This window comes from Schistocerca gregaria, chromosome 1, assembly GCF_023897955.1.
Source record: "Schistocerca gregaria isolate iqSchGreg1 chromosome 1, iqSchGreg1.2, whole genome shotgun sequence".
NCBI classification, from domain to species: Eukaryota; Metazoa; Arthropoda; class Insecta; order Orthoptera; family Acrididae; genus Schistocerca; species Schistocerca gregaria.
The window spans coordinates 268125500-269278932 of NC_064920.1; the positions used below are offsets into that span (position 1 = coordinate 268125500).

The window sequence follows — 1153433 nt, forward strand, 5'->3', positions numbered from 1 at the left end:
GCTACCTGAACCCCTGTAAGTCCACCTCTGCCTTATTGCATCCTTCCTCTCAAATCGTTTATTTTTGTCACCATTAGCAGAGCCAACTCCCACATCTACCATCCTGCTGCAGGAATGTATCAATCTTATTTTCTCTTTCATTTTATTGACCTTCTCTAAACTGCTGATATGCTCAAACCACCTTCAACATTACACCTCATTCAGTATGCTGATGACACCACTTTCGTCATTATGTGTCCTACACTCCAGAAATATTAATGATCCCTGCAATTACCTCCTGGTGAAACCAGTGGATTCTCAAGATCAACTGTTCCACAACCCAGGCAATAATTACAAGAAGCACCATCCACACCTTGTGTCTCGATGACTTCTACTATACTATTTATGCCATTACTTCCCAGCTAACAAAATCAATAAAATATCTTGTACTAACCATAGACTGACAACTAACGAGGAGATATCACCCGATAATGTTCCAACAGAAAGCCCACGACAGACTAAAACTACCAACAGGCTGAACTTCATGATTGCACCCATCCACTGTACTGCACGTGTACAGAGCGTTGATTCCACCAATCATCTGCTGTGTGAATGCCAAATAGAACTTCATGCTATCTTAACTTCTGTGAGGCCCTTCAGATCCGGGAACACTGTGTGTTCTGCCACACTTTCCACATCCATTTATTTCTCCCTGCAAAGATCCTTTTTCAACTCAACAAATTTCTACCTCTCCTCAGTCACAAGTCTACCATCACATCCCACTGACACTTGTGCTGCACGCACTCCACATACTCTACCAAGGTAACTTCCACCATTTTGCATAATTTCCACCATTTTGCATTCCCAGATAATGAAATCTGTCTCAACATTTACCAGATCTATGACCATCCCACCCATTCCAGCTTATAAGGTCTTCCTCTCCCTCCCTTTCCAATTTATCCCGAACTATATTTCAACCCATTCACATAATTTCATTACCCAATTTCCCAACCACATTTCAACTCCACTCTTCTCTATCTAATCATCTATCGCAACTGTCAATTGTACCACATTGTTACTATGTACCAGTCCTCCAGCCTTATACTACCACGCCCCTACCCTCCTCACCACACAACCTTTTCCCTTTTAACAACAGGCTCCCTATCCCAGATGTCATGAAAGGCAGTGATTGCCATGTTGCCAGTAGAGAAGTCATTACAGCAAAATGGGTCTGCTGGGAGGGCACAGTGACTTCACGTTCAGATTGGATTAGTCATATGATGCCACCTGAGTAACACATTCGCCAAGGATATTTCAACCCTTCTAAAGTCGAGCAAGTCTATTGTTAGTGACAAGGTTATAATATGGAAATGTGAACGAACATCCACAGCAAAGGCAAGACCAGGCAGATCTCATATTCCATGGACAGGTACCATAGAGCTTTACCAAGAGTGGTGGTGAAAGGTAGAATGAAATCAGTTGAAAGACTGATTCAAAGTGATACCAGCTGTCCACACTGCACAATTACGGGGTGTAAAGAAGATAAAGGTTTGAGGTACAATGGTCGAGCTCCTCATAATCCACATATTTCAGTAGTGAATGCTAAATGACGCTTGAGGTAGGATGAAAAACAATACCACTGGGCACGTGATGACTGGGAATAGTGAGTAATCGATGAATCCGATGGAAAACCTTGGGTTTCGCTAATGGCTGGAGAACGTTATTTGGTATCATGTGTAGTGGTAACGATGGAGAACAAGGTAGGTAATGTTAAGGCATGGGGATCATTCTTGTGGTTAGGGTTTGGTCCATTACTGCTACTAAGAAAACACTAAATGCAGTATGATTTGAACACATTTTACAAGATGGTGTAGTGAGTATAGCAGAGGAACAGTTCGGAGACGAGGATTGTTCGCATCAGCATCACAATTCACCCTGTCATAAAGCCGCATCTGTCAGGAAAAGTTTGTGGGCAGAGATATTCCCGAGAAGTAGTGGCCTGCCCAGAGTCGTGAACTCAATGGTGCGCCTTTAGGATGAGTTAGAACGTCGACTTAACTCGAGACCCCAGTGTCCTCCGTCGCCACCATCTCTGGTTTCGGCACCTGAGGAGAATGGGCGTCTATTCCTCCATAGACATAGAGACATATCATAGGAAGTATTTCCAGCTACGTACAAGACGTCATGAAGACTGTGGCCATAGCCCGTATTAATGTCCACTATTATGTTTCCGGATACTTTTGACCAGGTAGTGTATTGTCGGAGTTTCATGTTCGAAGCCCCACAATAGACGCATAACAATGAAAAATACTGCAACGTAACAGGCTAGCATATACAGAGCACTAGTGGCAAAAACACCATGCTTTTATAGTTTCATACAGTTAATGATTTTGCCCAATTTGACAGAACATGACACTTATATTTATTCGGAAACAACTGATACTTATAACAAACCTGCTTTTGAGGTACCCAATTTTGATTTTAGGTTCATTGCAGAAGAACCTTTATTCACATAAAATGTGACTATGTATACATATACACTGAAGGCCCAATATACCTGCGTAATATCAAGTACCCCCTCCCCCCCCCCCTTTTCCCTTCCAGCATGCAGAACTGCCGCAAAACGTGGTGGCATGGACTCGACTGGAGTGAACTGACACCATGAATCCTGCAGGGCTGTCCATAAATCCGTAAGAGTACGGGGGTGGATACCACTTCTGGACAGCACGTCGCAAGCCATCCCAGATACACTCAATAATGTATACGTCTGGGCAGTGTGGTGGCCAGTGAAAGTGCTTAAACTCAGAAGAGTATTCCTGGAGCCTCTGTAGCAATTCTTGGCGTTTGGGGTGCTGCATTGTCCTACTTGAATTAGTCTGTCGAAATTCACAGGGGACATGAACGTATGCAGATGATCTGACAGGATACTCACGTACCTGTCAGCCGCCAGAATCGTATCTAGACGTATCAGGTGTTCCATATTACTCGAACTGTGAACATCACACATCATTACGGAGCCTCGACCATCTTGAAGAGTACCCTGCTGATAAGCAGGGTCCATGGATTCACGAGCTTGTCTCCATAGCCGTACACAGCCATCCGCTAGGAACAATTTTAAATGAAACTCATCTGACCAGGCAACATGTTTCCGGTCATCAACAGTCCAATGTCGGTGTTGACGGGCCCAGGAGAGGCTTTAACGCGTTGTGTAGTCATAAACGATACACGAGTCGGCTTTTGGCTCTGAAAGCCCATTTCGGTGATGTTTCCTTGAAGAGCTCGTACGCTGACACTTGCTGATGACCCAGCAATGAAGTCTGTAGCAGTCTGAGGGAGGGTTGCACTTTTGTCACGTTGAATGATTCTCTTCAGTAGTCATTGGTCCCGTTCTTGCAAGATCTTTTTCCGGCTGGAGCGATATCGGAAATGGCACATCCAAACACTTTAAGCAGAGCGAAGTGAAATTGTTTGTCAAGTAATCCGATAGGATACAATCACATGACATCACTGAGGGAATGTTAGAAATCACGTCATCGCTGCAAACAAACGCATAGAATATATAAAGGGTTGTGAAACCATATTTGGGAAGTACGGAGCAGCTAAATACTGAGGCACTCAGCGGCACTTCATCCCTCACGTACACTATGTTGGTATATTTTGTTGGTGATGTTCCCTTTGAACCAGCGGAAGACTCGTGATGCCACTGTATATACTGTTCCAAGGTTTTTCAAACATGCCTTTGGTTGTAATCAATGACTATGGTGGAATGCCGGCATTTCACAGTTCGTTATCAGTCACTTTTAGAACTATTACTGATACACATATTACTGGCCATCGTGATGAATGCGAGCTCCTAGTAAGTAGAAGATAAGCGCAAGACATCAGCGTTTGAGGTCCGAACTTTAAAGAACGCTACTGATACTGCACTAATGCCGCTAACACGAACAGATCATTAGCTTGCCATCTCACACAACAACTGTTAAGCAACTGCCTAGAAAAATAAGCACACAACACTCGACGAATCTCACAAGTTCCCGGTACCGACTGAAATCGCTACAGCTATGAATGTGAACGTCTCGATTTATATCTAGGATGCCAACAAGTACGTGTACAACGGACATCAGAGGTAAATGGTGTATGTTACGTCCTCCGTTTCCATTACCGCCTGGTGAACTCCGATGGCAAAAGATAAGGCTACTTCATATTTAAGTTTTGAATCGAAATCAATGAATTTTGCGTTGATATACATATTGCTGAGACTTGTATCTAACCTAAAGCAATCGCCGTCAACGTAATATCATTTCTATCAATGAATATTGCGTTGATATACATATTCCAGAGATTTGTATATAACCTAAAGCAATCGCCGTCAACGTAATTCGATTTCTAAGGGCACAGTTTGTATTGTAGCAAGGGTAACGTGAAACTAGCATGAACGTCTTGTACTTACCAGCGTTGCAAGAAGCAATAGGCGTGAGAGTGTAATTTTTCTGACTGGTGAAAGTATTGCATTGATGAATGTTAGAACAGTGACTGAGTCGTGGTGAAAATAACTGTTTTGAAGAGCGCGCCACAGCGCGTTGTGTGAAGCAGTCGCCCTCCGTTTCTGGCGGTGGCGCCACTGTGGCAATCGCACCTTTGGTGTCTCCCTCTGGTGGGAAAGGGGAATGGTTGCCTGTTCATGTGCATTTAAGGGGCGCCATAAGCTCGCCAGTGGCGGTTGGTCAGTCCGAGTGAGGCTGGGTCAGTCTGGAGTCACCAGTTGCTGGTCTGTCTCTCGTTCGCATCTGTGCGCCAGTTAGTGTCTGTCTATCGTCGGAGTGCTAGTATGTCTGTCGTCTGGATCAAACTTTAAAGCCAGAAAATTAAAGTCTTGCCACTCCGCCAGTAACAGAACTCAGCTAGTGGTCGCCCGGTCGGGGCTGAGTTCCTGCATCTGAGTCTGCGCGTTAGGCCGCCTTTCTGTTCGAGTTGCTCGGGCAGCGGTCATTGGTGGTTGGATCGATCGGTTGGTCGGTCGCGCATTGAGACACGACTTGTTCGCCTTGAGCGTCGGCTCGTGTGAGGTCGCTACGTGAGTCCAGTGGGCCGCGGCGTATAGAAAAGGCTAGTGACATCGTGGTCGACACGAGCGCAACAGGAATCAAACCACGACATCGGGGCGAGCTGCTACGCCGTGAGACGGGAGATCGGCGCGCCTTCCTGCGTCCGTTGAAGCGGCTGGCAGCGAACGGTTCGGAATAGCACGGGGGCGCTGCGCCAGGCTTCGCCAGAAGTCGCAGTTTATTAGAAGTTAAGTGAATGGAGATGCCGCTTTGTTGTGGGGTCGTCCCACCATTCTTCTCCGTTTGCCTATCCGCGGGAAGGTGGTTATTTATGAATTGGGTGGTCCGTTTTTCCCTTGTGGAGTAGGGGTGGGTTAAAGCAATCTGCGGTTCGGGTTGTTCAGTGATCCCCCTGTCAATCTGCCATACGTTAATAGCAGCCTCTGTCATGTTTGTCGGATTCAGTGTTAAAGAATTTATTGCTTAAGGTGTGAAGATCGAATTCCTGAAATATCTTTTTATCTTGCCTATCATATGGCGGTATATATGTAATGTAGAGCACGTTTGTAGATTTAATGTAAGACTGTATTTCATGGGTTTTTATTTAAATTGTCATTTTAGTATATAAAGTTGCCACCCGTCCCCCGTAACAGTTTTCTTTTATAACAAGTTGCTCTTTCGGTGGTAAGTAATTTTTTTAATGTGAATGTTTTGTACCATTTCCAACCCTCTACGGGGTGCATAGTTTATGTGTTTGTGTGAGTTGTTAAAATTTTTAGTTTGAAGTAATCTGGTGTTTTGCAGATTTGCACCAGCGTAGTCTATCAGAGGTTGTTGTGAGCGGTCGTGACTACGGCCGTGTTAAACGGGAGAGGCAAGGTTCTCACCCGAAAGCTCATACTGTAAAAAAAAAAAAAAAAAAAAAAAAATGTTATTTCTGTCTCTGAATAAATTGTAACTTGATATTTAGAGTGTGCTTTCTGATTATGATTTTTAAATCTGTTCCTTTTTTTTCAAAAAAAAAGAAAGGGTTTTTAGGAATAAAATTTCCGTTCGTTGAAATAGATTTGTTTTCATCAGTTACCCACTGGCAACTACTTCCACGCTCACATACTGTGATTAAATGTGTTAATGTTGTTGATGAGTCGCTAGTAAATAAAGTAAATTCCTTAGGAAAAGATTATGAAGATAATCAAAATATCCACGGGTGTACTGCCGGTCTATAGTGTCCAACGGGCACAATATTTCGGCGATCAAACATGTCGCCATCATCAGGTGAACTGATGGACTGAGCTCCTGTGAACGTGCCGGCACGGAGATCCGTACGCTATGGCTGCTCAGGGGGAACTGGGTTCGGTCGCGGTGGCGTCCGATTTAGATACCCTCAGCCCGCGGCGCGCTCCCTCCGCCGTCCGCGCCCCGCGCCACGGTAGCGCGGTGGAACAGATTGCGACGGCGTCTGAGATGACGTCGGTGTGATGGCTCTGTCCGCCGTGGTCGTCACAACTATGCGTTTGCTCGATTTACTCTTGATTAACCCAATCGCTGGTTCCCAAGCCTTGCTAAGATTATAATCACAGTCACGGTTTATGAGGTCGTCATTGGTGCGAATTTCGATGGCCTCTCTAACAACGCTGTCCCAGTATCTCGACGTCTGTATCAGAATCCTCGTGCGGTCATACTCCATAGCGTGATTTTCCGACAAACAATGTTCAGCGACCGCCGACTTGCTCGGATACACCAGTCGAGTGTGCCTCTGGTGTTCACGGCATCGATCCTCGACGGTACGCATCGTCTGACCAATATACGACTTGCCACATTGACACGGAATCTGGTATACGCCGGCCTTCCTCAAACCGAGGTCATCTTTGGCGCTCCCCACCAGTGCACGAGTTTTATTCGGAGGACAAAACACAGTTCCGACCCGGTGTTTCTTCAGAATACGGGCGATTTTCCCCGAGAGTGCGCCTGTGTATGGAATAAATGCAGTGCCTACCTCCTCCCTCGTGACTTCATCCATCTCAACAGGTTGTGCTGCAGTGGTTGGGCGGAGAGCACGTTGGATCTGCCACTCTGAGTACCCATTTTTTCGAACCACAGTTCTCAGATGTTCCAATTCCTGGGGTAGACTCTCTGTGTCAGAGATAGTGCGCGCCATATGTACTAGAGTTTTAAGTACCCCATTCCTCTGTCAAGGGTGGTGGCAGCTGTCTGCGTGCAAATACAGATCAGTGTGTGTTGTCTTTCGATACACCCCATGACCTAGGGTGCCGTCAGCCCTTCTCCTGACCAAGACGTCAAGGAAAGGTAATTTACCCTCCGTTTCAGTCTCCATAGTGAATTTGATGTTGGGGTGTATGGAGTTTAGATGTGTAAGGAAGTCAAGGAGTTTATCCATATCATGTGGCCAGATGACGAACGTGTCGTCCACGTAACGGAAAAAGCAAGTATGTTTCCATTCGAATGACGACAGGGCTTCCTCCTCGAAGTTCTCCATGTACAAATTCGCTACCACCGTTGAGAGTGGGCTACGCATGGCGACTCCCTCCGTTTGTTCGTAGTATTCTCCATTAAAAAGAAAATACGTGGAAGTCAAGACATGCCTAAAAAGTTCAGTGGTATTCTCGTCAAACCTCTGACCAATCAACTCTAGCGACTCTCGCAGGGGTACCCTCGTAAACAACGAAACGACGTCAAAACTTACCATGATATCTGACTCATCCAACCTGAAGCTATCAAGGCGTTTAACAAAATTCACGGAATTACGGATGTGATGAGGGCATTTACCCACATAAGGACTTAATATTTCCGTCAGGTATATGTAGGTGCCCTGATGTTGCTGACAATGGGGCGTAATGGTTCCCCCTCTTTGTGAACCTTAGGGAGTCTATATAGTCTAGGCGGTACCGGACCAAACAGCTTGCACCATTTCATATTGTCGAACGATTTTTCCAGGTTGACAAATCCTATGAACGTGTCTTGATTTTTCTTTATCCTTGCTTCCATTATTAGCAGTAACGGCCTCTCCCGTGCCTTTACTTTTCCTAAAGCCAAACTGATCGTCACCTAGCGCATTCTCAATTTTCTTTTCCATTCTTCTGTATATTATTCTTGTAAGCAGCTTCGATGCATGAGCTGTTAAGCTGATTGTGCGATAATTCTCGCACTTGTCAGCTCTTGCCGTCTTCGGAATTGTGTGGCTGATGCTTTTGCGAAAATCAGACGGTATGTCGCCAGACTCATATATTCTACACACCAACGTGAATAGTCGTTTTGTTGCCACATCCCCTAATGATTTTAGAAATTCTGATGGAATGTTATCTATCCCTTCTGCCTTATTTGACGGTAAGTCCTCCAAAGCTCTTTTAAATTACGATTCTAATACTGGATCCCCTATCTCTTCTAAATCAGCTCCTGTTTCTTCTTCTATCACATCAGACAAATCTTCACCCTCATAGAGGCTTTCAATGTATTCTTTCCACCTATCTGCTCTCTCCTCTGCATTTAACAGTGGAATTCCCGTTGCACTCTTAATGTTACCACCGTTGCTTTTAATGCCACCAAAGGTTGTTTTGACTTTCCTGTATGCTGAGTCTGTCCTTCCGACAATGATATCTTTTTCGATCTCTTCACATTTTTCCTGCAGCCATTTCGTCTTAGCTTTCCTGCACTTCCTATTTATTTCATTCCTCAGCGACTTGTATTTCTGTATTGCTGATTTTCCCGGAACATGTTTGTACTTCCTCCTTTCATCAATCAACTGAAGTATTTCTTCTGTTACCCATGGTTTCTTCGCAGCTACCTTCTTTGTACCTATGTTTTCCTTCCCAACTTCTGTGATGGCCCTTTTTAGACATGACCATTCCTCTTCAACTGTGCTGCCTACTGCGCTATTCCTTATTGCTGTATCTATAGCGTTAGAGAACTTCAAACGTATCTAGTTATTCCTTAGAACTTCCGTATCCCAATTCTTAGCGTATTGATTCTTCCTGACTAATATCTTGAACTTCAGCCTACTCTTCATCACTACTATATTGTGACCTGAGTCTATATCTGCTCCTGGGTACGCCTTACAATGCAGTATCTGATTTCGGAATCTCTGTCTGACCATGATGTAATCTAATTGAAATCTTCCCGTATCTCCCGGCCTTATCCAAGTATACCTCCTCCTCTTGTGATTCTTGCACAGGGTATTCGCTATTACTAGCTGGAACTAGTTACAGAATTCAATTAACCTTTCTCCTCTTTCATTGCTTGTCCCAAGCCCATATTCTCCTGTAATCTTTTCTTCTACTCCTTCCCCTACAACTGCATTCCAGTCGCCCGTGACTATTAGATTTTCGTCCCCCTTTACATACTGCATTACCCTTTCAATATCCGCATACACTTTCTCTATCTGTTCATCTTCAGGTGTAGTATTAACACTTAAATTGTATCAATTAGTACCCACCAATTGTTTAAGGTGGTGGGTTGTTGTGTATCATATATATTGAGGAATAAAGATTTAAAATAATGAAGTTGTAGGGGACTGATGACCTCAGAATTTAAGTCCCATAGTGCTCAGAGACATCTTCGTCATTTAGTGTATTGTGGCCAATGGTGATTACGCTGAAATCTACTAAATGTATTATTTTATCTTGGTTCTCAAACAATGTAATTTTAAAACACAGCGCGTATGTTTCTTTCAATAACGATAGCTTTTAAAATGAGTTGTCACGTTGTAATGGCACAGGGGATATTAATATAAAAAAATTGTTATATGGTATTTGTAAGACAGTTATTACTCACATATTTGGCCACAGTATGTGATGTGGGGACAAAAACAACATTGTACTGAAATTTCACTCACTTTACCCCGTGGGAATGACATCTTGACCTGTGCAAGGGCACTGAAAGGCTTTTGACAGGAAGTTATTGAGACACGAGATCAACCAGCTAAACATCGAAGAAAGCAAAGTATTACTATTTATTAGAAAGTCGTAATCGTCAGGGTGTCGGAATGATATCGCCGATAATTGTCACCTGCTAGTGAAAGATTAGATTTAGCTACCTGCTGAAATCGACCAGTAACAGCAAACAGAACTTTATTTACCTTGTATTTCATTTGTATTATTTTAGCTGTGTTTATGTAGGTGCATTTCATAACATATCTGAAGTGAACACACATTTCTATTGCAAGAGTGAGTGAATGAATTCCGCTTAGCTTTGAAAGATAACAGAAAAGCCACTCAAATTCAGAAGCCAGATGTAACAGGTGTGCCTTGGCATGATATGCCTCGTGTTGACACAGTAAAATGGTTTAACACGAAAACATTATATTGCCACAACATTAAAGAAAACCTTAACTTGCTGTCAGAGACAACAGGTAGGATACGAACAAATCTGCCGCAGCGGTCTCGATTCGTACGTGTCATTCCTCAAATACGCTGTTTTTTCTACTGAGTTTAGGAACGTGTCTAACTGCAAATGAGATGCTCGATTTTGAAGAAATCTGTCAGAACTCAGGAACAGAGGTCAATGAGTTCATAGCAATTTGGATATGCTTTTCTGCCCTTGACAACGTGTTACAATTTGGACTATTTCGCTTATGACTTCTTTCTGTTTATGTCCTTACATTTAATGTTGTATGCGATGTTTCGCTTTTTGTACCTTTTTTACATTTTGACTGTTTATAAAAACTGTATAAAGGGAGGGGGCGGTGTCTCTTGTCCCACCCGCAGCGATTTGCGTCTATTTACAATATTGCATTAAGCCTCACTTATTTTTATAAGGTCTTAACCTCCTTGGGTTAACAATTTTGACGACTGTGGGATAGGAGTAAAACATTTCGAAACATACTTAAGCTGTTATATGGGAATAAACATTCTACACATGTTTCCTACAGACTATTGGGACTGTTTGCATTTGATTTAATGTTTTTGGCCACCGGATGGGCTGACGACCGAACTTGGTGGTGCATTAACTGATCTTTGAGCAACCGACAGTACGTCGGGAGTATGTGATAAATACTTTCTTAGTGAAATCGTTTCTTTTGTGGTAGGCGATATTATGTCATTTCAAACAGATCAACGGTCAATTACTAGACGACTGTAACTGCCTTTGAGAATCAGTTTTCCAACTATTGCCACGAAGAAAATCGCGGTAATGTTTGGCGGCATATCGTTACTCTGTATAATGCAATACATTCGCCCTTCGTAGCAACTAGTACCCATCATGCATTTTTAAAGATTTCCGAATACCATTATTTGCAGCCTATACGAAGTGTAAGCGGAACAGGAAGTACACAAACGCTTGCGTTTACTCAGGCGAAACTGCCGCAAACGAACGAATAATTATATGCTAATATTGGCACTGTGCTATTCGATGTTTGCGCAGAAAAATTACTGAATGTTTCATCAAAACAAGCACATTTATTTTATAATAATCAAACCGTTAATTGGAACGTTGGAATCCAATCACACGTCTGAGTACATTTAACCACGTTATTGTTCAGCAAACAATTGCATGATTTAATAGGAAATTTGCCAGTTAGTGTCGGAATGAAATAAGCGTCACTGAAGCCGAGTGTGGGGGAACTGGTTCGAAGCTTTGTCCTCCCAAAGTAAACCGTCCATTTGAAAGCAATCCTACATCGTACGTGAAGAACAATAAATAGTGAAAATTCCTGACCGCACCACAATTCTGCAAAGTGTAGAATACATTCAAATGTAATTTTCTCATATGATGACATGGTTGGAGACCGTGGCTGTTATTTGAAAACAAATGTTGATTGTGTTGAGACAGCAAACAGCCACAAATTTATTTCAAGTTCCTTTATCCAAAAGGTATCATAACCGGTTTCGAATCATTATGATTCATCGTCAGACGGCTTCCATGCTTTCATTAGAACATGTGGTACATTTCTTATTGCTTGGATGTCCTAAAATATAAATAAAACATATGTATATGCACGCCACAGCAGCTGTAACGCAACCATCTGGAAGGTGTGCATATAATTATGTATTATTTATATTTTAGGACAACTAATCAATAAAAATCGAACCACATCTTCTAATGAAAGCATGAAAGCCGTCTGACGATGAATTATAATGATTCGAAGCAGGTAATGATACCTTTTGGATAAAGTAACTTAAAATAATTTTGTGGCTGGTTGCTGTCTCATCACCATCAACATTCAAAAATAATAGCGGAAATTAACAGCCTTGAATCGTGTTCGTGAATTTTGTATAAGACGCAGCCACGATGGACAGTATCGCAGAAAATTACTAGCCTAGGCCATTTTTATCGACAGTTACAAGCAATAATGACCACCCAGGAACAATTATTTCCAGTGAAGGACCAATGACTGCTTGCAGCTTCTATCAGTATTAACGTGACTGGGTATAAGTTATATTTCGCACAAAGTAAATACACACATCAAAAAAGTTTTCCATTCCGAAACCTGTACAGAAAATTAGTTCCGGAACCTTTACAGAAAATTGCAATATAGACCAACATAAACATCACTTCAGCCCTTTTTATTGTTCATGAAAACCAAACATTGCATGTTATACCACCATAAAGCGAGACCTTCAGAAGTGGTGGTCCAGATTATTGTGCCCCCCGGTACCTCTAACACCCAGCAGCACGTCATCTTCCAGTGATGCATGGCTCTATTCGTCGTGGAATACTATCCACCAGTTCATCAAGACACTGTTGGTCCAGATTGTCTCACTTCTCAACGGCGATTCGGCGCAGATCCCTCAGAGTAGCTGGTGGATCACGTCGTCCATAAACAGCCCTTTTAAAACCATCCCAAGTATTTTCGATAGGGTTCGTGTCTGGAGAACGTGCTGGCCACTCTAGTTGAACGATGTCGTTATCCTGAAGAAAGTCATTCACAAGATATGGGCGATGGTGGCGTGAATTGTTGTGGTGTCACCGCCAGACACCACACTTGCTAGGTGGTAGCCTTTAAGTCGGCCGCGGTCTGTTAGTATACGTCGGACCCGCGTGTCGCCACTATCAGTTATTGCAGACCGAGCGCCGCCATACGGCAGGTCTAGAGAGACTTCCTAGCACTCGCCCCAGTGGTACAGCCGACTTTGGTAGCGATGGTTCACTGACTTCTACGCTCTCATTTGGCGAGACGATAGTTAGCATAGCCTTCAGCTACGTTATTTGCTACGACCTAGCAAGGCGCCATTATCTGTTACTATTGATACTGTGAATCATGTAATGTCAAGAGCGACGTTCGTCATTAATGGATTAAAGTTGTGTATTCCACCAGCTATGTCCGTTTTTCTCAATTCTAATTCCCTTGCCATGTTCCAGACCTCACGCCAGCCTGCGTGAGCTAAAACGCGTGACTTTCGGCCTCCTTTAGTAAACCGGTTGGCTCTCCTGTCAACCACAACAATTGTCGTCCATGAAGACAAAAGCCTCGCCAATATGCTGCTGATATGGTTGCACTATCGGTCGGATAATGGCATTCACGTATCCTACAACCGTTAGGTGCCTTCCATGACCACCAGCGGCGTACGTCGACCCCACATAATGCCCCCCTCGCTGGACAGTGTGTCTAAGGCGTTAGGTCTGACCGGTTTGCCTCCAAACACGACTCCGACAATTGTCCGGTTGAAGGCATGTGCGACACTCATCGGTGAAGAGAAAGTGATGCCAATCCTGAGCGGTCCATTAGGCATGTTGTTGGGCCCATCTGCACCCCGCTGCATGGTATTGTGGTTGCAAAGGTGGACCTCGCCATGGACGTCGAGACAGAAGTTGCGCATCATGCAGCCTATTGCGCACAGTTTGAATCGTAACTCGAAGTCCTGTGGCTGCAAGAAAAGTATTATTTAACATGCTGGTGTTGCTGTCAGGTTTCCTCCGAGCCGTAACCTGTAGGTAGCGGTCATACACTGCTGAAGTAGCCCGTGGGTGGCCATAGCGAGGCATGTCATCGACAGCGCCTGTCTCTCTGTAAATCCTCCATGTCCGAAAAACATCCCTTTGGTTCACTCCGAGACGCCTGGTCACTTCCCTTACTGAGAGCCCTTCCTGGCACAAAGTAACAATGTGGACGTGATCAAACAGTGGCATTGACCGTCTAGAGATAGTTCAACTGCAGACAACAAGAGCCGTGTGCCTCCTTCCTGGTGGGGTGACTGGAACTGGTCGGCTGTCGGACCCTCTCCATCTAATAGGTGCTGCTCGTGCATGGTTGTTTACATTTTTGGTCAGGTTTAGTGACATATCTGAACAGTGAAACGGACTGTGTCTGTGATACAATATCCACGGTCAACGTCTATCTTCAGGAGTTCTGGGAACCAGGGTGATTCCAAACCCTTTTTGTTAATGTGTATATTACAGTTTTCTACTAGTTCTTTGGCATGAAGAAAACAGTTATTATTGAATGATGCGTGTATGGGTCCAGACACCTCCTTTCACCACGTGAGAGAAGAACTTACTTCAATAAATGTCAACACCTATGTTCAGAGCTGTATGTTCCTTTCCCACTTTTCAGTGTAAAGTCAGAAACCCTCGACTAGCCATCAATAAAACAAAAAAGGTGAGGGTTGTCGATGATCAGACGTCTGAATGTGATAAACGATCAAACTTATCTGAGAAATTCGCAACTTCCTTTCCACAGGTTTGCGAAACAAGCATGTCGAACTTGGCCTCACCTCTGAAGCAACTGTCAGACTGTGCCATTAGCGACGCCAATTATTGTGACATTAATTGGAATGGCTGCTGATGGAGACAAAACTTTTCTTTCTTTGAATGTAGAACTGTAAAGAACGAAAAGATAACAAGACATGCTGAAGGACGTATTTACGCTCAGAACTTACTGATTACAGCAGTTTTTCCCGAATGAACAACCAACTGTTGAATAATTTGTAGAGTTACTGCCCACTCACACTGAAAAAGAAGGCGCAGTTATGCGGAAAATTATTCCAGTCTCAAAGATTATCCATAACTTTCCGATCTCTGACAATTAAATTACGTGTATTATGCAAAGATAGGGATCAATACAAATAATAATCGAATGTCAATATTATCTTGTTGAGCTCCCGCTTATACGTCGTACATAGACTGTTTATTTTCTTGTGTACAATATCCTACGAAATATTTGGATGAGAATCTTTATCCTTTCAGTAATGTGAAACGTCCACTTAGAACAATTAGTGAGTTACTGTGCTGGTAAATCCCTTACGTTATTTGATTTTCAAACACCTGAGCAGAACTGAACGTACTCAGACATTTCGCTCTTTACCTATTCTGATCACCACTAAACTGACACACAATATTTTTAGCGCAACGCAATCTGACTTTCAAAAATCCCTACAAAAGAATGGCTCTGACTAAATTTAACCTATACCTTTCACAAATAACTTACTTCGCAAAAATCTTCGTTACTCTAACTACTGCAATACAGCGAGCGCCACTACTGCCAGCTAAATAAAAGATTCAAACTACTGGAGGCACTAACTACTGATAGGCTTAGTTAGCAAATGAAAGATTTTGACAGAGAACAAACAATGTATTTTCCTTAATAGAGTTCAAAAGTCATAATATATATAGCAGTTCATGACATCCACTCTTACAAATGTACTGTTTCTGATGGACACACGTCCAGATCATCCGCTCTCAAAATTCCACCATCTCTCTCCCTACATCCACCACTGCTGGCGGCTCACCTCCAACTGCGGAACGCTACTCGCTGTTAACAGCCAACTACCCAACACAACAATAGCCAACAACAATGTAAACCAGCCACAGGCTGTACACAGCACAGCCAGTGATTTTCATACAGAGCGCTACGTGGCGTTACCAATATAAAAACCTAGACAGCCTACTTACAAATGAGCTGTGATCTTTTGTATTTGTTCACATAATCCTTTGATTTCACATTACACAAATGTGGAACAACGGATACGTAAGTATAAATATTAGTGAAAAGTCTGTTTTATTCAAAACACATGGTGAAAGGTAAAATTGATATGGTATGCCATCGTTGAGACTGCGAAGTGTCTGATTTTTGTTTAATAGACAGACGTGCACACTGTCAAATTGTTTGTCAGATATCCGATCAAATTAAATTTCGCTGAAACTAGCGTTTTCTTCCAGTCCGATTTCTTATTTCTGAAGAACAATTTTAACTTCCAACGCACTGTTACCTGATTTCTGTGCGCTATATTGTAACAGAATGCGTTTCATATCCTGACAAGTGGGCAGAAACTGTTTTATCAACTGAGACGAATGTGTCAAGAGTGTATAAGATTTCATTTGACAAATGATGGAGTCGTTAGAGGAGTTTTGAAAGTTCAGGATGAGTAGTTCATCTTCGGGAAACTCTGGAAATTTGTGGTAAGCAATCTGAAGAGGTCATCGCTCCCTAAGCTTACACACTACGAAAGCTTAAGCTACTCTAACTTACGCTAAGGTCAAAACACACTCACAAGCCAGTCTTTAGGTACGCATCTTTCTATGAGCGAGCCGTCGTACGTAATATCTAAATATGGAGCTACTGAATCAGCGTACTCTGAAAGGAACCTGACTGGTGTACAACCTGCCTTTATTAAGTGATTTAAGCTGCTTTGCTACACCGAGGATATTTACTTCTACGTTTCTCATCTTGGCAGTTGTTCTTGATCGGAATTCCAGAATACTTACTTCGTCTGCTTTGGTGAAGGAGTTTCGGAAAAGCGTGTGTAATAACTCTGCTTTAGTGGCACCGTCATCAGTGACTTCACCGTTGTTACAGCGCAGTGAAGATATTGATTGCGTCTCGCCAGTGGTGTGCTTTATGTATGACCTAAATCTCTTCGTGTCTTGTTGCAGATTCCGAGATATAGTTTCGTTGTGAAAATTATTAAGAGCGTCTCTATATCTACATCTATATCTACATACATACACCACAATCCACCATACGATGCGTGGCGGAGGGTACCTCGTACCACAACTAGCATCTTCTCTCCCTGTTCCAACCCCAAACAGGAAGAGGGAAAGATGACTGCCTATATGCCTCTGTACAAGCGTTAATCTCTCTTATATTTGTGGCCTGTCCGCGATATATAGGATGGCTGCAGTAAAATTGTACAGAGGTCAGCCTCAAATGCTGGTTCTCTAAATTTCCTCAGTAGTGATTCACGAAAAGAACGCCTCCTTTCCTCCAGAGACTCCCAGACGAGTTCCTGAAGCATTTCCGTAACACTCTCGTGTTGATCTAACCTACCAGTAACAAATCTAGCAGCCTGCCTCTGAATTGCTTCTGTGCCCTCCCTCAATCCGACCTGATAGGGATGCAAAACGCTGGAGCAGTACTCAAGAATAGTTCGTATTAGTGTTTTATACGCGTTCTCCTTTACAGATGAACCACATGTTCGCAACATTCTACCAATGAAACGAAGATGACTATCCGCCTCCCCCACAACTGCCATTACATGCTTGTCCCACTTCATATCGCTCTGCAATGTTAATCCAAAATATTTAATCGACGTGACTGTGTCAAGCGCTACACTACTAATGGAGTATTCAAGCATTACGGGATTCTTTTTCCTATTCATCTTCATTAATTGACATTTATCTATATTTATAGTTAGCTGCTATTCTTTACACCAATCACAAATCCTGTCCAAGTCATCTTGTATCCTCCTACAGTCACTCAACGACGACGCCTTCTCGTACACCACAGCATCATCAGCAAACAGCCGCACATTGCTATCCACCCTATCCAAAAGATCACTTATGTAGATAGAACACAGCGGACCTACTACACTTCCCTTGGGCACTCCAGATGATACCCTCACCTCCGATGAGCACTCACCATCTCGCATTGAAGTACGCACTATATATCGAACTTCTGCAAAACTTTGCCAAATTTGAAGAATTTCCGTTCTTTTAAATCTACATGATTTTTTTTTCCTCCTGCAACGTGTCACAATCTCGTGAAGTATTTCCTGAGGACAGCCTCCTGTGGAACACAACGAACAGTAGGCATCTCATTCATCTCTGTTTCCAAGCTTGAATTTATCTTCGAGCGCTCTTCTGCCTCACAGGGCTGGAGTGCAGACGTGGTCCTTGCTGTCGAGCACGTTGACGGTTCCGATGCAGGCCGCGGCGTCGTGGGCGTGGAAACCGGGCCTGTGGGGTTGCTGTCACGTACGACGGTATATGTTTGCCCATTTCGATTAGTACCTCATTCATCTACTCGGATTATACCAGGATACGTCTGTAATATGTGCTGTTCTTCTTCCACGTGACTCAGTATTTTCCCGTAAGACTGCAGCGCGCCCACGAGAAGTGTGGCCGGAATTCCAAACCATAGCTCGAAGATTAGTATGTTCCGAACGCCGAAGCCTACATTGCCGTCCGAGTAGTGGAAACGATATACATCGGTTGAACGGCAAAAAAGGCGTTCGTTCGCTGCTTCACCGACAAATTTAAGGTAAACTATGTTGGAGACGATCTAAAGATTCGTGTGGATCGACGTGCTTTACTTCATGCAGTAATAGCTCTACTTCGTATGCCTTAGGTCCTGCATACTGGGCTTTGAACCTTAATTTTATCGTAGCCTTTCTTTACGAAAGTGACATCGTCGTTCGAGGTGACCTGTTGACAGTACAGTACCGATAAGTTAACAACAGTCCGTTCGCGGAGTGGTGCAATTGGCTCTCCCCCTCCCCCCTCCCCCATTCCCCCACCACAACCGGCTATAGAAGTTCACTTCGCAAGACGGCTGAGAGCGGGCTGACGCAGCTATACAGGCGACTGCGAACCATAATGGCAGTATGGAAGATATACGAGTACATATAGTACACCTCGCTATTCACACACATACAGTGATTCAAGTATTGAGACCATTATCGTTAGTAATTTTAATATACTCCATAATACTCACACTCACTGTATGTATAGAAAGCAGCTTCTTAATTGAACATAGTACCGTTTCTGCTGCATTGTCCCCGCCGAAACTGCAATCTGTCGTTCTAAGATGGTTGTGGTTGGCAGAAGAGCCAACACCGTATTAATAAAGGAGGCCTAAATGCACGCGTGTTAGCTCACGCAGGCTGGCGTGAGGTCTGGAACATGGCAAGGGAATTAGAATTGAGAAGACGGACGTAGCTGTTGGAATACTTAACTTTAATCCAAAATGATGCACGTCGCTCGTGACAGTACATGATTCACAATATCAATGGTAACTGAATATGGTGCCTTGCTAGGTCGTAGCAAATAACGCACCTGAAGGCTATGCTAACTATCGTCTTGCCAAATGAGAGCGTAGAAGTCAGTGGACCATCGCTAGCAAAGTCGGCTGTACAACTGGGGCGAGTGCTAGGACGTCTCTCTAGACCTGCCGTGTGGCGGCGCTGGGTCTGCAATCACTGATAGTGGCGACACGCGGTTCCGACGTATACTACCGGACCGCGGCCGATTTAAAGGCTACCATCTAGCAAGTGTGGTGCCTGGCGGTGACACCACATTTTTAGTTATCTGTGCTGCCTTTTTTACAGAACTTTGTTCACTTTTGCCACTTAGCTCAGTAGATTGAGACTTAAATGTCTTCAGAACATCGCATTCTGAGTAATAGATTTAGAAATGCACCTTGAACCAGAATTGCCTACGTATTACCCACACAGAATCATTTCGTGAGTACTGTAGCAGCTCAACCTATAAATGTTACACGTTCAGACGGTACAGACGTTTGGAGCGCCCAGTTTCAACCTAGTATGCATTTAGACACGTTTCTTCATTAATATATGCCGCCTTACACACACTCACACACACACACACACACACACACACACACACACACACACACGCACACGCACACGTACGCGTTTTCCATAGGTTTCGCTTACCTTACGTGTGACAGTTTACTTTGAGCGTTCTAATTTTAACATCTTCAAGATTAAGGATCCAAATGCAATCACCAACAACGGTTTTTTGTGAACACATGATTGCCAACGGATCGTTGTCTTGTTCTAGGACCTGTACTTCTGTATATGTGCAGTCGAGAACCAGCTGCCAATTTCAGCATAACATTCTAAGGGAATTGTTGGATGCGGTATATTTCACTATTCAGGCACGATACCATATCAGCCAGGATGTGGGGGTCATGTGTAGTTCTATACGGGCATGATTCAATGAAACTGCGTTCGTTTGAATTAGCTCTACTTGATAATTTTGCTGTAGGGTAGTCATAACTTTGATTTACATTTCTCAAACTTACGTCAGAGAAAAAAATTTCTTTTTATGACATGTGGCGTAGTACTGTCAGTATCGAAGGAGTTGAATGGTCATTGATGCGAAGGTAGAAAACATTTAACATGGCTGAAGGTTAACTGTTTCGTCATATACTGCGTGTTTCATAGTTTTAATGAAATGTACTTTGCACACAGTGTTGTCAGCTCTCAAAACTTCACGAGTGCTACACGTCCGTAGTTCATAAGTGAATCTTTAAAAACAATACATTTCTCACGAGAAACTGCATCCCATGATTACCCTAAAACTGTCAGCGTGTTCTTGAAGCCATCTGCAACCTCATGCACTGGGGAGGCATAGTTCTACCTGTCATGAAGAATTATAAAAGCGGAGTGGTGAGAACATTACCTTCTTGGAAACTATTTAACCAACTGGTCCAGCCTGTAGTAGCTGATAAAGGGCTCTTGCCGTAGTTACTTTTAAGACAAAAATGATGTATGAGATGGCAGGGTTGTTCAAGGACCTGTACGTCTGTACTTATGCTGTACTGGATCAGCTGACCACATCTACACATCTGTTGCGGGTGTGCACCGAGAAGCTTCCCCAGGGGGATGATAGTAGATCATCCAGAAGTCAGAGAGTCTCACGGCGGTGTCCAGAAGACTTCAATGGCTCCAGTACCGCGATACGGAAGTCATCTCATCTTTCGCAGTACATGCATTCTGTGTTATAAATGGTATGACGACTTCTTCCCCGGTAAAACAGATGATGCGCAAAATTACTTCCCTTTCTGATGCCGTTGTGGAGATAAATGTTTTATGGAAGCGAGTGTCTGCAGCTCGCGCAAAGTCCAGGAGCTCCTGTTGTCTGATATTTTTCAAATTTAATTTGCCGGGCCAGTGTAAACATCGTTATGTCACATGAACAATCTGTATTACCTACCGCACGAACTTCAACGTAACTGACTTAAGTATGTACTACAGTACATGTGGGAAGGGCATTCAATATGTGATGCGACACTTCTTTTTCTGAAAGCAGATTGGCCTCATTTTGAATTCCAAAGACAACATTATTCCTCATTCTTTTGGATACAAAACCCTATTTCTCAAAATAATCTCCGTTCAGCACGACGGCCTTACGCCACCTGATTTGAAGGGCCTGTATGCCCGCAATGTACTACTTTACTGGTCGACGTCGGAGTCAGCATGTTGCTCCACCTCCCCATCATCCACGCACTGCTTCCCGCGGAGTACATGTTCCATTGGGCCACAAAAATGGAAGTCGGAACGTGTAACATTCGGTCTGAAGGATGGATGAGGAAGAACCTCTCAGGTGCGCTGACTCGTGTGAGACCTGCCGTTTTGATGGAGAAGGAGAAGTTCGTTTACCTTTTTGTGGCAATGAACACGCTGAATTTCTGAGGGTGGAACAATACACTTTAAGATTGATCGTTGCAGCATGAGGGGGGATAAACAGAACAACCACTTCAGAGTCTCGGTAGACCATGGGCATGACGTTTCTCATTGAAGGCGTGGCTGTGCCATTTTTCTTCGGAGGAGAGGTGGTGTGGTGCCACTTCATGGATGGCGGTTTTGTTCCGATGTGAAGTGATAAATCCACGTTTCATCACCTGTGACAATGTTCCACAAAAGACTGTCACGATCAGCCTCACAACGGATGGTTTTTCGTTGTTTTCTATGGTCATCTGTTACGCAGATTGAAATCCAGCTGTCATACAACTTTGAGTTCATAAACAGGTGGACCAGTGTATCAGCACTACCAACAGAAACGTCCAGTTGTGTTTCATTGTGATCCGTCGATGAACTCGAACGAGAGTGTCTGCACGTTGAAAGGTGGCTACACTGAGTCACAGCGCCAGAGATTGCGCCAAAGAGTATTATTCAGCCGCCTCCACTGGCAGTTGCCACTGAGAAGTTTGTGAGCGTAGTGGTAGTTCTGAGGTAGGCGTGATCTGTGCTTGTTGAGACGTCGATAGAGTACTAGTTGTTCTTTTTGGGCAAGACACCATATGTTATTCGATTGGGGATGATTTAATGATCAGAATGTATTTTTTGTCAATATATATGAAGGTAAAGAAATTTTTTTATTTGAAATGTCTTATGCCTCTTGGTCACAGGTTCAGTCAACGAAGCATCTGGCTCGTGTTCTTGTGTTAGACTGTAATTCTGGTTTATATAGGCAATTATAGTATTTCTAGTTCTTTTTAATAACTTCAGTGTAAATGGTGTTCAAAATTTCTTGTCTTATCGTGGAAGAACCGTGCCAGACGTGTACGTTGAATCACACTTCCACACACAGAACAGTTACATTTGTGCTTTCTTGTTTCATAGGTTTTATAGTTGCTGGGAACTTAATTAATTAATTGTGTTAACGGAAATTTCCTTTCATTCTTTGTTGTTATTCTGTGCAGTCAGATTGCGTACTAATATTATTCAGGGCCAACCGGATACGAGACTGCGTAACCGGACAAACAGCGACTCACAAACTTAAAATTATTAGCATTCTATTTAATTTCGCCCCCCATGCAACGTTTCAACACTGCAGTCACAGATGTGTAAGGCCGACCGCACGCGGGCGATAGGACGGGTTTGTGCGACATCGTAGAGATGATGACAGACGGCTAGCCCAACGACTCACCGCTCTTTTATTCACTGCCAAGTCTCCGTTGACATTCTGTAAGTGCCTATGAACACTTTCGATGCTCTACTTTTCAATGAAAAAAAATTCTATCAAAAGTAGTCATGATTGTCTTATTTGGGAGTTGCGATACCGTTCATTAAATAAAATATGACGCTTCCGTATATAAGATTAAATGTGACAATTATATAGGACCAACAGGGCAGAATTATGAAATTCGATACAGGGAACATTGCAGTCATAGCAATCGAACAGCATTTGGAACACATGTAAAATAGAGTAGACATGAAGTGAGTAATATAAATGAACAAGTGGAGGTGCTACATAAAGCTCCAAAAAGTCTCTATCTCAACGTGCTCGAAGAGATTGAAATATACGCACATCAAAGAAAAACCCCAGGCCTACTACTTAACGAGCAAAGTGATTTTAAGCACAGGAATTATTATGAGGTTTTTAAAGACCTGTTTTAGGCTTACTCTTGTATGCAACAGCACGCCCCAGTAAGAAACAGCTGCAGCGGAACGGCCCTCAGCGCACTGGCGGCGACGTGAATTGGGCGCGGCGGAAGAGGGCTCGGCGTGGCGTTGTATACGTTCTGACGTAGGGAAATCCACTCCACCACCAATCAAAACAAAGAAGAGGAAACGGACGTTTTCGGAAGAATATTTACATTTTAATTATATTTTATGTTTCTTTATAAAGAAATTTTAAATTAATGTAAATTTTTCGTCTCATGGTCCACTCAAAAACATTATTCATATGTTATTACCTTAAAAATTGTTTTATTAAAAAGAATATTCGCCAGTAATATATACGATGAAATAATAACAGATGCACAATTCTTATAGGTAGAGGGCAATTTTACTGTTACCAATCAGGTTACTCTTAAAAACTGCGATATAATGTTTTAACAGACTGAAATTTACTTTACTTATGACAGTGAACCGTGTGTTCTGTACGGACAAGTTACTCTGTAACTGCAACGTATGGTACGTTGGCATTCAATACGTTCCAGAATTTCTTTTTGTAAACTAAGACATTTCCATCACTGACCTCATCTCTCTTATTAATTACATTTTTAACTTTGTCTAACCGATCTGAAGATGGGCAGCTAGCTCGAATCCGGTAATTGATTGAAAATAAAGAAGACTGAAACGCCATATTTTAAAAAAAATCTGTGACAGATCTCTGCTTGGAACGCTTCTGCGTTACAGACGCCGTTTTAAATGCTACGAATAGCGCCGCCATCTATCGGAACATCGCAAAACTATAAGGGCCGAAACGGGAATACCCATGACGTCCCACAACAAATTCCGGCTCTCACACATACAGTAATTGTGTGTATGGTGTGCTAACGAGATGGTCATCTTCGACGCGTATACGTTAAACTCTGGGCGAGAGACCCTTGAAAAGGAAGACGTCGTTTTCTATCTCCCAAGTGGGTTCAACAAAGAAAAATAATACAATAGCAAATAAGCAGCAGGGATTTTTCACGTGAAAAGTCTTTCTACATACAGGAATCGCCGGTAATTGCCCAAAAATTTAAAACTGACACCAGAAATGCAATGCTAGAAAATAACGTACAGAACGCAGCTTTATGTGGGAATAACACAGGGATACTGAAAGAGGTGTAAGCCTCGGTAATTTACGGTTAAAAGCGACTGCTGAAGACAACGTGTATTTAAAGAGTAGAGACTGATGGAGGACATTGTAAAATATCCCTAATGAAGAACTTAACAGATTAATCAGAACCGCTGGTAACACTTGTGTCTGGGTACGTATGACATATGATGTGAGACCTAGCAGCCACGTAGAAAGGAAGAAACATCTGAGACGTGACAGGAGAGAAGTTCTGCATCAGATCAACCACAGGATTGCTGACCGAGACAACATCATCCTACAAGCATCTGTATGCAGGAAGCTGGTCGCACTTTGCGGTGTAAGGCATCTACGGAGACAGTGCCCACTGAAAGGCAGATGCGGACCGGCAGCGGACGTCCGTGGGGTGGGTGGGTGTTAATTATACGCCACCTATTTATCCTAAGCAAACAGCAGCGCGCCGCCGCCACCAGGCGGTGCGCCGCAGGCCGTTTGTGGGCCGTCTGTAGCACTCCTCCCCCAATCCCTCCCTCCCTAACGCACTGCCTGCCACACAACAGCCCTGCGGCTGCCTCACTCGGCACCACAGCTGCAGCATTCACGCTCCCGAGGCCCTGTGCAGCACTAGGAACACAGCCGCTATGGTAATCTACATTTTTATGTTCCCTGTATTGTTCTTTTATGTGAGGAAACACATACTGTGTTCTTCAGTGGCGGTATTCCAGTATCAATTAACGAGAGCCAAAGGCTAAACGTTCAATGTAAAAAGCAGAAGATCAGTATAATTGAGGGGCCTATGACAAGAACCAAACAATAGCGATTTTTTTAGGAAAAAAATATAACAAACTTTCCACTGTATAAACTGAAACATCAAAATGGTTCAAACGATATTTATAGCATTGTTAAATAGCAAGACGTGTTTCACTAATGGTCTTTTGGAAGTGTACAGTGTGGATTGAAGAGTTCCTAGATAACAGAACACAGCATGTCATTCTCAATGGAGATAAGTCTTCTGAAGTAAGAGTGATTTCAGGTGTGCCGCAGGGGAGTGTCGTAGGACCGTTGCTATTCACAATATACATAAATGACCTTGTGGATAACATCGGAAGTTCACTGAGACTTTTTGCGGTTGATTCTGTGGTATATCGAGAGGTTGTAACAATGGAAAATTGTACTGAAATGCAAGAGAATCTGCAGCGAATTGGCGCATGCTGCAGGGAATGGCAACTGAATCTCAATGTAGACAAGTGTAATGTGCTGGGAATACATAGAATGAAACATCTCTTATCATTTAGCTACAATATAGCAAGTCAGCAACTGGAAGCAATTAATTCCATAAATTATCTAGGATTAGGCATTAGGGGTGATTTAAAATGGAATGATCACATAAAGTTGATTGACGGTAAAGCAGATGCCAGACCGAGATTCTCTGGAAGAATCCTAAGGAGATGCAATCCGAAAACAAGGGAAGTAGGTTACAGTACGCTTGTTCGCCCACTGCTTGAATACTGCTCAGCAGTGTGGGATCCGCACCAGATAGGGTTGATAGAAGAGATAGAGAAGATCCAACGGAGAGCAGCGCGCTTCGTTTCAGGATCATTTAGTAATCGCGAACGCGTTACGCAGATGATAGATAAACTCCAGTGGAAGACTCTGCAGGAGAGGCGCTCAGTAGCTCGGTACGGGCTTTTGCTGAAGTTTCGAGAACGTACCTTCACCGAGGAGTCAAGCAGTATATTGCTCCCTCCTACGTATATCTTGCGAAGAGACCATGAGGATAAAATCAGAGAGATTAGAGCCCACACAGAGGCATACCCACAATCTTTCTATCCATGAACAATACGAGACTGGAATAGAAGGGAGAATCGAGAAAGGTACTCAAGGTACCCTCCGCCACACACTGTCAGGTGGCTTGCGGAGTATGCATGTAGATGTAGATGTAGATAAAGTCTATAATTATTTTTCCCTGACTCTTAAAACAAAAATATGATCCTATTACAGACATTCAAGTGTACGTTTCACTGATCACCAACTGAACCACAAACTTATATTTGCCATAGCCAGGGCACCCATCAATGAGCAGAACAAGGTCTATTCTATAACGAAATGTTGTTTATGTAGTTCAAAATTTACCGATGTGACTATATTGGGACCTTCGCTTCCTTTGCGTTAAAAACATCTCTAAACTGAAGCTGAGTCATCTCCCTAACTGATCACTTTAGCACATTTACTTTACTTAGTAAATTGCAGTTGACTGCAAGTGTGGTGGGGGAAGGTTTGGCACTTCTGCTGTTTTCAACTGCAGTGTCATACACACTACTGACTGTTTCTTCTCAAAATGTGTCAGTATAACTACGTAATATGGTGTTCAAGAGAAAAGAAATATCTACATTATCTGTATAAAAGGAATTGGGTAATGCGTTTATACCCATTACAACTGACGTAATGATACTTTATTATTTCGAAAGTAATGCAATAACAGTTAATTCATTCATGCCGCTGTTAGACAAGACGGCCAATGCTTTCCTGGCTAGATGTTTTAGGTTTCCTAGGAAAAAATGACTGTACACATGCTTGTACCTCTTTATTCGAAGCAAATCAACAGACGCGGATATCTTTCTCCAGTGCTCCAAAAACATGGAAATCGTATGAGATGAGTTGGGACTGTATGGAGGGTGTGTAACGAAATACCCATAGGAACATGTCGACAGTCTGACATTTCGTCGCAATCTACAGTGGTAGCAGTAATTTCAAGACACTGGTTGTTTATGTGAGAGAAGAATACAACAGAGTTTCGCACGTACCTAAATTTGTGGCGTGTTTTGCGGCAACGTATGTATTTCAAACCATTAACTCCTTAAAACCAGTTCTTACATCAAGGTGGCCACACTTAACGTTCTTCACTAAAGTACACCTAACAGCGGGTGATTAGTAATTGCAGTCAATCTGTGCGAAGGCTCACTGCTGATTTTCTCCCCATTCGAAATCGCTATTCTTCTTCTGAAGATCATTGGGGGAGGGGGCGGGCTGCAAGATGGGCAAAAATGGCAATGAATTCAAAGAAGAAATTCGCCATGCCAATGGAGCGAGCGACATCTTTCTTATTTTGGGGAAGGGGAAAATACCGTAAGGCCTTAGTTCTATCTTGGTCGACGCTTACGGCTTTTGCAGATACCAAATGGCCTAAGAAAGAAATCCATTGCTTACACAAGGTGATCGTAGATAGTTTAACGGTGAGGCTAGCCGAACGTGACCTTAGGAACACCTGCTCCATGTGAACAAGATATTCCTCAAAGGTGTGATTGAAGGTAACTATGTCATCTAAAAATTTGTAGACATACACGAATTTCAAGGCCCCTGAGCCCACATCGAACAAACGGGACAATACACCCGCACCAGTGGCCAACCCAAAAGGGACCCGGGTGAACTCAAATTCCAATCTGTGCAAAACGCTGTCATAGGCTTGGATGACTCGGCAAGGGGAATCTGGTAATATGACTGATTGAAATCTCAGATGGTGAACACATTAGCACCCGGAAATCAGGTAAAGCAATTGTGGAAATCGGGCAAGCGAACTGACTCCAGCACCATGTTTTTGTTCAGCTTCCGGTAATCAACTACCATACGAAAATCGCTACCCTGGTCATTGGGCACTAGAAATGCACGCGAGGTATAGGGCGAAGTTTATGGTTTTGAAGCATCTTATCGAATTTGGCTCTCAAAATTTTCATGTTCGGTGGAGACAGCCTATAAAGGGCCTGAAGGACGGGTACATTATCAGTTAATTGGATGTCATACCTAAGAATTTCTCTCTCCCCCAACTTATCCGATAAGACCTCAGGATAGCACTCCAAGACCTGGTTGAGGGCCTGCACTTGAGGCGCCATAGGACAATCTGTATCAACCTGCACATTGCACACAAAACTCACATTCCCTGCACAAGACTGCTGGCATGAACACAAACTTAAAATAAAAGACACTCCTGGCATAATCGAATACCAAACCGGCTTACCGGATGATATCACACCCGAGCAACAAACGGACCCTCAATATCTTAGCTATGAAAATTCTATGAGGCCATGAGAATTTATCGACGTGTAACCACCCCCGCACCTCCACTACTAGAGGTAACTCTCAGCCAACGGAAACCCGACATCTCTGAACCGAAGACTGCGGAGACGAAAACCTGTACAAATGTCTGTATTCTTTGTACCAGTCATAATGGACTAAGGATACGTAAGTACCCGAATTCAGCAATGCACACACTGGTTCCTGTCCTACCCTAGCACAGACTAAAGGGAGCGCTGGAACATGCGTCACCTGAATGCCTTTACAATTCATTGGCCAGTTAGTAGACTCCACCTCTTTTTCCATCCTCTGGCGTCAGCTATTAGCACGAGGGCTCCTAGGTACCGGACAATCCCGTACTAAATGATCAACCGCATGGCAACGGTAACAACACCAAACCTCTGAATTATAACTGGTATTAATAGAGTTGCTAAACGTTGGTGCCTCATATAATTCTTTCTTGTGCGGCGGAAGGCTGTTCATCTTCCCAAGAAATAGCACGAATAGAATCAACCAAATGTTGAAACTGTTCCATAGAGCAAGGGCGCTCTACAAGGTTCAATCTGGCACGATGCTGTACCTGCATACCTTCCAACATATGTTCGATACAATCAAGGTCGGACACACGCATATCCAACGCCACTACGGCCATGGTAACCACCGCAAAATAATGCGCTACGGTTTCGTTACACGCTTGGATCTTTCAATAACATTCCCGCTCTAATTCGACGCACATGCCGCTGCGAGCCTTCTATTAATACACTAATGGCCTTTAATATTGCTACACCAAGATAAATGCAGATGATAAACGGGTATTCATTAGACAAATATATTATCCTACAAGTGATATGTGATTTATTTTCACGCAATTTGGGTGCATAGATCCTGAGGAATCAGTACCCAGAACAACCACCTCTGGCCGTCATAGCGGCCTTGATACGCATGGGCATTGAGTCAAACAGAGCTTGGATGGCGTGTTCACGTACAGCTCCCCATGCAGCTTCAACACGATACCACAGTTCATCAAGAGTACTGTCTGGCGTATTGTGACGAGCCAGTTGCTCGGCCACCATTGACCAGACGTTTTCAGTTGGTGGGAGATCTGGAGAATGTGCTGACCAGGGCAGCAGTCGAACATTTTCTGTATCCAGAAATGCCCGTGTAGGACCTGCAACATGCGGTCGTGCATTATCCTGCTGAAATGTAGAGTTTCGCAGGGATCGAATGCAGGGTAGAGCCACGGGTCGTAACACATTTGAAATGTAACGTCCACTGTTCAAAGTGTCGTCAATGCGAACAAGAGGTGACCGAGAAGTGTAATCAGTGGCACCCCATACCATCACGCTGGGTGATACGCCAGTATGACGATGACGAATACACGCTTTCAATGTGCGTTCACCGTGAAGTCGCCAAACACGGATGCGACCATCGTGATTCTGTAAACAGAACCTGGATTCATCCGAAAAAATTACGTTGTACTATTCGTGCACCCAGGTTCGTCATTGAGTACACCATCGCAGGCGCTGTCTGTGATGTAGCGTCAAGGGTAACCGCAGCCATGGTCTCCGAGCTGATAGTCCGTGCTGCTGCGAACGTCGTCGAACTGTTCGTGCATATGGTTGTCTTCTTGCAAACGTCCCCATCTGTTGACTCAGGGATCGAGACGTGGCAGCACGATCCGTTACCGCCATGTGGATAAGATGCCTGTCATCTCGACTGCTAGTTATACGAGGCCGTTTGGATCTATCACGTTGTTCCGTATTACTCTCCTAAACCCATCGATTCCATATTCTGCTAACAGTCATTAGATCTCGACCAATGCGAGCAGCAATGTCTCGATACGATAAAGCGCAATCGCGATAGGCTACAATCCGACCTTTATCAAAGTCGGAATGGTGATGGTACGCATTTCTCCTCCTTACACGAGGCATCACAACAAAGTTTCACCAGGCAACGCCGGTCAACTGCTGTTTGTGTATGAGTAATCGGTTGGGAACTTTCCTCATGACAGCACGTTGTAGGTGTCACCACCGGCGCCAACCTTTTGTGAATGCTCTGAATAGTATACCACAGCATCTTCTTCCTGTCGGTTAAATTTCGTGTCTGTAGCACATCATCTTCGTGGTGTGGCAATTTTTATGGCGAGTAGTGTAATACGCTGACGGAGCTGAACTAAGGTCCCAAGTTCCAATTCCTCGACTATCGTGCTACTAAGCACACCCTTAGCCATCGCATGTAATAATTCTAATACGACAGACTGTGGGACATGCAACGCATCTGCGTGAATCTGGAGACGGAGTAACAACCACATGAAGGAAGGCTCAAATTTTCGATATACAAGATAGATACATCTTTCAAAACATTCATAATTGGATAAGATAACTTGGGAAATAAACTCAAATATTCGCCCTTACGTGTGACCTCAGTCACTTTTTCAGGCTCAGAATTAGTACATAAACCTCCCCCGCTTAAAGCAAGCGCTGCGGTGCATAACTGCAAACCACCGGCAACACCAAGCAACTTATGAGGTAGAGCACCCATTGCATCATTGAGATCGATTGAAGCCATATCCCGCTGCAGTCCGGAACCGCGGGACTGCTACGGTCGCAGGTTCGAATCCTGCCTCGGGTATGGATGTGTGTGATGTCTTTATGTTAGTTAGGTTTAAGTAGTTCTAAGTTCTAGGGGACTGATGACCTAAGTTGTTAAGTCCCATAGCCTCTTTTTGAAGCCATATCCGATAAACATATACAGTAATGGGCTAAATGCGCCTGCACGCCTTCAATTTGTTTATGCGTCGGCTGAGTAGCGACCAGTAATTCAATTGTCCGACCTACATCACTTGAAGGTGTTTCGATATTCGACAAGAAGTCGCCTACCTCGCTATGGATGTCTGTCGGAAGGGCAATGGGAGTGTTGACGGCTGCACGAAGCCTGGCCACAAAATGAGGCACATTTCCGTCTACCGGCAGCCCGCGCACAAGGAGTTCATCCATCAACTGCTCTTTCCGTAAATAAGTTATGCCGGGGAAAACTCGGATACTTACGATATGTAACTTCATGAAACAGGCAGACAGGTTTCAAAAGAAAGTAATGACAATTTTACAACTTACCAAGGAAGCACTACCAGCCATAGGAGAGGATAGGAAGAGCAAATCCTCCTCCTCCCCCCCCCCCCCTCTCCTATCTCTGCTACCAAGTGGGACGTGGATCCTTTTTCGTGCCACGCTTGCCCACCATATCTTAGATACCACAAAACATGAAGCGGGATGGAATTATGGTTGGTAGTCACAATTTATGTTTAAGACGATTTATTGACATTACGCCTTTTAAGGAATTTGACAATTACAAAATAACACTGGCTCCAGATCGCCACGGCTCATTGAACTCGCATTCAGGAGGAAGGCTTTTAAAATCCAAGTACGGTGACATAGATTTAAGCTTTCCGTGATTTCGCTAAATCGTTTCCGGCAAATGCCTTGAGGGTTCCTCTGACAGGGTACTGCCGGTGTCTGTCCCCGTCATTAACAGAGTCCTAACCTTCGTTCTGTCACCTGCACCGCAAAAAGTGTAGCGTGGGGTCCGTACCTGATAGTTGAGAAACATTACGAAAGATAACAGGCTGCGCAATGAAAAGTTTAAAGGCGCCTTGCTTTCAAAACAAACCACAATGGAAAATGGGGCAAGATGCGATGAGGCCACCTATTATCAATATGAATGAATCTATCCACGTGGCAATAAGTATGCGTTTGAAAATGTGATAAATCAATGTTAAAGTGTTATAAATAATAGTGCATAAATGACGTCCACACAAGTGAAGCATAATTTTCTGAGCATGTATCAGTTGATGGAATTCATAACGAGAGCTACAAATTGCTTCTTGCATCTTTTTAGAAAGACTGAGACAGATCGAGAGAGAAAGAGATATTACAAGCAATTTATATTTTCGTTTCGGATGTGTTTACTTGAATTCAGATGGGTCACCCAGGAACAATGAAGTCCCATTGCAAATCAACATATACGTGGCATGTGTGTCTGAATTTCTATGGGAACAAACTACTGAGGTCATTGGTCCCTGAACTTACACACTAATTAGATTAGCTTAAAATAACTTATGCTAAGAACAACACACACATACCAGTACCCGAGGGAGGACTCGAACCTCCGGCGGGAGGGGATGCACAATCCGTGACATGGTGCCTGTAACCGCGCTGCCACTCAGCGCGGCACGTGGAACGAAACGTTACTCTTATTAAAAATAGTTTTGAAGTGTATCTGAAGCACAAGAACGTTAAACGAGACATAAACGAATCGCGCTGCTGTGGTCTACACACGCACAGCATTCTTACTGAGTTGTACCAGACATCTTGAAGAACCACCGAGGCACCATCATTTTTAGCCACAGCGTATAAACCGCGCCAAATCAGGATCAGAAGCAAATGTGTAACACTTACCCTTTCAGTTACAACTCCAGTTTGGAGGTCAGCCAGCTCAGCGCCTCACGCTGGACAAAGTTCCCCGCCTGACAGGGAGATAACATGCGACAGGATGCGCAAATATAGACTCCCTAGGCACACCGTACTTACACAGTTAATAAATCGTTACCGGCTACTATGCCGTGGTCGAATGGATTTCATATTACAACCCAACTTTCGTCCCCATCTGCGGATCAAATTTTTCGAGAAGGATCGTAGTTTCTTTGAATTCTTGTATTTCCATTAGACCACTGTACAATAGCCCGAAACAGTTAATTAACTGTGACTTTTCCACTTTTCCGACCCTGGAAGTTTATATTTTACTATCACACGTTACTTTGCAAACAAGCGACTCGCCTCGGCACGCTTGTGCAGAGTATTTAACTTTACGAAGCAGGTAGGAGCGCGCACCGTTGGCATGTTTTAAGCTTGCAGACTTGGACATCCTACTTTTTTATAATCACCAGGTCCTGTTCAAAATTTTAACATGGAGGAGCTATGTCTTAATGTATCTTCATTTAAGATTAATTAGCTTGCACAGTGGTGGATTGGACGTAAAGGGAATAGGGATGTTGCATAACACTAGTGGCCTCAAAGTTTGCCTGAACGGATGAAATATTGTTTAACGTAAGGTTTGTCTCCATACCCTAAACTGTGCCTAAATTGCAAACCCGTATAGGAATAACAATGACGGCAGTAATTGCTAATATGTTTGTAAAAGTATGCGACGAGTTTGACCATCGCAAGGTGTTTGCCTTGCGTCCGGTGGAGAGAATATTAAACAGTGGCGAAAGATAAATGCAAACTTACATCCTGAACATAAATATGTTAAATATCCCAATGTTATATGTGAATGCACGTAAAGTACAGGGTGCGTTCCGAAAGTAATGCAATTATTTTTTTAAAGTAATTTATTGAACAGATTTGCACAAACACTTAAAATTCTTCAAAGTACTGTCCTTGAGCCTCTACACATTTTTTCCAGCGACTCTGCCATGACCGGTACGCGCCCTGGAAGGCGTCTTCTGGGACCTCTCGCAAGGTCTTCGTCACGGCGGATTGGATCTCGTCTATGGACGAAAAACGGGTTCCTTTCAGGGCTGACTTAATCCTAGGAAACAAAAAGAAGTCAGCTGGGGCGAGGTCAGGACTATAGGGGGGGGGGGCAGCGTTGGCACCTGGTGTTTGGCCAGGAACTCGCGGACTCGTAGCGCGTTGTGGCAAGGCGCGTTGTCGTGATGGAGTTGCCAGGTAGCGGAGATGTCCTCTCTCGTCCTGACGACCCTTTTGCGGAGTCTTTCCAGCACATCCACGTAGTAGGCAGCGTTAACTGTCTGTCCTTGAGGAACAAACTCCTTATGGACCACTCCTTTGCTGTCGAAAAAGACAATGAGCATTGTTTTCACTTTTGATTTGCTCATTCTTGCCTTTTTGGGCTTGGGGGACTGATCAGTGTGCCACTCAGAGCTTTGGCGTTTTGTTTCTGGGTCGTATTCAAAAACCCAGGTTTCATCACCAGTGATGACGTTGTCCAAATAATCAGGTTCAATTTCAACACGTTGCAAAAGTTCACTTGAAATTTCCGCTCGGTTGGTTTCCGTGACACGGTCGGCGCGCAGAGGTTTACAATAACAGACGTCCTGCCGCTTCCACAGCTCGGAGAGCACTGAAACCGGTTTCGCGGCAAAGCTTAGCGTCCCCCCCACCTACTCCATGTGGCCCGCTCCCACTCCGACTACTAGGAGCGGCGCGGGAAATTCAATTGCATTACTTTCGGAACGTACCCTGTATATACTCTCATAAATTAAGGTAGTATGTAACGCTATCGACTATAACTAAATTAGCAGTACACTTTGTTGACAGAGATCGTCTTAATGGCTTAACACAAAGTTTACCGAACGCTAACTTATTATTGGAAAACAAAAGTGGTCCATGCAACAATACAGTAGTCAACTGATACTCAACTGATAGTTTGAGATAAAGGTTGCTGCAATGTATCGAAAGTGTTATCCAAAGAAAGGCGGAATAAGTATTCATGGCTCTTGTTGCTTAACGAGCTCTGAAAATTCTCTTCTTAGGGTCGGATTTTCATAGTATAGAGCTAATGAAAGTATGCCACGAATAATAAGCGAAATTACATCTCCATCCGAGGCTACGTAATATAATGTTGCAGTTCTTCTCACCTCCTTCAGTTTACAAGATGCGCTCACGTTGGCAGCTAGCAACCGACAGACTCATGCCATAAAGGAGGTTTGCAGTTCGACCGCCAGATCCACCTTTTCTGTTCCCACCAAGCCAGTCTCGTTGCACGGGGACTTAATACCACGTTTTAAATGATTAAAAATCTACAAACCCTATATATGAAACAGTATTAAAAGTAAAATTTTAACTTTTCTATTCCCTCACAGCACATTACTTTTGAGATTACATTCTTGGATTAATTATAATTACATAAATTACCACATGTAGTGAATAAAACAATTACGTGAATTTTACATCAAAGAGCATGGTTATACAGAAGTCACATTACGTAAAAGCAGACAAAGAAGGTAGATAAGACCGTCGTAGGTAATATGGAGCAATAGTGTTACAAGTACATTTGAAAACAAACAACGTGTGTAGTTCAATACGTATGTTAAAATTTATTACAAATTTCTGTCTCTAGTCAGGCAAAAGACATAATACTCTGAAATCGAAGTATTTCTTTGAAACACACCTTACATACAGTACGTGGTCCTCAGTGGCGAGTATTCATGAGACAACGGCATCGTTGGGATGCCTCAAAGAAGCATGACAGGGCTATTGTTACTGTCTCCACACACAATAGATCCGGCGAACAGTGTGAGCAGAAATCGGCGGCTGTTAACTGATGATGTGAGGTCGTCGTTAAGTAACTATAGGAAGATACACAGTGGCTTAGATAAAAATTTTAATTGGTGGAATGAATGGCAGGTGGATCTAAGTGTGGAAAAGCGTAAATTAACGAAGATGAGCAGGAAAAACATTCTCGTTATGTTGGAATAAAACATCAGTCGTGTGCTGCTCAGCCCAGTCACGTTTGTTGGTTATCTAGGTGCAAAGTTGCAAAGCGATATGAAATAGATCGAGCGTTTAAGACGGTAGTGGGGAAGGGGAATGGTCGATTTCGGTTTATTGGGACAGTTTTAGGGAAGTGTGGTTCATTCGTAAAAGGGAGGCGTATAGGACGCAAGTGCGAAAGCGAAGGAACTCTGCTAAGTTTGTCACCGGAAGGTTCCAACGACACTCAAGTGCTTTGGAGATGCTTCGGGGATTCCAAAGGAAATTCGTTAAGGGAGACGGACGTTATTTCGTAGACCACTATTGAGAAACTTTAGAGAACCGACATTTGAAGAAGACTGAAGAACAAGTGTACTGCCGTCAGAATACATTTCTCGTAAGGACCACGAAGATATAAGAAACTGTGGCTCGTACTGAGGCATATAGACAACAATTCTTCCCTCGCTCCATTTGCGGGTGGAACAGGAAAGGAAGTGACTAATAGTGCTACAAGGTACCCTCCGCCACACGTCTGGTACAAGGTATCCTCCATCACACGTCATAAGGTGCTTGTGGAGTATGTGTATAGATGTTGGTATAGATATTCATGCAGGGGAAACACGACCGACTCGTGTTTTCAGCTGTAGCGTGAATATTAACGACTTATATGCAGTTAACGGTTATAAAACTGCTGAATATGATTACCACCATGTACTTATCGCAGTAAGTTGTCCTCCACTTCTACTCGAATACTATGAAATTGAAATTTGTGCCAAACCAGGAATCGAACCCGAATCTCTGGCTTCATAGTTACATTTTCGTGAAACGATAGCGTACCAACGGAAAAAAAGTCCTTGATTTAACAATTTACACAATATAAATCATATCCGTAAAACTAACTACCCTTGCTCGTCACAATGCAAAAGTAATCACTCTTCTTTGCAACTACAATTTTGTAGTGGCCTCCGTCAATCCTATCTAGTAAGGATCCCATTCCGCAGAAGTCTCCAGTCCAATATTTTGTATGTGTGGAATTACGTTAGGCTCAGAGGCTAAGTTTGACAGTCTTGAACTGCATATTCACAGGTACGTGGTTAAAACTTCTGTCGGTTTTAAGAGAATTTTTTTACTTGCCGCTCCTCTTGAGTCACATCTGGAAGGAGATTTACACATAAAAAATGGAAAGCAGCAGCGTGGTTTGGAAACTACGCCAACCACTTCTAATAGGACCATACCTCGTAAGTAACTATAAATTCAAACCAACCTTCAGACTAAGTACTGGTTTGCTTGTGCTGAAACTTGTTACATTCGCAACTTGTGGAATCAGTTCTTCCTCCTACACCAAAGAGGTCGCGTAAACAAGATTCCCCATCACCCCTTCAAGAAAAAAAATCTTAATCACTCAACACTGGGGAAATTCTGGTGACACGATTTGCCAAGCGTGTTGTTCAGCTCAGTCCCTCCTGTGCTGTGTTGCGCAGGTCACACCTAGCGGAGGTTATCAGGATTTGTCGGGGGTCATAATCACGATATATCATCACATGAATTACGGGTAAATCTTTGCTTTATTGGATCATCGAATGTAAAGATACTCGCTGAAAGGTATGTCCACATCCGTTCCGACACATAATGTTACTCTGTAGGTAACTGAAGAACGTAGTCAGAAGATGTGGGTCCTTGAACTGACATGAGATGCAATTAATTCTTTCTGTGTTACATACGACCGTTTAATAACACAAAATTCATAGTGGACACATTCTACAATAAGGGAATATGGTATTTCATGAGAGCAAGAATTTTAATTTCGAATGTTATTGTACGACTAATAACAAAAGCAGAGACATTAGTGGCAGTGCAAGATAGTACTTAGTGTAGCACTATTGAAATTCCAAGCCTTTAACGTGAGCACATTCCTAATTATGTTGGTGCTAATAATTTCGAATACTCAAAACTCCCCGAATCGAGAAATTCTTATTACAATCAGTTGTTTCACTTTAACATCTTATGCTCTTCAATCATCTCAACAGATGTTGTTTCTTTTAAACCTGTCTTTGCGGATGGAACTCCTTTTAGGCACTGCTTTAACAATATTTGCATGGTATCCCCATTACTATTCTATTATTCACACTTCAATGGTTGCAGAGGATTCGGGTACGGTCAGAGTGAAATATACATGAATTTCTTTCAATTCACAGCGTAATTCCCAGTTGCAAGGTTTCATTAATTCGTATCCCAGAATATTAACATTAATGAAAATTTCCACTCGTTTCCCTTATCGGCATTCTGCCTATCCGCTCACGTTAATCCCTCCGCGCAATTGTAAACCAACATTCAATTAAACGTTTTAATTTACATTCATTGTCTGACATTTTCCACAGGGATATCTTCCTTTCATATCGCCGATCTTTCGAAGCGGAACGCACGGATCAAATGGAATTATTGTTCCTTTCCTCACTGGAGATTAAATTGTATTTGCTGGGTGTCAATATGGTGTCAACGGGTACAGTTCAGTATGTAACGAGGTTGTCCGGTCGGACATTTCTCTCGTGAAATTATATATCAGAAAATAATGATGATTTATTTTACCAGATTCCTTTAGTAAGTTAGTTGTTTGTAACAGGTTACTCAAGCTGTGTGTATGCATTAATACTAGTTCAATTTCGTCTGTGTCCTACGGCGAACTATATATTTATTAAAATTCGACATTTGGTTCCATGTGAATATTACTCTCAGTATAGTCAGAGCCACATGACGCAGTCATAAATTTTAATTTGCCATGTTACTAGAACTGAATTAATTTATTACGCTCGTCAGACTGAGTTCAAACATCAGAAAGCATTTCATTCCATTTTTAAAGAATATGGATAAAGTTGTATCATCATCAAAACAAAAATTTTTATTGATGTATTGCAAAAGTGCAACGTGCCGAAGATAGTAGTGAGACAGGCGACATTTTCGGTATTATAATTGAAATGGTCGAACACTTAAGTGTTTTGATATTTTTCGTTTACATCCATCGCTTAACCTTTTAACTTCGCACGTCCACTACGCTGAACATCCTTTATCGTCCTACCGTTTTTGTTTCCCTCCACTATTACACTTTTCTTTGAAAATATTTTCGTGTGAGGAAGTATTTCAAAGAGTTTAGTGTCACCTTTCTCTTGTAACAGCTCATAATTTTGTTCTCTTTACTATTAAGCAACAATACATTTCAAATTCATGCAGAGAATATTTGATTGGTTCTACTCTTACTCTTTCATTATTTAAAATTTTTCGGGGTTGATCGCTAGTTCTCCAGGATAATACTGGAACAGGATATGTGCACGAGATGCTTGTCAAAAGCAGTACTTACCCGCGAAAGGCAAAGGTCCCGAGTTCGAGTCTCGGTCCGGCACACAGTTTTAAGCTGCCATGTAGTTTCATATCAGCGCACACTCCGCTGCAGAGTGAAAATCTCATTCTCTAAATGCAGTCCTCGTTTGTTAACTGAACGTCATTATCGTGTAAGAAGTTCATATAATACGTGAAGTTTGTCATTCCTGCTGTATGACACAACTTAGTATATGCAGTCAGCCGCACAGTCTCAAGGCATTTTGATACGCTACTGATACGCTACAGGGCCTGTAGTTACTTGAGTGTGTACACCATTAGAATTAGTTAACGCCTGACACCTAATTGAGAATTAACCTGGTTTCTGTCCTGATACATGCCACGTAAGCTCAACACGACTCGCCATGCTGAAAGCTGTGTAAAAACGTTCACAGGTGCAGCGAAATGGGCGAGGACCGCTCGGAAGTAATACAAACGAGATCCGAGTTAGAACATTGAGTGAAAACACTGTAATATGCTGCTTCAAGAGTTCATAACAAATACGTTTGTCTTTTGTGACCAAAGTTGCTCAAGAGCCGGTGAATCTATGAGCTGGTGCGGTGGAAGAAGTAAGTATCGATGATGTCGTCTTTATCGCCGCGCGTCTTGAGGTACTGCATTACGTGGGCTCAGCTGTGGAGATGTCAAATTCTTACAGAACATAATTGCAAGCACTGCGTACATATGCTACATTACATTGGACTGAAAGTAAATTATGTGGACGGAGCCTGTTTCTATGAAACATATCCTAAGCATCGATATAAAGATATTTGGAACACGTGGTGAAAAAGCTAAACAGAAAAAAAGATGTCACATAATAAATTCATAACCATTAAACAAATGAAAATTTAATATAGTTCTTAAAAAAGACAACGTACGTAAGATTATTTGTTATTAGTAAATACTAATTGGATCATCGTACTGTTTAACATCCCTACCCGATATTGTAGCAGAAAGGAAATTAAAAATAATGTTATGAGCTTCTGACACGCGTTCTTGCGAGTGAGTGGATGACAGCGATCTTAGACTGTTTGCAGATGATGCTGTCATTTCCCATCTTTTAACGTAAACAGGTGATCTAAACCAATTGCAAACTGCAAAATAATTTCGCCTGGTGTGAAAAGTGACAATTGACTCTAAATAACGAAAAGTGTGAATTCATCCACATGAGTACCAAAAGGAATCGACTAAATTTCGATCAACAATCTAAAGCCTGTGAATTCAGCTAAGTGCTTTGGGATTACTATTACGAATAACTTAAATGGGAAAGATGACATGGACAACATTTTTGTGGGGAACGAATCAACAAAGTCTGCATTTTTTGGGCAGAAAAACTAGAATATGCAGTAGGTGTACCAAAGGGGCTGCCTACATTGCACTTACCCGTCATCTTACGGAGTACTGTTCCGAGGTATGGGATTCGCATCAGATACAATCGATGGAGGACATCGAAAAAGTTCAAAGAAAGGCAGCTCCTTACGTATTATTGCGAAATATGAGAGAGAGAGTGCAGTGGATATGATACGCGAAATGTGATGTCATTCATGAGAACAAAGGTGCTCTCCGTTGTGGTGGGATCTTCTCATGAAATTTCAGTCACCAACTTTCTTCTCCGAATGCGAAAATATTTTGTTCGTAGTCACCTACACAGGCAGAAATAGTCATCTTTATAAAATAAGTTCAAATGGCTTTGAGGACTATGGGGCTTAACATCTGAGGTCATCAGTCCCTTAGAACTGCTTAAACCTAACTAACCTAAGGACATCACACAAATCCATGCCCGAGGCAGGATTCGAGCCTGCAACCGTAGCAGCAGCTTGGTTCCGGACTGAAGCGCCTAGAACAGCTCGGCCACATATAAAATAAGTGAAATCAGAGCTCACACGGAAAGGTTATTGTTGGTTTTTGCTGAATGTTGTTCGAGTGCAGAAATGTAGAGAAACAGCTTGAAGGTGGTTCGATACAACCCTCTGTCAGGAAATTAATTGATAACTGCAGAGTCTTGACGTACAGGTAGATGCGTATGTAAGATGCAAGTCACTTGAATTTATGGATGGTTAAAGTAGAAGTAAACACCTAACATCATGTGTTCTGATGAGATCGAAAGAGAGAACAAAGGCAAATCTGTCCCACCAGCATGTCCTAATAGAAATGCAACGCGTAAAGGAGTACTACGCATTCTGCCTTTCCTAAAGCGCGCATAAGTTCTAACCTCATAAATGCAACCCGAATACATGTCATTTACTGCAATCTCACCGTATTGTGAATAGGTATTCGTTAAATACCCCTGTCTCGAAAGCACAAGTGTCTAAATTATGTTATCCAAAGTGTTGCCAGGAACAGCAATACTTTGTGCTACAAGAGGGTTCTACGCCGAACCATATGCGCCAAGCGCTATGATTGTTTGCCACCGGTCACATGCTCCTGGGAATACCTGCCGATTCCTTTTCAAATAACCTCTCTAGGTAGAGCGTCGATCTCCTTGCTATTGAGAAGTTATTTACACGTGATGAGCGGGAACATAATATAAAGACCACGCCGTAGCGGCTTCGTGTAGCGGGTTTCACACCTATGACAACCGCATTAAACAGTATCGGAATAAAATGCCACCACATCAACATATGTGCGAACATTCAATCACAGAATAAAGAATGCTACAACAATGATATTTGACACCTAAAGAGCAATCATTCTAATACTCTCTGTCTGGAGGCGACCATAAACTAAATAACGCTGTATCAATAGATATTCTCTCCGAGTTTTTTCACTTACAGGGGACATAATGAAAGGATATACAACATTCGCGGACGCTCGTGAGTCTCCTAACAATTTCACTGCAAACTTTGTGCTTTTAACGTACGTCTGTAACGTCATTTGTTAGACGAAGAGTGACAAAGGCAAACAGATGTTTAAACTTTCACTAATTGTAGAAATACAGCCACTAACTTGATTATTTAAATTTAAGATCTGATTGAGACAGATTCAGCAATATCTCTTTTGTATGTGTAACAAAAAAATACGGAGTAAAAGCCATGTAAACTGCTCTCCGCATAGATGCTTACGCCTTAGTCCATGGTAATTACCGGTATGGAGGTAACCATTTCATGATTGTGGAGAGTGGAATAAACTTCCGAATGGCGCACAAAACGGCCACAAGAAAAACAAAACAATCCTGAAATTTAATTTAGATTTAATTTGTTATGAGGTATGCTTTCGTGTTACAACAAAAATACCATTGTCTGATTAACAAAAAAAGCTAGTGGCTGCTTTACTTTCTAGAATATGACATTTGATGGTTCAAAACATCGTACACAATTGGAAGGTTATGTCCAAAACCCTCTTTTGTTTGTAAGTATGGTAGCATGGCAGCAAAATTCCTACTCCACAATTTTCTTTAGGTTCCTATATTACTTCCTTCAATTTGTGCGCAGTCTTTTCAACCACCCTCAGTCAATTCAACTATTTGAAAACGTGACCTTCTTTAGTCAGCGTACAACACAGGATTCCAGCATGTTCTTTCATTCCCAATTCTAAATGAATTCGCTGAGTGCTAACATCTTGGCATCAGCTGTGTTGGTATAGATTTGTTACCTATTAGCGTAGTATGAAAATTAGCGCCAGACCTCTGCTCGAAGCCAGATTTCCCGCATCTGTGCACACCTTCCGGCTGACCCGGCGTCTGTAAGTCACAATGTCTGCATTGCTGTACAATGTCTGATTGGGGTCTACACCAAACGGAGCTGATGCCAATCAATTGCTATTCAATGAATTTATTTCTAATTTTGGACGACTGTCAATCACTATTAAAGTCTGTTCATCAAGACATCCATTTCTGTCTACATTGAACTTCCCGTTGCCCACTGAATTCAGCCGCTTTTAGTGGGTCTCTGTCTCATCTCTGGCAGGCTTCCCCTAGATGTTTTTGGTTAATCTGACTCCAACATGGTATTTATTCTGACAGTGTGCCATCATTTCATCGAGCAGCAGAACCAGGTACTTAACATTTTCAATATGTCATTGACCTTTATTGTATGTCTGATACTTACTAATTTCTTCTGATCTTTGTTTATGTACACCACCGACTTATCCACTTCTCTTTGTATTACTATGAGTTTCCTGACAATGAACTCAATTAATGTTCGTGTCTCACTTCCGTAAGTTATTCCTGGAAGTATACACTGGTCAAGAAATTTTCTCTTCTGCGGATTCAAAATTTTAGATTTGAAAATTGATCTTTCGTAAGCTTGCCAGCCCAATGTAATATGTCCATGCAATATGGCTCACCATTTAGCCTCCCTTTCGCCTCAGTTTCAAATCATAACCGGGTTATCAGGCGCTATTATGGGACACGTTAATTTGGTAATTAATTGTGGTGCACTATTAGGTGGATATCTTAAATGTTGTTAACAATGATTGTTTTCTGAATTTGGTTTGGTGGATGAAAGGATTTTGCTGAGCATATATCGACAGTTGGGAATAGTCATGGGATGAATAGAGGGCTTTTACCTCACCAGGGAGAGAAAAGCGTTTGTGACACCTGGTGGGGGCGGCAGCGCACCTGCAGCCTCCGTGTGCCTTCTGTCGCACAGGGGCTCGCTGGACGCAGGGCTGCGAGCAGGCGCTGCGTCTGGCGCAGTACGAGGTCTGCATTAACATGGCGGGTTTCGTACGGCCGTACGACGCGAAGCTATTCTGTTATGATGGGAATATTTTGCCAAACGGAGCCAGGGACGTCGACACACACAGGGCGAAAACCCTGTCCTCTTAGCTGGGCGACTGTTCACGATTTCAGATGATAGAATGCGAGTGATTGGAGCAGAGACGCGGATCGTCGCTTGCATTGGTGTTCTGACATAATTTTCTGAGTGTTCCACGTGGAGAAGTATCGAAATTTAACGGATCGAACGTAAACACTTCGCCTGATGGCGGAGTCCAGTAAAGACAATAGGGCCCTGGAAGCCAGAAGGTAACCATATCCGCAGTAGGCGTCGTAGAAAAAGAAGACTTCCGGCAGCAGAGCCATCGAGTAAACAACCGGCTACGGGAGCCTGCTTGGATTGGTTCCCGAAGAGCCACCTGTCCATTCGAGATTGCGGGTCATATCAGCTATCTTGCAACTTGTGTTGCATGCAAGTTAGATCCTCGCACCCTACGCAGAATAATGTCACTCATCAGCTTGTTCACGGGTTAAGTTGACCCTTTTAGCAGCGAGACCCGTTGTACTTGCGATTTGAGCGGTCATCACTAGTTAGGCCCAACCATTTTCACTTTTGTATTAATTTGTTATATTTCGAAATCCGTTAATTTATTCAAGGGATAAGCTACGAAAATCATTCCTCCGGTTTGCCAACTCTAATTAATTTAACTTGATGTATCTTCGTTAAGTTTCTTAAGCGAATTATCCAAACTTGTCTTTGATTGGACACACTTTCGTTAACCTTAGTATCATCTATGATTGAAGTATATAGTATTTTGATGTCATTCATTTCGAAATGTCTTGTTATCGGGGGATATATTTTGATGAAATTAATAATTGGAGAGTGATCTGTGAAATACTGTAATCAGTGAGTCTGCCCATATTACGATTTGCGTTTAATTCCGTTGTGCACAGATTATAAGTCATTGTTTGGAGGGTATATTTCTCTGCAGGCGTAAATACTGAGATAGACATTTGCAGTTGGTATCCTCCATGTCCCATTTCAAACACCATACTTCCCATATATTGGCGACTCTTTGTTCGGACTTAGAGCGTTAGAACCTTTTGAGACGAGTTCTGAATTTATTTTTAGTGTTGGCGCATTCCTCAGAATGTGTAATTTTATTCTGCTTCAATTGTTTCGTCGTGTGATTGACGTGTTCACTTAGCTGCTGACAGCATTGGTCATTTTGGATGGGTTACTGATATTTTATGTTGTATTAGTGAAGTGTTAGGACAAGTGGATTGGCAAGTGATTACTGTACAGTTTTAGTTATTGCACTTATCCGAATAAAGGGTAACCAGAAGTCAGCCGCGTTTAAAGGTGAGTCGTTTGCGTAATGGATCAAGATTCAATTACGAAATTCAACATGACTGATGATAAAAATTAATTTCTGACCAGAAAGATCAAGCAGATACAGAGGGTGAGAAAGATGGATGTTGGTATCGATTATGTAACGGTAGGTTCTAGGCATGTAGATGCTGTAGTTCACATAAGCAATTTTTCATACGAAAACACTGACAGATCAGTTTCGCCACAGCAAAGACGCAGTGCGTGAAGCTCTCATGCTGGGACAACAGTTACAAATGAAGATAGTAACAAAGGTACAGAAACAGTTTTGCAATAGTCGTTGGCTGGGGAGAAAAGAGGAAGAAAGCAGAAGAAAGGGGAAAAAAGAAATGCTAAGCGTGAAAAAGTAAGGAAGAAAATGTTGCTAAGCGTGAAAGGGAAAGGAAGAAATTTGAAGATTCGATGACAGAATATATTAATAAGGTTACGGATGAGATCACCAAAACAAAGAGGATTTCATCCGATTCGAAAGAAAGAAACAAGATTAGCTAGAATGGAAGCGGTAATCGCAAGAAAGACAGGCTAAAATAGCCAGGTGTGCTGTGACAAAAACGAAAACGATTTTACCTACTCTCCATGAGCATGGAAATAAGATCGTACATGAAACAGAGAAAAAAATCCGCGGATCTGAAAAAGCATAGAGCTGTTCGAACAGGAATGGGAAAACCTGACAATTAGAGGGAGAGCAGTGCTCAGCACTTTAAGATTCTCAAAGGTACTACATCATAACAGGAACATCAACAAAGTTGAAATCCAATGTGGCAGATGACAACAGGCAGAGGAAGTACGGTCAGAACGTATGGACGACGAAGCACAAACGAGAGGTATATATTCGGACATGATGGAGCCCCTGAATATGGCAGACACACTGGTTTTTATATCAACAGGTGTGAGTTCTATACGGATCAAGGTGGCACCTGTAATCGCTAACAACACGGAAGTTGCGCCTGTGCATAGTTGCATCTCACTGAAGAGATGTAATTCTCTTATTGACGGAACGAATAGTGATAACTGTAGTGACCGAATGTCGCAAAATGTGGTGACTCATAGAGAAGAAATGCATTTGTCCAAATATCGAGAACGTATAAGTGTGAACCACACCTGGGTTTTGACCACAAACATTTATTGTGGGTTTAAAATTTCCAGACGTACCAAGACATGGGAAGCTCATTACATACCGAGCCTTGGATATCTCATTTCGACCGCTCTTAGTCACCCTCTTGGCCAGTAGATTACAAACTAGAATTTATTTGCGGGCACACAGGATGTTTGATCGCAGGGAAGACGTGGTCAATCAGAACAGATTTTATTACATACCAGGAATTTACAAACGCTTTCATCACTGAAACTTCCTGTCAGATTAAAACTGTGTGTCCGACCGAGACTCGAATTCGGGACCTTTGCTTTTCGCGGGCAAGTGTTCTACCAACTGAGCTACCGAAGCACGACTCTCGCCCGGTACTCACAGCTTTACTTCTGCCAGTATCCGTCTCCTACCTTCCAAACTTTACAGAAGCTCTTCTGCGAAACAAGCAGAACTAGCACTCCTGAAAGAAAGGATACTGTGGAGACATGGCTTAGAGCACTTGCCCGCGAAAAGCAAAGGTCCCGAGTTCGAGTCTCGGTCGGACACACAGTTTTAATCTGCCAGGAAGTTTCATATCAGCGCACACTCCTCTGCAGAGTGAAAATCTCATTCTTGCTTTCATCACTAATTATCGGTCTAAAGAGGCACAGGAAACGACAAAGTTCGAGATAACGTTTTGTAGTGTTGATAACAACTGGTAGGTTGCAAACGGTCCACCAGTTGCTAGGAGGCTGAACTGAAATCAATTTGGGGGAGAGCGAAATCGAAGACATTTCAAAAGAAACAGCCACAAACTGACGTGAACGGAAAGCTGTTCGAAATGATTGAAGTATAGCCATTAATGCAGATCTGGCTCATAATTCCTCTGCAGTGCCATCCGGAAGGAGCCAATTAATATGTTGAAGTACGAGGATCCAGGTCAGACGTTATTAGACGGAAAGGTCGTGACCACAAGCGAGGATCCGCAGCCGATCTGAAAAGTGACGTTTGGAGACGTTAAACTGTCAATTTGGATAGTGGTTGCCACATCACTGCGATTTCCGAAATAGCTCATAATAAATGCACAGAATATCAAAGTTGGTCGGTTCTATTAACGAATAAGACTCGTATCAAAGATGCACTTATTGGAAAACCAACGAAAATGTACCTACAGACACGTCTTCATTAAACATGCCAGGCACACGCTACAGAATCGAACTTCGTAATCGACCCGGAATTGGTGGATGGACCTAATTTTCGCTGTAGAGTTTTTAAACAAACAGCTAGATGTCTCAGACACTGTAAGAGGAATAATTACTGTACAAAAGGATGGAATAAAACACATAACTTGTGGCGTCGCAACTTGTGCGCGATCGCCCATTTGTCTATTAAAAGCTTTACTTCAGAATGTATGTGGGCTGCAATGTAAGCCGGTAGAGTATTATACGGTCAGTAACGGACGAGTTGTGTCCTCCAGACTGACGTCACGACCCTCTGTTGCAGCTGCGCGTGTGAAAGCAGTGGAGTAGCGCTGGCAGGCCACTTACATTACACGAAACTAAAAATATTAATAATTAATGAAGGAATAACCTGAGGAACGTCATATTTGATGTACATCCTTCTGTTGTGAAAACAAACAATATGTCAAAGTCTGAGATCAAAAATAGTTGCATTTTGGAAGTTAGTAAAATTCCATAAAAAACGTAATTTTCCAACAGTCAAGAATTTAAATAAATACAGTGATGTAATAGTTCACCTTCAGTGACTATGTTCGATGATCTGATAACACTTTCAGTGTTGATGTATAAATTTGGAAAGTTTTTAGTTTCAGAAAACCTCTGTGACTTTTCTATAATAATAATTTCAAGAATTCTTAGTAAATATGTGAATTGTGTGTTAGGGTGCGTGTGAATGAGAATGCGTGCGTGAGAGTATGTGGGACGTTGGGCATAATTAAAAAATCATTCATGTAATTCTCTACAGGAACTGGTAAGTGTTCCAACTCTATAAAGTGGGAATGAATCCACTAGTGGTTACCCTACTAGTGACTGTCTATGCTTATGTATAAGACATCCAGAACATTCGCGACTACATTACAAATTTCCAGATGTGGAGTAAAGCTTATAGTTCATTTTGTTATGTTTATTTAATTAGAGAGTTTTGTGTTACTTAATTTGATGACGTCAATGAGCCTTGAGAAGTGGTTGGTGCTTGCTAGATTTTGGCGCGAATCGCGCCCTAGAAGTGAGTTCTCATTCGTCATAAGTGCTGACAGCCAATGATGAGCGACACGGTTGGCCGCCTACCGAGGAGATAGAGTTTTGAGCAGTGGGAGAGTGAGAGGAGAGTCGCGAGCTAGCTTTGATTGGAGGCGGTTATGCTGGACGTGACTTTTCGCATTATGTGTAAGATGAAGTCTTGGGATAACTTCCGCGCTATGGTCCAGTGTTAATGGTATCTGGTAGTGACCAGAAACTGTTTATGAAAACTTTAGAGCCGGCCGGAGTGGCCGTGCGGTTCTAGGCGCTGCAGTCTGGATTCCAGCGACCGCTACGGTCGCAGTTTCGAATCCTGCCTCGGGCATGGATGTGTGTGATGTCCTTAGGTTAGTTAGGTTTAATTAGTTCTAAGTTCTAGGCGACTGATTACCTCAGAAGTTAAGTCGCATAGCGCTCAGAGCCATTTAGAAAATTTTAGAGTGTTGTGTTAATTCGTTCCGACGAAAATCGTGAATGAACTTTGAATTATAAAGCGCGGTGGTACTGAGTACATTCTGAGTATTTTATGGCGAGCATAAACTTTTACTAATGACAACCACTGAATATTGTGTGCAGAAGTAATTGGCCGATCATTGACTGTGTTACAAGTAATTGGTTTCGGAATTTGGGAAGGTAAAAGTTCTGGCTGTTTTAGGTATGATGATAACTGTGAGCAGAAACTTTAGTAATTTTCGTAAATGTGGGCTGATGATCTTGCTTAACGGCAATAAAGATCTGTTGAAGGTTTAACTTTTAACTTCATGTTTAAAGTACGAGGACATCCCCTTTCCGAATCATTTCTTTAAAGTACATCGAAAATTTTTAGCAAATTTTAGTTATAGCGGCCTCCGGCGTGTAGCTATGAGGTTACAGTTTCCTCAACACTGCTTTTCTGTGATCTCGCAAGTAGCTGCAGTCAGGGGTTTACGTCCGAAGATATACCGCTGTAAAGAGGTAGGTGAACAAAAATTATAAAAGAAATTGCATTGCAGCAGCAACGTATAATCCGTCGCAATTGGTGCACCGCACGCACCCGCGTAAAAAAATCCGTCGCAAACTCACGAAAGTCATGACATTCGCACACACTGAACGTCTAAGGCAAATTTTTGCGGACTGAAAAGATGAAGACATTATGTCACGACATTATAGACGGGAACTACGCGAACTGGAAAAGAAAAGCTGCAGGAGGACGTTTTGGGAGATATAGAAGAGAAAATGCAAGCTGTTAATTACATTCTGGACTAGCAACAATGAGACCTGTGGGACAAGCTAAGAGATAATGCAGAGGTGATCTCGCCAAACTTTGCCTATTCATTCAGAGTAAAACCACAGAAAAGATACTTCGAACATTAATATACGATACCACACCGGTATTGGCACGAAGTATCCCTGGAAATTCGAAGAACGTTGGATGACGGTATTACACAACCGGCAACATCAGCCTGTAAAAGCCCACTCCGTATGGTCTAAAGGCTGATAGCTCAATTTGTCTCAAATTGGATTCCTGTGAAATAAATACAATTATTGAGACAAAAATGGATAGACCAGAAAAACTGAACAAATTGGTACAGAATTCCTTTGTTTGTTATTGATAACTGGTTTGTTTCTGCCAAATCACTCTCCACCCAGATTGTCGACAATATACGGCCTTTCTGGCATTTTGAATATTCTAAGAGCATAGATTTCCAGCGTCTTCCATTTGGTTTGTAAGTTTCGCCAGCTGCATTTTTTAGGAGGCGGACGATATCCTATGTGACACAATCGAACGATACTTCACTATATACGGTGGAATCCTCATGGAATGATCAAAATAGAATTCTCAGTCAAGTTCCAGAAACTTAAGGAACAAGGTGTCACAATATCAGTAAATCGCGTTTTGGATGTATAACGCCTCTTCTTCTTGAAGATTTAGTTTGATTTGTACTTGGCCTCGGCTAAAACTCGGCGACAGTCGGTAGAGTGTTGAGATCGTTATCAAGCTACGAAGACGACGTTACTCAAAATAACAGTGCTGAGCCGAAATGTCGACATGCGTGAGATACACTCCTGGAAATGGAAAATAGAACACATTGACACCGGTGTGTCAGACCCACCATACTTGCTCCGGACACTGCGAGAGGGCTGTACAAGCAATGATCACACGCACGGCACAGCGGACACACCAGGAACCGCGGTGTTGGCCGTCGAATGGCGCTAGCTGCGCAGCATTTGTGCACCGCCGCCGTCAGTGTCAGCCAGTTTGCCGTGGCATACGGAGCTCCATCGCAGTCTTTAACACTGGTAGCATGCCGCGACAGCGTGGACGTGAACCGTATGTGCAGTTGACGGACTTTGAGCGAGGGCGTATAGTGGGCATGCGGGAGGCCGGGTGGACGTACCGCCGAATTGCTCTACACGTGGGGCGTGAGGTCTCCACAGTACATCGATGTTGTCGCCAGTGGTCGGCGGAAGGTGCACAAGCCCGTCGACCTGGGACCGGACCGCAGCGACGCACGGATGAACGCCAAGACGTAGGGTCCTACGCAGTGCCGTAGAGGACCGCACCGCCACTCCCCAGCAAATTAGGGACATTGTTGCTCCTGGGGTATCGGCGAGGACCATTCGCAACCGTCTCCTAGAAGCTGGGTTACGGTCCCGCACACCGTTAGGCCGTCTTCCGCTCACGCCCCAACATCCTGCAGCCCGCCTCCAGTGGTGTCGCGACAGGCGTGAATGGAGGGACGAATGGAGACGTGTCGTCTTCAGCGATGAGAGTCGCTTCTGCCTTGGTGCCAATGATGGTCGTATGCGTGTTTGGCGCCGTGCAGGTGAGCGCCACAATCAGGACTGCATACGACCGAGGCACACAGGGCCAACACCCGGCATCATGGTGTGGGGAGCGATCTCCTACACTGGCCGTACACCTCTGGTGATCGTCGAGGGGACACTGAATAGTGCACGGTAGATCCAAACCGTCATCGAACCCATCGTTCTACCATTCCTAGACCGGCAAGGGAACTTGCTGCTCCAACAGGACAATGCACGTCCGCATGTATCCCGTGCCACCCAACGTGCTCTAGAAGGTGTAAGTCAACTACCCTGGCCAGCAAGATCTCCGGATCTGTCCCCCATTGAGCATGTTTGGGATTGGATGAAGCGTCGTCTCACGCGGTCTGCACGTCCAGCACGAACGCTGGTCCAACTGAGGCGCCAGGTGGAAATGGCATGGCAAGCCGTTCCACAGGAGTACATCCAGAATCTCTACGATCGTCTCCATGGGAGAATAGCAGCCTGCATTGCTGCGAAAGGTGGATATACACTGTACTAGTGCCGACATTGTGCATGCTCTGTTGCCTGTGTCTATGTGCCTGTGGTTCTGTCAGTTTGATCATGTGATGTATCTGACCCCAGGAATGTGTCAATAAAGTTTCCGCTTCCTGGGACAATGAATTCACGGTGTTCTTATTTCAATTTCCAGGAGTGTATTTACTTCACCAAGAATCGTAATTAATCGTTCGTAATCGATGTTTAACTGATTAATGATGAAATATTGATGATAAAACCAATAGAGTCACATCCACAACAAATTCCCTACAAGATGGCCGTAATTTCAAGTATCTAAGAAATCGTAAAGTGGGCTTGTTCTTTGGTTGAAAAATGGTTTAAATTGCTCTGAGCACTAAGGGACTTAACATCTGTGGTCATCAGTCCCCTAGAACTTAGAACTACTTAAACCTAACTAACCTAAGGACATCACACACATCCATGCCCGAAGCAGGATTCGAACCTGCGACCCTAGCGGTCACGCAGTTCCAGACTGAAGCGCCTAGAACCGCGTGGCCACACCAGGCGGCACTTGTTATTTTAGTCAAAGATTCTACACAATCGTCGAGCGCTACAGTCAAGTATTATCGCAGCGCGTAATTAATACTCGGGAGTTTCATGTTAATAATTTGATAGAATGTTAAATCACAAATGCACGACTTGGCACGAGAGGGTGCTTTATTGCACAATATCAGTCACTTCCTAAACGAGCCTTGAGAAGAAAACTTTCCCAGGTGTTGGTGGGATTTAAATTATATGCTTCGGGCCTATCACTGAAGTTCCATAAACCACTGACTATTATGAATGAAAATTGTCTATCAGTGTTTGTTGCCTAAATCACTATCTAAGTAATGTTTAGTCCAATTATCTAGCTAAAAATTCACTTTATTCTAGTAGGTAAAAGTCCTCTGCTCGAATTCTAAAGCCATGATATTTAAAGTCAGAATATCGTATTACTGCGTCATAATAGATCGCAATTATTCAATCTCAAAAACAATCTAAGTGCGCCTACATGTACAAGCATTCAAATATAGGACCTGCTTCGGCTAACTCTCGTAACGTAGTGACAATGCATTGAATTATACTTAGTCGTTACTCAATATTCCCAAAAAGTACTCATACGGAGTATTCTTTGGGATCGTTGGTTCTACTTTGCGAATGTTTATTTGTGCTAATTTTGCGATTTATTATGATTTTGATTTTAATTTTACTGAAATTTAATCTTTCTTTCGTAGATTGATAAATTGTCAAGTTTTAGATTCTTGATCTAATTACTTGTTATTGTCCTAATAATAGAGATAAATGAAACTTCGTTCGCTTATTCACTTTTCTGAGAATTTGGGACTTGGGGGGCAAATATTTGCGGTATAGGAAGCTAATTTTTGATTTTTATTTCTCGTCCGAGGAAGTGGTATTACAGATGCTCTAGAGTAAAATTCCTTGCACACAACATTTTGGTACACACCCCAATCAAGTTAAACGCGAAGTTACTGATAATCCTGTAACTTAGAGGATTCCTTGGAATGATATCTATACATTGACATCACTACGACTGTGCCAGCTGACTGGGAAAACCATACCATGGTGTGAAAGTGTTGAAAAGAAATTCCAGTCGCTGAACTCCGCATAATCGGTGTCCCCAAACTCTCACACCGAAACCCGTATGGCGATGGACAGGGCCTAATCTTGGCTGGGGGTTATAAGCTTTCAACCATACGAAGAGGATGGAAACATGGCTTACAAGACAACTGGATTTGGTAGCTGAGTGTTATCGAATTGTGAAAATAATTACTCAGTCACAGAGCCCTGAGTCCGAAAAGTTCAATTTTTTTTCTGTTTGGGAGAAGAACACCTATCTTCACTCACCAACAAGTACTCGAGTTGCTTACCATGGCAACACTCAAAAGTAGTGGTGGACTAGATGGGCTCTCTGTCTCCAGGAGTACAATTTCACCATTTCATATCACCTGGAAAACAGAATGTAATAGAGGATGCTGTCTCCCAGTCACCCGTACGACTGGAGGAACAGGTGAGTGAAGAAACAGAACAAAACCACTCTACTTTGTTCTGTATGCGTAATGACGCATTTGAGAACTATAGCGCACTGACCATGAAAAATATTGCTGGAGAAGGGGTTCGTGTCCCCACCCTTCACGAGATCAAACGGGAATGGAGAGACTACACGCAAACTGCTGTTAGATAATCTGTGTGGTATTGACCACTCGTCGCTAACAGGGTGCCTACGCGATGTAGCTTTCTCCATATGCTATACAACAATTTCAAACAAACAACTTTAATAGTTTCATTTCCAGAAAGCAAACTGACAATTCTTAACTTTCTTTACAGCAAATGTCGCTAGCGGGAGGCGACATGAAAAAAGAACAGTTCTTCCTATACACTGAGTCCAAGGAACCACTCGATAAGGATTTGACAGCGTAGCGCTATCCACATTGCACACTCGGGCTGATCATGTGCGGCCGAGTCTGGCAGGAGCTGCGTTTGTATGCAGCTGCCGTAGGGGTGCCCCTGAAGCGGCGAGGTCCCATTCCGAGCACCATTGACCACCGATTCTTCTCTGTCTTCTTTGGTCTTTCGGTTCGCATCTTCGTTCCGGCGTTTGTGGTTACGCCAGAACGTAATCCTATCTCCTAAGAAACTGAATCCTTTTCCCGACGTAACACAGAAGATTTGCTATGGTAATAGTGTATCGCTGAGGAAAGTTATCAGGCACACACATTTCTCATACGAGCATTTTGGCGCTAGGAGTAGCTGTCACACCAGTTGGTGCTTGTCCACCATGCCCTTCACCTTACGTGCAAGACAACAACGTGTAGCAGAAAGCGAGTCCTCGGGGTGAAGCTCATGTTAACAGCACGAGCTGAAGGCGACGACTTTAGGGCTGGATGGCAGCTAACACAGTTATCATGAACAGAGACTTCATCGGGAGTCTGTAGTGCCACAACGCCTTGCCCTGATCAGTCCTTGGTTGATAGTTACATCTTTTTCTGTTAAATGATTTTCGACTGTGATTCTTACCTCAAGTCATAGGCAACTAGTTTTCAGAACGCGTTCACACAGGTACACTGTAGACAACCAATGCTGTGGTTGCCAGAATATTTGGGCCTCTATTTGCTCGTCATTAGAGCTGTCGCCTACTATCACGCACGCAAACAGGTTCGCTCGGCACGCCAATACACGTACATGGATCCAAGACAGCAACAAGTCGCCAGTTGCGCTACTCTATCAACCTGCTCCTGCGTTGCTCGACACCGAGCCACAGTAACTCGTACTTACCCCTTGTGAAGCCCTCGTACGGTGCTAATCAGTAGCTACAATTCCTGTTTCAAACTACTTGTCTTGTAGGCCACATAATGGAGCTGTAGCCCCATGTCGACACTATGAAGACCATCCTGACCAACCCCATAGCACCACGTCCTAAGTGGATATTAGCTGCACATTGCACACAACGTTCTCGCTGCCCAGAGGCACTTGTGACAGAAGATCCTCACCCCTGCTTCTAGGACGCCACAACTGCGCTGTACAGCACTTCAGACCCACCGAGCCAATCAAAATAGGTCCAGAAATGTTGCAAATGCAGAAAAATCATGTGAAGTTGTAAAGTCATTGTTTGTTAGGAAAGTGTTCTCACGAAAGTGATCTGATACTCATTCTCTAACCTTATTTCTCTTTCAGCAGGACTGTGAAGTTACCATTGAAATTGTTTTTTTTTTTAAATTTAGATAATACCTTTGTTGTAATAAATTTGTTACTTTTCCCTGTGTTCGGTAGTATTTCTGAAATCATGTCTCTGGTGGCAGACTGTGTTGCTCATCATACCTCTTTTGATAAATTAGTTAGTTTTAATAATCCTTCGCATGACACTACACACACACTGACTCAGTTAACGTAAGTTACATTGACATCTTTCTCGTGCTGATACGAATAGATGATTTATTTGAATATAATTCCTTCACACTTGTTTTCATTGCCACAGTGAAAGTGACCATATAAATATTTTGAAATACTGTATATAATATCATTCACCACAATATTTTTCATTAACAAATGTTCTTTAGTAGTATATGTTAATTTCATATCAAATTTACCAGTATACATGATTACATCACTTCAGTCAATAAGATTTACACATAGATCTACTTGGTTTAGGTTTTGTTGTGTATGAATGCTGGTAAATGCAGGCATTTTGAAATCATTGACACTTATAAAATTAGGGAATTTAATGCTTTACTTATTTGTTAATTTGTGCAAATGTGAGCTCAGGGAGACATAAATTTACTCAAATTTAGAAGTATATGTAATCTGTCCACATGAGTCGCGTGAATGTGAACATGAACTAGTTCCATTTAAGTCAGTACTTGCTTTATGATGGATCTGAACTGTTTGGAGACCGTGAGCTGCAATTGTTCTATGAACAGCACCCATCATAATTCTTTTTACACTCAAGAGCCAAAAATCTGGTACACCTACCTAATATCGCATAGAGCCCCCACGAGCACTCAGAAGTGCCGCAACACGACATGGCACGGATTCGACTCTCCTGAACAGCACGCTGCAAGGTATCCAAGATAGGCTCAATAATGTTCGTGCCTGAGGAGTTTGCTGGCCTGTAGAACTATGGGGTGTCGCTTTGTCCTTCTAGAATTTCCGTGGGAAAGCACAATGGACTCGATTGGATGCTGGTGGTGCTTACGTACGTGTCGCCTGACAGAGTCATATGTAGAAGTGTCAGGGGTCCCGTATCACTCCAACGGCACACTCCCCACTCCATTACAGAGTCTCCACCAGCTTGAACAGTCTCCTGATGACATGCAGCGTCCACGGCTTCATGAGGTTGTCTCCATACCGCTATACGGCCGTCAGCTCGAAACAATTTGAAAAAAGACCTGTACGACCGGGCAACATGTTACCAGTCATCAACAGTGCAATGTCTGACTTGACGAGTCCAGACGAGGCGTAGAGCTGTAAGTCGTGCAGTCATCAAAGGTACGTGAGTGGGCACTCAGCTCCGAAAGCCCACATCGATGTTGTTTCGTTGAATGGTTCGCACACTGACACTTTTTGATGGCCTAGCATTGAAATCTGCAGCAGTTTGAATAAGGGTTTCAGTTCTGTCACTCTACATCTACATCTACATCTACACTCTGAACGATTCTCTTCAGTCGTCGTTGGTCCCGTTCTTGTAGGATCTTATTCCGGCAGCAGCGACGTCGGATATTTGATATTTTACCGGATTCCTGATATTCACGGTATACTCGTGAATTGGTAGTAAGAGAAAATCCCCACTTCACTGCAACCTCGGAGATGCTGTGTCCCATCGCTCGTACGCCGACTACAACACGATGTTCAAATTAGGTTTCTTGATAACCTGCCATTGTAGCAGCAACTGCGCCAGACACTTACATAGGAGTTGCCGACTGCAGAGCCGTATTGTGCCTGTTTACATATCTCTGTACTTGAATACGCATACCTGTATCAGTTTCTTTGGAGCTTCAGTGTATTCCTGTATTCCTGTGAAGATGTGTGTGTGTCTGTGTGTGTGTGTGTGTGTGTGTGTGTGTGCGCGCGCGCCTGCGTTTCACTGCACTGCTCCCTGCATGAAAGGGGTTCAGTTACATCAAGTTTCCTTAATATTAGCAACGTCACCATTCCACTTGATTCAGATGTTCCGTGGTGGGACGAAGGACACACTGAAACTATTGCTTGTACATGCCACACTTCCTGAACTATTTGTGACATTCCCTGCATAATAATTTATCTCAAGTGGAGATTCTGAATGATAGTATGTTGTTTAGAGTTGTCTTCGTTTCACTTCAAGGTCATAATCGGTGTGTCACCATAAGTTAATTCGGTAATTAATTTTTCTGCAAGTTTTATTGCGTACCTCAGACGTTATTGAACAATGGTACTCGTATATTTCTAGATTTGGTTGATGTATGAAAGCATTTTGCCGTGCGTAATATATCCTTCTGGGAATAGCCGAGGAACGAACAGAATTACTTTGCCTTACCAGGGAGAAAACAGGATTTATGACCCCTAGTGGGGTCGGCGGCGCTCTTACAGCCAGCTACTAGAACGTCGTCAGTCGCACATTGTAAAAGCAACATCAATCTCGCTGGACGGAGGTGTGTGTGCAGGTGTTGCGTCTGGTACAGCAGAAGGTCTGAGTGACCATGGTGCCTCTGTGGCGGCCAGTACAGTGCCGAGCTATTCTGTTGTGATAGGCCGATTTTATCAAACAGACGTCGGCAGAGCGTCGTCAGCGAAATTTCATGGTCTGAGGACACGGCGAACAATCCTGAAGGGAAATGCCGACATGAAACCACACCCTGCTTAGTTAAATGAGCACAATGTTTAGTTCTTCCACCCGAAATCTCTTGGATCTGAGGGACGCAATTTGAATAAATTATTGTAGCCGGTTGGTTCAAATGGTTAAAATGGCTCTGAGCACTATGGGACTCAACTGCTGTGGTCATTAGTCCCCTAGAACTTAGAACTACTTAAACCTAACTAACCTAAGGACATCACACACATCCATGCCCGAGGCAGGATTCGAACCTGCGACCGTAGCAGTCGCACGGTTCCGGACTGCGCGCCTAGAACCGCGAGACCACCGCGGCCGGCAGTAGCCGGAAGTGTCTCAGTTTCTTAAAGAGGTAATGCTTTCTTCTGTATGCAACTTTGGTTTCTAATCTGAATTAGAAAACTGTGTCGTTTGCCTTTCTGTTAACTGCACTAATTTACGTATGTTAATAAAGTTGTATTGACAGAGCATGCGTTACCTCGTTAACTAGTTAGTTAAAGTCATAAATCTGCAGTAAATCGCTTTCTGTTTAAAATCTACTCTGGAAAAGTTCATTCATTTCACGCTGAATAGGCTGGAACGGCCTGTTTCGTAATTATTTATAAATGTTTATCTTAGCGATAAGAGATATCAATCCCTTGCAGTCGCTGCGGCTGAAATCGAGAATGCTTGTTCCGTCTCTGATTTTTCGTTGCGAAACATCATTCATAAGAAAGAAAATAACTTCAGGATTTAAAACTCTTTATGGTTCGGTGTAGTCCATTGAGCACTTGGTTGCGCAGAAACTTTTCTTCGAAGACTACATTTTCCTGTTACTCGGAACACGAAAACGCCATGAAATATCTTCTATAATATATTTTCACAAAGTTCACTTCACAATGTATACATGGCTCAGAGAATCACGTACATTTGGCAAGGAGCAGTACCAATGATCGTCGAAGCAGCAGGCGAAAAAATAAAGGTACTAACTTACTAATACACTAACATAGGATTACATTGAAGCACCAAAGAAACTGGAATGGGCATGCGTATTCAAATACAGAGAAATGTAAACAAGCAGAATACGGTGCTGCAGTCGGCAACGCCTGTAGAGGACAACAAGTGTCTGGCGCAGTTGTTAGATCGGTTAACTGTTGCTACAAAAGCAGGTTATCAAGATTAAAGCGAGTTGGAACGTCTTGTTAAGTCGGCACACGAGAGATAGGACACAGCATCTTCGAGGCAGCGATGAAGTGGGGATTTTCTCGTACGACCATTTCACAAGTGTACCACGAACATCAGCAATCCCGTAAAACATCAAATCTCAGATATCGCTGCGGCCGGAAAAAGATACTGCAAGAGCGGAACCAACGACGACTGAAGAGAATTGACAGAAGTGACACCCTTACGCAAATTGAGGCAGATTTCAGTGCTGGGCCATCAAAAAGTATCAGTGTGCGAACCACTAAACGAAGCATCATCAATATGGGCATTCGGAATCGAAGTCCCACTCGTGTATCCTTGATGACTGCACGACACTAAGCTTTATGCCTCGCCTGGGCCCGTCAGCACTGACATTGGACTGTTGATAATAACGTGTTGCCTGGTCATACGAGACTCGTTTCAAATTGTATCGATCGGATGGACGTGTACGGGTATGGGAACAAACCCATGGGCCCTGCATGTCGCCTGGGGCTGTACAAGCCAGTGGAGAATCTTTAATGGGGTGGGACAAGTGCATTTGGAGTGTTATGGGATCCCTAATTCCTCTACATACGTACGACTCTGACAGGTGACACGTATGTAAGCATCCTGTCTCATCACCTGCATCCATTCACCTGCATTGCGCATTCCCACGGACTTGGGCAATTCCAGGCAGGTGTACCAATTTGTTTGGCTCTTCAGTGTATATGTTCCTTGAAAGTGTTTTATATAAATATTCGGTTGATTTGAACTTTATCATTTCAGATAATTGCTCTGCTCTTATTACTAAAATTTAATAAAAGTTGTTCAAAAATAAAAAAAAATTCTGTATAAAACAAATGTCCGTAAAATCTGCACAGTAATCTCCGATCATAGAAAGTGTGGTCACAGACGCCACGTCCAATACTCTTAGCTGGCTGACAGCTCACAAGAAATGAAATCAGGGTAGAATGGTACGGGGTACTCGGTGCAGTCCGCTGTGGGAGCGGTCGCCTAGGAGAGTTTTTTAGGATAGCTTCGACTCTCGGCAGCGCCACATAGACGGGACGGCCTACGATTGGGTACGCGCTAAGTCATGTTTGAAGCGATGCTTCAAAATTGTGTAAAGAGGGATTGTAGAACGCGTGCCAATGGTGCAGAGATGCGCAGCAATTCTCGTATCCGTCTTCTAACACATTTTTCTGACTACTCCACATGGGTGAAATATCGAAATTTAACGGAGCGAACGTAGGGTACACACTTCACCTGTGAGCGGCGTGCGGCAAAGACGATATGGTCGTGGGAGCAGGAGAGTATCGACGTCCGCCGTGGGTGTCGTAGAAGAAAGAGACTTTGGCCAGCAGACGCCGGCTACGGGTGCTTACTTGGGAGGGTTCCAGAGCAGCCAGGGGGTCGTCCGATTGCTTTTGAGACAACGCACTGTGCACTGTATCAGCTGTACCGCAACTTGGGTTTGGTGTAGGTGAGGTCCTCGCAGTTAATGCAGAGTAATTTCACACAAAAGTTGGTTCATGTGTAAAATTGAGCCGTTTTAAGACCGAGAGCTGCTGTACTTGCAAGTGTGTTTGCCCCGTTTTCACTCTTGGAATAATTTGTCAGATTCCGTTATCCATTAATTTCATGAAGGGGAAGGCCACAGATATCATTCCTCCATTTCGCCAAGCCTACTTAATTTTACTCAGTGTAAGTTGCGTTTATCTTTCAATGTACTCGTTCGTAATTATTCAACTTGTCTTTGATCACAGTGCAAATTTTTACTACCTTGATATCATTTTTAATACATCATACTTAGGGGGAAATAATTTAATTTGTTTGTTAATTTTAGAGAGAGAGAGAGAGAGAGAGAGAGAGAGAGAGAGAGAGAGAGAGAGAGAGAGAGATGTGAAGTAATAAAGTCTGTGAGTCTGCCCACCATATGATTTGCATTTTATTCCCTTGTGCACAGATTAAAGGTCATTGTTTGGATGACGTGTTTCTGTACTAGCATCAATTCCGGCAGACGAATTCGTACTTGGTACCTCCCCCTCCCCATGTTCATTTATAACAACGCACTTTCCTTTCTCTCTCATTCACAAGTTGATCCAGTTTGATATTATCTGTTACCCTTGGCACTTGTGTACTTCCAGGAAATATATTTTTCTCCTATGTCCATTCATTCATCATGAACCTGGTTTTGTCATTTTTTGGACATCTTCAGAGCAGACCAATTGGGGTTCGCTTGCTAATATTTAGGTTCTGTGACATTTTCAAATAGAAGATCATCCTGGGATCCCGAAACAGTATATATTAAAATTACAAATAAAGTACATCTGGAAGACTACTGATCGCTTTCTTATACGTACATGTAGTTCGTAAGAAGTAAATGAGCATAGTAGCTTATCAACGCCACACTCATTCTTATGATGAATCATAGGTACATAACGAACGCTAATACAGAGCCAGGAAACGTATAGTAAGTTGCCTCGTAGTGTAGGGACATGAGCCGTCGGCACTTCGACACTGCAAACTGCCCTTCGCTAGCTCACTAGGCAGGCGTCAGGTCTCGTAGCGGAGACAACCGGGGATTACGCCGGCGGGCATTTCGTCTCGGCCCAGAAGTGGCTGTCGCTTCTTGTGCGGTGCCGTGCAAGAACTTCCCACATCACGCAAACTACCGCCTGGTGGCTACTAGCTCTATATCAAGGACAATACCAGAAACATTGTAACCTTAAAGAAGGCTCATACAGTCATCACGCTGGGTGGCCATGAGTCGGGGGTAGTCTGTGGATATGATGTCGGTAACGAGTCTCTCCACGAGTTCTCAAAACAGCAGTAATGTGTCGACACTTGAACTCTACATGACATTAGAATCGTTCTGGAAGGATAGTGGTCCATGCACTTGTAGTGGCACTAAAAACTATGTTTGTGAGGTTAGTGCTAGGTTCTTCGACTGTACATAGACAGCACCTGCAATGTGTAGGTGCACGTGTGGAATGTTCGTTTGATCTTGAGGACAACCAACGGCAGTGGATTCGCTGGAGGATTCATTAAGCCACCTGTGTGCCTAATCTTGTTGGCATCTCAAAATACTCAGTAGCCGGAAGAATGCAGGTCGTCAGCAACAATGTTCACATAAGGTGCAAGTGCCATTTGACACTGCAGCTGGACAATCAGACGTAAATATTACGCTGGAAACATAGCCAAGACCTCAACTACCGCACATAGTGCCGTGACACTGTCTTGTTGAGACGGAGGATCCATGGACTCATAGGGTGCCACGCTCACGCGATCATCGATCTATACAACTGAAACTAGGTTTCACCTGACATTGTTAGGTCCCACTATTGTCCTAGGGTCCAGTGGCGAGACTCCTAGAGAATACCAGCCGTTGAACTCTGTGTCGAGGTATCAGCATGGAGAGATGAGTCTCTCGTCGGCTATGGAAGTCTATAAAACATTGGGAGTAACTGGTTCCTGATGCCACACACAATCTTATGGTTCTATGGAGACAACGCGATGTCAATTCGTCAAAAAATTGTGGTCGTTCTGTACTACGGTTTACGTATTTGCAAACGCTGTGTACTGTGACGCACCTATCTAGATCCGATTATCATTTCGTCAAAATCGGTTAACGCGCAAAATTCTGCCGTGTTCACTACACGTCCGACCGTGGCGGACTCTTAGATATCACGCCATAACCCGCAGCGAGCCGCAACGTTCTGGCTTCGTACACAACATATCTTCAATCATTGCAACGCTTTCGTAACCCTTGGTCACTCAGTTGATTTGAGGTTGGTAAATGTCGTACCAAAATCTGCTGTTGTGGTCCACAGTTGTTTCTGTGGCTGTGTTGTCAGCGTTGTATTTCGTTTTCTGTCTGTCTTTATTAATGATCTTTCTCAGAGAAGCATGTTGCAATGGAAGTGGCGTATCTCTAGAAAGGTATCTGTTCTTAAATGAAGACATTTCCACTTTGCACTGACGACGATAGAATGGTACTAATTATATGAATTCAACAATATTCATTACTGAAGACGATGAATTTCGCTGAGAACCAGAATTGCCTAAATCACACTGTCTTTCATTTTAAGATTTTAGTATGTGTTGATGCTCCTGACACCTGTAGATCTTATGACGTGCCCAAAACACAAAGTGTCGTTTTGTTACTCTACAGTGCTCAATTATTATACAGAGACCACATTATACGTTAGTGTCTACACCAAGAACATACCAGTAATACTTCACTACCGGAACCCACAGTACGTGCTCAACGAAAATGACGATAACGAGTACCACGAAGTGTTGGAATAAGTCATTATTTTGTGTGTCCATGGGGGGGGGGGGGGGGGAGGGGAGGGGGATTGGGCTTTGAGGTGCATCATGGACGTTTTGTGAATTAACGTTTATATAAATATAATCTGGAGTATTAATTTACATTTCATAACTGAAAGTGGATAAATTATTTTTTATGGGAATAATTGGACGTTGAGTCCTGGTGAAAAAAATACACATGCTTGAGAGTAGCAGTCTGTCTATAAATCTGACTTTCACAAACATCTGTTTTTCTCATGGCTTCTATGCTTTGGATCCTTGCGGTTCTCATTGGCTCAGCTTTACCGTTCACACAGCGCAATTTTTACCACAAGGACACCCTTGAGAAATTTCAACGAACTAGAAACCGTGTTCTAGGATTAGCGTCTTTAATTCATAATCAAAAACGTCTTCGGTCCCGTGTTCGATCCCCGCCACTGCCTAATTTTTGAAAAATAATCAGCATTGGCGGCCGAAGACTTCCGGCATAAGAAGTCAGCCTCATTCTGCCAACGACCTTGTCAAAGAGGGCGGAGAAGCGGTTAGAGGTTCAGGGCACTCTCTTGTCCTAGGGGTGGGAAATTGCCCCTAAAAGCGGAAGAATCAGCAATGATCAACGACATGAGGATGCAGAAGACAACGGAAACCACTGCATTAAAGACACGTAACGTGTATCCACAGGACATGTGACCTGTAGTTGAAGAAGTGTCATGATGTTCTCTCCACTGGCAAAAGATTCCGGAATAGTCCCCCATTCGGATCTCCGGGAGGGGACTGCCAAGGGGGAGGTTACCATGAGAAAAATATTGAATAATCAACGAAAGGATAATGTTCTACGAGTCGGGGCGTGGAATGTAAGAGCTTGAACGTGGTAGGGAAAGTAGAAAATCTGAAAAGGGAAATGCAAAGGCTCACTCTAGATATAGTAGGGGTCAGTGAAGTGAAGTGGAAGCAAGACAAGGATTTCTGGTCAGATGAGTATCGGGTAATATCAACAGCATCAGGAAATGGTATAACAGGTGTAGGATTCGTTATAGATAGCAAGGTAGGGCAGAGGGTCTGTTACTGAGAACAGTTCAGTGACCGGGTTGTTCTAATCAGAATCGACAGCAGACCAACACCCACAACTATAGTTCAGGTATACATGCCGACGTCGCAAGCTGAAGATGAACAGATAGAGAAAGTGTATGAGGATATTCAAAGGGTAATGCGGTATGTAAAGGGGGACGAAAATCTAATAGTCATGTGCGACTGGAATGCAGTTGTAGGGGAAGGAGGAGAAGAAAAGGTTGCAGGAGAATATGGGCTTGGGACACGGAATGAAAGAGGAGAAAGAATAATTGAGTTCTGTAACAAGTTTCAGCTAGTAATAGCGAATACCCTGTTCAAGAATCACAAGAGGATGAGGTATACTTGGAAAAGGCCGGCAGATACGGAAAAATTTCAATTAGATTACATCATGGTCAGACAGAAATTCCGAAATCAGATACTGGTTTGTAAGGCGTACCCAGGAGCAGATATAGACTCAGATCACAATATAGTAGTGATGAAGAGTAGGATGAAGTTCAAGGCATTAGTCAGGAAGAATCAATACGCTAAGAAGTGGGATACGGAAGTACTAAGGAATGACGAGATACGTTTGAAGTTCTCTAACGCTATAGATACAGCAATAAGGAATAGCGCAGTAGGCAACACAGTTGAATAGGAATGGACGTCTCTAAAAACGGCCATCACAGAAGTTGGGAAGGAAAACATAGGTACAAAGAAGGTAGCTGCGAAGAAACCATGGGTAACAGAAGAAATACTTCAGTTGATTGATGAAAGGAGGAAGTACAAACATGTTCCGGGAAAATCAGGAGGAATGAAATAAATAGGAAGTGCAGGGAAGCTAAGACGAAAGGGCTGCAAGAAATATGTCAAGACATCGAAAAAGATATGATTGTCGGAAGGACAGACTCAGCATACAGGAAAGTCAAAAAACCTTTGGTGACATTAAAAGGAACGGTGGTAACATTAAGAGTGCAACGCGAATTCCACTGTTAAATGCAGAGGAGAGAGCAGATAGGTGGAAAGAATACATTGAAAGCCTCTATGAGGGTGAAGATTTGTCTGATGTGATAGAAGAAGAAACAGGAGTCGATTTAGAAGAGAGAGGGGATCCAGTATTGGAATCGGAATTTCAAAGAGCTTTGGAGGACTTACAGTCAAATAAGTCAGAAGGGATAGATAACATTCCATCAGAATTTATAAAATCATTAGGGGAAGTGGCAACAAAACGACTATTCACGTTGGTGTGTAGAACATATGAGTCTGGCGACATACCATCTGACTTTCGGAAAAGCATCATCCACACAATTCCGAAGACGGCAAGAGCTGACAAGTGCAAGAAATATCGCACAATCAGCTTAACAGCTAATGCATCGAAGCTGCTTACAAGAATAATATACAGAAGAATGGAAAAGAAAATTGAGAATGCGCTAGGTGACGATCAGTTTGGCTTTAGGAAAAGTAAAGGCACGAGAGAGCCAATTCTGACATTACGGCTAATAATGGAAGCAAGGCTAAAGAAAAATCAAGACACGTTCATAGGATCTGTCGACCTGGAAAAAGCGTTCGACAATATAAAATGGTGCAAGCTCTTCAAGATTCTGAAAAAAATAGGGGTAAGCTATAGGGAGAGACGAGTCATATACAATATGTAGAACAACCAAGAGGAAATAATAAGAGTGGACGATCAAGAACGAAGTGCTCGTATTAAGAAGGGAGTAAGACAAGGCTGTAACCTTTCGCCCCTACTCTTCAATCTGTTCATCGAGCAAGAAATGATGGCAATAAAAGAAAGATTCAAGAGTGGAATTAAAATACAAGATGAAAGGATATCAGTGATACGATCCGCTGATGACATTACTATCCTGAATGAAAGTGAAGAAGAATTAAATGATCTGCTGAACGGAATGAACAGTCTAATGAGTACACAGTATGGTTTGAGAGTAAATTGGAGAAACACGAAGGTAATGAGAAGTAGTAGAAATGAGAACAGCGAGAAACTTAACATTAGGATTGATGGTCACGAAGTCAATGAAGTTAAGGAATTCTGCTACCTAGGCAGTAAAATAATCAATGACGGACGGAGCAAGGACGACATCAAAAGCAGACTCGCTATGGGAAAAAATGCATTTCTGGCCAACAGGAGTCTATCAAATACCGGCCTTAATTTGAGGAAGAAATTTCTGAGGATGTACGTCTGGAGTACAGCATTGTATGGTTGCGAAACATGGACTGTGGGAAAACCGGAACAGAAGAGAATCGAAGCATTTGAGATGTGGTGCTATAGACGAATATTGAAAATTAGGTGGACTGATAAGGTAAGGAATGAGGAGGTTCTACGCAGAATCGGAGAGGAAAGGAATCTGTGGAATACACTGATAAGGAGAAGGGTCAGGATGATAGGACATCTGCTAAGACATGAGGGAATGACTTCCATGGTACTAGAGGGAGCTGTAGAGGGCAAAAACTGTAGAAGAAGACAGGGATCGGAATACATCGAGCAAATATTTAAGGGCGTAGGTTGCAAGTGATACTCTTACATGAGGAGGTTGGCACAGGAGAGGAATTCGTGGCAGAACCAGTCAGAAGAAAGAAAAAGAAATGCTATGTGGCTCAACATATCTAGTGTAACGGAGAGTCGGTGTTGGGAAGATGGCGAAACTTAGTCTGTGTTAACAAACTAGGCTTAAAACAGGAAGGTCTCGATTATTTCTACAAACTTTATGTACTTAACACATCGATCCCTACAAATAACATGAAACATCTATTATGACCGGATATAGCAAATTCGATGTACGGCTTTCGAGGGACAATGTGTCTAAGGCGTTCAGCGTGACCGGGTTGCCTCCAAACACGTCACCAACGATTGTCTGGTTGAAGGCATATGCGACACTCATCGGTGAAGAGACCGTGATTCCAGTCCCGAGTGGCCCATTCAGCCTGTTGTTGGGCACATCTGTACCCCGCTGCATGCTGCTGTGGTTGCAATGATGGACCTCGTTATGGACGTCGGGAGTGAAGTTGCGCATCGTACAGCGTATTTCTCACAGTTTGAGTCGTAACTTGACATCCCGTGGCTGCACGAAAAGCATTACGCGACATGGTGGCGTTGCTGTCAGGGTTCCTCCGAGCTATTATCCGTAGGTAGCGGTCATCCGTGTAGTAGTAGCCCTTGGGCGGCCTGAGCTAGCCACGTCATCGACAGTTCCTGTCTCTCTGTATCTCCTCCATTTCCTAACAACTTTGCTGTGGTTCACTCTGAGACGCTTGGACACTTCCCTTGTTGAGAGCCCTTCCTGGCACAAAGTAACAATGCGACAATGCGGACGCGATCGAACCGCGGTGTTGATCGTCTACGCATGGTTTAACTACAGACAACACAAGCCGTGTACCTCCTTCCTGGTGGAATGACATGTCTGAAGAGTCCGAGGGACTGTGTCAGTGATACAACATCCATAGTCAACGGCTATCTTCAGGAGTTCTGGTAAACGTTGTGATGCAAAATTTTTTTCATGTGTGTATTAACAGCCAACTGTCACCAGGCCTTTAGTCAAAATCAGATTGTAGAAAGGGACAGGTTGGGATCTAATCTCACCTTGGTTGCCGATTGAAATTAAGAGTTTGGTTGCCTTGAGATAAGCCTTATCATTCTCATATTGTATCCTCATCTGTTTAACCTCTATCACAGGCGCGCATGTTAATCCCGAATCTTTCGACATACAGCTTTCAAATTAAAAGTTCAGTTTTTAAGTGAATCGCTCTTTTCATCAATGGTGCTTATATAGTTTTCGTGTGTTGCAGAAGGACATTTAATAAGGCAGACTGCGTCCAGCGCGGTAGTAAACACCGCTGTTTCACCCGTAATAGACGGGCGACAGATCCGGACGTCTTGTAATGATTGTCACATTTTGCTGTTTTGCAATTCAGAACGTAAGATTTCTTTTGAAAAAGCTTATTCAAATTAAGCTTTAAGGTTAAAAGAATTTTGATAATTTGTTCACGTTGTTAATAAAACTTTTATGGTTATATAGTGTTAAATAAACGGGTTGTGCGAAAAGAAAGTTATATTGGTGGATCCTCCCTTCCATATTTGCCTTAGTTCCAGTAACTACCACGTATAAAATTATATAGCCAATTTTGTGTCTGAATATTTAAACCCCTGCGCAGAGTAAACAACGGAACTTCGACTGCTTACAAGCTGACGTCAGACACTTTAATTACATGATATCCAATTATTTGTATCATGTAGACAAGAAAAATACGTCTTCTGTCACTGAATGTTTGTTTTACAAACCGTGCTTCACCTATTGCAGCATTTTATAGTGCTATATCTGATACTCCAGCGGCAGCACGTAACACATGAGGCAGCACTTAACACAATTATTCAGTCTGTCAACCGACACAGCGTCTTGAACGTAGGATAATTTTAAAACAAAAAACTTTGCTTAAGTCAAATGGGAAATTGCTGATATACAATACAATGTTTCTTCCTGACTTAAACGTAACTGAAAGAACACTCTCCTAAAAGGTTGCTTGTAAATTTCGTTCCGCGAGTCAGCTGGATTAGCCCCTTGGGGAAGTAAAAATGAGTGTGAGGAAGCAGTGAAATAGTCCAAAGGCTAAGACAACGCTCACGTTTTAGTCAGTAAGTGAAAAAGTATTTCTAAATTCAAAATACAGTTTCTGCAGCCTGGACGAGGTACGGGACCGTCAGAAGTCACCACTCTTCAGAGAGCCGAACAGAGTGCTGTCGGGGCTGCTCGCGGTGAAGCGGTTACCGAAACTGCGAACTGCCGAGTTATGTCGCCGGTGATCCTCCGTCATAGCTTGCGATGGTTCTGCCACCGAGAGGCACTGCGCCTAGCTAAATAGGCCGCGGTGTAGAGATGAAAGTTTTCGGTTAGCTGACTTTGCACCTTCGACGGAAGAGAAGGTAGTTATTTGGGCATGCACCTGTGTTTCAGGACGCAGGCGCCGACGGATTTTCTGAACGGCACGGAGCTGCCGCTGGCACACCAGGCGTCGCCTGCGGGACTTAGCTGTCGCGTCGCGACGTAAATCAAGAAAATTATTTAAACATATATTTTTTCCTTCCGAGACCCGATAGCATTTCCTTATAGCACATTCAGTCTACATAGAACTACACTGTTTTGGAAAACTAAGTAGCAGTTCTTTCTACGTTGGATCCAAGTTTTATCGAGCTACTTTACTTGACAGTGACACATAATTCAAAAATTACTTTCGCCCTTAAGTTCAAATGGCTCTGAGAACTATGGGACTTAACATCTGAGGTCAACAGTCCCCTAAACCTAACTAACCTAAGGACATCACACACATCCCTGCACAAGGCAGGATTCGAACCTGCGACCGTTGCGGTCACGCTGTTCCAGACTGACGTGCCTAGAACCGTACGGCCGCACCGTCCGGCTAAAGATGGAATGTAGCAGTCTATCGTCAGAGCCTTTTAAAATGAGTGGGAATGACCGGAGAGAGGGTAGAGAACTCTCAAGTCGCATTTACAACTGCATAAGGTAAACAAAATGCATGAAACAATTTTGTGATTTAGAACAGGCTATTGTTGAATTTATGAAGGAAATTATTTGTTCACAAAAAGGAATCAACACACTTAAATAATTATTCACTGCGTCCATTTCACTTGGTAAGTAATTTAAGTGAACGCAGTGATTACCTATATCGGAAAGCGAAATGTTTACCAGATCTTGCCCAAAATAGAACCTCACGCTAAAATTATTCACAACGCCATTATCGGGAACCGTGTTTTCCAAAATCTTGCAGATTCCCTCGTTAGCCACCGCTGCCTGATGCATCTTTACACAGAGGGGTTGGTGGATCAGACACAAAAATGATAAGGAGGGGCTAAACGTTTGCGCAGTCTGTAGGATGCTAGAAAAGCGCAGGAGGTCGTTGGTGTCGGAAACCACATCAGTTTACTGGACAGAAGTTTGAAATGAGCTCGTTGGAAAATTTCTATGATTTCGCAAGTTTTCTTGCTTGAACAGTCTCAAACATCTAAAAGGAAAGGCGAGATGTCTGTTGTTCTAGGCCACATCAGGCCACGTGGCATATTTTAACAAGGTTCAACGAAAACTCCCAAAACTTCATGAACAGAAGTAAAAACCTGTCTTGATCATTACTAGTACATGTGAGCTTCTTAATTACCCGTGTATCCTGACACTGTGCAAATTATTAATGGTGGTTATTGTGGAAAAAGCGTGAAAAATATTGCTGGCGTGAAACTCAGAAATAATAATCAATGAAAATGTATCGATATGCAATATTTCTTGCAGTATACATATGTTATTGTTGTGGTCTTCAGTCCTGAGACTGGTTTGACTCAGCTCTCCATGCTACTCTATCCTGTGCAAGCTTCTTCATCTCCCAGTACCTACTGCATACTACATATATAGGGACAAAAAGTAGCAGAAGACTAGTCTGCCAGATTTATTCAGAATAAGCTACGTATTAGTAATGATTGTATGAAATGTGACCGAGGTAGGCCTCTTTCAACCATTAGGTAATTTAATTTTGCTGTTAGGAAACACTGCAGATCTTTTCAGAAAAGTATTTAGTTAAATAATTTAATTCGTATTATAGACCACTGATAACTAGGATGAATAAACCAAACGTCCTTTTTTTGACAACAAGTAAGTTTCCGACACTTTTGATGAGATTTTCAGTTTCATTTGAAGTCGGCTAGTTGCAGTAGGGCAACACAGTGTTTGTTTTGCTATTGTCTCTTACCTGTAATTATTTCCTCTTTTATTCTGTAAGTTTACTTGTTGGAAAAGACACAACTGTTCATATCTACATGATGAACATTGTTTAAGTAGCGACTGAGGAACAATGGCTGTCAGTATTATCAATATTACAATAAGGCATCAGTCCGAAAAAGTGGAGGAGATAAACGGTAGATCCAATAGTTCTGGTGATCGATACAATTGTTGCTTTTCAAACGAGAATCGTTTGTGTCTATGCATTAGATTCTAGCTTCTTTTGTCTGCTACCATCATAGCATTGACATTTACTAGACTTAAGAACAGTCGAAAATAACGAAAGCACGGCAGAGCTACTTAATGTAGCATTTATAAAAGCTCTAAGGATTTCGAAGACAGAATTATTTTGCTGTAGCATAGTCAATAGGAACGGTTATCCCGATAGAAACGTGTGGAATTGCAGTCATCTCAACAAATGAACTACTTCAATAAAGTATGTAATTACTATTTCGTATTTGACGGGCAGAAAAGGCGGAACAGTAACGATAGAATGGAAATCGAATTGCTCATTTTTATTTCCGTGATAAATTTCTGTTGTCTGTGTTATGCAAAGCACATCGGAATTACATTCACTGTAACTATCAATGGCCGATGAATCGTTTAATCTGTCGGATGAAGCCGTTTTTCAGCCAATATATGTCCGGGAATGATAAAAATATTACGATAAAATTTTATCATTCTTGTCCCCATAGTACAGAAGATGCTTACTGTGCACAACGCTAGTGGCTGCAGTCCACTCTCGCTTGAGCTACTTACATATTCCAAGATTAGGAGTCGCCGAACACGAGCGGGAGTAAACCCTCCAAAGAACACTACGGTGATAGTTGTCAGAACGATTTACAAACATTTCGTTTTTATTTCACGTAACAGGGAGTGAATTGTTGCTACAAAGCGTTGTAGTTTCAATTATTACCACGGATATTTAAGATGAAAGAAACTACGGTTTATTTTCGAGGGCGTTTGCAGAGTCACCTTTAATCAAGTAAAATTTTGCTAACGTGTTATTTTACATCTCATCTGACTGAGGTGCCAGATCATCTCTTTCAGATTTAAATTTCTAGTAGGAGTAACATTTTTTTGTTGCAGCATATTGAAATCCCAGTGGCGGCACAGAAATATTGACTTACGAATTTAGCTCTCTTGAGCGGAATGTGTTGCGGTTATACAAGATAACAATCTATTTGTCCGACTACGTTCTGGAAGCTGATTCGTGGAACGCTGGCCGGCACGCACTGTAAACTTGTCGATAGAATGTTCCACTTTGCTACTATTGTCATTTGGTAGAAGGTGACAAAGAAACCATAAGAAATGACATACTGGATGAAGAACTGTTACTTTATTGTCTGTTAATTCACTCATGTCGATTGCAATCAACGTGTTAATATGTACAGTAATCAAGTTTCATGTGTTACAAGAGAGTTTATTGTTTTTATTTAATAATTTGTAATGTTCTGCAACATCTAAACGGTTTAAACTCTTCATCAATGAAAACAGAAAATGTGTAGAAACTTTTTATTTCCATATTACCTTCCCCCACCCCCCATGAACCATAGACCTTGCCGTTGGTGGGGAGGCTTGCGTGCCTCAGCGATACAGCTAGCCGTACCGTAGGTACAACCACAACGGAGGGGTTTCTGTTGAAAGGCCAGCAAACGTGTGGTTCCTGAAGAGGGGCAGCAGCCTTTTCAGTAGTTGCAAGGGCAACAGTCTGGATTATTGACTGGTCTGGCCTTGTAACAATAACCAAAACGGCCTTGCTGTGCTGGTACTGCGAAAGGCTGAAGGCAAGGTGAAACTACAGCCGTAATGTTTCCCGAGGGCATGCAGCTTCACTGTATGATTAAATGATGATGGCGTCCTCTTGGGTAATATATTCCGGAGATAAAATAGTCCCCCATTCGTATCTCCGGGCGGGGACTACTCAGGAGGGTGTCGTTATCAGGAGAAAGAAAACTAGCGTTCTACGGATCGGAGCGTGGAATGTCAGATCCCTTAATCGGGCAGGTAGGTTAGAAAATTTAAAAAGGGAAATGGATAACTTAAATTTAGATATAGTGGGAATTAGTGAAGTTCGGCGGGAGGGGGAACAAGACATCTGGTCAGGTGACTACAGGGTTATAAACACCAAATCAAATAGGAGTAATGCAGGAATAGGTTTAATAATGAATAGGAAAATAGGAATGCGGGTAAGCTACTACAAACAGCATAGTGAACGCATTATTGTGGCCAAGATAGATACGAAGCACACACCTACTACAGTAGTACAAGTTTATATGCCAACTAGCACTGCAGATGACGAAGAAATTGAAGAAATGTATGATGAAATAAAAGAAATTATTCAGGTAGTGAAGGGAGATGAAAATTTAATAGTCATGGGTGAATGGAATTCAAGTGTAGGAAAAGGGAGAGAAGGAAACGTAGTAGGTGAATATGGTTAGGGGCTAAGAAATGAAAGAGGAAGCCTCCTGGTAGATTTTTGCACAGAGCACAACTTCATCATAGCTAACACTTCATTTAAGAATCGTGAAAGATGGTTGTATGCGTGGAATAACCCTGAAGATACTAAAAGGTATCAGATAGATTATATAATGGTAAGACAGAGATTTAGGAACCAGGTTTTTAAATTGTAAGGCATTTCCAGGGGCAGATGTGGACTCTGACCACAATCTATTGGTTATGACCTGTAGATTAAAACTGAATAAACTGCAAAAAAGATGGGAATTTAAGGAGAAGGGACCTGGATAAAGCTGAAAGAACCAGAGGATGTACAGAGTTTCAGGAAGAGCATAAGGGAACGACTGACAGGAATGGGGGAACGAAATACAGTAGAAGAAGAATGGGTAGCTTTGAGGGATGAAGTAGTGAAGGTAGCGGAGAATCAAGTAGGTAAAAAGACGAGGGCTAGTAGAAATCCTTCGGTAACAGAAGATATATTAAATTTAATTGATGAAAGGAGAAAATATAAAAATGCAGTAAATGAAGCAGGCAAAAAGGAATACAAACGTCTCAAAAATGAGATCGGCAGGAAGTGCAAAATGGCTAAGCAGGGATGGCTAGAGGACAAATGTAAGGATGTAGAGGCTTATCTCACTAGGGGTAAGATAGATACTGCCTACAGGAAAGTTAAAGAGACTTTTGGAGATAAGAGAACCACTTGTATGAACATCAGAAGCTCAGAAGGAAACCCAGTTCTAAGCAAAGAAGGGAAAGCAGAAAGGTGGAAGGAGAATATATGGAGGGTCTATACAAGGGCGATGTACTTGAGGACAATATTATGGAAATGGAAGAGGATGTAGGTGAAGATGAAGTGGGAGATACGATACTGCGTGAAGAGTTTGACAGAGCAGTGAAAGACCTGAGTCGAAACAAGGCCCCCGGAGTAGACAACATTCCGTTGAAACTACTGACGGCCTTGGGAGAGCCAGTCCTGACAAAACTCTACCATCTGGTGAGCAAGATGTATGAAACAGGCGAAATACCCTCAGACTTCAAGAAGAATATAATAATTCCAATCCCAAAGAAAGCAGGAGTTGACAGATGTGAAATTTACCGAACAATCAGTCTAATAAGCCACAGGTGCAAAATACTACACGAATTCTTTTCAGATGAATGGAAAAACTAGTAGGAGCCGACCTTGGAGAAGATCAGTTTGGATTCCGTAGAAATACTGGAACACGTGAGGCAATACTGATCTTACGACTTATCTTCGAAGAAAGATTAAGGAAAGGCAAACCTACGTTTCTAGCATTTGTAGACTTAAAGAAAGCTTTTGAAAATGTTGACTAGAATACTCTCTTTCAAATTCTAAAGGTGGCATGGGTAAAATACAGGGAGCGAAAAGCTATTTACAAATTGTACAGAAACAAGATGGCAGTTATAAGATTCGAGGGGCATGAAATGGAAGCAGTGGTTGGGAAGGAAGTGAGACAGGGTTGTAGCCTCTCCCCGATGTTATTCAATCTGTATATTGAGCAAGCAGTAAAGGAAACAAAAGAAGAATTCGGAGTAGGTATTAAAATCCATGGAGAATAAATAAAAACTTTGATGTTCGCCGATGACATTGTAATTCTGGCAGAAATAGCTAAGGACTTGGAAGAGCAGTTGAATGGAATGGACAGTGTCTTGAAAGGAGGATATAAGATGAACATCAACAAAAGCAAAACTAGGATAATGGAATGTAGTCGAATTAAGTCGGGTGATGCTGAGGTAATTAGATTAGGAAATGAGACACTTAAAGTAGTAAAGGTGTTTTGCTATTTGGGTAGCAAAATAACTGATGATGGTAGAAGTAGAGAGGATATAAAATGTACACTGGCAATGGGAAGGAAAGTGTTTCTGGAGAAGAGAAATTTGTTAACATCGAGTGTAGATTTAAGTGTCAGGAAGTCATTTCTGAAAGTATTTGTATGGAGTGTAGCCATGTATGGAAGTGAAAAACGGACGATAAATAGTTTGGACAAGAAGAGAATAGAAGCTTCCGAAATGTGGTGCTACAGAAGAATGCGGAAGACTAGATGGGTCGATCACATAACCAATGAGGAAGTATTGAATAGGATTGGGGAGAAAAGAAGTTTTTGGCACAACTTGACTGGTAGAAGGGATCGGTTGGTCGGACATGCTCTGAGGCATCAGGGGACCACCAATTTAGTTTTGGAGGGCAGCGTGGAGGGTAAAAATCGTAGAGGGAGACCAAGAGATGAATACACTAAGCAGATTCAGAAGGATGTAGGTTGCAGTAGGTACTGGGAGATGAAGAAGCTTGCACAGGATAGAGTAGCATGGAGAGCTGCATCAAACCAGTCTCAGGACTGAAGACCACAACAACAATATATTTCCTTTTGAAGTAGGAGTACCACAGAACCTCACTATTGGTACCTCGCCGTTTAGTCCGATCACCCCATTTCTGGCATTTGTTTATGTACTCGAGCGGTCGCTGCGGCCGGGTTTGGAGTTACAAGAGCTCATCGTCTGTAATAAGGATCAGTAGGCAACTGAACGCTGGTTGTTACGGTAGTTAGACCAGTTACAGTAACCAATATCTTGTTTCTGACCAGATCAGTAAGTGCCGTGACACACACGTGTTTTTCAGATTAGTGACAGTATTTTTCATACTTATTGAAGTATGTAAAAGAAAATTATAGCATTAGTTAAAAGCAAATGATGTCTTTAACGGAGAAACGGAAATCTCTGAGGGTTTAAAGGCGAGTACTTCAAAACATTGCAATGAGATAAGGGTTAGCATAACAATTGTTAAAGGACTGGAGCAAAATAAACAAACTCTTAAGTCATACTATGACGATTAAAGGTGACAAAGGATCGAACACACACAAAACATTGATGAAGCTTAAAATTAGCTTGAGTTCGAGAGAAACATAGTAGCTGTAACCATAAAAGAAAAAGTACTGATTATCGTTGAAAAATTAGACTAATACCATGAAACTGAAAGGCCTACAGCGACTGAAGGATGGCTATATAGGTGAAAAAAACGACATAGCATTCTCTGTATAATTACTTTGAAGCGAGAAGCTGTCAGGTGACGAAAAAGCTGCCAAAGAATTTGTTGCGAAATTTCGAACCTTAGTTAAATAGCTTAAGCTGAGCTCTTACCAACTGTGTAAAATAGATTAATCTCGCTTAAACTACAAAATGCTCCCAACAAGAACACCTGCTGTACTTAACCAATCTCAGACACAGAAATTGCCAAAGGTAGAATAACTATTCTTTTCTATAGTAACAGTAATGTCAGTCACAATACGGCATTGCTTGTGATTGAAAAAGCAAAAATAATTAAGGGCGTTAAAAACTATTAATATGACTCCATCACCTGCACAGTAATGTAACAGACGTCGACATGGATGGAATCCAACCTCTCAAGGAAATGGGTTCAGACCGGTTCGTCCCTGCCATTACAAAACACATACAAAAGGAGAAAGCTATTCCTAAAAGTGCTATATTGCTACTCGACAAATGTGTCGTACCATTCTTCTCAAAAAGGTGAAGTAAAGCTTCTCTCTCATCTTGCCAACTTTACAAGACTAATCCAAACCATGGATTAGGGGATCATCTGAGTGGCTTTATAGCTGATAGCGTTGAAATTACATTTGATCAATTTTAGAAAGAACACAACGGGTCAGCAGTTTTTTCACGCATTGTAATCAATAAATATAAAAAAATGTATGTTATACAAATGCCGAAGCTCAAGAAAAAATGCCAGGATCAAAATTTGATCAATCCCGGCGCAAAATGTCACCTAAAATAATGGTAAACGAGTGAAGGGAACCAAGATGTAAGTTGCCCGGGAGAAGTAATTAAAGCCAAGAAGTAGACACTTAAGCGATTTTGATGGCTATGTAAACATAACAGCCGGCTGCAGTGGTCTCGCGGTTCTAGGCGCTCAGTCCGGAACCGCGCGACTGCTACGGTCGCAGGTTCGAATCCTTCCTTCGGCATGGATGTGTGTGGTGTCCTTAGGTTAGTTAGGTTTAAGTAGTTCTACGTTCTAGGGGACTGATGACCAGAGATGTTAAGTCCAATAGTGCTCTTTTTTTTGTAAACAAAACACCCGTGGGTTAAGCCAAGTCATGTAAGTGAGTGGACCAGTACAGCTAAAGTCGACTGCACAACGGAACGGAACTGGCGGCTGAATCATTGCCTCTGTAGCTGAAACAACCAATGAGCACGAGAAAGATGACGAGGAGAACGAAGGCAATCAATTTACGTCTCGAGTATCCTACACATATAAATATGTTTTTTTATAGCTCTTCAGTACATCGAACAAAGCTTTGCGTCTACCCCAGTATGCATGCTGTGGGACAGTAGACGGCGGAACACTGCGGCTAAATCATCTGTTAAGCAAAACATTATTACAGAATTTTTTCGAACTTCTTAGCAACAGAAGATTTTGTTACTTAAGATTTCTCATGTTTCAACAGTTAAGTGCAAATCTGTTGTATGTTAATGCAGTACCATAATAAGGTAAGTACAGTATTTTGTCGTATACGCACTGCTGTACACTAAATTTTCCTGTAATATTTTGTAGTGTGTCGTCCTTTTCTTTTCGTTTTGTTTCTATATTAACACGGAACAATATTTCGGGAATGTGTTTCCAGTTCAAAACAGAATTTTCACTGTATTACATTGTCATGCCAAGGGAAAATAAAACTGTTCCTCTAATAATCTGAACTTTTCACGTTCAATCATTCTTCCGATCCCGTAGGCGACTGATTAACGAGGTTGTATCATAGCTTCTCGTATTAAATTACTCTATTAGGTCACCATTTAAGAAAAATGCCCCTTAAATTGTCTCTTTACTGAAATTTGTGGGCTTGTTTCACGTGAGAGCATTAAAAGTTGTAAACGCATATAGAATTGGATAAGAGCAGTAATTTGGTCCCTGCAGACTGAATTCCATGGGCGCCTGACTGTGGGAGAGCTCAGAGAAGAGCGAGGGGAGACAACCTGAGCGCACACTCGCAGGTCTTAGCGGTAGGCTGATTCCTTCTGTCACCATCTGCGTCTGTTTGATGTGGCTACGCGGTTCCGCACCTGACCACTTCAAAGTGAGGCCTCTATTTGCGGGAAGGTACTGCGTGTGATCCACTGAATTATCTCTGCCCTATTCTCCGGGCTAACCACTAACCCAACCATTTCAGCATCGTCCTACTCGGCTCTTTGAGGACAATTACGTTTCAGTGGAAACTAATTATCTGTGGAACGTATCAGTTCAAAGTACACGTCATAAAGGAGTTTCGAGTGAGAGGACGCACCTAAGGGAAACATGTGGAGATCTACTTGATGTTTTATTGTAATCTATCTATGTACAAATCTCTCATTCAGGCTCCTACATATTTAACTGAGTAACAATAAATGCACTTTTTTCCTGAAAACAGTCACAATAAGTGGGAAAATAGAAAAGCGTTATCTGCGCACTCACACCCATACAGATGGATACGGACGGCCATTCAGTGAGGTAAGAGTACAACCTCACATTCTTCTGAAATTATCACGTTCTTTGTAACCAGTGCAGTCGTCACTCCATGGTGTACAGTTATTACCTTGCATTCACTCATCATTAAAATCACACCAGAATCTTCATCAAAAGCATAATTTTTGGGAATCGATGATAAATTTCCTTTCTGGAGAACAACGACTTTTTCCTACTCTATATAATCTCGTTTCCTTTTCTCTCTCTTCCCTTCTGGTTCCTTACTCACCCTTGTGCTTCTGTTCGAAGCATTCTTCATCGATGATGAGACTATCCCCTCATTTTAGACACTCCAGTTACTTCAGGCAGCTAACGACATCTTTTTATGTAAGTAATAGGTTGTGCACTTACACGCCTGCAGTCCTGTGGTATTGCCTTCCAAAACTCCCGAGGAGGTTCCTACCAGTATTTCCTTCCCAGAATCATTAGTCGTATATTTATTCTGGAGGACATGATCTACAGTTTCGACTCTTGCCGTTACAAAAGGAACAGCAAAATGCTCCCCCGAATTACATTAGGGTTCTATGGAATATTCATACTTCAAATAATTTTCTTCTCTTCTCTGCTACTGTAGTCCAGCAGCAGCTTCTTCTGAATAAACGGCCACACTGGTGAGTATGGTAGGCTTGCCTTTAAGTTCAGTAGTTTACAAATGTACTGTTAGAGTTCATCACATGACAAGTAAATATCTGGTAGCTGGTGGTCAATGAAACTACTGCTAGTGATTCACCACGTAATGCAGAAATGAAGCTGCACCGACTGTTTCATTAAACCCTGTTACATTTCGAGGCAGTTACTTTATTTTCGATCCTAACAAAAACTATTTCCTAAATGAACGCCGACAAAGCAATCCTGCAGTGACACATATCAACACCCGGAATATTATTAATTAAATTTTCTTTCAAAATAGTGGAATCAAGTACAGTTTTTAGTGACCGGCTAAAATACAGGACCAGTTTGAGTCCCCAGATGTCTCAATTTCTTCCTTTCTAAGCTCGAAACATTTATACCTCCTGGCGGAGCACTAGGGCACGGCTGTAGGAAAATGATCGCTAGCTCCAGCTGAGGTGAAGAATTTGAAACACTTGAAACTGTCATGTAACTGATAATCGAGAAAATTTGCATACAATAAAGCAAAATTAATGAATTTGGTAAGAAGGCGTCAGTTTTGGTGCAGTCGCTCGCTCAACAGCATTGAATCTCTCACGTAGAAGATGCCCCATTCTAGGGGACACAGAAGACGTTCTCGTATGACCGTTTACGAGGCTATCGACGATTTGGAGATTACCACATCTAGTGGTATAAGTGTACAAGTTATACTGCAGGGCACCTCTGTATTTTGTGGATGTGTACTCAGTTTCATTTTTACTAAAGTTGATGGTGCCCAATGTGGTGATAATTGGCTAAGGGTTGCGTTATAATGGTAAAGAAGTTAAAACAGTTCCAGGGCTTGGCAATTTTAATAGTAGGGATGTCATTGCCTATAGTACCTTTCAGAGTGGAGAGGTATGTAACAGAGCTAGGGGGTAAATCTTACTTTACATCTACAACGCCATTGATATAAACGACCGCGAATCATCGCAACATTAATGACCAAGAAGGACCATGTATATGGATCAAAGGCGATCTTATATGTATAAATGTTAAACTTGTTGGTGAGGTACGATAAATTTCAAATGTCTAGCGACTAGTCAATACATGACCCGCTATGAAATATAGAGGTTGGACAAAAATAGTGGACAAAAATACACTCCTGGAAATGGAAAAAAGAACACATTGACACCGGTGTGTCAGATCCACCATACTTGCTCCGGACACTGCGAGAGGGCTGTACAAGCAATGATCACACGCACGGCACAGCGGACCCACCAGGAACCGCGGTGTTGGCTGTCGAATGGCGCTAGCTGCGCAGCATTTGTGCACCGCCGCCGTCAGTGTCAGCCAGTTTGCCGTGGCATACGGAGCTCCATCGCCGTCTTTAACATTGGTAGCATGCCGCGACAGCGTGGACGTGAACCGTATGTGCAGTTGACGGACTTTGAGCGAGGGCGTATAGTGGGCATGCGGGAGGCCGGGTGGACGTACCGCCGAATTGCTCAACACGTGGGGCGTGAGGTCTCCACAGTACATCGATGTTGTCGCCAGTGATCGGCGGAAGGTGCACGTGCCCGTCGACCTGGGACCGGACCGCAGCGACGCACGGATGCACGCCAAGACCGTAGGATCCTACGCAGTGCCGTAGGGGACCGCACCGCCACTTCCCAGCAAATTAGGGACACTGTTGCTCCTGGGGTATCGACGAGGTCCATTCGCAACCGTCTCCATGAAGCTGGGCTACGGTCCCGCACACCGTTAGGCCGTCTTCCGCTCACGCCCCAACATCGTGCAGCCCGCCTCCAGTGGTGTCGCGACAGGCGTGAATGGAGGGACGAATGGAGATGTGTCGTCTTCAGCGATGAGAGTCGCTTCTGCCTTGGTGCCAATGATGGTCGTATGCGTGTTTGGCGCCGTGCAGGTAAGCGCCACAATCAGGACTGCATACGACCGAGGCACACAGGGCCAACACCCGGCATCATGGTGTGGCAACGATCTCCTACACTGGCCGTACACCTCTGGTGATCGTCGAGGGGACACTGAATAGTGCACGGTACATCCAAACCGTCATCGAACCCATCGTTCTACCATTCCTAGACCGTCAAGGGAACTTGCTGTTCCAACAGGACAATGCACGTCCGCATGTATCCCGTGCCACCCAACGTGCTCTAGAAGGTGTAAGTCAACTACCCTGGCCAGCAAGATCTCCGGATCTGTCCCCCATTGAGCATGTTTGGGACTGGATGAAGCGTCGTCTCACGCGGTCTGCACGTCCAGCACGAACGCTGGTCCAACTGAGGCGCCAGGTGGAAATGGCAAGCCGTTCCACAGGACTACATCCAGCATCTCTACGATCGTCTCCATGGGAGAATAGCAGCCTGCATTGCTGCGAAAGGTGGATATACACTGTACTAGTGCCGACATTGTGCATGCTCTGTTGCCTGAGTCTATGTGCCTGTGGTTCTGTCAGTGTGATCATGTGATGTATCTGACTCCAGGAATGTGTCAATAAAGTTTCCCCTTCCTGGGACAATGAATTCACGTTGTTCTTATTTCAATTTCCAGGAGTGTATATACTGCGAGAAATGTATGCTTTAACGTTAGTGCAGATGCTGGCCAACCCTGCATGTTTGACCATGTACGGCACCTGTGCAATATGTTCAGTACGTTGCAAGTGGTAGTCGTGCACAGAACGGTGTTCTGTGTCGTTATGAATGTAGGGCGTCGGAGGTACGTCGATTCGAACGTCGGCATATTGTGTTGGTGCTCCTATGATAGGTGCTTCCGTAACCAACGTATTTGAAGTGTTTTGTTTCTCAAGAGGCACCTATTGAGGGTTTTTACCGGATACATGGAAAATTATCATCCATCAAGCCACATCATGGTGAGACAGAGACTCCGAAATCAGATACTGGATTGTAGGGCGTACCCAGGGGCAGATACAGACTCAGACAACAATATGTAGTAAGGCTATAGATACAGCAATAACAAATAGCTCAGTAGGCAGTACAGCTGAAGAGGAATGGACAGGTCTAAAAAGGACCGTCTGGGATGCTGGAAATTTAATATAGGTACAAAGAACGTAACTGCAAAGGAACTATGGGTAACAGAAGATATATTTCATTTGGTCGATGAAAGGAGGAAGTACAAAAATGTTGCGGGAGACTCAGCAGTCCAGAAATACAATTCGCTGGGGAATGACATAAATAGGAAGTGCAAGGAAGCTGAGACAAAATGGCTCCAGGAAAAATATGAAGGAATCAAAAAATAAATGATTGTCTGACGGACAGATTCAGCGTACTGGAAAATCAAAAAAAATTCCTATGACAGTTAAACGCAAGGGGGTAACATTAAGAGTGCAACGGCAAATCCACTGCTAAATTCACAGGAGAGAGCGGATAGGTGGAAAGAATACACTGAAAGCCTCTATGAGGGGGATGATATCGTGTTAGATGAGATAGCGGATCTGGTACTAGAATCGGAATTTAAAAGAGCTTTCGTGAACCTAAGATTAAATAAGGCAGAAGGAATGGACAAGATTCCATCAGAATTTCTAAAATCATTGGGGAAGTCGCAGGTTGGTGTGTAGAATGAATGATTCTGAATTTCGAGAAAATATCATCTACACAGTTCTGAAGACTGCAAGAGCTGACAAGCGAAAGAATTGTTGAACAACCAGCTTAACACCTCATGAATTCAAGTTGCTGAGCAGAATAATAAACAGAAAAATGGAGAACAAAATTATTAGCTGACGATCAATGAGGCTTTTGTAAAAGTAAAGGTACCATATGAACAACTCTGACGTTGCGGTTGATAATAGATCATATTTGCAGGGCAGGCGTAAACTCTGACCTAATTTGTTGGTTATAATTTGCATACAAAAGGAAAAAATGCAGAAACGGAGGGAATTTAGGAGACAGGACCAGGGTAAATTGAAAAAAAAAAAACAGACGTTGTTGAGAGTTTTGAGAGTTTCAGAGTGAGCAATAGGCCAGGGCTGCCTAAAACACGGGTAAGGAACACAATATAAGACGAATGGGTAGCGTTAAGAGATGAAGCAGTGAAGGCAACAAAGGATTAAACGGACAAACAAGACAAAGCTCAGTAGAATCCCTTGAACAACGGACGACGTACTGGATCTCACTGAAGAAAGGAGAATATCTGAAAATAGAGCAAATAAGGAAGGCAGAAGGGAATGCAGACATATGAAAAATGAGGCTGGTAGAAAGAGCTAATTGTGGCGAAGAGGGTATAGGATGAAATCGGACGTTGTTGCATTACGATCGGTTACGTCATACAGAAGGATCATGTCGGTGTATTCTGCAGAGGTGTGCTTAACCATGTTGCTCTAACATTCATAGACACGTGAATGAGGCTCGAACCAGTTCAGACAGGTATAATAGACGTCACATAACATCACCCGATCCGACGTGATCACATTCATAATGACTACACCGTTGAAAAGCTACCAAGCATACATGTTTCCAAATGGCTGTAGCATGGAACATGCCTTCGAATTCAAGATATTATGTACCCACCCCTCAGTACAAGTCCTAGAAGTTTTTAACGGGATATTCCGAACCCCTGACAAAGCAGTAAAAAAAAAAAATATTTGGTACAGTAGAAGTGATCTTAATTGAAGTTAGAGACGAATGTGATTAAAGCTGTTAGTGTACATAACAAAAAGCCAATTCCACAATACCTCATTCTATTCCTGCTTTATGTTACCGCACATCAAATGCAACAGTTCCAATTGCGATAGGAAATGTAGGATATGGAATAGGTCTACGTATATTCTGCTGTATCAAAGCATAACCCAGATTCTGTGGTGATTCGCCAAGCAGTTATCTCCTAAAGTTGTCTTGGTCCCAGCATAGATGTAGCACTCAGGTCACCAATCCGTTGTCCTTGAGATGATGATGTGAAAAGGTAGTGAGATGGCTAAGGGTAACAACGCTATAGAATGACACGCGAAATATCTAATCAGGATGCCCGATGCATTTTTGTTTATCACACGAATCACGTCTCAGACAAACCTTCAAACTGCTGAATATATACTTTACGAATTAATATCTACTAAGCAATATATATCAAAGTCTACGCTGGAAACACTAATTAGTTCTTGAATATAAAGTAAATTGGAAAATTGTTTTCACAAAGTTAATTGAACTTCTATTCTTCTCTGCCTAACACACAGAGCTACGAGTGTGTAAGTTCATTCTACACAGCGCGATATTCAGATCTTAACCGAGAGGTTCGTATTGCGAACTGTACTTTACGGTCCTTTCTAACAGACTGGACTGGTCAACACGAATCACTTTTCTCGTCCCGCACTTTTGGCCACAGCCGAAAATGCACGAAGTGTTTCGTCTAAATATACACTCCTGGAAATGGGAAAAAGAACACATTGACACCAGTGTGTCAGATCCACCATACATGCTCCGGACACTGCGATAGGGCTGTACAAGCAATGATCACACGCACGGCACAGCGGACACACCAGGAACCGCGGTGTTGGCCGTCGAATGGCGCTAGCCACGCAGCATTTGTGCACCACCGCCGTCAGTGTCAGCCAGTTTGCCGTGGCATACGGAGCACCATCGCAGTCTTTAACACTGGTAGCATGCCGCGACAGCGTGGACGTGAACCGTATGTGCAGTTGACGGACTTTGAGCGAGGGCGTATAGTGGGCATGCGGGACGCCGGGTGGACGTACCGCCGAATTGCTCAACACATGCGGCGTGAGGTCTCCACAGTGCATCGATGTTGTCGCCAGTGGTCGGCAGAAGGTGCACGTGCCCGTCGACCTGGGACCGGACCGCAGCGATGCACGGATGCACGCCAAGACCGTAGGATCCTACGCAGTGCCGTAGGGGACCGCACCGCCACTTCCCAGCAAATTAGGGACAATGTTGCTCCTGGGGTATCGGTGAGGACCATTCGCAACCGTCTCCATGAAGCTGGAGCTGGGCTACGGTCCCGCACACCGTTAGGCCGTCTTCCGCTCACGCCCCCAACATCGTGCAGCCCGCCTCCAGTGGTGTCGCGACAGGCGTGAATGGAGGGACGAATGGAGACGTGTCGTCTTCAGCGATGAGAGTCGCTTCTGCCTTGGTGCCAATGGTGGTCGTATGCGTGTTTGGCGCCGTGCAGGTGAGCGCCACAATCAGGACTGCATACGACAGAGGCACACAGTGCAAACACCCGGCATCATGGTGTGGGGAGCGATCTCCTACACTGGCTGTACACCTCTGGTGATCGTCGAGGGGACACTGAATAGCGCACGGTACATCCAAACCGTCATCACGGACTTCGAACATGGTCAGGTGTGTCTCTTGTGTCATACGTCTGTATGGTAGAATTTCACACTCCTAAACATCCCTTTTTCCACTGTTTCCTATGTGATAGTGAAGTGGTTACACGACAATAATACCCCTCTAATGGAATGGCCTGCACAGAGTCCTGACCCGAATCCTACAGAACACCTTTTGGATGTCATGGAACGCCGACTTCGTGCCAGACTCACCGACCGACATCGATACCTATCGATACCTCTCCTTAGTGCGGCACTCCGTGAAGAATGGGTTGCCATTCCGCAAGAAACCTTCCACCACCTCATTGAACGTATGCCTGTGAGAGTGGATGCTCTCATCAAGACTAAAGGTGGGCCAATACCTCACTGAATTCCAGTATTACCGATGGAGGGCGCCACGAACGTGTGAGTCATTTTCAAACAGGTGTCCGGATACTTTCTATCACATAGTGTAGGTGCTGATAAGCGTGCTTGTTGCAGAACTATCATGTAAATAAGCCATGCTGCAAAAATAGTGACAATTATTTACAGAATAATAGAAAAACTAGTGGGTGTTGGGCTCTGGGAATATCACTTTGGATTTCTCAAAAATGTTGGAAAATGTGAGGCAACTGTAGCCCTAAGATCTTTCCTGTACGATACGTTGAAGGAAGGTATACCTAAGTTTACAGCCATTGTATTTAAGGAAATCTTGAATGGAACACTCTCATTGAGATTTTGAAGCTAACAGGGAGCGAAATATTATTAATAGCTTGCACAGAAACCAGACTGCAGTTATGTGTCGAAGGACGTGAAAGGGAAGCAGTGGTTGAGGACCGTGTGAGACATAATGGTAACCTGTCCCCGATATTGTCCAAACTGTACATCGATCAAGGACTAGAGAACATAAAGCAGAAATTTGTAGAGGGAACTGAAGCTCAGGGAAAGGAATAAAAATTCTTGCGGTTTAAGGATGATACTGTAATTCTGTAAGATACCACAAAGGACTTGGACGAGTTCTGAGTGGAATGAATTTATGTTGAGGTTTTCATCTGAACGTCAATGTAAGTAAAACAAAAGTAATGAAATACATTTGAATTAAATCAGGAACTAGGTCAGGACGCTTTAAATTTGTAAATGAGTTTTGCAATTTGAGCAGCAAAATACCTGACGATAGCAGAAGAAGAGAGGGTACAAACCGTTGACTGCCAATAGCATGAAAAGCTTTCTTGAAAACCATACACTTGTCGAAATGTAATACAAACTGAAGTGCTAGGAAGCCTTTCCTGAAGTATTTCATTACAGTGTATCTGTAATGTATCAGCTACGAACGGAAAATGTTGACAATAAGCGATTCAGAAAGGAGGGAACTAGAAGCTTTTGGAATGTGGTGCTGTAGATGAGTGATCAAAATTCGATGGACAGACCGAATAAGCAGTTGCCAAGACTCTGGTGAAATATCCTTATAGCATAAGTAAAATAAGGGATCAGTTGATAAGACACATTGTGAGGCATGAAGGTGTCGTGATTTGGTACTTAAAAGGAATTTGTGTGTGTCTGTCGGGGTGGGGGGGGGGCAATTGTAGAGGAAGACCAAGGGAAGAATATTGTAAATATATTCCAATAAATGTAGGCAGAGGTGACAACGCAAGAATAAGTAGCATATAGACTGAACACCACACTAAAATTAATTAAAACTTACAACAAGGACTATGTTTCAGCATATCCAGAATTTATGCTGACAAGAGGATAGAACAGTTTTTACCAACTGATTGTGTGCTACATTTTAACTAGACTCTTACTTAATCCTAGGTCCACTTTCTTTCTTAGTAACACTCAGTATCTAACATTACAATAAAAACAGGAAATTGCTGCTTATTTTAGAGGGTCTGCGAACTGATTACTTCTCTACATACCCTCATAAAGTTATTCTTGTGTGTGTGTGTGTGTCTGTTTTACAATGAAGCCCTAGAATGACTGGAGAAGCTGCACCCAAACGTAGCACTTAAACACACACATCACTTAGATCCAGAACGTAACTACCATGTTAATGGACATCCTTATTCTTGGCGTGGCGGTGATTTAGTGTTGACTAATAAGCATAGGTATGGCAGTGGAGCTTAGTATATAAGCAAGGTAAGTGAGGTACACATTCTGTGCAGTGGGATAATCAGTATGTTTGAAAATTAACACATTTCATACGCCGTCAAAGCAGTGTATACACTTTTATTGCTCCAAGATGAGCGGTCTCGACATTCCTAAGCTGCCATCATCTTATCTACGCCGAAAACAGAGATAATAAGGCTGCGGCAGGAGTTAAAATTCGTATACAAATAGCCAGAATTTCACGTACCTTCTGAAACTTGGAGAGTGTCTTCACTGCATTGACTTCATGCAATGTAACATGGAAATTTTATAGCAAGCTGCAGGTGTGTGGAATATGGTATAGTTTTATATATCCATTGTATGAATTATAGTCTACCTCCATCTCCTTATTACCGTTGTTTTGTCCGTAGAGCAGACGATGGCAGCATTGTCGGAACTGATCATGTTGGAGCAATAAAAGCGTTTACACTGTAATCGCAGCATATGAAGTGAGTTCATTTTTGTATATAATTTACTACTATGGAAGAAATGCTGTTGGACTAGTACACCACTAGAAGTCTGGAAATATGACGCCATAGGTCATGGAAGGAGGTCATACGTAAGAATACCTTTGAAACAGATGAAGAAACTTCCACAATGCGTAGTTCACATATCGTTTATTCTCTAGGATGAATACAGTTAAGACCATTTGTAGCCCTCACTTAACGCACGTGAGGTTGGCTTGTTGCTCTGGTTTGGGTGTGTTTATCAAGACACACACTTCGCACTTGGGGCAATGTGTGGAGCCACAAGGACAGAGGCAGTTGCTCAGCGGCAGGTCCGTGATTTGACAGCAGGTTGATTCTGTGTCTGTGTTCCATGTATGCCAAACAGATTAAGTGTGCAGTACTGATTATTTGAAGCAACATTCCATTCTCACAGACACTTTAGTCCCCATTACCCAACACTACACTATAACCATCATTATCCAACATCAACCTATGTGCAGTGCATCGATAGACAGTATCAATTATTGACTGCACTGAACTGGCACCTCACAATGTTTAACATTTGCTATACGATTTTACAAACCTTAAACGAATGTCTGTTGGCAGGGGATACTTGGCTCACTACAGTGTAAAAGCTATGATTAACTATACCTTATACTGTTCAGATGCACCAGTAGTAGCTCCTCTCAATGTCAGTAGCTATGGTTGTTTTGTCTTTCTATCACTGAGCTATCTCAAGTTAGTTTCTAAGGTATTTCCCGTGCCTTGTAGGTATCATAGGACTGAGGTACAGCTACCAAAGTGCATGTAATGACAGAATTCAGATGGCAAAAAAGCAGTCTCCTGCAAAAAGGGAAGCTTCTCTTTTAATGCTTTTCTATTTATTTATCTTCCTACTAACCCTAATTGGTCTTAAATGAATATATAGTTAATTTTTGATTTACTTGCAGCCACTATACTTCTGAGCTGGCTTGTACTAGCTTGTTGTCCTGCGGTATATCATGATGCATATCGAGATAAATTAAAATAAATATTGCCTTATCATTCCTTTTTTATCACTTTTCAAGTAATGTTTACTTCATGAGGCATCTTATTTAAATAAATTTAATGGATGTACGTTATTGTTCAGAACAAATCAAATTTATGTTTGTATGAGACTTCTCTGCTTAAGGTTTTGAAACATATACTGTACGCACATCCCCCTCCCTCTCTTTTTATCCGTTTCCTTCAACCCTCTTTCTGACCATATCTTCCTTTCGTTCCATGTCTGCTATCCTTCTTCGTTTTCAATCTGCCCACTACCTCACTACACCTTGTGCCTGCCTCACGCACCCATCTCTTTCATTCTCTCTCTCTCACCATTTACTCCTCCCCATTGCTCTCTTCACCACCTTCTCTCTCCATCTCAGCTTCTCCCCATCCATGTTCATCAGCACATGTAGCCCCTGTACCAGAGTTTAGTAAAGCAGGCTATACTACTCCCATATCACCCCTGTTTTGCTGGGCAGGCTGCATACCAAGGGCTTGAAAATCATGTATTTGCCACTGAAATAGCCACCATGAATATTAGGTCAATACAATTGCAACACAATGTACCTGTTATTCAGTGTAGCCCACATGTTGGAGTGTAGAAAACTGTGTCTTCCCCTGAGATGTAGGCTGCCCTATCCAGCGGTTTAATTTTGCACGTCGATATGTCGGTATCGGTTTGAGGGAACATGTCTGTCATGCGAAGTAGCCTATATGCCAGATGCTTTTTTTTTTAAAAAAAAGAAGAGATTTACCCATACCTCCTATAGGAGACATTAAAAACCCACGGTGCTGATACTCATAAGGCCTGCAATTTCTGAGCCAAGTCTGGCTGTAATCGATCCACAGGTTAGGTCTCCACTGCCAGGTGAGGTCTCCAACCCAGGTTGGGGCCTACGTTTAATTTCTTGTAGGCCCTAATTCCCGTGGAATTGGAATCCCTATGACCAGAAGAGCATATGGAGTATTACAGTAGAGGGTAGGCTGATTCAGCAGGTAGTACAGTACTGTGTAGGGAAAGTACTTCCAGCTTGCCAGTGGCCGCCATTTTGGGCACACTGTGCCACTGGTGATGATGTATCACCACCGGTGCAATGGGCCATAAATGTCGTCTATTGGCAATTTCGCTGTACTTTCCCTATACAAAGTGTGAGCCCCTCCACGCTCGCACAAGCATGGTGACCAACTCAAAAGGTCCACTGTCGCATCTGCATTGTTAGTGTTTAGAATCGAGGAGATCGCTGGAGCGAGCAACTGCGATGTTATCCGTACGACTGGGTAGATTCAGCAGGCAGTTAAGTGCTCCGGTATCCTGGAGAAGAGGAGGGTCAGATATAGACGACAAGGAGCAAAAGTGAGCTGGCCTGTTGTGGCCAAGCCTCTACCATGGTCCGTTGGCAAGAGTAGTGCCTTTGCTCAATTCAGGTTTGGTGGGCCAAGTGTTGGTCACAGCCGTGAACATGGCTCATTAAAGGCTACTTCGGCAGGATGCAGAGTATTTGGCGTGTCCTCTGCTATTGAAGTTGAAAGCAGTTTGTGCCCTTTGTGGTGCCGCACTGGAGTTCAGTGTGACCTTTGCAAGTACTGGATGTGGTGTCGTCTACTGGATGATACCTGTGGCTTTCCGATTATCAGTAGTCTTCATTACATCTTTCTCTCAGCGCTGTATTAGTAGACGTTTATATATGGGTGCTGGATTTTACGAGGAATCACAGTGAGCATCCTATCTATGTTCATGTCACTTGATGCTGTGTGGTGGCCATTTTAACTCTGTATCCTGGTTGCTCGTGGTTGTGTATGCAAATGCGTTATTTGTGAAGGATTTGCCTAGTACTAACCAAGTCCAGTTCTATCAATGTGTGTGGGCTTGTAGTTGTCACTATTCCAAACTGACTTTTGGATCTAAGGGTATAGAATGCAGATGTAATTCTTCTGATTTACGAATTGTACTTTATAATCAGTTGAATCTAGCTACCTTATTTTTGAGCCATGTTGGCTAGGATGAAGTGCTCGAACTGTTTAGTAATATGTTTCCATGTATTAAAATACACTCCTGGAAATTGAAATAAGAACACCGTGAATTCATTGCCCCAGGAAGGGGAAACTTTATTGACACATTCCTGAGGTCAGATACATCACATGATCACACTGACAGAACCACAGGCACATAGACACAGGCAACAGAGCATGCACAATGTCGGCACTAGTACAGTGTATATCCACCTTTCGCAGCAATGCAGGCCGCTATTCTCCCATGGAGACGATCATAGAGATCCTGGATGTAGTCCTGTGGAACGGCTTGCCATGCCATTTCCACCTGGCGCCTCAGTTGGACTAGCGTTCGTGCTGGACGTGCAGACCGCGTGAGACGACGCTTCATCCAGTCCCAAACATGCTCAATGGGGGACAAATCCGCAGATCTTGCTGGCCAGGGTAGTTGACTTACACCTTCTAGAGCACGTTGGGTGGCACGGGATACATGCGGACGAGCATTGTCCTGTTGGAACAGCAAGTTCCCTTGCCGGTCTGAGAATGGTAGAACGATGGGTTCGATGACGGTTTGGATGTACCTTGCACTATTCAGTGTCCCCTCGACGATAACCAGGGGTGTATGGCCAGTGTAGGAGATCGCTCCCCACACCATGATGCCGGGTGTTGGCCCTGTGTGCCTCGGTCGTACGCAGTCCTGATTGTGTCGCTCACCTGCACGGCGCCAAACACGCATACGACCATCATTGGCACCAAGGCAGAAGCTACTCTCATCGCTGAAGACGACACGTCTGCATTCGTCCCTCCATTCACGCCTGTCGCGACACCACTGGAGGCGGGCTGCACGATGTTGGGGCGTGAGCGGAAGACGGCCTAACGGTGTGCGGGACCGTAGCCCAGCTTCATGGAGACGGTTGCGAATGGTCCTCGCCGATACCCCAGGAGCAACAGTGTCCCTAATTTGCTGGGAAGTGGCGGTGCGGTCCCCTACGACACTGCGTAGGATGCTGCGGTCTTGGCGTGCATCCGTGCGTCACTGCGGTCCGGTCCCAGGTCGACGGGCACGTGCACCTTCCGCTGACCACTGGCGGCAACATCCATGTACTGTGGAGACCTCACGCCTCACGTGTTGAGCAATTCGGCGGTACGTCCACCCGGCCTCCCGCATGCCCACTATACGCCCTCGCTCAAAGTCCGTCAACTGCACATACGGTTCACGTCCACGCTGTCGCGGCATGCTACCAGTGTTAAAGACTGCGATGGAGCTCCGTATGCCACGGCAAACTGGCTGACACTGACGGCAGCGGTGCACAAATGCTGCGCAGCTAGCGCCATTCGACGGCCAACACCGCGGTTCCTGGTGTGTCCGCTGTGCCGTGCGTGTGATCATTGCTTGTACAGCCCTCTCGCAGTGTCGTGAGCAAGTATGGTGGGTCTGACAAACCGGTGTCAATGTGTTATTTTTCCATTAATTAAAGAAGAATTTCTGCATTTGTAGTATGTCAATTTTTAGTAAATAATTAACGAGTTGCCTCTGTGTTACAGGAGTAGCAATTTATCTCTTGTTAACTGTGATCTTGTTAAAGATGCCTGAGTATCATAACTGTAGTTTTTAATGAAGGTTTCTAATACTGTGGTAGTGGCAACCGCCGTTCTATGTTAGTAGAGAAGGAAGAATTATTGCTACGGGTGTCGCCTCTATCTCTATCATCATAAATTTGAACCACCTTTGACAGTAATTTTGGCTACTTCATAGGAATGGGCGTTTTGATAATTACTGACAATAGTCGCTGGTTGATATTTGTTTAATAATCATTTAATCATTTGTTTTGCTGTTTGTAATGTAAAAGTATATTTTTTACTTTATTTAGTATTCTTAACATAATGGAAGTGATTTTATACCGTTGCCCTTTTGGGGTGATTACCATCAATTAGTTACTGAAATTTAGTCTTCTCAGTTGATGTTATTCTTGGCTGTTTGTCTTTAAAAATAAATCCATTAGTGTTTTTAGAAACGTTAATGAATTCATTATTACTCAGAACCTTTCCACTCAACACCAGCTCCCTACCGCATTTCAATGGTAGCGGAGAGTGGTTTACAAACGAGTGGCAGGGTTTTGATCCGTTAGCCCAAGGCAAAGTTAATAGAGTAATTGCTGACGCTATTGCAGGTTAGACGCCACTCACTGAGTTTAGGCAAAAGTTGTTAGAAAATGGTTTGTCTAGCAGGTTTCGTTTTGAACTCGATACATCATGTCCAGGGGCTTGAAGAGAGTCTGTCCCGGTTGTAATTATGTAATAGGCGTATTTAAACTGTTTTAGCATGTAATTATCTGAACTGTTTCTTATTTAAATTGTTTTGTTAATTAAATTGCATTGTGTATTATTGAGAAAGAGCGGGAAACAGCGCGCAGTAATACATCTGTAATGGTAGCAGGGATTGTCTGCACCAAAAACCATTGTTGGCGGCGAGACCGCACTTTCGTAGCATTAAGCGTTGGAAGCGAGCAGTTGCGAGTAAGATGTGAGACGAGGCAGTCGTAGCTAGCGAGACATGAGAGGAGTTCGCTGTAAGCGAGGTATGAATTAACACTTTGAAAGAAGCGGTGTGCTCGCCAGCCACTCGCTATATGTAGCGCAATGCTAGTTTTTAAGAATATTTGTAAAGAACTATGCTCCTTGTAATTGTTTGTCAAGATCGTTCTCAGAATATAGTTATGTAATTTTGATGGAAAATTAGGTATGTAGCGCAACGCTACTTTTTAAGAATTTTTGTAAAGAACTATACCCCTTGTAATTGTTTGTCAAGATCGTTCTCAGAATATAGTTAACTTCTACCAGATTAAATGCATTAAGAATTTTCTATCCCAAAATCATTCACGTAAATGCTTTACGGAATTTATTGTTATCTTAAAAGAAAATTCTAAACTGAGCTTCAGCTTTTATCAAATCTAAATTAACTTCAACTTAAAGAATTCCAGTCACAAAGTATTATGAAACTCCACCAGCAGCTTATAATTAGGTTAAAGAGAAGTAAGTATATTCATTCCACAGTTTGCTGTAGCAGTCAGATGGCGATCCAGTATAAATAATTAAAGGTAAGAATCAGTCTTAATAATTTCAGGTAACGACTGAGGGCCACGGCGACAACACATTTTATGTTTCGTCGTAATAATCAGCAGGTAGTCTTGACAGAGCAGCAGTTAAAAGATTTTAAGAGACGCAGCGTTCAGTCAGCAAGCAAACGTTCATCCAATATTAGACGGGAAGGTTTCACTTGGCGATATCCATTCAGTACGACATTTTAGTGAATCTACTGTGGATATGAATATACTGACTTTGATAATAGTGTGAATAAGTTACTGTTAAGTGGCGCAACGCATATACTAAAGTGTATAACTTTTATTCACAGGTCATCGGCAATTCTTTTTGCTTTATTGATTCGGCGTTGAAAAGTGTTTGTTCAGTGTTGAATCCGCTTTGAACAGTGATATATTTTGTTGCGTGTGATGATTATAGACAATGTCCCGCAGAATAATTACTCGTTCTCAAACTGATAAAACTTTTTGTTGCGTGTGATGATTATAGACAATGTCCCGCAGAATAATTACTCGTTCTCAAACTGATAAAACTGTACAAAATACTGACGAGAGATTCTTTTCTGGAATAGGCAGTAATAATACGTGTGAAAACCCTGATTCTGAAACGTTAGGTGAACAGACATTTAATAACTGTAACAATATGGAAGCGTTTAACGAACAAGTAACTTCAGAAATGCCCACAGACAATGAAACGGTAGTGCAAAATAATTTGGCATTAAATGCAACAGACGGTACACAGTCACAAATTCCGCATAGTAGACATAACAGTTTCAGTAACGAAACCACTACAATGCAGTCAGACAGAGAGACTCCATTAAGCACTGATTTAGATTCAAACGGTACACAGCTACACAACCTGCGTAGCAGATCCAACAGTTCTCATGACCAAAATTCCGAAATTACGGAAAACGTGACGCAGTCACAATCATCTGAGGATGTTCAAATGAACACAGATCTACAGCCTTTAACAACGAATACAAATACACACAGAAGTCAATCCGAAACGGATCCAATAATGGCATTTTTGCTACAAATGAGACAAGACATGAATCAAAACTTTAACAGAGGGTCACAAGAATTAGAAAAAAGGTCACAAGATCTAAAAAACGAAATTAAGGCAGAACACGCACACACAGATCAGAAATTAGACAACATGTACCAAAATCTAAAACACGAAATCAAAGTAGAAATTCAAACAGTCGCTGAAAAATGTTCACAATCAACACAAGAATTACGCGACAAATTTCAAGAAATATCCGATAACCAAGCAACATTTGCAGTTAGTATACGGGAAACAATGACAGAAAACTTTGCTAAACAAAACGCTCAGATTGATGAACGTTTTAACAATCACACAGAAAACTGTTTGATACGTCACCGTAAACTGGTGCGATCGCAGGATAAAGAACGAAAAGAATTACTACAAACAATCACTAAACAGCGTCAGGACGACAAAAAGAAAGTGTTTGCCCAGGGCAAAACATATGTAGACAATCACATACAGTCGATCTCGGAAGAAATCGAAACGGTCAAAGAAACAAATAATCAAATACAAGACAGGCTTACAGAAATCCAAACACAGACAATCGATGTGAAAACTTCTACAGACACTGAAATCCAGAATGTTAAAGATAAATTAACAGAGGACGTTCAGACACTAACTGACAAAATAGAACACATAGAAATTAACCATGACACAGAAAATTTAAAGGCAGATTTTAAGAAAGTCACCAAAAGCAACCGTAAATTACGAAACGAACTGACAGAAAAGATCAATGAACTCACTACAAGAATAGATCTTTTAGATACTAACAATGACGAGAGATCAGACGACACTGCACCAGTCCCAGTGCAACAGAACTCTAATAGTAATAACACGCCATTGACAAATATACAACAAACTATCACAGATCTAAAATCGCGTAATGATTCATTGCATCAGCAAATAAATTCTCTACAGCAAGAGATAGCGGACGCACAAGAAACCGCCGCACATAATCATTTTCAACAGAACACACACCGTTACGAAATGCCTCAGATCCATAATACATATAATGTTGGTAGACTTCAGAGAGTAAGAGATTTTACCCAGGAAGAAAGACACCCGAATCCATATTCAAGACAATACAACAACACTTACACACACAGACATGACAGTTTTGATCACAAACATTTTCTTTCAGTTAGAAAGTTTAAAACATTTAAAAACGACAGGGCGCAAATACATCCGTTGGATTTTATCCAACAGTTCAGGGGAGCACTTCCACCATCATGGCCAGTACAACATAAGTTAGAATTTATTGTCAGTTTTCTTGAAGGAGAACCAGCACGACGAATGCGACCAATTGCTAGACAATGTTTTTCCGTAGAAGCATTTGAGGAAGCATTTTTATCAGCATATTGGTCTGACACTACACAAAACAGCATCAAAGATCGGCTACTTAGTTTGCCAAACTTTGAAAATTCTACCTTTCCAACAATCACACAATTTTTCGAGTACATGGTGGAACAGAACCAGTACCTCAACGAGCCATACAGTCAATCGGCATTAATACAGCTTTGCATTTCAAAACTGCCCAGAGCTTTGAAAGTGTCATTACTGACAGGGCAACAAAAGGACAATGTATCCGCTTTTAGAGACATCTTACAACCATTAGAAGCACACCAGGCAGACTACGCATTTGTTAACAAAAATTTTTCACCACAGAACGGAAAACAAACAAACTCAGCTACTTCTGAACAAACACGATTTGGTAATAACAATCCGAGTAAACGCTTTCGCAGCGAAAATGACAACGAAAACAGGAGTAATGAAAAACATTATACTGACACGGTAAATTTATATTCAGGACAGCAACAGAATCCGAGACTTAACACGCAACCGAATAGGTCAAATTTCCATATGAATCATCGCTCAGATAATGCGACTGGGGAAGGCCATTACGCGGTCGACCGCAAAATGAACAAAAACAAACGTTTCTACGGGGTGCAGGTGGGCTGCCGTACAGTCACAGTTATAACGACAGGAGAAAAGAAAACGAACACAGACCGCCGAGGACGTTCCACAATGACAATTTTAACGGAAACTACAACAGGGCCCAACAGCTGCGTTACCGTATGAATGTACCAGACACCAGATTTCATCCACCAGACACTGCTAATAATCAAAACGGCAGAACTGTACAGTTGATAGAACACATACCAAACTCCCAAGCTGAAAATCACATATCGGAAGAATTATGACTAGAGAAAACCTGCAATGAATCTCTTAATGTCGATACTATGAAATCACACAGAGAAAACATAACGACCGAAAATGCCATTACATTTGACGACGTGAGAGACACATTGTTACAGGAAAAACCAATCCTACAGAAAACAATATATCACCCAATAATAGAGATAAATTTACAGTCGCACAATATTTTAGCGATAATTGATTCAGGTTCACCTATGTGCGTAATTAACGAAGACACATTTAACAGATGCAATAGCAATAATGATTACCCAGTATTTCCTTTAAACAGAACGAAGGTCAAGGGAGCTTTTGCAGGAAAAGGCATTGAAGTTAAAAGACAGACACAATTAACATTTGTTTTTGCAGGGGAAACGTTCCACAGTGATTGGTGGATAGTTCCGAATTTAACAACAGACATGATATTAGGAATAAATTTTCTTGTTCAGTACGATGCGAAGATTGACTTCAAATCGTCATACCTCACACTACAAAAGGAAAACAGGGAAGTGATCGTAAGATTTCAAAACACAGTATCCTCCGAAGAACAAAATATGCACAGGATCGAGATTATTACTGATTCTCAAGATAACGATTGTTATATCGCACTATACACGAACACACTTAATAATGACTTGGTAGAGGAACAGGAGTACAATATGTTCGAGACAATTACACGCAAGGTAGACAATAGTGTAGCAAAATGCGACGCAGAACGCACAGAACTTGAAAATATTCTGGTACAACACAAAGCAATTTTTGCCAATGTTCCAGGAACAATGACAATGTACGAATTTCAGGTGAAACCACACGAGACTTTCAAAGCAAAGCATTATCCAATCCCACACATACACACAGAAGCAGTTAAGAAAGAACTACGAGCAATGATCGATCAAGGAATAATAGAACCAGCAGCCAGCCAATATATAAATCCACTACACATTGTTGAAAAGAAGGATGGATCACTACGTTTAGTTTTAGATTCACGTCAAGTTAATAAAATAATCATTACAGAAACCGACCGACCACAGACGTTAGAAGAGTTACTGCAAAAATTTCATGGCACCTCCATTTATACTACACTCGACCTCAAATCAGGGTTTTGGCAAATCCAACTACACCCAAATTGCCGAAAATATACGGCATTCCTTTGCTTTGGGGAATGCTATCAATTTTGTAAACTTCCGTTTGGACTAACGATTTCGTCTGCCGCCTTTATACGAGGCATGAATACTATTCTACCACAAGATCTGAAAAACAAAATTACTACATATGTCGATGACATTTTAATTGCAGCAGAAAACTGGGAACAACACAATTATACTCTTCAACAATTACTGAATACATTCGAGCAGAATGGTATAACTATAAACTTGCGTAAATTTGAATTTGGTAAAGCGTCAATAAAATTTCTAGGGCACATTATCTCACAAACAGGTATCGCACCAGACCCTGACAAATTGCAAGCACTGAAAGACATCGACGTGCCAACAAACAAAAAGGAACTTCGGAGCTTTTTAGGTCTTATCAATTATTTTAGAAAATTTATCCACTACAAAGCATTAGACACGTCCTTGCTATACCAGCTTACAAGTAAAAACACACTTTGGTCATGGAATGAAGACGTTGAAGCTGAATTCGAGAACTTGAAAGAAGCATTATTAAAAGCACCTTTGTTATCACACCCTGACCCAACACAAAACTTTTCCGTTGCAACAGATAGTTCAACCACAGCACTAGGAGTACATATTTTCCAAGAAATAAAGGAAGAAGATAAGACAGTCGTGAAACACATTGCTTTTGCAAACAGGATACTTTCTCCAGCAGAGCGCAATTATTCTGTAACAGAATTAGAGACACTATGTGTAATTTACGCTTTTAAGCGATTCCGTCATTTTCTATATGGCCGACATACAACAATATATACCGATCACCGAGCAATCCAGTTTTTATTGTCAGCAAAACTTACGCACGATAGATTAAGCCGCTGGAAATTATACTTACAAGAGTTTGATTTTACTATTATACACATTCCAGGCACGCAGAATACTGTTGCCGACGCATTGTCGAGGTCCATTCACAATAAACGCATGGAGAAAGAAAATACCTTTTGCTACAACAACCATAGTATTATGTATATTAAACAAGTAGCTTTCGAAAACTTTATATCAGCAGCATTACAGGATATAGAGAGAGAACAGCAGAAAGATGAAACACTGAAAGAGATTGTAACGCTTTTGAAAGACAGAAGTAACGCTAAAGTCAGACTTCATTACACTGTACATCAAAATATACTCTTTATTCGATCATACCGAGACGGTAATAATTGGCTTTTATGCATTCCGGAAGGGATCGTAAATAAACTGATATGGTATACACATCTAAGTTATGGACACTACAGAGCGAGGAAATGCTTTCTGATTCTGCGACAAAATTGCCACTTTCATAACATGGAAAAACACATAAGAAAAGTAATAGCATCATGCAAGATATGTCAAAAAGCTAAATCATCAACAGTGTCACACATTCCACCATTGTATCCCATCATACCGGTTAAGTTAAGACACATGGCAGCAGTGGATCTTTTCGGTCCAATCCCCAGAACAAATAATGGTTATAGTTATATTTTTGTAGCTGTAGAACTAACATCCAAATTTGTAACATTTTCTCCACTAAGGAAAGCAACAGCAAGAACAGTATCAAGAGCGTTTGTAAGAGATTTTCTATCAGTAGTAGGACGTGTACAGAAGGTTATTTCGGATAACGGTCCGCAGTTTAGGTCAGACGTATGGAAGAAAATGTTAGAAAGTAAGAACATAACACCTATTTACATATCAAGATATCACAGTTCTTCCAACCCATCAGAAAGAATAATGAAAGAGATCGGGAAGTTATGCAGAATTTATTGTCATAAAAGACATACAACATGGGATAAATATATTTTACAGTTTCAAGAAGTGATAAATGCAATACCCAATGAATCTACGATGCTATCACCAACCGTAATACTGACAAATAAAGACCCACCGAACAAAATTACCGAACTAATTACTTTTCCTAAGACGCGTAGGCTTCGACATTGTGAAATAATAGACACAGCATTAGCAAACACTAAAAGAGCTGCAGATCGGCGGAAGAAACAACAGAAGCAGGTAAGTCGACTACAGAAGTACGAGATTGGCGACAAAGTACTGATTCGCACTCATTTTCTTTCCAACAAAGGTAAGCACAGATGCCGTAAATTCGAACTTCTGTATGCAGGCCCTTACAGAGTTCGTAATATTCCACACGCTAATGTAGTGCATGTGGAAACGCTACGTAAGAAGAAATCATTAGGGAATCATCATGTATCCAACGTGAAACATTTCTTGACTTAAATTTTTGCATTTCAGCTGGCGAAAGGACGGCGTGACACGTAAGTATGCAACAATGGTAGTTTCAGCGCGCTTCAGTAACAAACAAAGCCGCGACACGCAGCGGGCCGCTAATATTTCACCGTACCTTAAAGAACACAGCAGTACTTAATGATGCTACGCCAGCCAAGACAAATAAAAACACGAGAAACATTTCCTAACTTAAAGAGAACATGCAGACAACGACACGACGTATGAATTTGTGCACTGAGAGCTCATAAATGAAAGAAATTTTTTTTATAACGTGACATAATTACTTAAGAAAATGTCGATTTTTGCAATAGCTAAACTGATAATATAGATCGTTCATTAATCAATTATTTTAGTGGTAACATTAACATGTACTCTTTATTCCAGAATGCAGCATTGTTGTCACACGTCATCAAAATGAAACGTAGTTTTAGTTAGAATAAGGATGTGAATCTTTAGGTCACGCAGATAGCTGACGCTAATTGTCATTACAGAAATTTTATAGGTCATGCCGGGAGCTGACGTGATTTTGCAGCAGTTAATATTATGATAAAGTGTTTTATAGGTCATGCCAGGAGCGGACGAGAAGTACCAGAAGATGTTTATTGAAGTCATGCCGTGCACTGACGATAATTAATACTGAATGTTTTATAATAAGTCATGCCGTGTGCTGACGTTAATTAATGCTGAATGTTTATAACAGGTTATGCAGAGAGTTGACACAGATGCAGAAGAAGAATGTGTATGTTATGTTAGTATATAAGAAATGTTTAATGTTAAGAAATAATTTTGCTAGCATGTGACACATTGCAACACTATGGATGGGGACCACACATTACAATGTCTAACCAGAATAATGTTTACCTTAATTTTCAGCTGCAAAAGAATACTTTAAATAATTTTATGACAGTAATTTTATTGTATATTATGACCTGACATTTGACGACTCATAACTGACGACTACACCCCTGAATGGAAGATAAAATTTTAGGACAGTAAGTCAAGAAATGCATTGTCAACAAAATTTATAATTAATGATGTAAGAAACTAAGATATGTAAATACAGAATAAGTAATAATGTACTTGTCTATAACAAATCTGTATACTATCAAATACTGAATAAGTAGGAACTTTTATGTCTTTTATATATGGGAATAATTTTCTGGAAGAATTCTTAAATTAAAACTACATATTGTTACAAATTACGACACAACATATTTTGTCATAGGGAAAATTATTTGGTAGTCAAATTATGGTACCAACAATGTCCGTGAACCCATTGCCAAAACAATTTTACCCGTACCTTAATTCCTGTGCATCCCCATGGTTATTGAGCACAGAATCAGTGAATTGTGAAACACGTGACTTCAACCAATGATGTTCTCGACGAGGTGTTTGCATACCTAGATGCACACCACAGCCCGATGTATGTCAATTGGTGCCTGCATACCTAGATACACACCACAGTATGATGTACGACAATAGGTGTTTGCATACCAAGATGCACACCACCAACCTTAATGGACCATTGGAGATGGAACTTAATCCTGATGTGGCTGCGGCAACTCAGGCTATTCGACGACGTACTTAGTGTTTGTGTACACTAAAACTATGGAGCAAGGCGATGATGGAACCACATGGCGAAACCTGGTGCTGTGCTATGTGAGGGAAAGGAACAGACTTTTGAGTGCATTCACAGACAGTTGCCAGTGCTTTGACCATGCTATCCAATTCCTTTTGTACCTTCCTTAATTGTGGTACTAAGAGATGCCAATTTGAATTATATGTTTCATAATGTAAACTTTCAATTGCTTCATATGATCTGTATATTGATTTTCACATTTACTCTTATTCTTGTTGTTAAATTTAAGGGAACCAAATTTTACTTGATGTACAATTCCTACTAAAACCCTTTCTATTTACATATTCTCTTTATTAGAGATAGACAAATCATTTCGTATGACAGCATTTGTGTATACACTTTGTTCAAACTATTTTCTATAATCAAATTTTATACTTATGTTGAGACCATATGACTCAACAACGTAGTAAAATTTTAAGAAAGCCGAGTAGCGGCATATGTAATTATGTAATAGGCGTATTTAAACTGTTTTAGCATGTAATTATCTGAACTGTTTCTTATTTAAATTGTTTTGTTAATTAAATTGCATTGTGTATTATTGAGAAAGAGCGGGAAACAGCGCGCAGTAATACATCTGTAATGGTAGCAGGGATTGTCTGCACCAAAAACCATTGTTGGCGGCGAGACCGCACTTTCGTAGCATTAAGCGTTGGAAGCGAGCAGTTGCGAGTAAGATGTGAGACGAGGCAGTCGTAGCTAGCGAGACATGAGAGGAGGTCGCTGTAAGCGAGGTATGAATTAACACTTTGAAAGAAGCGGTGTGCTCGCCAGCCACTCGCTATATGTAGCGCAATGCTAGTTTTTAAGAATTTTTGTAAAGAACTATGCCCCTTGTAATTGTTTGTCAAGATCGTTCTCAGAATACAGTTATGTAATTTTGATGGAAAATTAGGTATGTAGCGCAACGCTACTTTTTAAGAATTTTTGTAAAGAACTATACCCCTTGTAATTGTTTGTCAAGATCGTTCTCAGAATATAGTTAACTTCTACCAGATTAAATGCATTAAGAATTTTCTATCCCAAAATCATTCACGTAAATGCTTTACGGAATTTATTGTTATCTTAAAAGAAAATTCTAAACTGAGCTTCAGCTTTTATCAAATCTAAATTAACTTCAACTTAAAGAATTCCAGTCACAAAGTATTATGAAACTCCACCAGCAGCTTATAATTAGGTTAAAGAGAAGTAAGTATATTCATTCCACAGTTTGCTGTAGCAGTCAGATGGCGATCCAGTATAAATAATTAAAGGTAAGAATCAGTCTTAATAATTTCAGGTAACGACTGAGGGCCACGGCGGCAACACATTTTATGTTTCGTCGTAATAATCAGCAGGTAGTCTTGACAGAGCAGCAGTTAAAAGATTTTAAGAGACGCAGCGTTCAGTCAGCAAGCAAACGTTCATCCAATATTAGACGGGAAGGTTTCACGGTATATTGAGGAACTTAGAAAAAAATGGTTCAAATGGCTCTGAGCACTATGGGACTCAACTGCTGTGGTCATTAGTCCCCTAGAACTTAGAACTACTTAAACCTAACTAACCTAAGGACATCACACACATCCATGCCCTAGGCAGGATTCGAACCTGCGACCGTAGCAGTCGCACGGTTCCGGACTGCGCGCCTAGAACCGCGTCACCACCGCGTCCGGCCGAGGAAATTAGAATGGAAGCTACAGCGTTATGTTGTAATGATCCCCAACTGGAAGTTGTGAACAATATTATCGAAGGTACGCGTCCTGCGGATCGATCGCAAGCGCCTTTTTTTTTTTTTTTTTTTTTTAGATTTTTAGATGCCGCAAAGTTTTTCAGACTTTGATGGATTTGGTAAAAATATTGAGAAATTTCGGTTTAGCGATGAGAGGCGGGGCGCTATTCCTAATGATTCTAGCTTCGTAGGTGAGAGATCTGTGAGTACAGAAAATTTGAGATAGCGTAGACTCATAAAGTTGGGTAGCCCTACTTGTTGTCGTTTTGATCACGCTGCACATTTTTTGCGTGAATGTTCGGCACACCGAAAGAAAGGGAAATAGAGCTGACGCCAGAGGGGTGCAGGTTTCTGCGGAAGCCTGCATAAATTAATTAACAGGACCCGTAAAGTCAGAGCGTCCGCTCCGGGGAAACTGTCTTTTGTGAGTGCCACTTTAGACACTGAGCTGGTTTGTGCGTTGTTAGATTCTGGCAGCAGCCTTTCGCTTCTTCGTGAATCATGGTATGGTAGGTTTTCTCGAATTGGTAAATTTCCTAAACTCCAAAAGTGCCAAGTTAGTCGGAGTGTTGTTAATGGCAGGATAATTTCAGTCGTAGAGAATGTGGTTTTTATGTCTTGAGATTGAACTGTGGTCGTAAACAATTGGGTTTACGATGGTGGAGGATTTGAGTAGCGATGTATTGTTGGGATGTGATTTGTTTGAAAGCACCAGTTGCAGTAGAATAACATTGATAGAGAGATTATGTTTACATTTTGTCCTGGTAGAAAGTACCAGATGTGTGCTCATAAGCTATGACGACGAATATGTGTCATGGCGGAAGATGGGTCTTCCTTTAAGCTTTCGCATTTGGAAGCTCAGTGGGTCAGTGCTTTATTATAGGTGTTAAATCAGTATCCAGAAGACTCACTTAGAGATTGGTGACCAGTAATAAGACTAAATACACAACTCGGCTAATGAGGTGCCGGTTCGGGAATGTTCAAAAATGTTGAAATGTGTGTGAAATCTTACGGGACTTAACTGCTAAGGTCGTCAGTCCCTAAGCTTACACACTACTTAACCTAAATTATCCTAAGGACAAACACACACACCCATGCCCGAGGGAGGTCTCGAACCTCCGCCGGGACCAGCCGCACAGACCATGACTGTAGCGCCTTAGACCGCTTGGGGTTCGGGAAACCCCTTACCGCTTATCACCCCATAAAATGAAAGAACTGCGCAAGAAAATCGATCAGTAATTGGTCAATGGGGTAATTCGTCAATCCACCTCTCCCTTTGCCTCTCCGGATTTTTTAGTGGCGGAGCCCGGAAGCGAACGGTTCTGGCCGGTGGTTCATTACCGAAAGTTGAACTAGAAGTTTATTTTAGAAACGGTCCCGCTTCCGAATCTATATGATTGTTTTGCCTGGTTTTCAGATTCCCAGTATTCTTCTGTCCTGGAACTCAACCAAGCGTATCATCAGATTCTGTTAGTGGAGGGCGGGCTGGTGTGGCCGTGCGGTTGGTTCTAGGCGCTTCAGTCTGGAACCACGTGACTGCTACGGTCGCAGGTTCGAATCCTGCCTCGGGCATGGGTGTGTTTGATGTCCTTAGGTTAGTTAGGTTTAAGTAGTTCTAAGTTCTAGGGGACCGATCACCACACATGGTTGGTTGGTTGTTTTGGGGAAGGAGACCAGACAGCGTGGTCTTCGGTCTCATCGGATTAGGGAAGGATGCGGAAGGAAGTCAGCCTTATCCATACAGAGGAACCATCCCAGCATTTGACCACAAATGTTAAGTCCCATAGTGATCAGAGCCATTTGAACCATTTGTTATCGGAGGATTCAGAACCCATGACTGCGTTTTGTAGTGGCTGGAATTTATTTGAATATAATCGTGTCCCTTTTTGTTTGTATATGGGAGTTGTTTTGTTGTCCTGACTTTTAGATTCTGTCTTGGGGGATTTAAAGTTTAAGTGCGTATATAATAATCTAGACGATATCGTGATTTATAGGGAGATATTTGAACAACACTTAAGTCATTTAGGTCAGTGTTTATGTTGCGGCATGTGGGGTGGACAGTTAAACTGTCAGAAGTTAGCCTGACGAGAAAGGAAATTTCCTTCTTGCGTCACATAGTTTTGGGGAATGGGGTAAGAATTGCTCAAGAACGTACTAAAGCCATCGATCAGTTCCCGGTGCCTCAGAGTAAGAAGGATATTGCTAGATTCGTCGGGGTGACAAATTTTTCTGGATATTTTTTTTTTGTCAAGTTTTGCAAAGTTGTCAGCCCCTCTTAATAAACTGAGGCGGTAGAGGGTGAAATGTGTTTGGGGCGAATCTCAGCAAGCATCCTTCGATGCTCTGCAAGCTGCTTCATCTAATGCGCCGGTTTTGACCATATCTAGTTTTAAGAAGGATTTTCTTCTTCAAACCCAAGCCTCTAATTCCGGATTGCTGCTGTCCTCTTGCAAGAAAACGAGGGCGAAAGACAGACAGTTGGATATGTTCGATACCTTTGCCCACCGTGGAAGAGAAATGTTTGGTGCATGGGTTAGAAGCATTGGTGGTGTTATTCAGCTTGGAGCAATTCAAGTTTTATCTTGAACATATATTTTTCCTGTTAGAAACCGACAACGTAGCATTGTCGTGGGTTTTGGCCCGGCCGCGGAAAATAGGACGCCTAGGCATGTGGGGTGGTGACCATTTCCGCATTCCGTTTTCAGGTGCGTTATATCATAGAATAATAAAGTGGCCGATGTTCTAAGAAGAATGTCTTCGGAAGACGATTGTGGCCATCCAGCGAGTGTGACCAGGAGTGTTATTGTGTTGGAGCAGTTTTAGCCAAGATTCCGGGCTTTTTTGGTGATCTGAGTTACCAGCAGGATGAGGATCCTCAATTAGCTCCCGTAGAGCACAAGGTGTCGGATGGAGTAGAGGTTCTGGGATATTCCATTAAAAGGGGAATTCTGTGTTTTAGGACGCATTATGATGCAGGCCATTTGGGTGTTTATAACACCATCGTGAAGGTAGAGCAACACCTTACCTGGCCCACCTTAAATGGGGACATTCGAAATTTAGTAGGCCGACGCCAAGAATTTTGTAAAGGGAAACATGCCCTAATATGAGTAAAGCGGAACTAAAGTCGACCATTGAGGAAAACCGCTTGGACAAAATATTTGTCGGTTACCTTGGATCCTTGCCACCAGTCAGGCATGGGAACAGGTGTTACTTCAGCATGGTTGACGCTTTCTCTAGATTTGTGTGGTTAATGCCGAGCAAGTCATGAACGTTGGAAACAACTACTGAACTTCTGGGTCGGGTGTTTGCGTTGTTTGGTCCTCCCAAAGTGTTAGTGCGCGATAACGTGCCAGAATTTGTCTCACAAGAATTTAAAAGTTTCTGTTTTGGTACTGGGATATCTCACATAACCACCATTCCTTATTACCCTCACCCATCATTCTCCGAGAGAGTGAACTGGGATCTGAAGTTGTCACGTACCATCTTTCACTCGCACTCGCAGACCAAGTGGGTTCAGTCTATTGGGTGGGTGAATTGTGCTTTGAATACTGCTGTGCATAAGACCCGTAAGATGACTTCTGCCAATTTGATGTTTTCTTATGCAGTCAATTCTCCACTTTCTAACTAATGGAGAAACAACGACTTGCTTCCACAGGATAAGGATCCTGAAACCATAAGGAAAAAAAGGGAGGCTGCTAACAAAAATCTTCAGCTGGCGCATAGATGGGAGGCTGTTCGCTACAATCATGGAAGTCTTCTGATCTCGTTACCGGTAGGTAGTACTGTATTTTTGAAGAGTTTCTGGGCACAAAGCAAAGGTGTTGAGAAAGTCACGGCTAAAATGCTTGCTAGGTTTGTTGGGCCTTAGTCATAGGAGCGATCTCCCCAGTCAATTTTCTGATACAGGATCCATCTTTCCCCAACATTATAAGAGCCCATATAAGCCAACTCAGGGTGACCAAAGGTAATGAGGATGCTGGGGCGGAATCAAATGGATCCTCCACCCACCCACCGACCAGTTCAAGCTTAAGAGCAGTAAGAATTGTGCCGTGCTCACACGTTTAATTTTGAGTAATTCCCTCGGAATTCCAATCCCTCGGGCCGCAAGGGAGCATGTACCGTTACTGTCGCCGGTAGAGGGCAAGTTGGTGGAGCAGGTAGTAAAATTCTGTATAGGGAAAGTACTTCCAAGTTGCCAGTGTGCGACATTTTGGGCCAATGGAGCTGCTGGTGATACATGTAGTAAAGGTCTCCGGCATCCTGGAGAAGAGTCTGACATGGACGACGAGGAGCGCAAGTGAGCTGGCATGTTGTGGTCAAGCCTCTACCATGGTCCGTAGGCTAAGAGAGGTGCCTTGGCTCACTGCGGGTTTGGCGAGCCGATTGTTGGTCACATATGCGAACATGGATCGTTAAAGGCTACTTCGGCAGGACACACAAAATTGGAAGTGACCTCTGCTATTGAAAATGCAAGCAGTTTCTGTCCATTGTGGTGACCGGTTGAAGTACGGTGTGACCCTTGCAAGTACTGAATGTGGTGTCGTTTGCTGGATGATACCCGTGGGTTTATGACTATTGGTAATCTTCATTACATCCTCCTCTCGGCACTCGATAAGAAAGCATTCATCAACGGGCGCTGGATTTCACGAGAAAAAACGGTGAGCACCTGATTTGTGTTCATATCACTTCCTGTCATGTGGTGGCTATTTTCACTCTGTATCTGCCCATTATCATGTATCTAAATGCGTTATTTATAAAGGATTTGCCTAGTAATACTTGAGTCCGGTTCTTTCAATTTGTGTGGACTTGTAGCTGTCACTATTCCAAAATGGGTTTAACATGTAAGGGTAGAGAATGTAATTCTTCTGATTTATGAATTGTACTTCACAATCAGTGAAAATTGTTGAATCTTGCTACGTAATTTCTGAACCATGTCTACAGTTACCTATTGACTATGATGACGAACTCGAGCTCTTTACTAAATTGTTTGCAGCTGCAAAAAAACTAAAGAATTATTTCTGCATTTGTAGTATGTTAATTTTTATAAATAATTAACGAGTTGTCTCTGTGTTAGAGAATAAGTGATTGTATCTCTTGTTAACTGTGATCTTGTTAAAGATGCCATAGTACCATGACTTAAGTTTTTAATGAAGGTTTCTAGTACTGTGGCAGCGGCAACAGCAGTGCTATGTTAGTAGAGAAGGGAAAATTATTGCTACAGGCGTCACCCCTGCCACCACCTCTATCATTATAAATTTGAGCCACCTTTGTCAGTCAATTTGCCTACTTCATAGGCAATGACATTTTTATATTTACTGGCAATAACCGATGCATGATATTTGTGATATAGTCATTTGATCATATGTTTTGCTGTTTGTAATGTAAATGTATTTTTTAGTTCATTTAATAATGTTTACAAAAAAAAGTGACTTTATACTGTTGCCCTCTTGAAGCGTTTGCCATCAGTTAGTTATTGAAATTTAGTCGATTAAGCTAATGTCACTCTTGAATGTTTGCTTTTAAAAATAAATTCATTATTGTTTTTAGAAACGTTAATAAATTCATTATGGCTCAGTACCTTTCTACTGAACACCAGCTACCTAATGCGTTTCACTTTTCGGGCGTTGCTGCAGTGTATATACTACGTAGCATGACTCAGCTGTTGCTATATAAGAACCGGTCATTGGCAAGAAGGACAAACACTGGTACACAGCCGTCAGAGAAGTAAGAGTGTGTATGAGGCAGCATGTCTCGCGAAAACCACTGTTGTGAAATTGTGCACCAAGTTCCGTGGTGTTAGCGATACAAGAGACGGCACCGGTAGGACTGTAAGGCCAGCCTCTTCGCCATCTTAAGTGGGAGGCACTCGATCACCCGCCCTATAGTCCTGCACTCTCCCTATGCAATCATTATATACCTTAAAAAGTCCCTCGAAGGACCAACGATTCCTGTCGTACAAAGGTGTGCAGTAGGCAATTATAGATTTCTTCACGAAGTAGGACTTGATTTTTGCCAAACGAGTATCTTTGACCTGTTGGGTCGGTGTGACGATGGCCTTAATGATAGCAGGGATGTTGCCTGATTGGCATACCGATTCTGGATTGTACGGGTTTCGAACGGAAACTTTTTAATCGGACCGTATGTGATTGTAAGACAGAGACTTTGATACCAGATTTTAAACTGCGAAACAATAAGGGGCATATGCGGTCTATGGCCATAGTTTATTGGTTACCAACTGCAGATTAAAGTAAAGAAATTAGAAAGAGGTAAGAAATTCAATAGATGAAAACTACGTAAACGGAAAGAATCAGATATTCTTGAAGGAATCAAATTGGATGTTAGGTAACTATTGGGTGAGAGGAGTACAATAGAGGACGGTAGCTTTGAGAGAGGAAATAGTGAAGGTAGGAGAGGCTCAAATAGGCAGAAAGGCTAGGCCCATTAGAAATACTTGGATAACAAACAAGACTCTTCATTTGTTTGACGAAAAGGGAAAACACAAAATACAGGAACTGAAGCAGGCCAAAGGGAATATCGATATCTGAAATATGATGTTGGCAGAACGTACGAAATTTCTAAGCAGGAATATCTATAAGAGATATACAAAACTGAAGAAAGACGCATAACTAGAGGGAGGATAGATATCACCTAAAGGAAGACGTTTGGGATGTTGTATGAATATAAAAGATCAGATGGCCGTCCTGCACTAAGCAATGAAGGCATAACTAAGAAGTGCTTGAATGTATTGATCAGCTATTTAAGATAAATGAACTTCAGGACTATACTAAATGAAACAAATAGCAAGAAAAGTATGTGAAGATGATATATAATACAGCGAAAAGAGTTTGACAAAGCAACGGAAGACCTATGTGGTACAAGACCTGTGAAGTAGACGACATTGTCAGAATTACTGAGACAATTGCGAGAGCGAGCCATACGTGTTCAGAGTCCTTGGGAATACATACAGACCAGATAGAGCCATCAGAATGACGACAATAGACTAACAGATCATTATCTATATCAGGTGACGGCTAGACAGTGGATAGTCAGGTTGATCTATGACTAATATTCTTACCGTGGTCTTGTGCGGATCAGATTTTTGTAAAGCTGACGTATTTCTACACAAATCAATGTAATATTGGTAATATTGTTACTCTGCATTAGGAGTATTCTCTAGCCGTTCATATTTTCAAGGTCAGTCTTACAATCATTCACATCTGGAAGGCGAGACTAAGCATCAGCAAAGATGTACCATTTCAAATCAGTAATGCTCCAGAGATGAAGCCCAGCGCGATAATCTAGGATGAACTAAGTTACATGTTAACAAAAATGTCAGAGCTTGGTGATCTGTATATATTATTGTGTGTTCACCTCGCAAATAATAGTTAAACTTTTGAAAGCCAAGACAGTAGAAAGAGTTTAAAGTTCAGTGGTTGAATAAGTATGTTCACATTCACTTAAACTATGGTTTTCAAATTCAGTTATTTTTACTCATTCTTCATCTCCATTCTTAACCACTTGAAGTAGGCAGCAATCCAATCCGTTGCATGATGCGTCACACGTCATACAAAAGTATAAGGTCTTTATGGTTTAAAATGTTTGGATTTATCTACGCGTGCTTAATGTTACCAAAATCTTGCTGGCACTGCTCAGACCAGATCCATACCTGATTCTTCATTTTTTTCCCTCTTCATCTCAGAGTAGCACTTTCAACCTACGTCCTCAATTATTTGCTTGACGTATTCCAATCTCTGTCTTCCTCTACAGTTTTTGCCCTCTACAGTTCCCTCTAGTACCATGGAAGTCACTCCCTCATGTCTTAGCAGATGTCCTGTCATCCTGTCCCTTCTCCTTATCAGTGTTTTCCACATATTCCTTTCCTCTCCGATTCTGCGTAGAACCTCCTCATTCCTTACCTTATCAGTGCACCTAATTTTCAACATTCGTCTATAGCACCACATCTCAAATGCTTCGATTCTTTTCTGTTCCGGTTTTCCCACAATCCATGTTTCACTACCATACAATGCTGTACTCCAGACGTACATCCTCAGAAATTTATTCCTCAATTTAAGGCCGGTATTTGATATTAGTAGACTTCTCATGGCCAGAAATGCCTTTTTTCCCATAGCGAGTCTGCTTTTGATGTCCTCCTTGCTCGGTCCGTCATTGGTTATTTTACTGCCTAGGTAGCAGAATTCTTTAACTTCATTGACTTCGTGACCATCAATCCTGTTGTTAAGTTTCTCGCTGTTTTCATTTCTACTACTTCTCATTACCTTCTTCTTTCTCAGATTTACTCTCAAACCATACTGTGTACTCATTAGACTGTTCATTCCGTTCAGTAGATCATTTAATTCTTCTTCACTTTCACTCAGGATAGCAATGTCATCAGCGAATCGTATCATTGATATCCTTTCACTTTGTATTTTAATTCCACTCCTGAACCTTTCTTTTATTTCCATCATTGCTTCCTCGATGTAAAGATTGAAGAGTAGGGGCGAAAGGCTACAGCCTTGACTTACTCCCTTCTTAATACGAGCACTTCGTTCTTGATCGTCCACTCTTATTATTCCCTCTTGGTTGTTGTACATATTGTATATGACCCGTCTCTCCCTATAGCTTACCCCTACGTTTTTCAGAATCTTGAACAGCTTGCACCATTTTATATTGTCGAACGCTTTTTCCAGGTAGACAAATCCTATGAACGTGTCTTGATTTTTCTTTAGCCTTGCTTCCATTATTAGCCGTAACGTCAGAATTGCCTCTCTCGTGCCTTTACTTTTCCTAAAGCCAAACTGGTCGTCACCTAGCGCATTCTCAATTTTCTTTTCCATTCTTCTGTAAATTATTCTTGTAAGCAGCTTCGATGCATGCCCTGTTAAGCTGATTGTGCGGTAATTCTCGCACTTGTCAGCTCTTGCCGTCTTCGGAATTCTGTGGATAATGCTTTTCCGAAAGTCAAATGGTATGTCTCCAGACTCATATATTCTACACACCAACGTGAATAGTCGTTTTGTTGCCACTTCCCCTAATGATTTTAGAAATTCTGATGGAATGTTATCTATCCCTTCTGCTTTATTGACCGTAAGTCCTCCAAAGCTCTTTTAAATTACGATTCTAATACTGGATCCCATATCTCTTCTAAATCGACTCCCGTTTCTTCTTCTATCACATCAGTCAAATCTTCACCTTCATAGATGCTTTCAATATATTCTTTCCAACTATTTGCTCTCTCCTCTGCATTTAACAGTGGAATTCCCGTTGCACTATTAATGTTACCACCGTTGCTTTTAATGTCACCGAAGGTTGTTTTGACTTTCCTGTATGCTGAGTCTGTCCTTCCGACAATCATATCTTTTTCGATGTCTTCCCATTTTTCCTGCAGCCATTTCGTCTTAGCTTCCCTGCACTTCCTATTTATTTCATTCCTCAGCGACTTGTATTTCTGTATTGCTGATTTTCCCAGAACATGTTTGTACTTCCTCCTTTCATCAATCAACTGAAGTATTTCTTCTGTTACCCATGGTTTCTTCGCAGCTACCTTCTTTGTACCTATGTTTTCCTTACCAACTTCTGTGATGGCCCTTTTTAGAGATGTCCATTCCTCTTCAACTGTGTTGCCTACTGCGATATTCCTTATTGTTGTATCTATTGCGCTAGAGAACTTCAAACTTATCTCGTCATTCCTTAGAACTCCCGTATCCCACTTCTTAGTGTATTGATTCTTCCTGACTAATGTCTTGAACTTCAGCCTACTCTTCATCACTACTATATTGTAATGTGAGTCTATATCTGCTCCTGGGTACGCTTTACAATCCAGTATCTGATTTTGGAATCTCTGTCTGACCATGATGTAATCTAATTGAAATATTCCCGTATCTCCCGGCCTTTTACAAGTATACCTCCTACTCTTGTGATTCTTGAACAGGGTACTCGCTATTACTAGCTGAAACTTGTTACAGAACTCAATTAGTCTTCCTCGTCTTTCATTCCTTGTCCCAAGCCCATATTCTCCTGTAACCTTTTCTTCTACTCCTGCCCCTACACCAGCATTCCAGTCGCCCATGACTATTAGATTTTCGTCACCCTTCACATACTGCATTACCCTTTCAATATCCTCATACACTTTCTCTATCTGTTCTTCTTCAGCTTGCGACGTCGGCATGTATACCTGAACTATCGTTGTCGGTGATGGTCTGCTGTCGATTCTGATTAGAACAACCCGGTCACTGAACTGTTCACAGTAACAGACCCTCTGCCCAACCTTCCTATTCATAACGAATCCTACACCTGTTATACCATTTTCTGCTGCAGTTGATATTACCCGATACTCATCTGCCTAGAAATCCTTGTCTTCCTTCCACTTTACTTCACTGCCCCCTACTACACTCCTGGAAATGGAAAAAAGAACACATTGACACCGGTGTGTTAGACCCACCATACTTGCTCCGGACACTGCGAGAGGGCTGTACAAGCAATGATCACACGCACGGCACAGCGGACACACCAGGAACCGCGGTGTTGGCCGTCGAATGGCGCTAGCTGCGCAGCATTTGTGCGCCGCCGCCGTCAGTGTCAGCCAGTTTGCCGTGGCATAAGGAGCTCCATCGCAGTCTTTAACACTGGCAGCATGCCGCGACAGCGTGGACGTGAACCATATGTGCAGTTGACCGACTTTAAGCGAGGGCGTATAGTGGGCATGCGGGAGGCCGGGTGGACGTACCGCCGAATTGCTCAACACGTGGGGCGTGAGGTCTCGACAGTACATCGATGTTGTCGCCAGTGGTCGGCGGAAGGTGCACGTGCCCGTCGACCTGGGACCGGACCGCAGTGACGCACGGATGCACGCCAAGACCGTAGGATCCTACGCAGTGCCGTAGGGGACCGCACCGCCACTTCCCAGCAAATTAGGGACACTGTTGCTCCTGGGGTATCGGTGAGGACCATTCGCAACCGTCTCCATGAAGCTGGGCTACGGTGTCGCACACCGTTAGGACGTCTTCCGCTCACGCCCCAACATCGTGCAGCCCGCCTCCAGTGGTGTCGCGACAGGCGTGAATGGAGGGACGAAGGGAGACGTGTCGTCTTCAGCGATGAGAGTCGCTTCTGCCTTGGTACCAATGATGGTCGTATGCTTGTTTGGCGCCGTGCAGGTGAGCGACACAATCAGGACTGCATACGACCGAGGCACACAGGGCCAACACCCGGCATCATGGTGTGGGGAGCGATCTCCTACACTGGCCGTACATCTCTGGTGATCGTCGAGGGGACACTGAATAGTGCACGGTACATCCAAACCGTCATCGAACCCATCGTTCTACCATTCCTAGACCGGCAAGGGAACTTGCTGTTCCAACAGGACAATGCACGTCCGCATGTATCCCGTGCCACCCAACGTGCTCTAGAAGGTGTAAGTCAACTACCCTGGCCAGCAAGATCTCCGGATCTGTCCCCCATTGAGCATGTTTGGGACTGGATGAAGCGTCGTCTCACGCGGTCTGCACGTCCAGCACGAACGCTGGTCCAACTGAGGCGCCAGGTGGAAATGGCATGGCAAGCCGTTCCACAGGACTACATCCAGAATCTCTACGATCGTCTCCATGGGAGAATAGCAGCCTGCATTGCCGCGAAAGGTGGATATACACTGTACTAGTGCCGACATTGTGCATGCTCTGTTGCCTGTGTCTATGTGCCTGTGGTTCTGTCAGTGTGATCATGTGATGTATCTGACCCCAGGAATGTGACAATAAAGTTTCCCCTTCCTGGGACAATGAATTCACGGTGTTCTTATTTCAATTTCCAGGAGTGTATATCTAGATTGAGCCTTTTAATTTCTCTTTTCAGATTTTCTAGTTTCCCTACCACGTTCAAGCTTCTGACATTCCACGACCCGACTCGTAGAACATTATTCTTTCGTTGATTATTCAATCTTTTTCTGATGGTAACGTCCCCCTTGGCAGTCGTCTCCCGGAGATCTGAATAGGGGACTATTCCGGAATCTTTTGCCAATGGAGAGAACATCATTACACTTCTTCAACTACAGGCCACATGTCCTGTGGATACACGTCACGTGTCTTTAATGCAGTGGTTTCCATTGCCTTCTGCATCCTCATGACCTCACCCCTAGGACAAGAGAGTGTCCTGAACCTCTATCATCTCCTCCGCCCTCTTTGACAAGGCCGTTGGCAGAATGAGGCTGACTTCTTATGCCGGAAGTCTTTGGCCGCCAATGCTGATTATTTAACAAAATCTAGGCAGTGGCGGGGATCGAACCCGGGACCGAAAACGTTTTGATTATGAATCGAAGACGCTACCCCTAGACCACGAGTACATCTAGGAGATGCATAATGTTCAATAGTCGTTTATGTCGAAAGAAAGAACAGAGTCCTATTAATGACTTCAGTTGTTTTTCAGTGCCATGAAAAGGAAAATTCCTAATAGCGTCCAACTTACCTGGATCAGGGCGTATACCGTAAGCATTAATTATGTGCCCAAGATAGCTACTCTCACTATGAGCTGATTTTTTCTTTACATTACCTGTTATACCAACTTAGGGTGTCCAGATGTTTATTCCAAGTCTTAGAGGCTATCAAAAGACCGTCGACATAAGGTTTAAGAGTCTCAACTAACTCGCCACCACACACAGTATCCAAAGCAGTAATAAATACACCCAAACTGACACTCAGTCCAAAAGGAAGGACACAGAATAGGTATATGTGTGTGTGTCCCCTCCCCCCCCCCTTCGGATATTAAAAAAACAGTATATTTTCTGGAATCAGGAGTGATTGCCACTTGAGAAAACGAATTTGTTAAATCGATCGTGGAAATGTACTTAGCGCCTGAACATTTCTGTAATTGTTCCTCTATATTCTATATTTTCTGGTTTAGTCCATACAGGTAGTATAATTTCCGCTAGGTTTCTTGACAGCAAGTAATGGACTACAGTAGGAAGGTATGGGAGGTTCGATGATCTTTCACTTTAATATCTCTTTCAATACTTGCCACAAAAGAGGTCGTTGAGATAGTGGTACATTACAGGTTTTGTGATAGAAAATTTAGTGAGGCCAGACTTCAGTTTTATAAACATTGTCTTAATGACACCTGGTCGTTTAGTAAAGACCTGTATATACTTGGGTAGTACTTGATAAAGCTCGTTGCGTCCATCACAATAACAGTGGTTTCACTTGAATTATGGCTAATCAACGTTTTCAAATCATCATACTCTGCATCAGTTGTGAGTGTCTGTGTGTTTATTTCGTCACTCTCTTGCCAAAATTTTATTTTGTACCCAGTACAATACTTGTCATGTTTGAGAATCCTGGTATCCCATTCAATCGTGATTTCACTGCCCTTATGTCTAAGGATACATTTACGTTTCGAGACGTCAATAATACTTTCCATCTCACACAGCATTCACTATAGGATATAAGGTGTCCGGACAACCCCAAAAACATACGTTTTTCGTGTTGGGTGCATTGTGCTGCCCCCTACTTCCAGGTACTCCATATCAGCGACCTCAATAGTCATTAGACGTCGTGAGAGAGCAGAATGGGGCAATCCACTGACCTCACGGGCTTCGAACGTGGTCAGGAGATTTGTTGTCATTTGTGTCATACGTCTGAATGCGAGATTTCCACACTCCTAAACATCCCTAAGTCCACTGTTTTCGATGTGATAGTGACGTGGAAACGTGAAGGAACACGTAGAGCCCAAATGCGTACAGGCCGACCTCGTCGATTGACTGACAGAGATCGCCGACAATTGAAGAGGGTCGTAATGTGCAATAGGCAGTCATCTATCCAGACCATCACACATTAATTCCAAACCGCATCAGGATCCTCTGCAAGTATATGTTGGGAAGGAGGGGAGAAAACTTGGATTTCATAGTCGAGCAGCTGCTCAAATGTCACACATCACGTCGGTAAATGCAAAACGACGCCTCGTTTGATATAAGGACCGTAAATATTGGACGATTAACAATGGAAGAACGGTGTGTGGATTGACGAATCACGGTGAACAATGTGGCTATCCTATGGCAGGGTGTGGGTATGGCGAATGCCTGGTGAACGACATCTGACAGCGTGTATAGTGAAAAAGTAAAATTCGGACGCGGTGGTGTTATGGTGTGGTCATGTTTTTCATGGAGGGGGCTTGCAACCCTTATTGTTTAGCTTGGCACTATTACAGCAGAGGCCTACATGAGGCTTTAAGCATCTCCCTGCTTCCCACTGCTGAAGAGCAATTCGGGGACGGCGATTGCATCTTTCAACACGATCGAGCACCCCTTCATAATGCACGGCCTGTGGCGGAGTGGTTACACGACAATAACATCCTTGTAATGGACTGGCCTGCACGGAGTCCTGACCTGAATCCTATAGAACACCTTTGGTATGATTTGGAACGCAGACTTCCTGCCAAATCTCACCGGCCGCATTGATATCTCGCCGCAGTGTAGCACTCCGTGAGGAATGGACTGCCATTCCCCAAGAAACCTTCAAGCACCTGACTGAACGTATGCCTCCAAGAGTGGAAGCTGTCATCAAGGATAAGGATGAGCCAACACCACACTGAATTTCAGCATTACCGATGGAGGGTGCCACAAACTTGTAAGTCATTTTCAGCCAGGTGTCCGGCCACTTTTGATCACGTAGTATATCTAAAGGTACAATACAATTAGTAAAGAAATTCTGGACCACGAGGAGTGGCCACTGTACTGTTCCTTTACCTACCTTAATGGTCACAAAAACCTGTTTCGTAACTCTTGTAGACGTATTACCTATGGCAGTTAAAATCTTACACTTTTGAACGTGATACTCTGGTACAGGTTCAAATTCAGTGATGTTCTTACAGAAACTAAAAGAAAAAACACGCACAGTGCCTCGTGTGTCCAAACAATACTGTTTGGAATACTTCCTACTGTACCAGTAATCGAAACTATTTCTTTACTAGGTGAACGACATTGTGGATTTTCCTGTAATAGTTCATCAGATAAGTTCTCATCACGATTGTAGCGTGTAAATGACGGTGGTTGCGGTTAAAACTATTTGCTACATAATCATTGTGTTGTAATTCAGTGGATTTATGAAACAAAAATTGAAGTCGCCCCCCAAACCTTCTTCGACAATGACCTGGGTCACAGTAGTGACTGTCATTAGTTTGACATCGTCGTAATTGGTGCAGGTGCTGATACAGTCAGAGGTAAAGTTTCACTTGACACTTCTATAGGGTATGGTGGTTTCCTTTCTCCGATGTATTGTGGCTTTCGTGCTTGAGCACCTTGGCTTAGCTGCTAATTGGCGGGTTAAGTCCAACTTTCATTCTGTACGGTCTGTGGCGTCATTTGCCACAGACCTGTGTTTATGTAATACTGAGGTGGTGGACCAGTATTTTGGTACGCACTACCGTATTTATTGTTCTTCCAGTTTCGCAGTTGATTTTGTACAGGCTGATATTTGTTTCTGTTTTTGTTTCAGTTTTTGTTGTTTCCGTTTCTTTTATTTCCATTACTATTGTTGCGGCACCTCTTGTGTGGTTTGTCACTCGTTGTGTATGATACGTTATGATTATTGTTCGTCACGGTGTGTGTGTGTGTGTGTGTGTGTGTATGTGCTGATGTTGGTACTTGTACTGGTTTGCGGAAGGGAGTTGATTCAGCTACGCTACGTAACCGACAGCGGCCGGCGAGCCAGAATTAAGTTGGCTAGCCTGCGCGTTTTGGATACCACTGACTGTGGCAGCTGTTTTGCCATGCGGAACGTTGATCCTCACATAACGCATCAGCAGAATTAAGCACAGACAGAAAATACTCTGCCTAATTGTCTGGAATACGCAATAACTTCTCTTTAATCTTAAAAGGCAATATGGCTTTCAGTGCGCGGAGTATATCGCACGTAACTACAGGTCCATAAAGAAAGTGTCCCCTACTCAAAAGTTTCTCAAAATATCGACGCAAATCGCCATGATTAGCACGGAAGGGCTCTGGTTCTACAATCTGTTTCCCAAGACGTTCTTGTACCGATTGCGACCAACGTTTGGCCAAGAAAGCTCTTTCAAATAGCTCATATGTCAGGCATCTGTCGGATATCCAGACAGCTCTCCATACTGTTGGGAAAGCATTATAAATGCTTTCAGAAAAAATACAGGATGTACAGTATGTTTCTGTGCGATGAAAGGTTGAAACTGACGAAGTCGGTGGCTTTCACTGTAATTATTATAGTGATCGGCTGGTGAATGGAAAGGAATGTAGTGCCCATAAATGTCACATTTGTAATTAGGTGACATGTGTACAGGGGCGTACTGTTGTTGTAAAGGGAGTTGTGCATGGAGGATTCGTGTCATACATATATGATAAAAATAATTTGAAATACGCAGTCTTACTCAGACATGAAAGCTACGGTCACAGAAAATTTTGACAAAGTTAGGAAGCAAGCTACTATAAAATTACTGAAAGCGCTTGGACTAGCGTGCTAATGTAAAAACGCGATGTCTTACCGTGGATCCAAGTATGCAGCGTAAATTCCAGGTTTCATCAACAGTTCCTATGGTTTATCTATTTTGTTTGGTCTTTACAAATATTCAGTGGCAATGGCTTGTCAGATATGATCCCATTACTTATGCAACAAAGAATCAAAATGTAGCAAATACAATAAAAGGTCCTGTCATAGTCACCAGTTCGATTTATGGGCTTTTTCGGACTAGTTTGAGAATATCAGACAACAGGCAAATAATAATACATAATGAAAATAGTATGTCATGAGAGTACAAATTTATAATGAAATTTAATAAGAACTTTGGGCCCCTGACAATGGCTTTTTGTATGTTTGACCATGAGAGACTCTTCTGAAAATATTTCTTTATTGTACCTCGTAGACTGAATAATTTCAAAGCATTGGCTCATGCTGGACCATGCATAAGTTTTGTAATACGGAATTTTTAGCCATGGCAAGATGCCGCTTAATTGGAACAATAGCTTGCAACATAAATGAAACACAAGACTGAATAATATCATTATGTCTACCAAATATTGCGCTAAATTAAATTACATAGACACTTACACTAATTCAGTTGCTGTGTGTAATTATAAGTACGCCCAGTGAGATTGCGTGTCAATAAAATAGTAATACTAAAAATGGCGGTGTGGCAAATAATTATCTGCACCGATGGCAGATATGTGTCCGATCTGGTCCGCTACAAGAACCATAAAGATGCCGCCTTCTCGGCAAGGCTACTGAAATGCGTAAATATCTAATGTTTCAGCAGTTTCACGCCACAATCGATACAACCACTTATACTGATTAAGATCTTAAGCAATTCTTTATTTATATTCTCATCTTTCATCTACGTTTTTTGGAAATTTAAACGTCCACTCTGCAAATGTGCCTTTAAAGATGTTACAGAAGGATGTTGAATTAGGTAGATCGATAATATAAGGAATGACGAGGTTCCCCACAGAATCAGCGAGGAAAGAGTATATGGAAAACACTGAAGCTGCCCAAGTCTCTGAGAAGTGGACTGAACTGTATGATCGCTTTGTTATATCTTTTTCATAACTTGTGGCAAAACCTGGTGAAATATGTTGGACACAGCTACAATTACGTTCGATGCATTACTGATATGCGTCATCATCGTCACTGAAAAATGATCCACCAGTTTTATCTAATGCACCCTTAGTTATATGCTTATGTCTGTAATCCCTCTTGCATTTTACTTTTCTGTGGAAGAGATCTGCTTATGACCTTTAGTAGTGTTGATAATTTTGAGTATCTTGTGCTGTCTATCACTCTTTTAGGAGATTATCCCCCTTTATCCTTCCTCATAACCATCCTTTCTTCTCTAGTAGCCTAGGAGGTGCCCTATACAACAATTTATTTTAATAATCGGTTGGAAAACTAGGTACGTGAAACATTAATAAAAACTCCGGACAAGATTCCTCTCAAGAAATTTTTTATGAATCTGAGCCAGGATATTAAGGAAAGTCTCAAGGTGCCTCACTTGAAACTCTTTTTTACAGCTGAACGTGATTGTTTGGTATAAGTATTTTTGTGACTAAGCCACCACTGGTTACATGGTAACACCTGTGAGGAAACTGTAGAGTAGATCAAATTTCCCGACGGCTGGTCCCGGCAGAGGTTCGAGTCCTCCCTCGGGCATGGGTGTGTGTAATTGTCCTTAGGATAATTTAGGTTAAGTAGTGTGTAAGCTTAGGGACTGATGACCTTAGCAGTTAAGTCACGTAAGATTTCACACACACACACAAATATGCCTATGCAGCCAGCAGATAGAAGATGAAGTGAAGTCACCAGTAACTAAAGGTCAGTATCGTTTCCAAGCTGTCAAAACATGGCAATCGTGTTATTCTTCCCAGAATAATGCTAGTCAGACATTCCAGGTATCTGTAATTCTCGTGTACGGTTGAATTTTTAGGTGAATAGCCCTAAATATATTTTCAGTATGTTTAGTTCACTGTAAACTGGGATTGTATTTCAATCTGACGGTAAGTTCTTACTTAAGCAGATATTTTCTGTTCCGAGTCCCACTAACTGTTTAACAGTTTCAAAGGTCTGAATATAGTCGTAGTGCTGACTTCTCATGATGATCACTTCTTTCAGTAAAACGAAAGAAGTGCTGCAGTGGAAAGAAATTGCACTCGTCTTAGGGAGGACAGCTGCTCAAATATCCGTCAGGACATTCAGCGGTGTCCCTATGTCTCTTAAGTGGGAAGCCGAGGTGTGAGGTGGGGTGCGATGGGTTTCCACCACAGTCTTCATCTATTCGAGGTTGTGCTTAGGCTCTAATGAGCTCGATACATAATATGGGACTTCACTTTACTTGTCGTTCCTTTTCTTTTAGTACGTTACGGGATACAGTATTCACTTGGGAATAGAATAATCTTCTCTACGAATTTCACATGTTGCATTATACACTATGAGGTAAAGTTGTCAAAAATGCAGGAGAACCATACGAGAACCACGCCGAGTTTATGGTACTCACACTGCCGGAGCAAAAGATTAGTATACCCGGAAAGACGACGTCGATTTTGATCCGTGATGGCATATACCACCTGGGGGATTGAAGTTGTAATTATAATGGTTTCTCCAACGGATAGCCTAGCCGTATAGCTAACAGCGCGCTATTGGTGTCTAGCCATAAACAGGGATTGCTCACAGCCAGACGGCTCAGTGTTGGCTAGAAATGTGAAGCAAGTACGCAACTGTGAAACCGAAAACCAATCGTACTTCCTGTAGCAAACTGAGAGAGTTAGAATGGGATCAAATTGTGGCCTTCCGAGTGGTGGGATGGCCCTTCCGCAGAATTGTCACACAAGTTGGACGTGCTGAGTCAGGCGTGCATCGACGCTACTATCGGTGATCACTCAAACGTTCTCACACCCACGTGCGAGGCTCGGACGTCTTCGCAGCGCAGACGCCAACCGACGTCATCGTAAAGGTAGCAGAAGCAATTCGTATAGGTACCACAGATAGGTACCACAGAGCAGGTAAGAGGGACTGGTTGTTAGCAATGGGACTACGGGTTTTCACACCTCTAGCCTGCCAGGAGGGATAGCTGAGCGGTGTGTGGCGCCTTGCCACAGTTCGCGTGGCTCCCTCCGTCGGAGGTTCGAGTACTCCCACGGACATGGGTGTGTGTGTTGTCTACATCTACATTTATACTCCGTAAGCCACCCAACGGTGTGTGGCGGAGGACACTTTACGTCCCACTGTCATTACCTCCCTTTCCTGTCACAGTCGCGTATGATTCGCGGAAAGAACGACTGTTTGAAAGCCTCCGTGCGCGTCTAATCTCTCTAATTTTACATTCTTGCTCTCCTCGGCAGGTATAACTAAGGGGAAGCAATATATTCGATACCTCATCCAGAAACGCACCCTCTCGAATCCTGGACAGCAAGCTACATCGCGATGCAGAGCGCCTCTCTTGCAGAGTCTGCCACTTGAGTTTGCTATACATCTCCGTAACGCTATCACACTTACCAAATAACCCTGCGACGAAACGCGCCGCTCTTATTTGGATCTTCTCTATCTCCTCCGTCAACCCGAACTGGTACGGATCCCGCACTGATGAGCAATACTCAAGTATCGGTCGAACTAGTGTTTTGTAGGTCACCTCCTTTGTTGATGGACTACATTTTCTAAGGACTCTCCCAATGAATCTCAACCTGGTACCCGCCTTACCAACAATTAATTTTATATGATCATTCCACTTCAAATCGTTCCGCACGCACACTCTCAGATATTTTACAGAAGTAACTGCTACCAGTGTTTCTTCCGCTATCATATAATCATACAATAAAGGATCCTTATTTCTATGTATTCGCAATACATTAAATTTGTCTATGTTAAGAGTCAGTTGCCTCTCCCTGCACCAAGTGTCTATTCGCTGCTGATCTTCCTGCATTTCGCTGCAATTTTCTAATGCTGCAACGTCTCTGTATACTACAGCATCATCCGCGAAAAGCCGCATGGAACTTCCGACACTATCTACTAAGTCATTTACATATATAGTGAAAAGCAATGGTCCCATAACACTCCCCTATGACACGCCAGAAGTTACTTTAACATCTGTAGACGTATATCCATTGAGAACAACATGCTGTGTTCTGTTTGCTAAGAACTCCTCAATCCAGCCACACAGCTGGTCTGATATTCCAAGGGCTCTTACTTTGTTTATCAGGCGACAGTGCGGAACTGTATTGAACGCCTTCCGGAAGCCAAGGAAAATGGCATGTACCTGGGAGCCTGTATCTAATATTTTATGGGTCTCATGAACAAATAAAGCTAGTTGTGTCTCATACGATAGCTGTTTCCGGAATCCGTGTTGATTCCTACAGAGTAGGTTCCGGGTTTCCAGAAACGACATGATACGCGAGCAAAAAACATGTTCTAAAAGATCGACGTCAGAGATATAGGTTTATAGTTTTGCGCATCTTCTCGACGACCCTTCTTGAAGAGTGTGACTACCTGTGCTCTTTTCCAATCATTTGGAACCTTCCGTTCCTCTAGCGACTCTCGGTACAGAGATGTTACAAGGGGGCAAGTTCATTCGCGTACTCTGTGTAGAGTCGAATTGGTATCCCGTCAGGTCCAGTGGACTTCCCTCTGTTGAGTGATTTCAGTTGCTTTTCTATTCCTCGGACAATTATTTCGATGTGAGACATTTTTTTTGTTTGTGTGAGGATTTAGAGAAGGAACTGCAGTGCGGTCGTCCTCTGAAAAACAGCTTTGGAAAAAGGTGTTTTGTATTTCAGCTTTACGCGTGTCATCCTCTGTTTCAATGCAATCACCATCCCGGAGTGTCTCGATATGCTGTTTCGAGCCACTTACTGATTTAACGTAAGACCAGAACTTCATTGAATTTTGTGTCAAGTCGGTATATAGAATTTTACTTTCGAATTCACTGAATGCTTCACGCATAGCCCTCTTTACGCTAACTTTGACACCGTTTAGCTTCTGTGTGTCTGAGAGGTTTGGCTGCGTTTTAACTAGCAGTGAAGTTCTCTTTGCTTTCGCAGTAGTTCTCTAACTTTTGTTGTTAAACCACGGTGGGTTTTTCCAGTCCCTCACAGATTTACTCGGCACGCAACTCTAAAAAGCATTTTACGATTGCCTTGAACTGGTTCCATAAACACTCAACATTGTCAGTGTCGAAACAGAAATGTTCGTTTTGACCTGTTAGGTAGTCTGAAATCGGCCTTCTATTACTCTTGCTAAAAAGATAAACCATTTTTCAAATGGTTCAAATGGCTCTGAGCACTATGGGACTTAACGTCTGAGGTCATCAGTCCCCTAGAACTTAGAACTACTTAAACCTAACTAACCTAAGGACATCACACACATCTATGCCCGAAGCAGGATTCGAACCTGTGTCCGTGGCCGTCGCGAAGGATAAACCTTCCTCCCTTTTATATATTCCTATTTACTTCCACATTCAGGGATGCTGCAACGGCCTTATGATCACTGATTCCCTGTTCTGTGCTTGCAGAGTCGAAATTCGTGTCTGTTTGTTATCAGTAGGTCCACGATGTTATCTCCACGCGTCGATTCTCTGTTTAATTGCTCGAGGTAATTTTCGGATAGTGCACTCAGTATAATGTCACTCAATGCTCTGTCCCTACCACCCGTCCTAAACATCTGAGTGGTCCAGTCTATATCTGGTAAATTGAAATCTTCACCTAAGACTATAACATGCTGAGGAAATTTATGTGAAATGTATTCCAGATTTTCTCTCGGTTGTTCTGCCACTAATGCTGCTGAGTCGGGAGATCGATAAAAGGAGCCAATTATTAACCTAGCTCTGTTGTTGAGTGTAACCTCTACCTATAATAATTGACAGGAACTATCCACTTCTACTTCACTACAGGATAAACTACTACTAACAGCGACAAACACACCACCTCCGGTTGCATCCAATCTATCCTTTCTAAATACCGTCTGTGCCTTTGTAAAAATTTCGGCAGAATTTATTTCTGGCTTCAGCCATCTTTCCGTACCTTTCACGACTTCAGCTTCGGTGCTTTCTATCAGTACTTGAAGTTCCGGTACTTTACCAATGCAGCTTGTACAGTTTACAATTACAATACTGATTGTTGCTTGGTCCACGCGTGTCCTGACTTTGCCCCGCACCCTTTGAGGCTGTTTCACATTCTGTACTTGCCCGAGCCCATCTAACCTAAAAAACCACCCAGTCCACGCCACACAACCCCAGCTACCCGTGTTGCTTCCTGCTGTGTGTAGTGGACTCCTGATCTATACAGCGGAACCCGAAACCTCATCACACTATGGCGCAAGTCGAGGAATCTGCAGCCCACACGGTTGCAGAACCGTCTGAGCCTCTGATTCTGACCCACCAATCGGCTCTGTAACAAAGGTCCGCAGTCAGTCCTGTCGACGATGCTGCAGATGGTGAGCTCTGCTTTCATCCCGCTAGCGAGACCGGTAGTCTTCGCCGGAAGCCAGAGAGGATTTCCTCCTATCCACAGCGACACACATCATTGGTGCCGACATGAGCGACCACCTTCAGATGGGTACCCCCTGTACCCTCTGTACCCTGTACATTTCCGCATCTGAAATGACTCCCCCGGTATGCACACTGAGTTCACATTGGTTTTCTTCCCCTCTCTTGCTGCCATATCCCTTAGGGGTCCCATTACGCGCCTGACGTTGTTAGTTTAAGTTAGATCAAGTAGTGTGTACGTCTTGGGAGCGATGACCTCAGCAGTTTGCTACTACAGGAACTTACCACAAATTTCCTAATTTTCCTCCAGCCTATCTTCCACTCACGCCTTGGCATCGAGGTGCACAGTTCGACTCTGGTGTTTCAGGACGGGATGCTATGCAGCGCCCGGTAAATTCAGAATTTTGCTAGCATCGTTCTTGCAACACGAAGGTGAGTTGTTGTTCCAACAAGTTAACGCTCACTGGCACACTGCCTGCTAAATCCAACATTCTATGCAATGTGTGAGAGTAGCTGCAGAAGTGGTGAGCTAAGTTCCAGATGACGAGGCGTCTCTGTTCTGCGCCGCTGACTCCCACGTTGGAAGTAATGGAGTGAGACGACGCTCCACCAGGGACGCGGGAGGGGGTTTCGGTGTAACACTGCGGAGGTGGAACGCGGGTGGAGTGGGAAGGGAGGGAGGAGTTGGTGCCTCGTGCTACCACCTGGGGCCTCGTCGGCGCAGGGGGAAAGTTAAATACAAATTCCGGGGACACTGCTTCCTCAGCGCCGTGAAATTAAGGCCCAACTTCCTTCAACTTCAGTCTCAAAATGTCTTCCACTTTGTACAAACCAATGGTGTTCACATGCCCAAGAACCTTTGTATTTAAATTTCTCTGAATTTTATTGAAAAAATAATTTGCTGTAACGCTACATCAGCATAAAAATGATGAAAAATGTGAACATAAATTTTGTTCTCGGCAGTGAAAAGCCAATTATCTTTTTTCGAGGAGAAAATTTCTAACACTAAGCAGTTTCACATCTGAAAGTGATATCACAAAGGCATCGGAAATGTCAATGGAATGCTGGTTTGCAGAATGCGCTGGCTGTGGAGTGGTAAACGGAGTGAATTCGCATTGACAACCGTTGATTCTTAGAACAGACATGCAGAGTGTGTGGTTTTCAGGCAGTGTTGCGGTATTTTCTAGGCGGACTCTTTGTGGGTTCACGACCTCAGCTTCATATTTTACGATACAGAAAGAGAAAGTAATGATCAAAGAATAATAAGCTGTTGGCAGACTTATGACCACTTGACTATGCTTTTTGAACTTAGCTGAGCTTGGCTAGGGGTTCTAAACACAAAATTGCTAAAGTGCTAATATGCGATAATCCATGCACAGTATTACTAAACAAACGCTTAAGACATGGGAGAGGATGTCATGTGAGAAATTCCTGTACTAAGATCAACCCCCTGCAAAAAACGTATCGGGGTGCACGCTGAGCACTCCATTTTTTTATGTCATGAAGACACCATAGCTTTCAAAACATTTTCACTGCGTTCCGGAGACGTTTTGGTTGACACGTTCTACATCTCGGGACTTCTTATAAGACATTATATAACCAAAGTCTCCTGTCGCATTGAATGAAGATAGTCATTGTGACTATCCGACCCGGCCTTTGTGTCCGAGCGGTTCTAGGCGCTTCAGTCCGGAACTGCGCTGCTACGGTCGCAGATTCGAATCCTGCCTCTGGCATAGATGTGTGTGATGTCCTTAGGGTAGTTAGGTTTAAGTAGGTCTAAGTCCAGGGGACTGATGACCTCTGATGTCAAGTCTCATAGTGCTCAGAGCCATTTGAACCATTTGACTATCGGATCTGCTCTGCACAATTAAAAATACTTTTCTCCGAAGAAAGGATTCTGGTTGTCAGTGACCAACACAAAACTATGAAGCATGGAGACTTCATTTCGCCTAATATTCAGAGCCTCTTACCGAAAATGTTCAGATCAAAGAGACCCTAATGTTACATTATCACTAGCCAGATTTGATCAGATTAGTGTGTGAGTTAGAGAATACGGTAAAAACCAATGCCTCTCCAGCAACAATAGCTATATACAACATCTGGTTTCTCTGGTGACCTATTTCCGCAACATTAATGCGTTTAGTTGAAACAAAACCGCATTGAACAGATTATTTACAACTGCAATAAGCACAAGTGAGGCCCAAGTGTGTGCTGCAATGATAAAATTACCGTCATGAAGGACTACTTGGAAAAAAACAGCCAGCTCATAATCATATTTCACACTATATGCATTCCAGCAACAAAAGATAACGACGAATGTTCTTCAGTTGGGTATGAAGTACATCTCTGTATAGTTCTGTAATAACCCACAGTTGGCAGTTCGTAGTTAAATGCCTACCACAGTAATAGACTATACCTAGGTTGTCTGATATTAGATGACATACAGGGTGTTACAAAAAGGTACGGCCAAACTTTCAGGAAACATTCCTCACACACAAATAAAGAAAAGATGTTATGTGGACATGTGTCCGGAAACGCTTACTTTCCATGTCAGAGCTCATTTTATTACTTCTCTTCAAATCGCAATAATCATGGAATGGAAACACACAGCAACAGAACGTACAAACGTTTAAACACAGAAGAGTGTTCCTGAAGTCAATCTATAGCAATTCTGGACGTGAAGGTTGCCGCATAGTCCTGCTGTAATTGCTACAGTTCATCCTAATGCACGATGGACATTGCTGGTATCTAGGCGTATCAGGGGTCCCTTATCTTTCCAACTAACACACGCCCCACACCATTAGAGCCTCCACCAGGTCCAACAGTCCCCTGCTAACATGCAGTATCCATGGATTCAGGAGGTAGTCTGCATGTCCGTACACGTCCATCCGCTCGACACTATTTGAAACGAGTCTCGGAAGACCAGCCAACATGTTTGCAGTCACAGTCCAATGTCGGTGTTCACATGCCCAGACGAGGCATAATGTATTCAGTCTTCGAAAGCCCACATCGATGTTTCGTTGAATGGTTCGTAAGCTGACACTTTTTGAAGGCCCAGCATTGAAGTCTCCAGCAATTTGCAGAAGGGTTGCACTTCTGTCACGTCAAATGATTTTCTTCAACAGTCCTTGGTCCCGTTCTTGCGGGATGTTCTTCCGGCCGCAACCGATGTTAGAGATTTAACGTTTTACCGGATTCCTGATATTCACGGTACAGTTGTGATATGGTCCTAAGGGAAAACCCCACTTCATCGCTGCCTAAGGATACTGTGCCCCATCGTTCGTGCGCCAACTACAACAGCACTTTCACACTTATTTAAATCTCGATAATCTGCCATTATAGCAGCAGTATCCGATCTAACAACATCGGCAGACCCTTGTTGTCTTATACAGGGTGTTGCAAAAAGGTAAGGCCAAACTTTTAGGAAACATTACTCACACACAAATAAAGAAAAAATGTTATTTGGACATGTGCCCGGAAACGCTTAATTTCCATGTTAGAGCTCATTTTAGTTTCGTCCACCTACGGTCAATGGAGCACCTTATCATGATTTCATACGGGATACTCTAACTGTGCTGCTAGAACATGTGCCTTTACCAGTACGACACAACTTGTGGTTCATGCGCAATGAAGCTCCTGCACATTTCAGTCGAAGTGTTCGTACGCTTCTCAACAACAGATTCGGTGATCGATGGATTGGTAGAGGCGGACCAATTCCATGGCCTCCACGCTCTCCTGACCTCAACTCTCTTGACTTTCATTTAAGGGGGCATTTGAAAGCTCTTGTCTACGCAACCACGGTACCAAATGTAGAGACTCTTCGTTCTCGTATTGTGGACGGCTGTGATACAATACGCCATTCTCCAGGGCTGCATCAGCGCATCAGGGATTCCATGCGACGGAGGGTGGATTCATGTATCCTCGCTAACGGAGGATATTTTGAACATTTCCTGTAACAAAGTGTTTGAAGTCACGCTGGTACGTTCTGTTGCTGTGTGTTTTTTGCATTAGATGATTAATGTGATTTGAAGAGAAGTAATAAAATGAGCTCTAACATGGAAAGTAAGCGTTTCGGGAGACATGTCAATATAACATATTTTGTTTCTTTGTGTGTCAGGAACGATTCCTGAAAGTCTGGCCGTACCTTTTTGTAATACCCTGTATATGCCACACGAGGGCAATTCAGTAAGTAATGCAACCATTTTTTCCTCTGCCAGTTTCGATTGAAAAAATGAGAACTTTATTGCGAGACCTCATGGAATATTCCCACTTCAGCCGCTATAGTTTCATTAAGTTCCAGTAGGAGTCCGTGCAATGGGTGGCTTTCAAAATGGTGTCTGTAACGAAGGTCTGTTCTAAGAAGAGAGCTCTCATTGAGTTCCTTTTGGCGATACACCAGGGCATCGGAGATATCCATAAGCACTTGCAGAATGTCTACGGAGACTTAGCAGTGAACAAAAGGATTGTGAGTTGTTGGCGAGGCGTCTGTCATCATCTGAACAAGGACGCGCTAGCCTAACGATGAAATGATCACCTCTGAAGTGTATCAGGAAACTCAGGAAACGACTTCATTGTGTTCGTCGCCACAAAAATGCAAACGAACTTTTCCTCCTCCATGACAATGCAAGGGCTCACTTAAGTCTGCGCACCTCAGAGGAGCTCGATAAACTTCACTGGACCGCTCTTCCTCCCCCTCCTCCCCCCCCCCCCCCTTCCATAAAGCCTGGATCTCGCACCTTCCGAATTCCATCTGTCTGGCCTAGTGATTGATGCACTGCGCGGGAAGCAGTACGTGGATGATGGGGAGGTTATTGACGCAGCAAGAAGTAGGCTACCACAGGGACCAGTAGAACAGTACCATGTGGCATACAGACCGTCTTAGTAAGTCCGTCGCGCTGAGCAGAGACAATGTTGAAAAATGAAGTTTAGTACACAAACCGGAATCGTATGGTTTATTAGTATTCTGAATAAAAGCAACCTGCTTGGAAAAAAATCGATTGTGGCATTACTTTTGAACGTTTCTCGATATTTCATTTCATAGTAAAGAGAAAGTGTTGGTTGTAATTTTTACAATAGTAAAGCCACTCTTCTTCGAGGCCACGATCAATGTTGTATCTCAGAAAACCCAAAGAAGACAGGAGCGTTCAAAACATGGTTCTCACATTATAGCAGGAAGAAAGCTTAAAATATCAGAGAGGATACTGACTCGATTCCAGTGGCGTATATGACAAACTGCAGCGACGTCTCTGTTACACGCTTTTTTCCGTCTTTCAGTGTGCTGATGAGCTGTTCGAGTATAAAATTGACGTCTTGGTGAGCTGTCAGGGAGAGGTCGTATAAAGCGTTGTATGAGCAGTACTGATAACCCAGGATTTATTTGCTGACGAAGATAGATCACGCCCATCAGTTTTTACACCTACATCAACCAACACGAAAGTGGCCATTGTATCGCACCTCGCATTTGGTTTAGTGTCAGCTGACAGGAATTCGCACTGGCTATGAAAGTACAGACAGGTGCCAATCTTTATTTCGATGATCCTGTGCCCACTGCTGTAGTAGTTGACAACATCTGTGGTTCAACATGCTAACACGTAGGGGTCGTCTACTGTGAAGCCCACTGTTAAACAACAAGCGGTGTGCGTTGCAATCCGAATCATGTAGCTGCATCAGCATTTTCTTATCGTGTCACACCCTCCACAGATCGACGCCTGCGCTGTTTTACAGAAAGGGCAAATCTCTAACCAGCATGTTCCGTAATGAGGCGCGGACTTCTAACATATTGTTGCCTGCTCCTGGTGTCTCCGTCCTTTACTGCCCATATATGCTACCGACACTATCATGAGAAAAGCGGAACAGCATTGCCGTTTTAGAGGTGCTCGTTCCCTGGAGCCGGACCACAATAACCTCTCCTTTACTGAAACCTTTTATATGGTGGTTTTCCCCATTTTCGTGCTGTATCGTTGGTAGAAATATCCACCATTCGTCTCTGCTCCAGTTACACACTTTACTTACCACGTCACGCTCCCACAACGCCACTAGACAGCATACAACCGCACGGGAGACCTTTTGGTGTGGATCATCAATATATGCCCTCACATGCTCTACCCTAAATTAATTATTAAGTATGATGTATTTGCACCTGCGCTGAACTCATCTGTTGAAAGCTCTTTGAACACTGTCTCATTCTTTTCTTTTCATACACTTTAATTATATTATCAGATTGACGTTCTAGAAGACTGACCCTCTCTGCAACGAACAGTATAATCGTTAAGACGCATTGATCTGCTGCACGTCTGATGTTGGATCAAGAATGATCATACAGCTGTACAGTAAGTACTTCTCCCGATCTGTAGCGAAAGATGTGTGCCTTTGAGCATTGTTGTGGTTAATTTCTGCCTCGTAAGGTTGTTGCTCTGGCCTCTTACGATTAACGTTAGCTTATAGATTCTAGAGCGCCACAGAACTTCGCTTACTGTTGACAGCTAGCCCCCGTTCCCGAAAATCAATGAAATGGTATTCGTACCGTCCCTCCTAAAACTTCCGTTTTGAATTCCTGTACACATTGCTGACTTACACTGATTATTAATCTACATCTACACGATTACTGTACAACGCACAATTAAGTGCATGGCAGAGACTTCATCGAACCACCTTCAAGCTATATCTCTACCTTTCCAGAAAGGCTGAAAAAACGAACACTTAATTTTCCGTGCGAGCTCTGATTTCTGTTGTTTCAGTATGATGATCATTTCTCCCTACGTAAGACACCACCGACAAAAGCTTATCGAATTCGCAGGGGAACGTAGTGATTTAAATTTCATGAAATGATCCTGCTGCTTAAATGTTTGTACCTCAATTTCGGTATCATATCTGTGGCATTCTCTCCCCTATTTCGCGATAACACAAAACGAGCTTTCCTGCTATGAACTTTTTCGACGTCCTCCTTCAATCCCTTCTCATATGGATCCCACGCCCCACAGCAATACTCCAGAAGAAGGCGGACACATTAAGTGAAGGCAGTTTCTGTAGTACGTTTTATACCCACTGATTAACACCCATTGCGAACAAATATTTTTATTATGTGGAGAAACGCCACCGCTTGGTTTTACAAATAGATAAACTTTCTTCGAAAATAAAAGGCTTCTTCTCCTACTAAAATTTTATAACAAGCCGAAGAATATCCCACCTTACTGAATTGAAATATTAGCAATTGAACTGAATTTACGTTCCTTTGTCTGGTTTTCTCTCGGCCCTTTCCGGCAAATGCCGAGGAAGTAAACGGGCGCAGAGTCCGGGGTCGATGGCCGGCGTAGCGAAGACGTGGCGGCACCTGGACGTTCCGGCTGCGTCGAAGTATCTTCCGAGCGGCAGCCCGCGGCGGGTCGAAAGACGCCTGCTTCCCTTTCTTGCGTCTCTTTAACACGGCGGCTCCGGTCTTCCTCCGCCGATTCCGGAGTGATGATTGGCGGCCATTGGCGATCCCTGGCTGGTGGATGGTGATATTATAGTGTGACCATTCGCGCCGAAAAAAGGCTCGTATGCGTGCGTAGTTCTCGGCTGATTGGATGTTTGGCGGGAACGCCTCTAGCGCTGGCTGGCGGAACGTGCCGGCACTAAATTGCACGCGCCGCGTAACTCTGTCACAGTAGCCAACCGTTGTGTTTGTGTGGCTGTGCGCGCCACGGCAGTAGGCATGTTGCTTCTTCTAAGTGTTTGCAAAATCGCAGTCTTTGTGTTGCTAACCCCACATAATTTTTTCTGTTATCTTTCAAGATAAGTTACTCGTTTTTCTTACTAAAGAGTTGTGACAACATATGACGGCCTGATTATAAATTATGGACAATTTTTCTTCATGTATCACTAGACCTGAAAAATTTTTTTCTGTGGCTTCAAGTGTTTTATTAAAATCAGAAAATACTTGGAGCCTTACAGCCCTGAATTCGTGTGTCGACTGTTTAGCTAAATTTGTTTGAAAGTGGTTAGCGACACTATGTTCCATGTGAAATTACGACCACACTTCTCCTCTGCAGAAATTGGGTTGTGACGCGCCTGTTCACAGGAATCAATTCGTTCGCTCGGTGACTAAGTGTTTCAATGGTCGCAGCTGTAAATCTGCCAGTGACCTGCTTCTGTTCAATGATTCTTTTCCCGTCTGATGCTTGTTCATCTACCTGTGCAACACCACTTTTCGATGGAGTTTATTTTTAGTTTCCGTGGTGTTGTACTGACGTATGACAGTTTATATCCTTCCGTTTTGCGGAGACCGCACTCAAAGCTTGTTACTATTGCTTAGAATTCATTTGAGACGCACAAATGCTTGCATGGTACTTCAGCAACTGTACGGGGCTACTGTAGCTGTAATTTCATTTCGGTCTGTTTGTAAAGAAGATATAATCATTCTCTCATTACTTGTGGTGGAGCCTTACTACAACACATAAGGAGTTTTAGGATTCGTGTGAGATATTAAGCAAAGAATTCGCGTATCACAAAGTACCCCGCAATCTAACAGCGTCGTACAGTGCTGTCATTGTATTTCATACGAGCACCGGTATTTTCAGGCAGACATAACAGTGTACTAAAGAGACAGCAGAGTACAGTGAACCTAAAGTTCCATCAGTGGCACCACGTAGCGAACAGCGCTTGTTCCACTCCTCTGTTTCATGCTCTGCATATGCGAGCTCTCTTTTGCGAGCCCTGAGAACTCGACCCTACCCGACAGTACCTCCTACTCTCTTTGAAGTCAACACCCTTCCAGTGTGACCACTGTCAGAATATCTGCGGCGTCTACCGCTGCTCGGTGGGTGAAACTCTCACGAAGCATATGCACAAGTTTCACCAAATGTGAAATACAGTAATGTTAATTCACAAATATTTGTTTATTTCACCTGGCAGGAACCACCACTGTGTCAAAATAAAAAGTCTATAATTCTGAAATTGGAAAGTTGTGGTAAGGTCTTATACGACCAAACTGCTGCTAATGTCATCGGTCCCTAAGCGTACACAGTACTTAATCTAACATAATCGAACTTACGCTAAAGACGAAACACACACCCATGTCCGAGGGAGGACTCGAACCTCCGACGAACCTCGGACTGAAACTTCACTTTCATGGTTCTGTCATACACTCAACTGATGCCCCTTCAACGGAGAGTGTTATGGTCAGAATAAGTTCTAAAACGAATTACAAATTCTTGTGTGATCATAATACCGAGCAAAACAGCGACTTTTCAACCTCATGAATCCATGGACCACGCATATCATCAGGGGACTGTTCAAGCTGGTGGATGCTCTGTGTGGTGTGGGACGTGTGCAGTTGCAGTGATATGGGACCCCTGATACGTCTAGATATTATTTTGACATCAGACACGTACCTAAGTATTCTGTCTGACCACCTGCATCCATTCATGCCCATTGTGCATTCCGAAGGACTTGGGCAATTCCAGCAGGATAATGTGGCACCCCAAACGTCCAGAATTGCTACAGAGTGGGTCCAGGCACACTCTTCTGAGTTTAAACACCTCCGATGGCCACCAAACTCCCCAGACTTGAACATTATTGAACATACCTGGGACGTCTTTAAACGTGCGGTTCAGAAGAGCTCTCCAAGCTCTAATACACTTACAGATTTATGGACGGCCATGCACGATCGACTGTGTCAGTTACCCTCAGCACTACTTCAAACATTTCGCGAGTCCATGCCACGTCTTGTTGCGACACTTCTGAGTGCTCTCCCGGGGGCACTGCACGATATTATGCAAGTGTACCTGTTTCTTTGGCTCTTTAGTATATGTGCCTTAAGTATAATGGGCATAAAACGATCTGTATCATCCACAAGTAAGCATCATACAATCATGACGAACGCAGAATATCCTTGCATGGTAGCTAATTGCCAGATCTGCTTTTCTTAAGTATAGTGCAGCGTACTCATGTACATATGACTGTAATTAGTTTCTAAAAGCTTGCCAAAATACAAAGCACACATTGTTTGATTCACATAATGTGCTTAGTGTCTGCAGCTAAAATAGCATAGTATAGCATAAAAAAGCTATAAAATATCGAGGATTAAGAAATACAGCCTGCGCTGTTTGTAATTCACTTGCATGTCTTCGCTTTTATCATCTTTCATTTTTTAGTTTGCTGTAATGGTCCACTAAAGCTAAGCAAATGAATGAGAAAAATATGCAGCAATCATCAAGTCTATTAACATTGACTAAGATTCGAACCGATAAACTAACAAAATGTTTTGGTTCAGTAATACATCGATTTTACTTGGGTCTTTCAACATTATACAGACAAACAAAAACCATCGATAAGTCAACAATTCAGTCGTTACCAAACATCATTAATCGCAGATTTTCGCAAGTTAAAATTCCGTAGTTCTTTCTTATGTGACGTCGAATCTCAAATCTTAATATGATTTAGTCACTGCATAAAAAGTCTTTAGTAATAGCGTCTTAATATCATTGTAGGATGTTTTGTAAACAAAGAGTGTAAATGATGATTTACGTCTGGGCTTTCACCTCCGAAAACCCAAATCGATGATGTTTCGTTCTATGGTTCACATGCTGCCAATTGTTGATGGCGCAGCACTGAAATCTGCAGCAATCTGCGAAAGGGTTGCACTTCTGTCATATTGAACGATTCTTTTCATTCGTCGTTGGTCCCGTCCCTGCAGGATCTTTTTCCAGCAGCAGCGATGTCGGAGATTTCATGTTTTACCAAACTTCTGATGTTCACAGTTCACTCGTGACCTGGTCGTACGGGAAAATCCCATCTTCATCGTTACCTCGGAGATGCTGTGCTCCATCGCTCGTTCGCCGACTATAACACCACGGCGAAACTCACTGAAATTCTGATAACCTGCCATTGTAACTGCGGTAACCGATCTAACAACTGCACCAATCACTTGTTGCGTTATGTTGGCCCTGCCGACCGTAGCGCCGTGTTCTGCCTGTGTACATATCTATGTATTTGAATACGCATGCCTATTACAGTTTGTTTGCCGCTTCAGCATATGTTTTTCTATCAGTACATTGCGTTAGTAAAAAGTACTGCAGATATAGTATATAATGTACAATTGTATGTGCTGGTAATACATAAACTCTTACGGAACACCTACAATAAGAAATTATGCACGAGGAAAGCTTTTAATCTTACCTTTGAAATAAATCCAGCTCCCTGAGGCACATGGGTTCTGTATGGGTAAATGATTCATTTTACCAACTTTCTTTTAATTTTTGTTAATGAGAACCGCTCTAAAATGCTGGTGTTCCCCCAGCAGACTGTTTGTTCCGCTGTCAAAACAATCTTATACGATCAAATACTTGCTACCCTATTCTGCTACTGTTAATGATGATTCGAAATCATATTTTAGCCACTTACATTGTGAAAATATTCCGGAGGTAAAATAGTCCCCCATTCGGATCTCCGGGACTACTCAAGAGAATGTCGTTATCAGGAGAAAGAAAACTGGCGTTCTACGGGTCGGAGCGTGGAATGTCAGATACCGTAATCGGGCAGGTAGGTTAGAAAATTTAAAAAGGAAAATAGGAATGCGGGTAAGCTACTACAAACAGCTTAGTGAACGAATTATTGTGGCCAAGATAGATACGAAGCCCACACCTACTACAGTAGTAAAAGTTTATATGCCAACTAGCTCTGCAGATGACGAAGAAATTGAAGAAATGTATGATCAAATAAAAGAAATTATTCAGATAGTGAAGGGTGACGAAAATTTAATAGTCATGGGTGACTGGAATTCGGTAGTAGGAAAAGGGAGAGAAGGAAACGTAGTAGGTGAATATGGACTGGGGCAAAGAAATGAAAAAGGAAGCTGCCTGGTAGAATTTTGCACAGAGCACAACTTAATCATAGGAAACACTTGGTTCAAGAATCATAAACGAAGGTTGTATACATGGAAGAAACCTGGAGATACTGACAGGTTTCAGATAGATTATATAATGGTACGACAGAGATTTAGGAACCAGGGGCAGATGTGGACTCTGACCACCATCTGTTGGTTATGACCTGTAGATTAAAACTGAAGAAACTGCAAAAAGGTGGGAATTTAAGGAGATGGGACCTAGATAAACTAAAAGAACCAGAGGTTGTAAGGAGTTTCAAGGAGAGCATAAGGGAGCAATTGACAGGAATGGGGGAAAGAAATGCAATAGAAGAAGAATGGGTAGCTTTGAGGGATGAAGTAGTGACGGCAGCAGAGGATCAAGTAGGTAAAAAGACGAGGGCTACTAGAAATCCTTGGGTAACAGAAGAAATATTGAATTTAGTTGATGAAAGGAGAAAATATAAAAATGCAATAAATGAAGCAGGCAAAAAGGAATACAAACGTCTCAAAAATTACATCGACAGGAAGTGCAAAATGGCTGAGCAGGGATGGCTAGAGGACAAATGTAAGGATGTAGAGGCTTATCTCACTAGGGGTAAGATAGATACTACCTACAGGAAAATTAAAGAGACCTTTGGAGAACAGAGGACCACTTGTATGAATATTAAGAGCTCAGATGGAAACCCAGTTCTAAGCAAAGAAGGAAAAGCAGAAAGGTGGAAGGAGTATATAGAGGGTCTATACAAGGGCGATGTACTTGAGGACAATATTATGGAAATGGAAGAGGATGTAGATGAAAATGAAATGGGAGATACGATACTGCGTGAAGAGTTTGACAGAGCACTGAAAGACCTGAGTCGAAACAAGGCCCCTGGAGTAGACAACATTCCATTGGAACTACTGACGGCCTTGGGGGAGCCAGTCTTGACAAAACTCTACCATCTGGTGAGCAAGATGTATGAGACAGGCTAAATACGCTCATACTTCAAGAAGAATATAATAATTCCAATTCCAAAGAAAGCAGGTGTTGACAGATGTGAAAATTACCGAACTATCAGTTTAATAAGTCACAGCTGCAAAATACTAACGCGAGTTCTTTACAGACGAATGGAAAAACTAGTAGAAGCCAACCTCGGGGAAGATGAGTTTGGACTCCGTAGAAATGTTGGAACACGTGAGGCAATACTGACCCTACGACCTATTTTAGAAGCTAGATTAAGGAAGGGCAAACCTACGTTTCTAGCATTTGTAGACTTAGAGAAGGCTTTTGACAATGTTGACTGGAATACTCTCTTTCAAATTCTGAAGGTGTCAGAGGTAAAATACAGGGAGCCAAAGGCTATTTACAATTTGTACAGAAACCAGATGGCAGTTATAATAGTCGAGGGACATAAAAGGGAAGCAGTGGTGGGGAAGGGAGTGAGACATGGCTGTAGTCTATCTACGATGTTATTCAATCTGTATATTGAGCAAGCAGTAAAGGAAACAAAAGAAAAATTCGGAGTAGGTATTAAAGTCCATGGAGAAGAAATTAAAACTTTGAGGTTCGCCGATGACATCGTAATTCTGTCAGAGGCAGCAAAGGACTAGGAAGAGCAGTTGAACGGAATGGATAGTGTCTTGAAATGAGGATATAAGATGACCATCAACAAAAGCAAAACGAGGATAATGGAATGTAGTCGAATTAAGTGGGGCGATGCTGAGGGAATTAGATTAGGAACTGAGACACTTAAAGTAGTAAAGGAGTTTTGATATTTGGGGAGCAAAATAACTGATGATGGTCGAAGTAGAGAGGACATAAAATGTAGACTGGCAATGGCAAGAAAAGCGTTTCTGAAGAAGAGCCATTTGTTAACATCGAGTATAGACTTAAGTGTCAGGAAGTCATTTCTTAAAGTATTTGTACGGAGTGTAGCCATGTATGGAAATGAATCATAGACGATAAATAGTTTGGACAAGAAGAGAATAGAAGCTTTCGAAATGTGGTGCTACAGAAGAATGCTGAAGATTAGATGGGTAGACCACATAACTAATGGGGAAGTATTGAATCGGATTGGGGAGAAGAGAAGTTTGTGGCACAACTTGACCAGAAGAAGGGATCGGTTGGTAGGACATGTTCTGAGGCAGCAAGGGATCACCAATTTAGTATTGGAGGGCAGCGTGGAGGGTAAAAATCGTAGAGGGAGACCAAGAGATGACTACACTAAGCAGATTCAGAAGGATGTAGGTTGAAGTGGGTACTGGGAGATGAAGAAGCTTGCACAGGACAGAGTGGCATGGAGAGCTGCATCAAACCAGTCCCAGGACTGAAGACCACAACAACAACAACATTGTGAAATGACTGACACATATTCTGTATCAGTATTTTAGTTTATGTAGACCTGACAGGTTCAAAGCGTTATCTGTAACCAACCTTCAAGACTTCCTTCCTACGGACCGTATGTAGCTTCACATCTGCATCTTATTATTTCGCTCAACGAGATGGTGGGAAATTGAAAACAGCAACATCCATCACGACAGATTGATGTCGGCTATCATAATTTACAGACGATGTGTGGGGAGGATTTTATGCTCGCGTGTAAACCCAAGCGCTCATGTCAAGAAAATTCATGCTCTGGAGTATAACGTACACATTGTGCAGGAAACGAGGTGCAAAAGATTTATCTAGTCCCCTCCCCCCCTCTCCCTTCCTGGTCCTCTTAAATTCTTATTCCATTAGTGAATGACGATTGTCCAACTCGCAAGCGTATATAGCATACAAAATAAACCTTAAGGCCATGTTTCCAAAACCTGACCTCTATTATACCGCTGTCGACTGTGACGAGCCGCCTCCCATCATAAACCTGACTCTGCCTCATGACCCACTTCACATTGTCCATAAGGAAACTGACTTCTCATGTGACAGGTGTTTCTAATAGACCCATCATCCAACCTTTTCTCAATCTTAGATACTCTTCGCTGCTACTCTTGGTCCGATTCTTTCCTCCTCCCGTTTATTTCTGTCTCCCATTCTTTAAAACTTTAAAACTCATCGATACAACTTGAGAAAGCCGTTTCAGCATTGTTCCTGAGGGCTAGGTACTTGTTCATTTGGAGACTCTGAAAGACTACAGGTAAACCGGATTGACGTGTGCGATTTTAAGTATTAGAAGAACTTCCTGAGAACAGTCCCACATCTAGCTCTGCTGAATGATTATGATGTCAGTCTCCCCATTGGAAATAATAAAATCTTGCTACAGTCACTAGTATGGTTGTTTTCGCCAAGGTTTCTCAATATATTAATATGTGCCTAACACAATTCAAGAAATGTAGGGGATCGCCTACTACAGTTTACGAACGCTGCTGAAATTTGTTTTATATTGCGTTGTCGGACATTTGCATTATATGAAGATACTTCGTTCATTTTATGGCTTGGCGTAAAAAAATATATTTTAAGCATGTCGTGACATAATCTTTGTTGTAATGAATTTTTGTCATTATAGTTCTCATCTCGTGATCTTGCGGTATCGTTCTCGCTTCCTGCGCACGGGGTCCCGGGTTCGATTCCCGGCGGGGAGAGGGATTTCCTCTACCTCGTGATGACTGGGTGTTGTGTATCGTTCATCATTGTTTCATCATCACTGACTCGCAAGTTGCTGAAGTGGCGTCAACTAAAAAGGACTTGAAATACAGCGGCCGAACTTCCCCGCATGGAGCCTTCCGGCCAACAATGCCATACGATCATTTTTTTTGTTATTATAGTCTGTTACAATTTTCGGCGAACAAAACACATGTATATGAAACGATAAACTAAAAAAACTAAGAAAAATATGAATTTGAAACGTAAAATAACAATTAAAACATAAAAAATAAGGGAAACAATTAGAGTAATAATTAAGGTTTAGGAAGTTAAATTAATTAAGTTGAAAATACTTCGACAGCACGTTGTGTACAGCTGATTTCCCATGAACGGTATTTCAGAAACCGGCTTCACTACACATGGATGGATATGGCGTGAAAGATTCTTTAATTTACCCTGTAAGAAGGTTTGCATTTTTCAGAATTAAGTATGACGGCTTATCTTTCAAAGTCCTACAAAAGCTGATCATACTATTAAACAACGTTGCTTACATTTAAACTTTTACAAAAACCGCGTTTTTTATCTAATATCTTTTGAAAGATATTCCCTCTAAACCTAGTGCCAAATAACATTTCGGGTTTTAGTTTATCCCTTAAAGGTAAAATTGGGGTAACGCGAAAAGAATACGTGTTGCCCTACTTTGACCCCTCTACATACCAACCAAATTTCGTCAAGCTTGTTTATTGACATCAGGAAACGCTCTTTTGTCGGTATGCCAACCGATGACAGCAACGGCCCTATGGCCCCGAAAGTCTGGAAAGTCGTTGCCAGACGGTGTGCTGACCACACGCGCACTCGCCCTCCCCACTCCCCAAAATTGGCGTGATGCCGCAAGGTAGGAGATGACACGGCGGCCGGCAGACATGCCTTGGACCTTCATGACCTAGACGAGGGGCCCGTTTTTATTCTCAACAATTGTAACTCTCCTTACTTGAGTAGCGAGTTCGTTAATCTATTTTAAAGTTCATCCCAATTGATGCAAATTGGCTTTTCTAGGTTTGTTCTTCTAAGTCCTCGCATTAGCACCAGTTTCCCCTTGTGCTTCACTGCAATTGTTTCTATACAAGTACTAATCATTCCTGTGTTCACTTAATTCAAATACTCGTGTTATTATCTTAATTTTTGAATGCCTGCTCTCTGCCCTTGCTTCACAGACGCCTGCCCTCTCCTCTTCTCTCAATTTATTCAAAATTACTAGTACCAACAGACCAGTATGAACCTGACTTTTTGAAGTGATCGGTCTGAACACATTTGGTGATAGGGGAATGTGATTTACGACTAGGCACTGTAGCTTTATTATTACTCGTATAAGAGGAATCATGAATTTAGAATCACATACATTCACACTAATACTGATGCAACTTGTCTCCTCAAGTGTAACATCATCACTGCTTACGTCTGATTAGTCATTTCTCTGACGGTAACATCAGACACAATGCCTTCACTGCCTTGATTTACCGACGAAAACCTATAGTATATATAATATAGTATATATCACTGTAGCACTGATCTAGATTCGCTGAGGCTTTTTTTTACCGAAGTTTCATTCTAGAATCAAATTTGTAACAGAGCCATCGTTGACACAACTGCAAAAAAATACAAATGGTTCAAATGGCTCTCAGCACTATGAACTTAACATCTGAAGTCATCAGTCCCCTAGAAATTAGAACTACTTAAACCTGAAGGGTCTAGAACCGCTCGGCCACCCGGGCAGGCGCAAAAAATTCTAATCACTTAAAATCTACGTTGACTCATACAGACTAGATAAGGAATACCAGCCTCTTTCTATAATGTTATTTCTTTATTTAAATGGCGCCATTGCATGTTTCGAACCGACAGCTTTCTCTTCAGACGGCTCGTTCACGTTGCGACACATTTTGCATTAGCTTTCACTTTTTGTTTTCCCAAATGATGAAATTTCCTGGGGGTGGTGGTGCCCTACAACCAAATCAACATGTGAGTCAATGTCTTTTTAACTTCAGTTGTGCCTGACATTAATTCTAAATGTTTTTCAACGTTTAAAATCGTTGTAATACACAATTAAAGTTAAAAAGACACTGTCTTACATCTTGGTTTGGTTGTAGGGCATTACCACCTCACGTAAATTTCATCATTGAAAACAAAAAGCGAAAGCTAAAGTAAAATGTATCTTAACGTGAACGAGCCGACTGAAGATAAAGCTGTCGGCTCAAAACCGGCAACAACACTATTTAAATAAGTCGTTGGTTGTCGTTTCCTTCTCTGTAACAGTTAACGTATATTTTGTACACAGCCATGGACTCAGAATGTTATCGATGAAATAGCATATAAAATCGTTTGACGATTAATGAATCAGTGATGGAAATTTTCATAGTAAAGCTATGGACGGTTAACGCTTGAACTATCAAAATCGAGTACTAAGCAACCCCCCGACTCACGCTGACGGATATAATCGAATTTGAACTTATGCAAAGTGATAGTCTGTCATATAAGCAAGAAACACAAAACGTCCTAGGGTGAATGCGACTGTGATCAACGCGTCCTAAGTTGAATTTCAAATTTAGTGCACTTTCAAGAACTGAAAGCATGTAAACTGTGTTTACTTCGTAGATTCTTACTTAAATTGCGTGTGAGTTTCGTATAGGAGCTGTAATTTCGAGTTTTACTTACTGTAATCGTAAATTCAGGCAGATTGTATCGCAGTCGTTAGGCATTTTTACAGGTTAGTTTATACATTCTTTCCGTGTTTCCCTTGCGTTATCTAGGCACGGACTCGTGTTTCAGTAACTGTTGTTCAATATGGATTAGAATGGACAGGGACTGTGATTGCTGTGTTCGGATGAGGGCTTAGTTGGCATCCCCTCACTCACAGCTGCAGGTAGCACTGACTTCGGTCGCGCAGCTTGAGGCTTTTGCCTATGGGCACCACTGTGGGGAGCCGGACTTGGGTATCACGGGGATGTCAACCTCGTCCCGTCTGTCCCCAGATCGGTATGCCGCTGTGGTTGCCCCAGTTTCTGCCCGCAGTGGGGCTGAGCCTTCGCCTGTTGTTGATTGGGAGGTCGTTCCAAGGATTGGCAGGCAGCAAAAGACGTCCCTGGAGGTTGATCAGAAAGCCTCCACGGTGCGTCTGACAAAAAGGCTTGGGTTCCGTCTCTGGCTGAGTCCGAGGCAGCTGCCTGCCCAGTTTCAGAGGATGATTCTCAGCCTTGAAGGTCTGGGCAATCGCATAGGGTGGGCTTATTGGTAGTTGAGAGCTCCAATATTAGGCGCGTAATGGGGCCCGTTAGGGGATATGGCGGCTAAGGAGGGGAAGAAATCCAGTGTGCACTCTATGTGCATTCCGGGTGGAGTAATTCTTGATGTGGAAAAGGTCCTTCCGGATGCCATGAAGAGCACAGCGTGCAGCCAGCTGCAGGTGGTGGCACATGTCTGCACTAATGACGTGTGTCGCTTTGGATCTGAGGAAATTCTCTCTGGATTCCAGCGGCTACCTGATTTGTTGAAGGCTGTCGGTCTTGCTTACGAGGTGAAGTCAGAGCTCACCATCTGTAGCATCGTTGACAGAACCGACTGCGGACCTTTGGTGCAGAGCCGGGTAGAGGGTCTGAATCAGAAGCTCAGACGGTTTTGCTACCGTATTGGCTGCAGATTCCTTGACTTGCGCCATAGGGTGGTGGTGTTTCGGGTTCCGCTGAATAGGTCAGGAGTTCACTACACTCAGCTGGCCGCTACACGGGTAGCGGAGGTTGTGTGGCGTGGGCTGGGCGGTTTTTTAGGTTAGAAGGCCTCGGGAAAGTACGGGGTGGGTTGCAATCTCAAAGGGTGCATGGCAAATACAGGACGTGCTTGGATCAAGGAACAGTCGGAATTATACTTGTTAATTGTTGTAGTTGTGCTGGGAAAGTCCCTGAGCTTCAAGCGCTAATAGAAAGCACAGAAGCTGAAATCGTTAGGTACAGAAAGCTGGCTAAAGCCTGAAATAAGTTCTGCAGAAATTTTTACGAAGGCTCAGACGGTGTTCAGTAAAGATTAGGCAGAATTGGTGGTGGAGTGTTTGTGTCTGTCAGTAGTGGTTTATCTTGTAGTGAAGTCGAAGTAGATACTCCGTGCGAATTGGTATAGGTTGGGGTTATACTTAACAGCCGAACTAAGTTAATAATTGGTTCCTTCTACCGACCCCCAGACTCCGATGATATTGTTGCTGAACAGTTCAGAGAAAATTTGAATCTCGTAGCAAATAAATACCCCACGCATTCGGTTATAGTTGGTAGGGACTTCAACCTCCCCTCGATATGTTGGCAAAAATTATTGTTCAAAACCGATGGTAGGGAGAATACATCTTCCGAGATTGTCCTAAACGCTTTCTCCGAAAATTATTTCTAGCAGTTAGTCCACGAACCCACACGAATTGTAAATGGTTGCGAAAACACACTTGATCTCTTAGCCACAAACAATCCAGAGCTGATAGAGAACATGATGACTGATACAGGGATTAGTGATCACAAGGTCGTTGTAGCTAGGCTCAATACCATTTCTTCCAAATCCATCAGAAACAAACGCAAAATAATTTTATTTAAAAAAGCGGATAAAGTGTCAGTAGAAGCCTTCCTAAAAGACAATTTCCATTCCTTCCGAACTGACTATGCAAATGTAGGCGAGATGTGGCTCAAATTCAGAGATATAGTAGCAACCGCAATTGAGAGATTCATACCTCATAAATTGGTAATAGATGGAACTGATCCCCCATGGTACACAAAACAGGTCCGAACGATGTTGCAGACGCAACGGAAAAAGCATGCGAAGTTTAGAAGAACGCGAAATCCCGAAGATTGGCTAAAATCTACAGACGAATGAAAATTTGGATCGGACTTCAATGCGAATTGCCTTTAATAGGTTCCACAACGAAACATTGTCTCGAAATCTGGTAGAAAATCCGAAGAAATTCTGGTCGTATGTAAAGTACACAAGCGGCAAGACGCAGTCAATACCTTCGCTGCGCAGTGCTTTATGTAGGTGGGTGGCTATTGCAGATGTGTAGTATTTTTATGTGTTTAAGAAGCGTAGTAGGAGTAATCCATCGAACTACAGACCTATATCATTGACGTCGGTTTGCGGTATCGTTTTGGAGCATATACTGTATTCAAACATTATGAATGACCTCGAAGGGGGCGATCTATTGATACGTAATCAGCATGGTTTCAGAAAACATCGTTCTTGTGCAACGGAGCTAGCTCTTTATTCGCACGAAGTAATGGCCGTTATTGACAAGGGATCTCAAGTTGATTCCGTGTTTATAGATTTCCGGAAAGCTTTTGACACCGTTCCTCACAAGCGACTTCTAATCAAGCTGGGGAGCTATGGGGTATCGTCTCAGTTGTGCGACTGGATTCGTGATTTCCTGTCAGGAAGGTCTCAGTTCGTAGTAATAGACGGCAAATCATCGAGTAAAACTGAAGTGATATCAGGTGTTCCCCAGGGAAGCGTCCTGGGACCCCTGCTGTTCCTGATCTATATAAATGACCTGGTTGACAATCTGAGCAGTTCTCTTAGATTGTTCGCAGATGATGCTGTAATTTACCGTCTAGTAAGGTTATCCGAAGACCAGTATCAGTTGCAAAGCGATTTAGAAAAGATTGCTGTATGGTGTGTCAGGTGGCAGTTGACGCTAAAGAACGAAAAGTGCGAGATGATCCACATGAGTTCCAAAAGAAATCCGTTGGAATTCGATTACTCGATAAATAGTACAATTCTCAAGGCTGTCAATTCAACTAAGTACCTGGGTGTTAAAATTACGAACAACTTCAGTTGGAAGGACCACATAGATAATATTGTCGGGAAGGCGAGCCAAAGGTTGCGTTTCATTGGCAGGACACTTAGAAGATGCAACAAGTCCACTAAAGAGACAGCTTACACTACACTCGTTCGTCCTCTGTTAGAATATTGCTGCGCAGTGTGTGATCCTTACTAGGTGGGATTGACGGAGGACATCGAAAGGGTGCAAAAAAGCGCAGCTCGTTTTTTATTATCACATAATAGGGAAGAGAGTGTGGCAGATATGATCCGCGAGTTGGGATGGAAGTCATTATAGCAAAGACTTTTTCGTCGCGGCGAGATCTATTTACGAAATTTCAGTCACTAAATTTCTCTTCCGAATGCGGAAATATTTTGTTGAGGCCAACCTACATAGGTAGGAATTATCATAAAAATAAAATAAGAGAAATCAGACCTCGAACATTACGGTTTAGGTACTCGTTTTCCCCGCGCGCTGTTCGGGAGTAGAATGGTAGAGACAGTATGATTGTGGTTCGATGAACCCCCTGCTTAAATGTGAATTGCAGAGTAATCATGTAGATGTAGATGCATATGGATGTGTTATTGACAGAAATCGTATCAATGAATTTGTGGCAGGATAATGTTTGGGCTATTAGGTGGCTGACGGTAGGAGAAAAGAAATCACAAGAGACAGCGGTTCTTTAGACAGAAATAGAAACTTCGACTGGGGCACCAACAACACCGTAACATCTGGCAGCTGGCAGTTCGTTTGACACAATGTAATATATTCTAAAGGTCGGACAACGAAGCTTAGTAACGAGAAACAAGTAGAACATGTGCTGACATATTCTAGCAGATAACTATTTGTAACACACACACACTCATCTGATAGTATCTCTCCGGTTGGCTCTAATAGTCATAGTAAATTACTTCTCGTTGAAAGATGTATGCATCCACTACTGCTGAGTTCTATTTTCCAACGAAAAATTTGTTTTATTGATAAATAATGCGAGCATATCATATTGAACCAAGTGAATAAAGTTATATTTTTTCTTTATGCACACACACAGTTCCGTGACATTACCATGCCAAAAGTACAATGTATAATAATTCAGTCATTCATTGAACTTGTGTGAACATCAACCTACCTTAAGTGTGACACCTGACTCAGTACAGGTTTTTTAATAAAGATATTTAAACTCCACAACGTACAAGATATTCAGGTTTTTGTAGACTTCATTTCCTAAGAACAATCACATCTTCTAAATCTGACTTATACACCTCTCTGCTCACACGCCTTCAGTCCCGATTTTAAAGTACGTTCTCTAGACAATTCGCGTGAAATCGAAATGCCAACACCACCCGTACAAAAAAAGTTATCATTGATTATGTGTGTTGTACTGGAAAGTGCAATGCGCACTTCAGTTCAGGTCTGTAATAAGACGCCGGCCGGTGTGATCGAGCGGTTCTAGTCGCTTCAGTCTGGAACCGCTCGACCGCTACGGTTGCAGGTTCGAATCCTGCCTCGGGCATGGATGTGTGTGATGTACTTAGGTTAGTTAGGTTTATGTAGTTCTAAGTTCTAGGGGACTGATGACCTCAGATGTTAAGTCCCATAGTGCTCAGAGCCATTTGAACCATTTATTGTAATAGTGCACGTATCAGGCACTGTTAAAACCAAGGCATAGAGCTGTTCAAAATGCTTCAAAATGTTCAATGATAACCTGTTTACAGTGCAGTATTTACATTTAATGTACCAGGCATCCACTCACAGTATTAAACGCCTTTAATTTACTAGCCAACACCTTAAATGAATTTATTATTACGGATTCAACGAAATACAAAAATGATGTGGTTGAAATGACAGACTCCTCTCAATGTCAGTTTAAGTAATACTTCTGCAGAAAGCTTCCGAGCCTTAAACTAAACACACACAAATGTCAGTGTCCATGCCTCATTCAAAAACTATTATTAGAGATCTGACTGTAGACTGTTAACAAGGATATGGCATGGGTGAAATTTTCTCAGTCGTAATAGCAATGAATATGTAGTGGAAGCTGTAAACTTCACAAACTCAAATGCCACTTACAGGCTCAACAACTATCACAGCTTTACAAACTATTACTATTGCCCAAAGTTTTCAACTGCAAACTTGTCATTGGAGTGATGTGTCGACATCGAACTTACTGCTGAAAATTACGTACAAAAACTTTTTGTAAGGGAACATTTGTGTCCCACGTGATCTTACGTAAAGTGGAGCGAGCATATTCAATAGATACGTAGTCCCATAGGGGGAAACTGTTGAAATTCCAACGTAGAACTGGAAAAAGGTCAAGAAAAGTAGAATGAGTGGACGAATGTGTGTAGTCAAGTTAAAGTGAATGCCCATATATTTGAAATATTGACAATTAGGGTCAAACTATTCACTTCATCATGAAGATTTCGTGACTGACACCCACATATGATGTGCACACATTTAGTACATGATAGCCTCCATTTTCTACATGAAGCCGCAACGTCGTCAGTGTTAAAAGAAACAACATGTTTACTGTTACCAGTCGGTTTATTTATCTCCACGACGCGTTTGAAGAGTAAACTGCTCTCATTAATAAACGGTCACAAAGCCCATATAGTACTAGGAACAGAAAGTTGACTGAAACCAGACGTAAACAGTAATGAAATCCTAAACTCTGATTGGAATGTATACCGCAGAGATAGGCTGGACAGTGAAGGGGGAGGCGTGTTTATAGCGATAAGAAGTGCAATAGTATCGAAGGAAATTGACGGAGATTGGAATTGTGAAATGATTTGGGTGAAGGTTACGGTTAAAGCAGGCTCACACATGGTAATTGGATGTCTCTATAGGCCCCCGGGCTCAGCAGCTGTTGTGGCTCAGCACCTGAAGAATAATTTGGAAAATATTTCGAGTAGATTTCCCCACCATGTTATAGTTCTGGGTGGAGATTTTAATTTGCCGGATATAGACTGGGAGACTCAAACGTTCATAACGGGTGGCAGGGACAAAGAATCTAGTGAAATATTTTAAAGTGCTTTATCTGAAAACTACCTTGAGCAGTTAAACAGAAAACCGACTCGTGGCGATAACATATTAGACCTTCTGGTGACAAACAGACCCGAACTATTTGAATCAGTTAATGCAGAACAGGGAATCAGCGATCATAAAGCGGTTACAGCATCGATGATTTCAGCCGTAAATAGAAATATTAAAAAAGGTAGGAAGATTTTTCTGTTTAGCAAAAGTGACAAAAAGCAGATTACAGAGTACCTGACGGCTCAACACAAAAGTTTTGTCTCAAGTGCAGATAGTGTTGAGGATCAGTGGACAAAGTTCAAAACCATGGTACAATATGCGTTAAATGAGTATGTGCCAAGCAAGATCGTAAGAGATGGGAAAGAGCCACCGTGGTACAACAACCGAGTTAGAAAACTGCTGCGGAAGCAAAGGGAACTTCACAGCAAACATAAACATAGCCAAAGCCTTGCAGACAAACAAAAATTACGCGAAGCGAAATGTAGTGTGAGGAGGGCTATGCAAGAGGCTTTCAATGAATTCGAAAGTAAAGTTCTATGTACTGACTTGGCAGAAAATCCTAAGAAATTTTGGTCCTATGTCAAAGCGGTAGGTGGATCAAAACAAAATGTCCAGACACTCTGTGACCAAAATGGTACTGAAACAGAGGATGACAGACTAAAGGCCGAAATACTAAATGTCTTCTTCCAAAGCTGTTTCACAGAGGAAGACTGCACTGTGCTTCCTTCTCTAGATTGTCGCACAGTTGACAAAATGGTAGATATCGAAGTAGACGACAGAGGGATAGAGAAACAATTAAAATCGCTCAAAAGAGTAAAGGCCGCTGGTCCTGATGGGATACCAGTTCGATTTTACACAGAGTACGCGAAGGAACTTGCCCCCCTTCTTGCAGCGGTGTACCGTAGGTCTCTAGAAGAGCGTAGCGTTCCAAAGGATTGGAAAAGGGCACAAGTCATCCCCGTTTTCAAGATGGGACGTCGAACAGATGTGCAGAACTATAGACCTATATCTCTAACGTCGATCAGTTGTAGAATTTTGGAACACGTATTATGTTCGAGTATAATGTCTTTTCTGGAGACTAGAAATCTACTCTGTAGGAATCAGCATGGGTTTCGAAAAAGACGGTCGTGTGAAACCCAGCTCGCGCTATTCGTCCACGAGACTCAGAGAGCCTTAGACACGGGTTCACAGGTAGATGCCGTGTTTCTTGACTTCCGCAAGGCGTTTGACACAGTTCCCCACAGTCGTTTAATGAACAAAGTAAGAGCATACGGACTATCAGATCAATTGTGTGATTGGATTCAGGAGTTCCTAGATAACAGAACGCAGCATGTCATTCTCAATGGAGAGAAGTCTTCCGAAGTAAGAGTGATTTCAGGTGCGCCGCAGGGGAGTGTCATAGGACCGTTGCACTTCACAATATACATGAATGACCTGGTGGATGACATCCTAAGTTCACTGAGGCTTTTTGCAGATGATGCTGTGGTGTATCGAGAGGTTGCAACAATGGAAAATTGTACTGAAATGCAGGAGGATCTGCAGCGAATTGACGCATGGTGCAGGGAATGGCAATTCAATCTCAATGTAGACAAGTGTAATGTGATGCGAATACACAGAAAGATAGGTCCCTTATCATTTAGCTATAAAATAGCAGGTCAGCAACTGGAAGCAGTTAATTCCATAAATTATCTGGCAGTACGCATTAGGAGTGATTTAAAATGGAATGATCATATAAAGTTGATCGTCGGTAAAGCAGATGCCAGACTGAGATTCATTGGAAGAATCCTAAGGAAATGCAATCCGACAACAAAGGAAGTAGGTTACAGTTCGCTTGTTCGCCCAATGCTTGAATACTGCTCAGCAGTGTGGGATCCGCACCAGGTAGGGTTGGTAGAAGAGATAGAGAAGATCCAACGGAGAGCAGCGCGCTTCGTTACAGGATCATTTAGTAATTGCGAAAGCGTTACGGAGATGATAGATAAACTCCAGTGGAAGACTCTGCAGGAGAGACGCTCAGTAGCTCGGTACGGGCTTTTGTTAAAGTTTCGAGAACATACCTTCACCGAAGAGTCAAGCAGTATATTGCTCCCTCCAACGTATATCTCGCGAAGAGACCATGAGGATAAAATCAGAGAGATTAGAGCCCACACAGAAGCATACCGACAATCCTTCTTTCCACGTACAATACGAGACTGGAATAGAAGGGAGAACCGATAGAGCTACTCAGGGTACCCTCCGCCACACATCGTCAGGTGGCTTGCGGAGTATGGATGTAGATGTAGATGTAGATGTAAATCAAGTTGATTTATATTTTGTGGTATGCCGTGTGTGTGTATGTGTGTGTGTGCTTGTGTGTGTATGTGCGTGTGTGTTGTGTTACAGATTTTTGGAGGTACTTGTGGCCTGTCTAGTGGAGAGACAAAACACAATTTCAGAATATGGTTTCGGGTTTCTTTTGACAAAAAACTAAAGTATATCTAACAGTAAAAATAAATAAAATAGAGTACCTCCTGTAGCCACAAGTTCCTTTCATTGTCGTAACACATCACATATACACTGCCATATTTTGTTAACAAATATGGCGTCTTAATACTGTTAGGTACAAGGATAAGATAGCATAAGAGAAACATTGTCACAAAGTACAAAGAATATACTTAATAACAACACTATTACAGAATGAATTTTCAAGTACTTTGGAGATCTTTAATTGTAGGTATTGAATAATGCATTGGAATAAATGTTTCAGGTGGTATACAAATCCGATTTGGTTAAGTTAAAACAGCTTAAACTTCACACTCGTTGATACAGTCAGTTGACATGTTACAAACTTTAAGTACAATAATTATGTTGAGTACAGTGGTAAACTTATATACAAATAACAATTTCGTTTGGGACTCACAGACAGATATGAAAGGCAGTAGGCAGAGGGAGAGGAAGAGAAAGAGAAAGTGAAGGGTGAGAGAGGGTGGAATGAGTGATAGGATGAGACCAAACATCCCAAAGCAGGGCGTTCTTAAGATTATATCTGTTACATAAAATAACAGTATAAAGGTTGGGATAACAAATTGGTTAATGCTTTATATACAGATTGATGTACAATTTGTGCCAGTATTTGATGTACATATAGTATCAAGCTGACAGGTGTTATTAGCTGTTGGTCTGGATGCTATATTTGTAAGTAAGGTCAATCCCTCGTACACTTAGAGGATTTCAAGGTGAGGTATTTCAATGTTGGGGATGTCAAGGTAACATAACTAAAGAATTATGGTAAATAGAACGGTGTGTGTGTGTGCATTGCAAATTTAATAACATAGGCGATTGCTGAAAACACGGATGATGCTATCATAATATATTTCTAATGATGATGATGGCTATTGTAAATATTTTCATTTTTATCATTTACGATGTATTTAGGTTCTTTTGTTTGCTGTTTGTATATTTGCAGGTTTTCAGTAATGTCTGGTACTTTATCTATCGGTAGTATGTGTAGGACGCTGATATCTGTGTTGTTAACGTGGTGTTTTGCTTCATGTAGGTGGGTGGCTGTTGCAGATGTGTAGTATTTTTATGTTTTTATTGCTGTCATGTGTTCTTTGAATCAAATATCAAATGATCTGACTGTCTGGCCTTATGATGATACGATGTATATTTTTTATAATTTTCCATAATGTTTTGCTTTCTGCTATGTGATCCTAGCATCTACTAGTTTCCACACCAAATAATTGTTTACAAAATATGACACTACACATGTGATGTGTCACGACAATGAAAGGAATATGTGATTACTGGAGGTACTCTATTTCACTTATTTTATTTTCACTGTTAGATATACGTTTAGTTTTTTGTCAAAAGAAACCCGAAACCATGTTCTGAAATAATGTTTTGTCTCTCCTCTAGACAGACCTTAGGTTACTCGAAAAATTGTAAAACACTCACACACATACACACACTCACACACATATCATACTAACAAAAGTAAATCCACCTGATGGTACCTTATTCTGCTTTATTGTACGTTCCTTAACCACTGAAAATATAGCTGTAACAATATTGAGAATGTGTGAGTCCAGTTCAATACAATCATAGTCTGAGCATTTTTCATTTGTTTCGTCCTCTGAGACCCGATTAACCGGTATATGGTTACGTTCGTAATTATATATCGCAATCAGCAATTCGGTCTCTGAAACTGCTTTCGCCTGTGGTCCCGGTAACGAAGATTCTGGAAGAATTGATATGTTTTTCGTCTCATTAACAGCGTTACGTTTTCTTCGCGTCTCTCTACAAATCCTTTCGCCATTCCCTCTCGATCCTCCTCCATTGAATATTTAATTTCATTCTTGAATTTCTCTTGTGGGTTTTTCTTAGTACTCCATAAACTCTATGGATTTCTTTCTAGATTATATTGTTTCTTATGTGGTTTTCACTTGACTTTTGCTTTTTGCATCGAGTAGTGCCGTTATTTCTTGCTAACTGATGCATTCAGGTGTCTGATCATCGGCTTTACTGCTAACTGAGGTAGACACTGCTTCATTCTGTTTTTGTATGTATCATGTCGAAATTTTACTCGCGCTTAGTTCTGCTGTTACTTCCATGTTTACAGATTCTCTGCTAGTCAAGACCCCAGAACCGAAGTTTTTAATTCTGAATTATTTTATTTCCCCTCCTTAGCGAGCTGAGCTTCCTCAACACTATCTGCTGCTTATTGTTCCTTCGCTGACAACATTTTAATGCGTGGTAGTGTAATATAGAAAAGGAAAGCACAACTTCCTCTTCAGAAAATACTTTGAAACGTCCCCTTGGAAAAATTATACAAGACTGTGCTTAAACTGACACACAATATTTTTTTAGCGCAACGCAATCTGACTTTCAGTAATCCCTACAAAAGAATGGCCCTGACTAACATTAACCTATACCTTTCACAAATCACTTACCTCACAAAAATCTTCGTTACTCGAACTACTGCAATACAGCGAGCGCCACTACTGCCAGCTAAATAAAAGATTCAAACTACTGAAGGCACTAACTACTGATAGGCATAGTTAGGAAATGAAAGACTTTGATACAGAACAAACAATGTATTTACCTTACTAGTGTTCAAAAGTCATAATGTATATAGCAGTTCATGACAGCCAGTATTGCAAATTTCAAAACTCCGACATCTCTCTCCCCACATCCACCACTGCTGGCGGCTCACCTCCAACTGCGCAGCGCTACGCACTGTTAACATACAGCTCCCCAAGTCTACAATGGCGAGTATTACACGAATGCCAACCAGCCACTGACTGCACACAGCACAGCCAGTGATTCTCATACAGAGCACTAGGTGGCGTTACCAATAAAAAAAACAAACACCTAAACAGCCTACTTACATAGCCCCCATGCTCCTCGCAAAAAATTTTACAAATTGTTTTGGGCACTGGCCAATACAGATTTGAAAATTTTTTTCATAATTATAATTACAATAACAAAGAAATCAAATGCACACACTTACTGATACAATGTTGGTCAGAAGCTAAAATTTTCTCACAGTCCATAAAGACAGTCCTGATCATTCATCACAGTAAAATTGCAGATTTATTTTCAAAGTCTAAGCAGTACAAGAAAATGCACAGGGAAGTAGTGGATTTACATGCTGTCTTGAACAAGTAGTGTTGTCCTTCCAAAGGACACACAGTGCGACACTTGACATGCAGACAGGTAATGGGCCACAACAGAGCAAACCCACAGCAGAGTCAGTGGAAGCTTTGAAGAATATTGGTATGTAGGTCATCACAGAACAGATCCATTGTAGTCCTGGTTGATATTACGGTATTGGTGAGCCATCAAAGATGCAGACCCACTGTAGTCCTTGTAGAAATAATGGTATAGGTATGTTATCAACGGTGTAGACCCACTGCAGTCCTTGTAGAGATGGCTAGCAGCCATCCGTTGCGACTGTGCAGGTGCACAATCACCATACAAGAGTGTTGTGGACAAAATAGCAAGTCCATGAACTATCACTTGTGCACTCACAATTTTTTTTATAAAATGACCTCAGAAACAGCAATGCTGTTAGCCAGTCCCTTGCTGAATTATTAACACACGTGCAATAACTAACAGTCCTCTTTTTTCACATATTGTGCACAAACTATGACCAACAGAAACGTGTGCAGTGAAATGTAACTTACAAGTTCCTTAATTTGATGAACTGGTGTCAATTACAATTTTGTAACATAAGAATACAATAACAAAGGTATAAAATACATCATTAAAACATAATAATACAGATAACATTTGTAGTTATTATGTACTGGATCTGTAGGCATAAAATATTTATTAGTACATCTATCTAATTTTTATTTTAACCAATGTTGCAGTGCGGCTAGAAATGAGATATTAAACAAAATGTGCAAATATATACAAAGCAATGTGTGAAACGTCATTCACTAGATGGCGTCTCCAAAGGCAGTAAAAAGTCTGTCAACTAGAAAGACAATAGATGTAAAAATTTTTCTCATCATTTCATTAGGCAATTTAGTAAATATCATAAATTAAGAGCTCCATGGTGTAATCATATGTTTTCAAGTTTGAGCGTGTCGTATTTGCGATGCTTTCTACAAAGGAATGTTAATAGCGAGGATAATGGCTTCTTTTTTTCTCCACCTGTGCCTCTGAAAGGCACACACTAATGGCTTGTTTCCAGGTGGCTGTCGCGCAGTTGGGTGCCCACTACGCATTACGTGCAGGTGGTCACTTAACTTTCATACCGAAATATTTACGACACCAGTTTCCACTTCAGTGGCAGTCTCATATAAAAAATTTCTCAGGTCAAGAATTTGTGTTACAAATCTGTAGAAACCAAATCCTATTGATATAACAGTGTGGAAAAAAGTTCCGCCGGCATTGTAATACATTCACGCATTTACATACATGTCATAACTCTTAAAGTACGACTCTTGGTTTTCAACAAACTTTTTCACAAACCAGAGTCCCTAACCACTATTCATTATTCCTTACCTTATTCGTCGACACTTCTCCAATATTTCATCATAACAGATATGTAGCATAATCAAATAACTCATATAGCATCAGCTTATTGATCATAAACAGACCGCAACAGCATAATTCATATAGTCATCGTAATAATAACATCATAACACCTCAGTCAACTCTCAAAATGGTCGCAGCTTCCTCCAATAATTTCAAAACCTCAGAAAAATTCATGTCAAAAGTGTCATCTGCCTCAAACGTACTTTAAAAATCATGATCCCATACCCAATACATCATTCAAAGCTCTCATAGTATCACAATGGTTCCAAAAAAATATGAACATTTCACAAAGTACAGACAAAATACAATTTCGTAAGTGTGTAGTTATCCAACCGTGTAATTACGTAAACATCTGTCACTGATGTAGTAAAATAAATATTTGTCTCTGTCAGTTAAATAATCAGATAGCTGTGTAATTTATGTGTTAGAGAAATATGGTACCTATGTGTAAAGTTGTATAAGCAAATACCATATTAGCTAGGGCTCCTTGTGCTTGCCATACACATGGTACACAAAGTAAGCGTGTACCCCCTGAGGATTAATGTAATTATATCCTGAGGTGTTACAGATTACAGCAATGGAATGAAATGTATCATGGAAAACTTTCTTTGTAATTCAAAAATCTTGAAAAATAAATGGCTTAAGTACAAAATTAATCATTCAAATACGTGTACTATAGCGCTAAACTGTGCGTCTTTTTGTAAGATAATCTCTATGGAAGTGTCGTAGTTATCGTCTTCCGAAAGCTAAGTTCTGCAGAAGTCAATCTATTTACCTCATGATAAACAAATGTGAAATGCTATGTGTATAGATATCGTAGTTATTATGTACCTTATCATGATCAAGAAAGTACTATAATGTAACGTATTGTTGTGCTATGGAAAAGGCTGTCTCGTTGTAGCTATACCATAAAAGTTACTACTTTTACTTTCCAGAATAATTCAGAAAAACTGTGCAGATATAATATAGATACATCGCAAAAGCAACATTGTAAATTGTCACTTATTAATAGCGTCGTGATATAATCGTGTAGCTGTCACATATACTAACCACTGTGTTATCTGGTATCTCACAGAAATTACTTTAAATCCACAATGTATTTTCAAGTAAACCAAAATGTTGCATTAAAATCTCATTAGCAGTACTGGTAAATGTTCTAAGTATGTGAGCCTTATGGTCGTTACGTAATCGTGCCACTAACAAGCAAGAATGTACACACACAATAACACTATGATGTCTGTTCACTATACCAATGCATTCGTAAATACTGTCTAAATATGTTCTGTAGGTTCTAGACTGGATAGTAAACTTCAAACATTGTTGCATGTTAACAGATTGTAAGTCTGACAAAGCATATTAGTATTGTAAAGTGAAAAGTTATATGGCAAATACAAAGTTAAAAAGCAGATTTTCTTTCAATAAACGGTTTTTCATGTGAAATAAGGTGCAATCTTTTACCCTTTCTAGTGTGCAGACTTTCAACTTCAAAGCAATTATCATGTGGCATACGTCGCTAAAGAATGCTAAAATTGGTCTCAAGGTTAGCGTCTATATAATTTTTCTCTGAGACAGCCGGAGCACGTGGCTGCCTGCAGTGCGAGTCATTGTCTGTTTATTTGTTGTCACACGTCGTTATTGGAATTAGGATACCTAACTTCTACAAATGCACCTTCTCGAGAGAGCCGAGCCCTATTTGAATCCCGCCAGTTCTGATACAATTCAGGTCTGTCTTTACGATTATATCGTCTGTCGTCATGTTGGTAATTTCTGTAATTAATTTCTTGTCGGTCATGTGGTGGAGAACTTATCCTTGAGTCGTAACAGCGCGGAGGGCCGTTGCGTCTGAAGTTATTCTGTCTCCCTTGATAATAATTATTTTGGTTTCCATATTGTCTGTTTCTCTGATTCTCTCTGTGATAGTCATTACTGTGGAGGGGGGAGCTTTCCCTGTAGTTATTACTACTCTGCCAACGGTTGTCATATGGGTGGTGTCTGTTTTGGTCACGATTTACGTTGTAAGAATATCCTTGTCGTGTATTATTTCTGTCATCGCGGAATTGTGACAGATGTGACTCGTAGTTGTTGTGCTCCTGTTTTCACGTTCCGCGATTGTCAGTGTCAATTTCCAGTTCTTGTAACAGTCGCTGAAAAGCTTCAATGTCATCTTTGCAGCGTCCTGCCAAAATAATATGTCGTAAATGTTCAGGTAATTTGATTAAGCAAATGCGGATGAGTTCTGAGGGGCTGTATGGGTTTGACAGGTACTGATTCTTGTGCAACATGTCTTCAAAATATTTCACAGGACGGGAAAACTCAGATTGTTCCAAATGTTTCATCATTATGATGCTATGTATTACTCGGTCTTGTGTAGCCTGAGACCAATACGCTGAGAGGAAGGCATGATAAAATTCTCGTTCACTGTGACAATCGTGAATGACTGATCGCATTCTTACAACTGGTTCATTGTCCAAGTAGCCACACATAAATTCTAACCTGTGCTCCAACGACCAGTTGGGAGGAAAACAATGAGAAAATTGATGAAGCCATGCTTATGGATGAATGTCGTTGTCAGAATTCTTAAATGTTTTGAATTTACATGCAGTAATGAACAGCTTATAGTCAAAATCATCATGTCGACGAGTCGCATGTCGGTCATTGTTACGTCGTGTCGGCGGTTCCATCTCAAAATTCGGTGCACCTTCCCAATTTCTTTCATGATTTCCGAAATGCCCTGTGTTATTATTTTGTGATTTTCCGTAATTCTAAGTTCGTCTTCCCGTGTTGGAGCGCGAGTGTCCTCTGAAATATGTAATTTTTGTATTACCTGCGTCAACTGATCTTGTACTTCCCGGATTTCTCTTTTGTACTGTGTATTAATTTCATTTTGATTTTGTTTGAATTTTCTAATTTGTTCATACTCTTCAGTGTCCGTGAAGGCTACAGGTCTTGTGTCATTCAGATCATCATCTACCTTTGTAGATAAGTTAGTGAACTGATCCGGAAGTTCGGCTACTTTCTCCGATAGTGAACACATTTCCTCAGTGTGTTTTTCTGAACCAAGTTTCAGAGTGTCCATTTGTGTTGAAATCGAATCTACTGTGTCCTTTAAGTTTTCCTGAGTTTTTGCAAGTTGCGTAACCGAATCGGGGGATACAACTGAGTCCATTTTAGCTTGCAAGGTGTCGTGATTTTCACGAACAATAGTTTGCAGTTCTTTTCTGGCTGCTTCGTGATTCTGTAATGCATTTTCATGCCGCAAAAAAATAGGTTGAAAATGCTCACAAATTTGTGTTTTTATCTCATTACAGATTTTTTGACTTTTCTATTCAATGTTATGTAACTCAGTAGTTAAATCTTCACGTGTTTGTTCAAGTGTGGTGTCTAACTTCCGAAGATTTTGTTCCATTATGTCTAACTTTTGAAGCTTTTGCTGTGTTTGTCTCTGATTTTGTTCCATTGTGTCTAACTTTTGAAGATTTTGTTCCACTGTGTCTAACTGTTGCTGTGTTTGTCTCTGATTTTGTTTCATTTGTTACATTAATTGCAATAATAATGTATTAGTGTCTGGAATCTGTTCGTCTATGCTTTTCGGCAGTGCATTTGCACCGGCAACATTCACATTTTGACAATCAGAAAATGTGTCTTGATTTATTTGAGAAAACGGTGAGGACGAAAATCTGAATCTACAGTATTTGCAAGATTGTGTCCTGTCATTTCGGAATCCTGAGGCCAGCTGTTGCCGACCGATCGATCGATAATACTTCCCTGTTCACTAATTGTTTCACTGCCTACGTCATTATTTGCAGCCCGCTCCATTTCCCTATGCACAATTACCAAATTACTACGTTGAACATTAGTTAATTCATGACATGGTGGCGCCAACACACTGCTTTCGTCTTCATTGTCATTTCTAAGTTTACTTTGGAACCTAGTTTTACGTTTTTCACACGCCATTATTGTCACAATATTTCACACGACAACACAGAAGAGCACAATTTGAAGAGCAAAATAAGAAAACACACTAACACAGCACTGAAAATAATATCTAGTTAATTGCAAGTGCACCTGTGAAATACTTGGTGCAAATCTACATGCATGCCACAACTGTTTTACTGTACAAAATCTTCGTTATTCGAACTACTGCAATACAGCGAGCGCCACTACTGCCAACTAAATAAAAGATTCAAACGACTGAAGGCACTAACTACCGATAGGCATAGTTAGCAAATGAAAGATTTTGATACAGAACAAACAATGTATTAACTCAATAGTGTTCGAAAGTCATAATGTATATAGCAGTTCATGACAGCCAGTCTTACAAATTTCAAAACTCCGCCATCTCTCTCCCCACATCCACCACTGCTGGCGGCTCACCTCCAACTGCGCAGCGCTACGCGCTGTTAACATCCAGCTGCACAACACTAGAATGGCGAGTAATACAACAATGCCAACCAGCCACTGACTGCACACAGCACAGCCAGTGTTTTTTATATAGAGCGCTATGTGGCGTTACCAATAAAAAACCTAAACAGCCTACTTACAACTTCATACGCCAAATGATTCAGAAGTTTCACCTAGAGCAGGAGATTCAAACTATGTTCAGTTAACTTTCTTGCAACACTTAACGTTTATTGCTGCGACTGATGATTGACGTGTCAAGGTGTGACGTTGTAAACTGCGACGCTCCATTATCTAGTTGCCATGCCTGTCTGGAACCACTTCCATCCAAGGTGCTTCTCGTCTCGAATCGGTACCGTCCAAGGTAATGCACATTGACGCTTCTCACACGATTCTGTTGGTGATGAAGCACTCCTTTAGTCTCTCCATATGTAGGCACATTACTCTAGTGTTCATAGCTATTTCTGACTATTGGTTATCGAGCCCCTAGTCATCACTTGAAAGTGTATTCCATGCACGGTGCACAAAATGTAAAGTGTTGGTTCCTGTTACGGTGTCAAATTTAGGGCTCTATTGTCGCTGTTTTAGTTATTTGTCGGCTATACATAATGAAAACGCTTCGTTACGAAATAATGTGACCAATACCATCACGTGTCTCGTAGAGTAGTTTTGCACTACACTGGCAGGTTCGTAAAAGGTGTCAGTACACGACTGTCAGAAGGTATATTTTATGAGACGTTTCACAGTTTCCCGGTGTCGATTAAACGGCACCAGGCACACCAATGCTGTACTGCTGCTGTTGGCTGTAGCTCCAACTGTCTCAGCCGGCAGCTGGTGACGGTAAAACTAGACGAACAATGCAGAGGCGGCTGTGTGGCATTGTTGGTGTTCACACCTGGTGGTATTTGATTTTGAGGTCTGCTGCTCTAGTCCTCACTGCTCATCTATTCTTTTGTGAGCCATGTTTGTTTTGACATATATCTATTTCATCATGGGCGAGTACATGTGGAAGCTACAGTTAAACACTAATTAAATCGAGAAAAGGAAAACAGACGTGTTTTTGTTTTTGTCGTCTTCAGTCCAGAGACTGCTTTGATGCAGCTCTCCTAGGCAAGCTTTTTCATCTCCAAGTACCTACGGCAACCTACATACTCCTGAATCGGCTTAATGTATTCATCTCTTGATTCCCTCTACGATTTTTACCCTCCACACTGCCCTCCAGTACTAAATCGGTGATCCTTTAATGCCTCAGAACGTGAGCTACCACCGGACCCCTTTTTCTAGTCAAGTTATGCCACAAATAACTCTTCTCCCCAATTCGATACAGTACCTCCTCATTAGTTATGTGATCTACCCATGTAGTCTTCAGGATTCTTCTGTAGCACAACATTTCGAAAGCTTCTGCTCTCTTCTTATCTAAACTATTTATCGTCCATGTTTTTCTTCCATACATAGCTACACTCCGTACAAATGCTCCAAAGAAGACTTCCTGACACTTAAATCCGTACTCATTGTTAAAAATTTCTCTTCTTCAGAATCGCTTTCCTTGCCATTGCTAGTCTACACTTTGTATCCTCTCTATTTCGACCATCATCAATTAATTTGCTCCCCAAATAGAAAAACTCATCTACTACTTTAAGTGTCTCAATTCCTAACCTAATTCCCTCAGCATCACCTAATTGAATTCGCCTATGTTCCATTATCCTCGTTTGTTGATGTTCATCTTATATCCTCCTTCGAAGACAATGTCCGTTCACTTCAACTTCTCTTCCAGGTCCTTTGCAGTCTCTGACAGAATGACGATGTCATCGCCAAACCTCCAACATTTTATTTCTTCTTCATGGATTTTTATTCCAACTCTAAATTTTTCGTTTCCTTTACGGCTTGCTAATATGTAGATTGAATAACATTGGAGATAACGCTACAACTCAGTCTCGCACCCTTCCTGACCATTGCTTCCATTTCTTACCCCACTACCTTTATGACTGCTATCTGGTTTCTGTAAAAATTTTAAGTAGCCTCTCACTTCCTGTAGTTGACCCCTGCCACCTTCAGAGTTTGAAAGAGAGTATTGCTGTCAACACTCTCAAAACCTTTCTCTAAGTCAACAAATGCTAGAAACGCAGGTTTGCCTTTCCTTAATCGTAGGGTCAGTATTGCCTCGCGTGTTCCAACATTTCTACAGAATCCAAACTGATCTTCCCCAATGTTGGCTTCTACCAGTTTTTCCATTCGTCTGTAAAAAATTTGTGTCAATATTTTGCAGCCGTGACTTATTAAACTGATAGTTCGGTCGTTTTCACACCTGGTTTCTTTGGGATTGGACTTATTATGCTCTTCTTGAAATCAAAAGGTATTTCGCCGGTCTCATAAGTTTTTTCAGCTCTGGCTCTCCCAAGGCTATCAGTAGTTCTAATGGAATGTTGTCTAATCCCTGGCCTTGTTTCGACTTAGGTCTTTCAGTGCTCTGTCAAAATCTTCACACAGTATTATATCCCACATTTCGTCTTCATCTACGTCCTCTTCCATTTCTATAAAATTGTCCTAAAGTACATCGGCCTTGAATAGACCCTCTATATTCTCCTTCCACCATTCTGGTTTCCCTTCTTGGCTTAGAACTGGTTTCTCTTTTGAGCCATTATTATTTATGCAAGCGGTTTTCTTTTGTCCAAAGGTCTCTTTAATATTCCTGCAGGCCGTATCTATCTAACCCGTGATGATATATGTATCTAGATAGTTATATTTGTCCTCTAGCCATCCCTGCTTAGCCATTTTGCAGTTTCTGTTCATCTCATTTTAGAGAAGTTTTTTATTGCTTTTTGCCTGTTCCATTTACTGCGTTTTTACATTTTCTCCTTTCGTCAATTATACCCAGTATCTTTCATGTTATCCAAGGAGTTCTACTAGCCCTGGAGTTTTTACTTACATGACCCTCTGATGCCTTCACTATTTCATTTCTCAAAGCTCCCCGTTCTTCTACCACTGTGTTTGTTTCACCTGTTCTTGTGAGTCGTTCCTTAATGCTATCTCTGAAACTCTGGTTCTTCCAGTTTATCCAGCTCCCATTTCCTTTAATTCCCGCCATTTTGCAATTTCTTCAGTTTTAATCCACAGTTCACAACCAATAGATTGTGATCACAGTCCACATATGTCCCTGGAAATGTCTTACAATTTAAAATCTGGTCATTAAATCTCTGCCCTACCATTATACAATCTACCTGAAACGTTCCAGTGTCTCCAGTCCTCTTCCACGTAAACAAACATTTTCACCATTCTTAAACCAAGTGTTAGCTAATGTTATGCTCTGTGCAAAATTCTACCAGGCGGCTTCCTCTTTCATTCCTTATCTCCATTCCATATTCACCTAATACTTTTCTTTCTCTTCTTTTCCCTAGTAGCGAATTCCAGTCCCTCATGAATATTAAATGTTCTTCTCCCTTCACTATCTGAATAATTTCTTTTATCTCATCTTACATTTCTTCAACCACTTCATCATCTGCGGAGCTAGTTGGCAAATAAAACTTGTCGTACTGCGGTAGTCGTGGGTTTCGGGTGTTGGTGTCTATTTTGGCCACAATAATAGGTTCACTACGCTGCTCGTATTAGCTTATCTGCGTCTTTGATACATTATTAAACCTACTCCTACATTACCCGTATTTGATTTAGCTTTTATAACCCTGCATTCATCTGATCAGAGGTCTTTATTTTCCTTCCATAATTCCCACTGTATCTAAATTTAACCTAAGCATTTCCCTTTTGAAGTTTTCCAATCTACCTGAACCATTAAGAGATCTAACATTCCAAGCTGCGATCCGCTGAACGCCAGTTTTGTTTCGCCTGATAACGACGCCCTCCTTAGTAGCACCCGCCCAGAGATTCGAATGGGGAACTATTTTACTTCTAGAATAGTTTACCCAAGAATAATCCATCATCATTTAACCATACAGTGAGGCTGAGTTTCCTCAGGAAAAATTACGGCTGTAGTTCCCTCTTGCTTTCAGCCGTTCGCAGTACCAGCACAAGCCGACCGTTTTTGTTAATATTAAAAGTGCAATTCAGTCAATCATCCAGAGTGTTGCCCCTGCAACTACTGAAAAGGCTGCTGCCCCTCTTCAGGAACCACACGTTTGTCTGGCCTCTCAACACATACCCCTCCGTTGTGGTTACATCCACGGTAGGGCTATCTGTATCACTGAGGCACGCAAGCCTCTTCGCCAGCGGGGAGGTCCAGCGTTGATTAGGGGGGAAGGGGATGAGGAGCCAGACCTAGCTGAACTAATTACCGCAATGACGCAAAATCGAGACCGACACAAGTCTTATTTAAATGAGATAACTCCGTCCTACTATGATGAGGTCATGAAATTCCAGTTTATAGTGTTAGAAATCGCTTCTGAAGAAAAACCAGCAGAAAAATAAAAGTATGACTGCTTATGCTAACACATCCAGTGGATACATTCTGTGCACGATAGCCTGCAGCAGCTGCTACAGACACGTTGCTAAGACTTCACAGAGAACCATTGCGAATTCTCGTAGTTGATTCATTCAACTTTAAATACTTACATTTTCCTCAAGGATGCAGTTTTGAATTTGAGGTTCTTTGGGCACCTTTAAATATTGAAATATTACCCTAGGATGTAGTTTTCAATTTGAGGTTCTTTGGTTCTTAACCCTCTTGATAATATATGATTTTACTGAACTCCTTTCAAACACGAAAAAAATTACAGAAACATTATGATGGTTTATTTTTTTCAGTGATTGTGACTGCCAACAATATATGGGCTGAATACATGCTCTGAAAGATGTCATGATGTTCGGAAGGACTCCTGTAACAACCGGTAAAATTGTTGATTGTTTAAACAAGCCGCCTCATTAGGTGCAAAATGGTTCAAATGGCTCTGAGCACTGTGGGGCTTAACTTCTGAGGTCATCAGTCCCTAAGTACTTAGAACTACCTAAACCTAACTAACCTAAGTGCAACACACACCTCCATGCCCGATGCAGGATTCGAACATGTGACCGTAGCGGTCGCGCGGTTCCAGACTGAGGCGCCTAGAACAGCTCGGCCACAACGGCTGGCCATTAGGTGCAAGCTACTTGTTAAAAAACCAATTGAAGTGTCACCACGTTTAGTGGATATTAAAATTATCAAAGGAGTTTCTGGAATACACCGGCAACGTTAAAAGATTATAGGCGCTCCCAGTCAAAACTTACTATTCAGTGAATATACTCAATATTATGACGAGTAAAAGTAACGAAGACGTGTTCCATATTTTATACATTCACAACATCTAAAAGGAAAATATTTCATAGTGAGTGGACGCTGAAAACTTTTAAAAAAGTGCTGGATTGGCGATAAAAAATATGTCACTGCAAACATGATTAGTCGCGGTACAATGCAAATTACTGTGTGGCAAGTGTGTAACCGGTGTGACTGCACGGCAACTTGATGCTGTGAAAAGAGAAAGCTCCGCACACTAATAGAGAGACACTAGCTGGCTGGTGGAGCGGAGGCTACCCATGTGGACAGTGTCACATCACATACTCATGGTGAGTAGCGTCGCTACCCTTACAAGCGAGAACAATACAGAATTATATTACGTACTAACATCTACGGGTGTAGACAATCAAAATTATCCAGAATACTGTGGTGCTTCAATTTCAGTTGGTTATTCAACCGTGAACATTTTTAAACATATATATAATACACTGTAATACTTCTAGTGTCAACAAAATAACCTTGGTTTCCAAGCTGCGTCAGTTCGAATAAAATTCTAGAGCTTTCGGTGGCTTTTATTCCAGCCCTCAAAAGCTTGAATATTTTACTTGTTTTGCAGATCAAACTCCCTTTTCCTGCTGCTAATTATTTTATTTAATCCATACGCATTTCGCCTTCTACTGTTTTAAGGCATCATGAGTGGAATCTATAATGATACATTTTTGTTAGTTATAGATTATCAAACAGTTCACTCCTCGATTTTTTGTAAAAATTTAATTACTCACGATTTTCTGATCTGCGTTCCCTCACATCTGGTCTGGAGGTCGCACTACCGCATTTATCACTGTTCTACATTCTCCTCTTCGGGTTTCCGCCCTCCACACACTGTACACCACGTTTTTCACTCTTTCTTGTGGTGGACTACTGTTCTTCTGTCACTCTACACAACTATTTCGTCGTACACTTCTTTTCACAGGGTAAATATTGCGACTCCATTACGTGTTTCATCGTCTTCGGTATGCTTACCTATGTGTCGCCAGCATAACGAAGTATATGTACGGTTCTAACTTGTGTTTATGCTCTCTATACCGTGTGTGCGCGTATGAGTGAGAGAGAGAGGGGGGGGGGGGGATACAGCCGTGTTTTTTTATGTGGCAAAGGGTGGCATTTCTTACATTTAACACTGTTTTACATTTATCCTTTTTGCGAACATTATTATATTATTTAATCTATTAGTGTAAATAATGAATTGCTTGGCATGCGTACTTGGTCATTCAACAGGATATTCCCCTCTGCTTTGGTTTCATGTATGTGGTGATTTTCTTGCATGGTCAGAAGGTACTTTTTATTGTTGATTCTAATTATTGTCATGTCATCTTCTCTAGTGGTTGGTATGTGGTCATTTTCTATAAGGTGTTCAGCAAATGTGGAGTGCCCTATTCCCTATGTATTGCCTTCACAAGTGTTATATCGTAACTGGTATATGCCTGCTTTCTGGTATATGTCTCTATTTTTGTCAGTTTTGGGGTGTATTTTTGTATAGAATTGTCTGTTGTGTGCGCTGTGCCTATTTCCTACCTTCGAAAATGTTGGCGATTTTATGGGTGAATTTGTGTTTCTATGTTATTGTGTACCATCTTGTGTTTTCTTTCATCTTTTTCTGATTATCCTGTGTATTTGTTATTGGACTGCGTGTTTGTGTTTGCTACTTTTGTGTTGTTATCTGTGGTTTGGAGCTTTCTGCTTTTATTTTACTTTTAATTTTGTTCTTTAGCTTTGTGACTGTTATAATTGTAACCATTAATTTGTGCTATCTGCATTATTATGTCCAGTTCTTTTTGGTAGCTTTCTTTGGTGAGTGGTACAGTGTCGAGACTATGGAGCATGTGTCGAAGTGCTGCTTGCTTTTGTGCGTGTGGGTGGTTCGAGGATTGGGGAATGATAATTGAGTATTTTACTTGAGTTGAGGCGCCCTGAAAACCAAGAATGTTTTTTTCCTGTAATACTATTTCTTGGTAGTGAATATAAGGCCTCCCTGCAGACGTGCCTCATAATTTTCCGTGTCGAAGTTCTGATTTTGCAGGAAAGGCGTTTGCAGTCAGGGTGTAGTTTGTCCGTTCTCGCCTCATGGCCTCCGACTCTCTCCGTCCCCTTAGAGACGGCGGCTGCTGGTTCACTCCGAGGGGCCATAGCAGCAGGTGCACGGCAGTGGGGTGGGGTGGGGTGGTGAGCCGTCCATCTGCAGCCGGCCCAACATAACACGATTAGCGCTCCTCAGCTCTGCTCTGGTCTGTAATGGCTGCGGGGTGAGGCGTCCGGATGCCTTCGCCTGCAGCACCAGACAGCTACGAAATTCTGTGGTCTCGCTTCCTGAGATGCCGGCTACTAGACGAAGGCCAACGCTAACTCAGTTGTGCGCCGGCCAGTGCCCTCGGAGTGACCTGCTAAGGGACGACTGAAACTGTGCAGAGTTTGCAGCATCCAGGGGTGAGCAGCGGTTCAGTGCGGGTATTAAACCGCCGTTAAGGCGTCTCACTGTCTGCTGCCAAGGAATGCCTCGGAGGTAACACAGGGAGTGTAGGTGGAACCTCCACAAGCTACAAAATACGGGAGGCAGTCATGCTGAAACAGCATATCCGCCACAATGTGACCATGGAATAGTTCCTTTCGAAAGAAACTACCACATGCATTTATATATTTTCCCACTGTGAGACGAGACGATAATTTCCTGTTTTGCACAACACGGTCGGCCGTTGATGGATCCATATCCGCAACCACTCTTGCACTTTCCCGCCCGACTGCAACTGACATACAAACGTCTTTCTTCATGTCGCCAAACATGAGAAAATGACACAATGAAACGTTCATTCTATACGGAGCATGTAGCATTTTTTACCAACCAAATCGCTGAAGCATAGCCTTCATCCTGTTGGCAGTGTGGGGGCGGGAGTTATCGTGCAACAGGATCACTTGCGCCATCGGGTGGTGGCTTTCCGGGTTCCGCTTAATAGGTTAGGAGTCCACTACACACGGGAAGCGGCTACACGGGTAGCGGGTGTTGTGTGAAAGGGGCTGGGCGGTATTTTAGGTTAGAGGGCCTCAGGGAAGCACACAAAGGGCGATCGTCAACAAGTGGGCAGGTAAAACACAGTAAGTTAGTCGTAGAAACGATCGATATTGTAGTTGTAAATTCTCATAGCTGTGATGGGAAAGAACCAGAGTTCCAAGCTAATAGAAAACACTGAAGATGAAATAGTTATAGGTACAGAAAGCTGGCTAAATCCGGATATAAGCTCAGCGGAAATTCTTTCTAACGATCTAACAGTGCTAAGAATGGATAAATTCAATTTGTGGTGGAGTATTTATTGCTGCCAGAAGTAGTTTGCCTTGTAGTGAAATTAAAGTATATACACTCCTGGAAATGGAAAAAAGAACACATTGACACCGGTGTGTCAGACCCACCATACTTGCTCCGGACACTGCGAGAGGGCTGCACAAGCAATGATCACACGCACGGCACAGCGGACACACCAGGAACCGCGGTGTTGGCCGTCGAATGGCGCTAGCTGCGCAGCATTTGTGCACCGCCGCCGTCAGTGTCAGCCAGTTTGCCGTGGCATACGGAGCTCCATCGCTGTCTTCAACACTGGTAGCATGCCGCGACAGCGTGGACGTGAACCGTATGTGCAGTTGACGGACTTTGAGCGAGGGCGTATAGTGGGCATGCGGGAGGCCAGGTGGACGTACCGCCGAATTGCTCAACACGTGGGGCGTGAGGTCTCCACAGTACATCGATGTTGTCGCCAGTGGTCGGCGGAAGGTGCACGTGCCCGTCGACCTGGGACCGGACCGCAGCAACGCACGGATGCACGCCAAGACCGTAGGATCCTACGCAGTGCCGTAGGGGACCGCACCGCCACTTCCCAGCAAATTAGGGACACTGTTGCTCCTGGGGTATCGGCGAGGACCATTCGCAACCGTCTCCATGAAACTGGGCTACCGTCCCGCACACCGTTAGGCCGTCTTCCGCTCACGCCCCAACGTCGTGCAGCCCGCCTCCAGTGGTGTCGCGACAGGCGTGAATTGAGGGACGAATGGAGACATGTTGTCTTCAGCGAAGAGAGTCGCTTCTGCCTTGGTGCCAATGATGGTCGTATGCGTGTTTGGCGCCGTGCAGGTGAGCGCCACAATCAGGACTGCATACGACCGAGGCACACAGTGCCAACACCCGGCATCATGGTGTGGGGAGCGATCTCCTACACTGGCCGTACACCTCTGGTGATCGTCGAGGGGACACTGAATAGTGCACGGTACATCCAAAACGTCATCGAACCCATCGTTCTACCATTCCTAGACCGGCAAGGGAACTTGCTGTTCCAACAGGACAATGCACGTCAGCATGTATCCCGTGCCACCCAACGTGCTCTAGAAGGTGTAAGTCAACTACCCTAGCAAGCATGATCTCCGGATCTGTCCCCCATTGAGTATGTTTGGGATTGGATGAAGTGTCGTCTCACGCGGTCTGCACGTCCAGCACGAACGCTGGTCCAACTGAGGCGCCAGGTGGAAATGGCATGGCAAGCCGTTCCACAGGACTACATCCAGCATCTGTACGATCGTCTCCATGGGAGAATAGCAGCCTGCATTGCTGCGAAAGGTGGATATACACTGTACTAGTGCCGACATTGTGCATGCTCTGTTGCCTGTGTCTATGTGCCTGTGGTTCTGTCAGTGTGATCATGTGATGTATCCGACCCCAGGAATGTGTCAATAAAGTTTCCCCTTCCTGGGACAATGAAATCACGGTGTTCTTATTTCAATTTCCAGGAGTGTAGTTCCTGCGAAATAGTATGGGTAGCGGTTACACTTGACAGTCGGACTACACAATTAATTGGGTCGTTTTACCGTTCCTCCGACTCAGCAGATATAGTTGCTGAACAGTTCAAAGAACTCTTGAGTCTCATTTCATATAGGTACCCCACTCATTCAATTGTAGTTGGTGGAGGCTTTACTCTACCTACGACATGCTGGAAAAATTATACAGGCAGGCATAAAACGTTATACGAAATTGTACTTAAAGCTTCCTCAGAAAATTATTTTGAACTATTAGGTCATGAGCCCACTCGAAGCTTAAATGGTTGCGAAAGCATACTTGACCTCTTAGCAACAAATAATACTGGACAAATAGAGAGTATCGTAACGAATATAGGGATTAGCGACTTCAAGACAAGCTGCTAGGCTGAATACCGTATCTTCTACTACCATAAAAAAACGCAATCTGTTTAAGAAAGGCGATAAAAATGATCTTAACTCCTTTTTATGAGACAGTCTGCACCCCTTCAGATCTGATCAAGTAAGCGGAGAGAAGTTGTGGAATGGTTTCAAAGAGATAGTACCGACAGCAGTTGAGAGATTTATACCACAAAACGGGTCAGATTGCTTTACAGAAGCAGCGAAGAAAGCATGCCAAATTTAAGAGAACGCAAAAGTCCCCAAGAGTGGCAAAGTTTTACAGAAGTTCTAAATATAGCACGTTTTTCAATGCGAGATGCTTTCAATAAATTCCACAATGAAACTCTGTCTCCAAATCTGGCAGAAAACCCAAAGCACACGAGTGGCAAGACGTAATCAATACATTCACTGTGCGATAACAACGGTGAAGTCACCGAGGGCAGTGCAACTAAAGAAGAGTTGTTAAACACGATTTCCCGAAAATCCTTCACTAAAGAAGACCTAGTAAATATTCATGAATTCCAATCAAGAACAACTGCCAAGATGAGAAACATAGAAACAGATATCCTCGATCTCACAAAGTAGCTTAAATCACTTAGTAAAAGCAAGACTTCCGGTTCGGATTCTGTACTAGTCAGATTCCTCTTAGAGTATGCTGATACAATAGCTCCATATTCTGCTGTTATATATAACCGATCGCTCACAGGAAGATCCGTACCTAAAGACTGGAAAATTGCTCGAGTCACACCAATAACAAAAAAGGGAAGTAGCAGTAACAGGCCTGTGTCACTAACGTCGATTTGTAGTAGATTTTAAGTACATTTTACTGTATTCGAACATTATGAAGTAACTCGAAGAAAACGATTTATTGATACATAGTCCGCAAGGTTTCAGAAAATATCGTTCTTGGGAAACACAACTAGTTCTCTGGACTCATGAAGTAATAAGTGCTATCGGCAGGAGATGTCAAATTGATTCCATACTTTTAGGTTTCCAGAAGACTTTCGACACCATTCCTGCCAAGCGTCTTCTAACCAGACTGTGTGCCTATGGAATATCGCTTCAGTTGTGCAGCTGGATTCGTGATTTCCTGTCAGAAAGGTCACAGTTCGTGGTAATGGATGGAAAGTCATAGAGTAAAACAGAAATAATATCCGGCATTCCTGAAGGGAGTGTTATAGGCCCCCTATTGTTCCTGATCTGTATTAACGACATATGAGACAATCTCAGTAGCCGTCTTAGATTGTTTGCAGATGATGCTGTCATTTACCGTCGTGTAAAGTAATCATACGACCAAAACGAATAGCAAAATGATTTAGATAAGATATCTGTATGGTGCGAAAAGTGGAAATTTACCTGAATAGAGAAAAGTGTGAAGCTATTACATGAGCACTGAAAAAAATCGGCTAAATTTCTATTACGCGAGAAACCACACAAATCTAAAGGCTGTAAATTCAACCAAATACTTAGGGATTACAAAAAGAAATACCCTAAATTGAAACGATCACATAGATAATGTTGTGGCTACAGCCAACCAAAGACTGCTATTCATTGGCAGAACTCTAAGAAGGTGCAACAGGTCTACTAAAGAGACTGCTTACACCACGCTTGTCCTGCCTGTTCTGGAGTATGACTGTGCGGTGTGGGATCCGCATCAGTTGCGACTGACGAATGACATCGAAAAAGTACAAAGAATGGCAGATCGTTTTGTACTATCGCTAAGTAGGTGAGATAGTGCAACAGACATGATACGTGAATTGGAGTGGCAATCATTAAAACAAAGGTGTTTTTCGTTGCGACGCGATCTTCTCCTAAAGTTCCTCCTCCGATTGCGAAAACATTCTGTTGGTTCCCACCTACAAAGGGAGAAATGATCATCACGATAAAATAAGAGAAATCAGAGGTCACACAGAAAATTTTAAGCGCTCGTTTTCCCGCGCGCCGTGCGTGAGTGGAATGGTAGAGAGGCAGCTTGAAGGTGGTTCATTGAACCCTCTGCCAGGCATTTTATTGTGAATAGCAGACCATTCTCACACTGTGGCGGTTGTTTGTTTTTCGTATGATTGCTCCTTATAGATTAGTGAGCCGTGTGTGGCTCGCGTTTTTTCCGTTGGTAGGTTGGCATCGTGTAATAGAGATAGTGGCAACTCGTTTTCTTCTTCTGTTCACTAGCGCCACTACATTTTCTAACATTGTCAGTCCACGAGTGGCAGCAGCAGCGTTTATCGATATCTAGTACTCGTACTATCTTCGGAAGGACGGAGCAGCAGAGACGTCCGGCAGTGTGACATGCTGGGACCACTGGCATCACACAGGCATTGTCGGATCGAGGGGCTCTAGTTGTGAGGGCCACAACATCGTTTCCCACTGGACCCAGGACGTTGAATTGAGTGATCATTAATCCAGTTATAGAACCTCCACTATTTTATGATCACGCCGTTTGTTCGTTGTACTGGTTGTCACACGTTAGGTGGATTTGGTAAGAGCATTGATTGGCGTTTTAACTGTCCCTAGTTAGAGTTGCCATCCTGTTAGGTGAGCATAGCTCTTGGCTGCCTGTCTCACCGCTTACTCAGCTGTAGAGACTTTTCTCGGGTCGATCTTTTGAGCACTGTCTTCGATCACTCCCTTCTGATTGCGTCAATCGTTTAAACATAATGTTTTGTCTAAATTATTCCTATTGCTTGTGGCCTACAGCTGAAAAATAATTTGAATTCTTCTTAATAAAGCCTTCAGTCTTCAGTGTGGCTTGTGTTACAGTCAAATTTTTAATGATTGTTTAAAAAATTATTGTGGTATTTTTAACGTGTAATCGTCTTCCTCACTTTATACTGAAGTATTGCTAGTGGCTTTCAGCCAACAAATCATTTTGAATTCTTTCTTAATAAGACCTTCAGCAATTAGTGTAGCTTGTGTTACAGTCCTTTTCTAAATAGATGTTTTAAAAAAATTAATTGCTTAAATAAAATGTATGTGTTTACTGTGTAACCAACGGTAACTGATTAGGCCCCGTTCACACCTTTTGCTGCTTTCCCTAAGCCCCACATCTCAATTAGGATTAGTTAAATAATGTAATGAACTGGAGACGGCCCATTCACTTTCCATTTCTTAATATTCTGTTGCTTAAAGAAACAGTACACGTCTCAGGTAAGTTTTCCCGACACATCAGTGTTAACTGCAATCAATATACAAGTTTGTGGAAATTAGCTTGCACATTGGCTAATGAGCAGCTTCCCTAGACAGCATGCCACTCAATGGCTGTAGACAGAAACTCGCCCTTCCATGGTGTGCTAATTTTCTATTGGATTGTAATCATACTGTGTCTAAAGTAGAATAAAAGCCATATTTATTCAAGTAGTAGCTTTTGATTAGTGATTAGCCAAATATTTTGTGTCTAGGGAAGACACTAATCACTCGTTAGGAATGGTACATGTGCATTTCTTTTCACGACAGAAGTAAGCACCAGATAACTAATATTCAGTTATTCAGTATATATATACTGAAGAGTCAAAGAAACGGGTAACCTGGGTAACATCGTGTAGGGCACCCGCGGTCATACAGAAGCGCCGTGGCATGGACTCAACTAATGTGTGAAGTAGTGTTGGAGAGAACTGATACCATGAATCATGCAGGGCTGTCCACAAATCCGAATGTGTGCCATAGGGTGGAGATCTCTTCATCTCTTCTGAACAGCACGTGCACGGCATCCCAGATATGTACAATAATGCTCATATCTGGGGAGTATGGTGGCCACTGAAAGTGTTTAAACTCATAACAATGTCCCTGGAGCGACTCTAGCAATTCTGGACATGTGTCTGTGTATGGGGGGGGGATCGCATTGTCCTGCTGCAATTACCCTATTCCGTCGGAATGTACAATCGATATGAACGGATGTAAGTGACCCGACAGGATGCTTACGTACGTGTCACAGGTCATAGTCGTATCTAGACGTATCAGAGGTACGACATCACTTCAAGTCCACACGTCCCACACCATTAGAAAGCCTCCACCAGCTTGAAGAGTCCAGAGTCCCCTGCTAACATGCAGAGTCCATGGGTTCATGAGGTTGTCTCCATACCCCTACACGTCCATCTACTCGATACAATTCGAAACGAGACTCGTCCAACCAGGCAACATGTTTCCAGTCATCAACAGTCCAGAGTCGGTGTTGTCGGGCCCAGATGAGGCATTAATCCTTGAGTCGAGTAGTCAACAAGGGCACACGAGTAGGCCTTCAATTCCGAAGCCCATATCGATGATGATTCGTTGAGGGGTTTGCATACTGACGCTTGTTGATGGCCCATCACTGAAATCTGCAGCGATTCGCAGAATGGTTGCTCTTCTGTCATGCTGCAGATTCACTTTCAATCGTTGTTGGTCGTACAGGAAAATCCTCACTTCAGCGATATCTCGGAGATGTGATGTCCCATTGCTTATGCGGCAACTACAACACCACGTTGTAACTCAGTTAAATCTTGGTAACTTTCCGTTGTAGCAGCTGTAACCGATCTAACACCTGCGTCAGAAACTTGCTGATTTATATAGCCGTAGCCGATCGCAGCGCCGTATTCCGCCTGTTTACATATCTCTGTATTTGAATATGAACGCCAATATCATTTCTTGGGGCCAATTGCTTTTCCGCAATGCTAACACCGGTTCCTGTCAGTTCACAGAAGTTAAGTGCTGTTGTGCTGCGCTAGTACTTGGATGATCTGCCAAGTGCTGTTGACAAGCGGGATGCATTCAGTCCTTGTGAGGTAATCTGACGAGCTACTTGATTGAGAAATAGCATCTACGGTATAGTAAACTGATAAAACAGGTAGGAGTGGGGTTGTGCTGACCACATGCCCTTCCGTATCCGCATACATTGATGCCTGTGGGCTCACAATGACACAGCGGCTGGTCGGTACTGTCGGTACCATCGGGCCTTCATGGCCTGTTGGGGGTAGTTTACATATTCCGCTGAGTCACCTTCACCCTTCAGCCAACCGAATTTGCTCGTGTCTCAGGAAAATACCCATATCCTATGTTTACCCACCAGCCTCCCTACATTTCCCGTCTAGTTGTCCTTTCCCTGCGTGTCATCTTCTGATAATGTCCCACACCACCATAAACTGTTTCTGAAATACAATTGATATACTACATTGTGTATTGGCACTTTGATTTGGAACACTCTGTTGCTGTTTGTAACTATTTAAGACGTTTCTGGAGTTGACAGTAGGCTCCTACTTTATATTAGGTTTTTTGCAGTTTTGACACTCAGTTTTACAAGTCTTCAATTCAACGTTGATCTTTGTTTGATTCACATTTGGCTGTAAATGATCCAGTTATTTAGGAGGAGATGTGGTACACATGAACAAATACACTTACGGGTACATTTGTACATGCTACAATAGTGTGAACTCTCCTCTGTTTGTGTCAGCTCTATTCCAAAGCTACCAGGAGAATAAAGATTCGGTCTGACCTCTTCACGTATATGTTACAGCGGCAGAAATGGCTTCATTATAGGTCAGGAGACTCCATCTGTAGTAGTTGTTCAGCAGCCTACTGGGAGTATTTTTATTTGAAACCACTTCGGGGACTTGTGTGTTGATGATGATGACGATAACACTGTAATCAGAAACCTAGCAGATAAAATCTCTGACCCAGTAAAGAATCGAATATATGCCCCCAGCATAGCAGTTAGCCCACTGACTGCACCTTTTCAGCGAAAAATTGGTACCACTAGTCGGTAATATCATGTCAATGTCAGAAGACAACTGTGTAAAAAGAATGAAAAAGTTCAGACTGTTCCTTGTAAGCAGACAAAAGATGGGAATAATGGGAGATGAGCCCATTTGGGGCGTTTCCTCGGGGCGGAAGGCAGAATCTGTAGTGGTTGACCACACAGGGCTGAGCCGTAGCGTCACCGGCACCATCAGCCAATCTGAAATCGACGAGAAAGGTCAGTCAAGGAAGGAGATCGTAAGCTGTAATTATGAAATTCCATCGCTTGGTAGGTAGGGGAGAGGGGAAACATAAAACAAAGACAGTGAATTAGCAGACTCTACCGGCACCTGGGTCTTAACATGAAGTGCACTTGACAGCACTCAAGCCAACTGCACCGGGCACATTCCAACTGAGCAGGAGGTTACTCAAAATCCTGTGGATGTAGCTCGCGAACAGGACTAGGAGTGTGGACATCGCTCAAATACTGCACATGCATCCTGTAGAAGGATCCAAAGTCTAAGCCACAGTTTGACCCCGTCTCCATAAAGGTAGGCGACCATCTATTCTTTGACCAAGAGTATTGCATGGGTCTTGGCTGTAGGGAAGCACACATCCGCCACATGAATGAACAAATATTGTGCTATCTTGGATGGAAGAACGTGGAGGTAACAGGTGACCAGTTGCCACCCTGCATCTAGAGTTCACGAATACTGCTGCAGGTCAAGCAATGTGGGTTGACACTCAGCGTGTGACAAATGGAACATAAAGGAGTATCCATCAAACCAATAGCATGTAAACGAGGGTTTGTTTCGAATTTTCCACAGGCGATGTGCACCATGTCACTTGGACAAATGTCATAAGGTTACACCATACCACAGTCCACACTGTTTATGGATACTTAAAAATTGGTTATTGCAATTCTACCCCCTTCCTGCTGCACTTTCCTTGAATAACGTAGCGAATAAAACTATTCATTTACGTAGCAGTGGCGTACTTTATTGAAACACTTAGATCCATTCCTAATTGCTGCAAACAGTAAAGATCTGTTCTGTTGAAAAATATTTCTAGTGGATACATACTAAAAATTTATTTGATATCGACGCGCAAGTCGCCGAAGTGGCGTCAAATCGAAAGACTTGCACCAGGCGAACGGTCTACCCGACGGGAGGCCCTAGTCACACGACATTTTTTTACTCCATACTAATTATGCAAACGAGCATTTAATTTTTTAATCCCATAACTATATTTTAGACAATTTATTTGATGTCACAATTCACAATGGTGGCTGGTATTAAGTCCTATACTTATTTTAATTATTGTGGAGCTTATTTTTTTTCCAAAGGGACAGATATTTATGTTTACGCATATTAATTTGATGAAGATTACATATATAAACCATTTTATTCCAGTAGTATTTTCTTATCTTGTCATTCCACCTTTTCTTTCTGTTATGTCTTGTCACTGATGTGCAAAAAATGAATTATTTGCAATCTGTCAATATCAGTCGGTCTTCAGTCGACTCATATTTCCTTGTTTTGCACGTATAAATTGTCCTACCTGGGGTAAATGTGGATCCCTAAACTGGTAAGTATAGAGCAGAATGCGGTTCTAGATGAATCCAGTCTATGTTTCACAGACTTGTTGTCGGGCTATAAAGATTCCCTTATACGGGGTGTTCAGTCTCTCCACAGTGCCTTATGATTGTTAGTCGTGCGTGCCGTATGCCGCAGTGAATATACCGAAATGAAACTCAGTGAAATACAAGTTATTAATTTATTAAATATTATTTTTTACTTACAAATTTTCACATTAAATGTTGAAACTGTCCTCCTTGTTGTTGAATATGCAATTCAATTCGGCTAATCATGTTTTCAAACACAATCTGTGATCTTTTTTCTGTAACAGAAGCAGTGAAAGTGGATATTGCAGTTTTCCATTCACCGATGGATTTTGGACGGTTTTTATAGACAGTTGCTTTCGTTGTACCCCAAAAGAGAAAGTCAGGTGGTAGGTCAGGCGATCGTGGAGGCCAAAGTCCATGTAGAGATATGCGATCACCGAAAACATCAGCAAGCAGGGAAATGGAAACGCGAGCTGTATGTGCGGTTGCACCTTCTTGTTGAAAATAACCGTTCAGTACTTCACATAACACAAGGTCTCCTGTGCATGGGTGCATCACTGCAGTATCGTTGTGCGTTTATTGTGTCGTTGAAAAACCCAGGCAGGCGAACAATCATACGGCACGCGCGACTTAACATCATCGACACCGCGGAGACACTTTGAACACCCCGTACTTGCCGGGATTATTAAATATAAGTGGCTTTTTACATGTCTGTTTTAGACAGAAATTAATAATATCTAACATACAAATTAACATTATGTAACGTACACGCACTCAAACGGACCGAAGTTTTTACCGTGAATTCCTAATATTTTTTTAAGGCCACTGTTACGATCCGAAGATTTGCAGCAATTCCTAGACTTGGTAATCTCATCTAGGACGGATAAGGGAGGGGAATATCTATTGTCGAGAGGACAGACATTATCCTAGGAGTTTCCTTTGATTGCACGGGCTTTACATCACATACAATGATATACAAGGAATGATACACTTGCTGATCAAAACCATCCGAACATCCCTATGTAGAGGCTGTAACACCGGAGCACATCAGACTGGAAAGCTCAGGGACTTCGAACGTGGACTAGTAGATGGTTATTACAAGTGTCATATCTTCTTCAGGGACAATTCAAGCTTTTTGGAGCTGCCGAAGTCGAATGTTGGTAATGTGTCTGGATTGTAATGTGGAAAAGTGAAGAAACGACCACTGCTAAAACCAAGTCTTGGCAGACCTTGTGTAACGATGAGTATGGGCCGTCGAGCATTGCGAAGAGTGTAAAAAAGTCACATGAAATCAGTAAGATGAATCATAGGACAGTTGAGAATTGCTAGCAATAGTCCAACTAGCACGATGACTGTGAGTAGTAAGTTAAAGAAATGGGGTGCGATGGCCGAAAAGCCCCTCGTCAGTCATGAATTTCTGTATTCAGTGCTAAGTGACGCTTGTAGGGTACCGGTAGTTAAGAACGACGACCCTGGACCATAGATGATTAGAAACGAGTGATTAGAGTGCCGACTCACACTGCACCCTGGGGAAAACCGAGGAAGGGTTTATGTTTTGCCAACTCTTGGAACGCATAAGCTGCCATAATGTGTGGTGCTAACGGTGACGTATGAAGGACATTATGTTACGATATATGGGTGTTTGTCATGGTTAAAGTGTGGCGCCTCTTTTGCGCTTAATAAAACGCTAAATGTGGAAAGATCTGAATACACTTTGAAGTACCATGTACTGCGTATTGTAGAGGAACAGATTGGATACGATGTCTGTATAGCACGACATTGCACCATTTCATTAAGAATTATTTATGAATCAATGATTGGTGGACAATATCAATTCAAAATAGACTGTTCTTCCCATGTTCCCGTCCTGAATACAGTGGAACACTTCCGGAATGCGTTAGAACGTCGACTTCACTCCAGACCCAGGCGTCTAACGTCAATACTTTCTACAGTTTCTTTTCCTGAGGAGGAATGATCTGCCTTTCCTCCACATATACACAGACTCCTCATTCAAAGTATCTCCTGCAGAGCCCAAGCCATTTCAAAGGTGAAGAGGGGAGACGCCTCATATTATTGTCCCCAAATATGTGGCCAGTTACTTTTGATCAGATAGTGCATTTGTAATCTGAAACAGTCATGAAAATATGGTACATGAAGTACTAGGTGACAGAAATGATGAAGGATGGTTACCCTATTTTACAAATGTAGCTGAAAACGAAAACGATATATTCTAGGAAAACCGTCACTTGAGGTAGTGTTGTTATATGATTAATTCCAAGACGTCGAGGGATTATTGACTGGACTATCAAGTGAACACTGAAGAGATGGACTGATAAATGTCAAATTTTGTATCCAAAATATCCCATCTACATCTACATGGATACTCCACAAATCATATTTAAGTGCCTGGCAGAGGGTTCATAGAACCACCTTCACAATCAATTATTATTCCAATCTCGTATAGTGCGCGGAAAGAACGAACAGCTATATCTATCCGTACGAGCTCTTATTTCTCTTATTTTATCGTGGTGATTGTTTCTCCCTTTGTAGATCGATGTCAACAAAATATTTTCGCATTCGGAGGAAAAAGTTGATGATTTGAATTTCTTTAAATGATATCCAGCTCAAATCCTGTATCATTTCACTAACACTCTCTCCCATATTTTACGATACTAAAAAACGTGCAGCCCTTCTTTGAACTTTTTCGATGTACTCCGTCAGTCCTATCTGGTAAGGATCCCACACCGCACAGCGTTACTCCAGAATATGGCGGAGAAGCATGGTGTAAGCAGTCTCTTTAGTAGACCTGTTGCACCTTCTAAGTGTTCTGGCAGTGAATCGCATTCTTTGGTTTGCTCTACTCACATTATCTATGTGATCGTTACAATTTAGGGTATTTGTAGTTGTAATCCCGAATTTATAGCCTTTAGATTTTTGTGATTTCTCGCGTAAATTTAGCGGATTTCCTTTAGTAATGTGAATACCATCACTTTTTTATGTATTCAGGGTCAATTGTCACTTTTCGCACCAAACAGATATCTTATCTAAATAATTTTGAAATTCGTTTTGGTCATCTGACTACTTTATCAGACGCTAAATGACAGTATCATCTGCAAACGATCTAAGACGGCTATTTAGATTGTCTCCTATGTCGTTAATATAGACCACGAACAAAAGACAGCCTATAACACTTCCTTGGGGGACGCCGGATATTATTTCTGTTTTACTCGATGACTTTCCGTCAGTTACTATGAACTGTGACCTCTCTGCCAGGAAATCACATATCCAGTCATATAACTGAGACGATATTCCATAAGCACGCAATTTCGCTACAAGCCGCTTGTGTGGTACAGTGTCAAAAGCCTTCCGGAAATCCAGGAATACGGAATCGATCTGGAATCCCTTGTCAATAGCACTCAGCACTTCATGCGAATAACGAGCTAGTTGAGTTACACAAGAACGATGTTTTCTAAACCCATGATGATTGTGTTCAATAGATCGTTTTCTTCAAGGTAATTCATAATGTTAGAACATAACATGTGTTCCAAAATCCTTCTGCACATCGACGTTATTGATATGGGCCTGTAACTACGTGGATTACTCCTACCTTTCTTGAATATTGGTGTGACCTGTGCAACTTTCCAGTCTTTCGGTACGGATATTCCGTCGAGCGAACGGCTATATGTGATTGTTAAATATGGTGCTAATGCATCAGCATACTCTGAAAGGATCCTAATTTTTATACAGTCTGGACCAGAAGACTTGCTTTTGTTAAGTGATTTAAGTTGCTTCACTACTCCGAGGATATTTACTTCTCCGTTACTTATGTTGGCAGCTGTTCTTTATTCGAATTCTGGAATATTTACTTCGTCTTCTTTTGTGAAGGCTTTTCGGAAGGCTGTGTTTAGTAACTCTGCTTTGGCAGCCCAATACTAACAATGTTGTGGATAAAGTACTCACAGAGCAAACAGAAGGGGACATCGTGTTTTCCCCAACTTTACGAAAATCAATTTCTCGACCTATTCCAAACACAGAAGTATTGAAAACGCTTGTGTCAGAGGCGATAACGATGATTAACAAGACGAAGCCTAACTCAGCAAGTTCTGTCTGATTCGCAATTCCGAATACATTTAATGTATTGCATAACGGATGTAGTCTCTGCATTGCCTGTTCCTCTGGAATGCATGCGTGCATGCATGTAAAAACGAACTTTGCACCGTAATCAGAATAATACAGTCGCTGCAATGTCATATGTAATTATATAACTAATGGTAAAAATATATACAACTTTACTCACCACAAAGTTCTGTAACTTAACAATGAGCAATGCCTTGCAAATATCTTTACTCTATTGTACAGTATATAAATGTTTGGATCTGAAAATATTTGCAAACGCTGCACAAAATACAACCTCATCCCTAACAACAAAAGGAGTAGGATATGACGTAAACTATCATTGCGATCTGTAAATCGCATTGCTTCTTGTGATTCTAAAATCAGTCGCCGGCGAGCAAATATCACGTGTTCCTAGGTCTAACTCTCTCTCCTGTGCGCAGGAGCGATGACTACCCAATCTGTCTATGAAAGTGAGGCATTTCAGCACTTCCTTTTAAGGACAGAATGCCTGAATACTTTTCTTTTGCGATAAATAATGTACATATGGTGATGAACCTATAAAAAGCTGAAGAAAAACTCTAGTAAGCAGATTCTTGCACAGGATAGAGTAGCATGGAGAGCTGCATCAAACCATTCTCAGGACTGAAGACAACAACAACAACAACAACAAGGGAGAATGTAGAACATTGTACTTCCCTGTAAGACGTGTGTTGGTACCACGAAGAAAAGCAGTATTTAAAATATAATTTCACAAAATAACAGTTTTAATAAACAGCTAATTAGTGCACTTAGTGAACAGTAGAATAGAGTGAAGATAAATTACAAGGATTATTAGTGCAGTTACTTCGCAATTATTGTGAAAAGTTGGTAAAATTGTGATAGAATTCAATTGCAGAGTAAGAAAATTGTAAGCAGACTGATGAGAAAAGCGAGACTAGTCCATTAACCTGTACCACCCTCTTTCACCGTGATGATGGTGGCCACATATCATGCTATAGGGAAATATCGGTGGGGCATGCCGATGAAGTAGATCCAATATTGTAAAGGATGGAGGTTTGTCTAACTACTGAATATCATTTGCACACAAAAATGAATCAGTTTTAATGATGACACTGAGCTACTTCTATCAGAAAACGGAGAGTTTCTGAATGTCCTATTAACAAATATTGAAGCAAACATTACAATTAGCATTGTGTACTTTAGCCATTATGGAAGCTGAACCATCCAATTAAAAACACGATAAGCAATCATTACCGAGCTGCATATTCAGACATAAAATCATGGCCGAGCTTGAACTGTGAGAATTTCGAAGAGTGAGTTAAGTTACATCATGTACGCAAATTTCTATTTGGAAAGCAAGGGTGCTCAACTGCGTGGCTGTCAGCTCCTGTACAAATTCCCTGTCTTTACTCAGTCCAGTCTCCCCACTTTCGTGAATGATGATAAAATCAGAGAGAGAACACTAACACTCAATCCCCGGCAGGAGAGAATCCCCAACCTGACAGGGAATCGAACCCGGAACCATGTTATACAGAGGCAGAAATTAAAGCAAGGTTTCTGTGGCTGCCACAGTGTAAGCCGTTAAACTCTCTTTGAAGTAAAGAAAAGGAAAATAACATTCGAAATACCAGTCTGGACATTCGATAATTTCCAGCAATGCTTTGTATTCCGCAACAAATACATTTTTTTTCACGAAGTATAAATGTAGCTTATCATGAGCATTTCCTTTCGAAATGAGTTCTTAAATTATAGTACTCTAAAAGTTAAATTGCGTGTTTCTGTTAACTGAGCGACTTCTGCTTATGTTTGCAGTACAGTGTATACTGATTTCTCAGTGGTAGCCTTCTGCTGAAGTTTGTTCCGTGTAATTAGTAGTAAGTTACTTATTTTCTATTTGTAAACTGCTTTCGTTTACAGAATCAAGCAGAAGGGCAGTAGCGGTATTTGTGTGTGTTCCTTTGGTTACTTGTCTCACAAGGAACCCCTTGGGTGTAAGGTCACAAAACGTGAATGATGTATGCGGCATTCGACGCCCCACATATTGTCTGCCATCGAACAACTACATTGACTGCTAGGGCAACAAGGGGACGACTGGAAGTTTCCAGTGGTGAGCACAGCACGAGGCTATGGAGTGGAGTCGAACTCCTTTGTCGAGGAGTAGCTCAAAACGGTGCTACAGTGCTAGCGGTGTTCGCACAAAGTAGAACGATGGCAACTATGAACTAAACAAACACAGTATTATATCTACAAAAATAGTAGCTGATGTTGGCATTTCGACAGACCTTGCAAGCGATAAATATTCTATAAGAGCACTCCGTCTTTAGGCCACGAGTGGCCTTCCGGGACCATACGACAGCCGTGTCATCCTCAGAGGAGAATGCGGATAGGAGGGGCGTGGGGTCAGCACACCGCTCTCCCGGTCGTTATGGTGGTATTCTCGACCGAAGCCGCGACTGTTCGGTCGAGTAGCTCCTCAACTGGCATAACGAGGCCGAGCGCACCCCGAAAAATGGCAACAGCGCATGGCGGCCTGGATGGCCACCCATCCAAGTGCCGACCACGCCTGGCAGCGCTTATCATCGGTGATCTCACGGGAACTGGTGTATCCACTGCGGCAAGGCCGGTGCCCGACAAATATTCCTTAAAAAAGCTAAATCTTTAGTTTGCTTTTTGTGAAAAGTAATGTTACTCAGTTTAGTTTGGCATCTTACAGTTGAGTTGTAGTTTCCACATCTCCAAAGATGTTTGACACGAAATTGTAGTTACTTGTTATCTTGAATGGAATATTTGATATCTGCATCTATATGTATACTGTGCACACCACTTTTAGGTCCAAAGCTGAGGATATGTCCCATTGAGCCCCTTATTAGAGATTTTTCCGTTCCACTCACGTTTGGATCGCGTGATGAATGACGATTTAAATTTTCCGGGAGGACGTGTTGCTATTAATCTAAGCTTGCTTTTATGATCCCTGCGAAGTAGTATCATATTACAAGAGTCCTCATTTAAAGCCGGTTCTTGAAACTCTGTCACGCTGGCTTTATTCGGGGAGTTTACGTTTATCTTCAAGTGTCCGCCAGTACAGTTTCTTCAGCACCTCTGTGACAGTCACCCACAGATAAATAAGTTCCACACATTTAGAACATATTCTAGACTGGGTCGCATGAGTTGATTTGTAAGCAATCCCCTTTATAGACAGTTTGGATTAGCCTAGACCGAAGTGAGCCACCTGTCTTACCTACGATGAGCCTGTGTGATAGTTCTGTTTCATATCGCTAGAAATCCTGAATCCAGTGTGAGTTGATAGATTAAAGTTGAAACTAATACATGTTAGTAGACACTGTTTTCTCATTTTTCCGAACATTTAAACCAAGTTTTCAATCCTTGCACCACTTTGACAAATTTTAAAGATCTGAATGGATACTTGTGCAGCTTCTTAGAGACACTACCTTATTACAGATAATTGCTAAATATGCGAAATATATGAAGTTACTGTTAACTGTTCACAAAGTCATTAATATACAAGATGAACAGTAAGGGTGCCTACACAGTTACCTGAGATGCAACCGAGGTTACTTCTACATCTGCCGATGACTCTCCTTTCAAGGTAACTTGCTGTGCGCCCCCTACAAAAACAGTTCCCACGGCAGTCATCAATTTCGCTTGATACGCCATATGATCAAAATTTTGACAATAATCGCTGTCATGGTGTTGAGTCAAAGACTTAACGGAAATTGAGGAGTGCTGTATCTTATTGACTGCATGATTTTGGGGATGTTACAGAAAATAGTGCGAGTTGGATTCCACATGGTCTATGTTTATGGATTCCATGCTGATTGCCATGGAGAAGATCATGCCTTTCACGATATCTCATTGTGTTTGAGCTCAAAATAGGCATATGTTCAAACATTCTACAGCCACTCGATGTTAAGGATTATTGACAGTACTTTTGCGGATAACTTCTTGTCTTGTATACGGCAGTGACCTATGCTTTCATCAAACGTCTGCGAACGGTATTTTGTCTGAAGGATCTGCTGTAGGTTACAGATAAAAGAGGTGCTAACTCAGCCGCAAATTCAGTATATAAAATGACGGGGATTCCACTGGTCCTGAAGATTAGTTCAGTTTTAACGACTTGAACGGTTTCTCAACGTCACTGTTTCATTCACTTTTACAATGGTATGACGATCAAACCATCGTCCTAAGGCTTCCTTTGTAAAGGAAGTTTCGAAAACTAAGTTAATAATTTCTGCTTTTGCTTTGTTACACCCAGTTTCAGTTCGCTTAGAATGGATTTTAACTTTGGAGGCGCTAACATCCTTCAACTAAGACCAGAATTTCTTTAGGTGTATTCTAATTACAGTTTCATTTATTAGCTAAGGGATTTGTTCTTATTTTGTATTTTTTTAAACAAATGTGTCGAATGCAACACCAGTGTGAATTTTGTCTGTAACATACACTGTGTCAATAAATCTTCCAACTAAATCGGTGATTATCTGGCGATAGCCGTTTTGTTGTTGCTGTTAGCTTCAGTACTTTGTACATTACCGTGTTGAATTAGAAAGCAAAATTTTAATCTGCAAATCACCGCCCCCCCCCCTCCCCCACTCCCAACGCAAAAAAGGTAGTCAATGATCACACCTGAATGCGTGTAGCCAAAAGACACGGTCAAAATGTGAGAACATGCGAAAATATGTTAGATATATTTGCGTTCTTAAACAGATTACATTTATGATGTAAATCATTTCTACTACTATTGTTAACGATTTAACAAGGAAAAATACAGGACAGAAAGTACCAACATACCATTTGTAAGTTTTTGTTTCATGAAATGTTCGATCAAAGATCTTTGTTACGTCTGGTTAAGTTGTAATTCCTACTTTTACCGTCCACAGCACTTCATGTATTTTACACTGCATTTGGGATTCAGTGTGACGCAGAGATGAAGCAAGCATCAGTGTTTACAGATAGCATTAATCAACACTTTATGTGGCATACTGGTCAAATTTTTATTCTTGCGAGATTAACGTGATTAATGTTCCGGGGAAAGTAGTAGAAAATGAGTACATGAAAAGAAGTAATTTATTTCAGGACTCATGTCCATTTAACACATTCACTTCTACACTGAAGAGCCAAAGAAACTGGTGCACCTGCTAAATACCGAGTAGGTCGCCGCGATCAGCACGACGTGGCATGGACTCGATTAATGTCTCGAGTAGTACTGGAGGGAACTGATACCATGAATCCCGCAGAGCTGTACATATATCCGTAAGAGTACGAAGGGATGGAGATCTCTTGTGAACAGCACATTGCAAGACATCCCACATATGATCAATAATGTTCATGTTTGGGGTGTTTGCTAGCTGGCGGAAATTTTTAAAACCAGAAGAGTGTTCCTTGAGCCACTCTGTAGTTATTCTGGTCGTGTTGATGTGTTGATGTGTCGCATTGTCCTGCTGGAGTTATCCAAGTCCGTCGGAATGCACAATGGACATGAATGGATGCAGGTGATCAGACAGGATTCTTACGTACGTGTTACCTCTCTGAGTTGTCTCCTGCCATCTCAGGGTTCTCATATCAATCCGCCTGCACACGCCCAACACTATTACAGAGCCTCCACCACCCTGAAGAGTCCCCTGCTGAGATGCAGACTTCATGGATTCATGAGGCTGTCTCCATACCAGTACACGTCCATCCACTCGATAGAATCTGAAACGAGACTCGTCCGACTGGGCAACATGTATCCAGTCGTCAACAGTCCTATGTCGGTGTTGACGTGCCCAGCCGAGGCGTAAAGCTTTGTGTAGTGCAGTCATCAAGGGTACACGAGTAGATATTCGGCTCCGATAGTCGTGTCGATGACGTTTCGTTGTATAGATCGCATGCTGACACTTGTTGATGGCCCAGCATTGAAATCTGCAGCAATTTGCTGAAGGCTTGTACTCCTGTCACGCTGAACGATTCTCTTCAGTCGTTGTTGGTCCCGTTCGTGCAGGATTTATTTCCGTCTACAGCGATGCCGAAGATTTGATGTTTCCTGATATTCATGGTACACTCGTGAAAATGTCGTACAGGAAAACCCCCACTTTGTTGTTACCTAGGAGGTGCTGTGTCCAATCGCTTGTGCGCCTACTGCAACAGCAAGTTCAAATTCACTTAAATCTTCATAAAATGCCATTGCAGCAGCAGTAACCGATCTAACAACTGTGCCAGGCGTTGCCGACCGCTGCACCATATTCTGTTTCATTAGATATCGCTGTATTTGAATACAGATGTCTATACCAGTTTCTTTGGCGCTGCAGTGTAGTATGTGTGAGGAGGGTGTGTTGAATATTTAGCCGTACCATTCAGTTTTACCGTGTATATTTCCTAATTTCTTAATAAAAGCAATTTGTCTGTGATCACTATGTGCTTTTGTGAGTTATTCCGTCTAGCTCAGTTAATGCTTTCATTTGTTTCGGCTTCTTCTGTCAACACATCCATAACAAAGAGCTCTCCGTCTCTCTAGTTTTTTTTTTTTTTTTTTTTTTTTTTTTTTTTTTTGCAACACAATAGTTGCTTGTCCAATTTTACCGTTGATGGAGAAAACACAGAATTATGGTTTTGCCAGCCGCGGTGGACACGCGGTTCTAGGCGCTTTAGTCCGTAACCGCGCGACTGCTAAGGTCACAGGTTCGAATCCTGCCTAGGGCATGGACATGTGTGATGTCCTTAGGTTAGTTAGTATTTGTAGTTCTACGTTCTAAGGGACTGATGACCTCAGGTGTTAAGTCCCATAGTGCTCAGAGCCATTTGAACCATTTTAACCAATCATGGTTGACGGGTTCATTTTATTTTTGCGAGATATTAGCAACGCCTCTTTCGAAATTGCATATTTTATAGAAACTTATCCACGCTTCAATATAACAGTTCTTGAGTGTTAGCTCTGTTGTTAAAACTATTTTTCTGCTTCAGATTGTGAGTTGTTCCTTTTCATTTGTTATGTCATCCTCCTAGCACAGCATGTGCGGAGAGTGGGGTATCAGCGGTACACCATTCCGCTCTTTAGTCAAAAGCTTTACAAGTAGAAGGACATCAAGAGAAAGATAAAAACAAAGATACATACATTTAAACAATAACAGAGAGGTTGTCCATTCTCTTTTTTAAAGAAAAAAAGGATCACTGGACTTCCAATAAAAATCTAAACGACCTACACTGAAACCTAAAATTAGGTAAGGAAAATAGCTTTCGTTGTGTTGATTGATGTAAGTATAAATATACGGATCAGCCCTGCGAAGGTGAATGTAAGTATTGGAAGGATAGTGGGAAGACAGAAAGTGTGATGAATCTCTTGTTTGGTCAGCGCCGTTGTATGAATCGGAGAAAGAAGAACAGGCATATACGAAGATGCAGCCCTGATATGAGGTGGGACGTGTGCGGAAGGGTTATAGTTAGTAGGGCCGATAAATACACTCCTGGAAATTGAAATAAGAACACCGTGAATTCATTGTCCCAGGAAGGGGAAACTTTATTGACACATTCCTGGGGTCAGATACATCACATGATCACACTGACAGAAACACAGGCACATAGACACAGGCAACAGAGCATGCACAATGTCGCCACTAGTACAGTGTATATCCACCTTTCGCAGCAATGCAGGCTGCTATTCTCCCATGGAGACGATCGTAGAGATGCTGGATGTAGTCCTGTGGAACGGCTTGCCATGCCGTTTCCACCTGGCGCCTCAGTTGGACCAGCGTTCGTGCTAGACGTGCAGACCGCGTGAGACGACACTTCATCCAATCCCAAACATGCTCAATGGGGGACAGATCCGGAGATCTTGCTGGCCAGGGTAGTTGACTTACACCTTATAGAGCACGTTGGGTGGCACGGGATACATTCGGACGTGCATTGTCCTGTTGGAACAGCAAGTTCCCTTGCCGGTCTAGGAATGGTAGAACGATGGGTTCGATGACGGTTTGGATGTACCGTGCACTATTCAGTGTCCCCTCGACGATCACCAGAGGTGTACGGCCAGTGTAGGAGATCGCTCCTCACACCATGATGCCGAGTGTTGGCCCTATGTGCCTCGGGTATGCAGTCCTGATTGTGGCGCTCACCTGCATGGCGCCAAACACGCATTCGGCCATCATTGGCACCAAGTCAGAAGCGACTCTCATCGCTGAAGACGACACGTCTCCATTCGTCCCTCCATTCACGCCTGTCGCGACACCACTGGAGGCGGGCTGCACGATGTCGGGGCGTGAGCGGAAGACGGCCTAACGGTGTTTGGGCCCGTAGCCCAGCTTCATGGAGACGGTTGCGAATGGTCCTCGCCGATACCCCAGGAGCAACAGTGTCCCTAATTTGCTGGGAAGTGGCGGTGCGGTCCCCTACGGCACTGCGTAGGATCCTACGGTCTTGGCGTGCATCCGTGCGTTGCTGCGGTCCGGTCCCAGGTCGACGGGCACGTGCACCTTCCGCCGACCACTGGCGACAACATCGATGTACTGTGGAGACCTCACGCCCCACGTGTTGAGCAATTCGGCGGTACGTCCACCTGGCCTCCCGCATGCCCACTATACGCCCTCGCTGAAAGTCCGTCAACTGCACATACGGTTCACGTCCACGCTGTCGCGGCATGCTACCAGTGTTAAAGACTGCGATGGAGCTCCGTATGCCTCGGCAAACTGGCTGACACTGACGGCGGCGGTGTACAAATGCTGCGCAGCTAGCGCCATTCGACGGCCAACACCGCGGTTCCTGGTGTGTCCGCTGTGCCGCGCGTGTGATCATTGCTTGTACAGCCCTTTCGCAGTGTCCGGAGCAAGTATGGTGGGTCTGACACACCGGTGTCAATGTGTTCTTTTTTCTATTTCCAGGAGTGTATTAGGGCAGCCACCATTGTTTAAGTGAGGGAGTGGAAGTTGCTTTGGGATAGGGTACGGAGTGAATGATTCGTTGTATTATTGTTCAATTAAAGTCCGCGTCATGTAGCAAGGCTGCCCAATTTCAGCCGTTCTGCGCATCCCCCTCCACTAGCTACTGGCAGCCAATAAGTATTCATTCTCCTTCTGAGCGGCTAGCAGCGAGTTCCGTACGGCCTGACTGCGACAATCTCCTTCCTACGTGCTACACTGTTGCCGTACTTCGCGACAACCAAATTATTCATTCAACTGTTATTATTTTCCTTTTTCTTGTGCCAGTATAGTTGTGGATGTGTATCTGTAAATGTTTACGTGTGAATAAATAGTCTGGTGACGGCAATAAGTGTAAAGTGCTTCTCAACCAGATGATGGGGATTATTAACCACGTTTATAACTTTTTCAAACTTGAATTTGATAGCAGGTCTCTTACTGTTGATATTTGAAGACACAAGAATGGACTCCATAACCATGTGGTGTCCGCAAGAGAACTATAAGGAGAATTGTAAACGAAAGTGTCAGAATAGTAGGAGCTGTAGAAAAAGTTCGTTGCATGTTGCCTGGAAAGCATTGAAATCGCAAGGTACTTGTAACACAAATGGGTTGTTTTAACAACGATGTTTTAAAGTGTTCCATGTGAAGGATGAACGCTTGACATTAACAAAAACGTGTTACAGTTACGCAGGAGAAAATTGGTTTCGAGGGGAAGCGCTTCGTCAATGTAAACAAAGAGACGTTCTTTCCAGATATGTTGAGAAGAGAGTTTTTAGTTCAAAGAAGTGACATAGGTGCAGCACGAACTATATCCCAAATAAAAGATTCACGAAAGAAGAGAAGGAGGTATTTCGACAGTGTATTACCTTAACGAAATATGAGTCAATTACAATCATTCCAGGGAGATATGCTGAAAAATGAGTGATGGTACTGGGGGTTTAGAGTTCTCTTAAGAATAGGTTCTCGGATAATTATTCTGTACGCTGGCTCTTCTTCTGGTGTTGTTCCTGAGAATAAACTCGTATTTACGTGTAAGAAAGCAGCAGGTACTATCGTTCGGAAGTGAATGCTGCAGTTTCGTTACATGATTCACAATTCTTGTCATCCCTTGCTTCGAAGTCGGTCTTTGTCAGTTATAATTCAACTGTTACAGAGAAAACACAAAATACAAAGACAAGAGAAGCGAATAATTTTTCATGGCTTAAAACTAAGAATATTAAGCACAGTATAAACCAGAATCGTGCCGATCTCCTGCAGTTCGCTAGTTTATACATGTCAAGTGACAATGTACAAACTTGACTTTCTTGCATGGGTCACACAGTTTTCCATTTACCCACATGTCACTGTCAGTGTAGCACCATGGAATTAATTTGGGCAAAGGTTAAGGCTATGTGGGAGACAAAAACAAAACGTACAAGATAACATACACTGAATCACTTGAGCATGCTCCAACAGACAAAATCTCACATAGCGCGTGGGTACAGTCTTTGCAGCTTGCTGATACGCTTCGGAAAGAGGAATTTGACAGGGAAGCGATTATGCATATAAGCGTTGAACCCATCATCGTATAATTATAGTCAGACTATTTGTAAACCGACTCAAATAGAAGTGACGATGGTACTACGATGCTGACTTTGGAACAAAATAATAATATTTCTTAGTTTTAAAGACTCATGGTTTAAAAATGTGTTTGTCAACATATCAGTTAGATACATAATAATGAGAACTTCTTAGCTAATTCTTTTTTATGTGCAGTGAGTACATTTAACTATAGTCAAATTGATCCACACAATCAGCTTCAACATATTTAAAAATTGTATTGAGTAGAAGCAGTTGTCCAAGCAAATATAATGATGTGATGTTTAAAGATTTCCCGGCGTACTGATTGTTCCATAGGGGAGAACTGCCGGATGTCTGTAATGTCCTGCCAGGATATTTCGGCGCACAGTCTTCTGGCCATCTTCAAGTGAGTACCACAGTAATTGATGGCCAGAAGACTGTGCGCCGAAATATCCTGGCAGGACATTACAGACATCCGGCAGTTTTCCCGTGTTTTTATGGAACAAATATAATGATTTCAGTTAGTGCTTGAAGTTACTTTTGTTGTATATTAAATTTTTACTTATAATACAGTTCAAATCACCATGAAGATAATTATTGCGAGCAGTTACACAATGCCATTTTGGTTCAAATTGCTCTGAGCACTATGGGACTTAACATCAATAGTCATCAGTCCCCTAGAACTGAGAACTACTTAAACCTAACTAACCTAAGGACGTCACACAACACCCAGTTATCACGAGGCAGAGAAAATCCCTGACCCCGCCGGGAATCGAAACCGGGAACCCGGGCGTGGGAAACGAGAACGCTACCGCACGACCACGAGCTGCAGACTGTCATTTTGGGAAAAATTGTGCTGCACGTCTTCACAAAGCTGTGCCAGCTGTTCTCGCCTCCCTACACCCAGAGTAAATCTGTGGAGCAGTGAATGCAACGTCGTCAAGACCTGAATTAATACTTCTCTCGTGACGCTTGATCGAAATTGGTTTTAATATGTACTATACCCCACACAGACTTGACTGTATTATACGATGTACCGTAGGCAAATGAGCCTGACTATCGCAGCAAATGCAGTTCGGCAACGCGCAATTCTTTTGCCCGCTGTCTGCTGCCGCGCATGTGCAGTTCCCTTCCCTCCACTCTTCCTTACAGCTCCGCCTTCACGCACGGAAGTTGCGTCATACGAGTCGCGGGCTTCAGTTACTTTTGTTTGTTATGAGTGCAGTGAGATTGTAGAAATGTTTTCAGAAACTATTTATTAAGAAACACTCTTACTTTCCAAAGAAAGTGCCGATTATTTTGTAAAAAAGGGTTGTCGCTGGCTTTTGTGCGTACCAAGTTTATACAGGCTTTTCTCATGAAATTTCTACGAGGAGGGACTCTGAATACTCAGCGACGGCGCTGCGTCCTGGCGACGGAACAGCTGCACCCAAGAGACCCTCGGAATCGGCTCATTCCCAGCTACCATCAAACATTCATTGTACTGCCACCGCAACGGCTTCATTCATATTTAAAGGCGGAATATTGGCTGTAGAAACAGCTATGAAAAGTTACACCACAGATACTTCGAATGAAGAAGATTCGTACTGCAGCGGTGTCATCTGGAGGAATTGCGGAATATTACTCGTGACTGTATTTTCCTCCGTCATGCATTATTGAGTGTGCTTTGACAGCCGCAGTAACTTCAACAATGCCCAAAGGCACGAAGTAGCAGAACCTCAGTTAAGGATTGCAGTATTGTTATTCAGATACTCTCTGTTGTCTCTGGCCATATGAATTTTAGGTTTCTTTTGAATACACAGTGGAATCTCGGATATATGACCTACGCCGTATAGCTAGCCATGTGCGACACTAGCACAACCTGCCGCAATGTGAAAGACTGGAAGACTCGCAGGGATTAAGTTGTCTTCTGAAATGATAATTCCTTCTTTATATGTGTCGTGGCTTGCATTCATCATGCATCATTCAGATTTCTCTCACACCACCGTCGCTACATGGAATATAGTTTCGCCCATGCTATTATCGTCGTGTTATTGACAGCACATAGCTATAACAACGGAATATAAATTAATTTTGGACTTTGAGTGGTTACGCTTTACTGCATCCTTATAAAAAGCTACGCTATAGTATTTTACACCAATTTTAACGCTACAAATGAAATGTTTTAAAAAAGAATTGCTACTCTGCTAACCTGAACAGCTTGTCTAAGGTATAAAGTAAATTAGATTTATATCTCTAAATATAACGGATTATTTTCCTGTCAGTCAAAACTGCCTCCATAAGATCACAGAAGTTGATGCAAGACTATCTTTTACTTTGTGTTCTTACGTTTTGGATAGTTTTTATGTACATATCCCATTGCAGTACTAGGGCATGCTGCAAGTAATGACTCCTGATTTTTCATTCTGTTCTCAGTGCCTGTTGAGGTATCAACGTGTAACCACGCTGTAACCACCCTGTTAAATTGTTGTAATCCTAGTCAGCCGGTGTCGTCATTTTGAAATGAGAGTTCGTATGAATGTCGCGTAATAAATATTTAGCGTGAACCGCTGTTGGGATACAGGCAAAGGCCAATTGTGGAAACTAAGCTATTGGATATTAAACGTAATGATATTAACGAATACACCCGACTGACTGCTCAAAATAAGAAGGCACATACATTCGCGAGTGAGTGGTTCAAAACAAGAATTAATACTGCGAATGCAATGGGACATTAGTTATACTGGTACACACTCAAATGTATGCGAACGTACGATGAGATCAACACATTCGCGTACCTGCGTTGTTGAGCAGCGCCGTCGTGAAGATCGTTGCCTCCATCTAATCTCTATATACAAAATTAAAATAATAATAATCTTCCACAGTTACAGGAGCTAGGATCCATGGTATCGTAAGTCAGAAAATCATACTCTATATAAACTGCTTTCATTGTATAGCACAATTTCACTTTAAAATTACACAGCACGTCTTATCACCAGGACACGACAACAACGAAAGGTAACTAATACTAAAACTAATAAACGAAGAGCGTAAATCGTTTTTCTTTTTTTTGTACATCAGTGTTAAATACTTTTCATATTAATCTTTGGTAAGAGAGTCGAATAATAATCTATACATTTATCAATAAGAAAAAAATATAATGTTCCTTTATAAATGTCATGCTTATTACTTGCCACACTTTTCCCTCTTCGCATGGCGCAAATTGCAACACTACCGTTAGAGGGCTCCAAATTGCAGCGTGCAACATGGCAGTGTGAAACGTAACGATGTCGGCATGTGAGGAACAGCGTGCTGTAGTGGAGTTTCTAACCGTAGGAAAATTGCCTACAATTGAAATCCATGCAATCGTGAAAATTCTGTACGATGATGATTGGTTCGACATCGTTAATGTGCGACATTGAGTTGTTCGTACATGTAATGAAGGAAACGGCGATGCTAACCTCTGAGTGTGTGACAGAGCTCAGAGAGGACGACTGCGGACGAAACAGACGAAACTCACAGGGACAGGGTTCACGAACTCAAGAGAACACTCGTCGAATAACACAGACACTTTTCTCAGGTAAGTGCGGCATGTCTCGGGAGTATGTACAGGCTATCATTGCAGAACTTAGATACAGAAACCTGTACACGGTGGGTACCTCGCATGCCCACTCCTGTCATGGAACAGAGGACACAAAACTTCTATAAATAACTCTTTTTGTGTTTGCAGGGTGAGGTTGATGTGTTCCTCAACAACATTGTGACACGTGATGAAAGCTGCGTTCACCGTTCTGTCCCTGAAACATGCCACCAGTTGTTTCCAATACCTAAATAACCCATTCTAGGATATCACTTTAAAAAGTGATTGTGCAGTGCAAGCAGACGTGAGGTCGGGGCTCCGATAACAAAGTCAAACTTTCTACAGTGACGGTATCAACAAACTGCTCCTTCGTTGAGAGAAATATGTTCGTCTCTAGGATAATTAGTACAAACAGAAACATTTATCTCAATACGTGTTATTTAAAAAGTTTCAACAGTTTTCGCACAAAAAATTCGGAAGCATTGCTTTCCAGTAACCCCTCGTGGTTTATACACTAGTCATACTTTTAGCAATCGCGAAAATAAGTGAAATGTGAAAGATAGGTGAGTTCTTAGCATCGGGAAGACCAAACCTGAAACGAAACCGATCTAACGTCAGAGAAGTTTTATTTTCTTCTATCATAATATGTACAATGTCACAATTAAAGGGGAAACATAAATTGTAAAGGATATTTGGAAACTCAAATATATTAAAATGAGCAATATATGGTTCCTTTTTGCCTGTAGCGTCTCTGTAGTTACTGAATTTATGTTACGGGCAGACTATAGACGGTTCGTGCGGTGGAATAAAATTTCATTCGTGTTCAGACTGGAATACAATTCGAACTTTCGAAGGTAAACACCACATTATCGGTCAGGAGATAACTCTCTGCCGGGATCAGATTCTGCCGCCTTTGTAGAGCCGTTCAAGCTTGCCGTTATTCGGGTGATGTCGCTTGGTATTCTAAATCTGTTGATGAAGTGACTTCACAAAAAGGGGAGAAAGACTGACCTAATATCACATTCTGCTTTACAGAGCAGGCAAGCATCCGAATTCCACGTTTTGAGATGCGGTGTGGACATCCAACTTTTTGTCGTGTACACGTACTTTCACCGTGTTTTAAACACTTTCCATACACGGTCACCGACTGTAGCACGCGATCAGGACAGTTCCAATTAGTGTTCATTTTGTGTGCGAACTCTAAAGTGGCAGGTAGGAAGTTATCCAATTTACAAACTTATTTTATTTTGTGTGCGAACTGTGAAGCGGAAGATTTGGACTTTTCCCATTTTCAAACTCATTTTCGATCGAAAAATTTCGTTAATGGACATATTTTTCTTATCACAACCTTTCCTACTACGCCCATTTACAAAATGCTTCAAATGGCTCTGAGCACTATGGAGGTCATCAGGCCCATACAACTTAGAACTACTTAAACCTAACTAACCTAAGGACATCACACACATCCATGCCAGAGGCAGGATTCGAACCTGCGACCATATCAGTAGCGCGGTTCTGGACGCCTAGAACCGCTTGGCCACCGCGGCCGGCGGCCTATTTACAAACCGTAGGAGTCTATTATAGGAACTGTAAAACGCTGCATAATTTCCTTGCCACATTATGTGCCCACAACGTCACCAGAAGGCAATGCAGACACACACACACACACACACACACACATATATATATATATATAGATATATATATATATATATATATATATATATATATATATATATATTCTAGGCTACGGCTTGATGTACTTCAATGAATGATCGCCTGGCAACAAGCAGATAGCGAAATCAGTCAGCGAGCAGAGAGAGGATAGTTCGAATATCAAAATTTTTTCAATAAATTGTCGAAATATTGATAAAAATGTTCAAGGATTCGCTGCCCTCCAGAAAATTTCTCCGTTCAAATTATTCTGAGGACCGAGAGCTGACTGAATCTCGAAGCAGAGAGTTCTGAGTTATTCAGGTTGTCAAAGAACGTATATAGGAAAGGAAGATTAGACGCCACAGGAGGGGACGTGTTATTTGCAGTCGACAGAAACATTGTCTCTATTGAGGACGAATTTAAGTGTGACAGTGAAGTTATATCGACATGTGTAACAGGTCTGAGTGTGAACGCGTTAATCCGATTTTAGAGTCATTCAAAGAAAGTCAATGGTCAACAGCGCGGAAATACGCAGATCATGTAATATTAGTTGGAGGCGACTTTAGCCTACCGAGTAAACACAGGGGCGCCTAAGGCTTCTTGCGAAGTACTTTTGAACATGTTTTCTGAAGACTGTCGTGAGCAGCTAGTTCCACAACCTACACGCAACGGAAATATGTCAGACATTGTAGCTACAAACAGTAGCGACCATACCGACGGTGTCAGTGCGCAGACAGGGATTAGTGATCATGATGTTATCAAGCGATTAGTGATAGTGATGTTATCATAGCCACTATGGTTACTTAACTTTATGAACCAAAAAGAAGGATATGGGAGCAAATTTCCTGGAAGGAGCAGATACGCATATTGTGGACAATAAACGGACATCATATACACTCCTGGAAATGGAAAAAAGAACACATTGACACCGGTGTGTCAGACCCACCATACTTGCTCCGGACACTGCGAGAGGCTGTACAAGCAAAGATCACACGCACGGCACAGCGGACACACCAGGAACCGCGGTGTTGGCCGTCGAATGGCGCTAGCTGCGCAGCATTTGTGCATCGCCGCCGTCAGTGTCAGCCAGTTTGCCGTGCCATACGGAGCTCCATCGCACTCTTTAACACTGGTAGCATGCCGCGACAGCGTGGACGTGAACCGTATGTGCAATTGACGGACTTTGAGCGAGGGCGTATAGTGGGCATGCGGGAGGCCGGGTGGACGTACCGCCGAATTGCTCAACACGTGGGGCGTGAGGTCTCCACAGTACATCGATGTTGTCGCCAGTGGTCGGCGGAAGACGCACGTGCCCGTCGACCTGGGACCGGACCGCAGCGACGCACGGATGCACGCCAAGACCGTAGGATCCTACGCAGTGCCGTAGGGGACCGCACCGCCACTTCCCAGCAAATTAGGGACACTGTTGCTCCTGGGGTATCGGCGATGACCATTCGCAACCGTCTCCATGAAGCTGGGCTACGGTCCCGCAAACCGTTAGGCCGTCTTCCGCTCACGCCCCAACATCGTGCAGCCCGCCTCCAGTGGTGTCGCGACAGGCGTGAATGGAGGGACGAATGGAGACGTGTCGTCTTCAGCGATAAGAGTCGTTTCTGCCTTGGTGCCAATGATGGTCGTATGCGTGTTTGGCGCCATGCAGGTGAGCACCACAATCAGGACTGCATACGACCGAGGCACACAGGGCCAACACCCGCCATCATGGTGTGGGGAGCGATCTCCTACACTGGCCGTACACCTCTGGTGATCGTCGAGGGAACACTGAATAGTGCACGGTACATCCAAAACGTCATCGAACCCATCGTTCTACCATTCCTAGACCGGCAAGGGAACTTGCTGTTCCAACAGGACAATGCATGTCCGCATATATCCCGTGCCACCCAACGTGCTCTAGAAGGTGTAAGTCAACTACTCTGGCCAGCAAGATCTCCGGATCTGCCCCCATTGAGCATGTTTGGGACTGGATGAAGCGTCGTCTCACGCGGTCTGCACGCCTAGCACGAACGCTGGTCCAACTGAGGCGCCAGGTGGAAATGGCATGGCAAGCCGTTCCACAGGACTACATCCAGCATCTCTACGATCGTCTCCATGGGAGAATAGCAGCCTGCATTGCTGCGAAAGGTGGATATACACTGTACTAGTGCCGACATTGTGCATGCTCCGTTGCCTGTGTCTATGTGCCTGTGGTTCTGTCAGTGTGATCATGTGATGTATCTGACCCCAGGAATGTGTCAATAAAGTTTCCCCTTCCTGGGACAATGAATTCACGGTGTTCTTATTTCAATTTCCAGGAGTGTAGTTCCATTATGATGGACGTAGAAAAAATTATGTTCAAAGGTTAAACGGACTGTAAATTGTGCACTGGAGGATAACAGTCGGGTAAACGGATTAAGGAACCAAAATGCCGACCTTGATTTAACAACCAAACTCCAAAACGGCCTAAGAAGCAAAGTCTGTTGCCCTCTCGGTTCAAAAGGGAACGTGCAAACGACGGCATGCAGAAGTCAGTAGAGATTCATACATCTGTAAAAAGATCGTTGCGCGAAGCATACAACAATGCGATCACTTGGCAAGGAACGTGCCGAGAACCTGAGAAAATTCTGGTCCTACATGAAACCATTAACATGCGGAAGTCCAGTAACTCGTTGACCTGTCTGGTGTGGCAGCAGAATACTGCAGATGGAAATTCGAAGTTTTAAATTTCCCACTCAAGACGTCGTTCAGACTGCAGAACTGTACAGTCACATTGTCGTTTGACCATCGCACAGTCTCCCTTATGGAGGACACAATTTGGATTCTACAGAGCTACGCTGGGGCATTCGAATATTACTTACCTTGCATTAATCACGAATCCCTCATACAGCGCAAAGTTCCAAGTGGTTGGGAAAATGGGCCTGTGACTCCTGAATTTAAGATTGGTAAAATAAAGGAACCAAAAAATTACAGAGAATTATTTTTAAAATCAATTTGTTGCAGAGTTCTTGAAACTATTCTCATTTGCTGGAGACGGAAAGGCTTCTGTCCACAAATCGGCACGGTCTTAGAAAGCATAGCTTTTCAGTAACTAAGCCTGCCCTTTCTCACTTGATATCTTGCCGACTGTGGATGAATGGCAAAAGTGGATTCCATATTCCTAATTACCTAATTTCGCATTGTGCCCTATTTCAGACTGTTAACGAAGGCACGAGCATGCAGCCTAGGTTCACGGGTATGGGCGTGGCTCGAAGACTACTTGAGTAATAGAACCCAGTACGCCGTCCTCGATGGTGGGTGTTCATCAGAAACAAGGGACATTTGATAGGACAATAATGACCTTTGTTATGCTTCGTGTAATGCGTGACGTGAAGGATAGGGAGAGCACCAATCAGCAACTGTTCGCTGATAGTGCTGTGGCATATGGGAGACTGTCGTCGTTGAGTGATACGAGGATACAAAATGACTTAGAAATAATTTATAGGTTGTGTAATGTATGACAGTTAGCTCTGGAGGTAGAAGAACATTTGTTAATATGGATGAGTATGAAGACCAAACCCGTAATGTTGCGATACAATATTATTAGTGTCCTGCTTGACAAAGTCATGTCGTTTAAATATCTGGGCGTAACGTTGTAAAGCGACATGAAGTGAAATGTGCATCTCAGGAATGTAGTAGGGGAGACTCATTGTCAACTTCGGTATTTGGGAGAATTTTAGGTAAGTGTGTTTCATCTGTAAAGGAGATCGCGCACAGAACAGTAACTCAACCCATTCTTGAGTACTGCTTAGGATCCACACGAGGTCGGGCTAAAAGAAGACATGATATTAGTTCAGAGGTGGGCTGCTAGATTTGTATACCTTTAAGTTCGAGGAACACGCAAGTATTACGGAGAAGCTTCGTGGCCTCAAATGACAGTCCCTGGAGGGAAGCCGATATTCGTTTCCAAGAACACTGCGCGAAAATTGAGAGAATCGGCATTTGAATCTGCGAAACGATTATGCTGCCGCCAACGTGCATGTCTCGGGAGGACCATTGAGATTAGATAAAAGAAATTAGGGTTCGTAGGGAGACATATGGGCAGCCCTTTCTGTTTTTCTGTATATCCATTGTCGATGACGAACTGCGACTGTGATTTAAATTGGTGTTTATTTGGTAATAAATATGGAACCAGACGCTTTTTTACGATTTATTCATCCATGTACATGTTTTCCAGCCGCTGCAAGCTCATCTTCAGATAAACATTATCTTGTGGAACAAGTGTAGCCAGATGCAGTGCTGGTGATTCTGTCGGAAATTATAGAAATTTAGTAATCGGTGACGAAACATTTACGAATCGCAAAGTTTTTTTATTTTGTAGGCAGTTACAGCGCACTGTCTTGTGGTATTCACATCAGATTTTAGCTTATAATGTGCATTATTACGCTATGTACACAAATAAACGAAGTATGTAGGTACACTTTGTTTTACACTGGCTCACAGGAGGTAAACATTCGATGGTTTTACAAAGAAAACTGATATGATAGATACTGCACTTTTGACACATAATAGTCTTCGACAAAAAGTGCTTTGGATTATGATACAAATATTAGTAGTACAGGTTTCACATTACAATAAATGTTGCTTGCTGCATATATAAGATAACCCACTATAGGCAAATATTTAATACATAATTAGTCATTACACATTAAGAACAGGATTAATGGAGTACGATAAATTATTGTCATTTCTGTTGTTTCTTTTGGTCCCAGGATATTCTGAAATCTAGAAGAAAAGGTTTTGCGTTGACTCAGTCTGGTCATTCAGGATTTTTTGTGGCGATTTTAGTTTGTCGATGAAAATTTCTAATTGTTCAAGGAGGTCCATCTGTAGTCCTTTATCAGCAACGTGTAGCACAGAAAGACTGTCATTGATATCATCAATAGAGTGTTCATGATTAGCAACATGTGATGCAAAACTGGACTTACCTAATTTTTGAGTCGATGGGCATCCATATATTCATTGTAGCGGGTTGCAAAATTTCTCCCTGTTTAGCATATGAAGAAGGAAGAACAGGAGCATGTGAGTTTATATATGCCAGAATTTTTATGCTTATCTCTAGTGGATTTATTATTGTGAACAATTTTATTTTGTAGTTTATTGTCAGTGTCGAAGGATATTTTCATGTTGTGTGGTCTGAAGAGATTTGCAAAGTTATATGACACTTTGCCAAGGAATGGAAGCGAGACAAATTTTGGGATTTCTTTCTTAGTTTGTAATAGTGATGGTGGTTGCTTGAGTTTACTTAGGATTTTTTCAAATAGTATGTTTATCAAAGAGGCATTATAACGATTATTTAGGGCTAAAAATTTATGTCTCTTCATTTCTTTACATCCATTTTCTTCATTGATAGGGGTGCAAAACATACAGTTTACAGATGACCTGATGAAAGTAGTTTTATGTTGGTTCAGGTGACATAAGGCATTGTTAATGGTAACATCACTGGTTTTCTGTATATTTGGAAGGTATGCTTGTTATTGTGAGTGGAGATAGTCATATCAAGGAAATTAGTTCCTTCAGTGGTCTGGTGTTCCACTGTCGAATTAATATTTGGGTGCATTTTATTAATTTCATCTGCTAGGATATTTAGTTATTCTTTTTGGCCATTATTGTGCTATCCAAATGGCTCTGAGCACTATGCGAATTAACTTCTGAGGTCATCAGTCGCCTAGAACTGAGAACTAATTAAACCTAACTAACCCAGGGACATCACACACATCCATGCCCAAGGCAGGATTCGAACCTGCGACCGTAGCGGTCGCTCGGCTCCAGACTGTAGCGCCTAGAACCGCACGGTCACTCTGGCCGGCTTGTTTCATCCACATATCAGTTATAATACAGAATTTTGTTATTAAATTGTGGGTGTGTTAAGAAGAAGTTTTGTTCCAGATTGTCTATAAATATGTCAGTAAGGAAGCCTGCAAGGCTGCTACCCATTGGCAGACCATTGTTTTGCATGTAAAATTTGCCATTGGTTGAAAAATAGTCATGTGAGAGGACTAATTCAAGCAACATCATGAGTTCATAAATTTCTGCATTGCTTAGCTTTTTGTATTTGATTCTTTTGTATTATTGTGAGAGTGTTTTTTCTGAGGATATTTGTGTAGAGGTTTACTATGTCAAAGGAGCCAAATGTTGCTGTGTCTGGCACTATTAGATCTTTGATGTAGTCAATTAACTCTAAACTGTTGATAATTGAAAAGCTGTTTTCAAAGGTGTAATTTTGTTTCATCGCGAAGTTTTCTGGTAATTTAGTATCCTCGGCTGTTTAATGCATTTACAGTTGGATGTGTGTGACGACCAGTTTTGTGAATCTTTGGCTGAGTCCTTAACCTAGGGACCTGTGTGTTCATTGTAAGTTAGTACTGAGTTTCACTATTGGTCAGTAGGAAATTACAGTTTTTATGTAGTCTTTTCAGCTTCTCTTGGTAATTTTGGGTGGAATCTCTTTCTAGTTCAGTGACATTATTAGATACAAAAAATCCAATGGTTTTCATATTTAGTCTCTTTGGCACATGATAACTTCTGTGTTCAAATGGTTCAAATAGCTCTGAGCACTATGGGACTTAACTGCTGCGGTCATCAGTCCAGTAGAACTTAGAACTACTTAAACCTATCTAACCTAAGGACATCACACACATCCACGCCCGAGGCAGGATTCGAACCTGCGACCGTAGCAGTCGCGCGGTTCCAGACTGCGCGCCTAGAACCACTAGACCACCACGGCCGACCGCTGTGTTGCTTTTATCTGCTTTTATTACTAGGGCTACATGTTTGCAAGTATTACCTGCTCACTATAGGCTAATTCAGAAATTTTATTTTCTGTATTTTTTTTTATTATTGGGTTTGCTTTATGTACTAAGGCGTTCCGTAGGTTGTGGTTTAGTTTGGCTGTGGCACAGGTTATTATAGTGCTAAGAATTAAATTTTTTATATTTTTATTATTTAGTTTTGCAGCTTTGCTGTGTTTGAGCTCTTTATTTAATAGGCTCAGCTCATTACTGTTGAAAGTTATATCAGTGTTATTCACAACTCTATGATAAAATTTATGTGGTGTACATGCAAGGTCTACAGCTTCGTCTTTTGGTTTCATTGTGATCAGATCAGAAACTTTTTCTTTTTCTTACATTTTATTTCTAATTGTATCTTATTAACCTGTGCATGAACATTGTCAAGAAATTGTGTAAGGCGACTTGGGTCTATGACATCACATAGTTCAAAGTGCACCTCATACAGCTTTTTAGTTAGCAGGTCTCTCTGTTTGTAGTGCTTTCTGATTTCCGAGTTTAGGCAGAAGATTTCGCAACTTCCTTTTTCCTTCTGTGGTGACTCGCTGTTGTTATTCATCTTTACATTAATATACCTTGGAATAACTTTTTCTGTGAGCCACTTCTTATTAAATTTGAAGGCTTCGATAGATTTCATCAGTTTAAACATTTTGTTCCTGTAGGTGTTCATTGTACGTTTTACCAGGTGAGGAAGTGGTAATTTCAGTAGATCCATTGTGGATGACGAACTGCGACTGTGATTTAAATTGGTACTTCTTTGCTAATAAATATGCAGCGAAACACTTTTTTACATTTTCTTCAAGCATGAACATGTTTTCGAGCCTCATTAGGCTTATCTTCACATGGAGGTGTTACAGAAACATTATCTTGTGGACCAAGTGTACACAAAGTTTCACTTGGTCCACAAGATAATGTTTCTGTAACGCCTCCATCTGAAGATGACACTGCAATGGCTCGAAATCGTGTTCATGGTTGAATAAATACTAAAAAAGGGACTGGTTGCATATTTATTACTAAATAAACGCCAGGAGTCTTATTTGTTTGCGAATCGATGAGGAAAGGAAATTACTAGTAGCTGTATGAGGCACTTCCACCGCGCAACATGCGGAGGCTTGTCGTATGTATGTACACATACCTAAAAAAGTTTCGCATCAGCCCGGTTCCCAGAACTCCTGAAGATAGATGTTGTCTGTGGATATTGCATCACAGACACAATCCCTGTTACTGTTCAGAGATGTCACTAAACCCGCCCAAAGATGTAAACAACCACGCATGAGCAGCGCATATTAGACGGAGAGGGTCCATCAGCCGATCACTTCCAGTTATTCCACCATGAAGGAGGTTCACGGCTCGTGTTGTCTGTAGTTCAACCATGCCTAGACGGTTAATATCGTGGTTTGATAGCGTCCGCATTGTTATTTTGTGCCAGGAAGGGCTCTCAGCAAGATTAGTGTCAAGGCGTCTCGGAGCGAACCAAAATGATGTTGTTCGGACAGGGAGGAGATACAGACAAACAGGAACTGCCGATGACAAACTACGCTCAGGCACCCCACGAGCCACTACTGCAGTAGATTGACCGCTACCTTCGAATTATGGCTCGGAGGAACCCTGAAAGCAACGGAACCATGTTGAATAATGCTTTTCGTCGAGCCACAGGATGTTGTGTTACGACTCAAACTGTGCTCAGTAGGCTGCATGATGCGCAACTTCACTCCCGATGTCCATGACGAGGTCCATTCAGCAGCGTAAAGATGGACCCATCAACATGCCGAATGGATCGCTCAGGATTGGCATCCCAGTGCTCCTTTTGCCACCGGGATTTCCTGTGTAAACCGTTTAACAGGCCGATCCTCCGACATTCGCTCTATATGGTCCAGCCATCTCCATCTGTTGCACTTAATTTCATTCACCAAGCGAGGATTTCTAAACGTTTCTTCCAATTCCTTGTATCTCCTTATCCTCCATTGCCTCGCCTCATACAAGGCACCAAAAATGTTTCTTCATATTTTCCTCTCCCATCTTCTCAAGAGCTCTTCTTCTGCTACAGTGATTCTCCATGTTTCAGAGCGATACAATATCACCGGTCTTATGACTGTTCGATAGACAGTCACCTTCGATTTTCTGCTCTGGCTGCGTGACTGAAGGATCTTGATCAGCGCCCAGCAAGCTATGTTTCCAGCAGCTATCCTAGATTCTATTTCATGACTTATTATGCTATCCTGCGTAACCAGCACTCCCAGGTATTGGAACATCTCGCATCTCTCATAATTACTTCTGTTTAATTTAATATATTTTTCTTTAACAACAGAATGTTTCCTGGAAACAAGGAGGTACAGTATTTTTGTGGTTTTTACTCTAAGTCCCAATTGTTCTGCCAGTTTTTCCAGCCTGCCAGATCCTTCTTCCATTTATTTCAAACTTCTAGACAGCATACACACATCATCGGCATACGTTTAAACAGAGTGCCACGTCGGTTAACAATCTCCACCCTTCGCATCTCTCTCTCCAACACTATGTTGTAAAGTAGCGTGGATTATACATCACCCTGTCTTAATCCTTGGTTGATTTCACATTCTTTACAAAGTTTTCCTTCTACTTTTACCTTGGATTTTATGCTGGTGAGGGTCATTTGTACAAATCTGATAAGTTTACTTGGGAATTCCATCTCCATTAAGGTGTCATAAAGCTGAGTAGGAAGTTAAATTGCGCTGCCACGTTATAGACACGTTTCAATAAGATAAAACCTGAAAACTGAAAGAAATAACTTTGGCTCTCCGTTCCTTTCACCGTGTACCCTTCTTCGACATCTGTAGACATATCTGAAACTTAACACAGAATTAAAACATCTTTTCTCCTTCGTAGTCGTTACGTACATCATGACAAATTTTCTTAACCTCTTCCACCAGTATGACTAACGAAAGAAAATGCGTATAACTACTCTTAGATATAGTTTAGATCCAGTTGCCTCATCGACTTTGGTGGGATGTCAAACAGTGTCGCAGCAGAGCTGGAACAAGACTACGTCGTCACCTTGTGGAAGTGCTGACAACGTTTCAAAATAGACAAACATGTATCATTCAGCTTGGACAAGACAATGACAAGTGTTGTCTAGAAATACAAGTTGAATAAACAGCCAATACAAGAACAACATTTTAAACGACACAACGGGGAACTATGTAGACGATTATGGCATGAAAGGTATGACGAACACCAAGTTGCAGTACTACTATGGTTGTTTCACAGCCACAGGTAAACGTTTAAATTGTCGACCTGTAAACGTCCTTTGTTCCTAAATAGCAAGACTATGTGACAATTTGTGGCCGATTCTCTTCTGCATTAATGATAGTGAATCCTTAATTTTAAATGATACCTGATTTACTACGTTAATTTTCGTTAAGTTAATGTGAAGGTATACTGATTTTTAGTTGATTGGTTTGTCGTGGAACTGGAAATATATTTCCAAACAAAACTCTCAGTTACTAATTTGTTCATGATTTTAATCATATTGTCTGTTTCGATTCAGCCACAAAACACAATCCTTAGTGCTAAACGTTGATACCAAGAGCATGAAAAATGTGTACGTTAGGACGATATGTGTCGTTATGAACTGTAGTAAAGAAATATACTCCAGCTGACAATGGGTTCATTACGTTTGTTCATGTTTTTCAATAAATAAGTCGTAACGGATTTTTTCTTGAGTATATGTATGGAAACCCAACGCCTGTTTAACATATTTCGCATTCTTATACGCAAATATTATCGTAAAAGGTACTAATGATCCGTCAGTGTGGAACAACAGATCAAACAATAATTTAAAAAAATACTGAAAAAAAAATCATCTCTGGCATTTATACAAGACCCATGAACACACATCGTCCAAAATTGGTGTTTGTGGAGGAACGTGGGATTACTTGCAATCTTTGGCGAATAATTAAATGTATAATGACTACATAAAGGACGAGATTTCGTTTAACTTGTATCTGTTTTCATCCACCACTATCTCTAGTACATTGGCGTCAATGGTTTATGCTCTTACATTACAAAAGTCAAAAGTCTCTTCAGTATATTCCTGAAGCAGCTCTCAGTTTAGTATCATTAATGCCAAACATCATCTACTAACTTCAGGGCTGGAGACATCTCTAGGCATTCTAACGCCCATGGTCCTGTGTTTCTGAACACTACTTTTAGCAAGTTTCATTATGATTAGGAAATGATATTCATTAAACATATACTGTCGACGTTTTTGTTGTTTTTATTGCAAAGAACCAAGGAAACATAAATGTTTGAATCAAAGGAATGTAGAACATTTGATACCATTTTATAAACTTTATAAACTTAGGTAAGTAAAATTAAAGCAATAACAGCCCTCGGCCGCAAACATTAAGTATTTTCACCTGGTTACTGTACTGGTGTGAGTGCCTTCATCAGAAGTAAAACATTCAAATTGGCCAATAACAGAAGTACAAACATTATGGCATTTTTTTACGTATGTGTAGGGACTGATTAACAGTACAAGAAATAAACAGTACTTACATGACACGTATAAAATAAATGTCAATCGATAAAACGTTAGTCGCAAAATTTTTGAAAAAGGATACATGGAAGGCAAGCTACTATGGGCTGCTCACACATTTGTGATGAAGCCATAGTCACAAAATTTTTGAGGAAGAACACGTGGAAAGCAAGCCACTATGGGCTACTCACACATGTGTGATAAAGCTTTAGTCACGATTAAAAAAAAAAAAGTATACGGGAAGACAAGCCACTATGGGCTGCTCACACAGGTGTGATAAATCTTTAGTCACAATTTTTTTTAAAGGAATATATGGAAGGCAAGCAACTATGGGATGCTGACACATGTGTGTGAGCAGCCCATAGTGGCTTGCCTTCCATGTATTCTTTTATAAAAATTTTGTGATTACAGCTTTATCGATTGATACTTATTTTATACGAAAAATGTAAGTACTGTTTCTTTCTTGTACTGTTAGCGAGCACCTACACTTATATAAAAAGAATTTCCCGTTATTTTTGTACTTCCATTATAGGCCAGTAAATGTCTTACATCCGATGAAGGAACCCATAAGAGAGCTTAACTAGGTCAAAATACTTAATTTTTGGGACCAAGAGAAATTATTGCTTTCATTTTACTTTGTAAACAGTCACTGACCATGCAGCCATGTTTAAAACTTTATAGCTAAGCCTTTTGAAATACAGTCCGCTTGCTAATGCGTGATATACGGGGATAGCATTTGTGATAGTCAAAGAGCTAGAGTCGTTGGCAGCTTCTGAGTCTGAGCTAGAGCCGATTTCACAGCAGTCGTAAACGTGAACGTGGAGCCGGAGCGTGACAAGTTTTGCAAAGCCATAATGTGGAATTTAACGTCGCAGAACAGTTTAGGGCGCGAAATAACGGAACCGACGACGCCGGCTTTTCGAAACTGCCTGTGAAACCTGAACCAATGCAACCCACAAGTCGTACATAGCACTCGCCACAGGAAAATAAACATTCCAGGAGTTAAAGTGCTGTAGTTGTTGGTTTTTGCTTTCGAAATAACGTGCTATAAAAAAAAAACTGTTTCAAGACAATAGCAAAATCACGGTCGTTGTGGTTACGACATTTTATAATGAAATACAGCGAGATGGCATATTGCTGATTTAAAGTGGTAATATGTCTCCTAAATCCAATAGTATATAGGAAATGTAAAACTGTTAAGGTTTTTATCTCAACAAATAATTTTGGGTGTCTCCAATGATACTGTAGAAGTGAAACTTTACTTTCATTTGAAATTGTAGAGTCTGGGAGGAAACTAATTAAATTTGAGGATCTATGTGTATTCAATTTTAATAGCATGAGTGGTATTTAGAGTACTATTTTCGAAGGGAGAAGATCTCGTTATTTATCTTTCCGATTTGCTATTCTTGTATTTGTTAGTGTTTGTCAGAACTTTGAAATACAGAAAGGTCTTGATCACACACTTTCGTGTTTGCTCTTAAAATTATTGAACACAGGTTCGGTATTTTGTGTAAAACTCTGTTTTTTCTTGTTACCAAAATGTTTTCCAGCACCTCTGTACCATTATTGGTGGGGTTTTGTTTATTGAGAAATTATAAAAAGTGGATATATTTTAGTTTGTAACTGATCTAACAAATTAAGGCCCTAGACAGTTTTTGATCGTTTTTGTTCTTACCTTCACTATACATTATATGGTTTTGCAAGACCATCCGTAGCGTGTCCTGCGCTGACAGCTTGTCATCTGCAAACCAAACGATGTAAATGTGAATTTCATCAGTGAGTTAATGCACCACTTCACTTTTAAAAATGTGATTTTGGCGTGGTAAAATGTTTTGTGTATATATATGTTTTACTCATATTTCAATGTAACTGGTCTTTCTTCTTTGAATTTCCGAGCGCACTGCACACACATATTACAGGTAATTTCTGTAAATTCGGTTTCACAAATGACTTTACTTCGTAAAACGTGGTGTGCATGAGGTTGTCCAGTGTCCTAATCCCATCGGCGTTCATTGGTCCCGGGTGAGTTACGCGCCGAATTTGAATTTTCTTTACTTTTATCTAAAACTTGTTTTCTTTCTGCTGTTGCCTTCCGTATGTGGGAGTTCTCTTCTATTGATAGTTTGTGGTATAGGCTGTAGCTGGATATCGATAGTTTTAAATCTGTTGGTTCTGTACTGGGGTGGTGGTCACAGGCAATTAGGTGGTCATCATATGTCCTATGGGTGCTGTAACCTTTTGGGGTTCTGAGGTGTTCTGGGTAATCGTTTTTAAAGTTCCTGCATGTTTTTTCTATGTATACTGACTGGTAAGTATTGCATGTGAGTTCACATGTTCTTGATCTATTCAATTTATATCGAGACGTCTCCCGTCTTCTGAGATTTTTCTGCGCTATGTTGTCTGTCCATACACTATTTGAAGCCCCTTTTTCTACTAAATGTGGCCTATCCTATGCACAGTTTTGTATAGGTTGGTGAGTATGTGCCATTTCTCTCTCTCTCTCTCTCTCTCTCTCTCTCTCTCTCTCTCTGTGTGTGTGTGTGTTGTTACACTGTTGTGTCTCGCAAGTGATCTTTGTGTGTTCTGGTGTTCTGTGTTGTGTAAGGTTTTGTGAGTGTGTTGTGCGCCTGTTCCTTTTCTGTTTATAAATTTGTTAATTTTTCAATCATATAGTGCTTGTAACCATTTTTCTCTGCTGTTCGTTTTATTTTGACTAGCTCCTGGGTACCATTCTATTTGCTTATGAGTGTTTTGCTCAATCTGTGGAGCATGAATGTGAAGCTTGCTTGCTTGTGTGACACCGGATGGTTCGACAGAATGTGAATGGCGATGTTCGTGTTGTCGGCTTCCTGAACACTGTCAAGCCTTGGCTGTTGTTTGACTTTCGTACAGTGAGATTCAGAAAATTGATTGTGTTCTATGTGTTTCTTTCTAGTATGAAGTGAATTGTTGGGTGTTAAGTTCTTTATTACATTGTGCTGGTGTTCGTGTTTGTGTGTGTGTGTGTGTGTGTGAGAGAGAGAGAGAGAGAGAGAGAGAGAGAGAGAGAGAGAGAGAGAGAGAGATAGAGAGAGAGAGAGTGTGTGTTTGGTTCATCTGTCAGGTATATTGTGTCATCGACATTCTGGTGTCAGTATATAACTCGTAGTTTTTGTATTATTATGTGTGTGAAGACCTCGTTCTCTTAGTTGTTCATTAATAGGTTGCCTAGGCGATCCCATTGGCAGCCCTTCGTGTTGGGTATAAAATTCTTTGATGAACGCAAAATAATTTTGTGCTGTTATGGTCTTGATGGGTGGTTGCTATTTCAATAATGTGTTAGTGTGATGTGCGTACTGTAAGACCTTCGGTACACACACCATCAGATTATTTGACTTGTCGCTCTAACGAAGTAGGCTAGTGTCAGCAATATGTCTCGTGGTCTTATCGTGGCGTGTTTATCTTCTGCCGTTAGGTCAAACGATAGAAATGCCACGTGCACGCTTAGAGTAGCGGATTGACGGTAACCAACTTTAAACACAACTTGATTAATTTTCACACACATTTATTAAAATAATAAAAAGCATAGACATTACGCAACTTGATTCTGGATGCTGTTTACAATTGAAAATCTGAAGTTCCATTGGTCTTATTCTCACATATCTCTGATACTTGACAATGTGTCTACTCATTTATCTTCATGGCTACGTACAGGAATATGGTAATCTTATTAGTAGCAGCCTGAAACTTGACTATGGACTGGTGCAGACTGGTACAGACTAATGCAGACTGACTAATCGCAGGTCTGTACACTCGTTATAATACCTCGAGCGTTCAGGTGTCACTACGCGAGTGTGATCCGCGAGGAGAAAAGGTTCTACGTTAGCAGCAATCTCATTGGCTGCGTTACATATTAATACGCGGATCGGCGGACAGCGCCATCTCGTTGTGCGGAGACGGACGAGCGCTGCGCCTGCGCTGTTGTGCTTAGCGGGGCGCGCTCTAGTGGGAAAGTTGTGTACGCGCTTACTACGCGGAACTACGTACACAAGTTAGTATGGTGTTTCATAGTCTCTGCATGTTGATGTGGATTGTTTCTTTTATTGGAATGCAATTATACATTGATGTCAAATGAAATGAGGCTTTCTGTGTCTGGTACGTCTGTGACCGTAGTTCTCTCTACTAGTTCCATTTAGTTTTCTAGGTTGATGTTGCTTTTAAACACGTATATTTTCTGTGCTAATGTGTGCGTGTGTTAGGCTAGGAAGTATGTTGGAGTTAGTGACCAGTGTTAATGAGATGTTTTACGTGCACGTTGAGTAGAGATTTTAGAGTGGGCGCCCGTTGATTTTTTGTGTAATTCTTGTTATCCGGACTTCTGAGAATGTATTTTTGATGTTTCCCAGTGTTTGTTGAATGTTTGTTCTGTATCTTGGTTTTGGGTCACTGGTCTCTTGGTGATGCTGTTGTCCTTCAGATATACTAATGTTTTATGTGTGTATTCCCTTTCATTCATAATCATAGTAAGGTGTCTTTTGTCCGCCCTTGTTTGTATAGCATTCAAATTTCTAGCCAAACTCTCTCGGGAACATGAGCACCGACGGGTTCGGATGCGCAACAACATCATGCACACAGAATTTTGAGAAATAAAGAGGCTTTTTTAGAATCGAAATTACACAAGGTCAGGGGATGTGTTAACTCGCTGATAAAACTCACATTTACATCGTTGGGTTTGCAGATTTTACAAATGTTAATTTATCAATTCAAGACGCCGTAAACATGGTTCTACAAAACCATATAATCTAAAAACAAGGTAAGAGCAAACACGAAAGAAATTGTCTTTAGGCCTCAATCTGTTATATCAGCTACCACCTAAGATGTGTTCATTTTTATAGTTCTTCAATAAATAAAACCCACTGATGACGGCATAGAGATGCCAAAACATGTTTGAGTTACAAGAAAAAACAGTGTTTTGCATACAAGGCGAAACCTATATCGAATAGAGGATCCGTGTTTAGTTCACAGCTGACTCCTCGCAAATTTTAGAAATTTAATTAACATGAGTAAATCTGTTATCGGTGAACAGACATTGAATCAGGAGCTACATTATCGTTAAAACTCTCTGTTAAACATGTGTCCCTTATGTCTCCGAAATGTCCTTCCACCTTTTTTTTTTTTTCCACAGAGGCGAAAACTCTGTTTTCGGAGCGTCATACTTAGGGCAGCTGCCACTAGAAAGCGCTGTAATTACTTATCACACTCCATGTTGTTCTGAGGTGCAACGTGGCTGTACACAGTATTTCACCGAGTTAAATCCGTCTGTTACTGTAATTTAACCTTTCCACTCTAACAGATATTTCATTTCACGGAAAATGTTCTATGATGTACTGAATATAAATACACGGTATTTAAATATGTCACTACCATATATTTTGAGTAACGACAGCTCACTGACAAAATATTATTTTCACCCTGACAGTTACAGGAATAAGTCAGTTTGCCACCGTTGCATGAGGTATCCGCCTGTTCCACAAGACGTGGTTCTACGGGCTAGAACAAGAGGCTGCTGTTCGAAGGAAGCTGTACAGTGTATACTATTACGTTAAGCGTTTTTTAGTATCTAACAGTATGCTCTTTCGTTTTAGCATAGTATTAAAAGTTAAAGTTCTGGAACGTAACAAAATTCTTATGTAGGTGAAATACAACTAGCATCCCTTGGGGTTTCGTATAGGTGTGAATTTCGCTGGTGTTAAAATATCTAGGACGTCACTAACACCTGTGAGCAGCAGAATCATTAATATTTTGGTAAAGAAACCACGGCACAAGCTCCAAACGAGTGGTCATATAGTCTGCACCTTCATAAGGTGGTCGAGGTGTACGTTGAACTCCTGGAATAGCCTCCAAGCTCTGTCGTCGTTTGTTATTCCACGTATCGTTTACCCAATGATATCTGACACGTCGCCTGAATCCAAACACATAAAAAATTACAAAGTTAATCAATTCAATCATCTGGGCTGTACGTACATAAACACTATGTGGTGAAAGGTATGCGGACACTTTGCTGAAATGACTATGTTCGTGGCGCCCTCCATCGGTAATGTGGGAATTCAATTACGTGTTGGTCCACCCTTATTCTTGATGACAGCTTTCACTTTCGCATATGTATGTTGAATCAGGTGGTGGAAGGTTTCTTAGGAAATGGCAGCCCATCCTTCACGGAGTGTTGCACTGAGGTATCGATGTCGGTCTAAGAGGCCTGGCATTAAGTCCGCGTTTCGAAACACTCTGCAGTTGTGATATGGGATTCAGGTAAGAATTATGTGCAGGTCAGTCCATTACAGGGACGTTATTGTTGTGTAACCACTCCGTCCCAAACCGTACATTATGAACAGGTGCTCGATCGTGTTGAAAGTTGCAGTCGCCATCCCCGAATTCCTCTTTAACAGTTGGAAGCAAAAAAAAAGGTGCTTAAAGCATCCATGTAAGCCTGTGCTGTAACATTGCCATGCAAAACAACAAGAGGTGCAAGCCCCCTCCATGAAAAACACCATACCATAATACCAAAGCCTCCAAATTTTACTGTTGGAACTACACATGACGTTCACCGGGCACTCGCCATGCCCACACCCTGCCATCGGGTCGCCACTTTGTGTATCGTGATTCGTCACTCCACTCAACGTTTTTCCACTGTTCAGTCGTTCATTGTTTACGCTCCTCGCACCAAGCGAGGTGTCGTTCGGTATTTACCGGCGTGATGTGTGGCTTGTGAGCAGCCACTCGACCATGAAATCCAAGTTTTCTTACCTCCAGCTTAGATATCATAATACACTCCTGGAAATTGAAATAAGAACACTGTGAATTCATTGTCCCAGGAAGTGGAAACTTTATTGACACATTCCTGGGGGAGGTACATCACATGATCACACTGACAGAAACACAGACACATAGACACAGGCTACAGAGCATGCACAATGTTGGCACTAGTACAGTGTATATCCACCTTTCGCAGCAATGCAGGCTGCTATTCTCCCATGGAGACGGTCGTAGAGATGCTGGATGTAGTCCTGTGGAACGGCTTGCCATGCCATTTCCACCTGGCGCCTCAGTTGGACCAGCGTTCGTGCTGGACATGCAGACCGCGTGAGACGACGCTTCATCCAGTCCCAAACATGCTCAATGGGGGACAGATCCGGAGATATTGCTGGCCAGGGTAGTTGACTTACACCTTCTAGAGCACGTTGGGTGGCACTGGATACATGCGGACGTGCATTGTCCTGTTGGAACAGCAAGTTCCCTTGCCTGTCTAGGAATGGTAGAACGATGGGTTTGATGACGGTTTGGATGTACCGTGCACTATTCAGTGTCCCCTCGACGATCACCAGAGGTGTACGGCCAGTGTAGGAGATCGCTCCCCACACCATGATGCCGGGTGTTGGCCCTGTGTGCCAGTCCTGATTGTGGCGCTCACCTGCACGGCGCCAAACACGCATACGACCATCATTGGCACCAAGGCAGAAGCGACTCTTATCGCTGAAGACGACACGTCTCCATTCGTCCCTCCATTCACGCCTTTCGCGATACCACTGGAGGCGGGCTGCACGATGTTGGGGCGTGAGCGGAAGACGGCCTAACGGTGTGCGGGACCGTAGCCCAGCTTCATGGAGACGGTTGCGAATGGTCCTCGCCGATACCCCAGGAGCAACAGTGTCCCTAATTTGCTGGGAAGTGGCGGTGCGGTCCCCTACGGCACTGCGTAGGATCCTACAGTCTTGGCGTGCATCCGTGCGTCGCTGCGGTCCGGTCCCAGGTCGACGGGCACGTGCACCTTCCGCCGACCACTGGTGACAACATCGATGTACTGTGGAGACCTCACGCCCCACGTGTTGAGCAATTCGGCGGTACGTCCACCCGGCCTCCCGCATGCCCACTATACGCCCTCGCTCAAAGTCCGTCAACTGCACATACGGTTCACGTCCACGCTGTCGCGGCATGCTACCAGTGTTGAAGACAGCGATGGAGCTCCGTATGCCACGGCAAACTGGCTGACACTGACGGCGGCGGTGCACAAGTGCTGCGCAGCTAGCGCCATTCGACGGCCAACACCGCGGTTCCTGGTGTGTCCGCTGTGCCGTGCGTGTGATCATTGCTTGTACAGCCCTCTCGCAGTGTCCGGAGCAAGTATGGTGGGTCTGACACACCGGTGTCAATGTGTTCTTTTTTCCATTTCCAGGAGTGTACTTGCAGTGGACCGTGGTGCGCATTGAAATTCCTGTGTGATTGTCTGGATAGATGTCTGCCTATTACACGTTACGAACCTCCTCAACTGTCAGGGGTCTCCGCCAGTCAACAGACGAGGTCGTCCCGTACGCTTTTGTGCTCTACGTGTCCTGTCACGTTTCCACTTCACTATCACATCAGAAACAGTGGACCTAGGAAGGTTTAGGAGTGTGGAAATCTCGCGTACAGACGTATGACACAAGTACACCTAATTACCTGACCACGTTCGGAGTCCAGCAGTTACGTGGTGCGCTCCATTCTGCTGTCTCACGATGTCTAATGACTACTGAAATAGCTAATATGGAGTATGTGGCGGTAGGTGGCAGCACAAAGCACCTGATATGAAAAACGTATTTTTGGGATTGTCCGGATACTTTTGATCACATAGTGTAGGTAACTAAGCATTTGTAAATTGTGTGCTATAAGATACTTCTTTACAGACTTACAAACAAGATAATGAATAACCCAAACAAATGCTGGAACACTACTTATTCATGTCGCTTCACTGGTCACTGCTACATTTCCTCCTTGAACACTGGGACCACGTACTATACATTACATGCATTGCAAATACTTTTTCGGTTGACGTCTCGTTCACAATGATAGTTCTGCGTTTTTATTATGCTCTTCCTGTTTATCCATCCCTCTTACAGGTTAAGATAGCATCTGTCAAAATGTGAAAGATGTGCTGAGCTCAAGGAAACGGAAAGGGGTAATTACATAATTATACTAGCGGAGTACCTAGCGTCGCCCAGGTATTATTTGTTATAGTCTTGTATTAGACTATCTCCTACTTCTTCCTCTCTCTTTCCACCGCTCCCATCCCCTCTCTTTGACCATCACTTCCACTCCCACATTGTGCCTCTGTCCTTCTGCTCCTTTCTGCTTATCTCCTCCTCACCCTTTGTCAGTCTGTCCCTCCTGTCCTCTCTGTGTATCTTCTACTTCCCCCTTTGTCCATCTCGTCCGAGTCCACTAATACCATCTCGTCCTCCTCCTCTTTGGCCCCATCTGCTCCTGCCTACTCCCTCCCTGTCTCTCTGTCCATTTCCTTGTCCCTCTATTTGTGCCCATCTCCTCCTCCGTCCTTCCTCTTCATGTTATTACACTCACCCAAATAACAGGCTGGTTGTACACATCCCCTCGCTCTACCCATCTCCTCCTCTTTCCTTCTCCCCCTACTGTGTCTCTTTTCGTCCCCTGTATCCCTATATCTTCTTCTCTTTCCTTTCTCTGTATATTACCTCTTCTTGCTCTCTCTGTCCATTTCACCTACCCCTCTATTACTTTCTGCCCCTATCTATCTCTTTCTGCTCCCTCCGCATTCCAGTCTGCAATCTTCTCCTCTTTCTTTCTCTCTTCACCTTATCACGGTCAACTCACGGGAGGCTGGTGTGTCTTACCCTCGGAGTATTTCTTTCCAGATTGTAATTAATATAACGACTTATCGAGTTTTCAAGGAGTGCTGTGATGAGTGTCTTCGACACGTGGCAAAACCAAGGTGAAACCTCCTCTAGACGTCCTGGTGTTGGGCGGCCGCCCCTCATTACAGATGTCGGACGTCATAGGCTGGGTAGACTGGGAAAAAAGTGTAACTAAATCAAACTTTAATGCAGGGCAGAGTACAAGTGTATCTGAATACAAAGCGCACCGAACACTCCTAACGCTAGCCTCCTGAGACGACAACCCATACATGTGCGTGTGTTAATATCACGAAATCGGCAACTATGACTGAAATACCACCGCTGCACTGGACGTTGGCGCCGTGACAGGGAGTTGCGCACTCTTATAAATCCCGATACCTTCTTCATCATGCCGATGGGAGGGCGTGAATCCGTTGTCTTCCAGGGGAACAGCTTCTTGACACCTGTACTGCGGCGTAGAGACAAGCTGGTGGCGGCTGTATTACGCTCTGGGGAACATTCACCTGGGCAGCCACGGATCCCGTGGAGCTCGTTCAAGGCATCACAGTGGCTAACGAGTGTCATACACTGGTAACAGGCCACGTTTACCCGTTCATGGCGATCATGTTTCCCAACGGCACTGGCATTTTTTAACAAGATAATACGCCATGTCATAAGGCCAAGAGCGTAATGGAGTCGTTCGAGGGACACAGCGGCGATTTAAGTTCTGACTGATGTGTTACTCCCCGCCTCCTCCCCGCCAGAAATGTCCAGCTCTATATAACGTGACATGAGGGCTCATCACCCGCTTCCCTGAAATTTACGGGAATTACGTGACTTGTATGTGCAGGTGTGGTGCCAACTCCCTTCAGTACCTTCCAGGGGCTCATTGCTTCCATGCTACGACGTGTCGCCGCTCTAAAGCTCTTATGTGTGCCAAAGGTAGACATACCAGCTATTAAAAGTTCTTCATAATTTTCTGGCTGATCAACGCACGTAACATATTTGACACGTCTTTGCTCATGCTTCATCTGTATCTCTAGCGAGTTTCATGCTGCAGTTTCATTCTACACAGCTTTATGTCGTACACTGATATATTAATGCAGGTACTTTCAGCGTTATATGTGGATACTGTCTGCGAAACGTGTTGGGAATAGAGTTGGTAATATAGAAGTACTAAATTAAAATGCTATACATAATGCCGCAGTTATTCTGGCATTTCTGTATTTGACGTCATGTCTCCTGAACCGTATATCCTACAATAATATTCATTGTTAGATACTTTCAGCGCCAGATGTGAATACTGTAGGCGGAAAGTGTTGCGATAAGAATTAATAGCAACTGAGTAAGAAATTTAAAAGTCTTGCATGACGCGAGACTTTTTCACATATCCCATTGTTAATGACGTCATATCTCTGAACTACGTGTCGTACAATGTTATAATTTTAGTGATATATTCTGTGACATGTGAATACTGTACGCGAAATATGTTGTGAAGACAGCTACTACTAAAAAAGTAAAAATCTGAAACGTCGTGATTCATGGGGCAATTTTACTGCATCTACATAAAAAACAGGTAAACTATTTTCCTTTCATCATTGTGTGGTGTTGTCAACGACAAAAAGGTTCGCACACGTTTGAAATTATGTCTAAAGTTGGTTTCTAGTCTGTTAAGTGCCCTCATTCTGAAATAGTGATTGACTACAGTATAAGTATTCGCGACTTGCGCGTTACACAACATTTTCACACCCGCTAACTTGGTTAGTTGGTAACGGCCTTGCCGCAGTGTTAACACCGGTTCCCGTCAGATCATCGAGGTTGAGCGTTGTCGGGCTTGTTTAGCACTTGGATGGCTGACCATCCGGTCTGCCGCGCGCTGTTGGCAAGCGGGGTGCACTCGGCCCTTGTGAGGCAAACTGAGGAGCTACTTGATTGAGAAGTAGTGGCTCTGGTCTCGTAAACTGACATACGGCCTGGAGAGCGGTGTGCTGAACACATGCCCCTCCATTTCCGCATCCAGTGACGATTGTGAGCTGTGTGTGCTGAGGATCACACGTGGCCGGTCGGTACCATTGTGACTTCCAAGGCGCGGTCAGACGGAGTTCAGGTTTTTGGGTTCACATGCCGTTGGCAGCAACGTCATTAGGGACGTCCTGTGTCAACGGCCTTGCCGCAGTGGTAACACCGGTTCCCTTTAGATCACCGACGTTAAGCGCTGTCGGGCTTGTTTAGCACTTGAATGGGTGACCATCCGGTTTGCCACGCGCTGTTGGCAAGCGGGGTGCACTCAGCCCTTGTGAGGCAAACTGAGGAGCTACTTGATTGAGAAGTAGTGGCTCTGGTCTCGTAAACTGACATACGGCCAGGAGAGTGGTGTGCTGACCACATGACCCTTCGTATCGGTATCCAGTGACGATTGTGTGCTGTGTGTGCTGAGGATGACACGCGGCCAGTTGGAACCATTGTGCCTTCCAAGGCCTGTTCGAATGGAGTTTGGGTTTTTGGGTTTACGTCCCGTTGGCAACAAAGTGATTAGAGCTGTGTCAACAGCCTTGCTGCAGTGGTAACACCAGTTCCTGTCAGATCATCGAAGTTAAGCGTTGTCGGGCTTGTTTAGCACTTGCATGGCTGACCATCCGGTCTGCCGCGCGCTGTTGCCAAGCGGGGTGCACTCAGCCCTTGTGAGGCAAACTGAGGATATACTTGATTGAGAAGTAGTGGCTCTGGTCTCGTAAACTGACATACGGCGAGGAGAGCGGTGTGCTGAACACATGCCCCTTCCATATCCGCATCCAGTGACGATTGTGAGCTGTGTGTGCTGAGGATCACACGTGGGCGGTCGTTACCATTGTGACTTCCAAGGCCTGGTCAGACGGAGTTCAGGTTTTTGGGTTCACATGCCGTTGGCAGCGACGTCATTAGGGACGTCCTGTGTCAACGGCCTTGCCGCAGTGGTAACACCAGTTCCCTTTAGATCACCGACGTTGAGCACTGTCGGGCTGGTTTAGCAGTAGGGTGGGTGACCATCTGGTCTGCCCAATGATGTTGGCAAGTGGGGTACACTTAGCCCTTGTGAGGCAAACTGAGGATATACTTGATTGAGAAGTAGTGGCTGTGGTCTCGTAAACTGACATACAGCCAGGAGAGTGATGTGCTGACCACATGACCCTCCATATCCGCATCCAGTGACGATTGTGGGCTGTGTGTGCTGAGGATGACACGCGGCCGGTTGGAACCATTGTGCCTTCCAAGGACTGTTCGAATGGAGTTTGGGTTTTTGGGTTTACGTCCCGTTGGCAACAAAGTCATTAGAGATGTCCTGTGTCAACGGGCTTGCCGCAGTTGTAACACCGGTTCCCGTCAGATCACCGACGTTAAACGCTGTTGGGGTGGTTTAGCACTAGGATGGGTGACCATCCGGTCTGCCACGCGCTGTTGGCAAGCGGTGTGCACTCAGCCCTTGTGAGGCAAACTGAGGAGCTATTTGATTGTAGCTCTGGTCTCGTAAACTGACATACAGCCTGGAGAGTGGTGTGCTGACCACATGACCCTCCATAGCTGCATCCAGTGACGATTGTGTGCTGTGTGTGCTGAGGATGACATGCGGCCAGTCGGTACCATGGTGACTTCCAAGGCCTGGTCCGACGGAGTTTAAATTTTTAATTTTACGTCCCGTTGGCAGAAAAGTCATCAGGGACGTCCTGTGTCAACGGTCTTGCCGCAGTGGTGACACTGGTTCCCTTTAGATCACCAACGTTAAGCGCTGTCGGACTGGTATAGCACTTGGATGGATGACCATTCGGTCTGCCGCTCGATTTTGGCAAGCGGGTACACTTAGCCCTTGTGAGGCAAACTGAGGTGCTTCGATTAGGAAAGATGTGGAGGGAAATCTGTCGTGCTCTTTCAGAGGAATCATACAGGCATTTGCCTGAAGCAGTTTAAGGAAATCACGGGGAACCTAAATCAAGTTGACCAGATGCGGGTTTGAACCGTCTTCCTCCCGACTGCGAGTTCAGTGTGCTAACTACTGCGCCACCATGCTTGGTGTTGATGGGTAGGTGGTTGCTACCCTCCTGGTGAATCTTTCGCTATAGTAAGCGATATGGGTACCATGTTTGATTGAAATAGGTCCAATTGTTTCGGAGGAGATGTCGAACATGCATACATACTTATATACATACATGTACATGCACATCCATTTTTATAATATGTGTGGATTACTCGTCCATGTTCTTGAGCATTCTACTAGTACAGTTAGAATTAAGTTTTTATCTTTCTCCCTTTTACCCCTTTTTTCCTTTTCCTAGAGCTTCATTACATTTCAGGTTTTTTAACCTTGTTTCTGTAGACGACACTTAGTTCCAATTTGTGAGATTCTTATTTTTCGTTAATGATGTGTGTTTGCACTTTCATTAGAATCTTATTTATACTATTTTTTAGGAATATGATGGTCTAAAATTAAGATTTTATATGAAACTGTAAAACATTGAACTTTTATAACGCTAAGTGATATGGGTTTTAGGAATATGTCGAGAGGTCGTTAGGTGAATTGCAAACAGAACAACACAGAAGTCTTTCGAGCAAGTAAAGAATAGGCGGTATTCTCATACGTGTGCGTGTGTGCTGTGTTGGTGGCCGTTGATATGGTTGGTTCAAATGGCTCTGAGCACTATGGGACTTAACATCTGTGGTCATCAGTCCCCTAGAACTTAGAACTAATTAAACCTAACTAACCTAAGGACACCACACACATCCATGCCCGAGGCAGGATTCGAACCTGCGACCGTAGCGGTCACGCGGTTCCAGACTGAAGCACCTAGAAACGCACGGCCACGTTGCTTCTCATCGTGGACTGGCGTTCCGGACATTAAACTTGAAAATATGGTATGTGGTTCGCCAAGTCCCATGACTGCTGTATGCGCCATATGCAATATAACTAGCACGAACTGTTTGGTGCGTACCGTGGACCGACAAATTATTAAAAAAATATGTTAATGTACTTCCGTATTGACGACTGTGACATCCTGAAGTGCAAGTAGTAGTTTGACGGGAATTATAAAATTCAAACAGCGAGTGATTAACAAACGCACTGACGTCGGAATAGAGACCGTGTAAATTAAATGAATCATGGTTGATCTACGTTGTCAGCTACAGATAAGTTAATCAAGAGGCATCTGTAGCCATCGCACGTTCCTGCTTGATGCACGAACGAGCGCTCATTATGAAGAGTATAAACGCAACAGCAATTATTACTTGGATTATATACTCACGATTATGGACTGGCCAAGCGGACGATGGCATGTCAACATCAGTTAAGTGATGACCGACTGTAAACATTAGGAAGCTCAGTTTCGCGTACAAATGTAGGAAAGAATTTTGTAATAAAATTATCAGTTGTACTGTTTCGTTTTTCATTACGACATTTTTGACGTAAATGAAATTTACAATATTTTTGAGTAACGCTTTCAGTAGTTTTAATTTAAAATTAATTTAGTTTCTTTAATAAGTTTCTACTACAGATATTACAATTTTTGCAAATATTCAATCATTCGATACTTTTCTCTTCCTGTCATATTCGCGAATATTATTATTGGAAGTGATACAAAATTTTTAGTTTTTATTTCTCTCTCGCTTTTACTGCGTTCATGTGTGTATTTTCAATGTTTGTGAGTGTTACACGGGTATTTGTATTTGGTGCGGCTTTTGTATTAAGTTCTGTTTCGTTTTTTGCCACGTGTTGGGGGAATACGCCCTGTCTGTACTATCTGTTACGGGCTGCAGACAGTCATAAAATTGACAGTGTACTCCCATTGGTGGAGTATTTAGACGACCAGAAAACTCTGATTTTGACAAATGTGCGTTGCATTCCAGTTAGAGAGGTGTCTGTGATCGACATGGTATGGTATTCTAATCGAGTTTGTACTTGCTTGCCTGTTTGGTAAGGATTAATAATAACTCAAACCTATGTGTGCATAGTTTTCCGTGAAATTCAAGGAACGTAAAACAGTCGTTGTCTAAGCTAGCTTCGCATTTATGTACATGAGATCTTGAGTACATTTCACATATTTCATGAGACACATGTCATGCTCTCTTCACCTTTATTAAATGGTCACTGTATTTTGTTATAGAAAATTCTGTATTGAAAGAGACTTTGTATCGTTAACTTTCACAGTCGTAGAATTGAACTAAGACGAAAAAGACCGCTTTATAATTTATATTTATTTACGAACCAACTAGTTTCGACACTTACAGGAAGCTCACCGGCAAATATTTGGTAATTCATAGTTCACCCAACCAATCTGGCAAGTAAAATGGCTTCATTTATTAGATAGAATGTACAACACGCCCATTTCGAAGGAAATTAACGATTCATTACACTACATTCGCTAACTGTTATGAAGCCAGGTTCATAAACAACGTCCATAATTGAATATTGAGAAAATTAAATAGACATAATCTACAACAGGAGACGAGCATGATCACTTTGGTTAACGTTGAATCTTGGATGCGAGAGAAGGCTCCTTAACACAATAAGATGGTGGAAAAGTTGAATCATAAGTATGACAAACCTATATTCAACCATCATTTTCTATACCATACAACACTGCGAAGAAATATAAGCAGAAAGAACACTCTACCGATAGGAAGTACAGTGCTGGCAGCCTACACTGATAAATGTGTGACAACTGTTCTATAAGATTCATTGACCAGTTAGGCAGAAGCTTCTGTACCAGATTTAAGGAACATCTTATTCTAACTCCAAGTCAGCATTAAGTAACGAACTGCATAAGGGGCAGATTTACACACCATTCTCATTGACACTAAGATAAGGAGATCCAAAAAGTGTCTCCCAGTGCCTGCCCTGAATAGCCAACTCGGGTCGTACCATCACTACACTGTAGCAAACTTCGACTGTTCAACCAAAACAACCGAGTCCACATTTTTCATTTATTATTTTTGATCCTATTTGCACGCTGATGGTTGACAATCTTCCCTGTACTAATCATTCTCTACTATGTCATTTCTAAGTTTGATATCTGATATTTTTGATGTTAATGAGGTCCATAAATCTGAAATTATCTAGTTTTCTTTTCTAGAGATGTCTTTTAATAAGTTTCTATATAATTCGTTAAGTATACAGTTTTCTTTAAGTCTGGTACAGTAGCTTCTGCCATTTCTGAAGTTGATGTCCTGTATTCTTGATTATTATGAGGTCCATAAATCAAAAGTTACGTACTTTCTTTTCCAAGAGAGATATTTTAACATATTTCCATATAATTCGTTTAAGTATACAGTTTGCTTCTATTAGGCACGGCCCCTCCCCCCCCCCCCCCCCCCCCGCCCCCTGGATTAGATAATAAAAGAACTTTATTAAGTTAGGTTCAGATGTCTTTCGTCGTTAAATTACTTGCTAAAATGCTATCCAACGTTCACTGCCACATTTTATGATCTTATTCCTATGTCGCTTCTCGTTGTATGGGTTCTTAAATGTGTGCTTTCATTTTCCTTGGCAGCACTATGTATCCTAGTTGTCACGACATTGTTATGCTTTTGGTATGTCCATATAATATTTTTAATCTTCCCTTACCCCCGTAATTCTTTAATCTGGATGATTATCTATTCAGTAAGCGTTTATCTATGTACAAGTATGCCGCCTCTGTTTTTGATGTACATTTTGTCAAGTTAACATAGATTCGCTCACCTACACATTCCTTTACCCTTTTCTAGTTTCTTTTAACCAAATTATTCATCCTACAATTTATTAATTGACTTCCTACCTCTTGACAGTTGAGCAATATTATTACAATTTGACAGCGAATGTTGGGTCTACTAGTTTTCACGTCAACTAATTATGAAATAAATATGAGTACATAATTTTCCTATATAGTTTTGAATGTAATTCAGCTAGATGTTAACTCAAACAGAACGTTACATGTTTTACTCTGTTTATATAATGAGATAACACTGAAGATGTTGCTGTAACAAAGTAAAATTAGTTGGCTCAAAAACTAATATTTATCACGCTACTGAAGCGACATTTTTAACAGTTTCACAGATCTAATGCTGTGGATGCTCACAATACAAAACTTTTTGCAGTTTATTGCCTTACATGGAAAAATGGGGGTATTTCAAATTTCTAAATTTTAGCAAGGCACTAACAACTGTTAGAGATTGTTGTGTACCATTTTGTACACAACGGTAAGGAGATCGTTCTACAGATTAGTGGAAAGTTGGACGGGAGCATAAATGATCAACGAAGATGCTAACACAGTAATCAGAAGATATACTTAACTTGTATTTCTCAAAGTATACAAAGACTCAATACAAATAAGCAGCAAGAAATAGAGTCGATTTGACGCAATTGTAACAAGACCGAGGCTTACACGACTTAGCACAAACGATTTAGTCATGGCGAAAAGTGCAAGAGGCCGCCGGCTGTCCTAAATTGCGGCAGAAGAGGGCGGTCCTAGTCCACAGCCGCTGTAGGCTTGGCTTAGTGGGAATGCTCCATTGTGTCCAGCAGATCCTGCAGAACTGCTATCTGAGTTGGACGAAAACTTCCAATTCCATTGCCAACTTCGTGATGCCCTTACGTTGGTATCTGTATGTGATACCACAGATCTAATACTCAGTAGAAAAACATTTGTTTGGATAAAAATACATTTCACAAACTAATAAGCATCTTTTCAATGCATGTTTGACTAGACATTATTAGCAGTAAGATTTATTTGCAAAATTCAGGAAAGTCAATGCGAAAGGAGAAATGTACATAGCACATTTATCCCTCACAAAAACTGTCAATATTGAACAGTTCGGTTGGGAATAAGAAAACATTTTTCACATCATGGCCGGTATAAAAGGTAACTACACAAACATACGTAATTACAAAGTCTATATCAATGTACAGCTGAGTACTTGAAAATAGGTAGAACTATGGGCCAGTCGAACAACGCAGATCGTTCTGACATCGACAATGGCAAGTCGAAAACTCAGATGTACTTCACTGCATGCTCGTTTCCTCTTACACTAAAGTGGGCAGTTTATTGTTCTCAATTATTTTCTGATTCAAGATGTAATGTATTCTCATAGCTAATCAATCGAGCAAACTAAGAGCGTTCAGTCAGCGATTAGAGGCAAAGCAGAGTTATGACAAAGAAGACCATTGTTTCTACATTACAAAGGAAACTATTTCCTTTGAGTATTCTTTGCTTTGGTCGCATCAGAGAAGTGGCTTGTATATCCATTTGGAAACTCCTATAAAGTTCCTGTGTCCCGTGCATCTTTTTTTTTTACACACAGTTCACTTACATTTTGTAGTAAATTTTTCCAGGCCCCATGTTGTCCACATGTGATAACGAATTCTTATCAGTGGAAGTTCCATTCCTCCACCAGGGCGGCGGACAACAGCGGTAGACGACCAGCGGCCCATCTGAATGTGCAGCAGTACGCCTCCCCATCCCATTCCCCAACGCATTCAACTTGTGCTCGATGGGTATTCCAGTAAAGGTAACTAGCAGGCCACTCCTCTCTCCCAGTACCCTCTCGTTCCAAATTCTCCTCCACTTTCCCTGTTTGACGCGATCGAGTGCTGCCATCCATAAACAGTTATTCAACCCGGAAAACGGGGACCTACAGTTTCACATGTAGTCTGAACAACGTGTCGTTTCATGCGACTCCTCACATCGTTGAGAAGTGAGGGCTAGGTCAGAACGAAGACTGAAAATTCCGGTGACCAACCGCAATTCTATCCCACGATCCCTCAGTTTTCAAGCACCCCGTTGACTACTAGACCAGCAGGTCCGACAAATGTGTGGATCGTTATTTCACAGGCTTTGATAACTGAGATTCCGAAGTAAGCGCCGAATGCACCCATAAAAAGACGCGTACACTGTCAGAATAAAGGTTGTATCGTGTACAAATATCTGGAGGTCAGTCCGTCCATCGAACATTGTGTATTCCCATGCTATTAAAATGTCAATCAAAGGAATCATTTCAAAGAATTTTGCAGTTTGGAACCTGACTGTTACTCAGTAACCCTATACTAGTTTCAGCATAGGATTAAACAGCCAACCGGTTGCACATAAGCGGTAGCTACATTGATCTAGCTTTCTACACGTACTAGGGGTATTGTTTAATGCTATAAAGTAATACATAGCAAATCAGGCACGACAAAAACACGAACCGCGCGACCGCTACGGTCGCAGGTTCAAATCCTTCCTCGGGCATGGATGTGTGTGATGTCCTTAGGTTAGTTATGTCTACTTAGTTCTAAGTTCAAGGGGACTGATGACCTCAGATGTTAAGTCCCATAGTGCTCAGCGTCATTTGAACCATTTGAACAAAAACCCGTTTACCAAGATGACAGTTTTCATGACGCACAAAGTTTACTTGCGTAAAGTGACATTGATAAAAAGGAATAGTCAGAATTTAGAGCAGCTACGCTCATGTCAAAAGTAAAATATTACGCTGTAGCATTTGGCAAGTGTGCCCAGCTGCGTACAATGTTATGTCATGAGCTCACTAAAATTTTTCTCTAATATATTAACTCTGAAACTGATGTATTTTGAGATATTAATGAAGATTTAGGAACTGGCTAATCTTAAGAGCTTTTTACCTGTAAGAAATTCTGTTGATACTAGTTTTCAAAAGTGTGAGCACGAATTTTTCAAGACAGTGCTGAATAAGACGGAAATGGATACTACAGCTGAAGAAACTGCGTTGTTGGAAAAAGAACTTAAATAGAATGTAATGCCTAACCTGCCGAATAACAATGATGTAGAAAATCTGGTTGAAGATCTTAAAATAGGCCTCGATAGCCTCAAAATAAATGCTTCTCGACAAACGAGAGTAGATCATGATATGTGTAGTATTTTTGAGGAACATGAAGTTGGAAACTCCTGTCAATATGATTGTGATAAGATATTGATTAAAAATCTTAATCTTAAGCTAAAAGACAACATTGTCCTTATAGCGAAGTCTGCCAAAGGCGATGTTGTAATCATTGCTACTTAGAACCACTATGCGTCTAAAACTTTACAATTTTTTGAAGAGAATAATGTTTCGGAGCTAGATGATGATCCGATCCTGGTGATACTAAAAGAATTAGGTTACCCGTTAACAGCGCTACGCATTTTCTCAAGCCATTTCATAAAAAACAGCTTATTAATACGAAACCATAGACCACAAAATTGTGTTGCCAGTTTAAAGTTCACAAAAGTCACCACCCGGTAATTCCGATTGTGAACATCTTGAACAGTTGAAAAATGGTTCAAATGGCTCTGAGCACTATCGGACTTAATATCTGTGGTCATCAGTCCCCTAGAACGTAGAACTACTTAAACCTAACTAACCTAAGGACATTACATACATCCATGCCCGAGGCAGGATTCGAACCTGCGACCGTAGCCGTCACGCAGTTCCCGACTGTAGCGCCTAGAACCGCAAGGCAACGACGGCCGGCTCTTGCGCAGTGCATATCATGACTTAGCAAGGTATCTTCACGAAAAAATAAAAAAATCCTTTGCTTTTCGAAATAATTATACTGTCGTCAACAGTCAAAATCTATTCAGGAAAACCAAAGACCTGCACTGCGACCAAGATACTAAATTGTTTTCATTAGACACTACGAACCTATACACTAATGCCCCTTTAAAAAAGATATTTCTGATGAACGAATCACTGACATAATTCATTAAGAAGAGTGGTAAAAAAACGACTATATCTTTCTCAATGTCAAATTACACCATCAGCCTGACGGCCTGGCAATGGGTAACCCAATGTCAGCCATCTTGGCAGTTATGATGTAGATGTAGATGAGAAATTGTTCAATAATTTTTCAGCTGCTGATCTTGGTATTTTGCCTCACACTCAGTAAGTAGATGATATTTTGATCATGTATAGTGCTTCTCGGGAAGGAATACATCATTTTTTTTGAAATTTTTGAAAAAATTAGCTTCAATTGTGAGCTAGAAAATAACGACCGTAATCTTAATTACTTTGACCTTAGTACTGTTATTAACAGCGACGGACTTTCTTTAAGTACTTTTCCAAAAGCCTCTAATACAGATTGTATTGTGCCCGGTACTTCAGTGAGTCCTCATTTCCATAAGAACGGATTTTTCCATTCAGCCATTCATCGTGCAGTCTCTGTGCCTTTGTCACCTGAGAAGCTTAATGAAGAGACGAAGGTAATAAAAACTATGCAGTTAAAAACGGTTTTGATCCCACGTTAGTTGACAAGATTTTCGAAGTTAAAACTGACGCTAAGATGACCACTGTAGGCAGCAGTGCTATTCCTCATAGTACCGAATATAAAAGTGTTTTCTCGATACCATTCTTAGCCTTGTTTCGTATAAAATTCGTCGTCTTCTGATCAAAAAATATAGATTCAAAGTTGCCTTTTCCACGAACAATAGCTTCCAAAAAGGTTTCATCCACAATCTTAAGTCCACAGCTGCTCCGATAGCCAACTCAAAAGTGTATAAAAACACCTGTGATACGTGTCCCGTTTATTACATATGACAAACTGGAATGCCTTATAGTGTCAGGTGCAAGAACATTATAGGTAAAAAGAGGCACTAATATATATAATTCCACTTATGCTGGTCATCTGCTAATTTCCGAACACAAAACGAAAAGCATTGAAGATATTTCGATTTTACATAGAGAAAAGAAAGGTCATGGGCTCGGTGTACTTGAAGAGCTTGTTATCGTCAAGCATATTTCTAAGAACGATTGTCTCATTCTCAATGAACAGTTACAATAACGTAACAAATTTTTTTTTTCACTGGCTTTAGTCCACTGCTCGTGGAATTTTGATTCCTTAGGTTTTTACAATATTTTATCTGCTTCTGGTTTCGAAACATTACATACTTCTAATCTAATAGATATGTGCAGCCGACGTCATTCCTCATGCAAAAAATTTCTAGCTTGTACAGCTGTTTGTATAATTATTTGTGTGTTATTCTGTCCTCTACATTTAAATAAATTCTGGAAAGCCTAACAGATGGCTCTGTTATACTTAATTTTCTTGACTATATTTTCAAAACGACATCAAGCCTTCTTTAACTTTTGTTTTTAAACTTAACTGTCTTTTTCCCAGTATTTTTGTTATGATGTCACTGGCCACGCCTGATAGGCGGCGCATCTCGAGTTTTTCGTGGTAGCAATGGAAGGCACTTGGACAGTCGGTCTTACGATGTTCCCAGCTGGGGATACGTCGTAAAGGCTAGAACGTTATATTGTACTTTCGATATGAGCGTAGTTGCTCCAAATTCTGACTATTTCCTTTTAGCAATGTAAGTTTACTTAAGTAACGTTTTGAAACGTCCCCTTAGAAAAACTATACATGACTGTGCTTCAAGTGACACACAATATTTTTTAGCGCAACGCAATCTGACTTTTAATAATCCCTACAAAAGAATGGCCCTGACTAACATTAACCTATACCTTTCACATGTCACTTACCTCACCAAAAATCTTCGTTACTCGAACTACTGCAATACAGCGAGCGCCACTACTGCCAGCTAAATAAAAGATTCATAGTACTGCAGGCACTAACTACTGATAGGCATAGTTAGCAAATGGAAGATTTTGATAGAGAACAAACAATGTATTTACCTCAATAGTGTTCAAAAGTTGTATTATATATATCAGTTCATGACATCCAGTCTTACAAAGTTACTGTCTCTGTCCAGATCATCCGCCCTCGCAACACCGCCATCTCTCTCCCCACATCCACCACTGCTGGCGGCTCACCTCCAACTGCGCAACGCGACGCACTGCTAACAGCCAACTGCCCAACACTACAATAGCCAACAACAATGCAAACCTGCCACAAGGTGTACACAGCACAGCCAGTGACTTTCATACAGAGCGCTACGTGGCGTTACCAATATAAAAACCTAAACAGCCTATTTACACTTCCTGTTTCATGAATATTGTCGTCTTGGTTAATGTGTTTTTTGTCAAATCTGATTTTCTATGTATTATTTTACTGGATTTGTCAACATTTCATTGTGACGAAGACACCCCTAGCAGGCGTCGAAATCTAGGTCAATGCTCATACCAGTTATGTGCAACCAGTTGGCTGCTTAATTTTACGTTGAAATTTTCGAGAATGTCATCGCATTTCTCGCTGTATGAGGGTACGACCATCATTGCCGAACAAGATCGTTTTTGTGGTCCAGATATTTGCGTGCATGGAGGCATAATGTTTATAAAGTTCTTATTTTTATTCTCTCTATTATTTTATGAGCGTGTTATTAATGTAATTGCGTACTATTATTAATTAAATTTTATTTCTGGTTTGGTTTATTGATTCCTTTTTACTGCTTGCTCTTTTTATTTAAGTTGAGTCTTTTTAATTATGTTTGCGGTGGTTATGAAGTCTATATTGCTTACTATTTCTCCGTAAGTTGAAGAATAAGGTAATACCATGTGCATTTCGCAGCAGCAGATCTCGTTGAGTCTCCGTGCTGGAACTTCTCCACCTGACATCGCTTAAAATATTTTATCGCTCTACTGAAATCAATCGGAACAGCCAAGTGCCATGCTGTGTCATGTGTATGGAATGTGGCGTCCAACTTTAGTTCGTGAAATTATTTAGGTCTTCGGAGAAATATTCTTGACGAATTGTAAAACCGCGTAAAACTACAGGATCACACCATACACTTTCAAATGGCTTGCTTCTTAATAATCACTGAATATTTCCTTTGGAATGATTAACGGTTATAAACTTTACACACCTGATACTTCTTTTGTGCTTTTATATGTATTTATTTTCTTCAATACCATAAAACATAGACTACTGCCTTAACGGCGGCTTCCAACAATCTCCTCTCAATCCGACATAGAACATGTCTCTTCCAAAGTCCAACGTCAAATAATTATCTTTTTGCCGAAGCTTGCCGGCCGTTGTGGCCGAGCGGTTCTAGGCGCTTCAGTCTGGAGCCGAGTGACCGCTACGGTCGCAAGTTCGAATCCTGCCTCGAGCATGGATATGTGTGATGTCCTTAGGTTAGTTAGGTTTAATTAGTTCTAAGTTCTAGGCGACTGATGACCTCAGAAGTTAAATCGCATAGTTCTCAGAACCGTAGGTTAATACAGTCTGTATATCTTTGTTTTCGAGTTCGCACGGAGATGCTTAAATTCCACAGAGTATTTGTCTCTCGCGCAGTTATTTTACATTCATCGACGTACTAATATGCCGTCGCATTTGATTTGTGGATGAGCTCAAGAACAGAAATAGCCAGACAAATCCCTTCTGAAATAATTAAAATGTGCCAACACAGCATAACATAAGATAACCTAAGGCACCAAAGAACACTAGGTTCTCCATGTGCCCGCCTTCTCCCGTCAGGTGAAGGAATGAAAGATGGAAAAAAAGAAAAAAGAAACTCAGAGGCTGTCCATGGGGCATATTTCAGAACACCCTATTAGTGTTCCGTCGCTTCTAAAGGCAAGAGTACCGTCATAGATCGTGATGTCTTCAGTGTAATATTGTATTTGAATGAAAGTGTTGATATTGAGTGACTAAGTGTTTTTCAGAATTACCTTCAGCACTATTCTGTAGCAGTCCTTCTATATGTGGTCCAAGTTTCAAAAAATGGCTCTGAGCATTATGAGACTTACCTTCTGAGGTCATCAGTCCCCTAGAACTTAGAACTACTTAAACCTAACTAACCTAAGGACATCACACACATCCATGCCCCAGGCAGGATTCGAACCTGCGACCGTAGCGATCGCCCGGTTCCAGACTGTAGCGCCTAGAACCACTCGTCCACTCTGACCGGCACTCCAAGTTTCATCGCGTTGAGTTGCTTAGCGCTGACAAATTGTGCGGAAGTTACTTCATCGTTAAGCTTTTCGTGTCTTTTTACATAGCATACTTGGAGTTTCGTGTTGGTATACCAGCCGTATTTATTCAGTCGTAAAGTTCACGACATCTTCCAGGAAATTTGCGTCGAAGCGTTAAGAAGCAACCTTACGCTCAAGCATCAGACTTTCTGAAGTAACATACATTTTTTGTAGTAAGGAGTTTTATATTGTTGGACGCCTTTCGCCAGATCTATAGCATGAAGAAATATCTGTTGTCTTGGAGCCGTGAACGGCTCGCGTTCAAATCATTTATTGTTGGACACCTTCTATTACGTTACTGCCCCCTCGTTTTCTTATTCCATTTACTGGCGTCACGAACTTCCTGCCTTACTTGTCCATGAGCGACAGCGGCAGCGCGTATCGATAAGTGCACTGTCGACCGATAGTATTTCCGGGTCGTCGTGTGTCTGGCACTGAGTTGGAGACGGACCAGCAGTGCAGTCGGGACGCAGCAGCAGTGAAGTCGGGGACGGAGCGCTGGTGACGCGCCGACAGCCAGTGCTCGCCGGCCGCTGGCGACACACATGAATTGTCCGACGGAGGGAGATTGGAGCGGGACGATCGTTGGTTTTCGGCCGTGTATTTTCCTCGTCGTGTTGTTGCTGTCCAGCGTGGCGTATAGTTCGACATCTGAGGTGCCGTTGGTCGTTGTGGATGCCAATATTCTGTGTCTCGTTGTATTGAATTATTGTGGTCGTTTTACTGGTTGTGTGGAGCGGAAATGATTTTGTTGATTGGTCGCTCAGCTGTCTGTCGGTTGGGTTACCTTCAGATTAAGAAGTAGTTGGACTGGGTGCATGTCCCACATAAACGGGCGAAGTGTTGTAGTCCCAGGCCGACCCTTGGAAACTTCTGAGCGCCGATCTGTGTGTGTTACATAGTAATTTCCTTGTCTAGGTTATAGTTATTTGGCTGATGTGTGGCCTTCAACCGAGTAACAATATCTCATAAATTTATGTTCTTGTTTTGCCCTTGAGGCATGAGATTGTTATTCTTTTATATGGGGCCTTCAGGCGAATTTTACATGAGATGTTTTAAGATAAGGCCTTCTGCCTTTTAAATTGAAACTCTTTTTCTAGGCCTTAAGCCGTTAAACATATTTTGTTGATGTGTGACCTTCAGCCGAGATTTAAAATCTCTCAAATTAATGTTCGTGTTTTGCCCTTAAGGCATGAGATTGTTATTCATTATAGGGGCCTTCGGCCGAATTTCATATGAAATGTTTTAACATGCGGCCTTCTGCCTTTTAAAATTGAAACTCTCCTTTCTAGGGCTTAAGCCATTAAATTAATTCCTGATGTGCGGCCTTCATCCGAGTTTTAATATATCTCTTAAATTAATGATCTTGTCTTGGCCTTAAGGTATAAGGTTGTTATGATTTAGCCTAATTTTGCATGAAATGTTATAAGATAAGGCCTCCTGCCTTTTGATTGACTTCATATTGCTTAATATGCCAAGTTCCATTAAAATTAAAATTGCTAAGGCCTTCAACCTGTTTAGATTGAAGACTTAGAAATTATTATGGATTGAAACCTCCAGAAGAACTTTGTATTTCATTTCCTTGGTTAGGCCTTCTGTCTCGGATTTTGAGTGCGGCCTACAGCCGATCTAAAATTAATCATAGGAGGTCGATTAGAGTTTTGGCTGTTTTGCATCCTTGTTGTAACATTCTGTCTCGATAAATAAAGTTTCTATGTTCAGTGCAACTGACAGAAATTTATTTTGGCCCCTTTCCACAACCTAATCAGCTCTGTCCTGCTAGCCCAGGCATTTCAATCTCGACGTTGCATATTTCCATCGAGAGTGACGTACTTATTAAGAATCGCTTCCAACTCAGGTTTTAGCTCCCGTGGAGTGTGCTCAGAGCCATTTGAACCATTATTTTGTAATCGTTGGATTGTCAAAAGTGGCACTGAGCAATATGGGACTTAACAGCTATGGTCATCAGTCCCCTAGCACTTAGAACTACTTAAACCTAACTAACCTAAGGACATCACACATATCCATGCCCGACGCAGGATTCGAACCTGCGACCGTAGCGGTCACGAGGTTCCAGAATGTAGCGCCTAGAACCGCGCGGCCACTCCGTGCGGCGTTGGATTTTCGTTCAGAAGTCCGTGATAATTATTCGTCTCGTGTGTTTGACGCTTTATCGTTTACTTTCAATTACAAGTAGACTTAATATTGAAAGGAATAACATGACTGAATGTGCAGAGAAAATCGGACACAAGTGTTAACTAACTTCCGTCTCGTCAAATAAATTCACCGTTAAAAATATTAGAGACCCACCTAATAAACCCAGTGGTCTGTATGGGGCCCAGTGGGATGTAGACTGCAGACGCTGTGGTGCTGGCATCAGGCGGCCATGTAACCCTCTTCCATCGACGTACACCGTAAGAGTATCGAGGTCAGCACCTGCAAGTCGGTGCAGTAAGACGCGCCGGAGACGTGGCAGAATACCAGAATAGAGATACAGTGTTTCGCTGCCATATGTGCCTGTTTGTTTATGCTTCAACATAGACTGTCAAATGTATGGAACAGGACGTAACAACAATATCCTTACCGATATTGACCGCAGAGGTGTGTCATGCCCCGTCGGTTTCAAACCTGTAAGGAATTGCTAACAATTCGAGGCGTGGAATGTCACAATGCTGAGTGATAGGGAAGCTAGAAAATCTGAAAAGGGAAAAGATAAGGCACAATGTAGGTATTGTAGAGGTCAGTGAAATAAAATGTAAAGAAGACAATGATCTCTGGTCAGACGAGTACAAGGTAATATCAACTGCAGCAGATAGTGAAATAACTGGAGTATGATTTGTTAAGAATAGGAAGGTAAGAGAGTGAATTACTGTGAACAGTTCAGTGACAGCGTTGATCTCATCAGAATCGACAGCAAACCGAAACTGACAACAATACTTCTCGTGTACATGCAGGCGTCGCAAGCAGTAAGATTAACAGATAGAGAAAGTATATGAGGATATTAAACTGGCAATTCAGTATGTAAAGGGGATATGAGAATCTAATATTGATGGGGGATTGGAATGCTGTTGTAGGGGAAGGAGTAGGAGAAATGGTTACGGAAGGATATGGTCTTGGTAGTAGGGATGACTGGGCAGAAAGACTAATTGAGTTCTGCAATAAATTTCACATAGTAATAGCGAATTCTCACAACAAGAGGAGGTATAATGTAAAAACCCGGGAGGTAGAGGAAGACTTCAGTTAGAGCACATCAGGGTCAGGCTGACACTCCGATATCAGGTATGGGAGTGTAAGGAGTACCCTACTGGCAAACACAGACTCAAATCACAGTCTTGTAATGACTAAGAGTCTTAAGTTTAAAAGAGTAGTCCGTAACAATTAATGTTAAAGAATTGGGAGAAGGAAGTACTAGAGAATGAAGACATAACCCTAAAGTTCTCTGACAAGGAGATAATGAATTGCTCAGGAGGCAGATCCGGTAAAGAGGAATGGACATCTCCTAAAACGGCAGTCATTGAAGTTGGAAAGGAAAACACATGTCCTATGAAGGAAACTGCCAGGAAACCATGGATAACACTTCAGATGATCGACGAAAGAAGAAAGTATAAGAACGTTTCCGTAAAATCAGGCCTGCAGAAGAACTAGTCACTTAGGAATGAAAGAAATAGGAAGTGAAGGGAAGCTAAGGAAAAATCGTTACACAAAAAATGTGAAGAAATAGAAAAATAAACGATTGTCGGAAGGGCTGTCTCAGCATATAGAAAGGTCAAAACAACTTTCAACGTAATTAAAAGCAAGAGTGGTAACATATAGAGCTGAATTGGAATTCCACTGTTAAAGGCGTGGAGGGAGCATACAGGCGTACGTTGTGTGCACATTCTGTGACGGGGAATACTTGTTCGATGACGTGAAGAAAAAACAAGGGTCGATATAGAAGAGATAGGGGATCCAACACCAGAATCAGAATTTAGGAGCGCTCTGGAAGGCTTAAGATCGAATAAGACAGTACCGATAGATAAAATTCCTCCAGAATTTTTAATCATAGGGGAAGTGGCAGTAGCTTTTCACGTTGGTGTGTAGAATATTTGATACTGCATCAGAGTTTCGGAGGAACATCATCCACATTATTCCAAAGAGTGCAAGAGCCAGCAAGTGTGAGAATCATCGCACGATCTGTTTAACAGTTACTATACCCAAGTTGATGACTAACATAACATGTAGAAGATTGAAAAAGAAAAAAATTGAAGGTGTGTTGGAAGACGATTAATTTGGCTTTAGGAAGGTTAACGACACCAGAGGGAATTCTGACGTTGCCGTTGGTACCGAAGGAAAGTAAAGACACGTTCGTAGGATTTGTTGACCCGTAAAAAGCGTTTGATAACACCAAATGCTCCAATATACTAGAAATCCGGTGAAAATTGGGGGTAATCTATAGTAAAAGACGAGTTTTATACAATATGTACAAGAATCAAGAAGGAATAATAAGAGTGCAAGACCAAGAATGAAGTGCATGAATTAAAAAGGATGTAGGTCGGGACTGTAGTCCTTAATCTCTACTGTTCAATATGTACATCGAAGAAGAAATGACGATAATAATAGAAAGGTTCAGGAGTGGAATGGTGAAGAAATATTACAGGAACTGTTGAATGAAATGAACCTTCTAATGAGTACAGAATATGGATTGAGCGTAAATCGAATAAAGAGATGGATGAAAAGCAGCAGAAATGAGAACAGTGAGAAACTTATCACAAAGCAGCAGAAATGAGAACAGTGAGAAACTTATCATTATTGGTGATCACGAAGTAAATCGAGTTAAGGAATTCTCCTACACAGGTGGCAAATAAACCAAGATGGACGGAGCAAGGAGAATATTAATAGCAGAGTAACACTGGCGAAAAGGGAATTCCCGGCCAAGAGAAGTCTACTAATATCGAACATAGCCTTTAATTTGAGAAAGACATTTCTGATAATGTACGTCTGTATGGTAGGGGAATATGGACTGTAGGAACCCCAGAAAAGAATGGAATCGAAGCATCTGAGATGTGATGCTACAGAAGAAGGTGGAAAATTAGCTGGACTGTTATGGTAATAAATTAGGCTATTCTCTACAGAATCGGCGAGCAGAGGAACATATGGAATACACTGCCAAGAGAAGGGACAAGATGATAGAGCATCTGATCCGACACCGGAGAATAACTTCCATGTTACGTGGTTGTGTGATGTTGTATCGTTGTTTTTCATATCATGACATAGGAAAGTTGATTATGTTTCAATAAGATCCGGAATATTTATTTAATAATCCTCGGTGTCCTAGTACTGCTGTTTCTTCTACGTTTCCATGGCGAGTATGCAGTCTGTGGTTCGATCCTCCGGTTATAACAACTGTATGCATAGCTCTATATTTTTTGACGAACTGTGTACTATGTTATTGCACCTCATTAGTCCGGTGAATGAACTGAACATATTTACAAACGTAGTATTGAACGGCCACCATATTTGGTAGATTTTCGGGAAGTAGTCAGCAATGGGTGGCCGGCCTGAATAAACTATCAGAATCTCTTCCTAGCTGTTTTGGAGCCAATACAGGGTGAAAAGTATTTAAACCGACAAACTCTGGGAGGTTGTAGGGGACATCAAAACAAATATTTTTCCCTAATGTCTTTTTTTCCAATGAGGATTATTTAAACCGGTGGAGGCCGTATTACGCTCTTCAGTTGTTAGAGGCCGTATTACGATCTTCTGTTGTTAGAGGGCGTATTTCGATCTTCAGTTGTAGGAAACTGCTGTCTACCAATGTAGTAGTGCATTGTCTCTGTTTACTAATGGAGCGATATACCTGGAGTGAGTACACTGATATGGTTGGTGCGTACTACGTAGCGCACCACAACAGACGACCTGCACAGCGGGTTTATCAATAACATTATCCTAATCGACGTATCACGAATCATACGACCTTTGCTGCTGTGTACCAACGTCTACGTGAGACCGGGTCATTAAGCAGATTACCTGGACAGGGGCGCCGTCGCACGGTAAGAACGCTCCAATTTGAGAAAGCTGTCTTGCAGCATGTGGAACGCGATCATTCAATCAGCACTGGTACAATTGCACGTAACATGGGGGCGAATCAGACGAATGTAAGAACTGTCCTTGGAGAGCAGTTGTTACGTCCATATCACTTACAGCGTGTCCACGAACTGGAACCAGTTGATTATCCACCCAGAGCACAGTTTTCGCAGTGGTAACTGGAAGAGTTTGAAATACATCCTACATTTCCCTCCTCTGGGTTGTTTACGGATGAAGCAACGTTCGGGCGTGATGGAGTCTTCAACATGCACAATTCGCTTGTTTGGAGTGAGGATAACCCACATGCCACAGTTACCAGCACTCATCAAGAGCGGTTCTTCGTTAATGTGTGGGTCGGTGTCGTTGGGGTCTGTTTAATGGGGCCGTGTCTGCCTCCTAGGCCATTAAATGGCAGGCACTATTACAATTTTCTCGCCAGAGCATTGCCAGAATTGCCGGAAGACGTCCTGCTCCCTACAAGACAACGCATTTGTTTCCAACATTACGGGGCGCCGGCACATTTCAGCCGTCGTGTGCGTCGATTCCTGGACCGACGGTACCCAGATACGTGAATTGGCAGAGGTGGTTCTGCTCGATCCCCAGATATATCCCCTCTGGACTTTTTTGTGCGGGGAGAGATGCGCAACCTTGTTTACGCAACTCCTGTTGCATCAGAAGAGGATCTGGTTGCCCGGACAGTAGCAGCAGCAGCAGGAACAATTCAAGATACTCCTGGGGTTTTTGCCCGTGTCAGACAGAACATCAGCAGACGGTGTAACCTTTGTTTACGTGTGAATGGAGGAGTTTTTGAGAATCTACTGTAATTGAAATTGGGTTGTGTTAATCTGTTGTTTCTTGGTCATAAAAAAATCGAAAAGTGTTTGTTGCCTTAATTAATTAGCCGACAGAGAAACCTTCCTCTACAGGTTTAAATGCTCCTCTTAGGAAAAAATGACATTAGGGGAAAATATTTGTTTTGATGTCCCCTACAACCTCCCAGAGTTTGTCGGTTTAAATACTTTTCACCCTGTATAAAGGATAGAGACGATGCTACATCGACGAGAAGTCTCCCGCGGGTGACTAATGTTCTGTCCGGTCTGCCTGTGTGTCATTTTTACTGAAACTCCATCCAGATAGTGAGGCGGCAGAGCCCCGGCAGTGTTGTGGAGTGTCGTGTACACGCACGGTTGCTGGCGTGCAGTGGGCAGGCGGCGTGATTGCCGTGCTGCTTGCACTGTGACAGGAGTGGCCGCCCGCTTCGCCTTTGCCAGCTACTGTTGGTTGCGTCTCTTCTGTGCCCACCCTTCTCGGCTCGCCTGGCCGGTGCATAACTTAATAAGCGGCGGTGATGTACGAGCCATGCGCGGGTTGGACCGCTAGAAAACTGCGTTACCTGCTTTGGACCGCCGCCGGCCCGGCAACAACCGTGTTACGATAACGTAGTTACCTTGTAGCTTCTGCCGCGGGCCTCGGCCACCTGCGTCCAACACCCCCCTCCCCACCCCCCCCCCCCACCCCCCCCCCGCCCCGACAGCTGCCCACCGACACCACCACCGCGACTCCGGACCGGCATCGACCAGAGAGCGCGGCAAGTAAATTGCGCAGTAACATCTTCTAGGCTCACCACAGCCCTTACTGCTAGCCATTAAGATGACTGCATCAGTAATTAAAGCAAATGATGGAGCTTTTACTTGTTGTGTGCTTATAGTACAGGAGAAGGAATGCATCACTGAACGTGATTTGGAGTTGTACAAGGTGTGAAAATTAATACAGAGCTGCTACCTCCTGCACAAACAGTGGCACTAAATCGATTGAGCATCGAGTCTAATGGAGCATGACAGGTGTGGGTATGTCTCTCCATTTTGTTTCAACTCTGTGAGTACATCAGTCATAATGGCTGGCTACTGGCGGCATGCCAGTATCTACACTCCTGGAAATTGAAATAAGAACACCTTGAATTCATTGTCCCAGGAAGGGGAAACTTTATTGACACATACCTGGGGTCAGATACATCACATGATCACACTGACAGAACCACAGGCACATAGACACAGGCAACAGAGTATGCACAATGTCGGCACTAGTACAGTGTATATCCACCTTTCGCAGAAATGCAGGGTGCTATTCTCCCATGGAGACGATCGTAGAGATGCTGGATGTAGTCCTGTGGAACGGCTTGCCATGCCATTTCCACCTGGCGCCTCAGTTGGACCAGCGTTCGTGCTGGACGTGCAGACCGCGTGAGACGACGCTTCATCCAGTCCCAAACATGCTCAATGGGGGACAGATCCGGAGATCTTGATGGCCAGGGTAGTTGACTTACACCTTCTAGAGCACGTTGGGTGGCACGGGATACATGCGGACGTGCATTGTCCTGTTGGAACAGCAAGTTCCCTTGCCGGTCTAGGAATGGTAGAACGATGGGTTCGATGACGGTTTGGATGTACCGTGCACTATTCAGTGTTCCCTCGACGATCACCAGAGGTGTACGGCCAGTGTAGGAGATCGCTACCCACACCATGATGCCGGGTGTTGGCCCTGTGTGCCTCGGTCGTATGCAGTCCTGATTGTGGTGCTCACCTGCACAGCGCCAAACACGCATACGACCATCATTGGCACCAAGGCAGAAGCGACTCTCATCGCTGAAGACGACACGTCTCCATTCGTCCCTCCATTCACGCCTGTCGCGCGACACCACTGGAGGCGGGCTGCACGATGTTGGGGCGTGAGCGGAAGACGGCCTAACTGTGTGCGGGACCGTAGCCCAGCTTCATGGAGACGGTTGCGGTGCGGTCCCCTACGGCACTGCGTAGGATCCTACGGTCTTGGCGTGCATCCGTGCGTCGCTGCGGTCCGGACCCAGGTCGACGGGCACGTGCACCTTCCGCCGACCACTGGCGACAACATCGATGTACTGTGGAGACCTCACGCCCCACGTGTTGAGCAATTCGGCGGTACGTCCACCCGGCCTCCCGCATGTCCACTATACGCCCTCGCTCAAAGTCCGTCAACTGCACATACGGTTCACGTCCACGCTGTCGCGGCATGCTACCAGTGTTAAAGACTGCGATGGAGCTCCGGATGCCACGGCAAACTGGCTGACACTGACGGCGGCGGTGCACAAATGCTGCGCAGCTAGCGCCATTCGACGGCCAACACCGCGGTTCCTGGTGTGTCCGCTGTGCCGTGCGTGTGATCATTGCTTGTACAGCCCTCTCGCAGTGTCCGGAGCAAGTATGGTGGGTCTGACACACCGGTGTCAATGTGTTCTGTTTTCCATTTCCAGGAGTGTAGATAGCTAATGACGAGATGGTTTCATTTAGTTAGAAACTTCAGAGCAGGCAAGTTTGTTACTTTATGAGAAGCAGCAGTTTTATGTGTGGTATCTACCACAGCAGACAGTTCTACTGAGTATATGTGTAAAGAAGACTATCTAGATTCCACAATTTGTAGTGTTCTCAAGAAGTCAGGCCGTGTGGACATGCGCTACCGTGGCGAGCGTGTGAGATCTGTTTAATTCCAGTTCTGTAGGGGTAAACTCGTTACTTCTTGCCTTGTCGTAATATACGCCAACAAACGGCTTAGTGGCATTGCAGTTGTCGACTGTATTTTTCGCGGACCCTCTGATTATAATTACGACTAACCAGTTGATTAAAGGTTGAGGAGACATTTATTTCTCATGTTCTCTTATCATGAATTGACTTCTTTGTTATGAGAGATAAAGATAAGTTGCGACTCTTTGGTGTATTCTTGTAAGGGCTTCATCTACAGTTGTTAAAGCGCTTCTTTGGCCCTCTTTTATTTACTGCCTTTTGTTAACAGCACTAACTTGTCTCATCTTTCGGCCGACTTCTCTATGCCTCACGGGCGCGGGGACCTGCCGATGTTACGGGCCGCTTTCTTGTTCGTTAACTTGTACTGTGGTGCGGAGGTTTGCCTTACGCACAGTAATTCAGGTCATCTGTTGAAACGAGCAACTTAAGCTCTTGTGTATTTTACGGCCTGTGTTCTTATTAAAAATTTTACCCTTTCCCATACAACACAGAGATCATTAGCGCTTAAGATTTAAGTAACTCTACTGTTGTAAGAAGGCTGTTTAAGTTTTCTCATTGGTAACGCCACATAGCGCTCTGTATGAAGATCACTGGCTGTGCTGTGATCAGTCTGTGGCTGGTTGGCATTGTTGTAATACTCGCCATTGTAGTGTTAGGGCAGCTGGATGTTAACAGCGCGTAGCGCTGCGCAGTTGGAGGTGAGCCGCCAGCAATGGTGGATGTGGGGAGAGAGATGGCGGAGTTTTGAAATTTGTAAGACGGAATGCCACGAACTGCTATATACATTATGACTTTTGAACACTATTGAGGTAAATACATAGTTTGTTCTCTATCAAAATCCTTCATTTGCTAACTATGCCTATCAGTAGTTAGTGCCTTCAGTAGTTCGAATCTTTTATTTAGCTGTATTGCAGTAGTTCGAGTAACGAAGATTTTTGCGAGGTAAGTGATTTCTGAAACGTATAGGTTAATGTTAGTCAGAGCCATTTTTTGTAGGGATTTTTTAAAGTCAGATTATGTTACGCTAAAAATATTGTGTGTCAGTTTAAGCATAGTCATGTATAATTGTTCTAAGGGGACGTTTCATATGTCGACCCTTTGCCGAGGATACCTCACTGGAATCTTCTGATTTTTTCTTGTAGTTTGTGTAATTAGTGTAGCTTTTGTTTATTGCTAACGCGTAATTATAGAGAGAATTACCTTTGTAGTTGTAGTTTTTGATTGTAGTACATTAAAACAATTGTGGCATGCATGTAGATTTGCAGCAAGTATTTCGCAGCTGTGCTTGCAATTAACGAGATACTATTCTCAATGCTATGTTAATGTGTTTTCTTATTTTGCTCTTCAAATTGTGCTTTTCTGTGTTGTCGTGTGAAATATTGTGACAATAATGGCCTGTGAAAAACGTAATACTAGGCTCCAAAGTAAACTGACAAATGACAGTGAAGACGAAAGCAGTGTGTTAGCGCCACCATGTAATGAATTAACTAATGTTCAAAGTAGTAATTTGGAAATTGTGCATAGGGAAATAGAGCGGGCTGCAAATAATGGTGTAGAGCAGTGAAACAATTAGTGAACAGGGAAACACTATCGATTGATCGGTCGGCAACAGCTCGCCTCAGGATTCCGAAATGACAGGACACAATCTTGCAAATACTGTAGATTCAGATTTTGCGCCCTCACCGTTTTCTCAAATAAATCAAGATACATTTTCTGCTTTTCAAAATGCGAATATTTCCGGTTCAAATGCATTGCTGAATAGCACTGAGAAACATGATTCAGACACGAGCGTACTGTTATTACAGTTAGAGCAACAAATTGGACAAAGGCTACAAAAGTTAGACACAACGCTTGAACAAAATCAGAAACAAATGGGACAAAATCTTCAAAATTTAGACACAGCGGAACAAAATCTTCAAAAGTTAGACACAGTGGAACAACACCAGAGACAAACACAGCAATAGTTAGACACAATGGAACAAAATCAGAGACAAACACAGCAAAAGCTTCAAAAGTTAGACACAACACTTGAACAAACACGTGAAGATTTAACTACTGAGTTACATAACATTGAATCGAAATGTCAGAAAGTCTGTAATGACGTAAAAACACAAATTTTTGAGCATTTCTAACCTATTTTGTCGTGTCATGAAAATGAATTACAGAATCACGAAGCAGCTAAAAAAGAACTGCAAACTATTGTTCATGTAAATCACGACACCTTGCAAGCTAAAACTGACTCAGTAGCATCTACCGATTCGGTTACGCAACTTGCAAAAACTCAGGAAAACTGAAAGGACACAGTAGATACGATTTCCACACAAATGGACACTATGAATCTTGGTTCAGAAAAACACACAGAGGAAATAATTTCACTATCGGATAAAGTAGCCGAACTTTCAGATCAGTTCACTAACTTATCTACAAAGGTAGATTATGATCTGAATGACACAAGACCTGTAGCCTTTACGGACACTGAAGAGTATGAACAAATTAGAAAATTCAAACAAAATCAAAATGAAATTGATACACAGTACAAAAGAGAAATCCGGGAAGTACAAGATCAGATGGCACAGGTAATACAAGAATTACATATTTCAGAGGACACTCGCGCTCCAGTACGGGAAGAGGGACATAGAAATACGGAACAACCACAAAATAATAACACAGGACACTTCGGAAATTATGAAAGAAATTGGCTAGGCGCATTGGGTTTTGAGATGGAACCGTCGAAACGAAGCAACAATGAGCGATGTGCGACTCACCGACACGATGATTTTGACTATAAGCTGTTCATTACTACACGTAAATTCAAAAGATTTAAGAATTCTGACAACGACATTCATCCACAAGCATGGCTTCATCAATTCTCTCACTGTTTTCCTCCCACCTTGTCATTGGAGCACAGGTTAGAATTTATGTGTGGCTACTTGGAGAATGAACCAGCTGTAAGAATGAGATCGGTTTTCCACGATTTTCACAGTGAAGGAGAATTTTATCATGCCTTCCTCTCCGCGTATTGGTCTCAAGCTACACAAGACCGAGTACAACATAGCATCATAATGATGAAGCGTTGCGAACAGTCTGAATTATCCAGTCTTATGAAATATTTTGAAGACGTGTTGCATAAGAAATCAGTATCTTTCAAACCCATACAGCCCCTCAGAACTCTTCCGCATTTGCTTAATCAAACTTCCTGACATTTACGACATATTATTTTAGCAGGACGTTGCAAAGACGACATTGAAGCTATTCAGGGACTGTTACAAGAACTGGAAATTGACACTGACAATCGCGGAACGCGAAAGCAGGAGCACAACAATTACAGGTCACATCTGTCACAATTCCGCGACGACAAGGCTATTCTCAAAACGTAAATCGTGACCAAAACAGACACCACCCGTAAGACAACCATTGGCAGAGTAGTAATAATTACAGGGAAAGATCACCTCTCCGCGGTTATGACTATCACAGAGACAATCAGAGAAACAGACAATATGGGAACCAAAATAATGCTTATCAAGGGAGACAGAATAACTTTAGATGCAACGGTCCAGCGCGCAGTAACGATTCAGGGAGAAATTCTCCACCACGTGAGCGACAAGAAAGAAACTATTGAATCTACCGTCATGACGACAGACGATATGGTCGTAACGTCTGAACTGAATTGCATCAGAACTGGCGGGATTCAAACAGAGCAGGGCCCTCTCGACAAGGTGAATTTGTAGAAGTTAGGTGTCCAAATCCCAATAACGACACGCGCCAACAAAGACGTAATAGGCAATGACTCATACCGCTGGCAGCCACAAAACGTACTTATGAAACTGACGACACAGCTGCCGTAGCTAGCAATTACGTAAAAACGGAAGACATTAGGGACATCTTACTCCTGGAACACGACGTAAAACATAACATCATTGTATATCCTGTGATTCACATTACAGTAAATGACGTAAAGTTTACGGCAGTACTTGACTCTTGCAGTCCCATTTCAGTAAACAGTGAAACAGCCTTTAGCAAATGCAACAAATCGAACTATTGCCCCACACTTCCGTTACGCAAGATTAAATTACAAGGTGCAATCGTTGGAAAAAGTGTGATGTTCGCCAACAAACCAACTTAGAATTCTTTTGTCAAAGCCACAGCTTCTCTATGAACTTCCTTATTGTTCCATTATTGTCGATGGAAATTATATTGGGAGTAGACTTTTTGAATGAGGTCAATAGCTTTGAAATTTGAAGATTGGCTCTTAAACCATGACGAAGAAATTAATCGGCTTTACCTCCTGTTAGACAACAGTTGGGAATTTTCGACGGAACTTGACACTAACAATCACTCTGCAAGTACTGACAGGGATGACATCGACGGCGCATTTGATGCTAATGAGTTAATTCAGAATAAAATTCCAACAATTGAGAATTGTAATGACACTGATAGGCAAGACCTTTTTGAGATTTTACAAGCACATTCCACAGTTTTTACTCCCAAAACAGGAACAATCAAGGCGTTTCAATACCAATTTCGTGTTCGTGAGCATACTAAATTTTATGTTAGACCATACGTAATTCCGGCGCACTATAGGGACCGTGTTAGAACAGAAATACAATCTATGCTTGACGACGGCATTATTGAGCCTGCAGTAAGCTCATACAACAATCCATTACATGTTGTTGAGAAGAAAAATGGATCGATCAGGCTTGTCTTAGATTCAAGACAAATCAATACTATCATTATTCCTGAAACAGACAGGCCGCAAACGTTGGAAGAACTTCTTCAAAATTTTAATGGTGTAAAAGTGTTGTCTTCTATTGATCTCAGATCCAGCTTTTATCAGATCGAACTACATCCAGAATGTAGAAAATACACTGCTTTCCTTTGTTTCGGCGTTTGTTATCAGTTTCGGAAACTTCCTTTTGGTTTAAACATTTCTTCGGCAGCATTCATTCGGGGCTAAATTCCGTATTACCTGAGTTCTTAAAACTTCACATCACCTTATATGTGGACAATATTCTAATAGCTGAAGCGTCATGGGAACAACATAATCGCATCCTCAGCAGTTTGTTACGTATTTTGGCAAAATCTGGAATTACAGTTAACTTGGAAAAGTCTGAATTCGGTAGGTCAAAGGTGAGGTTTTTCGGACATATTATTTCCTCGGAAAGCATTCAGCCGGATCCTGAAAAGTTAGAAGCAATCATAACCATTCCAGTTCCATCCACAAAAAAACAAGTCCGCAGTTTTCTAGGTCTCGTAAATTTTTACCGTCGTTTTCTGAATATGCAAATTCTTGTTTCATCAAAACTTTGTTCTCTCACTGGAAAAAATACTATTTGGAACTGGGACGAACAAGCACAGTTGGAATTCAATTCTCTGAAAGAATCGCTACTTATCGCTCCAATACTAGCTCAACCAGATCTGTCACAAGATTCCTGTCTTAGCACGGACCCTTCTAAAGTCAGCCTTGGTGCCCACTTATTTCAAGAAGCCATAGAAAATGACACTACCATTCAGAAAACCATTGGTTTTTCTAGCCGAGTGCCAACAAAATCTGAAAAAAATTATTCCGTTACTGAATTAGAAGCTTTAGCTATCGTTTGGGCATTTAACAAATTCCGTTTCTTACTTTCTGGTAAGCACGTAAAAGTATACAGTGAACATCGTGCATTACAATTTCTTATGTCTTCAAAATTAAATCATAACAGGTTAAAACGTTGGGCATTGTTTCTCCAAGAATTCCACTTCACAATAGTCCACATTCCCGGCAAGGAGAACTTTGTTGCGGACGCACTGTCACGCGCACCAGCTGGGCTTGAGAAAAGTAACACAGATTGCAACCTCGAGAAAAATTTCAGTATTCTTTACATTCAGAAAGTCGCCTTTGACTATTTCATCACCACATCTTTAAAGGACATTGCTCATCAACAAGATAAAGATCCAATTTGGAGAGACATCAAAAGTAAATGGTATCTGGTTAGAAACAACATACTGTTCAAATGGGTCTGAGCACTATGAGACTTAACATCTGAGGTCATCAGTCCCCTAGAACTTAGAACTACTTAAACCTAACTAACCTAACGACATCACACACATCCATGTCCGAGGCAGGTTTCGAACCTGCGACCGTAGCGGTCGCGGAATTCCAGACTGAAGCGTCTAGAACCGCTCGACCACGCCGGCCGGCAACATACTGTTCAAACGCTGCACTGTTGTTGACAAGTTATGGGTACTTTGCATTCCAGACGATTTAGTTAATAAACTCATTTGGTACATTCATTTCAGCTACGCACATTTTGGTCCACGAAAATGTTATCATATTCTTCGAACGACTTGTTATTTTAACAATATGGAAAAGAGAATTCAAAGAGTCTTGTCGATTTCAAAATTTTGTCAAAAGGCGAAACCATCTACTATCTCGCATCGTGCTCCGTTGTTTCCTATCATTTCTTCTAAATTAAAAGAATTTGCTGCTGTTGATCTCTTGGGACTGCTTGTCAGAACATCTAATGGATTTTCGTATGTTCTAGTCGCTGTTGAACTTACTTCAAAATTTGTTTCTTTCACACCGTTACGGAAAGCCACTGGTCGGTCTGTATCCAACACCTTAGTTAAAAATTTCTTACGTATAGTTGGACATGTTACTAAAGTCATTTCAGATAACGGACCGCAATTCAGATCTGCTGTTTGGTCACGCATGCTTCGGAATAATAAAATCAAACCTGTTTTTATTTCATTGTACTCACTACATTGTAACCCGCCTGAACGGATTATGAAAGAAATCAATAAGCTTTGTAGACTTTATTGTCACTGAAAGCATCAGCATTGGAACAGATATTTACACTTATTTCAAAACGTGCTGAATGAAATGCCTCATGATGGTTCAAATGGCTCTGAGCACTATGGGACTTAACTGCTGTGGTCATCAGTCCCCTAGAATTTAGAACTACTTAAACCTAACTAACCTAAGGACGTCACACACATCCATGCCTGAAGCAGGAGTCGAAACTGCGACCGTAGCGGTCGTGCGGTTCCAGACTGTAGCGCCGTTAACCGCGCGTCCACTCCGGCAATTGCCTCATGACTCCACTGCTTTACCACCTACTCTTGTACTGAGGAATGAAGAACCACCGAACAGAATCAGAGAGCTTGTACCTTTCCCGAATACACGTAAACTTCGACACAAAGAAATATAAAATCTACAGCAGACAAAAGGAGAAAACTACATGGTAAAGCAAATGCAAAGAAATTATATATTGGTCAGAAAGTTCTCATTAAAGCTCATTCATTGTCACATAAGAAGAAACACTTGAGTCACAAATTCTTTTTAGTTTACAATGTACCTTACAGAATCCGACTTATACCACATGATAATTGCGTTGAAGTTGAAACTCTGCGTACTAGGAAGAGTAAAGGTTTACAACACATTTCACGTGTAAAACCGTTTATTGAAAGATAATCTGCTTTGTAACTTTGTCTTTGCCATACAATTTTCTCTTCACGTTACTTCTACTCTTTGTCACACTTACAAACTGTTAACATGCAACAATGTTTTGAAGTTAACTATCCAGTGTGGAACCTAGGGATCATATTTAGACAGTATTTACGAGTGCATTGTTACAGTGAACAGACGACACAATGTTATTGTGTGTGTACATTCTTGCTTGTTAGTGGCACGATTACGTAACGACTATGAGGTTTACATATTTAGAACATATACAGGAACTGCTAATCAGATTTTAATGCAACATTTTGGTTTACTTGAAGATACATTCTTTATTTGAAGTACATTCGGTGAGATTAAAGATTACTTAGCATTTGGTTTCTTTGATAGCTACACGATTATATCACGACGCTACTAATATGTGACACGATTTACATTGTTGCTTTTGCGGTGTATCTGTTTTATATCTGCACAGTTTTTCTGTATTATTCTGGAAAGTAAAACGTGTTTTAGTAGTAACTTTTGTGGTATAGCTACAATGAGACACCCTTTTTCGTAGTACAACAATATGTTACATTATAGTACTTTCTTGGTCTCGGTAAGGTACGTGATAACGACGGTATCTATGCGCAAAGCATTTCACTTTCGTTTATGATGAGGTAAGTACATTGACTTCAGCAGAACTTTGCTTACAGAGGACGATAACTACGACAGTTTCACAGAGATATCTTATAGCAAGACGCACATTTAGCACTACAGGACACGCATTTGAATCATGTATTTGGTATGAGATCATGATTTTTAAAGTACGTTCGAGGTAGATGACACTTTTGACATGAGCAGAGATTTTTTTAGGTTTTGAAATTATTGGAGGAAGCTATGACGATTTTCAGATTTGGCTGACATTTTATGATGTTATGATGACGATGTGTCTTACGCTGTTGCAGTATGTTTATGATCAATAAGCTGATGCTATATGAGGAATTTGATTATGCTATGTATTTATTATGATGAAATATTGAAGAAGTGTCTATGAATATGTATATGTGTAATAAATCAAGGAATAATGAGTGGTGGTTAGGGCCTCTGGTTTGTGAAAACGGATGCTGGAAACCAAGAATCGTACTTTAAGAGTTATGAAATATGTGTATATGCGTGAATGTATCACAATGTTGGCGAAAATGTTTTGGACACTGTTATATTTACAGGATTTTGTTTCTACAGATTTGAAACGCAAATTCTCGACCTGTGAAATTTTCATATGAGACTGTCACTGTAGTGGAACCTGGTGTCGTAAATATTTCGGTAAGAAAGTTAAGTGAGCACCTGCACATAATGCGTCATGGGCATCATGGGCACCCAGCTGCGCGACAGTCGCCTGGAAAAAAGTCATTAGTGTGTGTCTTTCAGAGGCACAGGTGAAAAAGAAAAGGAGGCCATTATCCTCGCTATTGACATTCCTTTGTAGAAAGCATCGCAAATACGACTTGGCCAACCTTGAAAACATATGATTACACTGTGGAGCTCTTAATTTAAGACATTTACTGAAATGTCTAATGAAATGACGAGAAATATTTTATGTCTATACACCTGAATGTGACTACTGTCTTTCTAGTTGAGAGATTTTTTTGCCATTATTTAGACGCCATTTGCCTAGTGGATGAAGTTTCATATGTTGATTTATATATATATTTGCTTACTTCATTTAATATCTAGTTTCAAGCTGCACTGCAGCATTGGTTATTATAAAATTTAGTAGATGTAGTAATATCACTACTTTCTGTCTACAGACCCAGTAAAGAAAACGTTTATGATGTACTTTCTTAGAAAAGAGAGGACAAATAGACATTTCCCTTCACAGGAACTGTATAAAATTATTTTTAACGTTTTGGTAACTTGTCTGCTACAGTAACTTATCGTGATGCATCACTCTAGTGTTAAGATGTTACATAGGTATTAAACATGGCCATTTTTACTATAATATTTTTTCTGCATGAGCTTTGTCATGTTTAGATATAAGTTATTGCATTTGCTGCTGCTGTTTGCCAGGCATAGTGCTACTAAATTTCACTTTGTATTACTCTGTTAAGCTAGTTTTAGTACTGATTTATTTTTCTTGTTGCTGCACATTGGCTCATATTAGTTGTAATGTTGCGTTTCTTGGTAATTTAGATTTACTGTAGCTTGCTTTGCCAATTTCCATTTTTTTTGTCATTACTGTTTGTGTTAATTGTTTTGTGCTGCTGCTTGCCTCGTCCCTTAGTTTAGCATCTGAGTTCAGTAGATTTAAGTTAGTTTAAAAGGGGGTAGACTATATATGAGAACGAGTTGTGATGAATTGGATGAAATGCATTGAGAAGCTATAAGAATATGGTTTGCCAAAAATGGATTTTGCAAGATGATATGAAAAAAATTTGGGGTTTAGGACAACAGGTTTAGGTAGGATTTTCTTGGAAATAAATCATGAGGTAAGATAATGGAAAATAAATAATGAGGTAAGAAATATGTGAACATATAAATACAGAAAGCATGCTTGGATAGGTTTCTTTCGTGGGATAAATGTTGAAATAAGACGAAAAATCAATGGAATGAAGTTTTGGGTTGGACTCCAGTACCAAATGTTACACTGAAAACAAATCCTGTCCTGTATTTTTGTGTTATTACACTATGTGAATTTGTGTTTTTCCTGTCTGTATGTGTTTAGCTAATAAGATTTATGTTGTAGAATTCTCTGATAATATGTTATTTACCTTGTAAAGATGCTTAGACATTATTTATTCGGTTTTATTTTAATGTTCATGTGTGAAGTTGATGTTTCAAAAGTTATTCTGATCTTTTATGTATTTACTTATGTCATAATTCCTGTAACACTGATGCATATGTTAGTTCGAATCTTTTGTAAAGCCTACATTACTACAAATGTTATCTGTATTATTATGTTTTTAATGATGTATTTTGTACCTTTGAAACTTCCTGGCAGATTAAAACTGTGTGCCCGACCGAGACTCGAACTCGGGACCTTAGCCTTTCGCGGGCAAGTGCTCTACCAACTGAGCTACCGAAGCACGACTCACGCCCGGTACTCACAGCTTTACTTCTGCCAGTATCTCGTCTTCTACCTTCCAAACTTTACAGAAGCTCTTCCGCAAACCTTGCAGAACTAGCACTCCTGAAAGAAAGGACATAGCGGAGACATGGCTTAGCCACAGCCTGGGGAATGTTTCCAGAATGAGATTTTCACTCTGCAGCGGAGTGTGCGCTGATATGAAACTTCGTGGCAGATTAAAACTGTGTGCCCGACCGAGACTCGAACTCGGGACCTTTGCCTTTCGCGGGCAAGTGCTCTACCAACTGAGCTACCGAAGCACGACTGACGCCCGGTACTCACAGCTTTACTTCTGCCAGTATCTCATCTCCTACCTTCCAAACTTTACAGAAGCTCTTCTGCGAACCTTGCAGAACTAGCACTCCTGAAAGAAAGGGTATAGCGGAGACATGGCTTAGCCACAGCCTGGGGAATGTTTCCTGAATCTGCCAGGAAGTTTCATTTCAGCGCACACTCCGCTGCAGAGTAAAAATCTCATTCTGGAAACATTCCCCAGGCTGTGGCTAAGCCATGTCTCCGCTATATCCTTTCTTTCAGGAGTGTTAGTTCTGCAAGGTTCGCAGAAGAGCTTCTGTAAAGTTTGGAAGGTAGGAGACGAGATACTGGCAGAAGTAAAGCTGTGAGTACCGGGTGTGAGTCGTGCTTCGGTAGCTCAGTTGGTAGAGCACTTGCCCGCGAAAGGCAAAGGTCCAGAGTTCGAGTCTCGGTTGGGCACACAGTTTTAATCTGCCAGGAAGTTTCATATCAGCGCACACTCCGCTGCAGAGTGAAAATCTCATTCTATTCTGTACCTTTGTTATTGTATTCTTATGTTATAAAATTGTAATTGACACCAGTTCATCAAATTAAGTTACTTGTATGTTACATTTCACTGCACACGTTTCCGTTGGTCATAGTATATGGACAATACGTGAGAAGTAGGGACTGTTAGAGTTTGCACGTGTGTTAATAATTTAGCAAGTGACTGGATAACAGCATAGCTGGTTCTAAGGACAATTAAAAAAATGAAACTTTGTGAGAGCACAAGTGGTGGTTTATGGAATTGCTATATTGTCCGCAAGACTCTTTGATGATGATTGTGCACCTGCACAGTTGCAACAGATGGGTGCTGGCTGTCTCTACATGGACTACAGTGGGTCTGTATCTTTGATGATCCACCAATACCATTATTTCTACAAGGACTACAGTGGGTCTGCACCTCTGGTAGCCCACCAATACCATAATCTCTACCAGGACTACAGTGGGTCTGCTCTGTGATGACCTACCTACCAATACTCTTCAAAACTTCGACAGACTCTGCTGTGGGTTTGCTCTGTTGTGGACCAATACCTGTCTGCATGTCAAGAGTCAGCATTGTCTTTCCGTTGGAAGGAAAACACTACTTCAAGGCAGCATGGAAATCCACTACTTCCAAGTGCATTTTCTTTTACTACTCAGACTTTGAGAAAAACACTGCTATTTTACTGTGATGAATGATCAGGACAGTCTTTATGGACTGTGAGAAAATTTTAGCTTTTGACCAGCATTGTATCGATTAGTGTGTGCATTTAATTTCTAAGGTTATTGTAATTATGAAAAAAATTTCAAATCTGTATTGGCCACTGCCCAGAACAATTTTTAAAATTTTTTGTGGGGAGCATGGGGGCTATGTAAATCGGCTGTTTAGCTTTTCTTATTGGTCACCCCACATAGCGCTCTGTATGAAGGTCACTGGCTGTGTTGTGTGCAGTCTGTGGCTGGTTGGCATTGTTGTAATACTCGCCATTGTAGTGTTGAGCAGCTGGATGCTAACAGCGCATAGCGTTGCACAGTTGGTGTTGAGCCGCCAGCAGTGGTGGATGTGGGAGTGATATGGCGGAGTTTTGAAATTTGTAAGACGGGATGCCATGAACCGCTATATACATTATGACTTTTGAACACTATTGAGGTAAATACATTGTTTGTTCTCTATCAAAATCTTTCATTTGCTAACTATGCCTATCAGTAGTTAGTGCCTTCAGTAGTTCGAATCTTTTATTTAGCTGGCAGTAGTGGCGCTCGCTGTATTGCAGTAGTTCGAGTAACGCAGATTTTTGTGAGGTAAGTGATTTGTGAAACGTATAGGTTAATGTTAGTCAGGGCCATTTTTTGTAGGGATTTTTGAAAGTCAGATTGCGTTGCGCTAAAAATATTGTGTGTCAGTTTAAGCACAGCCATGTATAATTGTTGTAAGGGGACGTTTCACTGTACCAGCCTTCTCTCGACCATGAGTGATTCATAGTTTATTTGAAGCTGTTTATATTGACTGACTTCAGCCTGAACTTCCATTGTACTACTTTCGGTTTGGATCCTTGGAGGCATTTAATTGCTATTTACTGAAAAAAATTGAAAAAAAGAGGAGGAACATCCTACTTTAACAGTATATTCGCTTTGTGGCACAAGGAACTGTTAATACAACTGCAAAATAATTGGTTGGCTTTTATGAAATTACTGATTGTGCCATAATTTGCGATTAACAACATAGCTGGATCAAATGCTGACTAAATGTGAGAATTTTCCTCCGAGGGCTAATTTTTGCCGTTTCCTTAATGCGAAAAGCTGCTGTTCCTTATTGACTGAATATATATGTTACGCACTTCTGACGTATCTGCCCTTTGGTTGTTGTTTGTGAAGAGTGAGTCAGATCATTAGTGTGTTAAATAATATTTGTGTTTATTTCAATAAGTATAGCCGCGCGGAGTGGCCGCTCTGTTAGAAGGGCCATGTCACTGACTGCGCAGCCCCTCCCACCGGAGGTTCGAGTCCTCCCCCGAGAATGGGGGTGTGTATTGTCCTTCGCATAGGTTACTTTAAGTTAGTTTAAGTAGTCTGTAGGCCTAGGTACCGATGACTTCTGCAGTTTGGTCCCTTAAGAACTCACACACATTTGAACATTTTGAACAATAAATGCAACCAAATATCAAGTAAAATTACTACTCTGTGTTGCGCTCTCAACCTTACATATCTTTCCATACTGCGTAAAGGGCTTATCACGTAGATTGCTGGAGTATACAGTACATTACTTCCTACAGAGTGTAAATTGCGGGAAGACTACTAAGGGGAAATTCAAGAGATTCTAATTAATACGGAGTCTCGCCAGCTGCCGTTCCTCCATTCAGTGTTGCATTCGTGACTTGAACCTGAAGAGGAGCAAGTGGATCGTGTGAGGAGTGAGTGTGGTGCTTGAGGTAAACTCCTCCACACACAGCAAGGATGATTCCTGAGTATACATGTAAATGAAGATGTAGACGCTGATGTACTTCTTTACTTTGAGTGACAGCATATGGCTGCTGGCGGTGAGTACCTCGTGTAAGTCTGTTTGGTTCCTATCTCACGCGCTTGGTCCACGCCAATGGAACTACGGCTACCCCTCTGCTTGGCCACAGACATCTCTAACTATACCGTGGTAGTAACTAGGTGAGACATATGTTGCAGGAGGTAAAGCTTTTGTTGAATCATTTAGGAACGTGGGTTTCAGGAATTTGTTGAGTAAGTTTTTCCACGTTCTACATCGATTAACATGCAACTTTGGCGACTGCAATGCTTTCAGTATTTCGGTAAAACTTTTTATGCTAAAGAAAATAACCTGTGACGAATTGTGCCTTTCTTTCATGGACCTTTTTTTTCATTCAGTTCAACTTGGTAACGGATGCAAACGAACGAACGGTACTAAAGAACTCGTTGAACGAGGATCTCCTTATCGATTTGTGTCGTGTGTAAATTACACTTTCTTACGATTACCGTAAGAAATCGATGTCTAACACTTGCGTTGCACATGCCTAGAGCTATGATCTCTTTCCATCTTAAGATATTTCTTAAGTAAGCATTTGCAGCTTTTATACATTATATACCCGGTGTATGTTATCACCTTTTTAAAAACTTGTCTTAAGATATCTACCAATGCAAACTGACGTGGCTTTTATACATTAACTTTTCTCTCTGTATGATTAAATTGGGCAGTATACACAATATTAGCTGTGTGTATCCATCAGTCTTACCGATTATAAAGTTTCTATGTTTAAAGCACCTACATCTGTAATTACTTATCTGCAATCTTTACGAACACTACGTATCTGACCTATAACATGTTGCTTTATAGACTTTATACTTAATCTAAACATTTGGATCTCTAATGCAAAACACGCACATAACCAAATAGTCCTGATTACTAGGAGACTGCGACTTATTTCACGAACATGAAAAGATATCGCGTCTTTCCATCTATTTATGCTCATTGCATTTTGAGACGTGGTATTAGCTGGTATTAAGGAAAACCTGGAAGGGAGGACCCACCAATGTTCAAACAATTTGTGTGTGAAATCTTATGGGACTTAACTGCTAAGCTCATCAGTCCCTAAGCTTACACACTACTTAACCTAAATTATCCTAAGGACAAACACACACACCCATGCCCGAGGGAGGACTCGATCCTCCGCCAGGACCAGCCGCACACTCCAGGACTGCAGTGCCTTAGACCGCTCCGCTAATCTCGCACGGCCCCACCAATGTAACATTGCTTTCACACCACCTGTTTGTTTAACAATATATAATCATAAATTGGTTTTCTTCCCAAATTAACAAATTTGTGAAATGAAAAAGCCTTTATAATAGAAATGAAAACAAGAACCACATGACAATAATTACAAGCGCCCATACATGCAGCCCGCCCATTATCGGGTGAAACAGCAGTGTTTACTACCCGCTAGACACAGTCTCTCTCATTAAATGCCCTTCTGCAACACATGAAAACTTGTAAGTACTATTGACGACAAGAGTGTTCCAGTTGCTGAAACAAATGACGTAATTTTTTATTTGGAATCTGTATGTCGAGAGGTTGGGGGTTAAGATGCTCACTAATGCTTAAAGGTTAAACAAATTAGGAAACAATTATGACAATGGTAACGCTTGCTTCAATGTCAGCAACCCTTTCATCTCAACGTGAAACAGGTTGCGACTGTACCCCAGCACGTCCCTTTTGACAATCTTACTCTGACTAAAGCCCTGGTGACTGTTGGCTGTTAATATGTCCAACGTTAAATTGATTATCAGTTATGAAGGCCGCTCTGAAGGAACGGTTTGAAACATTACGTATGAGCACTTATTATAAGAGAACCCACTCGGCGGAACGAGTTAAAAATACACCGGTCTTTCAAAGACAGGAACGCACAGCATAGTACAATAGGTAGTTCAGATTAACTCAAATACAATTACAATCAAGGAATTGAAGCGGTTAACATCTATATCTAACAATAAGATCCCTCTTTGGTTAATGGCAACCTGTGTCTAGGTACAGTTGTTCCGATTGTATTTCTGAGTAGGAGCTGATTCATTAAAACATTAATGACCGGGTATGAACTAGAAAGGAAGGGAAATGTAATGTGAGAACAAATTTTCAAACGACCACTAGTGTCTAGTACAATACTACGGTCTATATTCACGACCAAGGAGCCGGCCAAGTTTAGCTCTGAGGGTCGGGTAGTACACGTAACGAGAAGATAATTAGGAGGTCGGGTAGAAATTGACACGAATCACCACGAGGATTATACAATATTACTCCCCTTTATCAGCAAGCAGCTCCATGGATCCAGGGTTCGTCGCGGCGGTTACTGAGTGGTGCCGATGACAGCCAGGTAGAAGGGGGCAGACAGGCCACGAGCGCCGTCCAACACAAATGTTGCCAACCAACCAACGGGATGTCGACCTATTGCTTGTAGTCGACGCTGACCTCGATGAAGTACTCCGGTGTCCTTCCTCTGCACAAGCCCTCCGTGCGTAGCTCCTGACCTCGGCTGCTCGAACCTCGTGTTCACCTCTTGTCGCAACGCTACCGCCAATCCTCAAACTTGGTGCCTATTTTCTAGACCCAACGAACCCGTATACATACCGGATGATCAAAAAGTCAGTATAAATTAGAAAACTGAATAAATCACGGAATAATGCTGATAGAGAGGTACATGCATGGAATGACATGGGGTTTTATTAGAACAAAAAAAAAATGCAAAAGTTAAAAAAATGACCGACAGATGGCGCTTCATCTGATCAGAATAGCAATACTTACCATAACAAAGTAAGACAAAGCAAACATGATGTTCTTTACAGGAAACGCTCAATATATCCACCATCATTCCTCAACGATAGCTGTAGTCGAGGAATAATGTTGTGAACACCACTGTAAAGCATGTCCGGAGGTATGGTGAGGCATTGGCGTCGGATGTTGTTTTTCAGCATCCCTAGAGACGTCGGTCGACCACGATACACTTGATACACTTGCGACTTCAGGTAACCCCAAAGCCGATAATTGCACGGACTGAGGTCTGGGGACCTGGGAGGCAAAGTATGGCGAAAGTGGAGGATCAGCACACGATCATCACCAAACGATGCGCGCAAGCGCAAGAGATCTTTCACGCCTCTATCAATACTTTTTTTGTTGTTCTAATAAAACCCCATGTCATTCCAAGCATATGTGTCAATTTTTACCTCTCTATCTACATTATTCCGTGGTTTATTAAGTTTTCAAATTTATACTGACCTTTTGATCACCCGGTATATCGGCAAGCAAAGAGCTTCTGAGGACAGAATCCACAGATACCAACTCTTCCTCATAGATATCGGTAGCGGGGCCGCAAGCGGGATAGTCAATATTAACCTTGAGCTAGTATTGCCAGACAAAACAGTCTACTGATTTAATGGCGCCACGGCTCGCATTTCATTTATTTCAGTTTAGGTTCGACTGTCAGAGTTTCCACCATCTTATGTTTCTCTGTTTTAGGTCTGCATTTCGCAATGAGTCTCTAAAGTCGCATCTCTCCTCTGAACACCACCGCGTCATCGGCGAACAGCACTCAAGCTACAGGAGCTACACGATTGGTAATATACACAATGATTCCGTGATGATGTAACAAACTATCAGGGACGTGAAAAGGGGTAAATGTGTGTCTACAACATGCAGTTGTAGAAGCCCTGCTTAATGGACGTTATAACTTTCGACCCGGTCGTTCTCGGAACATTGTTCATTATCTCACATTGATATATTTACCCTGCTCAGACATACCTGAAACTTTGTAAGATCATCATAGAATCACCCAGTATATGGGAAAAGAACAGGCGCTATCACACAACCTTGAGAAGATTGACCGCTTCGCACTCACAGCTGACACTATTTCAAAGGTGAACAACCATTTATGTAAGTCCTGTTGTACACTTGTTTGAATCGTCGCTACAAAATGAATGCCATGAAGTAACGTTCTCAAGTTAATGATCAGGTAATAGATGGAGATATGATCAAAACTACACGTTTATAAGCATTCTGATAGATCGTGTTGAACGACGATTTCTGTATCCCATATATCCCCTTGCAGTTACAGTACAGTCTTGAAGTTGTGCACAGAGGTGATTATGCTGGTGTCGCAAGCCAGTGTTACCACTAAATATGACCCGAACTAGAACTGCTGTCTTTGCGTTTAGATAAACTTAATGACATACAATGTGTGGCAAGTCTTTCGGTTTAAAAATTATATAGATGAAAGAGTATCCTAACCCGAGCATCATGAGAAGTGCAATGCAGTATATGAATGTAGAACAGGGAGGGGATAGTGGTAATGTAAAACATGCGTTTGCTTTCCGCAGTCCTGACGTACACTGAGTTGTCCTCCATTTATGAATGCGTTTAAGGAAGACATATTTGCAGTGTGTTACAGAACGGTACCGATAGACTTCGTTGGGGAGTTGAGGATATCTACAGGAACAAAATGAGTATAGAAAGTCGTGTCCGGAAACGTCATGGAACGACGCTACAGTGAGTCGAAGTTACACACTCAGACGCCGGCGCCTGCAGTTAGGCTACCCTTTTAGGGATAACAGAACTGTAGACGGAACGTCTCAGAGTGTTGTTTGTCATTCAGTGATCGCGAGTGCCTGTCGGAGAAGATGGAGCTAGCTTAGAGAGGCCTTGACTCGTATGAATGAAATGGTTTGTTGCCTCTGGCAATTCGGTTTCGTACACGGGTTACCATCTGCAGTTCATTTTTCTCTAGGAACCCTCTAAATTTTTCAACGATTTCGGTATACAAGAGAAAAACTGTAGTTGGAAATTAGTGTCCGGATACGTCATCTACCAAGGCACCAGAGCGCCGCATTGGTAATAGACAATGCCTCTTTACGAAGCTGCAGCTCTGTCTTCTAAATGGTTCAAATAGCTCTCAGCGCTGTGGGACTTAACATCTGAGTTCAGCAGACCCCTAGACGTAGAACTCCTTAAACCTAACTAACCTAAGGACATCACACACATCCATGCCCAAGGCAGGATATGATCTAGCGACCGTAGCAGCAGAGCGATTCCCGACTGAACCGCTTAGAACCGCTCGGCCACCACAGCCGACTGTATCTTCTCTACTGGGCGATAATCGCATTCAGTCGCTATCATTTAACAATAAGAAACATTGCGAAACGTTCCACCTACGGTGTATCAGTGGGCAAACTCACGTCTTCTGACGAAGGAGTCGCCTAGTGGCTGTCACCGTTGCCTACAGCATCGACGCTCCCTGTCGTCGTTAGAGGCCGTTTGCAGACATAGGTTCCTACACCCACTTTGTTGCTCAACGCACCCTTTACAGACCATAGATTTTTTTTGTATGGTTTTGCTACGTAGTATTAATTCATAGACTCATATTGCTACGTTCTTTTTAAATTTTACTCGATTTTGCTATCAGAGAAATAAGATTACATGTACGCTTAACGCGTGTGGCTACTTTTCGTTGATCCTTCCCTTTCTGTAAGCTTCACTTTTCTTGTCAGGCGGTGTATGAATATGAATATAACTGCAGAATTTTATGATCTCGTTGCCTGACTATCCTTTTCTGGCGACAGAACAAATAGTGCACGTAATAAACCACAAACCAATTGTCTGGAGAACCTTGCTGTGAGCACACCATACTGTAATAATAACATTGATAAAGTCTATTATACTTAACATGTTCTGATTATCAAGCAAGTGTTACTCGAAGATCAGAACAACTATACATAAACATCGTTATAACGGTCAAGGGAAGACCACAGATATTGCACAACAAATAGCAGAGGGGGCGATAACGGTGACACAGAGTGAGGAATGGGAACGAGGAACGGGCAGTGGTGACTGGGAGAGAGATAGGGGTTGTTTAAAGAATTTTAACGCAGCATATAGATAGAGGCGGAAGGTACAAACGATAAACGATCATAACGACGAAGGAGAAACGTAATGAGATAAGAACGGGAGATTTCTTCTGTTGTACGAAAAGAACGGAGAAAGTTATTGTTATGGCACCAAAAACAGTGTAAATATTTATGAAATATTACCGATCCCAACTAAACTCAAGTAGCTAGATAATGTAGAGTCTGCCTTGCTAAGGGCACCTGTCATGTTATCGACGACTTAACTTATAAGTCTTTGGATTTATCCCCCTCCTTCCCTCGGCAAAAGCCAATTTCCCTACTTATAAAAAGGCTTGAAATTACAAATTTTTGGGCAATTTCAAATTTTGGTGGGGTTTCCCCAACTCCTATGACCTCACTATTGATGTACGGTTGTTGTCTGATGTATAAATTAGCGGAAAATTCATAAATCCAAGATGGCGAATTGTTTTGCTGGTGTAAGCAGATTACTTGTCCGAAGTTTAGATTTCGAGATGGCTGACCTGCAATTCTAGCACTGGCTGTATAATGCCAGAATCCAAGACTCGCATTATTAGCACTATGTTGTCTGATTACTGTCCTAAGAAAGAGAAGGCTTCTTTACCCTGTAGGTCTGTTACATAAGCGATGCCAGTCTGCTGAATTATGTAACATATCTTGCCACCGAGAGGTGTATGCCAAGGTGACACACCTGGACTACTGACGTAGTTCTGTCACACGAACTGTCGGTTCAACTACCTAATGTAAAGTAGAGGATAGTAGCTCTGATGTCCACCAGTAGCATACTGATTACGAAAGCTCTACAACCATAGGACACATGACCCAAGTTGTATAACAGGATACATGAAAAATTAAAATGTGCACATTCGTCTTCGTTTCGTAAACACTTACGCTCTGGCTTTCATCAGAGATACAGAGAGAGAGAAAGAGAAAGAAAGGTGTTACATACTATTCTTGTAAAACACACCACCATAATTTATTTGTGGAATGGATGGTGGCTATCTGACTGGCAGGAACATGGCCAGCGACCACAGATCCACCAAACACATGAACATAAGTGAAGCAGGCATGTAGCAACAGCATCTGAGAAAGAAACACACTTATTTTCATGTGGGATAATAGCCATCAAAAACATCAACATACATATAATGAGATAGTATGATAATTTCTGTGAGAGTAGTGATCAACACCACATTTCATTATTAAACCATCAGAACCCATCGTCTGGACACAAGATATAGTTTAGAGCCCAGAGCACAAGCCATGTAACAGAGTCCTTTGCACTACCAGTAGTGGAGAAATTGGCATGGCCCGATACATGCACTGCAGTTATGTGGTTTATGCGAATGGTGTTGTTGCAGTGGTAACAGCGGCTCGTGTCAGATTACCGAGGTTAAGCACCGTTCGGTTTGACTAGCATTTGGATAGATCACCCTTCAGGTCTGCTGAGAGCTACAGGCAAGCGGGTTGCACACAACCCTTGTTGTGAACTAGCGCCACTGATCCTCACAATGGTCAGGAGAGTGGTGTGCTGCCACATACCCCTCTGCGTTCGCATCTGGTCACGCCTAAGGGCTGTGGATAACACGGCGGCCGGTCGGTACCGTTGGACCTTCAAGGCCTTTTCAGACAGTGTTTGTTTCTTAGTTATTTGATTCATGCAGCTTACTGTCACTGTGCAACCCGCTACCGACCGCTTGTACCTGCTGGCTACAACGAGTCAACAGTCCAGCTTCACAGCTGAAGCTGCCATGTGTGTAGTAGAGTGAGAAAGTTTTTTATGTATTTAAACAACCGTGCGGGTGTAGGACCACCATGATCGTGACAGAGATGACCTTTCCACTAGGACACGAGACACAGACATCACTGAGTGCATCGGATACATCTGCACAATCCAACGAAAGTGAAACACAAAGTATTCACATACATTTCCTGTTACTATCGTTCCGCGAAAGCTGTACAGCACTTAATTGTAATGATCCTAGCAGAGTGTCTCTGATTTCCTCTCATATCTTCTCTCATGCGCTAAAGGACTGATCGTATTATGGCCTACATTCGGTTTTTCCATTTACAATACATTATCCACCGAAGCGCCAAAGAAACTGGTATAGGCACGCGTATTCAATTACAGAGATGTGTAATCAGACAGAATACGACGCTGCGGTCAGCAACCCCTGTATAAGACTAAAAGTGAACCGCGCAATTGTAAGATCGTTTACTGCTTCTATAAAGGCAGGTTATGAAGATTTAAGTGAGTTTGAACTTGGTGTTATAGTCGGCGCGCGAGCGATGGGAAACAGCATTCCGAGGTAGCGATGAAGTGGGGATTTTCCGTACGACCATTTCACAAATGTACCGTGAATATCAGGAATCCGGTAAAAAATCAAATTTCTGGCATCGCTAGGGCCAAAAAAAGATCCTGCAAGAAAAGGACCAACGACGACTGAAGAGAATTGTACAACGTTGCAGAAGTGTAGCCCTTCCGCAAACTTCTGTAGATCTCAATGCTAGGCCACCAGCAAGAGTCAGTGTGCGAACCATTCAACGAAACAACATCGATATGGGCTTCCGGTGCCGAATGCCTACTCGTGGACGCTGAAGGACTGCACAACACAAAGTTTTACAGCTCACCTGGGCCCGTCAACACCGACATTGGACTGTTGACGACTGGAAACATATTTTCTGGTCAGACAAGCCTCGTTTCAAATTGCATCGATGGATCAACATTTACGGATATGAAGACAACCTCATGACTCCATTGACCCTACATGTCATCAGGGAACTGTTTAAGCTGATGGGGTGTGTGAAGTTGGTTGATAAGGGACCCCTGGTATGTCTAGATACGACTCTGTCACGTGACACGTACGTGAGCATAATGCCTGGTCACCTGCATCCATTCATGTCCATTGTGCATTTCGACGCACATGGGCAATTCCAACAGGACAACGCGACACCCCACACGTCCGAAATTGCTATAGACTGGGTCGAGGATCAATCTTCTGAGTTTAAACACCTACGTTGGCCACCAAACGCCCCAGGCATGAACATTATTGACCGTATCTGGGACGCCTTACCACGTGCTGTTCAGACGAAATCTCGAGCTCCTTGTACCCTTGCGGATTTATGGACAGTCCTGCAGGATTCATGGTGTCAGTTACCTCCAGCAGTACTTTAGCCATTACTCGAGTCCATGTCACGTCGTGTTGCGTTACTTCTCCGTGCTCGCGGGGACCCTACACAATATTAGGAAGGTGTACGAGGTTTTTTGTCTCTTCCGTGTATTTTTGAGAATCTTTCCAGCGAATTTAAGCTTCCAGCCTCCTCTCCTGTGCTTTACAAATTCAAAGAACGACATAAATTAGCTGTTGTGTACAAAACAAATGATAAAATCATTGTAATAAAAGTGCATTCCTTGACAGAAATATATGTTTTCACGACAGTGGCGATGTCCGAATTTAAATAGCACGCAGCACTAACATCGTGAACAAGAACAGAACAGAACACTAGATTACCACCATCTGTCCCTCTCCCCCAAACCTCCTCTCTCTCTCACACACTCACACACACACACACACACACACACACACACACACACACGCGCGCGCGCGCGCGCGCGCGCGCGCACGCAATAACCGTCAGGTACATTGCTAGAAATACGTATGTGTAGAACTGACTGAACTCCCTCAAAGCTATAGGGGTGTCAGTCTGCACACATGTCATCCAACACATCTAGGGGATTTGTCACGGTACTGTCTTCTGATAATGATGGTGATTTATCAGCGTCTATCTGTCCTTAGGTCCATATATTAAAATAAAATCAGTAGGTCTGTACTGAACTGGTTGCAGGACACACAGAACGTCAGGAGTAGGTATGCAGGAGTTTCGTAAAGTTCTTCATAGCGAGGAATTAAATTCACGGAACACAGCTCGTTATACACGACTGCAACTGTCACACTTATCAATATAAATAACCTTCCTGATATACTGTAACACTGCTTGCACAGAAAAATGCGCTTTAGGAGATCACATTGTCATGTGGATGTCTTCTTCACTTGGTAAAGTACTAGTGGCTGTTGTAATAGTAATATTAGTAGTTGTAGTGGATTCAAAAGATTCTAACAGTAGTGGGTCTCGTCACGAATTCAGATTGCAGTAAGTCTCCAACCAGCTGTGTTATTAGACTCATAACGAAGAAATCTCAGCCAGTTGTACTGCACCAACTAGTGAGTCTTTCGATTGGTGAAAGTATTATTTTTTTAACGAACACCGATTTTCTCTGAAGGTACACCTAGGAGTATTGGAAACTTGATACTGATATAGACGAAACTTTCAACTAGAAACAGAATGTAATCTAATGTAAGGGTGTAGCACTGCATTTCAAGTGATTCATCGCTTAAATTGTACGAGTGTACGTTGTACATAGGATATCCATCATTTCCATCAGATTTATAGCCACCACCTGTAGCGTCTAGGCTTACTAGCCGCCAAAATATATGTATTGGAGCAATATGCAACACTGCCTCCAGACAAGTTCCGTGGTACACGCAGTTCTTACCATACTTTGAGTTTTCACTGTCTCCAACGTCTACGCCAAAACAACTGTGTAACATATCAATGAGTTTCATGCTACTCTTCTACATTAAATGTGTTCCAGAATGAGATTTCCACTTTGCAGCGAAGTGTGCGCTGATATGAAACTTCCTGGCAAATTAAAACTTTGTGCCGGACCCAGACTCGACCTCGGGACCTTTTCCAAGGATCGCAGAAAAGTTTCTGTGAAGTTTGGTGGGTATGAGACGATGTACTGGCAGAATTGTAGCTGTGAGGACGGGGGATGAGTCGTGCTTGGGTAGCTTGCCCGCAAAATGCAAAGGTCTCGAGTTCGAGTCCCGGTCGGGCACTCAGTTTTAATCTGCCAGGAAGCTTCAAGTTTCATTGAATGTGTTATGAGATCGCCATCAGATCGAGAATTTAACGTGATTTGGGAAAATCCATGATTTACTGAGGTGCAAGTAGTGCTGTCAGATTATGAATGACATCAGTTATATCAGAAGTCTGCAGAAATAACTGCAATGTTCAACCCTCAAGCGCAATATATAAGACGGGGGTATGCAGAGAATAATTTTTTAATCGGTCACTACGTGAGAGTGGGATGTGAGGATAATATATCATACTGCCACGATGCACCCACCGCCATATGCTGTACAGTTACTTTCAGGGTATTTGTTTGGACGTAGGATGTGCTCAGATGATGAGGTTCTCTATAAAAAAGATAGTGAACTGGAGGGGGTCCTGGACATAGATAAATCTAACTAGTACACATAAAAAGGACTAGATATCCTACATATAATCATCAGAAACATTAACTACAGCAAACATACTTAGTAGTAAGCATGTGTAGGGTGCATACGTCAGGCCAAGATTTATTTGTGGGTATCTTAACGGAAGTAATAGGCAAGCTCTATTTTCACCACTTTGATATGCAACTGCCCCTGTGGACCTCATAGACAGCCAAGTAGCACTGTATAGTATGGAACGCTCGGATCATGGTGAGACTGGTGAGAGTGGTGGTGATGGTAAAGGTAGCCGTACATCGGGAAGCTTTTTATTAGAGGTGGGCGGTTTTTTGTTGGACAGTTTGGCTCACTCCCGCCGCTGTAACGTGTACGGGTTGAAGTATTGGGTCGTGGTTAGCTTCATGCTTCACATAAATTGGTCAGAATGAAAACTTCACCTGAAATCTTTCAAATTTATCAGCACACTTCAGAAGAAGTGTCTGCTATGAATGTGTGGTATGGAATTCAAATATGACATTCGAAAGAGTGAACCACTTAGCAGGGTAAATTCATAACATCACCACACAGGTGAATAGTTGAAAGTTTAGAGGCAAAGATAGCGATTCAGTACGGTGATCCATAACGTTATCTTTGTCATCAGAATCCAACTTGGTTGACATGTGGATATGGCCATAGTCCAAAATAGCTGTTCGAATTATTGTGACACTCCACCCCTCATCCACAGCGTCCAGGTTTACTTGACACGAAGTGGACCCAACATTTGTGCTCGGTAATCCACAGTGCAAGGTTCATCATCATCATCATCATGAAGCATCATCAGAGATCTAACATCATCAAGTACATAAAACTGACTAGCAATCTCCATTATCTCGATTTAATTATTAGTTTCCCTCAATGTTAATAGTTATTATTCTATGTGTACATGTGGATATTTGTGGGCTTTTAGTGTTTTTATTTTTTGTTCTCACTCACTTAAACAGCTCCTTGAGATATCTGAAGCAATGTGTGATACACATGAGCGCCAGAAAAGCTCCCTTATGCGTATCTCGTCATGATGGAAAGGAAATCATGTCAGTATGGAGAGCCGTTATTTGATTTCTAGTTTCCATTATACCCACCACCAACTACACTAAGTCAGTACGTGGCCAAGCTCCCTGGTCCACTGCTTGATATATCAGAGCAGGATATGGAATTGTTTCATAGTTTCATTTTCCTCCATATCTAATACTTCCTTATCTAAGTCGTCACAGAGTGCTGTTGTTCAATACTACTTATTAATTGACTGCCAATGGATCGAAGTGCGTTAACGTTCATTTAGAACTTGGCATGGACTTCGAAGGATGTCCAGTGGGATTCAAACGTGCAGTTCAGTGATATGGAGTGGCATCAACTTTCCAGCAAGCTGAAACACATTGATGACTGCATCACAACGAAGTACAATTCATTGTTTCGAGATATTAATATCTTCAGCAGCAACAACCCATCTATTGTCATTGTGTTTGAGGGAGGTGTGATGAAGTTAACAACTCAAGACACACACAGTGTAAAGTATCCAAATATTACGAACATGAATGGTCTATGTGGTGGAAAATAGGGGGTGTCTTAGAGAGACTCAGTCTATGGCACAGGTATGTTAACCCATTCTTCGATGATATTATCAAGTACCTATTGGAAAATGAAGGTCATGATGATAATGAAGAGTTGCATCTATAGCTGCGTGTATGGGTGCTATACGTAAGTCTCTTAGCATTATTCCTATGAACAGAAATTCCACACAAGTAGATTTTTTTGAAATACGTGCTAAATTTCAGGCATATAGAAACAGTTATTTCGATAGTATAGCAGAGTGATGAACAGGGTTAACATAGAAAAAAGAGAATGACAGTGATTTTTAACGATAGTGATTTATTTTCCATAGGTCAGAATGTGCAAGATCTATATATACGCTCGATTAAAGATGTATCAAAGTATTTAATAGTAATTTTTTTGCAAGTTGTAGTATGTTCTATTTTTTCATACACTTATATCACGAAAGATAAGATTTGGGAGACAATCGTTTGGAGTGTAAGGAGTGTCAGAGACTCTTGACATTTCAGTTGCTGCTATATCGAAGAGACTTAGCACATTTATGACCTTCAAACAATGTTCAAGTAACAATACAATTGATACTTTACGACTAATAACCATTACATATTCCTTAAGTTTAATATTAGCTGCATTTCGTTCTGTAATTGACAGATCTTTGTTCCGACATATAATATCTATAAAAAGTCTTTTTCTGGAAATTTACTGTATTTACGACATCTACGACAGTCGTCCAATACAGGTGAAGAAAAGTTTCAGAGATCTTTAATGCTTCTATGGAAGCGACTAAGATCATAGGCTGCATGTTCCCATGGATCAATACATGCAGCAACACGAGAGGCAAATGATAAGAATCACAAACATGTATAAATCGAGTTATGTTTATCGAACAGATCGGAATGAAGAAGTGTTTACGGCGCAGAGGGAGATTGCCCATCACGAGTGTCACGCTATCGCGGGCCGCATAATGCCGCATCCCGTTCATCTACAGCACTACGCTATACCGTCTCGTTATTTCCGTACTATCCCGTCCGAAACCACTTTCTGGTACCTCACTACACTGTATAACGCGGCTATTGCTCTGTTCCATGACATCCGAGTAATGCTGCACACTAAATGGTACGGATAATCCACTGCACTACCACGCCAGATATCTCATTCGAGTACGCCACCACACTATACTGTCCGGCTGTTGTGCTGTACCACCAATATGTAAGCGTAATGTTCGTGAGGAGCTGTCTCCTTCACTGCCACAAACACCTGTTCATACTTCACTATTCATACTTTATTCTGCTCTGTTCGATAAATAGAATTGCAGCATATCCTATATCAGGAGGTTTCAATAATACAAATGACGAATGTACCGTGCAGAAATGCACTTCATTCATATGCTCCCCCACCATACCAACATCTGGTCTACTGACGCAAAACGCAGCTTCAAACCGTAGGAAACAAAAGCCAATTCCACTAGTCGACAACGACAAGTTAGAAGAAGGCTTAAGACTAAGCAGCCTAGAAAACTGGCGATTTTCACACTGCTTCAGAAATGATCAACACATTCATTGTATAACAAAATCAGTTTTTTTTCAACTAAGTAAACATGTAATGTTATTACAGCCAGTAAACCTATCAACAGATGCTCGAGACGTACGTCACCTTACGAGAAAGGCATGTCGGCCTGTTCGCCTCGCTCTGAGGAACTAAATCTCAGCGAAATATACACTTCAAGAAAAAAAAAATACAAAACACTCAAGGACAGATCATTTTGCTGACAAGAAGGTTCGTAGGTTGTGTAGCAGTCCAAGGGAATAAATTCAGACTAAATGAAACACACATATCACAGTAAAGGCAGCCAAAGCAGTCGCACCAACATAGTGTGTCTCACTCTCTGACGGCAACGCATGCAAATTATCGTATAGGTTCCGAATTTCATCCTGAGTTTGTTTACCTCAGTCAGCTTGCGTCTTTTGTTCCAACTCAACAATGGTTCTTGCAGGCCGTGGAAAAAGAATAAATTTCTCCTTCATCATGTCCCATACGTGTTCATTTGGGGAGAGATTTGTTGATCTTGCTGGTCAGGCCAGTTCCTGTCCAAAACGAAGTGCATTATCGGTCAGGGAGCCATATGTGAACGTGCATTGTCCTGATGAAAAAGTGCTTCACCTTCTTATCAAACGAATGGCAAGAACACGAGGATACCAGCTTGTGCAGTAGTGGCTGATACACCAAACGTAGCCGCATGCTGTTACTGATGGCCCCATACTTGTGTGTCGTGGGCGAATGCACTCTGGAATAGGCAGCTCAGGTCTACGTCATACACTTGTGCGTCCGTCACTCGCACACAGAGAGACAACGGAGCACCGTTCCACTCTCCGGCCAATTTTGCACGATACCCGAGTAGACATGTTTGGTGGTGTGATGGTTACAGTGACAGCTTGGCCACAAGCCCGAGATTTTAATACAGCTGCAAGTAGGTGGTTCTCAGTTGTCCCTGACGATGCAGCAGGTGCAACATGTGACATAATTTCGTCCCTGTATGATATTTGATCAGACACTGCTACTCGCGCAATTAGACGACCTTAGCGTGCGTCTGCACTACTCGAATGTCCAGGACCATGTCTATGAGTACGAGAATATTCCCCAGACTACTGTTGAAAGGAGCGGCACACCACCGATACACTGTGTCCACCATGTGTAGTAATCTATCGATACGTGTATCGAGCGGGCAAGAGGAAGGCAATGCGACCCAGTTCAAAGGGCTGAAGCTATTCAACAGATACTTGTCTGTGAGCATGTATGATTTAAACTATGTTCACTTCTGTCACTGTCTGCATAGACGAAAACAGAGTGTGCACAGGCAGGTTGCATTATGGAAGAGCCATCTTCGACCTCACAAAGGGAACTCTGCAATACTGTGTCTTTACAAAATCGTCATGATGGAAGCAATGCACGTTATTGCCAGAATAAGTACGCTAGTAAGCGCGGAATTAACGCATGTTGAGGCGGAACTCCGTGTGTACTTAATTGCTCTCCAAGGACCGTACTCGTAACAGGGCCGTCTCTCATGTATTACTCCAGAAACAATAACAATTAGTGGTGACGAAATTCCAGTGGCTGCTGTAACCGTACTGAATAAAACCATTGTAATAAAGAAAGCACTTCAATACTGCCTAATGCACATAACAACAACACAACTCACATGGGGACGCACCACACAGTGTCATAGTCTCACTGTCTGTGCACAATACACCGACAACATAGAACTTGGTGTACATTGCGTTACGAATCCCTCACAATACGCAAGACATAAAACCCTTTTACCACGCGCAGATATTTACGAAAAATCGGTGTTATGCCACTCCAACGCAACTGAAAATAGACGAAAAGTAATGAACAATAGACTACATGAACAGAGTCTACTCGTTATTGACAGGAAATAACAGCCACTAAACTTTCTAGGAGGAACTGATTGGATAGGTGTAACGGATACCTGTGTCGTGAGTAATGATGCCTCATCACAAATAGACTAAACCGTTCACGAGGGTAGCACAATAAGTGCCAAAATATAATCACAGTTAAAACCAAAACTTGTACCATGGCAGATGATGTATCTAACAAGAGATTATTACATAAAGCAGACTGGGATACTCTACGAGAGATCATATCAGATCATTCTGTACAAAATTTAACAGGATGCTTGAACTACAAAATTCCTACGTTGACTGAACTGATACAAACAGCTCAGAAGAAATCAACGCCACATGCAAACAATAATCAAAACAACACAAAAGTTCTCGAGCCCAAATTCCGAAGAAAACAAACTAAACAAAGAGTAAAATACAACCAAGAAGCAAACAACACTGAAGAAAGACCAGCAATAGTGCAAATATAAGGAGAGATGAAAAACAGATACAGACAAGGAAGCGACACTGGGAAGACTTTCAGAACAAAAAACAGCTACGGGTGAATATAACGGGATTGCATCACAAAATTTTAACAGTAAAAGAAAATCAACTCTCAAGTAAGTGCGTCATTGCTGCATTAAGATGACAGCATGCGAACGTGCGGATGGCGACGCACTGCAGAATACTTCTACTTCATGGTGATCGAAACACAGATCTGCAGATGCTCACTAACCTACCAAAAGAGCGGCTATATTACGGAACATAAAGCGTCATTTGTCCTCGTACGCTAGTGGCGTCGCGCAGTCGATAATGAGGCAAAATAGGATCCCATGGCATCAGATGGAAGTCCTACACCATATCGCACCGCTCATTATCCCCCTTTCAACCGAGAACTTAAACGAGGCTCTACTGATCGGTATAATACCCACAGTGCGGAAAATAGCAAACATTCTGATCTTCAAGTAAACCGTGGCTACAGGTCTATTAGCTTACTGAAAACACTTCATTAGACACAGGAATATTTTCTGTGCGACACACAAAAAGCTAATGGAACTTATCCTGCCGCACTATGGATTTCGGAAAAAGCAAATTGACTCAGTGATAAATCAAGCTATCCGCATACAAGAACGCAGATCGGAAATATGTAACAACGATTGACGTCGCAGACGCATTCTATAACCTCCTGTGGCTTGCAATGTTTTCACGTCTTGGGGAGCTGCAGACACCGGCCTTGCGGTACCACCTATGGGATCACTCTAGGGGCAGGGTTGATGTGTAATGACCTGGGAACTTAAAACTGTTCAGAAGAGATACCAAGGGATGCTCATAAGGATCGGTCTGTTAGCAAATCTTCGGGGAGCAAGCAATACAGCTTATTACACCTCGTGGACAACCTTCATTGCGCCGACGGAACCGTCGCACATGCCTACGGCGTGCTGGTGGTTGAGTCAGAAAACTACCAAGCATAGCTCGAGGAGAAAGGCAGTCACATACCACTACATATGAACAAATGGTAAGCACAGAATAAGCTGACAGCACCTCCGAACAAAGTGCTTTACAAAATGGTTCAAATGGCTCTGAGCACTATGGGACTTAACTTCGGAGGTCATTAGTCCCCTAGAACTTAGAACTACTTACACCTAACTAAACTAAGGACATCACACACATCCATGCCGGAGGCAGGGTTCGAACATGTGACCGTAGCGGTCGCACGGTTCTAGACTGTAGCACCCAGAACCGCTGGGCTATACCTGCCATCAAAGTACTTTACATACTAGTCAAGAAATACTCGTTGGAAACCTATCGGTGAAATTTGGAAAAAAGAAATATTGAACTAAATGGAAGACAAGGTACTTGAGAGTTACAATATATGAAGGATTCGCCTTCAAGACCACATAGCAACTACAGTAAACAAGATAAAAAATGGTACATCACTAGTAAGAATGAACACTACACATTCCCGACTTTCACTTACACACATGAGAATTTAATACTGTGCAAATTTGAATTCATTATATGCTTGGAGCTAGACACATGGGTGAATTTCCTCCCCCTGGTGACAAACGTAACTTCAATGAGAGTTACGCTACAGTTATCACGTCCTTCTGGAACTATATCTCTGGAAACTCTATGTGTAATCTTCGGCGCCTTTCCAATCGATGTCATCATTAGACGAAGTACTGACGTTTGCTGGATGAAGATGACTCGAGAGACTAAATAAGAACAATCACAGAAAAGGACATCAGCGATAACCTCCATCTTAAAAAATGAAGTTTGAATATGTGTCAATGGGCGCACGGAAGACGCGAAAAGCACCGGAGAGTCTAGGAGTTTTCGCGAACATAAAGGGATTATTAGGTATAAGACAAGTTACCTCAAGCCGTGAAATGACAAATAATCTATTCGGACGTATGCCTCACAGTAAGGGAATTGGCTCAACGGCCTTCAGGTGGTAACTTGTTAAGTGCAAAACAATGTTGCCTTGAAAGATGTATTTAAGACATTGAAATAATATTGATTCGTAATCCATAATACTTAGTTTCATTAAGTTAAACCGGTAGAATCTGCTAAGATTTTATCCATAAATTTTGATAAATGATGTCAAAAAAATAAGAGGATAAAATAATTTGATGGTTCTGATAAAATCTCGAAAATTGCTGAGTTTCAAATTTAATTATGAAGTTCTCACATATTCGCTATCCCTTTTTGAGGAGGAAGAAGTCATACGGATATTTTCCTTCCACATCAAGTTCTAAGTTCTTGTAATTACGTGCGGTGAGTCAATTTTCGAACATCATAGTCATCACGATCAAAAATTAGAGATAGCCAGTTCGTTATTAGAGTACAAAATTCTACTTTTTACGGCGCAGTAATTAATAAACAAGGAGAATTTGTGGTTACTGTTAGTCACTTTAGTTTATTCACTCATCGAAGATTGTATAAGACCGATGTGATGCGAAATTTCTGGATGGAATCGAGCCTGAAACATTGGCTTGGGGTTTGCATTGCTAAATTTACCCTGTATTTCCTCGGGTGTTTCTGGCAAACGACGTCATGCAGACCATACTTTTATAATAATTTGTAGGTTCAAGTCTTGTCTAAATGTCCCCAAAATACGCTTTGACGAATGAGATTAGCTCTGACCTAGAAATTAGACGAAATATACACGTCCGTATTGATACAATGACCTGCAGTTAAAGCACGATAACCCGCTTGTAGCGTTTTTGTCCCACAATCATTAAAAATAGGTTTTCTCTTAAATTACGTCAGGTAGTATGAGAACAGCAAAGCAGACAAGAACAACTGCGATAAATTTACTAATTCCTAAAAACAGTAAAATAATGACATTAGAGACTAGCTCCTCGTTCATCTCTCTTCGTCCATCTCGTACTATCAGTTCTCTTTCCGTCTGTCTCATCCTCCACATTTCCCTGTCCACCCTCTTATCTCTTTCTCTCGCTGTCAGTCTCTTCCAGACCTCGTATATTTATTTATATACACATGAAATTCCATAGGACCAAAGTGAGGAGCAAATCTCCAAGGTCATGGAATGTGTCAGCACATGAAATTACAACAAAAAGTAATATCACATAAAATTAAATGTTTATGAAACTGAAAAAAGTGAGTCCATAAGTTTAAGTAACAGCAATCGGGAACACAACAAGAATCAGCTTAATCTATTAAGAAACTCCTCCACAGAATAGAAGGAGTGACTCATGAGGAAACTCTTCAGTTTCGATTTGAAAGCGCGTGGGCTACTTCACTGATTTTTGAATTCGTGTGGTAGCTTATTGAAACTGGATGCAGCAGTATACTGCAGCAGTATACTACCTTTCTAATCAAGACTTAAGGAAGTCCGATCCAAATGCAGGTTTGATTTCTGCCGAGTATTAACTGAGTGAAAATTGCATTTTCTTGGAAATGAGCTAATATTGTTGATAAGAAATGACAGTAAGGAATATATATACTGAGAGGCCAATGTGAAAATACCCAGACTCCTGGACAGGGGCCAACAAGAGGTTCGTGAACTTACGTAACTTTTTGCCGGAACCGACCGTTTCTGAGCCAAAAATATTATTTTATAACAGGAAGAATTACCCCAAAATATAATACCATATGACATAAGTGAATGAAAATACGCAAATTACACTAATTTTCAAGGCGAACGATCGTTCACTTCAGATACTGTTCGAATAGTGAGAATGGCAGCATTAGGTCTTTGAACAAGATCCTGAACGTGGGCTTTCCATGACAGCTTAATATCTACCTGAACATCTAGAAACTTTAACTGTTCAATTTCACTAATCATATGCCCATTCTGTGAAATTAAAACGTCAGGTCCTATTGAATTGTGTGTTAAAAACTGTAAAAACTGAGTCTTCCTGTTATTTAGCGTATTCAACAATCCATGAACCGAGCCAATGTTGAATACAGCATCCTTTACTACCAAGCTAGTTATAACTCTTCTTCTTCTTGATGATTTGGTTTGATTTGGACTTCGCCTCGGCTAAAACTCTGCGACAGTCGGTATTGTTGAGATCGATATCAAGTTACGAAGACGACGTTACACAAAATAACAGTGATGAACCGAAATTTCGACGTGCGTGAGATATTTACTTCACCAAGAATCGTAATTAATCGATCGTAATCAATGTTTAACTGATTAATGATGAAATATTAATGATAAAATCAATACAGTCACATACGCAACTAGTTCACTACAAGCTGGTCGTAATTTCAAGTATCTAAGAAACAGTAACAGTGCGCTTGTCATTTGAGTCAAAGATTCTACACAAGCGCCGAGCGCTACAGTCAAATATTATCGCTGCGCGTAATTATTACTCGGGAGTTTCATGTTAATAATTTGATAGAATTCTGAATCACAAATGCACGACTTGGCACGAGAGGGTGTTTTATTGCACAATATCATCCACTTCCTAAACGAGCCTTGAGAAGAAAACTTTTCCAGGTGTTGGGGGGATTTAAATTATATTATCACTGAAGCTGGCTATTATGAATGAAAATTGTCTATCAGTGTTCGTTGCCTAAATCACTGACTAAGTAATGTTTAGTTCGATTATCTAGTTAAAAGTTCACTTTGTCTAGTAAGGTAAAAGTCCTCCGTTCGAATTCTAATGCCGTGATAATTGAAGTCAGAAGATCGTATTACTGCGTCATAATGGATCGCAATTATTCAATCTCAAAAACAATCTAAGAGCGCCTACATGTACGAGCATTCTAATATACGACCTGCTTCAGGTAACTCTCGTAACGTAGTGATAATGCATTGAATTATACTTAGTCAATACTCATGATTCCCAAACAGTACTTACTTCTTTGCGATCGTTGGTTCTACTTTACGAATGTTAATTTATGCTAACTTTGCGATTTATTATGATTTTGATTTTAATATTACTGAAATTTAATCTTTCTTTCGTAGATTGCTAAATTGTCAAGTCTTAGATTCCGGATTTAATTACTTGTTATTGTTCTAAAAATAGTGATAAATGGAACTTCCTTCGCTTAATCACTGTTATGGAAATTTCGGACTTGGGGGAAAATCTTTGGGCTATTGTGAGCTAACTTTCTATTTTTATTTCTCGTCCAAGAAAGTGGCATTACATAGTGTCATCAGCAAACAGAAATATTTTAGAGTTACCAGTAATACTAGAGGACATATCATTTATATAAATAGAGAATAGGAGTGGCCCTAACACTGATCCCTGTGGCACCCCCCACTTTACTGTACCCCACATCACAGCCATTCTAGACATTGTGAATAATGATCTTTTTCTGTCTGTTGGTAAAATAAGAGGTGAACCAATTGTGAGCTGCTCCCCGTATTCTGTAATGGTCCAGCTCTAAGAGCAATATTTTGTGATAAACGCAATGCCTTAGTTAAATCAAAAAATATGCCTAGAGTTCGAAACCTTTTGTTTAACCCATACAGTACCTCACAGAGAAAGGAGAATATAGCCTTTTCAGTTGTTAAACGACTTCTAAGACTGAACTATACATTTGATAGCAAATCGTGTGATAGAAAATGATCTATTCTGTTTGGATACACAGCCTTTTCAATAACTTTAGCAAACACCAACAGCTTAGAAATAGGTCTAAAATTATCTACATTATCCGTTCTCCCTAGAGGCTTTACTACTGAGTACTTTAATCGTTCAGGAAACTGACCATTCCAAAATGAAAAAATTGCAAATATGGCTAAATACAGGGCTAACACGTGCAGCACAGTACTTTAATTTTCTACTGCCACTCCATCCTAACCATGAGAGTCCTTAGTCTTCAGTGGTTTACGTATTGTCTAAATCTCCATGTCTGTATCACAGAGGAAAATTTCAGACATCAATCTCGGAAAGACATTTGCCAAGAAAGTTACAGGATTCCCTGTTATTTAATTCGCCAGAAATGCTCAGGAAATGATTGTTAAAAACGTTTTAAGCACCTTACATTACTGCTTGTAATGGGCCACTGTAGCTTGATTATGTCTTCTTCTAACATTCTGAAATAATTCCCACTTTCCTCTACATGATGTCCTTATCCCACTAGTCGGCCACTTGGGCTGCCTATTACTGCTAGTATCCTGTTTAGAACGTTCTAATGGGAAGCAACTCTCTAAACGAGCATAAGAAATGAGTTAAGGAAAAAATTATATTTATCATCTTTGTATTTGTGACTATAAACATCCTACCTTGACAATGTTTAAAAAAATCTCTATTGATATTGGATTAGCTTTCCAACGTAGTTTGTAATTAATTGTGACATTTGTTTGAATACTAAAGCCTTTTTGTGTTAAAACTCGTGCATCATGGTCTGAAAGGCTGTTCGCTGTTTTACTAACAGAATGCGCATCTAATAATGAAGAATGAATAAAAATATTGTCTATGGCTGTGCTACTGTTCCCGTGCACTCTGGTTGGAAAAATACACTGTATGCAGCAGATCATATGAATTTAGGAGTTCTAAAAACAGCCTTTTTCTTGCACCATCATATATAAAATTTATATTGAAGTCACCACAAATAACTACTTTTGGGTACTTCCTACAAAGTGAATCAAGAACCCTCTCTAGTTTGAGCAGAAATGCTCTGATGACAGAGTTAGAGGACTTATAAACAACAACAATCAAAAGTTTAGTTTCACTAAATTCAACTGCTCCTGCACAACATTTAAATATCTGTTCAGTGCAGTGCCATGATATGTCTATGGAGTGTAATGGAATACTGTTTCTTACATACATAGCCACTGCCCCACCCCACATGGAACTCCTTGAAAAACAGCCCACTAATCTGTATCCTCGTAAAGGATCTATGTGTTCAGCACTATGGTACCCACAAAACCTTTTCACCCTTATCTCCATTCGTGCAGTCTTCACTCCCGGCTTGCTGGTAGATGCCAATAGCACCAAACAATGCTTTAGGAGAAAACGCTGGACATAAACAAACACACATAATCTTATTTATCCATGTTTAGAATAAAACATAACGCCTTGATCGACAGAATAATTATTTAAAAAGACATGTATATTAGTATATTCTGCAGATATGATTAGCATTTCAATCAGCTTACCATATGTCCTCAGGCCTATTATGCACTAGGTCCCCATGGGCTGTTATAACTTGATCCATGTGTGATGGGATTGATACATATAAGGTTTGAATGGCGTCGTGTGGTATACCCCTCGACACTGCATTCGCCTGGTTCACTTCATCTGTCGTGGGTAGCACTGGGTCACACCATTGGACCCATCATTTCATTACATCCCAAACATTTTAGTTTGGGCACAAGTCTGGTGCTCTGGCGGGTCAGGGAGAAGGCTGATATCCTACGACGCCAAGAAGGTACATGTTTGTGCAGCAGCATGTGGTCGCACACTGTCTTTCTAAAAAATGGCGTCTTGGGTGCCATGCAGACAGGGTATGGCTACAGGTCCCAGGATATCATTCATATATGTCACATTGGTCACAGTGCCCCGGACATGCACCGTCCATGATTTGTGTTTGTAACAAATAGCACCCCACTTCATAAGGCCTTGAGCTGGTGCCTTGTGTCTTGTGCAAATGCATCACTGTCTGTGACGAACCAAAATACTGCCACATACTCAAGCAAACAGAAGCTGGACACGTCTGTAAACATTATCTCATGCCATTACTATCCCCAGGGACGTCGTTCACAATATTTCCGTCTGGTATGTTTCTGGACATTCATCGAATGTAGGTGGAGTGGACGACACGCACATAATCCATTCTGTAATTAACGTCGACGGGCTGTTACCATTCTAGCGTACGATGTTTCACTGTTACCTCTGAGACGAGGAAGCCGCAGATATATCCTGCAACGCCATTCGGATGATGTGTCGATCTACTCAGGGGTTGGTATATATATATATATATATATATATATATATATATATATATATATATATAAACTGTGCAACAAATAAATGAAATTGTAAGAAAAACAAAGCATGCTGCAATTCTAAGTGCCACCAAAGTAAACCTTGCCAAAATAAGTAAATAAGCAAATAGCAAATAAAGTGATTTCTGTTGATGGATGTATGTAAGTTGTTCCAGTGACAAATGTGAAATTACTGATTAATTAATGAATTACATTAATGAATCATATTGAATATTTCATTTCTATTCCTTTATTCAGTTTACTTTGAAAAGCTTATTGAAGATACAAACTATGTGATATTCGATCAGACTAGGATGTACCAGTTTATCCTAAAGCACGTAAATTCTGCCTAGGGTCGAATCGGTTTACCCTAGGCAGAATTTACGTGCTTTAGGATAAACTAGTACGTCCTAGTCTGAACGAATATCACATAGTTTGTATCTTCAATAAGCTTTTCAAAGTAAACTGAATAAAGGAATAGAAATGAAATATTCAATATGATTCATTAATGTTATTTATTAATTAATCAGTAATTTCACATTTGTCACTGGAACAACTTACATACATCCATCAACAGAAATCACTTTATTTGCTATTTGCTTATTTACTTATTTTGGCAAGGTTTACTTTGGTGGCACTTAGAATTGCACCATACTTTGTTTTTCTTACAATTTCATTTATTTGTTGCACAGTTTTTCATGCAACTGCGTTTAACGAAGTCTTGTCCTGATACAACAGAATGTTTTATGGCTGCATTGCTTAAGATACTTCAATATCCCCGTTAATATCTCCCACATCTAAAAACTTTTGAATGCAGACATCGAAATCAGTTTTAAAAATATAAAATAAAGTTAAAAGGGATATTTTTTAATATTTTATTACAAAAAATTATGGAAAGTTTTAATAAAATTATACCTGCAGTAATGATTTTTAACTACATCATTTTTCTTGCCGTCTTTGTACATGCCCTCAACACTATTTTGAAATATTACTTCAGTTACGTTTCCAAGGGAATATCTGCCTGTATCTACCTCTGGAATAGGTAGGTTACGTTGTCCCCAATGTCAGCTGGTGGATGGGGCTTATCAGAGAAGCTTTCGTTCCTTTAGCTTGTTTTTTATCTGTCGCAATTTTTCTGGCATTTTGAACGTCGTATATGTCCGTTTTCATCATCACTGTCTTCATACCCTTTGGTATTGCTGTCATATTCGATTGCCTTCTTTAGGTCATCATCATCCTGAATATCGTTTATGATTTCTTGACGCAACGAGGAAGTGGAAAGTCCTACTCGATGTTCGATTCCGAACAATGCTTTGTAAGGTGACTGTTTTATGGCAGAGTGGTAAGCTCGATTTTTCATGAATTGGACATACCTTAATCCTTCCGACCACTTCGTCGAATTGCTGTCCCATAGAGCTTATTACATTTTCAATGTCATGGTTGGCACGTTCAACAGAACCCGACTTTGGCTGTGGCTTTGTTTTCCATGCACAATTATCAGTTCTTACTCAAGCTTTGCGAGTTCACTTATAACATTAATGACAAATTCTCTGCCATTATCAGATTTAAGAATGCGCGGTGCCCCTACAGTTAGGAATATGTCATTGAAATGATAACCCCCTTCTTCACCCCTCTTTGATGATAATGCACGAAGGAGAACAAATTTTTTGAGATGGTCTTGGTAAATTAGAATGAATTTTAAAATCGTATCTGGTTGTGTTTCGGAATCAATCAAATCGACTTGGCATCTGCTGTCCATTTCTGAATGGAGAATTGGCTTTGGAACTAGCCATCTTTTGGTTTTTGTCTTCTTTTGTTGACAAACACATCACATCGATAAGAAGAGGCATATCATTTCCTTTGTGATATTGGCATTTTTTTTTTTTTTTTTTTTGATGTCACGGCTAACATCCTATCGCGACCACCATGACCAACAGCTACATGAGCTGCGTCAATTACGACACAAAGTTCATCAGGTGGAAGAAAGTATTTTATAATCCCTTCACACCGTGCAATGAGTTTTTTCACATCACCAGTTTTCAAAACAGCAAATCGTTTCAGTTTTCTTTTTTGTAATGACGTTCTTTGTACCAATTTTTCCGCGTCTTCTACTTGTTTAACCAAATCCGCATATTTCTCTAGTGATAACACATTATAATGAGAAGACTTTTTGTTTTCACTGTGCAAAATTTCCTGCAGAAACTTTTCTCTCAACAGCTTTTGATTGGCTTGTCTACTACACGCAGACTCATCCATGATGAAACGCCTCACAATAATTATACTAAGATTATAATAAAATCTTTTAAACGCAACCAGTAACTTAATACGCGCACTAGTCGGTGAAAATACCGTTCAAAACGAAGAACAGTGCGAGCGACGAACGATTGAGAGGCGTGAGGGCGAGCCAGAGATGATTCGGGGATTCCCCGTTCGTACAGGCAGAGACATGCGTTCCGGCTAGGCAAAATTTGTTCAGGCTAGGGCGTACCAGCTTATCCTAAAGCACGTAAATTCTATCTAGGACAAACCGATTCGACCTAGGCTAAACTGTTTTATCCTATCGGTAATAGGGTGAACGAGTTTCACCTAGGTGAAACTAGTTCATCCTAAAATTGGGATGGGTCGGTAATATATTTATAATGTGTTTTGTTCATGTTTTTAGTACTGGTGTCAGCGGGTAAACTGAAGTAGGTATGTTTGTTAAAATGTAACCGAGTAAATTTTTATAACTGCATTCAGTAGCTTTTGAGAAGACAGTTACAGTGATATAGCGTTTGGTAATGTTGACGTTGAAACTTGCAGAAAAAAAAATCGAGTGCTGTCCTAGAATTTCATAGCACGGAAGACGGAATAGGCATTAGCGGGTCTAACACCACTAAGCAGAGCTCTCGTGCTACGCCGTGTCAGAATGCCAACACATTTGCCCGTTTACGTTTCTGTACCGCTGGCGGCTCATTTGTGCGTTAACATTCGTTACTTGCAGGCATGTACACTAATGAGAAGAAGTTGATTATACTACTCTTATATGGTGAATGTAAAAGAAATGGCGGGAAAACAGCACAGTGATTTAGGGTTATCTATGCAGATGGCCAATATCCGACGCATCAGGCAAATGCAAAAATTATTAAGACGCTTGTTTCGAAAAATGAACCACCTTTTGTCGCTGCAACATAACTTACTTTTTCCAGACGCGTTTCGCCTTTTTATTACTCTAAGGAATCTTCTTTGGGATCTAGAACGATACAGTTTTGTTATTTCTAAATTATCAAGCAATTCACGTCGTGTTTATTTACGTAAGTAAGTAGTTACCTACAGTTTGTTGAGATCTGCTTTGCAGCAGGAAAGGCGATTTTATTTATAAAACAAGCATTTCTCTGCGTGCTGCGGAGGATGGCCACGCAGACAAATTTTTTATTAAGACGCTACGGCGTGCAGGCTGCTTGAACGTCAAAAAGAGGAAAAGAAAGAAGACGGCAACTGACAGCAAACAGGAAGGAGCTGTTCTGGCTACGACGTGAATGAATCCCCACAGTGATACGAGATGATTTTCCAAGGAATGTGGAATCAGACAGACGAGTGTCATTCGCATCTTGCATCGGCAGAATTTCCATCCCTTTCATCTGTAACTACGTCCGGCACTCGACGATCGTGATATCGAACGTCGTACAGAATTTTGTCGGTTTGTTCTTCAGCAACTGAGAGACGACCGTAGGTTTTACCAACGGGTGCCCCTCCCCGATGAAGCAACGTTTACTAATGTAAATTATCGTAACATAATGTACTGGGCCGACGAAGAAACACACTGGATTTCTCAGGTGCAACACCAACCGCCTCGCAGCGTAAACGTATGTAGCAGCCTCATAGGAATTACACTGCGGCCCTTACTTCACTTCAGGGGTTTTAAATGGACATTCGTATACACATTTCCTCACGAACATTCTGCTTATTTTTCTAGAAGAAGTGTTACTGGATGTTTGACAGTGTATGTGGCTGCAACGCGATGGTTCTCCAGCTCACTGGTCCCCTGTCGCAAAGCAAATGCTGAATTAGAATTTTCATTGACACTGGATGGGATGAAATTCTGTTGTAAAATGGTCTTCGAGGTTCCCAGATTTGACTCTTCTCGATATTTTATTTTGGGGAGCAGTCAAAGATGCAGTCTATGACGAAGCCACAACTACGCCAAACGACATGTGTCGTCGAGGCGCTAGTGAGTGCTCCAGCACGTCATTCACTGTAATTACGCCTGTTCCTCGTTGTTTCGAATGCCTACTGCAAATATGCCCAAGATCAACAGTTTGAACGAATGCTTAAATTAAGTTTATTTGGAAGACAAAATTAATGTTATGTAATTTCGTTAGTTAGTATTTTTTTGTATTTCATTTACATATTTACGGAATTGCATTCCAATCTCAAATAAATCGATATCGTATAATGCACGTAGCTTGTAACACTGTTATTACGTGCTTATTTTTCGGTTTGAAAGGACTTTTAATCAACAAGAACATTTGTTTTGCGGAATACAGGTGATCACGAAAGTATTTTTAGTCAAATGTTTAGTTCAATATAGTGTACCCATGTCATATAATTTAGAGCGGTGTAGATGGAGACGGTTGGTCGCAAGCATTTATTTTACCTCCAAGAAGCCACAACCACGTACAGAATAAGAGAGGTCAAATCCATATTCTAACATGTAGATATTTAATACTGTAGTTGCTTTTTGCAGCGAATAAGACCTCCTTATTTTCGAAGAATGAACAGTTGATTTCTCTGTTTCAGTGAACGTAAATCTGCGAGGATGTACAAATGTGAAACGGCTTTCCTAAGCCCTTTGTCATTCGGTAGACTCTAGCCTATGTCATACTTTCATGTACAACATTCGTAGGTGAATCTGCATTCAGGTCATAAGTTGGCTCTACGGGAAATAAGGCCTTATTCTTGTAATACAGGCCTACCTTACGGTATACAACGACACAGCCCAGTCCGAGAAGATTGCTTGGCAATGTTTGTACCGGAAATGCCGTTTCCGCCCATCTTGTTCTCACGTTGTAGGACGTATCTCGATTTTTTATTTTTTTACGACAGCTTTCAAAGTACTAATTTCAGTATCTCAGAGTTTATACCAGCGCTGAAAACGTAAACCAAAATGTACGTGCATCTCGACTAACATTTACCGAAAACCCTGTTTCGATATATGTAAGCGATCATGAAATAAAGGAGTGTTACCTCTTATGTGCCTCACTCTGTATACACACGGGGTGAAGCGAAATTCCTGGACTCAGACTTTTGATTTATCGGTTTTTCCGGCCTGGTCTGACATTATCAGAGAACAGACAAATAATTATATGTAATGACAGTAGTATGCGTTCACAGAATAAGTTTTTAACTGTGCGTAATTGTTCCTCTAAATTTTCTGTTTATTGCGTACAGGCAGTATAATTTCGTTTATGGCACGAGCGTCCAACGCCACTCTAATATTTCCGTTAGGGATTTTGACAAGTAATGGACTACCTTAGGGAGATGTGGAAGGTCCGATTGTCTTCCACTGTAACATCTGTTTAAATACTTGCCACACCGCAGGACGTTGAGATAGTGTTACGTTGCAGGTTTGTGATAGAAAATTTGGTGATACTTGGCTTCAGTTTTATAAACATATTTCTTAATGACACCTGGTCGTTTAGTAAAGACCTGTATATACTTATATAGTACCTGATAAAACTCACTGTGTTCATCACCAATAATGGCCGTGGTTTCACTTAGCTTACGGCTCATCAGTGCTTTCAAATCATCATATTCTATATCAGATTCGAGTGTCTGTGTTTGTTTCGTCGCTCTCTTGCAAAAATTGAATTTTGTACCCAGCACAACACTTGTCGTGTTTGAGAGACCTTGTATCCAAGTCAATCATGATTTCACTGCCCTTGCATCTAAGGAAACATTTATTTTTCGAGAAGTCAGTAATATTGTCCTCCTCACATAACATATCTAAAGCTACAGTTAGTAACTAGATACTGGACCTAGAGTAATGGCCATTGATCTGTTCCATTACCTATATCCATGGTACCAGAAACCTGATTCGTGTCTCTACTACACTTATTACCGATGGTAGTTAAAATCTTACATTTTTGAACAGGAAACTCTGTTACAGGTCCAAATTCAGTCAAACTCTTATAGAAATTATACGGCAAAACACTCAAAGCCGCTCCTGTGTCCAAAACAATAGTGGTTGGAAGATCTCCTATTATACCAGTAGTTGTAGCTAGAACTATTTCATTGCTAGATGAACGACATTATGTATTGTAATAGTTCATCAGATAAGCTCTCATCGTGATTGTATCGTATAAATGACAGTGGTTGCTGCTTAAAACTGTTAGCTACACAGTCGCTGTGTTGTTCATCAGTGGGTGTTTCAAACAATGATATGACATTGAAGTTGCACGCAAACGTTTTCTATCATGCTTAAATTAGGGTATTGTGAATTCCACTCTCCAATCTGTTGTGGCTTTTGTGGTTGAGCACTTTCACTTACCTGCAGGTTAGTGAGTAAAGACCAATTTTGATTTCGTAGAAACTGTGGCGTCATTTGCCACGGACCTATATTGATGTAGTACTGAGGTGCTGGACCAGTAGTTTGGTACGCATTACCGTAGTTACTGTCAGTTTTGCTGTTGATTTGGTACAAGCTGATAGTTGATTCTGTTTTTGTTGTTCCCGTTTCTGTTATTTCCATTATTGTTATTGAGGCGCCTCTTGTGAGGGGTTACCACTTGCTGTGTATATGTTATGTTTATTGTTCATAATGGGGTGTGCCTGACAATTTTGGTACGAGTATTGGTTTGCGAAATAAAGCTGTTGATTCTGCTGCGGTACGTAAACGACAGCGGCCGGCCCGACAGCATTAAGTTAGCTAGTCTGCACGTTTTGCATGCCACTGACGTAAGCATTGTGGCAGCTGTTTTGCCGAGCGGAACACTCACATAACATACTGTATCAACAGAATCAAGAACAGTCGAAAAACATTCTGCATTATTGTCTGGAATGTGCGGTAACTTCTCTTTAATGTTAAAAGAGAGTCTGGCTTTCTGTGTGTGGAGTATATCGACGGTTAGATACAGGTTCATCAAGGAAGTGTCCCATATTCAATATTTTTCAAAATATCAGTCCAAACTGACATGTTTAGCACTGAAAGGCCCTGGTTCCCAAAGCTGTTTCTTATAACCTTCTTGTACCGACTGCGACCACAATTTGGCGAAGAAAGCTCTTTAAAATTGCTCATATGTCAAGCATCTGTCGCCTTCATTATATTCCCTGACTGCAGCGTCACCCTGCATGTAACCTACATCGTAAGAAATTCTCTTTCGGTCACTCCATTCTCTTGCGAACAAATTTCTAAACGCTTTCTCGGATGAAGGATTGAAATTGCCCATGTTTAATAAGACTTTCTTCTTTTATGTCACAGTAATGTCGATTGCTTTGTAAAGGAATAATTGTAGTGATCGGCTGGAGAATGAAAAGTAATGTACTGCCCATAATGTCACTATTGTATGTAGGTGTCATGTGTACGGGTGAGTACTGTTGTAGCTGTGAGGTATGTGTTGTTGTACAGAAGATACGTGTCATACGTGTATCTGTTTTCATTACCAAAGCGAGCATTTTGACTATTAGCATTACTACACGCCGGTCGTACGTCATCGTTTAGTTGTAACTGTTGCGTTGCGTTGGACTGAGCTGCCTCAGCTATGACATGTTTATTATTTTTGACAAATTCAGCTACGGTTTCGTGCACAACCATTGGTAATTTTTCCTCTATACGTTGCTCAAAATATTTATTTTTCTGATCAACCCTGTCATGAAATTCTGCATTTATGTTTGCGAAATGATAGTCTGTGTAACTGCAGTTTCTCCTTAAGTTGTTTATCCGTAGTGTTAACTTTGCTCTCTATTACAGTAATGCATGTTGTTATTCAGTCATGAACTGACGGTTGCGATATGACTTGATTTAGAACAACTTCGCACGCATCTTTTCAATGTTTGACTTTTGTTTGAATATCTTTTACGTCTTTTGTGGTTATTTCCCACTGTAAGTTCATTTCGGAAAATGTTGAGTCAACTTCGGACCCTTGTCCGCTCATTCTCGTATTAATCTCGTCTACTCTTTCACACAAAGTAGTATTACAAGCCTTCAGAGCTCTTATTTCAGCCTTAATTTCGTCATGTCGCGTTTTTAAAACTGTCATGTGTTCGTCAATGTCAATTTTGTTTTCAAAAATTTGCTTGATAACAGCGTCAAACACACTGGCAATAGTTATCACCTGAAACTGCTCTGCCCTCGCCACGTCGTTTGACGTGACGTCACGGACAAGAATGGGATCTGAACTGAATTTAGCTATTTGACTAGTGGTCCGCATATTTACGAAATTTCCATCACTAGGCTTGTTAACTGCTGATTGTTCGTTACTATTGGAGTGAAATATGAAGTCATTGTCACTTTTTTGTTTAATGTCCAAGTGGGATTCGGTTTGCATCTGTTGTCTGTCGTGGTCCATTTTTGCTAATTGTTTACGCGTTACCTCCATGCTATACTTAATGTATATTGTAAGAAATACCTTCTTTTCAGAATGAATTTATGAAATTAATTTAGTATGTCATCAATAGTGGCTTAATTGAGAAAGAATTGCAATTAATGGTGAAATAATTACCGTTAACGGCTGCTTCACATTTTGCGGTGCTCATGACACAATTCGGCCCTTTTGAGGAATGGTTTGACTGTATTGTTGTATTAAACTGTGTGACAAAAATAATTGGGAATACGCGATCTTGCGCAAAACTGACTGCTATCGTTACTGAAAATTTTGAAAAAGCTAGGAAGCAACCTATAGTTACTGAATCACAGAAAGCGCTTGGACTAGAGTTGTAACGTAAAAATGCGATGCTTTATCTTACCAAATACACTAAAATGTCCAGACGCGAAGTCACCAGTCCGATTTATTGGCTTTTCCGATCTAGTTTCAGAATATCAGAGAAGAGACAAATAATAACGAGTAATGATAGTAGCAGGTGGTCACTGTATAAATTTTTAACTGTGCGTAATAGCAACTTTGGGTGTTTGACAATGGCTTTTCGCGTAAGATCCGTTCATTGCCAGTTAGACCGTGAGTGACTCTTCTGAAAAAATTTCTTTATCGAACTTCATAGATTGAATAACTCCAAAGCTTTGGTAGGTGCTGGCTCATTTACAGACTTTGTAACACAAAATCCTTAGCCATGCGAAGACTCGGTTTAATTGGAACAATATCTTGGAAGATAAATGAATTACAAGATTAAATAATGTCACTGTTTTCTGGTAATATTATACTAAGCTAAGTTACATAGACACATTAATTCTTTTGCTGTGTGTATCTATGCCTAGCGAGATTGCATCTCAATAAAACAAAACAATCATGGTTTACCGTATAATTATCTGCAGCGGTGGCAGATATGCGTCCGATTCGGGCCGCTTGAAGAACAAAAATGCATACTTATTCTACTATTTCAGCGGCTGCACGCCACAATAAATACTAGCGCTTATATTAATTATTATTTTAAGTGATTGTTTATTTATATTCTGTATTTACATATTCGTTTTTGCAGTATGTATAAGCCCATCCTGCAAATGTGCCTTTAAAAATTTCGCAGCCTGACTAATCACATGCCATGTTAAAAGAAATGTCTGTTACAAAATTTCGAACGGCGAGTACATCCGGCAGAAAAAGTACGCTAAAAAGTGGCAGTCTGGCAACACTGTAACCACATGTACAGTAAGCATCGCCGACAACTATCATTCTTCGTCTTGTGTAGATGGTGCCGTGGACACAACTTCGAGTTAACATGCAGAAGGACGGAGATTCGATCCTGGATTAGGACGCAGTTTTTTTTTTTAAATTGCTAATCCATTCAGACATATCATATTATAATATACATCTGTTCTTAGGTCACATGTGTCCTATGTTTACAATATTTTATGACTCTGAACGTTACAAATAAGCTGTAATAGGACAGAATAACTACAAAAACAGTATCAAGTTTTGAGATGCTAAAGATGACAGCACAGTAAAATAACACAAAATACACTTGTCATCTATACTACATGTAATACGACCGCTCAGATGTAGCCCATTAGCAAACGAGTGATTAATGACCGCGGAACCTTCACAACAGAATACGTTGTCCTCAGAACAACACCTGCTCAAAACGACCTTTCTGCCCGTCCAGACATTGCGCAACTAGCCGGATCATACAGTTCTTGGCCCTTTACAGGAAAGCTGCGCCCACAGTAACGACAGCAGCATGAACACGCACTACCAATTCTTCCATATTGGTCGGCGGAGTAGAGTACACATGCTCCTTGAGGTGTTCCCACAGGAAGAAATCCTGGGAATTTAGGTCAGGTGAACGCGGTGGCCATTCAACTGGACCTCTGCGTCCGAGCTATTTCCCTGGAAACGTTCCTTCTTTAATTCCAGAGTGTGGAGGTGCACCATCATGTTGATACCATATCCTGTGCCGAAGAGGTAATGGAACATCTTCCATCGCATCAGGCATATAGTTTGAGAGGAATGAATGATACCTTTGTGCAGTCAACCGGTCAGGCGACATGTAGGAGCCAAACATCTGTCGCCCAATATTCCAGCCCAAACAGTTTTACCAAAGGGAACTTGATATCCACCGTTGCAGGTGACGTGCGGGTTAACCTCACAACAACGATGGACATTTTGCATATTGAAGACACCTCGCGAGTGAATGATGCTTCATGTGACCATAGCACACTGTTCACGAAGTCATCTTAGCTTCCTGCTGTTGTTGGAACCATTCACAGAATTACATGCGCTGATGGCGTTCTGCAGGATTGCAAGTGTTGCTTGAAAGTATAATGATAGGGGTGAAGCCCATGTTAGTGCACATGTTAATGACAGTGTGTAGCGAGACACGCAGCTGCCTTGCTACGCTATGTGCACTTCGCTGAGGTTCTTGGTGCATGACCTCCAGAATAGCTTTTCAGTAGCTGGAGTACGGCGAGTCCGTGGACATCAGTCACACGATGGTAGAAGGAGAGAACCTGAATCATGAAGGTACAGCTCCAGAGAAATAAACACATTTTTGTCTAGCTGTCTTCGACAAGGATGTCTAGCAGCATATTCAAGAGTGGCACAACCAGCCCAGTAATCAGATGCATCGGAGACCAGAGGAATATCCACATATTCATCGTTTGTTCATGCCATATCTCTGCCACACTGGTTTAGAGGTTTACAATGAGAAAATTCGATGCATGTACCCATGTACACTGGAGTCTGTCTTGGGAACATTACTCCACTCATAACTAATCCCTCTATGGTGGACAGCGCGTATAGTAAAAGCACACCGTCAAGCCCGCGCTGTTCCACGTAATGTGCATTACCTCTCTCATAGATATTGTTCTGTATGATTCATCGCAGCACCGCTAATCGTGAACTGTTCAGTTTCAAATTGTGCTGTTCCTCCTACGGTAATACACGTGATGTTTCCACAATCCCATCGATACAATAATAATAGTAACAATAATAATAATTATTATTATTTTTAGTGTGGTTAGTTGGTTCAGGACAGAACTAATGAAGCCTCGGACAAGCGCCGTCATGGTCAGGGACGACGCTTGAACCCTATGCCCGTCCACAATGGTAACGACACTGCTAGCCACACGGCAAATGATTTAAATCCAAATAGGGGTCTTTTGCAGGATACGCTTCCTGCAACCACTCTAGAAGGAAAACAAAGACACAGGATGAGATAGTCAGATAAAGTTAACCGACACCTCATGTTCTGTTATTACCAAGCAACAAACCTAGGAACCAACACAAATGGATACATATCACAAGTATACACAACATTTATTACCAGATACCCAGAATTGAAATTTTTACCAGAACAACGGCTAGCTGATCAGATCCGTGTAATAATCAAAAATAACAGGATACCCCAGTCAGAATTAGAAAACGTCAAACAACAAGTACAACAAATACTAGAACAAAATAATGTGCAATGAGAAGAAGAAGAAAATACAGTAATGGACTCAAACATCCCAGAGCAAACAAACAAAGAACAACACTCATCAATTAAACAATCAGAGGAAAACGAAATCTTAAGACAGCCACCAGAACAAGCACAAGTTGAACACGAAGTGACACACATGTTAGATATAGAAGAAAAATTTCAGCTGACATATATAGAATACAAAGACACAAATACAGACATTAGACCATTCTTGCATAGACCGCCAAATAACCCACAAGTCGAAACAACAATAAAAACTATCAACACAATCATACACAACAAAATAAATGAAAGCACAACTATGGAAGAGTTACAACTACTGGTTTATATAGGCGCACTCACTACACTAAATATACACACTAGGCAGAGATCAGAACCAACCCACACAGAGAAGAAACCCACAAAACCAGCATGGGAACACAGGCTACAGATCAGAATAGAAAAACTGAGAAAAGACATCGGACAGCTAACACAATTTATAAGAAATGAAATGTAAGAAGAAAAAACGAAAAAGGTTAGGTAAAAACTTACAACAAGAGGCGATAGAGCAATTAGATGAAAAGAAGCAGAAATGATGAACATTGGCCAAACGACTCAGAAGATACAAAAAAAGTGAAAATAGAAGGAAACAAAAGGAAACATTCAACTCAAACTAAAAGAAATTTTACCAGACAATACATAGCACACACATTAAAATAGGCAATCCACCAAACATAACAGACATGGAACACTTCTGGAGCAACATATGGTCAAACCCAGTACAACATAAGAGGTATGCACGGTGGATACAAGCAGAAACAGACACATACAAAATGATACCACAAATGCCTGAAGTAATAATTTTGCAACCTGAAGTCACCCAAGCAATTAATTCTACTCACAATAGGAAAGCCCCTGGAAAAGATAAAATTGCAAATTTCTGTCTAACGAAGTTCACCTCAATACATTCACGTCTAACTAAACTATTTAACAGATACATTGCAGACCCATTCACATTCCCTGATACACTTACACGTGGAATAACTTATCTGAAACCTAAATATCAAGCAGACACCGCAAACCCAGCTAATATCGCCCCATAACATGCCTACCAACAATATACAAAATATTAACTTCAGTCATTACACAGACATTAATGACACATACAACACAGAACAAAATTATAAATGAAGAGCAAAAAGTCTGTTGCAAAGGAGCACGAGGATGTAAAGAGCAACTGATAATAGATACAGAGGTGACATATCAAGCTAAAACTAAACAAAGGTCGCTACACTATGCATACATTGATTACCAAAAAGCTTTTGATAGTGTACCCCACTCAAGGTTACTACAAATATTGGAAATATACAAAGTAGATCCTAAATTGATACTGTTCCTAAACATAGTAAAGAAAAAATTGGGAAACCACACTTAGTACTAAAACAATTTCAAATAGTATCACATCACAGCCAATACATATTAAGCGTGGAATATACCAAGGAGACTCATTAAGGCCTTTCTGGTTCTGCCTTGCTCTGAACCCACTATCCAACATGCTAAATAATACAAATTATGGATACAATATTACTGGAACATACCAACACAAAATCACACATTTGCTATACATTGATGATCTAAAACAACTGGCAGCAACATATCAACAATTCAACCAATTACTAAAGATGACAGAAGTATTCAGCAATGATATAAATATGGCTTTTGGAGCAGACAAATGTAAGAAAAATAGCATAGTCAAGGGAAAACACACTAAACAAAAAGATTACATATTGGATAACCACAGCGACTGCATAGAAGCGATGAAAAAAACAGATGCCTATAAATATCTAGGATACAGACAGACAAATATTAAAGAAGAACTAAAAGAAAAATATAGACAAAGACTAACAAAAATACTGAACACAGAATTGAGAGCAAGAAACAAGACAAAAGCTATAAATACTTATGCTATACCAATATTGACCTACTCATTTGTAGAAATGGAGTAACACAGACCTAGAAGCACTCAATACACTTACACGAGCAAAATGCCACAAATATAGAACACGTCATATATATTCAGCAACAGAAAGATTCACATTAAGCAGAAAGGAAAGAGGAAGGGGACTTATCGACATAAAAAACCTACATTATGGACAGGTAGACAATTTAATAAAATTCTTTCTAGAACGAGCAGAAACTAGCAAAATACACAAAGCAATCACTGATATAAATTCATCGGCTACACCACTGTAATTTGATAATCACTTCTACAATCCTTTAGATCACATAACATCAACAGATACGAAGAAAGTAAATTGGAAAAAGAAAACACTACATGGCAAGCACCCACATCATCTAACACAGCCACACATCGATGAAGACGCATCCAACACATGGCTAACAAAAGGCAATATATACAGTGAGCTGGAAGGATTCATGATTGCAATTCAGAATCAAACAATAAACACCAGATATTACAGCAAGTATATTATTAAAGATCCCAATACCACAACAGATAAATGCAGACTTTGCAAACAACAAATTGAAACAGTAAATCACATCACAAGCGGATGTACAATACTATTAAATACAGAATACCGCATAAGACATGACAATGTAGCAAAAATAATACATTAACAGCTTACCTTACAACATAAACTTATAAAACAACACGTTCCCACATACAAGTATGCACCACAAAATGTTCTGAAGAATGATGAATATAAATTACATAGGAAAAGAACCATTATAACAGATAAAACAATGCCACATAACAAACCTGACACCATACTCACCAATAAAAAGAAGAAATTAACCCAACTAATCGAAATATCTATACCCAATACAACAAAAATACAAAAGAAAACAGGAGAAAAAATTGAAAAATACATCCAACTGGCTGGAGAAATCAAGGACATGTGGCATCAGGATAAAGTTAACATTATACCAATTATACTATCAACTACAGGAGTAATACCACACAATATCCACCAGTGCATCAACTCAATACAGCTACATCCAAACGTATATATACAACTGAAGAAATCTGTAATTATTGATACATGTTCAATTACCCAAAAGTTCATAAATGCAATGTAACATATACGGCACAGTTAAAAGGAAGTCACTCTTGATCAAGGTCCACGTCACTTTCCATTTTTAACCAGACCTAAGGTCTGAGAAAGGAAACAAGATAATAATAATAATAATAATAATGGAGTAGTGAAATGGAGTAACACACAACTAGAAGCACTCAATACACTTACACGATCACAATCTCACAAATATAGAATACATCACACACATTCAGCAACAGAAACATTCATATTAAGCAGAAAGGAAGGAGGAAGGGGATTTATCGACATAAAAAACCTACATTATGGACAGGTAGACAATTTAAGAACATTCTTTATAGAACGGGCACAAACTAGCAAAATGCACAAAGCAACCACTCATATAAGTACATCGGCTACACCATTGCCATTTCATAACCACTTCTACAACCATTTAGATCACATAACATCAACAGATACGAAGAAAGTAAATTGGAAAAAGAAATCACTACATGGCAGATACCCGTATCAGCTAACAGCCACACATCGATCAAGACGCATCCAACATCTGGCTAAGAAAAGGCAATATATACAGTAAGACGGAAGGATTCATGATTGCAATACAGCATTAAACAGTAAACACCAGATATTACAGCAAGCGTATTATTAAAGATCCCAATACCACAACAGAGACTTTGGAAACAACAAATAGAAACAGTAGATCACATCACAAGCGGATGTACAATACTAGAAAATACAGAATACACCAGAAGACGTGAAAATTTAGCAAAAATAATACATCAACAACTTGCCATATAACATAAACTAATAAAACAACAAGTTCCCACATACAAGTATGCACCACAAAATGTACTGGAGAATGATGAATACAAATTATACTGGAGCAGAACCATTATAACAGATAAAACAATACCGCAAACAGACCTGACATCATACTCACCAATAAAAAGAAGAAATTAACACAACTAATCGAAATATTCATACCCAATACAACAAATATACAGTAGAAACGAGGAGAAAAAATTGAAAAATAGGTCCAACTGGCTGAGGAAGTCAAGGATAAGTGGCATCAGAATAAAGTTGACATTATACGAATTATACTATCAACTACAGAAATCATACCACACAATATCCACCAGTACATCAACGCAATACAGCTACATCCAAACGTATATATACAGCTACAGAAATCTGTAATTATTGATACATGTTCATTTACCCGAAAGCTCCTAAGTGCAATGTAACATATACCGTAAAGTGAAAAGGAAGTTACGCTTGGTCAAGGTCAGCTTCACGTTCCATTTTTAACCAGACATAACGGCTGAGAAAGGAAAGAAATAATAATGATAATAGTAATGCACTGAGATACATACTAAATAGCATGCAGTTAACAGACTCAATGTTGAAAGGCACAAAAGTGGGACCATGGTAATAACACATGCAAATTGTAATAGAGTTTGGACGTTACTGTGTCCTACTGGTAACGTAAGGCCCTAACGAAATGTAATGGACCTGAACCAGGCAAGAATAACAGTTGGTACCCTTCTATTAGACCACTGGAGGACGCTACAAAGAAAACAGATTTCGCAGCTGGTAGATGAAGTGGTGCAACTAAATTCATGTACATAAATTCAAGGCTGACCAAACTTTCACTTCTACGATTGTACCATTCCGTAGAGGATCGCTGCAATCGCTGTTGACGATTAAGATGCTAGATACCGTACCACGTAGGCTACATGAACCAAATAAAAAATATATGCGTTAACCCAAGACCTAAACATCGACTCTATGCGTGCCCATCCACTGCACCAACTGGAGAGCGCGATTAATATGGGCTGAGAGAGATAGTTACCGTATATGTGGTTACAGTGTTGCCAGGTTGCCACTCTTTAACGTCCTTTTTCTGCCGGATGTACTCACCAGACGAAATTTTGTGGCAGACATTTTTTTATCGCTGGCAGGTGGGTAGTCGCGGTGGGAAGACCGAGTGCGCGCATTTCACTACTGGCCATTAAAATTGCTACACCACGAAAATGACTTGCTACAGACGCGAATTTTAACCGACAGGAAGAAGATGCAGTGATATGCAAATGATTAGCTTTTCACAGCATTTGCACAAGGTTGGCGCCGGTGGCTAAACCTAAGACGTGCTCAGGTGAGGAAAGTTTCCAACCAATTTCTCATCCACAAACAGCAGTTGACCGGCGTTGGCTGGTGAAATGTTGTTGAGATGTCTCGTGTAACGAGGAGAAATGCGTACCATCATGTTTCCGACTTTCATGAAGGTAGGATTGTAGCCTATCGCGATTGCGTTTTATCGTATCGCGACATTGCTGCTCGCGTTGGTCGAGATCCAATGACTGTTAGCAGAATGTGGAATCGGTGGATTCATGAGGGTAATACGGAACGCCGTGCTGGATCCCAACGGCCTCATATCACTAGCAATCGAGATGACAGGCATCTTATCTGCATGGCTGTAACGGATCGTGCAGCAACGTCTCGATCCCTGAGTCAACAGATGGGGGACCCTTGCTAGAAAGACCACATCCATCTGCACGATCAGTTCGACGACGGCTGCGCTTAATTACAGACAGGTGCGCCTGCGATGGTGTACTCAACGACGAACCTGGGTGCACGAATGGCAAAATACTATTTTTTCGGATGAATCCAGGTTCAGTTTAGAGCTTCATGATGGTCGCAACCGTGTATAGCGACATCGCGGTGAACACACATTAAAAGCGTGTATTCGTCATAGCCATACTGACGTATCAACCGGCGTGACGGTGGGGGGTGCTATTGGTTACACATCTCGGTCACCTCTTGTTCGTATTGACGGCACTTTGAACAGTGGACGCAACATTTCAAATGTGTTACGACCCGTGGCTCTACCCTTCGAAATGGTTCAAATATGTCTGAGCACTACGGGACTTAACATCTATGGCCATCAGTCCCCTAGAACTTAGAGCCACTTAAACCTAACTAACCTAAGGACATCACACAACACCCAGTCATCACAAGGCAAAGAAAATCCCTGAGCCCGCCGGGAATCGAACCCGGGAACCCGGGCGCGGGAAGCGAGAACGCTACCGCATGACTACGAGCTGCTGACGGCTCTACCCTTCGTTCGATCCCTGGGAAACCGTACATTGTAGCAGGAAAATGCAAGACCGCATGTTGCATGTTCTGTACGGGCCTTTCTGGATAAAGAAATTGTTCGACTGCTGCCCTGGCCAGCACAATCTGCAGATCTCTAACCAACTGAAAACACAATACGCCAGTCACTACTCTTTATGAACTTTGATATCATGTTGAAGCTGCATGGGCAGCTGTAGCTGTACACGCCATCTAAGCTCTATTTGACTGAATGCCCAGGCGTATCAAGGCCGTTATTATGGCTGGAGTTGGTTGTTCTGGGTACTGATTTCTCAGCATCTATGCACCCAAAATGCGTGAAAATGTAATCATATATCACTTCTAATATAATGTGTTTGTACAATGAATACCCGCGTATCATCTGCATTTCTTCTTGGTGTAGCAATTTTAATGGCCAGTAGTGCATATATACTTGGGTCAAAACTGTTAGGAAGATTACACACAAAAATATTTCGTCGCTGCAGCAGCATCGTTGAGTGTTTCCACTAATCTGTGGGAGCAACGAGTTTTATTGTTTACATGCAAGTCTGAACTTGTTCCAGCTAGGTACAATTTACAATCCGTAACATGATGGAGACTCCATATTTATTAAAACTGAGTGAGAATTAGTAGATTCTATGTGTTTCATATGATCTTTAGCCTCAGTAGCATTCCTTTGTTCAGCTATTCCTTCCAGAATTTATAGTCAGTACATAACTTGACACAGAAGTCGAAAGTTTAAATCAACAGATAGACGTGGTCTTCAGTTAGACTTTTGGAAGCACGTGATAGCGTCTTTTTACCATAGTTGACTAATATCCATTATTGGCAGTAAATATTTTTTTTTATACTAGCTGCTATCGGCGAAGGAAAACAGACGAGTTCAACGATGTAATGTGTTTCTCCCATTGTGTTAAATGGCAGTGAGGAAGTACGTCACTTGTACTTCGGCTGGGTCGTCTGAGGTTCCTAATGCGGCAACCTTCCGAATGCTGACCGCTACTGCTGGTAGCCCAGAAAATGGCAGTCTGTGGCCTTTGTTGCGATTCATGTCAATAGGCTGTTCCACAATCTCAGTACATTTCGTAAATTCTCTTATTCTCTACATGGTAGTTGATCGCCTAGCCAGATGCGAACTTCCCAGATGTATACAGTCTGGCCAAAATCTTTTTAAATTCCTCTATTGCTGACCTGCTGTGCTGGCCAACATGCAACGGTTTCGTGTTTCTTTATGGGAACTTTGTATACGTGCTACTATACTCTTGTGACTCACATCATAGACTTGAGGTGAGTGCAGCTTCTCGGTAGCTTCCTTCGTGGAGTCTAGAAAATCATGGAGACCTTTACCAAAACGTACATTTTTACATATAGCAGGACAGCGATTTGCTTCCGTTCGTCGCCTCCGGTTTTGGTTTGCTCATCATGGTTCGTGCAGCTCTTTTATTGGAATTGATTCTGATATTGGATCTCAGTTTCTGCGTTTTCACCTTGAAAACTCCAGTATCTCTGATGGGTTAGCTGTATTGGTTAATGTGTGAAGGGTTGAAGAGTGTGATGGTTGGAGATGACATGCAGGTAAATGTTGGTGCCGATACATTTCCCGCCAATATTGTGACCAAGTAAGTCACCAGGTTTTCTGAACAAAAAATGGCTCTGAGCAATATGGGACTGAACTTCTGAGGTCACCAGTCCCATAGAACTAGGAACTACTTAAACCTAACTAACCTAAGAACATCACACACACCCATGCCCGAGGCAGGAGTCGAACCTGCGACCGTAGCGGTCGCGCTGTTTCAGAGTGTAACGCCTAATACCGCTCGGCCACACTGGCCGGCTTTTCTGTACAGTCCTTAAGAATTGAGAGGCGTGTTACCATTTTTCATAGTGTGATAAAACTGAATAGTTTGACATTTTTTTTTACATTAATGCCACTACTGTAGTTGTGTATCACATTTTGAGGTAAGACTTTAAGGCAAGTCATAGTTTGTAAAATATGTATAATACATTACGTGATCGAAAGTATCAGGACACCTCCAAAAACATACGTTTTTCATAGTAGGTGCATTGTGCTGCCACATGCTGCCAGGTACTCAATGTCAGCGACCTCAGTAGTCAGACAGAGAAGAATGGGACGCTCCGCGGAACTCACAGACTTCGAACGTGGTCTGGTGATTGGGTGTCACTTGTGTCATACCTCTGTACGCGAGATTTCCACACCACCAAACATCCCTAGGTCCAATGTTTGCAATGTGATAGCGAAACGGAAACGCGAAGGGACGCGTACAACACAATAGCGGACAGGCTGACAGCGACTGTTGACTGACAGAGACTGCCGAGAGTTGAAGAGGATCGTAACGTGTAATAGGCAGGCATCTACCCAGACCGTCACACAGGAATTCCAGACTGCATAAGGATCCACAGCAAGTATTAAGACAGTTAGGCGGGAGGTGAGAAAACTTGGATTTCTTGGTCGAGCAGCTGCTCATAAGCCACACATAATGTTTTTAAATGCCAAACGATGCCTCGCTTGGTGTAATGAGCGTAAACATTGGACGATTGATGAGTAGAAAAACGTTGTGGGGAGTGACGAATCACGGTACACAGTGTGGCGATCCAATGGCAGGGTGTAGGTATGGCGAATGCCTGGTGAACGTCATCTGTCAGCGTTTGTAGTGCGAACAGTAAAAATCGAAGGCGGTGGTGATATGGCGTGGTCGTTTTTTTTCATGGAGAGGGCTATTTTAAGGACCTTCTTGCTTCTCACTGTCCTTGAGCAATTCGGGGATGGCCATTTCATTTATCGACACGATCGAGCACCTGTTCAAAGAGCCTTTGGCGGAGTGCTTACACGAGAATAACATCCCTGTAATGGACTGACCTGCATAGACTCCAGATCTGAATCCCATAGAACAGCTTTCGGGTGTTTCGCAACGCCGACTTCGAGCCAAGCCTCACTGCCCGACATCGATACCTCTTCCCAGTGCAGCGCCCCACAAATCAATCACCATCATCATCATCATCATCATCATCATCACTCCCCAAGAAACCTTCCAGCACCCGATAGAAGACATGCCTGGGTGAGTGGAAGCTGTAATCAAGGCTAAGAGTGGGCCAATACCATACTGAATTCCAGCGTTACCGATGGAGGGTGCCACGAACTTGTAATTCATTTTCAGCCAGGTATCCGGATATTTTTGATCACAAAATGTGCGAATTATTCATGACGTGAATTCTGCAATGCCCTGAAGAAGTCTTTCCTGAGACTAGGACATTATGACTTATGCTCTCAGTATATTTATACTTTCTAAAATTTTGTCATTGTATCAGCATGGGACGCTTTCTAACACCTGTGACTCGCTTTCGTTATCTAGCGTAAGAAGAGCATTAAGACATTTTTGTCCTCACTACGTTTTTTAGTTACTCTAACTAATTGCTGTAACAGGACTAATTGCTGTAACAGGCCTTGATTACCATTTGGTAGATATGTAAAGAATATCACATGTGGTGAGTTTAAATTAAAATTAGACTTGTTCAGATAATATTTGAACTAATAAGGCCAGTATAAACGATTACTTAGAGAAAGATTTTACGGGTTTGTCTACAATAACTTACGAATTGCTTATGTGTCTTTGTTGAATAGGTTTCTGGGGAATTATTAAAAGCAGAGATGTTCAACATTTGTCCTGTTCCAACTTGGTGACAATGGTATCTACGAAATGAACAATAAATCCAAGAATATGGACTTTTGTACAAATGGTGTTCTGTCTATTAAAGTTACATGTCACACTGCACATCACTAATTGTCTTCATAGGTCGATGGATCTGTTGTTGATATGATAATTACCAATAAGAATGTGAAAACCTCCACCTTACTCATTCTTATGTCTTTTCACAAACTCTTCAATAATGAACAAATATTCTCCCTCTGACTAGCGTCATATAGCTACTAATATTAATTTAGCCTCGACAGACAATAATTACCTTAATTTTTATATTAATAATTTCCTATCATCTTCACAAAAGCTCTTCCTGGAGGCTCAGAGGTTATCTATTTTGATACTTCACTGGAGCAGCTTTTTGTATATACTAATCTTATGACAGGCTGATAATTAAGCACAAATTGTGTGAATTAAGATCCGTTTAGCTGACAGTTTGTCGCACGATAGGCCCCAGAAATCCTCTCTGTAGCTAGTTGTCACCGTTTACTCTATGAATGCTGTTTGTGTGATGGCTGTTCCTGCGATGTCAAAGTTTTTTGACGGTAACGTAGTGAAACTCGAGGTCAACATAACATGACATGAAGACGGGCGGTTCTGTCGGTCACGCTAAGTTATCGGAGACGTCAATCGCATTAGATACTCCGTCACATCGCGTGACACTATCTCACTTAACATCACGTTCAGTAACGCTGCCACGTGGCATTTTGTGTAGCGTACGTGGCGATAAAAAGTTGTTTGCATGGAAGGGTGACTATGTTAAAGCACACAATGCTGCACATACTATCTTGAAATGCCATACCTTTAATAGTAAAAGTGGTTTTATGTCTCCTGTTTGTCATACTTTCGTTTATGCCATCGTAATTATTTCTCATTTCAACAAAGTATTGCGTTGGTTTTTTTAATATAATACGTATGTAGTGAACGTTATATACATACAAGTTGTTTAAATGAATGTGAACCCATATATTGTTGTGTAAAAACAAAATTAGCTTATATTACGTACACATTTTCTTCCATAGATGCATGTTGAGGATTTCCTCACAGATGCACGCCATGTCTTAAAACAGGAGGTACACAATACAATTTTACAAATATGCTGCTACACTTTGTACAGATCCTGATGATAAACCAAAAAATCTTAAAAACAGTTTCATTTAAGACGGAATAACCATTTCATTTTGTAACAAGAAACCTGTAAATTTACAATACACTCAGGTGCGTGTGGTGAGTCTTAGGCCATTGTAACTAAAAATCTCGTCAAGAGATAATTAGTTTAAAATACGTACGTTGATCTCGATAATGCACAGAGGTCAAGTTTCACCTAGCACTGAGGTTATTGACATTAGTAAAAACATATTAATGAATTACTTTTACAAAGAAAACGGTCAATCTGGCAGAAGGAACTGGTCACGTATATGTTTTTACGCTACTATTAGCAATTAAACATTTTAATGGTGTCTGACAAGTTCTGAAAACTACAATTCGTAAATTATCGACACTTTCTGGAGCTATGTAAGGAAAATTAAATGTTTATAAAAAGTATTCTATTTTCTAAAATTGAACGACCTTCGTTTCTGGATGGAAAATTAGAAAAAAACTAAAAGTGTCAGAAGGACACATAATTTAAGTTGTTTGATACATGAATGCGAATACGATTAAGAAACTCTTTTATTCTCGTTTACAGCTACGAAAGTCTGTGTGCAAATTTTCGTTATTTTATCGTAAGTGATTTCCATTTAATATGCAACTCATATGTTGAAAAAAGCTTCACGCTGAATAATAGAGTCTATATCATTATTATTTGTTTTGTACATAATTGCCGGGCATTTATTGCTACTGTATATTTTATACCTCCCACAGGGATCTCGGCTTTTATCTTAAGACATCTACAGTGGCACCTAGAATGGTACAGTTTTGCTTCGATATGTGATGTTTGTAGACCTTAAAGTGGTTCACGACCCATCTATTACGTAAATAGATACTTATTTCTAGTCCTTTGCGATTTTGGTTGACATCTGCGTTTTGTCTCGTCTGCTCACAGGCTGGAGATCGCACTATTACTTCACTTATGAAACATAAACCTGTGTTCATGCTCCGACTTTTTTTCGCGATTCTGATTTTGTTTGCCCTTATCGCTGTGGAGCACTACTAGTCATCAGTCAAAGTTGTAAATACCTAAACGAAAAATGTGATTTGAAGACGTAACTACAGAGATTTCTCTATACGTCTCACCCTGTTTTGTTTGTTTATGTACATGTTGCCAATGTAACGAAGTTTATGCTGGAAACTATCGTCTATTCCTGTGTGTGTGTGTGTGTGTGTGTGTGTGCGTGTGTGTGAGGGGGGCGGGGGAGGACGAGGGGTTGGTGGGAGGGTGGACGTGGGTGTGTCGGTGGCTATTCAGCTTGAGTTGCTGAATGTTTTGGTGCACAGCTGATTTGATTTGCCAATGTTATCTATAATCAGTCTCGACTCTCAGAAAATATTCTAGAGGAACCGATACCAGTCGTATGAATAAACATATTTTGCAATCAAGGCGGATTATAAATAACACTGGAAAAAGCTGTGATTGCGCTTATCCCATCAGACATTATGTCTGTTTTTGCAAAGATTTAATTTTGGTTTAAATGTTTCGTGGAGAGGTTCAAATAGTTCAAATGGCTCTGAGTACTATGGGACTTAACATCTGAGGTCATCAATACCCTAGAACTAACCCAAGGATATCACACACACCCATGCCCGAAGCAGGATTCGAACCTGCGTTCGTAGCGGTCGCGCGGTTCCAGACTGAAGCGCGTAGAACTGCTCGACCACCCCGGCCGCGGTGGAGAGGTTCGTAGAGAAGTGAGTGAAAAGTTGATGTTATTATTTAATTATTATTGTAATAAATGCCTTTAGAAGTGTCAGTCTATTATTTTACCTATTATTGTAAACAATTATTTGTTTGGCATGTGTACTTGATGGCACAATAGTGTTTTCTTTTCTGCTTTGTAATTATGTGTGTGGTTACTTTCTTGCAGTGGTGGGAGGCGTTTTTATTGTTGACTCTAATTACTACATGTATTCTTCTCTAGAGATTAGTTTCTGATTGTGTTTGATTAGGTGTTCTGCAATGTGGAGAGATTTGTCCCATACTTCCATTGTATCTCACATGATGTGCTCTGCCATTTTGTCCAACGGATCTGCACCAAAATGGTACACAGTAGCTGATATACCCTGCTTTGTGGTGTGCGCGTCTGTCTTATGTCAATTTTGGGCGGTATTTTTGGTTGAAATTTTCTTTTCGATCTATATTATGGTTATACTATGTCTTTTGAGAGTATTGGTGATTTTATGTGCGAATTTGTATTTTTATCTAAGTGTGGACCATCTTGTGTTTACTCTTAGAATTTTAGGATTAGGCTGTGTAATTGTTATAGCATCGAGAGTTTATGATTGATTGGTTCACTTGTGTTTTGCTTGTGGGACTGTGTCATCTGCTGTTATTTCAGTTTGATTTTGTTGTTTACCTTTGTGATTATGTTTTTTGTCTCTTTGCATTATTATGTCAATGTATTTTTGGTAGTTTTATAATTAGCACTGTCTTGAGTCTATGGGGCAAACTGCCGCTTGATTTTGTTAGTGTGCGTGGTTTGAGGACTGGAGAATAATAATTTCAACTGTTGTTGATTTATGGGAAATTAAAAACTTACGCTTATTGTTTTGATTTTTATTGTTATATTCAGAATGTTACGTTGATTATTCTGTGCTCTTCTGATTTAGAATTTTATATTTTTGTGTACATTGTTGAGTCAGTAAGTAATTTTTCAATTTTTGTTTATGAGATGTATTATATATTAAGCAAGGGATGTCATTCATGCGCCTGAACCTAAACAATATATTGTATTCTTTTGCTACTGTTTTTGCAGAAATAATCTGTTGAAGCTGGTGGATCAAAATGTTTGCTAAGGTGCATTCCATCTTCCTGTACTTAAAATTCTTTATTGAAATGGAAGTACTTTCACGCTGTTCTGACCTATATTAATATGCTTGTTTCATTAAGCTGTTCATCAAAGTGTTCACTAAGTGTTTACAGGTTTTGTCTACGATGCCCATTGTTTCCAGTATTGGTATCTTGGTTTGCATGTTCTGTATCAAGTGAGAGGAGTGATGTTGTCTCTAGGACTTTTTGTCTTCTGTTTGTTGTATTGTCTGAGTAATGTTTGTCTTTTTGCACTGTGAAATCTGTGGACAGCAATGTTAACATGTATCCTACGTGCTTATAAGTCGATTTTCTGAAAGCCAGTACTGGCCTAACATGACTATTCAGTGAGGATCTTTTGCTGGCTTTGGAGGACAGATATAGTGGGGTTAATCTGTGTCAGTTTTCTTTTATCTGTGTTATACAGCACTATCTTTATTTAGAGTGTTTTTTACTTTTGCACGTAATCTGTTTGTTGGGTCTGACTCTAATCCTGCAATGTTATTTTATAGGAGGGATAATTGTGCCTTTACATTGCGTTGATCTTTGTCTATATATACTAGTGTGTTCCCCTTGCCTGCTTTTAAAATAATAAATGATGCTGTTTTCATTCTGAAGTTTCGTTCTTAAGTTTTCTGAGTGTTACACATTCTGCGTTTGTGTTGTGTTATGTTGTTATCTTCTCTTGTTGTTTAGTGCATTATTGATTTCTTTTTTTTTTTACTAGTTCCTCGGTAATCCTGTGTTGACACTGCTTTTTCTGTCCTGTCTTACGCAGTGAATACACTTTCTCCGACATTTATATTTGTGTACTGTTTATTTTTGTGTCTTTAAGGTTCACTGATCTAGCGTTGAATTTGTGTCTGTGTGTAATCTGGTTAATTGTGTTTGGAGTTGTCGTCCTTTGATTGGAGGTTTTTGAACTGATTAATCTTTCTTCAATGAACCGTTTGCATTCCTTGTACAGGAGTTTTTCTGTGCGAATTTTGAATTTTTTGACCATATTGCACAAAAAAGTTATATTTTTAATAGAGTTTACAGGTTCAAAATGTTTCCAGACATATTATTACCGGTGTCTGAAAGTTGGCAAGGTGCCTTATGTACCACGCAATTTATCTTTTCGTTTGTGGAGTATAGGAATTAGATTTCGAATTTCGACCACGTTTTTAGGGGGAAATGCATTGCTTTTTGAGTGCTGGATGAAGTATTTTTAATCTTTATGGTGATATATTTTCTTACACGGTCGTTAGAAGTGCATGCTGTGTTGACTTTTAGGTGTTGTATGTTTTTATGAACATTTTTATGAACTGTTCTGAATTTCTAGTAGAGTGTACGTGGAAATACCTGGCATGGCGTGAACAACAACTTTGTTGGCGTGGCTATCATTCGCCGCAAGCACAGAAATATTTACTTTGCCAATAAAAACCATCCTTTCGTGCTGGCGTGTATTTTGTTTCTCACGAGGCGCATTTCGGCTTTTACCTTAAGGCATCGTGTGTGGGTTCTGGAATGACATTCCGTTCATATATGTGATACTTTTAGATTATAAAACTGTTCACGTTTCGTTTTTTACTTAAATAAATTATTACTTACAGTTCTTCACGTGTTTGGTTGGCATCTGCATTTCCTCTCATACGGTCGCATGCTGGGGTTTACACTATAACTTCACTTCATTTACATGTTACAATTACAGACATTAATTCCACTGCACCTCTTCTGTGAAGCCAATCAAAGGTCCGCCAACCAAATCTACTTGCGAGGCCAACTCTTGGTTTTAGAAAATCCTTCAATGATAGGCTTGCAGGTTATGTGTGAATATTACTATCTGCAAACGTTACGTTCTACTAGACAGAACCACTATACAGCTAATACAACAAATAAAAGAGATAAAAGTCCCTGATACGCCTACACTCCTCTCTTTTTATATATAAACTTGTATTACAACAAACTAGTACAAAAACAATAGACACCATCGATAAAAAGCTAAAAGAACTTAGTCACATCTCTGATGAACAGATTAATGTAACATTCACATTAAAAGCTTATAACATAACAAATGTACTTCAAATTTAATATTTGGTATTCCTTACAAGGATATGGATTACCAATGGTGTCCCCAGTATCAGGAGCCCAGGCAAATATTTTTATAGACCACATTGAATACTCCATTTTCAGGACTATTGTAGCAAAACAATACAACTTATTGTACTGCTTCCGGTATATGGCTGACATCCTCTGCTTGATATGCAAACCATAAACAAAACTTTAAAAATTACATACTATCTGAACAATGTACACAAAAACATAAAACTCACAGTTGAAAGGGAACAGAATAACCAAAGCACTTTCTGGATATAACAATCAAAAAACAAAGCAATAAGTATATTTTTGAACTTTATCGTAAACCCACAGCATCTACCATTATCATTCCCCAATCTATGAACCACCCACACTCGCAAAAGCAAGCAGCACTCTGACACATGCTCCATACACTCAACACAGCAAATATACTGTAGTCTACTGAGTGTTGCCGAAGCTCCGAACCGCTAACAGTACTATCTCTACAGATCGAACGGAAAAAAATCAACATCAAAACAAACAAACTAAGTTGTTTTCAGCTGAAGATCTCGGCCGTAGTTTTAAGTATCGCCCAAAACAGTAGTGTCATTTGGGATTACCTCTCTTCCGGATTGCACGTGCGCCTGGAGTACTGAGCCCGTATGTTTGTGCCAGGCTTGTATTCAGGTCGCTTCCCAGCAACTTAGCACCCATTTCACCCTCTGAGATTGCGTCAGCTGCATCTCGCAGCTCTTCAGACGGAGTTGACATAACTGAGCCAACGAGGAGTAACTAACAGCTGCATGAATGGAGATCAACTTTCCTTGACTTTATCGCTTCACTGGAGTTCATCTTCACCATCATACAGCACGGAAATTTACGTGACTCTATCTCCGATCAGTGCTACTTCTCTCTGGTGACCATAGCCCCAACAGACTTGATCTCTGTAAGAACATTAAACATCAGAGGCTGACTTTTACATTGCACTAAGCAGTTTGGGCTGACGTCCCAAGGGAACTATACTACTGTACTCTGTTGAGTAGACCTAATAGAAGCATTATTGTTCCTTGCTGCCTGCAAACATAACGTATTGTTCGCTTCAGTCACAAACACTACGTAAGTAAACGATTTACTAAAGGCAACTGAAATTATTAACCTGAGATGAGACGGCTAACGGCCAAAGTAGTGAAAGGTTAACCCACAAAAACCTCAACACCTGTAGTGACTAAGGTAAATCGCTTCTTCGTGATGATGTATTTTGGACAATTCAGCCATCTCGTGTGTTGATAAATCTTTGACCAACATTCAAGCAGGATACTCAAGATTAAAAAAAATTCTTACTGAAATGGAAATGTCTCTTTTTTCACGATGCAAAGTAGACGTGCAGCTTGTGATATAATGTGAAAAGAGATTCAAAAGTTAATACCATTCAAAAAAAACATATTTGATTGTCAGCGGTTATATCACTCTTCTACTGTAGGAACTTTTCAACGTTTATTCGACAGTTTAAACTATCCATTATAATATACAGGACAGCTATTAATTTTCATTCTGTAAACTTTAACATTCACGTATGAATAGTCATACACAAGGCAGACAAATAATTTTTTAAATTCTATTGCCTATGGTACTTTAAGCAGTTAACAACGAAAAAATATACTTTCATGCGACTGTTTCCCGTAGATCAAGATGCTTCCGAATGCCCTCTTTTAATCAGACAGAATCCAGTCACCAGGACCTATTAGTATTGATCATCTAGAAATTTTTGGGACACTGTAGGAATACAGAACTCATGAACTTTATGCAACTGAAGCATAGACATTTTCGCAATGGTAGATAATCGTCGACTAGCAGAGTGAATTTTGTGAACCGACCCTGCATCGGATTCTTATCTTTGCAGCCAATACCCCACCAGTGTGGGAGAGTGGTGGAGAAGGCCCCAAATGGGAATGTTTGGCAACGGGCTTGCAGTTGCTGCATCACAACCAAGTGTTACCTTGCAAAATCCCCAGTAGGAACGGGGGATAGGACCAGTTTAAATTTTTGTTGTCGGAGAATGTTACGAGTAGTCCTTGACAAAAATTAAAATATGATTTTTGTAAGAGCTCGTATGTACGACTGTTGCCCAGAAAGTAATACACCGCAATTTTTTCTTCAACAATTCTTTACTGAACATAATGAGAATTACACACACGAAAGAATGATGTCTTCTCTACACACCCTTTTTTTTCGACGTAAACTCCATCCAGTTCTACGGCCTTCCGCGAGCGCGAAACAAGGGCATGCATGCTGTGTCGGTGCTGGTCCTTGTCCTGCGGGCACAGCAGGTGATTCACTGTGTGAATCGCCTCCTCATCGTCCTCAAAATGTCTTCCACGAATGGAAGAGCTGCCGAGTCGTAACGTGTTTGACCTTGCGAATGACAAAATCAGCTCGCTACAACATGTCATGTGCGACAGCCACGGATTCTCTCCCCGTCCGCTGAAAATCGTGGAGCTCCACCGAAACGCCTTATGACGACGTCACCCTCTGTGCGCAGCGACCAACTGTGCTTCTCTCGAAGCAGATTCTCCATAGACTTTGCACCCGAGTTTGTGAATATTCCCCACAGTTTCTTTCTCTGCACTGAGAAATTCAATGACAGCTCATTGATTGTAACGTACATCACCTACGGCCCCCAATTTGAAACTGTCCTGCAACTTACACTCCCCGTCGGAAGTGACGGAAACTTCGCGCGCTCACACAGGAGACTTCAAATAATACATTCATAGTATGTAACGTTTCGCAGTAGTAGCAATGGTAATATGTAACGTTTCACAGTAGTAGCAATGTTTTCGGCTGAGAAATAAAATATGGTGCATTACTTTTTGCGCAACCCTCGTATGTGTGTATACTGTTTATGGATTATAACTCGTAATTCGAGTTACAGCTGCGAGAGCAGATAAGCAATCATTCCAATTTCGGCGATTACAATCCATCTTCAGCCACATGAGGAATGAAAGTTAATAAAATGGTCTCAATTATATGATTATATATTAGTATCTCATTTTAAAAGTGACCAGTGTGTTACGTATGAATAACGCTCTAGTGGGTAAAAATTATGGTTGTTCCAAATATGGAAATATTCATTCAGAAAGATGTGAAATCAAAATCATTAAAAATTTAAAACTAATTCCAGGAACTTTTGAAGTTAAACAAACTAGATGGTTAGGAAACCTATATATGTATAGACGGTGTATGAGGTATAAAAGCAAATTTTTTTATGGATGGTACCTAAATATGTAGACGTATCAGTGTGTTGGTTATTATTCTCTGTGTTGAACAATTTCTGACAAACGCGTCCCAAACCTTAATATCTGTTTTCTGCAGTGTCGTAACTACAGCACTAAGTGGATTACACCTTTTAGTATAGACTAACTGTGTAGCATTCATGCATCCACATTTCAACACCTGACCTGCTGATCGTGGGAAAACAACCATCATTGAGTTGTCTAGCCAAATGTACTTGCATGTACTAACCCAACAACGTACTACTGCTTATAGCTATAATTACTAGGCTCCAAAATAAGTAAATACTGATGTAGTGTTGTTCAGTACAACGGCTTCAATCACCAATAAAAATATTTGCATTTATAATAATTTCACTCCGCGTATAGAGCGTGAAGATAAAAATGCCGCAGTTGCAGGTCGTCATGCAGATTCAAGACAAAAGTTTATCTAGAAAATTCAGATACGATGTGTTTTGAAAACACATGTACGAAAACGAGGATGTGTTAACACTGTCACACTCAGCAGTACCGTGTCAGCCGTAGTTGATCACTGATTACACAGGATGGCCATCAATCCCATATGTACAATGAAGCTGCGAATAGGTCCCATTTTCCATTTCTTGTCGTTTGTAGGTAGGAAATCATTTTGTCACTTGACAATAGCCTATTGTATGACAGTGGGATCCATAAAATTGCATGAATGTGTCTACTAAGAGCACAGTGCACAACCATAACTACTCCTGTTCATGTAGGATGGCTTCCGATGGATCACACAAAAGATGAATCCGTTGATACGCTTTCGGTACTGGGCGCTTCCGATAACTAAGGTAATGCCGCTGCTGCTCGTCCATAGCCTGCGTGGTAGTCTCAAAGGCGCCGTCCAGATAAGAATGTTTTTCGTCGTCTGGAGCAACGCCTTTTGGAAACCTGTAATCTTCGTCCAAAGGTAATAAACAGAGGTCGCCCAGGGGCTAAAGGTACACCACAAACAGAGGACGCGATTCATGTAACCGTTCACCCATTACCTCAGCAAAGTACCCGTGATATTATAAGGCAGTTCCAGATGTCCCCAAGACTGGTTGTTGAAGTGCAGCATTACGTAAGCTGCATCCATATCGGTACACGTGAACACCAGAGGCCAGAAGACCACATTAGACGAGTACAGTTTTGTGAATGGCTTACGCACAAAGTGGAAGATAATTAAAATTTAGTAAACAATGTGATACAGACTGACGAAATGAACTACAGTCGTGAAGGTATTTTCAACCGGCACAACAGCCATTGCTGGTCGGAATTCAATGCACCCACGCAATTGGCTTTCACGTACGATGCTTTGGCCTAAACCTGTGCGCGGGAATCGTGGGAGGAGGGCATTTGGACCCTTATCTATTTCCAGAAATGTTAACTCCTCACCTGTATTGTGCGTTTCTTTGCAGTACTTTGTTTCCTGACGCATTTTAAAACGTTCCACTTGATGTTCGGCGACAGGTAGGGTTTCAGAATGGTGGTGAACGGGCACACTTTGGAATAAATGTGCGCAACTATTTAAATGATGAGTTTCCAGAGAAATGGATGGGTCGTGGAGGTCCAAAGTAATGGCCTCGACGTTCCCCGGATCGTCATCCGTAGATTTTTATTTGCGGAGACACTGAAAACTACAGATTTATAGTACTCTATTCACAGACGTAGATGACCTTATAGCTGGTATGCATGCTGTTTCGGAAATTGCGTATGCCGGTGTGTTGCGTAGTGTCCAGTAAAGTACGATCCAGCAGGTGGCGAAATGTTTGCAAATGCGAGGTGACCACTTTTAAATATATTCTCTCAAGTGAATATTGGTCGTACATGTACGTACCAACTCTGTGGAAACAAGTCTGAATTTAAGCGTACAGAATGAAATTATTGTGAATAGCCTAATGCGTAATCAAACGCAGCATACCTACCGTGTATTTAGTACCTCTTCGCATAAAGACGTCCAATTATTATTTCCTATTGTCTTTATTTGCGTCATAAGCGAAACAAAGTTGCCATTTAAGTCTGTAAGAAGTCCACGTTATGTCTTAATGTTTAAATAAAGAGCACGGTAACAGATAGAAATTCTCAAGATACCGCGTTATAGAGGTGTAAATTGGATACAGTTTGACGCTTTAACTGAAAGAAGTATAGGTTTGGCACGAACGAGACTCGAACATCTGCTAGTCTGCCTATCGGTCCCCACAGCATTATCTCGTCAAACCGCGCTAATGGGACAGCTCCGAAAAAGTACACAGTTTGTGCTGCCTGTTCTTGGCCCCGCTAAATGCAGTTAGACCATTGTCAGAGCCTCGTTTTACAATCACATTTATCTTTAACCTAGATTTTGCTACATACATTTTTGCCTTGAAGTGGGATGATAAATAGCATACTAACCGCCGAGTGCGTCATTCTTCCGTCACTCTGTATGTAATAAAAATGGATGTTTGTGCATGTGTATGCATGTATGTATGGTCCAACACTCGGCGTAAACCAGGGGATCAAGTTATCCAAACTATCCCTTAGTGTCAGGCAACATTCGCTGTGGGCATAAGAATCATTTACGTATCGTATTTCAAGAGGTATGACGTCATAAACACTGAGATGGTTTCAAAACTGCCACATTGTGTATTACGTTTAAATTTATTACTTGTTTGCTACTAATTACGTTCGCGAGATATTTCCCAAACAGTACTCATATACGCCGCTGAATGTACCTACACAAATGTTGTATGACACATTGTGCGAGATATATGCGGTCGTAAACAAAGAGATGCGTAAAACAATGCAAGTAGTTTTAATACATTTATTCTTTACTACTTAAGACACACCTACAGGCTAGTCAACTTAAGAAACTCCTTCACACCTAGCAGAGATTTGAGAGTTTTCAACTACGTAGCGTCATTGGCTGTGGGCGGAAACAATAGCGATCAATAGCGCTATGAAGAGTGGTAGCCATAGACACGGTTAGAAAATCATTTTGTAGACCCGCGAAGCAGCCGCCTCCATTACACAGGGACTCCCCGGGATACTGTACTTATACATTTGTATAAGTATTCATTGGCAGTGGTTGCAGTCGTTACGCTGACTTTCATCCTAGTTGTAGAGATAAATACACTTGCACCTGTTGTCACCATGCCTTTCCTGATTACGTATGCCTCTATTGATTATGCATACTTTGCATTGACACAGACGCATGATATTCACCAGAGACGTGAAGGCAGATTTAGAGCACAAGAATTTATTGCTGGTTCGTCTGATGGTGTAAGACATTATGGAGGTACTATAGAACGATCCGAAGATCAGTTTTACTTATTTGTACGACTGTTTCGTAATAACGAAAGCATTTTCGCGATAAAATGGAAATGCAATTTTTCGATGTTATACGTGAATGCAGTTCATCTTTTTTGTTTTCATTTCTAATAGAAAATTGCCGAAATGAATAGCCAGTAATTCCGGGTTTGTCAATTAGTAGTAGCTCGGCTGATCTATAGGTCTGTGCACACCAGTCACGAATGCGAGCCCCTGTCAAGAAACTAGCTGCGCCTTAGGGGCCGCTTCCCGCGGTACTCGGAGTGTCTGCCGCTGGTGAACGACGCGGTGACCAAGCGGCGGCGCTTAGGCGACAGCTCCGCGGCAGCAGAAGGTGGTGTCAGCGCACAGCCGCAGCCGGGTCTTCTCCATTAGGTTTCTTCACTATATTTAAGTAAGTTTCCGAAGCAATGGACAAGTCAAATCATTAATAATTAAAGAAACATGGATTAAAATACTGATAGCATCAGAGAGGAGTTTACACAACTATCCCTTTTTAAGAGAAATCTCTCATAATCAGCAAATTTTACAAAATTATAATAGATTCCTAAACCAATTCCTAATTACAGAGGTTTAGACTTGATATTGTTCTGAATGAACGTTTCTCAAGTTTGAACGTTGTATTTTCATCTAAAAATGTACTTCACCTTTAGCAGACATGCTACATGTGTATAGAACAACACTATATAACTTCCGGCTGGTTAAGAGAATGCAGGTGAACCCGCTGACGGAACAAAAAGCACACACGCCAAATCTGTCGGACGTGGATGCGTACCTGTTTGGCATGGTCACATATCTATGACGAGCATACCTGCCTTGGCACACACACTAAACTCTTTCCTTATATCGGTTCATGCTACAACACAACGACCTAAACTTGCAGATAAATATGCGACAAACTGACAAATGGCCAATGGTATAGTAAACAGTAACATATGCCTCTCAGCAACACGTACCTTTAATGAACTAGGCGTAACAGTTTATAAAACCAATCACCGACATACGTGAAACTAGTAGCAATGCTGAACAGGGAAAAGCTTGAAATGATTTTGAATTTAAAGCAGGGGGAATGTTAATGATCATAACCTAAAACTTCATTGCTTATTACAGGGTCTCTGTGCCTGTGCATTAACCAACTTTAACACAGTAAGTAGTTCTTTCTTAAACTCGGTTTGAAGCACCTAAACAGAATGCAAATATTACTTATTGGTTCTGAAGGAGCCTTTGCATTGCTTAATTAATTAGCCTAGTACACAGTGCTCATTAACAAAACTACACCTGTATATACGAGAAATGGTAAGTATTCTCATCATTAATTAGAAATTAAGTAAAGCACAACAAACTATAACTCTTTAAATAACAAATGTCTCTTCATAGGCAGTCCTTACACCTACTCAAAAATATAATAGGCTGTGCAAATGACAACATAACATGAAATTCAAATTCAACCACTTTCTTATAATAAATTACGAGACTTTGAATTAAATTCACTAGGATAGGATTCCTGTCCAGGTATGTAATTTTGGATAATAACGGGTGTAAGGTAGAGTTTAGAGCAACAGCACAATTATTATTATAAAATCAAACAAATTTCATAAATACCTGGTCCATATACAGAGTGCCAAATACAGACAATTTAGTGGAAGGCTGGTGGTAATGGTGGCGTAATTTGTAGTGGCTATTAACCTGACGACGATGCAATCATAACAATATTGTTGGCCTCGCCTTGTTACATATCTTCTTCGCAACGTAATTAAATTAATAGAGCTAAAAAAATTCAGCATTCGAGGTCCATAAATATTGCCCCTACGCTCTTCTGGCATAAAAACTCCAGGAATACCAGCCACAATGATCCGCTATTTCTAGCGAGGTGTTAACCAGAGCACTGCTCAGCCCAGATTCCTTACCCGTCACAAGAAACGAGTGGCCACCACACCTTGGTGCGCCAAGGACGAATAGTGACAAAGGAGTACTGTCAAGATGTTTTCAGGCGACCCCGTGAGGCAGTTCGGCGCAGAAGACCAGACAAGGCGCCGATGCAAGTCTCACGACTTGACGCCACTTCCGCGACGATGGGGACGAAATGATGATGATTAGGACAACACAACACCCAGTCCCTGAGCGGCGCAAATCTTCGACCTAATCGAGAATTGAACCCGGGCTCTTATGATTGACATTCTGTCGCTCTGACCACTCAGCTATACTAAAAACGAGAGAAAGGAGATTCACTACAGCAGGTGTCTATTTTGCTGGTGTTTGTGTAAGAAATTATTTTTTTCTCTTTTAAATCACTCTCCCACTGTATTGAAGTGATATATTCATTATACGGTAGATAACGTCAACGTATTATAACCAGCCGCTAGCGAAATTGAAGTTGCAAACGTAAATTTTGTTTACCTCTTTTCATTTCAAATCTATGAAACTGGCGCGCCAACCACACCTTTTTCACTACGCCAGGCTACTTCCGTCCCTAAATTCAACACGATGCTCCCTAACTATGGACCAAGTCATTTACAGCCATTATATAAGAATGATTTCAGTAGTTATTTAAATTCATAAGGATAATTTAAACAACATCTTTGAAGAGTTCACATAACTAATATGTACTCAAAGTATAAGAATTTTCATGACAGATACAACATTATATGTATGAAATACTACAAATTGATTTAGAAATACCGATACAGATACAGAATAGTTCAAAAGCAGATCTTAAAGTCGTACATAGCTACTTACAAAATCATTTCCAACTATCATCGAAAACCTTTCCTATTAACAATCAACTTAGTGTTAAAGAAAACTGTTAAGCGGCGACCACGCGTTGCCTAATGGGACAAGTGAGTGTAAAGTAAAATTTAGTAATGTAATCGTATATATGAAGAGCATACGAGGCCTGTCTAAGAAGTATCCGACCATCGACCAGAAAAAATATTTCGAATACGTGACGGAGTTGGGACATTAATCCCCTTCAACGTAGACCCCATGTGCTTGCACACACTTCTCCCATCGATCCTTCCACTGTTGGAAACACCTCTTTAAGTCTTCGTTTGGAATTGTGTTCAGCTCCGTTGTCGTGTTCCATACTATGTCTTCTCTGCTCTCAAAACGGGATCCTTTCAGTGGCGTCTTCAATTCTGGTAACAACCAGAAGTCTCAAGGAGCCGTGTCTGGATAGTAGGGAGGTTGCCGAACGGCTGTAGTTCCATGTTTGGCCAAGAAATTCTGGATCAAGTGGGATGAATGTGCGGGGACGTTGAAGTGATACAGTTGCCAGTTTTCCGGCGTCCAATTGTGAGGTCTTTTGCGCCGAACTGCGTCATGGAGTCGCCGGAGAACATCTTGATAGTACTCCTTTGTCACTGTTTGTCCTTGAGATAGTCCGTGAGAGAGTTATTTAAAAGGACAAATAAATATTTTCTTATACAAATGGTTCAAATGTCTCTGAGCACTATGGGACTTAACATCTGAGGTCATCAGTCCCCTAGAACATAGAACTACTTAAACCTATCTAACCTAAGGATATCACACACATCCATGCCCCAGGCAGGATTCCAACCTGCGACCGTAGCGGTCACGCGGTTCCAGACTGAAGCGCCTAGAACCGCATGGCCACACCGGCCGGCTTCTCTTATACAAACACCTGCAAAAAGTACACCTGTTGTAATGAGTCTTCTCTCTCTCCTTTTTAGTGTTTACTAGCACGTCCCCGGTAGCTGATTGGTTAGCGCGACAGAATGTCAATCCTAAGAGCCCGGGTTCGATTCCCGATTGGGTCTGAGATTTTCTCCGCTCAGGGACTGGGTGTTGTGTTGTCCTAATCATCATCATTTCGTCCTCATCGACGTGGAAGTCGCCGATGTGGCATCAGATCGTGAGACTTGCACCCGGGAGGCCCTAGTCACACGACATTTACATTTCAGTGTTTACATGGTCACCTATATTCATGATTGGTGATGTTCCTTTCACTTTCTGGCTGGTTAATCTTCCACTCATCACAGCTGTCACTTAACCTAACGCAGGGAATTCGTGCGCCATCTATGTATCTAAAATCTAAACTTTGTTCTAGTTGTTATCGTATTTGAGGTGTTCTTGTATCGTGTTTTCTAAGGCTCAGATTTGGAAGGAGCCCAGAATGACCTGAATGAGCGTGGAGAATGTCTGAAAACAGCTGTCAGGTTAGACGAAGTATCAGCCCAACGATCGTCGATAGGCCACTCACATTCGATCCCTCTCTGGCGCACAAGCACACTGTGTGTCACTATGCGAATAGTGACAACGGATTGAAAGAAGTTACTGGCTTTTATCCTTTACATGGCCAAAACAAGCAGTTTTGTAGTGCAACATAACGTAGTTTGTAAATATGATATAGGAAAACCTTTCTTTAGCGTCACTTGGGAGCTTGGAACGCAACAAGACAGTCAGTGTTTGAGTCCCTGTCTGGCACACAGCTTTAATGTGCCAGGAAGTTTCTTATAAGCTCACACACCATCACAAAGTGAAAATTACATTGCGATGTTTGTTCTCCGGTATCTTGTAAAAGGATGGAAAATATGATTAAACTACTTCATGATCAGGAGTAACACGCTGTAATGAAGAAAGTCATTACATCGATATTTCAAATACAGTTTTAGGAATTCGCATGAGACATTAACATCTCTGTGTTTCTTTGGGAATTATCTCCACTAGAAAATATAATTTTCAGTGGTGATACCTATACCGGTGTAAACTATCTATTTGTTACACACTAACAATTGTTATGGAGTTAAGGTATTCATTGATAATCTCGTACATGGTTCTGCTTTATTTCATCGTTGAGTTTAATATACGCTGTGTTCTTGTTGTTGAACTATTTGTAAGAAGAAAAATAAACAGTTGTATTTCGGAAAGATAATAAGTCACAAGAGAAGCTCTTCCCAACGTTTTCGAATGACGTTGAGGCATTAATACGTCTAGAATAAACAAACGCTTATTGAACCCCCCAGGTGTACGTTATGGTGCAACGTCGGAGAATATCGATGTTCCTTTATGACAATTTCCGCTCTAAATCCTTCTTTCAATTTGCTGTGTGCGTCATACATCGGGGGAGAGCTTATAGAGCGATGACGTCAATTGTATATCTGTTCACCAGATTTCTCCGAGCAGAATGCGAAGTGGCGACGGATGCAAAGTCAGATTTACGGCTTCCTGGTATTTACCACAGATTCAAAGGCTCTCAAGGTAACTGCTGGAAGATACGAAAAACATTTCGCGACAGCAGTTTCGTTGTGAAGTGTTCGGTCCAAGCTCACGTCAATGCAGTTTCTGTTAACAAGACTGCTAACGCTCCGGAAAAAAACAGCTGCAACTAGTTTGTTGTTACTCTTGGATACATTAGGACGTAAATGTCGATATTATTTGGATTATACAGACTGATTGTATACATATGTATGTCCGGGAACGTGTTAGAAAATCGCGATGAATAATGTAATAAAAGGAAAACAACATTGAAGACACAGATTTCTATTGCCGACAATACCCTTCTGTGAATTGCTGCCAAAGCTTGTTTTGAAACAAACAAAGGTGTGAATATCGTCTGGAGTCATTTACAGTTTGATTCAACACTTAATTGCCTGAGTACTAGAGACCAGATTGAATTAGTAGTTCCATATGCCAACCCAGTGGTTTTCAAATGCGATTGACATGGATAATACATGGTTCAAATGGCTCCGAGCACTATGTGACTTAACATCTACGGTCATCAGTCCCCTAGAGCTTAGAACTACTTAAACCTAACTAACCTAAGGACATCACACAACACCCAGCTATCACGAGGCAGAGAAAATCCCTGGCCCCGCCGGGAATGGAGCCCGGGAACCCGGCCGTGGGAAGCGAGAACGCTACCGCAGGACTACGAGATGCTGGCGATAATACATGTCAGTGAAACGTCACTACGGTTCAGCCTGTATTGTCTTCTGATTATCTGTCAATACATATTTCACCTTACTCCCATCATTATAAATACAGCATTAACACTCTTCTTGCTTTTTCTGAAATCGTTCGATATCAGTCTCAGAGACTGTCGTTTGCTAGTGCCTTAAATGCCTTTTCGAAGCCAGAAGCAAGTCAACGTGGCGCATTGGCAAAACACTCGTCCTGATTGAGGCCTCATGTGGGATGTCCAAATCCCTTGAGCTACATGATAGTAGGATCCTTATCAATTGTACACAACCAGTTTCCTCCTTCAGATTTCTCAAATAGCTACTTGAGTACCGTGACCAGTTACATCATCGTCAACAAGACGTTAAGCCTGTATCTTTCTTTTTGTTCTACGTTATCTGGCGAGGAGTTTGTTAATGGTCACCAGAACGTGATACATCGTCATATGCTTTCCATCTTAAACGCATTTCCGCGAGTCGTAACACACGAGGTTTTGCTCGTGCCTTCCTACCAGTGTCTGTTTATTGATAAAGTGTGGGTGAAGAGCTGGTAGATGAGGTGGGAGACAGGGGATGGCAAAAGCAGGTTATAACAGTAGACTGCTCTTTCTGACCCATCAAGTCATTCTCCCTCTGTCACCACAATCAACTTACAACTTCTCTTTCACCTTAATAGTGGCATTTTGGAACATATGCTATGTTCGAACATCATCAACTAACGGCATATTGGTACATAGCACGGATTCAGAGCATATCGGTCTTGAGAAAAATAACTAGTTCTTTATTCCCACGAAGGAATTAATGCTATCGACAGGGGATCTCAAATTGTTTCGGTATATCTCGATTCCTAGATGGCTTTTGAGACTGTTACTGGCAAGGAGCTTCTGATCAAATTCCATGCCTAGGAAGTATCGCTTCAGTTGTGCCACCGGATTCGTAATTTCCTGTCACAAGGGTCACGGTAAGTCATCGAGCAAAACAATATGCGGAAATTCTGGAGGACGCATCCAAAGCTAGGTCTAGAAACTTGCAAAGCCCTGACTATAGAAGTAGAGCAAGATATCTGCACAGCAGAAGCCCCAGATAAAGGAACAAGAGATTTCTTCAAGAGTAAGTGGCAGCGGCAAATTTCCTCAACTATCGGAATCCATAGGGATTACAGACATTCTTTTCTGACGGTTGGCTTGTACGGAAATCTGTATTTTGGTGTCCCAGGATATAGCACCGTTAAGAGACGCGAACGCAAGAATTACCTCTTAGCCCTCCCATTAAACTTAATTGCTTATAGAACTTAGAATGAATACCACAAATATCTGGCACGAGACATACCGCAGGGCAACGTGTTATGAAAGTGACACTATGATTGGCTCGGTTCATACTTGCCACTGTCCCATCATAAAGACAAGGGTAATCAAGAAATGATTCCGGGAATTTTAAAAAAGGCTGAAAAAAGATATTTAGATACTATAGTATTATACTTTTGATATTCTACGTAGTACACGCTACATCAGACTTACAGTCTTGTCAGCTTGTATTTTTCTTCAGTTTCGTGTATCCATGGGTGCATTAAATGGTAAGCCAAGGTTGTGAGACGTGCATGAGACTCAGTAACATGTTTAGACGCGGAAGAATTTATGTCGGGGGAAAGGTTCGTCTCATACCTACTTAGGCAGTCTGTGACTATCAGATTCATATCTGTGCCTTAAGCGATGTCAAAAAGGTTTGTGATTTATATTGCGACGTCAGGATCGACGACTCTGACTGTTAGCAAACTTATCCAGCACAGTGATCTACCAACATTAATTTGAAACGACGCTAGGACGAGCCGCTACTAATAACATACAGCCCGAAAATCACAGCTCCTTTTGTTATACACAGGTGTGTAAAATGTAAGGATGAAATTATCTTTGGTATGATATGACTCTGTCAAATAACATAGCACGATGACACTTGGACTATACACAGGAAGGACTGCTACACTATAGTGCTGTAGGTTTACGAAAGGATTCGCAATGAGACGAACATGCATGACACTTTTTCTGGAAGACAATAACTACACTGAGTTCACCGCGATTTATTATGGTCTCCTGTGTGAACTCCTCAGAGACCGAACTGCTGAGGTCATCGGTCGCTAGACTTGCCCACTGCTTAAAATAACTTAACTACCCTATGCTAAGAACAACAAACAAACCCATGCCCGAGGGAGGAGTGGAACCTACGGTGAGAAGCCCGAAAGGGACTCCCCGCTCCACCCCATTCGACTCATTTTTCTCTTTCATCTAGCTTTAATCTGCTGATCAGTAATATCTTATTCGTTTCTCGTTCGATGCGTATTCTTTCTCTCTTAAGGTGCACATGGGCGCAGCACTCTGTCGCTATGGTAGATAACAGCAAGCTCAGACCTCCATTACTCCGGAGTCGGACTTATAAAGGGCAGCCTTGCCACTAATTCCATCGCTTTGTGAAAATAAGGTATCGATGAACACTAGAATTTAGCCATGCACGTCTGCGGTCGATACTACGAGCAGTGCTGTGCTGCGTCGTATGTGTGTGTGTGTGTGTGTGTGTGTGTGTGTGTGTGTGTGTGTGTGTGTTTCGATATGCTAGTACCTGCTTCGGTCTATGTCACCCTTTAAACAAGTGTCTAGAGGTGTGATGGCTGATTAATAATTCGCATTCGCTCTTGTCTGGTTTTCATCCGAGTGCATTTTAAGTTCGACGTAATTTATTAGTATCACATAGAAGTGTAATATTAACTTGTTTGCCACCATTTTTTTGCTCTGTCTTAATATGCTGTTTCCATTAATACTTTTTTCAAATCATGTGTTATCCCTCGCCTAATCTTACTGTAAGGGGCTGTCAAAAAGTTTCCGTCAGAGAGCCATACTGTCCAGAATTTGTATGCCAGTGGGGCAAAAGCACCGTGAGCATTCATGAAATCATGCTACTGTCACACCAGGTTGAAGATAATCGTATGCTTTAACGCCGCGTCCTGCTGCGTAACGAAATCCGTACCTGTTTGCTGGCGTTGAGAAGTCCATAAATGTCGTCCGACAGGAATCGTCGACTCTTCAGCAAGTGTCTTCTACTTGAGCTGGTCCGTAATGGCCTGGCGTCTTGTGTCGAATCACAGCCAGCACGGAACCTGGCGCAGTATTCCAAAATTGGTGTCTTCGATTAAGCGACCTACCCCATTCACATTCTTCCGATGGACCTATTCCTGTGTTGGTGTTTCGGCATCCAAGAAAAGAGTAACATACACACAAACACACACACACACACACAGAGAGAGAGAGAGAGAGAGAGAGAGAAACCAAACGCCATACATGCGAAATACACTTCAAACTCGCGCGCCTCACCCATCCAAACGCGTTACGAAACAAATGAACACTATACAGCCACAACAACACATAATGGCGGCGCAAACTCTGCCTATGCTTTGAAAAATTGGAGAAAGTGCAGTGTCAAGCGACCATGGGTCACGAAATCCGCCTATTCACTTCACCAACATATAAGAAAGCACCACAATATCAAAACCGTAACTTACACAGGAAAAACGGCAGATATATTCATTTCCGTTTGTAAATTCACAGTAAACAGCAAAAAATTACGTTTTGCTTTTTTGCAGATGGGAAGTTGTAGATTGTGCAGCAGAATAGCTACCAAAATAAAGGCCCAGTAATATCATGTAAGCTATCTAAACTAATACATACATCCACTCCGTTTGTCAATTAGCTATAAACAAAACTTTGACTTAATGTTACATGCAACAAATAGTGTACCAGGTCGTTAATAAATATCTCAACTGTGAACTATGAACAAATGATGTATAATATCTCACAGCACATATTCATTCACAACTGTAAATATTATGTGCCAAACGTTTCACTAAATATTAATACGTAACAGCACCAATGTGTTGTTTCTCTAATTATCTTGTGGTGTTGCAATTCTTCTTGTTATGTGCGTGCTTGCCAAGAAATAGTAAGAGGAACAATTTTAAAGCTGGTAAATAAAAAAATAACCCACTCAAGATAGTACAAAATGTGCTGAAACATGTATTGGTGAAACAAAACGGAAAAACGTGTCTTGCATAAGGCAGAATTCCTCTTATTATTTCATGGCAAGCACGCACATAACAAGAAGAATTGCAACACCACAAGATGATTAGAGTAACAACACGTTGGTGCTGTTTGGACACATTTGCTAGTAATATCGCCACGTTTCACGTTTACCACACACACTTCGGGAAGACATGACCGCCATACTAACCCTTCTTTACATGTCAATGCTTCTACAGGATGTTACGAAAAGGTACGGCCAAACTTACAGGAAACATTCCTCACACACAAATAAAGAAAAGATGTTATGTGGACATGTGTCCGGACACGCTTAATTTCCATGTTAGAGCTCATTTTAGTTACGTCAGTATGTACTGTACTTCCTCGATTCACCACCAGTTGGCCCAATTGAAGGAAGGTAATGTTGACTTAGGTGCTTGTGTTGACATGTGACTCATTGCTCTACAGTACTAGCATCAAGCACATCAGTACGTAGCATCAACAGGTTATTGTTCATCACGAACGTGGTTTTGCAGTCAGTGCAGTGTTTACAAATGCGGAGTTGGCAGATGCCCATTTGACGTATGGATTAGCACGGGGCAGTAGCCGTGGCGCGGTACGTTTGTATCGACACAGATTTCCAGAACGAATGTGTCCCGACAGGAAGACGTTCGAAGCAATTGATCGGCGTTTTAGGGAGCACGACCATTCCAGCCCATGACTCCCGACTGGGGAAGATCTAGAACGACGAGGACACCTGCAATGGACGAGGCAATTCTTCGTGCAGTTGACGATAGCCCCAATGTCAGCGTCAGAGAAGTTGCTGCCGTACATGGTAACGTTGACCACGTCACTGTATGGAGAGTGCTACGGGAGAACCAGTTGCTTCCGTACGATGTACAGCGTGTGCAGACACTATCAGCAGCTGATTGGCCTCCACGGCTACACATCTGTGAATGGTTCATCCAACAATGTGTCAATCCTCATTTCACTGCAAATGTTCTGTTTACGGATGAGACTTCATTCCAACGTGATCAAATTATAAATTTTCACAATCAACATGTGTGGGCTGACGAGAATCCGCACCCAATTATGCAATCGCGGCATCAACACAGATTATCTGTGAACGTTTGGGCAGGCATTGTTGGTGATATCTTGATTGGTCCTCATGCTCTTCCACCTACGCTCAATGGAGCACGTTATAATGATTTCTTACTGGATACTCTACCTGTGCTGCTAGAACATGTGCCTTTACAAGTGCGACACAACATGTGGTTCATGCACGATGGAGCTCCTGCACATTTCGGTAGATGTTTACGTACGCTTCTCAACAACAGATTCGGAGACCGATGGATTGGTAGGGGCGGACCAATTCCATGGCCTCCACGCACTCCTGACCTCAACCCTCTTGACTTTCATTTATGGGGGCATTTGAAAGCTCTTGTCTACGCAACACCGGTACCAGATGTAGAGACTCTTCGGGTTCGTATCGTGGACGGCTGTGAGCCAATACGCCATTCTCCAGGGCTGCATCAGCGCATCAGGGATTCCATGCATGTATCCTCGCTAACGGAGGACATTTTGAACATTTCCTGTAAAAAAGTGTTTGAAGTCACGCTGGTACGTTCTGTCTCCGTGTGTTTCCATTCCATGATTAATGTGATTTGAAGAGAAGTAATAAAATGAGCTGTAACATGGAAAGTAAGCGTTTTCGGACACATGTCCACATAACATATTTTCTTCTTTGTGTGTGAGGAATGTTTCCTGGAAGTTTGGCCGTACCTTTTTGTAACACCCTGTATACCTGCATCGGACGTTGCATATACACTACAGTAACTTCTTGATAACCTCCTTATATTTACCCCGATAATCCGGTAAAGGGTAATAATAGCCCTCATAATGGCAAGGTTGCCAAAAAATTGAAAAATATATCTAAATTACACTAAAATTCCCGTGACATTATCTCGCCTTGTATGTATACAGCAGAAGCATTTGCAGGACTACACTCTCGTCTTGTCAAACCAGTTTCTCTGGAGATAAGTAACAGCTGAGAACGGAAGAAGCAATCATTAGGGAAAAACTTATCGCAAGAGTTATAATGTTAAATCTCATCTTTCTAAGTCGCCTCTCCAATATCGAGACATGTGTAATAGGAATAGTTAAACAACCCCTACTCTTCGAGCAGGTAGTATGTCTGCGCATAACATTCGAGCGCCAACGCTGCGAGGTGGCAGCGACGGCGGCGTCGCCGTGGTGACGCCACTGTTGTCGCTCCCAGCATGCCCCGCGCGCCACTATAAGCGCGCGGACGCTCCGTCGCGTCTCCAGTGCGCGTCTGCACGCCCAGCGCGATACAGCGGAGGACGGGCTGCTGTCACGTTGCGCACAGGTCTCGCATGGCGCTTCTGTCGAGTCGCGCGACAGCCACGGCGCGTCTCGCCTGAGTGTTCGTACGTCACTGGCTGGAATGTAGTGTAGCGTTCGCAGCCGGCTTCACACAGTCAACATGAAGTTCCCATTGTCGTCATTCGTTCTGCAACTAGCCGCTGTTTATCTCTCTTGCTTTGGTGAGTTCCTTTTACAGTTTCAACGAGGCGCTATGTTATGAGTTACTTCAATAATGCAATAAATGTGCGAACTTCAAAATTCATGCAAGCCAAGTGTGTAAAGCTTCAATGTGTCACGTCACTGACAATGTGATTACAGTCCCACTAAAAACGTTTTACAGCTTTTGTACACTGCTTTTCGTCCATTTTGAGAATAGTAGAGCATGGAAACAATGACTTCAATTCGCAAATTTAAAAAAAAATTGACGATCGCAAAAGTATTTTAAGACTATTCCTTTTTCTACTTCGGTATTGTTCTTAGAACGGATTCTGTTTTAACAAGCTAGGTAAAGCGTGTCTTTAATGGTTGGATTGTGGACCACAGTATTCTCAACAGTTTTACCGGTGTAGATAAACAGTAGTGAGCACTGCAAATGTGAGCAAAACTGTACCACACTGAAAACGATTGCTTCTTCCTGTTAACCTTCGTAACAGTAATTTTTCAGGTACGTGTTAACGACGATGAATGCGACTTTTATGTTATTTTGAAATCCCTCTCCCTTTTTCGTACTTATTTTCAAGTATCGTGTATATGCTAACAAGAATATTGTTTAAGTTCGTGCATTCTAATATGACTTAAGGTATTTAGCTCAGGAACACTATTGTACCGTAGCTCTAAATGCCCGTTTTCCTAATCCCTTTGATTGCCAAAACCTTTTGTTGAGGGACCTCATTAAAGCATTCACACAACTTCTTTCAAGTATAAAAATGAACGGAAGGGAGTATCATACCAACAAATATAGCCTTATCTTAGCGAACGATCTGTGCTACTACACCAGTGCTTCATTCGTATGTGTTTATTGACACACCTTATTCCTCTGTACTGCAAAATTTTACATAAGCAGTGTGAGTTCATTCATTTTATAGCATTACGTGAACATATAATCGGTTACTGTTATATCGAGTATAACAAGACTAAAGAACTATATACAAATTTTTGCATTCGATGCACTGATTCAAAGAGCGAGTGTTAAATTGATAGTGATAAGAATTTAGTAGTCAAAAACTAAATTCTCTACACTCATGAAGAAGTTTCGAAGAAATTGCAACCTTATAGCTGTGACTGTAAATTTAATTGCTGTAGGTATGACACGGAAGCTTTATCAGGTGTGAACGGTACATGTACACCTTTTGTCTCGCTTATACACAAATATTGCAAACTGGTACCTCATCTTTAACAGCAACTTGTGTCAGCGGAAAAGTGTAGGTAGCGAATACACTACACTAGACACTCTCGATTAATGCACTCTCTCTCTCTCTCTCTCTCTCTCTCTCTCTCTCTCTCACACACACGCACACACACACACACACACACACACAAACACACACACACACTAGCAAAATCAAATACTGGAACGCACTAGTAAGCAAGCACTTGTTCACAACATCACGCAAATTTTGCACTCGTTATTGATTAGCCAATAGAGCTTATGACAAAGGAACCTGCTGCAAACTAATTACGAACTACAAATTATTATTAAACGAAAATGTCTCTCTATGAATGACGCTACAGCGTGGTGCTATTCTACAATATTATAACATTTTACCAAGTGAGTTAAATATCAAAGTGAACCAGTGCTTACTCAGATACCCCACTATAATTATATAACTTTTAGAGCGATGTATGACTCAGAAGTTGTGGTTAGTACATCAGGACTCTTACTTCAAGTTCAAAATTGCATCAGTTTCTCTGGTACACATAAATCCTGACAGGACATTAATCAGGCTTTCAAGAACGACACAATTTTACTTTTAGCCTCTGACACTGTAAATCAAAAACGTGCTCATCGTTAACCGTACTTTACAGGAAAGATTTTTTTTATTTTCTTAGTTTCCTTTTTATTATAGTTTCAGTGTCATGATTACATATTATATTTCTCAGCGATTGAATTATAATTAATTTTACGCAGTAATGGCAATCCAAAATGCGTACCGGATATGTGGTCCTTTGTTTAATAGCTGATCTGCCCTGTTTATAGTTCTGTCTTGAAACATTCAGGGAACCGAGAAATGGTTCGTTCAGAACATGTTCAGTCATTTTCCGTTACACTTGCTGAAACTGAAAGGCTGCTGCCTGAAAAGATGTTTGTAGGGTCATGTGAATTTGTGTACTGCACCGTTTTTAAAATTTTAAAATCACTTCTCGTATAAGACGCAGTACCTCAGTTTTACCATTGAGCCCTCCTCTGGATCATTTCACAACGAACGCTGCCACTACTATGCGATTCATAGTTCCATGTCCATTTCATGTCAAATGACAGCACATGAGGCCTGGTAGATTAAAATCGGCAATCACAGAAGTTCCGCTTTCCTAAACAAAATCATTATACACTCATGAGCAGCTGTATGAATGGAAAAAAATCATATGTTGCGTACATGTAGCAAAATGAAATACAGTGAATGTTAATCTCTTGTGAAAACGTGAAAAAAGGCGGAGTTCAGTTGTGCAATTAAAGGGTCACTGATCTGTGTATCAGGAGCTGACCGGCTGCAAAGATAGTGTAATGCATCAATATTAGCGGAGCAGTAGTGTATAGACGTCATTCTGTTTGTAATTAGTTTTAAGGATCTATTTTGAGATAGTAACATTTTTTGGGGGTGCGGCATCCGTTGAATGCGCTTGACATTCTCTCGGACAAAATTTTCTTTTTCTGTCTTATAAATCGTACCGCACTCTTTCTCTCACTTCGTAGGTTTGATGTTTTTTCGGACTTGGGATGCTAGTGCGTTCAAATTTTCGCCGCGAAGACACTTTTCGTCTGTTTCTGAGCAGGAATTCTTGATACTACACTCGAGAAACAAATCTACTTTGAAGATAGTCATCCAAAATACAAGTCGTTTCTTATAATTTTTACTTCTGAAATCAAGATAAGTTATAAGACACTATGAAAGTAGAAGGGGTTCGTCATTACAGGGGCTAAATTTAGCAAGAAGAAATGAATCATGTAATAGCAAATCCAATACCTAAGGCGACATTACATCTATCCTCCGACGTTATTGAAGTAAAATCTTGACAGGACATACCTCTCATGTATTAATGTTGTGTGTGGAGACCGAAGTCGCAAGTTCTACTTTAAATTGGTCTTTAGTTTTCGCCACGAGACGTTTTGGGACCGGCGATTATCACCTCACAAAGAGATAAAAATCTTCGTTGTGACAACGGACGTACCTTGGTCCACTGTGTCGCCTGGGAGCGCTGTCTGGTGAGCATTGATTGTTATGAATGACGTGTGCCGTTAGCAGCACAAGACCTTGTATTACGCACATAACGTTTAACATACTGTGGCAGAATCTGAATAACGGTATACCCGTCTTAATTCACCTTTCCGTACTGTCACTGTATTACTTGATGTTGTCAGTACAGTCACTGTATTGCTTGATGTTGTCATAGAGTTACTGTACTCATTTTTCATAATAAAGAAATACCGATCCGATATTAACGTTACTAAATATATTAATTGTGCAACGCCTGTCAAATTATCATGTTTCTTGAAGAAGTCGGTACAATGTCTCCTTTATTTCCCAAAAATGTTCCATCTAATACATTTTTACCGTTACAAGCGGAGTTTCTCCGGAAATTTATTTGCGTAGCTCATCAGTGAGTGGAAATATATACATTAAACAAAGTTCGTTGTTTTGTACTCACCTGTAGATATTTCCGTGCATACTGTAAACACACTTCATTAAAGTCCTTCATCAAGCAATTCGAAGTTCGTTTTGCGGTTTCAAAATCCCCAAGAAACCTTAAGCTCTTTGTATTTTGTTGTTGAAATGGACTGCAGTTCAACGTTTAAGAGTTCATGAGTAGCACGTACCGATTTGTGTGTACTGCATCTTCTCATAACTTAATCTTCGTCCGTACGCCTTGAGCCAACTATGGAAGTTCGAAATATTTAAATAGCTTCACTACCTTTATACACGGTGAAACGCCCTGTTTATTATAGTTCTGCATTTTTTCCTTCCCTGTTGTACTGTTTTCAGAATCATATCACTTAGTATTCCATTGAGGGTGAGCGCCACTACTGTATGTCCCTATCACATTCTATATAAAAAAAAAGGTTCAAATGGCTCTAAGCACTATGGGACTTAACATCTGTGGTCATCAGTCCCCTAGAACTTAGAACTACTTAAACCTAACTAACCTAAGGACATCACACACATTCATGCCCGAGGCAGGATTCGAACCTGCGACCGTAGCAGCTGCGCGATTCCATACTGAAGCAACTAGAACCGCTCGGTCACAGCGGCCGGCTCACATTTTCTAACTTACTGATAATGTTTTGCGGAACTTTTTCAAATTCCCACTTCAGATCTAGCCGGACAACTTGTTGTTTAGTTTATAGCTGCAGGAAAAAGCACTTGGAATGGTCACAATTTACAGCCCTACACTAACGCCGCCCCCACAGCACTCTGTTTCTTCAGCCAAGGGCGGTTCTGCTCTGACTCGCCCGGGAGGGAGGACGAAATTTATGTTGGAGCGGCTGTTGCTTCTTGGTAAGCCGCAGGGTCTAAGACCTGTTGCTGGGAGACAGTACCGTACCACGGTGAACTGCTGTGAGAACTCATAATAATTCTTTTATTCTGTCCTCACTTGCCACAGCGCAACGGAGTCTCACGACATTAGGTATAAATATAAGCTTCTTACGTCCGGATACAAGTTCGCAGCGTTGTTAAACTGTTAGTCGTTAGCTAAATTTTCCATAGGTTCTTGTGATGCTTTGCTGGTATACGTTTCTTTACACTTTCTGCAAAGTAAGGATATTTCTGAACTATATGTATTATCTACGTGGACTTCACGACTTTTGTAGTTAACGTAAGCTTGAAGAGTAGCTTGGGTTACTCTCTTCCGTCACTTCTATATCACAACACATTTCATTGATTTATCTCAACTGTGTTACACGATTATTGATTCATTCACCTAAAGTTATCGAGGAAAGCAACAAACTTCTGTTTCTTCATTTCTGAAACTACGTGGTGACAGGTTTTTGTGGTTGGATCTGTCAGTATGTAGACATCAGTATTTGTGGCAGTTTATGTTCCTAACTGCAGAACAGTCGTATAGTTGAGATATCCATCTGATTATAATATTTTTTATTGTAAGTATTTCGGTTACTATTCTACAAAACTGGCATTGTGATTGATAGCTATTTGAGAGACATTATCATCATCATCATCATTATCGTTATTATCATCATCGCGTTCACCATCTTTGTTCAATGGTTAGGCTGGACACCCTGTATTTGTTCTTAATCGTTTCCTTGATCTTCCGAGCTCTTTTCTCCTAGTTCGTCAATATCACCGTGCTTTCGTAGGGAGCCGGCTTGACGTCATAGATACTAGGTGGTCGCTGCAGAATTCTCTGTAATCATTTGTTATACCCAGTACACTTTGTAATATTAATTCCTTGCGCATGTCACTGTGTCTTTTGAGTACTCTTTTACAGTTCGAAGGAACCACATATCAGTAGGTTGCACCACAGATGCATTTGCAAGTGTTAATGTTTCGTTTCCATGTAGCACTGTTTGAAACGCTCTAGATTTGCAAAATTTTTTCCTGGTTTCTTTCCTTGCCATATTCCTCGGTTATTTTTGCTTTCTACCATACATATCATTAAACGTAGTAGATTTTTACCATGTTATCAGTATCTCTACTAATAATTAACATATATCCTACGTTTCTAAAGTCCGCTGCTTGTTAGAGGATGTGAGCTTCAAGCAGTAGTTTCGATCAAACACGGTCTTCGTCTAGAAAGACTATGACTTTTACTATACTTTTAGGCAATGATAATCTAAACTCAGAAAAGAATAGTTGCAATATGTACAATCTCCTTTCAAAGTCAATTTCAGTTCCTTGCGATTGTGTAACTATTTAGATAGGACTCGGTAGTAACTTGATACTCCCAGTCCATCAGAATGTCATCTGTGTAAATATTAAAAACTGTGGAGGATTCACAGTAACTTTATTCCACTGATTTTTTTATTTACAATTACTTTTATTATATGGTCATTATAGTAACTGTGATACCGTAGCAGAGACTGTACCGTGCTACAACCACTGCCGTGGGATACGTCCTCTTTTGAATTACCACCCGTAGTTGTTGTAGAAAACTGGATGTACATATAATTTTCCCAAAATGTCACAAACAGATATCATCTGTTAAAACTTGACCATCCGTAGATTATATTAGACTATGTCAGCGTCGTGAGGGTCTTCATTGGCGTATAAGTGTGGCCAGGCGAGCTATTTTTACTGCGCGTGACGAAATGGAACACCGTTAGAACTGAATACAGGACGGTGATAACTTTTTTTTTAACAGCTAGCTCGTAGTATAGGACTTGGGTTTTTATTTCTTGGACGAAGCGGCGTCACACAGGACTGTTAACTGCTGTTTCATCTATGCGTTACCACAGGAAACATATGTCTCACTACTGCTCACGATTCTGGTCTATAGGCCTTATCATTCAACACCGACTTGAAACAGAAACCCCAGGAACGCAATTATCAGTTGATTTTTATGCTACCAGGAGTTCTTGAATCCATCGAACACTGAATCTAGCGGCAATCTCATTATTTTTTTAATAACGACCTTACTCGAAACACTCACAGAAAAGTGTTACTAGCTGTTTGACGGTTGGTGTTTCAAGGAACTCTAGTTTTCACGAAGATTTCTGTCATTTTCGTGTACTAAATGACTCTAGTTTGACAGCCACATCTGCCGTCATGGCCCCACTGGCAGGTAACATCTTCGTTCATGCCACTGGCTCGAATACAATATAAATTCCATAATGAGCCTCATAAGGTTTAAAATGAGCCTGTGTTGTCATATTTTAAGTTATATCGCTCATTGGAAAAGTTAGCGAGGGGTATTACGTGTTTTCCTCTATTTCAGTTACAATTTCTCTGACGTACTGTGAGATTAAGTAATTGATTATTGAGTTACTCTGTATATCTTGCTATATTATGGTGGGAATCCCTATTTGGATTTTCGATGTACATTGTTCATACTGAATTACACAGTAAGAGAACAGCTGCTGTTTTAGGGAATCGCCGAAACGTGTTTGTATGTACGCTACTGAGGCTAGATTATTGCACATCACCCACAACTTTACTAGACGCAGCTATCTGTACTGCACAATACATCGCGAGCAGATTTTCCGCTAACCTAAATCCTTGCGAGTTGTGCCTATATCGCAGAAGCAGTTTATGTTTGCGGAGGTGGATGTAATCCTCAGGTTTGAATTCGTGTTCCAGTTTAAATATCAACTCTACATGTAACCAACCAGAACATGAGATTTCGGGAAGCTTTGACATTTTCCTGACAGTCTACGAAGAGTAAATAACGTGTAGCATGAGGTTCATGACGGAACATTTGCTAAATAAGTACACCAGTCCCCTATTTATGAGACATCATGCAGATGTTCATTCTACAACGGGTACTAAGTAGTAAACTTTCATCACATTTCGATCTGATGTCCTTCATCAACATAAATATAAAGCATTACGTCCACGGGAACGTATACACCGTCTTATTTGTTGTGTCACGGAAGCAAGCAGGTACTGCATGTCATCTTGAGGATTGTCTAGAACACATAATATTTAAGTTCATGAAGATTGGTGCCTAGAGACGGGTATGAAATTATACGTCTTCCCATCGCATCCCAGACGAACTTTCTGGCCGTGCGACTGCTACGGTCGCAGGTTCGAATCCTGCCTCGGGCATGGATGTGTGTGATGTCCTTAGGTTAGTTAGGTTTAAGTATTTCTAAGTTCTAGGGGACTAATGACCACAGCAGTTGAGTCCCATAGTACTCAGAGCCATTTGAACCATTTTTTTTTGAACTTTCTGGATGATAAATCGAGAAACAGGCAATCCAGTCATGTATCCGTTATATCCCACAGCTCATTGGTAGTGTGAGCTGTAGATTGGGGTTTTGCTTTACCCTACTGAAGTATGCCAGTTCGTACCAAGGTCATGAGGAGCATGAATACAGAATGTACCATTCTTATCACAAATTGGCGAGTGTTCACGCTCCCTTGAACCTGTCATACCGCCCCACACCATGATTCCACGACCTTGACTATTATGGGTCTCGAGAATAACTGAATCCTGTGACCTATTATCAGGTCGCGTAAGGACACACTGGTGTCGATATGAACGCCACATAAAGAAGCCCGTCTTATCTCTGAACACCACAGAATGCCACTGAATGTCCCAGTTCACTATGATTCCACGTCATAAAAGCCTTTGTTATCTGTGGTGTGGCGTCAGCGGCAAGCGACGCATGGCGAATTGACCCCTGAACACAGCATCAAGTAACCTCTTCCAGACAGTTTGTAGTGACACTATTTGTGTGCACGTCACCAGTCGTCATCAAAAATCAAATGGTTCAAATGGCTCTGAGCACTATAGACTTAACATCTTAGGTCATCAGTCCCCTAGAACTGAGAACTACTTAAACCTAACTAACCTAAGGACATCACACAACACCCAGCCATCACGAGGCAGAGAAAATTCCTGACCCCGCCGGGAATCGAACCCGGGCGTGGGAAGCGAGAACGCTACCGCACGACCACGAGATGCGGGCACCAGTCGTCATCCGTCCATTCGTAAGAGCCATTGGAACAATACCGTCATCTTCTCATTATGTAGTCCACCTAGGAGGTCCAACAGCTGTTGTTCTTTCCAACACTGTCACCTCATTATTCTTACTGCATTGGTTACACAACAGCGACCAGTCTCTGAAGTAGGTAGCCACAGTGCTCCTATGCCCTTCAAGCCTCTTTTCCCAAATTCCGGAAGCGGCGATAAGACGAATGCATACATCCTTCGAGCATGCTATGTTGAGATCTTCAATCGAAAAGTTTTGAAGTTCCGCTAACTTTACACAGTTTCAGCAGTCATCATGAACTCATACGATTCGTAACGCGCAGGAATGGCTTTTTTCTACTAAATATACTGTAAATTACCTAACGTAAGGATGAAATTTTAATCAAGATAACCTAGAGGCATGTAAACAGTGGAATAGCTATTTGGTAGCTTTCCGTCAAGGTATTCAAGTTGTAACACTTTCCACTTTGTGAGTGTACGTGGTGTAACCTTAAGGTTTCATTATCAGGTTGAAAATATAAGGGTTTAGCAGTATAATAATGTTACATGTTCTTTACATATTGCTGCTTATTGCCAGACATCTTGATTGTCGAGCAGCCCCCAGAAGGTCCAACGGTACAGCCCACCCGCTGTGTCAATCCTGAGCCTATAGGTGTTGGATGCGGATGTGGAGGGCTGTGTGGGCAGCACACCATTCTGCCGGGCGTTATCAGTGTGCGTGGCCAGTGCCGCTATTTCTCAGTCAAGCAGCTCTTCAGTTGGCATCGCTAGGGATGAGTGCACTCTGCTTGCCACTAGCGTGATTCAGACGGTCACCCATCCAAGTGCTAGCCAATCCCGACAGCGTTTAACTTCGATGATTTCACGGGAACCGATGTTACTACTGTGGCGAAACAGTTGCCTTGACTGCATAAGTCTGCAGTTTTGCTGTTCTACTTACGTGCAATTTAGAAAATCACTTCGTTGATAATCTGGAAATACCAGATACGCGATGGTTTCTTCATCCTGGGAAAGAAGATGAAGCTACTGAGTGCTATGTCGGCAGAAGGTGCTATGTCGGCAGAAGACGGGGGTGGAGAAAAATTGGATTATCACAAGAAACAACCTGTGTAAAATGAACTGGAGCAATATCGTGAAGCAATAACAAATAGTGCACGCTGTCCCGCCATGGTTTCAGTAGCCCCCAGTTACAGCGTCAAGAGATTTCAGTACAATGCTCCTGTCATGTTTTCCCCGTTTCGAGCATTAGCAGCTCCCGCCATCCCACAGCAATCCTGAAAATCGCTCGGCATCACTTTGTCTTATTATGGTTGGGTATTCACATTTTTCTAGCGGTGGTGAATCCGTATCTTCAAAATGTCGTGCAGTTATTGAGAGGGGTCCATAACTGCTTTTTATTTCTCCCACTTTTTGTTTGATTGTGATATGGCAGACTTACAGCAACCAGCCCACCGCTTATCTTGCGATTCCAGGTTTTTCACAGAAATTTAATCACTTGTCACTTGTTCATTCAGACTTCTCTCTCCACTCTGTAAGCGTCTGCATCGACTAGGCACTGTCTCTTACGATGGGAAATGCTTTTCGTATACTTCCACCAATTCAGTACATATAGTTTCAGAGTCCTTCTCCTTGATTGACGGAAAACAGTTTAATACACGACAATCCACTTCAACGTTGGGTTGCACCTTATCGTTTTGGTTCCTCTAGTGGCGTCATAGAGTTCTGTGGCCCGGCGATTCTGATTGTACGAAGACTACAGACATTTTCCTGCAAATAGATGTAGAATTAATTGACTAAACTGATATTCCGGCATTATCCGCAATTGGGCACTGACATAAATTCAGTACTGACAAGTGGAAATTTGTGCCAGACCAGGACTCGAACCTCGATTTACTGCTTTACACGAGCGGTCGCCGTAACTACTTCGGCTTTCCCGGCATGCTTCACGTCCAACCCAGATTAGCAACTTATCGCGCACTACATAAGTAGCGTTTGTCGACCAGTGCCCTCAGAGATCGACATGACCGAAAGATCAAAAAATGGTTCAAATGGCTCTGAGCACTATGGGACTTAACATCTGTGGTCAACTGTCCCCTAGAACTTAGAACTACTAAAACCTAACTAACCTAAGGACATCACACACATCCATGCCCGAGGCAGGATTCGAACCTGCGACCGTAGCGGTCAGGCCGTTGTAGACTGAAGCGTCTAGAACCGCACGGCCACACCTGCCGGCAACGAAAGATCAGACACCACACACATATATAAGTCCAATCTAATGCTAATTAATGAACATTCAGTTCAGATGTCCTCTTCGCCCAACCTCTTGCGAGAATCATCATGGGGCTGCAAACAATGAGGGAAATTCCGGTTCGAGTCCCAGTCTGGCAGAAATTATCAACTGTCACCACTGAATTTATTTCATGGCTCAATTTACGGCTAATGTTCAAATATTAATTACGTGATGAAGCTTGGGGATCAGACATATATGGTGACACCTCTTTGAACGTGTCAGAAACAAGCGACACTACACATACAAAATCTTATTTTTAATGCAGGAAATTAAAACGTTATTGCTACCTGCTTTACATTCCCAACATGTTTAATGGGTAACGTGTCATACGAAACTGCAGATCGGGTGAAACAATGATAATTCTCATGGACGGGTAGCAAAGTCCTTTTACGAACAGGGCGCCGTTTTAACTGAATGACAAATTGACCCAAATTCATAGTTCTTCGATAATGCAAGTCTATTCAAAGCCTGGTGCTGTTCCATTACAAGTTCGAGAAGACATTGTCAATGGAACCATAGGTTATGCCAACGGTCACCCTGTGCTGGCCGGCAATGGTGGCCGAGAGGTTGTAGGTGCTACAGTCTGGAACCGCGCAACCGCTTCGGTCGCAGGTCCGAATCCTGCCTCGGGCATGGATGTGTGTGATGCCCTTAGGTTAGTTACGTTAAAGTAGTTCTAAGTTCTAGGGGACTGATTACCTTAGAAGTTAAGTCCCATAGAGCTCAGAGCCATTTGAACCATTTTGAACCCAGTGCTGTGGTACATTAATTGCATTAGATTTCAGATGTCATAGCTTATGACAATCCACTGTTTCTCAACTTTGGTCAGAAGGTCCCATTATGACAAACTCACTTCCTTGAGACAGTTCAGCGCATGAGTTGGTGCCATTTTATAAGAAACTAGAGCTCGATTTACTTTCACGATAGTTAATAACTACTTCCGGCGATCCAAATTTAGGTTTTCTGTGGTTATCATAAACTATATAAGGGTGAGGTAAGGCTTCGTTTAAAAAACACACAACCTATTTCCTTTTCCAGTCCGAGATTGTGATTCTTACCTAACTCGGGCATGGATGTGTGTGATGCCCTTAGGTTAGTCGGCGTAATCTTCCTCCGTTTTTTTCAGACACACCGAGATGTTGCTGCCTTGGACATCTACGACACACACTGAATCCCACTTTCACGCTCCGTCGTCGGCTTTTAAAGAACAAGAACTGCCGCAAGACTGAGCTTTGTGATCACACAGGACACAGGCACTAAAACATCTAGGCGTAGACCATTCCTCTGCTTTCTAATTTCTTTTTCTGGTGCGTTGTTTTACGCTTCCTCCAAGTAAGGGATAGTCAGCGCAATACTTTCTTGGACTGGCAGTTCACAAAGAATTCATTGTATTCCGAATTATGCGACTTTTTCTTTTAAAGAGTCCTGGTCTGATCCATTCATTTGGTATGGTGATGCTACATAGGCTACTACTTCCTGTTGCAAGTTGAAGAATAAAGTCTCTCTGTAAATTTTCTAACACAAAGCAAACTGTAAAATCAACATTTCGACGTTCTTTATAGTGTTCCTCTTCGTGACAGTGAAAGTGCTGTTTCTGATAATATCATGTAATATATCCATATCATTAACGTCGATCTACAGTAGGACTTTGGAACAAATACTGTGTTCGAACATTATGAATTATATCGAAGAAAGCGATTTACTGTCAGCAGCAAACACGAATTCAGAGAATATCATTTAGTCTCACTAAGTAATTACCTCTATCGACAAGACGCACCAACTTTACTTCATATACCTAGATTTCCAGAAGGCTTTTTGACACTGTTCCTCCCAAGTGACTTTTGATCATTTTGTGTGCCTACAGAGTATTTTCCTTGTTGTACAACAGGATTCGTCATTTCCTGACACAAAAGGCGATTTCTACATATACGTGGGTTCTCTGCAAATCACATTGAAGTGCCTCGCAGAGGGATCATCGAACCGCCTTCACATGTCTCTATATTGCAGTCTTGCATAGCGCGAATGAAACCAACACCTATATTTTTCCGTGCGAGCTCGTTACCATCAATGCGGACCATCTAACGTTTCTACAGTCATGTAACACTGTGAAGCGACAGCTGTCGTAAAAAGATTCAAACCGACAGGAAGCGGAGACTCTGAGAACAGGTCTAAAACCTGACAGAGAAACTACTGCTGGTCAGTACAAGTCCATCTCAACCAGTTTACGAGGGTACGTTGCTAAAGATACTGTGAACATCGTACACTTGGAGTCGAGTATTTTGCAAAAGACCATTGCTCACAGCAATACATAAATCTCCACACCTCCAGAGGAGCAAACTACACTGACACTGGGTGGTAGTTGCGTGAATGTGTGCAGTGAGGTCCGACAGTCACGATTTGGTCTGTTCTCAAATGATGCAAAGCGTCGAGTGCACCGACTGGCAATGAGGCGTTTTACTCTCAGTGGGAGGAGTGTAGGATATGGTTCTGTGATATTTTGAGAGCATCTGTCGTGCAGTGACTTAAGGCTACTCATTCAAGTTACCGTGCAAGTGTACCTAGATGTTTGTTTCCACATTCTCAGTGGCATATACATTTACATCTATACTTTGTTACCACTGTGAAATTTATGATAGACTGTACATACCACTGTAACAATTATTGGGTCTTCTTTTTCTCTTTTCTTTTTTTCTTTTCTTTTTGGGATCAAACTGCTGTTATCATCGGTCCCTAAGGCTAAATACTACTTACTCTAACTTAAACTGACTTACGCTATGGACAACACACAAACACCCCAACCCCAAGGGAGGACTCGAACCTCCGACGGGGGTTGCCGCACTGACCGTGTAAGGCGACTTAAACCACGCGGCCATTGGCTCTTTCTTCCGTTCTATTCACGTATGGAACGCGGAGACAATGGTTGTTGAAATGACTCTGTGTGTGTTGTAGTTACCGTAATCTCTTATTAACCATCATTTAGGAATACTGCTACAAGCGCCTACATATCGCTCCCAACTGTATGGTCAGAACAAGATTACATTAAACTATCATTTAAGGTCGTTTCTTGAAACAGTATTAGCAGGCTCTTTTGTAAACTGATTGCATTTCCTTGGTATTCTACAACCAAGAAAAATGTGCTACCTGTTTCACGTATGACTGAAACAATGTTAACATTCCATTTCATGTCCCTAGCAACTGTTAGATCAAGGTATTTGTATGAGTTTACAGATTCCAGCTGATAACCAGTGGTACTATATTTATAGGACACTTCGTGCCGTGAAGTGTACAGTTTTACATTACTGAACACTTAAGCAATTTGCCAAACGTTGAACCACATTGAAATGTTATCAGGGCCTGATAACATTCGTTTGGATTGTACTTCGTTTTATATATCTGCATCGGCTGCGAAAATTCTAAGGTTACTGTTACCATTGTGCCCAAGATCATTAATGTATTTCATGAACATCAATGCACCCAACGCGATTCCATGGAGTACTCCAAAGTTGCTTTCATATCTGTATATGATTCTCCATCCAATATAACATGTAGCTACCTTGTACCAAGAACTCTTCGATACAGTCACAGATTTCATATATTTTGTGTACCACAAAAGATCATATCTTTGTTAATACATGTAGGTGCGGTACTCAGTCGAAACAGAGAAGCAGGGCACCTACCTGAGTACCTTGACACATAACGTTCAGTGTTTCATGTGAGATCCGGAACCCCGCTGCTGCTGCGGTCGCAGGTTCGAATCCTGCCGGGTATGGATGTGTGTGATGTCCTTAGGTTAGTTAGGTTTAAGTATTCTAAGTCTAGGGGACTGATGACCTTAGATGTTAAGTCCGATAGTACTTGGAGCCATTTTTTTTTTTTTTTTTGGTCATGTGAGAGAAGTGTTATTTAGGTTTCACATCAACTTTGTTTTCGAAATACATTTAGGATGGCATGGACGAGGTGGTTCTGTTCGAGATACCTAGTTACATTCCAAGATTCTATAAAAAATGGATGTAGAACCCACAGGACGAAGCGTTTCCCTTTCTTTAGCATCTTAGAGAGTTTCCTTTGGCTACTCTCGTTTGCCAGGACGACAAAAGCCAAGTTTACAGAGATGCAGGCACACGTTCCAGGATCGACGAATACTAAAGCACTCTATCGTACCTTGAATGGCCCGCAAAACCACCCGATATTAATCCAACAGAAAATATCTATGACTGTTTCGAACACACTGCTGTATCGTATTTATCGGTCGACGATGTGCAAGCGAGTTTCAATGAAAATGGCTCCTCTGCACGGAAATATACATAACGGACGTACGACGCAGGTTGTAAACACATGGCTGACTGCGTATGTAAGTTTGGGTGTGGCCGTGAAGCGTGCTAGGATAGCCTATTGGTAAGGCTACCGCTTGCGATAAGCGGGAAATCCGTGTTCGAGCACCAGTACTGCACAAATTTTCATTGTCGTCATTCCATTACACAGCTGACGGTTGTGCATATTTCCAACTGTGAATACGTTTCAAGTTCTGAATAGCTTGCTAAATGTAGCAATCAACGTTGTCCCGCTTTGGGAGCCCTTATCTGCAACGAATACCTTTAGCTGGAGATACGTACCTGAAACGAAATGGTCGTACGGCATTGTTGACCGGGAGACCCCATGCGGGGTGTTCGGCCGCCGAAATTGCAAGTCCTTTTTAACTGACGCCACTTCGGCGACTTGCGAGTCAATGATGATGAAATGATAATGAAAAACACACAACACTCAGTCATCACGAGTCAAAGAAAATCCCTACCAACGCCGGGAATCGAACCCGGACTCCCATGCGCGGGAAGCGAGAACGCTACCGCAAGACCACGATCTGCGTACCTGAAGCGTGTTTAGGACTGCCTTGACTTCGGACTGAGGCCGCTATTAGAAATTGAAGGCGGTGTTGCACGGTACTACCCTCATAGCTGCTGAAGGGGAGGAGCGGGTGACTACTTTTTTGTCCGCTATGCTTCGTTGTTGTTACTGTAACAAATTTAGCCGGCTTAATACACGATAAAATTTACCCTAATTTTCACAATATCGTCACTGCACGACGGGGGCGGTTTCAATAAGCGCGACGGGCGTTAATAAGAGCGGCCGCGTGGTTGTGGGGGCTACGCCCCGTTGGATTAGCCGCGCCCCTGAGCTGCCGGCCCGCCGGCATGAAATATTCATGCGCGGGGTTAGGCCCGCTGTATCAGGGCCGCGCTCCATGCCGGCGCAAGTTTCCGGCTTCCCCGGTGCCCTTCCTTCCCCACGCGCGTCCTGATTCCGTCCCGCCTGCACCACCACCCGCCCCTCCTCACCCATTTCCCTCCCCCCCCCCCCCCCACCCACTGCTCTCACTCCTGTGGCCCTTCCGTCCGGGAACAGGTGCCAGGGTTGCGGTGAGCCACAAGCCACAAAAACTGCTGGCATTACACAAGTTCTCTCCCTTCTGCTTCGAAGCCCCCCCATTGTTTTTAATTCCGAGAACTTTCTTCACTGGCAAAGTACTTTGACTCTCACTCTGCGCTTTGTTGTTCTTGTGGTGGCACCTGAAGTTTCTTCTTACATATAGTATCTAACAGTTGTTCACAGAATGTCATTTCTTTTCAATGATTCCGTAATAAAATTACGATGAAACGAATATCCTTAGCTGCGCACATGCGTTCATGTTAAGTCAACGTTGACAGTTGGAAATGTGTGCCCCGACCGGGACTCGAACTCGGCATCTCCTGCGTATCTGGCAGACTATCTAATAATTTTTTTAAATCTCATTTTGTTCTATATTGTTCGTAAAATTAGTTCGGGGCGGACGTCCGATAAAAAACCCGTTTAGGTTCTTCGTTGATCCGTTCCCCCAGTCTTATTAAAGAGAGTAGCTAACCCTCTGACCGAACATGCTGAACTACCGTGCCGGCGATCCATCTGAGCCACCGAGGACACAGATATAGTGCGACTGCAGGGTCTTATCTCTGGCTCGCCTCCCGTGAGACCCACATTCGCAACTTATTGTCCCGCACTATATTCATAGTGACCCTGCCCATTATACTCTTTACTCGCGGCTTTACTGCCGATTCCCGTAACAGTTCGGGCAGTTTGTGCATCCGCACAGAAGCAGATGGTCAAATGGACGGTGAGCCTTAACTATACTCCTGGAAACTGAAATAAGAACACCGTGAATTCATTGTCCCAGGAAGGGGAAACTTTATTGACACATTCCTGGGGTCAGATACATCACATGATCACACTGACAGAACCACAGGCACATAGACACAGGCAACAGAGCATGCACCATGTCGGTACTAGTACAGTGTATATCCACCTTTCGCAGCAATACAGGCTGCTATTCTCCCATGGGGACGATCGTAGAGATGCTGGATGTAGTCCTGTGGAACAGCTTGCCATGCCATTTCCACCTGGCGCCTCAGTTGGACCAGCGTTCGTGCTGGACGTGCAGACCGCGTGAGACGACGCTTCATCCAGTCCCAAACATGCTCAATGGGGGACAGATCCGGAGATCTTGCTGGCCAGGGTAGTTGACTTACACCTTGTAGAGCACGTTGGGTGGCACGGGATGCATGCGGACGTGCATTGTCCTGTTGGAACAGCCAGTTCCCTTACCGGTCTAGGAATGGTAGAACGATGGGTTCGATGACGGTTTGGATGTACCGTGCACTATTCAGTGTCCCCTCGACGATCACCAGGGGTGTACGGCCAGTGTAGGAGATCACTCCCCACACCATGATGCCGGGTGTTGGCCATTGTGGACCTCGGTCGTATGCAGTCCTGATGGTGGCGCTCACCTGCACGGCGCCAAACACGCATACGACCATCATTGGCACCAAGGCAGAAGCGACTCTCATCGCTGAAGACGAAACGTCTCCATTCGTCCCTCCATTCACGCCTGTCGCGACACTACTGGAGGCGGGCTGCACGATGTTGGGGCGTGAGCGGAAGACGGCCTAATGTTGTGCGGGACCGTAGCCCAGCTTCATGGAGACGGTTGCGAATGGTCCTCGCCGATACCCCAGGAGCAACAGTGTCCCCAATTTGCTGGGAAGTGGCGGTGCGGTCCCCTATGGCACTGCGTAGGATCCTACGGTCTTGGTGTGCATCCGTGCGTCGCTGCGGTCTGGTCCCAGGTCGACGGGCACGTGCACCTTCCGTCGACCACTGGCGACAACATCGATGTACTGTGGAGTCCTCACGCCCCACGTGTTGAGCAATTCGGCGGTACGTCCACCTGGTCTCCCGCATGCCCACTATACGCCCTCGCTCAAAGTCCGTCAACTGCACATACGGTTCACGTCCACGCTGTCGCGGCATGCTACCAGTGTTAAAGACTGCGATGGGGCTCCGTATGCCACGGCAAATTGGCTGACACTGACGGCGGCGGTGCACAAATGTTGCGCAGCTAGCGCCATTCGACGGCCAACACCGCGGTTCGTGGTGTGTCCGCTGTGCCGTGCGTGTGATCATTGCTTGTACAGCCCTCTCGCAGTGTCCGGAGCAAGTTTGGTGGGTCTGACACACCGGTGTCAATGTGTTCTTTTTTCCATTTCCAGGAGTGTATATATGAAGATGGTAACTGTCGGACATGTCCGAATTACGCAATAGGCGTGCGGAGACGCCGAGTGGTTTCAGGCACCTTGTCACGGATTGTGTAGCCCCTCCCGCCGGAGATTCGAGTCCTCCCTCGGGCATTTGTGTGTGTGTGTGTGTGTGTGTGTGTGTGTTTGCGCGCGCGCGTGTGTGTGTGTTGTCTTTATCATAAGTTAGTTTTAGTAGTGTCAAGTGTAGGGACCGATAACCTCAGTACTTTGGACCCTTAGAAATTCACATACTTTTGAACCTTTTGATTACGTAATAGGTGAGCACACAATCCTTTGTCTCGGTTTGTACGTCCAAAAGTCAGATAACATTGTTTTTAGTTTTACGTAATGAATTACAGTGTGTGCGTTAATTGGTACTGAAAAACGAATGAATATGGTAGCAGAAGCTGTTTACATTGTTAAACATCAACTTTGTGCAACAGTATTGTACATTAAGTATAAACCGATTATGGTTCCTTGTGTTCGTGAGCACAGAGGCTCCAGTCTACATCCAGGCTTTTAATTATAGTTGCGCGCTACTAAAACTATGGATCCGTAGTTAGGTATAGTACATAAATGATGTAGAAAATAGTAGGATACTTTTTAGTATTAGTAGCATTGGTAGGGAAAGAAACATACAAGAAGAGAGAAATGGGGAGTAGACGATTTCTCTTTTGTTTATATAATTGTGGTTGATTGTTCCGCACATAATTAGAACTACATGTCATTCATTGTTACTAAAGTAGTAAAAATTAAATGAGCTCGTAACGTCTGCGCTTTTATGTAACCAAAGCAATTACCTTTCATGAAAGTACAGTTTACATTAGCAAACATACTTTTGCTAATTCCTACTCAATAGAATGTTCTTAATCATCATCAAAGGCAAGAGTTCCCTGGTATTACTGACGAATGCGAATGTTGTTTCTGTATATTAGAAATATGTTTTACGTAACTTCGACGATGTGTTAAAGCGATATATCTTCATTTTGTGTTTTTTCTATTCTACACTTTCTTTTGACGAAATGAAATTCCCAAGCACTCTATGATAAATCAGTATTGTTTTTGTCATTCTTATCACAACCTCCCTCGAATCCACTTTACAAATGAATATTTTTTAATAAAACATGAAATAAGTATTGAAAACTGCAATTTTACTATAAATACTGTTTATTCTCACGTAACAAACAGAAGGATACAGTGTTTCAGGGCATGCATGTTGTAAGAAACAGACTCGACAGTGACTTTAGCTGTTACCAAATACATGAAATGTATTCGAAGTTGCGAATACGGCAACCTTCAGATCAATAATGGAATAACGGCACTGAAAATTTGTGGCGTAAAAGTGCACGTTGCAGGTACGCAGACGGCGACATATGGAAGTTTCGCCCTGACGTCTTGGTTAGCCGAAGTGATGAAGGCGTTCGCTCGCAAGTGGCAAATTCGGTTTAAAGTCCCAGTCTGGCACTAATTTTGAATGTCGTTATTCCGTTATGGAGCTGAGGGTTGCCCATATTCGCAACAGCGAATTCCTTCCATTTAGACATGATAACTATGTAGAACTTAAATTTTCCGTAAGTTACTTGTTCTTTTATATATCTTCACTCTGTTTCTGAACGGCTCATCGCTTCTGGTTTATAGGGTAATCTAGTAAGATACTGATCTGATACCGATAAAAAACCATCGTTACGACGTAACTCCTAATAGATACGCAACACATCTAACATATTGGTAGCGTGGGTATTATCTTAGCTACTCAAAAGTACCAGGTATAGTACTGTAGTTTACGATTACTTGAGATAGTCAACGGTAGCCTGAAGTTGTTTTACAATTCTCCTTTTCTACTTTTCCTCAACATACTTCAGCCAAATTTCGGGGACCATTAAATGTCTATATAAACGAATTATCATTCGTTTTTAAATTGTAATTCCACAACATTTCCTCTCTCATTGGCGAAGTGATCCAAGTATGAAAAAATCTACAGCTGGTACTTCTTCAGGTAGCCCAAATTTTATGTTTTAGAATAAACGACACTTTGGATAATGATGTCACTATCAGCTAGGGAGCATGAAAATCCAAATTTGACGAAACTCCATCGTCGCCTTCGCCCAATGCCGTCGTATATTGTCTATGTGAAAAAGCGCATTAGCAGGCTTTTACAGTCGTTTTCACGCGATGCTGAAAGGGACTTGTTCTTCAAACCCCTCTGAAGGATATCCCTTGCACCTTAGTGCCCTGTGGAGTGCAATGACTAAGGGTTACATTATCGCTCTCCCAGAAAATTTCCCCCAATCATTTTTTACCACTGGCGCTTACGAGAACCTTTTTTCGTGATATGAGTGTGTGTGCTTCCGCTGAGCTCAATGGCGCTTCGTTTAAGCATTGAAACTAGACATCCGTGTCTCGTCCACTATCACAGTCGATGAAAATAAAGTCTCATTCATGCGAACATCAAGTGTCAATACTGTCTAGCAAATGCCACGTGCGCGACCTTGTGGTCGTCCGTCAGCATTTCTAAGACCCCCTGCAGAACGCTTTTCGTATTTTCAGATCTTCAGGCAGGACAATATACACAGATCCCACGGAAATGCCATCCTCCGATTCAATGACTACCACACTTATTCGGTGTTCCTCCAGAACAGTGTTGTCCACAATCTCCAGCACGTCGTCTGTCGGGCTGGTAGGAGGCCGAGATCGTTTTGGTTTCTTGACAGTTGACGGTCTGTTTTCTTTGAACAGTCGCACCCACGAACGCACGTTACACACAGCCATGACACCATCACCGCATGACTCACTCAACTGCCGATGAATTTCGGTCCGTGTCACACCAAGAAAATGGAGAAATCATATGATTACACTTGTAATCATGTAAGGAAAACATCGTCGTATTAAGTAACAAAAACAGTTCTCACTGTTAACGCTGCCTCTTCAATTCTGTGTGCCCTACAACGCTACCATCTCTGCCACGCATTCATTCATAAAACAAAGCGCATATATCTGTTTCCGGTTCCAAGAAATAATAATCGGAATTGTTACAAGACGAATGTATGTTGTACTACATTTATCGTCCTCCTCGCTCCGCATGGACGAGGAGTGCACTGTCATATATCTTCAGCCGTGTCAATTTTCGTTATTAATTATGTCACTATGTATGCATTCCTTAACATACATCAAGAGCTACACACTATAGAAGCCATATCAGCGACATGGTATGGTAATGCAACACTAGTTTCACTCTGCCGTACCCACATCGATCACCTATGCAGCTCCTATTTATTTATTGTATGGCGACAACAGCAAATATTCGGAAAGACATACAGTCTATAATTATACGTTGAAGAGGATAAGCACAGAGACAATATGATCAAATTCTTAAACTTGAGAATTGAATTATACTAAAAGGGGCCTTTTGTCCTCTATAATTAAGATTTTTAATAAAAAGATGTACGTTTAATCAGAGTTCAAAGTCAATTTTCTGAAGGCAACTGATAGCATAGGGAGCAGTATTAATAAAATCACTGAATGGTTGTGGGTGCTTTCTCAGAGGCCCCACAGTCACAGGCTGGAGAGTCTCTGAGTCTCCACTTCTGATTCGGAGCGTTGCTCCTGGCGTCACCGGTTGTTATCATGTTCAGTCGTGTCCACTCACTTCATATCAAATCCTGGTAGACTTGCATATGGATCTTCAACATCTTAATGTTTTATCGTTGCAGCATTCCATCTCCTGAACCACTTTCCTTTGAGGTAAAACTTCTTGTTGATTCTTCCACTACGCCACAGCAGACTGTGATATCAAGCGGTCTGGAAGGGGGTACCTTAAGACTATACGAATTGGAAGACCTTGGCAGTAATTGGGATGATGCAGGCTCCTGTTTTCTAGATTGGTCGTTTCTTGGCGTCGCAGTTCAGGTGGTGAAATGTTTCTGATGGTGTGCAGCAGAGAAATTGGTGCTGATTTTAGTGTACACTGAATAGTTCTCATTGATTCATTCACATGGATGTCTAGTTTTCTCTTACAAGCACTGTGTTGCCATACTGAGGCCCAGTATTCAGCTACTGACTATACTAGTGCCACAGCTGCAGGCCTTAGAGTGGAAGCTTCAGCACACCTGGTTCTGCCAGTAACTTTCTTTGTGATGTTATATTGAATCTTTACCGTTTGGCTAGTGTTTTCCAGGTGTCTTTTATATGTTAAAGACCGATCGAGTGTGACTTCAAGGTATTTAGGCTCGAAATTGTGTCTAATGCTCTGTTGACAGAGATTGACATTGAATTGTTAGTTTGGGATTCTGTTGTTTAAGTGGCATGCGCAGACTTCTTTCTTGGATGCATTTGGTTGGAGTCTACATTATTTCTAATATGTGTCCAGATTTTTGAAGTCTCCTTCCCCGAGTGTCCTGGTTTGTGTGACCATGGCAAGGCCATCGGCGCAGCGAAACTTTTACTTAAAAAGTTTGGCATGTCACTGGTATACAGGTTGAAGAGCAAGAGTGCAAGGACGGAACTTTGGGGCAGCCTATTTTTTATGGTAAATGACTTACTCTATTTTCGTCCGATTCTAATCTTTAATTAAGTTTTGTCAGTTTCTTATCTGGTACATGCTTTTTTAGCTTCAGCAGAAATCCATCTAACCGCACAGTATCCAATGTTGTTGACAGATCAACAAAAGCTACCGATGTCTTTAATTTCTTCTGGAATCCAGCCTTAATTAGCGATGTCAACGCTAGAACCTGTTCATAGCAGCTGCACTCGCTCCTGAAGCCAGCCTTATATGTTGGAGTTACATTATTTATTATTCCCTGAATTCTTTCAAGGATAAACCATTCCATAAGTTTGAAACACACGTTGAGCAGCGCAATATGCCGGAAACTTGAGAGATCATCAACTGGCTATCCGTACTTGAGGATTCCCAGTGTATATGTAATCCTGAAATGTTGTGGTTATTTTATAGTATCAGTATATCGTTTTAGAACCTCTTCGGCCAAGTGCTTCTCCTAAGTTATAAGCAAACAAGATTCCTAGAACTCCGTTGTCTGCCCTCTGATGACCTACGCGTGTATGCTGCCGTGACTTCACAAATGCATCCCATTGCCCCTACAACTCTATCGCACACACTCCATATTCTCTCCAAGAAAATTCAACCAACTCCCTCTCCCACACAGTGAAATCCGCCCTGATATAACCCTCCATCCGACTTTAACTCTTTCCACCATCCATATCAGGGCCCCTCTCTCCCTTTCCCTCTCTATCCACTCCCATCCCTTCGCTTTCGTTACCACCACCGAATCCACACACCAATCTCCTCCTCGCTCTATGTCTTTCTCACTTCTTTTCTTCCCACTACCCACCCAGCATGTCCTTTCATCTCTATAGTTTTCCTGCGTAACAAACCATGTATCTTTTCTACACACACCTCTCATGGAACATATTCTCTCCTCCAGAGATATTTCTCTCCCAGTGTGGGTCATTCAGTTTTCAGTGAAAGTGCAACACTTCAATGCTTTGTTTCTTTTCATCGAAGAATTACACCATTATTTGATGTATTTTTAACACACACACATGTATATATTCGTTTCGTAGCTGTCCAACTTTGATTTTCATCTGAAAAAAGAAGAACATTCGGATGTGTATTTTTTTCACTCTCATCTTTTTTACAGTTTTAAAAATGCTCTTGACTGAATAGATGCGAACTGTGCCGCTGACAACGCACACCCGCCATTGTGGAGTAAGAGGGATGAAATAACTATAAAGAAGAAAAGTAATGTTACTTTCGCATTTACGCAGCCTTAATTGTGACACGCGTCTCGGTTGTAAAACGGCGACCTCATTCGACAAAAATCTTTAGTGGGTCCGTAGCTACGGAGCATCTTTCCGTCGCCCTGTGGTGCCCTTCGGCCGGAGGTGAGTGTAATCTGGCAAGCTCTCTGCCGGATGAGGCGCAAAGCCGTGTGCCTGGAGACGGCTGCCCGACCCACGGCCATTACCGGGGATTTATGCCCCTGTCCGGGGAGGGTCCGCCCGCATAAGCAGATTGAAGTTCGGCTATGCGGTCCTCCAATATTAGTCATCCTGCCGGCGGCCGCGGAACCGAGGTAAGAAACGCACCCCTCCACCTCCGCAGCTGGTCTCAGCTACGCTGGGCGTACGGACTCATAAAGCCCCCCGTTAAAAAAAGACGGTTGATGGCTATTTCTTTCTTTGGCGTTAAATTTAGATAAAACGCAACCAAGTAGGGCGCTACGTACTGAGTTGTCCGTAAATTGATTTGCTGCTCGAGAGACTCTCCGGTTCCATAATCAATCCTTCACAACACCTATGTTGTACAGTCTCATTTTCCATTTTGGCCCTGTCCTCCTGCAAATCAAGTTTATTTGGTAACATTGCTGAAACGCATTGGCTCCATAAACTAGGCAAGATACACAGACCTACAAATAACTAAGGGAGGTGAAATACGTTAAGTAAAACCCGTCCTCTACAATAACAATTTAACATTCACATAACTGTCTAGGTTATTACCGTAGAACATCAGTGTGTTCAATCTAGATAATTTAATGTGCCGAAAGGCTTTTTAAAGTTCTTTAGCGTGTTACATATACCAGGGTTTTGTAGGAACTAGGAAGCATACCAAATGCAGTCTACACCACAGTGGCAGAAACGACATGTTTGCTTTAGTGAAACTGTGAGGCGGAGATACAGAGTAAATGGCAACTCAATTAGGAACTCCTATCTACCGAGTAACACCGCCTTTCACTCTGAAAACGGAGATAACACACATTGATGCCGTTTAAGCAATGTCTCGTAAGTGTGAGAAACTCATCTAGTTATTTCCTAAAATGATATTCTGCGAAATATAATTGAAAGGCAACATTCAAATTGTAAGTTCTAGATCTCCGAAAGGCATTGGACAAGGTGACCCACTGAAGGTGCGAGCATACAGAATAGGTTCTTAGACATGTGAGTGGTTCTAAGACTTCATAAGTTGTCCTCGACGGAGGGTGCTCATCAAAGACAAGGATATCGTCAGGAGCATACCAGGAAAGTGTGATAGGACTGCTGTTATTTTTTATGCAGCGTGGTTTATCTGCTCTTATCGATGTTGTTTTACGCAACTGCAATATTACGTCTGGCCTTCATAAACCACGCGCAAAATTTTCATATTCTCTCACTCGCTACGAGAAGACTATAACTCCTACAGGAAGGATGAACAGAACCTTTGTGTAGAAAATATAATTTGGTAAAATTTTGTACTGGGACTCGTTTTTTCTGCATGGAAAGATTTTCGAGTAATTTTAAAAAAGGTGCCAAAGTGACCTTCAAACTCACCTTTATCCTCACTAGTCAGGATTTCTAGTATGTAGTTCATGTCACTCTTTCTCACCACTGTACGAAAACTTCCCGCTACTCCAACTATTCGCAATATTCGACACTGTTCTGCCTGTGTTGATTGGAAGCATACCCGGCAGTTTCGTTAACATTTCAGGTTTAAACGTGCCAATAAGTGCAAAGAAAGAAAAAATGACTTTTGTGAACATTATGCTAAACCTAACGACGTTGACAGTTCGAACCAAAGGTAAATCTTACAAGCACAGTTATTCCATAATCAGAAGGCTAGACATGTACAACGATGTAATTATTTATTTTATGCTGATAAAATTTGCAAAAGTTTACACAAACGTCAATTTAACAATTTGTAAGTACGGGACTAAGTTGTTGGCGTAAAAAGGCCAGTCAATGGAGATCAAAAATGGTCGAACGCAGGAAATAATTCGTACGATAACAAATGATGTAAGCGGTAGGAATGAGTTGATGAACACCATACTAGAAATCACGACCGATGGGGGTTCAACGTAAGGGGAGGGAGGGGGGGGGGGAGGGCGTGGCGTTTGAAACTCACTGTCATACGTTTTTCTTCAGTCACTGAAATACTTCTGCCTGCTGCGAAAACGTATCCCAGCATAAAATTTAGCTGCATTAAATTTGCTACAAAAATGGTCCCATTCACGTTTTCTGTAGAACTGGTGGTTTGCACTTGTTTTGTTATTGTTGTTGTTGTAGTCTTCAGTCCTGAGACTGGTTTGATGCAGCTCTCCATACTAATCTATTCTGTGCAAGCTCCTTCATCTCCCAGTACTTACTGCAACCTACATCCTTCTGAATCTGCTTAGTGTATTTATCTCTTGGTCTCCATCTACGATTTTTACCCTCCACGCTGCCCTCCAATGCTAAATTTGTGATCCCTTGATGCCTCAGGACATGACGTACCAACCGATCCCTTCTTCTAGTCAACTTGTGCCACAAACTTCTCTTCTCCCCAATCCTATTCAATACCTCCTCATTATTTATGTGATCACCCCACCTAATCGTCAGCATTCTTCTGTAGCACCACACTTCGAAAGCTTCTATTCTCTTCTTGTCCATGTTTCACTTCCAAACATGGCTACACTCCATACAAATACTTTCAGAAACGACTTTCTGACACTTAAATCTATACTCGATGTTGACAAATTTCTCTTACTCAGAAACGCTTTCCTTGCCATTGCCAGTCTACATTTTATATCCTCTCCACTTCGACCATTATCAGATATTTTGGTCCCCAAATAGCAACACTCCTTTACTACTTTAAGTGTCTCATTTCCTAATCTAATTCCCTCAGCATCACCCGACTTAATTCGACTACATTCCATTATCCTTGTTTTGCTTTTGTTGATGTTCATCTTATATCCTCCGTTCAAGACACTGTCCATTCCATTCAACTGCTCTTCAAAGTCCTTTGCTGTCTCTGACAGAATTACAATGTCATCGGCGAACCTGAAAGTTTTTACTTCTTCTCCCTGGATTTTAATACCTACTCCGTATTTTTCTTTTGTTTCCTTTACTGCTTGCTCAATATATAGATTGAATAACATCGGGGAGAGGTTACAACCCTGTCTCACTCCCTTCCCAACCATTGCTTCCCTTTCATGCCCCTCGGCTCTTATAACTGCCATCTGCTTTCTCTACAAATTGTAAATAGCCTTTCGCTCCCTGTATTTTACCCCTGCCACATTTAGAATTTGAAAAAGAGTGTTCCAGTCAACATTATCAAAAGCATTCTCTAAGTCTACAATGCTAGAAACATAGGTTTGCCTTTCCTTAATCTTTGAACTTAGCAAGAAAGAAAATGAAAATGTTTCTAGTGGTTTGGAATGCCAGATATAATATTGCGGGGTGCATAAAACAATATCGGTAGGGGCAGCTGAATCGCCGAGTGTACATATATGAATTGGTGGACAGGATGAGCAGCTATCTGGAGCTGTTAGCTGTGGTGTACGTGAAGACGACTTCGTTTACTTTCCTCGTATTTGGGAGGACGACGGCTTAAACCCGCGTCTGGACATCGAGACTTAGATTATCCGTGATTTCCTTAAATTGCTTCAGACAAATGCAGGGATGATACCTTTGGAAGGGCACGGCCGATTTCTTTCTTCATCCTTTCGTAACTCGAGCTTCCGCTGCGTCTCTAATGATTTCGGTGTAGATCTACATCAACATATACAATTATACTCTGCAAGCCATCCAAAGGTGTGTGGCGGAGGGAACTTTACGTGCCACTGTCATTACCTCCCTTTTCTGTTCCAGTCACGTATGGTTCGCGGGAAGAACGACTGCCGGAAGGCCTCCGTGGCGCTCGAATCTCTCTAATTTTACGTTAGTGATCTCCTCGGGAGGTATAAGTAGGGGGAAGCAATATATTCGATACCTCATCCAGAAACGCACCCTCTCGAAACCTGGACAGTAAGCTACACCGCGATGCAGAGCACCTCTCTTGCAGAGTCTGCGACTTGAGTTTGCTAAACATCTCCGTAACGCTATCACGGTTACCAAATAACCCTGTGACGAAACGTGCAGCTCTTCTTTGGATCTTCTCTATTTCCTCCGTCAACCCGACCTGGTACGGATCCCACACTGATGAGCAATACTCAAGTATGGGTCGAACGAGTGTTTTGAAAGCCACCTCCTTTGTTGATGGACTACAGTTTCTAAGGACTCTCCCAAGGAATCTCAACCTGGTACCCGCCTTATCAACAATTAATTTTATATGCACATTCCACTTCAAATCGTTCCTCACGCATACTCCCAGATATTTTACAGAAGTAACTGCTATCAGTGTTTGTTCTGCTGTCATATAATCAAACAATAAAGAATCCTTCTTTCTATGTATTCGCAATACATTACATTTGTATACGTTAAGGGTCAGTTGCCACTCCCTGCACCAAGTGCCTATCCGCTGCAGATCTTCCTGCATTTCGGTACGATTTTCTAATGCTGCAACTTCTCTGTATACTACAGCCTCATCCGCGAAAAGCCGCATGGAACTTCCGACACTATCTACTAGGGCATTTTTATATATTGCGAAAAGCAATGGTCCCATAACACCCCCCTGCGGCACGCCAGACGTTACTTTAACGTCTGTAGACGTCTCTCCATTGATAACAACATGCTGTGTTCTGTTTGCTAAAAAAACTTCAATCCAGCTACACAGCTGGTCTGATATTCCGAAGGTTCTTTCTTTGTTTATCAGGCGACAGTGCGGAACTGTACCGAACGCCTTCCGGAAGTCAAGGAAAATAGCATCTACCTTGGAGCCTGTATCTAATATTTTCTGGGTCTCATGAACAAGTAAAGCGAGTTGGGTCTCACACGATCGCTGTTTCCGGAATCCATGTTGATTCCTACAGAGTAGATTCTGGGTTTCCAAAAACGACATGATACTCGAGCAAAAGACATGTTCTAAAATTCTACAACAGATCGACGTCAGAGATATAGGTCTATAGTTTCGCGCATCTGCTTGACGACCCTTCTTGAAACCTGGGACTACCTGTGCTCTTTTCCAATCATTTGGAACCTTCTGTTCCTCTAGTGACTTGCGGTACACGGCTGTTAGAAGAATAAGACATTCGGTACTGGTTCCTTTCTTCTCCTCTTCCTCCTCCGCGTGTGTGACTGAAGGGGGATAATAGATGACATAGACAAACTTTTTAATTGGTTCAATTGTATAACACCTAGCTCTGAATGTAGATCGGTAGGAGAAACACATCCTTGATGTTACAATACAGCATTAGCGGTGTACTACTCCCGACAGCGTACACCTCAAGTTTTTACGATCTGCCCGAGGTCAGATTAAAGGAAACCATCGAGGCAATTCAGAGTAGGGATCCAATATTTGTACCACTAGGTTTGAACAACACACAAGCAATGTGGAGATGCTCCAGGGACTCAAACAGGAATCCGTAGACGCAAGGCGACGTTCCTTTCGAGGAACACTATTGAGAAACTGCGGAGGAGTGGCATTTGAAGTTGTCTGCTAAAACGATTTTATTACCACGAAGATACATTTCGCATCAGGACCACGAAAATGCGATTCGAGGAATTGGACGTAGGCGTATGGACGGTAGTTTTTCCGTCGCTCTGTGTGCAAGTGGTACGATCAAGTAAGTGACTAGTGGTGATACGTGATTCCGTTTCCCATGCTTGGTACGGTAGATCTAGATGTAGACATTGGACCACTCTGACCCATGATCATCAAACGGCACCCAAATATCTTGAGAACTGATTGCATCTCGGTTCAAAGAGCGCAAATCCCCTTCGATATAATCTATTATGTGATAAATAGGACTGATGTATGTTCACCTCGGAGACAGACGTACAATATTGCCTACTGTCAGTGGAATGATTTTCAAATAATCGCCGGCCGGATTGGACGAGCGGTTCTAGGAGCTACTGTCTGGAACCGCGCGACCACTACGGTCGCAGGTTTGAGTCCTGCCTCGGGCGTGGATGTGTGTGATGTCCTTCGGTTAGTTAGGTTTAAGTAGTTCTAAGTTCTAGGCGACTGATGACCTCAGAAGTAAAGTCCCATAGCGCTCAGAGCCATTTGAATCATTCAAATAATTCGGAAAAAATCGGCCACCAATCGATTAGTGCATTGTCTTTCAGATACAACAGCAAATCTGTTGAACGAGTTGATGTATGCACATTATCGAACAGCAGGTACCTCTGTTGTATTTGGGTTACCCATTTCATCCCGTGTACGTGACATGGACGCACACACGAACCAACTGCTACATGCTTTTGCATGCAAGAAGAAGCGAAAATGTGGATGACTTTTCATTTCTCCATACAATGTGCGTAGATAGTCTGTAGATACCATAAAGTATTAGTATCGTAGTGTACAGCAATAAACAGACTGGACTAGGTAGCGCAGTGATCAGCACACTCGACTCGAATTCGGACGGATGACGGTTCAAATCTCAGTCCAGCTAATCACAAATAGATATCCCTCTGGTTTCTTCAGAATGTATGATCCAAATGCCAGGGTCGTTACTTTGAAAAGCTTAGCACCCATTTCCTTCCGTATCCTGCCTCAGTCATAACTTCTGCACCTTTTCTTATGACATCGTGATCAATGAGACATTAAATCCTAATCTCCCTTCAAGGTACGTTACTAACATAATCTCACCATTGTGCAGGCCTTTTGGCTGATGTTCACAACAAAATACTTTAAGCTGAAATTAATAACCAGACTTTTCTGTTCCTGTCAATAAAGTTCCTTTGAGCTGTTGGCCGAATTGTATATAACATTGTCCGACGTTTCGGCCAATATTGCATGTGTCCTACCTCAGGGATTTGTGCTGAACCCTGAGGAAGGCTTCCAGCAATAAAGGACGAAAAGCTGGACAGTTTTATATATTGACAATACGGTTTACAGCCCAGAAGAATGCAGACGGACATAATTTTATTGTCAGTTACAAAGGCCGCGGAAGCCTACGCTTACCCTAATATTATCTTGAATCAAGCTAATATTAGAAACAAATGGCCTCCATGATTTGCGTAAGGTACGAATGACCACTTTCTCAGTATTAATGTCACTGCAAGAACACCAGTGAATAATCATAGACATAACGATGCTGCACTTTGCAACAATGTATTAACAATCATGTTAAATATATTTTTACTTAACCATAACAAATTTATATGAAAAGATCATACACATTTTTTTCTGAAGAGTCAAGCTCCAAGTGAATTCAAATTAATAAGCGACTACGTCACTGAAATTTACCATGGGCGCGCATGCGGAGAAACTCTTGTTTATGCGGTTAGAACCATAAAGTAATTTACAATGTTTGAGACCGTCACAGTTTTAAGATACACTGAGGGCCAAAAGATATGGCATAGCGATATGCACGTTTACAGATGGCAGAAGATTCACATATACAAGAACAATGCATTGGCGAAGCTGTCATATGTATTCAGGTGATTCGTGGGAAAAGGTTTTCGATGTAACTGTGGCCGTACGACGAGAATTAACAGACTTTGAACACAGAATAGTACTTGGATTTAGACGCAAGGGACATTCCATTTCAGAAATCGTTAGGGGATACACTATTCCGAGATTCATAGTCTGAAGAGTGTACCGGCATTACCTCTCACCACGGACAATGCAGTGGTCGTCAGGCTTTAGTTAACGAGTGAGAGCAGCGGCTTTTGTCTAGACTTGTCAGTGCTAACAGACAAACAACACTGCGTGAAATAACCTCAGAAATCAATTTGGAACGTACAACGAACTCATCCGTTAAAACAGTGTGGTGAAATTTGGAGTTAATCGCCTATGGCAGCAGTGTCTTTCCTAACAACACAACATTTCCAGCAGCGTCTCTCCTGAGGTCATGACCATATCGATTGGACCGTAGATGACTGGAAAACCGTCGGTTGGTCGTATTAGTTGGTGGTGGTAAAGTTCAAGTGTGATGCAGACCCCATGAAACCGTAGATAAAAGCTGTCAGCCAAGGCACTGTGCAAGTTGGCTCCATAATGGTGTCGGCTGTGTTTACATTGTATCGACTGGGTCCTCCCAACCAACTGAACCGATCGTTGAGTGCCATTGGTTATGTTCGGCTATTCATGGACTTATGTTCCCAAACAACGATGGAATGTTTGTGGATGATGCGCCATGTATCCTGGCAGCAGTTGTTCGTAACTGGTTTGAAGAAAGTTCTGAACAATTCGAGCGAATGAGTTGGCCACTCATTCCTCTAAAATTTACGGGACGTAATTGAGAGGTCAGTTAGAGCACAGAATCATGCACTGGCAACACTTTACTAATGATGTGCCGCTACATAGACAGCATGCCTCCTTATTTCTGCAGGGGACTTCCAATACCTTGCTTAGTCCATTCCACGTCGAGTTGTCGCAATACGCTGACGAAGGAGGGTCCCACACGATATTAGGAGGGATCTCTTGAGTTATATCAGCTCAATGTATTATAATTTTGCTTGTGCACAGTACTATTCATTCAGATAATTAAGGCAACATTTAGTGCCTATCCTTGACAGAAGAGTCGTTCAAACAGTGAAATACCAGTGTCCCCAATAATGTCACTAGCGTTGATCGTTCCGCTAGTGATTTGATTTCACAAATATGAATAGTGTCTTTAGTATTGTAGCATCACATCATAATCTGAATTACCGCTTTCGCCTCCATCAGCGCAGCATTATAAATAACATCGTTGGCTTGTTAGCGTTCCGTGATTTTTAATGCACTTGTGTATTCCGTGACTTGAATAATGATATTTTGTGATAGTAGGCTTGAATACGGAAGGACGTATTTTCAAAGGAGGTTTATATCAATTGTTAAAAATGAAACGCCAGCCGCCATTGCTGCCAACGTAAGAAAATATTAATTCTTTTCAGTTTACGCTCTTGTCAGAAGCTGAACATACTTGAGCACTGAGAAGAAGGTTTTTTTTTAATGATAATTCTTATAAATAAAGGTAAGGTTTTTCTCATTTTTGAAGTAAATATTATGCTCATCTTTCCTCTCCTAGCAATTACGATACAAAGTGCAAGTGCCGCGGTCGGCCGATGTGGCAGAGCGGTTCTGTTCGCTACAGTCTGGAACCGCGCGACCGCTACGATCGCAGGTTCGAATCCTTAGGTTAGTTAGGTTTTTTTTAAAAAAAAACCTTTATTGTTAGGTTTAAGTAGCTCTAAGTTCTAGGGGACTGGTGACCTCAGATGTTAAGTCCCATAGTGCTCAGAGCCATTGGAACCATTTGAAAGTACCGCGGGGTCTTAGGCGCCTTGTTACTGTCCACGCACCGTCCTCCGCCAGAGGTTCGAGTCCTCCCTCGGGTATGGGTGTGTGTATGTTGTCCTTAGTGTGAGTTAGTTTAAGTTGGAGTAAATAGTGCGTAAGCAGGAGACACGATTTTGAATGTTAGATTGTTCTGTGCGATCCATGTTTAACATCACGGTTTTTTGGGATGAACATATTCGCTTTTGTGCAAAGCGAAAATTTGTGGAACATGCCCTACCGACACAGACTATTATAGTAGTACAGAATCTATCCGTCTGACTTGCTCTTCAATAAGAGCGTCAAAAATTTTTCAGAAATGCATTATGACGTAGAACTGGAAAATCTGTTTCTTACGCTGGCTGCTAAGAAGAACTTTAACTTTGTCTAAACATTCATGGTGGTGTCTGATTGTACTATATCGTGTCTCCCTACCACTTTCGCGCAACGACGCTCTGAGCGTGTTTTTTAGGGAATTAACTAGTTTGAACCTGGGACCTGTTGGTGGTAAGGAGACGTCAGACCACACATGACATGTAGAATTCAGAAGAGTTCAGTGAGACTAGCGATGATATAACCAAATACTAAATGATCTCGGCGTCAGCTCCACTGCACTCCCTGTAAAAGAATCTTAATACTAACTAAATATAGTGGAAAGGGTTCGAGGCTTTCCTATTTTTAGTTAGCTGGTAAAATAACGTCGAAAAAGCAGTTAAGTTTACCATTGGAAATTTTATTCTACTCACAAAACATCATTTATAAATTGCACTATTGATAAAAGGAAATGTTTTAATACAGTATGGTAAAAACCAACTGCGTTCAACAAAAATGTGAACGAATATTCCCTGAATGGGTTTCTAAGTTCTACAATCGATCGAAGGATGACCTATGCCATATCACATCTATAATCTGGGTCTAATTTAAGTTTCACAAAAGAGAAAACTATCAAAATGGTCTACAGTGACCCTCAGTTATCTTTAATTACTTATTTAACTTGTCGTAAATTACAGTGGCTGATGTGGCTTCTCAATAACTATATAAAATAGAAAAATTATCGCGTTTCAGATTTTCACTTCAAGTGGCAAATGTGAACACCATGAGTTTTAATTAACGATCGACACTAGTATTACGCAAAAAGGGGGTGTAACAGATGAGACTTCTGCAGTTCTGAGTGAAGCCTTATGCGCTCAAAAATACGGCATCGCGTGCGTTCATTACCTTGTCGGTGTTTAAGCAGCGTCAGGGCGGCAGCGGCCGGCAGCAGCAGCCATCCAGCCCGCCGTCTCGGAACCAACTCCCTCTTAATTTCTCCTTACTACAATTTACCGAAGTTAGTTTAAAAAAACTATCTGGCTATGCTTTCATCTGACCAATCAGGGTCTCAATGTTAACCTTAAGCTCCGCCTACAAAAATTCTGTCTATCCAATGAGAAACGTTATACTTTTCGTGGTGGGGCAATGTTTTTAAAGTTTGCAACGTAACAGAGACGCTAAAAAGTCTCACGCTAAAACCTGCAGCTAGTGTGGTCCTTTTAGCGTTATCGTAAGATATATACTGCTCTTCTGGAGGGCTCTATCTTTTAACATGGGCTGGGGAGTGATCCTAATGTAACAGACACGCGAAAAAGTCTCACGCTAAAACTTGCGGGTGGTAGTGGCCCTTTTTGTGTTATCGTAAGATCTATACTGCTTTTCTGGAGGGCTCTAGCTTTTAACATGGGCTGGGGGTGATCCTTGACGTACCTGAGACGCGAAAAAGCCTCACGCTAAAACGTGCGGGTTGTATAGTCGTACAGGTAGGCTCGCGGCGTGGGTGCCCAGCCCCTCCCTTATCTAGCTTAACACGCTTCTGCTCTCTGCTTCTGTCCTCGTTTCTCCCCTCGGAACTGCGTCTGCCTCACGGTGGGAAGATACGACATGCATTTAGGCATTCTTGTGTTAGTCTGTGGTATTCCATTTGCTCACTCGTTACTCGTATTACTTTGGTTAATTTAATGTCACGATTTATTCGGAGCTATGTGACATACAAGTAGATTTGCTTATCATGTCAGGGTTTTCATGTAAGGTGTTGGATTTGCCTGACACCTTACATTTGAGTGCGTTCGATTGCACTCCACAGACGCCATGCATTTCTAAAAAATTAATTATTTACTCTTTTTCAGCCAAGAAGACAGTAATCAAGATCCAGGGTACTAAATATTTTATTTTTGATGAAAACGTCAGTTTTCAAATTCAAAAGTAACACGAAAGGACAGATTTATTCGAATGATTTGATACTAGAAGGAAAAAGGGCTTGGTAAGAGTGCGGAACAGAAGTTACAATTGATTTTACAGTGAAAAGTTTCGAAGGTGACTGTTTGTTTGCTGTGTTTGCTCTTATCAGTAATACTTAATAATTTTTGTAGTGTCCAAGGGAGGGTCATTAGATCACACAGGAAGCTGATAACTACTCATTTTTATTATAAATTGAGTAGTTGAGACCAACAGCCCTGATATGAATTCAGCTATATGGACCAAGTATATGTTTACTTAGAATATTATTGAAGCCTGTTTATTATTGAACGTAGTTGTAGCCAGTTGCATACTGCGTGTAGTCTGTGTTGATCATAGCCTTAATGACTGTGTACTGTGCGTCATACGAGTAAGTTCCTTCAAGATTTTCCTACCACCTTCTTCAGAGGATTTTGCATTTACTGAATGCGCCACATGCCCCGTCGGTCCCCTGTAGGTTTAAGTGTGTGATTGTGCACGCGCGCACGTGTGTGTGTGTGTGTGTGTGTGTGTGTGTGTGTGTGTGTGTGTGTGTGTATGTGTCTGTGTCTGTGTGCGTGTATCTGAGCAGATCTCAAGGACTAGGTTATCAGCGCCTACTCAAAGTTAGTTGAAAAGAGGAATCTCCGTTTTATGGAGAGGTACAAGAGATAAAATTGCTATTACCTGTATCCACATGTGGCAGGAAGTCGGTAACGTGTGGTTCTATCGGCCAAGCAAGTCTGATCTGCCATAAGCAAGGGAAAGTCTGAATTTTAACTAATTACAGCATTCAACAAGTACTGTACTTTGTCGAACATGGTGCCGTAATAAATAATGTATCATTCACATTCAACCGCTTCATATGCAAAGGAAGCTGTTGTATAATTTTAAACTGATAATATATTAGAATGTCTGTTTTAATTATGATAACTAGTTCATTGCCCTCTCACATCCATAATGAGATACGGCTAGCGTCCGAACGTCATGTGTTGTTCAGTAGTATGCATTCATAATCACCAGCCGATACGTACCGATTTCGCGAAGTAATTCAGTTGCCAGCTGAATTTACGTTAATAATTCATGGGCAATGGGACGATTCAGTATGTCACGGACTCAAAACCCAGTGTCAGTAAACAAGCGATGTATTCACTGACAAAGCTGTCCTCGTCTTTGTAACTTAATTGTAAGCCAACAAAGAATTTCAGGTTCCTGTAGTGTCTGTATGTGTCCTCTTCATTCTTCAGTAAATATTTACTTATTCTGGCTTGCTTCCATTTGAGATCATGTGGCTTGTACTCGTTACACGCAAGCTAAGTAAACAAACATTACGTGAAACTTTCGTTTATTATGCGCAACATCAATCATTTTTACAGAGATAAAAAAGATACTTGGACCTGCAAGAGTGGACAACCACAAGATAAACTTATCCACAGTAGCAGTTGATTTGGAATTCTACATAATTAGTGGAGGCTCGTATTGATGAAATTTCAACCAGTATACGTAGATCTCAACGCTGCATAGCCACGTAGATATGAGGCTAAATGGCCGAAAAAGTATTTAGTCAAGGTAACTGATCGGAGGTATTTTGGAACTTTCGGCAAGACAAAGATCTTGTGCCTGTGAACTATTCCGTGGCCTGAAACCTCCTGGCACATTCAAACTGTCTGCCGGGACGACACTCGAACTCGGGACCGTTGCCTTTCGCGGACAAGTGCTCCTCCAACTGAGCGACCCAAGCACGACTCACGCCCGTCCTCACAGCTTTAATTCTGCTTGGTAGCTCAGTGGGTTAGCTGCCCTCTGTAATAAAAAAACTGTGTTAATCGATCAACAACGAACTGAAACGGATGTCTTACGACGTCCGCCCCGAGCAGATGCAACGAACGAAACCGAACAAAAGGAAAAAAAAAAGTTGGTAGAGCACTTGCTCGCGAAAGGCAACGGTCCCGAGTTCGAGTCTCGGTCCGGCAGACAGTTTTAATCTGCCAGGAAGTTTCATATCAGCGCACACTCCGCTGCAGAGTGAAAATCTCATTCTATTCCGTGACCTGTCTTACCCGTGCCGCCGGAGAATATCTTCCGGTGCAAAATCTTCACACATCCGGGAAATGACTAAGCTAGAGACCTCTTGGCTCTCGTCACATGACTATGGCTTGTGTTCAATGCGCATCAACACAGAGAAATTAGAAGGTCTTGGAAAAAATGTTAGTTTAAAGTGACTGTAGATCGACTCTTGAGCATTGAGAAAACTACTGTGATAAAGCACTCCACTACCCACTAAGAACTGATAGATGTGCCACAACACATGGCTGGAATGTCTTCTGACCGTCCATAGGCTCCACAGACGAGAATGAAATGTCGAAGCCTTTTACCACGGCCAACGCACCGAACTCTCAGTTCCAGAAATCGTACTGTCCGATTTTTCCAGCCTGTCATGTGAAAGGAGACTCGTGAGTGAACAACAGCCGCAATATTACACTCAAATGACATACACTCCTGGATATTGGAATAAGAACACCGTGAATTCATTGTCCCAGGAAGGGGAAACTTTATTGACACATTCCTGGGGTCCGATACATCACATGATCACACTGACAGAACCACAGGCACATAGACACAGGCAACAGAGCATGTACAGTGTATATCCACCTTTCGCAGCAATGCAGGCTATTATTCTCCCATGGAGACGATCGTAGAGTTGCTGGATGTAGTCCTGTGGAACGGCTTGCAATGCCATTTCCACCTGGCGCCTCAGTTGGACCAGCGTTCGTGCTGGACGTGCAGACCGCGTGAGACGACGCTTCATCCAGTCTCAAACATGCTCAATGGGGGGATAGATCCGGAGATCTTGCTGGCCAGGGTAGTTGACTTACACCTTGTAGAGCACGTTGGATGGCACGGGATACATGCGAACGTGCATTGTCCTGTTGGAACAGCAAGTTCCCTTGCCGGTCTAGGAATGGTAGAACGATGGGTTCGATGACGCTTTGAATGTACCGTGCACTATTCAGTGTTCCCTCGACGATCACCAGAGGTGTACGGCCAGTGTAGGTGATCGCTCCCCACACCATGATGCCGGGTGTTGGCCCTGTTGCCTCGGTCGTATGCAGTCCTGATTGTGGCGCTCACCTGCACGGCGCCAAACACGCATACGATCATCATTGGCTCCAAGGCAAAAGCGACTCTCATCGCTGAAGACGACACGTCTCCATTCGTCCCTCCATTCACGCCTGTCGCGACACCACTGGAGGCGGGCTGCACGATGTTGGGGCGTGAGCGGAAGACGGCCTAACGGTGTGCGGGACCGTAGCCCAGCTTCATGAAGACGGTTGCGAATGGTCCTCGCCGATACCCCAGGAGCAACAGTGTCCCTAATTTGCTGGGAAGTGGCGGTGCGGTCCCCTACGGCACTGCGTAGGATCCTACGGTCTTGGCGTGCATCCGTGCGTCGCTGCAGTCCGGTCCCAGGTCAACGTGCATGTGCACCTTCCGCCAACCACTGGCGACAACATCGATGTACTGTGGAGACCTCACGCCCCACGTGTTGAGCAATTCGGCGGTACGTCCACCCGGCCTCCCGCATGCCTACTATACGCCCTCGCTTGAAGTCCGCAACTGCACATACGGTTCACGTCCACGCTGTCGCGGCATGCTACCAGCGTTAAAGACTGCGATGGAGCTCCGTATGCCACGGCAAACTGGCTGACACTGACGCGGCCGTGCACAAATGCTGCGCAGCTAGCGTCGTTCGACGGCCAACACCGCGGTTCCTGGTGTGTCCGCTGTGCCATGCGTGTGATCATTGATTGTACAGCTCTCTCGCAGTGTCCGGAGCAAGTATGGTGGGTCTGACACACCGGTGTCATTGTGTCCTTTTTTCTATTTCCAGGAGTGTATTACGAAGTATCGATGACATTACTACATCTCGACTGTCGCTTCGGATAGATGGGCTACAGTGCCTTCACCTGCCCGCTGCATGGTAAGGTCTACCTCTACTTATCGTAAATCACAGACCGCACAGATAAAAATAAGCGAACCTTTACCGATATTGCACTGTGCCTCCCGCCTGAGAGTGGTGTTACAGGTTGAAACTCGGCGACATAATGGGTTAAGTACATTACTGGCCAATGACATTGCTACAAGAAGAAGGAATGCAGTTGGTAAACGGATATTCATTGGACTAATATACTGGAACTGACATGTGATTACATTTTCACGCAATTTGGGTGCATAGATCCTGAGAAATAAGTACCAAAAACGACCACCTCTGGCCGTAATAACGGCCTTGATACGCCTGGGCATTGAGGCAAACAGAGCGTGGATGGCGTGTACAGGTACAGCTCCGCATGCAGCTTCAACACGATACCACGATTTATCAAGATTAGTCACAGGTGTATTGTGACGAGCCAGTTGCTCGGTCACCATTGACCAGACGTTTTCAGTTGCTGAGTGATCTGGAGAATGTGCTGCCCAGGGCAGCAGTCGAACATTTTCTGTATCCAGAAAGGCCCGTACAGGACCTGCAACGTGCGGTCGTGCCTTATCCTGCTGAAATGTAGGGTTTCGCGGGGGTCGAGTCAAGGGTAGAGCCACGGGTCGTAACACATCTGAAATGTAACGTCAATGTTCAAAGCGCTGTCAATGCGAACAAGAGGTGACCGAGACGTGTAACCAATGGCACCCCATACCAACACGCCGGATGATACGCCAGTATGGCAATGACGAATACACGCTTCCAATGTACGTTAACCGCGATGTCGCCAAACACGGATGCGACCATCATGATGATGTAAACAGAACCTGGATTCATCCGAAAAAATGACGTTTTTCCATTCGTGCACCCAGGTTCGTCGTTGAGTACACCATGCAGGCGCTCCTGTCTGTGATTCAGCGTTAAGGGTTACCGCAGCCATGGTCTCCTAGCTGATAGTCCATGCTGCTGCAAACGTCGTCGTACTGTTAGTGCAGATGGTAGTTGTGTTGCAAACGTTACCATCTGTTCACTCAGGGATCGAGACATGGTTGCACGATCCATTGCAGCCATACGGATAAGATGCCTGTCATCTCGACTGCTAGTGATACGAGGCCGTTGGGATCCAGCACGGCGTCCCGTATTACCCTCCTGAACCCACCGATTCCATATTCTGTTAATAGTCATTGGATCCTGACCACCGTGAGCAGCAATGTCGCGATACGATAAACCGCAATCGCGATAGGCTACAATCCAACCTTCATCAAAGTCGGAAACGTGTAGGTACGCATTTCTCCTCTTTATACGAGGCATCACAACAACATTTCACCAGGCAATTTCGGTCAACAGCTGTTTGTGTATGAGAAATCGGTTGGAAACTTTCCTCATATCAGCACGTTGTAGGTGTCGCCACCGGCGCCAGCCTTGTGTGAATGCTCTGAAATTCTATTAATTTGCATATCACAGCATCTTCTTCCTGTCGGTTAAATTTCCCGTCTGTAGCACGTCATTTTCGTGGTGTACCAATTTTAGTTGCGAGAAGTGTACATTTAAAGCCACATCAGTCATTGCATCGCGGTTTTCAACTGGACTGATTGACACGGCTAATTTTTGGCTACAGTGTTACGGTAAAACCATCCTCTTGCTAATTAAACTACGGACTGGAGTTGAGACTTTTCACTGTCGTGGTGGTACATACCTTCGTGAGGAAAGGTGCATTCTTTTATTGATCCACTGTGCCTTCCAGAATGACGAGATCACCCAGGGAATGTCTTCAAGCCTTGACCCTTCCGACAGATTGTTTACTGCCAGACATTTCATGCGGTATAGGTGAACATTCATCTGTTAGAGAGAGCATAAAACGGTAATCATTTGAAATGGTCGTTTATCTCCACTCAATGAACGTCTAGTTGCGATATTGGCGTGTAAATTCCAGCCTTCGTCGTTCCAGCGTTCGTCGTCGGTGAACAGCATGTAAGAGATCCATGACTGAGGAATTTCTCGATAGCGCACTTGAGCAGATGTAATTTCGATGGATTGCTCACGCACTGCCTGTGATATGTAAGCTATTAGAAAATCTCAGACCAAAGAGCAGTGTTTAATGAAGTAGGAACTGTGTGTTAGTAGCAGTAAGAAGCAGCTTGCAGTCTGGTGTATCGTGTTGGATGGGCCGGTTGTGTGGAGCGATGGCGGAGCCTGAGTGTTGTAGTATAAGGTAAAAGCAGCCTCACGCATATGTAGTATTGTTATATCAAGTCCCATGTAAATGTTTTTTTTAATCTCTTAATAATAATATTTCTCATAAAAAGTAACTTTTGACAATCATTCATTTCAAAGTAAAGAATTTACTAATTTCTCCAATCCTTGGTCATCCCGGTTATTGAAAAGAAAAATCAGTTGTTTCTTTTTATAAATGACAAATCTATCGGCCAGCATTGCACTGAGCTGCGCCAGAAAAGTTTCTTATAGGAGCAGATATATACGCGTTATCCGGCGGCCTAATTGAGGTAAGATTTTTCAATTTATTCAGAATGAATTTTCAGGGCCATGACGCAGCACTGCTGACGTCCTAAATTTACCAGTTTAAATTCACAGTCATCATTGAAAGGTTATAAGTGAGCGACAATTTTATTGAGAAGTTAGTCACATTGTATTATTGGTACGTTACGAAATTTTACTATTGGGAGGTTTTGGAGTGTATCTGTTGGAAGGTTAAGCTCAATGTGCATTATATACTTATATATCTTTTACTGTTGAGAGGTTATTATATTCTTTTTACTGAGGGGAGGTTACAAGCAGTCAGCATGGGTGCATAAACCAGGCACCATCTGTGGAGGCCCGTATGCAGCGACATTTGCCGAAGGATTGTTAAGGAGACACTACTGGGAGCCTCTTGGTATGGCTGTGTGATCGGCTGCTCAACAGTCGTCTATTCGCCCCCACGCACTCCTTCACTCGTCGTTCACCCTTGTCACCTATCGCCCGTGGTGCACCAAAACTGCCCAAACGTGGATAACGCCACTTTGTCTTGCGCGATATACTTCAACGACGTGGCAAGCGATCACTTTACAAAGTTAGAGATTACGGAAATGCTTCCACCCATGGCTCAAAAGCCTAGGATCATGAGGTCACACCAATGTCTCCGCTTCCGCATTACGACAATGACTTCGCTGTTTGCCTCGTAGCTCCCCCCCTCCGCTCCCCCCCGCCTCCACACACACACACACACACACACACACACACACACACACTTTCTAAATCCTTCAATGCTAGTGCTCCCACTGCTGTCTGTGAAAGGTTGTTCCACGTTGATACCGAACATAAGCGGTGGTCACATTAATGTGGCAGGACAATGTAATTTCCATTTCAGCAAATCCGCGAAAGTAGGTACAAGTAACGCCATCTGCATTCTGTGTGTGTAAGGAAAGATTGAACAGTGGCTTTTTCATTCCCAAATCGATCTGCAATGTGATTAGTTTTGAGGAGATCGTGGTGTGCTGTGGACAAATGTCTATTAGCAAATACTGGATTTCGATAGTGGCGGGTCCGTCTCCGATGCAGACCGATCCATCGTTCCTCGGTATTGCTGTTCGCTTCGGTCGGGATCTCCCGAGTGTCATCCGGCTATGGTATCGCTGGGTACAGGAGGGCCGTGTTGTTCTCTTTATCGTCGATGTGCGCAAAGCTTCGTCAAGGACATTCAGCCACCAAATGCTGCTGCGTGCTGCAAAGCTAGTTTCCACATGGGCATTGCAGTGGCATTTTTATCAATACGAAATGTCAGCTCGGTGACTACGACTACATCTTCGCTTGACATGACAGCTGAGAAGAGCGCTTCGACAGTATTGTGCTCAACAACACAGAGGGCACCAGACTGGCACTATATTGTATTTTCAGACGAAACCCTGTTCTGCGTATAGCAACACGATACCAAAATAGGTTGCAGTGGCTCCGAGGCGAACGAACGTTGCCAGATTCGTCATCGACGAACAGATGTTCAAATGTGTATGAAATCTTATGGGACCTAGCTGCTAAGGTCATCAGTCCCTAAGCGTACACACTGCTTAACCAAAATTATCCTATAGACAAACACACACACTCATGCCCGAGGGAGGACTCGAACCTCCTCCGGGACCAGCCGCATAATCCATGAGTGCAGCGCCTTTAGACCGCTCGGCTAATCCCGCGCGGCTAACCTAAGGATATCACACACATCCATGTCAGAGGCAGGATTCGAACCTGCAACCCTAGCGGTCACACAGGCCTGGACTGTAGCGCCTAGAACCGCTCGGCCACTTCAGCCGCCGTCAAAGGTCAGTTGAACTAGATGCTCACATTTGATAGAGCCGTTATTGCTGCCGGAAGTGCTCTGTGCACCTATAAATTCGATCATGTTTTATTCCCTTTACTGCGTATACAAAATAAGTAATTTACGTGATATGTTATCTTTTCTGGTGTTGCACTTGTAAACACCAGCAATGTGTTTCCCATACCTCACCATGCACATAAACTGTAGATCCAGCAAAGCTTCGACACCCCATCGCCCACCATCTTTGTCGGGATGCTTTTGATGAACGCTTCACGGGAACGAGACTACTTGAGTCGCTCCCAGGGATATTGACCTCGTTCATAATGACGATATCTGAGAGGCTTTTGAAGGAGATTTGCGCGCATTTCAAACAACTTGAATCAATATCCGTGAAATTTGCACAGCTGTCGGATATTCATTAATCAAGCTGGGTCCCCATCGATGTCTACGTTTTATGCTGTTGGATCCACGTCGCGTCTTTGGCGTCCTCAGGCGAATGAGGGGACTAGCCGCTGTCAGAAAAATTGTTCTAATACCATTATTCATAAGTAAATTTGCAATGTTGTCTGATGCAGCGTCACTTCCTCCATGTTAGTTCGTCGTATAATATTTTGAAATAATATATATGTCATGATGGACGATACAAATACAACTACTTCAGAAAAATTTGAACCTTAATGCCAAACCAACCCTACCTAAACTTTATGATAGGGCACCAGTCCTTTCCCATCATATTATTAAAATTTGTGCTTCTTTCTTTATTCACTGCACAAACTCTGAAATTTGTTTCTACGCTGCCTTGTGTATACTGAGAAAGTAATCTCACCGACGTCGCATTCTTTTATTTATCTTAATTTCATCTCATTAAAGTGTTAAATTGTATCTTATAATTCTTTACAGTCAATCAAGTGTAATCCAGTAATGTAAATCTTGTTCCCTTACCTTCTTACGCCCAATCGATAATTTTTGGCATAAAAGAGTATAACTGCAGTTTTATTCACCTGGTTCACACGTGTAACCCGTTCGTTGGTCATAAATTTGCGTTGTTGGCAAAACCTAGAACTTCCCTTGCTTGTTGTATTTCTGAACCTAGCTGAGGACTGATAGTTTGTTTTACAATAAATGTATTTGATGTGATAAATATTCCTAACTTCTAATATTGTTAGAATCAAATTGTTACTAACGTGACAGACACCTTTGGACGCTATTCACTCACTGCAACGGCAAGTCAGCACAGTTTTCCAAGACGACATAACTCTGTTTCGAAACTCAGTAAAATGAAAACGCTGAACGTCTCGCAACGGCTATTGACAACTGTTTCGGAGATGGTTCTCGTCTTTCACCATGAAGATCTCTACGACGAGAAAATTTTCTCTTTGTGAAAAAAAAGTAAATACCTTAGTTAGCGAGACCCTTTATTTTCATAGTGCTAGATTGATAACTGTTACAGTCTTAGTAATGCAATTTCAAGTCTCCTGGTGATTGCTTATTGTGTCTAGTTCCAAATGCCTGCCGGATAGGGGAGCATCATTTAGATTCTTTGTTTGATGAAGGATGGAAACAGTCTCACTGATTGTGAATCACACTTCGTTATAAACGTTGATGCAACTTCAAACAGAGACGTTACAAAAATATTTGTAAAACAATTGCCTCCTACATTAAAGTAATGATTCATAAAATATGAGCACACATCTTAGCACAGGTATTTTGTTTATAATTGTATATTTTCTGTTATTGAAATAACGGTTGGTGGTTATTAAACTATCGGTAGATAGTACTTAACACCATTGCTGACTTCAAAATATGCATACGTTTTATAGATTATATCATACATCAATGTTAGCAATTTTCTAATTCCTAGCTGAAATACGGTACTAAATCGTTGGCTAGTGACTGAAACTCGTGGTCTTGCGGTAGCGTTCTCGCTTACCGCGCGGGTTCCCGGGTTCAATTCCCGGCGGGGTCAGGAGTTTTTCCTGCCTCGAGATGACTGGGTGTTTTTGTGTCTTCTTCATCATCATCCATACCCATTACGGTCGGAGAAAGGCAATGGCAAACCACCTCCACCGGGACCTCATCAACATCGTGGCTGAAATAAGTTTGATCCTTACCAGCACGAAACCTAATAACTGCGAACTCCTTTTAAGAGAGATCCGTAAAAGGTCTAAGCAAATGATTACGCTACCTCCGTAAGTTGACTGAAGCTGGTGGTAAGCTGTAAGAAGAGCTAGCGGTAATGAAGAAATTTTACGACACCCACAGAAGTTAATTAAGGGGACCTAGAAATTCATTTGGACGGTGTCTTTATAACTAAGCCTTGCGAAGTGTGTAAACCACGAAGGGAAGGGCAAGTAAAATAAAGGGAGTAATGAGATCCTCCGCAAACAGGGCACAAACAATATTTACTAAAGAAAGTTAGTAGTCTGAAACAGCTTTCGGCGCAAAACTGGCCCCAAGATTAGCAAGTTGGCTGCCGCTGGATTAGCATGCAAATTAGAAGGTGAGGCGCCAATAGTGGCTAGCGGCAGAACTGGAGTGGGAGGGAGGCTTCCAGACCGGCTGCAGACTGGGGTTCTCCGAGAAATTCCGGGCTGGAAAAGGTTGCAAGCGAACCACTTCATATAGCTGCTCACAGAACACCGGTGCACAAAGATCCCTCTCTTGCGAATTTTCCAAATAATTTTTGTATTCCATCAGAGACTTTACATTGGAAATTATTTGGCTTTTCGGATGTAAGTGTGGTAATAGGTTTTGAGCAATAACTTCCTTACCCATTACTTTTATACAGACGCTGCAATGCTGTTAGCACATGAAAACTGCATACTTGGCACGGCTATAAAATAATGAAACTGTAAGTATGCATGGGCCGAAGCTGAATGACCAATAGCTGAGAGGCGTAAAGACTATTTATCACGTACGCGAGTGTCTGAGTGGTACAAGCGTATCCAAAAGAGCTGAGAGGACTCTGAAGATGGCTCAGGTCCAGGACGCTCTTCAGTATGAAAAATTGACCGAAACATCCAAACGGCAGGTAATCTGATTCGGTACTACAATCGGTTGAGTATACGATTGATTGCTGAAACTGTAGGAAATGATAAAGGATTCATAAGGCAAATTTTACATAATAAGAAAAAAGTGCCGAAGATTCTGACGATCGAGCAAAAAGAAGCTCATGAATGTATTCTTACTGAGCGGTTGAATATCATTGAAAAGGATCCCAATTTATTCGAAAGAGTGATAACATGTGACGGAACTTGGTTTAAGCTAAGCGCCAATCCATGCATTGGAAGGGTCCAACTTCACCTAGAGTGATAAGAGCTCGAATGAGCAAATCAAGATTCAAACCACTAATGATTGTTTTTATCGAGATTCACGAGTTCGTGTATCTCCACTGAGTTCCTGGACGTAATACTGTTAACCAACATTACTACCTTGAATTACCTGCTCAGTTCTGTGAGGAAATAAGAAAAAACGACACTAACTGTCGAAGAAAAGGTCATCAGTTCAGCATCAAGACAACGCATCCACTCGACCACATTGTCCGTGAAGAGGTTTGAAGTGCAGCATTCCAGTTTTACTCAACCCACCTTATTCACCTGATCTGGTACCATGTGACTTTTGTCTGTTTTCCAAGATCAGATCTGTATTAAAAAGATCACGATTTCAGTCGACTGGACCAGTGAAATAACAGAACGACGTGCATCATCGAGGAGCTCACAGAAGGAGACTTGCAGCACTATTTCCATCAATGGAAAAATCGCATGGACCTTTTTGGGGATAGAGGGGATGAGTTTATTAAGGGTGACACTATCTAAATATGTTCGTTGTAGAAATAAAATGTTTTGCAGCAATAGCCCCGTTATTTCTTAGCCATACCTATTATAGGGGGGTAAGTGAATTACTATCAGCAAAGTGGTTACAAAAGTTTATTGTAATCATATAGGAAACTTACAAGAACATCATTTTTCGACATAGTCTCCTTGCGTTTCAACGCACTTGGTCCACAGTTGTACAAGCTTCCTGATGCTCTCATGAAAGAAGGTTCTCGGTTGAACTGCGAGCCAGGAATGCACAGGAAAATTAACGGCCCCTTAATGCCTGTCTGAGTGGACCAAACAAATGATAGAAGGGTCAAATTCGGCACCATTTGGAGGATAATCCAGTACTTAAAATTTGAGTTTCTGGAGCGTTTCAGCAGTGTGGGCAGCAGTATGCGGACGGGCATAGTCGTGCAACAACACAGCACTTTTCGGCAGCAATCCTCAACGTTTGCTTCACATTGCAGGCTTTAGCCTGGCAGCAAGCATCTCATTGTAACGTAAAATCTTTGTTGTTCTGCACCTTTCCCCATAATGTTCCAGCAGTGGACCGTGTGCGTCCCAAAAAACCGTAAGCATCCGTTTTCCTGTGGACGGTTTGGTCTTGAACTTTATCTTTCACGGTGAATTTGGATGTTTCCATACCACACTCTGCCGTTTACTCTCCGGCTCGTAATGATCGATCCACGCTTCGTCACCAGTAATGATCCTGTCTAAAAAGTTGTCCCCTTCGTTATCACAGCGATCCAAATATTTTTAGCAGGTGTCCAAGAGCGTTTGTTTGTTCATGCAAATTTGTGAGTTGTTTAGACCCATCAGGCACAAATTTTATGAAACCCAAGTCGGTTGTGGAATATTTCGTAGGCAGAACCATGACTAATTTGCAGACGATGTGCCATTTTGTCAATAGTTAATCATCTGTGTGAGAGATTCATTTCACGTGAACCCACAATGGTTTCTGTATTTGTGGCGGTAAACGGTCGTTCGGCTCCTTCATCGTGCGTAACACATGTGCGACCATTTCAGAATTTTTCAATCCATTCGTAGACACTCCGTTGTGGCAGAATACTATTCCCGTACTGTCCCGAAACTCTTCGATGAATTTCGGCCCCTGATATGCCTTCCGACCACCAATTAACAGGACGACAGCGATAACGAAAGTAACCAAGCAGCTTGAAAATTGCAAAGATATAACAACAAATAAACAACGCATGCATCATCAACGTAAAACGGCAGTACTACGAAAATAAACAAAAATATAACTAAATTGCGGATAACAATTGACTCACCATCGTATTTAGTTTTTCATTATAATATCAGCAATGTTATAAACATAATTTCATGTTGCACGTTAGAGCAGTAGTGTTCAATAATTTTAACGTCAAAAGAATAAAATTTCATCTAGAGGAGTCACAACAAAATGGCGTTGCCCATTGATAGGGAGAAATTACGTGCTGGTATTTGTTTTCTGAATTGGGGGGGAGGGGCACAATTTTCCAATGGGGGGGGGGGGGGGTGACAATGTTCCAACAACCCACGCCGAATGACTATCTGAGTGACTAGAAGAGAACGGTACCAGTGCACTAGCATATTGACTCGGTTGCTTCCAGTGTGACCGTACAAGGCTGAATGAATAGACACAAAATGCTAGACCATCTCACTGAAAAACAGTCAGGAATCGCAAGAGAAGGCACCAGTGGAGAAAGATATGACATTCTGAGCGTGACAATGGAAGCTGCCCTCTGGATTATGCAGTTGCTCACATTCTTTCAAAGTCATAATAGTAAAGTCATCCGGCGTAAAACAGTCCTGACGTCCACAATCCTGAAGAGTCGAAGATTCCAGCGGCAATTGTTGGCTGCCCATTGTGGCTATGGTGGTTTACGCCAGAGTTTGGTGCTGTAGATGGAAATGCGATCACCATGATTGTACAGCTACTTGATCCTTTTAGACCTGAATTTTTTTCTGGAGGAAGGAAAATTTTTCCTTACGTGGCAATGCTCATACGTGAATTTTTTATGATTCTACATCGAACATTTATACGATAATGTGGTCCAATTTTCAAAACATATTTTGCACACTTTGCTTCATTTCATGAATTAAAATAAGTAATTACGAAATATTCTCCATTGTAACAAGCAGTGAAATGATTGTTCAATATTCCCAGGCATCGTAACAATAAGAGTATTCAATTATACGGTGGAATACAGCGAACGACCATATCCGTGTGACCTGGTGGTTACGAGCTACGGCGCACCGGACGTTGAAGTGAGGATATTTTCATGGTGGTGCCCAACAGTGGGCGGCATTAGAGCATGATGAGAAGGTTGAACGCTCACCAATGTATACCTCACATTTCCGCTGGGATAAAATGCTTCTGTTGCAACTAAGAGACAGTAAAATTTAGTGTACGCAATTGTAGCCACAGGGTTTGTAAGCATTAAGTAGAGCTGAGGCAATTAACATTGCTCAGTCAACTGGTGGACATGTGACAGGTGGAAATAAATAATATCATGTCTGTAGTGGCGATACCAGCGGATATCATTTGCCCTTGCTGTCTGCTGGAGTTTTCTAAGGGAGGAAAAAACATGTTAATGTTTTGAGCTGCAATGTATACGTGCGATTTCCCAAGGTAGCTGCGCCGCTGAGTTGAAGCCGGTCTTACCTGTATGACTGATGAGCGGAATGCCCTGGTAGAGCAAAATGGTTAAAATGTCTCTGAGCACTGTGGGACTTAACTGCTGAGGTCATCAGTCCCCTAGAACTTAGAACTACTTAAACCTAAGTAACCTAAGGACATCATACACATCCATGTCCGAGGCAGGATTCGAACCTGCGACTGTAGTGCCTAGAACCGCTGGGCCACTACGGCCGGCCTTGGCACAGCGCACGTATGTCAGATGTATGCAGAATATTTCTCTAGTCAGCTTATTACAATGGATGACTGCTTTGTGTATCACTATAGCCCAGAGACAAAGGAACAAAGTAAGCAGTGATAAGATTCGTATTCACTACCAACGAAAACTTCAAAGTCCCATGTATCATCTGGCAAGGTGAGACTGAGTGATCGTTGTATTCAAATACTGTTCCAGCAGCATGCTACCGAAATCTCACGACGAGGTTATGGGTGGCTGTGACAGAGAGGTGTTGTAGGATGGCGTATGGGCCGATTTTGTTCACAACAGTGGCCCAGCTTATTCTGAGCAGAACCCTGTCACACAGGCTGCTTCTTTGGCCTTTCAAATGTAGCTTCTCGTTTTTATTCGCCACCTAGTCTTCCTGTGACATTTCCTTCTTTGCATAAGTAAAGGGCCATTGCATGTCACGCACTTCCAGAAAGAGGACGAGGTGATGTTCGAAACTGGTCATTTTCTGAATAGCCAAAAGTTACGTATACGCCAAGTCATGTATCACCGGGGAAAATGGGTCGCATTCAAGGGTGAAGGAGAAGGACTAATACCATCATCCAGTTTAACGATTGGCAGCTTGATTTTTTTCGTTGTGATCGTTAACACTTTGGGACTACCCTCGTATTTTATTTCTAACATGTCGCAGAATGTCTCGAACTTGAGTTAATGCTAAGGGATGAATAAACACCAAACTCTCATTTAATTTTATCCAAACGTTAATTACCAAAACCAATCATACATCATAATATTTTAAACACGGAAGCTGAGCTTATAAGTATAGGATAATTAGCCATACAGTAGTGTGTAAAAACAAAGTCGTCGTATCTGTCTCCAAGATCCGATACTTCTTTATGTGAGTGCTTTTTTTATATCTTCTATTTCTGTTTAAAACTTCGGATAATCTCTTTCTTCTATTGGGAAGTTTCGTCGGGCGTAGCACATCGAAATAATGAATTCTTAGAAGTAGAATAATTTAGTCATGCAATTTTACTTCAGTTACAACTCTCATCTGCCACAGTGGAAACTGAGAGGAAATTTCATGTTTTCATAATTTCGGAAATTTATTATACGAGGGCGTCCTGAAAAGTACTGCCTCCGAAATTTATTATGTGAAAACACTTATTTTTTTAAAATAAAACGAACGTTACACACACTCTAAATTTTTATTCTTCTTATTTACGTAATTGCAACAATCTGCCGTCTAGATGGCTCCAAATTGTAGCATGTAACAGGGCGGCGTACAGCGTAATTATGCCGTGTGGGAGGAGCAGCGTTGTGTAATCGTGTTTTGTACTCGGAGACTTCTTTCACACATACACGTCAATGCCAGACCGCACACGAGCAGTGAGGCATCTGCAGCAACCCGAAGCCTTCACTGTAATCGAAATTTCTCCATACAGTCCCGACTTCACCCCATTTCGATCTTTATCTATTTCCTGAACTTGATGATCACCTTCAAGGGCTTTACCTTGATATGGGTAAATCGATGCAAGCAGGGGTGGGATTATGGCTGTGTCATCAAAGTCAAACATTCTACAGCGATGGGATCAACAAACTGGTATCTCGTTGGAAGAAATCTATTCATCGCCAGCTTGAGTACTCTGAGAAGTGAATATATAGACATGAAGAATAAAGCTCTAGAATGTTAATAATGCGCTACGGTCGCAGACTCGAATTCTGCCTCGGGCATGGATGTTTGTGATGTCCTTAGGTTAGTTAGATTCAAGTTGTTCTAAGTTCTAGGGGACTAATGACCTCAGACGTTGAGTCCCATAGTGCTCAGAGCCAATTGAAAAAAAATTTTTTTGTTAATAATGTTTGTTTTGCTTAAATAATATAAGAGTTTTTACGTAAAAAATTCGACGACAAACTTTTCAGCACGCCTTCGTAGTAAAAGAATTACTGGAGACAGTGTTGATGGTACTGAGATCCACATCCATCAACCATTCTACATATGTGTTGGTACTATTGTGGCTGGTTCTGTAAATTACCAACATACTGTATCAAATAATTTGCCTGAAAAAAAGTGATGCAGCCAGGAGGGGAACAGGAAATGAAATGAAACTTCATGAGTTGAGAAGGCATGATATGATATTTCAGCGATTACAATACCAATACACTCGGGTGACCATTTTACCTGCCACATAGAAATACAGTTCTGCTCATTTACATACATGCCAATGGTGTGGCGGGCACAAAATTTCATTGACAGCCAACCATGATTGTGGCTGCTTTTCTTTTTTTTTGTTTTTGTTTTTGTCAAGCAGTGTAACAATCACGGTCCGCCAATATCGTCCTTATTAATAATTAATATAATGTATTTGCTGGATTATTGTCTTGAAAAAAGTATCGAAAAGTTCCGATATGACTACCTGGTATCACAATAATCGTCAACGGTATTTTATCCTTTAAAATAAAGAGAGAGATCAATAAATACAATGGCATTGTTACACAAACCAATAATACCTCTCTATATGAGTAAAGTTCGAATAAATATGTACAGATCATTCACTTGATTTATTGATACCCTGTAGGTATTTCCTGCTGTCAGAAATAACGTGGAAGTGCTTTCGGACTGGTTAATGCAACAATAATCCTTATGAAATTACTCATTATTACGGTATACTCGTACATTTAACAGAATCTCATTGCGGATGGTGTCACTTAGTTTGCTAATTTAACGTTTCTGAAATGAAAGCAGCGATACTTTTTTCGTGTACGACCGTAGGCAGAAGAAGGCAGGATTGGAGAATTTCGTTATTGGATTGATACTGTAGAATAATTTGTAGAAACATAGCACGATTTGATGGCACGGAAATTTAAGCAGATGTAGGTAGATAAACGAGTACAGCTATTAACTAATGTCCTTACTTCATGGTCAGAAATCATACTCAACATATCCTTTGAAACAGCTGTAAACAATATTTCAGGAGCGCACTCGAAGTGCAGATGGTTGCGGAAACATTCCTCACAGTTTATCAACAAATGTATCTGAGATAAAAGAAATACAAATGGCTCTAAGCATTATGGGGCTTAACATCTGAGGTCATCAGTCCCCTAGACTTAGTACTACTTAAACCTAAGAACATCACACACATGCATGCCCAAGGCAGGATTCGAACCTGCCACCGTAGCAGCTACGCAGTTCCAGACGAAGCTTCTAGAAACACTCGGCCACATCGGCCGTCTGAGATAAAAGAGAGGATCCTAACGGATATAGGATTTATTGGTCAAAGGACGTTACAGTGATAGTGAACACAGTAACATCCAAATGTATTAAATCGCATAAAGGTTAAATACTTCTGTTTAAAAAAGCAGACAAATTTCGTTTGGCAACTTCCTAAGAGACAGTCTCCACTCCTGCCCAAGTAAATGTGTGAGCGTACATAAGCTGCAGTTTTTGTTAAAAGAAATATTATCGACAGAAACTAAAAGTTCTATACCAAATAAATTAACAGAAGACACTAATGATCATCCGTGCTATACAAAATATAGTACAAAACTGTCACAAGTACTACGAAATACGAATTCCAATAATAAAATAACACAAATTCTCCAAGACTGACGATGTTTCACTGAAGGTGGAAATGTGGAGAGGGCTTCAAAGCGAGATGCTTTTAACAGTATTCACAACGAAATTTTGTCTGGGAATCGTGTTGAGATTCAAAGATATTGTGATCGTAAGATAAATACACCTGTCCTCACTGCAAGATAACAGTGGTCTTCTTACCGATGACAATTCCACTAAAACGAAGTTACAAAACCCGGTTTTCTGAAATCCCATCACCACAGAAAATGAAGTAAATATCAGAGTTCGAACCAAGGACAGCTACAAACATAAGAAGCTTAGAACTCGACGTTCTCGTTGTAGAGAAGCAATTTAAATCACTTAACAAAGACAAGCCTTCCGTTCCAGACGGTATAGCAATTAATTTCCTTTCACAGCATGCTTGAATAGTAGTAACATACCTTCATATATATATATATATATATATATATATATATATACGCTCTTTCGACAAAAGATCCATGCTGGGAAGTAACAACAGTCACACCAATTCTCATGTCACCGACTTCAATTTGTAGTAGGATCATACACTTTGTCCGAACATTGTAGTTACCTCTCTTGACATACAGGCAGCACGAATTCTCCAAAATCAAACCTGTGAAACATAACATGCAGTAACGAGCGCTACTGACAGGGGACCTCTAATAGATTCCATATTTATAGACTTCCACAAACGGTTTGACACCGTTCCTCACAAATGGCTTCTAATCAAACTGCGTTCTTGTGAGGGAGCATCGTTTCATTTGAGCCACTGGATTAGTGATTTCCTCACAGAAAATTCGCGGTTCGTTGTAACTGATGGAAAGTCGTTGAGTAAAACGGAAGTGATACCTGGTGTAAGTAGGCTGTTTAGGTTTTCTTCGCCACGTAGCGCTCTGTATGAAAATCACGGGCTGTGCTGTGTGCAGTCTGAGGCTAGTTTGCATTGTTGTCTGCCATTGCAGTGTTGGGCAGCGCGTAGCGTTGCGCAGTTGGAGGTGAGCCGCCAGCAGGTGGTGGATGTGGGGAGAGAAATAGCGGAGTTTTGAAATTTGTAAGACTGCATGTCATGAAATGCTATATATGACTTTTGATTACTATTAAGGTAAATACATTGTTTGTTCTGTATTAAAATCTTTCATTTCCTAATTATGCCTATCAGTAGTTAGTGCCTTCCGTAGATTGAATCTTTTATTTAGCTGTCAGTAGTGGCGCTCGCTGTATTGCAGTAGTTCGAGTAACCAAGATTTTTGTGACGTAAGTGATTTGTGAAACGTGTAGGTAAATGTCAGTCAGGGCCATTCTTTTGCAGGGATTTTTGAAAGTCAGATTGCGTTGCGCTAAAAATATTGTGTGTCAGTTGAAGCCCAGTCACGTATAATTTTTCTAAGGGACGTTTCACTGGGCGTTCTGCAAAGAAGTGTTACAGAACCGCTGTTATTCTTAATCCGTATAAGCAATCTATATAAATGATTTAAGAGTCAATCTGAGCAGCTCTCTGAGATTGTTTGCAGATGATGCTCTCGTTTATCGCCTTGTAAAGTCACCAGAAAATGAAAATCTACATAAAAATGATTTGAGACAAGATATCTGTATGTTGCAGAAAGTGGCAATTGATTATAAATAATGAAAAGTCATCCAAATGAGTAGTGAAAGGAATTCGTTAAATTTCAGTTCGTCTATAAACCACAGGTATCTAATGATTGTTAATTCAAATAAAAGTCTACGTATTACGGTTATGAACCAATTAAACTGGAACGGTTACACAGAAAATATTGTAGGGAAAGGCGAACCAAGGACTGCATTTTACTGGCTGGATGCAATTTGTCGGCTGAAGAGACCGCCTACACCACGCTTGTTCGTCTTGTGTTGGAATACTGCTGTGCAGTATCCGATCCTTACTAGATAGGACTGACGTAGGACTCGAAAAAATTCAGTAAAGCTCGTTTCATATTACCGCGAAGTAGGGGAGAGAGTCTCACGAATACTATACGCCAGTTGGTATGTAGTCATCAACATAAGAGCATTCAATCATCAACTGTATACTCCGTACACGAAAATATTTTGTTGAGTGTCAACTTCATTGGGAGAAATGGTGACAGCAATAAAATAACAGATACTGGAAAGGTTTAAGTATTTCTTCTTCCCGTGGGCTGTTTCGGAGTGGGATGGTAGGGAAGCAGACAGAAGGTGACTCCCTGAATCGACAGACAGTTAAGCATAAATTGCATAGTAGTCATGAGAGATGTAGATGTAGATGTACATGTACGTACAGATCCTGCTCTTTCTGTGTGTTGGATAGTAGCTGAGTAATAGGCGTTGCAAAACGTCTACTATTACTCCATCCTTTACTCCCTAACCATCTCCTCCTCCCTCTCTCAGTTCACCGCATCCTTCCTCCTTTCTCTCTCTGTCCATCTGCTCCTCCCAAGTCTCTCTATCTACTCCTCATCCCCTCTTCTCCCTTTCCCTGTCCATCTATTCATCTCCCCTTTCTGTGTCTATTCTTTCCTCTTCTTTCTCTGTCCATTTCCTCCTCCCGCTCTCTGTCCATGTGCTCCTACTGCCACTCTCTGACCATCTCTCCCTCCTCCATGTCTATGTCTGTCTCCTCCTGTTTCTTCCTCTGTCCATTTCTCCCCTCCCCTCACTCTGTATATCTTCTCTTCCCCACCCACCTCTAGCCAACTTCTTCAACCTCCCTTTCTGTCCACCTCCCTCTAGCCTTCTATCTACAAATTATCACCTCTTCTCCATTAGGAGATTGCTGGTTCTTACCCCACAGTATTACTTTTACGATAGTAAGCAGTCCGTGTACCAAGTTTGGTTGAAATCTATCCAGGGGTTTAGGAGGAGCCCTATACCCACGGCTTCGCTAGCGTACGCACAGATCACATATTCTTAACGTAGTACACATATTTGTCTGCATGGTTCACCGGTACCTCCAGCGACATTCACTCAGTTAGATTATCACGAAGTCAATGTTTATGACATCATATCTGCTGAACTGTGTGTCATAAAATTTGACGGTTCATTCAGTGGCATACTTGAAAACTGTCTGCATATTGCGTTGCGAATATAATCAGTGATAAAGAAATAATTAATTAAAACGTAATACATGATACAGTCTTTGTGTATGGACAGTGAAAATGAAGTAACTGAAAAACTTTGTCGTGCTGGAGGGCGCCACTGGTAGCGATGTGGGCTTCGTCGCCTTGCCTCGCCTCCCCTCACACCAGGTGTTTGCCTAGTTTGCAGTGCATTCGCACCATTCCTATCCCTGTCCCTGTCCCCGTCCCGACTTGTCCCGTTAGTTTTTCGTCATTTTGTGTGGGTTGTCAGCGAGAAAATGTTTCGTGAAGGTTTGGAATTACGAGGACCGGAACTTAAACAGTGGTAACTTTTTATTCATAACCGCGACAAAAGAGTTACATGTTTGCACCTGTTAAGCAGTCACCAGCGTTGTGTAGAGCCCGTTGCCAGCGATGTGGAAGGCGTAGCATACCGTGAGCAGAGCCCGTTCTATTAACGGTGCGAATGGAGCGGTCAACTCCCTGTCGAATCTCCGGAACAGTTCTGAAGCGAATGCCACGAAGTAGTATTACTGTTCATTTTTGGAGCATCACATGCGACGAGCTTTGCGAAAGGAGCAGCGACACTTTCTGCGCAACCCAGACATCATTTTCCACGACAAAGCGCGACCGCGTACAGCGCAAGCTCTGGCTGCTCTGTTCGGTCGATGGGATTGGGAAGTACTGTACTATCCACCATATTCCCAGGAATTAAGTCCTTATGACTTTCATTTGATTCCGAAGATAAAGGATCCACTTCGTGGCATTCGCTTCAGAACTGTCCCAGAGATTCCACAGGCAGTAAACCGCTCTATCCGCACCATCAACAGAACAGGCTCTGATAAGGGTATACCACGCCTTCTACATAGCTGGAAACGGATTCTACATGACGCTGGTGACTACTTTGAAGGACAGAAACAGCTGCAACATGTAAGCCTCTTGTGTCGGTTGTGAATAAATAGTTGCCATTATTTCAGTTACAACCCTCGTGTTTGTATATTCTGCTGCCAAATCACTATGTGCTCTCATTCTTATCTACTGGATAAATAAGCTCTGGTATTTGGGAGTCATGGGCTACACTGCTTCTTCGCCTGTATCTTTGAAAGATAGATGGTTGTTACCCCAACAGCTATTCTCACCTGACCGTAAGTGTTATGTGTACCAGGTTTGGTTGAAACCGGACCATTTGTTAGGAGGCGCTGCGTAAATACATACATACACGCACATCCATTTTTATGATATGTGTGTATTACATGGAAATAGATTCTTGAACAGAGAGAACGAAATACTACTTCTGCTTCAGGATTGTTTTAGAGTTAGGAACGAGTGTGCATGTTGCAGAGCTGCTCATCAGCGAGGAACAGATAGGAACTGGAAATGGTGGTGAAAGTGGCAGAAAAAGTTTGTCGGAATACTCATTTTGAAGCAGCGGGATAAAGTTTAGCAGGTTTTGCTGCCGCCGCCTAATGGTGTGCTGCTCGCTGTTTAAGCACAAGAGTGATACGGCGCGGTTTAACTCGTCCCATCAGAGCCGCCTTTTGTTGTGTCCCGACAACTTTTTAGGCGCCCCTCTCCCTCCTGTCTACCAGGCTACACGATGAACATCGTCAGGGGGGAGGGGGATTTTTTTCTCTTACGTGTCTGCAGCTGAACCATTAACTCCAGATGGCGTGTGGAGAGTTTTACTGGAGATCTATATTTCTACTTTATTAGCGCCAAAAAATTATTCCAATGACTCATACATACGTTTTCCTAATATAAGGAAAGGTAATTTGATTATATGTAAATTGAATATGAGAGAGAGGAGGAAGGGGGGGGGGGGGGGCGAAAGGAAAGGGATTAAAGATGACAGCTACACAAGGACATTACGCGGAATCAGCGGCGACGAATCAAATTGTGTACTGGACGGGAAGTCGAATCCGGATCTTCCGCTTACTAGATAGGTGCATTAACCAGTGCGCCATCCCGAACACAGAGTTAGTGCAACTGCTCGGACAATCTCGACACGCCTCATGGCCGACCCATACTCTTATCGAGCGCCACCTGTCCGCAGTCCCTATCCACATCCCCCATGTAGTTTGAGAACTACTTAAATATTGCATAATGTTTTTATGGATGGGTCTTCCTTCACTTAAGCAACACGTACCAAAAACTGTTATGAAAACAAGATGCCTCTCTATCACAAATTAAGTTATTTTATTACGTATTTGTAATTCCATTTGTGACAATAGATACCCATTTATAAATTACAAGAATTTGTTGGTCGAAAGACAGACTAAGAATTAAAATTCCCTACCAATGACAGAAAGTGTGTGAGGGGGGGGGGGGGGGGGGGGCGGCACACACATGCGTCCATTAGAGTCCACACACACAGAGAGTCAGAGAGAGGCTCACACCCACACACACACACACACACACACAGAGAGAGAGAGAGAGAGAGAGAGAGAGAGAGAGAGACAGAGACAGAGAGAGACAGAGACAGAGATACAGAGAGAGGGAAAGGAGCGGAGAGAGAGAGAGAGAGAGAGAGAGAGGTTGTAGAGGAGAAAGAGAGAGACGGATTTTACACATGGTTGCTGAAACCTCACTCGCAAAATAAGTGTAAATATTAGCGTAGGAATAATCTTCAAGGAATTAAGATTTAACTGATTCTTCAACATATTCTTTGTAACTGCAGTAAGGAAAATTTTCTAGTGTCGCTGCTTTTTATAGAAGGACCAAAGATGTAGGTTTCTGAAGCGATCGTCTGAGGCGATAACGAAGTACCTAGAAACGCACAGTAACTACACTACTGGCTATTAAAAATGCTACACCTCCAAGATGAGGTGCTACAGGAACGAAATTAAACCGACAGGATGAAGATGCTGCCATATGCAAATGATTAGCTTTTCAGAGCATTCAGACAAGGTTGACGCCGGTGGCGACACCTGCAACGTGCTGAGATGAGGAAAATTTCCAATCGATTTATCGTACACAAACAGCAGTTGACCGGCGTTGCCTGGTGAAACGTTGTTGTGATGCCTCGTGTAAGGAGGAGAAATGCGTATAATCACGTTTCCGACTTTCATAAAAGTCGGAATGTAGCCTATCGCGATTGCGGTTTATCGTATCGCGACATTGCTGCTCGCGTTGGTCTGTCCAATGACTGTTAGCAGAATATGGAATCGGTGGATTGAGGAGGGTAATACGGAACGCCGTGCTGGATCCCAACGGCCTCGTATCACTAGCAGTCGATATGACAGGCATCTTATCCGCATGGCTGTAACGGATAGTGCAGCCACGAGTCAACAGATGGGGACGTTTTCAAGACAACAACCATCTTAACGAAAAGTTCGACGACGTTTGCAGCAGCATGGACTACCAGCTCGGAGACCATGACTGCGGTTAGCCTTGAAGCAGCATCACAGGCAGGAGCGCCTGCAATGGTGTACTCAACGACGAACCTGGGTGCACGAATGGCAAAAAGTCATTTTTTCGGATGAATCCAGGTTATGTTTACAGCATCATGATGGTCGCATCCGTGTTTGGCGACATCGCGGTGAACGCACATTGGAAGTGTGTATTCGTCATCGCTATACTGGAGTATCACCCGGCGTATGGTATGGGAGGCCATTGCTTACACGTCTCGGTCACCTCTTGTTCGCATTGACGGCACTTTGAACAGTGGACGTTACATTTCAGATGTGTCACGACCAGTGGCTCTACCCTTCATTCGATCCCTGCGAAACCCTACATTTCAGCGGGATAAGGCACGACCGCATGTTGCAGGTCCTGTACGGGCCTTTCTAGATACAGAAAATGTTCGATAGCTGTCCTGGCCAGCACATTCTCCAGATCTCTCACCAACTGAAAATGTCTGGTCCCTGGTGGCCGAGCAACTGGCTCGTCACAATACACCAGTCACTACTCTTAATGAACTGTGGTATCGTGTTGAAGCTGCATGGGCAGCTATACCCGTACACGCCATCCAAGCTCTGTTTGACTCAATGCCCAGGCGTATCAAGGCCGTTATTATGACCAGAGGTTCTGGATACTGATTTCTCAGCATCTCTGCACCCGAATTGCGTGAAAATGTAATCACATGTCAGTTCTAGTATAATATAATTGTCGAATGAATACCCGATTATCACCTGCATTACTTCTTGTTGTAGAAATTTTAATGGCCAGTAATGTAGTAACTACGTACGTTTATAGTCGATTGAGCCCTAATAACAAACATGCAGTTTTTAACAGCAGCACATGCCGTAAATATAGAAGGTCTGAAATGTACTCTCTTATAGCGGAAGAATTTCGTAACTGGAAACTGATTTTATTACAACACATTTGCGTGGCATGTTTGAAAGCTTTGGATTAACGAAGATGCGTCAAGCCAGTATGTCACAGGCCAGAACTTGAAATTTCTTTATTTATTTCTGAAGCAGCTGAATGAACCTGAATCTTCTTAAACTGCTGGATAAAACTGAACCTACTGTCTCTTTACATATTTTTAATTACGCTTACCTACAGAATGTTCCCCAAAAAATTAAACTTAAATTAATCCTATTCATTAATACAAAAGAATGGCCCTGAATTACAAGAAATCCTAACAATAACACATACATTTCATAAGTCACTTCTCTCACACAAAATCTTCATTACACGAACGACAGCAATAACAGCTAGCAGCAACTACAGCCAGCTAAATAAAAAGATTGTAACTAATGTAGACTCTAAGTACTAAAACGCATGTGGTTAGCATAGGAAAGATTTTGTTGCAGAGCAAATAATGTATTTAGCAGATTTTACCTTAATCATGTGACATCCAGTTCTAGAAATTGTATAATTACCAATATCTCCATTATCCAAACATTATCAGTTACATCAGACATCATTTTACAATCCATTTCCAAACCAACCCTAAATCTCCATGACGGATACACGTCCAGGCCGTTAGCTCGCGCTAACACTTCCAACCACAGAGTACCTCCAACCACAGAGTCTCTTTTCGAGCGCTCTGAGCGCTGTCAGTGACATTAATGCAGTTTATAGCGCTGCCAACGTACAAACATATATAAACAGGCTACTTGCACACTGTGTAATTAAGACGGCAGGGAGAGACCATTGCATGCCAGTGGTGAAACGCGCTGCACATTCGCACTGGGTGGCTGTTGGTGGTGCGTTAGCTGTGGGTAAACTAGGAATAATCTCTGCAAAACACATTACATAACGGGCGTTTTGTAGACAGACAACGCGGAAAACCGCCGTCTCCCAATGATACCAGGCGGCTACGTGGCACTGCAATGATGTCTTTAACGCGTATATGGCCACTATCGAGTGCAGCAATTTATTTTTCCTATGCTCTTTTCGTGGTAAATTTCAAACAAAGTAAAAGTGCTTTTTCGTCATCAAATAAAGCTTGTTTGTCTACTCGTTTTATATATAATGCATACATACAATTAGGGAAAAATACCTTCGAATGAAGTACTAAGTGCAGAACGCATTCTCAGTCAGATACTTTCTACTATATATTAACATTACTCTCGACTATTTTTACATATCGTCTTTCCATACTAATGTTAATCCCAAGACGATTGTGTATAGGCTGTTTCTCTAGATAGCTTTGCATGCTTCATATTATTTTTGAAGATAGAGATAATATTGGTAATGGCAATGAATATCATGACCTATCGCCACCGTCCAACTAAATGCCACTTGTTGGCGAAAGAAAGTACACACTACCTGACAAGACATGAATCTGCTGGAAGACATGGTCGTTCGCCAGCCCATGTTCAGATGTCCAAGTGTGTGTGAGTTCCTAAGGGAAAAACTGCTGAGGTCATCGGTCTCTAGACGAGTTAAACTAACTTATGCTAAGAACAACACACACACACACACTCATGCCCGAGGGAGGAATCAAATCTCCGACGGGAGGGGCTGTGCAATCCGTGGCATGGCGCCTCTAACCGCGTGGCTCGTCAACATACCTTCGTAGGCGTATACACCATAGACTGGTATGTAAGTGATTAGAGTTGCAGTTCTCTTCTCTTCTAAGGGCTTACATAGGGCACCACTGTTGTTCATCCTTACTGTTGTTACCAGGCCTGGTAGGATAATAAGAAGTGTGAACAGTATCAGATGTTGACTGATCACTGCGAAGGCCACAGAGATGCCGACCTTTCGTGTGAGGCAGCGTTATCAGATCTTGACACAATTATAAGGTGCTTCATTCTGGGTCTCCATGGTTTTCTATTTGTCTCATTGGTTGAGTCGTATTGTGTCCAGATTTGCGCGGTATTCCACCTGGACATTGTCCCGATATTGTATTGCATCAGAAGGTGAGGGCAGGCATACTTGCCATCAAGGCTTCGGTCGACTGTGTCTGAACATAATAAGTGAGGATCGGCGTATTGTGCACCAGTCACATCGAGAGCACTTCACATCTGCGGATTCCCTGGAACATTCTGTGTTGGGGGCAAGCAGCAGCAAGACTAGGACATTACCTTCTCATTCTTGTGTTACCATTAACACCACAACACAAACGGCTGAGTTCGAAGTGGTATCGCTACCAGGATGTACGGGATGTTGATGTTACCTCTTCGTCATGGTGTGAGGATACTTCGGGTCACGGGTGGTGGTGACTGAAGAGATTCTGACTTCATAATGAAACGCCACGGGTATCCCGCCTCCGCATATATTACTTCTCAGGAGACAGTGTCCTAGTGCCATTTTTTACACACCACAATACTCGTCGATACATAGGACGTGTCTCTATGAACTGTCGGTATGATGTTGAGATATTCCCGTGGCCAGCACGAATTCTATATCTGCCCCCGATAGAAAATGTTTGGGACGAACTCCTGAGTCAATTCCATTTCAGTGCCAGTATTCAGGAAACCAACAAACTCTTGCAACACTTGAGTATCAGCTTCTTCCAAACGGCTTTGTTAAACCCTTCCCAAACGCCTCCATTGAAATAGAGAAGGTGAAATTTCATACTATCAAGATCTTTGCAGTTTTGACTCGATACTGTAATCACTGAAACAACGTTACATTAACTGCTAATCCTTGAAGTTACATTTCGTTTTTTTCTCCCTGTGAGGGCTTCTCTTTTTTGATCAGTCAAGTAAACACGGAACGGAGTTTAATGGGGAACCATTCTAGCGACGAAGTGAGCCGCACATGGAGATATCAACTGACTTAAGCGACGTCGACAAAGGGCAGACTGCACCTGGGGAAAGACGAATGTGTTCCGCCGTTCGTGGAATATCGTCGTGTACACCAATGGAAAACGACTGAGAAGCGGTAAAACGACGACTAGGTGCCAAGATGCTGGACATCCATGCCTCATCACAGACATGGAGTTCGCAACCTAGCGTTCCAAATGTAGGCCACGTTGATAAGCGATCTTCTCTATTCTTGTATGTATTTTATTTGTTCTCTTGATGCCTACGTGAGTTGCACAAAAGTAGCGAGAAGTACTCCTAATGTCTGATTCTTGTAGCGGCCCTCTCGACCTTTTTTTGGGAGCAATACGTCCCCTCTCTACCAAAACATTCCCAGTAACTTTCTTGAGCCTTTTTCTTACACTAATAGCCAGCCGTGGTAGCCGAGCGATTCTAGGCGCTTCAGTATGGAACCGCGTGACTGCTACGGTCGCAGGTTCGAATCGTGCCTCGGGCACGGTTGTGTGTGATATCCTTAGGTTAGTTAGGTTTTTAGTAATTCAAATTTCTAGGGGACTGATGACCTCAGATGTTAAGTCCCATAGTGCTCAGAGCCATTTGAACCATTTCGTTGGTGTACACTACTGGCTATCGAGCCTGTTATGTTGCTAGCAAAGTTTCGTTCGACGTCTAGTGTTATGCCCACTTCATGACGACTCCGGGTGCTAGAATCGTGAGAACCAAAGCCTGGTATTTAGTTTCTTTCACAGATGCTCTGCAGCATCCAAGAATTCTTCTGATGAATATAATTCTTCATTCCACCATCCTAATATTGACTTTAAATGATCGTCCCAACAGTTGTCTTCTTAGTATTGTTGATATACACTTTTTCATGAAAAGGTGGACACGATAAATTTACGACTAATATTGTGTAGTGTTATGTCTTTTATCTTCGTTAGCGCAACCTTCATAATTATACAGGTACGAAGAGAGTTGCCTTCTCTTACACCTAGTTGACGTTGTATTCAAGATTTTCTGTGTTTTCTTATGCTTGCCCAGGAATATAATAAATCGTTGTGTTTATTGTAATTACTAGAAGTCCAATTACAACACCCTTTTGCACATCCAATCCTTATTTGCGTCTAATCTCAACACTTAGGTCCCAGTGGACTTGTAACTTGTGTATGAGTAAAACTGAGAATTTCACACAGTTTGTTTTTCTCAAAACCAAGGGTTACTGTTATTTTTTAGAATCCCTTTTTTTTTATCAAAAAGAGGAGGTTATATGTTAGATAACACTTGTCTCATCAAAAGTATCAAAGTATATGTTGCGCAATAGATCACTAGGTCTCAAGAGAGGCGGTTCAAAATGGTTCAAATGGCTGTGAGCACTATGGGACTTAATATCTCAGGTCATCAGTCCCCTAGAACTTAGAACTTCTTAAACCTAACTAACCTAAGGACATCACGCACATCCATGCTCGAGGCAGGATTCGAACCTGCGACTGTAGCGGTCGCGCGGTTCGAGACTGAAGCACCCAGAACCGCTCGGCCACCAGCGGCCGGCACGAGAGGTGGACCCGACAGTACAAAACAAAGAATTTTGATGTAAATAGAGTCATTTTAACAGTAGAATTGGTCGGTCAGGAGTGCTCAATGACTTTTAACGTGGAACAGTAATTGGGTCTGAGTTACTTGAGTGAGATTCAGATGACAGTTACTTGAGTGAGATGCAGAGAAGTATGCTGAAGAGATGTCTGTTGTGACGAGATGGACTACTAACAGGCGTCTCAAGTTGAAAGCAGAATAATTTATAAGACGTAGTAATTTATAGTAATGTATGTTGGAAATTGAAAATTAGTGGTGTGACCTATGGGACCAAACTGCTAAGGTCATCGGTCCCTAAGCTTACACACTGCTTAGTCTAACTTAAACTAACTTATGTTAAGGATAACACACACACCCATACCCGAGAGACGATAATCAAAAATCGAATTCCTTATACAAAGGAAACGACTGTGAGAAGATAAATATGTCCTGTAGTGGTTGGTACACAGAATATTACTTAGCTGAGAGTGATAATTTCTGTTATGTTATAGAAGTAACGTTGAAAATAAATAAAAGGGAGTGAAAGTCACAACCCCACCCTTCCAAAATACGACTGCAGTGTTTCAACGATAGCATAACATACGTCTGAGGGTTACAAATTCTTTATCGGAGTCCTATTCTATTACTAGGCCTCAGTCATCGATCCAAATGTGTACTGCCCCTACCTGGCTGTCGGGTGAGTTGTACCACAGTTCTGTGACAGTATCGCAGCTCTGTCTCAGAAGGAATTTGCGTAATCCGCGGCAGTGGTAACCCCAAGAGAATTTAATTTGATGGAGAAATGGTGGCTGGACAGATTATTACGGTTGCCAGCGGCCCTTCCTTTCCGTTATCTTCCCTGTAGTTCATCAGACAGTGCAGTACAGCATTCCAGAGTGCTCTCTGGTGCCCCAGGAGACGGTGTCTGTCGGTCTGGCACTTTGTCGATTAGCATAAAGCAGCAGGGCCCGTCACCAGGGCTGGCGATACCGGATGATGCTAATGGGAAGAGGCCCCTCACCCTCCTACAACCCCTCCCTATCCGCTCTCCTACCCCCCCCCCCCCCCTACCCACGCCACTCAGGGTATCCTTGACTTCGTGGTTCTGAAATCAGAAGCGCACTCGGGCACGGGTCGATGTTCCTCGACATCGTATTGTGGTCTGCGATTACCTACACTGTAAACTAGTTGAGGTAAGCAGCAGCTGATGGAAACGTCTCACGTCTGACTCCTCACGTATTTCGCAAAGGAAAACCAGGCTAACGTCAGCATTACTAAGCGTTCTCCTTTCATAAATATTTGATGTAATTCTCCCTGACTAATACCATTGAAAGAGAGTTAAAACCTATTTTCTTGATGTGTAAATATCTCTTGTCTTCTGGACGAGTGCCCATTTTTGGATATCTCCATCACTGAGTTTCCCTTATGAGATTTTCTACGATGACTTAAGTTTACGGATTACTGTGTCTCAGTGTAGTGGGAATTTCCTGCTTCTGTCTTGTATTTTTCACGATGGTCGAATAAGTTGCTATATTACAACACACGACCGGTGCTCGATTGATACACTTCATTACACGTGGTGCAGATCAGTCATTTTGCATCTTCACACACATAAGCAAATACTCGCACATAAGATGTCATAAATGTTACCCAGCAAAAAATACAATGAGGTGACAAGAGTCATGATATAGAGGTATGCACTTATACATACAGATGGCGGTATTAGCGTTTAGACATGGTATAAAATGCCAGTCATTGGCGGAGCTGTCATTTCTACTCAGGTGATTCACGTGAAAAGGTTTCCGACGTGATTATGGCCACACGACGGATATTGATAGCCGGCCGCGGTGGTCTCGCGGTTCTAGGCGCTCAGTCCGGAGCCGCGTGACTGCTACGGTCGCAGGTTCGAATCCTGCCTCGGGCATGGCTGTGTGTGATGTCCTTAGGTTAGTTAGGTTTAAGGGGACTGATGACCACAGATGTTAAGTCCCATAGTGCTCAGAGCCATTTGAACCATTTGATATTGATAGAATTCAAACGCGGAACGGTACTTAAAGCTAGACCCATGAGAAATCCATTTAGAAAATAGTTTGGGAAATCAGTATTCTGCCATCCACAGTGTCAAGACTGTGCTGAGAATACCAAATTTCGCGCATTAACTCTCACCATGACCGATGCAGTGGCCTACGGCGTTGACATAACGACTGAGATCAGCGGTTGGGGACGTACGATGAACGCACCCTTTAGGACAATGCGGCGAAACTTGGTGTTAATTGCTATGGCAGCAAACGACCGACTTGATTGCCTTTGCTAAGAGCACGACATCGCCTGCAAGGATTGTTCTTTGCTCATTACCGTATCGCTTCGACCTTAAATGACTGGAAAACCGATTAGATGAGCCCAGATATCAGTTTCTAAGAGGTCAAGGCAAGTTTCGAGTGCGGCAGAGACCCGACGACGCCATGGACCCTGTGCGGCTGGTAACGGCGGATGTTCGTGTCCTTCCTTGGGCATTGTCCTTAGGATAATTTAGGTTAATTAGTGTGTAAGCTTAAGGACTGATGACCTTAGCAGTTAAGTCCCATAAGATTTCACACACATTTGAACATTTTTGAAGCCATGGACCCAGGTTGTCAACAAGGCACTGTGCAAGCTGGTGGTTGTTCGATAATGGTGTGACCTGTGTTTACATAGAATGGATTGGGTCCTCTGCTCCACTGAAATGATCGTTGACTTGAAATGGGTACGTTCGGCTACGGGGAGACCATCTGCAGCAATTCATGGACTTCATGTTCCCAAACAGGTATTTCATGTCACAAGTCCACAATTGTTCGCTATTGGTTAGAAGAACATTCTCGACATTTCGAGCGAATGATTTGGAACCCCGATCGGCCGACACGAATCGCATCGAACATTTATAGGTATTAACTGAGAGCAGGCCGGAGTGGCCGTGCGATTCTAGGCGCTACAGTCTGGAACCGAGCGACCGCTACGGTCACAGGTTCGAATCCTGCATGGATGTGTGTGAGATCCTTAGGTTAGTTAGGTTTAATTAGTTCTACGTTCTAGGCGACTGATGACCTCAGAAGTTAAGTCGCATACTGCTCAGAGCCATTTGAACCAGCCATATTACCTGAGAGATCGATTCATCCACAAAATCCTACATCGGCAACACAGTCTCAGGTACGGACGGCTACAGATGAACCATGGCTCAATGTTTCTGCACGGGACATCGAACGATTTGAGTCTATGTCAGGTCAAGTTGCTTCACTACGCCTGCCAAAAGGATATCCAACACGATATTGGGAAGAATCCCATGATTTTGGTCACCTCAGTGTATCAGCGGAAGCGACTGTAACATACCGAGTGTAGATTCGAATGTCTATGAAGTCACTGGAGATGATACGGATAGACAGTCTTGTGAAATACTTCTGAACACGTTTTTCAGAAACTTTCTTGAACAGTTAGTTCGAAATCCAAGAGAAATGGAAATGTTTGGTTCCTTTTACCCGGAAACCGACATGACCATATCGATGGTGTCAGTACAGAGAGAGGGATTAGTAACCGTGATGTTAGTGTAGCATTGACGGTTACTAAAATCCACCAAGAAGGCTAGGAGAGAATTTATGCTGGAAAGAGCAGACATGCAGTTGTTAGTATCCTATCCAGACAGTGAAATGACGCCATTTAGTTCACTATGGTGGACGTAGATGAATTATGGGCAAAGTTTGAACTGCATGCATATGGCGCGCAGGGAAAATTCGTGACGAGTAAGTGTATTAAAGACAAAAATGGCTCTAATCACTATGGGACTTAACAGCTGAGGTGATCAGTCCCCTAACTTAGAACTAATTAAACCTAACTAACCTGAGGGCATCACACACAGCCATGCCCGAGACAGGTTTCAAACCTGCGACCGTAGCAGCAATGCGGTTCCCAAGTGAAGCGCTTAGAACCGTTCTGCCACAGCGGACGGCTTGTATTAAAGACAGTAGACAACGAGGTTTAATAACAAAATATGTAAAATGATGATTAAACAGAGATTACTCCACTTCTGGGTCAAAAAAGAACATGGAAATGTTGACGGGTAAAAGTTAGAAGAAATTTCTGCACCTGTAAAAAGATTGATGCGCAAAGCATACAATTTCCACCTTCATACCTTAACGAATGATTTCGCCGATAATTCTGGTCCCACGTAAATTACTAAGCTGATCAAAGTTTTCCATGCAGTCATTTGTCGACCAGTCTGGTGCGGCAACCGAAGACAGAAAAAGGAAACGTGAAGTCTGAAATTTCACTTAGGATGGTCGTACAGACGTCATTTGACCATCGCATACACTTCCATATGGAGATAGTAGAAATAGGCATCCCTGGTGTTGTGAAACGACTGAAAAACTTGGAAAAGAAGTAAGTCTCCAGGCCCATACGGTAGTCCATTTCGAATTTACAGAAAGTATTCTACGGCATTGGAATCCTGTTCAGCTTTCATTTATAATAAACCTCTCGCTCACCGCAGTGTCCGAAGCGACTGGAAACAAACGCAGGTGATTGCTGTGAAAAAAAGCGTAAGAAAACCGACCTCCAAAATTGCAGACATATATACTTAACATCTGTGAGCTGCAGAATTCTTGAACATATTTCGAGTTTCGATATAGCTAAAAAGAAAACTGCTGTCCACAAATCAGCATGTATTTAGAAAGCATCACCCGGGCGAATCTCACCATGCCGTTTTCTCACATGACATCATGCGAATTATAAATTAAGGCCAATGGGCAGATTCCACATTCCTACATTCCCAGAGAGCATTTGACACGTTAGACTGTTAAAGAAAGTCCGAGCAAACGAAACTGGTTCCCAGACATTTGGGTGGCTTGAAGACTACTTCGGAAGTATAACCCAGTATGTTGGTGTAGACGGTGAGTGTTCTCAGAGACGACGGCATCGTCAGGACTGCCCCAGGGGGATGCGATAGGTCCAGTCTTGTTCTCTTTATAGACGAATGACGAGACGGATAGGATCTATTGGATAGGGACTATTTGTTGGCGACGCTATACTATGTGGGAAAGCTTCGTCGTTTAGTGAATGTGGAGGGATAGAAGACGACTTATCCAGAAATTCTGTTTGTTGTGGTAAATAGCAGATTCCTCTAAATGTAAAATAATAGAAGTTAATATTCAAATGCAGCATTAGCAGTGTACTGGTCGTCACCGTCACATATATTAAGTTCACGAAAGGATTGTAATAGGGAAGGCGAACTGTCGGCTACGGCTTATTGGTAGTGTTTTTTGAACGTTTAACTCATCTTCAAAGGAGACTGCATGTAGATCAGTAGTACAACGCTTTCTTGAGTACTGCTCGAGTATTTGGGATCCTCTTCAGATTGGATTAAAGGAAGACATCGAGGCAATTAACAAGCGTGCTTGTAGATTTGTTACCAGAAGTGTAGATCATCAAGCGCGTACACAGCATAGTCACATTGACGTCGCTCGGCCGTGATTCGGAGTACTGGAAGGTAGCCAGTTTTGTCCGTTAGCAGAGCTAATCCACCGCAGTGCAGCAAACAATTGTTGGCCCATTGTTACTCCGTGACCAGAGCCCATATCACGGCAACGTCGACGAAATGTTACGAAAAGTGAGGTAGACAGAGCATGGCGAGAATCAAATCCGTAGAGCTTGTCGCTGATTCCGACCCGAACTGTATACAGCCCAGGTCAGGAGAAAAAATTCCTGTCACTTGGTGCCGCTGCGGCGCGTTTGCCACATCGCCTTAAAATCGGGGGGCGCCGTCTCGGCTACGTTCCTATAGTGCGAGAATTAGCTGCAATTGGAGACGCCCCCATGTTTTTGTCCATAACTACAATAAGCAGTGCCTGGCTATACACCAGCGTTAGCGGTGCCTTTTCTGTTCTCTGTCTCCATATCAACACCTTCAGTTTCCTACTGGAGTGGAAAACCCCTCTCCTGGCACAGCCAAATTTTCTGGGATCTTGCTGAGAAATCTATGTGGGTACGAAATGAAAGGTGAATAAATTTGCCACCAAAAAGGGGACTATCACCATTTAGAAATCACAAAGGAATCACTCGTATAAGAGTGGCGCTGGTAGTGCCACTATGAGGATGCAAATCAAGCTTGCTTTAAATACACGCATGCTAGCGGTGACTGCTGGTCTGTAGCTGGCTAGGAGATAGCGATGCAAGTCTGCTGCCAGCTCCAGGTTTGAACACAAAGTCTTGACTGGCTGGAAGCATCAGCTCAGCCTGATGTTTCCAGGCAGGTACCAAGAAAGGCTGCAGCTGATCGGCTCTTCTTCTACACAATACCCTTGGTAGATGACGCTGGACTGGACTACAGGTGACAGGCCAGTTTTTTGTCTTGAGGTGTCATGTTCAAGTAAAATAATGAGCCATACACTTGTAAAAAAATATTGGATGATATATTTCCTGCATTTCTGTTGGCAAGGTTGGAACGTGAGACTCAAACGAAAGATATAAGTTTGTTTCAGTGCTCAATGCTGTTGCTGCGTGATTCCTCTATGTAGGGAGCATGGGTTTATAGCAGCGCTAGGACAGTCAGTCACCGTTCTAACTTTATTACCCATCCATAGGTCTTTCCCAGCAGTTGTTCACAAGTAGACTGGCACGAGGCTCCTCCCCTGCACTCCAGTAATACTGTGCTGTTCCATTACTGTGCTATTCCCACATACCCATACAGGGATATTGGCTAGACTGGCTCACTATGTACAGCAGTTAATAATGGGACTGACTAGAGCTACTTACTAGTGCTTGATAAATGGCAGCTAGCCCTGCACAGGTTCTATGCTTGTCAGCAAGTGGAAATTTTTGAATTTTCCCACTTATTTTTGAATTTCACACCAATAGGATAGAATTCTGCCGCGGCCACGTGCGACTGTGATGTCTAGACTGCACCAGTATTCCTAAAAAAAATTTTAGTATCCTGCCTACTTTTATATGAATGATATGGAAATGGATTTTTAACAACAAGCAATATTATTAATTACTATTAGTAGTATTACTGTTTTATTATGTGCTCTGCAGTGCAATGTAAATAGAGTTTTAATCTACCGCGAAAATATGAATTTACCAAAAAATTTAAATTTCGCACTAATTTTGAATTTCAGGACGATTTTTAATTTCCTACCATTTGTCTTGATGGGTGAGGAAAGGAGCAGCGAGTAGTTAATTGATAAATTTATTAATTATTCAATTAATGTGGTACAAAATTTGTATCAAAATTCGACCGGAATCTGCTTTGTCCAATTACTTAAGACTCCATTCAGGTGGCTGAATATGCCACTTCGACGTGGCGTGGTTTTACTCTAGAATGAATGCTGCAAGTGCTTTTCACCTCTAAACTCAGCATAGTTGCCGCGCGCAGAGTCAAAACAGACGGGAAACAGACAGCCCTCTAGAGCTCTGTCCTATCACCGACGACCGTGACAAATGAATCACTAACACTGCAACACCACAGTATGCGTATATGGTGCCAATGAACGCAGTCCATGAGGGTGTTGCATGTTTTCTGGCAGTCTGTTGATCGATCGATGCAAGAATTACTGGCTCTGTAGTGCCGTGTTGACAGCAATTTCCTTACCTATGGCATGACTACATTTTTATAAAAGGTAAAGTTTTTCAGTACTTTTCTCCCATACTAGTCTCAACCATTCTTTATGTCCGATATTAGAAACTGAACGTTCTACACGGAAGCTCATACACCTTCCATGTGGATCGCAATTTATTTGCCAAAAAGAGGAAAAGTTTTAACGAAAAACCTAGTATGAAAGGCTAATAACTATAACGTCTACTACGCTAGCACAGGTTTTCAATTCGACTGTACTAAACGCTACGACAGCCTCTAAATGTAAACTTCAGGATTGTTTCAAACAGCAATTAATAATTACTGGAGAACAAAAACTTTGGCTACACTACCCATAGAAATAAAACCCAAAATTCTATGTTATTATTGTTTGTTACGAGAGGAAAAATGCGTGAAAAATAGCATGGAGCTAGAGTAAACACTATTACTTCAGTGATACCTGTAACGAAAGCTATGAGGAGTAAATATCAAATTCAAGCAAGTAGAGTATAATAAATCGAAAAATTCCGCTATAATTAAGTAATGTTGCACGTGACGCCTAAGAAAAGAAAATAAGGAGCATTCTCTAGCTAACAATGAGTAAAATAAGTTTAGCAGCATTAACTATTGAACTAAAAGTAAGACAGAAATTTCTAACATAGAAAGTTAAATGAAAAAGCATGGTTCATTGTGAATACGACAAATGAGTTAAATAATTTGAAATTTGGTCTTGATGAACAGTTTATTGTTCGTATGCACGGACGAAACAACAGAGAACAACATAAAGTAATGAAATGAACGTCATAGTCAATAGAGATGAGTACTCATATGATTCGCTGCGTATGAGAGATAATTAGCATTTTACCAAACAGATTTCCTTCTGTCTTAACCACCTGGCTTATAGTTCTATTATCGTATTGTTTGATCCGTGAAATTTTTTAAGGAAATTATGCATAAATATACACACATTGCGTACTTGTAATTAGAAAATCTCTGATTATCAATGTATTACGGGTCAGTTGGCAAATTCTTGGTGGCTGAAATATGAACTACGGGTTACGTAGTAATTTCGGACAAAAACGCATGGACTCTGCTTCATCTCTGCAGATAAAGTAACAGCAATCTGACACTATCTTCGGTTAAAATTTACTGTGGAGTGAAGAAACTGTGTAAATTCTAAGAATAGTCACGAGTGACCAACAAAACAGTATTTTCCACTGATTTTGCGTTAATAACGGGGCTTCCTGATTTATTTGCCTCAAACAATGTACTATAGATTGTTTGCACTTTTATCTGCAAGTCATTATATCATCTGCTTAAACAAGATCCATTTAGTGGGACGAGTACACTATTCCTAAATATCTGAAACATGCTGCCGTCTCTCCCAGTTGTGAGCACACAGCAAGCAATACAATTAATTTGAGGCTGATGGAAGCAATAATGCTGAATTCAGCTTGTAATGCCTCAGACTCTTCTGAACTGTATCAATAACAATACCACATTTCGCAGCCTAGTACTACCATCCAGAGTTTTAGCCTCAGCAGAATGACAGAATCGGTTAATAGCGTGTAATTATCCGTCTGTAACTATTTATCACTGGTGCATAGCAACTAAACCAATTACCAAGTAGTCATTTACAACATTAAGTAACAGCAGAGTGTGTTACCGGTGAGACTTTGTGTCAAGTATGCCAAGAAAATTGATACAAAGTGGGTGGTGATATGTGACATAACAAGTGGCTTGGAAGGATTACTTTATATGATATCTTCGCGAGCTTAGAGAGCCGGCCGACTGCTACGTGTGGCTGTTACCAGGTGGCAAATGAGCACCTGCTGAACAGGCGCATGGTTTGTGCAGGTGCCCACTTGAAGTGGAAGCCATCATGGACAAACGAGTGAAGTATTAGGCTGGAAACACAATGTAATTAGATAAACTGGTCAAAATACTTTCAAGCGTGCTTCAGGGAACCCAAAGACGCTTTTGATTTAAACAAGGCTCCAGGCTCCAAAAGCGTTTTCGACAAAGTGGTCCGATTTGTGGTTCAGGAATTATTATTGTTGAAACATTTGTTACTCTTAACTATGTAACGGCTGTGTACAGACAAGTTAAAGACTCACATGGCACACCGATGAAAAGGTACTTACGTCATATACGCGGTAAGATAGTATGGAGATGCAAATAATGCACATATAAATTATTTAAAAAATTACTACTTATTGTTATTGAAACTTGTGTCGAAACAGAGCCCTCCACATTCACTCAAGTTATTAGCAGGAAATTTAATTTTCAATAAGTACCACGAAGTATTTATTAGTGCAGATACATGTCGTTTTAATCGTTAGCGTTAACAGAGTTTGGTTTGACCTGTATTGTGCTGCGACAGCACACGGAAGTGAGTCAAATATTTAACTTGAGCTCAGCCACCTACTAATTAAACCTCACAATTACTTCAATGACGAAAGTGACACACTTACATAAGAAACAGTAGCTTTGTTTATTACATGTATGCATTATAAAGAGCTATTAAAATACTGTGCATATTATGATTGCGTTTCATAGGGAAGCTTGCGTTTGCATACTTAAGTAGGTGACTTTAAGTACACAGACAGAGGTAGGCTCGGGACTTTCTGATTGCTGTCCTTTCATTGACGTGTTTCGTTCCTTGTTTGTGGAAATACTGGAGTGGTTTTTGCTCTCAATATTTCGCACGCCGCGTGTATTTGAGTTACCACCCTGAATTTTAAAGGCTCCAGAGTGAATGTTAGAACTTCAGTTACTGGCAAACTTTGATAAGGTATATTTCTGAGCGTGGATGGAACTTTTCATTCGTAGCTGACGGTTACTACAATGATGTATTTGTGGCATTAACGACAGCGATACATAACCCATCGCACAGACGATAGCCTACTGCTCTACTTGCTTATCACTGTTTTACTTATTTCTGCGTAGGGGATTTAGAACATCATGACAGTAATGGATTTTCTGGCCACAGGTCATACACGATTTCTTTCATTTTCTTTAATTGTAATGAATATTGCAAATAATATTTAATTCAGTGCATTTTCGTTTATCATTATTTTATTAATTCTTTGTCTGGTAAATGGTATAACCGCTTGCTCACCAACTTATGTACTTTGACAGACTATTCTGCATGCCATGCAAATTTTGTATTGTGTGGGCTAAAAGGCGACAATGTATAACCGAACGCTTACTGAGTAACGAGTCGGCTCATTACTTAGGCGGTTCGCGAGCCCAGTTGCAGGGTGACTATTCGGTTAGCGTTCACTAGTAACACACGTTATAAGATTATAGTCCCACACACAGACACTCCAGGTCCCGTCGTAATGTTTCGTATCATATAACCCTTTCACTACATTCCAGCAGTACACTGCTGTTGACTAGGAAGTCATCTGCCCTTCGCATGGTCCTACAGGAGTCCCTTCCTTCTTCTGGGCTCCTTGATACCGTAGTCAGAAGATTTTTTAGTTCGATCATTCGCTGACAATCCATCCGCATGCCTAAGTAGCCAAATAGTTCATTTCTCTAAATTATACCGTTGCTTACTTCACACCTGTTTTCAGAATTTTCCTACCAGCAAGGATCTTTCTTTTCGGAACTCCCGTCCATCAAAAGATTTCGCAATTTTCATTTTGGTTTTAGATGGGGCCATGTAATCTATAGCGAGTAACAGGAATCTAAAAGATTCCCATAACTGGTCGCATCGCTTCCTTAATAGCGGCCAAATAAAAAATAAATAAAAATAAAAACAATAAATAAATAAAAAATTGTTTTCGTTTCCCGTAGCATCATTCGACCATCACAAGGTTTCCCATGTTGGCAGAGTCCATGCTGCGTGTTTTGGTTTGTAGATATTTTAGGCCATCAAGTTAACCAAGCTGCGTTTTCCGTGTTCTCCAGATTCCTTCCCCATCTCGTACCCTCCACAACCCAGATATCTTCTTATCGGTGGCCATAAACCATGTTGTTTACATATAGTTTATTTCATTATGCATAAGACGACCAGGGCTTACTATACAGTTATAAAATTCGTTTCCAGAAAAGTCTTTACGTAGCTACATCAGGTTGGCTCCAATTACCTTCTGAAAGTGTCTTAAACTTCCTAGTGCGTGTATTTCAACATTGTAATATGGTATCTCATTACGTACTTCTACAGGGCTATTACATTTTCCATACCTAATGAACTTTGCGTTAGAAATCACTGCCACGCGTTTCTCTTTTTCAGTGCTGTCCCTATTAAGAGTCGTGATAGAAAGTTATTGCAAATAGCTCAGTTGTAGTACTAAATTTCTACAGTCTTGCCATTCTAACGCAGTTAAAACAGAAATAAACTTTAAAAATGAAGTCACATTCGAGAGGCTTGCACAGCCGAGTATTAACTTAGGACAACAGAAAATAAAAGGGGCCGTATAAAAGTTCTGCCATTGGTAATAACCTTCTTGATCACGCGTGTCGAAACATTCTCAAAATGTAACTACCAGATCTCGAACTAAATCTAATTTTCCTCTTGTCATGTACCGTCACTAAATTGTAATGAGATGTGGACCGTGCTGTGTCGTTTATTCAAAGTACCTCCAAGACAAAAAAAAATGGCTTGTTCACATGGAACATAATAGAAAAGTTAGATTTTTTTTGGCCACTTCTCGACAAGGTCCCCTACCACAAATGCCTTAGTGGTTTCATTGAAAAGACAATATTTGTTCCTCTAGGACCTGAGCTTGGCCGGCCGCTGTGTTCTCGCGGTTCTAGGCGCTCAATCCGGAACCGCGCGACTGCTACGTTCGCAGGTTCGAATCCTGCCTCGGGCATGGATGTGTGCGATGTCCTTAGGTTAGTTAGGTTTAAGTAGTTCAAAGTTCTAGGAGACTGATGACCACAGATGTTAAGTCCCATAGTGCTCAGAGCCATTTGAACCATTTGATCTGAGCTTGTGCTCCATTTCCAGTAACCTCATCATCAATAAGACGCTACTTCATCCTTCTTCTTCCTGATAACACATTATGTGCCATTCAAAATGAATTCAATGTTACAGACGTAGGGTACCACATGTTGCTTTATTTGCCATCGTCGTTGCCTTGCGGTAAACAGTGAACTAGAAAACACGATTAGAAGCCGGTCTACCGGCGATGAGAATTTCAACCGAAGCCATTCAGATTAAAAACTCAAGAAAAGACACCCAGATATACCAAAACGGATAGCAATGTCGATAATTTCCTGTGAGCAAGTCGCTAATATTTGATAGTCGCTAAAGAGAGGATTGTGGTGTTCTGTGTTAAGTAGTTATGAAACTTATCTGTAGCGTAAGGTAAGTGAATTATAAAAAGAGATGTAATTACGATGAGTCTGTATTCCAATTCCATATTTCAATCCCGCATATGATTCATTTAATCGTTTTTCATATTTAGGTGCAAATGCCACATTCAGCTCCATGTATGTAATTAAGCGTTAATTATTCAATTTATAATTTCTGTTTAATGCGTATCACAAAATTAGCAACTACATTATTGCCTTTTTAACATGAATGCAAATGTACAATATCCAGCTATACCTGTACACTAGTGATTTTGCGAAATTTGCCCGTATTGCTTGTGAGTAATAAAAGCCAATAGGAAAAACGAACCAATATATTCCTGGTCTAAATAAACATAGAAATGAGTATGTCTTTGTTCTCTTTACCTTTCTCTCCAGATCACCTGCAAAAATTATATTTAATCGAATGTAATACCTTTCACTATAGAACAAATCAGTCGAAGAAAAAATATAAATAATGATCCATGAACTTGAGGTCCTGGTGAGTATTTAATCAGTCTCTTTTCCTTTATGTCAAGGCGTCAACTGTTGCAGAACTAATTCATGGTACATGATACACGCAAATTAAAGTAATTTTCATTTTCATCTAATACTTAAAATGCATTTTCCGAAATAAAATGTTAGACTTTTAGTCTGATGACAGAAGCTGCTGGAAGAATTTTATGCATGTCAACATAAGCTATGTTACTGATTTCCGCAGCCACTTAAACTTGTCAGGGAACTGTTACCGTCAGACCGCAAGTCATACAGGAAAAGGTATATACCATGAAATTTCGCTCTGCAGTGGAGTGCGTGCTGATCTGAAGCTTCCTGCTAGATTAAAACTTTGTGGCGTCGAAGGCTCGCAACAGAGACCATTGGATATCTCAGACGATTCAGCAGTTGTCCGCGAGTGCAAAGCACGGTGCACAGCCTTGCGTTCAGAGCTTTATTTCCATCTCCTACCTGCCAAACTTCACAGACGTATCCCTGCATCCCTTGCTTCACTAACAACCCTGGATGAATGGATACTACAGACACCTGTGGAGCCTCTTGGAGAACCGTGCTTGTATATTTTAGTCGGTAGAGCACTTTCCCGCCGAAGACAAAGAGCTCACGTTCGAGTCCAAGACCAGCATACAGTTTTAATCCTAAGGAAGTTTCAATAATAACTTTATCTGCAGCTATATCACTGAACGACGAAAACTAAATTACAAGGTATATTCTACTATTCCACAAACCTATAACATATTAAAAAATGTGGGAAAACAGTGGCAAAAGCTTCTGAAAGTGGATGAGATCTGCAAAAGCTACTTTGAATAACGAAACAATATTTTGTATGTTGTACCAGCAAATATTATGCTGTCCCCGTCAGACAACAACCATTGAAGAGAAGAGAGAATGTGTGCAAAGACTGACGCAATTAAAGTTTAATGTTCAACATAGGCGTCCAAAGGGGAGGGATACAGTCTTTTCGTTCCTTACAGTATTTTCACACATTTCTCTCAATGAATGTCTGCGACTCTGCCAAACCGTAGAAAATTTTGTTAGCGTGTGGGAAAATTCTGAGGCCTTGGCACTCATTATATGATAAGGATCTCCTGGTCTGTCGAGGTGGACGCGAGGGATTGCGCCGCTTCCTTGTCGCAACGGGGTTTTGGGCGTTTTGTCTCGCTACCAAGGCATTTGAGAATTTTTCACAGCATAGGTGAAATTGTGGCTCTTATCAAGCTCTGTTACTTCTCCGTACAGCCTGCTTGAGCCTTATACTGGCGCACTCATCCATGATGAATTCGCAGGATATTCTTATAAACTTCTCTCTCCGCACAGCCCTGCTTGACCTCATATTGGCGCACACATCCATGATGAATTCGCAGGATACTTCTTATAAACCTCTCATCTTGAACAAAGTAGTAGATTATCTTTTCTCTACGCACAAATAAAACCTATTCTGGACTGGTGATAAGCATCTATTACAGGGTAGGGCGATTGTTGTAGACAATTTAGAATATCGTCATGAAATACTATAAATGTTGTCGAATGTTCTTCATTTGTGGATCCAAATACAGCTGCTGAAAAGAGAAAAATGTTTCCTGCAATAGAATAGGTAGGAGATAGTGTCAAATTTCAAGGTACACCTCTGAAGTTGGTATCTTCTCAAACTGTATTGTGTACGACGCAGCGAAACATGCAGTCATACAGTTGCGAATTCGTCAACCCATTTGAATGCCCGCTCAACATCGTGTGAAACTGCGAACACGAGGTCCGTCTTGGTTGAAAGCTAGACTGAATCACCTGTGGTTCTAATAGCTTTTTTTACGTACATCGAGTCGAAAGTTGGATCTGGGTTAAGCAGACAACCCAATAAGTAACTTTTACAAGACTTACTTTGCAATTTTTACTATGACGGTCAACATCGAAAAGTAGACGAGATGGAAGTAACAGGATAAATCTATCAACACGATCCGATGTAAGGTTTTGTAAGGAAAGCATATCAATTTGCATCAGTGTTGGATAGACGAATTTTAAAATTTAATTTCTTTTTATTCCAATTTGAAAAATGCTGTTCCTGGTAGTTATTTTTGTTACTAACCAGTAACAAGTCCTCCATCGTTCTGACTCATTTGTATTTCTAGTTCTAAATTTTTCAGTGATAGGTAAGAGGGCGCACTGAAAAGTAATTCCATCGAATATTATATGTAAAAACTCTTAATGATTTTTCAATAAACCAAACGTTATTGCCGCGCGGGGTGGCAGCTCGGCTTTAGGCGCCATGTCACTAATCGTGCGGCTTCTCCCGCCGGAGGTCCGAGTCCTCCCTCGGGCATGGGTGTGAGGGTTGTCCTTAGCGTTAAGTTAGTTTAAGTAGTGTGAGGTCTAGGGACCGATGAACTCACCAGTTTGGTCACTTAGGAATTCACTCACATTTGAACATTTCTTGAAACGTTATTAACATTCTACGTATTTTTTATTCAAGTCTACGTATTTAGTTTGCGACGTAGTCACCCAGGCGACGAACACATTTCTCCCAGCGAGATACCAGCTCGTCGAACCGTCGTAATAGACACTTTGACTTATTTCACGGGGCCGCAACCTCACCTCTGATTGCACCGCTTCGTCACTGTCAAAGTTAAATTCTCAAGCATGTTGTTTAAGGTTTGGAAACAGATAAAAATGGGATGGGGCTAAGTCGGTACTGTGTGGGGGATGTTAGTGAACCTAAAGTGTCGGATTTTTGTAGACTTCGCAGCCCTCGTATGTGTTCTGACATTGACATGCTGAAGGAGAGGATCCCCATATGTGGACGAACTGTTCGAATGCTAAACACAATTACAGCGCGCTATTTGTCACGCGCCGACATAATTACGTTACAAAATGGTTCACATGTTTCTAAGCTCTATGGGACTTAACACCCGAGGTCATCAGTCCCCTAGACTTAGAACTACTTAAACCTAACCAACCTAAGGACAGCACACACACCCATGCCCGAGGCAGGATTCGAACCTGCGACCGTAGCAGCAGCGCGGTTCCAGAGTGAAGCGCCTATAACCGCTCGGCCACTACGGCCGGCAATTACGCAACAAACCGCAATGTTACATGCTACAGTTCGGAGCCCTCTAGCGGCAGAAGCCTTTGAGACATGAATAATAAAGATTTATAATGTTAATAACGTTTACTTTATCTTATTGGCTTTAGCAGGTTTCACGTAGAAGACTGGAAGGCATTACTTTTATGCACGCCCTGATACATGAATAGAAACAAATAATATTTCTTAGATTTAGTTTCTTCCTCGTTGGATACTCGATTTATTCACATGAAATTAAGATTTAAGATCATTAACTGGCTCCATAATCACATGAGTTATATAAAAATATGTACACTGATTCTACTAGTGAGCTATTCTTACGTTTTACCTATGAAGGTAATTTTACTTCTAGATATATATATATATTACCGATAACCATCATTTATTTAACGTAGAATATGTTTAGGTTACTTCCAATAAAATGTCACTACTACGGCATAGTACATCTTCAATTCACTGCCGGTATGTAAAAAGTAACACTTTTTCAATCTGGTCCCATCTTGGATGAATTTATGTGGACGCACATGATGTTGAACTGAAAATTACGACGATACTAATCGTCATTTTCAAGCCATGAAGCGTGGGCAGTGGAATATGACTGATTAAACGGGACAGACGAAAGCACTACCGCGGAGCATAGTATCGGGTATTGCGCGTGTCATGCATCTGTCTGTTGGAGGGCGGGCGTTAACGGGGAAACTCCGCAATTGACATTGCTGCGAAGGCGGCTGGTATGCAAATACCTCTGAGCGGAACACAATGCGACGGTACAGATCAATGGCAGCGTGTCTGAATGCTGGAAAGGCCGGCAGCGGCCGGCTAGCCCTGCTGGCTGTGCAGTCTGTACTGTGACGGGCAGTCTCTGCCCGTTTGGCGCCGAGCCAGACACACACACAGTATTACAGTCTATCAGCCGGCACATGTGCTACATCCAAAAGAAACGTGCCCTCACTGCATTGCCACTGGCTCTGTCACAGTCCCACTGCACTGTTCGCCAGCTCGAAAAAGTCGTTTGCGTCTATGCGTTGTCGCGAAACCCTCGTCTGCCGCTAAATCTCCGGTGTCTTTTGTGCAAGGCGCCAGGATCGAAACGTGTATACGAATTTTAATCATCAATTCGGTTATTATACAGAGTGATCTAAGATCGTGACCGAGCCAAATATCTCACGAAATAATCGTCAAACGAAAAAACTACAAAGAACGAAACCTGTCTAGCTTATAGGGGCAAACAAGATGGCGCTATGGTTGGCCCGCTAGATGGCGCTGCTATAGGCCAAGCGCATATCAAGTGCATTTTTTAAAATAGGAACCCCCATTTTTATTACATATTCGTATTGTACGTAAAGAAATTAAAATGTTTTAGTTGGACCACTTTTTTCGCTTTGTGATACATGGCGCTGTAATAGTCACAAACGTATGGCTCACAATTTTGGACGAACAGTCCGTAACTGGTAGCTTTTTTAAATTACAATACAGAGAGTGGGTTCGTTTGAACATTTTATTTCGGTTCTTCCAATGTGATAAATGTACCTTTGTGAACTTATCATTTCTGAGAACGCGTGTTTTTTTGAACGTGGTTACCTGTAAATACCACATTAATGCAATAAATGCTCAAAATGATGTCCATCAACCTCAATGCATTTGGCAATGCGTGTAACGACATTTCTCTCAACAGCGAGTAGTTCACTTTCCGTAATGTTCACACATGCACTGACAATACGCTGACGCATGTTTTCAGGCGTTGTCGGTATATCACGATAGCAAATATCCTTAAACTTTCTCCACAGGAAGAAATCCGGGGACGTCAGATCCGATGAACGTGCGGGCCAATGGTATGGTGCATCGACGACCAATCCACTTGTCAGTAAATATGCTATTCAATGCTGCGTCAACCGTACGCGAGGTATGTGCCGGACATCCACCATGTTGGATGTACGTCGCTATTCTGTCATGCAGTGAAACATCTTGTAGTAACATCAGTAGAACATTACGTAGGAAATCAGCATACATTGCACCATTTAGATTGCCATCGATGAAATGGGGGCCAATTATCCTTCCTCCCATAATGCCGCAACATACATTAATCTGCCAAGGTCGCTGATGTTCCACTTGTCGCAGCCATCGTGGATTTTCCGTTGCCCATTAGTGCATATTATGCCGATTTACGTTACCGCTGTTGGTGAATGATGCTTTGTCGCTAAATGGAACGCGCGCAGGAAATCTGTCATCATGCCGTAATTTCTCCTGTGCCCAGTGGCAGAACTGTACACGACGTTCAAAGTCGTCGCCATGCAATTCCTGGTGCATAGAAATATGGTACGGGTGCAGTAGATGTTGATGTAGCATTCTCAACACCGATGTTTTTGAGATTCCCTACTCTCGCGCAATTTTTCTGCTACTGATGTGCGGATTAGCCGTGACAGCAGCTAAAACACTATTTGGGCATCATCATTTGTTGCAAGTCGTGGTTGACGTTTGAAATGTGGGTGAATACTTCCGGCGATCGGTCCGGACATTTGGATGATGTCGTCCAGGATACCGATCAGCATACATAGCACACGCCCGTTGGGCATTTTGATCGCAATAGTCATACCTCAACACGAAATCGACCTTTCCCACAATTGGTAAACGGTCGATTTTAACACGGGTGATGTATCACGAAGCAAATACCGTCTGCACTGGCGGAATGTTACGAGATAACATGTACTTATACGTTTGTGACTATTACAGCTCCATCTATCAAAAAGCGAAAAAAGTGGTCCAATTAAAACATTCATATTTCTTTACGTACTACACGAATATGTAATAAAAATTGGGGACTCCTATTTAAAAAAAAAAAAACGCAGTTGATATCCGTTTGACCTATGGCAGCGCCATGTAGCGGGCCAACCATAGCGCCATCTGATTTTCCCCTTCAGGCTAAGTGAGATTCGTTCATTGTAGTTTTTTCTTTTGGTGCTTATTTCGTGAGATATTTGGCCCGGTCACTATCAATGGACCACCCTGCAGTGTTAGTCTGTTTCCTCCTATTCATCCTTCAATACGAAACATAGTACTCAGCGATAGACAACTTGGTATAGACCTTGGATATAGACATGTGCAGTTTCACTAATCATGCAAACGTTCCAAATCTAACATCAACAGTCTCGAAATGCCTTCCACACCGTGTTTTCGTCATCCGAGGGTAGAAACATAAGTCAGGGGAATACAAACGTGACGCAAATGTGACAGCCTAAAGAAGCAGCATGTGTGACTGTGTCCTTTGCACTATGAGCTAGTGCGTTGCCTTGGAACAAAAGATCCTCATTTGGGCAGCATCCCACAACGCTTCGTCTTCACAACATCTTATAACCTCCTCTGGAGGTCTTGGTAGTGTGCACATACGAAGGTTTAGCTCTTATGAGTATAGTATTTTACTGCCACATCATGCCAGTCCAAAAAGTATTCAATATCACCTTAGAGGATGACGGTTGGATATTTAGCATTTCCGTTGGTAGGAAGTCAAAATCCTTTCACCACTACAAGGTCAGTTCAGCAAGCAACCTAACATGTTTTTTTTCTGAAATCAGGTTGGTTTAATACAGAATTTCAATACAGCACTTTATTACCACTCTTTTGACTACAAAACCCTATTATTCAACATAATCTCCGTCCAATACGACGTCTTTACGCCATCTTACTGTGAGGACCTTTATGTACGTGTGATACAATTCTATTAGTTGACGTCAGATCCTACGTCTTGCTTCCTCGGTAACCTCCCCCATCGTTCACGTACTGCTACCCATGGAGTGCGTCCTTCAGTGGGTCAAACAGATGGAAGTGACTGGTGCCACATAAAGGGTGTAGGGCGCATGAGGAAGAACAATACAGTGACGTTTTGTGACCTCCTGCTGTGACGCAGTCTTGTGTAAGGGCTTACATTATCATGGAGAAGAAGTCAGTTTGATTTCTTTTTCTGGCAATGAACACGATGAAGTCGCTTTTCCAATTTTCTGAGGTTAGCACTGTATACTTCAGAGTTAATCGTTGTGGCATGAGGGAGGACATCAAACACAATAACCCCTTCAGAGTCCAAAGAGATCGACGCCATGACTTCACCGGTTGAGGGTGCGGCTCTGAACTTTTTCTTTGGAGGACAGGAGGTGTGGCGCCACTCCACGGACTGCCGCTTTGTTTCCAGTATGAAGTCATATTTCATTGCCTGTGTCGGTGTTTGACAGAAAATTGTTACAGATAGTACCACGTTGCTCTTTTTGGTTTTCTGTTAGGAGCCGAGGCACCAGGCTGGCACAAACCTTCGAGTACGCCAACTGGTGGGCGAGTGTACCATCACTAGCAACCAGTTATGCTGCGAGGTGTTTGTGATCCGTCGACCAACTCGAATCAGAGCGTCTGCATTTTCCAGCATTGCTCGAGTTGAAACTTCTTGCGGCCAGATGGCACGTTGGAGATCGGACAGGTTTGGGCGACCTTGTTGCGATGCTGACAGACCCCTCGCCCGCTAATCACCGTGCTCTTGTTCACGGCTAAGTCTCCGTTTGTATTCTGCAAGCACGTATTAGTATCTAAGATGCTCTGGTGTTCGGCCAGCCGCACCCATTACAAACGTCTCTCTGGGAGCTGCGTATAGCGCGCCACCAATGGGAACTTCATGAATCTACAGAGTCTGAAGCGGGAATAATCCGCATTTTTTTGAACCGAAATCGGCCTAGAATAAATATGTATTGCAAGACTTATAGAACGCCCCTCGTACAACCCCACCGTATCACCCACACAGGGATTTTGAGGAGATGGTTAGATGAATTACATCACAGACTGATTCACATAAACAATAATTATTCTCGTGCTAGTTAGGTGAATGGAAAATGAAGAAATCGTAACAACTGGCATAATGGGATGTACCCACTGACATGCAGTTCACAGCGGTTTGAGCAGTATACATGTGGATGTAGATACTCAAATCTGTCAGTCGACTAAGATAGTTTAATTAGGCTCTTCTGCTGGGGCGTTTTAACACTGTGCCGCGGGGAGTTCAGTGTGTACCATAACCCCATGTACCGCGTGAACAAAAAGTCAGTATAAATTTGCAAACTTAATAAATCACGGAATAATGTAGATAGAGAGGTAAAAATTAACAGACATGCTTGAAGTGACTTGAGGTTTTATTAGAACAAATAAAAAATGTCCGACAGATGGCGCTGGACAGCAAAACGTCAGTGACTGCGCATGACAATCGTGTATAAGATGAGCTGTAATGAGAGACAGAATCAGATGTGCCAGCAGTCAGCATGTTGATGTTACCTAAAAAGGCGCTTTTAGTGAAGCTGTATTATCAGAATGGGGAATGTGCTAGTTCAGCGTTACGATCCTTTCGCCATAGGAAAGGGATTCGAACGGGTACAGGTCCGTTGACAAATGCAGCTGTTGCGAGAATGATTTCGAAGGTCGAAGCCACGGGTTGTTTAGACGGTAGACCCCGTAGTGGTTGAGTAACGTGTGGTGGACCGACGAAGCTCTTTTCACGCTCCGAGGGTCTGTCAACGCCCACAACTGTGAATTTGGGCTACCGAAAATCCTAGAACTGTCGTGGAAACTCCATTGCACGACGAGAAAATCACGGTATGGGTAGGATTTACCACATCTACCGCTATCGAGCCATTTTTCTTCGAGGAAATGCGTAATTCTGGTTTTGTAACTGCTGCTGTGACGGGTGAGAGGTACGCCGATATGTTACAGAATTGCATCATCCCCAGCCTGGCAGGTATGCACCTGCTGGAACGTACGATGTTTATGCCGGATGGCGCTCCACCCCATATTGCCAGACGCGTGAAAGATCTCTTGCGCGCGTCGTTTCGTGATGATCGTGTGCTCAGCCGCCGCTTTCGTCATGCTTGGCCTCCCAGGTCCCCAGACCTCAGTGCGTGCTATTATTGACTCTGGGGTTACCTGAAGTCGCAAGTGTATCGTGATCGACCAACATCTCTACGGATGCTGAAAGACAACATCCGAGGCCAATGCCATACCATAACTCTGGACATGCTTCACAGTGCTCTTCATAACAATATTCCTCGACTCCAGCTATTGTTGACGAATGATGGTGGACATATTGAGCAATTCCTGTACAGAACATCATCTTTGCTTTGTCTTACTATGCTAATTATTGCTATTATGATCAGATGAAGCGCCATCTGTCGGACATTTTGTGAACATTTTTTAAGCATGTGCATCAATTTGTACCTCTCTATCTACATTATTCCGTGATTTATTCAGTTTTCAAATTTATACTGAGTTTTTGATCACCCGGTATATACGTGCAGACTAAAAAACCGTTCATTTGGCAACCCTGTGTTTCTCAACGTGATAACTGTGACTTACTGATTAGCCTTCGTTCTTGACACGACTGCTTCCTGTCCTGGCCACTACCACTTTTAGGTGATAAGGCTTGAAGGCTACACGTCTGACATTATAAACCCTGCAGTAAAGATGATATGTCTTTTCGTGTCTTTAACTGTTGGCCCCGTGATAGCGACATTGAGCCGGGTCGCAACCTGTCATATCAAACAAACATATGTCGCAAAGGGAGCTGCGTATCCCGTCGACAAGTCATGCAGAAAGCGATGATAATATGCACGTTTATGAAGAAGAAACTCATGCGCCATTCTCACCGATGTGTAAGAAAAATTGTTTTAAATCTTCGGTATTCGAAATGATGAACATCTGATTGTGCACACTTCATTAGAAAGGTTAGACCAGATTACTAGTGTGGCTGTATTATGCCAATATTTACTCGTTCAGGGCATACCAATATAGCGTACGTTTAAACGAGCTCCCCTTTCGAGCTGTGGAAGTCCAAGGAATGTCTACCGGCCACCGTGTCACCATTTGCCTTACGGCGTCAGTTGTACGTGGTATGCTGCTCTCCTGGCTGTTTGCAGGCTTGCCAGACCATGGACCCTCTAATATTCAGGCAAGTAGCTCCTCTGCTGGTATCACGATGTTGAATGCACCCCTTATCAGCCCTACCACCAACCAAAAATCGTTGACAGTCATCTAAGCTGTCACTCAATGATGGAGGCGACCACAGTGTACATTTACTATTAAAGAAAAGTAAATGCAACCGTTTCTTATCAACGATAACAGTAATGTGCCCCATAACGAATTTATCACTCACAACTACGTACTACCTGCTTAAAATGGTTTAAGGTGGCTGTCATTCCCTTGTATTTGTCCAATAAAATGAAAATAGAATGATAATACTTTAGAGCAATTGAAGACAACGAATGATTAATTGCTGAATTGTTTCTCCACAACTGGTTATCTAAGGGATCAGGAAAGAGATAAACTTGGGTTATCATTAGTGCGGGAGGTGAATGTAGGATTTGGATTCGTGGCGAAGATTTTGAGAAAGTGTGATGCATCAGTAAAGAATCCTCTTCCAACACGCTACTTCGAAACTAAACTAGAACAGTCTCTCTGCCAGATAAGCATGACCGCGGATATCAAAGACATTCAAGAGACGTACTACTACGAACAGAAGAGGTCGCTATGGCTCGTAGGAACAGCAACGGACATACTAAGTAGCTTTACGATGGTAAACTTCTAGAGAAAGACGACGTTGTTCCCAGGAAATTAAATTCGGTAAATTTAGAGAATTCTTATCCGTGGAATCTCCATCAGTTCTGCTCTCTCGGTCGTTTTTCTTTTGTAGGACCCATGAGAATAATTAAGAGGCGTTATAGCCGTTACAGAAGCGTATAAGTCATATTTCCCTCGCTGCAAACTCGAGCAGAATAATGTAGGAAGTGGTTAGCACTGCAACGAAGTAACGAAGACACTGCTTCGTTGACTGTAAAGCACTTTGTAGCTTGCGTATTGCGGGTTCTGCAGCAGAGTATGAAGCGCGGTTTCTCTGCTGGATCTGTATTCATAGGACCATGAACGTGGGCTTCACATTGTGTCTGAAAACTGTGTTACGCGTGTTACGCAATAGGTTTCGTGTGTGTGTGTGTGTGTGTGTGTGTGTGTGTGTGTGTGTGTGTGTGTGTGTGTGGCGAGCGCGAATTCCTACCGACAGTTTTATGCTACGTTGAAGTTACATAAAAACAATATTTCTGTTACAAATGCAACGTAATTACTGTTACTATGTCTAACACCACCACCATCACCATCGATATCAGTACTATCGAATATGGTGTTTCTTTTTGACCACGATAAATAGTTATCTGGCATCATAAAATGTAATTTTCAAAATTTGTCCTCATATATTCTTTGTACCTTCAGCCTTAAACGCGTGAAGATTTCAGCACCAAGTCTTTATTGATTTGATACTTACAGAAGAAAGTACAGGTTGGTGCACATGTGACACTTGAGCATTTCACGCCCACTTCAGCCATTAGTCTCTAACTGTTAGTTTCCAGAATGTTAGTTTTATTTTGACATGCATTTCTCGTACTTCGTGTGGCATAACGGCATTGTAAACTTCTCTGACTTTTAGGTATGTTTCACTACAGCAATTGTACGCTTTAGAACTGTTTGTTGCTTGAGTTGTGCTACTGAGTGCGACCACTACTTTCTGTTGTCCTTTTAATGCGAGCTCTAAGGTGATGTTCTTTTTTTTTATTTCAAAAGAGAAATCTCTCAGCAACTTACAGAACATAGTATACTCACGCTCATAAATTAACGATAATTGCAAAATGTGGTGCCACACAACGTGGCACTACACAAAACTGGCGCTAGAGTAGCATATGCACATAAGGAACACACATGACACAGATCTGTAAGTCCACAGTATTGGTGAAAGCCGTCCCGAAACTCAATTGCTACAAACGCCACTGTTTCCTGCGCATATAGCCCGACATAAATATGGGATATGATTACCATGCACAGGTACACAGGCCGCAAAATGGGTTATCATACTCTGGATCAGGTGGTCGAGCAGCAGCTGGGGTATAGCCTCGCATTCTGGCGTTTGGAGACGTGCAGCGATATGTCGACCGAGAGCATCCCAGATGTGTGCGATGGGGTTCAGGTCTGGAAAACAGGCACGCCACTCCATGCGTCTGGCATCTTCCGTTTCATGGTACACCTCCACGATGGCTGCTCGGTGGGGCCGTGACTTATCATCCATCAGGAGGAAGGTGCGACCCACTGCACCCCTGAAAAGGCCGACATACTGGCGCAAAATGACGTCCCGATACACCTGACCTGTTACATTTCCCCTGTCAAAGACCTGCAGGGGTGTACGTGCACCAATCATAATCCCACCCCACACCATTAAACAACGACCTCCATACAGGCCTCTTTCAAGGACTTTCAGGGGTTGATATCTGGTTCCTGGTTCACGCCAGATGAAGTCGCACGAGAGTCACTGTTCAGACTATACCTGGACTCGTTCGTGAACATAACCTGGGACCACTGTTCCATTGACCATGTACTGTGTTCTTGACATCAGGTTTTACGGGCTCTCCTGTGACCAGGGATGAGTGGAATGCACCTTACATGTCTCTGGGCGAATAAAGCACGTCTGTTCAGTCGTCTGTAGACAGTGTGTCTGGAGACAACTGTTCCTGTCGGTTGCAATAAGGTCCCGAGCAAGGCTACCTGCAGTACTCTATGGCGGTTTCTTGTGGTGTTGTACCCTGTGGACGTCCGGTACTGTAACGACTGGACACGTTTCCGGACTGCTGTAATCGTTGCCATAATTTTGATATCACACTTTGCGGCACGCGGAGGGCCCGTGCTACGACCTGCTGTGTTTGACCAGCCTCCAGTTGACCTAATATTGTACCCCTCATAACGTCATCAATAGGTGTTTTTTGAGCTATTTTCAACACACAGTCAGCATTAGCACGTCTGAAAACGTCTGCACACTTACTCGCTGCACGGTACTCTGACATGCACGAAAATGCCTCTGCGTATATGCACTTTTGCCAGCGCCACCGTGCGACGACCGCAGTTCAAATGCACCGTATGGCCATATCCCGAAGTGATTGAAACCCCCAAACCACCCACCAGAGCGTAGTTTCACCATGTGTCAGCATTATCCTTAATTAATGAGCATGAGTGTATTTTCAAGGAATGTGGTGAATAATAGTAACCACGCATTAAGTTACACGAAAAAAGAGGAAACATGTTCCACTGTTACGGAATATACGGCAATCAGAGGAAATCTGATTTCAGATATAGATGATCGTTTTACGGAAATAAAAGGTGTGTGAGCGGATACAATCAAAATGCTTTTGAGTCATACCACTTCTTAACTGTAAGGATATGTCCAAGATTGGCTTTATGTGAGAAGAATATTGGCGATTGCGATGTGTGAGGGTTACATTACTTTTAATGAACGACTGGATGGCAGATTAAAAGTTGCTGAGAGGCTTAAAATATCTGTGAGCCAAAATATGATTTAATATTTGATAAATTAAGGTACATGGAGAATAAACTCTCAAAATAAAAAAAAATTAACGGCGGTATCAGCCACCAAGGGGGCAAGGAAAGCAGGAGAATAGCTAAAACTTTAAAATTAAGCGGGAAAGGAAGAACAACATGGAGTGTACTATTTCCCTTGGCAGTTTATGGAAATAGAATTCATCGGAAGATACAGTACAGCATTTTAAAACTTCGAAGCTGATTTTTCAGGTTGTGTATCTACAAAATGGTTTCCCTTTCCTTGCATAGGATACTCTACATGTGATGGTCTCCAACATACACTAGGCTTTCTGCTGATGACGTAAAGCTTTTTACGTTATGAATTTTTAATCGATGAATGCATGATACCAATCGTGTTTAGGTGCTGAATTTATGGCAATGGAATTTCCACAGGGAGTGACTTGATGATACTAGTGAATGTTTTACCTACGTATTGCAGCTATAATATCCAATAGTAATAAGAGAATAACGTTCATCACACACGAATTATCAAAGAAACCATGAATTTCAGTACCACTGCAAGATAAAAATCTAATTGCTAGCTAACGCTTTTGCTAACTATTTATATATCCCAAGATTTGCATATTTCATTGGCTCTGTGAATATTTCTTCTTACAGTAAGCTGTATGGAAATATCTTTTATATTAAAAATTACGATGTACTCTAACTTCACAGTGCGATAGCTTTATCTACCCCCTATTTCTCTTTAATGGGTCTCTTGACACATGGGTTCTTTCGGGGCTCCTTTAGTTACTTTCTTCTTGGCACGAATAGTGCACCTCTTGCTGAACTGCATTACCACCTCTTTCCAGATAGCTTCTATAGCTACACTTCGCAAACAGCATTACATCAGCGACATATTCCACCAGAGCTATGTTCTTGTAGTATTGATAGGAGTGGATCGAGTATCAAATCCTGGAACAATAAATGCACCCTTCAATGCTAGCCTGGGTTTGGCAGTCTTGCTTGTGCTTCATAAATATTTATGAAATAATCCTACAGTTACGACAGGTTGATTCATTACCTTGCTGAAGATAGGGAATGTATGAGAGGAGATTTAGGACGTGAAAATGATGCAAAGGATTGAACAACAGTTTGGTGATACTTTGCGAGTGAGAGATGGGCTCTAAGTTATCACTATTCCCAATTCATTACTCTTAAGTATAAAACAAAAGAGCATACTATCACCACATACCCAAGCGGCATCTTTTTGGAATTTGGCACTTCCTTGAATGCATTCAGCATCTATTTTTGGTGTTTCTGCCTTCAAGAGATTCTATGTGCTCCGAGAAGATCGGTGAATAGAGGAACAAAGGAACACAGGTGGAGCAGAGGCTTGTGTGCACTCAGTGAGTTGGTGGTTCTCGAGGAAATTGATTTCGCCACTTAATGCAGTCCGGTTTGGAGCTGAAGAGTGCTCTGCCTTAGGGGTGTCGTGTATTAAATATCTTTGATACATTTCATGGTATTGACACAGATTTGATAGTGTGGATGACAAAACTGTCCTTGGCCAACTAAACTGTTATTGCGGATGAGTATTTACTATCGTTACAGTATGCGTTGAGTCTGGTCAACAGACAGTGTTTCAGGTATGAGACTTATCTCAGCATGAGGGATCGTAGCACATGGGGTGCAACAAGGATCGTTACTGGAACAATTTTTGTTGTTAAACTACATACACGATTGTCCATACATTAATGCTGTAATATTTTATGTCAAGCAAGCGTATCAATCCAGCCCATACTCAGTCTTAGCGGACACAGATCAAAATGGTAGCGAAGTTTAAGCCTTCCTTTGACAAAGACACATATGAAGCACTTTCAGACAAGGAAGGATGACCTGTTAGCATTATAAATACCTTAATGCCGATACACTTATTTAATCAAGAATCTCATTCCGAGTGTTATGACCTTAGAAGTGTGTCTCATTATGTGGATCAGTCGCAGTTCGTGGTCTAGTGGCTTGCGTTGCTGCCTCTGGATTAGGGGTCTCGGGTTCGATTCCCTGCCGGGTGGGGTATTTCTCTGCCGGGGACTGGGTGTCTGTGTTGTCCTCATCATTTCATTACCATTATCATTCGTAACACTAAGTAGATTTGACTGTTCAAAAATTTTGACTGTGTAAAAGTTGGGACTTAGTACGGGCGTTGTTGACCGTGCAGTTGAGCAGCGCCCCACAAACACAACATCATCGTTATTATGTTGACCTAGAGAATACTGTAGGTTTATGTTGCACGTTTTCACATCCGTTTGTCTTACAGAAGGATATTCTGAGCCAGTTCAACTAAAGTACCAGGTGTAGAAGTATGAAACCGAAATTTGGTTGCAATAGTTACACGTCTGTTGTTTGAAACCTGTAAACAATATTTTATTAAAAATAATCTCCATTGCTATTTATACATTTCAGCCACCTCTCCGGCAGGCTATGAATGCCATGCCAAAAAAGCGGTTGTTCTGTTGAAGCGAACCCGTCAGCGAGCCATTTTCGTACATTTTATACGAAATGAAGCATTGTTCAGTGAGAGGGTGTCCCAGGTGATGCAAATAGCTGATAATCGGACGGAGCCAAGTCTAATGAACAGGCACGCCCTAGTATTTCCCACCAGAACTGATCGATCCCGCTGTCACCGTTTTTGCTGTGTGTGGTGGGGCATTACCATCGAGCAATATGACCTTGTTTTGCCTTTTCCATATTCCGATCGTCTTTCACGTCATGCTCGATTGAAATCGATCATTCTCTGTTGTTAGCGGTCAATGTTCAGGCTTTAGCAGCTCATAATAGATGACGCTCTTCTGATCCTACCAAATACAGAGCATTTTCTTCTTTCCAATGCGATTTGGTCTTGCAGTGGATGTCGATTGTTTCCCTGGATTCACCAATGATTTGCGACGCTCAGGAGTCTAAAAATTTATCCATTTTTCATCATCTGTTACTATTCGATAGAATAAAGACTTTTCTTTGTATCTGGTGAACAGCGTGGACAAGTGGTCTATAGATTTGCTTGCTGACTTTCATTCATTTCATGCAGAACCCTTTTTCCCTCTTTCTGCACCTTTCCCATATACCCGGTTCGGGTATGGAGACAACCTCATGAATCAATGGACCCTGCTTGTCAGCAGGGGACTGTTCAAGCTGATGTAAGTTATGTAATGGTGTGGGGTGTGTACTGTTGGAGTGATATGGACCCCTGATACGTCCAGAACTCGGTGCCAGGTGCCACGTACATAAGCATCCTGTTTGATCGCCTGCATCCATTTGTGTCCACTGCGCATTTCGATGGACTTGGGCAATTCCAGCAGGACGTTGTGACACCCCAATCGTCCAGAACTGCTACAGAGTGGCTTCAGGATCACTCTTCTGAGTTGAAGCACTTCCGCTGACCAAGAAACTCGCCAGGCATAAACATTATTGAGCATGTCTGCGATGCCTTGGAACGTGTTGTTCAGAAGACATCTCCATCCCCACGTACTCTAACGGATTTATGGACTGCCCTGCAGGATTCGGGGTGTCAACTCCCTCCTGCACTACTTCTGACATTAGTGGAGTCCGTTACTAGTCGTGTTGCGGCACTTCTGCTCGCAAGGGTCCTACACGATATTAGGCAGGCGTATCAGTTCCTTTATCTCTTCATTGTATAACCGAAAGAGAACTGGTTTCTGAAATTGCAACATACTATTTCATTTACTTAATTAAATATATTTGTCATAAAGATGGATATCGTTAAGCAGTTTATCGATAGTTTATTGTTAGTGCAGATGGTAAATTTCGATGTGTTCCTTTTCTTCTTCTTAGTGTGTGCCTTGCGTCTTTCCACATTTGCAGGTCCCTGAAGGCTCTCCATCTAGGGACGCGGAGGGGGGGGGGGGGGGGCGGGAGGAGGTTAGGCGCATCAACGGAAAGCCCAGAATGTATACATTAATTACTTTATTTATTAACACTGGAAGACTTGTGTGAAATGATAAAGGAATTTCACTTCAATGGGAGGAGGGATACACCGATGTGATGTGGATCTGGCCTTTCAAATTATGTGGTAACATTGCATCTCGGGCACATATAAGCTTAGAAAAAACATTGCTCAAACAGTGCCAGACTGTAGTTTGCAAGTACTACAATGTTAACATACGGAAGATATCAGTAAGCTAGTCAGCGCCAACTAGTGAGGACGCCAACGTTCTCCTTACGTCATCCAAGGTAACTGGTGAGTCGTTTTTAGTGTCCTTGATTCGAACCGATTGGGTATGAGGCAAATGTTTTTCAGTAAATTTGTTGAAAACCCCTGCCTATATGAAGGAAACAAGAATTACCAGCGGTTAAATGTGGTTGTCAAGAGCAATTCTATTACCGTATTTTCTAGTCATGATAATGGTCACATTCCGTTTGCGAAAGGAGCCTGAGATACCTCCAAGAACAGGATATCACGTAACGAAAAGACGCAGTACTTAGTCAACCACGCACCACAGAAAGTAGTAAAAATGAAATACATTACAGCTGTCTACCTTATTGTTTAAGGTGCTTATAAACACTGTTGAAAGCGAATCAAACTTTGAATTTACGACTGATGTTCTGGAAAAAGCCTCTTTGTACAGGCAAATACGTCCTTTCCCATTGAAGGCACAATGGCATGCCGAAATATGGAATACGAAAGGTTAATGGTATATGAGACGGTGTTCGACAATAGTTACCAGACTGATTCACTACAATGCTTGCTTCCTCAGCATGTCCGTAGACTTAATGTAACATTGATGGGTCAGACTGGTTGTGATGAAACTTAGCATGTGAACTAAATATGCCCTGGTTACTAGGGACACCGAAATCAATAACATTTGTTACATTGGGAGTTTGATCGACTGAGATAAGCAGTTCCCATTAATATTTTCACTCTTTCAGAAATGAAACAGTCTGATTTTATCAGTAACTCAACCAGAAACTTATTTTTCAGTTAACTCAATAAATATCTGTGTGTTGGGTATTGGCATATTTTGTTCGTTAATACGCTACTGAATGTATGGTGAAAGAAGGAATAACGTTAATGAAGTAAGAGATCCACCCACTTGACACCAAGTGAAAAGCTGCTCCTTATGCATCAGATCTAGACTGCAATAATAAAATGGAAATGAACTGTTAATTAGAACGCAGGGAGCATTTGAAATCTAATTGACACTCGATTTATTCGTCTTAAACATGACAAGGCAACAAATTTATTAAAGAATTAGAACTCAGGGAGCAGTTGTAGTCTAACTGACACTCGATTTATTCATCTTAAACATGACAAGACAACAAAGAACTAACGTGGGATCTGCTGGAGATCGACACACAACACTAACCAGAACACTAATCGCTCTATCTGACTTCATACTCGTGAATCCAGGTTATGGCACCAAACTACGTGACCTCGAAGCATCTAAATTCTACCATACAAAATAAGAAGAATATGGTACGAAGGAACAGGGTGCTAAGAAATAGATATTATAGCCCTCCGTCGCAGCAGCGAATACTTTACCCTCCTGCTGGTCAAGGCGGAGCACCACGATGCGTACGGCGGCTGAAGTCATGGATGGCCGCAATATGTTATTAAATGCGCGTTACCGAAAAATGCAAGTACACGGTCTCGCATTCGATTAATTCAGAACACAGGTACTTCCCTAAGAGCCTCTGAAAACCCGATGGATTACAGTGTGCAAGTGGACCCGTTTGCTGGTCTGCCAAACCAATGTGACTCCATGCCATGACTGTGCGTGTTGGAATATGTCAAATGTTTAGATGGCCGACTCAAGACTAATAAGTACACACTCCGGTCACTCGTTGTAACCGTGATTATATAAGCAGTACCTCTGATGGTTCAGAAGGTGACTGTCAAAGTCTCTAAGACGCACACTAGAAAAGGACACAAGTTGAAGCGGCACAGTAGTTTCCGCTCTATAAGCAGCAGGTTTCGCTGGTCGCTAGCACCGAGAAATAAAAACAAAGGCGGCTCTGCCGCCAATTTTCTAGCACGACGCCGCCGGCCGCGGGTGTAACAGTACCCATGTGTACGGGTGGAAAGAAATGTGTCAGGCTTCATAATACGTATTTATATGTGACGTGTATTACGCATTTCTTGTACGTGAATGTGAATCTGCACATGAACTTTCCTAATCCTCTTCACACCTTTCCGTAAAGCGGGACCAAATCTTAGTTGGGAAGTAGTTCTGTAGAATAGTAGTGCAAACCTCACTCCTGGGTAGGGGATCCGAGAGACATCACAGGCAGGTAAAAGTCAATGACGTTCCAGAGTCAGAAGATTTGGGGTGGAGAGGTTGGTCACGGCCAAGCGGTTCGACCATCCCCTCCACCAGGGTCCAGGAAGACCTCCGGGTGCCCGCCATATACGTGGAAGGTTACAGAAGACGAGTAAGTGAGCAGACGTGCCCTCAGTGCGTCTGTCTCAATGTCCACACCGAGTGAGGTGGCGCAGTGGTTAGCACGCTGGACTCGCATTCGGGAGGACGACGGTTCAATCCCGTCTCCAACCATCCTGATTTAGGTTTTCCGTGATTTCCCTAAATCGTTTCAGGCAAATGCCGGGATGGTTCCTTTGAAAGGGCACGGCCGATTTCCTTCCCAATCCTTCCCTAACCCGAGCTTGCGCTCCGTCTCTAATGACCTCGTTGTCGACGGGACGTTAAACACTAACAACCACCACCACCAATGTCCACGCATAGAATAGAGGTATTTGTACTAATTCTATTATTTCCAGCTTCAGATTGTGTAAGGAAATGAATGTTCTCGTTTAATTTCGGAAATTTGATCCCCTGTGTCCCCAGTTTGCCCGTTATCCTCCTCACATAGCGGATGTCCCATGAAAAATATTGGGAGACTTTGGTGGTATACATTTGACCAACACAATTCCGTCTTGCCCATAGAAATGTGCGTGAAGATTAGTATATATTATACCCAAGCTATAAGTTGTAAAATTGTAAGATCTGCAAACTGGAACAATTGCTGCAATCGCTGTAAGATCGAGCGATAACGTTTAAAATAAATAGGTAATCAGATGTCATAAATCACAAAGAAGTCAATGTATGAAGTCAAATCACAGTAAAGATCATATTCTCTATGAACACGAAGTGGCATAACACTGAATCGGAAGTGAGACTGCCCTGCAGTCTCTCAATGATATCTAAATACTCAGATGTAATGTGAATAAAAAATGTTTACTGTCTTCAATATAGAGACCATCAAGTACCTTCATACTGGCTCTGTTATTGCATGGTGCAATCAATAAAAATATACTTTTCAGTTACTATAGAGGCTATTTCAGATAATATATGATATATTTACTTTTGAAAATATCAACCATTATATGTCTTAGCACCTTTTAAATCTAACCTAAATCATTGCTTCTGGAGAACTCCTTTTACTACATGAACGAATTTCTATTTAAGAACTGGTAACTTGCAAAGCTCTTGTTTTTAAATGTAGTTAATGTAACATTACCACTAACTATATAGAAATATCTTGTACACTGATTTGTTCCGCATCTCTCCTCTAAAAGAATCGTCCATATTATCTACAGAACATGTAACTGAGTAACTAATCAACCAAACAAAGGAATGAGACGGCCAACAACCGAACCAGATCCAACTGTCAGATTCCAGATAATCAGAAATCCTTGGCATGACGTTGATATATTCATCTTCCAATTAAACCCTAATTTGTTGTTTTTATTTCAAATACAAATGTTCAAGAAAAGTATCCCCTCTCAGACAAACTGAATTTTCTTCTCTTTCAGTCACAAATGTTTCGCGAGTGGGTTCATATCAATTTCTGTCCAATGACAGATACAGATGTACATGATTAGACACAGAATTTCTGAATTTCATTCATTACAGTATATTCATCACATTTTAAGTAAATATACTCCCTAGTAGCAAAAGATGATGACAGTTTGGCCGTTAGTGGTCTTCAGTACAGCTTTCACCTGATATTTCGGTACAGATTGTCATCTGTAATTCATAAAGATTTCAGCATAGTAAATTAGTTATACTGAACGCAAATATTACGTCTAATAGCAGACTTTTGTGGGTGCACCTTTGTGTGTATGTGTATGTGTGTGTGGGTGGGGGGGGGGGGGGGGGGAGGAGGGCGCCCGCGCAAGAGAGAGAAACACCCTCAAAATCTACTGATTAAGCAAAATTATTTCCCGGAACACATTATCACTGTGGTGGCACAGCTGAATATTTCGTAAACGGTCCCACATGGAGTTCTAACGAATGCAATTATCATATCCATCCAACTTAAAAACCGCAAGAATTAAGTAAAAACATACTGCATACAGGCCCATGACCAATTTACAAACCACAATACAATCACAATGTCCTCACAAACAACAGACAGTAACATTTTCTAAAACAACTACATTGCGAACTTCTGGCATGCTTAAGTAATTGCAAGCAACAACTTGTGTTAACCAGTACAACGGAAAACTAGCCAAAGTCTCAAATATCACTTTCTCGAGAAGTAGTTCTGAGTCGGGAACCATTTTCAGTTCATCCGGATTGTCAAAATCCTACTTCCTAAAATATAAGAACCACGTCAAGATAAACATACGTGTATAACGAAGTGCAAATGAGCAATTACAGAACATAAGACGAACTTCATAGTAGCGTGTACAGTTAAAAAAGAATATAATTGTGATTTTTTTAAAGAAATACTCACGCCACCATTTTAAGTACAACAGAGAATAGCTGACATTTCATCCGCTGAGGTATGTAGTGAACGAAATGACTTTTACATCTACTTCTGTAAGTTTGTGACAAATCAAGAGAATCTGTAATTGTCACATGGCGCAAAGCTTAGATTAATTTCTTAGCTTATTGAGCAACGAAAATGACAGATTACGCACTTCTTTACTAGATACTACTGTTTTGCATAATTCGTTAGGTTTTCATTTAAACGAAATTTTCATGGCTTTGTGTATGATTTTAAAGAATGGAGCGAATGACATGTCCGAAAGAACAGATACAATCTTCATACAGATAAGGCTTACCGGAAAATGATTTCTTCAGTGTGGATGCACTCACATTGCCCGAACTTCTTGCTAGAAGTTACTGTTTTGCATAATTCGTTAGGTTTTCATTTAAACGAAATTTTCATGGCTTTGTGTATGATTTTAAAGAATGGAGCGAATGACATGTCCGAAAGAACACATACTATCTTCATACAGGTAAGGCTTACAGGATTCGAACCTGTGACCGTAGCGGTCGCGTGGTTCCAAACTGTAGCGCCTAGAACCGCACGGCCACTCTGTCCGGCTTTTCGAGTAAGATCGATGAATTTATTGATAATAAGTTAGACGAAAACCTTTGAATCAGTGATATAAATCCCAGTACGGTATGATCGACGTGTTGACTTTGCTGGTTACGTATTCCCCAAGACCATAAATTTCGTCTTGCAGCTACTACAAATATTTGGTTCTAATCTTGATGCGCCTTGGAAAACATCATACCTCAATGTATTTACACAGTATTTGTTACAACATTCATTTGGCACGAATGGTGAGTATGAAACAATCGCTCACTAATGAAAAGAAAACCATGTTTTATTATCGGAAAGGTACAGGAACACTACAGTATACGAGCATAAGTAACACATTGCAGAAGTGTAACCTGAACAGAAATATCTCTCGATGAACATCATACTCACAGAGGAATACAAACAGGGAAAATACAAACGCAGAGGTCAGTCAATGCACACTGCAGTTTTGCAGCTATTGCAAACTGATATTAGGCCGATCACTCTTACGTTTACCGGTGCCTCACCAGCGGCAAAATCTATTTTACTTCACTTTTTAAAGTAAGTACGCAACGGTGCGAACTTGATCCGCTCGGTTCAAAAAAAAAAAAAAAAAAAAAAAAAAACTTCCATGGGAAGCGCCGAAACACCGTTCCGGCGTGTTACGGCCCAAATAAACCCTGTACTCCACTACTTTATTCAATTTTTTACAAACCACCTCTGTTTTTAAGGAATCTCGCCCACGATGCTTCGAACTTTTCGTGCTGCTTTGAAACATCAGCTTATCTTTGCAGTGATCATATGTGTAGCGCTGCAGTATCGGTTACGGCGTGTATGTTTTATTGTTGTTATTATCGCTTTGTCGAGCTCTAACTTGAATCTCTAATATTACTAACTGGGTGTGGAAAGTTTTCCTGGCGTATAATCTAGTACTTCCTTGACGCCCCTAGCAACAGGATCGTATAAGTTTAATAAGTACCGTATGTTAAATGCTAGTGTTCCCTTGCTCATTAAATACCTGTATCACAACTTGCTTACTCTAATGTATTCTGTGATAGAAAAATGTACCACATTTGAATATCAATGACTTTGTAAAGAAAGTGCTTCCACGAAATATCACCAGCATTCGCCGAATCTCCACCATAGCTGCCGTGCGACACGACAGGGAAGTGATTTCTGTGTATTGCTTCCACAGAATAAGGTGGCGCATATTAGGCCTATTTATGTCTCAACTTCAACCGCACCGTTGTTCATCCGCGTTCTGCACCTTGCACAACTCTTCAGAACACCGTGGTTGCTGTCACAAGACGTCCAACTCTTTGTTTGTCACGCAAGTCAGATGTTCCCGCCTCAACAGCTTTAAACTTATTTGCGCCACGACGCACATTACTCACATCAGCACAATCACCATATACTGCTTTTATTCTCTGATGAATCTCCTTCGGGGTGACACCTTCTGCTGTCAAGAATTCAATGACTACACGTTGCTTAAATAGCATGACCTACCGTCTGCACAGGGTTCCATACTTTACACTGTAACAACGCAACTGTTTGATGCTCAGGCTTCCCTCCAACTAGAGCTGTAGAGAAGAGGCTACGGAACAAGCCAGTACCTGCCGCATACCAACGCTGCCAACTGTTGAAGAGTTATGAAAGTGGAGGTATTACTTTTCAGTCAACCCTCGTCTACTTTCGTCAGATAGAGGAAATTTTGGTGACAGCCTTAGTACATGCGAACGGAAAACTATTTTTAAATTGGGTCCGTTTAAACCGCAAGGACCGTTTCCATAGGATCCAGAAACAAATGAGGCCTGTCATTACTCATATTTCAATAAGGCTGGTATAAAAATTTCAAGGAAATGGCTATGTTATTCTACTATTTTGAACAACTTCTGTCAGCCGGCCCCTGTGACCGAACGATTCCAGGCGCATCAATCCGGAACCGTGCTGCTGCTACGGTCGAAGGTCCGAATCCCTCCTCGGGCATGGATGTGTGTAATGTCCTTAGGTTAGTTAGGTTTAAGTAGTTCTAACTTCTAGGGGACTGATGACCTCAGATGTTAAGTCCCATAGTGCTCAGAGCCACTTAGAGCCATTTGAACCAACTTTCGTCGGTTGTTTGCTGCTCATACTCCTCTGCATGGTTTGACGGTGTTTCAGTTCGAAAAAGTTTTACACAATGTGTATCTGACCATGAAAACACACATCAGCATACTAACGCGGCTCTATCTTTTAATAACTGGTTACAAGGTAATACTATCGCTATTTTCCTGCAAAGTGAAATCAGTAGTAAAATTACTTTCTGGCGAGATGTATTGCATTGTGTTATTAATGTCATAATTACTTTGGATTCATGAAATTTACCTTTCAGAGGCCATAATTCTGATTCTGGAAATTTCGTGTCAATTTTACGTTTACTATCGAATTATGACTCTACTTTAGAAGAACTTCCTTTAAAACCGAAAGGTAAAGTAGATTACGTAAGAATCACAACTAAAAACGAGATTGTTAATTTACTTGCTACATCAGTCACAGAGAATACTGTTTTAGACATTAAGAGAAAGCTCCATTTCTGGCCATTATTTTGGATGCAACTCAAGAGCTGTCGAAAACTGACCAACTTTCTGTAGTTTAGCAATACGTGTCGATAGCAGAAAATAATGATCGTGTACCTAAAGAAATAAAAATCTGCGAGTCCTTTTTGAGATTTATATCAATAGCTGGTTATGGTGCTCCCGACAAATGGAGCAAATGTTATGTCAGGTGTGTATGTAGAATAACAAGCCCTTATAAAATAAACTTCGCCAAATGCCGAATATATGCATTGTGCGGCACACGCATTAAACTTAATTTTAAATGATGCTGCGAAATGCTTTTTGAATACCTGTTTTGTCAATAGAAGAAAACGTAGGTCAATACTGAGAAATGATAAACATTTAAAATATAAAATTACTCTTAAGAATATATGCCCTACTAGATGGTCTTCAAGACACGACGCTTTATCGGCTATTAAGAAAATTTATTCATTAATAACAAAAACTTCGTAGCCGATAAATTTAATTTCCACTAAAAAAGACGAACGTGACGAATGTAAAAGTATAATTAATATTTTAGAGAACTACAATTTATAGTCCTTGCCGGCTATTTTAATTCATTATTTATCCAGTTTCTAAGGGTTTACAGCATGGAAATAATGACATACAAAAGTCTAGTATCCTAGTAAGTAATATTTTGAATAGACTAAGCGAAATTAGAGATTAAAATTCATTCCATGGTTTGCTAAACGAGTCCAGAGAAATAGAAAGGAGTATGGAGTGACAACTGTTTTTAAAAATAAGAGACGGAAGACGACGAAGCCTTATTTTGATGAGTAATCAGAAGATGAGAGAATTTCAGACCCGGAATCGTACTTCTCAGTCAGTGTGTACTATTCCTGTTTCAACATATTAATTTCTCAAACTGAACAAAGATTTCAGTGCCTCTGTGACCTTAGCAACACATTCGACGTGTTACAAACGGAGTAACCCTTACCATTTTCAAAAGAAATCATGGAAAAGGAAGCGGGAAAACTGACCGCAAAATAAAGACATAGCATTTGATCTGTAAGAACAGTCGATTTCTTTGAAAATGTGTTTAAAAACTACAATTCAGAAAATCCATTCCATTAAGGAACTCACGGAATTATTACTGATTAAATTCAATAGCCTTGCATCCTACTTTTCGGAAGTAATAACAGCATGTTTCCTGTTTTCACCCATCCTGTAACAACCACAATAGCTGAAAGAAGTCTTTCGAAATTGAAACTCTTTAAAACCTATCCTGTAACTCCTATGAGCAAAGAACGGCTTTAAGACTTGTCAGTGCTTTCTACAGAGGCAGAAATTCTCAAAAAACTAAAATAGTCTTCAGCCAGCTACGGTTTAATAAGTAAGTTTGCCAAATATAAGGTGAGAAATGTATATATTTGTATTGTTTAGGTAACTTGGGCCCTAGATGCTCTAGTTGTGAATAATTACTTACCTTTGTAGCCTAAACTTAATAAATGTTTATTTTTAAAAAAATTAGAGCTTTTGTTTCTATTTTGAAAAATATTTACCCTCTATTTGAGCATCGCAACAATCGGGCCAAACCGAACCGCGAGAAATGTAGATATGGGGACCGTCTAAGGCAATTCAAATGCACTTAAACAGTTCAGTTCATGTAAGTAAAATTAATATACACTATTTTTGATTAGTAGGCTTGTAAGTCCAAAGGCTATATGTGGGGGTGAAAAAGAAAATAAATGAGGAAGTTCAGTACGAAAGTGAGTGAAAAAATTTGGATTTGTAGGTATGATGTTCACAATGCTCTTTCTTTGTTTCCCGTGTTTGTTATTCACGAACAGTTATGCATCGGGTACAGGGGGAGTGAAAGATCCAGACTATATTAATGTATTAACGAAGAAACATAGTGGAAATCATATAACATTTAAACAACATATTTTATCTTAGTGCATTAGCTGATATTGCAAGAACTGTAAGTAGCACCTGTCATCATGACGCGGTGATGCCCAATTTCTTTATTTCTGTGGCATCGCAGCACAATTGTAAAATCGTGCACAAGCCAGTAAAGGTCACCAGAATGTCCCAATAGCATAGCTTCTTTCTGCTGTCCTGTCACGTCACGATGTCCAGCCAACATACTACACTGGCAATACTAAACTGACTGGAATATGCATACCATTTCTTTGCCATGACTCTGTGGAGTATCTTAATTCCAGCTGGAACCGACGCTACACCATTGACAGCCCTCGAAAGGGAAGAGTGTGCTCTTTTATAGGGGTGGCTAACACTTGGTCCAGTCAGCTTATTTGGTGCAGTGCTGTTTTTATATTACAGCCCAAATATGCCAACATGAGCCTCTCGAAACAGGGAATGTAGTAGTTCTACGCCGCCCTTTCCTTACGCTCTATTGCCACCGCTTGAGACGAACGAAAATAATCACGTCGCAAGCTGTAGCTTTGACGTCGCCACACTTTTTCCCCTGACATCTTCTTCGTACGTTTTTCCATCTGTAGAAGAGTGCATCTTCTGAAAGCAAACTTTTGAGCAGAGTAAACAGAAGACGTAATGAAGGGATGAGGTTGCTCACTTAAGCGGATGAGCAATCTACCTGCGGAGGGCCACGCTCACGGCAAAGGCAGAGAAGCACCTGGAAGGGCCCGTCATGGACGAGCTTCCTGAAAGAAACTTGTGTGCCTGGAGAGCTATTGCCTGGGCGCCCTCCCTAGGACGACGCCAGCGCGCACAGGACGCGCACCGCGGCCAATTAACGAACTTACTCTGCAACTAGGCGAACCGTCCACCGCCAGCGCAGAACTGGCGCGCCCGCTGCTGCTGCTGCGAGAGTCCCGACTGTTTCCATTTGGACAGCCGCTTCGACTCTGTCCGCCGGGATTTCCATTTATATGTTTTTGTACTTGCTCGTTCGTATTCCTAACGACAGTTCATCACACGCAGATACAGTCTGCTCTATTCAGTGAGAAGTTATTTGTTCACACTGTAAATTCCTAGCCGTTGTAGGTTACTTATTCTGTAAGGCTACAGCTGATTTGCGATTCTGACTCTTCACCACAAGGTATTTGCCTAATTAGGTGGGAACAATATATCATTAACAAAAGGAGAAAGATGTATCCAAACTGAATTTGTAAACATTTCAGCTAATTACGAGGGTTGTAACTTAAATAGTGGCAACTATTTATTTACAACCGACACAAAAGAGTTACATGTTTGCAACTCTTACTGTCCTTGAAAGTAGTCACCAGCGTTGTGTAGAACTCGTTGCCAGCAATATGGAAGGCGTAGTATACCGTTAGCAGAGACTTATCTGTTTATGGTGCCCGCATTTGGAACAAGAAGCAAAAAAATCAGTAGAGCACTTGCCTGTGGCAAGCAAAAGTACCAAGAAACAATCTTGGGTGGACACACAATTTCAGTTCGCCAGGAAGTTTCAGGACCGGTACATGGTTGGAAATGCGCTCACAATGTTGACGACTGCGATGATGAGACATATCTTGGGTCATTTTGCTACAAGATTGCTGACCATTTTTTTCACTGACCATCAGTCTCCATTGACCATCAGTCTCCATTGACCATCATTTTCCATTGACCATTTAACCATTAACTATTTACTATTTGGCATTTACCATCAAGCGCTGTGTGTATGTGTGAGTGTTATGCCATTTTCTGAAATACGAATTTTAATATTATGCTCATCAAATACAGAGGTAGGCAAATATCTTGAGCCTTCACAGAACTTCTGCAAGGATGCGCCTTATTTACATATCATTTTAATATAATGCAGACTACACAGAGTGGTACATATATATTTGTGACATACCAGTAAAGTAGTGCAAGGGGACATAATTTTTGTTGTTGTTGTGGTCTTCAGTCCTGTGACTGGTTTGATGCAGCTCTCCATGCTACTCTAAACTGTGCAAGCTTCTTCATCTCCCAGTACCTACTGCAACCTACATCCTTATGAATCTGCTAGGTGTATTTATCTCTTGGTCTCCCTCTACGATTTTTACCCTCCACGCTGCCCTCCAATACTAAATTGGTGATACCTTGATGCCTCAGAACATGTACTACCAACCGATCCCTTCTTCTGGTCAAGTTGTGCCACAAACTTCTCTTCTCGACATGTGTCACAAAGACCAGTCGTTCTAAGACCAATGCGGTGGAGGCCTCCGTTGGTCGGGATCAGATTGTGAATGACTGTATCACTATGAGGCGAGTTCCATTCGAAGGAAAGGGAGATTAACGTGAAACCACATTATTTTCCACGATACTAATGACGCACTATTTCCACTGGGCAGAGGGATGACTGTGCGTCTCATCGAGAAAGCAAGGATCTGCCGGTAAGATGTGCCATTGATAAAATGTCAGCTGCCAGAAAATTTGTTATAATCTAAAATTCATGTACGTGCTGCAATTTAGAGTTGATCCGGGCAACATCGGCAGGCGGAGTGAGGCTGGCCGGTCGAAGACACATAATAAGCGAGATGTAACAGAGTGAGTTTCTCGAGTACATGTTATAACGGTACAGCGCTTAAACAATATTGAATTCTTCACTTTGACTGATATTGGGAAATCCGAATCCTCCAAGGGGACGGGCCCTCTCAACCGCTTTATACAGAAGTCGGAAAATGTGACTTTTCCAAAGGAAGCTAACGAACATTTCAATCAATTTTCATGCCATCATCGCGGGGAGCGCGATATTTGTGCAACATTGTCTTCTTTCCTGAAAATGTAGAAATCTAAGATCCGAAGTTTTTAAAGAAGACTAAGGGAACGGTGATCGTATTCACGAATTGCCACTTGAATTCGATTCGTCACCTCTTGCCACTTCACTGCCGCCATTTTCATCGGATGCCGTTCCACGACAATTCACAACGATTTGTGGCGAACAACAACAGTTTCCCATGGAATGACAACGTGTAGAAAACCCTGCAGTGCTAACAGGGTACATGTCCATTAATGCGGGCCCCTGAGAGAGAACAAAAGGAATCCAATATGTCCCTGAGGAAAGATATATCATAGACATGACGTGGTAATACCTGACGCTCGTTACGCTGGTACCGAGATGTTTTCTCCTAATACCTTCCAGCCACTTAATTGATGAGCAATACGGTGAAGCACAAGCTCTAAGGAAAAAAAGGTACTCGAAAAGGGGGGTCCCCAGAGGTAAGCCCCGTACGATGGTGATCTGGGGAGTAGGTTGTCCGTTCACTATGACAGATGCGTGAATACCGCAGTATGACAGACTGATAGCCTTGAGCACCTTCATCAAGAAACTGTGACTGACCCGGTCAGATTGCTTAATGAAATCAATAAAAAGCAAGACTCCAGAGACAGAAATCGCAGCAGCTACCGGTATAACGTCGCGCCATTCGAATAAAATAGTCAGAACCGTGCTCCCAGGCACACAACTTTGGTGGACAGATTCGTGTGCTCAGGAACACAACTTGGTGGACAGCAAGAATTTTCTCTAGCAGTATAGACCAACGGCGATTTGTAAATACTGTGAATCAAGTTAACTTTTTATGCTTGACGGATCATTTCTTTATTTCTACGTACGTACTTTGTGTGTAAACTCCGTTAGAAAATCTGGAAGTCTTATCTTTGCCAGTTACAAATGTCATCCGGCAAGATTCTGGCCGGAGAGACCGAGGGATAGTGAAAGGCGTGTGTGTAAATTTTCGTACGAACTTTTCTTGTTTTGGATGTCTGGAATCGTGCTTCTAAGGTTTGAATTCCTTAGGCATATGCACGCAGCATCGACGAAGAAGCTGCGCTGCACAGATATGAGTTTGAGGTGATTTTTGATCTGCGAAGATGCTTCCGAGATTTATCTGTTGATCGCGAGGACAGGAGAGAGATAGTGAATCTTTGGGATTACATGTGAACAGTCGCGTTCTGTTTTAGTACCAGTAAGCAGCAAATAATGGAGATATTATTGGTTAACGGAAGATTTATTGTGGAAAGAAGAAGAAAACATTTTTACATTGGTACATTTACATTGTTTGTCAAGAATAATTTACAGGTAATGATTAAGTTTGTTACATTTGCAGCACCGGTTTGATAATGCAGCGTTTTTGGTTCGTCAGACATCCAGAGATGTAATCTTTCTGTTTCTGATTTTTTTCTTTTTTATTAAGGTTCATCGATCTTTGTGAGAAAACTGGATTTAAGAATTATATTTTGGAATTTTGTTGAAGGAAAGGTTATTCATGTGACGTTTGATTCTCGTAAATACTCGATTATAGTTATGTGATGTCAGGGAAAGCTTAACTATTATTCATTTTTCATTAAATGTTATTAACTCAAACTATACGAGATTGTTATTGAATTCGTCCAACCCAGAGTTACTGTCCACTTTCCAAGAGTCGATCAATTTTCAGTTTATTCAAAACCGTTATCAAAGTTATGAACCAAGAGTAGAAGGAATGCTTATAGAGAACGCACTGCACCTTTGCGTATCACAGTAATTAAATTTTGCAGCTGTGTTATTGAGACGCGCTGTAGCTACGAGAGTAGTTTGTGATGCGTTACCCACTGCGACTCAGGTAAACTAAACAGTTTAGAATACACTCTTTCTTTAATTAAATTTCGCAGGGACCAACTTTAATTTCAATCTAATTAGTTTTTCATTAAATTTCATAGTTAGATTTTGCAATAGTATAAAGTTCCAGACAAAGCACGATTTTCTTATCATTTTTGCAGTTACATTCTCTACGCATTCTCGCAATTGAATTTTGTCGCCAACTGGTGTTATGCAAGCTATCAGCTCAAAGGCACCATTCAAGTCAAGAAGTCCTGAGTTTAGCATCGCAGGCTCACGAAGCAGTAATAATCCTCTCTCATATAAATAGCACTCCTCTCCTCCCCCCTCCGTGGGCAGCGCGCAATCAGCCGCCGCCCCTCACCCGCCCCCCAGAACCCCCTCCACAAGCCCAACAACAATAGCTTATTAATCAAAAATTCAATTATGACATGGCCCTGGACTCAGCCAAGGCACGAAGTCTCCCTTCTAATGGCTGCTGGTAAACCTTACGGGATGCGTGGTCGTGATCCTAGAAACTATTCTGTTCCTGTCGCTTCGTCCAGGAATGCGCTGGACATCCCCAGAAGCGCTCCTCCCCTGAGTCTTGCCGACTCTTAGTTGAAAACTGTTGCAACTGACAGGGGAATAATTCTGTTACTTCAGAAATTTCACTGTTCGAACCACCAATTTATTCATGTGTTCCATGCTTGCAAACCTAGCACTAAGGGCTCCTTGACGTACAGAACAATTAATCCCACGTTTCGATAGTTGTATTTTAATAAATTGCTCTTTTATTGTTAACTGAATACTTAAATCATTGATGCAGGCTTTTGTCCGCTCAGGGACTGGATACTGTGTTGTACTAATCATCATCATCTCATCCCCATCGACGCGCAAGTCGCCGAGGTGGCGTCAGATCAAAAGACTTGCACCCGGCGAAAGGTTTACCCGACGGGAGGCCCCAGTCACACGACTTATATCAATATTTTGTATCATTTCCACAAAGTTTTAAAGGCTTGTGACGATAATTAGCTAAACTGTCTTTTTGTGCCAAAAGCCGCTGGATAGGTGAACATCCTACACACCACGAACGAATAGTGAAGGTAAATGTCGCCGATACCACGATTGTGCAGAAATGAAGAGAGCTGTTTCCACGGAAAAATGTCACCATCGCAATACGTAACGAAGTTTCGCGATGCAGCGGGTACTTCCAAGAAGGACAAAACAAAAGCCAACGCCGGGGTGAGCTTCGGCTGAACGCAGCCCACACATGTGGCTCGTGTATGCTTCGGCATAAACCGTGGGTGGCGCTGGCGTAAATTTTTTTACCGGAGGCAGCGTAATCTGTATGTCTGACGGTGCTCCGCCTTCTGAAAATCCCGAAGTACATGCAAAGCGAGATTGAGAGCTTGATTTTCCATCTAGAAGTGATCGATGTGTGTATCGGCCATGTTACCCCAGACATCTGTTCCGTCTGCCAAATCCAAGCTCCTGCGATACTCCTGACGTCGAGTATAGCAGCACGTTCAGCTAGCGTGCCGTGGCCTTCTCGTCGCTTTATCCCTCAGTTCCTCGAAGCATTGACGTCGCCTTAGCGCCTGTCGACAGTGATACACTGGTACTTAACCGAGCCTCCGCGTTCCGTCTCTCCACCCAAGATGTCTATTGCCCCATGTTTAGGGGGACAAGGCTCTATCTCGTGTTGCAACGTACGTCCGGCTCCACTGCACTGAAGGCTAATTTCCAATTCACCACCAGTGACACCGGGCCGACGTAGACGATTTGGAGTCTGTGTTGCGTACGCTTTACACTCGTGTTGCGTATACTGTCGCTTCTTCCGCTCCGTGTACATCTTTTACGCCCAGTGCTGGATCACACCATTGACCGACGCTTAGCCTTCGACGCCGACGTGTATCCGCAGATGTTCCGTTCCACACGGTCTCCTAGTCTGACAGCGGTCTGCACTCAAGTGCACTGACGTGCAGTAAGTGATAAATTATGTTGCAGATTTCCATGCATTAATGACGCTATAGCAACTCCCATCTCTACGAGATTCTGAAAAAGTAAATCCCTACCATTATCCTTGGCGTCACTGCAGAGAGTGTTAGGAACCGAGTGCGGCTGATTTATTTGGCTAAGGCAGCGTGGTGTCTTTCTCCAGTCTCTCTTGGAATGCTCGATGTATTTATTCCCACATTCACAAAGGCCGCAATATAATGCTGCTTGTAGGTCGTCATCGACTGTGACACGAAGCGTTTACATTCCAGCGTGAGGTGAAAGACACGTTTGATTTAATTTTCTTTTAAAATTTGGTCGACTTCTTGATGTATCTGACTGGCATAGGATATGAACGCCATGGCGTTTTAGTTTGTTCTGTGAGGACCGCAATGTTTTCGACCTCGGTCTGGGACGGATAGCACGTCTTTCTTTCTTCTCGAACACAGCGCACAGATGATTTAACAGGCGTGTGGGATTTTCTTGGTAGGAAATTGCGTTCACTCTAAGCGTGGCCGTGTTCGCCATAGTGTATCTCTGCACCCGCTGATGGCAGTTGCAGCCATGACGTGGACGTGTACTAGCGTTTTGGGTTTTTTAGGATCCACCACTCTCGTATTTCACCAGAACATCTAGAAATGCTAGTTGTCTGTTTCTACTCACCATGATGATCTTCATACTCCGATGTGTGGGCTTAAGGTAAATCAAAAAATAATTGTACTCCGATGTCCCTTGGTAGTACCCTACTACGGTTTTATTTCTATAGGCAAAGAAACAGTTCGGTTTCAATGTCGATGAGTTTAGAACAGTGTCCTCAAACTGCTACAGGAAGTGATTGAGTGACACAGGATTGTCAACACTGACCGCTTCAGTTCTTTCCAGTACTCAACACTGAGTAAAGATTAGTCGATGTAAGCTCATATTTGAAGAGGATTGTGCGCATTGACCCCATAAGTAATTTCCAGTACTTTGCACTGACTAAAGATTAGTATAAGCAAGCCCACATTTGAGGAGGGTTGACCGCACTGATCTCGTCAGTTCTTTCCAGTACTCTGCACTGAGTAAACATTATTAAAGTAAGTTCATATTTCAAGAGTTCTGTCGTAAGCCTATCAAACTTGTGAGCGATGACTTGAGTTGGGTATGCGGTGGAAAGTTCAGTGAAAAGTCGAAAAGTGAACACCGATTGTGATGTCCCTGTCGCGAAGTTGTAATTCTTGCAAAAGTAGTATGAAGTCAGTAGAGTTCCGAATATGATCTTAACATTTTCCTGGGGAGAATCTTAGAATAGTCGTATTCGACCACATATTGGTAGAAGACAGCACAATGCTGACTATGGGTCTCAACGGCATTCAGTGTAATCCTTGTGGTTCGCATCGTGAGACCACAATCTCATAATTACCTCCTCACTTAACATGCACTAGAAGACAACACAGTCCATCTTTAAAATCGTTATGTAGGAGCGGGATGAAATTTTCTGGTAAATTGTGTCATCTACTGGATCGCACATCTTCGGGATGTGTTTGGAATGCTACAGAACGACCATGGTGTTACCCTTGCCAGGTGTCGTTCGAAAGACACATGCGTGGTGCACTTTCTGAAGAAGGGGAAATCTATAACCAATATCTGTAATGAAGTACTGTCTGGAACAAGGTACTCGTACAAAAGGGCATAGGCTCTGCGTGCTGGTTCATATGGGCCATTCAGAACCCACCAACTCGTCTGCCAATGGTGTCATGAAGATACAGTATGAAGGGGTATGCTTTAGACATATCGCGCTCCCGACCATTGGCAGCTTTATTAACATTGGAGCCGCTATTTCTCATACACGTAGCTCCTCAATTGGCATCATGAGACTTGAGTGCACACCATTCCATTTCAGTCTTCCTGACAAGTAGAAAACCCTGGCCATATCGCGAACCGGACACGGCTCCTCCACTTAGGAGCCAGACAATATTATCATGGGCTATGGAGTCACACAGTCCAAATAAAACTGCGCAAATTAAAAAAAAATTGATAATACTCCAGTGCTGTGCAAAGATTTGCAACTTCAAATTGGCTCTGAGCACTATTGGACTTAACATCTATGGTCATCAGTCCCTTAGAACTTAGAACTGCTTAAACCTAACGAACCTAAGGACATCACACAACACCCAGTCAACACGAGGCAGTGAAAATCCCTGACCCCGCCGGGAATCGATCCCTGGAACCCAGGCGCGGGAAGCGAGTTTGCAACTTCCTTTAACTGCTCCAGTGTGTAAAATAGTGCACTTCACAAAATGAAAAAAAGTAGTATCCAATGACTACAAACTCAGTACGTCACAGCTGTAAATCGTCAAGTCGTCCAAATACTCTTTGTAGAAAAATACCGTTCGAAGAAATATGAAACGGATCGACCACAAAAGGTTAGGCGTAGGAAAATCAAATGGGAGACATTGATTCTTTGGTAAAACGGTAAGAAAAATGCAATCATTTAACAAAGGAGCTTGCTTACAAAACACTGATCTGACCTATCGTGGAATACTGGTCAAGTGTGTTGGTCCTGTGTCGTATAGAACTAACAGGGGATTTTGAGCGTATGCGAAAGGCAGCACAAATTATGACTAGTTTCTTTTTCCCATAATAGGGCTTCACGGAGATGTTGAAGAAAGTGAAGTGGCTAACGTATGAAGATTGATGCAAACCAACCCGTGAAAGCCAACATAATGTTTCAAGAAAATACTTGAATTTGCTAGTGTACTACAATTCACTATCTACCACTCCCTTCGTAAATTATAATAGGTGTTTAAGAAGTCATTCTTCCAGCGCTTTATATATGAAAGGAACGGACGTATGTCCTAATAACTGGTACAATGGGACACAACCTCTTCCAAACACTGGACACTTGTTTGCATGGTACGTTTGTATGGGTACGCACAGCGTGATCCAGCTGCCGTTTCGTGCAACCTCTATATGTCTGTTCCTGAAACAATATCGGTGTAATTGATGTAAGTTTCCTCTCAGAGCTTCAGGCATCTGATAGAAAACGGAATCATACTGAAAAAAAACACGTCAGGGTTAGCCGCGAATTAAATGGCATTTTTGGATAAAGGTGTGCCTTACCATCCTTATCTAAGTGTCTCCAGTCTTTCCTTGTGTAATTAGCGGTGTAGTCATACGATTTTGGATTTTTCTATAAGTTTATTCCACTTATAGTATTTAATATTTCATAAATTTTTTAGAGAAACTGCTTTATAAAGTGCGTCTTACGATAGGAAGCAATGAAATTTACAAAAGGTATCAAAATGGGAAGTGTGGAAGTAAGAACTTTCCCGTATAAAACCCAATGAAAAGATTACAAGTTGATTCGAGTGCCCCTAACGACGACGCTTTATGCAACCACACATGACAGAATAGAGGTTTTGCCCAGTTCACTCTGAAGATGAGATGCAAATTGTCAAAATATTCCAGTATAACTAGTAAAGGATACGAAGACATCTAAAACGTTTTGTTCAAAACTATTTTAGCACATTACGCAGCGAATCATATATTTATCACTCATTCGGTTAATTACCGGAAATTTGTTATTTCTATACTTCCCATTTTAATATCTCATGTTACTTTGGTTCTTTCTGACGATGAAATACGCTTTATAAAGCAACGTTTCTGAACCATTTACGAATGGGTAAGTGCTATAAACAGAATAAACTTATAGAGCCATCTAAAAGTTGTATCACTGCATCGATGACAACCGCATGGCCGAGCGGTTCTAGGCACTTCAGTCTGGAACCGCACAAATGTTACGGTCGCAGGTTCGAATCCTGCCTCAGGCATGGATGTGTGTGATATCCGTAGGTTCGTTAGGTTTAAGTAGTTCTAAGTTCTAGGGGACTGATGACCTCAGATGTTAAGTCCTAAAGCGCTCAGAGCCGTTTGACTGCATCGTTAGTTACAGAAATAAGGATCGGTGACACTTGAAGAAGTATGACGGAAGTAATACATATCTTGGTTAAAAAATCATGGCAAGTCTTTACTTGCATTTTTTTATAGAATGATTCTTTTTGCTGACAGTCGTCCAAACTTTTAACAAATGGTTGAAATGGTTCTAAGCACTATGGGACTTAACATCTGAGGTCATAAGTCCCCTAGACTTAGAACTACTTAACTCTAACTAACCTAAGGACATCACACAGATCCACGCCAGAGGCAGGATTCGAACCTGTGACCGTAGCAGCTAGCGCGGTTCCGGACTCAAGCGCCTAGAACCCATCGGCCACAGAGACCGGCGAACTTTTATCGACTAAGTGGCTGTCGCCTGACTGGATATCGTTCCTGCTAAAGACATAATGCGAGTTGCATAAAACGGATCAGTAGCGGCAGTTCCTCATGAACCATGGACCCTGCCGTTGGTAGGAAGGCTTGCGTGCCTCTCCGATACAGATAGCCGTACCGTAGGGACAACCACAACGGCGGGGTATCTGTTGAGAGGCCAGAAAAACGTGTGGTTCCTGCGGAGGGGCAGCAGCCTTTTCAGTAGTTGCAAGGGCAACAGTCTGGATGATTGACTGATCTGGCCTTGTAACAATAACCAAAACGGCCTTGCTGTGCTGGTGCTGCGAACTGCTGAAAACAGGGGGAAACTACAACCGTAATTTTTCCCGAAGGCATGCAGCTTTACTGTATGAATAAATGATGATGGCGTCCTCTTGGGTAAAATATTCCGTAGGTAAAATAGTTCCCCATTCGGATCTCCGGGCGGGGACTACTCAAGGGAATGTTGTCATCAGGAGAAAGAAAACTGGCGTTCTACGGATCGGAGTGCGGATTGTCAGATCGCTTAATCGGGCAGGTAGGTTAGAAAATTTAAAAATGGAAATGGATAGGTTAAAGTTAGATATAGTGGGAATTAGTGAAGTTCGGTGGCAGGAGGAACAAGACTTCTGGTCAGGTGACTACAGGGTTATAAACACAAAATAAAATAGGGGTAATGCAGGAGTAGGTTTAATAATGAATAGGAAAATAGGAATGCGGGTAAGCTATTACAGACAGCATAGTGAACGCATTATTGTGGCCAAGATAGATACGAAGCCCACACCTACTACAGTAGTACAAGTTTATATGCCAACTAGCTCTGCAGATGACGAAGAATGTGAAGAAATGTATGATGAAATAAAAGAAATTATTCAGATAGTGATGGGAGACGAAAATTTAATATTCATGGGTGACTGGAATTCGTCAGTAGGAAAACATAGTAGGTCAATATGGATTGGGGCTAAGAAATGAAAGAGAAAGCCGCCTGGTAGAATTTTGCCCAGAGCGTAACTTAATCGTAGCTAATACTTGGTTTAAGAAACATAAAAGAAGGTTGTATACATGGAAGAACCCTGGAGATAAATAAAAGGTATCAGGTAGATTACATAATGGTAAGACAGAGATTTAGGAACCAGGTTTTAAATTGTAAGATATTTCCTGGAGCAGATGTGGTCTCTGACCACAATCTATTGGTTATGACCTGTAGATTAAAACTGAAGAAACTGCAAAAAGGTGGGAATTTAAGTATATGGGACCTGGATAAACTGAAAGAACCAGAGGTTGTACAGAGTTTCAGGGAGAGCATAAGGGAACAATTGACAGGAATGGGGGAAAGAAATACAGTAGGAGATGAATGGATAGCTTTGAGAGATGGAGTAGTGAAGGCAGCAGAGGATCAAGTAGGTAAAAAGACGAGGGCTAGTAGAAATCGTTGGGTAACAGAAGATATATTGAATTTAATTGATGAAAGGAGAAAATATAAAAATGCAGTAAATGATGCAGGCAAAAAGGAATACAATCGTCTCAAAAATGATATCGACAGGAAGTGCAAAATGGCTAAGCAGGGATGGCTAGAGGACAAATGTAAGGATGTAGAGGCTTATCTCTCTAGGGGTAAGATAAATACTGCCTACAGGAACATTAAGGAGACCTTTGGAGATAAGAGAACCACTTGTATGAACATCAAGAGCTCAGATGGGAACCCAGTTCTAAGCAAAGAAGGGAAAGCAGAAAGGTGGAAGGAGTATATAGAGGGTCTATACAAGGGCGATGTACTTGAGGATAATATTATGGAAATGGAAGAGGATGTAGATGAAGATGAAATGGGAGATACGATACTGCGTGAAAAGTTTGACAGAGCACTGAAAGACCTGAGTCGAAACAAGGCCCCCGGAGTAGACAACATTCCATTGGAACTACTGACGGCCTTGGGAGAGCCAGTCCTGACAAAACTGTACCATCTGGTGAGCAAGATGTATGAAAAAGGCGAAATACCCTCAGACTTCAAGAAGAATATAATAATTCCAATTCCAAAGAAAGCAGGTGTTGACAGATGTGAAAATTACCGAACAATCAGTTTAATAAGCCACAGCCGCAAAATACTAACACGAATTCTTTACAGACGAATGGAAAAACTAGTAGAATCCGACCTCGGGGAAGATCAGTTTGGGTTCCGTAGAAATGATGGAACACGTGAGGCAATACTGACCTTACGAAATATCTTGGAAGAAAGATTAAGGAAAGGCAAGCCTACGATTCTAGCATTTGTAGACTTAGAGAAAGCTTTTGACAATGATGACTGGAATACTCTCTTTCAAATTCTAAAGGTGGCACGGTAAATTACAGGGAGCGAAAGGCTATTTACAATTTGTACAGAAACCAGATGGCAGTTATAAGAGTCGAGGGGCAAGAAAGTGAAGCAGTGGTTGGGAAGGGAGTAAGACAGGGTTGTAGCCTCTCCCCGATGTTATTCAATCTGTATATTGAGCTAGCAGTAAAGGGAACAAAAGAAAAATTCGGAATAGGTATTAAAATCCATGGAGAAGTAATAAAAACTTCGAGGTTCGCCGATGACATTGTAATTCTGTCAGAGACCGCAAAGGACTTGGAAGAGCAGTTGAATGGAATGGACAGTGTCTTGGAAGGAGGATATAAGATGAACATCAACAAAAGCAAAACGAGGATAATGGAATGTAGTCGAATTAAGTCGGATGATGCTGTGGGAATTAGATTAGGAAATGAGACAGTTGAAAAAGTAAAGGAGTTTTCCTATTTGGGGAGCAAAATAACTGATGATGATCGAAGTAGAGAAGATATAAAATGTATACTGCCAATGGCAAGGAAAGCGTTTCTGAAGAAGAGAAATTTGTTAACATCGAGTATAGATTTAAGTGTCAGGAAGATGTTTCTGAAAGTATTTGTGTGGAGTGTAGCCATGTATTGAAGTGAAACATGGACGATAAATAGTTTGGACAAGAAGAGAATAGTAGCTTTCGAAATGTGGTGCTACAGAAGAATGCTGAAGATTAGATGGGTAGATCTCATAACTAACGAGGAAGTATTGAATAAGATTGGGGAGAAGCGAAGTTTGTGGCACAACTTGACAAGAAGAAGGGATCGGTTGGTAGGACATGTTCTGAGGCATCAAGGGATCACCAATTTAGTATTGGAGGGCAGCGTGGAGGGTAAAAGTCGTAGAGGGAGACAAAGAGATGAATACACTAAGCAGATTCAGAAGGATGTAGGTTGCAGTAGGTACTGTGAGATGAAGAAGCTTACACAGGAAAGAGTAGCATGGAGAGCTGCATCAAACCAGTCTCAGGACTGAAGACCACAACAACAACAACAGGGGCAATTGAATCACCCGGTGGAGTTAATAAATTCTGAGCACGTCGTAAACAGTAATAGGGCTGAAGCGGTGAACGCCATAAGTAGAGCACACAATGCAGCTCGTTGGTGAGCTGATAAGCGAGCGAATGGGCATGCGATGTACAGGAAGATTTTGCTAGATAGAAAAATTCTTCAAGCTCTCCTCTTTAAGAGGATAAGAAGAAACATACTGATATGGGCGTAGTCGTATGCTATCCGATCAAAAATATCGGGACCTGTATTTGTTGACATTAATGTGGGTGTATCCACATTTTGCGTTTATCACTGCTTGAAGTCTGCAGGTGACACATTCAGTGAGATCTGTGGAGGAATGGCAGCCCATTCTTCGCCAGGAGCCACTGCCAGAGGAGGTAGTGGTGCTGGATGCTGAGGGATGGATTGAAGTCAAGATTATAACTCTCGCCAAAGGAGTTCAGACCAGTCCGTTTACAAAATGCTATTATCCACAGACGCTGCTCTGACAGGATTCGTTGTCATGCAGATACGAACAATCACCGTCTCCCAAGTGCTCCTCACCTGCGTACAGTGGACAATGCTGTAAAACGTGTTCATGTTGTTGCGCATATGGCGTTTTCTTAAGCGTAGTTTGAGTGGCACGCCCTAACTTTTTTATCCCGCCCGGAAGGCGGCGCTTGCGTCTGCTCCAGAAGACTGAAAGGTTGGCTTCAGAAGGGTTGAAATATCATTACACAGGTAACATCCAACGGTATACAACGCTTGAAGTAACCTGACCGAATGATTCTGTTGTTGCACATTAACATTGATGACATAACATTCCCTGTCCGCCTCCCATGGTATTTATCTGTCGACTTTGCATTACATACATCTTTCAGTATACTTTCGACCAGATAGAGTATTTGAATGCCATGGGAAAGAGCTATAGTAATTGGCACTTTGAGACGTAACCTCTTCCAAGCTCTTCACATTGATTTCCATGATATGGATGTATATGCAGATTATTATGATAATGCTGCAGGCAGACGTGAAGTGCACTGCTGTACAATAGACAGGTGGGAGCGGTGAATACCGTGAGCAGAGCGCTACGCATGTCGGGCTGACAAGCCGACAGGTTGGTGGGCTGGCCTGTTCTACAGCGGCGCACTAAAAGGCAATGCTTCCGGATGTTTTAAGAGAAATATCTTATACCTTTTGAAATAAAACAAACGTTATTAACATTCTACACCTTTATTCTTCAGGTCTACGTATTTGCAGCCCTCTGCTACTAGAGGACTCCAAACGTAACTACTGAACGTCGGTGCGTGAGAAACAGCGTGCTGTTTGTTTCGAATTCGAAGAGTTCTGCCACACATTGAGCACCCTCTTCTTGTGAGCGTACAAGCTGTTGAGGGAGTTTAGAGCGGCAGTTTCCCACCGCAGAGCACGTGGCTGGTGGTTGTTAGAGGGCCGCGGCGAGCGGCTAGCGTTTACGCTTGGCAGCGGTGCGTATGGCCGTGTTGCAGAAATTTGTATAACTGAACTGCGAGTGACACGGAGGTGCGAGATGGCACTCATGGACGGAAAAATATGTAAAACTAAATTATCTAGACGCGCCACAAAAATATATAGTAGTTGAAAAGTTACTGGCGTCTTAAACATTGAAAATTTATCAAACTTCAAACCAAAACTAACCGAAGGACATCACACACATTAATGCCCGAGGCAGGATTCGAACATGCGACCGCAGCAACAGCGCGCTTCCGGACTGAAGCGCCTAGAAGTGCTCGGCCGCAGCGGCCGGCACAGAAGCTAATATCTCGGCAGTGCTTTGGCCGATTAATATAAAGAAAGCGTCTACGGATCCTTTGCTGCATCGAGCAATCATAGCCAGTGTGGCAATTTTTAAGGAGAGGTCGGAAATGGGATTCGACTGAGAGAAACTGTGTTTTTGGTAATAAATAAATCTAAAGATACGAAACTAGCGGTAGCAATCTAAAGTTTTCAGACGTAGATGAGCAATTAAGTACTTATTTTTATTTGTGTTCTCATGTCTAGTATCAAAAACCTGGGAAAAGCAAAATCACACCCCAAGAATATTATCTGTGATAAACGATGGCAGATACACAAAGTTGAGTGTAAAAAAACTTTCGCTACCAGTCACAGTAAAAGGTCAGTTAATTGTCACACGACTGGTTTCGGGCTTTCGCCCATCTTCAGGTGTTTATACATTCATTTACATGTTTGTATGCTGGGGATCAATAAAGCTGAAGCATCGTTATTATAATTAAGCTGTGGTGATCGTTTTTCAACTTAGTTATACACTCATTATCATTTTCACGTCCTTATTTCAGTTTTATAAAGTTTAGCTGCTTCACTACCATGATGTGCACTCGTGAAATACACTGTGTTTACATACAAACATGTATGTAATCTTCAACTCCGAGTTCACCTTGAATCAACAGAACTCTACTAGTTGATGTATATCATCATCATGAAGAGCTTCTGGCAACTGGATCGTCTACGTTTCGAAACACAAACGTCGCGGGATAGACATATAGCGAAATACAAACTTTCGGCTGGCCCGGCGAGTAGACTACTTGTGGACCATGCGCAAAACTATGCCGAATACTGCTTGTAGTGGATTTACCAAGATAAAAGCCTTAAGCGAAAAATCTAAATCTGGATGCGTGGACGTGAAGTTGAACTGCTGTCCTCCCGAATGAGAATTCAGTGACGTAGCACTGCACCATCTCGCCCAGTGCCCAACTCGAGGGCCATTGTTTGTGGCTTCCGACTAGAGATAGCTAGTAAGATGAGTATCGACATGTTCTAGGGAAATGACCAATGAGAACTGAGTGCTCTTCCAGAACGCTATGAATAGTCTCGAGGTTTGATTCTCTTTTGTACTGCCAACTAAGATGAGCACACCTGAACACCCAGTGTGTTTACGTGAAAAGAAACAAGTTTGTGGTTTACCACGTCACGCATAAGCAGCGGAAGAGATCCACTACTGTTGGACTCCAACATTGGCCATAATTCATTGTATATACCTACAAGTAATAGTTCGCAGTGACTACACAAAACGGTTAACGAAATGTAATTTAGAAACGAAAGAAGTAGCTTGTAAAACATATTTTCGATGGATTTTCTGATAATTCTGTTCAGTTGGACTAATATGAGAGATAGAGAAAATCGAACGAAGAACAGCACGTTTTGTCACAGGCAGTTTTAGTCGGTGAGAGGCTTTTACGCAGATGCTCAAGGGTCTACAGTACCAAGCTGTAGGTGCTACAAGAGAGGGGCGTTTTGCGTCATGGAGATGTCCACTATTGAGATTCGGGTAGCGAACTTTCCAGAAAGTCGGGCAAAATACTATTGCATTCATACAGAGCTCTCGAGACTTGACTACGGTGCGAGAAAAGAGATCTTGATTCGCATTCGAAAGCTTACCGGTAATAAATCTTCCATACACACCACTAGGGAATAGAACTTCTGCATCCGTATTCGACGAGCCACCTCACTTAGTGTTGCGAAGTACACTTCGTGTACCACTGTCGCTTGACCATATTTCTGTTCCAGTCACAAGTAGTTCCCTTGAAGAACGATAGTTGGATAGCCTCCATGTGAACTCGAATGTCTCTAAGCTTGCTTTCATGGCCTATCCGCTAGATATACGAAGCAGGAAGCACTGTATTTTCTGCGTACAAATGCATCTTCGGCGAGAAGCTCATGGAACTTCCCATGTTACCCGCTAGGTCATTTATACGGGTACACTGGTGTGCAAAACTGAAGAACGAAAGTAACTTTCGTGATGTGTGAGATAACTCGATGAATCTTGGACCACACACAAAACTGCTACAATATAAAGGGGAATTGAAATAATGTACAGTGAGATGAAAGAAATAAGATTTATATAAAAAGACAATAACTGCAGTGAAGTCACGGCAATTTTTGATAATGCATTGGACCACGGCAATGCACGTTCAACAACGAGATACCACGCTGGCCACAGGGTTGGTAAGGATGTTTTATGGTAGAGTGTTCCATTTCCCACCAGCGCTGTTCACAACTTTTGGGTGGTTATTGGTCCATATGAACGTTCTGCAATATATTTCCCAACGCTAGCCATATGACTAGATGGCATTTAAGCCAGAGGAAGGCGTAGTCCACTTAATTCACACGTTATCCTCTCCTTCCAAGGTCATCTACACCCTTACGAAGTGGTCATTGTCATCCAGATAAATGAACTCAGGGCCGAATGCACGTAGGGACGGAGTATTGTATACCGAAAACGTTGACAGGCGAGTGTACTGTCTCCAGATATTAAGAGGTCACTACGCCCATACGACATTATGCCGCGCCACAACATAACACCTGCAACAAAAAAACAATAATATTTCACAATTGCTCCATGTCCTCTCCGTATCGCGAGAGAGGGGAAGATAAATCCATCTGGTCGAGATGTTATGGCGCTGGGAGGCTTAACCCTATTTGGTCGTATTGACTTCCTAAACTTTGAACAGGTTCCACTCATCGGCCAGCGCTATTGTCTCACTGTGTTCTTTTCCCATGTATGTCCTTAAAAGAATGCATTCGGCTCTGCCTTTTTTTTCGGATGACTGCGCAAATGGAGGAGTTCTTGGAACGTGAGGATTTTACGTGAATGGACTGGGCTGTCCTTTCCCCGATTTAAATGACATCGAGCGTGGGTTGGAGATGGTGGAAAGACGTATTTGTACGTGTGGTAACTTTTACATTTGAAGAGTCCTCTCCTTTGTGAATCATATGCTTCGGTCTGTCTACTTCAAACTGATACTGCATTTGTCCTCTATTTTGTTCATTAGGATGCAGTGTGAAACTGTATCGAACGTCTTCCAGAAGTTAAGGAACACGGTATCAGGCTGGCCGGTATTTACGGCATTGCGAATGTCATGGACAAAGAAAGTGAGCTGATTTTCACACGAACATTTTTATTACAGCCGATGATGCCTTCTACAGAGGAGGGTTTCGGTCTCCAGAAATGTAATAACATTATAGCCTGCTCCAAAATTCAAGTATAGACAGATGTCAGAGATATAGGCGTATAAATTCACTGTTCTGTTTCACGTACCTTCTTGAAAATAAAAAAATCCTGAGCTTTTTTTCAAACACTAACAGCGTTTCGCTCCTCCAGCCACCTATTGGAAAAGGAGAAGTTCTTTCAATAACTCTGTGTAGAATCGTATTGATGTCCTAACAGGTCAGATGGTCTTTCCACTGTTGAGCAATTATAGTTGCTTCTCTATCCCAAGGCTGGTTTAGGTTCGACCATTTAAAGCAGAAATAACAGCACGATATTATTCAGTTAGACAGTTTTGGAAAAACTAAGTTGAGATTCCGGCCTCCTCTCTGTCGACCTCTGTTTTGAAGGCTTTGCGGATTCAGATTTTCTGTGTATAGATGTTTCCGGTCTGTGAAATGGTACCGGAAGTACTCTCAGTCACACAACGTAAGGTGGCTTGCGGAGTAGCAGGTACGGGCGTAGATGCTTAGCTTAATTTCTAAACATCTCACGCACAAAAGAATTTCATCTTTAAATTTCTTTTACAGTTGTCCGACATGTTAGAGAAAACTAACGAGCGATGTGATGCTGAGGTGACAAAATATATTCTAAAGTCCTTCAGAGATAAATTTTTACAACGACGAAATTTCTGTCTCTTACTCGGGACAGAACACACATGAAAATACAGTTCTGAAAGATTAACTATAAAATACCGGTAAAATGTTATTCCCATGAAGTTCTTCTCCAAAGAGGTGTCACGTCGTATGTAACTGATCCTCTTTGGGTGTAGCGCTATACTTTGACAGCATCCCAGTCAACCGATACGCCAAACAGCAGAGCTCTCTCGAAACATCCGTTATCTATACTCCAGTTATTCACGTGTGAACATCGCCTCTTTGCAGCAAGCGCGCCAGTTGAGCGCAAAACAGATACCGGCTCTCTGTCAGGGTTTTCTGTGTACTTTTATTAGTTTGTCTTTTGGTAGACATTCTCTGCAAATGTTAGCAAAATACGAGAAAGGAGAAATTAAAGTACTTTAAAACTTGCGCAACAGTCAATCATCCAGTTATATTGTGTTCAGGAATGTTACTCTCAGGAAGACGACTGATTTCAGTCCTTCTTATCATTCACGGCATTGTTCTAGTGTAGCTTTATAAAGAGAGAAAGTTCAGCTTAGTATTTTTAAACTACTGAAGGTATGATACAAACTTCATTAAGAAGTCGTAAAATAACTCTACCAAATGACTGTATATTTATTATGTAAGTCTTCCTTGACAAAAGTTTACGAGAGGATTGCTTCTTAACATTCATGACGTCCGAAGAAGGTATACTTGGGTATGGTAAGTGGATCTCACGTTACTGTCTCATAACTCACATAATCATGATACTCGTTAAGGATTATCGCAAGAATTTGTCGTCTTACAAATGGCCACACGTACACAGATGCAGTAGTGTGAGCTGTTTACAGTATCCTCTTCGACTGAAGGCTCTGTAGTCGGCGGTAAAGGTAAAACGAGCTACACCCAGAAAAAAACCTGAAGCTTACCGATGTAATGGAATTATCATACATTGTTCACCACTGTTTGACGTTGTATTTCTTTTGTTAGACATCACCTATGGCGACGAACACTTCCGTACTTTTATAGTAACATTTCACAGGCAGCAGTATGCATCAGAAACAATTCACTTGGTAAACACGTTCCTCCACTGTCAACACGTCTTAATTTTCTAGTTTACTTTGTGAGGTGGTAGCCAATTGTAAATGGCACTTTAATATACTCCTTTTTACTGTAGTCAGTTTTCGCTACTCTATCAACACTTCTTTGTTACCCTTTTATCCAGCGACCTCTCGAAAAATTTCAAGAGTATTACATAAATTACAATATTTTAGGGCCTTAAGTGAAATTAAAATTTCCTACACAAAGAAATACTTCAAGCACACACACCAGAAAATAAAGAATGACAACTACGTAGGTGGCATTTATTATACAGAAAGAAACACGAAACCGGTACTACTGCAACTACTTTTTTGTGAAAATAGAAGAAAAAAGAAAGAAAATGAAATATATGAGACGGGACTGTAATAGTAGTATCTTCACAAGTTGCAGGAAACAATACTCACCCGCCGGCCGGAGTGGCCAAGCGGTTAAAGGCGCTTCAGCCTGGAACCGCGCGACCGCTACGGTCGCAGAATCGAATCCTGCCTCGGGCATCGATGTGTGTGATGTCCTTAGGTTATTTAGGTTTAATTAATTCTAAGTTATAGGGGACTGATGACCACAGCAGTTAAGTCCCATACTGCTCAGAGCCATTTGAACCAATACTCACCTGAATAATACTCAGATATACAATTTTTTGCAAATATATATTTCCTACATTTCAAAAAGTTGTTTGTCTCTCTATTAATACCAAAGACACGATTACACGAAATACCCTCTCATATACCTGATCCTCTACAGCCTTCAGTATTTCATCTTTCAAAGCTTTCCTTTCTTCTTCTACTGTATATCTTTCCCCTATATTTGTCAGTCGTTCCATATTGCTCTCTCTGAAACTGTCTACAACCCAGGTCCCATCTCCTTCAATTCCTAATTTTTCGTAGTTTCTTCAGCTTTAATCTACAGTTCATAACCAACAAATTATGATCAGAGGCCACATCTGCTTCTGGAAGTGTCTTACAGTTCAACTCAACATTCAGGAGTGAACTCAAAACTTGCATATTAGGGACGGTATATCCACCATTGTTGTGTCCCTCTCATCTCTTTCTTTCTCCTCTCCATAATAGCTCGAATTTTACCATTCTATTTCTCTTCCTCTAACCTAGCTACCTCTTCTATATCTCTTTCACCCCATTCTATCGTTTTATGTCTCTGCTCGATGAGAATAACTCACAAGCTGCAAGAGCACAACGTCAAAATTCGTAACTTGCAATAGGACTGACATTCATAAAAGAAAAATATGTTTACTTTCATATACATAGTCATTACTATTGTTATTATTATTCTTGATTGTTATAATTATTTTTTTGATTGTTATAATTATCATTGTACTACTGTTATAATCTTTTTTTTTCTTCTTTAACATTAATACTGTATAACACGTTATATGTCCTTAATGTTCGGTACAAATCGATATTCGTTCAATGTGATTATGCCTGGTTAGGTGAAAGAGAGGGCCTGAAGGCCCTAATCTTGCCAGATAAAATAAATCCATAAATAAATAAATAAAATTAAACCTTTACCATCGTGACAGATTAAAACTGTATGCCGGACCGATACTCGAACTCTGGACCCTTTGTCTTTCACGAGCAATCAACTGAGCTACCCAAGCACGACTCACGACCCGTCCTCACAGCTTCAATTCTGCCAGTACCTCGTCTCCTACCTTTAAAATCTCACAGTAGCTCTTCAGCGAACCTTGAGAACTAGCACTCCTGCAAGAGAGGATATTGCGGAGACATGGCTTATTCACAGCCTGGAGGATGTTTCCAGAATGAAATTTTCATTCTGCAGCGGAGTGTGGGCAGATATGAAATGTCGTGGTGGATTGAAACCGCATGCCAGACCGAGACGCGAATTCGAGTCCTTTGCGTTCCACGAGTAAGTGCTGTACCAGTTGGGCGACCCAAGCACGACTCACGATCCGTTGTCACATCTTTAAAACGTGGTTCCTAAATATCTGTCATACCATTATATAATCTATCTGAAATCTGCCAGTGTCTCCGGGCCTCTTCAAGTCAACAACCTCCTTATATGATTCTTAAACCAAGTTTTAGTTATGATTAAGCTATGGTAACAAGTGGTTTCCTCTTTTATTCCTTTTTCCCAGTTCATATTCATGTACTCCTTTTGCTTCTCTTCCCTTCCATATTATTGAATTCCAGCCTCCAATGATTATTAAATTATCGTCTCCCTTAACTAACTGAATAATTTCTTTTATTCCATCACACATTCCTTCAGTCTCTTCATCTTCTGTGAAGCTAGTTGGCATTTAAACTTGTACTTCTGTGGTAGGCGTGGTCATCATAACTATTTAGGCTACAGTAATGCGTTAACTATTTTGTATCTATCAGCCTGTATTCACCTGACCATAAGTCCTGTTGCTCCGGCCACCGAACTTCACTAATTCCCGCTGTATCCAACTTTAACATACCCATTTCCCTTTTTAAGTTTTCTAACCTTCTTCCCCGATTAAGACATCTGACATTCCACGCACAGATCCTTCGAGCTCCAGTTTCATTTCTCCTGATAACAACGTCCTCCTCAGTAGTCCCCACACGGTAGTCCGAATGGCTGACTATTTTACCTGCAGAATATTTTACCCAACAGGACGTCGTCATCATTTAGCCATCCAGTAAAGCTGCATGCCCTCGGGAGAAATTACGGTTGTAGTTTCCCGTTGCTTTCAGCCGTTTGCAGTACCAGCACAGCAAGGTCGTTTGTTTTAGTGTTACAAGGCAAGATCAGTCAATCATTCAGAGTGTTGCCCCTGCAACTACTGAAAAGTGTGCTGCCCCTCTTCAGGAACCACATGTTTGTCTGTCCTGTCAACAGATACTTCTCCGTAGTGGTAGCACCAAGGATATGGCTATCTGTACGACTGAGGTACGCAAGCCTACCCACCAATGGCAAGGTCAATGGTTCCATAAACAACTTTTTTATGTGGTGAACAACACTCTTAAATCGTTTCCTAAAGATACAGGTGTCTGTATTGGGTGCTGCTACATCTATATCTACATTCCGTCAGTTGCTGCGAACTGTGACTTTACTGACAGAAACTCACGAATCCAGTCGCCTAACTGAGGCTATGCTCATTAGCCTCGCAATTTGATTAGAAGTTGCATGTCCGCAACGGTGGCAAAAGCCTGCTAGAAATCTAAAAATATGGAAGAACGAAATTTTCTAAATCCGTGCTGGCAGTTTGTAAGTAAATCTTTCCTTCGGACTAATTCGTAATGTTCTCACACAGTAAAGGTTCCAAAATCCTAGTGCAAATCGACATAAGTGATGTCGATCAGTAATACAGTGGATTATTCCTACTTCCTCTCAAGGGTACTGGTGTGACTTGTGTAACTTTCCAATTTTTAGGTATCGATCTTTCAACGATGGAGCTGCTGTATATAATTGCCAACTACGGTGCTTTTGTTTCAGCATGCTCTGAAAGGAAGTTGATTGTTACACAACCTCGGCAAAAGTTCTTGTCTTTACTATGCGATTTATGCGGCTTCGATACAGTGCGGATATCTCGTTCTAAGTTACACATATCGGCAGTTGTTTTAGATTACAACTCTAAAATATTTACTTCGTTTTCTTTGGTGAAGGAGTTTTGGAAAACCATGTTTATAATTCTGGTTTAGTGGGACTGTATTCGGTATCGTGCAGTGAAGATATTGGTTGGTTGGTTGATTTTCACAGCACGTTTATCGGTCCCACTGGGTTAAGAAAGGATGAGGTAGGAAGTCGGCCGTGCTCTTTCAAGGGAATCATACCGCTATTAGCCTAAGCGGGTTAAGGAAATCATTGAAAACCTAAATGAGTTTGGAAGGACACGGGTTTGAACCGTCGTCCTCTTGAATGCGAGCGCAGTGTGGTAATCACTGCGACAGCTCTATCGGTCATTGAAGATACTGTTTGTATCCGGCCACTTGTGTACTTTATATATCAGCATAATCTCTTCGGTTTTTCTATCATTCGAGGCTGAGTTTCGTTGTGGAAGTGGTTAAAACCATCTCGCATTCGCGTTCGCGCCAAATTTCGTGACTTTGTAAAACTTAGGCACTCTTGGGGACTTCACGCTATTTTTACTGTTGGATGGCCTTGGTTGTAGGTTTCACATAGTTTACGTGTCGAAGCAAGCATTGAATGTGGATAAGTACTCTCAGCAAGCATTAGAAGATCCCTGAATTCCCTCACGAAGTTGTGGAAGTTATGATATAGTCCGAGTACCTAAGCATGATACTACGAAAAGATGTGAAACTAAACGTCCTTCAAATCAGTAGTAGATGCTCTTACCACAGATGATATAGACCGCACATGACGTCATTATGTTGAAATAACATCTCTGTCAGCTGAGTAGTGACACAGACAGTTGTAGAAAACTACAGTAATACTGAAGAACTTTTTTAGATTTTAGTATTTTCAGCAAATTTTGCTTTAATCAATATTTGAACGATGTGCAACTTTTGGTTGCACCGAAAGATATGTCAAAGTAAGTAATATACACTCCTGGAAATGGAAAAAAGAACAGACCCTCCGTACTTGCTCCGGACACTGCGAGAGGGCTGTATAAGCAATGATCACACGCACGGCACAGCGGACACACCAGGAACCGCGGTGTTGGCCGTCGAATGGCGCTAGCTGCGCAGCATTTGTGCACCGCCGCCGTCAGTGTCAGCCAGTTTGCCGTGGCATACGGAGCTCCATCGCAGTTTTTAACACTGGTAGCATGCCGCGACAGCATGGACGTGAACCGTATGTGCAGTTGACGGACTTTGAGCGAGGGCGTATAGTGGGCATGCGGGAGGCCGGGTGGACGTACCGTCGAATTGCTCAACACGTGGGGCGTGAGGTCTCCACAGTACATCGATGTTGTCGCCAGTGGTCGGCGGAAGGTGCACGTGCCCGTCGACCTGGGACCGGACCGCAGCGACGCACGGATGCACGCCAAGACCGTAGGATCCTACGCAGTGCCGTAGGGGACCGCACCGCCACTTCCCAGCAAATTAGGGACACTGTTCATCCTGGGGTATCGGCGAGGACCATTCGCAACCGTCTCCATGAAGCTGGGCTACGGTCCCTCACACCGTTAGGCCGTCTTCCGCTCACGCCCCAACATCGTGCAGCCCCCCTCCAGTGGTGTCGCGACAGGCGTGAATGGAGGGACGAATGGAGACGTGTCGTCTTCAGCGATGAGAGTCGCTTCTGCCTTGGTGCCAATGATGGTCGTATGCGTGTTTGGCGCCGTGTAGGTGAGCGCCACAATCAGGACTGCATACGACCGAGGCACACAGGGCCAACACCCGGCATCATGGTGTGGGGAGCGGTCTCCTACACTGGCCGTATACCTCTGGTGATCGTGGAGGGGACACTGATTAGTGCACGGTACATCCAAACCGTCATCGAACCCATCGTTCTACCATTCCTAGACCGGCAAGGGAACTTGCTGTTCCAACAGGACAATGCACGTCCGCATGTATCCCGTGCCACTCAGCGTGCTCTAGAAGGTGTAAGTCAACTACCCTGGCCAGCAAGATCTCCGGATCTGTCCCGCATTGAGCATGTTTGGGACTGGATGAAGCGTCGTCTCACGCGGTCTGCACGTCCAGCACGAGCGCTGGTCCAACTGAGACGCCAGGTGGAAATGGCATGGCAAGCCGTTCCACAGGACTACATCCAGCATCTGTACGATCGTCCCCATGGGAGAATAGCAGCCTGCATTGCTGCGAAAGGTGGATATACACTGTACTAGTGCCGACATTGTGCATGCTCTGTTGCCTGTGTCTATGTGCCTGTGGTTATGTCAGTGTGATCATGTGATGTATCTGACCCCAGGAATGTGTCAATAAAGTTTCCCCTTCCTGGGACAATGAATTCACGGTGTTCTTATTTCAATTTCCAGGAGTGTATCTGTCCGTAGGTAAAGTTGTTTTAAAAATACAGAGAAGTTAAGAATATTTTTCGAGAGTAACTCAGTGAATTTACAAGCTGAATCCAATGGCTGATGCCATTACCAAGCAGATACAAATAGTCCCCTATTTCGGAGAATTTATCTTTGTGTTAGTATTACGAATTGAATGATAAGGGTCTTCATGTATGTATCTGTGAAAATATTTTTGCTCTAAGATTTAAAACTCTATAAACGATGAAGATTTTGAGGCCACATGATGTAAATATGAGGCTCACTACAAGAGTTTTCTCTGTATCCAATATTTTCTGATTCATTATGCTTCTTATCTTGACATTGTTTCGATCTATGTAGCTGTTAACGTGAAGTTTTTAAAACATAGACTCTTATGTGGTTTGAAATAATCCTGTGGAATCAGCGAACTAAGTGACCTACAGTGTAACTCACACAAAAATTCGAGTAAGAACTGTTTTTCTGTCACTTGTAAACAGAAAGAGCTATCAATACGATGTTTATCAAAGTATTTCAAGGTGTTCACGTGACCAAACGTATAAACCATCGCATTAATATCAGAAATTTTGTACATCTTACGTTAACTGAACAATTACATGGATAATATGATTGCAGCAACTAGTCCCAATATTAAAAGCAGTTCTACATCTACATCAACGTGATTACTCTGCTATTCAAAATAAAGTGCCTGCCAGAGAATTCAATGAACCACCTTCAAGCTGTATGTCTACCGTTCCACTCCCGAACGGCACGTGGGAAAACAAGTACTTAAATTTTTTTGTGCGAGCCCTGATTTCCCTTATTTTATCGTGATGATCATTTCTCCCTATGTAGGTGGGTGCCAATAGAATGTTTCCGCAATCAGAGGAGAAAACTGGTGATTGAAATTTCATGAGTAGATCCCGTCGCAACGAAAATCGTCTTTGTTTTAATTATTGCCACGCCAATTCATGTATCATGTCTGTGACATTATCTCCCCTATTTCGCGATAATACAAAACGAGCTGCCCTTCTTTGTATTTTATCGATGACTTCCGTCAGTCCCACCTGATGCGGATCCCACACCGCACAGCAGTACTCCAGAATAGGGCGGAGAAGCGTGTTGTAAGTAGTCTCTTTAGCAGACCTGTTGCACCTTCTGCTAATGAAATGCAGTCTTCGGTTTGCTCTACCCAAAATGTTATCTACCAGATCCTTCCAATTGAGGTTCTTGATTTCATCTATAAATGAGAAAAACCGTAATAGTTGACTCCTCTTCTCATGATGCGTAACGACAGAAACTCTGCTATTTGTCCTCCGTCACGTATCTTACATGTTGGCTTCGAATCCTAACACTGTTTTGGGGGTCCTAAAGAACAAGAATGGTTAAGCACAATAGTATGTTGTTAATATTTGCAGACATTCTCACTCAGTTATCGCTTCAGTTACGTTTAGAATGTGCCTGGAATTAATGTAAGGCTCTTCGTTTCCTTTCTTCAAACTAAACTTGTTCGGATACATCTCTTACAATTTCCTTTGGGCTATACTAACTAGGTACTGCTCCGGAATCATTTTCCTATACTCCTTCGACGTGGTTCTACCATGCACTTAGGTTTCTGTAATCCACACGATAGTGAAACAGATATGGTGAGGTAAGTTACACTGAAAAAAAAAGAAAAAAACAGAGTTGTGCGTTAGTTACACCCTTATTTCATAAGCTAATTGTATGGGAAAAGAACGGCGTGTTATTGACACAAGGCGCCTCCTCGGATGCGTTGAACTGTAGTTTGATCAGTATGTGCGTGACCGCAGGTGGCGCTTTAGACGGTGCTTTCTGCATTGCTAAGCACAGTTCCTTACCTTACTTTAACTAACTTTCAGTGGTACCAAATCCGCCGCAGTGCTGTATGTCGGACAATACGACGCACAGTAGAGAAAAAATATATTGGAAACCACCCTTCCTCTCGTGACGCCATATTGCTCTCATTCGTCAGTCGCCCGCGTGTCCACTTCAGCGAACCTGAGAGAAGCAGCATATATCACGAGCGGGAGCTGCCGCGATCGCAATTCCCGCCCAGTGCCTGCTGAATTGCATTCCGTTGAATATTTCACGAGACAGTGTTACTGCTTCCACTTTTATCGAGAGGGAGTGCTGCAATATTCAGTGCAGACCTACATGCAAACAGATGGTTTCTATATCCCCTTAGATGATCAGATTTACAGATTTCTATTGCTGTCTTTTTGAAAGGGTTTCGTGCCTGGCATACTCCTATTATTCACAGTATTTCTGAATATCCTACATATCGTCCATATAGCATCTTAGTTGGGTCTAATTTCTTATGATGCCGTTTCAAATAAAGTTTTTCAGTGCTTCAGTTCTGCCTACGAAAGCTGGCTCACGCTTAAAAACTTAGCAAGCGTGTCATGCAAGGATGGGAAAATGTGATGTCAGAGAACTTGTTTACAAAGGTACCTGTAACACGCAGGCGTAGTATTTTGTTTTCAAATGACGCAATAAAGTCACCCGACATCATAGATCCGTTGTATGGATCTACCGCAATGCAGATCTCACCTGTTAAAAAACTGGATGTATGACAATCTTTACGAAAGTTCTACAGAGGACTTTGCACATTGGACACGAAAATGAAAAATAAATTAAACCTGTTCTTAGGCTGGAGAGGGTATTAAACTGTATAGTTACGTGTAATAATAAGGCGGAAGGCAGGAAATTAATTGCTGGCGTTAATCTGCACGAAGAGAACGTGGTGGCAACGATCACTGCTATTAGACCAGTATGAATAAACACTTACGTCAGAGCTCCTCTTGCCAATCTACCGAGTATTTAGTAGAACACTAACCCTGCAGCACCAGCTAATCGAAAAGTGTAATGTTGTCAACAAAAATTTTGCTGTCTGAATCTCAAACACCTCTCTTGTTAATATAATCGGTCTCATGTCACAGTAGCAGTGACTTCTTTATTAGACCGACAACATTACTTCTGAGTGATGTTATACGAAAAATATCTCTGGTATAAAAACGCTTCAAAAAGCAGGTTGCTTTTTAGTAACATGTAAAAGCCTGTAAAAGCATAACTTCGACAGCTGTGCCCTCATTATCTATTAGGAAATAATTGAAATGTCGCACTGAAACTGTATATTTTGTTGACCTCTCGTGTAGAATAATTTTAAGAGAAATATGAAAAAGCTTAAGTTCCAACATCGAACTGAAAAAGAATTATAGTTACACTACAATAATTTGAAGTCGGACGTCGATTACAAAACCGTAGTAATAAAAATGAAGTTACTGTCGTCATTTAAGTGTTTTTGTGTTTACAGCGAATGAAGGCAACGCTGAAGGAGTAAAATGAGCTGTTGTGTTTTGATAAATTTGCATTTCGCTGTATTCGACAAGAAAAGTTTAATGTTAACCGCGATTTCCAGTATAGCCTTAACACGACGAGGCATGAAACTTTGATTTGAAATGTACTGAGAAACTGTTGATTACTCAAGGAATAATGGATCCGATCATTTTGGGGTTACTGGGAAACAAAAGAAGAATGCAAATCACTGCGGATGAGATTTGCTGGTGGTCGCAGATGACTACAAAAGCAGAAATGAAGATGGATCGAGCAACAAGCAGGCTAGTCAGTGTCGTAGTGTTGCCAGTTACATTCTTTGCTGCATTCCAAGAGCTTACATAGTACTGAGACAGCAGACGCTGCTTAGACGGCGTTTGAAAACATGCAGTAGTGACGTAGATGAAAAGACGTAGGAAGTCCGTGAAGCCACGAAAGTCTGGCTGGGCGTTAGTAGTCTCGTCCGGAAGCTGTACTCAAAGACTCCTCACACCACATCTCTCGGAGAAATACCGATGAGCGTCCTTCGAACAAACGCGAAGGTGTCGTTTCATGTTACGCAACCACACTGACAAGCTTTCATCTCAAGTAGTGTAGAACTGGAAACGATGCAACTCCACACTTTAGCACGGATACGGCAATCTTGCGAAAGAAGTAAGCCTGTTTTGTTATGTTTATTGCAGCTTAAGTGTGAGGTGATGATTCTGTAATCCATCAGCTGCTAGTCTCAGCCCAATGGATCAGAATGACGCCGGGAATCATCTACTACTTGCGGTTGACAAGTGTGGACGTGGTGCGATTTACGATATGGTTGGTACAGAGAACGGCGGTAGTCTCGTGAACTGGACGACAAAAACATTGACACGAGATCTAGGTCGCTCACGTTCTTAGTAAATCGGGCTGCTCGTGTCACGATTTGACCAGCTACCCACATGTAGATCCAAAGAGAGCTCTGTTTCAAATTCTCCTGGAAATTTGTAACATTGCCTCACTCAGGAACACACCATTCGCTATGATCTTCCACAGTGCTGTCCATCACCGTGATTCTCTCCACATTCTGCTAATATCCAATAAGCGCTGATAGTGCTGTCACTTCGCGAAAACTCAACTTTAGTCTAGTGGCCGTAATATCCTGTACAACAAATGTCAACTACAATTATTTACATATTTGCCAATGGTATATAGGTTAACGGAGTGACATAGACGTCAGAACATTATTTCATGGAATTATGGAATTTAGCTTCTGTTCTCAGTCGCTGGTGTCTTTCGTTTTTTTTTTTTTTTTTTCATACAGCCACATCTTTTTAATCCAAATGGAGTGAGACACAGAGAGCGAGGCACTCGCATTGTATTTATTTAGCGTTAAGGAAACGACTATGCGATCAGTCATCATAAGTATTTTTGGACGCCGACCGGGGTGGCCGAGTGGTTCTAGGCGCTACAGTCTGGAACCGCTCGATTGCTGCGGTCGCAGGTTAGAATCCTGCCTCAGGCTTGGATGTGTGTGATGTCCTTAGGTTAGTTAGGTTTAAGTAGTTCTAAGATCTAGGGAATTGATGACCTTAGAAGTTAAGTCCCATAGTGCTCAGAGCCATTTAAACCATTTTTTTAAATTTCTGGTGTACCATTTTTTTTGGATAAATATTTTAAAACATGTTTGCTTATAGTGTTCGTGTATATATAGACACTAAATTTCAAGCTTCCTGCAGCCAAAAACAGCAAAGCTATTCCCAATTGCTTGTCTATCGTAACCGCCTACTTCATTGAAGTAATTTGTTTTTCTATCCTTCCTCGTATTAACATACATAAACTATTCTTGTCCGTTTTGGACATATTAGAATACTGTGGTTGTTGAAATGGAAGGTAATAGATAACGAATCAGCTCCAATCCGTTGCTTTTATAGGCGTTTGTTTGTTCACTCTGACTTCTAGGTGACTGGCATCCCACCTTCAGATGTATACACTTATTGAAGTGCCGTGAACATTGTTTCTTTACCAACGGTGTTGGAGAATTTTGCAACGGAGTTCTTAAGACACGTATTATAAAACTTCGTCAGTGAATAAACCCTGTTCACGACACGGAAATAAATTTAAACATCTTAAGATGGGGTGACATAAATTGAACGCATTCCCAGAATAGCGTATTTCGCGGCGTAATTTATTCACGTGACGTGTCGGGAAAGTGGTGCTTTCATATCAGTGCGTTACCCCATTAACATTAACGTCACGGACGCAACAGTTTTCATTTTATGCGCTAGGAGCACTGCTGTTTCGTTACGCTACAAAGCGGCAATCAACTGCATAGCCCATTCTCCTCAGTCAGCCCGTAAAAGCGATTTCTAAGATACATTGTGCAGTAACTAACGAAGCAGTCATCGTAAATATTTTTGTACATTACGTATTGGTTCTTCGACATCGTTTCTGATTTTGTGAAGAAATTCAATCATCATTAAGTCCCCAACCAAGGAGTTAAAATTTCTCTGCCAAAAAGAGGTATGTCCCTAAACGAAGTCCTGAATACTAGAAATTTTAATTTGAAATTAAAAAAAGACCATTTTCTTAATCTATAAGATATTTCACAGTGATTAGCTGCATGTTTTTTTATTCTACAAAATAATAAAATGATGGTCATTTGAAACTACCATGTAGTTCTGTTGTATGTTTTTGTTCACATTGTTTACAGTAACCAATGAATACATCAGAATTAAGAAAATCAGTCTATTACTGATTGTGGACATGCCCGAAGAGTAATTCATCCAAATCCAGAAAGATATCATTATTAGTATGCCCGCAACCTATGGCGTTAGCTTGGAAAACAAATAGACGGAATGGACTGCGGGTACACCAATAAAGATATCTTTCTGAAATCACTCTTTCTGAAATTACTCTTCCGGTATGTATGTAGGGAGTTAAAGGATCTTTTTTTATTATAAATAATTCGTTAGTTATTGCAAACAAAATGATCAATAGCGGACGATAGAACTACAGCTTTGTTAGAGACGTCCACCATTTTAGTATTCTGTCGATCTTTTTTTAATAGCTGTGCTGTTACTCCGTGCACAATATGCTATAGATGAAATAAATTGTCTGTTTTTTGCTTTCAAATTAGAGTTTGCACTCTGCGTAAATTTCCGTCGTGGACATATCTTATTTTGTACAGAGCAACTGTAATTCATCGGATGGAAGTCTTCATGATGACTGAATTTCGTAACAAAATCAGAAAACATTGTCCAAGAATCAATAAGTAATGTGCAAAAACATTTAAGATGACTACTTCATTAGGTTTACACAACAAATCGTAGAATTCGTTTATATGATAGGCTGATTGAGGACAATGCACCCTTAAAGAGGAATGTGGTACAGACCTGCCCGTCACCAAACGTAGCTCATCTCTGCTCCAATGTCATGAAATTAATAACATTGTTTATGAGTCTTCACACTCTGACGCACATAACTATTACATTTGTCGCAGTTATTTAATAACGCGTTTGCTTCTAACTAAAGTCTATTGTACGATTGACAATACTTATCGACGAACAGTTTAAAGAGCTGCCGGCCGCGGTGATCTCGCGGTTCTAGGCGCGCAGTCCGGAACCGTGCGACTGCTACGGTCGCTGGTTGGATTCCTGCCTCGCGCATGGATGTGTGTGATGTTAGTTAGGTTTAAGTAGTTCTAAGTTCTAGGGGACTAATGACCACAGCAGTTGAGTCCCATAGTGCTCAGAGCCATTTGAACCATTTTTAAAGAGCTACGTGAGACAAACAGTATGCATTCAGATGCAATGCAGAATTCACTATGTAATGTGTGTGAAATCTTATGGGACTTAACTGCTAACGTCATCAGTCCCTAAGCTTACACACTACTTAACCTAAATTATCCTAAGGACAAACACACACACCCATGCCCGAGGGAGGACTCGAAACTCCGCCGCACAGTCTATGACTGCAGCGCCTTAGATCGCTCCACTCAAGTCAGTATGGATTTTGTTTCTTATTTATCATACATTTTACAGTATTGTCTTACCTTGCTTTAATACATGAATTGTCATGATGTCACTTCTGAATAGTACTTCTCACTAAAACTTAATATGCAGAAGTGAATGATTCGAACTAAACTAAATAGATATGTTAAAGGCGATAACATTGTTTTAATTGGGGCGACAATGACAGCGTTGTTTCCCTTTACAGAGAAACTACAGAAGGTAATATTTGGGGTGATGACCACAATGATAGCATTGGTAGTGCGTGCAGCGTAGTGTGATTTTGTAGCCATATTAAAATTTTATGTTTGTAAACGCCGTCCCACAATCCATCGAGGACTTCAGGGGGCAATCACCCAGGAAGTGGCTGACATTCCGTTGGAAATTTGCACGAAGAACCATAGACAGTTTGACGGAAAGACTTTTTCAATGTATCAACGACGGAGGACTCGATTTCCGAGAAGTAATTTGTAAAATCAGTTAATGTAAAATGGCATACTTTTTTTGTTCACAAATGAAAACATTTTCTCTGTATGTTTTTTTGTTTGTAACTCCTTTTTGAAACACAGGTGGTGTATTATAAACAGAACCTTGAAAATTACATTATTAGTTCTTTCTTGAAAGTCGGTAGTTTTAAAATAATTTATGATGTCTTCCGAAGTCAAAATTACTTTTAATTCTAATCTAGTTGTAGACTGTCAATATGTGTCGCAGTTAATTCTAAAATAAAATCATTTACACCTATCCCAAAAGACCTCATTGCGTTTATACTAGAGATGTTGGTTATTCGAAAGGTAGGCAAAGAACAGGGAGGTGTGCAGCCGAGAGCAAACAGGAAAACATTGTGTATGCTGGTCACAGCATGAGGACTGCCGCCAGATGTCACGTGGTGGCCTTGCAGGTCTTTAATATCCCAGTAGCCAGTTCCGTTCCCTCACCGTGAACAACACTTAATATTTTTAAGCACGATTTTACAGCCGACCCATACAATCTACGTCCACAGTCAAACCGAGGTTACAGAAGGGCTCGGTACACCTGGAGCTGACATATTCTGTCTAATCCATAGCTTTCTGATTAACATATTTTACAATACTGAGTAATATGAGGCACCTTACGTTTCTGTCGTTAACGTGCTACAGTCAAGTACCTTTTTCGTCAAAACTGAGTCCAAGAAACCTCACCCATTCCTTACAGTTGAAATAGTTTATCCTCATCCTCAATTAAGTCAAATCAAGTATTTTGTGAACTGTTAGAAAGGATACACATTGATTTATTAGTCGAAAATCTATAACATATGTTACGTGTTCAGTCCCCCAGGATCCTAATTGGTAACTGTATGACTATCAGGAGATTTGTTATTGGCGTACATTCTCTTTCGTCATGTCCCATCGCACTTCCTTCTGTAACAAGACCATACCGTACTTACATTGTCATATATTTGATCTTCCTTATCTATTTCCCTTTTCTTCCTTTGTTCTCGTTTACTACGTCATCCTATCATTTCAAGCTATTTCACTCAAATTTTCTCTATTGATTCCTCGGCACTACTGCCAAGCATTTCTGTTAATATACGTTACTCCCATTTGAGAGTTATATCTTGAGAAAATTACTAAACAAAATGTTAATAACAGGGACGTTACTGTAAAATCCACGTTATAGATGATGGGTTTTGTCACATATAGCTAAAATACTGTAAGAAAAAGCTTCGGACTAAACGGCTAAACTTGAATCTTCATGAAAAAGAAATCATAGGCGGGTTATCAAGTTACAGAATGGAAACCACGCATATCATCAGCAAACAACAATGATACTCTTACGGTAAATGATAACAGCCAAACAGTTGCAGGATAAAGATTTATTAAAATTCTTTAATAAATCTTTATCCTGCAACTGTTTGGCTATTATCATTTACCATGAAGATTGTCAACAGTTGCTGTATCAGCCTTGTTTAAAATCTTGATGATACCTTTAGTGATGTCTATGGAGACTGGGCACCAACAGGCTTTCAGACAAGACTGTAAACTTAGTCTTATCGAAGAAGAAACACAACTGGCTAACGCAGTTGGCTTTCATGATGATACCGAACATAATTAGAACTTAATTCACAAAGAGAAATTTCCAGAGAAGCTCGTGCGACAAAATTCAGGATGGACAGAAGAACGTAAAAAGAAACACAGTGACCGAAAGGAGATATATTGAGAGGAAAGTGTATATAAAACCCAACGCGATCCTCATTTTGCCAAAAAGCACGAAAAACTGTAATGAAATTAATGATAAAAAAATAAAAATGATGGTTAACAATTAAGATTATCCACTTCTACAGCGGACTGTACATCATGGATATGCGGCTGTTTCCTTTGTGTAAGAAAAACTTTTTGATAGTGATATCTTACATCAATGTATAAAAAAAGCAATTCAGGTGAACACGTATATTAACAATTACATATTCTAAGGAGTTTTCAAACTAGCTGATTTACAACGTTGTATATAGCAGCAATAGGATCGTGCCTTCCTTAAGTCACAAAAATAAACAACAATGGCTTTGAGCACTAGGGGACTTAACATCGGAGGTCATCAGTCCCCTACAACTTAGAACTACTTAAATCTAACTAACCTGAGGACATCACACACATCCATGCCCGAGGGAGGATTCGAAACTGTGACCGTAGCACTCGCGCAGCTCCGGACTGAAGCGTCTAGAACCGCTCGGCCATGAGGCCGGCAATAAACAACAGCTTCATGAAATGTATTACGGACGTTTATTTCCGCTGCTCATGTTAATGTTTTGAATCATGTATAGCAAATTCTGAACATTATGTTACAGTAAAGTTGAAAATTACTTTTTTTCATTAATCCTTAGCTCTCGATCCATCGGTGTATATGTTTAAGGACGGTGCACATTCCACTGTTGCTCTTTGCAGTGTGTTCTTCTTAAATTAATGTTTCTGCCTATAGCTGATAGAGAGGTATCTTGGGTTATTTATTCACGCAGAAAGTCAGAAACTGCATACTAAGCTGAAAGCAAGCTTGCAAACTTTCCCATAGCGCAAAGCAGCTGCTAATACCTAGCGTAATCTACCGTGGCGGAAGTCGTGCCAAACCTTTTGAGCCGTCTTCTGAAACACCGCATGAAGTGAAAGGAAGACGTGTGAAGAGTCAGGCATGAATATTTAACGGAACGGAGCGGAGCAAAATGCTGACGATAATCTTAGTCAAAGGGACTATGGAAGTACTTCATGTCACATCACTAAGCCTGTGATCTTGGTGCTTGCAAGAGAGCATTAATGAACAAAGTGCGCTAAGTGCCTCCAACCAAGGGGCTCGGAAATCATACACAGGAACGAACTGCCAGTAACTGCGACCCTCAAAATAACTTATCCTGTCGACTAAGCTTCGTTGTGGTGTTTGTCCTCATTATATAATTAGGCAGATTTTCATCCCATTCGAACATCTGCACTTGCGTATTGTTGTCTTAATTTCTATATAAACTAATAACGGGACCTTTGAGAATCCAGAGGTGACAATGTCGTTTTCCTTTGTTGTTTCATTCCTTCCTTTTTTTTTTGGGTCATCAGTCTACTGACTGGTTTGATGCGGCCCGCCACAAATTCCTTTCCTGCGCTAACCTCTTCATCTCAGAGTAGCACTTGCAACCTACGTTCTCAATTATTAGCTTGACTTATTCCAATCTCTGTCTTCCTCTACAGTTTTTGCCCTCTACAGTTCCCTCTAGTACCATGGAAGTCATTCCCTCATGTCTTAGGAGATGTCCTATCATCCTGTCCCTTCTCCTTATCAGTGTTTTCCACATATTCCTTCTTTGTTAATTTTTAATCGGAGGGGCTTTATTTGTAATGAAAAGACATTACAACAACTTTCAGCTGCGTACAAACGATTTAGTATTCGACTGGTGTACATGTTTGAACCGTCATCTGGAATCCTACATAGGCATTACTCAAATCCAAGTTGAGATTTTGGAGGATCTTCGGTCGAATAAAAATATATCATTTGCACGCTGGTTAAAGCTGTTGTTTGAAAACCATGTTATTTCGTTGATCTTGAATCATGAAATTTGACAGGAAGCAAGGTTTTAATGTACAAATGAAAGAAAAATAAGAAAATTTGTTATTCTGAAGTCGCATCACACAAAAAACATTTTTCCTATTTGTTGCCCGCTGTCTGTCGGTTTGTCTGTGACCTCTTTTTCTCAGGAACAGACTGAGCTATCAGGTTGATGATATGTGAAACACGGTCTATGATCCACTGACTCTGTTAAAAATTTATTTTTCTAAAGTCATTACAATGAAAAGATGCAGCCCTCTATAGACACTGGTTTTTGGCAGGAATAGATAGAGGTGTCATGTAGAAATTTCTGTGAAATACTGTGATCTGTGGTCCGTTGGCAGTGTGAGTAATTTAAGCTTATAAATCAGTGCAGCAAATAGATACGGCCATATATATCACATACTTAAATAAGTACCTCAGTGTACTCAGCCGTGTCGAAAGCATACGAATTCTTTTGATTCCAGTCATATGTGTTTTTTCAACCACCGATTTTGCTAGAAAACGCCGATTATCTTATGTTAGTTTCCCTCACCGAATACAATATTTATGTCCGTAAATGCAGGAAATATAAATTTTTAATTACTTTTCAAATATAATAATTTACTTAATTAAGGAAAGGTAAATGAAACAGAAATATACCGATGATGACATAATATGGCGGCAGAATGATGGAAAGTAAAACAGGAGAAAGAAGAAGAAGGAAAAAAAGAATAACAAATACAAAACAACTGAAAAAGCGGTGAAACGCATGCATGGAAACGGAGTAATCGCGGGATCGTATTTCGGTCAGACCTCGGATTCTTCAATCTTCGTTTTAACCTAGCCCTCACCTCTCACCGACGTAAAGAGTCGCCGGAAACAACATGTGGCTCGCGGTTGGATATCAGTGGTAGGTTGGGGACACGCAAGTGGCAGAAGTGGGGAGCAATACGAAGACTTGCTCACGCCACTGAGCACACGAAATAATTATTATTATCACCTATATACATAATTAAGTTCGTATCGAAGCCTCAGTGCCTATGTCCTACTCGTACTTGAAGTTTTTTTATCTTCCACCACGTTCGCAGATTGTGCGAGTAGCGACCCACAGAAGAATCAGAGAGCTTTTGCAAGGAAAGCACCAGGCGCACGAGCAGAAGAGTTTCATTTGGGAAGATCTGGAAGGTGGTCTCTGGTTCCTGCATTTTCCTTGCAAGCAAGAGAATCTTCCAGAACCTCCAACAGAACTAGGGAATGGGAACTGCTATTAATTTAATGATAGGAGCTTATGTCCATGAAAAAAAAGAGCTAAGTGTATGTATTAATGTGTGAGGGGGAGTTTAAAGGAAACAAAAGAGATGAAAGTAAAGTAAAGTGCTCATAATTTCAAAAATGAACACCATAATTGTTACAACACCTTAAGACTAAAATGACGACGCAGCACGAAGGAATTATCAAATTTGAAAGAAATTGGTAGATGTGATGTACATGTACAGACAAACAAATGACAACATATTCAGCACAAAGAGCGGCACAAAATGAGCAAGTCAATGACGCAATGTTACGCACCTAGCAGTTATTCGACTTGGCATAGATTGATAGAGTTGTTGCATGTCCTCCTGAGGGATACCGTGCGAAATTCTGTCCAATTAGCGCTATAGATCGACAGATTCCCGGAATGGTTGGGGAGTCCTGCCTATATTGCTCCAAACGTTCTGACTTGTGAAAAAATCGGGCGATTTTTATGGACAAAATAGTCTTTGGAAAGCACGAAGAGAAGTAGTAGAATTTCTTGCCGTATGGGGGCGGGCGTTATCTTGCTGAAATGGACGCCGATGACGTCGGTCCGCGAAGGGCAACAAAATGGAGCGTAGAATATCGTCGACGTAATACTGTGCTGTAAATGTGCCGCGGATGAAAACCAAACGGGTTCTGCTATGAAAAGAAATGACAAGCCAGACCATCACTCCTGGTTTTAGGGCCGTATGGCGGGCGACAATCAGATTGGCTTCACACCGTTGTCTGCTGTGTCTCCAGACATCGCTTTTCTGGTCATCGGGTTCATTCGAAATGGGACTCATCACTGAAGACAGACCTACTCCAGTCAATGAGATTCCTGGCCGAAGACGTGTCTGAGACGCCCCATACAGCAGTGGGATAACAACCCGACTGTCGGCAACCTAACTATCGCTCACCATACGGTCCGACAATCAGGTGTGCACCTGTAATGGACTGAGATGGCATTTCTTTTGATAGCAAGATCCTTTTGGTTGTCATCGGTGGCACCCTTACAGCAGACCGATAAGTCGACGATATTTTATGCCCCGTTTTGTAGCTCTCCATGGCAACCCATCCTGGCGTACACTTCAGCAAGATAACGCCCGGCCACACGGCAAGAGATTTTGCTGCTTATCATCGCGCTTATCGAACTCTGCCTTCGAAATCAAGGTTACCAAATCTCGTCCCAACTAAGAATGTTTGAAGCATTATGGGCAGGGCCTTGCAACCGTCTCGGGATGCGCCAGTTGGATAGAACTCGGCACGATATCCCTCAGGAGGACATTCAACAACTCTGTCAATCAATGCTAAGCCGAATAGTAACCTGCTTATGGTCCAGAGGTGGACCAACGCGTTACTGAACTGCTGACATTGCGAAAGTTTCTTTCTTGAATAACACATCCATTATTTCTGAAATTATATTCATTTGTTTGTATATACATGTAAATTTCACCATTTACCTATTTTCTTACCATTCCGGTTACTCCTTCGTTGTGCGCCCCTTATTTTGTCTTATAGTGTACACTTATCTCACTGTGAGATAAAACGGTGAATACCTTCATGAAAATGTTTTCTGTTGCCTACGGAACCGTGTTTGTACTCAGACGTGCATCCCTCCATCCAAAGCAGAACGACGGCGACGAATGTCTTCCAACAGGGCTTCATAAATATGGATATCGCAGGGAGACTGATCGGGAGTGATTGGAGAATACGTACGGTCATCTCAGCGGAACTCCCTAGAGGCCACATGTTGCCAAGGTTGTTTGCAGTAAGCTGCAAAAGTTACTTTGGAAAAACCCATACGCATTATCCATGCGGCCCCAATCCATCCCAATGCGATTTTCACACTTTTGGATACCGGAACAAGAAGACATTCGTAGTCCTCGTTTTGCTTTTGACGAAGAGATGCACACCTGTGTACAAACACGGCTCTGTAGGCAACCTCAGATTGGGTTTAATGCCCTAACAGTTTTCGCAGTTACTTTGGGTTGGGTTGGTTTGGGGAGGGGACCAGACTGCGATGTCATCGGTCTCATCGGGTTAGGGAAGGGTGGGATGGAAGTCGGCCGTACCCTTTCAAAGAAACCATCCCAGCACTTGCCTGATGCGATTTAGGGAAATCACGCAGAACCTAAATCAGGATGGCCGAATAAGAGTCCAGTGTGCTAACCACTTCCCCACCTCGCTCGGTACACTTACTTTGGAAACCACAGGTGGCTACAGTGGTTTGAGGGGCATTATAATGAACTAGCAGTGATGTATTGGCCGGCAAATGTGCGTGACTGGCACCCACCAGAGCAGCTGCTTGCTCGTAAATCACCATCACGTAATTTGCGAAAATTGCTTCATCTGTGGGCGGATATCTGGTGTTTCATACTTCTGGAATCCAGTCAAGAATTAGTAGAATCAATGCCAAGCAGAATCTCTGTTGTACTGTATCCGAAAAATAGAACAACACTCTTTCAATCAGGTGGTCATTATGATTTTGCTCATCGATGTAGGTGTGCAGTCCTGCCTTTATGGAATACATTCAACGTCTTCTATCTTCAAATACCAACAACTTTTATTAAAATCTTTCCCTTTTGCGTTTTTGTTTAGTTTCTAAAAATTTCTCACAATTCATTTCTTCCGCAGCCTAATAGATAACACAACGATGATGATGAATTACAACCCTACCGAACCCCCTGGAAGCGATGCGTCTTTCTTGATAGTACACTTGCAGAGTCTGAATAATGGGGTATAACCTTCAACGATGATGATGAATTAAAACCCTACCGAACCCCCCTGGAAGCGATGCGTCTTTCTTGATAGTACACTTGCAGAGTCTGAATAATGGGGTATAACCTTCTTACCAGGAACTTGTCTTCCTTGATTTTCCTACACCAGAATCTTATTTCATACTAATATCTTGAAAGGCATTTCGTTCTTGTAAGCAAATAAATGAGGCTCGTTCTTTATCAGTCTGCCTTTAGTTTATGAAATTGTTGTGTTCATTTAGAGACAGAGTGCAGCTGCTGACTTTCTAAAAATTTAGAACTGTAGTCCGAGTGTTAAGGTACACTCAAAATTCAAATGATCAAGTTTGTCCTTGGTAACCACTTCTACAAGGGGCCTAATATAAAAATTCCCTGAAAAATGGAAGTTACCATCCACAGTACATCAACTGAGTCCCTAGAATTCACATCTCAGTACTTCCAATAGTTTCTACCATTCGGGGCGTCGACATCAAATAGCAAATCAATAATAAATAATTACCTCAGGATCACACAGCAGTTATAAAGACTAAACTATTTGAAAATTAATCCAAAAAACAAAGAATCTCACCTTCACATTAGTTCTTTTTGTAAAGAAAGCGACGAAGTACTCTATTACCAAAAATTATGTGCTCTAACAATAACGGTACATGCAATACGTAACGTAGTAGTAACTTGCTGACAGTCTTTAAAAACAAAGTAACATAGCTGTGGCGGAAGTGTTAATATTCACAGGTGCGCAAAAATCGAGGAAACTGGACGATACAGACAAATGACTGCTACCGTTTAGTACAGTAGGTAACCGTAAGAACTAGGCAGTGAGATGAACAGAAATGACACTTTTATTCAAAGAGAATAATTAGAATAGTTAAATCAGCCCAGTCGTGAGGTATGGGGTGTCTAGGAAATCTGCTTTCTCGGATCGCTAAACAACATTCAAAAAAATTCTATTATTGAGTTTTATTACAAAATGAAAAGATTAGAATACTTAACTTTGACTGTTACACACAAGTGTCGCGAGCAAAGGGCGAGATGCAAAATAAGCAATATCCTTCAGTGTAAATAGTCCTCAAGACCGCTTTACATAGATAGTACAAGCAAAGTAAATAATGACGATGCTGCTACAGAACTCGCTAATGCTGAAGCAACTGGGCGCGGCGCTTCCCATAGGGGCCGCTGCTGTCGCGTTGTCGTTCTGGAGAGGCGTCGATCAGCATGCGATTGGTTGAAGTCTTCTGCATCGTTCCCAACTGGCGTGCCGGCGCTTGACATTACACCCTAACAACAATGAAGTCGTCCCGATTCACCATGGCCCACTGGACATTACAAAAAGCGCGATATGATTCTTAATAGAGTGAGCGATTACCACGGATGGCAGTACATGCTCGGCAACATGTTCCCATGCCACCCATAAGATTGGTAAAGAGTTCTTGGGGTAGAGCTTCCAGTAAGCTTTTAAACTGCTGGATGGTCGTTGGTGCGAAGCATGTCTACCATAGCATGTCACACGTGTTCGATGGGTTTTAAGTCGGGACAACGAAGAGACCAGTCCATTCGCCGGATATCCTCTCATTCCAAGAGACCTTCTGCCTGTGCTGTTCCACGCGGTCTCGCATTGTCATCCATAAAAATGAAGGCAGGTCCGAATGAAGTCTGAGAAGAAGCTATTGGAGAAAGTGTACAGTGTCCCATTAGTGTACACTGTTGAATGTGGCTTGTTCAAAGCTTAGGACTCAGTACGCCCTTTCTGTATTATGCTTTACCACACCATAACATCTTGACTACCTCAACGAGTATGTCCGATAATGTGCATTACGTGCTCTCACCTCTCGCCATATGACGGTACTACATGCACTGTCTAAGGTGATGTTTGGGTGATCATGATGTTAATACCGATTTTCAGAACACCTACATAGATTTTTCTGCTGGTTCATATAACCTAATAATTACATGTCAGGATCAACTTTTCCTGAATGCACCAGACTGCAACTATCGAATTCGAGGAAAAGTATCTGAATTGGATTGTCGATGCATACTTTTCCGTTGTAATACTTCACTTTTAATTTCTGTGCGTTTCTGTGAATAGGTCATAAAAATCATTCTGAAAGGCTAAATGGGGCTACGAGACTCTCGAACTTTCTACCGAGGCAGCTCCTAAGTCGCCCACATCGTCTTTGATCCGCCACCTTTCACAGTCCGAGGAACTGACCACCGCTACTGCAGTGGTAGGAGCCTGCTTTGCGAGTGAAACGCTGGCTAGTGATAGTTATATGACCACACGTCAAAAGCCTGAATAATCACTTTCACACCGCGGATCGTACAAAGAGAGTTAGTGTGGTGCTGTAAGATATGGACAGTGATGTGGAGCCATTGCCGTGTTCAACTGCGCCAGGCTTCTCGGTTGAGAATCCAAGACGCTGACAGCCCGAATGCAGTGGTTCCGCAGAATATCAGCTGTGTGTAAATCTGGGAAGTTTATTGACGGGAGAGTACGAAAATGTCATCGCAGTGGCCTTGGAACCATGCTTGTTCACTTAGAGCTATGTGAGACGTTGTATTCCCTGCTGGCAGATACCATCGTGATGAGGAAAAACCAACTCCGTTTGGTGACAGATATGGATGCATGCACTTATCATTCAATTGTGCCTTCTGGAATGACGAGACCACCCACGGAATCCAACAAAAACATTCCCGAAATCATAATGCATCCTTCTCCGGCCTAGGCCCACTGATTTAGGTTTTGTTGTGTACATAGTTCCGCGTAGTCAGCGCGTACACAACTTTCCCACTAGAGCGCGCCCCGCTAAGCACAACAGCGCAGGCGCGGCGCTTCTCCGTCTTCGCACTACGAGATGGCTCTGTCTTAGAGACAGACGAAATTCTGCTTCCACCGATCCGCGTATTAATATGTAATGCAGCCAATGAGATTGCTGCTAACGTAGAACCTTTTCTCCTCACTGATCACACTCACGCAGTGATACCTGAACGCTCAAGATATTATAACGAGTGTACAGACCTCCGATGAGTCAGTCTGTATTTGTCTGCGTTAGTCTGCACCAGTCTACAGTCAAGCTTCAGTCTGCGCCTAATAAGATTATCATATTCCTGTACATAAACATGAAGAGAAATGTATAGACACTTTGTCAAGTATCAGAGATATGTACCAAGACCAAAGGAACTTCAGATTGTTAATTGTAAACAGCATCCAGAATCAAGTTACGTAATGTCTATCTTTTTTATTATTTTAATAAATGTGTGTGAAAATTAATCAAGTTCTGTTTAAAGTTGGCCACCGTCAATCTGCTACTCTAAGCGTGCCAGTGGCATTTGTATCGTCTGACCTAACGGCAGAAGATAAACACGCCACGATAAGACCACGAGATATATTGCTGACACTCGCCTATTTCGTTAGCACGACAAGTCAGATAATATGATGGTGTGTGTACCTAAGGTCTTACAGTACGCACACCACAGGTGTTTTACGCCGTGCACGCCAATGGCCTTCTCTCTGTTGGAGTATTAAACGTGATTCACCTGAAAAGGTCGCTTGTCGCTACTCAGTGGGCGTCTACTTGCCGTACTGACGAGCCAATCCCAGTATTCGACGCCGATGAACGGCAGTAAGCTAGGGTGCACGAACGAGACACCTGCTGTTCGGACCCATTGGCAACGACATTTCCTGAGTGGTTATTGAGGAGACACTGTCGTTAGCCCCCTGGATCACCTATGTGGTCAGTTGCTCAACGGTTGCACGTCTGTTCTCTTCTACACATGTCCGCAGCCTTGGTTTATTCCCGTAGTGTATGGCATGTGGTGCACGCACCGTTGTCTCAGCGACGGTTTAGGATAGTGCCATTTTGTCGTGCACCGTATTGTAGCCATGTCGGCTAGCGAAAGGTGTGCAGAGCATAGCATTTTCGAGAATTCTTCCAACCTCGGCCCGAAAGACAATGAACATGCCCTTTTTGACGTCAAATAAATCGAGCCTCATGCGCATTGTGAAACGAAAGCATTGTTTTCCGTTCGCCAAGAAACTTTTTATTTACTCTTCACTGCATGTGCTGCCACCTGCCGTGGCAGTCGCAAGTTGACATCGAACATAAGCGTTGGTCAAATTAATATGAGTGGACGTATACACTACTGGCCATTAAAATTGCTACACCGAGAACATGACGTCCTACAGGCGCGAACTTTAACCGAAAGGGAGAAGATGCTGTGATATGCAAATGATAAGCTTTTCAGAGCATTCACACAAGGTTGGAGCCGGTGACGACACTTACAACGTGCTGACATGAGGAAAGTTTCCATCCGATTTCTCATATACAAACAGCAGTTGACCGGCGTTGTCTGGTGAAACGTTGTTGTGATGCCTCGTGTAAGGAGGAGAAATGCGTACCACCACGTTTCCGACTTTGATAAAGGTCGGATTTTAGCCTATCGTGATTTTATATCGTATATTGCTGCTCGCGTTGATCGAGATCCAATGGCTTTTAGCAGAATATGTAATCGGTGGGTTCAGGAGGGTACCAGAAACGCCATGTTAGATCCCAACGGCCTCGTATCACGAGCAGTCGGATTGACAGGCATCTTGTCCTCGTGGCTGTAACGGATCGTGCAGCCCCGTCTCGATCCCTGACTCAACAGACGGGGATGTTTTCAAGACAACAAACATCTGCACGAACAGTTCGACGACGTTTGCAACAGCATGGACTATCACCTCGGAGACCATGGCTGCAGTTACCGTTGAGGCTGCATCAGACAGGAGCGCCTGCAATGGTGTACTCAACGACCAACTTGGATGCACGAATGGCAAAACGTCATTTTTTCGGATGAATCCAGGTTCTGTTTACAGCATCATGATGGTCGCATCCCTGTTTGGCGACATCGCTGTGGACGCACACTGGAAGCGAGATACTGGCGTATCACCCGGCTTGATGGTATGGGGTGCCATTGATTACACGTCTCCGTCACCTCTTGTACGCATTGACGGCACTTTGAACAGTGGACGTTAGATTTCAGATGTGTTACGACCAGTGGCTCTACCCTTCATTCGATCCTTGCAAAACCCTACATTTCAGCAGTATAATGTACGACCGCATGTTGCAGGTACAGTACGGGCCTTTCTGGGTACAGAAAAAGTTCGAATGCTGCCCTGGCCAGCACATTCTCCAGATCTCCCATCAATTAAAATCGTCTGGTCAATGGTGGCCGAGTAACTGGTTCGTCACAATACGCCACTCACTACTCTTAATGAACTGTGGTATCGTGCCTAAGCTACATGGGCAGCTTTACCTGTACACGTCTTCCCAGCTCTGTTTGACTCAATACCCAGTCGAATGTACTGATTTCTCAGGACCTATGTACCCACATTGTGTGAAAATATAATCACGTCAGTTCTAGTATAATATATTTGTCCAATGAATACCCGTTTATTATCTGCATTTGTTCTTGGCGTAGCAGTTTTAATGGCCAGTAATGTAATTCTCGTGTGACATGGGACACAGCACTCTTGTCGAATATGAACTTAGTTTTTTGTTTTTTTGTTTTCGCTTTGGTCTGTTGATTATACACCTGTATGTGACCTCCAGGTCGGTTTACTGGAGCAACGGTACTGGGTGTGAGGCCATAGCGTCGGATCCCGTCCACCGTGTGCTGGTGTCGGTGGCAGCAGCTGTGAGGCTGTAGTTAATGAAGTGCTCCGCCGTGATACCCTGGAGGGCATTCTACGTGTTAATCGCGCTACCAAATCTGATTACACGTCGCCATTACAGCCAGACGCCCAGAGCACTCTAGTCTCGGCAGTACACCAGACAGACAAACGATATGCAGTACATGTGCTCAAGTACAGCCTGCCCTTATGCTGGAATTAACTTTGCATTGAACATCACGCAGGCCGTCATGATTTTAGACTGAAATTTCAGAGTCACTGGAATGCGAAATTGTTATGGCGATCGACGTCGGTATGTTTACATCTACCAGGTGATTTCTGCCTCGCGGCTAATCTCAGTAACTACTAGCATTCATTTTTGATATGCCTGACACAAAAGATTTCTACATTATATTTAACTAGCAACACAAGGCCCATAGACGTATTGCCTCTGATAAATGGCTGTTATAATAAATATAAGAAACAGATAACTGCGGTTTTTCCTGAGGACTGTTCAGGATTCATCACACAGTAGTCGAACGAGGCGATGAACTGCAACGTTTGGTGCTGCTAACTGAGAATGAAAATAAATGTCTTTTGTGATCTTTCTCAGCATAACTGGGTAACTCGAAGTCCGTCATTATAATAGTCAGAGCCAGTAGGCTATAGTATCGAATGATTGTTTGCGCGTTTAATAACTAACAAAATTAAAAATGCACTTAAATGTACTGGAAATTTTATTAGTTTCAATTCTTTGACGTGCTATGGAAACAACGCGGCTACGCTGCGAAAGCTGCCTTCAGGGTGCCATAGGACCACGCCAACTTTCTGACCAGTTTCTGCTCGCAGCCACACTACCACACTATTAAGCTAGGCATGCTATGGTCTCAGACAGTGTACTACGTCTGTCTGCTACTAGGAGCAACCAGCGATACTATTTACGACTTCCACCACTTGTTGATCACAAGGATCAAAGTTGAAACTAATGAGCAAAGGAAGGCCTCCTTCAATTAAAGCGCTGTCAGTGATTTCTCCACACTGACAATTACTGCGGCAAGCCTGCCAGATGTGTCAGGCGTGGTGGAAAGCACCAATTACAGATTTTCCAAAATCGATGAACTCAGAAAACGAAATACACTAGTAGCGACGGTGAACATCTGATCACTTGAAGAACAAGTGTTTACGTTGCAGCAGGCCCTTCGCACATATGGTGCGTAGGGACAGGCAGTGAAGATACTGGGACAACAAACGACAGCAACTGCAGAATCACCGAAAGAATCACCTACCATCACCCACGTCATCAGGCAAGCCTAAACACTCGTAAAAATGAAAACAGTCAACCAACAATCCACTAACATGATCAGTTCCGTTTGGTTACACCGACCTTATTGGAATGTTCATCACCATCAGGGATTTCATAGCCACGTGGTAGCAATGAAACATCTTCACCATCCAAAAATTCAAGGAAACACCTAAAACGTAATGAAATTAATAGACCTCTTCGAGAGCGCCGGTCAATCTTTGCTCTACCATGGCCCGTAGACTCATAAGGACCAAAGACTTCTCACTGCGCACAGCTGACCCCAGTGGGGTACCCATCACAAAAATCGAAATGGAATCAATCGTCACATGGCACCAGATAGGCATTCTTATGGTCACGGAAACGCATCTGAGTCCTACCGACACCTCAAAACCGAAGAACATATACGACGGACGCTGTAGATGGACGTGTGGGAGGTACAGCGATCTTCGTGGCAACTCGGGAAGCCATAGCTACCACAAGCTCGACTTCTTAAAGCATCATCACCATAATAGCAGCTTATCCCACCACGCAACGACCTTTGGGGAAAGACGATTTCCGAATTCTCTTTGACCAATACCCGAAGCTGCGGAAGTGTTGTTAAGTAGGGACTGAGACACCAAACACCGCGCCCAGAATTCACTGACAACCAAACCTCGAGGTATTCAACTTAAGAACCTGGAAGGAAAACTATGAGCCTAAGCCCGTGCTCACGCCTAAATAGAGCCACAATTAAATCATAGACTTCCCTCACCCCAAAAGTCGTATGTGTGTGTGTGTGTGTGTGTGTGTGTGTGTGTGTGTGTGGTGGACCACAGACAGACACACACACACATATATATATGATGCCCTATATGTATGTTTTTCCAGATACAAATTACAAAATGTTTCAAGCAAATGTTCTTTAGCCGTCAGGGGAACATGTCAGCATGATAGCCTTCGTTGTATCTTTGATTTTAACAAAGATATGAACAGTGGTATGACTTTTGTATTTTTTATTCGGTAATTCATTTCCTCTCCTAAAGACCTATTAGAAAACGTATCACAGTGTATGATTCACTGAAACACAACGTTATTCATTCCAAAACACAAAATTGACGCTGACGCTCCCAGCGCTTAGTGCAGGTACTCGGGGTAATGGAACCCATCCACCTGCTGACGTTGACACAGCACCAATGTAAATATAAGTAGAATGCACACCCGTCGTTTCGTCCACTATCGTCAGTCGAAGAGCTGTGTGTGTAGAATGTACACCAAACGTAGAAATGCTACTCATCTATGGGGAATGCAAGTTATCAGAACAGTAATTGCAATACTGTTTTCTTATGTACAGGTATATTTAGCACAGTAGTGCAGTCCTTTGAAATACTGTTGTGTAGAATAGGCATACAGTAAAGTCTGTCCTTCCTACAAACTGCATCGACATAACGTTTCTTTTATTGTTGTTGTTGAAGGTAGGCGAAATGCTACACATGCAGCGGAACTGTACCTTTTGGATATATGATGACGCTCTCGAACTGTCACTTTACCTTCCTTATGCTTCCCAAGAAAGCTTTTTCTAATGAAGAATTGTTCACCCCTCTCGAATCCGTCCTCCACCAGTTCGAAGAGACATGCACATTGCTTTCGAAATACTATTTGTGGTGATTCCATGTAGTATCTCCTCAAGACTCGAATTTTACCAGTATCACAAGCAATCTTATTAGTTTTATCCGTCCTGGGTTGTGGATTTATGTGGATTGAGTCACCAATGCTGATATAACTTGTGCAAAAAAGCAAGAAAACACTCTAATATTAACTCCTTATGAAGTAAGTGGCTCCCGATCCGAAAGTAGACATGGCAGCCCTTGAAAACTCTTCCTTTGATGATTTTTTTGAAAATCGCGCTGTATTTCGAAGTCGTGCAGGCCACAAATAAGCGCCTCTTGGCTGTACAACGGTGGGAGCTGCCTATATACCACTTCGCGCTGTGACGGGATGGAATACTTATAAACCACTTCGCAGACGAGGGTGGCTTGATTTATTTATTTATGATCTGTCGATGACCTATGAAAGGCCAATTACTACTATTTCACAGAGCACATACATATGATCTGCCTAGACTGCTGGTTGCACTGCATCCGTTGTGGCAAAGACGGGCATCTCGATACTGCCTGCTTTAAACCGTCAGGACATTCAGACCCATACATCAAGAAACGGTGAATGATGTCCAGGAATTGTTCCCAAGGGAGATCTTTTAGCTACTAAGTTGTCTTCCAAACTCACAGTGGCGAACCATCATGTCTATTTCGGAGTGGACACTTCCAAACCTCTTGATGGCACGTCACAGCTCGGCCAATGACAAACAGTGCAGGTCCCAGTTAACTGTGGAGCCAGGTTCCAGTGGTCTCCTTATTCACATCACTCACTGCCGTCGATGGTCTGGCGCATCGTGGATTGTCCAGTAGAGAGAAATCACCTTCATTAAACCTCTGCAACCGCAGCTGTATACTGCAGCTAACCACTGTGTCCTCCCCATAGATAGGGAGCAACTTCCTGTGAACCGATGTGGCAGAGTTACCGCCGGTTTCGAAGAGGAACTCCACCACCAACTGTTGTATCAACCTGACATCCTCTTCATGGTCCATTATAGCTGACCTGTAAATAAAAGAAAATACATTCATACACTAACTTACAGCTAAATCTTGCAAGTATGTTGATAAAAAATAATTATTCCCCTCCTGCCAAAAAAAATAGAGACGACTGTGCAAAACTTTTTGAACGCCCTTGCACAAATATGATCACCCGCCTTTTGTGATCTCTTACCCTTTGGCAGTCTTCCAGAGATACCGAGAACAGTTAACCATGTCCATGCCTGCTTGCACTAATTATTTCAATAACTTAATTGTCACAGGCACTAAAAGTCAGGAGTAACTGCGCAAAATTGACACTCTTTCTACAGCATTGGTCGACGCAAGACTCAAATGCTGCTTGCACAAATCACAATATTTGAAGAGTTAAGTTCATTATTTTGGACACTTACCCCACAAAGGAGGGATCCAGCCCACTGATGAGAACATGACAGAACTGACTGCTGAACCCAACCCCAAAACTAACAAGAGCCGTTCAAAAAATGGTTCAAATGGTTCTGAGCACTATGGGACTTAACATCTCAGGTCATCAGTCAGTCGCCAAGAACTTAGAACCACCTAAACCTAACTATCCTAAGGACATCACACACATCCATGCCCGAGGTAGGGTTCGAACCTGCGACCGTAACGGACGCGCGGTTCCAGACTGAAGCGCCTAAAACCGCTCGGCCACCAGCGGTCGGCAAGAGCGGTTAGTTCCACAGGTAGCCCATATCATACGTCTACTAAACTTGTTGCAGAAGACAGGTACTCAGTACAAGTAGACGGCTATCTGTTCCCATGATGTCAAGCAGTGCAATTTCGGCGGAAAGGGTCGTTTTCTTTGCCGTTACAAACATAATGATTTTTAATTCTGAATCTTCCGTGACTAGTCGACAGAGCAGTCTCAAATTATTCTAATGTTATATTCGTTTAATCGATATGTCTTAAAAGAGACAATAAACCACGAAGCGTAAACAGCACGCCAGCTGTGACAGCACCGCCCTGTCCCATGGTGACAGCTACCGCCATGCAGTGGCGCAGATAGGTCGCTGCCAGAAAACTAGGTTATTCATTGCTGTTTACTGTACATGTTAATACCTACTGATGAAAATAATATTGCATTAGACTACTTTGAGACCGTTTTGTCGTACATGCACGTGAAATTCCGATTTAAAAATCATTCTGTTTGTACAGGAAAAGAAATCTACGCTTTCCGTGGAAACTAGACGTCACGTGACAGAAGTAATGAGCAGTGTTTGTTTGGGCTAACTCCATCTACACTTCGTAAAAGCAAAACCTCAAATATCACCTGTAACACCAGAGAAAATGCACCGGGCGACCCATATATAGGCAACTAAATCAACGTTCTAGCAAAGGAGCTAATCTTGGCAGCCTCATTCACCGTGACGAAACGTCATGCTTTACAGATAAACAATCCTCTGGTATATTTAAGATGTTCGTACGAAGGGTCTTTGCATTTGAGGCAAGAGTTTAAAGACTGAATCCGTGAGAGTATCACTCTTGTACTGCAGTGATCTTTTAACTTCTTGTAGAATATGTACATTTTCTCTTCCTCAGAAGGGAAGAAAATTGCTTCTATAAAATCGTGAACCAAACCTGGGGCCTCCAAGAATTTTGTTTCTTGCATAAGTACCAGAGGCGCAGGATCAGAAAAGGAATAACATTACTGATGCACTATATATGTAGCGTCGACTCAGAATACCTACCTTAGCCAATGAACCTACAATTTTACACTCCTAGTGATTCGTCTACTTGGAAACGAACGGAACGACCATTACTATCAGCATCCCAGGAGAATGGACATGAAATGAGCGTATAGCATTGTTGGCCGTGGAAGTTCGGCCGCAAGTGCAAGCCTTATTTCAGTCGACGCCACACTGGGCGACTTGAGTGCCGTTGATGAGGAAGAAATGATGATGAGAACAACACAACGCCCAGTCCACGAGCGGGGAAAATCTCCAACCCGGCCGGGAGTCGAACCCAGGCCCGCTTTCACTGGAGGCAAGGACGTTATCACCCAGATAAGCAGGAGGACATCACAGAAGAAATTCGTATAGACTGAGTAATAGTTACTACATTATCCTGTAGGTTAAATTACGGCAGTCTTCCTTGGATCCCATATTTTAACAAAAACTAAAGTACTGATATGTGTAATTTACTGCTTTATCCATATGAACTAAATAAACACAACGAATTTTCAGTTCTTAAATTTTTTACAAATAATTTCTGCTGCAGTAATGTTAATATGAGATCATTACGTTGTAGAACTTGTAAAGAGTTCACAACAAGTCAAAGCATAACGTTAGGTAAATACAAATCCTGTATAACTTCAACGCTTAACATATACTTGTGCTCTCCCCTCAAAACATGAATGAAAACAAAATGGGAACCTTCGTGTATTTTCCTGTTTAAAACCATTAAAAGAAATCATGATTACCACTGGGCCATCCGTATTGTCTGAAATATGTTTCAAGGGACAAATCCACAAATGATAAAGGTGCAATATTCACGTTTAACAAGTGCTGCTGACATTAAGTACTCTAAAATTTACTCAGGATCATACACCCGGGATTTACAACAAGTAAATACAAGTTCATTTTGATCCTATGAGTTTCTGAACCCACAGTAATGTTACACAGTGCTGTCACGTATCATCAAAGCAAAGAGTGATACTCCATGAAGAAACCTCTGCTACTCAGTAAGAGTTCTGTAACACATCGCTCTGTTTCGTTCATCATTCGCCGTTCGTTTCACTATGAAAACTATTCTCCTCCACTCTCCACTCGCAAGTTAGCATATTACCGTTTCTACCGTTTGTTTTGTTAGGCTGACAACCGAAATCTCCGATTACTTACAGATCATCCACATGACAAAGTCCCACGTTATATAAATGCTGTAGTTTTATGTTTTATGCGCACCAGAGTTATTTTATTTGTGATCCTCATTCCTTTTCCTTTCCAACACGTTAAGAAACTGTGAAAGCCTCGCTTCAGTAACTTGGACAGAAGATTCCATAGGCATTACGTTGCTCTATAGATAATTTCCAGAGCTGTCTATTTCTTAGGATATCATTCTCATATATGGTGCTCTTCGTAATATTCCTTCCATACTCTCATGCAATACGTTATTGAATTCAGCTAGAGTACCATTATTACCATTGTTCAATGAAATCGGCGAGCGCCTGTAATCAAGGTGAATGTGTGCTTCAGATTAATATATTTTCATGTTTACAATATTTAGTTCACTTTTAAGTGTTTTTATTTACTTGGCAACAACCGGTTTTACGGTGCGTTATTCTTAAGAGAAAATTATTACTTAATTAAATAAGTGACGGGTTTAGTAGCTTCTTCCTACCTCTATGGGGCTAGCAGAGTTTTTGTCTGTGTTTCCTTCTGTCAAGGAGAATTTCGCGTTGTTTCCTTGTGGCTCATGGCTTATCAACTTCTTAATATTCTAGCTATGTATCGTAGCGTAGCAACAACACCTCTAGAAAAACGACTAAGTTCTTCTTTTATTTTGTTTTAGGTAAAGGAACTTCCTTCTCTTTCAAACTGAGCTAATGTGACTTTCTACCAGTGAACGAAGAATGCAAACACGCTAATAGTACAAATACTTAGGCTTTGCGGCAGACGTAAAAGTCACTAAAATCGTTCTGAATATGCTGATCGCGTGATTTTATAAAAAAGCAAAAGAAACCAACGGTTCGGCTGACTTGTCCTTCCTCAGGTCAAAGATGAGATGACGCAAAAATACTCCCTTAAGGATTTCAAAAATGAGTGCTTCGTCAGTCTGCGTAGCCGAATGTTTAGCATCGCTTCCTAGATACGGAAGGACCCGGGGTCGATTCCCGATACATTGTCGGATCGTTCTGAGGTAGGGAGGCCCACTCAGTACCGTGAGGATCTGCTTGAAGAAAAGAAGCAGCGACACCACCAGGTTGCATCTGCTGCAGGGGTTCCCAAAGATTTTATCTGAAAAGCTTGGTTCTTTAATTGAACACTTTACTTCGAAGGTTTCTAAAATTTTATACAATAAGAAAACATTCTTTATTCAGTGATTACTTCGGGTTTTAAAATATATCTAATGACACAGAAATCGTAATAAAATTAATAATAATAGTTAATAACCTCAGAATGAGAAAGCAATGCCATGTTATTAATAGCATTTCGCGAAGCACTTCCTCACTTCCCCAAGAACTCCAGTACTCCGCGGAACAGAGTTTAGGATACCGTGATCTACTGGCAATAATAGCTGGAAGGCTCGGCTTTGCTTTGCATATTTTGAGATGAGATAGTACTGAGCAACAGAAATATATGACCTATAAACATGAGCTCTAAAGTGCATACCGTAAGAACTATGAGCAGTCGTTCATTTCTGCTAAGATGAAACACATTTCTTTCTGAACAAGTGCTCATCGCTCTTAAGGTATACATTTTAGTGCCACGTTTATTAGACAATTTTTCCTTGCTTTGGTCTATGCTACTTTCTCCAAAAATATGGAAAGCAAAGAGCTTATGGTAGAAGAGGTTCACAGTCAGCTATCAGAGCGATTTTCGCTTATAACTTATGACTCCGTCGTTTTCAGACTACCACTCAGATTGATGCATTATGGAACTACAATGATGCGGAATTTTGAAAAAGGAAAGAGTTCATCCATGAATAAATATATTTTATACCCTACTAGTAATTTTGTTTAGTATGTAGTTTGTCCATGAATGGCATAAATTAGTTGGTGCCCAGCGGAAAGTGGCTGTTCTGCATTATTCAGTCTTACAGTTCGTCGAATCTGTGAACACAGTTCCTCCTCCATACCGCCCATCCGCAACCCCTCAAAAATAAAAATAAAATATTTTAATAGATACCCGTATTTAAGAGTCAAAAACAATTCTTTACTGCTGCGTGATAAAAGGTATGACTTTATAGTAGATATTTCAGAACCAAAATAAAAGTTTATATGAGCTGTTGATGGTACCGCACCAGGCGAACAACGGAGAAACTCGATTTTATACTACGCCATTGACAGCTTAAAACGTCCAGTGCATTTCCTGCATATATTAAGGATGTCTTTTTAGTACATTCAGAACACTTAAAATTCTGCGTAAAGCCCGCTCAGGGCTAACGCAAAGCCCGATCGCATGTTTCCTGCATTTGTAATTACCATTAATTACTCCTTCATGAGGTTAACACTTCTAGATTTCCTGAATTAAAATGCCTCAAGATAAGAGAATGTGTGTGGGGTTGTGACTTGGGTGCATGTATAACACGGAACTCGATCACCTGTCAAAATACAATGTACCTCGGCGAAATCTCGCTTTTCACTTCAGTTCCTAGATTTTAATCACGAACATATCAATGTACATTTGACGGTATTACTTTTAAAGTACTTGAAAATTGTCTCGTTTTAGAAGAAACGGGAATCACGGTGGTAAATCTTTGAAATTTAAATTTCAGTGTAGGAAACACATTTGTGCGAACATTTTTATGGAATCGCATTAGTGTTTAATTTCTTTGAAATTTGTAAAACGAAACATACATAAAATAGTGAGAAAGCATGAATAAGAACTAGTGCCTGGAGCCTGTAAGCTCACTCACTCTCTCTGCTGTTTCGTGGGATACATCTAAGTTGATCTGCATGTCAAATTAACTGAGTAATTATTGTACTCAGTGGTATTCTGCCGTTCGGTTATTTTGATTGCGTTACTGATACGATGTCTTTTCACGCAATTAATTTTCAATTTGATTTTAGTGTTTTATTTCAGGCTCCAAATAGAAGGGGTTGGTGACGGTTGATGAACGAGGAGTAAACGGACGATAATCACATTCTCTCGTTAATTGACCCTGTAAATGTAAATGTCCCTGAAATATTTTGTGCCTATCATTCTGCAGTAGCGTATGTGATATTTTACGTAAGAATTGCAGTAAGTTGATCGGTCACCCACGATCAAGCTAGCGCCTTTACTAATTTGCTTGCTGGTCTGATGAAAAATTATAAGAAGAGGGAACCTTTCAGGCAAAAAATCTCAATGGAATGTTACCTGACTCACCTCGTACTCCTCCGTCAGGTATAGTAACCTACATTTCTCATCCCCGTATTCAATGAGGGTACCTTTTATGAATATCAATTAACTAATTAAATGTACATTTTTATAAGCTAACGTACAGTTTTCAGAGATTCGGTAGATGTTTTTCGTAAGCAAAACCTTCGCAGCTCCATGAAACATCAGAAAAGAAATGTGTCTGCGTTTTGTTCTGGAAACATTCATTCTAGAGAGAAGCGTAAGCCATGTTGGGTACTAATAATGTGTTCTAAAAAAAAAAAAAGAAGGTAAAGGCACAATTAGATTCTGCAATAAAGGATCAGCAGGTCTGAAATGGAATACAGCCAGCGGTACACGGTAATTGCATCGCGGATGTAATTTAGCTAATTTGAAAAAAAAAATGCGTTGCTGGCGTCGGGTGGTATGTTGTTGTTTGCAGCGCACAAGCCGCAAACGGGTGCTGTAATGGGCTCTGGCCACCCGTAAACGCAAACCGCTGTGAATCGACAGACCATCACATCGCCAAATATTGTTACGGCAGCGTAGTGGTGCACTTGCTTCACTTGTGTTGCTCTCGATAGACATGAATCACTGGCCCTGTCAACAAAAAAGGAAAACTTTCTCCATTCCACATAAAATGGATCTCCGCTATCTTTATTCATTAGGAGAGTAGAAGCGAACTGCGGTTGGGTTCGTCTTCTTTCGTAATTAGTTTATAAATCAGTTCGACGCACCTTCTTGCAAACAGAAAAGACCATTGCCATCGTCTGGTATCCTTCTTCACCGACCTTCGATATACTACTGCTCGAAGGAGAGCAAGTTCTTTCTCATATTTTGCGCAGAATTTCACAGGTGCCTCGCCCGACCCACGCACATGTTGGTGATTTCCTTTTCAACAGTTATTTATCTGAAAATGTATCACCTGCATATGTTTTATCTTTAAAGGAGAAACCGTCTTAGTGGTTAAACAATTTGGAAATAACGAATTCAGTATTTCGGCCTAATATGTTTCCGTTTCGGTGCCATTGTAGCCACTGAGCGATTGAAGAGGTGTTTCCACCCGTTTAATGACGTTTAGTGAAACTAAAACTTCTTAGAACTTTGAGTTAGAAAATTTAGCCAACTTTTACTTTAGAATATACTGAGCGCCTTTCGCATTGGTAGGAGTTGCATCCGCAGTGATTGGTCAAATTTTAGTTTCAAACTCATTTGACGCTTCTCGTATTTTTCATCTTACGCTCAGTTTCGATTCGTTCAGATTTTTCTTGTGAATTAGACCTTGGCTTATCTGAAAACTATGCTGAAGCTCTATATGCTTTTGCAGGAACTTCATAAGACGGTGCTTGTACCACAGTGGGTCTGTACCAGCCATTACAATCTTGGGTGATGTATGCTGCTCCAAAAAGCAGAGTCACCCAGTGGTCATACAGTGTAGGCTTTCACGACCGGATGGTACTGTTGTTGATAATTCTTCCGGGTTATATGACCGTGATCCATGGAATTCTTCTATTCCTAACGTTTCGTCCAATAATACTTTGGACATCCTCAGAGATATGGCTGGTCCTGCCGACTGACGAGTCGGGCGTCGGAGAGCGGCCTAAATACTACAGGTTTAAGTGCTACCACGAACTATTATCCACGACTGTATAGGGAGGCTATTGAAATTTATAAACATGAAGATAATTTTAATAGAAAAGAAGAGGCCGTGAAATTTAGAGAGATATGGACAGTGGCGTTACAGAATCGATAAGTGATTTTTATCTATGACGGGCTATTATCGATAGTTACATTTTATCTTTGACTAGTTTTCTCTCTGCTACTATGTGCAAGCTAGACCACGCCCACTTTCCTCGGTAATTAGGCCGCTCTCCGACGCCGGACTCGTCAGTCGGCAGGACTCAGCAGGACCAGCCATACCTCTTAGGATGTCCAACATATTATTGGACGAAACGTTAGGAATAGAAGAATTCCATGGACCACGGCCATATATCCCGGAAGAATTATCAACATCACCCAGCGGTGATATCGATTTTTTGAAACAACCTACAGGGTGATGTAGGTTAAGGTGCAAGGAATCACACGCGATACATTGAAGAAAGAAGTGGAGAAAGCACAACATAAAAACACAGGAATGCTTTATATGGAAAGTGAACAGACAGAATCTAAATCCGAACAAAAACATAAAACACATGAAGAGGTTAAAGAATATTAACTATCTGCTGTGTTTGAAATAGACGAATGCTCACGTTTCTAATGTAAAACATATTTGTGGGATTATAAATGAAAAAAAATGAACAGTTTGGGGAAATTTCTTAGAACAAATAATACTGATATGGCCTTCTTGCAACAAGTCCGCGAAGAGTTAGATTTCTTTCAGACGTGTTGCGTATATGACAAAGTTAGCTGTGGTGAGAGAGGTTGCTGTATTTGAAGCAGAAATGGATTATAATTAAAGGTTGTAGAAAACGAGCAGGGAGGACGTATTGTAAAAGAGATTCTGAGTGGTGTAACTTTTTAAACCTCTACGCTCCCTCGGGACCAAATAACTGAGCTGCAATTGGAAAGTTTTTCATCAATGAAGTCCAGTATTTTCTGAGACAGGCAGAAGGTGTCATCGTCGTAGCAGTTTTTAATTGCATTTAAGGGCGATAGATCCAAAAGGCACAACATCCTTCTGTGGTAACCAGCAAACTATGATTGGAAGTCTGGACATGAAAGATGTAGTTCAGCGACTTTCCATTACGCGTAATCACTACACACATGTCTCGGCAGTAGCAACATCAAGGCTTTACAGAATCTACATCGCAACAGGAGGAACTGTGCAAGATTGGAAAGTGATCACCGTCAGTCTTTTTCCGACCATCACGTTGTAACTGTGGAAGCAAAAACTCTGGCTCGTTCCTAACTAATTGGCAGAATTAAATCCAGATAACATAGGTATATGTGGAGTTCACTGCTCGGTACAAATTGTGGGTTAACCAAAAACGTTTCTCCCGTAATGCGACTGAGCGGTGGGAGGATCTCGTAATACGATCGGTTTCGAGATTATTTACAAATGTCACCTACAGGATTAATTAAATCAAGAGAGGCAACATTGAGTATTACTACCGTATCACTCGTGAACTGCAAGCAAAGGTAGGCGACGGGGAAGACCGGACAAGTGTCTTTAAAAATTCAAAAAGAAAATTTTAGAACTGCATAAAAGAGAACAAGAATGGAAAATTATCACCTGCAAGGATTCAGGCCATATACCAGATGATAGTGGAGTATTTATCATCTTACAAGAGAACGAAAAACGTGCCGAAACGTATAAGTAACATACTATGTACAGATGGGACTGTGTATATTAGTCGAGAACACTTCCAAGGTTTGTATAGAACATAACCATCAGATCCTCTAAAAACAGCACAGATACTACAAATTTGTACGTCACTTTTAACAAACGAAAGTATCACTATGTTATCACAACAAATATCAGAGAAAGAAACTGTAGATGTCAAGTATTTGCCAAAATGTAGGAGATCGGGAGCAGACGCTATTCCTTATCAATATTAAAAAAATTTCTGGGCAGTTATTAAAAAAGATTTCATGAAAGTAGTGAGGGAGAAACAGGAATGCAGACAGCTATGCACAGGAAAAGGTCCCGGAATTATCGTACTGTTTCCTAGGAAACCAATCCCTCGAAGAATTACGGATTTCAGGCCAGTAACGTTGTTGTGCCCAAACTGGAAAATAATTTCTCGTGCTATAGTAGCAAGATTAAAGCAATGCAAAGATACTGGTGCCTATCCAAAATGCGTATGTTGCAGAAATCATACCCATCGACGGAAAACGTATCATACAATTTAAAAAGACATTGACTGTACTTTTGGAAAGTTACGTGAGTTCAGGCAGCCAGGAATCAACCGACGATGCCACTTAACGAAGGTGGCGTAGGTTCAACATACAGTAAGGCAAAACGTTCAGCCCTTGCAGTGAAGAATCTCATAGGTACGTTCAAAGTACCAACTAGTCCGTCGGACGTACTAAATGCGGTCGATCGTATTGTGACAGAAAACAGAAATGATAAGAGGACGACAGTAAGCATAATTCATGCCTTGAAAACTGCAACATATGTATTAGAGAAGACTTCGGATGTAAGATACTATACGACAAAGAAAATAATCGAAACTGTTCGGAAAAAACTCCAAATCTCCCAGTAAACCAGAGGAAACACAAAGACGTAAACTGGAACACGGTCTGATCAAATTTTGGAGGAAAATCCTTAAGTTCAAGGTTGCGATCAGGAACTTACATGTTTATATAAGATATGATCTCGACAGCTGCAGGACGTCACAGAATAAAAATAACCAACCATACGTGCTGCCAGTAATGTGGAATGGTTGACAATGTCATACAACGAACAGTTGGTTGCTGCAGAATTGTAGGTCTATGGAAATGGATGAAGTTTAATTCAGAAAGTTTCCTATCAACCACTGTTAACGAAATAAACTCCAATAAAATAATGTTTGTGGACGTAAAAGCGTTTCCAGCATCGAAGACAAGAAAAATCATGTGATTCATATATTGTAAAACAATATATCCCGAACAATAAATGGAAAAAGAGAAATTTTCTTCCCATTTATACATCTAATTTAAATGCTGTGTTTAAAGTCAATGTCAATCTTGCGTGAGACTTCTTGATGAATAAATTTATATATATTACAAAATAAAAAAACTTCACAGAGAAAGAGTCGAGGTAATGACTTCACACGCAAAAGGTTGTCGGTTCAGATCTCGTCAGCTTTGTTCAAATCCTTCTTATTTTAAATCCTTATCGAAATGACTTTGATCATTATTTTTATTCAGTTAACTGGTTTACACACAATTTTCTTTATTTGTATTCCTTTACCACACCATTTTAATCGACTTTCTAACTTCCTCAGTAGCCCTTATTCAATTTTCCTATTATACGTTTCCTACTTGGAATCTTCGTTCATTTGAATTTAATTATTTTTGTCTCTCACAAAGTTTAAACATTTGAAAATTGTTGGTTAAAAAAACAAAAGATGAAATCATATTTTTATATTTATCTTGCAATGGATCAATAAAGTATTTTTCTTTGCAAGATGTAGATTTTTTTATGGCAGTCGTTACACAAACATTTCAAAAGAATATTATTATTGGCTATGGACATAATAACGCAGATGACGATTTAAATAAAAGTAGATATTATAGGCAAAACTAAACTCAAGCAAAATGAGAAATAATGAATGCAATAACATGGATAATAATGTGAGATGTCAAAATGGAAGCAATTAAATCGAAGTTAATACGTAACAATAATCAACATCACATGTACGTGGATACCAAGTGGAACAACACTGATAGGAAGAAAAATGAGAGAAAATGAAGTATTTCAGACTATGATTAGTATGGCATGGCAATGAATAGAAAAGAGTCCCTTTAAAACAATTGACTGAATAAAAGTAATGACCAAACCATTTCGATAAAGATTTAAAAGTAAAAACAATTACTATACGTTACGAAATTCGGAAAACAATCTTCTGACAGAGAGTTTAATACCGTAAACATTACACTATGCAACCAGGCTACAAACTGCTACCGTTTTAAAGATCGTCATGCGAAATTATGAAATTTTGTTTTAGGCGATTACTCGCGAACGAGGTCTCACCAGGGAGAATGGCTGCAGGGTGTGAATCCTTGGACCTTAATCTAGATCACCCAATAGACTACCTCAAAAAGTCAATCCCAGCGCTGGGGACCTCTCCGTGTAAGCTGTGTTGTATAATGCTTGTTAATTACTTCCAGTTTTGTTTCACATCTCCGTCTTCAGAGCTGAATATGTGAGGATGACTACTCAGATACTTTTTAATGTGTTTCTTATCATACAGGTTAGGCAAAGGTGTTTTCTATCATTTTTAATATTTCGTGTAACACCTGTAGTCAACACCTGTAGGATGACGTTAAGGAACCCTGTTAATGAGATCGGCATAAATGACGTCGATCTTAGAAACAATGTTTACAGATAGCCGTAGTTCGCATGTGAACCGTTGTACAGGTACAGCCACAGAACGGCAGCCAATCAGTTACTAGTGCGTGGAGGAGCATGCAGCAACGGATATTTCGACAGGATAAATCAGTTGTTTCAGATAATGTGTCAGCTTAGTAACGATGTCACAGACAGAAATTTCAGCTATTTTCTAGGAAAAGTGAATGTTTGAGAAAAGAAATACCTGAAATTTAATATGTATTCTCTTTCTTGTCAGTGACTCAGTTTGCAGTTACTGGCGTACACAATAGAACAAAAGATCACCCAGGTTTTTCATATGTAAGCGAATATTCAAACACATAAGCTTTTAGATTTCCTCATCAGCTTTGCCGTTCTATTCACATGTATACGAGTATGACACGGATCCAGTACTTTTATTACTATCTTTTACATAAAATTAGATATGCCGGGAGTCATTACTTTGTAACTAAGAGTCTAAGATGCCGACCTTGCCTAGGGTATTGAACGGATCGCATGTGGCGGATAGTGAACTTTCCACCAGATATGGTGGACAGCTGCGAACACAGAATAAGCAATCGTGGACCAAGACAAAACAAAACCAAATTCACTCTGCGTCTGTCTTGTAGCAAGCGGCAAAGTGGTCAGTGTTCACCAAAGCTGCGGCTGAAATTTATTTTCTGGAACCAACCCGTCCTGTATCAACACTCTGAGTTCATTCAATGCGTCTACTCAATCATCTGACTCCAGGTACAACCATAATGGAGCATTTTGATAATCACAATATTACTCCAGGTGGTGTATTACTGGAGCAAATGGCCTTCCGGATTATGGGACGGCCAGGGTAAAATGCAATATAATTCAACAGAGGTGGTCGGAGTCCTCTGGCCAACTTAAAACCAAAACAAAACTTAACACCCAAACACTTTCACAACCAAGTGAACTTCATAAGCAGGGAGATACATCAAAAGAACAGAAGTTTAAAATTTTGGCGCTTCAAGAAACACGAATGATGGACAATGACACCATGGATTTCGGTAATTATCGTCTTTTTAAAAGTAAAACTGATAAAAGCATACTTAATAATATACTACATCTGGGAGTTGCTATTGCAGTCTCCAAAAATGTGTTAAATTCTGTAACGGAGCTAAAACCCATTAATAATAAACTAACGACAATTTCTCTTAAATGCCCAAATACGGCATACTCTTCAATTAATGCCCATATGACAGTCAATGAGGAGAATCCTAAATACCCGAATAAATTAATGATGCTTGGAAAACGTCAAAAACCATCATGTCGAAAAATCCCTAAACCAAGTTAAAATTGTTTTGGTTGATTTTAATGCTCAATTAGATAAAGACAAAGAAATATAAGAAAATGGTGGGTGGGTTTCCTGCGTATGAATAGAGAAACCAAAATGGCCAAAGCTTGTTGAAACACACAACAATTTTAACCTTAAAATCATGTCAACTCGTTTTAAAAAGAATCTTTCTAAACAAAAACATGGTGGTCACCGAATACATTTATTGGGAATTTCAAATCGATCATGTAGCAGTTTCATACCCTAATTATAAAGAAACTAGGCGCTAATATAGACTCTCACCATTATTTAATGCCAATACAAGTAAAACTTCAATCTCAAAAACTCTTCAAAACAAAAACTGTTATCCCAAAATTTGACACAGCTAAAATAACCTCAGATCTAAAAAGCAAACTTGATAAAAAACGATACAACAATTGACAAGGCCTAAAAGAAAAGTTCATCACAACAGTACAAAATACAATTGAAGTAATGAAACGAATTAAGAAACTTAAAAACGATAAAGCATCCGGAGAAGACGCTGTAATTGCAGAACTACTCAAATTAGATGTCCCTAACATTATAAAACGTAAACTGAGAAAATACCTGAGGTCTGGAAAACTGATCTAATTCATTCACTGGGTTAAAAATGAGGATAGAATTGATGTTAACAGTTACCGAGGAATCTCTCTTCTCCAGGTCATGTATAAAATTCTCTCGCATTGTTTACTAGATCGAGCCCAAGAACAGTTAGGTAGTAAAATTGGTGAATACCAAGCAGGCTGTAGACCAAACAGGTCCAGTCCAGAACAGATTCTGAACTCAAAGCTAATCCTTAGGCATCAAAGGATTTATGGTAACAATATTGTATGTAAATTCGTGGATTTTAAAAAGGCCTACGACTCAGCTGACCATGAATCTCTTTTCCAAATTTTAAAGGACCAAGGGCTGGGTAATGAAACTCTAACACTGATTAACGAGACGTTAACTGACATTAGCTGTAAAGTTAAAATCATGGGAGAAATTCCTGAAGCAATTGATGAAAAGACATGTAAGACAGGGAGATGGACTCTCATCATTACTGTTTAACTGCGTTTTGGAAAAGGTGATTACAGAATGACGAGACCAAAAGTCCAGGCAAAATATAGATTAATAAGTCAAGTTAGGCAGAAGTAATATCAGAGTGCTTTGCCTCGCCTTTGCAGGTGATCTAGAAATTTTAAGTAGGCATTTTACCACAGCTCAAAAATGAACTGAAATTCTTAAATAAGTTGCGGAAAAAATAAGGTTACAAACATTATTCGAAGAAACGGTACGTATGACATGAAACAACACGCACCAAAGTTTTTGAACACAAAATATGGAAAAAAAGGGTTTCTCAGTTTAAGCACTTGGGGAAATCATACAGGAAAAGGGTCTTGAAAAAGCTGCGAACGAAGAAGGCAGCCAGAAAAATTTTCAGATTAAAACAAAATATTTATAACAAAAACTCGCTTTCTAAATTAATTAAACCAAGGCATTACAGCAGTGTGATCAAATCTGAATGTCTTTACGGAGCAGAAACTTTAATTTTAATTAGAAAGAGCGATACTGGAGAAACTGAAAAGAAGGAAAGAAAGAATGATCATTGGGAAAATATTAGTCTCCAAAATTATTGATGGAGAAACTTATAGGCTGAGAAATAATAAGGAAATAGAAGAATACACAGACATACATGGTGACATAAGAAACCGAAGACTTAAATTGTATGGGCACATTAAAAGAATGGTACCCACTAGGTTGACAAAGCAAATAGTAGAATTGTACGAAAATACAGGTAAGGCCATAATTGTGCCAATTAAATGGATCTTACAGTAGCCGGTATAGTTCAGGCTGACGTTGCATATAGAAGAACATCCAGGCAAATGATATTTGCTTGGGAGGGTGGGTAGAGGGAAATTAGAAAGGACTGGAATACCATGGTATGGTGTAAAAAATAGACTTCATTCTGAAAGAAGGAAAGAAATTAGAACACAAAGGAAGGCTGACCATCAAAAGTGCCATTGATGGATTGTACCTCGTGTGGTAGTGTTGGGCACGTACTTGAATAATAATGAAATTAGTAATATTGTTTAAAGCCACTGATATTTTCAAAAATTGCAACTGCCGTTTGTCACTAAAACTATGTCAATGATAGTTATTTTCTTTTTTTATAGCAGTTTTTACGTCTGTAGTGTCTGGATCGTACGAGCCGAGAAAAAATCATTTTATTTTATTGTCTAACTTGTATGTTGTTCAGGATTTAATTTCACACAGTAATGGATCTATTGTCAGTGACACGTATTATGCCTCACATGAAATGCCGCTGGTGGAGAATTATTTGCTCGACTGTATTGCAACTTAGTTCATGAATACTCATCATGAGGATCGAAACACACATTGATGTTATAAGACAAGCGTTTGTGTATATTTGGAATACTGAAGATTCAGTATCAACGTAGCACAAGACGAACTATTCCGTCAGGAAATCATGCTATGTAATGACAGCTATGTGTACTGCTGTGTATAGCCAGTATAATGAAGAACACACCTCCAATGAGAAATGCAGCATCCAAAATAACTGACGTAAGTTCAGTTTAAACAATTTCTCATTTATAAGTTGAAGGGGAAAATACTGGAATTGGATGTGGACGACAATATCATGGCCAACAACAGATACACTTGCACAGTGTTCAGTTGTGAGCGTATCTCCAATTGTTGTTTCCTGTTGATGTTTATCGATCGTATGGCGATTCTGCAAATTGCTGGTGGGACAAGGAAACAGTAAACCTTTTTTCTCAGCTAAATGGAAGAAGAGGTAACACGTCTAAATTACCATAAATTCCTGCTTCTACAATTGACAGGAAGAGCCACTCTTATCCCAAGAGAGTGTACTTAAAAACTGATTTCAGCCGCCTAAGTCTCCGACCATTAAAATGGGTTGCATTCTAACCACTCTGTTCTCGGGAAAACCGTCTTATTACAGGAAGCTATGTTCCATTCGGCGGGGCTCCATTCCTGTCGGTTGCAGACCTCTCATCATAGTGTGTATGAACCATGTAAATACTTCAGAAAACGATTCCCAATTTCAGTTGTATTTGATCTTTAAGCGAGACATAGAAGGGAAACTAAGGTGACTGAATATGACAAATAAATAAAAGAACGGTCATTGTATGCCAAATATCGCGCAGTTTTGACACTGTTGTTATGCCTGTAAGTGCGTGTAGCAAAAATGTAACTAAAAAAAGAAACAAATAAATTCTGGTGCGGTGCGAAACCTCACTGTACATTTCTTGGTGAAGCAAATACACAGCTGAATTCATCATATACGTCCATCCTGATGTGGCGCTCCATGAGTTACTTGCTGTAATTGGCTTCGTTGTTGTCGTAAAGCACCTAGTGCCCTTCTACTATTTTGCAAGTTGTTCTTAGGATCAGTACTGACACATGCGCTGATTCTTTTGCACGGTTCTATATGTATTGTTATTTGCTATAAACAAAAGTTCGTCTAGGCCGGCCGTTGTGGCCGAGCTGTTCTAGGCACTTCAGACTGGAACCGTGCGACCGCTAAAGTGGCAGGCTCGAATCCTGCATCGGGCATTGATCTGTGTGATGTCCTTAGGTTAGTTAGATTTAAGTAGTTCTCAGTTCTAGGGGACTGATGACCTCAGATGTTAAGTCCCATAGTGCTCAGAGCCATTTGAGCCACTTTCAATTTAGTTCGTGTAGATCCACAAAGCTTTCATTGTTTACTTGTTTCCACACTCCTCAGATAAGCAAATAGCATTACAAAGAGCATTAAATAAAAGTACAGATTGATGGCGCCAACTCGACAATATGCGTGGTACTTTTTGTAACTGTTACCTCGCTAATATTACATTACGTAATTAGCTGTTTGTTCTGTGCTGGTACATGGTAGCGGTCCTGGTACATGACTAAATCCTCGCGCTGCAGTGCTGTAGCAAGCTACGTCTACATCTACATCACACATCATTCTCCTCAAGCCACCTAATGGTGTGTGGCGAAGGGTGATACTACTAACTGATCCCACTTTCCTTGTTCCACACGCGAATAGTGCACAGGTAGAATGATTGTCGGTAAGGCTCTGTATCAGCCCTAACGTTTCAAATTTTCTCGTCGTGTCATTTCGCGATGTTTATTTGGGAGAAAGTAATTGATTAGCAACTCTTCCCGGAAAATACTCTCTCAAAATTTCAATAGTAAGCCCATCCATGATGCACAACCCCTCTTTTGTGGCGTTCGCCACTGGGGATTGTCGACCATCTCTTTAAGATTGTCGCACCGACCACATTATGCCGTAACAAGATGCGCTGCTCTTCGTATGATCTTCTACATCTGTCGTGTATGTCCTATCTGGTAAGGATCCCAGACAGCTGAACAGCGGAGCGGGAAACAGAATGGCCCAGCACCTTGATAATGTGGAGAATGGTGCGGTGATTAGTTTCCTGCACTTGAAACAGAACAATCTTACAAAAATCCACGATCACCTGGTGGAAACGTACGGCAACAAAGCATCATATAACGTAGTCGGTGGGTGACGCAAGCGCTTCCAATGTTTCTAACAAGCCTAAAAGTTGAAGTACGAAGTGGTATATCGTTTCACAGAGAGGAAAGAGGAATCTAAAGAGAATTGGAGGCCCTGAAGACAAACGAAGCAAAATATAGGCGACAGCGGAGATTATGAAAATCAGTCATGAGTCAGTTTTCATTGTCTTGCACGGCATTTTGAATATGACGAAGATTGCCGGCCGCTGGTTCTGTGACAGCTTATAACAATTTAAAACCTCGCAGAATCCAAGCAGTAGCGCAAATGTTGTAGCGGCTTTAGGCCAATACAGGTATCGTGTTTAGCCACCTAATCACAGAATGTTAGCGCTGAGCGTATCATCATAATCGCCACATAATGAAGCAACGCTATTAGCGGAAACACATCGATTCTTTTTCTTTTTCATTTTCCTCTGCTTCGCTCAAGGCTCCAGGGAACACTCTTTTCTTGGTTTTCATGTGCCTTTCTATCCTTCAGGTAAATCGTCTGTTGCATGTCTCTCTCTATTCTTTTGTACTTATTCTTTGTATGTGATTTTCGCATTTTTCAAAAAAATAAAGTATGCCTTTCTTGTATTCATGCAAAATTTATACAACTATTTCCGTATTTCAGAATTTTTTGTTTGATTTTTCACAGTACGAGTACATCTTTATACTTCCTCTAAACATTTAATTTCAGCCAACTGAGTCTTTCCATGGTATTTCTTAGTTATTGTTCAGGTCTAACTTCCATATGTGAGCATCTACCATTCTAGAATTTTTTTCTGGTTTTATTTGCTAAAGTGCAATGTATAGTGCCACAAATTATGTGAAACTTGTTTAAACGATTACTGATGTATTTATCACATTCATAGCGAACAAGATAAGGCAATACCTGAAAGTGATATTTCTCTTCAGCTTATTTTCCTATTAACACTATGTTAGACTTTAGTGGGGAATGTCATTTATGAGCCGTAACTCTGGTTTTATTTTCTGATGTTTTCAAGTGATATAGTTTGCCTGCTAAGTAGAATCGCTGTAGATCTGATAACCAGCAAAAAGTGCACTATTTAAATATCTGTTTCGAATTAATTTTATTCCTGGGTTTACTTCTTGTTTCCATTGTCTAACACTCTGAGACCATTTTGTTCCTTCCAGAATGAGATTTTCACTCTGCAGCGGAGTGTGCGGTGATATGAAACTTCGTGGCAGATTAAAACTGTGTGCCCGACCTAGACTCGAACTCGTGACCTTTGCCTTTCGCGGGAAATTTCTCTACCATCTGAGCTACTGAAGCATGACTCACGCCCCGTACTCACAGCTTTACTTCTCCCAGTATCTCGTCTCCTACTTTACAAACTTTACAGAAGCTCTCCTGCGAACCTTGCAGAACTAGCACTCCTGGAAGAAAGGATATTGCGGAGTGATAGCTCTGCGAAAGGCAAAGGTCACGAGGTCGAGTCTCGGTCGGGCACAAATTTTGTTCCTTGTTTGAAATGCTGACATATTATGCTCTCGGGGACAAACTAACGAAATCTCCCGATGAACTTACAAGGGTTGTCAACAGAAGCGTCGCGTCGAACTGCCCAAAGGAGTGTCAGGGTGCCAAATTTTGCCTCACCCCACTGTATCATTCTGCAATGGGAAACAGACACTTTTCCCTGTTTCCGTAGATGCAGAAATCATTGCGTGTTAGTAATTTATTTTCAGAATGACTAAAAGGCGAATTTGGAGGTGAAACGTTTCCTAATCAGTCAGCTTCACCAGGTCATCCACCGTTGGAAAAATTTACCGTTTTGGTTAGTCAATTTTTAGAGAAGAATAAATACCATCACCATAGTTTGTAGCAAAAGCTTGTTTATTTTTGAGATGATAGTCTAACATTTATGGTAAACGACCACAAAATGTGCTCTGATAAGATGCAGTTTTGAAACATGAGTTTGCAAATTGCGTATACGATAATACATCAGCTGTATGCTTTACTATAGATACATGAAAATTTTTGGCAGCCCAGGACTCAAACCAAGCGGTCGCCTTAACCACTTCGGTTATTTGTGCATGCCTCCCGGGCAGACCCAAACTCCCACATTGATTGCACACCGTTAGTGTGGGGGGGGGGGGGGGGGGCAATGTTTTTCTCGTCAGTTTGACTCGGTTTGTCATGAAATACAGTTTGCATGCATATCAGGACGACATTTGCATCCAACTATACGGACAGTGTGAAATACAGACACCGCAAGAAATGTAAAACGCCTACACAATATGTAACTGTACAATTTATTCAAGAGTTCCACTTAGGAACATGCATGTTTGCAGAGTGTATTTAACTTTTTAGTGATATGTGCATAAGTATTTTGTAAATTATTTTTATTTCCACACATCCGATGATCACTGTGTATTACTAGCCTGATACTCAGGAAAAATGACGTTTTAGGAAAAGAGACAACAGCCGTGTACGGTAAGTAATTCCAGTATGATGAAGGTTTTTAGTGGTATATCTCAAACAAAGATATCTAATTGTTTTATTAACTTTTATGTAACTTCGTGTTTTAACGGGACACATAAATTCATGTTCCGAGTAGAGTTTTAAGCATAAGGAGGTATATTATTAAGCAGGTGTTAGAAAGTTGAGTTAATTTTTAGATGCCGTCTGCAGACAAGTTTATTTGCTAAAATAGCTAGAACTTCTTCTTTTTTAAATTTACAACACCATAACAATTACCTTTTCAGCCTACCTGATTATTCAACGTTATCTTCTTTCCACATTGTAAGTAATACGTGTACCAAATTTCATTGAAATCGTTTCAGGGGTTTAGGGTGAGCCTTTTACTCGCCACTTTGCCCGCGTACGTGAATGTCAGATATGCTTCACATATATTTCATACACTACACTTATTGATCCTTGTACACTCCTGGAAATTGGAATAAGAACACCGTGAATTCATTGTCCCAGGAAGGGGAAACTATATTGCCACATTCCTGGGGTCAGATACATCACATGATCACACTGACAGAACCACAGGCACATAGACACAGCAACAGAGTATGCACAATGTCGGCACTAGTACAGTGTATATCCACCTTTCGCAGCAATGCAGGCTGCTATTTTCCCATGGAGACGATCGTAGAGATGCTGAATGTAGTCCTGTGGAACGGCTTGCCATGCCATTTCCACCTGGCGCCTCAGTTGGACCAGCGTTCGTGCTGGACGCGCAGACCACGTGAGACGATGCTTCATCCAGTCCCAAATATGCTCAATGCGGGACAGATCCGGAGATCTTGCTGGCCAGGGTAGTTGACTTACACCTTCTAGAGCACGTTGGTTGGCACGGGATACATGCGGACGTGCATTGTCCTGTTGGAACAGCAAGTTCCCTTGCCGGTCTAGGAATGGTAGAACGATGGGTTCGATGACGGTTTGAATGTACCGTGCACTATTCAGTGTCCCCTCGACGATCACCAGAGGTGTACGGCCAGTGTAGGAGATAGCTCCCCACACCATGATGCCGGGTGTTAGCCCTGTGTGCCTTGGTCGTATGCAGTCTTGATTGTGGCGCTCACCTGCACGGCGCCAAACACGCATACGACCATCATTGGCACCAAGGCAGAAGCGACTCTCATCGCTGAAGACGACACGTCTCTATTCGTACCTCCATTCACGCCTGTCGCGACACCACTGGAGGCGAGCTGCACGATGTTGGGGCGTGAGCGGAAGACGGCCTAACGGTGTGCGGGACCGTAGCCCAGCTTCATGGAGGCGGTTGCGAATGGTCCTCGCCGATACCCCAGTACAACAGTGTCCCTAATTTGCTGGGAAGTGGCGGTGCGGTCCCCTACAGCACTGCGTAGGATCCTACGGTCTTGGCGTGCATCCGTGCGTCGCTGCGGTCCGGTCCCAGGTCGACGGGCACGTGCACCTTCCGCCGACCACTGGCGACAACATCGATGTACTGTGGAGACCTCACGCCCCACGTGTTGAGCAATTCGGCGATACGTCCACCCGGCCTCCCGCATGTCTAGTATACGCCCTCGCTCAAAGTCCGTCAACTGCACATACGGTTCACGTCCACGCTGTCGCGGCATGCTACCAGTGTTAAAGACTGCGATGGAGCTCCGTATGCCACGGCAAACTGGCTGACACTGACGGCGGCGGTGCACAAATGCTGCGCAGCTAGCGCCATTCTACGGCCAACACCGCGGTTCCTGGTGTGTCCGCTGTGCCGTGCATGTGATCATTGCTTGTACAGCCCTCTCGCAGTGTCCGGAGTAAGTATGGTGGGTCTGACACACCGGTGTCAATGTGTTCTTTTTTCCATTCCCAGGAGTGTATTTTACCTGTATATCTAGCAAATTTCTCCCTGAGATTTCATTTAGACGCAGCTCAAAATTTTTGACGTCAGATCTCCTGAACTACGTCCGCCTCTTAGCTGGGTGGTAACGTGTTCGGCTCAAATTCAAGCGGGCCCGGGATCGATTCTCGGCCGAGTTGGATATTTTCTCCGCTTGGGGATTAGGTGTTGTGTTGTCCTCCTCCTAATTTCATATTTATCACCGGCGCGAAAGTCACCCATGGGGCCTTCCGGTCAACGATGCCATACACTCATTTCCATTTTTTCTTTACTATGTTCTGTACAATTATACAATTCTCCAGGTTAGTCCAGTGGCATATGTGATGAGAGCTGTGACGAGAATGGAACTAATAAAGTAGTAATAAACTGAAACTTGATGCCTCTTTTGTGAGATTTATTTCATCAAAAGCGAAAAAGTATGAAAAGGCAAACATTCATTCTTCATCGTTTGTGGGGATTGTGAACGAGAAAAAAATTCGTAAACGCTTCAAATTACAAGCAATGTTACTGCACGTCATTAAGTGCCCCCATTCTCTAATACGGGATGACTAAAGTGTCAGATTTCGTGTTGTGAGCTACACTACATTTTCACCCCTTTCCACCTCTTAAATAGGTAGGTGGTTCTTGTACTCGTAGCAATTCTTCCCAGAAAACAAACGATCTATAGCGCAAGTTTGTCGAAGTCGGTCCAGTGGTTTAGAAAGATGTGGAACATTAATACATACATGTATAGCCTACATACGTATATAGACATCCATTTTATAATATTTATGGATTGCTGGTTTTGACCCTATCAAACGTACATCTTCAGATCTAAAATAAAAATTAAATTAAAAATATAATTTCAATACAGTTATCTCGAGGTTTTACGTTCTTTATTTCACACCTGAAGGTTGTGACTGTCGAAACTGGTAATGAATAAATATTACAAAAATAAAAAGAAACTAAAAGACGACATAACTTTAATATAATTACATAAAGATCTTAATTTTTATTTTCGATCCGGAGATGACCGTCTGAGAATGTCGAATTCGTTACAAAAAATGATAATTGTAATTGTGTCGGAAAACATGAAAACCTTTTACATATGGATGTCATTGCTAGTCGAAGGGGATACCTTAACAGAAAATAGCCAGTGAAGTAGGAGAATTTTCGAGGATTTGTGTGCCCCACGAGGTGTGTCGGATGAGTGTATGCGTTTCCTCCTTGTACGTGGCTGGGGGCGGTCCCGCGACTCCCGGCAGCTCTTGATTGCGGTGACAAGTAACGGAATTACCGCTAACGAGGCAGCCCCCTCCCCCATCCCCCTCTCTCCTGCCCCAGCACGACAGGAGTCCCTTTTTGTCTGCAGTGTCTTCCATGCTAGCTAGGTCGCTGCGTAGTCGTCGCAAAATTCATGAAACAAATTGTGAATGTTTCCCATCCATAACGTTCATCTGCCACGCACATCGCAATGAACAATGTCTGTTTCGAATGCGCGTCCCATTCCGAATACAGTGAATGCTGCTAACTGCCTTACTAGGGCACGTCGTAAGGATTTGATAATGACATCGAGAAGTTCAATTTGCGATTTTGAGACCCGGTGGAGGTGCTGGTCCCTCGTGCACTCTCGCCCTTCAATGCGACCATACATGCCTTTGGAGACAACTTGGGCTGATACTTCTGCATTACGGATGTTCAGGAAATGTTCTGCCTAGAAAATCACACCGTCATTTTAGAAAATTCGAAAGGAAGAGGTTTTTCGGTGCCATGGGAGAACATAACAGATTATGGACGATGAGACAACAGTTGACAGCCTAGAATCTGATTGTGTGACTGTGAGCTTCCCTTCGCCAGGTTCACACGATACTTAGTCTTCACAGCCCCCTCCAGTCTCGGTAAGAGGGTTCAGTTTGGCAGTATACTCGTGTGATGGATGCCCTTTACAAACATAAACTGGTAGCGTTACAATGGCAGTCTCAGAAAACACTCAAATGATCTGCATCTTTGGCCTCCGCTATCCGGATTTCTTTAACCATACTATGTCCGTGCCGGCTACCCCACTTTATCACACGATAGTGCTCTGTTACTATGAGCTTCTGCCGCAACAGCATAGGCTGAAGTGTCGTCTTCCAATTTCAGAAGGCGAATGACCGCATGATACTGTACTTTATCATTATGCAGATCCTCTTTTCTTTGACTCCTGTAGTGATAATATAAGTTTTCATGGCTATAGCTAACATAATCATTCGTTTTCAAAGTTATGTATTTTCGAAAGCATTACATATTCACACATCTAAAAATGTTTAGTATCGCCCCGGTTCCCAGAACGCCTGGAGACAGACGTTGACTATGGATATTGTATCACAGACACAGTCCCTTTGACTGGTCAGAGATGTCACTAAAACCACCCAAAGACGTAAAACAGCGATGCATGAGCAGCGCCTAATAGACGGAGGGGGTCCGACAGCCGATCAGGTCCAGTCATTCCACCAGGAAGGGGGAACACACCTAGTGGTGTCTGTAGTTGAACCATGCCTAGACAGTTAACACCGCGGTACGATCGCTTCCACATTGTTACTTTGTGCCAGAAAGGGTTCTCAACAAGGGAAGTGTCCAGGCGTCTCGGAGAGAACAAAGCGATGTTCGTCGGACATGGAGGAGATACAGAGAGACAGGAACTGTCGATGACATACCTCGCTGACGCCGCCCATGGGCTACTAATGCAGTGGATGACCACTACCTACCGATTATGGCTCAGAGGAACTCTTACAGCAACGCCACCACATTGAATAAAGCTTTTCATGCAGCCACAGGACGTCGCGTTACGACCCAAACTGTGCTCAATAGGCTACAAGAGGCGCAACTTCACTCCCGACGTCCATGGCGAGGTCCATCTGTGCAACCAAGACACCATGCAGCGCGGTACAGAAGGGACCAACAGCATGCCGAATGGACCGCTCAGGACTGGCATCACGTTCTCCTCACCGACAAGTGTCGCATATGCCTTCAACCAGACAATGGTCGGAGACGTGTTTGGAGGCAACCCAGTCAGGCTGAACGCCTTAGACAAATCGTCCAGCGACAACAGCAAGGTGGAGGTTCCCTGATGTTTTGGGGCGCCATTATGCGGAGCCGACGTACGCTGTTGGTGGTCATGGACGGCGCCGTAACGGCTGTACGATACGTGAATGCCATCCTCCAACCGACAGGGCAACCATATCGGCAGTATACTGAGGAGGCATTCGTCTTCATGGATGACAATTCGCATGTCCAACGTGCACATCTTGTGAATTACTTCAGAAATGGTTCAAATGGCTCTGAACACTATGGGACTTAAATTCTGAGGTCATCGGCCCATTAGAACTTAGAACTACTTAAACATAACTAACCTAAGAACATCACTCACATCCATGCCCGAGACAGGATTCGAACCAGCGACCGTAACTGTAGCGCGGTTCCAGATTGTAGCGGCTAGAACCGCTCAGCCACTCCGACCGGCCTGTGTATTACTTCCTTCAGGATAACGACGTCGGACTAGAGTGACCAGCATGTTCTCCAGACATGAATCCTATCGAACATGTCTGGAATATATTGAAAAGGACTGTTTATGGACGACATGATTCACCAACCACTCCGAGGAATCTACGGCGAATCGTCGTTGAGGAGGGGGACAATCTGGACCAACAGTGCCTTGATGAACTAGTGGGTAGTATGCTACGACGAATAAAGGCATGCATCAATGCAAGAGGAAGTACTACTTTGTGTTAGAGGTACAAGTGTATAAAGCAATCTGGACCACCACCCCTGAAAATATCACTGTATGTTGGTACAACATGCTATGTGTGGTTTTCATGAGCAATAAAAAGGGCGGAATATCTGTTTATGTTGACTGCTATTCCAATTTTCTGTTCTGGTTCCTGAACTCTCGGAACCAAGATGATGCAAATCTATTTTTGATGTGTGTACTTACAGCGTGAATCAGCTACCTCTACTGCTGGTTTTGATGCAACCAGAAACTTCTTCATACACCTCGTAACGATTTTCATGTTCTTCCTGTTGCTGTGTGTAAACTATTAGTCTTACAGAAAAAAATGAACAGGACCTCCGTATAGGAAGTTTAATGCAGCTAAATTTTGTACTGGGATACGTTTCAATAGATCCCGAACTTTTTTTCTGTAGCATTGCAGTCTGTGCATAGCGAGCGAGAGAATATGAAAATCTTTGGCGTAGATTTTCACGGAATTGCGGGTTGCATAAAACCCAATTGTAGAGTGGTCCAGTTGCAGAGTGGTAAACTCACCGCGTTTGCATTGTGCTCGCCACTTGGCGTTAGGAGTGCACTTCCTTATAAAACAGCTATAAAGCCAGAAAAGGCCTTTCCTTTTTAGAAGATTCACAATTTATATCTGTTACAACAGGGCAGCGTTCTTTCAGAAGGAACTGAGGATGCAAACTGCTACATAAAATTAGCATTGTGCATTGATATCTACAGTTAGCATCCACTGGTTGTCTCTGTAAACATAAAAGCGCGATAGACCAAGTGTGACATGTGCAACGTGGAGAGCGTATGTAAAGTTTTGTAAGCAGTCGAAAAAAAAAAATCAACACTCCGTACATGTCACGAACATGGAATACTACAGGAAAACGTTGGCAAGATTTTACGACCGTGTCGTCTGCAGCTCAAACAACAATTAAAACTGCAAGATTATGGGCACCATCTTCAGTATAGCATCCCAATGCAGGAGCTTTTCGCCTCCAAGCTTATATTTATAGACGTTATAACATTACACTCATCTGGAAAAATTACCGCCACAGTGTGCGATTGTGGGGCACAAAAAATCATCATAAAATTATGGCGCATGGACGACATACGTCGAACGAAGACGAAGCGCTACGTGATGGTTTCCTTCTGTGAGAATACAGTGACGGCTACCTCTAACTGGAAATGTTGTAGTTGTGTTTGTTTTCATAACTGTCTGCAGATTCCGAGAATTTCACCTCCCGAGAATACGGAGCGCCACGTCACTTCAGCATCGATTTTCTTCGGTACCTAAACAACGATCTTCCGTATCGCTGGACTGGGCAAAATTGGTGATTTTGATGTGGCTGTATTTTTTGGAAAAAAGGCAAATGCTAGGGTTCACTCTAGATATGACGGGGATCAGCGGAGTAGAGCGGAGAAAAGACAAGATTCCTCTTCAGATGAGTACACGGTAATATCGACACAAGCAGAAAATGATCTAACGGGAGTAGGATTCATTATGCATAAGAAGGTAGGGCAGAGTGTGTGTTATTGTGAACAGTTGAGTGACAGGGTTGTTCTCATCAGAATCGACAGCAAATCAACACCGACAACTATAGCACAGGTATACATACCGACGTCTCAAGCTGAAAATGAAGAGAGAGACAGAAAGTATATGAGGACATTGAGAGGGTATGTAAAGGGAGAAGGAAATGTAATAGTCATGGAGGACTGGAATGAAGTTGTAGGAGAACGCTTAGAGGAAACTGTTACGGGTGAATATGGGCTTGGTACCGGGAACGACAAAGGAGACAGAGTAATTGAGTTGTTTAACAAATTTCAGCTAGTAATAGCGAATTATTTATTCAAGAATCAAAACAGGAGGGGGTATACTTGGAGAAGGCCGGGAGATACGGGAATATTACAGTTAGATTACATCATGATCTGACAGACATATCCAAATGAAATCACAATGTAGTAGTGATAAGGGTAAGTTGAAGAGATTAGTCAGAAAGAATCAATACGTAAGATACGGAAGTACTAAAATCGGAGACATACTCTTGATGCCTTCTCAGGCTAGAGATACTGCAATAAGAAATTGCTCAGTAGGCAGTACAGTTGAACAGGAGTGGCCATCTCTAAACTGGGCCATCACAGAAGTTGGAAAGAAGAGGATAGGTACAGAAACACAAGCCGCTGAGGAATGAAATAAATATGAAGTTCAGGGGGACTAAGACGAAATGGCTGCATGAAAAATGTGAAGAAATTGAAAATGAAATGATTATCGGAAGGATTGACTCAGCATATAGAAAATTCAAAACAACATTCAGTGAAATTAAAAGCAAGGGTGGTAACATTCAGATTGCAACGGTAATTCCCCTGTTAAATGAAAGGGGAGAGCGGTTAGCTGGAAAGAGTACTCTGAAAGCCGCTATGAGGAGAAGATTTGTCTGAGGTAATAGGAGAAGAGACAGGAGAAGATTTAGAACCGATAGGGGATCGACTATTAGGATCATAAGTTATAACTGCTTTGGAATACTTAAGATAAAATAAGGCAGAAAAAATAGATAACATTCCATCAAAATCTGCAAAAGCATGGGGGAGGTGGCAACAAAACGACTATTCATGTTGATGTGTAGAATGTATGAGTCTGAAGATATACCATCTGACTTTCGGAAAAATATCATCCACACAATTCCGGAGACTGCAAGAGCTGCCAACTGTAAGAATTATCGCACAATCAGTGTAGCAGCTCATGCATCAAAGTATCTGACAAGAATAATATACCGAAAAATGGAAAATAAAATAGAAGCTGCGATAGATGAAAATCAGTTTGGCTTTACGATAGGTAATGGCTCCAAATAGTTAATTCTGACGTTGCGGTTGATAATGGAAGTAAGACTATAGAAAAATCGAAGCAGCTTCATAGAATTAGTCGACCTGGACAGGCATTCGACATTTTCAAATGGTAGATGTTCTAAATTCTGAGGAAAATAGGGTAAGCTATAGGGAGAGCCGGTTAGTGCTACGTGTACAAGAGCCAAGAGAGAGTAATGAGAATTAAAAAATGGTTCAGATGGATCCGAACACTATGGGACTTAACTTCTGAGTTCATCAGTCCCCTCGAACTACTTAAATCTAACTAACCTAAGTACATCACACACATCCATGCCCGAGCCAGGATTCGAACCTGCCACCGTAGTGATCTCGCGGTTCCCGACTGTAGCGCCTAGAACCGCTCGGCCACCCCGGTCGGCGAGAATTTCATAATGGAGGTATAAATTAGGGATGAGTACTTTCGTCTGTAGCTGGAATCCTTCCGAAGCTGCTAATACTTCGTCCATCGTTGTGAACTATTTAAAACTGTCTAAATATTTTGAATTTTAAGTACAACCGGCAAACGAAATAGGTACTTGAAGAAAGTGTGCTGTAAAAATTGATTTCTTAATGGAATTACTAACGCGAAAATGAATACTTAGAAATAATTTTGCATGATATATACTATTTAGAGGTGTACTGTGCGATCAAATTGAGAAAAGGGAAAGAAAGTGAACGGGGAGGATTTGGGAATATACCGCCAGCGTGGTAGCCGTGAACCTCAGCCGATGTGCTATGGTGGCTTGGCCAAATATCACTAAAATAGTTCAAATGGCTCTGAGTACTATGGGACTTAACATCTATGGTCATCAGCACCATAGAACCTAGAACTACTTAAACCTAACGAACCTAAACACATCTCACAAAACCCAGCCCTGACGAGGCAGAGAAAATCCCTGACCCCGCCGGAAATCGAACTCGGGAACCCGGGCGTGGGAAGCGAGAACGCTACCGCACGACCACGAGATACGGGCGAATGTCACTAAATGTTACTCGTATACGTCGATCTCTCGGAAAGCCATCGGCTGTAGCACGAGAAACCACTAAGCAGCTAGTGAGGAAAGGTGTCTTTACAACATATCTAAGACTCAAAATCTGTGATTACTAGGTCTGATAGTCCCCATGTCAGATGCAAGGTCCAGACTAAGCGACTTAAATGATCATTTAGACGCAAAGCCGAAAAGAAAGAGTTTTTGATCGAGATTGCTGGATGGTTGATCAATGGCTTCCCAATGACCGTAGCTTGGCTGCTAGCTGCTGCCTTAGATAACTCGCTGAAGTGAAGATGTAACCAGAACTGTCTCAACAGTTGGAACTGTTGGTGTGGAGCTGAGCAGGCCGCTAATTACTGGCCCAGCGGGAGGTTATGTGCCCATTCTCTTTGCGAACATGCGATCGACGTAGAGAAATAGGCCGGCGAATTTGGAGCCGCCCCTTGGGACGTTGAAACCGCCGGTCCAAGTGGAGCCTTCCACAAGCCACACTACAAACTAAAAGTTACTTTGATGTTTACTTCTACTGGCTAAGAAAGACAACAAATCTGCTTGTATTGCGGAGGCAACTTCATGTTGTGGTTATATTCATTTGCTTTGGTCATACACTAATTATCGAAGTTATAATTGCAGGCAAACTAAATTAATTCAGCTTTTCTCTCCTACAGTTTTCTTATCCTGGCAATTTTTAGCAAATGTGCACAGTGGGACTAAATACAGCAATAGAATTAAGGGGGCAAAATGTGGGACATCTTGAAGTAAATGTCACTTACAAGTTAGTACGTTCCTATAATCGTTTTTACATTATCGATGCACGGAAAAATCTAATGAAACAATTTATGAAGTGCTATTGCAAATGTTGTAAAGAGTCACACCTCTTGCTGCATTTGATAGCAGTTTACTGATTTAAAAAATGGGAACAATTCTTATTATTTAACGGCTTATCGACGATCACATCTTAAAGACAGCTTGCTAGTTGACTCTGAGCACTATGGGACTTAACATCTATGGTCATCAGTCCCTTGAACTACTTAAACCTAACTAACCTAAGGATATCACACAACACCCAGTCATCACGAGGCAGAGAAAATCCCTGACCCCGCCGGGAATCGAACCCGGGGAACCCGGGCGTGGGAAGCGAGAACGCTACCACACGACCACGAGCTGCGGACAGAGCTTGCTAGTACCTAATTGAAAAAAATGGGGAAGTGGTGAAACATAACGGAGTGACTGCTTACACAATTTTAAGCGAAAGCAGAACGAAGTAAATCAGATCTGGAAAAAGAGAGAAGAACAAATTAGTTCGAAGATGGTGCAACGAATAAAAGAAGGTAAGATAAGAGCAACGAATAAAAGAAAATGAAAGTGAAATAGGGTGTGAAGGTATCAGAGAAGGGCTGAGAATTAGTTTATGTTAAGTTGGAAATTGAAAATCAAAATCTCAACAAGTCCAGGAAAAAAAAAATTGGAAATAGAATGGTTATAATTTACAAAAGCCAGCGAGTCTACGTCTGCATGCACATGAAAGAATACAGATAATCTCCATATGTAGTTGTCATAAGATATGTGCATTCTGTGGCGCAAAGATTTAAGGTTGGAACTCCAAGTATGTAGTGTATAAATGCAAAGTCAAATACCAAAATTTTCAATGGCACCCCCTAGAACTGACTCATCTATGACTACAAATGTGGTTGTTAATAATTAAAGAGTTATTTTGACAGGAACACTGAACTCTGTAAGGGTGAAATCAGTTGATATATTCAGGGAGCTCGTCAGTGGCATTGCAGCCACAACATGTGGAGCAGACGGGAGATGCCGACGGGTCGGCCCTCAGGCGGAGGCTGGTTGGTTTTCGTCGAGGGCTCTCGCTGGTGTTTGCACTGGCGAGTAACTACTGCTGAGAACCTCTCACCAGTGTTTACTCACCAGCCGACGAATCCTTGGTGGGGTAGCCAGTAGCGTTCTCTTAAGCGCGGCTTGCCTTGGCATGAGTGTATCCGTTAGTGTCCGGAAACTCTAAAGTAAAATTTTCACTAAGTCAAATGTAGATTATGATGCCATTTGCGATGTACTTGCCTGCTATAGGCCTATGGCAAGCATTTGGTTCCTGTAATATTGGCGCTCTGTCATGCAGTTACTGGGAGGTTTTCAATATTGCCTCCACTACACATCGACACTACCCTCAGCTTATTCTTCTGGAGGCAGCAGTCACCGGCGAAATGTAATGGCATTTGTCGAGTGCGCTAATTTTTGTCGAGCGGTTCTAGGTGCTTCAGTACGGAACCCCGCTGCTGCTACGGTCGTAGGTTCGAATCCTGCCTCGGGCATGGATGTGTATGATATCCTTAGGTTAGTTAGGTTTAATTATTTCTACGTTCTAGGCGACTGATGACCACAGAAGTTAAGTCGCATAGTGCTCAGAGCCATTTGAACCATTTTTGCGAATATTTAGAACCAGCTGAAGGAGATATCTCAAAGTGGAGCAAAAACGTAACAGTTCAGGTGCTGTATAAACATTACTTTATTCAATGAAGTAAACAGATTTTTTATAACTGGAGATTTACAATGTCCCCCAGCGCTTTAAGGGGAGTTAGAACAGATTTTTTTCACATTTTCGGATTTTTATCTCCTTATAAAATTTGCAACTTTTCAAATGAAATGATGTACATACCACTTACAAACTCCCATGGAAAGTATTTTATTTTATTTTTTAAGTATGATCTACACCGGTTGAAATGTTAAAATTTTTACTTGCATTACTTGAACATCTAATAAAATCGGTAGTTTTTTATGTAGAGGGCTGTTGATTGCTGTGTTATAAAGGTCATGTCGAGAACAGGATGGGCACCAGCTTGAGGAAGTTGAGAAAAAAAAACATTCTGATGGTAAAATCATAAGAGACAGGCAGACAGACAAAATAACTGATGAAGTACAGCTGCAATATGGAATGGCCATTAGAAATAATACTGAGGATATCTTGAAAATGAAGCAGGCGGTATGGGCTACCTTCTACCACAGACTGTCAACTAATGAAAAACCAGTAAATCACCTTTGCCTCCTGGACCTGATTCATGGTGCAATTACCGCAGTGCCCAATACTCAAACAGTTCATACAGCCATGAACATTCCATGGCGGAAGCAGTCGTGGATATCATAAAACCTATTTTCTGAGACCTCGCAAATCTTGAATTACTGAAGAAGTGTTTGCATAGTCAGACTCAAAATCCCAATGAGTCGCTTACCAAAATGTGTTTATGTTGGGATGAAGACACTAAAATTGGGAGTCAGTGATGATGTAAAATTTGAAATTTTCCCGGCCAATCAATTGTCAAATAGATTTCGGGCTTCCAGCCGGTCGCCGTAAACTTCTTCGCACGATATTTCGGCTGGACAACTGCCAGTCATCTTCAGGTGAGCCGAACGAGGACTGACGAAGACGTTCTCCGTTCCGTCTTATATAGTGCGCTGATAGTACTGCCGCGCATGCGTTGCAGTCGCGGAGACAGAAGAACCACACCGCCCAGCAACAGCGCCCTCGCTGGTGGAACTGCGAAACTCAGGTGCCGTCGGTATTGTCGCTGGCCGCAGCTATCGATGTCTTCTGGCGTCTTCGTCTCGAGAAAATTTCTGTGATGACGGGATTCCATGCATTATTCAATTGGTAACCAATGTCCCGGTTCAATAAATTTCCAGCACTGCGTATTTCAACGGATTCTTTAATAATGGGGTCCCAAAAAGTTGTTGCTGTGGCCAAAATCGAAGTTTTGTCGTACTCCATTGAATGTCCGTTAGAAATACAATGTTCCGCAATTGCAGATTTACTGGGTTGCAGTAGACGGGTGCAACGTTGATGTTCTGTACAACGCTCTTCCACAGTACGTTTTGTCTGTCCTATATAGGCCATACCACATTGACACGGTATTTTGTAAATTCCCGCCTTCTGCAGCAACAGATCATTCTTCACCGAACCCAGCAAATCTGAAATCTTAGGAGGCAGACGAAAAACAGCTTTCACATGAAAAGTATTTAGAATCCTTGCTATTTTAAAGGAGATATTACCAACGAAGGGAAGAAACGCTCGAGACTTGGCTGGCGCACTCTCTTCTTTATCCACTTCCCGGTTTCTGGCTCTAGTTGCGAAGGCACCGTTAATTTGCCGGGTCGAGTAACCATTGTCCCTGAACACCGTTCATAAATGTGCAAGTTCCTTAGGCAAATATTCTGCATCCGACACCGTGTGTGCCCTGTGCACACGGGTTTTAAGTACACTCATGGTTTGGGATGGGTGATGGCAACTGGAAGAATGCAGGTACAAATCAGTGTGAGTCGGCTTACGGTAAACAGAGTGTCCAACGAGCCGTCACTCTTCCGTGACACTTGAATCAGCGGTTTGTAAACCAACTGTTTTCTGGAGGTACGTCGATGATACTTTCATAGTCTGGCCCCACGGAGAAGAAAAGTTAATGGAGTTTTTTCATCATCTTAACTCCATCCATCAGAATATTCGATTTACCATGGAACTAGAGAAAGATGGTGTCCTTCCATTCCTGGATGTTCTGGTTAAACGGAAGAGTGACGGCTCGTTGGGACACTCTGTTTACCGTAAGCCGACTCACACTGATTTGTACCTGAAATACGCAGTGCTGGAAATGTATTGAACCGGGACAGTGGTTACCAATTGAATAATGCATGGAATCCCGTCATCACAGAAATTTTCTCGAGACGAAGACGCCAGAAGACATCGATACCTGCGGCCAGCGACAATACCGACGGCACCTGAGTTTCGCAGTTCCACCAGCGAGGGCGCTGTTGCTGGGCGGTGTGGTTCTTCTGTCTCCGCGACTGCAACGCATGCGCGGCAGTACTATCAGTGCACTATATAAGACGGAACGGAGAACGTCTTCGTCAGTCCTCGTTCGGCTCACCTGAAGATGGCTGGCAGTTGTCCAGCCGAGATATCGTGCGAAGAAGTTTACGGCGACCGGCTGCAAGCCCGTAATCTATTTGAACAGTCAGTGATGATGTTATTGCTTTTAGTGATGGCACCATTGGTAGGGTGAAAGTGCTACTGCATATGGGAATTTATCCTGGAGCAAACTGCATCAGAGAACTTGAACGGATGGGTAAGGTTCGAATTGATAAAGCAGAGTATGTAGAACAGTTGGCCACGAAGGAGCCCAGAAATAACAAAAGAAGGAAAAACTTGGAAAGAGTATGGTGCAGGGTTCTTCTGAGTAACTATGATAAAAAATTAAGCATTTATTAAGTGAGTTACAGTCTTTTGAAACTTTAGAAGCCCTTCCTGAAAATCTGCATTTTCTGTTGCATTTTTCCCTAAATCTCAGAGTAGAGTATTCGAATTTTGAGGGAATTATAACATCCATATCCGGAGTCTACTGAAGTAAAAGAAGAACATAATATTATGTATAATTAAAATTATTTCGGCTGACGTACAAAAAGGTACACAAAATTTTAAAGGTGTAATTAAATATTTTATTTCCCAAAGCACTGGCCGAAATGAAATTATTGTAGTTCAGTACACTCACAACATACAGTTCAATGTCCTGTAAAAGCTTCACGACAATGGCTGCAGTGGTTCCTGAAATACAGGGAAGCAAAGTCACTAAATTTAACATTATCAGGATACGGCGTACGAAACTCCCCTTAAAGGCTTCCTCACAGTTAGTTATGGGCTATTAACGCTACCGAGGCTACAAAGGCTGCCCAAATGAGAGCTCACACCTGAGCTTCTAAAGGGTAACATTTTACGAGTTGGAAAGTGTAAGATCAGATGTCTGAACGTGACCGGGAAGGTAAAGGTAACGTATATAAAGTATGTGTCAGCGAAGTGAAATGCAACGAAGTTGAGGGTGTCTGATCTCATGAATATTGCATAATGCGAACAGCAGCAGAAAATGGTACATCGGTACTAGACATCGTTATGAATATGAAGTTAGATCAGAAATGAGGTTACTGTGAACATATATCTGATAAGATGTTCTTACCAGAAAACGAACGCTACCAACAGATATACGTGCCGACGTCACAAGCAGAAGATGAAGCTACATAGAGGGAATATAAGCATTTTGAACAAGTAATCCGTTATGTAAAAGGAGCTGATACTCCAGTAATTATGGGAGGACTTGAACGCTATACGAAAAAGATAACACTTAAGAAAAATTACCAGCGAACAAAAGAGGAGGAAGACGAGTTCCACAATAAATTACAGTTTAATATAACACAGCTAGTACACTGTTTAGAAATCACAAAGGGGTTACTTGGGAACGACACATGGAAAGAGAAAGATTCCAGCTGGCTTTCATCTTTGTCAGACAGAGATTCCGAAATCCTATCGAACGCAGGAGTTGATACACAGTCGGATCACAATCTCGTAGTGATGAAGAACGGATCACAATCTTGTAGTGGTGAAGAATGGAAAATTTAAGAGCTTCATCAGGTAGAATGTGGGAGGAAGTCGAGTACTGAAGTACTGAGTAATGCCGACTTGCTTTTAAAGTTTCCAAAGGCTGCAGACAACGCGACAACGAATAGCACCGTGGTATTTCAGTCTAAGAAGAATGGACATCTTTACAAAGGACATTGACGGTACACAAGCAAATATGGTTACAAGGAAAAGGTGTACGAAAAACCTCAGTAACAGAACAAATACTTCAGCCTATGAACAAAGGCAGTGCAGAATATCCACAGAAATCAGGAAAGGAAATATCTTTAAACTGAGGATTCGAACAAATTTCAGGTAACCCAAGGCGAAGTAGGCAAAGGAAAAATGTGGAGAAATCTAGAATGACATGATCATCGGAAGGACGGGTTCAGCATACAGAAAATTCACAACAACCTTCGCTGAAATGAAAGCAAAGGCGTTAACATTAGGAATGCAGGAGGGATTCCTCTCTTACACGATGGAAAGAGAACACTAAGGTTTCTGTGAGGGGGTTGGGATGTCAGATGAAGTGGCAGAAGAATAAATGTGTGTCGATATTAAAATCATTTTCTTTTTGACTCATCAGTCTTATGCTGTTGTGATGCGGTCCTCCACGAGTTCCTCTCCTGTGCCAACCTCTTCATCTCAGAGTATCACTTGCAACCTATGTCCTCAATTATCTGCTGGATGTATTCCAATCTTTCTCTTCGTCTACAGTTTTTGGCCTCCACAGCTCCCTCTAGTACCATGGTAACAGTCCCTGATGTCGTTCAAATGACTCTGAGCACTATGGGACTTACCATCTGAGGTCATCCGTCCCCTAGAACATAGAACTACTGAAACCTAACCAACCGAAGGACATCACACACATCCATTCCCGAGGCAGGATTCAAATCTACGACCGTTGCAGTCGCTCGGTTCCGAACTGAAGCCCCTTGAACCGCTCTGCCACCGTGGACGGCCGTAATGTCGTAACAGATGTCCTATCATCCTGTCCCTTCTTCATGTCAGTATTTTCCACGTATCCCTTTCCTCTCCGATTCTGCGCTGAACCTCTTCATTCCTTACCTTACAAGTCCAACTAATTTTCAACTTTCGTCTGTAGCGCCACATCTCAAATGCTTCGATTTTCATTCCCTTCTGTTCCGGTTTTCATACAATCAATGGTCCACTACCATACAGTGTTGTGCTGCAAACGTATATTGTCAGAAATTTCTTCCTCAAAATAAGGCCTAGGTTTAATAATAGTAGACTTGTCTTTGTCAGGAATTCACTTTTTGCCAGTGCTAGTCTGCTTTTGATGACTTTGCTCCGCCCGTCATTGGTTATTTTGCTACTTAGGTAGCAGAATTCCTGAACTTCATCTACTTCGTGACCATCAATCCTGATGTTGAAATAACATGGGATAATCTGTAGATTTAAGAGTTCAAAAGAGCTGTGGAAGACTTTCGATTAAATAAGGTGAAAGGCATACATATCATCTCTTAGGAATTTGGTAAACCCATTTAAGGAAGTAGCAGACAATTGACTATTCAGATTTGTTTGTAGAATGAATGAGATTGAAGACATAATTTCAGACCTTATGAAAACATTAAGCAGACAATCCTCCCAATAACAAGGGCAGACAAGCTCGAGAACTATCGCACAATCAGCTCAGCGATAGTGTATCAAAGTTGCAATGGAGAATAATACACAGATTAATGCAAAAAGTGTTTCCAGATCTGTAGTATGGGGCTCAGTTCGGCTTTCGGAAAGATAAATGTACCGAAGAGACAGTTATCAGGTACGGGCTCGATAATGAAAGCAACAATGAAAAAATATCGAGGGAAGATCTTAGGTTTTGTTCACCTATATTCAACTATATAATATAGTTCAGAAATGTTCTAAATTCTCAGAAATAGGTATAGGCTCTAGGAAAAGGCGTATGATATTCAGTATATACAAGAAGAAAGAGGTAACAATAAGAATGGAAGACTAAACAATAGGTGCTCGGATTAAAAAGGGGTGTAAGGCAGGTGTGTAGTATTTCGCTTATATTGTTCAGTCTATATATGACGAATATAAAGCAAAGGTTCAAGACTGGGATAAAAATTAAGGATGGAGGCATATCAACGATAAGATTAATGCATGTCATTGCCAACCTCAGCGAAAATTAAGGAGAACAACCGTTAATAACTGTTAAATCGAATGAAGAGTCAAATGACTACACAACACAGTCTGACCATGAACCGAACAAAGACTAATGTACTGAGAAGCTGCATAAGGGAATCAGCTTTAAACGTAACGTCAAGATTGGTGAGCAAGAGGCATACGAAGTTGAGGAATTCAGCTACCTTCGAAACATATTATCACATTAAGGACGATGGAAGAAGAACATGAAAAGCCGACTAGAACAGATAAAGAGAGTACTCCTGATCAAATGTAGCCCTTAATTTGAGGCAGAAATTTCTAGACTATACGTTCGGTGCACAACATGGTATGATAGCGTATCATGAACAGAGGGAGAACTTGCACAGAAGAGAGTAGAAGAATTTGAGGTGTGTGTTACAGAAGAATAATAATGAAAATGAGGTGAACCGATAAAGTAAGGAATGAGGAGGTTCTCTGCAGAATCGTCAAGGAAATGAATAAATGGAGAACACTGACAAGAAGAAGAAGGGGCTGGGCGATATCACATGTGTTAAGACATCAGGATATAACTTCCATGGTATTAGAGGGAGATGCACCGGGTGAACCTGTACATGAAGATGTAAGGTGCAAGTGGTATTCTGTGACGAGGAGTTTGACACTGCCCGACGAATTCATGGCGGACCTCAAGAGAAACTACGGAAGCGATTACAGTTGCGAAAAGCAAGTGGAAAACAGTTTATAAGCCATTAGTAGAAACACGTGTCGCTGCGACTTACTCCATCCGTAGGAGGTAGGATTGGGGTGGCAACTAGCTGGGTGTGATATGGGAGACGCCATTCGCCACCCTTAGATTCGTTTTGTATGTGTCTCCTGAGTTGTCTCTTCGTGGAAACTATCCTTTGTAAACGAAGAAAACGTCATTATCCGTGACTATCATGCTATAAATAGGAATAAAGGCTGGCTCTAATTGAGACCCAACGAGCTTCCCAGGGGCAGGGAAGTCCTAGCATAGAAACAAACTCTATAATGTAGCCCTAAAGCTGGGACCTTTCCTCGACCTGTGCTGCCATGTTGGATTATGGTAACTATTCACTAATAACTGAATGATTCCACTTTTCCTCTTTCATAGTTTCCTTCTCGAGAGTGTCAGTTTAAAATATTATCTGACCTACTACTCTAATATTGAAAACTGAACATAAAAAGATGGATAAAAATATTTTATAAGGTTACATTTCAGTTTGATGTTCAGGTTTGGTACACTTCAATGTTCTAACATTGGCGCAAAACAACTTTTATGAAGGATAACGCAGTGTTTCTGCGGACCAGGAGCGTGGCGTGTGATTGTCAAAATCTGTGTGGTTTCGCACCTTCGCTGCCCTTAGTGCATAAAAGTCAAGCAATTGTTTTCATACGTCTCATATTTGTGGACACAGTAAAAAAATACGAAAGAAAGGACAATCACACTCCAGGAAATAAAGAGACAAAAAAATACATAAGACTCTTGTTTCAGTCAAGGAAATGTTTTCAAATTGTCATACAAAAGATATTGTACTTAAAAAAGAAATTAGCAAAACATTATCATCGAGTTAAGACAAAAAATGGACAGAGGCAGTAATGAGGTGCTCGTTCATACGTAAAAGCCATTTATTAGACTTGTTCTGAAATACGAGGTACCTAAGCGGATGAGACGGTGACGATATTTTCTACCAGAAATAAAAATACTGAGGGTAGTAGAATGATGGGCCCCAACACAAGAAACAACAATGTCTACGCCCACACAGGAGTAACACCACTTCAGAAATGCTGTTTGTGACTAATAGCAACAGTTGCTAAAAACAAAAATCCAATCTTAGGTTATGTGGTCTCGGGAAAGTGCAGAAATGGCTTCAGTTTCAAAGTATACAAGACCAATAAATTAGAGAAACAATTACTCTTCAAATAAGAAACTGTCTCTTCAACACTTTCCCATTTTGGCTCTCTCTTCAGTAACATCCAATCAAACACCGGCGATGAGGGTAAATATGAGGCGCTCCACTTGCTGAGATATTCTACACAAGTGTCATAAAATTTGTTAACGTCTTCTCTAAAACTCCTTTCCGCTGCTTCTGATACTTCTGCTCTTTTATGGACAGATTTAACATTAAAAGAAATGACCTGCTGTTCTCTCCTCTTAGTAACAGTTTCCAGAGTATTTTTCAAAACATCATTTACCTCTATTACACTTTTCGTGCTTCCCTCAATTTTCTTTATCCCATGCTGCAAACTGCTAAACTGACTGTGAATGAACCATAAGTAGGCTTCTCTTAAAGGGTTACTGAAAAAGTGAACCAGAATTTTGGAGGCTTTGTCTTCATTCAAGAAAAAATCTTTTAACTGTTCAAACAGGCGGTTTGCTCTTTCAACTGCTGGAAACAGTGGTAACCAGCCAGTTTTCGAGTGACACATTACATTCATATATTCAGTTACCCCATAATCACAGAACTCTTTAAGCCTCTCTGTTCTAACAATATATAAGTAAAAGTGTGAGTATACTTTCATGACGATAGTTTCAACATCACAGCTTAAACTGTCAGCAGATGTCTGCACGCTATTGTGTAAAACATGTGCAGAGCACCCTATGCCTTGAATGTTTTCATGCAATGTTGCCTTTAATTTGGTAAATACGTTGCATTTGCCTTGCTTTTTTAAGCCACCAAAGTTTGTGTTGGTGTTGTCTCCACAAAATGCCACACATTTATTATTCTCAAGATCAAACATTTAGATAGTATTCATACAATATCTTGAAATTTAGTCAGATCTTTCATTAAGTAGGGAACTCACTTTTAAAAGTTTGGTCTGAGTTCCCTGATTAATATCTAAAACCTGAACAACAAACGGAAATATTTTAGAGGCCTTACGATGCCTGGCATCAGTGGATATCCCGTAGAAAGAAGACTTTTTTATGTATTCAAGGCTTTCCTTTACACTCTGGGTAGCAATAACTCCTTTCACTAATGCTGACACTTTTGTTTTTGCTGAACTAAACTTCTTTGCAATGGAAGAATCATCAAACATAATGCTGTTAAGCATATTAGTACAATCACTAGATCTATAAGTTTGGTGATGTTTTATCGTGTGGTAGGCTAGTGTAAGCTCGGCAGCTCGAACTTTCGTCTCTTCACTTGACTGATGTTTCACAAAGTAATTTTGTAGAGTTTTACTGCAGCTTGGTGCACTGTATCTGTTAATGTGTTTCTTTGACCTGATATGATCAACTATGTCGGAACGTCCGCCATGACTTATACTAATAAAACAGTTACACACGGAACACTCTGCTTCGTAATCAAAACGATCTTTCTTAATGAAATTCCATTTCTTGGAATAACAGTCACTGACCTCGCAGGCACGTTTCGGCACTGCGTTTCACAGTACTGCAGCAATAATACGACTAATATGAGAAAAACTTTTGCGGTTTGTCTGACAAAACATCAACTACTGCACTGTTCTGACAATGAGTGTGTGAGTAAGTGGCGCAACAATTGGACGGTTTCATAGCTCTGTTACAATAATTAACTTACTACTTGTTGGCCAAAGTACCGCTCAAAGTAAATTATTGCCTGAATGTATCAATAATGATACTGTGATTAATAGTATGGGATAATGGAGGTTTTAGACGAATAAGCTAAAATATATTAATTTTTTATGTTGTATTTCCTTTAATATAGCGAAATCCCAAAAAATTTGATAAAGTTTCACGAAATGTATTTAAAAACTGAATTCCGGGACATCGGAACACGGGGATGAAAACCGGGACAATCCCGGTTTTCCGGGACGTTTGGTCACCCTATACTATGTCGTCTATGCAGTAGTCTGTTCGATGGTCTAACGACACTACGTTTGTACAATTTTCTCGCGTGAACGATTTTTGAAACGTGATATTTAATACTCCAGTTTTCATTTTGCTGTCTGCAACTGCCACACAAGACTCGTCAACAATTATTGGATGGAAACCTTAGACCCACTGAGCGATTTCAGCATTTCTCGCTTTTAATGATCATAAATGACAAGATAGTGTCACTTGAAATGAGAAAGAGTTGAGAATATCAGACTAAAATTTAACTCGTAAATTACAGAATCTCGGCATATCTTTCAAACAACTTTGGGCAGTATTAGAGAAACATAGCTCAACGCAAGCACTAAACTAGTAGAACGAAAATAAACGAAAGATATAATGTTAAATTGGTTGGGACGATGATAGTGTAATATGGTGTAGCAGCTAAAGAATCTCATACAATACTCTAGTGCGAATACTTCTAAGGTTATGTTTTAGTGGTGAGCAGACTCATAAATCGATCCTAAAGGAAGAAGTGGAAGAAATTCAAATGCTCACCCGTCATACCGTAACAGGTCGGTGTTACTAATATGATAACAGTAATGTTCCACGGACTTAAAAGTACCTTTTTAGGAAGGCCACATTGCTCTCGTGAGACCCTCTTGTGGATTTTAGACAACCGGTATTTGATATAGACTACACCAAAATGCTTATACATCCGCATGTAATTTTAAGTGAAACTGTATGCTTAACGTTTCTGGTTTTCATTGTTAACGTTTCTCGTTTTCATTGTTTAAACCACATTCGCCTCAAACTATTTTAGCACTCGTTGTTGAGCTCCATGTATCCAGGAACTTAGGTAAACACACTTGTTTTGCCCATCGCATAACTCGCAAGGTGATCTTTAGAGATTAGGCCATATTCGGTATACACAGACAGTCTGTTTATTTGCTCTCCGTGATCGAATTGGAATTCAAAAGGGAATGGCGTTTATTTCATCATGCCAACTTGCGCGGACGTGTTATTGACGTAGTTCGAATCTACTGAATTTTCGATGAACTCCAGAATGGAATGTGAGTACAAACGTATACCAGAACGACGTGGAGGCGTTATACACTGGTCTGCAGTAGTGCCTACGACGTTCTGGCAGCCCCTGCAGTTATTTCGTAAATGAGCGCAAGTGGTTGTTATGTAATTTAGAGATCACTTAACTAGGTCATCCTGCTACCTTCGGAGTCTTAGGTGTATGCCGACGACCCGCCACTCATATGAAATTTTGACATATGCATTAACAGACGGCAAAATAAAAATAATTAAAGTAAATAATTAATTAAAGTAATAGAGGAACTACTCCACCGACTGAGAAAAAAGAGACAGTTTGAGAAATCTTACATACGAAGTTTACTGAACGATTAAATATCTCCACCGTGGGGCTCCTTTCGTATATATTGATTAAATCTCTCGATTATTTGTACCATATAGTTGCAAACAAAGGGATCAACTTCAAAGACGATAAGAGAGAGGTAGTGCAATTATTCTCAATTTTAAAATTGTTGCAAATGCTGATTATTCTAATACAAGTAAAACTGTATTCATTAATTTTAGTTGTGTGAATAAAAACGAGGTCGAGGAAAAAAATATTGTTCGTTAATGGTGCGGTTGCAGACGAGTGACATTGTGTGTGTAATTAATGTTCATACAAAAGAATTTACTTTGTAAAAAGTTGATCGTACGTCGAATTAAGATACAGGTTGACTTTTTAATAACAAAATAAATAACCATCGAACGGTGTGGCGCTAGTTCGCTGTCACATAGACCACTTCCAATTTAATGTAAAGGGCCAGAAATTAATTACCTTATTAAATTAATTCTATTATTCAGTTAAAATCTTAAACAGAGAAGCCATAAATACAGCTTTTCTATTTTCTGACATAACGACTGCGACGTAGAAAACAGAACAGCGCATAATTGTGTTTGGAATTTACGTTCAAAATTACTTCAAAAGACAAAGAATTGCTATGGGAGAAGAAATTTTGTCTAACGTTGTAACGCACTGCTATTTTAGTCAAAAGTTACTGTGGGAAAGAGTATGAAACTTCACATTTTCACAACACGGCATATCACATTTACTTATTCATTGTCAGGTCCAACAGAAAACCTGTAAATCTCTGTTTAAAAAGATATAGAGTATATATCCATTTGAATATTTACTAGAGTAGCATGAAAAAAAAAATCCGGAAACAGGTAAAGGACTTTTAGAGATTTTTGGTTGCAACAATTCCCCTTCATATAGTCTATATATCTTATTATACCATATACATTGAAAAGCGTGTATCTGTTGTACGACCGAACGTGCAAAAGTCTGAAGTAAATCGGTCAAGATCTTTTCGAGATTTTTGATAACAATGTTAGGCGACGACTAGTCTGTATACTGAGTGTTCGGAATTCCCGTAACAATTTCTAGGGCTTTTAGAGATGAATGAGTACATAATATTTCGAACAGGAAGCCATGTCCGGATATTTCATCCAACAATGACACAAAGCGACAGCGCTACAGGCGCCAGCGGCTGTAACTGTATGTATATACAGGGCAATTCCGTAATGAGGTTACAAACCTTCTAGGTCGATAAGACAAGGCAATGTCATGTAAGGGTCTCTGTACCAGAAAACGAGTGGAAGGGTATAATCGGAAACCGTTCTGACACTTCTAACATTGGAATAAATGTACTGGTACTGTTATTGCTAAAATTGTAGGGTAGCCAACTTTCAGAGGTGGTAATATGGCCCAAAACAAAAAATTGCGTAGTGAACATGGGATCTAAAATGTTTACATTAAAAGCTATGAGCAATTCTTCAATAGAGCAGACATTTTCCGTAGTAGCGAAGATGAACAAGTCCTCATAGCTTATCAGGTATGTATTTTTGAGCCCATTTTCACTGGATATCTTTTCCTTATTGTTGTCCATATTGTCACCTTTCAAAGCTGCCTGCCCTACAGTCTTAGCATTCACAGAACCAGTACATGCGTTCCACTGTCAGCGGTATCAGAAAGGTTTTCGCTTCAAACTTCGACTCGTTCGTTTCCGCGACAGGGAACCTGACTCTAAACTGATGAATTTATCCTACTCCTTCACCGTAGAAAGTTTGTAACATCATAAAATCACCTTGTACACACGTATGTGAGAAAAACTTCCTACTTTACACTGACTGACTCACTTACTACGCTAAGCCTCCTGTAAAAATACAGCGTCAGCCTGATATTAAAACCTACTGCATATAGAATCAATATATCGGTTTCAATGATATGGAGGAATGTCTGTTACCATAACACTGATAAAGCCACATAGTGCGATAATCGTAATGAAACTATTGACGACCCTACCAAAGAAGAAGCTGCTTATACAGACATAGCTTCGATTAAGTCCAACAATAGATTACAGATACGTGCTGCACAGAGACATGAAGGAATATTGGCAAATGGAATTGTTGATGGAAAGCGGAGCGGGACGAGCTACAAAGCAGTAGGCCTCAAAGACAGGAATTGTGGAATAATGCTTTGACACTCTGCGTGATGACTGTCTTGCCAACGCTGATCAACTACAGTAGGACGTGGTATTGGTGTATACCGACACCGATTGTACCAACATCAAATGTCAACATAGTGCCGTCTATTGCATAATAAATTTGCTGTAACATATCCAGAATGAATATTTCACTCTGCACCCGAGAGTACGCTGTTTTGAAATTTCCTGGCAAAATAAAACTGTTTGTCTGCCAGGAATTCACTCATGCAAATATGTAAAAATCAGAATGTGTAAGTCCGTTGTAGGATAGACTCTAAATGAAATTAGATGAAACACGATGCTGATATGCTATTGTTACAAAAATTCGTCACGAAAATCTCTGTTGGTCACTTATTTACATCATTTAAAAATGCTAACACGCAGAGGGTACGATCAATCGAACAGAACCTAGATACATAAAAGCCAGAACGTGCTGGGTAGTTATATGCACATTAAATACTGTGTAGTTTCAATACATACGAAACATCCATGAAACCTTGTATGTAGAATGGAAATATAATATGAAAAGTACTGCATAAAGGGTTATTAGGTTTTTATCTTTAGTTGCTGATGCATTTATATGAACTTCATCTCAAGTAACTTTATCATTGTACGTTACGATGTTACGTTAATGATTTGTTTTGGTAAAAATAATTTCATGAATGTGCTTTGTACGACTTGTACACCAAACAAACTGAAGCTGAAATGGATGAGGCGTTTTGTTGATGAAACAACAGTAAATAAAATAAAGCAGATCACATTCTTTCGGTATTTATTTTTCCTGGAGTCATTATATATATATAAAATGAATGGATGAAAATGGGGAAGAAATGGCTCTAAATATCTTTGTTATTTACTCTTTCAATACGAACTTTGTCGTAGAACCCTTTTTCTTAAGTGTGGTAATAAAAATTCATGTACACAGAATTAAGCACATTTAAAATTACGTGAACTTTAGCAACCCTCTCATGCTGATAAATTCAAACTAACTGATTAATAACATTTATGACTTTGAAGATTATGTAAATTAAATTTTTTACGTATTTCGGCTTCGGCACACATTTTCTAAATGCAGTGGGTTTTTAAATATTTACTGAATTCTTTCCCGGCGTTAGCTATGGAACACAAGACTGTCTCTATTAGCATAAAATGGTTAAATATTGCCAAGCCGACCTGAATGTTTAATCATCATTGACAAAACACACTTCACTGTACGTTTAAGTTATTTGCTTTAGAAATTGAAAGAACCAACAGATTAACAACTTCAACGATAATTATCCGCCTATGAATGCACAAATGTAAAACCAGTAATAAATTAATTCAGCCTCAGGATCGCTGTAAAAGAAAAATATTTCCTAATTCACTGCTAATTTTACCTGCTCCCGATTTACGGGTTTGGTTAATCTAATAGAAGAACAAATTTTTAAATGTGCCGCCGCTGCAAATCGTTCGGTTGCGGCACAACCCAGCAACACCAACGATAATCGCTAAAAGTGCTGAAAATTATTTAAAGAAATATTATAGATGACATGGGCAAGCTAATTTACATTAGTAATACACAATTTTGATAAATTATAATGTATTTAGACCACAACAATAATTAAAATTACACACCTTTATAATTTCTCCTCTAATGACGCTAAAGACAGATACAGACAAAAGAAGTCTACTCATGCATATAATGCTACGTCACAGGTTCCTCTCTCTCTCTCTCTCTCTCTCAGCTCTCGAGGAAGACGACAAAGAATGTACATTATGTAATTCTATTTATACTATACTGATTATTAATATCTCTTTGTAATCTTACAACATTATTTTCCTCTGTGGCTACATTTTACATTTTTTCATCGCAGATATTAACATATTTCGTAGTTACATTAAGAGTATAGAAATATTAGAATCATAAATACATCGAGAATATCATTACAGAAAATATTACAATAATAACCAACGTCCTTTATACAAAATTAAATAATATTTTTTGTCAAACAATTACAGTACATACGAATTGCTTCATAGCGGCGTACATAGTGCAGTTAAACGTCATTTCAGTTTATTAACAGTGTGTGCGGTGCCAGGGAACGTTAGTCTCTGGCTCGTTGTGTATCGCTGGTCGCATGCACAGTGGTGTGTTGCTGGAGCGTCACCCGGCTGTATCTAAATTGGCTGGACTGTCCACAGCAGGAATATCAGGACAAGAGGTGAAATTTACGCGCCTGAATGCCCGTAATTTTAGGGGGCCGCGAAAATATGAAGATGCACATCAAATACCTCTTCGGAGAGGTCATGGTTTTAATTGATCAAGTTTGTAAAAGTTACGGAACTTAACAGTAACGTTACTGAGCGTTTTACGTTTTTTATTATTATTATGATCCTGTTACCATGACATGGATCTGAATTTCGCTAGGTTAGTATATTTTATATAATCTAATACCATGAATAAGATTTTAAGGAAAGCTGGTGCTGCGTTGTTAAGGAGAAAATCCGCTTTACTCGTCTAAAATTGGACCTGGCTTGAGAACAACTTTGTCGCCTGCATCATCTCTTGAATTACCCTACAATTCATGGAAGTGGATGGATGGCATAACGTGGGCCAAGTGAGATTGGGCTCATGAGGTGGCCACATCGAGACAGTCTCCAAAGTTTAGCCGGCTTGATACGCCTTCGCGGCAAGAAACTACACATATCAAAAAAAAATTTACATCACCTCAGTTCCGAGATTTTAGGAACATGTACAGAAAATTGGAAAAGAGATCTACATAAACATCAATTAGGCTCTTTTTATTGCTCATGAAAATACATTGCATGTTGTACCACCATACAGCGAGACTTTCAGAGGTGGTGGTCCAGATTAAAGTACACACCGGTACCTCTAATACCCTACAGCACCTCCTCTTGCATTGATGCATGCCATTATTCGTCGTGACATACTATCCGCAAGTTCATTAAAACACTGTGGTCCAGACTGTCCCACTTCTCAACGGCGATTCGGTGTGGATCCTCAGAGTGGTTGATGGGTCAAGTCGTCCGTAAGCAGCCCTTTTCAATCTATCTCATGCATGTTCGATGGGTTTCAAGTTTGCAGAACACGCTGGCCACTGTAGACGAACAATGTCGTTGTTCTCATGGAAGTCATTCACAAGATATACACGATCGGGGCGTGAATGGTTGTCCACGAAGACGAATGCCTTGCCAATATGCCGCCGATATGATTCCACTATCGGTTGTTGCAAACCAACATCGATAACGATAGTTCAGGTATACATGTCGGGATCGCAATCTGAAGATCAAGAGATAGAGAAAGCATATGAGGATATTGAAAGGGTATTGAGAACATAAAGGGAGATAAAAATCTACTCGTTTTAGGGAAACGGAATGCAGTTGTGGGGGAAGGAGTAGAAGAAAAGATTCCACGAGACTATGGACTTGGGACAAGGAATGAGAGAGGAAAAAGACTAATGTATTTTAAAGACCTTATGGCCTGTGGCTGTACTCATCATCATTGCTCCTGGTTGATATCTGTATGTTCTACTAACCTTAGATTAGATCGTCATGTTAAAGTTTTCTTATCTTGTGAAATTCAAGGAAAAGTTTGTTGCTCCAGCTACCATCCGTTGGCTCTGCTATATGTTCCACCCCGATATATTTCAACTAGTAATAGCGAATATCCTGATCAAGAGGCACGAGGAAGTAGGTATATTTGGAAAAGTTCTGGTGATACAGGAAGATTTCAGTTAGATTACATTATGGTCAGGCAGAGACCCGGAAATCAGGTACTCGATTGTAAGTCGCACCCATGGGCAGATTTAGACTCAAATCAAAATGCAGTAGTGATAAAGAGTAGACTGAAGTATAAGAATCATAAAGAATCAATACGCTAAGAAGTGGGGTACATCATCAGAATTTCCATCAGAGTTTATAGAGTCATTGGGGGAAGTGGAAAGCAAATTACCTTACACGTTGGTGTGTAGAATGAATAAGTCTTGCGACGTACCATCTGACTTTCGAAAAAATATCATCCATAAAATTCCGAGGATTGCAAGAGCCGAAAGTTGTGCTCAGTCTGTTTAACAGCTAATGCATCCACGTGTGTTAATCCCGGGCGTGCGACCATAATCAGGCCGGAAAACATTTCACATAGATCACCTGCGTACAAACGAAGTTCTGTCAAACCGCTGCTGTTTTATACCGTGTGTGTACCATACAGCCCGCATCTCGTGGTCGTGCGGTAGCGTTGTCGCTTCCTGCGGCCGGGTTCCCGGGTTCGATTCCCGGCGGGGTCAGGGATTTTCTCTGCCTCGTGATGGCTGGGTGTTGTGTGTTGTCCTTAGGTTAGTTAGGTTTAAGTATTTCTAAGTTCCAGGGGACTGATAACCATAGATGTTAAGTCCCATAGTGCTCAGACCATTTGAACCATTTTTTTGCACCATACCACCGCCGTCTGCTAATGTGCATATCACTATGCCATAACTTTTGTCACCTGAGTGTATAACGATGCCAATCGACAGGTGTTTGATATAAGTGCCACGCCTTGTCAGTGATAAATAATCGGTTTCGGTCAATCAGAAATTACTGCTGTCAATGAATACGCGATCTCAACCATATTCCGAGCGAACACTGTAAAGGGACTTACGGGCAGAGGAAATGTGGGGTACGATGCCTCTTAAAATGCCATTGCTGAAAGCGACTCCTAAAGTGGGCCAAAAGACTTACAGTGGTTGATTGGAGACTTGAAGTGTAGTTGCCGACCCACGTTTTCGCCTTTTTAAAACAGTTTTGAAAGGAGTTAAGTGCACCGAATGCCCAACGAAACGTTTACCGCTGTAGGTGGTGAGTGCAGTTAAGCCAGGAAGTGGTTCTGTGACATTATAGCGGTGTTCTTCATGTCATACTTGGACCCACACAATTAAATTACCGTAAACATGAACCGGAAAATTTATTTCATCATTCTTGGTGACCAAGTGCTGCCCTGACGCCTACATCTCCATCATGAGTATGCTGTGGGTAGTCTCGTCTAGAATGATGGCAAGAGCCCCGTTCCAAGGCAGCACACATTCCGAGGTTGATGCAAGCTTCATCTCATTATCACATCTCGCCCATCGTAAGACAAGTGAAAATGTCTGGGACAATTGACAGCACTGGTTGAAATATAGCAATTAGCTACCCTGTACTTCATTAGCCTTATGGAATCTAGCCATCAGGGGAGTGGACTCGGCTAGATGTGGCATAATTAGGGTAAGTAGTTGACTCCCATCTTTTTGAGACCAATGTCAGAATTAGAGGCTCTTCTACTATATCTTCTGGATTCCCGTTCTGCAGTGAGGCACCCAGGAGTGACTGACCTTGGCGCGATAGGTTCATATCATCTTCGTTGGTGGACTCGACAACAGTCAGCCACCATCAAACGAGGACGAAGCTTTGGCCATGGCACTCAAACATATTGTCGAAAACTCAGGGAAATCGTTAAACAAACGTTGGCCGAAGATCCCGACACAGAAACAACAGGCAGTACGTCAGCAAGTGATCACAAAGTTTGCACGTCGTTGTATTCTTCACATTTGTTGCAAGCTTGATTTGGCTGCTCTATTTATGTATACACACCTTAAAAGTTTTGCATCACCTCGCGACCGAGAGTTCCGGAACCTGTACAGAAAATTGTAATATAGATCAACAAAAAAAAAAAAAAAAAAAACATTTCAACCCTTTTTACTGCTCATGAAAGTCACACATTACATGTTGTACCACCATACAGCGAGACCTTCAGAGCTGGTGGTCCAGACTACTGTACACACCGGTTCCTCCAATACCCAGTAGTACGTCCTCTTGCACTGACGCATGCCTGTATTCGTCGTGGCATTATATCCACAAGTTCATCAAGGCACTGTTGATCCAGATTGTACCACTCCTCAATAGAAATTTGGTGTAGGTTCCTCAGAGTGGTTGGTGGGTCACGTAGTACATAAACAGCGCTTTTCAGTCTATCCCAGGCATGTTCCATAGGGTTCATGTCTGCAGAATATGTTGGCCGCTCTAGTCGAGCGATGCCGTTATCCTGAAGGAAGTCATTCACAAGATGTTCACGATGGGGAAGCGAATTGTTGTCCATGAAGACGAATGCCTCGCCAATATGCTCCCGAAATGGTTGCACCACCACTCGGAGGATGGCATTCACGTATCGTACAGGCATTACGGCGGCTTCCATGACTACCAGAGGTGTACATCGGCCCCACATAATGCCACCTCAAAACATCAGGGAACCTCCACCTTGCTGCAGACGCTGGACAGTGTGTCTAAGGGATTCAGCCTGACCCGGTTGCCTCCAAACACATCGCCGATGATTGTCTGGCTGAAGGCATATGCGACACTCATCGCTGCAGAAAACGTGATGCCAATCCTGAGCAGTCCATTCAGCATGTTGTTGCGCCCATCTGTACTGCACAGAATGGTGTTTTGGTTACAAAAATGGAACTCGCCATGGACGTCGGGAGTAAAGTTACGCATCATGCAGTCATGCAGCTACGCTATACCATCGCTGTCTGCACATGTGTATATCACTAAACCATAACTTTGTTCACCTCCCGATCGACAGGTGTTGGATATAAGTGTTACGCCTTGTCAGTGATGAATAATCGATTTCGGCCAGACAGAAATCACTGGTGTCACTGAATACACGATCACAGCCATATTCCGAGGGAACACTGCAAAGGGAATTACGGGCAGAGGAAATTTGTGGTACGACGCCTGGCAAAGTGCCATTCCTGAGAGTGGCTTATAAAGGTGCACCTCGTCAGAGGGCCAAACGACCCACTTTGGTTGATTAGAGACTTGTAGTCTGCCGAGCCACGCTTTCGTCTTTTTAAAACAGTTATGAAAGGAGTAAAGTACAACAGCTATCCAACGAAACGTTTATCCGCTGTAGGTGGTGAGTGCAGTTAAGCCAGGAAACGGTTCTGTGACTTTTCGCGGTGTTCTTCGCACCATAATTGGGTCCACACATTCAAATTACCGTGAACACGAAACCTATAATTTATTTCAACATTCTTGGTAACCAAGTGCTGCCCTGACGTCTAAATCTCCATTATGAGTATGCTGTGGGTAGTGGCAAGATCCGCGTTCACAGGCCTGCACACATATTCCGAGGTTCATGAAAGCTTCAGCTCATTATCGCATCTCGACCATACTTAGACAAGTGAAAATGTGTCGGACAATTGGCAGCAGTTGTTGAAATATAGCAATTAGTAGCCCTGTACTTCGTTATACTTATCGAACTAGCCACCAGAGGAGTGGATTGAATAGAGGGAGCAGCAGAAAAGTTGCAGAAATGTCAGTACCAGTCGAGATTAATTAGAAACGTATGCACCATTGACTATTGATGGGACAATCACTATTAGACCGAGACAAAAGAAGAATCAAGCAATGTAAATATGTGAATATGTCACTGGCACAGACAAAATGTTTCGTTTGTCATCGGGGAAGGTGATGCTGAGCATTTTAAAGACAACCAGGTTGTGGCAGCAGCTGGAATATGTGGAAATTACGAAAAGTATTTGGGGGTTCTGTTAGAGGGAACAACATATGTGTTAAGGCGTGAATGAGAAGTCTGATTGAGGAGGGAGCAGTGCTTGGGCAGTTCGTGCTGTTGGGCGTAGCCACAGAGTAACGGTGGCTCAGTGCTTAGCGCATCTACCTAGTGCACTAGAGAACTAGGTTTGAATCTTGGTGTTGGTACCAATTTTCATTCGTCGCCTCAGTTTCTTCTACGATATGTCCTCTTCATAAGCGTACTGTTCTGATTACAGTTGGTTTATTATTTAAATCCTGTTTATCTATCTCCTATGATGTACTGTCTGCCGTATAATGAAAAACTGTACTGCATTGTCACATTAAATATTAGGTTCGTTACTACGTACAGCTTTTTATGGCGCAGACTCTGTCCTTTTAAGATTCGTCTGTGTTAATACGAAATTTTGTTATGGTCATATACCTTCCAGTTGACAATATTGTCAATTCAAAATTATAAATACGGAGATAATAGCTTTCATGTTGGCAATCAGATAAAGAGATCGAGCACACAACACCAGAAATGGCAGGAGGAGCTTTATACAGTTTACATTTGATTCATGACACTAAACTGACGGCATCGTATTATTACAGACGTGTCTGCGTCAGTGTGTGGTCTGGCATTGTCATGCAGAAGAATAGTGTGCTTCATGTGTCGACGAACTCTTCGAATGCGAAACTCGATTGCAGCACACTGTTTCTGAAGCACCGACGTTGTTACGCAACACACCGCCATGTTACACCATATAAGTCGGAGCCCTCTAGCGGCAAACGGTTGCAAATATGTAGACAGGATGTAGAATGTTAATAACGTCTGTCCTATTTGAAAAGCTTTAACAGCTTTCACATAAAAAGTTTTTGAGGCATTACTTTTCGTCATGCCTTCGTAACACTTTTGTGAGTGGCACGAACAGAAAACAGAATAAATAATTATTCCTTTAAATCTGATGGCACTGTATCTCGAGTCCTCTTATTCAGTACACGAGGGAACAGCCCTCAGCTCTTCCACCTGCCGGTCGAAGTTGTGGGCTTCGTACAGAGCGCTTAGCCGACATTTCCTCGCCTTTTTCTGGAAGCAAATTTCACTGGGAGCAGGTTGCAGCGAACGGCTGTCACATCCTGGTTGCAAGGGCAAACCTTCACTTGAGTATGCTACCGAAATATCCCAAACCCGTCCAAGGAATGTTTTTTTCCACCACAACGCTCCAGTTCACTCTGCTCTGGAAACAATGAGGGATGATGCCTTTTTCGGCTATCAAATTTTGTCTCACTTCGGGTAATATCCAGCTATGGCACTCAGTGATTCTCTGTCTCTTTCATAAGATGCAGATCCCATTTCGTAGCAGGCATTTTCACAGTGATTACGTTTTTCTTGAAGTGTTGTCTTCCGTGAGCAGCCGAAGAATCTACAACCAAATAGCTTACATCCTAGGTCACCACTAACTCGTCCATCTTTGGGAGAAACGTATCTTGTTGGGGTATGAACAGGGACAGGGTGGGCCAGAAGTCACTATCGGCAAGTTTGATCTTATTTTATTGGAACAAAAAGTAACTTGAAAAGCAAACAGGAATATGAAACAGCTCCCTAATTCCAGCAGGAATTGTATTTAGCAGAGAAAAATACACTCAAAAATGGAATACCACAGAAACAAGCGTTCTTACAGATTTCTTAAGTATTCCAGACTCTCTCTGTATGCTGACCATTATTCTCGACACAGGGTTGTATACGCTGCCATGTGCATGTGCTTGCTCTGTGTATCATTCGGGGATATGTCATTCTCACTGTTGTGTTTAGCCCGGATACAAATATTTGGAGACCGGGAGCTAAGACACACAGCATATTCATCTGTCATCATAACATTACGGTGAGCTGCCAGTACTGGAAAAGCTTTCAGTCGAACGAATAACGTAGTGTATTCATATCACGATCACTTAATTCATTGACGCTGCCGGGTCGAAATGAGCGATACCCTTCTTCATCATCGAACGACGTATGGATTTTGTGGGTGTGTTCGTCTCCTTCTCGTGTTTAGGGGTGAACGAAACAATGGATTAAGTCAAGTGCTCGGTGACTTCACTACCGTTGTCATATTTCTTGGGCCTTCCATTGCATGGTGCATCTGTCACACGTAGACCTCTCAGTTGCAAAGGCCTTTCTTTCCAGTTTCAGAAGATTAGCTTCCTTTGGAGCTTCTTTTTCAGCTTAAAAAGTCGTACGTTCATTTTCATGCATCCATGCTCTAAGAAGAAGATTTTCTACTTATATCTGTGGTATCAACGTTCGATACCATACTTGCCAGGGGTTGCAGATATCGACCGCCGTCCGTAATAGATATCGCTGGACCCGCGAGACGCGACTGAGCGCCTCTAGCGCCGCTCCGCGTCTTGTGACAAGTGTCTAGCGAGCTCTCGTCCACCCTTGTTCGGGACGTCAAATAGAAATCAGCGTAGCCTTCAGCTCATAGGAAGCAACCTCTAACAAGGCGTTTCGTCAAGTATAGCATAAGTAACGCTTCTCTACATATGTTTGTAACTAAATGTATGCAGTGTATGAAGAAGCCTGTGACACAAGTTAAGTACAATATAATTTCTTACCAACGACTACAAATTATTTCAGTCGTTGCAGATACTGTTTATGCAGCCAGCTCCTTAAAGACTTCTCTCTTCTCTGCCAAACCTGCAATATATATTTCTATTTAGCATTGGCCACCTGTCATCATAACAAGTGACGACGAGAATCGTAACAATATCCGCCATTATACCACAAACATAATACAACAGTATCACCTGGGTACCAAAAACCAATAAGTTTACATATCGTACCACTCTAGAAAACCGCAAGCAAAATAAGACGATCACACAATCACACACCGTGTTTTCATTTAGTGACGCCTGCACTGTTGCAATTTCCGTTACCTTTGTTATGGCGTAACGACAAGCGCTGACTAGGATGACACCCCGACTGTATACACGGAGAGAATATAAGCGCGGCGCCACCCAGAAAAGGGCGGAGTGGACGACGAGTCTTCCTACAAACGCTACAGCAGTGACTTATTAACTATTTTGTTTTGCTTGCATTGAAATTGTTTATAACGGAGGACATTGGTTATTTGCATTTCGCCGTTTCCTTGGGACTCACGTTTGTGAATACGCATGCAATAAACTATATTAATATTATTTGATTGAATTGTTGTCTAGCGATCTGAGAAACAGATTCCTAGGCACCCTGTATTAGACGAGTGGGCAGGATACTACACCCTATATCGGGAGACAGACGTACAATGGACAGGAAACATTATTTTCAACCTAGAATACATTTTCAGATTTACGTAACCGCGAAGCTAAACCCAGTTTGACGCTGGAAGCACTCTCTATTCTGGTCAGAGCAACAACAAATCAGTACGACGTTTGAGGACAAATCGCTGCTTGCTTTGCGCCAACAAGCTGTCCAGAACGAAGCACGCGCCGCGACTACAGAAGGAGGAGCCCGCAGTACGGCAGTGAATTATGCAGGTGCTGCGGGGTGAGCCAGGAGAGCGGCGGCCGGTGCCCTGGTGTGTGCCGCCCGCGACACGAGCACGGCACACGGCGCGCTCCCCACGGGTGCGGGCTAACGAGCTGCACAATGCCCGGCAGGGACTGACGTTGGCCCTCGAGCTGGACGCGACTTAGCTCCGGGCACAAAGCAACCGCCCCCGCGCTAATGAAGCCGGCCACGCGGGAGATCCACTGCACGGCGCGGCAGGGCACTTCTGTAGTCTGCCTTCGCCACTAGCCAGTGCTGTTGTCGCCTGGCACTCGACATCTCACCAAACGTACACGAGTAGTGGGCTCTGTTAAGGAAGACTCACACGTGACGCAACACAACCAATCGACAGAACATTCCACAGTGACGTCAGCTTAATGCAAGGAGACGTTACCGTTCTGATGGTGGTAAGGAGGTAAGGGTAGGAGCGTGCCGTCGTCATTTATAATCGGAACCTAACCTAGTCTCGCTCCCTTCTTTCACAATAAGGTAGTGGACATCGTGCTTCACATCTTCTTTATTTTACCTATTTCTTTCTTTATTTTTTTTCTTTTTGCTTTGTTTGCGTGACACACGGCCGTTGCTGTACGACGGCTTGCTAATTTTTCCATGAATCTCCGTCCGCAAAAAGAGGACAAATATCTGAAAGGAGAAATGCTTGGGCAGTGGCGCTAATGTGCAACAGCTGACGGGAAGTATCGCATTAAAATTGTGCCATTTCTCTTCAAATGAAAGCTTGAAATCGCACTAAAATTACTTCATGTCTTTTAGAAAGTGAGCCAGATAAAGTAAGCCAGATTCCACACTAAAGTTGTATTCGAAAGCGTGTTGGTATAAAATAGTTGAAAACATGTTTTGTAGTGCTCTGTCCTCGATAACTAGAAACAAATGTAAACTGCTGAAATTACGATAAACCTATTACGATCAGTGTGGGGAAGGGACAGAGCGGCCTGTTTTCGACTGTTCATGCTTCACTGTGATGACGTTCTTGTCGGCACTATCAGTGTCACGTTGCTTGCAGCACAAGGTTAGAATTTTTCTTTGAAATTGTATGTACAGCATTGTACACGCATAGAGTATGAATATAAGGACACCGTGGCCGAGTAGTTTCCTGTGACGACTGAATATTCACTGGCTAGGGTTCAACTCCGCTGCTACCATAATTTCTTAAAAAAATGGTTCAAATGCCTCTGAGCACTATGGGACTTAACTTCTGAAGTCATCAGTCCCCTAGAACTTAGAACTACGTAAACCTAACTAACCTAAGGAAATCACACACATCGATGCACGAGGCAGGATTCGAACCTAAGACGGTCCATAATTTCTAAAATCTATTTTATTCCTCGCAATATTAAACTATTGACTATAAAATTTAAATATGTTTAAACAGCTTAACTTGCGTACATGAAATTAATATATTCAATTTAGTTATGATTAACACCCGTCTACGTCAGAAGGCTATTCATGATGGTAAGAAAAGCGAGTTCACATGGAAATTTAGAACGTCTAACTTCCGAGCATAAGTTCATGTATTGGCTCGGCAGCTTAATAGTCAAGCAAACTTTCGGCCAATTCGTCAACTCGACTTCAAGTCCTGCTGACGCCGATACAATCACTATTTTTACATTTCTCTTATTCTTCACAATGTTAAACGATGGATTGTAAAATTGAAATACATTTCAACAGTATATGTTATTTATGTGATATTAACATTTACCGTTCTAAGCCAAAAGACTGTAGATCAAAATATTTGGGAAAATTTTGCTTCAACCGCCACTGGATTTATGTTTTTCTATTTCTGAACAAGAAAAAAGCCTACACTGAGCATAAATAAGAACATAAACTGATAAACCATTTAACATTAAAAAAACCTTCTTCGACTGTTAAAAAGTCAACAATATTAATTAGGAAAAGTGCAGAGATTTTGGATGTTTTTGGTGCTCAGAAAGGAAAAACTGCAACGGGAGTGGTAAAGAAGCTATATGCATTGCTTTCTAAAAACTATTTGAGGTGCTACTATACATACGTTTCCTTTAAAAAGTAAATGTCAATGCTCTGAAGTGTCTGGACCACACATTTCCTTCTTTTTCACTTCCCAATTGTTAACACTATAAAATTTATCAAGAACGTCCTTTATGAAATCTGGGTTGGCCATTATTTCACTTTTCCATACTAATACCTTATTTCTGGTACTACCTCCGGACTTTTTGTGTCCCAAACGGTACCTCACGAACCCCGTTTCGTAATGGCTAACCGAAGTGACGTTAACATTCAAAAATGGTTCAAATGGCTCTGAGCACTATGGGACTCAACTGCTGTGGTCATTAGTCACCTAGAACTTAGAACTACTTAAATCTAACTAACCTAAGGACATCACACACATCCATGCCCGAGGCAGGATTCGAACCTGCGACCGTAGCAGTCGCACGGTTCCGGACTGCGCGCCTAGAACCGCGAGACCACCGCGGCCGGCCGTTAACATTCCATCTAATGTGAACACAAGAACATTTGACGGTGACGTTGTCTACTGTTCCGTTGACGTCCCTTTCGCCTGAAAAGTAAACTGAAAGTGTGGCCATGGTGACAGCAACGACGTGTTTACACAAGAGAAAGAGTGGTAAGACGTATTACATGCACCATTTACTTGGAGCTTTTCTGCGGGCGGAGGAATCGCTGAAAGTCGGATGTTATGTGTCGATTATTGATTGCTTTCAGCCTTTGTTAACAGTAAATAGAAAAAGAGACTGCACGCTGTAGTAATACTGCATTATTGTAGGCAACGCAACGTTTGACACAGTGCGCCACATGCAAAAAGAGGCGGGTCTGGTTCCCCCACCCCTCTTCTCTTACCGCAGCAGGCGCTGAGGTACAAGTCTGTTGAAAATTACACTATAAATGATACTCGGGTAGGAATACATACCGGCGCAGAACTGAGATCCACCTCCACATCTGCAGACTCATACTGCGCAAGGTATCGTGCAGGGCTTGGCTAGTTCTATTTTTCACTAATACTAGTCATTCCTTTCCTGTTCCATTCACAAACGAGGGAGGGGAAAAGGTCGTCTATATGTCTCCACACGAGCCCTAACTTCCATTGTCTTTATGTTGGGGTCCCTACGCGAACTCTATGTTGGCGGCAGTAGAACCGTTTTCAAGCCAGCTTCAAATGCCTGTTATCTAAATTTTCTTGATAAGGTTCCTCGCAAATAAGATCGTCTTCCTTCCAGGAATTCCCATTTGTGTTCCCAAAACATCTACGTTAAATCTAGCAACGCACCCCTGAATTGCTTCGATGTCTTTTTTTCAATCCGATCTGATACGGATCCACAAACACTTGGAGCAGAGTACTGAAGAATAGGTCACACTAGCGTCCTACATCTCGCAATAAACCGAAGTCGCCCTTGCTACCACAATCCTCTCATGTTTGTTCCATTTCACATTTCTTTGCAAACGTTATGTCCACGTATTTAACCTCGTCACTGTGTTAAGCAGGACGCTACCAATGCTGCACCCGAACGTTATGCGTCTATTTTTATTAGTCATCCGCATTAACTCACTTTTTTCTACTTGTACAGCTATCTGTCATTCATCACACCAACTAGAAACGTTGTCTATCTTGTATCCTCCAACACGTATAAACATAATGTTACACCACAGCATGATCAGCAAACAACCTCAGATTACTGACCACATTATCGGCCAAACCATTTATGTATATCGAGAATAGTATCGGATGAACACTAGCCGTCGAGGACAATTTGCTGGGTTCTATAGCAAAGTCTTCGAACCGTTCGTACATCTGTGAACCTATTCCGTATCCTCGTACCTTGTTTAACAGCCTTCAGTGGGGAACCGTGTCAAACGTTTTCCGGAAATCTAGAAATTTGAAATCTTGATAAAGCCGTTCATCCCTTGTTCGTAGTATATCATGAGACAAAAGGCGAACTCAGTTTCGCACGAGCGATGGTTTCTGTATTCACGCTGACTTACGGACATAAGCTTTTCGGTCTCAAAAAAAAAAGTTATTATATCTGAACTAGGAATATGTTCAAGGATTCTGCAGCAAACTCATGTTATGAACATAGGTCTGAAATTTAGCGGGTCCGTTTCTGGGCCCTTCTTATACAGGTGTGTCAATTGCGCTTTCATACAGTCGCTTGGTAGGTGGCGTTGGACAAGGGATTCTAAATAAATGTAAGCTGAGTAAGGCGACAGTGCCCTATAGTACTCTTTGAGAAACGAAATTGGGATTACGTCCGGGCCTGGTGACTTACCTGTTTAACCCCTTCAATTGTTTCTCTACTCGAGGGATGCTTAATACTATGCCGTCCATGCAGGAGTCTGTTCGATGGTCAAAAGACGCTACGTTTGTACGGTTTTCCTGCGTCAAAGGCTTCCTGAACGTGAAGTTTAAAATTCTGGCTTTCATTATGCCTCATCAGGCTGGTCAACAAATGACCGGATTGAAGTCTTAGACCCACTCAGCGATTTTACATAGGAATAGAAATTTCTCGGATTCTCTGCGAAATGTTGTGGTAAGGTAATATGGTGGTAGTAGTTGTATGCTTCGCTCACATATATCTTTTCACAGACGCACGAATCTCTACTAACATTTGCTTGTCGTTGTTTGCTCGTACTTTTTCGAACCAACAGTTCACCAGCCTGCTTCCAGAGCATCTTCCACACTTTGTGATTACGCCATGGTGGGTCTTTTCCGTCCTTAATGCACTTACTAGGTACATCACTCTCCAGACCACAGTCTGCTTAAACTCTGCCCATAATTCCTTTACATCCATCTTACTCGAACTAACTGATGTCGGTTCACTGTCTACGTGAGATGCTACCAGAAACTCTTCCCAAGTCTTCTTAACTGTTGTATTAACTACCATAACCATGTCTAGTATAATGATATTATGATCGCTAGTCCACGTTTCTATAGTGACATTGTCGATAATGTCTGGCTTATTTGTAGCTACAAGGTCTATGCTATTCCCATTGCGTGTGGGCTGCCGAACTAGCTGCTCAAGACAGTTTTCAGAAAATGTGTTCTAAAGTACTCTGCTTGATGGCACCTTCATTAACAGCCTGCAGTGGACACTGTGTTAAATGCTTTTCGGAAATCTAGGGAAGTGTAATATGCCTGTTGCCCTTCAGCCGTATTCCACCAGATGTCATGTGAAAAAATCGTAATCTCAGTTTCGCATGAACGAGGCTTCCTAAAATCGTGCCGATTCCTGGACGGAAGCATTATAACTGAGAATATTTTCAAGAATTCTGCAGCAAACCTATGTTAAGGGTCCATTCTCCTCTGTTAGCCTATAAAATAAGTGACATTTAGGAAAAGCTAATGAAGCAAAAAACGTAAATATTTTCTTATTATATATTAACTCTTGGGAAAAATTTTTGATTTCTTTTTAAAACCTTTTTTCTATTTCTTTTTAAAGAAATTTAGTCGTCATTAAGCCCTCCATCGGAGAAGTTAACACTGCTCTGTCAAAAATGAGATGTATACATACAGGCTCTCTCTCTCTCTCCCCCTCTCAAGCTGACAGAATGGATTGCGAGTACACTGACAGAATGGATTGCGGGCACACTAATGAAGACTCCGCAAGAAGTAAAAGACTAATTTTTTATTTAATTTATACATTAATTATTGCAAAAATCGTGACCGAAACAGGTGCAAAATATATTTTTGTTTCAAACGTCCACGATTCTGCTATTTTACCAATTAAATAAAAAAAACTGTCCTATTACCCCGAGTGCAAAGTCCTATGGATTAAGAAACTTCTTTGTTTTTGGGTTTCTGATATGACATGCAGACTGCCGGACTTCCGTCAAGGACACGCCTCGTTTTGGAGAGAGCAACCGCAACTCCTTGGTTGGGGGGCTTTATGAAGACTGAATTTCTTTTAAAAAAACAAATATCGGTCACAGTTTTTTTTTGAATCGTAAAACTCGCTTGTATTGTAGACTGACCGAAGAGAATGGATCCTTAAGGATAACGACTGTAATTTCGCTGATCCGTTCTTTTACCGTTTTTATGTACGTGAGGCACCTGCGCTTTCTCCAGTCGCTTAGGACTTAGCGCTGGACGAGAGATTCGGTATAAACGTAAGCTAAGTAAGTGGCTAATGCCGTAAAACCACACGTCCCGTATGTATCACTTCCGTATCTATCCATTTCTTTCAATTCGCTGAAACATCTGGAAGTATTCGAGGTGTATAGGTAGCACTGGCATTAGTGTCTTCTGGAAGAGCTACCCTATGTTTTCATTTCAGTTTCATTTACAGCAACAAATATTTAAGACGATTATGTAACATTTACGACAATGTATTTTCTGGCGACGTTAGCGAAGTTGCAACATGTAGGGAAATTTTTTGTTATTAAATTTAGGTGAACACTTTATATGGGAAAATTTGAAGAATAAATCATATTTTGATTTGCATTAAAACGGAAAGCTATCGGAGATCACTAAAACTAGATAATAAGAGTTAAATGTGATACATGATGCTGAGCATCAAACCTCTAGCGGCCCCAATTTGGTTCCTTTGAGAGAAGCAGAGCGTTAGTTTTATAATTAAACAGTTATTACGTTTCCTGCTACTCATATGAAATGTTAAGAATTATATCTCTAGTCGATGTTAGAAAACTTTTCGACTAGGAAGAAAGAAGAACACTGATAACGAAATACACCTCCTTGGTACTGCTACATTTATAACACGAACACTGAAAGAGATTTCTTTTGTGGGGTTATGACTGAGTTCTTTAGATGAACTTCGACGATCTCAGTTGCTCATAAGATGATGCATGTACCTGCGAAAATGTAATTGCTATTCAGATAATTAAAATGCACGTCCAAGCATTCATACGAAACAGACTTTACATTTTTGTGAGGACAATGAGAAACTTGCGCTGACATTTCTACCGACGCTGTCCGCGTACATCAAGTCACACTGTTGCTGTCGTCATTTAAGGAGGCCCCATTTCTTCAAATGTTCAAATGTTTGTGAAATCTTATGGGACTTAACTGCTAAGGTCAACAGTCCCTAAGCTTACACACTACTTAACCAAAATTATCATAAGGAGAAACACACACACCCATGCCCCAGGGAGGACTCGAATCTCTGCCGGGACCAGCCGCACAGTCCACGACTGCAACTCCTTGGCCCGCTCGGCTAATCCCGCGCGGCGCTCCTTTTCTTACGACTTATTTTAAAATACCTGCATTCTATTTCCATTATGCACTGCGTCTCCATCGACATTCTGCTGGCCTGTGCTGAACCCCTCCTGTGTCTCTGAACAATCACTAAACCTGCTGCAAGGCGACCGATGGTTCTGCCATTCCAAAGAGAAGGCGCGAGCTTTAAGTAGTTAATCTCAGTAGGAACCTTTAGTGATTTCAGAACAAAGGTGCATGAATTTCTGATGTGTTATGATGATTGCTTTCTGTTGGATTTGAACCACATAAGTAATCAAAGCTGACGTAATTATTTTACGGCTAACATTTGTAGTCTGCTCGCTTACCTGCTACGGTCACTGTTAGGTTTTTACTTGAGTAATGTCAGTCACTAAATAGCGTTCAAATGTCATCGAATAACATTACATGTCCTATTACTATCTATGATACGTAGCTACTCGTTTCACCTCAATAATGGAGAATCGTCGATGTTACTCGATTATGTAAATTAAAAGTAAGACGCAATGCTTGACGGTGTAGAAATCGTACCGATATTTTACTTGCGTAGTTTACTTATTCATGTCATTCTTGTATGATCTGTATTGTTGCCTTGTGTTTCATTTAAATTGTCTGGAAATAATGAGATACTTTTAATACAATAAAACTGTTTTCTTCTGGTAACGGCGTAGAAGTAAATGTATCGCACACAAATATTCTGTAATTATATACTGGTCATCATTTATTTATCCGGGCATATCTCTCAGGCAACATTCCTGTGACACACACCAAACGTATCTAGAGCTTTCTTATATGTACATTTCTATAAGTACTAGTGAGTCCAAGCTTCCTTACAGAAACACCGATGTAAAGCATCAGATGAGAAGTTTCAGAAATCTTTACCTCTGTTTTTCGTGATGCGATTCTGTCGCTATTTCTTATACCTGACATTAGTGCTGAGGCACCAGGTCTTGCGGAATGTATTTAAAGGAAATTTAAGTAAATCATTTATTGCTCAATTCTTGTGTACGTAATGTACCTATGTGGTGTCCCGTTCACCCTTTCTGAAATATGATGCGAACTCTTATTATTTTTCAATCATCTTCTTTTCGAATATGTTATAATGAAGTCAGTAAAAATCAATGCCTTTCTCTGTACACGCTTTGGGATTTGATGACAATGAATATAAAAGCAGACATTGTCCTCGGAGTCTACATAAAACAAGTGCTACACAGAACATATTACTTAGTTACATTGGAGTTTAAGTTTCGTTTTTCTTGACAGACTCGTCGCAGCAACACAGATGAAGAAGCACACGCCCGTAGGTGGACGAAACGATCCGATATAGACTAATTACTTGTTTGTCGATCAGTCTCTAAAATCGTTCACACTTATAAAGTACCCAGCACTTTCTGTCCGGAGCGAACGGAAGTAACAACCACATGAATCTTAAAAGAGAGAGGCAGTTTCATTGGTAGTCTAATGCCCATAAGAAATACCACTAAATCATTTCATTCAAGACTACCTACTCTCCACTGTCGCGATGCCACAAGTACATCCCCTAAACTTTACACTTGCACGCTCTTCTCCTCCTAACGTGTCACCTCCCACGAAACTACCAAGTAACTACCCATTGACTTACAATCATTCAAAATTTAACAAATTTGCCTTTTTCTTCTCATACCCTGTGTTCTTCATCCCACGCCTCTACTTGTGTTTTTAATTGACTAATTCTGGCTCCTGTGAAAGTTACCTGTTTTCTATTGGTTATACAATTTAATTTTTCCTGAGGTCTATGTCTTAATGAAACATATGGTCTCCTTACTTACATGCAACTGAACTTTATTTCTGATGTTCGTAGCATAGAGTATGAGCACTTGTAGAGCAATTTCCTGTCCTTGGCCATACGTCAAGTTATATTAGCATTAAAATTTATTTAGGTATCGCAAAGCAACATTTTCTGTTTAAACTTACGCAAAGTACTTCTTACATTAATGGTATCTGAATGGATTAGGGCGGAACGTGGCTTGAACAGAAGAAGACCAAGAGTTTGTTTAGGTATTCATGAATCATATTTAATTTTAGTTCCAACAGAAACCAAAAATAAAGCGAGGCAATCAATCCTCACCATCAGACGACAACCTGCGCTCAAAATAAGTTTAGCTATAAACGTACAATTACTGGGCATATTCCCCCGTATATTTCAAACAGTACCTGAGATCAATGTATCGTAATAAGAGGGCGGTGAAGGAAACACGAGGACTTACGAGGTAAAGGACTAAATCTGAAACGAACACTCGATCACTCATACAAAAATAGATTAACCAACACACAATTACCTCACCACCGTATCTGCTGAAACTACCACAGATTGGGCAGACAAGCAAGTCATGGCAATGAAAAGATAGGAAAACAGCGACAATTCGTTAAACTGAGAAAAATAAGAAAATACCATTATACATGTCGGTACTCATTTTGCACCAGAGAAAGACAGCAGTTGATTACAGAAAGCTATATCATAGTCCAGCATAATCTGATGGCCACGATGGGAGACATAAACAGTTGTGTAAGAAATAATGAAACGACATTAAATAGGAAATCATAAACAAAGGCAAAATTTTGCTACATATATAGGTAGTTGTTTTACGTAGGAGAAGGATAGAAAGCAAACGCTGAAAGCTTAAGTATTCAACATGAATAGAATAACTCGCACAAGGGATCACAAAAATAGCCACCTAAGAAAACCCGAAAAGACATTATACTGGAAATGAGAGAACCAAATTTAAATACTCTATCGCTTATTCATTTTAAAGCGAAAATTTAATGCATTGGAACGCTGAATGCCAATAGGCATGTCAACATAGGCTAGTGGCCAGTTTGTAGAAGATTGATGACCACATTAAGTACAAAACGTAAGTACTTTGCTACAAAACTACACCTTTGTAAAAAAAATATCCTTATGGAAAAAACTCTAATCTGTTATTCTTTACGACTTCAACAAGTAAGTTCGGAGCATCGTCTTAAGGAGTGGGGAAGTTACCAGCCATGTTAGAGAACTGCTCCTGAAACAAATGAAGGGCTCATCACAAATTCAAGAGGGGACGAAATCTAGCTGAAAAAAAAAACGAACAAAACAGAAATGAGCGTAAGGAGAGAAACGTCGAATGTCTTTGAAAATAAATGTGTGCCAACCGAGCTGACTAAAAACACTAACAGGTTTTGGCCATACTTAAAATCAGTAAGCGGTTGGAAATCACCTGTACAGTCACTCTGTGTCCATAATGGCAATGAATCGGAAAATAACAGAGCGAAGGCCAAAATACTGACTTCGGTCTTTAGAATCTGTTTCGCCTCGGAGAATCGTAATATGGTCTCTCCTTTCAATCACCGTACGGACATCGAAATGACAGATACTGCGATAGAAAAGGTATTACAATCGCTTAGCAGTGGAAAGGCAATACGAACAAATGAGATATCTGAAGGACTGGGGAAGTTACCAGCCATGTTAGAAAACTGCTCCTGAAACAAATGAGAGGTTCATCACAAATTCAAGAGAAAACGAAAGAACTTGCTGCCCCTCTAGCAGTAAATAGTCGTAGTTCTGTGGAGCAACGAAGGGGATCTACTGACATAAAAAAATCACAAGTCATTCCCGTTTTCAAGGATGGCCGTGGGACAGATGCCCACAATTATAGGCCTATATCGTTCACTTAAATCACTTGTAGGGTTATGGGACTTTTCTATGTTGAGGAATTATGACATTTTTGCTGTACGAAGGTCAAAATGGATTCCAGAAACAAAGATCATGGCAACCCCAGTTCCCTCTGCTCCTCCATGAGATCGATAGCACTGTATACAATGACACTTAGAATGATGCCGTGTCGCTTGACTTCAGAAGGGCATTTGAAACCGTCCGCACTGCCATTTAATGAAAAATTACGAGCTTATCGAGTATCGGAGATGATTTGAGACTGGATTCAAGACTTTCCTGCAGGCAGAGCTCAACACGTCGCTTTTAACGCAACAAAGTCGACAAATGGAAAACTAATTTCCGCAGTATCCCAAGGATATGTGGTAGGTTTTACGGTAAAGAAATTTCCTGAATCCCTCCAAAATATATGATCTTCAAGTATTTTTATTCATTAAAAAAATGAAGGTTTTTAAAACTATTTCCAAGAAATTCATTCACAGTAAAAATGTATAGCCTAAGCTATGTTTACCCCTACTACTCTAGGACCGTTACTGTTTAAAATGCATACAAATGCTCTAATATAAAGTGTCGAAAGACCTTTAAGATCGGTCAGGCGAGATGATGCGATTGTCTGTAGCTAATAGCAACACCGGAAGACAGTATCAATTTGCTGAATGGTCTGTAGAGGTTTCATGGCATTTGATGCTGAACGTAAATGAATGTAACAAATTTCGCGTTCATAGGAAAAGAAACCTACTATTTTACAAGTACTGATGAAAAATTGCTCGAGACAGTATCTAGTGTAAAATATATAGGAGTAACTGTAGAGAGCGACTGTAAATGGAGTGACATAAAAAAAATTGCATGAAAAGCAGATGCCAGATAGAAGTGATTTACAGGTCACTTGTTAGAGCGATCCTTGAGTAATTTTCGTGAATCCAGGACCCTTCCTTATCTTGTATTCCAGATACGTGAGACATAGAAGATCTAATGAAGAGCGGCGCGTCTTCTCACGGGATCAATTAATCGGCGCGACAGCGTTAAAGAATTGCTCAAGAAACTCCAATGGCAGACGCTCCAAGAGAGGCGCTGTGCATCATCGAAAGCCAACCTATGAAATTTCGTGTGACTGCTTTGCGGGAAGAGTCGGAAAACACATCAGTTCCTCCCACATACATCTCGTCAAATGACAGTAACGAGTAAATACGAGAAATTTGAGCTAAAACACCGGCTTACCGGCAGCTATTCTTCCCAAGCACCATTAGCGAATGGAACAGGGAAGAGAGGATCAGTTAGTGGTGCGAGAAGTACCATACACAACAAATTGTCAGATCGTCTTTGGGGTATTGACGTCGATGCAGATGTAGATGCAAGGGAAACACATCGATTTCATCCATTACACTGTCACACAAACACCCAATTATGGACGCTGGTAAAAATCAGGATGTTTACATTTATGAACCCGTGCTTAGTGCACATACACTCTTTTAAGTTATCTAAAGTGATGAGGATCAAACAACACGGTACCATGTCTAACCATGGTTTGCTTACCTTAAAACATCTTGCGCTATTGAAACTGTCTATAGACAAAGTCCTACTCAAGTAAAAATCAAAAACATCCGCAAACATACGAAATTACACTGTAAATGAATAGACTAAATTTTTTCCTAACATTATAAGCCTAAAAATACGCTACAAAACAAGATTCTAATGCCTCTATCCATATCTCTGGGTGTCTACTAGAGACAGAACCAAATTTACCAAGAACTCGGACAAGAATGTTCCACAATGGACTGACGATCGCTCACGCGCTCTGGAAGCCACAGACTGTGAGAGCGCTAAGCTAAAGACCATTACTACCAGATAGTACTCGGGTCATACAAGACCACTTGTCTCCAACTGTTGTTACACCTTAATCATCCTAAGTTGGATAAATTGCCCTTTCAGACTATAGGGCCGCCTTCACTCACTAGAAAACAATCTGAAACGAGTACAGCATCCTAACGCGGGGTTTGGATAGGTGAAAATGCGTCAGAATAATAATGAGAGAAAAAGCAGGAAACAGGGTTCATTTCGATTGTCTTCCGTCACAAACAGGAAGCCAGTGGCACCGAAACCCCAGAAATAATACAGCTAAGAAACGCGAAAGTTTGAAATTGGTCTGGCGGATCGCATTCACCTATTTCTCATCGTTCCAGACTACTTCCTTTCCAAACACTTGCCCAGAAATTTCACATCACATGTTGCTCACTACATTCTCAAAATTTACCAGTACCAGTTCATTTCCACCCTGTCGCCATGATAATAAATATATCATGAACTACTAGCATCAGTAAGAATCCCAAAGTTCAAAGGAATACATCGGATCCCTGCATCACTGAGATAATCGTTCTTTAAGTGTGTAAAGAAAACCAATGAATGTCACGTGTGTCTCAAGTGGAAAATGTTACTTATAACATAAAAGTTTTTTGATAGTTTAAAATTATTTTCTATATTTTTTATCTCCGTAGCTGAAGAGGGATTCTGAAGCCACACACCCAACCTTCGTTGAAGCAGTGGAACGAAAGAACAATAAAGGAAAATAAATAACAGAAAATTAGACAGGTGAAAGAAGCATTCACATAATATTGTGTCAACACAAGGGATTTATCACGCTATAAGTCACTCTTCTTTTCAATCGCAGAAGTAGCTTCGATAACTCTAGCTGAATTCTGTCCGCAGTAAAGTAATGACCTTTTTTGTGCAATCTATCCTCTTTAATAATGCCAAGGTTACTTATTCTTTAGTGTCCCAGCCGTTAAAACGTATCCTTCTCATGGAACGAGATTAACATGACATGAACATCCACAGGCACTGTATTAGTGATGTAAAAATATACTGCAACCGTACTCCACGACGTCTCATTTTCATACGTACCAGTCGTATGTGTTGATAATATTATCACGGCCTTTGGTTCCTTTTACTTTGTTCAGAATTTCTGTTACGGCTCTACTGGTAAATTGACTGCTGCATTAAACAACGTGGATAGCGGTTCTAAATTAGTTACGTCATTATGAATGCCATTTAAAATCCTGAAATTCCGCTAACATTTCCAGTGTTCGTGGAAAGCTGTAGCTAAGAACTGAAGATGCTGTGCCACACGTTTCTCCCACACGCAGTTATTTTACGCTAATTAATCTGCATTCCCCGAATAGATGACAAATTTTGTTGTATATGTTCTGAATGCTGACTAAATCGGTTGTTCTCTCTTTTCCTAGGTGCGGTTACACGAGGACGGGCGTTCATCACAGAGCAACAGGTGAGTAAATTAGCGAAAGCTCGTAAATACCTGCATAATGCGTCAACGGTTGCAACAAAATACTTCCACAATACAGCGTAAGCCCAAAAACGATAGCCATAGTTATTTATGTCAGAAGAGATAATATTTAAACAGAACAAGGGATTCTGAAATTGTACGTGATTAAACAGTGATAAATTCGTTCGCTTTACTTGAAGGCGAACTGTTTGAGTTACCGTGAAGAACGACGATTACTAACTCCGCAACTGAATATCCTGGTCCATTTACATGCCAATAAATGTTTGCAGTCACTTATTACTTAATATGTACAACTCTGTCGGCAGTGACATTAGAGTAATATCGTAGTTCACTACTCGAACATGCTTGTTCGGCCAAGCGGTTTTAGGCACTTCAGTACGCGCTGCTGCTACGGACGCAGGTTCGAATCCTGCCTCGGGCATGAATGTGTATGTGTCCTTAGGTTGGTTAGGTTTACGTAGTTCTAAGTGTAGGGGACTGATGGCCTCAGATGTTAAGTCTCATAGTGCTTAGAGCTATTTCAACCATACCTGTTCGAGTGTAAACACTGAATAACATGATTCTGTAAATTGGAGATGAAATGTAGAACAGCTTTGCCATTAGTGCTAGAAGTGCATACATAAACTCACTGATCCTCCAGAACTTGTCGTGGCATGGAAGCAATGAAGCCTTCTCAAGTCGCTGGAGGGAGTTGGCAGCACATTTGCACAACCAAGTCACCTAATTCTCGTAAATTCCGTGCAGTGGGGCGATGAGCTCTGGCGCCACGTTCGATCACATCCCAGATGTATTCGATCGGTTTCAGATCTGTTGAGTTCGGGGCCAGCACATCAATTGGAATTCGCCACCGTGTTGCTCGAACCACTCGTTACACTCCTAGCCTTGTGACATGGCGCATATGAAAAAAGGCAATTCCGTCGAGAAACATGATCGTCATGAAGGGGTGCACGTGGTCTGTTAGTCTTTGGCATTCCTAGTGCCTGGCACGAGCTCCACTTCACCCATAGATGCCCATGTGAATGTTGGCTCTACGCGCTTTGGGACTTCACTGATGTGGTCACCAGTCCCCTAGAACTTAGAACTACTTAAACCTAACTAACCTAAGGACATCACACACATCCATACCCGAGGCAGGATTCGAACCTGCGACCGTAGCGGTCACGCGATTCCAGACTGTAGCGCCTAGAACCGCTCGGCCACCAAGCCGGCTGTGAATGTTCCCCAGAGGATAATGGAGCCGTCGACAGCTTGTCTCCGTCTCCTAGTACGGGTGTCAATGAACTATTCCCATGGAAGACTGCCGATTCGTGCCACCTCATCTGCATGACGATGAAAGTGTCGGGATTCATCAAACCACGCAATGTCCTACCTCTGCGTTAATGTCAAGTGCCGATAGTCGCGTATCCAATTTAGTCATAGTTGCAGGTTTTGTGGTGTTAACACTGCCACGTGCATTGGTCGTCGGCTGCGGGTGCCCATCGGTTAGGTGTGTTCACTGCACTGTGTGTTCAGACACGCTTATACTCTGCCCAACGTCAAGTCTGGTTTTAGCACCACCACAGTTCACCACCTGTCCTGTTCTACCAGTCTGACTAGCCTACGATGTCCGACATCTGTAATGAGGGATGGCCGCCCAACCCCACGAGGTCTGCTCATGGTTTCACCTTATGTGTTGATGACGCTTACCACAGCACTCCTTCTTCACCTGACAAGTCATGAACTTTCCAAAATTCTCGTCCCGAGCCTCCTGGCCATTGCAATCTGCCTCCTGTCAAATTCGGATAGATCGCGTGCTTGCCCCCTTCTACACACGGACAGCACACTATTCATACATGCACCGTGCCTGCGTCTGATTAGCAGTCATATTTCGCCACGTGACGCTGTTATCGCCTAGTCGGCGGGTTCATATCGATAGGTCGGAGATTATAATATTCTGACTGATCAGTACTCATCCTGCGGTCACAGGCCCGCAGACCACGCTCGGCTTCCACAAACTGACAACAGTCCTTCCTGTTTCGTCTCCCTTCCTCCAAGTCTCTTCAGACACGAAGGTAGTCTGGTGTTTCGTCAGGTCGTCCACGCAGCGTTGCCTTGATCGTCCTGTGTTGTGTCTGGTGTTTGGTTTCGCGTCAAGTTCTTCCTCCATCTGTCTTTTCTCTTACACGCGGACTATATGGCCTACCCACTGGAATGCCGGCCGCGGTGGTCTCGCGGTTCTAGGCGCGCAGTCCGGAACCGTGCGACTGCTACGGTCGCAGGTTCGAATCCTGCCTCGGGCATGGATGTGTGTGATGTCCTTAGGTTAGTTAGGTTTAGGTAGTTCTAACTTCTAGGGGACTAATGACCACAGCAGTTGAGTCCCATAGTGCTCAGAGCCATTTGAACCATTTTTTTACCCACTGGAATCTTTTGCTTCTCGGCTTTGAAGTATTGCTGGCTGCTGCATCTAAAGGTAGTTTCCCTTATTGGTCTCTATTCTCTGTTCCCTTTTACCTAAATTTGGTCCCCATACCATCGTCATTACCCTATTTTAAAATATTAATAGTTTTTAGAATGAAATTTTCACTCTGCAGCGGAGTGTACGTTGAAATGAAACTTCCTGGCAGATTAAAACTGTATGCCGGACCGAGACTAGAAATCGGGACCTTTCCTTTCGCGGGTAAGTGCTCATGCCCGCGAAAGGCAAAGGTCCCGTGTTCGAGTCTCTGTCCGGCACACAGTTTTAATCTGCTAGGAAGTTTCATTAATAGTTTTTTCTTTTTCTCGCCTAAGCAAGCTCCAGATTTCTGAACCGTACATGACTGATGGGTATAGCGCTGTGTTATATGTTTGATATCTCTGATATTGATTTTGCGTCTAGCGTCTCCCTGATGGAATACATGCATTTCGCTCTTCTGCTATTATTTCCGTGATGTTAATTTCTATGCTGATGTTGCTGGAAAATCAAGTATCTGAAGGACCTCATGCCGTCTATCTCAAGACATTTTTGCGTTTCTTTTCTCCTTAATTGTCTGAACTCCGTTTTGTCTTGAATCATCTTTAGCACAACTTTACGGGCGTAGTAGTTCATTTTCGGGTACATTTCTACCAGCTCATGGTTTGACTCATTTAGCAGTATTATATCATATGAACATGAGTGACAATTGAAATTACTATCCATCTGTACTCCAGTCAATTCCTCTTGCCTACAGTCCCTTATCATTTTCTGTTAGTTGACAACGAACAGAACACACAACAGGGGATCCCCTTGTCTGAGACAAATCCCTGTGAAACGCACCTCTGCCCTTGGTCCAATCATAGAAGTTTCCACGATCATACTATCTTCGCGGGGATTTTGTAGTCACGCAGTGAATTTTAGGGCTATTCCTGTCGTATGCACGTTAATAATGGACCAACAATCTATAAGTATCTTTATCATACTCCTGTCGTTTTTCAACCAATTGTCTTACAGCTTTTTCTCGTTTTGATCGTAAACTGGCTTGGTATTACTGTATGTTGTTCTCTATGAATGGCTGTAGTTTTCTAAGTACAGTACCTTGCAGTTTACATTCGGCAATCTGATGCCTCTATAGCTACGACACTCCATTTTGCTTCCCTTCTGGCATATTACGGTCAATTTACATTCCTCTGGATGATTCTCATTCTTCCATACCAACAGGATTTATTTATATATCTTTAAGTGCAAGGTCTCACCTCCTTCTTTGATTAATTTTCCTTTTATTCTGTGTCCCCCTACGGCCTTGTTGTTTATGAATCTTGTCACTGCAATCTCCACGTTTTCTTCTGCCACTTCCCACATTTCTTTATCTCTTATTTCCGCCGCGGTGTTTATAGGGCACACCTCATATGAATCTGGGCGACTCAAGCGTTCTGAGAAGTATAGCCTCGATCTTTCTACAGTTCTACCTTGTTACTTTTCAAGTGGCTGTTCTTATCGCTAATGAAATGGTCAGGCTCTGAAATTCATGTTTCTACGTTTTGATGCTAAAAGTAATAGACTAAAATGTTTCACATAAAGAACTGAAATAGCAAAATGGTAACACACAAACATAAAAAAATTGAGATAATTCGAAACACTAGAAGGTCAGTGACACAATAATACCGCCAAAAAACAATGACGAGTTGAAACAAAGATTTATGAGGGCGCACTGAAGAGTAATACCTTAAAAGTTTTCATTTTGATTTCAATATCGGTTGAAATATTAAATGTGATGCATATTGTTCCACCGAAGTTTCCTGCTTCGCTCATGCAAGTTGCAACAGCCTGCTGCTCGTCTTTTCCGAACTGTGGCGTGCAACACGACGGTGTGTGACGTAATTATGCCCTTGCTTGACAAGAGGCACTGCGTGACAAAAAACCGAAAGTACGAATTCGAGGAGTTCGTCCACAGATGGGACATTCTCTCCTTGAATATGACAAGATATCTGTTTTCGAAAACTTAAATAACACTTTCGAGAACTTCACTGTGATACTGACGAAGCGCTGCCAGCGGAGGTGATGTCCTGACGCCGTCAATGAAGTCAAACTTTCTACAATGACGGTATCAAGAAACTGGTCTCTCGTTGGTAGAAATATGTTCGTCGCCGGGGTGGCAGCGATGAGAAATAGATTTGTAGGCACGACAAATAAAGGTGTAGAATGTTAATAACATTTGTTTTAATTAAAACGCTTTAAGAGTTACTACACTCCTGGAAATTGAAATAAGATCACCGTGAATTCATTGTCCCAGGAAGGGGAAAATTTATTGACACATTCCTGGGGTCAGATACATCACATGATCACACTGACAGAACCACAGGCACATAGATGCAGGCAACAGAGCATGCACAATGTCGGCACTAGTACTGTGTATATCCACCTTTCGCAGCAATGCAGGCTGCTATTCTCCCATGGAGACGATCGTAGAGATGCTGGATGTAGTCCTGTGGAACGGCTTGCCATGCCATTTCCACCTGGCGCCTCAGTTGGACCAGCGTTCGTGCTGGACGTGCAGACCGCGTGAGACGACGCTTCATCCAGTCCCAAACATGCTCAATGGGGGACAGATCCGGAGATCTTGCTGGCCAGGGTAGTTGACTTAAACCTTCTAGAGCACGTTGGGTGGCACTGGATACATGCGGACGTGCATTGTTCTGTTGGAACAGCAAGTTCCCTTGCCGGTCTAGGAATTGTAGAACGATGGGTTCGATGACGGTTTGGATGTACCGTACACTATTCAGTGTCCCCTCGACGATCACCAGAGGTGTACGGCCAGTGTAGGAGATCGCTCCCACACCATGATGCCGGGTGTTGGCCCTGTGTGCCTCGGTCGTATGCAGTCCTGATTGTGGCGCTCACCTGCACGGCGCCAAACACGCATACGACCATCATTGGCACCAAGGCAGAAGCGACTCTCATCGCTGAAGACGACACGTCTCCATTCGTCCCTCCATTCACGCCTGTCGCGACACCACTGGAGGCGGGCTGCACGATGTTGGGGCGTGAGCGGAAGACGGCCTAACGGTGTGCGGGACCGTAGCCCAGCTTCATGGAGACGGTTGCGAATGGTCCTCGCCGATACCCCAGGAGCAACAGTGTCCCTAATTTGCTGGGAAGTGGCGGTGCGGTCCCCTACGGCACTGCGTAGGATCCTACGGTCTTGGCGTGCATCCGTGCGTCGCTGCGGTCCGGTCCCAGGTCGACGGGCACGTGCACCTTCCGCCGACCACTGGCGACAACATCGATGTACTGTGGAGACCTCACGCCCCACGTGTTGAGCAATTCGGCGGTACGTCCACCCGGCCTTCCGCATGCCCACTATACGCCCTCGCTCAAAGTCCGCAACTGCACATACGGTTCACGTCCATGCTGTCGCGGCATGCTACCAGTGTTAAAGACTGCGATGGAGCTCCGTATGCCACGGCAAACTGGCTGACACTGACGGCGGCGGTGCACAAATGCTGCGCAGCTAGCGTCATTCGACGGCCAACACCGCGGTTCCTCGTGTGTCCGCTGTGCCGTGCGTGTGATCATTGCTTGTACAGCCCTCTAACAGTGTCCGGAGCAAGTATGGTGGGTCTGACACACCGGTGTCAATGTGTTCTTTTTTCCATTTCCAGGAGTGTATTTTTATAGGTTAAATACCGTCTTTTGCAGTTTCGATGAAAGTCTTATCAAGACAAAGTTCATTTCGATTTATTCTAAAGCATCTTCAGTGGTCAGCTTTCTTTGTTCTTTACGTCGTTACTCCTGCTCTTCCTCGTGTTAGATTTTAATACACAGTACTTAAGCTGACACTAAACGTATTCATGTTTTTGTGTTTTGAAGAACCACTGTTATTTCACCATGGTGGTAGAACAGCCCACAACCATTTCTCATCATTTTACAGCCAAAATCGTCCAAAACCACAAGAGTAGATGATCCTGATTTCAACTAGGTGGGCTGTAGCTGTTAAAAATGTTACAGCTCCATCCGGGCCCATTTTTACTACATACATAGTTTCTGTCTCTTTATTACTAAATTGTTTCGCGGCTTTTTGATGTCATCTTTACATCAAAAAACGGAAAGCGCTTGTTACTCTCCTGTGTTTGAAGCTGATACTTACTTAACACTCTTGTCCCTCAATTCACAACCCACGAACGCACAAAGTTAGCCCTGCGGATTTCGCTATAGAATTGAAAAATATATAACGTTCAGATAGTCTGGTGGAAATTTTGATCAATATTTTATTCACAGAAGGACATCACGCATTTTATCGGGAGCGAAACCATAGATATCAATCACGACATGTGCTGTGAACATTGGGTATAACATGGCACTGTTATCAAACAATTAATGGAGATCAAAGATGTCAAGAACAAGAGGATGCAGGTGCTCTGATTGTTTATCATATTTGTCATATTAATTAACGATATCCGGTATCGACCCATATTCAACAGGGACATTTCAATTACAAAGTTTGGAATTACTGATTTTAAAGAGAAATTCCTTAAAGGTTTGGATGGATGTTAATGTTGGTAATTCCCGCCGTTATTTTGGAGTTTCGTGTCTGTATGAAACAATCGGATTGCTCTAGCAAATCAATACCTGCTTTAGACCAGCTGTGATTACAGCCCCTCACTCTATGGCAAAGGACCATTGACAGCGCTAAATAATTATGTATGCTGCCCAAAGGCTTTCGTCTCTAATCTGGTATATCTCTCCTGATGCTGGAAATGTATTGAAAGTCTTATAAGAATTCAAGTCCAGATTATACAACAAAAAAGAGTTGATGATATCGATTCGGTTACATGAACGCTTTTTACATAAACGCATAAAATGAAAAGTGAACATCCTTCTACAGCTCCAAATCCTGATTTATCTAATTTGACGACAGCAGTCTATCGCCGTGTAAAACATAATCGGAAAAGGATTTATTGAAAACAAAATACTTTTCGCGGCCTGTTGAGTGACCGCGCGGTTTGAGGCGCCATATCACGGATTGTGCGGCCCCTCCCGTCGGAGGTTCGAGTCCTCCCTCGGAGTCGGGTGCGTGTGTTGTTCTTAGCACAAGTTAGTCTAAGTGATGTGTAGCTCTAGGGACCGATGATCTCAGCATTTCGGTCCCTTGGGAATTCACACACAAAAAAATATGTTTCGCAAATATGGAGCTACGTTCATACTAAAATTCTAACACATGTCGACTAAGCCCCCATATATATTGATGTGACAAGATTTATATGGTTATCCAGTAGCCAGTTACCAGAAATAAGCGGCGTTATTTTAGACGAAGGGCCAACATCCGCAAAAGGATAACAGAAATAAATTTAAATGTAAGATTTTTATAAAGAAATGAGTGCATTTGAATCAGTATTTTTATTTTACAGAAGAAGACACTGGAACAATTGGGAGTGATCTGTAGAGTGATTTTGATAAGGACAGGAACACTGTTGAGTCCAAGAGTGATTAAAAACGGTCACATTCCTTCTCTGGATAAACTGCGTTTGTTTTTAACTCAATCCCACTTGATTTTTGGTCAATTTATTTAAAGAATACTTCAGTATGATGGTTTCCAATAAATTCTTTGTTAGTCACATCAGTATTTGACGGTTGCAGTTTGTGTGTTGCCTTGCAACATAGACGTTCATAGGCCTCAATAGGATCTCGTAATGATTTTTGATTATAGAAGGTGCTGCACTAAATTTCTGATACCATTTTTTCCTGCATCTTGGCAATCTTTGTGTCCTATCCAACAGTTTGCTGACGTAATGTTTTGTTGCCGATCAGTAAAATTGTTTAACATTTTAATAACCGTATAAAAATTGAAGGGAAGCATACTTTCTTCTGACATATGACTTTTGTGCTATAATTTCCGCAAACCTAGTAAAACAAATTTTCAGAAAGTTTGTAGTGGTTTTTTTTATTTTCTTTTTTTTTCAAATCATGCACGAAGTTTTCGGTACATACAGAAGCCTAAAACCCTTTTATTTATCTTAAATCTATCATTGAACCTCACACCAAAAATCAGACTTGTTCAATGATACTTTTTGAAAATTATATGTTTTGAAAATGCCGACAGATCAGACGTGAAACGAAAACTATCTGAAATTATTACGTTTTGGTTTAAAGTAATCGTATCTACCGACTTTGTATGGTTCTGACCGTATTGGTATCTGTCAAAAATTTTGGTCGTGGGCTTTCGTACTGTAAGGAACTGTGTGGCTCTTACATTGCACCACTGGCCTCCTAGGTGCCTGATATCACTGTATCTCATACGTTTCTTGTCGGGCTTGTGAAAGACTCCCGTTCCAACAATGGTACTGAATGGATTAATTCTGGATGTGCTCGACTAACTACAGGACTTGTTAGATTATCGTCTGAACATTAGTCGTGCATAAGGTCGAGAGCACACTGAACATCTGTCATACGTAAATGGAGATTCTGATCTTAACACCATTCTAAAGAGTACCAATAGGTAATATGCGCATACATGGAAAAGATATACGACAGTGTCCATTTACATCAAGGTGACCACCTCTCGAAAGCATGAGTAACCATTTTGTGCAGCGCAGAACGCGGCGAGGCGTAGAGGAAGAGTGTCAGTGATGTTCTGGAAAGTATCGACAGGGATGTGGAGCCATGCCGATACCAGTGCCGTCATCAGCTGTACTAGATTCTCAGTTCAATACCCACCACACGAACAGTGCGATCCTTGTGGTCCGAGAAATTCTCAATTGGATTTAATTTAGGGAAGTGTGACGGCCAGAGGAGTACGGTAAATTCATCTTAATGCTCTTCAAACCACGCACGTATACTACAAGCTGTGTGAATTGTTGCACTGTCCTGCTGTTAGATTATTATTATTTAGCGTATGATACGTACAACACGTAGAATACAGAAGCATAGTCACATTAAAATACAGTTTAGATCTTTATATCTAAGCCATTGATCCAATCCACCACTACGGAAGTAACCAGGTGCGAATCCACTAGATGTCCAGAGAAGGCACGGAGGGGACAGTCCACTGCTATATGCTTCATTGTTTGTGGAACGTGAGCACATTCACAGTATGGTGTGTCCACCCAGCCCCATTTAGGAACAATAGAAGCACTTCTTCCCACAACACATCGGAAACGGTTAAGCCTGCTCCAAGTGTATCTGGGCAAGCTGAAACCATTGAGCCTTACTGCTGGATCTTTAACTTTCAAGATGCCCTTTGGAGTAGAAGATGTCCATTCTTTCCACCAGCTGTCTTTGGGGTCGAGATGGTTGCTTAACAATTCCATGGCCGTTTTACACGCCGATTTAGGGTACTTCAACCTGGATGAATCTAGATGTCTCACAACTTCGTGAATTGGGAGTGACGAGTTATTCAGTATTCTTGACCACAGATGATCAAGATGGTTTTTCTTTTCTGATGTGAGGAGGTGGTACGTTACACAACACCGTAGCCATTGGACTGGAGTAGCTAGTAGATGCCATCGTGCTGCAGAGAATAATTGCTTGTAGGAGTGGACATGGTCCCCAATGGTAGATCCGTATTTGTGGTGATCCATTATGCCTTCTACAATGATGAGATCACCCAGGGAGTGCCACAAAAACATTCCCAGGCCACATAACCTCCCTCCTCCGGATTGAAACCTTCCATGATTGTCGCATTGCGGTTCCTATCAGACGTTTCACACAATTCATGCCGATGGCCACCTTTTCGATGGAGGAGGAAACGTGATTCAACTTAAAAGATGAATTGTCACCACTCAGTATACGTGCAGTAGCGACATTGGCGTGAAAATTGCAGTCATCGTCGCCGTAGAACAGCAGATAGCGTGGGTGCATGAACCAGTCGTCTGCAGCGGTGGCCGGTAGGCATCAACCCCTATTCACGCTCATGAGGACACGACGTGCACCAACAGTTCATCTGGGCCGTCAGTTGTTCAACAGGTGCCCATTTATTCGCTCGAATACATCTCCGTAGCAGCAGTTCACCCTTGTAACCTACAGCCCGTGGTGCACCAAAGTTTTCGATAGCACCGTTTTGAGAGGCACGGTATACTTTAAAGGGGTGTGAATAGTTTACAAACTGAGCTGTTTCGGAAATGTTTCGATCCATGTCCCGAAAGCCAATATTCATTACCTTTTGGACGTCAGATAAGTCACTCAGTTTCCGCATTACAACAAGCACTGCACTGTTTTCCTCGCACTGCACAGCACTAACGAACAGACTGAACATATAGTCGGAGCGTTGCGAAGGGTTAGCAGCATGGTTGCTGTTCTCCTTTATCTGATTTGTTGATGTGGTGACCTCACTTTTGGACTGGCATAGCGCTACTTCTTCAGGGTGGTGAAGTAGGTCGTGGTGGCATTATCTTCTTGGGCAATCTTCTTCCTGACGGAGCGGCACTCTCCCTTCATCCACTTCTCCGAGACTCTGTAGACGCGCTCCCAGTACTAGGGGGGGGGGGGGGGTGAAGATAGGGTGGGAGTTGGTGATCCGCAGCTCCTCCCTTCCTCCCTGGACACCACATCATACACATATGTGGCTAAGGCAATAAAGATGACGTGGAAGGGGACTTTGAGCGTGTCCTGTGGCGTGAATGGATTTGAATTGTCCCAATGGAGGTACGAGCCATCCCTGAGAGTCGCCGCGGTCTTCTTCAGGAAGGTTTGCACCGTCACCTCCACAGGTAGTGCTTCCATCTGCGGTCTGTGAGTGTTTATTACGCTTTGTCATCGAACCCAGGCGGTGGTCACATTGTTATCGCTCCACCGTGTGTTCTTAAATCCGATGGTTCTTTGGAAAAGAAAAACGTCGCAGTCCAAAGCGTAAGTTAAAATTCACAGCAATTTTGTATCTTATTTTGTGTAGAGTATATAATGATGTGAAACTGAAAGAATCTCTTTGGAGCAGACCAGGTTTACGACTATGGTCTCAGATGCTATGCGTCAAATGACTTAACTGACTAGTATCAGTTCTCTAGAATTTTGTTGGAAGCTCGGCAATTGGAAAACTGTGGGAAATTGTTTGAGAATGCACATTATCAGTCTATTGTGACAATAATAAAAACAGTTGTATCATCTATTTACTTGATCCTTTAATTAAACTTTTCTGCATTCATTTAGTATACCGATGAAGATCCATTTATGTTTCTTTCCGTTGCAGAGAAGATCATTCATCGGAAATAAGGCTATTCTCGGATTGGATGGCTTCTTAAGACATACACCATGGGCAACATCTTTCGCTGAAGTTACATCTGGTTGCTTAAAAAAGAAAGTTGTTGGTGCATTATTGAAAACCTATAAACTGATTCTTCTTGCCCTCTGATTTCGTATCAATAAGTTTTCGTGTCTGTGTTGTCGAAGACTTCAAAGCTTTGGATACTGACGTATGAAGTCGTAACAAATTGTACACTACAAGCATGTGTTGCTTTCTTAAGCTGTCTAAGGACAGCGGGGAGACAAGGTGCCTTAGAAATTTCGTTTGCAAGATAAGGTGCTTGCGATAACATCACTTACCGGCAACGGAAGTTATAAAGGATTACGTTGATGTATTACCGTCTTTTGCTTCGCCACATAGTCAGCGTTATTACCTCGAGTTCTCCAGTTTTTAGTTGCTGACGTTGCGAGGAGTGTCTTTTGTGAAGACAAGAGAAGGTCCACAACGACTGTAGAACAGCCGAGGAGAGCGTTACAACGCTTCACGTTATTGTCGTCTTTCTTGCCGGGCCCTGCGGCCGAGCTGTTGTAGCCGCTTCAGTCTGGAACAGCGCTGCTGCAACGGTCGCGAGTTCGAATCTTTCCTTGAGCATGGATGTGTGTGCCTTACTTAGGTTAGTTAGGTTTAAGTAGTTCTACGTCTACGGAGTGATGACTTCACGTGTTAAGTCCCATAGTGCTCAGAGCCATTTGAACCATTTGAACCTCTTTCTTATGCGCCACATAGATGGCATTTGAAGCAGTTTATCGACTCTGAAATAAACAGCCTGACCTTAAGCAGGTTCCTGCGCAGTGTTATTTGCTGTAGGAATGCCGGTCCGTTGAATGTCAGAATAAATGACAAAGTTTTTTTTCCAGTTAACCATTTGTTTTTTTAAAATTACATTTTAGACGGAAGTCACACCTCTCCAGTCTTTCTCATTTTTCATTTGTCTTCTTTGCACGAGACTTCTGCTATACTGAGTGAAACTTCAGTTCCTTTCGGTGTATAAAATTTTGAAACAATTTAAGGGAATGGAGCCCGGGTCACCTTTCCGAACACCGCCCTATTTTGATACGTACTCTCCCCCTCATTTTCAAGATACAAATGGTGGGGAGTGAACTTGTCGAAATATCGGCGCTTGTCGAGACGTCATCTTGGATACTGACTGGTTTTACCCCTTTACTAATGCTCTACAACACTATTAGAAAACCAGATTCTGCAAGATATTCGCTGGGGATATGCTAGGCTGCCAGATAACAACGGTTTCGCCAACATATCCATTCGTTATCTATATCTCACATTATTTACAAATACCTTGTTTCTGCTGTACTCTACAAGCTTGTCGTTAGACAGATTGCTATCACTCCTTGATTCATTCTCTCAAACGCCATTTACCGTAAATTGCACTACGAAGGAGAACGTTCAGGGATGTCGAACCACTCATGTCACACCTTCGTAGTTGGAGACCAGCATTGTTGGCTAGTTCAGTTAATAAGAGATGACTAGCAGTAATCTAATCAAAGGGAAATTTATGATAATTATTTCTATTATCCTTTATATACTCATGTTAGTAGGGAAAAACCTAGGTTCAAAAAAGCGACTGCTCCTATTCCTGTAGAATTCAACTCTTCTTGAGGATATTTTTGTTTATGTCGCAGCAAATACAAAAATGAGTGATTTTTTCACCAGACGCTTTTCGCTTTATTGAGGTAAAGCATCATCAGTGCCGTCTGCTAGCATTTCCCGGTGGAAGCGAGAAATCAGCCAAAAAATCACCGGAAATACAAATCAACCTATTCTTAACGAACTGTTTTTCGGTGTAAAAGCAAATCAAAATCTAAATAACTTAATTACAGACCACTGATGATGATTTACCTCAATAAATCGAAACTAGTCTATGGAAAAAAATCACACATTTTTTGTAGTTGCAACGACAGAAACATAAATACGCTCAAGAATTACAAAGCAACTACGAACACTGTGGCCGCACAAATGAAGAATTCAGCTGTTGTATTTAATACCTCAAATCGCATGTAAATATATACCGATCAGTTTAAGCAACATTCTGGCGAAGAGAGGAGCTATCTGACTTAAATATAGGAGTGGCCTGGGATATTTATTGTCGAGTCCAAGTAGTCTCATACACTTTGGAATGTGTTGCTAAAAACGTTTTCTTTTACTTAGTTTTGAAATATTTGGAGATGTATAATTTGCTGCCTCATAGAGACTGGCAACTCGTTGTAGATTTTATCAGCATCTTGCTTCTCGAAAGGGACGCATAGCCCATAAAGAAATTATTTATACAGCTATTCATTTTGTTGCGAATTGTTCAGGTCATCTTAAATTCATTGTTGTGATTAACTATAAATACCATTACAGAGTGTACGTACTGTTGTGTATGCGTAATACACACATTGTTTCATTTACGTGCTTTATAACATTCGTTGAAGCATGCACATGAAAAATGGATAATTGCGCTCACCCCCATGTATACTGTGAAAGACAGATTCTCCTAGGAGCAGGAGCTGCGTTACGCGCAGTATGTAATTCGCCTGGTGTATTGTGTTGCATATATCAGGGTGAAGGTGTTTTCCGACATAGCGAACTGCGCTTTATGCCAAGCGTAACAGGCCCCTTCGTTGAGGACGATTCTAATGCGTTGTACGCTACGTTCTATTGAATGAATGTCAAAGACAATGGAAGAGCGAACAAGATGACTACACAACGCAGAGAAAGGAAGAATAGTTATCACAGAGTGTGATACAATAAAGAAGAGAACAAGCTATTGAGACAGGCTGAGATTCCTACAATCTGTGGAAGATGAAAAGAACACTTTTTGAGATGTTATGTCGAACTCTGAAAACACAATAAATTGCCCTAACGTGTGAGCGCAATCTAATAATGGCATCTGCAGCAACGCTGCCGAAAGACCTGAGTGTGAACCATTTTTACCTAAATCGCAGTAAGCATCAGAACTCACTCATTTATCCACATTCCAACGTTCTCCGACCGAAAAGAGAAAGGAAAATGATGCCTTTCTCGTTTCCAGGAGAGCTTCTGTAAAGTTTGGAAGGTAGGAGACGAGATACTGGCAGAAGTAAAGCTGTGAGTACCGGGCGTGAGTCGTGCTTCGGTAGCTCAGATGGTAGAGCACTTGACCGCGAAAGGCAAAGGTCCCGAGTTCGAGTCTCGGTCGGGCACACAGTTTTAATCTGCCAGGAAGTTTCATATCAGCGCACACTCCGCTGCAGAGTGAAAATCTCATTCTGGAAACATCCCCCAGGCTGTGGATAAGCCATGTCTCCACTATATCCTTTCTTTCAGGAGTGCTAGTTCTGCAAGGTTCGCAGGAGAGCTTCTGTAAAGTTTGGAAGGTAGGAGACGAGATACTGGCAGAAGTAAAGCTGTGAGTACCGGGCGTGAGTCGTGCTTCGGTAGCTCAGATGGTAGAGCACTTGACGGCGAAAGGCAAAGGTCCCGAGTTCGAGTCTCGGTCGGGCACACAGTTTTAATCTGCCAGGAAGTTTCCTTATACAACTGTCCACGGCACATGGATTCACAACCCTGTCGGTAGCTTCCAGAACATGACTGATTTCCTTCTTGCATATCTGGCAGCAGGCCACAATGTAAAAAGATGGTTATTGCGAAATTCGACAAGTGGCTACATTAATGTGACTAGAGAGTATAAAATAGGACCGCTTTCACTCAATGCACTTCGCAGACAGCACACGCGGAGTGAGCAGTTAATGCGCTTCCAGTTCATTTCCTATGAAAATGGGTTACGATGTTAAGTTCTACGTCCCAGCCGACGCAAAACACCTAGTCCTATTCTGAAGGCGCAGAACTGATGATTCAAGGGAAGAAAGGGCTTGAAGAATAACTCACAAGGAATACGTGTATTTTTAACTGTTTCGTGGTATGCGAGGTGCCGATTAAACCATTACTGAAAACGAAATTAAGTTATTTACAAGATTTGTGACGACAGAGTCAAAAGTAACAATTATTGTACTTCTACTTTCTATAACTCTTCATCGAAGTTGTAAAACAAACAAATTTGACCGAAGAATGAGTGATCCTGTGGATTGCAATCACTTCCTGAAAATCTGTTCATACCTTTTACTCAAGAACGCAGTTTACCCAGGTCGCTGAGAACGATTCACTATAAACAGACACGAAATGTACGTGACGGAGTAATGAATTGCTATAGTTAAGAAAATAATACATGCAAAAAACAAGAAGAAATTCTTGGCCTGATTCCAGTGACATGTCTATTTCATTTCTAAAGGTCACTTTGTCGATGGGATATCGAAACCCCAGACGCAGATACATTCTCTTGGTTTTACTTTTTACTGGAACGTACAAGTATGAAGATGCAATAAATAACATTATATATATGTTCTCGCTTCGTTCCAAACTTGATAGCAATTTTCAGGTGCTGCTTGTATAGAATAGACAAAGATAGAAAGAAAGCTTGGGGCTAGGTGTCACTTTGGTGTGCAAATGCGAAGTTTGAACGTGTAAGGTATTTGCCCGAGCCACGCCATCTACAGACAAAATCTGTAAAAGTTCTTTGCTGTGGTAAATCCTCCTTAGGACAAGCACAGTAATCTGAGCACATTACCGGAAATTCGGACTGTTTGCCGCAAGAGAAGCTTCTTCGAGTGGAATATACGTCCCTGCGTTTAGTCGTGGCAGCCGATTCGACGTTCAACCGGAGTCATTACGGATAATTGCCGAGCATTTGCAACGCCGATGAGGAATGGTAGCTCAGCGGTCTGGCGAAAGGGCTCTGGGCCAGAAAGTCGCCGTCAGGCCGGGCGATTAAGGGCTGTTAGTGTGGAAAGAAATTTGAAAAAATGAGAGCTAATAACGAGAAAAGTAGCCCCATCACGATAAATTTGCCTTTTTCTTCCAGTTCATTGCACTTCAACAAAAAAATTACGTTGAATGTTCAATTAATACTCGAAGAAAAAATTATAATCTTATATTTTAGTACCCAGACGTTCGGGTGCCAGTTTTTTCAGCAAAAAGAATGAAACGGAAGGAATCTTTCTACAGTGAAACACATGAGATGCAAATGAAATGAGGTTCTCTCATATCTTAGCAATTTTCCTTCTATCGAAAACAGAATTTTCTGTTAGTTGAGGAAAGCTTCAATTTCAAAATGTTTTTAACTTGTAACTAGCTTTTGTTAACACTTCTTAATTTGTTTCAATTACATATTGTTAGTGTCTAGCAGATAAATAATTTAAAACTCACAGACTATTAAACGCAACGTTGACAAGATTTTCTCGGTTGCAACACTTTTAAATTTGTATACAAAATTTGTTCCTACATAGATTTCCATGTTCTACTTTTGAACAGTTTTCAAAAGTGGAAATAATAACTTTTCCTGAGTAACTTTTATTATACTTTTGTAACTTAAAAAAAAGTTTGCAGCACACATAAAGTTAATGATATCGTTACAAAATGGAGTAACAATAAATTAAAAACTCTTCGGTTACAGGGTTGGCAAGAGGCGAAAGTCTGAAATCGTCCAATATACAACACTTGGCTCTGATATGTTAATAATTTAATAAATATATACTTCATCGATGAAACGCTGAACAGATTTCATATACACTTGAAACGGAACTCTTTTGTTGGAGTTTAGCGGTCGTGGGCCTCGGAAGTCTAACTTATCGTGCTCTGCACAAGAGAACCAATGCAGATTATGAAACGCAATTTCTGGTCTCTCACTGATCATTCAACAACGATACCTTCGGAGAAGACATGGTCGTAACGTCTAGTTAATGAACCAAATATCATGCCACCTATAAAGGTAGTTTACCTCCAGTGAATACTCGCAAGTGATACGGAGCCGTGACGTAAATTCGAGCAACAAAATCACTTTTATAGATAAAGTGTTTTGTTAGTTCCTCAAGCACTTTCACATTAAAATCACGTAACTGGAAATGTCAAACGATACAGTAATGAAAAGAAGGCCCTAGATACCATAGGATTCTAGAAAGTAAAGTAATAATCACTGCAGATATAAATAGTTATCAGACACAATTTCACCGTAATAATTATTACTTAAAACACATAATTCAGGAAAGTCGATAAACAATTAACTAATAATGGCACGGAGATCGATTAATGATTATTTACAGCAGTTTTCGCTCAGTTGCAACAAAATCTGTACCGTCAGCCCTTAAGACACTTTGATTCATCTTCTGTTACTATGTCAGCATATTAAAGAAGACGTGTGCCAGTTTTAAAGATTCCATTAGGCTTCACCGTGAGAGCTTAAGAATTGAGGTAGAAGTCTGACAGGTAGGTTATATGCCAATGAAGTTATTCTTAGAAGTCATACAGAAATCCTTCATATATTTGCATAGGAAAAATCAAAAGTAATGCGGATACATGGGATATCGGAAAATATCAGAACCACTCTCGTTATCCGGGTCATATTGAATCACTTGCTTCTAGCGCAGATAAACTTAACAAAAGAAAAAAAGGCAGAAGAACTTAATGCAGTAAGTTTGAAAGGACGGCTGAAAGACGATAACAATTTAGTGAAATGTTGTATAAGCAATATTTCGAAACGAAGAAGTTAGAAATTAATGTTGAAATAATAGAGGCAATGAATTTCTGTGGTTACAGCCGACGAAGTCAGCTATAGAAAGTAAAGGATAAAAAGTACAGAGAAAAATAAAAATTGATTGTTCTGTTTTTGGTAAACTGGTTGCCAAAGCTCAGGAATATAGACTTTGACTGTGGATATTGTATCCCAGACGCAGTCCCTTTGATTGTTCAGATATGTCACTAAAACCGCGCAAAGATGTAGACAACCATGCATAAGCAGCGCCTATTAGAAGGAGAGAGTCCGATAGCCGAACAGTTACTCATTGCACCAGGAAGGAGGTACACGGCTCGTGTTGTCTGTGGTTCAACGATGCATAGATGGTCAATACCGCGGTTCTCTCGCGTCCGCATTGTTACTTTGTGCCATAAAGGGCTCTCAACAAGGGAATTATCAAGTCATCTCGGAGTGAAGCAAAGCGATGTTGTTCGGACATGGAGTATATACAGAGACACAGGGTCGATTACATGCCTCGCTCAGGCCGCCCAAGGACTACTACTGCAGTGGATGGCCGCTACCTACGGATTATGCCTCGGAGGAACCCTGACAGCAACGCGACCGTGTAGAATAATGCTTCTCGTACCGCCAAAGGATGTCGTGTTAGAACTCAAACTGTGCGCAAAGGGCTGCATGGCTGCATGATTTCTAACTTCACTCCCGACGTCCATGGCGAGGTCCGTCTTTGTAACCACGACACCGTGCAGCGCAGTACAGATGGGCGCAACAACATGCTGAATGGTCTGCTTTTGATTGGCATCACGTTCTCTGCAGCGATGAGTGTCGCATATGCCTTAATCCAGACCATCATCGGAGATGTGTTTGGAGGCACCCCGGTCAGGCTGAACGCCTTAGATACACTGTCCAGCGTCTGCAGCAAGGTGGAGGTTCCCTGATGTTTTGAGGTGGCATTTTGTGGGGCCGATGTACACCTCTGGTAGTCATGGAAGCTGCCGTAATGGCTGTAGGATACGTGAATGCCATCCTCCGAGTGATGGTGCAATCATTTCGGGACCATGTAGGCGAGGCATTCGTCTTCATGGACGTCAATTCGCTCCCCCATCGTATACTTCCTTCAGGATAGCAGCATCGCTCGAGTAAAGTGGGCAACGTGTTCTGCAGACATGAACCTTATGATACATGCCCGGGAAAGATTGAAAAGCGCTGTTTATGGACGATGTGAGTCACCAACCACTCTGAGATACGTACGCAAAATTCCCATTGAGGAGTGGGACAATCTGGACCCACAGTACCTCGATGAACTTTTGGATAGAATGCTACGACGAATACAGGCATGCGTCAGTGCAAGAGGACGTACTACTGGGTATTGGAGGAACCGGTGGGTACAGCATTCTGTACCACCACCTCTGGTGGTTTCGCTGTATAGTGGTACAACATGTAATGTGTGGTTTCCATGAGCAATAAAAAGGATTGAAATGATGTTTACGTTGATCCAATTTTCTTTACATGTTCCGGAACTCTCGGTAACGAGGTAATGCAAAACTGTTTTGATGTGTGTACATAAATAGAGAATCCAAATCAAACTTGCAACAAATGTGAAGAGTACAACGACGTGCAAGCTTCGTGGTCACTGGCTGACGTACTCCCTGTTGGTTTCTGGGTCGGGATCTTCGGCCAACGTTCGTTTAACGATTTCCCTGAGTTTTCGACAGTATGTGTGGCTGCCATGGCCAAAGGTTCGTCCTTGTTTGATGGTGGCTAACTGATGTTGAGTCCACGGATGAAGATTATATGAACCTATCGCGCCAAGGGCAGTCACTCCTGGGTGCCTCAGTACAGAACGGGAATCCAGAAGATATAATAAAAGCATCCTCTATCTCTGACATTGGTCTCAATTTGAAGGGAGTCCACAACATACCCTAAGTATGCCATATCCAGTCGAATCCATTCCCGTGATGGCTAGGTTTCATAAGGATAACGAAGTACAGGGGTACTAATTGCTATACTTCAACCACTGCTGCCAATTTTCCGACACATTTTCACTGGTTTTACGATGGGCGACACGTGATAATGAGATGAAGCTTTCATCAACCTCAGAATGTGTGTGCTGCCCTATGAACGGGGATCTTGCCATCTTTCTAAACGAGACTACCCACGGCATACTCATAATGAAGATGTAGGCGTCAGGGCAGCACTTGGTCACCAAGAATGATGAAATAAATTTTCCGGTTCATGTTCACGGTAATTTAATTGTGTGGGTCCAAGTATGACACGAAGAACACCGCTATAAAGTCACAGAACCACTTCCTGGCTTAATTGCACTCACCACCTACAGCAGGTAAACGTTTCGTTGGGCATTTGGTGCACTTTACTCCTTTCAAAACTGTTTTAAAAAGGCGATAACATCACTCGGCAACTACACTTCAAGTCTCCAATCAACCACTGTAAGTCGTTGGGCCCACTGACGGAGTGCAGCTTTATGAGTCGCTTTCAGCAATGGCATTTTTAGAGGCATCGTACCCCACATTTCCTCTGCCGTAATTCCCTTTACAGTGTTCGCTCGGAATATGGTTGAGATCGTGTTTTCAGTGACAGCAGTAATTTCTGTCTGACCGAAACCGATTATTTATCACTGACAAGGCGTGACATTTATATCCAACACCTGTCGATTGGCATCGTTATACACTCAGGTGACAAAAGTTATGACATAGTAATATGCAGATGGCGATGGTATGGCGCACACACTGAATAAAACAGCAGTGTTTTGGCAGAGCTTCGTTTGTACTCAGCTGATGTATGTGAAAAGGTTTCCGACCTGATTATGGTTGCACGAACGGAATTAACACACTTGGATGCATTAGCTGTTAAGCTGATTGTGCGCATCTGTAAGCTGTAGCTATTCCCGGAATTGTGTAGATGATATTTTTCCGAAAGTCAGGTCGTGCGTCGCCAGACTCATTCATTCTACACACCAACGTGAATAATAGTTTTGTTTCCGCTTCCCCCACTGACTCTAGAAACTCTGATGGAAATTCTGATGATGTAACCCGCTTCTTAGCGTATTGATTCTTCTTGACTCTTAAACCGCAGTCTGCTCTTCATCACTACTATATTGTGATTTGAGCCAATACCTGCCCATGGGTGCGCCTTAAAATCGAGTACCTGATTTCGGAATCCCTATCTGACCATGACGTAAGCTAACTGAAATATTCCTTGTGTCACCAGGCCTCTTCCAAATATACCTACTCCCCGCGTGATTCTTGAACAGGGTATTCGCTATTACTAGCTGAAGTATATACTGGTAGAACTTTTGGGGGAGTGAACGGATGGTAGCTGGAGTAACAAAGTTCTTTCTTGAATTTCAGGAGATAAGAAAACTCTAACACGACGATCTAATCTAAGGGTAGTAGAACATACAGACATCAACCAGGAGAAAGGATGATGAGTACAGGCACAGGCCATATCGGCTTCCCTATGAGAATTGGATTTTGATCTCCTTTTACGTTTTGAATTACCCTTTAATATCCTCATATGTCTTGATCTTCAGCTTGCGACCTCGACATGTATACCTGAACTATCGTTGTCGATGATGGTTTGCTGTCGACTTTGATAAGAACAACCCTATCACTTACGTGTTCATTGTAACACTCTCTCTGGCCAACGTTCTTGTTCATAACGAATCCTACTCCCGTTATATAATTTTCTGCTGCTTTTGATGTTCCACTATATTCATCGAAGCAGAAATCCTTGTTATCATTCCATTTCACCTCACTGAACCCTACTATATCTAGATTGAGCCTTTGCACCGAGCGAGGTGGCGCAGTGGTTAGCACTCTGGACTCGCATTCGGGAGGACGACGGTTCAGCCGCGTGTCATGCCATCTTAATTTAGGTTTCCTGTGGTTTCCCTAAATCGCGCCAGGCAAATTCCGGAATGGCTCCTTTGAAAGAGCGCGACCGACATCCTTTCCCGTCCTTCCCTAATCCGATAAGATCGATGACTTCGCTGTTTCGTCTCTTCCCCCAAGCAACCCAACCCTTTGCATTTGCGATTTTTGATTTTCTAGCCTCCATACCAGATTCAAACTTCTGGCATTCCACGCCCAGACTCGTAGAACGTTATCCTCCAGTTGGTTATTCAACATTTTTCGCATTGTCACTTCCCCCTTGGCAGTGCTCTCCCGGAGATCCGAATGGGGGACTACTCGAGAATCTTTTGCCAACGGGGAGGTCATCATGACATTTTTCCAGTTACATGGCACGTGTCCTATTGATACATGTACATTTAGTTCAGTGATTTTCATTGCCTTCTGCATTATCATGCTGTTGGTGGTGGCTTATCCTTTCATCTTTAGTGGCAGTTTCCTACCCAAAGAAAAAGAGACTGCCCTGAATCTCTGTGCGCTCCTCCTTCCTCTTTGACAAGGCAGTTGGCAGAATGAGGGTGACTTCTTATGCCGGAAGTCTTCGGCCTCCAATGGTAATTATTAATCAAAATTGAAGGGGTAGCTGATTTGGAACCCATGACCGAAGATGGTTTGATTAGTAATCAAAGACGCTACCGGTAGACCACGTGTGGGTAGTAAGTTATACACTTTGATCGATATCATGAACGCAAGGAACGACCATCAAGAATTTTAAGCCGTCATCTCTGCAGCAGAGAACGGCCAAGTAATTCTAATGAGAATTTTTCCTATCACCTTCATTTGATATGGGTATCTCCCTGTTAAGAGCTACAATTCTTTATCCGTCTCGGCTGCGATGAAAGGTGAGGTATATTTCTACATTGTGTCTCTTAGTTGGGCGAGATTAATAGGATTTTTTGAAACATTGATTTTAAGTAGTTTGTCTGGAAGTTGTTGTTTTACTGCGGGGACAAATGAAGGCATTGTGGCACCTTTGATTCATTGTGGTTACCTGTTTCAGTCTAAAAACGTAACCGAAATGAACGCTCCTGATAAAAGAACAGTCGTTGAAATATTTCTTTCATTTCACAAGTTCAGCGAAGTGTAGACAAAGCACGCTCAGCAACTGCAAAGTCGATGGAGTCGGGCAGCTGTTGCCTGAAGAGAAGCTTTACAGCAACTTGGGCTGTGAGACCGAACAAGTGCTTTTGTGCAGCTGCTAGTTGCAACCCTCTCGAGCGATCGATCTTCCATATCGCCGCTGTCTCGAAGCTGGCAACTTCCATCTAAGAGCTGAGCTGAACAGGCAGCCTGACGATAACAGAAGCGAAATCAGTGGCGAGCGCTGAAAGCGGAAATGGGAAGCCTGAGAGCTCACGCGCCTCCCCCCTCCCCTCTCTTCCACCAACCCGCTAAGCGCCCGCTAACTCCCAGCCGCATGCTGTGACTCAAGCCCTCAGCTCCCATCGATGCGGTGTCGACAAGGCGGTAGGTGCTGGCGGATCGATGGAACCATATAGTAGATACCAAAATAGTGGCTCAGCAATTAAATAATACAGGGTGGAACACGAAAAAGTATCCTCGAGTACTAGAGTGCTCATTTGCGCCCGCCAATTATCATCTGTTGGTGGCCTTAGCTTATTTCATTATTATCTTACTATTACATTTTTATCTATTTGTAGTTGTACCTGCCGTGACGGGCATCAGTTCGTGCTTAAGTGGCAAGCAGTCTCTACTCGGAGCCGGTCTTTCGTGCGCTAGCCTTCGCTGTTGGAAGGTGTTAATCATCCAGCAAGAAGCACAACATGAGTTAAAATCCTATATTAACTCAGAAGTTATCAAAACAGGATTTTCATACTTTTCCTATACGATTTTAAGGTGCTGCGACGGGATCAAAATGCTGAAAGAAAGATACGTTCCACTGTAGTTAAAATGATACTGGCGTTTCACTTGATACTTGCTTTCGTTAGTGACACAACAGGAATGTAGAAAGGTGGGTATTTCATATTTTTGTGTGCCTTTATAGATTAATTTTAAAATTCCTTTCATGCTCTTGTATTTAAGAGGTGTAGTCTCTCGTTTGCGTAGTTGTAAATAGATTCGCACAGTCTGTGGCGAAATTGTCGTTTATTAGCTTTTTCTGTGTACTTTAACATTTTAATTCGTAATTTAAGTGTTGTAGCACCAATACGATGTGGGCGCGCTGTATGCGGATTCAGGAGGAGCTCGTCACAGTTCGCAAACAGCTGAACATGCTTTTGACCGCCGTCAGCCGTCTGCAATCTGCTGCCTCGGCGCGTAGCGGCGGTGGAGATCTGGCGTGTCGCATGGAACACCTCAGTTGTCGCTTGTTTCGCCCACAGGCACTACTGCCGGCGCACCCTGCACCTTATTCGACCCGAGATTCACTTTCGCAGCAGAGTTAATAGCCAACTGATACACGTTCGCGTCTCTCGAGGCGAAGACTCAGTGTGGAGGCTGACCGTCTGCTCTCGCTCATTCTCCCTGTGAATGGACACGTAACAGCTCCTAAAGCTGTGTCCAGGCAGGCACACGGGGCAACGGATTTCTAGGTATCGGGAGTCAGCTATCGAGAGGTGGCTGATGTAATTGGTGGAGACAGTGGTACTCGCTCATGGTATGCAAGAGGAGCTCAAAATTTGCCAAACGTACCCCGGCTTGATGAAGGTGCCTTGGATTGAGGCTCAGTGGCGGTATCAACAAAAGGCTCCGGTTATTCTTTGACGATCTTGGCTGTAGATTTCTAGGCCTGATTTGTAGTGTGGATAACTGTAAAACTCCCCTTAACAGATTAACAGTGCTCTGCATAAAGTAACCAGCCACTTATCTAGCTGAGAGCTTGCGATGTGCACATGGGGATTTTTAGGTTAGGCGGTAGTTTGAGATCCTCTGATGGACGCTCACCATTCGAAACCCATACAGCGAAATGTGACCACGTACAAAGTACAGACACTTCGATTGTTAAAACTTTACCAGTTACTTATCGAAGTATTCGTAACAGAGTTCTTGGTGTCGCGCTCAAATTGCTGACGGAACCAAAAGCTGATGGAAACCGAAGTAGAAAACTCCGAAATAGCTGGTGATCATGAAGTCGCTTTCCATTTCTAAGTTACAGTGGATGCATTTACGTAATGATAAATACAAATAATATCTGTGATGACTTGAGTGTACAGATTTATGTCGGGATAATCAAGAAGAATATGACTCAGAGAAAGAGAACGACCATTAGTGTGGTAATATTCAGATCACACAATATTGACTATCGATTATAGACACAGACATTTATGGGTTCATTGCAGGAGGTATGGACAGGCAGTCTTGCGAGGTACTTTTGAACACATTTTCCGAAATCTGCCTTGAGCAGCTATTTGGACAGCCCACACGAAATGAAAACGTTCTTTTCCAGGAACAACGTTGAGAAAATTTAGAGAACTATCATTTGTAGCTGACTGTAGAATGATCCTAGTGCCGAAAACGCTCATCTCGCGCAAGGACCACGACGATGAGAGAAATAAATGATCGCACGAAGGCACATTGACAATTATCTTTCCCTCGTTGTGTTTCCGTGTGGAACAGGAAAATAAATGACAATAGTGGTGCAACGTACCTTCCGCCACTCACTGCGCGTAGCACGGTATATATGTAGATGCAGACGAGTACTCACGTTAGAAGAAAGTGTGGGTATTGTTACTGTGTGATTGCGCAACTTCCTTATCTGGAGGTGCAACAGGAGTTCACCCGAAAATTTCCGTAGGTCAACGACAACAACAGGAAATATTTAACTTATCAGTAAATTCCGAACATCTGGAAACATTAGAGATAATCAGGCTGTGGGAGATCTTTTTTACCATAAGAGACTTTTAGTGGATGTGAGAAGCATTAGCAACAGGCGGAGGTGCCATCAACACTACCTTTAAGTAACGAATATCAAGTGTAAAATCAATTATTTGGAGTGTTTTACGCGTAGGGCTGAAGTCAAAAGCGTACTACAGCTATGTGCTTCACTAATTAAGAGGATAGAAGCTACACATAGCGAATACGTAATGAAGTTGTTTTTTTAAGTATTTATATGGAGTGTAGCCATGTATGGAAGTGAAACGTTGACGACAAATAGTTTAAACAAGAAGAGAATAGAAGCTTTCGAAATGTGATGCTACAGAAGAATGCTGAAGATTAGATGGGTAGATCACATAACTAATGAGGAGGTATTGAATAAAATTGGGGAGAAGAGAAATTTGTGGCACAACTTCAATAGATGAAAGGATCGTTTAGTAGGACATATTTTGAGGCATCAAGGGATCACCAATTTAGTAATGGAGGATAGCGTGGAGAGTAAAAGTCGTAGAGGGACATCAAGAGATGAATATACTAAGCAGATTCAGAAGGATGTAGGTTGCAGTAGGTACTGGGAGATGAAAAAGCTTGCACTGGATAGAGTAGCATGGAGAACTGCATCAAACCAGTCTCTGGACTGAAGACCACAACAACAACAGGGGTACATTAGGTCAAGAGTGTACCAACCCAAAAAAAAGGGGCGTCCAAGTCATAAGAGCTCGAATGCCGGATGCCTCTCGACTCTTTCCCAAGTTGTGATTCAGAATGTATTCGGGTCTACTCCTTAACGATGGGAACAATGTCTCGAAATGAATGGAAGCCATGTAAGAGTGTTAGGAAAATGAATACATTTATTGACTACAGAGTGTTCGGAAATTCGCGTTAGAAACTTCTAGGACTTGTAGAGGGGAGTGAGCACGTAATATAGGAATCCATAGCGCGAAACCCACCGTTTCCGTCCTACGACGGTTTCAATTCAGATGTGTACGGATCCACATCTGATGAGGGAAAGATAAAGGTCTCGGAATTGCTTTTCCTGATACTCAATAGGGTGTGTACGTGTACTACGTCAGACGGTCACCTGAAATCACGTACCGTATACAAAGCTTACAAAACGCATGTAGAGACAGAGGAAGATGTGCTGTCTTGATTTCTGGCCGCTGCACTAGAAACTGAAGAGACGCTAGTTGAGATGGGGACTAAGTACCAGGATATTTTTCGTAGGTACAATGCCTGTAACAACCGTAGTGATCGGCACATGGACCTGCTGTTGTAATGGATCAGTACCGATCTGTTGGCACAGTTTTCTGGGAAATCTTTTGTTTTGGAATAATGTAAATGAGTAATATTTGAGTGTTAATACAAACAAACGTGCTTAACTGATAAATTGACGTTTCGTTATATTTCCTTTCCAACTGTTAAGTAATAATTGTACTGCGTCACTCCTAATTCAGTTGTGGAAGCAAATGTGGATGAGTTAAGCACCTGAACTGAAACCGTTTTTGAACGAAAATAATACGTTACCGGACATGGGTTTCTGTTAAAAATTTTATCTACTCACTCCATTTTGAAAGTCGTAGAACATCGTGACGGGAATTTGCGATCACCTGAATAACCATACATGCGAATTACATAAATGCGTCAGCTAATTCTTAGAAACCGATCGAAAAGACAGACCGGACGCCATTGGACAGAGAGTGCCCTCTGCAGTCAACAAAAATATTATGTCTCTCGAGGTCGAATTTGGCGCTATATTATTATCTGTCCACGAGTAGTAATCGTAAATGAATTCAAGTGAATTGTTGCATGTTTTTACTGGTCACCAATTCCGGCATAACAGCTCTAGATCATTCTAAGATTGTTTACCCTGAGTAGCACATATATACCGTAGGTTGGACTGGGACATGTGTGGGTAGATTCCAGTTGGTACGGACAGACATTCCTGAGATGTAGTTTCGAATACGTTTTCCGATAACTGTCTTGAGCAACTACGTTGACAGCCAACACGTAATGGAAATATGTTAGACCTTGTAGCTGCATAGAGATATATTCTTACCGACAGTAAAGAGTAATTCCTCGTAGCAAGGACTTTTACTAATCGTAATACATCCATCAAGAAGGCCAGGAGAGTTTGCTGCTATCATCCGACTTAAACAGTGAATGGACTTCGCTTGGCTCTATTGTGATAGACGTATAGGAATTATAGGCGACGTTTATACTAATATAAAGTCTTTTGACAATCGCAAGGATTCCCTTATGGAAGACAAAGTAATAGGATTTTCTGGCGAAAACTAATTACTGAAACAGCTGAAAACCAACATGTCGGCTGACCCAGATGCAATCTGAAGACAAACGTATTCAAATTTATTATTTCGATGAACATTTGCTCATCGAGGCGTGTAATACCCATTTTTAACAATGTCTGCAGAAACAGGTATTGGTAACAATTATGCAGCTGTACTAGATTTATGAAATTTATCGCAGTTGTGGTATCTTTTTGAATTAACTTCTTTAGATAGGAGGACATTAGCTACTAGTGTTGTTGTAGTTGTGGTCTTCAACCCTGAGACTGGTTTGATGCAGCTCTCCATGCTACTCTATCCGGTGAAAGCTTCTTCATCTCCCAGTACCTGCTGCAACCTACATCCTTCTGAACCTGTTTACTTTATTCATCTCTTGGTCTCTCTCTCCGATTTTTACCCACCACGCTGCCCTCCAATACTAAATTGGTGATCCCTCGATGTCTCAGAACAAGTCCTACCAACCGATCCATTCTTCTAGTCAATTTGTGCCGCAAACTCCTCTTCTCCCCAATTCATTTGAATACGTCCTCATTAGTTATGTGATCAACCCATCTAATCTTCAGCATTCTTCTGTAGCACCACATTTCGAAAGCTTCTATTCTTTTCTTGTCTAAGCTATTTACCGTCTTCGTTTCACTTCCATACATGGCTACACTCCATACAAATACTTTCAGAAACGACTTCCTGACACTTACATCAATACTCGATGTTAACAAATTTCTCCTCTTAAGAAACGCTTTCGTTGCCATTGCCAGTCTACATTTTGTATCCTCTCTACGTCGACCATCATCAGCTATCTTGCTCCCCAAATAGCAAAACTGCTTTACTACTTTAAGTGTCTCATTTCCTAATCTAATTCGCTCAGTATCACCGGAGTATGAATGTAGATTACGGAGTATGAATGTAGATGTAGATGTAGACTACATTCCATTATCCTCGTTTTGCTTTTGTTGATGTTCATCTTATACCCTCCTTTCAAGACACTGTCCATTCCGTTTAACTGCTCTTCCAAGTCCTTTGCTGTCTCTGACAGAATTACAATGTCATCGGCGAACCTCAAAGTTTTCATTTCTTCTGCATGGATTTTAATACCTACTCCGAAATTTTCTTTTGTTTCCTTTACTGCTTGCTCAATATACAGATTGAATAACATCGGGGATATTCTACAACCCTGTCTCACTCCCTTCCCAGCCACTGCTTCCCTTTCATATCCCTCGACTCTTATAACTGCAATCTGCTTTCTGTACAAATTGTAAATAGCCCATCGCTCTCTGTGTTTTATCCCTGCCATCTTCAGAATTTGAAAGAGAGTATTCCAATAAACATTGTCAAAAGTTTTCTCTAAGTCTACAAATGCTAGAAACGTAGGTTTGCCTTTCCTTAATCTTTCTTCTAAGATAAGTTGTAAGGTCAGTATTGCCTCACGTGGCCCAATATTTCTACGGAATCCAAACTGATCTTACCCAAGGTCGGCTTCTATCAGTCTTTCCATTCGTCTGTAAATAAGTCGCGTTAGTATTTTGCAGCTGTGACTTATTAAACTGATAGTTCGGTAATTTTAACATTTGTCAACACCTGCTTTCTTTGGGATTGGAATTATTATATTCTCCTTGAAGTCTGAGGGTATTTCGCATGTCTCATACATCTTGCTCACCAGATGGTAGAGTTTTGTCAGGACTGGCTCTCCCAAAGTTGTCAGTAGTTCCAATGGAAAGTTGTCTACTCCGGGGGCCTTGTTTCGACTCGGGTCCTTCAGTGCTCTGTCAAACTCTTCATGCAATATCATATCTCCCATTTCATCTTCATCTACATCCTCTTCCATTTTCATAATATTGCCCTCAAGTACATCGCCCTTGTATATACTCCTTCCACATCTCTGCTTTCCCTTCTTTGCTTAGAACTGGGTTTCCATCAAAGCTCTTGATATTCTTGCAAGTGGTTCTCCTTTCTCCAAAGGTCTCTTTAATTATCGTGTAGGCAGTAACTATCTTACCCCTAGTGAGATAAGCCTCTCCATCCTTACATTTGTCCTCTAGCCATGCCTGCTTAGCCATTTTGCACTTCCTGTCCATATCATTTTTGAGACGTTTGTATTCCTTTTTGCCTGCTTCATTTACTGCATTTTTATATTTTCTCCTTTCATCAGTTAAATTCAATATTTCTTCAGTTACCCAAGGGTATCTACTAGCCCTCCTCTTTTTGCCTATTTGATCCTCTTCTGCGTTCACTATTTCATCCCTCAAAGCTACCTATTGTCTTTCTACTGTATTTCATTCCCGCATTCCTGTCAATTTTACCCTTGTGCTCTCCCTGAAACTCTGTACAACCTCTGGTTCTTTCAGTTTATCCAGGTCCCACCTTCTTAAATTCCCACCTTTTTGCAGTTTCTTCAGTTTTAATCTACAGTTCATAACCAATAGATTGTGGTCAGAGACCGTACCTGCCCCTGGAAATGTCTTACATTTTAAAACCTGGTTCCTAAATCTCTGTCTTACCATTACATAATCTATCTGAAATCTGTCAGTATCTCCAGGCATCTTTCATGTATACAACCTCCTTTTATGATTCTTGAACCAAGTGTTAGCTATGATTAAGATGTGCTCTGCGCAAAATTCTACCAGGCGGCTTCCTGTTTCATTTCTTACCCCTAATCCATATTCACCTACTATGTTTCCCTCTCTCCCTTTTCCTACTGATGAATTCCAGTCACCCATGACTATTACATTTTCGTCTCCCTGTACTACCTGAGTAATTTCTTTTATTTCATCACACATTTCTTCAATTTCTTCGTCATCTGCAGAGCTAGTTGGTATATAAACTTGTACTACTGTAGTAGGCGTGGGCTTCGTATATATCTTGGCCACAATAATGCGTTCACTATGCTGTATGTAGTAGCTTACCCGTACATCAATTTTGTAATTCATTATTAAACCTACTCCTGCATTACCCATATTTGATTTTGTATTTATAACCCTGTACTCACCTGACCAGAAGTCTTGTTCCTCCTGCCACCGAACTTCACTAATTCCCACTATATCTAACTTTAACCTATCCATTTCCCTTTTTAAATTTTCTAACCTACCTGCCCGATTAAGGGATCTGACATTCCACGCTCCGATCCGTACAACGCCAGTTTTCTTTCTCCTGATAACAACGTCCTCTTGAATAGTCCCCGCCCGGAGATCCGAATGGGGGACTATTTTACCTCCGGAATATTTTACCCAAGAGGACGCCATCATCATTTAATCATACAGTAAAGCTGCAGGCCCTCGGCAAAAATTACGGCTGTACTTTCCCCTTGCTTTCAGCCTTTCGCAGTACCAGAACATAAAGGCCATTTTGGTTAATGTTACAAGACTGGATCAGTCAATCGTCCAGACTGTTGCCCCTGCATCTACTGAAATGGCTGCTGCCCCTCTTCAGGAACTACACCTCTCAACAGATACCCCTCCGTTGTGGTACGGCTATCTGTATCGTTGAGACACGCAAGCCTCCCCACGAATGGCAAGGTCCATGGTTCATGGGGGGGGGGGGGGGGAGTTACTAGTGAACCACGAAAATTTGTGCCAGATCAGAACTCAAACCCAGATATCCCGCATGTCGTGGATATCGTGCAAGATCATCACCAATGTCTTTTTCTCCAGAAAATGTGAAAATAAGTACGGCAAGCCACGAGTGGCGAAACGACGAGTGTAACACTGACGGTACGTGCACTTTGTCTCCTTGACTCTATTCAGGGAATCCTAGTAAAGGGATGATCAGGTCTTAGACAGTACGACATACAAATGTTTAGGTCGGTCCTGAAGGGTGCTCGAATGGCCGAACTGATTAAAGTGATGGTGAGCGACAAGCAGGACAGCCGCGTTAGACAATTATCGATATTTAATATTTTCATATCTAATGTCGCTTATGCTAGAAATATTCCGTTATTGCTAATAAATTTCATACACACCAAGAGATCGTTGTGCGACCTAAAAGAAAGATGGTAGTTGTGTTTCTACATCTGAAATATGATAAGTGTTTAAATTTCGTATGAGAGTTTCGCAGGTAGCGCCACTATTTTTTATTGTAAGCAAATCAAGGTTGCCTTAAATAAACGATGCCGTGAATGTTAAAAAGGTTTGAGATGGAACGTGCTCCGTTGATGTTAGTTATGAATGTCTATAAGATGACAAAGACGCCATTATCAACATATCACTGAGTCTCTACGAAGTCATGTGATAGGGTTAGGAGAAACTGGGTGTTCCTTCTGTGGCAGTCAAAAAGACTTTGCGGAAATGTACCCACTGTACATAACTGCTGGCAGCGGTGGTCACAGGAATGTGCGGTTGAAAGAACACCGATCTCGGACGGCCATATGAGACTGTCGCGGGGGAAGACCATCGTTCTCGGCGTATGGCTAAGGCGCATCTCACTGCATCTGCAGCTGAAATTTGAGCAACACGTAACACCACAGTGAGACAACGAACTGTTACAAATCGGTTGCTTCAAGGACAACTCCGAACATGACGCCCCGTACCTGTATTTAAAAAAATGGTTCAAATGATCCTGAGCACTTTGGGGGTCAACTTCTGAGGACATCAGTCGCCCAGAACTTAGAACTACTTAAACCTAACTAACCTAAGGACATCACACACATCCATGACCGAGGCAGGATTCGAACCTGCGACCAGACTGTAGCGCCTAGAACCGCTCGGCCACACTGGCCGGCAGCTGTTTTTCACTGACGTATCGTTGAGGCACGCAAGCCTCCCCACAAACGGCAAGGTCAATGGTTCAAAGGGGGGTGGGGAGCTACTAGTGAACCATAAAAATTTGTGCCAGTTCGGAACTCAGACCCAGATTTCCCGTTTGTCGTGTATATCGTGCAAAATCGTCACTGTGCGTCTTCAGTGAAGTCAGGAAAAAGTGCTTTAGAAGGCAGTCTGGAGGTCTGTTGTGTACACTGGTGAAAGCTGGTGGTGTCTTGGTGCCAGTGATGGTCCTGTGTTGGTTAGAATGAGGCCAGTTGAGGGCCTGCATCCAAGTCGTCTGCACACAGGACCCACATCTGGCGTTATGGTCTGTGGTCCGAATTCGTATGGCAGCAGGAACACTCATATGGTTATCCGACGCACAATGACTGCATTCTGGTGTTTGAACCCGTTGTACAGCCGTTAATGAACAACTTCCCAGTGAGGTGTCCTCCACCAGGACAATACCCATCCACATACCGCTGTTGCAACCCGACATGCTCTTCAAAGTATAGACGATCTCCAGATCTGCTTCGAGTCGAGCACAAATCAGACTTCATGGGACGACAACTCTAGCAACATCGACAAACAGCGTTAACCGCCCCAATATTGATCGACCAAGAGCAACAGACATCGAATTCCATCCAACAAAATGACGTCGGACAGCTGTAAAGCACATTGCATGTACGTCTGCATGCTTGCATTTAACATTCTGGGGGCTACACCGGTTGTTAACGTGTCAACATTTTATATTTCCAATGGATTATCTCGCGCTTATGATTATCTGTAACCTCGCAATGTTAATCACTTCAGTATGTTACCTAGACAAACATGTTACCTAGACAAATGTATTGACAAAATTTCGTTACTTTATATTACTTATTTTTTGTGCTGACATTTTTTCAATCAATGTAGATAATGAATAAGAAGATGAAGACTGCATGACAATAGATTTTTTCTATAATATAGTCGACTATAGGAAACAAAAAGATGAAAACAATATGAAAAATGCCAGGACATCAGACTAACAATATTAGCTGAGTTTTTTTTCTACAGGAAGCACCCAAATAAACAGTCACATTTGAAAGTAAAATTTAACAACACAGCATTGCAGCAACTGGCCCAAAAAGGCTCCGCCATCCCGAACTGTCATCTCTCTCACAAATCGAGTGAAAGATAAAAAAAGTAGAAAGTAAAGCTTCAGATAGAGTAATGTCGAGCAAGTCATCAGCTTATGCATACACCAAAAAACACACAAAGCTTTCAAATAATTTTTCTCTCGAACATATTTTCCCACAGTTAAAGTACAAATAGGTCGTACACCCTAGACATGACCAAGGTTTTCGGAAAGTTTTCCCTTGATTGTGCAAATGCCAGAGCTGAAATCTTGTGCCACATTTTCCCAGTAAGGTGTCTCACTGACTCATTATCAGCTCGCCTGGTACTTGGCTGAGAAGTTCCTAACTCTACAGTGGGACGTTGCTCGAAAGGCACCTCTGTATCCAGAGAGTGAAAATTATACACAAAGAATCTGGTATAAACTATGGAGGGTAAACCTCCTTCAAAATTGGTGACACCCGGAAAAACCCTAGCATGTTGAAATTAGTTACATTCTTCTATACTCCCTGCATTTACTCTTTGGAAATTTATGGTAAGGACTTATGGGACCAAACTTCTGAGGTCATTGGCTCCTAAGCTTACACACTATTTTATCGAACTTAAATTAACTTACGCTAATGACGACTCACACACAAATACACACACACACACACACACACACACACACACACACACACACACACACACATGTCCGAGGGAGGACTCCAACCTCCGACGGGGGCAGCCGTGTATTTACTCTGTTGTGGTGGAATAGAAGGTACGTCTCTGGCGATATTGTTCCCTGTCACATCTATCTAGCAATACGTCATCGTAATGTGGGTATAGGTACGTTCTTAAATTGTGGAATTCCTCCCTGGCCCCATTCGTTCTTATTGTAAGTCCCTGATGTTATATAAAATTGATGTTTCTCGTTTTGTAACATCCCTTGAGAACAATTCATATACTCCGTTTAGTAGCTGCTTGTCGCTGATGTCTTTAGACAGCAACTTATCCTTGTTATATATCTTGAGGGAAATGTCGTTCACCTACATGTCACCATATGGTGACCTGGTAGTCTGTTACCTTGTTCGCTTCCATTGAGGTTAGTTTCATTTTCCATACTTGCAACGCCTCATGCGTTTTCTTGCATACAACTGACTCCTAGCATTTTTGTGTACATAACACATTGCTTAACTAACCACGAAGTTGGAAACATTTCCTGTTTCTGAGAATATGGTTGTTATTATTCTGGAAAGAGCGTCACAACTCCTTTTGTGCTGCGAGTATAACGTATCAAGTGCAGGAACAGGGAGTTCCGTAGGTTAGCGGATAAAAACGAAACCTTGTCCGTCTGTCTGTCTGTCTACTCGACTGTGAAAAATCCCTTTTTGGGAACGTGCAGAAGTATGAAGCTGAAATTTGTGTCACATATTAACGTCTACGGTCTCTTGTCGACGTAAAAAAAGTTAAAGCTTCTACGTCAATGCAGTAGAGAGATATGGTCATTAAAGTCACATATTTAGATACTTATAAACTGATTCAGCAAAACCTGTAGGGTGCTTCCCGTTGATCTACGATCATTGAATTTGGTAAGAAGAAAAATTTCAGAGTAAAACTAAAGGGAAAAATTCCGAAAATTCTTAGATTGTCATTTAGTAATTTGTTGTCCGACAGTCTGTTAGCTGTGTGTCTGCTGGCCTGTCTGTGTGTCTATCCGCCCGTCTGTTAACACGTTTTTCTCACAAACAGGTAGACCTATCCAGTGTACATTTCTGTCACATACTAACATCTATGGTTCCTTGTCAGAGTAATAAATATAGCTTTCTAAATGAATTGAATCAAAAGATATGGCCATTTACGTCACATATTTTGATACTTGCAAACTCAATCACCAAACTACATAGGGTTCTTTCCGTTGACCTGGAATCCTGAAATTTGGAAGAAGTAAGATTTCAATTACAAGTAGAGAAAAAGTCTGAAAATTGTCAATCTGTAATTATATGATACGAAGATATATTTATGTTATCTGGTTTTATTCGATTTCAGACTCAGAATTAAAAAATTCTCGAAAGTCTTGGTATTCCCGGGATCGATATGTTGCCCAATCGTTATCAATAACAGGTGAGATTCTGGATTCTCGGATGTATGAACTGTCTATAAATGAATATGTTTGTGTGGAACCCTCAGACCCACTCTCGCATCTGGCCATTTTCTTTCTTTTCTGTTCTTGTCTTTTCTTTTTTCTTTTCTTTTCTTTTCTGTCAACTATCTTATACGACATGAAGAGTTATATGAAACACTGTTCCACCATTAGAATACACTGGTAGATTAGTAAGCAGCAGTGACTACAGCCGTCTGTATAGCTCTTCAACAGTCACCAGGCAAACCAACAGACGAAATAGGAAGAAGTCGTGGCTTTGGACGCTGTGGTTTGGAATAATGGAGACATTGTAACTCGTCCCAAACGACTTCTATTGCCTTGGAATAGGGTGTCTGGGTAGGTCTGCCCTTTTCATGAATGTTACTAACCAAAAACCATTGCGTCACAGATGCTGCTTCATGACAGGGTGCGCTGTCATTCTGATACATACAATGATCATTTAAGAACAGTCCCTCGATTCTACGCAATACACCATTCTGTGAAATGTTGGTTACTTGATTCTGCGGAAGAGACCAAACGGTGCGATCGTCCGTCTTATAGGATGAGTGAAGGATGTGGAAGGTAGTTGGCTATGACCTTTCAAAGGAACCATTCCGGAATTTGCCTGAAGTGATTTAGGAAAATCACGGAAAACCTAAATCAATATGGCCGGACGCGAGATTGAACCGTCGTCCTCCCGAATACGAGTCTATTGTGCTAACCACTGCGCCACCGCTCTCGGTCTGTGTAAAATGTGTTCATATACTTCTTCACCTAGTGTTTTACTATGTACAATTAGGGAACCACACCATAGCACGAAAAGCACAGAAATTGTAGAAGCTTCTCATCAGTACTTTACAATCGGCAATAATGATGGCGGGTGACATTCTACGGGCATTCACCAAACCCAAATACTACCATCGGATTCATCACTTCAGATCATTCTTTTCAGGTCATCCACTGTCCAGTGCCATTGCTGTTTACACCATCTCAAGCGTCACTTAGCACCTACTACGGAAATCTATAGTTTGACGAACTGTTCGATTGTTGTACTTCACTCTTTTTATCTCCATAAAGACACATTTTGTACCAGCAGCACTGCTGGTAGCAGTTTTGAACTCAATAGTGTTTTCTTCCGCTGATGCCATGCTACTGTGTACAACAACTACCCTCCCCAACATTCGGCCGCCCCTGTCCGTCACTGCCTGTGGTTAGACTGGTCTAGATGTTTGCTGTGATTTATCGCGTTTCCACTTGCCAATCCCGTCACCAACTTGGACTGCTTTGGAAGGATTGGAATGTACCAGACGGTTTCGTTACTCAGGTGACATCCAGTGACAGACCCATGTTCCAAGTCGCTGATTTCCCTGTCCAACCCATTGTCCCGTTATTGCTTCTCCACTGACGACGCAGAACTCCCCGCCTACTGTTGTATTGACGGAACCACCTCTCCTGCCATCTAGTGGTTAATTTCGTATTACATTAGGATGCCCGAATACTTTTGATAATATAGTGTAAATCTCATAATTTGAGGCTACTGATACAGTGTAAATATGAACCTTCTTAAGGGTTAAAATAAAGTTGTCTCGTTATTCCAGGTTTCCACATTGCCGCTCACTGGAGCCCAGGAGCGCCCGTTTATGACCCTCTTCAACAACACCGCTGAAGCAGCTTCTGTCGGCCACAATTACCACAGCAAGGCCACAGGTAACACACGCAATACATTCCACAGGCGAGCAGCGCGCAGCAATCAGCCTTAATTAATACATTCTTGTGCATATTCGTGAAGCGATGTGCATTGTAGCTCAGGTTACTTATGCTGCCCGATTACACCTAGATAGCGCGTTATCGGAGGTAGTGCACGTCACGAAGTTTAACGGGATACAGAATTTGTAAGATTTTTGTTGGATGAAGGCGTGGCTGTATCAAATTATTGAAAAATTATTTTTCGCATTCATTCACACATACTAAGTGCACAAGAAAAAAAAATCACCTTGATAGTAACGTAGGTGAAACTATTCTTCATGGAGATGTTCGACACTGAAAATTATCTATCACAACCTGCTGATATGTCTACATAATTCTTTCTTTGTAAACGCTAACGAGGTTTATTATCAGTTTTTATTTCTCGTTGATATTCCAGTGCAGTCGCAAGCAGAATTTAAAAGAACATTGAAGTGCAAGTTGGAGGGACACTGTTTCGCTTTAAATATTTCATTGTGCAAGTAAATGCCAAAAGTCTGAAATAGGGATGGCGGTTATTGCTGAACAACCAGTTTTCGGTTATATCGCTTTCTTCCATGCCAGTTTAAACTCACTGTTAAAACCACTGAGAATAACCAGTTTCCGAAATAACCGATTTTCGGTTTTTTATCCCTACTATTTCCTGTAATAAACACAGAAATCAACTGCCTCCATAGCCGATCTCGCTAACGCACATTTGTGCTGTGAAGCTCGACCTGTGCGTAAGCAGTGATGGAAAAAATTTCCGCTGCAACTATTTGGCCGGCAAGGGAAAGAATTTTGATGTAAATTTCCTGATCACCAGAATTCTCACCAATCTCCTGATTTAAATATTGAAGCTCTTCGCAGCGTCTTATGAAGTAAGGGCACGTGACACTGCTTATGGTGATCCGCCCTTCTTCCTTCTTCATCATGGTCATCGTTATCGCTCTACACACACACACACACACACACACACACACACACACACACAATAATACATGTAGAATTACAAGAAGTTGTAATTGAGCATGTTGCAATTAAACAAATAAACAAAGAAATCGAACAAAGATTGAAAAATTTGGACTCTGTATCAGTTTCAGAAAAGATAGAATGGAATTATAAAATGAAATAGGTCAATTAAAATGACTGTGTCCTTTAACCGCTCGCTGCTTTTTTCTAAAAGTGATAAGTGGCATAATACTACGAAAAATATGCAGCATTCTGCTATTGATTCTAATTTTTTGAAACTATGCTCATATATCATGTTAATCATGTTACAATCAGGGATCATGCCATTATTTGGACATTACGAATAGTCAGCGCCAAAGGGTGGAAAATGAGGTTGAAGGACTCTGTTTTGCGTGTGAATTTGTTCGTTTTCCAGGGCTGCAAGGAGGTAAAGAAATGTTATGTAGACACAGCCCACATATCAGCTACTATCTATTTTCATTGCAAAGTGTGATTGAAGTTTTAAGTTTTTTATTTTATTACGGCATCATTAGTTCATTAGTCTTTGCATAGAAATGGCAGCCTGATCTTTAATATTTTAAAGCAAATAAAGCATTGTACCTCATTCCTACTTCACTTATTAAAAATATTTAGAAACTAGAGTTGGTGACATTCTACAGCGCGATGGACGTCTGGCGACAACAGAGACAAAGTACCGTATAGACCAGGGGGAAAGTGTTGCATACTGCACAAGCATACCTTAAGCCACGACACACGCAAAGAGACAGTACTGTCCCTGCAATGCTGTACCAATTTTTATGCCATGTGTTTGTTGTTCGTTTCTGTCGGAATGGTTATTAAAATAGCACTGATTGACTTTCCCATCATATACGAGTATAACAACGCCGTATTTCAAACCACTGCTAACTTGGTAAATAAAAATGACTTCTTATAAAAAAAAAATTTATAAACTGCAAAGATTTTTTCACAACGCTATGACTAATACATATTTGGTTTTTTACTCAATTAATAGTAAAAATTAAAAGAAACTGTTGTAACAGAGACCAACAAGTAAAGAAAAATATCGGTCATTTAAACCTAAAATACCTCTATTGGTTTTAACCAATCCATTTTTCCCACACCTAGTAAAGAAAAATATGCAAAAACGTAATCAAGGTAAGTGAGATATAACAGTGGAATTGACGTTTCCAACTGTCGTTATCCTGCTAAAACGTTTTGTCAGATCATCATAAACGCTACTGACGGGACAAATTGTTCGTAATTAATTTCTATGAAAATTAAGCGCCACTCTTCAGATACACAAGTAAGTCCATGTTGTAATCGTTTCTCAAAGTGGTGTACAGAAAAAATGGACTTCGAAGACATAAAAATTTTACTATGAAAAAATTTGGATAAGTAAAATTTAATATTAGCTGGTCTGATAATAATATTTTTATTTCATTATATCAGGTTATGATATTTAGCCGTACTAGCAATTCAGTTTCCATAGGAAAAAATTAAGTAACTGAAGTTGGTGTTGTTCAGCAAAAACTATTTGCTACAAGAATTTGTTGGGAAATAATTTTTGCTTTGTTTCTAGGCATTACCTTCTGGCAGCTACTAATATATGAAGACCGAAACCAATGGATTCTCAAAATTGTATTGCATGTCTCACGAGAGAATGCAACTACATAATCCTGGATGAGGGCCTCCATATAGTTTACTCCGACACTATGGGGTCAATGGTGCGACAGTATTATGCTCCATTTGTAATAATAATGTCCAAAAAATGCATGCAAACTTATGTTTCGGTGTCAGTTGTTGAGTATAAAGTACATACACAGGGAATCTAAAGGAAAATTTTTTCTTCGAAAGAAGTCATTGTCTGAGGTAAGACGTAATTTTTTTTATTTCTTGCTGTGAACCAATTTGGACTGTGAAGTCATTTTCAAGCACATGTAAAAACATATCAATGACATAAGAATAAAAAAAATAATCTTCATAACAAATCCAAGAAAATTTAAAACACAATTACTATTGTAGTCATTAATTAGACATCTGATTTCGTCTAGTACTTGCACACCAACTAACTTTCTTCAATATGCCGTAGGAGATGTGACATGTATATTAATCTGGCAGACCACACGAGGAACGGCGAGTCAAAACGGGCCTGAACGGTATCGAATACTAACAGAAAGACTGTAAGACAGTGGGAAGAGTGACGTGCAATACACTGTAGAGACGAACTTGACATTCATTTACTGAAGAACCACTTTATTTTTTGGAAAACGAGCTTCTTTTTATACAGTGAGTACATTCATAAGCCGGCTGAAGTCCAATAAGTTGTTCTAGCCAATACTGAGGAAACAATCGAAGGCATGACAAATGTGTCGATACTGTACGCCTAAGTGATTACACGGACACAGGAAACAGAGGGTAGAATATGAAGATACATAAAAAGTTGAGTTATAGATAGAGAAAACGTCAAATCACACGAAGTATAATAAAAAATGTAAAGCTATGGTCCTGATACATCATATAAAAATCAAGAAAACTCTTCTGATCCATCGTAAAACAGCATACAAAATCACATGCTGCATAAGGAAAGCATCTAAATGGAAAGTAGCCATAAATATTAACATTAAATGTGAAATAGATCATTCTCATTCATGACATTCTCTCTCATGACAAAGTAGTGCAGAACCAGGACAACGGAGATAAGAAGAAAAACTGTCACAGGACATGCTACATTAATATCTGTTACAATTAAATACAGGGTGTCTGAGAAGGAAATGTCAATATTCGTGGACATCACAGGAACGATCATTCGAAGCCAAAATGTCTATTCAACATATACTCAAAAATGCGAAACTCACGAGCTATAAGCACTTCTTCGTTCTCGACAATTTAAAAGAAATATCTTCCATTGCAAGCTCTTTGTTTCCCACATTTTGGGACAGGGGTGGTGTGGACCAAAATAAGAAAAAAAATTTCTAGTAAACATGAGCTCCAACCTGCATGCCTTGGAAGCTATAAGCACTCGTTCAGTAGACGAGATGCGTTTCACATTAGCAAGGATGGCCAAATGGGAAAGCTGTACAGGAGGGCACTTTAGATCCCACACTTACTGAACTTGTTTTCATCCATACTATCACCTTTCAAAAATGTTCAAATGTGCGGGAAATCTTATGGGACTTAACTGCTAAGGTCATCAGTCCCTAAGCTTACACACTACTTAACCTAAATTATCCTAAGGACAAACACACACATCTATGGCCGAGGGAGGACTCGCACAGTCCATGACTGCAGCGTCTTAGACCGTTTCAAAATATGGAAAGCAGAGAGCAGTAGAAGATATTTGTTTCGCAGTATCGACGATAAACAAGTGCTCTTAGCTCTTAATTTATGCATGTTAGATCCCATTTTACTACACGGTTTTCAAAAAATGGTTCAAATGGCTCTGAGCACTATGTGACTTAATATCTGTGGTCATCAGTCCCCTAGAACTTAGAACTACTTAAACCTAACTAACCTAAGGACATCACACATATCCATGCCCGAAGCAGGATTCGAATCTGCGACCGTAGCGGTCACGCGGTTCGAGACTGAAGCGCCTAGAATCGCTCGACCACTTCGGCCGGCACTACACGGTTTTGCTTAGAATGATAGTTCCTGTCATATTCCTAAATATTGACCAGTCCTTCTGAAAAATGCTGTGTAACTCACTGGTGATACCTATGTACCTACTGACATCACAAGACGTGCCTGAAGGTATCTGAGAAATTCCTATGTTTCAAGTAAGTTTGTTCACTAAGAACTTACTATGACTGTTGATTGATCGCAGTATAAATTTCTGTCTCCTCAAGAATATTCATTGACCCCATTTGTCAAGTTTGTGAAAAACCTGAATGGGTCACTCTTATGAGTAGTATGTTTGTTGTACGAAAATGCACACCAAACAACGATACATTACTTTTACCAGTATTTGTGTATTCCGTTAGTGTCACCTTGAGTCTCATACCTGTTTGTCCCAATAGAACTAGTCAAAATCCCCGTCGTTAATCTTGTACATTCCAACCAATTTAAAGGGCTATGGCCAACGGCCTTCCAGCAGTGGTAACACCGGTTCCCCGCGATCAACGAAGTTCAGCGCTGCCGGGCTCGAATAGGACCTGGATAAGTCACTGTCCGGTCAGCCGAGACCTACTGACAAGCGGGTTGCACTCAGCCCCTTTGAGGCAAACTGAGGAGCTACTTGCCTGAGAAGTAGCGGCTCCGGTCATGAAAACTGACAACGGATTGGAGAGCTACATGCTGACCTCATGCCCTCCATATCCGCATCCAGTGACGCCTCTAGGCTGAGGATAACACGGCGGTCGGTCAGTGCCGCTGGGTCTTCCGAGACCTGTTCGGACGGAGTTGAGTTGATTTGAGTTCAGGGATTATCCTTCTGTACATCATTATGAAGCATTTTACGAAGTGAAATCACAGCGTGAAAGCCTATCTTAACGTTTATGTTTCGAAAGACTTTTGCCATCTTATCTGATGTAGGTACATAGTATGGTAGTAAAACATATTTAGCATTTCTCTTCGGTTATTCGCTAGCTAGTGCAATGTGATCTGCACTTTTATTGTTTGTGCCGTTAATTTTTCAGCGTATATGATCTCATCCGTTTATTTCACTTCTGTATCCATTCCTGACAGCTTGTTGTTTTAGTGTTTTCAGCTCTTTACTGATTGCGTTACTACGAAATACACTACCAATCACACACTGGAAAAACTCTTTCGGTGATGCGAACAATCATGGATGACAGAAAATATCAGAATTGTAGGAGACCCTATTGTTACAGATAATAAGCACAACAGTAATACAGTCGTTTCAGGGAGCAGCTATGGCGTTGCTACTTTTATTGCACTTTCGATTGCGAGACATCATGACGCATCCTCAGACACACCTATGCACGGTTCCTATTTCATGGCATGGAATATACGTATCTTCGTTATCCCTCATAGGGACGCAGACGCATATGGTAATAACCATAAACAAAGTAGCCTCAAGCTGCATTTATGGTGTTTCAAGATTTACTGCAAGACTGCTTTCGAGACTTCACGCTTCACCATCAGATTGACCTGTGCGATGTTCCCTTTCTTTGGCGTGGCATATACATCATTTTACAATACATCATAGTGAATAGTGGGAATGAGACAGCATTTGATAATAAAAATAAATAAAATAGCCTCAGCCTGCAGTTATGATGTTACAAGATACACGATTCTCGGATACACCACCGAACTGCAATGATGTATTCGAGAATGAGGCGTAAAGTCATTTCGTCATTTGGTCATCAATCTACTGACTGGTTTGATGCGACCCGCCACGAATTCCTTTCCTGTGCTAACCTCTTCATCTCAGAGTAGCACTTGCAACCTACGTCCTCAAGTATTTGCTTGACGTATTCCAATCTCTGTCTTCCTCTACAGTTTTCGCCCTCTACAGCTCCCTCTAGTACCATGGAAGTCATTCCCTCATGTCTTAGCAGATGTCCTATCATCCTGTCCCTTTCTCCCTTATCAGTGTTTTCCACATACTCCTTTCCTCTCCGATTCAGCGTAGAAACTCCTCATTCCTTTCCTTATCGGTCCACCTAATTTTCAACATTCGTCTATAGCACCACATCTCAAATTCTTCGATTCTCTTCTGTTCCGGTTTTCCCACAGTCCATGTTTCACTACCATACAATGCTGTACTCCAGACGTACATCCTCAGAAATTTCTTCCTCAAATTAAGGCCGGTATTTGATATTAGTAGACTTCTCTTGGGCAGAAATCCCTTTTTTGCCATAGGGACTCTGCTTTTGATATCCTCCTTGCCCCGTCCGTCATTGGTTATTTTACTGCATAGGTAACAGAATTCCTTAACTTCATCGACTTCGTGACCATCAATCCTGATGTTAAGTTTCTCGCTGTTCTCATTTCTACTACTTCTCATTGCCTTCGCCTTTCTCCGATTTACTCTTAAACCATACTGTGTACTCATTAGACTGTTCATTCCGTTCAGTAGATCATTTAATTCTTCTTCACTTTCACTCAGGATAGCAATATCATCAGCGAAATGTATCATTGATATCCTTTCACCTTGTATTTTAATTCCACTCCTGAACCTTTCTTTTATATCCGTCATTGCTTCCTTGATGTACAGATTGAAGAGCAGGGGCGAAAGGCTACAGCCTTGTCTTACACCCTTCTTAATACGAGCACTTCTTTCTTGATCGTCCACTCTTATTATTCCCTCTTGGTTGTTGTTCATATTGTTTATGACCCTATAGCTTACCCCTACTTTTTTCAGAATCTCGAACAGCTTGCACCATTTTATATTGTCGAACGCTTTTTCTAAGTCTACAAATCCTATGAACGTTTCTTGATTTTTCTTTAGCCTTGCTTCCATTATTAGCCGTAACGTCAGAATTGCCTCTCTTGTGCCTTTACTTTTCCTAAAGCCAAACTGATCGTCACCTAGCGCATTCTCAGTTTTCTTTTCCATTCTTTTGTATATTATTCTTGTAATCAGCTTCGATGCATGAGCGATAATTCTCGCTCTTGTCAGCTCTTGCCGTCTTCGGAATTGTGTGGATGATGCTTTTCCGAAAGTCAGATGGTATGTCGCCAGACCCATATATTCTACACACCAACGTGAATAGTCGTTTTCTTGCCGCTTCCCCTAATGATTTTAGAAATTCTGATGGAATGTTATGTATCCCTTCTGCCTTATTTGACCGTAAATCCTCCAAAGCTCTTTTAAATTGAGATTCTAATACTGGATCCCCTATCTCTTCTATATCGAATCCTGTTTCTTCTTCTATCACATCAGACAAATCTTCACCCTCATAGAGGCTTTCAGTGTATTCTTTCCACCTATCTGTTCTCTCCTCTGCATTTAACTGCGGAATTCCCGTTGCAGTCTTAATGTTACCACCGTTGCTTTTAACGTCACCAAAGGTTGTTTTGACTTTCCTGTATGCTGAGACTGTCCTTCCGACAATCATATCTTTTTCGATGTCTTCACATTTTTCCTGCGGCCATTTCGTCTTAGCTTCCCTGCACTTCCTATTTATTTCATTCCTCAGCGACTTGTATTTCTGTATTCCTGATTTTCCCGGAACATGTTTGTACTTCCTCCTTTCATCAATCAACTGAAGTATTTCTTCTGTTACCCATGGTCTCTTCGCAGCTACCTATGTTTTCCTTCCCAACTTCTGTGATGGCCTTTTTTAGAGACGTCCATTCCTCTTCAACTGTGTTGCCTACTGCACTATTCCTTATTGCTGTATCTATAGCGTTAGAGCTTCAAACGTATCTCGTCATTCCTTAGAACTTCCGTATCCCACTTCTTAGCGTATTGATTCTTCCTGACTAATGTCATGAACTTCAGCCTACTCTATATCAATACTATATTGTGATCTGAGTCTATATCTGCTCCTGGGTACGCCTTACAATCCAGTATCTGATTTCGGAATCTCTGTGTGACCATGATGTAATCTAATTGAAATCTTCCCGTATCTCCCAGCCTTTTCCAACTATACCTCCTCCTCTTGTGATTCTTGAACACGGTATTCGCTATTAGTAGCTGAAACTTGTTACAGAACTCAATTAGTCTTTCTCCTCTTTCTTTCCTACACCTATTATACCATTTTCTGCTGCTGTTGATATTACCCGATACTCATCTGACCAGAAGTCCTTGTCTTCCTTCCACTTTATTTCACTGACCTCTACTATATCTAGATTGAGCCTTTGCATTTTCCTTTTCAGATTTTCTAATTTCCCTACCACGTTCAAGCTTCTGACATTCCACGCTCCGACTCGTAGAACATTATCCTTTCGTTGATTATTCAATCTCTTTCTCATGGTAACCTCCCCCTAGGCAGCCCCCTCCCGGAGATCCGAATGGGGGACTATTCCGGAATCTTTTGCCAATCATCATGACACTTCTTCAACTATAGGCCACATGTCCTGTGGATACTCGTTACGTGTCTTCAATGCAGTGGTTTCCACTGCCTTCTGCATCCTCATGTCGTTGATATTTTGCTGATTCTTCCGCCTTTAGGGGCAATTTCCCACCCCAAGGACAAGAGAGTGCCCTGAATCTCTATCCGCTCCTCCGCCCTCTTTGACAAGGGCGTTGGCAGAATGAGGCTGACTTCTTATGCCGGAAGTCTTCGGCCGCCAATGCCGATTATTTATCAAAATTTAGGCAGTGGCGGGGATAGAACCAGGAACCGAATACGTTTTGATTATCAAAGACGCTATCCTAGACTACGGGTAAAGGAATCATGCAGTAGAACTTGTAAAACGATTACTAAGGCCTGAGGCTAAGTTTCGTATTGTTACTGTGCTATATACCGCTGTGTTCCAACCGTCCACTATGATGGGTCATGAAGACATCTATTACTACGAATTTTCAAATCTAGAAAACTAATCATGTGTTCTTTTTCTAAGTCCAGCGATAAGTTTGTTTTGTGATGCAGACTAATTAGTGGCATCAACATGCAGTGTATTTCATTTTTAAAACCATTAATTAGAACTAATGTGTCATTTATATACCTTTTATGGTGAATTAGCTCATTAGCCGTATTCCTATATGTGTAAAAAATTTATTTTCAGTATTACACACAAGTACGTCCGTTAGTGTATGTATAATGCAGCATGGCTACACCATGAGGTTGACAGTATAATGTGGTGCAGGAACTGAAATAATTAAATGAAAGAATCTAAGAGGATCAATAATTTGCACGTTTCTTCGTACACTAATTTCGTTTTATTGTAGGAAATTATTCTCTATTAATTCAATTGTCTCAGATATTGTGACATTAATGTAAAAATTTCTTACGTCCAACAACACAAACGTTCTTCAGCGCGAATCTGAAAATTTTTAGTTTTCTAAGCAACTTCAACTATATTTTTTATTATAAATTGTTAAATAAGTTTAATATATATTAAAAGGCTGTTGACTATTTTTGTTGCATTATACGCTGCACTATCTATAAAATTTTCTCTACGCTTTATAAGATAACAGGGAAATTATGGTTGTGCTCATACTTTGTGCGTCTTTCGGTTCATGATAATACATTATCTAATCTCTCTGTAGGAAAAAATGAAATTTAATTGTTACACTGCCATCTTCATGAACCCAATAAACTTCTTTGTATGGTCAGTACAGAGTTCATGAAACTTATTTTTACCAAAAAAATCCTCTACGCTATCGTCGTAATCATTTGGGTATTTGTGACAGGTCTATTTCCTTTGTCTGTCTTGGCTGTTAGGGCTTTACCATGTCAGTTCCTTAATGATTTCATGCAATTTTAGCCCTATTGTTGCAGCGGTTATACCGTATTTATCACGTTTCATCCGTTCTTCAATTAGCGCCTCTACATTACTGGTTACATTACTGTGTTCCAATATTCATAATGATGCCATATCAAGTGCCACAGTTGTAGTTTAATTTTATTTATAATTTCACTATTACACACATTGAAGGTTGAACTTGTAGCCCTTACCTAAAATTTTCATCTCTCCATTAGAAAACGTAACATTACTTAAGTATTCTCCGAAAAAAAATTACATTTAGGTGCCTGTGTTCCCTCGTACCCCTAGACTTAATCTTACTCGATTATCTATTTCCTTAGCATGCCTTGTCCTATCATATCACCAAAATAATTTACACATTCTTGTACTGCGTTACAAATCACATCAAACTGTAGTGGAGAAAGCACCCTAGCCGCCTCCATATGTGCTAAATATATCATGGTAAAGATTCATTATAAATTTAAATTTATTTTGAATTACATATTCAACATACAACATTTCTCTATTTGACGTCACACGTTTAGCCATTGGAAATTTTCGCATTCACATATTTATAAATAACTTTTTTCAGTTATTTCTTGTCAAACCGTATCCCTTAAATTATTCTTATCATTTAATCAACTACGAAAGAGTGAATCACACATCGTTAAAAAATACAAAAACCCTGAAAACATAATATCAGAGTCAAGGATTCGAATTGTGGTACCGCAGAGTACTTACATAGAATTTCTATGTAACGTGCTGTTGGAGGTGTGGTGTGTAAATTAGTATGACAGTTCACTTGTGGAATCTTCTAACAACGCTGAAATCATCTGTATCAAGCACAAGCGGAAACGATCATGTATAGTTTAGAAAATTTATTTTATTTTCATCATTTTGTACAGCAATGAACTATGTATTATGTATATGCTTATAGTGCCGATATACATTTGTAATATCTTTGATTGCACCTTTGGTAATGCTAGAACCGCTGATTGGACTTCAGTCTGCTTAGGGCCAGTTTTAAACATGGCCGCGAGACAGAAACCGTATAAGCATATGAGAGTCAACCAGTTGCAGCAAGATTTCACTGTAACCTGCTTACGATACTGACTATTAGTGTCTTCATCAGAAAATGCAAAATACCTAAAAAGCTTATAAGATAATTGACATAGAGAAAAGCTATGAATAGATGTTTAATACACCGCCGGCCGGTGTGGCCGAGCGGTTCTAGGCGATTCAGTCTGGAACCGCGTGACCGATACGGTCGCAGGTTCGAATCCTGCCTCGGGCATGGATGTGTGTGATGTCCTTAGGTTAGTTATGTTTAAGTAGTTCCAAGTTCTAGGGGACTGATGACCTCAGATGTTAAGTCCCATAGTGCTCAGAGCCACTTGAACCGTTTTAATATACTATATAGATTAATGAGGAGGTTGTACTCACGTGTAGTAACACATGAACAGATTTAAGAGGAAAACGCTCTCTTCATATAAAACATTTCACAGGAAGTTAATATTTAAACCATATAAAACTACAGTCACTGAAACGGACATAAAGTTGGTAGTTGCCAATAAAATTATAATTAAATAGCGCAGCACATTATACGCTGTGAATGACTGGAAGAGGTAAAAGGAACTGGAGACGGTGTGAGACTAAGAGACTCACGGTCCGAAGTTGACACAACGTGGTCGCGAAACGAGTCGCGCCATCTTCTATCAATCGAAGAAATCAGTTCCTTAAATTACAAAAACGTTTTATAGGGTGTGAGGGTTAGTTTGCAAGTCAACAGTCAGTACAAAGCAAGTTGAATGCTATACAGAACAATGCAATAGCAGTTATTGGTATTGGAGAGATTAAGACGATATTTTACTGTCTACTCTGAGGAAAAAGGAGAGTCTGTTTTAGACGTTCCTAAGTAAGCGCTTTATAGCGTTGAAGAAATTTTTATTATATAGATTCAAGTGTTCATTCAGAATGAATTCGTTATTAACTGAAAGGTAATTAATTACTTTTATTCAAGAAAGTTAGAAAAGGTGCTGGTCAGGAGAAACATCGTTAATCTGCATTTAAAATCGTTTCTGTTATCTATTTGAATTTTGTTTCCCTTGGTAGATTGTCAAAGATTTGAATAGCTGTACTTTTCACCACTTTTTACAACAAAGTTATATTCATTACAGTGTATTGCAGAGCATTTTTTCTTCTAGCGCTATGAAAATGAAATACTGTCAAGTTGAGACTGTCGATGAACTTCGTAAGTGGATAATGTACTCCAAAATTGTGATTAATATTCCTAGTTGCTTAGAGAGATTTCTAATTGTGTGAGCAACAGACATAAATCTAATTACTAGTTTTTCAGCAATGAATACTTTTTATTTGTGTAAGGAGACATCCATGAACATTACCACCAGTCAACAACGCAGAATACGTTAACGAAGTCTTCTGTGTGCTGAAAGTTGGCAATCATTCTGATGGAAGAAGTATCAGAACCTAAACGTTTTAGGAAGATCAGTATGTGGTTATCCTTTTTAAGTTTTTATACGCTTAAGAAAATTAGAACTTTATGTCCTGTTTATATTATGTAGGTATACTAGGTTAATAGTAGGTGTGATATTTTCGACTGTACAAAACTGGATGAGAAGTTTTGTCAAGGTTTTAAACTAACACATTTGTGCTAAACCAGTCTTTAATATACACGAAGGACGTCGTTAACTATTTTATCCTTTTTTTTGTTGCATGGATAAACTGGTATCATCGGTAAACAGGACTATATCTGCGTCTTGATTTCAATAAAATAGCAGACCGTAAACATAAAGAAAGAGCAGTAGGAGGCCAACGATATCGAAAATGACAAGTAGTGATAACAACAAATGTGCTATCTTTTGTCATATATATGGAAAGCCCCGTATTTCAGGAAATCATAATAGACAAACTTTTCTTTGGTGGTGTTTCTTGTATGTTAAGCGCTTGTCACGGTTCGTGCACTTCCTAGCGGTGTGGTTGTTTTATTTGTCTAACATTTTTGTATGTCATCACGGGGTTCCGGGTTCCATTCCCAGACGGGTTGACGGGTTGGGAATGTTTTCTGCCCCGGGACTGAGTGTTTGTGTTGTCCTCATCATTTAATCATATCATCATCATTCGTGACAGGGGCTAGACTGGATTGGGTAGAAAACTGGAGTGTGTAAACATTGGACACTGTGTCGGCGCTGATGACCGAGCTGTCGAGCGCCCCATTAAGAAACCTCACCATTTTTCTTTGGGCGGTTTTGTGTATTTTCACCATTGTTTTCCTACGGGCGGCGTTAATTATCGTAGCATGTCGGACCATTGTTCGTCCCACGTCTGTGTACCTCGTGTCCCGGATTTGAAATTAACCTATTGTCTGCATGTTGCGATTGTGCATAGAACTGCTGAGTAATCAAATTAATACGATCTCGTAGTAGAAGAACTCCAATGCGTTCGTCTAATTGGCCTGTGGAGAATTCATGGGTTAAGTGCATGGCAAGTTGCAGCAGTTGCTGAATTGGACGGAGATGTTTGTACGCGGCTTCGCCGCACCATATGGCAGCATATTTTAGCACTGTTCGCATCAGCCCTAACGAAAACGTAATACCACACTACGAGGGCAAAACGTATTGTGGATTTATAGTGGGATAAAGTGCCTGCAGACGAAATAGTCCACCACCTTTGATATCACCAATGTACTGTCTCCAGGTGAGATGCCTGTTCAGGAACCCCCCACCCCCCACCCTGATACTTCACAATGCGGGACTTTGCGATGGAGCCTCCCATGATCCGCTGTGGCTGCATATCCATAAGCCTTCTAACTCACGTGATTATTAAGGTCTGCTGCATTTAGTGCTGTGATTAGCTTCAGTTGCTGCTTATTAGCGCAGGATCCCAACGCGGCGCATGCGGTTTGCGAGCGGTGCGTTCAGGCGGCTAGAGCGATCCCTTCACGTGGAAGCTCTAACACGGTAAGGCATCTGCTGTGGTAGCTGCTGCTACGTCGCGCAACCCCGGGGGTCTGGTGTCGTGTGATGTGGTGTGCTGTGAGGGTGCGGCAGCTTGTTGCGCCCGTGGCAGACTGCCCTACTGGCGCTGGTGGCGGAAGCCCCCGATAACGGTTCACACACGCACGGAGGACCACGCGGTTCCACACCCACGCGATCAGCCGGCTGTCTGGGTCACTCGCCCATCCCTGTGCCCTGCCTGCATGTGGAATGAGATACGTATGCAGACACAAGCGCATGCAACCAAGAATTCTCGAAAGACTGTCCTGTTTCTGATGTCACGTCTAGATGCTTGTTAAGGTGTGGTACTGCAAAAAACTACTGCCCATATACAGGCACCCTAAGTTGCTGGGACAAAGGAGGGTGCAATGCGATCGGAAAAAAGCACAGTTCGCTCCCATTTTCAACAGGGTTTGTCGAACTGATGTAAGTAATTCTAGCATTTCTCACACCATAACCTTCTATCCTTCGGGCGGGACCCTTCCGATCATTGCTGTAATACACTACTGGCCATTGAAATTGCTACACCATGTAGATGACGTGCTACAGACGCGAAATTCAACCGACAGGAAGAAGATGCTGTGATATGCAAATGATTAGCTTTGCAGAGCATTCACACAAGGTTGGCGCCGGTGGCGACACCTACAACGTGCTGACATGAGGAAAGTTTCCAACCGATTTCTCATACACAAACAGCAGTTGACGGGCGATGCCTGGTGAAACGTTGTTGTCATCCCTCGTGTAAGGAGGAGAAATGCGTACCATCACGTTTCCGACTTTGATAATGGTCGGATTTTAGCCTATCGTGTTGGTCGAGATTCAATGAAACTTAGCAGAATATGGAGTCGGTGGGTTCAGGAGGGTAATACGGAACGCCGTGCTGGATGCCAACGACCTCGTATCACTAGCAGTCGAGATGACAGGCATCTTATCCGCATGGCTGAACGGATCGTGCAGGCACGTCTCGATCCCTGAGTCAACAGATGGTGACGTTTGCAAGACAACAACCACTGCACTAACACTTCGACGACGTTTGCAGTAGTATCGACTATAAGCTCGGAGAGCATGGCTGCGGTTACCCTTGACGCTGCATCACGGACAGGAGCGCCTGCGATGGTGTACTCAACGACAAACCTGGGTGCACGAATGACAAAACATCATGTTTTCGGATGAATCCAGGTTCTGTTTACAGCATAATCATGATCGCATCCGTGTTTTGCGACATCGCGGTGAACGCACAATGGAAGCGTGTATTCGTCATCGCCATACTGGCTTATTACCCAGCGCGGCGTGATGATATGGGGTGCCATTGGTTACATGTCTCTGTCACCTCTTGGTCGCATTGACGGCTACATTTCAAATGTGTTACGGCCCGTGGATCTACCCTTCATTCGATCCCGGCCAAACCCTGCATTCCAGCAGGATAAAGCACGGCCACATGTTGGAGGTCCTATACGGGCCTTTCGGGATACAGAAAATGTTCGACTGCTGCCCTGGCCAGCACATTCTCCAGATCTCTCACCAACTGAAAACGTCTGGTTAATGGTGGTCGAGCAACTGGCTCGTCACAATATGCCAGTCACTACTCTTGATGAACTGTGGTATCGTGTTCAAGCTGCACGGGAGGCTGTACATGTACACGCCATCCAGGTTCAGTTTGACTCAATGCCCAGGCGTCTTAAGGCCGTTATTACGGCCATAGGTGGTTGTTCTTGGTACTGATTTCTCAGGATCTATGCACCAAATTGCGTGAAAATGTAATCACATGTCAGTTCTAGTATAATATATTTGTCCAGTGAATAACAGTTTATCATCTGCATATCTTCTTGGTGTAACAATTTTAATGGCCAATAGTGTACGTTTACTTTCACAGCTCTCTAGCCTTACACGTCAACGGCCACCTGTAGGAAGGAGAATGAAACATGGTTCATCTAATTAGGCCACCTGTCGCCACCCAGTGGAAACCATTTGCGATATTAGCGTGCAAATTCCAGTCTTCGTCGCCAAAGAACAGCAGTCACAATATGTGTATGGGGCAGGCGTCGGATGCAGAGTCCGTCACACAGCTAAGTACACTGAACGGTCATTGAGGACACGCTCTTGGTAACTCGTGGTGGTAAGCTGCTCAAAACATGTACGTCAATTTTCCCGTACACATATCAGCAGCCGTCATTCATCCCTATCAACTATAGCCCGTGATGTACCACATTTGGCTGGATGTCAGATTAGGGTAGCACCATTGTAGCATGCGTGGAATACCTTAACCTCGTCGACATACGAACTATTTAGAAACTAAGTGACCTTCTGGACGTCAGATAAATCACTCCGATTCAACATAGCGACAACGACTGTACTTTGTTTATCGTTCCCCCGACATGCTTTATATGCCTTCCACTCCTAGATCTGTCAACTGCTGTCTGTTGGTGGTTATTACACGTTGACGTCGAACGAAGGCAGTGGTGACCGAACCGTATAGATTTAAATTGTACGAAATTTTGGACCAAGAAGTGACCACGTCTAGCACATGTGGCGTAGCGTTGATGAGGACTTTGGTAAAATCTTAGGAAGTGCAGTTCATCCATCAAACACTTGTTAGACCAATTTTTGAGTATTGTTCATCAGCCGGGATGCTTACCAAGTAAAATTTTAGTAGACACAGTGAAGATACGGCGAAGAGTGACACATTTCGTCCCGGGATCGTTTAGTAGCAGCGAGAACGTTACAGCGATGCTCAGCTAACTCCAGCGGCAGAAGCTGCAAGAGAGGCTTTGTGTATCACGGAAAGATGTACAGTTGAAGTTCGAAGAACAGTCGGGTATCATGTTACTTCAATCCACATGCGTCCCACGAAATGACCACGACCGCGAGATCATGCAAATTAGAGCTAATGCGAAAGTTTATAGAAAGTTGTTATTTTCACACACCATTCGTGAATATAACAGAGAAAGAGGAAAATGATCGTTGTAGAAGAGGTAGCGGGTTATAGATGTAAATGTATAAGGGCAACTTTGTTGTTCACATGACAACCGAAATAGGACGTAGTATAGGGAAGATCATCAGCAGAACCTTGAGGTACCTCACCCTGAAGATGACCACCACAAAGACTGTTGAAACTTAGTTTTTATAGGTCAACGAACCGATTACTCCGCTACTCGAACCCTCACCCCCTCTTCCTCCCACCATTTCCCGCCCCCGTTCAAGATTCTCTAAACATTAACTCAGCGTGGTAGACGTTCATGCAACTTTAGCCAGAGCAACATAAATAACAGAAAACAAAAAAGTATATAAACTTGATTTTTATCTTCGTCGTGAAGAGTACTTGATCAGAGAAATATAAATAAAACGAATTAGTGTAAACAAACTTGATTCTATCTCAAACGCGAAAGGTTATAAGATGCTTTCACCAAATAGAATGGCTTAAGGGAGCTTGGATGGGAAGCAGCAGCGCGTGTTCCACAAATTCACCGTTATATCTCTGGGAGAAGAATGGAACGGTGAAAAAACATCCTCCTCCAGCGAGCCTGATGATGGGAACTCATTCCGCAGGCGAAATGCTGTGCATGTGTGCCACAGCTGTCCGTCCGCTCTCTCTAGAAGTTTTCTAACGACACTCGAAAGCTGTTTGTTGACCGTTGGAGTTATTCCAAGAGCTCAGCGTGGGAGAGCTGGATTATGAGAGTTGTGCTTCGCCAGAGTGGGTACTCTGTTTTAATGCTTCTTAGCATATCTCCACGTCTGAAAATATAAGCCTTTTTTCCGGTAATTAGTACTTACGTTGGTTTATCCGCTGTTGTACAGATAGTTAGAGTTTTGTCATAGTGCCTTCCTCCTATCAGGACGGTTTACATTGCCTTACGACGACTTTAGCGTAGGTTATTAGTTGTGTGGTACATCTCCTCGCCCTTGATAGTGGTATGTTAAATGAATTCACCATCTCAATGAAACTGCTGTCAGCATTCACTCTCGTAGCGAACTTCCTTGAGGTATTTCTTGCGGTGTACCGAACCGGCTTTGTTATTTGGTTTACACTTGTCTGTTTCTCCTCTGCTACTACGGACTTTGACTAAGTAAGACTGCAGTTGCAATTCTTTTTCTACTTCTTTCTCATCCTTCCTTTGTTCCTAGTCTATAATCTGTTTGCTTATTTAAGCCTCAGAGTTTCTTGATGTTGTCACTCCATCTTTTCCTAGGACGCTCTTTATCACTTTTACGACCTAGAGATTCCTCTGTTCGTCTTGTTCGTTCCAATCATGTTTTCTCTTACACACAACCTCATTGATAGAGTCCAATTTACATTCTTTCCTAAAGCTTTCACTTCTGTCTCTGTACGTCTGTGTCTTGTTGCCATGCTCCACAGAATTCTCTTTTCCGGGTTTTCCAAAATGCGTCCAGTTTTTGACGTCTTAGGCCTATTCTCAGTTGTGTTTGTCATAATTTGTCTCATTATTGTTTTGTATATTCTAGACTGTGAATCTTTCTCCAATTTTTTTTCAAGTTCTTACATTTACACTCAATGCTACATTGTTTCCTTTTGCTACTTGTTCCTTTTCCACAATTCCACTGATGGACAATGCAGTAATAAGTTATTTAAAAGTCATCACCTATTTAGAGTTTGGGTCTAATTGGTTCCACAGATATGGTGATTCATTTACTTTTCTGAGCGAGTACGATCATATTTAGGTTCTTAGCTTTCGTGTTACTGTATGTAAATTTTTTTTAGGATATCTTCACTGTTTGCTAGCAGAACTGCACCGTTAACATAATAAAAGTTTCTTATTACTCCGCCTCTATTCTATAATCACTACTAGCCAATAGTTTCCTTATCACCTCGCCCATCACCATATTAAAAATTAGCAGCCCCAAAGAGTCACCTTTTTCAGTACCACTTTTAACTGCTACCTGTATACTACTAATATGAATTCAATTTGCGGCTGTATCTACTAGTTGTTGGAATAAATACCTTCAGTTGTTTTTATTGAGTGGGAAGGAATATCTATATAGTATACGAGATTTACCACATCTGTTCACTGACTCGTGTCGTAAATTCTATAAAAAATAAAAAATAATATAAAGGAACTATTATAACGTTTCCTCTAAGCCATGCACAAACACCAGTGTTCATTCTTAGACAATCTGTAGAGAAGTCCCCTGCACACAAGAAACTTTCCTGTGAACTTAGAAGTTAAAGAGATATACACCTCTGTAATTCGATGGTTCGTCGTTTTCTCCTTTCTTGTACAAGAGAATAGTGACAAAAGTGCTCCTTTCATTTGGAATTTTATTAGGAGCTGTAACACAGTTAACTTAATTTGCTCATTATTCAGTTAGCCGACATTCTTTGTACTACAGTAATTCATTGCGAACTCTACCTTTCGCCGGGTACACATTTTTTTAGCAGACTGAAATGTTCTCCCACCTCTGCACATGAAACAGTTAGACTATCCATTGCTTGCATATTAATCTCCCATATCTTTCCGTTTCTTCGTCGGTTTTTGGTTTCAAACAGCTCTGTTAGATATTTGAGCCATGATTACACGTTTATACCTTTGACTTTCAAAATTTCATTTCAGTCTTTCCGCTGTTGTAACATTATTCACACTCGTTTCTGCAGAAAGATTTCACAGTCTTCCTTCTCTAAACTATCGACTCGCTGAGTTGGTCTCATCACGAATTCTTTTGTAATCATCATAAGATTCTGGTGTTTGGAATATTTTATATGTCGTATGGGTACACTTCTGTGTTTTACACACTTCCTTAACCTCTTTGCTAAATCATGCTGTTCTGTCTATTTTCTTCTCATGCTTTGCAACTCGTGTGTCTAATACCTCTTGAGCTGGTACTTCAACACTTTTTCCTATTTTCTTTCTGTGCAATAATGGCGTTCACTTTTATTTTCTTTGCTGATTGTTTCTGATATAAATTTTTTTTATGTTCTTTTCAGAGTTACACTATGTGAAATTTATCTTCTTTTACGACAGATTCTTCAGCGTTATTGTTCCTTGCTACATGTAATCTGATTTTTGCCATGAGTAAGCTGTGACCATTGCGTATGTTGACAGGGTCTAGATTTATAACATTGAGTACTGCCTAGGTATCGATGTTCCTGTTTGTAACAATGTAATCATTTGTAGATTTATGACCTCAAGTGTTCTGAAATGTAAATTTATGGTGCTTCATATGACCATAGAAGATATTATTTATTCTGACTTCACTGCGTGAATATAAGTGCATCATAATCTCAATATTATCGTTTATCCATTGATGACACTACTACGAACACAAGCATTAAAATAACTCATTATCACTACTAATTTTTGTGAGAAAATGGCTCTGAGCACTATGGGACTCAACGTCTGAGGTCATCAGTCCCCTAGAACTTAGAACTACTTAAAGCTAACTAACCTAAGGACATCACACACATCCATGCCCGAGGGAGGATTCGAACCTGCGACCGTAGCGGTCGAGCGGTTCCAGACTGTAGCGCCTAGAACCGCTCAGCCACTAAGGTGGGCCATTTGTGAGTTGTTCGAATCTCTTTGTCACAGTTTATATGGATGATTTCTGGAAGAGAATTTTATGTTGTTAACTTAGCGCACCAGTAACTTTTGGAAAACTAACGCTCGTATTATTAACGTCAAACGCCGTTGTTCCTTTCCTGTAATCGAAAATGAATTACGTCCTCATCACTGTGACTGAGAGGTCTCTAGGTGTACCAAATACAGAGCAATCAAATGCATGTCTTGTGATTATTATCTCAGAGGAAGCAGAAATTTATCGTCACAACATCAAAAAATAATACAAAAATCTTAACAACCTGATGCCAGAGTTTGTAACAGCTGTGCGTAAGTCAAAAGTAAAATGTCTGATTTTGTTCCCAGCTGGGCACACGTGGCAAAAGCTAGAACAAAGAAAAATACAGCCAAACAAGAATTTCAATTACAAAAAAATTGGGTGATTTGTTCAGGAGAAAGTACACTTCACAAATTGCACGAGTCAGTGACCTCTGGCCCTTATGGAAAGAGTTATTCAGTTTGGCATTGGAAGAGAGCTTTGTTGTATTACCTCTTGAGGGATATCGTGAAAAAATTCGTCCAGGTCGCGCTTTAGATCATCAAAATCCCGAGATGGTCGGAGAGCCCTGCCCGTAATTCTCCAGATATTCTTAATTGGGGAGAGATACTGGACAATGTGCAGTTTTACAAGAACGCAGAAAAAATGCAGAAATTATCGCCGCTTGCAGTCAAGCATTATCTTGCTGAAATGGAAGCCTAGGATACCTTACCTTGAAGGGCAACAAGACACGGCGTAGAATGTCATCTACGTACCACTGTGCTGTAAGAGTACTGCGGATGACAAACAATGGGATCTTGTTATGTAAAGAAATGGCACCCCAAACCATAACTGCATTTTGTCCGTCAGTATGGCGGGCGACATTCACCCAACCGCTGTCTCTGGTGTGTCGAGACACGTCTTCGTCCAGGAATCTCACTGACTGGAGCAGAATTGTCTTTAGTGATGAGTCCTGCTCCAAATACTGCCGCGATGAACAGCAAAGACGTATCTGGAGACGCCTCAGACAATAGTGGGATACTACTAACCTGACTGTAGCCGGCCATACCGCCCGATAACGAGGAATAATGGTCTGGGGTGCTTTATTTTCCATAGCAGGACCTCTGTGGTTTTCATCCGCGGTACCCTTACAGCACAGCGGTACGTCAAAGATATTCTATACCCGATTTTGTTGCCCTTCATGGCAAACCATTTCGGCTACCATTTCAGCAAGATGATGTCCGTACGCATACGAAGAGAATTTGTACTGCTTGTCTTCGAGATGGCCAAACCCTACTTTAGTCAGCAAGTTCGCCAGATCTCTCCAAAAATGGTTCAAATGGCCCTGAGGACTATGGAACTCAACTTCTGAGGTCATCAGTCCCCTAGAACTTGGAACTACTTAAACCTAACTAACCTAAGACGTCACACACATCCGTGCCCCAGGTAGGATTCGAACCTGCGATCGTAGTGATCTCGCGGTTCCAGACTGTAGCGCCTAGAACCGCACGGCCACTCCGGCCTGCCAGATCTCTCCACAATTGAGAACGCCCGGAGCATTATGGGCAGTTCACTACGACCAGATCGGAATTTTGACGGTCTACCGTTCCAATTTGACGGAATATTGGCAACGTATCCCTTAGGAGAACATCCAACAGCTCCATCAATTAGGGCCAAGCAGAACAGCTGCTTTACCAAGAACCAGAGGTAGACCAGAGCGTTACTGACCTGCTCAGTTTGTGAAGCACTTTCTCCTAAAAAAATCAGCCATTTTTTTCAAATTGTAATCATTTATTTGTCCGTACATTAATGTCACATCTAGTGATTTCCGTAGCATTAGGATAATTCCTTCGTGGTGAGTCGCTTTTTCTGTCTTATAGTGTAAATGATAGTTTCAGTAACAACTGGAACAATGATTAATACACTCATCAAACACAAGGGGGACATCCTTTTCGGAAGACCATCTCGGCGTTTACTTTAAGCATTTTCAGATATCAACAGGAAACATACGTTTGTGGATGGGCTACAATTTCACCAGCCGTCTCTCTAACGCATTATAACTACACACCTGCTTCTGTTTGGGAATTCAATCGTCATATACTATAGTTACAGATGAGATACACTTACTGTGGACAAAATAAAAAAGATAGGTAAAAATATTTGTATTGCTGTCTCTCTAACACATGAAATAAAGACGACAGAAACAGGAAAGAATGATGAAATACAATGAAAGACAAGGTACTAGCACCTTAACAATTCGCATTGGAGTCATTTTATACCTCCTGCATGTTGATACATACGCCACAGTTTCTCTACAGAAGGATAACATTCAAGAAAACTCCACATTCTTTTGAAAATCTTAGGGCTTGCTTAAAGAACCTTTAATGAAAGAAATATATCTGTTAATTATACACATGTAATTCTACTATGGATGGCGTTAGTACCATTAAAGGTGGAGCATCGAAACTGGAGTCACAAGCTGATGCGGTGAGGCCGAAATATAACCTTTACGTGGATATGGGAAACGTTATTTAAATTCAAATACGAGTAGCCGTTGTCTCATTAAACAGCTCTAGATTAGGAATAACTTGCCAAACACGGATTCGTCGGTCTGGCGTAAGCCACATATGGATCTCCTTCAATCATGACGTGCGCACCGTCCATTCTTTTGGACTGACAGCCTTAACAAAATTCATCACTTATGGTAGCACGACGTCAATGACATATAGGACATAAGTTGTATTCAATATGAACGAAGCTATTAAACGAACTGCTTTCGACTTATGCATTTTCGATAGCTGGAAAAATCATCTAACGAAGATCCTAATGAATTTTTTTTGTGTACTCTTACCATCAAAAGCTACTCTAACTTCCGAATAGCGCCATCCATGAAAAAAGTATGAAATGCGTCACTCCTAACACCACGTTCCTACTGAGAGAAATGATTTAGTCCAGCAGCCAGCACGAGATGAGGAATACACAATGTAGCTGCGAGGTACCGAACGTAAAGACTGAAATCCGGAAGGAAACGCTTACCTCGGAAATGAACTGCTTAGCCTCCGTGAAGAGAAACAGATGGATCAACTGTTCCTGCGTGAAGTTCCAGATAGAGGCGAAATTCCACATGCCAGCGATTCTCTCAAGTGATAAGTGCTTACAGGAATGTCATGAATTAATCTCCGAGCCTTTCAGAGCAGCCACTGTAGGACGCACTAAATACAGGGTAATGCAGGGCCCGAGAAAAAAACGAGGCACCCAGAATACATGGTCGGATATCAGTGTAGGCTTAATGAGGAGGAGATCAGTTTTTAACGTGCCGTCGACAACGAGGTCATTAGAGACGGAGCACAGGCTCGGGTTAGTGAAGGAGGGGAAGCAAACTGTCGTCCCCTTTGAAAGGTACCTTCCCGCAATTTGCCTGAAGCGATTTAGAAAAATCATGGAAAATCTAAATGAGGACGCCCTCCCGAATGTGAGTCCAGTGTTCTAGCCTCTGCCCCACCCTTAATTATTTAAGGGTGACACCGTTTGCAGACAATATCCGAACGACAGTGACTGTTTTTGCACTTAATATCCGAACAATGGATATAAAAAACCATTAATTTCAGCTCAAATAACATCTTTTGCAAAATGAATTAGGCGATTCGCTCAATTTCACTGGACTCCAGCTCTGGTTCGTTATTCATATTTTTCTTACTATACTGTAATATAGCTACATTAAGACGGATGTTCGAATAGGTATATAAACGACGGCTGATACGGGCTAAATCAGAAATGTTGCAGCCCATGCTCCTAGCACAGATAGGAAGCGAGGACCATGACCACCCCTCCCCCCCCCCCTCCCCCAAAGAAAGATCGCGATTATGCATCCGCGGCGAAACTAAATATAAAAAGTATATCGAAACACCTCCTGAAATTCCCCATAACATACAGACACAAAAATGTGGCAAGTGGCTTTAGCTTATATTGTAAATAAATATATTAATGCAACTCGTGTAGTTCGAGTACCAATGAAAACTACAAATTTGAACACAAGTAAGGCTTCAAATCCTTACCGATAAAATTGGTTCCCTGCAAAGGGAACATGATCTTCCTATGGTACTGCCTTCTACGTCAAAAACCTGAAGGGACAAAGAACTATTGTAGAACCGTGCTAACTATGTGCCATATGTTCCAGTGATTTAGTTGTCCTCCTGCATTTACTTCAGTCAACGAAATGTTGAAGACTTACTTAAAGTTGTACAATAACATTTCTTCATTTTTGAAACATCCTGCAGAATCTGCCAGCTGTCCCTCGTAAGCATCGTCAGGAGCTTTTTATCTGGTGTTTCGGCAGATATTTGCAATGTCGTGGTAACAGCGAGTCACACCGCACAAATCCTGCTCATCATATCATTTATACAACGCTAAGCATCAATGAAAGACGTCGATTTGATTCGTATTACAAACAAAATTATTTTTAAAGCGGAATCTTACGTGCCTATTGGATAGAGAGGTCCCAAATTATTTTATTGCAATATTTATTTATTAACAGGGACATAAAAGACGAAAAATAGCGTGTACTGCAGCAGCGACAGACAGCGCTGCTGCACGGCGGTAACGGGTCAGGGCGGCGCTGTAGCTGCTGCAGTATTCGCTATTCCTCATGTTTTACTGTGTCTATTAATACATATCGACTAAGGAATGTCGCTCTAGAATAATATTTGGCTGCTCTGCCCAATTGACATGTAAGATTCCAATGTAATTATTTGTGTATGTGTGTGTGTGTGTGTTTGTGTGTGTCTATGCATGTGTGTATGTGTGAGTGTGTGTGTGTGTGTGTGTGTGTGTGTGTGTGTGTGTGTGTGTGTGTGTGTGTGTGTGTGTAATGAAACACAAAGAGATGTTTTCTATCGACGATATGCGTCGCATGAAAGACGTAATTCGGATGAAACCGGCTAGACTTCGCAAAAAAAAGAAAAAAATATTGGAAAAGAAATTGAGATGACAGAAGTCAGGAGATACTTCCTAATAGTCGGGGGTACTTCCTAATAACGTGTCGGACTTCCTTTCGCCTGACGTATTGCAGCAACTCGTTACGGCATGCACTCTGGAGTCGTTGTTAGTACCCTGCAGAAACATGGAGCCATGCTGCCCCTATAGACGTCCGTAATTGCCGAAGTCTTGGTGGGGCAGGATTTTGTGCACGAACTGGCCTCTTGATTTGTCCCATTAATGTTCGATGGGATTTAAGTCGGCTATCGTGGATAGCTAAATCATTCACTCAAGTTTGCAGAGAATGTTCTCCAAATGTCGTGAACATTGTGTGTTCTCATCCATGTAAATTCCATTGGTGTTTGAGAACATGAAGTCCATGAATGGTTGCACACACTCAAAGTAGCCGAACATCAAGAAGAAACAATCCATTCCACCTAAACATAGCCAACATCATTATGGAGTCACCAAGAACCCTACCATCAGATATCGTTACTCATGCGACGAGGCAACGGTCTTAAAGCCGTCTACTGTTCAGCCATATGACCACGAACCGAGGAGAGGCGCTGCAGACGATGTCGTGCTGTTACGAAAGAAATTCGTGTCGGTCGTTTGCTGTCATAGCCCATTAATATGAAATTTCACCACTCTGCCGTAACAGATACGCTCATTCTACGTCCCACATTGATTTCTGTGGTTTTCTCACTCAGTGTTGCTTGCCAGCTAGCAGTAACAACTCTACATCTACATCATACTCTGCAAGCCACCTAACGGTGTGTAGTGGAGGGTACCACTATCTGATCCCTACAACCCTGTTCCACTCGCGACTAGTGCGTGGGAAGAATGATTGTCAGTAAGTCGCTGTATTGGCCCTAATTTCTCGAATTTTGTGCTCGTGATCAATACCCAGGATGTATGTGGGTGGAAGTAACATTTTGTTTGACTCCTGAAGAGTGCTGTACCGAAATTTCAATAGTAAATCCTTCCATGATGCACAATGTCTCTCTTGTAACGTCTGCCAGTGTAGTTTGTTTAGCATCTCCGTAACGGTCTCTTTCCAGCTTAACGATCCCGAGACCAAACACACCGCTCTTCGTTGAATTTTCTCTTACCTGATAGGGATCCCACACAGATGAACAGCACTCACGGACTGGGCGAACAAGCGCCTTACAAGCCACTTCCTTCGTGGATGAGTTAAATTTCATTAAGACTATTCCAATGAATGTGGCTCTGGTATTTGTTTTTTCCACTATCTGTTTTTTATGGTCATTCCACTTAAGGTCGCTCTGGTTTGTCACGCCTAGATATTTTAAGGAAGACGCTGTCTCCAGCTGTTTGTCATCAATAGTGTAGCTGTACAGTAGTGGATTACTTCTCCTATGTATGCGCAATATGTTACATTTATTTACGTTCAGAGTCACCTGTCAGAGTCTGCACAATTCATCAATTCTCTGCAGGTCGTTCTGCAAATTCTCACTATCTTCTGGCGTTGCTACTTTGGTATAAACAACTGCATCATCTGCAAATAGCCTTAAATGGCATCCGACGCTATCTGTTAGATCATTTATATACAATGCGAGCAGCAACAGGCCTATCACACATCCCTGTGGTACTCCGGATATTACCTTTACATCAGTCGATTTAGTACCGTTAAGAGCGACGTGTTGAGTTCTATCCGCAAGAAAGTCTTGAATCCATTCGCAGGTCTGCTCCCACACTGCGTAAGCTCATATTTGTCTCATTAAATGGCAATGCGGGAAGGTGTCAAATGCCCTACTGAAATCAAGGAACACGGCATCAGCCTGTGCGCCGTTGTTTACTGCGCTGTGGATCTCATGGAAGAACACAGCCAGCTGAGTTTCGCACTATCTCTTTGCGGAATCCATGTTGATTTTTTATAGAGGAGCTGTTCATTTTCCAAAAACGTCATAATTCTTGAGCATAAACAGATGTTCCATAATTCTACAACACATTGACGGCAACGATACAGGTCTATAATTGTGTTGATCTGTCTTACGGCCTTTCTTAAAAACGGGAATGACCTGCGTTTTTTCCAGTTGTTATAGGTATATCATCTGGTCCTGAAGCCTTTCCACTACTAAGAGATTGTAGCTGCTTTTCAGTTCCGCGTTCGGTTATATCAATATCTGACATTTCGACGGTCGCACGGCGATTGAAAGGAGGGACAATGTTATGATCTTCCGCGTTGAAACAGCTTCGGAAGCACGAATTCAGTATTTCGGCCTTCTCTATATTACCTTCCGTTTCTGTGCGGCTTTGGTCACTGAGAGAATGAATAGATGATTTTGGCCCACTTACTGATTTTACATACGTCCAAAATCTCTTAGGGTTTTACTTAGACCGGTTGACAATGTCTTATTTTCGAAAACATTGAACGCTTCTCTCATCGCCCGCCTTACGCTCATTTTCGCTTCGTTCACCTTTTGTTTGTCAGCTAGGATTTTACTTGTCGTGAATCTGAGATGAAGTGCTCTTTGTTTACGTAGCGCCTTTCTAACACGGCTATTAAACCATGGTGGATTTTTTCCCATCCCTTAAAACCTCACTCGGAACATGCTCGTCTAGGGCATATTCAACGATGCCTATGAATTTTTTCCATTTGTTCTCCACATCTTCATTCTCATCGAAGAATATTTGATGCTGACTGCTGAGATATTCTGAAATTTGTATCCTGTCAACCTTCCTGAGCAAATATAACTTCCTACCTTCTTAGGACCCGTCGTCATAGATGCTGTCACAGTCTTATGATCACTGTTATCTTCCTCTGCTGTAACTGATTCGATAAGTTCATGTCTTTGTTGCCAGGAGGTCTAAAATGTTACCTCACAAGTTGGTTCTCTAATTATCGGACAAAACATCCAGAACCATGCCACACCATTCCCTGTCTCTGGCACCAGTTTTGATTTGATGGCATAATCCTCCGAATCTATACATGGCAAGTAGAAGACCCTCCCCCCCCCCCCCCCCCCCCCCCGTTACAACGGAATGATCAGGATTTGATATTCTGCAAGTTCTGTCTGAAGCGCTCTACAACTTCAGATCCTGACCCATGTGGTCTATGATACTCAATACAGGTGCTCTTTGATACTCAATTTCACCCAGATTAATTCACATTCGGAATCCGTAATAACCTCGCTAAATTTTATTGAAATTTTTAGTGCAATAAACACGCTGCCACCATAGGAGAATAACCTATCAAATGGTTCGAATGGCTCGGAGCACTATGGGACTCAACTGCTGTGGTCATTAGTCCCCTAGAACTTAGATCTACTTAAGCCTAACTAACCTAAGGACATCACATACATACATCCATGCCCGAGGCAGGATTCGAACCTGCGACCGTAGCAGTCGCACGGTTCCGGACTGCGCGCCTAGAACCGCCGGCTGCTAACCTATCCTTACGATAAATATTACAGTCTGAATTTATGATTTCGTTGTCACTGACGTGTGGCTTCAGCGAGCTTTCTGTTCCCAATGCTATCTGTGCGTTACAATCTTCAATAAGCGATACTAATTATGGGACCTTTCCTTGGATGCTCCTGCAATTTACTAAAATCATATTAATCTTTTCTATGTCTGATATGCAAGGACCAAGATTTCTCTGAGGTCACTGTGGCAGATTTAACAGGCAAATCGTGTTTGCTCCCAAGGAAGTAATCCTGTAACCTAAAAAAGCCCCATGTGCGCGCCACACGTATTCCGATACCCTAGTAGCCGCTTCCTGTGTGTAATGCACGTCTGATCTATTAAAGAGAACACTACAATTCAGCACTCGATATCGGAGGTCGAGAAATTCGCATACGATACCGTCATAGAGCCGTCTCAGCGTCTGATTTAGACCTTCCACTCTGCTTCAAGCCAGAGGACTGTGATCAGTTCTGGGTACGATGCTACAAATAGACAGCTTATCCTGCACCCCTTGTGCGTTGCTACTTTCCTTCACCAAATCATCGAGCCGCCGAAAGGGGCCGAGGATGTCCCCAGAACCCAAGCGGCAGGCGTCATTCGTGCCGACATGTGCCACTACATGCACCCGGTTCTACGGTTGATAGCCCCTGATAGGTCCTCCTTCACATCACGGATGAGACCTACAGGCAAACATACCAAATGCTCACTGGAATTCTTTCCCGTCTTGCCTGCTGTCTCATTGAGGGGCTCCCAATGCGTAGCACACCCACCCTCTGTACTTGTCCGGTCTGGGCAAGAAAAAGTACCGCTGGACCAATAGGAGAGGCGTCCCGTGCTCGTTCACTGGGAAGCACCTAGTACCTGTTGCTAAGGCGTAGGGAGCCACCCACACGGCCAGCTCCCTCTTTCGCCTTCCGTCCAGTGACACGCGAACCCACCACTGTCTGCCACCCAATTAGGAGTGAGGACGGGCCAGTCAGATGTTGCGCATTGGAAGCCGCAGTGACGTCAAGGCCACCAAAGGTGTCGCAGGTCTCGTCACTGGCGCCCCGACGTCACCGCAAATTTGAGCATTAGATGGAAGCTTGTCGACGGTAGTCGACGCAGCTTCCAGCTGTTTACGGACAGCAGCCCACTCTCCTTGGGTCCACTTACAAGAAGCACAGTCCCTAACCATATAGTACTGTGTATAAAATAGATATAACGTCTTAAATGGCGGTACTGAGTTTGAAAATATAGCAAAGGAGAACAAAATAACACTAAAAGTTGGTGTGCAGTGCGACCAAACTGTGGCGCCTAGAACCGCTCGGCTACCCCGGCCGGCATATGATCACATGTCAGTTCTAGCATAATATATTTATCCAATGAATACCCGTTTATCATCTGCATTTCTTCTTGGTGTAGCAATTTTAATTGCCTGTAGTGTATATATGCATGCTACTATTCGATGTCGTTTGTTACCTACGCCAGAGAAAATTCGCCTTCCTACTTTTAGGGGATGCTATGCCCGTCAAGTTTTCTCAGTCGTATTGGATGCTTCTCGGAAACAGATCTGCTCGTGCCTGCTGACTCTGGAGCGCCACAGTAACAGCAGGTATGTCCGGAATGCGGGTAGGAATTGGTGGATCGGGGCTCCTCTTTTTTGCGGTCACAGCGCCGGCGGTGGAGGCGAGCATTCGTTCTGCTGGCCGGTAACAGAGCAAAGGCCGGGCTCGGGGTATTGCGATGCCCGCGTTCCGGCGAACGCCCTCGCCTCGTGGCGAGCAATTACGTTTTAAATTGAAAAGCAAGCCAGCCCTGCCCGCCGCCGACGCTACCGAGTGCCTCCTTCTTTCTTTTGCATTTCCCAGGACGCTTTGACTTTTTCGTCCGACGTCCACGAACAAACGGTACGAATTTTACAGCCTCATGCCGTCCTTTGCTGTCATTTAACCCCCAAGTGCAGTCGACTATAGCAGCAGGAGCATGGTCGGTGAATTAGGGAGTTTTGTGTGCAGTGTAATGAGATGTAGCTTAATTCAAATAGACTCCATGGCGTTAAATGTCGTGTACAATCCAGTTGTGTCTTAACATTTACTGTAGCTTCTCCTGCGTCCGCGTGTCACCAACACATGGTAGCCTTCATAGAGAACACCAACGCCCGATTCAACTTGAGAAACATGAAATTTCAAAAAACGGTTCAAATGGCTCTAAGCACAATGGGACTTAACATCGGAGGTCATCAGTCCCCTAGAACGTAGAAGTACTTAAACCTAACTAACCTAAGGACATCACACACATCCATGCCGGAGCGAAGATTCGAACCTGTGCCCGTAGCAGCAGTACGGTTCCAGACTGAAGTTCCTAGAACCTCTCGGCCACAGCAGCCGTCGATGAAATTTCGGAAACCTATTTTCGCTGTTGCAAGATGTGAATCGATGTTGCTAGCCTGATAAAATATCGATTTTACAGGCCTCACTTGTGTTAATTGGACGGTACTGTAACTGAGCTGTTTCCCTTTCGTCCGCATATTCAACTGAGTTTACTGTAGTAGCTTCATAATTTTTTAGGGTTCCATACCTTAATCGAGGTACCTTACAGGATCGCTTTGTTGTTCGTATGTCAGTGCATCTGTTTATCTATCTTTCCTACTGTTAAAAAACGTTTTTCGCTGGAACCTGTAGATCTATCGAGTTCTAATTTATGTCACCATAGACCCTCGGTGGTGTAATAAATGTAAGGTTCTAAATCACTGCAGCTAAAAGACACGGTCTTTTATGACCCATATTTTAATACACGCAAACTTATTCGTCAGAATTCACAGGGTACTTTCCGTGAAAGAAGAATCATGAAATTTGACAAGATGTTTCACAGTACAAGGAAAACTAAAAATTCCGAAAGTTATTAACCCTTAATTATGTTACAGAAAAAATGTTTCGTTGGTCACTTTTTATCCGGCGTCGAACTTCAAAGGCGAGATTCAACAGCCTTACTCTATAAACTGCATTTACAAAGTACTTTATGGCTGTTGAATCTCGCCTTTGAAGTTCGACGCCGGATAAAACTGCATTACCGCGTCCCCCCCCCCCCCACCCCATGAACCATGGAACTTGCCGTTGGTGGGGAGGCTTGCGTACCCAAAGATACAGATAGCCGTATCGTAGGTGCAACCACAACGGAGGGGTATCTGTTGAGAGGCCAGACAAACTTGTGGTTCCTGAAGAGGGGTAGCAGCCTTTTCAGTCTAGATGATTGACTGATCTGGCCTTGTAACACTAACCAAAGCGGCCTTGCTGCGCTGGTACTGTGAACGGTTGAAAGCAAGGGGAAACTACAGCCGTTATTTTTCCCGAGCGCATGCAGCTTTACTGTATGGATAAATAATGATGGCGTCCTCTTGGGTATAATATTCCGGAGGTAAAATAGTACCCCATTCCGATCTCCGGGTGGGGACTACTCAAGAGGACGTCGTTATCAGGAGAAATGAAACTGGCGTTTTACGGATCGGAAATATAGGAACACGTGAGGCAATACTGACCCTACGACTTATCTTGGAAGCTAGATTAAGGGAAGGCAAACCTACATTTCTAGCATTTGAAGACTTATAGAAAGCTTTTGACAATGTTGACTGGAATACACTCTTTCAGATTCTGAAGGTGGCAGGGGTAAAATAGAGGGAAAGAAAGGCTATTTACAATTTGTATGGAAATCAAATGGCAGTTTTAAGAGTTGAGGGGCATGAAAGGGAAGCAGCGGTTGGGAAGGGAGTGAGAAAGGGTTGTAGCCTCTCCCCGATCTTATTCAATCTGTATGTTGAGCAAGCAGTGAAGGAAACAAAAGAAACTTTCGGAGTAGGTAATAAAATCCATGGAGAAGAAAAAGAAATCTTGACGTTCGCCGAAACATTGTAATTCTGTCAGAGACAGCAAAGGACTTGGAAGAGCAGTTGAACGGAAAGAATAGCGCCTTGAAAGAGGGATATAAGATGAACATCAATAAAAACAAAACGAGGATAATGGAATGTAGTCGAATTAAGTCGGGAGATACTGAGGTTATTAGATTATGAAATGAGGCACTTAAAGTAGTAAAGGAGTTTTGCTATTTGGGGAGCAAAATAACTGATAATGGTCAGAGTAGAGAGGATATAAAATGTAGACTGGCAATGGCAAGGAAAGCGTTTCTGAAGAAGAGAAATTTGTTAACATCGAGTATTGATTCGAGTGTCAGGAAGTCATTTCTGAAAGTATTTGTATGGAGTGTAGCCATGTAGCCATAAAGTACTTTGTAAATGCAGTTTATAGAGTAAGGCTGTTGAATCTCGCCTTTGAAGTTCGACGCCGGATAAAACTGCATTACCGCGTCCCCCCCCCCCCCCCCACCCCATGAACCATGGAACTTGCCGTTGGTGGGGAGGCTTGCGTACCCAAAGATACAGATAGCCGTATCGTAGGTGCAACCACAACGGAGGGGTATCTGTTGAGAGGCCAGACAAACTTGTGGTTCCTGAAGAGGGGTAGCAGCCTTTTCAGTCTAGATGATTGACTGATCTGGCCTTGTAACACTAACCAAAGCGGCCTTGCTGCGCTGGTACTGTGAACGGTTGAAAGCAAGGGGAAACTACAGCCGTTATTTTTCCCGAGCGCATGCAGCTTTACTGTATGGATAAATAATGATGGCGTCCTCTTGGGTATAATATTCCGGAGGTAAAATAGTACCCCATTCCGATCTCCGGGTGGGGACTACTCAAGAGGACGTCGTTATCAGGAGAAATGAAACTGGCGTTTTACGGATCGGAGCGTGGAATGTCACATCCCTTAATCGGGCAGGTACGTTAGAAAATTTAAAAAGGGAAATGGATAGGTTAAAGTTAGATATAGTGGGAATTAGTGAAGTTCGGTGGCAGGAGGAACAAGACTTTTGGTCAGGCGAATACAGGGTTATAAATACTAAGTCAGATAGGGGTAATGCAGGAGTAGGTTTAATAATGAATAAAAAAATGGGAGTGCGGGTAAGCTACTACAAACAGCATAGTGAACGCACTATTGTGGCCAAGATAGACACGAAGCCCACGCCTACTACAGTAGTACAAGTTTATATGCCAACTAGCTCTGCAGATGACGAAGAAATTGAAAAAATGTGTGATGAAATAAAACAAATTATTCAGATAGTGAAGGGAGACGAAAATTTAATAGTCATGGGTGACTGGAATTCGGTAGTAGGGAAAGGTACTAGCTTTTAAATTGTAAGACATATCCAGGGGCAGATGTGGACTCTGACCACAATCTATTGATTATGACCTGTAGATTAAAACTGAAGAAACTGCAAAAAGGTGGGAATTTAAGTAGATGGGACCTGGATAAACTGAAAGAACCAGAGGTTGTACAGAGTTTGAGGGAGAGCATAAGGGAACAATTGACAGGAATGGGGGAACGAAATACAGTAGAAGAAGGATGGGTAGCTTTGAGGGATGAAGTAGTGAAGGCAGCAGAGAACCAAGTAGGTAAAAAAACAAGGACTAGTAGAAATCCTTGGGTAACAGAAGAAATATTGAATGTAATTGAAAAAAGGAGAAAAAATAAAAATGCAGTAAATGAAGCAGGCAAAAAGGAATACCAAAGTCTCATAAATGAGATCGACAGGAAGTGCAAAATGGCTAAGCAGCGATGGCTAGAGGACAAATGTAAGGATGTAGAGGCTTATCTCACTAGGTGTAAGATAGATACTGCCTACAGGAAAGTTAAAGATACCTTTGGAGAGAAGAGAACGAGTTGTATGAATACCAAGAGCTCAGATGGAAACCCAGTTCTAAGCAAAGAAGGGAAAGCAGGAAGGTGGAAGCAGTATATAGAGGGTCTATACAAGGGCGATGTATTTGAGGACAATATTATGGAAATGGAAGAGGATGTAGATGAAGATGAAATGGGAGATATGATACTGCGTGAAGAGTTTGACAGAGCACTGAAAGACTGAGTCGAAACAAGGCCCCGGGAGTAGATAACATTCCACTGACAGCCTTGGGAGAGCCAGTCCTGACAAAACTCTACCATCTGGTGAGCAAGATGTATGAGATAGGCGAAACACCCTCAGACTTCAAGAACAATATAATTATTCCAATCCCAAAGAAAGCAGATGTTGACAGATGCGAAAATTACCGAACTATCAGTTTAATAAGTCACAGCTGCAAAATACTAACACGAATTCTTTACAGTCGAATGGAAAAACTAGTAGAAGCCAACTTCGGGGAAGATCAGTTTGGATTCCATAGAAATATAGGAACACGTGAGGCAATACTGACCCTACGACTTATCTTGGAAGCTAGATTAAGGGAAGGCAAACCTACATTTCTAGCATTTGAAGACTTATAGAAAGCTTTTGACAATGTTGACTGGAATACACTCTTTCAGATTCTGAAGGTGGCAGGGGTAAAATAGAGGGAAAGAAAGGCTATTTACAATTTGTATGGAAATCAAATGGCAGTTTTAAGAGTTGAGGGGCATGAAAGGGAAGCAGCGGTTGGGAAGGGAGTGAGAAAGGGTTGTAGCCTCTCCCCGATCTTATTCAATCTGTATGTTGAGCAAGCAGTGAAGGAAACAAAAGAAACTTTCGGAGTAGGTAATAAAATCCATGGAGAAGAAAAAGAAATCTTGACGTTCGCCGAAACATTGTAATTCTGTCAGAGACAGCAAAGGACTTGGAAGAGCAGTTGAACGGAAAGAATAGCGCCTTGAAAGAGGGATATAAGATGAACATCAATAAAAACAAAACGAGGATAATGGAATGTAGTCGAATTAAGTCGGGAGATACTGAGGTTATTAGATTATGAAATGAGGCACTTAAAGTAGTAAAGGAGTTTTGCTATTTGGGGAGCAAAATAACTGATAATGGTCAGAGTAGAGAGGATATAAAATGTAGACTGGCAATGGCAAGGAAAGCGTTTCTGAAGAAGAGAAATTTGTTAACATCGAGTATTGATTCGAGTGTCAGGAAGTCATTTCTGAAAGTATTTGTATGGAGTGTAGCCATGTATGGAAGTGAAACATGGACGATAAATAGTTTGGACAAGAAGAGATTAGAAGCTTTCGAAATGTGGTGCTAGAGAAGAATGCTGAAGATTAGATGGGTAGATCACATAACTAATGAGGAGGTATTGAATAGAATTGGGGAGAAGAGAAGTTTGTGGCACAACTTGACTAGAAGAAGGGATCGGTTGGTAGGACATGTTCTGAGGCATCAAGGGATCACCAATTTAGCATTGGAGGGCAGCGTGGAGGGTAAAAATCGTAGAGGCAGACCAAGAGATGAATACACCATGCAGATTCAGAAGGATTTAGGTTGCAGTAGGTACTGGGAGATGAAGAAACTTGCACAGGATAGAGTAGCATGGAAAGCTGCATCAAACCAGTATCAGGACTGAAGACCACCACAACAACAAACTGCATTTTACCCATCAGCTATTCATTGATCACATTAGTTATATACTGGTTTTGGTACCCTACATCCTGGGTTATATTTAGTAGCCGGAACTAGTAGCTGGCTAATGTGACAAATAAGCAGCTGATGGTTAAAATGCATTTTATAAAAATAATTAGTAGTTCTGCATTCTAGTTGACTGGATCACAATGATAAATGTCAAACGTCAGCAAGGTATGACTTTCTGGTCATACGTCACACATCACTTGTAACCTATATCTGCTTTCAGCAATAGCTCTTACATATCTGATAATGGATAAATTCCGGAACACGAAATATGAGCAATAAAGGTTTTCCCTGCCTGATGTTTGACTTATACTATTGCGACCCAATCAGGCTGAATGCAGAACAATTGATTATTATAATAACGGTCGCCGGCCTCCTGCATGACTTCGTCACATTTATATATCTTGCTATTATCAATCATCAAAGTCGATAACTAGCAAAATTGGTCGAGATTCTCGATTTCCGGAATGGATGCACTATCTACACACTTAATTAATTTTGTACGGAACCTCAGTGCGTGGGTCGTACTTGCATCTGGGCAATTTCATTTTTAATAAAACAAAGGATGTGAGAAACAGGAAGAGGAAGAGGAACAGGAACAGATGGAGGGGGAGGAGGAAGAGGAAGAATAAGTAGAAGAGAAAAAAAGTGGTCAAGGAGAGATATTCAAGTCTCATTCACGCCAACATATGCGTGCCAAAGTGTATTGTTACACCCACCTTTGTTTACACGTTGTGAAAAAGAAATTGAAAGAGATTATTATGGAAACATTATTGGATTTCAAGCATTAGGATAATGACGATCGCTACGGAACTTCCGAATAAATGAAACCTTGTCAAATGTGATAGAAGGTTTGTGTGGCGTGGAAAATTAGATAACTTTCCGGCTGTGCATGAGGGAAATAGCGTATATTCTGAACTGTAAAAGACAACGTTTGGATGCGTACTACATTAATCACAACCAAGTACCCATATCTAACCGTCAATTCTGAGTTTTAGTACAGAAACCATAACATATTAATCACCTTGAGGTTGAAGCTCTTTTGTCCGTGCTTTCTTTTTACAATACACATGTTTTTGAATAGGCTCCGCGGTTGGCTAAATACAATTTTGTTTTGTATTCCAGACATGTTACACTGCAGTTGCAGCATCATCAGTGAGCTGTTATTTTATGGCCCTTAAACATAAAGTTTCTTTCTGTTTGTACACATGTAAAAAAAATTACTTTAAAATGGTAGTTACAAATTTTTGGAGGACACATATACTTATGTATTCATACTTTTTACCATATGGTGGGGTATTCCTGAGGTACTACATTTTTCTAGTGCCTGTTTTCTTTCACAGTTTGTCATCTGCGACCATATAGAACTTAATGTAGACAAATTACTTAAGCAAAATATACGATTGGGAAACTGTTATGGCTATGCCTGAAATTAATGAATTGTATGTGGCGGGTTGTGTGTGTGTGTGTGAAAGACACACATTCTTTATATTTAAGAGCCATGAAATCAAAGCCCGTTGATGATAGTGCAGTTGCAGTGTAACATGTTTGGGATATAAAAGAAAATAGTATTTTGCAAAAGGCGGACCCCATCCAAAAACATCCCATGACAGATTATTTCATTTCGTTTGGAAACAATCCATCGAAATTTTAGTCCGAAGACTTTACCAGTAAAATAGAAGTTAATTTTCTGCACAATTGCCACTGAAGACATTGAGTCATTCAAATTTTACGGATACTCGGTTATAGAGAAGAACATTTTGAACAACAATATAACCACATACACTAATGAAATACAATTAATCTATAACTGTCACGATTTGCACATGTTTTGGAGCAACATGTAAGAGAAGAGGAGAAAAACAAAACCCAAGCCGTGCGAATCATATTTTTGACCTCAGAAAGATACAGGACGTGAGAAACGATGAGAGTACAGTTGAATACTCACGAGGTTCCAAAAAAATGTTCTAAAAATACTAAACAGGATTGTGGAGCTCTGTACAGTGGTTTCGGAATGAGAGATAACCAGACGCAGTGCTCTATTAAGGAGAAGAAATGTTTCGAGTCTAAATAACAGATTGAAAGATACGAAATAGAAGTCACAACAGATCGTCAGATCTACTGTTTGAGAGGAGAAGACGTATCGGTTATGGACGAATTCAGCTACTCACTAACCGATCTCAATATTTAAACAATTTTTAGACAAATGTGTACAGATAAGTATTTATTTACGCCACGTAAAAAGAGGAACCATACATTTAGAAATCATACATCCCTCCGTATTTTTTAGGTTAGCTTCAGACTCAGTGGAGACATTGAAACAGAAGGTCAGAAGATAATGTTGAACGCGTATCAGAGAGATTTAATGTGCTGTCATATTCCTACACAAAGGAAAAAATTCATTTTAGAAGAGTCACTGTAAACGTACATGACGCTATTGACGAAATGTTGGATTAATATCGTGATGCGGTGTTTCAGCGTGTGCTGTGTCGCACCGAGTGCATCTTCCGCCACGAGATGACGTACGTTTGAGTGACGACAGACTCTGTGACGTACTCGCGCGCTTGCTGGACTCGGCTAAGTTGTTGGTACCAGTAAAACTGTTATTGCGTCAGTGAATAGCTAGAAGTGACGCAATGCTACCGCTGGTATCCTTTGGCTTAGCAGACACCGCCAGAGGCTCTAGAATATTAGCACTGAACCCTGCACAAGAAGGATGTTAGAACGAGGAGAGAAATGTTGTACAAGCTGGTAGTCTATGCAAGTACAGGGTGACACAGGAAAACCAGAACATTTCCACAATCTAATAAAATTAGAAATTATGAAGGGAAGAAATTGCATTCATAGTAATTGGAACCTTACAACTTTGTCATTTACGAAACACTACTGCCATCTGTAATTTAAAAGGAAGTCCTTTATATGGCGTCCTCCTGTACAAATACATGAGGTTCCTCATCGACCGCTGCAACATCTCAGCTGGGATACTGTTTTAACTCATGCTGAGTGCTTGGTCCAGTCGTGTAGACTTTGCTCTTTAGGTAGCCCCACAAGAAAAAATCACAGATGGATAAATAGCGATCTAGGGGGCCAGAGAATGATATCGAATCGTGATATCACACGGTTGTCAAACAATTCTCGGACATATGCCATTGACTGCCGTTCATTGTGTGTTGTCGCTCCGTCCTGTTGAAACCAGGCTTCTTGAACGTTTGGAAAATTGTTCAGTGCAAATGTAAAGAAAATTCGCAACATCTCCGAGTAACCATGGACATTGACAGTTATTGCGTTTCCCTGTTCATCTGCGAAAAAACTCCGTCCGATAATCCCAAGTGGTGAAACAGTACGCCATACTGTATTTTACTAGCGTGGAAACTGCTCTCATGGACGTCATTAGGATTTGTGTTCGCCCAGTTATTCACGTAACCTGTGAGATGAAAATGTGCCTCATCTGCCATCCACAACTTGTTTAGATATTCATCATCGTTGTTTATTTTTGTTATCGTTTGTTTGCAGAATCCTAATCGTAACTTGTAATCGTTGTCCTTCAATTGTTGCACCAATTGTAGTTTGTACGGATCAAATTTTAAATCAAGATGAAGAATTCTGCGAACACTCTCTCTGAACATTCCAACCACTGCTGTTTGCTTACGAATTGAACGCTGTTTGGGATCGGTAAGACAGACTCGCGTACAACATCAGTGTTCGCTGGAGGACGCACACTTCTTGGTCGTCCTGCTGGTTTCTTCTTTAGAGCAGATCCAGTCTCTTCAGAGTTATTAAGCCAACATTTTATCGCGTATTTCGACATAACGGAATCATGACGTCCTCTGCGCCTCTACCAAACTATCATTGTTTTTATAAAACATCTTTATGGCTAACGCACGCTGTTGTCCGTTCCACTAATCCATGATTACTGAAATGGCGGACTGTATACTCGTTAACTGTTACGAACCCGCAGTGCTGCCAACTGACCATGGCTCCCACTGCTCATTTCAAAATTCCCGTTATTCTGTATCAACCTGTACTAAGCTGTTTAATACTACGTAATAGATGACTTCTAAATATGACGTTATTACAAGAGCTTAATTTGACCTTTAAAGTGTGGTTTCAGGTCGGAAAATGTCGCTGTATGGTGAAGGGTGTGTATAAAGATGACTGTAAAGAATTATAACCTCACTGTAATTCTAAAAGATGTAATTATTACATATCAGTCAGTGCACTGTACCATTAAATTGCTACCGTGTGGATTTAGATGAAGGTTAAATCAGGAAAAACTTAAGAAAATTTTCTTTCTATCGAGAGTGCGCCCACTTACACAGCCAGTACATAGATCTTAATCCAAGGCAATCAGCTGCAAAGTTTCTGTGGTCAACGAAGCACACGTTTCGTCACGTTGTAGGCGTGCAGTCTTCAAGGGCGACAGCCTGCAGATGTGTTGTCCGCTCACACCATCTGAAGCTGGAGACGTGGGGCGGAGGCAGTGAAGGGGGTTATCGTGGCAGGGCGATTCGCATCATCAACAGACAGCTCTGTTGTCTCATCATTTCGCTGACTTACCTCTCTTCCTTGAGCCATGTTTCTACATATTTTTACCCCGCTTTCCTCTACGTTCAGTAATGTGTTAAAATTCACTTACTAGAAGTGCGGCTCTTTTACAGCGTAAGCAACACCTCATATTACAAGAGAATAATGCGCCAAAATAAATAAGGCAGCTGTATTTCTGGGCACAGGCAGGCCTCAACCTTCCCAGTCATTGGCAGGCAGACCACAACGCGGTATCGTCCTCTCAAGATGATATCGATGAAACTGTGAGCTCCAGGTTCTGAACGTGCCTTCAAACCTTCGTGTTGACCCGTCGTTCATTCCGCATGACCTCTGATACTGGGCAATGTGCTCGAAAATGACTCTTTGCATCACAACCGTTGTCTTCTTCTTTTCCCTTCTACGATTTGGTGTACAGTATTTACTCTTCTTTTCCTTCTACCTTTTATTTGGTGTACAGTATTTACTCAAACCAATCCAGAAAATCCAAAGTAGTACGGAATTGACCGCTAGGTGTGAGGTGAGACGAATCTGCTAGTATGAAACGAGGTACTAAGTTCCTGTGAGACCAAACTGCTGAGGTCATCGGTCCCAAGGCTTGCACACAACTTAATCTAACTTAAACTAACTTACGCTGATGGGCAACACACACACCCATGACCAACGGAGGACTCAAACCTCCGACGGGGGGATAAAACGATCCGCGTTTTGTTGTTAGTGGGAAAGCTGTGACAGCAGAACGCGTCGATGATGATGTTTCGTTTGTGGGGCCCTCATCTGCGTGGCCATCAGCACCCATACAAAGTCCCTAGTTTTAGACAGTCCATTTTTTTTAACAAGTTCCAAACGAGCTACTGTCACGAAGGATGAAGATGATGAAATGATGAGGACAATAGAAACACCTAGTCCCAGGGAAGAGAAAATCCCCAAACCTACCGGGAATAGAACCCGAGACGCCGTGATCCAGAGGCAGTAACGCGTGCCACTAGACCACGAGCTGCGGACAGAATGCGTCGATGAGAAGAGATCAGTGACTTCGAACGTGGACTAGTCATTGGACGTCACAAGGTTAACAAATCCCTCAGGTACATTTCAACTTTATGAAAACTACCCAAGTTGACAGGCGTGTTACGATTGTGATCAGGAAATGCGAAGAAACGACCACGGCTAAACACGAACCAAGACATTTCATATATAGACGGAGAGGGTCTGTCCAATATTGTGGATGCGGCTGATAAAAAGCGCTTGAAATAAGCTGAAAGAATCACTCGTAAGTTTCAAAATGCTACCAGAAGTTCAGATGGGACAATAACACTACAAAGAGAGTAAAAAAAGAATGGGTGACAATGGTCGAGGACGTCTTTGTAACCCACACATTTCTGTTGTCAAAACTATACGAGGTAAGAATGCGGACTCTCGGGGCTGTAACACTGACTAAAACGTTTTCGGGTTTTTAGCTGCGTCTTGTCATTAAATTACACGAGATCTCGGCCAAGCACTCCTTGGCCATTTTCAAGCTGTATGAGTCCCAGTGAGGTGCTGGTATGCTCATAGTGTGTATAGGGTGTAGAAGCAGCCCACTCACAGTTGTACCACTTGAGAATCGCCAAGTAGTGCTTGGCCGACAGCTCGTGTAGTTTCAATCACTTGACATACCTAGAATCCGGAGAACTCGTTATTTAGCACTAAACAAAGTTTGAGATGGTGTAAAGAGCGACGCGATGACTGACAACGAGTGGTTTGGCGTGATGAATCACGCTATACATTTGGCAATCGGATGACATGTTTTGGGTTTGATAAATGCCTGGCTAACGTTATCTGCCACCATTTTCTGCCGGAACTGATGTAAAGAGGAATGATGTTACGATACGTTGGTGTTTCTCGTGGTAATGGTGTGGTCACCTTACTAGGCTTGAGAAACCACTAAATGCTGAAGCGTATGAACACATTTTACAGTATTGTGTACTGAATAGCGCAGAGCAACAATGCTGATTATAATGACTATTTTGATCAGAATCACATAGTACCTTGTCGTACAACATTATCTGCTAGGTAATGATTTGTCAACAACAACATTTCTGAAAAGGACTGGTCTGCATGGAGTGCCGACCTCAATTGAATGGAAAACCTTTGAGGTGAGCAGGAATGTCGACGTCATTCCAAATTCTCACCTCTGACGTCAGAATTTCCTCTGGTTTCGGCTCTTGATGAAGAACCATCTGCCATTCGTCCACAGACATTGAGGTACCTCAAGGAAATTGTGCCAAACAGAGTTCAAGTTGTTAGAAAGGTGAAGCATAGACAGATCCATGTTATTGTCCACCCCTATGTACCTGATAATTTTGTTCAGATTCAGTGTACCTATATCATGTGTCTCTTCCTGAAGCGACTGGTAATTTCGTTCATCTTTAATGGCATCATGCATTCCAGGTCTTCTTCCTGCTGCATCCTCATGGGTACAGCAGGATGTACTCCTTCAACGACCCTTCGTTTCACGAAATTTCTTTGGAATATATATCGGGGCTACATCAAATTTTCTCACTATTACTACTGCCACGAACTAGTCTTCGTTCGTTTTATATTCTTAGTAATACTAGTTCAATTATCATTCTACTCTTCCATTTCGCCTTTAGCATTTTTCTCCTCAACCACATCTACATCTACATGACTACTCTGCAATTCACATTTAAGTGCTTGGCAGAGGGTTCATCGAACCACAATCATACTATCTCTCTACTATTCCACTCCCGAACAGCGAGCGGGAAAAACGAACACCTAAACCTTTCTGTTCGAGCTCTGATTTCTCTTATTTTATTTTGATGATCATAGCAAAACTATAATAATATTTCCCTTTAGTTGAGACTCTGCATGATTCGCTACCTTACAGTACTACACTCCAGATAAAAAGCTTTTGCGAATCTGTTTGTAGTTTCATCTGAATTCCTTTTTAATGTCCATAGGAATTCATTTCCGTCCAGGTACGAGCAATTTTTTCAGAGTGGATGAGCGGAAGGAACGTTGGTCATTTTCATACACAAGGACTGGGCAACAGTTTCTCAAGGCTGACGAATGTATGCGAAGATCAGTAGAACACGGTGAGGAAAGGAATGGGAAAGCACAGCATTAAATATTATAGCGGTACCTCTTGTACCACTGGATGTGTATACCGATGAAAGTGTGCGAGAGAGATGATATTTTAACAAAATCTTTAGAAATTAAACCTATTCACGCTTCGATTAAAATATAGGTACTATGCTAAGTGACATAATTAAAGGACCACTTTTTGGAACCACTTAATTTTCTTCCATTGTGAAGGAAGTTTGAATTTTGGTTCAAAGGTGCCTACGACCTTTCCACTGTGGACATGTCCATGGTGGCATCGGGCAAAATTTTGGTGAAATCGCTTGCCAATGTGACATCTTGAAATCCAGCTTACACATCACATGAACTTTTCTGAGTTCGGGCCTTTCCTTCGCATGAGTTTGTACTATTACAAAGGAAGTTGGTGGTCACCTTTGAGCCAAACTTCAAAGACAGGCGTCACAGTGGAAGATACTTACGGGATCCTTTAATTGTGTTGCGTAGTGTAGAATATTGAATGAAACAATACTTGTATGAGTGGCCTAATTACATACGGGAAAATTATTTTTACTTGCTTCTGTACAGTAATATAGGTAGCGTAGATGCTACGGACATCTGTAACTAGCTGCAGTATATTGTGACAAACACGAACTGAGAGAGTAATATTGTTAAATATCATCTGCATTTTCCCAAGACCAACTGCCTTTTCTAATCGTCTGTCTGAATGTAACTATTGTTAAATTTATTTCAGTTATAAATTTAAAAAATTTGGACATAGGTTCGAAACATATGCCGTTCGTATCTAAGTGACTATAGCGCACCGTTGTATTGGTTTTCTTGTCGTAAAATCGTAGAGAGTTCAGAGTCGGTTAGAAGGTTCCCCAATTTCAGTGTTAGGGAATGGATCACGGTTTAAAACATTTGCCTGAGAACCAATGGAAATCTCACAAAAGCCATAGCCGAGGTCAAAGCGCAGAAAATATTTCCATTTATCAGCTCGAACAATGCTAGTATTGATTTGTGCTTCATCGTGGAGCTTCATGTAATGAACAAATGCGTGGAGCGTTCAATAAGTAATGAATGCAACACATTTTTTCCTGGAAATATGTTCGTTTTATTCAGGATAACAGCACACCATATTATTTCTCACTTGTTAATAAACATTCCACAGTCAAGATCGCACAAAATATTTCTCTTTTATTCAAGACGGCGGAAATCAGTTTTCTTGAATAAAAATATAGTTTGTGCTGTTTTGGCTTTTGAATGGTTTTTAACAATTAAAATATATCGCCTTTCAATATTCTCGTAATGAGAGAATTCACTCTTATTCCTCATTCTTTTGTCTACAAAAATCAATTTTTCAAAATATTATCCGTTCAGTTTGACGTCCTGACATCCCCTCACTGGGAATGGTTGTTTCCCTGCAAGGTAGTATTCAACTGGTCGACGACGGAGCCAACATTTTCTTGCATCAGTTATCTCCCACGTACGGCTTTCGCGGAGTGCATCTTCCGTTGCGCCAAACAGACGAAACTCGGAAAGTGAGAGATTCAGGCTGTAGGGTGGACGAGGAGGAACAGTCTAATGAAATTTTGTGATTTCGTCTCATGTGCGCCTTGAGTTCGCGTGATAAGGAGAAGTTCGTTTCCGTTTTTTGTGGGGACGAACTCAATTCTTGAGGGTAGCGCAATACACCTCCGAGCTGATAGTTGCAACACGAGGGATGACATCAAACAGAATAACTGTTTCAGAATCTCAGACGAACGTCGCCATGCCACGACGTTACCGGCTCAAGGTGTGTCTTTGAACTTCCTCTTCAGAGGAGAGGTGGCGTGGCGCCAATCCATGGATTGCTGTATTGCTTCCGATTCGAAGTGAAGAACCCATGTTTCACCGCCTGTGATGACGTTCGACAAAAATTGTCACGATCGTAATGCGGAACGAATTCTGCACAGATGGTTCTTAGCTGGTTTTTACGGTCTTCTGTTAGGTGGAGAGGAAACCAACTAGCACACCTTTGAATACCCTACATGGTGGACGAATGTTGTTGCGGTCTTCAGTCCTGAGACTGGTTTCATGAAGCTCTCCACGCTACTCTATCCTGCGCAAGCTTCTTCATCTTCCAGTACGTACTGCAGCCTACATCCCTCTGAAACTGCTTAGGGTATTCACCTCTTGGTCTCTCTCTAAGATTTTCACCCTCCACGCTGTCCTCCAATACTAAATTGGTTATCCCTTGATGCCCCAGAACATGTCCTACCAACCGATCGCTTCTTCTAGTCAAGTTGTGCCACAAACTCCTCTTCTCCCCAATCCTATTCAGTACCTCCTCATTAGTTATGTGATCTACCCATCTAATTTTCAGCATTCTTCAGTAGAACTACATTTCGAAAGCTTCTATTCTCTTCTTGTCCAAACTATTCATCATCAATGTTTCAGTTCCATTCGTGGCTACACTCCATACATATACTTTCAGAAACGACTTCCTGACACTTAAATCTGTACTCGATGTTAACAAATTTCTCTTCTTCAGAAACGCTTTCCTTGCCACTGCCGGTCTACATTTTATATCCTCTCTACTTCGACCATCATCAGTTATTTTGCTCCCCAAATAGCAAAACTCCTTTACTCCTAATCTAATTCCCTCAGTATCACTCGACTTAATTCGACTACATTCCATTATCCTCGTTCTGCTTTTGTTGATGTTCATCTTATATCCTCCTTTCAAAACATTGTCCATTCCATTAAACGGCTCTTCCAAGTCCTTTGCTGTCTCTGACAGAATTACTATGTCATCGGCGAACCTTAAAGTTTTTATTTCTTCTCCATGGATTTTAATACCTACTACAATTTTTTCTTTTGTTTCTTCGTTGGTTTTCAAGGTCTTCGGTTAGGTGGAGAGGAACCCAACGGGCACACCTTTGAATACCCTACATGGTAGATGAGTACGTCAGCAGAAAGTCCATTTGTGCTGCAGGTGATTAGATAGGTTTCCGCTGCCCAGTTGCGATAGTAACTCACGCCTCGCCCACCGACTCATTGTGCTTTTGTACACTACCAGATCTCCGTCGACATTCTGCAAGCGCCTGTGAATGTCAGCGATCCTACGGATTTCCACCTAGAGAAACTCAGTGACAGTCTTCTCCTACGAGGGCACTTGTGATACAAACGCCACTTTGGACGCTACATAGAGCAACGCCGGGAATCGGAATGTCCTTAAACTATCATGGCTGAAGCGGGGATATTCTTCGGTTTCTCACAACATATTCCGCAATTTTTCGATGGAGATTGGCTCAAAAAAATGGATGACGTATTGAACACCCGTTGTAACGCACTGCATTGCAACCCCCTTGCCGACGGCGAGAGTGGCACACAATTCTGCGGCAATTTATGCCACACGGCTACTCATGCTTTTCAAGCTCCGGCACAATCCCCTTTGGATAACGGCAGCTTCGCAGTCTACGTTCGTACCAGATGCCTTAGTAGTAACAGAGGCAGATTTCATTTCGCGTGTGACGGGATGCTCATCTTTCAGGCCGTCGGGCTACCTGGGATATTAACCTTCGAGCCACCTCTCTCTTCCGTCAGTACTGCCAACATTTTTGATACGGTCATTCAGCTACAGAACAGTCGCCATGTATGTCCCTCATCCTGTAGAACACATTCGCGTACAGCGTATCAAACCCTATTAACAGCAATCGATGTACAACTTTTGTACGCCCGTCTGGAGACGGTGCCATGGAACAGGTGTAAATAATGTCGTCTTTTAGTTCTTTCGAAAGCAGCCTGTGGCATGCGCAACAGCAGCTAGAAGTAATAACCATGGTCGACAAGCGAAACAATACATTCTGTACTGATGGCCCGAAACACTATGACTGCTGTCCACCGTCAGTTCGAAGGCCACCTGATAGCGTTGTAGGCATTTGACGCAGCAAGTGAAATGTGTGAGGGGTGCAGAGACGAGTGAGGAATCATTCCAGGGACGATATGAGTTCTAAATGAGGAAATCCACTGATAAGTAATTTTGACAAAGCGCAGATTTTTGCTATCACAGTCCTGGAAACAAGCATCTTAGAAAAGGCGAAGCTGGTCTACAGTTCACGTGTTACTGTTGTCAGCAACTGATCGGAGTGTTTGATGTACAGCGAAACTATGAGCAGGCGACAAGGTGTTGGACACACACGTCTGATAACAGAGCTTGGTTGTCCGCTTTGTAAATCAGAATAGGCAGCGATATGTGTCAGATCTCAAACGACGAGTACAAATATTTCGAAGGACATTGCTCTGTGCACATTGATGAAGATGGGTTTCGCGGGAGATGCCTGCATGGTGACCCACCTTTAGTGCAGTGGTCACGAGACTGGACATTGGAAAGGTGTCGCCTGGTTGTCATGAGACAATTTTTTTATTATTATTATTTTTTTTTTTACACCCGGTCAATGGACATGCCTGGATACGCTGTTACACAGGCGATCGGCTGCTCGAAACATCTTCCAGCCGGAGTGGCTGAGCGGTTCAAGGCGCTTCAGTCTGGAACCACGCGACCGCTACGGTTGCAGAGTCGCAGGTTCGAATGCTGTCTCGGGCATGGACGTGTGTGATGTCCTTCGGTTAGTTAGGTTTAAGTAATTCCAAGTACTAGGGGACTGATGACCTCAGCAGTTAAGTCCCATAGTGCTCAGAGCCATTTGAACAATTTCTTTGTTATTACTTCCGTAATACAGGTTATTTAATTCGTTATTTGCATGTAAGTATATTTGAAATAGAGTTTTCCATTCTTATCTCTGTTATTTGGGTAAGGAACTGCACACAGTTTTCAAGCTTATCGATCAAAGGTCTTGGCTGACAAATGGAAATCTAAAGAAGGAAGCGCAAACACTGATTTTTGTTACACAGAAAATTGGAATCAGAACTAACAGTGTCAAAGACTGAATCGTGTAATGGAATCAAGACCCAAAATGCATACTCTGCTAAGAAGCTGAGAAAACAATTGAACGTATCTTAAGCTGTTGGAAAAAGATCGCTCACTGATTACGATCATAGGCACAATGCTAGGGAACAAATGGACATCCGGAACATATTCAAAAATTGAAATTTGCTAGAAGGAAAGAAAGAGATTGACACTTCAAAATCATTGGCACTGATAAAATATCCACCTGCCAACTACAAAAAGATTTGTACAAATTGACTTCCGAGACATAGTCCCATAGTGCTCAGAGCCATTTGAACCATTTGAAACGTCCAGCGAGCCACAGACACAGGATAGTAGGGGTAGTATTAGACGAAGAGAGCAGACAACTGGCATGTGATAGTAATCGAAGTCGCCATCACAGCTCAGCAATACATCACCGTTATAGGGTTTTCCAAGATTATTTTCAGCTTCGATGACGTATATTTGAAAATTGGGGAATGTAGATAGTTGCGATATGTGATATAGGTTCACACACATCTAACGTTTGGTAGCCGTTTAACAGAGTTCCAATGGTTATTTCAATGTACAGATGGAGAAATACATGTTGCACAATTATTTTAAAGGCACTTCGTGACTGACAATTGAACACTTCACTTCGGTTTTATACCCTTCAACTATAGGCCTTCCCACTGGGGTGCTTTGAGTGCCTCAGTGATACAGATCGCCGTAACATAAGTGAAACCATAACGGAAGGTGGTTTCTGAAGAGCGGCAACAGCCGTTTCAGTTGTTGCAGGGGCACCGGACTGGATGATTGACTGATCTGGGCATGTAAAATTAACCAAAACGGACTTGCTGTGCTGATACTGTGAACGGCTGAAAGCGAGGGGAAACTAAAATTGTATAGTCGAAAATGAAAACCAAGAAATCAAAAATAAGACGGACAGGAAGTACAAAATGGCTATGCAGGGATGGCTAGAGGACAAATATAATGATGTAGAGGCATATATTACTAGGGGTAAGATAGATACTGCCTACAGGAAAAGTAAAGAGAACCAGTTGTATGAATATCAAGAGCTCAGACGGAAAACCAGTTCTAAGGAAATAAGGGAAATCACAAAGGTGGAAGGAATATACAGTCCTGGAAATTGAAATAAGAATACCGTGAATTCATTGTCCCAGGAAGGGGAAACTTTATTGACACATTCCTGGGGTCAGATACATCACATGATCAGACTGACAGAACCACAGGCACATAGACACAGGCAACAGAGCATGCACAATGTCAGCACTAGTACAGTGTATATCCACCTTTCGCAGCAATGCAGGCTGCTATTCTCCCATGGAGACGATCGTAGAGATGCTGGATGTAGTCCTGTGGAACGGCTTGCCATGCCATTTCCACCTGGCGACTCAGTTGGACCAGCGTTCGTGCTGGACTTGCAGACCGCGTGAGACGACGCTTCATCCAGTCCCAAACATGCTCAATGGCGAACAGACTTACACCTTCTAGAGCACGTTGGGTGGCACGGGATACATGCGGACGTGCATTGTCCTGTTGGAACAGCAAGTTCCCTTGCCGGTCTAGGAATGGTAGAACGATGGGATCGATGACGGTTTGGATGTACCGTGCACTATTCAGTGTCCCCTCGACGATCACCAGAGGTGTACGGCCAGTGTAGGAGATCGCTCCCCACACCATGATGCCGGGTGTTGGCCCTGTGTGCCTCGGTCGTATGCAGTCCTGATTGTAGCGCTCACCTGCACGGCGCCAAACACGCATACGACCATCATTGGCACCAAGGCAGAAACGACTCTCATCGCTGAAGACGACACGTCTCCATTCGTCCCTCCATTCACGCCTGTGGCGACACCACTGGAGGCGGGCTGCACGATGTTGGGGCGTGAGCGGAAGACGGCCTAACGGTGTGCGGGACCGTAGCCCAGCTTCATGGAGACGGTTGCGAATGGTCCTCGCCGATACCCCAGGAGCAACAGTGTCCCTAATTTGCTGGGAAGTGGCGGTGCGGTCCCCTACGGCACTGCGTAGGATCCTACGGTCTTGGCGTGCATCCGTGCGTCGCTGCGGTCCGGTCCCAGGTCGACGGGCACGTGCACCTTCCGCCGACCACTGGCGACAACATCGATGTACTGTGGAGACCTCACGCCCCACGTGTTGAGCAATTCGGCGGTACGTCCACCCGGCCTCCCGCATGCCCACTATACGCCCTCGCTCAAAGTCCGTCAACTGCACATACGGTTCACGTCCACGCTGTCGCGGCATGCTACCAGTGTTAAAAACTGCGATGGAGCTCCGTATGCCACGGCAAACTGGCTGACACTGACGGCGGCGGTGCAGAAATGCTGCGCAGCTAGCGCCATTCGACGGCCAACACCGCGGTTCCTGGTGTGTCCGCTGTGCCGTGCTTGTGATCATTGCTTGTACAGCCCTCTCGCAGTGTCCGGAGCAAGTATGGCGGGTCTGACACACCGGTGTCAATGTGTTCTTTTTTCCATTTCCAGGAGTGTATGAGGCGTCTATACCAGGCCTATGTTCTTGAGGACAATATCATTGATATGGAAGAGGACGTAGATGGAGATGACATGGGAGATATGACAGAAAACTGAAAGACCTAAGTCGAAACAAGGCCCCGGAAGTAGACAACATTCCATTAGAACTACTTATAGCCTTTGGAGAGCCAGCCCTGACAAAACTCTACAATCTGGTGAGCAAAATGTATGAGACAGGCGAAATACCCTCAGACTTCAAGAAGAAAATAATGATTCCAGTCCCAAAGAAAGAAAATGTTGGTACGTGTGAAAATTCCCAACTATCAGTTTAATTGGTCACATTTGTAATTTATTCAATCTGTATATTGAGCAAGCAGAAAAGGAAATTCTGAGTAGGAATTAAAATCCTTGAGAAGAAATAAAAACTTTGAGGTTTGCCGATGGCATTGTAATTTTGTCAAAGGCAGCAAAGGACCTGGAAAAGCAGTTGAACGGTATGGACAGTGTCTTGAAAGAAGGATATGAACATCAACAAAAGCAAAACGAGGATAATGGAATGTGGTCGAATTAAATCAGGTGATGCTTAGGGAAGTAGATTAGGAAATGAGAAATTTAAAGCAGTAGATGCGTTTACCTATTTGGGCACCAAAATAACTAATGATGGTCGAAGTAGAGAGGATATAAAATGTAGACTACCAAAGATAAGGAAAACGTTTCCGAAGAAGAGAAATCTGTCACCATCGAGTATAGATTTAAGTGTGAAAAGTCTTTTCTCAAAGTATTGGTGTGGAGTGTAGCCACACATGGAAATAAAACATGGGTGATAACTAGTTTAGACAAGAAGTGAATGGAAGCTTTCGAAACCTGGTGCTACAGAAGAATGCTGAAGATTATATGGGTAGATTACGTAACTAATGAGGAGATACTGAATAGAACTGAGGAGAAGAAGAATTTGTGGCACAACTTGACTAGATGAAGAGATCGGTTGGTAGAACATTTTCTGAGGCATCAAGCGATTACCAATTTAGAACGGGAGGGCAGATTGCAGGGTAAAAATTGTAGTGGGTGGCCAAGAGATAAATACACTCTGCAGATTCCGAAGGATGTAGCCTGCTGTAGTTACTTGGAGATAAAGAATCTTTCATAGGACAGAGTAGCACGAAGCGCTGCATCAAATCGTTCTCTGGTCTGGAGACCACAGCAACAACAACGCTTAGGGAGTAGGTATTTGGAAATCCTGGACTCTTTCTGAGGAACCACCAGTTCATTATACTGAATAGAATGGCGTTGAGATAAGGCCAGTAAACCTGCGAGCCTTCCACGATATGTGGTTTGGTCTGTGGCAATTTTTCACAGCCGGCCCAGTGGCCGACCGGTTGTAGGCGCTTCAACTGGTACCTCGCGACCGCTGCGGTCGCAGGTTCGAATCCTGCCTCAGGTATGGGTGTGTGTGATGTCCTTAGGTTAGTTAGGTTTAAGTAGTTCTAAGTTCTAGGGGACTGATGACCTCAGCTGTTCAGTCTCATAATGCTCAGAGCCATTTGAATTTTGCACAGTAGCCAGACCCAGCGGAAAGCGCCGCTCCGGGGGTTGGCAGGAGGCCTTCTCATTTTTCGCTTCTGGAACATCCTTTCTCTTCGCTGAAGAGGATCGTAGGATGACCGAAATTAAGAAGTAACCATCTCAAAGTGATCTTGTAATGTTGTGCTCCTCAAGATTTGATTACTTTGTACTTTGTGAGGGAAAGTGAAATTTTGGAATTTCGGAGTTGTTAGCCATGTCTGGTATAGTGCAGCCATGGATGCAAGATATCTCCAAGCATAATTTTGGAAGCGCTAGAGTTACAACAATGTAATTCAAGAATGTTTCCAAAAGGAAGACAATTTTGCATATTAAATCTGCCCAAGTTACGCAATAGATACAGATATTACGAAAAGATCTACACCAAAATAACGCTTGCCCTGCTTTTGTCAATTCAAACTAGTTCAGTTTTACTATGAAAGTTCACTACCCAATAACATATTTTTCCGAGCTACTGGGCTGCAAATAGTTCTTTACAGTAATTCATATGCGCTGAATACGGAACTGCTGTAACATTTGCTCTGGCTCGTCAGGAGAAAAGGTTATGGATGTGTAAAAGATAGGAAGAATAATGTTATTATCTTCGTTGAACTGCGAAATCGAGAATTTTTTTGTGAAATTAATGCGTGTATTTCGGGATGGAAAAAGTAAATATTGTAATTAAGAACGGAATTATAAATGTTTGTCTACCTACGACATGACTCAGGAAGGCTTAGCTACATTAATATTGACAATGGATTGGTTGAAAAGTGAGTAGAGCTTGTTACTTTAGAAATGTGACAATGTTCTGTTGCTCTTTGCACAAACCAACAGTAATCCCCCATAATGTGCGAACTGAAGCGGCCTTGATAACTTACTTCCATGGTGGACATCTCCTGGTGGAATCTTTCATCGTGCTCTTCAGTTAGGACTCCTGTATTTGACGGAAAGAAGGTGAGATGTGCATACAAGAAGCGCATTTTTGGTGACATTCGGCCACCAAGGCGCTGGAAGGCTGTTGGAAAGTTGTCCATAATTTCTGCATAGATGTCTGCCCTGTGATTCCCAAGATAGTTGGGCACAATAAGCACAATTGCGCCTCAAGCTCCTAGCTTTCGTTCCGTGAGCTCCAGTCGGAACTGTGGTTCTCAAATCAACTTCCTCGTATTACTGGTCCAGCGAAGAGATTTCAATTTTGCTTCTGTTTCACCTTTTCGAACTTGCCTTTAAGGTATTGAAACGAAGGTTAGTTTTATCAATCGCTGCAACAGGTACACGTTGAACGTTGCACTGTCAGACTACGGTACATTTCTCGGTGTCCAATCTATCAGTATGTATTGATACTTTGTCATCGCGCCTAATTCGCAGGCAAAGAAAGCACATGTGATTTGCACGTATACCCAGTCTGCATTCCTAATGGAAGGACTGTAGCCTTGAAATACCACAAATAATCCAATAAATATTCCAATTACGCTCAGAGGACTTAATCAGTATCAAGAGAGTGTTCATTAATTCGTCAGCCTGCTTCATTCCCACGGAATGAACAGTAGGGACTGTGGTTTCTCGTTGCCACTATTTGGTAATGCACATTTGAGACTGCTTGAGACAGAGTCAGTAAGAAGTCTTCACTCTTCCCTTATGAACCTTGTCACGTCATGACAGAAGCAAACATCGCGTTCAACAACATAGTATGCTAGAAATTTTATGTGGCCAGCTCGAAAATGCTAACTGTAGCACCTCTCTCGAGTAAGTTCCACTCCTATAGTCTGGAACTCAACAGTTCAGACAATTCTTTGACAGGGACAAATCGCACACCAGGTCGTCCAGTTGGGATGGCTGATCAAATGTGCCTTTTTAATGTCATTGTCTGCCGGCCGGAGTGACCGAGCGGTTCTACACGCTACAGCCTGGAACCGTGCGACCGCTATGGTCGCAGGTTCGAATCCTGCCTCGGGCATGGATGTGTGTGATTTCGTTAGGTTAGTTAGGATTAAGTAGTCCTAAGTTCTAGGGGACTGATGACCTCAGAAGTTAAGTCCCATAGTGCTCAGAGCCATTTGAACCATTTCTCATTGTCCGGATCATTCGTGGATTCCACATCTCCAACGTCACTGATATTGCGTTCAGTATCACTTTCTTCGTTGTTCATTGCATCGAATGAAGCGGCTATTGGGCTATTGGTACTCGGTAATCTGTACCATGATCCACAGGTCTTAGATCACACTGAGAATCCGGATACGGGATTTTTGACTTGTTCTTGATGTATCCGGATACATTGGTGACTCTGAAATGGTAATCAGAGTGATGATCTCTTGCTCCCGCTAAATCATGTGATCAGAAAATAGGTATCCGATTTAACTTACCGTTTAACCATTGGATTAGGCCGGAGTAACGGACGGTACGACAGAGATGAGCAGCTTACGATTTTGTTTGACCTCCGATTTCACATCCCAAGTAATGTTTGCAAGCTATACGTAGCTGTCTCGCCATATTCTTGTGCTAGTCGGACGTCGTATACTTGCCAAAAATGTAGCAAAAGCAGTCCTGACAATTCACACAACTGCACCTATTCATCTTTCATTTACTGAATCACCATATACCAAATTAACGAATCGCCTTACACGAAATCACTTAAATGCATGTTACTGCGATTGTGGTTAATAAAACGCAGAACTGCACTAGCATGAAATATTCTCTAGTCACTTCCGAATGAGACTGACGGACGAACAGGACAAATTTCACGGAAACTAATTTTATAAAACATGTTGAAACTTCGTACATGCTGCTGATTGGGTTCAGTTTTAGTTCCATAGATCATGAGATGGTTCACGTGGGTGTGGAACATGTCAGAGAGTGTAAGGAACATAAAACATTTGAATGTAATACTAACTACCCTGATCATTTGTCAGGAGGTTCTCAAAATTAATGCACTATAATAATAAAACATTGTTATGCACTTTTAATAAATTTATCATACACAAAATACCTAATCTTTGCTGTTGAAATCAAGTGCTGTCAAAACTAAAACCTAACACTCATTTTTACCTAATCTTGTCTAACAGTCCCTGTTACGATATTCATCTACATAGTAGAAGGAGTTGCCTAACAAAAAGTCTTTCAAACTGTGTTGAAACCATCGTTTACCTGAAATCAAGTTTTTAAAGGTTCCTGGCAATTTATTGAAAACGTGTGTTCCTGAATATTATACCCCTTTTTCGTTCAAGGTAAGTAATTTTACGTCTTTATTTAGATTGTTCTTATCCCTAGTATTGATACTATGTACTGAGCTATTGGTTTAAGCCGGCCGGTGTGGCGGAGCGGTTCTAGGCGCTTCAGGCAGCAACCGCGAGACCGCTACGGTGAATCCTGCTTCGGGTATGGATGTGTGTGATGTCCTTAGGTTAGTTAGGTTTGAGGTATATTACTTCAAACAATTTCATTAAGGTATTAATATACTGAGAAGCATTGGTTAGTATACAGAGTTCCTGGAACAAGTTGATGCTTTGTGTTCTTGAAATTACGCCAAAAATGATTTTCATTACATGCTTTTACATGCTAAGAACTTGTGCTCGGTTTGACGAGTTGCTCCAGAATATGACACTGTCTGGCATACTAGAGTGACAGTAATCGAAGTATGTAAAGTTTTTATATTTATATCTCATACATCTGACATCATTCTCACTACATATACAGACTTATTTAGGAGCATCAGCAGTTCTCTTTTATGCCCTTCATAACTGAATCTGTTATCGAGTTGTATTACCAGAAATTTAACACTGTCAACTTCTTCAATCTGCATGTCTTCATACGTTATACACATGCTCAAAGGAAATCTCTTACAGGTTCTGAGCTGCATACAGTGGGTATTTTCAAATTTTAATAACAGTGAATTACCTCCAAACCTTTTGTTAATGTCAGTGAAAATTACGAGGGTCGGTCAAAAAGTAATGCCTCCCATTTTTTTTCTATTTAAAAAAATTAAGTTAAGTGAAAAATTTGAATTTGGCGCCATTCCTCAAACCTTCTTCTGCAATCCACTGCAGTAGTAACTTTCTGTGTCAACAGGTGGCAGCACAGCAGAAGTTTGTAAGATGGCCGACATCGATGTTCGTTTGAGACAGCGTTGTGTGATTGAATTCTTGAATGCAGAAGGTGAAACGCCCATACGCATTCATGAAAGACTGAAGAAGGTGTATGGTGTTGTGACAGTGGATGTCAGCACTGTTAGACGATGGGTTCGTCGTTGTAAGGAAGCTGAAGGGCAAACACCGTTGACTGACGAAAAGCGGAGCGGCAGGCCGGTGAGTGCAGTGACTCCACACAACATTCAGCAAGTTGATGACATCATTCGTGGTGACCGTCGGGTGACTGCAGATGAAGTGTGTCGCATTATTTCTCTTAGTAAAGGCTGTGTGATCACGATTATTAAACAATTGGGGTACTCAAAAGTTTGTGCACGGTGGGTTCCAAGAATGTTAACCGATCAGAATAAAGAGGCAAGGAAAACAATAGCCTCCCAACACTTGCAGCGCTTCCGTTTGGAGGGAGATGAGTTTCTGAAAAAAACTGTGACCGGGGACAAAACATGGGTGCATTTTTTTGAACCCGAATCAAAGAGGCAGTCAATGGAGTGGTGTCACACAAGCTCGCCGAGGAAGAAAAAATTCAAAACTGTGCGATCGGCAGGGAAAGTTATGGCAACAGTTTTCTGGGATACAGAGGGTGTGATTCTGGTTGATTTTTTGGAGCAGGGATGCACAATAAATTCTGTTCAATACGTCACAACCCTCAAAAAACTTAAAGCACGTCTTCAGCGAGTTCGCCCAACAAAATCAATGGCAGATGTTCTTCTTTTGCATGACAATGCAAGATCACACACTAGTCGTCACACCTCTGACGAGATTGTCAAAATTGGATGGGAAGTTTTGCCTCATCCCCCATACAGCCCTGACCTGGCACCATCAGACTTCCATCTGTTCGGGCCACTAAAAGAAGCTCATCGTGGGATTCATTTTGAAGATGAGGAGGCCGTCAAAACATCCGTGCGTCAATGGCTTAGGAAGCAGAGCTGTGATTTTTACCGTGCTGGGATACATGCCCTTGTTCAAAAATGGACCAAAACTGTAGAGATGGGCGGAGATTACATTGAAAAATGACAAAATGATCCTCAATGTTGTGGTTTTCAACCTATGTAATTGCATTTAAATTTCCTGACAATTAAACGTAGAAAAAAAAATAGGAGGCATTACTTTTTGACTGATCCTCGTAGATTAGCAGCTGTTTCTAAATCTTTACTCGACTTTCTACCTGCTGCAGTGTTTGTGTCATCTGCAAACAAAACAAACTTAGCATCTGGAAGTGTAACAGACGAAAGGTCATTGATGTAAGCAAGAAAGAATAATGGAGTCCAGATGCAACCTCGAGGAACACCACGTGTAATTAATTTCCAATCGGATAGAGACTGACTGATTACTGCAAAGGTATTTAGCAATTGCTCCCTTAGTTTTCTCTTAGTTAGATAAGACTCAGGCCATTTCGCAGCATTGCCAGTGACACCATAATATCCTAATTTACTGAAGGGAATGCTATGCTTCATATAGTCAAAAGCTTTTGACAGGTCACAGAAAATGCCTATAGCTGCTAATTTACTACCTAATGAACTATTTACATTCTCTTTGTAAATGGATATAGCTTTCTCTGTATCAGAACCCTTAAGAAATGGAAATGTGACTTATGCAATGTATTACTTACAGGTAGATGCTTAAAGAGACGTTTGAACACAACATTTTAAATATTTTTGAAAGATCCAGCCAAAGTGAAACTGGGTGATAGTTTGGTGGTCTCTCTTTATCCCTCTTCTTGTAAAGAGGCTTAACTTCAGCATATTTTAGCCAGTATGGAAATGTTATGCTGATAAGAGTTTCATTACACAAATAACTGAACTTAGAACTCAACTCGAATGAGCACTCTGATTTATTTGGTTGATGTGATATCATCTCTACTAGAATACTTAGGTCTTAAGGATTTTATATGTATGCTACTTCTATGGGAGACGTGAATCTCATTTACATTTTTATTTCTAAAGATTGGTATTAGATACTTCATTGGACGGTTCAGCAAAAACCTGATAACCCCACACTGCCAGTAACAGAAACAAAGTAATTGCTTAAAAGATTTCAACACTTCACGCTCTTGTTATAAATGTCTTATTTGCTATTAGAGCTATCTCTTCTTCTTCCTTTTTGGCCGACCTGTCTATATCTTCACTGTATCCCACAAAGTTTCCATTTTGTTGCCAGATGTAATTCTAATTTCCTCATAGTAAAGCTACTTTGATTTCTGGATTACTTGTTTCAGTAATCTGTAGTACCCTTTGTAATATATTACAATGCTATCATCAGAGCTGTTAGTAGATAAATTCTCCTTTTTGTCCCATATCATATCTTTCTTGCTTGTGTAATCCATGGTTCATTCTTTGACTTCTATTTGATTTGAGTTACCTTTTGGGGGAAAACAATTTTCAAAAGCAGAAGTAATTTTATTACTGAATGCTTCGTGTTTTCCGTTTGAGTCAGAAGTGTTGTAAACTTCTATCCTGTTCCTGTCTTTAGGCAATCTCCTAAAATACTCAATTTTTGACTGATTTATTACCCTCCTGTACTCGGATGTAATAGATTTTAATCCTGACAAGTTTCAACATTTAACACAAGATGCTGCGTGCCATCATCAGATAGCCCATTCACTATTAGTTTTGTGATATGACTGTTTTTCCTAGATTTGTCAACGAAGATATTTTCAATAGCACTCTCAAAGCATTTATATAACCAAGATGCAAAGTTCACAGTAGGAACTACATTGAATGACAGTGTTACTGATTGTAATAACTATTCAAGGATAGGGCGTTTCAATAAATCCACATTAAAATCACCAGCAACCACTGTTTTCTTGTTTTTTACTGTGGGATGGGACAATGACTTCACAGACGAGGTAGAACTTGTCGTGGACTAGTTACAACTTTTCCAAGTCTGCCTGTTTTTACTACTAGATACTTATCAATCCACAGATGCAAAAGCAGGTAACCTTGAGAATACACACATTCACGTAAAAGTACATCAAAGGCAAATCGTTGATGCAGATACAACAATTCCAATGTACAGGCTACTAATATCATATGACTTTCAGCAATAACTCAAAATCCTGAAGTCCAAAAACATTTCTGACTGCAAAATCTGTATCAGCACACCCTGTTACAAAACACTCGCGCCGGCCGCTGTGGACGAGAGGTTCCAGGCTCTTCAGTCTAGAACCGCGCTGCTGCTACGGTCGCAGGTTCGAATCCTGCTTCGGGCATGGATCTGTGTGATGTCCTTAGGTTAGTTAGGTTTAATTAGTTCTAAGTCTAGGGGACTGATGAACTCGGATGTTAAGCCCCATAGTGCTTAGAGCCACTTGAACCATTTTGAAAACACTCGCGCCATTTTCATCCAGTAGCAAATTCCATGTTGGGTAGTGTTTTTCATGAAAATGGAAGCCAGATTAGAGTAAACGATAAGTGTTGTGACAGTGTTATTTCATTAGCAGAGAAAGAGCTAATTCTCGATATTGTTATCTTTCTATTGCAAGTACGTTTTGCTTACATTACTAAAATACTACCTCAAAGACGTAAATCACTCAGTGGAAAAGTCATTGGATTTGATATTATGTTCATGAGACCTTTAATGTAAGGAAGCAGAGCCACACAACTATGACGGGCTTTTTTGTAAAAGTGCTTGATTCACTTCATTTGCTTAGTTTCTCAGGATGAAAGTAAATTCAGCCAAGAAAGAATAACTAACTAAATTTTTATTTGAAAAGTTTCGTGAAGTAACGGCATAAAATAAAACAATAAAAAACCTAGTGAGTTTCAATCTGCTACTAAAAGCGAATAATACTATTATTCACAAATAAAGTCATTAACAGTTACAAGTTTGATAAACAGAAATATTGTCTAAATTAGTCCCTTCAGGAGTGGCGAGCAGAACTACAAAGTGGAACTAGCTATTCCTCTTCCGAAGGTAATGTCTTAACCGGATTTAATGTTACTTCCTGAGTCAGCGATTAATTCAGGCGGTGTACTTTGTTGTAGAATATTAAAAACCAAAACGATACTCAAAGATAAGTAGCGGAAGCTAAGTATTTGACTTTGTTTCTCAGTGTTGCTACTCCCTGATTTCGTGCCCCAAAGTTTTTCACTAAACGCGACGCAAAAGGCATAATAGACAAAAAATGTGACTCAACCATGTTTACACTTGGTTTCTGTTCGTAGACTGTTCAGTTTAACGACAAACAGAGCTCAAATTGCAAATTTCTTGTCGGACAGCCATTCAAGGACGGGGCAGTATGGTGTGGCAGGCGCCACCAGCCCCTCGTAATAAAAGGCAGCAACAGGACAGTAAAATTGCAGAAGAAATTTATAGATACAGTTTCTGAACCGTTTATCGTCCCATTTACCAGGTGATGATAGTCCTAACTTCAATTGCAAATGCTTGTCTTTTGTTCTGTCAACGTGTTCGTGTGAGTACTACAGCTGCAAGTAAATTCAGTACATTGTGTAAAACTGTATACAATTCACCAGCAAAACTTCCAGGGCTTGCACTCCTGGAAGAAGGATAATGTGGAGACACAGCCTAACACACAGATTATGGGAATGTCACCAGACTGAAATGCAAACATGCTCTCTTGCAAAACTTGCAGAATTAGTACTCTGGGGGACTTCGAAAACTATAAATCTAGATCTCATTCCTATACGTCCCGCATGTCAGTGCAGCGCTCAATCTCGTTCAGTATATCTGCTGTAGTAGAGCTTGTCATTCAGTTCAGCAAACAAGTAGGCTGACTCTCTGACCCTCTCTCTGTCTCCTAGACACACACACACACACACACACACACACACACACACACACACACACGAGGGTGGCTTGAAAAGTTCTCGGAACGGAATAAAAAAGAGGTAGTTATGTCACTGAAACTTCTTTTTTATTTTTCAATGTAGTCAAAAATGTTCAAATGTGTGTGAATTGTTAAGGGACCAAACTACTGAGTCCCTAGACTCACACACTACTTAAACTAAATTAAACTAACTTATGCTAAGAACAACACACACCCATGTCCTCTGGCGGGAGGGGCTGCGCAATCCGTGATATGGTGCCTCTAACCGCACGGCCACTCCGCGAAGCTCAGTGTAGTCTCATTGTAGATTAACGCACTTGGTTCAACGATTTCCCAGTGGCTTGATCCAATCTGAAACATGAGTTTCCTCAAGGCCTGCAAAACAGTTGTCAACTCCGGCTATCAATTCTTCGTTTGAAGCGAATCTTCGTCCAGCAAGAAAAATTTTCAGTTTTGAGAAGCCACATCAGGTCAATAAGGTGGGTGTGGCAACAGTTCATACCTTAGCTCGTGTAATTTTGCTATGGCGGCGGCACATGTGTGCGAGCGCACACTGTCTTGTTGCGGTCTCGATCTCGCAGATAGTATTTTAATTTCCAATTCTGCAGTTGAAATGTGATATACCGTTCCAGATGACATCTGGCAAGCGCGAATAATTTCACACAATTTCAATAAGCAATCCTCCATGACAATTTTGTGCATCTTTGCAATGATTTCTGGAGTAGTGACACATCTTGGCCGATCACTGCGAGGCTCATCATCTAAGCTCTCCAGACCAAATTAAAATTCACTTGCCCACTTGGCAACAGTTCAATATGAAGGAGCAGAGTCCCCCAGTTTATTGTCGAAATCGCATTAATGTGCTTTGCGTTCATGCCTTTCTATGCGAAGTATTTAATCACTCCTCGAATCTTGATTTTTTCCATCTTCGCAAATCACTACGAGGGAACAACAACAGAGCCACGTTACCGCCACAGCTCTTGTCCAAGAGCACTGACGAGGCACTTGTTTACAGGTAACACTACAATGACTATCATGTGAACAACTTTTTGCGCTAGCGCTGACCTTTCATGGTGATTCTAGGAACTTTTCAAATCACACACACACACACACACACACACACACACACACAGAGAGAGAGAGAGAGAGAGAGAGAGAGAGAGAGAGAGATGCACGCAGCTTGTACAGTAGGGACAAGCGGCTGGCTGCTGGCTGTTGGCTTCCACCAGCCCCACTGCCCGACGCGTAGCTCTGGAGAGAAGAGCGACACGCCACACTCGGTAATCACGGCAAACAAGCGCCCGCTAGCAGACGTAACGAGCCACTTCCGTGTGCCCCCTCGCAACTGCACTGATCCCCTATGGCGGTAACTGAGACGAGCGGCGAAAGTCCTAACGAGCAGCACTGTTTGGACCTCATGGATTCGTGTTACTCAGACGTCCGTGAGTGCCAATTAGCAGCTTGCGATGAGCACAACAAGGCCGTGATGTTGCCACTGCCCGTCGTTCAGAAAAACGCAAAAATAAGGTGTTACAACGGTCACTTACCTCTAACGAGCCGAATTCCATAAAGCTGTTCCCTGGAACAAGGAGTTTTAGTCATTTACATAAACACAAATTTCTTTTCATTTAGTTGCACTTGGATGGCGGTCGCTGAGTGAACTTACAATAACACATTGGAAACATAATAATGAAATCCATCTACTGTCTTTTCAGTACTATTTTTAAATCGGAAGAGTTATTTTGAAGCACAGCTTCATCATCAGAGCTCCATTTATTTCACAGAGGACTTTTACTGCGGTGTCAAAGTCACATTTATAGTAGGTGCTCCGCGAGAGTACACTAACCCGACTCTGTAACATCTCAGTAAATTACGATTAGTGAAATATTGCCCAACCTCAAGAAAATGGCTGTTACAGACTGTTTCCGGCCGGCCGGGGTGGCCGAGCGGTTCTACGCCCTACAGTCTGGAATCGCGCGACCTCTACGATCGCAGGTTCGAATCCTGCCTCGGGATGGATGTGTGTAATGTCCTTAGGTTAGTTAGGTTTAAGTAGTTCTAAATTGTAGTGAACTGATGACCTCAGAATTTAGGTCCTATAATGCTCAGAGCCATTTGAACCATTTTTGGCTGTTTCCGGACAGGCTAACAAAGCCAGTGGAAACAGGAAACATGCGCAGAAGCAATTACTAGCGCGTACATCACACAGATTCAAAAGACGCCACTATTCTGAAAAATGACCAATATTTATGGTAAGCAAACAAAAGTCACTTCGAAAACACCTAGGAAAAGGGGTGGCAAGAGTACACCAAACGACTACGACAATAAGTGCTTAGTCGGATCTGCGATTGGATATCAACGAGACTTGGATCGTTTCAGTGGGCATCGGTTTTGGATGAGCTGCACTTTTATAACGTATTGCTAAGGTGAATTACACTTCGACTAAGGGCGCATAGTTCAAAGTACTAAGGGCCACCTTCTTCCAAGAACTATTGCGTTAACACCTCTACGTTGGCGAACAACATATCTCCAAGACCACTCTGTTTATTGATGGGCATGTGTGGTTTATACTACAGTACAACTTTAGGGTCAAAGCCCGTTGTAAAAAATCTCATCATTATTGAAGAGGGATATGAGAAGATATTTTCTTTGAAAATTATTTATTGGTAATGGTTCAAATGGCTCGGAGCACTACGGGACTTAACATCTGAGGTCATCATCCCCTAGAAATTAGAACTACTTAAACGTAACTAACCTAAGGACATCACACACATCCATGCCCGAGGCAAAATTCTAACCTCCGACCGTAGCGGTCGTGCGGTTCCAGACTGAAGCGCCTAGAACCACTCGGCCACAACGTATTGGTAATGGTACTCTCTCAATACGTTACCCAAAAAACATATTATTCAAGTAATTTCTTAGTGTTCAAGAAAAGCTCATTTTATCCTCGCATGGCTGTAGGCCCCTAATACGAGAGGTCCTCTACGCTGCGGAAACACCATTTTCCTATACATACAAAATTATATTAGAAGGTTTGGAAAATATGAATGAAGAGCTTGCGAAATAAGTCTAACCAACAACAAAAATGGCTATTGGTGTCTGAATCCAGATACGGAAAACATTCGTTTTGCCATAAAGACGAGACCGGGTAAAGGCATATTACGCTCCATAGATCTATAAAAAGAGAATGAAAGGAAAACAGATTAACGAAGAAGATCCACAGATTTTTCCAAAACAGGAAAGCAGACACAGAAAATGGGAGGGAGGCAAGGCAACAAAGTAGTCACAATAAATGCAGATTCAATTGGAGACGTAGCTAAGCAAAGACAAATTAATGCTACAAGTCTAGAAATTCAAAGGTTTTCAGTATGATAAATTAATACTAAGACTACTGGTGCGAAACGATCAGGTGAGAGGAAAATAGCTCATTCTGAGAAGATGGAAAGGTTTTATAAGAAGGATGAAGGGGAAGAGAAATAAATATCTATCTTGAAGTCATCTTTATTCGATCTGAAACGATTTAAGGAAAAACATGATTATTTCGAAAATGTATCAGAAAGGCAATTGGGGTACGTACGGTAAATATAATTAGAATGTAAATATCCGAGACTGTATAAATTCAAAATAATGTACAGAAAAATACCATACATGCCGATCCGTATCCTGCATCCTAACTTCAAGTGCTTTTTCGCTTTTTAATCGTTTTTTGAATCAAGAGAGCAGCGTAAATTTTTCCCAGAAATACGTAATAACGAAAAATGTAACATGATACTTGTAAAACGACGCTGCACATCCCCGAAATCAGGATCTGAAATTACGCAGCGGCTAATTTATATAACGTTATTTTGTGACCGAAGGGGCATTCCGTATGAAACACTTCTGGCAAATGTGAGAGAACCATTGGTTGAGTTACAGCTCAAGTGAATTCATCTCTTCTTTCCTTTACTTTATCACAGAGTGGCTACTTTTACCGATTAATTTCGTTACCCAACGTTCATATATCTAACGACTTGCCAACGAGGAAAACAGGGAATTGCTCTTTGAACTTGAGAAATACTGATGACTTTTTATAGTACTGTTTGCTTTGTTGACTCTTCCTGGAAAGTACGCTCTCGGAACATGAGCAGGAGAACATATGGTGACGCAGAGGGCCTTCCTTACAACCTTTGTCACAGGACAGTGACACTCTCGTGCTTAATAAATGAACCCGCGAATAAATGCTGTGCTCTTCTTTGGATCTTCTCCATTTCTTCTGTTAGCCCTATCTGTTACGAATCTTGCACTAACGAGCGATATTCAAAAATTGTTCGAACGAATGTTTTGCAAGCTACTCCCTTTGTTGGTGACCTACATTTCCTTAAGTTTCTTCCAATGAACTTCAGTCTCGCTTCTGCCTTACTCGCGATCAATTTTATGTTTTCATACCATTTCAGATAGCTCCGTACGCACCCTCCTAAATATTTTATTGAAGTAACTGCTTTCAGTGACTACTCTATAATAGCATAATCTTACAGCGCAAAATCTTTCTGCCTATATATTCTCAGTAAGTTACTTTTTCTATGTTGAGGGTCAACTGTCGTTCCCAGTACCAACCGTCGTTCCCTTAGAGGTCTTCCTATATTTTGCTACAGATCACCAGCGCCGCAACGTCTCTCTAGACAACAGCATCATCCGCGAAAATTATCATGGAACTGCCACGGTATCTAGCTTGCAACATTCACACAAAGCATTTCCAGTAGCGCCCTCGTTTCTGCGTTGCTTTCCCGCAACAGTGGTATCAAAGCTTGATGTTAACTTTCATTACAACGGTTGGATTTTACGCCTGTGTATCGCATTCGCACATGCTACCGAGATTTTCCTTTTTATTTACTGTTAAATTGGGAGATACAAATTAATATATATTGTAAACGGTTTGTGGAAAGGAGGGAGCCAGTTGTAGCATATGCCTCATGGAGGCATGTGCAGGAGGTGGAGCGGTCAGGATTAGAGAGTGGGCATCCAGGACCGCCGTTAAATGACAAAACCGGAAATTAAGTACAATAAAGAGGATGTATTTTAATGTAGGGTGTATAGGGTGCGCGCCTAGGGTCGGAAGTTGCCAGGTTTAGGCCAGCCTAGGAGGTAGAACAATTAATTGAAATGGACAACGGAAGGGTAAGCGAATCCGGTCGTGAAAAGCAGAGCCAGAGGCTGTGCCTTTCGAAGAAACGTCTGTTCTGCTCGAGGTCTGGATTTTAAGAGAGAGAAGCAAATGTGTTCTGCAACGCAGACCACTCCAGCGTCCACACACCTGATCGGTATCCCGCGCACGCTATTGGCTAAAACCAATGGAGTGAATTCGCTAGCAGTTTCAGCAGAGGGTTCAAGGCGTCTCTTTTCAGCAGCTTTAATTGGACAGAACTGCTCAGTTTTGAAAGGCAAGCGACTTGCGTCACGTACGCACGGCGTAAGTTACTCTGGGAGAACACTTGTGAAAATGTGACTGGGCCTTTTAAATAAATCTTTTAAAACAATTCTCTAAAATCTTCGTTGGCTGCCTGCCACCATGTACATTCCTTCCCCCTTCCAAGCAAGTGTGAACAAAAATTTGTTTACAAAACGGCGTCAGTCACTCTCCGGAAAGACGATTTGCCCTAATAGGGGCCTTAATACTATGAGAGGGATCAGTTACAATATTTCATTTAGTGTATGTAAGTGGCAGGGGTCTTACATGCAGTTAAGTTTATCAAATTTCACGCGTTAGGAAAATAATTAATTATTAATTGTTCAAATTACAATACAATATTTCTTGTAATAGTTGAAATCATCACTGTCCATTATATTGACAGAAACAGTTTTTTGAAACAGTTAGGTCCATGTGATAATTATATCGATTTGACCAAACGATATATATAGGGGGTACTAGAAACTGCACGTATGTAATCATTTCGATGACAGCTGAAGTAAAAATAATACCCATGAAACTAAAACTGAAAAATACTTGTTTATGCAGCACTGGTGCATCATGAATCTTGAAATTCTGAATTGAACCACCACTTAGGTGACATTCACCTGCTCCACAGTGTCGGTGTGTCAACGTTGGCTCTTCCCATTTAATGTGCACATTCAGTTCTTGCATTTGAATGTACCCCGCAACACTCCAACCGTCCAATCTGCGGTGAGTTGAAAGCGGTTCCATCATTACGGTGCTGGCATTCAATTTAAACAATGCTGCTTGATGGATGGTATTTTCGTGTCTACTACGGATCATTACCCATTCATCATGTACATTATTGCTTTGAATAATATGTGATGTCAGGAATTTGACTGATGTGTCATTGTTTACGAAGTGATTGCGTTTATATGTCATATGGATGCTAAAGGCAACTGTTGACGCATGTGTTTCTGTCGAATTTTCGTTTTTATGAAGAAAAGAATTTTTGTCTTTAGGACCATCTTCCACAGTAGGTGCTAAGATGTAATATTATTTTTCTCCACCTTAAGTGTGCTGCAGTTTTCAAAATATTTAACACTTCATTACTTCAGAACATGTAAAAGAGAGCAATAAATACCGACGATCAGTGATAACGCTTTGTAAACGGAAACGAAATGAGTGTCTAAAAAATCACTCTTAAGCCACGTTACTCCTAAGAAGGTAAAAAAGTAAAACAAACTTTATAAATAAAATTTTACGTATACTGCTTTGCTTCTCTGAAGTGAACATTTTCGTACTGACTATGCACACATTTACTAAATCCACTGCTTTGATCACGAAGCCCTTTGCTATTTTCACATAGATTTATCCTTTTGTTATAGATAAAAGTTAGTGTACTATTTTTTCTTGGTTGAGCATAACACTGCAATTTACTTCTCTTCCTACTAACGCCATAAGCATAGGTTAAAACTTAGTACAAATTGTTATACAAATATTTTGTAATTTATGCGCCATCCAGTATTCGCCACTAAAATAAATGTTGATGCAATTCATCACAAGATCTCCATAAGACTTCGTTGTATTTTATTAACATAATCCCATAAAATAACTCCTCTTCAGACCCGAACGCATACTGAAGAAATTAAGTAAGGAAAGACAACACATAATATTACAATACTGAAAATGTGTTTGTTCTTTCCCTTTGCTTTCGTTTCAGTCTAACGAGACCGTCGTCCATTAACAAACGATGGTAGTAATGATACCTGTGTAAATATAAGCTGAAGATACAAGCATCTCCGACATAACACCACATCAAACTATACAGGCACTGTCAAATACAGACATTCCATAGATGTACACAATAATTGTACTAGCACTGCGAGAAGCAGACACTGGGGTCTATAGAGAACTGGAGCGTCCTGGAGGCGTGCTCGGATAACCGAAGTTCTTAGGGCAATCGTTCTCGACAAACAGGAATTTTGGGGTCGAGTCCCGGTCTTGTACATATTTTCATCTGTTACCAGTAAATCGTATAGCTATTGTGGTACCATCTCTTCATTGGTCTTTCTACTATTTTACCTTTTGGTTCACATTGTTTTCGTGATTCTGTCATCTAAAATATGGTTTAAATGTCCTTTCCACCTTAACTAATACCGTTTCATGCTGTCAGTTGTGTTTTGGATATTCAGTTCAGCTCGAATATTGTAATTTCTCGTTCAGTGCAGGTATAGCTGTAACGAAATAGGACTTCAGCAGAGTATCCCTCTGGACTTTCTTGCCCAGAGTTCTGAGTAAAGTTCTGTGCACATAATTGAACAGGATTAACTTATGTCCTATATGAACATTTGAACCATATGTAGTACCCCACCACAACTATTTAAATGTATTAACTTTTTCTGTGATCTGCGTCTCAATTTCGATCTTAATTTTCACGGACTGGAGTCCATTGATATTTATTCGTAATGGGGATATTTAGATAGTGTTTCTAGTTATTTAACTTAATTTTTTTCGTATGTAATTTGTATTCTGACCAATAATTACTTGGTCGTCTGCAAAAAGCAGTGTACTGTCATCCACATTATTTGTATCAACCATGTCAAGCCTGTTGCCGACTATTTTGATTCTTATTTTGTTATTTAAATGTAAACATTGTACAGCTCTTAACAGACTAATTGGGATTCCTATTGTCTTAAAATATCCCTGAGGTTGTTTCGATTTACTACATCGAACGGCTTATGATAGTGAATGAAGGCATGAAAAGTAGATAAATTGATATCTTGGTGATATTCTTTAAGTTGTGTCATGGTGAAGATACAATCCATGCATGATCTTCCGTTGCGAAATCCATTGGGCTTTTAATAATATTGTTTCACCGACTGGTATTCGTTTGTTAAAATCATAGCCTATAATCTATAACCTGCATTTAGAACGCTAATGCCTTAGTAATTCTGACATTTATGTTCTTTGGTTTCTTATAAATTGCGCAAAACTAGACTATATCCTTTCTTGAAGCAAATAACAGCCAACGCATATGGGTAAAATCTATTATACTTTCTTGCGATATTCAGTGATATTTTATCAGTTCTTTATCGAGTCTACAATGTCATAGAGTCTTCCTGTTCTTGCTAACAGTTACTGCACCCTGTAGTTCCTCCAGCGTTATTAGGTCTACGTACGTACCTGCTTCACCAGAAGTATCTGGGAATCGTGGATATCTGTCCAGAATACTTTGTAGTATTGTAACCAATTAGTAATTTCTAGATTGTTCTTATCTTTTTTGTTTAAATATTTCATTATTTTGTATGCTTTATGTTGTTTTCCACTTACATCATGCTCAGTATCGGCTATATACTTCTCACAACTATAGTCTTTAATTTGCATTAATTTCCTGTTCGCTAGTGCTGGTTTTCTCTTGTAATCCAATCTCAGATCTTGAACGACTTGGGAACTCAACGTTTTTAAGTAGCCAACGTCCTTATCTTCAAAGAGACTAGGTATTTCACCATCCTAGTACCACAGATATCGTTAGAAAAAAATTTCTCCTTTCTTCTGCGATAGTGCTTCAAAAGCAGCTTTCATTAATGCGTCCTTCATGTAATTCAAATCCTGGTTGATGTTATCCACTTTCAGTTTTAAACTAAGGTATTTTTCAAACCTTGTGTTATACAGGAACCGGATACTCTCTTTTTGAGGAAAATACACTTTAATTGGTGCAGCAATGTTATTTTGTTTCTGGTTAGAAGTTATCTGGCAGTATTTAGGTAGTTTTGTTTTTGAGACCAACAAGAAATTATCCGAAGAAACATCTGGAACTCTGAATAATCATGTCTCTTGCTTCAGAGGCCAAGTCTACTTATTTTATACTACTTAAAATTGTGGCAGAGACTGTGACAGAAGGAAGTATTTTTTCTGCTTAACTCATTACTTAATGAATGCGCCTTTAATCTACATCCATGATTATGTACTACTTTTTCCCTTCTGAACCAACAACATTTGTTATCGTTTTTTTTGTACCTACCCTTGTATTTAAATCTCCTTCTACAATGGGATAATTACTGATGTTATCTTATACAGCTTTCATCACAAAAATGTCGTAGGATTCTTAAGAATCAGCATCCTGTTCCTCTTCTGGGGAATATATTCCAATGATCGATAGATAACAGCTTGGTATCTTTATTGATGAAGGTGTAAGAATGTAATTTCTATATTTTCTTCCACAGAACAGCAAATTTTGCTCAGACTCTTTCATTTTGATGGATTACGCTGCACATCGTGACGTACCTCTTAATTGTTGTAGAACCTCTTGTTTTCATGTTGATCTCTTTTATGATGGCCAAGTATTTTTTGTGAATTTAGCTCATTTTGCAGTTCTGTTTCTCTATCTCTCAAACTGTATACACCCCAAGCAGCTAGTTTGAATACACTGTCTACTGCAAGTCCTTTATTCTTGTTGTACGCTTCGTTTGTCTTCAATTGATGCGTCTTGCTTGCTTTTTTTCTGTGGATTCAGAGTAACATTACAATTCCCCCGTTGCAGGGTACTGACCTGTAGCCATGGTTGCCACGGGTGGGGCTGTTACCTTTAGCTATGCCAACACACCCGTTTTTCTTTTAGGGTTGTTTCCCTAAGAAGACAGTGTGCAGTACAGCTATGGATCCTTCTCTCCAAGTTTCGTAGGATGCCCGTCACTGTTTGTCATGAAGGCTGTCTCCCATATGAGGGTCGGCTTCCACGAGGCTGAGCGGCTTGCCTGGGCAAGATGGAGCCTTATCTCCGGACAGCATAGCCCTCAGTGTCATAGCAGAGTGCACAAACCACCTCGCCGCGGCAAATCTGCAGTTCTCAAGGGAGAATGGTTTGTTTGTTTAATATTTAACACTGGAAACCAAATGATGTGTCGCTTGTATGGAACCCGTCCTGCGCACTCCTGTATGTAATGTATTTTATCATACTGGATGGTTATAATTTAAGTGTAACCACACACAGGGGTCCAGTGAGGGTTGTAATTATCGTATCAAACTCAAACTTCGTAGCTATTCTAGCGCGGAGCCAACTTACACTAGAAAAACGTTAGTTCCAATTTTGGCCACCAGGTGAAAATCTGGCGCTGTGAATGCAAAGAAAAACGTATAGCAGTGTTGCCTCACATAGTTACGCAGTAGTATTTATCTCAAAATATATTAATGTACGTTAGTAACCACAAGTATACAAGTAAAATACACACACATCACTTCCTCGCAGAAACACGTAAGAAACAGAAACTGCTCTAAATTACTGTTTATCAGACAAACTGGTCCAGCTGCAGGTGTCCTCTCTGCCCCATGAATGGGGGCGGCTACATTTATGGCTAAAAAGTAGTCAAAACCGAATATTACAGCTGGGGTATGAATGAATATTTCCTACTTTTTTTAAAAACGTGTAAAGAACTTGTTCTATTTATAACCGGCAAAATTGAAAGACGAAAGGAAATATATACAGTTATTAGTCGTTATACACGGTTTTAAGCAAACCTGAATGCAATATCGCTGATTTTATAGTACGTAGATTTTTTCCTACTGTCATCAAAATTTCACAGAACAAAAGAAACGGTGACTAATTTGATAAACGTACATAAGTAAGTAGATCTGTGTGACATTAAATTTCCATTGGCAGTTTAAAATAATTTTCACAATTTTGTTGCCAGTTCATAAGAGCTAACGTAACCGAAAAATAATTTGAATTAATTTGCGGATGTAAAGTGAGAGATGCACTTTCCTTTTAGTAGGAATATACAGTACGTAAAATCATATCTGTATCAAACCAGTAAAGTCCCTGAAGGTGTGTCATTTCATTTGTATAAGTACATCCACCAGGGTCTCAGGCTGGTTTTCCCATTAACGTACGACGCTCAGGTGCTATTCCAGAACACGGAGAGAGTCAGCAATTCTGTTCGCGTGTGAGGGGGAATTTACTGTAGACTTAGGTGGCGGTGAGAATTTGGATCGAAGAGGGAGACGCTCCATGATAATTCGTGCAGTTCTCTGAATTGCTAAGACAAGGTGGCTTAGTGACTAAAGCCACTGCTTAGTAAGCACGAGACCCGGGTTCGATTCCTAGCCGTGGTACAAATCTTTCATTCGCTTCTTCAGTCTGTATACATAAATGTTAGGAAGGCTTTTCTGGAGGTATTTGTGAAGGTTCAAATGGCTCTAAGCACTATGGGACTTAACACCTGAGGTCATCAGTCCCCTAGAACTTAGAACTACTTAAACCTAACTAACCTAAGGACATCACACACATCCATGCCCAAGGCAGGATTCGAACCTGCGACCATAGCAGTCGCGCGGTTCCAGAGTGAAGCGCCGGCTCTACTTGTGATGAGTGTAGGGAAGGAAACGTGAGCGATAAATAGTTAAGACGAGAAGATAATACCTTTCCATGTGTATTGGTACAGGAGCATGCCGAAAACTGGTTGGATGGAGGGCATAGCTGGTGAAGAGCTTCTGAACATAACTGGTAGGATAAGGAATTTTTGGCACTACTTGACTAAAAGAAGGGATCAGTTGATAGGATGCGTCTTGAAGCATGAAGGTATTGTCAAATTGGTAGTTGAGGCAAGTGTTTGTGGGGTGGTAGTCGGGTAGAGCGGCTGGAGGGTAAAGGTAGAGGAGTGAAAATAAGGCATGGCCATAGCAAGTAGGTTATACCTAGGCAATACTTAGTCGTATATGAACAGGCTTGCATAGGGTATACTAGTGTAGGGAGATGCATCAAACTAGTCTTGACACTGATGATCACAACAACAACAGTGCTCCTACAGTACCTCGTAAATTATTACTCTCGCATTACTCAAGCATTGAACCGTTGCTCATTATCCTACGTCAAGAGGCTGCAAGAGCCGGCACAATACCTGGTAGCTGCAGTTCGACTATGACGCTGGGAGAGAAGGGACGGTGCCGTAACGAGCTGCACAGCAGTTAGCCCGTGGCTCACTGCTGCATGCTGCGAAGGCAAGGCGGAACAAAAGCTCGCTAACGAGGCGGGCCATCAGCAGCGGTAGTGGTGGTTCGCCGCAGGGCGGGCCGTACTCCGCGGGCGACTGCAGCGCTCTTCCTGGGCAGCGGCGAACGGCGAAATATGAAACCGTTTCGTCTTCGGCACTTTATAGCTCTCCGTGTAAATCTTTAGAAAGGCTCTGCTCCAGCAGCCGCCGAAGAGGTCGGTACGAAGAATCTGGTAACGGATCCTCAGCGCTTCTCCTGCCTTATACATTCCAGAAAATGGAGGGGTTTGTTCCTGCATAAAAGAAAACGCCATAGGAAAACGATATCGGTTTGGCGAATTACTTGGAAACTTGTGTTATGGAAACGTTCCTTCTCCTACTTTCTTTCAGAGACAATTGAATAATTTTTTTTTCATATTAATTTTAAAAGCCACAGTTGCAAGTTTCCACAAAATTTTACTCGTTGCTATCACGTAATGGTGACTTTCTTAATATGTTGTATGCAACTGAACGCTCTTAGATGTCTGGTACAGTGCTATTCCGTTTATTTTACGTCTTATTCACTATTCATAATAACGATCCGAACACCTGGCTGAAAATAACTTACGAATTCGTGGAGCCCTCCATCAGTAATCCTAGAATGTAATATGGTGCTGGTCCACCCCTTAGGCTTGATGACACCTTCCACTCTCACAGGCATACGTTCGTTCAGGTAATGGAAGGTTTCTTGGGGATTTGCATTCCATTCTTCGCGGAGTCCTGCACTGAGGAGAGATATCGATGTCGGTCAGTGAGCCTGGCACGTTGTTCCAAAACTTCCCAAAGGTGTTCTCGAGGATTCAGGTCAGGATCTGTACAGGCCAGTGCATTACAGAGATATTATTGCCTTGTAACCACTCCGCCATAGGCCGTACATTATGAACAGTTACTCGATCGTGTTGAAAGGTGCAATCGCCATTTCCGAATTGCTCTTCAACAGTGGGAAGCAATAAGATGCATGAAACATCAATGTAGGCTTGCGCTGTGACAGTGCCGCGCAAAACAACAAGGGGAGCAAGCCAAATTCATGAAAAACACGACCACACCATAACACCACCGCCTCCGAATTATACTGTTGGCACTACACACGCAGGCAAGTGACGTTCACCGGGCATTCGGCATAAACACATCCTGCCATCGGATCGCCACACTGTGTACCGTGATTGGTCGCTCCACACAACGTTTTTCCACTATTCAATAGTCCAGTGTTTACGCTCCTTACACCAAGCGAGTCGTCGTTTGGCATTTACCGGCGAGGTGTATCGCTTATGTGCAACCACTCGACCATGAAGTCCAACTTTTCTCACTTCCTGCCTCACTGTCATAGTTCTTGCAGAGGATCCTCTTGCAGTTTGGAATACCTGTGTGATGGTCTGGACAGATGTCTACTTATTACTTATTACGATCCTCTTCAGCTAACGGTAGTCTGCGTCAGTCAACAGACGAGGTCGGCCTGTATGCTTTTGTGCTGTACCTGTCCATTCACGTTCCCACTTCACTATCACATCGGAAACAATGGACCTAGGAATCTTTAGGAGTGTGGAAATCTCGCTTACAGACGTACGACACAAGCGACACCCAATCACCTGACCACGTTCGAAGTCCTCAGTTCCGCGGAGCTCCCCATTATGCTCTCTCACGATGTCTAATGATTACTGAGGTCGCTGGTATGGAGTACCTGGCAGTAGGTGACAGCACAATGCAGCTAATATGAGAAACGTATGTTTTTGGGGGTGTCAGTATACTTTATATCACATTGTGTAATTTGCAAAAGAAGTTTGATTTTTGCAATTCGTGTTAAATCACATTATGAACGTAACCACTGAGGTATCCAAGCAAGTAATCCAATGTGGCAATCTGCAGCAGAGACAGTTACAATATCTATAAATTAACTAATGTACTATTTCAACATATATAACATATTATTAAATAAATTTGATCCCCTTTCTCTCTAACTCATGCCTCATTCTGTAATAATTTAATGGTGTTTCTTCTGGTGTTTAGCCAACTGGTTGACTCCATATTATGCACAAAATTTCAACGACAGACCCGGTCGACTTCTTCACGTCCTGCGAGTTGTCCAATTGTGCATAGTCACCACCCAGACTTCCATCAGACTGCGAGCTACTGATGGTGTCGCGCCGGATATAAGTAGCGGCGTGATATCAAAATACACACTATAGCTGGAGTCCAGGCAACTACTAGGGCCGGCCCGAGTGGCCGAGGGGTTCTAGGCGCTACAGTTTGGAACCACGCAACCGGTACGGTCGCAGGTTCGAATCCTGCCACGGGCATAGAGGTGTGTGATGTCCTTAGGTTAGTTACGTTTAAGTAGTTCTAAGTTCTAGGGGACTGATAACCACAGCAGTTAAGTCCCATAGTGCTCAGAGCCATTTGAACCATTTTTTTGCTACTAGGTATAATAGTGCAACTAGCAGCACGTGAAGAAGACAGCTAGGTCTGTTGTCGATATACTGTTTTAAACATGAAACGAACCATTAGGCTAATCATCAGAAAAAAGAACATTAACTTGCTATCACGTAGCCTTCCATTCGGAAAGTGGGTGCACTCAGCGACTGTTATGTGATTTGTAGATTATAGAGCGCAGCAATCAGTCTTCCTTTTTGCAGGATTTATTACGCAAACTGATTTCGGCTAGTGCCTAGCCATTATCAATGCTTTATTTTCTGATCTCGATGTATACTAGTTCCCTGTTGTTCGGGTGTCAGTCACAGTTCCTTGAATACCAGCCGAAATCTGGATTTGCGCAATAAAATCTGTAAAAAGACGGACGACTGATTGCTGCGCTCTATAATTTATAAATTAAATTATTAGTAAATGAAACATGTAGCAGACAACTATCTCAGCGGTCCCATGCAAGTTGTGCACGAAACGACATCGTGCAGGGCCGCACAGGTACGTGAAGTACTTTGAGCCTACAGAGGTGTGCAGACAATGCGACGACAGTTGGAGCGCCATACAGTGACAGCAAGCCAACCATTGTTGTGGGAGCGCACAGAGGAGACAAGCCCGCAACTGGGGTGTGCACAACAGCACGGCGCGCAGAAGTAACACCGCGTCGTCTTTTGCTACGAATCACGCTTCTCTGAACAGAGTCATGGTGGAGGTAATTGTGTGAGAATGCTCCGAGGCACTGAGCATCGTCATATCTGCCCAAAACTTGGCGGGATTGTATGAGGTGCAGCGGATTCGTAACACTATTATGAATAGTACGCACAACCGGTAGTTCGGACAGCAGATGTTACATTTCTGACGTGCTACAGCCTGTTGTTTTTGACTTACCTTTGTTACGCCTTTGAATACGTGAACACAAAAGGCATCTTGCTCACGTCGTCAATACATAGTGTTTTCGATTGCAGCCAAGGCCAAAACGGACTCCAGACCTATCACTCGTTAAAAACATCTATGGTCGGCGACAGTGTTAACACCATCTGGCAGCGCTACTCACAGGGAATGCTGCGTTGTCAGTTCGGCTGAAAGCACATTGTCAGCAGCTACGTTGTGAACAGCTTTAATGGCGGAAGTTTAACCCACCTTGCTACGGTGTGAATCATGGTGTGCTACAAACCGTTTGGTGATAAATTTATGAAGTGTGCGGAATAAGTATGAGATATGACTTCTGAAATTTTCCCGGCGTATTTGTTCTTCTAATAATTTCCGGGTTTGCAGCCGGATCCCGTCGACATTCTGCCACGATATTTCGGCCCAGAGACGTCCGGCCATCATCAGGTGAGTACACAACTACTGAAGAGCCCAGGTGCAGTCGCGGTATTTATGCCGATTCTCGCGCACGTGTTGACCTGCGCGGCATAGCCGAGTTGTACGTGCTGCCCTCGGTGATGAAAGTAAAAGATCATCTAGTCATTGAGTATCGAATGACGCTGTCTATTCCGCTGTGAATGTATAATTTTGATAACAGGATTCCAATTTTTATCCAGTTGAAAGCCGTTGTCACGATTCATAAGATTATCGGCAAGACGTATTTCCACTGATTCCTTGATTACGGAATCCCAAAATCCGGAAACCGGAGCTAAAATTTTTGTTCCATTGTATTCCATTGAATGTCCCAATGAAATACAGTGCTCTGCTACTGCCGATTTTGACGGTTGCCGCAGACGGGTGTATCTTTCATGTTCTGTACATCGTTCATGGACAGTTCTTGTCGTCTGGCCAATATATGCAGAGCCACATTCACCGGGAATTTTGTAGACACCTGCTTTCTTCAGTTGTAAATGATCTTTAACGAATCCAACCAGGGCCCGGTTCTTTGCTGGCGGACGGAAGATAACCTTGATTTTATTCTTCTTCAGTAATCGGCCTATTTTCGACGACACATTCCCGGCGTATGGAAGAAACGCAGTTGATTTAAAGCCGTCATCAGCGTCCTCAGTGCGCTGTTTCTTGTTATGACAGTTGCGCATGGCCTTTCTTATTTGGCGTGAATTGTAGCCATTCTCTTTAAAAACCTTCTCCAAGTGTTCTAATTCTGCGTGGAGGTTTTCATCGTCCGATATTACATGCGCTCCATGTATTAAGGTACTGAGAACACCGGCTGTTTGTGCTGGGTGGTGGCAGCTTGACGCCTGGAGATACAGATCTGTGTGAGTCGGTTTCCTGTACACAGAATGTCCTAATGACCCATCATTTTTACGGCATACTAGCACGTCTAGAAATGGTAAAGTGCCATCTTTTTCAATCTCCATCGTGAATTTGATGTTCTCATGTAAAGAGTTTAAATGGTGAAGGAATTTCTCCAATTCCTGTCTGCCATGAGGCCATACAACAAAAGTATCATCTACGTACTGCCAGAAGACCGTAGGCTTTAAGACAGCAGACTCAAGTGCTTTCTCCTCAAAGTCCTCCATAAAGAGATTAGCTACCACAGGGGACAAAGGGCTCCCCATGGCGACGCCGTCTGTTTGTTCAAAGAATTCATCATTGAATAAAAAGTACCTTGAGGAGAGTATATGTTCAAACAAGGCCGTCATTTCGGCACTGAATAAGTTACCAATAAGATGTAACGATTCCATTAAAGGCACTTTGGTAAATAGTGAGACCACATCAAAGCTGACTAATAAATCCGAGCTGCTAAGCTTAACTTCCTTCAAGCGACTGACAAAATCCTCGGAATTACGTATATGGTGGCAACACTTACCCACATACGGCTTTAGTAGTGAGGCCAGATATTTTGCTGTAGAATAGGTGGCAGAATGTCGACGGGATCCGGCTGCATACCCGGAAATTATTAGAAGTATGAGATACGTGTTACAGTCCTGGATTTGTATTCAATCTTTCCCGGCCATAATGACATGGACAAAAACCAGTCATACAGGTTCTCCCAGTGCAGAATGGATTCTATAACAAATTGTACCTTGAAGAACAGGTTACACCTTCTGTTCCCTCTTACTATATTAACAAAATGGCCAAATTCTCAAATACGAAATACCCACAGTAGGATGAACAGCATTTTGAACTAAGTTATATTGTAGTCAGAATAGCAAGATCGGGAAAATACAGTATTACATTTCGGAACACATTATGCTCTGAGCTACTTTCTGTATGTGTAGAGAATGTAAATTTTCCACGAAAATTACAAAATAAATGTACAGGGTGAGTCACCTAACGTTACCGCTGGATATATTTCGTAAACCACATCAAATACTGACGAACCGATACCACAGACCAAACATGAGTTGAGGGGCTAGTGTAATTGGTTAATACAAACCATAAAAATGCACGAAAGTATGATTTTTAACACAAACCTACGTTTTTTGAAATGGAACCACACTAGTTTTGTTAGCACATCTGAACATATAAACAAATACGTAATCAGTGCCGTTTGTTGCATTGAAAGATGTTAGTTACATCCGGGTATATTGTAACCTAAAGTTGACGCTCGAAACCTCCGACGTTCAGTTGCGTGTTGTAACAAACACTGGCCACGGTCGGCGAGCAGCATCTGCAGGGACATGTTTACGATGACGACCATGTTTACGAGTGTGGCTGTAGTACACTGTTGTGGTTTGGTCTAGCTGTCGCAGTGTCCGCATGTAGCGCTTGCTGCTATTGTTATTCTGCATTCGTCTCCGCACGCAGACCAACTGTAGTACACCGTGTTACCAGACGTCTGTGATAGTGTAGTGTTGTAGAAACTGTGACCATGGTTTATTCGAACTCAGAAAAGGCGGAGATGATACTCATCTATGCCGAGTGTCGACGAAATGCAGCTGAAGCCTGCAGGGTGTATGCAGAAAGGTAACCGGACAGAGAGCATCCAACGTGCCGCACATTGCAAAGCATCTGCCGCCAACTGTATGTAACAGGCATGGTCGTAGCACGCAAACGGGTCCGTAACAGGCCCGTCACAGGAGAAACACGTGCAGTTGGTGTGTTAGCTGCTGTTGCCATGAACCCACACATTGAGTACACAGCACATTGCGAAAACCGGTGGACTGAGTTAAAGTAGTGTCATGCGCATACTGCATCGTCACCGCTTTCACCCGTTTCATGTGTCGCTACATATGCGATTACATGGTGATGACTTCAATCATCGAGTGCAATTCTGTCAATGGGCATTAACAGAGAATGCGTTGCAGTTCTACCTGTTTACCGATGAAGCGGGTTTCACAAACCACAGGGCAGTGAATCTACGGAACATGCATTACTGGTCCGTGGACAATCCTCGCTGGCTCAGACAGGTAGAGCGACAGCGACCGTGGACTGTAAATGTATGGTGCGGAATCATTGGCGACCACCTCATTGGTCCTCACTTCATAGCAGGGGCCCAAACAGCTGCAACATACATCGCGTTTCTACAGAATGATCTGCCAACGTTGAATGTCCCACTGGAAACGTGTTGACGTATGTGGTATCAGCATGATGGTGCACCTGCACATTTCTCAATTAACACTAGGCTGACCCTTGACTGCATGTTCGACGGGCGTTTCATAGAACGTGGAGGACGCATGAATCGGCCAGCCCGTTCTCCTGATCTGACACCTCTGGACTTCTTTCTGTGGGGTACGTTAAAGGAGAATGTGTACCGTGATGTGCCTACAACCCCAGAGGATATGAAACAACGTATTGTGGCAGCCTGCGGCGACATTACACCAGATGTACTGCGGCGTGTACGACATTCATTACGCCAGAGATTTCAATTGTGTGCAGCAAATGATGGCCACCTTTTGAACATCTATTGGCCTGACATGTCGGGACCACTCTATTCCACTCCGTAATTGAAAACGGAAACCACGTGTGTACGTGTACCTCACCCTTCATGGTAATGTACATGTGCGTCAGTGAAAAAGACCAATAAAAAGGTGTTAGCATATGGACGTAATGAGCTGTTCCAGTCTCTTCTGTACCTAAGGTCCATCACCGTTCCCTTTGGATCCCTACGTAATTCGGTGCTCTCCGATACACACGATCGAACAGCGGAGGAGTGGTACTCAAGCGTCAACTTTAGGTTACAATATCTCCGGATGTAATTAACATTTTACAATGCAACGAACGGCACTGATTACGTATTTGTTTATATGTTCAGTTGTGCTAACAAAACTAACTGGGTTCCATTTTAAAAAACCTAGGTTTGTGTTAAAAAACATACTTCCGTGCATTTTTTTATGGTTTGTATTAACCAATTACACTAGCCCCTCTCCTCACGTTCGGTCTGTGGAATCGATTCGTCAGTATTTGATGTGGTTTACGAAATATATCCAGCGGTAATGTTAGGTGACTCACCCTGTATATTCCATTCACAAACCTTTTTATTCAGATGTTATACTGTCAGTGCCTTCGCAGATGGAGCCAAAGGAATGGACGATTAACGAATACATAATTTAGTCTTTAACAACTTTTTTCCAGCAATATTTTTCTTGCACTTTGTCAGTGTGACGTACGAAACCGTTTCCAATCAACCGCGCTGACTTTTCCTATTGCTTCATGCATCAGCCTTTCAATATGGGCTATTTTTAAATACTGTTTCATATACCACTAATCTCTTCACCTGTACCTACACCGTGACCATGTTGCTATAAAATGAGTTTGTTATTTTTTACTGTTGCCCTTTGAAATCTTAATGCGCTGCAACAAGTCTGCCCCTGTAAGTGATTTCAGTATGTCGTTTATTATTACTTCACAGTCGTGCTCTTGTGTTTTTAATGGTAGGCTTGGCGAGAATAACAGAGCGGTCGATTGGGTAGTCCATGACTGTGACAGAACATGGATGCAAATAAGGCAACAGCTGATTCTAAAACTATTTTAGAAATGTTGCTCCATTCATTGCCGAATGGTAGCCACAGCTGGTTTTAGATTTTGATCGGAATACAGGCTTACTTTGAGGCACAAATCCAGTAGCTGCGGAACAGTCGTGGCATATTATCAGACGACCTTCCTTTCTTATTGTGACTTTCAGGCCACCCTGTACCTCTGTTCTTTTGTAAATAATGTTTCTAGCGTCATTTTGATTTACCCAAGTCTCGTCCAAGTAATACACAGATGACGTCTCTATTGAGATTGCTCCGTGCATTGACCTCTGAAACATCATCCTAGCATCAGCAATTTTACCACACCCCATTAAAAGTGGAACCTGCCATATTTAAATCCGAAGTCTTAAATATTATTTGCATTGTCCTTGTACTTTCTTCGAAACCAGTAGCTTCATGCATTGCAGTGAGCAGTTTCGCTTACTGGGAAACTGGCCTCTTTCATAAAATTCTAAATCCCTTCGATGTAGAACATCTTCATCGAAGTCGCTGATTTCTGTTACCCGCTGTGGCATGCTACGTTTCTTCCATGGAGACGGAATTCTACATTTCCGGTTGCCTCCTGAAACAGCTAGACCTCCTGCAGAATATGCGCTACAGTTCGTTCACCAGTACTGCCACAGGTCGCTACACTGTGTTCCTGGGCCTTGGCAACCTTGCAAGCCAGATAACCTGAGTCTGCCTCGCGTTTGAAAAACAAGTACTCTCTAAAAATAAGGTCCCTTTCCTGTTATGAAACGATTGACGCCTGCTACGTGTTTCATCCATTATGAGGAAACTCACAGAATATCACTCACAGAAATCGGTCACTCGTAGTCTCGCCCAGATAAAATACATCAGAACGCTCAAATATGTCGGAAGTTAACGTAGTACGGAACGCGGAAAACGACTGAGGGCTGATGGGTCAGGTGCGCAGCTGTCTACTGCACATCTCAGACTCAGGGATCACCAACGCTGTCATACGTTGCAAAAAGGGTGGGACACCGGCATTCGCTACCTCTCACAAGGGAAGAGCAATGTAACAGAAATGAAGCAGTATGGAGTGACGTACCTGCGTCCATCAGTCAAGCTCTGTTCGGTGTCCAGCCAATGTAGAGTCATTGATGCTCTTAGAGGTGGCAGCTCTGTGCATTAAATTCCACATCTTGTATACCCTGAAAAGAGCTACAAATTTCTTTATTGGCCATCATTTTTCGCCTTGCAGTTTTGGTGAACATCAGTGTAGAAACTCTTTCTTTTCATGTAGGGAAGTAGTTTTGTAATGCCAAGATTGTCCATTGTCTAAGCCACGTAGTCTCTTCTCACAATCTAAATAATGTGATGACCTTAGTGTAAAGAAATTCAACAATTGTTGCTTTATATTTTACTCCATATACTCTCGCCGAATATGTTAATATAACTGCAATGTGACGGCAGTGTACTATCTGGACACAAAACAATTCAGGTTTGTTTCATTACCAGCTAACTATTTTCTGCAGCATATTACCTCTTTACTGTCTCTTGGAATCGAACCGTGTGCTTCGTTCGTGAGAAATTTCATCAAAGTGGATTAAATAATGGCAGTGGACAGAAGTTTGCAAGAGGTATGTTTCTTTGCTCCGATGGAAACTTTTATGAACAACTGCGTATTTATCAATTACGTTCGGTTGGATACCTCAAAGGAAGACCCACTTGAGACCTCATGCAGTCATATTCGTTCATTCACAGCAAAAAAAATTTTTGCTTTCAGACGGAGTGGAAGGTCACATTTTGAGTAAACATCACGACCAGTGCCATCGAGTTCATCATTTTGACAAAACCTGAAGCAGCGTTAGAACATAGTTCTCGTTCGAAAAGCAATACCGCACTAACACACCCTTTTGAGTTGAAGTGTGTATAAACATACGCGTCTTCCTAGCATTAGTAAAATATAGAAAATGTGTTTTTCCTTCTTTGGGACCTGTTGTGACGCTGAACAGATACATTCTCCTGTCAGCAACCTGTAACCATGCTTCTATACGGAGCGTTAAAGCAAGTGTTCCATATTTTGAAACATATTTGTAGCGACAAACGAAAAACAAAAAGTCTAGTTGATATGTACTCGAAAATACGAGTACATTCTTTAAGGGTTATGGGCACTTCGCTCCCGTGAAACACTTCTGTTCTACCGAAAGTCCTTTCTTACTACGAATAACCTACACAAATTCCTCTCCTCCCAAATTCTATTCAGTACCGCCTCATTAAGTACGCGATCTACCCATCTAATCTTCAGCAGCCTTCTGCAGCACATTTCGAAAGCTTCAATTCTCTTCTTGTCTTAACTATTTATCGTCCATGTGTCACTTCCATACATGGCTACACTCCAGACAAGTACTTTCAGAAAAGACTTCCTGACACTTAAATCCATAAGGCTCTGTATTAACAGACTTCGCCTCTTCAGTAACGTTTTCCTTGAAATAGCCAGTCTACGTTATATATACTCTCTACTTCGACCATCATGTTATTTTGCTCCCCAAGTAGCAAAACAGATCTACTACTTTAAGTTCTCATTTACTAATCTAAGTCCCCCGCATCACCAGATTTAAATAGACTAAGCTACATTCCATTATCTTCATTTTGCTTTTGTTGGTGTTCATCTTATATCCTCCTTTCAAGACACTGTCCATTCCGTTCAACTGCTCATCCAGGTCCTTTGCTGTCTACGACAGAATTGCAATGTCATCGGCAAACCTCAAATTTTTACTTCTTCTCCGTGTACTTTAATTATTACTCCGAAATTTTCTTTTGTTTCCTTTAGTGCTCGTGAAAGTTACAGATTGAATAACATCGGGGATATGCTACAGTCCTGTCTCATTCTCTTGTCTACCACTGCATCCCTTTCGTGCCCCTCGTCTCTTAAAGCTACCATCTGGTTTCTGCACAAACTGTAAATAGACTTTCGCTCGCTGTGTTTGACCCCTGCCACCTTCAGGATTTCAAAGAGAGTATTCGAGTCAACATTTTCAAAAGCCTTCTCTAAGTCTACAAATGCTAGGAACATAGGTTTGCCTTTGCTTAATCTATCTTCTAAGATGAGTCGTAGGGTCAGTATTGCCTTACATGTTCCAACATTTCTACGGAATCCAAACTCTTAGTATATTGCAGCCGTGACTTATTAAACTGACGGTTTGCTAATTTTCACAGCTGTCAACACTTGCTTCCTTTGGGTTTGGAATTAACATATTCTTCTTGAATACTGAGGGTATTTTGCCTCTCTCATGCATCTTTCCCACCAGATGGTAGAGTTTTCTCAGGGTTGGCTCTGCCGAAGATATCAGTAATCTTAACGGGATGTTGTGTACTCTCGCAGCCTGGTTTCGACTTAGGTCTTTCAGTTCCCTGTCAAATTCTTCATACAGAGTCATATCTCCCATCTCACCTTTATATATTTCCTCATCCATTTTAATAATATTGCCCTCAATTAAATCGCCCTTGTGTAAGCTCTCTATATATCCCTTCCATCATTCTGCTTCCCTTCTTTGCTCGGAACTGGTTTTCCATTTCAGCTCTTGGTATTCATAGAACTGGTCCTCTTTAATTTTCCGGTAGGCAGTATCTATCTTACCCCTAGTAGTATATATCTGTACAGCCTTCCATTTGTCCTCTAGCCATCCCTGCTTAACCTCTTTGCACTTCCTGTCGAGCTCGTTTTTGGGACGTTTGTATTACTTTTTGCCTGCTACATTTACTGCATGTTTATATTTTCTCCTTTCATCAATTAAATTCAATATCTCTTCTGTTACCCAGGGATTTCTAGTATCCCTCTTCTTTTTATCTACTTGATCCACTGCTGCCTTCACTATTTCATCTCTCAAAGCTACCTGGCCTTTTTCTAGTGTATTACTACCGGCCCTCCTAGCGAATAGTTCCCTAATGCTCTCTCTGAAACTCTCTACAACCTCTGGTTCCTTCAGTTTCTCCAGGTCCTATCTCCTTAAATTTCCACCTTTTTTCAGTTCCTGTAGTTTTAATCTACAGATCATAACCAATAGATTGTGGTCAGAGTCCGCATCTGCCGCTGGCAATATCTTACAGTTTAAAACCTGGGTCTTAAATATCTTTCATACTATTATATAATCTATCTGAAACCTTCCAGTGTCTCCAGGCCTCATCCACGTACGTACCCTTCTGTCATGATTCTTAAACCAAGTGTTACGTATGGTTAAGTTATGCTCTGTGCAAAATTCTACTACGCGGCTTCCTCTTTCACTCCTTACGCCCATTCCATATTCACCTACTGATTTTACTTGTCTTCTTTTTCCTATCATAAAATTCCAGTGCCTCGTAACTATTAAATTTTCAGTTCCCTTAACTATCTGAATATTTTCTTTTATCGCATTATACATTTCTTAAATCTCTTTATCATACGCAGAGGTACTTGGCGTATAAATTTATATTCCTGTGGTAGGCATGGGCTTCGTGTCTGTCTCGGCTACAATAATGCTTTCACTATGCAGTTAGTAGTTGCTCACTCGCGCTCGTATTTTTTATGCGTTACCTAACCTACTCCTGTATTGCACCTATTTGATTTTGTATTTATAACCCTGTATTCACCTGACGAGAACTCTTATTCCCCCAGCCACCGAACTTCCCTAATTCCCACAATATCTAGCTTTAATCTATCCGTTTCCCTTCTGACCTGCCTGCCCAATTAAGGGATCTGATATTACACTCTCCGATCCATAGAACGCCAGTTTTATTGCTCCTGATAACTACATCCTCCTGAGAAGTACCCGGCCAGAGGTGCGAATGGGCGACTATTTTATCATTGGAGTATTTTACCGTAGAGAACGCCATCATCGTTTAACGATAAAGTAAAGCTCGATGCCATCAAGAGAAATTACGGCTGTATTTTCCCCTTGCTTTCAGCCCTTCGCAGCATCAGCACAGCAAGGCCGTTTTGGTTAACGTTAGAAGATTAGTCAGTCATTCAGACACTTGCCCCAGCAACTACTGATAAGGCTGTTACTTCCCTTCAGAAACCACATGTTTTCCTGGCCTGTCAGCAGATACCCCTCCGATGTGGTTTCACCTAAGGTACGGCTCTGTGTATCACTGAGGTACGCAAGGCTCCCCACAACGGCAAGGTCCTTGGTTCAGATTAAGTAAAGAATTAATAAATTCATTACGATTTTAATACTAGGATTTGTAGTTCTGCTCGGCTACTTTCACGCCTTTTACGTACTTCCCCAGGTAGATTGGTTCTCCTACAACTTGTGTAATTTGTGTATACATTCTGTGCGCGTTGAGATTATTATGTCCGTAAGTGCATTGCTGAAGAACAACATTATATCTTAAGTGAAATAAAAGTATTTAATTTAAAGTACTGATCGCATTTTCCTTTCATGTGTTACGTTGTAGCTTCTGATGTTTGCATGATATCCTACACTACTGTCTGTTCTTCTCTCTATCTTCATATTCTTAGCATAATTCATCTTCTTCTTAGTATTATTGTTATTATTACTACCGAAAGCATCTGAATCTTTATTTTTAGGTCTATTTTTCTTTCCTCCCAGGAGTGTGTACCAAATGAGTAAGTTTCTAATTCGTCATTGATTTAACCCATCATTCATTCTTTCTTCTGTTACTAAATGTTATGATAGTGACACTATCATCCTTCCTTAAAATAAATTACTTCCACGTTTTATTACTACTTGACTTTCATGTTACATCCCTCCCACATGCCATTCAAAAAATATATAATACGGGATTTACTAAACTTTCTTTGGCTATTGTCCCTCGTACGGAAAGAAAAACCATTTAATAATATACTAGCATGCTACGTTTTGGATATGCTAGTGAAATACGTTTACATGCTGTCACCATCAGAAGTGAGCCTAATACTAAACCCTCTCATGTTATCTCCAGCACACTTTAGACGGACTATTAGTAAAGAGCAACTACCAAGGTACTAGACTCGTAGAAAGAGTCACGTTCAGACGCGAAACATTAGTATGATTTCATGCTTACACGACAAATGAAGCAGACAACATTGTTTACTGTATTGTTTATGACATTTATCACTTAGGTGTTTGGAAACGATTGTGTTCTTGAACGTACCTGGATGCATGATTTAAAAATACTTAAGTTTTATTATAAAACTGTTGTGTTCCTTTATGTTTTGTTTGAAAATCACAACTAGCAAAAAATTTCAGAGTATGCTACGTAGATTATTGACATGGTATTTCCTTTTTGTAGAAATATTTGCGTTTGTGAAACAAAACCGTGAACAAAAGGCACAGAATTTATGTATTTACTCGAAGGTTTTCTCGAAATGAGAGACACGTTCATGAAATGTATTCGCAGTTGCTAATTCTAACACACCTCCAATACACAATTGAAAGATGGCAACGAAAATTACTGCTGGAAAGAGACTTGAACCCGTGTTCCTCGATTTACGCGACATGTAGCCTTAGGCGCTTTGGCTTTCCGTGTACGATCTATGCCCAGACCGACAGTCCCATATGTCGTCGCTCCTGCGTCACAACCTGCCTTCATGCAGAGGCTATGTAATCTCCATACAGGGGAGGACAGTTTTAATTGAGAGTAGTTTCCTGGTATCGTCGGATAAATACTATATTGCAGTGATTGTGTTATTAAGAAGCAGGAATGCATGTCCGAAGGAACATTGCACTGCTCTCCTTAACAATACAGGCATTGGAATATCGTATTTATACTTTTAGTATTTTCTGAGGCGCAGGATATTGTGGGGGCATCTAACAGCGTAGTCTTATAATTAATATTCCCTTTAATAAACAACATTTTTCCAACCACTTGCAAATATTAAGTGTCTGCACTCAGCTTGGGGAATAACAATTTCAGGAATCTCTAGATACTATAAATCAAAACTGCATGCTGCCCCAACAGATATACAATAAGCTTATCTCACATGGAGCAACCATAATATGCAACAGAGCTCATGCTAAAACACGTCCGTTGTTAGCTCCAGTATGACTATAAAGTGAGCTCCACTTCAAGATAAAAATCTTTACTTGTTTCCGCCTGTGATTAACATTACAAGTGGATATAAAAAAAGTTAAATTACACTCCTGGAAATGGAAAAAAGAACACATTGACACCGGTGTGTCAGACCCACCATACTTGCTCCGGACACTGCGAGAGGGCTGTACAAGCAATGATCACACGCACGGCACAGCGGACACACCAGGAACCGCGGTGTTGGCCGTCGAATGGCGCTAGCTGCGCAGCATTTGTGCACCGCCGCCGTCAGTGTCAGCCAGTTTGCCGTGGCATACGGAGCTCCATCGCAGTCTTTAACACTGGTAGCATGCCGCGACAGCGTGGACGTGAACCGTATGTGCAGTTGATGGACTTTGAGCGAGGGCGTATAGTGGGCATGCGGGAGGCCGGGTGGACGTACCGCCGAATTGCACAACACGTGGGGAGTGAGGTCTCCACAGTACATCGATGTTGTCGCCAGTGGTCGGCGGAAGGTGCACGTGCCCGTCGACCTGGGACCGGACCGCAGCGACGCACGGATGCACGCCAAGACCGTAGGATCCTACGCAGTGCTGTAGGGGACCGCACCGCCACTTCCCAGCAAATTAGGGACACTGTTGCTCCTGGGGTATCGGCGAGGACCATTCGCAACCGTCTCCATGAAGCTGGGCTACGGTCCCGCACACCGTTAGGCCGTCTTCCGCTCACGCCCCAACATCGTGCAGCCCGCCTCCAGTGGTGTCGCGACAGGCGTGAATGGAGGGACGAATGGAGACGTGTCGTCTTCAGCGATGAGAGTCGCTTCTGCCTTGGTGCCAATGATGGTCGTATGCGTGTTTGGCGCCGTGCAGGTGAGCGCCACAATCAGGACTGCATACGACCGAGGCACACAGGGGCAACACCCGGCATCATGGTGTGGGGAGCGATCTCCTACACTGGCCGTACACCTCTGGTGATCGTCGAGGGGACACTGAATAGTGCACGGTACATCCAAACCGTCATCGAACCCATCGTTCTACCATTCCTAGACCGGCAAGGGAACTTGCTGTTCCAACAGGACAATGCACGTCCGCATGTATCCTGTGCCACCCAACGTGCTCTAGAAGGTGTAAGTCAACTACCCTGGCCAGCAAGATCTCCGGATCTGTCCCCCATTGAGCATGTTTGGGACTGGATGAAGCGTCGTCTCACGCGGTCTGCACGTTCAGCACGAACGCTGATCCAAGTGAGGCGCCAGGTGGAAATGGCATGGCAAGCCGTTCCACAGGACTACATCCAGCATCTCTACGATCATCTCCATGGGAGAATAGCAGCCTGCATTGCTACGAAATGTGGATATACACTGTACTAGTGCCGACATTGTGCATGCTGTGTTGCCTGTGTCTATGTGCCTGTGGTTCTGTCAGTGTGATCATGTGATGTATCTGACCCCAGGAATGTGTCAATAAAGTTTCCCCTTCCTGGGACAATGAATTCACGGTGTTCTTATTTCAATTTCCAGGAGTGTAGATTCTGCCCGACAATAACTGTACTAGGGCGTATTTAGCTAACCAGGATAATCAACTGTTTCACAAAAATGATCTACAATGTATCACTCTCTACTTCTGTACCCTAGAGGCAACACGTTCAGATAGCACTGCAGCTACTATGCCTGTAAGGAAAAAATACAATAACAGAATGTATATTGTAAGGTGGCTGTAATTTCGCACCTTACAAGTCCTCATGTCCATACTTTGCCGTGGTTTACAACCGGATTAGGTATCATTTGATAGGTTGTACATCGTGTATATGAATATTTAATGAAGACTGACGTTTTCATGTACATCTTGTAATTATTGTATGGAAGGTATCAGAGTATCTTTATTATCAAAACGGCATAATGAATGATTGCCTATACTAGTAGAGGTTGGAACGCCAGTGGATATAAGACGGCGGGCGTAACTCAAGCCCTGTGTGGAAGAGCCTACACAAGTGTGTTTGTCCTGCTTGACACAGAGAGTAGCAAAATACAGCGGCTGCCGACCGGTGATGTAGTGGGGCTTGAAGGATAGCCGCATAATACTTCGGAAACTCTGAAAATCTTGGACGCAACAGAGAGGAACGAGGAAGCGTTACCTCGGAAATCACGCAGGCTGGGGTACTTCTAAGGATATTTACTCTGAGAAGCGTACCATTGTGTGTAATCCTAATTAAAGGGGATAGGTATTTCCTCGAAAACTTTCCTCCGCGCTAGACAACAAAAGGATAAAATATGATTGGTCGGCGTTCGGAAGAATTTGGATAGACAGAGAATATTCCGTAGTTTCGAGAATATGATTCGCTTTCTGCTGTTACGAGGGAGGGTAGTCGAACTTTACTGGGAGGCCAGCGGTGGAGAGAAAGTGGTCTTCCATTTTAAGCCCCCGTGTGTGATGGTCGCTCAGTGTCAGCTTTTGTTGGTACAGACGGACTTGTTGTCTTTGCTCTCAGGAGATTTTATAGTTAGAACGGTTAGACGCTGCACTGTTGCGAACTTATACGATTCTGGACCTCGCCTCCAGGTAGGCAGTCGTCATGGATAACGCAGCATTCAGTGATTGAGAGCACTTCTTCTGCCTATACTCACGTTGAGATGTTGTCTGAACTTCGTCCTTGTGGATGGGGAGTTCGCGTTTCTCGTCTGTAGAACACAGAGAGGAGAAGTTTCCACTGTCGCAGATATGTACGAGAACCATCACTCCGACCAACCGGACGCAGTACATATGGTGATATTGCTAATTGCTTCGGCTTATTAGGGCTATAAACCTAAACAGCTGTGATCACGTAAATTTTATTCCAACTGAGGTTCCACACCACTGTAGATCATCTTTGAAAGTAGTCTCTTCTAGTGTTTGGTACATGGGTGCCGTCAGTCATTTCGCGTTATTTATATTAGATCGCGTAGCCATAAAAAGTGGCAGATTTTGGCAATTGATTAATCATATTAGTTAGGAAATCCATTTCTATCCCCTTATGCCCATTGCACATTGATATATAAACATTTGTAATAAATAAAGGGGTTTTAATGTACAATAAATGTATATGCAGAAACAACATTTATCATTTGTAGTTACTAGTTCCCTTAATTATTCATTTATGTTGATGTTATAATTTATATATCAAAGAACAAGAAGGAGGAGATAATATCACCATTAAGAGATCATAAGGTCTGTTTCACGGGGTAGTCAGACAGGGTCAAATCTTCATTTGCGCGTTCGGTATTTTCTGTTGCGCAAATCCATTTTACACCCACCTAGAGTAACATCTTGTAAAATATATATATATTCTCTATGCATGTTATAAAATAATAAGTGAAAGTAGAAAATTTACTCTGCTAGATTAACATAAGAAATGTTATTATTTTTGATGAGTTACGAAAAGGGTTTCTTAAATTATATTCCGAAGCGTTACAAGAATGACTTGTAATTTCTTAAATAAAACACTATTTTCCAATGATCTAGCTGATATTTTTAACCCAACTGTGTACAACTGCATTTAAATGAAATTTATATCAATTTTAAGTACGGTGCTAGAAACACTAAGAATTTTAACGGTTGATGAAACATGCTGTATGGAACTGACTCTGTTCCGATGGACATTTTGGTGGTGAAATGTTCAGGTGTTCAAACGAGTGTCCATTTTCTTCAAGCCCTACTCAACAAGCCTTATAAGAGTCCTGCGGACGAAATGAAAAGCTGCTGGTGTCACACAGTAACATTTTTCCTTGACATACCGATTAATGTAACTTTCAATTACACAGTAGAATGTCTCCTTACACTGCTGTAAAAGAGGCACTTCGATATGTACGAATAAACGAGGTATAAACGTGGCTTATACATCCAATAAATATTTTGACGTGTTGCTGATACTCGACGAATTCCCTATTTAACACCAGTAGCTTTCTCTTTGTAGGGGCTTCTAAGGAATCGTGTATGCGTCGCCGATCCCGCAGACGTAAATGGCTCTGAACGGCACAGCAAGGGAGATTGTCGGTTCACAGGACCAGCAACTATACACGTTGCTCCCAGGTTGTTTAGAACGCACTTTGAGTTGTAAATGTGTCTGTAATTTTCTACAAAATATCCAAATTTGAGTTGTACATGTGTCTGTAATTTTCTACAAAATATCCAAATAAGCTACACTCGGAAATCAGCAGAAAGCATAATCTTTCTTATCTTTACCTGTAGAAATAATCTTTCTTTCACTTATTATTGTTTGAGCTGCTGGTAAAAACATCCTGAATGTAACACGTGCGCTGGCATTGAAAGATTTTTCCATTATTTAAAAGTTCTTCTGTTGAATCTTAAAGTAACCTCCTAAATCTTGAGGCTGAGAAACGACTTTTTGTTTGTTTGGGAACATGAATTCCTTGAATGGTTGCAATTGTATAGCACACAGGTAACTGAAAGAAATATTCTCCTCAGGCTGAAGAAGTGCTGTTTCAATTCCACATCTGGCATTAGTATCATTTCCTAAGATTTGTTGCAGTTAAAGGTATCCAGTTTTCACTAGATTTGGTAATTATTTAGCACAATAACATTTGCAACAGCTACTAAGCGAGGTCAAATAATTTGTAGTAAGCTGGTCGTTCAAATTTTATAGAAAATTTGAAGTCCCAAGTAATGTACATAAAAAAATATTGTAGTCTGCCCTCTACAACTTCTCGAATTGTAGAGCAACACTTCTGGGACTCTCCAAATAAACACACACACACAATTCATGTTTGTGAATTATTATGATTTCACTCGTCCCCTAATAATAAGGTGGAAATCTTAGTTTCGAGAGGAGAGGAACAGTGTGCATCGCGATTTTTTCAGGAGACTGACAAGATATTTTCAATACATGGAAGCTATAACCTCAGCTGAATTTCATTCCGCTTCAGATGATTGTATTATGGTACTCCAAACCGAAATACTGAAATCCTATCACTAAATTTACGTTCTAGTAAATATTTTCAATTCCCTTTCTAAATATCTGGTGTTAGAATATTTCATTTGCCGACGAGAAAGAACGATTGCCAGAGTGCACAATCCAGTAATTTTAAAACTAAGGCAATAACAGCCCTCGGTCACAAAAGGAAGACTTTTTTACCTAGGGTTCGGCCATTACTAAGAGTGGCTAAAACTTTATCGCTTGATATTTACTTTATACGTGTCATGCAAGTTTAAATGCTTTATTTCTGATGGAGGAACTCTCAGTAGTGGCCGAAACAGGTCAGAAAGACATCATTTTGCGACCGAGGGCGGTTACTGATTTAATTTTACTTTGTAACGGTCGGTGACAACGCAGCCATGTTTAAAATGTTCCATTAAATTTGGCCTCTTGCAAGAGACTAAAAGTTTCGTTATTGCGCTTTTTCAGAGACAAGTGATGAAGCGCCAGAGGACTTCGAACGGACGCCGATATTCTACGATCACGCCGCTAGCATCGAAAACGAGGTAAGTAATTTGGGCTCTCGTCATTCTTGCAGGACGTTACAAAAGGTTTTCGAATTCCACATAAGAGCAGGTAGTCATTGTGCACATGCACTGACGTGACAAAAGGCATGGAATACCTTTTAATATCGTGTTGGACCACTTTTTGCCCGGCATAGTGCAGTACAGGAATTCCTGGCGGGCCACAACAAATCATTCAAGAGACTGATGAGGCAAGAAAAAGTGCAGGAACTCTATGTGACATGTGCTCAACAAGTCGTTGGAAGTTCCCTGTTCATACTTGGGAAAGTGTTGCCGGTGCAGGATTTTGTGCACGATCTGGCTTCTCGATTATGTCCCAAACATGCTCTATGGGATTCATGTCGTGCAAACTGGGTGCCAAGTTTATTCGCTAGAGCTGTCCAAAATTTTCTGCCAGCCTATCGCGAATAACTTTGTCCTGGTGACATGTCGCATCACTGTTTGGCAAACGATGCCCAAGCAGCAGAAGATAACCGTTTCTAGTCAATGGTCAGTTGGACAAAAAGACCCATTCCATTAGCAAGTTCAGCCCGCATCATTATGAAGGCACCACAGGCTTGCACATTGCCTTGGGTCCAGGGCTTCATAGGGTCTGCGCTCTAATCGAATCCTACCATCAGATCATACAAATTGAAATCTTGACTCATCTGACCAGAGTACGGTTTCTCAGTCGACTAGGTTGCAGCCGATACGTCACGAAAAGGCGACGCCTTGCTGTTAGCATTGGCATTCGTGTCTGTCGTCTGCTGTCATAGCTCATTGACTCAACATTTCGCCGCATTGTACTAACCGATACGTTCGTTGTACGTCCTACATTTATTTCTGCGGTTATTTCACGCTGTTTTACTTGTCTGTTAGCACTGACAATTGTACGCAGAAGCTGCTGCCGTTGGCCACTGCGTCGTCCGTGGTGAGAGGTTATGCCCGAGTTGCTATTCTCGGCACACTCTTGGCACCGTGGATCTCGGAAAATTGAATGCCGTAATGATTTCCGAAATGGAGTATACCATGTCTCAAGTTTCAGCTACCATCCCGCTTAGGAAGTCTGTTAATTCCTGTCTTGCGGCCATAATCACGCCGGACACCTTATCACATGAGTCACCGGAGTACAAATGAAAGCTCCGCCAATGCAGTGACTCTACTACCTTCTGCACTTGTAAATATCGCTATCTCATGACTTGGGGTCACCACAGTGTATATACAGAGTGTTAAGAAAAAACTCCACTGTCTCAGGGGATCATACGCATCAAAACAATACCAAAATGTCATATGATCAAAGGTCCTACAAAGCATATGAACAGTGTTCATAGGAGATACTGTTGTGATATCATCCACAGCAATGCGTCACTTGTCCTACTGCAGACGACTACCCTATAGTTAACGTAAATTATTACCCCTGGCATGGAATACTGCGAGGTAGGAAGGTATCATGGACCTGTGATTGCGGATAGGATTACCGTTGTCGCATTCGCGGTATGTCACATACCAGGGTCAACAGCGTGGTAGGATACTGCCGTGCAGTATCGATGTAAACATTAGTTGGCTCAGTGTGTCTGTAGTGAGTTTTTCCGTTTAGTTTTGTGATTGTACTGTAGTCTTCGTGTAAATTTCACCTAACTCTGGTACGTACCGTGATGTTCGATCTACTTACGCGTCAAAAATGGTTGAAATGACTCTGAGCACTATGGGACTTAACATCTGTGGTCATCAGTCCCCTAGAACTTACAAATACTTAAACCAACTAACCTAAGGACATCACACACATCCATGCCCGCAGGATTCGAACCTGCGACGGTAGCGATCACGCGGTTCCAGATTGAAGCGCCTAGAACCGTACGGCCACAACGGCCGGCACTTACGCGTCAGATTTAAAGTAGATACTATTGTTATGTTTACGGTGCCTACAGCATGTTTCCTCTCCTGCAGATGCCCTTAGACAGTCTAGCAATGTAGGCCTTTTATTCCTCAAGGGAAGTGGCAGACATGATTTAGCAGATGGAGCTAATCTGAAAGTCCGTTGCCTGTACACTGGACAATTTCCAGTACTCAAGGTACCATCTGTTAAGCGGTTCTGCCAATTGATTTCAAGCGTCTTGGGGAGATAGGTTCCGTAGCACCCAACAAAGTAGACACTGGAAAGCCTCGTTAATTTAACACGCCTTAAATGGAGGGGCGTGTTCTAGGTGCGGTGGACGAGAATCCTGAAGGTAGAGTGCAACGAACAGCAGCAGTTGAAGGTGTTAGTCATCATCCGGTCTGGACGGTACTTCACGGGCAGTTATTGTACCCATAGCATGTTCAGCGCATCCAGGCCCTTAGCGCACAAGACTATCCTGCCAAAGTGTAGTTATGCCAATGGTTCTTGCGACAGTGCGGTGCAGATCCACTATTTGCCTCAAATATTTTTTAATTTATTTTTATTTTTTATTGTTTTTATTTTCATAATCAGCATGTGTGGACCGATAAAAATCCCCATACAGTTCAAGAAGCAAAGCATCAGGACCGATCCTGGATTAATGTATGGGTAGGAGTTCTTGAAGGTAGATCACTAGATACATATGTGCTATCACAAGGTTTAGCCAGGGCTTGCTGTCACCGCTTCTGAAGAACGTAAAGCCCATCTTCTGGGAGGATGTGTCGTATCATGGCAGACTACAGATGTGGTCCATGCATGACGATGCACCGGCTCATTTTTTCAGCTTTGTGCGTCGGCACCTGCTGAGAACATTTGAAAACCGTTGGATTGGCCTGAGAGGTCCCATACCTTAGCCAGGTGGTTACTCGGACCTAAATCCACTAGACAAGTGAAACATTATGTCTATTCCACTCCAATAAACGATGTGCAGACACTATACAATCCTGTGTGTCGTTCCCATCAGCAAATTAAAACCAAACAGAGTGATTTGAAAGAATGCGTGAGTTCGTATACCGAGGGTCAGAGGCAAGCATTGAGATGAAAGGACATCATGTTGAGTTCCTCCACTGAACAAATGTTCATATGTTAGAATGGTTATAAGACATTTTTTCTTGTTTTGATTAGCACAAACATCATATGGATATTAGATAGCTTTTTTAACACCCTGAACAGATGGCACTGGTAGTTAGACATTGTCGTAACTAAGGCAGAGACTCGTAGTTGACACAGAAAACAGACAAACAGATAGTTTTTCAAATAATTACCGTTTTACTACACAACTTGCAAATCTTTGAGGAGTCTTTCATTATCTAAGATAATTCGTTCGAATAGATTTCATTAGAACTAATCAAACTAATTATAGAAAAGACAGATGAGAAGCAAGATTTATTGGATGAATCACAGGGAAGTACAATTTTACCACCAAGGAGGTAGCTTGCAAATATTTCAAGAGACCGATTCTTAAGCACGGATATTCAGTCTAAGGCTACTATCATCTAGTATTAATGGTGAAGATAGACAAGGTTCACTCCGATATACGACTAACAGTAGAGACAGCTGTGTCGTTACCAATGAATATCGGAAGTAGCGATAATACGACGAAAGTCGTCGTGGTTTTTCACGAGGTCATGTGAGAAGAGCGATACAGTCTTATAAATCCACCTCCAATACCTTAGGCAAACGCAGCAAGAGATATACTGCACCTCGCGGAGACGTTCCAATGAAACGTCAACCAACTTATTATTTATTACTCCCGCACATAGTTCTCAAGACAACCATGACAAAAAAAATTCAAATGCTTTCGAGATCACAAGAAGGCTTACAGCAGTGAAGCCGTAAAAAGAAAAAGAAACAAAGGAGTGAGAGAGAGAGAGAGAGAGAGAGAGAGAGAGAGAGAGAGAGAGAGAGAGAGAGAGAGAGAAAAGGTAACAGTCACATAAAGACATTGGCTTGTGAAATGCAGATTATAGATCTACTTTTCAAATAAAGGTAGTGCAAAGATCATAGAAGACACACGCTCCATTCTAGCTAGGAAGCCGTTAATCTTATTCGGCATTATATGTTTATACTATCACCGTTTTGTGAACTAATGTGAAGAGAACGTCCCTTATTAAATAGACGGAATCTATGTCAATTACTCAATATGAAACCTAATCTGCTTCTTATTTAGTTCTGGAGTAAATATTTATGCTATCTCTCCCTTCCGAGTCGTCTTTCGTGTAAGCAGTACGCCCACCATATTCAATAATATCTCCAGCATTTTCCACACTTTTTCTGTTTATATTACTGCTTTTCTCTATGCTGTAATTTCCATTTCTAGGTTAACTGTTCTTCTATACAGTGGCCGGTGTTCCACTGACATCTTCCGGTAAAGTTCTTCGTGGACTAAATCCTCTTTTTTTACCTTTTCGATTCGTTTTTCATCACTGCACCGAATTTTTAAACTTCTTCGACAGCACAACTTTAGGTGACAGGAAAGTCGCTGTTCTTCTTCCTACTACTTTCATCACCTACGTCCTTGCTTGCTTACCCCTAAGACATACTTTGTGCAAAGTAAACTGCTAATTTCTCTCGGCAATTCTTGCTTGTGGGAAAATTGACCAATGACACAGGAGTTTTTAACATATACGGTGTTGATTAGCATATTTGTTGTTACCAGTGAATTTTCCCACATGCACGGACACATCAGATTTAAATGTTATAAACGTATTGCATTTATCAGTCATTATCTGTGGAAATTATATCGGAGAGCAGAACGCCAGCCATGTCATAGTGCTCGCAATGCTTTAAAGGACGTATCAAAGGAAAATGTGAACACATTGTTCAATTCGTCATTGAATGAACTCAGTTTTATGCTTCAGTTACATTATTACTCTGCATGGCATCGTGTGATGAATTGCACTGATTTACATGTTGTTTCTCACCCAAATATGATTTTTTTGGGGATTTTGGGAGGAAATTGATGGTGCATCTTCAGTGATGGAATATAGAATGTTGTATCATTACTGAGTCAGTAATCCTGCTCGTCAGTAAAATGACAATGTTGAATATGGGTTTCATAAACAATTGTACATGTATGGTGTCCCCACATTGAGTGATCGAATTGTTAAATACGATGAATTCTTCACAATTTGCATTTGAAGGAATTGTCTGTGAGACATCACAATGTCATTTGTTCTATATTCAGTCGTGGCGCTGTTGTATGTACTGTAATTACTTTATGTTTAGTTACTTTTTGATTCCCTTTAAACATCCCCGGCACTTCCAAACTGCACATAAAATTCGTTTAAAAATATATTTTTTTTGGGGGGGGGGTGGACGAAAGGGGTGGTATTAGTCTTCGGACTGGTTTGATGCGGACGCAACTAGTTTCTCTCCTGTGCCAACCTCTTGACCTCAGAGTAGCACATGCAACGTACGTGCTCTATTATTTGCAGGATGTGTTCCTACCTCCGTCTTCCTATACAGTTCTTAAGCTCTACAGATCCCTCTATAACGGTGGAAGTTATTCCCTGATGTCTTGATAGATGTCCTACCATCCTGTCAGTGTCTTCCGTATATTCCTTTCCTCGCCAATGCTCCAGAGAACCTCGTCATTCCTAACCTAATTAATCCGCCTAATTTTCAATATTCTTCTGTAGTACCACATCTCATCTGTTCCCGTTTTCCCAAAGTCCATTTTTCACTCCCATACAAAGCAGTGCTCCAATCACATATTCTCAGAAATTTCTTCCTTAAGGAATATGTTTCACAAAGGTAGATTTGGCCAGGAATGCCGCTTTTACCATTGCTAGTCTGCTTTCTCTGTGCGTCATTGCTTAATTTGGTGCCTAGGTTGCAGAATTCCTTAGCTTCATCTACTTCGTGATGACCAATACTGGTGTTAAACTTGTCGCCGTTTTCATTTCTCCTACTTCTTGTTGCTTCCGTCTTTCTTCGATTTACTCTCAATCCATATTCTGTACTCATTAGACGGTTCAACCCCTTCAGCAGATTCTGCAGTACTTCTTCACTTTCACTGAGGATAAAAATGTTACGTGCGAATCTTATCACTGATATACTTTCACAATGATTAGTATTTCCACTCTTGAACCTTTCCTTTATTTTCGTGATTGCTTCTTCAAGGTGGACATTGAACAGCAGGGATGAAACACAACATCATGTATTAACCCTACATATAATTGACGATGGGTATTCATATAAGAAAAGGGACTACAGTAAAGACGTTAGACATATCGTGGCGTGCTAAACTCACTACATACAAATTACGTATTGTCTGACGAAAGCGTGTACTTCGGGTGTCCTGTATAAACAGTTCTGCGGCAGTACGCGTAACAGATCCATTTTTAAATTATTTCTATGACAATGGCGTCCATTGTCTTAGACTAAAACCAAAAATGTGTGTGTGTGTGTGTGTGTGTGTGTGTGTGTGTGTGTGTGTGTGTGTGTTTCTAAGCACTTCAGAACTCGTTACCACTCAGTTTGCTACGACACATGATAAATAATTTTGCTGTACGCAGCGTTAGTCCTGTCGTATCCCAGAACAGGTCAAATCAATCAATTAAGAGGTGGTTTGACTTACGTGGCGCAAATCAGGACAATGGCAACAATTTAATTCTGTCGTGACGTATGTTCGCCTAATTTTAGTTTGAAATGGAGTCAAGAGGGAGTCAAGATTCCTTGGTTGCTTACGTTCCGTTCTGGAGTACAGGGAATGTGACCTGACATGGATGGTGATTTATCGAGAGAGGAAGATGACATTAACTCTTAATTAATTCCAAATAAGTTTATTCACCATCAAACACATTTACTCTTACATGAAATGTGTCTGACTAACAATCTCCATGAACTATGCATCAATAGATTTCCTTTTCTTCTCGTCTATGGTATCAAAATTTTATGTTTATCAGAGTACCGGTTTCGGTCTATAATGACCATCTTCGGATCTGTTTTATAAAAAGATCTGAAGATGGTCATTATAGATCGAAACCGGTAGTCTTATGACGCAAAAATTTGTGCCCATAGACGTGAAGTAAAGGAAATTTATTCCGTTTCTAGTCTCTGTTCAATTCGCGACCTTGTCGCAGCTTGTGGAACTGTGTGTCAGCCCAAACCCCTTTATTTACGATTCTACCGATTAGTTGGCCCACTCCTGGCGTAAACTGTATGTCCTTTTACAGAAGGGTATCGCCCATCCAAGGTACGAGAGCTATCTGACGTCTCGCTTTTATCGTTATTAGATAAACTAACTTGAGTACCTAATGTACAATATTAGAGACAGGTGCACTTACTTCTACTCGTCTACCGTGAAAACAAAGGGATTCCTGCTCTGATTCAAAGGAGACCAGTACTACGCAGGTACTTTCTCCTACCAAATACTGAAATTAAGACCAACTGTCTTTGTTCAACATTAATTATGGGTCTACAATACTTTACTAAACTTGCAACATATCTATCAGTTGTATCTCCTTCGCCAAATCGTTACTTATTCTCATGGAAGAGGTTCCACAGCTCCTTTAGTTGGCGCTGCAATTACGGCAGTAACAGCTTCTGAGACTAGCTCGAAGTCGCCGTTCCAAAATATCGCAAAGGTATTTTATAGGATTCAGGTCAGGACTCTGTGCAGGCCAGTCCATTACAGGGATGTCATTTTCGTGTAGCCACAGGCCGTGCATTATCAACAGGTGCTCGATCATGTTGAAAGTTGCAGTCGTCTAAAAATGGTTCCAATGGCTCTCACTTAACTGGCTGGGACTTAACAGCTGAGGTCATCAGTCCTCTAGAACTTAGAACTACTTAAACCTAACTAACCTAAGGACATCACACACATACATGCGTGAGGCAGAATTCGAACCTGCGACCGTAGCGAAGGCGCGGTTCCAGACTGAAGCTTGGTCACAGCGGCCGGATGCAATCGTCATCTCCGAATTAATCTTCAACAGTGGGAAGCACGAAGGTGGTTAAAACATCAATGTAGGCATGTGCTGTGGTAGTGCCACGCAAAACAACAAGGTGAGCCGACCACACCATATCATCACCGCTAACACCACCGCCTCCGAATTTTTCTGTTGTCACTGCACACGCTGGCAGATGACGTTCACCGTGCATTCGCCATACCCACACCCTGCCATCAGATCGCCAAATTGTGTACCGTGATTCGTCACTCCGCACAGCGTTTTTCCACTGTTCTGTCGTCTAACGTTTGCGTTCTCTAGACCAAACGAGGTGTAGTTTGGCATTTACTGGCGTGATGTGTGGGTTATGAGCAGCCATTCGACCATGAAATCTAAGTTTTCTCGCGTCCCACCTAACTTTCATAGTACTTGTACTGGATCCTGATGCAGTTTGAAGTTCCCGTATGATGTCTGCCTATTACACATTACGACCCTCTTCAACTTTCGGCGGTCTCTGTCAGTCAACAGACGAGGTCGGCATGTACACTTTAGTGCTGTACGTGTCCCTTCACGTTTCCACTTCAATTCTGCATCGGAAAAGTGGACCTAGGAATGTTTAGGAGTGTTGAAATCTCGCTTACAGACATCTGATGCAGGTGGCACCCAATCACCTAACTACGTTCAAAGTCCATGAGCTACGCGGAGTGCCCCAATCTGCTACCTCATGATGTCTGAAGACTAATGAGGTCGCTGATATGGAGTACCTGGCAGTAGGTGGCAGCACAATGCACCTAATACGAAAACGCATGTTTATGGGGGTGTCCGGATTCTATTGATCACATAGTGCATGTGAGGTTACAGTGCATGTAAAGCAGGATGAAAACATAATAACCAAGAGTGATGGAAATGCTGCAGTGAGGGACAAAATCCAGATATTGATATGGGAGAATACTTGTTCGGTAATAGAAATGGGACAAGGTGTAACTGAGTCACGCAATAAATGTCAGCTACGCACAGAAGCATCATAAAGTCCAGTACTTGCAACTCAGGAGGGCTTAACATAATCACATGTCGTATAAGGGATGGGTGGGGGCGTATGAATGAAATAAAAATTGTATTATGTAGAGGTCGAGACAACAAACTGAGTCTATATTACGTGAGTCTTAGAATGTGGGCTGCCTGTAAAGTAATTAGTGACTAATACTAATAAGAATTGATGAAGGTTTGTTGTTTCTTGCACACAGCTCATTTTTCCTGTTATTCCATTCTGTTTTGCAGAATGAGCACATAATAGAGAACTGTAAAGGGACGTCAAAAATGTTGATATAGTTAGTTGACGGACGGCTAGGATGCATCAGTGATCTGCTTTTTTTTTTCTTGCAGTAGCGATTGAGTCTTTGTAATTTGTAAGACAGTTGAGGCAAAGCCGGAATGGCAGTATCTATTTTGTAAATTAATCACAGATGAGCATTCTCTAGACAGTTCTGCCGTTTTGAGATCGTGAAGTAAAACACAATGTTTATTAAAAGACCCTGATAAATATCGGTTGTCATACCAATAGTGTTGAACGCAAATGTAAAATTAATGACACGTGGTCTTGAAATATTCTTTACATGTCAAATGTACACTTGGTGCAGGCTTAGTCAGAGACTTATTCTGTTAGAACTTATTCAGTTAGAAAAAAACAACACATATAATTGGGCAATCACCACGAATCCTTCTTTCTAGTGTCTGAAGTCTGTCAAAGAAGATGAAAGGTATCCAGTTCTTTGACTAAATGTTATATTTCCAGAAAGCGACGTCTGACGCAAGTGGGTAAAGTGCACCACTGTGCTTGCTCCCATGTTGGGGAGCATCGATCAAGACAATCGAATGTCGATGTGGCCGCTGACTCCACTCTCAAACTTTTGCATAAAAGCTGAGGCTAGCAGGGAAGCTGGCGCTGACAGCGGTCGAAATAACGCCGACCTCTGACCGGGGAAACGGCAAGGCCGATGCATCAGCAGGCCTTATCGCTGTATGGCTGTCAGTGATAGCCGATATAGAGTTACGGAAGGTTCTTACCAATATATAAGGGACGGAGTAGCAAAGAGTTTCAATCATAAGGCGAAAAAGCCCAGAGAAGTTTATTTTTAAGATTATTTGATAAAATCTTTCATATAAGATGTGATCGTATCAAAAGACACAGTCCCAGTGGAATACATAGTTTCGTCACCGTTAGTGTTAGATCATCTAATGTCCAAAGGCACACGTAAGTTCAGATTCTTTTTATTTCTTTTCTTCTGCATTTCACTAATGGATTAATACGCAACTGAAAACAAGATCCGAGAGAAAGGACATTTTCCTTTATCTGTAGATTCCAACGAAGAGTTTACTGAAACCAGAGACAGAATCCACAGCAGATATGTACTAAAGGTATTCCATCAGGGGGCGTTGAATCACAAGCGATCATTTAGTTCCTCTGCATGTGAATAAGTCTCCATTGATGAACGAGTCTCACTCTACTGTGATAGCGGCAGGTAGAAGAGAAGAACTGTAAATGGAACGTGAGGGAGATTGGATGAGCCCATTTCCTAAACTAATATTTGATCCTCTACAGCTTCCTTTACATTCCTTTCTTCGCCAATTTTGCGAGAATCATCGTCCCTTATCTTGTCAGTATATCACATTTCAACACCGTCCTACAGCACCACATCTCAAACACTTGAATTCCCTTCTTTTCGGTTTTCCTGTAGTCCATAATTCACTGTCACAAAATACTGTGCTCAAAAATACATTCTCAGAAATTACTTCCTCAAAACCTAGCAGATATTTAATTCCACTAGACTTCTTTTGGCCAAGAACGCTCCCACAGCCTGTGGTTCAGTTTACTCTCAGTCCTTAGCGTACGGTCATAAGACTGTTCAGTCCACTCAGCAGGCCTTTAATTCATCCTTCTATAACAGAAGATACCAACGCCATCAGCCATTTTTATCATTGATATCCTTCACCTTGAGTTTTAATCCAACTCTTGAAATTATCCTCTGTATACGTCACTGCTTCTTCGCCGTTTGGTACAACAGTAGCGGCGAAATACTGCACTGCTCTCTTCCACCATTTTTAATCTGAGCACTTCTTTCTTAGTCTTCCAGTTATATTTCCTTCGTGGTTCTTGTACTTCTCTGATGCACTCTTTTCTCCCAGTCACTCCCTACTCTGCTTCTAACAGCGTCTTCATGTTGCCGTCCTTTTAATGTAACCGAAGCTTGGTTTCAGTTTTCTATTTGCTTAATCAGCTCTTCCGGCGACAGTTTCTTTTCCCATTTCTTCACATTTTTCCTGCAGCTATTTAGCGTTATATTTCCTGCTTTCATTCTTGAGTAACTTACATAGCTCTATTCACGTCTTTTCTAAAATACTTTCGTACTTCATTCTTTTGTCCATCAGTCGTAATATTTCTTTTGTCATCGAAATTCTTACGCTGCTATCTTTCTTCCATCAATGTATGTATCTCCACATTATCTCATTGCCGTTTTTTGGAGTGTCAATTTCTCTTTCACTGAAGTTTCACTGAATACTGTGGTATTCATTATCGCACTATCTACAGCCTTTGACAGCAAACACTTCTCATCATTCCTCGGCGTTGCAGTATCTCGCTTCTTTCCAAACCAATTCTCCCTCATGATCCTCTTAAAGACGACTCTACTCTTCATGTTTACTAAATTGTGATCTGAGTCTCTATCTCTTCCTGGATACGCATTACAAACCAATATATCAGATAGTAATTTCTATCTGGTAATAATGTAATCCAGCTGTCATCTTGACATGTATCCAGGTCTTTTCCAAGTACACCTTTTACTCTTGTAATTGATAAACAGACTATCTTCTGTTACCGGTGGAATCTTACTACAAAACTCTATTAGCTTTTCTCCTCTCTCAGTGGTACTACCGAGGTCATATTATCCAGTAACTCTCCCTCTGTTTCTTTCCCTGCCAGACAGTTCCACTTTTCCCTGTTTATTTAATCCTCAGATCCCTGTTCATATTGAGTTGCCCATTACATTCAGTGCCCTTATATACTCTTTCTATCTTTCCCTCTTCGGATTGAGACGTCGGTACCTGGAAAGTACCTCAATCCCTGACCTACCTTCCTATTCATAACGAGTCGTAATCCCGTTATACCATTTTCTGCGTTATTGACACGGTCATTTGAAGACTTGGGGAACTCCTTATACCTCAAGACTTTGTCCGTCATTGTTGATTATTTTTATTTAATTCGAAAGACATAACCGAGGACCCAGGTCGTTTTGATTATTAATAAAAGTCGTTACCCCTACAAAACGGTCCGTGATATTCGAGCGTATGAGAGGCAAATATAATAAGTGCTTAGAATATAGGAACGAGATCGTATCAATAATATTGAAGAATTAACCTGAAGAGCGTGGTTCAAATGGTTCAAATGGCTCTGAGCACTGTGGGACTTAACATCTGTTGTCATCAGTCACCTAGAACTTAGAACTAATTAAACCTAACTAACCTAAGGACATCACACACATCCATGCCCGAGGCAGGATTCGAACCTGCGACCGTAGCAGTCGCGCGTCTCCGGACTGCGCGCCTAGAACCGCGAGACCACCACGGCCGGCCTGAAGAGCATGAAAAAACGTTTTGGGAATATGTTATCTAATGGCCGATATTTAGTTTCATCCCAACAGTAAAGAACAAAGTATTAGAAAAGACTAAAATTAACTACAAGTGCAACTGAATTTCACATAATATTCAGTAATTATTAGAGGACAAAAATCTAACACACTTGTAAATATAGTGAATAACTGACAATGAACTTCTCCTATTCCGGCAAGGGCTTTTTTATCTTTTGCTTCCCGCTACCATGATTTACGAACAACTTCGTTTCGCTTATGTGGCCGGTTAATGTTAGTGTAACTGAAATTGGTCACTTGTTCTCTTTGGCGAAGGACATTTGTTTGGATCATTACCACGAAAATCGTGTTGCAAAGTTTCCCTTCAATTTTAAGCTTTGTATGTTAGGTGTACAAATTTATTGCATATAAGAAAGTAGTCACTATTAATGCTACATTTATAGACTTTTTTTAAAAAGGAAAACTTAATATCGACTTTGAATCTATTTAAATTGCAGTTGAAATGAGCGTCTCGGGATCTTGTCCAGCTGATAACCGTAACGGAAATAGAAGTCGCCCCAAGGATGTCTTTTTAAATGACTAAGTTTTTCATGTCCACTTCTTATTTGCCCTTCTACCAATTCAGCACATATATCACACATGTTTCCCACTACAAAGAGAGACACAGTTTTCATAACAAAACTTTTCGCATAGTAGGTCTTTGTAAGCAAAGAGGCTCGTGAACTGTAACAAAGTGTAGTCGAAAAATTAGTGACGCCTTTAGCACCACAATTACATAGTGTATACGTGACATATCGTTCTAGAAGCATCCAGAATATTCAGTGATTAAATTTAACATTGTTCACGTTTCCGTTTTAAATACTGAACACAGATAAAAGTTAGTTGATGGGTATCTCACTTGAAAGTACTTTTAAAACGATTGCAGAAGTAAGAGATGTTGACGAACGTGATGGAAGAAATTAACTGTTTTTACAAAATGCTAATGAAGAGTAGCGTCATAAAATCAGCGTAAATTAACTAAATATTAGTGACATTTCCTATAGATGTAATTTTTATTTTTTGAAATATAATTGAGGACAAGGTTGTACTTTATATTTCGTAGTGATATTTATAGGAAGACTAATTATCGTAGCATAATCCGATGACGTGTAAAAAATCTATATACCGGGTGTTTCGCAATTCATGTTACACACTTCTAGAGAATGTAGAGGGGCCTAAATAGCCCAGTTTTCCATAGGAAGCCAAGTGCGGAAACGTCACTTAACCACGCTACCGAGCATCAAGGTTATGGACGCCGGTGTGTGAAAATGCATGTATACGTATGATGATACGTGGATGACGTTATAAACTTTGAAGGAAGTTAGAAAAAGATGAATGTACCGATTTGAGATAAGGGTCTCTGTACTGAAACGAACGAGTCGAAAGTTATTAGCGAAATCCATTGTGATACCGCAGTGGAACACACGTACTTGTGCTATAGTTATTGAGACTGTAGGCTAGCAAACTTTCAGCAGTAGCAGCTCGAAGCAAAACAAGGAAAAATTGACTGGTAAACATGGTCTCCAAATTACATACCTGCGGAGCTATGAGCACTTGTTCATCTTCGTTTCTGTGAGACGCATCTCCTATATTGAACGACTGCCCATTGCTCTTAAGATATTCATTTTTGATTCCACGTTTACTTGACATTCTTTTTTGTTTTGGTCCATGCTACCACTTGTAAGAGTTTCGTATCCGTCAATCATAGCAACATCTACTGGTGTATCACTGTCAAACGTATCAGAACGGTTTTTGCTTCTAACTTGTGACTCGTTCGTTTCCGGCACTGGGAAGCTTACCACACATTGATACGTTATCATTCTCCTTCATCCTACAAAGTTTGTAACATCATAGTGGAATCATAATTTTGACCCTCTTTAGCGTCATCGGATGACGATTCCGAACATGAGTTCCTATTTAAAACACATTCATAGCCTCTACAAGCGTGTAACTTGCATTGTGAAACTTTCTTTGTACTCGACTAACATTTTGCACAGCACAACTACGACACGTTTCGGCAACATTGTCTAAATATCTAAAACATAAATCAGACGCTATAAGAGTGCATCCTACAATAGGTAAAACCATGGCTAAAAACAAGAAAATTTGGAAAATTTTGAGGTAAGTTCCTATGGGAACAAACCGCTGAGGTCATCGGCCCCTAGTCTTAGACATTACTTAACCTAACTTGAATTAACTTACGCTTAGGACAAAACACACACACACCCACCCATGCCTGAGGGAGGACTCGAACCTCCGACGTTGGAAACCGCTCGAACGGTGACAAGGCGCCTAAGACTATGCTGCTACCCCGCGCTAGAAACAGGAATGTATCGAATTTTCGCAATACGAAAGGTGCGTAAGTTTTACATAAATGCGAACTGCTCTTTTAATACGGAGAGGTGGTTTTAGCGTGACTCTTGTTTGAGTATGTCTGAGAAAGCATTTACATTCATAATGACACCCGGTATAGGAGACCTCCTTTGCATGAGACGAACATTTGGTCTGGATTTGTCAAACCTCCCCGTCAAGCACGTCAGGGACCTGCGCGCTACGTTATACAACTGGCCATTAAAAATGCAGCACCATAAATGTGGCATGCAGCAAGCGCTAAATTTCTGTGAAGCGTACTATGTGCAAATTATGTGCATTTCAGTGCAGTTACTAAAACTGTGTACGTGTAAAGACGTTTACTTTCTGCAAATTGGGAAGGTATATTTCTTTAGTGAGAAATGTCATTTGCGTGTTGGTTGTAGGAATATCGTGCTGTGCCTCGTGTAAGAAGAAACCTCTGTGAGCACCTGTTGTACATCGACAGTGGCAGTATCGTGGCCCATCGAGACTGAGCTTTATCGTTCCCCAATACTGATGCTAGCCTTGGTCTTCATCCCACGGCTGTCGTGTGAATATGGTATCAATGAATTTAAGACAGCTATTCTCAACGTATGTAGTAGCTCAATGGCCCCAGCTTCTAGCGCCCGAGAGGGCAGGCATATTGGTGTTAGGCCGCGCAGCTTTCCTCCTAACTTCTTCAATGAACGACGTTTCGATTCTTCTTCTGATATATCCGTCAAGATTTCACTAGTATTACTATATAGCTGAACAGTATTCGGTTCATCTTCTGGTATATACTTCAGGATTCCACTGGTATCACTATATAGCTGAATACTGTTCGATCGTTGAAGAAGCTAGAATAGCAATATGATATGGCCTGAAGGCTCAGAATATTTTTTCGTAACTACAACAGCCGTGAACGCCTGCAGACTTGGACAAACAACAGTGTTCGCTCGACCGTGCTGGGTCTTACGGCAATGTCACTTATCATTAGTCAGCAAATGGACAAATTTCGCAGGAAGTTGTGTTCTTCCTGACAATGAGACGACCTCTGAGGCACGACGGAATGTCAGCATGCTGGACCGTTTTTGTGGTTTCCTTTGATGTGGGAGCAGAGAAAGTGCTCGCCGACAAAATTGCGCTCAGTGGCAACAACCAAAACCGGCGTGAGCGGGACACCCTCGTTGTCTTCTCACGTCTACGTACAAGCATTGGCGCACAGCATCTTGCGTCATGGTATGGGGTTCTTTTAGGTACACAACACTCTAACCTCTGCTGCGCACAGTGCGCAATATGGACAGCAGAAATTACGTTCACGACCTATTATGGCCGGTGGCTGTGCTATAAGTTCGAGGTGCATGTGTCGCTATCTTTCAACAAGATAACACAAGAAATCATGTCCGTATTTTCCTGATCTGCCTGTATACAGACGGTGTGCAACTGTTATTCCGGCCAGCTCGTTCTTCAGAAACCTGGTCATGGTTTGCAACCACTGCGACTGCTAAATCCTGTCGTAATGATGAGGAAACGTTGACTGATATAGCTGTACGCTGTATGATCAAAATTGTCCGGACATGAATATGTTTTGCAGAACAGAGTACTTGATATCACAAGAGAAGGGACTTCCACTGTAAAACAGGGAATGGAATGTTGCGTTGTCAGTAGAGAAGCAGTAACAATAGCATATATCTCTCACAAAAGGTCGCTGACTTCGAATGTGTACTGCCACCGGATTTCACCTGACTAAGAAGTTCATGAGGGACATTTGAACCCTTCTAAAACAGCCGAAATAAACTGTTGGTGTCCTGATTTTGAAGCGGAAATGAGAAGAAATAACGAGAGCTAATGCAAGACCAGGCCAACCTGAATGACAGGAAGCGTCGAGCATTGCGGAAAGTGATTGCAGAAGCATCGCATGAAATCAGCGGTAGAAACACTCGTCAGTTCCAGAACGCTACTTGCTGTCCAACTAGCATTATAACTGTACGTAGAGAGTTAGAAAGGATCTGATACAGTGGTGAAGCAGCTACCTATAAGCTACGTATTTCTGCATCCAGTCCTAAGCGGCATTTGAGGTGGGATAAAGAGAGGTGCCACTGCAAGAGAATGACTGAAACCAAGCCATTTGGAGCATTGAAACAAGCTATGCCCTGTGACAGTCCGGTGGAAGGGTTTGTGTTTGGTAAGTGCCAGGAGAACGTTACCAGCCATGATGTGCAGTGCCAACGCTGACGTACTGATGATGTGGTTTCGCATGCTTTTATTGCGCATGCAATTATTGCGGAAACGCGCGTGGTAGCCGCGCGGTCTTCGGCGCCTTGCCACAGGTCGCGCGGCTCACCTTCACCCCCCCCCCCCCCCACACCCTTCGGACGTATGTGTGTACGTTGTCCTTCGCGTAAGTTATTTTAAGTTAGATTAAGTAGCGTGTAAGCCTAGGAAGTGATGACTTCAGCAGTTTGGTCCCATAGGAACTTAGTACCAGCCGGCCGGAGTGGTCGTGAGGATCTAGGCGCTACAGTCTGGAGCCGAACGACCGCTACGGTCGAAGGTTCGAATCCTGCCTCGGGCATGGATGTGTGTGATGTCCTTAGGTTAGTTAGGTTTAAGTAGTTCTAAGTTCTAGGCGACTGATGACCTCAGAAGTTAAGGCGCATAGTGCTCAGACCCATATGAACCATTTGAACTTAGTACCACCACAACCTATTGCGATGGGATATAAACTCGTTTTGTTGTGTACTGTGTACACTGGAGGAACAGATCGGAAACGATGAATCAGTATGAAAGTACACCTCGTCATACAGCACCGTTTACTACGCAATGATTTCTGGACCATAACATTCCGGAAATGGACTGCCTGCGCAGAGCCCCTATCTGAACTCAGTGCAATGCATTAGGGATGACTTAAAACGTTGGCTTCGATCCAGAGCCAGCATCCATCCTCACTAAGTTGTCCGATATCTGCTCTTCGGGAAGAACGGGCTGTCACCCCTCCACAGACGATCAGACACCTCACTGAAAGCCTCCAGTGCAGAGTTTAGGCCGTCATAAAGCCGAAGGGCGAACACATTGCATACGAAGTTCCAGTAGCAGGTGTCTGGATACTTTTGATCAGATAGTGTAGCTGTCTTCAAAGCTCAATCTGGCTCGATGCTGATCCGATTTAAGGTCACTATTTCTCAATGAGGCGGCAGCTCTATTTAACAACATTCACATCCAGCATAGTCAAAATTATCTACAGATTTAGTGAAGCATTGTTTCTATAGTAGTATACGCCCACAATAAGTATATTTGCTTCTGTCTTTTCTGGTGCTGCAACTTTCATTGGCGGCAGTGCAGGCGGGCAGGTCAAGTTCTTTACGTTGATTCTTGTGAGGTGCAGAAAAACTTTCATCGTTATCGTGGCAGCTGCTTGCAACTGGTATTTTTATTTCAGGACTCCCTGCCGAAGTCTGGTCTGCACAACAGCCAGGAGACATTTGGCACCGATTCTGCAAAAGCGGCCAGATTGCACCGACGAATAGGTAAGGCATACAGCAGTAATTTCCTCTCTACCACTCTTACTAATGGCCATACTTACCAGAGTCAGTCCCACCTCACGCCCCCCACCCCCCTTCCTGTATACTTCAGTCCTCTGCCTAATTTCTACTCTAGTATAATTTCACTGTTACTACAACGTAACTTTATAATAATTTTAGAGAGGGAATCTGACAGTGCCGGCAGCCAGAGAAAACAGCTTTTCTTTGGAACATGACAACGGTGGTAAACTTTTCTGTCAGCTGTATGTAAGGCCTTGGGGAGACGTAATTAGATAGGGTTTTTCATAGACCCATAAAGCATATTTCCTCGATCTTATGAGAAATTTCAGGAGAATAACACAGGAAGTAGGTAACTTAATCGTGAACTTATTTGCTTCGACTCAATGTTTTACTACAGATTTAAGACGAAGGGGCTCTATATGACGAGGACTAAGACAAAAGACAGAGACATTTTCATTGACGCCTACAATAACTGTCATAAACTAAAATGTATGGAATCTAAAAAGTGTGAAACACTGCATAGGGTACGTGGTCGTTCACTATCCAAGGAAATATTCGTACAGTGTTTACATATTACAGAATTTAAGATATAAAAATTTTCGAAGGTTAGATAGTCCTTACATTGCGCAGTATCAATAGTAATATACCCGTCCAATAGTTAATGTTGTCGATTGGGTTCAGCTAAGTTTCAAATTTATATTTCTTATCAACCCTTGCTTGTAAGTTTTTAATAAGTTATATTATAAACTTATTGTCTGTCATTTTAATTTTTAACGTTGATACATCACATTCTTTTATGATGTTTACATATTTGTTACTATCGTAAATATTTGTGTAAGAAAGCTACTTTATGTTTCAAATGTAATATATATAGTTTTCGGTTATTCAGCTACGTTCCATGCCTATAGTGTGATAGTATATGAAACTTTGTCATAATATGTCTGAATTTGTTTATTACACTTCGTTTTAATTTGTATTTCATTCCAGAATTCGTCTCAATTATAATTTAACAAATAACGTCCTGCACGAATTCTTTAGCACTTTCTTAAATTCATTTTTCATCTGTACGATAAATGATTCCCGTCTTTATTGTTTAATGTGCTCATAGTTCCTGCATGGATTTCAGGTTCATACATTACATAATTCATTTATTGGTTGTTTACTTACTTCTTTGATAGGCAACTAAATGGCTGTATGGGTGCTAACGGTCCAAGTTGTCGCTTGTTTTAATCATAAGCACATCTCCAAATGATGTTAAATGTTGTCTTCAAGTAAAGAAAAGTACTATCTTCTCAATAATCTTCAAATCGTGAGCTACATGCTTGAACCAATATTTATGAAATTAGTGAATTTACTCATGGCACTTTTGTTGCCTATATCTGCTGTTACTTTCAGCATTCAAATTAGTTATCAGATTAACTAATGTAATGAGATTTAATTTTGAATTGCTGGTGTACCCAAATATTACGAAACAAATGTAATAAAAATGAAAACAGTGTATAGGTGAGGGAGTGTGAATGAGAACCGTGGCACATTTAAGTTTACAAACAAAACGACAAGTTTTTATTCATCCTTTTATAGCTACAAATAGCTGATGAACCTCACAAAAACAATGAAAAACGGAAGTCAGAAAATGGATGGTGCTTGATTGGCAATGTTTTCATTGGGATGGAAACTATACAAATTATTCCTTCAAACAATCTCGTTTACAATACAAACTGACTTTGTTTACAGGAACCCAATGTGAGGCCCATTTGTATTCAAATTGAGTCAACTACGACCAAGTACACCACAAACTATGGATCACCGGAGAACATGGAGCTGTGAGTATCATTTAACAACCCTCCGCCGCTGCAGAAGTACTTTACCTGTTCAGCTGGGTTCAGACGGAAGAAGGAAACGGCCCGCTGTGGACGAAGAGCGGCGCGCTGCTATAATTTTCTGACGTGTCCACGAAAATTTGCAAACTCTGTGGACTGGAGTTCTCATTGTAAGAACGTGGAAACCTTCCCTATAAGAGCCCTGGTATCTCGGGCAGATTTCAGTATGAGGTGCACCTATTCGCTGGTCCGGGCTAGAATTGTCGAACATCAGAAAGCCGACTCAGGATGAATGAGTTCATCCTTGTGACGCACGATATGTCTGAAATGATTAGCAGTTCCACTGTGGTACAATTGGAAACTGTCACTTGCTCTTAGTCGATTACAAGTTGGAAACAGCAAGAGCCATACACCTGGAAATGACCTGAAGACAAAGAATCACCACGACTTTTTACCAAGTCACGATATGGGACCTGAATTAATAAAAATAAAAACGTCTCCTCGTTGTGCAAACCAATAGAACTATACTCATTGAATATCGGCTCTTCTGTTGGTCTGGTAGCCTATCCACACAGCACTGGGTTTCCCATTCTGGGAGACAAGCCTCTGGTTTGCATATGCCGAGAGGAGCCAATCAGAGACCCAAAATTTCTCTTGTGTGAAAAAAGAAGGTTTTAGTCTAGAAAGGCGTCGTTCTTACAGTGAGCATGGTCATTACCTAGACGGGAGCACAGTCCCTCATTTATGGAAAGATCTAACCTTTCCACGACGACCATTTCCAATTTGTGGAAGACGGCTGTTACGCTTCCCAGACAGTCGTGACCATGAAATGCATGTTTTTTCCGCTCGATAAAAGAACCACGCTAGTTCCTGGCGTCTGAAGGCTTACACTCTTGCATTCAGTAAACACATGCACCAGCCACTCTGTCCCCATCGTCCCAACTTCCAACTTGAAACTGCTTGAAGTTTTACGACTGCCCCACCATTTGCATACAAGCTCAGATTACAGCATTCTCTCTTAAATGGCTTGCTCCACTGATTATCAGTGCTCTGATGCCCTCCTGCTATGACCGTAAGTGGGAAGAGGGGATTGCTACTGCACAAAATTGCTCTGTAGGTACAATCATTGCACGGCAGAGCGCCGTTTTGGCGCAACCCATCCACCAACTCAGAGTCGCGGGATACGACCGAGGGCGTCGTTCGCAAGATCTCCAAATATCTTCAATGACGTCTCGACAAGCTGTGTCCTGCAGGTGGGCGACGTTCATTTTCCATGGACCGCGGCTACGCCACACTTGCTGTCGCCGGAGGGAGATTGTACATATTAATGCTGTATCGTCGGTATAGGCTGTAAGCCACAGCTGTGCTTTCAGGACGGCAGCGTTAAGACTGTGTGTGATATATTTTCGGTCGAGACGACTAGCGGAATGACTTGTTGTGTGTGTGTGTATTCAGGATGGGGCCATGGACATGGTACCGGATGTCAACCGGCCGGCCGCTGTGGCCGAGCGGTTCTAGGCACTTCAGTCCGGAACCGGGCGACTGCTACGCTCGCAGGTTCGGATCTTGCCTCGGGTATGGTTGTGTGGGACTTCCTTAGGTTAGTTTAAGTAGTTCTCAGTTCTAGGGGACTGATGACCTGAGGTGTTAAGTACCATAGTGCTCAGAGCCATTCGAACCATTTGAACCGGATGTCAACCAGATGCACCAACATTCGTAATTCCGGGCACGGGGTATATAGAGGAAATTGGTCTTTTGGTGCGAGTACACAACTAAAATCACCGCCTAGGATTAACAGGTGTTGTCGACCTTAGAAGAGCGGGGCAATTTCGTCTGCGAAGAAGAGGTAACGCACTGGCCTCCTGTTTGCGCCGAACAGTGCATAGATGCTGATGAGTCGTACATCAAGTACTGTCATTGCTAATCCTCGTACCGTGTTGCCTTCTTTAAAAAGTATTGCTTTGCTGCTACCAGTTTCGGAGGCGTGCGATAGGTAGGATACGCACCCGTACATGACAGGAAGTTTATCGACGTATACTTCTTGTAGGAGGACGAGGTCGATGTCCGCTGCTTGGAGCATGTCTTTCTGTAAGGACATCTCAATCTGCTGCAGTATATTATTGATATTGATAGAAGCAACGGATATGCTTGTCTTCGTTTCGTCACATGTATATCGGCCGTGTGAGCTCACGCCGCCTGCTGTTGTACTGGCACGTGACGTGACCTCGTCTTGCTCGCCGTCGTTGGTTATAAGTTGAACTTCCGCAGGGCGCCGCCCCCGCCGTGTCGCCAGTTGCGACTCGCGGTAGGTCCTCTTCGCAATCATCAGCCCAGTCCACTTGGGAAAAGTTTTCCGTGTGTCGAAGTTCGCCAGCCCCGTCTCTCTGTGGCTCCCCTTCTAATTCTTGGGAATGTCAGTGGACTGCAGTTTGCCATGCGTTGTCAAGTTTATCAGGTCGCTCTTGACGTATGCTGCTGTACAGACGGTGGTGTTCTGGATGAGGAGTCTCGGGACCCTCTGTAAGGTGGTCGACTTCCTCGGTCGTCCTGCAACGTATTAAGGAGTCATCCGACGGGGTTAGACGTCGTTTCTTGCACCGTGTCGGAGACCGTTACTTACGCGTGTGCGTTTCCGTATCCGGATGCGGGTGAGTGTCTCTGTCACCACTGCAGTCGACACGAACGCAGCCGTTGGCACTAGTAGACTGTCGATGACGGTTTGCTCATCCAGCCTCTGTACTGGAGGTATCGGTCGGTGCTGCTCGATGGGAGGCGACGCCGCCCTAACCATGCTCGTAACGTCATCCGCCGCCGTCGGTTTTTCGACTGGCGTGTCCAGCTGTTGGGTGGTCTTACTGTTCGGTGGAGCGTCCTTCCGGAACACATCATTTGCATATATTAGAGGGAGAGACGTTGCCACAGGTGTTTCTACAGATTCAACTGTCGGTATCTGAGCAATGCTTCGTTGGAGACACGCTGAGCGAACGTGGCCTTGCTGACCACAAACTGACCTAGTTTTCGGCTGACCGTCGTAAATGACTATCACTCTACAGCCTCCAATTAGACGGCACATATTTTGATAGATCGATCGGTATTTGTCGCACACCGTTAAGTACCGGGTACGCGGTAAAGGTTGTCCATTTTTCTGCTATGCGATTTAGTACCCGTCCGTAGGGTTGTAGCGCGTTAACCACGATCTCAGCCGCAACCTTAAGTGGTAGCTCAAATACTCTTACAATTCTCAGTCCAAGTCCCGCATGATCAGTTGCTACCGTTCCGACATGGCCGTCTGAAGGTTTAAATTTAGGCCCATCTTTATAGTCGCGTATGATCTTGTCACACACCGTGTTTTTATCAGTTTGACGTAGACCACACTGCTTGCGATAGAGAAGTGAAAGCCAATCTTTTCTAGTGGTTCAAATGCCTTCGGTCGTACAAATTCATTACCAAAGCTGATCGTGATAGTAGATTGTCGGTACGAATGAGCCATTCAAGTTAGAAAGTGCAAGCACTAGCGAAGGATAACACGAAGTAAACAAACGCGTACGCGCTAAGCACCGCGGCAAGGACGTAAACAGACCTTCGCGATGCACGACTGCTGAAAGCAGACTGTCTATTTGATATCCATGCACGCTTCACAGCTACACCCAACTTCTATATGTCGTCGAACGTGTGGGTACAAACTGCACTCTTACATCCCTAGTGCACTTCCATACAGGAGACACATTTTAATTGCAAGTTGCTTGGCTAGTGTCAGCGGATAAATACGTAATTTCAGTGTATGAGTACTTCATAAATGAGATACAACGTACCGTCGGAAATTTATACTGTTGAATCATGTCTAGTCGTCAACCACGGGTACTCTAGGAAACCTGCTTTCTTGAATCGCTAGACAGCATTCAAACAAATCCTATTAATGAGTTTTATCACGAAAAGGAAAAAAATACAATACTTTGTGTTAAACAGATGTGTCGCAAGCAAAGGACCTAGACAAAATAATCGATGTCTTCAGTATAACAATTCAAAATCTGAGTTACATAGAATGTACGAGGAAGGCTATGAGCTTTGATCCTTCTATTCACGTCGCTTGTCTTGAAGCTGTTGTAAAACTGGGCTGCTGCCATGATTGTGAAAGCACGCGTAAGACAATACAGGGCAAATGGTGGAGAGCGGAGAAGCCCTCACAAGTAAAATAACAGTATCTTAATACTTTATGAAAACAACAGCTCGATGTTGTTGTGCGCTTAAGTTTTACTTGATACCTACAGGTAACGGCAATAAATAGGGTTTTATAAGGACCATTGTTATTAAGTATTCATCCCTGTCTAACAAATTCAATTTATTAAATTCTATTTCACTACACCTGCAATGAAATTCGCACACTCCGATGGTGACCGATCTGTTTATCTGTAACGTCACCCAGTACACATCTTTCCTGACATCCACAGAGTTATGTCAATGATTCAGCCGTACGTTCACACAGTATCATAGAAAACTACACTTCGCGTCGACAGCCCACCGCCCGAACATCAAGGAATATGTCTATCCCTATCACTAGAAGGAAAGAAACACAGTTGTCTTAAACAAATATACTAATGTATATATATGAGAAAATAGATATTTATTTTAGAATCTTACTTCTCACCAACCCTATATATTTAATTATGTTTCATTCTTGTAGTGCAATGGTGTTTTCTACTGAGTTTTCTAGCTTTTTGTTCATCAGGTTGATGGCAGCCCTTGGCTTTTTGCATTCATCTCCATCACATTATTTTTTCTTAATAGTTGCCTCACAAAATGCTTCAGCCTTGGTCGTAGGTCTGTCACCATCAAGCTGTCATCGGTATCGGCATCTGCAATACTTTTCACCAGTTTCATCCAGTTTTTTAATATTTGAATGGTTATAGAAAATCTGTATGTTATCTACCCGCCACAAGTTTACCATGTCTACAGTCCTCTTCTCCCCTTTCGTTACATTTCCCAGTTGTATATCAGCTTTTCCGCCTATCTATCCCTTCTATCCAGTCCAATTCTACCATAATTGTAGTGCTTAATGGACAACTTACATTCCCTTCACCGTTTCCCTTTGCTTCAGATCTTAGTGCGTAAACATGAATAATCAAAATCTTGACAATACCTATCACTACGTCGTTTCTATGACTCTTCAATAAAATGGTGCAATTTTCTTAATGTCCTGATCAATATCGGTCTTATGTATTAATACAGTAAATCTTTTTCATCACAAATTACTTTACATTCTCCATCTTCAAATTCTGCTTTCTCTTGTGATGTATATTCCAACGGTTGTTACTTCGTTTTTGTCATTTGAAGAAGACACTTAAATCGTCTGTGCTTGCTTCACACTTACCTTTGCCGTTTCTTCTTCTTTCGTTTCATCCTCTTTGGGGTACGCTGGATCAATCATTTCTTTGTGCGTTGTTCTTTTTTTAGGGCCCAGTATTTCTTCATTCTTTCTGATCTTCTTCTCCTTTCTTCTTCCGAGATGAAGGGTTTGGACTTTTGTGTGGATTTGTCTTGGAACCTTATGTTTTCATCTTTAGTAATTAATTTAGCAGTTCGATCAATAAGTGAATTTTCTGAAATCTTTAATTCCACTAGGTCTTTCTCAGTTTCTTTAAACCAGTTGGGCTTCGTTTTTCGGTTACGGAAGAAGTCAAAGATTTGTTTAGTTAATCTGTTGGAATTCATTCTGAGAAGATGACCATAAAAATTTATTCTCCTTTTTCGCATAGAATCTGAAAGTTTTTCAATTTTCGTGTAGAGGGTTTCATTTTTCATGTATATAATCTTATTGTCTTGAAATTTTGGCCCAATGATTTTTCTTAAAATTTTTCTTTCCTTTACCTCAAGTTTCTCCATTTGGCCTTTGAAATTCATGTTAAGTGTTTCTGCTGCATACAGTGCTTCTGGCTTAATCACTATCTTGTAATGTGTCATTTTGGACCCCCATGAAAGGGATTTTTTGTTGTATGTATTTTTTGTTAGTTGGAAGGCCAATTCTAGTTTATTTTTTCTGGATTCCATTGATTTGCTTTCCCCAGCATTCCAACTAATCCATTCTCCGAGATATTTGAATTCTTTTACTATTTCAATCTTCTGTTCTTGAACGTTGAGGTATTTACATGAGTGTTTGATGTTTGTCAATATCTTAGTTTTTTCAGAGGAGATGTGAAGACCAATTTTAGCTGCTTGTTTCTTTAGTTCAAGGATTTGCTCCCGTGCTTCTTCCATTGTTTCAGCAAACAGGGCCATATCATCTGCAAAAGCAATGCAATTTACTTTTAAGGTTTTTCTTTTTGCAACCCAGTCTTATACCACTCTTAATATTTGTGTTCCATTCCCTGACTACTTTCTCAAGCGCACAATTGAACAGCAATGGCGAGAGCCCATCGCCCTGTCGCACTCCCGTTTTTATGTCAAAGGTTTCCGATAGATCGCCCATAAATTTAACTTTCGAAAATGTATTTGTAAGGGTCGCTTTTATAATATTAGTTGTTTTCTTATCCAAACCCATTTCTTCCAGGACTGACAACAGAGATTCTCTATCAATCGAATCATATGCTTTTTTGAAATCAATGAAGGTGATTACGTACGTCTTTGCCCTTGATTTTTGGTATGCCATAATGTTTTTGAGATTTAGTATTTGTTCCGAACATGATCTGCCCTTTCTAAAACCTCCCTGATATTCTCCGATTTGCAGATCCAGCAGAGATATTCCTCTGTAAATGTTGGGGTCTGTCTTCAAACCTTTCTTGTGGATAGGGTGGATGAGAGCTGTTCTCCATTCTGTGGGGATCTCTTCTTCTTTCCAGATTTGATCGAAAACACACTTTACGGATGTAACTGCATTTTTGTCAGCCTTTTTCCATAGTTCGGCCACTATTTGATTTTCTCCGGACGCCTTGTTGTTTTTAAGTTCTGAAATGACCTTCTGTAGTTCTTCAGTCGTCGGTGGTTCCGTGTCCGGCTTCTCACGGTTGTTTGGGATGGATTCAAATTTTTCAAGGATGGGTTCACAATTCAAGAGTTTCTCAAAGTAGCCTGCTAGTTTTTTGCAGTTTTCCGTGTTGTTGTGAGCGATGGTCCCATTTACATCTCGAAATTGGAGGGTGGGTGCTTTGTATCTTGATAACCTTTGTTTGAAAGTTCTGTAAAAGCTTCTTGTGTTGTTTTTAGCAAATTCTTCATCAATTTGGAGGAGAGTTTTGTTTTCACGTGTCTTCTTAATCCTTTTTATATTTTTATCTACCAGTTTTCTAACTGTAATGAAATTCAGTCTACTTTCTTCTGTTTTCTGTGATTGCCAATTTTGCCATGCCTGTTTTCTTGTTTCAATGAGGGCATCACATTCCAGTGACTACCAAGCATGTTTTTTACTTTTTTTGTTAGGTGCTATCCGCTCAGCTATAGTAATGAGGTTTTCCTTGATATCCCCCCAGCTTTGTGTCTGAATGGTTTCTGTTGCTTTTGTGAATTCATCTGATTTTAATATCTTTTCTGTGCTATACTTCCGACCCTTAATTTGTTTCATGCTGCGTTTCCTGTTTGGGATGACTTTGAACTTAATTTTAGAGAGGTATGGTCTGAATCCAAGTTTGCACCCCTGAGTACCCTAACATTCATAATTTCTTTGCTAGAAATCTTCTTGATTGACACATGATCAAGTTGAAATTCCCCAAGGCTAGGATTTGGAGATACCCATATCTTTTATCTTCGTGGTAGTTTCTGGAAAGCTGTGGATTTAAGAACTAAATTGTGTGCTTGGCAAAGTTCTATTAGTCTCACACCATTTCTGTTTGTTCTCTTGTGTGCAGGATAGTTTCCAACTATTTTCTTATATCTCTTTTCTTTACTAATGTGTGCATTAAAATCTCCAAGAAGAATGATGATGTTTTTATCTGGAATTTTCTGAATAATGTCATCTAGATGATTCCAAAAGGCCTCCACTTTTTCTTTGTTTTTCCTGTTATCCTCTTTTATAGGGGCATGTGCATTGATAATTGTGTAGATTTTGTTTGTGCTTGTGAATGTAAGACTTGAGATTCTTTCTGATTGTGAATCAAAGCCAACTATTGACTTCAAGAGCCTGAAAACAAATTTCGCGGTTAGCCTCGAAATCGGAGAACATACCGACTATGTTTTACTGTCTGAAGCCCACATTATTCTGTGTGTTCACTGATTGAAAATGTTCCTACTTGCCACTTACTCAGTGTGATCAGTAACATGGTATAAATAAAATTTTTTACTTTTACCTGAGTGACGTATTCAGCAAAAGTTCTGACGGACAATACAGGGCAAGGCAAGTCTTAGTATTCAATCTAACATACCTATCGGGAACCAGTGGTGAATACATTTGGTGGAAGTCCCCCCCCCCCCCCACCACCACCACCACCACCACCCACACTACCTTGAAAGCCCGCCGCATTGCCACCCGAGCAGCCCACGCCTTTCAGCCCTCACGTTACTCGTTCTTTTCTTTCGTCAGTCGACTCGACTGAATCGTGTTATCGGGTAGATGAACTTTTATATGTAGCACGCGCCTCGTAGATCTGACTGTCCAGCTTTGCACACGCTCTACATAACATTTGCTTGTCTACCAGCATCTAATGCTACAGTGGAAAGAAGGTTTTCAACGTTGCGGCGTACAAAGACATGGCTGAGGTCGACAATAAAGGGGAAATTCTTGTGGAGGATAAACTTAATGGTTTTGCTCTGTTGAACACTCACCCTGATATTGATTGTCCTATCGACGATGTAATTAACCAATCTAACAGGAAGTTTACATCATTTAGGGAAGTGAACCACACCTATAACTTTTTTTATGTCATAAGATAGCATTGTCCTGTACTTTCTTAACCTTGGCATGTGACTTGATTATTTTTTATTACGATTAAATTTATGGTAGCTCAAGATATTTTTAGTGCCCCCTCCTAGAGATTTTTCTGTATCCGGCACTGTCGGGGACAACACTAATAGTGCAGTTCAGAGGCGACCCAATTAAAATGGTCTATCGCAGAACTTTTAAACACCATAAGCTAATTTCTTCCCTTAAAAACGGAAAATAATTTCGCCATTTGCCACGTCACTTTGTCAACTCGGCGGGCGGCAGACCAACAGCTACTTTCGTGAAACCTAAGCGATCCAGGACGGTGTTTACGTATAGCGCGATCCACCTCAGCATTTCTTCTTTAGTTGTACGATTTGTTCATCTCCACTTTAGTATTGTCATTCCAAGTTCTTATTACCCTTTCCTGTCTATACTTTCTTCGCGCACGATACACTGCTGTTCGGCAGGCAACCCTCCAAAGAAGTAAGTCTATTAACCCATCTCCTTCGCTCTCCCTGAGTTCATCTTTTCGCGCTTCCCCTCTATCTCTTGCTCCCCCTCTACCTAGTCTCGTCCTCTACCGCTCACTCTCTGTCCGTCTCCTCCTCCACTTCTTTCTATCCATCTGTTACTCTCCCTCCCTCTGTTCACTTGATCGACCCCAATCTGTCTACCTTCTCCCTCGCCCCCCCCCCCCCCCCCCCCGCATTCTGTCCATCTTCTCCATTCGCTTCTGTTCAGCTGCTCGTCCCCCTCTGAGCGCATTTCCTCCTGACACCTCTGTCTCCTCCTCAGTTCCTCTGTCATCGTCCCACTCTCTCTGTGCATCTGCTCTTCCCTTTCTTTGTCCATTTCTCCACCTCTTCTCTTTCCATTCCCTCCTTCCCCATATCTATGTCAATTTCTTATTTCTCCTTTCTATTTCTTCTTCCGACATTTTTTCCCCACGTTATCATCCCCACTCCAATAGAAAGTTGCTGATACCGCCATACTATTTCTTTCCAGATAGTAAGCAATATGTGCACCAAGAATAGATGATATCAGTATATGGGTTTATGAGAAGTTTCTATACGTGTCTTTGTTGACATATGCACATGACATATATATTTCACACACATTTAATATATTTTACACCTATTTCACCTGTACCTCTAGTGAACTGCGCCATGAAGTTTCGACTGCCGACAGCCCAATGTTTAAGTCCTCATATCAGCCGAACAGTGTGTTGGTACAATCTGTTGAATATGTGAGTGCTGTGTGCAAAATGCTGGGAATCAAATATGTAACAAACAAGTAATAATTGTAAACGTCATATGTGACGCGGCACTTTTTGGCACATCTCAGTATTTATTACGTGATGTGTCCTGAACTATGTGCCGTAAAATGATATCATTCTGCATATGCATTCAATGGTATATGTATATACTGATGTGTCGCTAATACAGTTGGTCATAGAGAAGTAATAAATTAGAACGCCATAGCTGGTGCGGCAGCTCTCTGTATAAACAGAGATGTAATAGGCATTAATTTTTTCCTCTTTAGTGACGTTGTAGGTATTTTTGCCGACAAAAAAGTTTCATATTATTTTTTAAAGTATCGGCAAAGTTTGTTACAGGTCACTAACTCTCTTACCCTCAAATAGTGTATGAACAAAGTTTTGGTATTCACGTCTCATCACGTACACTTATTTTCCACGCTCACCCTCACTACTTTGAACGGTAGGTGCCTCTTACCCCCACAGCCATTCCTTCACGACAGATTTGATATGAGTACGTAAATCGGTAGAAGTCGGTCCAGTGGTTTAAGTGGAGGTGTGGTACATATATTACATACATTAATGCTTACAATCATACATGCATACACATGTGTATTCATTTTATAATATATATCGATGGCCAATATCTCCTTATTCAGGAATTTGTTTTTTGTTGTTCCCAGTAAACGTTTTGTGTCCTTTCTACAAATGGTACCAACCTGAAAAACGTGTCTTCTGTTTCCAGGTATTATTTTCCTAATTTAATTTCCTGACCGGCATATGATGTAATTTTACAGCATTCCATTACACTTACTTTACCTCTGATGGTGTACACCACAGAATTACATTACAAGACACCATTTATTCCGTTCAACTAACTTTCGCCGCGTGGAGTTGTCGAGCTGTTTGAGGCACCATGTCACGCCCTCCCGCCGGAAGGTCTAGTTCAGATGGTTCAAATGGCTCTGAGCACTATGGGACTTAATATCTGAGGTCATCAGTCCCCTAGAACTTAGAACTACTTAAGCCTAACTAACCTAAGGACATCACACACATCCATGCCCGAGGCAGGATTCGAACCTGAGACCGTAGCACTCTTACAGTTCCAGACTGAAGCGCCTATAACCGCTCGGCTACAGCGGCCAGCGAAGGTCGGGTCCTTCCCCGGGATAGGGTAAGTGTGTGTTGTTCTTAGCACAAGTTAGTTTAAGCAGTGTGTATTTATGGATGCCAATGTCCTCAGCAGTTTGGTCCATTAGGAACTGACACACATTTTGAACTACTAATCTTCGAAATCCCCTGCCGCCTGTAAGAAGTTTGCTATGAGCAAACTTAACTTTTTAGTGTCTTTCTGAAATTTAAACGACTTTCCATGTCCTTTTGTGTTTTCTCGTTAAACATAATGAATGACATGATAGGTAATCTGGAGCACTTCTCAATGACTACTTCTCCTTAGTATCCAACACTTATAATTGCAGTCTGATTTCTGAGCAATTTGTAGATCATCTTTCACCTTCTCTATTCTTTACTAGTGATTTCATAATTTAGATTTTTCTCTATGCGTCATATTCTTCTCGTCCACAAAACAAAGATGTTTACACGATAGTTAAAAAAAAAAACAGGGTCATTTTATAATGGCAACCTCAGAGCTGAGATCAGAACTGCAGCGACAATCTTGAAACTAACTGCAGCCTAATTTTGTTTAATTATCTGTGTGCTGAAAATCCCGACACGAAGCATCAGCCGTGCTTTAGAACCAATGAGAAAAATTTACACCATCTCTGCACCAGTCTGGACAGTAACTTACGCAGCTGTTACTGAAAATCCAAGTGCCTTATAGTTAGAAACAGGAAATTGTCCTGAAATTAGAGTGAACCCGTGCTCAAAATCTCATATTTTCAGAGCTCTCCAGTAAACAGAATACCACGACAACACTTTTTTGACATAACAGCATCGGCGACTGTAGCCACGATTCCAAGCTTTCCTCTCAGACACGTGCTTCGTGTTTTCCTGGGTTTATCAGCACCGCCGTGAGACCCTGCGTGTACCGCAATCCTTTCCTCGTCTCCCGCCCAATCGATCGACGGGACAATGGAGCCGCCACTCACGTAACAGGATTTCTGTGTCACGCGCTCGTAGCCAAAATGGGTAACCGTTACTGATGACACTCTACCGGCGTTCACTTCCCTGCGTAAAGAAAAACGCACCACGGGTGGCTTGCTATAATCTTGAGTGACACTCGCGAGTGAATGATGATATATCTGCCGCCTACGAAATGAAATTAAAATTTTGTATTTGTGGGGATCCACAGCCTCCAGATGCTTAATAAACCTAAACATGGTCCTTAGTAGGCTGTAATGCGATGTTTATTTCATCTTGCGATTAGCTAATTTCGAATAAGCGCCATTGTCAACCACAATGGTAACATCTGTATTTTGTATACTTAAAGAGTGACTTGAAAATGACATGAAATACAGATGTTACAAATGTACTTGACAATGACACTTACCCAAATTAGCTAATGGCACGATTATATAAACATCGCATTACAGCCTAATACGGATCTTGCATACGCTTATTAAGTAAAACTGAGTTGCTCGTTCTCACTCATTTTCTGTTATTTGACTTTCTCGGCCGCTGTGGACGAACGATTCTATGTGCTTCAGTACGGAGCCGCGTGACTGCTACGGTCGCCTGTTCGAGTCCTGCCTCGGGCATTGATTTGTGTGATGTCATTAGGTTAGTTAGGTTTAAGTAGTTCTAAGTCTAGAGGACTGATGACCTCAGATGTTAAGTCCCATAGTGCTTAGAGCCATTTGAACTATAAACTTTGTCACTGCCGGTACTCTTATCTGTTTCCGGTTGTGCTATTTTCCTGACGGTAATGACTTGTGTTAGCTTTTTGGCAACGATTTGTGACACTGAAACCTGTTAAGGTGGTCTATTCCCCCATGTAGCAGTTCCTCTTTGCACGCAGTTTGAGAACAGTGAGATTCAAGGAGAGAAATCAGTCGCGAAGCGAGAACAGTTTGGATAAAAATAGTTCCAGCAAGCCGTGGATACTCATGTTTAGATGGTAAATACTACGCCGTTTTTGCGCAACATAAATGAAAAAGCGCGGAAAACTGGAGCACTAACAAGCAGAACATGAAGTATTTGCAGCATCGATATTGTAACCGATGATTTTAACGATATGCTAATTTTAGCTTGAAATATATGTGTCTTTAACTGAAGATCACATACTGGTACAAATAAAATTTCCTCTCGTAAAAAACCTGATATCTTTGTGTATTCTTATGCTCTGCCTTTATAATCAGCTATTACATTTAACTAATTGTATATAAAATTGTAAGAATCAAACCGTAACCAAAATTCGTCTGCAGCAAATACACTCATGTTCAGGAAAAGCAGAACACCTTCAACAACTAGAGATAGGATGTTCGTATCCACAGGACATGTGCATTAATATGTTCTGTAGAAATGATTAGCATTTCAGTCACCTCAGCAAATATTCTGTTCCTTAGTTTGAATAGCGTCCGCAATGGGTCCTGATAACTTGTTCGATGCGTGATGGCATCGATGCGTATAAGGCGCGAATGGCGTCCTGAAGCCTACCAATGAATACTGCATTCAAATCAATCCAACGTTTATCTCTGGTTACTGGCCTTGGGCCACAGCACTGCATCCGTCGTTTCAACATATTCTACACGTTTTCGATTGGCGACAAGTCAGAAAGGCTGAAGGGCTGTAGCTGTGGGTCCCAGGCTGTCATTCACGTAGGTTACACTGGTCAGAGTTACCCTGGACACGAACCAACTGTGATTTGTGGTTGTACCCAATAGCACACCACACCATAAGGCCTCGAGCTGGCGCTGTATGTCTTATGCGAATGCTATCACTGTGTTGCCGCTCGCCCTTTCTGCGGCGAACCAAAATGCGGCCGTCACTTTCAAACAAACAGAACCTGAATCATCTGTAAACACTATGTGATGCCATTCCTGTCCTCAGTGACAACGTTCCATACACCAGTTTCATGTAGAATGCCTCTGCACATTCGTCAAAGGTAGGCAGAGAAGTGGACAATGCACACGTAACCGATGCTAAAATAAACGGTGACGAACTGTCACCCCTGATAACGTACAATGTGTTACATTCTTCCACTCTTGCGCCAGAGCCGGAGAGAACGAAGATCTGCACTAGAATGCCACTCGGATTGGGTGCCGATATTTTCGGCAGTTGGTCTGGATGTTGCGACCTGACATATGTAGTCGTATTCTAGTTTCTTCCCTGAAACATTCTGCACGCCCCCTTTGAACTGCCGATACACTTCGTCCCAAATGAGCAGCGTCTTCCAGGATGGATTTATCACATTTTCTCATACCAACAACGCGCTCTCTTTCAAACTCACAGCTCACATATACTTCTGCGAGGCATTCTGCATATCTGCTCACGTCACACTGATCCATTACATTTGGTTTTTTAGAGACAACAAGAGCCACAGGCAAATTTTACCGGTAGGTACTGTTGCTTCGGAATATCGATGTTGATCTTCAACCCGCACGCCAACATGGTTTAAATGATAATGATTTTAACCGAACATACTAGTGGACATGTCGTGTGATTATGAAAGATCTGTCTCTAGTCGTTCAAGGTGTTCTTTTTATCGGAACGTGTATTTATGTTGCATACCGTTTATCTATATTTGAGGTCAACCGAAAATACGTATGAAACCTGATAAACATGGCGGCTCATAGTGGAAGATACACACTGCAAAGACACATGTTACCGTGAAGCCCTGTCTGAAAGACGTTGTGTCACAAACTCTGGTCGACATGGGTAAAGCACAGTCGTGCGTGATAGTTATTCACTGCCATTGCTGGACACTACATTTCGACGAATCCGGACTAGCTAAGTCAATGGAACAGTTTCCTTCTCTACAGTTTCCTTGTCTATGAGAATTTGGGGCACAAATTATTCACAGAGGGCGTCACGTTATCATTTACCTTCGCAGTACGTGTTATATATGAGTTGCTAACATGAGCACAGGACATTCTGATGATGTCGTTCGCTTTGGTTCTGGTGAAAGATCGATCTGTAGCGTAGCTCGGGCTGTGGTTAGATCGCAAAGTGATAATTTTTTGGACGAGTGGGTGAGGGTAACAAATGTTTGTGGCAAGTAGAGGTTCTAGTAAAAGATTCGCCTACCGCATAGCCCAACACTTCAGTTCGCGCCATTTTTTTATCAGTCGATTTCAGCCAAATGCTAGTTGTACAGTACTCGTCCTGCCGGTATACAGGGTGTTCGGAAATTAACGTTACAAGCTTCTACGACTTGTTGACGGAAGTGAGTACATAATATTTTGAATTTCTGAATATGAATGGCACGGGGATCTTTGTCTGCCCAGACATAGCTGTTTCATTAACACAATCCATAACTGACTAACACTCATCTCTGAACAGAACTTGACGTGAAAAGGCAGAGGTGTTTCGATGTGGCAGTGTAGGAACCACGTGCAGTAGGTAACGGTTTTGAAAAAATCGGCTAGACCCATAGCGTGTACTCTCTGTAAGGGGTACGGACGTAATTGTTGCTTGCGCACGATGTCCCAGACGATGCTATGACTAACGCCCAATGCTCCCGCCCGGTTAGCCGTATCGTGTAGCGTACGGCTTTCCGGGCTGGAAAGGAGCGCCTGGTCCCCGGAACGAATCCGCCCCGCGGATTTGTGTCCCTGTCCGGTGAGCCGGCCAGTCTGTGGATGGGGGCGGATTTGTGTCGATGTCCGGTGAGCTGACCAGTCTATGGATGGTTTTTAAGTGGTTTTCCGTCTGCCTCGGCGAATGAGGACAGCTTCCCCTTATTCCGTCTCAGCTATACTATGTCGGCGATTGCTGCGCAAACAACTTTTCCACGTACGCGTGCACTACCATAACTCTACCACACAAGCATAGGAGATACACTCTTCTGGTGTGAGACGTTCCCTGGGAGGGGGGTGGGGGGGGGGGGTCCACCGGAGACCGAGCCACGCGGTAACTGTGAAAGGGTGGTTAGGTGTGGGGCGACGGAGGGGTGCAGAGGACTGCGGTACTTCAAATGGCTCTGAGCACTATGGGACTTAACGTCTGAGGTCATCAGTCGCCTATAACTTAGAACTACTTAAACCAAACTAACCTAAGGACATCACACACATCCATGCCCGAGGCAGGATTCGAACCTGAGACCGTAGCAGCAGCGCGTTTCCGAACTGAATAAGCAACTTAGAGACATTTCTCTTTTCCTCAGAGAAACTACTCAGAACACTTGATCAAAAGATAGTTAACCATTCACAGCCAAAATACACTCCTGGAAATTGAAATAAGAACAGCGTGAATTCATTGTCCCAGGAAGGGGAAACTTTATTGACACATTCCTGGGGTCAGATACATCACATGATCACACTGACAGAACCACAGGCACATAGACACAGGCAACAGAGCATGCACGATGTCGGCACTAGTACAGTGTATATCCACCTTTCGCAGCAATGCAGGCTGCTATTCTCCCATGGAGACGATCGTAGAGATGCTGGATGTAGTCCTGTGGAACGGCTTGCCGTGCCATTTCCACCTGGCGCCTCAGCTGGACCAGCGTTCGTGCTGGACGTGCAGACCGCGTGAGACGACGCTTCATCCAGTCCCAAACATGCTTAATGGGGGACAGATCCGGAGATCTTGCTGGCCAGGGTAGTTGACTTACACCTTCTCGAGCACGTTGGGTGGCACGGGATACATGCGGACGTGCATTGTCCTGTTGGAACAGCAAGTTCCCTTGCCGGTCTATGAATGGTAGAACGATGGTTTCGATGACGGTTTGGATGTACCGTGCACTACTCAGTGTCCCCTCGACGATCACCAGAGGTGTACGGCCAGTGTAGGAGATCGCTGCCCACACCATGATGCCGGGTGTTGGCCCTTTGTGCCTCGGTCGTATGCAGTCCTGATTGTGGCGCTCACCTGCACGGCGCCAAACACGCATACGACCATCATTGGCACCAAGGCAGAAGCGACTCTCATCGCTGAAGACGACACGTCTCCATTCGTCCCTCCATTCACGCCTGTCGCGACACCACTGGAGGCGGGTTGCACGATGTTGGGGCATGAGCGGAAGATGGCCAAACAGTGTGCGGGACCGCAGCCCAGCTTCATGGAGACGGTTGCGAATGGTCCTCGCCAATACCCCAGGAGCAACAGTGTCCCTAATTTGCTGGGAAGTGGCGGTGCGGTCCCCTACGGCACTGCGTAGGATCCTACGGTCTTGGCGTGCATCCCTGCGTCGCTGCGGTCCGGCCCCAGGTCGACGGGCACGTGCACCTTCCGCCGACCACTGGCGACAACATCGATGTACTGTGGAGACCTCACGCCCCACGTGTTGAGCAATTCGGCGGTACGTCCACCCGGCCTCCCGCATGCCCACTAAACGCCCTCGCTCAAAGTCCGTCAACTGCACATACGGTTCACGTCCACGTTTTCGCGGCATGCTACCAGTGTTAAAGACTGCGATGGAGCTCCGTATGCCACGGCAAACTGGGTGACACTGACGGCGGCGGTGCACAAATGCTGCGCAGCTAGCGCCATTCGACAGCCAACACAGCGGTTCCTGGTGTGTCCGCTGTGCCGTGCGTGTGATCATTGCTTCTACAGCCCTCTCGCAGTGTCCGGAGCAAGTATGGTGGGTCTGACACACCAGTGTCAATGTGTTCTTTTTTTCATTTCCAGGAGTGTATTAGCAGAAAAGTTTTGTTGTAGCTGAATTTCTGCTATTTTATGGGACAACCCAAGTATGTGAGTGGCTCGAAGACTTCTGAAGTATTAGAACCCAGTACTTTGTCCTCGATGGTGAGTGTTCATCGGAGGTTCGGGTATCATCCGGAGTGCCCCAGGGAACTGTGGTGGGTCCGCTGTTGTTTTCTATCTACATAAATGATCTTTTGGATAGGGTGGATAGCAATATGCGGCTGTTTGCTGATGATGCTGTGGTGTACGGTAATGTATCGTCGTTGAGTGACTGTTGGAGGATACAAGATGACAGGATTTGTGATTGGTGTAAAGAATAGCGGCTAACTTTAAACATAGATGAATGTAAATTAATGCATATAATTAGGAAAAAGAATCCTTTAATGTTTGAATACTACATTAGTAGTGTAGCGCTTGACACAGTCACGTCCATTAAATATTTGGGCGTAACATTGCAGAGCGATATGAAGTGGGACAAGCATGTAATGGCAGTTGTGGAGAAGGCGGATAGTCGTCTTCGGTTCATTGGTAGAATTTTGGGAAGATGTGGTTCATCTGTAAAGGAGACCGCTGATACAACACTAATACGACCTATTGTTGAGTACTGCTCGAGCATTTGGGATCCGTATCAGGTCGGATTGAGGGAGGAAATAAAAGCAATTCAGAGGCGGGCTGCTAGATTTGTTACTGGTAGGTTTGATCATCACGCGAGTGTTACGGAAATGCTTCAGGAACTCGGGTGGGAGCCTCTAGAGGAAAGGAGGCGTTTTTTTCGTGAATCGCTACTGAGGAAATTTAGAGAAGCAGCATTTGAGGCTGACTGCAGTAGAACTTATATTTCGCTGAAAGACCACAAAGATAAGATAAGAGATATTAGTGCACGTACAAAGTCATATAGGCTGTCGTTTTTCTCTCGTTCTGTTTGGGAGTGGAACAGGGAGAGAAGATGCTACTTGTGGTACAAGGTACCCTCCGCCAGGCACCGTATGGTGGATTGCGGAGTATGTATGTAGATGTAGATGTAGATGAACCAATACGTCACGAGAACATGAATATGCCTTTTATTCAGTTTGCTAAAAATCTAATATTCAACAAAATCGAAAGGGGAGTGAAGATTGTTAGGGTGGAATATTACACTCCCGTTTCTATTCTTCTCATTCTCTATGTTTGCGTTCATTCGGTCCTGTTGTTGTCGGTGCCTCAGATTTGACAAACTACCGCGTAATTCAGTTGGCCTTCGCTCCGCAGGCAGTAGGTGTTCACTCCCCTCCGCCCTCTCCCTACCCCCTCCCGCTGTCACACAATAAGCTGTTATTTCGCGCAACGTCGGCCAGGCCAGACGGAGTCGCCGCGCGCACCGAGCAGCTGTCGCCTGGGGAAATGCAGCCGTATTTTCGCTCTCTAACGAGATTCCGGTGGCCGCGCCGGCGTATGCTAATCCCATCCCACCGCGCCATGCTTCCTGCATTCCGGTCCCGCTACCCCGACACCCACCACCTCGCAATCCCCAGCACGCCCGCTAACAGAATGAAGCCCGGAGGTGGCGCCACCCGAGCCGAGTCGGGCCGTTGTTTGTTCCTCTGCTCCGATAATAACAAACAAAAAAATAAACCACTGCGTCTCATGAATCCCACCAGGCGAAAGACTTCGCCGAACGCCGAGGGAAGTACGAGGCTACTGATTTTTTTCAATTTCAACCCTATTTGTTCTCTTCATCTGGGCGGAAGTGTCTGCGACGTGATACGCAGTAGTGTAGCTGCGGTAAACGTGCACCCAACAAACAAGCAATATGGAGCGTGTTTGAGAGTCATCGCCATGGTTGTCGGATCTTTCCACGAACTTTCTGTCAGTGCATGCGTGTATGAACAGCAAACAGACGGATGCTTTTGCGGAAACGACTAATATCTGGACGTATACTGATATGGACGTGTTCCACCTTCATGTTAATAACATATCTTCTTGTTTACATCATTTTTTAAGAAGTTCTTCCATTTATGAGTCATTGTCAGTGATTATTGTTATTATGGTCAATAAATACGAACAATGCCATGTACAACGGCAAAGCTTATTATAAATAATTCTGAACAGAAACACCGCTGCGTTCCATCTATATCTACAGCTATCTGTATCTCTGAGAAGTCTTTGAAACAGTGTCATTCACGTTGACTGTACATTAACCTAACATCATCAAATGACGAGTTGTACTCCCATAAACATATCATGAGATTTAAATCGTATAATTCGGGCGTTCTTGTGTAGGAATGAGTCAGTTTCACACTAATAGAGTGATGTTACATATCTCCTGCAACGAAGTGCAAGCCATGTGTCACGTGGTACCTAATCTTAGTAAACAACCAATATGGCGAAGAGTTGTTCATGGCGGTGATGAGGAGGTTTTACAGAAGCTTGCTGATAGTGTTCTCAACAAATGATGATGAAGTCAGCGATTTGTCTTTCAGTGATTCAAGAATCGCAAGCAGCATTCGAAAATTAATCAGTTCTGAAAGAAGTTTTGAAAGTGACGAGAGTAATGAGTGAGGACCGATTCTTTCAAGAGGATTACATCTTGTGATGTAGATTAAGCAAAGTGAATTGGATTTGTAAAATTGACAATAGCCCTGGTATATTCCCTTTTAATGTTTACAGCTGGGTCTGTGAAGATTTGTTGAATAAATATAAATTATTGCCAGAATCGTTTTAGAATGTATGGGGACATTGTTCGGACAGACCTATGATGAGACTATAGCTTGCTCGAGCAAATAGTGGAACAATAAAGACAGATAACAAACTAAATTATGAAAATTCTTTTAAACTATGTGGGATAAGATTATGGCATATTTCGCATTAGTTATTCTGATATCACAAGAGCGAAAATTTGGAATCCATTTGCGCTGTAGCAGAAACAGACTTTTGGAGACACTCATTTCTCATGAAATAATAACCAGAAAGAGTGGAGGTCATAAACCGTAAAAGGGCCTCTGAATATCAGAATAGAAATAAAGCTGCCCTTTGAATCATTCGACGCATGTCAAGGGTTGCAGGGAGATATGTTTTTGTCTTCCTGATACGTGTATTTAGAGCTCTTCCATCACAAGATCATAGGAAGGAAAAAACTAGTGACACGGATTTAAAGATAATTATTTCACAGCAACTGGAAGAGACATCAAAAGCTAAGAAGTGGAATTTACGATTTGCCGTAATCTGAGTGGTAAATTGTGTGTAGCCTAATCATGTCGACTGAAAGTGCTATAGAGACTGACCATAAATGGGGTTGGAGACTGAACAAGAAACGTTTCATCTTTTCTGAGCACGCTCTGAATGAATCTCATTCCTATATTAAAGTGGAGGGGAGGGGGCGGGGGCGGATGATGGCGCATATTAAATGTCATGTTCTCCATAGGGGACCTAAAAGCGGAAAACTAACATTACTGGAAATTATCTCCGTTAATAAACAGCAATCAAAGAATCCCGACCTGTCATTAAAGAACAAACACAATTTCATTGTTTACCCTTACGAAGGTAACAGTAGTTGTGTATTTTCAACTTCTCGCGGAATTATGAATAGTCCATTAAATTTCGGGCATGCAGCCGCGCAAATAAAATTTCCTCCACTGATATTTCGGCTGCGTATCGTTCGCGGCCGAAAAATCACTGGAGGAAATTTTATTTGCGAGGTTGCGTAACAGTAGTTATTTAATATTTTTCTCATCATTAGATAATATGCTTGCTATAACTGATCCAAATTCACATTCCACAGACTCCTTTCTCCTCTCTGCCGCCTCCCTCCCTCCCCCACTCAGCGCAGCCTTCTCCTTCACGGCCAGTCGATCACACTCATCAGTTAATTCATTTAACATAGTAATTTGTGCCGTCACTCTCTTGTACAACGATTTTGACCTATAAAATCCTTTTACTTAAATTTTTGAGTGCGCTCTTATATACGGTCTGCTTGTTCACAGCCTTTTTTTTTTTTTTTTTTTTGGTATTACAGTGCGGTTGCGTTTTTGTATCGATGTATAATTGTAAAATGCCATGTCTCCTTGAAAAACTGTCTATGTACGGCTACGAACTTTCGCTGTAGTTGTGTAGTTTATCTGTTTAGTGGTAAGATATGTGACCATGGGCTAGGAAGCCGAAGCCAATACGTAATGAAATATTAAATTTATATTAATATGGAACATAAATACTGTGTTCCTTCAAATTGATGTCATCAATCATCACAAACTAATTCTACTTGCGAAATTAGTACTAAATTATTCTTTTACATTTTTTGATTTCATGGTTTCAGACTGAGGCAGTATTTTATGGTTATTTTACCTTGTAGACCTTCTCAAAAATTTTCTTCCTGATATAGTCTAATGCAGATTATTCTTCAGTATCCTTTTCTTCCTCTAGTAAGACGTTTTCTTTAAATTTCTATCTGTTCTGTATTGTTTCTTGTAAAGAGTACCATTTTATTTCAATTGATTTGCCCTTCCTCGGTTCAAGGAATTCCAGTGCAAAATTTTGAATTTCTTTTAAGACATTAGCTTCACCTTGATCAGAATAATAAAGCGAGAATTTCTGTCATATTGTTACGTTTCTCTGACTTTAGTTTCGAAAGTTCTATCAATTGTGCCACATAACCACTGATAGATGTGATTCGTATTTATTTTACTTTAGTTTTCTTCGTTAAAGTAACGGCGCTTATAATTATAACTCAGTAACCAACGAATTTTAAGATTTTTGTTGTTCATCCAAGGAACCATTGCTATTACGGTTAAGATCAACTGCTAGAATGAATGAGCAATAAGATTCAACTACACTGCTCATCTCGAATATTTCGAGAAGTATGATCTAATAAGTCTACACCAAGCAACGAACAGATCCTAGTCATCGATATAAAAGTTATAGAGACAACATCATCATTTTGTTTTAAGTGTAATGATAGTGAATGCTACTGCTAGTGTCGTAGGTCATGAAAGGACTAATTCATCAACGTCTCACTCTCTCAGACGCTGTAAGTGGTTTCGGAAAAATAACTACGCAGCAAGTTCCGATTACTACACGGATAAAGAAATACACGGATTTTCTACTACACGAGTTCCTGCCTGAAACCGCTGGTTACCCTGTTTATAAAACATTCTTCGAGTCGCATTTGGAACACCACTCAATTATTTACTCTCCAGAATCTGAGAATCTGTTTTCCAAACTGTACTTAAAACACACTGTCTTCGTATCATTTATTTTAAGGATGCTGATGGAAGCAAACTTCCATATTTTCCTGTTTCTATACTTCGTTCTCTTTCTTCCTAACGACGGTCTAGATTTTGTAGAGAATCCATAGGTCGATTAGGCCTAATGCCTTTTGTCTTGCATATTCTTCATTACAAATCAACGCATTTTAGTGACTCCGTGTGAGTGTTCAAACACAAGTCATAGTATTTATTAGGCAAAAGTATTTATTCTAATTATGTCAGAAGACGTCAAGTTTTGTGTTTTATTATTTTTCAAAAATAGCGAACCATGCATGAATACTCGGCAAAGCGGATAGTCTGTACCCGGATAATCAGAGGCTTGATGTTTATAGAATGGTTTGGAATGTTGGATGTGTAATGCTGTTGAAGATGTTGTGGCGTGTGTGTATGTGTTTGTGTAAGTGTGTGTGTGTGTGTGTGTGTCGGCTCGATAGCGACGTTGGTTAAAGTCTGGTTGACACAGGTCGGCGCCCGTCGATCGCGACAACTCCGATCTGTAACTGTTAAAACAAACTCCTCGCTCTGTTTGGTTAGTTTCATATGGTATCAGCCTTTAACAGATATCCGCATATCGACGGAGCAGCACACCGCAATGTATAAGCGGCCCTCGCTTATAATTGGAGCAATGGTGATCGAAGGATGTCTGTCTTCTTTACTGCCACACACAGCGACTGCACCACTCGGTACCGCAACAACTCCCTTTGTCTGAAACAATAAATCACATATCCTTCGCGTGTTCGGGACAGGCTTATAAGCCTACGCGAAACTTAATAACAGTAGTTGTTTATGCCCGGTTTCCAAATGAATGTTCCAACATAGATAATCTGATATCTCGAATTATACGTTCCACCTTTCAAGCAGATGCCACATTATAGTCTTGCGAGGATGTTAATTTGTGAAGTATTATAGCGTCACTACGGTGCTAATTCGGTGCTAATTCACGTAAATCCAGAGGTAATGTATTCTCTAAACAACGTACAGAAGGCGTCGTATTTCAGTGTAAATTTACTATTCCCTGTTAATAATGTTACTAAACCAGCTTTAACTTTGGAGTTCACGCGTTGTTGTTGTTGTTGTTGTTGTCTTCAGTTCTGAGACTGGTTTGATGCAGCTCTCCATGCTACTCTATCCTGTGCAAGCTGCTTCATCTCCCAGTACCTACTGCAACCTACATCCTTCTGAATCAGCTTAGTGTATTCATCTCTTGGTCTCCCTCTACGATTTTTACCCTTCACGCTGCACTCCAATTCTAAATTCGTGATCCCTTGTTACCTCAAAACATGTCCTACCAACCGATTCCTTCTTCTAGTCAAGTTGTGCCACAAACTTCTCTTCTCCCCAATCCTATTCAATACCTCCTCATTAGTTACGTGATCTACCCATCTAATCTTCAGCATTCTTCTGTAGCAAAACATTTCAAAAGCTTCTATTCTCTTCTTGTCCAAACTAGTTATCGTCCATGTTTCAGTTCCATACATGGCTACACTCCAAACAAATACTTTCAGAAACGACTTCCTGATACATAAATCTATATTCGATGTTAACAAATTTCTCTTCTTCAGAAACGCTTTCCTTGCCATTGCCAGTCCACATTTTATATCCTCTCTACTTCGACCATCATCAGTTATTTTACTTCCTAAATAGCAAAACTCCTTTACTACTTTAAGCGTCTCATTTCCTAATCTAATTCCCTCAGCATCACCCGATTTAACTTGACTACATTCCATTATCCTCGTTTTGCTTTTGTTGATGTTCATCTTATATCCTCTTTTCAAGACACTGTCCATTCCGTTCAACTGCTCTTCCAAGTCCTTTGCCGTCTCTGACAGAATTACAATGTCATCGGCGAACCTCAAAGTTTTTACTTCTTCTCCATGCATTTTAATACCTACTCCAAATTTTTCTTTTGTTTCCTTTACTGCTTGCTCAATATACAGATTGAATAACATCGGGGAGAGGCTACAACCCTGTCTCACTCCTTTCCCAACAACTGATTCCCTTTCATGCCCCTCGACTCTTATGACTGCCATCTGGTTTCTGTACAAATTGTAAAAAGCCTTTCGCTCCCTGTATTTTACCCCTGCCACCTTCAGAATTTGAAAGAGAGTATTCCAGTCAACATTGTCAAAAGCTTTCTCTAAGTCTACAAATGCTAGAAACGTAGGTTTGCCTTTTCTTAATCTTTCTTCTAAGATAAGTCGTAAGGTCAGTATTGCCTCACGTGTTCCAACATTTCTACGGAATCCAAACTGATCCTCCCCGAGGTCCGCATCTATCAATTTTTCCATTCGTCTGTAAGGAATTCCCGTTAGTATTTTGCAGCTGTGACTTATTAAACTGATAGTTCATTGCCCGCCAGCTGGTAGAGTTTTGTCATGACTGGCTCTCCCCAGGCCGTCAGTAGTTCTAATGGAATGTTGTCTACTCCGGGGGCCTTGTTTCGAATCAGGTCTTTCAGTGCTCTGTCAAACTCTTCACGCAGTATCTTACCTCCCATTTCGTCTTCATCTACATCCTCTTCCATTGCCATAATATTGTCCTCAAGTACATCGCCCTTGTATAAACCTTCTATATACTCCTTCCACCTTTCTGCCTTCCCTTCTTTGCTTAGAACTGGGTTGCCATCTGAGCTCTTGACATTCATACACGTGATTCTCTTCTCTCCAAAGCTCTCTTTAGTTTTCCTGTAGGCAGTATCTATCTTACCCCTAGTGGGATAAGCTTATACATCCTTACATTTGTCCTCTAGCCATCGGTGCTTAGCCATTTTGCACTTCCTGTCGATCTCATTTTTGAGACGTTTGTATTCCTTTTTGCCTGCTTCATTTACTGCATTTTTATATTTTCTCCTTTCCTCAATTAAATTCAATATTTCTTCTGTTACCCAAGGATTTCTAGCAGCCCTCGTCTTTTTACCCACTTTATCCTCTGCTGCCTTCACTACTTCATCCCTCAGAGCTACCCATTCTTCTTCTACTGTGCTTCTTTCCCCCGTTGCTGTCAATTGTTCCCTTATGCTCTCCTTGAAACTCTGTACAACCTCTGGTTCTTTCAGCTTATCCAGATCCCAAGTCCTTAAATTCCCACCTTTTTGCAGTTTCTTCAGTTTTAACCTACAGGTCATAACCAATAGATTGTGGTCAGTGTCCACATCTGCCCCTGGAAATGTCCTACAATTTAAAACCTGATTCCTAAATCTCTGTCTTACCATTATATAATCTATCTGATACCTTTTAGTATCTCCACTATTCTTCCATGTATACAATCTTCTTTTATGATTCTTGAACCAAGTGTTCAAGCTAGGAATAATTATTTCACAGTTATACAAAAAGTTCCATTACATGATGTAATCGACACGAAGCATTAATGTTATATCTGAGTTCATCGAACTTTTGGATTATTTAGCCATTGCACTTGAAAGCACACCGATCTGTCATTCTGGGAATTGAAGCTATTTGCATCTGCAATTCTGACATTGACTACAGCTTCCGACAACACGGCGTACCTGTGAATTTTTCATGATCGCGTGTAGATGTTTCCTATTCAAGGTTATTTGTAGAGTTTATGTCGGCGGTTGGTCTGTTGCTATATCCTTCAATGTTCGTGACTGTCACGGATCACGACGATTAAGTCCCAGAACCGATGAAGTATCACCCAACTTATTTTTCCTTCACGTATAATAACTGTTCCGTTGCCTGGCTAAAGGTAACTGTTATCTTACATCTGTTCAGAATTCTGACTACCACATCAAGACGATACTGGATAAGCTTTAAAACTTCAGATCGGTCTAAAACAATTTAGTAGCGGTCAACAGGCGTACTGTTATCGCATCGTCTACAAGAGAGTGAATTAACATCTCCATTGAAGTTTTTCATTGTAGTCGCAGCGAACTCACAGCTCGATGCGGCTCCAACTCTCTTCTTGGATAAATGTTATCTCTGATCACTTTATCTTGTCTGGGTGTTAATCTTTGTAAGGCATATATTTTGAATTCTTTATGTAGAGTTTCAAGCTTCGTATCATATGATTGTCTTTCATTTAGTTCTTTCCTTGTAATAAACGTTATTAGTTTGTAAAACAATAAACTGGTAACCAAGATCGCAGGAATTCCTTTTTATTCCATGATTACCGGTTTCGGCAAAACTAAATCCACCATCATCGGATCTAGGGAGGATAGAAATCACTATAAAAGTTGACTTGGATTCCACTTATATAACATTTACACATATAAATTTAGTTACGTACCTTAGGACACATACAGTTTACAACATCAAGGCAAACAGTGGTGACATTAATAGTTGCCTATAACACGCAGGTCTTACAAAATTGTCATAAGTAGCACAAAGGCGTCCATGAGAGATGACAAAAGCACAGGGGTTAATAAATTACAATGAGGCGAGTGCAAAGGGTTCTATGTCGGTCAGACGGGAAAGTCGTTCTTTACACGTTTTCGAGAACACACAAATGCACATAACAAGACTGCATTTGGAAACCATACGCGGTCGTCTAAGAATAAAGTTTTAGATACACGCCGAGAAATGGAGATTTTGCATAGAGTCCCCAAAGGAAAAGAGCTTAACATTCTAGAAAAGATCCAAATTTTATAGAAACAAAAAAAGGTACCCTAACTCATTGCTTAATGATCACCTCGAATCTGCAGACCATAATTTCTTTAGTATTTTTGACGAGGTGCTAGCTACAGTGAACTATGGGAACGCCGTCAATTCTTTTATGAATGTGGGGAGAATGTCCTATTGTAGGGCGATAGCTCCCGTCCCCAGTTTTACGCTTTCTTGGTCTTGGGTCTTTTACGACTATATAAGTATATAATCGACATAAGGTGGCATAACCTTTTGTACTGGTTTTGTTCGATGACTGTGCCATTTACATGAGGCAGCCACATGGTTGTACTTCTTATATTAAGTGGTTCTGTTAAGACCAAAACCCATAGGCTCATACGCAATGTGTATTTTATCGGTATGTTTTCTTAATATAAGACCAGATTGATACGCATTTGTGTAACCCTGCAGTCTTCTTAAATTTTTACATGACTTTTGGTAGGTTTTATATATGACCAGACAGATGTGTACTTGTGTAACTCGGCAGTCCCAGAAAATTTGCATTTCTTTTCGGTAGGTTCATATGTAACTAGGCAGATGTGCACTTGATATGACCGGAGAAATCTGCGCTTATACGCAAGGTGTGTTTTGTTGGTACTTTAATGACCAGACGGCTAAGTACTATGTAACCCTGTAATGTGCTTTAAATTTGTATATACTCTCGGTGGATTTTATATATCACCAGACTGATGTGCTGCGTATAACCCTGCAGATACTATAAAATATCTATGTATGATCGTATCTTGTTACATGTAGGACCAGGCAGATGTACATTTTTGTATTTCCGCAGTTATCATGAAATTTGCATTTGCTTTTGGATATGTCGTATATGTTACCAGGCAGATGTGCAATTGTGTATGTCTGAAGCTTTCATAAGTTTTGTATATGTTAACGTGATACAGTAATCTCTAAAATTATGTACAAGCCCTAATGACGTAGTATTACCACACACGCACAGCCTGTTATGTCTCGAGCTGTGACACTCATTGGCGCCTCTTCTGCTAGCGCCATCTCACGACGCGGCCTGTAGTGTAAGAACAAAGCCGGAGTTGCGGTAGTACCTAGCTTGCGCTTGTATGTGATGGAGACACTTAACATTTATAATGTCATCTCTCTTGGACGCCTATGTGCTACTTACGACAATTTTGTAAGGCCTGCGTGTTATAGGCAACTATTAATGTCACCAATGTTTGCCTTGTTGTTGTAAAAGTATGTGTCCTAAGGTATGTGAGTAAATTTATATGTACTCATGTTATAAAAGTGGAATTCAAGACCACTTTTATAGTGTCATCTGTCCTCCCTAGATCCGATGATGGCGGCTTTAGTTTCGCCGAAACCGGTTGTCATGGAGTAGAAAGAATTACTGCGATCTTGGCTACCAGTTTATTGTTCTACATGCATCTAGATCGCTCCCACATTAGCACAATGTGTTCCCAACAAACGTTGTTAGTTACATAGTATTTCTGTTAATCAAACTTCCAACAGTCTTATTATTTTGTTGCCAGTAGCTTAATATCTTTTGCTACCAAAGGGATGTCACTTGGGAGTTCTAGATTTTTGGGGTGCTATAATTTGTATTTTGAATATATAAGGACATACGTGCAGGTTCGATGAATTATTTTGTGTTTCCCTTTTCCGCAGTTTTGATGTAATTTTACAATGAAAGGATGTATTAATCTACCTTAATTATTATTCTTATTTAACAGTTGTCGTACCTGAATTCCTTGTTATTGTAGTCTAATGGCCAATCATTCTTAGATGCCAAATCATTAGGATCTCAGTTTATGCGTCGGTTCAGTCAAATTTACCCATGTTTTGTTGGTATGAATTGTAAAGGAAACTTTTCGGAGCTGTTCCGACATTGCGATTGGCCTCTCTAACTGTGGAAAACCACATATCACAGTTATTGCTTCATCCAAAAATACCCTATGATACACATTTAACATCTGAATAACGCAGTAATTGATATGATGTGCAAAACCGGTGAATTCGAAATACAGAGTGCCGTATTTTCGCTGAAATTATTTACTGAATTAGTCTCGTTGTAATCTGGGTCAGTAGCATAAAAATTACTAAAGAAATGGTTCAAATGGCTCTGAGCACTATGGGATTTAACTTCTGAGGTCATCAGTCCCCTAGAACTTAGAACTACTTAAACCTAAGTGGCCTAAGGACATCACACTCACGCCCATGCCCGAGGCAGGATTCGAATCTGCGACCGTCGCGGTCGCGCCGTTCCAGACTGTAGCGCCTAGAACCACTCGGCCACCCCCACCGGCAAAATTAGTAAATTTCTCTTTGCAGCTTCTAATTAAAGCAGCAATTATGAGAAAATATGCATCATTCGGTGCGACTTTTCTTATAATTGATATGGATCCAAAAGCGATTGCGATATCTCAAAACTATTTTTTTAAACTTTCATTTACCTCTTAAGCAGCACATTGTCTGTTATGTTTTGTCGGATATTTGCATTATCGTTTTTGCAACATATAGCGGGCGTCAGGCCAAACGGATACGGCTCATCATTATTAACGTTACAGTTGGTCAGTCAGGTCATTGTGCGGTATTTCATGCGGCCCGATAGATACAATTAATGTCAGTTGCTCTCACAGCGTAGACGATAGCGCATGAAATTGCTGAGCCGTTGGTTCAGATTCGATCCTTGCACCATCCAATGCACAGTTTTTGTATCGCTCTCTTGTTCGGTTTTAGGAACCAAACAGAGAACGTTTTGGCAACACCATCATTGACAGTCTTATTGAATTTACATGGGCAAAGGCCTGTTTGGTATCTTCAGTGCTTGTGAAATTGGAAACGACGCAGCTTATCGAATTTTTTCTTCAGAATTATTTCACAGCACAACCCATCCCGCTACACGCTTGCAAGTGTTTCTCTTGTGCTTCAGTGTGCGTATATACATACATATAGAACCAAAGTAGTATAGGCATGCGTATTCAAATAAAATAGTATGTAAACAGGCAGAAAACGGAGCTACGGTCGGCAACACTTATGTAAGACAACAAGTCTCTGGCGCAGTTGTTAGATCGGTTACTGCAGCTACAATAGCGGGTTATCAGAATTTAAGTGAGTTTCAAGGTACTATTCTAGTCGGCGCACGAGCGATGGGACGCATCATCTCTGAGGTAGCGATGAAGTGCAGATGATTCCTTGAACATCAGGAATCCAGATAAATATCAAATCTCCGACACCGCTGCGGCCGGAAAAAGATCTATATGACGGGACCAACGACGATTGAAGAGAACCGTATAACGTAACACATTTGCAGCCCTTCAGCAAATTGCTTTATATTTCAATGCTTGGCCATCACCAAGTGTCAGCGTTTGAACGATTCAACGAAACATCGTTGATAAGGGCATTCGGAGCCGATGGACCACACGTATACCCTTGATGACTGGATGACACAAAGCTTCACGAATCTCCAGAGCACGTCAACAGTGACATTTGTAAGAGACCCACTTATACGAGGAGCCTGATTGTGTAAAATATTTCTTGATAAATGACATGAAATGATTATCACATGTATAAAATTAGTATCTTTGACACTACTGAACCAAAGATGTTGCCTGAGTGATAGAATCGATTGGAAGTAGGGTGCGCGGAGCGCAGTAGCATTTGCCGTTGCACTCTGTTAAAGGTAGGATGTAAGACTTAATGCTAGTGGCTAGCTATGAGAATTTATCCGTTGGCCTCTGGACGCAGCATCATACAGTTTTGTAAGGTAATGAAACTTTGTACATTTAGTTTTAACTATGCAGCAACGCAATATGGATTTTGCTAATTCTATCAGTACCGACCCTTGAATGTAGGAACCAAGTAATTTCCGTCGGATTTAATGTATAGTTTACTTAAGTATATCAGATTTGTAATATTTTGTTTATTTTGTAAACCAGATACAAAAAATTTTAATTTTGGAATCTATTTTGTCAAATGCTGTAAGACCTTTTGTCATGTAACTATCCAAGTAGTGTTAACTACGTCAGTAAAAGAGAATTGTAGAACGGTTGAGAAGTTCACTGATTTTGTGAAGGAGAAACTTTATTCTGAATGCAATTTGTGAAGTAAAGAATTCAGTCTTAGCATATCCCGTTATCAGTACCTCATCGTCTTCCATGTCGTGTTTTTTTTTTTTTAATTCAATGAGTCAAAAAAAAAATTTAATGTGCCAGAATCAGAAAAGTATTAATGTTTGTAACAGTTTCGATGCGGGCTGCATTGCGCAGCGCTGAGCCAATATCCAAAATTATCACTGAACATTTGCAAGGTTGTTCATTTGTCAACTAATCTACTGACATTATTTGTATGAAGCTATTTAACGGTCAGCAACACACTTCGCTGAGGTAAGATTGAATATTTCGTATGTCTGCTGTGGAGAGTACAGAATACCAAGGTTACTTACATCCGTTGCGACTCAAAAGCTAAGAAAAATGTATTTCATTGTTTATTTGCAAAGTGGATTTTATAAGTTTATTGCACAGAACCATAGAACTCTGTGCTCACGTGAGTGAGTAAATGTCATAGGGATTAATTTTATTATTGACATTATATACTAGTTTTCGAGATTAAGTAGTTTAATTTTCTTTGGATTACCTTAAAACCGATAAGCATACCATTTTCTCAACAACACATCACACAGTAAGTTTGGATAACACAAATATATTTCTTAAAGAAACTCACACTTAAGTATTATTAAGGAGGTTACACATTGGACTGTTGATGACTGGAAACATGTTGCCTGGTCAGACTAGTCTCGTTTCAAATTATATCGAGAGCATGGACGTGTATGAGACTGTTCAGGCTGGTGGAAGTTCTGTATTGGTACGGGGCGGTGCCCGTTGGAGTGATATGGCACCCCTGATAGGTCTAGATACGATTCTAACTGGTGACACGTACGTAAACATCCTGTGTGATCACCTTCATATATTCATGCCCAATGTGCATTCCAACGGACTTCTGCAATTCCAGCAGGACAATGCGACGTCCCACATATCCAGAATTGCTGCAGAGTGGCCCCAGGAACTCTCTTCTAAGTTTAAAGTTTAAACACTTCCGCTGGCCATCATACTCCCCAGAAATGCACATTATTGAGTATATCTGGGATGTATTGCGACGAGTTATTCAGAAAGGATCTCCACCTCCTCATATTCTTCCGGATTTATGGACAACCCTGTAGGATTCATGGTGTCAAATCGCTCCAGCACTACTTCAGATATTAGACCAGTCCATACCCCGTCGTGTCGCGGCACTTCTGAGGGCTCGTGGGGGCTCTATCACTCATTTTCTTTTTTTAAAAAAAAGAAGAACGTGCTGATTGAGTAGAGATAGGGCATTCATATTCATAGGACATGTACGTTAGTATGTTCCGCAGACATGATTACCCTTTCTGTCACCGCGGCTCAATACGCGCCAAGTTGCCTCGTAGACACATGATCCGCCATGGCCCCTGCTCAACTGCTTGACGCGTGATGGCAACGACGCTTACAAAGCGCAAATGGTGTCGTGTAGTACAGCTGCACTCACCGGGTTCCAAAGTTCATCGGTGATTCATCAGATTGGGTCACCATATCCCACACATTTTCAGTTCGCAGCAAGTCTGCTGATCTGGTGGTTCGGGAATAAAGGCTGACATCTTGTGACGCCATTAAGGATCAAGTTGGTGCAGCAGCTGATAAATGGAGTCGAAGCCGGCATGATTCAAATGATAATCATTTCTGCAGAACATATCGAAACACATATCTTCTGTTTTTTCTTAACAATATATGAGTGTGTGTGTGTATGAAAGAGAGAGAGAGAGAGAGAGAGAGAGAGAGAGAGAGAGAGAGAGAGAGAGAGGGAGAGAGAGAGAGAGAGAGAGAGAGAGAGAGAGATATTGAATGTGAGGTTTATAACCATTTTCCTACGAGAGTATAGCTCATTAATAATACACATAGGATATTTAATGCAAAGAGTCTGAGAGGGATTTAGGTGATCAGTGGTCACATATTTGCACTTTAAACTACAGAATATCATTGAAATAGAGCCCTGGGGACGACGAAAAGTTGCAGAACTATTCTATGGCAAGACGGAGATGTCTAAAGCAGATATTTCCAGGGCCTGATGTGGGCTCTGTGACCATTATTTATTGATTGCAAACAGAATAAATTGTAAAAAGATATTTCCTGGATACATTGAAGAAAAAAGAATACAGATTTTCGTAAGAATTCTAGAAGAAGCATTACTCAACATTGGGGTAAAACAGGATAGAGTAATGTAATAGAAGGTGTATGGGTAGCTTTGAGAAATGAAACAATCAAGACAGCACCGGGTCTCATAAGTGAAAAGACAAGCCCCAATAGGAACCTTTGGATAACTGAGAAAATATAAAACTTCCTTTGTAAATAGAATAAAGTATAAAACTGAAACAAATTAAGTAGACCCTAGGGAATACAAATGTGTGAAACATGAGACTAACAGTAAATGCAAACTGGTTTGGCAGGACTGACTAGAGAACAAATTCGATGCTGTACAAACAGTGCTCGTCTACGCGAAAGATACACACCACCTAAAGGAAAAGTAATGTGACTTTTGCAGAAAAAGGAAGCAGCTTAGATGGCAAGACGGTCCTAAGCGAAGAAACTAAAGCTGAAAAGTGGCAGACACAGTGTCTGTATACGTGAAACAGACTTTGGAACACGTCACAGAAGGAGAAGAGGAATTAGGTGAAGATGAGATGAGAGATATGAAACTGCAGGAGGAAATCGAAAGAGCCCTGACAGGCCGAAGATGAAACCAGGCCGCTGGAGTAGACGAAAGTCCCGCAACGTTATCGAGGTCCCTGGGAGAGCAAGCCGTGACAGGACTAATCCACCCGGTGCAAATGATATATGAGACAGGGGAAATACACTCATACTTCAAGAGTCGTGTAATAATTCCAACTGCGAAGACGTCAGATGCTGAAAGGTGGGAATATTACCGAACCATAAATTTAACGATTCATGGTAGTAAAATACTGACACGAACTGGCTACAGAAGAATGAAAAACTGATAGAAACTGACCTCGGGGAAATTTAGTTTTGGTTCCTGAAAGACATAGGAACAAGGGAAGCAGTATCGCGCTCAGATCTTGTAAGACAAGTCTAAGGAAAGCAAATATACGTTCATAGAATTTGTATTCGTAGAGAAAGCTTTTGACATCTTCGACAATGCCACACTCGTAATTTTGAAGGTAGGGGTTAGAAATAGCAATGAAATCGGAAAACAGCTGTAACAGTCGAACAATACAAAAAGGAGTCGGTAATAGAGAAGAGGTTTCTAGCCTAATCCCGAAGTTATTCATTGTCACTGAGCAAACAATAAAGGAAAGCAAGGAGAAGTTTGGAAAGGCCATTAAACTCAGGGAGAAGAAATAAAATTTTTCATTATTGCCAATGACATTAAAATTATAAGAGAAGGCAAGTGGCGTGGGATAACTGTTGAACGGTGTGGATAGTGTCTTGAAGAGATACAAAGGAAGCGCCAACGAAACTGATACAGGCATGCGTATTCAAATACCGACACATGTAAACACGTAAAATACGGCGCTGCGGTCGCCAGCACCTAATAAGAAAACAAGTGCCTGACGCAGGTGTTGCATCGGTTACTGCTGCTACAGTGGCGGGTTATCAATATTTAAGTGAGTTTGACCGTGCTGTTATAGACGGCGCACGGGCGATGGCACACACGATCTCCAAGGTATCGATCTTCCCGTATTACAATTTCAGCAGTGTACTGTGAATATCAGGAATCCGGTAAATCATCCAATCTCCGACATCGCTGCGACCGGAAAAAGATCATGTAAGAACCAGACCAATGACGACTGAAGAGAATCGTTCAACGTGACAGAAACGCAACCTTTCCGCAAATTGCTGCAGATTTCAATTCTGAGCCATTAACAAGAATCATCGTGCAAACTATTCAACGAAACATCATCGATATGGGCTTTCGAAGCCAAAAGACCACTCGTGTACCCTTGATGACTGCATGACACAAAGCTTCACGTTTCGCCTGCCTCGTTGGACGAGTCTCGTTTCAAATTGTATCGATCTGACGGACTTGTACGGGTTTGGAGACAGTCTCATAAATCCATGGAGCCTCCACGTGAGCAGGGGACTGTTCAAGCTAGTGGAGGCTCTATATTGGTGAGGGAGGTGAGGTGTTGGAGTCATGTGGAATCCCTGACATGTCTACATATGACTCTGACAGGTGACACGTACGTAAGCATCTTGTCTTGTCTGCATCCATTCATGTTCATTGTATATTCCGACAGACTTGGGCGATTCCTGCAGGACAATGCGACACCCCACACGTCCATAATTGCTACAGAGTGGCTCCAGGAACACTCTCCGGAGTTTAAACTCTTCCTCTGGTCACCACACTCCCCAGACATGAATGTAATTAAGCATATCTGGGATACTTTGCAGCGTGCTATTCAGAAGAAATCTTTACCGCCTCGTACTCTTACGGATCTATTGACAGCCCTGCAGGATTGACGGTGCCCTTCCAGCAATACTTCAGACATTAGTCTAGTCCATGTCACGTCGTGTTGTGGCACTTCTTCGTGCTTGCGGGGGTCCTACACGATATTAGGTAGGTGTAGCATTTGTTTTCGCTCTTCAGCGAGTTATAAAATGAATATCAGCAAAAATAAAACAAGGCTTATGGGATATATTGCTAAACCGCCTTGTCGAGATGTAAATACACTGACGGAAAAAATCGCAACACTAAAAAATAATTATTGTAGAGTAACGGAAGTCGGGAACACATTCGTCTATGTGACATATTTAAGCGATTAAGATTTGCAAGAGCACAGCCTAATTTATGCGCGAGGTAATCGATATAACCACCAGAATGTTGAATACAAGCATGCAAACGTGTATTGCTTTGTGTTGCACAGGTGCTAGATGCCAGTTTGTGGGATGGGTTTTCATCCCTGTTGCTCTTGGTCGATCAACAAAGGGACGGTTAAAGCTGTGTATGACGCGAGTTGTCGTCCGATGGCGTCCCATATATGGTCAACTGGAGACTCATGTAGTGTGGAGCAGTCCAAGGCTACACGTTAACACTATGTAGAGCTTATTGTGTTACAACAGCGGTATGTGTACGAGCATTATCCTATTGTAAAACTCCCCTTGGAATGCTGTTCATGAATTTTTTTTAGTGCTCAGAGCCATTTGAACCATTTCAGAAGAGAATGTGAGCTCTAAGGTGGGCTAGTGATGTCACATTAGCAGCAGAGTTCATCGCCACCATGGTCGCGTCATACGATGGGACGGTCATCACCTCGACAACCCTCCCTCAACTACATCTCCAACCTTCCCTTGATGCGATGAAGGTCACAACCGTCACACCCAGCATTGAAATCACGTGATTTTCCTATAGGCGTCTGAAGGAAACATTTCAGACACATCGACACTCGAATCAAACACGAAAAGGACTCAGTAAGTGGCATAAAACGCCACACTGACACGACCTCTTGCCTTCCGCTGTTCATTTTCATTTCTTCCGCAGTCGAAAACGACAGCATGCTGCGCGTTGTGCTACAGAACGACATTCTTCACAGTCTTTCAGACTGCAGACGCCCCCGGACGTTTCATCCCTTCTCTAAGGAAATCATGGTACGGCAACAAGATGTAATGTTATCTGCGACCTCTCCAAATAATTCGAGTACATTTGAATGAGATCCAAGCAGAAAATGTGCTTACGCTTATTGAGACCTCCATTTCTCGCCCGATGTGGTGCGATCATGGAGAGTGTGACGTTGCCACGTACTTGAAAAAGACGACAAGGGATCCCTTTGTGATCCCTCCGTTCAGCAACACGGTCAGTGCCATCTTTTCACCTTCATTGAACACTTTGAAACTGTATCTCAACAGAGGCAACGCTTGACCGATTCTTAGACGCCTACAGACCCCTCGCATACCTCATGCCCACAAACAGGCGCTATAACAGCAGTGTAGCGCCACTCAGATGTAGGGTTTCAAAGGCGTTGCTGGCTCGCACGAGTCTAAGAATCGGTCAAAGGTTGTCTGTGTACAAGCATATTTTTAAAGTGCTCAAGAAAGGTGTACGGGTGGATCCAAGGGCGTTGTCGATAAGGGGTCTTAAAGGAATCCTTGGCGTTTAATGCATATGTGGGTTAATGTCGCATCTCTCCGCATCCCTCGATCATGCCAAAGGAAGGTGCAGGACAGATGGCTGCAAAAGTTAAAGCAACCTTTTCTGCCTCAGACGACATTCATAGTTCGTCGAATTGGTTTGAACAGTCCATAGCGGTTCCACATGTGTACCAGAGAAGTTGTCACATCATGCTCAGTGGAACATAAGCTGCACGACGTCCTTGTAGGAGGTGTGAATCGTCCGGGGGTATGGGCAGTGGCAAAAGTTACGAAGAACGTCGTTCTGTTGCACGATACTCTGCAAAGTGTCGCCTTTTACTACAAAATGCGTGTAAATGAACGACCCAAGGCAAGGGCTGGTTTCATTGAGACCTTTTATGCTACCTCCTTAGATATTTTCGTGTCCATTCTTAGTGGCGCTGCCTCAAATGCTTTCTTCTTCACCTGTAAGAAAATGAGCATAATTCCAACGCTTTGCACTGCGGTTTCGACCTTCTTGGTAGCGGAGGCGTCAAGAGGAGGCGTGAAACGTTGGTAAAGTGGGAAGGAGGGCGGTCACGACCTCCACATCGTGTGGCACTTCCACGGTGCCAGAGAGATCTTCTGCGTCAGTAAGCGGTGGAAAAATTGGAAATTTGTGTTAAGTTCCTATGGGACCAAACTGCTAAGGTCATCGGTCCCTAGGCTTAAACACTACTTAATGTAACTTATGCTAAAGACAACACACACAGCCATGCCCGTGGGAGGACTCGAAACTCCGAAAGGGGTAGCCGCGCGAATCTTGGTAAGGCGCCCAGACCGCTCGGCTACCCCGCGAGGCTCCATGCGGTGCCTTGGAGTATGCATGTTCATGCAGATTGCTACTGAAAATGACTATAAAGTCAAAAGAGGATAGGAAATGGAATGTAGTGGTACAAGGTGCCCTCAGCCACGCACCGTACAGCGGCTTGCGGAGTATCTACGTAGACGGAGAAGTAAATGTGTTCTGGGTCTTTCAACTTTTAGCAGACAGTAAATTTTCGCAGCTACTCAAGTTTCCACTCACGAGTCATTCTTAGCACTGAATGAATTATTTTCGGCCTTAGGCTTCGACAAAAATAGTTGGATTCATCTTATGTATCAGAATATCACTGTTAATGGAGTCCACTTTGTACAGTGAGATACATCATGAGAGAAACTGACTGCATTAAGCATTATTAAAATAAATGTACCTTCTCTGCTTTTCCCAAATAACATGTATCTCTATACATGCGACAAATTGAAGCAAAAACCAAGTGAGTCGAAAACAGCAAGCGGGGACGAAGCAGCTAATCACATCCCATTGTGATGCATTGTGGTGACAAAAAACTAAGGCTCAGGTGGAAGTTTAAAGCGTCTGTCAGCTTTTCTTCCCTTGACAGAAGGAACATGATTCCATTAACAAATTTCAGAGGCGCCGTAATGGTTCCTCGATTCCGGCGGCAAGTTGGATGAAAAGTTGGTAATGATCCCGGATTACCGCCCGCGGGGGCGGCCGAGGATTAAGAGGCGCCCCCCAACGGGCGTCTGCCGCCCTAGGGCGCCATTATGCCGTAACAAATGTTCCAATTAATTAGGCTTAATTTTATTTCTGTTACTTAAATCGGAAAGTTTTAGGCCGAGCCTCTGCTCGGCTCTGCTTGGCACGGCCTGCCGCTCAAACGGGGTAGGGTAGCTGTTAGCGGCCGTCGAAAAGTTGTACGCGGACGGGGGAGTGAAAGGTCTGCTGCGGCCGCGACTGCCGCTCTCCCGAAGCAGGTAGTAGTGTGGCCGGGGCCGCCTCCTCGAGCAGCACCGTTGCGTGCAGAACGACTCCTCGACGTAATTACGTCGGTACTGGAAACGTCGTCGAAATTAAATTCAGCGTATATGGCTCGTACAAACTGCAGCCAGAGATCACTTTCCTGATTAAGAGAAAGTACCCGCAAGAAAGTATTTATTCAGCCTTTTGATATTAATCTATAGATGTACCAACGTACCTTTTGAGAAAACGTGAGATGCACTGAAAAATTGAAGTCCCATGCTTCTTTACAGAGCGTAGGGGAACGATGTGGGAGACCCGCACCGCTTTGCTAGGCAAGGCCCTTGTGGAGGTGTCTTGCCATTGCCTTCCTCCGACCGTGATGGGGATGAATGGTGATGATGAAGACCACACAACACCCAGTCATCTCGAGGCAGGAAAAATCCCTGACCCCGCCGGGAATCGAATCCGGGACCCCGTGCTCGGGAAGCGAGAATGCATTAAATTCTTCAATGATCAGGGATGTGCCAGTAAGTTAACGTATCGTCCGTGGTATGTTCAAATTTTAAACGTATATCCTCATCTTTAGAAATTTTATTGCAAGAAAGAAAATAGAGGCTGCATATAACTCTTTCTCTTATTCTAAAGTTAGTTTCAACCAAGAGGTTAGCGTCCAGCAGAACCTGGACACAACAGTTACTAAGAGCATTCAGTTTTTTAATGAGAGAGACTCAATGCATGATCAGTTTGTTTAGTATTGCGACTAACGCATATCTAAACTATCTCCGAACAGGCCTTGGAAGGCCCAATGGTTACCGACCTGCCGCCGTGTCACCCTCAGCCCACAGGCGTCACTGGATGTGGATGTGGAGGGGCATGCGGTCTCCACACTGCTCTCCCGGCCGTATGTCAGTTTACGAGAGCGGAGCCGCTACTTCTCAATGAAGTAGCTCCTCAGTTTGCTTCACAAGAGCTGAGTGCATCCCGGTTGCCAACAGCTCTCAGCAAGTCGGATGGTCACCCATCCAAGTGCTAGCCCAGCCCACTAACGCATATCTACAATTTTAAAATCTCATTCACGATTATTTATCAGTGTAGATACATGTGACCCTATTCTTACAAGTATTATGTACAAATACTCCATTTCGCTACTCTTTTGGCCTAGTGAGCTGCTTATCAAGTGACAGTCAGCTGATGTTTTAATAATCTATCTCTATTCTGAGAGAATGTACATCATGATACTTATACAATAGGAAGTGCACTGAAGATATACGATGTACGACAATAAAGTAATGAGACTGATTTTCTTTACAAGATGTGGCAACCCTGCAAGCTTACACAATATCTTCGACCTTGGTTTATAAGCTGCTTCTAGTGCAAGCAGCATATCGATGCAACTGCTCAGTCGTGAGTTGTACTGTAATAAGTTAACACGTGTTTGTGTCTCTCGTCACGGAAATGGAACCGCATATTGCGCATTGGTAAGTCATTTCTTTTTGGTTAAATTGGGTCAAAATGCGACGACAACTTACGGTAAGCTTCAGAAGGCTTTTGGAGTGCAGGTTGTGACAAGAGCTCAAGTTTTTCGTTGTCATAAAATGTTTAGTGAAGGCAGAATGAATGTTGAAGCTGAAGACCTTACTGGACAACCATCAACCTCACGGGCAGATTGGGTGATCTCGTACAATCTCATTCTCTCTTCGTGGCCGTGCCAATATTGCTGATAATTGGGTTCTGCATCACGATAATGCGCCATCCCATACTGCTCTGTCAGTACAGCAATTTTTAACCTCAAAACGAATTTCAGTGCTACCACAACCACATTATTCACCAGATATCGCTCCGTGCGTCGTTTTTCCTATTTCCACGAGTCAAAACGGCTGTCAAGGGACACCATTTTCAAACAACATAAGATGTCCAAAAAGCTGTGACGTTGGTGTTGGGGGAGATTACAGAGGATGAGTTCCAGAAATGTTACCTTCGATAGCAGAAACGCTGGAAAAAGTGTTGGGAATCAGAAGGGAGTTACTTTGAAGGAGACAAGACTAAACGTGACTAAAACGGTAAGCAACATTTTTCGCACCTTGTACATTGTAATTTTTATCGGCTTGTGGTGTTTTTATTTTCATTAATAAAATTAATATCTTTTATGTAAGCTGGGCAACATAATTCCAAGAACTGAGATCTTCATCTTCACCATGAACCTTTCTACTGAATAGCAGCTCTCCATGTAGATCGAGTATAAGCAAACTACTCCATATTCACATAATTGTTACCTCCCAATTTACTCACGACTTCTTTTAAAGATATTCAGTGAAGTATGCCTCGCTCTCTGATTCTTCGTATTCCTCCTTCTAGAATATATATAAAAAACTTGTTGTTGCGTATTATGTGATCTCGTCTTCTTTCATTTATTTTCTTTAATGTCCTTTGTACATCAGTTCTCTGTGAAACTTGTAGGTTCTGTCCTTCCCTTACGTTTTCTTAAGTGTCTGTTAACAGCGTACTTCAAACGGTTGCCGTGATGCGGATGAAGTTTATAACCTGTTTCTTCTTGAGATTATTTAGTCTCTCACAGAGTACTCCATTCGAAAAGTTCACGAGTAAACTGTTGGATGTCAGTGGCCAACGGGCACCATATTTCGCAGGAGACAACGTTTCTATCTTCAGCTGAACCTGAAGATGGGAACGTGGTCGTTTGCCAACATACTCTGCCCGCTGGGCACTGACATGTGGCAGTTCACCATTGAACTACTTCGACAGTTTCGATGAAGCAAAGAAACGGGAGTAGGAATACAGATAGTTAGGTTTGAGATGTCATAGTTATGATAGCCAAAGCTGAAAGAAACCTCATTAGAAACTTAGAAGATACTTAAACAATCCTAAGAAATCAATGCACAATGGATATATACACAAAGAACGCAAAAATACTTCTGTGGCGCAAAGAATCAGAAGAAATACAAATTAAATTGAGTGCAATGAGGCAAAATAAACAGTACTATGTAAATATTTATAGAGTAAAATAACAAGATGCAGAAACGAGCGAAGATATAAAACTAATATTAGAGGGCGAAAATAACATTTATGAAAATAATGATTTGTCAAAAACCATAATTACTGAAGTGAAGATAACACCGGTTAAAAGTCGCTTGTGAGGCATAGCACTTTATAGGTGTGAAATGTACAAATAAAAACTAATGAATTGTACCGGTCTCTAAATGACGACTTCTGTCAAAAATACGAGCACTTATATACGCATGGATAAAGAGATGATCTATGTACCGTCAACCACACTGGCCTGAAATAAATTTCCCACATGTCACTAGAATATATCGTGGTGTAACGGTTCAAACTGTAGTGGTTTTTGGTTTCAAATATTTCGAAAATCTACGACAAACGTAGTTCAACTGGGTCCGAGTGATACAGCAACCAGCGACAGCAAAGATGTATTATGCATGGAAGACGATGACCCAAGTTTGAGACAGGTAACGTACACTACGGCAAATGACACAGAGATATTTTGACATGACTACATCAGAAAAAGAAGGATGGAAGATTAGGTTTAACGTCCCGTCTACGTATGGGTCATAAGAGACGTAGCACAAGCTCGGACTGTGTCAAGGATGTGGAACGAAATCGCCCGTGCTATTTTAAAGGAACCAACCCAGCATCTACTTGAAGATATTTGGAAATTACCACTAAGCCATCTGCTACGTGCACAAACAATAACTCTTTGATTTCAGTCGAGACTTGCACCTTCTTTGTCTTGTGCCTTTGTCCCTCATCGGTGCAGGATAACCATAGTTGCTGACGGATTTGGCATGGTCAGTTTTAGGGATGGCCAGATGTGCTGCCTGTCGCGACGTCATCGTCCCCCCTTTAACCACGGACCCCTGTACTTAACATGTATACCTCGACTATCTGCATGGAAGTGAACGGTAACTTTCAAAATATTGGCGAATCATGTAACAGGTGGGACTTGCGTACCAGCCCGGTATTCGCCTAGTGAGATGTGGAAACCGCCTAAAAACCACATCCAAGATGGCCTGCACACCGACCGTCATCGTTAATCCTCCGGGAGGATTCGATGGTGAGTTCGAGGCTTTTACTGTTAAGCTGACCATTCTCAAAGATCTGGTGATCACAATGTGACGTAGAATGAGATGTCTTTAAAACGCATCTTTCCTTTTTAAAAAAAAATCATACGAAACTAAATCTGTTGTTTCCTTTCAGCATGAAACAGGGTAGAGAAAATATCATGATCACAATGCGCAGCTGATAGTACTGCCTTCTGAAATCTGGTATGTGTGTCGTATTCCAGGCCTGGTCGTTTCTTCAGGGTCTTCATGACACTCTCCTACGTGTCACACAAATCTGCGATCATTCGTGTAGCCATTCTTCGTATGTGTCCAGTATCCTCTGAAAGTCCTATTTAGTATGGATCCATGCACTTCACCAAAATTCGAGGGCAGGTCGTACGAGTGTTTTGTAAGCAATCTCCTTTGCAGACTGATCACATTTCCCTACGATCTCCAGTTTGCCACCTTCTTTACGTATAAATGAGCCTAAGTATCATTCCATTACATATCCTTACAAAGACTTACATCCATGTTTCTGCTTGAGATGACTGATTCCATTTGTGCCTAATTGTTATTTTAGCAACAGGATACTATGTTTTACGAAGTGAACAATTTTTCACTCATGAAATTAAGTTTGCTATATTTGCACCACTTTAAAATCTTATAAACATCCAAGAATATCCGTGCAGCTTTGTTCTGTCAGTTCTTGATTATAGATAACAGTACACAAACACACACGCACACACAGACACACAGACACACACACACACACACACACACACACACACACACACACACACACACACACAGATGATACACTCATGCATTATAGCAGGATTTATTCAGAAACTTTTTTGGGTCCAGGAGGAGGAGTAAGGATATAATCATATGATATACATCTACATCTACATGGATACTCTGCAAATCACATTTAAGTGCACGGCAGAGGGTTTTTTGAACCACCTTCACAATTCTCTATTATTCCACTCTCGTATAGCGCGGAAATAACGGACACCTATATCTTCCCGTATCAGTTCTGATTTCCCTTAATTTATCATGGCTATCATTTCTTTCTGTGTGGGTTAGACCAAAGAAATATTTTCACATTCGGAGGAGAAAGTTATTAATTGGAATTTATTGAAAAGATTCCACCGAAACGAAAAGTGCCTTTATTTTAATAATGTCCAACCCAAATACTGTATCATTTCATTTACACTCTCTCCCCTATTTCGCGATAATGCAAAACATGTTGCCCTTCTTTGAACTTTTTAGATGTACTCCGTCAGTCCTATCTGATAAAGATCCCATACAGTGCAGCAGTATTCTAAAAGAGGACAGACAAGCGCAGTGTAGGCAGTCTCCTTAGTAGGTCTGAGCGTTCTTCCAATAAAACGCCGTCTTTGGTTAACCTTCCCCACAACATTTTCTGCGTGTTCATTCTAATTTAAGTTGTTCGTGATTATAATTGCTAGGTATTTACGGCCTTTAGATTTGACTGATTTATCGTGTAACCGAAGTTTAACGGTTTCCGTTTAGTACTCACGTAGATGATCTCACACTTTTGGTTACTGAACGTTCACTGCCAATATTGGCACCATTGAGATATATTTTCCTTCTGGTTTTTCAATTTGTTTTGATCTTCAGATGACTTTATTAGTCGATAAACGACAGAATCATCTCCAAACAATCTAAGACGGCTGCTCAGATTATCTCCCAAATCGTTTACGTAAATAAACAACAGATAAGGGCTTATAACACTACTTTAGGGAATGCCAGAAATCACTTCTGTTTCACTCTATGACTTCCCGTCTGTTACTACGAACTCTGACCTCTCTGACAGGAAATCACGAATCCAGTCACATGAATGAGACGATATTCCATAAGCACGAAATTTCATTACAAGCCACTTGTGTGGTACAGAATCAAAAGCCTTCCGGAAACCCAGAAATACGCGATCAATCTGAAATACCTTCTCAGTTGCACTAAAAGCTGCATGCTAGTAAAGAGCTAGAGGTGTTTCACAAGAACGATGTTTCCTAAATCCATGTTGACTGTGTGTCAATAGACCGTTATCTTCCAGGTAATTCATAATGTTCGATCACAATATGTTTTCCGCTATGTGTTTAAAATTAGTTGTATTGTCTGTTAAATTCTTCTCGTCACTTTGTAGGTGGCCAAACATAATACAATGATGGATTAAAATCACAGCACCCAAATATAATTTATGTAGAGTAATGAAATTTTCGGAGTACATGCCAAGGTAACATATTTAACTGATGAACGTTGCAAAACAGCAGGTCAATATGAGTGCAGGATAAGCTATTGCAGATGTGAAATACTGGTACATAGATAACAGCTGCAACAGCCAGAATGCTGGATGCATACAAGCAAGTATGCCTGCATTGCGTTGTACAGGTCCAACGTGTCAGTTTGTGTGTCGCAATTTGTCGGCCAATACAGTGACGGTTAATGCTGTCTGTGAATGACGCTGGCATTATCGTCCGATGATGTCCCACATGCGCTCGCCTGGAGACAGATCGGATGATCGAGCAGGCCAAGGCAACATGTCAACACTCTGTAGAGATTGTTGGGTAACCACAGCGGTATGTTGGCGAACGTTATCCTGTTGGAAAATACCGCCTGGAATGCTGATAATGAATGTCATTACAACAGGCCAAATCACCAGATTGACGTACAAATGTGCGGTCAGTGTGCGTTGGTTAACCACGAGAGTGCTCCCGATGTTATACGAAATCGCACCCAGTATTGTAACCCCAGATATATGTCCGTGTGTCCAATGCGCAGACAGATTGGTTGCAGCCCCCAACTGGCGCCCTTCTAACCAACACACGACCATCACTGGTACCAAATCAGAACTAGCTTTCATCCACAAACATAACAAATGTCCACCCGGCCCTTCAATGAGCTCGCTCTTGACACCACTCAAGTCGCAAATGGCGGCATTTTGCGTCAGCGGAATGCACAATACAGGGCGTCTGGCTCGGAGCATTCCTTAAAGTAACCGATCTGAAACAGTTATCTGTGTCTCTGTGGTACAAACTGCTGCTCAGATTTCTGCTCCAGATGGAGTACTTTTGCCAGAGTCATGCACCGAACAGGATGGTCTTCCCTCTCGGTAGCATCACGTGCCCGACCAAAGTTCGGGCTTCCTGCGACCATACCTTCTGGTAGCCATCACTGCCGGCAATGATATACAGTAGTTACTTCTTGCCAAGTCTTTCTGCAATATCCTTGAAGGTAATTTCACCTTCTCGCAACCTCGTAACTTCGTATCTCTTTGAGGTATTGATAATGGAGACTCTTTCGCCTCAAGGACATTCTTGAGCAACACCAAGTCACCACGCGCAGTCTTAAATGTAACTAACGCTCATGACCGTTACAGAGTGTATTTAAAGCAAACGTGATCTGCATCTCCCAAGTGGCTGTACCAGCGCCACTTATGCGACTAGAGTGATGTCTGAATAGCCGTCATCTTCCATTGATAGAAACACGCACACTGTTCAAGGAAAATCTCAGCCGTGTTGTGACCTTTTGCGTGTAGTTATTTACTAACGGGCCGTAGTTCACACACAGCAGTAATGTTCAGTTTCGTGCGTGGGGAAACTCTTGTGTGCTATTGCTCTAGCCTGCTACTGTAAAACAGTCACATTTTCCGTTCAACAGGTAGTTAATTCTGTCACATGCTTCGAAAATCATGAGACCAGAAAGTAATTTGAAAAAACGTGTACCTCGACGATAAATGTTGTAATTATCCGATATATTACATACGTAAAAGGAGGTATCAGATATTCCGAATTTCTGTAGCTGCATCGCTTATAGTTCAGAAATTAAGGACGGAAAAAAACTGGATAACATAAGACCCGAAATAACACTGACAGATATTTGACCAAGTTTTGCGGTGTGTAGCGCACGGACCCTTGCGTGCTGTGATGATGCACTGCACTCGTTGCAGTGGGTTGGAAGCTCCTGCAAATTCTTAACACAACTATTCTGTTAATCCAACTTTTCTACATTTCAAATTCCTTTTAATTTAATTTAGAAATTCTATTTTATATTTTATACTTTATCGTTTTATTCACCTCCGTGGTTTTAACACCTCTTGCTGCAGATATACAGTAGAATATCTACGTTTCTGAAAAACTCACTAGCAAGATAACGAGAGTTGCACACAGGGCTCTTGAAAAATGTGGCCAACATATGCTTAAGATCGAGCAGATACGGTAATGGGTAACATTCAGTAAGGGATAAACGCTGGAAGACGGATGGGAATCTATATAGCGCTACATACTTTTTAGCGATGTGGACAAGGAAACAGCGTTAACAGTTATGAATAAACATGGAGAAATACTGTGAATATATAGGGGCCAGAGGCATCTAACCGTTTATAGGTTCAGTTTTGAATCTTAGTGTTCCCAACCGTTCCCATTTTTTCCGTATATATCTGTGTATTGATCCACCATTTATTCGTTTCATGCTAAAAACGAATTCGTGTATGGTAATTACAACATCTCTCATTCAATCTGCGTGACATCCTAGAAACAGGCTCTCCGCTCCACGATTACTGTCTCCCGCTGCAATATGTGACACTCATATTTTGGTTAAGCAAATCTGGTTCGAATGTGTAGCCCTGATTTGAGTCTCCTCTACCTCGACACACAGCCCCATCCTCAAAACGTTAAAACTGGTCGAACAGAAGTATTGTAATCAATATCTCTCTTCCGTGAATTGACCTTGTCAGCATTCGTCCAACAAATGTGAGCCTGCACATTTGATTTCTACACAGTAACTTTCATGTCATCGTGTCCCTTTAAATCACTTCTCAAATACACTGTCAATCCAAAAACCTTGAACACACGATTAATGAAAATAGACAAACGTTAAGATGGTTGTTTTAATGCAGTAGATATTTTACGTAGCTTCCCACCACTTGAGTGCAACGCACAGAACGTTCATACAACCATTTGAAACTGTCAGGAAAGAGTTTCTTTGGGATGTTTTTCAACTTGCACGTCAGATAAGTTTGAATGTTGCTTACGTCGTGAAAATGTTTTCCATTAAAGAAATTTCCGCAGTTGGTCGATTTGTAGTAGGTTCACATTCACAGCGCCAAAACGTATCACCGGTGAAAATTATTTCCACAAAATAATTCTCTGTGGTTTACATTTCCATCACGTCGCAGCAAGCGCCTAAGCTTGGTTTTTTTTTTTTTTTTTTTTTTTTTTTTTTTTTTTTTTTTTTTTTTTGTTCACGAGTCAACGCGTGCGAGGTAAACCTTGCGCACACTTTTTTCTTCTAGAAAATATTCTGGCTCCAGTGCGATTTGCGACACAATGAGTTGACGTACTACTGCCGCACGTCCACTGCTGATCACTGCCTGCTCACACCTGACTGGTCGAATGAACATCTGTTGTTTATAGTTGCTAGTTCAGGTTGCCGTCGTAGTTGCTTCTTGCTGCGCTGATTTCGCTCCTATGCCAGGAATAAAAGCAATCTCAGAACTTTTTGGACAGACAGTATACGAGCGTAGATAACTAAGGCCTGCGAATGATTTCAGATGTAGATCACACAGTCAAACGATTTCGGAGCATTTCGTCTGTTTCCCTCGATACATATTATTTACCTTCCATGTCGCTTATTTGTGTTTAGATTCATCTGTAATTGTTTGCACTGGGCACCAATTATCTGTCAGTCCGTCAGTTTTCGTGAACAACTTGCACACAGATGCTTCGTTGAGGCTTTGAGTTATCCGTCAGTAATTTGTAAACACAGATGAGCCAAAAATTTATGACCACATCATTCATACGTTTACCTCCGCGTTTGGTACGCTATACATCAGTTATTCTGCTTCGCATTGATTAGGTAATTCGTTCTACGGTTCCCGGAGCTATGTGGCACCACATGTTTACACATAGGTCACGCAGTATCCGCAAATTACGTCCTGGGGTTTTGTGGAACTAGCAACCGACAGCATTCCAAATGTGTTGTATCGGCCTCAAATCAGGTGGCCGAGTTATCAACGGCAGCCCACTATCATATTCCTACAAGATATTGTTTTGACAACATGGCAAGACATAGGAGTCGGCTGCTTGAGTGCCCCATGTTCAACAGTGAGTGCTGATATACACCAAAACATCTTTGCATGTACGAAAATTGTACTCTGTCAGGAGATATGCCACCGCCTCCATCTTTAACGTTCCCTAATGAGGCATGATCCAAAACTTTGTCGCCAATTGGTGGCTTCACTGTTCTTCAATCATTTTCCACAGGTGCTCTCGACAGTAGAATGCAAAGAGTCGTCCAACTTTGCCGTTTCCGAGATTTTCGCTCCAAAGCGCCAGTCCATAACACTCTACACGTCTACACGTCCCCTAAGTTGCTTATGTCAGTGCATTTCCTCATTTGTTGCAAGCATCGTCTGAGTTCCTATTACATGCTTTCCTTATCGCGTCATTAGGATGCGTCTCCTGATACATCATACCGATCCTCCCACTCAAGGTGTCCACCAAAGTTTCCGTTTTAATCACTCCTGCAACTCTTTCATCCACCCTCAAACACACACACAAACTGTAACAGAAAGAATTAACAATACCTTTCTTCTTAACGTTCAAACTCACTTTCGATTCATAATAAGAAACTGCACACTGCGGAGGATGCAAACAACTAGCTAGACTGACCAAGCTGGTTCAAGCAAATTTTGCCGGCCCCGTTCGTCATTTAGAGGGGGCGGATACGTCATGAGCCTGGCGTTCTGCCAAGTTGGCAGCCCTGCCAGGCTAGCGGCCGCAGGTCGCAGCGGCACACCGCGCCTCTTTGTTTGCCTGTCAACCACGACCTCGTTATTAACTCGCACCCACACAATGTACAGCGCGTGCTACTATGACGATGGGCCGCCCTTCTCATACAGCTATGGTGCAGGCTGGGAACGAGTAATGAGATTGTTGTTGTCATCATCATTATTATTATTATTACTGCCATTAAGTGTAGAAAAAGTGCGTAAAAATGTAGCAGTTGTCGCCTACGTTATTAGATCAGGTCGTCAATGCATTTCTTCTTCTAGCTGCAGAGTCGAAGAAGAGCCTTACATGCCAACAATGGTGCCCGTTCATAGTATGCTAAGAAGGAGTCATTTATCTAGCAGAATTACCCTACAAAAATTATTTTTTTCCTGCCTATTGTTCTCATTCCGTTTCCCTGCACCGTGTTTAACCTGAGGTAATAGCAATGGTGGTAGCGTGTTGGCCTGGATGTATAATAAATAGGAAAAGCTTTAGCCTCATGGAGTAATATCGTCACATGTGGACGACTCTGTTAAGTTCACATTGTTTTGTGGGATAGATAGAATAGCAGTACAGGTGTGTTTGTTCTCACGCTTCTACAATGATTATGACATCCTGTGAAATTACTATTCTAGTCTCTTTGGCAGCCTTTGATAACGTCCGCTAGCAAGTAATCTGTTTTAGACGATCGGTGAGCACCACCTAAGAGACGAAATAAAACATAACAGGAGTACACAGGGAAGGAAATGAGATTAGGATTTCTAATGGGATGTCCTTCATTCAGTTCCCAACACGTATTAAGTAAATCCTTCTTTTTTTTTTTCCTTGTCGGAGACGTTGCGTCTCGCGGCGAGGGCAGGGGCGGTGTGGGGCGGGTGTTTTCATCGGTCTTCTGACCCATATGAAGTACGCCACCGGTCCCTCAGTACCACTTCCTCTTTACTGACTTATCCATCACAGAGTAATGGTTAGACTCTGGGTACAATCTCTTTCTTCTCAAACCTAGAAATTTATATATTCCCTGTTGTTATGACACATTTTCCGACATCTTCTTCCCTCTTGTTATCAGTTTTTCCAAATATTCCTCACCTCACTGTTTCTGTAGAGAAACAACTCATTTCTTATCAGTCCATTTAATTTTAACAGCCTTCTGTAACACTGCAAGTCAAACACTTCGCTACTCTTCTTTTCAGTTTTTCTTTCAGTCGATGATTCACTTACATTCAATGCCGCACTTCACATTTAGCGTTCCCCAAAAAATGTATCTGGAAATTAAAGCTTATAATTTTTTTGTGCCAGTCTTGCTCTTATGTCTTTTCTGTTGTGCTACTGTCGACTTTAGTCCGAAGGCTGGTCTTATGCTGTTCTCCATACTAATCTATACGGCACAAGTCTTTCCTACCTTCATTACTACTCAACCATGCTCCCATTGGAAACTGCATTCTGTAATCGAATATTGATCTCACAGTGTAATTCTTACCAAAACATTTCCTTCCATTAATAAACTGAAGATTGCTTCATGGTCATCATGTGTTTATCAAGCGATTTCTTCTTTTAGTCAAGTTCTTTTTTCCAAAATAGAGTCAGTACCGGTGCCTCATCAATTATGCTATGCAGCTATGTAATCTTTGCGTTCTCCAGCGGCACCACACAAAAAAATTCGAATCCTTGCTGGTTTATCGTCCAACTTTCACTTCTCTGTGTTTCTATTGCAGACAAATGCCTTCTTAAAAATGTCTGTCTTGCCAGTGCCATTAAAAAGCATTTCTGATCCCACCACGTGATACATCAGTTTTCTTTTTTCCCTATGGCGATATCCATTTGATCACTTTTCGCTCTGAGTCTGCATAGAGAAGCAATTCATCTGCGGGATATTTTAACAACGAAGATGCCGTTGCCATTTTGCCATACAGTAGAGCTACATGTCCTTGGTAAAATAACGGCTATTGTTTCACTTTCCTTTCATAGCAGATTCCATACCTAATGTCACAAGATTACACTAGTCAGTTATCCAGACAAATGCTCTCCAAGTGTAATAATGGCTGCTTACTTTCTTCAGGAACCATTTCTTAATCTGGCCACTCCACAGATACCTCCCCAACGTACGGCTTTCAATCTCGTTGATGCACATATGACATGCCTCCGCAGCAAGGCTCTTTGGTCATAATGGGACGTCCGAGTCCATTCAAAGCGCGAAAACTATCAACTGCAAAACAGTTCTAATCATTCGACTCAAGTCGGATGAACAGCACACAAGCGAATAACTGGTTCAGGTACAGACGAGTAACACACTGTGATGGACAGCGGAAAGAGTTGTCAGTGAAGCGCGGTTTACATGAGGAGAAGGTAATCCCGGCACTCCTTGGGGATTGTCTCCATTCATTTTTAATGCGAAAGAAGAAACTGAAATGTGTGCGTATGGCACTAAACATTTTCTCAGTTATTAAAAGCACTCCTCCGTCGCCATCGAAAATAGTATCGGTACACACAAGTGCGTTGGCGCTCCACAAGGAGGTAGAAGAATTTAATGTCATTGGTGGTCGAAGTTCCGCTGCCATATTTAACTAGCAAATAGAGGGGTGTTGGTGGCGTAAAATTTCTGATGATAAGACTATTGCACTAATAATCTACATTACGTTCCTAAGCCCCCACAGTGATTCACTGAGTGAAGACTTGTGACACTACAATGGTGGTCCATCCAGCAGATGTGGCATAAGGTCCCTTAGCGATAGTCGACATGACTAGGCTATGTGTTGACAACACTTCCCCCCCCCCCCCCCCCCCATCCTTCTCTCATCAGCAAACAACACAACACCACAGTATACACATATATCCGTTATAGTCAACAGATACCTTTCGCACATAATACTCACACAGAGTAAGGAAGAGGATACCGTGTGCAGATGAAGAAAACCCTCTCCAGTCATCCGGCTGAATCTACTTCTCGGCGCCACCCAGCCAAAACTTAACAAATCTTCCTTTTCTGACTTACTTATGAATCCCGTGATCTGGAACTCCATGTTTTGCAAAAGCAATCTGTAGTATGATTTCTGTGTCATTGCAGAACGCGATGCGCAGAAACCGTGGCTGCCAGACGACGAGGGCAGCGGCTTCAGCTCTGAAACAGAACTCGACGACGAAGACCTATTCCTGCAGCAGCGCAGGGCTGCGCGCCGAGGGCGCAAGGTAAGGTACATCCTGATCCTAGTCAGAAGGCTCCGCATATTTACCCAAACACTGCAGATTGCCATACTCGAAACTGACGAAAACGGCGGAAAAGACTACACTTGATTTCTGAACTAGATAACATATTTATACACCTCTCTTCCTTTTGCAAATATGTCACTACATAGGTGTATTGTATATGACTGCTAAGTGTGAGACAGACAGTACTTTTTATTATACCAAACACTAAGTTTTCATCTTGTTCGATTCATACATGTACCACTGAAAGAATGGACTTGGCGAAAGCCAATATTAGTCTAATTCTGGATTTAACATTTCTGTGAGTTCAGAAGTTAGAAGGCTGCGGAGCATTAACTGTTAACATGAAATCATATTTTTATTATTATCTGAGCTAGCGTTATCGTGTTATACAAATTTTTTAGAGATCTTCTGTTACGGATTATAAAATATTTACAGAACCGTCCTACGGTCCTGCCAGTGAAAAGAATTTGTGGTAATGTGCTTACCTCTGTCAGTTCAGTCTCGTATGAATTCAATAGGCTCGTGCAGTATTCTGCTATGGAAAGTACAAGTGGTCTCTTTCAGCTACAAACTGCAGTTGACTGTCCAGAGGCTGGATATGTTCTAATTCACACAAACTGGACAATTGGTTGGTGTTTTGCATAAGCAAACTGCTCACGTCTGGTGCTATACAGCATTTATTTAGGTGAAGTTTATGACACAATTATTTTCATGGCTTTAATTTATGACCCTCTACCATAACATGGCTACTCCACCCTTAATCCTGTCCCAGTAGCTCACATTATTTATGTAAGACTAATTTACGATCCAATGCCATAACAAGGCTGTCTTTTTATTTCAGATACCTTATCTTAATTACTATAATATATGTATCATATTGGTCACATGATGTACAACTCTGTACTTAGTTTGCTTTATTATAATTCCAATGTTGAATCACAATGTTTATTTCTAATCAAGTAATTAATTTCGACTCGTAATTATCATCTTCAGACCTAGAAAAATATTAGCACATAGAAATAGCCAAATTTAGAGATGCACTCCTAACTATATGAATGTAGAGTGGGAAACACTATAAACAACTATGTAACATATCCATACCTGATTATCATGCACTTTAAGATTATGTGACGTTAGTAGTGCATCTGTAAATTAGGCTACATCTATGTGCTTGTATTCTTCTAGGTCTGAAGATGTTCATCATTGACCGAAATTAATTACTTGGCTGCGCCGGCCGGAGTGGCCCAGCGGTTCTAGGCGCATCAGTCTGAAACCACGCGACAGCTACGGTCGCAGGTTCGAATCCTGTCTCGGGCATGGATGTGTGTGATGTCCTTAGGTTAGTTAGGTGTAAGTAGTTCTAAGTTCTAGCGGACTAATGACCTCAAATGTTAAATCCCATAGTGCTCAGAGCCATTGAACCATTTTTTTTTTGATTACTTGACTGCAAATAAGTATTGTGATTCAAGACTGGAATTATAATAAATCAAGCAATTTTTGAATATCTGGAAACTTCGTTGTGACTATGACATAACTTGTGTATTTCGTGTGATACTATTTATTCTCGCACTTGTCCACTCTTGCAGTCTTCGAGCCATGTGGATGATATTCTTTCCGAAAGGAGATAGTATGTCGCCAGGCTCATACATTCTGCACACCGACTTGAATAGTGTTTTGTTGCCACTTCCTTCAATGATTTTAGAAATTCTGATGTAATATCGTTGATCCCTTCCGCCTTATTTGATCTAAAGTCTTCCAAAGCTCTTATAAATACTTATTCTAATATTTGATCACTTATCTCTCACAAGTCGACTCCTTTCCCTTCTTCTATCACTTCAGACAATCTTCCCCCTCATAGAAGCCTTCATTGTATTCTTTGAATGTATTTGCTCTCTCCTCTGCATTTAACAACTAAATTCCCGTTTCACTCTTGATGTTGCCACCATTAATTCTAATTTCACCTGATGTTGTTTCGATTTGCCTATATGCTAAGTCTGTCCTTCGAGCAGTCATTTCTTTTTCGATTTTTTCTCATTTTTTCTGCAGCCATTTCGTCTTAGCGTCCCTACACTTCCTATTTGTTTCATTCCTCAGCGACAGTATTTCGGTATTCCTGAATTGATGTGAGCATTTTTGCACTCTTACGTAGGAGAAATTGCTTTTTCAATAAGTGTCTGTTATCAAAAGACCAATCAGAACTTTTATTTCTACATTACCATGTTTTCTACAATTCTCCTTAAATTCCTTTTCCTCATATCTCCATTAACCCATTATTTTCTCTCTAACATATGAATAAATATATAGTTCAGATGCTTCTTTTGGTGTTTTGAAACGAAAGCTTGACTGTATCAACCTGAGATTTTACACTCCTGGAAATTGAAATAAGAACACCGTGAATTCATTGTCCCAGGAAGGGGAAACTTTATTGACACATTCCTGGGGTCAGATACATCACATGATCACACTGACAGAACCACAGGCACATAGACACAGGCAACAGAGCATGCACAATGTCGGCACTAGTACAGTGTATATCCACCTTTCGCAGCAATGCAGGCTGCTATTCTCCCATGGAGACGATCGTAGAAATGCTGGATGTAGTCCTGTGGAACGGCTTGTCATGCCATTTCCACCTGGCGCCTCAGTTGGACCAGCGTTCGTGCTGGACGTGCAGACCGCGTGAGACGACGCTTCATCCAGTCCCAAACATGCTCAATGGGGGACAGATCCGCAGATCTTGCTGGCCAGGGTAGTTGACTTACACCTTCTAGAGCACGTTGGGTGGCACGGGATGCATGCGGACGTGCATTGTCCTGTTGGAACAGCAAGTTCCCTTGCCGGTCTAGGAATGGTAGAACGATGGGTTCGAAGACGGTTTGGATGTACCGTGCGCTATTCAGTGTCCCCTCGACGATCACCAGAGGTGTACGGCCAGTGTAGGAGATCGCTCCCCACACCATGATGCCGGGTGTTGGCCCTGTGTGCCTCGGTCGTATGCAGTCCTGGTTGTGGCGCTCACCTGCACGGCGCCAAACACGCATACGACCATCATTGGCACCAAGGCACAAGCGACTCTCATCGCTGAAGACGACACGTCTCCATTCGTCCCTCCATTCACGCCTGTCGCGACACCACTGGAGGCGGGCTGCACGATGTTGGGGCGTGAGCGGAAGACGGCCTAACGGTGTGCGGGACCGTAGCCCAGCTTCATGGAGACGGTTGCGAATGGTCCTCGCCGATACCCCAGGAGCAACAGTGTCCCTAATTTGCTGGGAAGTGGCGGTGCGGTCCCCTACGGCACTGCGTAGGATCCTACGGTCTTGGCGTGCATCCGTGCGTCGCTGCGGTCCGGTCCCAGGTCGACGGGCACGTGCACCTTCCGCCGACCACTGGCGACAACGCCGATGTACTGTGGAGACCTCACGCCCCACGTGTTGAGCAATTCGTCGGTACGTCCACCCGGCCTCCCGCATGCCCACTATACGCCCTCGCTCAAAGTCTGTCAACTGCACATATGGTTCACGTCCACGCTGTCGCGGCATGCTACCAGTGTTAAAGACTGCGATTGAGCTCCGTATGCCACGGCAAACTGGCTGACACTGACGGCGGCGGTGCACAAATGCTGCGCAGCTAGCGCCATTCGACGGCCAACACCGCGGTTCCTGGTGTGTCAGCTGTGCTGTGCGTGTCATCATTGCTTGTACAGCCCTCTCGCAGTGTCCGTTGCAAGTATGGTGGGTCTGACACACCGGTGTCAATGTGTTCTTTTTTCCATTTCCAGGAGTGTATTATATTATGTTCCCTTTCCTTTGTTTCCTTCCATGCAATTTAATTCCATTCAAATTCATTACATCTAGGTAACACAATTTCTTTATTTTAATATTGTTGGTATCGTCTTGTATGTTCAATGTATTTGCTACATTATATGTATCACTTACTTCCTGACAACACTTTTTCTTTCCCTCGTCTTTATGTTTATAATTTGATATGATGTTACAATCTTCATCATTGAAAACGCAAAGATCATGAGATTCTTCCCATATTGGAAGAACTTCTTCATCTGTCAATTTTCTCGAAGTCATGTTCTAAGACCAACAGCTAACATGGGTTGTATCTACCAGGTATCACTCCATAATGTGTGATCTTCAATGAACTGTAATTGAAGTAAATAAATAAGAAGACTATAAAGCGAGTCTGAGTTACTCGTGTCAAGCATCAAGCATGAATATATTGGAAAATTAATTTCATTACTAAAAGACAATATAAAGTCTTACTACTTATCATTAACAGGAGCAAAACATAATGTTTTTAGAATAGTGAATGACGAAATCGTAGTATAAATATTTCCAACTAATAAAAATGTAAAGTAATGAGACTCTGAGACTCACCTTAGACGGTCTCGGAGTAATGTATTGATGGGGTTTTCATATCATGGAATCTGACAGAAAAGTCAATTGCCAGAAGAACAGAAACTGATTGAGTATTCATGGATTTCCTCAGAGCCCATGATACAGTACGACAAAACAGTCTGTAGATACATATGTGGATTAGTAGTTGTGTCAACTACTTAAGTCAAGGTAGTTAAACAGATCTATGAAAACGATGTGTGTTATCTCAAAGTAGGAAATACAGCGTTACCAGGGTTTCTTGTTGCAAAAGGGCTACACCAAAGATGTGTAATGGCACCAGTGGTATTTAATAATTTCCACGTATGAGGCACTTAAAACATCCAGGAGAAATTATGAAGGCATGGGAGTCCCTGTGCACGACGAAATCTTGTACACACTGCTCTTTGCTGCTGGCTAATTCATAGTAGCAAGAGACCCGGATAATACTCAGGACATGGTTGGGAAATTAGAAGAGGAATATGAAAAAGGGGGCTCACAATTAGCTTGCAAGAACCAAAGTATGTTATGGTTGGTTTGAACATTATAGGTGACGTGGACTTTGGACACAGTAACATCAAAGGATGTAAGTTTTTTATGTCTAGGTTTATGAAGTCATCAAATGGAGAAAGTGAAGATGATGAAAATAACAAAACCGAGAAGTGCAAAAGGACCACCAACAACTTAATTTGGTCTTTTGAATAATAAAACAACAGAAAGGACCACAAAGGTGAGATATCGTTCAGTTGCTGAAAAGAGTGGTATGCACAAAGCAGAAAAATGGGTAGTAAACAAACACTAGGTAATCAACTTGCTTGCACTAAAGATAAACTTTAGGAGGCGAGGTTTTTGGTTTTCCAAGTTGGACTGTGTAACAAATGCTAAATCAGTAGTAAACACAGGGAAGACGAAACGTATAGAATGGTACAGCCTTCAAAACAGGATGGACGGCTGGTGGTGATGGCAGTGGACCATGGCAGAAAGAAAAACGCATAGGCGACATGTGAGGAGCTGTAGTCAAGATGTCCAGGATGTAATGGATGTCAGAGAACTACTAGGGGAGACTGGATGATCAGAGGAAGTGGAATAAAGGAAAGGAGAAACGGCATGAGCTGTAGAATACCTGCTGTATGACGATGATGAAAAGCAGTAATTTACAGTGGTAAGGACAATAAATTTGGTAATAAATTGGATTCAAGATTCAAAATAAATATCTCACCAAGAGGGTGAGTGGGAATGGAGATAGGAGGGAGATCATAAAACAGAGGTGCGGTTAGAGGAGTGGGAGGGGGTCAGATATCATCCTGCTCCCTTGTGACCCAGATGCAAAATTAGTGAGAATCGCGCCAGAGCAGGCTTAGTTTCTATACTTTTACCCTCTACAGCTTTCACTAGTATCATGGAAGTTATTTCCAGATGTGTTAACAGATGTCGTGTGGTACCATTTCTTCGTATCAACGAACGCTAACTATGTACAACGATACAGAGCTAAAATGAACAAAAAATTAATCATATGATACTCATATTAGAAGTAAATCGAACAAACAGTGGCTGTAACAACCATTTCAAACAATAACTGGCACAAGAGGCAAGTTCAATGAAAATTTTGATTGTAACAGTGCATAAAAATTGCGACTCATTGTACGTCTGCAGCAACAAAATAAACAAATATATAGTCACCAGTAAAACTCGAAATCTAAAGTAAAAATCTGTCACAGTACTCAAAAGGATGAATGTGCCACACGTAAGACAGCCATAGACAAACAGAAAACACAGATGGCTCATCGGTGCACTATGTAATTGGTCGACACCGAAATAGAAGGTTTGTGTATGGACTAGGACTTACATGACTGTTCCCCATTCATAGCAGTAACATAACTTATGGCCGCATGTACTCGCACAGATCGAAACAAAAGCTGCAAGAAGAAGTGACGGCGGTGTGCAAATGTATACGGTTCCACAGATCAACATATAAAAAGAATACATGCTACAAGAGTTAAAATCGTGTATAGGAAGACCAATCTAATAGTTAAAGATATTTGACACATAAATGAAATGAAATAAGAAACATAGACCAGGAAATCAGTCAGTGTTAGTTACAAGAAAATTACAAGCAGATCGACAAGAGTAAGGTTGGTTGCCACAAAAAGATTTAGAAATGACTATATTCAAAACTCATCGTATTACAAAATCAAGTTTACAGTAAAGGAGAGAAGACAGATCACACAGAAGGACACCACATCAGTTGACTTGAAGGTGATTCAACTTCCAGTTGCAGATGAGGTGTAGAAAACTGGCGGGATAGAGCAGTAGAGGTTTTAAGCTGTCCCTAGTGGTTCCAGCTTGCGCACAAGAGCAAAAACTGCGGTATCGCCAAACGAGTGCGAGCATGTCAATGCATATGCAGCCGCACATTGTCCATAGAGAAGGGTTGAAACAACCGAGGGTGTCTGTATCGAAGGTTGCCTTCCTCTTGCTGATCGAGCTGCGAACTATAGTTTTCGACCACGAAATGTGTGGGAATCAAAGTTTCAAGGAAAGGAGTGGTTCCTCTGACACCCTTGCTGCCACCCGCTACGCCTTTTAGTTAAGCTTCCACGTGGCGGAAATCTCAAAGATATTTAAGATAAAAAAAGGAAAACTGTGATGACGAGCAGCCCTTAGTGTTTAGCCATCAGCTTTTTTTTATCTTAAGTATCTTTGTAACCAATGCCCTTTTGGCATATTTATTATTTTATATATGATATGAAAGTACCGCCAGTCTTTCACGATAATTCCGTACTTATAATTTGTATCATACGTTTCTAGTCAAAAATCTGTGACCATGTTATAGACCATTCTTTGGTGTAAATTCTGAGAAAGACACTCCTAGCAGTGTCGAAACCAGGTTAATTCGTTAAGAATTAGTGAGCGAGGGCTGATTTCATTTAATTGTAACGTCATCAACCTGCTTTACACGTCACATGAACTTCTGGCATCTAGCCTTTCCTTCGCACATGTCGACACCTTGATGTCTGAAGCGTCGTCGAGCCCAAGGACGACGTCGTAGGGGGCCACACTTTTCATCACCACTTGTCATCATCACATTTGAGGCAAATTTCAGACAATGGTTCGAAATGGGGTTTCGAACAATTGATCCTTTAATTCTATTGCGCAGTGTATTTTACTGAGAAGTCCAGTTCTATTTCCAAAGTGAAAATTATTTGAGGATGCGTAGTACATCATATTGATGCAACATTACTTACTAATTCTCGTTACCCTAAAATAAATTCAAAACATCATTCATATAATGATAGTAATACATGGTTTTCCCTTTTAAGGTATCGTATTACTTATAGAATTTATTTTCCTGTTCATTGATGAAAATTTGTGTCAAGATGCCAGTTAGAATTTCTGAAGATAAATTTCACCACTAAATTTAAAATGGTTGTGAGATAATGACAGATCAAGTAAATCAGCAAATTCAGTGACTTTACCAGTACTACGTGTTTCGCACAATAGCAGATTGTTCTTAATAGTGTGCAGATAATCTTCCATCCAAACACTCGTATGTAAATGATCAAAGTAATGTGATGATACCTGAGCCTTATTCGGAAATTTAAAGCCTGTTAAGGTTCTTGTAAGTTTCTACTTCTTCTATCAGAAGTGGTTAGAAAAGCATAGCCTTTTTCGACTTCTTATTCAGTGCTTTGTTAAGCTTTTATTTGGGACATTCAGTATAATTAACAAGTGGCTTTATTTATCTTTCTTTCTCATGCACTTTCTCATGGCTCTGCGATGTTTACTGAGGGCTGCTGGGATTCACCACTTTCACAGACCTCCTTTCATAATCAGTAAATAGGAAAGACGTATTATCTGTTTTTCATTCGAGATTGTTATGGAACGTCCCTACAGGATCCTTTTTTTTCGATGACCTTTATACGTTATAAGTGTAACTACAATTTTATTACGCTTGATATGTTCTTCCTTTTGTATACTGTTACTTCTTTTAACTTTAGACCATTTTTGCTTTTACTGTTTACTCTGTATTGGTTTTATACGTTGATTCCGAAAGGAGTAGAACCCGTCTCATTTGTGTTGTTCCCTTACAACCAAATTTTTGCCTCTTCTACAAGGCATGTTATGGTTGTCATTAACACATCCACTGAATGTCGAACTGTCATCCTGTACGAGGATGCCACGTTCAATACTTCTTTGTTTGGTATAACATTGCGGAGGCGCAAGTATTACATGTTCAGATGATACTGAGGATGATTCGCACTTTATATGTTGACATTCTTACCATGTGTGCTCAGTTATTCCTTCTGTATTTGTGTATCCCTTCAGACACTGTAAGCTTGAAGATCATTCTGTAACAAGAAATTTTTTCTAAGGCGACTTTCTGCATTGTTTGTGTGTATGTGTATGTGTGTGTGTGTGTGTGTGTGTGTGTGTGTGTGTGTGTGTGTGCGCTTGTTCGCAGATAGGAGGTTGGTTTCATTGACAACTGAAACTAGTCATCACATTTCCAAATCTATTTATGTCCCCGATCTAGGTAATTAAAAGATTTTTTTATAAACTTTAAAGAATTTCATTGGTGCTACTCGTCATTATTTTCATCTTTTTCTGTTTACTCTCAGTCCACACTCGGTGCTCAGTGGACTGTTCATACCACACAGAACAACATGCAGCAGTTGTTTGAAATCACTGCAGATAGCAGTAGAAAATCTGAAAAGGGAAATGCAAAGGCTCAATCTAGATATAGTAGGGGTCAGTGAAGTGAAGTGGAAGGAAGACAAGGATTTCTGATGAGTATCGGGTAATATCAACAGCAGCAGAAAATGGTATAACAGCTGTAGGATTCGCTATGAATAGGAAGGTAGAGCAGAGGGTCTGTTACTGTGAACAGTTCAGTGACCGGGTTGTTCTAATCAGAATCGCCAGCATACCAACAACGACAACGATAGTTCAGGTATACATGCCGTCGTCGCAAGCTGAAGATGAACAGATAGAGAAAGTGTATGAGGATATTGAAAGGGTAATGCATAATGTAAAGGGGGACGAAAATCTAATAGTCATGGGCGACTGGAATGCAGTTGTAGGGGAAGGAGTAGAAGAAAAGGTTACAAGAGAATATGGCCTTGGGACAAGGAATGAAAGAGGAGAGAGACTAATTGAGTTCTGTAACAAGTTTCAGCTAGTAATAGCGAATACCGTGTTCAAGAATCACAAGAGCAGGAGGTATGCTTGGAAAAGGCCGGGAGATACGGGAAGATTTCAATTAGATAACATCATGGCCAGACAGAGATTCCGAAATCAGATACTGGATTCGAGCAGATATAGGCTCAGATCACAATATAGTAGTGATGAAGAGTAGGCTGCAGTTCCAGACATTAGTCAGGAAGAATCAATACGCTAAGAAGTGGGATACGGAAGTTCTAAGGAATGACGAGATACGTCTGAAGTTCTCTAGCGCTATAGATACAGCAATAAGGAATAGCGCAGTAGGCAGCACAGTTGAAGAGGAATGGACATCTCTAAAAAGGGCCATTACAGAAGTTGGGAAGGAAAACATAGGTACAAAGAAGGTAGCTGCGAAGAAACCATGGGTAACAGAAGAAATGCTTCAGTTGATTGATGAAAGAAGAAAGTACAAACATATTCCGGGAAAATCAGGAATACAGAAATACAAGTCGCTGAGGAATGAAATTAATAGGAAGTGCAGAAAAGCTAAGACGAAATGGCTGCAGGAAAAATGTGAAGAAATCGAAAAAGATATGATTGTCGGAAGGACAGACTCAGCATACAGCAAAGTCAAAACAACCTTTTGTGACATTAAAAGCAACGGAATTTAAAAGAGCTTTGAAGGACTTACGGTCAAATAAGACAGAAGGGATAGATAACATTCCATCAGAATTTCTAAAATCATTACGGGGAAGTGGCAACAAAACGACTATTCAATTTGGTGTGTGGAATATATGAGTCTGGCGACATACCATCTGACTTTCGGAAAAGCATCATCCACACCATTTCGAAGACAGCAAGAGCTGACAAGTTGCGAGAATTATCGCACAATCAGCTTAACAGCTCATTCATCGAAGCTGCTTACAAGAATAATATACAGAAGAATGGAAAAGAAAATTGAGAATGCGCTAGGTGACGATCAGTTTGGCTTAAGGAAAAGTAAAGGCACGAGAGAGGCAATTCTGACGTTACGACTAATAATGGAAGCAAGGCTGAAGAAAAATCAAGACACGTTCATAGGATTTGTCGATCTGGAAAAAGCGTTCGACAATATAATATGGTGCAAGCTGTTCGAGATTCTGAAAAACGTGGGGTAAGCTATAGGGAGATACGGGTCATATACAATATGTAAAACAACGAAGACGGAATAATAAGAGTGGACGATCAAGAACGAAGTGCTCGTATTAAGAAGGGTGTAAGACAAGGCTGTAGCATTTCGCCCCTACTCTTCAATCTGTACATCGAGGAATCAATGATAGAAATAAAAGAAAGGTTCAGGAGTGGAATTAAAATACAAGGTGAAAGGATATCAATGATACGATTCGCTGATGACATTGCTATTCTGAGTGAAAGTGAAGAAGAATTAAGTGATCTGCTGAACGGAATGAACAGTCTAATGAGTACATAGTATGGTTTGAGAGTAAATCGGAGAAAGATGAAGGTAATGAGAAGTAGTAGAAATGAGAACAGCGAGAAACTTGACATCAGGTTTGAGGGTCACGATGTCAATGAAGTTAAGGAATTCTGCTACCTAGGCAGTAAAATAACCAATGACGGACGGAGCAAGGAGGACATCAAAAGCAGACTTGCTATGGCAAAAAAGGCATTTGTGGCCAAGAGAAGTCTACTAATATCAAATACCGGCCTTAATTTGAGGAAGAAATTTCTGAGGATGTACGTCTGGAGTACAGCATTCTATGGTAGTGAAACATGGACTGTGGGAAAACCGGAACAGAAGAGAATCGAAGCATTTGAGATGTGGTGCTATAGACGAATGTTGAAAATTAGGTGGACTGATAAGGTAAGGAATGAGGAGGTTCTACGCAGAATCGGAGAGGAATATGTGGAAAACACTGATAAGGAGAAGGGACAGGATGATAGGACATCTGCTAAGACATGTGGGAATGACTTCCATGGTACTAGAGGGAGCTGTAGAGGGCAAAAACTGTAGAGGAAGACAGAGATTGGAATACGTCAAGCAAATAATTGAGGACTTAGGTTGCAAGTGCTACTCTGAGATGAAGAGGTTAGCACAGGGGAGGAATTCGTGGCGGGCTGCATCAAACCAGTCAGTAGACTGATGACCCAAAAAAAAAGCATCGCTCTCAATAGATTTTATACTCTTTCAACTTGATTTCGAAACCAGTTCTTGAACCTGTCTTTTGTCTCTGTTATTGCTTCTTCGATGTACAGCTTGGACGGAAGTGGAGAAAGACAGCAACCCTGTCCAACAACCCTTTTTAATTCGAGCACTTCGTTCTTGGTCTTCCATTCTTCCTGTTCCTTCTCGCTTCTTTTATATATATACTGTCGACAGATCCCATGAAGGTGTCTTGATTTCTTTTAAGTTCTGCTTCCATTACTAAGTCAGAAGTGCCTCTCTTGTGCGTGTACCTTCCCTTGAGCGAAACCGATCGTCGCCTAGGAGATGCACTGTTTTCATCCCCATTGATTTGTAAATCGCTCTTGTCAGCAACTTGTATCCACGAAATGTTAGATAAATTGTTCTATAGTTGTCGCAATCTTTTTCCTTTTCAGTATTCGGAATCGTGTGTATTATATTTTTCCGGTAATCAGATGGTACGTCTCCAGTGGCATAGATTCTACACATCAACATAATGGTGGGTTCATTGCCTTTTTCCAAATGATTTTGGGAATTCTTCTGCCTTAGTTAACTGAAGTTTATCAACAGCTTCATCATTCTTTACAACAGTACTGTATCCGCCATGTCACCTCATCGACCCTTATATTCTCTTCTATTACGCCAGCCTATCGTCTATGCCACTCCCGGAGGCATTATCTTTATTCTTCCCATGTATCCACTCTTTTCTCTGCGTTTAAATAGTGGAATTACCCTTGTACACTTACTGTTGGTACCTTCAATTTCCATTCATCGATTGATGTTCTGACTTTTCTATGCAGAATCTGTCCTTAATACAAACATTATTCTTCTTCGAATACTTCGTACACTGATGAGCCAAAGAAACTGGTACACCTGCATAACGTCGTGTAGGCCCCCCGCAAGGATGCAGAAGTGCCGCCACATGACGTGGCATGGACTCTACTAATGTCTGAACTAATGCTGGAGGGAACTGACACCGTGAATCCTGCAGGGCTGTCCATAAATCGGTAAGAGTACGAAGTCGTAGAGATCTCTTCTGGAGAGCATGTTGAAAGGCACCCCAGATATGATCAATAATATCCATGTCTGGAGAGTTTGGTGGACAGCGAAAGTGTTCAAACTCATAAGTGTCTTCTTGGAGCCACTCTGTAGCAATTCTGGACGTGTGGTGTGTCACATTGTCCTGCTTGAATTGTCCAAGTCCATCGGAATGCACAATGGACATGAGTGGATGCTGGTGATGAGACAGCATGCTTACGTACGGGTCACCTGTCAGACTCGTATCAGGATACCCATATCATTCAAACTGCAGACACCGCACACCGTTACAGACCCTCCACCAGCTTGAACAGTCACCTGCCGACATGCAGGGTCCATGGATTCACGAGGTTGTGTCTATACCCATATATGTTCATCCTCTCGATACAATTTGAAGCGAGACTCATTAGACCAGGCGACATGTTTCCAAGCATCAACAGTCCTATATGGATGTTGATAGGCCCAGGCGAGGGATAAAGCTTTGTATCGTGCAGTCATCAAGGGTACACGAGTTGATCGTTGGTTCAGAAAGCTCATATCGATGATGTTTCGTTGAATGGTTTGCAGCCTGACACTTTCTGATGATCCAGCATTGAAATCTGCAGAAATTTTTCGGATGCGATGCATGTCACGTTGAATTATTCTCTTCGGTCGTCGTTGCTCCCGTTCTTGCAGGATCTTTTCCCACCCGCAGCGATTTCTGAGATTTGATGTTTTACCGGATTCCTGATATTCACGGTACACTCGTGATAGGATCGTAGGGGGATACCCACACTTCATCGCTGACTCGGAGATGCTGTGTCCCATCGCTCGATGCACCAACTGTTACATCATGTTCAGACTCATTTAAATCTTGGTAACCTGCCACTGTAACAGCAGTAACGGATCTAACAGCTGCGCCAGGCAGCTCTTGATGTATAAGAGGCGTTGCCGATCGTAGCACTGTATGCTGCCTGTTTACATATCTCTGTATTTGAGTACGATTGCCTATACAAGTTTCTTTGGTGCTTCAGTGTATTTCTGCTGTAACCATTTCGCGTTAGCACCCTTTTATGTCGTATTTGTTCCATTCCATATTGAATATTACCATATCCCTGTATTTCCCTCCAAATTTTTACATTTTTTCTTACGTCAATGAGCTGCCGTATCTTTTCTGTTACCCACGGTTTCTTCGCAGCCACATTTTTGTTCCCAGATCTGTTCCTCTTTACCTGAAATGCAGACTGTGTGGTTTTCGTCTCTGCAGTATCGACAGCCTCTTAGAATTTAAAACGCACCCCATCATTGCTCAGTATTTCTTGTTTCCCAGTTGATTATTTCAGATGATTCTCTTAAACCTAAGCCTATTCTTCATTATTACCGAAAGGTGTTCTGAAATTTTATGCACCCTACAATCCAATATTTAGGTTTTTAACTCCTGTCTTGTTACGATGTAGTCCAGCTGATATATTATGGTGTCAACAGGTCTTTTCCAAGCATACCTTTTATACCTTTGAATTTTGGACAGTGCATGCGGTATTACTAGTTGAGTTTTACAGAAGAACTCTATTACATTTTTTCGTCTCTCATTTCTGCTACCGAGCCCATATTCTCACGTAACTCTTTGCTCTTTCCCGTTCCCCCATTCCCTACCACAGCGTGCCAATCCTCCGTAATTATTAGATTACCATCTCTCTTTACAGTCTGAGTTTTTCATTCAGTGCTGTCATACACGCTCTGTATCTGTACATCTTCTGCCTGAATTATTTTTTTATCGATGTTGGTTTGCTACAGGTACTGATGAGAACAGTACTTACTGAACTGTTCGAGATACTTTACGTTTTGTCCTACCTTCCTATTCAAAGCGTTTTCCACTCCCCTTGTACCATTTTCACAGTTGTTGATATTATCATGTAGTTTTCTGACAGTACACGTTATGTTCTTCCCAGTTCCTTCATTGTCTTCCACTAAAACTATGCTGAACCTTCACATTTCCCTTCTAAACATTTCTAGTTTCAGTCCCACATTCAGACTTCCGACTTTCCACATTCCCACTAGTAGAAGTTTAAGTCAGTTAATTAATCTTTTTCTCATGGTCACATCCACCGTGGCAGTCCGCTCTAATCCAAATCTTTTGGTAGTGAAGTGATGACATGAGACATTTTTTTTAATTACAAGTCACATGTCTTATGGATATATGTTGAGTGCCTTACTGTTATGCTTTCCATTTCCTCCTGCATCCTCATAACATTGATAGTGGCTGATTCTTCCGCCTATTATGGGCATTTTCCACTCTAAAGGCAAAAGGATGCCCTGAATCTCTTCGGTCTCTCCGTTCTGCTTTGACAACGCCTTTGGAAAACTAGGGTTAGATTACGCTTTACATCAAATGTGCTCCGCCGCTATTGCTCAGGGTTTGTAGTCAGAATTTAAGGAGTGGGCTAAGACGTTTCGACTGCTAGTTGAAGACGTTACCTCGACACCATAGTGACAAAATGTAAGACTACAAACGGATAAATAATACTGATATACTCATCTGTAAATAGTATAAGTCCGCTAATGTTTCCTGAAAACGGGGACTACCTTTTTCCTTTCATTCGGATCCGGCCGCTGTGGTCGAGCGGTTCTCGGGACTTCAGTCCGCAACCGCGCGACAGCTACGGTCGCAGGTTCGAATCCTGCCTCGGGCATGGCTCTGTGTGATGTCCTTAGGTTAGTTAGCTTTAAATAGTTCAAAGTTCTAGGGGACTGATGACCTCAGATGTTAAGTCCCATAGTGCTCAGAGCCATTTTGAACCATTCATTCCGAAGCCTCGGGACGGAGTGACGTAGCAATGAGAAGATATTTTGTATATGGTCTTATGGAACCGAACAATGATCTATTGAAGGTAACAGGATCTTCTTTCAGATGTTTGCGCTCTCCTTTCCCCATGACCTGATGACCCAGTCCATAAAGCGATAGTTTGCCTACCAGTACTGACAATCTGTTGTTTTCCGGTTACAGTTAAAAAGAAACTAAATGTAAACACATTACTAATAATAATTACGTTAATTATGTCACTACTGCTAATCACAAAACAATTCTTAATTTCACAGGGAGGGCGGACGCCAGGGCGACGCAAGAACGTCGATTGGCTACAGCTACAAGGTCAGTGGGAATTGCATTATGTGGAGAGGTGCACTAATATCACCTATTCTAAGAAGTGACTGAAATAATATAAGCGAAACGTTTTTCGATACTATAGACTTACAAACATGTTTCCTCATACTGCTTTTTGATATAATGTCACAGAACGTAGTGTCGGAGCATACAGTCAGAGATTTGTTCATCAGCCAGCGATTAATTAACCTAAGAAGGAAGGGGTTAGATTCCAAACTCTTTTGGACATATAAAAACCTTTTGAGACCAGAACTCACAAAATATTTTCGGTTTCCTGAATAAGGAAAGAAATGGAGTTACAGCAGAGGAATTCACTAACTGAGTATCGCCGGCAGTAGTCAAGAGAGTAGAGCAGAGAGACGAAATCATCTGAGTAGAGCTTGTAGTCTTTGCTGTTTCATTTGTCACTTGAGAAAGTCATCAGGAAGGCAACGCACGAGTTCTATCATCCGTATGTGATAAAGTCAATCGTGCGGAATGTAAGAAATATTTAAACCTGATTTACTATTAGTTCTATTTAAAGATAAATAAACAGGAAGACAAATCAGTTAAGAGTGTCATAAACGCGTCTAGCGATGAATAGTTCAAAATTAAGGGAGAAGAGTCTCTTTTAGAAGCAAACCGTGATCCATAGTGATTTTCTGTGCCACAGGAGTGTGGAAGAAACGAAAATTGAAATAAATGTAATAAGAGTAATAATTATTACCATACGCCGTAAGAGAACATACGCACAGAGGAGACAAAAGTCTTGGCGTACCTTCTAATAGCGTGTCCGACATCCTTCTGTCTGGCGTAGGGCAGCAACTCGACGTGGCACGGACTCAACAAGTCGTTGGGAGTCACATGCAGAAATATTGAGCCATGTTGCCTGTATAGTTGTCCATAACTACGCAAGTGATGCCGGTGCAGGATTTTGTGTATGAACTGACCTTTTGATTACGCCCAATAAATGTTCAATGAGTTTTGAAATCAGTCGCGCGAATTGCCCAGAATTTTCTTCTATTTTGGCCCAGTGATACGGAGCATTCTCATTCATAAAATTTCCATCGTCGATTGGGAAGTTAAAAAGGATGAGTGGCTGTAAATGTTATCCACGTAGCTGAATATAACAGTTTCCTCTAGGTGATCAGTTCAATTGGACTAGAGGATTCGATTTCATTTACACCAGGCTCATCCATGAATTGCGCCTGGCGGGCGCGGCCGCGCTTCGCTGGCGCAAGGCAGTGTAGTTCAGCGGCCCGCACGCGACCGTGTGTCGCTAGTGTAGGCATAGGAGCGAGAGAGACAGTTGCGGAGCGAGTGAGACCGCACAGCACTACTCTGCCCTGGACTGTCCCGCGATCGTATCCAACGTAAACAAAATACCAGAGGAAGCGCAGCACTGTGAAAGTGGTTCATGCGCGGTAAAAGAAGCAAACCGTTTACTCTTTAGATAACAATTAGTCTTCGTGTGGCAGAATTACTACGCAAGGCTAAAGAAAACAATATTCAAAACAAGACTCGAAGAACAACTTATTAGTTTTCTGACCCACCGGTTGATTCTATTAGTATTGCGTATGAGCACTCGTCACATACATAGTAAGCATCTTCTGAAAGATAAATCAACTTCTTAAATGAACTAGTGTCAGAAATATTCTATTTTAGAAATGATTTTACATAAAGGATATATAGTCTCATTCTGCCTATTAGCAGTTAGAAGTAAATATGTTTTTTTTTGTTGTTGTTGTTGTTGTACTTCGTGCTACAGCTTTTTCCATACCTTTTCAGAGTTTAGGCATCCGATCCTTAATTTGCTGTTATGTACGCAATAATTGCAATTGATCAACTTATTAAAAGAGTAGAATGAAGGTTGTAAAGACCTTTAATCCTTACAGCCAACTTTTCTAAAGAAGACGATTAACATTTTACACACTGTTAATTTTCGAGGAAATGATTCTGTCTAGTTTTGGTACAATATTACGGGAGACTGCTAACCTCCAAGAATTAGTCGAATTTTTATCGCTAAGTAGCGAACAGTTCGTAGTTTTAGTTTCTTAGCAAGTTTTAAAAGGGAAAAATAGGCTCACAACTATACGTGGAATCAAACACTGAGCGACCTTAACGGCGTGTTGGTGTAAAAGAGAATAATTCTCTCGTCGAAAACAGCTGTAAAAAACAACCGAAGTTTCGAAGTTTTATACATAATAAAGCGGTCTTTCCGGTGAATATCGCACTGTAGGTCAGTCAGCTGTAGTTGAAATAGTTGTGACACGTCCTCTGTCCCCTGCCCGAAAGGGAAAAGGGAGAACTAATACATCAAGACTGGTTGAAGCTCACTTATCTTCAAAAATCTGTTTTCAAACTCTTCTTGTAATTTGCAAATGATTTGAAGGTAATCTGAAACATCCACATCTTCCTTAAAACTGTATAATGTAGGGGAGTGCACAATTCTCATCGTGCAACTCTGTTTCCCACAAAACATGTTTTTTTTTTTTTTTTGAATGATTGAATCGTCTGCAATGAATCAACAACAGAGTGATTTTCACCCTGATAACCAGCATCCATGGCTGTGTGGGGCCTGCGCTAGATTCGAATCCTACCATCAGCTCTTACAGATATCGGGACTGAATTTTGGTACTCTCGGCACACTCTTGACGCTGTGGATCCCGGAATATTGAATTCCGTAACTAAAGTCGTACTTTCGAAAACTGTTGGTGCTCTTATGGCAGCAGAAGTGTTTGCTGTTCCGAGATGCACCGCGTAGTAGGAAAATGGAAAAAAAGCATGTGCTAAGGGACAATGTAGACGAAAGTGTGACTTGGATTCATCATCACAGGCAGTCACTGAAGAGGACAGCTGAAAAAGTCATTGCAGCACTCATGAACACCGCCAGCTCCAAAACAACGCTGCCGGCCGCGGTGGTCTCGCGGTTCTAGGCACGCAGTCCGGAACCGTGCGACTGCTACGGTCGCAGGTTCGAATCCTGCCTCGGGCATGGATGTGTGTGACGTCCTTAGGCTAGTTAGGTTTACGTAGTTCTAAGTTCTAGGGGACTAATGACCACAGCAGTTGAGTCCCATAGTGCTCAGAGCCATTTGAACCAAAACAACGCGAACGGAGCTCCAGCGCGAACTGCAGTTTCAAAACCACACATGAGTGACGCAAATGCCCGTGATAAGAATACGCGTTGCTGAAGTCATAAAAATTGGTCTGTGGAATAACTGAACAATGTCATTAGATCAGATGAACCCTGTTTCACACTGATTCTAGCTCCTTGCGGAGTTCACGTGCAAAGAGGAAAAAAAGGCGACAGTTCAATCCTGATTTGGACACCCATATCGTGATATTACATGTTCTCCCTTGGTACAGTGCTAGGCAGCATATCTGCCAACAATTATGCGACCATTATGACTTGTAAGGTCCATCCCACGTTACAATGTTCTCCAGTAGTTGTGCTGTGTTCCAAGAGGACAGATCCGCTCTTCACGCTGCTCATATCGTCCAGGACTGGTTTAGTGAGCACAGTTGTCGCGTCTCCCGTGGCCAAAACAGTTACCAGATATCAATATTATTTATTTACCTCCATCACTGCTACCTAAGTCTGTTACTATTTTGCACTGAGACTGATATAAGATGCCCTTGAAAACCACACACGACCTCTATTTATTTATTACGAGACGTCTGGGAGTTGTTATGAATGCACGCAGGTTTCCTATACGTGCTTTTCGACTTTCCATACTTTTTTCTGCCTCATGAATATAAAGCTAAACGACTTTAAACTGAATATTTGAAGTTAAAAAAATAATTATTATAATAATCATTTCCTTTCTACAACATAAATCAGCTGACTGAAACATTTTTATTAAAAACAGAACTAAATTTTAGTTGCAAAGGTCTGTTAAGAATTGGATGTAAACAGCTCTGAATGAGCAACCGAGAATAAATGCTTACGAATATTAAAAATACTACTAGCAAAACCGCAAGAAATGTGATGATTCCAGAATGATAATTTCACTCTGTAGTGGAGTGTGCGCTGAAATGAAACTTCCTGGCAGATTAAAACTGTGTGCCGGACCGAGACTCGAACTCGGGACCTTTGCCTTTCGCGGGCAAGTGCGCTACCAACTATTTTCTTTTTACATCTCATTTCGTTCGCTTTCGTTCGTTTCATCTGATCAGGGCTGACGTCGTAAGAGATCCGTTTAAGTTCGTTGTTGATCGGTTAACTCAGTTTTTTTTATTACAGAGGGCAGCTAACCCTCTGACCGAACACGCTAAGCTACCGTACCAGCTACCAAGTGACCTACCCAAGCACGACTCATGCCATGCTTTACTTCTGCCAGTACCTCGTCTCCTACGTTCCAAACATTACAGAAGTTTGGAAGGTAGATAAGGAGGTACTGGAAGAAGCAAAGCTGTGAGTATGGGGCATGAATCGTGCTTAGGTAGCTCAGTTGGTAGAGCACTTGCTCGAGAAAGGCAAAGGTCCCGAGTTCGAATCTCGGTCTGGCACACAGTCTTAATCTGCCAGGAAGTTTAGAATGTAATGATTGTCCTTAAAGATGGGCTTTCATCGTAAATTTGCATACTTCACTTTTAAAGCCAGCGTGTTGGTTCTTTACTGCGACAGAAACTACTTGCTATTTGTCGTTGATTTGGCCGACGTGCGCAGGAGTAACGAGTCACCACGCCGAACAGAAGTCTGACCACAGCCGCCCGCAGGCCGCGGTCAGGAACGAGCTGCCCAGCCCGGAGCAGGCTCCTCGGAATGGCGACCCCACCAGGAGGCCTCAGCACACGGGCGCCGCCAAGAGGCGCCCCAAGAAGAGGCACCGCACGAAAGCGACCAAGCACGCCCCGAGCAGGCAGCTGCCTGATACAAGGCCTGTGAGCAGCAGCAGTAGCAGTGCGGGCCACGGCTCGCAGCAACACCACCGACAACAGCACCAGCACCAGCAGCAGCAACAACAGCAGCCAGAGCAGGGACAGCCCCTGCAGACACACAGAACCGCGCCAGCCCAGCCTCCGCCGCGCAAGTTCGGCGGCGGCGACATGTCCCTCGAGAGTCGCATCCGGGCGCTGAAGAAGATCGCGAGCGGGTCCCAAGAGGACGAGCTGACAGCGGTGCATTCACCGGAGCTGCCTGCCTTCTACTCCGGCGACAGGTAACTAGTTTTTGCCTTTCACGTCGTGTGGTATTTTCGGAGCGACGAAGCATCAGCAGCCACGTCAGCAAGGCACGCGCTGCTGTAGCATGTCGTGGTAAGGGGTTGGCGGTGACTGCTTCTGCTTTCAGTACTCTTGTCTGGCTGCATTCGAAAAACATTCAGAAATTTGTGGGGCATCAAGTATGAGGTGTATGTTAATCGTAATATTCATCATGACATTCAATCAAAAATAGCATGTTTCTGATGCTATACCTTGATATGTATTTTAGTACTTTCAACATTGCAGCCCAGTCAGCAATCGTGATAATGTAATTTATAAGAAATTATCAACCTCGACCGCGGTAATGAAACCAACCCAACTAATTGAGCATTTTTAAAATGTGACTACACCTATTCAGGCTGTTTTTGTTTTATTTCTGTACTATGACCGAGTAGACATATTTTAGAATCAGGTGAACTTCTGAAGAAGGCTCAATTACTTGAGCTGAAACCTAGGTAAAGTTTGGTTTTATTACCGCAATCGAGGCTGATAGTTTCTTGTATATTACCTTGATATGCAGCGTGAAGTCCGCAGCTCGTGGTCGTGCGGTAGCGTTCTCGCTTCCGCGCCCGGGTTCACGGGTTCGATTCCTACCGGGGTCAGGAATTTTCTCTGCCTCCTGATGACTGGGTGTTGTGTGATGTTCTTAGATTAGTTAGCTTTAAGTAGTTCTAGGCGACTGATGGCCATAGATGTTAAGTCCCATAGTGCTCAGAGCCATTTGAACAATTTTTTGCAGCGTGATGATGAACCATAGAGTTAACAACGAATCTGGCCCATGCACAAATACGAAACGATCCAAGAAGGAAGTGTAACTGAAATCGAGAGTTTCGACAGACGTGTCATTCGTTGGACAATTGGTCCAAAATGAATGGTGAGCGCAGGGTTGATTCCAGTTGTGACACAAAAAAGCAACATTTCTGAGCATCTATCTGCGTCCACGAAGGTATAGCAGCAACATAAGATATAGACGGAGAGATACGGCACAAAATCGGAAATTATTAAGGAGAAAGGAATAGATTTCCTATAATAAATTCGACCCACAGAAAAATACATGAACAGTGCAATGCCTGCTATGTACTTTAGTGAGACTTACATATACTAGTTGAACCTTTCTCAACAGTTTTGGAGTTGAGCTTCTTGCACGAATTCCAGGAAAAGTTACTATGAATACTGGCGATGAAAATCGGTTCGTGCCAAAGGCATTATTATCATTTAGGTCTCAGACGAAATATTGTGACTCTGATACTCTGGAAAATGTATATTTATGCTTATCCATTACGGGTATTATAGAACCGTGACTGTAAATTGAATATAAATAAGTCCTGCAAAACTGCAACCAGTCACTTTTTTGGATAATTATGTTTTATTCCATGAAGCGGTTTTCGAACCTTTTCAGTTTCATCTTCAAATGGTTTCAGAAAGTTACATCATTATTGCTACCATAATGCTGGGTGCTGGCTCTATGATAAAAAGATGGAACACACTTTAATGTATCGCTATAACTATTGCTTATCTGTCGATATGAACTTAAATTTAGTTTTTTACTTACTGCGACAGTATAGGCGGCTTTTTTCGGTTAGTGTCCATCACAACTGGACATCAAAAATGGAGGCAGACAGATTGACACTAACCGCAAAAAATGTATATTTTTAACGAAACTATGTAAAAAGCCAAACTATGATCTTTTATTAAAATGAACAATATAATATTCAAAAGTTTCGAGAATGATACTATGTGTGTTAGCCTACAGGTCAGCAATGAGTTCTTACGTTACTTCCTTACATAAATCTTATTTAAACACATTGATTCTAATTTGCGAAACACTGAAGCAGTATTTACGGTGGAAGAATGTGACATTCACGTTGGATGGTGAAATTGAAATGTGTAACAATAGTTTCATACCATAATATTCAGTAGACTTCTAGCCACCGTTTCGTTCGCAAATCTGAAGAAAAGTAATCATAGCAGTACCAACGCATTTTCCATAACGCCCGTTACTGATCAGGGGAGGAGGGGGGGGGGGGGGGGAGCTTTGTGCTTTTCCTATAAAAAAATCTTCGTCAACTTTTGTTGACTTATATTAACAGCACACTTTTTAAGACTTAGGTCTACATATGTTTTAGTAGTGTTCTGAACATGAAAACACAAAATCTTTATCGCACTCTAAGCAAGATCAGCAGACTTTCAAAAACATGTGCTACTAGGGTGAGCCATTACGCCCAATCTAAAAGACATTTTTAAAATGCGTATTTCGTTAATGGTTTTTGGCTTTTACCCAAAATGTCATTTTTAGAGAGATATTTTTGTGTAAGTAAGATCCTCAAACTTAAAATATTAAACAAATGTTACCAAGATTAAATTTTTCGGTTGAGCTTGGCTGAAAAATTTAAAATGTTTATAAAATCTGGTAGATGAATTCGTTATAGACAACATTACAGACAATAACTCTCGTTTTCAAAATTTTAAAGTCGCGTCGGTAACGGAATGTATTAAAATATTTACAAAAGGCGGGTTTCACGTAACCGCCCCTCTCCACCCCCACTCACCCCCACGCCGCCCTAGGTAATTCGTCACGAATCTAAGGACCAAAAGCACTAGGGGAAGAGAGGGCAGAAATGTATAGACACTAACACAGTCAGTGGCTACCAACAACAGCATCAACTACATCACTGGTCTTAATCTCACGCTAGATCTGTGTGCCAGTTGACGGCATATTAATATTTCAATTTCAGTCGCAGAAGAGACGAACGATGAGTCGCCGGGGCTGATTTCTCCCCTCGCTGAATATACTCACACTGTTTTAATTGCCACCTCTACAGGATCGAGGTATTATCGTGAAACTAGATGGTAGTCCTTCTCTACACATTCAGCCCTCAATGTAATACATGTTTCTCGCTGCTACGGTACTGTGGAGCGCGAACTTGAATGTGAACCAATAATGTAGGCATGTAATTGGAAAGGAATTTTCTTTATTTACTCATTAAAAAATTATAAATACTCCTCTCATCTCGACAAAGTGTTGCCAACAAGAACATGGACTTCGCTGCCATGAAACTTGCAGTACGCTAAGACCGTAATCATTTGTTTTTGTTCATGCTCCATGGACCTAAAATATCAAAATCCCATTTGCATCTCTCCAAAACAGAAAACAGCACAATAATTTTTTTCTTTATGAGCCACACATTTCGCTTGAGTGAACTATACAGGGTATCCTTTGTAATACAGTAACAGTCCGTAATAGACATTTGAAACTAATGTAATCGGCAAACGCCTTTGCAGTAATTTGTAATTATATATCTATCGAAATAGTATTCCTCTTTCTTCTAAAACTTATCTTTATTGTTGTGACTATAAGAAACTACTTCCATTCGGCCATAACGGTCTGTTCTTTGGATGCTCTGGGAGATGATCGATTTTTAACTACAACTAATGAAATATTATTTCGCTATGTTACTTAAATGAATAAAATATTTACTTAACTTCTATACACCTTTGTGCCACAGAAGTACTTCATAATTTACAAATGCCATTGGCTAGCCCATCGTCACTTGATACACTAAGCGACAAACTGTTTCTTTAAAGTACAGTGTTCGGCATATACAGCAGTGCAAGTTCATCTGAGGCTCATGCTCCTATACTATGATGTTGACTGCTGTAGCTGTCAGGAACTGGGTTGTCCTTACGTCGTCGACACTGTCTGACTTCAGCGATAGGGAGTTGCATTACTAAGAGGAAGAGGTGTCTTCTGTTGTGCCTCTGATTGATGGTTATGGATTGCAGTCAGCCCTCGCTAACGCCTGTGGTAACGATTCACGTTGCCACTTTTTGTATGGCACCGCTATCTCTGGATGATACAACGCTTCAGTGCAAAGAAAACTTATGATTTCAAGATTTTCTGTTGTCTACACCGAGTATACGTACAGAGTAATTTTATTTTCGACCGGACTAATTCGCCATCTTCAGATCCACAGTAGCGGTGAGGGATCAGCATCAGGTGGGACTGACGGATAACATCGAAAAAGTTCAAAGAAAGGCAACTCGTTTTATATTAACACGAAACAGGGGAGATAGTGCCACAGACATAATACGTGAATTGAAGTGGCAAAGATTAAAACAAAGGCGCTTTTCGTTGCTACGGGATATTCTCGTAAAATTTCAATCATCGGTTTTCTACTCTGATTGGAAAAACAATCTGTTGGCACCCATCTACATAGGGAGAGATGATAATCACGATAAAATAAGAGAAGTCAGGGCTCGCACAGAAAAATTTAAGTGCTCACTTTTCCCGCGCGCCGTTCGAGAGTAGAACGGTAGAGAGACAGCTTGAAGGTGGTTCGTTGAACCCTCTCCCAGGCACTTTACTGTGAATAGCAGAGTGATAACGTAAATGTAGACGAACAGATTATGAAATCATGCTGTGCGACAAAATGCACAGTTGCATTCGCGCCATCGTAAAGGACTCTTAATAAATTGAGTATTACACTAAAAATATATCCGCGTCTTCATGGAAAGACAGTCATACGAGTGTTATCCATCAAGAAGTGCAACATGTAACTGGGTTAATTGCCAGCTACATATTCTTTCTCATACTTATGTAGCCAGCAGACACATGCGGAAATTCTTGATGTGGCACACTTGTATGACTTTGTTTTGCCACGAAGACACAGTTATGTTTTTTAATGTTCTACTCTCTTTTGTTCCACAAGTCCCTTACAATGGCTCGAATATCCCTTTTCTTCACAAGTCCGTTAGAATGGCTCGATATAAACACGCCGTTTGTCGCACAGCGTGATTTAGTAACCTATACTCTGTGGATCTGAAGATGTCTGCTTAGTCCTATCGTAACTTGTAATCCGGTGTACACAAACTCGTTCAAGCGAATAAAAAGCTTCATACCAAAAGCTATCTTCATGTTGAATTAATTCATTGTTCTCCAGTGTCAGTTACTTACACTGAAGGGCCAAAGAAACTGGTGTAGGAATGCATATTCAAATACAGAGATATGTAAACAGTCAGTACGGCGTTGTGATCGTCAACGCCTATGTAAGACAACTAGTGTCTGGCGTAGTTGTTAGACTGGTTACTGCTGCTTCAGTGGAGGTATGTCAAGCTTTAAGTGAGTTTGAATATGGTGTTACAGTCGGCAAAAGAGTGATGGGACACAGCATCTCCGAGGTAACGGTGAAGTGCGGATTTTCCCGTACGACCATTTCACGAGTGCACCGTGAATTTCAGGAATCTGATAAAATATCAGATCTCCGACATCGCTGCAGCCGGAAAAAGATACTGGAAGAACGGGACCAACGACTGAAGAGAATAATTCACCGTGGCAGAAGTGGAACGCTTTTGAAAAATAGCTGCACATTTCAGTGCTCGGCTATCAACAAGTGTCAGCATGCTAACCATTCAAAGAAACATCATCGATACAGGCTTTCGGAGCCGAAGGCTCACTCGTGTATCCTTGATGACTGCACGAGACGCGGGCCCTTCGACACCGGGATTGGGCCGTTGATGACAGAAAATATGTTGCCTAGTCGAACGAGTCTCGTTTCAAAAAGTATCGAGCGGAGGGACATGTACGGATATGGAGACAACCTCATGAATCAATGGATCCTGCATGTCAGCAGGGCACTGTTGAAGCTGGTGGAGGCTCTGGAATGGTGTCGGGAGTGTACAGTTGGAGTGGTATGGGAACCATAATACGTCTAGATTCGATTCTCATAGGTGACACGGACGTAAGCATCCTGTCTAATCACCTGCATCCATTTGTGCCCATTGTGCGTTCCGACGGACTTGGGCAATTCCAACAGGACAATGCAACACCCCACATGTCCAATACAGCTACAGGGGGACTCCAGGAACACCCCTCTGAGTTTACTTTCGCCGACCACCAAACTCCGCAGACAAGAACATTATTGAGCATATCGTGGATAGCTAGCAACGAGCTGTTCAGAAGAGATCCACCCTCTCATACTCTTGGGGATTTATGGTCAGCGCTGCTGGACTCATGGTGTTAGTTCCCACCAGCACTATTTGAGACATTAGTCGAGTCCATACCACGTCGTGTGGCGGCAATTCTGTGGGATCGACGGGCCCTACACTGTGCTGAACAGGTGCACCAGTTTCTTAGGCTCTTCAGCATATGATACCACACTTGTCTTAATGGGATCCTTCAGCTGCTACAAAAAACTATTATTATCATTTTTTGAGTCCATACAATTCCGAAGACGGCAAGAGATGACAAGTGTTAGAATTATGGCACAATCAACTTAACAGCTCATGCGTCCAAGTTGCTTGCAAGAATAATATACACAAGAAGGAAAAGAACACTGAGATGCTATAGACGACGATCAGTGGGGCTTTAGGAAAAGTAAGGGCACGAGAGAGGCAATTCTGACGTTGCGGCTAATAATGGAAGCAAGGCTAAAGAAAAATCAAGACACGTTCATAGGATTTGTCGCTCTGGAAAAAGCGTTCGACAATATAAAATGGTGCAAGCTGTAGGGGTAAGCTATAGGGAGAGACGGGTCATATACAATATGTACAACAACCAAGAGGGAATAGTAAGAGTGGACGATCAAGAACGAAGTGCTCGTATTAAGAAGGGTGTGAGACAAGGATATAGCCCTTCGCCCCTACTGTTCAGTCTGTACATCGAGGAAGCAATGATGAAAAAAAAAAGGAAGGAATTAAAATTCAAGGTGAAAGTGTCAGTGACACGATTTGCTGATGACATTGCTGTCCTGAGCGAAAGTGAAGAAGAATTACATGATCTGCTGAACGAAATGAAGTGTAATGAGTACAGAGTATGGATTGAGTGTAAATCGAAGAAAGACGAGGGTAATGAGAAGTAGGAAGATAACACAGAGAAACTTAACATCAGGATTGATGGTCACGAAGTAGATGAAGTTAAGGAATTCTACTACCTAGGCAGAAAATTAACTAATGACGGACGGAATTCCTGGCCAAGAGAAGTCTATTCACGTCAAATATCGGATTTAATTTGAGAAAGAAATTTCTGAGAATGTACGTCTAGAGTACATCATTATATGGTGGTGTAACATGGACTCTGGGAAAACCGAAACTGAAGAGAATCGAAGCATTTGAGATGTGTTGCTACTGACGAATGTTTGTAATTAGGTTGTCTGATAACGCAGGGAATGAGGAAGTTCTGCGTAGAATCGGACATGAAAGGAATATGGGGGAAACAGTAAGAAGGAGAAAGGACATCTGTTAAGACGTGAGGGAATGACTTCCATGGTACTAGAGGGAGCTGTAGAGGAAAAAAACTGTAGAGGAAGACAGAGTTTTTAATACATCCAGCAAATAACTGTGGACGTAGGTTGCAAGTGCTACTCTGAGATGAAGAGGTTAGCACAGGAGAGGAATTCGTGTCGTACGGCATCAGACCAGTCACTAAAAATAATGTTACAGATGTCAGTGTTACACATAACAGTATGACTTCACTATAGAATTGCTTAAAATTTCCTACTCAGAAACATAGGTAAAATTTGCTTCATCTATCTAGAACTAAATCCAGGATCTGAAAATCTTTTTAAGTTTGGCTATGACTATGGCTATCTGGTAGTTAATATGGTATCTAGAAACAATTTTAGCCAGCTCTCCCAGTTCCCACATACTTTACATCGTTGACCCTCTTGCTTAAATAATTATCGCCAGTTGAGGTATAGGTTTCTTATTGTGATCACAGTTCAATTTCTGTAATGATTTGATGGAATATAGCACCCTCCAGAAGTGAAACGTGGACGCAAGAACAGAATTAAAGTTTCTGAAAATTAGTGCTACGGAACAATGAATACTACATGGGTAAAGAAGAGATAGAGAACCGAATTGGGGAATAAACTGACCTTTTGAAGGTATCTGTTGATAAGGCGCATCCTTAGGCGCCATGGAAATGTAGAGTTGGTAATGGAGGTCAGTGTGGTGGATAAATATTGTTGAAGGAGACCATTTCTAGATAGAAGTAAGAAGAGTGAACTAGATACAGGTTGAAGTACTTATGCAGAAATAAAGGGTTTTGCGCGGGTTAGACTTCCGCTAAAAGCTACGTAACTGAGTCTTGAACTGAAGAGCACAACAACAAAGGTTATTTAATTTCTTGTCCCTTATCGTCAAGAGAAAGCTTTGTGAGTATCGCTTCAGCCTAAATATAAACAATATAATTAAATAGGTGGAACTATTACACGTGATCAGGAATCTTTATAAACGGTTCTTTTATTACTGCTAGTGTTCTTCTCTCTGAAGCCGAAATGTTGATGACCTTTAAGAGAGATGGTAAATTCAAGAAAAACTGAAGAACGTGCACTTGGAAAGGATAAAGTTCACAGGGCATAGATTGAAGTTTTAGAAAAAGGTGCAGTTATGGGTGCAAAGATGGATTGAAATTAATTATACTTTGGAGAAGAGTGTAAGTGGATGAGTGAATGGTAGGTAACATAAATGGACGAGGTAACAAAAGGGATGTCAGGGCCATGATAGAGCAATAGAAGGAGATAGAGAAAGATGAGGGGATCACAGATAGAATTTGAATTGTGGGGTGTGTGTGAATGTATATTTAGTGATTTGATTCGTCGCAGGCGAAGCAGTGCACCAAAATTAGAAATTGGATGGTAAACTATAGGATTGTTGGAGTTCAGACTGCGTATAGTGTAGCATACAACGTGAACTGAAATTCCTAAATGAAATTTTGAAAAGTCATTCAGGGAAATTCTTCGAGTATTTCGGTATAAGTGAGCCGTCGCTCGTTGCAAAAGAACTTAATTTCGCCTGAGATCTTACTCCCTTCTATCCCTGCATCTCTACTGTAGTGAAAGTATATGTTTAACAATGCAAACAATGTTCCCTTTGTGTCATTCCTGGAAACAATTTTGATCTCATTTACTCATGGTATTTGCTGCTGACAAAAGCAATGCTAAATTTATTCTGCACCCTCCAATATGCATTCAGTACTGATTGTTCCTGTCTCGGGTTTGTTTCCACCGGCAATGTTAGTTTTACATTAACAGTGACCCACACTAGTGTTTACAGGTTTACTGACAAAAATTTGATCGAATGTACTTGGAGTATAGGTTCACAGAACGCAATGGAAGAGCAGCACACGAACCTTATGCAGATCTCGCCTCCACGGAAACCACGGTACCATATTACTGCATCTGGGTGAGGATTGTTGTACTATTCTCTGTTTTGTGTTGTACGTCTTGGTAATTGTATATAGTTCTATAGTTCTTGTGAAGGTATTTTCACAGAAAATGTGTAACGTGGGATAACAGAGCAAATGATTCCCACCTATATTAAACAGCCTCTGGAGACCATGAGCGCGTACATAAAATTACTTAGGAATTATCCCTTAAGAACGTCAGAAATTTTATCTCTAGAGTTCTGGTTCATCCTGTTTAAGGAAGTACTCAACGCTTTCTTCAGCATTAGAATGTCAGAAGAAGCGTTGTTTCTTTTGATGGAACCACATACTTCGTAATCTGCAGATTTAGGGGACACTGATGTTGACCGTCATCGTGGTATTCAGTCGTATTCTGGGCGAATAATACCGAATTCATCCACTGATTAGCCATCAGGCAAATAAAGAGAACTTTTCATTTAGTATTGGAAGGGGAGAATGCCAAGCACACAACGCCCCCTTCTCTGAAGAATCTTCTTCATCTACAACTACATTCTCGGAAGCACGGTGAAGTACATGTCACATGTTACTTGAATATGACAGCTAAAATCTCTCGGTTTGCACTGTAATTAGTCAGTAGGTAGGATGCTGCTGTATATTTCTAGATTCCTCATTTAATGCCAGCTCTAAAACCAATAAAGTAGGCATTCACTGCATTAGCTGACATTTTCGCTCATCTATCTGCCAGTTCGGATTTCTCTGCATCCGTGAAGTTCTCCCGCGAGTGACCGATCATTCGTGCTGCCATGTATTGTATTCGTTCAAAGTCCATTGTCATTCCCTTTGTATATTGGATCCATATACTTGAGCAACATTCAACAACAGGTCTCACTGCTGCTTTATAAGCCATCCCCTTTGCAAACTGAAGCAGCAGTTTCCTACCAATGAATAATAGACACTTGCCTCCTGCGTTACCTACGACTGAAGTGGCGTAAGGTTTCCATTTCATATCTTCACAAAATGTAGCACCCAGTTTGTGTAGTACATGTTATTGCAGTTGACTAACACCAGATTGGGATTTTATTGTTGTAGTCTCTGCTTTTGATTCTTGAGTTGATCTCTGATGTAACTGCTCCACCGTAGTGTTGTGTCACTATCTTACATCCACGGCGATGCTTTGTCCAGAAAGAACGTGCTAGTATTTTACACCTCACTGCTTGTTACTACAGCATTGTGACTACACTATCAGCTCCATTGTTCTAAGTTCTAGCATTAAGGAGAATTGTTTCTACGGACTCTATTCAGAGGCTGCCTATATGCTTGTCGCTGTCGAATCCTGTTTCTAGGTACTCTTCATGCATTGCTTAGGTGAAGCTCTCTGTCTGTGTGTTCAGTAGAGCCCATTTCTCTTCTTTTCCAATTATCATATTAATTTCTGATTCTGTCTTACCACATAGTCTAGATGTAAAGTTTTTCTGAAATTTCTGTTTTGTCTGTAGAAAAACACGGTGTTCTGGGGAATCTTCAGCTCTCATGTAGAGACTGGTGTCCGTCCCACACCCACGACGTTTAAGTACGTAGGATAAGGTCCGTGTCCAGTTAGGAAATTCACCATATCACGCCTAGAATTCATATGTTAGTTTCCTAACAGGGGGAAAATCATATACTCCACGTCTCTTATCAGTCATTTACGATTCAGTTTGCCATGTATGCGTCAGAGTTTAAGCTGACGCTTTGTTTGTGCAGCTACACAGGTAATTGTGTTCACCTGGTTTACTCTCCCCAGCCGTAATCAGTACACTGCAGTCCGATATCTGATGGTAATATTGATCGGGTATACACCAAGGAGCAAACACAAACCACAATGCTTCCACTGAGGTGCTACCGAACGCCACCTATAGCTTGAGCCAGACAATCCTCTGCCCTCATCTGATTGATATTTTGTTTGTAACTAAAGTCATTCTATGTGCCCCTCTATGGATACACTGGAAACCTAAGTACTGCTTCGAAGCTGGCTTAGTTGTGTGTTCGGGTTTCTTGTAGAGATATTCTGTATTCAATTGAATTTAGTTTACCAGTTTGTGTAATACTTTCTTCTGCTTTGTCTTTGTCAATTTTCAGTGTTCATGAGACTGTACTATCTCAACTACATGAACTTGAAGAAATCGTGTTACGATTTTTCGTTTGATATTTGTGTCCCCAATATTTACTGAAGGATCCATTCTCAGGGCTCCCATCAGTACACGTGTAAACTGTTTTATTTTCTAGTGATTTCTACATTAGTACATGATGACATGAAGTGTTCCGCTTGGCTCTGTTCTTTGTAGAAACTAATACCAGTTGATCATTTGCATTCGTGAAAACACCCTCAGCCATATTATACCGATCAAATAAATACAGAAATTGTTCAACAGCTGTATCCAAGAAGATGGGGCCGCAGATCGATCCTCTTGGACGTCCCTTCGTAATTAGTTTGGTTACTTTCCGATCTTCCCTTTTGACGTTCTATTGCACCGCCTCTGCAGTAGTCCAGGAGAGTATCATATAGAGAGCAAAAATGGTTCAAATGGCTCTGAGCACTATGGAACCTAACATCTGAGGTCATCAGTCCCCTAGAACTTAGAACTACTTAAACGTAACTAGCCTAAGGGCATCACACACAGCCATGCACGAGGCAGGATTCGACTGAAGCGCCTAGAACCGCTCGGCCACCGCAGCCGGCTTGTTGTTGTGGTCTTCAGTCCTGAGACTGGTTTGATGCAGCTCTCCGTGCTACTCTATCCTGTGCAAGCTTCTTCATCTCCCAGTACCTACTGCAACCTACATCTTTCTGAATCTGCTTAGTGTATTCATTTCTTGGTCTCCCTCTACGATTTTTACCCTCCACGGTGCCCTCCAACACTAAATTGGTGATACCTTGATGCCTTAGAACATGTCCTACCAATTTATCCCTTCTTCTGATCAAGTTGTGCTACAATCCTATTCAATCCTATTCAATACTTACTCATTAGTTATGTGATCTACCCATATAATCTTCAACATTCTTCTGTAGCGCCACATTTCGAAAGTTTCTATTCTCTTCGTGTCCAAACTACACTCCTGGAAATGGAAAAAGAACACATTGACACCGGTGTGTCAGCCCCACCATACTTGCTCCGGACACTGTGAGAGGGCTCTACAAGCAATGATCACACGCACGGCACAAAGGACACACCAGGAACCGCGGTGTTGGCCGTCGAATGGCGCTAGCTGCGCACCATTTGTGCACCGCCGCCGTCAGTGTCAGCCAGTTTGCCGTGGCATACGGAGCTCCATCGCAGTCTTCAACATTGGTAGCATGCCGCGACAGCGTGGACGTGAACCGTATGTGCAGTTGACGGACTTTGAGCGAGGGTGTATAGTGGGCATGCGGGAGGCCGGGTGGACGTAGCGCCGAACTGCTCAACACGTGGGGCGTGAGGTCTCCACAGTACATCGATGTTGTCGCCAGTGGTCGGCGGAAGGTGCACGTGCCCGTCGACCTGGGACCGGACCGCAGCGACGCACGGATGCACGCCAAGACCGTAGGATCCTACGCAGTGCCGTAGGGGACCGCACCGCCACTTCCCAGCAAATTAGGGACACAGTTGCTCCTGGGGTATCGGCGAGGACCATTCGCAACCGTCTCCATGAAGCTGGGCTACGGTCCCGCACACCGTTAGGCCGTCTTCCGCTCACGCCCCAACATCGTGCAGCCCGCCTCCAGTGGTGTCGTGACAGGCGTGAATGGAGGGACGAATGGAGACATGTCGTCTTCAGCGATGAGAGTCTCTTCTGCCTTGGTGCCAATGATGGTCGTATGCGTGTTTGGCGCCGTGCAGGTGAGCGCCACAATCAGGACTGCATACGACCGAGGCACACAGGGCCAACACCCGGCATCATGGTGTGGGGAGCCATCTCCTACACAGGCCGTACACCTCTGGTGATCGTCGAGGGGATACTGAATAGTGCACGGTACATCCAAACCGTCATCGAACCCATCGTTGTACCATTCCTGGACCGGCAAGGGAACATGCTGTTCCAACAGGACAATGCACATCCGCATGTATCCCGTGCCACCCAACGTGCTCTATAAGGTGTAAGTCAACTACCCTGGCCAGCAAGATCTCCGGATCTGTCCCCCATTGAGCATGTTTGGGACTGGATGAAGCGTCGTCTCACGCGGTCTGCACGTCCAGCACGAACGCTGGTCCAATTGAGGCGCTAGGTGGAAATGGCATGGCAAGCCGTTCCACAGGACTACATCCAGCATCTCTACGATCGTCTCCATGGGAGAATAGCAGCCTGCATTGCTGCGAAAGGTGGATATACACTGTACTAGTGCCGAAATTGTGCATGCTCTGTTGCCTGTGTCTATGTGCCTGTGGTTCTGTCAGTGTGATCATGAAATGTATCTGACCCCAGGAATGTGTCAATAAAATTTCCCCTTCCTCGGACAATGAATTCACGGTGTTCTTATTTCAATTTCCAGGAGTGTATTTATAGTCCATGTTTCACTTACATACATGGCTACACTCCACACAAATACTTTCAGAAATGACTTCCTGACACTTAAATCTATACTCGATGTTAACAAAATCTTCTTCTTCAGAAACGCTTTCCTTGCCATTGCCAGTCTACATTTTATAACCTCTCTACTTCGATCATCATCAGTTATTTTGCTCCCCAAATAGCAAAACCCTTTTACTACTTAAGTGTCTCATTTCCTAATCTAATTCCCTCAGCATCACCCGACTTAATTCGACTACATTCCATTACCCTCGTTTTGCTTTTGTTGATGTTCATCTTATATCCTCCTTTCAAGACACTGTCCATTCCGTTCAACTGTTCTTCCAAGTCCTTTGCCGTCTCTGACAGAATTACAATGTCATCGGCGAACGTCAAAGATTTTATTTCTTCTCCATGGATTTTAATACCTACTCCGAATTTTTCTTTTGTTTCCTTTACTGCTTGATCAATATACAGATTGAATAACATCGGGGAGAGGCTACAACCCTGCCTTACTCCCTTCCCAAGCACTGCTTCCCTTTCATGTCCCTCGACTCTTATAACTGCCATGTGGTTTCTGAACAAATTGTTAATAGCCTTTCGCTCCCTGTATTTTACACCTGCCACCTTTTCAATTTGAAAGAGAGTATTCTAATCAACATTGTCAAAAGCTTTCTCTAAGTCTACAAATGCTAGAAATGTAGGTTTACGGCCGGCTTATAGAGAGCATTATACCTCATATTGTCTTAATTTGTTAAACATTGCAGGCTACCAATGCTCCCAAACACATCTTCTATGTCTATCGATCAAAGTTCTCATTTACGTGCCACTAACGTCCGGTGCGGCCACCGCAGGATGGACGACAGTAATTCAGATGTAAGAATACAAAACACTTCTCGTTGCTCGGTGGGCGCCATCTCGTGTCCACCCACAGTGGTCTGCGAACGAGCGAATGGGTGAACTAGTTGCAGCAGAGGTGCCCTACCGGTGATCGTATGAACCGGAAACACACTGCTGGATCCAAACTGAACTATTGGTACTATGCGCAAGTTAATATTCACCACTAACTTGGTTTTTCATTAATGTAGAGGATATTGGACAACAAATAGAATGAATCTGTCCTTTAATGTGCTAAGACAAAGGAAAAAAGGACGCGCCACAAATTCATTAATCGAATGAGACGGCAATCGGAAGATGTGATGTACACTTTCACACAACCTAATGATTACAACTTCAGAACAACAGGATGATTCATTCAAGAGAACGAGCTTCACAAATTGAGCACGTTGTTAGTGCGTGGATCCACCTCTGGCTCACCGCCATCCCGGTAGTCTCCAGAAACGCCTTCGTCCTGAAATCTCATTCACTGTAGTAGAATTGTCTTCATAGATGAATCCCGCTTCGAAATGAGCTCCGATGACCAGCGAAATAGTGTCTGAAAACACTCCGGACAGCGGTGGTACACAACTGGACAGTTGGCCGTCAGTGGTCCAACAACCATGAGTGGTGACCAGGGATGCCATTTCTGTCCTTTGCTGGACCCCTTTGGAAGTCTTTCGCAGCACTCTTACAGTGCAGCAGTACTCCGACGATATTCTACCCGTCGTTTTATTTCCCTTCATGACAAGCCATCTGGGCTTACTTTCCAGTTTACGTTTCCCGCACACGGCGAGGGTCTGCACTGTTCGTCTTTGTGCTGAACATACCCGACCTTCACCAGCAACGTCTCTGCATCTCTCCCCAAGTAAGATCTTTTGGAATGTTATGTGCAGGGCCCCCAAATAGCTGGAAATTATGATGATGTAACGCTCCAATTGGACAGAATTCGGCACCATATCCCTTGGGAGGATATCCATCAACTTAAGTAATCAGTGACAAGTCGACTAATTGCTTGCATGATGACCAGAAGTGGAACAACGCCTGCTCAATTTGTAAAGCTCCTTCTCTTGAATATATCATCCAACTCTTCTAAAGTTATAACCATTTGTTTGTATGTACATGTGCATGACATCTTCCGATTTCTGGCTGGTTAAAATGGCTCTGAGCACTATGGGACTTAACCCCTGAGCTCATCAGTCACCTCGAACGTAGAACTAATTAAACCTAACAAAGGGAAGGACAAATGGCTCTGAGCACTATGCAACTTAACTTCTGAGGTTATCAATCGCCTAGAACTTAGAACTCATTAAACCTAACTAATCTAAGGACATCACACACTTCCATGCCCGATTTTTGCCCCACTCGTAAAAATCTATCGTTTTTTTTCTTTCTTTTTTTCCTTATTAGTACCATTTTCATAGTGCTCTAACACTTACCACTTAAAGGCGCAGAACTCTTATTTGTCAATAAATAAACTATTTCTACAGTACTGGCCATTAAAATTGCCACACCAAGAAGAATTCCAGATGATAAACTCGTATTCATTGGACAAATATATTATACTAGAACTGACATGTGATTATATTTTCACGCAATTTGGGTGCATACATTCTGAGAAATCAGTACCCAAAACAAGCACCTCTGGCCGTAATAACGGCCTTCATACGCCTGGGCATTGAGTCAAACAGAGCTTGGATGGCGTGTACAGGTACAGCTGCCCATGCGGCTGAAACTAGATGCCACAATTCATCAATAGTAGTGATTGGCGTATTGCGACGAGCCAGTTGCTCGGCCACCATTAACCAGACGTTTTCAGTTGGTGAGAGATCTGGAGAATGTGCTGGCCAGGGCAGCAGTGGAACATTTTCTGTATCCAGAAAGGTCCGTACAGGACCTGCAACATGCGGTCGTGCATTATCCTGCGGAAATGTAGGGTTTCACAGGGATCGAATGATCCACTCTTCAAAGAGCCGTCAATGCTAAAAGAGGTGTCGGAGGCGTGTAACCATTGTCATCCCATACCATCACGCCGGGTGATACGCCAGTATGGCGAAGACGAATACACGCTTCCAATGTGTGTTCACCGCGACCAGCATGATGCTGTAAACAGAACCTGGATTCATCCGAAAAAATGACGCTTTACCATTCGTGTACCCAGGTTCGTTGCTGATTACAGCATCATAGGCTCTTCTGACTATGATGCAGCGTCAAGTGTGACCGCAGCGATAGTCTCCGAGCTGATAGTCCATGCTGCTGCAAACGTCGTAGAACTGCTCGTGCAAATGGTTGTTATCTTGCAACCGTCCCGATCTGCTGACTCAGGGATCGAGACAAGGCTGCACGATCCGTTACAGCGATGCGAGTAAGATGCCTGTCCTCTCGACTGCTAGTGATACGAGGCCTTTGGGATCCAGCAAGGCGTTCCGTATTACCCTCCTTAACCCACCGATTCCATATTCTGCTAACAGTCATTGGATCTCGACCAACGCGAGCTGATAAACCGCAATCGCGATAAGCTAGAATCCGACCTTTATCAATGACGGAAAGGTGATGGTACGCATTTCTCCTCCTTACACGAGGGATCACAACAACATTTCACCAGGCAACACCGGTCAACTGCTGTTTGTGTATGAGCAATCGGTTTGAAATTTTCCTCATTTCAGCACGTTGTAGATGTCGCCACCTTCGCCAACCTTATGTGAATGCTCTGAAAAGCTAACCATTTGCGTATGATAGCATCTTCTTCCTGTCGGTTAAATTTCGCGTCTGTGGTACGTCATCTTCATGGTGTAGCAATTTTAATGGTCAGTAGTGTATGTTTACGTGTTCACCTTTGAATGTGTCCCAGGTACTGTCTACAGTCAACTGTGGAATGTATCCTTGTATAATATACTCAATACAGGATTGCCTTCAACAGTCCCGGATGGAGCGCGCGGGACGAGTGGGCATCCGGCTGGGACCAGCGCCTGTGGCACGTCCTGGGCAGCGGCAGTGGCTCGCAGCCCCACGGGGACCCAGGCAGGTGCAGTATCGAATCCCGACTTATCCTCTGATTGAGTTTGCTTTAGTTCGTGCCTGAATAAGTTCTACCCAGCACCCACCTCGGAATAGACTGTATTTCTAAGGGGATGAGCTTTCTGGAAGTTCCTGAAACTCTACAATGTCTGTATTATTATGACGCCAACGGCCTTGTAACAGTGGTAACACCGGTTTCCGTCACATCACCGAAGTTAAGCGCTGTCGGGCTGGGCCAGCACTTGGATGGGTGACCATCCGGTCTGCTGAGCGCTGTTGGCCAGTGAGGTACATTCAGCCCTTGTGAGGCATATTGAGGATCTACTTGATTGAAAAGTAGCGGCTCCGGTCTCGGAAACTGACATATGGCCGGGAGAGCGGTGTGCTGACCACATGCCCCTCCATATCCGCATCCAGTAACGCCTATGGGTTGAGGATGACACGACGGCCGGTTGGTTCCGTTGGGCCTTGATGGCCAGTTCGGGAGGAGTTTAGATTTAGTATTATTACGACTGTCGAGCATAGTAAATTTCAGAACAGTGCTCCTACAGGACGGAAGTGATAAATCACGTACATTTATAAGTTCCGGGAAATTTCTCTCTGTTACTAAGCACTAGTCCTTGTAAAGGCTATATTCCAGCTGTCTAACAGATGCAACCAGCAGTTTATTCACAGCTACCATTATAAAACCTACTCTGCGCTGTACGACTCGTTGCGGCTGACGACGGTGCACTTCCGTGACCACAGTTCGAAAATAATTTTATGTAAAATATTTGAATTCCTCAAAATTTCTGGGCAGATCAAAAATGTTTGCCGGAACGAGATTTGAACTCGGGACCCAGAATAGGAATCTCGGTCAGGCACAAAGTTTTAATCTGCCACGAAGTTTCATATCAGCGCACACTCCGCTGCAGAGTGAAAATCTCATTCTGGATATATTCCCCCCCGGCTGTGGCTAAGACATGTCTCCGCAATATCCTTTCTTTCAGGAGTGCTAGTTCTGCAAGGTGCTGGTTTTGCAACTTTCGCAGGAGAGCTTCTGTAAAGTTTGGAAGGTAGCAGACGAGGTACTGGCAGAAGTAAAGCTGTCAGGACGGGGTGTGAGTCGTCCTTGGGTAGCTTAGATGGTAGAGCACTTGCCCGTGATAGACAAAAGTCCTGAGTTCGAGTCTCTGTCCGGCACAAAGTTTTAACTTACCACAAAGTTTCATATCAGCGCCGACTCCACTGCACAATGAAAATCTCATATTGGAATTCCTGTTTTCTGCTTCCGTTACATTGACAACTAAACAATTGCAACTCACTGAAATTGTGTCATCAAAAAGGGCGCTAAAATTAAAATGTACAGAAATTAAACGAGGACCGTGGCTTCAGTAGTGCATGTAAGGTGGTGACTAACACTGAAAGTTACAGAAAACGTCTGTTGGGTTTTTGACCTTTCAACAGAATCCGTCTTTGTCAGGGTTTAAAAATTCCTTGAAATATATATAATGCGATGACGCCAATAAAATATCGGATTATTATTTAGTATTCTGCTAGTGGCATGTCCGTGTCTTCGAACGGAGAATTTCTGACGCCAATATTCGGTGTCTTTAGTTTCTTCAATCGGCTATATGCCCTTCCATCTGTCATTTCATTCTGATGATGAATTCTTCTTCTAATTCTTCGTCTTCCGTTCGGTAACGTCGTTTATGGGCACCTCGTGTCTACCATGTGTTCGATTCAGCTGGCGTTCTTCTCAAGAGTTGTACTCAGAACAGCATTCCTCTCTCCTACTCTTCTCAGTTCGTCATTGTCTCTCATCCACTGTCCGCTTGATCTCCTCTATTTTTCTTCAGCGCCACATTTCAAAACTTTGCAGACATTTTTTTCTGTATTTTTATCATGGTCCACGTCTTTGCTCCATACACTGCATCGCTCCGGTTCCTTTCTTAATTCGAAGCTCCCTTAATTCCATCGTCAACTCCTCTTCTTGTTGAATGCGACACTTATTCAAATTCTGCAGTGGTCAACTTCAAATGTTTCATATTCTCCCGTTCTCGATTGTCGACAGTAATCCTCAAAGTTTTCTCCCGTTTTCATATTCGCATAACTTTTGATTTCTCAATGTTGATTACCATCCCATATCCACTTTGGGATTACACCAGCCGATTCGTCTTATGTCACACTGCTCTGTGATTTTTGGAGAACATTTGCTTACTTGATGATGTTAATGAATCATCTTCATATCCTGAAGTTGCCGTATCCGTTCAAAGCTTCCCTCGTATGTCATTTTCCATACAGATTTAAGTCTTTCGACGGTAGACTATATCCTTACCTGATTCCTTTTCCTAATTCCACGCTGAAATTCAATCGCACTTTTTCTTTTTTTCGCAGGCACAAGTTGACAATTAGTGTCTAATCTCTTCAGCGTATTCCTTGCTTATTCAGGATGCTCATCAATTTTATCCAGCAGACTTTGCCGAAGGTCTTATGCCACACTATAAAACAAGCGCGAACTTCTTCGTTAACAGCAAAAACACTGACAAAATACACACCCTGAGCATGGCGTTACTGGTTAGTTCTCTTTCTCTAGTTCTAAACTGGTCCTCTGCCAATACTTCTTCAGTATTTCGTTTCAGCCGTCTGTTGAGTACTCAAGCAATGATCTTCGCCACGTGCGAGATCAGACTGACAGTTCTGTGGTCACTATATTTGTTGACTTGTTGTTTCTTTTGACAGCAACCACTGCGGTGTCCAAAGGGAACTTCACAGCAAACATAAATATAGTCAAAGCCTTGCAGAAAAACAAAAATTGCGCGAAGCGCAATGTAGTGTGAGGAGGGCTATGCAGAGGCGTTCAATGAATTCGAAAGTAAAGTTCTATGTACTGACTTGGCAAAAAATCTTAAGAAATTTTGGTCTTATGTCAAAGCGGTAGGCGGATCAAAACAAAATGTCCAGACACTCTGTGACCAAAATGGTACTGAAACAGAGGATGACAGACTAAAGGCAGAAATGCTAAATGTCTTCTTCCAAAGCTGTTTCACAGAAGAAGACTGCACTGTAGTTCCTTCTCTAGATTGTCGCACAGATGACAAAATGGTAGATATCGAAATTGACGACGGAGGGAAAGAGAAACAATTAAAATCGCTCAAAAGAGGAAAGGTCAATGGACCTGATGGGATACCAGTTCGATTTTACACAGAGTACGCGAAGGGACTTGCCCCCCTTCTTGCAGCGGTGTACCGTAGGTCTCTACAAGAGCGAAACGTTCCAAAGGATTGGAAAAGGGCACAGGTCATCCCGGTTTTCAAGAAGAGACGTCGAACAGATGTGCAGAACTATAGACCTATATCTCTAACGTCGATCAGTTGTAGAATTTTGGAACACGTATTATGTTCGAGTATAATTACTTTTCTGGAGACTAGAAATCTAGACTGTAGAAGTCAGCATGGGTTTCGAAAAAGACGGTCGTGTGAAACCCAGGTCGCGCTATTCGTCCACGAGACTCAGGGAGCCATAGACACGGGTTCACAAGTAGATGCCGTGTTGCTTGACTTCCGCAAGGCGTTCGATACAGTTCCCCACAGTCGTTTAATGAACTAAGTAAGAGCACATGGACTATCAGATCAATTGTGTGATTGGATTGAGGAGTTCCTAGATAACAGAACGCAGCCTGTCTTTTTCAATGGAGAGAAGTCTTCCGAAGTAAGAGTTATTTCTGGTGTGCCGCAGGGGAGTGTCATAGGACCGTTGCTATTCACAATATACACAAATGACCGGGTGGATGACATGGGAAGTTCACTGAGGCTTCTTGCAGATGATGCTGTGGTGTATCGAGAGGTTGTAACAATGGAAAATTGTACTGAAATGCAGTAGGATCTGCAGCGAATTGCCGCATTGTGCTAGGAATGGCAATTGAATCTCAATGTAGACAAGTGTAATGTGCTGCGAATACATAGAAAGATAGATCCCTTGTCATTTAGCTACAAAATAGCAGATCAGCAACTGGAAGCAGTTAATTCCATAAATAATCTGGGAGTACGCATTAGGAATGATTTAAAATGGAATATTCATATAAAGTTGATCGTCGGTAAAGCAGATGCCAGAGTGAGATTTATTGGAAGAATCCTAAGGAAATGCAATCCGAAAACAAAGGAAGTAGGTTACAGTACGCTTGTTTGCTCACTGCTTGAATACTACTCAGCAGTTTGGGATCCGTACCAGATAGGTTCGATAGAAGAGATAGAGAAGATCCAACGGAGAGCATCGCGCTTCGTTACAGGATCATTTAGTAATCGCGAAAGCGTTGCGGAGATGATAGATAAACTCCAGTGGAAGACTCTGCAGGAGAGACGCTCAGTAGCTCGGTACGGGCTTTTGTTAAAGTTTCGAGAACATACCTTCACCGAAGTGTCAAGCAGTATATTGCTCCCTCCTGCATATATCTCGCGAAGAGACCATGAGGATAATATCAGAGAGGTTAGAGCCCACACAGAAGCATACCGACAATCCTTCTTTCCACGAACAATACGAGACTGGAATAGAAGGAAGAACCGATAGAGGTACTCAAGGTACCTTCCTCGGTACTTGCGGAGTATTGATGTAGATGTAGTTGAAAGAGTCCTTACGCCATTCGCAAATTTCTTACATTCTGTTGACTAGTTGCGTCACCGATTACAACCCTCCGTTTCGGATTTCTTTCAGCAAATCCACCGTTATGTCGCGGCCTCCTGTAGATTTCTTAATCTCCTTAATCGCTTTCTCTTCTTCGGCTGTCAATATACTGGGACCTTTTCCGTCTTAGTCAATAATTTCCTCTGTATAATTTCGCTGTCTTGCGGACGACGTTCCATATCGTAAAGTACATTTAGGTATTCTTTTCATGTTTCCAGCGCCTCTGCTTGCCTCCTTGAGTCATGTACTCCTAAGGTCCTTTGTTCTCGCTCCCTCCCGTCTCCTTCGTTTTCTGGCACATGAGGTTGTACCTTCCGCTTCTTTGTTGATCCTATATTTCGCCGCACATTTCTTCTATGTAGTAGCCTTGCCCTTTGTCTTCTTATCTCCTGAGTGTGCTGTTAAGGTCTGCATTCTTATTAATTAAAAGTTTTACGCTTCCTCCTTTCCTCCGTCTTCTAGAGCATCTCACTGATGATTCAGGGTTTCCTTACTGTCTTCGGTTTCCTCCCAACTTCACTCTTTCAATATTCAACAATACCAGTGCACGGTACTGGCATAAAATTAGACAATATTTTTTTTTAACGGATTTCATCCTCACCTTGGTCCTTCAGGAAAATTTTATATTACGGGCCATGATTTCACTACCGTCATTTAGCCAGTTTCTGGAATAAAACTGAGAAATTGCAAGGACAAAGAATATAAGCTTAGTCGGATCACTTCAGTAACAATATCATGCAAATGGCAGTTACAAAACGACGTATTACTCACTTATTGTGTTTTACTCGCAGAAAAAATTCACGTAAGTTAGTTACTTCTGCCGATGACTATGAAGAACCTTAACTAAACACTGAAGTTATTCGTAAAGCTGACACTGCAAGAAGTCCGAGGTCATTTTATCCAAGTGGGAACAGACATCTTACAGAAATTTCCCTTGAATATTCCCGAAGCTGACTGGCAGAGAACCAGACGGTATGGTACAGAAATTCTAAATTACCATTACGTTGCTATCCTCGAAATATATTATATTCCTCCGTGACCAAAGTACTGAGTGCCCTCCCATTACTACGGAAATTCATTTCGTCGCTTGTTAGCGCGATAGTAATGTTAGACCTTCCAATGTGTCCCTAGAAAGTGATATCTTACGCAAAACAAGTGGCAGTGTGCGAGTTTATAACAACAAACTTCTTTTATATGTTTGACTGGGGACAAAGGATTTTGGTGATATAATGTTCAATGTCTTTACATTGCTAGCGTAGATAAATAAATTTAAAAAATATCAGTACGTTCATCTCCTGTATATAAAGTAACTAAAACTTTGCCCTATGCTTTCTGTATTACGTATTTCGTTGTATTGATCATTTCCGGAAGCTATTAGAAGTACAGTAATGTAAATAGTTATGATCTCTCAGGTTTTCGCGACATGATTGATTTATAGTGTGCTGCTGAATGTTCTGCCTAGTTGTTTCCACTTTATGCACGATGATCTTCTTCAGGTCCTGCGAGTTTTACTGTTATGGGTATCCGCTGCCTTGACTGCAACCAGACTATGTACTACTGTTCGTCTCACACAACTATTCATAGGCGAGTTCGATTCCCGACACTCACCACCCACTACGTCCTTTGATTCTCTTTTGACTTCCAGTACTCATACTGATACTGTGTGTTAATTAAATTCTCTCAGAGTTTGTCTCTTCTGCTGTATGAAATGGCTAACGAGAGTTTAACAAACATGGTGCCGTACCTTGCAACGTATCTTCCCTCCCTAGCAGATACGAATGGGGAGAAATGTTTATGGCGTGTAAAAAGTATGCAGTGTATGAATCAAGGATTGCCTCGGAAATGACAATTCACAAATGCAAACACACGATATGGTTAGTACTAGAATAAGCATCAAAAACCAGTCAGATTCTTTGTTATGCAGTATCACTGTCATTATACTTTAAGGCTACGCCGTATTATCATTTTCGATGTATCAGGTGCTGAAGACTATTGTACACTATCTTTTATTGAATGTTCGTTGGCCGTAAAAGTACTATATTGACTTCCAACATTAGTCCCGACTTCGTGCAAAATAAATCTGCAGATTCGACATTTTAAGTAATAACACGATGCAATGAGCATTTGGTCGTTTTGTTTTCAAATAATATTAGCAGAATTCCTGACACATTCATCTGAAAATTTAATCTCATCAAATAAAATTAATATGGTCGTGATACAAGGTTTCTGTAAAACCTGCAAACACTGTAAACTACTAAAGTGAGCCGGCCGGGTTGACCGAGCGGTTCTAGGCGCGACCGCTACGGTCGTAGGTTCGAATCCTGCCTCGGGCATGGATGTGTATGATGCCCTTAGGTTAGGTTTAAGTGGTTCTAAGTTCTAGGAGACTGATGACCTCAGCAGTTAAGTCACATAGTGCTCAGAGCCATTTTGAACTACTAAAGTGATAAACATTATTCGATAAATCTTATATTTTACGGGGTTTGCAACATGTACACCTTACAAGTTGGAAAAGTTTGAAGAGAAGATCAGAGGAACTTAATTATATTACTTAATATATGTTGTTGTTGTCTTCAGTCCTGCGACTGGTTTGATGCATCTCTCCATGCTACTCTGTCCTGTGCAAGCTTCTTCATCTCCCAGTACCTACTACAACCTACATCCCTCTGAATCTGCTTAGTGGATTCATCTCTTGGTCTCCCTCTACGATTTTTACCCTTCACGCTGCCCTCCAATGCTAAATTTGTGATCCCTTGATGCCTCAAAACATGTCCTACCAACCGATCCCTTCTTCTAGTCAAGTTGTGCCACAAACGTCTCTTCTCCCCAATCCTATTCAATACCTCCTCATTAGTTACGTGATCTATGCACCTTATCTTCAGCATTCCTCTGTAGCACCACATTTCGAAAGCTTCTATTCTCTTCTTGTCCAAACTAGTTATCGTCCATGTTACACTTCCATACATGGCTACCTCCATACAAATACTTTCAGAAATGACTTCCTGACACTTAAATGTATACTCGATGTTAACTAATTTCTCTTCTTCAGAAACGCTTTCCTTGCCATTGCCAGTCTACATTTTATATCCTCTCTACTTCGACCATCATGAGTTATTTAACTTCCTAAATAGCAAAACTCCTTTACTACTTCAAGTGTCTCATTTCCTAATCTAATTCCCTCAGCATCACCCTATTTAATTTGACTACATTCCATTATCCTCGTTTTGCTTTTGTTGATGTTCATCTTATGTCCTCCTTTCAAGACACTGTCCATTCCGTTCAACTTCTCTTCAGGTCCTTTGCTGTCTCTGACAGAATTACAATGTCATCGGCGAACCTCAAAGTTTTTACTTCTTCTCCATGAATTTTAAAACCAACTCGGAATTGTTCTTTTCTTTCCTTTACTGCTTGCTCAATATACAGATTGAATAACATCGGGGAGTGGCTACAACCCTGTCTCACTCCTTTCCCAAGCACTGCTTCCCTTTCATGCCCCTCGACTCTTATAACTGCCATCTGGTTTCTGTACAAATTGTATATAGCCTTTCGCTCCCTGTATTTTACCCCTGCCACCTTCAGAATTTGAAAGAGAGTATTTCAGTCAACATTGTCAAAAGCTTTCTCCAAGTCTACAAATGCTAGAAACGTAGGTTTGCCTTTTCTTAATCTTTCGTCTAACTTAAGTCGTAAGGTCAGTATTGCCTCACGTTTTCCAACATTTCTACGGAATCCAAACTGATCCTCCCCGAGGTCCGAACCTACCAGTTTTTCCATTCGTCTGTAAAGAATTTGCGTTAGTATTTTGCAGCTGTGACTCATTAAACTGATAGTTCGGTAATTTTCACATCTGTCAGCACATGCTTCCTTTGGGATTGGAATTATTATATTCTTCTTGAAGTCTGAGGGTATTTCGCCTGTCTCATACATCTTGCTCACCAGCTGGTAGAGTATTGTCATGACTGGCTCTCCCAAGGCCGTCAGTAGTTCTAAAGGAATGTTGTCTACTCCGGGGGCCTTGTTTCGACTCAGGTCTTTCAGTGCTCTGTCAAACTCTTCACGCAGTATCTTATCTCCCGTTTCGTCTTCATCTACATCCTCTTCCATTTCCATAATATTGTCCTCAAGTACATCACCCTTGTATAAACCCTCTATATGCTGCTTCCACCTTTCTGCCTTCCCTTCTTTGCTTAGAACTGGGTTTCCATCTGAGCTCTTGATAGTCATACAAGTGGTTCTCTTCTCTCCAAAGGTATCTTTAATTTTCCTGTAGGCAGTATCTATCTTACCCCTAGTGAGATAAGCTTCTACATCCCTACATTTGTCCTCTAGCCATCCCTGCTTAGCCATTTTGCACTTCCTGTCGATCTCATTCTTGAGACGTTTGTATTCCTTTTTGCATGCTTCATTTACTGCATTTTTATTTTTTCTCCTTTCATCAGTTAAATTCAATATTTCTTCTGTTACCGAAGGATTTCTAGCAGCCCCCGTCTTTTTACCTACTTTATCCTCTGGTGCCGTCACTACTTCATCCCTCAGAGCTACCCATTCTTCTTCTACTGTGTTTCTTTCCCCCATTCCTGTCAATTGTTCCCTTATGCTCTCCTTGAAACTCTGTACAACCTCTGGTTCTTTCAGCTTATCCAGATCCCATGTTCTTAAATTCGCTCTTTTTTGCACTTTCTTCAGTTTTAATCTACAGGTCATAACCAATAGATTGTAGTCAGAGTCCACATATGCCCTAGGAAGTGTCCTACAATTTAAAACCTGATTCCTAAATCTTTGTCTTACCATCATATAATCTACGTAATACCTTTTAGTATGTCCAGGATTCTTCCATGTATACTTAATATATGGCGTAGTCTAAAATAATTGTCGCGACATTCCGTTTTGTTTTTGTTACCCCCCACGATAGCAACGCCCCGAGCAGCCAGCAGGAGATATTTCTGAATACGATATCGGTGAGTGCTACTACCAATATTTATATTTATCAGTATCATAGTTTTTACAGTTGGTTATGTATGCAGTGACATAAAAATCGACAATAACTATAAGATTATTTAGTTTCCCGAGGACCATGGCAGATACGAAACGTTGCGTTACAGGACAGTTTAGTTACGTTTCTGGTGTAACGCACTATAGACATTTACTGGCTAATGTCATTTTCCTTAAGTAACACATAATTGCTAGTGAACACCAGAAAACCTGACCTTTTAGGGAAAGACGTTACAAATCTGTACAGCAAAGCAGAATTTTGTGCGCTATATTTTCAGCCAAATCAGTGAATGTGTAGCCTAGGAATCTTGTATGGAATGTAATTCCTACATTATTCAACGTCTCAAATAACGCATCACGACTTTAGCTTAAGGGTAAACCACACAGAGGCAATAGTAAATCGTCAAAAGCAACAAAACTGTTTCCAACACAGGAGAAACCAGTTCCACGATTGTTGCACAATCTGAGCAAGAATCTTCAGCACATTTGCGTTTGAAGCAAAAGTAATTACATTTACAAAATTATTCTTGTATTAGAAAGTCAAGTGAAATATATGAACGGTGACTCATTGGACTCCATAAAAAATTTTTAAAGTGTCGAGGAAAGTGCATAGGATAATAATAACATCCACTAACAGAACTAATTGCTATTCATGCATGAAATGAGTTTATAGTCTTTTGCTATTAGAAGAATGAGCCGCAGATATGGACATAAACGAAAGTACTTCTTCATGAATGAGTTGTAGCTTATCAGTGTGATAAGGCTGTTGTTACATGTATTTTTAAATAATTCACGTCTATTGGTAACTAAACATAACCACTATTCCGCTAATTAAGTGAAACATAATTAAAAACAAACATTATTTGTACAACCCACGTAACTGATAGCTTTCTCACCTCTTGGAGCGCTAGTGTAGCTCCATCTGTCAAACGGTAACAAAAAAAAAAAAAAAAATTGGTAAGTTCCTATAGGATCAAACCACTGAGGTCATCGATCCCTAGACTTACACACTACTTAATTTAACTTAAATTATCTTACACTAAAAAACAACACACAAAACCATGATCGAGGGAGGACTACTATCACCGACGAGGGGAGCCGCGCTAACTGTGGCAAGGAGCAATAGACCGCACGGCCACTCCGCGCCACAAAAGCGGTAAAAATTTTGGCACCAGAGTGTATTCTGGCCGTATTTATTAGACGATGGTGTACACCATGCGATTAAAGCACCCCAAGAATGCATAAATTTACGCTGTTGAGTTTGCCAAGGTCTTCTGAAAGCAAAAGCCCAACTTCATTGTTCCTATTGGTCTGTAGAATTATTTTTACAAAGGAAAAGGTCAGTAGCGCAATAAATTGCAGCAACAACAAGAAGAAGACACCACTTTTTTCTGACAAACGAACTCGGCGTGCACTGCTTCATTACCGAACAGTTTTGTGGTTGGCAGGAGAGCCAACACCGTGTTGCTAAGGGGAGGCCGAAAGGCACGCGAGTTAGCTCACGCAGGCTGGCGTGAGGTCTGGAACAGGAAAAGGAAATTAGAATTTAGAAAAACGGACGTAGCTGGTGGAATACTTAACTTTAATCCATTAATGACGAACGTCGGTCTGGATGGTACATGATTCTCACAATATCAATAGTAACGGATAATGGCGCCTTGCTATGCCGTAGCAAATAACGTAGCTGAAGGCTAAGCTAACAATCGTATCGGCAAATGAGAGTGTGTTTATTCAGTGAACCATCGCTAGCAAAGTCGACTGTTACAACTGGGGCGAGTGCTAGGAAGTCTCTCTAGACCAGCCGTGTGGCAGCGCTCGGTCTGCAATCGCTGATAGTGGCGACACGCGGGTCCGACGTATACTACTGGACCCCGGCCGATTTAAAGGCTACCACCTAACAAGTGTGGTGTCTAGCGGTGACACCACATCTCTCCCACGCAAATCTGCGTACGGTTGTGGCATAAGGCTTCCGCCCGCCGTGGGGAGGACCCCATGTTGACGTATGCGACGAGGTGGGGAGCCTAATAACAGGCGAGACTGTGCAATCTGCACCCTGCCATTCGGACCGCGGGGAGCTAGGAAACGCCTGAAAACCTGCTCCAGGGTGCACGCCAACTTGCGGTGTATGCGCCCGTAGAGAGACAGGAGGGGCCGAAGGGTCGACCTCCATCGGGCCGGGGCACCCGACGGGCGAAGACGATATATGGTCCGGAGCGGGCAAGAGTTCCATGTCGGAGGACAACTGGGCACGGGAAGCGATCGGCGGCGCGTTACCCAGGGAGGCGCCCGGCGGTTGCAGCGACGCGTCCGCTGCGGGCGGCGCCGGCGGGAGAACAGGCGGTGGCGGCGGCGGCGGCGGCGGTGGCGGCGGCGGCGGCGGCGCGTCGCCATGGGGCAAAATGGAAGGCAGCGTCGGTAACACCTGGGGCTGAGGCGAGGCAGTGGATGGGTCCCCAGGGCGCTGACCGGATGTCACCGTCACTGAAAGCAGACGAAGAGCAGCAGATCCCGTGCGACGACAAAGGCGCAGCTGATTGAGATGCCCACTCACCTCACCAGAGGCCCCCAAACCCAGATACATAGCGCTGCCAAGGCAGCGAAGAATGCGCCCTTCGAGCTAACGCCGTGAACCTCGATAGTGGCGATAGAAGACAACGTCGCCTGGAGCAAAAGCAGATGTCTGCCGCTGCACAGGAACCTGATGCGGCGGATGTAGCAAAGACATCAGGGTTCGATGATGACGACCGTGGAGCAACTCAGCCGGCGAGCGACCATCTTCGGGCTGAGAGCGATACGCGGACAGAAAGAGCAATAATTCGCCCTCCCGAGAATGCGGCTCTTTCAACTTCAACATCTGTGACTTAAAAGTCCTGACAAATCGTTCAGCGGCACCGTTTGACTGTGGCGAAAACTGCGCGGACGTCAGATGTTGAATACCATTGGCCTTGCAGAATGACTGAAATTGTGCGGACATGAATTGTGGGCCATTGTCGGAAACAATAGTCTGTGGAATACCTTCAATGCAAAAGATAGCGGATAACGCTTGGATGGTGGCAGATGACGTCGTGGAAGACATCCGGACAACAAAAGGAAAATTACTGAATGAATCTATCACAACCAACCATCGAGCATTCCAGAATGGACCAGAAAAATCGATGTGTAAGTGTTGCCAAGGGGAAGTGGCTTTTGGCCATGCAAAGAATTTCCGCGGTGGTGCTGACTGTTGTTCGGCACACACCATGCAAGAAGAGCACGTATTCGTAATCGCGGCATCGATTCCGAACCAAGTACAGTGCTGACGAGCAAGGTGCTTCGTTCTCACTATACCCCAATGTCCTTGGTGGAGAAGCTGTAAGACAGAGGACTGTAACGAACGTGGTACCACGACCGTGGACTGATCATTATCAGAATGCAAAAGCAAAACACCACGTCTTACAAAAAGTCTCTCCTTGTGAGCAAAATATCGGCGAACCACGGGTCCCCGATCCGTGACTTTGACAAGGGCCATAGCGTAGCAACAAAACGCAGAACGGGAGCAAGGACAGGCGCGGTAGCTGTGGCAGTAGCTACACGACGAAAATCAATCGGAAACGATTCGACCACGTCATCGGTTTCCGCATCAATGAACATGCAACCAAGTTCGGAGGAATCGAATGCCCTATACTCAGCAACAGGCAAGCAGGATAACGCATCGGCGTTTCCGTGTTTAGCAGTGGACCGATACAAGATATTGCAGCGGTACTGCGAGAGGAAAATAGACCAGCGAATGAATTTCTGCGCTGTACGTGGAGGTACAGGCTTGCTCGCATGAAAAAGCGATGCCAACGGTTTGTGGTCTGTGATTATGGTAAAGCGACGACCATACAAGAAATCATGAAACTTTGTAACACGATATACGAGAGCCAATGCTTCTTTCTCGATATGTGAATTATTTCTTTGAGCAGACGAGAGCAATTTGGACGCAAAGGCAATAGGGTGATCGTGCGATCCATCTTTGTGCTCAAGCACAGCACCGATCCCGAAATCCGATACATCCACCATCAACAAAAGGGGCTTCCGGGGATCGAATGGCGTAAGGCATGTATTGGAAAGCAACGCCGTTTTCAACTGGCGAAAGGCGCGTTCGCATTCCGTCGTCCAGACGAACGGAACACCCTTACGACGTAAGCGATGAAGCGGAGCTGAAACGGAACAGACATGCAGCATATATTTATGATAATGGTTGATTTTTCCCAGCACACTCTGTAGCTGCTTCAAATTCTGCGTAGACGGCAAGTCTTGTATGGCACGAAGGTGCGTGGGACTGGGATGTATGCCTTGGGCATTGAGTACATGTCCCAAGAAGGGCAAGTCCCGAGCAAAAAACACACATTTGTCCTTCCGCAAGCGAAGACCATTTCGCCGCAAGACCTGAAATAAATTTCCGAGATTGGCCAAATGTTCTTCCTCCGTCTTTCCGGAGATCACAATACCGTCCAGATAATTTGCTGCACTAGGGACCGACGCACAAACAGTTTGTAGATATTGGTGAAACAATGCAGGGGCGGATGCACACCCGAATGGCAATCGTTTGAATCGATACAACCCAACATGCGTGTTAACCACCAAATCGCACTGAGATTCTTTGTCCACCGGTATTTGCAAGTACGCATCTGCTAGGTCCTACTTCGAAAAATATTTACCCGGGCACAGTTTGTCAAAAAAGATCTTCCGGGCTGGGTAAAGGAAAAGTTGCAATCACTAGTTGTGGATTCACTGTTGCCTTGAAGTCCACACAAAGTCTCAACTTTCCGGAAGGTTTTGACAAAATTACAAAGGGTGATGCCCAGAGAGAAACCTGCACACGTTCAATTACACCTTGTGATTCCAAATCGTGTAATGTTTTTGCGACCTCATCACGCAAAGTGTGGGGAACATTACGCGCTCTGAAAAATTTCGGTTGCGCGTTTACTTTCAGTTCCAAATGTGATTTATAGTTCTTAGCGCAACCGAGGCCCGGTGCAAAAATGTCTGCAAATTCTTCACATAGACGAGAAACACTGCCTGAAGGCACAGTCTGGTGCACTGATAGGACCTGATTTACTATAGACAAGTTAAACAACCGAAATAAATCAAAACCAAATAAGTTCACTGCAGAAGAATAACGAAGGACGTAAAATGATACAAGTTTTGTTTGTCCTTTGTATGTTGCAAGAAGGCTGCACTGTCCTAACACAGGGATATCTTGACCGGAATAACTAGTTAACTTTACATTTGCGGCTCGCAACGGAGGTGTGCCCAGCAGTTTGTAAGTGTCCTGATTGATCGGTGAAGCTGCAGCTCCGGTATCGAGCTGGAATGGTATCACTTTGCCAGTTAATGTCCAAGTCTACAAAAAGTTTATTGTCCTGCTGACAAGAGCGACTGTCTGGTGCAATGTGAACTGACACTGGTACATAATCACTTGCGACTTGAGGGGAGTTCCGACGATGTCGACGCACTCTATTTTTGGAATGAACACAGTCACTGTGGCGGAGTGGAATGAACTACATGAATTTCCAAGGGCGAAGTTTCGCCAGCCTGAGTATCCTTGGTTCGATTCCGATTCCGGCGCTAAGCAAAGGGCCTGGAACGGTTTTGAATTTCCGATCTGAGCTTTTTCTGGCAAACACTCTGAACATGTCCTTTTTTATTACAATAAAAGCAGATAGCTTGGCGTGACGGGCAATGCTCACGCGAATGCTTAGTAGCACACCGCGGGCATGATTTGATCACTGCATTTGCTTGCCAGCGCGGCACACGTGGCTGAGAGCCTGGCGGCAGCATCGCGGCCGGGCGCGAGGGCTCTTTACTGCTCCGTGTAACTCGCCCGGCGGACCGGTTAACCTGACACACTGCTGGCGAAGTTTCAAATGAGTCCTGAGCAAAGTCAAGTGTGTCCTGCCGATCCAATATGTCCATCACTTGTTGAAGAGAGGGATTTACTAGTTTCAAAATCTGTTCCCTTATACGGACATCAGAAACGTTCTGTCCAATTGCATCACGTACCATAGTATCTGAATAAGGGAGTCCACATTGACACTCAAAAGCACAATCCCTAGTAAGGCCTTGCAAGGTTGCAACCCACTCTCGATTAGTCTGACCTGCCGTACGTTTCGTACGGAAGAAGGTATACCGTTTCGCAACTACATTGACTGATTCTTTGAAATATGTATCTAATGCAGACAAAAATTCTTCGTAGGACAGAGTTGCTACATCGCGTCAGAGAAATACTTTGACTATCACACGGTACATAGTCACGCCGACCGACGATAACAAAAAAGGCTGCCGCTCGTTACCTTGAATTCTGTAGGCGGCGAGATGGAATCCAAATTGGCGTGACCACTCCGTCCAGCTTTCCATTGCAGCATCAAAAGGTCGAAAAGTGGGTATAACAGCATATTGTGGCTGCGTTAGCGGTAAAGCGGCTGCTGGCCGCATCGTTTTGCATTGCTGTCCAAGGGGCATCCAGTAAGGCCTGCGTCTGCTGATTCTGTAAGCGATAAAATTCGGACAGTACATCTGGAGATTGTGGCGAAGCCATTACACAAGGAAATCAAGGGAATATAGATAAGAACGCGGTTTTGCCTCGACGCCAATGTTGTGGTTGGCAGGAGAGCCAACACCGTGTTGCTAAGGGGAGGCCGAAAGGCACGCGAGTTAGCTCACGCAGGCTGGCGTGAGGTCTGGAACAAGACAAGGAAATTAGAATCTAGAAAAACGGACGTAGCTGGTGGAATACTTAACTTTAATCCATTAATGACGAACGTCGGTCTGGACGGTACATGATTCTCACAATAACAATAGTAACGGATAATGGCGCCTTGCTATGCCGTAGCAAATAACGTAGCTGAAGGCTAAGCTAACAATCGTCTCGGCAAATGAGAGTGTGTTTATTCAGTGAACTATCGCTAGCAAAGTCGGCTGTACAACTGGGGCGAGTGATAGGAAGTCTCTCCAGACCTGCCGTGTGGCGGCGCTCGGTCTACAATCACTGATAGTGGCGATACGCGGGTCCGACGTATACTACCGGACCGCGACCGATTTAAAGGCTACCACCTAGCAAGTGTGGTGTCTAGCGGTGACACCACACAGTTTATGTACGAATTTCTTGTAACCCACAATATTTACTGTAGACTATCGTGTACTTTAAGAACAAAAAATTGCTAGTGAACATAAGAAGATCTGACCTTTTGCAGAAAGGTGTGGCATATCTACTCATAACATGAACTTTACGTCAGTACACATCTAGCCAACCAGTGAAATTCGAACATAGGAAACGTATATGGCATGCAATACTAACATTCAACGTAGCAGATAGGCTACCATAACTGTAGCTGATAGAATAACCACCCAGACATTGTAGTAAAAGGATAAAAGAAATAAAACGATTTTCCAACGCAGAAGAAACCCAATTACTTAACCGTTGCCGCACCTGAGGTACAAACTGCAATAATTTTCAACACATTCGCTTCTGAAGGAAAAATAAATACATTTGCAAAACTATTTATGGAACAGAAAGGTACAATTAATTTTCGATTTGTAACCTCTGCGGCTACTGGCACAATTGGTGACATTGTGGGGTGGTGGATGGGAATTATTGTTTTATTAAATGTTTTGTTTTATTTATGCTGTTGATTGCCGTTCTCAACACTGGGCCTCTAACTACAATATTGGCAACCAGAAAGTGATTGGCAAAACGTGTAGCCTCTAATTAGAATTCCTAGTGCCCACTTCATCTGAGAAATACATTTATAGCTACAGCTTATAGCTCTGAGGAATTAGGAGATTGCCTGGGATTCATAATCAAAAACTATTCTCTCAAAAATGTTCACTATATTCTGAAAGTCACAAACCAAAAAGAATCCACACAATCCAAATACAAGAGCAGTTCAGAGTCTAATGTACTGATGCAACTATAACTGTTCAGACTAAATCTTTAAGTGAATGCTCGCCATAATTTGATGATAATGTTCATCAAACGCCACACTAAATAATGATAGAAAGTCTGTCCCACGACAGCACATGAAAATAAGACATACGCAAACTGAAGGTAGATCATTAAAGTCATTCCAGAATTAACACTTCACTCGAAAACGATTTCATGGTTAAGCGTATCCTGAGTAACTAATTACGGCCGCCGAGGCTGTTTATAGCAATGATACCGACACGACGCGACTCCCGGCACAGGTGGTGCGCAAGTCAGCGTCTGGAGAGAACTGGGGTTCTCCTCTCTCTCGCAGCGTTCTTATATATAAAGCCGCGGTGCGGACGGCTAAGGGAATGCCTGATCGAATCCGCTCACCCGACTAGCCGCTGGGCTAGTAATGTATCACTTTAAGTTATCGAATATATCATTGCTTCCTTTGCTAATGGCCGATGAAGCTCTCAATTTAAATGTGCAATCAGCACACAGGTAAGTAATCATAATAAAAGTATGACGTGGCTAAATTAAAAATTTTGGGCGAGAGAATTAATTTAATTACACAACAGGCAGTAGACGAGCTCTGAACTTGCCATTTGGAGACACGCTATAGCTATAGTTTTTTAGTTATTCAGTTGAAACTTCTCACATCTTTATGACTACAGCGGATCTCCCTTCTACTTAAATTTAAACATCATAGCTTTATTTATTCGCCTACTTAATTTTTCTTGCTTCCTTAATTTTTAAGACTAAAACCAGAAAATCATTAATTTGAACCAAAATTTTAATTTGTGAGATCCGGAATACTGTTTCTACTAAATGATTATGAAAAAGGAATCTAATTATAAAATTTTAAGTTTCTAGGTCTTTTCTGTTGCGCCAATGATTTTTACAGAAAAACATCCAAATTTCGAAAATGGTTAAAGTTATTGAACTGATATCCAACACATATTGATTTAGTATTGCTCCCGACATGCTAAAAGCGTTTCAGGTTATTTACTTGATTTTTAAAGTGTTGCACAACATTTATGACGTCAGAGCTAGTTACAGCGGACTGGCTGGCACACAATGGCAAGACTGATGTGAATTTTATACTGCGTGAGTAAGCTGCTACCCTACAACATGGATTTCTTTCAGACTTAAGATTTCTTTATACGAACAATAAAAATAAAATATAATTATACGTATTATACAAGATACGTTACAACTAGGGGAATTAGTGAAATTGAATGCGTCTTCAATGTTTAATAATTTTCTGACGTTTTTAATTCTATAGGCTCCTCATTTATCCTGTTCCTGAATCTTGGTGTTTGCATCACGACAGTGGCCTCGTCGCATTTACTAGCTTAATTATATTCGAGAGGTGCTTAGATTTGTTATACAGGGTGTTACAAAAAGGTACAGCCAAACTTTCAGGAAACATTCCTCACACAAATAAAGAAAAGATGTTATGAGGACATGTGTGCGGAAACGCGTATTTCCATGTTAGAGCTCATTTTTGTTTCGTCATTATGTACTGTACTTTCTCGATTCACCACCAGTTGACCCAATTGAAGGAAGGTAATGTTGACATCGGTGCTGGTGTTGACATGCGACTCATTGCTCTACAGTACTAGCATCAAGCATATCAGTATGTGGCATCAACAGGTTAGTGTTCATCACGAACGTGGTTTGGCAGTCAGTGCAATGTTTACTAATGCGGAGTTGGCAGATGCACATTTGATGTATGGATTAGCACGGGGCAATAGCCGTGGCGCGGTACGTTTGTATCGAGACAGATTTCCAGAACGAAGGTGTCCCGACAGGAAGACGTTCGAAGCAATTGATCGGTGTCTTAGGGAGTACGGAACATTCCAGCCTATGACTCGCGACTGGGGAAGACCTAGAACGACGTAGACATCTACAATGGACGAGGCAATTCTTCGAACAGTTGACGATAACCCTAATGTAAACGTCAGAGAAGTTGCTGCTGTACAAGGTAACGTTGACCACGTCACTGTATGGAGAGTGCTCGGGTAGAACCAGTTGTTTCCGTACGATGTACAGCGTGTGCAGGCACTATCAGCAGCTGATTGGCCTCCACGGGTACACTTCTGCGAATATTTCATCCAACAATGTGTCAAACCTCATTTCAGTGCAAATGTTCTCTTTACGGATGAGGCTTCATTCCAACGTGATCTATTTGTAAATTTTCACAATCAACATGTGTCGGCTGACGAGAATCCGCACGCAATTGTGAAATCACGTCATCAACACAGATTTTCTGTGAACGTTTGGGCAGGCATTGTCGGTGATGTCTTGATTGTGCCCCATGTTCTTCCACCTATGCTCAATGGAGCACGTTATCATGATTTCGTATGGGATACTCTACCTGTGCTTCTAGAACATGTGCCTTTACAAGTACGACACAACATGTGGTTGATGCACGATGGAGCTCCTGCAAATATCAGTCGAAGTGTTCATACGCTTCTCAACAACAGATTCGGTGACCGATGGATTGGTAGAGGCGCACCAATTCCATGGCATCCACGCTCTCCTGGCCTCAACCCTCTTGACTTTCATTTATGGGGGCATTTGAAAGCTCTTGTCTACGCAACCCCGGTACCAAATGTAGAGACTCTTCATGCTCGTATTGTTGACGGCTGTGATACAATACGCCATTCTCCAGGGCTGCATCAGCGCATCAGGGATTCCATGCGACAGAGAGTGGATGCATGTATCCTCGGTAACGTAGGACATTTTGAACATTTCCTGTAACAAAGTGTTTGAAGTCAAGCTGGTACGTTCTGTTGCTGTGTGTTTCCATTCGATGATTAATGTGATTTGAAGAGAAGTAATGAAATGAGCTCTAACATGGAAAGTAAGCGTTTCCGGACACATGTCCACATAACATATTTTCTTTCTTTGTATGTGAGGAATGTTTCCTGAAAGTTTGGCCATACCTTTTTGTAACACCCTGTATACACTGTGATCCTGGCATCCTTTCTTATCTCAGCCGACATGTCAGGCGAAAAGGAAGTTGGCCCTGTTTTCCAAGTTCCATAGAGAATATTATGTACCAGAATCTCTGTAAGCGTTTCAGCCTCATAAGCCGCAATACAAATGTGTCGTCCACGTACCGATAGAAGCACATTGGTTACAATACGACTGATTCTAGTGCCTTCAACTCGAGAGATCAAACATTTTCAAACAAAACAGGCCTTGACGAAGAATTACAATGCCTAGGAATAGCGCCCATAAAGGCCGAGTACTCAGATTGTCGCAGCTAACATGAAGAACCCCTGAGGAAGCGGTTAAAACTGAGACCAAGAGAGAATAGCTTACCCCGCGTCGGGTAGCGGCGCTGTCAGGGGATTCCTATCACGGTTCGCGCGGCTCCCTTCGCCGAAGGTTCGAGTCCTCTCTCTGGCATGCGTGTGTGTGTGTTGTCTTTAGCGTAAATTTATCTAAGTTAGATTAAGTAGTGTGTAAGGTTAGAGACCGCTGACCTTAGGAGTTTGGTCCCATAAGATCTTACCACAAATTTCCAAATTTCTCCAGAGAAGCTGGAAATCGTTTATCTATCTTAAGCTGCCGGAATATATGGAAATTTCGGTGTACTGCAACGGAAGCATGGCATCCAGGGCACTACGTTCTGTCCATGTAAAGCTATAGTCGATTTAGGTCTCCGAAGGATGATATGTGTATCGTATTCCATGCGAATGCTGGCATGATGTACATGGACCAGACTATCAGAACGTTCAAAGATAGATCTTAGGAATATTAGCGACAAATCCGACTAAAGAAACTAAGGAAATCAGGTGTCGCCCAGCCCTCCCTCGAATAATGTGAAGAGACCAGTAAAGTAGTACAGACGCCAAGCTCGTGGGACAGCATAATTAAGGAGTCTATGGAAATAAAAATACAGAAAATCGAACAAACAGGGAAGGCGGTCTCAGTTTAAATATCCTTGGGTTCCAACACTTAATTCATTAAAACCTCACCGGCCATCACAAGTACCACACTTGTCAAAAGCTGACAGAATATGTGTTTCACGGAATACCAGTACGAGTTCTGAGACACAAAAGAGCATCGAATAGTTTATTCGGCCGCAGGAATCGTGGTCGACAATAAACAGCTGCAAGAGACAAATAACTGGTCGTATGATTTTTCAAGGCCTGCGTTATTGTGATTACGACGCAAGGTTCCTTTGGACGTGCATGTATGTCGAAAGGAACAGTCTTCCTTTAGACATGCGTATTTGTCCTAAGGTACAGTCACTATGGCGACCACAGCAGTAACGAAACACATCGAATGAATTCGCAATTCCGAACAAGGACCACCAACAACTGTATTTGCGAATGACGACAGTGAAAGTCTTTGCTGGACCTGCAAATCTTCCGTATGTCGTCAAGCATGCGTCAACAGTTCAGTTTGGTTGGATTCCAGGCAGTCAGTTCACATAGGATAATAGCAAAACTCTCAGTACCGGGACATAATGTTGGGTCGGTGGTCGATCGGATTGGGTTGATAGGGGTAAAGACACCAAACAGCGAGATCATCGGTCTCATCGGATAAGGGAAGGAATTCGGCCGTGCCCTGTCAAAGGAACCATCCCGGCATTTGCTTGAAGTGATAGGGAAATTACGATAAATCTAGATCAGGATGGCCTGACGCGGTATTGAACCGTCGTCCTCCCGAATGCGAGTCCAGTGTGCTACCCATAGCGCATCCTCTCTCGGTGGTAGTCGATATGTGCAAAAAATGGAAACAACAACTTGGAAGCACTCCCGGAAGCTCGCTGTTAGGTAAAGAGTTGTGTGGCATGGTTCAGCGATTGACACAGGGTGCCTATGAGCACTATGGGACTTAACATCTGTCATCAGCCCCCAGAACTTTTTTTTTAATTGAAAAGTAAAAATAAAAATAAAAAAACATAGAACTTAAAACTACTTAAAGCTAACTAACCTAAGGACTCACCCACATCCATGCCCGAGGCAGGATTCGAACCTGCGACCGTATCAGTCTCGCGGTTCCGGACTGAAGCGCCTAGAACCTCTCGGCCACCGCAGCTGGGCCAGCGCGAACATTTGCTTATTATCAAGCTTATGTGAGAGTTGGTTTTAAGCATATATTTTGATTTATGCTGAGTGTGCTGTCATGGTAGTCTCTGTGTTTTGTAGAATGAAACACGGTGCAAGCATATAGCCTAGTGCTATGAATAACACCGGCAGTTTCCTCCACTACCGGCAGTTTCCTCCACTACCAGCATTCGCGCTGAGTCGAATGCCACAGCAAGGGAATGCGTTAGCGAACGCGGCAACGGAGTCTGGGATCCGTGGAAAATGTCGTTTTTTGTGGATCCACATAATGATACCTAGCATTTATGTTCAGTTTGTAGAAGTCGTTTTGCCTGCAGGTCCAATATGTTTTCAGGCACATACACGTTCATTCGCTACATTGCCAAAGTTTTGTGCATTTATTTTCTGGTTCTGGAGACTCCCCGTTTCTGTCATCCTGTGAAGAGCTAGAACGTATTTGCAGTAAATTGTTCTCCCATTGCCATTTAATTATTTGGTTTCTCTGAAATTTATTACTGCCTCTGCACACATTTTAAAGTTAAAACGAAATCCTCAATATTCCGCAACTGCAAATATTTGTTGACATTTATTTTGTGTGCCGATAGTATTTATTATATTCTGTGATGGACGAAATATAGGGTGATGGAAGTGGAAAGCATTATACACGAATGTTGCACTAACCGAAAAGTAACAAGCAGAGACGCTAGTATTTGAATGCCTGTCAGATTTGTTATGCGAACTTTTTTCCAGTTTTTTTTTTAAATACAGAAGTAAACCATTCCTGCATATGAAGAACAGTTTGCTTCTAACGTAACTGGAAAATTTCGGAAGGGGGGGGGGGGGGAATCAGGAAACACTACACCCCAGACAATATGCAAGTGTAAATTATCGCTAGCTTTCAGCTTCTGAGGAAGGTCGAATCACTGGTAATAGGGGCAAGGGGTCATCATACCTGACTGATGCAATAAGCACAATTGTGGAAGGAAAGAAGGAAAAGCACGCGTCCTTCTTGAACAACTACAACAAGACAGGACAGTAGCATTGTTCGATTGGCTCCGAACAACGTACCGACTACAACGGCAGAGGTTACGGACACTGTCAGCATGAACCGGCGGTAACAGCTTACTGAAGGACAGATTGAAAACTCGAACTGGTTTCTGTGGCTTCCGGCTGACACTGTATCACAGACAAAACGGCTCTGAGTACTATGTGACTTAACATCTGAAGTCATCAGTCCCCTAGAACTTAGAACTACTTAAGCCTAACTAACCTAAGCACATCACACATATCCATGCCCGAGGCAGGATTCGAACCTGCGACCATAGCATCAGCGCGGTTCCGGACTGAAGCGCCTAGAACCGCTCGGCCACAAAGGCCGGCTATCTAGCAAACTTCATGAACGGATATAGTACGTTTTTAGGCATTCCTCAAGATACTGTACGAAGGTAGTTTGCTTCGTTGCCATAACTAATACAGCTGTGTATTTATACCCCTGGAGTCACACCTCACACTTATGATGATCGACAACAGGTCTGAATGGAATAAAAGTTGTGCCATTTAATACTCGTCATGAGATGTAATCGAATTAAAATCAAATGATACAGAGTGAATCAGATTATGAAACGAGGTAGTTAAAATTAGCAGATGAGTTTTGCTGTTAGGGCAGCAAAACAACCTACGATGAACGAAGTAGACAAAACATAATATCTATACCGGCGTTTTCAAAAAATCGTTTCTGAAGAAGACAAATTTGTTAGCATGGAATATTGATTTAAGCCTTAGGAAGTCTTTCCCGAATGTAGCCATGTGTGCAGTTGGTCTCCGAAACTGAAATACGGCAGGGAGAGCGGTGTGCTGACCACATACCCCTCCATATCCGCATCCAGTGACGCCTATGGGCTGAGAATGACACGGTGGTCGGTCGGTACGGTTCAGCCTCCATGACTTGTTCGGGAGGAGTAAGGTTTTTTTTTCAGTCATGTATGGAAGTCAAACATGAATGTTAAACAGCTAGACAAGAAGAGGATAGAAGATTTTTAAATGAGGTACTATAGGAGAATACTGAAGATTAGACGGGTAGCTCACTTAACCGATGAGATGACACTGAACAGAGCTTGGGAGAAAAGAAATTTGTGACACAATCTGACTAGAAGGAGGAATAGGTTGATAGGACGCATTTTGAGACATCAAGGGCGGGTAGTGTGGGCGGGTAATAATCGTAGAGGAAGTTGAAGAGATCATTAGAGTAAGCAAATATAGAAGGATGTAAGTTCCAGTAGTAAGTCGGAGATGAAGAGGTCTGCACAGGATACTGTAGCTCGGAGAGCTGCATCAAACCAGTTTCGGACTGAAGACCGTAACGACATAACGTGCGGTGAACATCCCCACAAAAAGGGTGTAAAAATGGCAGCTCGTTTTGTATTATCACGTAATAGGGGAGATAGTGTGGCTGATAGGGTACGCGAATTGGGATGGAAGTCATTACAGCAAAGTCGTTTTTCGTCGCGGCGAGATCTTTTTACGAAATTTCAGTCACCAACTTTCTCTTCCGAATGCGAAAATATTTTGTTGAGCCCAGCCTACATAGGTAGGAATGATCATCAAAATAAAATACGAGAAATCAGAGCTCGAACAGAAAGGTTTAGGTGCTCGTTTTTCCCACGCGGTGTTAGGGTGTGGAATGGTAGAGAGATAGTATGATTGTGGTTCGATGAACCCTCTGCCAAGCACTTAAATGTGAATTGCAGAGTAGTCATGTAGATGTAGATCTGAAAAATACGGGACTGCTGCTCTGTGGTGCTCCATCAGTGTAATTTTAGAATGCATCCAGTAATTTGTAAGCGATCGGCACCTAATCTGCGCTGCTTCTCTAGTGCGAGTCACTACGTGAGTTGTGAGGTATGTTGTGGAGAGTACAGTGAGGTTACTTGTGCATGCAGGCCGGACAGCGGCCTAGTTCCGCCCCCGCCAATGCCTGCTACGCCGCCGCCCACGCCGCCGCCGCCTCCCTGCCGCAGCACGGCCGCCACGCCGGTCACCGCCCACAACCCGCCGCCCACTCAGAGGTAACAAACAATCCCAATCTGTCGTCATGGCTATACTGTTCCCTTTTGAAATCATGTCCACTCGTTCGTGACCAGATTGTATTAGTGACACGCATTTCCATATCATCAAAAGCTTTTGTTTTCTTCCGAGACATTGCTATTTACACTTGGCTGCTGCAAATGCTGTTCGCTTCTGCAGCCGACACTTCGCGTACCACAGAGTAACCGAGGCGCAGTCCGTGGCCGCCGCCAGTCACCACCAGGAGGCGTTCGTCGCCGTGTCCATGGTGGAGCTGCCTGGCAACCACTCGCGGAACCACTCCAACAGAAACCACGACCAGACGCAGCAGCAGCAGCAGCCCCAGCAAGTCTCGCCCGAGGTATGAACAACAGCGTGTGTACAGCAGCTGGCCTTATTAATAATAGTTTTGCTATCATCACGATTTCACTGCTGCTAAAATAATGATAATATAGGACGTAAGAAAACTAACCGAGAACTGTTAACAGCTGAAATAGAAAGTATAGGTTTCTAGAAACACATCACTGAGAATGGTACAAAATACCAAAAACATTATAGCATCTTGGAATTTTGTTGGAGATTATTCCTCCTATCGGTGGGATTAGATCTGGTCATATTTTTAAGCTACAAAAGAATGAAACATTTAATAAAACTGTAACGAATATGAATTAAATTTACAGCAATTATCAGCAAACACATGATGCTCTCTTTCTCCGTCTTCCTGTCTATCTGTCTCTCTCTCTCTCTCTCTCTCTCTCTCTCTCTCTCTCTCTGTTTACGTTCCTTTCTTTCGTGCTCCGTCCCTAGAAAATAAAGTCTTTCTCCGTCTTCCTGTCTTCCTGTCTCTCTCTCTCTCTCTCTCTCTCTCTCTCTCTCTCTCTCTCTCTCTCTGTTTACGTTCCTTTCTTTCGTGCTCCATCCCTAGAAAAATAAAGTCAAGTTAGTTGAAAGGAAATCTTTATGCCAGACTTCCTCTTTCTGGTCTTATTATGCTGATTTAAATTATTCTTGCTATCCTCACTTCCAGTACTTGACCTGGCTAAGTACAAGTCGTTGGGTATGTGTAGTAAATCTCCATTTGTTCAAGCAGATAGATGATTCGTATGTCCCAATGGGTATTAGATAGCGTGATTCAGCTGAGCCTACGACTGGTTTTTATATATCACGGCATACCTTCAAATATCATGTGTAGTATTTTCATATTCTCTCGGTCACTACGCGCAAACCATTTGACCTACAGAAAAAAAATGAAAGGGACGTTTTTGTAGGAATTTTAATATAGTCAGTGCATTTTTTCTAAAAAAAAGTTTAAGGGTACTCCAAGATTGAATATAATACAGCGAAAATGACTAATAACTGAAGCATGGGATACCACCCGTTTGCTTTCAGCCATGACGTCATCACTTTCGTCATACACTGATGTTGAACTTCCTGGCTTTAAACTCGCACGAGAATTATTGGTTTTTTAGAAGCAGGAGAACAAGTAAAATAGTTTCTTAGTTTTCTGCTCATCTCTCACATCCAACTCAAATTACAAGTTGCAACGAAAGACAGGACACACTGTAAAACTTGACGCAACCGACAAGAACTGAACAGCAAACGCAAACGAATAAAGAACAACAAAACAAAGATGGCAATGAAACGCGAAGGATCATGGTAGCGGGACTGTAGAGACATCTAACGCTCACTACTAGCGGGCGAGGTCGCTACATGCTTGTCGAACTGGCTGCCAGCGATTCAGTAGTCGAGAACGGTTGCCGCAGCTTCGAAATGCTTCAAACAGTCAATGACATCTCTTTTCCCACCAAAAACTGCGCTGGTACCGTTCGTGTCGTAATTACGAACACGAAAAAATGAAATAAAAATTTACGTCTGTGAAATAAATCTTTGGCACTCTTTCAAGTTGTCAACATCGTAAAAAAATTACTTTGTCGACGAAAAAGTTTAGGATACGCATCCCCCAGCGTTCCCCAGAAAAACAGCACTTATATAGCTACAATCTGTACTGCGATATGTCCTCGTTGAAGGGCACGATTTTGAGTTTTTAGATGACTTTTGAATGTTTCTCTTGAACAATTTCAAAACTATGGAGTCTAACTGGAGTGTACCTCAGTACAAATTTTAACTGCGTTAAATTTCGTATGGCTCAAATGGCTCTCAGCACCATGGGACGGTAACATCTGAGGTCATCAGTCCCCTAGAACTTAGAAATACTTAAACCTAACTAATCTAAGGACATCATACACATCCATGCTCCAGACAGGATTCGAACCTGAGACCGTAGCGGCCACGCGGTTTCAGACTGAAGCGCCTAGAACCACTCAGCGAAACAGGCCAGCCTAAATTTCCTACGAAAAGGTCATGATAATTTGTTATGTAGGACTAATAGCCTGTGTGTTGCGAGCGAGAGAATACGAAAATCTTCCACATCATATTTGAAGGTGTTGCGTATTGCATAAAACCCATCGTTATGGGCAGCTGAATAACCCTGTATACTGAGAAGCATCAAGTTACAAGAACTATAATTGCTGTTATGAAAGTACCTGGCGGTTTAAGACTGTATGCCAGATTGGAAGCCGAACCTTGCTTGTCGGACTAGAAGTCGAAACTTGGATCTGCTCCCTTCGTGGGCAAGTGCTCTACCGACTTAGCTATCCAAGAACGGCTCACGACGCCCTCTCCTCCGCTGCCCCTCACCACACTGCTTCACACCCGCCATCACCTCATCTTCTACCTTCCAGACTTTACAGAAATTGTCTTGTATACCTCACGGAATCAGCACTCTTGGAAGAAAGGATATTGTGGAGACAGGGTCTAGCCACAGCCTTGAGGATAGTTTTCAAAATGCATTTTACCCCTACTGATTTGAAACTACCTGGCAGATCAAAACACTGGGCCACATCCGAACTCGAAATTGGGAATTTTGGGACTGCCGCTTTTCGGTGAACCGGACACTCACGAACAAAATGTCCCATCTACCGGCAACAAAAACAGATGTTAGATCATTGTCGCGTGGCACTGTCGAATTTGGGTTAGACCGAACGGTCACTTGCTCGCAATCAATCAAAAGATGATTGAATTCGATGATTATCAGCGTAACTAAGTTCCTCAATGCTGCAAACCAAAGTACTTAAACGATCGAAGGTAATGGGTTTACAAGCAAAGGCGATCCTAGATCAATTCTTCGGCCGACAATTTGTCCCTCCGGAACTTCTAATTCTAAAGCTAAAACAAAGGTTCTGAACCGCTTTATATAGATACTCAAGATCTCATTACGTGATTGCAACCGAGCAGGCCGGAGTGACTGAGCAGTTCTAGGCGCTACAGTCCGGAGCGGTGCGACCGCTACGGTCGCAGGTTCGAGTCCTGCCTCGGGCATGGATGTGTGTGATGTCCTTAGGTTAGTTAGGTTTAAGTATTTCTAAGTTCTAGGGGACTGATGACCTCAGATGTTAAGTCCCATAGTGCTCAGAGCCATTTGAACCATTTGTGACGAAGAGGGGCGTATCGAACGTCGATCTCACGCGCGCTGTAAGGCTGGGAAACGCTGCCCTCGTCAACTTATGAGCGAATCTTAGCTTCGTAGACGACCTACTCTTTCCTTAACAAGTTGAGACCCGGACAACGCCGCGCCTCCAGGGTGAACTTTGGCTTGAATATCACAAAGGTATAACTTAGAGTAATTTACCTTAACCACTACATCACTAATTAAAGAATCAAGGTGACAGATACTTAAACGTCTCCTCCCGCCACCACTCCCCCACAGCAATAAAAACCGAAATCTGAGTAACCAGAGCCCTCGTGGTATAAAGGTGACATTCTCTGAAGTTTGGAACGTAAGAGATGAGGTACTGGCGGAAATAAAGCTACACGACCGGGCCATGAGCCACGCTTCGATAGCTCAGTCGACCGAGTAAGTGTAGCGAAGTGGTAAGGTCCGTGTTTCGAATCCCGGTCTGGTACACAATTTTCAGGTAGTTTTCAGGTAGTTTCAGAACAACTCACATTGCGCTGCAGAGTGAGTATTCAATCTGAAAAATAGACTTCCTACACTACTGGCCATTACAATTGCTACACCACGAAGATAACGTGCTACAGACGAGAAATTAAAACAACAGGAAGAAGATGCTGTGACATACAAATGATTAGCTTTTCAGAGCATTCACACAAGGTTGGCGCCGGTGGCGACCCCTACAACGTGCTGACATGAGGAAAGTTTCCGTCCGATTTCTCATACACAAATAGCAGTTGACCGGCGTTGCCTGTTGAAACGTTGTTGTGATGCCTCCTGTAAGGAGGAGAAATGCGTACCATCACGTTTCCGACTTTGATAAAGGGCGGATTGCAGCCTATCGCGATTGCGGTTTATCGTATCGCTAGATTGTTGCTCGCGTTGGTCGAGATCCAATGACTGTTAGCAGAATATGGAATCGATGGGTTGAGGAGGGTAATACGGAACGCCGTGCTGGTTCCCAACGGACTCGTATCAGTAGCAGTCGAGATGACAGGCTTCTTATCCTCATGGCTGTAACGGATCGAGCAGCCACGTCTCGATCCCTGAGTCAACAGATTGGGACGTTTGCAAAACAACAACCATCTGCACGAACAGTTCGACGACATTTGCAGCAGCATGGACTGACTATCAGTTTGGAGACCATGGCTGCGGTTACCCTTGACGCTGCATCACAGACAGGGGCGCCTTCGATGGTGTACTCAACGACTAATGTGTGTGCACGAATGGCAAAACGTCATTTTTTCGGATGAATCGAGGTTCTGTTTACACTAGCATGATGGTCGCATCCGTGTTGGGCGACATCGCAGTGAACGCACATTGGAAGCGTGTATTCGTCATCGCCATACTGGCGTATCACCCGGCGTTATGGTATGAGGTGCCATTGGTTACACTTCTCAGGATAATGCACGACCGCATTTTGCAGGGACTTTCTGGATACAGGAAATGTTCGACTGCTGTCCTAGCCAGCACATTCTCCAGATCTCTCACCAATTGGAAACGTCTGGTCAATGCTGGCCCAGCAACTGGCAGAGTTTCATCTAGTTTCATTTAATAATACTATTTGTGCTTTGTGGTATGTGTGTCACATGGAATCGACATGATGGTTTGTGTTCCACTGCCAGTCTGTACATCGTTTATGAGATACATATACACTACTGGCCATTAAAATTGCTAAACCAAGAGAAAATGCTAATGATAAACGGGTATTCATTGGAAAAATACATTATACTAGAATCGACATGTGCTTACATTTTAACGTAATTTGGATGCATAGATCATGAGAAATCAGTACTCACAACAACCACTTCCGGCCGTAATAGAGGCTTTTCATACGCCTGGGCATTGAGTCAAACAGAGCACGTAAAGGTAAAGCTGCCTATGCAGCTTCAACACGATACCACAATTCATCAAGAGTAGTGACTGGTGTATTGTGACGAGCTATTTGCTTGGCCACCTTTGACCAGACGTTTTCAATTGGTGAGACATCTAGAGAATGTGCTGGCCAGGGCAGCACTGAAACATTTTCTGTATCCAGAAAGGCCCTTACAGGACCTGCAACATGCGGTCGTGCATTATCCAGCTGAAATATATGGTTCCACAGGGATCGAATGAAGGGTAGAGCCACGGGTCGTAACACGTCTGAAATGTAACGTCCACTGTTCAAACTGCCGCCAATGAGAACAAGACGTGACCGAGACGCGGCAAACGTCGTCGAACTGTTCGTGCAGATAGTTGTTGTCTTGCAAACGTCCACATCTGTTGACTCAGGGATCGAAGCGTGGCTGCACGTTCCGTTACTGCCATGCGGACAAGATGCCTGTCATCTCGAGTGTTAGTGATACGAGGCCGTTGGGATCCACCACGGCGTTCCGTAGTACCCTCCTGAACCCATCGATTCCATATTCTGTTGACAGTCATTGGATCTCGACCAACGCGAGCAACAATGTCACGGTACGATAAACCGCATTCGCGATAAGCTACAATCCGACTTTTATCAAAGTCGGAAACGTGATGGTACGCATTTCTCGTCCTTACACAGGGTATCACAACAACGTTTCACCAGGCAACGCCCGTCAACTGCTGTTTGTGTATGAGAAATCGGTTGGAAACTTTCCTCACGTCAGCACGTTGTAGGTGTCGCCACCGGCCCCAACCATGTGTGACTGCTCTGAAAATCTAATCATTTGCATATCACAGCATCTTCCTCTTGTTGGTTAAATTTCGCGTCTGTAGCACGTCATCTTTGTGGTGTAGCAATTTTAATGGCCAGTAGTATAGATTCAGGTGGAACGTAGATACTTGAAACTAGTTTCACTGTCTCTTCCAAAACCACCGTCTTTCACTTGCTACTAACCCTTTCAGTAGCAAAACGAGTCTAACGCGAAAGGCGGCAAGTGATGACACTACGAGAGCTGCCCAGAAAGTAAAGCACCGTACTTTTTTCTCAGCCGACAACAATGTTATAAATGCGAAACGTTACGTAAGTAATATTTAAAGTCTCCTGAGGGAGCGCGCCAGGTTCCCGTCACTTCCGAAGGATAGCGTAGCTGCTGACTGTTTCAAAGGGGCGTCTGTACGTGACGTACGTTACATGCAGGGTGCCGTCATTGAATTTCTCCCACAGTGGGGAATATTCACAAAGGCTTGTGCAAGGTCTATGGAGCATCTGCTGTCGACAGAAGTACAGTTAGTCGCTGGGCACGGAGGGTGAGGTCATCAGAAGGAGCTTCGGCGGAGCTCCACGATTTGCAGCAGTCGAGGAGACCCACCACGGCTGTCACACCTGACATGTTGCAGCGAGCTGAAGTTGCCGTTCGCGAGGATAGAATACAAGATGCCATTCGTGGAGGACATTTTGAGGAGGTGACTCACACAGCGATGCACTGGCTCCGCCACCAGGAGAAGGACTGGTGACGACAGGTCATTCACACCCTTATTTCACACTGTAGGAAGACCTTAGAACGAAATGGAGATTACCTAGAAGAACAAGCTGTGTAGATAAAACAGCATTCTTTCGTGTGTGTAATTCTCATTATGTTCAGTAAAGAAAAGTTGAAGAAAAAAATGCGGTGCATTACTTTCCGGGCAATGCTCGTACAAACCGTGCTAATTATTCTCGAAGCACCCAAAATGTTTTACGAGACAAAACGTTATTTATATATCTTCCGTGTTCAGTTTAAAATTAATTTTTAATTTAATAAGTGTTTATAAATAGTGTTAGTTCCTTTAAGGATTTGGAGAGCAATAGCTCATGTTAAAAAATTTTATCATGATGAAAGTATTCAAAATGCTGTTCATGTTATATTGTAACATCGTTTGAATGTCGACACTGTCTCGTTACCATTACCAGTACTTACATTGTTTTGTCTCGTTTTAAAATTACGAAACAAAATAATAATAAATGGCAAGTTCTGTTTTATTGTCATATAAGCACAAACTAATATTTATAGTGTAGTATCACAGTATTATAGGATCTAGACATGCACTCTAAGACACTAAAAGTAACTCGCCCCGAAGAAATTACTCGAATCATACCGAACTTGATGGATGTAAATATTCGGATAAACTATTTCTTACAACTTCAGGAAGATTGGGTAATTTATTTAAGAGAAAGAAATTCACAAATTGGGCAAGTCAACAAAGCGTTATCACCTCTGACTCTCTGACTCTTACGGAAACAGTTATTCGGCTTGGCAGTGATTGGCGCAGTATTTGGATGTCATTCTGAACGGTATCGTGCGAAGTTTTGTCCAGTTGGCATGTTGGATCGTTAAACTGCGAGTATGATGGACGATGGTGCACATAATTCTCCAAACGTTCTCAACTGTGGCGTGATCTGCCGACTTTAATGACAACCTTGAAGACAAGCAGTAGAAACTCTAGCCTTTTTCGGGCGGATATTATCTTGATGAGGTTGGCTTGCCATGAAGTGAAGCAAAATGTCTAGCATAATATCGTTGACGTACAGTATAAGAAGATATGAGTCGATGTGGAGATTTGACACAATGGAGCATAAGAGTTATAATTTTTGAACGTGCGTATGACGACAGAGTGCGCGAAGTTGCTATCTTTGTTGGTATACTTAGGTTAACTGTACAGCGCGCCTAGAAGGGATGACGTACCACACGCAGCCATGTTACACTGTGTGTATGATCGTAAAAATATCCTAAAGTTGGGGAGTGGAGAAGAGTGAAACCGCTCAATAATGAATATCGGTTTCAGACCCGAAAGAATTGCTCCTGCAAGTGAACGCAAATCCGTCTTAATCAGTTTCCCAGCAAACCTAGCGAAAATAATTGCATGTACTGGACATCAGAGAAAAATTTATTGCTCGTAAAAGCATATATAGATGCTCATCTGCAGTGGGTCAAATAACACAGTAACTTGGAAGTAACTCACTGGGCTCGTACAGCGTTGTTCAGTGAATTCCATTTTTCCGCCTTTCAAATGATACATGGCGTTTAGTGCAACGATGCTATGGGTTGTTGAATCCACAGTATATTGTGGGTGCATTTCAGGTCACAAGTTATTATGTGATAGTTTGATTTTTCGTGTCACGGCTTGGAACCACTCATTACAGTGCTTGACCGTCCAATGGTAATTTTTCAGATATTTATTTATTTATTTGGTGAACTTTTTTTGGTGATTACAGGTGGGGGGGGGGGCGTTCAATAAGTAATGCAACACATGTTTCTCGTTCTGTTTGTGGAATCTTGTCGAAAATCGTGGAATATTTCCGCTTCAGCCCTTGTAGTTTCATGAAATTCCAGTACATGGCGGAATTATATGTAACATTTAAGACGACGTTTGTAACCGATGTGCGTTCCAGGCAGAGAGCTGTCATCGAATCTCATTTGGAGTAAAACCACAGCATCTCAGATGTTCATTGGCACTTGCGGAATGTCAACAGAAAACTGGCTGTGAACAAAAGCACGGTGAGTTGTTGGGCGAGGCTTCTGACATCTTCGCAATAAGACTGCACAACCTTGTTAGACCAACAGCGTGTCAGCTCACCACACACAAATGTGGCTCCTGCAGTGTCGGAATGGGCGGACACTCTCATTCGACGGATCGCAATGAAATATTTCGCTACTGCTGGACGCCTCTGTTGTTACTGCTGAAACAATCGTCCCTCAAAGGTGTGTGCTCTCTGGGTTCCTCGCCACCTAATAGAAGACCATGAAGAGCAACGAATTACAATGTGTGCGGAACTGCTTCCATTTTACGAGGCTGATCACGACAACTTTTTGTCAACATCGTCACGGGCAATCAAACATGCGTTCATCACTTCGAACTGGGAACAAAACGGAAGTCCATGGAGCGGCAGCACACCACCTTCCCTCTGAAGAAAAAATTAAAAACCACACCCATAGCTGGTTAAGTCGTGACGACGGTCTTATGGACTTTTTAGGGATTATTTTGTTTGATGCAGTCCCTGGTGGTGCAGTGGTCAACTTAAAACTGCACCCTCATCCGGTAAAGTCATGGTAAGGGTCTTCCGGGACTCTAAAAGGTGGTTATTAATTAGGCAAGACACTGGCTCCGGCATCGACCAGTAGATTGGTACCATATGGACATACAGATACTTCCAGTGAGGTAGCGCAAGGACACCGCACTCAACGGAGATTGCGTTGAAAAACAGGGTTTTGTAGCCAAAGGAGCATGAAAAATATTGTGCACAGGAATTTTGAAAAAATACTGCAGAAGAAAATGTGTTGATCTACTTTCTGAAAGCCCATAGTATTAGATTAAGACGACTATTAATTAAATAGTCAAAGGTAAAGAGTACATATTTTCAGGATCGTAAGAACTTTTCTTAAGTGAGAAGTCCATAGTTATACGAATAGATTTTTTGTATGTCTGGAGACGTCAGAAAGTGGATGCACGACTTAATTATAGACGGAGCAGGAAGAAGGATGGGGAAGGTAATCGGTCATGCCCCGCCAAAGGAACCACCCTGGTAGTGGTCTGAATCGATGTGCGATATGACGCAAAAAATAATTTCGATGGGTGGACATAGATTTCAAACGTTGTCCTGATGATGATGATTTTGATTTGTGGACGAGGACGCTATGAATCGAGGTCATCACCACACTTCCATGAATGGTACTCAGACGAGGGTGGTGAAAATCTATTACAGAGTAATAGTGAATTGAGAACGTGTATACAAGACAATTGAAAAGACAACTTGTGTGAGTTCACATCAGAAAATACCTCAATAAAAGTTAGCCGAAACACAGCAGGTTGTCTATATAAAATCAGGGATAAAATATTAGTACATAGAGGTTTAAAAAAGGGAAAGGTAACTGTAGCGGTGGCTGGACTGAACCACTGTCTGGACTGTCTCTTCCATTAAAATCATATACCCAGCATGTTGGGAAAAAATCAAACAAAACCTCTTAAAGACGAAACAACTCGCCTTGTTATCGGTTAAAATAGAGGTCAAATCCTATAATAACGCAGATAAGCCCTCTGGTTGTAATATGAAACATTATAAGAGTCACTTCTTTAGCTCGTCGTGGTCGGCAGGAGCCAAGCCACGACCCTACTGAAGATTTTACGGAACGTAGCTTAGTATGCGTCAGTTTCATCCACTGAGTCTCTCACCAGCACATGATCTTCTTGGTCACAAATGAGGTGACAGCCAGCACAGGGCTGCTCAAGTAATCCGTTTCCCCGTATCCCTATCTGCCACGGAATCCAGCAGAAAATTACTTCCATGTCCTACTTTTGGAAGAGAACAGGAGCGTCCTGGAATTCTGTCATCTTCTTATATGATGGTTGCATCTGACCAATAGCGAGAAGGGCACTAGGACAGTGAGGATATGCGAAATTTATTCCCACCCCATCTACTATATTTCCCTCGGCATAGCAAACAGTTCCTCTTAATAAACTGGAAACTGCTCTGGGAGCCCCATATTGAGGACAATGTCCACGAACTCGACATGGCAGCCAAAAGAATCTCTCTGCCTACACCCGTGTAAACACCGATAAAATCCGGGTGGCAGTATAAAATCTCGTTACATTTAATTTTAAAAGAAATGACCTTAGGTGCAATTCTTCCAGTAAGCAGTCAGTTCGAATAGTAACCTGGGACTCTTTGTTAGACAAGATGATCCCCTACTTCATCCCTGGTTTCGGACCTTAACGTCCCGAGTCAACTCAAGGCTCTCCTTCGCATGGCCTCCAAAGGGCTTCGTTCCTTGTGAATGGTGTTGGAACAATCTTTCCATGCGCCGCAGAAGGATTCTATCGAGTTTGGGGCATATTATCACTAGGAAAACACGGCAAATAGACAGCAGAGGGTCACTACAGGCTAGCAGCTGGTATCATGCGATAAGCCTCTCGGGGTGTACCGGTCTAACATTTTAGTGGTATCCGTATTCAATATGAGACTGCACAAAGGCTTTATAAAGTTGGAGATGACTTGCCGTATCGGCTCCCCAAGACCTATGACTGACGGATTTTAGGATCTTTAAAGCACTGTGACACCTCGGTTTCAGTTCTTTAAGATGTGGCAGCCACTTAAGTTCCTAAAAAAAAAAAGTGAGAACAGTAGCTCCCAGTTTTAAAACTCCAAAGATAATTTAAAACTTTGTTGTTACACCATCCCTCCAACTCCGTGCTCGTCAAATGCAATTGCCGATCAGTCGTTGTAAGGTAGTAAGAGGTTCAGAAAACTGAGAAGTCTTCCACAAACAAGGAACACAGTAGAGGACGCCGTACTGAGGTTGTAATACTGTTGACCAGTGACGAATTCCATGAGACTTGGAACACTCCCACGAGGGACACCTTACCTTCACTTAAAACGGCCAGGCAGGGCATTCCCAATCTTGTATCGAAATACTTGTCGGCGGGAAAGGACTCTACTAAAGTTGGTAGACGTCCACGAAACCCCAACATATTTTTTTTCCTTTTTTTCTCATATTCTTCTCTAATAGAGTAGCAAATATTGTAAGCCTTTTTCTAAATCGATGGAGACACTGATAAAGTGTTGGTTACAAAGTAAAACTTGTTGAACTGCTGCTTCGAGCACATTCAGGTTATCGAGTGTTGAGAGACATCTTCTGAACCTGCTTTGAGAGTGACTGAGTAGGAACCTGGTTTCGAGGGCCACACTAGATTCTGGTTGACAATATGCTCTAGTAACTTTCCTATGCAACTGGTCTCACTAATGCTATGATAATTACTGCGCTTAGCCGATCCTTCCCTAGTATTAAAATTAAGATTAGAATAGACTTTTTCATGAATTGGGAAAGTCTCCTGTTATCTAAATTTCATTAAGAGCTGTAGAAGGAAATTCTTGACCACGCGTCCAGTTGTTTCAGCATGCTGTACGTTACCGGGTAATGACTAGTCGTGGTATCATGAACCACTGACAAAACAGAGTCCAACTCCTACAGACACATAGGCTGGTTGTGTTCCTCAATGTTGGTGGAAAACACGCCTCTCGCGAGTCTCCCGACAAAGACTGAATGCTAGACCCTGTTTAGAATCGAGCGTAATGGTCTCATACGACTGAGCCATTGCCTGAGACGTCTCTCAGCGATGTTATGAGACACTCCTGCTCTCGTACAGCTGCTATTGGCAGTTGTGAGTTCCGCCCTAAGATTCTTCTAACAGTTTCCCATTCTTTATTTGCGGGAGTGGACCTACTGATGGAATCAGGAGGTCTTGCCAGTACCTCTTTTTACGCTCCCAAATTATTCTCCTCGTCTTTTCCCACGCCATTCCAAAGGTTAGAAGATTCACATCCGTAGGGCGGCCCTGAATATTCGAATAGTCGCCATTCTATCTCTAAATGCACAACGACACACATCATTCCACCAAGGTCCAGGCTGAGTCCAACTGGTTCCCACTAACTTTGGCATAGATACGTCGGTAGTGTGGTGGATCACAGTTGTAATGTGATCCACTCAGTCCTGGACTCCGTCCCACTACTGAACGGAAACAACTAACGGCTTGCAAAGCATCCATTTGCCCTTCTGAACACACATTTTGGTGGCTTAATTTTGAGATCTGCTCCATCGGACAGATGGATCCAGATGCTTTATTGGTCACTGCCCCGAAAGTCCTCATCCTCTTGAGGATTGTTTGTAAGAACAGGCGAGCACGAGTTGCGGCCTGTGGTTCTAAGCGAACCAGTAGCAGTGCTAGAATGTGTAGTGTGAGCAATGTTCATCAATATGAGGTCCATAGTTCCTGTAAGATCGTCAAGAATGAATGCTCTGAGACAAGCAGTGTTATAACCTAACAGCGCATTGCATGCATTAAAGTCTCCTAAAAACAAAAAGGAATGGGATAGTTCATGAAGAAGAGGACCTCAGAGTCAACAGGCTCGTGACAGAGCACACTGCGACAGAACAGCGACCAATTGTAGCGTAGTGTTCAGGGGGGAAAATGTGCCCTTGACGAATGGTTTTATACAACGTTTCGCCCTGTCACCAATAAGGTCGTCTTTTCCGTACAGGTGATAACCTCCTAGTACAGGCGCATCACTCTGTTTAAAACGAGTATTTTGGAAACAGGGACAAAAATGCCTGTTCTGTATTAGGAGTCTCAATTGCTCCACATGAGTCCTGTATCCATTCACATTAGACTGGAGTATGGGAGCCATTTCTGCTGTGTGGTTTTGATTTACCTCTACCCTTGTGTTGGGTGGTAAGGCACATATAAAGTGAGGCGGAGTGAAGGGGCTGCTGGGATCCGCTGACAAGGTATTGAAATCTAAGACATTTCCCACATGAATCATATGTGGTAGAATGACGCTTATTGACACCTGGGTCAGCTTTTAACCTGAACGTTGTGAGCGTTCCCCTTTGAGAATGATGGGGAAAGAGGGCATTGAGGGGCATTCTAGTTTTGAGGTGCCTTCGAGATGCTCACTGCGAAAATGTTGCTCATCTCTTTTGTCGTAGTTGCCTGGATCGCTGCGTCTTTATTCACCTTACTTTGGCACGTACGGATGCAAATACTGGTACAAGCGGTGGGTAATGGTACGTTGAATGCCGTCTGCGACGAAGCGTTCACTTTGGGTACACATTCCTGCACCATGAAAGCATACTAATTAGCGAAGGCCAAGGGTTTTGTCACTTTTATTTTTGGCTTCTGTGCAGGAGATCCGTTTGGGCACATTTAATTTCTGAATTGATCATTTCTTAGTAAAAATAAGCCAGTCTCGGCTCCAGACTGAGTGATTTCCAGAGCCAAGACGGTGCCATATGGCCAGATCCCTTGCTCTTGTAACATCGCGTAAGTTTAAGTGTCTAAGGCCTAACCTTTACTTCGAGAAAACCTGCTGTAATGTGTTCAGGCTGAATAGAAGAATTGAATGTGACAATAAAAGATGAGCTCATCTCAATTCCTTCAATACTCCTTCGTATCTTTTGCTCCACATCCACTATGCGCTGTGATGTCCATTCTTGTTTGAGTTCCGAAACGTCTATGTCCATAATGTCATGGCATGTGACCACGCACTTTCTTGAGGTGACTGAGTTATGCAACTCAAAAATTAAGACACAGTCACTAAATTTTTCTGACTTCCTGCGAAGTTCCACCTGCTTTTCTCTGTTACTCCCGATCAATAAGGAACCATTTCATAACCGCTTAATAGACTAAGGTACCAGTAAGTCATTCTAAACGTTTATGAATATAAAAATTGGACACTTTTTCAAATGTCTCTGCTTCCTTTTGATCACTACAAACAGTTTCCGATTTACGACTCATTGATTATTGGAAGCCTTCATCATTCATTTGAATGATGGTGGTGGTGGTTAGTGTTTAACGTCCCGTCGACAACGAGTTCATTAGAGACGGAGCGCAAGCTCGGGTTAGGGAAGGATTAGGAAGGAAATCGACCGTGCCCTTGCAAAGGAAGCATCCCGACATTTGCCTGAAACGATTTAGGAAAATCACGGAAAACCTAAATCAGGATGGCTGGAGACGGGTTTGAACCGTCGTCCTCCCAAATGCGAGTCCAGTGCGCTAACCACTGCGCCACCTCGCTCGGTCGTTTGAATGAGTGGGTGTGAATGTTCCATGACGGTACACAAGAAACGCTGGTAACTGAAGAATTAAATTTCGGAAGTTCCATCTCACTGTCACGAGGGAAATCGTCCACTCACACAGAACACTGGGTGCCTGAGTAAGCCTTATACAACCGAGGGGCGGCAGGTGCCCACCAGTCGCCTTCCACTTCAACAGCTCTGCATCTCATCCGCGCACAGCACCCCTTCAGACAAATGGTTCTTGAAGACAACTTTTTAAGGTCTTCATGACCAGGCGTTTAAGCAGGTATCACAGTTCGCTGTGACGCATATCGTTCCACCTCAGAGCCGCACAGCGCTCGCTGAAGCATGCTCAAACATTAAATGGTGCCGTTAACCATTCCACGTCTAACGAAACCCATAGTTACCAAGCCCTATCCGAACAAACGAATGCTGACCACCTGAGGTCCCAGAATGCGAGTTCACCGTGCTCATCACTGTACCACCTTTCTTGCTGCAAGTAAATAGTAATTACTCGTAAATTCCTCTCGCTCTCTGACCAAATTCTTAAACTATATAAAATTACTTGGTCAAATACGTAAAACGATTTTATTAAACTTATGTGTTAGTTTTTCTTTTTTTCTTATTTTTTAGAGCATTTCCACCAACGGCGTAACATTACATTTTGACTGTGGCCCATTACGGAGAAAAAATTACTAGTTGCGTGTCAGTCGCTGTCACTAATCTGAGAAGCAGCACAACGTTAAATAGTTATCCACCTAGACATTGAAGTGGAGCGATAGATGTTGTAATTAGTTAGATGACACTTTTACATGTAAAATACAGTGCGATGGTGTCTATGTATTTGCAGAACTTGAGCACGAGAACTTCGAGATGGGAGACGCCAGACACGACCACGGCCGCCTCGTTCTTCCCTGTAGCGGTTAAGGACAGCGATATCGGCCTGAGTAGCGACTACTGGGACAGCGGTGGCGCGGAAGAGCTGCCCACGTGGTTCCGTCTCAGACATCGTGGCAGGAACCACTTCCGAAAGGTGCGTAATGTCACACCTCTGTGTCTGTTACCATTTGCCTTGAAAGTGTGTTGTGAATAAGGTATTTCACGGCATGCTTGATTTCCCCATTCACCCAGAAATATGTGCCAGTGTAAGTTATGCGCGCCAGTCGTATCAGATGGAGGGTGCGTCCTACATTAGCGACATAGGCGACTGGCAGTATGCGACAACTTCAGGCCACTAAACAGTACTACAGCTATAGCTACGGAAGTTTCCGAGTCCTGCGACACCCGTACCACTGCTTGTTGCACTGTAGAACTGGTCATGAGTGAATTTTGTCACTGCAGAGCGCATGACAGCGACAGCAACAGCTGTGATTCTTCTCGGTGAAGCGCTGGACTAGTTGCTACTATGAAATACTTATCATCTGATTATAAGAAAATTATTAGGTTAAAACATTTGATTCTTTCGTATCTTACAGCATGATATCTTCCTCGGTAAAGTCGTAGTAGCTGTGCTGCACGAAGCAAAGTAAATGACTCCATGAAATCTTTAAATACGTAGAGGTAAAAACACATTATGTACACTTTGTATTCATGTCATTTTAGGCCATACATTTCTGCATACGAAATGTAGCCAAAATATCGAAATTGCATTTTTGTTTCAGATCAGAATTATATCTCTCTTCGTTCTCGAGTCTTTGAATTTTCTGACTAGCGAACGGATTGCGCGCGGTGTGCTTGACTCAGTTCCTGTACACCGGGAATCAGGGTTGTAAAAATTTTCGTATGTCGTAAACAGTCCAAGATCTCGAAACGAGAACGCAAAGCTAGTGTATTTTGTCGTATCATTGATATTCGAAACGTTTTTTGCGAGGAGCGAAAACTAGACTCAGTACAAATTATATGATACCTGACAACTAGGGGTGGGATAGCTTTAAGGAAAATACACGGAAGGTGGACCCACGTATTTCGTCATTTATAGTTTTAGGTAATACATTTATGACTTAACAACGATATTGTCATTACAATTTTAATAAAGCCATGTTAAAGAAATAACAATTCTCAGAATTGAAACTTGAATAGGCTCAATCCATAAAAAAACTAATTTTAACAATTCTACCATCAAGAGCATGATGTGCACAATTACCAAAACCAAGAAAAGGTCACACCAACTGGGCGTGGTTGCAAGCAGGTTCCACAAACAATTTTATTGACAAATCAATTACAATGACAGCCATTAAGTGTACTAACAATTTCCAATCTTAAACAACCGTTACACAATTGGATAACATCCATCCAATTACATAAAGGATCACAAGCTACGTCATTGATTGTAGCTGTTGGAACACCGCTTAGCAATGTATAAGCCTTCATAAAAAGTCCCTTGAGCAATAAAATTACACTATCCCTCAAAACAAGCGAACTGGCGAGGTATAAAAATTAAATATAAATCCTAGGCTGTGCACTCCAACCAAGCATTGAAAGTGACGCTTAAATAAAAATGCAATTGCCCAAAATACGGGTCAGTTGAGATACATTCAATTTAAATACAACTCCAAACTGGTACAGATAAGCAGGAACATTGGCAATCAGCTTTAATAAATATACAATTGGCTAAAATTCAACGTCAACTGGGAGCTACAGCACATGGTTATTATAGCCAACAAAGAACGAGCAGCCAAGTTTCACGAAGAGCGAAGTTAGCTAATGACCGTGGATCAAGGTAGGGTTCGACAGTTTATATTGATAAGTAACAGGCCTTAATGCGCTGAAAAGCAGTGATAAGAGTACAAGGTTTAAACTAGTAACTAACGAGGTGAAGTGAGAAGGAACCTCGGGCTTGCCGAATACTCCTTAAACCTCTAAATTCACCAAATAGAGAAGACTACTGGTTCCCGCTTGACCGGCGACACTCTGTCGTGGGACGCATCAGTCCACTTGAGACACCACGACGTGCCTGGTAGGGCGTGCGACTACGGAAGTTCCGCCAGGGTCAAAAGCAAACACGCCTCTGTTCCGGGCGCAGGGAAAAGGAACGCGTCGTCTGGCGCCAAATGTTCCCAGCCAACAGACATCAAAAGAGAACAGTAATCTGCCCAAATAAAGCTACATACAAGTATACCCGGGGAGTAGAAAGTCTCGTCCGATAGCACGAGCAACAACCGACACAAGTTACAAGTTTTGCACTGCTTATTATTCAGAAGCGAAAATACGAGTTCCTGCTGATGCAGTAACTCAAGCATACACATCTACAGAGGTTGCTTTGCCTCCCATACAGATAATGTTACAATTTAATTCCCTTCAAGGAACTTATAACAGGGAATACCCGTAAACTTGTACGACGTATGGCCTGGAACCAAAATTGCGATTATTTACACTTACTAATGATCGTGCACTCCATCACTCGTATGCCTGTTAATATAAATGTTCCAATTTTACATAACACATACATGGCCTTACAATATCAAGTAATCAAAGATAAGAAAACAACACTTAAGGTGTGACGGAGCCGTGACTTGCGTATTGCAGCCGGAGTGTCATAGCCTCGAATCCGTACAGGCGGACGTCGAGGTGCCGTCAATTTTAAGCTTGCAGAGAAGGGGACGAAGATGTCAGCCAGGTAGCACGTGACATCAGTAGGTCTTCAAATGGTTCAAATGGCTCTGAGCACTATGGGACTTAACATCTGTGGTCATCAGTCCCCTAGAACTTCGAACTACTTAAACCTAACTAACCTAAGGACATCACACACATCCATGCCCGAGGCAGGATTCGAACCTGCGACCGTAGCAGTCGCACGGTTCCGGACTGAGCGCCTGAACCGCTAGATCACCGCGGCCGGCAGTAGGTCTTCCTGCAGCTCGCCCTGCTACTAATCCTTAAGCGAGCCGGAAAAGCTTGCCCTCGACTGATTTAATCATTCGCACCTTATCGAGACGTGCACCGGACAACCAGAGTCCTCCAAAAGCAACAACTTGCCAGCAATATGTCCTCCCGCCAATTCCCTCTCCAGGCCCCGCCAAACCAATAACACACAAACCTAGACCAAAGACACTACCCTGCGACGTACGATCAAATCGATACCGGCAAGTCAAGTAGTTAGTGGCGCCAGTGGAATTCCATGCTGGTAAGATTGAAGGCGCCATGGCTCATTATGCAATGGGTTTTTGTCCGAATTTTCGTAGCTAAAAGAAGAAATGGACAAATGCGGAGTCATTTTGATAACAAATTTGTTAACAAATTTTAATTACTTGAAAGTATTTAGGGTAATTAAGAAAATCGTATTGTGGGGAAATTGAAATATTTCACGAACAGCTGCTGTAAACGAATTGTACAAAATTTTACCTCTTCAAGGTCTAGCTATATTATGTATAAAAAGTCTCAATGGTTTGTTATTTAACTGTCGAAAAGGCTTTCTTGGAATTAGGGGTTCAATTTAGCACATTTCGAAGAATTAAGAACCAAAGAATAAACCACAGAAATAAATACAGAGGTAAAAAGAAATCAGTCCTGTATTTTGTGACATGGTTTTTCTAAAGGAAATAAAACAGTTTACAGGAACATTTGACGTGCTTTTGAATGATGCTCGAAATCATTATATGGCAAATGAGGTGCACCGGATGTATATCTAATCTCTTGTATTTGTTACCTTTAGTCAAATCATTTCACAAAACATTTGACGTTGTTTCAAAAACTTCTGGACGCTTTAATTATACATTAACTGAAATACTTAGCATTTACATTGATTGCCGATGAATTACAATCCAAACAATTGAATATCGATAGGCTTTCTTTGTTGATCAGTGAGCCTCATTTCGAGTTGGATGTGTAAGTTGTATTGGGACAGGAGTGTGTGCACTTAAAGTATTTTGGCAGTACCTTAAAAATAAGATGCAGTTTAATGAGTATAAATAAAGCATAGTACACAAATCTGGGATACCATGTAACTGAGTTAGTTAAAATGTAAAAATTTCCTAGATACGAACCAAGAATTCGCGAAAATGTTTTTTTAACCTTCCTGGCTCTCAAATGAAGGGGTAGGAGCAGTTGGGGCAGGGGTCGCAACCTGAGACGTGACCCCAGTGTCCCGTTCTCTGCCCCAGGTACCAAGGAAAGCATAGGGATCAAAGCACGTCATTTACAACGATTATTTATTTACTTATTTATATTTTTTCTTTTATCTTTTTTCTTTTATTTTAATTTATTACCATGGAGTATAGCAGGAAACCGACGTCGTGAGTAGGACATTCCAATAAACAGAGAATAACTAGTACCAAGAGTGGAAAACGTGTGGATCAACTCATCATTGCAGGAACAGCTCAACTATGGGATGGGCTATGGAACACACTACAAAGAAAATTAGAGAAAAATTGTTTTTATTTTAGATCGCGGGTAACTGTATAACGCCCTCCAATAAGGAAGTGCCAGAAATGAAGGACATTTCTCTCACGCCAGCAAACAAGTAGTGAACTCTGTTGCCACTTACGGAGTTCGTATTCGTTTGTGGGAAATATCCTGAGTCCAGAAAGAGGAGCAGGTGAGAAGATATCAGATGGGGAGTCGTACCGATAATTAAGGCACCAAGAAACATAGAACTATCGCCGATCTGCTCACCAGGAAATGCTCGTCTGCGTTCAGAATATCACAAGTGACATCAGTGGGGTGCCTTCGGGAAGAGCACGTAGCCGTCAGCGGCAAACTTGCTTCCAACCTGAGTTTGTTGAGAGCTTCGGAGGGAACATCTGGCAACGGTTGAATAGAACAGGAAAAGGGAATACAGTAGAAGACTAACGAGTAGTATTAAGAGATTAAATAGAGAAGGCAACTGAGAATCAAAGGAGTAAAAAGAAAGGCATAGTAGGAATACTTGGATTACACAAGAGTAAGTGGATTTAACTGATGAAAGGAGCACATTTAAAAATGCAGGAAATGAAGCCTCCGAAAAGGACTACAAATGTCTAAAAAATAACAATAACAGGAAGTGCAAAACTGGCGAACAAGAATGCCTACAGGAAAAAGCTACGGATTTAGAAGCATATTTCACTAAGGGAAAGATAGACACCGCCTACAGGAAAATGAAGGAGGCATTCGGGAAAAATAGAAGCAGCTGTATTGTAATCATATTAGGAGCTCAGTTGGTAAACCAGTCTACATCTACATCTACATTCATACTCCGCAAGCCACCCAACGGTGTGTGGCGGAGGGCACTTTACGTGCCACTGTCATTACCTCCCTTTTCTGTTCCAGCCCCGTATGGTTCGCGGGAAGAACGACTGTCTGAAAACCTCCGTGCGCGCTCGAATCTCTCTAATTTTACATTTTTGATCTCCACCGGAGGTATAAGTAGGGGGAAGCAGTATATTCGATACCTCATCCAGAAACGCACCCTCTCGAAACCTGGCGAGCAAGCTACACAGCGATGCAGAGCGCCTCTCTTGCAGAGTCTGCCACTTGAGTTTGCTACACATCTTCGTAACGCTATCACGGTTACCAAATAACCCTGTGACGAAACGCGCCGCTCTTCTTTGGATATTCTCTATCTCCTCCGTCAACCCGATCTTGTACGGATCCCACACTGATGAGCAATACTCAAGTACAGGTCGAACGAGTGTTTTATAAGCCACCTCCTTTGTTGATGGACTACATTTTCTAAGGACTCTCCCAATGAATCTCAACCTGGTACCCGCCTTACCAACAATTAATTTTATATGATCATTCCATTTCAAATCGTTCCGCACGCATACTCCCAGATATTTAACAGAAGTAACTGCTACCAGTGTTTGTTCCGCTGTCATATAGTCATACAATAAAGGATCCTTCTTTCTATGTATTCGCAATACATTACATTTGTCTATGTTAAGGGTCAGTTGCCACTCCCTTCACCAAGTGCCTATCCGCTGCAGATCTTCCTGCATTTCGCTACAATTTTCTAATGCTGCAACTTCTCTGTATACTACAGCATCATCCGCGAAAAGCCGCATGGAAATTCCGACACTATCTACTAGGTCATTTATATATATTGTGAAAAGCAATGGTCCCATAACACTCCCCTGTGGCACGCCACAGGTTACTTTAACGTCTGTAGACGTCTCTCCATTGATAACAACATGCTGTGTTCTGTTTGCTAAAAACTCTTCAATCAAGCCACACAGCTGGTCTGATATTCCGTAGGCTCTTACTTTGTTTATCAGGCGACAGTGTGGAACTGTATCGAACGCCTTCCGGAAGTCTAGGAAAATAGCATCTACCTGGGAGCCTGAATCTAATAATTTCTGGATCTCATCAACAAATAAAGCGAGTTGGGTCTCACACGATCGCTGTTTCCGGAATCCATGTTGATTCCTACAGAGTAGATTCTGGGTTTCCAAAAAGGACATGATACTCGAGCAAAAAACATGTTCTAAAATTCTACAACAGATCGACGTCAGAGATATAGGTCTATAGTTTTGCGCATCTGCTCGACGACCCTTTTTGAAGACTGGGAATACCTGTGCTCTTTTCCAATCATTTGGATCCTTCCGTTCCTCTAGGGACTTGCGGTACACGGCTGTTAGAAGGGGGGGGGCAAGTTCTTTCGCGTACTCTGTGTAGAATCGAATTGGTATTCCGTCAGGTCCAGTGGACTTTTCTCTGTTGAGTGATTTCAGTTGCTTTTCTATTCCTTGGACACTTATTTCGATGTCAGCCATTTTTTCATTGGTGCGAGGATTTAGAGAAGGAACTGCAGTGCGGTCATTCTCTGTGAAACAGCTTTGGAAAAAGGTGTTTAGTATTTCAACTTTACGCGTGTCATCCTCTGTTTCAAAGCCATCATCATCCCGGAGTGTCTGGATATGCTGTTTCGAGCCACTTACTGATTTAACGTTAGGCCAGAACTTCCTAAGATTTTCTGTCAAGTCGGTACATAGAATTTTACTTTCGAAATCACTGAACGCTTCACGCATTGCCCCCTTACGCTAACTTTGACATCGTTTAGGTTCTGTTTGTCTGAGAGGTTTTGGCTGCGTTTAAACTTGAAGTGAAGCTCTCTTTGCTTCCGCAGTAGTTTCCTAACTTTATTGTTAAACCACGGTGGGTTTTTCCCGTCCCTCACAGTTTTACTCGGCACGTACCTGTCTAAAACGCATTTTACAATTGCCTTAACCTTTTTCCATAAACACTAATCATTGTCAGTGTCGGAGCAGAAATTTTCGTTTTGAACTGTTAGGTAGTCTGAAATCTGCCTTCTATTACTCATGCTAAACAGATAAACCTTCCTCCCTTTTTTGATATTGCTATTAACTTCCATATTCAGGGATGCTGCAACGGCCTTATGATCACTGACTCCCTGTTCTGCACTTACAGAGTCAAAAAGTTCGGGTCCGTTTGTTATGAGTAGGTCCCAGATGTTATCTCCACGAGTCGGTTCTCTGTTTAATTGCTCGAGGTAATTTTCTGATAGTACACTCAGTATAATGTCACTCGATGCTCTGTCCCTACCACCCGTCCTAAACATCGGAGTATCCCAGTCTATATCTGGTAAATTGAAATCTCCACGTAAGACTATAATATGCTGAGAAAATTTATGTGAAATGCATTCCAAATTTTCTCGCAGCTGTTCTGCCACAAATGCTGCTGAGTCGGTTGGTCGGTAAAAGGAGCCAATCATTAACCTAGCTCGGTTGTTGAGTGTAACCTCCACCCATAATATTTCGCAGGGACTATCCACTTCTACTTCACTACAGGATAAGCTACTACTAACAGCGACAAACACGCCACCACCGGTTGCATGCAATCTATTATTTCCAAACACCGTCTGTGCCTTTGTAAAAATTTCGGCTGAATTTATCTCTGGCTTCAGCTAGCTTTCTGTACCTATAACGATTTCAGTTTCGGTGCTTTCTATCAGCGCTTGAAGTTCCGGTACTTTACCAATGCTTCGACAGTTTACAATTACAATACCGATTGCTGCTTGGTCCCCGCATGTCCTGACTTTGCCCCGCACCCTTTAAAGCTGTTGCCCTTTCTGTACTTGCCCGAGGCCATCTAACCTAAAAACAAAACAAAAAAACACCCAGTCCACGCCACACAGCCCCTGCTACCCGTGTAGCCGCTTGCTGCGTGTAGTGGACTCCTGACCAATCCAGCGGGTCACGAAACCCCACCACCCTATGGCGCAAGTCGAGGAATCTGCAGCCCACACGGTCGCAGAACCGTCTCAGCCTCTGATTCAGACCATCCACTCGGCTCTGTACCAAAGGTCCGCAGTCAGACCTGTCGACGATGCTGCAGATGGTGAGCTCTGCTTTCATCCCGCTAGCGTGACTGGCAGTCTTCACCAAATCAGATAGCCGCCGGAAGCCAGAGAGGATTTCCTCCGACCCATAGCGACACACATCATTGGTGCCGACATGAGCGAGCACCTGCAGATGGGTGCACCCTGTACCCTTCATGGCAACCGGAAGGACCCTTTCCACATCTGGAATGACTCCCTCCGGTATGCACACGAAGTGCACATTGGTTTTCTTCCCCTCTATTGCTGCCATATCCCTAAGGGGCCCATTACGAGCCTGACGTTGGGGCTCCCAACTACCAGTAAGCCCACCCTCTGCGACTGCCCGGATCTTGCAGACTGAGGGGCAACCTCTGGAACAGGACAAGCAGACATCTCCAGCCGAACATCAGTATCAGCCGGAGACAGAGCCTGAAACCGGTTCGTCAAACAAACTGGAGAGGCCTTCCGTTCAGCCCTCCGGAATGTCTTTCGCCCCTTGCCACACCTCGAAACGACCTCCCACTCTACCACAGGTGAGGGATCAGCCTCAATGTGGGCAGTATCCCGGGTAGCCACAGTCGAAGTCCGATCGGGGGATGCGTGGGACGAGCTGGCCTTCCCCGACAAACCCCCATCCGGACCCCCACAGTGATGCCCACTGGCAACAGCCTCAAGCTGTGTGACCGAAGCCAACACTGCCTGAAGCTGGGAACGAAGGGATGCCAACTCAGACTGCATCCGAACACAGCAGTTGCAGTCCCTATCCATGCTAAAAGCTGTTGTGCAAAGAACGTCTGAATTAATCTACAGAGAGCACAAACAATTCGACACAAAATTTAAACGATTATTAAAATGCAATAGTGCCTAGTAAATGCTGTAATGCTGCTTCTTGCGCACTGCTGACACACTGCTTGGCGGCGGAAGGAGACTACGCGATTTTACACTATTCAGGTACTAAATACGCGATGCTACAACTCTCAAGTACTATAATACGCCCGAAATTTATGAATTAAACAATGCAAGTACCAAAAACACACAAAGAAATTAAGAATTAAAGTATGTAACAAATGAGTGAGCTAGGAGTATACGACTAGCTGCTGGCAGCAGCTTATTCAACGGCGGCAGGGAGCAAAGAAGAGAAAAAGGTGGAAGGAGTATGTAGAGGGTATATACAAGGAAGACGAACATGAAATCAATATTGTACAAAGGGAATGAACGTAGATGAATATGAGCTGGTAGATGCGAAACAGCGGGGAAAGCTTCGAAAGGTCTAAGTCGAAACAAAACTCCAGGACTTGATGACATTACGTCAGAACTTCTGATAGCCTTGCGAGAGCCAGCAATGACAAAACTCTTCCATCTGTTGTGCGCAGACGTCTAGAAGAAGTTGATAATTTCAATTACAATTGATAGGATAGAAAATTACCAAACTCTCAATTTAACAAATCATGCTGCAAGATACTAACACCAGTTCTTTACATAAATATGAGGAAACAGGTAGAAGCAGATCGTGGGAAAGATCAGTTTGGATGCCAGAGAAATGTAGAAACACGAGAGGCAATACTCATCATACGGCTTATCTTAGAAGATAGATTACGGAAAGGCAAACCTACATTTACAGGATTTGTAATCTCAGAGACAGCTTTTGACAATGTTGACCGGAATACTCTCTTTGAAATTCTGAAGGTAGCTAGGGTAAAATTAAAGGAGAAACCAGACGGTGAAAATAAAAGTCGAGGGACATCAAACTGAAGCAGTGGTTGAGAAAGATGTGAGATAGCGTTGTAGCCTGTCCCCGATGTTATCCGGTCTGTACACTGAACAAAGACTAAAGGGAAGCAAAGAAAAATTTGGAGTAGGAATTAAAGTTCACAGAGAATAAATAAAAACTTTGAAGTTTGCCGATGACACTGTAATTTTGTCAGAGACAAAAAGGACTTGAACGGAATGGATTGTTTTATAAAGGAGGATATAAGATGAACATCAACAAAAGGAAAATAAGGATAATGGAATGTAATCGAATTAAATCAGGTGATGCTAAGGGAATCAGATTAGGAAACGAGACACATAAGGCAGCAGATGAGTTTTTCTATTGGGCCACCAAAGTAAGTGATGATGTAAGAGAGAGGATGTAAAATCTGGACTAACAAGGGCGAGAAAAGCATTTTTGAAGAAGAGATATGTGTTAACACTGAATATAGGTTTGAATGTTAGGAAGCCTTTTCTGCATATATATGTGTGGAGTGTAGCCTTGTATGCATGGGAAAAATGGACGGTAAACAATTTAGATAAAATTTGAGTAGAAAATTTAGAAATATGATGCCACAGAAGAACGTTGAAGATTAGATGTTTCGATCACGTAACTAAAGGGGAAGTACTGAATTGAATTTGGGAGACAAGAGAGTTGTGGCCTAATTGGCCGGTTAATAGGACACATTCTGAGACATATAAGGACCACCAGTTTAGTATTTGAGGGAAGTCTGAGTGGTAAAACTGGTAGACGGAGAGCAAGAGATTAATACAGTAAGCACATTCAGAAGGATGTATGTTGCAGTAGTTACTCGCAGCTGAAGAGGCTTGCACAGGATAGAGTGGCGTGGAGAGCAGATTCACGTCAGTCTTCAGACAGAAAACAACAACAAATTAAGTAAAACTTCCGTTTACTCGAGTAGAAGCTCGAGTGCTGCAGGACTGCTAGCATGGCTGCCTGAAATTGTGTGGCTTCATCTTCCACAAACAGACCGGCGGTTTCTCGATATTTAAATAAATAGAAACGGATACGGTATAAATTCCGTGCTCTGTAATCTGTAGTGTTTGCCTTTTCCCTTTTGCTGTAAACACAGCTCATTAGCAAGGAAAACGTACGGCCAAGGCTTGGGCGCTAGCGTTTAATTACCACCGGAAAGACAGGTTCGGCTCATTTGCGTTGGTCGAGAGGTATATAGCCAACTTCTTTTTGTAAACAGCGATGGTAAACTTCTGACGATGCTCTCATCTAGAACGAACTCTTCTGGTTGTCTCAAAGTAACATCTTCCGCGTCGGCGTATTTTCCTTTATTTTCTCACTGCTACGTTCAAAAAATTAAACACAACTTTATATAAGATTATAGTCAATTGCAAAAGCAGTAACGTCTCGCACGATGAATATTTCTATAAGATCCGTACTGAAGAGAATAGAAAATTGGCTCTCCATATGGTTTTTTCCCTCTATTCAAATGCAATGCGTGTCCTTCGTTTTTTAATATATCTAGCTCGTAATATATTGAATGTTGATAGCTTGCAGGATATAAAAAAATTTTCATTTGTGTAAAAGGACCACAAACGTCCTGAAATGTTGTAACGTCGTCGATGCAGATGTAACCGTTTCGATTACTGATGGACCTGCTTACGTCGCCAGTCATCGAGGAATGCGAGAAAATAAGAGGCGTCGATAAACGTGGCGTAGACTGAATGGACTATATTTTGTTGTTGGTGAAGTACAAGTGCACAAATGGAGACGGCTGCTCCTAGCTGTTCCTGTAATGTACCAATCTTCCTCCGGTATTCTTTTTTATCCTATCCCTTCAATCCATTTGAATATCATTCAGAATACAAACTACATTAACAACTATGCAACACACTTTCTCTTACTCGAATATCTTATCCATTCCATCACTGACGCTTTCATAGTGTGATAAGGGGGCGATTCGTCATGACGGGTCCGCCCGCGTGCTCTTGATCTTGTCATTTGTCATCATGTACTTCTTTATAAAACTGTCAATATAGCCATTTGCCTTAAAAGTGATTCGTGCATGTGAAGCTCACCTTCCGGACTGTTGGCATCTCTCTCTCTGGGGTTCTCGGGTTATAAATGCCTCACGGAGATTTTTAACTTTATGCTACTGCCGGGAGTATGAACTACACAAGCTACCGTCGTTTCCAGGACAAATGCTGAGAGAGAGTACAATATAGAAATCTCCGGCAACAAGGGACTTGGTAACTAGCGCCTGGGAATAATGTTCACGGCAAATTTCTCGGCGAATTCCTTCAGAACCTCAGCATGAATACACGGGTTGGAGAGCTCTTAAAAGACTGTGAACAGAAATGCACAGATCCAAAGTCAAGTTAGTTAAATGTAGAATTCTAGGATGTATAGATCAATTATTTTCAGTGGAGAAAAACTCAGTGTCGCATATTGCAACCGGCGCACAAAATACAGTTCAGTGCAACATTAGGTCCCTACTGCTAGCCGCTACAGGGCAGTAATACTGGCGTAGTTCTAGAATGAAACAATTGCATCTCCTGTTAATTTTTGTTTTGTTTTTTAAATGAACACACAGCCATTTGACTGTATTGTTGTTTGCTTCATTACGACCTAGGTTTCTGCCTTTGATGCCATTTTCATGTGATTCAGTATATGTCAGTAACATATACTGCCGGACATAAAGCTGAAGATTGGCCTTAACATTAGGAAAAATTTTCGCCCCACACAAAATGCCTATGTAAAATCATCATCCTGTAAAAACATCATTAAATAGTATTGGGAGCACTTCGTATGCAATAGAAACATGTTTTATTGTTTGTGATCGTTGATAGCCTTTCAAAGTGATTATTATTGTTTCTCAAATTTTATAAATTTTGTTGTACCTGACATAATATCAGTAAATTTCTGAATTCACTTTCAGTGAAGAAACATCTAAAATTGATCCCATAATGCCGTTCAACGGTCACACTTAACCAAATTTTCCTCTTAATTCGTGCTGCTGCATGCAAATGCATTTTGCATTTTATTTAATAATTAAAAATTGCGTTAAAAAATTTTCGGTGCAGTTCGATTAATTAAATATAGCACAATACATCAGTACTCAACTTTTAAAAAATTGACCATAGAACACAAATTTTTTGTGACCAGTTTCGCTTATACAGTGTGTTTCAAAACTCGACGGCAAAACTTCAGAAAGGGATTAGTCATGTAATAAGGAGAAAAAAGGCTATGTCAACATGAGACCGGAAATGCATAGTTGCCGAAATATTCGAGCATTTTACTGCTAAATAGAGCACATTTGACAAATTAAAGGACGTAGATATACACGATGATTCCTTGGTGATATTACAAACTTTCAGGGGTGACAGAGAAAGATAAATGTATCAACGTGAGGCACAGGACCCTGATCCGGACACGAGCGAGTCGAAAGTTATGAGCGAAAAACTTTATGATGCATCAGAAACTCACAATTATCACAACGATATCTATCGGCTCAACCGTTTCCGGACCAAAGTGCCTTGCCTCAAATTAATACTTTATCCTCCTGCATTATCCCTGAAATTTTATTATATCATCACTATATCATCTCGTACGTCCATGTTTACATAATTTGTCAGTGTGCACCGTGTAAGAGTAACATGCTCTGATAAACATGCGATTTCAGATCCTTGTTGTCACGCCGGCCGCGGTGGTCTCGCGGTTCTAGGCGCGCAGTCCGGAACCGTGCGACTGCTACGGTCGCAGGTTCGAATCCTGCCTCGGGCATGGATGTGTGTGATGTCCTTAGGTTAGTTAGGTTTAAGTAGTTCTAAGTTCTAGGTGAGTAATGACCACAGCAGTTGAGTCCCATAGTGCTCAGAGCCATTTGAACCATTTTCTTCTTGTGGAACTTCCGTATTCTCTTTAGTATTGGTGCATAGGAATCGTTTTTTTGGCTCATTCACTTTCTGTTTTGTGATTATGTGTCAGATACTCTTTTTAAATGTGTTTGTGTACTTTTATGGTATCTTTGTGTTGGGTAGCCTGTTTTTCTTCCTTTTATATGGGAAATCCATTCCAGAAGCCTTGCTTCAAGTTTTCAAACAATGTGTATGACCATCCTCAAACCAAAATATCCACAATAAGTTGTAACTTTGGCGGAATCGATGAAGACAGTTATGTAAATTCAACATCTTGCTGATGTTGCCAACAACGCCAGCTCACCTTCAATGTTTCGCGGTCTAAGGATGACGGTATGATGTAAACAGACCGCCAAGCACAAATAAACAGCGATTTCAGTTGTTTATAATTCAGTTTTTGTTAAGCGATGCCGGCCGAAGTGGCCGAGCGGTTATAGGCGCTACAGTCTGGAACCGCACGATCGCTACGGTTTCAGGTTCGAATCCTGCCTCGGGCATGGATGTGTGTGATGTCCTTAGGTTAGTTAGGTTTAAGTAGTTCTAAGTTCTAGGGAACTGATGACCTCTGAAGTTAAGTCCCATAGTGCTCAGAGCCATTTCAACCATTTTTTTTTTTTTTTTTTTTTTTTTTTTTGCTAAGCGATGGCTACAGTTCCTGTAATTGAAACGTTGTCCATTACACTTATTTTCTGTTTGTCAGCAGGGCGCTATGGAGGCACTGATGAACCGTCACCGGGAGGAGCAATGGCTACGGAGACGCTTTGGACTGCCCCCGGAGAGCCCTCATCAGCAGTTCGCAGGGTAGCCTGGGGACGTAACAGAAGTCTTTTCTGGTCGCCGTATCGACGTTCCAGCACCAAAGGCGCGAGAGTACTGTTTACTGTCAGGGTGCATGCTTCGTCTCGAGGACTATTTGGAAATTAGTGCCGCGGATGTTACTAAGAGACTGGCAACGGCCTAAGTTCAATATACTCTCGGCGTTGTCTTGTCAGGAAATCAAAGACACTATTATGTCTGTATGTCAGTGAAACCGGACGAATTTCTTAACTCGTCTGTTTCGAGCTCGCTTGACTGAGTATTCACAGTCTCTATATGTTATTTGTAACTGAGTAAGACATAGTAAATTCTACTCCTAATTTAACATAACGGATTATTTGCTATTACATGCATATCTTGGAGACAGGAAGTGCTTGTGAACTTGGAGAATGGTACAGAAATCACTCATTACCACAAATTTTTGTATATTTAATACTCGAATTTTGATGTACCAAAGTGATGTGGCCCAGTGGTTTGATCACATTAATGATGTACTCGGAATGTTTCGATTTTAAAACTCACGATCTTGGAGAGCTATATTAGACCAACACTTACATTCTTCAAAACACTGCGAAACGTTGGCGAGTATTCATTTAATATGTTTCCTTCTGTTCCGCTTACGGACAGGTAGTGGGGAAAACGCGCAACAATCTAAGTGTCTAATTTTATTTTTATAATCTTCGTGAATGTGGTATGTAGGAACACAAGACTATTTATAAATATGACCACGAAAATGGATTGCGACTATTTTCTACCAAGATTTGTGCTGAAAAATCACTACCACAGATCTCTTGAATCATTTATCTCGCAATACTGTTTGTACGAAACTATTTTTAATAAACCAGAACTGCACAGTTCGTGCTGTAAAGAGAGCAGAAACATACGACTTTTTAGATTAGCAACCGTTCGAAAAAAACTGCATTGTGAGTGGAGCGATTTGGGAATTCTCACATAGTCATCCCAGGGGGAAACAATAACGCTGCTATTTTATACTGTGGTGTCGAAATAATCTACGAACACAAATGGAATGCCAATGTAGCAAATAAAAATATGGGATACAGATAATGTATCATAGGCGTGAAATTGTGATTGTGTACCATTTCAATAGTGAAGTGTCTATAATCCGGATCCTCTGTTCTCTCCAGAAGCCATTTCACTCCTAGGTTTGCGGTTGAGTTTCGCCCTTTGTACACAGATTTTAGGATATACTCAGTCTAGTGTCACTGGATGAAAGTAGAGACGAGACGAAACACTAAGATGCAGAACGAGGCACACAAAACGAATCTTATGACTCAAAACTTTACACGCCCCTCACTGCATGAAAATTAATCGCACAAATCATTTCCTTAAAACGGACACAATAGGCACAAGATGCGCATCACCAAACCCCTATGCGAAAATACAGATTTCTCTTATCTGTTTTTCATTTCGTTGAACGGAGTACTGAAAAAAGAGAAATGACACACATTATTCCACTGATTTCATACGACTATTACTAGATAGTGACCTTTAAAATATCATTCACTACTAATAACACAACCCCATCTCCTCAGTACATCTGCTTTCCTAAAACAGCCAGCGAAAACCAAATATTGTTTTCTAACCAACCAACGTACGAAGAAATCAAGCTCGTATCCACAAGCTTACGCTAATAAAAGTACACCGTGTCACAATTTTTGTATTCAGCGAAAGAAGCTGAACTCATTGACGTTACGGAGCGTGATAGTGTTTGTTGTGTTCCCTGCATTCTCAGAAATTCCAGTTGTTACCTCGGAAACCCAGTATGTGCGCACTTTAGACCACAGTCACAATCTTCACAAGTTTCAACGATCTTAACGATATCAGACACACGCAAATTTATTGTTTCCATTTAAAAGCTCGTCGTTGCATACACAAGCTAATTTGAATATTTGAATATAACCCACATTATCAGTGTATTTCCTTTCAAATTACGAGCAATGAATAAACTGTGTATAAAATAATTTGACGATATATGAGAGCATCGAAAGAAATTAGAACGATTTGAAGCTGGGAAAAATTTCTGTTACTTACCCTTCTGTTGGTCCTGTACAGCAAACATAAATATGAGGCGACACTAATTTGGAACTTCATTGTTAAATACAAGAAAGCGACGGAGAATTAGAGTGAAAAAACCAATACATTATTTCCCTCTATTCTTCCTCATTTATTGTAAACTGTACTCAGTTTCATCCTGAAAATCTCCACTGTGAAGCGACTGTGGGCTCCTAAATGGACTTGATGTTGTATGTGTACTGTTAACTACAGTTGTACGGCTAATAGAAACAGATAGAAGTAGGAAAAGTGAAAAAAGAACGACTTTCCAACGTCTAAGAACGGTGCGCTAAATGGTAGGAGACAGACATTGTGAAAATGTTAGCGATACGTTTTCAGCTAATACTTCTCGAAGAAAATATTTCAAGATATCAAGCCATACTTTTTATAGGACTACATCCGAAACTCACCGATCAAAAAATTCTGGATATCTGTTTATGTCCGTAATTCCACAATAGTGATCTATTTGCCATATTGGAAAAGAAAAGAAAATAGCTGTCAGTCATTTTAATCCTATTTCATCGAAGAACTAAAGATTGTGTGAAGACCTGTCTCCATAAGTGTGTGGCCACAAATTTCTTTCCCACTGATTTGCCGTGAGAGACATGTAACAATTGAAAATAATGTTGCAATATTCATATTATAACCTACTTCATGTGAGAAAGTAATATCTGATCCTATTTGCCTTTGTACTAGGCAACTTGAAGGAGCAGCGAGATTGAGCAGGTAGTAATTATTTCGAACTGATCAATCATTGTTCTGAAGTCCACTCAAATTTTCAAATTTTTTGAAGAGACACACCCAGTGCCTACTGAGTATAATAAAGTGAATGTCATATGTTTGTAAATTCTGATTTACTTGAAATAATGTAACTGTGTAAGATGCAATAAAGTGTATGTATTTTAAAAGTTGTGTGTTTCCTTGTGGTTTGTTCCTGACATTTCAGTTTCTGTTTTCAGAGTATTCCAATAATTCGTGGGAGATGTAACTGACAACAGTTCATAGTTGCCAGAAGACTACTAGTCACTATGTCATATTCTGTCAGCTTGTGATGAATGGGAGGGAACTAGAAGACACTTTATGTCCATCATATGGGATCGTATAAGTTGCAAAAAAAACCTGTATATGTAATTCGAACTCTAACACTACACGCATTTAGAACTACTGATTCAACTATTGGTGGTAATGAATATTACTCATACAATCACTCCCAAGTGTGAGTGTATGGTGATACCTGTAATAAGTATATAAATTGACGACTCATGTGAAACAGTATTACGATTAACAATTTTAGGCTTCGTGGGAGAACTATTTAATTATCTCTTGTAGGTTTACTGCAGAAATACATATCTTCTTCTGCAGTTTCCATTATACATCGTTGCGCAAAGTCACCCTTATCTGACTAGACAATATTCGATAAATTTTGCATCTAGGTCGCGTTGCTAATTGAATTCGAGGGTCTAATTATTGTAAGTTACAGAACATTTTCAATTAAGAGCATATTTAGAAGTAACTTCTAAAGGAAAACCGCCTTCAAACCATAGCTGGAAGGTTACAAATTTCGCGCAAAACTCCTTCAATTTTGTGTTATTAATGAAACAAGTCTAAAAGTCAACAGATCATAAACTCACTGCATTCATAGGCACAGACAGGGAAAGAGACGGAGAACGCGGAACTCGAAAAAATAAAGCGAACTCTAGTAATGAGAAGGAAAACTTTTGACGTAGTACGAAAAAGTAACGCATAAACATCAAGTTTTTCTTTACAGGCGGAAGTAGAATGTAATTAACAGCGACGTAATAGTACGTAGCTCGTGGTCTAGTGGCTAGCGTTGCTACCTCCGGATTACGGGGTACCGGGTTCGATTACAGGTTGGAGATTTTCTCTGCCCGGGAAATGGGTGTTTGTGTTGTCCTCATCACTTCATCATCTTTCGTGAAAGTGGCTAAATTGGATTGTGTAAAGATTGGGTTCTTGTACGGGCGGTGATAGCATCGCAGTTTAGCGCCCCACAAACCAAACATCATCACCGACACATGCCAATGAACGGAACAGGAAAAATTTACCAATGCTTCAGACGGTTTCAATATGGAAAGGCACCTGTTGATGGACGCGCCGTCGATTGGACACTCAGCTAGCATGATGAGAGACTTTTAGAAAGCGAGAGAGAAGTCAGTGACAATAGTTGACATGTGACTACGTATTATGTGAATAGTTTGGCTGTAGAATCTAAAATGCGAAAACATATTCGAATTCAATAGTCTGAAGTGCCTATATGCATACATTCACTTCTTTCCTCACCTGAAGGACAATATAATATGATTGTAACAATTAAATAAGAAATAATTAGTTAACAAAGCATGAAAACTAAGAGAACAGACAGCAGGGGAAATTTATTAGTTTCCAGTAGTTATGAGTGAAAACTGAAAACTGCAACTGCCATCAAAATAGTTTGATGCAACTCTTATTCATGAAAGAGATGGAACAGGCTGAAAATGAATTGTGGCTCTGTGTGCGTTTGTTTAAAGGCCTCTTTGCACCGCTAATGTAGCAGCTAATCTAGATGCCGCAGATGTGACAAAGCCGAGGTGTTAGCGCCTACCTCAAAGCATCTGGGTTAATGGAGCCATTAGGAAAATGAGAACAGTTGAAAGTGAAGAAACCAGGACGTACTTTGGATACACTAAAATATAGACCAAAGGAATTAATGAATGAAGCTTAGCTAGAATCGACGTGCTAAGAATAACAAAGATGTCTACATCTCAAACTTGGTAGCTGTAAATTATATAAAGAGATCAGAGCACTTCCCTAGGTCTACACGAAGGAAACGTTATTTTTTCGAGCTAACTAGTAATTTAAATAAGCAGTTCACGTTGAAAATAAAGGGAACTTTTGATTAACTGCTTAATTATGTTGGTATCTGTATAGGAAACAACGACATTATTAGACACTCTTCTGGCCCTGCTTTAAAGTGTCTTTAAGACAAGTCATCTTAATGTTGCCGGGAAAAATATTGGCATTTTATTATACATTGTTTATAAAACACCATTGCTCTATGGCGAAATGTAATCTTATCGCAGTACCTGATTTACAGACAGCAGATATTTCATGCGAATTATAATACAGCCTGTGTACGTTGCGTCAGAATTTGGTTTGTTCAGTCCGGAGATGAGTTCTTGTACGAGATGAAACTTAGAAATAAAAACTTCAACAGCCAAGATAGCTAATTGTAGTTTTATTTCTGATGACTGTTTTTAGAAAATCTAAGTTGCCAACATCGGATTTTATGCACATATATCTTAGTATATCTCCATTGTTGGTACAATGCATCGTGTTACGACTTCACACGATATATTCTACAAATGATGGAGATGTATTTGTATAAGGTCCGATGATGGCAACTCAGATCTGTCGAAAGTGGTTCAAAATGGTTCAAATGGCTCTGCGCACTATGGGACTTAACTTCTGAGGTCATCAGTCCATTAGAACTTAGAACTACTTAAACCTAACTAACCTAAGGACATCACACACATCCATGCCCGAGGCAGGATTCGAACCTGCGACCGTAACGTTCGCGCGGTTCCAGACTGTAGCGCCCAGAAGCGCTCGGCCACTGCAGCCGGCGCCGAAAGTGGTCATCAGAAATAAGATTATAATTGTTAATTTTGGATGATGGAGTTTTTACTTCTGTGTTTCTGATTACTTCTGGTTGCCCCAGTTCTTGAATGATGTCAAGAATATGTAATCCTATACAAGACCCTTCATTTCTTCACTGCACACAAGCGTTCGTCTCCTGCCAAAATTTTTATCCCTCATACTTCCATTCCTCACCAACTTCAAGATTCCTTCATACCTCAAGATGCGGTCTCTCAAAAGACTCCTGTCCTATATAGTATCGTAATCTTCTTTTCTCATCAGTTAGATTCCCTGCCTCCTAACTAGTTACACGAACCAATCTTCCACGTTTTTCAGCAGCACCACTTGTGAAAGGTTTAATTTTCTTCCTGGATGATTTCTTCCGTGTTACATTTTAGTACAAGTCTACACCCAGACAACCACCTTCAGAAAAGATCTGCTAACATTATGCTTGATATTAGGAACATCATTTCTTTTAAACTTCGTTTCTTTCAAAAACACTTTTCTTGCTTTGCCACTCTGCATTTTATATCACTTCTACTCAGTTATTTTGCTGCCAAAATAACAAATCACCTCTACTATACTTAAGTTCACATTTGCTAATCTCATTCCCTTAGAGTAGCTTTATTTAATTAAAACAAACTTTACTATTTTTGCATTACTATTGTTGATGTAAGTCTTATAACCTATTTCGAAGACACTAAATATTCCATTCAACGGATGTTCTAGGTATTTCGCCGGCAAACTTCAAATTCTTTGTTCGTTCTCTTTGAACGTCGACTCACTTTTACATTTTATTTAATTATCTTTTTCTTACTTGTTGCTCAAAGTAAAGACTGAATTAAATCACGGATGCACTACAAAGCTGTGTCACTCTCTTCTGAAGGACTGCTTCCTTTTCACGTCTTTCGGCTATTATAATTCATACTGGTTTATGTGAAAATTGTAGATAACTTTCTTTACTGGGGCCTTCAGAAGACTTCGATAAAATATAATTCATCCCTGCAATAGCTTTGTGCAGTTTGGAACCCGTTGCTACCGGGAAAAGAGCCGTACCTTTTTGGTCTTCACTTTTTGAGACTGGTCTGTTGGGACATCAGTCTGTACTTCATAATTTAATACAGAGAAGTATTTGTATGTGCTCACTGGTATTTATTTTTTACTTTCAAACGTGCTTCATCTAGATGAATACTGCGGAGATAACAGATAGGTTCTACATCGTCGTCGCAGAATAAATGTCTCCAATAGAGATCATCTAAAAGTTCCCTGTCATAGTAATGAAGGCGAACAAAGTACTGCGTTGTCCAAGAAATCCACTGAAGAAGCTAGTTACGGCATGGTATTTTTCTTTAGTGTGGAATCCTTAGGAGATAGGTTAACGGAATACTTTATGTAATTCATTCGAGAAGTTCCTGTTCAGCAAGCTAAAATATTCTATTGCCTCCCATTTACATAGGGAACAATGAAGATTGCATTAGAATGAGATAATTCAGACTTCACATGGACAGATATGAGTGTCCTTTATCTAACTCGCCCTTCGAGAATTCTTGGAAACCCTTTTATTTCGTGAACGGATACAGGTACTGAAACGAGGTTTTCGATAAATAATAGTAAGCAAAGGCACACTTAATTTTCTTCGATATGTAGTAAGTAAATGTAGTAAATTAAATATGTTTCTTTGCAATTGTTTGCAGCCACCCGACACGTGAGAGATGGGGCAGGTTTCCACAATTTTGCCCAAAGACTTACTGGTCCTTTGCTCTCTTCCAGGGATCCGTAAACATTCTGCAAGTGCTTATGAATATAAACCGATGCTCAGATTTTCCTCCAAAGACAACTCTCTGCTTGGAACGCACCACTGTTTCAGACGACATTTTGAAGGCTACGTTAAGCTCCGTAACCTGTCGGAAATTCGTGAAACTGTAAGGGTTGAAGGGGGAATATTCCACGATGCCCCACAGCAAATTTCCAATTTAACCGAAACTGGCTGAAAAAATTGTGCTACATTACTTATTGAACGATCCACGTAAAATTTACGATCCCTAGGCAGAGTAAGAAATTTATGCTTCCATGGCAATGTAATCAAAAGATCCGGTATGTTTTGCCACATGTGTTGATATCTTGCTAGTATTTGTCTTGATAATAGGCAAAAATAATCGAAATTCTCAATTCCCGTGGAGGATGAAGTATCTGTATATCTAACAAAGTTTGTAAGGTACCTCCGGTGTGCGACTCATATTCTCACTTAAGCGGATTTTTGTATGGGACGATGTACTTTCCCAACGGCATTTGAAAGCTCTTTAAAACGTTGGACCCTTTCCCAAATTATTTGAAAAATATGATAAATTGAAATTAGAAATTGCGTTCTTGTTTCAGTATCTCAGTTGAAATAGGAGTTACGAGTACTACGCCTGCAACGAAACAACGTGATCCTCTGAATCTTACTACTTGCTGATAACTTGTTTTCAGATCTTGAATTGTACACGAAATGAAAGAGCCGCAAGTTTTAGGGATAATTCTTAGACTTGGAAACTGATAGCTGGGACCCTCTACAGAAGCATTTCAGTGTGGATTGCTGCATAATGTAGATGTAAGTATGATAGTATTCCACAAACATGTTACCATTCCAAAACAACGACCCATTCTTAAATGATCAATGCTGGAATTTTTGTAAGTATTGAAACTAAAGGTATCAGGTTCGTATCATTGACGAACAAAAAGAGAAAGACTGTGTAGTTAATCTTAAATAAGTCTACGCTCTTACCGTTGTTGTGAAACCATCTGCAATGTTTCTTATGTGCCCAAATTTGGTTCTGATTGCATTTACTGTTACTTTTCCTTTGGTTCATCGGTCTTCTGACTGGCTTCATAGGGCACGCCACGAATAGTTGTTCGGTACCGACTCTTCACCTCAGAGTAGCACTTCCAACCTACGTGCTCAATTATTTGCATAATGTGTTTCAATCACTTTCTTTCTCTACTGTTCTGGTCCTCTATAATCTCTCAACTACCATGAATGTAATACCCTCATGTTTTAACAGATGTCCTATGTGCCTGTCCCTTCTCCTCATCAGTGTTACCCACATACTCCTTTCCTCTCCGATTCTCCACCAAATTTTTAACATTAATCTGTAGCAACACATCTGAAATGCTTCGATTCTCTTGTGTTCCGATTTTCCCACGGCCCATGTTTGACAACCATAAAATACTGTACTCCAGACGTACATTCTCAGAAATTTCTTCCTCAAATCCAGTCCTATGTTTGACACTAGTAGACTTCTATTGGCCAGGAATGCACTTTTTGCAATTGCCAGTCTCCTTTTGATTTCGTCCTTGGTCCGTCCGACATTGGTTACTTTACTGCCTAGGTAGCCTACATCCCTGTCTTACATCTATTTTAAATACCAGCTCTTCATTCTTGGTCGTCCACTCTTATTATTCCCTCTTGGCTCTAGTAAATATTGAATATTTGCCGGTCTCTCCCTATAGCTTACCCCTATTTTTTTCAGAATTTCGAACATCTTGCACCATTTAAGATCGTCGAACGCTTTTTCCACGTCAACAAATCCGATAAACGTGTCTTGATTTTTCTTTAGTCTCGCTTCCATTATCGACACCAATGTCAGAATTGCCTCTCTGATGCCTTTACCTTTCCGAAGGCCAGACACATCGTTATCAACCACAGCCTCAGTTTCCTTTCTCATTCCTCTGTATATTATTCTTGTCATTAACTTTGATGCATGAGCAGCTAAGCTGCTTCTGCGATTATTCTCGCACTTGTCCACTCTTCCAGTCTTCGGAATTGTGTGAGGATATTTTTCCGAAATTAGGTAGTATGTCGTCAGACTCATGCATTCTACACATCGACTTGAATAGTGTTTTGTTGCCATTTCCCCCAATGGTTTTAGAAATTCTGATTTAAGACTATCAATCCCTTCTTCTTATTTGTTCTTAGGTGCTCTAAAGCTGTTTTAAATTCTGAGACAAATACTGGTCGCCTATCTCTTCTAAATCGACTCCTGTTCCTACATCTATTACATCAGGCATATCTTCCCCTTGATAGAGGCCTTCAACGTATTCTTTGCATGTATCCTCTCTCTCTCCTTTGCATTTAACAATGCAATTTCCGTTGCATTCTTTATGTTGCCACCCTTGCTTTTACCGTCCCCGAAGGTTGTTTCGACTTTCTTTCATTCTAAGCCAGTCCTTCCGAAAAGGATTTTATTTTTTATTTCTTCAGATTTTTCATGTAGCCATTTCGTCTTAGCTTCCCTGCATTTCCTATTTATTTCATTCCTCAGCGACTACCACTTCTGTATTCCTGAACTGTCCGGGGCATTTTCGTACTTCCTACTATAATCTATAAACCGAAATATTTCTTCTGTTACCCGTTCTTTCCAGTTACCTTTTTTATCTATGTTTTTCTTTCCAACTTCAGTGATGGCACATTTTAAAAATGTCCATTCATATTCCACTGTACTGACTACTGAGCTTTTCCTTATTTATGTATCTATAGCTTTAGAGAACTTCAAGCGTATTTCGTCACTCCTTAGTACTTCCGTATCCCAATTCTTTGCCTATTGATTCTTTCTGACTAATGGCTTAAACTGAAGCCTACTCTGAATCCCTGCTATGTTGTGATCTCAGCCTATATCCGGTCCTGCGTACACCTTACAATCCTTTATTTGATTTCGAATCTCTGTCTAACCATGATGTAATCTAACTGATAATCTTCCCGTATACCCCAGCCTTTTCCAAGTACAGCTCCTCGTCTTGTTTATCTTGTACAGAGTATTAGCTATTACCAGCTGAAACTTGTTGCAGAACTCAATTATTCTTTCTCCTCTCTTATTCCTTGTCCCAATACCATCTTCTTCCGTAACCTTTTGTTCTACTCCTTCCCTTACAGCTGCGTTCCAGTCCCTCATGCCTATTAGATTTTCATCACCCTTTACATAATGTATTACCTTTTTAATAACCTCATACACTTTCTCTATCTCGTCATCTTCAGCCTGCAACGACAGCATGTGTACCTGAACTATCGTTGTCGGTGTTGGTTTGCTGTTGATTCTGATAAGAACAACCCTGTCACTGAACTGTTCACAGTAACACACTCTCTACCCAGCCTTCCTAACCATAACGAATGGTACTCCCGTAATATCATTTTTTGCTGCTGTTGATATTACCCTATACTCATCTGACCAGAAATCCTTGTTTCTTTCCGCTTCACTTCACTGACACCGACTATATCTAGATTGAGCCTTTGCATTTCTCTGTTCAGATTTTCTAGTATCCCTATCACGTTCAAGCTTCTGACATTCCACGCCCCAACTCGTAGGACGTTAGCCTTTCGTTGTTTATTCACTCTTTTTATCATGGTAACCTCCCCCTGGCTGTCCCCTCCCGGGGATCCGAATGAGGGATTATTCCGGAATCTTTTGCCAATGGAGAGTTCATTATGACACTCCTTCAATTACAAGCCACATGTCCTGTGGATGCACTTTACTTTCTTTAATGCGGTGGTTTCCATGGCCTTCTGCATCCTCATGCCGTTGATCATTGTTGATTCTTCCGCCTTTAATGGAAGTTTCCCACACACAGGACAAGAGAGTGCCCTGAACCGCTGTCCCCTCTTTCCGCCCTCTTTGATTACGCTGTTGGCAGAGTGAGGGTTACTTCAAATGCTGGATGTCTTTTGCCGCCAATGCTGATTATTAATCAAAATTTAAATATCGGTGGGATTCGAACCTGGGGCCGAAGAAGTTTTGATTACGAATCGAAGACGCTACCCCTGCACCACATACCAAAGAGAAACATCTGTGCGGTGCCTCTGTTATCCAGGGTGCTCATTCCACTAGTTTCAAACATCTTGTCTCCATGGCTCCTCAACCGCAACTCCACGAGGCTGCGACTCACCTCGAATGTTACCTATTAGTATGTCTGAATTCGAGTTTAGGAAAAGGGAGAGAAGGAAACATAGTAGGTGAATATGGATTGGGGCTAAGAAATGAAAGAGGAAGCCGCCTAGTAGAATTTTGCACACAGCACAACTTAATCATAGCTAACACTTGGTTTAAGAATCATGAAAGAAGGTTGTATACGTGGAAGAACCCTGGAGATACTAAAAGGTATCAGATAGATTATATAATGGTAAGACAGAGATTTAGGAACCAGGTTTTAAGTTGTAAGACATTTCCAGGGGCAGATGTGAACTCTGACCACAATCTATTGGTTATGACCTGTAGATTAAAACAAGAAACTGCAAAAATGTGGGAAATTAAGGAGATGGGACTTGGATAAACTGAAAGAACCAGAGGTTGTACAGAGTTTCAGAGAGAGCATAAGGGAACAATTGACAGGAATAGGGGAAAGAAGTACAGTAGAAGAAGAATGGGTAGGTCTGAGGGATGTAGTAGTGAAGGCAGCAGAGGATAAAGTAGGTACAAAGACGAGGGCTGCTAGAAATCCTTTGGTAACAGAAGAAATATTGAATTTAATTGATGAAACGAGAAAATATAAAAATGCAGTAAATGAAGCAGGCAAAAAGGAATACAAACGTCTCAAAAATGAGATCGACAGGAAGTGCAAAATGGCTAAACAGGGATGGCTAGAGGACAAATTAAAAGGATGTAGAAGCTTATCTCACTAGGGGTAAGATAGATACTGCCTACAGGAAAATTAAAGAGACCTTTGGAGAGAAGAGAACCACGTGTATGAATATCAAGAGCTCAGATGGCAGCCCAGTTCTAAGCAAAGAAGGGAAGGCAGAAAGGTGGAAGGAGTATATAGAAGGTTTATACAAGGGCGATGTACTTGAGGACAATATTATGGAAATAGAAGAGGATGTAGATGAAGATGAAATGGGAGATACGATACTGCGTGAAGAGTTTGACAGAGCACTGAAAGACCTGAGTCGAAACAAGGCCCCCGGAGTAGACAACATTCCATTAGAACTACTGACGGCCTTGGGAGAGCCAGTCATGACAAAACTCTACCAGCTGGTGAGCAAGATGTATGAGACAGGCGAAATACCCTCAGACTTCAAGAAGAATATAATAATTCCAATCCCAAAGAAAGCAGGTGCTGACAGATGTGAAAATTACCGAACTATCAGTTTAATAAGCCACGGCTGCAAAATACTAACGCGAATTCTTTACAGACGAATGGAAAAACTGGTAGATGCCGTCCTCGGGGAAGATCAGTTTGGATTCTGTAGAAATACTGAAACACGTGAGGCAATACTGACCCTACGACTTATTCTAGATAATAGATTAAGGAAAGGCAAACCTACGTTTCTAGCAATTCTAAACTTAGAGAAAGCTTTTGACAACTTTTACTTGAATACTCTCTTTCAAATTCTAAAGGGGCAGGGGTAAAATACAGGGAGCAAAAGTCTATTTACAATTTGTACAGACACCATATGGCCGTTATATGAGTCGATGGGCATGAAAGGGAAGCAGTGGTTGGGAAAAAAGTGAGACGGGTTTGTAGCCTATCGCCGATGTTGTTCAATCTGTATAGTGAGCAAGCAGTGAAGGAAACAAAAGAAAAATTCGGAGTCGGAATTAAAACCCATGGAAAAGAAATAAAATCTTTGGGGTTCGCCGATGACATTGTACACTACTGGCTATTAAAACTGCTACACTACGAAGATGACGTGCTACAGACGGGAAATTTAACCGACAGGAAGAATATGCTGTGATATGCAAATTTCACATTTCAGATGTGTTACGACCCGTCGTTCTACCCTTCATTCGATCCCTGCAAAACCCTACATTTCAGCAGTGATAATGCACGACCGCGTTTTGCAGGTCCTTTACGGGCCTTTCTGGATATAGAAAATGTTCGACTGCTGCCCTGACCAGCACATTCTCCAGATCTCTCACCAATTGAAAACGTCTGGTCAATGGTGGCCTAGCAATGTGAAAATTACCGAACTATCAGTTTAATAAGCCACGGCTGCAAAATACTAACGCTAATTCTTTACAGACGAATGGAAAAACTGGTAGATGCGGACCTCGGGGAGGATCAGTTTGGATTCCGTCGAAATGTTGGAACACGTGAGGCAATACTGACCTTACGACTTATCTTAGAAGAAAGATTAAGAAAAGGCAAACCTACGTTTCTAGCATTTGTAGACTTAGAGAAAGCTTTTGACAATGTTGACTGGAATACTCTTTTTCAAATTCGAAAGGTGGCAGGGGTAAAATACAGGGAGCGAAAGGCTATTTATAATTTGTACAGAAACCAGATGGCAGTAATAAGAGTCGAGGGGCATGAAAGGGAAGCAGTGGTTGGGAAAGAAGTGAGACAGGGTTGTAGCCTCTCCCCGATGTTATTCAATCTGTATATTGAGCAAGCAGTAAAGGAAACAAAATAAATTTGGAGTAGGTATTAAAATTCATGGAGACGAAGTAAAAACTTCGAGGTTCGCCGATGACATTGTAATTCTGTCAGCGACGGCAAAGGACTTGGAAGAGCAGTTGAACGGAATGGACAGTGTCTTGAAAGGAGGATATAAGATGAACATTAACAAAAGCAAAACGAGGATAATGGAATGTAGTCAAATTAAATCGGGTGATGCTGAGGGAATTAGATTAGGAAATGAGACACTTAAAGTAGTAAAGGAGTTTTGCTATTTAGGAAGTAAAATAACTGATGATGGTCGAAGTAGAGAGGATATAAAATGTAGACTGGCAATGGCAAGGAAAGCGTTTCTGAAGAAGAGAAATTTGTTAACATCGAATATAGATTTATGTATCAGGAAGTCGTTTCTGAAAGTATTTGTTTGGAGTGTAGCCATGTATGGAAGTGAAACATGGACGATAACTAGTTTGGACAAGAAGAGAATAGAAGCTTTCGAAATGTGGTGCTACAGAAGAATACTGAAGATAAGGTGGATAGATCACGTAACTAATGAGGAGGTATTGAATAGGATTGGGGAGAAGAGAAGTTTGTGGCACAACTTGACTAGAAGAAGGGATCGGTTGGTAGGACATGTGTTGAGGCATCAAGGGATCACAAATTTAGCATTGGAGGGCAGCGTGGAGGGTAAAAATCGTAGAGGGAGACCGAGAGATGAGTACACTAAGCAGATTCAGAAGGATGTAGGTTGCAGTAGGTACTGGGAGATGAAGCAGCTTGCACAGGATAGAGTAGCATGGAGAGCTGCATCAAACCAGTCTCAGGACTGAAGACAACAACAACAATTGTTTATGCTGATTTCATCATGCCATTAACTTACGTAGAACATCCACTTATGAAAAAGAAAATGGCAACACAATGATACAACTAAATTAGGATAATGATATCTTGGGAATACGTTTCTCTAGGTAACATATTTAAGTGATTAAAACTGCAAGATCACAAGTTAATGCAAGCGCGAGATAATCCATCCTGAATGCGAAATGCTGGGACATTAATCACCGGTGTAAAGATTAGAACGTTGAACACGATGAATGCAAGCGGGGAAACGTGGAACTGTATTTTATAGGTGCCGGATTTCAGTTTTTTTAGATGGACATCCATGCCTGTAGCACTTGGTCGGTTGTCATAGGGACAGTTTAAAGCTGGTTGTGGATGACGCGGAAGTTATTGTCTGATGATATCCCATACGTGGTAAATGTTTCAAATGGCTCTGAGCACTATGGGACTTATCTTCTGAGGTCATCAATCCCCTAGAACTTAAACCTATCTATCCTAAGGACATCACACATATCCATGGGCGAGGCAGGATTCGAACCAGTGACCGGAGCGGTCGCGCGGTTCCAGACTGTTGCGCCTAGAACCGCTCGGCCACCCTGGCCGACTATCCCATATGTGCTCGAATGGAGACAGATCTGGTGATCGGGAAGGCCAAGCCAACATGTCGACACTATACAACAGGGCTTGTGGGCGAGCGTTATCCTATTGGAAGACACCATCTGGAATACTGTACATGTATAGTGGCATAACGGTAGAATAATCCAAACTGACTTACAAATTTTCAGAGACATATCCCTGTGAGTGCTCATACGAAATCGCATCCCAGACCATAACTTCACGTGTACATGCAGTATGTCCAGCACGCAGACAGGATGATTGCAAGCCCTCAACTGGCCTCTTTCTTGCCAACGTACTGCCATCAATCATTAATGACACCAGAACAAAACCAGCTATAATCACAAAAAGTAACACACTTCCACTGAAATATGCTCTTAGTTTACATATCTGAAGCCGCAAGTGGCGGCGGTTTGTGGTCTCGCTCGGTGCTGCCCTTAAAGTAACCGATTTTTAATAGTTCGCTGTGTCACTGTGGTGCCAGTTGTTGCTCAAATCGCTACTTCAGGTAAGATGCGCGGGAGCCAGACGCTGATTACGAAGTTTTTCCCTCTTGATATTGCCACATGGCCATCAAGAGCCCGATCTTCTTGCGACTGCAGATTCTCGCGATCACCGCTCCCACCAGCCATGTGCCAAGTTTTTCTGCAATATCTCTGAAGGTACATCCAGATTGTCGTAGCCCTATTACACGCTTTCGTTCATACTCAGCGATGTGTTTAAAACTGCGTCTTTCTCTCCTCAAAGGCATTCTTGGCTATCATCAACTCACCCACGCCGAGTCTCTAAGATAACGAACGCTCACGACCGTACTGAAAGGAAACCTAGTTTACATCCTCATAATGGCGCTCTTATCGCCGCTTTCATATGTAGGTCGCTCCACACGGTCTCGCCGAAGAATACAAGTAAGCAAGATAAGCAAGTAGCAGACAAACTGCAGCTAGCAGTGCGCTTACCTTATGTGAAAATTGTTACTGACCGAATAGACTAACACCTTCGTCGGGTTGGGGTACAACCTGCCTCCTATAGTGTACTGACCGAATAGACTAACACCTTCGTCGGGTTGGGGTACAACCTGCCTCCTATAGTGGTCGCAGGATCAAGAACGTGCTAGGCTCCAATAAGGAGAGGGTGGATGCGATACTCACTGCACATGTGTACAAGGTGGAAACCAATGTGGAGAGGCATAAACCGGCGAGACTGGGGGAGGCCAATAGCAACTCGCATTAGGAAGCACGATCGCAATATTCGTCTAGGGCGACACAACAAATCTGCAGTGGCAGGACATCGGCAAGATTGCGGAAAGGAAATGAAATTCAGCGAAGCCTTTTTGTTGGCCAAGAAGCCAGTTATGACGAAATGCAAGAACAGAGAGGCCATCGAAATACTTAAACACACGAAGAACATGAGTAGAGAGGATGAACTGAGGGTCACGCGGGATTAGCCGAGCGGTCTAGGGTGCTGCAGTCATAGCCTGAGCGGCTGGTCCCTGCGGAGGTTCGAGTCCTCTCTCGGGCATGTTTGTGTGTGTTTGGCCTTAGGATAATTTAGGTTAAGTAGTGTGTAAGCTTAGCGACTGATGAACTTAGCAGTTAAGTCCCATAAGATTTCACACACAATTGAACATTTTTTTGATGAACTGAGGCTTGCCCCATCTTGGCTGCCAGCAATCATAGCCCAACAGTCCGCACTCTTAACACGAGGCGCGTGCACTACTGGCGAGTAACTGCCGCCGGGCGTCCAGTACTTGGTAAACAGGAGCCTAGTTCTCATTCGCCGGTGACCACCAATCATGGCAAATAATACTAGAGCCAACAGAGGTTACGCTCTCTCTATCCACCGCAGTAACCAATTAAAATAAAGAACCCACTCCTTCTTCCTTAAGTGAACAATGAAATGAACTAGCTTTTTAAAATTACGACATAATGGCATGAGCAGTGAGCAGTAGCAACAAAGTACAAGGGACACTGCATAGCTAGAGCACACCAGTAGACCCACAAGAAGTCTGCTGCAACCATGGCCGAAAAGTTGGTTTTCTCCAGCAGTAGTTTTATATAATATGACGCGGTACCATACATAGAAAACTTATATGTCGTATTCTCTAAGTTTTGTCGAGCTGTTACTTATCAAAGAGTCATCACGTGAAAGTTGCTTTTTTCCTTAAGTATTTACGGATATACCTGCTTGAAAATGGCTGATAACGAAACTGAACCATAGTGGTTTAAGCAATGAGTAACTTTCAATTTTGGCGGGAACAATGGCATCTTTCTATCATTTAAGCCTCATTCTCTAAAATTTGTTAGTGAATTTGTGGTATGATTTTAGTCATACTAACCTGTAGATCGGAATATAACATCCTTTCAAGCATTTTGTCATGTAACCACTTGTTCGAAGTCTGTTCTTTCAAGGCACAAACAAGTGAACCAGTAACACAGTGCCCTACAGTTCGCTGATGGGGACTGTGATGTAGAGCTTCTTCCATAGCAAATGGAAGCTGTTTTCTATTGAAAATTAGATTTGCATTCAGTACTAAATTTCTCGTTCGAAACTTACTTGTGGCGTAATGAGATGAAGCATGCTGTCGTCTTTTCTTCAGGCTTCATTATATCTAGACACCTAAAACTTCTACAATTTCTATAGGAATTCTCTGTTAAGATCAGTTATTAAAACTTTCATTACCTAGGACTTTCCTGTCATTACATTCTGAGTGGATAATTCGAGACAAATGAATGTAATAGTGTCTCTCCAATATGAAGGACGCATGCATGTAGTTATACTGCAATACTCTAAACTCTGTTTCTGGCTCAAATGGCAGCGGCACTGTAGAACGTTGTCCACAAAATCGTGTTAGTAATTGTGGTCATGAACGTTATTATTTTACAAAAAAACTTAACTTTTTGACACTAAACATTTAAAATCTTTACGAAGGGTTCGGGAAAGGACAGCGGTTTCATTTATTCACTGTATTTTGCTTTTTCATACTATACGGCATTGCGCTTTTCCAGCGCTTTGTATTTTCCACGTAGGTTCATTCGACTTTTGTATTGTGAAAACACTTTTTTTCAGCCCATGAAGCAGCTAACTTTCTATTTGTCTCTCCGCAAAACATTTGAATGATCGTATGTATGAAAGGATTCACACAATGGGTCCTAGGCTGCTAGCATGACTGAATAATTAATTGTTCTCGCGTGTTAGTGACCGCTCGTTTTGCAACTTCACAGAGTTTCCTTGCACTGCCACTAGTTTGAGCTTGTAGTGAATGATTAGTTTATTGTAGGCATGTCCTTGCGTTTCCCCTGAAAATAACACGCACGAAGCTTTTTACAAATCATCTTTACTTACTATTCGTATGGTTACCAAATACTGCATAAGGTGGGATGAAAACGTTTCCGTTCGAAGGCTGTGCAGTCCTGCCTACGTTTGCCAACCAGGCAAAAACGTTGTGACAATTGAGGCACTAATCCCATCGACGTAGTCGGTGGAAGATATCCGTTTGATAAAGTCTGTCTCCCGCGGTGTGAGAAATTCGCATGGATGCTGTGTGTCGTCGTCCGACAGGAAACGCCGACCATTCTAGGTTATTTTTAAGGCACCCAAGGGGTGATAATCACTTTTGGAGAGAGCACGACTACAGGGAGGGTGCTCGAGTGTCTTCCACTTGAATTGGAGTAACTCGTGAGGTAGGACACGTGTGATTTGGGAAGGGGGGTTATCACGAAGCAGGAGTACCACAATGCAACGGTGGTTTTCTACGGACATTCTGCTGCATACACATTCTTCATCTTCCGGTGTGTTTGTCCTTCGGCAGCCAAGAAAATAAAGCCCGGTGGTCCTTCTTGGACGCATTTGCTAACGACGTCACCATAGTTCACGTTTCTGCATTCACCGCACGCAAGTCGGAAACACGAATGCCACATTAGTCCCAGTCCTACATATCGGTACTCATATATCCGCACCTGACTCGTGGTATTTTGTACTCGTATATATGCTTCAGCAACGTTCTGATACGAAACTTTTTGATCGTTTCTTGTTTTAGCCAATATCCCCTTCAGAGTTGTTCCCCGAGTTGAGTCCCCACACCTCTGCATTCCCCTTCCGCTGCTCGAAACATTCCTACGAGTTGTTTCCCACGAGACCGTGAAGAAGTTCCATCTCTTTTGTCTTCTGGTGAAGCAACAGGAAACATCTGCAGTAAACAGCTCGTCTACGAGTGCTATCGAGGAATCAAACTTGTGGCAGTGTACATCCGCACCTAGCTATCTTACGAAACTATCCCTTGATGAATCGTGCCACTCTTCGTAGTATCTTATTTATCCATTCTATAAACCCTATATTCTTACGTGGCCCACAATGATGAACAAACACTCACAAATCGTTGGGAAAAGTTTTTTTTTGCAAGACGCTTTCCTTCGTGGACGAATTATATTTCCTTAAGTCTCTCATAATGAATATCAGTGCCGTCTCGCGTGAATAATTACGTTGTCATTCCACCGTAGGACGCTACGAATGATTATGACAGTTATTGTTTTCAGGTTTTTTCACCAATCGAGCAGTTAATATATATATTTTTTTGCTTGTTTCAGCAAATTACTTTACTTTTATTTAGGGTCGACTGCCTGTACAGACTACATAATCGTTTGCGAATAATCTCTTGGAGCCTCCATTTTCCACTATATCATTAAAATCGTGAACAGTCGAGGCCCTAGAGCACACTCTCGGGAAAATTCCATTTACATCTCTCACTTTTGTTCCGTAATGTAGAACGATGTTGCTCATTCATTCACAAAACTGCTCTGATACTCATTAAGCTCGTATTTGTTTCTTAAAGGCCACTACGGAACTGAATCGAATGATTACCGGAAGGCAAGGAATACGGCATGCCTAGGCGCTTTTCTCTGTGGTGTTTTGGATCTTATGGATGATCTTAAAGCTGACTAACACAAAAATGCTCCAGTGCGATGAGATATTTAATTTTTTAATGATGCTAGGAGCATCGTTTACTTGTTCTCAGATCTCTATTAAATGTGTTTATGTGCGAACCTAAATGTCCTGAGCTGATAGTCTTTGTCACCCACAACTTCTTCATCTGTCATCATAATCATTCCTAGGAATTATTTTGAAACTCTTTCATTTGCCAATTTAGACGATAATGCTAAACAGCCCACCGTTTGTGTGTGTTCATACTAAGTAAGCGATATTAAAATTTTGGAGTCTGAGTTGACTCCATTTTCGGCTCTTTTTGCACTCGTCTGTATCTAAGATGGTCTGGTGACAAGCATACTTATTTCCTTTTTATAGTAGTTCGTCAATCACTCCCACGAAATATGTCCAACGAGAAAAGCAGTGTTATAAATTTTTTCCATTGTATTGGTTGTGATATTATTATACGTTTCAGGTATCCAGCCCCGTAGCCTAGTGGTCATCACGAGAGGCCCTCATGCGTGGGTCTCGGTTCGAGTCTCCGTACTGCCTGGGACTTTTCCTTAGTGGGATGACTGGGCCGGGATGAACTCAGCCTCGTTACGCCAGTTTAGGAACCACCGAATTGAGAGGTAGCGGCTCGAAGGTCGGAACGCCGACAACGGTCTGACACCCATGCCACTCCGTACCGCGTCCAATGAGGAGCGACTCTGCATGCCACGGTAGTCAGCTCAATATCGAGTGGTCTTCAGGGCCTCGTCGCAGGGTTTCCTATCCTTTTTTTTTTGTCTTTACATATTATAGGTACCAGGACAAATGTTTAGAAAACGGGGCAGCTTGATGCTAAAACGAGCAGTAAAGAACAGTAAGACCAAAGCTACAATACACCATCGTCATTATAATGGGTTTTGGGAGTAGTACTTAAACAAAGTTACATATAAGTTAAGGCAAAATGGAAGAGATGAACAGCATCAAACCAGTTGAAACAGTCTTACGTGTAAATCTTTATTCCTATCTTGGCCAGATAGATATTCCAAATAGCTTAAAAACCATTTTTTCCTATAACCGATTTTAGACGGGAGAGCAACTCTGTCACATAACAATTTCATCCCTATATAGCCTTCGGTAAAAACGTAGCATTGTTTACATTAATTACTCATCTGGTGATGTCCTATTTTTAATGCGGTACCGAGTCACATCTATGTCAAGTAAAATATTTAAATACATTGTTTTGACCCACTTTTGTACATATTGTTTCCAGTCTTGGATAACCTTATAAACGTAAACATTAAAAACTGTATGTGATTTTGGTCGCCTTTCCAGCACTCTTTTGTTTTTCTTTTTGTGGTCATGTGTTATAATCTTACATTCTTTGTACTGACGTCTTAGAGCTGTTATTACATTCCAGGAACTTTCATTATTTATGCCAACGGTTTGATCTCATTTCCGCTTCTGTTTGTAAGTTAAAGTAATTCATGTTTCCTTTGATATTGTCATCGCTGGACGTCTTTGTCTGATATGAACCTGGTACGAGTTATTTACGGTGGTTTAGATGGGGATTCGTATGTCTGTGGGAGGCTGCGGGGGAGGCAAGGGAGTGTAGTTCTCTTGGGTAGTAAGACGGAGCTAACTCCGCTCGCGCTTGGCCAACGTGCTAGAAAAGGAAAACGAGCACACTGGAAAGTTGGAGTGCCAGTGTGCCGAGGAACTCCTGGTCACTGTCCGCAGACATTCTCGCCGTGCTGAGGACGACAAACGCGACTCGCGGACCGGCGCGGCCCCAACTGACCTTCCTACTGACCTTTGACCTTCTGCAGCTTACCAGAAAATTACCCCGCACTAGATTCACCGGCCAGTGTCATCACAACAGGAAGCGATGCGTACTATTCTGTCCCGCCTTTTCTTATATTAACTCTAAAAACGGCTTTGTATGATTATCGGTATGACTCTTAACAGTGGTTGTAGTACCCAGGCAAATTACAATTCGTAATGCTCAATAAGGCTACCGGCCATTCCAGCTTTATAATGCTAATGAATCAGAAGTGTGGTTGTAAAATACGTCAAGCAGTTACCAATCCGAGGATTGTTTTTGGCACCACAGTGCTTTAGCAGGCATTGTCCTGTTGGAGGTGGTGTACCGTTGCTTTGCTCCGACCTTTGAGCTGACTTAATCAACCAGTGGGAAGGGGAATCACAATGTAAAGGTTGATTCCAAAGCACGGTGCTACTCGAAAATTTTCGCCTGCTGAAGCATTGGCAGAGGTGAAAGGAGTGATAAGTGGCAGGCAAAAATCCTAATGTTGGCCTGGCATCGAACACGAGACCTATGGATATGTGATCTAGCACTTTACTATGGATCCACTTATTTTATATTTTCTTTTATTTTTTAAAGTAGCCCCTTCTTACGCTCTCCAATTTTGCTTAATCGGCGCCAGACAGTCAGACGCTTCTTATTGTTTTTGTCCATTAACTAGGTTCCTTCTTTTCCTTATGGTCGTCAGTTTCTTTTCTTGGTGTAGTATTATAGTTTACAATTGTACTTATACGTAAATAATGAACATACGAAGAAAGTAAACTACTTCTTCTTCGGCAAAGAAAATACACGAAAATTGATAAATAAAAGTAAACGCGGCAGAGAAAAGAATCACTTCTTCATTCTTGAAATAATTATTACCCAGTAAGAAAATTATTGTAAAATAACTTCCACGTAGCTTTGATATGTACATTTGCAGTTTTAAGTTCGCTTACTCTCTGCCGATCTATTCTTACAAACTTAGGAAACTCAACAATTCTTTGTCACTTTCACTTATGAGGTAGCTGACTTCAGACACAGTATGGCTTCTTGTGTTGGCGTATAGCATCTCAACTCTGGCTACCTGTGTTTACGTTTGGGCTGCTCTATTCAATAAATCCGGCCGATGTGGCCGAGCGGTTCTAGGCGCTTCAGTCCGGAACCGCGCTACTGCTACGGTCGCAGGTTCGAATCCTCCCTCGGGCATGGATGTGTGTGATTTCCTTAGGTTAGTTAGGTTTAAGTAGTTCTACGTTCTAGGGGACTAGTGACCTCAGATGTTAAGTCTCATAGTGCTCAGAGCAATTTACCCTTTTTTTATTCATTAAAGCAGCTTTAAATTTTGAACTCAGGCCCATCTAATGGTATTTAATACACATAGATATGTGCTCTAGATTGTCCTCTTCCTCACAGTAAGACCATTACAGCTTTCGCTTTGCGTAATTGAGGTAATCTTATCATCTGTTGCTCTTGTTTCATTCACAACCCGATACCACGTTTACTGCCCTTGAAGAGTTATAAGTTGGTAGGATATATCGGCCCGCATTGGTGCCCAGTTTCTGTCAGTATATTTTCTTTCTACCCTGTTCACTTCGAGTTACGGAGCTTCTGTTTATACACATCTGCAGCTTTTATGGAAGTTTTGTGTCATCTGGTGCAGTGTAGAACAGTTTTCTATGTAACACATCCTAAACCAGTGACTGATGTGAGATATCTTCTCAAAACTGCAGTCTTTTAATTACTGGGGAACGCTTATGTTTCCTTCTGTGATGTACGCAAAAGTAACCGGTCACATAGCCTTCTAAGAACAGATAATTCCAATTCTCATTCACTCTACGGTAAAGCTGAAGATGACATTTTAACCTAGACGATATATCATCAAATAAACCAGCATATTAAAGGTTCACTTCACTTCATAACAAAGGCTGTGTATCTAAGTCACACATACACCGTGCTTGACATTACATGCTCAGCACTGAGTGCTACGTTGTCTATAGATCCATGAATATTAAGTAATTCTTACACCTAGTTTACATCCAAAAGAGAAACCTGCGCTTGTGATAATTATCTTTTGAAGGTCGCAGTTCCTATTTTCGTGCTTGTTACTAAAAATTAGAGAGGAATTCAACCTAACGCAAGACACCGTTTTGTACTTTCGTTTTTACCCAGACACTTTCCAGCTCCTTTTGTGCTATCTTCCGTGGGTTTATATCTTTATTCTCTTTCTGCAAAAACTGTTGTTACATGTTATCCTGTCGTGTGGGTTGTACGAATTTTTGACAAAAACTATTTACATTTGTATAAGGAGCGATTATTGTGAAATATGTTACATTACTTTGCAAACTGAGCTGAGTTATATATCACTGAGTTAATGCATTATATGCTGTTCATTAATCATGTATCTAAATTTTTAATGAATTTGTAAGTGAAATAGATATAGACACTGATGAACCAAAACATTACAATCCCGTGCATAACAGCATGTTTGTCCCCCTTTGGAACGAAATACATCACATATTCTGCCGACAGTTTGTTTGTAGGTTTGTGAAGGTATGTGTCATAAGATGTCTACGCTCATGTAATTCACATAAATAAGAGGCCACTGATCTGCGTACGCGGTGTCTACATCCATAGGAACCCATCTACATCTAAATATACATGGGTACTCTGCAAATTACATTTAAGTGCCTGGCAGAGGGTTCATCGAACGACCTTCACAATTCTATATTATTCCCATCTCGTACAGCGCGCGGAAAGAACGAACACCTACATCGTTCCGTCCGAGCTCTGATTTCGCTTATTTTATCGTGGTGATCGTTTCTCCCTGTGTAGGTCGGTGTCAAAAAAGTATTTTCGCATTCAGAGGAGAAAGTTGGTGACTGGAATTTCGTGAGAAAATTCCCTCCCGACGAAAAACGCCTTTCTTTTAATGATGTGCAACCCAAATCCTGTATCATTTCAGTGACACTCTCTCCCATATTTCTAGATAATACAAAACGTGCTGTCCTTCTTTATCCTTTTTCGATGTACTTCGTCAGTCCTATCTGGTAAGGATGCCACACCGCGCAGCAGTATTCTAAACCAGGACGGACAGGCATAGTGTAGGCAGTCTCCTTAGTAGATCATTTTCTAAGTGTCCTGCCAATAAAACGCAGTCTTTGGTTAACCTTCTCCAACAACATTTTCTACGTGTTCCTTCCAATTTAAGTTGTTCGTAATTGTAATTCCTAGGTATTCAGCTGAATTTAAGGCCTCTAGATTTGACTGATTTAACGTGTAACCGAAGTTTAACTTGTTCGTTTTAGAACCCAGGTGGATTCCATAGGATTTGCATCAGACGAATTTTGTCATCATCAACGTGAGTCCACTCTACTGCTGAAAGATGACATCGCCGTCGCAGGAGACATAAAACTTGAAGGAATGCCGATTGTTCGCAGCTGTCAACGTATGTTTTATTAGCACAATAGCTCCAATGCAAGTGCAGGAGAACCTCTCCTAGAATATAACAATACTCCCACCAGACTGTGTCGGTGGTGCGCTGCACCTTTCGAACCCCCATTTCACTCGGCGACAACGTTGTAGAGACGAAAGTCGATAAGAGTTGACACTCAATGTCAAATTTCTCAAAATTCATCTGGAACTAGGAAATCTCATCAAAATCCCTAAAACATAAAATGACATCATGAATACAGTTAAACAAAAAACATACACACTAATAAAAATGAAATTGGGTAAACGACAGAAACTAGCCACACTTAACGAAACAAAACAAAAGCATTTCACATAAAAAGCAGGAGGGAGACAAACCAACACTCTACAAGCGCCTAGTTAACCTTACCGACATACAACTAACTAACCAAGTAACAACTCTTCTACGAAAAGGACCTTAATACAACATCAATATACACATTACAGGCAAGGTAGCAGAGAATCTTATCTCAGAAAGTGAGTACATTACAAGAAAGAAACAGTTAACCAAACTTAGGTGGAGGTCTCACAAGAGAGTTAGTTGGAGAAGATATAAAATGGATAATAAAGGAAAACAAAAGCAGCATATCGACAGGAAAAAAATCTGATGAAGGGAAAGCTTCCAATAAAATTATGAACAGACTTAGGAAAAAGAGGGCACTCATCACGAGATCAGATAAGAGCAAAACCATGATAGTAAAAAAAACAGGAGGAATACAAACACAAAAGCTTAAAATTTCTACAAGACAAGAAGTTAACAAAGCTAATCAGCTACCCAACACAAAGATACCATAAAAGTACACAAACACATTTAAAAAGAGTATCTGACACATAATCACAAAACAGAAAGTGAATAAGCCAAAAAACGATTCCTATGCACCAATACTAAAGAGAATACGGAAGTTCCACAAGAAGAACATCTGGTAGTAAATTTCAGAAGTGGGTCCACATGTCATCTAGCCAGAGAAATAACCACTAATTTACGGAAACGTAATATATACACAGACAACAAAAGCATACACAACAGAAAAGAGATAATAGAAAAAACCAAAGCGTCAGCATACCCACAGCTGCCGTACTCACGTCATTAGACATCTCCTCCATGTACAAGAATATCCCTACCACTGAAACCTTCAAGATCATCAACAACAACTGGAACAACACAATGTCATTCCCAAATCCCACATAAGAGAAATATCCAGTATTCTAAAACTAATCTCAAAACAAAACTATTTCTCGTTTGATAACCAGTGCTAATGGAGACGTGGTAATTACTGCAATTAAGAAAAACGTGGAAGGGAGGACGCACCAATGTAACATTCTTTTCACACAACCTGTGCCGGTGACGGTGGCCGAGCGGTTCTAGGCGCATCAGTCCGGAACCGCGGGCTGCTACGGTCGTGGGTTCGAATTCTGCCTGGGGCGTGGATGTGTGTGATGTCCTTGGGTTGGTTAGGTTTAAGTAGTTCCCATAGTGCTCAGAGCCATTTGAACCATTTTCAACACAACCTATTTATTGAACAATATAGAAACGTTGTTTTTTTAGATAATCGAAGCATTTAACTATTTTTTTTAAAATTTAACAAATCTCTAAAATTCTTTTGACTTTAAACCATAAAGTGAATAAGCTTTTAGTCTTTTCAAAGAAAATCTGAAGTGCTGTATTGCAAAACAGCAAACAATATGACAATGATTGCCAGACAGCCGAACTTGCATCCGTTATCGGGTGAAACAGCGGTGTTTACTGCCGCTCTGGATGAAAAAAAGAAAATGGCTTTAAGCACTATGGGACTTGACAACTGAGGTCATCAGTCCCCTGCACTTGAACCTAACCAACCTAAGGAAATCACACACATCCATGATCGAGGCAGGGTTCGAACCTGCGACCGTAGCAGTAGTGCAGTTCCGGAATGATGGTCTAGAACCGCTCCGCCACAGCGGCCGGCTGCTGGGTGCAGTTTCTCTTATTAATGCCCTTTTGATAAACATGAAAACTATATAGGTACTATTGATGACAAGAGTGATTGAATTACTCAAAACAGACTTAATTTGAAACCAAGCTCTTAATTTCAATCGGCAACCATGGTGCAACTGGATTCCAACCCGTCTCTTCTTACAATTTTATTTTGACTAAAGCCCTGGTGAATGTTGGCTGTTAATATTTTCAAAGTTAAACTGATTGTCAGTTATTAAGACCGTTCTGAAGGAACGCCTTAAAACATTACTTTTGAAAACTTATTACAAGAGAACTCACTTGGCGGAACCACAAGATCCAGCTAAAGTACGCCAATAATGACCCGGTCTTTCAAACACGGAAGCGAACAGATTATAGCTAAAGACTAATAAATGCAATTGCAATCAAAGAATTGAGCCAGTTAACAACTTAATCCAATCATAAGGCCCCTCCTTTGTTTAACGGCAATCTGTGAAAAAAAACCTGGAAATTTGTGGTAATATCTTATGGGATGAAACTGCTGAGACCATCGGTCTCTATGCTTACAGGCTACTTAACCTAACTTACGCTAAGAACGACACACACACACACACACACCCATGCCCGAGGGAGGACTCGAACCTCCGACGGGGGGAGCCGTGCGGACCGTGAGAAGACGTCCCTAGACCGCGCGGCTACCCCTCGCGGTGCAACGCGTGCCTTAGTACAATTGTTCCGGGTGTATTTACGACAAAGAGCTGATTAGTTTGAACATTAATGGAAAAGTGAAAACCAGAGAGGAAAGGAAATATAATAGCGGGAGAAATTTTCAAACGACTACTAGTCTCCTAGTACAATACTATTGCCTATATTTACGATCAAAGAGCCGACCGAGTAAAACTCTGAGGGTCGGGTACAAAGGAGAAAATCATAAGGAGGGCACTTAGACAATGAAACAAATCACCATGAGGATTACATAATGTTACTCCCCTTTATCAGCACAAAGAAACATACACACACACACACACACACACACACACACACACACTGCCCCCCTGAAAACATTCAACATTTCAGATGCTCGTCGTCTTTTTCCTGTAGTTTGTAAACAGTAACAGAGAAAGTTACTTTTTGCAAGTTTCCACTGTGAACATAGTGCGTAAATCATAAACAGTAATCGACACGTGTTTCGAAAACACAAACACACCCACCCACCCACCCACCCACACACACACAGACACACATACACACACACACACACACACACACACACACACACACACGCATACACTGTTTTCCACATACACTCCTGGAAATTGAAATAAGAACACCGTGAATTCATTGTCCCAGGAAGGGCAAACTTTATTGACACATTCCTGGGGTCAGATACATCACATGATCACACTGACAGAACCACAGGCGCATAGACACAGGCAACAGAGCATGCACAATGTCGGCACTAGTACAGTGTATATCCACCTTTCGCAGCAATGCAGGCTGCTATTCTCCCATGGAGACGATCGTAGACATGCTGGATGTAGTCCTGTGGAAGGGTTTGCCATGTCATTTCCACCTGGCGCCTCAGTTGGACCAGCGTTCGTGCTGGACGTGCAGACCGCGTGAGACGACGCTTCATCCAGTCCCAAACATGCTCAATGAGGGACAGATCCGGAGATATTGCTGGCCAGGGTAGTTGACTTACACCTTCTAGAGCACTTTGGGTGGCACAGGGTACATGCGGACGTGCATTGTCCTGTTGGAACAGCAAGTTCCCTTGTCGGTCTAGGAATGGTAGAACGATGGGTTCGATGACGGTTTGGATGTACCGTGCACTATTCAGTGTCCCCTCGACGATCACCAGAGGTGTACGGCCAGTGTAGGAGATCGCTCCCCACACCATGATGCTGGGTGTTGGCCCTGTGTGCCTCGGTCGAATGCAGTCCTGATTGTGGCGCTCACCTGCACGGCGCCAAACACGCATACGACCATCATTGGCACCAAGGCAGAAGCGACTCTCATCGCTGTAGACGACACGTCTCTATTCGTCCCTCCATTCACGCCTGTCGCGACACCACTGGAGGCGGGCTGCACGATGTTAGGGCGTGAGCGGGAGACGGCCTAACGGTGTGCGGGACCGTAGCCCAGCTTCATGGAGACGGTTGCGAATGGTGCTCGCCGATACCCCAGGAGCAACACTGTACCTAATTTGATGGGAAGTGGCGGTGCGGTCCCCTACGGCACTGCGTAGGATCCTACGGTCTTGGCGTGCATCCGTGCGTCGCTGCGGTCCGGTCCTAGGTCGACGGTCACGTGCACCTTCCGCCGACCACTGGCGACAACATCGATGTACTGTCGATGTACTGTTGAGCAATTCGGCGGTACGTCCACCCAGCCTCCCGCATGCCCACTATACGCCCTCGCTCAAAGTCCGTCAACTGCACATACGGTTCACGTCCACGCTGTCGCGGCATGCTACCAATGTTAAAGACTGCGATGGAGCTCCTTATGCCACAGCAAACTGGCTGACACTGACGGCGGCGGTGCACAAATGCTGCGCAGCTAGCGCCATTCGACGGCGAACACCGCGGTTCCTGGTGTGTCCGCTGTGCCGTGCGTGTGATCATTGCTTGTACAGCCCTCTCGCAGTGTCCGGAGCAAGTATGGTGGGTCTGACACACCGGTGTCAGTGTGTTCTTTTTTCCATTTCCAGGAGTGTAGTATTAATTAGATGTAAGCATAACCTTTAAGTGGCCAGTTGAAAAATTTCGAAGTAAATAAGTTCTATACGGTTGTATATAACGAATTGTGAAACAAATCAACTCCATTAAATAACATTTCATTCTGGAAGTTTACAGCATTTGATAACAAGGTATATGTACCAAACTTTTTCTGTTCTCCAGATATCTAGTAAAAACGCAAATGCATTACGTATAAGTAGTAAAATCATTTTTCCTGTTTTACAAAAAGATATTAAAAACCACTGACGACGCTGAAATTTCCGAGATATATGTCAATGAACAAAATATTCCATTTATTCTCAAGCTGGAACCACTCTAAAAACAAATATAAAAATCCAAAGAAATTGGTACATCTGCCTATCGTCGTGTATGGTCCCAGAGAGGACGCAGCAGTGCCGCAACACGACGAGTCATAAACTGGTCTAATGTCTGAAGTACTGCTTGAGGTAAATGACACCATGAATCCCTAAGAGTACGAGGGGGTAGATCTCCTCTGAAGAGCACATACAAAGGCATTCCAGATATGGACAATAATGTTCTTGTCTGTGGAGTTTGGTGGCCACCGGAACTGTGGTCTCCATACTCGCAAACGTCCATACCTTTGACAAAATTTGAAACGAGACTCGTCCGACGAGGCAAAATGTTTCCAGTCATGTCGGAGTTGATTGGCCTAGGCGAGGCGTAAAGCGGTGTGTCGTGCAGACATCAAGGATACACAAGTGGGTCTTCGGCTCCGAAAGCCCATATCGATTTTGTTTTGTCGAATTGTTCGCACGCTGACACTTGTCGATGGCCCAGCATGGAAATCTGTATCAACTTGCGGAAGGGTTGCACTTGTCTCAAATAGAACGACCCCGTTATGGCAGGATCTTTTCCGGTCCAAGCTATTTCGGAGATTTGATGTATTCACGGGACACTCGTGAAATGTTGGTACCGGAAAATATCCACTTCATCGCTATCACGGAGATGCTGTGTCCTATGAATCGTGCGCCGACTGTAACGCCACATTCAAACTAAATTAAATCTTGAGAACCTGCCACTGTAGCAGCAGTAAGCGATCTAACAACTGCGCTGACGACCGCAGTGCTTATTCTGCCTGTTTACATATGTTTATATTCAAATACGTGACTACTGCTTGTTTTGGTGCTACAGTGTAGTAGGAATAATTTTCAAGGTGAAGGGATATTAATGTTATGGTTCGGTTATTACACTACTATCCTAAGTGAATGCGAAGAATATTTACACGTTCTGTTGGATGGAATTAAAAATCTAATGAGTGTAGAACATGGTTGGAGAGGAAATCGGAGAAATAAGAAAGTAATGAGAGGTAGCAGAAAAGATTATAGAGAGAAACATCAGAATTGATAATTACGAAGAATTAGGTGTTAAGGAATTCTAATAACAAGGCGGCAAAATAACGCACAATGGAGTGTGCAAGTATATAGCAAAAGCAGACTAGCACTGGATAAAAGAGTATACCTCGCCATGGGAGGTCTAGTAGTACGACATCGAGGCTTTATTTTAAGGAAGCAATTTCTGAGAATATACATTTACAGAAGAGAACAGAAGCGTTTGCGGCATGGTGCTGGGAGGTGTGTTGAAAATTAGGTGTACTGATAATGAAAGGAATGAGTAGGTTCTCCGCATAATCGGCGAGGAAGGAAATATGTGTGGCAGGATGATGTGACGTCTTTTCAGTCATCAGGGAATAACTTCCAAGGCACTAGATGCACCTGTAGATGCTTAAAACTGTAGAGGCAGACATAGTTTGGAATGTCTGGAATACACCCAGCAAATAACTCAGGACGTCGGTCGCAAGTTTTACTCTGAGATGGAGAGATTGTCACAGAAGAAAAATTCGTGGCGGATCGGATCAAACCAGTCAGAAGAGGAAAAAATATGCAGGGGAACTAAATTTTAAGAGGTGACTATACCCCGTTTGCGGTAGCTAGTTACTAATTCTGTCTTGGCTACGGTGATTTTTCCTTTACACTGATGTGTGCTCCTGTAGTATGTTCTTTCGTGGGGTATGGATTTTGGGATGTGATAATTTTCTCCAGTTTTTAATTTTTGGTATAGGCTATATGATACTGTGCTATTAGGTGATCAGCAAACGTAGAGTGTAAGTTATTAGTTTTCAGTGTTCAGAATTGACGCGCAGATTACTTACACACACACACACACACACACAGAGAGAGAGAGAGAGAGAGAGAGAGAGAGAGAGAGAGAGAGAAAGAAAGAAAGAGAGAGAGAGAGATCGAAAGCAAAGTTCACCGCTTTACATCACTAAATGTATCGCAAAATTAGGCTCATAACTCATTGCGAGAAGATCATAACAGTCAAAAAATGGTTCAAATGGCTCTGAGCACTATGGGACTTAACTGCTGAGGTCATTAGTCCCCTAGAACTTAGAACTACTTAAACGTAACTAACCTAAGGACATCACACACATCCATGCCCGAGGCAGGATTCGAACCTGCGAGTGTAGCAGTCGCACGGTTCCAGACAGAAGCGCCTAGAACCGCTCGGCCACTGCGACCGGCCATAACAGTCAACTGGGCACATCACACATGATGTGCATTATCAGCGACTAAGCGCCGAATTTGATAACATCTGAGTTTATATAAAACTATACGAAATCATCACTCACAAGGATTCCGAACTGCTCATAACGAATGGATTTACTTGTTATAGAGAAACCTACGCAAAATCGAACTAAATTCCATAGAAAAATCAGTATTTATTTTATCACAGTGCAGAGACTATGTGAGTGGTCTTGTCTGCGCTCCAGTGAGTTCTCTCCAAATATAAAATTTATCGCCTCTGCGTATAGAGAGCGAACGAACTTGATGTGTGCGCACTGACCTATCACCAAAATACTTACGTTCTTAATAGCCGGCGATTCTCCCAGTCAAAACACAAGAGAGGAAATTACCTCTTCTTTCTGCATAAAAATTTTTATTCCGTTCAGTAGTATGAATTTTGAAGACCGGGTCTCAGCGTTCGGATGCGAGACAGCCATCCACGCCGCCGAATACCTGGACACGCGCCGCCGCTCGCGGCGACTGTGTTTCTCGACAATTTCACGCCGTGGGAGCTTGCTTGGAAAGTAACATTCAACTGTAAAACAAAATCAAGAGTTTCCTCCTGAATTTCCCCTTTTGTATACATAAGTCATGACAAGTTCTTCTGTGGCATGGAAAATATGATCGTGAAAAACACCATCAAATGCAGGCAGAAGAAAGTTTCTCTGCTGAAACTGATTAGGGAACACCATCAAATTTGGTAAGGCAAAAGCACGTAAGTTATATCAGATGTGGATTGATTAATATTTTTCACTGTTCCTGATTTCATTCTACTTGCGATTACTTCCGGTATTGATATTATCTGTGCCACATGCTATATTTTTATCAACACATGATCGTTAATAACCTCCACTTTTTGGAGGAATGAAAGGTGTTCGTCGACATTTTCTTACAGTTTCCTCTAATAACTTCCAACGTCTTTTTCCAACTAGCTGCAGTTATTTTGTAAACGTTTGTTAATATATGTATACGTAATACTTTGTGACTTTCTGTCTCTTTAAATCCATGATCACTGCGTAACCTTTATACACATGGACATCCTTGCTGTAAGGGTCGATTTATATGTGCTAAATCCGTCAGATGATCATTTACCACAATTCTTGTGTTTGGCGAGCTGTACAGGATTTTAATTACGTTACGTATTCTTAACGAATTTCTTTTTACGCTGTAAAAGAACTTGTGACTTATTCTGCCAAACGCTATCAAAAAGTCAACTCACAATATGGCGGCACTCGCGTTCCTTCCGCTTACCCTATCAAGATTTTTGAAATCACATACAGCGTGTACTATAGATTTACCTGGAGCAAGGGTTGTCTGGTTGTCTGATGTGCTTTCTTCATCACAGTTCCAATATAATATTCATTGCACTGTTTAATATCTCGTAATCAGGGCTCAAAAAAATGAACGTGGGCTTGAACGTTTCGCTCTGTCTTCCTAGAAAATCACTATTAGCCTTTCGATAAAATCTTGAAGAATGTCATTGAAGTGTCCATAAAAGATAATATAATCAGTGATATGCTATTTTATCGTTTCCAAAATTTCGCACATATTTTAACCCCTATTCCTCCTGAGCCCAGCCCTTTGCTGCTTGTCTGACCTATCCAAGAATTTCGTCCTCAGTGAAGAGGCTGTATAGTGAACGAATATTTTCTGCATCCTTCTTGTCTGTACGGGTCTCAAAAGATCATGAGCTTCTTTACCATGGGTTCATGCACTCTATACAGTTTTTAAACAAATCACACTAAAAAGGTTTTAAAGTATTTGTGAACATATTGCTGACAGCCTCTCTAATCTCACACAACTTTCCGTTCCTCCATTTCTATTTCTTTTAGTATTGCAAATTCCTTCGTTTGTTGTGTCTTATAAGATCGTACAAGGATGCCTCTTCGTCCTCGTCTTCTTTAATAACTTTGGACCTTACTTTCAGACCATCCACCTGTTACAGTTCAGTACGTTAAATGTCAGCAATATCTCTATTAATACTTTGCGTACCACAATGTAAATCTGGTCGCCTACTGTATAATTCACGAACACATGAATGCTGTGGAGACATGTTAGGGAGGAACTAAGCCGGTTCCACGAACATCTAAACAGCATAAATTCTAGAGTTCAGTTTACAATGGAGGAGGAGGTAGACGGCAAATTACATTTCCTCGATGTGCTTGTTTTTAGAAACGAAAATGGTAGTTTGGGCCACTCAGTATACCGCAAACCCACGCACACGGACCGTTATTTGCACCGAGATTCGAACCACCACCCACAACAGAAGAGGGTTGTTATCAAAACGTTAGCGGACAGAGCTAAAAATACTTGTGAACCTGAGTTGCTCGACGCTGATATGGAACATCTCCACAATGCACTAATGAAGAACGGATATTCGTCAGCTGAAATAAAACGTGCGTTGAGGCAACAACGCAGAAATCATACTGACGTACAGGCTACTGCAAAATCTAAGGTTTTCCTGCCGTTTGTTAAAAATGTAACGGAAAGAATAGGGAGGATCTTGACGAAGCGGAATATTACCGTAATTTACAAGCCCACCAGGAAGATACAGGAATACCATAAGCCTGCCAAGGACGCTCGCAAACCTTTGGAATAAGCTGGAGTGTATAGGATCCCATGCAGCTGTGGTGATGTTTATGTGGATACAACTAAAAGAACGGTTTCTAAACGTTTGGAAGAGCACAAGGGAAATTGAAGAAGAGGAGAAACGGAACGATCAGCTGTTGCGGAGCATGCTTTCCAGCCAGGGAACCACAGTATTCATTTCGAGGAGACGCAAGTACTAGCGGCCACAAGCGGATACTACGAAAGGCTCTAAAGGGGGGCAATTGAAATCGCTGAACACCCGAATAATTTCAACCGAAAGGAGGAGGGCGTGAAATTAAACGGTATATGGATGCCGGTGTTAAAGAAGATGTGTACCACCCGTCCACTACTGGGTGATGGCAACGGCGATCGACGGCGACGGACAGCGGCCAATTGTACTGACGTTTTCAAAACACGTGACGTCACGCCGCGGCGTGGGAGCTCGCGGAGATGGAATTTAGCGGCATTCAGTAGCGAGCCAGTGGGTGTGTTGGACCTTTCATCGACCTACGGACCCCCTTGAAGATGTCTCCCGCAGTCGGAGACGAAACGTTGGGAATTGAGACAAAATTCATCAACCGACCACGGCATAACAGCCCGGATAATTATAATTGACATGATATTTCCGGCCGTGAAAGTCTACATTTTAGTATCAGACTTAGGAATGCACGGCGCCCCTACAATTAAGAATATTTCATTCAAATGATAAGCTACTTCTTCGCACGAAGGAGAACAAATTTTGCGAGATGGCCTTGGTGAACTAGAATGAATGTTAAATTCCCGTTTGGTTGTGTTTGGAAATCAATCAAAACGACTTGGCATATGCTATTCATTTCCGAATGGAGAATTGGCTTTGAAACAGGCCTTCTTTTCTCTTTTGTCTTTTTTGTTGACAAACTTCACGCATTGATCAATAGAGGCATATCATCTCCTTGTTGATATTGGTATTTTCTTTTTTTTATGTCTTGGCTACTAACATCCTATCGCGACCACCATGGCCCACAGCTACATGAGCTGCGTCAATCACATCATGAAGTTCATCAGGTGGAACAAAGTACTTTATCTCCCCTTCGCACTGTGCCATGAGTTTCTTCACGTCACCAGTTTTCAAAACAGCAAATCGTTTCAGTCATCTTTTTTGTAATCATGTTTTTTTTCCAAATTTTCCACGTCTTCCACTTGTTTAACCAAATCCATATATTCATCTACTGTTAAAACATTATAGTGAGAAGACTTTCGTTTCCACTCCACAAAATTTCCTCCAGAAACGTTTCTTTCCACAGCTTTTGACTGGCTTGTTTACTACACGAAGGGCATCCATGATGAAACGTCTCACAATAATTATATTAGGATTATAGCAAAAACTTTTAAACACAACCAGCAACTTAACACAATTACTCGCCGATGCAAAACACCGTTTAAAACAAAGAACAGTGCGAGCAGAGAGCGGTTGAGAGGAGCGAGGGGCGAGCCAGAGATGATTCGGGGATTCCCCGTTCGTACAGGCAGCGACATGCGTTCCGACTAGGCAAAATTAGTTCAGAATAGGACGTACCAGTTGATCATAAAGCATGTAAAGCCTAACTAGCATAAACCGAATCGACCTAGGCTAAACTGTTTTATCCTATCGCTAACAGGGTGAAAGAGTTTGACCTAGGCGAAACTAGTTCATCCTCAAACCGGGTTTGGCCGGTAACATCTACACTCCCTGTAAACACGGCCGCTTCGTCAGCAACAACTGCACCCTACATCAGCGAGGAAAGGACTACATGACTAAAAATTCGGTACACGCCTTTTCAACTTAAAGCTTTAAATATGGCTGCGTAGTCAGTGACCGTTTACAATTTTGAATTAAAGCAATTGCAGCCATTGGTCCCAAAATTTAAGTCTTTTTACATGTGTTTCGACACTTCTATGAGTGCCTTCATCAGAAATGAAATATTAAAATTGGTATGTCGCGTAAAAGATAAATATCAAGATATGTAAATCGACTCATGTTTCTTCTTGTATTACATCAGACAAATCTTCCCCTTCAAAGAGGCTTAATGTTATCACCCTGTATGCTGAGTCAGTCCTACAGACAATCATTTCTTTCCGGCCGCGGTGGTCTCGCGGTTCTAGGCGCGCAGTCCGGAACCGCGCTACTGCTACAGTCGCAGGTTCGAATCCTGCCTCGGGCATGGATGTGTGTGATGTCCTTAGGTTAGTTAGGTTTAAGTAGTTCTAAGTTCTAGGGGACTGACGACCTAAGATGTTAAGTCCCATAGTGCTCAGAGCCACAATCATTTCTTTTTCGATTTCTTCAATTTTTTCGTACAGCCTGAAATCTGGTTTCGCAGGATAGAGTGGATCAGGTTATGGTTGTAGAGGGGGGAATAATCAGTTACTATCAGTTAAACAGAACACACAAACTTTTATTTTCCCTTAATTACACACTGCCTTGAAATGGTCAAAATAAAAACAATATATCTGAAGGCTTAGTTAAAAAAACTTGAGATACCTCCTGGGCTGAAGGACCAAACCACACCAAAAACAAGAATGGCTGAAGGCCTGAACACACGTTATAAAAATTGCTTTAAAGATTAAACATGGCTGATGGCCTAATTTAAAAAATATTTCGCATAATTACTCGGCTGAAGCCCGCAAACAAGACATTGAACAACTCAGAGCTTAGGGCCTGGATATCGAAATTTCAGAGTGAACAAAGTTTCAAAATTTATTTTCTCAACAAATCAATCTTCAAATCTTAAGTTTTCTCAAGGCCTTATTTTAAAATTAAAACAATTAAATTAATAAGACAGCTGAATGTCTCACACAGTGCTTCAGACTACAACGAAAATCACAATGTAAAAGCAACAGAACAGTGGTGCCTAGAAGTGTTCCAAGGGTCGGACTGAGGAGGTAGCTCTAACTTAAGGTGCGGTGAGACAGGCAGCCAAGAGTAAGGTTTAATAATCGGATGGCAACCCGACCCAGGGACAGCTGAAGGACCGACCAACAACCTAATCAATTACCTTCTGCCTGACCAATGGTACGACAGTGGGAAATATCGGTCAAGGACAAAGATCGAGCAACACAACGTCTTCAAAACTGGCGTCTAAAAACAGCCTAGGCACAATAACCACTTTTAAGAAAAAAAATTAATAAACAACTAAAAGGGAGTCAGACAACACGCCGTACTGGACAGCATCAACACAGCAAGGAAAAACACACTGCCGGAAAACTACGCTAACGACTGGGGCAAGTAACTGGGCCGTTAACGGCCACAAGGCAGATAACGTCACTTGTGCACTTCACTAATAAGTAACAACCAATGTAATAGTTAAAGACCCTACAGGAACACGGCTGTAAACTTTCATCAACTCCAATCACCATATGTTGCTGCTAACTGGAACGGCCCACGAAGCAACAACTGGCAATGAACGAAGAGATGTCACAGCAGCTGAGGTTTCATAACAGGTTAACTGATCACTCAACTTCAGGTCCGGTGGGCAACGAACTCTGTAGCTCTCACAGCTAGCGCCTCACAATCCGACCGCACGGGCACGCCGCCAGTGATCCAGGCCTGACCGCGCGCCGCAGTGACTTCCTCGCTGCTGTGTCCCAACCGACCGACCCAATCCCTGCAACAATCTTCGTAAGGGCCCAAGCTGAAAGAGGGAGCGTTACGTTGTGGGGAATGTTTCCTTGGAATTTTGAGGATGTTCTTGTCATTCTGGAAGGCACAGTGAATAAACACAGGTAAGCATATATACTTGGATACCATTCAACCCCATTACGCGGCTTGTTTTTCCTCAGGAGATGGCATCTTCCTGCATGATAATGTAACGTGTAGCACAGCTCGCAGTGTGCATGCGTGGTTCCAAGATCATCAGGGTGAGTGTACTCATTTGAATAAAACGTGTAATAGTAAACCTTACAATGGTTTAGCAGCAACGTAACATTTACCTGCTTTGTGTTCTACGGTTGAACCTAATCGAGTCTGTGGGACCACATCGATCGGATGCTCGCCCCGTTGATTCTCAACCGGCAAACCTTGCGCAACTTCCCAGAACGTCACTGACTATCTTTCTTCAAGTCTCCGCTGCAGAAGGTGGTTATTCAGGCGCTTTAATCTAAAAAAAACCTTGCATGTCACCAACATTGTATTGCTAATTTATCACATTAAAATTATTGTATTTAAATTAAAGATCTCCATTACGAAACCACCAAGACTGTGCTAATGTGTAACTATTTACTGGCAACGCGATTCGGCCCACCGAACTTCAAGTCACCATGTTGGTCTAACGACACTGTCTGTTACAAAACAGTGCACACGGGATAATCATCATGGACCGTGGATCTGATAAATTGCATTTCTTGCTTGACATGTTTGATGGTCATGTCCGTATATGCCCTCCATGCAAGAGACCGGGTGCTGGAAACATGCACCACCCCACAGAGGCTGGTCAGTGGAGGCAGTATTACCCTGTAGGAGACAGTTATTCAGGCTTCCATGTCACTTGCTGGTAGTCACAGACATAATTAAAGCTGTGGATAACACGAACATTAGTGCTACCTAACTGCATCCATTCTTTATTGACGGCTTTCCTGAGGGCTACGATATCATTCAGAAAGATAACTGTCTATGTCGAAGTGTCCGAATCGTACTATAGTGTTTTGAGGAGAATAAACGCAATGCGTTCTTGGTCAGCCAACTGATCTTATCGGAACCCGTCTGAACCCAAATTGGGCGATATCGGGTGCTAGCTTCTCTCTCACGAAACATCGGCCCGTAATTTAAGTTAATTGTGTGATCTATACGTAGACATCTAGCGCCACAAATCGGCCGAAATCCACCAAGGACTTGTTGAATTCATGTCATGTGGAGTCTTTCCTGCACTGCGTACCAAAAATAAATCGAAATTCTACTCAGCAGGAGGTCAAGAAGTTTGGACTCATTAGCGTATATCAGCTGCATGTAGATTGTTCAGGTATGGTTGTTAATCTATTTTTGACTGCCGCCTTTTGTAAGACTAATATACAGAGCAGGTGATGCGTGGGAGCACGGCATTCCTTTAGCAGCCTAATGAGACAATTCATTCTATATAATGAGCTGTACCCTTGTGAAATATTCTTACAACCCAGAGGTATAGTTGGAGTGAGGTAGTTGTGTGAATTGGTCACGGATACAGATGTTAAGGTATTTTATTAATGTAAAACGAAAAATTGGTACTGTACTGTGTCTGTATATAGTGGAGACAAGCCCATAAAGTATTGTGAGGCTGCCAATAACGGATGTACAAAACTTCAAATTTGATCTAGCATAAAGGTGAACACGTAAATATTTTGATATTTTTTCCAGTTGCAATATTATCTTATCTGATATTAAATACACTACTGGCCATTAAAATTGCTACACTACGATAATGACGTCGGATTGTAGCCTATCGCGATTGCGGTTTATCGTATCGCGCCATTGCGGCACGCATTGGTCGAGATCCAATGACTGTTAGCAGAATATGGAATCGGTGGGTTCCGGAGGGTAATACGGAATGCCGTGCTGGATCCTAACGGCCCCGTATGACTACCAGTCGAAATGACAGGCATCTTATCCGCATGGCTGAAACGGATCGTGTAGCCACGTCTCGATCCCTGAGTCAACAGATGGGGACGTTTGCAAGACAACAACCATCTGCACGAACAGTTCAACGACGTTTGCAGCAGCAAGGACTATCAGCTCGGAGGCCATGGCTGCGGTTACCCTTGACGATGCAACACAGACAGGAGCGCCTGCGATGGTGTACTCAACGACGAACCTGAGTGCATGAATGGCAAAACGTCATTTTTTCGTATGAATCCACGTTCTGTTAACAGCATCATGATGGTCGCATCCGTTTTTGGATACATCGCGGTGAACGCACATTGGAAGCGTGTATTCGTCATCGCCATGCTGGAGTATCACCGTGCGTAATGGTATGGGGTGCCATTGATTACACGTCGCGGTCACCTCTTGTTCGCATTGACGTCACGTTGAACAGTGGACGTTACATTTCAGATGTGTTACGAGCTGTGGCTGTACCCTTCATTCGATCCTTGCGAAACTCTACATTTCAGCAGGTTAATGCACGACCACATGTTGCAGGTCCTTTACGGGCCTTTCTGGATACAGAAAATGTTCGACTGCTGCCCTGGCCATCACATTCTCCAAATCTCTCACCAATTGAAAACGTCTGGTCAATGGTGGCCGAGCAACTGGCTCGTCACAATACGCCAGTCACTACTATTGATGAACTATGGTATCGTGTTGAAGCCGCATGGGCAGCTGTACCTGTACACGCCATCCAAGCTCTGTTTGACTCATTTCCCAGGCGTATCAAGGCCATTATTACAGCCAGAGGTGGTTGTTCTGGGTACTGATTTCTCAGGATATATGCGCCCAAATTGCGTTAAAATGTAATTACATGATAGTTCTACTATAATATATTTGTCCAATGAATACCCGTTTATTATCTGCATTTCGTCTTGGTGTAGCAATTTTAATGGCCAGTGGTGTATATACCCTTGCGTGTACATAATTTTCAGTCCTTCACAAACCAGGTAGCCTAATATTAAACCGAGTACATACTGAGTGTAGTATAGTTGGTCGTCGATAACAGTGAGTTAATTTTTTACGCGTTATAGAACATAACTTCCGAGGTTTATTACCTTGGGGTGAGGTGGCGCGGGGGGGGGGGGGGGGGGGGGGGGGGGGGGGAAGGCCTAAGGATCTGAAACAGTTCAATATGATTTACGCAAATTAAATATTCTTTGAAACGGATAAATATAGAAAAGAGGTAGAGAGGCTTTAGTATTCTGCCTGTACAGGTAGAAGCACGGAAGCACCGAGGCGTGTATTTCACGAATGGTGGAACAAATTCCAGTGTTGACCGGCAGGATCTGCTAAGACGCCTTCAGCTGTTCCCTGCAGAAACAGAATTCTAAATGAGATGAGAGAATGCTGGTTGTTAAGTTTCGACTCGATTCGTTTCACGTGAACAAACGTGTAAAACTTGCCGGTTGTTGCGATTCTGGGACCCATTGGAAACTGCTCACATGGCATTCAGACATGGCGTGTTTGATAGTGTGAAAAGGAGGATGGAAACAATATTATCACTCATCAGTCTCTAAACGACGACATTACTGGAGGCAGAGAAAAAGCTTGGTGTGGACAAGGATGGTTTGACAGTATTGACTATTAATGACTTATTTTATGCATGTGTCATGATATACCTCGAAGAAAACCATATTACAAGAGTGTCCTTGTGCAATGTGTCTCTCGTGCATTGGGTACTCTTCAGGACAACAGTGGGTACTGGTATCAACTGTTTAAGGAAGACTGGACCTCTGAACATGTAATACGATATTCCTCCATTATTAAAGCTTTCCTGATTCACAAAAATTTATTAGGACCATAGATCTCTAATAAGGGAGGCGTCAGATTACATCTCTTAGTGGTATGCGTGCAGGCATGATGATTCCCGATACCTGCAACTGTCAGCATTTCTTTCCCATCACTAATGATTTTCAGTAACAACCATCTTCACAATATCTGCATACAACAGGAAAACTATTAAACAAACACGACTGAATTGATTGAAACATTAACAAGTGGCATGTTATAACCCAATGAAGATGTTAATGTGTTATTAATGTATCGTATCATATCAAAGTAATATCTGAACACACCTTCGGTAGAACTACTGAACATGAAAAGATGAAAGAGTTATCCGTACTCAAGAGGCCGATGAGTCAGATATGAAAGCACAGCTCTAACTGATCATCAGCCAATTGTAAGTAAATCAAAGCATAACCAAACATAGATGTATAAAACTTCCTGGGATTAAAACTGTGTGGCGAACCGAGACTCCAACTCGGGAACTTTGCATTAGCGGGCAAGTGCTACACCAACTGCGCTACCCAAGCACGACTCTTGCAGCTTTAAATCTGCCAGTACCTCGTGTCCTAACTTCCAAACTTCACGGAGGCTATCCCGCAAACCTTGCTGAACAAGCATTCCTAGAATAAAGGATCTTGCGGAGACATGGTTCAGCCACAGCCTGCGGAATGTTTTCCGAATGAGATGGCGAGTTCGTGTCTACGTCCAGCACACAGTTTTAATCTGCCAGGAAGTTTCACATCAGCGTACAATCCCTTGCAATGTGAAATTCTCATTCATTAGCGTATATTATAAAAAAGTTAACAAATGTAAAGGTAAATGTAGTATTAGTTCAACAATGTTACATTAGCTATGCCACCGCGGCAGCATCATTTTTTTTTAATGTTACCTCCACATACTTTTACTATTATTTTCTGAGACAGTTTCGTCTCTTTTACATTAATAGTAGATTTTCCAGAACTGCACCCAAAAATAAATTTCATGATTTTTATTCAATAAAAACTGAATTTTTGAAAACTTCCTGCTAGTTGGGTGCTAGAAACTGTCAAATAGCATCACAGAGCACAGTGTCTGAGCAGTGCACTGTACTTTTTGACAGGTTACGACAGAGTCGATGCTGATTTTCTAATTAAGAAAATGACCAAGAATGGGAGAAGAGACACTTTCGAAATTGAATCTTAACGACAATCAGCGGGATGCAGACACCCTGTGTCACGAGTAACGGCCAAAGACAACTAAATCTTGTTACCTCGTAAAACCATTGAGACGTGGGAATTAGGGAAGGCAGGAAAAGGTGTGGATGGGGCCTTACCGCTGGTTGCTCAGTAAACACGTACAGTTTATTTAAGGATTTTTTTAAAAGCAATCATTGTTTTAAAAAAATTAATGTAACACAAACTACATTGACGGCTGAAGGCCTTATTAAGAAATAATTCAAAATAATTTGTTGGGTGAAGGCCACAAGCAATAGTTTATAACTATTAGAGGCTGAAGGCCTGAATTACAAGTGAGGAAGACAACTACACCTTGAAAATACCAAAATAATTATTAAAACAATCATCCAAGAAATTGACTGTAACAAAACCTACACTGGCCGCTGAAAGATTTGTTGTTGTGGTCTTCAGTACAGAGACTGTTTTGATGCGGCTGTCCATGCTACTCTATCTTGAGCAAGCTTCTTCATCTCCCAGTACCTACTACAACCTACATCATTCTGAATCTGTTTAGTGTATTCATCTCTTGGTCTCCCTCTAGTACCTCTACTCTCCACGTTGCCCTCCAATACTAAAATGGTGATCCATTGATGCCTCTGAGTATGCCCTACCAACCGATCCCTTCTTCTAGTCAAGGTGTGCCACAAATTACTCTTCTCTCCAATTCTATTCAATACCTCCTCATTAGTCATGTGATCTACCCATGTATTCTTCAGCATTCTTCTGTAGCACCACATTTCGAAATCTTCTATTCTCTTCTTGTCAAAACTATTTATCGTTCACATTTCACTTCCAAACAAGGTTAAACTACACACAAACACTTTCACAAACGTTTTCCTATACTCGATGTTAAAAAATTTCTCCTCTTCAGAAAGGCTTTCCTTGCCATTGCCAGTCTACATTTTATATCCTCTCTACTTCGACCCTCAGCAGTTATTTTGCACTCCAAATTGCGAAACTCCTTTACTACATTAAGCGTCTCATTTCCTAATCTAATTCCCGCAGCATCACTCGATTGGACAACATTCCATTATCCTCGTTTTGCTGTTGTTGATGTTCATCTAATATCCTCCTTTCAAGACACTGCCCATTCCGTTCAATTGCTCTTTCAGGTCCTTTGCTGTCTCTGACCGAATTACACAACTGGCCATTAAAATTGCTACACCAAGAATAAATGCAGATGATAAACAGGTATTCATTGGACAAATATATTATGCTAGAACTGACATGTGAATACATTTTTACGCAGTTTGGGTGTAGAGATCCTGAGAAATCAGTACCCAGAACAACTACCTCTGGCCGTACTAACGCCCTTGATACGCCTGGGCATTGAGTCAAACAGAGCTGGGATGGCGTGTACAGGTACAGCTGCCCATGCGGCTTCAACAGGATACCATAGTTAATCAAGAGTAGTGACTGGCATATTGTGACGAGCCAGTTGCTAGGCCACCATTGACCAGACGTTTTCAATTGGTGAGAGATCTGGAGAATGTGCTGGTCAGGGCAGCAGTCGAACATTTTCTATATCCAGAAAGGCCCGTAAAGGACCTGCAAAACGCGGTCGTGCATTATCACTGCTGAAATGTAGGGTTTTGCAGGGATCGAATGAAGGGTAGAACGACGGGTCGTAACACATCTGAAATGTGAAATTTGCATATCACAGCATATTCTTCCTGTCGGTTAAATTTCCCGTCTGTAGCACGTCATCTTCGTAGTGTAGCAGTTTTAATAGCCAGTAGTGTACAATGTCATCGGCGAACCCCAAAGATTTTATTTCTTTTCCATGGGTTTTAATTCCGACTCCGAATTTTTCTTTTGTTTCCTTCACTGCTTGCTCACTATACAGATTGAACAACATCGGCGATAGGCTACAAACCCGTCTCACTTTTTTCCCAACCACTGCTTCCCTTTCATGCCCATCGACTCATATAACGGCCATATGGTGTCTGTACAAATTGTAAATAGACTTTTGCTCCCTGTATTTTACCCCTGCCCCTTTAGAATTTGAAAGAGAGTATTCAAGTAAAAGTTGTCAAAAGCTTTCTCTAAGTTTAGAATTGCTAGAAACGTAGGTTTGCCTTTCCTTAATCTATTATCTAGAATAAGTCGTAGGGTCAGTATTGCCTCACGTGTTTCAGTATTTCTACAGAATCCAAACTGATCTTCCCCGAGGACGGCTTCTGCCAGTTTTTCCATTCGTCTGTAAATAATTCGTGTTATTATCTTGCAGCCGTGGCTTATTAAACTGATAGTTCGGTAATTTTCACATCTGTCGACACCTGCTTTCTTTGCGATTGTAATTATTATCCAAGGCGCTGCAGTCATGGCTGTGCGGCTGATCCCGGCGGAGTTTCGAGTCGTCCCTCGGGCGTGTGTGTGTGTGTGTGTGTGTGTGTGTGTGTGTGTGTGTGTGTTTGTCCTTAGGATAGTTTAGATCATGTAATGTGTAAGCTTAGGGACTGATGACCTTAGCAGTCAAGTCCTATCAGATTTCACACCCATTTGAAATTTTTTTTGTAATTATAATATACGTCTTGAAGTCTGAGGGTATTTCGCCTGTCTCATACATCTTGCTCATTAGATGGTAGAGTTTTGTTGGGCCTGGCTCTCCCAAGACTGTGAGTAGTTCTAATGGAATGTTCTCCCGAGGCCTTGTTTCGACTTAGGTGTTTCTGTGCTCTGTCAAACTCTTCACGCCGTATAGTATCTTCTATTTCATCTTCATCTACATTCCCTTCCATTTCTATAACATTGTCGTCAAGAACATCGCCCTTGTATAGACCCTCTATATACACCTTCCACCTTTCTGCTTTCCCTTCTTTGCTTAGAACTGTGTTTCCACCTGCGCTCTTGATAGTCATGTAAGTGGTTCCCTTTTCTCCAAAGGTCTCTTTAATTTTCCTGTAGGCAGTATCTGTCGTAGCCTTTGTGGTACGCTCCTCTACATCCTTACATTTGGCCTCTAGCCATCCCTGCTTAGCCATTTGGGGAACTTCCTGTCGATCCAATTTTTTACACATATTTATTCCTTTTTGCCTGCTTCATTTAATGCATTTTTATATTTTCTCCTTTCATCAATTAAATTCAATATCTCTTCTGTTACCCAAGGATTTCTACTAGCCCTCGTCTGTTGACCTACTTGATCGTCGGCTGCCTTCACTACTTCATCCCTCAAAACTACCCATTCTTCTTCTAATGTATTTCTTTCCTCCATTCTTGTCAATCGTTCCCTAATATGCTCTCACTGAAGCTCTCTACTACCTCTGGTTCATTCAGTTTGTCAGGTCCCAGCTCCTCCAATTTCCGCTGAAGGCCTTATTAAGAAAGAATTCAAATAATTTGTCGGCTGAAGGCCACAAGCAATACTTCAGAACAATTAACAGATGAACTCCTGAATTACAAATGAGAAAGACAATTAGACGTTAAAAATACCAAAATAATTTTTAAAAAAACAAAATTCAAAACTGACTTACACGAGCTACACTGACGTTGAAGGCCTCATTAAGAATAATTCAAATTATTTCTCGACTGAATGTCACGAGCAATAGGGGTAATTTAAACAAAATATTAGTTTTTAAACAATAGACACAGTCAGGCCAAATGGACATCTTTCCTTTTTAAACTTAGCCATCTCCTCGCACCAATTCTTCAGTGGAATAGGCAACACCAAAAAATTAAACCGACGAAAGGTACACCAATTCCCTTTACTTCTTGGCTGAAAGTAACGCACAATATTAGCTTCCGCCAAACACGAAATTTTTCACTAAGACACAAAAAAGTAATTCAACATAAACTATCAAGATTTTTAAAAAGTTTACTGAAGGCTTCCCGCAAGGCGAACAAACTGATAAGCCGAAACATTAAGACCACTGCCCTCCACGACGTTGGATGCCACCTAGTGGCGTTTCTGGCACGTGACGCGGTAGTAAAAGTATGTAAGTGGAGCAGACACGCAAGGGGCATCACACTAGCGAAGAAGTGAGTTACAAGTGGGGAAATCCATTCAGACAAGCGACTTTGACAAACGGCAGTGTACTATTATACAGACCTTGTGGACGAGTAACTTGAAGACGGCGATGCTTGTAGACTGCTTTACGTATTACTGTCATGAACATCTACGGAAAGAGGTAGGACAGTGAACCTACCACTAGGCGCTAAATGGTTGGAAGTCCACGATTCTTCACAGAACGTGCGGTTCGGAGGCTTGTCTGCTCTGCAAAGTCGGATAGGATGGTGATCTGTGGCCTCTCTGTCGAAAGAGCATAATACTTTTGCATGCACAAGTGATTCGGAGCACACCGCAGATTGTTGAATATAGAGTCCCGTAGCAGACCACTCTCGCGGATTCACATATTTACGAGATAGTCATTTTCGACTGCAGTGGCCACGGAATGATCGGGATTCGACCGTTGATCAATGGAAACTCGTGGGCTCTTCGAGTGAATCACATTTTTATTACACTAGTTCGGTGTTCGTCTCCACAAACGTCGTCATCGAGATGAAAAACGTGCTCAAAACGTGCAACGGCCCACGGACCAAGCTGGCGAGAGCAGTATTGTGCTATGGGAGACTTTCTCTTGCGCTTGCCATGAATCTGTGGTAGTAATGGAAGACATGCGATACCTGTAAATCACCCGTATCTCTTCATGCTTGATGTCTCCCCCACGGCGATGTCTTCTTTCAGCAGGATGACTGTCCGTTGCTCGGAGCCCGAAACGGGCAAAAGTTGGTCAAGGAGGATTATTGTGAACTCACGTTGAAGTCTCGGCTACCAAATTCTCCTGAAATAACTCCTATGAAAGTTATCTGGGCCGCTGTCGGGCGCTGTCATTCCGTCGCCAATCAGCGGTCCGTTATATACACGAATTAAGCGACCAGTGAAGAGACATTTAGTGCCATATACCTCACAAACCTACCAACAAAGTCGTGGATCCCTAATACGCAGAATCAGTGATGTATTTCGTTCCAAAGAATGCAAGCAAGCTACCAAGGAGGTAGTCATTATATTTGGGTTCAAAAGGCTCTGAACACTACGAGACTTAACATCTATTGTCATCAGTCCCCTAGAACTTAGAACTACTTAAACCTTTCTAACCTAAGGACATCACACAACACCCAGCCCTCACTAGGCAGATAAAATCCCTGGCCCCGCCGGGAATCGAACCCGGGAACCCGTGGGCGGGAAGCGAAAACGCTGCCTCACGACCACGAGCTGCGTACATTATATTTCGTTTCAAATGGCTCTAAGCACTGTGGATGTCAACGTCTGAGGTCATCAGTCCCCTAAACGTAGATCTACTTAAACCTAACTAACCTAAGGACACATCCATGCTCGTGGCAGCTGCGCGGTTCCGGAGTGAAGAGCCTAGAACCGCTCGGCCACAACGGCCGGCCATTACATTAGTGCTCTCAGTGTATTTTCATATCTGCTTGGTACCTTTCAGATGCCTCTCACTGTGGCTTGTAAATTAGAATTTTAGCAGGCGCATCTCATTTACTTGTGATTCACTCTTATTTTAACGTCGTGTCCTTTATAAAATCGTTCACTTCCTATCTTAAGTAAAATTTCCATTCATCAATTAAATTCCAGTGTGCCATGTTCTTGTATCGTGCTGCAAAATCTGCAAAATGTTTGTGGCCGAACGACTTCCTTCGATTCCGTACCTTGTACCTCCTTTGGTGCTGTAGAATTGTCATAACGTTACATTTTCTATCACATATGGGCTTTCTAGTATTAAAAGGGAGAAAAGGAGCCCTGTAATGAATTTCTGATGGCAATGGCGAATATCCACCTGGAATTTTCTGTGTCTCCCTGTCTTTTCGAAGTATACATCCATCTCTTCTGACTCTTGAACAGACAGTCAGAGATTCCCAAATCGCAACTTGCATTCTAAGGCGAACCGAGGTGCAGATGTAGCCTCAGATCACGATTTAGTTACGGGAAAAGTAGATTGAACGTTAAGAGAATCGTCCGTAGGAATCAATGTTGAAAGTGGGATACTGACGTAAAGAGAAATGACAAGATGCGTTTGGAGTTCGCTAAGGCTTTGGATACTGTGTTAAGAAATATCAAAGTAGGCCCCTCAGTTGAAACAGGATTATTTATCTCATAAGAGTGAAATAAATAGGAAGTGCAGCAGCTAAGGCAAAACGTGTGGAGGAAAAATTGGAAGAAATTAAAAAAGAAATTGTCATCCGATTCCTACATACAGAAGAGTCGAAATAACCTTCGGTGATATTAAAAGCGATGATAATACCATTCAGAGTACAGTGGTAACTATAATGTTAAACAGAACAAAGAGTAGATAGGTAGAAAGAATATATTGAAAACCTCCATGAGGTGGGTGGGGGGGAGGGGGAAAACTTCTCTGATGACGAGTCAGAAGAAGAGATTGGAGACGATGCGGTTATGTAGAGGATCTGCTATTAGAGTAAGAAATGAAAATATCTCTAGAAGACTTGGAATCAATGAGGCAGAAGGGACAGATAACATTCCATCGGGATTTCTAAAATCATTTAGCTCAATGACAACCAGAGTCCAATTCAAGTTAGAGTGTGGAATCTATGAAACTGGGGACTCGTCATGAGACTTTCTGAGTAATATTTTTTACCCAGTTCCGAAAAAAAGAGCAGATAAGTGCGAAAAATATATCGCCATCAGATTAGGAAGTCATGCATCCAAACTGCTCACAAGAATAACATACAGAAGAATGTGAAAGAAAATTTAGGACCATTTATGGGACAATCAGTCTGGCTGTAGGAAAGGTGAAGGCACCAGAAAGGCAATATTCGCGTTGGACTTGATAATGAAAGCTATATACAAAAAAAAGGAAAGTCAAGAGACGCTTATAGTATTCAATGATCTGGAAAAAGTATTCGACAGTGGTGCAAGACGTTCGAAATTCAGAGAAAAATAGGAGTAAGTTATAGGGCCAGACGGATAAATTACAACACATATAAGAAAGAAGAGAGAACAATAAGACTATCAGACCAGGAAAGAAAGGTGCAGACTGGGATGTTGTCTTTCGTCCCAACTGTTCAAGCTGTACATCGATTAGGCAATGATGGAAGTAAAATAAAGGTTCAACAATGGGATTAAAGTTCAGGGTGACAGGATATCAGTGATAGGATTCGCTGATGACATTGCTACCTTCCAGGCATTAAAAATTATGCGAGCTGCTGGATGGAATGAACAGTCGAATGAGTACAGAATACAGATTGAGAGTAAACCAGAAAAAGACAAAGGTAATGAGTTGTAGAAAAAATTGCAGTACCAGTAACTTAACATCAAAATTAGTTAGGCCACAGCAGCTGGTCGAGGCACAAACAACAACAGGGAAGTAACCGATTTTCGACTTTTACGAGTTCCTGACCAGGAGCGAACTGTGTGGTTTCATCTGTATGCATTAGTTGTTCACTTTCTTGAATTTCTGCACATAAATTTAATACTGAATAGACACCACAAATTTCCAACTTTCGATGCGTCAATTGTTCCTGTTTTCCTGTGTAGTGTCATTTTCCACAGTTTTCAGTATGGGTAACTACTGTGACTACAATGTGTGGATGCAAGCAGAGACGGTGACACTTCCCTCTCAGCTCCAGGCTGTGATGGCTTCGGTTACACAGCTTGAAACTGCAGTGGATGGGCATCATTGTTGTGGGACAGCCCTGCGGGTCCAATGGACGTCCGAGTCTCCAGATCGCTCCGTACTTGTGGCCAGCGCAGTTACTGCTCGCATTGCTGACCCCTCATATGTGGTCCAGTGGGAGGTCGCCTTGGGCATGGCATGTGACGAAAGGCTTCCCAGGGGGCCGACCCTAAGGCCTCCCCAGTTAGTCGGATGAGCAGGTTCCAAGTGCTGTCGGTCTCTGACAGTGTTTCTGCCAGGTGCAGTCGCTTTTACTGTTTCAGGGGAAGCCTTCAAGATCCAGGCATTCGCAGGGGTGGGATTATTGGTAGTTGGGAGCTCCAATGTTAGGTGCATGTCATGGGGCTCCTTAGGGACATGGTTGCCTATGAGGAGAGGAAAGCCAATGTGAACTCCAGTGTGTATACCCATTCATTCTAGACATGGAACAGGTCCTTCCGGATGTCATGAAGAGCAAAGGATACAGCCAACTGCAGATGATGGCTCACGTTGGTGACTGTGGTTTGAAACGGAAGAGAATCTTTCTCTGGTTTCCAGCGGCTAACAGAATTGGTCATGGCTGTAAGTCTTACTTGCGAGATGAATGCTGACGTAACCATTTGCATCATGGTCTACAGGACTGACTGTGGACCTCTGGTACAGAGCCGAGAGGAGGGACTTAATCAGAAGTTCGACCGTGTAGACTGCAGATTTCTCGTCTTGCGAGATAGGGTAGTTGGGTTTTCGGTTCCTATGAATAGGTCAGGAGACCACTAAATGCAGGAGGCGGTTACATCAGTAGCAGTGGCTGTGTGACGTGGACCGGCCGGTTTTTCAGGTTAGAGGACCTCGGATAGACACAAGGAGGGCTTCAGTTTCAGAGGGCGCAGGTCGAACACCGGAGGAACGTAGATACAGGAACCATCGATGTAACAGTTGTAAACTGTCGTAGCTGTGTTCAGAAAGTACCCGAGCTCCAGGCCAAAAGAAAGCATTGATTCTCAAATCGTTATAGGAACTGAAAGCTGGATATGGCAGGAGATAATTGAGATTTTTGCGTAGGACTCAATGATGTTCCAAAAGGATAGGCTAAACACAGCTATCGGCGGCTTGTTTGTCTCTGTTGAAGTATTTTATCTTGTAGCTAAACTAAGGTAGATAGTTCATGTGAGTTAGTAAGAGCAGAGGTCATTCTTGGCTACCGGAATAAAATAATAATTGGATCCTTTTATCGACCAACCAACTAAGATGATACAATTGCTAAAATGTTCAAAGATAACTTAATTTTTATTTCATACACGAACCCGTCTCGTAGAATTAGAGTCGGGGCGATTTTAACTTACACTCGCTAGGTTGGCGAACACATATGTTTAAATACGGAGGTACACATAAAACATCATCCGAAACTGTGCTAAGCACATTCTGTGAAAATTATTTGGAGCAGTTAGTTCATGAGTCCATGCGAATAGTAGACGGTTGTGAAAGTACGCTTGACCGCTTTGCGATAAATAATCATGAGCTAATAACGAGCATCAGAACGGATGCTGGGAAAGTGGACACACGGTTGTCGTAGCGATGTTGTGTATCGTAACCCCCAAATCCTCCAAAAATAAACGAAAACTATATCTATTAAAAATAGCAAATTCACTTAACACCTTCCACTGCCTCTAAATTGAAAATGTAAGTGGAGACCAGATTTCGAAGAAATAGTATCGACAGCAATTGAGAGATTTAAACCAAATAAAATAACAAACGATAGAGCTGATCCACCTTGGTAGACAAAACGGGTCAGAATACAGCTGCAAAAGCAACCAAAAAGGCATGCAAAATTTAAAAGAATGCAAAACCTCCAAGACTTGTGATCCTTTACAGATGATCGAAGGTTAGCACGGGCTTTAAATCAAGATGCTTATAATATTTTCTATAACGCAACTTTCTGTCGCAACCTGGCAGAAATCCCAAAGAGATTCTGGACGTATGTAAAGTATGTTAGCTACGAGACACAATCAATGCCATCTCTGCACGATAGCAATGGAAATACTATCGACGACAGTGCTGCCAAAGCATCGTTACTAAACACAGCTTCCCGGAATTCCTTCACCAAGTAAGACGAATATAAATAGTCCTGAAATCAAATCAACAACTGCCAACTTGAGCAACTCAAAAGCAGATATCCTTGGAGCTGTGAAGCAATTTAAACCACTTAAGAAAATCGATTCTTTCCGTTGAGGCTGTATACCGATTAGGTTCCTGTGAGTATGCTGATTCAGTAGCTCCATACTTAACAATCATGTACAACCGTTCGCTCGACGAAAGATCCGTACTCAAAAACTGGAAAGCTACACAGGTTACACCAATATTCTAGAAAGGTAGCAGGAGTAATCCATTTAATTACAGGCCCATATCATTACCCGCCGATACACATCAGGAATTTGGGAACAAATATTGTGTTCGAACATTGTGAATTACCTCGAAGGGAGCAGCCTATTGACGCAAAGTCAATAGTAAACATCGTTCTTGTGAAACACAATTAGGTCTCAACAAACACGAAGTACTGAGTGCTATTGGCAAGGAATTTCTAGATTTTTCACAAGGCTTTTGACATTGTACCACACATTCGGCTTGCAGTGAAATTGCGTGCTTATGGAATATCGTGTCAGTTGTGTGACTGGATTCGTGATTTTATTTCAGGCAGATCACAGTTCGTGCTACCTGGCGGAAAGGCGTCGAGTAAAGCAGAAGCGATTCTTGGCATTCCCAAAGGTAGTGTTATAGGTCCACTGCTGTTCCTGATCTGTATAAACGATTTAGGAGAGAATCAGAGCAGCTGTCATTGGTTTTTTTTTCAGATGATGCTGTCGTTTATCGTCTAGTAGAGACGTCAGAAGAGCAAAACAAATTGCAAAACGATGTCGAAAACATATCTCTATGGCGCGAAAATTGGCAATTGACCCTAAATAATGAAAGGTGTGGGGTCATCCAAATGAGTGTTAAAAGGAATTCGTTAAACTTCGGTTACACGGTAAATCAGTCAACCCTAAAGGCCTAAAATTCAACTAAATACGCAGGAATACAATTACGAACAGCTTAAATTGGAAAGAACACAGAAAATGTTGTGGGTAAGGCAGACCAAACACTGCATTATATTGGCAGAGCAGTTGGAAAATTAACAGGTCTAAACAAGAGACTCCCAGCACTACTGTTGTCCGTCACTTTTCGAGTCCTGCTGCGCCATCTAGGATCCTTACTGCATGGGAATAATGGAGCAAGTAGAGAAAGTTCAAAGAAGAACAGCACGTTTGGTATTTTCGCGAAATAGTGGAAGGACAGATGGGGCCATGACATGGGTTTTGGGGTGGACATCATTAAAGGGAAGGCGTTTCTCGGCATAATGGAACCTTCTGACAAAATTTCAATCAACAACTTGCTCCTCCGAATGCGAAAATATTTTGTTGCCGCTCACCTACACGGGGAGAAATGATCATCATAGTAAAACAAGGGAAATAAGCGCTCGCATGGAAGTATGTAAGTGTTCGTTTTTATTCCGCACTGTTCGAGGTTAGAATAATACTAAATCATCAAAAAAAAATAGTTCAAATGGCTCTAAGCACTTTGGGACTTAACATCTGAGGTCATCAGTCCCCTAGACGTAGAACTATTTAAACCCAACTAATCTAAGGACATCACACACATCCATGCCCGAAGCAGGATTCGAACCTGCGACCGTAGCAGTCTCGTGGTTCTCAGCTGAAGCCCCTAGAACCGCTCGGCCACAGCGGCTGACACCTCCGCCAGGACACTTGAGTGTGATTTCCAGAGTATCCACGTGGATGTAGATTCTAGAACTTAAAGCAGACAAAGTTGAAGAATTTTGTTATTTTCTAAAAAAAATAGAAAATAATCAATTACAGACGATGGATGAAGGGCTTAAAAAGAAGACTACTACAGGCAAAGAGGACCAATAGGAGTCTACTGGTATCAAACAGTGGCCTCAATTTGAGGAAGACATTTTGTAGAATGTATGGTTGGAGGACAGCATTGTATTATAGTGAACCGTGCATATTGAAAAAATTGAAAGAGAAGAAAATCGGAGCTTTCGGGATACGCTGCTATAGAAGGAAGCCGAAAATCTATGAACTAATAACACAAGGAGTGAGGAGTTTCTCAGCAGAATCTGCGATGGAGGGATCATGTGGAAGGTATTGGCAAGAAGGAAAATCAGGATAACAGGGCACGTGTTAAGGCGACATGAAGTATCCTCTATGACACTAAAGAGAAATTCAAAATACAAATACTGTGGGGGAAAACAGAGATTTGAATACATCTTGCAAACAAAGGGGAACGTAGACTGCGAGTGGCTGAAGAGGCTAGTGCAAGAGAATAAGTCTTGCCAGGCTGCATCAAAAACAGACTAAACACTTGCTGCATCCAACAAGTCATGGTTCCGTATAAGAGTCTTAATTTTAATGCTCTGTGTCTCTTGATCTTCCTTGCCATGTCCACTGCAACTTCAATCAATTCTTGGGGCCTGTCGTGTTTCTCTCCATTCTTAGACCGATGCCTTGAAACTTGTTAGCTAGCCGCAACAGAAACCTCCTTTTCTGCCCTTCCTTTCGTATCTCAAACTAAAGCCTTGGTCTCCACTAGGCTACGAACAAATTGCTGAGAATGTACGAGTATAGCATGGAATTCTATAAAAGAGGCTTGATACTGTGGGATAACCAGCAAAGAGGTTAATCTTAACATTTGGAATGTGGTGTACCAACCTCTGTTTAAGCAGCACCAGCACCATAGACTATTTGTTTGTTCATAATAGTACAAGCTTCTAAGCAGAAGCAAGTCACTCATTTAGCTTTCTACATCTACGTTTACATAGATACTCTACATACATACTTCGCAAGCCAGCACACAGTTCATCTTGAGGGTGCCTTGCACCACCATTAGCCGGTCTCATTCTTGTTCATTAGCAAAAGTAGCGTGGGAAAAACCGAATTACTTCTCCGTGCTAGATCTAATTTTTCTTTCTGGTCCTCCAACGTTGCCAGCAATAGAACAGCTGTGCAGTAAGTCGCAGGTGCCAGTTCCCTATATTATCTAAATCTTATTGAACTATCCCTTTCTATATAGAACAAGAAATTTTTTTCTGTAGGATTAAATTCCAAACAAATTGAATAAAGCCCAAGAACAATCATGAGCACAAGAGGAAGGACCAAATTCCGATCGAACTCGAGAGTGCACAGGAGCATAACACAGAGGCAAAAATTCTATATCCACAACATTTTATTGTAAACTTTTGAATCAAATAAAGATCTTCAACCAAAAAAATGTCCCTGTCAACGGCGGCCGCCTGCCACATAATTACGGTAGGACTCCGCATCTGACGTTTACGTTCGAATGAACGCGAGATGAAGGAGAGTGTGAAAGTGAAACTCGGTTGGAAATAATATATCCTGAGTTCGAAAGATGGTGGTTGTATGAATGTTTGGGAGGGATTTTCATTAGGGGTGTTGGCTGCTGGTACTGTGGCTAGTGCCCTGCTCTCTTGTCTTACAGAGATCCACCACCACACATCTGAAGGCACGATATGTCTGCAGGTAACGACAAAGCGTAAGTTCTGAATCGTTAGTAGTTCCCGTCACTTGTAGGTGTATACGTTTCCTGCATTTTTACATATTCTATGATAGCACTATGAAGCACTGAAAGACAAGCCTATAAAATATGAGCGAGTATGATGCCTAGCATTTTCTAGGCCATAGGCATCAATGCTTGTGGATACATAATGGATCTATGGAATGACGGGTATAGGAAAATGTGTTACCTATCTAGTACTGTGCACTGTACTTATTGAGACTACGCACTGCAAAATGTATCACTGGTGACAAATCTTTTGTGAGAAGAAAAAAAAAAGGTTTGAGGAATTTATTATGAACTACAACGGGGAAACATTAAAATCGTTAGGAGTAAATCCCCAGCCTTTTTATAATATTTCATTTGTCACTGAGAAGGCACTAATAATTGTAAGGTACTGCAATTCTTTCAGCATTATACATGCGTTACACATGTTTTGAACACATTCCTGAAACACATTTCAGAAGACGATTATTTGATTTATGGTCTTGCAGTGGTTTATGCCACGAGTGTGCTGCTGAGAGACAGTGACCATTTAATGGAGAAAACTAGTGATACGAATGCGACAAACTTAAAGTAAGATACATAGAGTTCGTATAATAGCTTGTTTCAAAAAGGTATGGTATGTTCTTAGGCAGTAGGACAAAATCATGGAACTACTTCCAGAGAGAGATGTCTCTAAAAAAACTGCAACAATGCTACAAAAGAACTCGTGACATTTTTAGAGCCATACAAAGATGTAACACAAATTCTGAAATTCTGGAAGGCGAGAAGTTACCAACAGTTCAATCTGTTTTGCTATTGGTGCAGAAGCAAGGACTTGAAGTTACATAAGTGCATACGTTTAAATTACTGTAGGCACGACGCATGCCCAGCAAATGAAAGTGGCGTTTATTTCCAAAACGGCGCTTTCCGTGTCACTGGTATTCTGGCAGTACACTGGATAGTTCGCACTATTATCTATTACTATAAGTATTACGAGTGCTGAATTATCGCTGTCTCCGTCTCGCAGATGACAAAGTGAAAACTGACAAGGTGCCCGGTGCAGACTGCCGACGAAGGACCGAGCATACTGTTTAGGCTCTCAGATACACGAGTGGCTCTAAAACTTCTTAAGTCATCGAATATAATACGTTGTCGGTTACTGTGAGTGCTCCAGAGACGCCGGCCGCTGTGGCCGCGCGGTTCTGGGCACTTCAGTCCGGAATCGCGCTTCTGATACGGTCGCAGGTATGAATCCTGCCTCGGGCATGGATGTGTGTTATATCCTTAGGTTAGTTAGATTTAAGTAGTTCTCAGTCACGGGGACTGACGACCTCAGATGTTAAGTCTCATAGTGCTTAGAGCTATTTTAACCATTTGAACCCGATGGAGTTCGGAATTCCTGTGTGATGGTTTGGATAGACGTCTGCCAATTACACATTATGTCCCTCTTCAACCGTTGGCAGTCTCTGTCAGTCAACAGACGAGGTAGGCCTGTACGCTTTTGTGCCGTATTTGTTCCTTCACTGTTTTCACTTCACTATGACATCGGAGAAAGTGGACCTAGGGATGTTTAGGAGTGTGGAAATCTCGCGCACAGACATACAGGGTGTTTCAAAAATGACCGGTATATTTGAAACGGCATTACAAACTAAACGAGCAGCGATAGAAATACACCGTTTGTTGCAATATGCTTGGGACAACAGTACATTTTCAGGCAGACAAACTTTCGAAATTACAGTAGTTAACAATTGTCGACAACAGATGGCGCTGCGGTCTGCGAAACTCTATAGTACGGTATTTTCCAATATCCACCATGCGTAGCAATAATATGGCGTAGTCTCTGAATGAAATTACCCGAAACCTTTGACAACGTGTCTGGCGGAATGGCTTCACATGCAGATGAGATGTACTGCTTCCGCTGTTCAATTGTTTCTGGATTCTGGCGGTACACCTGGTCTTTCAAGTGTCCCCCACAGAAAGAAGTCACAGGGGTTCATGTCTGGCGAATAGGGAGGTCAATCCACGCCGCCTCCTGTATGTTTCGGATAGCCCAAAGCAATCACACGATCATCGAAATATTCATTCAGGAAATTAAAAACGTCGGCCGTGCGATGTGACCGGGCACCATCTTTCATAAACCACGAGGTGTTCGCAGTGTCGTCTAAGGCAGTTTGTACCGCCACAAATTCACGAAGAATGTCCATATAGTGTGATGCAGTAATCGTTTCGGATCTGAAAAATGGGCCAATGATTCCTTTGGAAGAAATGGCGGCCCAGACCAGTACTTCTTGAGGATGCAGGGACGATGGGACTGCAACATGGGGCTTTTCGGTTCCCCATATGCGCCAGTTCTGTTTATTAACGAAGCCATCCAGGTAAAAATAAGCTTCGTCAGTAAACCAAATGCTGCCCACATGCATATCGCCGTCATCAATCCTGTGCACTATATCGTTAGCGAATGTCTCTTGTGCAGCAATGGTAACGGCGCTGAGGGGTTGCCGCGTTTCAATTTTGTATGGCCAGAGGTGTAAACTCTGGCGCATGAGACGATACGAGGACGCAACACGGCGAACGGAAACCCGAGGCCGTTGTTGGATCACCTGCTGCACTAGCTGCGCATTGCCCTCTGTGGTTGCCGTACGCGGTCGCCCTACCTTTCCAGCACGTTCATCCGTCACGTTCCAAGTCCATTGAAATTTTTCAAACAGATCCTTTATTGTATCGCTTTTCGGTCCTTTGGTTACATTAAACCTCCATTGAAAACTTCGTCTTGTTGCAACAACACTGTGGTCTAGGCGGTGGAATTCCAACACCAGAGAAATCCTCTGTTCTAAGGAATAAATCATGTTGTCCACAGTACACTTGCACATTGTGAACAGCACACGCTTACAGCAGAAAGACGACGTACACAATGGCGCACCCACAGACTGAATTGTCTTCTATATCTTTCACATCACTTGCAGAACCATCTGTTGTTGAAAATTGTAACTACTCTAATTTCGAAAGTTTGTCCGCCTGAAAATGTACTGTTGTCCCAAGCATATTGCAACAAACGGTGTATTTCTATCGCTGCTCGTTTAGTTTTCATTGCCGTTTCAAATATACCAGTCATTATTGAAACACCCTGTAAGACACAAGTGAACCCAATCACCTGACAACGTTCGTAGTCGCGGAGCGCCCCATTGCGCTCTCTCACGATGTCTACTGAGGTCGCTGATATGGAGTACCTGGCAGTAGGTGGCAGCACTATGCACCTAATATGAGAGAAGTATGTTTTTGGAGGTGTCCGGGCATTTTTCATCAAATAGTGTACAATGTGATCTCTTACACATATTCCAATCAAGTTGAGATACAAATCGCACTCTGAATAGTAGTAACTTACCGAAATTGCAACAGCCTTCAACATGGAAATAAGTACTCCAAGCGTTCCACAATAGCGTGATGTGCACAACAGAAGAATCGCGTTTTCCTCGGCAGACTGCTTATCCCTACGCCAGCCACCCTCCTGTTCGACAGTCGATGATATTTACTGTGGATATTCGATGCCCAGCTGGGATTAACGTACAGCGCTGCAAAGGTGCCGATCAAGTTCCATACATCCTTCATGTATTGTGAGGGGAATGAACGTTATGCGTCACAGAAAATTGGCCAGGGGCACAAAATGAACTTGTCTAAAGAAGTAAACATTCATGATACACTGTGTGGCAACAAGTTGGAATGTGGTCAACTAGAAACTAACATTGTATTTTCTACATGAAATTCTCTGATGTGAAATTCCCTTTTATTAATGCATGAAGTTAACTGAGAAAAAGATGTCCTATCACTAGTGAATAACCAAGACCTAGCAAATAATCACACTACTTGGTAAGTCCCATGACATGAGTAAGCTCATCTGAAATAGACTGTATTTTCGTTTTCTTTACTATCCAAGCAATCAAAGCATATTTTTCTTAGCAGTTAAGAGTTTTTGGAATGTAAACATCTTAAAAATTATTGGAATGAAAACATCTCAATATAACAGTGTTACGTGACGATGATGTGTTCATTATTGTGCTCTGTCTGCCAGACAGATATATATCCTCAGGAAAGTAAGTAAAGATATTAAATGCAATTATTTAAATGTAGATTTATTATTATTTAAATAATTATATATATATATAATTAATTAGAAGTATAATATATAATTATAATTATATATATCATTATATAATAATTAAATAATTAATGATTTAAGTATAGAGTACAGCTCAAGCTACACACTAAAATAAATGAATCTAGCTGTATAGTGTTAAGTTTCTAAACATAAGCCCACTTGTAGACAGCCAATAATAATTTCACACTTCAAATTAATGAGCATGTAAATCATGCTCCTGATGATGGTAGAAAGCTGCCGAAAAAATGTGCTAACAACCACTTAGTAAAATGTGACTGAAATAGTAAGAATGATTTAGAAAAAAGTCGGTTCTTATATGTGAATTTGCGGTAATCGAAATGTCCTAATGATCCATCCATTTTACGCCTTGAACAATAGAGAACCACGTTTCTTTGCTTTTTTCAAATTTATATGCTGAAAAAATGGCAATACTTATTCGTTACCTTCTGTGCACGCTGTAAAAGCGAGGTTCCACCGACTCGTGGTACATCAGGGTCAAAGGATTTCCTATAGCAACATAATCAATTTGTTCAAAGTATTCATTGTTAAATATAAAACAATCTGAGGAGAGGGCAAAAGACTACTTCGTCCCTGCAGGTATAGAGGCCTTTTTTAGTAGAATGAAGTCTCCCGGTTTCAGTGTTAACACCAATATTCGATATTCTACTCTTCATTAGGGCCAGTCTCGTGAATGCGCTGTCAGTCTTCGCCAGTACGTTACAACAACTCATCTGGAATTTAGTGGTAAGTGACGATCCTGTTGATACTGAATATGAGTTCTTCAGCAGAAACCCAGTTCTAGGCCGACTGATTGTTTTAAGAGATCACAATTTTTCCCTTTCCATCATTGGAAAAAAAAACTTTTGTCTCAAATTTATTGAATGTGACTGTTTCGGAGAACATAACAGTAAAGATATGGCTCCGCAATTACAAAAATAACAAGGAAAACTAGCAAAAATGCCTCTGAACTAATCCTTTTATTAAATGATTTCCGAAAGAGAAAGTGCACCTATAGATCATGTACTGTTGCTAAGTAATCAGAGGTTCTAGATGTTGAACGTGATCGAAAAATTTCCAGTTAAGTGATACGAATGTATATGAAAAATTTTTCGAAGTGCGCCATGTAACGGTTAAGTATTTGTAAGAATGAGAGATAAAAAAGAAATAAAAAGCCATAGGAGAAATTTTTCGCTAGGTATAGTTATGTGACGAAAGAGGACGTAGCAGCAGGAGCAATGTGCAATTCTACTTCTAAGAACCCTACCACAACAAAGGTCAAAAGTTAATTATGATTTGTAGTGTTGCTCACGCTGCTAAATATTGGATTTTCGGGCAACAACAAAGTTATATTATGTGGCAGGTGTCATTAGAGCCCAGTTAATAAACTCATTTCATGAAATAATGCATAAACTAAGCACTCATCTTTCCGTGTTTCCCACGCTGGTCTCGTTGCCAACACATGCCTCAACCGTCGAAAAATCTAGGTTGTGATGATTCAAAGCTCGGATACAAAGAGGCCTAGGTGTTATTCTGCGATATTCAAAAGTTTTATAGATGTGTTTCATAAACCATTCTTGAAGATTAAACTTTTGCAAGTTAGGACAATGGTGGTGTAAAAAAGTAGTCAGTGCTCCGAATTTAAGTTACACTTCTTTTTTATTACTTTTGTTGCAATATCACTTCTCTTCACAAAATAAAACATACTTGAAAATATCTTCCACACTGTTAAAGTTGACATTTTATAAACTGACTACAATTTGCGTCTTTCCGACATGTCCAAGACGTGACTCTCTAATAACAGCTTACGCGCACAAAAATCGGAGTTACAAATATGTCAAAGATCATAGTGACAAAAGAAAGAATTCAAATAAGAATAATATCATTGCAACATAAACATATCGATGTATCAATGTACCTCTACATTAATGAAATCAAATCTGAATGTTGGCTCAGAAATGAGTTAACTATTCTACAGAAACACTTTAGAATACTGCTGGTATCGAGAGGTTGAGGTGAGGTTCCGTAATTGTAGCATTACATATTCCAGCTACTTAAAAAGCCGTTACGTAGAAAAAGAGAACGATGCGAGAAGGAATGAGCCGGCACGAGTGGCATTACACCGGAAGCGGTCTATTGAGTTACTAGGCCCTGCTTGCGCCGAGCCTCAGATGGTTTATCCATTCATCACTAGAGAAGCCGGCCGCCCATTAACAAAGCTGTCTGCTGCCAAAATTGATTGATGAATCGTCTGCGCGGGCAGCAATCCATCTCGCACTGGGCTCGCGCCGGGCTCTGCCTAAGGGAACGGGCGCGGCTATTTCTCAGTTTGACGCGGAAGGCTGCAAATATCGCTCCTGAGAAACATAGCTGTCATAACAGGGTAATAAAAATTGCCTTACCAAAGGATATTATTTCAGTATTTTTCTTATCTATTTCATTTTATAACACAGTTAAGTAGCAGCCAGTGTGAACAAAGTTGAAAAATGTACATCCATTGAAATTTAAGTTAATTGCAGTATTAATCCTTTTCTAAGTAAATCGTTCACGTACGTTAGCAAACAGAAAATTTACTGTAGATTTCTCAGACATTCCATTATCCTGTGCAAAGTGTGTTCTTCTTTAATTTTTTGCTACAACACTCTTCTCATTCGTTGCGCTGTAATCATCTTGTATTCCAAAATGACACATGAAAGTAAGATTCACTTTGGAGTCATGTATTAAGAGGTGAACGGACATTACTTTACTTAGCCTGTTCTCAGTGTATGCATTTGCTTTGATGATATTGTTGCTTGGCATTATTATTCCATTTTATCTTTGCAGCACTCAAAATTCTCCAATTTTCGGCATATTAGTGAATGATCATAAACACTGTGTCGTTATCGCATATGCATGTTACTTTTGTGAATGACTACCTTTTCTTCAGTTACTTTTCACATGTATTGACAGTGTAGTGCAAGCAAAAACAGGTAACATTCCTGCATAAAAAAACCCTTACCTCTGCAGATTGCAATATATGTATGTATCATTTTAAAACCACGTTTATGCTGTCCTTGTCTGCTGCATACTGTTGTACCAGTATTTAAGGTATAATTTTCACTTACAACTATGCTTTAGATTACAGGATCAAGTTAATATATTTCTCTCTGTTTTAATGGCTATCTGACACACGAGACTGAACGTTGGAGTAAACTCGATCGTGACTAAAAATGAGACAAGTCTTTTAATGTTATTATGTGTGTGTTTTTAAGCATGTTCTATTACTCTGTCTCCTATCTTGTGTTTGTGTGTGTTTAATGTGTTATTCACACTTTGCAGTAGATTACGGGATTAAGTTAATGTGACTTAATAGGTAACTGTCTAACAGATAACAGACTCTGACATTTTAATTAAAATGTGACGCACTCATAACTTCTCGCACTCTTAGACCGCTTACAGATGTTCAGTACTAGTAAGTTGTGGTTTTGAATTGTTTACTTGGTTGAGAATAGATCACTATAAACACAAAGTAAAGTTATTAGTTAGAGTTGAGACAACGAGGACTCCCACAAGGAAACAGTCATGTATCCAATTACTTTGCCTTATTAATTGTAAGGTATTCGTCTGTATCGTAGGGATCAGGATTATGATTACACAGATCAGAGATGTCGCAGTGGTTCAGAAACTGGATTTGTAATCTGGTTGCCCCATTTAACCATCCAGATTTAGCCACTCACTTTCCATATCGCTTAGGATGTTTTCGGAAAACTCATGACCGATGTACTTCCACTTCTGTCATAAAGCCGAGATCATCCTCCATTTCCCATTACTTAGTTGTTGAGATGTTGCACCCTAATCTTCCTTCCATTCTCGTTTATGTTCAACGTACTGAGTTAAAGTTTTGCAAAAGTTCTCTACCTACTTGAATGACATCACGCCCACATCGAATCACTTACATTGTTGTAACATGTCCTCGGTCACTAAATCACTATGGAGAGATTTGGGACTGAACTCCTTGGAAAGCAATGAATCTATTAGTGTCTGACCAACACAAGGCGCTCTGTAGCGTTGACAGGATACATCCGCCTACTACTGCGTCGTAGCAGTCCACGGCAGTCATGTTGCTGTCTTGACGAAGAAATTTACTTGACCTGAACCCTATGGAACACTATATGGAAAGCTATAGAACAACAGCTCAGCTTCCACAAAATACCAATCAGTAATTTGCGGGAATTGTGTGACATCTGCGTTGACATTTAGTGAGACATACCTCCGGAATAGTACCAGAGACTTGACGAATTCATACCACAAAGAACCGCTGCAGTTTTACGTTCGAAAAAGCAACCAACACGTTAATACACAGGTTACCCTAATGTGTTGGCTCATCAGTGTTCTCTATAACCAGTTATCTTACTAACTGTAATGGGGAATTACCAGGATTAGGAAAATGCCATGGCAGGACTAAGCTCCTTCAATTAACATCATTTATCCTTTGATAACAAATATTTATTTTTCAAAGCAACAACAAGTCCCTTTTAAGAAAAACAGACAGGAAAATTCATAGTTAATGGCCATGTTAAATTTACGAACATTAAAATCGTTCGAAATAGTGGATAACGCTGTTACTGAATTACAATAATACCTAAAAGTGGTCTTAAACAAGATGCAACATGATAAGACCATAACAATGCATGCTTTCAAAAAAATTTAAATAAACCAGAAAAATATTTAAAACTGAGCTCTACATAAATTTCTGTAAGTGATCTCAAAACGAAGACACTAGGCAGGTCCCCGAAAGATAAATATTAACTAGTTAACAAAATCTAACAGTTCTCCTTTACGGCTTACCCAATGGGTTTACACAAAAAATTTAAAAACAAAGTTGCTATGCGCTTTAAACCGACCAATGACATTAAAGGGAATATTCTCTGTGCGAAGCCTATTAATCAGATAACGTAAGGTACTCAAGGTACTGAATTTCAGCACAGACAGTCGAGACACGCGACTGCAAAAAAGCAGCAAGTACATCTCTCACTTTGTAGACCAGTGCTCCTAGCATTAGAAATGTTACCCATCATTCTTGGTACATCGTCTCTCCAATAAAGTTTCCATCTCCTAGCTTCTGCGAGTCAAATTAAGTCTCTTTACGCAGACTGGGTGCTGAAGTTTTTGTTAGTCTTTACCGCCATACCTATACATTAACGCATATTATGGTGCTCCCAGAAATTCTCCATGATATTCATGTCTAGAGAGACACTATGAGCCAAACATCAAACATAGACCAAAATTATTTACACTACAGGCCATTAAAGTTGCTACACCAAGAAGAAATGCAGATGATGAACGGATATTCATTGGACAAATATATTATACTAGAACTAACATGTGATTACATTCTCACTAAATTTGGGTGCATAGAGCGTGAGAAATCAGTACCCAGAACAACTACCTCTGGCCGTAATAACAGCCATGATACGCCTGGGCATTGAGTCAAACAGAGGTTCGATGGCGTGTTCAGGTACAGCTGCCCATGCAGCTTCAACACGATACGACAGTCCATCAAGTGTAGGGACTGGCGTATTGTGACGAGTCAGTTGCACGGCCAACATTGACAAGACGTTTTGCATTGGTGAGAGATCTGGAGAATGTGCTGACCAGGGCAGCAGTCGAACATTTTCTATATCCAGAAATGCCCATTCAAGACCTGAAACATGCGGTCGTGCATTACCCTGCTGAAATGTACGGTTTCGCATGGATTGAGTGAAGGGTAGAGCCACGGGTCGTATCACATCTGAAATGAAACATCCACTGTTAAAAGTGCCGTCAATGCGAACAAGAGGTGACGTGTAGCCGATGGCACCCCATTCCATCACGCAGGGTGATACGCCAGTATGGCGATGACGAATACACGCGTCCAATGTGCATTCACCGCGATGTCGCCAAACACGGATGCGACCATCATGATGCTCTAAACAGAACCTGGATTCATCCCAAAAAATGACGTTTTGCCATTCGTTCACGCAGGTTCGTCGTTGAGTACACCATCGCAGGCGCACCTGTCTGTGATGCAGCGTCAAGTGTAACCGCAGCCATGGTCTCCGAGCTGATGGTCCATGCTGCTCCAAACCTCGTCGAACTGTTCGTACAGATGGATGTTGTCTTGCCAACGACCCCATGTGTTGACTCAGGGATCGACACGTGGCTGCACAATCCGTTTCAGCCATGCGGATAAGATTCCTATAATCTACACTGCTAGTAATACGAGGCCGTTGGGATCCAGCACGGCGTTCCGTATTACCCTCCTGAACTCATCGATTCCATATGCTGCTAACACTCATTGTATCTCGACCAAGGCTACAATCCGACCTTTATCAAAGGCGGAAACGTAATCGTACGCATTTCTCCTACTTACACGAGGCATAACAACAATGTTTCACCAGGCGACGCAGGTCAACTGCCGTTTGTGTCTGAGAAATCGGTTGGAAACTTTCCTCATGTCAGCACGTTGTATGTGTCCCCACCGGCGCCAACTTTGTGTGAATGCCCTGAAAAGCTAATCATTTGCATATCACAGCATCTTCTTCCTGTCGGTTAAATTTCTCATATGTAGCATGTCATCTTCGTGGTGTAGCAATTTTAATGGCCAAAGTGTTTTACCGATATTGCCTGAATTATGCTCACTTCTTCTCACATGCAAAAGTTGAAATTCGAAATTATACTGCCGCGTATCCCAACTCATATTATATCTTATAAAACTGTCTTTCCACAGTACAACATTATCTATCTTTTTATGAGTTTCTGTACTTGTTAGGATTGTTTCGAAACGGAAATTAAGTACAAAATTTGATTACGCAGTTGACAGAATAGAGAAGAAACTGTATTCATTAATTCTCAGATTTAAATTGCATTGCAACATTGAACAAAATGAAAGCGGGAAGTGTTTAAATTTTTCGACTTTTCAGATGCTACGTTTTGGTGAGCAAGGTGAAATACTCCTTTGATGGAAGCAACACTACATTAATATTTATAATATAAAATGTAAACAAGTTCTATATTTAATTACCTATTATAAATAGTTAACGCAGCATTCATAATTATGTGATCCAACGATTTAAGGCAAAATATCTTAATAGTAAATCAGGACATTTATTACAATTGTCTTGTGTAGTGACCTTCAGCCCAAAAGTTGGTTTGATGTAGCTCTCCGAGCTACTGTATCATTTGCTTGCCTCTTTATCTCTGAATATATAATGCAGTGTACAGCCATCTGAATCTGCTTATCGTATTCATTTTTTGATCTCACTCCATGATTTTGATGCCCTCTACACCTCCCTCCAATAATAAATTGGTGATCCCTTCATGTCTCATAATGTGTCCTATCAACTGAGCATTCTTTTACTGAAGTTGTGTCACAATTATGTCTGTATCCGCAACTCTGTTCAGTACCTCCTCATTAGTTCTTGGCTAAAATATTTACTGTCCATGTTTCACTTTCGTACATGGCTACACTGTATACAAATACCTTCACTTAAATCTATGTTCTATGTTAACAAATTACTCTCCTTTAGAAACGCTTTAGTTGCCACTGCCACTCTACATGTTGCATCCTCTCTACTTTGGTCACCATCAGTTCCTTTGATGGCTAAATAGTAAAACTCGTCTACTACTTTTCAAGTCTCATTTCCTAGTGGCATTCTCTCAGAATCATCCGATTTAATTTGACTAGATTATATTTCCTTTGCTGTCTCTGACAGATCTTACGGGATTACAGTGTCGTCGGCAAACTTTAAAGCCTGCATTTGTTCTCCATGAACTTCAATTCATCATTCAAATTTTTCTTTGATTTCCTGTACTGCTCGTTCAGTGTCCAAACTGAATAACGGCTAGGCTACAACCCTTTTTCTGTCGCTTCTCAACCACTGTTTCCCTTTTATATCTCTTGGCTCTTATGACTGCTGTCTGATTTCCGTACAAGTCGTGAAAAGCTTTTAGCTCCTTTTATAAAACACCTGGTATATTCAGAATTTCATTACTAGTATTTTAGTCAACACTTCGAATTTTTATTTAAGTCTAAAATGCTGTAAACCTAAGTGTACCTTTCTTTACTCTAAGAGAAGTCATAGGCTAAGTATAGGCTCGCGTGTTCCTACAAATCACTTTAATTCAAACTGATATTCACCAAGATCAGCTTCTACAAGTTATTACATTCTTCTGCACAAAATTCACATTAGTATTTTGCAATCATGATTTGTCAGACTGATAGCTCAGTAACATGCACACCGGACAAGACAAGATTTGTCTGTTACTGGAATTGTTAAATTCTTCTTAAAGTCTGAAAATACGTCATCTGTGTTAGTAATCTTGCACACCAGATGGAATAGTTTTTTCTTCCTTTTTTTAATTTTTACTTATGAGTTCTGATCTCTTTGAAGCCGTTTGTTAGAAGCCGTTAGGCTTTTTTATGGCAGTAGATGTTAGCAACTCCCGTTCTACAGAAAATAGCTCCTTTTGATTTGCTTTCCAAGTCTGTGCGGAGAGCTCTTGTAATTTAATGTGCAAAGTTAGTAAAGCTTTTGTGGAAAGTGTATGAACCTCCAATCAAAACTTTTACCGTGGTTTTATCATGCCGAAAGGATTTGTAGACCAACAAGAATAAATTGCTTCAGGCAGTTTCTGGTGTATTTTATAACAGCTAATGGAGAACGCCTAACTGAACTTCCAAACAATGTTTTACTTCGAAACAAATGCAAATAAAAATTAAGAAAAATCATTGCGTGTAGCACGAACTTTATACATTCCTTCGTAGTTGCCCATGAAGACCGTAAGCGTCCAACAGCAGAAAGTAAATTAAAACGAAGGCAGGTTTGATGGATTAGTTTCTCCTATCTGTCGACGTAGATGTTGTTAGAGATGGTACAGTTGCCCATTTGTGAGATGTGGAACAAAGTGCTCGCTGCGATTTATTTAAAAAGCTTTCCGCGGAGTGTGTGAATGCAGTGAAATTGAAAGATATCAACAATGTGAATTTTGTTTCTACCAAACAAAATAGAGAAACCTGTTTTCCACCACACACTTTGATTTGCGAAGTATGTTCACTTTCACATATTTAGTCCCGCAAACGTGATTTTGACTTACTGGATGGAAATAGTATTATTGTTTTAATGTGTATAAACGAACAGCAGATTATCTGTGGCAGGACCTGCTCTGAAGTTTTAATTTCCTACTTTTCGGGTGCAGTCGCACTAGTTTTTGGCTTAAGAGCATCATATTTCGTCCCTTTTAGTGTTCCCTACCTCAGTCGAGACAAACGGAACCTCTATAGGTTCGGTTTATAGTCCGTGTTTTCGTCTTTCTTTTTATCTGTTTCTTCGACTGTTAAAACCGTTTTTCATCAGGAACGGCTGTATGTAACATATTGAAATTATGTTGAGGTGTGCAGTGGCTTGGCGGTGTACAAAATTAAGGGTTACATGTGAATGCAGTCTAAAAGTCAGCCTATTTATCTCCCATATTTTACTACTCAGAAACTCACTCATCGAAACCTACAAGGCACTTTTCGTTGGACTAGAATCACTTAATTTTGCCAGAAGTAGGGTTATACTGTACAGCTAAAGGAAAAAGAAATCCAAAACTTGTGAATCTGTAAGTATACCACACGATAAAGTTTTTTGTTAGTTGTTATCCAAAGTCAAATTTAAAATTGAAGCAATCGGCAGTTTTGCATTCAGGCTTACTCGGTCGGAGCGGTACAAGTCAAGCATGGGCAACAAATGATATTACTCCTCTTATGAATGCGTTTCGGAATTTATACGTCAGACAGACATCCAGGAACGACTAATGAACGTAGATACGGTGTTTTACATACAACTTGAAAAGCCATGTCTACATTCCGGGATATCTGATGACAGCTGAATTCCAAAAATTGTCACATGAACAAAAAAGTAATTCCATGCCTGACGTTTCACTTTTACCGTTACGAACCAGCCATCGTGAATGGAGACTGCTGTTTATTATAATAATGGTCGTCTGCCTCCTGCATGAATTTGCACGTCTTGGAATCCGAACAGCCGATATCTAGCCAGTGTCAATGTCGATAACAGGTAGTAATGGTCGAGATTCTCGATTCCCGCACTGGGTGAACTGTCTGCATACGTAATTAAGCTCCTGCGGAATCGTCAGTGGGCGAGTTCTACTCGCACCTGGCCGATTTTATGATTTAGATTGTCTCAAAAAATTGTTCAAATGGCTCTGAGCACTATGGGACTTAACATCTGAGGTCATCAGTCCTCTAGAACTTAGAACAGTCGGGTGGCCGAGCGGTTCTAGGCGCTACAGTCTGGAACAGCACGACCGCTACGGACGCAGGTTCGAATCCTGCCTCGGGCATGGATGTGTGTGATGTCCTTAGGTTAGTTGGGTTTAAGTAGTTCTAAGTTCTAGGGGACTGATGACCTCAGAAGTTTTGTCCCATAGTGCTCAGAGCGATTTTTGAACTTTACTTAAACCTAACTAACCTAAAGACATCATACACGTCCATGCCTGAGGCAGGATTCGAACCTGCGACCGTAGCGGTCTCGCGTTTCCCGACTGAAGCGCCTAGAACCGCTCGGCCACAGCAGCCGGCCTAGATTGACTCATTTCGTATAGTGTGAGATAACTGAAGAAAAGGATTTCTGCCTCAAGAAATGCTTACAGTTGCAAGATCGAGACTGTACTTGCCAATACAAGTCGATTATCTCTTCCCACTATAATAAATGTATTCGCAGTGGCGAATATGGACAGTCATCAGCTGCATAATGGAATGACGGCAACGAAAATTTGTGTCGCAGCGGCACTGGAACCCGGATTTCCCGTTTATCGCGAGTGGTCTCCTTATCGTTTGGGTGTCCCAACACTAATCACGGCCACACCCAAACTTCCATGTGTCGTCCATCATTTGTCTGCAACCTCATTATGTGTATAACCCGTACTGGGGAGACATTTTACTTGAAAGGCGATTGCCCGTTGTTGGCGGATATATACGATATAGCGATATAATGAAACTGAAATCTGGTTCCGCGGGACAGAGCTAATCAGGGCTTGGTTGTGGTAAGGGGCAGTTATCAGTTACTGTAAGTTGCACAAAGCACACAAATTTTACTTTTGTAAAAAACACTTAATCAGAAATGCTCTTAAAAGGAATCTAAAACAGTACGGCTGAAGGCCCCAACACAAGTTATTAAAATTGCTTCAAGGAATACACACGGCTGAAGGCCTTAGTTAAAAAAAGAAAATTAATTTACGTAAAAGCTGGGCTGAAGGGTTAAGGCCTGAATAAGAAAGATTTGAAATAGAGCAAACTCTTCTTTTTTTTAATAAAAAAAAAAGTTTTAAACAAATCAATCTTGAAACGTTAATTTAAGTCGGCTGAAGGACTTACTTTAAAATTAAAACAAACTAAATTAATAGACAGCTGATGGTTTTATCTTAAAATATTTCACGTAAAGTTCGGCTGAAGGCCACACACAGTAATTAAGACTAATAGAAGATCTCAATTTAAAACAACAGAACAGTGGTGATTAGAAGTGCTCCAAGGGTCGGCTTGAGGAGGTAACTCTAACATAAGTTTAGGTGAGACAGGCAGTCAAACGTAATAATAAATAATCGGGTGAAAACCCGACCCAGAGACGACCAAAAACCTAATCAATTCCCTTGCGCCCGACCAACGGCGCGTCAACGGAAAATGTCAGCCGAGGACGAAGATACCAGCAGCACTACGTTCTCAAATATTTGCGTCTAAATACAGGCAAGGCACAATAACCACTCAAAAATATTAACGAACACCAAAGGCCGGGCCGGACAGCATCAACACGGCGAGGAAACAGACACTAGCTGCTCTGACCCAACCGACCGACTGCCTTAATCAGTACGCAGACAGCAATCATAACTGCTCAGTGGAAATCACAGAAACTACACACAGTTCCACGCAAACATTTGCACCAAGAACTCTGACAGTACTGAAACCAATCACTGTGGAACTACAAGCAGAAATCACAAGTCGACGCACACAGAGTTTCCATGAGCGGTCGGCGACCAAATACACATCGTCCGATGAGACGACCTACCAAACGACCAACCAACGGTCGTTCCCGCTCCAGTCTCCTTCCCGTCCGACAGTACATGTGTGTCGTCAGCGGTCGGTGAGTACTGGCTATCCGCGCCTGACTGGCGCACTGTCCCATATATTATTTTTTTCCTTTATTTATTTTCAATAAAGGCTGGCAGCAGCTTAGTACGCTGCTCTACTACCTACAGACTTTTTATTTTAAAAACGGAAGAAGAAAAGAAACAAGGAAAAGAGGCGATAAATCGGTGATGTAAAGTGTAAAATGGCGGAAAAATGCGGAAGTTAAAACGGAAAGCAAAAGGGGTAGGCAATGTTAATAAAATACATTGCAATCAGACAAGTAACATAGTACACAGACAATTAAAAAACACGGCGACAGTCTGGTTTCTGTTCGCTCGAGAGATAGTACGACAGTGCACTTATCGATAAGCGCTGCTGCTGCCACTCGTGGGCAAGCAAACCAGCAACTTAGTGACGCCAGTAAATCAAATAAGGAAAGAGGTGACAGTACCCTAAAGACAAGATGACAAACAATAAACGGCATGAACACGTGCCGCGCACGGCTCAGGAATAATGACAATGAAAATTTGTGCCCGACCAGGACTCGAATCCCGGATTTCCCGCTCGTCGCGTGCAGTCGCCTTACCATTTGGGTACCCGAGCACAACTCACAGCCAGACCCAAACTTCTGTAAATCGTCAACGGCGTCTACAATCTGTACTCGTACATCCATTATGCGTATTCCTGTAGAGGAAACTTTGCATCGTAATTCGGAATAGCACAGGCGCTACAGTATCGTATTTCACCGCCGACACAGGGCAAGCGACCTACAAGTAAATGGTCTCCCCTGTATGGGAATTTGGTTGACGACGTATGGAAGTTCCAGTCTGTCCATGAGTTGTGCTTGAATGACCAAATTATGAAGCAACCGCTCGCGATAACCAGGAAATCTGTGTCCCAGCGCAAATTTTCGTTGTCGTCATTCCTTCAGACAGCTAATGGTCGTCCATATAGATAATAGAGTGTCAAGCTCACGTAGAAAGCACTACGTCTACGTGATTACTCCGCAATTCACATTTAAGTGCTTGACAGACGGTTCATCGAACCACAATTATACTATCTCTCTACCATTCCACTCCCTAACAGCGCGCGGGAAAAACGAACACCTAACCCTTTCTGTTTGAGCTCTGATTTCCCGTATTTTATTTTGATGATCATTCCTACCTATGTAGGTTGGGCTCAACAAAATATTTTCGCATTCGGAAGAGAAAGTTGGTGACTGAAATTTCGTAAAAAGATCTCGCCGCGACGAAAAGCGTCTTTGCTGTAATGACTTCCATCCCAATTCGCGTATCATATCTGCCACACTCTCTTCCCTATTACGTGATAATACAAAACGAGCTGCCCTTTTTTGCACCCTTTCGATGTCCTCTGTCAATCCCACCTGGTAAGGGTCCCACACCGCGCAGCAATATTCTAACAGAGGACGAACGAGTGTAGTGTAAGCTATCTCTTTAGTGAACTTGATGCATCTTCTAAGTGTCCTGCCAATGAAACGCAACCTTTGGCTCGCCTTCCCCACAATATGATCTATGTGGTCTTTCGAACTGAAGTTGTTCGTAATTTTAACACCCAGGTACTTAGTTGAATTGACAGCCTTGAGAAATATACTATTTATCGAGTAATCGAATTCCATCGGATTTCTTTTGGAACTCATGTGGATCACCTCACACTTTTCGTTATTTAGCGTCAACTGCCACCTGCCACACAATACAGCAATCTTTTCTAAATCACTTTGCAACTGATACTGGTCTTTAGATGACCTTACCAGACGGTAAATTACAGCATCATCTGCGAACCCCCCCCCCCCCCCCCCCCATGAACGATGGACCTTGCGTTGGTGGGGAGGCTTGCATGCCTCAGCGATACAGATGGCCGTACCGTAGGTGCAACCACAACGGAGGGGTATCTGTTGAGAGGCCAGACAAACGTGTGGTTCCTGAAGAGGGGCAGCAGCCTTTTCAGTAGTTGCAGGGGCAACAATCCGGATGATTGACTGATCTGGCCTTGCAACATTAACCGAAACGGCCTTGCTGTGCTGGTACTGCGAACGGCTGAAAGCAAGGGGAAACTACAGCCGTAATTTTTCCCGAGTACATACAGCTTTACTGTATGATTAAATGATGATGGCGTCCTCTTGGGTAAAATATTCCGGAGGTAAAATAGTCCCCCATTCAGATCTCCGGGCGGGGACTACTCAAGAGGATGTCGTTATCAGGAGAAAGAAAACTGGCGTTCTACGGATCGGAGCGTGGAATGTCAGATCCCTTAATCGGGCAGGTAGGTTAGAAAATTTAAAAAGGGAAATGGAGAGGTTAAAGTTAGATATAGTGGGAATTAGTAAAGTTCGGTGGCAGGAGGAACAAGACTTCTGGTCAGGTGACTACAAGGTTATAAACACAAAATCAAATAGGGGTAATGCAGGAGTAGGTTTAATAATGAATAGGAAAATAGGAATGCGGGTAAGCTACTACAAACAGCATAGTGAACACATTATTGTGGCCAAGATAGATACGAAGCCCACACCTACTACAGTAGTACAAGTTTATATGCCAACTAGCTCTGCAGATCACGAAGAAATTGAAGAAATGTACGATGAAATAAAAGAAATTATTCAGATAGTGAAGGGAGACGAAAATTTAATAGTCATGGGTGACTGAAATTCTAGTGTAGGAAAAGGGAGAGAAGGAAACATAGTAGGTGGATATGGATTGGGGCTAAGAAATGAAAGACGAAGCCGCCTAGTAGAATTCTGCACAGAGCACAACTTAATAATAGCTAATACTTGGTTTAAGAATCCTGAAAGAAGGTTGTATACATGGAAGAACCCTGGAGATACTAAAAGGTATCAGATAGATTATATAATGGTAAGACAGAGATTTAGGAACCAGGTTTTAAGTTGTAAGACATTTCCAGGGGCAGATGTGGACTCTGACCACAATCTATTGGTTATGACCTGTAGATTAAAAAAGTGGGAATTTAAGGAGATGGGACCTGGACAAACTGAAAGAACCAGTGGTTGTACAGAGTTTCAGGGAGAGCATAAGGGAACAATTGACAGGAATAGGGGAAAGAAATACAGTGGAAGAAGAATGGGTAGCTCTGAGGGATGAAGTAGTGAAGGCAGCAGAGGATAAAGTAGGTAAAAAGACGAGGGCTGCTAGAAATCCTTGGGTAACAGAAGAAATATTAAATTTAATTGATGAAAGGAGAAAATATAAAAATGCAGTAAATGAAGCAGGCAAAAAGGAATACAAACGTCTCAAAAATGAGATCGACAGGAAGTGCAAAATGGCTAACCATGGATGGCTAGAGGACAACTGTAAGGATGTAGAAGCTTATCTCACAAGGGGTAAGATAGATACTGCCTACAGGAAAATTAAAGAGATCTTTGGAGAGAAGAGAACAACGTGTATGAATATCAAGAGCTCAGATGGCAACCCAGTTCTAAGCAAAGAAAGGAAGGCAGAAAGGTGGAAGGAGTATATAGAAGGTTTATACAAGGGCGATGCACTTGAGGACAATATTATGGAAATGGAAGAGGATGTAGATGAAGACGAAATGGGAGATACGATACTGCGTGATGAGTTTGACAGAGCACTGAAAGACCTGAGCCGAAACAAGGCCCCCGGAGTAGACAACATTCCATTAGAACTACTGACGGCCTTGGGAGAGCCAGTCATGACAAAACTCTACCAGCTGGTGAGCAAGATGTATGAGACAGGCGAAATACCCTCAGACTTCAAGAAGAATATAATAATTCCAATCCCAAAGAGAGCAGGTGCTGACAGATGTGAAAATTACCGAACTATCAGTTTAATAAGTCACAGCTGCAAAATACTAACGCTAATTCTTTACAGACGAATGGAAAAACTGGTAGATGCGGACCTCGGGGAGGATCAGTTTGGATTCCGTAGAAATGTTGGAACACGTGAGGCAATACTGACCTTATGACCTATCTTAGAAGAAAGATTAAGAAAAGGCAAACCTACGTTTCTAGCATTTGTAGACTTAGAGAAAGCTTTTGACAATGTTGACTGGAATAGTCTTTTTCAAATTCTAAAGGTGGCAGGGGTAAAATACAGGGAGTGAAAGGCTATTTACAATTTTGTACAGAAATCAGATGGCGGTCATAAGAGTCGAGGGGCATGAAAGGAAAGCAGTGGTTGGGAAAGGAGTGAGACAGGGTTGTAGCCTCTCCCCGATGTTATTCAATCTGTATATTGAGCAAGCAGTAAAGGAAACAAAAGAAAAATTTCGAGTAGGTATTAAAATTCATGGAGAAGAAGTAAAAACTTTGAGATTCGCCGATGACATTGTAATTCTGTCAGAGACGGCAATGGACTTGGAAGAGTAGTTGAACGGAATGGACAGTGTCTTGAAAGGAGGATATAAGATGAACATCAACAAAAGCAAAACGAGGATAATGGAATGTAGTCAAATTAAATCGGGTGATGCTGAGGGAATTAGATTAGGAAATGAGACACTTAAAGTAGTAAAGGAGTTTTGCTATTTAGGAAGTAAAATAACTGATGATGGTCGAAGTAGAGAGGATATAAAATGTAGACTGGCAACGGCAAGGAAAGCGTTTCTGAAGAAGAGAAATTTGTTAACTTCGAATATAGATTTATGTATCAGGAAGTCGTTTCTGAAACTATTTGTTTGGAGTGTAGCCATGTATGGAAGTGAAACATGGACGATAACTATTTTGGACAAGAAGAGAATAGAAGCTTTCGAAATGTGGTGCTACAGAAGAATACTGAGGATAAGGGGGATAGATCACGTAACTAATGAGGAGGTATTGAACAGGATGGGGGAGAAGAGAAGTTTGTGGCACAACTTGACTAGAAGAAGGGATCGGTTAGTAGGACATGTGTTGAGGCATCAAGGGATCACAAATTTAGCATTGGAGGGCAGCGTGGAGGGTAAAAATCGTAGAGAGAGACCGAGAGATTAGTACACTAAGCAGATTCAGAAGGATGTAGGTTGCAGTAGGTACTGGGTGATGAAGAAGCTTGCACAGGATAGAGTAGCATGGAGAGCTGCATCAAACCAGTCTCAGGACTGAAGACAACAACAACAACAACAACAACAACAACATCTGCAAACAACCTAAGAGAACTACTCAGATTACCCAGGTCATTTATATATACCAGGAACAGCAGAGGTCCCAGGACGCTTCCCTGGGGAACATCTGATATTACTTCAGTTTTACTCGATGATTTGCCGTCTATTACTACGAACTGCGACCTTCCAAACAGGAAATCATTGATGCTCAAGTCGTTATAGGCACTGAAAGCTCGATAAAGTCGGAGATAGGTTCAGCCGAAATTTTTGCGAAGGACTCAACGGGGCTCAGAAAGGATAGACTAAACACAGTTGTCTATGAGATGTTTGCTGCTGTTAGAAGTAATTTATCTCGCAAAGAAATTGAAGTACTTAGTCACAGCTAATTAATGTGGATAGAGGTTATCCGTGGCAACCGAAATAAAATAATAACTGGGTCCTTTTATAAAGCTCTTAACTCAGATGATGCTGAAAGGTCCTAAGAAAACTTGAGTCTAATTTCAAACGTTTACCCGACTCATTCAATTATAGTTGGTAGTAGTACAATTTAACCTCGATACGTTACCGAAAGTACTTGTTTAAATCTGGAGGTACGAATGAAACATCATCTAAAATTGTGCAAACGCATTCTCTGAAAATTATTTCGAGCACTTATTTCATAAGCTCACTCGGACAGTAAATCGTTGTGAAAATACTCTTGACCTCTTAGCAACAAATAATCGTGCGCCAATAACGGGCATTAAAACAGATACAGGGATTAGTGAACACAGGGTTGTCGTAGCGAAACTGAATAGCGTACCCCCCCCCCCCCCCCCAATTCTTCTAAAATAAACAAAAAATGTACTTAATCAAAAGAGCAGATAAAAATTCGCTTGACGTCTTCCGGAGAGAAAATCCTCACTCCTTCCAAATTAACCATGTAAGTGTAGACCAGATATGGCTTGAATACAAAGAAATAGTCTCTACATCACTTCAAAGATTTATACCAAATAAATTAACAAACGATGGTGCTGATCCTTATTGGTACACAAAACAGCAGAAAACTGTTGCAGAAACAGGGCAGAAAATATGAGAAATTTAAACAAACGTAAAAAAACACCAAGATTGGCCATCTGTTACAGAAGCTCGAAATGTAGAGCAGAGTGCAATGCGACATGCTTGTAATAATTTCCACAAAGAAACTTTAACTCGAAACATGGCAGAAAATCCAAAGAGATTCTGGTCATATGTAAATTATGCTAGTAGCAAGACACAATCTGTGAACCGCGCGGGGTAAATGCGTGGTTTCAGGCGCCTTGCACGATTCACGCGGCTCGGCCCGACGGAGGTTCGAGTCTTCCGTCGGGTATGCGTGTGTGTTAGCGTCAGTTAGTTTAAGTTATATTAAGTAGTGTGAAAGCCTAGGCACCGATGACCCCAACAGTTTGGTCCCATAGGAACTTACCATACATTTCCAATTACAATCAATCTTCTCCGCGCGATAGTAGCAATCACGTACTATCGATAAAGTTCTGCTAAAACAGAGTGACTGAACTCAGCCTTCATCAAAGATGACGGCATAAATATTCCAGAATTCGAATTAAGAACAGCTGTCTAGATGACATCATCAGAGTAGTCAATCAGCTTAAATCACTTAATAAATCAAATCCTTCGGTCCTAACCGCATACCAGCATGGTTCCTTTTAATGGAAAGTTGCACGTGTAGCACGAATATTCAAGGAAGGTAATAAAAGTTATCCACTAAATTAGAGAGCCATTTTGTTAACGTGGATATGCAGCAGATTTTGAGACATATATCGTGTTCGAATTATGAATTACAACGAAGTGAACGGTTTACTGACAAACAGGCAACACGGTTTTAGAAAACATGGTTATTGTAAAACAGAACTTGCCTTTGACTCAGGCGAAGTGTTGAGCGCCATTGAAAAAGTATTTCAAATCGATTCCGTATTTCTAGAGTTTCAGAAGATTTTCAACAATGTACTTCACAAGTGGCTTGTAATCAAATCTCATGCTTATGGAATGTCATCTCAGCTCTGCAACTGGATTCCTTATTTCCTGTCAGCGAATCACATTTCGTAGTAATTGACGGAAATTCATCGAGTACACCATAAGTGATTTCCGGAGTTCCCAAACGTAGGGTTATAGGTCCACTGTCGTTCCTTATCGTATGAGGGTTGCCCAGAAAGTAACGCGCCTCATTTTTTTTCTTCCACCATTCATTATTGAACATAAAGAGAATTACACACACAAAATAATGGTGTTTTATCTACAGACATCTTCATATCGTTCTCTGGCCTTCCTCCAGCGCGAAACAAGGTTGTGTATGCCCTGTCAGTACCAATCCTTGTCCTGCTGGTGGAGCCAGTGCTTTACTGTGTGAACTTCCTTTTCTGATAGACAGATGCAGCGCCAACTGCCCAGTCGTAATGTGTCTGTCCTCGCGAGTGACATCAGCTCACAGTAGTATGTCAGGTGTGACAGCCGTGGATGGTTTCGCGGACTGCTGCAAATCGTGGAGCTCCGCCGAAGCACCTGATGATCTCACCCTCCGTGCCCAGCGACTAACTGTACTTCTGTCGACAGTCGATGCTCCATAAACTTTGCACAAGCGTTTGTGAATATTCCCCACAGTTTCTTTCTCAATGACGGCACGTTGCTTGTAACGTAAATCACCTTCAGACGCCATTTTGAAACTGTCCTACAGCTACGCTATCTGTCGGAAGTATTGAAAACTTAACGCGCTCACTCAGGAGACTTCAAATAATACATACATTACGTTTCGCATTCATAGTGTTATTTTCGGTTGATAAAAAATGCGGTGTTTTACTTTCTGGGCAACCCTCGTATAATTGATTTAACTTGAGCAGCCATCTTAAAGTGATTGCAGATAATGCTGTTGCTTAGCGTTTATCCAAGTCATCAGGAGATAAAAACCAACCACAAACGATTTAGAAAAGATATCTGTTTGCTGGGAAAACTGAGAATTGACCCTAATTAATGAAAAAGGTGAGGTCATTGTCTTGAGTGTTAAAAGAAATCCTTTAAACTGCGTTGACACGATTCATCAATCAAATCCAAAGGCCATAAATTCAACTAAATACAAACAAATTACAATCACGAACAATCTCAATTCGGAAGTACGAATGCAAGATGTTGTGGGGAGGGTGAACCAAAGATGGCGATGGTAGATCACTTAGAAGAGTCAACAGATAATCTAAAGAGACTGCCTGCACTACGCTTGTCTGCCCTATTTTGGAGTACTGCTGCGCGGTTTGGGATCCTTACCAGATAGGATTAACGGAGGTCATCGAGAAAGTTAAAAGAATGACAGCACGTTTTGTATTATGGCAGAACAGAGGATATAGGGTCCCGAACATGATGCAATATTTCTTCTTGTCAAGAAATTTCGCTCAGCAAGTTATTCCTCCGAATGAGAAAATATTTTATTGATGCCGATCTACATAGGGACAAACGATAATCTTAATAAAATAAGGAAACCAGTGTTCGCATGGATAGACACATGTGTTCATTATTTCCGCACACTGTTCGAGAGTAGAATAATGGAGAATTACTTTGAACGAGGTTCCATGAAACCTCTGCCATTCACTTAAGTGTGATTTGCAGAGTATCCATGTAGATGTAGATGAATATTTTCGCTACTACTAACATATTTCTTATAATTCATAACGGCTGTAGTCGCCGCAGTCCCTGCTTCCTCGGACATGCACATGTGCCAAATGTTCAAATGTGTGTGAATTCCTAAGGGACCAAACTGCTGAGGTCATCGGTCGTTAGACTTCCACATTACTTAAACAAAATTTTGCTAAGAACAACACACACACACACACACATGCCCAAGGGAGGACTCGAACCTCCGGCGGAAGAAGCCTCGCACTCCGTGACAAGACGCCCAAATCCACACGGCCACTCCGCGCGGCGATGCATGCATATCATCTTCTATTAAACACGTGTGACAGTGAATGCGTCGGCAAAATACAAATTATGTGGAGGTAATCTGAAAGTTGTTATTCACGCATAACAATTATGAATGGAGCAGAAGCAATTGAATGGAGAAAATGAGAATAAACTTAACTCTAAGACATCCCATCACACAGTATAGTAGCACAAGCCTTTGGAGATCTAGATGCGTGGTGGCATACAACTGATTTTTAATGGTAAGGCGAAATAAAGGTGGACTTCTCGGTTTAAATATATCGAAAGAAAATTCAGAATAAAATTCTGAAAGATCATGGATCATAAATTTTCATCTTGTATTGTAATGTATTATATGGAACTGGGAGCTTAGAAACGACGGAAGGCTGTAGCCCTCCGTGGTTCACAACCCCACAACAGGCTACAGCAGTCCACTCACCCCACCGCCGCCCCAAAGCGAACCCAGGGTTATTGTATGGTTCGGCCCCCACTGGACCACCCCGGGAACGTCTCACACCAGATAAGTGTAACCCCAACGTTTGCATGGTAGAGTAATCAATCACCGACCCAGTGTAACTGAGGCGGAATAAGGGCAACCAGCTCGCATTCGCCGAAGCAGATGGAAGACCGCCTTAAAAAACATCCACAGACTGGCCGGCACACCGGACCTAGACACTAAACCCGCCGGGCGCATTCCTGCAGGGGACCGACACGCTTTCCCGCCCGGAAAGCAGTGCGTTAGACCGCACGGCTCACCGGACAATTTTCATTTTAGTCTTCATTATTTCAAAAGAAATTGGGCAACTCGGATTTCTGTATTCAATATGATTGCAAAATTCGCTCTGTGATACCATTCTCTGAGCAGGTCTCAGATTCCTCAACACTGCACATGGGCTGAACACTGTGTCTCCATTCCATCCGACTAGTTAAGAATTTCGAATTCCTTTTAAAACCTTTTGTCTTGTCCTAACAGAAAAATCTGGAAGGGATGAACGATTCCTGAAACTGTAATCTAGAATCAGTTTCTATTCACATTAGTTCAGTAACAGCTAATCCCTCTGGGCACATTCTAGAAGTAATGATTCTAGAAGTGTATGTACTCCGATTTGTTCAAGACATTTCTGGGAACCACAAACAAACTTGAGGTCAGCCGGCCAGGATTTTAATCCCTCTGTGCCCAGAAACCAGCTAAAGTCACCTCTCTACGTATATCGTAGGTGGTACTCGTTTCCATGTACTGGTAGGCACAATGACTCGCAGTACCCCTGAACAAACATAGAGGCATGTTACGGCACTTAATATGGGACCCAATACCAATAAAAGAAAATTTACATTCATTCGACACCATTGCTATAGTAACAAAACTGACATGACCTGAGTGAGCGCAGGAAACGAACAGCGTGTTTTGGATTCCAGACACAGTTGGTTATCAACCGTACTGCTTTCGGTTGCATAAAAAGTGAATTCACAAATTATATGTTGTTAAATCATATGAAACTGAAATGAGCCCTGCTATTTCAATGTCAGTGTTTCAGGGGAACGTTTTTAGTCATTTTGGAAATATATCTTGCATCGTGAAGCAGGTACAACATCGTTGAGGCATTACTGCAACTGTTGTGACTAACGAGCCCAGAGAGTTCTCTCCGCTAGCGCTGGCGTCGAACAGGAGTTGGTCTGATTAATGGCGAAGTGAAGAGTACTCTGCGAGCTGGAGTGAACAGTCAGCGAAGGGCCAAAAGAGGACTACACTGTAGAGTGAGGTGAAGTGCAGTTTACACTTACTACTATATAGCACTGACTAATATTTATATGTTTGTCTCTCTCTCTACCGCGGACAGCGCTGGCATCAGTCACTTTCAATAAGGCTGTATGTGGAAATGGGGGTTACGCATTGGCTGGAGTGGCAATGGATTGAAGAGAACATAGTCGACGAGCGGAGTGGCCGCGTGGTTTGAGGCGCTATGTCACGGTTTGCACGGCCTCTACCGCCTCAGGTTCGAATCCTCCCTAGCGCATGGGTGTGTGTGTGTTGTTCGTAGCATACGTTAGTTTAGGTAGTGTGTTAGGGACCGATGATCTCAGCAGTTTGGTCCCTTAGAAAATCACATACATTTGAACATTTCAGAACATAGCCACTGGCAGGAGACACTATGAACTTCCTTCCGTGTATATGGGTCTTCGGAGTCCAATTCTCGGTAAAAGTCATTAAAGATGGATTTGTTTTGCTGTGGTGAGGAACTGTAGTGCGTTGAAGTAGTGTTTCAACGCCACTGTCTTGAAGATATTTTGTTGTTATCATAACACTGAATTTCTTAGCAGCGGTTCTGACTTACGCTCCTTGTTTATTAATTTGATAGTAGATTGCATCCTACCGTACGATACAATACTGTGGTAGTACCGGTTCTGATCTTACATTTCTGTCTGACTGTCCGAAAGTAAAAAGTTTTGTCTTGTTCTGGTTGTCTACAATGTAGCGTCAAGTCTTACTTTTAATTGGTTACGTATGCTGATACTATATATACTTCTTAGTGTAATATTTAACGTAGTCGACAGTTTCAGCAAAGGTGCCCAATACAACTGTTGTGTCAAATATTTAGAGTGCAATTGGCACTGTATACTATTTCAGTTGAAATTATGCACTTTCATTCTCGTTGTTAAAAAAAAAAGTTTATTTTATGTCAGAATAATTTTAGTATTTATCAATATTTATTTTGAAGAAGACTAAATGTATAATTGAAGTGTGTGTTAATGATTCTTAATTTCTGTGTATTAACCTATCTTATGTCGGTGATAAAAGCCTCTGTGCTACATTGATTATTGTAAAGCAGTTCTTGGAATGAGATGTATAGCCCTAGCCCGGGATTCTGTTAATAATTTTCTTACTTACTTGTCCGTGCTAACTACAGAACTTTTCACATACCATCCATCTACTCACTACCTTTTTATTATTAGCAGATCGTAATTGCATTGGACGCTGGACAGCTATTAGAATCTACTCTGTTTTAATTATAACTGTAAGAGCCTTACTTTGCGCGCAGCTTGCTAGAATTAGTGGTATGGAACCAAGAGAGATATTGGGAGACAGTAAGAGAAATCAAGTGCAATACGAACTGGCTATTTGTGGAGAGTCAACGGAATCAAGCTTATACACTCCTGGAAATGGAAAAAAGAACACATTGACACCGGTGTGTCAGACCCACCATACTTGCTCCGGACACTGCGAGAGGGCTGTACAAGCAATGATCACACGCACAGCACAACGGACACACCAGGAACCGCGGTATTGGCCGTCGAATGGCGCTGGCTGCGCAGCATTTGTGTACCGTCGCCGTCAGTGTCAGCCAGTTTGCCGTGGCATACGGAGCTCCATAGCAGTCTTTAACACTGGTAGCATGCCGCGACAGCGTGGACGTGAACCGTATGTGCAGTTGACGGACTTTGAGCGAGGGCGTATAGTGGGCATGCGGGAGGCAGGGTGGACGTACCGCCGAATTGCTCAACACGTGGGGCGTGAGGTCTCCACAGTACATCGATGTTGTCGCCAGTGGTCGGCGGAAAGTGTACGTGCCCGTCGACCTGGGACCGGACCGCAGCGACGCACGGATGCACGCCAAGACCGTAGGATCCAACGCAGTGCCGTAGGGGACCGCACCGCCACTTCCCATCAAATTAGGGACACTGTTGCTCCTGGAGTATTGGCGAGGACCATTCGCAACCGTCTCCATGAAGCTGGGCTACGGTCCCGCACACCGTTAGGCCGTCTTCCGCTCACGCCCCAACATCGTGCAGCCCGCCTCCAGTGGTGTCGCGACAGGCGTGAATGGGGGGACGAATGGAGACGTGTCGTCTTCAGCGATGAGAGTCGCTTCTGCCTTGGTGCCAATGATGGTCGTCTGCGAGTTTGGCGCCGTGCAGGTGAACGCCACAATCAGGACTGCATACGACCAAGTCACACAGGGCCAACACCCGGCATCATGGTGTGGGGAGCGATCTCCTACACTGGCCGTACACCTCTGGTGATCGTCGAGGGGACACTGAATCGTGCACGGTACATCCAAACCGCCATCGAACCCATCGTTCTACCATTCCTAGACCGGCAAGCGAACTTGCTGTTCCAACAGGGCAATGCACGTCCGCATGTATCCCGTGCCACCCAACGTTCTCTAGAAGGTTAAGTCAACTACCCTGGCCAGCAAGATCTCCGGATCTGTCCCCCAATGAGCATGTTCGAGACTGGATGGAGCGTCGTCTCACGCGGTCTGCACGTCCAGCACGAACGCTGGTCCAACTGAGGCACCACGTGGAAATGGCATGGCAAGCCGTTCCACAGGACTACATCCAGTATCTCTATGATCGTCTCCATGGGAGAATAGCAGCCTGCATTGCTGCGAAAGGTGGATATACAGTGTACTGGTGCCGACATTGTGCATGCTCTGTTGCCTGTGTCTATGTGCCTGTGGTTCTGTCAGTGTGATCATGTGATGTATCTGACCCCAGGAATGTGTCAATAAAGTTTCCCCTTCCTGGGACAATGAATTCACGGTGTTCTTATTTCAATTTCCAGGAGTGTATGATCAGACGTACAGGCTATGCAGTGTGTTTTACCAGTCAATCGCCATGTCGCCGTAGCAGTTTGGAGAGGTGAGTGCAGCATTATTGTTGCTTTCTCTGAGGTATACTGTTAGTTGGCCTCTTTAAATTCAGCAGATCAGAAGACACAGTGTGAGTGTGAAGACATAGGTTATTCATTACAGCTTTCGTGTAAAATCGGTTAAGACACTTGAATTTGGTTTGGGAGAGTTAGTCCAAGTGAAGGAAATGGGAAACAGAATCATGTGTTATGAGACGATAGTTCTTAAATACTATGGCAGCAATTTGAGTGCGATATGCCTGTCAGGCAGTTTAGAGTAGCTGGAAACAGAGAGAACAACCGTGGCCACGTGTGTTTAGTCATTTGACGAAGTTACCTAATCCACTGAATAGTTCTCACGTAGTCAGCTGAGTAGCGCCGTCCAAAAGGCGGCAAGCAGACTTCTAGCCATTTTCAGGCGTTTCTGATCACTGGGTGATATCACATGTGTGACGTATTTAAATCATCTCCCACCGTCTCCAGCCAGCTGCCTCCGGATGAGGATCTGTTGCGTTGGTGGGCGAGGCACGACGTCGGCCGTCGATCCAGGGTATTCAGCAGCATGCAGAGCTCTGTGTGCGTGGCGACGATGCTTCTTCATCTTCATTCGTTTTCACGATTGGAGCGGACCTACACCACATTGCCGCTGTGCTTTGCTCAAGGCTGGGTCCCAGGACCTGCTTAACTTAAAATAGCTGTTCGCATTAATCAGTTTTTCGTGTAGTCGAATCTCTACAGTTCTCTTGCGAATATCATCCCAGAAGGTGTTGAAATGTTGCGACATCTGATGTCATCATTTTTGATGGTATGTCCCTGGATAGACTACTCATCCCTTGCCAGTGGGAAAAAATCTGTGTAGGTCATGTTATCCTGACAGAACAAGAGATATGTATTGATCACAAACGCCACGCTGACAACGTTCAGCTGACGAAGGCCGCTGTGGTGGAGCACTGCATGTCTCACGGACATACAAAGAATTCTGACTAGAGCAAGCTGCAGTAATAGCTCCAGGGATTGTTTTCTCAAATGTGTTGCAGAGGCCCGACTGCATCGAACACTAATAAATCAAGACAGCGGTTTTCAACTAAGAAAGGCTTGGGACCCGCCTCGATCGTGAGCAAAGAACGGTGGCAATCTACAAGGAGATATTCTCCTGTCATAACTTCTTAAGACGATCAAGAAGTATTGTAATCACGCCAGAAGACCAGTCATTAGAAGTGCCTGAAGGCGGCAAGCAGTCGGTATGCCGAAATATTGCTCCTTTTGGACGACACCTCTCGGTTGAATACCCCAGAACTATAGCAGATTTCCCTACGTCGAATAAAACTATAATCACACCTAATCCACTGTTTCGTCTCTTTCGGGCCGCGGGGGAGTTGTCGATAGAGCGTCTGTTCAGCAGACACAAAATATTGTGTTATTTCTCGTTGAAATTCAGGAGCAAGTAAGTGTAGTTCAGTTTGAAGATAAGGAATTTTTGCGTTGCCGTATCCGCTGTCAAGAGACAATTACGTCGGTACATCAGGGAGCCAACTGTATTAGGAATTAATTTAGATCAATTAAAGAAAAATTTGTGAATGTTTTGTGCTGGATAGACTTATGCGTGAGCCAATTAACATATATTATTGACGATTATATAACTGTAATTTTGATCAGTGTGGAATCCCTGCTGATAAATGTATAGCCTTATGCGTGAGCCAATTAACAAATAATATTGACGATTATATAACTGTAATTTTGATCAGTGTGGAATCCCTGCTGATAAATGTACATAAACATAAATTATCCAGAACGCAATAGAACGGTTAAAATCACATGATCGTTCTCCGTTAGTATTTTTAACGCGCCTTTGGAGTACTAACAAATTAGAGGAGGTGAGCTTGCAAATCGAAAGTATTAGGTTGAGTGACACGATGCGAAGCCAAGAGAGTTCGAATTGTGAGATAGAAGGTGGGAATTTCCAAATCAAGTAGCGAGAGACGCAGTCCATAACATGGTACCGTTGTAGGAAGACTGGCCTGATTGCTAGGCAGAGTAAAGATAGAAAGGCAAGTTGACTCAAGAAGTGGGTGAAGAGGCGGAAAGCGTGAAGAGAATTGCTGTTGCTTGGTGCCATCGCTATTCGTAACCGCCTACCATTGGTTTGCACTCATATCAATGGACGACCAGTCCGCACCTTAATGGATTCTGCAAGTGCTGCGTCAATTATGTATGGAACGACCAGGGTACAATCGATACAAAGCCGTATGCTGACTTCACAAGTTGCTTGCTGCTAACCAAATTTTTAACATGCTAATTCGTCGTGTCTTCGATTCAAGGGTAGTTTGCATGTAAATATTCGCGTCCAAATATTCACTTAGCGTATTAGTGTTTGGGTTTTAGTGGCTGATGTTTTAGCAGCTCCAGTGATCCTGGGGTGTGATTTCATACAAAAGGCAGGACTACTGTTAGACTGGATGGGTCATAAGCGTGCTTTTAAGTGCCGCCCAGAGCAAAGTTTTGCAACTTGCCCGCATATGGCGCAAGAGGTGGTTAGTAGTATTGTAGATCAGATGTCTGAGGAAACTGAGTAGATCTCGTCGAAACATTTGTCACAATCTAAAGTGAAAGTCTTGCAGCAGATCATATAAAGGATTCCATAAGTGTTGACGACTAAATAAGGCATAAAAAAAGAAACTGGATATCAGATACAACTCACTGATCAAGGACCACTAAGGCAGGCTCCTTATAGGCTTTCACCGCTCAAAATGAAGTAGTTGGGCCAAATAATTAACAAATTATTGGAGCAGGGATATAAGACCATCAATCTTTTCCTATTCCTTACCCATTGTTTTGGTTCCTAAGCTTGAGGGTGGTAGTTTCCGGATGTTACCCTGTTACAGAGTTTTAAATTTTAAAAAATAATAATTATTCTGACATCAACGCCACAGCCGGATTTGCACACATGTTTTTCATGGTTTATGGGGATTCAATATTTTACCGTCTCAGATCTCAATAAAGTGGATCATCAGATTCCTCTGGCCGAGGAGTCCAAAGCAGCGACTATATTATGTACTGACTTTAAACTTTATAAGTTCAGTCACATAACATGTGGGCTGTTAACAGGGACTGCCTTATTACCACCGTTGTTAGACAAGACTTGTGGATCAATAAAATTTAAGTTTCTTTTTCACTATTTATATGCTAGAATTATCTTTAGTAGTACTTTTGAGAGGCATGAGGAGTACCTTAGGGCACTTTTGCAGCGTTTACGAGATACCGGGCTGATTGCGAAACTATTTAAAGTTAATTTATCTCGCCGTGGAATATCATTTCTCGTGCGTATTGTGTCTGGACGAGGAGCACAGGCAGATAAATGTCGCACTTTCTGCTATCGCGAAGTTTCGGCCGCCGAAGAATAATAATGAAGTGGAAAAGTTAATTGGAATGGGAATTTGTTTTAGCAGATCTATACCGAGCTTTGTACATTTGGCCGCGACGCAAAACTAATTGCGAAAGGAAGCAATTTTGAGCGGTCTGAAATTCAGTGTGCGGCGTTCGATGGTTTAAAGCAACCGTTAGCCAGTGCTGTGGCATTGGTGGTCCCTGACTTTTGTAAGCCCTCTATATCTGAAACCGATGCCTCTATGACGGGAACGACCGTCATTTGATTGTAGATGGATGCAAAGGGAAGACGGCTGATAGTGTGTGCGTCCTATGCTTAATCACCACTTTTAAGAAAATATTCAGTGTACCAAATAGAAGCGTTGTCGTCCTATTTGCCCTGTAAAAATTGAAGTTTTAATAAGAGCACAAATGACTTAGTCTGAAGACTGATAATCAAGCTATTAGTTGGGTTCTAGATAGAGTTTGTAGGACAGGTCGGATAGCTATATGGGCCATAAGGAACTATGCATTTCAACTGAATGTTAAACATGTGAGGGGAATGAAGAGTGTAGTCAGGGATATCTTAAGGGGTATGTTAGCAGGAGGATGCGGAAAACGGGAAGATTGAGAGCGGTGTTCGCGAATATTATGAAGCTATCAAACAAGCGAGTAGTTAGCAGAGTGTTAATCCTGTATTGACTGGGTTACCAATGGTTTAGGGGGATTTAAGTAGCTGTAAAATCAAAATGCTTGCGTTTCTGACATTAAGCACAAATTAAAGAGCGGGCAACAACTGAAGCCATATCGCATCAAGAACGGCATAATCGTTATACCGATCAGAAGAAAGGAAACGATAAAACAGTGCTTCCCGAACAGTTGATGCCAGTGGATTTTAAATTTTAACTTTTACCTATAGAGGGGGGGGGGGGCTTCTAGAAATTTTTAAAATATAGATCTAGATGAAAAAACACTTTTGTGTTTGGAAAGGTGGAACTGGGGACATTAAAAGGTTAGCCAGAAACTGTAAGATTTGCAGAATAAGCAAGCCTAACGTAAACACGCAACGATGAACTACTAGCATCCGGCAGAGAAACTGAGCATATGGAAACAGTTTTTATTGATTATCTGGGACACTTGCCGAAGTCCAGCAAAGGCGAAAAGTACATTTTCATTACCACCAAAGCTTTCCCGTGCTTTGTCTGATTAACACCGACCATTATAATGAAGGCAGCTATAGTGTTAAATGTTTGAAGAACAAAATTTCTAGTTTTCATCCTCCGAGAGGTACCACAAGCGATAACATTGCCATCTTTGGTTCGGGAGTGTTTTTATTTGAAAGTTGTATTCTGCAAGTCATTACAACTCCATGTTCTGCTTGGAGAGGGGTGAATCGGAATTTGAAGACAAAGCTGATTGCTTCCACGATAGAGGTTAGACCAGGTGGGACACATCAAAATTCCCTGAATTAAATTTGCTTTTAATACGGCCAGTCAGGAGTGTCACAGGAATACAGCGACGATGTTCATGCTCTCATACATGCCCAAATCTGTTGTCTGCAACTTGTGATCCACCAGTCATCTGCTTACCGAGGATAGGAAGCCTAAGATCATAGGCAGAACAGGAAACGTTCAAAGGCCAACATCCAGACCGTACTCCAGAGGAAAGGATGCGAATAATAACACAGGTCGGCGGCCTTGCTCACTTCAGCACAGACAGAAGGCTTTTATAAGAAAACTTTCACAAGCGCACTAGGGACACGGTTAAGCTTTGACAGAACATGTTGCCCCTGTCCTGGGCTGTGGGTGATCCTGTAATTCATGTCACCGGTAAAAAATCGGCAAAAACGGAAAATCAAGAAAGTGTTTCTCTCTAGCTTAGTTAAGTGGATGATTAACTGGTAACGATATTATAAGATGTAATATTCTAGTGATGCAACGTCTTTTAGAGGTGCCCCACAGATCGTATGTGGCCCAGTTCTTCATGAATGTTTTGAAAATTTACGATCTGTCGTGGTTGTTTTCTGATTCCTGCCCTTCTTACAATTAGCTTTGGGCCCAAGTCGGAGATCCTGCCATCGTGTTTTTGCTGAGAGGCTTGTTTTATGCTCAGCTCTCCTGTTCCGGTCGAGAGGACGGACATTATCAGGTGACTACCGTATGTCACTGGCTGTCCTCTCTCTCTCTCTCTCTCTCTCTCTCTCTCTCTCAACCTCTGGGCTGTGTACCGAGGCTTCATTACCGCAGGCGTGAGATACGTCGGTCACTTTCAGTGGGAATTCATGTGGAACTGACGGTTACGCGCTGGCAGGAGTGGCAGCAAGTTGAAGGGGACGCAGTTACTAGCAGAGGCCGACGTGAACTTTTGTCCAAGTGAAGGGCTCTGCGGACTTCACTATATGTATAGGGTGAATTACCTAAAACTGATACCGGAAATGTTGTGGAAAGGGAAAGTGCTGTTTATGTGCGGTTTTCACAGAATGGATTGGTAGTCCGGGGCTCGTATTGTGTCAGTCTAAAGATCGTAATAACACGTAGAAAGTGAATTTTCTCTGCAAAAATATTTTTTTAATGGAACACTGCCTATTGACATTGTTGTTGTTGTTGTCTTCAGGCCTGAGACTGGTTTGATGCAGCTCTCCATGCTACTCTATCCTGTGCAAGCTGCTTCATCTCCCAGTACCTACTACAACCTACATCCTTCTGAATTTGCTTAGTGTACTCATCTCTCGGTCTCCCTCTACGATTTTTACCCTCCACACTGCCCTCCAATGTTAAATTTGTGATCCCTTGATGCCTCAAAACATGTCCTACCAACCGATCCCTTCTTCTAGTCAAGTTGTGCCACAAACTTCTCTTCTCCCCAATCCTATTCAATACCTCCTCATTAGTTACGTGATCTATCCGCCTTATCTTCAGTATTCTTCTATTGACATTAACAGACTTAAAGTAGAGTGCATTAGAATGTCAGGGGTCCTTATTGTAGGATCTTATGTCGAAAAGTTCCACACCGACACTTCTACAATATCTGTGAAAGCACACACTAATGGATATCGCAAGTGCATACACTCGTTACGTGGATTGCGTAACGACATAACTGACCATCGCAGTTTCTGTTCAAAATGACAACTGGAAACAACAGTACAGGTACAGAATGGCTGCTGCACACTTGCTAGCATAACAGCGCAGATTTTCAAGCACACTGCATTAACACATCATCGAATATCATCGCTTTCCTCGCAGAAGAAAGTCTATAAGCGACAAATCCTGGGAACTTCTAGCGTTTTCGGATGATGGCCTGTTAGTAGGTTGCGATACTTGTGCGTGTTTAGTATTCCGTCTATGAAACACTGGCCTATCAGCTGATGATTCAGCTGTAACAGCATCTATGACGACAGGTCCTACAAGGAATGTTAAGAAAGGTAGGAAGAAATATTTGCTCAGCAAGGGTGACAGGATACACATTTCAGAATATCTCAGCAGTCAGCAACAAATATTCGGTGATGAAGACGAAGATGTGGAGAAAAAATGGATAAAATTTAAAGGTATCGTATAATATGCTCTAGAAAAGTATGTTCCAAATAAGGTTTGAAGGGATCGGTAAGACCCACCATGGTTTAATAGCAGTGTTAGAAAAGCGCTAAGTAAGCAAAGAGCACTTCACCTCAAATAAAAGGCAAGCAAAATGCTAGCTTACAAACAAAATCTGAACGAAGCGAAAACGAGCATAAGGAGAGCAATGAGACAAGCGTTCAATGATTTCGGAAGTAAGACGTTGCCAAACGACATGAGTAAAAACCCTAAGAGGTACGGTCGTGTGTAAAATCAGTAAGTGGGTCAAAATCATCTGTTCATTCTTTATATTGAGATAACCGATCGCGGAACTGAAAGACAGCTACAATCGCTGAGTAGTGCAAAGACTTCAGGACCAGATGAGATACTTATAAGATTCTATAAAGATTATGCGAAAGGACATGCTCCCCTTCTATCAGTAATATATCGTAGAACGCTTGAGCAACGAAAGGTACCTAAGGACTGGAAAAAAGCGCAGGCCATTCTCGTTTTCAAGAAAAGCCTTATGAGGGATCTACAAAATTATAAACCTACATCGTTGACATCAATCTCTTGTAGAATTATGGAACATGTTTTATGCTCAAGAATTATGAAGTTTTTGGAAAATGAATAGCTCCTCTGTAAAAATCAACATGGATTCCGCAAACAGAGATCCTGCTAAACCCATCTCGCTCTACTCCTACATGAGGTCCACAGCGCAATGGACAACTGCGCTCAGGCTGATGCCATGTTCATCGATTTCTGTAAGGCATTCGACACCGTCCCGCACTGCCGTTTAATGAAAAAAATGGGAGCTTAAGGAGTATCGAAGCAGACCAGCGATTGGATTCAAGAGTTTCTTGCAGACAGAACTCAACACGTCGCTCTTAATGGAATTAAACAGACAAATGGAAAGGTAATATCCGGAGTGCCACAGGACCGTTACTGTTTACAACATACATAAATGATCTAGTAGAAAGCGTCGGATGCTCTTCAAGGTAGATGATGCATTTGTTTATACCAATGTAGCAACGCCAGAAGATAGTAAGAATTTGGAGCTGCCGAAAATTGATGAATGGTGCAGACTCTGGCAGCTGACCCTGAACGTAAATAAAACTTATTGCGCATGCACAGGAAAAGAAATCCACTATTGGACAGCTACACTATTGACGGAAAACAGCTGGAGACAGCATCCGCCGTAAAATATCTAGGCGTAACTATCCAGAGCGACCTTAAGTGGAATGACCATATAAAACAGATAGTGGCAAAGGCAGACACAGAACTGAGATTCATCGAAAGAATCTTAAGAAAATGTAACTCATCCACAAAAGAAGCGGCTTATAAGGCGCTTGTTCACCCAGTTGTTGTGTATTGTTAATCTATCTTGGATCGCAATCAGATAGGTCTGAAACAGGCGATAGTGAAGATTCAACAAAGAGCGGCGCGTTTCGTCACGGGATCGTTTAGCTAGCGAAGAGCGTTACGGAGATGCTAAACAAACTGCTCTGGCAGAAGTGACAAGAAAGACGTTGCGCATCACGGACAGATTTACTATTGAAATTTCGGGACAGCACTTCTCAGGAGGAGTCCCACAACACATTACTCCCCCCCCCCCCCCCCCCCCGCCACCCACACATACATCTCGCATATTGTCCACGAGGAGAAAGTTGGAGAAATTAGAGCGAATACGAAGGCTTGCCGATAATCATTCTTCCTACCCACTATTCCCGAGTAGAACAGCTTTGGAGGGATCAGATAGTGGTACCGAAAGTACCCTCCGTTACACACCATTAGGTTGCTTGCAGAGTATGATGTGCTCAGTTTATGTGATCGCTCTAAGCTTGTGGCTATAGTTTGAAACCAGTGCCTATCAATTTTAATTTCCAGCACTGAGGATACTCACTAAGTGACCGAAAATTGATTTTGCGGACAATAAAACAACAAAATAGGGCCAATGCTAATTTTCCTTCCAATTCCCAAGATGGTTGACGTGTATTGGTATGTCTCGCCATGTACACGGTGCGACGGCAAAGTGCATTCTTCCTGCACTCTCCACACACCATGAACATGTTGGCATTTTGTCCTGATGGGATATCAATTCGATTTTACGCAGAGTACGCGAAGCAACTTGTCCCCCTTCTTACAGCGGTGTACCGTAGGTCTCTAGAAGAGCGTAGCGTTCCAAAGAATTGGAAAAGGGCACAGGTCATCCCCATTTTCAAGAAGGGACGTCGAACAGATGTGCAGAACTATAGACCTATATCTCTAACGACGATCAGTTGAAGAATTTTGGATCACGTATTATGTTCGAGTATAATGACTGTTCTGGAGACTAGAAATCTACTCTGTAGGAATCAGCATGGGTTTCGAAAAAGACGGTCGTGTGATACCCAGCTCGCGCCATTCGTCCACGAGACTCAGAGGGCCATAGACACGGGTTAACATGTAGATTCCGTGTTTCTTGATTTCCGCAAGGCGTTCGATATAGTTCCCCACAGTCGTTTAATGAACAAAGTAAGAGCATATGGAATATCAGACCAATAGTGTGATCGGACTGAAGAGTTCCTAGATAACAGAACGCGGCATGTCATTCTCAATGGAGAGAAGTCTTCCAAAGTAAGAGTGATTTCAGGTGTGCCGCAGGGGAGTGTCATAGGACCGTTGCTATTCACAATACACATAAATGACTTGGTGGATGACACTGGAAGTTCACTGAGGCTTTTTGCAGACGATGCTGTGGTGTATCGAGAGGCTGTAACAATGGAAAATTGTACTGAAATGCAGGAGGATGTGCAGCGAATTGATGCATGGTGCAGGGAATGGAAATTGAATCTCAATGTGCTGCGCATATATAGAAAGATAAATCCCTTATCATTTAGTTACAAAATAGCAGGTCAGCAACTGGAAGCAGTTAATTCCATAAATTATCTGGGAGTACGCATTAGGAGTGATTTAAAATGGAATGATCCTATTAAGTTGATCGTCGGTAAAGCAGATGCCAGACTGAGATTCATTGGAAGAATCCTAAGGAAATGCAATCCGAAAACAAAGGAAGTAGGTTACATTACGCTTTTTCGCCCACTGCTTGAATACTGCTCAACAGTGTAGGATCCGTACCAGATAGCTTTGATAGAAGAAATAGAGAAGATCCAACGGAGAGCAGCGCGCTTCGTTACAGGACAATTTAGTAATCGCGAAAGCGTTACGGAGATGATAGATAAACTTCAGTGGAAGACTCTGCAGGAGAGACGCTCAGTAGCTCGGTATTGGCTTTTGTTAAAGTTTCGAGAACATCACCGAAGAGTCAAGCAGTATATCGCTCCCTCCTACGTATATCTCGCGAAGAGACCATGAGGATAAAATCTCAGAGATTAGAGCCCACATAGAAGCATACCGACAATCCTTCTTGCCACGAACAATACGAGACTGGAATAGAAGGGAGAACCGATAGAGGTACTCAAGGTACCCTCCGCCACACACCGTCTGGTGGCTTGCGGAGTATGGATCTAGATGTATATGTAGATTGGTAAACCCCATTGTCCACTCACGGTCTACAGCTTGGACTGTCACACAGCAACTGACTAGCACGTCCCAATGCACTCCCCTAGTTCCAAGCACACTGCAAGCACACGAAACGGCAAGCCGGCCGCGGTGGTCAAGCGGTTCTAGGCGCTCAGTCCGGAACCGCGCGACTGCTACGGTCGCAGGTTCGAATCCTGCCTCGGGCATGGATATGTGTACTGTCCTTAGTTAGGTTTAAGTAGTTCTAAGTTCTAGGGGACTGATGACCACAGATGTTAAGTCCCATAGTGCTCAGAGCCATTTGAACCATTTTTGAACGAAACGGCAAGGTTGAATGGAACAAATAAGTTTCGCTCTGGTAAAATTTTCAAAATACAATAACTCGTAAGGAAATTAAGCATCTGTAAGAGACTATTTTACTCACGCCTAATTTCTGTGTATTAAATCCATCGTACAGGGTGTTTCAAAAATGTCCGGTATATTTGAAACGGCAATACAAACTAAACGAGCAGCGATAGAAATACACCGTTTCTCGCAATATGCTTGGGACAACAGTACATTTTCAGGCAGACAAACTTTCGAAATTACAGTAGTTACAATTGTCAACAACAGATGGCGCTGCGGTCTGGGGAACTCTATAGTACGATATTTTCCAATATCCACCATGCGTAGCAATAATATGGCGTAGTCTCTGAATGAAATTACCCGAAATCTTTGACAACGTGTCTGGCGGAATGGCTTCACATGCAGATGAGATGTACTGCTTCGGCTGTTCAATTGTTTCTGGATTCTGGCGGTACAACTGGTCTTTCAAGTGTTCCCACAGAAAGAAGTCAAAGGGGTTCATGTCTGGCGCATAGGGAGGCCAATCCACGCCGCCTCCTGTATGTTTCGGATAGCCCAAAGCAATCACACGATCATCGAAATATTCATTCAGGAAATGAAAGACATCGGCCGTGCGATGTGGCCGGGCACCACGAGGTGTTCGCAGTGTCGTCTAAGGCATTTTGTACCGCCACAAATTCACGAAGAATGTCCAGATAGCGTGATGCAGTAATCGTTTCGGATCTGAAAAATGGGCCAATGATCCCTTTGGAAGAAATGGCGGCCCAGACCAGAAGTTTTTGAGGATGCAGGGACGATGGGACTGCAACATGGGGCTTTTCGGTTCCCCATATGCGCCAGTTCTGTTTATTGACGTAGCCGTCCAGGTAAAAATAAGCTTCGTCAGTAAACGAAATGCTGCCCACATGCATATCGCCGTCATAAATCCTGTGCACTATATCGTTAGCGAATGTCTCTCGTGCAGCAATGGTAGCGGCGCTGAGGGGTTGCCGCATTTGCATTTTGTATGGATAGAGGTGTAAACTCTGGCGCATGAGACGATACGTGGACGTTGGCGTCATTCGGACCGCAGCTGCAACACAGCGAACGGATACCCGAGGCTGCTGTGGGATCACCTGCTGCACTAGCTGCGCGTTGCCCTCTGTGGTTGCCGTACGCGGTCGCCCTACCTTTCCAGAACGTTCATCCGTCACGTTCCCAGTCCGTTGAAATTTTTCAAACCTCCATTGAAAACTTCGTCTTGTTGCAACAACACTGTGTTCTAGTTGGTGGAATTACAACACCAGAAAAATCCTCTGTTCTAAAGAATAAACCATGTTGTCCACAGCACACTTGCACATTGGGAACAGCACACGCTTACAGCAGAAAGACGACGTACGGAATGGCGCACCCACAGACTGAGTTGTCTTCTATATCTTTCACATCACTTGCAGCGCCATCTGTTGTTGAAAATTGTAACTACTCTAATTTCGAAAGTTTGTCCGGCTGAAAATGTACTGTTGACCCAAGCATATTGCAAGAAACGGTGTATTTCTATCGCTGCTCGTTTAGTTTGTATTGCCGTTTCAAATATACCAGTCATTTTTGAAACACGCTGTATGTTGTTGAATGCTTTAATTTTTACTAGCAGCATTAACTGAATTGCCATTTATATGCTTCATTGCCCTTGTTGACCCTGAAGAGGCTCTTGGAGTGAAGTGTAAAACTCCACATGTGGTTTTTAAGAATTTTTTAAGTGTTCTTCTACATGCTAAACCCATCACGCTCCAAATCTCAACCACCCCCTCCCCCCTTCCTCGCTATCTTTTCATTTGTCCAAAATAAAGTTATGCTACCTCGGGCATGTGTGTGTATGTCCTTAGCGTAAGTTGGATTAAGTTAGCTTAAGTAGTACGTAAGCCGTGGGACCGATAGTCTCAATAGTTTGATCACATACTCCTTATCACAATTTTCCATTTTTCCTAAAAACAACAGAATTGAATATTACTGTATTACAGGGCTAAAATTTTCCATACCTTTTTCAGTCACTTCATATTTCTACTCATGTATCTGCTTACTGTCCGCAGATTGTCCGTAGATTGGTCTGCTGCAGGTCGGCACTCTAGTGTACCTTGCGCTCGCCACTTCATCTCTGCATTACTGCTGCATCCTACAACTATTTGAACTGCCTTGCTGTAGTCAAAACATGCATTTCTATACCTTACAATAACACAGAGTTTCGTCCTCAAACTAACGTTTCTAATGGCTTCTATCCTCGTCCCATCTCTACTGTCATCCACATTTCAGTTTCATACAAGGCTACGATCCAACAATTACTTTTCGAGTCAGCTTTCTAGCACTTAAATTCATATTTTATAGTAACACTTTGGCGATTTTCAGAAAATATTCGGTTTATCACTAGTCTAAATTTTATATTTTTCGCTTCTGATCTCATCATTCATTTTCCTGTCCAGATTAAAAACCTCGTAGGCAGTTTTCAGTTTGTCATTTCCTAATCTTATCTCACACACACTTAGCATGAGCTGACTTTATTTTATCTCATCTCATTACTTTTCTTTGGGTGGTATTGAAGTTTCCAGTACACTATCATTTCTGAAATAAAAACGCTCATATTACCATTTACAACACGTTCCCCATATTGAAAATACTTTCTTATCGTGTCTGTTTATAAATGTTAAGTAAGGGAGTATGCATATTAACTGCACTTAAGGAAAATAGCAACTTATCTTCTTGAAGGTTGTGGTTACTCCTCTATGCACATAGGCAATATTTACGTTCCATTTGGACAATTTAATGCTGTATGTCAGAAGAAAACATGAATATCTTGGACAGCTACTGAAAAGCATCCATTTCGAGCTGAATGTTCGCCTTCTTATCTGGGCGATAACGTGCTCGCCTCCCAAGCAAGTGGGCTCAGATTCGATTCCCTGCCGGGTTGGAGATTTTCTCCTCTCGGTGACTGGGTGTTGTATTGTTCTCATCATCATTTCATCCTCATCAACAGCGTGCAAGTCGTCCAACATTGCGTAAAATGCAGTAATGCTTGCACTTGGCGGCGGAACTTCCCCGAATGGAACGATGCCATACGCTCATCTCCATTTCGAACTGAATAAATAGAAGACCCTTAGATTTGCTAACGGCTGGAATCAGTTAGGAGCACTGAGTACTCACCTAATGTAATATATATAATCACGAAGAATTGAAAATATATATAGATGTGCATGTTCCGTAGCCTTTTGTAGGTTTTTTAGAAATAAAGGAAAATGTTAAACCTCGCCGTATGTTGCATAACGCCACACCGAAAGCGTTGTTTTATTGGCGCACTGGTGCCACGTGTGGTTTCGCGAGTTATATAGAGTCCTCTCAAAGCTAGACGTGTCACAAAAGTATCGTGTGTGGAGAGGGATTTTTGTTTCCAAAGGTAGCAGGAATGTTGAGCTATCGATTCGTTGCCGCAGCACGTAAGTCCAAACCACAAATAATTCTTACGGAATTATTAAAACCATACAATCGAACAGTTTCAGTACACACACTGTTTCCATGGTGTTTTTAAAATAAATGGCGTCGCTGTTTCTCTGCTACTCCGAAGCCTGTCTCTCCTAAGGGAACAATGAAATATAAGGCGAGAAAACCGAAAGTGGCGACCCTCCCTCAGTCGGGGAACTAACACCACTACAAGCTCACACGCATAAAGAGGGCCGTGGAACGAAATAAGTGTATCAGTTTACAGAGCTCTGTTTACAAGGAAACGATGTGAACGTATACTACCACTATGGTCGAAGCATCGGCCCTACCAGGTGCGCATACAGTAGTCACATCGTAATCTGACAAAGTTTTGTGTTCACATTAAAAGGACATCCTGAACCATCATACCAGTAGTGGTGCCAACATATATACTCTATAGGGTTGGTGTATTTTATTGACATAGAATAATACTGACCTCTTTCCAGGAGAATACTTGATTCTATGAGATTCACGGTTCCTCTAGCCAAAAAAAAGTAAACGTAATTGTATTCATTAATATCATTCAATTTACTTTTATGTTTTCCTGTATAAGACACACCTGAATGTCGTCTCCACACAGATACGAATTACAGTGCAAGTGCAGAGAATGTATATCATGTGCACAGGGTGGCTTAGACCAGCTGCAAAGCAACATTATTGAAGAAACAACACGTCAGACCTTAAGGGGCAAGTACATTCCAGCATTCCATGAAAACCACAAGAGGGAACAAAATGTGAATTTTGGTAGCTGTTGGGGATGGCAGGCGGTGAGAGGGGGGTGGGAGGTAAACGATGTTAACTTAAGAATATCATTTCAAAATCTCTTTTTCCACCTTTACGCCGTTACTGCGATACTATAGCTTCCTCGCAACTCTCCACGCCACTAAAGTACGCAGGTGAAAGCACCTGTTGTTTCTGAGGTAAATTTCATTTTTACTGATAGGGACATCACTTCCATTAGTAAGAGTCTTGTATGGGCTACACTGTCAAAGGATTCAGAAGCACTCTTGACCTGTTCATTTTATTCGATAATTAACGGCATACTCTAATGAAGATGCATTATATGCCCTGACGGAAATTCCACCGTTCCAGCTGGTGGCGGTCTGGATTTGAATTTCCTGATGGGGCTGTCGAGCGACGTCGCCGGACCATACACAGGTCGCCGTTGTCCCTACACAGCCCGAGCCGGAACGCCGCATAGGGCACTGTTTCACCTGTCCGTCAAGTTGGATGTGTCGCTGAATGTGTTGGGACTCCACCGTGAGAGTCAAATACATTCTGTGCCGGGCGTTGTCTCCAAGTGTAGTGTAACTACTAACAACACTTCTATAGCGATGTATCATTTTTAATTTCATTTTTACAGAAAAACCAGATTAATGCCTGCTGCTTCACTCGTGTGGACTGCATTGTGTTCATAATTTTTTTTCCTTTTTCTTTAATTGAATTAGTGGTTTGTTACTTTCAAATCTCATGTTTAAATCTTCACACTGTACGAAAAGCGATTATGGTAGCTATAAAAACGAAAATAAATATTTGGATTCTCTACTACAAACACACGTGTTGTAGCATTTCTGGAAATGAATCCCGTAAAGGGTGAAAATAGATGCTCAATGTTTATTTGTGTGATGAAGCTAAAGATAAATCCATGAAAACTGGTATGTGACTTCACAGATACATAAATATATATGTGTTTCAATGTTTTTGGAATTTCAAGTCTCAAGGAGGTCGAATAAATGCTTTCGTAATAGAACAGTTCCATGAAAACTCTCTTACCCTGTGTCAGCCCCCTTGGGATTGAATTTCCAGAAACATTGACGCACGTGTTTTTATTGTTTTCATTTCTGACCGAGAAGTGAAATTCCAATTTTCGTAGTACTAGCTTCAAAATAGCCTTAATAGCGACATATTTTCACAAACAATTTCGTCATCTATTTCACCCCCTTACGGACAAAATATCGAAAAATCCCTTCTCAAATGAACCCTACAAAAGAGATCACAAGCCTCTGCAAGTTACAAACATCTGTCCCTGTTATCGAGGCGGATCAAACATCTGTCCCTGTTATCGAGGCGGATACGATGAGTCAGTGAATGAGTCAGTCTTCCGGGAATTTGCCTTATACATATAGATTATTATACTGTTGAAGAGGTGTGTGTGTTTATTGTCTTTGAAGTGTTCTGTTCGGGAATTAAATGCCAGATTGATTTTCTACTGTGAGGTGGATTTTTACAAATATTGTGAAACGTAGAACACGTTACCAATCCATTCCTACTGCTCCCCTACCGCTCTATAGGACATTAGACGCGTTTATTGTTCTGGGAGAATGAGATAAAAGTTATCAAAAAGCAGGGAATGTTTATGCAGGGAGGGATCAGGATCCTCCAAGCTGGTCGCGACATGTTGTTAGGAACACTGGAGGCACAGATTCGTAACTGTGTCCTGATGGAACCGACCCAGCCGGCCAGAGTGCCGAGCGGCTGTAGGCGCTACAGTCTGGAACCGCGAGACCAGTACGGTTCTAAACCTGCCTCGGTAATGGGTCTGTGTTACGTCCTAGTTAGTTAGGCTTAAGTAGTTGTAAGTTCTACAGGACTGACGACCTCATAAGTTAAGTCCCATAGTGCTCAGAGCCATTATACACTTGCCGCGTTGCGCTTACGCTGTCCGCTACGGCTGAGGTTGAAGAGTAAACGTCTCCGGCCGCCTTGCGAGCTACGGAACTGACAGTTTTCAACACTTGTTTTAGAAAATACTTGAGGTGTGTCTAGGCAGCTAAAATTTTGACCCACTGTTTCTGTAATGTATTCTTCCTGTGTAAAAAAATTCAGGACAAGTTTAGAAATGTCGGATTGGATCGTGAACCGTGAATTTACTTTCAAAACCTTTTGTTAAGAATTTACTAGCGATTCATCAAGAACATAACACATTTAATTACACTATGTGAGCGTTGCCAATTGGTAACTGATGAAACAAATTAATTTTTTTTCAATAAATGCAAATTTTATTCCTAAAAGCTTTTTTATACAGATTTAAAATTATAATAAAAAATCACCGTGTAAATATCAAGTTACAATTTATTCAGAGGCAGAAATAACATTTTCTTTGTGATAGTATGAGCTTTCGGGCTCAGAACCTTGCCGTTCCCTTTTAACACGGCCGTAGTCACGACCGCTCACAACAACCTTTGAAAGACTACACTGGTGCAAATCTGCAATACACCAGATTACTTTAAACTAAAAATTTTAACAACTCACACAAACACGTAAACTATGTACCGCGTAAGAGGGATGGAAGTGGTACAAAACACTCACATTAAAAATTATTTGCACCGAAAGTGCAACTTGTTTTTAAAAGAACTCTTAACGGTGGAAGGGTGGAATCTTTATATAATAAAATTATCATTTAAATAAAAATCCATGAAACGCAGTTTTACATAAGATTTACCAACATGCTCTACATTACACATATACCACCGCGCAAAATTATAGCCAAGATAAAAACACATTTCAGGAATTTGGCCGTTACACCTTAAGCAATAAATTCATTAGTACCGAATCCAACGAACATGACAGAGGCAGCAGCTATTAACGTACGGCAAACCGACAGACAAACAGACACTAACTGCCTAACAAATACCAACGGGAGACAAACGAGCAAGCTGGGGACGAGAGACTGACCAAGAAAACAAGTATAATTTTACAAGTAAATGAAACGACATACTACTAATCACTTAACTTCTAGTAAACTGCGATGTCTGGCGAAGACCTGGCACAGCACCCCAAAAAAGCTCTCCCGAACCGTCCGCTTCCTGTCGTTTCAACGGACGCAGGAAGGCGCGCCCGTCTCACGGCGTCGCAGCTCGCACCGGTCAGACCGATTTCGTGGGTTGACTCCTGCTGCCCTCGTGTCGGCCGCGAAGCCACTACCCCTCGCTATACGGCGCGACCCACTGGACTGACTTGGCGACCTCACATGCGCCGACGCTCAAGACGGACAACTCATCTTGTGTCCCAGTGCGTGACCGACCAACCGATCGATCCAACCGCCTATGGCCATTGCCTGAACAAACTCGAGCAGACTGGCGGCCTAACACACACTAGCACTTTGGACGACAGGCAGACAGGCACTGACTACCCCACACTGACCCGGCTGACCAACTGACCAGACTCGCCGACTTCACTGCTGGTGCCTCTCCTACTGACCGACTGAGGAGTTTTTTTTCTTTATTTTTATTTTCAAACCTGTTTACAGGCAGGCCTGCAGCCGCATACTACGCCGCTCTTCGGCCTCAGAGAAACATACAAGGTACAAATGATGACAATATGAGATAAAAATACGGTGGACATATAACGGAGACAAACACTTTTTAAAATACATGGAGCCGTTCACGGTCGTAGAGACCAAGATAAAAGTTGTTCAGACACTTGGACACATACATAGACGAAAATTGTCACACGTGAACGTAGGTGCATAATACTAACACTGAACCACTTAAGCACAAAGTGATGGAAAACACACAGAAACACGAGGCGTTGATCTCCAGCTCGCGAATGTTCACTAGCCGTGTAAAAGTCCGGGGACCTGCCAAAGAGAGGAGGAGAGTTGGGTGGAAGAGGGAGAGGGGAGAGCAGATGCCATGGGCAGAGTAGAGAGGGGGAGGAGAGCAAAAGGGGGGGATCCTGGGGTAAGAGGGGTGGAGGAAGGGGATGGGGGAAAGGGAAAGAGAAGGGAGGGAGTGTGCCCAAAGGAGAGGACACAGGAAGTGGGGGCAGGGAGGATCAAAGTTGATAGGAGGGGTAGATGGAGGGGAGGAGGACATCATCAGGGAGGGGGAGCTGGCGGAAGCGACCTTGGGAGAGGGTAAGGAGGGTGGAGAGATGGAGACCGGGTGGAACGTGGGAATACAGGTGCGGCAGCGGGCGGGGGTTGGAGAGGATGGGCGAGACAAGCGGGTGAGGAGGGTCGAGTTTGCGGGAGGTGTAGAGGATCCGTATCCTTTCAAGGAAAAGGAGGAGCCGACTGAGGAGCTCATAGCGCCCCTTAAATGCACGTGGACAGGCTTCGTCTTTTCCACCAGAGGGAGGCACCAAAGATGCGATTGCCACAGCGGCGCCACCGCCAGAGACGGAGGGCGACTGCTTCACACTACGCGCTGCGGCGCGCTCTTCAAACCAACAATTTTTACCAAAGCTCAGATCGTTAGTTGCTAGAGACGTTATCGCACGCCGATATTGCCTTACGTAAACGTCTGCTCTACGTTAACGTCTGATCCGTAATTGCATGGTGTGAAATGTTCAGCGGTTAGAACGCCCTGTTGTCTGCTACGCTCGGTGACGCGGTGAGTGCTCACTGTTACACTACTTGAGTGGCGCTTGTTTCAAGTGCGTCACTGCCAGCGATTCGACGCTTCGCGGTGGCTTGCTGGCAACAGCTGACAGTTCACATGTGACATTTCGGGCTCTGCTTAGAAGATATCTATCAGTACCTTATAATCAGGTCGCATGATGTCGACAGGCAAAGCATGGAACAGTGAGCGCGGATACAAATCTTTAGAGCCAATAAAAACGAACTGTACATTATGCGGAAGCTGTTGAAAAGAGGAGAACCTCCAGAATTTCAGATGTCAGCAAGTGACAATTTAGGACAAAAAATTACTCTCAAAACGATCAAAGCTTTCCTCTTCTAACGCTGTTTATTTGGTATTATCAAACGCTGACGATTTAAAAACGTGAAAGGAAGTAAAATAAGTTGTTGGATAATAAATATGCTTTTCTAAATGCTGAACACATTGAAATACGTTTCCCTATACATTCGTCTTTGTGTAACTTTTGCTTCTAACTTCGACAATTAAAGCAAATTATAAGGAAACAAACATTTTTCTTATCTTTTTGCGGTAACAATTGTTTAAAATAATTTCGTTCTCGTTCTAAGCGCAACCATGGCCACCTTTGTGCACTTTTACTACCAAAGTGGTCTCTCCACTTCGGAACGACCTCCATTCTTCGCAAATACTGTCTTTCGTATCATTGTGCTTGCGTTGTAAGACACTGTTGATACACCACAGCTTTGTTACCTCTCCAAAATGTAATCAACAGTAGTTAAATCTGGGGACAGCATTGCCAATCTCATTGGCCGCACTCTACCAACCGAGATTTGATTCTAGTTTCGCCTGTGAATGTGCCTGACAGTAATATTGTGGTGCTAGAGGAAAATTTTCCACCAGCTTAATCGGGACAAACTCCAGAAACTCAGACTGTCTCTTACCAGTTAATAATTTATAACTTTATCTTGGACGCATGAAATGTATTCGCAGTTGCGAATATCGGCAACCATCAGCTATATAAGGGGATTAGGACAGTGAAAATCTGTGCCGCATCGGCACTCGAACCTGGATTTCCCGCTTTTCGCGAATTGTCACCTTACCATTTTTTAATTTACATTTTGTTCCTTATTGTTCATTGTATTTGATAATAGTGGACGTCACATGACATCCGTTGAAGTTCGTCGTTGATCTCTTAACTCAGTTTATTACAGAGACCAGCCAGCTCATTGATCGAACACGCTGAGCTACCGTGCCATCAGACCATTAGGCTATCTGAGCATGTGTCACGGCCACACACAAACTTTCTTACGTCGTCTAGTATATGTCTGACGCTGCTGCTAAGGCTGCAGTCTCCATATTCAGCCCCCAAGTTCTTACATTTTCTCTGATGATCTGTGTGTTCCCGTCTGTCAGTGGGTGGTGTCACTTTGGCATCACCAATGCTCCTCCCTCCAAGGATACTAGCTCCAGGTTATCAAGCCACTCGCACAAGCTTCGACGACCTCCTCTTGACCGTCTCAGTGTGAGATCATTTTAGCGAGGTTGCATATCGGACACTTTCTTTTTAGCCATTGCCATTTGTTAAGTGGTGCTCCCCCACCACTTTGTGCCCATTGCTGTCAACCTTTGATGGTCCACCATTATCTGACGGAATATCCTTTCTTCACTCAGTATTTTCTCGTTTGCGTTTGGCGTGTGCGTTATCGGCTGTTTTAGCGAAAGCCGTGCGGGTTCAACTGCGCTTACCATTTTATTCATGGTAGCAATATGGCGAAGGCATTTAAGTTTTTGGCTTAGGACCTCAGTTTCTCTAAGGCGTATTTTATAGACCTTTCTCCATGTCTTCTCTTCCGTCGATTTGGATTATCGTGTAGTCGTTTTTAACTCTTCTCATTATCTTCGCTTTCTACACCATGACATGGGTGCGTATGACCCTAGTTGTTCTTGCGACCTAAAACAAAACAAACGAACAAACAAACCACTACTATATGGTAAACTGAATTTATATCTGGTCCTGGGTACGCTTTACAATCCAGTATCTGATTTGCGAATCTCTGTATGACCATGACGTAATCTAACTGAAATCCTCCAGTATCAGCCAGCCTTTTCCAAGTATAACTCCTGCCCTTCTGACTCTTGAACCTAGTATTCACTATTGTTGCAGAACTCAATTAATCTCTCTGCTCTCTTATTCACTGGCCCAAGCTCATGTACTCTTGTAACCTTTTCTCCTACTCCTTCCCCTACAACTGCATTCCACTTCCCCATGTTTGTTAGACTTTCTTCTCCCTTTATGAACTTTATTATCCCTTCGATATTCTAATACACTTTCGATGCCTCTTCTTCTTCAACTTGCGACGTCGACGTGTCTATCTGAAATATCGTTGTCGTGTTGGTTTGCTGTCGATTCTGATATGAACAACCCTATCACTGAACTGTTCACAGTAACGTACTCCCTGCATTGCCTTCCTACTAGAATGAGTCCTACTCCCGTTATACCATTTTCTACTGCTGTTGATGTTACCCTATATTAATGTGACCATAAATCCTTCTCTCCTTCCCATTTCACTTCATTGATCCCTTCTGTATCCATATTGAGCTTTTGCATTTCCCTTTTCAGATTTTCTACCTGCCCTACCACGTTAAAGCTTCTGACATTCCATGCCCCAACTCCTATCTGCCCCTAGTCTAACTATTGGTGTGGTACACCAGTCAGATAACCAGTCCACCACCATGCCACCCAAAGTTCGCTCGCAGACGCTAACTAATACTCTGTCTGTGTTCACACCACACATTAAGTGGCCCAGCCAACACAGGGAACAAATGCTTAATCGCGAGTGACTCAGTATAGAGTATCACTCAGATTCGCTAGCGATAGAGGTGCTCCCTCACTGCAGTACTGTGTAGAGACTTTGTTCCTTGCTCTGTGCATACATGCACGAGCACACCCGCTCCTGCTACGTGTTGCTGCTACAAGAGTGTCACCAGAATGACTTCCCCCCAAGCAAAAAGCGAAAGGGTATGTCATCCTCTGTCTTTCCCTCATTCCTCCGGCTCATTGCGTCACAAATAGCCCACCAAACAGCGTTACTCTTCCAAACAGGAGAATGGCTAAGCCGATCAATCAGGAACTATATAGCATCTGCGTTAGGCTTTTACTGTCCACTTGTGAGAACTCTGAAGCTGCGCACTAGGTCCTTCAAAAAATGCATATGCTGAAGCTCTCCCAAACAATATAGCATCGGCCGACTGACACAGCTACGTTCTAACCCACCCTCCTACGGACTTTCCAATGGGCTGATTGCCACTGCCAAACAAAACTTCTGTGGCCGTCGTGTCTTGAATGTTTGTGTACGCCAGCCTCTACTTTTTAGTCTCGGTGCGCACTTGCGATTCATTTAATAGATTTGCATATCGATTAAATGTAAATGTGTAAAATTGACTCTCCCTACCGAGTTTGGGCTCGAATGAAACGTTTTGATACGTAAAATACGATGGTGAAGTCGGGATATGTAAGAAATAAAGGTCAGGAGACCACGCTACCTTACAGCTCCCACAGTCCTACCCTTCCTTCACAGACTGTACTCCTTATCCATGAATCCTGCTGGCTTTGCCGTTCCTTCCTCCACAATCCTGACTTGGACACACTCCTCTGCCACCAGCAATTACACAGACGCGTTGGAAACCTTCTGCCAGAAAAGAAACTTCAGGACTGGCGACATAGATGCACATGACTCTACACCAGCCTCGCTCCCCACTCCTCCAAGTACTTGTCAGCCGTCTTCCACCCTACTGGTAGCCACCCTGTCTTATCCACTCCACTCCTCCATGACAAACCCCCTTACCTTACCACCTCAGCCTTCTCCATATCTGATGACCATAATTTTGATTACTCCTTCTCCTAAGTCATTGTCCACACTGATAGCTCTGTCCTGCCACTTGCTCCCAGCTTCCAGTACTTGGACCAGTTACCACTCTGATAACAGAACACCTCTATGACAGCACAAGATATTACTTGTCCTCTGCTACAAATGCGACATGATCCCTGATCACTACTGCATAACCTACCGCCGCCTCAAAGAATGTCCTCTCCCCTGTCTCATCGCCGCTGTTAACCTGTACAATACTATACTCTCTGAAGCAAAGCAAGCGCTGTATCATGTATAAGATACAGAGGCGAGCGAGTGCACGGGACTTACCCTAGTTCACTGCTAGTAGCGTCACGTCATCGTAACGCGCCTGCATATAGTATTGCACCACATTTAACATAAAAGTAAAAATTAAGATTTGTGTGTAAAACTTTGTTAAAGTATAGTTCTATGTAATAATGTTTCAGGTAACAAATCTTAATGTTATAAAATTAGTAGTTTACGTAAAATTCACGTTTTGAAAGAAAAATATGAGGCGCTAAATAATGACGCTAGGAAGCCAAAATTTGGTGAGAAGGTGCAGTAAGAAGTCATTAATGAGTGGTGCTGGTTTCCAAAACCATAAAACTAAAATTGACTCCAGAATCCGCGTTTTTCGGAAAAATCAGAGGCGCGAAATAATAGAGCTACAATATTGAAAATTGGTAGGATGCTTCAGTTCACCCTAATAATAATAATGGAAATACCACAATCAGTTACCTCTTCTAGTTTTTTAGTAATTTAGTAAAAACTACTTTTGTGAGTAAAATGTACATAAGCATTATAGATTAAGTACTTTAAATTTTAATGATAAAACAAATTCTTTAAGACCAATGATCAGATAGGACAATTAACAAAGCTACACCAAGTTTTAGTCTTGTAGCATAATTAACAGCTGATACAAGTCTTGATAAAGCTATAGTTCAGAGGTAACAATCTACCGTTAGTTCCATTGTAAAAATTCTAGAGAGTAAAGTTTTAATTTTAGCGGGCTGAGATTTTCTACGTGCTTTTGTACTGCTCAGATGTATGTATACAAAAATTGAGAAGTTTGTAAAGCTATTATTAAATGTGATATTTAAGATTATGTGCCTGAGATAGCGATCATTTGGAGGCTGCAGGCATCTGCATAGGAACGGAAAGAACAGATGCTCTCTTGGCGGTACGCGCCGGAGTTATATAAAAAGAGCGGCAGAGGCAGTAGTAAGCTCACTCCGCATTAGACCAACGTCTAGTCCACGCGAGCTTAACGTCCGATCGCGCCTCGCCTCGGGTGACGTCATAGCGGGCTGTGACATGCGCGTACTTAGCAATGTAAACGGACATTGAAAATCGCGAGGACTGTACACCGTCCTGGATCGTTTAGACTTCGGTAACAAACTGTTATTGTGCCGTCCGTGTGAAGTATAATTCCGCGTGGCAAGTGGTGACTAACTCCACTTTTAAGGCGAGCATTAATCTTTTTTTTTTAACATTATTGCGAACTATTAATAGAGTAATGAACTATTCGGGAGGAACTTGCTGTAGAAGTCGCCTCTGAACTATTAAACGATTGGCTGAATTAACAGTATTTAATGTCTTTAGCATTTTCAGAAGTTTCGAGTAATTTGTGTGAGCCTTTAAGATAATAAAATCTTGTTTGGAACTTTAAATTTTATTGAAGCAGCCCTAATCCCGTGAAGAACTATGGATATTTTTCGTTTAGCTGGGCTGTACAGGAATGTGGCCGTGCAGACTGGGAACTAAGGTCAGTAAGTTTCCCTTCGCTTTCTGACTGGCCACCAAATTAGTTGCCAGGCTCGCGTGATTTAAGGTGGCAATGTTCAACTTTCATTCAACATTAAACAACGACTTCTTCGCCGTCCTACATATGTTGCATCGGCAATAGTCTGTTACGTGAAATGAACATTCAAACAACTCATTCGACAACTTCTTCGCCGCCCCACATATGGTGCATCGGCCGGGAAAACTGAATTAAAAGCAAATAAAAGTGCTCGATGTGTGAAAGCGATTGGTATAAATTAACGAACTCGGTAGGCAATAACAGGACACTGAATTGAACTAGTGTGGGAACAGTGTTACCAGTAAAGGCGGGTGTAGTGTATAAACAATAAGTGTCTACCGCTGTACGTAGGGTTAGTGACGATGGTGAGGAAGGCGACGATGCTGGATCGCGGCTGCCGACGGCGCTGAGACTAAAGGAAGACGGTGCGTCATCGCGGAGCTGCGCTGATCTGCGAGACAGCTGCCGGCTGCGCCGAGCGGTCAACGGTGCCTTGCTGCTCCCCCCCCCCCCCCCCCCCTGGAGCTATTGCAGTAGGCGATTCCTGTGGCGGTACTCGACGCTACAGCTGCTGCTGCTGCCTTCAATACGTCGCGACGCGTCGCATCACGATTGCTGGTACACCGCGACGACATCATTCGTCGAAATCAAGCATTTAAGTTAAGTCAAAGACTTTTAAAATATTTATTAACTGCTGCTAACAAACTAAAAGATATGGAAAGTAGTGTACATTTCAGAAGGGAACCGGTCTCTGACCAAGAATCCTCAGGGTCAGGAATTGAGTTTAATGAGGATGGTTCCATTAATCCCTCAAATATTGAACTAGAACGTAATTTGTCACCAGTAAATTATGACTTTAATTTAAATGAGAGTGCAGGGATGCAATCAATAAGTGAAATAGAAGTCAAAAGGGAGCCAGTAGAGTTGCTAACTTTGTCAGGTAGTGAAACTGAGCTCAATATATCTCCAGCTCAGTCAAGTCAAGAGATACAAAGTATCAAGGTAGAAGCTCCGGATTGGATGCAAATACTGTTTGCCAAACTCGAATCAAACCAAAATAAAATTGAGGCTAAAATTGAAAATAGTAATAAAGAACTAAAAGAAGAACTGCAATCAAAATGGAATAGTTTGAATTATAAGATAGATGCTATTCATCATGACATTCAAGTAAAAGTAGGGCAACAGTTAACTAAAATGCATAGTACTTTCAAATGTGAAATAGATCAAATTCAAAAAAATTATCAAGAGGCAGATGAACTTTTGGAAGAGAGGTTGTCCGAAAGATTGAGCAACGAGTCCAAACTTTGCTCTGACAAAGTTAAAGAGGTACAAATTAAAGTAGATACTTGTCAGAAAAACATTGAGAAAGTAAAAGAAACCTGTACCGAAATTCGTGGTGCAGTGGAACAAAGATGTTCTGCCAGGATAGAAGCAGTAGAGTCACAAGTAGAGGAATTAAATACTAACATTGCTAACCTAGAAAATAGAGTAACCTCTGTTAATTCTAGTCATTCTACTGTACAGCATGTGACTTCAGTTGACGCCGCTTTTATAGGGTGTCGACAGTTTTTGCGCTTTGATCCTGATAAGTACATTCACCCTCTTGAATTTTGGAATGACTTTGAGGATGTTCTCCCCAACACTTGGTCAGAAAGAGAAAAAATTTCATTTATAAGAAGTTATTTGTCAGGTGATGCTTTGCGATGGTCAGCGGATGTAATGATCAAATGTAAAACTTTATCTGAATTTAAGTCTGCATTTCTCAACGAATACTGGTCACATAACAAACAAAATGATGTGTTAAGGGAATTCTGGAGTGGTAAGAAGTTTTTCCCAGGGCGTGAATCAGTAAAGGATTTCGCTAGGAAGTGGGTTTCAAGACTGTCACATTTGACAGAAAAGATGAAGCCAGATATGATCATTATGGGTTTAGAAGGTAAGCTGCCGTGGTACTGGCAGAAGAGGATCATTTCCGCCCCTAGAGATAATATAGACAAATTTATTGAATATCTGGAAAGAGTGGAAAGAGTAGCTGCTGCTGAGGAGCAGGTGCAGCAGAATAACAAATCTTCTAACAATCACGTACAAAATAATGGAAACGTGAACGTTAGAAATATGGAAGTTAGGCACACCAAAACAAACTATCGAAACCAAAGCCGTGGCAGAGGAAGAGGGGGTAGATACTCACCACGCTTTCGTAACAACTACTATGACGAAAGTGGAGAAGTAAATACTATGCCATTAAGACAAGAAGGGAGTCATGATGCTACTATATCTAGTGGTGTCACAGATGAACACAACAGGCCGCGTGTGGGAAACTAAATCCCGTCTATGAGGAAACTGGCGCTCACCAGGCGGTAACAGTAACACAGCCAGTAACGGAAACACAGACAATCAGCCAACATACACAGACAGACAACATGGATGACGAAATAAATACAGATAATACCAGTGATGTGTTAAGCCACTCTCACAAAATAGTGGATAGTATTTTGGATACACTAGAAAAATGGGTCAAGGAAGAACAGGAACTCAAGGTAGATAATGGGGAAGAAATAGATAATGGGTTTGAGTCTGATGGGAATAATGATGAAGTAAAAGCCTACATCTTCGATGAAAATGGCAATCTAAAAGCTGAAGTAGAAGTAGCAGAAGTAGAATCAGTACTGCAAAACTTTAGAGAGGAGGAAATGATGAATGAAGGGGGTAGAAATAGTAACGAGGTGAAAGAATCTAGTAGCTGTGTAAACGTGCCACAAATGGTTGAAGGTGACGACATTCTTATGAACAGCAACATTGCGCAGGGACGCAGTTGCTCAGAGGTAGAGGATAGTTTGGCTGATGTGCAGCAAACAAAAGTAGAAAAAGTCGTCAGATGCTTCGATTTAAAGTTAGTGGACAGATTAGAGAAAGCAGCTAAGATTATAGAGCATGATGAGCCCCAGGATGTAAATGTAAATGTAATTGCAACTGATCAGAATTACTTTAGCTGGAAGAACATAGAACGAGATTTATTAGACGAGGTGTGTGAGCAACCTGTTCAATGTAAAATAACTCACCCTGTTATCAAAGTAAACATATCAGGAATCACTGTGCGTTGTCTGCTTGACAGTGGCAGTGAAGCAAGTGCTTTATCACAAACATTTTTTGACACCATACCCAATAAAGAGAAGTTAACAGTTATGAAAGTAAGTGGCTTAAAGATTATAGGTGCTACTGGAAAAGTCTCTAGACCAGTTCAACACGAAGCTTTGATACCCATTGGTATAAATGACGTAGTAATAGATCATCCTTGTTTGATTGTGCTAGGCTTAAGTGTTGATATGTTGATTGGTACTGATTTCTTATCAAAGTACCAGGGAAAGATCAATTTTGATCAGAACAACTTAATTTTAACTTTACCTGACTCTAAAGTAATAAGAGAGTCTTTTATAGGAAGTCATATAGGCGGTAGTAATGAAACTTGGGAACTGCCTATTAGAGTAATGAAGAATAAAGGATACTTGCAGGAAAATTTGGTTTTCAGTGAGAATGAGGAAAGTGCTAAGGTTGAAGAGAGACACATCCTAAAGGAATTTAAAATTAACAGTAATTAATTACTGTAGGGAGTCTGCCACTCTTTGGCGGATACACGGTTTGGCGTACCGTGCAGTCCCAGCTGGGTGAAACTTTATTTCCTTTTCAAGTTTCATTCCCTTCTTCTGGTCTATCATAACAGGTAAGAATCACATATGTCTTCATGTTGTATATATGCTATTAGGTTTTAAGTATTCTTAGTAAGGATCTACCTAGTGAATGGCAAAACAAAAGTCTGAGTACCAATAAGAGGCAAACATGGCTAAAATAAATAAATTAAAATATTTCATGTAATTGTAAAGGGTTAGAAACTACAACTAAGAGAGACACTTTGCAGTATACGAAGTACGGTATGAATATGAATAATCCATGAGATTATGCAGAAGGTAGTATGTTGCTAGAAATAAGGTTGTCTGAAGGAAAACAGCGTAAGAAGGTAATGCTCATAGAGGCAAGCAATGGCGTTTTAGAATTAAATAAATGGAGATGTGTGGAAGTGGTGTGAGGATCGCACCAAATATATATAGAAACAGGACGTCAATAGGCTGACAAAAGGAAAAGGGAGAAAGAAGTGGAGAAATGAAGTATTTTGAATCTGGAAGAAAAGGGAGAAAATGAATAAGGTGAAGAAGTGAAGTAAGTAAATTGAAGTAAATGATGTAGGATTAAAGAATAATTCCCTCATGTCTCGTGAAATGGTGAAAAACGCTAAATCTTGCTTGAGGCAAATAAATAGTTAAACAGACAACAGAAACACACAAATATTGGAAAATGCAGAAATTTGGAATCGGTATACTGAAAATAACTAATTTCTTTAGTAATTCATACAATAAAGCAAAGTGCTGGTCAGCAAATGACTTCTTTGATGAACTAATCCATACGATAATTAAGCCAGAGTACATTAAAACTAAAAGGTTACTCAATTTTCTAAGTTGAAGCAAGATCTTAATATATTAATTTGCTAAAAGAATTTTCACTATTTAGGAACCTAAAAGATTATTTATGAAAGAAGAAAGTAGGAGCTATTGTATCAGATACGACTTAGTGCTAAATGTCTTTCTGACAACTTCACAATTAGTAAAATAGTGCCAGAATATAAACTATAAAATGTACTTTGTCCTACCTTAGATATAAGTTGAAAACAGAAACTTAGACTGTATTGTCTGTTTCTCAGGGACATGCAGGCTGAATGAATGACTGACAACAAGCGGTAGGGAGATTGGAAGTAGAGACGCAAACCACAGTGAATACAATTTCCTCCCACAATTTTGTCAATCAGTGAAATTAAATGAGTGTTACAATAGGACACCCACCACAGTGCCGAGTATTATAGTAAAAGAAAAATGTGAGTGCGTTGCAGTGATAAAAGTCGTGTGTATTTTCTTTTTCAGGAAGAGACTGATTTTAAAGAAAAAAAAAATAACTATTTTGTAACCATTGAAAAATTTATATTTCCATGTAAATGTATGTAAATAATTTGTGAATGTCTTCTGTACTAGGTTTTCTATGTGTATATGAGTATGGTTATTTTGTGTATGTAGTAATAAGGAATTTCCTAAGAAGAAGCAACTTAAGTTGAAAGAGGTATACTAAAGTAATCCATCGCTTGTTTGTTCTTTTAGAAATTTAATTTTGTTCAAAAATAGATTTTCACGAAAATTAAAAAGGGGGTGATGAAGCAAAGCAAGCGCTGTATCATGTATAAGATACAGAGGCGAGCGAGTGCACGGGACTTACCCTAGTTCACTGCTAGTAGCGTCACGTCATCGTAACGCGCCTGCATATAGTATTGCACCACATTTAACATAAAAGTAAAAATTAAGATTTGTGTGTAAAACTTTGTTAAAGTATAGTTCTATGTAATAATGTTTCAGGTAACAAATCTTAATGTTATAAAATTAGTAGTTTACGTAAAATTCACGTTTTGAAAGAAAAATAGGAGGCGCTAAATAATGACGCTAGGAAGCCAAAATTTGGTGAGAAGGTGCAGTAAGAAGTCATTAATGAGTGGTGCTGGTTTCCAAAACCATAAAACTAAAATTGACTCCAGAATCCGCATTTTTCGGAAAAATCAGAGGCGCGAAATAATAGAGCTACAATATTGAAAATTGGTAGGATGCTTCAGTTCACCCTAATAATAATAATGGAAATACCACAATCAGTTACCTCTTCTAGTTTTTTAGTAATTTAGTAAAAACTACTTTTGTGAGTAAAATGTACATAAGCATTATAGATTAAGTACTTTAAATTTTAATGATAAAACAAATTCTTTAAGACCAATGATCAGATAGGACAATTAACAAAGCTACACCAAGTTTTAGTCTTGTAGCATAATTAACAGCTGATACAAGTCTTGATAAAGCTATAGTTCAGAGGTAACAATCTACCGTTAGTTCCATTGTAAAAATTCTAGAGAGTAAAGTTTTAATTTTAGCGGGCTGAGATTTTCTACGTGCTTTTGTACTGCTCAGATGTATGTATACAAAAATTGAGAAGTTTGTAAAGCTATTATTAAATGTGATATTTAAGATTATGTGCCTGAGATAGCGATCATTTGGAGGCTGCAGGCATCTGCATAGGAACGGAAAGAACAGATGCTCTCTTGGCGGTACGCGCCGGAGTTATATAAAAAGAGCGGCAGAGGCAGTAGTAAGCTCACTCCGCATTAGACCAACGCCTAGTCCACGCGAGCTTAACGTCCGATCGCGCCTCGCCTCGGGTGACGTCATAGCGGGCTGTGACATGCGCGTACTTAGCAATGTAAACGGACATTGAAAATCGCGAGGACTGTACACCGTCCTAGATCGTCTAGACTTCGGTAACAAACTGTTATTGTGCCGTCCGTGTGAAGTATAATTCCGCGTGGCAAGTGGTGACTAACTCCACTTTTAAGGCGAGCATTAATCTTTTTTTTTAACATTATTGCGAACTATTAATAGAGTAATGAACTATTCGGGAGGAACTTGCTGTAGAAGTCGCCTCTGAACTATTAAACGATTGGCTGAATTAACAGTATTTAATGTCTTTAGCATTTTCAGAAGTTTCGAGTAATTTGTGTGAGCCTTTAAGATAATAAAATCTTGTTTGGAACTTTAAATTTTATTGAAGCAGCCCTAATCCCGTGAAGAACTATGGATATTTTTCGTTTAGCTGGGCTGTACAGGAATGTGGCCGTGCAGACTGGGAACTAAGGTCAGTAAGTTTCCCTTTGCTTTCTGACTGGCTCGCGTGATTTAAGGTGGCAATGTTCAACTTTCATTCAACATTAAACAACGACTTCTTCGCCGTCCTACATATGTTGCATCGGCAATAGTCTGTTACGTGAAATGAACATTCAAACAACTCATTCGACAACTTCTTCGCCGCCCCACATCTCCACTGGATTTTACCATGACCTGTGGAAGATCTCTTGCATCCGGATGATACTTAAAACCAACAAAATCTCTTTGGGCAGCTCCTATCACACGATACACCTCACCTCTGTGTTCTGTAAGGTCTTTGAGTCAATCCTCTCCCACCATATTCTTCACCACCAAACTCAACTCTCCTACCCAGTGTGGTTTCTGGCCCTTCTTCTACACTTACAATGAGCTCCTTAAAGTTAACCATCTCATCTACCGCCAATTTAACTCCTATTGCTCTGCTATTTTTTGATTTTCTCGACCTCTAGAACGCCTATAGCCATGTACAGCATTCTGGGCTGGTTTTTCAAACTCCAGACAAAAGCCCTTCCTATCAACTTCATCGATCTCATTTGCTCCTTCCTCTTACACAATCCTTCCCATGGCATCATTTATAATACCAATTCTTTTAGCTCTCATACGACCACAGGTATGCCTCAGTGCTCCATCCTTTTTCCTCTCTTTTACCTCCTGACACTGTTGATATGCCCCAACCACCCTTACCGTCCATCTCCTTCAACATGCTGGTGCCACCACCTTCATTACCCTCTATCCTACCCTTCAAAGATCCCAGTGCAGGCTCCAAACCCACAAAAAAACACGTTTACCACTTGGCCCAACCAAAGGCTCCTTCATATCAATCCTTCTGAAACCCAAGCTATCATTAAAAGAGATACCAGCCCCACCTTCTGGCTCCATGATTTCTACTTAACTCCTTCACTCCTTCCATCCTACTTTGGCGTCACCCTTGACTGTCACCTCACCTGGACTCTCCATCTACTTTTCATACAACACAAAGTCCACAGTAGACTTCCTGTCCTTTCCAAAAGGATATGATGATTTCATTCTTTAACCATGCTTCACATCTACAAATCCTTGATCCATCCCATCATTTATTATTCTAGTGTGGCCTTGAACCTTTGCTCCTCTTAAATTCTATAAAGTCCTCCAAATCCTTCAGTGTCTTATTCTCTACATCACTTTCTGCATCCGTCTTCAGTTCCCCATGAGGATCCTCTATGAGCTCATCCCCTTCCCACGTTGTCTCCTTTTCCATGAACACATCCATATCCTCTACACTGCCTCAATCCTACTCCCCACCGCCCCCCGGTTTCTCCTTTCCTGTCTACTACCCACCTACTGCCACACATCTACCAATGTGACCCTTCCTCTCCCTATTTCCACACCCTCCACTTTCTCTCCCAACGAAAATTGCAATGTCTTCCAACCCTGACTGTCCTTGTCCCCTCTCCTCCTCCCTGCTAGAGCTTTCTGTCCTTCCCTCTCCCTCTGCAGTTTCCTACTTCATACCCTTAGTCCTTCTCACTTCTCCTTTCCAAATCCTTGCATTCCTTCGTGGGATGTTCCCACCCTATCCATTTCCTCCCCCTTAGTATGCTACCTGCTCCCACCATTCTGCCCCTTCCTGTGCCTCCTCCTTCACCGACCTCCCATCTCTCTTTCCTCTCTGACCTCCTCTCCCTTTGCAGGTCCTTCCAATTTTAAACCAATTATTGTCTGTCGTGTTTAATGTTTGCCGTGTAGGTAACATAAGAACAGTGTGTGTTCAGTGTCGTCGTCCTGTGTGGCCCTCATTATTGCAAACGACGTTATTAATTGTGCTCTTCGTGAGGCCAGTGTTTATATGCTGTGTCTTCGTCGAGTGTCTTGTTAACTGTACGTGGATTTTATGTAAGCGTCCCAGGTGAAACTGCCGTTTCTTTGTATATAGGGTGTACATGAAGTCCGGGAACACGTTCAATTATTTATTGCACATGAACCAACATTTTACAGATATACATATATAATTTTGAAGAGAAACCCTGAAAGGTTTTTTTTTTTTTTTAGTGTAAATCGCCACAGCGTAGTCTGGTAATTTGTCAATAGACAGCGCAAGTCGCAAACATGGCGAGTGCACTTGTGGAGCGAGCATTCTGTGTGACTGAGTTCGACAAAAATTGTAGATCTCACTCTGTGTGACTTTTCTCTGTGGGGAAAGATTAAAACATCTGGTGTATGTACCGCCTCTACCACGTGATGTAGCAGAGCTCCGGGAGAGAATCCAGGAAGCGACTGCTACAGTCAACAATGCCATGTTGGGATGGGTGTGGCGAAGGTTTGATTCCCATATTGACGTCTGCTCACTCAGGTTCGCATATCGAATGTTTGTAAGAGAAAAAACAAAACAAACAAACTTTCAGAGTTTCTCTTTAAAATGCAATATGTACGAGACCTGAACAGTGTTTAGTTATTGTGCAATAAATAATTGAAAGTGTTCCCGGGATTTATGTACACCCTGTATTTTACATCCCATTGCCGCCTCTTCTCATGTGTCGACATAATCTTTTATCCACATCTGTTATGTATGTAACATTTTTTTATACATTCTCTCGGCTTACGAGCGGTGAATTGTGGCACACACAGCCCATACCTGCCCACATAGGGCAACGCATGAAGTAAATACAGTTGGACTGCGTTATCAGTTGGAATAGAGACTGTTACGATAAAAAAAACAGACGTGGTTTACATATATGAGGAAAGTGGCAGGAATGTCTATAATAATTTATTTCCAGAGTATTTCAAACAGGGAGCAACCACTCGCTATATCTTTTTCTTTTTTTCCCTCTCTTGAGTTATTAGACAGTTCTCCTTGTAGACCACTGTACAACCACGAGAAAGAAACCGTCGAGTAACAGTTGCTGCCAAGAATATTGAATTTGCCAGATTCGCCGCCGTGAATGGTAAGTCCCATATTATCTCTTGGATCATGAATCAGATTACTAGAACGAGATTTTCACTCTAAAGTGGAGTGTGCGCTGATTTGAAACCTCCTGGCAGATTAAAACTGTGTGCGAGACCGACTCGAACTCGGGACTTTTGCCTTTCGCGGGCAAGTGCTCTACCAACTAAGCTACCCAAGCACGACTCACGCCCCGTACTCACAGCTTTACTTCTGCCAGTACTTCGTCTCCTACCTTCCAAACTTTACAGAAGCAGTAAAAAACAAAGAAAACCCTCCATTTCAGCAAGGGAAACGTTTTTCCACGTTTTACCACGTAAAGCAGTCACTCTTCTACCTTCAATATTTGTGCAGTTGATGATTTCCTCTAGTATTTCCTTGGAGATGAAATAGTCCCAGGCATCCTTAGGTTTACAGGTTTTCAAACCACGGACTGGACCAGGTGCCTTCTTTACGATATTATGGACAGGCGTACGAAGAGTTGCAGGAGGATCTAATTTTCAAATCGTTCCATTCCGATTGATGTATGTGTGGTCTTCTATACCTTTTTGTGGTGGTTCTTCATTTTCAGACTCTGATGAAGTAATGTTATCGGAAGGACTGTAATCTGCCTCAATATTCACATCTGCAGGTTCATTCGCTGATTCTTCACTACTTGCATCTTCATAAATATTTCCTACCTCGCAAGAATCATCTTCTTTAAATCACTGAGCCACAACACTTTCTAAATTAGTTGCATTTGCACGTACTGACTCTCGTGCTTTATGTGTCGAAGCCATACCAAAAGGTGTGTCTGTCGAACAGCAGCTTATGCAGTACTAAAGGAGTCATAGTTGTAACAATATGGGCCTTGCAGCAACAAACAAACTACAGTAACAATGAGGCTGACAAGAGCAGCACAGGATAACAGCCGGCCGGAGTGGCCGCGCGGTTCTAGGGGCTGCAGTCTGGAGACGAGCAACCGCTCCGGTCGCAGGCTCGAATCCTGCCTCGGGCATGGATGTGTGATGTCCTTAGGTTAGTTAGGTTATATTAGTTCTATGTTCTAGGCGACTGATGACCTTAGAAGTTAAGTCGCATAGTGCTCCTCAGAGCCATTTGAACAATTTGAACAGGATAACAATACTATGCAATAATAAAACATTTGATAGGAAGAAGATCAATAATATACCGACATCGCCAATATGTGAAAGTAGTGTGCATTATTTTTTAGTTATACTATTACTACTACAGCCACTGCTGCTGTTGGCACTCCTGGTGATGTAAATACTACTACAATTATTGTTGAATTAATAACTGCTCCCAAACAAATGTTGAAGACAATACAGGCTAAAGTACATTTATAAATGTGTGAGGGCTTCTGAAGTCCTGCTTATGCATTTACGGTGTATGGGTAAACGTATTGAATTACACAAAAAACAAAAGGTATCGCGTTCAGACTTGTTAGGAGGAATGTCTCAGTGTTTTTAAAAATGAAGACATACAAGGGCCTCGGGGGCATTACATATTAATGTAATACAAATAAGGACGTTTTGTTCCAAATTCAATTTTCAGTGAACTACTCGAAGAATAGTAGAGGTGGCTTAATGAGGTCACATAGTTAAGGTTTTTTTATCAAACTGACGCTCCATACCAATTTTCATATTTCTGAGTCAAATATTTAGCACCGTCAGTTTTTCGTAAATCCTCCGATTCTGACCAAAATACTGTTCTGATCAAGTTCAAACTTCTAACTTAGCGCCTTTTTTTTCTTAAAATGATCTATTTAGGGAAAATGTTCATCTGATCACTCTGAGATTTAAAAATTTAAATATTACTATACTGGAGAATGTATTGACAAAGTTCGGATAAGCTACTTCAGTTTTTAAATTCATTCTTAGATTATGGCGCAATACGCTTGTGCTACACACAGCAGCGTTATGATGACGTGGTGCCAGAAACAGTGAACTAGGGTGACTCCCGGCACATTTGCTTGCCTCTGTGTCTCTCAAATTACAAAGCGCTTGTTTCACCTCATCACCCCCTGTTTATTTTTGTGAAAAATTTTTGGTATTGACATTGATTGTAGAATAATTCCTTAATACTACACTCACATAATAATTGGATACCTAAAATTACAACATTTTCTCTTAGATTAATTTATTTCGGTCCCTTCTGAGAACTCACTTACTTAACCACAATCTTAGGCACCACTGTAATCGTCTGTACGGATCACTTTCCCTAGAGCCATTAAGGCAGTGGGTGGCAACAGACTTCTTCTTAAATTTTATTACAAAAGGCAAATGGGAGGATTTCCTGTAGATAGTATCCTTCTCACTTCCTTTTCCGCTGTAGCTTGCAGGCAGCCCTTCATGAAGGCTCCATGTCCCTGAAAAACAGATAACATAGTCTAAGCTTCTGTTCTCATTTACATCTAAATCAGGAGAAAGCCATCCTATATTCTATTTATCTTCCATAATTTAAACAAATAACTGAGAAGTTATCAGAAAGAATTTCTTTTTTGGCAATACATTACATCAGGAAATCGTAACCTTTCACTCCATTATGGAATCACAAACTTGCAGTTCTCGTTTCTGTACATGAAGCATATTTACTATGCACTGTAGGTCAGTTCATGTTCTTAAATAGTGACGTTTTAGCCAATATTTCAATTTATTTTGTTACTCTAGATACTGTTTTTCTTACAAAATCACCGAGCTAGGTGACGAAGTGGTTAGCACACTGGACTCGCATTCGGGAGGACGACAGTTCAAACCAGCGTCCGACCAACCAGATTTAGGTTTTCCGTGATTTCCAAAAATCGTTCCAAGCAAATGTCAGGATGGTTCCTTCGAAAGGGTGTGGCCGTTTCTCTTCCCTATACTTCCCTAATCCGATGAGACCGATGATCTCGCTGTCTGGTCTGATCCCCCAAACAACCCCAACTTAAAAAATCGCGCAAGATTTGTACACTCTGTCTTCATATGACTCAATTATGGTACGGATTAATGTGCTAAAGAAGACATTTGTTCGACAGCGGTTACTTTGATTTGTTAAAGACATAATTGGACAGCTGCTTTCATAACAACAAACCAATACTTTACGATCTTCATTTCCAAGCACTTTCGTCTACCTGTGTTATGTTGTCTGTATTTATCTGTTGATTGACTATCTGCTTTAAGGAAGATTACGTGTTTCTCAACACATTTAACGAGAAATGTGTGAATTATTCCTCAATTTTCAACCTTTTTACCGTATATGTCAGCCTACTGACTTCATTATTGATATTTCTCTCTATTTTGCTTTATTAATTTATTACTATCCTTCTTACTCCGCTTTATCTCCGTTAGCCTCCTGACCTCATTATTTATATATACTTTCGGTGTGATCCTCACACCACTTCCACTCATCTCCTTTACTTAATATCAAAACGCTTTGACTTTCCTCTAATGCCCCCATTTTATTATATTTTATTATCCTTTCTTACCTTCAGACAACCTTACCCCCAACTGAAAATTAATAATTTATGTACAGTCTATTACTTCAGATTTAAGAAATTCCTAGCTTCGTTAACATCTCTTAACATTTTGTAGTTACTAACCCTTTTTATGCATCTTATTCATTATTTATTTACCTTACCAATGACTTTTCTAGTATTGTTGCTCAAGTTAGCCACGATTATTTCAACATTTAGAAGTCACTATTGCAAACTACTTTCCATATTCTCTTGAAAGTCATGACTTGGGTAAAGTCATTTTTGGAAATCATTCTTACTCGCTGGAAGACATTACAAACTAATAGCATATGTACAACATGAAGACATATATTTTTTACTTACTACGATAGGACAGAAGAAGAAATTGAAACTTGAAAGGGAAATAAAGTTTCATGCAGCTGCAACCGCACAGTATGCCAGACTCCCTACAGAAACTAGTTGCTGTCTTTTTTTAATTTCTTGCTTATCGTCCTAAATGGTCCTTGATACCCATGCATAAACTTCTTCCCTTACGCTGCAATTTTCTTCTATTTTTCTATAATTTTCGCTATAACTAGTTCACCAATACTAGAACTAATGGGGGAAGCTTTTGCGTCATGTCATCGTTTTCTGCTCGAGACCCTTATGAGAAATTTGATTTGTTGACTATATCTTTGCGTCGGTCTCTTGCAGGATATAGTCATCTTGTGCATTAGCATCTTGCACCTTATTACCCAATTCAGTATCTTCCCGCAAGTATTCCCTATCCCTCATTAATCTAATCGGCAGTTCCCATGATTTATTATTATTGCCTTTCTGTTCATCAGAAATTTAATGTATTGTTACGTGACCTATACCAACCGGTATCAAAGTATCTTTCTGTACTGGTCTAGAAACGTTTCCACCGCAGCTACTTCATTCTCATTAGAAGTAACATCAAAGATTGCTTGGGCCAAGGCACTTGTTACACTGCCACTAACTACTAACCCTGTGTTACTTCTGAGATGTCCGTTTTTGTAATTGGGGTAGTTATTCCAGCCTGAACAGGTTCCTCATAAAAGTCTTCTGATAAATCCTTTTCAATCAGTTTCCGGCTAAAGTAGTTTTGTTCAGTTGCAAGTAAATTCACATTTAAATTCACGGGGACATAAATCTCTATATTCTCAGCACCGTTTCCGAATAGTCCACCAATTTTAAGTCAAAGCACATGACGACTTCCTCTTTTTTTCGTTTGCTGTAGATCTCTGCATCTCTGCCTCAGAGCAACTGCGTCCCTGCACAACGCCGCTGTCTATAATACAATTTTGACAATTTGTGGCAGCCCAATAGAGCTACGACATTCCTTGCCCTCATTATTATTGCTCCCCTCTTCCTCCATCAACTCCACCTTTTCAGAATGTTGCAAAACAGAATCTATCTTTTCTACCGAAACTCTAACCTTCAGATTGACATCACTGTCGAAGATGAAAGCCTTTGTTTCATCTTCGTCCCTATAAGATGCAAACCCGTTAATTTCTTCATCCCATTATCTATAGCGTTTCCTTTCTCCTCCTCGACCCATTTTTCTAAATTGTCAAAATTCTGACAACTATACAAAAAAGTGGTTTATCACAACACCGATACGGTCTGTTCCCATTTCATCATTCCTGGTATCGGTTGGCGTGTACTAACTGGCTGTGATTTGTGTCGCTTGTGTCGCTTGTGAGCGACTGTGTCCTCATAGACGGGACTTAGTTTCCCACACGCGGTCTGCTGTGAACATTCGATACAGAATCAGGTAGGTAGTAATTGGTTCTCCATCTTGTCTCTACGGCACGTTATTTACATTTCTGTTTTCGTCATAATAATTGTTGCGAAAGGGTGATGGCTGTCTAGCCCCTCTTCTCCTATCTCAGTCTTGACTATGTGTTAGATGTTGTTTCTGAGCTTCCATACTTCTAACATTCACGTTCCCACTCTCATTATGTCTGTTGCTTACGAGAATGTTAGAAGACCTGTTATTATTTAGCACCTGCTCCTCAGCAGCAGCCACTCCTTCTAGAACCTCCAAATATTCAATTAATCTATCCATATTATCCCTAGGTGTGGAAATGACTCTCTACTGCCAATATCAAGGTAGTTTACCTTCTAGTCCCATGATAACCATTTCCCGTTTCATCTGTTCTGTCAGATTTGAAAGTAGTGAAACCCACTTCCTAGAGAACTCGTTTACTGATTCACGTCCTGGAGAACGCTTTTTACCACTCCAAAACGCTCTCCAGACACCTTTTTGTTTGTTGAGTGACGAGTAATCATTAAGAAGTGCAGTTTCAAATTGAGAAAGAATTTTGCATCTTTTCATTATGCCAGCTGACCATCGCAAAGCATCTCCCGACAAATGACTTGTTGTGAAAGAGATTTTCTTTTACTCTGACGAAGCGCTGGCAAAACTTCCTAAAAATCATTCCAGAACTCTAATGGGTGAATTTGTTTGTCTGGATCTAAACTTAAAAACTGACGACATCCGATGCAAGTGGCGTCAACTGAAGCAGCATGACGAACAGTAGTCTTACGGTACTACCAGAAGTTACTCTATGATCTATGTTAGTAATTCTAGTACTTAGTTCTTCTACTGTAGTTCTACTGCTTCCACTCTGTGAGAACACCTTTTATCCACATCCTCACATAAGTGCACAGAGTCAGTTTCTACTTTTGACAAACATTTACTCAAGCAGCTACTTCTTCAAATCGATTGCAGTATTTTTGGAATCGTTGGCTATTCTATCTGACAACCACCCCTCCATAAGTTCACCTGAGTCTTTGAAATATTTGCGAAATTCGTCACTGCAAGTACTACTGACTTTATTTAGTTGTGGCCCTACTTTGACCTGTAGATCACTGTAGTTAGCATCAGTTTTGTAATTTAAACTATTCAGTTTTGAGGTCACTTAATGCTTTTTTTGCTATTCTTCAGTTCTTTACTACTAGACTTAATCATACATAAGTGTTTGCTATTTGATTCCATTTTATCGTTCGGTTCTTTATTACTATCCTCCAGTTCTTTTCAACTACATTCAATAGTACTGTTCAGTTCTTTACTGCTATATCTCGGTTCTTTATGATATGATTCGAGTTTAGCAAACAGTAATTGCATCCAGTTCGGTGCCTCTACATTGCCACCTGGCACTTCCACCAGTTTTAAAGAAGTTTCGAGCGTTCCTTGACTTGGCTCAGTTTCAGACATATTATACTCAGTCTCATTATCTGATAACTTTATTACTTCAGTTTTTCCCTTTGTGACCTCAACTTCGGCAACTTTGTCATCAGAAAATAGTTCTAACTCTGCAGTAACATTGTAATTCATTTCATATTCTACTTCCGACAAATCACTTTCCGATTCAGGATCTACTACTTTGACTGAACCATCCTCATTAAATTCAGTTTCTAATTCTGAGGATTCATCGTCAGAGATTGGTCCATCTTTATTTTCACACTATTTTTATCTAAACGCTCCAAATTCAGTAGCCTGCTGGAAGCAATTAACAAATACTTTAAATATTCTTGGCTTAACTACATTGCTTAACATGGACGAACGATGCCGGCGCGGTGTACCAGCAATGTGATGCGATGCCTCGCGACATAATGCAGGCAGTAGCAGCAGCTGTGGCGGTCAATGGCGGCGAGTATAAAAGCATCCATCACATCGGTTTTTAATTGTCCTCAGGCCAAAATCCGCACAAAAAGCAACAATACAATTGGATTATCAATTTCCGTGTGACAGCCGGCAGGAGTTGCCGATCGGTTCTAGGCGCTACGGTGTGGAACCACGCGACTGCTACCGTCGCAGGTTCGAGTCCTGCCTCGGGCAAGGATGTGTGTAGTGCCCTTAGGTTAGTTAGGTTTACGTAGTTCTAAGTTCTAATGGACTGATGAACCCCGGAAGTTATGTCCTATAGTGCTTAGAGCCATCTGAACCATATGAACCCTGTGACTGGCGCAAAACAATATGCCGTCCACCGTTTTCTGCAACAAGTTGAAATCGAGAAATACCATGTCCCACAGCTGATAGAAGTATTTCCGGGATCACGTTAAAAACGTGTTGCGCAATGCGTGCCTTCAAAGCTGCTACGTTTGCAATCGGGACACTGAACACGAAATCCGTAAGACTACACCACAGCCAATAGCTACACGGGTTAAGATTACATTATCGGAACGGCCAGGCTGTGGGGAAATGGCGGCTGATAATTCTAGTTTCAGCAGCTGCTTCACTAGATTTGCAAGGTGGCCCTACAATAAATGATGCCGTTAACCAGCACCACTCAGTGCTCAGGCAGTTCTCCGTGCACTAGACGTTCGCACACCATGACTCGTGTCCTCCTGCATTGCAGTAGCCATTGCTTCCACTGACGTCGGATCGATTCATTTTCTCCCTCTTTAACGTTGCACACCAAAAGAGCCTCTCTTTTCCAATTCCCGAATCGTTTTCTCCAGACCCACGGAAATCATCGGACCAACTGCTTTTTTCAAACCCTTCCGTGAACTTCTGCAGAGCGACGTGTCCACAGTCATCGTTCTTGTTATATAGCTTTACAAGCGGAGTGCACTTCTGCATTGATACAGTCAAGGCGAACGTCGAAGACGCGAAAGGAGGAAAAGCCGTTATACCAACTTCAATGAGTCGTGTGCGTGACAGGTGTTTCCATGTACGTATTCTGTCACACACAGCGCCATCTATTGATCAATTTTCACACCATTTATGTTTCTTCTGCCATACCTTTTCCCCTTTTCCAATAGTATTAGGTTGCAATTTGATGTCATTCTGATCAGTGGTGTTATTTCTACAGCTTGTTGAAAGTTTAGCTTTTAATCACCACCTATGATGTGTAACTTTTGGAGCACTACATGAATCGGGATCATACTGATAATAGAAACATAGTAGATAGTAGTTTCTACGATGTGTAGCACTTGTAATTAGCCGGCTGCAGTGGCCGAGCGAGTCTAGGCACTTCATTCCGGAACTGCGCTGCTGCTACGGTGGCAGGTTCGACTCCTGCCTCGGGCATGGATGTGTGTGATGTCCTTAGTTTAGTTACGTTTAAGTAGTTCTACGTCTAGGTGACAGATGACCTCAGATGTTAAGGTCCCATAGTGCTCAGAGCCATTTGATCCAGTTTGAACCTGTAATTTAGGCCGAATATTTACACGTGCACTGTATTTTTTCAGTACGGCTACTACTAAGAAATGAACCTTGGTTTACGTTCATTAACCGCTCTCGGTCTTCACGCAGTTTCGTAAGTTTCGTGACAAAATAGTTCAAATGGCTCTGAGCACTATGGGACTTAACATCTATGGTCATCAGTCCCCTATAACTTAGACCTACTTAAACCTAACTAACCTAAGAACATCACACAACACCTAGCCATCAGGGTTTCGTGACATACCATCATACATATCTGATGTTGGAAGGAAAAATTTCGGCTGGTCCATCTTTGAATACTAGAGACCATGCTAAGTTCATACACTGAAGAGCCAAATCATTATCACCACCCGCTTAATAGCATCCTGTTCAGTCTTTGGAACGAAATATATCTCTGATTTTGCGTTTCAGAGATCCAAAAGTTTGTTGGTAGATTTGAGATGTATATGGCTTTTCATGTCTACGCACAGGTCACGTAATTCCTGTGAATAACGGGACGATGACTTGCGTATGTGGTGATAGCGACCGACAGCGACGCAGATTCGTTCCATAGGATTTACATCAGGCGAATGTGGTCCCCGAGACATCGACGTGAGTTCACTATAATACTCCTCAAATCACTGTAGTACGGTTGTGGCTCCGAAACACCGTCAGTTATTCCATTGAAACATGACATCGCCGGTTCTAGGCGCTACAGTCTCGAACTGTGCGACCGCTACGGTCGCAGGTGCGAATGCTGCCTCGGGCATGGATGTGTGTTTTTCCTTAGGTTAGTTAGGTTTAAGTAGTTCTAAGTTCTATAGGACTGATGAGCTCCAAATATAAGTCCTATAGAGCGTATTAAGAACGGAGTAAGACAAAGCTGAAGCCTTTCGCCCCTACTCTTCAATCTGTACATCGAGGAAGCAATGATTAAAATAAAAGAAAGGTTCAGGAGTGGAATTAAAATACAAGGTGAAAGGATATTAGTGATTCGATTCGCTGATGACATTGCTATCCTGAGTGATAGTGAAGAAGAATTAAATGATCTGTTGAACTGAATGAACAGTCTAATAAGTACACAGTATGGTTTGAGAGTAAATCGGAGAAAGACGAAGGTAATGAGAAGTAATAGAAATGAGAACAGCGAGAAAACATCAGGATTGATGGTCACGAAGTCAATGAAGTTAAGGAATTCTGCTACCTAGGCAGTAAAATAACCAATGACGGACGGAGCAAGGAGGACATCAAAAGCAGACTCGCTATGGCAAAAAAGGCATTTCTGGCCAAGAGAAATCTACTAATATCAAATATCGGCCTTAATTTGAGGAAGAAATTTCTGAGGATGTACGTCTGGAGTACAGCATTGTATGGTAGTGAAACATGGACTATGGGGAAACCGGAACAGAAGAGAATCGAAGCATTTGAGATGTGGTGCTGTAGACGAATGTTGAAAATTAGGGGGACTGATAAGGTAAGGAATGAGGAGGTTCTACGCAGAATCGGAGAGGAAAGGAATATGTGGGAAACACTGATAAGGAGAAGGGACATGATGATAGGATATTTGCTAAGACATAAGGGAATGACTTCCATGGTACTAGAGGGAGCTGTAGAGGGAAAAATCTGTAGAGGAAGACAGAGATTGGAATACGTCAAGCAAATAATTGAGGATATAGGTTGCAAGTGCTAATCTGAGATGAAGAGGTTAGCACAGGAAAGGAATTCGTGGCGGGCCGCATCAAACCAGTCAGTAGACTGATGACCACCAAAAAAAAAAAAAAAACAAAAACAAGAGCCATTTGAACCATGACATCGCCGTCGGGAAAGACACCACGCTTGAAGAGGTGCAAGCGGTTCGCAGCTGTCAGCGTCTCTTCGACTACTACCAAACGTCCCATGCCATGTCTACCATTGCATGATACTGCTCACACCAACCTGAGTCCGTGGCGCGCTACACGTTTCGAGCCACCATTCACCACGATGACAACTTTTGTGGAGACGCTCATCGACATAGTGGAACAAAAATGTGGTTCAGCCGAAAAGCAGACACGTTTATGTCGATCAACGGTGGCAACCCGAAGGTCGCGCGCCCTCTGCGATTTTGGGTGAACACGTAGGGGCGGTCTGTTGCGGAGCTCCGCTCCGTGTTCAACAATGTGCGGTGAATGGTGTACACCGAAACACCAGCACCAGCACTGTGCTCTTTCGGCAGAGGTGCCACGGATCAGCATCTATCCTACTTTTCAGATCAGACAACACTTCGAACCTCGCGTTCTGTGATGAGTCCTGCAAGTCTAACCATTCAACGCCTAGTGGTAATTTCACTGTCCTCCTCTTTCCATAGACGCTCACGACAGTAGCACGTGAACATTCGATCCGCTTCACTGCTTCCGAGATACTCATTCACAGGCTGTGCGTAATAATAATCTGTCCCTTGTCAAAGTCGTTTAGCTCAATGCACTGCCCATTTGTATCCCATATATTCGCTAGAGTGACCCCAGTCCGTGTCCCTTCCGGTTATATAGTTTTGTTACTGAGTCACGCGTACGCAATGCCACTAGGCGGTATCGCCTCGGAGGGCAGTGATCATAATGATTTGGCTTGTAAGTGCAAGTACGCGTAAAATTTTCGAACTAGATGTTTTCCGAAAATGGTTTTTACTTATATTGAAGTCCTCGTCGTGTTGTGCAGGGTGAAAAGTATTTAAACCGACAAACTCTGGGAAGTTGTAGGGGACATAAAAAAAAATATATTTTCCCATAATTTCATTTTTTCCTTTGAGAAATATTTAAACCGGTAGAGGAAGATTTCTCTGGCGGCAAATAATTTAAACCAACACTCACTTTTTCTATTTTTTTATGACCAAGAGACAACACATTAACACAGACCAATTTGTATTACAGTAAATTTTCAGAAATGCCTCCAATGACATGTAAATAAAGGTTACACCTTCGAATCATGTTCTGTCTGATACGGTCAAAAACCACGGGAGTGTCCTGAATTGTTCCTGCTGCTGCTGCTGCTATCCTGGCAAACAGATCCTCTTCTGATGCTACAGGAATTGCGTAAACAAGGTTGCGCATCTCTCCCCACACAAAAAAGTCCAAAGCGGATATATTTGGGGATCGAGCAGGCCACGGTACAGGATAACCTCTACCAATCTACGTTTCTGTGAACCGTCGGTCCAGGAATCGACTGAAATGTGCCGGCGTCCCATCATATTGGAACAACATGCGTTGTCTTGTTGGGAGCGGGATGTCTTCCAACAATTCTGGAATTGCTCTGGCGAGAAAATTGTAATAATGTCTGCCATTTAATGGGCTAAGTAGCGGATACGGCCCAATTAAACAGTCTCCAACAACACCGACCCACACATTAACGAAGAACCGCACTTGATGAGCGCTAGCAACTGCGGCATGTTGGCTATCCACACTCCAAACCTGCGATTTGTACATGTTGAAGACGCCATTAATCCCGGACGTCGCTTTATCGGTAAAAACAGAGGATGGAAATGTAGGATGCATTTCACACTATTCCAGGTACCACAGTGAAAACTGTGCTCTGGGTGGATAATCAAATGTTTCCAGGTTGTGAACACATTGTAAGTGAAATGGACGTAACAATTGCTCTCTAAGGACTGTTCTTACAGTGCAAGAGTGCTGATTGAAGTGTTGCAAGACAGCTTCCTCAAATTGCAACGTTCTTACCGTGCAATGGCGTCCCTGTACAGGTAATCTGCTAACTGACCCGGTCTCACGCAGACGTTGGTACACAGCAAAAAAGGTCGCATGATGCGGGATACGGCGATTAGGATATTGTTGTTTATAAACCCGCTGTGCGTTGTGGTGCGCTACGTAGTATGTAATACGGCCTCCATCGGTTTAAATAATTCTCATAGGAAAAAATTGACATTAGAGGAAAATATTTGTTTTGATGTGCCCTACGACCTCTCAGAGTGTGTCGGTTTAAATACTTTTCACCCTGTATACTGTCTGTAAATATGAATCAAATCGGTGAGGCGTAGTTCGTAGATCTTCTTCTTAGCACCCTTCAGCAATTTGCATTATTGTCCTTGTTACCCTTTATGTCTTTCTTCTTGTCTCCTGTTATCCCTCGCTCTTTCCCCCACCCTCTATTTTTTGAATTGGGGAAAAGGCACACAGTGCGCACTCCCTGGCCGCCACACGCATTTCGTAAAGAAGAGGCGTGGCTGTCGCCCGACTTTTGGCCTCGTGAATCAGTTCTGTCGAGCATATCAACAATGTAACACTGGAATTTGCTTAATTTTTCAGCTCTTCCAGGAGCTCCTCGAGAGAACAGAAGGAGTGAGCCACTAGGAAACTCTTCAGTTTGGCCCTAAAAGTGTTTGGGCTACTGCTAAGATTTTTAGTTATTGTGGTAGTTTATTGAAAATGGACGCAACAGAATACTGCACTCATTTCTGCACAAGAGTCAACGAAGTGCATTCCACATGCAGATTTGATTTCTGCCTAGTATTAACTGAGTGAAAGCTTCTAACTCTTGGGGATAAGCTAATATTGCTAACAACAAATGACATTAAAGAAAATATATACTGTGAGGGCAATGTCAGAATTCCCAGACTATTGAAAAGGGGTCGACAAGAGGTTCTCGAACTTACACTACATATAGCTCGAACAGCCTTTTTTGAGCCAAAAATACCCTTTTTGAATCAGAAGAATTACCCCAAAAAATTATAGCATATGACATAAGCGTATGAAATATGCGAAGTAGACTACTTTTCGTGTTGAATTGTCACTTATTTCAGATACTGTTCTAATGGTAAATAAAGCAGCATTAAGTTTCTGAACATGATCCTGAACATGGGCTTTCCACAACAGCTTACTATCTATCCGAACGCCTAGAACTTGAACTGTTCCGTCTCGCTTATGATATGCCCATTCTGTGTATCAAAATATCAGTTCTTGTTGAATTGTGAGTTAGAAACTGTAAAAACTGAGTCTTACTGTGAGTTAGCATCAAAATATTTTCCACAAGCCACGAACTTATTTCATGAACTACATTATTTGATAATGTTTCAATATTACACACAAGATCTTTCACTACCAAGCTGGTGTCATCAGCAAACAGCAATATTTTTGAATCACTTGTGATACTAGAAGGCGTATCATTTATATACACTCCTGGAAATGGAAAAAAGAATACATTGACACCGGTGTGTCAGACCCACCATACTTGCTCCGGACACTGCGAGAGGGCTGTACAAGCAATGATCACACGCACGGCACAGCGGACACACCAGGAACCGCGGTGTTGGCCGTCGAATGGCGCTAGCTGCGCAGAATTTGTGCACCGCCGCCGTCAGTGTCAGCCAGTTTGCCGTGGCATACGGAGCTCCATCGCAGTCTTTAACACTGGTAGCATGCCGTGATAGCGTGGACGTGAACCGTATGTGCAGTTGACGGACTTTGAGCGAGGGCGTATAGTGGGCATGCGGGAGGCCGGGTGGACGTACGCCGAATTGCTCAACACGTGGGGCGTGAGGTCTCCACAGTACATCGATGTTGTCGCCAGTGGTCGGCGGAAGGTGCACGTGCCCGTCGACCTGGGACCGGACCGCAGCGACGCACGGATGCACGCCAAGACGTAGGATCCTACGCAGTGCCGTAGGGGACCGCACCGACACAAATTAGGGACACTGTTGCTCCTGGGGTATCGGCGAGGACGAATGGAGACGTGTAGTCTTCAGCGATGAGAGTCGCTTCTTCCTTGGTGCCAATGATAGTCGTATGCGTGTTTGGCGCCGTGCAGGTGAGCGCCACAATCAGGACTGCATACGACCGAGGCACACAGGGCCAACACCCGGCATCATGGTGTGGGGAGCCATCTCCTACACTGGCAGTACACCTCTGGTGATCGTCGAGGGGACACTGAATAGTGCACGGTACATCCAAACCGTCATCGAACCCATCGTTCTACCATTCCTAGACCGGCAAGGGAACTTGCTGTTCCAACAGGACAATGCACGTCCGCATGTATCCCGTGCCACCCAACGTGCTCTAGAAGGTGTAAGTCAACTACCCTGGCCAGAAAGATCTCCGGATCTGTCCCCCATTGAGCATGTATGGGAAGGGATGAAGCGTCGTCTCACGCGGTCTGCACGTCCAGCACGAACGCTGGTCCAACTGAGGCGCCAGGTGGAAATGGCATGGCAAGCCGTTCCACAGGACTACATCCAGCATCTTTACGATCGTCTCCATGGGACAATAGCAGCCTTCATTGCTGCGAATGATGGATATACACTGTACTAGTGCCGACATTGTGCATGCTCTGTTGCCTGTGTGTATGTGCCTGTGGTTCTGTCAGTGTGATCATGTGATGTATCTGACCCCAGGAATGTGTCAATAAAGTTTCCCCTTCCTGGGACAATGAATTCACGGTGTTCTTATTTCAATTTCCAGTAGTGTAAATAAGAAACAGCAGTGGACCCAGCACCGACCCTTGGGGAACGCCCCACTTAACAATGCCCCATTGGGACTGAACATCACTACCACTCTCAATAGTGAGGAGAATTACCTTCTGCTTTCTGTTCTTAAAGTAAGAGGTGAATCAATTGTAAGCTACTCCCCTTACTCCATAATGGTTGAACTTCTGCAGTAATATTTTGTGGTCAGTACAGTCAAAAGCCCTCGTTAAGTCAAAGAAAACACCTAGCGTTCGCAACGTTTTACTTAATCCGTCCAAAACCTCACAGAGAAAAGAGAATATAGCATTTTAAGTTGCTAAACCATTTCTAAAACCAAACTGTACATTTGACAGCAAATTATGTGAATCTAAATGCTCCAATAACCTTGTATATACAATCCTCTCGACGACTTTAGCAAATATCGATGGCATAGAAATAGGTCTATAATTGTCAACATTATCCCTGTCTCCCTTTTTATAAAGTGGCGTACACATCCCGCTGAGCAAGGAAATGGCGAAGTTCAGAGGGAACCCGGTTCGCAGACGCGCTGCAGGCGTGCTCGACTTCAGTAGGAAGGGCCGCCACCGCAGGGAGGCGACGGGGGTGTCAGGTGATTTGTGGCAGCAGCAGCAGCGGCAGCGCCAGGGACTGCGAGTGGGAGGGAGAGGGCGCTATGCGCGGAATCCACGCCAGCGCCGCGCCGGTCCGTGCCACCCCACGCCGCGCGAGGCCAGCCAGCCTGTTCTGCTGCGGTGGGGTGTGGGCGATCCTGCGGTGGCGGTGGCCACGGCGTCGCCTGAGAAATGGCTGCCGGCGTCTCCGGCTGCCTGCCGTTCCTCTGTCTGTCTGTCTGTGGCTGCGCTCACCGCTACTGCCGGCTGTGCCCACGATCCGGCGGCGATCTCGTGACTGTTTAATGACACCTACGTTCGTGCCCATGCACTTACATACGCCCCACACACACACCATACACGCACGCCCACACGTGCGTTCACGCGAACTGCTACCCGAAAATCTTTGCTGATCCATTTTTGTTTCCCCTGAATTTTTTCACTGTCAAAGCCAATAACAATTGCGACGAACACTGTGACAGAAGTAACAAGATATCTCCCAATATCTTGTCGGACCTCCTTTTGCCCTATGTGTTGTCGGCAGCTCGTGGTCGTACGGTAGCGTTCTTGTTTTCCGCCCCCTGGTTCCCGGGTTCGATTCCCGGCGGGGTTAGTTATTTCCTCTGCCTCGTGATGACTGAGTGTTGTGTGATGTCCTTAGGTTAGTTAGGTTTAGATAGTTCTAAGTTCTAGTTGACTGATGACCATAGATGTTAAGTCTCATAGTGCTCAGAGCCCCTTTTTTTTGCTGTGTAGTGCACAAACTATACATGACTTGGGCTCAAGATGTCGTGCTGCCTCTATAGCCGTCCGTAACTGCGAAAGTGTATTTTGTGCTCGAACTGACCTTTCGATCATGACCCACAAATTTTCGATGGGTTACTGTCGTGTGATATGGGTGGCCAAATACACTACAGGCCATTAAAATTGCTACACCAATAAGAAATGCAGATAATGAACGGGTATTCATTGGACAAATATGATCGTATTATAGTAGAACTGACATGTGATTACATTTTCACGCAATTTGGGTGCATATGTCCTGAGAAATCAGTACCCAAGAAAAACACCTCTGGCCGTAATAACGGCTTTGATACGCCTGGGCATTGATTCAGCAGAGCTTGGATGGGGTGTACAGGTACAGCTACCCATGCAGCTTCAACACGATACCACAGTTCATCAAGACTAGTGACTGGCGTATTGTGACGAGCCAGTTGCTCGGCCACCATTGACCAGACGTTTGCAGTTGGTGAGAGATCTGGAGAGTGTGCTGGTCAGGGTAGCAGTCGGACATTTTTTGTATCGAGAAAGGCACCTACAGGACTTGCAACATGCGGTCGTTCATTATACTCCTGAAATACAGACTTTCGCAGGGATCTAAGGAAGGGTGGAGCCACGGGTCGTAACACATCTGAAATGTAACGTCCACTGTTCACAGTGAAGTCAATGCGAACAAAAGATGACCAAGACGTGTAACCAATGGCACCCCATACCATCACGCCGGGTGGTACGCCTGTATAGTGATGACGAATACACGCTTCTAATGTGCGTTCACCAAGATGTCGCCAAACACGGATGCGACCAGCATGATACTGTAAACAGAACCTGGATTCATCCCAAAGAATGAAGTTTTCCTATTCGTGCACCCAGGTTCGTCATTCAGTACGCCAATGGAGGCGCTCCTGTCTGTGATGCAACGTCAAAGGTAACCGCAGCCATGGTCTCCGTGATGATAGTCCATGTTGCTGCAAACGTCGTCGAACTGTTCGTGAGGATGGTTGTCGTCTTGCAAACGTTGCCTGGTGAAACGCCGGGCAACTGCTGTTTGTGAACGAGAAATCGGTTGGAAACTTTCCTTATGTTAGCTCTTTGTAGGAGCCAACCTTGTGTGAATGCTCTGAACGCAATGTGCTTCAAACCAGTCGTGAACAATTGTGACCCAGTGAAATGGCGCACTCTCATCCATGAAAGCTCCATCGTTGTTTGGGAACATTAAGTCAATGAATGGCTCTAAATGGTCTCCAAGTAGCCTAACATAGCTATGTCCAGTCAATGATCGGTTCAGTGCGACCAGAGGAACCAGTCCAATTGGCTCTCAGCACTATGGGATTTAACGTCTGATGTCATGAGTCCCCTTGAGTTACAACTACTTAAACCAAACTAACCTAAGGACATCACAGACATCCATGCCCGAGGCAGGGTTTGAACCTGTGACCTTAGGAGCAGCGCGGTTCTCGTCTGAAGCGTCAAGAACCGCTCGGTCACAGCGGCTGGCTGAACCAGTCCCTGCTACCTAAACATAGCTTAAATCATTATGGAGCCACCACCAGCTGCACAAAGCATTGATGATAGCTTGGATCCATGGATTCGTGGGATCTGCATCACAATCAAACCTTAGGATCAGCACCTCCCACCTGAAGTCGGGACTCATCCGACCTGGCCGCGTTTTCCGGTGATATAGGTGCAACCGATATGGTCACGAGTCCAGGAGACGTGCTGCAGACGATGCTGCGCTGCTGGCAGAAGCACGAACGGATGTTACCATAGCTCATTAACAGCAAATTAAGCTGAACTGTCCTAAAGGATGCGTTCGTCGTAGTCCCACATTGGTTTATGCGATCGTTGCCCGCAATGTAGCTTGTTGTTAGCAATGACAACTCGACGCAAACACCTCTGCCGTCGGCCAGTAGTCCGTGGTGAGAGGTAATGCATGGCATTTGGTATTCTCGTCAAAACCTTGACGCTATAGATCTCGGAATATGGAATTCCCACACTATTTCCGAAGTGAAATATCCCACGTGACTAGTTCGAACAACCATTCCGTGTTCAAAGTCTGTTAATTCCCGTCGTTCGGCTATAATCACGCCGCAAACCTTTCCACAAGAAGCATCTGATTACAGTTGCCAAGTCCACGAATGCATTCTCTTTTTGTACCTTGCGTGCGCAACACTGCCGCCATCTATATATGGGTAGTAACGCCTCCTACTTTTTATGGTGACTTTCGATGTCCACATCCAGATGCCGTTAGTGTAATGCTAGTGCTTGAACCTACCTCTTTCATTTGGAGGTGGTTCCGTTCTGCGGTAGGCGACACCAACAGAGGATTGTTCCAAGATGGAGTCTGATATGGACGAGCGTATAGAACTACGATGTGTGATTCAATGCCTCTCTGCTGAAGAAATTGCGCTGATTGAAATCCATCGACGCTTGCTAAAGGTGTACGAAAGCGATACAATAGACATGTGCAATGTAGGTGCGGCAATGTGAAGGCAGTGAAATGGATGTGCACGACATGCCGTGGCCCAGTCGCCCCTTCACCGCTGTCATCCCTCTCAATGAAGAAAGTCTTGATCAACTCATCTGTGCCGAACAGCGGGAAATGACCAGAGAATTGAATGTCGACTTTAATGCCTTGGAAACAATGTTAGAATATCTTGGTTACCGCAAAGTCTCTGATGGATGCTTCCTGAAGATCCTTACGGAAGAACTAAAAACTCGTGGAATGCAACATTTTCAGGACCTGCTGGAAAAATATGAAACTGAAACTTCCTGGCAGATTAAAACTGTGTGACGGACCGAGACTCGAACTCGGGACTTTCGCCTTTCGCGGACAAGCTGCGAGGACGGGGCGTGAGTCGTGCTTGGGTAGCTCAGATGGTAGAGCACTTTCCCGCGAAAGGCAAAGGTCCCAATTTCGATTCTCGGTCCGGAACACAGTTTTAATCTTCCAGGAACTGTCATACCAGGGCACACTCCGCTACAGAGTGAAATTCTCATTCTGGAAATATGAAACTGAAGGTGACTATTTTCTGAATAGCATCGTCACCCGAGATGAAACAGGGTGTCTGCACTACGAGACGGAATCCAAGAAACAGTCCGTGAATGGCAACCTGCGAACTCTCCGTCAAAGAAGAAATTCAAATCACAGCCGTGTGCAGGTGGAACGATGCGCACTGCCTTCTGCAATAGCCAGGGTGTGGTTCTTTTGCATATCCTGGAGCCTGGAGAAACGGTGAATTCAGCACGCTACAAGACGCTGACTACTCCGAAAGCTCAAATTTCCTGGGGAAGGCCAGAGAACAAGACCAGCTTTCACCTGCAACATGATAACGCCAGGCCCCACGTGCAGTTTTGTGACCACGCAAAATTCGACTTGACTGTCTTGCCACAACCACCGTACAGTCCCGATTTAGCACCTACAGACTTCAATCCATTTGGACATCTGATAGATGGACTACGTGGCTCGGATGCTGTAGCTGAAATATTGCCCTATTTAATTGTGTTGTTGTGATTTATGTATTACTTTTATCTTCCATGAATAAAAATACGAGGCATTACTTTCGGAACTACCCTCGTATATGCATATCGGCATCCCATGACTTTTATCGCCTTAGTGTATAGTTACGTAGGATGCTGATGACCACATTGAAAACAAAATGTAGTACTACATAGAGGTAGATAGGTAGCTAATGAAAAAGTTATGCTTCAGATATGGAATGACGTTATTGTCAGTAATAGACGAGTCTCCGGCTTAGCCATCTTCAGATATCTGTTAAATGTACGAAAAATTCATCGTAATAGACAATATAGCCCAAAAAATTAATCACAAAAATACACCAGTAAAATATATGCGGTATAATTATTCATGCCCATTACTGTTTATAAATAAAATTCACTGTTTTAATCTTGACGATGTACGGTGCCACATTTGCTACTATTCTGCCATAGGGTTTCGTTCTTTACCGCTCTAATTTTAAAGTAAAAATATATTAAGCAAACTTTCTTGCTTTTATAATTTTATCGTCTATATCTGACTACTGCATTTTTACGATGAATTTTTAAAATTATGTTGTCAATTACGATTAAGTATTTGGTACCATCACTACTATACTGCAATCTGGCGTAAATGTTCACCTCTAAATCTGATTTTGCTTTGTTTCCACTGTTTTGTTTATTATTGTTATGTACAGTTTATAATTTTAATATCTGCGTGCAGCATGTTGTTTCTACATATCTCTCTGCCTGAAGTACCCGGCGTGCAGAACTGAGCGTTCCTCTTGTATTTCACTACTCTAATTCTGTTTTGTACTTCCATCTATTTAGACACACGTCATATTACAAGTTATAAATTCATTCTACTTTTAAAGAATGATATTTTGATTAGCAATAAATCCAGCCTTTATACAGAACTACCACTCAAAAACAAATTTGTTCCACTTGATAGCACTAAGTAGTATACTAATTTACGACATCACAGAGCAATCAGAATTAACCCTTTCACTGCTGAGTACGCCATAACTGTGCATAGAACCGTGTGCGTTTCGCACCCTCTGCTCAGCAATGTCTGTAGTGGTACGAAAAGAGTGGCGTTCTACCAAAACTACGGTTCGTTAGTTTTGGTACAGTACATAAATGACGTAGTCGACGATTTTTTATTTCCTTTTATTTATTTATTTGCACATTAGTACACTCTCTATTTCATATCCTTATAGAACATAAATTGCATTTTATAAGTAATAAAACTTATTGTTGATATTTTGTACTCAATAGATAATTCTTCATTATGATGAAAAACAAGAGGTTCCTGTTATTGCTGATAAATGCAAAATTTGTTTGTAAATAAGAGAGACATGTTTTATATAAGGTCGACGAAGTACTGATGCAAAGTTTGACAAACGTTCTGAGAAAAGGAAAAGGACGCACCACAAAGGAATTAGGCGAATGGGACGGAAATCGATAGACGTAAGTGTACAGACAACTATATGATTACAATTACAGAAAAAATTTGAGTATTTATTCAAGATAAAGAACTTCACATATTTAGCAAGTCATAAACGTATGAGTCCACTTGTGACCCTTATGCAAGCAATTATTCGGCTTGGCACTGACTGACAGTGTTACTGAAAGACCTATTGTGAGATATCGAGCCAAATTTGGCCCCATTGGCGCGTTACATGGTTGGAGAGCGCTGCCCATAATGCTCCAAACGTTTTCAGTTGGAGAGAGATCGGTAAATTTACCGGACAAGGTAGTGTTTGCCAAGCAGTGTGGCGAACCGCCTAATTTATTACAAAAAGCATCAGTTCTAGACTAAAAAATTTCCTTGTTCCTCTCGGTAATATCTATTTGTAAACATGATCGCCCATCGATAAGAACACTTTTAAATTGAAATTATTAACCGAATTTCATTAATAAACCAGTGGTGTGAATGATCAACAATTTTGCAATACGCTGCTCTTGTTAGTATTTTGCATTGCACATAGAACACACATCTCACTTGTCTGTAAGTCGCTTTCTGAAAAGCCAGAAGCAAGAGCAAGTTCCTTGTGTTGCCAGAAGCGATCAGCTAAAGCATATGGAGTGGCAGTAAGACAGCAATGGAGCACAGAAGAAATTGCTGCAAGCAACTTTGTGCCTTTACTTGTCAGATCACTTTTTGTAACCGCCTCATGTCGTGGAAGAAAATTTTATCACTAGTATTTGTCAAGGACGTAGAGAAATCAGTTATCAAGATAACATCTTTGAACATACTGCGTGATATAACACCTGTCTGACAGATGCTACCGGTTGCAGCTACAATTTGGCTATGTCATAACCCTTCTCTCCTTGTATCATACCTTTGTTCACCTAATATTTGCAGTCTTTAAAATTATTGAAACGAAAATATTGGTTTTGCTGCTAAAGAGACAGCCTATGTTTATTTAATACGTCATTGTATCGTATAAAGATATCTAAAGCACTCTAAAAGTTGTGTTCATTTGATCTGATCAATAACGCAAAGAAAAACTGCCCTCTGTTTCTTACTAAGTGATTTTTGTTTTATGGACTTCGGACGTGGTCCAAGGCACATTTCTGTGGCTAACGTTTCGTCTCTCAGTAATAGAGACCTTATCAGAGTCTACAAAGACTCAAAAAGCAATACAAAAGTAACAAAAAAAATAAAAAAAACTCTGCCACCCGAACAGTTCAGCTTACAATTGTAAAATTTTTCATTCATTGTATGATGTGTGGATTTCAAACTAGGTGTAATTCTATCGGGACATTAACTTTTCTTTCCATTGGACTTCATTAAAATTCTAGGCTGGAATCATTATACTTACGTGACTGTTAATACTTAACCTTTCCCTTTTGAAGTGTTTCGAGTCTTCCGGAAATCTACATATGGTCAGGATACAACTGAACAACCTGAAACTTCCTGGTAGATTAAAACTGTGTGCCGGATCGAGACTCGAACTCGGGACCTTTACCTTTCGCGGGCAAGTGCTCTACCAACTGAGCTCAGTTGGTAGAGCACTTGCCCGCGAAAGGCAAAGGTCTCGAGTTCGAGTCTCGATCCGGTACACAGTTTTAATCTGTCAGGAAGTTTCATATCAGCGCACACTCCACTGCAGAGTGAAAAGCGCATTCTGGAATTGAACAACTTGTATATACGACACAGAGGATCTCATGATAAATGAAATGGGGAAACCAACTGGTGAACGTATTATGTACAGGTCACTTAACCACTTATATTTTCTGTGACAGAAACTTCGAATTAAAGTATTTGAAGCTGACTTTAGTGTATAACAACTTTTCTCACCCAACGCAGTCTTAATTATATTTTAAGGTTGGAATGACAACAGATTTTGGTTACACTCTGCCGCAATTTGGATGCCCTGCGCTTGTATATAATCATCCGCCCCAGTCGACCTCTTAGAAGCATTCAGGTTAGATTGAATGGTCATTACGTTTTGTATTGCAGGTATCCCCCTCCCCCCGCTCCCCCTCCACCAAATTCTATTGCAGTTTTCATTTTTGACCACTATTTTGTGAACTTCCTGAACCAGCCACAACTTTCGTCAGCGAATCTTGTGCCTATGTAACCTGAACAAAAACTGTTCCCCTATTCTGTAACGCTGCCTTCTATGTCATTGAACATTTTATCTTTATAAGTAGGATGTTAGAGAGCACTAAATGAATAATGTATGTAATGAGAATAGCACAACGTTTCTAGTATTCGTGATTTACGCGAGTCATGTCATGAGTAGTTATCGTTACTGCTTGTGCCGTGTGCACGTGTTGCCCACGCGTATTTCCGGACGAGGGCGTTATTTTCCAGCAAGAGCGACAGCTTTGCTCTCCTGTCCGGCTGTGTGATGTGGTTTCACTGGGACGCACTTGTTTGCCGTCATATATCTGGTAATTGAAAACAAATGTTTACTTAGTGCCAAGCTGGCGGGCACATAGAGTGGTGAGCTGCTCCTCTCACTTTGCTACGTGTTACATCCATCCACCATCTGTATCTTACGCTGCTTGTTCTGTTGTGTAATAATACGTGTAATTTACCGAACCGTGTCCTTGTCACTATTGTGCCTTGGGATATCGCAGTAGTCTGATATTCGATTATACGGAATACGCAGGAACAGGCAAAGAATCGGATGAAGAGTAGCCTGAGTTCAAGAGAATCAACGAGCAAGGAAGTGCGATGAGGAAGGACTCGGAAAGGAAGAGACACGCTTGAAGTCCTCAAAGTCTATGGAAACTGTGCTACTGCAGCAATTCAGAATCCTGATCATCGACGTGACAACAAGTCCGTCTGTATCAGGACCAATCGGAAGACGAGAAAGCGCGTCCGCATCGCCATGCTGAGCTGTCGGACGACACTGGTATTGAGACAACAACAAAGCCCATCTGTGCAACTCTTAGGCAGTTCGTACAGGAACCGGTTTCGTCGGATGAACAACGACTGCAAAGCTTGTGATCCGTTATTAAGTAGGATTTTCTGCCAAACAAATAGTGTTGGAATTTGGTGACACCATACACAACAGCCAGTACCTCTTTCTCAATTTGTGAATAGTGACACTGAACTTTGGACAACACTTTCGATGAGAAAGCAACAGGCCTGTCTTTATCACCAGTTCTGTGTGAAAGCATTGCATCGATTCCGTAAGAGGAAGTATCAACTTGCAATACAATTGGTTTGTCAGGATCCAAAGAAACTAAGCATCGATCACTGAGTAATACAACTTTATGTGTTTGAAAAGCTACTTTTCAACCATCTGTCAAATGGTTCAAATGGCTGTGAGCATTATGGGACTTAACATCCCAGGTCATCAGTCCCGTAGAACTTAGAGCTACTTAAATCTAACTAACCTAAGGACACCACACACATCCATGCCCCAACCATCTCTCCAAAGGGGAGCTGCGATATGTGCAGCATTCGCTATTAACCGAATATGATAGTTCATTTTCCCTAAAACTTACTGCAATTCAGCGATACTGCGAGGAACTGGCAAGTTTCGTATGGCTAACAAATACGACGGAAGAGAATGTAAGTCTTTACTATTTATGACACGACCAAGATACTGAAATTGAGGTTTTAAAAAAATCACACTTGTCCAGTCTATACTTCAGTCCTGACTCAGATAATGTAAGAAAAAAAGCACATTAATTTGCAGTGTGTTCTTCAGGAGTACGACCTGCCACTCCAAATTCGTGCAAATATTTTGATCGGTTTGGTACTTGCACAGTCACCTGTTCCAAATACCTTTGGGAAATAGCGGGTGCGGAATCACTGACAAAAGACTAACGCAAATATTTAAACAAGCCCAAATGAGGATTTACTACACACTTTCTGGGATTGTTCATTGAGCGGTATTTGAAGATATGCTTCACGCAAATCAATTTTTGAAGTGTAGCATCCAGAGCCTGGTCTGTCCATGACATCCTGGGGCGTGGAAATATGAAAGTATCAATGACAGTTCGTGAGTTGACTGTAGGCTTAAAGTGAACACAGAGGCAAATGCGACCTGAAGGTTTGCCCACTGCTTAGCTGATACCGGAGCAACAACTCCGCTATCTTGCAATTCTTGAAGTTCAGCAGTGACTTCGTCCCTTAATGCAATAGGAACAGTTCTGGCCTGGCAAAATTTATCCTGAGCATCACCTTTCAGAGTAATATGTGGAACAGGCTTTGCTTAAACCTTCAGAAAAGATTCCCAGGAATTCTCTTAGCACTACACTGTCTTTTGCATGGAATGCAGACAATGACAACACATTGTCCTGAACGTTAACGCCAAACAAATCAAGAGTCAACATGAAATATTTTCTCATACTCGAATGATTGTAGCACTGTAAAAGTCATTGTTCGCTTATGCAAGCGATACATGGGAGAAAAATACATGTTCCGAGAACATTAATGTCGTGTCAGTTATAAGCCATCAGTTGCATGCTAGTTTTAGACAGTCATGATGGAGCCAAATAGTATATATGTGTGACGATTTAGCAATGTGACAGAGGCACCCAACGCCAGCTGAAATTTCATGTGTTTCCCACAAAGAAGCAATGGAACAAAAAATTTGTTCGACTGGCGTATCACTGAAAAAACTGCGTTTGTGCCAGTTTTGCGAATGCCTGTTGCAGACTTTAAATATACTGTCTTAATGACATGGGCCTGTTGTGTGAGTGGGCCAAATTCTTTTGACTGTTCCGTTTCAAACGTACGGACTGTACATATACTTTCCTACCACAAGCGTAACACTGAACTTCTCAGGAGGGACAATCTTGACGTTTGTGTCGTGGATAACACCGTGGGCAAGACGTAAATCTGTTCTCCTGGATAACCACCTGTTTAGTGAACAGCTTACGCGGGGTGGAAGGTTATTTACTCGGCGTGGCGAACTGCTGCCGCCGCCGAACGGGCCGATCGCAACTAAGGCACTCAACAAATAGCTGGCCGCTCAAAGTTATGAACCGACAAGGCACCGGAATCGTGCTCATGTAGTATTTGCACTACCTGCTGACATGATGGATCGGACTGTACCAAAATGTTTTCTCTGAGTTTATCAGGTACGTAGTACATGATCACATCTCGCACCATAACATCTGAATAGAAAACACTGAAAGCACATGTCTGTTAGCATTTGCTTGTCATATCGTGAAAATTTGTTACCCACTCACGATAAGTTTGTTCTGACTGTTTTTGCAATTAAAGAATTGATAACTAGTTGCTACCACATTTACTTGTTGGTCATAATAGTTAGCTGACGACTCGATAATTAGGTCATAATTAAGGTCACTCAGTGGCGTTAGGAATTAGCGTGGTGATAAGCAAAACACAGCACTGCCTACGGTGGATAAGAAATATGGCTTTTCACAATAACCGGTACACTGTGAGCGAGGATGTGAGTCTCGAAGTGGGACAAGCACTCGAGCCATTCGCCATCTTGTTCACGAAATTGAGGAAATGGCGGTATGGCAGTAACTGTTACTGTAGATGGTGCTTGTTCTGCCGGGCGCGCAGCATTGGCCAGTAGCTGCTGCACCGTGTTGAGTAGTGCGTAAGTCTGCAGCGTCTGGAACTGAAATACCTGTGTGGCATCTAACGCTTGCAGTTGTGGAACCTGAGCAGGAGACAGGATAGGCGGGGTGGGCACTATGAAAAGACACAAATGCAACGAACAGACCAGGCAAGCAAGCAAAATAAGTAAAAAGGCAAAAAATTTTGTGCAACGCCCACCTGAAAACACTGATCAGCACCAACGACAAGAAACTGTTAAAGTAAATAACCATCCCTCCAAAGGAAAGACAAGAAAGAATTAAGGCGCCAGCAAACAAAAAATTCCATGGCAGTCAGGTGCGGGGTTTCTTTGTAAGTCCTCGTCACCAATGTGGGATCCTTCCCTCTCGTCTCGTATAGGGTGCTTAAAAGATGCGTCGTTCTTGGTATGCTGTAGAACAATTCAAGCAAATCTCATTGATAGTTTTTATTACAATAAAGGAGATAGACAATACTTAACTTCGTATAACAAGAATATATCGCAAGCGATGGGCGACAGGGAAGCAGGCAGTGTCTTTCTCTACATGCTATGTCCACACAAGCAATGGATATGGATCACTAATAACTGCTATCGTAGTCCTCTCCTAGTGCCAGTCTAGCACTGTGAAACCGATGCTGGCAGGAGCGGCACTGATATTCTCTTCTTGTAATGGCCGTTTCTGTCGTGGTGCAGTCCCAGTCAGAGGGCTATTGTCTGACGTCCTCTCACAGCTTTCTCTGATCTTGTGTTCTTCATCGTCGTGCCCGGACTTGATACGCCGGAACACTTCAGTTGATCGATGAAAGAGGCAGGCGCAAATATGTTCCAGGAAATAGGAAATTAAGGAATACAGAAATACAAGTCACTTAATAAACAAATAAACAGGAAGTGTAAGGAACTTATGGTAAAATGGCTATAAGTAATGTGAAGAAATCGAAAAAGAAATTATTGTCGGAAGGAAAGACTCGGCATATAGAAAAGTCAAAGCAACGTTGGGTGAATGTAAAAGCAAGAGCTGTTACATTAAGAGTGCAACAAGAATTTCACAGTTAAATGCAGAAGAGGGTGCGAATGGATTAAAAGAGTATACTGTGGTCCCCTACGTGGGAAGAACTTATCTGACGACGTGACAAAAGAAAAAAATATAAGTCAACAGGGAAGAGATTGGTGATCCAGTATTAGAATCGGAATTTAAAACAGCTTTGGCGACCTAAGATCAAATAAGGCCTAAGGAATAGATAACACTCCACAGGAATTTCTAAAATCATTGGATGATGTGGCAGAAAAACGACCATTCACATTGGTTTGTGTAATGTATGAGACCGGCGATATACGACCAGACTTTCGGGAAAAAAAAAATCATCTATACCATTTAGAAGATTGGAAGAGCCAACAATTGAGAGAATTACCGCAGATCCAAGTTCCTGTCAACACTGACATACAGAAGAACGGGAAAGAGTATTGAGGATGTGTTAGGTGACGATGAGCTGGGCTCTAGAAAAGGTTGATTGTGGAAGCAAGATTGAAGAAAAATCCATAAGTGTTACTACGTTTTGTTGGCCTGCAAAAATCGTTCGACAATGTAAAATTATGTCAAATGTTCGGAATCCTGGGAATAACACGGGTACGCTCCAGGAAAGAAATAATAGTACACAATACGTACAAGACGAAATGGGATTCAATTGGAGTGGAAGACCAAGGACGAAATGAACAGATTAAAACGATATTAGACAAGGATGTACTCATCCGCCCCTGCTGTTCGATCTGTACATCGAAGAAGCAACGATGAAAGTAAATGGAAGATTCAAGAGAGAAATTAAAATTCAAGTTGAAAGAACATCATTGCGAAGATTCACTGATGGAATCGCATTCCCAAATGAAAGTGACGAAAGACCTATCGAATGACGTCAACAGACTAGCGTGTACAGAATTTGGGTCAAGAATAAATCGACGAAAGACGAAAGTAATGCGAAGTGGCAGCAATGAGAACAGGAAGAAACTTAACAGCATAATTGATGACCACGAAGTAGATGAAGTTAAGGAATTCTGCTTCCTAAGCAGCAAAATAATACACAACGGTCGGAGTAAGGAGGATACAAAAAGCACACTACCACTGACAAACAGGGAATATCTGGCCAAGCGCAGTCTACTGGTTCTAGTAGGTCGTAATTTGAGGAAAACAGTTCTGAGATTTTGCGCCTGGAGCACAGCATTGGACTGCAGTTGACATGGACTGTGGGAAAACCGGAACAGAAGATATAGAAGCATTTGAGACGTGGTGCTACAGAAGCATGTTGAAAATTAGGTGCAATGGGAAGGTACGGAGCGATGAGGTTCTGCGCAGAATCGGAGAGGAAAGGAACATAAGGAAAAAACTAACAAGAAGGGGTTAGATGACAGGACATGTGTTAAGACATCAGGGGATAACTTCCATGGCACTAGAGGGAGCTGTAGAGTGTAGAAACCGTAGAGGAAGACAGAGATTGCAATACAGCCAGCAAATAATTGATGGTGTACGTTGCAAGTGCTAAGCTGTGTGGAAAAGTTTGGCACCGGAGAGGAATCCGTAGTGGCCTACGTCTAACAACCAATCAGAAGGCTAATTACTCAAAAAAACTCTTAATGCATCTACATTTATACTCTGGACAGTCTCTGCCAAGAGCATTGCACACTATACTTCCCACTACACCTACGCATTACACTTCCTTTCAAGCTTATGCGTACTTGATGCACAGGATAAACGACAGCTGTAATCCCTCTCTATTTGCTGAAATTAGACCATACCTAGAGCAGTACGTATGGAGCTGTAGTGTATTCCTATATTTCTCACTTCTTACTGTTCTCACAACTTTGTAAGTAGGGTTCATGGGAGTGATGACGTCCATGTTGAAACATCTGCCATTTCAGTGACCTCTGCAGTTTCGAGCAGTTCGTTTTTGATTCAAAGCTGCTACGTCTCGTGTTGTCTTTCTCTGTATACGTTTAATATCCAAGATATTGGTATAATTGTATAGCACTCTTTCGTGGTATTCTAGGGTGGGTCCCACAAGCGTTAGGTTAGACGAAGAAAAGATTGATTTTAACGTCCCGTCGACAACGAGGTCATTGGCAGCGGAGCACAAGCTCGATTTAGGTAAGGATGGAGAAGAAACTCGGCTGTGCCCTTTCAGAGGAACCATCCCGGCATTTCCCTTATCCGATTTAGAGGAGTCACGGGAAACCTAAATGTGAATGGTCTAACGCTTGTTTGAACCGTTGTCCTCTCGAATGCAAGTCTACTGTGCTAATCACTGCGCTACCTCGCTTGGTATGTATTTGCCTAGCATCGTGTTTTGTAGCGTGTGACCTTCAGATAGGCCTTTGCCGTCAGCCGAATGTTGTGTGAGATGGCCGCCGATGTCGTCTGCACCATGGCGCCACAATAATGCTAGCACAGTACACTGCAGCAAAGCATTCTGCCATTGGTGGTTGACTGTGTTGTCGTACAGTATGTAACGGTACTTAAATTACGTAACCATTATGGTACCTCACCTGAACCTCTCGATACCAGTAATATTCTACTGTGTTTCTGTTAACTACTTAACATATTTCTGAGACAACATTCAGATTTGATTTCACTTTTGATACATCGATATGTTTATATTGCAATGATACTATTCTTATGTGTATTTTTTATTTTGTCACTATGATCTTTGACGTACCTGTAACTCTGATTTTTGGGCGCGTAAGCGATTGTTAGTTAGTTGTTGAGTTGTTAGAGAGTCGGACCCTGAGAAAGTCAAATGTTGGACGTCATGTTGGGAAGACGCATAACATAGTCCGGTTATAAAATGTGAACTTTAAGAGTGACTGTGAGAGAGATGTTTGCAAGTATGTTTGGTATTGTGAAGTGATGTTTATGTGTCACGTGATATTGCAGTAAAAGCAATTGAAAGGAAATGTAACTTAATTGCGGAGTGCTGGTTATTCTTTTACATCACCATTGTCCAGCAAAAGTGTAATCTCCAAGAATGGTTTGTGAAGCGTATCTACAAAACTTTTGAAAATAGCAGAATGAAACCTAGGCCTCTTTGCATCCGAGCTTGGAATCATAACCACCTAGATTTTCAAGGATTGAGCCATGATTTTACGACAAGACCACCGTGGGAAACACAGACAGATGAGTGCCTAGTTTTTGATTATTACATGAAATGACTTGATTAACTGTGCTCTAATAACACCTGCCACATAATATGACTGTTGTTGCCCGAAAATGCAGAATTTAGCAGCGTGAGCAACACCACAATCGTCATACAATGGTGACCTTTGTTGTGGTAGGGTTGTTAGAAGTGCCGGTCAGTGACCATGTGCTAATTAGTGCGGTACACTGGAAATATCGCAGTAAAAGTATGCCATCACCATCGTCGATGCTATTGTATGAGCTGCACTCTGTTTCTTGTCGCATAATTTTAATGATTTTTGGTGCATTTGGAGAAATACAATTTATGTAAATCTTCTGTTTACTTGTAACTTGATCGCTAATCATTTCTGTTCCTGTCCAGCTTTCCTACGACGACGGCCGCTGTACCACTCAATAGCCAACGCTTTTTACAGTTGTGTGTGAAGTCATGACCAGCCGTGCTACAACCAAATCAGTGAAGGGCCCAGCTACCTATGATCGTCTGTGCATGCTCTTATGTTATGTCACCCTCTGCCAGCAGTACGGGTGCCACGTTGCTCGCACCACCACGTCAGTATTTTCCTCTCTAAGTGTGTGTAAAATTCTGTTTTAGTAACATAGTGGATCCGTAGATCTGCTGCTAACAAGGCCCTTTTCCAATAGATCTTTGTAGGAGACTCTGAGAGATTAAGGGAGGCCTGCTGCAAATTTAAATCTAGCAGTGGGAGGGCATAGGACAGAGGTCAGCAATTTGGAAGCAGGTAGATGCACTTTTCGGTTTACTAGAATATTTCGCCTTAGTGACATGTAGGAAAAGGTGAAGTGCTGTCTAATGATGTAAGAGTATATTACGAGAGAGTTTTGAACATTATAGTTGACATACTGGTGCTGTGGTGCAGTTCTCTGGTGCACTGACTGGCACCCTGTCGACCCAGGTTCGCTTTTCGGTGTTGCCATTTTCTTTATTTTATTTTTTCTTCGCAATGTTTAGCTATGAATTATAACATTCAAATGTATTTAAACATCTCCGCTGAAATATATGAAATTCATACACTGAATTTAGTTACAGTTAGTATCCTAGTAAGTCATACGGCAGAAGGTAGTTTATAGAAAAGCGAGTATACGAGGAATTTTAGTACGAAAATGTGTTAAGAGTTGGAATTGTTAGTGTGGTGTTCGCAGTGTACCTCGGTCTTTCCGTGTTTGTTACACAGGAATAGTGTTGTGTGGGATACAGGGGGACTGATATCTAGGACATATAATTAACAAGATACATAGCGGAAATCATTAACATTTAAACAACATGTTAATCTTGATGCATTACATGACGCCAATACTGAAACTATATTAGGACACGCCTATCGTGATGACATATTCGAACACCACCTAAACAAACTTATCCTAAGAACAACACACAAACCCATGCCCGATGGAGGACTTGAACCTCTGGCGGGAGGGGCCGCGCAATTCATGATATAGTGTATTAAACCGTATGGCCACTCCGCGCTGCCCGTAAGTGACACATGGTCCTGAGTGCGATCTGATATTTGAAGATAAATAAGAAATTTCGCAGCCATTATCGCATACAGAAGTACTTTTATTTCCTCAATAATAGGTTTATGGTCTGACTGTGATCTTTGACTTTACAATACACCAGAAGAAAACATTACTGGGACAGTATGCCTAACTGTACAATAAGAACACAAGTGAAAAAAATGTTAAAATGTGTGTGAATTCCTAAGAGATGAAACTGCTGAGGTTATCGGTCCCACGACTTAAACAATGTTTAAACTAACTTATGCTAAGAACAGCACACACACACACACACACACACACACACACACACACACACACACACACACACCTGCCCGAGAAAGGACTCGAACCTCCGCAGGGAGGGGCCGCGTAGTCCATGACATGAAACCTCCAACGGTGCGGCCTATCTCCGCGGTACACAAAGTGGACGATCATAATAATCCGATCACAATATCTTTTCGCACCTTCTGGGAACAATATTACTGTACATGAATCACACAACCATAACGAGAGCACTCTCCATTTATGAAACAAAACTAAAATGGAATAAAAAAAACGTCCTTAGCAGCAACAGTGTGCGGCAGAGTGTAGGCGAGTTCGTTAACGGTGCCGTTATCGCTAGGGCTCATCACGGAAAACTGAGTGGCCATGCAGTGGAAGCGTCGATGGATGGCTGCGCAACTGGTCAACAGGTGGCGTGAGTGGGACATTACATCAATAATTAAATGTTCTTGATAATATAATACTGTGCTGCCCAGAAACATGGACATAGGAATGATTATTCCATAACAGAAAAATCATTTATAGGTCTAACCGAAAACAGCCATAAGCAGTTACGTAATAACCTAATGTAGGGCACAGACTGTCAGGTCACCTGAATCGCCAATACAGTTGTACACTACTAGTTTTGTGGCTTATTTATATATGCAGCTGAATTTTATTGCTGAAGGCTTCCCCCACCTCCTCCTTTTCCTCGAATGGATACACCTCCCGCAAACTCGATCCTCTTCACCCGCTAGTCTCTCCCATCCTCTCCCGCCCCCGTCTGCTGCCGCACCTGAATTTCCACGTCCCACCTGCACTCTCTCCATACCCTCTCCCATGGTGGCTTCCGCTAGCTCCCCCTCCCTGATGATGCCCTCCTCCCCTCCATGTACCCCTCCTACCAACTTTGATCCTCCCTCCCTCTTCCTGTGCTTGTTCCTATGGGCACCCTCTCTTCCTTCTCTCCCCATTCACTCCCTCCTCCCTTTTTCCCCACTCCTCCCCTGGGCTTCCCCTACCCCCATACCTCCCTTCCTCCTACCATCTCCTCTGCCTTTGGCATCTTTGTTCTCCCCTCTCCCACCCCCACCCCCTTCTTGACATCTTGGCAGGTCCCCGGATTCGCATACATTATGTGGACAATGGCGCGCCGGAAAACATCGCCGTCAGTTTCTTATGTGTGTGCCATCATGCCTGTGTTTAGTGTTCTTCACCGTCACGCTCCTACGCTCACTTGTGCCGTTGACGTCGTCAGTGTTTGTGCACCATGCCGACAGTTTTCAGTGTGTTTTTCGTCGAGTGTGAACTGCTTCGTGTTTTTGTTTTCTGTGGCTACTATTTTTTGCCCGCCACTTTGTTCAGTCTTTAATGTGTCTTCTTTATATTTTCTCATTGTCAAACCTGTGGCTGAAGAGCTACGTAGGATGCTGCTGCCAGACCACCTTATTTAAAAGATGTTTAGGTAACAATAAAGGAAAAAAATAAAAAACCTTGCTGAAGGTACCAATGAATGCATACATAGTTTCTACATCTACAGAACCATCTGCAAACCATACAGACAAAAATGTCATGCGGACATTGTAAGTGTAATGAAAAACGTAACATACTGGAAGCCAGTGAGCTGCTAGTGTGAGACACCTATTGGTAAGAAACTACACATATCAGTTCTCTTACTCAACATATGATCATGGCTGCAAAAATTCTCATTCACCACTGTTTATTTTTTAACTATTGTAGTACATTGGTAAAATTTTACGAGAGCTGCCACTGCTACACGGCGTAGCACAAGGTGGCGTTTCTGCAGCTTACTATGTGGCAGCTACGTGCCTCCAACACATCTCTCAGGATGGAGTATAAATACTTCCTGTTCAAAAATGGTCCAAAAAATGGCTCTGAGCCCTATGGAACATCTATGGTCATCAGTCCCCTAGAACTTAGAACTACTTAAACCTAACTAACCTAAGGACAGCACACAACACCCAGCCATCACAAAGCAGAGAAAATTCCTGATCCCTCCAGGAATCGAACCCAGGAACCCAGGCGTGGGAAGCGAGAATGCTACCGCACGTCCACGAGATGCGGGCGCTTCCTGTTCAGCTGGTAGTAGTATTCCTTTGGTTTCATGCATTCATCAACTAGCTGAAGCCACAGACGATTCATCAGCTAGCCCTGATGGTTCTGAGCTTCTGACTGGATCTACCTGAGTGCGGCCAGCCAGTGGATCCATCACCTACCACTGCAGCTATGACCTGTGGGCGACGCATGCCAGCACAGTTGCCTGGCCTGACAGTGCCACGGAGCTGACGTATTACCTCTTGTTCAGCAAAGTCGCTGCACGCCACCAGGGTCTATATGGGAGGCACCTAATAAAACGGATGTTCCTGTTCACCAAGCCTTCTTGACTCTACACTCGCCGTGGCACTGAAGAACCCACCTCACAGCTTGCACCACTTACAACGCTGTAACCAGTACAGGCCAACCTGTAACGTTGAAGTCAGAATTGGGTGTGCTGTAAGAGTGGACTAAATGCATTTTTCCAGTATCTCACCTTCAAACTGAAGTGTAACAATTGTTGGAGTTCGTGATGAGTGTATGTGATCGTTTGATTTTGTAACACCATAAATTGTTCCATTCAGGTACTGGTATAAGCTGACTGATAGCAGATGACATTTCTGCACAATTTAACATTTAAGGACATTTAATTGAAGTGGCCACAGGCCACTATCCCCCCCCCCCCTAGAAATTTCTAATAGAATATTTATTAATATTTTCATAAAGTATTTGTTTATATGTGGTCCAGTCATGATCATACTAACACTAACAAATTCGACGTTAAAGTGCAATAACTACACACATACGGCAGTTGTCAGAATTAGCAGTGGAGTGTGTCAGAAATGTGGGCTATCAGTTGTTATCGCATTTCAGAAACGGACTGATTTATCTGACATAAAAAGGGCACGATCATTAGCTTTCATGCAAAGGATGCAGAATTCCGAAAAGGCCTAAGTTTGTAAATTATCCATGTGGCGCTTGGTTAACTATGTGGTGTATGGGAAAATGGCGCTAACCAAAATGGGTGCTGAAGCAACTGTGGTGCAGCATGGGAAATAGGAGTGAACACCGGGCGAATAGACGTGCAACTGTTGTGCAGTGGGAAAATGATGGTATCCAAAATAGGAGCTGATGCAACTGTGGTGCAGCATGGGAAATAGAAGTGAATGAGAGGCGAAGAGACGTGCTACTGTTGAGCAGTGGGAAAATGGCGCTATCCAAAATAGGAGCTGATGCAACTGTGGTGAAGCATGGGAAATAGAAGTGAATGAGAGGCGAATAGACGTGCTACTATTGAGCAGTGGAAAAATGGCGCTATCCAAAATAGGTACTGACGCAACTGTGGTGAAGCATGGGAAATAGAAGTGAATGAGAGGCGAATAGACGTGCTACTGTTGAGCAGTGGAAAAATGGCGCTATCCAAAATAGGTGCTGACGCAACTGTGGTGCAGCATGGGAAATAAGAGTGAACAACTGTTGAGCAGTGGGAAAATGGCGCTATCTAATATAGGTACTGGTGCAACTGTAATGCAGTGTGGGAAATTAGAGTGAATGATGGGCGAATAGACATGCAGCTGTTGAGCAGTGGGAAAATGGCGCTACCAAAAATAGATGCTGACGTAACTGTGGTGCAGCATGGGAAATAGAAGTGAATGAGTTGCGAATAGATGTTCAACTGTAGAGCAGTGGGAAAATGGCTCTATCCAGAATAGGTGCTGGCGTAACTGTGGTGCAGCATGGGAAATAGAAGTGAATGAGGCGCGAATAGACGTTCTACTGTTGAGCAGTGGGAAAGTGGCGCTATCCAAAATAGGTGCTGGCGTAGCTGTGGTGCAACATGGGAAATAGGAGTGGACGATGGGCGATTACACGTGCAACTGTTGAGCGGCTCACTGTCCAAATGAACCAGCGGTTACCAACAGTGTCTTCTCAACGATCGTTCGGTGAATGCTGCTGCATATGAGCCTTCACAGCAGGCTTCTGGTACATGCATCTGTGATGACGGCTGTTCATCGGTGAGGAAGGCTTGATTTTGTATTTCAGTGCCGAAATAGGACGTCCAATCAATGAAGTTTTATGCTCCAGTGGACAGATGGCTGGAAACGTGTATGGCCCTGCAACAGTCGTGGGAAGGATCCAGAGTGGAAGAGGGAGAGATATGGTGTGAGGAATGTTTTCAACGCATTCCTCACGTGATTTCGTCTTTATTGAAGGCACACTGTATCAATACGTGTATGCATCTATTCTTGAAGATCATACCTACCCCTACTTGCAATTTGTTTCTGTCTCCACATAATGACGTCTACCAGCTACATAATGCGTCGAGTCACTCAACTCGCAGTGTACGTGGTCGGTTCGAAGAGCAACATGATGAGTTTACCTCACTCCTCTTGTTGCCAAATAGGCCACCTTTAAGCATGTCGTGACTCTGACGGACCACCTAGATCGTGCTGTCCCAGTCATGGTTCCTCAGTCGAAAAACCTAGTGCAGGAGGGCACGGCACTGTAGTCATAATGGCTGCATGATCCTGTCGATATTTCAAGAACATTTCTGATTCCCTTGCAGACTTCTGTGTATATTGGTAACTCCAAGATAACACACTGCTTCCTCACTTCCAAGAAAATCTCACTGCAGGCAAATAGTTCATATGACACTGTGTTCAAAAATGGTTCAAATGGCTCTTAGCACTATGGGACTCAACATCTGAGGTCATAAGTTCCCTAGAACTTAGAACTACTTAAAACTCACTAACCTAAGGACATCACACACATCGATGCCCGAGGCAGTATTCGAACTGGCGACCATAGCAGTCGCGCAGTTCCAGACTCCGCGCCTGGAACCGCTCGGCCACCGCGGCCGGCTATTACAGTCTGTACTTTGGTTAATAAATACAGTCGTACTAAGTCAGAAAGTTTTGCAAAGTCGAGAAACAGCATCCTCTTTATTAGTTACATTTATGGCTTACAATGTCTACCAGATAAGAAAAGGGCATTTTGGGCGTCTCATAACTGATATTTTGGGAATCCACGGTCGTTGGATTGGAGGAGGACATTGTGAAACTCCAATATATTATAATTACCGTATCTACTTTTCGACGAAATTAAACGGCAATTATTTGAATGATTTTCAATACTCTTCTTGTAGTGCATGTCACCAATACTGTCTTACAACCTAAGGGCACAGTGTTTTGTTCAAAGGATTTGCGTTATATAATAGGAAAGAAAGGGATGACTCAATACTGTTTGGAAATAGACAAGAATTTTAATCGATTTGGGATTGTGTACAGTTTTAATGATTTCAGGCGTTTCTGAACGCCACAAGAGGAATCATCCATATCTTCAACCTTTCCAGTATTGCAAGGATTAAACTTGGGCAGTCTATTAAGAAAGTTCAGATTTTATGTTTTTCCATTGCTACCCACAATCTACTCGTCTACTTTCTATTAGTAATATAAACGAGCCACATTGCTTATAAATAGGTCCTTTGTGCTTTCGTAGAGAAAATTATCAATACAAAGGAAAAACGTTTACTCGATTCCACTGCATGCTCAATCATCAACTAGTTCCACACAAGCAATATTTCAGCTTCGTATCTGCGATATCTTTGCCCATTCCTCGGTAACCAGTGAACGCAATGCTGTGAGGAGGCAGTACCGGCGTTCTGAGCGGTGACATCCGAGGGTGTATGGCATACGTGATGAGAGTTGGCTTATTGGATGCATAGTGGGCTGTTGTGGGTTCATTGTTGCTGTGGGCGTATTTACATTCCCAGTGTTCTGATCTTTGGGGCAGAAGCGACAGAGGACACTGAATACTGAAGTGCCTATTTGAATTAGAGCCACTAGCCATTCATCCATCTGATGGACGGAAACCTGGCCTGGAATTTCCTCCAACTTGGAAACTGCTGCAGCGGTTTGAACTTGTCAAACACGTGTTGAGTCCCAGTCATCCTAAGTACATTGCAACTAGAAAGTATGTTTTCTGTGGCTTGCATTTGACCGGATGCTCAACAATTAATTGTATTTGGCTCTTTCTGGCTGTTCTGAGCATAGATTAACTGCACCATGTGAGAATTTTCCGTTCTTATTGAAAATGTGTAGCTCGCTAGTGTTCACGCAAGCTTTACATGTAATGTTGTTATTCTTTTAGTAAACTGTGTTGTTAAGAAATTTGTTTTAGAACTTCCCTGCTGGTTTGCATTTTATGTGCTTTTTATGCTATCAAGTAGATCTGGACGTTTGCGTCTGTGTTAGTAGGAACTCCACTAATATAATATTGTACATTGCAGGGGAGCATAGAATTATTATTATTTATATTATTATTAGTGTTACTTGCGTGGTAAAAAAGCCTGGAAGGGGACCCTAGTCCTATGTAATTGCTATCAGGTTCTTCAACTGACAGCTAATTCAAAACAAAGTGCTACCTTGACGTACTATTTTATTTCTAAACACGACGGCTACTAAAGGTATTTGCCTTCTTTCATTAAAGCTGCTGGCCACCTGATTAAAACTGGGTGTCTCTTTTGTAATTTTTGAACACTTGAGTCACGTTTTGGATTATGTCGACCCTCTGTGATATTGCCATCATTTTCTGTTGTTACCTACTGTGCTGCCTCACTCTGTTGCCTCAGTGGACAAAAGTTAATTTAAGTACATTTTTGGAAGCTGACTGCCAAAAGCCGTTAAGTAATGCATAAAATGTATATTTGAAGGATCATCCGTTTTTATTTTAAAGTATTAATAATATACGTTAATTCAAGTGCATCAACTGTTCAATTTGTTTTTTGAAATTTATTATCATTGCCACATGGCGTTTTACCTGATGTATTAATTTGGTACCAGAAATCGTTTTACTTGGATGTCTAGTTTGTAAGATTCCTTTAGCTGCGTGTATTTTGCTGCTCAATTTTTGTTTATTGTTGCTCTAAGGCGGTTGTTCTCAGCGTAATCGTACGTGGCCATTGACGAAGTTTCCTTCTGATTAAAGAAACTAAAATAAAACTTTGCCAATACCGGTGTTAGACGTTTTAAAGTCTAAATTGCAACTTGGCGTTGTCGGTGAAATCTGACTTCAGTTCCTTTTCTTGTTCTCAGTGGGCTTTCTCTATGTTACAGTCTGACATCTGTTTATCTTAAGCACTGTTTTGAGGCGTCCCACATGCTGTAAACTTATAATTGTCCATAAATATTGTTTTCCTTAATTACAATTTATTCGTTTGCCAGAGGCCGTTCGCCATTTTTAAAATTATGGGATTCTGTGACTTAAAAAAAAAAAAAAAAAAAAAAAGCCGTCAGGCGATAAAGGTGCTGTTAAGCTTGTATTTGCTTGTCGTACTAAGAGAGCAGTAACCATCTGCCTTTCTTAATTACTTTATCGGTGGAGACGTTTATTATTTATTTATTTTGACTTGCATAGCATTTTCTCGATAGCGATGAGAACTTTCACTTTAACTGTTTGCTATTTATTTGCTATCTCTTAATAATATACATATAGATAAATGTTAAATACTGTGAGAAAGCGAGATAAAAGTTGGACTAAGCTTCACACAAAAATTAAATATAGTGGGGAGGCTACAACAAACGCTACCACACAAGCGCTGCTGGAATCGTATCAAGTAGATAACACTGTGGAAACGAACTAATTAACAGAGTAATAATAAGCGTTTCTATTAGTGGTATATAAGCTACTGTCATTTCTCAAGTAACCTTCAATTAACTCGTAACTAAATCAGCGAAAATGTTATCAAATATGTAGCTTCCGACACATTCAGAGAGATAAATATCCTGCGCCGTCTCGCGCTCATTCATACCTTGAAACAATGATGCCGAGCAGTACATATATTATTAAGATAAAACCGGTGAAAATTTCAGGAATAATTGCGATTCGATGCACATCGACAATTTTTGCATGCAACAAAGCAAATTCTGGGTATACATCGAAAGCACAATTTCTCCCAGCAAGGTCTCATTAACATTCGATAGCCTGTTATTACTACTACCTTTACTGTTACGCTAACTGATTTAACCCCATCAAGAGGAATCCGTTTATTGATCGCCAGCTAGAAGCGTAGTACTTTTTTCAGTGGTCGGCGCATAACAAACTGATAATTGAGTAAAAGTTAAAGTTCACGCAAACTACTTTTTCCGAAATATTCACTACATTAGCAAACGTTGACTTTAGTTTGCTTATATCCGAAACATTAGTTTTTCATAGCACACATTATGCAGTCTGATAGGATTGCACTTCACATTCTAGGTGGCACAGACTCTCTCTAAATTCTAACCGGTACTCGTGGCGCAAGGCGAGTAACATAGCCGGCCGTTGTTGTCGAGCGGTTCTAGGCGCTTCAGTCTGGAACCGCGAGACCGCTACGGTCGCAGGTACGAATCCTGCGTCGGGATTGTATGTGCGTGATGTCCTTAGGTTAGTTAGGTTTAAGTAGTTCTAAGTTCTAGGGGACTTATGGTCTCAGATGTAAAGTCCAATAGTGCTCAGAGCCATTTGAACCATTTTTAGAGTAATATAGTTATCACGTGAGTTCACGACTGAAGACTGACTTCCACTATTGCATTCAGTCCAACCGGCACATAAATTCTGTCGCTAGGTTGACTGCGAATGCGCGCGAATGTACCAAAAATTTTCCAACTGACGGTCTTAACGGAGCAGAAAGATTACTTCTGATCCAGCAGGCGAAAGCAAAGTGAACACTATTTTTAATTGGAACGTAAAATATTTCATACAGACTGAATGTTTACTTCCATATAATTATTTTCTGAATATTGATGAAAGAATATACGAAGCGCAACATTATCTACAACTTGTTCAGAAACCGGACTGCAGTTAGAAGTGTTGAAAGGGACGTCGGCTGTAACTCTTTAACAGACGGCAAAGAACATAAAATATCGGTTGAACGGTATGCAAAGTAGCTGTAAAATGTTTGTCAGCGGAAGTTAAATGAGGGTAATGGATTGTTGTAATAATGAACCATATGATTTAGAGGGAGTTAGATTAGTACATGAGACATTAAAAGAACTTACACGAGTAAGCAATATGTCTCGTGGTCTTATCGTGGCGTGTTTATCTTCTGCCGTTAGATCAGACGATAGAAATGCCACTTGCACGCTTAGCGTAGCAGATTTACGGTGACCAACTTTAAACAGAACTTGATTAATTTTCACACACATTTATTAAAATAATAACAACCATAAAAATAACTTAACTTGGTTCTGGATGCTGTTTACAATTGACAATGTGAAGTTCCTTTTGTCTTCGTATGTTAATCTTATTCTCACATATCTCTGATACTTGACAAAGCGTCTATGCATTTGTCTTCAGGGCTATGTACAGAAATATGATAATCGTATTAGGCACAGACTGAAACTTGACTATAGACTAATGCAGACTGATGCAGACTGACTAGTCGGAGGTCTGTACACTCGTTATAATACCTTGTGCGTTAAGGTATCACTGCGCGAGTGTGATCCGCAAGTAGAAAAGGTTCTACGTTAGCAGCAATGTCATTGGCTGCGTTACCTATTAATACGAGGATTGGCGAAAGCAGAATTTTCACCATTGACCGTCACCTCACCTGGATCCCTCATCTCCGCTCCATCCAATCCAAAGCCCACCACCACCTCCGGCTCCTCAAACTCCTCTCTGGCCCGACATAAGGGTTGCATCCCTCTACCATCATCCACACCTACAAATCCTTAATCCGACCCATCCTCTGCTATGCCAGTCCTGCATGGATATCTCCCCCCCCCCCCCCCCCCCAAATTCTATAAGTCCCTCCAGATCCTTCAGCGTCATGCACTCTGCCTCGCCTTCCGTATACGCCTCACGTCCCCCACGCAGATCCTCTATGATCTCATTCCTTTCCCCCATCTGTTCCTATTCCTCGAACATATCCGCATCCTCTACACCTCCCGCCGCCTTGAACCCCCTCACCCCCTGGTTGCTCCTCTCCTCTCCCATCTCCGCCCCTACCACGTCTTCACTGTTGTATCCCCCCTACCCTCCAAATCTGCACCCTATATCTCCTTTCCCAAGGTGGCTTTCATCAACTCACCCTCCCCGATGATGCCCTCCTATCAACTCTGATCCTCACTCCCCCTTCTTTCCTCTGTCCTTTTCCTGGGCTCCCTCTCCCCCCCCTTTCCTTCTTCTTTTTTCCCAACCTCCCCTCTCTCTGCCCCTTCTCTTGCCCGAATCCTTTTGCATTTCCCTCCTCTGCCTCTCCTTATTCCCTCTCGCGTCTGCTCTGCCCCTCTCCCCCCTTATGAGTCCTCTCCCTCTTTGGTTCCCCCCCTTTCGTTTTCTCCTCTCCTCCCTCCTTGTTTTTCCCCCTCCTCCAGGTCCCCCCCCCCCTCTGCCTTTGGCTCAGAAGTGTCATATTCGTGCCACCATTTTCGTGCAGTGTTTTACAGTGTGTGTTTTCCAGTGAGTGTTCCGTGGTGTGTAGCGAACAGCCATCATACTGTCGCTGGGTGTGATTTTTTATCTCTTGCGAACAGAAACCAGACTGTCACCATGTTTTTTTAATTGTGTGTCTACTATGTTACTTGTCTGATTCCTGTGTATTGTATCGACATTGCCAACCCATTTAGGTTTCTATTTTAACTTTCCGCATTTTTACGCCATTTTACACTTTAAATCATCGTTTTATCGCCTGCTTTTCCTTGTTACTTTCTTCTTCCTTTTCTTAAAAAAAGTCTGTAGGCTGTAGAGCAGCGTAATAAGCTCCTGCCAGCCCGCCCCCCCTTCAGGGGGAATTGAAAATCAATAAAGAAAAAAAAGGAGAAGCAGAATTTGGTCCGTGTTTATGGCAGCGCCATCTCATAGAGCGGAGACGGACGAGCGCTGCGCCTCCGCTGTTGTGCTTAGCGGGGCGCGCTCTAGTGGGAAAGTTGTGTACGCGCTGACTACACGGAACTATGTACACAACAAATCACAATAGCCGGAAAGGCGTTTCTGAAGATCAGAAATATTTTAACCTGTAACGCAAATTGAATTGAATTTTATCCACATTTTGCAGCTTAAAACGTGACTGTATTCGAAACATTGGAGGTATGAATTAAACAATCACTCCAGTCACAACTTTTTCGTGTTTTATAAACTACACGAGACCTTTCGGACCCTGTAATCCATCGTCAGGTGTACTTCGTCTTATTTCTTCTCCTGAATGAGGTTAAAAGCGCATATTCATCACAATCCAAGGAAAGCATTTTCAACGTTTTATTACCGGCAAACATTCTTTTCTTCTGTCGTTTTAGTACATGTCACTTCATTGTGTGTAAATGTGCTTCCTGAATGAAGTGACATGTACTAAAATGTTTACCGATAATAAAACGTTGAAAATACTTTCCTAGGAATATGTGGAATATGCATTTCACTTAATTCAGGAGAAGAAATGAAACATGTATTAAGACAAAGTACACTTGACGATGGACCCACAGGGTCCAAAATGCATTGTATAGATAATAAATCACGAAAAAGTTGTGACTGGAGGCGTTGTTTAATTCATACCCCCAATGTTTGCAAATTTAATTGTTACGATGCCTTTTTTGACAGTACTTGTCAGTAATGCAAATGTGGGAAAGTGAAAAGTGGCCAAAACACAATACACACCAGAAGAGGAGAAAAGCTTTTGATATGTGGTGCTTCAGAGGATTACTGGTGACTAGATGAATAAATTGATAATCTAAGTAAGACGGGGTAGGCTCCACTCGAATACATGTTTACATCAGTGGCCAACATCTATGAAAACAGCTATGAACTAGTTTCCGTAGACTGTCTCCAGCCATCAGTTATAAGGTGAAAGTAATTGGTAGTTGATGCTTGGAGGCACAAGATCGTTGTTGCAGTCCACGGAAACCAGTTCATACGGAATCGTGTATTCGAATGGAGTTAACCCTCTCAACGTCAGTTAAGGCCTGAAGATGATGAATGTCAAGTTTACTCTGATGAATATAATTGTGAACTGAATTTTTAATCACGTATTATTTATTAGTGTACTGAATCACCAAAACTGGTAGCTGAATATTGCATACTTTTAAAGGACGCCTATAGTTGCTCCATTTTATTACAGAAGTGAATGGCCGAAGTCCCTCAGACGTGCAGTTAGAAGTATGGACTTTAAAAAAACACGCGAAAAAAGGCAAGAGCGCCGAATTTCATGTTAGGTGTAAGGTTGGTTAATAATGTCACCACAATTATGTCCGGTGTCACCGTAGACATACCACACGATGGGACGGTCGTCACCCGGTCTCCTACCCACTTTTCAAACCCTCACTTGACCTCTCGGTGATGTAGGTCAGAACCACAACGCCCAGGGTGGGTAGCCTGACTGGGGGTCATGAAACCGTCGATTCCCCTACGAAAAGCCAACAGTTCTCCGTCCAATGAGCAACAGGACGGCGTTCTTGACAACCTTGAACACGGCAGACACCTCTGACGATTTTGTAAGGACGTAATAGTGTGCAACGCCACTAAACATGATCTAATCACTTTGAAGCACAGCTTGACTACAATTTTTGCTGAAGTGTACAGGGAGGTTCAAATGGCTCTGAGCACTACGGGACTTAACGTCTGAGGTCACCAGTCCACTGGAACGTAGCGCGGTCACGTGGTTCCAGACTGAAGCGCCTAGAGCCGCTCGGCTACCGGCCAGCGTACAGGGTGGACCGATCAAAACCATTTATCGATATTTCAACGTTATCGGCTGCAGCAATGTGTGTTTAAGCGTTTTCAGCCTGCTGTAGCGGGAGGGGGCGTTGCGTCATTGACACCTGCGTGATACAGCATATGCTTCCTCTAATACCTCCCTGACATAGCAACACCCTTCATGCCACCCTGTACCATTGTACAGCAGTTTCAAAATGTCCTGTACACTTATTCGTAGACACCGACGTGAAAGGTGTCCCTTTCGACTCCCCCTAGATTTTGCATGCGGCCATCGAGAGCTAGTTCAACGCTATATCGCCACATCTCAGTGTGTCGACCTGCTCGTTACACAAGAGGCTATGAGTCAGTGAATGGCTGTCTCTGTACAGGAAGGTTCTTAAGTACCCAACATAGTTAGTACCGAGGGTACTGCATATTAAAAGGAGTGTTTGAGGATTTGTGAAGTTTTTTTTCGTGCATGTTTCAATATCACATCCTCCGTCATCACGACACAGGAGGGCATGAGACATGACGACTGGAAAAGCATAAACAACATAGCTGCTTCGTATCACGTTCAGATGTCATCGAATGGTTTACAAAGGACCCTATTGGTTCCACCCGGTACCCTAGAACAAAATCTGCGGTCGCACTACACACTCAAGATGTGATATCACGATCAGTGGGGAGAGAGCCTCAAGATGTCCCTTTTCGAGTCGACAGGCTTCTGGCTTGTTTGATGCGGCTCACCGTGATTTCCCTTCCTGTGCCAAACTTCTCACCTTATAGTAGTAATTCCAACGTACGTCCGCAGTTATTTGGTGGATTTGGGCCTCTACAGTTTAACCCTCTACAGCTCCCTCTATTACCATGGAAGTTATACTCTGTTGCCTTAATAGATGTCCCATCATCCATTCCCTTCTTTTATCACTGTTTCCCATAAGTTCCTTTCCTCGCCAAGTCTCCTTATTCCTTGCCTTATCAGTCCACTTCGTTTTCAACATTCTTCTGTAGCACATCATCTCAAACGCCCCGATTCCCTTCCTTTCCGATCTTCTCACAGTCCATTTTACACCGCCATACAATGTTGTGCTTCAAACGTACATTCTCAGAAATTTATTCTGGAAATTAAGACCTATGTTTCATACTAGCAAACTTCACTTGACTAGGAATGCTCTTTTTCTTCGTCTCTTATGTATTATTTTGCTGCTTCGGTAACAGGATTCCTTAACTTCGCCTACTGAGTGATCCCATAGTCAGGTATTAAGTTTCTCACCTTTCTCATTTGTGCTACTTATCAATACATTCGCTTTGCTTCGATCTACTCACAATCCATATTCTGTACTCATCAGACTGTTCATCCCATTCAGTACTATCAGCAATTCTTTCTCACTTTGACTGAGGATAGTAATGTCATCAGCGAATATTATTTCATATACATCTACAGGAATCCTCTGCAAATCACATTTAAGTGCCTGTAAGAGAGTTCAACGGACCACCCACGCAGTTATCTATTATTCGAATCTCGTATAGCGCACAGAAAGAACGAACATCTATATCTTTCTGTGCGAGCTCTGTTTTACCTTATTTTATCATAGTGATCGTTTCTGCCTAATTAGGTAGGTGTCAACAAAGTATTTCTCATTTGGAGGAGACAGTTGGTGATTCGAATGTCGTGAGAAGATTCCTCCGCAACGAAAAAAGCCTTTGTCTTAATCATGTCCATCCCAAATCCTGTATCATTTCAGAGACACTCTCCCCCGTGTTTCGCGATAGTACAAAAAGTGTTGATACCTTGTCACTTTTGAATTGTAGTCACACTTTTGAACCTTCTGTCTATTTCCATCTTTGTTACCTCGATATATAGACTGAACAGTAGAGGCGAAAGACTAAGCCCCTGCCTTACACCCTATTCAGTATGAACACTTCGTTCTTGGTTTTCCAGTCTTAATCTTCTCTCTTGGTTCTTGTACATAATATGTATTATACTCCTATCTCTACATCTATTTTTCTCAGAATTTCGAACATCGTGTACCATTTGACAATGTCGAACCCTTTTTTCAGGTCGACGAGTCCTATGAACGTGTCATGATTTTTCTTTCTTTATAAACCAATACCTCAAAACCACTTATCTGCTGCCATACCATTCCTAAATCCAAACTGATTGTCATTTAATACATCCTCGATTTTCTTTCCTATTCTTGTATATACTTTTGTTGTCAGGAACATGGAAGCACTAGCTGTTTAGCTGACTGTGCGAAAAGTCTCACTATCTCGGGAATTGTGTGGATGATGTTATAGGATGGCATATCGTCAGTCTCATACATTCTACACGCCAGCATGAATAGTCGCTTGTTTTCGCACATCCCACAATGCTTTAGTAGTTTCGATGCAATTTAACACATTCATTCCACTTTATTTGATTTTAAGTAGTCAAAATCTCTTTTAAATTCTGAATCAATATTGCTTCCGTGTCGACTCCTATTTTTTCTTCAGTCCCGTTGTTAGACAAATCTTCCACCTCTTAGAGGCCGTCAGTGTTCTCATTTTTCTATCTCCACTCTCTCCTTTGCTTTTAAAAGTGGATTTCCCATTACAGTCTCAATGTTACCACCCCTGTTTTAATTTTACCGAAGGTTGTTTTCACTTTTCTATATGCCAAGTCCGTTCTTCTGACAATCGTATTTTTCACTATTTCTTTATGTTTTCCATGTAGCCATTTTGCCTTGGCTTCCCTACGCATCCCACTTATTTCATACTTAAGTTGCTTATATTTCTGTATTCCTGAATTTCTCTAAACATTTTTGTACTTCATTCTTTCGCCGATCAAATGAAGTACTTCCTATGTTTTCCACGGTTTCTTCGCCGCTATTTTCCGTGCACCTACGTCTTTCCTTCCAACTTATATGATTGCCCGTTTTAGACATGTCTTTTCATTTTAAGCTGCAGTGCCTGCTGAGCTATTCATTATCGCAGTATATATATAGGCTCAGAGAACTTCAAGTGTGTCTTTTTATTTCCGAGTAGTTCCGTATCTCACTGCCTTGCGCACTGACTCTTTCTTGAACTCCCCCTAAATTTTAATCTGACTGTTTATGTGCTCCCAGGGACGCCTTACAATCGAGTATCTGATTTCGGAATCTCTGTCAAGGCAGAATGTAATTTAACAGAAATCTTCCTTTATCTCGCAGCCTTTCCCAAGTATACGTCCTTCCTGTGATTCTTGCTTAGAGCATGCGCTATTACTGATATATATTGCAAAATTCAATCAGTCTTCCTTTTGTCTCGTTTCTACTACCAAGTCCAAGTTCTCCTGTAACCCTTGCTTCTAACTACTCCCATGCAAACGCATTACAGTCCACCAAGACTGGTAGATTTTCATCTCCATTTACGTAATGAATTACCTATTGTATATCCTCATACACTTTCTCCGTCTCTTTATCTTCCGCTTGGGATGTCGGCATGTATACCCGTATTATCCGTATTATCGTTGTCGGTGTTGATTTGCTGTCGATTCGGATGATACCAAATCCATCATTGAAATGTTTACAGTAATGAATTCTGTGCGCTGCCTTCCTGTTCATAACGAATCCTACACGTATTACAACATTTTCTATTGCTATTGATGTAACTCTATTCTCGTGTGACCAGCAACCGTCGTCTTCTTTCCATTTTGATGTACTGACCCCCACTATATCTAGAATTAGCTTCTCATTTCCCTTTTCAGATTTTGTGGCAGCCCTGCCATGTACAAACACTAGACTTTCCACGCTTCAACTTGTAGAACGTTACCCTTTCTTTGGTTATTCATTCTTTTTCTCATGGTCAGCTCCCCATTGCAATCCCCTTCCAGAGATCCGAATGGGGCAGTTGTCCGGAATCTTTTGCTATTGGAGGGATCATCACGACACTATTCTCAACCACATGTCCTGTGGATACACATAGTCTCTTTAAAGCCGTTGATAGAACGAGCTGCCATCGGCTGCCACTGGTGCTTTTTAATAAAAATTTAAGCAATGGTGCGGTTCGAACCCTGGGACCTAGGACATCTTGGTTACTAGTCAAAGAACCTACACCCTTTTCTTTTCTTTTTACGTATTTCCATATCTATCTTAGTTTAATATCCAAAAAAATGAAATGACAGAAAATTCACCTCAGCTTGCATCCCTACTTTTAACCTACCATAAATAAATGAACTATCACTCTTCAGGCCTTACCCCTGACCATAGCCAAAAATTCTCCCAAGGCGATAGGCTTCATGGGTCTACAATATTCTTGGTTATTTATTTTTTTATTGTATGGTTATAACTTACAAATGTGTACAAATGAAAAGGCTATGAAACTGAATGTTACAAACAAATGTGATTCAAAGGATAAACTGAAATAACTTTTTCTATCACTTGTCCTACGTCAGCTAAAAGTGTATTTTTTCAAGAAATGGTGCAACTGGAGTTTCCTTGTAAATTACCATTGGTGTTTTCTGTCTCCAACAATGCTGTACAAAATATCTACAATAGTTTAATGCTGCGCTGCAAATGCCTCAATGAACGCAGCTTTTAGTGGATCAACTAATCTCTTTACTTCCTCACCACTATACCAGAGGTGCCTTGCAGAAGGTTTAATCATCCTGGGTCTATCAGCTATATCAAAGCCTGTTGTTCTGCTGCTCAGAGTACTGCGAAATGTCGTTCCTGACCGAGAAATGTGTGAGAATCAACACGCCAAAGTATGTGGAGGTTTCATTTCAAGCTAAATAGTGCGACAATGACATTTGCAGCAGAACAAAAATGTGTGTGTGTCGTGTAGTCCAGTGGCCTGATGACAATTGTTGAAAACCATCGTTCGCTATGACAAAAAAATTCTTCTAGAGACATATTTTTATGTGTCTTCTGCTGTGATATTTATATTGTCGCGGCGCTTATCATATTCTGTTATTCTAGTAACATTGTTGCCGAGTGATGGGAGTAGAGAGAGGAGGGGCAGATAGTTACTTGAGATAGATAACGGGAAGTTGCAGTTTAATTAGGCAGTCGACGATTGACCATGGAAACTCTCACTATGACATCACACAGTATCGATTCTTGACGTGTATATCCGCTAACGTGAAGTTATGCGTGTACGCACGTTTCTTATACTCAGCGATGTCTAGGAAGTGTGTTAATTCACCAATTTTTTTTTTATATCAGTGTGGTGAGTTTACCGCTATGTCTCACAGTGATCCCGTCCCACTTATTGTTAAACGGGCATACGGATTGTATTTTGAATGAAAGGTAGGCTAGGGTAAGTTTTGGACACCACAAAACTACTACTCAAATTGCATCCGCTATTATAGAGTCTTATTACACGGAACCCACCCATCTATGTCATTCGTCGTACCACAGCTGTAGAGGGAACCTAGAGACTACGTTAGAGATTGCTATTTTTGTTTAACGAAGTAAAAGGAATCTCAAGTAAATCAAAACACATAGTTTCTTATCCAGATTTGAAACCTGCAATTCGCCAAGTTTCGCTTTCTGATTCTCTTCCATTTCCGAAACCACCAACGGAATGAACATTTAAGATGAAATGGACGATGGTAGTGGCAAACCAATATACCAGAAGCTATTGTCGCAAGCAGAATTGAACGATCTTGTATGATACATAAATCATTCAAAGAGCCAAGGGGAATTAAAAAAGATAACCTATCAAAACCAAAACCTAATACGATATTCCTTAAACGACAGCTTGATTTTTCCCCTTTTTCTTTCAATGACACAGAGTTTGGGATATTCTAACGACATACAGTGGGTGTGTACTAAATTTGGAATGATTAACAATCCGAAAGAATGTCACCTATTTATAGACTCCTCAAAGAGTAGTCTCACACACTTCAGTGATCCCCGTTAGTGGAATGGTACGGACATACTGCACGTATATGTGTTCTCTCTATAGAATATTACCAGAAGTCCTCTTAGTTTTTCAGAGTTTAACGACACACACTGTCTTCATATTTTAGTTGTAATGTTTTACATGCATCTGAACGTGTGACTATTGTAATTGCCCGTTTTTGGCAAATGAAATTTATGCAACTGTAGCCGATGTTATGAATCATGAATAATGTCAGCGTAATGCTGAGATACTCCTATGCCCAGAACAGTCCGCAGATATTTTCCTGATATGACATATATCGAAACTACTCTGTCCCAGTGTCAAATCAGAATCTCAAAAACCAGTTAAAAAAGATAGCATCAGGAAAGGATACAGCGCATACAGCTTACCAGGCGGGGTGCAACGTCATATTGATAAGTAGGCTCAGACTCCCAAATTCAATTGAAATTTGACGAAGTTTTGTAGTCACTCAAAAAAACATCACATACCGTTTGAAACCGTGAATCTTCTTTTCGTTCCTTCTTCCTCTTGTAATTCACACATTACACATACTTTGCTACAACCATTGAGAAAGAAAATAGTTGTGTCAGCGACAGTAGTGGTTTTGAAGCACGCTTAGAGGCGTGCCAAGATGTTAAGGCGACCGCTTGCGATAAGCAGGCAATCGGGTTTGACAACGGGTCTGGATCAAATTTCCAGTTATCCATACATATTGGTTGTTCGATTTGCACTACCAGTGATAAGTCACTTTGTATGCTCCCAACAGTAAGAATATGTATAGCACTGACATTTAGTGTAACCTCCCAACAGATAAATTTCGTAACCTACCAATAATACAATGTGACTAACCTCCTAATTAGAAAGTGTGACTCGTAAATAACCTTTCAATAATTAACTGATTGTGGATCTAAGCTGGTAAATTTGGACGTCAGCGGTGCTGCTTGATGGCCCTGAAAGATCATACTGAATAAATTGAAAATTCTTACCTCAATGAAGTCGCCGGATAACGCGTATATATCTGCTCCTATAAGACTGCTTTTACCTTATACTACATCGCTCAGACACCGCGATCGCTCCCCACGACCGGACCAGCCAATTCGATACACCAGACACGACTGCTAGCTACAACTTACTCCTACTGCCACACAGTTCTTACTGCAGCCAAAGCTGCTCTCTGGTCTGAGATTCTCTAATAGCCTACATATCGCAGGCAGCACGTGAGCAATCCGTCGAAATTACATCTGCTCGAGTGCGCTAGCAATACATTCCTTAGTCAACAGGAAAACGTAACAAATGTAAATGTCTTTAGGTAACGTTCCATAACTACATAAGAGAAACGATCATATAAATGTTGTTGTAGAAAACACAAATGAAATATATGTTCACAGAAAGAATCCCAGGTAGACTTTAATTACGCATGAAACCAGTGACTTAGAAAACAGTCATTCGGCCAGTTCGTTAATATCGCTCGTCATTCATGTATCCATACGAGCATGATAAGTATAAGACAAAAGTAAGGTCCAAAAAGATCTAGTCCTTTCATTACGATTTTCTTCAGTAAGAGGTAGAGCTTCAAGGTGGTACTGATGAACATCTTGTGAAGAGAGTCTTTGCGTGACACGGAATGATTTCCTGTCAGAATACTGAGAGCGCGCGTTGGGAGATGAATCAGGATAAGTGTCGCACACATCTTGTGAAATGAACAAACCGGAAAAATTATGTAATTTATAGCTCACGAGGACGATTATCATCGATTTTTGAGAGCACATTTGCTATCGTTCTCGATCGTTTAGTCGAGTACTAGAGATGGGTATGTTTTTCCTTTTGACTGTGAATATTGAAATCTCTATTCCATATGTACTCAATTTTCTACTGTTTGTGCATTTTTGTTGTGTAGCGGGGTCGGTCTTTACCGTATAAGAGTGGGAAAATCTCCCACGAAACCAGTCACATCGCTTAAGGGCCGTGGAGCCGATCGCAGACGTGGAGCTTCATAGACGACTGAGACGCTCGTGACGTTGGCTTAGTATCAGGAAGGACATCTGTTAATTGATAACCACGTTCGAACTGATTGTTATAGGGCAAACGAAAGAAAACGTTACACCAGTTCAGCAGAAACGGGGAGAAGTTCAGCGACTGTCACTGAGAGCGATATCAGGTAAACTGAGATTTTATGTGAACGGCATCTTGGAAAAGTATTTGGTTGGGTAGAAGGTACACTACTGGCCATTAAAATTGCTACACCACTAAGTTGACGTGCTACAGAGGCAAAATTTAACCGACAGGAAGGAGATGCAGCGATATGCTAATGATTATCTTTTCAGAGCTTTCACACCTACACGTGCTGACATGAGGAAAGTTTCTAACAGATTTCTCATACACAAACAGCAGTTGACCGGCGTTGCCTGGTGAAACATTGTTGTGATGCCTCGTGTATGGAGGAGAAACGCGTACCATCACGTTTCCGACTTTGATAAAGGTCGGATTGTAGCCTATCGCGATTGCGGTTTATCGTATCATGACGTTGCTGCTCGCGTTGGTCGAGTTCCAATGACTGTTAGCAGAATATGGAATCGGTGGATTGAGGAAGGTAATTCGGAAACCCGTGCTGAATCCCAACGACCTCGTATCACTAGCAGTCGAGATGACAGACCTCTTATCCGCGTGGCTGTAACGGATCGTTCAGCTACGTCTCGATCGCTGAATCAGCAGATGGGTACGTTTGCAAGACAACAACCATCTGCACGTACAGTTCGACGACTTTGCGGAAGCATGGACTACCAGCTCGCAGACCATGGCCTCGGTTACCCTTGACGCTACATCACACACGGAAGCGTCTGCGATAGTGTACTCAACGACGAACCTGGGTGCACGAATGTCAAACATCGTTCGGATGAATCCTGGTTTTGTTTACAGCAACATGGTGATCGCATCCTTGTTTGGCGACTTTGCGGTGACGCACATTTGAAGCGTGTATTCGACATCGCCATTCTGGCGTATCAACGGCGTGATGGTATGGGGTGACATTGGTTACAAGTCTCGGTCACCCCTTGTTCGCACTGACGGCACTTTGAACAGTGGACGTTACATTTTAGATGTGCTACGACCCGTGGCTCTACCCTTCATTCGATCACTGCGAAACCCTACATTTCAGCAGGATAATGCACGACCGCATGTTGCAGGTCCTGTACGGGCTTTTCTGGATACAGAAAATGTTAGACTGCTGGCCTAGCCAGCACATTCCCCGGATCTCTAAACAACTGAAAACGTCTGGTTAATGGTGGCCGAGCAACTGGCTCTTTACAATACGCCAGTCACTACTCTTGATGAACTGTGGTATCGTGTTAAAGCTGCGTGGGCAGCTGTGCCTGTACACGCCATCCAAGCTCTGTTTAACTCAATGCCCAGGCGTATCAAGTCCGTTATTACAGTCAGTGGTGGATGTTCTGGGTACTGATTTCTCAGGATCTATGCATTCAAATTGCGTGAAAATGTAATCACATGTCAGTTCTAGTATAATATATCTGTCCAATAAATACCAGTTTATCATCTGTGTAACAGAAAGCACATGAAAACTCTTGATGCTTGTCATTTTGTTGTTACGTGACAGATAGACATATTTTCTGCAGACCACCGTGGTCTTGAATTGGACTCAGCATTGGCACTTCAATCCAGCGTATTTCTAACTACGCATCTACGAACCTTTCTACTGATGAGGTTTTACAATACAGTGTTAGCTGAAACTAATATTCGTTATTCATACATATTTATAAATGTAGATAACATAATGAAATGCTACCTACAATGTTACAGTGCTCCAAGCACAGAGAAGCACAGGAGGAGTAAAATTCTTTTCTGCTGTGTTCAGCACTAGCAGTTACATAAATACGACTCCCACTGTGAATGATGAAGTTGATGTAACCTTTAGTTCACCCTTCACACTTCGGATAAAATGTTACTAATTTATTTTTGTATTACCTGAATGTATATTTAAAAATAAGTATTCGTACTCTTTTTCCGGCTCAGAAGTATTACCAACAACCTCACACTGGTTTGCAAAGGTGTAAGGAGCCAATCGTTTGGCCCGTTCCCTCTTTCGCCTTCCATGATACACAAACACGTAATTGCCCGCCACTCATTCTTAAAGGGAAGACGAACCAGTCAGGAAAGATGCAGCAACAACGACGTCGTCAGGGGATCCCACTGACACAAAAGTGTTTCGTAGGTGTGGTCACTGGCGCCCTGATGCCGCTGCAGCTTGCAGCAGCAGCCACAGAGTAGTTAACCGAAGGACATAGCGAGAGAGGATGGCTACCTACTTAAAATTCGTTTACATGGTACAAGAACTGAATATGATACTTTTACAAGGGCTAGAATGACGAACGACCAAAGGCCCTGCCGCAGTGGTAACACCGGTTCCCGTCAGATTGCCGAAGTCAAGCGTTCCCGGGCTTGGCTAGCAGTTGGATGAGTGATAGGTCAGCCGAGCGGTGTTGGCAAGCGGTGCGCATTCAGCCCTTGTGAGGCAGATTGAGGAGCTACTTGAGAGAGAAGTAGCGGCTCCGGTCCCGAAAACCGACAACGGCCGGGAGTGCGTTGTGCTGACCACGTGACCCTCCAGATCCGCATCCAGTGACAACTATAGGCTGTAGATGACACAGAGGTCGGTGAATACCTTTAGGACCTTTCGCTACATGTTCGGATGGAGATTTGTTTAGCTTATTTTTACAATGACATATACATTTATAATGAGCACTTCTAATTACTCCTTTGCGTAGAGGATGGCAGCTTATAGATCAGATATATATCGTCTTCACAGTGCACGCTTGGATAAGAAAGCGCACAAACGAGAATTTCAACGTATTCTGCACATTGCATATGCCAATAGGTATAACTCTAATTGCATGATGAATCTTACTTAAAAAAGACTCCCTACAACTATGCGTACGTCAAAAGGTGGTGAAATAACGCCATGGTCGTTGGACGAGGAGGAAAACGAGTTTATTGGGCACCATGAAGTATCGTACTTGAACACGATATCCCAAAACTCCGGCAAAACGCTAAGGAGAAGAAAGATAATGTTTGCATTCTTCATGTCACGGAGTGTTGACTGAAAACTTATACATAGAGAGAAAGTCGTTACGCATTTACATTGCATCAGATGAGACAGTGCTCCTACAAGCCATGTGGAACAGAATGGAAGAGGGTTTGGCGTCAGGATTAGAAAACATCCAAGTCTGAGGAATTCGAAGCTTACTTTAGGTAAACGCTTGCTTGGTTTCGACCACTCTGTTACAGGTGTAGCTAGTAACACAGTGCAATAAATCTGAACTTCCTGACTTGCCACGAGATATTCCAACAAAAGTAATTGTATTACAAAACATAAAATAAAAATATAATAGTACGAGAAAGCTGAATCAAGCTTGAAATGTAGTTACAAGTTAGAAACTTTCCCCAAAAACGTTCCGTTTGTGGATAGGTGGTCAAACTTCTTTTAGGAGTGTCCAACAGTATTCCGCAACGAGATTTCGTGTCTATTTTCCCTTATATCGTCTTTTCATAACACCGATATCTTAGTGAAAGCTCTCACGATATCCGTCACTCACATTTCCAAGATTAGGTGGGAAGAAATTCTAATGGGAATGAAGGACATGTAAGTCTAGAGAAATGTTGCATTCCATGGCCTTGTAACAGTCCAGCATGTGTTCCGTCAGTTCCACGTAATTCTCAGACATTAGGCTTTCCACAATATTGTAGCATACATCTGCAAACAAGCCAAGTTGACTTCCCACTATCAATCAGCAACTGTTCAACGGTAATACCTCTCGTCAATTCTCGGATTTGAGTCCCAATGTAAATTCCTTCTTTAAGTTCTGTGGTGCCAATTGCAGGAAATTAAAATAGTAAAAATTGAAAACCCTGGGCATCTCTGTGCATTGCTTTCCCAAAATTCTTCACAGAGCCAAATTTCAGATGTAATGATAGTAACAGCACACTGTCTTTGTCAACAAGGGATTCATGCGACACATTTTTTTTTTTTTTTTTTTTAGTCAGGATTGAAAATAAAGCCACTCTGACTACATAATGATCTTTCCTTACCCTGCAGTCCCTGTCACACAACAAACAACAACATTTTGTGTAACCAGTCTGCAGTCTCAAAAAATGTCCAGAACTTTGAGACTACCACAGATGTTCCATCTGTGATTGCAATAGCCAATACGCTTCATGAGTAGCCTCATGTTCTTGTAAGCTTTATTAAACTGAACGGAATGGGCCACTGCTGTCGAAGGTTTCTGATTTGCGTTATGGCGCGCTCGAAAATCGTTGGGGATAATCGTCATCAGCTATAAATTCCATAATTTTCCCGGCTTTTTCCCCTCCTGACCTTTTTGCAACAAGCACTCTCAGTATTCTGACGGGATAACTTTTCATGTCGCGCAAAGCCCCTCTTCTAGCATCCACCATTAGTGTTGTGTGAGCAAAATCTGGACGCTCTATCACATAATGAAGAAAACCCTGGCAAAACGACCAGATCTCCGTTGGACCTTGTTTCTCTCTTCAGCATATAATACCAGACATGGATCCAAGACTGGCGAGTGATATTAACGAACTAATCGAAAGACTGTTTTCAAAGCCACTTGTTTCCTGGCTGATCAAAATCTACCTGAGATTCTTTCTGTGAACATGGATTTCATTTGCGTTTTCTACGACAATATTTACATGAACGTTTCGCTTAAGTAGTTATGGAAGGTTGGCTGCAGGTATTTTACATTTGTTACGTTTTCCAGTCACTTATCCATGGCAGTGTAACCGAACAACCAATACGTATCGATAACTGGAGCAGTTGTTAAACCCGGATCGTCTGTTTACCGCTAGCAGACGCCTTATCCTTGAGGCTATCTTGGCATTCCTCTAGGCCGGCTTCAGAGCCATCACTGTTACTGATGATTTCGGCAATTATTTGTGAACAATTCCAGCGGTGTATGTGTGATGTGTGAATAAAATCACTGAGCGAACGGGGTCAGTGGATGACAGTGGCTTTCCTGCCACAAGGAATATGCACTGCCTGACAAAAAAGGAAAATGGAATCACCCACAATAGGAGGAAGAATCGAAGTGAAGCTTCACGGTTTCAAGAGGTACGTGATATTTCAAAGGTAACAAAACTGCGTCAAGAACTTGGCAGTCTGAGCCCATTTATCATTATGACGTTGCACCTCCCCTGGTATGGACCTGTGCGCTGAATGAGTTGGCAAGGGCTTCATAACGACACAGTATCCTCTCCTGACGCTAGCTGTTTTGACTGGTCCTTGATATCCTAAATACGACACTGGGACACAGTAGACGCCTCAGCTGGTGTCACACATGACCTATAGAGTACAGATCTGAGGAGCGTCCTGTGTACAGGAGTACCTCAACATCACGCTGACATTTGTCATGATTGATAATATGAGCTACAGTTGTATAAATTTTATTTACCAATAAAAGGACGATCACAACAGTCCCATCTTCAGATCCATCTAAAACTTTACATCTAAAATGTGACGCTTGTGCGCAGTGTGAAACTCTAAAAAACCAACACAACTTCTGGTAACACTCTAGAGAGACAACATACACATGCAGAATGTTCGTACGAGTCAATTAAAAGGGGTCAATATGCATGCCCCGTAAGCTCTAAATCCACTTCATAGGATATTCCTAGTCTCAAACAGTTGACATAATGCGCATCAGATACCCGAGCATAAATGAGCATAATCATCTCAGATAAAACCCAAAAGTAAATTATTAACGAATCCTCATACCATAAACCAGAATACAAACTTACAGTGGCGCAGGCTTAATAATGTCAGTTACAAGCATCTATATAACCAGACGTCGCTAATAAAAATGGCAAATGGCTCTGAGCACAATGGGACTTAACATCTATGGTCATCAGTCCCCTAGAACTTAGAACTACAAAAACCTAACTAACCTAAGGACACCACATAACACCCAGCCATCACGAGGCAGAGAAAATCCCTGACCCCGCCGGGAATCGAACCCGGGAACCCGGGCGTGGGAAGCGAGAACGCTACCGCACGACCACGAGATGCGGGCGACGTCGCTAAGTTTTACCCTTTCTGGGCTTAGGGTAAACTAAAACAAATGGACCCTGTGACCATGTGTACAAAGATTGTCGCTACGCATTAAATCCTCGACCAAGCTAGGTGGCGCAGTGGTTAGACACTGGACTCGCATTCGGGAGGACGACGGTTCAATCCCGCGTCCGGCCATCCTGATTTAGGCTTTCCGTGATTTCTCTAAATCGCTCCAAATGCCGGGATGGTTCCTTTCAAAGGGCACGGCCGACTTCCTTCGCCGACCTTCCCCAATCCGATGACACCGATGACCTCGCTGTCTGGTCTCCTTCCCCACACACCCAACCCATTAAAAATCTCACCTTTGGGTGTATTGATACTTAATGGACCAAAAGCTATAAAGAACTTATTAAACTCAACAATCCTTTTACATCACAGAAACGATATTAATATTAATATAAGCACAATTAAACCACATGTTAGGAATCACAGATGAAATAAAATCATTAAACTGCTTGGTAAACGTCAAACAGGGAAGACTGTAAGGAACACAAAGCCAGTGAGTGCACGAATATAGGGAACAGTCAAACATACTGCGGGCCAGCAGGCCACTACCCCCTTGTCCAGTATAGTTTATTATATTCTCTATTCGGAGAAAACACAATAACCATATCTCATGCAGATAAAGACAGTGTCCTCCCATCGTGTAAATAAATTCACACCAATGTAGCTGAAGCTAGTATCGCAAGCTCCACGGGGAAGATGCGTAGCAGAAACAAGCCAAGAAAAATGCCACAGTGTAAATCTAAACGCAAGATACTAAGACCACCTATTTTCTATAGAAAATGTAGAGTCCTCTCCAACGATGCAATACGCTGTGGTATATAGCTATTCAGTATGCTCTCGAGTTTAACTCAGCTTGTTCGTTAAAGGCACTTTCATTATATAACTATAATGCAATTCATTTCTTTCAGGTGTCAAGTGACAGGCCCTTAAGTTGTAAATGCGAGAGGTCTAAATTTTCGCTAATATCCTTTAAGGTTATTAAGCGCTAGCTGAAGAGACTGGCCTGACAAAGGGTTATTCACTGCACCATTCTCCTTATATCTGATGCGGAAGCCACTGCCCGTTTGACTCATGTACCTGCAGCCACATTGCGGGCACTAGTCTCATATTCTCACAATCACCAATATTATGACAGTGTCGTATCTGTTGTTCTTTGTAGTATACAAACCGTGGTCAACTCTTTTTGGGGACAGACACACAGAAACACTTGTCTACCTTAAGCGAGAATGCACCGTAATAAGATATTCTAGAATATCTTCTTCTTACCAGCCACACCCTGGTTGAGGAGCTTGCTTAACCTCTGATCCCTTTTCAGTGCTATTTCACTTATATACTAGTGCCTCAGTCACACTAATTAACCAACATACTTACAAGCAAGTGGGACATCGTCAACTATAAATATCGTGCCCGCAACTCATGACGTACAATCGCAGAAGTACAGTATCACTGTTCTTTAAACGTGTATTTTACAGGTAAAACATAGAAACACGACTAAAACAGAGCCATTGAGGGTATCTGAGTCTCATCCGAGCCCCAATGTTTATGCATGACTGCTCTTGATGTATTTGATATGCATATTCACGAGCATCCGCATGCTATTGACATGCAACTTTCGCATACCAGTGTTAGTAAGGTCTGTGAAAAATACGGACATTTCTTGAACAGCACACTGGGACATTCGAAGAATCTTCATGCGCACATTTCTCTCAGCAACAGTGCAAAAAGCTATATTTTACCGCGCTCGTCCTTAAAGTGCGTTTATCATTAGTGAACATCCCGCAACGAATTACCTATAGAAATAAGCTTTACAGTTAAATTAAGCAATATGTAGCCACATGCGCCACTATCTTACAGAGCTACTTATGCTGTAACACGATCTCCAAATAGCAACAAATTGTTCAAATGGCTCTGAGCACTATGGGACTTAACACCTCTGGTCATCAGTCCCCTAGAACTTAGAACTACTTAAACCTAACTAACCTAAGGACATCACACACATCCATGCCCGAGGCAGGATTCGAACCTGCGACCGTAGCAGTTGCGCGGTTCCGGACTGAGCACCTAGAACCGCGAGACCACCGCGGCCGGCTCAAAATAGCCGTGCAAGTAGAACAGTCATTATTTTCCACTACATAAAACAATGAAAGTAATTATTTCATACGCTTTCTGCTGTATTTTCAATTTTTTCAGTTATCTACCCCTTCATTGTCTAGTTTCCATTCATGGTGTAAAATAAACCAGCAGAAAAATTGTCATAACGGAGCACAAAACAGCCTAATATGCTCCTGTTTTAAAAGATTCCTACTGTAAAGTCGGGTACTAGTTGCCTCATATTCCACAGAAACTTCAAAATTTTTCACAGAAGTTCTGGCATGCGGACATATTCGCGATCTTTTTAATACATCTGCAAATCACAGCCCGCTCCTGCAGCTGTAACTCGCTCACTCGCCCATTCCACTCACTCATACAACCCACCTGATTACCATTATTTCTTTATGTCTCTGTCACTTTTCCTGTCTCACAGCCCACAGTCTCTTTCATCCTGTCCTACTAATACAGTTCCCTGTCATTCTTCTTATCTCTCTTGCTTTCTCTTACTGCTAATATCTCATTCACTCTGTCTCACTACAGCTGTCGCCTCTCACTATTTCCCTCTCTTCCTCATCATCATTATCATAGACTACGTCTCTCATTATCATTGGCTCTTACTCACTCCCATTTTATCCTTCTCTACTTATTCCTTTTCCATTGGCACTGTCTCCTTCACTCTTTTCCTAGCACTGATCTGTCACTATCCACTATATTCCACTGTCAATGTTTGCCTCTTCCTCTCACATTGCCATTGCCTTCTTCGCTCTTTGTATATCACAGCCACTGCCTACTCTGCTCCAGTATTTATTACGTTACCGTCTATTTCGCATTGACGCTATATCCTTTTCTCAGCAAAAAAGGCGAATATGCACTGACGGGAAAAGCTGCAACACGAAGAAGGAGTTTTGCGAAATAAAAGAAAATTCATAGGTGTGTTTCTACATTTTAAAGCTGATGTCTATTCAGGTTTCTTCCCGGTCGCATACGAGTGACAACCATAACTCTACTATGAGGATGCAAATTATATTTCTTTTAAATACACACTGTAATGGTGGTGAGCGTTACTTACTTTCGAGACTGTACATGGTGAGATGACTTTGTTCAAGAGTGCGCTTAAGGCGACAAAGACACCAATATCCACAGCTTATTGGGTTGAAATGAGGTGTTCTAATAGGGCTACGAGAAGCTGGAAATTCCTTCTGAGAAACTGCAGAAAGAATGGCAGGAATATATCCACTATAAATGACTTCTGGCTGCGGTGGTCATGAGAATGTTCGGTCGCAAGAAGATCGGGCAGCAATTGGAGCAACTGTTGGCGTCACAGAGACACAACGAACTGTTACAAATCGGTTACTTCAAGGATAGCTCCGAGCCAGACACCCTGCAACGTGCAGTCCATTGACGCCAGATCACCTCCGTTTGGGACTTCATTGGTGTCAATCGAGAGCTCATTCGAGGGCAGGGTTGCGATCTGTTGTGTTTTCTGAAGAAAGCTGGTTCTGCCTCGAGTGCCAATGACGGCCGTGCGTTTGTTAGAAAGAAGGCAGTTGAGGGCCTACAGCAAATTGTCTGTAAACTAAATAAAAATTAAAAATGTACTGACTGCCAGCAAGAAACAATGGGAAATCAAGACAGACAAGATAAGATCCAGAAGTGGCAAATAAAACAGCAGGAGAAATAAATTAGTAAGAGGAAAGGAAAGAAATGACTAGAAATAGAACATAAAAATGCAGCTCACTGAGAATACTACAGAGAGAGACAAGAAGAAATATGTGAGTGTATAAAGAATTAAAGTCTGAGCTATTATGATATCTAAGAAAAAGAAAAATGAACAGAATGAGGCAAGAAAATACTGTCATGCAACAGTAAAAGTTTTCAGTCCACGCAAAATCGATGTAAAATAGGAATAGTAATATAATCAGAGACGAACAAAAAATCTTGTAGGGACGGGCAGAATACTTTTAAGATGTGCTCAGTGGTAACTCAGAGCAGGTATCAGAAGATCCACAAGGTCAGGAGGAGATTATAGTGGCTAGAGAAGATAAAAGGGAAGAAGCAAAAACACCAACACTGAACGAGGTGGAGTCAGTGACATATAAACAGAAAAATAACCGTGCACCTGGCGAAGATGCGACTGTGTTAGAAATTGTAAAATTTGGTGGTCGTAATCTAATAGGTGACATACATACATTAATTAATAACATACGGGAAAAAGGAATCATGCATGAGGACTGGAAGTCTGGAATAATATGCTCTATATATATAAGGGAGGAGAACAGTTAGCTTGTCAAAATTATAGAGGCATAACTTTACTGAAAACAGCTCACAAGATCTTTTGCAGGTTGTTGAATGGATAACGAAATGCGCTGAAAATATCATCGAAGAATACCAGTGGAGTTTCCGGCCAGATAGAAGCGCTTCTGATCAATAGTTTGATATTAGACAAATAATGGAGACATTTTTTGTGTGTGATATAAACTTCCACTTCTTGTTTGTTGATTTTAAACAAGCTTTTGTTAGTGATATCATCCCAGCATTGTATAACGTAATAAAGAAACTGGGAATCTGTGACCAGGTAAAAAAGATCAGTTGACATAACAATGAAGGACAAAAAGGCTAAAGTGAAAGTGAACAACAAAATCCCAAGACCTTCAACTTTATAGATACAGTGAAATAGGGTGATGGTCCCTCTGCAGTCTTGCTCAACATAATACAGCGCGGACTGATACACAAAAGAGACAGGAGAGGAACAGTAATGATGAAGTCCAATCCGACATAAGCATATGCAGATGATATTGTAACTGCGGCAAGAGATGTAGACACTCTACAAAAATTGTTGAATTCATGGAACCTGAAGGAGCGAAAACAGTGCCTAATACATAGTAGTGTCCAGGTATCAAGCAAGAACACCACATGACCTGGAGTCCTCTAACAAATGTTTTAAAACTGTAAGTTGCTTCCTTTATTTAGGTGTCGTCTTAAGTAGCTATAATAATGTGAGAAACTTTACAAGCATGAAACAGAGTCTTTTATGCAAACTTACAGTATTCAAGAAGTCTCTAATTAAAAGATCAACCAAGTTAATATTCTATTCCCTTGTGCGACCTGTGGTTACATATGCTTCAGAGATATGGACGATGCCAGAAGCAGTTATGATCACTGTAGGGGCGTTTGAAAGGAAATTCCTGCGAAAAATTTACAGACTTGGAGAGACTCAGAGGGTTGGAGAATAAGCTACAGTCCTGAAATACAAGAGCTTATACAAAGGTAACATATAGTGAATTTTGTGAATACTCTGGTTTAGGGCACATGGAGGGGATGACAAAAGACTGGAGGCCCAAACGAATAATGGAAGGCAGCTTGTATTCCATTAGAAGAAACGGTCGACCAAGATTGCTGAATAATGTGTTGCCGACCATACCGACATAGAAAGCCGAGGATAGAAGAGAAAAGCAGAGGTTTTCGAAGGCTTGTTGAAAAGATCTAAGCGTATGAAGAGTTGTAGTGCCGAAGAAGAAGGCAGCTGGTACCCATTTTCCAGTCAGATTCGTGTAAAACAGGACCACATTAACATTTTATGTGTTCCGAATGGAATTTTCTTTCGCTGGCTCCCTTCTTTTCCGTGCTACAGCAGAGCGTGTACCTCACCTGAAAAGAACATTATGGTCCAGTAAAATTTTTATGATCTACTTACGCGAGACTGAAATATTGCAAAACTAATATTACACCTCGGATCGGATGTTTCGTGCCCAAAAATTTTACGTGTGCTTCAGTAGTACAGTGTGATTTTGGAGGCACATTATGGCATAAATCTCCGTGCCACGGCATTTCGGAAACTACGTTCTTGCCTCACACCCCATATTAGGGACCTAATTTACAAGTAGGTATTTTTGTATCTGTATATCTTGAAAACGGATAAAGATATCAAAAAGTTTTGAACAGTTTGAGATAAAGATGTTAGGAATACATCGTAAAAATTACATAAATTTGCTGTGTACAGCCTTTCTTGAATCTGCGGCTCGGCTTTGACCAAAAATCAAGTTTTTCAAGTTCTCTCAGGAACCACCTATGAATTAGATGGTGCATCAATAATCCCCTTAATGCACACCATAGACAAAAAGAACCAATTGATTTGTTCCATTAGCTTAACCTGGAGCAATTCTATACTGTAGGATAGATACAGGATAGATACTGTAACAATATCCTTCTGTTCGGTATGCAAATGGTCCCTAGCCCAAGGACTATCCATGTCGATTGACCCCACCTTTCTGTCACCAATAGAACCAGAGGTAAGATCCCCGAATTCATCCAGCTTTTATGTGCGGTCTTGTGGAACATTTTAGGTTGCGCATTCTTTTGCCTGCGTACTGAGAAGTAAAACTCTATCATAATTTTATAAATGATGAAAACATATTTAGTGCATTCCCTCGTATGCATTCCTCATTAACCTCCGCTGCTACCAAATGTCCGAAAAAAGCAGAACATTAACGTGAAGAGTGAAGACTGGAAGAAAGGAAGACTGGTGTTTATAGTCCGGTTTAAGAAGAAGTCAATTAGAGAGAGCACATGTAAGATGGGAAGAATTATGCCCCTTACATGAAGTCGTTAAAGAGCACCTAACTCACATTGAGCGAACAGTGGGGCTGAACAAAAAATGACTGACAAGGCACAATGCATCTTGTAGAGGGTATAGTATGGACGTATTGGAATAATTAATGTCCAGTGATTGTCTTAAGGTAATTCACACGACATGAAAACTTTGTAGAAACGAGTCGATTTACTGGACTCTAGTTTACCCCAGGGAAGCATTTAGAGTCGAGCATAGCCGGCTGGGAACGGCGAAGGGAAGCGACAATATGCAGCTTAGGGCAGCTCAAGCTCTGAGAAAGCGGTAACGAGGCGCGGCCTCCAGCCACCGTAAGATGAGTGACAGTGAGTGGGTGGTTGACCCCGACTCCATGCTGGTGTACCGGGAAACAGACAGAGAACTTGTATGCCTGTTGGTAAACGTCTGTCATCGTGTTTTCTGTGAAACATGCGAAAAAGCTACAGTTGAGCGGTCAACAAAGGTCAAAATATGCGTGTTCGTAACTATAGCAACTTCACCCTGAATTCACGGTTCACAGAGCCTGATGTAAACCAGTTGAAGAGCGACATCATGAAATACGCCAGCCTCCAATGGGAATGTAGGACCAAGGAATTTGAAGTACTCTCCTGGGAGTCAGAATTCCGGAAAAATTGGTGTTTGTGCAGACGCTAACCTTGATGGGTGGCCTGGGAGGAGCGAAATACCAGAAGTTAAGAGGAAGGGAAATATTGTGGGAATTTGTTCACTTCCCAGAGCAGGCATTGGTCGGCGCTGGGAAGCGACGTATAATTAACGAGACTTGCGTTGCAATTGGCGTAAGTGATTTTGCTGGAGGGCAAACCGAGGTGAAGGGCGGACTGTGAGAAGTCTCCATAGAGGTCTTCGATTCCCAGCTTGCCTAGAGTGGGGACGTGGCTTTCTTGACTCAGCTTTCCTGAGAACGAGTGAGCGTCTCTGCAGTTTAGGACTTAGAAAAGGGAACGATTGTTCAGCTATCTACTGAGCAAGATAGCTAGGAGTGAATAGACGAGAGCTGCCTTGCAGCACAACAAGGTTGTTCGACGTCCACACAACGACGCTGCTCTGCCACGCTGAATTCGGTGATATTGCGCCTGCTCTGGCCACTGATTAATTTGTTGGATCACATTGGCAAACTTTCCACAAGGGTTTCATGGGCTGTGTATTGTAGAATTCTTCTCACACTTCGCATTACGCCTGGGTCAGTCGATAGGAATTACTTTTGATTTGTCGCGCTTTACTCCACGCAAACACAATTTATTACCTCTGCTGTTAGCAGAGTCATGTAATGTGATGATTGAAGGTTGTGAGTTAATATAAATCTGTGCTAATCGACTGCATCTGTTTTCAATCAAGTAGTAGAAATCCCAAGTCACTTTCTTAATTAATTTTGTGTTCAACATTTGCATCTGGTGTTCAATAGCTGAATATAATATCAATGTGCACCCTTTTTAATTAATAGGGATCAATTCTGAATCAATTAATGTCAACACTGCCACCACAGTTCAATCAGGAGTCACAGGGCCTTATTACTTTCTTTGCGTTATCCAGTATTGTGGCAGTTTTGCACTCTCTGTTGATCTGTTAGTCAATTACCTGGGGTGAACACACACCAAAACCAGATAAGTGGAGGGTGGGGTGTTACAACAGAACTTCGCTTTGGAGAAAAATTGGTACAGAAATTGGCGAAGTCATTGTGAAAGAAAACATTCGCCTTAAGTGATTTAGGAAAATCACGAGTACCCTAACTGCGTGTGACCGCACAGAGATACGAGCGCCGATCCCACGAATACCACTCAATGCTGCGCTTCCTGAGTCGGTATCAGTGACCATCAAAGGGATGCATCGTTAATAACCGCCTTCGAGTGAGACCTTCGAACACAATGCACAGCGAGCGCGGAGAGGAAGAGAATGTCTGCACAAAGTAGAAGCAAAACGCTGCAGCTCATTTACTAATTAATACGTTAATTGGCTCATTTATCTTCCTTCTGCAAATTATTCATTATCTCCGCTTAATAGTAATGGAAAGTTTTAAAGTCGCAGCCCTAGAGGAAGAAGCCTTTTTAATACTCTACCGCCGGAGATTAAATTAAAGCACAGACAGTAAATAGGTTTCAGGCGAGACATTGCAAGGCTATAGATTTTTGCCGCACAGCAGCGAGAAAGTGTTTTTCTTCACAGGTCTTCACAGGGACCTCTTTAATAATGTATCGTTATTAACAGGACACATTACTTCAGTATAGTATGCTGGCCTCAGCGGGGTATAATCTTTATCACAGTGTTTGCTACGTTATTCTGAACGCAGCTAATTGTCGAGACTGTGTTGTAGATGTGTACATGTCATTCTGAATCAGTAGTAGGCATGAGGCAGTGATGTGGGACGCACTGGAGTTAGCGCGGACAAGCAACACTTAAAAAAAAACTATTAATAAAAAGCAGTTCTAGAGTTTTACACCTCGCTGCAATAGCCACCTTACAATAGTCAAGGTAGTATAAGTTAACACACTGAAGTAACGTAGTACATAAATAAGAAATCAATAGCTTATGTTGAAAAAAAAAAAAACTAGAGGTATTTGCCACCCATGTAAGATGTGTTCAGTACATCGAAATTAAGCCTGACTAACACAGGTTTCAATTACATACTTAACATTCCTCATATATTCACATATATCAGCGAGACGTCTCTGAAATCGACAGCCGCAGCCATTGGAGTAACGTGTGACAATCAAACATATTTTCTAGCTTACGTTCTTCTGAATCCGAGTTAGTTAAAACGACTTGGCGCAGAACTAGCAGTTTCATGAGCATGGACATGTAATCAGCTTACATTATCAGTATTTGGCCTGAAAAGAAAAATATCTGCTGCTTGCGTTAAACGACTGGTCACGGCAATGTGTCGAACACGGAGGACGTTACTGCCGCCTGGGATGAAACGTTCTGTGGTTTTCACGTTGCCATTCGTTGGGTGGAAGTTTCTTAGGCTTCTCTTTTACCAACCACAGTGTACCCAGATTTATGTCTATGGTGCCAACAGTGCAATTCCGAACTAACTATTTGTATATTGCCAGTCAGGATAAACAAAAATTTATAGCTTATCTAGCTTAAACAAAGGAAGGGAAAATGCAGGAAGAATGACAATTAATATATCATGTCATTAACTGCCGTAGTTGAAAGAACAGGACACCACGAACAAAAGTATCTCAGTTGACATATGTCGGTAATTGAACTGCTTCTGAGGAAACTGTGTATTTGTTTTCAGTAGTCGTTACTGATTTCGTGGAATGGACATGTCAGCCAAGTTGTGAAAACTGAAATGACTAAAAGATGTTACTGCAATCTGTGCTAACGGTATGTTTGTTAGTGTAAACAATGGTTGTAGCTCTTCATTAGTTGGTTACAGTTACACGTTAAGTTACTGTATTACTACACTCTTGTACTGCGACAAAATGTGTGTGTGAATGTGTGTGTGTGTGTGTGTGTGTGTGTGTGTGTGTGTGTGTGTGTGTGTGTGTGTGTGTGTGTAAAATATAGGCCATTAAAACTGCAACTGCATGAAGAACTCATACAACGAAAACTTACAAATTGTGCTGCACTGTATACTGTTAAGTTTGTACATGATTTGCAGTTTACACTGTGTATTATTTATCACATTGGGCTGCCACCTCTACCAAGAACAACGCTATACCTCAGCTAGGTCTCCCTTTGGACTGGGCTTGGATGGCAAGTACAGCGTTGCCTAGGATTTCGGTGGAGTGTGGTCCAGGCTGGGGGTTGCGGAGGCATGGGTCTCAGTTCAACAATTATTTTATTTACCGTCGACAGACTAGAAAGACACCTTCACTAAAACAAAATATTGCTTTAGCACCTCAAGATCCTAGAGTCCACACAATCATGACAAAAATGCCTTCCATTAAAATTCAATATTTGCCCTAACATACACAACCAGGCAACAAAATTACAAATTTACAACGCTTAGTCCTTGTCACTACCAGTATTCATTACTGGGACGACTTCAATAATGAAACGGGGAAAAACTTAACTATGTTCATAACACACAACAATGCTTTGGTCTGTTACTGCACTGTCATCAGATAGCTATCACAATAAGCAGCACCACTTATGCCAAATTACTTGCATATATATCTCAATAAATTCTTGTCACACAAACAATTTGATATTTCGCATATAGCTAAACAGGATGAATTCTCAGCTCACTCAAGATATCGTTTGATCAGTTTCGTAGTAATACAATTAATAGTTATCACAGCTAATAATTAAACAGTAGAACTGCTCTGGGACACAGCATACACACCCACACACATGTGTGCCATCAGTAAACAACCACAGCTTGTCACACGACAGTCACGGATATTCACGCAGTAGTTTTGTTTGCAAACATACCCAATAACCACTTGTATAACACACAGAGCACTGTATCAACCATAAAACCTCCAGTGTGGAACAAGCAACTGCCAGAATCACTTACTGCTCCTCTTGACTTGTGGAAGCCTGATACTCCTTCATTTGGACTGCTGTCCTTCTGGCTGGGGAAAAAACTGAGTGGTACACCCTACACAGGTGGTAATGACGTCCAGCTGACAGTACTGCAGGACATCAGTTTTTCGAGGCCCTCACTCTCGGCGCTGTCCTGAACTCGTTCGTTCGTCTCCATGCTGCGACTGACGAATTCCCACTCTGCATTCAGGACCAGCCCACTGGAGGGACACCACAGTCTTGCTTCTGGCGATGCACTGCAGCTATTTCCACAGTTTCCAATGTGGTGACGGCACTGCCCTCCAGAAGATGTTGCTGGTTTCACTTGCTGTAGCTAATTGACCACTCTGTTCTCGCCACCAGCTCGGTCAAAACAGCATTCACGGGAATTATGTGTCTGTGCTTTCTGCTCCCTCACATGACAATCCTTACAAAAGGACTCTCTACAGTGGAGAAACGCAACTGTGCCTCTCACCTTGGTACAGGGCGTGTATGTCATTCTATGCAGCTTTAACTCTGTGCTGTATTTCATCAGTAATAGTTGCTCGCGACTGAGGTGACGTCAGTCTCTGGCAACTCGAGTCAGACGTTTCCAATGGTTGAGGTATATGAAAGATTTGTTGGTGAGGAAAACAGTCCTCTCTATCAAAGCAGGTGAGGACAGCTGGAACAACAAGCAATCTTATTTTACCATGTTGAGAGATGATGCTTGGAGAGTGCAAAGACCACAGCGATATACCTTAAGATGTAATAAACATGCTTTCTGTCGAATTTGTCATCTATGTGAAGCACAGATGATCGTAATGTCTATCCAGTAGCACGCCAGACCATCGTGGCAGTTGCTGTGCCTGTATGACGGTCACAAATGCGACCTGGGAAACATTGTGTCTCGCTGTAGCTCCCAAAAGTGGCTACGCCCATTGTGTTATTGCATGCATAAATGGGAAGTACGATGTACTCCCACTCTAGTGTCCAGTGTCATCGTTAGGTTCATCACTGTCGGCGCTCGTCTCGTTTTGTCGCCGTGTCCATGGAATCCGCATCAATGGTTACCCTGCTGTTAGTCCAAGGCGTCCCAGATGTCGTACTGCACTGATACCTGTTTTGCTGCAAGCAAGCCCGTTTCATTAATTATGGTAAGTGATGTAATTGATGGACAAGCCAACACTATGATGTCCTCTCGGGCACAATTGCGTGGACCTGAACGCATCGGTCTATGTACGATACTACAGTGCCTGTGTAGCTGTGTTGTATGGACATGCGCGTATTTAGCGAATATGGACAACCATCAGCTATATAATGGAACGCCGGCAATGAAAATTTGTACCGCACTGATCTCCCTGATTTCCCGTTTATCGCGAGCAGTCGCTTTACCATTAGTCTAACTGAGCATGCTTCGCAGTCAGACTTAAACTTGCACATATCGTCAACCACTCCTGTACGGGAATATACATAATGAAGGTACGAATGCAGATGTAGACACGTGGTTGACGATATACGGAAGTTCGGATTTGGCTGTGAAGGACGCTGAGGTAATTTTTAGTAATTTCCGAGGGATCAAACTACTGAGGTCATCTGTCCCTAGGCTTACACACTACTTAATCTAACTTATACTAAATTACTCTAACGACAACTCACACACCCATGCCCGAGGGAGGACGCGAACCTCCATTGGGGGGGGGGGGGGGGGAGGGGGAGGAGCCGCGCGACCCGTGGCAAGGCGCCACAGACCGCACGGCTACACAGTGCGGCCAACAAATAGTAGGGTGACTGCTCGCGATATGTGGGAAAATCTGGGTTCGAGGCCTAGCTGCTGATACATTTGATGTACACTCTCCAACACTCGCGAATTCCAACTGGTGCTAGAGGTTTCTCTGTTGTACACATTGTATAACACTATTTTCTCAATAACAACCAACACTCAAACGAGAAGTATGCTGACTAATCGTTCCTTATACACAGAATGCAGATAGCGCTAGTTGTATCTTTTTTGTACGAATGCATTACACTGATATTCATAGGTATATCCATGTCAATCAGACGCTTTATGCATGCTCCCTCCTTGGTTTAGCGATTTTAATGACCATGCTTGTATACTACGATTATCTATTATGATAAGTAACCCCTCTGTGTGTACAAGAATTTGCTACTGCAGTCCATCTTTAAGCACCTTCCAGGCAACGTCAAAAGTGGGCATGTCATTTTGACTGTTGTAAGTTACCGATATGCACGTCAGAGAGAGAGAGCAGTTTATGTTGCTGTTGAACACTCTTTGGTCTTGTTGTGACACAAGTCTGCACAGTCTGATACAATCTTATTGGAAGTGTTGTATGTGAGGACATATTCAGTAACGTTGTGTTAAGTTGTGACTGTATTTGTTAGATGAAGAAAGATTTATTATACAGGACAGCAAGCACGAATATGTTGCATACACTGAAAAGGAAAAAGAATATAAATTTTGAAGCATATTACACTCCTGGAAATGGAAAAAAGAACACATTGACACCGGTGTGTCAGACCCACCATACTTGCTCCGGACACTGCGAGAGGGCTGTACAAGCAATGATCACACGCACGGCCCAGCGGACACACCAGGAACCGCGGTGTTGGCCGTCGAATTGTGCTAGCTGCGCAGCATTTGTGCACCGCCGCCGTCAGTGTCAGCCAGTTTGCCGTGGCATACGAAGCTCCATCGCAGTCTTTAACACTGGTAGCATGCCGCGACAGCGTGGACGTGAACTGTATGTGCAGTTGAGCGAGGGCGTATAGTGGGCGTGCGGGAGGCCGGGTGGACGTACCGCCGAATTGCTCAACACGTGGGGCGTGAGGTCTCCACAGTACATCGATGTTGTCGCCAGTGGTCGACGGAAGGTGCACGTGCCCGTCGACCTGGGACCGGACCGCAGCGACGCACGGATGCACGCCAAGACCGTAGGATCCTACACAGTGCCGTAGAGGACCGCACCGCCACTTCCCAGCAAATTAGGGACACTGTTGCTCCTGGGGTATCAGCGAGGACCATTCGCAACCGTCTCCATGAAGCTGGGCTACGGTCCTGCACACCGTTAGGCCGTCTCCGGCTCACGCCCCAACATCGTGCAACCCGCCTCCAGTGGTGTCGCGACAGGCGTGAATGGAGGGACGGTTGGAGACGTGTCGTCTTCAGCGATAAGAGTCGCTTCTGCCTTGGTGCCAATGATGGTCGTATGCGTGTTTGGCGCCGTGCAGGTGAGCGCCACAATCAGGACTGCATACGACCGAGGCACACAGGGCCAACACCCGGCATCATGGTGTGGGGAGCGATCTCCTACACTGGCCGTACACCTCTGGTGATCGTCGAGGGGACACTGAATACTGCACGGTACATCCAAACCGTCATCGAACCCATCGTTCTACCATTCCTAGACCGGCAAGGGAACTTGCTGTTCCAACAGGACAATGCACGTCCGCATGTATCCTGTGCCACTCAACGTGCTCTAGAAGGTGTAAGTCAACTACCCTGGCCAGCAAGATCTCCGGATCTGTCCCCCATTGAGCATGTTTGTGACTGGATGAAGCGTCGTCTCACGCGGTCTGCACATCCAGCATGAACGCTGGTCCAACTGAGGCGCCAGGTGGAAATGTCATGGCAAGCCGTTCCACAGGACTACATCCAGCATCTCTACGATCGCCTCCATGGGAGAATAGCAGCCTGCACTGCTGCGAAAGGTGGATATACACTGTACTAGTGCCGACATTGTGCATGCTCTGTTGCCTGTGTCTATGTGCCTGTGGTTCTGTCAGTGTGATCATGTGATGTATCTGACCCCAGGAATGTGTGAATAAAGTTTCCCCTTCCTGGGACAATGAATTCACGGTGTTCTTATTTCAATTTCCAGGAGTGTATAATTTTCTGAAGAGGTAAGACTGCAGTAGTGCACAAATAACTTTTTAGAATAATTATTGTTAGCTAGCTAACTTGCTCAGAGCTGAGAGAAAAACCACACTACTTCCCTGAGTCATGCATTAAGATATCAACTGACTAAGATGTTTGATTTTTATAGAAATTCTATATCAACGTTGTACCATTTTCAATTCATAGTTCAATTTGTTAAGCTTTTTTTTTTTTCAGACTCATGTTATGTGTGAAGATCATGTGAAATTTTACTATGTCTTTATATACTTCATTCTAAAATAGTTATCTAGGTATATCGTTTTATAGGAACAGTTGCTTTCCCCACTCCACTGTTTAAAGAAGGTTTATGAAAACGCATTATCACACTGCACCATGTGGAATGCAACAGTTTTAATATTTATTTAAAATAGTTATCTACCTTAACCGCTGCGAGCTTGCTGTTTGCTGTTGTGCTTTCGAGAAACATGCTACAATGTTTTCAAGTGGCGAGGTAAGCGGAAATGTTGATTAGCACAGGATAATTGCTTTACTTCTGTTGCTTATTTAATATAGGGACAAGTTATGTTCAGACAAGTCACAGTTCAATTTAAATTAGATACTATTTATTGAAAATTAAGCATATGAGTTGAAGTTGGATAACAATTTGTGGGGAAGTAGTTTGGTAAGATGTAGACTTTCTATAGAGTGGGAGGTAAATTTGGGATCAATTTCATATAGAAACATGTAATGGTAGGATTACATATTTCGACCTTTTCTGCCAGGATAGTTGGTTGATATTTTTTTTTTAGTACTTAAGCAGATAATGTTGGATTTATTGAAAGTAAAACTGCCACTGCGATAAGTTTACTATTGTTGTACTTCTTTTTCAGGCAATTCATTTAAAATGTTGTGTTCAATTTTGTGAAACCTTATGTCTTGTGACGATCATCGATACTTTTATGCATAAGCTGTTGGCATAATATTACACGGTCTCTGTAGCTTTAATTCATTGTTCAGCATTTGCGTGCACAACAGCAATTTTTTGTTTTTGTTTGTTTAATCGTTGAAGTGATTTTGTTTGTCCAGAAATAACTTATCATGTTTGATGTAAAAGAAAACAATATGAAAATTCGTCGTGGCGCAAGAAAGCAAAGGGTTTTATAGATAAAAGAAAATTGAGCAATTAGCAAATACCAACAGATTTCATGAGACAGCAGAAAATTATGCTGATCCACCATTATTAACGAACATATCGATCAATAATGAAACAGAACAAACGATGAGAAATGAACACGTAATTCTGAAGTTGAGTCGGTCGGCGATAAAGAGTCACGGTGTAGCGTAAGCTTGCTAAAGTTGCCACAGTAAAGTCAGGTTCTGAGTCAATGTCTTATTAATGAACACACCTTCAATGTACAATTATATAGAACAACATTACGCGAATCCGACAAAATTTTCTACAATAAATTAGTAAAATTCTTAAAGAAATACAGGATTAAATGAGTAAGACAATCGACCAATCCCAAGATGAGAATAGGAAACCACAGGAAGAAGATATCCAATCACTTGTGGAAGAAATAAAAATGTAACAGGACGAAAATTGTAAATCACTCAGGGAAGAAATTAATACTGACGTTCAACCAATAATTAACCATTCTGCAACTAGGTTATTACTGGTTTACTTTACAGTTGCCGTTATAGCTGGGCGCGCTGCAAACTCTTAACTTGGGCTGCTTTGGTTGTTTCGGAAGACGCACGAACGGTATAACTGTGCTCATTGAAAATGTAATAAGGTTCGTAAACTGTACTTGGTATACGTACAGCAGATAATACATTCTTGTACAGAAAAACAATCTAAATGAACAATAGTAATATAAAACTGTTATCTTACGTTCGAACGATGCAGCTGTACGTGCTTTCAGGAGACAAAGGTACATTCGACTTTAATATACTCTTCTACAGGAAACATGGGAAATGAAAAAAAAAAAAAGGAAAACTCTTCTGTAGCGACCTAATAACCGAAGCGAACACGTAATTAATTTTCTATTGACACTTTCTTCTACAGAGAATCGGGCGAAATTGAAATAGAGCTGCTGTTATTTTTTATCTAATAACTTGAGTTGTGCGTGCGTCAGATAAAAATACTGTCGCTATTACTGCATTATTTTATAGGAATGCGTAAGAAAAGAAAATGAAACAGAAATTGTAGTGTACGATCTAATAATTAACAACGACAGAATCAAACGATGTATGCGGTGGTGTACATTAGGGTCTCAGGTATCACATCCTGGAGCGATTCACTCTAGTGGGCACACATCTGTAGATAGTGGACGAAAAAAAGGTTTTGTAATTTCGTGCGAGAATCTATATTATTAAAACAGAGAGTACATACTGAAAGCTGAATTAGCGCAGTGGACAGACAATACGTCTGCTTATTGTGCGTGAGCTTGAGGGCTCAATTATTGTTAGGTGCTGCAACTTTTTTTTTTCAAATCTATATGGAGATGTCTGATCACTATTTTATTAAATCTTGTACCGAAATACATTTTTGACCGCACTGCACGAGCAATAGATAGAAATAATTTTAGCCTTGTTTTTTAATCAGAAAATCAGCATTTTCAAAACGTTTAATTATTATGATGGATTAATGAAACTAATGAACTTCATATAAACAAGGATTTCTAATGACAAAAGAACTACAGGAACTAAAAATGTGATCTAGTGTAAAACGTTAATACAATGTTTTCAATAACCTACAACCCATATGTAAGGGATGAACGCCTAACTCTTCTACACGCACTTCTGCCTAATGTGCTGACTCCGTAGACCTGTTGCTGCTGTCCAAAACGGCTGTCTCTGCAGAAACTGAATCTGTCTCCTCTGAGATGCCCTCAGAACCACGCCACGAAATTTCACTGTCTCTGTCTGGTTGATGTTGAATAGTTATGCTCTCAGTAGCTTCGCCCATCTGTGTGTCTCTTTACCAGTATTCCTCCATAATAGCTTTCACTTTATCATATGTCTTTTTGCAGTCGTCTTTCGTAATGCTCCGTATTGCAGCCGCCGTCATTTGCTTAGGTTGGGAATGGGAAGTTCTGTTGACGTGGTTCCATGAAACTTTGTTTTATTAAATTCCATGTAAGGTCGATGAGGTTCAGATCGCAGTTGCAGTTTGGGAGGCGTAACACTGTAACAAGTCCTTTATCGGATTCCTTTGGTACTCAATCTACTGTATGGACTGAAACTTTTCACAACTTCCAAGAGCTCGTTGCGTTTTAAATCACCAACGTACGGAATTTCATGCTTAGTCAGCCATGATTGTATATCGTCTTTACCAAAATATGTGTTAGGAACTTAATTTTCCTAAGCGCAAGGATAGGGTGCATTATGTAATACCACAACACGTCTGTCAGTAATATCTGGTGCTAGTCGGTCTTGCAACCATTTTATATACTTTTCACTGTTAATTTCGTTGTGATAACTTCCGATAATGTATCTCGAATCATAGATGAGCTCTCTGCCCCCGATATAACCCATTTCTTCTCCTTAATGAACCACTATTGCTCTTTGTCCAAAACTTTCATGTTTCCGCACATTCATTACGTCACTATGCAGCCAACATTTACTGACTGTATAGTGTGAATGCACCCACATTTCATCAGTATACATGACGGGTTTCTTCGCACTTTTATCGTTTTCTCTCAAAGTTCTAAGAAAATGTTCACGCCATGCTACAGTGTCCTCCCTCTCAATCAGAAATCTTTGTCTACTTTTACATTTTTAAAACGAAACTACACTTCCTTCAAAATTTCTAGAATGTGGTTCGCTTCCCCTTGAAATTACTTTCTCTGTCCTCCTTCACCTAATTGTAAACCTTTCAGAAGTATCTGTATTTCTCTTTTAACGTCGTAATATTCAAAGAACTTTCATTTTAGTAAGTACTTTAAAAAATCGTCGACACTTTGTTTTCTTCTTGAGTCTCTTCTTGCTTGGTGTCATAATTTTCTGACCTCTCTGTCTGGGTTTCTTAACGTCGTTCAGAACATAACGCGCAGTCCTGTTGCTCTTTCTTACTGCGGCTGCTGCTCTCTCTAGAGCTCTCTCCAACGGTATTAATAAATCATTCCTATTTTCTTCTCGACAGAACTGCATTACGTTAGTAATCAAGTATTTGCGCGATCACTGTCCATTACAGCAGACAGCTAAGAATACACAGCTGTAGTATTCCGCGTTCTGCTTTCGACAGTTGTAAAACGAACAGGTAGTAAGTGACCTTGAAACAGACGCTTAAATCATGAAAACAAATCAGCGTACTGACAAAGGCGTATTGTTATCTAACATGAACACTGCAGTTCCGAGTGCGATAGTTACACAGATAAAAGAACAGAACGAACAGCTTCATATAACGGCAGAAAAATTAGCGACCAAATGGGAGCTTTGACAGAATGCTCTGAAGAACAAAAAGAACATTTAAGCACAATTAAAGAAAAAGTTGATGCCTTTACAACCAGTGCAGCTGAAGATTCAAATGACACAATGCCAGTATATTGTTGGACACAGCAGAATAACAGTCGTTAATGAATTTTAAAGACAACCAAGTGAAAATCAATCGGGAAAATAAGCATTGTAGGAACACTATGAATGAAAGAAAGCTTAACCCAGAAGTCAAAAAGGACAAATTTCGTCGTTTACGTTCATATTCAGAAAACTTTGGTGACCATATAAATCTAGGGTATTTAAATGGTTTTCCGCGAGAACAGTTCCACACACCCAGATACGACAATGAATCGCCAACGTGGTGCAATAGAGAACAGTCTGGGTCACACAAAAATGGTAACATTGATTACAAACACTTTCTGACAGTACTTAAATTCAAAGTTCTCCGAAATTACAGTAACTAAATTCATCCGCAAGCTTGGACTGATCAGTTTCTATATTCCTAAAATCAAATTAACCACTTGAACACAAATTAAAAATTTTCTGCTGTTATTCGGAAAATGAACCAGCAGCAAGAATGCCTTCAATTCTGAGAGACTGTCAAAGCATAAATGATTTCTGGCGAGGCTGTTGTCAGCCTACTGGTCGCAGGCCACATAAGATCTGTTAAAACATAGCTAATTCGCATTTGTTTAACAGAGTTACGTACACATTTGAGACACGTAATTTTGGCCGGGATACGTAAAGATGATTTAGATGCATTTCAAACTTTGCTTCAGGAATTGGAATTGGACAGTGACAACAGCTTAACGAGAAAACACAGGAGCAATCACAACAGGAAATATGATACGCAACACGCTTTTGTACCGTGGAGAAACGAAAACTATGGGAATTCGCATAAAAAACACAATCAGGGAAGGAGTTACACACGGGATAAGCGACATCGTCCGTATGACGCACAATTCTCGCAGTTGAATGAATAATTATTATTATACAACTACTCTGCAGAGCCAAAATCTATTAGTGCATTATAACAAACTTGACTGAAATTACAGTAATGAGAACGAGTGTAACCGTATAACCATAACTGTCATTATAGCCAATAAACACAAACATGAACTCACATGTTAATTATTCTAATTTTCGTGGGCACAATTAAGGAAGATCAAGTCCACAAAATACGTAGCATAACAATCTTGCAAATAGCAACCAACATAGTCATAGTAATCAACATCAGAATTCATAGTGGTAACTCTGTAAGGGAAAACCCAGCACGATAGATAGAAGTACTTTAATTTAGATCGAAAATCCACGAGATAATCGACGAGGGAGCAATGTTGGACGAAACTGAAACTACTCGGACACACAAGAGCAAGGTACTTCATTATTATTCGCAGATCAAACCGCATGTAGAATAATTCTACTGATGAAATCTTAGAGTAGAGATCTACATGTCATCTATTTAGAAAATATTTCATTACAGCGCACAGCAACAGTTAGCGATAAACAATGCTATTTCACAGCAGGCCAGAGCGTCTCACGCCGCGCAGCATCAACTTTCGAATAGAATAAGGCGACTACCAACATAAACTTCATTTAGCATACAACCAATCGAGCGATTTGCTGCCATCTCAAGTACGCTAAGCAAACTGCTTCGAACTTTGAAATTTCACCAAGAATCCGAATAAGAAAAAATAATATCTAATAAAATGAATTTTGACAGTATTTTTAAATCACTTCTGAGAGGATAAACAGCTTGTCAGCAATGTGTTGTTCACCTGAGAAATATTTTTGGCTATACAGAGTGATGATAATACAGAGATTCGAAGTACAGGCTGTTAAGAGTAATTTTATTTTCTAGAAAGAAGAGTAATAGCTATTTTGATAAGAAGTATTCACGATTGACTATGAGGTAGCGAAGTAGCGTTTCCTGTACTGTAATACTTATAATTATAGGTGTGAGGTGTTGTCTGTTTGGAAATATACGTGTGTGTGTGTGTGTGTGTTTTGTCTCTTATGCTTACATTATTTATGGAGTTTCTTTATAATGCATATTCTCTGCATAACTTATTAATATTGGATGCAGCGCCATTGGTATAATTATTATGGTAAGTGTAGTACCCATGGGATACGGAAGTTCTAAGCAATGACGAGATACCTTTAAAGTTCTCTAACGCTATAGATACAGCAATAAGGAATAGCGCAGTAGGCAACACAGTTGAAGAGGAATGGACGTCTCTAAAAACGGCCATCACAGAAGTTGGGAAGGAAAACATAGGTACAAAGAAGGTAGCTGCGAAGAAACCATGGGTAACAGAAGAAATACTTCAGTTGATTGATGAAAGGAGGAAGTACAAACATGTTCTGGGAAAATCAGGAATACAGAAATACAAGTCGCTGAGGAATGAAATAAATAGGAAGTGCAGGGAAGCTAAGACGAAATGGTTGCTGGAAAAATGTGAAGTCATCGAAAAAGATATGATTGCCGGAAGGACAGACTCAGCATACAGGAAAAACAACCTTAGGTGACATTAAAAGCAACGGAGGTAACATTAAGAGTGCAACGGGAATTCCACTGTTAAATGCAGAGGAGAGAGCAGATAGTGGAAACAATACATTGAAAGCCTCTATGAGGGTGAAGATTTAACTGATGTTATAGAAGAAGAAACAGGAGTCGATTTAGAAGAGATTGGGGATCCAGTATTAGAATCGGAATTTAAAAGAGCTTCGGAGGACTTACGGTCAAATAAAGCAGAAGGGATTGATAACATTCCATCAGAATTTCTAAAATCATTAGGGGAAGTGGCAACAAAATGACTATTCACGTTGGTGTGTAGAATATATGAGTCTGGCGACATACCATCTGACTTTCGGAAAAGCATCATCCACACAATTCCGAAGACGGCAAGAGCTGACAAGTGCGAGAATTATCGTACAATCAGCTTAACAGCTCATGCATCGAAGCTGCTTACAAGAATAATATACAGAAGAATGGAAAAGAAAATTGAGAATGCGCTAGGTCAGTTTGCCTTTAGGAAAAGTAAAGGCACGAGAGAGGCAATTCTGACGTTACGGCTAAAAAGGGAAGCAAGGCTAAAGAAAAATCAATACACGTTCATAGGATTTGTCGACCTGGAAAAAGCGTTCGACAATATAAAATGGTGCAAGCTGTTCAAGATTCTGAAAAAAGTAGGGGTAAGCTATAGGGAGAGACGGTTCACACACAATATGTACAACAACCAAGAGGGAATAATAAGAGTGGACGATCAAGAACAAAGTGCTCGTACTAAGAAGGGAGCAAGACAAGCTGTAGCCTTTCGCCCCTACTCTTCAATCTGTACATCGAGAAAGCTATGATGGAAATAAAAGAAAGGTTCAGGAGTGGAATTAAAATAAGGTGAAAGGATATCCATGGTACGATTCCCTGATGACATTGCTATCCTGAGTGAAAGTGAAGAAGAATTAAATGATCTCCTGAACGGAATGAACAGTCTAATGAGTAGACAGTATGGTTTGAGAGTAAATCGGAGAAAGACGAAGGTAATGAGAAGTAGTAGAAATGAGAACAGCGAGAAACTTAACATGAGGATTGATGGTCACGAAGTCGCTGAAGTTAAGGAATTCTGCTACGTAGGCAGCAAAATAACCAACGACGGACGGAGCAAGGAGGACATCAAAAGCAGACTCGCTATGGCAAAAAAGTCATTTCTGGCGAAGAGAAGTCTATTAATATCAAATACGGGCCATAATTTGACGAAAAATTTTTGAGGATGTTCGTCTGGAGTACAGCATTGTATGGTAGTGAAACATGGACTGTGGGAAAACCGGAACAGAATAGAATCGAAGCATTTGAGATGTGGTGCTATAGACGAATGTTGAAAATTAGGTGGACTGATAAGGTAAGGAATGAGGAGGTTCTACGCAGAATCGGAGAGGAATAGAATATGTGGGAAACACTGATAAGGAGAAGGGACAGGAAATTAGGACATCTGCTAAGACACGAGGGAATGACTTCCATGGTACTGGAGGGAGCTGTAGAGGGCAAAAACTGTAAAGGAAAACAGAGATTGGAATACGTCAAGCAAATAATTGAGAACGTAGGTTCCAAGTGCTACTCTGAGATGAAGAGGTTAGCACAGGAAAGGAATTCGTGGCATGCCGCATCATACTAGTCAGTAGACTGATGACAAAAAAAAAAGTACCGTACTGAGCTCTCATAAGTCATGAGGGATGCAACAAAAGTCATGAACTATGTATTAGCAGAAAGGAAAGAGGAATAACTAAGAAAGGAAGTTGTACAACATACACATGAGCAAAGAAATGGTTACAAATATGAATCTGAGGTAAGAAAGGGTTAGGTATTGGAAACATGACAAATGATTAGGTAGGGCAGTGAAGCTAAGTAATATGAACTTATAAGAATGTATTAAATACATGACAGAAAGAAGCAAAGGGATAAAGTAAACATTAGTATTTTTGGAAGTTTGATGAAATTATTCATAAAATGAGCAAGAGATGCACAGACTAAAGGATGAAATATAATTAAATAGCATGCTAATTATCTATCATATTAGGTATAACATTAGACTAACCGCATAAAATATACCTTGGTTATAACCGAATCCATGTTTTCCCTAACTATTTATTTGTGGCCTTACCTGTTTGTGAGCACTATCCTCATGTGTTTGTTTCTTGTGCATGATCACTATCCTTATGTGTCTCGTTAAACATTACTCAAAATACTTTTGTGTCTTTCACTTATGTTCACACGAACATATTCGTTTGGATTGATTTAGAATTTTGTGTAGGTCGTTCATTACAGATATAATAATTGTTTTCTATCACACGTATTATTGTGCATTATTTCACGTGCTTTATCTGTCTGATGTTTCTGTTATTCATTATTGTGGAAGAGTGACGCAATTTTTTGTTCCTTTTTTGTATATATTGTTTCCATTACACTAAATGTGCAGTCCATATATACAACTATGTCTTAATACTCGTGCCTCAATATAGGTAATTGTGTACTGTGAATGTAACAAATTGTAACTAGCTGACCATCTTCCACAAATCATTAAGACTTGCCAGGATAGAAAAAAACATGTCTACTGATCATGTACTGCGAAACGTTAGCATACTTCACAGCTGCAAGCTGTAACTGACTTTTCTAAGAACTCATCGTTTCTGCCATATGGCTTTGGAGTTATTAATGAAGCTAAGGTGTACTTCAAGCACATGCTATTACGAATTTTATTGTTTGTGCATGTGTGCAGTTGACAGCTCAGAACTCCACTTGGTCTCACTGAGTCTGCTCCCACATATATTCTCACAACAGTCCAGCGAGCTAAACAAAATATGGTAGTTTGTGACAAGGACACTCTTCTACCCACTTTCATAGTGCAAATTACTGCTGCCTTATGTGGCTGTGCTACGAATACTGCCACTGGTACAAATCAGAGAGGGTCGAAATGACGCATGAGTGGAAAGTGAGTTGGGCAGCTCAAAGCAGCTCTCACGGAAAATAGTGCCAGCCCCTGCAGTCAGCAGATTTACTACTGATAACGATGACGGAGCTAGCCATCGGAAGCTCGTAATTTTATTCAAAGTGACGCGGCTTGAATACCGAGAAGGTTTTATTCAGTCATGCCGCAGCGAAAGACCTTTGGGATACAAATTAACGAATCTTAGTCGCTGTCTGCTTGCAGGTGCTCTTCCGAGAAATGTGGAACAGTGTTGTCAAGATGCGAGGTAAATAGATATTTTTATCAGGGCCAGATAATCGTTTTACTTCAGTTGCCCATTTAATATAGAGACTACGCGTAATTAGACCAGTTACCATTCAGTTCAAATTATTTTATTTAATCAAAGTTTAGCACACAAGTTTACGACGGATACTAGTTTGTGGGGACATAGTTTTGATAATAATTGGACTTTTTGTAGAATAGTTTGGGCTAAATTTAATACAGAAACGTAATGGGAGGGGGGGGGGGGGCTTGCAAACGTTACTGTGAAGCAGCAGTTTCAAACAAATTGCTACTTTTATCTGTTCATAGCTACTGGTGTTAATTGTAGTTTGCTGTTGTTAACAGCAATAATCTTAAAATATAAACCGGTATACTACAGTAAGCGAATTATACAACGCATGTTCCTCTACGGTGGCAACATATTTTACATTCACAATCATTAATGCTCTGAAAGCAGTTCCATGCATTCCTTTTATAGTTCCTTCTTCTGAGGCTAACTCCATCTGCTAGCGAATGTAGCGCTTAATAAAATTTCTAAAATTACCTAAAGTAGTGTGTCCGGCATAACCGGAGAACCCATGGTATCTGTTGATCGATATCTTAAAGGTCGGTCCTTGTTGGTTGTTATAGTACTGTACTGTCCTTCGCATTGTTTCGAATTCTTTGAAACAACAGCTTATCAATTCAAAGCCGAAAAGTACAGCATCTGCTATGGTTTTTCAACCTCTCAGGCGAGAGTGTTGTACAGTGAAAGGCAGACGTAGCTAAGCCCCAAACGGTAAGTGTAGGCGTGTCTGTGTGTGGTATCTGCGGTCAGGCTGGCCGGCATCCCACAGCTGTAGGTGACGGCAAGGTCATCGGCCGCTTTCCCCATTCAGACAACAGATTCAGCCTACGATACTGGCGAAAACCAGAGCCCATGAAATGTCACTTTTGTCAGAAGAGTAACGATATTGTAGTGGAAGAAACCTCGCTGGACAACGCTTAGGAGATTATGGACGGAGGCTCCCGTTCCGGTGGGAAATGATCACTTGAAATTATTATCGCACTGACACAAAATCTATAACAACCAAACTAATATAGCCGGATAATAAGTAAGTATACGAAATGAAAGAGGAAATTAAGTCGAGGATACGAATGAAACGCATTCTCGCTACAACCATTAGTTTTAAATTATTGTAGATGGAAAATTTTGTGATGATTACTTAGTAATCTCTAACCCTTTGGACGATTTTCACAAACTGAGAGTCTACGGATAACGCCTGAGGAGAAATACTAAATCATCCTTACAGAATTATTGTACATGTAAGAGTGTTTGAATTATGAGCCAGAATGTGCTGTCCGATTTAGAAAAACCTCTCAGGTCTAGCTGAGCTCACAAAACGGACCAGCATTTAAACAGTTATCTAAACCACACCGATATCCCTTCAGTCCTTCTACACTTATGACATATCCATGTAAATTCAAGCTTCCTACGTGCCTAAGACTTTTTAGATTATTGTTTAAAAGATATGGGCATTTTTGGGTTTAGTCAGACCTGAGTTGTTTTTAATTTAAGCATAAATTCTAGTCTCTCGACTACTATAATTTCCGTACGCAGATGAATTTCATAGGATGAGGCTCGTTTTAAATCCTTTACAGATTATATGTTTGCAAACAAATGTGCAGTGTTGTAACTCGTCAGGCTTTGCCGGCAGTCTAATGACATCTTGGGTTGTCGGATGTTCTGCCTGATGTCAGCGTCTGCGAGTTAACATCGCATAAATGTTCGGTCTCACATGAGGTTCTTCTTCGTCAAAATGTCTGGCTGATGGCAAATTTGCCAAAAACAAAGTTAACATAATATATAATAACAATAATAATGATATCAGGAACTAAATTAACGCCCCATAAATGCTGTGGGCCACGCAGTTGCGATTTAGTTAGACTAATGTTTCTTCAGAAAGCAAACTAATAGCGAAAGTGTTTGTATTTAGAGTTACTGTTACACTGGAGCACATATCTATTTGACACAATTCGGCCATTCACAATCTCATCCGAAAAGTTAAGAGTTCACACCAGGCGCGGGGACCGTCCCTCTGATTGGCTAGAGCTTATTCTACATTTTTTTAGATTATAAAGTTTTTAATTCAACAAAACTCAATCACATTGACGTTCTAAATAAAGTAACAATAACTTCCATTACACAATAAAAATTAAATTCTTTTACATAATACTATTAACATTTCCTTCTCAACTTTGAGCGTCACGGCCAGTAACTTTGCACCAATGTGTTTTCTGATAAATAAATAAAGAACAAAAGGAACTATTATGCACTAAGCTTTACAAAAAAATATTCTATTACCTAATGATTCAAAAAGGTGTCATGCTGTCATCGTTCAATGTGTTTTGTGTGGAGGAAATGATGATTCGATTCTTAAGTTCAAATACTGATACTTTAAATTGATTATATCTTTTAAACAAATGAAGTTTATGGGTTGATATTTACAACATTTGTCATTTTAATGATGCGTTTCTATATGAAATGTCGATCGTTAAGGTAGAGTTCAGATTTTAGCATACCGGTCTTTGTAACAGAACTTGTTGATTTCAAATTAACAGTGAAGCCTAAACTATAATAGATATGATGAATATTAAAGTTTCACTGGGATCGCCACGAAAAATTACTGTGCCTTCATTCCCTGCACTGCTACAGGTGTGTTTTCAAGTCTAGGAATACACCAAGGTATCTGACAGCGTCATTAAGTGTCAATGGTGTTTCCCAGAGTGTCATTTGTGCATCATTTGTAGTCCATTACATTTCCGGCATGCAGCCGCGCAAATAAAATTTCCTTCATTGATATTTTGGCCTCTTATCGTCCGGCCATCCTCATAGTTAGTCGCAAGACTGACGACAAGATGCCTAGCGCGGCCTTATCTGCTCAACCGCGGCGGTACTGCGCATGCGGGTCGCAGGTGCTGGTCAGCGGCAAAGAAATACGCTTACACATGTGCCGCCTGTGACGAAGGCGTACAGACATTCGATTCGCTTATCAATGTATGATCGGCGGCGGCGACACCATGACGATTTTTCTACAGTTTAATTACCCTGGATTCCATGCATTGTCTATATCAAAACCATTATCTTTATTTATTAAATTACTAGCTAATCTAATCTCTATAGCTTCCTTCAAAGCAGTTTCCCAAAAGGAAGAGGTGGGTGTTCAAATCTTCACATAACTGTAATTCATGGAATGCCCTGTATCAATACAATGTATGGACCGCAGAGGGAACGCCTGCAACAGCCGGTGGAGGGGTTAAGGACACAGACATACCCCTACAAACAAGAATGGACAAGCTCAGAGCAAAATATGGCAAACACATACTACAGACAAGGCCAGACATGAGGGATACTCTCACAACAAAATGCAGAGAAAACACAGGAGCACAACAGCCTAAAACACAGCCAAAACATTCCCTGATCGCCTCCCAATCCTGCAATCCCTAAACGAAAATACAAAAACACCAATTCATCTAGACGAAAGGTTAATGGATTAACTACAAACACATTGCAACCACACACACACAACACACCAACACAAGAAACCACCAAACAGTATAAACAACATCGACACCTGACGACACCAACTCGCCAGCTGCCCCTCAAGGATCAATTAAAATTTCAATTAAAACTGAAAATACCTAAGGAAAAAGAGACGCAACACCACCTAAAAATAACACTAATGTATTCAAAACGAATTGTAATGCTACTAAGCTTGGAATCTGATACCTACACAGGGTGTCCCAGCCATCTGGTCCAACCAAAATATCTCTGGAACAATAACAGCTATTGGAAAACGACTTTCACCATTATCAATGTAGGGCTGGGGCCCACAAATGTACAAATTTGGAAACATTTTAAAACGAAAGCAAATGTTTCTTTTAACAAAAACTTACATTTTTAAATGGACCTCCTGTATTTTTTCTTCAGCAGTCCATAGAATGACAAAGCACATACACAATCTCCTTGATTGCATCGCACTATTCCCATTACATCCCGAGATATTAAGACGCGAAGTTGACGCTTGAAACACCCGACATGCGCTGCTAGTGCACGTCCTGAGGTTCACCATTATGTGCTTATGAGAGTTGATGGCAGCAGACCGTATTATTCGTTTCGGACCTCTTGATAAGTATGGAGGTGTGATTACACATGTCAATCGCATTGTGATTACAGGCAGCATGGACTTCACGCCTGAGCCTCAGGACGTGCGTTAGCAGCGCATGTCGGGTGTTTCAAGCGTCAACTTCGCGTCTCAAAGTCATTTTCCAATAGCTGTTATTGTTCCAGAGATATTTTGGGTGGACAAGGTAGCTGGGACACCACGTATATATAAGAAAATCAATCATGTAACTTACCATATTAATACTACCAAATTACTTATAAATTACACCTCAATTATACATCTTCAGCTCTTTTATATACATGTTCTTACTTATACTACTCAATTTTACTATCCATATATATCTATATACCATGTCAGGAGCAGTCTCAGATCACTCGTACTAATGATTACGAGGTATGTAACTGAGGGGTTTATATATACGCACACACACACACACACACACACACACACACACACACACACACACACACACACACACACACACACACACACACACATATATATATATATATATATATATATATATATATATATATATATACAAGTTACTTGTTGAGATTCAAAATCAAACCATATGATTCTTCCTGTATAGGTGAAAGATATGACCACAATGTAGAAGCAATTTTCCTGTAACAATTTTATAGCATTCCTAACATTAGGGAACTTATTAAATCTTTGAAGTTTCCTTCAATATAATGACTGTATTTATTACAATTTTGGCGGCCATTGACTAAAAAATCATCACCAAATTTTGTTTCACAAATATCATGCACTAACTGAGGTCATAGGGCAGCTGATCAACAAGCTTCAAGGTGCTGTTATGACAATTCCGCCAATTTGCAGAGACATTGAGTCTACAGCCCACAGTGTTTTCGATGCCACAGCCCTATAATTCAGCAAAATCTATGAATAAGTGTGTTTTGCACTGCAACATATAGGACAATGAAAAACTAAGGTAACCAGTGGAACTGTTGTTAGTATTGTGGTGGTGTATCCCCAGCAAAGTCGATGCCACAGCCCACTGCGTCATGAAACAGTGAATATGTAGGCAGGGTCCTAAGGCAGAATAATTAGATAAATGATTTTAATGAAGAATATGAAATACTAAAGTGTTTTCCTGTGTGATGATTTGTTTAAGGATTACTTACAAGTTATATGTTTTTTGTGAATTATTGTATTTCTGACCCTTTACTCTGTGTGCCAAAATCTAACAGTATCATGTTCTCAAAATATGCTGCAACTATGAGTGTAGGCTTATATGGGTTAGTAATAGAATATTTTCATGTTGATATTGTGAAATAGTTAGGTTTGTCTGTTTATTATTTTGTTTACTTTTGAATCACATTTATTCAGTTAGGACCATGTTTCTATTCATTCAATAAATGACTATTTATAATTAGTATTCAATTAGGAAAAATGACATTAACAGTAAATGGTAGTAGACAATTGTTATTAATATATCACATTTTCCATGCAATTTCAATAGGACATTACAGCATTGGGTTTCATGCTGCCATGTCATTTCAATAAGATTATGCAGTTTGTACAATCACTTGTGATTAACCAGACTTATCTTATTGCTAATTAGTGACTAATTGAATGATCTAATGATATACTCTGACTATAATACCTTGTAATTAAGTGACACAAAAACATTTCTTAAATGCCATTTACCATATACAAATGTAAGCAAAAACTGTAGACAGGGACTCATATGAGAATTATTCTTATGAATTGAGTTTCTGGGTTATAAGCAAACAGTTTTGACTATATACTACATTTTTAAACTTTAATATTCAAATCTAATGTTGACATTATATTTTATCATATTAAAGCATTACTTTGATAGGGATATGTAAGGGTACATTACCCTTATACAGCTGTACCCATACATAGTATCAATCACACACTCTTTGCAGTGATCATAAACTAAAGCAAACATTGCAATGCACTCAACATTGGGTGAGTTGGTGAGTAGGAGTTGAGTATCAGAGTCAGTGAGTGGAAGATGTGTGTGCCACAATTAGAAATAGTTGCCTGATAGTGAGGCAGGAGATTAGTGGCAGAACAAAGGTGTAATGGTACATGTATTTGATTTCTATTGAGTATTTACAAACACTGGTTTACCAAAGAGTGTTTTAATTAATAAAATCCAGAAAGGACATGTTATCATTTAGTTGTTTCCTCAGATTTCACAATAACAGAAAGACACAACAGTGAGTCAGATGCAAAGGAGCTATTATTGATATATCAGATTAATAAATATGAATTCATCTTCGATATATCTGAATATCTAGGTTTGGTGCGAAACTTAGAGGAGGCTGTACTTTGTTTAAGGTGATAGATATATAAAAATGACATGGCAGTATGTTACATTAAAGGAAAAAACAGTAAAACTTTTAAAGATATGAAACATACCAAGTTGCTAACCTTACAACCAGATACAAATTTGGTCAATAGCTTGGTATATATTGATTAAATATGAAATCAAAAATGAAATTTGGTGAAGATATTCAAGATACAGCAACTGAAGAGGTTTAGCAGTCAGTGTATGAACATGAAGAACATAAAATAAGAAAAGGAATTACAGATTCCTATGCTAATTTTATACAATGACTACTAGAAAAAGATAAAAATAGTTTAGAAATAATGTCATCAGAGGAGAAATAATAGAAAATTTTAGAGAAACTGTTGATTTTACCCTAGAGACAAGAAATGAAAGAAACAGGAAAATGACAGAATATTACATGTTGCACCTGAGGCAACCAATCAGAGTTTCGTTCATTGAAGATTATTCAAGTGCTCCTGGAAGTATAATTTTTATATAATTAAACTACAAGTCAGATATTTGCAAAAATACAGTTAAACAATAATATAAGTGACCATCAAAAGTTTGACAAAATTATGGGACTTAATTATGATTGCAATTTGTTAAACTTGTGCCAGAGAATGACAGAAAAGTTGCATATTATTTTTGGCACAATTATTTTGGTTTTAAAACCAACATTTGATTGAACATTTGACCCATATTCAAAATTCTCAAGAAAATCTCCAAAAATTCTGAGTTTATAAGAATTAAACATTTATTTTAATATAAAAATAAAATCTACTGTATTTAATTTAACAGTAAGCATAGTTAATATTACAGTAATTACTAAATAGTTAGACATTTTCATTAACAAATTCCTTTATGTACAACAAATTTTATATTTATCTACTCAGCTATTATGTGAATGATCAAAACCAAAACAGTTAACATTTGCCTCATCTAATTTGTTCCTCAAGATCTTATCCACATGATACACATCAGAACCTTTTCTCTTCTGTAGTTCTTGCTGATAAAAAATCTAGTTTTACTTCTTCTCCATCCATTGCTTTCAATTTATATTTGATCAGATCAGAATGAGAAAGACTTGCAGTTTTAAAAATTTCTGTTGGTCTATTGGTTGTATATACTGTATCAAAAATTTGTTAAATTCTACTGATTATCATCATATCTCCTATTTAAAATTTTGGTTTATCGTTAGAGACAATGAGAGTTGGCTGATAATGTTCACCATTATCTTCTGTTGGCTTCATTTTTATTATTGAACAAAGTGTATTACTTATTCAGCAACTAATTTACAGACAATACCTGTCCATTTATAATTTCCTTGCAAGTCAAATTTTCTTTCCATTTTTTCCCTTCAGTGTACTGTTAAAACTTTCTGCCACAGATGCTTTTATTTCTGAAAAAGTTCTTTAAAATCTATATTGTAGAATCGTATTGCATTATCTGTTTGAAGATTTCTTTGTGTTCTTATTAAATATTCTTTCAGAACAATCAGCCACATTTTTACCTATTTCATATTTAACTGGAATGGCCCTAGCAAAATTTGAAAAATAATTTATAGATATTTATATGCATTACTTACTTTTGATTTTCATCACATTCCTGGAATCCATTTCTACAATGTCACCTTACCATTTATCATCAATAATGAATGAAACTATCTTACAAATTACTTCAACATTCTGTCTTAGGTTTTTTGTTGTTATTCTTTGCAAATGATGTTGTTAAGTATATTCCAGACATTCTGTCACCAAATAAAGTTATCCACTTATATTGGTTCAACATGTATTAATTTTGTTTCATTCTATCATCATCATCTGATTCTAAAATAAGATCACCAAATTATAGTGATTCACCTTAAACAATACAGTTTTAACAAACTGAATTAGAGATATAAGTATGTTACATTTATTTCATGTAATGGACCATTTTATTGAGTGGGATATGAAATTTGATATTCATTACCGCTATTTTGAAATCAGTAGCTGACAGATCACCATCTATATTGGCTAAAAAACTATTTCATTTGATTTTTACATTGTACCCAAGTGTATATTGTAATATCAAAATTGGATTTCTGGTTATGTTTATCACACAATATTTTTTGAAGATCTTTTAAATCACTCAGTGATGGTATGAAATGAGCTTTGAAAAATAATGTGTACCTCATTTTGTGCAAAGCAGTTGCATTAGAGTATTTGTGTACTCAGGTTTTATAACATATTTTATTAAGCATTGTAACTGTATTGCAAGCCCTTATTGGATCTTTTAAATCTACAAAGTCTTCTACCTTCAAAATCAATATATCCTTTAGGTACCTTGAAAAGCTGTGTAATTCTTTATGAATCTATTTACTAATACTTTCTGTTTTTGGATGTGTGTCATTTTCCATTGTTCTAAGTTTATTTTTTCACATTTAGGCTGCATCTTATATTCAAATAGTCCATTTATTAGATTCAGATATCCATTAAACTTTTAATTATCTGGCAATAGCTTCAGCACATTCATGTACTGATGACCACAATCATTTCATTACTTTTTTGGGTTCTTCTTAGTATTGTAGTTGACTCCATTTCTTCCCAAACAAATAACTATTTTTGGTACAGTATTAAAAAACGAATCAAATACAAGTTTTTTTAACATGATTTTGTAATAGCATATCAAATGAGTACCAACATGCACAGATGTATCCAAACTAAATATTACAGATTCATATTCCCAGGAAAGATCACATAACTCATCACAAAATTCCACTGAAGTATTTAATATTGTTTTTCTCTATCAAATTCAGTTAGTTCAATAGTATATGTATTAGTTAGTTTTTCATAATGATTTTGGTCCATTTCCTTTTTCTCCGTTTATAAAATGTGAATTCTTGTTCTTGTGATTCTCCATCACATTTAGTCTTGTTCATTACCTTTTCTTAGCACTTGCTGCTCCACCTGCTAGTGAACAAACATTAGCTAAATATAGTAATACTGCCAATGGTAATGAAATAAAACCATCTTTGTATTTTATTAGACCTGAAGCATATTTCTTTATGGTTATATATTCAATAATCTATTTTACAACAGTTATACCGGATGTTATTAGTGAATTGCAAGCAGTTTTTTGCCTGTCTTATGTTTTTGTGAATCTGTTAGAAACTTATCAGTAATATGTAATTAATCTTTAAGCACTTTAATTTTAATTGATTGTGATTTTGTTTTACCACAAGGTAGTGCACTATAAACAATGATGAAGTTATTCATTTATATAGGTAAAAATTTTTATAAGGATTAATTTTTTTATGTACCCCAGATATTTTCATCAATACCCATACCTAATTTTCATTTCAATACATTGTTCTATACATTGTAGCTGTTAATGTCTCGCAAAGTGATCCATTGTTAGCACACTTTCTCTCTTTTAAACCTAACTGAAGTTTTTCATCAGCTTCATGTCTACATTCTAAATCTTTTTTATTTCTACATGCAACATCATGCATTTTACAAGCATCATTCTGTGGATTTATGACTTCATCACCATGAGCTAGTCTTTCTTTTCGTTCAGTAAAAAGTCCACAGTACAAAAATTGTGGTAGATTAATAACATAGGAACAACTTACTAATCCTTTCCCATGGTTTTAACTTTACCTAAATGTTGATGGTAAGTTACTGAAAATTCTGATGAATTATGCATTGGTAATGAAATCATTAATTTTAGTTGCTAACATATGCATTATTCTAACTATTTCATTATAACAGTTTTTATTTCCTCTTAATTCTTCATCAAGAGTTACTGTGAATCTCCTTTCTCATCGAAACTTAATTGTAAATCAGTTTTTAATTCTTGGAAATATACAGCGACTTATCTTTTATCAATTTATTATGTTTAATACCTACCCCTGATTTTGTTTTACTTGAATTCCTTTCAGAATATAATGCCCCTGAATTGTAAAAAATTCCTGCATAATTTGATAAAGCAACAGCATCAAATTTTACATTTATAACTCCCATAATATTCTGTTTTTCAGTATACAGTTTCAGAGTCCATTTTCATGGCCTGTCACTAAATGTAATTAATCTCCATCAAATTTTACGACAAATTTACTAATTTAAATGTGCCAACAAATCCCAATCCAAAAACAATCTTCATTATGGTTGATATGTACCATCATTCGTTCACTTACAAATATTCTTAGCATCACCCTCCTTTATTTTTTTAATTTCTGTCTTTAACCCTTTCTTATTATTTCATCAGTACATCTCATATTTGCACTTCACAGAGTGTATAGTCATGCTGTGGACTTCCATTTTGTTTAACTAGTGGTATTTCATTAGATTCATCAAAATAGTGGTGATGTTGATAAGGGAAGATCAGTTTTTAAAATTTTCTGCTCTCTAAGCTAGCTTTCAAAACTTTCTGTCTTGTGTCAGTAGAAGATTGATACCCTTCTTTACACTTTTCATTCTAGGTTCCAGGTTGTTTCTTCCATTTTTCTAAATTTCCTTTTACTTCTTCCTCTTTCTTTCTGTTTTGTCTAGCATGTTCAACTTCGAATAGGTCATATTTTGCAAACACTTATTAAAGATAAATATATTAAGAAAGAGAATTTTATTTAAGTAGTCTAATATCTTATGGTTGTACTCTCCTTCTATAGATTTCCTTGAAATGTCTACTTTAGGAAAACCCGAATTGGTTCTCATTTCGACATTTACTTATTTACCTTTAGAATCATCAAATTTTAATATGCCACTAATGTATTCACGATTTTTATGACTTAAATTTGTATATATTAATAAATTAGTTTATCCCTTGATAATTGTTTTATTAGTTTTAAAAATGTCTGGACTAAATAAACCATATTCCTTTATGTCTGTCTCCAGTAAAATGTTCCATAGTCCTGATTTTCAATAATGAAGTCATCAAATTAACAACTGATTAACCTTAACATTCATGTAATGGTACAATTTCATCACTATTTCTGATAAAAATAGCAATTATTTTAGTTGCTTTTATGTTTGATTTTTTGCTTGATTTTATAGAGTATTTTCTCTGATCACAACCTTTTGAATAAAGATACAAGGGATTGATTTTATTCCAATTCAACTATCCTAGAGCTAGGATATAACTGTATGTCATTTAGATAGCCTTTCCACAACTACTTTCTCTTATTAATGCAGAACAAACACAGTTCAGTATAAGCTTGCCACATTTATTTTGTGATTACTTCTCCAGAATTCTTATCTTAGCATCCAAATCTGAATTAAATTAATTAAATAATTGTTATCAACATTAAATTAGTCATTAATCTCAATTGTATTGTATCACCTGTTGTCAAAAACACACTATTTATAAAAAGAGTTTAGCTCCAAATATTACATCTGAAAGCAATCAAATATATTGTGATGAAGAAACAAAACTAATCCTGTAGGACAAAATAGTGTAAAATATTTTGAAAAGTTTATTCATGCAAAAATCAATTTAGCTCATTCAAGCAGAAATATAGTTATTATTTAAAGTTATGTTAATTATATGGTAATATAAGAGATAGTATTGGAAGTGTGCATTGATTAATTGTTAAAACTACTGAAAGGTAATAAAGACTATTGCTAATGATGTGCCTAAAATTATTCAATTCGGATTATTTAATATAAATTTTAATTAGGCTGATAGGATGTTTATAATGCTTTCTGATTATTTTCACAGAGAAACTAATATTGTTGCTACATTCAAGACTAATGCTGAAATAGGTGGTCTATTGGTCATCCTCACCTTAATTATGCATTCTGTATCTGTTCGTTCAGATGTTTGAAAGAAATGACACCACATATATAATTATTAAGTTGTTCTCTGGAAATGGACTCTTCCTTCCTTTTGAGAAAACAAGCTGTATTCAGCTTTTACATATCAACAATTCATGCAGAGCTTAAACGGAATTTTGTAAACATGGTGCAGATTTGTGAGTGAACGTTTTTCTGGTAACTTAAACTGGGAAAAGCATACTACTGAGCTGCTGAAATAGTTAAATTTGTGAACAATTTCCGTTGATATAAATGCTAGGCTTGTAAACAAACTTTCGATATATTTTGAATATTTAGACTCAATAACGTCTAACAAAATAATTTTATGGGGTAATTCGTCATTTACAATGAAGGCATATATTCGCAAATGCGAGCAAGACTATGTGATGTTTACTTGCAATCAACATGTACTCATCTCTTTAAAGATTTACATGTTTTAACAGCACCATCATAATACCTCCATACACTAATAAAATTTATCATAAACAAACCATCATCAGTTCTGAAGAACAATGATATTCTCACCAATGACACTACAGGAAAAATGACATTTCTTATCTATTACTGAAGCTGCCAGTGACTCAGAAAGGAATCCATTATGTGGCAGAACACATTCTGCATCATTTGCTCAACACCGCAAAATGTGTGTGCTTGTGAATTCCGAAGGGACCAAACTTCTGAGGTCATCGGTTCCTAGACTTCCACACTACTTAAACTAACTTGTGTTAAGAACGAAACACACACACACACACACACACACAAACACACACACACACACACACACACACACACACATCTGAGGGAGGACTCTAAACTCCAGTGGGAAGGGCCAGGTAATCTCTGACATGGCGCCTCAAACCGTGAGGCCACTCCTTCTGGAACCATGAAATATCTAACAGGTAGCGAAGTAAGGATTCAGCCTAACCTAAAGTCATTTCTCTTGTACAACTCCATGTTTCCCACGGGCAAATTTTTATTCAAAGACTGATAAAGTGTAAATAACTTGACCAGAGACCAGCAGGTCTTGCGCTCTGATGGTTTCATACAAGCTTAATTGTAGTAATGACAGTTCACCCATCCCAGGAATCCAGAATCTAAATGATTTTTCTCTGTTAACGACATTGATACCGACACGATATTTGTCCTTGGAAATTCAAGACTTTGGAGAATGTTTCAAGTTTGAAATCGAATAACAAATTACAAAAGAAATATTTTTTCACGTGATATAGTTACAAACTGACAATATTTTTTGTTATTTTCGTAGTTGTATTGTGAAATCTGGCTACCTCCAAATTTCATGATTCTATGGTAAAGGGAAGTACTGTATAAGTTTAGAAGAGGGAGTTTGCGAACATCAAAACATGTGACATAAATGGCCTTATCTTCTGACTTAGAAGCTTCAATGCTTTACATCATCAAAGGATCGTAGACCTCAGTATGTAATGCAAATCTGAACCTGAACTTCTACATGATCCTATGAATAACAGCTTTAAACAGCCAGACAGGTAGACATATGGACAACGAAGTGGTTCCTTAAGATTCAAGTGGCTCAAATGGCTCTGAGCACTATGGGACTTAACATCTATGGTCATCAGTCCCCTAGAACTTAGAACTACTGAAACCTAACGCCACAGAACACCCAGTCACCATGAGGCAGGGAAAATCCCTGACCCCACCGTGCATCAAACCTGGGAAGTGAGAACGCTACCACACAGTTCCTTAAGACCTCTGTTTTTACTGACTGAGATAGGGAATCCTAAAAAATAAGAATATTAAATGCATAGTATTTAATGTATTCTCATCATAACGACTAAAAATATTTCCAATACCATTAAAGTTACCATATGTAAACTGACACATTGCTCATCATTTCAATAAAACAGTCGTTCAAATGATCTATGGAACATGTAACTAAATAAGTACCTAACTATCTAACTAACACACTGCACCACACAATACGTTGTGAAATGTCACAACAGCCTGATTAACATCTGAGGCTTGTCATCAAGTTTCGTCCACCATAATACCTTGCAATGGGACATTGTTCAAAATGACGTGGTAAAAGTGAGAGGGCCTGTTAGGAAGCAGTGGAAACCTTCTAGGGTGATTTTATATTTTCCGGTTTCCATAGCAACAACATTATCCACCACAGTCTTTGTATTTGTACAACTGCATTGGTGTTCACAAATGTCAAGAGAGCAGACGTAATAAAGTATAAACATGGCTTCGTATATCTGTCTGAGGTGATACTAGATGACGCCCGTAATTATAATATAATAGTAATTGGTGTATCTCAACGCCTTGGTGCATGTCTTTCAATTGGATGTCACTACATCGACTTGCATACCCCTATCCTTGTATAGTTATCCTTCAGAGTAAATGTAATCTAGTGCCTAACATGGAATCTGACCCATGTACTACTACTGGCGATTCTTCACAACACTGAGTGAACAATGCTAGATTAAATGCACATGTCTATTCCTGTTCAGACTAGGATTCGAATCTGTGACTTTCCATGATCAGGCATGCACCTTACAGCTAGGCCACAGGTGCTGATTGTCACAGAACGCACAGCAAGCTTTGGATACAGAGTAGGATGATTTTTTTAGTCGTCTCTGTGAAATCCGACTACTGTCTGGCAAAGTAACAACTTGATTGAGTACTGAGACATATCAATGGGAAGGAACATAATTCTGACACAAGTTATAAAAAGAGGAGCTAATGTGCCATAAGGCACAGAATAACTAACTCAACAATGAGATAGGTCTATAGTGACCATCACATAGTCACTTCCTAGCTGACTTGCCACCATCCTCTTGCAAATTGTATAGAGTCATTTTGTTTTGTATGATTTACAATGTTGCAAATGAAGGGTGGTTTACTCAAGTGCCAGTAAACTATGGTCAAGTACATAATTGTGACAAAAGTTGATGCTATTTAAATGTGCAAGTTTCACATAATTTTTGGTTAGTGAGTATGGTAGGAATGCGCAGACAGTGCTTGCAATTTTGTTTTTTCATGTATCTAACATGAACAAGAAAGGCTAGGGGATTTAACTTATTTTTCATGAAGTTTGTGGTGGCTACGATCGCCTCACAAATTGAAACTGTCAGTGATGACTATGTAGTCGAAGTATCACTGATAGTCAACATCTGTCATCAATGTTAAAAGACCGAGAATAAAATCTACTATGAAATTTGTTGGTGTAAATATTTCTCTGAGATCCAAAAAATAATTAAAGAATAGCTACTATGATACATATAATTCCTGGCTCATGAGTATTTCCTTGGACACCCTATAAAGTTATTTTAATGTGTCCTTTATGATCTGAGAGAGAAATGAACAATAGTGCATCTGTAAACTGAGAAGAAATAATAAAAAATCTCCTGTTAATCAGCAGTTACGTGAGAGTCTTAGGATCATTTTATAGTTTTCTTTAGCAGAGAAAGAAATCTGCATCGTAGCCTGCAGAGGTTGCATGGGAAATCACTATATCAGAGAGAAAAACATTTCATATCAGTAGTACTTCTAAATTTCTGAACTAAACAATACACCCTAACAGGAAGAAAATTATCATGATAGTATTTATTTTTCTTGTTACTCTGCAATCGCTTAGAAATTACATGCTAATTGAGTAATTCATTTTTCTTAACAGAAGTGTTTTATCAGTATCAGTCTGGCGCTCTTGAACTGGTATGGGCATACTCAGACTTCTTTTTTTTTTTTTTTTGGTAACATTACGTGACTGATACTGGGCAATATGCAACACAGTGGTAGGCCTTGTAGCTAACCCCAGCTACATACTCATTGAAAGCTGTCTGTCAGCATTTCAAAAGAGGTTCTTGCTCCTTGTAGTGGAGTACTACTCACTGGAAGACATTTTTGAGAATACATGATTGCGTTAGCCCTTTGTCCAGTAGTGAATCACAGACTGCGACGGAATTATGATACAAGAAAGTGAAATGTATAGTGTGTCACTCATTTTCATATTCTCACAAAGACATTGTGCAGAATCAGTAGTAATAATATTAAGCAGAAGTAAACTTTGTTGAGTGCCAAAGAATCCATGAAGATCTTAAAAGCATCGGTGTTGCATCCCTTTGGAAAACAAGTGCACATAATAGACATAGAGGATCAAAAGTGTCATATATATGAGACAATAAGAGAAATGAATTATAGTGAATAAATTAATAACGGTAATTTATGGAAACTTGAATATAGAAGTTGATGTTATGTGAATAGGCACATAATCTCAGTGTTCACTGAATGACTCAAAATAAGTATGACCACAGATAATTACAACAGTGTGACAACTACCTTGAAGTACAATTGTAAATGTGACGTTTAGCCCAACCACATAGTGGTAAACTTGATCTATGTAAGTCCATTTTCTGATGATACAGTACACAGCATACTATAAAGTGCATGTTTTGATCCAGAACATGAAAAATTTGTGACACATAACATCACTGACTGACTTACAGTTTCATACAAATACATTGATAGTGACTTTTTTCAAAAAATGTTACCATTAATCATAGTTCCTAGAGTTGATATATACATAATACATACATCTGATTTAAGTTACCATACAACAGAAAATTAGCACTGCTCAAAGATACATTCACATACACAGTAAAATTACAGGTAAACAATCAAAATATTAAGTTTATATAATCTAATTTTTGTTTTAGACATTTAAGAAAACGTATACATGAGTATAAATGCAATTCCTTCTTGTACACTACAAGTGACTTGAGCTCAAATCAGCATAAGTTAGTAAAGAATGTCATTTCTTATGACTGGATATTAAGTTCAGTTCTTATAACTTATTACACAATCAATCATTAAGTAATGGGCCTGAAATTATCACAAGCACTTCCATATTATTACAATATAACTATTTCATTCTTAAAAAAATCATAGTTATGTTCTAATAATGAACATGAAATAGAAAATCGAAAGAGCTTCACAAGAAAAATAACAACACTTGTTAAATGTCAACTTTTCTGTGTGTGGATTGAGAATTATATGGAGTCTGAATAGAATAGAGTCAGAATCTTATGGAGTCAGAATCGTATGGCCATACATAATTAATCACAACAATAAAGTAAATTTAACATTCGCAAGACATAGCTTCTGAAGCATCTCATAATGATATAACTTACTCTAAAATGCAACCTAAAAAGGATTTATCCGTAAACTGTTCACCTATAGCTGACAGAAATGCTTTATTAAACGAAAAATGAGAGAAATAAGTTCTCTTGAGCTTTTGTATTAGTTAATGAGAAGAGAAAAAAATCATCATCTTACAATCATTAGGATAACGTGAAGGAATCTGCACTCCATCAGTGCTGTAGAAGAAACATAACAGAAAGTCTGAAACAAAATTGTTTAAATAGAAAGACATGGAAGTATTGAAGTAACTTATTTTAGGCAATTAATTATGACAGCATAGAAATGTAGCTCATCAATATAATACTAAAAGCTGAACAGAAAATATTGTCAAAATGCATAACATATTTATACAGAAATCACAGATCAATGTATTTAAAATGGCTGAATACTTCTGGCATGTCTAGTTCCCTATAACAGACCACTGCAACATTCGTATTGTTAGTGTGTAACTCGCTCGCTACTAACTTTATATTCCAATCCGAAAATATTCTACAATACTGAGTTCTTTTTAATTACTTTTACAACAGAGAAAAATTCGGTTGTGACTAAGTCACACAGAAAAAAGTAGAGTGTACTTAGCGTAAATGGTAATAAGTAGAAAAACATTTCCACTCAGGCAATTTCATTTTACAACTTAGCAAAGTTAGAAAATTTATTTCACACATACCTCACATAATTAAGCAGCTCATTAATCGACAGGTAAATCCATATATGCACTCATCTCGAAGTAGGAGACAAGAAAATTTACCATGTGAAAGTGGTGATGATTCAAACAGGTACAAGTTTCGTGTTTTCTGGAGTTTTCAATGTATCATATTCATTCCACAACCGATAACTCTTAATGTCATAATGCAGCTCTTCAGGAGCAACAAAACTTCAAATGTACTGTTCCCACAGAAATACTAACTTTACAAAAATAAATGTCATCTGAAAATGTTGTTCTGTCCCTACCATCGAATAAAGTATGAACAGAGAGAGCCTCCATATATCTTCCACAACTGTGGGTTTCTTCGTTTAAAGAGTGTGCATTCCTTACCTTACCTGCAAAGAATGCTCCCTCACTAAATCTTACGTAATATCTCGTTTGTCTTCCTCTGAATAACTTATTTAATTAACCTTCATCAAAAAATCCAATAAATCATAATCCACTTCAGAGAATATACCATATTGCACCATAATATACCATAATCAAAATATCCACGAGTGACCTCGGTTTGAGGAAGACCGGCGTGTACCAGATTCCATGTCAGTGTGGCAAGTCGTATACTGGTGAAACGATGCGTAAAGCCGAGGACCGATGCTGTGAACACCAGAGGCACACTCGACTGATGTATCCGAGCAAGTCGGCGATCGCTGAACATTATTTTTAGGAAAATCACGCTATGGAGTATATACGCACGAGGATTCTGGTACAGACGTCGAGATACTGGGACAGCGTTGTTAGAGAGGCCATCGAAATTCACACCCGTGGATATTTTGACTATCAAATACGCCGGGAGAAATTCAAGAATCACATAATATACCATAGTAACACCATAAGAACATCACGATCAGTCTTTTCTTATACTGGCAAGCTGTTCTTGTATCTTTCTTATGTCACTCTTATATTGCTGATTAATCGTCACCTGCCCTTCTTTAACAAGTCGCAAAGACAAATTCTTTGCCCTCGGCAGAGGAACTAGCTGAGTATCGTATGACCTTTTGTCAGAATGATTGTTCGTTTTCGTCGTTCTCTGGGATAATTTTCGATATGGTTTGCAACAGTCATCAACTGATTTTGCCACTTTGTGACGTCTGTTTTCTCTACTCAACAACATCAGCAGATTGTACACGATCAAGTGTGGACTCAAGATTATTATTATCAGACCTGAATTCCTTGCGTACCTGACTTTTCCAAATTTTTGAGCATTTCCCGAATTTACGTTTAAAATTATCAATAATCTGATCACAAAACAATTTGAAGGTCTCTTACTGTTCCCTATGTGATTCTTTCCTTGCCATGAAGATCGTCATTAAATTTTATAATCTCATTATCGAATTATTTAATTTCATTACTTGATTTTCTAAACCATTCATTATTGGACTTTCTTATTCATGAGGTTGAGCTGGTATTAGTTGTGTAATATTATTATTGAAAGAAGGGAAGACAATTTTTTTGCTCCCTAGAAGTAGAAGCAATACCCGAGTCCCAAATAACAAAATAAAACTATGTTACGGTATTTTGAAGGCCTGAATTGCGGGTAGTTCCCTGCGGTACGTCACGCATCACTAGCAAAAAAAAGCATGCACTCTGATTATTCACAGTATTATTCTAAAGCTCCCTGACTTCATCTTGCTGAGAAGAATATTCTACACTATGTCTCAAATATTTCAGACACTTCATTTGAAGCTACCTCTACATTCTTGAACGTTCCTGCCCATGTTCTAGGTTTTCTTGTCAATGTAGCAATAAAGAAAATAACAGAAAATGTAAAACAACTATCTTACATAAAACCTTTAGCTTCACTATTACAAAATAAACAGTTTAGTAGAAAATTGATAAAATAAAAAGTTTTGAATGAACAGAGAGCATCACAACAACAACAAAAATGCTGTGCAACAGCTACCGACCAAGTACTATTGCATAAAATTTTGTAAATACAGTAGCAAGACGAAGCATCTCCAACTGCGAAATCGCCCAACTAAACGAAATCCTGGTAGACAGATTACGAGGTGAAACTAGTTTGTAATTATATTTTTATAACTCGTGTATATTTGCAATGAAACGATTTACAGGCAGATAGTTCAAACGAGATCAAAATTATTTTTAATTAATATGTGTTCAGCTGAAAGACATATGGAAATGAGTGACGTTGTATCTGTGCCAACAATGGAATACTGATATACAACAAAGAGAAAGACAGATTAATTACACTTCCTACAAGTCATAAAGAAATCAATTCTTAAGTATCTGAGTACAAGTTTTAAAATATTCTCTAAGAACTCCAAACAACTGCTCTGCAATGCTCACATATGTATCGGACATCTTACCTCCCCTTGCCGCGACAACTGCTTGATCAGGAACATGCTGAAAACAATCGAAACGCAATACTATGCTCCATGCAGAGTGCTATACATGGTCATAATAAATGCAACAACTCTTGCCATATTCCTCTATTTTTATAGAAAAATTGAATGAGCACAAGCTGTTTGGTCAATTAGCCTTAAATGGTGCGAAGAAATTGTGAGAAGCCAATAAAAACTTTAATTTACTATGTTCGCAAAACAGATTATTAAAACACTGTCAAACTTCACACAGACTTAAATTATTCCATAACGTCTATACTCAATGAAAATACCTGTGACTATGACGAAAATACGAATGTTACTCTCAACGCATGCATACACAGATTTGAGAAAATCCCTCCAGTGCAAAAAAAAAACAAACAACAGCTATGTGCAAGAAAAAGGAAAATTACCAAAAATTCCTCAGGTAATACCAACGACTCCCCCAACGCTACTAGCACGGTCACGACAGGCTGCGACGTCAGATATCACGCGGCCTCTTCTCCACTGCAGGCTCCATCCGACCGCTTTCGTCTCCTCTCAATAACTGTTCGCTCGCTACTACTCGTGATAATACTATCTCTGACCCAGAGAGTTTGTGTTTGCCCACCACAACAGAATCACTGGTCAACTTTACAAAGAAGTATTAAGTCCAACATTCAACATCGGGGAATAACTGGCATGGTACTAGGGAGGGCTGCATGGGATGAAAACTGTAGAGGAAGACATGAATTGGAATATACTTCCAAGAAATAATTTAGAACCAGCAATTCTGAGACAAACAATCAGACTCACTGCATTGCTTGCGCCCAAATAGAGCGCCTGCAAAGAAAAGTGGTGATCGGGCCTAGCTGGCGTAAGGGGTAAGTTGGAATATAGTGTTTCTCGTCCATTGCAGTAAGCGATAAGTGTTTGTGTCGCCGTACTTCCAGCTTCCATTGCAGTTAAACTGTGAAGAAAATTGCAAGAGAGTAAACACTTCAACTTTTCTAACGAAGTTTTTCTCCTACGAATTTCTTCCCTATATTAAGATGCTTTGAATTGTTTTGATAGGTAGAGGTATTCAAGTATTGAAATGTTTTACAAAATGACTGTGTAAAAATGAGGCATCAGTCTTGTGTAAAAACTTATGTTGGGGTAAGAAGATATCATAGCCTATGGATATTTTGGGACAAACGCTATGACGCATGCCAGCTTAATCTTCTTCTTCACTTTTCTACAGAGATAGCTGGTGAAGTGTTTTTAACTAGTTTTTGGTAATTTTTTTTGCATGCTTGCCATGTGGAATTACAAAAGGAAGTCTGGAAGGTCGAATAGTGATTGATCAACTTCCTTGCTGCTTTTCTTCCATTTCATCTTCAAGTGATACACGTAGCAAAATCTATGGCAAGAATAGCTTAAGTGCTGCAAGCGAAGAAGAGAAAACGTTCACAGGGAAATGATTTCGAAATAACAGAATCTGAAGCTGTGTCAAATTTAATAAGTTGTGCTGATAATGATGATAGCCCCATTTTATAATCAGGCACTGACACTAAGAGGAATAGTCGTCCGACTCTACATGATCTCGAGAGCGCCTTGTTACAGCGAATCTTAATGTTAACACGATGAAGTGATTTGGTGATATAGACAGTATCACATGGACCATTTCCTCGTGGCCAAGAACTATGTTCGGATATATCCTTGAAAGATAATAAGAGATGAATTATTTGTTCCCACTATGAAATACACCCTCTCAACAGAGATAAGTCTACAAAGAAATAGCCCCAGCCACAGAACCTTTGAAAAGTGTGAAGGATTAAAAGTTTCGCATACTATTTTGTAGCGTCAAGAGGTCTATGGGACTACGTTTTTCGCCCGTAAACTATGTTAACACCTATTACAAGAAACCATTTGTGATCTGAGAAGCTAAAATATATTAGCAGTATTCATTCCCACCAGCAAACAAAAACAAAATAAAAAGTAATGATAATGTCTCAAGTCAATGCGTTTCGGTTGTCTAGCGTCATTATTCAGCGACTCTCAACTGCGAAAGTTTAATAAAGTTCTTACACCGAATGGTATAGAAGTTAATGTAATCGAACTTAGACAATGACGGAGATAGCTTCTTTCTCTGTTAAGAGAATGGTAAACTAAATAGCACAAATAAATCTCATATCGAGTGCTCACTGAACAGTCCAGCTTTAAGCCACCAAAGAAGGCCTCTGAAAATCATAAAAGGAGTATGTAATAATAAAAAAAAATCCGATAAAGTATTTAATATGGACAACGTAATTCAATACAGATCGATAATTAATTTTAACTGAATAGTCCGTAAGTAAGCAGTACATAAGACGAACGTGTTACTTCTAGCACGATTAGTCGGAGATAGGTAAGCGAGTCCGTAAATGGCAAGTGAAGCTACAACATAAGCTTGGCAAACAAAGTAACAGAGCTACGGCAAGACTCTCGGGCTTTTCGTCTAAGTGAAATACATTGGTATTTATACATTCAGTGAACACAGTTTTATATTCCTTTGTTTTTAAATAACTCGTATACAAGAAAATTATGTCTCTTCTTTATAGACCGTGACTTAAAAACTAATGCTACATCTGAAAATAAAGAAAATAACTTATGGAGATATCAGATATTACTGTTCTCCAAGGACTCTCATTTGAGTTCAAGAAGCATTTCCGGAACTCTTGTCAACTGATCGAACCAGACGGCAAAAAATGTAGCATCATGTCTCTGAATGGGTCCGCTTGCTTTCTTTAATCCAACCTGCTGGCGGTCTCAAAAACTCGAGCACCATTCAACAGTCGGTCGGAAAATAGTTCTACACACGGTTTCTTTACAGAAGAACTACAATAGCCTAGAATTCTCTCAGCAATTCTTTGACTTCCCTGCAACCTATGTTAGATGCTCGTTTTGTTTCATGTTAGTCTGCAACATTACTCCTAGATATTTAATAGACTTGACTACGCCAAGAAGCAAGCCATTAACGCAGTATTCGAGTACCGCAGGATTGTATTTCCTCCTCATATTCATTAACTTATGTTGTCCCAAATTAAGAGCAAGCCACACATCGCAGCAAACGGAAATACTATGCAGGGCTATTGGAGTCACCATGTAGCAAAGCTTTCGAACACGACTGGTAGAGGACATTCGCTTGCTGGAGCCTGATGGGTGGTAAACTGCTTGGCATCGAGGACTGTTACAGTGTTATACGCCGTCGTATTCGCTGCGATAAAATGCTAACAAATGGGGTGGCAGAGCCTCGCTGATATATTGCTGTGCTGTCTCCCTGCCTTCAAATACCGAGACAGGTGTTCGGGAGATATTATTGATGGCAGCCTAAGCCATAACACGTGGTGTCTGTGATATATGGCGGTCACGAATCACTGCTACGTTATAGCGCTATCCATTTCTCTACTAAACCGTCAGACGGCAATCAGCCACGGAAGAGCTGTGTCGTGACTTTTAACAGCCGACATGCTGTTTTAATGAATCTGATCATAGTGCCTCGGTTCAATAACGACTATATGCCAGCCCTATTCATCTGTGGTGTGGGATGGTGCTAAAATTTTCCGAACGCGTCGTACTTTCTTGATAGCACAAGAAAATGTTACGGCAGACTGGAATAGTGGCCACCTACCGCACTCGCGTCTAGCGGCAATTCATTATAGAGCTTCACACGAGTATTTTTAAGCTATTTTAGGATATAGTGAGTGCGCAGTGTTTCCAGTTCTAGTTTTATGACTGCGGATCATAGCTGCGCAAGGCAAAGTATAAGCCTACATTCATAAAGGCAGATTTTCGTACACAGGGATGAAATTGTTAAAGCTTTCTGTTCTTTGTAGTGTGGCCTCCATGATTCTGTGTGTGCACTGCACGTTGTTGCACATCTTCTTTCTTTCTTTTCCGTGCGACACTAAAGTCACGAAAGACATCTGATGTCTCCTATATCGTTTGGACCTCCTTCTGCCAAACATAGTGCGGCAGCTCGACCTGACATGGACTCAACAAGTCTTTGGAAGCAGCCTGCAGTAATATTCAGCAATGCTGCCTCCATAGCCGCCCATAGTTGTAAAGGAGTCGCTGGTGCACGAGTTTGTGCACGAACTGACCTCTCTCCATAAATGATCAAGCTGAGTGATCAAATTGTTCAAAATCTTCTTCAGACCAATTGGGAACAATTTTGACCCGGTAACGTGTGCATTGACATCCACAAAAGTTCCATCGTTGTATCGAAACACGAAGTCCAGAAATGGCAGGAAATTCGCTCCAAGTAACAATTTCCAGTCAATGAGCGGTTGAGTTGGACGAGAGGACCCAGTCAGTTCCACGTAAACACAGGCCAAAATATTATGGAGGCGTCATCAGCTGGGAGCCGGCCGTTGTGGCCGAGCTCTACGACTGACAGTGATTACGCGAATCTTTTATCCAGACCAGGAAACAAATACTTTCCTGTTGTAAACAGTGCTTGCTAGCAAAATCAGGTTTTATGGGTCAACCGGCCGTGGTGGCAGAGCGGTTCTAGGTGCTTCAGTTGGGAACCGCGTGACTTCTACGGTCGCAGGTTCAAATCCTACCTCGGGCATGGGTGTGTGTGATGTCCTTAGGTTACTTAGGTTTAAGTAGTTCTTAAGTCTAGGGGACTGATGACCTCAGATGTCAAATCCCATAGTGCTCAGAGCTATTTGAACCACCATCAGCTTGCCCAGTGCCTTGTTGACAACTTGGACCCATCGCATCGTAGGGCCTTGCGCCCCACTCGAGCCCTACCGTCAGCACTTACGAATTGGAATCGGGGCTCACCTGACCAGGCCTCTGTCTAAGGTCCAACCGATATAGCCAGGGGCCCAGGAGAGGCGCTGCAGGCGATGTCGCGCTGCTAACAAAGGCACTTACACCCGTCTTCGGCTACCATAACCCATTAACGCAAAATTTCGCCCCACTGTCCTTTCGGGTACATTTGTCGTGCGTCCTACAATGACTTCTGCGGTGTCACTTATGTGTTCGCACAGACAGCTCTACGCAACGACGGCTGCTCTCGCTCGTACAGTGAAGGTCGTCGGCCATTGCACTGCCCGTGGTGAGAGGAAGTGCCTAAGATTTGGTATTCTAGGCACACTCTTGACACTGTGCTACTCGGAATAGTGAATTCCCGAAATGTAATGTGCCACGCGTCTAGCTTCAATTACCATTTCACTTTCAGAGTCTGTTAATTCCTGTCGTGCGGCTATAATCACGCCTCAAACCTTTTCATGTGAATCACCTGAGAATCTTGTGTACGCGATATATATTTGTATATGTGCACATCACTGTCCCATGCCTTTTGTCACCTCAGTGTCTGTTATAACCAACTTACATGTTTCCAGAATGAAGACCACTTGCCGGCGAAAGGCAAAAGTCCGAAGTCAAGTCTCGGTCTGGCACATAGTTTCAACTTACATGTTATGAATCAGTATCGATGTAGCGAAGAGTCTGCATTACTCGCAGACTCTGTCTCCGTCTGCTAGTGTAACTACATGTTTGGCTGAGTAGCATAAGGAATGTATTTAGTCAATATTTTCAATGTAGAACGTAGCCGACCAGTCATGTTGCTTGGTATTGAGGCCTCGAGTTCCACCTGCGTGGTGTGGTGATACTGAGACGGTTGTTTTAAAGTTGAGAGACTATTGCTTCCTTGCCCTGTACTGCAGTAACTTTTCGTCAGTTAATATTTTTAGCTTCATTTACGGGAGGTATTTTGCAATTGTGTTTTCAAATGAGCAATGATAGCACTTTTTTCGACTAGCATCTTTGCTAATGCACGCGAGATCCAGTTCCATTTCTCATTCAGTTCTACTCTCTAAGTAATACTCCCGGGTTATCATGAATATGAGGCTCTTTCTGACCTCTGTTAATGTGGCTCTGTGCAAGCTTACGGTCCTCCAGGGTACATCTGTTCGTGTTGTTCATGAGTTTTTTGTCAACTTTCTGAATAATAACTGAATGCAATTCCGTCTTGAATTCTTTTCTTCACCCGCATAACACATGAACTGTAACAGTTCCGATGTCTTCCGAGAGTGTTTCCAAATACACTCAGACACACACACACACACACACACACACACACACACACACACACACACACACAAATAATAAGTAATAAGTAAAAAACAACAAAACTGAAAATAATTATTGTAAAAACTTAAAAGTGATGACTACGGCAGAGGTACAATGATAATATTAACATTTATGGATAAATACACTAATATAGGTAGTCATACATAAAAGTCTTACGTTTTGTCAAAACAGCGCCTGACCAACACAGAATTGAACGAGTGTACATTTCGCCAGTTGTCTATTATAAATGAAAACTAAAAATGAACTGTGTTTGTAGAGTAATATCGTAAAAATTTCAATCCCAAGTATTCGCGAAAACACCTCTGACATTATGAAAAACAATCCTACAAGGATATTGGACTGTCTCTGCACGCTGGGCGCAGCTGATTTTGTGAACGTCTCACAACTCTATAGGCGGCTACTGTCTCCGCCTACAGCAGTTTGTACTTCGCAGGTTAAAACTGTCAAAAGCGCTTCCAGGTGTCAGGGAATTGGTTAAATTGATTCGATTGCAGGAGTGTCTTAGCTTTTCTTTTTTTGAATCACCAGGCTTGCCACTCGTTTGATGCGGCTCCCCACAAATTCCTTTCTTGTTCCAACTTCTTCATCTCAGAGTAGCACTTGCAACCTACATCTTAATTATTTGTTAAATTTATTCCAATCTCTGTCTTCCTCTACAGTTTCTGCCCTCGACGGCACAGTCTAGTAGCATGGAATTCTTTCCCTAATGTCTTAACAGATATCATCTCAACCCGTCCCTTTCTCCTTTCAATATTTTCCGCACATTCCTTTCCTCTCCGATTTTGCGCAGAACTTCTTCATTTCTTACCTCGTCAGTTAACCTGATTTTCAAAATTTTCTCTAGTATCACATCTCAAAAGCTTACATCCACTTCTGCTCCGATTTTTCCAGAGTCCATGTTTCATTACCATAAAAATTTGTGCTCCAGACATTCATCCCCAGAAATTTCTTCCTCAAATTAACGTCTACGTTTAATACTAGTAGAATTCTCTTGGCCAGGAGTGCCCTAGCTGCCAGTGCTAGTCTGCGTTTGATGTCCTCCTTAGTCCATCCGCCATTCGTTATTTTGCTGCAGGGTACTAGAATTCGTTAACTTATTCCTTCTTTGTGACCATCTATCCTGATTTTAAGTTTCTTTCTGTTCTCCTTTCTGCTATTTGTCATTACTTCAGTCTTTCTTTTATTTACTCTCGGTCCATATTCTGTACTCAATAGACCATTCCACTCAGAAATCATGTAATTAAGTTTGGATAATAGTTCCATCAGCCTATCGAGTTAATGATATCTTTCACCTTGAATTTCAATTCCATTCCACAACCTTTATTTTACTTCCACCATTGCTTCTTCGATGTACAGATTTAACAGTAGCGGCGAGAGACTACATCATTGTCTAACAGTCTTTTCAATCCGAGCATTTCGTTCTTGGACGTCCATTCTTAGTATTCCCTCTTGGCTCTTGTACATATTTTATATTAACGTCTCTCCCTGTAAGATACCTCTACTTTTTTCTTAGAATTTCGAACGTCTTGCACTAGTTTACATTGTCGAATTCTTTTTCCAAGTCGACAAATACGATCAAAGTGTCTTGATTTTTCTGTACTCTTGCTTCCATTATGAACTGTAACGTCAGATTTGCCTCTCTGGTGCCTTTACATTTCCTAATGCCTAACTAATCGTCATCTATTACACCCTCAATTTCCTTAGTAGTACAGAATAATTGTATTAAACCTTCATGCATTATGCGGCATATTTCGCAGTTATCTCATTGTTTATGATGTCATGTCTCTTGAACTGTGTCAGATATATATTACATCCCTTTCCTTCTTATCAACTTCTTACTGGTTACTTTTATCATATATTGAAATTATGTTTACCATTTTTATTCTACCATTATTATTATTATTAATGTTGTCATTTCTACTTTTATACTGTGGCATAGCTTTGTAATCAATTAAAACATACAACAACTTCAAAATAATAACACAACATGAAGGAAGCAGTAATAAATAAATTTAGGAAAGTAAAAAAAAAGTAAAAAGATACTGAAAGACGTGCTTTTCTTTCTCATTCACTGGCATGTCTTTCATACTTAATTTTTTTAATTACGAAATCAAATTCTCTTTATGCTGTCATAGTTGTATTGCTATGCCTCAGTTTCTTCGATAATTTTTACTTTAAGATCACGCTGATTAATGACGGGGGATGAGAGCAGGAGATTTTATATAGATCCCGCATAGCCATATTGGTTTCAGTTTCCCGCCAAGATGATTGTTTTCGTCGGGCGTGGACTACAAGTATGAATAGTCTGATCACTATGGGACTTGACTGCTGTGGTCATCAGTCCCCTAGAACTCAGAACTACGTAAACGTAACTAACATAAGGACATCCTGCCCGAGGCAAGATTGGAACCTGCGACCGTCGCGGTCGCGCGGTTCAGGCTGTAGCGCCTAGAACCGCTAGGGCACTCTGGTGAGCAGAGGCCAAAGCTATCACTGTTCTTAGTGTCACAAGTGGTACTACCAACTAAGAAACTTCACTTTTCACTGTCTTGTAACCGCCCGAAGTAGCCTCCTTTCAGTTCCGCGGCAATTTCGGGCCCTCTGATTGGTTACTTCAAGGGCACCTTTGTGTTGCTGCCCAACGATCCCGGCTCCCCTCGTGAGAAGAGGGACACTTGTTGTCGCTAGTCAGTTGTTGTCCGTGGCTGGTAGCATGGTGCTGAGTTCCTGTTGTACGTAAGCATTTGTGTTCTCTGTCAGCAACAGCTTCGGTGCCTGCAAGCCACTTCAGCTTTTTTCTTTTCAAGCATTCATTACTTGTTCAGTCTATTTTACAGTAGCAGCTATTGCATGTTGCTAATCCCATTCTATTGCTAAGGGATAATGTAAACCTTTCCGACAGCGATCAGTTTCGACGTTCTCTTCCAACCATCCCTTATTCTTCGTCATTGTGGAGAGGGTAGATTGCTGAAGCTATTAAAATCAATATATCAGGTATTTTTTTCTAAAGTTGAACTAAATAAGACGTCGGTCACAATTTTTAGGCTTTTTCACCAGGTTTCAACACTTCTATATGTGCCTTCATCAGAAATTAAATATTTAAAGGGGCTTATAACAGAAGTACAAATTTATGGGAAAGAAGTTTTGTATAAAAGTGTAAGTACTTACTAACAGTAAAAGTAAAAGACAGTACTTACATGTCACATATAAAATAAATATCAAGTCAGGGAGGCTTTGCTCACAAGAATCTTAGAAAGAATACATGAAAGGCAAGCCATTGCGGGCTGCTCGTAACTATAAAGCCACAGGTAGCAACAGACTGAGGCGCCCGCGTTAGCAAGTGCGGGCCAGTGAACATTACACCAAGAGTTCCATCTTGTAGCCGTAAATATGAGCAGGTTACTTAACATTTAAAATATAGACAGCTGAATGTTAAAAGGAACAGTATTTAGTTCATGGATTCACAGGCACAGTTTTATTTGGGAACAGCTGACATTCTACCTGTAGCTCGACATGTGCGAGAAGCCCGTAGTGGCTTGCTTTTCACGCATTCTATTTTAAAATTGCGACTAAAGTTTTTTCGCTTAGTATTTATTTTACACGTGACGTGTAAGTACCGCTCCTTTTTGTACTTCTTATCATTTTTCAGTCTTCAAACTGTATTTCTATGCTTTTACATAAGCAAAAAGTTACCATGTCTGCTGCTGTCAAACTTTGCCTGTGAGTTCATGTACTAAACACTGTTCATTTTAGCGTTCAGCTGTCTATATTTTAAATTTCAAGTAGCTTCTTATAGTTACGGCTACTAGGTGGCACTCTCGGTGTAGTGTCCAGCTACCAACACTTGCTAACACGGGCGCCTCAGTCTGTTGCTACCCGTGGTTTCATAGGTATGAGCAGCCCACAGTGGCTTGCCTCTCATTTATTCTTCTTAAAACTCTTGTGACCCAAGCCTTTCTGGTTTGATATTTATTTTATACGTGACTTGTAAGTACTATCTCTTTCCTGTACTATTATTCAGTACTTACACTTTTACATAAAAAAATTCCCCATAAATTTATACTTAAGTTATAGGCAACTTTAAATATTTAATTCCCGATGAAGGCGCTCATAGAAGTGTTGAAACCTGGTAAAAAACACTAAAAATTGTGACCGAGGGCTTACTTAGTTCAACTTTATTACCGGTCACTGAATCAAGCAGCCAAGTTTAAAACTACTTTTTTTGTATTTTTAAAGAACTCATTTTGTCTGCCGTCTTTGTAATAGAAACGTAATGATAATTTCAATCTGATTTCCGTCTTTCATTAAAATTCACACCACCCTCCCACATAAAAATAGCATGAAAAGCCCCCAGTAGAAAAAGGTTTTCGTTGGAAAATTTAACAGACACTCAAAGGAATTACGTAGGCAGTTTCCCGTAAGGTCGTGCCGAGCTCTTGTTTTTCTTAGTTAGGGCTTAGTTTGTTCCGTGAGATCCGCTCGGCCATCGCACTTGCGGAACCACTGCGATAATAACTGTTACGTTTTTGGAACAGAAAAAGAAATAATCTTTGATTATCTGCAATTATATTATTAGTAATTATGAAATCGCAATTCCTATCACCTGTTCATTCAGCCTCCTTGTTAATCTGTGCATCGAAATTTCCGCACCAGTGAGGATAAATAAAAACAAGGCACTGCTTTTAATATCATCACTATACCATTTATTACGCCTTCGAACCTTAATGCTTATTGCACAAATGCTCGTTTCAGTTTTGTTCACGAAAGAAATACTTAAACGTGCAATCTATTTGAAATATATTTTAACAAAACGGACTTCAGCAGGTAAAGCATTTCCAGAAATTGCTATTAGCAACTGCATTGTTCTCCGACTGAAATGCAGTTTTTAGTTAAGTAAGGTAGGAAGAAGCTGTAGTGATGTTCGAAGATCCCGTCAGAACGAAGAAGCTTCCAGATTCTCTCGTATGAGAATATACCATGTCCAGCTACATCTGCATTGCACGTATCTTCTTATATGGAAGGAAACATTGAGACTGAAAGGTGGCTTTATGACAGTTTGAGGACCTTTCACTGAAAGTAATCACACCATTTTATTTGTTTATGATTCAAATTTCATACAAAATGAAAATATAATACGGCATTAAAACCAGGCACATAATATGCAATGTACTCATAGTCTGTAGTTAGAATGCGTAATAGGATTTTTGCTGACCTTATGACCAAATGAACAGAATTATTCTGTTTCACGTGAATTATATAAGAGTACAGAATGATGTGACATCCCCAGGTACTACAATTACAAGCACTAATCGTCTTGACATAGCATGTTGATTCCCCATATTGTAGTTTGACGCCGAATCATTAAAGATTTGAAGCTTATGATGGTTTCCTGTCTCGTGGCTTCAGTGTACCAAAACTGAGGGTTTCCATTCCATTTTCGACATGTTTATCTGCAGCATCCGGTGAGGGAAAAAAACTCTGCTTTCTAAGTTTGTGGACAATAGCGCTTCCTGTTAATAAGTTTATCCCTTTCCGGGTTGTAAAATGTATGTGTTGGGAGTTCACACTACGGAAGGTCCTATATGTGTGTCCATGAAGCATTGGGCTGCCCAGAGCGGCGTCACAAAGAAGCTCCTAGTCGTGGGCTACTGACCCTCGAAACTGCCTTGGGAAGCCTTTTGCGATATGCCTCTAAGGGTGTCAGACGTCTCTTACTGTCCCTGCAACATGTCGAATGCTTTCAACGTTATCTTACTTCTACATGACCGAAAAATTCGAATCAACTGTAAATTAAGAGTAAATTAGCTACCAATAAGCACTAATGCCGCTGTTCAGCGGACTCCCTAGCAATGAGTTAGATAGTCCGTCGGATTGGTCATTCATTACAGATATTCACTCATTATGTGATTGTTTCTGCAAAAACGGATTGTGACAAACTCCAACTCTATGCACCTGGTCTCGTGTAGGCAATTCACACTGAAAGGACTAACAGCACTGATAGTGCTGCTCACATACTTGTACTGCAGTTCAGTCACCTGCACAAGCTCACTCAAGACCTCCCGCAGCTGCTGGAACAGATCTGTCACTGTGCATGGTAGAACCTGCCCATGGATCGTCACTTCCAGGCGTGTTCGTCTCTTCGAAGCCAACCCCCGGCGAGTCCTAGAATGCCATGAGTGAAACATTCCACAGCATACACCAATTCTCATCTATGTCTTAAGGTCATCAGACTATGTCTCAACCCACACTGCGCCCACATGCGCTCTGCTACCAAAATGTTGCGTGGGATCTAGATGGAGTGGGGTTTTTGCTTGGGGCTGTGCAGACGTGGGGCTAGATATATTTGTTTTATTACCTATCTTTTTACAGTACAAAGACCCATTTAACAGGAGAGAAAACACTATTGTAGAGGAAAGACTGCTTGAGACCCACGTACAGAGGCCCAAATACTGAGGCCCAAATAAACTTGAATAGGACTGTAACAACACAAAACATCTTCCTGAAATAATAACAACAATTAATACAAAACAATTCAGCCTGGCTCCTCATATGGAACACAGATAACGACTCATACTTTATAAAATAAGGCCTTCAGCTTTCAGTAGTTATGGCAGTGATAACATATTTTACCAGAGTCTTATCTACACTGCAGAAAGAAATCTCAGCTGAGATTGTTAGCGTGATGTCTCGGCATCGCGTTATCGTCTTGTTGTTTTCTGTAGTGACTACCCACTTGATAAACAACACATGGCCTTCGCTGGCACCAAGGTTGAACCAACTTTCATCAGAAAACACGATAGATCTCCACCCTGCAAACGATTGGCACGACTGAAGTCTCAAATGGCAGTGGTCTGGGGTCGGTGGAAGGCACTCTGCAGGATGTAGGCGCTGTAACAGTTCGTTTTGTCACTGTGGTTGCAATCTGTCTCTTGTTTTAACCATAAATATATGTCAAAGTGATGCTACATGTTACAATTTTTACACAAACAAAAGTACTATCTTCTCAATTACCTTCAAATGGTGGCCTACACCCTTAATTTTTATGTATGAAATTAATGAATTTACTCATGGAACTTTCGTTGCCCATGTCCGCGATCACTTTCACAACTAATAGTAATAATGAAAGTGGCTAATTTAATAAGATTGAATTTTGAATTGCTGGTGTATCCGTGTATCATCAGAATAAAATAAAACAATGAGTAGTTGTGAGAGTGTGAACGAGAACAGTGGCATATTTAAGTTTACAAAACTAATGACAAGTTTTTACAAATGAGCTAAGACCAGTTACACCACAAACTGTGGTTCACGGAGAGCCGCAAGCTGTGAATACTTAACAACCCCACGCCGGTACAGCAATGCCTCAACATATCACTTTCCTGTGGCGTCACCTGAAATGTGACTTGCAGTCGGCGGCCGAACTTCCCCGAATGGGGCCTCCGGGCCAGCTATGCCATACGCTTATTTCATTTCATTTCAAGGGGCAGCAGAAAATGGCACGCTGTGGGCGAGGTCCGGAGCGCTGCGAGTCCTGCAATGTTCTGACGAGTCCACGAAAATTTGAGAACCACGCCGACTGACGTTCTGATTATTAGACCGCAGGAGACTTCCCTATCAGAGCCCTGAAATTCCACCTGCCATTAGAGTGAGATGCACCTGTTCGCTGGTCAAAGGGCTCAAATGGCTCTGAGCACTATGGGACTCAACTACTGTGGTCATCAGTCCCCTAGAACTTAGAACTACTTAAACCTAACTAACCTAAGGACATCACACACATCCATTACCAAGGCAGGATTCGAACCTGCGACCGTAGCAGTCGCACGGTTCCGGACTGCGCGCATAGAACCGCGAGACCACCGCGGCCGGCGTTCGCTGGTCAGGGCAAACCAATGTGAATCACAGGCACGGCGATGTGTGCTGGAACTGCCAACGTCAGACGCCGACTCAGGATGAATAAGTTCACCCTCGTGAAACACGATATGTCCGAGATGATATGCAGTTCCACTGTGCGTACAGTTGGGAACTGCCACTGGCTCTTCGTCCACCAAAAGCTGCAGAACACATGACTCACCCGCTAGGGAAAGACCTCAAGGTCTGCACCAGAGGAGGAACAGAAGACAAAAAAACCAAAGTACCACCACCACTTTCCACAAACCCTCGTTACGGGAGCCAAGTTAGCAGGAAAATCCGCCTCCACATTGTACAAACTAACAGCACTGTCCGTCTTGGCTGTTCTGCTGGCCTGATAGCAAGTCCAGACACAGCACCGGGTTTCCCACGCAGGTTGAGCACGGCTCTGCTACGCCCTCATCCTGAGATGAGCCACTCAGCGACTCAAAATCTCTCTTGTCTGAAAAAAGACTAGGGAAGTGTCGTTCTCATGGTAAACAAGGCCACGTTTCCCAAAAACGGGACCACAGTCCCTCCTTTACAAGGAGATCTAATCTTTTGCAGACCAACCACTTCCAGTTTCTGAAGGAATACAGTCGTGCCCATGAAATATATCTTTTCGCCGCTCGTTAAATGGACCTGGCGTCAGAGGGGTTACAATCTTGCACGTGTTTTAAGTTTTGTGAATGCCCCACCCTTTGCACTGAAGCTCAAATTGCAGCAGTCTGTCTTAAATGGCTTCCGGCACCCACTTTCCGCCAACTGGTCACCTTCTCGACGGTCTGTGTCACCTGGTCCATGTAAAATGGTCTGTAAACCGGCTCCCTCCTTCCCTGACTCTAAGTGGGAAGAGGAGAGTGCCATGGCCCGAAGTCCCTCTCCAGGTGCAATCCGCAAAGCGCTGCTTCCCAGAATCACTTGCACAGTCTGGTTGCTGGACACAGCATTCATCTTTTTCCCTGTTTTCCATCGCCTCTGCTCCGGCCCCTCAGATACAAATTCTCTACAGGGTACACATGCAGTGATATGAACACTCTGCACGCAATTTCCTCACGTAAAAAGTCATAAACCACTCTCACCAAATGTAGTTGCAGGAAGCAGTTGCAACAAATGTAGTACTGGGGAACACCGAGGGCATGGCCTAAAATAAGAATATTAATCTGACAGTGTTCTTAAAGTGAGAGACTCAAACTGCTGCTGCAAATACCGTACGATTCTCCACAGCCATACGCTGAACACGATGCTCTCCCCTCTCGATAGTTCCACGTGGTCGTCCGGAGCCCGGTCTTTTTGCGATTGTACAAAATCGTGACCACTATTGCCACAAATCATGTAATATGGCTAGATTCCTTCCAAGTCTTTTTGCAGAATGATCATCCAGTTTCTCGTAGCCCTATTACATGACTTCGTTAAAACTCAGTGATGTGGTGACACTGGCGGCTTTGTCTCATTGAAGGCACTCTTGACATGCACAAATTAACCACGTCCATTCCCTAAGGTAAGTAACGGTCTTAACCGTACAACGTGTTTAGAGCAAAACTGATTTCCATCCTCATAGGGGCACTATTCTCATGCGACTGGTGCGAAATTTCAATGGACATCGCCTTTCACATGTAGAAACACGTCTACTAACTTTCGTTTATATCGCACAGATTGTTGTTGGTGTTTTTGTTGTTTTCCATCAATGTATAATAGGAACCTGACTCAAATTCCTACTGGCAAGGCCGGCCGCTGTGACCGAGCGGTTATAGGGGCTTCAGTCTGGAACCGAGCGACCGCTACGGTCTCAGGTTCGAATCTTGACTCGGGCATCGACGTGTGTGATGTCCTTAGATTAGTTAGGTTTAAGTATTTCTAAGTTCTAGGGGACTGATGACCTCAGATGTTAAGTCCAATAGTGCTCAGAGCCATTTGAACCTACTGGCTGCTTCTAATCTACGTACTACTATCTGCCCCAATCACAAACCACCAATGTGCAGCTGCACACAGTTACGTCTAAGGGTTCTGTACACCCGTTAACAAATGGTTCAAATGGCTCTAAACACTATGGGACTTAACATCTGTGGTCATCAGTCCCCTAGAACTTAGAACTACTTAAATCTAACTAACCTAAGAACATCACACACATCCATGCCCGAGGCAGGATTCGGTCGCGCGATTTTAGACTGAAGCGCCTATAACTGCCGGGCCACACCGGCCGGCACACCAGTTAACACAAAGAATTCATTCTTATAAGGGAATATAGAGACTCATAATTCACTGGTGAACCACAAGTTTAATAACAAGATCAATTACGAATCAATACAAAAACCACACACTACAGAACAGATATGTAGATCTAACAAGATTTTAACTTAGGTCTAATCTATGGACAATAACACACACTATGTACACTGAGGTTAACTTGCTTGCTGTATGACTCAATATTTGCTTTAGTACGCACCCGTTGCCTTACACCATATAGCAGTGACCTACAATTGGTTTCACTTAATGCATCTTTGCATATAACGCTGGCCAGAAGAACATCAGCATACGAGCATTAACTCAAGAGCACTCTGACCGTAGTCCTTGAAATCTGCTAAGTCGTTCCTCGCCTTCCTGCAACCTCATTATCGAGACATTGCAGCTCGCTTTGGTCTATATCCGATGACTGTTAGCAGAATATGGAATCGGTGGGTTCAGGAGGGTAATACGGAACGTCGTGGTGGATGCCAACGGCCTCGTAACACCAGCAGTCGAGATGACAGGCATCTTATCCGCATTGCTGTAACGGATCGTGCAGCCACGTCTCGATCCCCAAGTCAACAGATGGGGATGTTTGAAAGACAACAACCATCTGCACGAACGACGACGTTTGCAGCAGCATGGACTATCAGCTTGGAGACCATGGCTGCGGTTACCCTTGGCGGTGCACCACAGGCAGCAGCACCTGCAATGGTGTACTCAATGACGAACGTCGGTGCACGAATGGCAAAACGTAATTTTTTCGGATGAATGCAGATTCTGTTTACAGCATCATGATGGTCGCATCCGTGTTTGGCGACATCGCGGTGAACGCACATTTGAAGCGTGTATTCGACATCTCCATTCTGGCGTATCAACGGCGCGATGGTATGGGGTGCCATTGGTTACACGTCTCGGTCACCTCTTGTTCGCACTGACGGCACTTTGAACAGTGGACGTTACATTTCAGATGTGCTACGACCCTGGCTCTACCATTCTTTCGATCCCTGCGATATCCTACATATCAGCAGAATAATGCAAGACCGCATGTTGCAGGTCCTGTAAGGGCCTTTCTAGATACAGAAAATGTTCGACTGCTGCCGTGGCCAGCACATTCTCCGGATCTCCCAACGACTGAAAATGTTTGGTCAATGGTGGCCGAGCAACTGCCTCATCACAATACGCCAGGCACTACTCTTTGACTCAATGCCTAGGCGTATCAAGACCGTTATTCCGGCCAGAGGTGGTTGTTCTGGGTACTAATTTCTCAGGATCTATGCCCCAAATTGCGTGATAAATGTAATCAAATGTCAGTCCTAGTATAATATATTTGTCCAATGAATATCCGTTTATCATCTTCATTTCCTTTTGTGTAGCAATTATAATGACCAGTAGTGTAGTACCAACCATGGAAGTGTTCAAATAGAAGTAAAGAGTAATTCAAGTCTCAGAAGGTAATGCATTTTTATAAATATTGAACATTCTACTTCAGGAGATCAGTTTGTTAATTAGTGCATGGAGTGACGCTTTAATAGCAAGTGACAGTTGTTAATTATCAAGCGCTCCTATGGTAAAGTTTTGTATTAAGTAAGTAAATCGTTTCATTAATTCATGTAATAAAGTGAAACAGAATATTATTTTTCGGAGTTCAGTTATGACCAAATGATTGTAGTTTCGTTTGGTCCTAACACCATATTTCATGTGTTTCTTAGAAGTTGTATCTGATTTCCAGTGTTTCACAATAAAAGAATTACCAGAAACCAATCTTTACAGCCGATTCGTGCTGCCACACAAGCTTTCAGGGTAACAGCGAAGAGTGATTTGGTGGGTGCCAGACAGCATTGAACTCTGCTTCCTCCAAATCAAGCATCGCCGGCAGGCGCCCGCTTGCATTTAATTCGGCAGTTTGGACACGTCGCTGTTGCTTATAAACCACAGGGCGCCGCGCGGCGGGCAGTTGCTTTAACGGCTGCGGCCCAGCATCAGATCCGCCGGAATTACCGACTCATCAAACATTAACTGCGGCGCGGCCCACGCGATCCGGCGGTAATCGCGTTCGTGGCAGACGCTGTGGGCGCGGAGTGAGGCAGGGGGGTGAGGGGAGGGGCGGCCCGCTACACTCGGGCTCCTGTAATTCCGGCGGCGGCTGCTGTGCCGCCGCCTGCACAGACGCGATTACCGCTACACAGCGCCGAGCCGAGCCGAGCCGCGTCGATAATGCCGAAAAGCCGTAGTTACGCGGCCAAATCCGCGCCCGCCAGGGGCGCTCTGCATATCCGCGGAGCCAGCGATCTCCCGGCGACTTGCAGCCCATCATTCGGGCGTCGCGCGGCCGAGTAGTAATTGTTATTCACATCACTTTGCGATCCGCGCTCTTGAAACAGTTTTCCTCACCCAGATCATTTTGCTAACCATTAATCCTTTACTAAGAATGATAGCGTCGGTAAAGAATAAAGTGTTACTTTACTAGAGATTTATTGGAAGTAAAAGTTGTTCGTTAATCGTAAATTCGTAACAGCGAGCGTTACAGCGTTACGTTGTGGATGTAGTGAAATGAACAAGAAAATGAAACGTCATTATTGTTACTTTTTTTAAAAAAATTGTGGATGGAGAAGTTTAAGTAGGCATCGAACAAAAAATACGATGGTAATTATTTAATTATTTAGTTTTACAAGTATTTAGTTATCAACGTTAAATCACAGTAGACTAAAAATACAGGAGAATCACACAGTATCTGACATAAGGTGCATGTTTTCCTCCGTGAACATATACATGTTCATCAGAGAAAGAGGCTAGTTTAGGAGAAAAATTTTGGAAATTTGTGGTAAGCACCATGGGACCAAACTGCTGAGATCCTCGGTCCCTAAGCTTACGTACTACCTGATCGAACTTCAACTAACTTACGCTGAGGTCAATACACACACCCGTGCCCTGGGGAGGACTTGAACCTCCGACGGGGGGAGCCGCGCGAACCGTGACAAGACGCCTAAGACCGTACGGCTACCCGGCGCGTTTCGTTTAGGACACAAAATGTCTTTGCCCACAGAAATACGTCGCTCGGTAGCAGAATTCGAGAGTGAAGACGTATTATATTCAATAAAGAAATTAGCTAAAAGCTCTTCACCAAGAAATAACCACATTTTTAAGTTTCGTAGTGTGACCCATAAAAATGTTTCAAATGGCTCTGAGCACTATGGGACTTAACTTCTAAGATCATCAGTCCCCTAGAACTTAGAACTACTTAAACCTAACTAACTTAAGGGCATCACATACAATCATGCCCGAGACAGGATTCGAACCTGCGACCGCAGCAGTCACGCGGTTCCGAAATGAAGCGCCTAGAACCGTTCGGCCACCATGGCCGGCTGACCAATAAAACCTGATTTTGCTTCAAGCACTGTTTACAACAAGAAAGTATTTGTTTCCTGGTCTGGATAAAAAATTCGCGTAATCACTGTCAGTTGTAGAGCTAGAACCTTATTTCATGATTGATATTGCATAGTCAATTCGCTCACGAAAAGTATTGCTTACTGCGAACTCGGTAAACAAACAACAATAAACAGCCAACAACCAGCTCTTCTCGGTCTCACACCATTGTTTACATGAATCGCTCGTATCCTGGTGCCGCTACACACCTAAATGAGCCACTTTTGTTAGACAATGATTTCCATGGGAAGTGCGCCGTCATTTTTGACACAATTAGGAGATACTTCTAATAAACAGTTAACAGACTCAATGAAAGTTAAAGCAAGTTAAAGAGTCCATCAGCGTCATTTAAAATTAAGTTAAGAGTTAATTCGTTACTCGAAACGTTAACTACGTTAATTAGTGATCAATACAGTAACGGTCTTGTGCCCAGTTATGGTTACAATCTGACGGTGTTGCGAATGGTGCAGTGCAGGCTGTGTACATTGCAGAATGCTGAAACAGCGTTTATTCAATATGGGCTCGCGCCAATGCTGCGTCCGTAAACGACATGATCGACAGTTGCTCGAAGCATATCGGGTGTAATAATAGCGATTTGTCGTCTTATGCTAGTCTTCAGATCAGAAAGAGTCCGGATACGTCCCTAATTGACACGATCTTTCAGATGTCCTCACAACCAGAAGTCACATTGATGGGGTCTGGATGGCCACGCCTGCTTGATACTGCTGAGAGACGATGCGGCCGTTACAGAAAATTTTTCGAAGCTAATCTTTCATCTGATAGGCGACATGTTGTGTTACCTCAGCTTGCATGAAAATATGGTGCGTCACAGTTACCTTATCGCCAAGCTGGAATCACGTGTTGTACAAAGAAGTCATCATAACATGCAGATGTCGCAGTATACGTAACAGGCCAGCGAGGTGTCATCTCCTCAAAGAAAAACGAACCGGGAATAAAGGAGCTTGCGAAACCACACCACACATCCGCATAACTTGACTGCAGCGGATGCTGTTATACAACATGTGACGGAGCATATCGACGTACTCGTGATTGGGAGTTTTGTTAAATTCTATGCATGAATCCAAAAATGAATACCGAAAACTGCATTATTATTTACTCTGTACTGCAATATTGTTTACTCTGTTAAATATTGTGGGCTCGCATGAGACTCTGAAATAAACCAATACCACGATAACATACGTACGGACATAGGCTATTCCGAAATAATATTTTATACAGAGCGCGCAACCCACCGCATTCTAACAGATAGTAGAGCGCTGCTTTTATGGAGAGAAAATTACACAAACTGTAATGATTAATTTGGTCCTCAGGGGCTACTGGTCATTTATGTACCAACTTTCACAAAGAAACTGAGATATTTTTTATGCTTATTAAACGGAATATTTTTCTGTGTTTACTAATCGTTATCTGCAAGGCAAAAACGGAGGAGAATCTCATCTGCGGCCAATCTTAAACATTTTGAACTCATTCAGTACGGAAACATTAATGAATAGAATTTGTCTTTACTTTACTGGCTTTGAAACTATTAAAAGATCAAAATAGAGAAGTCGCCCGCGTTTACATTTAATATTACAGACTGAATTTATAACTAAAGAACATCGTCAGAGTAATGGCCGACCAAATGCTGCTAGGGAAAAAGAGCTCCCCGCAACACGAAGTTCTGAAATAGAGTTATTAATTAGAATTAATGGTGGCTATTGTGGGAGTTGCTCACTACTTCAATAACCAACACTTTCTAATAACAATTGCACGTATATTCTGATTACTTACAGACAGACTTACATTAAATATGAGACTGTGATACAATGGCGGCCTTCCGCTAGACGAAACAAGGTAGGAAGAAAAAATCTAACCCAAAAAATTGTCTCTGTTCTTCTTCATCTACATTACACAGATACTATAAACAAAAGGCTATTTGTTAAACGCGTCGCTGTTTGCGAGCTTTACAGATAATAAAATACCCTTTTTAATATTTGACATTCATCACGCACACGGACGCAGTCCTTCAACAATTTATAGTTCTCACGTCACTATTTTTTGACTTACAAAAATCAATTTTAGTTTTTCTCGAAATGTTGGAACGGATATCAATTTAAAATTCGGCGCAAAGTTTATTGAACGGAGCAGAGGCAATTGCCGTGTCATATCTCGAGCATCGGCTGCAGAATTTGAGCCATTTGTATCAGGGTCGGCTGAAGTTACAGCAACTTCATCAACAAATGCCCTGGGAATGGGCCGCCTCGCTCTCTGCTCCACCACGTAATTACCCTGTTTCTTCTGAGTTCTTGATCATTTTCCCTACCCAGTGCTCTACCATCGACGCAAGGTCTTTCTTCTATTGAGAAGAACCATACCGTTTCGCACGGAAAATCTCTACCAACACTCATTTCACGAAGGGAATCGCCAAGCGACAAACAGCATACCGAATAAAAAGTTGAAAACTTATCATATTCTGTCTGCTTACAGCGCCATATGCTCACCAGGCAGTTTTCTTGTAGATATCGCTTACACCGACTAGCCAACGTGTCTACGATGTTGCAGCCTGCTGCGAATTATACAACCCGCACTGCAGCACTAAGAAGACTTGCAGTTTCATTATTACCCTCCGATATTAAGCTTCCTTTCTTGGTTCGTTACATATTACAGATTTTAATTCTACTTTTCTGCACCTTCTCATAAACACTCAAGCTGGCATCTGGCCCTAATATTTAATCCACATGATTTCTGTCCCATGTTATTATTATATCTGTACCTTTTGATAGTCGCTGAGCCATGATCTGACGTGATCTTCAGTCTACAGATTAATCACATAGAGCTCTACACGCTAGTCTATCTTGAGTAACTACCTCATCTGAATGTAACTATTCGGCTTTCATCCATACGAAATTGCTCACAGTTGCCAATCCTTGGCCTCAAGACGGAATTATTCTTTCTGTGTATATTTACTTTTTTTCCCTTCTTTTCGTTACGTTATCTGAAAAACGCAAGTGCTAGATGTGGCTACATGTCGTACACATACATTTTTTGTAACGTAAGTACTATGCCCAGATAGATAAAAGTAAATGTGAAAATAAGAGAAACAGGCAATTGTAGGCAACTGAGCGACAGTGAGTTGGAGATACAAAGAATAGATTGGCGGAACGATGCATCTGAAGTATACGACACTAAGCATTGATTCATCTGCTTTGAATGTGGACTAAGTCGACACAGACAGTTGGAGAATAATTGATTCGAGAAGTGTAATGGTGTTTTTGGGGACTGATAGATGGCTTATCGCAAGAGAAAGAAGGTGCCGAAGCAACTAATCATCTTTCTAGAAGGTGGTTTAAAATGATACTGAGCTGTACGATGTCGAAGAGATACGTTTAATAATGAATGCTAATGAGCTTGTGATTCCAGAGCGCTATTGTTTTATCTGAATGTTCGTATATATAAGCACTGTCTTCGAAGAAAGAACATGAAGACATTTAACAAAAAAATGGTAATGAAGATGATGGTTGCGTGAATTTAATTTTCCACCAAACTGAACGTTCTATGATTAAGTGAACTACTTACATTTGATTTTAGAAAACTGACATGTCGAAGCAGTTCATCACTAGTTTACCTTCTATCCCTAATTGACTGGCGAATTTAATGATGTATTGGATGCAACAGAGACAGAGGAAATTTAGACCGAAGGTTTTACTCAGCCTCTAGATACATCTAACAAGCTTGCTTTATCACCGAAAAATATTAATAGTAAAAGCATTTAAAAGAATCTGTCACTCATACATTTATAATGTAGGCATACATTTATAATTTGAATCAAGGTACCGCCCACATTGTTTACCAAAACAAATCATTTATTTGAGTATTCCCGCAGGAAAAATTAAAAAAAACTTTTTTATGTTTCCGTCCCTATCAGTTATTTCGTTACTCAAACACTGAACGGAACCCAGTACTTCTTCTCCTGATCTAATTAACTCGGTATCTTTTGATTTAATTCGACTAAATTCCATTCCCATTGTCACTCATTTGTTGAAACTTATTTTATAGCTATTTCTCAAGGCCCTCGTACGTCCAGTTCTTCCAAGTTTCTGGCTGCCTCTAACAAAATTATAGACACAATCTATACAAGCATATGTATCGAGGTTTCATATAATGAACTCTGTGTATTTGATTTAAACAGTAGGATTAATTTAGGGAAAAGGGGATGGTTACTTCTGTGATATGGAAGTCTAGCGGGTTAGTGAAAACTAATGAAATCTTGCTACAGTATGCTTATAATTATACAAGGAAAAGTGTTGTGAAAGTAACACGGAAATGTTTGGTGTCAGATAATAATACACTGACTGTGGAAAATATATCTATTGCACTATTTTAAGTTGGCATAAACTAAATCTTCACATAGAGTCACTAACTGGTCGGCTGCTCAGAAAGAAGGTTCTCCCACAGCATTTTTCCTGGATAAGACTAGAGGCACATCATATACATGATTACAATTTCTGGTCTGCAGCTGCAAAATTCTTGTGAAAATACACAGAATTACCGACTCTAGGATGGCTCGACAAAGTGCTGTGCACAGATAGGTAACGGCGAGGTGCTGGCCCATTGTCTCAGAAGGGATGACCATGTCCCTTGCATCTTTCGCCTTGCAAGACGAACCTCGGACCTTCAGGATGGAAGGCTCGCAACGCCATTTTCGTTTCAGTCATCAGTCCTGTCAGAATCTTATCAGGGGTACCATATCACTCCAACGCCGCACGCCATTACAGAGCCTCCACCAGCTTGAACAGTCCCCTGCTGACATTCAGGATCCATGAATTCATAAGGTTGTATCCATGCTAGTATACGTCCATCCATTCGATACAATTTGAAACGAGACTGATCCGACCAGGCAACATGTTTCCAGTCATCAACAGTCCAATATCGGTGTTGACGGCTCCAGGCTACGCGTAAAGATTTGTGTCGAGCAATCATTAAGGCTACACGAGTGGGACTTCGTCTCCGGAAGCCCATATCCATGATGTTTCCTTGAATCTTTCGCACTCTGCCACTTGTTGATGGCCCAGCACTGAATTCTGCAACAGTTTGCGGAAGGGTTGCATTTCCGTCGCGTCGAATGATTCTCTTCAGTCGTCGTAGGTCCCGTTCTTGCAGGATCTTTTTCCGACCACACCGGTATCGGAGATTTGATATTTTACCGGATTCCTGATATTCAAGGTACACTCTTGAAATGGTAGTACGGGAAAATCCCCATTTCATCGATATCTCTGAGATGTTGTGTCCTATCGCTCGTGCGCCAACTATAACAGCACGCTTAAACTCATTTAAATCTTGATAACCTGCCATTGTAGTAGGAGTAACCGATCTAACAATAGCGCCAGACTCATGTTGTCTTATATAGGCTTTGCCGATCGCAGCGCCGTATTCTGGCTGTTTACATATTTCTGTATTTGAATACGCATGCCTTTACCAGCTTCATTGGCGCTTCATTGTAGGTTCCTTAACAGTCACATCAGCTTGTCCATACGGCCTGAATACTGATAGTGCGTGTGGTTTATATCTTTCCGGGCAGATTCTGTAGGGTGCATATCTTTCCGGGCAGATTATGTAGTGTATCTCCTCTTGCTTTTGCGGTCTATCTAATTTTCAAAATTTTTCTGCATCACTGTGTTTCAAACTCTTCAATTATATTCTTTTATGATTTCCGTATAGTCCATGGTTCATCTCCACACAAACGTACATTCTAAAAAATTTCCTCCTCGAATTAATGACCATATTCCATACTAGAAAGTCCAATCACGTTAATGCGAGCACCTATCAAAGCCATCTGTCCGTGCTATAAGAGAGTCAATGACGTTCTGTAATGTACTCACAGCCATTCGGACTGTAGTACCGTGTCCAGCTGAGCTAAGATTCTCCGCTGATCCATGGCCACAGATTCTCAATTGGCTTATATCCGGGACGTTTGATGGCCAGTGGAGTCCGGTAGACTCGTTCTGGTGTCTTCAAGCCACGCACGTACAGTGCGAGTTGTGTTAATCTGGTAAATGCCACCGTGCTGAGGAAAGAGAAACTGCATGTAGTCATGGACGTGGTTTCCAAGTTAAAATGCACTCTTGTGTTGATCCGTTGTGCCTTCTATAATAATGAGATCACACAAGGAATGCCATAAAATCATCTCACACGCAATAAGGCTCCTCCTCTGGCCTGGAAGTTTCTAGCAACTTGTTTGCTTTCGAACGTGTCATGCTGTACACGCCAACGGCCATCTGTCCGATGCTACATAAAACGTGATTCATCTGTAAAGCTCACTTGTCGTCCCTCAGTGGATGTCCGGTTTGGGTTGTGGGATGGAAATCTCAAGGTTCTTTGCGAAGAAGAAGAACAATCAGCATGGACTCATAAGCCAGGCGATTGTTGGGGAGGCAGCAACGATTGGTGAACGGTCATGGAGGTGTCACTGTTGGTAACCCATGGTTCATCTGGGCAGTCAATTTCTCAACAATTGCACGTCTGTTCGTCTGTACACACCTCTACAACCATCTATCATCCCTCTCATCTATGGCTCGTGGTGCATCACAATTGCATCGGCGCCTATTTTGGATATTTTTGCCATGCACAGAATACTTTATCCCACGACGGCATGCACATGGTCTGATTGGCCATATAGTAGAGGTGGCGTTCGCCAGCCGGGCCCTAACTTGGGTTGACTCATTATCTTCTCTTCCCCCATGGCTCTCGACGGAAGTGTAAAATAGTTGATAAATAGGTAGCTCCTTCACCCGGCGAAATACTAACGATGTTTCTTTATGTGTCTGAAAAAGAATTTTTACCGGGAAATTAGCTGAACTGTGACTTTCAATCCTGCTTTTTAGTACAAGAAATAATGTTTCTTCAAATATACTTGAAAACTATTTCGAAGGGACACTTCTTTGAAAACTTTTTATAGCAAATATGAGATGGCATTCGACGCTATATTTTAAGTTCTAGAAATTGTTTCCTTACGAAAAAGTCGGTTGCTTAGGAAATCTTACAGTTATTTAAGAAAACTTTTATCGAAATTTTTGAATGACCCTAAAGTTAGATCGGATCAAGCGATATTGATATGTCACGCGGCATTTGACGTTGTTTGTTGAGAAAACTGCTGACTAGATTTTGGAGTCAATCAATTGAGGCGTTCGAAAGACATTAAAGAAGATATTTTTTAATTTCATTTTTGGATTTTCTCAAAATTAGATCCATAAATTTCTTTCAAATTTTCAATAAATCTAAGTTTCTTGAATTCATCCCAAACGCCGTAAGTTCCATTTCGGTCGGTGAGGCCGTTCAAAAAGTTACACACACACACACATACACACACTCACACACACACACACACACACACACACACACACACACACACACACACACACGGACAAACAGACAGACGTTATGGTAAAAATCATCAGAATAAACTTCGTGATTTGATGAAAATATGATTTTCGGAAATCGGACTAAAATCAATAACATCCCCATTTTTTTCAAACTTTCACATTTCATAGCAGTAAGTTTAAAATTACACATTAATTATAAGTAAAGTCTTATTGGGTTGGTATTATTATTAAAAGTATCATAATATGAAATTGTCAATAACAGGTGTGGGCTGTAACGTATTTATAGGCTTTTACATTACTGGAGGAACAAAACGCAGCTTTAAAGAGACTTAGCATCGCACGTCGGGAAATTAGCTGATTGTAAAGGCGTGGTCTCTTGGGTTCCTGACATCATTGTTTATTTCCGTCGATAAGCTAGTGCGTACAAGTTTATGATACTATGTGCTTTTGTGATTTATTGATGTTGTTCAAAGATGTCATGCCGTGTAGTTGGTTCTAATTATCTTTATATACGTTAAGTACATAGAAAACATATATAGTCTGCTTTACTGGAAAAAGTTTGCTAGATTTTACTTAGACTGACATCTGAACTACACATTATTACCAGAATGAGATTTTCACTCTGCAGCGGAGTGTGCGCTGATATGAAACTTCCTGGCAGATTAAAACTGTGTGCCCGACCGAGACTCGAACTCGGGACCTTTGCCTTTCGTGGGCAAGTGCTGCAAGTTTCGCAGGAGAGCTTCTGTAAAGTTTGGAAGGTAGGAGACGGATACTGCAGAAGTAAAGCTGTGAGTACCGGGCGTGAGTCGTGCTTCGGTAGCTCAGATGGTAGAGCACTTGCACGCGAAAGGCAAAGGTCCCGAGTTCGAATCTCGGTCGGGCACACAGTTTTAATCTGCCAGGAAGTTACACATTATTAATTTGAACCCTATGCATGTAATAATTATTTGATGTAATACGACTTTAGTCACATTCAGCCTCATATGCACACAAACATAATTCCGAAAAACGGTAAACAAAAGAATAAATTTCAGTTCCTGCACATCATTGGTCTAACAAGTGTTTTCTATCGATTTGTTCACTTCTTAAGCCCTGAAGTACACCCTATTCTTATTGTCGATATGGTACTGTAAAATATTGTGTAATATAATATATGACCATTATCATCAATATTGCAGTCAAACAAACAATTGAACACTGTGCCGCATTAAAATACTTCGGAACAGAGCATGGCAGCGGCGGCTGTTGTTCAAATTAGTCTTTGCAGAGCACATGAAATAAATGAATCCATTTATTGTACTTAAGAAACAATTCTCTCAGTGTCTAGCGATACCGAATCTAGTGAAAATTTCGACTATTTTGCCAGCGCAACTTACATTGAGAGACGATGGTTATACTTAAAATTCAGAAAAAATTCTGAGTTTTTGCCACCTAGAAAAAAGTGCACGACTCCAGAGAAGTAGAGCTTCTTGTCTCTAAAGCTTATCCAGCCGTCGGGTGATAAAAACAGCATGCATTATGATGGAAATAGAGTTGCTACCGAAAGTTACCAACCAGAATCTTCATTCGACGAGAATCTGTCTATAGAATCAAACAAGAATTTTCGCACTATCTCCGTACATTATGCGTCTGACGATACGATGAAAGAAGAAACAGGAAGAAATCTATCTATTAATGGAGTTACTCCACCAAACAATGTGTTTATGAACTCCTCGTTAAACACGATGAAAGCCACAGTCATGAATTATCCATGCTAACAGCAAGAAAAAAAGACGAAACATTGAACAACATCTGAGGCGAAAAAATAGGCAGGTGATTTCAATAGGAGCCTGGTCCTGAAAGAGAAATCATTGCTATAATAAAATTTATATCTGAGCAAGACATAGCTTTTCCTGTAAAAAGTGAGGCCTTGTACTCGTTCATGGAGATCGCCGACGACCAAAACAAGAATCACGGATACTTTCTGAATTTAGTTGTGTTATTATTGAAATACGATCCAGTTCTTAAGACCCACATGTCCGAAGCAGTAGGAAAACGAAGCCTGGGAAAGGTAAGGGTACGGGTATTCTTATTAATAAGTATAAGTGCACGTCTCGTTAAACAAGAGATCGTGAGAGAAATCCAGGCGGCGAAATGTTTTAGCCGCAATATGTTTTTGCCACGATGTTGGCATTGTGGATCAGGCTGTAATTTGCGTACGCAGTCTTATGAATGGAATCCCCCAAGAACCGGCGATCAGCATGATTCCTTGAAAGTACCTCACATTTGCTGCCGGATCGTAATATGAGCTTGAGTCAATATTTCGGCAATGCAACGTTATTTTCACGAGAACACTGCAGCTGCTGAATTCCGCTGAAAACTGATACCAAGACTTTTTTTATTGTTATTTCATTTGCCTGCCCCATCTCCCGCTCCTCAGCCGAAAGACATTTCAGTCAGTATGAAAGAGGACCCAAAACATATAATAAGATGATAAAAAGGGGAACATAAGAACATAATAAGAGGAGAGACAATAGGGGTTAAAAATACATCTACGCACAGACGTTCATGGTGTGACACAATTAAAAAAGGTCCACATAACGATAAAAATACAGTTGGCGATGAGCGTGGCACATAAAATACACGAGAGTGGTAAGTACAATATATAAGCTGGTCAACATATTAAAAATCCACCCCAGAAGGGACAGTACTTCCAAACCACTGCATGAGACGGAGCACACATGACAAAGAGTAAAAGTGTCAGCAGGCACCTGCCAAGGGAAGGGAGGCCTGAGAGGAGAGAAGAGAAGGGAGAGGATGTGTCAGTGGGGGAGGAGGCTTGAGGGCGTGGGAGGAAAACATGCAGTTGGGAAGCACATCAAGGAGCAGAAGATGGGCGGAGCGGGAGGGGGAAAGCAAGCCACGAGAGAGCGCAGGTTCTAGAAAGGATTAGAAAGATATGGGATGTAGGAGGGAGAGAAAACAGCTCACAGGGAGCCTAGAAAGGAGGGAGTGGTGGGGTTAGAGTTGTTAAGAGGGGTAGATATCAGGGTGAAGCTCATCATCTGGGAGCTGTGGGCACTGGATGCTTCAATGGGAAGGGTGGTTGAGCGTTCGATGATGATGACAGACACATCAGTAAAGGCATGGCAACAGGTGGTGCGGTTGAGAGGATAGGAGCCACCAGGTGGTGAGGAGGATCAAGTTGGCAGATGATGTAGTGTTTGGATGCTTTCAAGGAAAACGGGATAATGTCAGCTGTGTGGGAGACGGGAGGTGGGTAAGTAAAGCATGGTGGCCTGTATGGTGTTCGATGATTTGGAGGGCTTTATACAATCTGAATGGGGTGGAAATCCAGGCAACACTCACAGTGAAAAGAGTGAGACACAATAAGCATTTGTAGGCGTGGAGGGTAGTGGAAGGATGCAAACCCATGTCTTGCCCAACAGGAGTTTCATGAGGTGGAGTCCATTGTGGGCTTTGTGAGGGATGGAGATGGGGAGTGCAGCTGAGGTGTTCGACAAGGTGAGCCCAAAGTATTTCAGCATAGGGGTGAGTTGGGTACGATAGCCATAAATGGTAAGGTAAAACATGTGGAGCCAGAAGGAAGTAATGGTATTCCATATGATGATTGCCTGGGTTTTAGAAGGGTTGATACAAAGGAGCCACTCGTTGCACCAAATGGTGAACTGGTTAATGTCAAGGTACATTGTGACCTTTGAATGATAGGATATAGTGTGCCAGGAAGGCGGTGTCATCGGCAGATTGGAGGAAGTGGGCAGGCACGGGACGTGGGGCATGCCTGTGGTGGGATAAAATATATGGGAGTTGGTGACACAGGAATTACGGTGGGAGAGGAAAGAAGCAACGAGACAAAATGGCTCTGAGCATTATGAGACTTAACATCTGAGGTCATCAGTCCCATAGGACATAGAACTACTTAAACCTGTATTCGTGATTTCCTGTCAGGAAGGTCGCAGTTCGTAGTTAAACTGAAGTGATATCAGGTGTTCCACAGGGAAGCGTCCTGGGACCTCTGCTGTACCTGATCTATATAAATGACCTGGGTGACCATCTGAGCAGTTCTCTTAGGTTGTTCGCAGATGATGCTGTAATTTACCCTCTAGTAAGGTTATCCGAAGACCAGTATCAGTTGCAAAGCGATTTAGAAAAGGTTGCTGTATGGTGTGGCAGGTGGCAGTTGACATTAAATAACGAAAAGTACGAGGTGATCCACATAAGTTCCAAAAGAAATCCGTTGGAATTCGATTACTCGGTAAATAGTACAATTCTCAAGGCTGTCAATTCAACTAAGTACCTGAGTGTTAAAATTACGAACAACTTCAGTTGGAAAGACCACGTAGATAATATTGTGGGGAAGGCGACCCAAAGGTTGCGTTTCATTGGCAGGACACTTAGAAGATACAACAGGTCCACTAAAGAGACAGTTTACACTACAATCGTTCGTCCCCTGTTAGAATATTGCTGCGTAGTGTGGGATCCTTACCAGGTGGGATTGACAGAGGACATCGAAAGAGTGCAAAAAAAGGGCAGCTCGTTTTATATTATCACGTAATAGGGGAGAGAGTGTGGCAGATATGATACGCAAGTTGGGATGGAAGTCATTAAAGCAAAGACGTTTTTCGTCGCGGCGAGATCTATTTACGAAATTTCAGTCACCAACTTTCTCTTCCGAATGCGGAAATATTTGGTTGAGCCCAACCTACATAGGTAGGAATGATCATCAAAATAAAATAAGAGAAATCAGAGCTCGAACAGAAAGGTTTAGGTGTTCGTTTTTCCTGCGCGCTGTTCGGGAGTGGAATGGTAGAGAGATAGTATGATTGTGGATCGATGAACCCTCTGCCAAGCACTTAAAATGTGAATTGCAGAGTAATCATGTAGATGTAGATGTAGATGAAACCTATCTAACCTAAGGACATAACACACATCCATACCCGAGGCAGGATTCGAACCTGTGACCGTAGAGGTCGCGCGTTTCCACACCATAGCGCCTAGAACCGCTCGGGCACTCCGGCCGGCAAGCAACGAGACAGACGAAACTGATAGGTAGAGCGCAGATCTAGAGTTTATAGACGAGTCCCGGATTCGATGATTGCTCATAGACTGAGAGGGATAATGATGGTGGAATGACAGGAATTAAGTTGGAGGAAAGAAGACTGGTAATGTTACGAAGCTGGCTGTTGAGAGCCAAGAAGGGCTAGAAACCAAATTGGGTAAGAGGGGATAGTGGTGATGAATACATTGGGAGAGAATGGGCTCAAAGGTCTTTCTGAACATGGAGGTGAGCAGATGGGATGAGAGGAAGTGGTCTCAGAGCAGGGTTTGTTGGGTTTAAGGAACAACAGAATATGGGAGGTCTCCCACAGATTGGGGTAAAGGCCAGTGGCCAGGATGATGTAATACAAGGTACCATGGACAGAGCAGCGATTCCTTGAGGTGGCTGCAGGTGACACAGTCGTGACCAGAGGCAGTGCCACATTTGGAACAAAGTTTAAGTTGGATATTATGTACTGTAATGGGAGTGTTTAAATCTTAGGGGGGGAGGGGTAACTGATATAAGTATGGGCAACTGGGGGTTAGTGGTGGGACAGAGGTATGAGTACTGTCAAGGATTGTGTGGAAGAGATAGTAATCAAAGTGGGGATTGTCAGGAGTGGAGAAGATCTCACAGAGGTGGAAAGCAATACAGATAGCCTTACTGAGGTTATCAGGGAAGGGGCACTCGTCTTGGAGAAGGGCATAATGTGGGGTGGGATGGCTGCCAGGAAGGCAGTGGAAGACGGTCCAGTACTTGGAAGACTTGAAGGGGAGTGGCATTGCGTAAATGTTTGCACCAGTCGTGGCATTCCTTTGATGTTAAGAGTTTACATATATGTCTTAGTGGCAGAGGAGTGCATCGCAGTTATGATTGTGAAGGAAGGAGCGTTAGAGCCTGTGGAATTCATGAAGGACAGCCTGCGGAGTAAGAGTTGGGTGGTGAGGGTTGATACATTTGGTAGCAAAGTGGGCCTCCTCAGTGTCAGTGATGGTCTTCTGGAGGAAGAACGAGGCATGGGTGTTGCCACTGGGTGGCTTTCGACCTGGATTCCCAGTAGACATCCCAGTCGGCTCAGTAGAAGTCATGGATGATTTTTGGAGGGAAGCAGTGACCGGGGCAGGTGTAGGTGAAGGACTAAGGAGATGGTGCGAAGGACGGGAAGGGGCGTTACCAAAAGGGTCTAGGACTCCCATAGTGAGGCAAACCAGGTGGTTGGGGGAAGCAAGGACGACATCGGGGATTCAGGGACAGAGTGACTTTTGGGATGGGTGTGCTATGGGATGGGAAAAAGGTCACCTTGAATGGTGGCAAGGAACTAATGCCATCTCCAGATAGTGGCAGAATCATGGCTGTGGATGTTGAGGTCTGTGTTAAAGAGGAGAAGGTGTGGTCAACATTGGAGATGAAGTAATAGGGGAGTGGACCTACTAGAGAGACATAGATTGTGGCACAGGTGATGGTGATAGAAGAAAAAAAGAGGATGAGGTGTTTGATTTGCTTATTGAGCAATGGTTGTTGACAGACAGGGACATGCTTGCGGTGTCCAATGGCGAACCCACTTTTTCCTTGGCGAAGGGGACCGCCATTGTGGCTAAAGAGGTAGGGAGGGGTGTGGACAACATGGCGAGATTGTAGGAAGGTTTAATTAAGGATGAAGGAGACGACCTGGTACAGGGATAGGATATGCATAAGTGTTGGTAGGGAGGGAGTCGATGTTTTGGTAGAGGAGCGCCAGGGTGGAGAGTGTGGAAGGGAATGGAGGAGAAAGGCTTAAATGAGGGTATTTCAGGGGATAAAAGTGAAGTGGGAATAAAGGACATAGGTGTTCAAATGTAACTGGGTGGCGAGAGAGACTTGTCGGTGGGTGTGGAAGTGTTGAAAGTGGTGGCTACTCTACAAGATCATTGTTATGAGACGGATGATATCGTTGGCCTTAGGAGGTTGGCAAAAGGAATTGTCAGGGTGGATGGTCTGATTGATGGGGCAGACAGGGATGGTAATCTCGGGGTTGGTGGTGGGGGGTTTGGCATTGCACTTGTAGGTGTTGCAGCAAGAAGAAGAGGGAGATTATTACAATTTTTCAGGAAATGGGAGGCCTTATAGTGGGTAGTGGGATGGGATGCGTTGCAGGTGTTTCAGGAAGAAGAGGCGAGGTTAGTACACTGTTTTAGGAAATGGCTTTTCAGTGGAGACAGGTAGGTGGATTCCTGCAGTTTTGGGTGAGTTGATCATTACGGAGGAGGCATCTCCGCGGTAGGATTGGGTAGGAGAATAGGAGGGATCAATGGAGTTGCCACAGATAAAAGTCAGGGCTCCCTGAGAGAGGACGCTCTCGATAGGCGAGGCAGACTCGTTGAACAGATACCAAGGCTGCAGTTCGTCGTCTTATGTAGGTGTGTGTACCGTACACAGCGCATGCGGCGCCCGTCACAGCTGCTAGCCTCCAAGAGAGGGCAGGCGGTGCCACTCTTTGTAGAAAACCGGCGGCAACGATATTTCGCACTCTTGGAGGTCAGCAACCATCATGGGCGGCGCATGCACGATGCACATTATGGACACCTATATCAGACGACCGTCTGCAGCCTTGGTATCAGTTTTTAGGGGAACTCAACTGCAGGAGCGTTCTCTTGAAGATGGCGAAGAGCTGGATCGCCGATACATTAAATTAAGTTGATTTTAGGATCTGACATCAAACCTGAAGAGACTTACGCTGGGAAATCCTACGAAGTCACTACACTGTTCCTGCTCCGAAATCAAGAGGAGTAAGTTGCAGATCTCTTGTTACTTATGAGATAGCCCAGATAGGCTTAAATTTCCACGATCTTATTAACGTATTTTTTGACGGTACTGGAAATCCGGCGGGCAGGTGTATTGACCTTCAAGCGAAGAGGTACCAAAATTATTTTATTTATTAAACTTCAAAACATACGAATATGAAACTTCAGACACATATTTACGAACGTCTCAAGTTCAGATTACAGATATTCAATATGTTCTCCATTAGCGACACGAACAATATCACATAGGTATTTAAATTCCTCCCATTCTCGGGAAAGCATGTCCTTCGTCACTGATGTTATTTCAGTACCGATCCAGTTCATGAACTCTTTCAGGTTCTGTGGGAGTGGTGGTACAGAAACGTTGTCTTCAACGAAATCCCACATGAAGAAGTCAGAGGTTGTCAAACCCGGTGACCGTGAAGCTGAACTGAGTCTTGCTAAGTCGCCAGGTCTTTGACGACCAATCCGACTGTTCGGCAGGATTTAATTCAGATATTCACGCACTCGGCGACTCCAGTTGAAAAATGAAGTTGTCTTCGAGCAGCCTCGGAAAAACCAGTTTTATAACATAGAGATATACTGCTGACCGTTAACTGCATTTCCATCAAAGAAGAATTGGCCATAAACAGATTATCGAGATATCGCACAAAAGACATCGACTTTGGACAAATTTCTTTCAATCGATGCATGTGAGTTCTGTAGGCCCCAAATTGGCCTGCCTTACTACTAACATGGAAAGTCGCTTCATCACTGAACATGGTGCGTCGTGCGAAAGTTTTAACATGGTCAATAGCATCAAGACTCTCGTTGCAAAATCCCAAACGTTTCAGTTTATCATCAGGACGCAGAGCTTGTAACAACTGTAACTTGTACGGCTTCAAAACCAACCGATGTCTCAAAACACGTCAAATAGTTGTTGTAGGCAGTTGTAACTCCCGACTGGCACGACGAGTTGATTTTGTAGGACTACCATGGAAAGCAGTTTGAATTCGTGCCACATTTTCTTCAGGAACATGAGGGCGGCCAGACCTATTTCCTTTACATACACATCCTGTATCTAGAAACTGTAGATACCATCTGCGAACGTTCCACCCATTCGGAGGATCAAATAGGTACCTCAGCCTGAAACGTCTTTTCACCGTAATTACGAAATTGCACTTCGCAAAACTCGACAACACAAAATGATTTCTGCTGCGGAGTAGCCATTTTAAATATATGACGGTTACCAAGCAAAGCAGAAGACAACTGACATCTATCGGCAATTGATGTAAACTAGGTTATGTACTCCTTTCTCCAATATCCGAGCCGAGGCGCAGCGATCGATAGTTTGGATATAATATAATACTTCGTCTTTTTGAAAGACCTTGCATATAACTGAAAATTAATAATTTGTGTATTTTACAAGTATCCGATACGAATCCTCCTATGCCAAGCTGATGGGGAGCCAGCCGGTTTCCTCCTAGCCCAGTCGGATCCAGGGCAACAGTAAGCAAACGTAACTTTTGCAATCGTAGCCGTTTCGGAAATGCTTCCACCCTTGGCCCGAAAGCCATTAATTTTTTCTATCTAGACGTCAGATAAATCTCTCCGTTTCCGCAGTATGACTGTCCAGTTTTCCGCGTCCCCCCCCCCCCCCCCTCCCCACTACACGCTTTACATAACTACCACTGCTAGTGTTGCCAGCTGCTGTCTTTAAGATCACTTCGAACATAGGTGATGGTCACATTGATGTGATTGCACCGTGTAGTACTTTTCTTTTGGCCAGAATGCCGTGTTTGCATTGGCAGGTCTGTTACCTAGAAGTAGTGGCGAGTGAGATGTGTTGTCTCAGCCAATACAGATAATGGGAAGCGCTCTGCGCAAAGAGTTGTTCTCTTCTTAGTGTCTTATGTCATATGCTTTACAGGCATTGTTACTTCTGTAGCATGTGGCCCCTGCCAATGATCTTTGGCGCAAGAGACTTGTGACTTGTACTTCATGTAGTTAAAGTCAACTTTCGTCATTGGGAAATAACTGGTTGCTCTCGGCTTTTGCTTTAGGAAAGTTCCTTCGCAGCCGGAGTGGCCGAGCGGTTCTAGGCGCTGCAGTCTGGGACCGCGCTGCCGCTACGGCCGCAGGTTCGAATCCTGCCTCTGTCATGGATGTGTGTGATGTCCTTAGGTTAGTTAGGTTTAAGTAGTTCTACGTTATAGGGAACTAAATGACCTCAGAAACTAAGTCCCATAGTGCTCAGAGCCATTTGAACCATTTTCTGGGAAGGCCAGGCTACCTGCAATCGCTTTCTTCTATTTAACGTTCGTGGTTCGTATGAATGACCTCCTGCAGCACTCACTTTCAAGAGACCATCATTTCCGGTTTTGAAGGATATGCGCCAACACATCTGTCCACAAACAATTAATGAACAGATTAAAGGAATACATGTTCTTATTCTAGTGGTATGGCTTTCTTTAACAAAAATTGCCTCTGTTTGCTAAGTGTAACGTACAGAGTATAACGTTGGTGTGTGTAGAGTCATATCACAAGCAAAGAGTCTCACCTACATATCCCATCACTTCATTCAAAATGGTTCAAATCGCTCTGAGCTCTATGGGACTAGAGCTTAGACCTACTTAAACCTAACTAACCTAAGGACATCACACACATCCATGCCCGAGGCATCACTTCATTCTTACCTTTACCACCAAATGCTCACATTTTTAGTTATAGGAGCACAGAATTGCAAAATGCTCTTCCAATGAGGCCCACCTCGATACGATGGAATTTAATTTTTTGTAGATTACAGCATAAAAGCGATATTCTGTGTCACTTGATACAGAGAAAGCCTATTACTTTGTGTGTTTTTCCAGTCTATTTTCCGGAAATCAGACGTTGAGCCTTTGCTTAAACTGAAGTCTCTCATTCAGCTTGCAGCATCCGTTTTCCTTTCTTTTTTTTTATCGTCCACACTCTGTCATCATTACCAACATCTAGTAGATAGTTGTAAAGTTAACTAGAAAACAGTCTCGGTCGCAAAGGCGCATTAAAAAGTGACCTGGTTCGATCGTCATATCATCATCTGCAGACCTTCAAAATTTTAATATGACACAGAGCATAAATTATAGGGATACATAAAGAGAACTTAAAATGAACTATAAAGATACAGAACAGAGATATACCCATATTGATCCACAACTGCTTCACACCGAGCAGAAACCGCTGAATGCCGATAGTCAATTGCTGGGAACAGCAGTGGAGCTATTTCTTAACTACTGGAGGATCTGCGTACAGCTGACAACATGATGTCACCGTTAGCCAATCAGGTATAAGCCGAAAGAATTTTGTAGACAAATGTGTACTTACTAGTAAACAGAATGTCAAAACAACGTCGAGTCGTTTTGTAATAAAGAGGAAACAGCTAGGTAATGCAGCAATCCTCAAATACGAGAGTAACAACATTAAAAATGAAGTAGAATAAACATCACATTCGTTGTTGATAAATGGTTACAAAAGGAATTACGATGTTGTTGGTTTGTATGGAGATGGTAGACGCCCTTCCAAAAACATAGCAGCAGGACCATTTCCAAGAATATGGCTGTATTGTCGATAGGTGGTGTCCAGCAGACAACATTCCACAGACGTACGAAGCAGTTGGTTACTGTGGAGACCGTATATGATGGTCGGCTGTTTGCATTGAAGCAGCCACAACTATCGATAGAAGCAGCTTAGTAGAGAACGCTCAATAGATGCAGTCCCAGAATATAAATAAGCTGTGTCTGTTCATGTACGCATCTATCTGCAGTAAAGAGTTGTTGATCGTAATATGATGACAAATAGTAACAAAAGTGGTGTGAGAGACTAACATTATTAAGGAACAATACATGCCCGTATTGCGAACTACACAATGTGACAGCTAGTGTATAGTAAGTAATCTCAAAACTTAATTAAGATCAAACCATAAGGAATAAATATAAATTAATAATTCAGTACTATGACTGACCTAATGTGCGGATAATTAATACAGTATAATAACATTATACAAATCTGATGTATGTTTTCAGACTGAAGCAACGAATAAAAATTTGTACCACCGGTGGAGTTTGAACCTGGGTATCAGGCTCACTAGGCATATACCCCATGAACTACGCCACCCGACACAGTGGCTCTGCACATCTGCAAGGACCATCCTATCGGAGATCAAGGCGACTTGGTCTGTGGGTCCCGCGGAAGCGGTCGGTTGGGGAACGGAATGCCGTGGACTCGAATATCCCAGTGTGGAGGGCCGGTGTTGTCCAGATAGCGGTTATTGTGTGGTCATTAAAGGGCTATGAAGTGATTTCTTGGTTCGCCTCTTGTATTCTGTCGAAGGATTACGGCAAGTTTGGTGTATGAGGTGAACATAAGAATTCTAAACAGGTGCACGTTGGTGGCCTGTATATCAGCCTTGTGAGTGGTGTTACCTTTCCTTCGATACTGCAGTGTTCAGTTAGAGCGCTGCTTGCAGGACAGCGTTGATATCGGCATTGTCGTCTATTTAGCTGCTTTAAAGTAAATTACTGTTTTGGATCGAAAGTGGGTCCAAGTGGGAGACCGAATCATTGCTTGTCTTATTAATAAACCTGAGTCAACCCCCAGCGTGTTTTACTCTGTTATCTACATCTACATCCGCATCTACATGGATACTCTGGAAATCACATTTAAGTGCCTGGTTGAGAGTTCATCGAACCACCATCACAATTTTCTATTATCCCAATCTCGTATAGCGCGCGGAAAGAACGAACACCTAAATCTCACCGTTCGAGCTTTGATTTCGTTTATTTTGTCGTGGTGATCGTTTCTCCATATGTAGGTCGGTGTCAATAAAGTATTTTCAAATTCGTAGGAGAAAATTTGTTATTGGAATTTCGTGATGAGATTCCGTCGCAACGAAAAACGCCTTTCTTTTAATGATGTCCAACCCAAATCCTGCATCATTTCAGTGACACTCTCTCCCATATTTCGCGATAATACAAAACACGCTGCCTTCTTTCAACTTTTTCGATGTACTCCTTCAGTCCTATCTGGTAAGTATCCCACACCATACAGCAGTATTCTAGAAGAGGATGGACAAGCGTAATGTACGCAGTCTCCTTTATAGACCTGTCTGGCAAATAAATGCAGTCTTTGATTAGTCTTCTCCAAAACATTTTCTTTGTGTTCTTTCCCATTTAAGTTGTTCGTTATTATAAATCCTAGGTATTTAGTTCAGTTTACAGCTACAGTTATGAAGAGTAATTTGATACTGGTAATGTTCACATGGGAACTTTTAAGGTACTGTTAAGTGTTTGTAGTGATGGAAAGACTGACTGCGGAACATTCCAGTCAGACACTTATGAATCGTGTTAATTGCAGTTCACTTCTTATGCTATTTTACGGTTGTACTTGTCGAGGCGAAATCGCCGATAGTATTTTCACAATTTAGCTTGGCCCTTCATTCTGTGGTATGGTGTGGCCCTCCCAAGAAAACCCCCAATATTTTCTTATAGCCTTTGTTGAGGTTGTCTTGCAACAATCTACATCTACATCCATACTCCGCAAGCCACCTGACGGTGTGTGAGTCGGACAGTACCTTTAGTACCTCTATCGATTCTACCTTCTATTCCAGTCTCGTATTGTTCGTCTAAAGAAAGACTGTCGGTATGCCTCTGTGTGGGCTCTAATCTCTCGGATTTTATCCTCATGGTCTCTTAGCGAGATATAGATAGGAGGGTGCAATATACTGCTTGACTCCTCTGTGAAGGTATGTTCTCGAATCAACAACAAAAGCCCGTACCCAGCTACTGATCGTCTCTCCTGTAGAATCTTCCACTATCATCTCCGTAACGCTTTCGCGGTTACTAAATGATCCTTAACGAAGCGCTCTGCTCTCCGCTGCAATTGTTGATTTGTCTCTTGTCTACCCTACCGCACCGCTCTTTGTTGCGGTACGGTATAGTCGAAGGGTTCAGAAGTCTCGCAACTGCTCCCTCGGTCGTTTTAAGATTTGGGAGCCGCATCCATATTGACTTGTAATCCCAACATGCAACTTGTGGAAGTTGGTTGCTCCCTGTTAACGTTTCATACTTCGTGGAATATCCTGAAGGACAGCACGGTGCACCAAAGCGCACGACCACGACGAAATCAAAAGATATTATTGTATTTTACTTTTTAACGGATGTAACCAATGAACTTAAAAGTTGATTTCTGTGTTTTTCATTTAATTTGAAAGCAACAGCTATGCCTAATTATTTGTCTTAGTTCGTTGGGTGTCGTATGCATCAGATGTTGGTCTGCCTCTTCGATTTCTACCCTTCGCGCTTAGCTCCGATACTAAACTGAAGATCCCTTGATGCCTCAGAATCTGTCCTACCAACCGATCCCTAGTTCTAGTCAAGCTGAGTCAAAAATTCGTCTTCTCCCCAATTCTATTCAGAACCTCCTCATTAGTTACACGAACTACCCATCTAATCTTCATCATTCTTCTATAGCACCCCATTTCTAAAGCTTCTATTCTCTTGTTGTCTAAACTATTTATCACCAATGTTCCACTTCCATACGTGACTACAGTCCATACAAACAATTCGAGAAAATACTTCCAAACACGTAAATCTATACCTGATGTTAACAAATTTCTCTGCTTCAGAAACGCTTTCTTGCCATCGCCAGCCTAGATTTTATATCCTCTCTACCTCAACCATCATCAGTTATTTTGCTCCCCAAATAGCAAAACTCATCTACAAGTGTCTCATTTCCAAATCTAATTCCCTCAGCACCACCTGATTTAATTCGACTTCATTCCATTATCCTCGTTTTGCTTTTGTTGATGTGCATCTTATATTCTCCTTTCAAAATATTGTCGAGTCGGTTCAACTGCCCTTTCAGGTCCGTTGGTGCCGCTGACAGAATACAATGTCGTCGGCCAAAAGTTTGTATTTTTTCCCCATTTTTAATTCCTACTCCGAATTTTTCGTTTGTTTTCTTTACTGCTTGCTCAATATACAGATTGAATAACACCGGAGATAGGCTACAATCCTGTCTTCCTCCATTCTATACCACTTCTTACCTTTTGTCCTTTCGTGCCCCTTAGCTTTTATAACTGCCATGTTGTTCCTGTACAAATTATAAATAGCCTCTCACTCTCTGTATTTAATCCGTTCAGAATTTGAAAGAGAATATTCCAGTCAACATTGTCAAAAGTTTTCTCTAAGCTTACAAATGCTAAAAACATAGGTTTTCCTTTCCTTAATCTGTTCTGAGATAAGTCATAGGGGCAGTACTGCCTCACGTGTTCCGACATTTTTACGGAAGCCGAACTAATCTTTCCCGAGGTCGGCTTCTACCAGTTTCGCCTGTGAAGAATTCGTGTTAATATTTTGCAGCCGTGACTTAGTAAACTGATAGTTCGGTAATTTTCACACCTGTAAAACTTTTCTTTCTTTGGGATTGGAATTATTATATTCTTATTGGAGTCTGAGGGTATTTCACCTGTCTCAAACATCTTGCTCGCAAGATTGTAGAGTTTTGTCAGGACTAGCTCTCCAAAGGCTACCAATAGTTCTAATGGAATGTTGTCCACTCCGGGGGACTGGTTTCGACGCAGGTCTTTCAGTGCTCTGTCATTCACAAAGTATCATATCTCCCATTTTATCTTCGTCTACGTCCTCTTTCATTTCCATAATATTCTCCTCAAGTACATCGCCCTTGTGCAGACCCTCTATACACTCCTGCATCCTTTCGCCTTCCCTGTTTGGTTACAACTGGTTTCCCATCTGAGCACTTGATATACTTAGAGGTGGTTCTCCTTTCTCCAAAGGTCTCTTCCATTTTCCTATAGGCAGTATATATCTTACCCCTAGTGATATATGCCTCTACGTCCTTACATGTATCCTTTAGACATCCTTGCCTAACCAATTTACACCTCCTGTAGATCTCATTATTGAAACGTTGGTATTACTTTTTGCCTGCTTCATTTACTTCACTTTTGTATTTTCTCCTTTCATCAATTAAATTCAATACTGTTACGTTACGCACGAATTTCTACTATCCATCGCCTTTGTTACCTACTGCATCCTCTCCGGCCTTCACTATTTCATCTCTCAAAGCTACCCATTCTACTTCTACTGTTTTTCTTTCCCCCCTCCATGTCCTCTAATGCTCTTTCTGAGACCCTCTATAACCTCTTGTTCTTTCAGTTTACCCAGGTTCCATCTCTATAAAATCCCACTTTTTTGCAGTTTCTTCAATTTCAGTCTATAGTTCTAACCAATGGATTATGGTCAGAGTACACATCAGTCGCTGGAAATGTTTATAATTTAAAACCTGGTTCCTAAATTCCTGTCTTAGCATCATATAATCTATCTGAAACCTTTCAGTGTCTCCAGGCCTCTTCCACGTATACAACCTTCTTTCATGATTCTTAAACCAAGTGTTAGCTATTATTAAGTTATATTCTGTGCAAAATTCCATCAGGCGGTTCATTCCTTACCTCCATCCCATATTCACCTATTACTTTTCCTTCTCTACCTTTTCCTACTATCGAATTCCAGTCCCCTACGGCTATTAAATTTTCGTCTCCCTTTCCTATATGAATAATTTCTTTTACCTCATCATACATTTCTTCAATCTCTGCGTATTCGGCGGCGTTAGTTGGCATATAAACATGTACTACTGTGGTAGGCGTCAGCTTCGTGTCCGTCTTTGGTACAATAATGCGTGCAATATGCTTTCGTAGTAGCTTACCCACGCTTCTCTTTTTTTTTCATTATTAAACCAACTCCTGCATTACCCCTATTTGATTTTATATTTATAACACTGTATTTACCTGACCAAAAGTCTTGCTCCTCCTGCCACCGAACGTAACTAATTCCCACTATATCTAGATTTAAGTATCCATTTCCTTTTTTAATTTTGTAATCTACCTGCACGATTAAGGGATCTGACATTCCCCGCTCCAATCCGTAGAATGCCAGTTTTCTTTCTCCTGATGACGACGTCCTCCTGAGTAGTCCCTAGCCGGAAGACTATACATATGTATGCGGCCTATAACACATCAATTCCTTGGGGAACACCAGATGTTACTTCTGTTTTCCTCGATGACTTTCCGTCTGTTACTATAACGTATTGTTGTGTCTACAGGGGAGGTCCCCACCACAACCACCAATGTACCTCTATTGATGTGGTTCTGAAGGCTCAGCTCATTCTCAGAAGTACACTACGTTGACTTCGTCTTGCAGCTGCCTTGTTAGTCTGTATATTCAGTATGTGAGCCCAGGCACTCGAACATGCGATGGATTCAAATATCCTAGAGTGATAGGTCCTTATCGTCTTAACAGGTAACTTGTACTGAGTTGTATGAAGTCTTGCTAGCTTGTGCATAATTTTGGAGGCTTTGTCAATTGTCAGTGTGATATGATCGTTGAAAATCTGTTTCTCAATAAAATGCAGTCCTGGATAAGCTGTGGCTTCCTTGTATTTATGCTAGTATTGTCTACTTTTAGAATTGAGTTCCTCTGTAGTGTACCTCAGACCAATAAGTATACTGTTTTGTTGGGCGCTATATTTCGTTTATTCTCTTGGTACCAATTGCTAATTTTCCGAAGCAGTTCTGTGCCTTTTGTCTCTAGTGCCGCTCTCGAGTTGGCTGACTCCTCTTCGAGCAGGTGATCTGCGTACGCCACCACACCTCCATGGCGTTCAGCGAAGGCTCGAGTGCGATATCCCCGAATATTGGTCGGTAGAACGAGGCCTGTGGATATCCCTTTGTTATACTCTGGACAATGTGACGTGTACCAGACCTCCAGTTTGCCACTCTGCCTCTGCAGCGTTGAGGAGGTTGCTGGAGAGTGGAAATATATTTATGACGAAAATAATGGGGGGGGGGGGGGGGGAGGAGGAGGGAGATGCAGGGCGAGTCGGCCCCGACGAATTCAAGTAGCCAGTTAAGAAATCTCATGCAAACGAACGATAGTGGATGCTGTGAACATACCCTCGCCATAGTTACGTATCGGACGTGGTTTTCATAACTACTGCCTGGGTGGCCAGATTGGGCGATATTTTGCCATTTGGGCTAATAATCATACAACTTGGAGCAATTTTTTTTTAAATAAATAAAATTTTTTGGGTGATATTTTTGTTGATCAAAGTGAATTTTGGACGACGGAGGGAAATCAAAGTGTATTTTGATCCACTTATTTAAATTTGATGTTGTGAATAATGAAGTTTATCGTTCCACAGCCTTCAGAAATACTGAAATATTGCAAACCCGTAGTTTTACTAATCTCCAAATAACGACTTCAGTGCTAGGGCGAACATATTTTTAACTTATCATAATACCGGTGGACGAATTAAAATTAGTTTCCTTCTTCTTTCTTGTTAGAATATTATCCATAATCAGAAACTATCACAACAGAACACAGCAAACGACTATAAGCGGCAGACTTACATTAAATTTAAGTCCAAGTAAGAAATGGAGAGATAAACAAAGAACTAAACTGAATCAAGGCCAAATATACAGTACTTGGTCTTGGTTGAAGCAGCGATAGGCTGCAGCATATAGTGCTATCGATATATCCATAGCCGATAAAATACCTGGGGCGGATAAAAACTAGCAGGTATGAGGGCCAATGGCTTGGAAGAAAGGCGAGGAGCCTCCATCCGTCAACTGCTGCCCTACAGTCACTAGAGGGATCTACGAAAGCTAAGGATGTTCCCTTGAAAGGGAGCCAGCTGCCCGGCGAGCTATAAGAGGCAACACCTCAAATGGTTGACCAGAGGATTAACAATTAGTCCCTGTAAAAATCACTTGTTGCGAATGCTAACAAAGGAATAAGCCAGACAGATATTTTGATGATGACCCCAGCAAACAAAAAAGAATAAGAGTTATGTAAATAGGAACATGGAATTTGCGGAGCCTATACCAAACTGGAGCCCTTCGGCAGCTGCTAACTCAAGTAAACAACTACGATATAAAACGACTGGCCGTCCAGGAAATAACTTGGAAGGGAAGTGACATAATGGACCCAGGAAATTTTACAATCATTATCCTTGGTAAAGTTTTTGTGGTCGCTAAAGTACTGAAACATGCTGTAACGCGCTTTGAACCAATCAATGAACGGATGTCCGTATTAAGATTAAGGGGAAAATTTTTCAAAATAAAAATTATAAATGTGCATGCACCCATAGAGGATGCAGATCAAGAACAGAAGGATAAGTTTTCTTACAAGGTAGAGTAGTTTTATTATCAGGATCCTAAACATGTTAAGGTCTTAATAGGAGACTTCAATGCAAAAACAGGAAAATAAGAGGATTATAAGCCAAATACAGGAAGACATAGACTCCATGAAATATCAAACGACAACGTGATTAGGGTTGTAGATTTTGATATAAGTAAAAACATAACTGTCGCAGTACATGGTTTCCACACCAAAAGATACACAAAGAAACATGGGTGTCACCAGATGGGCAAACTAGAAATGAGATAGACCATATATTGATTGACAGTGGGCACGGATCAGATATAATGGATGTCGGGAGCCAACGTTGAGCTGACTCCAATTCAGACCATCATCTAGTGAGAATTAAGTACAGGGAAAGAAAGTCACTATTGAGTAAACAAAAAGGCCACAAACAGAAGAGTTTGAACATTAAGTAACTAAAGTCGGAAGAAAGACGGAGAGCATATCAGGCGAAAATAGAAGAGAGTATTAAGAACAATACCGAAACATCAAATGAACATGTAGAAATAATGTGGAAACAATGTAATACTATAATCATCGAGGCAGCTGGAGAGGTTTGGCGACATGTGCAGGATCAAAGGAAGGCAAATTGGTTTCATGAAGAATGTATCAGAAGAATTTAGGAGCGTAAGATAGCAGGAATGATATTATTTCAGAGAAGAGCTAGACCAAATGTGAATGAATATAAAGAGAGCTAAGAGAGTTTGCAGAAAGAAGAGAAGAGCACTAGAAAAGATAAAAAATTTGGAAGAAATGGAACACCCAGGAGAAGAGAAGCAAGTACGTGAAAGGTACCAAAAGATTAAAGAACGAAAGACTGGGTTTCAAGCCAAAACAAATATATGCAGAAATGAAGAAGGGAATTTAATAGGGAATAGTAATAAAATACTCGACATATGGGCAGAATACTTCCGAGAGTAACTGAAACCAGAAGTAGAAGGATTAGAACAAGAAGAACTGGTGGAAATAACTTATTATGGACCAGATGTATTAACACCAGAACCAACAATGGAGGAGGTAATACAAGCCATTAAGGCCTTAAAAATAATAGAGCACCTGGAGAAGATCAGATCCCGGCGTAACTTCTCAAATATGGTAAGGAAGCATTATGGACAGCAATACATTAAGCAGTGCTTAACATCTGGCAGGAGGAGACCATGCCAACGGAGTGGAAAACGGCTATTCGGTGCCCCATACATGAAAAAGGAGAGAAATTAAACTGCCAGAATTAACGAGGAATATCCCTGATAAATACTACATATAAAATGTTTTCCAAGATCCTAACTAGGAGGCTTCCTCCCTATGTGGAAGAGAGAACTGGAGACTATCAGAGTGGACTTCGAAGAATGAGGTCAACAACGGACCAAATATTCACATTGCGCATATTACTTTAAAAATGTTACGGACATCAAATATACATCAGCTTTATATCGATTTTAAACAAGCCTATGATAGCATCTCAAAAGTGACATTGAGGAATGTGATACAAGAGGCACGAATACCTAAGAAGCTCATTAAACTTGCGATGATGACCCTCATTGAAACCAACTATAAAGTAAAATTACAGGGCGAAATCTCCAGAGAAGTGGAAGTGAGGAAGGGACTGAGACAGGCTGACAACATCTCCTCACTGCTATTCAACTTCTGCCAAGAAAAAGTCATAAGTCAGATAGAGATAAAAGAGGAGGAACTATTTTAATCGTTCACTGCAGTACCTGGCCTACGCAGATGATGTGGCATTACTCGCACGAAACACCGCTGTGTTGGCTGATGCCTATCAACAACTGGAGAACGATGAAAGGGAATTTGGCCTGGTAGTCACTTTCGAAAAGAAAGGTGACGCCCTTTCATATGAGTAAGTCACTTAATGGTTCGGATTTACGGTTCCAGTTTTATGACACCATGTAATAAGCTGGTTCATACGAAAAAATCGTATGGGACCTGAAGATGGCACTTTTGAATTGCCGAAACTGGCAACATTCGATATAGAAAGTAAAAAAACCAAAATATACGATTGTTGGTTAAAGTTTTTTTGAATCGATAAATACCTTTTGCTGCACAAAAATTGCCTTACGTGTTGACGCGCGGGGTAGCCGAGCGCTCTCAGGCGTCTTGTCACAATTCGCGCGGCTCCCCACGTCGGAGGTTCGAGTCCTCTTTCGGGCATGCGTGTGGTGTGTGTGTGTGTTGTCCTTAGCGTAAGTTAGGTAAAGCAGTGCGTAAGCTTAGGGACCGATGACCTCAGCAGGTTGGTCCCATAAGATCTTACCAGAAATTTCCAAAAATTTTCACTACGTGTTCTGATATTATATCATTTTCCTAAGGCTACAAGGAAGTATATAGAAGGTATCATAAATAGGTAATGGTTACATTAATGTCACAATTAATCTGATGAAGTTTATTGAGAAATCATAACAAATTTTTAGAAAATATTAAAAAAGCTTTATGCTAAAATTCGGTTTTGGGTACATTGTGCATCATCTTCTATGTATCACAGTCAAGTGCGAACTGATCTTAAGTTTGTGATCTTAATTTAAGGCGGTCGAAGGAGGGTGCTATAGTGATATGTCTACTAATTACCTGTACACTTGTACATGGAGATTTTTATTTTTTAAAATTAAGTATTTATCCATAAAACTAAAAAACTGTCTACTACATTTTCCCTGCAAGTAATTTTGTCTCCTAGCAATGACATCAATCGGTTTGTGATGTGAATCTTCGTAATACTTATTTTTCGTAAGCAGTGCCCTTTATCGGTATGTGTTGTCACTCTACTTAATTCATTCACAGTGTAGTTACTTGTTGAACAAATTCAATACATTTGTAGATGTTATAGTTACTTCATCAACTTCTTTTCAATTAACTGTTCTGTACTCGTGTCTACAGGTAAATTACAGACTTACCACTTCTCTAGTACCGTCTTGTGGGGGTAATGAATAAAGACCACATTGCATTAAGATCAGTTTGCACTTGGCTGTCGTATACAGCAGACGACGTGGCACAAGATACCGACATGTGATTAACGTCAATATTATACTTTGTAAAATCTGATAGGAAGTCGTCATAAACTTTAGCAAATTCATCGTGACATTAACGTAGGTTAAAAACTTTGTTTCTATGACAGCTCACGATCTCTAAAAGAAAACATGGTCGGTAGTGATATGCAAAATAATTTGATAATTACGACATATAGTACATAATATACACATGTTATTCAAAATGACAAGTCGCTGAAATTAACTAAACGCACGATTGAAATAAAGATAATTTACATTACAGACTACTATGGACCATATTTTCTTCTATTAATTTGACCTTTATCTTTTTATGGTACCTTGTATATAGTCGTTTGTAACCTTCGAGAATTACGCAGTACCGAAACTCATAAAGCAGTTTTCATTCTATAAAAATATGGGTGAGACTGAAATTTCAAGTTGAAGAGTGGAAGCTTCGGAAATGTGCTGCTATTGATGAATGTTGGAGATTAGAACGGTTGGTCGAATAACAAATGAGACACTGAATCTAATCGAGAAAAATGTTGTAGCACACTCTAAAAGAAGGATCTGCTGATATGAAGAACCCTGTGGAATTGTCAGTTAGATAATGGAAGAAAATGTATGTGTGTGTAATGTGGAGGTGGAGATGGGTGGCACTGTACAACGAGTGGAGAACAGGGAGATCGTTCATGTGAATGTAGATGTCGGTATTTATGGAGAGATGAAGCGACTTGCACAGGATAGACCAGCATGGAGATAAAGACCACAGAAACAAGGCTGGTAAATTAATATTTGTAATAAATTACTTGATATGATAGTTGCTTCACTACTGAACTCTCTTACCGACGTACATTTTTAATATTCGATTACTTGTTCGTTCCAGTCAAGTTGATTTTTTTGCCTTTTCACTGCTTGGGTACACTTTTCATCTTTAAAAAGGAGCACATTACATCCTCATCATCAGTTAATTTGTTCCTGTTGCAGTAAAAAGAGACTCAACCCCTGCTACTCATATTCGAAGAGAATAGTGAATTAACAGTAAGATAATCCCTAAAGTGTGAGTACAGAAAGAAAAGAACAAGTGGTCTCTGCGAAGTAGGCACGACAGTCATTTGTCTCTGTCTTTTTCTCTGTAACACGAACACAGATTTTCGTACAACAGAAGCTAATCTCAGAGGCCGTATTTCGAAGCACGTCCTACAATATTTATGGTTGTAGAAGGTCGCAAATGTTCCGTCAGGCCCCGGTGTCGTTCGTCATGAGATTTATTCTGTTTTATACTACTGCGGACTAAAAGGGCTCAACGGCACCGCAGTTACTGCTGTTCATATATTTCCATCCCGCGCTAAACGAGTAACGTATGTTGCTCGTGCAGTCAGCGCCAGTTTCACGAGCGATTTCGTGATATATCTTTATCGTCCCATAAATTATAGAATTTAATGTCGAAAGGAAAGAAAAATATTTCTTCAGGCGATAAAGAAATTTCATTACCAATGAGTATGACTTTCAGAGTGAAGATGAGATGTGTCGATACGGTGAGTACGCAGGACTTTCATTTATTTATAGGTCAATAACTTCAGCCAGAAAAGTAATTTCGAAAATGTATCTATCACGTCACGTTAGTTACTGGGTTGCCTGCCTGCAGTAACCTACATCATCGCTTCGACGATAACAGTTGTGGACCAAATACGAAAAAGATTATTTTAGGTTTTCACCTGTCTCCCCTCCTTTTCCATGCTGGAGAGAGCATAAAACGGGTTTGAAAATATGAATTTATGAAATGGAATGTCCCGCCCCCACTATTTCTCTGTTTGTATCTATTATTTTTTCGTTACACTGTCGTTTTAAAGCAAGTTAGCTGAATGATACTAAGCAGTAAAAATGACGTCTAATAAGACAGATAAATATTAGACGTCATTTGTACTGTTAAGGTATATTTGGATTTGGTGAACCTCATCCCATTCTAAATTATGAGTAACCCAATTTATCAATATATGTATGTCCCATTGATAGAAGTATTGAATTGAAATTCGGACAGAAATGCTAAACGAAACAATACTGTCAGGAAATCTTATTTCTTCATCACCTTTAATTCGATATTGTTAAAATAAAAAGCAATAAATTAAGAATGTGTTCCACTAATATATTAGCAATTCTCTGATACAACTTTTACACTTATTTTTAATCTCAAATTACACAGTCTCCTTTATTGTAATATACACTCCTGGAAATGGAAAAAAGAACACATTGACACCGGTGAGTCAGACCCACCATACTTGCTCCGGACACTGCGAGAGGGCTGTACAAGCAATGATCACACGCACGGCACAGCGGACACACCAGGAACCGCGGTGTTGGCCGTCGAATGGCGCTAGCTGCGCAGCATTTGTGCACCGCCGCCGTCTGTGTCAGCCAGTTTGCCGTGGCATACGGAGCTCCATCGCAGTCTTTAACACTGGTAGCATGCCGCGACAGCGTGGACGTGAACCGTATGTGCAGTTGACGGACTTTGAGCGAGGGCGTATAGTGGGCATGCGGGAGGCCGGGTGGACGTACCGCCGAATTGCTCAACACGTGGGGCGTGAGGTCTCCACAGTACATCGATGTTGTCGCCAGTGGTCGGCGGAAGGTACACGTACCCGTCGACTTGGGACCGGACCGCAGCGACGAACGGATGCACGCCAAGACCGTAGGATCCTACGCAGTGACGTAGAGGACCGCACCACCACTTCCCAGCAAATTAGGGACACTGTTGCTCCTGGGGTATCGGCGAGGACCATTCGCAACCGTCTCCATGAAGCTGGGCTACGGTCCTGCACACCGTTAGGCCGTCTTCCGCTCACGCTCCAACATCGTGCAGCCCGCCTCCAGTGGTGTCGCCACAGGCGTGAATGGAGGGACGAATGGAGACGTGTCGTCTTCAGCGATGAGAGTCGCTTCTGCCTTGGTGCCAATGATGGTCATGTGCGTGTTTGGCGCCGTGCAGGTGAGCGCCACAATCAGGACTGCATACGACCGAGGCACACAGGGCCAACACCCGGCACCATGGTGTGGGGAGCGATCTCCTACACTGGCCGTACACCTCTGGTGATCGTCGGGGGGACACTGAGTAGTGCACGGTACATCCAAACCGTCATCGAACCCATCGTTCTACCATTCCTAGACCGGCAAGGGAACTTGCTGTTCCAACAGGACAATGCATGTCCGCATGTATCCCGTGCCACCCAACGTGCTCTAGAAGGTGTAAGTCAACTACCCTGGACAGCAAGATCTCCGGATCTGTCCCCCATTGAGCATGTTTGGGACTGGATGAAGCGTCGTCTCACGCGGTCTGCACATCCAGCACGAACGCTGGTCCAACTGAGGCGCCAGGTGGAAATGGCATGGCAAGCCGTTCCACAGGACTACATCCAGCATCTCTACGATCGTCTCCATGGGAGAATAGCAGCCTGCATTGCTGCGAAAGGTGGATATACACTGTACTAGTGCCGACATTGTGAATGCTCTGTTGCCTGTGTCTATGTGCCTGTGGTTCTGTCAGTGTGATCATGTGATGTATCTGACCCCAGGAATGTGTCAATAAAGTTTCCCCTTCCTGGGACAATGAATTCACGGTGTTCTTATTTCAATTTCCAGGAGTGTATTTCGTCGACGAACATTGATACGATAGAAGACATTGCAAGTGCCTGGGAACATCAGGATCTAACTATAGATAGTTAAATTGGAGCAAGGTTTGAATTGACCGCCATCTTATTTCTGCTGTACAGCACAATTAAGTGTGGTGTCATGTCTTAAGTATCCGTTGCAAGTGTATGAAGAGTTGTCATCAGCATCCAGCGGTCAATAGCAAATGAAGTATCTGAACATATCGCATGACGACAACCATTCCATCTGAAAAAGTGAGTGATTATTTAAAAAATTTTATGTGAATAGGGGACCAACATACGAAGTGTATATTCCCTCATATCAGGATATTCTCTTTCTCATCACAATGATCACAGCAGTTTCCAAGACTGTACAGAGGAGTTATAGTGTCTATGAATACATTTGTTAAATGTCGTGTTTCCACGATAGTATGGGGATGAGCTACGTATTTGAAAGACTGTTGCTTTATTAAATAATTTAAGTAGTCAACAATTTTCCTATGTAATAATCTCTGAACAATCATTACAAATGTTTAAAACAGTTGCAGTGAGTTGAAGGTTAATACCACTTAAAAATGAAGAAACTAAATCTTAATTTTCAACAGGAAATATTCTAAAGTCAGTGTTCAATAGCGGATACGCATAATTTTACTTTCAAGAGAGAATAAAATTAATTCTTAGTTTCAGACCATAGAACCTTCAATTTAAATTTAAAAAAATGTTTTAACTTACAACAATAGGGAGGAATTTCCACAGGAAATCAGTTGATATGAATGTAAAGTATATTCCATTTCAAGAGTAAATAGTTTTGGTTCCCAGGAAGAAAAAGATAGGAGGTTTAATTATTTACTACCTTTTTGCAATATTAGTCTCGCATATTCGCATATTTCTGTCGATGACAGGATGGGACGCTAAGGATTGGGTACTCAACAGCATTAAATCAGTTTTTATGGTATTTGCAGACTAATAATTATAGCTGTTACAAGTTGTATGCTCTGAAATTGGTATATTCACGTACGTGTCTCACAAGCAAGGCATCCGTTCACTTTGAATTTTAATCCCACTCTTGAACCTTTTTTATTTCCATCATTGTTTCCTCGATGTACAGATTGAGCAGTAGGGGAGACAGGCTACATCCTTGTCTTACACCCTTTTTAATACGAACACTTTTTTCTTTGTCGTCCATTCTCATTTCCTCTTAGCTGCGTACATACTGTATATGGCCCGTCTCTCCCTATAGCGTACCCCTACTATTTTAAAAATTTAGAACATCTTGCACCATTTTACATTGCCGAACGCTTTTTCCCGGTCGAAAATCCTATGAAAGTGTCTTTTTTTATTTTTTTTGGTCTTGCTTACATTATTAACCGCAATGTTGGATTTGCCTCTCTCGTGCTTTTACCTTTCCTAAAGCCAAAGCCAAAATGATCGTCATCCTAATTTTTTTTTCATTCCTCTGTATATTATTGTTGTCAGCAACATGGATACATGAGCTGTTAAGATGACTGTGCGGTAATTATCGCACTAGTCAGCCATTGCCGTCTTCGGAGTTGTGTGGATGACGTTTTTCCGAAAGTCAGATGGTATATCACCAGACTCATACATTCTACACACCAACGTGAATAGTGGTCTTTTTTTTTTTTTTTTTTTGTAACTTACCCCAACGATTTTAGATATTCTGTTGGAATGTTATCTATCACTTCTGCCTTATTTGATCTTAAGTTATCCAAAGCTCTATTAAATTCTCATTCTAATACCGGGCCATTTTTCTCTTCTATCACATCAGACAAATCTTCCCACTCATAGAAGCTTTCAATGTATTCTTTCCACCTACCCGCTCTCCTGTCTGCATTACACAGTGCAATTTCCGTTGCACTCTTGCTGTTATCACCCTTGCTTTTAATGTCAACAAACGTTGTTTTGATTTTCCTGTATGTTGAAGCAGTCCCACTGACAATCATTTCTTTTTCGATTTTTGCCTACTATTCATCACTACTATATTGTGATCTGAGTCTATATCTGTGGCAAGCCCATACTCTCCTGTAAGGTTTTCTTCTTCTCCTTCCCCTACAATTGCATTCCAGTCCCCTCTGACCATTAGATTTTCACCTCCCTTTACATTATTACCCTTTCAATATCCTTATACACTTCTCTATGTCTCCATCTTCAGCTTGCGACGTCAGCATGTGTACCTGAACTATAGTAGTCGTTGTTGGTTAGCTGTCGATTCTGATAATAATAACCCTGCCACTGAACTGTTCACAGTAACACACTCTCTGCCGTACCTTACCATTCATAATGAATCCTGCTCCAGTTATACCATTTTGTGGTGCTCTTGATATTACTCTATACTCAACTGACCAGAAATCCTTGTCTTCTTTCCAGTTCACTTCACTGACCCATACTATATCCAGATTGAGCAATTGTATTTCCGTTTTCAAGTTTTCTAGTTTCCCTACCGCGTTCAAGTTTCTGACATTACACTTCCCGACTCTTAGAATGTGATTAATTCGTTGGTTATACAATTTTTTTCTCATGGTTACCTCCGCTTGGTAGTCCCCTTCCGGAATATTTTGCTAAATAAGAGCTCATCATGACACTTGTTCAATTACAGACCACAAGTCATGTGTATACACGGTACGTGTCTTTATTGCAGTGGTTTCCATTGCCTTCTGCATCCTCATGCCGTTGATCTTTGTTGGTCCTTCCGCCTTCAGCGACAGTTTGCCACCCCTAGGACAAGAGAGTACCCTGAACCTCGGTCCGCTCCTCCGCCCTCTTTGACATGGCCGTTGCCAGAATGAAGGTGGCTTCTTATGCCTGAAGTCTTCGGCCGCCGATGCTGATTATTAACCAAATTCAAGGAGAGGTGGGATTCAAATCAGGTACCGAAGACACTTTGACTATGAATCAACGACGCTACCCTAAGACCACCTTTACAAAACATAAGGTTTGATTACAGATTCTTTACGTAAACGGATCCTTATTCAAGACAGCATTAAAGTCAGAAACTTCTTGAATTCTGAGTTACACTGTTCTTTAGGCTTGTCATGACATATTTCAAAACTTCAATAGCTTACCATAAATTCCTTTTAGTCACAATTCCATGTCACGTTTACCAGAACTCACTCAAAAAATCAGAACATTCTCTCCACAATTTTGCAGGTTAGCATCGAAGTACAACGAACCAATTCTCGTTGCATTAATGCTACACCGACAGACATGCTACATTTGTATTATATGTTGCTTTTCTGTATATAATTTGTGACAATGGACTAAACATGCTACAAGTACATTCGATTTCAGATTTTCTTCAAGTAATACTTCATTAACTTCCTATGACTGTCGTTTTTGGTACGTGCAAATCATATATTGTATGACTAATTTTTCTGACAGTACATCACTTCAGTCCCATTTGGAATCATTAACAATGACTCTCATAAACTCAAGTGTGTAACTGCAAAGAATACCGAACAATCTACAACAAGACTAAAAAGTATTAAATTCCGTAGCTTGATAGGGTGAACTACATACGAATGATTAGATGGCTCGGTAGTGAAATACCAGTTGTTTTTTATAAAAATGGAATGCATCCACTTCTCTCTCGAAAATTTTCAGATTCATCGTATTGTGAAGTGAAGATATCATGGAGAACAGTGATTGAACAGTACTTTGTCAAAATTTCAACCAATCGTTAAAAATTTATTAAACATATTCAGGAAAGCTAGGGAATCCACATAAATGTTCACGATCTTTCATCAACCATTATGCTGCAATATTTGATGCACAATGTCCATTGAACAGCTGTTCATTTTTCAAATCCACTCGGGGATCTATTGACAGAGCCACAGTTTTCAAGTGATATGCTGTTGACAAATGTAGGGTTTTCATGGTACTATACCCTCTGTACATATGTAAAAGAATTACCTGGAAACACGCAGCTTAATTTGGGATGAATAAATGATTAGAGCGTATCTTACGGTATATGTTTATTCATTTCAAAAATGTTTTGAGCAATATGTCTGATCCATTCATTATTCCAAAATTTCAAATCAAATTCACTGGTCAACAACATATTTGTGAATAAGAATGTAAACTGTGTTCTTTCCTAAGATATTGGTGCTGAATTCAGAAAGAGCTACCCGACTAATTTTCGTGTGGTACGCTTCCGTCTACCTCTCGAATTCCTTGATAAAACTGCACATTGAAATATATACAAGAAATTACCGCACAAGATTCTTATTTCAAAAATCTATCTCTAGGAAGCGGAGGTGGTTTAGCAGCGCTAGCGGTGAATCACGTTTGAACACGTAGAATCACATACTGTTTGTTGCCACTTACATCTCAGCTGTGAGATTTCGGTAAAATGTTGAAGGTAGCTACTTGTTGTTGTAAGTTCGTAACTGTTTGTTGTTCTGTTTTGTGTAAATTCAGTCCATATTTTTATAAACTAGTTCTTCATCTTGCCTCACGCGATTTAGTGGACTCGACGGTGACAACCCCTAGTCAGTATCAATATACGCAAGCTACAGTTTTTTAACCTATCTAATTTTATTGACATAAGATGATTAAGAGTGAATAATAAAAAACATTGACTCTTTAAAACCTACAAAACCTAAAGCTGATTGCAAAGTCTCTACCAGAAACGTGCGTGAGAGGATGTTCCATAACGTTTACAGATGAGATACACAAGAGCTTCTCTCAGTGACCTTGTCATTACTTACAATTATTGCAGAAATATGACACCAACTTTTTCAATTACATGTAGATGTCACTAAACTAATGTGATGAACGGGTGAACGATCTGAGACATCCATCCACTACCATGTCATAAATTTCAGAGCTAGTTGATCTGCTTAACTGTTGAGGATTGAATGACAATAAAACACGTTTGTCTACTGGGTAATGTAGATTTTCCAGATGTTTTCATCAAGGAGGGCTAGAATGAAAGCAGAGCGATACTTATAGTAATGTTATTGAACTATATCTTGTTGAGTTCATTATAATATTTGTATTCTCAGAGCCGGCTGTTGTGGCCAAGCGGTTCTAGGCTATTCAGTCTGGAACCACGCAACTGCTGTCTCGGGTGTTAATGTGTGTGATGTCCTTAGGTTAGTTAGGTTTAAGTAGTTCTAAGTTCTATGGGACTGATGACCACAGATATTCCCATAGTGCTCAGAGCCATTTGAACCATTTTTGTATTCTCAGTTTCAAGTAGTTCACAGTCAGTATTAGTTGTTAGCTGTAAAGTATTTTCTAACGCTATTCCAGAGACTTGATACGTTAGAGATTGCTTCAAGAATTTTGTTGTTAACAGTGATTAAATATGAAAAAGATGTAGATATGACGGTAGTTGTTTTGGTCTTTAGTACAAGGACAGGTTAGACGCAGCTCTCCACGCTTCTCTGTCCAGTGCAATCCTGTTTATCTCTGAACATCTATTGCAGCACATATTTCAGACTACTTGCTGTACTCGTCTTCATGTCTTCCTCCGTAACGTTCAACTCCAAATCTACCATCAAGTACTAAACAGCCGATACCTTGGCTTGGGTTCAAATGGCTCTGAGCACTATGGGACTTAACATCTGAGGTCATCAGTCCCCTAGAACTTAGAACTACTTAAACCTAACTAACCTAAGGACATCACACACATCCATGCCCGAGGCAGGATTCGAGCCTGCGACCGTAGCGGTCGCGCGGTTCCAGACTGTAGCGCCTAGAACCGTTCGGCCACTCCGGCCGTCCGCCGATACCTTGATGATTCAGAATGTGACCTGTTATCCAATCATTCCCTTTAATCAGAATGTATCAGAAGTTTATTGGCTCTCCTGCTCTATTCAGTAGTTCCTAATTAGCTGCGCGATCTGCTCATCCGTTCTTCAACATTATAATGTAGCACCACATTTCAAAATCTGTTTTTAGCCCACGTTTCGCTTTCGTAGAACTCTACACTCCAGAAAAAAACCTACTGAAAAGACTTTCTACAACATTAATTTACATTGTGTTAACAAGTTTCTCTTTTTCAGAAACGTTTTTATTCCCATTGCCAGTCTACATTCCGTAACATCTCTACTTCCGTACTAATCAGTTATTTACCTCCCAAATAGCAAAATCACATACTAACTTTAATTTCTCATTTCATAACATAGATCCCCAATTTAATTACGCTCTGTGAAAAATACTACCAGGTGGCTTCCTCTTTCATTTATTTCTCCTGTCCATATTCACTTAATATTTATCCTTATATCCTTTTATTACTATCGAATTCCAGTCTCCCTTCACAGTAACGTTTGCCTGTCCCTTAACTATCTGAATAATTCATTTTATCTCATCATATTTTCTTTCAATCTATTCGTTTGAGGTGCAAGTAGGCATACAAAGTTGTAGTACTGTGGTAGGTGTGCGCTTTGTGTATATCTTTCCTACGATAATGCTTTCACTTTGCTCATATTAGTAGATTACCGGCGTTTCTACTTTCATTATTAGACCTACTTCTGCATTAACTTCATTTCATTTTGTATTTATAACCCTGGATTTTCCTGACCGGGGGTCTTGCTCATCCCCTTCATGCAAGTCCACAGGTTAGAATAGGCCCTAGATGTTCCTCCTGCCTGTCGTAAAAGGTAACTAAGAGGAGTATCACTCCTTTTGGCTTTTACGTGATGGTCCCCTGTAGGCTTTGACCTCCACCTTTCCTAACTTTCACGAAGAGCGAGCCAATTGGGGAAGGGCGCCTTACATGGTGCATCATGGAAATCTTGAATTGAGATCTTGAGGTCCCTTTCTCGTCGTAGTATTGCAGTCCCGCTCATCCTCCATCTCTTGAGCGAGGAAACTTTCCTGCATGCGTTTTCTTCAACCCACTATGCAATGAGCCGGCCGCGGTCCGGAGCTGCGCTGCTGATACGGTCGCAGGTAATAATCCAGCGTTGAGCATGGTTGTGTGTGATGTTCTTAGTTAGATTTAATTAGTTCTGAGTCTAGGGCTGATGACCTCAGACGTTAAGTCCCATAGTGCTTAGAGCCATTCAAACCACTATACAATGTCTGTTTCTGCGCTGACGATGACCATGAAATTCTTCACACTTTATATCCAGTACGGTAGCCAGTCCATCTCTGTGGGGCCGCCATGTACCCTGTTGGTTATAGCCTCCTGACCACACAGGGATCACTCTACTGATTCCTG

At 41.9% G+C, this 1153433-nt stretch overlaps 1 protein-coding gene and 1 pseudogene across 8 annotated transcripts; both read left to right on the forward strand.

The window, feature by feature from the left end:
- Positions 1-224634: 224634 nt before the first annotated feature.
- Positions 224635-224752, forward strand: LOC126291692 (5S ribosomal RNA; annotated as a pseudogene).
- A 108445-nt stretch (positions 224753-333197) lies between these two features.
- LOC126340356 (serine/arginine repetitive matrix protein 1-like) lies at positions 333198-868751 on the forward strand. 8 transcript variants are annotated; one of them, XM_050001684.1, is made up of 13 exons: positions 333198-333499; positions 563297-563337; positions 601225-601333; positions 696669-696745; positions 715022-715109; positions 770527-770648; positions 786513-786564; positions 791228-791720; positions 809211-809330; positions 834916-835041; positions 835220-835400; positions 850911-851093; positions 865657-868751. In XM_050001684.1, the coding sequence occupies exons 1-13, from the start codon at positions 333439-333441 to the stop codon at positions 865756-865758; spliced, it is 1755 nt and encodes a 584-aa protein (XP_049857641.1). In that variant the 5' UTR covers positions 333198-333438; the 3' UTR covers positions 865759-868751. The 8 variants fall into 8 exon arrangements, with proteins under 8 accessions (XP_049857641.1, XP_049857643.1, XP_049857646.1 ...); XM_050001686.1 differs by having other exon boundaries at positions 333211-333499; positions 809226-809330; XM_050001687.1 differs by having other exon boundaries at positions 333258-333499; positions 809226-809330; positions 835241-835400.
- The last annotated feature ends 284682 nt before the right edge of the window (positions 868752-1153433 follow it).

What these genes read in the sequence shown, in the direction of transcription:
- LOC126340356 (XM_050001683.1), top strand. Translation starts at nt 333,439, where the DNA reads ATGAAGTTCCCATTGTCGTCATTCGTTCTGCAACTAGCCGCTGTTTAT. An exon ending in CGATTGGCTACAGCTACAAG is followed by an intron (nt 786,565 to 791,227) that starts GTCAGTGGGAAT and finishes CGACGTGCGCAG; the next exon opens with GAGTAACGAGTCACCACGCC. An exon ending in CCCCACGGGGACCCAGGCAG is followed by an intron (nt 809,331 to 834,915) that starts GTGCAGTATCGA and finishes TTGTGCATGCAG; the next exon opens with GCCGGACAGCGGCCTAGTTC.